The following is a 1,153,433-nucleotide window of genomic DNA, read 5'->3' on the forward strand; positions in this document are numbered from 1 at the left end:
TATTCCATTATTCTAAAATGGGATCTTATTCATGATATCCTAACATAAGTGTAAACTGACATGCAAAAGTAGAGAGAAGCCTTAGCATCCTTTCAAAGTTTTAATTAAAACATGAAACATAAAACAGATCAGGAAGTATGGTATAAATTCTGAGTGCTGACTACACACATGCAGTGTTAAGGATTAAATATGATCTCTACCACAGAGGCACAAATAACACATTTCCAATCTTTCCATGGGAGGAACCACCAAGAATCACATACTTACGTCTAAAGACTTAATCAGTTAAGTAAAATCCCATAACCCACATGTAACATTTTAGTAACTTCATACTTTCTGAAATTCATAGGTCCTTATACTAGATGTTGCAAGTTATTGGTACAAGAATTTTCAGTCTGTGGAAAAAACCTACAACATTCTGTGTGGTATCCTGGATGCTTGATTGGAGTAATTTCCTAAATAAGTCTTTTCATAATCTAAACCTGGGCCATGTACCTGTATGGCCTCAAGGAGTGAACCCTGGATTGTTTGTTCTCTTGGAGGGGATAAGATGGAGTCTTTCAGGAATTTTTATCTACTAGACGTTCTCTACAGAAGAAACGGGCTATTGCTTACACTGCTATGCATTGCCTATTTCGAGTTGTTTGATTCATGAAAGACAGCATATAAGATCTCACAATGTACTTACTGTGTCATAAAGGGTAGGGCAACATTTAGATGGGATATCTGAATTTGACAAATTCAATTTCATTCAGAGACTCACTGTACTGAAGCTGTTTGAATAAATGAGATACAGCTTGAAGGGCAGAGAAAAAAGGGCAGAGCTAGGTCTGCAAGCAAGAGTTTTGTTTTTAACCTCACAATTGGAAAGACTCTCTATGCACATACATAATATAGCAAAGATATAATTTAGAGAAAAGCCAGTGTCAGGCTTTGATGTAAAGCTATTCCAATACAATGCATCGTAGATCACAAATGCTCAAGAACCTTTTATTTAAACCAGCTAGCAATATTTGAGAAACAATAATTACTAACCTTCATGAAATGTAGATTTAATTTCGCCTTAATGTTTGATAGCTTTATGGGTCTTTTCTACAAGCCATTTTTGTGTTTCTGAAATGTGTCAGAGTGACAGTGCAAGAATCTAATGTCTTTTATCTAGACACTGAACAAACAACACCCACAGCAGCACTGCAGGCTTCCTGACATTGCTCTGTCAAAGCACTGTCTTCAGCTCCGTTTTGGAAGAATCAGTGATAGAGGTTGGTGCAGTTCAGCTTCTGCTTGTTCAAACCTCAGCCTCTTTGCTGAAACTGCCAATCAAATATACTAGTAGCAAGATGCCTAAAACTGTAGTGTTCTTCAATATAGTCCATCAAAAAGCTAGCAAATAAAGCAAACGGTGTTGCTGCTAATTTGCCTAAAAGTGTACAACCAATCTAAAACTGAAATATCTTAAAAACACCTTATCAGTTCCTTGGCTTATCCAGCCCCTGTGATAATTAGGCTAAATTCCCCAGAAAAGGTTGGCATATCATAGAAGTAAATTTGTCCTCTGGATGGTAGGTTCTCTGATAAGACATGTCTTATCACCCTAATAAATGAAAGTAGAGGGAAAGTGGAAAATACAACTGTAATGAAGATGATAGTGTATGTAAACAGAAATGCCAAACATTACTGCCTACAAAGATATGTATGATGGATATATGGTGAGTGTAACCTATCTAGCCGCTTAGCAGTGGATGAATAAATGCTATTTTCCTTCTGCGACTGAGAAGTGTCTGAACTAATTGAATTTCTTCAGCCTTACTTGATCTGCCCTCAAGGGTTTGATACCTATTTAATTATGGGGGGTTTTAGCACTTACGAGTAAAAAAAAAATCTTGTGACAGTCACCGTAGGAGAATCAGAAATTGCTAAATGGCTGCTGCATCATGGAGTGAAAAGCAGTTGTGATCAAAGGAATGGAAGGGACCTCTTGATTCATGAAATGCGGGTACCCACTCTCTCAAGCAATACAAATCACATAGTTACTTCCCTAAACATATCCAGGCCTATCTGAAAAGCACAGAGTTTGGGTTTTGGGTTTTGTTGTTTTTCCCACTTGCCTCATCGGGAAATCTGATGAAGAAATTCATAGTTTTATGAATTTAAAGGACTATTCTAATTTCTGGTCTGAAGTCTGTTAAAATTACCACCAGATGCCAAATGAAAAGTATGTGTCTGGAGGTAAAGGCTGAACTTTGCATACCAGTAACAATATCCTGTACCTGATGTCTTGGTTGGTTTTGCATATATCAATAATTTTTTAATCATAGATTTTTCAAGTAGCATCTACAGACCTGATTAACATTGGGATTCCCCTTCAGTAGGACGTGAACAAACCTACAAAGAAACAGATCTGCTCTGCAAATCAACAGTCAGATTAGAAATAAAATGCTAAAATCGACAAATATACTACATAAAATCAGCATGCAATAGGAGCAATAGGGTATAATGTGAGAAAGACAACAAAATGATTATGGAGTTGTGGGGATGAACTATATCCATATTAGTCAGTGGTTATAGGTCTGTGCTTTTATCTGTATTGCCAGAAAACTAGGCAGAGTTTGTAGTTATGCAGGGATTTAGAAAACAAATGTTTTAATGTTTTAAAGTTTTCATGGTTCTAGTTTCAAGAAAGCTTCATGTTTTACGTTAACATTGTTTTGTGTATTAATCACTACTTTGGCCAATTGTGGCTTAACTTCAACTGGGAAAAATAAGAACAATTGATATTGATGACATTTGATCTTTTTCAGAGTCAAATGTAGTCTTTCAAACCAGGTGTTTTAGTGCACAGATAACCAATGTTTCTCACTGAAGGTTGGTACATGGATACCTCTTAGAGATAGAAATCTATGAAGTATGCTTATTTCTTTAGAGATCAAATGATCAGGGGACTGGATCATCTCTCTTATGAGGAAAGGCTGAGAGGCTTGGGTTTGTTTAGCCTGGAGGAGACTGATGGGGGGATCTTATCAATACCTATATATATCTGAAGGGTGGCTGTCAAGAGACTGGACTCTTCAGTGGTGCCCAATGAGAAGACAAGGGTCAATGGGCACAAGTTGGAACACAGGAAGTTCCACTTAAATATGAGAAAATGCAAAAGTAGAGGTTTATATTGTCTTTCTTTCCTGAGAATTCAGTCAGTTGTATGCTGATTTTTTTTAAAGGAAAAGAAACCATATCTGTTAAAAAAATAAAAAAAAGAAAAAGAAAAAGAGAAAGAGAAAGAGGAAGAGAAAAAGAAGAAAAAAGAAAATATTGTGCTGGTGATACTTAGCTGATATATTAGTACATGCCTGTATACATGCATGTTTATATATATTAATGTAAGTTAGCACACTGGTTTCCTTATCTCCTTTAGAATCATAGAATCATTAAGGCTGGAAAATACCTCTAGGGTCATCAAGTCCAACTGTCAGTGGTATTTGGCTGGAGTTTCAGCACTCAGAATTCTGATTCCCTTTAGCAAAGGGTTTCCACTAGGACCGGGTAAACTATTTCTGGTCTTGACTCTCCTCTCCTGGAGATTGCTGCCTTTTCAGCAGTGATACGAGTATTTTTCCTTGCTACAGCAATTTAGACCCTAATGTGTTTCTGCAAATTGCTAGGCAGTAAGATGTGGCAGCTCAGAAGACATAATACCTTCTAGGGGGACAACATCTTTTAGAGGCACATAACAAAAAAGCTGATCCACCATCAGAGCTCACAGACAGTAGGATTTACTCACAGGCAGTCTGAAATCTTACTGTCTTGTCTCTGGGCTGTGTCATTATTTATCTGGGAACAATTACATTTAAACTTGGGGAACAAGAATGAAATTTCTCAGGACTTCTGTCACAGATTTCTAACTATTGGACTAATGCCATGTTCTCCTTTTTTAAAATTTTTTTTTTTGGCTTTGATTTTATTGAGTGGGAAGCACTGAATTTGGCTTCAAGCTTTTTTATTACATTAACAGAAAACTGAAGAGAAAACCTCAGTAGACACAAGCAAATTTCATCTGCATTTCCTTGGTAAGCCACAGAATTTGTCATGGTCTATTTTCTTCATTATTACACTATCTAAATGTGAAACAGGAATGATCATTGCTCAAAATAGCAAGTATGTTCACAGGATTATAAACTCTCAAATAATATGATGTGAAATTCCAGTAATTTTCCAGAAACATAGAAGTAGATGGCTTTGTGTGATTTACACCTTGTCATAAATACCTTGTTCAACTTTGTTATTGGAGGAACTTTTTTTTCACACTCAAATTTTCTCAAAAATTGAAAAGATTTTATAGAGTTAAACTACAGTTTGCTCAATACAGTATTTATTTTCCAAATTTTTCTTATCTTCCTCTTAATTTTAAAATTCAGAGTAAAATAAAAATAATCTAGAATTCTTTCTCTTGCTCTTTACTGTTAGCCTTTCTACCTCCTGCTGTCATGCATGTGGTGTCTGAAAATCTTCATTCTTAATGCAGTAAATCCCTGGGATTAGATGCATTTCATCTCTGTACATGTGGCATCCATCATTGCTGGAAGGAGAAAGAGACATCTAATCCAAATTGAAAACTAGCTGAGGAGGATAGGAAACTGGGGTGAGGTGAAATTTAGTGATGAAATTAGAGGAAATTATTTTAGTACTCACTTTGTTTATAGCAATATTAATCCTGTCAGAAACAGATTTGAAGGAAAAAGGTCCAGATTCAATTTATAGTACTCGTCATTAAATTCATAAGCAAGCGTGGCTGAAAACCCACCCAGGAGACTGGGAAACTCATTTGCACTGTCTGTGTGCCCAGTGAATAACGTTTGCCTTCTAGAGAGCAATAAATTAGATAAAGGAGTTTACTCAAGTAGGACTTTAATGAGGTCAAGGTAGAAATGAAGCATCAATAACCTATCCATTTGGCAAACCACAGAAATCTTTGAAAGACAAAGTTACTCTTCTTCGAAGTGTGCTTGCAGTCATGCATGGTGGCTAAGGAAGGCAGTCACTGCTCCCTCAATCCAATTCTGTCTTATTCACAGTTTATTGACCAGCCTAGTGCTCCAACTGTTCATCTTAGCAAAGTCCATCCATGAAGCAAAGGGGTCCAATTGCTGCTGCTGAAAGAGATGGTTTACAGGGCTCTCCTATCATTCTCAGCTTTAACAGTGCCCATCTTTCCACTGAGCAGAGAGGTCTCATGGGTGGTAACAGCCTGAACTCCTTGCAAACGTTATCAGTGTTAACTGTTCATTAGATGTGAGCTATTGGCAGTAAGTAAATTCTGTAACAGTATTTCCACCTAACTCAGTTCCCCTCTGGCCCAGGACTCTCCAAGGCCGTGTTTGGCTAGACAGGCCTGTGCTGCTTTCACTTGTTTCCACAGCAATTTCTCTACTTGTCTTTTCCAGCGCCGGGCAGCCCTCTCAGTACTGTGCATGCTCAGTTCTTCAGGCTTTATTCACCAAAAATGGTGTCTCTTCCTGGCTTTCTTTCCCATATTAAAAAGAAATTACTCAGCTTCAAGGCTAGAGGTTACAGAGTTTTAGTAAAGAGGCCTTCAAATCGGGCCTGTTGTGTGCCACTGTAGAAGTACAAGACTGGATGATAGGTCCAGTCATTGCCTGAATATCAGGTGGTGGTGAAGACCAGTCCTGCTAGGGTAAGTATCCAAATACCCTGTGCAGCTCATGAAGAGAGGTAACACTTTAGAAGTTGTTTTTCTTCTGGAAGGAGAAGCTGGAAGGAATTAGCTGGATTGAATCCCAAGCTAAAGGTGAAATTTATCTCTTGTAACTTCACATATTAAATGTTAGATATCCTCGAACTAGTATCTTCGTTGCCAGAAGAGATCTATGTGACCCTAGATACCTTTCTCAGGATGAGAGGAATCACTCTTTCAAGGCGCTCCATTGATCCCGAGGGCTCAGTTCAGCTGGCCTCAGAAAGGCTGGTTTTACGTTTTGAGATAGCCTAAGGCATCTGCTGGGAGCTAGCAGAAACAAAGCATGGCACAGCTGAGAAGGCCACTGGCTCTCTGCAGCTCCAGAAAGGGGCGGTTGCCTCAGGTTGTCCTGATATAACTGTGTAGCCTTGTAACATGGCATTGCCATGGTTAGTAAATGGATAATAACAGATAATAGTAGTAATTAGGTCTAGACTAATAATGATTCTTGAATTAGATTGTTAAGATTTTAATTATACTAACTAAATTCTTGGCTTTATATGTATGGTGCATTTCCTCTTTGTCCAGAAAAAAATTTTAAGTGTAAAAACAGGCTCCTATGTTTCTGCAACAACTAGTCTAGAGTGCAGGAAAGGGTCAGTCGGTGAGAGTCTGAGTTCTAGACACATGAGTTTAGACTACTTTTCCCCTTTGCCTAAAGAAACAGGTAGTTCTAAAGGAATTTTTCTTTATGTTGTTTATTTTAATCAGTGGGGTTGCGGTTTTCCCTAGGATTTGAAATTGCACAGATACTTACAGTCTTCCATAAAGCTTGTCTTCTTTGTTTTTTATTCATAGGACACCATAACTTACACGATACAGTTTGGAAAAGTTTGCCTATCAAAAGTATACCTCAACATTTCTCATAGGAATTCCACTGTCAACAACTTTCCTTGGTGTTAGTGGTTTTTTAAAGTGTTATAGGTAAACAGGATATTCAGGGCAAAAGAATGAAATCAAAAAAGTCAAGACAGTATTTCAAAATACTTGTTTAACCAGGTATTAGTGTAGAAGTCTACTTACATATTTAGGCACAAGTAGTTTCCTCTTACCCTTGCTGTTTATATTACTAAAATGCCAAAAATTTTATCAAGTAACATATTCCACAGAAAAATACAGGATTTTTTCCTTAGAGTCATATAGGTAAAAGTTCACAATATAATTTTTTATAATTATTTTTTTATTTGTCATGGTATACATATAACCAGTATAGAGAAAATAAATACAAATTGCTATTACCTGTAATGTTGTGATGCCTTTCTCAGAACAATCTCATTGTACTAAATGTATCAGTTCACTTTTGCATGTAGATAATACAAAACCAAGCTATGCTTGCATTTATATCCATGGATTTAAGTAGTATCACAAATGTCTAAAAGAAGAACCTGGCCCATGCATTAATTACCAGTCCTGCTAATGCTCTGAAATCACAAATACAGCATTTTTTTATAGCTTACTGAAGATATGCATGACAAGCAATGTTTACTCTTCAGGATCATGTTGCTTTTTACCTTTTTGAAGGTCTGGTGTCCCATATTTCATTTTCCTTGATAAACCTCTCATCTTTTTAGAAATAAAAAGCTGAAGGACAAGGATTTCACGAATACCTCTGTCTGCCAAGAAGTAGGAATACCAACAGACATGAAAAATATTTTTAAAAGCCAGCACAAAGGTGTTAGCTATATATATAAAGAAAATAAAGTACTAGTAAACAGGGAAGCAAATTCTCCTACTATACAATACCAATGTGTAGGAGACACAGCTATAGGAGACAAAGAAAGGAAAAAGGCTCAGGGTAAGGTATACTGATGTAGGTATTGGGCAGTATGCTTTTGCCCATTGGTAAAAGAGATCTGTTATAGCCTTTCATGTGTGGTATGTGTATGAATAAAATCTGACTTTGCTATGATTTTTTCAGTGGCTGTGTCCTGCTTTAGATATTGAAGTCTGAATCATTGCACAAGGTGCAACAGCAAAAACAATTCTTTTCACTATGTGTTTATGCTATTAATAATTTTTGTTGTACCTAATGTTGTATCTATTCTCTATATACGTGTGACTAAACTGCCATGAGCACTATGGCCACCCCTTCCATTGCGCCAGTGCCATTGTCTGTGGGGATGCAAGATGAACTGGATTAAGGAGATAATTTGGGTCAGAAATACCCCAACCAGTTTCACTCTACGGTCCTGTAAACCCTCGTACCAGCAAAAACGGTAAGAAAGTGACATTGAGAGAAGCAGGAAAAAACAGAAACTGCCACTGAGAAAAATCTCTATATGACTTAACTTCAAGAGACTAACAATTGACTTAGACTGCCTCGCAAACCTGGAGAGCCGTAGTTGTGACACTTAAATTAGGCATGCACAGCAGGTGATCTTAGCACAGCCCTCTGCGCTGTAGAGGGTGATGAGATCCATTGACCGAGTCCTCCCAACCACAGAAGCGCAGCATGTTATTCTTCAGTATGAGCTGGTAAAAGAGCTTCATGGGGTACCAGGTATATTGTCTTTAGCATTTCACATTTACAAGTTCCAAACTAAAGTAAAAGGTAAAGTTTCCAGCTGCCAGACATACAAATTTTGTCTGGCAAAATCTGTCAGGCCAGATTTTTTGTTCATCCATCACCAGGAAGAAAGAATTAGGAGTTTGAACTATATTAATAATTTGCTGAGATTTGCAAGAGAAGAATCTGGGTTTTACTACTGCTACATTAGGTTTTTAGTCTAACATGGTTAGAAGCATATTATTTAATTTTAATCAGTTGTGACTCGGAGCACATAAAAAAAAAAGCATAATTTGCCGAATAAGATTCACATTTACACAATTATTTCAGATAAGAACTGAACTTAAAAAAACCTAAGCAGAGATAGCTTCAACCACTTATTTTAATTCATGCTTCTGAGAAGATGCTATGGAAATATTAAGGTTAATCTGAAATCTTTGATAGGTTTATCTAAACCCTGTTATAATCTGAACAAGAATAATAGTAAACATATAAAAATACAGGTATAGAGAAATAAATTATGTATATGTGTACCTATCTATCTATAGAAAGAGAGAAAGACAAAGATAACCTGTTACATCGCTATAGTTATGCTTCATCTTTTATTAGTCATGCTTCAGAAGGAAATAAATGCTTTTTGTTCTCTTTTATCAGTTACATTTAGGAAAGCTGTCACCTTGAAATATTTATTTAAAGTGCTAGGACATTAGTTATGAGAAAAACTACTTCAGTAATTTTTTTCCCAGGAGGTATAGGTACATTTAAACGTACAGGTACATAAAGAAAATAAAAAATGGACATTGAAGAATAATAGCTAGATCTTATCAGATAAAAAGCATTTTTTAAAATGTATTTTTTAGAATTATTGTTTTTCCGAAATATTATTTTACAAGTAACTACACTGTCCTCTAAGAAATTATTCCCTACAAAGCACTCTCACCTTATGGTTGCTGGGTTTTTTCAGTTGTACTGAGACCAGTTACACAACTTTAATAGTGATATCCATTGCAATTTTAGTATAAACAGCATTTGAACGAGTGTCAGTCTGAAAAATGGTACACTTTGAGTAAAGCATTCCTACTTTAAACCATATCAGCTATAATACATGAAAAGTTTATTTAAAAGAAAGCAAACAAAAAAAAGTCTCATTCACTAAAGGTTTTGGGAGATACAGAGAAGTTTTAGACTGTTAAAAATATCTGAGTAAAGACAAATGAAAGTACTCGGCACAACCAAGACCCAGGTGCCATTTCTCAGATCATCTGGGGAGCTCAATGGCAGCCCTGTGCTGCCTGTATGACCTGCTGTTGGGAGAAGCCTCTGCATCCTAAAGCAATTGACCCAGAGTGGCTCACATGCGTACTGCATACCAACCACCATTTTATGTGGATACAGATGTTTTTAGAGTGTACTGTCATGATCTCCAGTTTAGCCTTTTTTTCTTTTTGTCTTGCTGCCTTCTCTAACATACTCTGCATTTTTCTGCTCAGTGCTATTCCTCATTTCGCTGTTGGCTTTAACACAGACAAAATTTGAGATTGGTTTTTTTGTGTTTGGTTTTTTTTTGTGTGTGTGTGTTTTTTTTTTACAGTTGCCAAACTTGGAGCTACACTTAAACATCTTGCTATGTCCCCACAAGGTAATGGTGTGATAGATTGCCAGCCTTGGCTTCCTTCTCCTTGCTCTGAGCCACTTTAATGATTTTTAAATTTTTTTTTAAGAAACCAGGATAATGCTTTATAGCATGGTAGATATGATGAAAGAACTGTGATGCAGCCTGGCAGACATATACATCTAAGCAATGATGTAGAGTGTATGGTGCTGCCTAGAGAGAGATGGGACACAAGGGTGAATGAGGTCTCACGGCTGAGGGGCCAGTGAGAGATCTCCAGACCTGCTGCTATGGTGTTCGTATTGCCACTAGTTTGTTCGCATGCGTCTGGCAAGGAGAGACCTAATTTTCTACTCCAGAAGGAATCATAGAAATTATTTTGTGTAGGTATGGTGTAGAAGATAAGGGGAACATGCCATGAAAAAACTGAGGAGCAACACAGACTAGTAATTAGCATATACCCAAAGAGGCCGTAGGACCTAATTACTATCATTTGAAAATAGGGCTTGTGTTTCCAAGGTGCTATAGAATAAACTATTGTCTCCTTGACTGCCTGGTGCCATCGGTAAGGTCTTGAAAAAACACAAGAGTGAAGAATGGAAACAAGTGCTTCAGGATATAAATAAATTTTAGGTCATTAGTATCGGTAGAATTTTTTTGCTATTTCTGATTCTCCTATTGAAAACTTTATTCTATTTTCCTTGAAGTGACTGATACTGGTCATTGTTCAGAAAAAATGTTGCTGGACTAGATTGATTACTGGTTTGAGCGGGCATGAAAAAGAAAAGAATGAAATCAAATTTTCTTTCCCTGAATTACCGATAAATTCAGTGTATGCTGAGACAGCAAGGCAAGTGAATTTGAAAGACTGGTTTAAAAAGCCTGCAAAAGAAAAAAGAGGTCAAGTAAAATGTACACACTGGCGCACATGCCTATTAATGATGTTTATCTGGGCATGGATTTGCTCTTAGGAATGTTCACTTACTTTTTGGAATTTTATATCTCTTTACCTGTATGTTATACTGTGTGCACTAATGACTAATGCATGCATTTGGGAATAAAAGTATTTACATATGTTTCTTTATATTAGGCTCATATAAAATTAACTTTTTTACTGTCTAGGAAGAGTTCTATATATCGTATGACTGCATACAATACTGTACTATTTTATTTTTTTTTCTCTTGTAAAGGACTGTAATGGAGAAATAGCTACAAAATGTTCTTAAATACTTTCTGTTTAAAATTACATGGGAATTCGTCATGGCAGGATAATCAAATCTTATAACAGTATTATATAATGTACCATTAGTACTGTGGAACACTTTAGCTTGCCTCATTTTATAAAGCATAAGAACTTGAACTGGGATTCATGTTGTGATTCAGGTTTGCATTCGTGTGTCACCGCTTCAACTAGGTATCTAAGGTCCTGATTTTACTGTTGGAGACTTGGCATTTGATTCATGGGCCTGCATATGAGTGTCTAGGTCTATTTGAGAAACACAAGAATGTCCCACTCAGCTACCAGATGCCTCTCTGGGTGGTTCCCCTTTAAGGAAGCCTCTGGAATTTCCCGTAAGTCCTGCATCATATATGCCAGTCCCGTGAGGATGTCTTGGATACTCCAAGAGATCTTGTATGGCACCAGGCACTTACTTTTGGGCAACTGAGTTGCTTTCTTAGTTGTCTGCCTTTATATGAGCTGAATAATGCACTGGGCTTCATTGACTATGTTGACAAAGGGCTCCAGTCACTTGCCTGCAGAAAGACCTGAGGCCCTTCAGAGCAGTAGCTGGACACTGGGTGGGTTTTTTTACATCAATTGGTGATAGCATTTTAGCAATTGAATGTTACCCTGTATTTCCACTTACTGCAGTGACAGCTTAGAGATATAGAGCACATACGTAATAGATATACAGCACGTATGTAAATATCTTTATGGAGACATATAGATTAAGATACCTTAATCCAACATTGAATCCTAACCTTGCTGTTATCTCTAGATAAAATGCAGTTATAAGTTACATCTGCATATATGTATACAGTATCTAAAATGTAGTTTTTCTGAACTATGAAAAGTAATTACTACTTAAATTAGCTGAGTTTACACTGTGGATTTTTTCCTTTTTGGAGAAAGACAGATGACCAAATTCAACAGTTTCTGGTTTCAGGTTCATGACCCAGAAGACTTTAAATATAAGCATCATAAAGTGCTGAGCAACAGTTTCATCAGTTGCTATCAGTTACGTGTATGGTTGTGAATAGCAGGACAAAGTCCACATGGAGACCAGTTACTCCTGGTTTACCTCAGGGGTTGATACTGTGTGATTTATTCAGTAATGTCCTGCATGATGCAACAGAGTGCACTCTCAGCAAGTTTTCACAGAGGCTACTCATATGGGAGGAGCAGCTGGTACACCAGAGTTGTTCTGCCATTCAAAGGGACCCTGATGGACTGGAGAAATGGCTTAATAGGAGCCTCATGAAGATGAAGAAAGGGAAATGTCAAGTCCTCCACCTAGTGAGGAATAACCCCATGCACCAGTGGATGCTGGCTGGAAAGAAGCTTTGCAGAGAAGGACCTGGGTGTCCTGATGGACACCAAGTTGAACGTGAGCCAACAATGTGCCCTTGTGGCAAAGACAACCAACATCCTCCTGGGCTGAATTAAAAAAAAGCATTGCCAGCAGGTCAAAAGAGTGATTCTTCCCCTCTGCTCAGCACTGGTGACACCATATCTACAGTGCTGTGTCTAGGTCTGGGCTCCCAAAGACAAGACAGACGTGGATACATTGGGTAGAGTCCTGCAAAGGGGCATGGAGATTTTTAAGGGATGGAAGCAAGTCTTGTACAAGGAGAGGCTGAGACAACTGAGACTGGCCTGGAGAAGATGCAGGGGGGATCTTATCTAAGTATATGAAGGGGAGTAAAGAAGACAAAGCCAAACTCTTTTAGTGGTGCCCAATGATAGGATAAGAGACAATGGGCACAAACTGAAATACAACAGATAACGCTTAAACGTAAGAAAAAACTTTTTAGCTATGAGAGTTCAAGCACTAGAACAGGTTGCCCGGAGAGACTGTCAAGTCTCTATCCTTGGAGACGTTCAAACACCAGCTGGATTTGGCCTTGGGCAGCTTGCTCTAGTTGACTCTGATTTGAGCACATGCTTGGTCTAGATGATCTCCTGGGACCCACTTCATGACTTGGTGTTCCTGTGATCTCTTTTTCACAAATTGCTTTTAAGAGAAAGATTAGCATAGTCAACTTATTTTTAACATAAGATACTATAAAAGGGAACATGATTTTGTGTCACTGTACAGGTGTGGAAAAAAAAAACCACAGGAAAAATATTACATGAAAAACTTTGTTAATATTCAGGCCTAAGATCAGAGAGGCTGATATTATGCAAGCTATCATAAATACTGCTATATCTACCAGATCCCTTATTCCAGGCTTGTGAGTGGAGACAAACAGACGACAATGAGACACATATATCAAGCCAGAGCTAAGCAGTTACCAAAGACTGAGAAACAGTGTTACCAAACTAATCAGCATAAATGTCATATAATCATCCATTGTTGTACATCCTACTCCAGTTGTGTCTAAAGTGCTGCCATCGTTGGTTTGATGGATTTGCTTTACGTCACTGAGGTTCGTCTTGTCTGGCATCCCTGCTGAGACAAATAAGAAAATATAGTATGATGCATGCCTTGTCACTACTGGCAACATGATATAGCTAGAACAAATTTAAATATCCTCAGCACACAGACTGTCACAGTTTAGTTTCTAATTCTCATGTTACTGCCAAATTCAAAATCCTTTATAATTACGTCTAGAAACATACACTGTACTACATGGCTATTCATCGTTGCAAGTAGTTCAGAGGCGTGCCAGCTCTGAACAAAGTTGTTCTTGTAGAAATATGTCTCAACAAACATTTGCAGACTGAAGTGAACAGTTTTGCAAGTCCCAGTAGTACCTAAAAGTCCACTGCTCACATCTTTCTTGGATTTGAAGGAAAAGGGAAATAATTTAATGTGAAATTGCTTGTGTCTGAGTCCCAATATTATTCCAAAATAATGTATACCTGATGGAAGGTATGAAGCAAAGTATACTTGTTGCTATATAAAACCTCCATTTTGGCACAATTTAAACAGACTTCGCAACATTGTAAGGCAAAATTGCAAAGCTAACTTTAAACAGGAACTCTTTTACTGAGTTTCCGGCTGAATATTTGTACTTTTTTGGACCAGGGTAAATATTTCTCTGTCTCAGAACAGTGCTTTGTGTGGAACAAGGATGTAATCATCCATTATATTTCCTCTGCCTGGTTAAACAGTCAGAAACAGAAGGTCTTGGAGACACATTCAGATTTGGTAGTATTTTCAGCTGCTTGTACTTGCTGGGCGTACTTCTAGACTAACTGTCTTATCCCATAGAACTTGTGGCATGTCACTATCAATCAAAATTAACAAGTCTAAATTCAGTGTTATTACATGCAACAAATATTGACATTGTAATTACACTGAGACTGAAAAAGGCTTCATATAAAGTAAAGTCAATATTTATGTAATTAGGTCAATACATATATAATTCAGAAGGTAAACTACTGTTGGAACAGCAGCATCAGAAATAAGCTCAGCTCTACTGAGCTGACATATTGATTTTACAGTCTGAGTTTCTGCATTATTATTCGGTGTTTAGGTACTTCTTTCCTCTCTGTATCATTAGGAAAGATGAACAAACTAGTGATTCTTTTTTTTTTTTTTAATTATTATTACTCTTCAAAAAGACTGTGATGAAGTATAAATATTTTAGTCATGGTGTTATCCTCTTTGTTAAGCTGGTTTAACAGGAGCTACAGAGAATCGTCATTTTTAAAAGGAACAACTTTTTTGGTGCTTGTGTTAAAAACACTCTTTTCTCTAAAAGCAGCTTGAAAGCTGCTCTTTGTGAACTTGCTGTATGTACTCAAATCTCTTTCCTGTAGCTTTGAAAAAATGCATTAAGGGAAGAGTCAGTTAGAGTCAATCATGTTGTCTGAAAAACCTGTTAGAATGAATATGTCTTCTTTGCTGGTGTACTTAGAGAGCAGAATATACTGCTATTTTGTGTGGACTTATTGATCCAGTGCTCTTGCCCGGAATTTGTGAAAATTAGCTTTATGAGTACAATGCAAGTGGACATTCAAGGAGTAAGAGTGACAATAGTTGTTGAGAAAGAGGGAGTACAACTGCTCCTTATTGTGCATTCAGTAACCTGTCTAGAAAAAGTTCGGTCACTCAGCACTTCACTGAATGGATGTTTGGTGGATCATCGAAGAGGGTATATCAAAATGTTTTTTTTCAGGGAAGTTTTGCAAATAGAACAACAACAAAAAAATGGTTTGGGTCATTTATGCAGAGCATTAGTGAGGTTTTTCCATATTTAAAAAAGCTAATTTCAACAGACAGTGAAAATTCATCTCTCACCTATATAACAAAGCAATTCACCAAGTGTTATACCTACAACAAAACAAATTTTTCCCAGTGTATTTACAGATACGCTATCACAGTAATGAAAGATATGGTCTTATCTTAAACTTCCAGGATATCACTTATTATAAAAGAAAATAATCATAAACAGAAAATATTCCTAGATCTTGCCGTTAAGGAAATAACCAGCTTCAGTTAGGCTTTGTGAGCTGAATCTGAAGGCAATGCGACTAGATATTAATTATTGACTGGAGAGTCAGGTTTAATTTCTAGTGAAAATATCATTGACAATATTATGGAAAATAAGAAAAAATAGATTTCAATTTATAGGAAATGTTATATCTCTTCTTCCCCCCCCCCCCCCCCCCCCCCCCCGCTTTTCTTTTCATCTTCAGATGAAAACTGCAGACTTTGGAAGCTCCCATGAAAAGAATGTTTTAAAAAAATGTTCAAACCTACCCATACATTTTCCTTTGATCAATCAAAATGCCATAAAATATTTAATATAATCTCTGGTGTTAAATAAATATACTGTTAGAATTGCAGTGTAAACATACAGCAAACCTTTTACCTATTCGACCCCATAGGTCTATGCTACAACTTTGACCTTATTAAAATGAGAAGTTCAAAAAACATGTATTGACATGATCTTGCAAAAAAATCACTGAACAGAAAAACAATTCTAAAGATTAACCTATTTTAACAGAACAGTAGGGTTTTTTTTCCCCTCCAGAATGCTATGTCCTTTTATTTAGATAGTTCTAATATGCATAAATATAACACCTAGGTTATACTTTTTATTTAAATAAGGAAGTTCTGTTGTCTGTTATGCATCAGGGTTTAAATGTATGTGTCACCTTTCATATATCATAATCAATAATGGAAGTGATCCTTTCCTCTATATGAATTTTGCTTTCATCGTTCACAGCAAACTTGCAGTGAGAGCTATCCAAATATTTGTAGCAGAACAGATCCAAACCAAAAGAAAACTTCAGTTTTAGTTTCCTCACATGCTAGAAACTAGAATTATATTATAGAAAAGGCATTTAAATTTCCCAAATATTTAAAATAATCTCTGATAAATGTCTAGTTTAATATCAAAATCATACTAGAGCTAATGTTTTGACTGGAAAATTATAAATTTTGGAAGTTTCAGCTAAGATTCAGAGTTCTTTTTTCTGAAGAAGAGGTAGAATTGCAGCAGAGCAGAAGATAAATTACTTGAGAATTAAAATCCAGATATAATGTTTGCATGAACCTATCTAAAGCAAAGCTGTCAAGTATCACATACCAGTCCCCAGCATCAGCTGTGACTCTCGGATAGTGGCAGCAATGTAAAGTATTGCCCTGCTCTGGTTTAGAAAAAAACTAATCAGTAAAAGAATTTCACTGAACACTGTGAAAAAGGTAACAGCTGCAGAGAATTTTTAATGCTTTTTAACATCTTCTAAAGATATTTAAAGCTGTGAGAGGTAATGGTACTGGCAGCCTTGAGAGCTGACCTGTTACATTCTCTGGAAGAGCTACAGCAACAATACAATTTCCTTCCAATATTCAGCAAGAGACTTTAAACTTGATTTGGAAAGTCAAACCTGAAGTCATGGAAGATTTTCATTTGACATGGAGCTTTGCCACTGAGATTGTCAAAATATTACAAAAACGGGCTATGGCTTCTGAGCAGTAGATGCTTGCCTACCAAGGGCCATGCTGGGACTTTAAGCATTTTAAACATTTTAAATGGAACACCTTCTTATAATGGTCTACTTTGAAACCAAACCAGAAAATGTTTGTGTGACTGTAGTCTAACCTCAAACACCTTGTTGTATTTTCTTCTATCTGCTAAGTAACATATATCAGAACCAACACAACTCTTCAAGGGAAAATGAAGCTGCCCAATGAGCTGCTGTGGGAATCCTGTCGGACACAAACCCTGTCAAAGATTTAGAGAGGAGGAAGAACTGGATTTCTGTCTGTGCATCATTCTTATGATGTTCTGGAAGATTCAAAATACAGCTTTTATGACACAAGGATTTTATATGAGCCTCAAATATAAGAATTTGAGTAAGGACGGTACAGTGTTTCAGATAGGAAAAAAATGCAGAATGCGGCTTTTAAAAGGCAAGACTCCTGTGATGTTGTATGCAAAATTCTTCTTAGAAGGGCAAATAATTATTTCAATCATTATATGTAAGCTAGATTTCAGGATCTTATGGCACATGAGCTGTGACGAAAAGCACTAATAACTAGTTGAAGTTCTGACCCAAAATTTGTAAGAAAGACCATGAAAAAGCTTTATGAGAGGTTAAAGAAATACAAAAAGTTCAGATGAATAGACCTAAAACCTGATGTGCTGTAGACAAATGTTTAAATATGAAGTTGGAAATGAAATTTACACTAACAAGATACCTGGAAAAGGATGACATGTAGGCGTCTTGTTCCTGAATTTATCGATGGCAGTAAGGAACGATGTTTTGGGGAAGCAGAAGATAAATTTGGATGCAACTGTTAATGTAAACTGAAAAATTTGTACACAAAGGCAAAAAGAATAATAGCATAATGATTAAGAAGAATGAAGGGACGGTGCTATCAGAGCAATGGGTTTAGGAATTTGCAACTAGCAAGAGCTAGGATAATCTCCTTACTGTGTCAAGTAAACAGCAACCCTGACCAATATCAACATATTTTTGTAGTATGAAGGAAGACATAATATTAGTTTGATTCCTGCAATTCACAGTGATGAGGTCTCAATAACAATTTTATGCAGATAAACTTTAAAAAAATGCACTAATTGATTTTAACAAAAAAGAAGAGGAGAAAAAAATATTTACTTTGCATTGTCATTCCATAAATTAAAACGACATAATAGTTACCAAACCTTCTTTTTTTTTTTTTTTAATTGGCCAATCCTTTGCCATCTGGAACTTTTAGAGCTTCTAATGGATGTCTCCTCTCTTTCTTTTACTGCCTTTTTATGCCAGGTTTTATTCCTAACTAGGTAATACCATTAAAACATTTCAAAACACAGTTATACTAACTAGATCACAGAGCTGTGTTTAAATACCTCAGACATGCTTCAATTTATAGGTAGTAGTTGCTGTGAAAACTTGCATTTCCTACTTTAAATAATTTTTGGTTTTGCTGAATTGAATAATACCTGTGAGAAAAAAAATATTCAGTATATGTCAGATCATTCCCCAGCTACTGTGTTTAAGCCATTAATCTTAAAATTGTCACAAAATACTTATGAGTATCCAGTGCTTAGAAAGAAAGCAGAAATAATGGGCTACCTCTACTATTATATGAAGTCTCTTCCATGTGTAGTTCATGTGATGTTGGCCATGAAGTCTCAATAAGGGGAGAAAAAGATGTCTAAGAACTATATTATGAATGTTACCTGGCAAAGGACTCATTTTTTGAGGCCATTTTCATGTTTTTGTGACTGCATATATACTTGGAAAAGCTAAGTAAGGGGTGTCCCAAAAAGGAAAGCATATGCTATATTATGCTTGAACATATGCCCCTCTTACTGTTCACATTTAGCAGTGCATGTATTCACCCTCTTCAGGAAATCTGTGTGTTTTGATGATGGAGTGCAACTTTTGCTCTCTCCATTGCGCAGTGAGTGAAACGCAAAAGAGCAGGGGGGTTGGAATGGATGATCTCAGAGGTCCCTTCCAGTCTCAACAATTTTGTGATTCTGTGATTCTATAAGTATTAAATGTTTCACAGTTCAGCACTAGTCATGACCAAACAAGCACACAAAAAACCCCCACTGAATTTCACTAACAAATAGTACAGAGGGAAGGAACCTACACTGCTTTACCATTCCTTGACTACACTGCTTTTGAAGATGTGAACAGTGATATAAGAGGTATCTCTGCTGAGAATTAAGTCAGGAATCAACCTAGAGAAAAATGTATCTCTGCTTTATTTTGTTTAGTTTTCATTTAATGAAGGAGCAATTAACAGCTGATCCACAGAGGCTAAAGAAATGTCAAAATTTTCAAATATTTTTCCAATGAAGCTTTAGGGATTTTTAGACTTTAATTTTAAAGAAAAATAAATCATCTAGCATTGCACATTTGTTTGCCATATCTGAATTATAAATCAGTTTACTCAGCTGAATTTCTTAATACTTCAGACCTGTCTTTCAGTGAAGCTCTGTTTCCTACAAGGTTCATGAGAAAAGAACAGAAGAGTCAACATTATTCATTTAGAAGGAATGAAGGCTTTTGCTTTATGGAACCTACTGTTACATAAACATACATATAAATGAAATCAATGAGTTAGCACAGACTTCAGCTATACTAACATTGTATGTTGTAAAATGGTTTTGATTCCCATCCCCTTGTGTATTTCTATGAGGTTTAAAATATTAATTTGGGTGCAATAAATTATTGTATCTGATTGTGTCAATTCCAATAGCGTGTCAGCAAAGGTAAGGTGAAAGAGAAAAGAAGGTTGAAAATCAAAATGGATAGATTTTACCAAAAGAGTAATAAGTCTGTCTCACTGTTTGAGTTTGCCTGTGACCATTGCCTGATGCTTGTGAGGTAGGAGAAACAATAAGATATAGTGAAAAATTTAAATAATAAGTCCATTGGGACCCCTAACTTCTGGCATTCAGTGATTAATATGTGCCTTGGAGCATAGGGATATGTATTTATTATCCTTGTAAAGTAGAGCAAATGATTCTCATAATTCTCATAAATTCATGCTACTTTTTCTACAGCCACTTTGCCTTATGCAAGAAGAAACCAAACCAAAAGCAATGAAAAGCCAAAATAGAAAAAAAAACAAACTGAAAATGTGCTTTCACCTTCTCAGTTGTATGAGATCATTTTTAACTATGAAGGCCAGAGTCCTTAAAATACACCCATTAAAAACAACTCAGTACAACTTTTTTAAAATCGCAGATGAGCTCACATTTGGCAGAACAGGGTTTCATCTGCTTTGCTATAGTGGTTATATGGGTCAGCTTGTGTCAGAAATTATAAGCTTAAGTGCGAACACCATCCCAAATGCCACATCAAGTAACATTATGCTGATGCTGAAGTGGTGAGTTTAAGAAGATAATAACAGATAATATGTAAGGCATGATTAATTCCGCTTAGTTTTTCCTATCTGTTCAGTCTACATCTACAGTTAGGGTTCAGTTGGTTAAACAGCCATCTACAGACATTTTAGATTCAGGAGATGGGGGTATCGCAGTTGGCATACAGCTGCCCATCCAAAAGAAGCCTGACTCTCATAAAACACTTTAAGGAAGTCTGAATCATAGAGCATCTCCAGTGGCTTTTGGTGATTCTGTTTAGACAACTGAATCCTGCCCTGCATCCAGGTTAGTTACTGCAGCTCCCACCATAGTGAATGTAGAGGAAAAAGTAAATGCAGGAGATGGATTGCTCAGATGTAGATATTTAGTCTGAATTTGGACAGATGAATCCTACACTTACTCACATAACAGGTTCACCACTGAGTGACCAGTGAGTATTTTCCTACAAATCCCTGTCATTATCCTTTATATCTTTGGCGGAAAACCAAAATTAAATGCCAGCTCTGGCAAATGGATTACACTTTACAAATTCTAGGTATGAAAACTAAAACAAACAAACATAAAAGGTGGGGTATTGATTGAGTTCATATTTGTTTCGCCTACAGCCTCATATTTTCACGTTTACACCTAAACCTCTGCCTTTAAATATTTTTGGTTTCAGCATCTGCTGTTGAAGGGCAGGATGAAAAGCTGCCATATTGCCATGAAAATAGTGAATGTCTGATGTGTGCAAACATCTCTGAGAAGCCAGTACTTCATGAAAGTGTTTCCTACTAAAGTACAGAAAGAGTCATTGCAGCTATATTTACATAGCTAAATACACATCCCAGAAGGAGGTCCTTGAGGCAAAGTGGCGTTGAGTAGTTTATGTCTACTGTGCTCAGAGATAGCAATATCTGGAAGAAACTGCTCAACAAATCTCCACTACACAATACAATGCCCCACATCTCTTTTAAGCCACACACAGTGGTCTCCTTAGCTCAAACACCCAGTTATCACTTTGTTTGTTTTGAGTTTGAAGTGCCTGAAAAAAACATGAGAGCTGTGCTGCAACTTACCAGGTGGTGTTTTTATAACATGAAACTGAAGGAGCACATTACAGGCTCTGGGATATGATATCCAGGCATGGGAAAGTGTTTTGAAAATAAAAAACCTGCTGTTGAGGCACTTTGTAGGGCAGAGAAATCCAAGGGTTTGGCCGTCTGGTTTGTGTTGCCTTTTGGAAGCAGTCCTTGGAATGAATTATCCACAGAACCTGAGGTTTGTTTTGGAGGGATGGATTTCCTTAACACCGAGCTATGAAGTGAACTAACATTTATACAATGTGGACAACAGGAACTGAGACCAGGAGACAACTCACAAGCTAAGGTACTTGACAGCATAGACATAGCCAGTGAAATTACTGAAATTTGGAGAACTGCTTAGTATCATGGGAAGGTTCTGTACTCCTATATAAATTCTAGCAGCAAATTCTTAATGTCCTTGTGAGTCTCACCTCTGTAATTGGACGGTCATTTCTTTTGGTGAAATGCAATCCTGTGGGTTTCATGGCTACGCCAAAGAAAAGCGGCTCAGGAAATCTGTATCAGATCCCAGGCAGGACTTTGAGTAGGACTACCAAAGGTCTGAACCGGATCTATATGCCACAAGACAATGTGGAAGAAGGAGAAGATGCTCGCTTAGGAGCCAAGCCATCGGAAAATTTACATTTAGCTTGCCTGCACAAAGGGAGATCATCAATGACTGGGATTTCTGTGTCCGTATGTGAAGTGTGGTGATAATCAAGCCATCATTATATTTCACCTCTCAGAGTAACTTTCCTGTGCTTTGTCCACTCTATTCTTAAGTGACAGAGCTTTCACCAGTTTCCCCAGGGAAAACAACATCACTGTCCATATAATGTAGTATTCTGTAGCATGATGCAGGGAGAAGTCTTTGAAACACACTATACTGAGATGTTGCCAGGTTTTGCTCTCTGTCTATACACTAAACATAGATGCTGTTATGAAGAAAGTTTCTGGAAAAGGTAATTGGTACTTATTTGGAGGAAATAATTTGATCTAAAATCCTTCTTTTTGACTTCATATAATCTAATGATCATTGTAATAATACACAAATCAACAAAAATAGCAATTATAAATTCAAAGGGAATATCAAGATGCAAGTAATCTCACCTACAAACAAAGGAATAGTATTACTGTTATTGTTAGAAACCAATTAAGAACTCTGCCTAATGTCATTAGCTAAGACAATTCTGCATAGTTAACCATATATTAGGAAATGAATCCAACATATCATGTTTAACTGCACATATTTTATGAAATCTGTATATATGAGAAATAAAGTGTAACCAGTGATCTTAACATAAGTCTGGCAAGTCATTTTAACTACAAAAGCAGCAGACATTAAGTCTCTAGTCTAGTATTTGAAAGTTTTTTTTCAAAGTTGACAGTGGCATTTGTTTCACATTATACATAATGTACTCAGTATTTCCATTTAGAAAACAAAGCTTTTATGAGTTACAGTAACACAAACATATGGTATCACAAACTAAAACATTTCAATTTATTTAACATTCTTAAGAATCAGAAAGAGATAACATTATTTGTTGAAATGGTTAATGTATACTTTTTTACTTGTAGGTAGTTTTAGTATACAGCAAAGTATTAGATGTCTAAAAGATTTTGGTTCATTTTGCATGGAGACTAAAATATAACTGTATTTTTCATCTGATGTAGAGAGAACCAGAGTAACCATCATTAGATCTATTCTTAGTACATTCTCACGCAATAGCTTCTAAATCCATGTTCAATATAAGGCATGTTCATTTTCACTTCAATGCTTTAGGGTGCTGGAATCAGAATTGTCAATAATGCCCGTTTTAAATTAAGAAATCCATATTTTCAATCCTTTTCATTATTGAGGAACTTTTAACCTTTGTCATTAACCTATGCAAAGGCTTTGTAATCAATAGAAAATTATAACAGGGCTCAAGTCCCATAAATCAGACTGGGTAAAAGTAAGCAAATTTTTCATTCTTTGAATTTTCATATGATCAGTACTAATTTACTTTCTATAAGTCAGATGTCTCATATAAATTACTGTCCTTTGAAACAATTTACCAGCATGATCTTTAATCTTTTTTTTTTTCAGTTTGTGGTAGTGATACCTGATACTGGCTTCAGACGGTCATACAGCCCACTCTAATTAAAACAACATAGCTAGGTTTTGAAATATTTGAATACTTCACAAATAAGATAGTTTAAGAACTTGCTATATGTGATTAGATAGAAGGGGTCTGGAGGCACTGTATTCTTGAATAGAATAAATAAGGGAAAGGTACTAGAATAAGCTGGTTTAGTATTAGTAAGAATTGTGTAACCAAGCCAAAAATGAACGGAGCATGCCCAGAGACTGAGTTCAACCAGCGGACATGGTGATGAAGACTATTGACGACCACCACCAGAGGACCTTGGAAGACCACCAACGAACGTGAATGCGCATATGTTAAGGACATTTGCATATATTAATGAGTTCCAAGAATAGTATGATATGGCAATTATTTCCTAGAAATTTAATAAATATGTATATTTTGATTGCATATAAACCCTGTAGTAGAGCAACTCGGTGCACGCACTAGGTGTAGCGATCCCCTGTGCACCCGGTGCTGCAATAAAGAATGCCTGCTTTCTAAAACTACAAATTGAGTTTTAGAGAGTTCTTATATTTGCCAAATTATGGTATCAGCAGGAGATTTATAATCAACAATTTTGGTTTATACAAAACTACCATCAAGAAGAGAGAGATGAATTTGAACTGAAAATCCTGAAAGTAATGTGTGAACTAGGGTTGAGGTGTAATGTTACCAATTAGGCCCATTAAGAAACTGAAATATTTTTCAATTTTTTAAAAATTGGATTCCCAAGATTTATGGCCCAATTTCACTGTAGCAGTTCATAGTTTTACTGTTTGTCTGGATGCTGTTTTTAAAATGAAGGTATAAAGTCAGTCTTTTCTGGAAGAGAAAACTGAACTAAACCAATTTCTATTGTTAAGATGATGAAGTAATTTTGGCAATTTTTTTTCAGGTCAGTCCACCTAGAATTCCAGTCATTCCACTTTCTTTTAGAAGAAACATAACCTGTAGATTAGCTTAATCCCCCAAAACATTAGTACATTAAACTGCCCTTAATTTTTGCTGTGGAGCATATTTAATGACATATTTCCACAATTTAAGCTGATGTAAGGCAGGACTGCTTGCAGTCATTTCCTCATCATGTCTGCCAAGTGGGGGGCTATAAACCCATCTGTTGCCGTGCTCTGGCACGTGCAAGATCCCCACAGTGAACCTGCACCCGGAGGTGAGCCATTGGATCCGTGATTTTTCTTGCTGAGTTAGTTTTACTGCAGCTTGAGCTTACTTTTAGAACCACCCCATGGTGGGATCAGATAAGCGCTGGCAGGAGGAAGACGGATCATGCTGTTATAATATGGGAAAGGACTTAAGCTGTCAGCTAACCGTAACATCGTAAAGCACCCAGAAACAGACTAAGAAAAACATATAATCCACTGTTGATATCTGACATGAACCCACGTCAAAGACTGGATTACTAACAAAAAAGGAAGTGTAGAGCAGTAAAGAAGGTAGACATCCTTGTCTCCATTCCTTCCCTGTAAACAAAAGTACAGCTTTTCTTCTTATAAATAAGAATGCAACACAGAGATTTCTTTGGTCACTGATTTCTCTTCCTTTCTGGGATAACTTTTGGTTCCCCAAGTTTTAGTTCATCTATTATGTTGAAAGTGTATCAAAAGGATATGACTCAAAAGAATCTAGTTCCCGATGTCTTCTTAGAAATGCATTTTCTAATCAGATTATGAGGTTTAAAAAATTGCAGGTTTTCATAGAAATTTTTGCTCTCCAATTTTCATTTCAGAGACAGTCCTTTCTGGCACATCATTTCAATTTCTTTCAGGCTAGATGAATGTCTGTGATGCTTGCTGGTGAATATTGACTTGCATCCCTCAGTGTTTTTAGTGTCATGAAATACCATAGGAAGTCCTGTGTCTCAGTACATCCCACAAGTGCATCTTTGATCTGAAGTCACTGAATGTGTACAGTTAAACATCAAAATAAGTGCATTCTTTAAGTTCAGAGATAATCTCAGGCAATTCAAAGACTAAACCTAGTACCTGTAGCAGTTTTCTCTCTCCCTAGGAAAGCTGGGCTTGCAGAATTCATATCAATATGCAGGTTTCATGTAAATATAGGGTTCCCATTCAGCAACACACAAATAGTGCTGTTTCTGTTTGGCTCCCAAGCATGTGCCCCTGAACAGAAAAATACCTGCTCTCCCCTTCATGCTCCCACAGCCTAACAAGGCTGACCATTGACTTGATTGGCTGTCATTGACTGGGGCAAAGCAGCTTCTAATAAAAGCAAGATATCAGTCTCCAGGCTTGTAACAAAAAAAAAAGCAAATAATGCAATAACAGGTCTCAAGAAAAAAGGAAAAGACAGACTGAGGAAAAAAAAAAAATATTTCTTTCTTTTCCTGATTGGTAGTGTGGATATGAGCAAAGTCAAAATAAAAAGAAATCTTATATGGTTTCAAGACTTTCTTCTTAAAAATACATAAGCCGTGTCTGCTCCTTACTTATAAGGGGAAGGCCCATATAACTTAATTTACTTAACTAACAAGCATAAAGAAAGAAACTGAACTGCTATTTCCATATAATTTGATAATTTAGATTTATTTTCAAAACAGGTTTTTAGGCATAGCACAGCTCTTCAAAGAGAACAGGAGTACAAATGGATGAGAAACATCTGAGGACACCAGGTTTTCAGCCTGAAGGTATTGATCCAAGAGAGAAAGAATTGAGTAAACAGTGAATGAGGGTTGAAAAGCAAAGAGAAGAGAAGAGAGAAAGGTGACGTCTGTTTGAAGTAACTCTGTGTGGGCCTGTAAGTTAAAGACACTATAAGTTTGCATTATCTTTTTTTGGTTGGGAGGCACTAATTTTGTCTTTAGAGCTACTTTGAGTGGGGCATGGTAAGTAGAGCTGTACCATGGTCAGTGAAGAGGCATATGAAAATGTTAAAGACACTACTTTATCATGCATGGATGAGTCATGGGAACTGAGGGAATACACTGTGGAGTCATTCTGTGACCTTTCTTTTCATTTTAAGCTACTCAGTCGTTATCCTTACTGTTCACTGTCCTTTAAGCATAAATGTTCTTCTTGAGCCTAAGCATCAACAGACCAAGACCACCTCCACCACACTCCTGTTCTCTATTGAAGCATCAGAATTTGGCAGGGGAAAGGGAGATGATCACAGAGTGACCTTGGCAGACAACACTACTCCCCTTTTTCTTCTTTTAGATGAAGGGAAGGAAGTTTGGACTCAGATCCCACAGGCAGTGCAGCTCAGAAAGCTTTGCAAGGAGCTCTACCCAAAGGCTTACGAATGTATGCCAGACAACATGAGAACAATAGTTTACATCCCTGTCCTTCATGTATGTTTCCTAATTTTTTTTTTAAGTTGAGATGCCTACCCTAGCACAGCTGTCATTTTTTTTGGGGGGGAGGAGGAATTAGTAGAGACAGGAGTCCTTCCAGTGGAGTAGAGCCTGGATATGAGAGAGTTTAAAGCATGTAATAGCTCTTGGTGCCCTGAAACAATTTTTGTTTTTAAATAGTCCTCTTCTAGAAAATGGAAGATGAATAATGAGAGGACTGTTTCACAGACCATCAGAGGTTTGTTTTTCAGCCTGACAAAAGGGATCTGTGATTTTATAGAGAGATTAGAAGCCATGAAGTCACTGACATAGGTTTGAGTGATTGCTCAGGGTGGAAAAGGAAAACCTGGTGTAAATATTATCTATTCCTAGCAGTAGAGACAGTCCTGAAGTAAGCTGTCTTCTCAGGCTTTTCCCCTTCAAGGGACTCCAGATGGAAGCTCTGAAGGAAATTAACATGTGTATAGGGTGAAGGTGATTGTCTGGGTCCTAAAGTGAAAAACCGAGAAGTCCACTATACAGTGAAAAAAGCCTACATCTTAGGAAAAAGTGAGTTATTTACTTAGACCTTCTCTTTCATACTAAATGTTAAAATAACTTCTTGTATACTTTAAAGTGTTTAATTTTGGGAACTTTACCCAAGCTGTTTTGGTTTTTTTTTTTTATTTTACCACTGATACATATTTTTTAAAGGCTTATAGCAAAACTGGCAGATGAAGTCACACCTTAAGGTACAGCAGCAATGGAGACATTAAGAAAAGTAAACTATTGAACTAGTACCATCAGAATCTACAACCAGCGTAAGAAGACCAAGACTGAAGTTACACAAACTAGAAATTGGGCATGAAAAGATGGAATTTCTTACACAACTAAAAGGCAGAGTTGGAGCACAATGAATGAATGCATTCAAAAGCTAATGTAAGTTAAATGACAAAGGAAATTCTCCAAAAATAGTTCAGCAGAATAAGCAGATGAACTAAACTGCTGAAAAGGCAGACTCTAGCTTTTTAATAAGTCAATAGAACTATAAGTCTGGGAATGTCATGTAAGCTTAAGTGGTAGTCATGACATCTGTTTCCTCCCTTGCGACATGCCCTCATCCTGTGTGCCCTCTCTTCCCTTCAGGTTCATAGATGAGTCATATCATGTCATATTTGTCCTCCACACAGTCCCAGGATATGTTCAGTACGCTCTGGTCGTGCACCAGTGGTTTTCACGGTCAGCAGGGAATTAGGGAGAAGTGGAGATGCTCAATGTGTGTAGCAGAAGAGTGTCAAACTCCAACACCTTCCCGGACACCAGATCAAAATGGTGTCTCCTCACTTTGCCAAGAAAGCTGTCAAGAAACACAGGCAAGAGTTTGAGAGCAGGATTACAGAAGGTTGAGACGGAAAATGAATTTTCCTAGGGGTTGCTGCTATGAACATCTGGGCACTGAGGGTGACCCTAACACAAACCATGCCTTTGCTGGTGGGGTACAGTGCTACAGCACCTGAGCAGGCCTGGGTTGGTGATAGTAACAGTTTCTGTCACCTGTTCATTGATCCCCAGGCAAGGTATGGTGTTGAACCAGACCCAAGTCCATCCAGGAAGACCAGTCAGGAACAGCAGCAGGAAATGGGGCCGGAGAGTGGACTGGAAAAGAGGTTTCCTTCCACATTGGTCTGAGGCTATACAGGAGACAGGACCAGAGTGATTAAATCCACAGAATAGTTCAGGGAAAGCCTAGGTGAAACTGAGATGAAATGGGGCTTTTAGGTTCATGGCCAAGAATGCATAGGTGGAAGCCACACATAAGGTGGACAGGGCCATTAAGGCTTAGAATAGAAGACATGGGTACACCTCTGTAGCAACTGTCTGAAAATAGTCCTTGTGTAAGTTTCTCAGCATCCCTAACCCCAGGCAGCACCCCAAGTACTCATCCACTTTCCAGAGGGGTGTCTAAAGGTGCAAAAGGTTCTTGTTCCACTTTTTCCTCCGAGTATGGTGCAGGCATACGGTTTGGATGAGTGATTGGTTCAGTGTCCTTCACATAGCACAAGTCTCCCTTCATTCCTTCTGTTGCATGCACCCATCTCAGCCCCCTCCTGCTGCAGTACCAGCTACTGCCTTTAGAAGAGACAGGCAGGTTGTTAGAGCCAGTCCCAGGATGTTCCTGCTGATACTGGCAGTGCATGCCAGAAGCTGGTAGGGCACTCTCTGGGGATTATCTCCAACCCATTTTTCTAGAATACAATCTGCCTGTAAATGACTGTGGTACACTCATCTTTATATATTCCTGTGAACTTTGTCCTCCAGGTGAACATACTGGGAGGAAAGTGAGGAAGCATCTGGAGACAGCAATATATTAGTCAGGCATTATGAAGGACTTACAAGCTGGTTTTAAGTCTTCAAATATATGTGAAGGAGACATCCTGCATCCAGCTGTTCCCGGACTGCATCTATGCTCCTAGCCAACATTCAGCAGAGGAGTCTGAGGAGCACGGTCCTCCCAAAGAAATGGAGGCCTTTGAGATACCTGTCTGCTGCTGTTATGCAGTGAGTCAATATCTTTTTCCAGAAAAGTCTGGGAGTAAGAGGAGGGAAACTAAGAACTACTTTCAGCCATCCTTCTGAAAGTAGTTCTTTATGAACTCTTCCTTAAGCACTTGTTGGTGGGTGTCTTTCACCACTTCTTTGCCTCCAGATATCTCCTGTCCATGTTATCCTGAGGAAGTGAAGCCCAAGGATCCTCTCTCACTGTTCTATGTGTCAGTCTTACAGCATGGTGGCTGTATTGGGAAGAGGAAAAGGGACTAGTCAAGGCCTTTAAGTGGATGGCCAGGTTTTTATTTTTAGTTCTAAATTATCCATTGCGTATATAAAATATGCAGGGATGCATAACTCTTTCTCTATGGGAACAGAGTGGAGCACTTCCTGTGTGGCTCTGTTCCGTGCTATAGTGTGTGGGAGAAAGGATAACAGCATTCTGAAGAGGACCACGTCTGGAGATGACCTCAGTGTAGGAATATAGCAGGTGAATTCAGCCAGATCCTCTGACAGGGACCTGTACATCACTCTCTGCCTTCCACAGTCTTACACTGACTTGCTGATTCCACCAAATGGGCAGGAGAACAAAATCCTATCAGAAGATGCCAATCCATTTGAACAAAACCACTGAAATTCCTCAGATTCATGCATAACAAAAGATAATTTCAATAGCCTGAAAGTTTAGCCAACAGTGTGCTGATATTGTAACTGAAATATGCACATTCCACTTGATCCAATCAACCCATGTTGCAGTCTTTCCATTTGCTTAGTTTCTCTCTAAACTACTCAGTCTAGATCTGATTTATTATATATTTCTTTAGTGAAGATTAAAGTTTAATGAAAATATTGCAAATAATATAATGTTTCTTGTTTGATTAATCCCAGTGTTTTCCATGCGAACCTGTTCTCTTGTTCCATTTAAACCTTGAATTTCATATTAAAATATAAGGAACTGAGATCAGACAAGAATATGTAGGTTTCTACAAACATTGTTTTATATATAGTACTATCAAGCAGAAAGTTGTCGTAAATGAAAGAAAAAAATCTCACAATTATTTTCAGCCTAATCAAGAATTACATCACTTAGAATCTTCAGTTTATGAAAAAAATCTTCACAATATGATAGAAAAGTACTAAATGGCTTTAAAAAGAATTTTATTGGAAAAAATATGTCTAAAAGTCTATTTTAAGCAGGTTGTGTAAGTTTTACTCATTGTCAGTGATCATTTTTGCTTCCCATAAAAAATTATCTGAGATGTATTTAGTAATAATACAGTTGCTTTTCAAGGGCAAAAAAAGAAAGGTGTGGAATTCATAATGCTTGAAAACATTGAATGATATACACATAAGGATCACAGTAGATCCACTGTATTGCTAGGTATTACTGAAAGCAGAGAGATACCTTGCTGTTTAATCCCTTTATTGTCACAGTGATCAACCCACCAGATGTGAACTATTTTTAGTGGCTTTCTCTGCATATGGACTGCGAAAGCATAAATAAAGGAGATGATACAACAGTTTTCTCCACACAGGTGGTCTGATTTATAAATAGGCAGTAGATAACTAATATATTTTATACCTTATATCAATCAAAATCCTGAGAAAGTCTGATTAAGACTTGTTACAAAGTTAGGACTTCAAGGACCAATTTAATTCTGAATGTAAAAATTCTATATTCAGTGACTTGCAATCCCAGAAACCCACAATCCCAGAATGGCAGGGGTTGGAAGGGACCTCTGGACATCATCTTGTCCAACACCACTGCTTCAGCAGGGACACCCAGAGCAGGGGGCACAGGAATGCATCCAGGTGGGTTTTGAATGTCTCCAGGGAAAGAGAGTCCACAACCTCCCTGGGCAACCTCTTCAACTGCTCTGGTATTCTCACAGGAAAGAAGGTTTTTCTCATGTTTAGCTGGAATTTCGTGTATTCCAACCTGTGCCCATTGCCCCTTGTCCTGTCCTTGGGCACTATTGAAAAGAGTCCGGTCCCATCGTCCTGACACCTTCCCTTTAGATATTTATAGGTATTGATGAAATCCCCCCTCAGTCTTCTCTTCTACAGGCTGAACAAACCCAAGTCTCTCAGCCTTTCCTCATATGGGAGATGCTCCTGTCCCCTGATCATCTTAGTAGCTCTCTGCTGGACTTGCTCAAGCAGTTCCCTGTCCTTCTTAAACTGGAGGGCCCAAAACTGGACACAGCACTCCAATTATGGTCTCACTAGGGCAGAGTAGAGGGGGAGGATAACCTCCCTCAACCTGCTGGCAATGCACCCCAGGATACCTTTGGCCTTCTAGGCCACAAGGGCACAGTGCTGGCTCATGGTCAACCTGTTGTCCACCAGCACTCACAGGTCCTTCTCAACAGAGCCACTTTCCAGTAGTCCAGCCCCCAGCCTGTACTGGTGCATGGCGTTGTTCCTCCCCAGGTGCAGAACCTTACACTTGCTTTTGTTGAGTTTCATCAGGTTGCCCTTGGAACAGTCTCTCCAGCCTGTCCAGGTCTTGCTGGATGGCAGCACAGCCTTCTGGTGTATCAGCTGCTCCTCCCAGCTTGGTATCATCAGCAAACTTGCTGAGATTACACTCTATCCCATCGTCCAGGTCATTGATGAATATGTTGAGCAGGACTGGACCCAGCACAGACCCCTGGGGAACACCACTAGTGACAGGCCTCCATCCAGACTCTGCTCCATTGATCACGACCCTCTGAGTTCTGTTGTTGAGCCAGTTCTCAATCCACCTTGCTGTCCACTCATCCAGCCCACACTTCCTTAGCTTGTCTGTGATGATGTTATGGGAGACAGTGTTGAGTGCCTTACTGAAGTCAAGATAGACAACATTCACTGCTCTCCCTTCCTTGACCCAGCCAGTCACAGCATCATAGAGGGCTATCAGGTTGGTCAAGCATGATCTCCCCTTGGTGAATCCATGCTGACTGTTTCTGATAAACTTCCTGTCCTCTACATGCCTGGAGGTGACCTCCAGGATGAACTGCTCCATCACCTTTCCAGGGACAGAGGTGAGGCTGACTGGCCTATAGTTTCCCGGATCGTCCTTCTTTCACTTTTTGAAGATTGGAGTGACATTTGCTTTCCTCCAGTCCTCGGGCACCTCTCCTGTCCTCCATGACCTTTCAAAGGTGATAGAGAGTGGCTCAGCAAGAACATCCACCATCCCTCACCACTTGTGGGTTTATCCCATTGGGGCCCATGAATTTGTGAGGACCCCATTTGCCTAGGTGTTCTCTGACCCAATCCTTCTCAACTGATGGTAAGACTTCCTTTGTCCCAGTTTGTCCTCTCTTCTCTGGGGGATGAGATGCCTGAGGGCCAGCCTTAGCAGTAAAGACCGAGGCAAAGAAGGCATTCGGTAACTCCGCCTTCTCTGTATCCTGCGTTGACAGGGCCCCTTCCTTGTTCAGCAGTGGGCACACTGTATCCCCAGTCGTGGTATTCTTTTAAAATGCATCAGGTGACTCCCTCTCAGGTCGACAGTTGGATATCTCAGTGCCTTTTATCAGAGAGTCACCCACTACGAGCACTCGTCTCTTCTTTTTGTGGTATCTACTCTGTGCTTCTGGTACAGTTGCACCTTGTGGACCTTGCTCGTGGGTGTCTGCAGTCGCTAAAGCTACAAATCTGTTGTTGGTCATACTGGGAGGTGGGGGCTGAGGCAGAGCCCTGTTTTGCAGGTCACCAGCGTCCAAGGTGCGTCCTCCTTCTCAGTGGTGTCTGCTACATGAGTCCACCTCTCTATCTCTGCCTCTGTTCTACTAATATTACTCAGCCACCTGGCACAGCAGATCATCAACCTGTGCGTACCTTGTGCAGGTACTGACCTTCTCACCAGGACCACTGTATTCCCAATCCTGGTATTCTTTTAAAATGCATCAGAAAAACAGATTTTTAAAAAATCTGTCACATACAAAATTAATGAAAAAAAGTATAATAGATCCATTCTATTTTGATTTTTGGAAGAAGGCCATGTGGTATTTAAAACTGCCTATTGTTCTACACTTCAACTGCAATACCCAAAATAGCATGTTAGGGACCATTAGTCAATCTCATTCAAATTTTTGTCTGACATGAAAATAAATAGTAGACAGGAAAATGAAGACACACAGACTGCTGTGGTTTCATCCCAGCCAGCAACTAAACACCATAGAGCTGCTCTCTCACTCCCTGCTGGTGGGATGGGGGAGAGAATCAGAATAATGAAAGAAGGAAAACTCATTGGCTGAGATAAAGACAGTATAATAGGTAAAGCAAAAGCCGCGCACACAAGCAAAGCAAAACAAGGAATTCATTCACTCCTTCCCATGGGCAGGCAGGTGTTCAGCCATCTCCAGGAAAGCAGGGCTCCATCACACGTAATGGTCACTTGGGAAGACAAACACCATCACTCAAACTGTTCCCCTCTCCCTTCTTTTTTCCCCAGCTTTATATGCTGAGCATGACATCATACGGTATGGAATATCCCTTTGGTCAGTTGGGGTCAGCTGTGCCAGCTGTGTCCCCTCCCAGCTTCTTGTGCACCCCCAGCCTGCTCGCTGGTGGCGTGGGGTGGGAGACAGAAAAGGCCTTGACTGTGTGTAAGCCCTGCTCAGCAATGATGAAAATATCCCTGTATTATCAACACTGTTTCCAGCACAAATCCAAAACACAGCCCCATACTAGCCACTGTGAAGAAAATTAACACTATCTCATCCAAAACCAACACAGGAACCTAAGTAATTATACATTCCCAAGCATATTTTTAGGTGACATCTGGAGTGTGTGTGATTGTCTTCATGCAGTGTGAAGCTGGTAAAATTCAGTGGCCTATGTTATGCACAATATTAGGTTAAATGACCAAAATTGAATCCTTTTGGCTGTAGATCTGTTAATCTATGTGCAGATTGAAATCCCCTTGAACTGGAATTAATGCTTATTAGACAGACTTCCACATTATCTGTCCAACTGAAAACTCTCTGATTATATGAAATCGGATATAAGTGCTCACAAATGTGATAGCCTGAACTGATAGGCTTGTCTTGAGCTCATGGAGCTGATTTTTAGTTCTTAGAGTACTTTGAAACCGGCTTTTCTTTTTTTTTTTAAATTGGACGTAATGCAGAGGTTTCAAATCCTCAGTGTTTACCATAAAATTCTACTTACTCACTTTGCCATATTTTGTTAACTTTTATAATTTGCAAATGACAATTATTTTTCAAAGTCATGTAAAATTAAAAATAAATGTAAATAATTCCTATAATGAGGCACTGTTTATGTCAGGGCAATTTTGTGTCAAAATGAATTAATAAGTTCTAAGGAGATAAATCCCTGAAAATAGGGCTTTACCAACTGAATGCTGACAGGCACTTACCTGAAGCACTGCACTCAGCACTGTCATAGCTGAGTCCCCAAGCACCACCTAACCACTAGAAATTCTGTACCTTTTCTCTTCCCAATGCTTTGTATTCAGATGACATTTTTCAAAGTGTTCCTCTGTGCAAATACTTTCCTCAGAAAGATATTGTACTTCTGGGAGTGTAGGGGATTTCTGTGGGTTCTTTATTGGTGCTAAGAACCTGAGAAACAGATGATTAAATATGAGTAGCCTTCCTCCATGCCTGTGGTGTAAGTGTTCTATATCTTTCTCTCTGTTTTTAAAGGAGCATTTTAAAATAGTTCATGGTCTAAATGTCCAATAACAGTATTAAAAGTACAGCTAGGCTGTGCTCAGCATTTTTGCCCTGTGGAGTGAGTATGAAGGAAAAAAACCCATCTACTCAGATCTGCATTTCCCAGACCAAATTACCAGCTTGTATAACAGTAGGTATGTGATTTTTTTTTTAATATCTTTTCCATTATATTGTGGTCTCTACATAACAGTGTGAGGTAGAAGCTGGCCCAGGTTTTCCAAAAATATTGGCTCAAATTCAAGTGCAACTAAAGGAGATCATTTGGCTTAAGGAGTTTCATGATTCTAAATACATAATTATTTTAGAGTTCCCAGACATATTTCCAGGTATTTCGCAAGAAGGAACCATCTTCCTTGTGAAGAAAACAGAAAAAAAAGAAAAGCAAAAAAAGCCTGCAATTGTCAAGGTAAGCATGTTTACATAAAGTCAAGATTAACATTAATGATGGTATACATTGGAAAGGTGCAAGATTTGCATGATTACCTAGTTTACTCATGCTCACATCACTCAGTTTAATTATGGCTACCCCCTACAACACTTCCCTATAAAGAAACAGTACAGGCATTCATTTTTGCATAATATTCAAAAGACTGAAAACCTGGAAAACCTAGCTCAGTGGTCACTCTGCATCCACAGAAAGTCAACGAAAGCAAAGCATGTGCCAGTGTTGTGGTTTAGCTGGCAGCTCAGCCCCACACACCCACTCGCTCACTCCCCCACCAGCAGGATGGGGGAGAAAATCAGAAGGGTAAAAGTGAGAAAATTCATGGGTTGAGATAAGGACAGTTTAATAATCAAAATAAAACAATGATAACAATAATAATAATGCAATGAAAAGGAGAAAAACAGGAAAGGTGAAACCCAGGGCTGGGGGAAGGGGAAAGAACAACCAAAACAAACAGCACATGATCCAGCCTCTCACCAGCCACTCACTGACCCAACACCACCGGTCCCTGAGCTACAATCACCCCACTATAATATGCTGGCCATGGTGTCACATGGTACGGAACGAACACCCCATTGGCCAGTCGGGGTCAGCTGCCCTGGCTGTGGCCCTGCCCCTCCTGGCCTCCTGCCCATGCGGCAGAGTGCGGGGAGCTGGAAAGGTCCTTCACTGCTACAGGTACCCATTGAAAAGAATTACCTTTATCCTAGCCAAAACTAGCACAGTCAGTATGTCTATCATAAAATTAATTATATCCATTTTTGAGTCTACCCATGATGGCAAGACTGGGTTTACAAGGTCAGTGATATACTGGCTGCCTCCAAAAATTAAGTGTGAAAATGCTGGTATTTTAGCAAAGCTTGCTCTTAAAAGACATATGTAATTACTCTCTGGTGAGGTGCACTGTCATTCCTTCCCTGGTCAAAACTGTAAATTTGCCATGGGGCAGAAATACAGCAAATTTACAATTGTTTTAATGCACATTTTTAGTCAAAGATATTTCAGTAGCAGATATATTTTTGTGCCAGGATATATATTCTCAATATCTACCCTTCTGTAACTATGGAAATATTAATATTAACATTTAAAATCTTGATTATGGAGCCCTTTCTACATATCTTTATTTATTGGCTTAACTTTCTTATAAGCTCTGTAAACAAAGAAAAGAAATATATAAACTTTTCATCACAAAGCAAGGTAGAAAGTAAACTCCTAACTATTGTTATAAATTATTTAAGTATGAAATATTTTACTATTTTGATTCTTTATCCATAGAAATTGTTACTCTCCACTGTAAAAATAATGTACTGCAAAAAGTTGTAAGGTCTATTCTGATTTATGTTCTAATATACATAACAATATGTGCACACTGTTGCTATAGGTCTCAGCCTGAGACATCTCTATACGTATTTTGCTGTATTTCAGTGTTACAGAAGTAGCATTCTGTGCTGGTTCTTAACAGGCACCAAAAAAAAAAACACTAAGAGAAAGAGTCCAATTAATTTAAAAAGTAGATGTAAAGTATCATAAAATACAATGAGATGGACACATTTCCTGAAGAATTTTTTGTTTGGGAAAGAAGTTTTAGTAAACCAAAGTAATGTTAAAATTAACACCTTTTATTGTGGATTCACTGTAATTAAGAAATACCATAATGTAGTATATAACTCCCCATTGTATTAAATCTGAGTAATATAAATCTATTAAGGATAATGAATTTCTCATATTACCTGATGAAACTTGAACCGAGTTCTCCTTTCCATGGCAAACCGTAAGACAAATACTGCTGATGGAAACTTTACAGCAGAAGTATTTCAGTGCTATTTGTAAAGCCTTTTTTTTTTTAAATGACCCCTTCACCTACAGAATGAGATTAATATCAAGAACTAAACCTAGAGCAAACATGACACTTGAAGAATTCTCTTCAGCTTTCTAGACAAACAGACTTGCTGTGAAGTTGCCAAAATACAGCTTAGTGAAACAGAAAACTATTTTCTCAAGTATGTTTTTTTTTTTTTTAAATTTTTTGTATTAAATAAATTTCATAGTTCCCTGCCAGAATTTATTTTTGGTTTACACACCAATGACTAGCTGATGTGCAAGAATTATTTACAGCTGGTATGTATGTATGTATGTATTTATTTATTTATTTATTTAGAGACTGAGTGATTTTTTTTGTCTTGTGCTGAAAAGTTACTTTAAAGAAAACTTTTACTTATATGTAACATTTATTTAATTATTTATTAATTGACAGTGTTGAAAAGTAGTGTATTAAAAAGAACTGTTGCCCTGAGTATGTGTTGCTCTTGAAATACTTTCTGTTGCAGAACAAAGGTCACTTCTCTCCAAGACTGGAATTCTTTTGTGGTCTTTTAAAAAATGTGAAGTGTAGTAAAAATCAGTAATGTTTAGAGGTTTTTCAGAATCCACTTAATTATTCAGAGAGCCATTGTTTAAAAAATGTTTGGATTTTATCAAGTCTGCAGTAATAATATCTAGCTTGAGACAGTACTTTGTCTTTCTCTTACTAATGCTACCCGAACCACTAAACTATCCCAAAGGGAGAAGAACTGGAAGAATAGAAACTGTCATGAAGCAATTATTACTGGGCAAACTGCTTCATATCCATGTGTTCAGCACATCTATTTCAATTTGTTTCTGGCATGGAGTAATATAAAATCAAGGATTCACACAGAGGAAGAAACAGGAATAATATTCAATGGTTTCAAAGTACGCAGTAAACCAATTTAGCCAACAGAACAACTATGGATACTTTCAGCTGAATGTAATTATGTCAGAGCATCTGGAGGAAAACACCTGGGGCAAGGGATTTCTAATATTGACTCCAGGTAATTGTGTAAATCTATGTGTACCTTGCCTTCTGGGAATATACATGTACTTTAGGCAAATTATATATCTGGTTGAAAGATATATTTGGGGAAAGATTTTGCATTTGTTTCAATTCTAAGTGAAACTGGGTGTAAAACCCCCTCCAACTGAAAAACAAATTTTATAATTTTTCAACTTAAAAAAACTGCTGCATTTTTGTTTGGTTTGGGGCTTTGTTTGTTTGTTTGTTTTCTTGAGGAAGGTAGGCTTTCAAATACTTACAGACCGAAAATGATTGAGCTTGCTGCTGCTGAGCACCTCTGTACAGATACAATCACATTAGGCTGCTGCAAGCTGGGTAGCCAGGAAGAGCACGAACAGCCCCAGTGCTGCCTGTTGCCTGTGCCAGGTTGATAATGAGGACAGGAGTCCATCCACACTACAGAAATCGTACCAGCTAGGTAGACAGCTGAACAGCCAACAGGTTCAAAACTTCAGACCTTCAAAGATACCCTGAATGATGGGATCAATTGGGCCTAGAGACCCTGGGCACTGAAGGCACCTTTGCAATTGACAATAAAGGGTTGTCTGCATGGTAGAGTTGCCTTGGAGCCTTGGCTACAGTCCACTGTTTTTTAAAGCAGTTTCTGAATAAACTGCAGGCATTGCAGGCTAAGGTGGACAACTTCCAACAGCACCTTAAATTTCCCAAGCAGCCTGTTGCTGTTAGAAGAAATGGTGGTGGAGGTGATGGGGCATGGACTCTGAATGGAGCTCAGAATGGAAACAAACAGAATATGGATCCCCACATTTCTCATGTGCTTTTGCAATAGAGACCTTGATGCATAGACCAGCAAGCTACAGAAGGAGGCCTTTCACATAATACCATAAAAAGTACCTGGCATGTAGAACCACACAGCAGGGGAGAAACAAGGGTAAGGGATTAATCCTCGTGGGGAATGAACAAGTCCCTTGGGCCTTTCTGATGTTCTGTGCACCCCAGCTGTGGAATCACTTGCCTGGTAAACTAACAGCAGTACTCATCTCCTGAATGTAGACACACACTATGTGATTCAGTTGCCTACATACAGATACTAAGGGCTATCTCAGGCACTGCCGGGTGTCCTGCTTAGCTACTTATCGTCATTCCAGAAGAATGGTGACTTCCTGTGAGACCTGTGCTGTAACTATCAGCCTGATATCTTGGATACCCTTGCATACCTTGGAAGGTGCTACATACCTATCAATATAGGCATAGAAGAATCCCGTTCTAGTTGTCTTCCACTCTGGTGTTAACCAAAATTGGTTTGAAATGGCATCATGAAAATGTTTGTATTTAACCTGTGTTTTCTGCATGGGCCATTTCTGGTTACCAGTGCTTATGGGTGTCATAGATATTCCTGGTCTTTGACATGATTAGTTTATAATTGGGTTTGCTCTTAGCCTCTGGAGAAAGCAACTTCACCAATGACAAGTGGAAACGAAGAGGTGTCTCATCCAGATAAATATGCAAATGAATATTTATCAGAAGCAAAATGTTTCTAAATTTCTTCCAAGAGATCTGTCTATGACATCCAGCATCTGTCTGGGAGTATGTACAGTTCTGTTGATTATCTGACTGCCTGCTGTCCTTGGCTTTCATAGAAGGGATAATGATGGATGTTGATGAAGCACTCGCAAAGTCATCAGAGAAAATAATACACTGGTTGTCTGAAAGAGTTAAGATGGGTTCCTAGTTTTTTTCATTTCACAGATTGTGTAGTAATTTGAAGATACTTTCATCCATATGGAAGCATGTACAAGAGGACTCTGAATTTCTAATGTTTCATACATAACAAAGCTATCCTCTTTCATATCTTTAGCTAATATTTTTCTCATTCTTGGATTGCAATGTTTTTACATATTGTTTTTCTATGTCTATAGTTTATGAGCAATAGCCGTATATCACACATCACACAGTTACAGTTATGATCATGTAAGTTTGGACAAAGCACTGATATTAGTTAGAAACTCAGGTTTTGTTGCAACTTCCTAAGTGGTGGGTGATGATGATAAAACAAAAAATGACAGTCTGATGCACATATATTACTGCCACCTGGATTTTATCCCAATACGCATAACCTGTTAAGTAAATCTAATTTTTTCTAGACAGCTATATTGTGTCTAATTAGCACAAAAGTATGAGGGCATGTGTTTAGGTACAATAATCAAGGACTGGCAGATCCTTCCATCTGTAATTAAAATTAATCCTACCCAAAAGGTCTGGAAAAGAATAAGATATCTGAAATGAGTTCTTTCCTCTTAGTGCTAATCAAAATTATCTGATATATGACAGAGTCGGCACTGTTTCTACCAAAAGAAATTCCAAGAACTGTTGAGACCCATATCTTGGTCATAATGACCTTCAGCCAAAGTGATTTGCGGGTTCAACTGGATAATGGATGTTTATGCATCAGTCCAACCCAGCAACTCATGTGGCACACTAATGCTACGTTCATCCCCATCTGCAGGTCATACCTTTCAGAACATAAAAAGAACACTTCTTTGCAGGTGCTTTCAATCTCCTTGTTTTCATGAGTACGTGTCTATTGTTGTACAAGTCTATCTCATGAAAAGTTCAGAACATATGTTGTAATGACAAGACCGTGCTCTTTAATCTACGCTTCATTACACATTCTTTGATAGTTTTATAATCCTTTTGAATTTTATACCTGCACAAGAAACATATGTTTCTTCTTTTTTTTTGAAGTACATTGTGATGCATATATTACAGTAACTGATTTACTTTCTGCTTTCTCCCTCCATAGTGCATGTAAAAATATTGTGTGCATCAAAACCAGTGGCTAGTAGGACTATTAGGATCAAAGGGAGCATTTGAGGGTCTCATCTTATTTCTGCTCCAATTGCTTCAACATACAGGTCAACCCTGTATTTTCTTCAATATTTCCTGTAAATTTAATCTCTGCAAGGGGTAAAAGTTATTTCATTTTTCACTGTCTTGCACACTATTTTTCTAGAATCATGTGTTGATTTTAAGAGTATATGACATCTCAAGTTTAAGAGAACTCCTTTATTGAGATATCACATTTCACATAGTTATTAAAACTGAGTAAAAGTATCTGTCCTGAATACATATCGAGTAAGAGTATGTATCCTAAATAATTCCTGAAGAGTAATATATGTCTTGAAAGGAGCTTAATATTTTCTGCCATTGGATGTTCACTGGTGTTGGCAATATCCCCCATAATTAAGGTTTTCTGGAGCTTCCATCAATGGTGACAAGCTTCATTCTTGCCAAAACTGAGTTATTTAGATTCAAAAATCTCGTGAGTATCGGCTGTAGAATGCATTCCAATTAAATTATTTATTTGGAATTGTTCAGTCATAACAATTCAACTATATCTGAAAGAGAGACTAAAGAAAATATGCATTAATTCCCAAACATTTACATGTTTTGCATTTACATCTTCGCCTGTGGGATCATCAGTCAAGTTTTGTTATGAAGGGGTTCCACTAGTTGAAAAATTGCTCTTTTAGTGACTTGCAATGTCTTTTATTTCCCCACTGCAAAACTATAACTGCCCAATTACGTAATTTTTAATGTGTTTCTGTATTATAAAGTTGATTCTGTCACTTAACATTTCTGAAGAAACCATTTCCTTCAGGTTCTCCTTGTTATGACTAAACTCTGCCCACACCATTACAGTCAGGTAACTGACCATGCTTCCTGCTTAACATGGGTGCCTGTACAAAACTTCCCCCTAGACTTTTTTCCAAAACTACTAATCTTAGATGTCAACTCAGCGAGGAATAATTGCTCATAGCTATCCAGCTGAGTCTGTTACTTTAGGAGAAAAGAAATCTAAGAATAGTTTTACAAAATATGCAGTAACACCCTTCTACAGGCATAACAGAGTTTAGGTATCTAAATGCCTTTAAAAATCTGGCTATATGCTCAAGGAGGACAAAAAAAAAAAAAAAAAGAAGGAAAGCAATCCCTACAACAACAGTATTCTTTTGTTTTTAAAAAAATCCAAGTTTAACATTATTTTCTTACTGTGCTATGAAAGAAATATAAAAGTTTTTGGGATCTGGACAACCTGGATTGATGGGCCGAGGCCAACTGTAAGAGATTCAACAAGGCTCAGTGCTGGGTCCTGCACTTCGGTCACAACAACCCCATGCAATGCTACAGGCTTGGGGAGGAGTGGCTGGAGAGCTGCCTGGTGGAAAAGGACCTGGGGGTGCTGGCTGACAGCCGGCTGAACATGAGCCAGCAGTGTGCCCAGGTGGCCAAGAAGGTCAACAGCATCCTGGCTTGTATCAGGAATAGTGTGGCCAGCAGGAGCAGGGCAGTGATGGTGCCCCTGTACTCGGCACTGGTGAGGCCGCACCTCGAGTACTGTGTTCAGTTTTGGGCCCCTCACTGCAAGAGGGACATTGAGTTGCTGGAGTGTGTCTAAAGAAAGGCAACAAAGCTGGTGAAGGGTCTAGAGAACAAGTCTTCTGAGGAGAGGCTGAGGGAGCTGGGGTTGCTCAGTCTGGAGAAGAGGAGGCTGAGGGGAGAACTTATCACTCTCTACAACTACCTGAAAGGAGGCTGTAGCGAGGTGGGTGTTGGTCTCTTTTCCTAAGTAAAAAGTGATAGGACAGGAGGAATTGGCCTCAAGTTTAAATTGGATATTAGGAAAAATTTCTTCACCGAAAAGGTGATCGAGCATTGGAACAGGCTGCCCAGGGAAGTGGTTAAGTCACCGTCCCTGGAGGTATTTAAAAGACTTATAGATGTGGCATTTAGGGACATGCTTTAGTGGTGGACTTGGCTGTGCAGGTTGATGGTTGGACTAGATGATCTTAAGGGACTTTCCCAAACTAAATTATTCTATGTTTCTATAATTCTACGCTTTGGGATTTTTTATTCCACAAAAAGTAGCAAAGGCACACGTCAGGATAAATGTAGGTAGGTAGATTACTCAAAAAGAGGGAAACCCAAGTTCAATTTTCTGCTCCAAATAAAACAGGAACTTGAATCTTAACATCCATCAGCCCATACAGAGCCCTAATCTGTAGGCTATTGTTCTCCCAGTTTGTTTTTCTTCTAAACCATTATGAAAACTCCAGTAATACAGTTTCTATCATGTTTTTGTTCATAACAATAGCGTTTACCAAGAAAAATATCACGACCAAGGCAACACAGAATATCTTAAACAACTTTTCTCAGAAAGTAATAGGGATGATAGGCCTAAATCTCCTATAAAATGACCATTGATAACAGGTTTCTATAGATAAATCACCTTGTTTCTGCTATTCATTACAGCTTGAGGAATACTTAATTTCTTAAATAAATAAATAAATAGATTTGGATATGTATATTTCAGAAAAATTAAGGAATGTTTTTCATGCTTATTTTAAGTGTTGTGTTGTTTTTACATTGCTCTTCAAAAGTTGTTTTGTGACACCTGCCTTAGTATAGAGAAAAGCAACTTCTCAAGTACAAACTATCATTTTCCCTGTGACACTGAATGATATTGTTCCAGAAAGAGCAGTAATAATTTTTCATCTTGCTAACTGGTTAGCCTGTCCTGTAAGCAAGTCACAGGCTGAAATATCAGCACATTTGGAAGAAACTAAATTACAATTGCATTTCCCTCAGGAACAGAGTGGTAAAACAGTCAACATGAGCAATACTGTTGCAACTAAAACCCATTGAGTAACAGATTACCATGGCCATGACAACTAAAAAATCATAATGAAATGAAAGGGGCTAATTCTCATTGTCTCACTATTTCTGAGCAAGTTCTTAATCTGAAAAAGTTCCACTAAAAATTAATGACACTTAAAATCAAGCAGATATTAAATGTAAGTAGATATGCTGGAATCTAAAACATATTTTAATGCAGAGGTTTTAAAACACCCCAACCAACAAATCACACAGCAGCAGTAGATAGATCTGATGACAAGCCTAGACCCTGACTAGCACATAACCCAGAATCACAAAAGCATCTTATTTCATTATCAGGCACTGAGGTGAGTTAATCAATGTGGCTTGCTTTTCCATTGCTTTTAGAATGATGGAGTCATACTTTGCCCCATCTCTAAGGATACAGGAATGAAAAAAAAAGACAGATTGTCCCAGAGGGGGAACTGGAAAAAAGATAATGCTACAGAAGACTTCTTTCACTATACCCTAGTCCACCTTCATGGAACAGTAATAAGAAGTGTTCAAAGATGTAGTGTAGTTTGATGCAATGTTCCCAACAATCTAACATCACCTCTAGTGAGAATGAAAAGTACACAGCATTTTCATGAAAGAAAACTTATGTACTTATAATGAAATCTTCCTTAAGTTTGTGTGGTGTGGTTTTTTTTTGTTATTGTTTTATTATTCAGGAGATAAAATAGGAGGTTATAGGAGAAATAGTAGACTGGAAGAACTCCTGACTGAAGCTTTTTATATGCTCTGTGGCTGGAATACTTGGTTAGTGCTTTGGAAAACTACATTATTTTTTGAAACAATCTTTACTGTTTGGAGAGTCTCTAATACCTCTCATTCTGCCCCAGTCAAATTCTTGAATGGAGGAACCTCTACCATTTTTCAAATATTTCAAGCTGTTGCTGTCAACTTTCTCTGCTCATTTACTGAGGGCACTGTTCAAATATATGGCTAATCACACTTCTTATGCCATCTGAGAAAAAATATTCAAAATGAACATTGAAAACTTTCAATTAACTTCACTCATCAGGAAGAATCCAATTTGTATGTGGAAACGTAAAGCAAAAGATTTACAGTTCAACACAAGTACGTTTCTCCAGGTAAACTTGGACATTTGTGTGAGAGAAAAGTGTTTCTATTGATTTCATTGCTACAGCAAACAGAATGTTAGGTGAGAATATATTCAGCATTGGTCAAGAGACTATTTAACTCCAGACTAGAGGACCTATTAATTTCATATTCATGGTCATGTACATATTCATGTTTATATCCAAATTCAATATTTCACATATTCATCCATACCTTTGCTGTACTTTTTTTCTGAAATGTTTTGGGACAAAGTACCAACCAAGATACGTCTCTAAGGAGTTGGGTATAGCTGTGCTTTCTTCCTTTTCATGGTAAACACTAATTCTTGTGAAGGGCCCTTAGAATTCTCCAAATTTTTATGCTGCTGAGGAGGGGGAATGTAAAAATACCCAGATATAATAAACAAAGCCTCTCTGTGTCTCTTGACAATGAGATTTTTTGTATCGACCTGCCTGCCTACCTACTTATCTATCTATATGTATATATGTATGTATATATGCACATCTGTATATATGTATATATGTATATATGTGTGTATATATGTATGTAGGTATATGTATATATGTGTATACATATACACATATCTGTATATAGAAGCCATTTACTCTGTATGTTTCATTTGGTTTTTACTTTAGGCAACACACTGTTTCATAATTTCATAAGGTATTTTTCATTTGAAAAATATTTTATTCTTATGTATTTCTTTAAATATTTTGTTTAAATCTATGTATAAGAACATGAATGCAATGGTCTTGTTCTCATCGCAATATTTCAGATATTTAATCATGTTCACACAAAATAGAAAACCTGTGCCCTGGGTGCATCGGTGTAATCAGCAGGTCAAAACAGGTGATTATCCGTCTGTATTAAGCATTGATGCCGCCTCACCTGGAGTACTGTGTGCAGTTCTGGACCCCACCATTTAAGAGGGATGTGAAGGTCCTTGAATGTGCCCAGAGCTGGTGAAAGGGCTGGAAGGCATGTGCTGTGAGGAGCAGCTGAGGACTTTGGGCTTGTCTAGTTTGGAGAAGAGGAGGCTGAGGGGCGACCTCATCGCTCTCTGCAGCTTCCTGAGGCGGGGAAGTGGAGAGGGGGGTGCTGAGCTCTTCTCCCTGGGATCCAGTGACAGGATCTGTGGGAACGGTTCAAAGCTGCTGCAGGGGAAGCTTAGACTGGACATTAGGAAGCATTTCTTTACCAAGAGGGTGGTCAAACACTGGAAGAGGCTTCCTAGCGAGGCGGTCGATGCCCCAAGCCTGTCAGTGTTTAAGAGGCATTTGGACAGTGCCCTTAACAACATGCTCTAACTTTTTGTCAACGCTGAATTTGTCAAACAGTTGGACTATGTGATCGATGTAGGTCCCTTCCAACTGAAATAGTCTGAAAGTATTTTTGGAGTTTGAGCTATAGACATCCAAAGGACCATCAACATGAATTCTTACTAGATCTGTGCAAAACTTGGCAGGTGTGATTTTCTGAGCTTTAAAACTTTCTTTTCCCTCCTAATCACAGGTTCTATGTTTTTAAAGTTTAACTTCTGCTTTGTATCTGTATACAAGGCTTCATGAGAGTGCCTAGTGATTTGCCCAGGTTCATTTCATTAAGCTTTGCTGGCCATTCTTTTTTTTTTTTTTTTTTTTTTTTAGGAAAGTCAATGTCTTGTTTTCAAAACATATGCCCCTTTAAAGGGGCAGAAAAAGTGTTTTGCTTAGTTCGATTTTCCATAAGAAAATGCATGGGTTCCAAAATTCTTGTTTAAACTATGCCCAATAGCTATCCCATATCTTAGACAAAACAAAGTTGTAAATGATTACCTGTTTCATTTGAAATGTCTTTATAGCTTTAATATTTGTGATTGTAATGATGATTTTATTGAAATAAATAAACTAGTAGAATAAAATTAGAAAAAGAACATGTTGGTTGAGAACACTAGCAGTTTGGGCATCATTTCAGAAAAACACTTAAATGTGAGCTTAAAAGGAAATTAACTTCATTCAAGACAGACAGTAGACAGTGGATGAGACAATATAGAAGACTGTCTCAAAAAGTAAAAGATCCCAAGACAGTTGGAATTTGGCAAGAGAATAAGGCCTCAAAAATCAAGCAGATGGAAATTGGCCAGGACTGAATGAGCAGAGTTTTGGGGCAACTAAGTTGTTTGGAAAGTTGTGATTGTGTCTGGGATAGTCTAGATGTGGTCATCAGTGCGGAGCCCTAGTAGCTGGAGAGGTCACTAGATAATAAGGCAGTCTGCAAAACTATGATTAATTGAGTAGAAGTGATTGTTCAATCATCCTGCTAAAAAAAGGATTCAGAGAGAATGAAATGAAGTGAGCAATTGTTAGATGCAAAACATAGTAAGATGAAACTGAAAAAAAAAAAAAGGAAGCATGTCCTCATAAAAAAACAAACATGAGCTGTGTGGATCACCTTGCTACAAGACGCTGTGCGCTTGATGTATTACTGAAGTTCAAGAAGCAGCTGGGTAAACCTGCTGCAGGAAAGTCCATCTGGAACTACTAAATACAAAAGGCTCAGCTTATTCGCTTATCTTTGGCATTTAGTGTCATTTCAGACATGCTAGAAAGTTGCAGGTGGTTGTTAAACCTGAAAGAGACCTTTCCTTTCTTGACCAGAGCTGGTGAGTTATAGTTATAGTTACATTTATAGTTAGTTATAGATACATATAGTTAATGGTCTGACATATAGTTAATGAACTGTATAGTCAAGACAGTCAATAGAACCTCAAGAGAGAACCAGTTCATGCTAAAGCAAACATCCAGGGTTCAGATGCATGCCTGGTGTCTTTTGAAGTACCCAAGTTTATACTGTCTTGACTAGACAGTTCATTAAATATATGTCAGTCCATTAACTATAATTAAAGCTTAGACATCTAGCTCACATCTAAGCAGTTGCATGGAGACATCCAAATGAAAGTGCATTAATGTTTTGCTAAATACCAAAAGCAACTACTTCTGGCTCAATAAATCCCCGAGTTGCAGACTGACAAGAACTGGGAAAATATTCCAGGAAATGATCAATGATCATTGTATTCTTGTTGTTTTTCTAAATCCTTACTTAAGCAGCTACTATTAGCTGGTGGAGGCAGATGATAGATAAAGTAGATGAGATTGATGAACCCTGAACATAGTATAGCAACAAAGGTGCCCTTATGTTGTTCTCTGGCAAAATACTGTGTTGTGTATTTTTAGGAGCTAAGATAAAAAAAACCCCAACATTATTAAGCAATCCAATGAAATTCAGGTGAGATCACTAAAGAAGAAAAGTTTGTTCCTCCTGAAAGTGTTGGAGGCTTGTTAAAATAAAGGACCTACTTGCTCCAAGTAGTGACTTGAATTATTTTATCTATTTTATATGAAGGCACTAAAACATGCAAAATATCAAGGTACTACCAAGTCTACCTATCTGAAACAGATTATTTTCCCCATTCTGTCTCATAAGTTACCTCTGTACTGAAAACCTTTGTGTCTTTACCTCAAAGACATTTCCAACGCTTTCTTTACACATTCCATCAATCTCCATTTATTGCAACAATTTACATAGACCTAGAGAACAGGTTTGATCGTCTTTCCTCAGTAATGGCTAACACACTCCCTGGCATGGTTTTGATCCACATTTCCAGATGGAGCCTAGGAGTCATTTGAAGAAGAAAATGCAACACAGGTTGTTCTCAACAAGCAGGATGAATAATACCTTTTTCTTCTTGGGGTAATGTCCTGGTGTACAGCACAGGTGAAAAGGAGGAGGAGTTTACCCATCTGACTTTAAAATGTCTTGACATTCGTCTTCTAATCAGGACCTATCACGTTTTATTTACTAATACAGATGTAGCTGAGCGGAATTATTTTTCCAGAAATTGATTAAACCATTTTCTTTGAGAAATTATGTGTTTGGACTAATTATGTGTACTTTTAGATCCACAGGAAACTTGGGTTATTTTTGCTTTCAAGGAACCAAGCATTTTTGGAGAGGCTTAACATTTCTTTGGGAAAGTCACATTATGGAAAAAGGTAAAACAGTGAAGAAAAGTAGCTAAATGTTATTTCCTCTAGACAATAGTAAGTCCAAAATAAAATAACAGGAAATTTAGAATGAAGAAGCATTGCTTATAACATTCAGTTTTATTATTGGCGTAGCTGACAGGTAGGTTACAGTACACAGTCTTTTACCCTTTAAAATAAGTAAGTTACATTTAAATAATGGTATCTAGTGATTTAATTCCTTTGTGTGCTGGTTCCTGGTGAAAGACCACCTATTAAGCCAACAGATGAGTGGACCTAAAATGAGCTGGAGATTAATTTCAAAGATAATAGAAAGCTTTAATTTACATCAAGGCTTAGCAAAGTATATGCAAAATTACTTTCATTTTTTTCACTGCAAAATATAAATAGGCAAAATACAGCAAGCTACAGATGAAATTACATTAATTAATCTATCCTATGTTAGTTTATGTAAAGATCTGGATGTTAATCAAATAAAACAGATTTTGGAGATGAAAGTAATCAGTGAAAGCTGATGGCTTGTGTGCATGTGCCAAATTAATACAGAGGATGAAAAACTTATTGTTCTTTCATATGTGTCAGAAATATTTGAATAGTATAAATGTCCCCAATTTAAAAATAGATTTACTTAACTTGTTAAAGGAGGAAAGACCTAATTTTAGATTGAACTGCATATTATTTTATTCTGTATTCTGTATTGATTGTCCTATTCAGTATGTGGAGTTAGGACATTTTAGAAACATTAACATTCTGAATCTGTCATCATACAGAACTGTCTGAAAATAAATGTGCACAATGGATAAAATATTTAGAACAGATTTAAATTTAATTCCTCCCAAAAAGTTACAAAAAATTACTAAACCTGAATAAAAGTACACTTAAACAAGCATTGTGTAATTATCATCTCATATCAGAGGCACAGATGGGACTTCTCCCCTACCTTTCCTAGCTATATGTCAATACTACCTGAAGAATGCACAGAGCTACAGACATTAGGAGGAATTCCGGGCTGTACTGTTTGCTCTCTGCCAACTTTTGCAGGGATGTATAAAATTACTTATACTTTGTCTCCTGTATAAGTGAAAAGCAATAGTTGGGGTGGTTCTTTTTTTCCCCCTCTTTCTTTTTTTCAGAACATTAGTTATTTCTGGAATAGTATTTTACTCCATGTGTCGTCACCAGACAATTTGTCATAATATTAAGGTAAAGACTTCCCTTCTGACAAAAGAATCAACCCATCTAATTCTTATCAGATGAAGACATAATATTCAAATCTTTACTTCAATGCAGCATATTTATAGAAAAATGGCTTGGGAGGAACTTCAAAGGTGTGTCCATACAAATACGTAAAAGGCGTTATTCCTGAATATTCATACTGTTTAATTCCTAACATGGTTCCTGTTAATGTTTTTGGTCTTTGCTAGCTACTTCAGCTCCAGATGATGGCTGGACATAGCTCCTGAGATAACTTATGTGAGGAATATTTCCCATACATTTGGACACAGTAATTGTCTCTTTTGGATGCAAGAGGATTTAGCTATGTGAATGTGAGCCAAGTTGTACCTGTGACTTTATACCATGCTCTTAGTCTGTTTCTATTTACATCATAAATGTAGCCAGAGGGATGGTCTCATCCATCTTTGCACCCAAACAAAGAACAGCTAAATCTAAAATATCTCTTGAATATATTTGTGTAAACTGGTATACTGGGTCTGGCTGGGATGAAGTTAACTTCCTTCATAGCAGCCCGTATGGTTGCTGTGTGTTATATTCATCGCCAGAACAGTGTTGATAACACACCAGTGTTTTAGATATTGCTGAACAGTGCCTGCACAGTGTTGATGCTTTCTCTCTTTCTCACTCTGCCCGCACAGCGAGCAGGCTGGGGGTGGACAAGAGGCTGGTAGGTGACAAAGCTGGGACTGCTGACCCCAGCTGAACAAAGGGATATCCCATATCTTATGGTGTTATGTTCAGCAATAAAACTGGGTGGGTGTGGAACAGGAGTATTTCCAAAGTAGCCATTGCTCAAAGACCAGGTGGGCATTGGACTGCTGGTGGGAGGTGGTAAGTGATTGCCCTTGCATCACTCGTTGCTTTGTGAAGTGGCTTTTTTTCCCCCCTTTCTTTTTCCTTCACTTCCCTGTCTGGCTCATGCCTATTCCTAAAATCACAGCACATTGGACTCAGAATAGTGGAAGGCCAGGTGGATAAAAAACTGCCTGGATGATTGGGCTAATGGGTCACAACCTACCTGGAGGCCTGTTACAAGTGGGACCCTGTTTTGAGCAGGAGATTCGGCTACAGATCCTTTCTAGTCTGAATTATTCTGTTTCTTTGGCTCAGTGCTCAAAGTAAAGAATCAGAAGGGAAGGAAAGAAAGTGAAAATTCTCTTAGAAAATAGTTCCTATGCCATTGTGCCTTGTATGTCCCAACAGAGAAGCTGTTTCTTCACAATACTGTAACAAATGCTGGCAAATGTTCATTTTGCAGCCCATAATAACCCTCAGGTTCTTTTCTGCAGAACCTCTTATTTCCCATTTTGCATTTGTGTTATAGTTTGTACCCACCTAAGTACAATCCTTTCTTCCTACTGAGTTACAGTTTCCTTAAGCATATTACTACAATGGGTCTTTTTTTTAAAAAAAAAAATTCTTATCTTCCAAAGTACTTGCAGCCCTAGAGTTTCATAACATCTGAAATTTAATACAGATGCTCTTTCTTCCACTGTCATGAGTGAAAAATACTGCCGAGCCTTGGATAGACTTCTGTGGTATCACACAATAAACATCTTTTCTCTGTGACAATGAGCCACAGTTAATTCTTTCCTGAAAGTTTTCCACCAGTTTTATGTTTGTGCTACAGTTGTTTAATCTGGACAGTATTTCCCTTGACTGTTTATAAGATAGTCATGTGACAACTTCCAAAGCCCTTCTAAAATAAAGATGTACAACGACACTATTCTCCCTCTATCCACAGGATGCATTAAAATGTAATGAATGCTTAATTGGAAAGTTCTAGTTTCTGCTCCTATCTATATTTTTGCCAATTATAGAGTGGCAGAGTTCAATATTTCTGGAAATTCATGCTTTCTAGAGGTATTTAATAGAATTCTAAATTTCACCATTATTTGATATGGTAAAGATTAATTGAAAGTACTGCCTGCCTTTTTGAATTAAAAGCAATTTAGCAGTACAGAGTGCTGACACCACTTTAATTCATATTCAGTTTTCACTTGCAACTAACTGGATTTTTCTCTATAAAATACTTTCGGTCTAAAATATTGAGTGAAGCCGTACTGAGATGTAACCCAAAGTGATATTTTTGCTAAGATGTGTGCTTTTCTAAGCAGGGAAGAAGTTTGGTTGTGTAGAGTACTGGAAGTAAAGAATACCAATAATTTCTACTGACACTACGTTGATATCAGCACCCGAGGATAAATTATCATTTATATTACTCCAAGAAAAGTAAAATTACAAAAGACAGGCTTCCCATAAGCTCATTTAACTGCAGAATCTTTGGCTAAAGACCTGAAACAACTTCCTTCTATTACACTAAAGCGCAAATTATTTTATCGTACAGTGCAATGTCATAGTCTGTCAGTGATGAGGTCCTATGTGCCATTTTTTCCCAGCTGCATTAATATTCCTGAAGAATCAAAGACCTCACATGTCATAGTGCTTGATGCCCATCCACACCATCATCTGCAATGCTAGTTAGTGCTCAGAAGCAGCTGGAAAAAAGGGCAGGAGTGTGCCTTCAGTCTTTTGCTTAACTATTCATACAACACTGAAGACAACATCGGTAGTAACAGAGAAAGAGATGATGTTTGCAACTCCTAGCAACATTTTGCCAGAAAAAAAATAAAAATCCATAGTCTTTAAAGAACACACAAAAGATGCTGTAAAGCTACGTGGGGACTCTAAGCGAAGCCATATGAAATGAGTAAACTGCATCATTACTGATGCAGCTATAATTCAGAGACACTTTCCTGAGGCTTTTTTTTCTACTCAAACTTTGGCAAAAGGAAAAGCACAAGGAAGAAGTTTACTGTTGGATTAAAAAAAGTGAAGAAGGAACAGAGCCTGATTATTCCTTTGTCTTTATTCCCCTGATTCCCTGGCCTGCTCGATGTCACTTTGGTAGGGATCTGAGGGCATCATGCCTACAGCCCGGCGCTACACTCCCAGATAAAGATGCTGCAATGAGCTGACCCTCATTGGCCAGCAATGATGCTAATACGTCTCCCCAGAGCTTGAGCTCTGCTGAAGCCACCTGCAGTTTACCAGAGCTGTGTTCTACTCTATTTTGCTAAAGTTTCAAATGCTGCACAGACTGGGAAAAGGGTACTGGCAGGTAAGGTAAAATTCCTTACCTTCCTGCCTAGGCATATCCAAATGAGAATTTAATGCTTTCAAAAAGGCTTTCTGGGGAAAAATGCCATCATAAAGAGAACAAGATTAAAATGTTACACTTTACAGCTGGTGCTAAGCCTACCTTGTCTGATAACACAGGACTTCCCAGACTTTCCATGGGGACTAGATTTGCCTCTGTGGTAATGAAAAATGTGAGAAGCCACACCCTAAACATACGCATTTTTTTAGAAGAATGCTGGGAGTTCTGCTGGTAAAAGTACCAAAATGCAGGGTTTATTTTGAGAGATTGTTAAAAATCATGTGAGGAGAATAGTTTAATTTTTCTTCTTGTTTTCAGTGTGCTTCTATTTAAGAGTTGGCAAGCTCAGAACTACATTTTTTTTTTTTATTCAAATAACTTAGATCCTCTGTGTTTGCTTCCTCCTAAGAGTGATCCCACAAGAAAGGAAAAAGTTGTTCCTTTCACTTAATTTTCAATGAATGGCTTGCTTATGCTTTGCTAAGAAGAGGTCAATGCCTGCCCATGGAACCCAGTCTTACAGAGAAAGAAACATGAATCTGAACAGTGTGGGTTAGAAGGGCAAAAGTACCTGAAGTAATGTACTTTGCTGCTGCTCATGGGATGCATTTTGCAGCTCATCATTTGCACGTCACAGGGTGCTGACACGTATAGGAATTCAGTTAATGATGTGGTTTTTTTTTAAAATCTTCTCACTGGTAAAGACAATCATATACTCAATAAAGGGAGAATTACTATTAAAAGCCTGTTCTTGATGTAAAGTAACAAAAAAAAGAAAAAATGAGCTAGAGATACAGATTTTCTTTGCACTGTTCAGTTCCCTTATTTAAATTTACGTTTTTCTGCAAACCTATTTGAGAAGTTGAGGACATAAAAAAACACTCCACTGAGTTTTTCCTAGTTGTTTGGGGGACCTAAATGAAGATCCTCATCCCTGTATTCTCCTCCCATCCCAGTCCTTGCTCTATTTCTGACACATCATTAACTGGGAAACCTCTGAAATCTGTGTCAGGATGTGAAAACAGATCCATCCACCCAGTGGTCAGGTGCGTCTCTGCATGCTTCCATAGGAACCTCATTCACCTCTCAGATTCATGGGCAAGATGCGGTTCTGAGAGCTGTCTACTGTCTTCCTGCCCCATAGGACAGGGAAAGCAAGTTCCACAGCAGAAAAATACTAAAGCTGTGGCACTATATAGCACATAGCATAGAGTGTTTTTGGTAACTGTAAATTCAGGCTTGACTTTTCAGAGCTAGCTGGTGCAACACAGTTGTGTCCTGACAAAATTTAAAGGCAGAGTGTTAGACAGTCCATCCCATACCTCAGTATCCTTACCAAAAGAGCTAATTGAGTCAAACTAGATGTAGGCAGTGCAACTGACCCAAGAGTAAGTTTGATTTGAGCTTAAATGATGTTTTCTTCATCTAGTCCTGGGGTCCCCAGTACAAGACAGACCTTTTAGAATGGGTCCAAAGGAGGGTCACAAAAATGATCAGAGGGCTGGAACATCTCTCCTGTGAAGAAAAGCTGAGAGAGTTGGGTTGTTCAGCCTGGAGAAGTGAAGGCTGTGGGGAAACCTTATTGCAGCCTTTCAGTATTTAAAGGGGGACTATAAGAAAGAGAGGGAGAGATATTTTACCAAGGCCTGTAGTGACTGGACAAGAGGAAATGGTTTTACACTGAAAGAAAGTAGATTTAAATTGGCCATAAGGATGAAATTTTTTATAGTGAGGGTGGTGAAACACTAGAACAGGTTGCCCAGAGAAGTGGATGCCCCATCCTTGGAAACATTCCAGGTCAGGCTGGATGGGGCTTTGAGCAACCTGGTCTAGTGAAAGAAGTCCCTGCCCATGGCAGGGGAGTTAGACTAGATGATCTTTAAGATTCCTTTCAACCCAAACCATTTGATTATGATTCTGTGGTTCTATAAACATTATGCCATAGACATGCTCTAAGAATGCAATAAGGAATAAGCATTTCTTGAGTAGAATAGAATAGCATAGAATAGCATAGCATAGCATAGCATAGCATAGCATAGCATAGCATAGCATAGCATAGCATAGAATAGAATAGAATAGAATAGAATAGAATAGAATAGAATAGAATAGAATAGAATAATTTCACTTTTAAGGGACCTACAACAATCATCTAGTCCAAATACCAGCAATATTTTCCTGGATTCCAATATGAGTTACATGTGGGAAAAAGGGCCTGTAACACAGACTCTGTTTCCAGTAGCCATTGGATAAAATGCTAATATTGCAATGGGAAAAGGGAAAACTTCCTACCATAACTTATTGTCTTTACTTCTAATCACTCACCTCTCCATCTGTTCCTCTGAACCATTTCCCTCTGTGTATTCTTGTATAGCTTCAACAGGCAAGTGCTAAAAAACTTCAAAGGTATGTCTTTTTGACCCCCAGAGGTAGAAGATGGAATGGCCTCCTTGATGCCCGCTCAGTGCTCATCGCTCCAGGTTAGTATACAGAGGGACAGCTACTAATGCTTTTAAGACTGCCATTGCCCACCTTTTAAACGGAAGCTCGAAACCAGCTGAAGGGGTGAAAGCTTTTGGCAGTAAATGCACATGTGACTTAAGTTCTGGTGCCTGTGTTAGGAAACACATCCCTCTCCTCGTGATTCTTGCTGCTGTCATTTGCTGTTCATCTTGCAGCAACCTAGATGCTGCAAGTCTACTATAAAAGGCATAATTCCTCCTGTTCCTTTTATTAGGAACCCTGGTGCCTAAAATGGCCCTAAGAGGATCCAGATGCTAAAAGGCCTAGTATTTACAACAGCCCCCAGCTCACTTCCAGCTGTAGAAAAGTTACACATTTAAGTATCAGCCATGAGCATAACCCAGGACAGAGAAGAATAGAAGGACACATCCTTAGATGGCATATTAGGTAAGTGGCATGAATCACCCTGTTGCTCCAGCTTGATTTTTAATGTGATCAGTGGCTTAAGAGTGTAGACTGAGGTTACTAATGTTGGAAGACTGAAGGTGGGTGAGGTGAATCTCTTATCAATGTCACAGAGCCAACTTTTCTTTGTGGCTCTCAACCTAACTGTTTAATGCTTTAACCATCCAATTAAACTTTATTTAGATAGTGCAGACTTTTTCCTTTTCAAGGCCATCCCTTCCAAAATCTGAATTGCTATTCCTTTCTGTTTAAAGGCATGCTCAACATGGCATGCACACAAACACAGATGGAAATACAGAAGTACAGCAGCATCCTGTTATCCCTCCAGAAGTTCACTACCACTGGAGTTATACAAAATCCACTCATATAATTTTATGCTTTCAGGAGATAAACTGTTTTGAAACAACATCTGATAAGGACCTAAGGAAGAACAATAAAGTGAAGAGTTTGCAGGTGGCAGTTAATGGGGAAAGACTGAAAAAGCTAATAGGTATTCTAACTGAATAGAAAAAAAAGCTTATCTAGTGATATTGAATAGGAAAAAAATCCTGTTATATTTCTTTATATACCTCAACACTAAAAAAGGTTACTTAGCAAAGTAAGCCTTTAAAGTGCAAGGACGTTGGATTATTAGCAATGAGATGTCAGGATAAACTAGCTTAATACCATGGAAAAGCTTCCTCAATCATTGAAAGGTGGGAAGGGCAGAACAATGCATACAGAGTAAGTCTCACCCCTAGTTCCATTTTAAAAAAAGGATGAAACCACCTTGTAGGCTGATGCAGCAGAAATATGCCAGATGGGTCATCTCTAGTGTTGCTAACACCCAGGACGCTGCACTACTGAGGTTTGATTCCTGTTCTCAATTACACAAGTGTAAGCACAGAATAATTCCAGAAAAGTTCACAGCTGTTGTCAACTCAATTTAGCTGAATTGGGCTGTATTTATTGAGACCTAAGCCAGCATTATTATACTGCTAGTTCCCTACACTTACTAGAATTTTCAGCTTTTTTCACTTGACTCTCAAACTCATAGAATGTTCTTGAAATAACAGAATTCTGTGAGTTAACAGTGTCTAAGGAACTGATACTTATTCCCACAAAAATACATTACAAAATGACGGACTCCTAAGAGGAAGTGTTTGCCCCTTTGAAATAATTTGTCATTTCTCTATTGATTTCTTTGGATTTCAGTCCCAAGATATCCTTTCTACACTAGCAGAACCTTTGAAAGAACTGTTAGGTCAGACTGTATAAAATCCTAGAATGGTAGGGGTTGGAAGGGACCTCTGGAGGCCATCTTGTCCAAACCCCCTGCTTGAGCAGGGACACCCAGAGCAGGGGGCACAGGAACGCATCCAGGTGGGTTTTGAATGTCTCCAGGGAAGGAGACTCCACAGCCTCCCTGGGCAGCCTCTACCACTGCTCTGGCACCTTCACAGGAAAGAAGATTTTTCTCATATTCAGGTGGAGCTTCCTGTGTTCCAACTTGTGCCCATTGCCCCTTGTCCTGTCATTGGGCACCACTGAAAAGAGTCTGGTCCCATCGTCCTGACTCCCTCCCTTTAGATATTTATAGGTATTGATTAGACTGGTACTTGGTTTTTGTACCTTCAGAAATTTTGCTGTTTGCATTAAGGCAGGCAATATTTTCTCTCTCCCTGTATAGATGAGATCCCGCCTCAGTCTTCTCTTCTCCAGGCTGAACAAACCAAGTCTCTCAGTCTTTCCTCATATGGGAGATGCTCAAGTCCCTTGATTGTCTTGGTAGCTCTCTGCTGGACTCTCTCCAGTATTTCCCTGTCCTTCTTAAACTGGGGGGCCCAAAACTGGACACAGTACTCCAAATGTGGTCTCACTAGGGCAGAGGAGAGGGGGAGGATAACCTCCCTCGATCTGCTGGCCACAAACCCTTTAATGCAGCCCAGGATATTGTTGAGCTTCTTGGTCACAAGGGCACAGTGCTGGCTCAGGGCCAGCTTGCTGCCCACCAGCACTCAGAGGTCCTTCTCAACAGAGACACTTTCCAGTAGTTCAGCCCTAACCTGTACTGGTGCCTGGGGCTGTTCCTCCCCAGGTGCAGGACCTTACACTTGCTCTTGTTGAATTTCATCAGGTTGCCCTTGGAACAGGCTCTCCAGCCTGTCCAGGTCTCACTGGATGGCAGCACAGCCTTCTGGTGTATCAGCCGCTCCTCCCAGCTTTGTATCAGCAGCAAACTTGCTGAGGTTACACTCTATCCCATTGTCCAAGTCATCACTGAATATGTTGAACAGGACTGGACCCAGCACAGACCCCTGGGGAACACCACTAGTGACAGGCCTCCATCCAGACTCTGCCCCATTGATCACGATCCTCTGAGCTCTGTTGTTGAGACAGTTCTCAATCCACCTCGCTGTCCACTCATCCAGCCCACACTTCCTTAGCTTGTCTGTGATGATGTTATGGGAGACAGTGTTGAGTGCCTTACTGAAGTCAAGATAGGCAACCTCCACTGCTCTCCCTTCCTTGACCCAGCCAGTCATGACATCACAGAAGGCTATCAGGTTGGTCAAGCATGATCTCCACTTGGTGAATCCATGCTGACTGTTTCTGATAACCTTGTCCTTTACATGCCTGGAGGTGACCTCCAGGATGAACTTTTCCAAAATGATTAATTTAATCTAGGCTCATTAAACCTAGATATTGTATAGTGTAAGTGAGACCATAGATATATTTTGGAAGCTGAGATTTTTCCTTCAGGGACATACTATTTATACTCCAGGAAATTGTTCAGAATGTGAAAAGCTTTACTGAAATGTTTCAGGAAAGCCTGCCCATAAATTTTTCAATAACTGTTCTGGTTTTGGCTGGGATAGAGTAAATTTTTTTCAGAGTAGCTAGTATGGAGCTGTGTTTTGCATTTGTGCTGGAAACAGTGGTGATAATACAGGGATATTTTCGTTACTGCTGAGCAGCACCTACACACAGTCAAGGTCTTTTCTGCTTCTCACCCCACCCCACCAGCGAGCAGGCTGGGGGTGCACAAGAAGCTGGGAGGGGACACAGCTGGCACAGCTGACCCCAACTGACCAAAGGGATATTCCATACCGTATGATGTCATGCTCAGCATATAAAGCTGGGGAAAAAAGAAGGGAGAGGGGAACAGTTTGAGTGATGGTGTTTGTCTTCCCAAGTGACCATTACGTGTGATGGAGCCCTGCTTTCCTGGAGATGGCTGAACACCTGCCTGCCCATGGGAAGGAGTGAATGAATTCCTTGTTTTGCTTTGCTTGTGTGCATGGCTCTTGCTTTACCTATTATACAGTCTTTACTCAACCCATGAGTTTTTCTCCTTTTATTGTTCTGATTCTCTCCCCCCATCCCACTGGGCACGAGTGAGCGAGCAACTGTGGTGCTTAGTTGCTGGCTGGGTTTAAATCCCAACAATAACAAATGATCCTTTGGAATATTTGATTTCCCTGAAACTTGTATTTATTAATCAGTAAAAAAGCACCTGAAACAGCCAAGAAAGATTTAACCTGTCTACCCAAGTTATTTAAGATTTGTAGAGGATTTTTTCAGTTAGGATGAATTATCCCTTTTTTTCAAGTGTTCATCCTCTATTCTTGTGTCTAGTCTGCTGAAAACTGTTTATTTTAAACTAAACCTTGAAGTGATTACTCAAGATTCAGATCAATTACTTTTAATTTCAAAGCCAGTACAAAGCTTCTTTCAGCACCGTGAAAGAAAATTGAATTTTGCTTTCCCCAGCCTGAAGGCAAAATAAACTTTTTTCTCATCTTCTTGGAAACAAAGTACAAATCTGTGATGGCAGACCAGGCATAGAGTTAAAGGGAGTGGGCAATGGTGAACGGTGGCTGAAAGGAAACAGGTAGATTTTGAGAAGCTTTTGGCCAGGCTGGAAAGCTGCTGTGAAGACTGAGGATATTCATGGCAGGAAAAGAGGGCATTGGGTCCCTGAAGGTACCAAGCCTCCCCTGAGACCTCTGCCATGGAATCATAAAATGATAGTTTAATTTAGGTTAGAAAAGACCTTTAAGATCATAGAATGGAACTGTAACAACAGTCCATAGCCGAGGGGCTCCTTTAAGCTCAGCCTGGGCCTCTGGTCCTTCCAGCCCGCCGAGGCACCCACCAAGACACAGGAATATTGCCCTTGGCAGCAGCAGCAAAAGCAAAGGACCATGCCAATAGGAAACTGAGATCAGCTCTTTAGGCAGTGTGCAGTGAAAATATCTGACACCTGAAGCTTCTGGCAAAGGCAAAAAGGGCAGCTTTGGGGCACGATCACGCCTATTGACAGCACGTATGTCTCAGTATCAGTTAATTGAATGTGACTAGGGGAAAGTCAACACTTGCAAAAGATTTCTGTTTCTAATGTTATGTTTGAAATAGAGGTTGGCAGCAGGAAAGAGAGGACTCAGAACTTCTAAAAAATAATGTTAAACAGCTTATTTTTAGTGGTGACTCATTTATTTGGTGGCAGAACAATTTTATGTATTCTACTTGATATCCTGAGGATACGTCCCTAAAGGTAGAGTTATACCTATGTTCCTTGTACACAGTGTTTTCTTAATCAGCCTCTTGCTGGGAGTGGGGGTGGGGGAGGGTGAGCAATGCAGGGAGAGAGAAAATATTGCCTGCCTTAATGCAAACAGCAAAATTTCTGAAGGTACAAAAAACAAATACCAGTCTAATCAATACCAGGAAAATGGATCAAGAAATCATGCCTAAAGTCAACAGAAAGTTAACTCTTCACAGTCTCAAAGTGAATACAATCATAGTATTCTTAATTGCACGTTGAATCCTGGAGTTGTTAATTCACAAACAAAATGTGATGTTGAAGTAGGTACATTATATTGCAAGCAATGCTGCTTGCCTAATTGATTTACACAATACAATCTTCAAGTTGTACTGATAAAAAACCCATTTCTATAAACATACCACTTATGTAGGAAGCTCAGTCTTAGGTATTATTTCCTCAACATGGGACTTGAAGAGTTGCCTTTGCTATTTACATTTACCAACCACTGAGGATAGTGCTAAAAGGTTGGAGCATGCCATCGCTTGCCAGTCACAGCTGGCATCTCCACTGAAAGTTCCTGCCAGCTCCTTTCTGACTGCAGTTGTGAAGGAGTCCTCTGTTGCAGATTGTGCTGCTGCACTGCTCATGGTCCTCTATCAATGTGGGCTGTGTGTCCTCTCTAAATTTGTAACTTCTGCCCACTTTAAAATTAACTAAAGTAATCATATGAAATATTTCCTCGGGTGTTCAGGAACATTCTGCAGCATTTTGATATTTGCTTTTCTTCCTCACATATTGACGCCAGTTCCACCATTTTAATACTTGCTCTGGCACTGCAGTATTTACTGGACAAATTCACTCCTGTGACACTTTCATCCTACTGCTCTGGTCTCCACGTTATTCTTTAGCACTTGCTAAAATTTTGTGTGACCCCATGGACTAATCTGCTTGCCTGTCTGCTTCTGATGCTCCCAAAAAGTGATGTATAAGTGTATAAGTGCTTTATGTATGTCGTATTCTCATAAATCTCAACACATGTTACCTGTTCGGTGTAATTGACTATTTTGATCTGATTCATTCCACCTATTTGTGGCACCTAACATAGATCCCTAAGGCAGCTCCATTTGCAGTTAATAGGAGACAGTGAAGACCTCACCAGAGCAAATTAGGATGCTGTAAAAAAATGTTTTAGGCAACAGTGCATTTTGTGTCTCCATTGCCTATCTAAGAACCTAATTTTAATGCAATCCTAAGTGAAATCCCTATAGTAAAGTGGTATGAACGCACTAGTTACTGCTCAGTTTGGGTTTTCTTTTGGTTTATCTTCATGTGATGAGGAAAGATTTTTAGGTTGCCAGACCTACATTACATCTATGAGGGAGGACTATGTTTATTTGGTTGTCAGGGATTTTCTTTGCAGATATCATCCCATATGCCAAAAAATACTAGAAGTATATCATGTCTTGTTTGAGCCATCTCAAGGAGATTTCTATAATCTGCCTGGATAATCCATCAGTAGATGAATAATAAGAATAAAGTATAACATGCATAATAGTATATTCCCATATGTATTACTTGTTCCTACTTTACTTGCATTAGTATTAGTATTTGTATCCCTACTTGTCTTGGCTTTAAAAATTAAAAAACTGCAGATAAAAACTTGAAATTTTTATATTGTTGCATAATGGGAGAAAAATTAGCATCTATAATGAATTAATGTTATATTTTTGCACTGGAAATGTCTTTTAGCAGAAGCTGATTCAACCTAAAGTATAACATTTTCAGGTACCTTAATGCCAGATATGAAAGTCACGATAGTTTATACAATTTTTTTTTAGTAGAGATCTTGATGAAACTATATCTTCTTGAACACTGCTGGAAGAATTTACCTGAATATATATTCCCTGAAGCAATCTCACCGCATTACTATATTTTGATCGTGTGTGAATATACTCAGACACTTAAGTGTCTGAAATGTATTTAATAATGTGTAATGCCATTGTTTTTCAAAACAATGAGGCTGGACAAATAGAAGAGGAAAATGTGTTCCTCAGTTCATATCCACAGAAAGACTTTTTTTGCATAAACAACACAAATCTATGAATAAATGCGTATGTATGTACAGGGGTGCTCTTTGGTTAAGTTCCTTTTTTTAAATTCCATTTATAAATTTATGTTTTATTTTGCTAAAAGTAAGATAGCTTCCATAAACTGTCAGGCTAAATGGAAAGTGTTGTTGGACATCTGCTTTGTTTCATTGTCTGACTGCCAGTGTGTGCTGAAGCCCATCCTGTCTTATCTGAAGCATTGATTTATATTCAGGAAGCATATGAATCATCTTAGGCTGTTAGACTTAGGGACATAGCTCTTCCTTTCTTTTCTAAATAGATATATTTGGCAAGCTATAAGCAGCCTAGAAATACCTTGTTGGTAGAAAATAGTTGGCAAATGTTAAGTTCAAATCCCCAGCCAGAATGTCATTAAAGCTGTTCAGTGAGAGTGGCAGAGACTCATAAAGAAATGATCAATCCAGCAAAATGTGGAGCATCTCCAGTTTCTTTTGAATGTGGTGGAAAATGAAGTTACTCAGCAGATCACTAGAACTATTCAACACATAACAGATAAAGCCCAAATGGAGGAATCTGCAATGGTCTGATGACCCATTTTACTTTTACTAAGATTGTTTGTTTCTCTGTACCCCTTAAATGAGCTTCCAAAAAAGTAGAGAACAATCCCAGTTTAATTAGTAAGTCAGCACCACAAAGGAGCAAGCTTTTCAGAAAATGTATAAAATGAGTGCTTCTGATCCTTTTGCCAATCTATTAATTCTCAAATTAAAAAAAAAATAAAAAAAGCAGGTTGATACTTCATTAGAGCTTAAAAGCAGCAGAGAAAAAACTGCAAAAGGAAAAAGAAACTTGCCTTGAAAGTCAAAGACAAAACATTAAAGTAGTTTTGTAATATAACATTAATGTTCATGAAATATGCTTAAAGTGGAAATTGCTTTGGGAAGTTGGGAAATGTTCACATAGTGCTGGGTGTCACACACAAGATGCAAAGCACAACATGCTTTAAAAAGACACAATGGGTCAAGAGCAGAGTTAAAATGAGCACAGTATTAAAAGAGCATGGAAAAAAAGCCACTAAAAGGCCCTGAAAAAGTTATTTTACTTGGTAACTACAAGAACTTTTTTTCATTTTCAGTATTAATTTTTTTACCAGCCTCTTCAAACTTTTTCAAAACAAACAACAAATGAAGCATTTTAATCAGGGATTATTCATATTGGTCTTATTTCAAGACAGGTGTTTTCTGCTTTGTTTATTTTGGGAAGAAGGGTGTTTCAGTAGAATATTCAAACCAAAGAATATAATTTAAAAGCCTCTTTTTTGGCAAGGAAAAATTTTGAGCATTTTCGCTTTTCCATTAGTTATAATAACTTGAAATTAATATAACAGACAGGTGACATTGTTTGCACATCCAGATTCACTAGGATTCTGTGACATAATTAAAACCCACTGATTAAGGGCAGCTTCTGTGTTCCAGCTATTTTTTTTCAACTGTAGCAGCTGGCATAATAATAGATATTCCCCCCACAGCCTTCCTTGCATTTCTGTTTATATTATCACAGCTAAAACAACACTATTATTAGAAAATATGATTGTGCTGAGGAAGTTATTCAGATCCTCCCTGTTGTATGCTATTTAGGGAGCAGGAAACAACAGGCAGTGGTGTAACATCACCAACTGAGCATCGCTTTTAGCTGTTAAGGTCCTGGGCAAACAGGGACCTCAGGCTCCCCCAGGGAACACGTGACCTACCAGCCCCCAGTGAGCTGAACCAGCTCTGCAGCAGAGGTGCTGGGGGGCACCAGCTGGAGGGCACAAGGGGTGACCTGCCAGTCCTGCCAGAGATTGCCATAGCTCCTAGTGGTTTCACAGCAGCCAGCCTTCTGCTCCTACAGACCTGTAGCCCCACCTTCTCAGTGGGGGCAAATGCATCCGGGTCTTGATTCTCCTGCCCTGCACCAGTGCAGAGAGCAGAACTGGTGCTTGAGTATGGGAGTGGGACAGTCAACAGTCATCAGCATTTACTGATAAAGCATTAATTACTGGTAAACTAATTAAAAACTGGTAAACTAAAAATCGTTGACAGCTCATCTGTTAATTATTGGTAGATTCACCAGCACTGTTTTGGCCTGTGAAACTAGCTGTCCCTCAGGAATGGCTAGGCACAGGGAAAGCTCAAGAGAGCTGTTCCTGATAGCAGTTTGGCTGCAGTGATCTTCCGATAAAGAGCTCTATGGGATGTGAGACACTGTGGCACTTAACTCAGATATGATCCCAGTGTAGCCTAAGTGAGCCAAACCAAAGATGAGTCTAGCTAGGACTGTGGCTGGGTGAAGAGGCTCCAGGTTTCCGTAACAATATTAAAATCCCCATGCTTCATACCAGAAAATCCATGTTGAATTAACACATGCTGTTTTTAGAATAGCAATCTCTCTCTCATGCGTACAGCACACATTACGCTGTGTGGCAAACTTCTGAAATGTATTTGTAGATGGCTACACTGTGCCACCTGGAGTTTTAATAAGCCAAAAACAAATCATTTTCACTACATCTTATATCATTTTATTTATGAATAAAGTATTCAGATTTTGAACAAGAGTTTACTTCCATGAATCATAGATAAGGAATTCATGAATATATTTGCAAGTCTTCTGAAGAAGGCTCATCAGCTATCCAGAAAGCACTATTAATGGTGTAATTTGTCAGTATATTTTGGATGCTGGGAAAAGGAGAAAAAATGAGGTAGGGATGGATGTGAGAGCACGACGGGATTGAGAGCAGCCCTGCAGAGAACGCCTTGCGGGTACTGGTGGATGAAAAGCTGGTCATGAGCCCCCAGTGTGCACTCACACCTCAGAAAGCCACCTGTATCCTGGGCTGCATCAAAAGCAGCGTGGCCAGCAGGTCGAGGGAGGTGATTCTGCCCCTCTACTCCGCTCTGGTGAGACCCTACCTGGAGTCCTGCATCCAGCTCTGGGGTCCTCAGCACAAGAAGGACAAAGACCTGCTGGAGTGGGTCCAGAGGAGGCCACAGAAATGATCCAAGGGTGGGAGCACCTCTCTTATGAGGACAGGCTGAGAGAGTTGTGGTTGTTCAGTCTGTAGAAGAGAAGGCTGTGAGGAGGCCTTATTTCAAACTTTCAGTGCTTAAAGGGGGACTATAGAATGGATGGGAGCAACCTCTTTAGCAAGGGCCTGTCATGACAGGACAAGAGGTAATGGTTTTAACCTAAAGGAGGGTAGATTTTGACCAGATATAAGGAAAAATTTTTTTACTGTAAGGGTAGTGAAACACTGAAATAAGTTGCCCAGAGAGGTGGTAGATGCCCCATCCCTAGAAACATTGAAGGTGAGGTTGGATGGGGCTCAGAGCAACCTGATCTAGTTGAAGATGTGCTCATTGCAGGAGGGTTGGACTAGATGACCTTTAAAGGTCCCTTCTAACCCAAACCATTCTATGATTCTATGATTACAGAACTAGGTGTTTCAAAATATTTTAGAATACTAATATTGTGGGTAAAAGTAAAAAGAACTATGAATGCAAAGAAATCCACAGCAATGGTGTATGGCATGAGTAGCACCAGGAATTCAGGGTTGTTTTTTTCTCCCCTTCCTCCTGCTCACTTGCCTGAAAAGCTATTTTGGCTGTTGCACAGCTTTCCTATATATTTAGGATTCTGTCTGGCTCAAATACATTTAAGTGGATAGGTCTGAGGTGGAGGTATTGCTATGCTGCTCCTGGTGCAATTGCCCCTCTTTAGAGAACACTTAGATTTGTTTTTCCTGCCTTTTTATCTGGGAAAACCACTAGCTGAGAAGAGAAGACTTTTGTGGTGAAAATATGTCTATAGATTTTTATTTTATACAGAAAGAGCAAATGGTTACAGCTATTTTGTCAGTTAAAATACTTGTACTTTTACAACATAGAAATGTAGCAAGTACAAAAATGTCAATATGAATCACATTCATTTCCTTAATAACAAACAGAGTATTGCCATTTTAGTCACTTGAAGAAAGATTCCTACTTTAGCAATATGAACAGCTCTTGAAATTGATAAAGGCTTTCCAACATAAGAAGGTTTCTAGCTGAACCTGGAAGAAATCCATCTCTTCAAAAAATGAATATGGCTTTCAGCTTTGCCTATCTAGTAAACAAAGAAAAAGAACTACATAGTCTGTGGGGGTCTACAAGCATAAAGCAATATATTCTTGGCAATGCTGTGAGAATCAAAAACTCTCACTTGAACTGTCAGTTTACATTTTCCCTTCCCTTTTCTCCTTGTGAAGGCCAAATTACTACTAGCAATAGTAGTTTCAGAAGAAATTTTAAAACACCCACTATATTGATTTTCACTTCTTCCTACTAAAATAGTAGGTTAATTTATGTGAAAGTAAAAGGCAACAAAACTTACACACACACAAGATTTTAAATATGGAAGGTTTTTGAAGTACAGCTACCATTGAATAGTCAAACCAAACCATGTGTGTTCATGTGGACAAAAGTCTTGAACATCAGCACCTGCTTGCAATATGGCTCAGTATGAAATGACACCAGTGAATCAGTTATGTCGGTTGCCATATGGAGTCTCACGTATTTACTGACATGGATATAAAAGAAGAAATACTATCATATCCAGTCTACAGTGCCTCAATTTGAGTTGTTCTTGTTTGTTCAATACTGTACAGTTCTAGTCCCTGGCCATGAGTCCACCGTATCTTTCTTGGTCTGTGGTCCCTAATGAATTGGTGCAGCAAAGCAAAGGTACCCCATAGGACAGTCCTTTGTGTCCTATCCCAAGTACTGAGGCCTGGATTTTGTAGTCGGAGCACCAGTTTTTTCTCGCAAGGCAACCATAATCTGCTTTCCTAATGGAAATACTCACAAGAACTATGGATAGATGACTTCGTAAAGTTTTTAAAATACAGAATTTTCAGTAAATATGAAGATTTATTTTTTCTTTTGAATTTGCTTTTATTTTATTTGAATTGCAACTTAAATGGAAATCATTAAAAGGAGCATAGGCTGCAAGAAAGAAGAATGAGGCATAGGCCAGACTTGTCCCATGGCTCCTATCACCATCTTTATAGATGATTATCTGGGAAATGTAAGAAGGAACACTACTTCACCTATTAAAAATTATCAAAGTGTACCTGGAAGCCTAGAAAGAGAATGAGACTTCACAGGTGATCAAAAGATGTGCATGGATTCAACATCACTCTGTAGAACAATGAAGAAGAGGTGTATTACTTCATTACCAGCTATTGAAGCCTTAGTCTCTGATCTTATTTAGGACAAATGCTCATTAATGTTACATTGTAGGGAAGTTCTGGCTTACATGAACAGCAAAGGATCAGCAAAGCCTATGGGATATGAAGAGAACACAGTGGGTTACAAGGATGCCAAGCTATCCTTCCAAGTACACACACACCTGAAGCAAGCCCTGAGCCAGCTAGCACATACTGCTGTAATACAGAAGAGAGAAACAAAAAGATGTGTCTGAAAAAACTAAGGAAATCAGAAGGAAAGTGCCAGTCCTAAAATCTTACGTCTTATTACACCCCCAGACATCACAAAGTAGCTTAGAAAGAAATGTAAGAGAAGTCCTGAGTCAAAGTCGGTAGTCTTTAGCATTTGGGTCAGTAATCTTCTGCGCATGCAGGGGACACCTTTGCCAACCGAGGTGGCCATGCGCTGGGCTCACTGAAAGGGAGCGGCTTCACCAGCCCCTCCATAGGTGCTGCATCGAGGGGCAGGCTGAGCAAAAGCCCTTAGAAAACATCAGGATGAAGCCACTGCTGAGGGCATGTGAGCTGCTCCAGCACTTGTCACTGGGACTGAAGACCTATGGTCTGAGGGACAGAGGCCAGGAAAGTCAGCACTGGTGGCAGACACGCTGTGCATGCCATCATTTCTTCCACAGCATTAAACTGCTGTCTCTGCAGAACAAAGGGGAGGTCTGACAGCATGCCACAGTAAATTCCCACCTTTGATATGTGGCAGGCAATCCAGCAAAGTGTCTAGTAAGCAGGAGTTCAGGGCTGGTCAAACTGCTGGGATCAAGTGCCACAGGAGATGAGGGGTGATGGATGCTTACAAGATCAGACTTCGCTAAAAAGGTGCTGAGGAGAAATCTTACTGGATTCAAGAGGAGACAGCTGCATTTCAGGTGGAAGGCAGGCTGTTTCTAATGGCTAGCTGTGAGTGGGGTGCTTTGGCATCTGCCAAGATTACGGGCATATGAGCTTTGGTTCATTTATATTTGAAAGGGGCAAAGTGAGGAAGAAGAAAGAAAACTGTGTCCAGCTACTGCAAGCATCTTCCAGTATTCCAGAGTGCTCTGCATTTTGTTGTTGCATGGGCTGGGCTCCCCCTTCCTCTGGTTTCTCCCCTTATTTCTTGCTGCCTTGTGCCTGGGTCCTGCCAGAGCCAGTGCAGAGGGAGGACTCTCACTTCTCCTGTGCTGCTGATGCCACCACTCAAGGCTGCTGTTCTTGCTGAGACCTGGCCCCCAGTGAGGCCTGATGACCCTCATTTAGGCACTGCTGCTGTTATTTCCTAACACTACTCCCTGAGATGGTTTCTGTGTTTTCAAGAAAATGTACAATTTTAAAATCTCCACCTGTAGACAAAAATACATGGAGCAACCTACTGAATAGTTAGGCGTCACGGGTAGAAAGCTACTTTTCATCACTATTGTGCCAACTTCTATTTCCTTTTGTCACAAAGCAGCAATAAAAATATTTTATTGCAAAGGGCTTCAATTAACTTTTTCAGCTGAAAAAAATGTTTTTATCAGGTACATTAAACAGAAAACAATGTTTTTCACAATAGGTTAAGCAAGGTATATTCTTCTTTATTTCAAACACCAGCTATTACCTGTAGAGGTTAGTGCTTTTGAACATAAAATCAGAAATACCATTTAAGTTCTTTTTGCCTCCTCATAGCCATTTCATGTTATTTTCTCTGGTGTAAGATTGACAAACAGTTTAGCAATCAGTAAAAGGGCTTGGTTTCACTTTAGTAGTAAAAGCAACTTCATGAACATGAAAATATGGGAAGTCTGACCCATATTTTATTAATGAATGTGTTAATACACATTCTTTAGGGAATTTCTCAGTGTGAAAATATGCAAATGCCATTTTTTTAAAAGCACAAAAAGAACCTGATTTACACTGATTAAAAAAAATAAAGCCTTTCAGAAAATAACAGGCAACTCACTGGGGCATCACTGACCTATTCCTTTCTCACTTATTAAATGAATCTGAGGACTGTCTCAGGATTGTATTGATCACATTTTTAAGATGACAGGTGACCTCCAAATCAATTCACACACCAGTGTCTTTTAGTGGAGCACAGAGCTGCTTGTCAATGGTGTCTTCAGAATTGAAATAGACATTGATGGACAAGACCTTCAACCGGCTTTTTAAAAGTTGCAGATATCCTGGATTAAACTGATCTGTTTGTTGGGTTTTTGGTGGTAGTGGTCTGGGTTGTTTTTTTTTTTTTTTAAATGAGGTTTTATTGATTAGTTGTTTACTGCTACAGTAAATTAAGGGGATGTTTGCCAGGCCATAGTTAAGAATTTGTAATCACTGCGACTATAATACAAAGGTTTTGCTGTAGGTTTATAAAATGGTTTATGTTATTAGTTATAAATATGTCCTTATCTAGTACAGTCTAGTACAATCTAGTACAATCTAGTACAAGCTTGACCCTTTTTTCTATTTTGAAAAAACATATCTCATATTTCTATAAATTAAGCAACGTGTTCTATTAAAATATAATGTGTATTTTGCTACTTCTAACACAATTCAGTAAGATTAGTTTTAGAGGTGTCAGTATAGTTACAGTAACTCAAAATTTGCTGCAGATTTTCTGTGTTTGAAAGGTGAAAACAAAAAAACCATGACCTACCTTTTAGGCAATGTCTATGACTTGTTACATGTACATGCACATTTTATTTTAAACAGAGCAAAAGTGTAAAACAAGTGCTTGCTTTCGAGAATGTGGGTATTACATGCATTTTCTCAGAGCCTGATTTTGCTGTTGTGGTATCCATTGTCTACATGGTACTTTACTATAAAGTGCTGTTCAAAAAATGAAATCTTGATCACAATTACAACAAATGTTTATTAAATATGAGTGAAGGAAGGAAAATCAGATCAATTATAATCAGTCCTTTCTTCCTGAGTTACTCTGCAATGAAGTTTCCCTGTTTTTCTTTAACAGAAAAGTGAATGTTATAAACTTGTAATTGAATCTATGTTGAACCACATCAGCAATTCCTCCAGCTTACTAAGATAATACTTTTCTAAAGTTCTGTCATCAAAAGCATTTGCTTCAAAAGTATTTGCATTTTCTTTCATCTTTTTCCTCTTGAATTATATTACTCTCCTCTCCGTTTCACCCCAAAAAGCTGTTAATGAAAATGGTTCTGGACTCAAAGCAGACTCCTGTGTGACGTTATAGCACAGCACTTTGTTGGTTGACAGTTTTTATGTAACAATAATTCTCTGTGTGATTCTGCCTTATGTCAGTTACACATGCCTAGTTTTTCACACTACAGGTAACTCTGAACTATTTCAGTACTTTTTTCCCCATTTTAATGTTCAACTTTCATGATTTCTGAGTGAAATTATTCACAACATTTGACATGAATCCTATTTATCCTTTCCCAAATCCCACATTTTTAAAAGTTTAAGTGAAGCCATGGATATCATCTATTAATTCCCATGCAGGGATAAATTTAATCCCAAAACTCTAGAGGTGACATTTAGACTATCATATTCTACCCAAGACTCGTACAGGCAGACCTTGGACACATTTGATTCAGCTACAGATGGGTTAGGATGGACACAAGCTTCTCTCTCTGTAGTTTGAGGTGAACAGCTATGGCCCAGCTCAGAAGTCATGCAGTTGCATTTATCCTGCCCTTAAGCAAATGCACCTTACCTCTCAGTAAAGAATATCTACTCTGTTACAGCATGCTGTTAATGTGTGTGGAGCATAAACCAGACCTGGTTTAAGCCCAGCCAGCTTGGAAAACATACAAAGTAAATTCAGAGCTGCAGAAGGCAATTCAGACTATTTATTTTTCAAAGGTTACCATTAAAAAGATCTAAATCAGTTGTTACAAGTACCCTCAGACAAATCTGTTCAGGTGAGCGCTCTAGAAACAGAAAACCTGTGTTCTGTCTCACCTTCTTTCAACTTGAGAGAATTTGTGTTCATGGTCACTGAGAGCGCGTTGAACTGCATGCTGAGAGCCCGAATGCTTTCCTTTTCTAATTCCAGACAGGCATCATTTCAGCCCAGGACATGTGGGTGACCACAAATAAGGAGCCTGATTCTGTCACCTGATTATTAAGATATGTTACGTGGAGGAGGACAGCACCAGGTCCTGGCCCTTCCTGCAGGTACAGTTGTGCATTTTCCGTTGTCATCAGTATGCAAAAGAGATTCTGAATGGGAATGGGAAATGTGATATTCATTCTCCTTACTCCACTAGAAAACATGATCATTTCTGGGTGACCCAAGCAGATTATTTCCTGATTAAGTGAAGGAAATAAAATTGCAAGGGTATTAGAAAACAAACATTACTGTAAAGTCAGAGATTTTTTTAACTTAATATTATTTGTGAAGCATAGCTGCACCATTAGCAATCTGCAAATTTCTTGCTAATCTCATAATGAAAGTGCAGAAACAAATTTTGGAAGCTAGAGAGTGGCCCTGGAATCCCAACTGCTCACAAACTCAGCAATATTAAACAGGAAAATGTGCAAGAAATAAGCCATCTAGGAATCCTTCAAACAGTATCCACAGCATTGGAAAATAATTCTGTGTCATCAGGGTGCCAAAATGCTGGCCCAGCAGAAGTCCTCTGACAAAGTTTTTAAAAGTGTACATTTTTTAAACCTTTCCAGTTATGAGAAAACAAAGCTTGAGAATTTTAAGGCAGGTGAAATAATTAATTGACAAATTTCTTTCTACTATTTTCAGGGCTTGGAATAACTGGAAAATGAATTTGATAAGTGTTGTTTTCAATTTTTTTAAAAAAGAATAGCAACTTATCATGGCTATGTTTATTTTCATCACCTTTCCATATAGAGTCTTTGAATTTTGAATGTATAATCCCTACACTTTTTCTTGAGCAAAGAGCTTCATGCAGTGTCTTGGCAGTGGCTTAGAAAATTATGCTATGTTCTGCTTTATTCTAAGATGACGACCAAAGAGTAAAGGCACTTAACTTTAACATAAGAAGGGAAATTCACAATGGAATTTTGTAAGTAAATTAATTTTAGCGGTTACTCTATCTCTTATTACAAGTTATTCCCACACCAGTTTTACATCTCTCTATGGGATTCAAAGGATATTTTTATGTACCTTGGAGTTTTGGCTGTTTAGGGGAGGAGGGCTTATGTTTTAAATGAAACCCATGCAGTTATTCTCATGAGTTTTAAGTGTTAATCAAAAGCTGCTGTGTCTAGTGACAAAATCACTTCATTCTAACTCATCTTTGCAAGTGATGCTCAAGTAGGGGTACAGAAAAGTTCTTAGCAAAGTACTGATGTTATCCAAATATGTCTTAGATGTATTTATACGACCACGATGAAGGTAGGGGAAGAGACAAAGATTTCCCAGTTGCTTTTGTTGTGGGCCTGTGAAAAAAAATTTAAAGGGCTCACTAGCCAGTAGTATAATAAATGCATCAGGACTTGGGGAAAAAGGTAATCCATGGCAAAGGCAAGTTTTCTGGTGGGTGACTATGCCTTCACAAGCTGACAGGACAAAAAGAATAAATAATCTAAGGTGAAAATAAAAATTATTCAGTTTTTAGTTTTAGAAGAAAATCTATTTAAATATCCCTTTCCTTAGGCTGTTTCTTTATACACACAAGCATCCATGCAACAACAAAACAAAACTAAGGAGGCTGACCAAAATTTGTAGTGTCTGAGTTAACACCCTCATACTCTTCATACAATAAAGTAACGCCATTGTTGTACCTGTTAGGGTTGTCTTTCTGATTGCAATCCTCATATTTACTAATCTGATGCACACTTGTAATGGGAATGTATTTTATAAAGAAAACAAACTGTTCATTATCTTCATTGGTTCATTTCCCAGAGCAAAACATTCGGATGAAATCCTGCCCCAATATATCCAACAGTAAAATTTCCATTAATCACAAAGCAGCTAGTATTTCACCCTTTATTATTGACCTTATAAAAGTCTCATATTATGAAAGCATAATGAGAGTCAGATATACCTGTACCATTAGAAATATAACCCTATATCAGAGCTTTATGCTAATACAAATCTTTGTGTTGACTTCACTCTTGAGGTTTCCTTGCATTTCAGTGAAATAGACTATTCCACCAACACTAATATAACATATCCTAATTAGGATGGTGGAAAATGAAACACGCTTCTGCTATTTCAAGGACCCAAGCACCTTTTAATTATTCTATAAATACAGTGGGTACATGATTTAAACAGAATCTGACTGTATAACATGGCACGCTAAGCCTTTACACACCATTTTCTGTCTTCAAAGTCCTGAGCTAGCACTGACTATGTGTACTAGGTATGTTGATAAATTTGCATTAAGTGAAGGAATAGCTTTTATGGCAAGGCCTAGGAAGGAAAATTGCCACGGTAGTGTGAGCTACATATAAGGGTCAAAAATAGAGACTCTAAAATAAAGATGGAGAAGTTGATTATAGAAAAGGAAAGAAAAAGAAATCCAGACAAGAGGAATATACTTTTCAGCTAGCTTAGAGTTTGTGACTTTAAACAGTAAAAAATGAGTGGAAATTAATATGATAGAAGCAGTTTGAGCAAACAGGAGAAAAAAGTACTATTTAGAATTTCAGAACTTCCGTTCGTTACACACTCTGCTAAATATCTGAGTGCATTAGTTTCAATTCCCCTGTTTTGTTTACACTTCTAGCTCCTAATGTTTGTTTGTTTGTTTATTTTGCTTATTTTTATTTGGCACACCAGATGTCATGGGTCTCATCAGGAAAATCTTTAATCACAACTTCATTGCAACTTCATATTGACAACCTCAAACATACAAAAAGCAGGGAATCTTGCACAAAAATGATAACATTGTCTTTAAATAGTCAAGAAATCACATAAATAAATTTGAGGTCTCTCTGCAGGCTGCCATCCCGTTTCTGAACTGTTATATTATACTTGCTTTAAACATTAGGGTTTTTTTCATCATCATAAGAGTTCTAAATGTATTTGAAAAATAAATGAAGAGATAAAAGTTGAGATTCAGAGATTACTGTGTCAGCAGCTAGGGTTTGAAGAAAAATAGTTAATTTTATTGAAACATTAAAATAGTGAAGGTGGATAATATAGATTACTGAAATAATTATCTTTACTCCTGCATAGTTCTTTTAGATACTGAAGGTTTTTAAAGATCAGGAAAATGTGAAGACTTTGGCTAACAACTGGCCAAGCATATTGGTTTGAAAGGACCAAGGTCAACATGTACTGCTAAAAGTATCTTGTCCTTTGTACACCTGTGCGTAATTAAATTCTAGTTATTACTGAATATTAATATAGTATTATTGAAAATTATATACTGAGATTGATTATTTTAGAAAGCAATGCTAAAATAATATCTATTATCTTGCACTTTCTAACTACCCCTTCCAGAATACAAAAGAATAGGAACAAGCTGTGCTAATGATTCAGTGATTTCCCCGGCTTCCTAGTGTGCATTTTGTTTAGAGCTAGGCATTGCAACAATCAAAGCTTTTCTTCTTTTCCTTTTTTTTTCCTTTTCCCTGTACAAAAACACTAGAAATATCGAGCCTTTAAAGAAGATCAGAAGGCATCCTGCAGCCCAGGTTATAAAATTTCTTCATCCATTTACATTTTATAGAGTTCAATAAAATTGGTTGCAGGTTGTAAAATGTAAGTCCTGAATCCTCTTGTGATGAAAACTGCACAGTTATGCAATGCATAACATTGATCCATCTTAAGCATTTATTTATTTATTTGAATAGCTATATGCATGGATTCAGGCAACTAGTTATACAAGTTATGGTAGCTAAGAAGTGCTTCACAGAAGTCTCTCTGCAGCCTCAGGGTGGTGCAGGCTGCAGCAGCCTGGCAGAAATCTACATTCCATGAACAACATTCACTGGACAGTAGTTTGCTGAGTGGAGCTGAAATTTTTGGGTTTTGTGAATCCCTAAGTGGAATGGTATATCCCATTTCAGAACTTTCTCCTTTGTGTTGGAAAAAAATCCAGAGATGGATTAAACAATCACAGCCAAGCTTCCTTCTACTTGCTTTAAAAACATGTTCTGTGCAAAGGACTGCTTCATTTGGCATGCTTCTCACCATGATCTGTCATTTTTTTCCAACCAAAACCAAAAATAAGCTTTTAAGGTTCAGTGACTGTGCAGGCAACCGAATGTGGGGATTTCTGTTTACTAGGCAAACACAAATAAAGATTATAAACTATTCTCAAATTCCCAGTGGAAAGACCAACAAAACAAGTATTGTCATCTCCTTTTTAATTCACCCATATCTTTTATGTTTTTCCATGCAGCATGTACCAGTTGTTCCTGGTAGCACTGTGGCAGCACACTTTGAAATTTATCTAAAACCAGAGCCTAAATAAATGGATGCCGTTTATAAGCCTCTTTAATGTATTTTTGAATACGTTAGAAATTGAATACGTACTTACGTATATCTTATGTATAATGGTAAGTAAATGACTAATCACAATATCACATCTATTTACCTATAGTAAAACCTACATTTTAACATTAACTGCAGTGGAATATTCTTCAATAATATATCTTCCATTTTCAGCCATTCTTTGAAGTACTATATGGTTATTCAATTTAGCAGCACAGAAGGCAACTAATGTAAACACCACAATGCATTTAAGGAAAGTAAAAATAATTCATGGCATTTCTATCCAAGAAAGCAAGCTGTGAGTGACCAAATGGAACTGCAGACTGAGACTTAGCTACTATAGATCATGCTGTGTAAAGATTTATGGAAAAAAAAAAAGGCAAATAAGAATATTTTAAAAAGTGGTTTAAATAGTAGTTACTGGTCTCCTCAAACATTCTGCCTGCCAGGAAATTTGTCTGGGGAAGCTGAACACTTTCCCAGTTAAGATATATGAGCACAATTCCTATATTTTGAAATAAATCATCTATAGGAGTGTCTTCTCAGAAAAAAATCTTTACAGTGATTAAAATGTAATTGCTCACTGGGAACTTGTTGCATAATTCAGTATGTGTCTCTATAATGGGAACAAACTGTTTGGTTTGAGCATGCTTTTAGATGCAGATTGAGCTCTTTTCTATATCCAAGATGAAAAGCAGCCTTGGACTTGACTGATAACTGCATTTGATTTTAGAATGAAAGTAGACAGACAAATTGGGAAAGTAAAATTTCAAGATCAAAGCTCCATCACAGAATCTTTTACAAGCCTGAGGAACAGAATACAATGGTTATGGTGCTTTAATTCAAAGGTGTATCAAAAGTGGATGCTTGATTTTAGAGACAGTTTCTCTTTATTCTTGGGCTAGCATAGAGTTGATGCGACCTAGAAGTCAAAAAAACCACTAGATTAGAGGAGAAAAATAGCTGCGCTCAGAAAAACCTTTTGCTTGTCCATTCCTGAGGTCATTGATGTAAACTTCAAAGGAAGGTATTTATATCCCTTATACTTTAATATATTAGTGTTTTCTTTGTAATCTATCTGCCAAGGGTCATTAAGAGGCAAGGCCCAACAATGCTCAAAGCAGTTCCATTAAAAAAAAAATAAATAAAGCATTTTATTAGGCTCAGTCTCACATGTTTGTTTTCTATTCCAAGGCTCCAGAAAAGTAAAAAAGTGAAGAGGAAAGGGAAAGGTAAGGAAGCTCCAATAAACACTTTTCACTTACCTGGTCCATACTGTGATTAAATCAGTATTTAGATAACCTTAACCACTCACTTCTACTACTATTATTCCTTTGCTAAACAGTTCTAGTGAACACAACAAAATTTTTGTTCATATAAAAATGAAATTGAGAAACAAAATTTCAGAGAAAGAAATGCCAAAGACACTAAGCCTAATCATGCCGTATTTTTACGCAGATCACAGCCTATTGGACCCAGTGTCTTTCAAAATTCCTAGCTTCTCAGAAATGCTGTCACATTCACTAACATACAGACTAAAACCCATAACTTTGCATCTATAAAGACAACTTTGTCACTTAAGCTCTATCCACGATCAGTCACAGTAGGTTCCCAAAAAACTAGTCATCAGATGCATTGTGTCTCCCGGAGCTCTCGGCATTACTGCTTACATAGTCCACCCTCCATCATATTTCAATATTCTGAAAAAGCAAAAACAGATGAGAGAATTGGGTGTGTTTGCATTTGCTGATTCATTTGGTGAAAGGATGTGCCATAAATTGTGAAGCAGCTGGAGTTTCCCACAGGCTGATGATTTCATGCCCAGGTATGTTGCATTGTCTTAGCTCAGATGGTAAAACACATATATCTGAGAGCAGGTCATAACCTGCTAGGCTTTGAGCAACTGGATGTAGTGCATTCTTATAACTCCTGATGTCTCTCAGAAAGCAATGTAGAAGCCTCCCCAACCTAATTATGGCCATTAAGCATCCAGCTCTAGCTGCAAGCACATCACAGTGTTTTCTGTACTTTGCATAACCTCTGTCCTGTTTGCCTTCAGTATCAGCTGCTTGACTTTTTCATCTGGGAGCTGGTAGCTGATAAGGACTGTTTTGTATTAGTGGTGTTGGTTGTTTGGTGATGACTAGACAGAGTGGCATCTGTGGTGCGTGAGAGATGCTCACACTGAAGTCCAGAGTACGTCGCAATACAGATTATGTTAGATCTTATATAGAGCCAGACCTGCTCAGTGCCCAGCAGTGCTATCTTTGCTGCCATGCCATGTGTGTTCATGCTCGTGAATATAAATGTACACAGGTACAGAGAGTCTTTAAGATGGTGAAGGATATATGCAACCCCTGCTGCCTCGTCCACAGAAAACATTTGAATTTCAGCTTCCAAAAGGAAGTCACTGAGCATATGAAATAGGCCAGGAAAAAAGAAAACAGAGAAATTAGTTCCCTTAACCTCCTTGATCTTAGATGGAGAAGTTTAACAATTGAATATATAGCCTCAGCATAGGAAACATGATTCAAGCCAGCCTGAGGGAAAGGAAAAAGAAGAGAAATGTGGAATACTGATCAGCTTCTTCCCTGAGGATTTATTTGTTCTGCTACATGTTTTCAAGGCAACTGATGGCTAGTTTTTCAGGACACCTACTGGCAATTTTTTACAGCTCTGAAAAAATTTCTGATGTAATTATTCTGTGACTTTGCAAATGTTAGTTTTGTTAAGGAACTACTAGGGTTAGGAGCATTTCAGAGAATTAATCATAGTTCATTTTGGCTTAATAAAATGAACAATTTATTTCATCAGACAGAATATGTGGTTTAGACAATACAGAGTGTGTGGCAAACAATATAAGAAATCAGAGGGTTTTTTTCCTAAAGCAAAACTTCTTTACCTTTTTGACTAAATCTCAGTTTGAAGCGTACTGTTTATCCAAATGTCTCCTTTCCTCTTGGTTTTACTCCTTTCCATGTAACAATAATGATTTGAATCACAGCTGTTTCACTGGAAAAAACTCCTCCATTTCAATGCAAAGAAGTAAATCTGTTTAAAACAGCTTCAGTGGTAGATGAAACTAATCTATTTTACTTTGCACAGAAATGGACTGGAAATTAACATGATCAGTTATGGCATCTCAGCTGTGAGGCTGGTAACAAGCAGCTGTGAGGGATAATTTCATAAACTATTTCAGCTAGAGGCACAAGAGCATTTCTGCTTGTGTCCTGACATATTGAGAAGTCCTGTAAACTCCTAATGTGTAGGCTAGTTACAGGGAATATGAATTTTTTTATGTCCGCATATAATTAATAATCAAATCACCACAGACCTATTGTGAAAGTGGATTGCGCCTTGCAAATTACTATGGATATTTAGTTACTTAAGGAGAGCTTCTGCAATAAAATGCATCTGGCCACAAGTGAAGAAGTCAAGAAAGAAGAGTGTAAGAGGCAGAGAACAAGATTTATTTGTAAAAAATGCAAAAGCACTTCCAACAAGGCAAAAACTGTTAGTGCAAGGAGTGTGATGGTGTGAAGCAAGAAAAGCAAAAATCAGTGAGTGATCTGTCAGCTGCTGAATTTGCCATTTGACTGCTGTTTACCAACTTCATGGTAAAATGAAGACCCGAAGGGCATGGCTTAGTTATTGTCAGATAATTGATGTCTAGCCACAGATGTCTAATGATCTGAGATGCCCTCAGATATCTTTCTTGGCTTTTCAGCTGCTGTTTCCCAAGGGTGCAGAATTCCTGTGGCTCATGTAATTTCTGCCAGCCTTGTCTACATATCTTAGAAACGCTGATATCTAAAGTAGTACATGGCATATCCATTTGGGTAACTGGATTTAGGTACCTGAGCTGAATTCCACCCATATGACTCTGCAAGGGAGAAATACTAGATAAAACCAGTAGAGGGAAATGCAAAGTAAAAGACTTCTGGACTTCTGATCCTGGAAAGGGCTTAACTTTGGTAAATGTTGCATCTGAGTGACAACTCAGGCCTCAGCAGAATGACCTGAATGAGATTTTGGATTGTCTTTTCTGTGGAAACCATCCAGGAGTCTACATTGCATTATTGTGAGCAAATACTGCAAAACATGCAAAACTAAATTCAGTCTATGAATTTCCAGCTGTGTGATAAAACTCTTGTTTGGTTTGCTTAATACATGCACAGAACAAGAGTCTCTAAAAGCTTGGTGTATGCACTTTCAAAAATATGCTAAAAAATTAAACTTCAAAACAAATCGAAGTTCTGACATAATCACAGCTATATTACACATAAAAGCAGAACCAGTGACATGCACATGGTCTCTGTTAACATGCTACTTAATTGTTTATCTTAAGGCAATTCTACTTTTAGCATAAAAAAATAGAACTCACTGGTGGTGACTAAGTTACATTAGAATCAGAAAAAACTGAGTTGGCAGGAAATGCAAGTAATCATATAGTCCCTGTCCTCTCTCCACAGTAGGCTCACATATACTTAAATCATCCTGACAGACTTGCCTAGTCTGCTTTCTAATGATGGAGGTTTTACAGCCTTCCCAGCCACATATTCCAGTACTTCACTGGTCTTACAATTCAAAAATGTGTTCAGTTGCTTTTCCTAATACATCTTTCTTCTTTTCTGTTTGTTTTGCCAGTCACATACGAACAGAATATTCCCTTCCTCTTAGCTTGTTCCCTCATAATTGAGATGAGGATTTTTTCCCAATAGTTTAGTGCTTACTAAGCAACGATGAGTTTATCAGGCAAAGGTTACCATTCACTTAAAAGAGAAGTGCACTGACTGTAGCTACACAAATTCAGTTTTCTCTGCACTCCAAATATTGAACACATTCTACCACTTAAGGCTATAGGCAACTAGAAGAGGTACACAGAAATTTAGTAGTACACTTTCCTAGGGTGCCTGACTACCTATATCTATGAATGGTGTTCAGGTATTATTGGGTCAGTAAGTAAATCATAACTTCATGCAATCATGTGAAATGAGTTTTGCGTATTTAGTAGCTGTACCAGTGGATAACATTGTTAAATGACCTCTGCTGAAGTTACCATCCTTCAAATTTGATGAGCAAATTTTGAAAGAAATACCTATATTTACTGGATTGCTGTATTATCTTAGCAAACCATAGTCTTGAAACTGGATAATTATATATATATAAATATAAACCTGTTGCAACCCATTGGAATGAAGCCTTGGATGCCATGTAATTATTAAGTATCATTGTCCAACATTTTGTCTCGAAAACTGAAGGTTCAGCTGTCTTGAAAAGCCGTTATAACAGCAGTACACTGCATGGACAAAATAGCATTATCAGAGAACATATTTGGAGCCAACTATCTGTGGTGGGATTTAGCTCCACAGTGGATGTTATGCGAGGCATTGAATCAAGCTGGGCATCTCAAAAGTTCTTCAGCTTCCCCAAATGTGGGGCAATTTGGTAAGCTAACTAACTCATCACGTAATAGTGCTTATATCAATTAGATAAAAGTCTGTTTACATTAAGTAGACAATTAACTACAAGGGCATTTAGTTATCTCACTCACAGGTAGGAACCTACATTAGGTGCCCACAATTTGGAGCTGCATTGTATCTCTAAAGGGTGGATATGTACGTCTGAGATAGTTGCTAGATTCTTCATGGAGTTCATAGAAATAATTATGTAAAGAGAACTTTGACAAGTTAAAAAAAAACCACAACAAAACAACAACAACAACAAAAAACCCAAACCACAAACCCCAAAGAAAGGCATGGCAAAAAGAATTCTGAGGACTTCTTTGTTAAAAGCCTGAAAGGTAGAATTTGAATTTTCCACAAAGCGTAATTAATCCTTTAACGAACATCAAAACTAGGAATTGGGGTCTGGGGACCCAACAGATGATTAAGATGTGAAAGTAATACTCAGAGAAAAAAAGGCAGTAGCTGAGAAACTAGGTGAATACATTACATTGTTGTTAACCATGACAGAAATAAGATGAACACGCACACTTCCATTTTTTTCATGAGTAAATACAGAAGAAGTTGGCCAAACTGGAGAATCGTGAGAAAAAAATTAGGAAAAATTGACGAAATGAGCACTAAAGAATAGCCAGACTGTTAATCCACTTATTGATTGCAGTGTGCAACCGGAACCTTTAGATGATCAGTGGGATTAGAAGAATGGAAGGCGATGACTGTAACTCCACTTTCTTTAACCAGAGATGATTCACAGTTACAAATCAGTACAGCCGAATACTCTTCTAGCCTAATAATGAAAATCACAGTAAAAACAATGTTTGAACAGGATAAGTCAACAAAACACTTCTAGAAGGAGCAGATCTTGCCTAAAAAATTCATAAAAACAAGATTGGCACCATATAACTTAATTTTTCAAAGACAAATTTCAGCTTATCCTGGAAAGGTTATTAAAAAAACCAAACAAACCAAAACAAACACAAAAACCTTATTATTTCAGTCACAGCAGACAAAAAAATAGGAAACAAGCCACAAAATAAGCAGTCTGCTTTCCTAATAGAAGACATTCAAATCAGGTCTCTCTTTCTCCTAGTATGTTTTGGTCAGCATATGCATTAATTATCTGAAAGAGAAGGTAAGTAGTGAGAATAAAATTTGCTGATAAATTATTCAGGACTAAAAAAGTAAAAAATTACTGTAAAGATGTGCAGAAGGATGTCAAAATATTGACTATCTAGGAAATAAAGTGGCAAATGAAATTCAGTGTTGATTAGTGCAAATTAGTACCCATAGCAAAACAAGCCAAACTATACACAATGACTGATTCTAAACAGCTATTGCCATGGGGGGACGAGAGCTATGATTTACTGAAGATAGTTCTATGAACATCTTGATTCAAAGTTCATTGTTTAAAAAAAGCAAATTTTAAGTACTATTAGACAATGAATGGAACAAAAGAAGAAAGCATCTTTATAGCATGATGTGCTGAAACTTGAATGTATGGATTTCTGTTTCTCCTTTGTGAAAAGAGTACAGCAGAACTGGAAGAGATACAGAGAAAAAAAAAAGTTTTACTGAAGATTACTGTAACAGTGATTTCTGTGTAATGAAAAATTAAATATGCCAGAATTCATTGAAAGAGACAGATAAGAGCATGAAATAGAATCACCTTTATGAGAAATTAAATCTGAAATGCTTATTCAGTTTCTTACAGTGCCAGAAGTGGGGTCAACAGGATTTTTGGGGGTAGCGGACATTTTTTTAAAAAGTACACATAATTAAACTATTGCATCCATCATTCCAGTATGTTATGATTAAACTCATGAAAGAAAAACACATTAGAAGGTATTAAGTATTAAGAAACTACATTAGACTGCTTCAGATCACCAGAAGTGGGGACTGATCCATTCTGGCAAGCATCACTGTACATTCTGCTCCTTTACATCTACCTAAGCATTGCATAGGGGACCCTCTTAAGAACAGAGTTACTGGATTAGATGTGTAAGGCTATGAACTTAGTGGAAATGCTGTAGAAGCTCTTATATTCTCATATCTGCATTCAGAAAACAATTCAATGATGGCAATGGTTAGGTTCGATCAAAGATCCCTCTACCACAACAACCTGTATTTGAGGAATAATTTTCAGAGGAGAGAAAGGATGCTGGTGATGAAGTGGCCACTTTTTGTTCATGTGCTTTGTCACACCTCTGGGCAGATCAAGCACTCTGGAGACCTTAGGGGAGTGAAAGGCACTGTCAAGGACAGCTCTGCTTGGTGTCAGCCTCAACCTCACAGTTCTATGCTTTTCATTACTTGATCTTTATGCCTTTTTCATTTGTGAAAACTGTAGTGCTTCTGGCTGAAGAAGGAAAAATACAGTGACCATTACAGGGAAGAAGGCTGGCTGGGCCTGTCTGCTGCTGCGCAGTGACTAGAATTTCTGACTAAAACAGATGAAGGACCTTCTGTTTGCCTTCCACTGTGCTCCACTCTCCCCAGTCCCCAGATGAAGAATCAGAAGATGTTGGCAGAAAGCAGATGCCTAAGGAAGAATCAAATAACAAGGAAAGCATTTAGTCATACTACCTCCCTCAAATAGCCTGTCAGCCTCAAGCAATCTGGATTTTCAGGACTTCTGAGCAAAAGTAATGTCTTTCCATTTAATAGCCCTGACGGATTTTACTTCTCTAAATATATCCACACCCCAGACCAAATCAGATCTCGACTCAGAACAGGGAAAGAAGGAAGGCACAAGTTATTTTAAGCTGCCTTCATATCCTGATATCCTGGTCTGAAAGCATACCTAGCATATATGAAGGCAGCTGTAGAGCATTAGGATGTCCTCCAATATCCTTGCCAGTGCTGAGGCTCGGAGTGATGTGCAGCCTCACACTGCTGGCCACGTGCTATGGGAGCAGAGACCCCATTAAAGGCTTTCACTGCACTCTTTACAAATACAAAGAAAAATACCAAAGTGCTTTGGCTATCATAGTTTCCTCTTTTTAGGAAAGATGTCAGAACCCGTGTTAGAGATTGCATGTAATGACCTCTTCTTCCTCCTTTGCAGGATGACAGGATTTGCAGAAAACAGTCAATAACAGCCTGCCCAGTGGAAGCCTCCCAAATTACGGGAGCAATGATTTTGGAGCAAACAAAATAGAAAGCAGACTGCAAACATAGTGAGAAGCTGCTTGTGTTTGCAGTGTTGGTTCTTTTAATAAAAAGCCAGTTTCCTTTCATAAAGTGTGAGTCCTCTCACATTATTAACCAGGAGGTGGTACACACAGCAACACTGCATCCCAGGAATGGTGAGACAAAAGCAGTCTTTCTTGCTTTGTAAGAACAATTGATGGCTCTTCCTTTCTGCCTGAATTTAAACTGGAAAAAAATCTTAATTCAAAATTGCTTTAACTGTACTTATTACAGGCAGAAACCAGAACAGGAAGCCTTACTTTTCCTCCCGTTTTAAATCTATGAATTAATTCCTCTATTTCACTGACTCAATTTTATTACGTTAATTATACAAACACTGGTTTACTTCAACATTAATGACGTTCCATTTTCCTACTTTTCCATTTTAGGAATTTTTTCCTCTATGTGTTTGATTGTTGAAATAAATACATGGATATATAAAGTGAAACATAAGCAAATCAAGCTCCGGATAGTGAATCCATGCTCATATTTATATATAAATACTCTATGCTGGAGTACTTCTGCAACAGACCTATCGTAGAAGGTTGTTCTTACACATTTCTTGGATGAGCTGAATTTGGAGACTAAATTCTATTACTTGTCTGTTTCACAAATGGAAATTGCTAGGAAAGTACCTAAAAAATCCCTTTCTTCGGACTACAACTACTTTGGTAGCTGAGAACATCTGCTGCATCTTAGGATTTATGTCCTTTGGGGTCAAGCAGTTCCTTGAGGACAAGATCCTCTGACCTCACAGTAATTTTGCACTGGGGCTTGGTGCAAAGCTTTCACATGATGTTTCAGTTTGGAGCAATCTGTTTACAGTCTTACTGGCAAAATGTAGAGAAAGACATCCCAGACTGGAGGTATAAAACTGGATGTGTAAAACCCAAACTGCTACTATGCAAGCCAGTTTTCATCCAAACACAAGCTGTACATGCACCCTACTCATTAACACGGTAGTAGCCTGGTGTAGTGCCCAGTTAATAACAAATTCAATGTGTTTGCCAGGGTGCAGCAATAAGATGCTACAGCCAGCATGGATTTAAGGTGCACACTGCTAGGTCTACCTGGTGTGACACTGAGCCTAACAACTTCAATCAGCTGCTGTTGTACTGCACTCTGTTATGCAGTGTAAGCATGGCTGATGTTTTTTTCCCAAGAAACAAGAATTACTTGCTTCTAAAATCAAAGGTAATGTACTTTCACATGCTTGGTTTTTCGCACCATCTTGCATTTATGTTTATGTTCCTACTTTATGTACTACCATAAAGCCTGTTCGTGTTATGAACCGTTTTTATGTACCAAATTCCTTGTTTATACATCATTGATGATGCCCATGTAATAGCAAAACGTTTACTTCTTTTTTAGTTTCTTAAATGTTACAATATAAAACTGAGAGTCAGATATTTTATACTTAACATACTCTTAGTTCAGCTATGCATGCAATATTTCTGCAACTGAATCTCCTGTAGTGATATGGCAGTAGCAAATCACAAACACTCTTTAGAGTATAACACAAGAAGGCTGTGTCAATCAGATGCTGCAGAGAAATGTTCATATCACAGAAAAAAAGGGGGGACTTCTTACTTAAATATTAAGAAGAAAATCAATATAACTTCAACCCTAAAAGCCAATTATCAGAGTAAACCAATACCTTATGTAGTTAATCCTTTATCCCTGCTCTTCTATGATACATCTGCTTGGGCACTATTACAGATCCATGACAAAAATTGAAGCCCACGGAAATGTATAAACCATTATATTTTATGCCTCATATTTCGCAAGTACTTTCACTCTGAAATGAGCAAGTTGGTACACCTAAAGTTAGGATGAGGAACATGATCACATACAACCCCTCTTCTACGGATAGCAATACTATGTCCAAATATCAAGAGGCTGATATTTGCTATCTATCTCCTTAATGCTCCAGATCCCATAATCATGACACTCTCACCTTTCATTAAAATAAATATCTAACTTTCATATGACACATCTCCTCTAACATCAGAAGGATTCTTCAGTGAGGGTTGTTTTCATTCTCAAAGTTTATGAGATCTAATCCATGGTTATTGTACACTGTCCGGTTAACAGTTCCTGTATGTTCCCATTGTTCTTTTATCTTTTTAGTTTGTCATTAGTCATTATAAACTAAAGCTACTGCTGTGTTTTAATTTGAATGCAATTCCCTGTGCTGATACAGCCTTTGGAAGCCAAACCTTGTCTCAAGAGAAATTTTACAGCTGAGTTGCTTGCAGAGCTCTCAAATAATAATTTCTGGGTGAAATTGAACAGTACATTCATAACAAAACCTTCAATAACTGAAAAAGAAAAGGATAATCTTGTGGCAAAGTTAATTTAAATTAATAATGTGGAAAATTCCTAGTCAATGAACTACTGTTCCCACAAAATAACGGATATTCCAGTGGTTCATGAAGCTCCTGAATGATGAGGTAATTGTTAGTTCAAAGCTAGCAAGAAAAAGGGTGGGACATTATTTATCATTATTCATGTAAAAAAGAAAAAAAATGATTGGACATTCTCTGTCAAAAAGGCACTAAAACTCAGACTACAGACTTGCTTCTGCTTTAACATGATTTTGAATCAAATATAGTGTAGATGGTCTATACCTATAACTTGTCAAATTCTCTAGCAAAGCTTTTCAAAAGATCTGAAAACAAAAAATATCCCTTCTCAGAATACTGATAGCTGGAAAGTAGAATTTTTAGAAAATAATGCATCAAAAGAACAGCGGATTTTTTGAGCAAGATGTAAATGTATATAGCTGGTCCCTGTTTAAACATTTGACAGCATGCAGCGATGCGCTATACTTGACCAACAAAAGCAAGTGGCGTGTGAATAAACATACTAATAAACTGAGTCTAATCCTTTCTCAGAGGACTGTAGTTCCTTTTAAAGAGCAACTAGTGAATTCCATATGCTAGTCTTTTTCAGTATTTTCCATGCAATCTATTTACAGTGAAGATTAATTTATTGAGAAACAGTATGGTGCTTTTCTCTGTGACTGTCTTACTCTAGCTGACTGCAAACTATTAAAATATGCTTATCAGAGTTTTATGGAGAATAGCCCCAGAGGTTAACTTCATGTAATGCTTCCGATAAGCCCTGAGAAGACAGAATTTTGGCTTGTCTTTCAACCAAGAATTAAGAAAGCTGGCACTAGAAAAAAGGATTTAAACAGATCTATTCCCAAGTCTGACTCATCATTGACCTTACCCATATATGAGCAGCAGAGGGTGAGTAAACATGATTATATCCTCCCACTTGGTTTGGCTGTGCAGCAGATATTTCAAATGGAAGTGTCTTAGTGCAGTATATTACTGCTTCTTTGTGGAAGAAAAAGAAGATTCTAGAAAAGGAGGTAAAGGGAAAAGGAAATCCGCTCATGATGTAATATTTTTCCTTAGTCCACAAGAGAGTCACAAAAGGGTCTCAGGCTTCTTTGTAGGATGAATTCTCCTTCCCAGTGCTCAAGGCCTTCCAGCAGAGAGCATGGCGCACAGCCCTGGAAGAACTTGCTCTTGTAAACTGTATTCCCTCAATCACAGTGAGATGCCTGACTGTTTTATGTCCATTAAACTGCGACACAATCTCCTTGCTTTATTTCATAATGTAATAAAAGTTTTTCATAATGCACCACATAGTGTTAGTACAGTCTCTACCACTGTGTTCTATATTTTGCACCCCAGAATGGACTCTGGCAAACATAAACAAAGCAAATGAAACTTCCTTTTATCCTCTGGCCTTTTTCTTTCAATAGAACGCAAATGCCGTCTCTTATGCAAGCAAAACTGAAAACAACATTGTCACTAAAAGATGTTCTCTGTTGTAAAGCTCATGGTGTTTTAAGCTAAGTGAAAAGACAATTAAAACCAATAATGTAATAAAGGAAACCATGGGGAAATTTAACTTGAAGGTATAAAGCAGTGCAGAATCCTGCATATCAGATTTGTAACGGAGTTTGCTTTCTCGTCAGGGGAATAAAGTTAGATGTACAAAACATTTACACAATGTACTGAAGTTCCTCTCTGTAAAGATATCTGCACTGCAAAAATCTTGTTCAGTATAGAAATAATTGAGGCTATCAAAAGTCTCTAAAACTGTGCTTAGCTTTAGCAGCATAATAATTCCAGAGTTTCAATCTTTTAACAGATACAAAAATAGTCAGTAAAAATTTAGTATTGATTCCATGATCAGTACCGTCTCCTCTAACACAAATACAGTACTCCAGCAAAGATGGTCCTTCTTTGAAATGACTACAGACAAAAATGCATCTGGTTTCAGGACTGCAGGATATCGCACTTGCCACAGAGAATACAATCGTAACATGCGGTACTCCTGTTGAAATAACTTGTAGAGCTGATGATAGAAGGATACAAATGAGGTGAGTTTTGTAGGGAAGGGTAATAGCAAATTAATGAAGTTAAAAAAACCCAGAAAAACATTTAAACTTGCAAGACCTGACTCAGGTAAAAACTACATAGTGACAGATTGAAAAGCAAAGCTCCAAATTCATTGAGGTAAATGAGTAAAAGGAGGTGCCGTACCAACAGGAAGATACTAATCGCCCAGTTGAGTTGCCTAAACAAAGATGCCAAGTGTTGTATGGGCTATCCTGGGATATCCTCCCCAACCCTGGACTGAAACTCTAGAAGGACACAGGCCTCCTGTATCATATCTGCCAGCTCCTTGCGGGCTTCTGGATGCCTTAAGCAACGTCAAATAGCACCAAATTCCTGTGTGTGGTCAACTGTCTTGACATCTTCATTGTTTGGTGTACATTTTAATATGTGCAGTTTAAGTTTGTATGTCTTAGTCTTTCATCATACCATAGACAATTTGAATTTACACTTCCTGGACTGGTTCTAATTCTCCCCATGCTCCACCCCCACACTATATTACCAACTAAATAATAAAGGACCAGAAGCTTGAAAATAGAACAAATCACTTAGCAAAAAACATAAGTGAAGTAGGTCAGACTGAAGTTCATGTAGCATGGGACCTTTTATCTAATAATGGCTTGAAGATGATGTTTCGTGAAACATATGGAAAGTGTGATACTTTTCAGGCTATTTTCCCAGCTTTAAACAATCTATAGTTTGGGGACTTCCTCAGGCATAAGTGATATCTTCGTGTTGATAGATTTTCCTTCCACAACTATCAGAGGCCAACCAATCATTTACTCCAAGTGAGTGGCTTGATGGTTTGCAAGGCGTTTATTGACAAGAAAGTAAATGTTGCTATTCTGGTTAAGAATGAACTAATTGAGCAGCGCATGTGATCTAATCAGTTTCTGGAGAGTTCCTTTGTAGGAAAAAAAAATCAATTTCTGAACATAACGGGCTTACACAGTGTGACTTGGAATGTGTAACTTAAAATGTCAGGATGCAATGGTGGCAAAACATGCTTTATGTTGGTTTCACTGTCCAAAGTAGGATGCACTGCATTTTATCAAAAAAGGACACTAATGTCAGCAAGATGAATGACAATATCTGTTCAAGTATGGCCCAGCAGAGAAAGAATTTCAAAAAAGAATTTGAAGGTGCTATACAATTTAGTTGAAAGATAAATTGGTAGTGACAGCCAGATTCTTTTTTACATCATATCAGAATAAAGTTGCCTGGCTATTGAGGAAAAACACACAAAAGAAGATCTAAATCCAGGATCAGTTCTGCCCTACAGATTACATCAATAACTTTAAACTCATATGGAAAGAAAATGGTATTTTCTCTTTGTTTATACATAGTTTATAGAATCCTCTAACAAAATAATTTTTCTCTTTTTTTTTTTTGTTATATTATGGGGTTTGTTAATAACTAAATACATTTTTTTACATCAAGAATCTTAAACCCTTAAGATCTCATGCTATAAAAACACTGAGACACCACACTTAAACATTAATATTTGACTGCCATGTAAGTCGGGAAAACTTTGCTTAGCTGATTTTAGATGAATCCCTTTGTTCATGCATAAAATCTCATTTTTCTACTTCTTTTCCCAAGGAGAATCCTAAAATGAAACTCTTAATCTAGCTCATTCACCCTCATTAAAGCTGAAAGAAAGAGGAAGAGAAAGAAAGTATACCAGAATTATGAACTAGCATATAGTTTCACCCATATGGCTTATAGCCTTATCTCAGGAATGTATACGTTAGTTTGACCTCTGGATGACCTAAGATTAAACTGTTACAGGAAAAGATAGGTAACAAGGGACAGCTTAAAACTAACCATACTCCAGGCAGGAAGAATGAGAGCCTGGTAACACATGCAATGGAAATAAACTGGCTGAATAAACCTCTCATGGAGCAAACTGACAGCACCTTTCCCTCCCCTTACAATGAACCACACAAACTTTCATCATTCCTGCAGACAATGTGCTTGTAAGGAATTGAACTCTTGAAATGTTTCAGGATTCTTACTGACAGAAACTTTGTAGGATATTTACCCAGAGTATATACACTCAGTTTTAAACATGGTGCAACTACTGTCCTGGAAAACAGCATGGTACCAGCATGGGATTCACTACCAGGCCTTGCTTCCGTTAACAAGTGACTAAGACATGACAACTCCTTGAAAGTCTCAGCAACGAACAATGATTACATTTCAGGATCTCTATGCTTGAAATATATGTAATACAAAGAAAACCATGATAGGAATAATTTTACTCTTGGATTTCAGTGTATAACAAATTGGGTACCAACACATTTTGGTGGAAAATAGAGTGGTGTCTGAGTGGCTAGATGTACCTCAGAGTTACAGCTTCAAAGAGTCTGCTTGCTGTTCAGGTTTTTGTTTTTCCTTTTTTAAATTTAATTTCTTCAAAGTTTGCATTATTTCTTTACTTATCTCTTTATTTTGAATATTTTCACATCTTTCTTTTCTTTTTGTCTTCTCATTTTCTCTGTTTTGTCTTTTTCTTTTCATCGCTGAAAAAGGAACAGGAAGTGATGCTGGTAAAGAAAACCAGAAAAAGTATGATCTGGTTAAAAAAATTAATTCTTTTAATGTTTTATTTTTGGTAATTTTGTTTCCTGGTTTATATTGCATCTTATTTTTGCAGCAAACTATACTAGCCCTCCCACGTTTTCCATCTCATATAATGTAGAATTTATACTGTGCTAGAATGTATTTAGAAATATATGAAGTTCTTAAGCCCATATTTTTCAAAAGAGCCAACACACCCTGTCTGAAATACAGTGGGTGTTGAACCTGTAAGTGAAATTCTGGCATCATGCAAAAGAATGGCAAAGCTTTGTCTGATTTCAGCAGTGTGAATTTTATCACTGCTTTAATGAGACAACTAAAGAGCATTACATTAAACACATCTTTTGCTCTTCACAGATGCAGGCTTACTTATCAATATTTAACCTATGCTTGTTTTATCATGTCAGAATACGTTTTACCGAATGTAGCACTAAAAAGAGTCTAAAATATTGGGTGGATCATAAAAGCAAATACCAGAGAGAAAAGTAATATCTAAATATTTAAAAACTGTATTGTTTTTAAACAAAGTGCTATTCACACCTCTTATTCTTACATTTCTGGTTGCAGATATCATACATTGTTTTACCATGATAGCTTCCTAAGTGGTAGCAAATAAAAATAAGTGAGTGTGAGTTTAAGCAACACTATTCTATACCACTTGATTTTCATATTACAGCAGCAAAGGGACCTAGCAACTCATATAATTTTCCTTTTATTCTTTTTTTCATAATCAACTTGCATAGACAACACTGTCAGCTCTCATGCTGTTGTCATAAATCGCTTAATACCTAATGTTTTACATAAATATCCAGCTCTTGAAAGATATTATTATGTAAATATTTCACATTTCCTTAAAGAGAAAAAGCATGTCTAGTGTTTAATCTTTACAGATCTGAAGGCTTGTGTAGGGCCTACCTAACAAGGAAGAAGTAAAGCCTTTTGCTAGCTCTCAAATATTATGATTTTTAGATATTAGGGATCAGGAATGCTGAATGTTTGGGCAGTCTTCCCCTATATCATAAGGTCTATTTCAGACCTCTGACTTAATGCTTCTTTCCTGGATGCCTTCTTCCTCTGCCAATAATTCCTTTTTTTCTCCATATACAATTTTCCTTCAGCAACACTTCAAAAACTTGACTGAGTGCCAGTATCCACTTCCACAGAATTATTCATCTTACATTCACACTGGTGTTACTAAGATATGGATCATGTCATGTGAGATGATGGTTCAGAGAGAATGGGAACACCCAAAGAACTCCTCGCCCCTCTCTGTCTTTTTATCAGTTCATTGGTACTCCAACTCTGTTGCTCTAAGGAGATATTTTTTCTAATTTGCAGGATGCCTTGTACTTCAGAAGTGTTTAAAGCTTCTGTAACCAATAAGCTAATAACCTGTCCTCTGGTCTTTTAAATTCATGGTAGTAAACCTTATTCCCTATAGAAACTTGTTTGGCATTTACATGGCAAATTTTAAAGGTGAACAGGTATCTGTTTAGCACTTAGGTCTTAAATCTCGTATCAATAAAAAGTCTAACAAATTAAGAAAAAAACCCTGTTGCACTCTATTTTCAGATATGTTTGTGTATAAATCAACAGAAAGAAGCAGGGAATTTGCAATACACAGCATTACACCAGAATCATCTTACTATAGATTGTTATTGGCAATAAAAAGGGAATAAAACTCAATAGAAGGGAAAATGTAATAAAAAATAAAATGAGGGGGTTTTTTGTGCTATCTTATCCAGTAGCATTAGAATTTTTAATTTTAGACAACTAAAATTACTAAGGAAAACTTCATTTTCACATGGGTCAACACTTGTTTGTCATTATGTTTTTCTGGGTTTATATGAAATTTTCTAGCCATTTTAGTAAGTACAATACCTAGACTATTATGTAGAAAGGGCTTCTGCTTTGTCAATTAATCTAAATTAAGCAAACAAAGGAGCAATCTCTTATTTTTTTAATTCTAATTGTCATAAATGCCTGCATACATACATATATATATAAACACAGATGATCTTTTAATGGCATTTCAAGGCATTATTCTGGGAAGACTGTTTTCTTTACCCTTGACTTATGTTAAGTATTCAGCTCAGGTTAGGGGAGATGGTTGTCTGATTGCCTGCCCTATTTTTCTTTGCCAGAGCAGATAGAGTATGCTTATCTATTAAAGGCACTCCAGAGCTACATTAAGCTTGGATACCTGTGGAGCTTGTCAGCACAGGTTCTCATGCAGGTCATTGGTTGCTGGGGCAGCCTCAAGAACTGAATAACAAGCAGTATTTGATATGAGAAACACACATCTCTCTGTCTTATCAGCATACTTATAAAAAATCCTTTGGATAATGAAACACAAAAGCTCTCTAGATAAATTTGGCTTTTTTCCCCCACTATTCTAATTTTTGTTGTCTTTGGTACAATTATTTTAATTCCTGAATCACAGAAAGACTTAAAATCTTTGTAGTGGTTGGGATATTTATGTATGACCTCCAGTTCTTCTTGGAGAGAAGTCCTAGTTCAGAAAAGAAAGCTTATAGATACAGATAAGTAACTGACCACATGAAAAAAAAGAGGGAGTAGAAATAAGAGCCATCAGAGATGGTTTGGCATCAAACCATACTATGAGTACAGGTTTATAGAAGCTGTATTCAGTTGTGCAAGCCTAAGTGACTGCTGACTTAGGGCGTCTGAGAGGGTGTTTGGATTTCTACTGCACATCCGAGCTGAGAGCTATAGGAGACCTATGGTTTTCTAGAGATGGAAGCTAGGTGGGAGAACTCCCAATACTATAAAACATATGACACCTATAATCAGGAAATGACATTGCCCCTCAATAAGTTTTACTTTTCGTTATTTTATTGTTATTTAATGGTGTAACCCTGGGCTCAGTTCAGATGCCTACATAGAGGCGATGGTAAAATTTGAGATTCCCAGTGACAGCCTGTCTGGCCCTAGGTGGTCCTCTGGTTGTGACAGGTTCTACAGATCCTGTGTCACAGCTGATAAACTTATGCAGCTGTGTCATCTTCTCTTGAACATCTCAGATAATATCAGATGCTTATGGATGGACATTTGAGTCAAACTTCTGTGTACACCTATCCCTAAAATGTCCTCCATAAAGAAAGTAAACATTGTGAAGATACAGGTAAATTTTTTTCAGTACTGTATAAGAAGATACTCTCTACCATTCTGAGCCACTCTTGCCTAATACTCGGTGCAGGATATTGCACTTATTTCCCACTATTCTGGAACTTCCAGATTCTTTCTTATCTGAATGCTTTTATTACACTTCTGTACAAAAATTCTACCCGGACAACCAGAACTGCTGTATTATCATGTAAAGATTAGTGTATACATGTTTCTATTTTCAGAATATATTTGAAATACCATAATGTTTTTGTTTCATATACGCCTGCTGTTTTAAACCCTTGATTTTTTAAAGCAAAAAATAACTATAAATTTACTCATTAATGTATTTTTGGGCACTTTCCTTTCAACATAGAGAACTCTTACTTCCACACTGTTCAAGTTTCATAGTGTACCAGAATTTAGTTGTAGATAAATATTTATCCATGTATCTATAAACCATAGAAGATGTGTCATTAGTCTGTGCTGCATAACCCTGGTCTCAGACAATCACCTAAAACAGATTCAGTAACTTGGCAGTATGTATCATGCAGTGCCTGGTTATCGTCTGAATGACAGTCTTTCATTTTATGTGTCTGTTTCTTGATTCATTAAAAATATTTTAAGAAACTTTTCACAAACTACAATTCCATTAAGCAGACAATGGAAAAAATATGATAAAATAGAAGAAAGTTAAACTTCATTATCATAATTTTGAACTTCTTTTAAAAACTTTTTTATTTTAAAGAGCTAGCCAGTTTGAGTCCTTTCTTCTTTCCCTTACAAACTGAGCTTCTTTGCAGCACTAGCACTACTGCTAAATTTTGAGTAAAAATGTATAAATTTTATGGCTGTCTAATCTTGTTTTAGGCACTAAATTAGAGATAGAGATGTCTTAACCACAGTTCTATCTTCAGGTAAGATTCCTCAATAAGTGAATATATTGTCTTCTGCAGGTGCTTGTCTCTGCACCTTAGGTGATTAAGGTTGTCTAGCCTTCAGAGTGCTGGCTTCAGGTTGGTACTGCACTTAGAAATCTAGGTAGAGAGCGTGATTATGTCTGGCCCACTAAATAAAAAAGGGGCCAGACATCAACCCTGGTGCTTGGAGTCAAGTGGAACAGGCTTGACCCATCCATACTACTATCTTCTACCTACACTGCTCAGACCTGTTTTCTTCTATAACAAATTTTTCTTCCAAGAGCTACAACAGAGTGGTCTAAAAGAAAGATAGAGAGATAAGAGTTAAGGAGCAAGTGCGATCAAGCATCCAGTGCTCAAGTTCACTCCCTGACTCTCTTTTATTTAGCAGTATAGGTGTGTGCATCCATGAGGAAGCTGAAGGCACCACAGATTTTTGAGTTTTCTACCAGAAAATTAGATGCTGGGAACAGCTGATTGTTGACCTTTTTGTGGAAAGTGATGATTTAGGGGACCTCTTGGTTTCTTGCCTATTCCTAGCTTACGTGAAGATATTCTTTTAAATTTAAGGTTCACAACAAAGCTTCATTACTTAGTATTAAGCAATGACCCTGTGCTGGACATGGTATCTGGAGAAGCAAAGGAAGAACTCTATCACACTAATACTTAAAATCAACTTTGTAATAAACTAATGGAGAATAAAAGAGAACTATTAACTAGCAGGAAAAGTGTTGAAAACTTCAGAACTTGAATAATGCATAGTATGACACAGAAAGAACATCAGCATTAGGGGGGCATTGTTACTTTCTCCTGGACTAAAGATTCTTGCCATACTTCATACGGTTGTTATATTCTTCCATTTCTCTATAGTTTTTGCTCCCAACTGGCAGACTCAGAGGCCAGCTGGAGGCTAGTCACTTTCTAAGCAGTATGTAAAGCAGCTTCTGTGGAACAGTATTTACTATGGTGAATTAAGGACAAGTAATGAGAAAAAAATTATTCACCGAAAGGGTTGTCAGGCATTGGAACAGGCTGCCCAGGGAAGTGGTTGAGTCTCCATCCCTGGAGGTATTTAAAAGAAGAGTAGAAGTGGTGACTGAGGATATGGTTTAGTGGTGGGCTTGGCAGTGACAGGTTAGGTGTTGGACTCAATGATCTTAAGGGTTTTTTCCAACTGTAACGATTCTATGATTCTAATGTTTTTCCTCTATAATAATTGTGTACATTGATTTACTAAACATCGATTAATATTAATTTCAAATATTTGCTATAATAAAGATAAACTAAACATATTAAAATATGTTTAAGACAGCAAGTTGCATAACCTTAGTTTGGATAGGAAATTTCAAGCCATCAGGTCACCTTGGGCTTTTCAGGTCATCAGGTCATCAGATCACCATGGGATATTTAAATTCCATTTATCACTTAATATTTGGATTTTGACAACAGTAGCTTACTTTCCCTCTTTTTTTGAGTTGTGGGTATTTTTTTACTTTTCTTCCCATGCCAACACTTACTATTATATTATCATTCTGGAAAGTGAGATCTGTGAGACCTGAAACTGTTTAAATCAGCAAAGGAGCTTGAGAAGTGTGCAGTATGAAATGTGAAAGTTTATAGAGTAGTCATGTGATAATGTTTTATCCAATTAACACCTTCATTAAGAGACATTAAACATTTAACTTTGGCAAATGTAGCTAATGTAACAATGCACAAACTAAAAAGCAGCAGCCCATTTCACCATTTTCTCCCCGAACGTACGCACCCTCAGAAAAGTACATGCAAAATGCTACCAAACCAAAGCAGTACAACAATTTCTCTAGGAATATTCACAGAAGGAAGAGATCAGTCTTTTAAAGGGCACATGCAAAACAGGCTATGTACATTAACTCTGAAGACACAATTTTAAAAAAGTGTTGTTGGAAGAGTAGAAAGACATTATATATTAACAGATTTCTAACATTGTTTTTGAGAGCCTTAATCCTTTATGAATGGATTTGATCTGAAATATGTTATGCAAATATTTATATGACCTTATTAACAAAGTCTATCTTTAGTTGTACGTTTGTTTCCTCTCCTAAAGTACATCTTCTTGATTCTTTGGGACCTGCATTATATAAATGTCAGGTCATTGTTTCTGGTATTCTGTTGTCAGAAAATTGTTCACCTTCTATGATACTATTCAAAAGTACTTAACACTCAACTAGAACAGTGTTCATATTGAATTGGAGATGGTGAATAATTCATACAGTCCAATTTAACTTTTTTTCTTGGCATTAGATGATAATTTAGCATGGGGCATAATTAATGATTTCTAAGATACTGACATTCAAGGTTGTACTTGGTAACCTCTAGGAAATGTACAAAAACATGCTTTCACAGTTAATTTAATGCAGTAGGTACTCTTTGTCACTCTTATGGTTTATCAAATTGTACTGCATATGTTCCTGGTTTCACTAAATACTTACAAGACACACAGTAATGTTAGCATGGAAGTATAAGGTGAAAGATTTCTTAATACCCATCAGCAGGTTTTGACAACCTTGGCATTTCCACGTTGGCTTTGGGAGGACTCCCACACTGGTAATTTCATTTTATGTCTGGGTATACTGCCTTTTCCTTTCTGCATAATTATTTTATATATTATGTCATATACAGTCTAAAACCAAGGCCCAGGACTGAACTGAAGGAAACCTATTATGAAATACTAATAAGAATCCTATTAAAGATAGTTGGTCTTTGCCACTGTTTTAAAATGAGTCAAGATTTGACTCCTTTGTTCTGTCCCAGATTCTGCCACAGATTTTGTACATAACGTTGGAAAAGTATCTTGAGGTCAATCTTTCCATATAGGGTATGTGGGTATGAGCCTATTGTGCCAATTTCTCTTGAGGAAGTGGTTATAATTCCTTGTACCCCAGAAGGTGTGAAACTTGGGGTGTTTAACATTCATTGACATCAGGCTGAACTGGGGCATCAGAAGTGGTCACTCCAAGGCATGTTTGTTCCTCTTCTCTCCAGGAAGTAGGAAAGCCTGTAGCAAGGACAAAACCTGATGCAAGTTTAGACAGGCTGCTGTGAGATTGCATTTTCATCTGCAGTTTGCTTGTCCCTGTCACAACGGCAACAGTCACTCAGTGTGTTTGCGTGGGAAAGCAGCTTGGGTGGTAACTGCTTCAGCTGGCCTAACTTTTTTATGATGCTGAATGTATGTTAAATAGACTGTGTTGTCACTTTTATTGAATAAGAAATTGTATTCTGTTTCTTTAGAGTTATTTTTTTCCATGATACTCAGACAGGCTTAGCAGTAGACACTTGTAAATATAAGATTAAAGTTCTTGTAGAATACCTATCTTCAGCAAGTTCAGACAACCTTGGGGCTCAGTGATAATGCTCAAGACAGCTTTACTCTATTTCCACAGTTTTAAATCCATTTCAGTTATCTGATTTTCATGTTGTTGCTAATGATTACCACTGGCAGACTTAAGAATTTTGTCCTAAAATGCACTTTATTATTATTCTCCAAAGCTTTCTACTCTGGGATGTGGCAGTGGACAGCATATTTTCTTGAAGAACAATGCCTGTTGTGTTGCATAGGTCAGACAATCATATTGGTTTAGGGAGTGTCACTAATGCTCATTTTTTCTTTCTGGAGACTCATTTATCTTCTAGGAGTCAACCCTTTTCTGAGGTAGAGTCAACCCATTAGTGACTGTCATCAGAATGCTGCTGAGCTAGCTCAGGTCTGCTATCTTCTGGTTTTACGAACTATGATGAATGAAATGTACTTCATGACAGTAAACCTAATGATTTAGGTCTGGAACTGCTTTGGAGGTTTCCAGAATAATTTATTTTCAAGCTGACATACACTATTATAAACTAGAGAATCTCAATTTATTTGGTGAAAAATCCTGCAGTCTATTCTACTCTCAAGCAAAATACTGAAATACCACACTTTTTTTTACTTCTCACATTGCATGGGAAATATGGTTAATTGGAATATAATCATTTGTATTAGAATGGAGTCTAAGAAGGAAACAGCTTAGAAACCTTGTTGTAGTTAGACACTAAATGAAAAGCAAAACTGTTATCCTGGGAATCATAACTTTTAGCACTGTGCTTGATATAGCAACACTTTCTTTCAAACAAAAGTTGAAACCCTGCAGAGAAAATATATTATTCCAGCATAGATATACGTTTGGTTAGATTTTGCATTATTCATTAATGATGCTTTTTCCACCATTTTGAGAAATTGCTTATCCTGCCCTAGACTTCAGATTAAAAACAAATTTAAAGTGTCCCATGTAGCAAAATTGTTTTTAATCGAAAAAACATAGGGCTGGGTGGGAAAACAGCAAAATTAACCTTATAAGATGTACAGTGCATTTTCTGGCACTTTTTGCATCTAAGATGCAATTTGCAGCATGACAATGGAGCAAGACAGCTTTTGTCCATCTGCAACCTCACTAAAATATGAGTTTTGACAAGCTTCCCTGGTTAGGCCCGAGAGAGTCAGTTTTCAGTACCCAAACCATAAGTACTCATCCCCTGAATTTCCTAACTTTATAAATCTAATGAATGTGCCTAATTTAGCAGTGTGTTTTCTCTAAGATTCCTCTATTATCACAGTACAGAGACAGGCAGCTCTGAGTGATTTAGAACTTATTTGAATTATTTATCTCCATTTGCTGCAGAAAGAGATGTTGTTAGAACCATAGAATCATAGAATGATTTGGGTTGGAAGGGACCTTTAGAGGTCATCTAGTCCAACCCCCCTGAAGTGAGCAGGGACATCTTTATTACTTCAGTTGAAAAACAGTGGTTTATGAAGTGTTTATATGCACTTTGCTGCTATGCTAATACACTGATAGTTTTGTGCTATAGGCAAATACCACTAGTATAGGTACAGAAGAAGACAGACTGGATGATCCAGAAGACGGGATGTCTGAATGAGGAGTATCTTTAAATGGACTAAAATAATTTAGTTTATCTAAACTAACAAAAAAAAGATGAGGTACATTTAATGTCTATAGACATTTTGGAATGCAAAAGAGGGAAACACTTCAAATAAGATTTACTTTGCATGAAGCATGTAAGGAAAACCGGACTATGCCTAAGATATGTTTAAAAAGGAAATTATAAAAATCTTCTTAACCGCTGGAGTACTGTGACTGTGTTACAGCTTTTGAGTACAACTTACACTGTCTTTCAAAGGAGAAATACATGCAGATATTCATGTACCTGTATTTGAAGCCACATCTATATTATTGTGGCACAGTTTCAGTACTATCTGTCTTACAATCCAAAAACCTATAAATTACTATTACACTGGCTATTTAACAAAAAACCAAAATTTTTCTACCAGCAAATTAATTTGTAATTTAAAATGTACCCATTATATATGCATCTTTTATTAACTGTTATTTATACTTTATGCATTATATATTATTCATTAGAAAAACACAGAACTACAGAATCACGGAGTGGTAGGCATTGGAAGGGACCTCTGGAGATCATCTTGTCCAACACCACTGCTTCAGCAGGGACACCCAGAGCAGGGGGCACAGGAATGCATCCAGGTGGGTTTTGAATGTCTCCAGGGAAGGAGACTCCAAAACCTTCCTGGGCAGCCTCTGCCACTGCTCTGGCACCTTCACAGGAAAGAAATGTTTTTCTCATGTTTAGCTGGAACTTCCTGTGTTCCAACTTGTGCCCATTGCCCTTTGTCCTGTCATTAGGCACCACTGAAAAGAGCCCAGTCCCATCATCCTGACACCCACCCTTTAGATATTTATAAGTATTGATGAGATCCCGCCTCAGTCTTCTCTTCTACAGGCTGAACAAACCCAGGTCTCTTAGTCTTTCCTCATAAGGGAGATGCTCCAGTCCCCTGATCATCTTGGTAGCTCTCCGCTGGACTTGCTCAAGCAGTTCCAGGTCCTTATTAAACTGGGGGGCTCAAAACAGTACTCCAAATATGGTCTCACTAGGGCAGAGTAGAGGGGGCGGATAACCTCCCTTGATCTGCTGGCCACAATCCTTTTAATGCACCCCAGGATACCGTTGACCTTCTTGGCCACAAGGGCACAGTGCTGGCTCATGGTCAACCTGTTGTCCACCAGCACTCACAGGTCATTCTCAAAGGAGCTGCTTTCCAGTAGTTCAGCCCCCAGCCTGTACTGGTGCCTGGGGTTGTTCCTCCCCAGGTGCAGGACCTTACACTTGCTCTTGTTGAATTTCATCAGGTTCCCCTCGGAACATGCTCTCCAGCCTGTCCAGGCCTCATTGGATGGCAGCACAGCCTTCTGGTGTATCAGCCACTCCTCCCAGCTTGGTATCATCAGCAAACTTGCTGAGGTTACACTCTATCCCATCGTCCAGGTTGTTGATGATTAAACAGGACAGGACCCAGCACAGACCCCTGGGGAACACCACTAGTGACAGGCCTCCATCCAGACTCTGCTCCATTGATCACGACCCTCTGAGTTCTGTTGTTGAGCCAGTTCTCAGTCCACCTCGCTGTCCACTCATCCAACCCACACTTCCTTAGCTTGTCTGTGATGATGTTATGGGAGACAGTGTTGAGTGCCTTACTGAAGTCAAGATAGGCAACCTCCACTGCTCTCCCTTCCTTGACCCAGCCAGTCATGACATCACAGAAGGCTATCAGGTTGGTCAAGCATGATCTCCCCTTGGTGAATCCATACTGACTGTTTCTGATAACCTTCTTGTCCTTTACATGCCTGGAGGTGACCTCCAGGATGAACTGCTCCATCACCTTTCCTGGGATGGAGGTGAGGCTGATTGGCCCATAGTTTCCTGGATCGTCCTTCTTTCACTTTTTGAAGGTTGGAGTGACATTTGCTTTCCTCTACTCATCAGGCACCTCTCCTGTCCTCCATGACCTTTTAAAGATGTCGGAGAGTGTCTCAGCAAGAACTTCCACCAGCTCCCTCAGCACTTGTGGGTGCATCCCATTGGGGCCCATGGATTTGCAAGGACCCCATTTGCCTAGGTGTTCTCTGACCTAATCCTTCTCAACTGATGGTAAATCTTCCTTTGTCCCAATTTGCCCTCTGTTCTCTGGGGGCTGAGGTGCTTGAGGGCCAGCCTTAGCACTAAAGACCAAGGCAAAGAAGGCATTCAGTAACTCTACCTTCTCTGCATCCTGCGTTCTTACTTACCTTCACATGAGGAGAAGGGTTGGGGCACTCATTGCAACCGACTGCCTGTACTGAAGCCTGTTTCCTTACCAGCACTGTCTGGGTGGAGACACCAGGCCCCTCTGGGGCTTTCACCATGATAACACTGGTATTTGCTCTGTGGCAGGTGCTCACCATCCTGGCAGAGACCTAGAGAGCTTCCTGGGCTGTGGGCCTACAAGCGGGATGCAGCGCCCTCCCTGCTCGCCCTCCCTGCGCAAAGTGCTGCGCCACGCCCTGGCTGACGCGCCACGCCCTGGCTGACGCGCCACGCCCTTTTTGCCCCTCCTGGTCGCTCGCGCTCCCTGGGGCCGTTTAAATCTCCGGCGGTTGCTCATGGCAATGCCCAGGCCGCCTCAGCCTCCCTCGCGAGAGCCGCCGGGCCGCTCCGCGCTTCCTCGGGCTGCCCTGGCTCCGGGAACCCCCTTGTCCACCCCAATCCAGCACCCGGCCACGGGACTTACCATGGCCGCTGCTGCTTTATTTTATCATAGAAAATAAATATATGTGTTTTTATATAGTGTAAATACATTTTTTTCTGAAATTTTAGAAAACACACCCTCCAGATTTTTTTGAGTGTAATTATACATGGGTATGTATACACACATATAGATAGGTAGACTTATTTTTTACATAACCCCTAAATCTTCCTGATTTTAGTTTCCATAATTTTAGACCATGCCACCAGCACAGCAAAAATCATCGTTTCTTTCCCTGTTATTTTGCCTGTTATGCTGCCTACCAAAATATACCAGATCATCTGGAAACACAGGAGAGAAAACTGATTGTGGGAGAGCAGAAGATACTCGAGAGGGAAGATCCAGTTTAACTTGAAAGGACTCCTGAAGGAATTCTACTTTTTTAAATGAATCAGCAGGAATCTGTAATCTTGGACGAAAGGCAGGTGGAAGTTTATAATGTAGGTAACCGATGGAACAGTGAAAGTGAAGGGACAGGATGAACTATGTCAAAAGCAACCAAAAATTAGTTAAAAAAATAAATCTGCTAAATTAGATAGTAGTTAAAATTTTTGAAGCATTTATTGATATTATGTTTGGCCAATGACTTCCTACATCTTCAGACAGATATATAAACTTCAGTTTTGGCCCAACCTAACTTTGTTCTCATTTAACATTTTTACAGTGTCAAAGTCTTTTAAATGCAGAGAGGAAATGACTCAGGGGTAATTAATATTAATACATTTGACTTTGTTTAGCAACAAAAACTAGAGTTCACGTAGGGATTCATTATATTAAATAATACGAAGTGGAACTAAGTTGACTTACACAAGTGAAGTGGACAAAGATAATTGCTGTTTGTTTTAATGACTTATACATAAAGTGTATAGTCATGCCCTAAACTGCAGGTCAGAAGTACATTCAGGAGTAAACTTTGAAATCTGTGAGGTTCTTAATCACATCATCCTCATTTACTTTAATGGGATTTGGGCAGTGACAACCAAACAGACATTGGTAAGAAGTGGACTGCAGACATTAGTAAGAGGTGGACTGTATAGAGAATTTCCAAAATCCTTTGTAACATGTCTGCTTCTTGTATTTTAGCAGAAAGACAAATAATATAACTAAAATAGCTCAGTGGGTATGATGAAGAACATTTCACATGCTGGTGAGCTTCATATATTCCAAAGTCTAATGGAAGGTACAAGAAAGGATAAAATGTATTATAGACAAGGAATTCAATTTATCAAAATAGAAGAGATGGGTTCATTTTTCTGAGGCATACTCTGTGCCTACTGCAGACAATATTTGGAGTTATTCTATAAATTTAAAAGTATAAAATACTTTTTACTACTGTTTTCCATTCAGCAGAGGTCTCAAAAAAATGCTTTGTGTACCCACCCAGGAGGCCATTCTTGCTGTCCTGGCAAGTTCCCAGTATAGCTACTTTTTTCCTAATGAAGGGGGAAAAGAAGTGCAGGCACAAATACAGCAAAACTTCTTGAAGACCTGTCTCACAACAATATAGATTGACAGTAAGAAAGGAAAAGGACACAAAAGAAATCCCCAGTCCATTAGAAATCTTCCTAAGCAACATGCTCTATTTGAATTTAGTTAGTGAATGGAGTCTGGCTAAAACTAACTCTAATGTAACAACATGAGAATTGAGTTGTAGAAAACTATAGCTTTACACTGAGGAGAATGTGTCACTAGCCCCATGATATTTAAATTAAATACAGAGGCTGTCAGTTTAAATGTCCCAGCTGATCTCAACTACCAATACAAAGCAAAGAGGCAGAACAGGTCTCTAAGATATCTAGGAGTCATATGTTAAAAGGTTTTATGGCAAAATACAGTACCTTGAACCGTACTTGGAAAAAATGCACTTGGAAAACGGTACTTGCAAATAAATGGGAAGACACAGAAAATGTTGCAGGACTGGTGCAACAGTTCTTTGGACACAAAACTGATAGTAGCAGAGCGAGTGTATTTTTCTGTAAATATATTTTCCGCATGGTTTTCTGCTACAGATTTAACTTCAGTTGTATATATCTTTAAGCGGTCCAGAAGCAACACTGGTAGCATTTGGTAAACAAAAAAGCCCCCAACTCATACTTGCATCAAGACCTCATGCATTCTGATAAAAGCTGATTCAAATACTGAAGGCACTTCAAGTAATAAGACAAATTGAGAAGAATTACATTAACACACTTCTGAAAAGATGCTTTCTTATTGTGTAATTAGATATATGACCACTTTGTTTCTGGGACAAGACACAGGTTTATGTATTATATCCTTATAAAACTCACGTCTGTTGCATTTGTATTACTTCAGATATATTCTTACGTTGTTGCACTGAAAACTCTGATGTGCAAATATTTAGATAACAGTCTATCCGTTCACATCTCTAAAAATCCAATACAAATGTCACACATACACAACAAAGCCGTTTAAAACCCATAAAATTATTTATTTAAAAATTCAAATGAAGAGAAGGAAAATACATATCTCATCCTACAGGAGTTGGTGCATCCTAAATATTATTATAAATTATTGCTGATTAGCTGCAAAAAATTCTTCTTTTTAAATAAGTATTTAAAAAATCCACCTTACTGTTTAGTGTATGTCCATCTGTTACAAAAAATATCTGGTTTTTTGCAGCCACATTTTTGCACATCTAAATTTTAGAAAAAGAAAAACCAAAAAACTGACTATTCTTTAGGTGGTCAAATGCTGGTATCAACCAGTGCACTAGAAAGAGGTGTCTTGGAGTTTCTGAAATGCCTTCAAGTGTTTTCTTTAAAAATTGCAACATTTTGGCTCTAGCCCTTGTTTATATGCTAAAATGTACTCTTTTTTCCCCCCGTATTTATAATATTCTTCATTAGCATGTGCTTAATAAACCTGCTTATGAATGAACATATTTTTTCTGATGAGAAACCTAAAGCACAGAAAAATCTCTCATCAGTCTCACATTCAATTAGCAGGAAAAGTAAACCAAAATTTCCTACAGATATCTTAATTTATGTTCTCCTAGCCCATCTAAAAAGCAGTCTTTCTCCGTTACAGATACATTGGTGAATAATAAATGATAGCTGAAATGAAATGACAGATCTCTTCAAATCTCCATACCCTGAAGTATATGCTTTAGAAGAAATTCAGGTTAAGTATAATTTTAGAGTGTATTTAAATTTCCTAACCTGTTAATTAGTGAGTCCTGGTTGTTGATTATCTCTGCTCATTTTACTTAGGTGACTAGAGGTCATTGAAATGTTTATTTCCCCTCAAAATAATGTTGTCTCCATAGAGAAATTCCTGTTAATTCATGGTCATGTGACCTTTCAATCCATTAATTAAATTAATGAGACTTCACTGCTTTCACCCCTGGACCCTTAATTAAAAAAGCTGAGAGGGAGAGGGGCACAAAGAAATAACATATGGCATTATCCGTGTCGTGCCCAAGAGAACTACTTAATAAAAGCTCAAGCTAATTTATCGTTAATAAAACCTAGTCACCCTCTCAAAATGCATATGATAATGTGGACAATCTGTGAATATTCTAACATAAAATTTGTTCGCTATTCTCTGCATCAGCATTGACGACTAATGTTTCATACCTCTCAGTAGCAGTAATGTGGAATATTCAAAAGCCAGAACTACTAATCTGTATTTGATCATATCAAAACACATTTTGATCAGAAGTCATAGTATCTAGCTGCTCTTCACTACTGCTGATGGGTTTTAGGTAGCTAAGATTTTGCAGAATGAGTCAAGCATGTGTTCTTGACAGATCTGCACAAAGTCCAATGAAAAAAATACTTACTCAACATGTGATATACTTTATTTCTTACTGGATCATTTTCTGAGGCTGTTGATATGGCCTAAATAAAATAATAAATCTTAGAGACCAAAGGAAAGATCTGAAACTAAAAAATAAACATTTTCCTCTCTCATGCAAACAAAAGGCAAGTGAAGGTATCTGGAATAAAACAAACGGTGCTCAGAGATTCTGGGAAAGTGAAATGAGTGACTTCTCTTAAATTAATGACTCATTCCCTTCCAATTTCCTGAGTCTTAGGAGAAATGAGGGTTCTGCATAAGCACTGCTCTTGTCTACAATATGCATATGTCACCATCCCAAAATACTCCTGCTGGGAATCTACCAGGAGGCTGGCGTTGAAGTCCTGCCTGAGGTACTCTTCAAGGTGCCTGGTGCACAGCAGCAGGGAGAAGTCAGCAGTGGCACAGCCCTGAAGGTACTTAGATAGCCAAAGGAATAGGGACAGAAAAAGAACAGCTAGAAATGGCAAGTCTTTTATTTAAAAACATCTGAATTATCTGAGCCTGCCAGTGGTTCCCTACATGCAACTGGAGCTAAAGAAATGTTCAAATTTCATTCACAAGAAAAACTCTTAATTATTCTGTCTCAAAGCTGTATAATAGAGCTCTAAGCCCTTCCTTTCAAGGACAGTACAATCTATCATTTCTCACTTGTCCTCATTCACACAGGAATCATCTGACTCCCTCTTGGTAGGATTCCCCAGGTTTCCCTTTTAGGAACTAAATTAATGCTCTGCAGATGGATTTTAGTGGCAGAATTCCAAGCTCTTTGTATCTGTTGGCAATCCATTATGTCAGTATATATCCAGAATAACTTCATTCAACTACTTCACTAGTTTTCATTAAATGTTTTGAATACTCAATGCTGTATTGCATTTCTACTAATACGAAAAAGGTGCAAGATGTTCACAGAAAATAAATATATTAATGCATGGAACTGGGGAGACTTATTTTATTTAAATTATTATCTCTATGAGGGCAAATAATAACTGTAATAATAATTAATAATCAATGTAACTAGCTCTGTGGTGGATAGATTGCAGAATGTTTTGCAAGTTTTTTTCCCCTCAGGTTTTTATTTGAAAATTTTTCTTTATTATTAACAGAAAAGTTAAAGTTAATAACCATTCTTAAAACTGACTGATAGAACATTCCTTTCCACTTTCAGTTCCTCCACCACTTTTCTAGTGGTGGAAGATATCTAAATCTTGCTTGCTATTTTTCATATTTTCAAACAATAAGAGTTAATAAAAAGGGTGACAAACCATTGCATTTTTCACAACCAGTGCTGGATTTTTCCCCATATAATTTTTTATTCTCTCTTAATTGTTCAAGTTTAATCCTTGATTATATCCTGGATGAGGAGACTTCCTGAAGATAATCTGTATCGTTACTTAATCCTAGGTGTTTTAAAATTAAACTGAAAACATATTTCATTAGATTATTCCAAGATTATCTTCCTCCTTCCCAACACTTTTTTAATCATTCTGGCCTTTCAGAGTGTGTTCCTTTGCCACCCAGAGAGATTAGCTTTCTTGACCTTAAGTTCTCTGAAATAACCACAAGTAAGGACAGAAGAGTGTCAGCTACGGCAAAGGATAAATCAGAAATGCACAAATAAGACAGGAGGGAAGAAGCAATTGCAGGAGCACCACTTTAAATCATCTTTAACTGTTGCAGAACTGTATGTTCAGTTGTTTCAAATACCTGTATTACGCATGTTTTATATCCACTTGTAATTAGCATCTGGAGAAGCTAGATACATTAAGCCATTTTATTTGTTTGTTCTACATTAATTTCTTTCAAACCCTTAATCAAGTTGTGGTTCTTTTTGACACTTCTTTTTACTTCTTTTAAGCAATCATTGCTTCCATTAGAAATGTTCACAACAACTAGGGAATTTCCTCTACAGAAACTTACTAATACGTGTCCAGCCCCTGCCTAATTTGCATGATGTTCAAAACAGGCCACCTCATCATTTGTGGTTTTAGGATGAATTCTTTGAATTACCTTAAGAAAGCAAAAGAGAGAATGACACCATTAACTGAGTTTGTTCTCAGTTGTTTTGGATCCAGGAAAAGGATCAAATTATGCCTACAATACTGCTGATTTTTTTTTTATCTGATCGCTCTCCTGCTACAAAGGATTTTAGTTATGCTAACTAATAACATTTTGACGTGGATCTTATTAACTCCCCTTTTCAAACATCTGTTTTGAAATAATATTTATTACTTAACACAAAACAAAATGAGTGACAGTCCACAAAGAAAACTGAATAAAATGGCACCATCTGCTTTGGAGACCTAGGACAGTTGTTTTAGGAAAGAGCTCATGCTGCACTGTGAAAACCCAGAATAATCTTTCTGACAAATACACACGGTAAATATTCATGCTATGCAATATATGGGTAAGACAGCAGCCATTTCCAGCAAACACCTTGAGCAAATCAATTGGACAGTACCAGAATTACCTCCTGCTTGACCATGGAAGGAAGCCAGGATCCTGCTACTAGGCCACATCCCTTTTCTCCTTCGTAAAACATGCACACACACACGCGCGTGCACACACACACACACACACACACACACAGAGCAGCTCACTTCCACCAGGACTTCCACTAACATAATATATTTGCCAAGTAAACTGGAAGATTCCATCCAAATTCTAGTATCTTGAAATGTTGTCTCTTCTTATTTGGCTGGAGAGAGGTTTGGTTTCATGTAGTATTCAGTGAAAGAAGAAGAAGGCAGAGAAAAAGACTCTCACATTTCACTCACAAAGAGACCAAATACAGTGAGCCATATGGAATATAAAGACAAGGGGATTAAATAAAAATGTTTTCCCTTTTCTACTGGTAGTTAGCTGAGCTATGAGAAATGTTTGTTCAGTCATCTATGTGACAGTAAGCAAAAGCATTTCAAGCTAGCTTTCAACATCTGCTTCAATGCAGCCTTTCAAGCTACACAATATCTGTATTTGACTGGCCTGACTAGTCCAGATCGCTAAAGACAGGTCTCTCAGGTGCTTTATCAATTATTAAAGAGTCATAATCAATGTGTCTGAGGAGGAGAAGAAACAAAGAGTAGTAATGTTTAGTGTGAATCTACAAGTGGCAAAACCTGTGCTCCAGGACTTTCTTATCTTAAGCAGGCTAAGTCCCCTACTTTTTGGTATGAAAAAGTCTATGCCAAGATGAAGACTCAAATGAGATGATTCTTAAACCTTGCACTAAAGCTGAAAGACTGTACAAAAGTAAATTTAATATGCACAAATCCAGGGATATAATAAATAATTGCAGATTTGCTTCTATGTCTCAGTTAAAAAAATGTTTTCTGGTTTATGTTCCAAAAGCTCTGTTTTATTTGGTTGAAATATTAAACATAAACAGTACTCACAGCACAGAACATCATATAAGGAATAGAAAAATATTGCAAGGACAGATCAAAAGATTAATGATATAAAAAATCTTTTTTCCACTGTTATTTTTTGCTGAGATTTTGAGCAAGACCTCCCAAAAAGGATTCAGATTCTGTGAATTTATCATCTCAGATATTGTATGATTCTCAATGTTCAGATCACAAGATACTGCAGTATAGCTAGATAAATTGATAGTTTTGGTGTTCTAAATATATAAACATATGATTTTATGTTCTTTTTCTCAGAGCTGGCTTTAGACTGAGACATTTATGTAGTCATTCACTTGAGCTTTTATAAGAAGCTGTTAGGTTTTCAATCTACTTAGGTGTTAATTTTGTATTTAAAAGGTAATTATTGTATTCCTGATCCCAGGTGCATTATTCTCTTAGGTGAGGATCATAAAAAGGGGAGAGTGGGGGATAGCAGAATTTTATTTTTTAAATTAAAAACTTAGCAGGTCACTTTTTAATGGATTTATCTATGCACAGGGATTTATGCATATTCAGTAAAGACATAAAAGTAGAGATAGCAATTAAAAATTGTCCTATGGGATATTAGTATATGCAGCTTTCCTTCCCCATCTGTAAAAAGCTAAGTATTTCCTATCAGATGTCAAACACCCTAAGCACTGCTGTCAATAGGCGTTAAAGGAGTAATCAGTTTGTAAGGCATGTGGAGCTCCATGCAGGATTGCATGCTAGATGCAATGAATAACCTTCTCAGGTTTCAAATGATACTTGATGTCATGCAAAGAAACCCCATAGGTTAAAATAATTTTGTTTTCCTACATGAGGGTGAAAGACAGAAGTGCTGGTACTGCACTGGTACTTCAGCCCCGGAGCATCCTTGTCATGGGAGCTAGGTAAAAGGGGAGAACTGATCAAAAATATATTGGATCAACCTAGCCTGGAATAAGTGATTCAATAAAAGAATATGCTCAAATCACCAAATCTTTTGTTTCTTAAAATACAGCTGGATGACTGTAAAGTGTTAAATAAGGTGTCTAGGATACAGGGAGGGAATCACATATCCTGATAGAACATAAGACCAGCTTTTAAATTAAGGCTAGATAAAGCAAAAGCAGCTCCAGAACAAGGCAGAACAAAACTCTGCTTTCATTGTATCTTTTGCTTTTTTAATCAGTCCTTTAATTTTCCCTTTGTAAGCATTCTGCATGCTACGTAAGAGAGGGAAAGACAACCAGTGACTTTTGGAACAATGCTGATTTCAAGAATCATAAGTGAAGATATCCAGTAAAGCATTAGTGTAATGCCAGCACTCTTAGGCTGAGAATTACTCTGACCTTATGAAAATTACTGTGGCCAAGCCTGCAGTCTTGCAGTTACAGAGCAGCTGAAGAATTGGTCCTTATGACAAAACTCATAATTCCTTTAATCGCTAGTCTTCAAAATCAATAGCGTTCTTCAGATTTAAGAAGGAAAAAAAGAATTGAAATACAGCCTTATTATTAAAATTCTAATTAACTCATAATAGGGATGATCACAAGTAATGAAAAGATTTTCACATTTTTTTAACTTAATTTCCTTATTTTAACTCATTTTAACTTAGGAATATTTAAATGCTTGTTTTGAGTGATTTCTATATCCATAAAAATGTTTTATGTGTCGGTTGCTTCAGTATCTTTCTTTAAAGTGCCTTACACAAATGACAACCTTCTTTGACTTTTTTTTTTTCATTAGAGCCAGGACACTTGTATTCAGAGAGGCACCTGAAGTAATTCTGAACAGTAAATAGTTGTACAGGGAGTTAATAAAGAACTGTGAAGTGGAGCACAGATATAATAAAAGATTATATCACAATAGATCAAAGGTACAGCAGTGCTTTTATCACTGGGATTTTGAAAAGGACTTGAGTTCAATTACAGTGTTATGTACTTTAATCCTCATTCTCTATTTGCTGTAAATAAATCAGGAACAAATTTACTGAGTCAACTGATGAACAATTCATTATTTTAGACTACATTAACCCCCAAACTTCTACAGGGGTAGGAGTGATCTGCCTAGACAAGTCATGTCCAGCTGAGGCCATTTCTAAGAGCTTTAGAGCAACATGAAAGAGAAACACACATGCTTACATGTCAAATATTCTGTTTATTCCTCTATTACACAGAGAACAGAAGACCTTTTCTTTGCTCACTATTTATTTTCTCAAAATTCAATCTTTTATATGTTAACTACATGGGGTTTATTATTCATATCTTATCAGATTTACCATCATCACTTTCAGTACTTAGCTAAGGGAATGACATTTGGAGTCTAGAGTTGTCTTAGAGTACTCTTGTGGTCTTTGAGAGAGATACGTATCTCTAGGACACAATTTTGAGTATCCTCTTGCATTTCCCTGTACAGATATTGATATAATAATGTCAGTGCCTGGTACATAAACTAAAGACAAATGAGTCCATGCTGACATATACATTTGTTTTGACTCTTCAAAAGCTCTCGGCCTGCAGACCCCTATGACTTGAAGTGATGGATTCCACAGGTTCTTATTGTTCAAAACCACGCTACACTACCTGCGAGGGAAAGGCAGGCAGATTGGCTTAACACTTCCTTTAAGGCCAATTACAGCAGAATGCTTCTCCAGGATTCTGAACACCAATGACCTAGCCTGAGCAGTAGCCACAACTTTGATTAGAGACCAAGTATTTAAGTGTTCTGAATAACAGGCTGCTGAGCATATGCAATCAGTGCAATGAATCCAGAACACATAAAGCATACTGTATATGTTCTGGCCATCTGTGCAGTTCATGGGCAACTGCTCAAGTGGATCACAACGTGTCAGGCTAACTGCATGTGTCTTGTACATCACATACCCCCAGCTTCCCTGAAAGAAACAATGGCAGAAATGGAAGAGATGCATCTCATATCATTTCATGTAGTTACACCTGTGTTAAAACCCCATCTCCTAAGTCAGATTGGACATTGACAGCTATTTGTTTTACCACCATGAGAAGGGGTCATACAGCAAAGACTGTAATAACCTAAAATTTAGTAGCTCACACGTTTACCAAGTTTTCCTGCTTCTCCAAAGTTGAACAGTCCAAATAGCTTAAATATTTCCTCCCTTGGAATCCTTTGTATCTTTCTAAATATTTCTACAGATTCTTTCTGGAAGCGTGCACTCCAGAGAGCTGAAGGAAGCTGGATTGCCATGGACTGAGATCTTGCTTTTCAGGACAGGCTACTGAGAACATTTGTCTTGTTCTCAGCAGTGTCATTTGGATCCAGACCTTTGTGAGTTTCTCCCTGATTGCTAGGACAGCTGTTTCAGTGGAGAGGTTGTGAACAGCCTGAGAGTAAGCAGACAAAAGACCATCAATTTATCTTGAGGGTTGCATTAGTTTCTGGATCTATTCAGAATGAGGCTTTTGGGTGTGGAAGGAGATGATCTGTGTGACAATGCATCTTCTCCCCTCAGGAAGCTGCCCTGTTAGACTCATACCCAGAGCAGTGCTATAAACGTGGTGTATGCATACTGCTGCCACAAGGCATGGGAGGGACAGGTAAACACTCTCTTGAGAGCAAGATGTGGATACCCACTGCATGCACTTCGATCAGTGATAAAATGCTGGTCACATATATTCAACTGATAAGCTATTTTATTGAAAGATAAATAAAAACAAACTCTTAAAACTAGTATGCCATACCTAAAGAAAGATTTATTTCTCACCTCACACCTCTTCCTTCTTTTGTGACTGAATTTTTTGTTTTGTTTCAGCTATGACCTCTGCTGGTCACCATAATTTTATAAAATAAGAAACTTCAATCTACAAATTCTGCATAAGACATTAATGTAGTTTGCAAAAGGAAATAACTCTATAATTCCAGGCTGTGGCTTACCAAGACTTTACTATCTTGGAGCTGTTTGTGATTCTCACCTTAGAGCATTGACTCTAGTATTTCTGGAATGGAAGTCATATGTGTGTGACTCTGTCCACCACATTCACTTATTTATCTTTTCAAAAAGAAAAAGGAAAAAAGACTACCTACGTCTGCATTTAGTTTGCTGCTACTGCTCCTCATGATTCTATTTCTGCGGAGAAATGGATAATAGAACTGCCCAGGTTTGGAAAGAAACTTGAAAGATCACCTGGTCCAATCTTCCATGGAAAAGGGGGCCTAGATGAGATTATTTAACATTCTGTCTGGTTGTGTCTTGAAAACCTCTGGTGATGGGGAGTTCACCACATCCCTGGAGAAGTTGTTGGAATGATAGGTTGCTGTCACTGTAAAAAATTTCCTTATTATATCAGTATGAAACCTCTCCTGGTCCTACTTGTACCTGTTGCCCCTTCTCCTCTCGATGTGGCTTCCTGTGAAGAGAGAGCCTCCATCCTCTTTGTAGCTACCCTTTAAGTACTGGAAAACTGTGATAAGATCCCCCCGAGCCTTCTCTTCTCTAGGGTGAAAAGACCTAACTGGTGTCTCTGTTTAGTAAGTATACCAAAATATGCAGTTACTGGGCTCTTGACTGCCACAGACTTGCAGATAGTAGGACTCCATTTGTCCTTCACATCTTTGAAAATCTCTTATACCTGTTAAACAGATCCATTAACATCTTGGGAAGCACAGCATCTCAGATGGCTGATTTGCACATGTTCAACCTTACCGTTAGAGGATTTTCTTTCCTTGATAATTATTCATATTGCTTCTTTTCTGAAGACTTTTTAAATGAAAATAACATGTCAGCTATTTTTTAAATCACCATTTGTTTCATTGCCTGCACTATTTTATCCTTTTAATAGATCTACTTTCTCCCACGCAATTCATTTGCCACTGATGTATTTGTATAAGACTCTCTTTCACATTGACCTCTATGGTTAGACTCAACACATTTTGATTTTTTGCTGCCTTTATCTTATCCTCAACACCAATAATATGCATAATATTACCTGGAAATCCAGATAGCATTATTACAATTTCAAGTCAATGAATGCTTTCACCTTAGATAATAGTTTTTGCTGGGGAGTAAATTCAAAGATAAGTGTGTTAAGAATGCATAAATGATTTTGCTTGAAGCCTCAGCAGGTACTGAGTCACAACCCATTAATCTTTTCATATACTCCTCAGCACGAACAATTAATATCCCACTGTAATGAGTCTATAAAAATAAGTTTAATGATGTTAAATATTAAAATTTAAAACAAGCAAACAAAACTTTAGAGAGTATTCAGTGAATCTTAAGTATTGCTAGCCGGAACAAAAATCAGTTCAATACAGATGCACAGAAGCTTACCATTAACAGGAGATAATGCATTTTCAGCTGTGAATAATGTCCCACTAGATCTGATTACAAATATGAGCATAATCCATGCTGGTGATAAAACAGATTTATATTGATGTCATTTCATCGACAGCAGCAAGGATGCATCTACATAAGCCTAGAATAATGCAGTGTTATGTTCATTTTACTAGCAATGGATGTAGTTATCTATATAGCCACTGGTTCAGCTGTAGAGAACAGAACAATGGAAGAATCATATCCAGAAAGATGATTTAATATTACAAAGCACAGCGACTACCTTGTAAAATCTCATGATAGCCATTGCTGCACTTTTCATAATATCTAAGTCCAGTGTGGGTCAACACACCCAGTTCCATAAAATATTGTTGGATAATTTGGGTTAGCTACTGTTGAAAAAAATAAAGTTATATACTGTGAAGTGTCTGAGGATTTAAAAACTTTAGTGAACACTTTCTTTAATTATGTCTATAAAAAATCAGCCTCTGTCACTATTTCAAATTGGAACATAAATCTATCTACAGTAGGTGCACAGCAGCGGAGACATTGGAAAACATGCTCTGGAATTAAAGATTGCCATTTACCCTTATGGTCTTGCAATATATTAAACTTTTGGAAAACAGAGAATTGGGTCTTGTCTAATCTAATTTTGTTTCTTAATTGAACCTGCAATAAATAGATATAGTATTGACATGAACAAGGAGTTCCAATTGCTTGGAGGCTGATTTGTTTCAATTTGGAGATCATGGTTATTTCAACAACTGTAAGAAGCTCAGTAGTGATACTACTTAGTGTTCAAAGGCAGCAGGAAATCCTTGAATAAAAGCTCCATCCCTTTTCCATGAGAAAAGGAGTCAATCACCTGAATGTTCATTACTTTTTCAATTATAGTAGAAAAGGCTATAACAAATAAAATGAAGACTAAACACTAATAAAGTCAAGCAATGCTTTTAGGTAAGATAAATTTACATTTCAGGCCTTTTATCTTCTCTGTATGTTCTTGCTGTGTAGGAAAATGGAAGCTGAGTTCCAGTTCAATGAGGTTTTTTCCATTATGTCTGGATTGTCATTAAACTCATTAAAAGATTCAATATTGCATCATAAGGCTTTAGATCAGGTCTACATGAAGGAGTGAAAGACTGGGTTTTTTTCTCTCATAGTTTCCTGAAGTTATCTTTCTCCTATGATTTAGAAATAGTTGTAGGTTTTGGACTATACATTTATCCTCCTACCTGACACTCTCGAATGGCCCTGGCATCTGTGTAAGCTTTATGAAAGCCATCCTCCAGGAGCTATACCTACTTCAGCAGTATGCAGCCTGATCTTACATTTGAATGTAGATGAAAAAAAGTTTATGTCATCTATTATGAGGATAGGGAAAGGGAAGGAGAATCAAACACAGCATGGATATTACTCATCCTACTCTTGCTTTCTCAAACAACTGAGGCTATATTAAGCCTTTCTGCAGAAAAGAAAAAAAAGTCAATAATTTCACAGGAATGCACTTAAACTGCAGCTGAGAATCAAATTTAACTCAGATGTCTACAAGTTAGATATCTGAGGCAATTCACCTAGGCTCATTGAGGCCGTTATCTCAATGTAGAGAAAAATATCTCCCAAGACAATTCATCTCCTCTTAAGAAGGATGCATGAGATAGGTTAGATGCCTTAGATGCTTCAGAATTGCTGTTTCCTCTGGCTGTAGAAGCTTAGAGAGATCAATCTAGACATCTAAAGTTATGTGGAATGAATTCCAACATAAGTCAACAATCTCTGAAATTATGTAAAATTTTATTCTTCAAAGCATAATGTAGTTACACAAAAAAATTAGCAAGAGATTGTATTAATAATGTGTGGTTTGCTACTTTTCCTTTTCCTAACAATAAAGTTCTTGTTTTAGCAGTCTAGGAGCATATGACTTTAATCAAATGGCATATTAAGTTAGGACAAGTGACTAATTCCCAAAACATATTCAGCAAATGTCACCATTTTGCTACATGAATCATCTGTAATTTTTTAAGATATAAATTACCAGAAATCATTACCCAAAGAATTTAGAATATAATTCTTGCTCTGTCATTTGTGGGAATTTCAGCAGGTTTCTAAGTTATTTCAGGTAGATTAGATAGGTCTCGGAATATTTCTGTTCTCTGATGAGATGATTATAAATCCTGAGATCTGATGTATTAACATATCTGAATACGAATTGGAAACTCACTTCTTGCTTGATTTATACAAAATAGGTCATTGGCAGAAACATGTCTGAAAACATTTACTAAAGTAGAGATATAAAATTCAGAGCATTCCTGGTTTTGAATTCGCTTCAGTGAGCTGGGCCGAAGTTATTTTTCCTTACATACTTCACAAAGAAGTAGCAAAAAGAGATATAAGCTATGGTCCAGAATAGAAGTAGTATCATGGGAAAAAACCCACCTTGACTTGTAGGTGCTGCAGAGTAAATACTGTCTGACCACTGCTCTTAGTCTCCCTTTTAGCCTCTGTACCTTTTGAATTCTTCGCTGCCTGCAACTCAGCTGCTGCCCAGCCAGCAGTTGCAGCATCCTGCTGGGGGACTCAAACATCAAGTCTCCTTTTCCTGAATCAATGCTCTCACCACGGCAGTTTGGCATGAAGAGAGATTTTCACTTCTGTCTCCATCAGATAAGCCTGAAGCCTTGTCTTCAACTCCGTGGACTCCAGAGAGATGGCAGCAGGCATCATGAAGACCCTGGACCAGCCACCAGTCAGACATGCTCCTATTCTCACTGTTTGTTGTTGGTAAACTCATGGTGGCCATACACAAGCGAACCACTTTTTAGAGATGCCTATTTCTCTGCATTAATCATATCACAATAACAGCTTTGCCTCCCTGTGCTCTGCTAGATCTTGATATTTACAGGAGCTATGATGCTTAATGAGTCTCTTCAGCTAATGATCGTGTTGACACTTTTCAGAGTTGAATTTTTTTTTTTCAATCCCACTATTGAATACCTTACTGAGAAGCCACATCCTAAGAAAATATTTAATTAAAAAAAAAAAGACAAGAGGTGGACATAAACCATCAAAACAGAGAAGAAAGATTTAATAACAAGAAAGCAGATACCCATCAGCCACCCTCTCTATGCCCAGCATTTTCTTTCCCTCAGTTACAGAAAGCCAGACTATCTCATCATGGGTAGTCAATCAACATTAATTTCAATGGAACAATATACATTGGAGGTTAGACTTTGAGTCATACAGTTTTATTTTCTTGTAACTTTTTTTTGCCAATAAATCTTAATTAATTCTAAAGCTAAATTATATTTTGAGATTAAAAAAAACAGAGATTTTGTTAATACAAAATGATACATGCAGAAGTAAGTAAGACTGTAACTAATTAGTCTTTTAAACCATGTGTTTAAATTTTATAAGTTTATTAAACACAGAATCAATTGGAAACAGTTAATTTATTTTTAAAAATGGTTTATACTCATGTAACTTCTGTCTATTCATCTACATTTTAGCTATATTTTCCACAATATTGTCTACAGAATTTCTTTCATCTTCAGACAGAATTAAAATCAATATTGGGAGTTAATTAATGACTGTTTATATAGCATAAAGCTCATGAAATAACAAAAGGAGTGAATATAAAAAACATTCAAGATGTATAAAAAAATACTTGTCTATATGACTTCATATATTTGAGAAATATTTCACTTGTCAACTGAACAGACAGCTGCTTTTAAATGCTATATTTACCAATAATAAAATATCTTTATTGCTCTGTCATTTTAAACTCTCTTATGAGTCATAACTCAAACCAAGAATATTCAAATAAAGATCATGATATGCCAATTACCACTTAATAAAATTTGGATCAGTCTTTGGAATAAAATTAAACTAAAACTTACTCTTCGCAAACATGCCTGTTTCAACATTTTTATTTTTTCACCAGCCATTCAACTGGTAGCCTAGTTGAAATAAGCTGTTTTTTAAGTGTTCCTCACTTTTAGGGAAATTAACACCAAGATGAATAAGTTAAACTTTGCATTATACAAACTGACTCATCTCAAGACACAGCATACTGATGATTAATACCTCAATTTATGCTATCCATGAAAGTCCTTTGCCCAGCAAAAAGGAAAACCTGGGTTTTGGTGTTGTTTTTTTTTTCTGTGATTTGTCAGAGAATTGTTCTAGGTCTTTCCGTAACTCACTTCACTTGGTTTTCTCATATGAAATATAGGCCATATTCATAGGCAAGAAATTTTATGCAGGTGCTAAAAGGGTACAGTAGTAACAGATATCATAATCCTCGGCAATATTCTGTGTATGTTACTTCACTGTTGACAATGCTACATGGAGCAGAGATCATTACCAAACCTCTAGAAAGTAGGTAAAAGCACAAGTAGAAAGAAAAGTATCAGGCCTGCCAGCTGCTGTACAAAGTGTTTGTGATAGCTGCAAAGAACCCTGCCTCCACACTCAGGCTGGTCAGCTGAATAAGGCAGGGAGAAAATGTGATGTTCTGCCAGAATCAGACAGCCCTGGGGAAGCCAAAGGTAGAAATATATGCAGAAAACTCAGCCTCCTCATTGAATGCACTCTGCAAAATGGCTATGATTAGTGGAGATCCTGAGAAGAGAGCTGGAAAATGGCTGAGAAGGTGGAAAGAAATGTCAGTTGTACTCACTCAGCAGGTTGTAATAGTACTGAAACCTTCTGCACATCTTCTTACTCAGGAAGACTGTTGTGGTTTAGCCGGTAGCTCAGCCCCACACAGTCGCTCGCTCACTCCCCCACCGGTAGATGGGGGAGAGAATCAGAAGGGTAACGCTCGTGGGTTGGGATAAGAACAGTTTAATAATTAAAATTAAAAGAAACAACAAAGAAATGCAGTGTAAAGGAGAACAACGAGAGGAGCAAAGCCCCGGGGGAGGGGAACGGACCCGACGCCGCGTCGCTCCTGAGCCGCAACCGCCCCCCCTTCATGTACTGGTCACGGTGTCACGTGGTATGGAATGAACCTGCCATTGGCCAGTGGGGGTCAGCCGCCCCCGCCATGGCCCTGCCCCTCCCAGCCCCCCCCCCCCGCCACGCGGCAGAGCGCGGGAAGCTGGAAAGGTAGCTGACCCCCACAGTGAGGAGAATTAACCCCTTCTCAGCCAAAACCAGCACAATCCCTCAGATTTCTTCCATACTACAAGCTGTCCTCCCAGTTCTTGCTTTCTCAGGTACTAGCATAGCATTCCTAGCAGTCTGTCGGTACTTCCTGGCCTTCTCAAGTGCAGGATCAAGCCACAGGTGCTCTTTTTCCCTGTGGTCATTTGCCTATTATTCTCTTTGCATAGATCTTTCTCCAGCTCCAAGTGGCTTCAAACCACTAGTATTTTTTCTCAGCAAATTCCAGCCTTTTCAGTCAGCTGCTGCTGCTCTTGGTGCTGCTCTTGGTGCTGCTGGCCCTGAGCTAAAAAACGTGGATAACTTAATCCTGGGATGAGCAGGGAACCTGCCTGTGAAACAGAAAGGGTAGTGCAGAGTTGGGGCATGGAAGAAGCAAACAAGAACACGCATTGTGGGCAAAATGTTTAAACAGAAATAGCTGCTGGTAACTTAATAATGAGGATACACAGCTCATGTGGAGCTTTTTTTGATGAAGGCTTAGAATAACTTTGCTGAAAAGGAGAGGGAATACAAAGAGGTTAATGACTATTTCCCAACACAATAGGTAGAAAGGTTGGGCCAATGTTTAGGTCCTCTGAATCGCTGTCCACTGGTCACACTAGGTTGCACTGGCAATGGCAAAGAAAAGAGCTATACACTAATTGGTGCTTAGCAGGAATTTATCCCCAGGAGCTAATTTCACTACCTTTCAACTAAGGGTAATAATAACTGCTGCTCAGTTCTGACATAGGTAACAGTATTACACTTAAGAGAGATTCATTTGGCTGGTGTTATCTTGTTAAATGGTGTGTGACCATTGGTAAACAGATGTAAAATTTCTAGCCTTTCAGTTGGAAAATGAAAATGGAGAAATAAGGAGGAAGTTAAGTGAATAGGATCTTTACTCCTGTGCCCTTATTTCTGAAGTGATGTAAATGCAAGTTATATTTAAACTTTGCAAATCAGGGCACTCCATTAATTGGAAAAAACAATGAGTGTGGGGAACCTACTGTATAGTGACTTACAACACAGATACAAACCTCAAAAATTTTCATTTAACATATGCTTTCAGTATAAGCCATGTGACAAAAGGGGAAAATAATCAAGACATATGTCAGCTGCCTTTTGAATATGGTAAAAATAAGTTGAGAAAACTTAGGACTAAGGTGATGACAAAAGTCCTAATTTTATCCAGTGGCACTTGCACTCGTTTCTGAGAACAGTGAGAAGCCATGATTTAATTCCCTATTTTACCCCTTTTCTCTCCCCACTACCTTTACCTGAGGTTCACCGTGTATATGATATGTATGGGAGTTTCTTTAGTATAATGACTCTAGAGGATGTTTTAATACTGCCAAAATGACAGAGTCCAACAGAGGGAAAAGCTGAAAACCTGAAGTTCCCATAGGAAGGAGGCTGCAATTTAGTAAATACTTCAGCTGACAGAAGTATCATGTTAATTCAACAAACAAATTGCACCGGCAGTACTCTGAGATCGTGGCATCATTTTTTCCCCAGTAGAAATATTCTCAGACAAGAAGAAACAACTACATGCAGCATGTGGATTTCAGATGCTGGAATTTATATATAGAAAATATCAGATTGTTTCATGACAGAAAATGAGAGCAGAACAAGCCATTTTCTGTGGTATTGTTAGAACAATTGAATAGAAGCAGGCTGTGGGAGGCCTCTTTGAGGGCTTAGTAGGGTTTCACCAGTCCTACTGGCTTTCCAGTTTTGCAAGAAACATATGTGAATATGTTTCAGCATATGCAGAGGCATCCAAAGTATATATCCCTACATATAGACCAATACAAGAGGAAAAACAAATAGCCTTGACTGTGACTACATCAGTAGCCTTTGTCAAGTATGAAATTTTTATTCCCTCTTCTTCACTCCTTGGATGAATAGAGATATTTTCAGGTCATAATCCCAATCGTTCCCACCGAGGAAAGAAAAAGAGTAAATAAAAAAACAGGCAGCTTATCCATACTTAGCATTTTTATTGTGTTCAGAAATATACAAGCACTCTACTTCATCAAGCAAAAGCAGTGAAGGTAGTATTGAAAAAAAGATAATTCCTTTTTCCTGACCCATTCCTTGCTGTTCCCCTAAAATGTTTTCAGAGCAAAGTGAAAATAAGCTATAAAAAACCAAGCCCAGATTTATCTGAAGTAACCGCATGAGAACAGTGATGTCTTCTATGGAAAGCGATGTACTGTTCTAATGACTTTGCTAAGTAAAAAAAAAAAGAATCCTTATTATTTTCTAATTGTATTGTAGTAGAAAATATGTTTAAGGCAGCTAAAGAGTCCATGCCCCAAAGATCTTCCAAATTAAAATGAATATTACAACCTCACTAAACAAATACTAGGAAAAATGTTTTCTGTGTTGTTGGCTTACACTCTAAGCAGCTGCTCTTGAGTCTGTGGCCTGCACAGGCTATAATAAAGATACGATATATACAGTTTATGTACTAGAAAAAGCTTTGTACAAGTCTCCATTAACCCTATGTAAACAGAAATTTTGAGAAAAAGTCAAGTGCTCACCCTCACCTTTAAAAAAAAAAAAAAGATGTATTAATGAAGTCACTAAATACCTTTTCTTCAACATTTATGATGGTATTTTTAGAAAATAAGATTGGCTGTATAGTTTGCTGCAAAATTTCCTTATACCCAGATGCTCTTTTGAGACCACAGTCCTGCTGACTGGCACAAGAAGCATCTGGCCAGCTGTCAGGATTGATTTGGCTCAGTACAAACTGGCAGCAGCAACAGAAAGGAGGAAGGCTGCAATTACACTAGGCAGTAACCCCTCCAATTCCAATAGTTGGGAGCATAACCAAATACCCTTGACACCTGATAAAAAAGAGCTGATACAGTGCTTGGTTCCTGCATTAGCGAAAAAATACTTCATATTTCCTATAGTTGCATCAGCACTGCGTTGTCAGCACCCTAAAAAATCCTGCAGGAGTAAAAAGTGGAAACCTGATAATAAGTACATTGAGGGGAAAAAAACCCAAACCTGCACTTCCTCCTTAATCCTTTTCACTAGCTGCTCTATGCATAAGCCTCCACATGTTTATTCCGTGCTATTAATGACTCAGATTTGCAATGTCCTCATAAGACATTCTTTGGGGACTTTTTGGAGTTTGCTTAAAGTACGTGAATCCTCACAGGACAGAAAACCCAGACTTTAAAGAGAAATAGGCTGGAAGGAATCTTTCTGCTGCCTTCAGTGAGAGCTGCCACAAGCTGCAGTCAGCTGGCAACTGATAGACTCCGCAGAAGTTTGTATGTGTCACTTGTGTGTTGTCAGCTCACACTGACATTAACCAGACTGCAAGGTGAGAAGATGGAAGGGGAGAGGGGGAAGAATGTATCTATAATACCTTTGTCATCTTATTCAGCTTCTTCTGTCTGCACTTATAGGTCATTCTATACTCTGGTATTGAGAACACCTGTATAAGTATATGGCTATTTCATCTGCAGGACTGCAAGATGTTGAGAGGATTTTAAAGCAAGAACAGAGCTCCTGCAGACAGCAGGGATGTAAAATACTGTCAAATTATCTTCCAGAAATCCAGCTCCACAACCCAAGCTAAAGTGGACTATTTCATGCTTATCCAGGTTTCAGTCTGTCGCAGAGCCAATAGTAGCATAATAACCTCATTGAGAGCATGTGCTGAAGTGCAAGAGACTGCAAACTTCCTCTTGTCCTACAGGAAGGGAGTACTACTCTTTCAGTAGAAAAACTACATTATTTTCTGAGTAATGTAACCTGGAAGGCACTAAAATCCTTATAGAACAAACAGAATTTTAAAAGTCCTGGAAAACTTAGATAAATATGCAACCTCGGTAAAGAACAAGATTTTCCCCTCTACACAGTGAGTTTATATCTTAAATAAAAAATAAATAGCTTTCAAACCATAGATGTTTCATGGTAGAACTATTTTCCTACTGCTATGTATGCAGGCTGTTTTAACTTTAATAGATGTATCTCTGTTATGCAAACAACCGCATGCCCCCATACATCTCCACTGAACGTGTAAATAGCACACCAGTATTTTTCTTTGCTGCTATTGAATGTTGCTTTTCATTAGAACAGACTGGACTGTTTAAAAACTCTTCCTTTACACGTATACATGCATCATTCTTTGACAGTCATGCTGGAACTAGTGTTTAAAAAAAACATCAAAGAAGGAGGTGAACCAGCCTGCATCCCTGAGGTCATGCTAATGGAGACAGCGTGCTTTGCTGGTTCCATTGCATTGTCCTAAAGACTAGATGTTTTCCATGGCTAAACATGTAAGTGCTTAGATACTACTCAAAACCTCATTACTTCTATTTATTGGTATTAAAAAGTCAAAGAAAAATTATTCCTGCCTTGTTTACTGCTGTCTCTTACTATGCTTGTTTGGTTTAGCTGCTAAAATGCTCATGGCAGGAAACTGTCGTTGCATTTCTTTCTAGGGCAGTACACACTATAGGTTTGGATTGACTCTGCTATGTATCATAACTCACGCGTAAAGTAGGCATTAAAGACTTCCCCAGACTGACAAAAATCAGTATTGGATGAATTGGACCTCTGAGCTTTCCCCGAAAGTGATCAGTAATATGTGTTCACATTACCTAAGGCTGAATTTTTATTAACTCCTTGATGGAATCATAGAATTAAAAGTAGTTAAGGTTGGAGGGGACCTCTGGAGGTCATCTGGTCCAACCCCCCTGCTCAAACAGGGCTCAAACTGGCCTGGGCTGATTGCCCAGGACCATGTGCAGATGACTTTTGAATACCTCCAAGGATGGAGATGCCAGAGCCTCCCTAGACAACCTTTGCCAGTGCTTGCTCACACTCACAATCAAATTTCCTGATGTTCAAAGGGAACCTCCTGTGTTTCCCGTTTGTGCCCATTGCCTCTGGTCCTGCCACTGGGCACTACTGAAAAGAGCCTGGCTCCCTCTTCTTTGCACCCTCCATTCAGGTTTTTATATACACTGATGACTGATTTCCCCTGAGCCTTCTCTTCTCCAGGCTGAACAGCGCCAGATATCTCAGCCTTTCTCATACGTGACATGCTCCTGGCCCTTCATTATCATCTTCATGGCAATTTGCTGCAGTCTCTCCAGTATGTCCATGTCTCTCTTGTACTGGGAAGCCCAGAACCAGACACAGGACTTCAATGCTGAGTAGAGGGAAAGGATTAGCCTTCTTTGTGAGAAGGGCACGTTGCTGGCTCATGTTCAACTTGGTGTCCAAACAGGACCCCCACGTCCTTTTCTGCCAAGCTGCTTTCCAGCTGGTTGGCCCCCACCATGTATTGGTGCCTGGGGTTGCTCCTCCCCAGGTGCAGGGTTTTGCACTTCTTGCTGAGCTTCATGAGGTTCCTGCCAGCCCATTTCTGCAGCCTGCTGAGGTCCCTCTGGCTGGCAGCGTGACCCTCTGGCATATCAGCCTCTCCTCCCAGTTTGGTATCATCAGCAAACTTGCTGAGGGTACCCTCTGCCCCATCATTCAGATTATCCTTAATATCCTCATATAGAACATTCTATCTATTTGGAAACAACTGTCATAGGATTACTGTACATGTTATCACTGTTGCACTGTTGTCTGGAAATATAAGGATCCAGGTTAACATATAGCCTATATGATAAGTTCAGTAGGTTTTGAATATGTAGTCATATTTGGAGCAATAAAATTATTACAAAAATGTAACATATGAATTTTAAAAGCCTGAATAAATCACTTAACAATTAACAGACCAACAAACATGTCGACCAAACTTACATATCAGCTAGATGTTCTGTTATCTGCTATTGGTTTCAGGTTTTACAGAACAAAATAAAGGTGTAGAAGAGGACAGAATACTATGACCTATCTTTTCTAGAGTGGATTCTATCAAGCAAAGAATAAAGTGTCTGTCTGCACCCTCTTAATGGATTTAAACCATTGGATCAATAGTAAAGGATAAAACTAAACCACTTAAGAAGGTATTGCATTAATAAAATCCCTTGCACCTGTCTCTGTAAAAGGGGATAAACAGAGCAGAGTTTCAGGGGGTGATTAAGAGAGCATCAGGTTGCAGCGAAAAGCTTAAAGGGGACAAATTAGCCTTTGCTGTACATGGAGATAAGGCAAAGGGCTGCAAGGCTGAGCTACACATTACAAGCTTTTACAGGGAGATTAAAAGGTTTTGGGTTTTTTTAAAGATGCCATGGGGATATCGTATGACAAAATATCTTGAGGCTGTTTATATAGCTAATAAAAAAGATGGTAAACTGCTGTGCTGGAGCTACCCTTAGGGCTGCTTGTTGATCTTATTTATTGCAGCCAGAATTATACTTGATTCATAGCTGTTCTTGTATTCATTCTGTAGAACGCCTACTGGGACATGTGCGGAAAAATGTGAAGATTCAGTATGATTTTATTGCATTTTAATAATAAAATGTACTAGTTGTAATACTTTTATGAGCTTGTTAGTTTATAAATACGATCCTCCTTTTCTCAAGCCTCAGAAGCTGTATCCCTTATATTCATGCCATTCACACTCTTACTCATTCTCAGATGGCATCTTTCTTCAGAGTTTCACAGAGCTCTGGGCCAAGGAGGACCTTATATCACCTGGCTTCACTTCTTGGAGGTGGATTTCCACACAGTTTCACTCCTATATTGTCATGACTGACCAACTGTCTGTAGTTATAACAAGCAAGTGCTGAAGAAGATCTGGTTGACTATGTCTGTCACCAAAGGTTATTAGGTAAACTACAAAGTAAGAGGCCTTTGCAAGTATTTAAAGATGGTTTTAAAAGAGAACCAGAAAGTGGCATAAATGGCCAGTTTCCACTATGGATGGAGGCCATCAATGAAGTTCCATAAGAGTTTGTGCTGGGCCCCACATCATTCAACATATTCATAAATGACCTAGAAAAGAGATGAAAAGTGAAAATGTTGCTCATGATACTAAGTCATCTGAAGTAGCAAAGACCAGGGCCAACTATGAAGGGTACACCAAGGAATCTTATGGGACTAGGGAAGAAAACAGCTAACAAAACGCAGTGTAGGTAAATACAAAGTGTTGTTCATGGCAAAGAATCATCTTGCCCTCTGAGGTCCAAGGCAACCACTATTAATCAGAGGAAAGATCTTGAAGTTATAAGAGAGAAAATCATTAAGATATTAGGTGAATCTCAGTAACAATAACTAATGAGCTATAAGAAGTGAAACACAGAATAAAATGGAGAATGTAATTATAAAGCTGTATGAATCATTTTGCTTACTCTGTGTGGTGTAGGTCTCCAGGAAACAAAAGGATATAGAGGAACTGGATAATGTTAAGAGTAGGGCAACAAAGAATATGAAAAGTATGAAACATTCTCTGTACAAGGAATAAATAAGTAGTCTGGGACTCTTCTGCTTGAAAAAGAAATGACTGAGGGGGAAATGATAGAGCATGTAGAGAACTCATCTATTGTTCTCTGCCCCTTGACAGCAAAGGAACTAGCAGGCATCAAATGAAGCTGTCAGCTGTCAGGTTCAAAACACAGTTATAGATAGACTGTGCATCACCTTGACACAGAGTGTTGTGGATGATAAAAATGTAAATGGTCTCATAGGAAGGCTAGACAAATTCATGTCAGAAAAATCCATACAAACTGTTTCTGCCTCAGGTAGCTGTAGGCTAGAAGTATTACCATATGCTGTTGTGTTTTTTCCTCTGGATGCTTACCTTTATTTGCTGTTGGAAACAAGTTCTTGTGCTAGATTAACCTTTGGTTAATATTGTTTGATGTCCTTGTATCAATTGCCCCAGTGATGCCAAAATCTACAAAATCCAACAAGACAGCTACCAACAAAGAATGAAGACAATGAAGGCATTTATTGAAAACAAAACAATACAATTCATCTTTTCTCTTCCTTCTGCACTATCTTAGGTGAAGTGTTTCACTTAAGGTTATCTTCAAATCACTTTATCCCTGTAGAGTTGCTTTAAGAATAAAAGTTTGTAGTCTAATGTAGGTAATGACTATTACCCAGCCAAATTTTTCACTCAACTACATCGTATTGTGGGAATTTGGGAGATTAACGATAACACAGTATCCATGCGACAAAGAAGACAAACATCTTCTAACTTCAACTGTAGGTGACATGGGAGAGCACAATCCTACAAAAATGACTCAGTGGCAAGCAGCGGGCATGTGGTTTGACCTGCCCTACAGAGACTCAATGAATATCTCCATGAGGATAAGGGAATGATTCAACCAACAGAAGTTTTCTTCAGATACATAAGCAAAAGCATCTCATGTCATTTGAAGTGCCCAAAAGCGTTTGCTCAGAGATGACAGATATATTAGACCTACAACAGAACTGTAGTCTTCTGGACTGGAGGCCTGGCAGCATGCATGAAAGCATCTCAAATGTTTAAGCAACTTAATCACATCCTGTGTGTTTCTCTGAGGATGAGGTGATCAGTTTCTACACTCCATCATGATTATCAACGATATTTTCATTCATTAAGAATAGCACAGCACAGCACAGCATAGACTAGACTAGACTAGAGTAGAATAGAATAGAACAGTTCCAGTTGGAAGGGACTTAACAACAATCATCTAGTCATACTGCCTGACCAATTCTAGGCTGACCAAGTTAAAGCATGTTGTTAAGGGCATTGTCCAAATGCCTCTTAAACACTGACAGGCCTGGGGCATCGACTGCCTCTCTAGGAAGCCTCTTCCAGTGTTTGACCACCCTCTCGGTAAAGAAATGCTTCCTAATGTCCAGTTCCTAAACCTCCCCTGGAGCAGCTTTGAACCATTCCCACACATCCTGTCACTGGATCCCAGGGAGAAGAGCTCAGCACCTCCCTCTCCACTTCCCAGCCTCACGAAGCTGCAGAGAGCGATGAGGTCGCCCCTCAGCCTCCTTTTCTCCAAACTAGACAAGCCCAAAGTCCTCAGCTGCTCCTCACAGCACATGCCTTCCAGCCCTTTCACCAGCTTTGTTGTCCTCCTCTGGGCACATTCAAGTACATCAACATCCTTCTTAAACTGTGGGGTCCAGAGCTGCACACAGTACTCCAGGTGAGGCTGCTCCAATGCTAAATAGAACAGGATAATCACCTCTTTTGACCAGCTGGTTGTGTTGTATTTGATGCACCCCACTATGTGGTTTGCCCTCTTGGCTGCCAGGACATGCTGCTGACTGATATTGAGCCTGCTGTCGACCAGCACCCCCAGATCCCTTTCTGCAGGGCTTCTCTCCAGCCACTCCTATCCCAGTTTATACTTGTTCTTTTCATTACTCTCTCCCAGGAGCAGAATCTGACATGTGGACTTGTTAAATTTCATCCTATTAATCACTGTCCAATATTTCAATCTATCTAGATCCTTCTTCAAGGTCTCTTGTCCCTCAAGAGTCAACAGCACCTCCCAGTTCGGTAGCATCAGCAAACTTCCTAATAATGCATCCAGATCACTGATACATATATTGAACAGGACTAGCCCTAGGACTGAGCCACAGGGAACAGTGCTGGTGACCGGTCACCAGCCAGGTGTAGCCCCATTCACTACAACTCTGTGAGCCCTGCCCTTCAGCCAGTTCTTCACCCAGCAGTTACAGTATTAGTAACACGTAAGCATTTGCAAGTAAATGTAAAAAGAGACAAAAACCTAAAAACTATAATTCTAAAACCAGTGCACTTACATTGGCACAAAATTCCACTGTGATAGCATAAAATGAATTTTCATATTTCAAAATTCATTGTAAATAAGTATATTTAGAAGCTATGTGTAATGAAAATGGCATTTTCAGGAAAAGAAATAAGGAGAGTTGTAGTGGTTGCTGGCAGATTAGAATAAACCATAACACATTCAAAATGAAATAAAGACAGATATGAAAACCATCTCATAATTCAGTAAGCCATTTATAATGAAATATGCATCTTTTAAATAAAGATAATGTATTAGCAGTAGTTAATATGTTAAAATTATTCCTTTTTCAAAATCTGTTACGTTATACATGTTTATAAATGTATTAACTTTTCGTAAGTCATTGACAGACCATCCTTTAAGACTCTTTGAGAAATATATTTCTGATTTTATTACATTCTGCAGTTAAAGAAAGATTGTTTCTTGTGTAACATTTTAAAATGGCACCGTTATTTAGAACTAATACTCCTTATTTTAAAAATCTGTGAGATATGAAACTTGGAACACCTTTTTGAATTATTTAAAACATGGAATATAATGCAGTTGTAATTTGAAAACAAATAATTTTTCTGTCATAATTTTCGTGGTATGAATCCAATTTTTGACTTCTGAAGGATACATAGAATGATGATAAATGTTGAGATTCTGACCTCAAGATGCTCTGGAATATCTCCTTCTGATTCCTTATAAAAATACAGAAAGTTTGCAATGTTTTTTATTTTGATCCACCACCTTCCTTTGCCAATATAATAAGCATACAATATTTGTAAAGCTGCCTTGACAACCTTGGAAAATGATAGAGAAATCTGGAATGTATCACATTTTATTAGGCGACTTTGCTGAATATACCCTCAAGTTCCTGTCCCTTTTTACAGCACAAGATAATTTATGGCTTTTACACTTCTTTACTACAGATATTGTATATTGTATATTAGTAGGACTGATAAGTGTTCTGTGGATTACTGTGGATGCAGAATTTCAGGAACTCGATCTGCAAATGCTTCAGGACTTAATTTCTATGATATGACCGTGTGCCGTGGGAGATAAATCTTTGCTCTGACCAAGCCCTTGAAGTGTTGAAATGGTGTTTGCAAGGCCCTACTTAAATGGCTCTGCAGACAAAGAGGCTTGCCTGCCAGAGTGGCTACTTGCCTCTAACTGACACAAACATCTCAGAATTAAGACCAAGGAACTTGCAGGAACATGGGGATGGACAACCATTGTACGTTATGCTACCAAAAGGTAGCATACTTTGTTTGTTGCATATAAGATATAACGTTACCTAGTGAGCTGTTTTTTCCTGATATTTTCCATCTTCTACTTTCCTTCTAGAGTCCTTTATGCTTGTCTCTGGGACTGTGAGATAAAGGCCACAATACAGTAAAGACTGAAGGAATGGAAGGGAGGTGAATACATTTTGAGAAATGTGTTGTTTCTGTTTTATAGAATAACCGTCACAGATTTATGGAAAAAAAAAGGAGCATTTCAGCCAACATGACAGTAAAAAGGGGTATCAAACAAACATAAAATATATTTTTTTCACAGTGCTGGTACTTTCAGCCCCGCTCCTTGTTAAACTGTCGTAACCTAGACCTGGTATATTACTGGTTACACATATTTAAGGCATTTTTAATAACAGGATTTACTTGTAGAATAAGCACCTTTTGTGTTCCCTGCTTCTAGTTTCCTTTAATAAATTGCACATCTGATCTTGTTCTCCATATATTCAGTCAAAATTATGTCTTCCTGATTTCCTTGTTCCTACCTCAAAGGCCACTAGAGAAAATGTAGGGGGTTCATAGCTTTCCTGTTGCCCTCTGAAAAGTGCCAGGGACTGACATTTGTATTTATCTTCTGTAATATATTGAATAATCAGGAAAGTAACTTTTCTTTCAGCTTTCCCTCAGTAGAAGACTGAAAATTAAATGACAGCAAAGGGATACCCAAGAATTTTATTACAAGTTTCGCCAGTACAATATTTGCATAAGGACTTCTCATTTATTGTCACTATGACAGCAATTTGGGAAAATAATTCCATACTTTTCTATCTCTTCAGACAGATTGCACTGGCTATGTATCTCTGAGTTATGAATAACAGGGTTTTTACTTACATTGCTCTTTCCAACGGGAAGATATAATAAATGCCAAAAATACACAATTGTCTTATTTAGGTCTGTAGCTACTTGAATCCTAGAGAAGGAGGGGAATTAATGTTATTTTGTAGGGTCGGAATTGTGGAATAATTTCATGCTGAACTCCTAAGGCATCAAGCACTGCTGTGTTGTGGAATAATCGCTGGGGGTGGCTTGGAAATTAAACTTATGAGTTTAGAAAAGGTACAGCATGGAAGAAGCTTGCAGGGTAGGGTGAGGCTGACAGGTGAGAAATCCATTCCATGGAAGTTCCCTAAGCTCGTAACCTTAGATATCAGCGATGCCAGGAGAACTTGGTGTACTGACTCTAAGAGGATTTGTCCAGAGACATTGTGGCCAGGCTCGGTGACCAAGGAGCTGGTACACTGTACATCTGGCCAGGCTCTGTGATAAATGGGAACTCGCGGTACCATGGAGCTGGTACATTGCACATTTGCTACCCTGAGCCAACAGTCTGTCATGCTTTTGACAAAATGCTGTCCTTTTTATCATTATAATACCAAAACACACCTCCATCCCAAAAGCTACCTGCCTCTAAGGTGCAACCACCCCTCACTGGACAAAGCAAGGAAATTTTACACCAATCATAACAAAGGTATGTATGACTAGAGTCACTCAAGCTCCACCTGAAAGGTAAAAAATAGTATAAATTAGGTTAAGAGAAAAAGGGTGTTGGGGAAGATACCATCGTGTACCACTCTGACTTCTGGGACCAGTCAACGGGCTGAGCCTCTCTTCCCTACCCCACATTGGGATGCCTTTCATTAAGATTTGAGCATTTGGCTATACCAAGTGTTCCCTTGGGAAAACTTAGAAACCTCTCTATAGCTTCACTTTAAATCTCCAATGCATTAGAGTCACTTCATATTTGCTTAACGCACTTGTAGCCTAGTAGTGTTACTAATTTTCCTAGTATTTGTGTGTGTGTCTTGTAACCTGCAATTCTATCACCTGTAATCCAAAGAACCTGTGTATCTGTTGCTTTAATAAATTGTATGATACATTAATCTAGCCATGATCGTTCTCACTGAATGTGACCGGCCTGGGCAGCTGCCAAATTAGTTACTAACCACAAATACTCTGATGGGTGGTTACATCTACAATCCTTAGAAATTAAACTGTTGACAAAGTCTGAGACTAAGACTGGACTTAGCCACACCTAGACTCCTCTCTGAGAAGGAGTTTAGAAAGCAAGGAGGTCCTGTCTGAACCTCGTAACTCAACGGTAGGGTCTTCCCCTAGCCACTCCTCAGACTCCCACTATTAATGCAACATGACTACATTACAGCCCTTTTATGATGCCTGTGTGGTGGAACGGACTTTTTTTAGGGAAGAAAGCATTTGAAAAGTTCAGATTGACTGAGCTCCTCTTTAATGCTGATGATCAGGAATTATTTGAAGCATATGCAGGGCGTTCATCTCTAAGGACTTTATGTATCATAATGAGACAGAGTATAAAAGGAGAAGATAAGAAAACAGTGAAGGGTGGGAGTCATCTCATCCACACCAAAATATATATTATAGACATAATATATGTAATTGTCATCTACTTATGAATTAATTGTTTTGATTCCATCTACGTTCAGTGAAGGAAACACTTCTGGTCCAAGTTCATACATGCTAAGTTAATGAAGTCTCTTGACATCTCAGATAAGGTGACATGAATCCCATCCAAACAAGTCTTATTAAAAATCTTAGTGGTCAGTGCATCTAGTTTAAGAGGAAAACAAGTGAATGTGGAGAATAAATAAGTAAAACAGTAAATAAGATAAGAAAATAATCTATATTACTCTCAGGAGCATTCTCTACATGTTTTGCCTCAGCGTGTGAGGGAGCGTGCAAGTTGGCATGGGCCAAACCTCTTGGGGAGCAGGCAAACAAATTATATGGACAACCACTGGACAGTGCTTGAGCCTGTTCACAGGCCCTGTTTATATACTAGCACAGAGGTAGCTAAAGATTCCTCCAGACTGGAGCGGGACTCCATAGCATGCCTAAATTCATTGACAAAACAGGAGATTTTGGAGTGAGGACATGGAACGGATCTAAAGATAACTTCTTTCTTTGAATGTAACAAACAGCAGCTAATATCAATGTGGAGTAGAGAGAAAAAAATTGATTTAATTTTTAATTTAATTCTCAATTTTTAATTTAATTTAATTTCGTTTCATTTCATTTCACATGGAGTTTATCCTCCCCCTCAACTCTGCCCTAGTGAGACCACATTTGGAGTGCTGTGTTCAGTTCTGGGCCCCCCTAGTTTAAAAGGATGTGGAACTGCTTAAGCAAGTCCAGCAGAGAGCTACCAAGGTGATCAGGGAACTGGAGCATCTCCCTTACGAGGAAAGGCTAAGAGACCTGGGTTTGTTCACCCTGGAGAAGAGAAGGCTGAGGGGGATTTCATCAATACCTATAAATATCTAAAGGGTGGGTGTCAGGATGATGGGACTGGCTCTTTTCAATAGTGCCCAATGACAGGACAAAGGGCAATGGGTACAAGTTGGAACACAGGAAGTTCCAGCTAAACATGAGAAAAACCTTCTTTGCTGTGAGGGTGCCAGAGCAGTGGAAGAGGCTGCCCAGGGAGGTTGTGGAGTCTCCTTCCCTGGAGACGTTCAAAACCCACCTGGATGTGTTCCTGTGCCCCTGCTCTGGGTGTCCCTGCTCAAGCAGGGGGGTTGGACAAGATGGTCTCCAGAGGTCCCTTCCAACCCCTGCCATTCTGTGATTCTGTGATTTCATGATGCATATATGCCAGTGGCTCCTTTTTGCCGGTTAGACTCTTATCGTTAGTGAAGTGGCCTTTCCTTTTAGGAATAAGGTCAGGCTACATTCAGATATTTTAATAACATGGTCTTAACTCATTCTTTTGGATGCCTCTGATACAAAGGTATTTCATTCCATTTCATTGACCTTATTTTGCAACTTATTCTCCCTACTTATGCACTCTTATTAAAAAGAAACCAGATATGTATTTAGCAAATGTTAATGACTAAACGATATTTCTATTTGCCCAATTCTGAAAAGTAGATAAGGAAGAAATAGTGCTAGAGATAATTACCAAATTTCAATATTTATAGAAACTAGGCACTTGTGGAGATAATAAGACAATTCTCAATGTGCTTTGATGATGATGAAGTGCCAGTTTTCTGTAAATATTGAAATAAGGTAATTATCACTTGAACTATTCATTATTTATCCGGTTTCAAATCACAATGAATACAGTAAAATTGCCTTTTTTTTATAGGAATGTAAAGCTAAAAGTAAGTATTATATTAACCTTTTATATACTTTCTTTTTGGAAGTAGCTTGAAAAGTATTTTACAAAATGTAGTGAGAGACAATCTCTACATACACAAGCAAGGACAAATTTGTCAATTTATTCTTGAAGTTAGGACAGCAGGCTTCCTATAAATGGACTATCCAATAACTATTTAATCTCTGACATCCAAACACTGACATCCAAAGATAAATCTATTTGCCATTTATGTGCACATGTCTAGGTAAATAAGAGCAGAGGACATGTCCTGAGTCACCGAGTTCTGTACTTTACACGCCTGTGTGATTACATTAGTCAACCTGAAAAGCATCTAAACCTGTTTAAAACCAAATGCCTTTGTTGTCTCTGCTAATTTGATGAGAAGTCTGTTTCAGCACCTACTTGTTCAGAAAGGAATCTTCTCATTTACCCTTAAAGTTAATTCTGAATAGTTGATAATTATTTGTTCTTGTGTAAGTATTGCTAAACACATATCCAGATGTTTGCAAGAAAAAGTCTTGGCTTCTACTGTGCAAGGACTATATATGTGCTCTATTCTTTATATGGCTTTAAACACAAAAATACTTAAATACAGTATAATTTTCATACACTCTAAGACACTACAGCACTCTAAAGGTATTTATTTTCAGAATTTCTGGTAACACATCCAGTGACACACAGAACTGCTTGCAAAAGAAATCTGATAATAATTTGGAAATACAGGGACAAAAGAAGCATTAAAATTGAAATTAGCACACAAACCAGAAATTTCACTTATGATACAGTGATGTCTACAAAACTTTAAGCTTTGCAGTATTTTAGTGTCTGAGTGTAGTGCACTCAGAATTACATTCTATTCATTTAAAGTGATACAGAGCACATATTCCTTCAGGCCCAGATCCAACAGGATATTTTGCCCAAAGACTGGAGGAAAGCAAATGTCACTCCATGCCTTCAAGAAGGGCAAAAAGGAGGACTCAGGAAACTACAGGCTGGTCAGCCTCACCTTGATTCTGGCGAAGGTGATGAAGCAGCTAATCCTGGAGACCATTTCCAGGCAGATTAAGAACAGGAAGATCATCAGGAGTAGTCAGCATGGATTCACGAAGGGGAAGTCATGCTTGATCAACTTCATAAACTTGAATGATGAAGTGATTCACCTAGCAGTTGAGGGAAGAGTATATACTGTCTACCAGGACCTCAGTTAGGTCTTTGACATTGCCTCCGATAAGATCCTTGTAAAGAAGGTCTTCATGTAAAGGCTGGGTGAGCAGACAGTGAGATGCATTGGGAACTGGCTTAATGGCTGGGCCCAGAGCATGGTGATGAGCAATGTGAAGTCCAGTTGGACACCAGTTACTAGTGGTGTACACCAGGGGTTAATACTAGGTCCAGTCCTATTCAACATCTTCATTAATAATCTGGATGATGGGGCAGAGGGTACCCTCAGCAAGTTTGCTGATGATACCAAACTGGGAGGAGAGGCTGATATGCCAGAGGGTCACGCTGCCAGCCAGAGGGACCTCAGCAGGCTGCAGAAATGGGCTGGCAGGAACCTCATGAAGCTCAGCAAGAAGTGCAAAACCCTGCACCTGGGGAGGAGCAACCCCAGGCACCAATACATGGTGGGGGCCAACCAGCTGGAAAGCAGCTTGGCAGAAAAGGACGTGGGGGTCCTGTTTGGACACCAAGTTGAACATGAGCCAGCAACGTGCCCTTTTCACAAAGAAGGCTAATGGTATCTTGGGCTGCATTAGGAGGACTGTTGTCAGCAGGTGGAGGGAGGTGATCCTTTCCCTCTACTCAGTGCTGGTAAAGCCACACCTGGAGTCCTGTGTCTGGTTCTGGGCTTCCCAGTATGAGAGAGACATGGACATACTGGAGAGACTGCAGCGAATTGCCATGAAGATGATAATGAAGGGCCAGGAGCATGTCATGTATGACGAAAGGTTAAGATATCTGGGGCTGTTCAGCCTGGAGAAGAGAAGGCTCAGGGGAGGATCTGATCGATGTTTTCAGTGGTGCCCTGTGACAGGACCAGTGGCAATGTGCACCAATAGAAACAGAGGAAGTTCGCTGTGAACATCAGGAAACACTTTTTGATTGTGAGTGTGAGCAAGCACTGCCACAGGTTGCCCACAGAGATTGTGGAATCCCTCCTTAGAGATATTCAAAAGCATGTCTGGATACAATCCTGGCCAACCAGCTCTAGTTGGCCCTGTTTGAGCAGGGGGGGTTGGACAATATGAACTCCAGAGGTCCTTTCCAACCTCAACCATTCTGTGATTCTGCTTCTGTGATTTTTAAACAAGCAAGTGGGACAGTCTGCTGTGATACCAGGTGCAACTGCAAAAGAAAAGATGACCTGATTTCCCCCTCTCTTTGAAAATCAAGTATGTCTAATGTTTAAAATATGGTTGCAATCTCTTAAAATATAGTTGTTCAGAACTAAATGTGCAGCAAGAGGAGGGAGTGGCTGAAGGATGGATGTCCAGGAGCAGTCTCTCAGGAAGGCATTTAGCCATCATGCAGCCTGGAGTTCTGGGAGTGCTGTCTTTGCAGGGGCTGTGCATGGGCAGACTTTGGGGACTTTCCTCCACTCAGCAATATTCCACCTCTCCTCTGCTTCTCAGGCATGTCAGTGTGAGATTCTCGTATTACTATCAGTGGGTCCCTTGGAAATACTGTGCAGTTTGCATGTGACTACATGAAGGCTGGACATTGAACAGCCTTGATTATAATTTCATTAAAGAAAAGATGAGTTACTCTCAGTCTAATACTCATAAAGGTGGCTTGAGATGAAAATATTCTGTTTTCCATGAAAGCAACAAAGCTTTATAAGAGAATCTTTCAGAAGTAGAGAAAGACTGAATTTCCAGACAAAACCTTTCAAGACAGTAAGATATTTCACTGAAGAACACTTAAAAGTAAATAAAATATGCCTACAAGCTCAGGGTCATAAGCTTAATTGCTTTTGAAGAAAAACTATGTTTATGTGTAAATTAACAAACTGGGGACACTGCAGCTGATTTATGTGAAATTCTTTGGGTTGTTTGCTTTCTGGCTAAACAGACCAATGGTTTTGATGACAGAGGTGGGATTTATGCATCTAAACACAGGCAGCTAACCCCATAGCACCCAAAACATCTGCCCAAAGCTGGCAGATATCACACAGGTCTTATGGCAGGGCCACACTCTGCTGACACTGCAGCTAGAGAGCTAGCCCACAGACTCTAAAAACATGAGCGAATTTAAGCAACTGCATTGAAACCACATAGACATCATCTGCCATTGACAGCTGTGACTGGAGAAAGATCAAAAGCGTGTATACTTCAGGCTACAATGAGCAGGATGTTCTGCTTTTTGGTTGTTAAAGGTTCGTAATACAGAAATAAAATCCTATGGTTATTATATGCATGTGGTGGCAGCCATCCTGTAAAACAGAAAAGCAAGAAACAGAATACAAGAATAACTTTACCACATCTTCAGCACTTAGAACACTGAGAGCTTCAAGCTAATTAGCCTAAGCATTACCATTTTATTTTATTTAGACAATAATTACCAGATTTTTTATATATATTGAAAATTAAAAATGATTACTTAGTTAAGCAATCTGTGGGATGGTGTGCAAAATTATATCTACAAAACAATTTCCACTTTGTTTCTCTGGTCTTATACACTACAATTTTTCTAAGGATATGTGGCTTCTTCATAGTTTTTCCATTCACACCTTGTAAATGTATGTACCACGGCTCATAGGCACTCTTGTATTTGTTGATGTGCACTATGGTATGTATAGCTATTTAAAATTGCATAGAGAAAAATAAAGTATAAACGTGTATGTATGGGTGAAGGTGGCGTAACAATGCTGCAAGGATTTGTACCGCAAATCCAGAAACAAACACATATGGAGAGTGGCTCAATACAGACAAAGACGTGAGCATACTCATGTAATAGCCAGTTGCATATCAGTATTAAGCCTGCAGTGCTACAGATAGGAGGTAGTTCTTACTCCTGTTTAAATGGTTGAAATCCTGGTTCCACATGGGCTTCCTGCATCTGGGATTTGTGCCATATCCTACCAACTTCAGACAAGGATGGTAACTGTTCATAATATATTTGTAGCACTATAGTTTGCTCCAGTGTGTGTATTATTAAAGCTCACATAAAGCATACCATGCGTCTATGAGGTTCAGAATCATTATTTTAACAGCATGTTGATTTTAAGTATAGTATGACAAATAGCAGCTTTTGGATAGGTATAAATAACAGCATTAAAGCAGATAGGGAGCAGTGTGACTTACTCTTACCTGTGCTTCTTTAATTGTTATTAAAACAAAACTTGAGTTCATAATACCTCTGCAATTATTTCAAGCCTTACAGGTGCCTACCTGATTTTCTAACTCAGAAAACGCAAGGCTTAAGAGTCTGTAGAATAGTACTATACTGTGACTTGGGAGTTTGCATAACACTGAACAGAAAGGATTTTTTTATACTGTAACCCCAAGACATATATTATTTAGATGGATCCAAGCTGCTAAATTTCCATCATTGCCATTTGCCAGATGCATACTTGACCTTTTGGGTTTGTACATGTACATACGCTACGTTCAAAAATATGAATTTTCTAAGCATGTACCAGAGGCAAGAGTAACAGGCATTGTTTCTCTGGGCTCACTCATGGGCACCAGAGGAATTTTCTGGCTCAGTTTCACCCTGAGTTCCATCCGTCCACCTATATTAACAAATCTGGATGCCACCATGCATATTGGCCTAAGAAATGAAAGGGCCCATCTCTCTTCTCTGTTTCTAGAGGAGGAACCTAGCAGCATAAGGTAGGTTCATGTGCACCATTTGATGGACCTGACAGACTATGCTGTCTTGCTACAGGCAGACTTCAGAAGAGATATGAATATAATCTGTAAATTAAATTGCTTTAAAAGAGTGGTTTTGCCTCCATAGTAGCATCTACTCCTGAAAATTAAAGCATAATTATAGATAATCAAATCTTAAATCAATTTTTTCTGCATGTAATTTATTGAAAGAGAAATGTTATAGGGATTATATTCTATATTTTTAATATAAAACAAATTATACCTATTGATTTGTGAAGGTTAATTTTTAATCATAAGTTTGTTTTCTAAGAATAAGTGTCCAGCGGCAGCAGACATCCACAAGCAAGGTCCACAAGGTACAACTGTACCAGCAGCACAGAGTAGATACCGTAACAAGAAGACACAAGTGCTCGTAGTGGGTGACTGTTAAAGGCACTGAGGCATTCATGTGCCAGCCTGACAGGGAGTCACGAGAGGTTTGCTGTCTTTGGGGCGTTAAGATCTGAGACATCGCTGAGAGGGTGCCACAACTTGTCAAGAGCACAGATCACTATCCGCTGCTACTCTTCCATGTGGGCACAAGTGACTCTGCAAGCCAGAGTTTGGGCAGAACTAAGCAAGACTATAAAGCTCTGGGAAAGCAAGTGAAAAGTATTGGTGCCTGAGTTATCTTCTCTTCCATACTACCTGTTGGAGGAAAATGGGCAACTAGAAACAGGCAAATAATACAAATCAACTCCTAGTTACATGGCTGGTGTCAGCGTGAGGGTTTTGGCTTTTATGACAATGGAACGTCCTTCAGCAACCATAGGCTGCTAGGGAGGGATGGACTCCACCTGTCTGGAAGGGGCAAGGGAATCTTTGGCAGCAGGCTGGCCAACTTGGTGAGGAGGGCTTTAAACTGAGGAACTTGGGGGGAGGGGGACAAACTGGCAATGCTAATGCCATCACACACAACGGGGGAATAAGACAGGACAACCTGAGCAGTGATAAAGGGATAAACATGCCGTAGCTGCCTCATGCGATGGCAAACAGGAGACCAACCACCTCAAGAGTTTGCATGGCTATAGTGGGTCCTTGTACACCTCTCCAGGGAAACCTGTGTGCTCAAGTACCTTTCTGAAATGCCTGTACACCAACGCACGCAATGTGGGGAATAAACAGGAGGAACTAGAGGTCTGTGTGCAGTCGCAGGGCCATGATCTCATTGCAAGCACAGAGACATGGTGGAATAGCTCACATGACTATAATGTGGTCATGGATGGTTACAGGCTTTTCAGGAAAGACAGACCAGCAAAACGAGGTGGGGGAGTTGCTCTTTATGTGAGGGAACAACTGGAATGTACCAAGCTCTGCCTTGGAGTGGAAGGAGAACAAGTTGAGGGCTTGTGGGTAAAAATTAAGGGACAGCCAAATATGGGTGACACTGTTGCGGCCATTTGCTAAAGGCCACCTGTTAAAGATGAGGAAGTTGATGAAGTCTTCTACAGCCAGCTAGAAGTAACCTCACAAACGCAGAACCTGGTCCTCATGGGGGACTTCAACCACCCTGATATTTGCTGGAAAAGCAATATGGTGAGCCATGCATGATCCAGAAGGTTCCTGCAGAGCATCGAGGACAACTTTTTGATGCAGGTGGTGGAGGAGCCAATGAGGCGAGATGTGCTGCTGGACATTATATTAACAAATAAAGAAGGTCTGTTTGAGGATGTGAGGATTGGGAGTAACCTCGGCTGCAGTGACCACGAGATGGTCGAGTTTAGGCTACTGCAAGGTAGAAGCAGGGCTACGAGTCGGGTTACAACCTTGGACTTCAAGAGGGCCAACTTTGGCCTCTTCAAAGACCTGCTAGAGAAATCCCATGGGCTAGGGCTCTGGAAGGCAGGGGGGTCCAAGAGAGCTGGACAGTATTCAAGGACCACTTCCTCCAAGCTCAGGATTGGTGCATCCCCAGGAGGAAGAAGTCAGGCAGAGGAGCCAGGAGACCCGCATGGATGAGCAAAGAGCTTCTAGAGAAACTCAAATGGAAGAGGGAGGTTCACAGTATGTGGAAAAAGGGACTGGCCACTTTGGAGGAACACAGGAATGTTGTCAGGGTATGGAAAGACGTGATGAGGAAGGCCAAGGCCCACTTGGAATTAAATCTGGCAAGGCATGTCGAAGATAACAAGAAGGGCTTGTTTAAATAAATCAGCAGTAGAAGGAAGACTGGGGATACAGTGGGCCCGCTGCTGAACGGGGAAGGGGCCCTGGCGACGCAGGATGAAGAGAGGGTGGAGTTACTGAATGCCTTCTTTGCCTCAGCCTTTACTGCTAAGGCTGGCCCTCAGGCACCTCAGCCCCCAGAGAACAGAGGACAAACTGGGACAAAGGAAGTCTTACCATCAGCTGAGAAGGATTGGGTCAGAGAACACCTAGGCAAACAGGGTCCTCACAAATCCATGGGCCCCAATGGGATAAACCCACAAGTGGTGAGGGATGGTGGATGTTCTTGCTGAGCCACTCTCCGTCATCTTTAAAAGGTCATGGAGGACAGGAGAGGTGCCCGAGGACTGGAGGAAAGCAAATGTCACTCCAATCTTCAAAAAGAGCAAGAAGGAGGACCTGGGAAACTATAGGCCAATCAGCCTCACCTCCATCCCTGGAAAGGTGATGGAGCAGTTCATCCTGGAGGTCACCTCCAGGCATGTAGAGGACAAGGTTATCAGAAGTAGTCAACATGGATTCACTAAGTGGAGATCATGCTTGACCAACCTGATAGCCTTCTATGATGTCATGACTGGCTGGGTCAAGGAAGGGAGAGCAGTGGAGGCTGCCTATCTTGACTTCAGTAAGGCATTCAACACTGTCTCCCATAGCATCCTCATAGGAAAGCTAAGGAAGTGTGGGTTGGATGTGAGGTAGATAGAGATCTGTCTCAAAAACAGAGCTCAGAGGGTCCTGATCAGCGGGCAGAGTCTGGATGGAGGCCTGTCACTAGTGGTGTTCCCCAGGGGTCTGTGCTGGGTCCTGTCCTGTTTAGCATATTCAGTGATGACTTGGACAATGGGATAGAGTGTAACCTCAGCAAGTTTGCTGATGATACCAAGCTGGGAGGAGCGGCTGGTACACCAGAAGGCTGTGGTGCCATCCAGTGAGACCTGGACAGGCTGGAGAGCCTGTTCCAAGGGGAACCTGATGAAACTCAACAAAAGCAAGTGTAAGGTTCTGCACCTGGGGAGGAACAACCCCAGGCACCAGTACAGGCTGGGGGCTGAACTACTGGAAAGTGGCTCTGCTGAGAAGGACCTGTGAGTGCTGGTGGACAACAGGTTGACCATGAGCCAACACTGTGCCCTTGTGGCCTAGAAGGCCAACGGTATCCTGGGGTGCATTAAAAGGAGTGTGGCCAGCAGATCAAGGGAGGTTATCCTCCCCCTCTACTCTGCACTAGTGAGACCACATTTGGAGTACTGTTTTGGCCCCTCCAGTTTAAGAAGGACTTGGAACTGCTTGAGCAAGTCCAGCGGAGAGCTACCAAGATGACCAGGGGACTGGAGCACCTCCCTTATGAGGAAAGACTAAGAGACCTGGGTTTGTTCACCCTGGAGAAGAGAAGGCTGAGGGGGATTTCATCAATACCTATAAATATCTAATGGGAGGGTGTCAGGACGATGGGACTAGGCTCTTTTCAATAGTTCCCAGTGACAGGACAAAGGGCAATGGGTACAAGTTGGAACACAGGAAGTTCCAGCTAAACATGAGAAAAAACTCCTTTCCTGTGAGGGTGCCAGAGCAGTGGAAGAGGCTGCCCAGGGAGGTTGTGGAGTCTCCTTCCCTGGAGACATTCAATACCTGCCTGGATGTGTTCCTGTGCCCCCTGCTCTGGGTGTCCCTGCTGAAGCAGTGGTGTTGGACAAGATGATCTCCAGAGGTCCCTTCCAACCCCTGCCATTCTGTGATTCTGTGATTCTGTAAGGAATCAGAAATTTTCTCATTGCTTATTTTACTGAAGGCTTGTGAATCTGAAATGGTTGCGCCTTAGCTTGTTATTTTTTCCGAGTTATAATTTTCTGAATGAATAGGCATGCTTATATCCTTACTGAGAATTTAAAAATTTGGGCCCACTGAATTAGGTGACCTGTTCTCTGTGTCCTTCCTTTTAGTCTATGCCTACTGTGACAGTTAGAGGTCACACTACCTACTTATCTATTCAGACTATGCTGTCTAAATAGGGAGTATAATATCTACAAAGGGGAGTATAATTATTTCTGAAATAGTTACACATATTTTCCAGGACTACTGTAGCAAAACTTCAAATTCACTTTTAAAACGTGTCAGTAAAAACAGAAAGGTAATTTGTGGATTCTTACAGGTAAAGAGCCATAGCTAATGACAAAAAAATGCAGTTTTTGAGAAAGCTGGAGGAGAAAATATTAATAAGAATAAACTAAGTAAGTTAAGTCCAGAATGAATGGTATAGTAAAGAATTCATGGAGCAAAAATGTTTCTGCTGTTAATATTATAAAATGAAAAACAACAGAGTTCTGTGTGAATTGACAGCTCTCATTTTATTATGAGGTCAAAGGCAGCCAAAATCTGGTTTGGAAAGTTACATACATGGCCAAGAGGTTGCAACCAAAACATTTTCCTTGAAAATGCATGAACATGAAAAAGGATCAATAGCTCATTTTCTGAGCTGGTGCTTGCTGTAGTCTGTTTGGCACCTCCAGTAAAATTCTAATTGTGAATAAAATGAATTCAAGAGTGGGTTCAATTGCCTAAGAATAGGTTTTGAGTGCCATTTTAGATGCCCTGGGGTGTCCACATGGCCTCCAGCTGTGTCTCTGGAAGGACATAAAAGCAAAGTTCATAGTCACCAAAAGGGAACGTTAAAATGAAAATTGCCTATTTTCAAGCTTATATAGCATTTTTTCATGTTTAAAATAGAAACCAAATACCAGGAGGTTCTCAAATGCATGCAGACATCTATCATATTTAAATTGTGTGGAGCATATTCTATTTTTACACGTCTTACTGGGATTTACATAAAATGCTGGAATCATCATGCCCAAATTCAAGACCATGCCTAGTAACTTGGGCCATCTCTTATTCAGAATTGCCCTAGGCATCATAGCTCTAATGACAATACAGACCTTTCTCTTTTTTTTTTTTTTAACATGGTATAAAAAATTGATTGTTTCCTTGAAATTTAGCCTGCTGGTTGTGATGGCCGAATTAGCTGGAAGTGTAAATATGGCCTTCTGTACATTTGCTTCCCTTGTGGTAAAACAGATGTTATAAAACCTACCTCTTTCTTCTAACTTTTACTGTAAAATTAAATTAAAGTTTGTTAATATCATAATGTTGTTTTTTACATTTATTATTTATATATGTCTTGAGGCTACTTCAGAGAGGTGGAAAAATATATGCAAAAGCTGTTCCTTACAGTCAATGGAGAAAGACAGATGCTTCTGGAGATTCAGAATAGAAACCTATTGTAAAAGTTCTGAACTCTTTCTTCTTTTATCAAAGGAGGAACCTGAGTAATCAGCTGCTGGAGATTAGCCCTAGTCCCTTTAGTCTTTTATACATAAAAGAGGAAGGAGGAACCTCAAGCAGGGATTGCCCGTACTGACTCTCTGTCAAAGTTCCTGGCATAGTCCTGGCCTTTCTTGTCAACATGCTTCTGGGCAATGCTCAGGCACACGTCAAGGGAAACTACTTGTAAGAAGTTACTATCTATGGGCAGTTTTGGTCAAGACTGCTCCAGGCTGGCATCCTGTCACCCTTGCCAGTCCTCCAACACTATTTTAGCAGGCTTTGCACCTTCAGCTGTTCCAGCATGCCTCATGCCGTATCTAGGACATCCTGCACAAGCCTACCCTCAGTTTCACACTGTGAAAAATCTCATTGTGAGGAGCTACAAGACAGACTTTGTACTACCTTAGAAATGACAGTATGCACAAAAGATAATTGTTTTTCAGGTTCAGAGGATGTCCAGGGCTAGATGTTATGTAAGGAAAGCACAGCAAGTCTGTTGTCACTCTGACTTCAAGGCCAGGAAAAAGCTCATGGGCCATATCCATTAGGAGTATGCTCAAATGCTGTTGATCCTCTCCTTTAGCTTCCAGTATACTCTATTCTTGACAAAGCAGCACCATTTAGATCATGCACGTGTCTGCCCTCTTTATAAAGCAAATTAAAACATTCATGCTGCACTGATTTCAGATCTTGTGAAGGCATTTGTAGGGCCATGTCCAAAAACACTGTTGTCAGTTCTTCCTAAATAATTCAATTGAAGCTACCTTCTTCTCAAGGTATTTCAGATATGAACATGTGTATTCATATCTCAGGTTTCTGTTTTCAGAGTAAGTGTATAGGTATCCATTAAAAATCAGTAACAGAAATAGTATAGCTTATCAAGACAATTTTTAAAAGCTCAACAGACATGCAGTTATTGCCCCCCTCCCATAATATCTTTTTCTGTTTGCATATTTATTCTGTAAAACATAGAACCTTTCTTGAAGTTTCATATATTTACTGTCACAATGGATCATTGGAATATTGCCACATTTCCTTACTGGATTTTTATGAAAGAATAACCATACTACATTGGAAAGAGACGAGACACACATTGCACCCTGTAATTCTTCCAACACCCACTTGATTCCCTTAGTTTTCTCTGAAATCTTCTCTTCACAGCTGAGCATATCATTATTAGTAATCCTGTTAAACTGAGTGTACTTCATGCATGACAATCTCTTCAGTGTCCCCCTTACATCTGGGATTTCTTAATCTGGATTTACTTGAAACTCAGTTTCATTTTGTAGCTTAAGAGGATGTTTCATCTTTAACATCCTTTACCTACTATCAACACTACTTTTCTCCTTGATTATTTTTACAAAAAACTTTGACTTAACAAAAAAAAATTGTGTTGTTCTTTTTATTTAAAGTGAAATGCATTGTGTTTACTAAAGTTCAAAGATAGAATTTTAAGTGCTTTATGCATACACAAGCATGTTTGACTAGCAAAGCTTTATTTTCAACAGGTTCCTAATAGAGTGAAATTATGTTTATCCTTATTGGAGATAAAAGTGAAGATGGGATGAAGAGATATGCTAGTCACTTTTCTTTGTTGATCAAAAATCAGATGAGACATATAATTTCTTCTCTGGATTTTTTTTTTGCATTTTGAAGTGTTGGAGTTGTTATGTTCCTTTATTGTCACAACGGTGCAGTTTTGTAAAACTTTACAGTTAGCAGGATCCAACTGTTCATTTATTTTGCAAGCCTTTCTGATAAGAAAATGGTTCTGCAGGATAAGTAACAGCAGGAATTGTATTTTTACTATTTGTGAAGTACCAGTGCTTTGCCAGAACAGATTGAACTTCAAAGCCTGACTAAAAACACCATACATAGTTTATTTGTTTGGAAGATACGAAAAATAAAAGCCAGAGCTGGGGTTGCTATAATGGTATTTCAAATAAACTATTGTGACAGCCAAGTATTTGTCAAGGGCTGAATAAGCTTTTCATCAGCCAAACTATTTCTCTGTTCCTGAAGTTAGTAATTGATCGCTAACTTAACTGCTTTATTGCTGCTCAAACTGTCATACTATATCCAGAACACAGAAAAAAAGAATTCATATTTATGGATCTATTCCATCTTCTTATTTTCTTTCATAAGCAGTGTTTTTAATGGTTGCCTAATCACAAATTCTAGTCAGACTCTTTTAATTGGTTTTTGACCTACTTACTATTATGGGCCTGATTAACAATTCCCTAATCAAAGTTGCAAAACATTCTTCTTTGTGTTCAATAATTTAGAGATCCATGTGGGAGATGTGTTGTTGTTCACAGTCTCAATGTGAATTTAGTTCATTCTATGCATGTAGTCTTGAGATTCACTTGAGCAAAAATAATTTCAAATTAAAAAAAAAAAAACAACATTCTCTTGTTTTAACCTGGCAGGCAGCTAAACACCACACAGCCATTTGCTCATTCTGCCCCGCACTGGGATGGGAGAAAAAACTGGAAAAAAGGTAAAACTCGTTGGTTGAGATAAAGACAATTTAATAGGACTAAAAAGAAAGGGAAAATAATAATAATGATAAAAGGATATAGATAACAAGTGATGCACAATGCAATTGCTCACCACCCGCTGACCGATGCCCAACCAGTCCCAGAGCAATGGTCACTTCCTCCAGCCAACTCCCCCCCATTTATGTACTGAACATGACATCATATGGTATGGAATATCCCTTCAGCCACTTTGGGTCAGCTGTTCTGGCTGTGTCCTCTCCCAGCTTCTTGTGCATCTTCAGCCTCCTTGCTGTCAGGGCATTATGAGAAACTGAGAAGTCCTTGACTTAGTGTAAATGCTGCTCAGCAACAACCAAAAAACCACTCTGTTATCAACATTATTCTCATCCTAAGTCAAAAACACAACACTATACCAGCTACTAGGAAGAAATATAACTCTCCCATCTGAATCAAGGATATACATCCAAGAACACAATGAGTCTGTAAACCATATTTCTTTTTCATTGTTAAAGACACCTATAAATTCAATTGCCAATTGCTAATTAGAACAATGTCATATTTGTTTTACCAGAGGCTCCTAGGATGAAGTCTTGGCATGGTTACTTTAAACCATGTGGCCAGAGTGATTTTGGGACATCGAGTTGTAACAGGCAGGTTCAGGAAGAGAGCTCCCATTCATGAATGAGGCACAGAACGTGACATGTAACTCCCTTTACCATCCTCTTTCCCTGGTGCCAGGAAAACAGGAGCAAGATGCAGAAATATGTCCTGGCCACAAAATACTGAAGCGTTGTGATTAAAGTTTTTTAAGGCCAACGGTCTGTCTAATCCCCATTGGCCTGTAAATCACATTGTTTCTGTAGCCTTCAGAAAACAAGAGTGATATGTGCAGCTTAAGGACCACTCAGTCTTTTCCCAGAGGAACAAATGCCCTTTTAGAGATGGTATAGTCTACAGTACAGATGAGGAGCAAGCCTGGGAAGCAAATGGTTTACCTTATAGGCCTCAATGACTTCTGCCCTCATGTGTAGTTCTTTGATTATCCTAAAGATCTTCCTACAACAGGGACCCTACCATGGCAGGAACCCCCTACTTTCCCTCCAGTTTTTCCCTTTCCCCTTAATCCACATAGAAAATCGCTGGCTTGGTTTCAGAAGTGGTTTAAATTTAGGGAATTCTTTCCGATTGTATACTGGTTGCATTGCAGTTTATGCCCTGTTCAGCGTAAAACCGCACAAGTAATATATAGCTGATCACTGTCCTCTTTACGTGCTTACAGCAATCCAAACAGTTGGACAAGGTCTTTCACCATTTACTGGAAACCCCGCCACTACCAGTGTTGTAGCTCAAACTGACCCGAAGTACACTGGCAAATAAAGAATTTGGAAGAAAACATGGTACTACAGACAAAACTTTCCTCAAAAGATGCATACACAAGGCTGAAGCCAAGGTATTTCAACTAATTTGCTGTTGACCTTGGTTAGCTGCTTGGTGAGTTGAAATAGTACTCAAACCTTAGAATTATTTAATGAGCACCCTAAGACTGAAGATCAGGGAATAAGCTCATTTGTTGTTAAACCTGTGACATATTCTTCACAGCCAGGGAGTTTTATGTATCAGAACAGACTTTTTAAGGAACAGAAAATCTACCTTACATGCATATTCAGCCTGATGCTTTGCAAGGCAGTTTTCCCTCAGGGAACTATGTTGAAATCCATTATAAATATTCATCTTCTGACATGTCTGCAGATAAATTAATAAAATCCAGTAAGTAATTCCTTTTTGCAAGAATCAGACAAACTATTTTCATCACCAAGAAGACACGAAAGTATTTTTAAAAAATATGCCTTCTGAATAGCGCGTTAGCAGCAACACAATGTGATTGAAGTTCTTTTAAACAGTTACTAGTGCAGAACATGAAAGCTGAAGTTTTTGTGTCCTACATTGTTTCATATTCTTAATTTTATGCAAAATTTAAAAGTGTAATGAGATTCTTCTCATTGTATACTTTCGTACACAAATGTACACATCTACTATTATGAAAATGCATTTGGTCCGCAGTGTTATTTCCCTACACTGTGACAGAAGTAAGCTTTGCCACATTTTTAACAAACCTAAAACTCACATCTTGCATGTCTATAGGGCTTCTAATGCTATTTATAGAATCAACAGGGATAGAAAAAAAAATTATATGAAATTCATAGTTAATCTTAAAATCAGCAGAAAGATTACCCTAATAAAATTTAGACCCTATCAGGCAAACATTATCAACACAAAGGTTATCAGGATGCTGTTTGAATGCTTATATTAAAATCCCCAAATCTCATGCAAATGATAGAAACTGTTAGGGAAAACCAGTGAAAATCCCAGCATGAAATGTACTTTTATGTCAAGATTATAAAAGCTACCCGTTTATGTACAATATTTGGCTCTGTATTTGCAATAAATTATATGTCATATAATTTAATCTAAACCACACGTTATAATTTCTGAAGCTAATGAAGGGTCTGGAAAAAAACTTCAGAGAGCACACGCAAAAATTGCCAAGAAATCACTAGGGGTTTTAAACTACAGAAAAAAAGTGAACTGTAATTGTTTAAAAACTTTATGTAAATGTGTAGTCAAGATAAATGATGAAGACTACTAACTCAAAGGACATTCTTGCCTACTGGGTTTAAAGGCAGTTTTAGATGGCAATGGTGCAGGGTATGATCACTTTGGAATAACAACTGTAATAAGACATTCTATTCAATTACCTACTGAGAAAACACTTACTCTAATATGTGTCAAGTTTCAGTTAATGTTCTGCACAGAAATGTTATTGATCTTTTCACAACATAACCTTTCAGAACTTTAAAACTGTATGAAGAAAATGGAATTTAAAAATATTCATTGGAGAGAAAGATGGGCATCTGAATTAAAAGCACGGAGTATGACTTTATGAGATTAAAAATTTAATATTTTTTGAAAAAAACACCTTATTTTCTTATTATTTTTCTAAAATATCTAAAAGCTCTGATTTCCTGATGTATTCTTCCCTCAGCACCTAAATGACAAAACATTCAGAATTTTGAAGGAGGAGTAGCAGCTGCTTAGAATTAATACACTAAGTAGAGTATTTATATCTTCATCCATAGTATAGTACATTCTTTATTCTTCCTCACGACTTTAAATTTCCTGTGAAGATTGTAACAAAGTGATGGTAAATTTGTACAGATGCAATAGGCTGTCATCTATTCCTGACCCTGTTTTTGAAGTATACTACTACCTTTACAGATGGAGAGATGACAGAAGAAAAAAGATAAGGTAGGTATAGCATAGCACAGATCACCCTGTCTTTAGGCACAATGGCTGGTTTCAGCCATGACAACATTACCTTTGAGAAGACAGGTGGTATCAGTGTTGATCAATGTTGAAATTATAGGGGTATTTCACTGGGTTCTCCAAGAGCTCAATATCTAATATTATTTCTCTGTTTTCCCCTGACAAATGGACTTGGCAGGTAATCACATCCTTGGTAGTATCTGTGTCAGAAATGGTTCAACCTCATTTAAAGCTCAGAATTGGTTCCGTAGCCAGTTCTGCTTAACACCCCTGCTTGAGACTGTAAGATGACATCCTAAATTGCCATGCTCCATCTGCTCCCAGAAAGTGGGCCATTTTATGGTGGAGGTAAGCCTCAATCATAGATCATAGGATGGTTTGCATTAGAAGGGACTTTAAAGATCATCAAGTTCCAACCCCTCTGTCATGGGCAGGGACATCTTCCACTAGATCATGTTGCTCGAACCTCCATTCAAAGTGACCTTGAAAACTTCCAGGGATGGGGCATCCACAGCTTCTCTGGGCAGGATGTTCCAGTGTTTCATCACCCTCATTGTAAAAAATGTCTTCCTAATATCTAATCTCAGTCTACCCTCTTTCAGTTTAAAACCATTACCCCTCATCCTATCACTACACTCCCTGATAAAGTGTCCATCCCCATCTTTCTTGCAGGTGCCCTTTAAGTACTGGCAGGCTGCTATAAGGTCTCCCCAGAGCCTTCTCTTCTCCAGGCTAAACAATCCCAACTCTCTCAGCCTGTCCTCATATGGGAGGTGCCCCAGCCCCCTGCTCATCTCAGTGGTGCTACCCTGGACCAGCTCCGACAGGTTCATGTCTTTCTTGTACTAGGATCTCCAGAGCTGGATGCAGGACTCCAGGTGGGGTGTCACCAGAGTGGAGTAGAGGTGGAGACTCACCTCTGTCGACCTGCTGTCCACAACTTCTTTTGATGCAGCCCAGGATTCGGTTGGCCTTCTGGGCTGCTAACGCACATTTCTGGCTCGTTCAGTTTTTCATCCACCAGTACCCCCAAGTCCCAGGTGCAGGACTTTGCACTCGACCTTGTTGAACTGTATGAGGTTTACACAGGCCCACCTCCCTAGCCTCTCAAGATGCCTCTGGATGGCATCTCTTCCCTCCAGAGCATCAGCCACACAGCTCATCTTGGTGTCACCTGCAAACTTGCTGAGGGTCCACTCACTCCCACTGTCGATGTCCTTAGAAAGGTATTAAATAATACTGGTCCCAGTATGGACCCCTGAAGGACTCGACACTGCCTTCCATCATATGACAGAATTTGTGTTTGCATCAAGTAACTTTCTTCTGAAATGAAAAAAATTTTGTAACTGTTGGGATTTATATTAAGTATGAGGTCTATTATTGCAATAAAACTTTTACCTTTCTTCATCTTTTTTCAGAGAGAAGAAACAACCTTTACTCTTTCCTTTCTGATCATCTTCAGGCATTCAAAAATCTGTTCTGAAGATTTCCTCTTTCAAAAAAAAAAAGTTTATTCTAAATGGGAGAAATCTAAGTTTAAGAATGCTGGATATAAAAGTTCATTTAATATTTATCTTTAAACTTGGGTGACTAGTGTTTTTTGGAAATCAGCCTTTGGATAAAAATAACATTGAATTGTATTAGAACTAGTGCTTGGGGAAACGTGGATTTTTAAATGTTTTGCTGTTGTTTTGTTTTTAGAATCAATAACTGGACTTTCATTTCACAAAAACTGAAGGAAACAAAATATTTACTGCTCAGCCTAGCTATACCACTTTTGCCCTGGTACTGTAATTCCCATTGATTTAGCAAGTAATGCTGTCAAATTTCACATAAGTATAGAAATGATGAATAGAAAATCTTCTAGCTTTCAGGAAGATTAAATCATAACTCTACTTGGACTGTTCTTTAGTTCCAGCTATTTCACGCTAATGGCTTCATTTTATTAACTCCCAATAGTCCAGATGGGATACCTCATACCTCTGGGATGAAATTGAACACGGAGTGTATTTGAAGAAATGTTTTCTGCTTGGGATTGGTAGGTACAACATTTTTCACAAACCGTACACAGGCCGTACTGAAATTCTTTTCCATCCTTCAATTATTTTTCCATACAGTTTTACATATCTTGAACTCTAAAAAGAAGACATCATTTACCATGTGTTTAAGTGAGGAGAAAAATAAGAAGAGTAGAGTTCTAGATTAACAGTCAAAGGATCTGTTTTTACTTTGATAAAAATCATATTGGATTTAGTATAATGGCACAATGAAAACATTTCCCACTGAAGTATCACAGTTTAGATTATAAAGTGGTATCGGAGAGTTCAAATGGGAAAAAAACCAGGAGATATTTACCTGGTCAACTTAACTAATTTTGTATATTTTTATAGAAATGTTATAGCAGATGGAGCAGTTGTGGAAAAGCCATTTATATTAGAATCATAGAACCATAGAAAATCTCAAGTTGGAAGGGACCCATAAGGATCACGGCCTCCAACTCCCTGCTCCTCACAAGACTACCTAAACCAAACTATGACTCAGAGTGTTGTCCTTTAGGGGTATTTAGGTGCATAGAAAAGACCTCCTGCATACCCAAGTTAAATTCCTTGCTATTAAAAGAAAGCATATTAAGTAACTGTTGTTCAAAACTGGTAAATACCCTTCTTAAAATTCCTAAACACTAGTTCTGTTAGAAAATCTCTGTTTTCAAATCTAATATGTATGAATTAATATCACCATAGTCCTTTTAATTTTGGCTATTCATCTAAGTCAATGGTATAACTTTGCTTTCTTACACAGTTCCAAGAATTCTTCTGTTTTGTTAAAGTTAGTGCATACAAACTTTCTGAGCCCAAGATTTGAGTCTTCCATGCTAGATGTACTACACAGGCAAATGAAGAGGGTCTGCAGCAATGTCTTGCCTGACTAAAGTTGAAGATACATTTCAAATGCTATGGAACTAGTGAAGCAGCATGGGTAAAAAGGTTAATTCTTTAAACATTAAGGGAAAAGCTGTTCAATTTCACATTTTATTGATATTTGATCATGAAGTGCATTAAAAGCTAGAGTATTAAAGAAATGGGAACATGCCTCATTGAGATATGCAATGGTACCTTTAATAATACATTCCATAACAAAAAGAGCTCTGAATGTCGGAAAGCTTTGCATTCGGTGAGTACTTCATAGACAGATTTATTTACAGCATATCTTTCTATTTATTGAGAGAACTGCCAATGGATAGAGTTGGAACACTACTCATGGAAAGACACATATATTTTCTACAAAAAAAGCAAAGAATAAAAAGAAAAGGTCTTCTTCAAAATTCTTCCCACAGAAACAATCTCTCATTTCCCCTTCTACCCAGTGTTACATGTCAGACCTGATAGTGGAGTGAAATGGTATAGCAGTCAGCATGAATTTAGCCTAGTTAGCCTGTTAGCATAAAGGCCCTGAAACTTCACCAACTTTTTGGTGTAGAGGAGGTAAACAAAATGTGATCAACCATCTGTCCCAAAAACAGAATGTTGTTTTTGTGAGCTTAAGGAGATAAATAGCCAAACTGTAAAAACAACCTGCTGATCATGGTGTGCAAACGTGTCCTGGAGTATCCCGAAAAAGCAAACTGCGAGTGCTAACAGTGACAGCAAATTTGGAAAAGACAGTGCAATTTGATCAGACTAATCATCAATGAAATATTCTCTACCCAACCATATAAACAAGGCAAGTTAAGAATATTCAGAAACGCCAGAGAAAGGGACTTCAGAGGACACCCAGAGACAGAAGAGCCTCTGAAACTCTGATGGTAACCCGTGACCCTGCACCAGGATTTGGGACCATCTCTCCAACACCCCAGCAGTCCCTGTGGCCCAGGCCCAGAAATGTACATTGCATGGCTGGGAGTGTTGTGCTAACCTGCCTGACTCCCGAGTGCATCATCTTTCACAAGGAACAGGGACATGGTATAATCATAAAATTGCATATGTTTGTGATTAAAGCATTTTGGTATCCAAGTCCATTTAGTAACCACACTGTGATTTGGTCTTAAACCACAAGAATCAGGTTTCCCCTTTTTTCATTTTTTTTAACACTAGTGAGAAAATCAGAAGGGAGTTTTTGTAAGTGATAGTTCAAGATGTTTCAGTCCCCTGCTGCATTATCAAACATATCCATGAAGTTCAGGAGAGCACCTGCTCTTATGACCTGCTTTAGACGATGAAGAAGAGAGACAGAGCAGGGCCACAGTATGCAGAACTACATGCACACTAGAGCACTCCTCTGGGTGGTTGCATCTTCTGTACCTCACCTATCCTACAGTATTCAAGCTTAACCTTGTATAAAGCATCTTATCACCCTGCTCAGGACCAGGCTTTTCTCTATTGCCTAGCATTTCTCCTGGGTTTCTTGTGGGCTCAAGATATAATAATTATTTTGTCTACTTCTCCAAATGATCTGTTACTCTGGGACCAGTGTGGTGAATCCTGGCATGCTGGGTTTTACAGTATGAAACAGAGGACAGGAATGATTTACTGGAGTTACGTCATGAAGACATATGTATATTCAGGTGTGTTTTGACTGTCTAGAGCTTGGTGATGGTGATGAGAGGGGTTGAGTGTATATGGGTAAGAATCAGGGGGAAGGCCAACAAGGCAGATATCATGGTGGGAGTCTGTCACAGACCACCCAATCAGGATGAAGAAACAGATGAAATATTCTATAAGTAGCTGGGAGAAGTCTCACGATCGCCAGCCCATGTTCTCATGGGGGACTTTAACTTATCAGATGTCTGCTGGAAATACAATCCAGTGGAGAGGAAACAGTCTAGGATGTTCCTGGAGTGTGTGGAAGATAACTTCCTGGGGTTAGCAGAACTGCCACCTTGGACTTCCAGAGGGCAGACTTTGGCCTTTAGGAGACTGGTTGACAGAGTCCCCTGGGAGGCAGTCCTGAAGGGCAAAGGAGTCCAGGAAGGATGGACAATCTTCAAGAAGGAAATCTTAAAGGCACAGGAGCAGGCCATCCCCATGTGCCAAAAGATAAGCCGGTGGGGAAGAAGACCGGCCTGGCTGAACAGAGAGCTTTGGCTGGAACTCAGGAAAAAAAGGACAGTTTATGACCTTTGGAAGAAGGGGAAGGCAACTCAGGAGGACTACAAGGATGATGTGAGGTTATGCAGGGAGAAAATTAGAAGGGACAAAGCCCAGGTAGAACTTAATCTGGCTACTGTGGTAAGACAGTAGGAATGTTTCCATAAATATATGAGCAACAAAAGGAAGGCTAAGAAGAATCTCCATCCTTTATTGGATGCAGGGGGAAACACAGCGACAAAGGATGAGGAAAAGGCTGAGGTACTTAATGCCTTCTTTGCCTCAGTCTTTAACAGTAAGACCAGTTGTTCTCTGGGCACCCAGCCCCCCGAGCTGGAAGACAGGGATGGGAAGCAGTATGAAGCCCCCATAATCCAAGGGGAAATGGTTAGGGACCTGCTACATCACTTAGACACACACAAATCTATGGGATTCATCCAAAGGTACTGAGGGAGCTGGCAGAAGTGCTCACCAAACCACTTTCCATCATTTATCAACAGTCCTGGCTAACAGGAGTGGTCCCAGGTGACTTGATGTTAGCAAATGTGACACGCAGCTACAAGAAGGGCCAGGAGGAGAATCCGGGGAACTACAGGCCAGTCAGTCTGACCTCAGTGCTGGGGGAGGTTATGGAGCAGATCACCTTGGGTGCCATCACATGGCACATACAGGACAACCAGGTGATCAGGCCCAGTTAGCATGGGTTTAGGAAAGGCAGGTCCTGTTTGGCTAACCCAATCTCCTTCTCTGACAAGGTGACACACTTAGTGGATCAGGGAAAGGCTGTGGATGTTGTCTACCTAGACTTTAGTAAAGCCTTTGGCACCATTTCTGAAGGCATTCTCCTGGAGAAACTGGCTGGTTGTGGCTTGGATGGGTGTACTTTTCATTGGGCAAAAAAATGGCTGGATGGCTGGGCCCAAAGAGTTGTGATGAATGGAGTTAAATCCAGTTGGCAGCTGGTCACAAGTGGTGTTCTCCAGGGCTTAGTACTAGGGCCAGTTCTGTTTAGTATCTTTATAAATTATCTGGATGAAGGGACTGAGAGTACCCTCAGTAAGTTTGCAGAAGGCACCAAGTTGGGTGGGAGGGTTGATCTGCTTGAGGGTCTGCAGAAGGATCTGGGCAGGCTAGATTATTGGGCTGAGGCTGATTGTATGAGGTTCAACAAGGCCAAGTGCTGGGCCCTGCACTTGGGCCACAACAACCCCATGCAATGCTACAGGCTTGGGGAGGAGTGTCTGGAAAGCTGCCCAGCAGAAAAGGACCTGGGGGTGTTGGTCAACAGCCAGCTGAACATGAGCCAGCAGTGTGCCCAGTTGTTTCTTTTTATGGTGTAGAGTATAAGCATGGAATAATAGCAAGGGCCTTGATAATGTAGTTGAAAACAGGAGACCTAGACCTATAACAACCCACAGACGGTCAGTTAAATACTGGTCATTGAAGAAGTACAACCTTGATAGTGGGTAAAAGAGTGCTTTCAGCATACTGAAGAAAAGAAGCAGGTAAGCAAGAAAAAACATCTGAGCAACGGGATAAGGCACCTGCCTGGGAAAATAACACCCTCATCATGCAGTGCATAGTCTAGAGCGTGGAGGCTGAAGGAGAAGACTGCCTAGGAGTGCAAACATTGTACAAAATGAGAGGATTTGGAAGCGGGGGGGGGGAGGGGAAGATGAAATAGTTATCACAGGAACTGTTTCTGCAGAGTTGGTGTGATATTGCTGGAGTAATGAGGGAACTGCCTGCTTTCCCTGCCTGCTCCAAAAGCAGCAGCTTGCTCGCTCTCTGCCTGGTCCAGGAGCCCTTCATTCCTCAAGAATCTTTTGACCTGCTACGGATTGTGCATGGAGGGGAGCGTGGGGGTGTGTGCATATACATATATGTGTGTATGTGTCTTTCCCTGCAAATGCTGTGTATTTCTCCTCTGTAACACTAACTTATTAGTACACCTTATTACATATAAACCTAAATTCTATTTTGTTGTTTCCTCTCTTGCCCTTTACCTGACTCTGTTCTCTTTGTGTAGCTTCATATTATATAGTTTGACAGTGACTATACTATTTTACATCCCAGAATATGTATCTTCTTGAACCCTAGTACCAGTCAAAATATTCTACACATTGTATGCTAGGAACATATTAGGAATGGGTGACTGTATGTATATCTGTCAGTCCTTTTGGTATCTTCTAGCCAGTGGTCTAGTAATGTGTGTAACCACTAACCTCATGTCTGTCCCTGACAGATTACTTTGAAAAATAACCTATCTTCATAAGCCCTCCTTTGCAAGTCACAGGTCGGTCAGAGCCAGGACTTGTTCTGTTGCTTACGGAGGCCTGTTCCCTCCTTGGGGGCTAACAAGATAATGTCTTATTAAGGTTATGACATCTTGAGACACTTAAAGAGACTCATTTGCCTTAAATCCATTTTCTCTGTTTTTAATAAATCTGACTTAAAGAAATTTGATGGTTATGTGGGTATTTCAGCAGTTCATTTTCAAGGGCAAGACAATCTTGCAACTACAAAGAAGAAATGCTAAATGAGAGCTAAATGGCACAGTCAAAGGGAACACGTAGACTTGCCTTTACCTCAGGAAAACGTGATGAAAAATGCAGCAGCAGATTTTTCACTACAGGAAATTAAAACAACATCAGAGGAGGAATGAGCTTTTAAGAGAAGTAACATCCCTGGTTTGTAGTGAACTCTCCTATTAGCTTCTAGCCAATTAATATTTTTGCTTTTGTTATGTTTTTTTGTCTTTCCTATTTCTGAGAAGGTGAAATATCTTACCATGATTGAATAAGGTAAAGATTCCCAACAGTGAATTAAATGGTGACATAGTCTCCAAAGGGAAGTAGTAGAAGCTTTATTGCTAAGTGCATTCAAATCTAGATGAGACAAAGCACTGGAAAATATTCTTTAGGGAACAATCAAGTGACTACATGAAATAGAAGACTAAATAGGTATTTTCAGCTCTAATTTCTACCATTAACGTCCATGTTATGATATGAATTGAAGGTTATTCAGAGACTAATGTGTTACAGAGCTGCTAGATGAGGCATTAATTATGTGAAAATTCTGTATTTTACATTTTGATCATTATTATAGATTCCAGGGTTAGTAATTTAAACATACTTAAAAGGAAGCATATATTAATAAGGACTGAGCTGCAGCCAAAAATACCCACCTGATTCTAAGTGGTTGCTTTTCACATAGCAACTAGAAAATCACATTACTAATCTGGCCTTTCCTCATAATCGTAGATGTTGCCTAGGAATAGCAATTCAAATAGCATGTCAATGAATACATCTACTGATGTTCTAATAGGCTGGAAATGGACAATGGAGACAGAAACAAGAAATAGAAAATTGTTGGCTGACAAATAACTACCTAACAAAGAGTATTTTTGAAGGCTTGTGTAGCTGAAATACTTTTATGGCTATAGGCTGTAATTAAGTAATATAAAAAGGGTGGTATGGTATTGATTTTCTTCTTTATATTTCTTTTCAAAAATACAGCCAATTCACATAGAATTGAGTACTCCTGACACAACTGAAGGAATTTCCCAAATACCTCACTCCAATAACTAAGCAGCCTATCTCCCCATCTCTAACACACAGATCAGGGTAAAATGGACTTAAGTCTCACATTTCAGTTTCAAATCCAGAAACAAACTTCCTCAGTGTTTGGAAGACACTTTATTTTGTTTCTTTATTTGTATTTAAGAGGGATGGGCAGTTGGGATCTGCTTCTGTGTCTGTTTTGGCACTACGCTTTCCCTTTGATCCTTCTGCACATAAAAGATGTAACCTTATATATGAAAAGCGGCAACCAAGAAAATCAGTCTTGCCTTTTTGGTGATATGTAGTCAGAATTATTACAGCTTCAGGTGAGTAGTAATTCTTGAGCATGTTATAGGAAGAGACAGATGGGTAAAAATCAGTGCAATGCAATAGCATTACACTGACTCTGGCAGTGAAAGGAGAGTGTGAAACCATAGTAACAGCCACCTATAGCCTTTCCAACATTAGAGAAGATCCATAGCATGTAAACCTTCCTCTAAATCATGTAGAAATGCTTTAATGTTTAATGTAGAATACTGCTGGCAGAATGTAGAAGATAGGACTAGAAAAGATGGGGCCACTTGCTAGCTGCTGTGACAACATGGAAAGTAATTTAGTAATACAGCATGGAGCAGGTGAAAAGAGGGGGAGAAAGGAAAGGATAAGCCTAATTCTTCCTGTAGGTTGCTGTCTTCTTGATGTCTGAAATGAGGTCAACACTGCAGAAGGAATGCACTGTTCTTACAGGATGGAGAAGGCAGAAAATTTCAGATAGCCTTGAATTAGTGCTTTGAGGCTTTCAGACATACGTTGACCTGCCTGTGATCCCATGTGTTAGCCTTGCTGCTGATCATTTGGCAGGCTGGCTAATGTCTTTGCCTTTAGCCTTTGCCCACATCTCCTTCCCCTTTGCAACCTCCTGCAGCTAGCATACACATAGTAAAGCAAAACAATACCTACTAACAGAAAGAAATACAGGTTACAGTGGAGCTTACCAAGCTGTCTAATTCATGTTGCTTAAAAACACAGACAGTGAGGGAGGAAGAACATTTTATTAAACTGGCAATCAAATTATTTAAACTGGAATTAAATTTTATGCTTCACTTGCCATCATTTTTCTTACAGTGTGTGAGTTTTATCCATTTTTTATGTTTAATTTGCAGTTTTTAACATCAAAGAAAGTATAAAAGGAATATTCTGCACCTTTTGTAGAAAACGACTTCAGCTGTTCTAAAGTTCCCACGCATTCTCATTTGTAAAACTCTGTCCATTTACAGGTGGCTTATGACCTCCACAGGGAGCAACCAAAAATCTTTCTATTTAAATAAGGTTCTTACTGAAGGCTAAACCTACAAATGCCCTGATAAAAAGTAGGTTCTGTTATCAGTCTTTCTGTCCCTGGATGGCCTCTGCTTTCAAATAAAATATGTTGATATACCAACCTAATCCTTTTCTGGCAGAAACATAATGCTAGTCTGTATTAACTGCAAGGGTGGTGGTGGAAGTACCTGGAAAGCGCACTGTCAGAAAATGTGTAGATCTCATCCAGAGGGAACAATGTTTAAATTTTACCTTACAATGAGGCTTTAATCTTTTTGTTGTTAGGGGTTTTTGCTTTCTTTTTTTTCCCTTGTGATTTCCAGCTGTATTTGAGACTGGGGCTGAAGTTACTATAGTCGATCATCTGTGCTTATAAATAATGAGGATATGTTACACGTAATAAATGGAAAATTTGTGGAACTAAGCACTGGAATTCTGTTAGCTTTAAAGTCCTGATGCATAGAAGGATGCCAGACATTCACCCAGATGCTCTCTCACTCCCCCTCCTCAGCAAGACGAGGGGAGAAAACAGGATGAAAAATCATAGGGGTTATGATAAACAAAGGGAGATCTCTTACCAATTCCTGTCTTAAGCAAAATAGATTTCACTTGAGAAAAGGTCCATGAAAGTTATCAGAGGGCTGGAACACTTGTCCTTTGAAGAAAGACTGAGAGAGTTGGGGTTGTTCAGCCTGGAGAAGAGAAGGCTCCAGGGAGACCTTATTATGAACTTCAATATTTAAAACAGGGTTTATAAGAAAGAGAGTTTTTACCAAGGCCTGTAGTAACAGGACAATGGATTTTAAACTGAAAGAAGATAGATTTAGACTAGACATAAGGAAGACATTTTTATGATGAGGGCGGTGGGACACTGGAATAGGTGGACACCCCATCATTGGAAGTGTTCAGGGTCAAGTTGGACAGGGCTTTGAGTAACCTGATCTAGTGAAAGATATACCTGACCATGGCAAGAAGGTTGAACTAGGGGATCTTTAAAGGTCCCTTCTAACCCAAACCATTCTATTATTTTATGAAAAGTAATGGAATTTATTGGCAGTTGAAAAAGGTTTGGATAGTAAGAACTAAAGCCAAAATTTAAAACACCTTCCCCCCACCTTTTTCCCAGATTCAAATTCAGTCCTTCATTACCAACTCTTCTACCTCCCCCTGCCTCAAGCAGCACAGGGAGATGAGGGATGGGGGTCTGTGATCAGTCCTAGGAGCTCCTCTCTGCCACTCCTTCCTCCTCACACTTTTGTCTTGTTCCTGTGTACGCTCTACAGGGGCTGAAGTCCTTCAGGAAATATCCATGTGTTCTGGCATGGTGTCGCCCACTGGCCGCAGTGTGGATATCTGCTTCAGCATGGTTCTCCATGGGTCGCAGGTGGGCAACCTGCTTCACCATGTTCTCCTCCACGGGCTGCAGCGGAATCTCTGCTTTAGCACCTGGACCACATCCTCCCCCTGACCTTTTCTGACCTTGGTGTTTGTACTGCTGTTTTTCCCTTTGTACCGCCTCACTCTACTCTCTCTGGCATTTTCCCCCTTTCTTAAATTTGTTTTCAGAGAGGCACGACACACTTGGATTATGGGCTCAGCTGTGGCGCGCAGTGTGTCTGTTGTGGAGCCAGCTGGAACCAACTGTGTCTGGTGCAGGGCAGCCCCATGTCTCACAGAAACCACTCTGCAGCCCACCCGCTACCAAAACTTTGCTACCCACACCCAGCACAAACCTATATGAAGTGGGGTAAGCAGTCTGGCCTTTTGGCCAAGTATCCATTTTAAAGATTGTCACAGTTTAACCCCAGCTGACAACTAAGCCCCAAGCAGCCGCTCACTCACTCCTCCCAGTGGGATGGGGGAGAGAATCGGAAGGGTAAAAGGCAGAAAACTCCTGTGTTGAGATAAAGACAGTTTAACAGGTAAAGCAAAAGCCACACACACAAGCAAAGCAAAACAAGGAAGTCATTCACTCCTTCCCATGGGCAGGCAGGTGTTCAGCCATCTCCAGGAAAGCAGGGCTCCATCACGTGTAACATTTACTTGGGAAGACAAACACCATCACTCCAAATGTCCCCCCACTTCCTTCTTCCTCCCCCATCTTTATATGCTGAGCATGACATCATACGGTATGGAATATCCCTTTGGTCAGTTGGGGTCAGCTGTGCCAGCTGTGTCCCCTCCCAGCTTCTTGTGCACCCCCAGCCTGCTCGCTGGTGGGGTGAGAGGCAGAAAAGGCCTTGACTCTGTGCAAGCCCTGCTCTGCACTGCACAGCTCGGCTTCAAGCTGCGTCAGGGGAGGTTTAGAGTGGATATTAGGAAAAATGTATTTACTGAAAGAGTGGCCAGGCATTGGAACAGGTTGCCTAGAGAGGTGTTGGAGTCACCATCCCTGGAGGTATTGAAAAGATGTCTAGACGTGGCACTTCAGGGAGACATGGTAGTGTTGGGTTGACAGTTGGACTTAATGATCCTAGAGGTCTTTTCCAACCTTAATGATTCCATGATTCTATAACTAAAATGTCCCTGTATTATCAACACTGTTTTTGGCACAAATCCAAAACATCCCCATACTAGCTACTATGAAGAAAATTAACTCTACCCCAGCCAAAACCAGCACAAAGATCCATCAAACCAGTTTCATTTCCTTTCAGATCATCCTCTGCAGGTCAAAGGAAGTCACCTGGTGAAGTTTATCCTTTGGAAAGGGTTCCACAGTGCTTCAGGGTCTACTAGCTTCTCAGAACTGTGTTCCATGTAATTCACGTTCCTGGACAGAGTTCCAAGGAAGGCAAATACTGACTTTTTTGGTATTCCCAGCACTATATTTTTAAGCACTAGTCATGTACATGTACGTGACTTTTCCTAAAAAGGAAGGAATAGACTACTGAAAGACATCTACAGATAGATTTTTACCTCATATTTCTCAGTTACATAATGTACCAAGACCCAACAACATTCCTGAACTCAATTCATGATTCAAATCTGCAACTTGAGATACCAGAGAATCTCTCTGTCCAATACGACTATTTAAGGAATTTGTATTTTGCTGGTTATTTTTATGAAGGAAAAGCAGAAAAAAGAGAATTCAGCCAGAAGTTTGTATTATTCTTCATCACAAGATGGTGAAGAGAAATTTAATGTAAATTTTATGTCTGTTCCCCGCCTAAATACTTTTTTGGGGGATTGGATATCTAAGGCTCTTTTGAATTCAGAAAATAACTCAAAATACATTGTTATCTTGCCAAACATTTACAAACACAGCATAAGTAAAAAAAATGTTTGCTTTTAGCTCTCAAGGACAATGCAGTAAAAGAAGCAAAAGTTATAAACCAAAAATTTAAGAATTTGTATATGCATAAATTACGATACCATTCCCAGTCATATTCTGTATCATTTTGCTTCACCTTTTATAGAATGCCACTGTATTTTTTTTTTTTTTGGCTCCTTGAATTATTATTATTATTAATATAACCATTCATCTTTTTGGTGTAATGAAAGGTATTATGAAGAGTTGTTTAATGTAGAAAGTTTAGGGAAATAGATGTTGTTTGGGAACATGTAGTTCTTTTAAAGTAATTTGAAAATATACAGTCAAGTGGTTTGTTTTTCTGCTAAGATTTATGTTGAAACTGATCTTTCTACAAGATAATAAAAGGATGAGCTAAAACAATGAGATATTCTTTTAGAAGGAAAATATCCTCTCTGTACCAGGTTAGCAATACTGCTGTAAAACCGAAAAGTTCGGTTAGACCGCTTTTTCATCCTCTTGGCTTTAGCTTTCAGTGACCACGGGTTTAGCGTGAGAAACTTTTTGCTGAGCCTTATATAATTTTTTATTTACATTATATGATGTACAGTCCAGGGACTTTCAGAGTACATAAATTTGTTCTTTGATACCAGGGGACACTCAGTTTACTTACTGGTTGCGTAAAGACAGTCTGAACCCAGAAAATATAACGTATGTCATGGGTCTTTTTTTGTTGTTGTTGTTTTTGATAATGTTTTAAGAAAGCCATTCATTCATACTTCTGGAAGAGATTTGCATAAAAAATAATTATTATCCTTAACATGAGTCCTTCAGTAACATGTTTTTATAAATTTAAACCACTACATAGTAACTCATAAGACAGGAATAACCTCTATAGAGTAGCTACATATTTCACAGTCCTTCGAACATTTGCAAATGTACATTTAAATCTTCCTAGGTATGATAGGAACTCTATGCTATAAATTCCTCTAATACTAAAACTATAAAAATTGCTCTATAAAGCCTACTTCTGCCTGTGTTTTATAGCTTGCCCTGATTTGGCTTTTTTTTTTTTTAGAGATTTCAGATATTACCTGTGAAAGACATTAGGCTTTTCCTACCTAAAACCATGTACTGAGAATCATTCCAGACATACAAACACCACTATTAGTAAAAAGGGTTTAAACATGAGATTAGTCACTGCTGAAACAGCTCATTTTAAGTCAAAACAGGAACAAAATTAAATCAGAAATTAATGAGAAAATCTTCCTGTAGTAGAAAAAAAAGTTGTACCAGAAAAATGTCCTCTGGAAAACAAAGATTGGTTATTTCCAAAATAAATTATTTCTCAGATTCTGGACTACCTGAGCTTTGTCAAGTTAAGAGTATAGAGCCATAAGTGCAGGCACAGTAAAGTACAGCACCTGTAATAGCAAGCCATAACTTATATGTATGGAAGAATATAAAACAGGATGTGTATTAGGCTGGCCTTTCTCTTCCACTTCCAGATATCAACAGTGTGGGAGTTTTATAACCTGAACATGTATATGAAACGTGATGTCTGATGGTCACAGATAGACCATTCCTCCATGAATTTATTGAATCCTTTCTTGGCTTTTTGGAAGGTGTAATATCTTGTGCTGAGTGAAAAAGTGTTAAAGTTGCTTATTTTAAACCTGTTATCTGAGAAGTTCTTTAGATCCTTCCAGGTTCTCATATTCTATGAGAGTGATAATATTCCTTATTCACCTCTGTGATTTATAGCACTCTTATATACTGCCCAGGGCAGTGCAATGCTTTCTAAAGGAGAGATAAAAGAGAAATATAGTGTAATAGTTGCAAAAGAGAGGCTTTAAACTCAATCAAACAGAGAGGCTTCACCATGTGTCTTTTTTAAATTCCCTGGGTGGAAGCCAGCTCAACAAAGAATAAGTAGTAGCTACTCCTTGCCAGCATTCTTTACTAAATTGTAATTGTGTGATTATAGAGATGTCCCTTTAAGGGGGGGAAAAAACCCCAAACAACAAACAAACAAAAACCCCAACAACAAAAAAACCCTCAACAGCTGCCTAGCATGTAATCTCTTCAAGTACATAAAAATGTAAAATATTCAAGCTTTTATTCTTTCTGCTTCCTATCACTCCATGAACTCTCAGCTCCTGAGTCCATTTGCCATTAACCCATATTCTCTTCAGTTAGGTAACATGATCTTTGCCCACAGAACACACTTTATTTTTATGACTTGTTTGTTCTATAATCTTTCTCTCATCCTCCACTATTTTCTCTTCCACCTCTGTAATCAGCTTGATAAGGGTACATGGTTGTACACCTGCGTTTGTCTTCACTGCAGTTGCCCTCAAAATTTTGATCATTACTCTCATGCATCTCAGGTGCATTTGAAGATATGCGACTTGCTTCCTGGAACCTTTTCTTGATTTCTCATCAATTGTTAATTTCTAGTTCCTGGAAAATCCATGGCTTCTAAACACGTCCTTTCGCCTGATACTATCTCTCCTTTGTCAAATAATTTGCTTATTTCTTTAAGCAGAGTGTAATGATACCCTCAGATATTATGAAACCATAATGCCTACTTTATTCTCAAACTCCAGCCAGAGAGATTGTAAATATTATCCTGCAACTCATTCTTTTAAAAGCGATGCCAGAAGTGCCTTAACAAAAATAATAGAACAAAGGTATTTTATTTTTTATTAAAGGTTTCAGGGTCACCTTTCAATTTCTAATACTAACTGAATCACTTCATTTTACATACTCAATTGCTCATCATTTTGTGTTGTGAAATGGAGTCAATGTAACTGAGCAACATGTTATTATTCCCTTGTTACAAAAGTTAATTTAAAGTACTGAAGGAAAACATAGTGTTGAAAAAGCCAATAATAAATAATAAAATAGAAATTTAAGTTTGATGGTGTGCCATATTTTGTGGTTTGCTTTTGAAGAATGTTTGAGACATCTTAGTACAATAGCCACAAGAAGCTTACTTAAAGAGATTTTTCTCTTCAAGGAGAACAGGTCGCAGTTCCCTGGGAAATGTAGGTACAGACTATTGGAAAGGCACTTTCTCCCTCCTCTGCCATTCTGCAGGGTGGCAGGGGTTTGTTATTTGGTTTGGGTTTTTTCCCTAAGGAAAACTAGAATAAAGACAGAGCTTTTGTTCTGCATATTAATAGTTCCTTGAAATACTCATATACCTGACAATGACAGTACAAGAATATCCCTCCCTATCCCTCTCCCTTTTACGGTTTCTTATTTGTCTACTCAGTTGCAGGTCACCATTTTTCAAACAGCAGTTGAATTATTTCAAGTTTAATTCTAACTTTTTCTAGACTGCCAGTAAACATGGGGTACATTATCATATCATTCAACAACTTGGAAAAAAAAAAAGTATTTCCTGTGTTTTACATCTAAACACGAAAAGAATAATCACTTGTACAATTGACTGAATAAAAGACCTGATCCTGCTATTCCCATTTTCATAAAAAGTCCTATATCTGCCACTAAGACCTAGTAGCATTGTTGGCATACCCTATGGCAACAGCATTGAACTAGATGCACTTTCTATAATTCAGCCATGAGGACCGCCTTATTGTCACCACAAGTAAAGAACAAGATGCCTACTCCGAAGAACTGCCTGAGAGTCTGAAGCAGAGCATAGAAGAGAGGACGGATTACGCTGCACTGACTTCTTTATTTCGTTTTCTGCATAGTTATTTTTCTGAACAATAAGGGATTTGTTCCCTCTGAGGAAGATTTTGATGTTTTACAATATACTGAAATGCTCAGTGTTTCAGGGGATTCTCAACAACATGGATCCACTTAATTAATACTAAATTACTCTGGAAATCCTACCAAAGTACTTACAGAAATTACAGTTATACCAAATGAACACATGAAGAGTAATGTTATCACAAGACACACTAAATGAATTAATAGCGGTTGGACACTAATTTTTTAGAAATGTTGAACCCACTGTAAGATATTTGAGCTGAATTAAGAAAAGGTAACATCTAGAATGTTCATTTAACTTACGGAGGGCTGAAAGACCATTTTCAGTTATCCCCTACAAGGAAGTGTACAAATTAAAACGTATAGCACATACGTGGCAACCTACATCTATACTTCTCAGTCAGGAAGCTAATGACAGAATAGAGGTTTTTTTTGAGATACTGCAAATGCTCAAGAGAAAGATGAGTTAGAAATGTCACCTTGGCATTTTCCTCAAATAGGGAGTGCTTGAGAAGATAGGAATTTCTCATTAGTCTACTTCTACTGGTTATAGATGTAGCCATAAGAAAAGCAGCTGGAGCCTTGTGGATTAAGAATGCCAACCTTTCCAGCAACACTTTGAATTTGGAGATACTTTATCTACTTTTGGTCTGTAGAAAAAAGTTTGTGTAGGTCAGTTGTCTTTCCCTATCTGTAGTGTGTAAGAATAACAAAGCAGAAGGCCAACAGTAATTAAGTAGTCCAGAACACAGCATCCCTCATGCAGAGCCACAAGAAGGAAAGATGAAGTGTCAAGTCATCTAACAACACATTTTTTAGTGTTTCACCAACAAGCACAAATATTTTTGATAATTCAAATCTTGTCTGCAATTGCCTGTATATAAAATTACTCATTCCTGAAAGCAGGTATGCTATCCTATTTCAAATTTCTATAAGGAAATTTTACCAGACATTTATTTCATCTCTACCCCCACCCCAGTATTAATAATACAGTATTTAGCAGAGCAGTTGGCCATGTAGGAAGAGGATAATTTGCCAAAGGCTTGTAGGCAGAAGCAGGCTGTTTGGAGTCTGCCATCAACAAGGGACCAAATTATAGTCAACCTGTGTATTGTATAATATTTATGGCAGGGGTGAAAAAGAAATTGTTGGGTTCTAACATCTGACTCCCTCAACAAGACTGGTATGAATAAGGATTAAAAATCATTCTAAATATTATTAAAAACAAACAAAAATCTCATTAGATACCTCAGAAGAATCTTTTCTAATACTGTTTTGCATTGAAGTTGTATGGTTTTATTGGTCAATGAAATAAATGGGGGAAAACTAAGCCTAAATTTAAATACTGGAAATTGAAAACACAAAAAAAGGGAAAAATATAGAGTCAAAAGCCAGGTAAAAGAAGCCTGTAATGAAAGTTCAGACAAAGTAGTCCTTAGCATTCCCCAATGTAAGCCTATTCTAGCGCAACGTGCAAACCACACGGTAACTATATGATATGTTGAAAAAAAAAGTTTTGTTGGGTATCTAGACACAGATTAATTACCTAAACATAAATTATTCATTAGAATCATTTATTAAAACCTGATATTTCTACTTTTTTTTTAAAGGTTCAATGTGACTTACATGATGAACATTTTCAAGAAAGCTGGATTCAATATATAAGCTGAATGTTTGATATAATTTAAATGAAAAAGATCTTTAAAGTAAATTTACTTTTCCATATTTCTTTTTTATTACTACAGTTACCACTAAAATACGAGACAGATAAGAGAGAGTAAGAATATAATAGCGTCTAACTTTGGCTAGAACAAAACATTATAAAAATTTCAAATCTTTGTTGAGTTGATTAAACATCCACTATATAATTTCAATTTACCATGCTGTTTAGATGTCAAATGTATTCTAGACTTACCATTGCACTTTTTACCATGGGAACTTCTACTTATCTTGCAGTATAACATAATTTAACAAAATTATATGTTCTTCTGAATTGTCTAACAGAAAGATAGCTTAATATGAATATACCATTACCAATTAAATAGGCAACACAAGACTAAAACACCAGGTATTTCTTGATAATGAGGACACCCAAGAATTCTCCAGGTCATTTGTGACACAAAGTACTTTTCTTATCAAACAAACAGGGAATCTATTTCACTCAAATTGATTGACACTGCTCAAAGGGGAGATACTGACTTTTATTAGCCTCTTTTTGCTTTTAGCTTTTTCTTTCACTCTCAAAGTCTTCAAATAAATTGTTTCAATTGACACACAAGAAGAAATAAAACTCATTTGCCTTGTGACAGAGCCTTTCCTATAAACAGTATTCGCTGCAATCATAATGTGGAAACCCCAACAAAGAAATAATTCACATTGAAGTATTAATTTCACAGAGCCCAGAAAAATGAAAAAATACAAATTACAAATATAGAAAGAAACAGAGTGGAAAAACAAAGTGGTTAAATGGAGCCCTTTCTAGAGATCTACGAAGTTTTCAACACCATTTCCACTCTCCTCTTAACTTAGAAACAAAAATATGATATGGGTTTTTTTCTAAATAAGGTAGTTTAGTGGAGGTGTTATCAACATTAAAGAACTGAAGAAGTGACTTTCAAGTAGCTGTCCTTCTTAAGCTGCACTTGGCTTATTGTTTATCTCATTTTTATGGTGCAGTGTGCGTATGTGATTGGCAATGACAGCATCCTGTATGCTTTCTGACCATTTAGAATCACTTCTTTAAAATTTAAAAGGCTACAATGAAGGTTAAAGTTTAATCTTTTGTTATGGTAATTAAGTGTACCAAGTAGTTTAAAAACATATGCCAAATGTGTAGGGACAAGTTTTTTATACTCTTACTGATGGTAAAAACCATCTTTACTTCAGCAGTTTCTTCAATGACACTCTTTACCATGGGTGATGAACCTCAATATAAAAAAAAGCGTCTCAAATGAGTCTCTAAATGTGTGCAAATATTTTTTTCTGAAATACACAGAATTATGTGGGGTGTTTAGAATAAGATTTTTTGTTTAAGTACTTCTGTTTTTTCCTACACATATTAAACCCTATACCCTATGGTTTAGTAGGAATGAACATAATGATAGGAGACAAAACCCAAGACTAATTATCTTTTATTAATTAAAGCAAGCTGAAAAGGTCAGAACATGTCAGAAAGAAGCCTTGGGAGATATGTAACAGGAACAAGAAAGTGATGTATTTCTTGCTGGCTTTTTTGTATCAGTTTGAACTTTTTCCCTGTCACTGTAAACATCTCTGGTAAAACTGTGAGAATATGAATGACTGCAGAAGGGGTGAACTAGTGCTCTGATGGGTCCTGGGTAAAGAGCTTACATTCAGTTCCAGTTACCTTGTTTCCTAACATCTCCTGGAATGAGAAAGTTCCAAAAGAAAACCTGAGGAGAGAAAATGCATTTCAAGCCACAACAATCTTTTTATTTTAAAGTATGAGTAAAATCCCTTTTCTCTTTCTTTCTTTCTTTCTTGGCTGGAGAAATGGGAAGCATAACACTGAGATTTTGCTAAAAAAGTAGGTTCTGTGATACAAGAAATAATATCTGATGATTCCTATGCTGTCCTTTCAAACATTTCATGTTGAAGAATTACAATTTCCATCCTATACTAGAGAACGTTATTGTTTCTAGTAGTTAAATGCGGGCAAAATCCCCAAAATATGAAATTTATATACTCCCTTACAAAATAAGTGTTACTAATTGTAGCAGTCTTAATATCCATAGAAATCCTTTATGAATCTTACTGTATTCTCCTGTAACAATGCATTCTGTGGTCTAACTAGAGACTGAGGTATGTATTAGTAAGAACTCAAAAAATAAAAGAATCTGATTAAAGTGTTTCTCCTTCTATCAAAATATTGCATGAAATTGTCACTAGTCTGTTCTAACATAGGGAAAAAATGTCAAGCACTGCCTTCTTTCCTTTGAATTAATTTTTTATATTTTTGCATAAAAATATCTCTATCTTCTTTCTTAAAAGAGTAACTTCTACTTTTTATTACTAAATTATTTATAGAATTTAAAGCTAAACAACAGGGTTTAAAATGTTTGCCAGATACTGGCATAAGTGGTCAATTACAGTTATCTCTAAATTATGGTTTTTTTCAGCATTGGGAAGAGATGGAGCTTCTGTTTCATTGAATGTTAGAGCATTCTTCTTGGTGATTTCAGTCTGTTATCATCAGAGCACAATCAGGCTCCAAAAATATTATTGTACAACTTCCTTTGTAATATAATAAAGAACTTGCCACTGTAAAAGAGATAGAATGGTAAATATTAGAGTAAGAGACTGATATAATTCAGTATGATCCCAGGAACCAGGTAGCAATGGTAGTACCAATGCAAATATAAATTACAAGAACTAAGCTTTAGGTCAAGTCAAAGGAAGCAGTGCAGGCAGTGCTGTGCAGTTGCTTTAAGAGCATCTCTATGGATAGGTTAGGGTTTGTCTAAAACAAAGAGAACAGTTCCCACCAGGAGTTAGTTTTACTATTTATTTTTGTAAAACCTTGCCGTATTTCTCTTTCTGGCATTTCAGCTATCCTAGCCTTATGTCTTCCTCTTTCATACAACTCTTACTCTAAACGTCGAAAGTCAGGGCTGGGTCCACCTACTGTACTAGGGTAAGTTTTCCTTTGTCCTGACTCTTCTCCCCATGAGCTTTAAATCCAGTTCATGACAAAACCCAGTCTTACCAAAAATTGACACCAGTGTTGATTATCATCAACAGATGCATATTTTTTAAATGAGATCACAGAATTAGTTGGTACGTAAAAGATACATAAAAGGAGAAATAAAATTCAAAGTAAAGACAAGCAAATATTTTATGTCCTCCTTGTACTGCAAATAATAGTTTTGAATGAGGTTCTAGCCTATGAAATATCTGATTCAACAACCTTACCAATCAACACTGGTAATTCCTGATTTTTTTTGTCAAGATTCTTTGCCCTTCTCATTCCATGATCAGGAAAACTGATACTACAATGACAAGAAAGTCACAGTTTTAAAACTAACAGTTTATTGGTGACAGCCACAAAACTACTATGAAACAAAGGTTTGTTATTCAAACTTTATACTTATTTCTTTTCAGTATTAATTTGAGACCAACCTTATTTTAACTGTATAACTAAACCCCCACAATAGTAATTTCAAAATAAGAAGGTAATATTATTAGAAAAATATGCTTAGTTTTACACATTGTAAAGCTGTGTCTGTTCAACAGATAATAGAGTTTCTTGTGGATGTATAGAGCAGTTGACACAACTGACCTCTTCCAGAGCTGTCACAGCTTGCAATGTAAATATGCATGAGATCCACATTTTTAAGCTGATAAAAGGCAAATTCAACATATTTGAAAACTAGGGCTTGCTCAAAGGTAAGTGCTGAATCAATGAAAAGGCAAAGATCATCACAAAGAACAATGAGAACAGAAAATGCCTGGAATTTGTTAAGGGACAAACTTTTATGTAAAATGGGGGACAATATACTGGCAGTGGCTAATTATAAAAAGCCATAAAGAGCACAAGTTCCCATCTAATTTTATACATTCACAAAATATTCTCTCAGTAACTCAAAATCATTTTAGCACACCCCCCTTGTGCCTCTGCACAATAGATATGATGCTCCAGATCTGGAGGACCGGTCAGTGGGACGATGCGGATGGTGACCTTTCAACACCATCGGAGCCACCAAGATCAGAAAAACCTACCCCCCATATTACCACCAACTCCACAAGCAAAAAAGATGGTCATAGTTGTAGGAGACACCCTTCTGAGGGGAACAGAGGATCCAATATGCCAGGCTGACCCTCCTCGTAGAGAAGTCTGCTGCCACCAAGGAGCCCCAGTTAGAGATATCAGTAGGAAACTTCCTAGCATGGTAAAGCCCTTAGACTACTACCTGTTCCTGCTCTTCCATGTGGGTCATGACAAAGTTGCAGTATGTAGCCCAAAGGTGATTAAAAGAGACTTCAGGGCCTTGGAATGTTTAGAGGGAATCTGGAGCACAGGTTATCTTTTCCTCCCTCCTTCTGGTTGTAGGCAGTGACATTGGAAAGAAAAGGCGCCGCAATCTATTAACACATGGCTCCGTGGCTGGTGTCACCAACACAGTTTTGGGGTTTTTGACAATGGGATGGCCTACAGAGCACCCGGATTGCTGGCATCAAATGCAAGCCACCCTTCTCAAAGGGGAAAGAGGGTCTTTGCTCAGGAGCTTGCAGGGCTCATTGACAGGGCTTTAAACTAGAGGCAAAGGGGGACAGGGGACATATCAGGCTTGCCTGAGACAAGCTGTGGGATGATAAACAATGGTTAGAGGGACGGGCTGCTAGTATGAGCTCTCAACCTATTGCCCAGAGGTGTGCTGGGGACACTGCAGCAGAGTCAAAGTCTTGCGGAGATGAGCTGGGGGCTCCTGAGGTAGTAGGAGCCAACAAGGAAACTCCCATGAAACACCTCAAAGGAACTAAGGGGTGCTCTGCTAAGAAGGAGACACAGCCCGCAGCCTAGATGAAATGCCTCTACACTAACGCACGCAGCATGGGAAACAAACAGGAGGAGTTGGAAACTACCCTGCTGCTACAAAGCAACAACCTGATTGCCATTACTGAAACTTGGTTGGACGAATCCCATGACTGGAACGTGGCTATCGGTGTGAACAGCTACAGGCTGTTCAGAAAGGACAGGCGAGGAAGGAGGGGCGGAGGCGCTGCTCTCTACATCCAGAAATCGATAAGAGTGTGAAGAGCTGTCCCTGAAGAACAGCCATGAGCAGGTCAAAAGCTTATGGGTAAGAACCAGAGACAGAGGCAACAAAGGGAACCTTGTGGTTGGTCTCTACTACAGGCCACCGGGTCAAGGGGAGCCTACTGATGGAGCCGTCTTCCTCCAGCTGCAGGAGGCTTCGCACTCTACTTCTACTTCTTCTTCTTCTGCTACTGGGGGACTTCAACTACCCTGACATCTGCTGGAAAAGTAACACAGCGAGCTGTAGGCAAACCAGAAGAATCCTAGAATGTCTTGAGGATAACTTCTTGAGCTGGGGCATCCCTACCCGAGGGATTGTAATACCAGACCTGATGGTCACCAGTGCAAGTGAGCTCATCAGTGTCGTCAAGATTGGAGGCAGCCTGGGCTGCAGCAATCATGCATTGGTGGAGTTCACACTCCTGAGGGATAAGGGAAAAGCAAGGAGTATAGTCAGGACCCAAATTTATTTTAGGAAGGCAGACTTCCAGCTCTTTAAGGAGTTAGTCAGCAGGACCCTCTGGGAAAAAGGCCCTCAGGGGCAAGGGAGCAGAAGAGAGCTGGCAGAATTTTAAGGACGTGTTCCATAGGGTGCGAGAGCTCTCAGTTCCCAGGTGTAAGGAATCAGGCAGGGAATGGAAGAGACCAGCATGGCTGAGTTGAGACATGCTGATCAAACTAAAGAGCAAGAGTGAACTGCACAGGCAGTGGAAGCAGGGACGGGTATCCTGGGGAGAGCATAGGGACACTGCCTGTTTGTGTAGGGATGGGGTCAGGAGGGCCAAGGCACGACTGGAGCTGGATTTGGCAAAGGGATGCAAAGAATAACAAGAGGGCTCCTACAGGTACGTCAACCAGAAAAGGAAAGTCAAAGAAAGCGTACCCTCCCTGATGAACAGCAACGGTGGCCTAGTATCAACACACGAGGAGAAGGCTGAGGTACTCAGCAACTTTTTTGCCTCAGTCATTCCAAGCCAATGGAATGCAGGATGGAGACGAGGAGGGATAAGCCCCTCCCATTGTAAAAGAGATCAGGTTCATGACCACCTGTGGAACCTGGATATACACAAGTCTATGGGACCAGAGTCCTGAGGGAATTGGCTGAGGTAGTCGTTAAGCCACTCTCTATGATATTTGAGTAGTCATGGCAGACAGGTGAAGGCCCTGGGGATGGGAAGAGTGGAAACATTGTGCCCCTCTTGAGAAAGGGTAGAAAGGAGGACCTGGGAACTACCGTCCTGTCAGCCTCACCTCTGTGCCTGGGAAGATGATGGAACAGATCCTCCTAGAAGCTGTGCTAAGGCACATGGAGGACAGGGAGGTGATCCAAGGCAGCCAGCATGGCTCCACTGAGGGCAAGTTCTGACTGACCATCCTAGAGGCCTTCTATGGTGGAGTGACTACGTCGGTGGACAAAGGAAGAGCTATGCGTGTCATCTACCCCGACTGCTGTAAGGCCTTTGACATGGTCCCCCACAACATCCTTGTCTCTAAAGTGAGAAGATACAGATTTGATGGGTGGACTGCTCGGTGGATAAGGAACTGGCTGGATGGTCTCATCCAGAGGGTATTGGTCAATGGCTCAATGTCCAGATGGAGACCAGTGACGAGTGGTGTCCCTCAAGAGTCCGTACTGGGACCAGTACTGTTTAATATCTTCATCAGTGACGTAGACTGTGGGATCGAGTGCACCCTGTGAAAACCTCATAAGGTTCAACAAGGCCAAGTGCAAGGTCCTGCACCTGGGTTGGGGCTATTCTTGTCATCAATACAGGCTGGGGTATGAAGGGATTGAGAGCAGCCCTGTGGAGAAGGACTTGGGGGTACTGCTGGATGAAAAGCTGGACATGAGCCAACGTGTGCGCTTTGGGCCCAGAAGGCCAGCTGTATCCTGGGCTGCATCAAAAGAAGCGTGGCCAGCAGATCGAGGGATGTGATTCTGTGTCTCTACTCTGCTCTGGTGATACCCCACCTGGAGTCCTGTGTCCAGCTCTGGAGTCCTCATCACAAGAAGGACATTGAACTGTTGGAGCGGGTCCAGAGGAGGGCCACAGACATGGTCCGAGGGCTGGAACATTTCTCCTATGAGGACAGGCTGAGAGAGCTGTGGTTGTTCAGCCTGGAGAAAAGAAGGCTGTGGGGAGACCTCATTGCAGCCTTTCAGGGGGACTATAGGAAGGCTGAGGGCAATCTTTTTAGCAAGGCCTATTTTGACTGGACAAGGGGTAATGGTTTTAAACTAAAAAAGGGTAGATTTCAACCGGAAATAAGGAAAAAGTTTTTTACAGTGAGGATGGTGAAACACGGGAACAGGTTGCCCAGAGAGGTGGTGGAGGCCCCATCCCTAGAAACATTGAACGTGGCTCTGAGCAACGTGATCTAGTTGGAGATGTCCCTTCTCACTGCACGTGGGTTGGCCTTGATGACATCTAAAGGACCCTTCCAACCCAAACCATTCTATGATTCTATGATCAGTTCATAGAGAAAAGAAAAAAATAGCAAAGAATGAGGAAGGGGATTCAGTGATAGAAGAGAAGAAAACAAGTTGTTATGGAATGCTGTTCATAAATGTTGAGTTTTTTGCCATGGAGAAATTCATGAGACAAAATGATTATTTAAAGAAATGTATAACATAACAATACTAGAACCATGATACTGGATCAGAACATAAATCTTTCTTTGGTCAGTTGCAGATATGTAGGTAAATAATATAAGACACTGGGCAAGTATAAATTGATTCTTCCCTAGACTGCGTCTTAAAGTCTAAAAAATGGTGGTTTAAGTACTTGCTAGGGAGAAGAATAAGTATGTTTAAGACTTTCATGCAGTAAACTATATACCTGACATCATTCCTGTGCAAGATGCTGCTGGTTTTGTGATCTCAAACAATGGGGTGAAAGTGAGCAGGAAAAAGGGACAATGCAAATCTTTTCCTCTAACTTTCATTCCTTCTATACCTGCTATTTAAGAACTCAATTCTAAATCAGAAAGTGCAGCCAGCAACTGGCTGTTGGAGAAGGAACAAAGGTGATGTGCAAGTTTTGTTTAAGCAAGGATGGTGAAGATACGAGAAGAAACGAATTACCTTGGTGCCCATGATTCTATGGAACCCAGGAGCCATTGACCTGTTTCTTTCCGAACCAGTTCATCAGTCCAATTGCTTAATGAAAAATAAGCTTCTTTCTCACAGTACTTTTGATGTACATGTTTACATAACTTTGCTGAATCCATAACTACAGGAAGATGCTTCCTGAATTTCTGTCATACTGAATGAAACTCAAACTCAAATCTGGATTTGGCAGAACCCACACAATTAACACTATTTCTATCCATACGTTTTATGATAATTCTGCATGTGAAACTCTGTAAATTTTTCACTTGAATTTCATATTAGCAATTTAACCTTGTAGAAATCTGCTTTCTATTCTCAAAATACATATCCTTTATTGTAAAGTTAATGTGCTCATGATGTTTGCAGATCCAAGGTGTGGTACAATTTGGGAAAATCCAGAACAAAAAAGCCATAAGGGTGGCAGAATACCAGTTCCTATGGCTTAGTAAGACAGTTTTAGTAAGCAGATCTGTTACAGCCTGAAAACTGAAGACATGATAGCAGTCTTAATGCATGTGAAAATCTTCTGTTCTCAGTATGCATAGTGGAGAAGACAAAAAGTATCAGACTTAAAGCAAGAAAAAAATAGGTTAGACTTTAAGAAAGATTTTCTATCAGAAGGGCTTCTAAGAACTTAATAGGTTACTGAGCTAAACTAGAAACAAAAGACTGGCAGCCTTTAGGAACAAATTTCACAAAATCTGTCAGGAATGACCTTCTTAGGGTTGATAAAGATTAACTCAATGAAGTGGAAGGATACCCCTCCAACTGCTGTAACCCTGACTGTAGCTCATTATTTCATCTGGGAGTAGATTGCACATGCCTATTAAGCAACAGGAAAAAATGGTGTTAAGCATAGCTTGAAAGACATTAGTGCTTAAATGCTGCCAGACATTCACCTTTAACAAAAGAGAATGAATATATTTATACGGGGGTAACCTTTTTATCTCATTTTCATTAAAAAAATCAGTCTCTTTGAAAAGGAATTGCTATTTGTAAACAGACTGACCTGCTAGCAAAAGTTATGGAATGGAAGTTATAACTGTTGCACAAAGAAAGAAATCAAGTTACACTTGTGGAATAGTGGGGTGTCAGGGCTGTGCCTGTGTACACACCCAGCACACTCAGTCATCGGTTCCCTGAGTGCTTCAGGAACTTCACAATAGTCATCAGCAATGATGAGGCAAGGGACTGATGTGAGACAAGGTGGTTGACTGAGCTGCTATCTGGTTTCAAAACAATGCATTTGGCACATTGTCACAGGACCTCTTCAGGTGGGAATTTCAGACAGTCCTGGCATTATATCCTTCCTCCAAGAAGCTCCTGCTAGACCTGGACCAACTGATAGGGACGATTTGTATGGATAGAGGTACTGATAAACACCCTGAGTACAGTGTCAGGCAGCCACAGGGACTCTCACAGACAGGTCCACATCCACAATGCTAAGATATTTCTAAAGTCAGTAGAAATTTTTCCTGCAGATACAGAAATGTTCATTTAGGACAGTCTTTTGTATGTAGCTAATTGACATGTTTTTTATATAGTTTAAGAAATTAAATAGAAATGGATCATGTATAACCTGGAACGATCATGTAGGACCTCTGACCAGCTGGATTCTAAGATTCAGAAAAACTCAGGTTCGGGGAATCTCATTTGGTCAAACTAAAATTCTGGTTACAGGGACCCTTGAAATGGACTGTGCTCAGGGCAGCTGAATGTCCTATTCAGGAGATCAGATCCCCCATATGAGCATTACCTCCTGTAAAAGATCCCAATAAATTAAATTTCTTTCAGCAAACATTCTGTCAATGACTGTCAAGGTGACTGACCTGTTAATCTAAAATTTGCAGAAAAAATTGCAGGTTTTATTACAGTTTAGTTAAACCCTTCTGCCAATATTGTGATATAATGGGCAATGAAGAAGACAAAGTTCCTTCTCCAACAAACTTGCACATGCGAGCTATTTCTAAAAACAAGAATAAATCTTTTAGCAATGCTCTAGAAGACATTTTAAGTTGTCTTTAAATATGCCATCCACAAAAAAAAAAAAAAAAAAGAAATACAGAGCACTGTCACTTTTCAACAATATAGCTTGTTTGGTTTTTTTTTTTTTGAAAAGAAAAGCTTTCATCTTATAGCTTCAGCTTGTTGTCTAATTTATTTATTTTTTTGTGCTTTAAATGATTCATTCTTGAAAGTCTTCCCCCACTCAAGTAAAGGCAAGTGTAATTTGGCAGCAACACCTTTTGGTACTTCAGTTACAATAGGGAGCAGGGCAGTACTTGGCTGACATCAAATGCTGTCACACAACCATGATAAAAGAAATTGTCAGTTTGACAAAAAGCCTGGAAGGTCATAGTTTTGCTACCAAAAGAAGAAAGTAAATTTGTTTAGTCTGCAAAGCAAACCTTGAAACAAATCTGATACAGTACAAAATAATTGGCTCTGCTGACCTCGTACTTCTAGGATCAGATAAATTTATGTATACCAAATAATACAGCAATGAATGTAAATTCAACAGACAGCATCTATGAAAACACCCTTTAATAATCCCCGGCAATATATTAGACTATTTCATCCCCCTAAAAATTCAACAAACTACCTATGGAAATGAAAACCCACTCTTAGATACACTCATCCAAGCAACAAATGAAGAAATAATGCAAATGAGGTGTGGAAGGAACACGCCGTTAGTTACCTGCCACTAGCCATACACTACCATTCCTTTCTCTTGCTCTCTGGCTGTGTCGTTTTCATGAACACAAGCCCTTGGCAGTGTCACACCTTTATTACGTGTTTGCATTACATTTCAGCGTGCAGCTGAGCTGTGTGATGGCTGGCAGGAGGACACAAGTGCTCCCTCCAGCAGTAGGCATCTCCCTCCTTTCCTCCTCTCTGGTTCTGGAGCTTGGGGAGCTCTGTGGAGACATTCCGAGGACAAATGTAATCTCAGGGCCCCAAGAGCACCACCCAGACTCACCATCCCTGACAGGCCTCACCTGGGACCCCTTGACTAGGGTCCATAGACCCCATTTTGGTTCTCCTAGGCCCCATCCTGGCCCAAGGGGCTGTCTGTGCCCAGCCTGCCCTCTGTGCTGCCTCCAGCCAGTCCTAGGCCCGCTGCTGTGGGGAACTCATCTCCCTCATGGGCTCGCACCAAGCTCATCTCCAGCCTCATCTCTGGCACTGTCTTCCCCCATGGTGGGCCAGTGTCAGGGGTTGTTGGTGGCCCCGTTATTGGCCCCAACATTGCCCACTGAGCTCAGGTCCTGTGGAACGCCTGGCCAACCGTGGGGTCGCCACAGTGCTGAGGACATAAGCTGCTTGTGGACAAGCCAGTCCTTCTGGCTGCAAAGCTCAGGTTGGGACCATTTCCTAGGTCATCCTGGCTTTGTGCACTCTTCACAGAGAAATGCCAGGAGTGCCTGGAAAGGGAAGGGCTCCCTCTCCCCATGCTGTCTCCAGCACCCGCTGCTGCACAGGCAGGCTGCAGGCTGCTGAGGGCAGTCTATGGGAGATATATCATAGAATCAGAGAATGGTTTGGGTTTGAAGGCACCTTTGGAGGTCATCTAGTCCAACACCCTTGTAGTGAGCATTTTTGTGGCCCTCCTCTGGACCCGCTCCAACAGCTCCAAGTCCTTGTGCTGAGGGCTCATGGCACTTAGGGACAAAGTGTTTGCCTATCCATGTGTTATGGAAAGCCCAGTCCAGCCCCAGGCAGGGCTGTGCCACTGGGGACAGTGACCCCCTCTGATGGCTGTTTGGACACCCCCCATTCAAAGCTGCAGAAAGAACAAATGAGCTTCAAATCAAAATGCTATGGAAGAAAAGAACAAGATCACCCCTCTTTGTGCATCATAGTCCTGTTGAGGCTTTATATTTTATGGCATACTTTTAGTGTAAGTGTGTTTTCTTCCTTAAAGTGGCATGAACTGACAGACTGCTAGATTTAGTTTTGTACTGGTTTTGGCTGGGATAAAGTTAACTTTCTTCATATAGCTTGTATGGTGCTGTGTTTTCCATTTGTGCTGAAAACAGCGTTGATAACACACCCATGTTTTAGTTACTGCTGAGCAGGGCTTACACAGAGCCAGGGCCTTTTCTGCCTCTCACCCCACCCCACCAGCGAGCAGGCTGGGAGTGCACAAGAAGCTGGGAGGGGACACAGCTGACACAGCTGACCCCAACTGACCAAAGGGATATCCCACACCATCCAGCATCATGCTCAGCATATAGGGCTGGGAGAAGGAGGAAGTTGGGGACTTTTGGAGTGATGGCATGATGGAGCCCTGCTTTCCTGGGGATGGCTGAACACCTGCCTGCCAATGGGAAGGAGTGAATGAATACCTTGTTTTGTTTTGCTTGTGTGTGTGGCTTTTGTTTTATCTATTAAACTGTCTTTATCTCAACCCACGAGTTTTCTGCCTTTTACTCTTCTGATTCTCTCCCCCATCCTACTGAGGGGGAGTGAGTGAGTATGTTCTTACATAAAGTCTTTAAATGCTTAACTTTGAGCACAAGTAACCTCATAAAAATCAATGAGCTAAGCAGGTGTTTAAAATTAATCGTGTCAATAAATCTTCGGAGACTTGAGATCGTTAAATTATATGTACCAAAAGTATTATAGTAACTTTCAAGGAATTACAAGAATTTTTATTGACAAAAACAGGGCAAGACCAAACTACAAAGCACTTCTGTATTCATTACTGAATAATAAATTTGGATATTTACTTTTTCCTTAAAAGTCTAAACCCTAGGCCAAACCAAATGGAGCTTGTAATTTCTAGAAGGAAGAGCCCTAATTAAGAAGCGTATGTGGCAGACTCAGAAAGTCATAAATAACTTAAAAATAATTTGTGAGCACAATTTTCTTCCGAAGAATTTTAGGCTAGATTCAAAAACCTGTTACAATCATGAATTGCAACTTAGGCGAAATATAACACTTAAATATGTGATCCAGACTCCCTCATCTTACATTTTGTTTGAGTTTTTGCAGGTGCTTCAATTCCTACTGTATCAAATTACTTACATAGTTTGCACAAAAAAGCAACCAGATAAAAATAATAAATGGATTAAAAGAACCAGTCACAACACAGTACCTTTTCCTGCTCCTGGTATGCCCACAAGATCTTTTTACTATGTTACATGTATGCTTTCCTACTTTTCTCCCTGACCCAGACCTTCCTGTCATTCTTGGCTGTGCAATAAGGCCCAGCTTCAATCTGAGCTGTGCATCTCTCCCAGCCTGTATTCCAGCCAGAGAGGTAGGAATTGTATGTGTTTGGGCAGAAGGTGGCATTGGACCCAGACCTTTTGATCCCTCAGAAAGAGTTGTAATATAGGAGGTGAGAAGTGGAGGCAGTTTGCCTTGTGCACAGGGTCCTCCTCCTCTGTGGCTGTACAGTGAATGTAGAGAACCAGATATCAATATCTGAAGGGATGATCTGAAATACATCAGTACAGGTCAAACTGAGTTAAGATGACAGCTGCCCAAACTGATAGAAGACAAGCTAGCTTCAGTCTGAAAACCTTATAGTCTGCACTCTTGCAGGTGATAGCCACAATAGTGACCTATTAAGGTCAGTCTGGTTGATCTATGTACAGACACAGACTTGGAGTAATGTATATACCTAATTTTGGACTGGATCTGTCTAAAATCCTGACTCCTCAAAGTGAAGGTGGAGACCATTTGTCATGCCTATGCCCCTCAGTACTAGCAAGTCATTAGGTGCATTAGGTGCTAGAGTTAACTACTTACTATGAGTCTTCCTGGGCAAGGATTTTGGGAAACTTACCTGGTTTAATGGATTCCATTCCAGGATCTTAAATACTACATGTGGGTACACTATTTTGCTATACATAAACCCTCAGACCATCATTTTCTTATGACTTAAAAAATTGTATTTTCCCTGATCATACTGGGAATTAGAGATTTTTGCTGAGGCCACATATATAAGACCAAGTTTTCACTTCTTCATACATTGAAAATTCTTCTAAATAAACCACCCTAGAGCAAACGAACTTGATAGCCTGGTAATCAAAATTAGAAAGGGGAACAAGTCCTGAATTCTTAATGGGCTGCCAATCCTGGAAAGGTAATTTTTTCCTTTAAACTTGGACCATAACAACTATTATGGCAATGACCTTTAAGATTACTTTGTTATGACTTTGAGGATGGCAAGTCTTTCCTCTACTCCCCCAACTCCTCCTTTTATGGCAACAGACATGGTAATGCTGGCCTTAATCCCCCAAATAAATAAACAGGTCAGCCTTTGCTGTTAAGTAGTGTGGTGTTAATTCCCACAGCCAAGAGATAGACAGGTATGTTTGGAAAGTAACATTAGGAAAGTAATTTCAAAATCACAGAGTGCTATTTGTTCTTTTCCATTGTCAAGACAATCCTGATACTGTGAAGATGTTTGCTACTGCCCTGTTAATGTCTTTTTACAAAGAGCTGTCCATCCTCTTATCTTGCTCAATTTGGTGAAGGCATTCTTCTTCTTCACTGCAAGAATTGCATTATATACAGACCTTGTAAGTCAAAACAAAGTTCTTGGTACTTTTCTTCTACCTTTTCAGTGACTACTTGTCATAATCATACCCACATGGTTGTGCGCAAATCTAATATTAATTGACTGGAGCACTAGCATTATTTGACTGATGCATTTTCCATATAATTCATGGCCAGTTTCCTTGATGTTGTGTATATATATACCCATATGAAGAGCATAAAAAACACCTTCCATAATGTACTAAAAATTAGAGAAAACTCTTGAGACCAAGCTCCCTGTGACAGAACTTGGAGCTAAGCTTAAGTCTGTCAGGCACTTCAAGTTCCCATCTCCATAACATATTCCTTGCTGTATTAGACATATTTGCTTCTGGCATCTTATAAGCTGTTCATCTGGCATATTTATCCAAAATTATCTTGCTAGGTGGTCTGCCCTAGAGTCACAGGCCTAAAGTTTTTGGGTTGCACAAATCAGGGACTTGTGGTAACCAAACACTGGCCAAGCCTAAAAAAGTGGTGAGTCTCTGGATCTTGGGTAACTAGGCAAGAATGTAACCAAGAAAGGCTTCAGAGGATTATTATAAAATCCATAAAAGTAAATATTGTAATAAAATGTAGAAATAAAAATAAAACATTTTGGGCTCAGCAAATAGATTTTATGCTGAAAGCTGTCTCAGAAAGTATCCATTTAGTTTTGTTTATTATGGAAATCACCATGAAGCTCTATGCCTCCCAGTCATGGGATACATAGCAGATAAGTTTATGTATATGTATGCAGATGTATGATACTTGTATCCCTTTTATATATTGTATATTTTATATATTGTATATTTATATATTGTATACACTTTTATGACAATTTCCAGTGCCCTTTAATCTAACAGAACATGTCCCAAATATGGAGTGCTCAAAGTCAGTACGAGCACACACACATATGAAAAGGTGAATATAGGTAAAGGGTATGTTCAATCAGGAATAAAAATAACAAATAAATCAGAACTTTGAAACAGGTCTTGCAGATTTAGAAAAGATAATGAGGTCCCAATTGACAAAAGGCTTTGAGATGCTCAGCCCTATTTGGTTGAGACGCTTAGCCCTACTCATTAAGCCATTCATCCATGAGTTTAGTCCTGAAATTAGCACTTTCCTACATGGTTCATGATTCTAAAAGGGGTTGCATATTCTCAATAGGAGATTGCAAAGCACAGGAGGGATCTCTGGATTAAGCAGACGTTCTAAGGAAGTACATTATGACATAGAAATTTTTAATTGCTTATGGAACATTCTAGCCAATTATTACTCGATGATCAGCTCTAAGAATAACTGGCTGCAGTCTCTGACCCACTAGCTGAGTCTTACAGTTTGTGACAACATAGTCTACAGTGAATCAGTAGCAGGTAACTGTAGTGATTTAGTTTAAAAGGGTACCTGGATGGGAAAAAAAGGTTGGATTCACTCATCATGTTACAGCAGAAGCCCCCCACATTTACACTGGTTCAAATGAAGCTGGGAAAGGGTATCTAGCAATGGTGAAGGAAACAAGAACTCTGTAAGCTGCTGAGAAAAAGCAAGTGGAGTAAACACCTGATGCACTGAATGGTGAAATGCCTGCCTTAAAGATAACCTGCTAAAAAGGAGCATAAATGGTAGTGGATCCTATTGCTTCAGAGACTATTTTTCTCCCAATTGCTTAAAAGCAATGTACAAGAAACAGATCCCTACTTTAAGAAAAGAAAAAAAGATCGTGATTTAGGCTAATCTCTTAAATATTAATATTTGGGTTTGATGATATTGCTAGCTCTCTGTCAGAAATACTTGCCACAGACTTCATTAGAGAAAATTAAATCAGTGACCTCTTTATTCAGTTTTAGAAGGAAAGACAGGTCTACTTTATGATGTATTAATTTCTTTAAATTGCAGACTGCAGTCAGTTACACCAGCTTTTTGCTTGCCTATAGTGCTCTCTAGAAAATGTTTCAAACAGAAATGCCATTTATTTATATGATCATTATTAGGCCCTTCCTTTCTGCCTCTTTCAGGAAGGAAGTACAGTGAGTTTGCTCTCCATCTGTTTGGCACAACATAGAACATGTGGGAAATCTGCCAGCAATCAAGGGATTTCACGTTACTTGTGCCCCAGGACATATACTGATATACAGATCCAGAGAGGAAAGAGTTATATATTCTAAGACTTCCTATTAGTGCCCTACTACACGCTTATCCAATATTTTTTAAACCACAGTGTCAGCAAATTTGAAACATCAGATCTCAGCTGGTGAATCTGCTGCGTAGCCATTTAAAACACGCAATGGTAACAAGCACAAAAGCATAGATTCCACAATAAATATAGGCCGTTAACAGAGTATGTAACAGATTAATGCACAGAGTAAAAATCTTATCTGAGTTCATGTAAGAAAGAAAAGCAGATGATCCAGTTCATGTATCAGCTAAAATTCAAACTGATTCCCACTTTATCCATGTAAGTCCAGCCATGCATAATAAATCCTTCACAAACTGTAAAAGCATGTATAAGCTCACTTTAGTGAGAAGAATAGTATTTCTACTTGTCATCACAATAGAGGATCACTGTATACTAATTTTCTTCTTGAAGACTTTGCATATGAATTGCAGCCAAACCTCTGGATGCTTATAGTGAGTTACAATGACTGTAATGGGTAGAGAATTTTTAAAACAGTATGATTTGATTCTATAAACTAAATATCTTACATTCACTGAAATCTCTTCCAGTTCTACTAACAAATTAGAAAATTATTTTAAAGAATTATAATGGAAAGTTTTTTAAGATCTCAGATTTATTTTTTTCAGCATTATCCACAGCCTGCAAAACATTTTTACTAAACTGACATTTCCAAGATTTTGTGCAACAATTAGTAAACTGTTACCATAAACCATAATACAGATAGTATGTAACAAACCCCTCTTTTTTTCTTATTGTAACATCCTTCAGCTATAGAAATCAGTGTTTCCCTTTAGGGTGCTGTCCATGAGTTACATTTGAAACTTTACTGTGTGTTTATGTAAGGAGAAATATGAATAGAAAATGTTATTCCTCATTTAGTTCTTATGTCATGTAACCGTGATTTCTGTAACTCCTCCACATAGTCATTATGAAGTGCAAACTTAAGTGGTCTCTCTGCAGGGTAAGTACAGAACATGTAATACAATAATTAATGGAGTGTAGGTAGGTACTACAAATATAATCTTTTAACCATCTACTACTTCTGCAAAACGATTATGTGGTGAAATGGTTCCAAAAGCCAATGCTGTTTAGCATCTTCATCAATGACATAGTGGGATCCAGTGTGCCCTCAGCCAGTTTGCAGATGACACCAAGCTGAGTGGTGCAATTGACAGACCAGAAGGATGGGATGCCATTCAGAGGGACGTGAACAAGTTTGAGAAGCAGGCACATGTTAAACTCATGAGATTCAACAAGGTCAAGTCGTACACCTGGGTTGGGGTAACCCCTAAAATCAATACAGGCTGGGGGATGAAGGGGTTGAGAGCTTTGCAGAGAAGGACTTGGGGGTACTCGTGGATGAAAAATTTGACATAAGCCAGCAATGTGCGTTTGCAGCCCAGAAGGCCAACCGTATCCTGGGCTGCATCAAAAGCAGCGTGGTCAGCAGGTCGAGGGAGGTGATTCTGCCCCTCTACTCCGCTCTGGTGAGACCCCACCTGGAGTCCTCTGTCCAGCTCTGGAGCCCTCAGCCCAAGAAGTACATGGAACTGTTGGAGTGGGTCCAGAGGAGATCACAAAGATGGTCAGAGGGCTGGAGCACTTCTCCTATGAGGACAGGCTAGAGAGTTGTTGTTGTTTAGCCTGGAGAAGAGAAGGCAGCCTTTCAGTATTTAAAGGGGGACTATAGAAAGTATGGAAGCAACCTTTTTAGCAAGGGCCTGTTGTGACAGGACAAGGGGTAATGGTTTTAAACTAAAAGAGGGTAGATTTAGGCTAGATATAAGGAAGAAATGAGGATGGTGAGACCCTGGAACAGTTTGCCCCATCCCTAGAGACATTCAAGGTCAGGCTGGATGGGGCTCAGAGCAACCTCATCTAGTTGAAGTTGTTCCCGTTCTTTTCAGGGGGGTTGGCCTAGATGACATCTAAAGGTTCTTTCCAACCCAAAACATTCTCTGATTCTGTGATCACAGCAATGTAGCTTCCTTATCAGGACATGAAAAGAGTAAACTGTTCTGTCCATGTGCTTACTATTTCATGAAGAAACTTTCACGTATCTCTAGAAATGTGGGGTTTGAAGATTGGCACTCAAAGTTATGACCAGCAACTTTGAAGCCAAAACTATTATCTAGTAATAATATCAAGTTTGAGGTGATTATTGTTCATACAGCTCTCTCATTTTGATGTTCAGAAGAGAAAGGAGTTTCATAACACCATAAATTGCCTGTGAATATTTGTTTGCCCTTCTTATATGAAAGCACAGCTTGATCCAGTGAAGGATTCACATCACTTAGCTTTTGTCATGTGGAAAATACCACCATAAGGGAAAGGTAATGTAAATTTTAAGAAATAAGAAATTATTTGAACAAGTTTTCTCTTCAATTTGTATGAGGATTATTAGTCAGGCTAACCTGATTGTTTTCAGCAAATGTACAAGGATGAAATAGTACTAGTCTGACCACTCAAGAAGATGAGCTGGGTAAGGAACTACCAAACAAGATCAAAGCCATGAATGGATCTGTTACAAGCATCTGTTAGAAGTCCAGATTAATGTGCCTTCTGTTTTCTGTCTTTACTTTTCCTACCAGTAGACATCTGCTCCCACATAATATTTCCTTGCCAGCTGATTTTGCTGCACCCAGAACAGGCTTGCATACTTCCTTCCAAACCTTTGTAAATGACAGACTAGGTGACTGTAGAGCCTCCTATTCCAAAGAATAACTGCCTGCAAGACTTCTGAGAACAATCATGGGCAGCTTAAACACGACACTTCGGCACTATGAATGATCTTCCTGAATGATCTGCTTCTCACCCAACTATTAAATGCAGGTGCACCGAACTATACTTGTAGCTAGAATTATACAAGCAAAGTAAATTCATTATTAAAAGAATCGGTATAGTAATGGATTATATAGCTCAATTCTAGTGAAGAAAAATGTATACGTGGTATCTCCCAAATTAAGTTATTCAAATGTATGCACCCTTAAAGACAATCTACAAAATTATCTTACAATCTCTTCAGTATTTTGTGCCTGCAGACAACTATGACAATGTCACAGAGACTACAATGTAACTTAAAAGGCTATTTTCTGCCCCCTTTCTTCTGAATATTTCTGAAATTGTCATACACTTCTCCAGATACTAATAAAGCCCGTCATCCTTTATATACATTTCTATGGTACAGCTGGTCTATACATCTTTTTGCTTCTGTTCTGATATTAGATTGCTAGCACATCTGCAAAACATGTCTATAAACATTACAAAGAGTGTTAGAACAAAAGTAGATCCAGGAAAAATATATTACTTTACTTCACTAGATTGTTCTTATCGAAAACTATTTAAAGTGTTTCTTTGAACAAAGAAGGCTTACACCTTGTACTGGTTTTGGCTGGGATAGAGTTAACTTTCTTTATAGTAGCTGGCATGGGGATATATTTTGGATTTGTGCTGGAAACAATGTCGATAATGCAGGCAGGATTAAGATGGTTTTGTTATTGTTGAGCAGTACTTCCACAAACTCAAGGCCTTTTCTGCCTCTCACCCCACCCCACCAGCGAGCAGGCTGGGGGTACCCAAGAAGCTGGGAGGGGACACAGCTGACACAGCTGACCCCAACTGACCAAAGGGATATCCCACACTATCCAGCATCATGCTCAGCATATAGGGCTGGGAGAAGGAGGAAGTTGGGGACTTTTGGAGTGAAGGCGTGATGGATCCCTGCTTTCCTGGGGATGGCTGAACACCTGCCTGCCAATGGGAAGGAGTGAATGAATACCTTGTTCTGTTTTGCTTGTGTGCGCGGCTTTTGCTTTACTTCTTAAACTGTCTTTATCTCAACCCTTGATTTTTCTCACTTTTAGTCCTCTGGTTCTCTCCCCCATCCCACTGGACGGGGGAGTGAGCGAGTGCTGTGTGGGGCTCAGTTGCCATCTGGGCTTAAACCACAACACACCTTCACACAATTTCCAAGATTTTATAAGGAGCAAGTTATCCAACAGCAACAGACTAACAGTCCTGTGGCTGGGGCATATTTTAGCACGTAGAAGCTGTGAAAGCAGGCTTTGTCAAGATTTTTATCCACAGATCTCGAATACATTAGTCTATCATTTTTCTTCAGTTCCTTGGCTCTGTTCTGTCTCCTGTCTATCCTAAGAGCAGCTAAGAGAGTTCAGCTGCCTTCTGGCTCTTTTCTTGGCTTGTAATTGCACACTGCCCTCTGTGTCTTCTAATCTGTTTACTGATCGACAGTATGTGTTGGCATTTTGTGGCTTTTGGATGGGGTTTGTGAAAATATTTGCAAATATTCCTTCATCAGTGTTGCATAACCAACTGTATGAGGAACTATTTGCATTTACAGGCAGAAAAATGATTTAACTTGTAACATTTCCAGGTCTCCTGTTCTACATATTCATTAAGGCCATTAATCATTTCTCCTACCTCCCCTCTTTTTTATTAAAGGTCACGTTTGGTTTCACATCAAAAAAAGACCCTTTCTTAAATGTATATATATATTTACTTATATAAAATTTGTCAAAATCTGTTAGTAACATGTTTCATGTCATCAACTTCACTAGCAAAGACCAAGCAGTACTTATTTACCTTTCCACTCCTTCTCAGACCATAACCCTTTTAAGACTGATTTCATGGTCTGTGCGACCCAACTCACAGTAGTAGGAAAGAATGCCTAGAATAACCAGTAACAAGTATTTTACAAATCAGATGAAAAATTGGGTAAACATACAGATATAATTTCAGAATTTTTGGCAGCCTGAGAGATCCCTGAAATATATGCATTATGCTTATATTAGGAAAAAACTTTTCCATCAGGGTGAAGAAATTTCCAATTGATGTGTATTTGTTCATATACAGTATTAATACCTTCTCTTAGGTGTAATGTTTTATACTTTTATTTTTTCTATCTCCTTAGCTTGCATGCAATCTTCTTAACTGAAGAGTCTAATTCAGAATCTTAATCACCAAGGCTTTCCTCTATAGCCAGTCACCCCTCCAGGGAATAATTTAGCCCACCTAAAAGCTCTGGAGTGGTTTATCACTTCTAATTAACTACTGAGGTAGCTGAAAGAGGAAACTTTTCTAAATTGCATACACAGTACAAGGAGTAGCATGAATTCACGCTTTCATATTTAAAAGGAAAACATGAACCTGCTGTCTGCTCTGCTTGAGAGAGCTTTGTGGAACAATGTTCAACCTATATTTTTCCTTCTCAGTTGGAGAAAGGCAGCTTCCTGTTGTCAATAATCTTTCTCTTTATTCTTACTATAGTAACTGCATAAACATTGCTCACGATTCCAAACAGAACAATTCAGAGTATTTAAGTGAGACTTCCAAATCACCTTTTGGAGGCACTTCTTTCCTCTCCCATTGACTGGAGCTTACATATGCAAATCTTGTGACTGAGACCCCTGCAGTGAGATTCAACTTCTGACACCAAAATTTGAGTTTCTGAATCTAGCCCTGAATTCCTTCCCTGTTGTAGCAGAATATCAGCTTTATGCATTTATCTTTGTGTAGATACCTTCCAGATTTCTAGATGTCCAGATGTGTAGGTTTCCATTGGAAATGAGGCAAATGGGTTTCTAATAACCTCAAGTGAATGGACATGGTGCACATCTGCAGCAGGTACCTCATGTGCTTCAGGAACACTGACATGCAGCCTCACCACAAATAGGATATGCAGCCTTGCTATAAGGTCTTCTGGGTTTGGTGTACTTTTGCAGACACTAAATCTGATAGTGAAAGACACAGCAGTTCTACTGTGTTTCCATTTGCCAGTGTTGGCAGGACAGAGGTAGGTGCTGGAAGGTAACCTCTTTATATGGTATGAACACCAAGGGGTCCTTGTCTGCCTCAGACAGACACATTGCTGAAATATGGTTAACCGTTACTGTGCTTTAGAAACTCTCACACTGAAAATTACTCTGTCATTTGACATGTCTTTAAACTTAGTTGTGTTGTTTCTGAACACAAAGTTACAATGTCAAATTTATTGTATGCTCAGAAGTCTCTTTTAAATGTAAAATGATAAATTGGAAAATGGGATCTTAGAATATATACAGTAAATTATTAGGTGCCCTGGGCTGGGCTGAGCAAGCTAGCTTATGTGAAATAAGAATATGTTTTCTATGGTTCCTATCAAAAAAATAAAGTAATAAAGCATCAGTATTTTTCAAATTAGTAGACATTTAACCTCTTTCTACCATTTTTTTGAGCCTTGTGTTACAGCTTTTCTCAATTCTAAGCAGGACTGGAAGCAAGAAGTTGCACTAGAAGTTTCACAAGCAAGACAGTTGTCATGAGGTCAACTATGCAATCTCAAAGGACTGGGTTTTCACATGTGCTTAGAACTGTCAACTAGGTAAAATCTCCAGTGTCCCTCATCCCATCACTTTCTTTGGGCATTATGTGCACTGAAGACCAAGGAAAAGCTTCCCGTTTCAATTAAGGGAATAAACGGGGGGGGAAAAGGTGCTTCTGCCTTTGAAAATACAGCCAAAGAAACTTAAAAAAATTGCTGCTCTCTTTAAAGTCTGGCCTACTGGGCCTTTTGCAATTTTATGATAAAGATAGTTGCTAGGTTTTTATATTGCTAGTAAGGAAATATATTAAAAATTAACCCAGTGTAAAGAACACGGTTTCTAATGATGAAGTTGGCCATTATCACTTTTTTATCCTTGAGAAATGGCTCATAGATGGTGCTAACTACAGTCAATTGCTACCCACTATCTTGTGCTGGCAGATAGCCACTCTGCTCTGGAGGGCACTTGCACGGAGCAGAATTATTTTTAGTTGCAGATACTTGGAGCTTCAAGTCATTACTATGAATCATGTGACATTAAACACCTGCGGCACACTGCCACCTCTGACAAACTCTTTACTGTGACCCATGAGTATATGCACAATTAATATCAGATTGTACATCATTAAATTTTCCAGTCTGACTTATGAATGAGTTCTGCCCTACAGGCACGGAAAGAAGAAACAACAATGATCCTGCTTACCAACCCAGGAACAGCTAACCTACTTTTGATATATATTCCCCCTAGACTTATAAAAAGACTATTAATTACATTGATAATATATCACCACACTTTTTTTTCTCCAATAGGGATTTCAGTAAAAACTTAGAGCTATTTTTATCAAATATTACTTCTTCCATCATTGATTGAAATTTATGTAATTTACTTAACATATGCCATGGTAATATTTTCAAAACGAAGTAACTTTGAAGTAGGCATTGAATGGAATCTACTTAATATTCCATGAGAGTATACTGCAGCATAAACCTAATTCTCTCAATAAGATGACTTTTCAAATATAAAAAGGTAGAAAAATTGGACCTTTTTACTTAGTATAAAAAAGAACTTGCAGTTCAGGTGCCCTGGCAAAGTAATTGTGCTGAACAATAAAGACTGATGGAAAACTAAAGTTTACTTGAGAGTAGGTGGCTTCCAGAGGGGGTGCTCTCAGTGGCAGTGGTGATGCTACGTGTTTGCATATTCAGTCTCTCTCAGAATTGGTGAGTGCTACTATTAATTCTCATATTTTGGCACATGTTCAAGAGAACTAATTTAATTGCCTTCTCATCCATCTGCAGACAGAATTCAAAATATTCTTCTTGGTTTTCATATTACCTTATAATTTTCTCTTTTGTTTCTCTAAAATCAGACCTAGCTGTCCAGTCTGCATCTGCACTATTTCCACAAGATTGTGATCTCAACTTCCTTTTTATTCACCCCATGAAGGCATGTGGAGATTTTCTCTGGATTTAAAAGTAACTGTGTGTGGCTCTAGACAATGACTACAGGATCAATATTCTTTTTTTTCTCTCTCTCTTTTTTTAAGATAAAATAACTCCTGTATTACTTGAAACAAATTTTCTGTAATTTTAAAATTACTTTTTCCAGAGCAGAATATTACAAATAGAAGTGTGAAGATTTTATAGGATTATCTTTTGTAAAAGTAATTTAGATATTTCCCACACGAAAATAATTTTTAATTATATCAGAACACACTATGAGAACCTGAACAGGCAGACACATACATAAGCAAAGATTATTTTTTTTTTGTCAGATGAAGATATCAAAATCTTTCAGGGAAGGAAAGGAATTAGTTAGAATTATAGTGATAATCTGTGAGTGGGATACAGTGTGTAGCTTTTTCACTTAAAAAATATCTTGGTGAATACAGATTCCTGTATTAAGAGTAATATTCAATATAATTATTGCAAATAAATGTAACATGCACTACATGTAAATTAAAGCCCTTCTTTCATATCTCTTATTATTAAACAGCTATTGAGTACCACCAAAGTTATGCAAATTCCACCAATAGTAGAACTCTAATCTTAATTTAATTTCTGTGATTTCAAGTGAGTATATTAATGTTTATATAAAAACAATGTGTATCCATGCAGAATCAGACGTTTTGGATGTTTCTACAGTATATCCATTCTACTTGACTAACATCAATATAAGACATGAAACAAACACTTGGTTTGCTTACAGACGACATACAGTGTGGACTGATGCAGCACAAGCCTTCTGCTGCCATGATTCAGAGTGTCAGGCTGTTACTCTTTCCCTTTGACACTTACATGAAGCTAGGTGCAGGCATGAAACTAATCAAGTGCTATGTGATGTTTCAAAAAAAAGGGGGTTTTTAGGATTATTTTATACTTTCTTGAATCAGTTCTCATGGTTTGTGACAGAAGCAGGGCAGCAAAAGTGCTAGTTATGATCATTAAAATAACTACATGTATTGTCTCTTGCGTCTAAGGTGAGAACTGTTCTGTGCCATTTTTCCATCTAAATAGTACGTAGAAATAGTTAACATAGGATGAGGCTGCTTTTTATCCCCTCCACACCAGGGAAAGAAAATGCTGCTCCCTTTAACCTTTGTTACAGGAATTTTGTGTATTTTTTAAAACACTAATATTGTTGCATGTAAATTACCAGCAGTTGAATTTTCAAAGCACACAAAATAAGACTTGAAAGGGTTTCTTCAAAACAGACATGAACAGGAGTTGTGTATGGGCCAAGTGTGCGCCATATGCACCAGGTAGGATATCACCCAGTGTGAACAGGCCTGGATGTAACTCTGCTTCTTGGCACCAACTTTGCAGTGATGCCTGTTGAGGTCATTTCTGTCCATTTGATAACTGGGAGAGGGCAGCTTCCCTTCAAATCAGGGAGCAGAGTTAATGAAGTTTATTGCAAAGATATCAGAGACAGCTTGGCCATGGGAGGAAATAAAACGTTAAGTCATTTCTGATATGACTCAGTTTTTGGGTAATTGGTGGTTACCCTCTAAACTACCTGGCACTCGTAAGGCAATATATTCTAAATTTCTGGCAGCTGTTATCATGCTAATGGTTAAGGTTGGCATAAATTATACTTACCTGAGCCAATCTATTACATGCTCCTCTTAAATACTTCAGCTGAATGGTTCATGTTTTTGTTACTATTTGCTGTGGATTGCCACTTTTTCTTTATTGCTGTGCTCCAATACAGATGCATTTTGTTTTAATTAAGTCATTACTGCTGTCTTGTAGATTCGCTTAGCACATTCAATGTTTAGCTGTTATCTACATCTGTAATCTTCATCTCTATAATTAATGTTATTTTAAAGTTATTTTAATGTGAAATCAGTTTGAGACAGACTTCCTTTAGCTGCTAATATAAGCTTTAAAGAGATAAAGCTCCAAAGGCCAGAAATGGCTTTGATCTTCAAGGCTTATTAATGAAAGCAACACACTTAGAGCTGTGCTTACATATTCACATACTTTCAGATAATCCGAATTGATTCCCAAGGCTGTACAAATTTGCATGAGTGGTCCAAATTTCCAAAAGATCACAATAAACTGGCAACATGATGGAATAACTTGAACTTAAAGTGACACATGAGGGATGGCGCTGATGTTTAATAATTTGCAACAACACTTTTTCATTTTTTAACCAATCAAATGAATGACACTGTCACTCCAATGAATGAAATTAAATTGTCACTCCAGTCTTCAAAAAGGGAAAGAAGGAGGATCCGGGAAACTATAGGCCAGTCAGCCTCACCTCCATCCCTGGAAAGGTGATGGAGCAGTTCATCCTGGAGGTCATCTCCAGGCATGTAGAGGAAAAGAATGTTATCAGAAAGAGTCAGCATGGATTCACCAAGGGGAGATCATGCTTGACCAACCTGATAGCCTTCTGTGATATCATGACTGGCTGGGTCAAGGAAGGGAGAGCAGTGGAGGTTGCCTATCTTGACTTCAGTAAGGCACTCAACACTGTCTCCCATAACATCATCACAGACAAGCTAAGGAAGTGTGGGCTGGATGAACGAACAGTGAGGTGGATTGAGAACTGGCTCAACAACAGAACTCAGAGGGTCGTGATCAATGGAGCAGAGTCTGGATGGAGGCCTGTCACTAGTGGTGTTCCCCAGGGGTCTGTGCTGGGTCCAGTCCTGTTTAGCATATTCAGTGATGACTTGGACAATGGGATAGAGTGTAACCTCAGCAAGTTTGCTGATGATACCAAGCTGGGAGGAGCGGCCAATACACCAGAAGGCTGTGGTGCCATCCAGTGAGACCTGGACAGGCTGGAGAGCCTGTTCCAAGGGCAACCTGATGAAATTCAACAAAAGCAAGTGTAAGGTCCTGCACCTGGGGAGGAACAACCCCATGCACCAGTACAGGCTGGGGGCTGACCTACTGGAAAGAGGCTCTCTTGAGAAGGACCTGTGAGTGCTGGTGGGCAGCAAGCTGGCCCTGAGCCAGCACTGTGCCCTTGTGGCCTAGAAGGCCAACGGTATCCTGGGGTGCATTAAAAGGAGGGTGGCCAGCAGATCAAGGGAGGTTATCCGCCCCCTCTACTCTGCCCTAGTGAGACCACATTTGGAGTGCTGTGTCCAGTTTTAGGCTCCCCAGTTCAAGAAGGACTTGGAACTGCTTGAGCAAGTCCAGCGGAGAGCTACCAAGATGATCAGGGGACTGGAGCATCTCCCTTATGAGGAAAGGCTGAGAGATTTGGGTTTGTTCAGCCTGGAGAAGAGAAGACTAAGGGGGGATCTTATCAGTGCTTATAAATATCTAAAGGGTGGGTGTCAAGAGGATGAGACCAGACTCTTTTCAGTGGTGCCCAGTGACAGGACAAAGGGCAATGGGCACAAGTTGGAACACAGGAAGTTCCAGCTGAACATGAGAAAAATCTTCTTTCCTGTGGGGGTGCCAGAGCAGTGGCACAGGCTGCCCAGGGAGGTTGTGGTTTCTTCTTCCCTGGAGACATTCAATACCTGCCTGGATGTGTTCCTGTGCCTCCTGCTCTGGGTGCCCCTGCTCAAGCAGTGGTGTTGGACAAGATGATCTCCAGAGATGCTTTCCAACACCCTACAATTCTGTAATTCCATGAAACATGGGCAGGCAAGCTTAGATTTGGAAACAGTAAAATAGAGCATAGAGACAATTAACTAACACAGGATCTGCAGAAAAAATAGAAAAGATAACTTCTGATTTTGAAAAGGAACTTTTTTCTCCATAACTTATTCGAAACTGCGCTGCTTCACATAACCACCAAGCCATTTTCTTCATTCTATTATATCTGATTCACACTTAATTTGTAACTAAGCAGCTGAAATTTGCTCATGGATAATGTATGTAGAAAAAGGCAAGAAATGGAATGAACTGTGCATGTTTTTACTGCCACAGGCAGAAATGATGCAAAAAGGTCCCCACCTTTTGCGACTAGTTCTTTTGACTCATTTATGATTCTTCACAACAGTCATTTTCACTTTCATTTACTTAGCACCATATGACTGGGAATCTTTTCCACCCCTCTGAGCTGCTGTAAATTTTGTCTTAAAATATTCCATGGCCCCCTTACCTTTTGATTAGATTAACTGTAAACCAGATTGAGCATTAAACTTGGTATATAACAACTGAATTCATTATGTATGTTATGTTGCAATACGATTTCAGTTGATTTTATACTGTATCTGTCCTAGAAACTTGAATCAGATTTTTCTCTTCCATTTCTAATATGAAGCTGTCTATTAATAAATAAGAGAAGACAAAAATACAGCAGCTTAAGATCACACATCGTAGCTCTTTGCAAGCAATGTATTATTTTTGAAAGAACAGAAAGGTGTCTTATATTATACAAGGCTGCTTTTTCTTTCCTGCTGGCAAATGGTGGAGTTTACACTAAATTGGAACCCCCTGTAAGTAAAAGCCCTTGAACACAGAAGCGTAGAGTGTTTTCTTCTGAGATTAAAGGAGGCATTTTCTAGGCCACTACACAACCAGATACTAATACACATTTATTTAAAAGCTTTATATTTCTGTCTGCTCTTTTCATCATTCTTTCTTTCATATAAATTTCACTCTGAAATTTAAATATTATGAAAAAATAGACAACAGTTTTTAATATATCAGTGAAGGTGAAACTGTTCTGAGTTAGAATGGAAAAGTAATCTTTGAAAAAATATAAACCTTCTTATTCAGTACTATGAAAAAGAATGTGATTCTAAAAATTGATTAGACTGAATTTACAGTTGATTGTAAAACTAAATGTTAAATTCACTAGATCGATAATTTACAAAACTAAAACCACAAAAGTTATTATGAGTTGTATCTCTATAGATGTTTTCAACAGATTATGTAAATTATATATTTGGATTTTTAATGACCTCTTTACCAATACACAATGAAGGAAGACTGTCTCTACAATGCAACAAAATAGTACCTTTGCACCACTTAATGTCTCTGTCAAGCTTTCAAAATAACAGCTAAGTAATGCAAAAGCTTTTGCAATTGTTCTCTATGTAATAATGAAGAAATATTGCCATTTGTTACTCAAATAGGTTGCAATAATAATATATTCCTTTGGCAAACAAAAAAACCCAGATATCCTACATTCCTTCAAAAGAAATCAAACTGAGATTTAAGTTTGACTGAAGTGCGCTATTGAAAGAAACTTCAACAATTTTTGTTATCACAAAAGCAATTTACCAGCATGAGAGACTAGTTCATTGTATTAATCAGTAATATCCATGTAACTGCTCGGTGCTATTACTGAACTGTTTTCATTTTGAGGTTTTATAGTAAGAAGCAGCAAGTGTTTTGAAAGTTAGGTGGCTCAGTTTTCTTGACATACATTCAGATGGATAGACCTATTTTAGTCTATCTGAACAGGAAACCAGGTCACTCAGTATAGAATGGTCAATAAAAATGGTGAAATAGGTTTTCTCCCAAGGACTGATAGCTGGATAATTTGAGAAAAGGATGGAGAAGGATCACGAAATACCTCTGGATCGATGGCTATTAATTTAAGAGCTGCACATTTCCTGGAATGAAACAGTTGATGTTGTTATGTGGAACAATTACCATTTTCAATTAGCTGACATTTCACATAGCTTTGAGAGGAATGGAAGACAATAACCCTCAACACCTAATCTCAGCTCTGCTGTTAGGCGAGCCCTTTGTCAATAGTTTTGTGGTATTATTTCACAGGCAAACCCAATACACTGTGATCACTTACTTTCTTCATCTTCAAATACTGTGAACTACACAGACACGGTTCAGGCAGAGTTCAGGTGCAATGAGTGCTATGACAACTACAGTCTTTCATGCTAATGTGTGTGAATATATATGTGTATATAGCTATATATGTAAAAATACATGCGTGTGTAAATATCTATATTTGTGTTGGTTTTTCACCATGGATTAATCTTTCTGGTACTTTTCTCTCTGTGACATTTTATTAACATGAGCAGCTCAGTGAGCTTTTATGGTTGTTACCGTATGTCACAATAAAATGGTAAAATAAATATCAGTGATACAGCAAGCTATCTCATTAGAATTAAAATAAGTCATCTGCTCATCAACGCTATGTTTTACATCCTGCTCTATAAACTACCACTTAATTTCCTTAAATCACTAAATATATCAGAAATGGGATATTTCAATGAAATTGTCTCAGATGGCTTTCTTTTTCTTTTATTTACATGGATTGTAGATTAAAAAGCAAAACCAAAACAAAACCAAATTTGTGGTCCAAACTGTAAAAAGTATAGAAAGATACATTAGAGGTTGAAAGCAAACTGTACAAAAATATCAATTACACTGTCAAAATTATACTAGTAATGGGTCACCTAATACTGTTATCATATAAAATTATTCTGTACATACATCAATGGAATACAAAACTATTGGTCATTCAAAGATTTATGTATTCAGTAATTCCAGTGTGTTCACTTTAAGCCTTTAATAAAGTTTAATAGTTTGGTATAATCTCTGCCACAATTTTCCCCCAAAACTGTGACTGGATGAGACGTGATCAACTGTTTTAGATCAAAGCTTTCAGACAGAGAGCAAAGCAGCACTGTGCAAAGCATTCACACAGCTGATGGCTCTCACCCCAAAAGGGTCTCTTGAGCAGCAACTGCAGCCCGACCCAAATCCAGGACCATTGTTTCTTTGCTTTGAGAAAACATAGGGAAGATTTGGGTACTAAGGCTGAATTAGGTACCTTAGTCAGAGATATACAGAAAACTTACTGTCTGCTTTCCATGTCCAACTGGTGCCAACTTCATTTGGCAGCAAAAGTGAGCATCAGGCATTTAAATAAATAAGCTCCATAATGACTGAGAGGAGAGGTGCCCTCATGCGAACCAAGATGATGTTCAGGCCCAAAGTATGGGTAGAGAACTAAGTCTCTGAAGGGACATAATCCACTTAGCATGCTCTGAAAAGGCTTAAGCAAATCTGACAGCACAGAGTTCAGCAGAATGCAGAGACTTCTCATTTAAAAACTTAAGGCGGGGGAAAGAAGAGAAATCATCAGTCTTTCAGATGATAAAATAGACTAAAAGTAGTCCCTGGCAAGAGGAAAACCAAAGCTAAATTCTTAGCCTCATAAAATCATAGAATCACAGAATGGTTTGGGTTGGAAAGAAGCTTTACAGGTCATCAAGGCCAACCCCCCTACAGTGTGCAGGGACATCTCCAACTAGATCACGTTGCTCAGAGCCCTGTCCAACCTGACCTTAAATGTTTCTTGGGATGGGGCCTTCAGTACCTCTCTGGGCCACCTGTTCGACTGTTTCATCATACTCACAGTAAAAATCTTTTTCCTAAAATCCAGTCTAAATCTACCCTCCTTTAGTTTAAAACCATTACCCGTTGTTCTGTCACAACAGGCCTTGCCAAAGAGATTGCCCTCAGCCTTCCTATAGTCCCCCTGAAAGGCTGCAATGAGGTCTCCCCACAGCCTTCTTTTCTCCAGGCTGAACAACCACAGCTCTCTCAGCCTGTCCTCATAGGAGAAATGTTCCAGCCCTCGGACCATGTCTGTGGCCCTCCTCTGGACCCGCTCCAACAGTTCAATGTCCTTCTTGTGATGAGGACTCCAGAGCTGGACACAGGACTCCAGGTGGGGTATCACCAGAGCAGAGTAGAGACACAGAATCACATCCCTCGATCTGCTGGCCACGCTTCTTTTGATGCAGCCCAGGATACAGCTGGCCTTCTGGGCCCAAAGCGCACACGTTGGCTCATGTCCAGCTTTTCATCCAGCAGTACCCCCAAGTCCTTCTCCACAGGGCTGCTCTCAATCCCTTCATACCCCAGCCTGTATTGATGACAAGAATAGCCCCAACCCAGGTGCAGGACCTTGCACTTGGCCTTGTTGAACCTTATGAGGTTTTCACAGGGTGCACTCGATCCCACAGTCTACGTCACTGATGAAGATATTAAACAGTACTGGTCCCAGTACGGACTCTTGAGGGACACCACTCGTCACTGGTCTCCATCTGGACATTGAGCCATTGACCAATACCCTCTGGATGAGACCATCCAGCCAGTTCCTTATCCACCGAGCAGTCCACCCATCAAATCTGTATCTTCTCACTTTAGAGACAAGGATGTTGTGGGGGACCATGTCAAAGGCCTTACAGCAGTCGGGGTAGATGACACGCATAGCTCTTCCTTTGTCCACCGACGTAGTCACTCCACCATAGAAGGCCTCTAGGATGGTCAGTCAGAACTTGCCCTCAGTGGAGCCATGCTGGCTGCCTTGGATCACCTCCCTGTCCTCCATGTGCCTTAGCACAGCTTCTAGGAGGATCTGTTCCATCATCTTCCCAGGCACAGAGGTGAGGCTGACAGGACGGTAGTTCCCAGGTCCTCCTTTCTACCCTTTCTCAAGAGGGGCACAATGTTTCCACTCTTCCCATCCCCAGGGCCTTCACCTGTCTGCCATGACTACTCAAATATCATAGAGAGTGGCTTAACGACTACCTCAGCCAATTCCCTCAGGACTCTGGTCCCATAGACTTGTGTATATCCAGGTTCCACAGGTGGTCATGAACCTGATCTCTTTTACAATGGGAGGGGCTTATCCCTCCTCGTCTCCATCCTGCATTCCATTGGCTTGGAATGACTGAGGCAAAAAAGTTGCTGAGTACCTCAGCCTTCTCCTCGTGTGTTGATACTAGGCCACCGTTGCTGTTCATCAGGGAGGGTACGCTTTCTTTGACTTTCCTTTTCTGGTTGACGTACCTGTAGGAGCCCTCTTGTTATTCTTTGCATCCCTTTGCCAAATCCAGCTCCAGTCGTGCCTTGGCCCTCCTGACCCCATCCCTACACAAACAGGCAGTGTCCCTATGCTCTCCCCAGGATACCCGTCCCTGCTTCCACTGCCTGTGCAGTTCACTCTTGCTCTTTAGTTTGATCAGCATGTCTCAACTCAGCCATGCTGGTCTCTTCCATTCCCTGCCTGATTCCTTACACCTGGGAACTGAGAGCTCTCGCACCCTATGGAACACGTCCTTAAAATTCTGCCAGCTCTCTTCTGCTCCCTTGCCCCTGAGGGCCTTTTTCCCAGAGGGTCCTGCTGACTAACTCCTTAAAGAGCTGGAAGTCTGCCTTCCTAAAATAAATTTGGGTCCTGACTATACTCCTTGCTTTTCCCTTATCCCTCAGGAGTGTGAACTCCACCAATGCATGATTGCTGCAGCCCAGGCTGCCTCCAATCTTGACGACACTGATGAGCTCACTTGCACTGGTGACCATCAGGTCTGGTATTACAATCCCTCGGGTAGGGATGCCCCAGCTCAAGAAGTTATCCTCAAGACATTCTAGGATTCTTCTGGTTTGCCTACAGCTCGCTGTGTTACTTTTCCAGCAGATGTCAGGGTAGTTGAAGTCCCCCAGTAGCAGAAGAAGAAGAAGTAGAAGTAGAGTGCGAAGCCTCCTGCAGCTGGAGGAAGACGGCTCCATCAGTAGGCTCCCCTTGACCCGGTGGCCTGTAGTAGAGACCAACCACAAGGTTCCCTTTGTTGCCTCTGTCTCTGGTTCTTACCCATAAGCTTTTGACCTGCTCATGGCTGTTCTTCAGGGACAGCTCTTCACACTCTTATCGATTTCTGGATGTAGAGAGCAGCGCCTCCGCCCCTCCTTCCTCGCCTGTCCTTTCTGAACAGCCTGTAGCTGTTCACACCGATAGCCACGTTCCAGTCATGGGATTCGTCCAACCAAGTTTCAGTAATGGCAATCAGGTTGTTGCTTTGTAGCAGCAGGGTAGTTTCCAACTCCTCCTGTTTGTTTCCCATGCTGCGTGCGTTAGTGTAGAGGCATTTCATCTAGGCTGCGGGCTGTGTCTCCTTCTTAGCAGAGCACCCCTTAGTTCCTTTGAGGTGTTTCATGGGAGTTTCCTTGTTGGCTCCTACTACCTCAGGAGCCCCCAGCTCATCTCCGCAAGACTTTGACTCTGCTGCAGTGTCCCCAGCACACCTCTGGGCAATAGGTTGAGAGCTCATACTAGCAGCCCGTCCCTCTAACCATTGTTTATCATCCCACAGCTTGTCTCAGGCAAGCCTGATATGTCCCCTGTCCCCCTTTGCCTCTAGTTTAAAGCCCTGTCAATGAGCCCTGCAAGCTCCTGAGCAAAGACCCTCTTTCCCCTTTGAGAAGGGTGGCTTGCATTTGATGCCAGCAATCCGGGTGCTCTGTAGGCCATCCCATTGTCAAAAACCCCAAAACTGTGTTGGTGACACCAGCCACGGAGCCATGTGTTAATAGATTGCGGTGACTGTTCCTTCGAACATCACTGCATAAATAGAATAGTGCCCTTTTTAGCTAAATTTAGATCCCCACAAAATCAAAAATTTCAAGCAGAGACAGTAAAAATCAGGAAGTAAAAGCCTGATGCAGGCTATGAGTCCACAGCTTTCAGCTGTTATAATTTTGCACTAATCCAAATCTCAGCTGTGGGTTGATGCATCTTTCTTGATATTCAGTTCAGTTATTGTCAGTTCCTCCTGAGAGCCAAATTGTGATTTTTGTGGCATTGAACACAAAAAAGGTGAATGTAGGGCCCAGCAAATCCCAAAGCCAGCTCAGGAAAGGAGTTGGAACACATCAATGAATGAATCAGTAGAGCATATGACTGCAGCAGCCAGTATTTACATCGATATAGGTTGCTGTGGAAACACAGGTTTAGTAATGTAATATTTAAGTAACTCATCTACAGAAATCCAGCACTGTATTAAATTCCTTGTGCTTTCAGTTAGTTCTGTTTTTTTTCAAATGACTGTTTAGAATAAAAAGGATAAACAGTCCAAGGACTGAGCCAAGAACATAGAGTCATTCTTGCTTTTTAGTTTCAGTCACTTTAAGAAGCAGTATAGGCTTTCATTATTGAGGTTAAAGCATTTTTAAACATATGAAAATTCTTTTTTATAACTTGAAGAAAGGTTACAACTAATGTGATTTTTTAAAAATTAAAAATATGAGGAATGGTATATAATTTTTTTGATCAAAATAAAAGTTTAAATGTTTAATAAATTTATCTGAAGTGAGCCTTAACATAGAAAAAACCATAACCCAATAATTTATTATATATTATAAAATTATAAAAAACTTAGCTGGGCTGTGAAATTACAAAATAGGATGATTCCAAATTTGCAGCTTCTGAACAGAGTTCTGGATAATTCAGGAATCTGAATGCAAGTTTTGACTGCTGTTGTGGTTTAGCTGGCAACTCAGCCCCACACAGCTGCTCACTCCCCAAGCGGTGGGACAGGGCAGAGAATCAGAAGGGTAACGCTCGTGGGTTGAGATAAGAACAGTTTAATAATTAAAATAAAACAACAACAACAAAAATGCAATAGAAAGGAAAACAATGAGAGGCGCGAAACCCGGGGCGGGCAGCGAAAGGGAATGAACCAGCAAAACAAACAACACGTGACGCAGCCGCTCACCGCTCATCGCCCACCGACCCGATGCTGCCAGTCCCTGAGCCACAACAACCCCTGTGCACCCACTGCCCCGGTTAATGCACTGGCCGTGGCGTCACATGGTATGGAACGAACACCCCATTGGCCAGTCGGGGTCAGCTGCCCTGGCTGTGGCCCCGCCCCTCCCGGCCTCCTGCCCACGCGGCAGAGCGCGGGGAGCTGGAAAGGTCCCTCACTGCTACAGGCGCTACAGTGAAGATAGTTAACTCTTTCTCAGCCCAAACCAGCACATTCTCCACCCCTTATTCCATACCATTTACACCATGCCCAGGTCCCATATGATGCAATACAACCGTACCAACCACCACCCCTCCCCTTCCCATCCTTTAACATAATACACAGACATCATTCCCTTAGTTTATGGACCTTCCCTGTGAAATGTCCATTAAAATGTCCATTGAGTTCACCCAGTCCATGATTCTGGGCTCCATCTGTTGTATCAGTCTTTCAGGGCAGGAGAGATGGTGTGTGTGGTGTTGGGTTGCTGCATGCTGAGTCAGTCATCGTTCCAACACTCCTGCACTTTGCTTGTTTCATCAAAGTTCATCTTCCATGGATTGGGAGGTTTGTACTATGATCATTGGTACAACACAGAGGTGACACACAATATTATATAGCAGTTTGAACTGTGCCATTCATTTCATTGGTTGTTTTTGCCCAAAATCGAATCCCCTTGAGGCTCACATCAGACTTCTCCATCCTCCCACATCACCCACCAAGTCCACCCAGGTCCTCAAGCAAAAGCAATCCCACAAAGGGGTTTGCCTTTCCCCAAGGCAGGAAGAACCCAGACTGTTTTGCCCAACATACTTTTTGTGTGCACTACAGGGACTCTATCCCCTTCCACAGTATTTCTGACTGGGCAGGGCCAGCTCGCCTGGCAGATCCCCTCGTGTTGACTAACCACATGGCTTTTGCTAAATGTGTATCCCAGTGCTTGAATGTTCCACCCCCCATTGCTCCCAGTGTAGTTTTTAACAGTCCATTGTATCTTTCGATTTTCCCAGAGGCTGGTGCGTGATAGGGGATGTGATACACCCACTCAATGCCATGCTCTTTGGCCCAGGTGTCTATGAGGTTGTTTCGGAAATGAGTCCCATTGTCTGACTCAATTCTCCCTGGGGTGCCATGTCGCCACAGGACTTGTTTTTCGAGACCCAGGATAGTGTTCCGGGCAGTGGCGTGGGGGGCAGGATATATTTCCAGCCAGCCAGTCATTTTTCTACCATTGTAAGCACATGGCGCTTGCCTTGACGGGTCTGTGGGAGTGTGATATAGTCAGTTTGTCAGGCCTCCCCATATTTATATTTCAGCCATCGTCCCCCATGCCACAGAGGCTTTACCTGCTTCGCTTGCTTGATTGCAGCGCACGTTTCACATTCGTGAATAGCCTGTGCAATAACATCCATGGTCAAGTCCACCCCTTGATCACAAGCCCACTGTATGTTGCATCTCTCCCTTGATGGCATGAGGTGTCATGGGTCCACTGAGCTAGAAATAGTTCACCCTGAGCCACTTCAGTCTTGGCAGCCTGATCTACCTGCTGGTTGTTTCGATGTTCTTCAGTGGCCCAAATCTTGGGGACGTGAGCATCCACATGCTGTACCTTTACAACCAGGTTCTCTACCCGGGCAGCAATATCTTGCCACAGTGCGGCAGCCCAGATGGGTTTGCCTCTGCGCTGCCAGTTGCTTTGCTTCCACTGCTGTGACCACCCCCACAGGGCATTTGCCACCATCCAGGAGTCAGTATAGAGATAGAGCACTGGCCACTTTTCCCGTTCAGCAATGTCTAAGGCCAGCTGGATGGCCTTTACCTCTGCAAACTGTCTCGATTCACCTTCTCCTTCAGCAGTTTCTGCTACTTGTCGTGTAGGAGTCCATACAGCAGCCTTCCATCTCCGGTGCTTTCCCACAAGGCAACAGGACCCATCAGTGAACAGAGAACATTGCTTCTCCTTTTCTGGCAGTTTGTTATAGAGTGGGGCTTCTTCAGCACGTGTCACCTCCTCCTCTGGTGATGATCCAAAATCTTTGCCTTCTGGCCAGTCCATGATCACTTCCAAGATTCCTGGGCAACTGGGGTTTCCTACTCGAGCCCGTTGGGTGATCAGTGCAACCCATTTACTCCACGTAGCATCAGTTGCATGGTGTGTAGAGGGGATGTTTCCTTTGAACATCCAGCCCAGCACTGGCAGTCGGGGTGCCAGGAGCAACTGTGCCTCAGTACCAACCACTTCTGAAGCAGCTCGGACCCCTTCATATGCTGCCAATATCTCTTTTTCAGTTGGAGTATAGCGGGCTTCGGACCCTCTGTATCCCCGACTCCAAAACCCTAGGGGTCGACCTCGGGTCTCCCCATATGCTTTCTGCCAGAGGCTCCAGGTAGGGCCATTCTCCCCGGCTGCAATGTGGAGCACATTTTTTACATCTTGTCCTGCCCGGACTGGCCCAAGAGCTACTGCATGAACTATTTCCTTTTTAATCTGTTCAAAGACTTGTCATTGCTCAGGGCCCCATTTGAAATCACTGGTCATGGCATCACATGGTGTCACATGGTATGGAATGAATATCCCATTGGCCAGTAGGGGCCAGCTGTCTTGGCTGTGGCCCCGTGACAGGGCATGGGAAGCTGGAAATGTCCCTCACTACTACATGTGCTACAGTGAAGAGAATTAACCCTTTCTCAGCCAAAACCACCACAACTACCAAGAGATAAGCAATTTTTTTCTGTGATGTAACTAAACAACTTAGAAGTCTTTTTAATATATTGGGCTCACCTATAACTTGTAAAAACATTGACTCTTCGTGCACTGTACAAATCATAATTGGTGAAGAATTTCATCAGGAAATGAATAAAATAAAAAGGTTTAAGACCATTACTTCCCTAAGAGGGGGAAATGCTTTGAGTTTTAATGTATTTCCCTGTGTCAGATCAAATTATCTTCCTAATGACAGATTTTAGTTTCTCCAAAAAATACCCTGCAAATATTGTTAATTTCTTTACATTGTAAAATAGATTTTACAAGCAACTCTTAGACACAGAATTGTCAGAAAGTATTGCAAGAATTTGTTTTACACTGGGTTTAGTGCTTGAAGGAAATTTTGTAATTAATAAACTAATTTTCATGTAAATCCATTAACTAGCATTGTCTTAAGTTTTAAACATCGAAATCAATTGTAAAATACTACTTATTGAACAGTAATATAATAACATTTTTTCTATACTATAGAAATTCCTATATTACATTATTTTTTATTTTATCAAAGTGTGTTAAATTGTATTCTAAGCAATGGTACTAACATGTCAGAAATATGTTCTTCACAGATGCAGTCTCTCATCCTCTCTTTAAGGAGAACACATATGTTGCTCCATTTTGAATGTTTCTAGTTTTGTTTTGCTCTAAAATCAGCAGTAGAACACACTTTTTTACTGGAGAAGTCATGCTGGAAGGCAGGTGACTTTTGTTTTCAGGAAGGGGTGATAGGGTTTGTGATGACTCCTAGCTCCACTAGGTGTTCATTCCAGAATATCTAGAAGTTTTATTCCCAGAAGAAATTTTTTGCCTTTAAGAAAGGTTTCTGAGTGCCAGAATCATGGAAATATCAGCCCTGGTTTTCAGTCTGGAACTCAGGTATCATTGGTTTGGTCTATTGAACAGATCTTGAATATCATTCAATATTTGTAACAGAAAGTGGTTTCTGGAAGTAAGACGTCTTAGATAGCCTGTGATCCATGTATGGTGCATGTGTCCATGTAACAAAGTCGCCACACTATGCAGTTAATGAAAAAGAATAATGATCTTAAGACTGTTGGCTTATCTCACAATGGATGGAGTGTTGATCTTGGTAATTTGAGAAAATTTATAGGCTTTCATAGTAAAATCAGGATGTCAGATGCCTGAAAATTTGAAGACCTCTCTTCAGAAGTTAAGACAGCATCTAAGCTGTGGCATAATAAATATTGAGAAATAAACTGAATGCCAATCTGTTCCTGCATATTTACCTTCATCCTAGCACTTCCATATTTCATGTTCTATTTCTCCTCTAAATTTGAGAAAGAAAAATAAAGACTGTAGCAAACTGCTAGAGGACCCTTTGATTTCAAATGTGCAGCACAACATCTCCCTACATGCCACTCTGTTTTCTTAGTTATTGCTGGTCTTCTGACCCTCCAGATTTGCATAATGACAGAAATCCAACTGGCCAATGGAAGGGAAATGGGGGAATACTCTTTGAGAACTCTTTGAGTTCTGTGGAAACTCTACTAGACAGAGTTATTTGTTTCTTGTTAAGGAACTTCTTTAAATAACCTATACTTCAGTTACTTGGTAAAATGGCAAAGCAGCATCATTTATAGAATTGTCAGATTCTTGCATTAGAAATGCTGTTATGCAATTACAGTAAAATTATTCCTAATTCAAAATACATTAATATCAAATGTAAATAAAAGCAATTATCCACAACATCTAAAATACATCAGTGTGGCAAATATAAATGGAAAGCATACATTAAAAAATGGAAAAGCAATAAAATTGGCCTCTGTACACTCTGTCTCCCCCTTACACATCTGACTTTCTGCCAGTTTTCATGGCTTTGAGGTATTCCCGCTTTCTACACACTTCATATTAACTATAGATTAGTTTTTCTTGCTGAATTGTGGTAACCAATCTCCCTTTTGAAATTCTCCAAGGGTTCAGACAAATTTAATCTTTCTTCTTGAGACCTTTATTGCATTCTTATCCAGGTGACAACTTGCTTACTCTTCGTAATCGAAGTAAGCATTATTTCTCTTGCTTAGGGATATGTCTTTATTAGATCAGATAACATCTGTAATGCAGTGACTAATTAACATTTCCTCAATGAGTTGTAAAAAATCTCAATTCTTTCTTTCTTCTTTGCCATTGAAAACTAAATTCCACAAAATAAGTTGGTACAAGTCAAGTCTATGATTTCAAGTGCATCTGACCCAGGTACATGTGTTATCAGTGCCAAAAGAGGAAGCCTTGTTTGTTCTTCTTGAAGCCAGCTCCTTCCTTTTCTCTGGTCCTCACCTTTCCCTCTCCCATTCTGCTCTCTCCCCCTTGTTTCCTGCCAAACAATATTTTTCCTTGTTTTAGCTTTCATAGACCCTTGTCACACCCTTCACAGAGCTGATTCAACTCACTAAAATTGTAGGAAATTTCTGGAATAGTTTTAGAAAACTAGATCAAGTCTTAATGTGGCCAAATGAGAAAGTGAATGTAATGAGAGAGGAAGGGAAGAGCAAAACCTCTTTTTCATGGCTCCAGTTAACCAGGCATTCTTGCTAAAAATCAGGAGAATCAGGTCTCTGTGTTAAATGAAATCAGACTTCAAAATCACACCTTTACTGAAATAAGAAGTTTCAACTTGTCCTCCTTGCCTTGCCTTGCCTTGCCTTTCCTTGCCTTTCCTTGCCTTTCCTTGCCTTACCTTGCCTTGCCTCGCCTCGCCCCTCCCCTCCCCTCCCCTCCCTTCCTTCTCCATTTCAGCTGCTGCATCTGACCCTTTTTGGACTCCTCTGTGAATTGGTTCAGCACACTAAATAAACAGAAAACTAAACTGTAAAGTAAAAAATTTATTGTTTTCAGCTGAATTAGTAATTTTGATCGAATTCTGGCAGAGGCTGGAATTATTTGGCATGGAGGAAGAGGTGAAACTGCACAGTCAGAAGAGGAAGTAGAAGGTCAGAGGAACAAGGAAAGAGAGAGGAGGAACAAGATGCCCTGCTGTTGACAGCAGCAAGTCGTTAGATTGGCCCATTGAAGCAAAGCTTTATTTTGCCTATTTCATGGGTAAATGGCTCTTGCACTGAATCTTACTTTCTGTACCATCTGGACATTAACAATATACATCGTATAAACATGTAAGTAGGATAATCATATGTAACATGGGTGGCTCTTGCTTAGGATCACCCACAACCAGTTTGAGGTAATTGTTCCTCATTGTCCATCTTCTAAGTTTGCTTAACTATGGGTGGGATTTGCCTTGCTTTAATTTATGTGTCCACAGTGTAGGTGTCTACATGTAGTAGTGCGCTCAGTTCAGCCAACTAATCGTAGGTATCTAGTGCATTTTGAAGTGATATATTGTGGCTGAGTTATGCACAGACATCACATATGACATAGGACCTACAGGTGTTGTGCCCATAAACTAAGGCACTAAAAATGGTACTAGAGACTTACACTTAAACAGCTGAATCTCGTCTGCTACACCCTGATATGAAAACTTTCTTGAAGAATATAAATCTAATCCTGGATCCTCGTTTTAGAAATTCCTATCGTATAGGCCCATCTTTTTCTATTAGAAATATTATTCTATTTTCTTCTATATTCTATCATCCTATTGTATAGGCCCAGTCTTCTATTCCTTATAAACAGGACTGAACTAAACAGCAAAGGAGGGATAGAGGTGCCAGATAGCCCTGATTCTGGAACATGCTTTTTTTCAACTAGTTGAGAAAATTTTAGCTAGGGACATGTATTTATGAACACAAAGATACCCACAATATACATTACATGAAAATATACTGTGTGCCAAATCATAATTCAGAATCTGGCCCACTGTACTAATTCAGCTATTGCTATCGCCAGTCAGTCAAGGGAGGTGATTGTCCTGCTCTACTCTGTGCTGGTGCGGCCTCACCTCGAGTGCTGTGTGCAGTTTTGGGCACCACAGTATATTAAGGATATAAAGCTACTAGACATTGTCCAGAGAAGGGCCACAAAGTTGGTGAACGGTTTAGAGGGGAAGCCGTATGATGAGCAGGTAAAGTCACTTGGTTTGTTCAGCCTGGAGAAGAGGAGACTGAGGGGACACCTCATCGCGGTTTGCAGCTTCCTCACAAGGGGAGGAGGAGGAAGGGCAGGCGCTGATCTCTTCTCTCTGGGGACCAGTGATAGGACCTGAGGGAATGGCAGGGAGATGTGCCAGGGGAGGTTTAGGTTGGATATTAGGAAAAGGTTCTTCACCCAGAGGGTGGTGGAGCACTGGAACAGGCTCACCAGAGAGGCAGTCACAGCACCAAGCCTGATGCTATTCAAGAAGCACTTGGACAATGACCTCAGAGACATGGTGTGAACGTGGGGTTGTCCTGTGCAGGGACAGGAGTTGGACTTGATGGTCCTTGTGGATCCCTTCCAACTCAGGACAGTCTATGATTCTATGATTCTAGGTCTTGATCTGACATACATGCATTTGTGCATTTATACGGAACATGAATAGTTACATGCTTGAAGCTAATAGTCTGTAAAATATGGCAAGACTGAGATCTTAGGAAATAGGCACACCATCTCGGAATCTGTTCTGTTGAAATCTAAATTAGGAAAAGGGAACTACTAGACTGAAGTATAGCTCTAAATAGCCACATTTTATATAAATGCCATGTTAAATGATGGGTTCAAAGTTCTTTGTGATATTCTAAAATTTAACTCCTCTTAGCATTGAGTACCAGTGTAAATTCCACATGAGACAAAAACAGTCACTTATTCCATGTCTTAATATAAATTTTAATTTCACGTGTTCTGTAATTTTGTGAAGTAAGCTTAAAAGCTAATACATTTTCAAATTTTCTCCCTATTTTAAAAGGCATGAATCAGTTTCTTAAGAAGTTAGGCATCCACTCATGAGCTGGTTTGTCAGGAGAGTCTGATGTTCTTTGAAAGTCATCACTTTTGTGAGGACGAATAATAATCTGTCTTCCTACTATGATATTCAAATTCCTCCTTATTTCTCTAACTGAACAGTCTTTTAACATTCTAATTTTTTGGATTAATGCTTCTTTGAAATATTTCCTCTTTATTGAGACTCATAATCTGAGTCTTTTGTAAAATTGATGGTTAAAGACTATATATTGCCATTAATGTAATGTCACAAAGGTCCTGATTCTATCAGAAATCCCTCATGGAGTTTACATAGTCACAAATGTTCTGCATTATTTAATTGCCTTTTCTCAAAGTTATTCTGCAAGATTTTTACAGGCACAGATGTTATCTTTTGTAAGTATACATTTCGGGCTAAATCTTCCATTGGGGCCAAATCAACCAAAAGGTTATTACATGGTGAGAAAGGAAACATTTCCAAGGCTCTAAATAATGGTATAGTTAATCTGAACATCAACAGAACTGAATGTTGTATACACAATGGTTCCAATAAAAATGTGGAGGCAATTTTTTAGTATCAGGAGCAGTTACCTTTAGCTGCATGAACTTCTCTAAGATGATGTAGTTGTACTGTTGGAACAGAGCCATATCTAATGTTACAAATGCACTCCAGGTGTTAGAGGGAAAATTCATTTCAGGAATTTACCCAGAACTACTAGAAACAAGAGGAGATGGATAATTTCCTGAGTTACTTGGACAGATGTTTAGGTCTGGCTGTTCTGGAAGCTTGCAAATTTCATTCTTGCCACCACAAAGGATATATTCACAAGGGTACAAAAAGAATTACCAGCCAACAACTAGGCAAAATTGATTTATCAGGTCAGTGTTCCACACTGAGAATTTAGAGAAAAAATGGGTGGATCTAATGTCTAGGACCCTGTACAGTGAGATCAGCCACTACGAAGTGGCTCCTCACTGCAAAATTACTTGGAGAAAAAAAAATTACAAACTTGATCCAAAACCAAAAAGAGTCCCATCTATTGTTTTAATACACTTGTGAGCTGGGGAAACGGACCCTTTCCTCACTTTTGTAAGACCGCAGTGGGCATTTTGGAAAACAAGATGCACTATTTGCAGAATAAAATGATGCAAGTCAAGACTTGTTTTAGCAATCTACAGGTGGGTGGGAGGTGGCAAAATACATCGCAGAGTAAATATTAATTGATCATCAGCTGCTCCGTATGGCACATTGTATTACAGAAATAGGCAACCTGTGGCAATAACAGCCTCAAATCTACGGAGTAGTTCCAGTTCATAATAGTTATTAAAATACAATAGGCAGAGAAATTACGTAGGGTTCAGCTTATTGTACAAGTATATACATATAAGGCATGCTATCGTAGAAACAGACTGGCATGGCAACTGTAATTTAATGCAAGTCTTGGTACCCTTACAAGTAACTGAGCCTTTCAAGAAACCATCCAAAAGGACCCTATATATAAAAAGCCACTGTTCTCTCATCAAACCCACAACTGGCTGCCAAACTGACACCCTTATTCACATTTTCAGAGGACAAAACATCCTACATACTGTGATAATGTAAATTATAGTTAAAGCTGTACTTTATATGAGCCTCCTGTTCTCACTCGTATGTAATAGTCTTATTTTTTTTTCCTCAGTGGCTGAGACTTTTCATATCAGTCTCTTGATATTGGAAATACAACCAGTCAAGGAATTTAATACCTAAAATCAACATCTCATATTTTAGGCAGTCAGCCACTGGGATAGAATCCAGAACCCTGCACTAGGCAGTAAACTCCCTCTGTGGTGTATTGAGAGAGTAAGACCGTAGCTAATAGAAATCTTAGAGATAATTGAGTCCAAAACTGAAGTCCAAAAATGTATCTAAAACATTTCTGACATGAAAAACTATTTACTAAATAACTTCCCACTTCACTGAATTTCCTAAAGACTTGGAGTTATGCTTCTGAACATGCCCTGAGCTGCCCCAATTTAAAAGTCTCAATATTTATTTCCCATCTAAATGGGTTCTATTTAGATGTAACAATGGGGAGCAGAGTACTGCCTAACTTGTGCCTTGATTTTAGGGACCTAATGAAACATCAAGTTTTTACATTCCTTGCACAATCAGCATAATGGCTTCCCTTTAAAGCTTCCAGAGGGAGGTTTTATTTTCCTAACTTAGATTTCTAAAATTAAGTGGACTGGATCTCATTGTGGGGGTGACTATCAATCATCCTCTATTTACAAATATCTATTTTATCAGGAGATTAATTATGCCTTAGACCAGCCTATTTCTTCCTGTTGACTGCAAAAAGAACTTCAGGTAACTGACTTTGATGTGGACACCTTCACTATGAATTTGGCCAATTAATATCACCTTACATATTATTCTGCCTCTCTTTCTTAAGAATGCCTAACACACATCGGTAACACTCATCTTCCTGCAGCTGTTGGCATTTTCTTTTAACAGGAAAGGTAGAAAGAGTGTTTTACTCATTAATTATTAGCATTATAACTTGCTATATCTATAATATGTTCCAGATGAAGTCCCTAACTGTAATATTGAATCTCTTTGGCCAAGCCAACATTTCATTCTGTGTTATATCTTAAAGAGGATGGCTGGGGAGTGTCCCACGATCAATTGGAGGTCAGGGCAGGTCATGTAGGAAGTTGGAGACACAAGTTTCTACATCCTGAAGACAGTGCTGAAGCAGGAAGCTCTCCTTTCCTCTTTCCTAATTACTCTGACTGCCAGGGTACTATATAAACACCTGGCCACCTTTAGGGGCAAAAAAAAGCAGGAACTGTAACATTTTGTGCAACTTGATCCTGCCAGTCTTCATTAGGCATTCTCAGCATACACAACATGCAAGATATTTGAGTGGCTTAACCTCTCCCTGGATTCTGAAGCAGAGCAAAGAAGTAATGAGTTTGTTTTCAAATTTAGATAATTCAGATAACATCAGTACAGGCCTGCACTGAGTCTAATCCTAGCTTCTTGTAACCTAACTGAAAGCTTTATTTATGGTTGAGATTCTGTACTGAGATACATTTTATGGTTATTTCTAATAAAAACTATGGCTTTTTAGGCAGTGATAATATTTGATTTGCCTCCAAAGGTGATGCAGTCTGGCAGTGTTTATGGATGGGGTACACATAGAACTTTATTTATTGTACATATTTGTGATTGCAAATTTTATCCAAAATATCATCTCTTTCTGAGATCCGTCTTTAAAAAAGCTTCCACATGCTTTCCACTCACTATCAATAAGTGAGTCTAAACAAAAATATTGAGGGAAATATTATACAAAAGGTAATAGGAATTAATTTTCAGACATGAGTATCACTGACAGAACAGTTTAAAAAGCTGGAAACATTTATAGCTTTTGTTGGGGGACCCATTAGCAAGGCCAAAAAAAATAATATCCCATGAACCGCATTGGAATTTATTGAGGCTTAACTATACTTGACCTTAGTACCACACAAGTTGTGTGAATTCATTAAGAAAACAATACAAAAGAAGCTGGACAGTTACATATTATAATTCTAGGTTGAGAAGCTTCCTCTAAAATATATGGCCTTGGCACATTCTTTCTACTCTTGGCAACAAACATTATCATCATAGGGGCTCTCTATCAAATTGGTTAGGATTTCAATTTACCATACTTTCCCTAACTCAGCTTTTGTACTGCCCTTTGAGGGAAATGAATCCATCATGACCTATGCAAACACATTTTCTGTCTCTTCCTCAAGGTTAACTCCACAAAAATTTAGTGTGAACTGGGCTGTGACAATGTATTGCCTAGTCCAGATAAAGAAGCATTTTCCATGTTTTCACATGAATTGACACATTTCCTTTCCATTTTCACTTTCTTAATTTGTTGGGAAAGGACTTTAATGGTTTTCTGAGGAGAAAATAAAATAGCTTTCCTGCCATAGACTTTAACTCTTTTTTTCCCTAAGCAGAAAGAGCAACATTAACATTGAAAACAATATTAAAGCACTTTAGTGCAACATTTAATGTTAGGCATTTCACTACCTTGTTTTCCACTAAAATTAATGAGGATTTGGAAATGTTTGTTAGATTAGGAGAATGAAGAACACTTTTCACATCTCACTTTTGAACTCATGTTATTCTCCCACTTCCTATTCTGCTTTAAATTACATGGACCCAATCCTGGTTGTAGGCTCAGATAATCCTGTCAAAAACTCTCTTTGATAGTAATAAAACCTAACTACATTTACCAGAAAGAGAGTTAAATATGAGGACTAGAGCCAAAGCAGCAACATTCGTAAGTGGAATTCCTGGTGTGTACCTTCTCAGAAAGATTACTCCTAGTCTTTTGCCCACAAGCATTTAAAAGTTTTTGTCATGAGTAATTTCTAGAGTTGGATTACAATGGCAAGAGGCTCGTATTTGATTTGATACCACTTTGTTCATCTATCTTCTTGACAATTCTTGTCAAAAAAATAAATAAATAAAAGTCCTGTATTGACACAAGGAATACTTCTGGGAAATTCTTGTTTCATTGGTAGGCCTTTATAATAACCATAGGAGATCACTGTATCTTCAGCAATGTCAACATCTGTAAACTCTGTCCATCTTGCATGGAATTGCAGTACTCTAGCACTTGTCTTTCCCAGAAGCATTCACTACTGTTTATCTGAGTATTTGATTTAGAAATCACAGCTGTCCTTTTACATAGAAAGATCTGCATCTAAGTAATAAATGGTAAAATCAAGTAAATATCCACAATATGCACTCCGTCACTACAGTCAATATAATAAGCATCTGTAATTTAAGTATTATCAAGTGTTTCTTTTGTAGTCTATGTGTTACAAAGCCTAAAATCAATTTTATCTATTGATGAGACAGAAGAATTTAATCTGAACCATTTCACAGAATATGATTTTTCGAGTTTATTTTTTTAAATAAGTGTAATTAAAATCAACACTTCCTGCAAGAACTTTCTGTGCCACAGATAACTATATACCCATGCTTTTATCATACAGTAAGGTGGCTGAATTTGAATGTTTCATTGACTTGCATTTCTTTGTATTGCTCAGTTGTATGAACAGTTTTCTGGTTGGAGTTATATGGAGTTTTTTGGTTATAGAAGATTTTAGACCTACACGTGGAGTTTTCAACCCAACAAATATCAGGGTTACTAGTTGAAAGAAGGTAATCATTTGATCACAGTGACACGTATTGTGTTTTTCTCATTCATCATCGAGCTTTGCAGGCTGTGCTCATATAGAAACTGGGTTCATGCAGTTATGTGGTACACATGTGTGTGCAGTGCTTTTAATTGTGTTGTCTGAAGTAAATTTTTAATCCAATCCTAGTTTCAACAAAAAGTGATGACAAAAATTACAAAAAAAGGTGTTGTTTACATGTTTTGTGAAAGTAGCAAATGGAGAGGGGAGGAAGAGCCTGCAGCCTGCAGCTGCACTGTCTGATAGAGAAGCTTGAGGCATGCACAAATACCTTATTCATGAGTTCACACTTTAGGATGTAACTCAGTTGGCCTTTGATGCACCCTGGCACATACCCCTGGAATTCTGATTCCCTGGTCATTCATGATGGAAGCTTTTTGGGATGTGTAACAAGATTTCATCTGTGTGGATAACAAAGTAAAGAAAAGACATGGCCCTAATAGAGGCAGTTGAGGAACCCAGGTCTGCAATCTTGGAAGCCCTCCTGGTTGCTGCACCAGATGTCATCTAGACACAGCCAGACACACCTTGTAAATACTTCAGCCAACAATGGAAACTTCAGTCAGAAACTGTAATCAACCACAAGACACAGAACTGTAGGAAGCAGGCATCATTGTTTCTGATGCTTGTGGGAAAAAAAAATAAATTGCCTGTATTTTCTTTGTGAGAAGTTTGGTATCTTTGCTTTTACAGAAATGTGGGTTAATTTCCCTCTGCGCTTTTCAGGTCTTTGTCATGCAAAAGGAACAACTTTACTTCCAATGCATATCAGGCATCATTATGTTAGGAGTATATCTTTGCTAAAAATGTGGCTCCGTGCTACACCTTTTGCAAAAAATATTTACCCTTCTCAAACATTCAGTCATTAAAACAGGCTCTGTTCACTGCCTTTTATAGCAATAAGCTTAAGCAAGTGTCTCCCCAAAGCTTTATATATAACTTACATATAATGTGAAGAAACATTTTAATTCTCATCAGGATCCTTTGTTTTTACCTCTTTAAAGAAATACCAGGTTTCTATTCCTGTGCTAAAACAGTTATGACAGTTAAGAAGCTTGATTGTTAACATCATTGTTATAAAAAACAAAGGCAGCTGTTTTTCTCTGTAGTAGATACAACACAAGATTGTAACAGATATAGACCAAATTAACTCCATCAATGGTGTCTATATTCTTTAGACCATACACAAAACATTTTTTACTTCCTGGGCTTTATGTAGATATTTATTTTGTTTAGAGCTGAATCATTTTCTAACAAACTGACATTCTATTTATTACTTTGCATGACCACCACCAATGCAGTATTTCTGTGTTTCACAAACATTAGTCCATTTATTATTACAAAATCCCCTGGAGACAGGAAAGTATCATTCCCATTTCTACAGATGTGGCTGAAGACCACACAGTTAAGGCTACATCAGACCCTGGAACTGAACCAAAGACTCTAAGACCCAGCACAATGCCTTCCTGGTAAGACTATCCTTATAAATTTCCTTGTAGACTCCTTTTTTAGATGCCATTTCAAGCAACACTCTACAGCATGAAGTGATAATTACGTAATCTTATTTACAGTTCATCAAAAGTTTCCACAAATTGAAACACAAGACATTTTCTTTAGTTTAAAGGAAGACAATGTTAGATGTTTTCATCTTTCCTTAGAGATTAAGTCCAAGTAAAAATACATCCAGTATTGCTGGGTGCTATTAACGCAGCATAGCTGATCATCTGGTGTGTAGCACAGTATGACTTCGACTAGAAAGAGAGAACATTTTAACAGACGGGCTCTTTGGTATAGCCATCAATGCTCTTACTTGTCAAAAGCTTTCATACCTGTCTTCTTGTGGTTGTATTTAATCCAAGAATTTATGTTGCCAGACTGTTAGAGAAGGTCCTTGTTAAGGAAAAGGAACATAAGAAATCACACCTGCAATATAATCTTTTGTTATTTTCGTCCGTATTTAAAGTTTATGTGTTTTTTAATGGAAGGGTTATATCTTTAACTATAAGGAATTTGCCGGGTATTAGCTATCTAGTAATTAAATGTTCAAGTCTGAACAAGTTGATAATGTTCCCTTTTACAGTTAAGAAGAAGAATCTGTAGTAGATTGTTCATCTGATTCACCTTGGAATTAAATTTATTCTGGAAATGGCTGTAGCTTTCTACTGAGCAAATGAAGATATTTTTGAGGACTCAGATTTTGACATCTAACTTTTGGATACCTAAATTAGGACAGTTATTTCTATCACCATCTGCAAAAACAGTTATGTCTGATCTGACAGCAACATCCTCATGTTTTTCCACTTCACTTCTATTTTGCAGAGCAATATGTATCTTGGTACTGAATAGAAATACAGTTTTTGAACTATACTCTTGGTAGCACAAAAGCTCTTTACTTCAGAGAAAAAAACTAAAGACGGTTTTTAGCTTTCTTAACTTTTTTATACATTGTGTAAAAATGCTTTAAGTATTTCTTCTGTTTATAAATTGAGAAATAACATTCTTTTTATTCTGTCCAAAAGACTATACTGCTTCACTAAATAGCTTTAAGAAAGATGGTCCTCCAAACTGCATCTATCATACAATGTAGATAACTTCATAGTTCACATACATTTCAACAAAAACTAAAAAAAAGAAACGATTTAAAAATGCACTTTCAGAGTTTCTAGATTTCATTATCTTTCTGTGAGAATAAGAAACACTTTGTATTTCATGACGTGGGTCCATCAGCAGGCAATATTGAAAAAATGCTTTCCATGGTGAGCCGCTAAGACCACGGGGACGCTTCACTGTGTTAAGATGCAGGATGAGCAGAAGTAAGTCATCCAAGGAGTTACGGCTTATAAATCAATTTTTTTCTGGACCCCCCCTGAATTTGTCAGTAATTCTTGATAGAGAGTGGTTTTTAGAAAATTGTCAATGGGACTGGGTTGTATTTGTAGTTTAGAGTAAGTCTAAGGGATGATCAGAGCACTACCAAGGCAATTTAAATAAATGCATTTTATTTGCAAAGCGATAGACCAGTAACAAACCCACATATGGTAACTGTGTTTTAAGGAACAGTAGTAATCAGAAGACATAACTGAATTGTATTAACAAAACAGTTAGCAGTAATCTGACCACAGCCTAAGCTGGAGAAGCCTGTACATTAGGATGTAAACTGGAAATTCAGTCCCATATGTTTTTTTCAGGGCATTGCCACAGGAATAACCAAATATCTATGACAGTCCTTGAGCAGTACATTTTCAGTGGTGTAAAGTGGTCTGTACGTTGGACTCCCAAGACTGAATAATATAAACAGAAAACATCCATCAGTTGTCAGTCTCACTTTTTTTTGGCTCATTCTGGGCCTGTGCAGTTACCAAAATACTCCAGTGGGAGGAACAAGAGGGAAAAATATAAAGGGAATAGTTTTGTCTCTTTAAGGAAAATCTGAGTATAATTACTCCCACTGTTCACAGGCATTATATGAAGCTGTGGCACGTATTTCACCTTGCTACTTTGTACTGTAAAACTGATTTGTTCTTAGACTACTACATGTGGATAGAATGCTGCCTTTCAGCTACTACAGGAAAAATATTTATTTTGGGACAAAAGCCTGACCATAATGCTGAATAATCAGCTCGTTGATGGATATTTCCTTTACTAAGGTACTGCTGGGGTACCACATACCCTATCAGTAATACATCTGGTATTACCTTACATTAGTATTCAGATATACTTAGTTTACTGTCTGATCAGCTTTTAAGATGTTGTATAGAAAGTCTGAATTGTATTTTCAAGCTTTCCATATATTTACTATATGATTATACCTGTTTTCAACATTGGAAGTTTGGTTAGTTTAATAACTTATTTAACTACCACTTTTAGTTTTTTCATATAACTCACCAGTTCTTAGAAACCAGTACATAATGTAAGTACTTTTCAGATGTAATTAAAAATAGTACTGCATCTGATAAAAGCCAGCTTCTTCCAGCTATCACCTTTTTTATATGTGCCATGAGTACACCTGTCTAAACTGATTTTATAATCACAGAATCACAGAATGACAGGTTGGAAGGGACCTTAGGGTTCATCTAGTCCAACCTTTCTAGGAACAGCGCAGTCTAGACAAGATGGCCCAGCACCCTGTCCAGACGACTCTTGAAAATGTCCAATGTGGCTGAGTCAACCACTTCCCTGGGGAGATTATTCCAATGGGTGACTGTCCTCACTGTGAAAAATTTCCCTCTGGTGTCCAATCAGAATCTCCCCAAGAGCAACTTGTGTCCCTTCCCCCTTGTCCTCTCCATGTGACTCCGTGTAAAAACGGAGTCTCCATCTTCTTTGTAGCTACCCCTTAACTACTGGTACATGGTGATGAGATCCCCTCTGAGCCTCCTTTTCTCAAGGCTGAACAAACCCAGTTCTCCCAGCCTATCCTCATATGGAAGGCTTCCCAATCCTTTGATCATCTTGGTGGCCCTTCTCTGGACCCCTTCCAGCCTGTCCACATCCTTTTTGTATAGCGGGGACCAGAACTGCACACAGTACTCCAGGTGTGGCCTGACAAGTGCTGAGTAGAGTGGGATGATGACTCCTTTCTCTCTGCTGGTGATGCCCTTTTTGGTGCAACCCAGCATCCTGTTGGCCTCCTTGGCCGCAGCAGCACACTGTTCGCTCATGTTGAGCTTTCTGTCCACCAGGACCCCCAGGTCCCTTTCCACAGAGCTGCGCTCCAGCCAGGTGGATCCCAGCCTGTGCTGCACTCCTGGATTATGTTTTCCCAGGTGCAAGAACTTACGCTTGTCCTTGTTGAACTTCATAAGGTTCTTGTTGGCCCACTCTTCCAGCCTATCCAGATCTCCCTGCAGAGCAGCTCTCCCTTCTGGAGTGTCTACTTCCCCACTCAACTTGGTGTCATCAGCAAACTTCATCAGGCTGCTCGGATCAACATTATCCAGATGACTTATGAAGGTGTTGAATAACATTTTGCCCAGTATCAATCCCTGGGGGACTCCACTTGTGACAGGTTGCCACTTGGAAAAAGAGTTATTTACCACCACCCTTTGGGTGCGGCCTGTCAGCCAGTTCCCCACCCACTGCACAGACCACTTGTCCAGGCCATAACGCATTAATTTCTCCAGGAGGAGGCTGTGAGGGACAGTATCAAAGGCCTTGGAGAAGTCCAGCTAGACAATGTCCACCCCTTGCCCCATGTCAACCAGGCAAGTCACTTTGTCGTAGAAGGCCATCTGTAAGAATACCATATAAATGGTATTCTTATTTGTGTTATGCTCTCTTGGTGTCATTACCAAGTAAATTATGAAATTAGTTGATTGAATAGTGATTGGGTAACAGATTTCTAGTTTCCAATAAAGATTTTTGAGTAGGTTTAAAAAAAAAATAAATGTACTTCTTATTTTAAATTAAATTCTAAAAATTATATTAGGGTGCATTCTCAAAATGCATCCTTTTTTGACTATTAAAAAAAAACTTAATTGACTGCAAAAGCAGGGCATCAAAACATTTCAAAATATGTGCTGTCGGCTGTAAGGATTGTATCTTCAAAGGCTTAGTATTTTTCAGGTGCCTAAATACTATCAAGTAATACTTTACCCTGGTGTACCTGCAACCTTGATTTTTTATGTAATAGATGTTCATTCACCAGCACTCTTAACCCATCTATGTTAAGGAACTTTATAGATCTGTTGCATTTCGGAGCCACATAACTCTAAGGCACTTTAGCTCTCTGTTAATGTATTTTATCTCTTTGCAAGATGTGTCATAAGGCAAAGCTCCATAAAAGAAGGTGACTATGCAATTCCCAGGGATTTCAAGGGCATTTAGGGTACTAAATAATTTCATGCATCTGGGCCTTATTTGGTAAAGCATTTAGGGATGTACTGAAATATTCTGCTGAATCAACACCTAAAGTCTGAGTTTCTCCCATTATTTTGCCACTTAATTATCATAGGAAAGAATAAGTAAGGTGATTCCAACTTTAAGCAAACTTAATCCTCTTTTTGTCAAATAAGGATAGCACAGAGGAGATTGAGCTCCTGAAGTAACTGGTCACTCAAATGTCAAAAATTAGGTAGGAAGAAGTGGCTCTCATGAACGTCAAACAATAAGGATCTGCTATGTTTGGTATGCTTTTAAGTAACCCCTTCATCATCAGAAATAGGTAATTTTGTTTTGACAAACGCAAGTAAGTGACCCTCACCCTTTTTTTTCTTTCTTTGTACAAAGCAAAGCTATCCATTTAAGTAAGGAAGCAAAGAAGCAAAAATCACTTAGATATGTTCAGTTTCCATAATGAAAAAATTTAGTTTAGGCAATTTCTTTCCAGAATAATTTGACTTTAAACGGGCTTAATATTAGTAGATTCACTTTGAATAGGTGAATATAACATAACCTTCTCTGCTAAGAGATGTCTTATTTAACAGATTCATTTATCCTCCCCAATTTCCTCCACCTACAGAGTAATGAGTACCAGATTATTTTTTTCCACAGCATAGCTGTAATTATTTTCATTCACATTTTACTAACAATATAGTTTTTTGATGTAGCCTCCAAAGAACAACCTTGGCAGTTTATCTAGGAAAGTCAGTTTACATGACTCATGAAAATAATCTTAGTTATTTAAAATTTAACCCTTCACTCTGAAAGCTTTAATTGCTGTAAACAGTACACATTAAGAACATTTTAGCATAATCCATGTTAATTGAAATTCTGACAAGGCAAGGACTGCAGACATACTGGAAAACTATAAAATAAATATTAAGGTTTACTGTCTTCTCAGAACAAGAAATCAAAGAAGCTTTTACAAAAGATTAAAATGATCATTATTTGGTTCAAAACACAACATTACACTCAGCAAAGGTTTTATCTTACAGCATCTGAACTGTGACGAAATCATTGTGGTACTATTAACATCAATATTTATTATGCTACACTTCTAAGTAAGCGGTAATTTTTCTATATGCTTATTATGATCATAAGATTTTAAAGGATCTTATGGATGGCTGAATTCAGTCCCTTTATGTTGTAGGTACCCCCATCAAAAAGTTGTCAGGACTTACATGACAATGTATTAGATTTCCAGTTGCTACTCTTCTATTGCAAGGATATACTGGAGTTTTCTTACATGTGACTGACAAACTGTCTCCTAAAATTCCAGACTGAATTTATGCATGACCAGTGACAACTGCTTGTTCTCATTCAACACTAGCCTTTAGCTTAACATCTTCCTCTCCCCCCAGTGTTTATTCCCCTGATGTCTTTGTAATGTAACTGTATCTCTTCTCCTAACCTCAATTTTGGTAGGCTAAGTAAATTAAATTCTTTTACTCTCCTCTTATAAAATAAAATGTTCTTCATTCTCCTGGTTGTTTTAAGAGCCATTTTTGTGTCTGTTCCTTCTTAAATTAACCTTTTCTGAATGTGAATGACCAGAAGTACACACAGGACTCTAGATGATGTCTTATGAGTACGTAAGACATCTAGATGATGTCTTATGAGTGCACTTTGCTTTCCATCAGGTGCATCACATTGGTCATATGTCTCAGATTAATCACCATAACAAAACTTTGTCTGATTTTTTCATTTCCAGCTGATAAAGTCTTAGTTTATAGCAGAACATCTTCCTTGTAGATATGTCTTTGTTTTGTGTTCAACATCATTAGGTTTCATGACTTTGTCACTGCTCCAGTCCTCAAGGACAGTGATATTCCTATTGTCTTATATATAAATGGTGCTTCCAGCTTAGCCAACAGTGAATTTCTTCAGAGTTTTCCTGTATCATGTGTTTAAATTCTTACAGAAAATATTAAGTAAGATTAGTCCCAAGGGTAATCCAAGAAACCCCACTGCTAATTTTCTAGCTCTGTGTTTCTCCTGATGGACCAGTTGCTATCACTCATTTTCTCAGCTCTTCATTAATTTTAAAATACCTGAATTAATCCCCATTTTTCCACCTTGAGATATGAAATCTCACATGGCAACAATAAAATGTGTTGCTGGAATTCAGACGATAAAGTTTGCTGTATTTTCTGGTTCTGGAGAGTCAGCTGATATAAAAAGAAAAATATTAGATTATCCTGGAATTATTTATATTTGTAAACCAATGCAGAATTTTATCTTATTTTATATTTATTTTCTAGTTCTTTGATTATTCTTTTCTTCCCAATGTAATCTATATCTTATAGAGGACAGTCTAGTGAGATTGCCTGGATTTATTTTCTGACTTCTTAAAAGTTTGCTATTCTTCAGATGTCTGATCAAACTCCAGATTTTAAAATAATTATATTCAAACTGCATTTGGTTTCAAATGTCAGTTGTTTTAGAATAGTCAGTAAGATACAATTCAGTTTTCTAGAGAAAATTGAATTTTAGTGCCTTGCACATTTTTAGTTTTATTTCTGTGTTAGCAGTGGTAATTTTCATTTCTATACATATATTCCTCTTAACTTTCCTGCCTTTGTCTCCACACCTAGCATCAATTCCTTGGTGAGAACTGTGACATATCTGAGGTAGAAATAAATGGACACTGATTTCCAGGTTACACAGCATGTATCAGATGCAAGTCACCATAATAATAAGTAAAAGAAAACTACATACGTGAAAAGTGGAGAATCCTGAAGGACTTAGGACACTGACCTAAGGGAGACCATGGTGGAAGGAAGAAAACATCAGGAAAGAATGCATGAAGAAACACGCATATAGGAAAGAAGAAAATTATTTGGCTGGTATAAAGGCGAACATAGAAATTTGTTTGGGTGGTACAAGGAGGAGTGATTTTCAGGCATTAAGAAAATTCTTGTAAAACCCTATTTCTAGATTTGACCTTGCACACTGCAAATAGCCGTATAGTGATGAGTACTCACTTTAGATGAGACACTTTAAAAACAAATGACAGAAATAGCATCAAATAAATTACTCCCAAAAGGGGGATAAAGTCCCCATTGTTAGCATCTAACAAGAATAACACATGTAAACTACTTTCACATTTTACTTTCTTTAATCCTTATCAATATCTGACACATTGTGTCCTCTGAACAACGGCTTGAAAAATTCTTTGTGTTTTAAATATTTATCCTGAGGTGTTTTTATTTCAGAAGTTGAATGGTTATCATACACTGCAGGTGTTTTATTTGCTTGCTTGCTTTTTTTTTGTCTAGTAATAATATTGTGCAATTATATCCTGTACAGTGTGTGCTTCCTTGTAGATTACCAGTTACATGACTTTTTTTCTAAGTATCAAACAACAGCCATTCAACTTTGTAGATTTTCAGAGAGCATGTTTGTACCTGGGCTAGGTCCCTACAGAGAATACAGGACACATTTTTGAGCTGCATTTTTCTGACACATCCCAGAGACCCTGTTTAGGATAAAACAGAATTTTTTTTGTATCTTTCTATTGCCTATACAGCCTACAAGGGTGATTTGGTCCCATATTTTCATCACCCTTTTTAAAGTATAAATGTACAGGGTTTTTGATTTACTCAGGACGTTCAGTGCAACCTCAGTGGTGTTGAGCTGACAAAATCTAGGTGTCTACTTTAGGATGCACCAAATAACTTCTACATCTGCCCATACTTTAGGCTGAGTTGTGTAGGTATTTATAATCTGGAAAGGAAGCTAACCCTAAATGACTACTGTGGGCATGTCTAATCCAATAAGGTGCCTTCATGTAGAATTGCATCTTTGTTTTGTGTAATATAAAATCTTGTCCAGTCATGTTCATGTCAATTTGTTGCAGAAAGAGCAAGATGGAAGCAGAAAATGAAATTTTATTATCAGCAAGTTAAAGTGTGTGGAGTGCCTATGACAAACTGTTAGGGTCAGTGTCAAGTCCGAATTACAAGGTCTGATATTTATTTTTATTCTCTGAATTGACTAATGTGAACTGTATATTTGGATTGACAAAAATGAAGCTCACAGGATCACTGAATCACAGAATCAAAGAATCACAGAATGGTTGAGGCTGGAAGGGACATCAGGAGGTCATCTGGCCCAACCCCTCTGCTCAAGCAGGGCCCAGGACCATGTTCAAATGGTTTTTTTGGAAGAATCATAGAAATATAAGAACCGTTTTTAATAGTTTTATAGTGTTCTGACTGAATTAAAAACATACTCTAAGTTGGCATTTTGAATTAACCTTTTGGATTTTGTATTCTTGATTGAAATTATTTTTTATTATTTTATATAAATCAGGCAATTTGTTAAAGCTTGTGGACATGTTCTGGGTGTAAATGAATGACTTAAAAAGGAAGATCAGTTAGAATATCAAGAAGAAATGAAGGCCAACTACAGAGAAATGACAAAAAAGCTTTCTGAAATAATGCATGAAGAAGTACGTACTGGAATTAAATTATACATACCAGCATTCAGAATGAAGTTGTAATGTGAAACCACTAGGAGAACTGTGTGTAATGCTTTACATAAAAGGATTGGGGTTTTTTGTGGGGGGTCCTTTGGGTTTTTTTTTCTACTGGAGTATGAGCATATCATGGAATTAATGGAAGTTCATAATTTTGTTTTTGTTTGTGAATTTTCTGCAGATGCTGTAGTAGAATCGTAGAATGGTTTGGGTTGGAAGGGGCCTTTAAAGGTCATCTACTCCAATCACCCTGCAATGAGCAGGGACATCTTCAACTAGATCAGGTTGCTCAGAGCCCTGTCCAACCTCACCTTGAATCTTTCCAGAGATGGAGCATCAACCACCTCTCTGGGCAACCTGTTCCAGTAAATCTACCCTCTTTTAGTTTAAAACCATTACCCTGTCCTATCGCTACAGGCACTATTAAAAAGTTTGTCCCCATCTTTCTTAGAAGTCCCTTTAAATATTGAAAGGCTGCAATAAGGTCCCAGTTCCCCCTCAACACCAAGCCTTCTTCAGGCTGAAAAACCTCAACTTTCTCAGCCTTGCTATATAGGAGAGGTGTTCCTTCCCTATGATCATTTTGTGGCCCTCCTCTGGACTTGCTTCAACAGGTCCATGCCTTTCCTCTGTGGAGGACTCCAGAGCTGGAAGATCATGAACAGATCCTCCTAGAATCTGTGTTAAGCACATGGAGGACAGGGAGGGCCATGAAAGTGATCAGAGGGCTAGAACACCTCTCCTATGAAGAAAGGCTGAGAGTTGGAGTTATTCAGCCTCGAGAGGAGAAGGCTCTGGGGACACCTTATTGCAGCCTTTCAGTTCTTAAAGGGGTACTATAGGAAAGATGGAGACAGACATTTTAGCAAGGTCTGGTGCAATAGGACAAGGAGTAATGGTTTTAAAGTAAAAGAGGGTAGATTTAGACTGGATATAATTTTTTAAAATGAGGGTGGTGAAACACTGGAACAGGTTGTCCAGAGAGGTGGTCAATGCCCCATCCATGGAAAGATTCAACATCAACCTGGATGGGACTCTGAGCAACCTGATCTAGTTGAAGTTGTCCCTGCTTATTGCAGGCAGCATGGCCTAGATGACCTTTAAAGGTCTCTTCCAACTCAAACTATTCCATAATTTCATGAGTCTATGATTTAATGATTCTATGATCTTCCCAGTCACAGATGTGAGGCTGACAGGTTGGTAGTTCCCAGGGCCCTCCTTTCTAGCCTTTTTAAAAATTGATGCAATAACTCCCTTTTCCCATCACCATGGACTTCAGCTGACTGCCATGACTTTTCAAATGTCACGGAGAGTGGTTTGACAACTACATCAGTCATTCCCTCAGGACTCTAGGATGCACCGTATAGAATCACAGAATCACAGAATCATTTATGTTGGAAAAGACCCTTAAGATCATCAAGTGCCACTGTAAAATCTTGTCCAGTCCTATAGGCTTATGTTTGTTTAGGTTGCTCAGGTGGTCTCAAACCTGATCTTCTCTTACAGTAGGAGGGACTTTGCTCCCCCAGTCACTGCCTTGAGGTCATGGTAGCCCAGGATATCGTTAGTCTTCTTTGTGGCAAGGCTACCTTGCTGGCTCATGTTCAACAAGTTCCTCAGTCACATTAGTGAAATTAGGTATTTTAAACAGAGGGATCAGATGTTGATAATAGGCATGGATGCAGGCGCAATCAATGGGATACTAGCTAGATGAAGTCAGTAAAGGAGGTGAAGAAGACGAGTAAGATAAGTAGGCTGGCAATGAGTAGGAGAACTGGAAGAGATGGTATGATTTCTCTGAAGGTTAGAATGGGGATGTGGCAAGACTAGTTAAAATTTTGGAAAGCTGATAAAGGATATGGGGACTCTTAGAGGGAGAAAGAAGCTCTAAGGTGTCAGCATATTTTGGGGTATGTGAGAGTTGAAATAGGGCATTGCAATGGTAAGTGTAGATCCTGCTATATGTGTGCTTCTGGGGACTCCAGAGCATTGGGAACATTCATCTCCTTCAGCTTATCTGTCCTCAAAACCCCTTTCACCAGGTGCTATAGGTATTGGAATGACTCCCTGTCTTGTTACTGGAGGACTGCTTCATCCCATACACCCTTTAATAAGCAATTTCCTTTCCCTTCTGTCTCCTTCCATGCTACATCTATGTGAGCTACTTGGACGGGAGAGAGGCAATTATCACCAGGGCACTTAAAGGACAAATAATGGAAAGGAAAGAAGTTCTATTAAGTTAAATAAACGTCAAAGGGCCTGAAAAGTGGGGCCTTCAGCTTGATGGGTTATCTCTTGCAGTAGTATTTGTCATTCTGTTTGCCCAAGTTCTCCCTCAGCACTGAAGCAAAAGACCAAGTTAGCAAGAGCTAAAAATCAGCTGTTAATTTTTGTGGTGGTAGGCAAATGTGCTCTGGCAGCAAAAACCTGGGACAGTAGTGGGATTCTGGGTAGCACAGCTGATCTCCAAGTCCTCGGAAAATAACAGTAGGCAATCTTAATTTTTATTTTAGTACTGTCTTTTTTCCACTGCTATGACCAGGCTCTGGGGAATGAAGCATAAAATAACACAAAAAAAGAATCCAGACTCATATTCTGGAATTGCTTTCTACTGTTTTAGATTTCTTCAGAAAAAAATAAAAACAACCAAATATTATAAGAACTTTCAATATTATTTTTAGAGCATAATCTCCTCATGCATTCGACTCCCAAGCTATCAATAATAAAAAGTAATTAAACAGCAGCATGGCTATTTTATCTCTGATTATCAGAGGGATATATTTATTTGGGATTGATTTATTCAAGAGCTGTCTTTCACACTCAGCATTCTTACTTCTACTCTCCACAGCATGGATTCTTCATATAAAACCTTATTGTAGTATACTTTAGCCTGATGTAATCTAGTAATTCTCAATCTCTGGTTTTGTCTGGGCTCCTGAAGATGGTATTTTCAAGTCAAGGGCCGGGCTATCTTAACTTAAAGTTATATGCATGTTTTTTAACGACAATTACAAGGTTAAGATCAGAAATACAACCAAATATTTCTGAACTCCTAGAAACAACAGCCAAAGCAACATTAGTAGAGTATAAATTAAGACCTCTGACTCCAAGTTGATTTGGCTTTTTTTGATTTTCCTTTGTTCTGTTTCATTTTATTTTCCAGTACAAGAAGATTTCTACTAGGACAAAGACATTTAATAATAGTAAAACAGAAATTCTCACCAAAGGCCATGGAATTTTAACCTATAAAGGGATTAAATAAGGATAGCATTTGGCTCTATTGGACACAGGAACCTTGAAGTGTGAATTAATAAAAAAATAGATAGATGATACAGTATATGATAGATGAGAGCTACTGAGAATGAAACAGTGTCTTGGAAGATAAGATTAATAAAAAATAATACTTATTTAAAACAAAGTATATTGTACACTTCAAAAAATATCAAATTATTTCATTTCTTTTGATTTGGGTCTAAGTACATTCATTCTTTCTTGAGAGATGAGATAGCCTTTTTGAAACAGAGCATGTTTGCGCTGAAAATAATTTCATGGTTGTAGAAAAGTAAAATAACTACAGTGCTCCTAGAACCAATTCCTCAAGGATCATGACAAACTATTTTATCAGTTCCTTGGGAATTGAGGAAAAAGAAAGAAACAATGAAATATGCGTTTTGATACTTTCTGGTATCAGAAGTGGCACATTCTAAAAGATAGATAAAATACATTTTGGATATGGCTAAGAAGTGGATTATGGCTAAGAAGTGCCAACAAAAACTGCCCTAATATAGGACCAACATAAAGAGAACTCCTATATGCTCATGTTTGGCGCACTCGGGCACAGCTTTAGCCAGAATAAATATGTTTTTTTCAGAAGTAGTAAGTTGTCAAAAAACAATCATGAAGAATAGCTAAATGTATATGGTACCTAAACGACAACCAGACAACTCTCCAACCTTTTAAATATTTACAGAACATTTTGTTTGGAAAACCAATAACACTTTACCAGACTGTATAAAAATGTAAATAATAAATGAGAGAAATACACATATAAGGAAGCTTATAGCAGCTAAAATTCTGCAAGACCCACATGGGCTATCAGGATGTTTCCCCACCACTAAAAATTATTGCTCTCCTCTACTTCGTGTTTAGCTAATGGAAGGTTTTTTTCCCTGATAGAAAAATAAAACTGTCTTCAATCTATTTTAATAAATACAATTCCCTTGACCTCTAGTGTTTCAGGAGGGAGCAACTGTATTGATTTCAGAAACTGAATTAATCACAACAATTTATACGCATACCTATCCTTTAGTGCATTTCAGAACAACACTGCCATTCTTGGTTCGGTGTGTTTGCAATGTCCCCTGTCCCTTATGTTAAGCTTCACTACAGGAAGTATGTAGCAAGGGACTGACAAAAAATATTTCATGTTGCTTAGGTAGTACTTGCTGTTCAGCAGTTGCTTTATTTGGTAGCTCACTGTCAGGATGTTGATTATAAAATGCATATCCTGCTTGAAATATGTGTTGTTTCATCCAGAAACATATACCAAGTTAACCTTTCAGTTTTAGTGCTTTTACAAGCAAGTTTAAATGTGAAAAGATACTCAGATAACAGACATTGATAATGTGTTTTTCTTGCCAGTAAATGTATCTAGTGTATTCTAGATTTTTTCCATTATGAAGAGATATGAGTGAAAGCATAGCATAGCATAGCATAGCATAGCATAGACTAGACTAGACTAGACTAGACTAGACTAGACTAGACTAGACTAGACTAGAATAGAATAGAATAGAATAGAATAGAATAGAATGGAATTTCAGTTGGAAGGGACCTACAACTATCATCTAGCCATACTGCCTGACCATTTCAGGGCTGACCAGAAGATAAAGCACATTGGTAAGGGCATTGTCCAAATGCCTCTTAAACACAGACAGGCTTGGGGCATCGACCGCCTCTCTAGGAAGCCTCTTCCAGTGTTTAACTACACTCTTGGTAAAGAAATGCTTCCTAATGTCCAGTCTAAACCTCCCCTGGAGCAGCTTTGAACCATTCCCACACGTCCTATCACTGGATCCCAGGGAGAAGAGCTCAGCACTTCCCCTCCTCAGGAAGCTGCAGAGAACAATGAGGTCACCCCTCAGCCTCCTTCTTTTCCAAATTAGACAAGCTCAAAGTCCTCAACTGCTATTAATGTAGCCTGAGGGTATTATGGAGAAAAACACAACCTTTCACATACTTCCTGTCATCCCATGTTCAAAGCTGAATAAACAAATTACTTGATTTTAGCTGACATAAATAGTTGTTTTAATATTTAAATAATTGTGGGTTTGGGTTGTTTCTTTTTTATGTTTTTACTCTTTCTCTGCCTGGAGCGATCATAAACATTTTCTGTAATGATCAGTTAGAACTCTGGGTAAATTACAATACACTTTGATGCAACTGGGTAATTTAAGCTTGCAGTAGATCCAGAAAGTTCATTAACAGTCATGTATTTTGTGAAAGGGACAGAAGCCTTCTCAGATTTTCAGTCTTTCTCATTCTCTCCTTTTATTGGTTCATTGTGTACAAACGCATATATTCTAATGCCCTTTACTTGGTTTTATGACCTTCTGTCACTAGTGACACTCATCATCTCATATGTTTGTAAGTCAATGCCCATCAAAATCTCATCTGTATTCCTGGCCTTTCCAAAACTTTAGGCCTTCTTTTCAGTGCTTGTCTATTTTCCAAACAGCTTGCAATTTAATAGAGGAGGATTGTTTTTCCCTTAGACATTGCTTGAATCCATTATTTTTGAGCTCCTTAATCTGTGCCTTTTGACTTAGAAGTGCTGCTTCAAGTATTTAAATCCCTGTGGAAGAGGCTGCTTTGTACCATTTATCACTTTTCTAAAGAGATTTAATACTGGTCCCTAAAATCATGTTATAACTTTGCCATTTTTGGAGTGAAAGGAATCAAAAATCTCACAGCATTTGGCCACAGCCAAGAATAAATCATTAAAATTCTGCACTGAGCTAAGATCAAACTCCATACACTAGTCATGAATAGATACTGTTTGGTACAACAGGCACCTTTGGAAGAATCACGACTACTGTGAAATGCTGTCAAAACATTTACATATCCCTGTCTGGTGCTGAATCCCACACAATAAGAATTATATTTCACTAGGCACTAGATCCAGATTCATTTTTCCTAGTTCTAGATATATGATTCAGGTGATGGTTTGAGAAGATAAGTTATCCGAATTATCTTTAGAGAGGCACTCTTTATGAAAATGAACACCCTTCCAAAGGGTTCAGAAGTACAAGGAATGTACAGATATGCATCGGTTGCTTCCATATAGTAGCTCAAGAGAGATGAGATGAAGCTGTACTCAGTATCATGATGCACAGAGACATAGACTTATATTAAAATACAGATTAATTTCTAATGTAGCTTCTAAAAATTACTTTTGTACTAAAAAATTTAAAGTAACATGTAAATGTAAGCAATGATATTGTGAAGTGAGGAAGCCAAACAGGTATTAGACTGGTATACAAAAATATAAGATATTCCAACTCTAAGATGAAGTATTTAAGTAGATATTTAATCAGAGCAGTTAACCAGTAATGACACCAATTAATCAAGACATGAAAGCACATTCACCTTGTAACCCCTCCCCCACACCAAACCGTCTACGTTTTGAAAGAGATTGATTGTGTTTGTAAAAAAGCGAACACTGTAATTTCATTATTATAAGACAATGTCAAACAGCTTGTAAATTCTGTACCAGAATTACAGTCCTCACTCAGACTAAAGTCTTGAACAGTCAGTAGACATTTTGCTAGATAAGGAGTACAGGATTGGGCACTACTTGAACAAATAAGAGCTACAAATTATCTTAGAAGGATAGGAAGAGAAAAACATATTTTTCCCCAAAGAAAAAGAAAAGTAATGGTCTTAAAATTTCCTTTTTCAAATATTATAAAAACAGACCACATAAAACTTGAACATATGAATTTGTCAAGTTACAGATTTTGTCCTGATACTCATTTTTACATAGATAATTAAAAGGTGTTTTACGGCAAGGTAAGAACTGTTCTAAGCCAAAAACATTATGAGATGGAGAAAGTTGAAGTTCTACAAAAACAAAAGAACGGTTGACTTTACTAATGAGTCAGCTAAGAAAATAGACATACCTGTAGAAAATACAACAGCACCGCGTGTCTCGGGCAGAAAGTATTAAGCCATGTTAGTAAGAAACATAACTCTTAAATTTCAGTTTATTGCTACAGTGACTGGTTGGCTGATGCTATTTAAGAATTTTCTCCACTATACAAGATAATTATATCAGGATTATATATTTGCACATATCTGTCTTGTTACAGAAAAACTGTGATGACAGCTTGGCTCTTTCCTCAGTGTTTTAATATTTTTATAACCCTTATGATCACAGTGTAGTCCTGTGATGCCAGCAAGAACAAGCTTCACAAGGAGATCAATTGCTTTGAACTTAAACTGCATTCAGCACCTCAAAATATCAGTAATTTCATCATTGGTCTGTATTCTTAAGAAATTAATGAAGCAAGAGAACTCAAGCACTATATATTTCCAACAAATATGAAGGGCCCTTAGTTAATAATTATGATTAATATTTACAATCATTATGGCTTAAATTTCCAAAATATTTTAAGAAATCTGAGAGCCATGATTTTTCAGATGTTTAACCGAACACCTCTAGAAAGTACATATTCAAAAACTGCCCACAATCACATTCTAAAAATACCTTTTATATCTTCATTGTAGAAAAAGCCTATTATTTAAAGAAGAATGGAGCCCTATATGAGAAAAGACTGAAAATGGCCTCTCAAACTCTGCATTTTTTGTTTTGATATGGCATGTGGTATAGGAGATCATCACTGATCAGGGCTAATGATCAGAAGGAATGCTAAAACCTTTTTCCCACCAGTAAATAGACCACCAGTGAATTTTGAATTCTCAGCTCACATATGAGAAACAGACATAAATGACTATGTTCCCTTGATGGCCTTCCTGCTTTCATGTTTAATGCCTTCTTCACCTCTACCTTTAACACCAGTCATTGGCCCTGGGATCCTTGGACCCCTGTGTTGGACAGTGACTGGGGAGATGATGAACTCCCAGCCAACCTTGAACTTGTTTGAGACTTACTGCTCCAGCTAGATGTGGATAAATCCATGGGAACCAATGGGATTCACCCCAGGGTATTGAAAGACCTGGCCAATGTCCTTGCAGAGCCTTTCTCCATTATTTTTCAACGGTCTTGGTTGTCTGGAGAGGTCCCTGTTGAATGGAAGCTGGCAAATGTCCCAGTTTTCAAGAAGGGTAAGAAGGAAGTCCATGGTAATTACAGGCCTGTCAGTCTCACTTCAGTGCCTGGTAAAATTATGGAGAAGGTTATTCTGGGAGTTACTGAAAAACACGTGAGAAATAACAGAGTCACTGGTCATAGCCAGCATGGGTTCACAAGGGGAAAGTCCCACTTAACTAACTGACTTAATTTCGTTTTATGACAAGGTCACCCATCTAATTGACCAAGGGAAGCCAGTAGATGTGGTTTGGGGTTTTAACAAATATTTTGATACCGTCTGTCACAGTATCCTTTTGGGCAAAATGTCCAGCACACAGCTAGACAAGTGGATAATGTGTTGCGTAAGCAATTGGCTGATGGATTGGGCTCAAAAGGGTATAGTAAATGGGGTTACATCACATTGGTGGCCAGTCACCAGTGGGGTTCCAAAGGGTTCAATTTTAGGGCCAGTTCTCATCAATGTTTTTATAAATGATCTGGATGCAGGAATCAAATGTACATGAAGTGGTTTAGCCCCAGCTAAAACCATGACGGTACAGTAAGTAAGTTGGCTGATGATGCTAAACTAGGAGGAGCTGTGGACTTCCTCGAGGGTAGAGAGGCCTTACAGAGAGACCTGAATAGACTAGAGAGCTGGGCAATCACCAACCGCATGAAATTTAACAAGAACAAGTGCTGGATTCTCCACCTGGGATGGGGTAATCCTGATTGTACATGCAAACTGAGGGATGAGAGGCCAGAGAGCAGCCCCATGGAAAGATATCTGGGGGGGTTGGGCTCATGGCAAGTTGAATATGAGTCAACAGGGTGTTCTGGCAGCAAAAAGGGCCAACCAAGTCCTGGCGTTCATCAAGCACAGCATAGCTAGCCAGTCGAGGGAGTTGATTGTCCCACTCTGCACTGCACTGGTGTGGCCCTACCTCGAGTAGTGTGTGCAGTTTTGGGCACCTCAGTACAAGGCCATCAGACTATTAGAGGGTGTCCAGAGGAGGATGACAAAGATCGTGAAAGGTCTTGAAGGCAAGACTTAGGAGGAGTGGCTGAGGTCACTTGGTTTGTTCACCTTGGAGAATAGAATGCTGAGGGATGACCTCATTGCAGTCTACAACTCTTCAAGTGGGGCAGAAAAGGCGGAGATGCTGATCTCCTCTCTCTGGTCACCGGTGATAGGGCATGAGGAAATGGAATGAAACTGCATCCAGGGAAGTTCAGATGGGACATTAGGAAAAGCTTCTTCATTGAGAGGGTGGTTGGTCACTGAAACAGCCTCCCCAGGGAAGTGGTCATGACACCAAGCCGTTCAGAATTAAAGGAGTGTCTTGACGATGCTCTTAGTCATATGATTTAGATTTAGGTAGTCTTATGAGGAGCAGGGAGTTGGACTCAGTCCTCCTGGGTCCCTTCCAACTTGAGATATTCAATGATTCTATGGCCTGACTTTGAACAATTTTAGTTTCTAATTTTTCTGGGGAATGAAATGTGTTTCTTATTCCATCTAGCCAAACAGGTGCTATTGCACACTGCAAAACTAATTGATGATAGCTAAGGATGCAGAATCAACCCTTGAATACAGGAAGACATAGAGTAAGCTCTAAAACTGCCTCAGAAAAAACTTAGGAAAGACACTGAGCAGGCAGAGTGGCTCTCTCAACCCTTAAAACAACTGGACTGCTACTAAATTTAAGATTAGTTGAAGTCTAATAGCTTTTGGCAAGAAGCTTGACATATTCCTCAGCAATTACTGTAATTTAATTGTAGTTATCTTACAGTATTAAAGTGTAGTAGGCAATTTCCTGTAATAAGCTTGATTAAGATACCTCTCATACATCTACCATCAGTTTTAAGTCTGCTTTAGAAGAAGATGAATCATGCCCCATAGAACCTGTTTCTTTTCATTGCCTATAAAGCGTGTCCAGATGATTAGCTCATAGGTAAAAGACTACTTTGTAGACACATATATTTGGCCAGCTGAAGATTATCCTTCATGTCTACTATACATGTTTGGACAGGAATGATTCTCAGATTTTGTACTTATATTTTGCCTTTTTTTCCATGTAAGAAAGATCAGTGTTACACTGCAATATGATTTCCTGAAATAGAAGTTTCTCTATTTACAAACATATAGCTTCAAGCCCCAGCAAACACAAGGTATAAAAGCAATCTCAAACAACAAAGAAAGAAACACAAAGTTGAGGTGTGAGTCACACGGCATACGCAGGTAGTAGTAGGAGACACAAGGTCATATCAGAGAAGTAAAAGATCTCTTCCATGCATTAGGTGCTTGAGCTCTTGGTTTATCCATCATGTTTCCAAAGAGTAAATTATTGTATCAGCTTAAGCACAGAACCATTAGATAAGTCCTAAGCAATTTATCTAAATATCCCAAGTCTTCAGAGGCTAGACCTTTTTAGTGGTAGTAAAGTACTATGTCGTGTAACATCTGATTGAAAGTCAGATCTTTCTAGTGACTTTAATTATTAGCTGAAGCACAGCAAAATTCCAGTCTTGACAACACCAAAGTGTAATATTTTTTAATATAAAATCATCTATGTAGAAAGTTTAATGAATGTGAGGTTTTATGTTCTTACAAATCCCTCATCTGCTTATCAGTCACAGTTATCAGTTAGGGGCTATATAGTAAGCAGAATCTCTTTGTTGAGGTTATTCTTGACACTTGTGTTGATGCTTTTTTTAGCTCTGTGAGTTGTAAATCATTAGACAGCCTTATTTAGAAATGTCCAGGCTCTTTGTTATTTAGGTCTTAAGATGAGTATCTTAAGGTGCTCTCTTTTCATTGATTTAGACTGAATGAAAAAGCTGTGTATTGAATATTTGAAAAACATTTCCTGTATTAAACCAACCATGAGTACAGGAAGCAGACTTTTGTTAAAATTCTCTCAGGTTTTAATATCCTTGAGCCTGAAGCTGAAACGTGACTTTGTTAAAGGTCAGTTTCCTGTCCATCAACTTGGGAAGTTACCTGGAGATTCCTGAGTTTCTATTTGTCTTGTTTCTCACATTGTTATCAACTTTATCAATTTTCTAACTATTACAATTTTGTTTCACATTTTCTTTCTGAAGGGATAATCCTTTGACAAAAGTGTTGATATCCATAATATGTGGAATGAGGACACACAAATGAAGCAAAGGTTGGGTTTGGTGCTTATATTTTTTGTACTTCACATTCATGACGATGAAGGTGACACCAAACTGAGTGGTGCAGTTGACACACCAGAAGGATGGGATGTCATGCAGAGAGACCTAGACAAGCTGGAGAGGTGGGCCTATGAGGACCTCATGAGGTTCAACAAAGCCAGGTGCAAGGTCCTGCACCTGGGTCAGGGCAACCCCCAATATCAATACAGGCTAGGGATAAAGAGATTGAGAGCAGCCATGCAGAGAAGGACTTGGGGGTAGTGGTGGATGAAAAGCTGGACATGAGTCAACAATGTGCCTTGCAGCCCAGAAGGCCAACCATGTCCTCAGCTGAATCAACAGAAGCATGGCCAGCAGGTCAAGGGAAGTGATTCTGCCTCTCTACTCTGCTCTGGTGAGACCCCACCTGGAGTCCTGTGTCTAGCTCTGGAGTCCTCAGCACAAAAAGAACATGGACCTGTTGAAGCAGGTCCAGAGGAGGGCCATAAAAATGGTCAGAGGGCTGGAACACCTCTCCAGTGAGGAAACGCTGAGAGAGTTGGGTTTGTTCAGCCTGGAGAAGAGAAGGCTGCGAGGAGACCTTAATGTAGCCTTACAGTACTTAAAGGGGTACTACAGGAAGGGTGAGGGCAATCTCTTTGGCAATGCCTGTTGTGACAAGGCAGGGGGTAATGGTTTAAATGTAAAAGAGGGTAGATTTAGACTGGATATAAGGGAAAAAATTTTTATGATGAGGGTGGTAAAACAGTGGAACAGGTTGCCCAGAGAGGTGGTAGATGCCCCATCCCTAGAAACATTGAAGGTGGGGTTGGACGGGGCTCTGAGCAACCTGATCTAGTTGAAGCTGTCCCTGCTCAGTGCAGAGGGGTTGGACTAGATGACCTGTAAAGATCCCTTCCAACCCAAACCATTTTATGATTCTATGATTCTAAGGTTGAAACACCAAAAGGCTGGAAGTATGCACTGTTGTTATTAGAGAAATGTAGCACATGAGAATCAGTGAAGTAAAAGAACTAATAGGTACTTACAGGTAATAATTCACAACCTAATATGGTTCAGATGGTTCAGATATCCATCACAAATGACCTTACTCTAGTTAGTAATGCTAGTTGCTTACTTTGGGTGTTTAACCCACATGGCACACTGTTTTCTCTCTGATAATGACTCAGTCTTCTGTAGAAATAAAATGATCTGACAAAGCCCTGAAATAATTCTGGCACAGCTACTCCAGAACTATACTGGGAACTTTTCTGTTCCAGCATGAATCTGAGAGAAAATCATAAAAGAAGAAAAAAATCTAAATTAAAACATTAAACACTAGTAATTTTTCTTTCAGCAATTAAAGCTGGCCCTTTAGGTCTTCTGTTACTGTTACAAGTTTGGCCTACCAAGGCTTTGACAACATAGAACTATGCATTACTTGTGTAAATGGTAAAATCTAGGCTGAGGCCTCTTTGGAGCTTGCTAAGAAGCTAAGGAAAGTAATCTTTTACAAAGTAACTACTTTATTAACTAAAATAATTTTATTACTTGGGTAGCTATGTTAGGAAGACTTATATTTATCACTTGAGTCTTTAAAGCTGATTGTTTATAGCATGCTTGCATCACAAATGAAAGCATGAACTACAAAACATCTGTCATAAGATACTTGAAAAAGAAGAGCAAAGGAATTAACTTTAAGGCAAACATAGCATGTTTTTCCTCTGGGAAGTAATTGCTTTTACTATAGGTCAGCCACACATTTCATCTCAGATATGCTTCTGCTAAAAGAAGAAAAATATCAGTTTCAATTTAGCTCTCACAAGCCTGTCTGCAGTATGGCAGAATATGTTGCGTATAGTGTAAGTTCAAATCAGTAGTGGTCTTGCTTTATGTTGCTTTGTGGCTCTACAAAGAAATAGAATCAGAATTTTAGAAATTCAGACCAATTCAAGTCTCCAGGTTCCCTATTCTCCCAGTTTCTCTCTGAGCCCAGAACTCAAAGAGGACTTTATTACATGAAGAATTCAGGACTGAAATTTTCTTAATTTTATGATCTATGGTTGATTTGTAATAAAGATAAAAATGGAAGGGAAGGGAAGGGAAGGGAAAGAATGCAGTATATATTTATCCAGTATGGGTGAATATAACATATTTATAGCAGATATATATATGAGGAAAATGTTGTAATTTATACAAGGAATTCACAGAGAATAAGCAAGAAAAATTAAAAGAAATAGAAACATGATGACAGAATCTTTGAAAGTTTAAGATTACTTTGTGTGGCATTTAAATAAAAAGACATTTTAAATGAGGACTCTTACACCCACTGCTAATTGAATTCTTAAGTATATAACACCCCAGCATTATGAGCTATATTTCTGTATTTGGTGACATGATAATTTTTCCTGCCTGATTATAATAAATTTGTACTTTTATACAGGGAAAGTAACAGGTGGTAAAAGACCCTTTTATATAGGAAGCAGAAACATAATTTTTACTGTGTAGGTATTTAGCTATTATTAAGGGAAATGGTAGATTCTCCACTGCATGAAGTCTTCACATTACAACTTCAAGCCTTCTTGGAATTTACGCTTCAGTCAAACACAGTTAAGAGTTAATATGTTAATTACTGTTAGTATTTAGTAGTTAATTTGCATTATATGTATGAGAGTAATGAACAGTTACGCCCTTCTATTTTCAGTGCCACTTGGGATTTTAGAGGGATCTATTTTAGTCTTCTTCCATCTCTCCTCATTTTCTGGTGTATTTACTGATTGCCTGTGGAGAAGGCACACCATACCCTTGATTGCCTACCTGCCTTTACGAACTTTATCTAGACCTTTTGCAATGGGAAGGTGGGGAGAAGTTTCCTAACTACACTCAGTGACCTGCTGGGTTTACAGAATACATTTAAGGATATTTTCTGCTTTCTTTGCCTTTCACTTCCTAGTTATTCTTAGTATTGGGATTACTTTCACATTCATTGCCATGGAGCACTGCTGGTTTTACAGAACTACTTAGCAAAATCTTCAGATCTAATTCCTGAGTAATATTACCGGTCACTTAAGTGCTGTGTGGTCCTTTTGCATCTCTCAGCCGTAAGAATCACTTTGCATTATTAATAAATGTGTTCACTTCAATACTGATGCTTTTCTCCAAAACTTTATTAATATGCTGAACAGCATGAGCTATCTACCCACAAATCCATAATGACCTCCTTGTCTTGAAGACCTAATCATCTGTTCCCTACAGTTTTTATTTTTGTTCTAGTAACTTCATTCCCAGAGTTTTTACACATCCTTAGTGGGGACTTGGTCAACTGTTTTTGAAAATCCAAGAGCACTCTAATTGACATTGTGAGTCATGGGTTCCCTTTACAAAAGGCAATTCAGCTCTTTCTCAGTGTATCACATTAGTTTGCATGCTAGTTAATCCATTCTTTTTTCCTTAACAAACATGTTAGGCTTTTTTGTCTGTAGATCTCCCTGTTTCCTTTAAAGCTCTCTTTACAAATTGACATTTGCCACCTTTATGGCAGCATCTTGGCCACTGCCAGGATAGTTTCAAGTAAAAGTGTCCATGCCTATTTTATCCCTGAAATGCTTTAAAACTCTTAGGTGACCTCCATGTGGTCCTGGTAATTCACTATAGTTCTTTTTGTCAATCTGTTCTGCAATGTCTTCCAGCAATATTTTCCAGTTTGAAACACAATCTTTAATGCTTATCACATCGCATTTGGGACTCCCTCCAAGCTTATCCATGTGGACAAAGGATTGAAAAAAAATTCATACTGTTTTATGCTGTAGCCATGGATTGTTTGAGTGCTTCGTTATACTTTACTTGTATATTGATCCTAAATTAATTCAGATGTAATTAGAATGGCCAGAATTTATTTGCAAGTGAATTTCATAACGGGTTTAGAAAAGATTAAAAAAATATATGAAAATGAGGGTCAGAATTGTTATTTTACAAATGAAATGTAGGGTACTGGCATACTGTGATAACGTAATTGTTTCTATAAGGCATGTACTTGTTTCACCATCAAAGTTGAAAATGGGACATTTTCTATTGAACTATATGTAATACCTCACATTGACAGTTAACATTGCAGTCCAATACACACAAACTAGCATTTTGTTATTCAAAGACTTCTGGCAGAGAAGAAGAAAATGTATATCTCAGTATTTCACACCCATCCCTAAAGAACATACCAACCCAAAATCAGTTGTCCAAAATGCATTTTTAATGCACATTCCAGGAGATGAAAATTCACCAGAGTATTCAAAGAAAATAAAACATCAGAGCAAGCCCTCTGGCTTTTTGACCCACATTCAGTCCTGTCTAGTGTAAACAAAACTTGATATAGGTCAAAACGTTGAAAATTCTATTCTGAGTAAGCTTCAGTGGGTAAACAGGATGCTTGCTTTGAATATTTTTGTTATTTTTCCCTTGTGTAGTATACTCTCTAAACATGTACATATACATAGTTTTTGGGTTTTTTTAAATGTAAAATGGATATTTTTATTTCAGCTAAAAGTTGTTCTGGTGTTCTTTTAACACTCAGGCTTTTCAAGCTTATAGTAAGAACCTCCTCTCTTCTCTTTATTATTGTAAAAAGGGCTTTTCTAGTCATTTTACCCCGTCACATTGTGAGCAAAGCTGAGACTAGATTCCAGCAACAGATGTGTGTCAGGTCTTTTATCTTGCCAGGGTAACATGAATATCTCTGCACAAATAGGTCAAACGTTGTTATTTTCAATAATGTATAGGAAAAAAAGAACAAGCAGTCTCCAGTGAACTTGTATATGCATAAGTTAATTTTCAGAAGCACTAGCCCTAAGAATTGCAGTTTGACAGGCCTACTTATTTGAATGAAGTAAATATTTATTTATCAAAGATGAATTGTGAATATGTGAGTCCTGGCAATGGATGTGTAACAATTGAAAAACAATTTTCCACAGGATATTTTTCACTGCATTCAGACTAATGAGCATCTTCACAGAAATATTTCTTTTTACCTGTGGCAGTAGAAAAGAAATGGTAAAAATAGAGCTTGCATTGTATTTTGAAAGTACTATTTGTGACTACAATACAAGACCGTCTTTAATTACAGATATATGACACAGATACATGAGGCTTTTTAATTTAAATGAGATTTTAAAGATGTTACTGGAAGTCAAGTCAATTGATTTAAAACAATTCTAATTAAAATTTGATTGGTTATGGTATGTCATTGGGAATTCAATTCTTCATCTTCATGATTTTTCCTCAGAGATTACAATAATTCTGCTATGTATCATTATAACTTTGAACACTGCTGCAGTTTGATGAGATCAAACAGAATGATACAGAATAAACAGCACAATCTGAGATATGATGTGGCTCAATAAAACAGCAAAATATTTACCTAACTTTCAAATTATTTGAAAAGTGAATGAGAAAAATTGTTTGGAAAGCTCTCAATTGGTTCTTCAAGATTTTTTTTAAAAGCACTGATACATTTTTAAAGCATTCCACTTTTTTTTACACACAGAGAAAAAAATCTAAAGACTAAATATTTTTTCTTAAAATTCCCTAGAACTGTAGAAGCAGGTTTTACCTTGACAGATGCATGTTTTGCAAACACATACATTACTTTGAAGCATGAAAACTACTCCGCTAGTACTTTAAACAAACAATTTGTAGTGAGCCAATATTTGAGGTTCAACCCACCAAATCTTGGACAATTAATTAATTGGCCTACCTTTCTTTAGTGACCAGAGAGACTTAGACCTTTTGCCTTCATCTGAATGTCAAGGACAAAGCCCTGAGCTGTCTGGCCTTGTGGCTGGCCCAGCTTTGACAGAAGGTTGGACTGGAGAGCTACTGAGGTCTTTCTAAACTGAACCATTCTATGATTCTGATAGAAGAATGATAGCCAAACCACATTTTGTGAGGTTCCATTTTCCACTATGGTATTTATTATGCTTCTGCTTAGGTTTTTCACCCTGAAGATGGTCCTGTTGCAGCACAGCCACATGATTATCAGTGTGAAAGGTGGCTCATTTAAAACTAGTGTTATCACACCATATGTTGTCACAGCAATGAGTATAATGGAAACAAACACTGAGAACAGAATGGAAGGGGTTTGGGCTGAAACAGCTTTTAAACCATCACACATTTGGAACATACTGAAAATTATCACAAGCAGAGGTTTTGAGTGCGTTTTTCTCATCTACATATTGCACAGCTGAAATTGCCCTTAATTTTGAAAAGTTTTGCTCCTTAAATACTGAAATCAAGGTAAATATCCTAGACAATATTTATGAAGTAATTAAAAATATTTAGTTCACTGCCTAGTAATATGACACTCAGTTTTTAACAAATGTACAGCTATTCTGCTGCTACCTACTAACACCTATTACTTCGGTTCTCTGAAAAGACATTAAAATCTTAAGATGCCTGTTTAAATGAATGCCTGTGTACAAAACTGTGTGGTGTGCTATATGACAATTTTTTTCCATGCTAGGCAATAATTCATTGTGTTTATTCATTTTAGACAGCTGCATCTGAAGGAAATGAGTGATAAACAAATAATGTGAAGAGGACGTGATAGCTGTCATGGTCCTCTAGAAAATATGCTTTAATCACAGATTTGTGCAATGGTTATAGTTTATAAGTTCATAAAATGAAAGTAAAATATGCTAAAACAGAATAAAATGCTGTTATATAAGACAATATACATTGCAATTTACATTTTTAAGTAAAAAAGCAAATGTGATCGGTTCTGTCAATTTTGGTCTTAGATAGGGGTGGGTGTGTGTACTTGCATGTGTGTGACAGTGCCTGAAATAACAGTAGCAAACCTATTGAAATCTTGAATCACAGATGTGCATACATGCCATGGTATCTTCATGCACAAAATTTTTGGGAATTATGCATGCATATAAAGAAGAACATATATTTCTTTATGTATCAGGAGTATAACGTTTTCAGCCTGCATTGAGTTGTAAGGTTGTTGTTAACCTAAAAATTGCATGTCTATTTAATGCTTTTTTGTAATCTATTCATTTAAGAGCTCATCCAAGAAGCTCTGTGTGTGTATGTATCAACAAATATTATATAGTGGAAGCACAATGTCAGAAAAATTCATTTGAATAAACTGTAAGAAACATATGTTAGTACTTTAAATAAATAATAAGAACACCTTAACTTACTATTGAATTTTTACACAGACTGAATATTGAAAACAAAAGACAATTTTTTTATTTTGACCACTATTCTTTAGTTCTTCCCACTGTGCTTCATAAGGAATCATGCAAAACACAGGACAGAAAGTAAGTTTTTGCCTTCATTAAACTTTACTAAGTTTAGTGAATTTGGTATATCTGTTAGCTCTTTCCAAATATTTTTCTTCATTGCTTTCCATTATACATAAAAAACTGAGTGGCTAGCATAAATAAATGTGGGAGTAGATGCTCTTCTTACAGATAGGTGGTAAGATCTTGTATGTTGTTATAAAGACAAAGCAGAATGTCCAGATAAAAGTCGAGAAGCCTGCTGTTGCTTGAGAAATTGCAGTTGCATAAAATTTGTTTAGTGGTGTGATTCAGTGAGGATTTTCACAGGTGATTTACCAATAATATAGTGTGCATACACAAAGAGCATATCTAAATTTTGGTAGTTTGTTTCGGTTTGGTTTGGTTTGTTGTTTTTTTTCCCCCCAGCAGGTTCTGCTGTGGCTTAGTGGCTTAGTCCATATTACAAAGTTTGGTATTTTTAATGCAGAGTACTGAAATCCAGTACAGTCAGAGTATTAACTGAGAATGCAAAGTCACAGCGCCCTTCGCCTTGCAGTGGCAAGCCCTGGCTGGGATCCAGTGCTGCTGGATGTTCTTTGGAGTGCCGATGTGCGTGCAACGTGGTGGACCGTGGGACGGGAGTGAGCAACCAGGAAGACTAGGGGAAGCCTGTCTATTTTCTTTTGATACAGCTATTGGTTTAAATGGATTATCCATTTAAATGGATTGTGAGTTTAAAACTAAGTTTCTGAACACTCCTGCTATTTTCAGGAGGAAGAAACAGCACTTCCAGATGTGTCAGGCCCCTTATAGTCTAGAGGTATATAAATTCTTCATTGATTGGGGGGCAAATAGGTTCCCATCTCTGCACTTCAATTAAGTACTGAGGTTAGCTGAGATGAAATTGAGACTATGTAACTGACATAATTTTACTCTTGAATGCCTAATTTTTTCTTTTTCTCTGAAGAAAGGAGAGATAAATTGTTGATAGGCATAAATAGTAGTCCCTTCTATTACAATGTAGTACAAATATTATTATATATTATATATAATACAATACTAGATTTTAACTGTCTTTGATCCATACAAATATATTCTAATTTATTTCTAAAAGTCTTTTAACTTGGAAAATAACATTTCTATAAGTGATAGGTGGGTAATTCAAAATATTCCTCATTATTTGCAGTCACTCAACCTTTGCCTTAGTTCTGAGCTACAGAGGCTGTGTTTATGTCAGCAACTTACATCATGCACTGTATATCATATAATTACATGTATAGCATATAATTACAAATTATGAAGTTACCATATTAATAACTTTAACAATTTTTTAATATTATCTGGTGCTGAATGAGCATTAACCGTAAAGGATGCTCCAGCTGTCTATGGCCCCCTTTTTGCTTTAACAAAATAGAATAATCTGAAGAAAAACATACTATGTTGTACTATGTAATAGCATTCTAAAGAAGTTTGAAACACAGGGTAGGAATTTTCCCAAAGGTATATGAAGCCCATATCTGAGGTTCACTATGGTTAATGATAAAGGAAAATTCAAAGAATTCCAAAGTTTATTGCTCTTGGCATCTGAAAATTCTCCAACTTCCTCCCAAAAATTACAGCATAAGGTTAGGAGAAAAAAACTTTCTTTTCCCATCTACTCAGAGAACCACCCACTTCAAGCTGTGCCAAAGAGAAACATTACAATTCTTTTGGTCTTTTCAGAATTCCATTTCCTCCAAAACTTTACACACAGATTCTTCCCCAGTCTCCCCAGTGAGATACTCAGCTTCCTTCTCACTCAAGCCTTCCTTATCAGAGCAGACATTAAACCTCAGTTGTTTTCCCCTAAGACAGAGGAGAAAAAACCATACTTCTTTCCCTGAATGGGTGATGGAGAGAAGAAAAGCTATTTTTAAAAAAAATGTAAACCATAAAATTTGTTAAAAATGAAAATAATACAAATAATAACTTATGTCCAACCCCTTCAGTATCAGTAGTGGCACAAATCATCAGTGCCACAGACACACTTAACTGTATTGGTATTTGATTTTTGTGGCTGACTGCCTTGATAATAACACTTGGGATTAGTTGAAATGCTGTATGCTGGTGAAAGCAGATATATTCACTAGAAGGCTGTCTGTACGGTGAGCAGATTATGGTTACTACTTTTAAGTAACCTGAAGTTTTCTGAAACTCCCTTTCTCCTCTTCCCCCAGATTTTAAAATAAACAAATAAATTCTGTCTCTGAAGTTTATACTGTCATGCACAGTACTATTAAGCAAGAGGATGAGGCAGAGCAGGGGTGACTACAGTGGAAATTTTACAGGTGTTACAGAAATGAGAGTCTATCATGCCAGTTCATTTAAGCTCTATTTATGCTCAAAGTACTTACCAAGAAACTAAAAGTGAACAAGCCCTGCAGGCCCTGTTCAACAGCATTAGCAATAAACCGGTCCCCACTGTGTCACTTAAAAGTTCTAATACCATGCGGGAGTTATGGAGAAAGTTTGTCTCTACTATGGTTATATCAGACTGATTTTCTCCCCCTCATCACATGAAGTCTCCATTTTTTTTCATGCATAATTGGCACACATCGTGGATGTGTCTCTTATCTGCACAATTATCTACCTACACTGCTTTTCAATTAAAGGATCACAGTACACATTGCGATAGCATATTCTTGAAAGGCCACAGTTTCTGTATGCAAGCTAAGAGTTTTGCTATCAGAAAAAGGGTATGCACTGATTTTTACCTGACATTTAGTCTTTGGTATAGCTCAGCATGTACAAGAAATATGAAAGAAGAAATCCTCAGTCTCTTTCGCTGACAAATATTTAATAGAACAGCAGTAGCTGTAAGTGTTGGTGGCCTTAGCTCTGAATTGAAATGTCAGTAGTAGCACTATAATGCAGCATCTCTCTGTTCACACACTTCAGAGAATGAAATCTGAGTGCTATCCTTATAACAAGACACTTTAACATTTATCAGTGCACACAGGGACACACGGAAGAAACTAGTGGCATAAAAATGTTTGAATTATTGCAAGAGGTTTTGTGATATATTATTGGCTACATTTTCAAAGGTCAAAAAGTTATGCATAGTGAATATGGAACTACAGACTCTAAAGTACTACTTGTTACCCAAATAGAGTATTTCAGGAAAAAAAAAAAAAGCTGACATATTTTTGTAAATCTAGCAAAATAAAGCATTCTAAACAAGCAGAAGTTGTTTTAGTACCATCTTGCTTTTTGCATGTATCTTCATCTTGAAAGTGAGTCACATAGTCCCATTTTTCTCTACAATGTCCAGATCAGGAGTTAATTCCTGTTGATTTCTCCTGTCTAAACAGACCAAGAATGCAGGATTTTACCCACAACCCAGTACATCAAAGCCGAGTCTGTGAACAGACTCCATATGCCAAAGGGAGGCATGTCTAGGAGCCCATCCATTTTGTCAATTAGGTAATAAAAGAGACATGATCGCTGTCTTCCATGCTCTTGTCACTGTTTCCACAACCAAGCTACACGGTAATTTTCTTGCCCAGTCCACTCTTGTGTATATGCAATTATTAACTTAGTTTCTGCTTTTCTTTAAAAAAACAATCATTGTGCAATTTCATTGTTTCCCTGTACATTCAACACACACTTATGTGTTTATTGCTTGCTTCAGTTTCTGTTATCTAATCTATCATACTTTTTCACTTTTCACCTGAGCTTTAACATTTCCTCTGCTTCACCTCACCAGTAAAAGCCTCTTCTTAATTTCTGGGCAACCTGGGTCAAAATTTTGTGCCCTTTTCAATAAATTCATTTCATTTTTCCTGTTGTCTTCTCTAGTGCATTATTTAATAATTCACATACACATGTCTTAATTAGGTCTGGATGCTTTTAGAACTCAAAGGGCTAAAGGGGTGTCTGGATGTTGATATCACCGTACCCATGTACAGACTGGACTACTATGTGACAAAAATATTTAGGCCCCTACTGTCTCTCCCCTACTTGGTTTATTTGTTCTTGAAGATATGAGTTAATTCTGCTATGGCCACTCTTCTATGCAGTTCTTTATTCAGCTGTGTTATTATGATAATTTAATAACTGAGTTTATTTCCTCTGCTTACTTCCTCACCCCTGATAAAATTTCCTGTTATTACATTCTCCTGCCTATACATTTAGTGTGGACTTTCTCTAGGAAAAGGTCATGAACCAGTCCAGCACATTTTAGTTTCCTGTTATAACCCCTTCACCTATTACCAATGTCAATGCTTCTCATCTGCCTTTTTAAAGAGGTTTTGTTTTGTTCAGCTGCATTGAAGTAACAGCTTTCAATGCACTATTAAACTAAGGGCAGATGCTTTGGATATTCTTCCATTTTGAATCTTAGCAGTAAAATCTATTTAGATTTTAAGATTCTAGATTAGACTACTGTCTCTACTCTGTGACCCAGAAAACAGACATTGCTTATGTTCATAAAATATAAGTGGTTATCATGTCATTCTCTGCATTTTTTTCTCCAATTTATTATGCTGTATATATTATATTGTCATATATCAGTGAGCAATGAAGAAAGAGAGTGCTGTAAGTTTCTCCTTGTAGAGGCCTTAACAAAGTAGATTTCAAATATTACAGGTAATTCCAGGTGTTACTTCCTTAAAACTAGTATTAAATAATAAAAAACAATACAAAGCCTATTCTTTGGCCCAGATGAACAGTGATTATGTACAAGGTTAGAATCCGTTCTGTGCTGTCAACATCTAAGTGCCTGGAGGTTGACTATATGCAAACTCTCCATGCATCTATCACAGTCAAAGGATATCTGAGGATCTATTCTGTTTCTTAAATATAACATCTGGTGTGATTTTACATGCTTGGCCATCACCACAGCTTCTTTTTCATGTCTATTATGTGGCACTGAACCATAAAACCTAGGCTCATTGGCTCAATGGATTCCAAAGACTCCAGATTCAGATGACCTATTTTAGGAATGGAGGAGTAGCTCTCCAAACTGTGCTATGCCTATCTGGTAATATTTTCTTAGGCCTTACAAAAAAAAAAAACAAAAACCAAACAAAACCCTAGGAAGAGGGGGATTGGGTAAGGAGAACAGAGTGTGATAGATATGACGGCAGAGGTATGGCATGCTTATACCCTTCTGGAGACCCAGCAGGGTCTAGGCAGGATACCTTAATGCATCTCAGATGGAACATTTAGGTAACTAAATCTCACCCTACACTGTTAATCTTCATTGAATACAGCAGCATGGGGTGAGCTGGCCCCAGCCAGCAGCTTCCTTAGCCCTCTGTCCCCAGCAGAATGGGAAGGAGAATCAGATGAGCAAAAGAGAGGAAAATTCATGGGTTGAGATAAAGACAGTTTAATAAGTGAAAGAAAGAAAGAAAAAAACCCTAGGAGATACAAAGGGAGTCACTCAGCACCTCCTACCAACAGACTAATGCCAAGCCAATCTCTGAGTAACTACTACTTTGGAACGACTACCCCCAGCTCTTATTGCCAAGCATCATGTCATACGGTATGAGATATCCCTTTGGACAGTTGGGGTCAGCTGTCCCAGCTGTGTCCCCTCCCAACTTCTTGCCCACCCCCAGCCTGCTCGCTGGGGGGGCAGAGTGAGAAACAGCCTTGGAGCTCTTCAGGCACTGTTCACTAAAACATCGGTGCGTTACAAACACTGGTTTAGTCACAAATATAAAACACAGCACCATATGGGCTGCTATGAAGAAAATTAACTCCATCCCAGCCAGACCCAGTACACAGAAGCTCAGACAAATCTTGATCTCCAAAATCTGGAGTTAAATCCTAACCACGTAATCTTCCCCCTCCTTCCCCTCCTCCCCAGCTTTTACTAAGTAAGAAATTTTACTGATTTTTGATACAGGCAAGTGAACTGTAGACCTTTTCAGAAAAAAAGCTGGTAGTGTGTACTCTGTTAGAAGGCAAGATGTATCGCTAATGCTTTTCCAATCCATATCAAATGCAGTCTACATAAAATATGCCTTTTACTGGTGCATTCACCAGAAAAATTTTTAAAAAATGGGAAGAGTAGAGAGAGAAATTAATGTTAAGGTGTCTTAGCAGTGATCTCTTCTGATTAATTTAAGACATACATATAAGCAGAGGTAAAATTATAAGATTAAAAAGAATGAGTAAATTAGCCAAGTGAGCTGGGGAAGAGAGAAAGAGAAGAAAGCTGCACCTGCCAGACACATCATCAGTTTCTGATGATTACAATGAAAGAATAACGATCAATACTACATTTTAAAAGAGAAATCAGTTCTTTTAATTTCAGGTCATTGTCAGAGTGTGGCTATGGTGGTCTGAATTACATAATTCCTCCCATTGCAAACAGGATTGACATAACTGGGAAGAAAAGGAGTTAGATTCTCAGGAGAGAAATATACCATTATTGGAAAACTTCAGATCCTTCTGTGCCTTTTTCTGTACTTTAAGAACTCTGAATTTTATCCCAGAGCTAAGATTATGGCTAGATTGACAAATGGTACCAAAGTAATCTGTTCTCCTGACAAAAAATGATTGCAATAAGAAAAGAGAAAACCACAACCTTTATTGCCCTTGTGACTATACTACCATGAGTACTATATTCAAAAGGAAGCTTTGTTAAAAAGACCTGTTATAAAGACCATAATAAGAATGAAAAATGATAAGGAATCAACCAATTTATCTAGCAACCTTTATATCCTTGTCTCACGGTGCTTTTCTTTTACTCTGAACATGGGATTTTCATGACACTACTCCAAGTTATCTTGCTCTTTTGTCTGGTTAAAGATGAGAGACAAGAACTTGTTGAGCAAATCTATGCTGCTCCACTTCAAGAGTGGATGAGGGGGAAAAAACCAGCACACACTTTGCAGAGCCATTAATCAACATTTAGTCTGAGACGTTCTAGGAGATTTGAAAACTGAGCAAGAATAGTGAAGGGAAGAGGCAGAGGGGGAAAGGAAAGTAATTATTTATATAACTGAGTAAAATATGAACACATTTATTGGTTTCTTTCATCTCCAGTAAACCTTGTATGTTACTGATCTTTGGTGGGGCTTATCTTAGCTAACCTTATCTGTCTAAAAAGTCAGTCAATGTGTTACCATTTGCCTTAGGTTCTTTAGAGACTCAGTAGGAAAAACAGATGTTTCCAGCTGAACAACACTAATTCTAACTCTGTCTGTAGTATATGGCTACCGATATAATTCACACAATTAGTGCTTTCAGAGTGTAGCTTCCATTTCCATCTCTTCCATGTGCCTTTCGTGTTTGCTTCCTTAGTAAGCACCCCCCCAACATCCAGGAATTATTTAAATTAAATAATTATTTATACTTTATTTATAAATGTCATGGTTTTGCATCCCAATTTCCTGGTGAAGGTAGCCGTGTGGTTCTAGCTCACAGTCTATCTCACAGCTTAGTTCTGTGACAAAACTCTCAGATGTGTGTCTACAGCAAATGTGATTAATGATCAGTTAGCAAAAGTAGCCGGGTCAGTGAACTTGAGTTTTTTTCCCAAATGTCACTTTTAAATATGATAAATATAAATTTAATATAACAACATAACTAGGTTTAATTGTTCATTTTAAAGGTGTATTTACATATTTCAATATTATCACTGCTACATGGAGAACTGTTAAGGTATAAAATTCTTATTTCCAGTTAAAAGTACATGATAAAAAATAAACATGTAATTTACAGGACAAGTTGTCCCAGAAGCAATCTGCACAAAATAAATACTCAAAGGTATATAAATGGAGCAATAAAGAGGCCTGGGTCATGAAACTATAGCTTTTGCTATTTTTTGATATGTCTCAGGAAATAACTGGTGCCTGTAAATTTTTAAGAGTGGTATAAAACTGTTGTGGCAAGTTGAGAAATTTGAAATCAAAAGGAATCGGACAGTATTAAGTATCTGTGATACAATATAATTTGCAGTTAAATATAATATTTTTGAAAATAAAAGTTTCTGCTTCTTAGCAAGGATTTTATAGTCAGATCTTAACAGAAAGATGCCAACTGCATCTTTTCACCTGATGAAATTGGCAAAAGACATACATTTTAATCATCACCAGAACTCTAACGAAAACATTTGTTGATAGGCATTAATTTTTTTACCATTCACCTTTTTTTGCAAAATACAGTCTGTGAGTCCATTTTGACTCCCACTTGTCATGTGGTCACCCACATAATCTTTCCATCTACAGGTAACAACAAGGTTGCATATAGGTTTTAGATACTGACCATAATCCAGGCTTATTTCACCTTGACTGAAATTAATCACAAATATATTTAGCTGCTGAAGAATTAATAACCTACTTTAAACCTATAATTTGTTTTTTCTCTTTTACAGAAAAGCAGAGAAGTACCTCCAGATGGTCATTCATCCCATCTGAAGATAAACATCTAAAAGAGTTGGGAGGAATCACCCTCTGAAACAGTCTATTTCTTCCCTGTGACTACAGAGCAAGCCTATGAGACTGAAAGAAATAGAAACAGACACTGAAAGGAATTCTACCCATTGACATCTGAGAGTAAGAGTACCAGCTAACTCAAGGAGTAACATCCTGAAATACCTAAGCAGCACAAAATGGGATTTATGTCTAAGTTTAACCATCTGTTGTAAACTAGCCATCCAGGTTTGCTCTGTAGACAAAGCCAATAACACTTAAGGTGGCTCATTTCTGAGGTGGTGTTTCATGATGTGAACATACTAAAACCAATTTTGGTCTCCAAGTAATTTTGAAATATGGGTATATACAATCATACTGCTGTGGCCTTAACACCTAGAAGATTGCTTCATCTTCCAGAATGCACAGCTGACATCTAACAAATATCAATGGTAAAATGTTCTTGGCATGAATTAATTTTCTTCTTCCCCAAGTCAGTAACAATCTGTGCTTTTCTCCTTTGGCTTTGAGGAAAAGTAAGCATTATTAGTGGTGCAGTATTCCAGGGAATCTGCAACACTTAATACCTACACTGAAGTCACCTTTCAGTTCCTTAAACAACATTAAACCAATTCCCCTTTATTACAATTTTTAAAAAGAACAGTGAAAAATTAACCAGTCATAATATTCTAGGGTAAAATAGGTCTAGGTCTAGGTATAGCTGTAGGCATAGGCATAGGTGTAGATGTAGGCACGTAAGGCTTTTCATTGTATGACTCATATTTAAGTACTTAATTTTATACACACACACTCAGTATTCAAGTCCCAGTACAGTATTATCTTAAACTGAGCGCTGAATATAAAAAGGTTGTCCAAGTGAATACCTTCTGTACTAGATTCCTGAATACAAAGACTGTCATTAAAACACCTCTCATCACCACCCAATCTCTAAGAAATTTAAACTTTCTTTTTATTCTTCTGAGCAGTTTCAAAAAAAACCCAAAAGACCATCTGCCCAATAAGTTAACATAACCAAGACTGATTCCTTTTTTAACTCACATTAGCTAATCTAATTTCTTCAAATAGTCAGCTGAGTGTAATACAAAAAGAAATCTCAAAATTGTACACTTTTATATAAGCAGGGTTCTTTACTGATGGAAAATCATTCTACTTAATGAAAGATTATCTATTTATAATTCCAGGAAGTATAACAAAATATCAAGAACAACAAATTAGACTAAATGCTATATATTTAATCATCCTGCTTAGGAAAATACCTAGACAAGATGAGAAAGCATGAAGTCAATATTTGTATGTCGGCTATGCAGAACCACTCCAATCAAGAGAAACATAGCTAGGTAAAAATAAAACCAGTTGAAACTTATATAGTGTGGCATCTGTCTAGAAGCTAAGCTACATGGCCATGTAAAAAGGGACAGCATTCATAATATTAATGAAAATTAAATTTTTATACTACTTTCCCTGGTCTGAACCACTCTGCACACAGGAATCTGGGAAAAGCATTTTCATGTGAAGGTCAATTTCTATTGATTTTACCCAGCTCACTGAAGCCCCTGCATTGCCTGCACAGTAAAAGATATCCAGGTTTGGCCCAATGTTTCTGGCTGAGAACTGAATTGCGGCTGAGACAGAGTTATTGGTAAGCACCAGAGAAGTGTCTGAACCCATTTCTTCACCTTTTTCTAACTCAGTGACAACGAAGTATTCAGATCATCTGATAATCTGATTATCTCTGTACAAAACCAGATAAAATTGTGTAGGTTGTTTTTCAGTTTTCATTTTCAGAGTTGATTTTAAGGAAATCTCAGAAACATCATTTGAATTCTGCTGAAATATCTGAAATTAAGGAACAGTAAGATTTTTACTGGATTTTGATATATGTTAATATTTCATTATAATTAGTCATTGTTTTATGCAAACACATAATCTATTTTTCATGGCAATATATCCGGTCAGCAGATATCTCAAAATTTAATTTTAATAAGTGAAGTTTGTGTTGAATACTGTGCAGTAATTAAATATTAGTCTACTTAGGGCTTCTGTGTGAAAAACATTGTTAAAGGAAAATTTGAGATCTAAGAAAAGGAAATAAGTGAAATTAATATATGCAGCACTTGAGCACTTAGAACATTAATTGGTTATAACTAAAGCTGCTATGCTGTGTCGATAACATATAAACATCAACAGCACTTCTAAGGAAATGCCTGTAAATTAAGATCTATGGATTAATGTGTATCCATGGAGCTTTAGTGTCAGAAAAGTGCCCAGCTTATCACACAGCAGGGCTACCAGAGAAACAAGCTTTTTCTCATATCAAAAAATAGAAAACAAGGACAATAACATTAAGAAACTTCTATCTGCAATCAGAAATAAGCAAACAAATGGAAAAAAAAGCCTTTTGCGGTTTAGTTTGAGAAGGCAAATCTCACAGCAGTAGCGAAACAAAAAGTGCTGCTTTTCCTATGGCAGAGAATTTGACGTGATCTTCAGAGCTGCATCACCAATTAGCTACCTTCCATGGCTCCTGGGCTGAAGAGGCAGACATATTGATAAAAATGTTAGTAAAGCATCAATTGGCAAAGGATTTCTGAGTGGTATTTCAAGGAGGGGGAGGTGGGAAGAGAAAGGAGCTTCCTACTAGACCATCATTTTACTGAAATAAATAAATATTTTCTCCTTCACTCCTTCATAGATAAGCCAAAAAGAAGAGTTTACAAAAATAAAATCTATTCATTAAGTTTTATATGCAAAATCTTATAGGAGATACGTAACAGGGAAGACATTTTAACCAGTTTTTTGTAGGTTTTGCACTTCAAAAAGTTAAAAACTGTAGCATAGTTTTAAAGATTAGTTCCAAGTGATTAAACTTTGGGAAAAATGTAATGTGACTTTTTCCATTGCTCTGACTTCAGACACAGAAGCCACATACAAAATGTAAGCCAGCCTTCTGATAAAGTCAGACTCTGCAGCCTTATAGCCTCAAAATGTGGTCATATTGCTAGCAGCTCTCAAGACTTCCGGGGCTTTGTGTGGGGTATTCTTGGTCTGCTTGGAGAACAACTAGAGATGACTACTGCCCAAATTGTTTTAGCTTTATACAATTGTGTGGTCCGGCACTTTTTTTATAATAATGTTTGTATATTTCTGTAACTAACCAATTGTAAAAAGTAGTATTTATTCTCTGTAGTTGTAACACCACGAACTTCAAGAGTAGTAAGTCAACAACCCCCAGTAACAGCTGGTCCCGCCTGAGTTACGGATCCTGCCTACTATGACACCTTTCTAACTTCTTGCATAGCATCTTGTTGTGTTGAGGACAGGAAATAAGGTAAATCTCCTGGCCTCTTTTGAATGGACTGTTGCTGAGATACTTCTGATAGGGAACTTCTGGACATACTGGCTGGGGGTACTTTAAGTGTCCCCTGAGAACAAAGCAGTATTTACTCCTAGATGTTTGTTTAGGCAACACAAATTCAACAAGCACTAATAGTGCTGGTAATACAGGCTACAGGGAAATCATTCCCGTTACTACTTTAATTTTCAGTGTGTTAAGTACCTGTCATTTGTTAGGTACTTTAACAAAGTTCCCGATTACAGAGCTAATGAACTCACCTCAGTTTGTGTAAACTTTTGGTGCTAAGCTCCCCGATAACAAGAGAGAGAGAATTCAGAGACCAATTAATCCAGTCCCAAGATTTGTCCATTCTTCTAATTGTTTATACATTAAGGCTACACAAGTAGCTGAGAAATGGCTGGCTGTCCTTGACATTACTGAAGTAAGATGTATTAAATCCATAACAAAGAACATTTAACATTCAGCTTCCCTCTTCATACATGTCAGGTGTTTCAATGTGCTTTTGAGTACCACTGTATGCATTTTATTTGAGTGTTTAAAAAAACCCAACCAAAACACCAAACCAAATAGCTTTTGCAAAGCTGGCCAACTGTTAATTTCATTAGCTGTATCACAGTATCAGTGTCAGCTGTGTCCTCACCTCTGTAGACAGAGAGCAGAACATAGCCTTTAGCTCACAGATATTTTAGCATTTTTTTATTAGTATTTTCCTAGACTTGGATAGTGAGTTTGCAGAAAGGCTTCTTTCTTATACGATTTTTTTTTTTTCACAGAACTACTTCTGATGTTCTGGAACAAACTGTTTTGCAGTTCTAATGCTGTGCTGTAAGCACTTGAATTTATAGGAGGCAATGTGACATGAAACTCATTTCTGTATATATTATATCCATAAATTCACACTTGAGTAAAAATATGCCTGAGTTACAAAGTTTAAATCAGAATCTTTATCCTCCCCATGTTCAAAAGGTTCTGATATAATCTTTCAGGGCAGTCTCATCTCTGACCTTAATAACAGTACGATCGATCTGGAAGCATTAAGCAAGCTGAAATTGCTTTACATGAAAGAGTGAAAAAAAATAATTAGCAGAGCTAGTCAGAATCTATTATCTGTCAATCATCTACTAGGAAGTAGGAAGTCAAATTCATAGTATTACTAGAGTGAAATTATATATAAATAATAGTAAAATGTCCTGTCTATAAACTTAAGATATAGAAGAAAAACTATGTAATGTTCAAAAAAATTTCTGATAAATGTTCATAAAATCATCAGCTTTCAAATTTAGGAACTTTCCAATTCTGATTTATAATTTCTAAGTACCAAACATAATTTCTGCATATGGAGCTTTTTTACTATTTCTGCAAAACTTCATGCTGTTGTCATATGACTGATAATTAATTTGTTCAACAAAAGCATAATACGAATTTTTAAGAGAAAAAAAATCAGACAGCATGATGGAAGCTTATTAACAGAAAGTAATAATAAATATGAGAAACACACTAGCAACAGAAATGGGGAAGATTTAGTCTGCAGAATAAAAAGCTGTGCATGCACTATTTCATTTTTTATTTTTGGGTAGTATATTCAAAGAGACTTTAAAAACAGGAAAATACTATAAGACAATTTTCCTCTCATTACTTTGACCCACTGAACTCCAAGTGTACTTCTTCTTTTTAATATTTTTTTTTTCTGGATATGTATAAGCAAAGATTTAATTTTATAAAGCTGGATAGACAACAGTTTTAAAAAGTCAATACATTCTTATATTTAATTTCATATTCTGATGGATTTATATCAGAACCCTTCACTGTACAAAAAAAGAATGCTTGCCTGACTTAAAAATATTTGCTACATTATCAAGAAAATGCTAAAAATACAAAAAAGTTAGATATTTTACACACTATATTCTATTTATTCCATTCCCTTTTTCCCTCACTGATGTTTTTATTTTTTAAAAGTTGTTATTTACTTGGTTTAGAAAAATTATTTTTAATAGTAATAAGCTGCAGCAAATATATAAATTTCAGTTAATATAACATGTCCTTGGTAAGCTTTTCCTGGTTTACCAACATATTTTTTAAAGTGTTAAAAATCACAGATTAACAAAGGAGAGCACTTTGAAGTAGATTCTGGTTTTGAAAATGCATATATAAAATAAACATGGAATCAAAATGCACTGTTACAAAATAATATTGCTATTCTTTGGGGTTCCAGTGATTTCCCCAGAGATAAGAAAATAATTGTGTGTGTCTTCATTTTATTACCTCACCTGTTTCTTCCTCATTTCATTCTATTTCTTTTCTTTTTTTTTTATTATGCTGTAGAAAAAAGTAATCCCCTTTGTATTATGTGTCCAGAACATTTACAGATGCGTTCAGAACTCTTTTTACAGCACCTTAAGGATCAGACAGTGTTTTATATCTGCTATTTTAAAAACAATTCTTTCAATATCTGGCAGATATTCTGCTGATCAGATTCAAACAAGATGAATAAAGGTATTCCCTCTGTTGCAATGACTTACAGGTTTTATGCCTAACTCAATAAACTCAGAATATATCCTGTATGTTATTAGGCATCGGTGAGCTGTATGACATGAAGCGTTTTCTCCTACCTAGTTTTATATTATCCAGTTTAGAGAAAAGAAAAGTTCTATTTTACAATTCTGGTGATCTTTACTTTATCTAACTAAATAGTGTACTCAAAAAGTATAATGCTGGAAAATTTGGAGACCTACTTTTAAAGACTTAGAGTATATATCTATAAGAGTAAGTAAAATGGGAAAGAGGGCTGACATACCAGTAATGCTTTTTTTTTTCCCATATATCACTCTACAGTGGGTACTAAACCAAATCACAGAATGTCATTTTAATTCCAAATTTAGCCCCCATTAAAAACCTGCTCAGAAAGTAATATTTAGTGCTAACTCAATATCTAAGTCAATTCACCTTGGCACATTTTTAATGGAACTCTGTTCACTAAGCATATGGATCAAGGCAATTAACTTATTCAACATTGCCTATGAAATACTTGCTACTACTCCTGAGAAGTGCACTTCAACAAAAATCTGGCATCTATATAAGTGCCTGGATGTCTGTACTTCAGTTACTGAATATATAAAGTCTCCAAAGTTGATTACTGGGTTCTTCATCAGTGCAATGGTAAACAAATCAACTTAAGTTCAATAAACTCACTACTTTCCTATTTCAGACAGAGCAATGAAGTCAGTAAGAATTATAGGCTGGTAAACGCTACCTCAGTCCCTGGAAGGTGGTAGAACAACTAATCCTGTAAACCATTTCCAGGCATAGGAAGGACAAGAAAGTCATCAGAGGTAGTCAGCATGGATTCACAAAGGGAAAATCATGCTTGACCAATCTGATAACCTTCTATGATGAAACGACTAGCTTTGTAGATGAGGGGAAAGCAGTAGATATCTGCCTTGGCTTTAGTAAGGCTTTTGATACTGTTCCCATAAGATTCTCATAGACAAGCTGATGAAGTATGGGCTGGATGAGCAGACAGTGAGGTGGACTGAAAAGTGACTGACAGATGCTTCTGGAGGGTGGTGATCATGGTACAAAATCTAGATGGAGGCTGGTAACCGGCTGTGTACCCAAGGACTCAATACAGGGTCCAATCCCCTTCAACATCTTCATTAAAAAGTGGGGTAAGTTTGCTGTTGATTCAAAATTGGAAGGAGTAACTGATACACCAGCGGGCTGTGTTTCCATCCAGAGGGACTTCAACAGGCTGCAGCAATGGGCCATGGAACATCTCCTGAAGTTCAACAAAGGGAAGTAAAAAATCCTGCACCTGAGGAAGAACAACCACATGTACCAATAAGTGCTTGGGGCTGACCAAGTGGCATTGCAAAAAAGGACCCAGGGGTTCTGATGGACACCATGTTGAACATGAGCCACCAATGTGTCCTTGTGGCAAAGACGACTGACAGTATCCTGGACTGCAGCAAAGGGCCACAAAGATGATGAAGGACCTGCATCATTTTTCCTGTGAGGAAAGGCTGAGATATCTGGGACTGTTCAGCCCAGAGAATAAAAGGCTCAGGGGGAAATCTCATCAATATGTACATATACATAAGGAAAAGTGCAAAGAAGCCAGAGCCAAGCTCTTTTCAATGGTTACCAGTGACATGACAAAAGAAAATGGGCACAAAATGAAGCACAGGATGTGTACTCTGAACATCAGGAAACACTTTTCTACTGTGAGGGCAACTGATGCTGGCATAGGTTTCCAGAAGGTTATGGGGATCCTTGGGTATGATGGGTATACCCAAAAGCTGTCTGAAGACAGTCCTGGGGAACAGGATCTAGGCAGCCCTGCTTGAGCAGAGGGGTTGAAGAGAGGACCACCAGAGGTGCATTTGGAAGTCTTCTCATTCAGGTCTGTCCATTTTTACAATTAGATTTTATCAGAAGTCAGATAGTCTTCCTACTCCTTCCAGTTGAGGGTTAGCAGAAAAAATCTGACTTCTAGCATATCCTTCAACTGCAATTTTTCCTTCTCAGTCTTTCACTGTGAGATGAGAGGTGACGAGATACTGTAAAGACCTGAAGGATAGATCACCATTAGCTTTTTTTTTTTTTAAAAACACACCCAGAATACACTTTTGAAGGGAATTTTCTAGTCATCCTCTTTTACTTGGCTTTAGTTCAGTTAGGTGAAATTAGACTGGAAGAGTCACTCCAGGAGTACACCTAATGCACTCCAACTAATTGTCATTCAGTCCACAGGACCAGACTGGAGCTAGACTGCATTAAACCCCCTTGATTATGTATAGTGTTGGTCCTCCAAAACAAATATTTTTCTCTTCAGATCTCCTCATACCAGGCAACACTACTTGCTTTGTAGCAAAGTAGTATTCCACAAAGGTCAGAAGAGCAGTTGCTGCCTGGTTCAGAGGAAAGGTTATGCAGGTCATGACTCTCAATCATCTGTGAATAAAATGGCAGACAATTCACTCATTTTATAAGAGCTCCTAAAGAATCATCTTATATTACAGTTCAAGAAATGGAGGTTAAAACTCTCTTTCCTTTCACATAAATTTACATTCCTAAAAACTGCTGACCTGGACCATATTTCACGGAGAGTCCTACAGGCAGTGGCAGCATGTTCTCCCATTACTGGCCTCTTGGATCACCCAAGGATTCTACTTCTCCTAAACCACAATAATCCAAAATATCTTCTAATCCAATTTTAATTATTCTGTAAATAATTATATTTTTCTCTTGGAAACAGATGATGAGATTATCATGCATCTGCTTATTTTTGTATATGATATTCTTACCTGTACCTACTACTTGACTGTACACTTGAACCCATCTGTGAAAATATAGTGATCTAATTTACACAAAAGAACCATTTATTTCAGTCTCCTTAAAATAAACATTACATGAAGATCCCTGGTGTTTTCCCACTGAGAAACTTATCTCATTTATGACATATGCTGTTTCTGTATGATAAGGTACTCTATACAAGATGGATTAAAGCTGAAATAATAATGAATTACAGACTGCTGGATTTAAAAAGCATAACTTTGTTAAGCAAGACTTCTACATGTAATTGTACATACTCTACATAGTCACATGGTGGTAGCACTGGTGGCCTTCTTCACAGGTATCAGTGAAACAGTATTTTATGTCTACATTAATTTAAGAATCTGAAGACCTTAACTACCAAAATTCCACAAATTCATGTTGTTGTAAACCTCTTCCATTAGTCATATTTAACAGCATTATTATATGACCAGCATTCTTAAGTACACATATATACATATATGTACATACATGCACAGATATACAAATATGTCTAAAAATAACTCCATGGATTGTAACTAAATGGTTTACTTGAATATTTTATGATTATTTTTATATACTTCCTGGGTGTCTGGTATTTAGGTATATGTTCAAATTTACCATTTGACCTGAATGTTATTGGTCAATATACTCAATAACTATTTTGTAGAAATATGCTGTTAATTTTCCAATTTTGTTCTAAAAAGATAACTTCCCTTTCCCTTTGTACTTGCAGTCTAGTGTTACCATAAATTTTGCTTTACTTTCAGTTTAGAACTAAAACTACACTGAACACTGTTTTCGAGCATTTTGCCTTCCGTTATTTAATCCCTTTAAGTATTTTGTCAGAGAACTCCCACCAAATAAATAAATAAATAAAATATCATACTGAAGTTCTTGTATTACAGTACTTCCCTGTTTATGAAGTTAGGCTTCCTGCCTCCAAAAAAAGGACTATATAGTTCCTTTTATTTAAAAAAAAAAAATGTATTTCACTATTCTTGGTAACTAAATTGCACATAATATACTTTTCATTCATAAGAAGATTACTTTCTAGGAACAAGTAACTGTAGCAAATACTTGATATGTGTTCAACCCCCTAGGCGTTCCTGTTGTTATTCACAAAAATCAGAGGAGAAATGCATCTTATTATATGGTAAGAGATGCATGATCTTAGCACTCTATTAAATCCTCATCATTGTCACAAGCTTGTTCATTCCACTGAAAGACAGTACATGACTTTGCAAGTTTTCCTCTGTGTGCAATAAGGGGGAATCTATCACACAGCGAAAGCTTTTGCTAAATCTCAACAGAAAATCCCAGAACTAACTCCAACAAATTTGCAAAAGAATAATACATAAAAAATGAGTTTCTGAATCTGCTTTTTGTCTTGTCGTTGTTCTACTCCCTTAAGCAATGACTAGTGGCATCACATCTTATTTTGAAACTCCAGTGGAAAAGATTCACCCACATTCCCCTGTGCATTGTTTTTTCATCTCAATGATCCTTTTCCCAGTCTTTCGGATGGCCCTGGAGACCTGAGAAAAATGTAGCTTTTGAAGAGGTTGAGTAGATCAGGTTACAAAGTATACTACTTCTCCTTCCACAGCCACTGAACAGTAATACATGTGTGCCAACATTTTTTGTCTTACTGAAAAGTAGTGCCCAAAATGGCTGACTGATGTTATGGTTTGGTAAATTTCTGTCACCAAAAAAACTCAATCTCAAAACCCCTAAAAGACTTGAAAAAAGCCTTTGGACTGAATCTGGCAGTGGTGATGTGCTTCATGCTGGTAGTAAGGAAGCCCAGCTGGGAGGGGTTCTTCAGGGATTCCTCAGGGACTGGCAGAGGCCCTGTTTCCAGTTCCAGAAAGAAAATGGGAGTAGTGAGCTGTGCCCTCCCAAAGACTGAGTCACACTTAGTCTCATGCTTAGTCATAATGTAGGACTTGAGCAATTTCATTACCTGTGTAAAAGAGCTTAGCAGGACACTTATAAGTGGAACACTAAATGCATTAAGCACTGTCAACCAAGAAAATGGGTACTACAAGATATTAGCTGTCAAATGCAATGGGCCATGGAAGCTGCATGATGACTGCCTAGACTTCAGGAGAGTTTTCAGGATTGCTTCTATTGGTGGTGCATATAACAAAGGGAGACTAAAGAACTAGGGGATCTGCTGCAGGACCGAAGACGAGAAAGGGAGATGGCAAATAGACTGGCAGTCTTCCTCTCTTCTTCTTCTTACCATGCTTAGGATTATAAACAGAAGATTGCTGCAAAGCTTTCCATCATCTTTGTGGCTACAGCCAATCTGTGATTTTCATCAGGTACTTCAACAGTTAAAGAGCATAAATTTAAAAAAATAAAAAAGAAGTTCATTTTACCTCTACAGTTTCACAGTATCAAAAAAACCCCCTTTCAATTCCACTCAAAATTACCATTTTAAAAACCAAAATGTGCAGGTGATGGGCTCTTTTTAACCTTAAAGATTTGAAATATTCATTGATGCATAAGTCAAAAGACCCTGAGGTTACCACAATAAAAAAAGGAATGAAATAGCAAAGAGAATTCTTCAGGGCAATGCTTTCTGCATGAAATAGTTTACATGTTTCCTTAGGTATTTTATTTTGGCAGGTAGGACAAGTTGTACAAGTAAAGTAAGAAGTGTGATTTTACAAATTGTCTCTAATTGTAAAGCTTAGAAAAAGACTCATTGCCTGTCTCTTTGCATAGAAAGCAATTACTATTTTTACCTTGGCAACTTTCTCTTGCTGTGCTTGGTAATGTATTACATGTATTTATCCCTCTGGAGTTCAGCCTAAGATGTACTGCATTCTTTAGCCTAGTATTATGCTGAAGCGTACTGGATGTTAATGAGATGTGTTATCATCATTCATCCAGACAGAGCTGATCACTGCAATGCCTAAATTGTTCTGTCTTTGCACTATGTTTTTATCTTTTTATTTTTCATTAACATTATCCAAAAGTGTCAAAGAGGTATCATGGTCATAAATTCACGACTCTGAATTATTTTAGGGGTTTACAGGCTGATCTTTTCTTTAACATTAAAATTATATAAAATGCAGAAAGGAATAGTGGTGAAAACATTAGATCTTGTCCAGCACAGCTAAAAGTCCTAATTAACAGCTGCAGAAACATGTTACTTCATGAAAATTTCCCCAGGGTTCTGTGAATCTGAACTTCCTGGATGCAAAGAAGTTTGACTTCAATAGGAAATAGAGAGGCAGCTCCCACCCATTCCACCCTAACCTTTATCAGGGGTTGCTGATTCAGTCCTGACTTAGGCTAAGGAGAGCCAAAACACAGGTCTCTGCTCATGAAAAACTGACCTATCCAGAAAGCAGCTGAACAACGTTTTGGCAGACTCAGGGCCATAAAGCTGCCTTATGAAAGATGAAAAAGTGTAGAATCAGGACTGGTAACAGGCAGCGTAGCTGTCTGACTATAGCAGTGAGTTTCACAAACTTGCAGTTGCAAGTTCAGAGGCTAAATCCAAGTGAGCCACCACTTCAGAAATACCCCTCTCTTCTATCCCATGTGCATCCATCTCTGTCCTATGAGGGCTGTAATGCCACTCCATTTCTCTGGTTACATTCAATATGTTGAACTTAATGTAAGGTTGCAAGTTAATTTTAAAATTTTCACAACCAGAGACAGATGCCAGCATCTTACTTGGACTTCAATATTATGAAAGGAAGGGAATCAGAAGGAGCAGAAAAGGAATTTATATTCTTGTGAGACAGTCTAGACATGACAGGTCTGATTCTCTTAGAGATATTCAAATGGGGTAAATAGGGCTTCAATATAGTTGAGAATTAAGGCATACATAGAAAAATCGTTTTGATCACTGCCCAACTTTAGAAATTACTTTGAGACTCTTCCTTCCAACAGGTAATTATCATAAATATTTTTAAGGTATAATGATACCTGACTCAAGAGGCATACTGTGTGCTTCACTTCTCATTTGCTAAAACCATGATAACAGCCCAGACCTCTTAGCCTACTTAACAGCTACTCTGGCTTGAAGTTTGGTAGCATGATGCACAGGAAAAAAGTTAGGAATATAGTTTAATAAGAACACAGACTTTTTAAAGTCAGGGCTTGGCCAGAAAAGAGTATCAATCAGCAGCTTGTTTCCATGCACCTGGTCACCTTTATCCTCTCTCCTCCCACATCTGTTGTCCTCAGTCTACCTTGACCTCTCCTTCACCTTACCTTCCCCTAAGCATCCCGTAATAACTTTTGTTCAATCCAACAAGGCCTTCCAAATATCACAGGATAAGTTTGCCTTTTCCTATGAGACCCATTGTGTTCACGCTTCTCCCTTTTTACCAGTTACAAAGTTGTGGTTGAACCTCCTCAAGGCTTTGGGTGAGTCCTGCAAAGGCCCATCAGGCAGTGATCTGAGAGCTCTGGTCTTTGCTAGTGTCTCTGTTATACCCTGGTTCTTAAAGTCAGTGTATCTGGCTGCTTAACTTGCTAATTCTCATGCCTACTGCCCTGGTTTTTTATACTGAGAAGCCATTCACAAGCTAACCTCACAAACCAGATATCCTTATATTGCACATACTCTCACACTCTGAAGCTGCAGACCTCTCTTCCCACCTGTTCAGACTGGATCATTACTCAAATCATATACCACAGGGCAGTGTTCAAAGACAAATCCAATTTAAATAAAACCAAGCTAAGAGAATTAGTGAAATAAACAACACTGCCCACAGGTCCCAAACCCATACAATGTGGGAAACAAACCACAGAAGGATCCCCAGAAGTGAGTCCCAATTAATTTTTTAATATCTAAACAGTTTACAGTTTTGAGAAGAAAAAGTTTTGACTGCTTTGTCAATGACCATTTGGCTAACAAACCTATGTAGCAGGTCACAAATAAACTTTTCCGTCTCGTTAATAAAGACAACTATTACTTCACTTATAACTTGTTTTTTATTGAATATTTATTTTTAGTGTGTGAGTATCAGTTTTGTGTAGAATTTTAGCAGTAGTGGAAATCAAATACTATTCCATTCAGACTTTTGGAAGACCATAAGGTTTCTAAAAGGAAGAAGCTAAAGTCAAAGACCTGGGAGATCTCCCTGTTATTAAATATATATGTAAATACAAACGTTCTTGTGTAAGAGCATCTAGCTAAACACAGAAGTGCAGAACTGACTCTTGGGAGCCCTCTGTTACTATAAAGCTGAAAAAGGCAAATATTGTGTTTTCTCCCATGAGAGAGTCATTTATGAGATGCCAAAAGCATAACACACAAAATGATTATTTCTACAGCAGAGCATGTGTAGGAGCAGAGAAAGAGAGAGCACCACTTAATGGTACTTCACTAGATTAATTCTCCCACAAAGTAAGGTTCTAAGAAAAAATATATAGGACCGAACAGAAAAAAACAAAGTGAAAAAGTAAAAAGGGTTGCATACTGTAGACTAGTGAAAAAAAAAATCCTGAAAGTTGTAAGAATTAACCATATAAAGAAGAATAGTAAATAACCAGAAAAGAGAGGCACGGTGTATTATAATCCTAATAATTATTATTCATCCTAACAAGCAAGGAAGGGCTGGTTGAGGATGCGAGAGTTGGGGGTTGCCTCGGCTGCAGTGACCACGAGATGGTCGAGTTTAGGCTACTGCAAGGTAGAAGCAGGGCTACGAGTCTGGTTACAACCTTGGACTTCAAGAGGGCCAACTTTGGCCTCTTCAAAGACCTGCTAGAGGAATCCCATGGGCTAGGGCTCTGGAAGGCAGGGGGGTCCAAGAGAGCTGGACAGTATTCAAGGACCACTTCCTCCAAGCTCAGGATTGGTGCATCCCCAGGAGGAAGAAGTCAGGCAGAGGAGCCAGGAGACCCGCATGGATGAGCAAAGAGCTTCTAGAGAAACTCAAATGGAAGAGGGAGGTTCACAGTATGTGGAAAAAGGGACTGGCCACTTTGGAGGAACACAGGAATGTTGTCAGGGTATGGAAAGACGCGATGAGGAAGGCCAAGGCCCACTTGGAATTAAATCTGGCAAGGCATGTCGAAGATAACAAGAAGGGCTTGTTTAAATAAATCAGCAGTAGAAGGAAGACTGGGGATACAGTGGGCCCGCTGCTGAACGGGGAAGGGGCCCTGGCGACGCAGGATGAAGAGAGGGTGGAGTTACTGAATGCCTTCTTTGCCTCAGCCTTTACTGCTAAGGCTGGCCCTCAGGCATCTCAGCCCCCAGAGAAGAGAGGACAAACTGGGACAAAGGAAGTCTTACCATCAGTTGAGAAGGATTGGGTCAGAGAACACCTAGGCAAACGGGATCCTCACAAATCCATGGGCCCCAATGGGATAAACCCGCAAGTGCTGAGGGAGCTGGCGGATGTTCTTGCTGAGCCACTCTCCATCACCTTTGAAAGGTCGTGGAGGACAGGAGAGGTGCCCGAGGACTTGAGGAAAGCAAGGGACCTCCGTCCCTGGAAAGGCGATGGAGCAGTTCATCCTGGAGGTCATCTCCAGGCATGTAGAGGACAAGGTTATCAGAAAGAGTCAGCATGGATTCACCAAGGGGAGATCATGCTTGACCAACCTGATAGCCTTCTGTGATGTCATGACTGGCTGGGTCAATGAAGGGAGAGCAGTGGATGTTGCCTATCTTAACTTCAGTAAGGCATTTGACACTGTCTCCCATAGCATCCTCATAGGAAAGCTAAGGAAGTGTGGGTTGGATGAGAGGACAGTGAGGTGGATTGAGAACTGGCTCAACAACAGAGCTCAGAGGGTCCTGATCAACGGGCAGAGTCTGGATGGAGGCCTGTCACTAGTGGTGTTCCCCAGGGGTCTGTGCTGGTTCCTGTCCTGTTCAACATATTCATCAATGACCTGGACAATGGGATAGAGTGTAACCTCAGCAAGTTTGCTGATGATAGAGAACTGGGAGGAGTGGCTGATATGCTGGAAGGTTGTGCTGACATCCAGTGAGACCTGGACAGGCTGGAGAGCCTGTTCCAAGGACAACATGAAGAAATTAAACAAGAGCAAATGTAAGGTTCTGCACCTGGGGAGGAACAACCCCATGCACCAGTACAGGTTAGGGGCTGGACTACTGGAAAGCAGCTCTGCTGAGAAGGACCTGGGAGTGCTGGTGGGCAGCAAGCTGGCCCTGAGCCAGCACTGTGCCCTTGTGGCCAAGAAAGCCAAAGGTATCCTGTGCTGCATCAAAAGGATTGTGGCCAGCAGGTCAAGGGAGGTTATCCTCCCCCTCTACTCTGCCCCAGTGAGACCACATTTGGAGTGCTGTGTCCAGTTTTGGGCCCCCCAGTTTAAGAAGGACCTGGAACTGCTTGAGCAAGTCCAGCTGAGAGCTACCAAGACGATCAGGGTACTGGAGCATCTCCCTTATGAGGAAAGGCTGAGAGACCTGGTTTTGTTCAGCCTGGAGAAGAGAAGACTGAGGGGGGAGCTTATCAATGCTTATAAATATCTAAAGGGTGGGTGTCAGGACGATGGGACTGGACTCTTCAGTGGTGCCCAAAGACAGGACAAGGGGCAATGGGCACAAGTTGGAACACAGGAAGTTCCACCTGAATATGAGAAAAACACTTCTTTGCTGTGAGGGTGCCAGAGCAGTGGAAGAGGCTGCCCAGGGAGGTTGTGGAGTCTCCTTCCCTGGAGACATTCAAAACATGCCTGGATCCGGTCCTGTGTCCCCTGCTCTAGGTGTGCCTGCTGAAGCAGTGGGGCTGGACAAGATGATCTCCAGAGGTCCCTTCCAACCCCTGCCATTCTGTGATTCTGTGATTATAGCTATGTCTATAAATGTCTGTGGCCCTTAGACAGAGGGACATGGGCTGGCTTGTGTCCAAACTGCTCAAGCTAGCCCCTGCAGCTAGGCTTATCTACAGAGAGCCAACGAAGATGCCCAAAATAACACCATAAATCTAAGAATTCAGCAATGAAGATGATCAGGGGTTCATCTCTTAATACTGCCTCCTTAGTTTTGGAGGCTCTTTATTAGTTAGGATGAGTCTAAAATGTTTATCTAAAAAGATAAAGAAACAAAAAGATGGTATAGGAAAAGAAAATGTCTTTTAAAGCAACCGCACTTCTCATGAATCTTACCCATTCCATCAGAGTCTGAAATTTAAATTTCCTGTCTTAAAATGAAGAAGAGAGATAACAAAAAGGGACAGCAAAAGACACAAATAGAATACTACAAATGCCAGATACATTTTTTTCACAATATGGAACGGAACTTCCAAAACATATTCTGTCTTTAAATATGTTGACCCCGTGGAAAGTGCTGTTTGTTTTTAGCAAAGGTGTAGCAGCACTGCCTAGTTTTTCTGCTAAAGTTGCAAATGCAGAGGTATGCTCTGCCACAATTCTTTATTAAAGCTGGTTAAAAATGCAATATTTCAGTTTCTTTTAATAAAACAGGAAGTTTTCAAAATGTCAGGAAGCAATTCTGGTTTTCAAGCAGTAACTCATATTTTAAGCCATTAGAGATTACTATCTCTTACTATTTTTTAAGTAACTCAGTTGCTCCATGTAGCATACGTATAATAAGTTGTAGATCTGTTGATTTATAATTATTTTGACAATCAGGCTATGACTTCTACCTGCATTATCAATTTTTATGTCTAATAAACAATTTCTACAGCTATGCAAAATGTTAAATATTACTAAAAAGTAGTACAAAAATGATATTTACTTCTCCAAAATAAAAACAAGATTGCACCACAGTGGCTGGAAAGCTGCCCGGCAGAGAAGGACCTGGGGGTGTTGGTTGACAGCTGGCTGAATATGAGCCAGCAGTGTGCCCAGGTGGCCAAGAAGGCCAACAGCATCCTGGCTTGTATCAGGAATAGTGTGGCCAGCAGGAGCAGGGCAGTGATGGTGCCCCTGTACTTGGCACTGGTGAGGCCACACCTTGAACACTGTGTTCAGTTTTGGGCCCCTCAGTACAAGAAGGACATTGAGTTGCTGGAGCGTGTCCAGAGAAGGGCAACAGAGCTGATGAAGGGTCTGGAGAGCAGGTCTGATGAGAAGTGGCTGAGTCTGGAGGAGGCTGAGGGGAGACCTTATCTCTCTCTACAGCTACCTGAAAGGAGGTTGTAGCGAGGTGGGTTGTTGGTCTCGTCTCCCAGGTTACTAGCAACGCAATGAGAGGAAATGGCCTCAAGCTGCATCAGGGGAGGTTTAGATTGGATATTAGGAAAAATTTCTTTACCGAAAGAGTGGTCAAGCATTGGAAGAGGGTGCCCAGAGAGGGGGTGGAGTCACCATCCCTGGAGGTGTTCAAAAAACACAAAGACATGGCACTTCGGGGCATGGTTTAGGAGACATGGGGGTGCTGGGTTGATGGTTGGACTTGATGATCCTAGAGGTCTTTTCCAACCTTAATGATTCTATGATTCTATTATTAAAAACTCCCTAATATTGCGTATGTTTATCTATATTATTGTGGAGTTAGCTCAAATTTCTTAGATCCAGTTTCTCTGAAATAACAGTTTCATTTTCCTGTTTAAAATGTGCATCATTGTGTGGGAGGAAGCTAATGTGGAAAGACAGAGCAGTACCTCCCTGCTGCACATTAACCTTGACTTGCTTACCATCCTAAAGTTGTAGGAAGATAATCTGAATAACACTAGATCAAGTTACAATTTTGCAAAATGGGCAGAAAGTACAAATGCTATAGCTGTATTGCAATTTATAATACTTATCAGATATATGGTAGTCTTATGTAGTTCAAATACATAGTCACGGAATTTTAAAATGTCACATGGGTTTCCCAGTAAATAAATGTAATTCAATAAATGCTGTTCTTCTGAAATAAGAGACACTGTCCTTTCACTGGGTTGCAGACTTCTGTTCCAGTTCTGTGAATTAAGCTGAGCAGAATACCTGGTCAGTAAATTATGCTTCATTGTTTCACTTCCTACTAAATATTGAAGTTAAATATAAAGAGTACTACTTAATTTTAAAATGTTTTATAGACAAGGGTAATAATAAAAATTAGTACCCTAAACCACTATCAAACTCAACACAATATTAATGAAAGTACACAGGAAATGAAAAGGCACAGGAAATGGCATTATGGGGAAAATACTGATTTGAAAGAGTACAGTGGAACTAACAAAAAATGTGGTTTCAAGAAATACCTGTTGCACTAGAGGATTCAGTAGGAAATTATAGTGAGCTTTGAGCAATTTATTACTGTAAAAGAAAAATAGGCACTTGAGTACTTTAATAGCTATTTTCCAGATTTTTTTTTCTTTGAATAATCCTTCTGTCTTTCTCTGTTTTTAAAAATGGTGAAACTAAGAAATATGCTTACTTATTTCAGAAGATCCTTATTGTAACTACAAATATTTTAAGCAGGCATATTTCACTAATTTCAGCCCTTTGTGATTAAATATTTCAAGTCATATTACTTATATGTAATTATAATTTAGTTGGGTGTGGACTGTAAGCTATGTGGTGATAAAACAAACACCCACAAACCATATTTGCTCTCCATCTCCAGTCAGTAGTAATCTACTAGAAGGGATTTCAGTGTCATTTAGTGCACAGTTGCTCATATGGTGTTATACTAATAAAAACAAAATAGAAAATGGTCACCAGAAATCACCATGTATTGCCACAGATTTATTGTGAGTGTATGAGCTACACTGCAATAGCAGAGGGGATAGCTGTGTCTTAGTGTTAACTCAGCTAACAATAAAACAGCTTGGGTACTGATAGCAAGATAGCAAGGAAGGCATGGAGCCCTTTGTGAGCTCAAGTATTATGACTTTCAGGTGGCTTTTAAGACCACATATCCTGACTTAAGGTGTTCCCTTATATGAGGTCATAGAGTTGTAAAATCATAGAAACCATAGAAATGGTTTGGGGCAGAAGGGACCTTCAAAGACCATCTAGTCCAACCACCATGTCCCAGCCGCAGCCAGGGACATCTTTCACTAGATCAGGTTGCTCAAAGCCCCATCCAACCTGACCTTGAACACTTCCAGGGATGGAGCATCCACTTCTTCTCTGGGCAACATGTTCCAGTGTCTCACCACCCTCACAGTACAGAATTTCTTCCTAATATCTAATTTAAGTGTATCCTCTCTCGGTTTAAAACTGTTACCACTTGTCCTGTCAGTACAGACACTGGGAAAAAGTCTTTTACCACCTTTCTTATAAGCCCCCTTTATATATTGAAATGTTGCAATCAGGTGCTCCAGGAGCCTTCTCCTCTCCAGGTTGAACAACGCCAAAAATCAATTAAAATCAATTTTGGCTGGTTTGAGGCTTGTGCGTGTGTAAGTGGCAGTCTCTAGAGCAACTAGTTATTTGATGTGGGCCAAACATTTAAAAGCATCTGTCTAATGCGCTGGCTTCGGGCTAATCTGGCTGCTGATCACATACAATTATTTGGTGAATGACTGCATGAGGAGGCCTATCCTCTGATTAAAGGGAGATTCAAGACAATGTGGTTTTTTATGTGTCAAGGGTCAATATATATGAAAAAGTTTCTTACAGCACTCAGGCTGGAACTCATTACAATCCTAATAAAACACTTATGAAGGGAAAAATATATCTATTCAAGTAAAGAGTACATTTCCACTGTTCTTTTCAATAACTAAACTAATACAAGCAATACAATATAAAGGTAATATGGAAGAAATACTAAAGAAATAAAATTAGATAGGAAAAACATATTTACAAAATTTACCTGTATTCCAGGAAGCATATCCACAGAGATTTAGGGCAACCGAAATGTGCCATATTAGTTAGTGTTCATATTTAAGCCAATTTAAGCATTTTTGTTTTCCGTATATCAAGTGTATTTCCTTTTCTATAGAAAAAGAATATGCTAAATTGTTCACTGTATTAGAAAATAAGGTCTTTAAAAGCTTTTTTCCTGTCAGCAGCTTGGAGACAGAAAATAATAACATGACATATCAGCCTTGCCTCATACCTGGAAGGCATTGCTTTGAGTCCCAGCAAGGAAAAGTCTGAATGATTCTGACTCTAATCTAGGTGTAATCAAGTTCATTCACTCTGTGCAGCCTTGTCTTGGAGGAATGTTTTTCTGCTGTGGAGCAGAATGCAGCTAATTAGATTGGAATGAAATCTGTGTGTTTTCATCTACTAGAGAAGAACTGTAACTCAAATTGATATGAGAGAAACTGGCAGGTTAAGTAAAATGAAGCAGGTGTAGCTCTCTGGGCCCGGCAGCAGAACATTAAGAGGCAGCTAGGTTTACTTTTTAACACATGGTTGTTCATTGTAGAAAGGCTAATCCCTAATATCTCATTTTGTAACTAGATATGTTCCAAACATGAGAAAGTTGTTATTTTAATGCTAAACAAGCATTGTAGATTTATATGTGTTCCTGGGTTTTTAAAAAGTAGGAAAATAAGGAGAATCTTTATGAGTTATATGCAGGACATTGATAATTGTTATGACATCTATAAAGATGTGGAAAGATTGATAAATGAGAAGAGACACTCATTTATTTACAATGACAATTTAAGAGTACCATTAATGGCTGTCCTGCATTGTTAACTAAGGAAATAAGGTCTTTGATTTATTTACTGTGTATTTGGTCTTAACTCACAGGGTAACTTCATCTCATGTAAAAGAAATTGTGATGTAAGACATTTTTCATTCTTTTCCCCACATTTAATGTGCTATTTCATTATTTGGAACATAAAATACACACATTTTTTACCTTTGTGTTTCATATTTTCTGTGTCCAAGCTAACAAATGAGAAACGTTCTTCTCCTTTGTTCTTCCACAACTGTTCAGTATGAAGCCCAATTTCATGAACTTCAACAATGTCCAAAATCTAAGGATTTTGGTTGAGTTTCTGGAACTTCGTTACAAGATTAATTTTTGCTCTTTTTGGCAAGGTACATTTATCTGCAAGTAGAAGTAAACCTATTATGAAAGTCATGGCCTGTTATATTAAGAGTTCTGATGAGGAAAGAAAGCTATAATAAAGCTTAACAAGTTAAAATATTGGTTTAAAATGCCCTCTCAGTATGAGGAGAGAATAAAAGCAGAAGAAATTAAACATTTAAGTTTTTCAAAGTTAGAATAAGTATTGAAGGAAAAAAACTGAATTTATGGTAAAACCATATATGCTAAGATACAATATATATGAATGAAAAATAACACATGAATTTGCAATGCAGTATCACAAGAAATGGCTACCTTGTGTGCAGTATTGAAAAGTAGATTGGTAAAATATTGGGGAAATTGAATCAATACCAATATTTCATTGGTAAATGAGGGATTAATTGCATGTCTTTTCCCTCTCTTACTTCTGCAGTCTAACTGCACACAGAGAAAGTCAGAAACTAAGTTTAAGCCAGTCAAAATAAGACATTATAACCAAATCTTTTTCAACCATTTTTTTCATGTGCTGGTGAACTATGAAGTTCAGTGACCATTGATTACAGGAAGATGTCTGCCTAACTAAATTGCTTTGGACCATTTATTTTTACTGCAGTAACTAAGAAAAAAAAAAACTAAAAATATTAAGAAGTTATTAAATTATGTCTCTTGGCGTTCAGTAAACTCTAAGTATGACATGAAAATCAAGGTTTTATGAAACTTTTGCAATATATGTTCTGTTGTAAATTGTTCAGTCCTGTTTCTCACAGAAAGATAAACAGACAGTGGTCAGTATAAGAAGCATTGTAATAATGATCTAGCTGGGAATACCTGGCAAACTTACTTCTAGTTGGAAAATTATGAGTTTCCTAGACCTGGGAGCAAAGTCTAGTTAAAATTAATGAAGGCAGAATAGGGAGAGCAAAAGAGTGAGGCTAGCACGTTCTCCTGAGAGCTGGAAGAGGTGGCTCTTGGACCTTTGGTCTCTCATGTCTCCAGCGCCTGCTGTGCAAACAAGGGTGCTTCCAGCACTGTTTGCCTCACCTACTCTTTTGAGAGTCTTTTTAAAAACAAAATATTGCTCTCCTCCTCCGAAAGGGCTAAAATGCTTACACTAAGGCAAGGAATAAGGGTTATATATGATTTGCTGACTCAGGTCCCTGAAAAGGAACGGCAAACACTTCTGTCACCCTCCTCACAATTTCTAATACGCTAGTTTCGGCAGCTCACTGTTCTGTGCTGGATAGTGTTAATATTATTTTAACAACTTCCAGAGGCACAGGCTACTCTGCAGCTGCTGCACCCTTCTGGTCTGCACGTGTGGGTAAAAGCAATCTATCTATTCAGCTTTGGTCCAGAACAGGCACATACCATTAAAAGAAAGAGATGTGAAGCCCAGATATAGTGTAAATGACCCTTTCTAAGGCAATTACTGATGGCTATTCCCAGAAAGTTCCTGTAGTGGTGATAACGCATCTCTAAACTGTGGGAAGGCCCTGTTGGGTTATAAAATGGGACTTTAAGGAGCACTACTTTTTCTTAAAAAGTCTTAAACACTAACTACTTTATAGTAGAAGTTAAAAAACATTCCTTAAACTTCTAAACCAAAGTATTCTTAAATGTTCTGAAAGTTATGAAAAAATGTTTTTATTTATCTTACAAAATTCTAGAGCAAGAAAACAAGTTTTATTTGAAAACTCTGTTTCCTCTTGCAACACACTTTTCAATAAGCTTCCTGTCTACTAGGCAATATCGGTTGCCCATTAGCAAGCATTTTACAATAAACTGAGCTGCACTTGAAAACTGAGCTGGATTTGAAACTAGAGAAGTGAGAGTACTGCATTCAGTGTGCAGTAAATAGAAAGGAATATTGCTGTGTTTTCTGTGGGAAGACATTAAGACAACTTACAATTCTTTTCCCAAAACTAGTAAGGGAATGCAAATAGCTCAACTCATCTCAGCAAGGACAAATCAGATTGTTCATCCTTCTCAAATCATTTTACATATGTTTGCATTTATCCTGGAATACTGATAGTCTACGATTAATTCAGAACAAGAAATTTAAACCATAATGGTCATTTTTAATAGAAGCTTGCAAGAAATTTTATTTAAAGGCTGCTGGCCAAAGGCAACACTGCTGTTATATTCCAATTCAGTTTGTTTCTGTCTCTCTGGATTAATTTGGTTTTGATTAATTCTGATATGGATTAACGAAAGCACTTGAAAAATTAAATTACAAAACATATCGCAAACCCCTTCTGTCATAGTCCTTCTTCTTCTATCACTTAAACTTTCTCAGATCTAGAGAGAGTGCAAAGGGGGATGAATGTTGCCTTTTGGAACCTGGAATACATTTGGCTTGCATTCAGTCTGAAGGCCTAATAAAGATTTCAGTTCTGAAACTGTTCCAAAATGTTGAGAATTTGTAACTGCATCGGTCTTGAAAGTATTATTATATTGACAACTGAATAATGTTGATCCAAGTTAGATTTCAGACCACTTTTACATTGGGGAAAATCTACAGATATTAAACATAATTATATTAAATATATTTATATATAATATATTAAATATATTAATATTAATATATATATTAAAAAAATAAGCACATCATTAGATGTCTCCATAGGCTCATTTAATGGAATTAAACTATTCCACGTTGAAAAAATGTTAAATAGTATCAATCACTAGAGAAAAAGAAAAAAAAAAAAATTGCTTCATAGTTTAAACTTGCAAGCAGAGAACCCACAACATTTTGTTATCAATTCATGGATGTGCTCAATGTTTACATAATGATTCCTCTCCAGAGATGAAAGAATATATGTATAATAAATAAATTGTGACCTTCCTGCAAAACAACTTTACCTTTAAAGATGAATCATGTAGGTTGATGTTTGGCTGCATCCAATAGATTAATATTTATTAAGCTGACAAAAAGTCAATCCCACCATAACTTGTTCTGTACCAGAAAGCAACAATAAAATAAATAAAACAAATTAAAAAAGACAGTCAATTCAAGCTTTCTGTAAATGTCATTGTACATTTTAATAGGAAAAAAGTCTTCATAGACTGTAATGAATAAGCTGTATATAAAATGAAAAAGCCTATAAATATTGTTATCATGTACTGGTTTAGGAGTTCACTAATTTGCAAGTTCAATGATCATTTGAAATCAAGCAGGTCAAGTGTCTTCAATAGCCAACAATGCCTGACAGGAATATGATTTCTAAAATTCCCAAAGCAGTACTGGGGGGATGGGAAATCATATAGTCATCACTACTAAACACGCATTTAGAAATAACTGATAATAAAGGGCAGCTAATATAATTTGCCATGACAGTAAGTTACTGGGTATTTACAAGGGTATATGAGATAAATAACATTTGACAGAAAACAAAACCATCATGGAAGCATTCACAAAGACAAAAATATAGAAATTTATGTGCTAAGAGAGGTACCCCAGAAATGCAGAAAACAGGACAGTTTGGACTCTGAAAATGAAAAATGCCATACAGATTTACACAAGGATTGCTTTATCATATTTTGAGTGCTCTGAGTTGAATGTGAATATATACCTAATATATTTCCAGCAGCTCAGTTATTTTAACTGAATGCACACATGTAGCGCAAATAGAAACTGTTATATGACATGGTCATCTAATTATCCAGTGTATCATATTAATGGGTTCTGAATGACAGAAAATACAAAACTGAAAGCTACTCCTTAGGCTAGAGTCACATATTATGAAGGCATTAAAATTAAACAAATGATAGCAGGAATCAGGCACTGACATTCAGATTCCACTTTAACTCTTCCTAAAACTATAATCTGAAACTAATCCTCTGTGCCTGGTCTTGAAATACCAGTGTTTTCACAACCCAGCCCTCTTGGAGTTGTTTGCTTCTAATGAGACGAGTAACACGAGCCGTTCACAGAGATCATGAGAGCTGAGCTTTTCCATTTGGTAACTTTAATGCACCATCTAAATGCACCTTGGTGCACATTGGTGTTCCAGGGGGTTCAGAGAGAAGGGAGAGAGAAGTATTTCCCAATTCATTATGATTAAGCGCTCCGTAAATCTTTTCTGTTCACAGAGCGTGGGCATTTTTAGAGTTTGAGCTAAAGTGATAAACACTGTCCCAAATACGCTATTTCATAACTGCTGTTTAAACTTTACTTTTTCAAGACTGCTTTTTTGGTGCTGACTTTTAAACAGCTTATGTGTTAGAGATATATCCTTATATGGTGACTAGTACATTAAACAGAGATTAATAAATTTTCAGGCAAAACCACAGTGCAACGGAGTGATATCTGACTTGCTAACAGAACAATACAGGACATATTATACAAGATAAATAGGAGGAAGCCCACCAAGCCAAATGGCACTTACACCAAAATCCTGCAAAGGCTCCTGTGGGAAGTGATAAATCCTCTGGCCTTTATATAGCTGACAAAAAAGGGCCAAACTGAAATATTTCAAACAATTAAACAAACAGCTGTTAATTGTTGATACAATATTATAAAGTTGTATTAGGAATGAGATCTACTAGAAGAGGAAAGACTATAGGGGGACTAGAAAAAAACTGTTCTAATAGAATTTTTGTGACAGTGCCTCAAAAGAGAGATTAATCTACAAGTACCATAATAGGTATAAGTCACCTTATTTTATTAAACACTTTGATACAGTGTCCAATCAAAAGTTTGAAAGTTTAAGCAGCATTGCCAGTGTGTAGATCTGAATACAAACCTGTTTGATTGGAACTCTGGAAAAAGAAGATAAATTCTTTTCATATTGGAATGAGTGTAACTAATACTAACCCTTTGTAAACTTAATAAAAACACAACACATTTGTGATAGCAATTAAGCGCTGTGTATCTGATCTGGTTCTCTGTCACACTTGAACAACAGAGGTTGAAATGTGTACACGTGGCCCCCCAGCATTTCTCTGTGTGTTCACCTTCTCTCTGTAACACATTGAGGTTGTGAGGCTGAAATATATTCTTTAAAGTACATCTTTACTATAGCTTTAAATTTTCATTCTATAGCTGGAGTCGATTAAAAAGCCATTATCAGTGGCTTATTGGAAACATGAGTACATACCAGTTTTCTTCTTCTTTTCATCTGATCTGTCTAAATAAGTAGATAACACATCAAGAAGACAACTGGGTACCATATGTATGCAAAGCTTTGCCCATAGGGAAATATTTGGTTAAGTTTCTCAGCAATCATTCTTAGGATTGAAGACGTTAAACATTTGATTAAATGACCTTGGCACAAAGACCAGGACTGTACTCATGAGATCTGCTGATGACATTCTCATCAGTAAGGAGAAGCATTGGGATATCCCACAGGAATAACCGGATGTTTCTGGTGACTGAATAACAGTAACTGCATGAAAATCCTCAATAGTATGGACTGATTGAAATACTTAGGGACTGAAAAGAATCATTAAAGAAATATTACATGTATTAGCTAATTGCAAGATGACTATGAACCATCAAGTTAAGGTGGTGGTGGAGAATAGCAAGTATTATTCTAGATGCATCACATGAAGTATTTTTAGTATAGCTCTACAGGGCTTCTGTAAAACCACATTTTGAAATATAAAAATTATTACTTCTGATTGAGCTTAGTACAGAGAAGGTACTTGGCTGAGGAGGGAATTAAAGAACTTATTTTACGTAAAGAGATAAAAAGAGTTTGACCTCCTTAGTTAGGTGAACTACAGGCTTATATATCATTATTTTCCATAAACTCATCTAGAAGGTAAAAAGCAACTACAGGCAAAAAAATCTACTTAAGCTAAAAAGAGTTTTCTTAGAAGGACAGATGGTTAGTAACTGACAATTAGCTGGGAATCAAACACTTCTAGCAAAGCAAAAATTTCTGGTACAATCTTCCAATATAGGTGGCGGATTCGAACTCACATTACAAAACCAATGCATGGTGAGTGGAATAGAAGATAGCCTTTGACTGCCCCCAGTGGCCCTTATTGATTCCCTTCTTACACATTAAGGGGTAAATAGACAGAAACTCATTCTGATTACAGCAGGCATGGCACAGCTCACCTACGCACAGCGAAATCCTCCTCCCTTCTCCCAAAAATACTTACATGCAAGTTGCCTGTTCAGAGTTAACCTGCATTTATGCTAACATGCAAAGCATGCCCAGAGTATTGTTTCAGGCCAAAATTTTGCTTCCTCATGCTAGTCATTCAGTATCATGGACAGTCAAGTGACAGCACCCTGGCCTGAGTTTTGTTTTCATTTAGTGTAATAACATAGAAATAACAAGCTAACACTGCAACACAAAAAGGAGCTGCTAGTCCATCTCAATGTAGCGGCTGTAAGACAACACTCTATGTCTGTTGGGAAATTCATTAAACCTTTTCAGTTAAGCAAGAAACATACAGGCTTTAAACCTAAAGCAAACCAAGCAAAAACTAAGTTAACATTTGCATATATAAACCACCAAAATTACAGATCCATACCTTCAAAGTATCTTTATTAGACACATGATTCAATAACAGTGAATCCACACCACGGTGATCTAACATTATGTCACTGCATGTTTCTTGAATGTGTTACATAGACATTTGACCTATGCTCTTCAGTAGTCATTACATGAAGTTTATCATGTGTAGAGTTTCTTTCGTTAGTTAAAATAATGTGAAGTACACACTTCCAGATTTGTTTATGGAAATTTACTGTCATGGTCCCTACTTCTAGTGTCTCTTTGGCATAGGAAGTAGGTCTTTGAAATTGTTTCCCTAACATTTTAGGGGTGGTGTTGGGGAAAATATGTGTGTTTACATATATCATTTAGATCAGCAAGGGCTTTCAGACTGATAGAAAAGCCTGGTTTTTAAAACCAGTGATAAATTAGAATACAGTGTTATTTTGCACAATAAAAGTATTTTCTTTCTTTTTGCTCATGGACTAAAATATTGTTAACAATAAGAATATTATCTGTGGTAGGAAAAGTAATATTATTAAGCTGACTTTCATAAACATGAATGCTAATTATAGCTGTTAATCCAATGAGACACATTTCAGAGGTGTGGATAATCACCACAAATTTCACCTTTCTGTGAATACATAATGAAGCATCAGAGACTTATTTCTAAGTTTATCAACTTCTGTCAAAATATTTTCATTACATCAAACATTGATTAAGCTGAACTTAAGCCTACCATGCAGTAGATGGCTTTGAAGTGCTGATAGGCATCACTTATTTTTGCAGAGACCTCTATTACAGTGTGTGAAAAGAAAAGAAGGCAATATTGCTAACTTGCATAACGTACCTGGAGAAAGTTTTTGTGCTTTTTGTTAATTTAAATCTGGAGACTGGGAAGCAGTAAAGCACAAGCAATTGAGATGATTATGATTAACACTTTTGATGCTTGCGGTACTGACTAATGAAGAACACCTGTTAAAAAACTGGGTAAGTCTTTTCATGCTTTTGGGATCTTGTGTGTGGGGACAAGAGCTGGCATGTATACATACACTGTATATACAGCACAATGTGTATACAGTGTACATACACATACAGTGATCCAGGGGAATGCTTCCCTTTAAAAAGAAAGTTTTATATATTGCAGACATAGACAAATTATATCATAGTAATCTAGTCTTGAAGCACACATATATAGCACATATATATTTATATTTTTTGTGTGTGTGTGTGTGTCTTTCTGTTTTCAAAAGAATTTTTTAACGTTTATTTCAGTAACTTCAGATTTATGAAGAACAAACATTATACTGCTCCATGAGCAGCATACTGAATTCTTCTTTCAACCATCAGTTATATGAAGTGAAGGCATTTTTTAACCTCTGTGCCATAGCATGTACATTTCTGTCACAGCAATTTCTTCTTATTCATTTACTGAATAAAATGTTTAAATACATACATTCCAACATGTTGTGCTGTATCTTTGTTCGTTTTTTGAGGAAATCAATGAATATGGAAGAAATCTCAGTACTCTGCTGTGCTATACATGTATCCCATCTTTCTAATTTTACACTACTCAGTTTACAGTAGATTTCACTATTATATTCAGTATAAATGAAAAACCCAAAGCACACAAAAATACTACTCAATATTTCATTAATGCCTAAAGAACTTCCTGTCTTCAAATACAATAAATCTTTAGGAAGAAAACAGAAGAACAATACTTCAGTCTGTAGGAGGATCCTGTGGTAAATTAAGCTCATTTCTCAGAGTGCCTAAAGACCCTCTTCTTTCACTAATGCCAGTAGCAGTTCAGAGCACTGCATCTTGCAGGAACCATTGCTGCAGTGTTTATTAAAAGCCTTTTCAACACAGTATTGTGCTCTGAGGAGTCTTACAGCTCTCAGTACTGTCAAGAAAAAACTGAGGTTCTCAAAATAAAGCCTTTAATAATTATTGCCTCATGTGTTATTTTTTACTTTGAATAAAACTACTGATTTCTAGCCCTGCCCTGCCACTATCCTGCTGAACAGCCACATCACCACTTTATAACTACAGAAGTTTTCTAGTACTTGGTTCTCATCAGGTTCGCACTGTAGTCCAGCCACTGGAACTCTTACAGTCCAGCTCAACTGGCACGGACAAACACAAAGGTAACTCTGAGAAATACAGTTCCTATAACTGGAGAGCTGACACGCCAGGTTAACAGTCCAACAATGTTAAGGAAGTGCCATTTTGCAGCTTCCAAGGAGGAGTCATCAGATCAAACATATATCCAAGCTAACTCCAAAGGCTCATTCCACATAAAATGGAGAGAAATAGGCTCACCTAGGAAATTATTCACCTCAGTTCCAGGGACTCAATTAAATTGCCTAAACATGTCTAGTGACATCTGGGCTGGTCTAGGATATCCCACATAGCTTTCTGCAAAAATCTGTTGCAGAACCTATAATATCTGGGGTTTTTTCAAACATCAGGAAAGCAGTTTCAAACATCTGCTGATCCCCAAGTTCTGGATGTCTTAGAGCATCTCAAATGAATTTAAGCCCTTGAATTTAGGCAGCTGAGTTCAGCCCTAGATGTTTATATCAGAATGAGATGTGCCCTAGGAATGCCTATTTCTTTCCTTACCAAAGATATTAGAGAGTAATTAGATCAGATACAGATGACTGCAGTTAAACAAGACGAATACCACTCTCAGTGGTAGGTAGATACTGCTTTGAAAAATACCAACCACGAAAGGTTTAGCAACACTTCTATTATTACTCTCGTACCCTACCTGCAGCTATGCTGTAGCGACCGTAACTGCAGAACTTCCAGGTCTTTATACTAGGGAAATCATGGGGTGTCTGAATAAACTGGACTGGGGACAGTTTGCCTCTGATAAGGTATATTTAATGATAATCGTACTGTAAGGTGTGTAATTACTATGCTTTGTTCTGTCTTAAGGAAAGGTTTTATTAAGCAAACTATATTTGCAGATATGCAAAAGTGGACTAGACAATTTACTAGCAATAACAAAGCTACAGAAATTTCAGTCAGAACATCCCTTTTTCTTTTTCACCCCTTCCATACCTTTTTAATTTAACTGTAAATCAGCAGTAAATACAATGCTCCTCACTATTGCTTTGAATCAGAATTGTATTGTAATGCAATTGTCAACAGCAATAGACAGGAGAAAAAAAAAAAGCAAATTAATTCAAAAAGACACAGTTTAATGGAGCTAATTATGATGCTTATAGATAATGGTTGAATTTTTGGATTTCTACTATTTTTATATATTTATATATAAAAATGTATAAAGGGCCTTTGGTGTCTAGGAAAATGTAGAGGGTGACCTGGAGTGTTACGTTTACCAGGTCTGTTTGTGCAACTGTACGATACAGGAACCCATAACAGATGCCCTTCAGGAACTGATGTGTGCCATTTGAGCACTGTAATGGAGTTCCACAATCTGTCTTATGTTTTGGGGATGTAATTTCAGGTTAAGAAGTTTGAATGGCAGAACAGATTACTGGAGAGGTCATGTCTGCTCCATAAAATATTGATACAGCTGCAAGAGAGAGGGTTGTTCAAACTGAACAGAGCCTTTAAAGTAGCAAGCCTCCTGTTTGGCAGGACAGTTTCTGGAGCTCCCGAACTGTTGCACATAATCCACAAAGACAAAATCAAGAGACTTTCAAAGGAAATTTCCATAGAATATTTATTTCCTTGGACTTTTTGGAGATGGGGCACCAATGAATAAAGACTATAAATGCCTTCTTTTTTTATTTTATTTTTAAAATATTTTAATTATGTCCCTAATGTGGAGAGGTTGCAACCACACTCTTACATGCTAACCTTGGCTCAAGTTTTGCTGATGAATTGCTTGCTTGTTTCTATCTTCAGACCTGCCAGTCACGATCTTGAATAAACAAGTTTATATTTTTATGTAAATCTAAAAACACAATGTAGAACTAAAATTAATCAAATAATTTCCTTTAGTAAGTCAATAATACACTATTTTACTAGGATTCACACTGCAATTAAAATGCTGAAAGCCTCCTGAGCAGTAAAATGGATTTTTTTTTTTTTCACTGAGATCCAGTACCTTAGAGGATAATGTCTGTTAACAAAAAAAAGGGAGATAATTAAAATCTTTACAAAGCATCTGTCATCCAGCTATACTGATTAGGGTTTATAAAAGACCACAGATTATAAGAATATTAAAAAAAATCAGAAGTTCCCACACCAAAATAAAACAGAAACTTCAGAGAAAAAAATAGACAATGTTCTAACCTTTACATAAATGCACAGATGTACTGAACAAAAAAAATATCCCCTAACTTTGAGTTCAATTTTGATGTGTAAACAAAACAATCACCATGTAGCATTTGCCGAGAAAAATCAGAATGATGAGATACAGTGTGGATCACAGATTATTGCACTTTAATTTCTAAATGAGCTTAGACATCTGTGAAATTAAAACCCCAGGGCGGACAATTTATGTGACACTATGTTGAAAAAGGAACAAAGCTTTGAGATGCAAATTCCAGCTTTCCATTGCGTCAGAGCAGGTAACCTTGCAAACAACCTTCACACAGACCAGTCTTCTCCACTTTGACTGATGTCTCCCATATGTATCTATTTCTCCTCTCCGTTTTCCAATCAAGTTGACAGCAATTCCCAGTTCATTTTCTAAAGAGACTGATAAAAGCCAGGCTGGACCTGTACCTGTTATTAACCTCTCTTGTACCATTATTACTTATTTTCCTCCTTTGAGATAAGCACTTACATTACACTTGCTGATCTTTGCATGTGATGTGTTATTACATAAAACTGGTACTGCAAATGTCAGCCTATTACTGGGTCATTAAAGTCAGGTCATGATATTTGAAAATTTGATGTTCTTAACCTTTTCAGGATTTAACCAACATATAGTGTGGGTTTATTTGTCTTTGTTTCTTGTTTTTGTCATAGTTGTTGCTGTTGCTTACATTAATTATTCATGAATACAAGGGCATATATGGTGCTATAAAAAGCCATGAAATCTGATTTATTCATGTTATTAAACAAACTATGATTTAATCATTAACAGTATTTATGTAATTGTTTTTACTGGCCAGTTTGAGACTTCTTCTTTATTTCAAAGGAATAATTTTGAACTCTGTTTATGCACAAATAATTATTCAAATATCTTCCATATATATACTACAGGATGAGATAGGACGAGATAGGAAATGGCCTCAGGTTGCTCCAGGGGAGGTTTAGCCTGGATATTAGGAAATACTTCTTCACTGAAAGGATTATCAACATTGGAACAGACTGCCCAGGGAAGTGGTTGAGTCACTCTACCTGGAGGTATTTTGTAGATAAGGTGCTTAGTGGTGGACTTGGCAGTGTTAGGTTAATGGTTAGTCATAATGACCTCAATGAACTTTTCCAACTTAAATGATTCTACGGTTCTGTGATTCCATGACTCTATGAAACACAAATAGAAATGCCAATGTTTTTTCTATATGGAAATAGGGTTTTCCTGCCTACCAGTAGCATTACTGAATCTTCTTTGCTATTATGTACACCTTTATATTTCTACAAAACAAGGCTAAATAATTTTAAGCTAAGCAGAAAATGGATATTTCTCATTTTCAATTACAAATGAAAATATTTGATAAAATGTATATATGACAATGGGCGACCATGATATTTTGCAGATAGGAATTAACTGCAAATCTCAGCTAGTAACCGAAACCTATTATGTGTCAGAGACACATCCTAAGATGCCAAAAATTGTGATACTTTTTTATATAACTGCAGTCCCCAAAGACAAATGTCTCAAAAGTTCATTAGTTTTTGCAAGACTAGCATCACTTTGTGCCAACAGCTGGGAAAAAAATTAATAGAAGATGGAGTTCAAATACTTGCCATGTTTGATTTGAAATGGAAACAAAATTCTTCTGGGAAGCCATTCAGAACAGAGTTTATGAACTCAGACTCCATCTTCCACTAACATACTCAAAGTCAGATTCTCTAAATAAATCAATCCCAAAATATTGTTTTTTAATTTCTTGACTTGTCTACATACCACAGGAGTGTATGGTTTCTGCAGACAACATACTAAATCAAGTTTCAGGTGTCTTCTTTTGAGTGTCACATTGAAATTATTCTTACATAAACAACATACAGAAAATGCTTTCTAAATGTATACCTAAAATATGTTAATTTATAGGCATATATTTTAATTCATTTGTTCAATATACTTGATAAAAAAGAGGTCATTTATAAAGTCTTCTATGAGAACCTTCTTTGGTTGCACGTATAATGATTTTTGGGAATTTACTGAAGAACCCTGTGTATATATATTTTTACTAGATTTTTATAGATGCTTTTATAGAGGAATAATACCAATGATATGTTGGCCATCTGCTGTCCAGCTTTAAGAAGTGAATTGTCATTCCTCAACACTAAGAAGATATCACTCTTTTCCTGTATATCCTTCATGGACAAATGCTCTTGAAAACTTAAAATAATTCCCAATGGTACAAGTCATTTTTTACAGTGATAATTTTCAAACTCACTTAAATCATGCAGCTGACAATACTGTACTATAGAAAAAGGTTTGCGTATCTTTTTCACACTGCTGAAAACCGCTACTGGAACAAAATCGTCACAGATGTAACAATATAAAAGGGCAGCTTTACAAACTAATAGTTAAAACAATCCAGCAATTCTTAAACTCAAAACATGAACTGCACAAAATTGTCATATTACTATAGCAATCACTTCATTTATGAGAAAAATAGCATGCAGCTATCATAACTTGTAAGCAAAATAAGCTGTAAAAAAAAAAATCACAATTAATGACTCGAGCAGTCAGGAAGATCTAAGCTCCAAAACTGATTTATTAAATTGATTATTAAAGTGAATGGGCACCGTGTGAGTGCCTAATTCAGTGTATGACTACTATTCTAATACTAATACTGAGTATGAATACTTTTGTAGAAAGCTTTTGCTTCATGTTAGTGCAATAAGCTCTTGCCTCAGTTGCTGGATGTGACACAACCAACCAGGAACAGTGAGATATGAATCAGAGGGTCATTCACACAGTGAAATATATTACTCTTCCTGGTAGAACTGGGATGGAGATGTTGTCTCCAAAATGCAAGCAGTATGGCTCTTCATAGAAGGCAGAGTATGCCTTCACTCATTTTTCTGGGGCATTTTCTATCGTAAGCTTCTTTTGCCTTTTGTTATTGTGTTATTTCTAATGAAATCCAATGTCAGTGGAGCACTAATTTGAGAGAGACTGATATTTGAACTGTTGGGGGTTTTTTCTTTAAGGAATCCTCATCATTTTTGTGTTGGTTTTAGACCTGTGGACCAATGCTATATAGATCACTGGTGGCTTAATCCCAGCCATCTACGAAAACCTTTAGACCTTTGAATTTTTTTTAAAGATAGTGTGTGTCTTCACTTTACCTTTACTAGGATAAGGTGGCATAATCTGCTTTTACTTCTGAAATAAACATCTCTCCAGAGTTTTGACCCTTTCCTCAGGGAATTATTCCCCTGCCACACTTGAGGAATAAATTGTCTAAATGAACTTTTTAATAACTTTTTACACAGTATTTAATTGTGGACTAGCCTAGCAGGCAGCCTCAGCAGGTGCATTTCTATCAAAAATAATTTCACTGCATCTTCTATATAATTGAATTGACTAAGTTCTGCTGCATCATGATGTTTTCTCTCATTATAATGACAACTGTGATATATTGCAAGTTAGTTGCTTGAGTAGAAGAAAAAAGTTAGAAGCAAAAATATACATTCCAGCCATAATTCTTCGAACCAAGCATCTGAGGGGTAAAAAACCAAACAGCAAATCATTAACCCCAAGATAACTGGCAAATAATTTGAACAATTGAATATTTTTTTCCAAGAAGTACCTAGACTGTTTTTGGAACATTCACCATATTATGAGTCAAAATTCTTTTAATGTTATTACCCACCCTCAAAATATTATACCTTGTGGGAAAAGAAAAAAATACTAATAACTTAAAAAACCTCATAGTGTTCTTCAGCTTCTCAGCAGTGAAATGAGCTCTGAAGTTCTACCTGGTAATGTAAATGCGTTTTTCTTTCACTTTTCTCACCAGGAACACCCATTTAAAAACATTCAGTTAATATAAGCAGAAAATATCATATGAATCATCTGAGTGTCATACTGTAAATGCAATTTGCAGCCATTTAAAAAGTGCCCTAAGAATAACTTACTCTTCAAAATAGGGAGCTTATTCACTAAAAAAAAAAACAAACCCAACCCCAAAAAGAGTAAAATAACTGTGTGTCTACATCTGTTTTCAAAAAAGTACAAGGAATGATTTACTGTCATTGAGAACAGTGACTATTGAATTAAGGCAGCTCCCTATAGTATCAAAATTATAAGTAGCTTTTATACTCAGCTGTACTGCAGTGTGTTCAATTTTCTAATAATCTTAAATAACCTTCCTCAAATAGGACTTATACTTCCATAATTGTGATTTCTTAATCTGAATATTTCTTTTTCTGTTTGTAAGCATATGTGGCACAAGATATATACAGTTACTAAAACTACTGAGCTACTGAGTAACTAGTTCAATTGCCATTACCAGTTCTCAGAGATTTCACCTGAACTAAGAAATTGGTATTGTTCCAAACATCTTTTTAATGCTTATCAGAAGAAGCACTTGTATGATTATATTACACCCCCCCTAAAACATGTTGCCTTTGTCAAAATCTTTTAGATACATGGAACTACTTTTTTTCACTGCTCAGTGCAGTACTTTTCAGAAACAGAAAATGATGAGGTTAGACACTTAAAGAAAAAACTGCAGTCTTTGCAGAAAGGTAGGCCCAAAGAAGGAAAATGTAAATTAGTAATGTGCGTCTTATGTGAGGCCGTTCGCATACCCATTGAGGGGAGGGGCTTCTTTTATAGCCTTTCATATGAGTGACATACAGACCATATGAACTGCTCAGGTGTCAACAGGTCAACACCCTGCTCCCAATGGCCGGGTGCTCCTCTTTACCTCTAATGTCAGCTAAAGGTTCAGGCAAATGATGGTGGAAGGCTAGAGAAACCTCTCAGGAAATAAAAAAGTATGCCTGTAGGGAGGTTGCTGCCCCAAGGATAATTCATCAGATTTACTGCTTGTTCACTGCACAGACTGAATTGTTTTAGAAAAGATGACAAGCAGGAATAGGCTTCAACATTTAGGCTATAACACTGGCTTTAGTGGCAAAGCCCACTGCAAGCTGGAGAGTAGGCTAAGCCCTTGACCTCCACTGATTTTGATAAAAGTTTATAAACCTTAACTTATATGCAGGCAAAAGCAGAGTGTCATCTGAGAAGCCAGGAGCATCCAAAAACTTCTGGACCAGCGAAACGAGATACTCCAAGAATCTCAACTGAATTTCAAAATGCATTAAATACTGTAATTACAGCAACTGAACCATGTCATAACAGTCTCTAGTTGAGTTAGGAATAACTGGTATGGTCAGTGGATCCCCAGAACCCAGTTCAGCTGCCCACACACAGACACTATGTGTGGGCACTACCTGATTATCTTGGGACAACTGAATCAAGGCCCTACATTTAGTTGCCTCATTGTGGGTGTCTACAGTCTGGCGTTTTACTTGTGGCACAACTTAATTAATTACTTGACGGATAACTGATCTTACTTTCAGAAAACATGAATTCTGGCTAATCATTCTTAGAATTGATTCAAAAGAAAATTGGAATACTATAGAAAAGAGGAAGGGAGTTGTAATAAAGGAAATGTATTAACAACAGTGTTTTCAAAAGTTTCATTAATTATTTCTTCAGGTAGGTAGCCATTTGTTTCCAAGCATATATGAAATGTTTTCACAGATTTGTGGAACGAGGATGCATAGGAACCAGTGCAAACCTCAGGCTGTTATTCACAGGTGTCATTGTTCATATTTTACAGACAGAACAATTTACAGAAGTTGCCCATCAGCGCTTACTCTAGCAGAATGTTAATGCACTCAAGAAACAGAAGAATATGTTTAAGGGATAACACAACTCTGAATTAATAAAGTTTTGGTAGAAACTTTAACATTATACATAAAATTTACTATAATCAGATAAAATCTAGAACAATTCAAAAACTCTATTTTCTAATGTTGGACTGGGTATTAATGTAGTAGCAAATTAGCTATCAGATTCTGAAGCTCTTCTGGTATGTGTTATTATTGCGGAATCTTGTAAGGGAAATTATTGTTCCTTCATTTTTGTCTTTGCCACTAACACGCTTCCTATCTCTATTTCCAGATATTACCACAAAGAAATTGGTATAACCTTCATGAATGTTCAAAATAATTTGCATTAATTCATATTAATTCTTCAGCACCACATATTAAATAATCTAAATTTAAAAAGAAACTTTTATTTAAAGGCAGATTTTATCTAGTATCTTGGCACCTAATTTTGATTCTTAGATAATAAAGAAATATATCTGAAATGTATCTGCTAGTGTCATATCATCTTGGAGTATTTTACCTCAAAAATGCATGACCATCCACCACTTTTCTTGAAAGTATTTACATAGTAGCAATCCTATTTCAGATATGCTTTTACCTACATTTCATGCAATTTCTAGTTCCATATTTGATGAGGATTTCCAGAGTTGAAAACTCACTGCAAAACAGCAATTCCACTCTACGTGAAAATCTGAATTCACTTAAGAGTGTAAGTTTTACCTGTCCTGAAACTTACTCAAGACCTAAGGAAGTGAAAAGAATTATGGGAATTTGTTTGGCTCTTAAGGGACCTAAATATCATGATCTTAAATTGGAAATGGGTTTATGTAAAATTCAGTAGAGTCGAGTCCAAGAGTTCACCTTCATCTAACCTCTCAGACAATGAGTATGTGGTTCATCTGATCTACAGCACAGGTGTCCGCATCTGCTTTTATGTGCTGCATTCGGGAGCTTTTGGATGATCAAGACAAAGAAGTCATCCTAGGAACAGAAACAAAACCCTAGCCTTTCCTTCTCCCATGGGAACACTTACTTTATCCAGCTGAACTATCAGGACTTCTGTTTCTTGTTTTCAGTTTTACCCCCTCTGCCTAACATCTCTGGCTGTGCAACGGTGTGACTTTAGCAGAAAGACACCATATGCCTGTGTAGTCGGTAGCTTGAGAACTGTCAGACTCTCAGAAGGATGCAAGCTTGAACCCGCTGGGGACAGGAAGAATATTTCAGTCCTGAAGCTCTATTCCACCACTCACATAGCAACTCTTTGCTGAGAAAATTTTGGCATCTCAGCATACTTTATAATGTCTCCTAAAATGCAAATTATGTCATAAAAAGTGAGATGCTGATGAAACTCCCTGAGTGGAGATAGGAACAAGCTGATCTATGTGACCCTTTCAACCTATCTTAAAAGCTGATGTGCCATTTCTTTTCATGTTGTGCCACAGACCAGATGTGCGTTGATATACAACATGTTCAAACAGCTAATTAATATTTAAAAGTCATTCTGGTATAATCTTTATAAACATACATTTGGTATACACAACATCCTGTCAAATACAGTTTAAAAAAAAAATCCAGCTAAGTGGTTGCACATGACACAAATCCTTCTGGCTTTATTGAAGAGAACACAAAATTTTTCCATCATTTTTGCTATTTCCTCCTTCAGAAAATTAGATTCACTTTCAAGCATTTAAATACAGTGAAAACATATTTTGAATTAACAACCTTTTAAAACATATCAGTTGCATCTATTTTCTTTTAAAAAAATAAGTTTATTCTTCAAAGTCAAAAGTCATGCATAAAAACTTTCTTAGAATAGTTTCAGTGGCTTAATTTCTATATAATTTTAAACATTAAACAAACTCTTCCACTCAAGAAAAGGAATGCAGTAATAATTAATCTTTGTAAAAACAAAGATTAAAACAAAATTATATCTTCAATTCTGAAATAGTGTTTAGTTTGAATAAATATTTAACATTTATATAATTATATTTTCAATAAATGCATTGAGGAATTTATAAATTTATAACCTTATACCAATTTTATTAATACTTATTCAGAAATCAATTAAATTTCATTTTATTTTGGTATTGACACAAAAATTGGGCCATCTGCAATGAAGTTTTTAAATAGCTTAGTGACAGACAAAATTTACAGAACAGAACCATTCAGCTGCCATACATTTTCAAAACAGAAATCTTTAATCATGGCTGCAGCTATGATACAGAAGCACAGAGCATCGAGGAACTAGGCATGACTTTCTCTGAAGCTGAAGCTGATATTGTTTTTATCTGAAATTGCAAAAGGGTAGGCAATACCATAATGTTCAGTGGTTGGCTGCCATTCTATCTTTACCAGTTCTTTGAGTTTTAACAGTTCACTGAGTGGAAGAATGCAGATGTTCAATAACATCTTAACTTTTATAGCCTGCATCTTCAGGAGTTTTTCTGCAACACTGTGTACAGTACAGCCACAATCAAAGAAGATCAACCATAACAGTTCCTTTTTAATTAATTAGCTAACCTTGAATATGACAAGCCATTTACTCCCTTGTAACTTTCCTCGACAGTTACATTCAAAATTTCAGAATACATAATAAATATCTATATGCCTATATATATAAGCATAATCACAAATAACTTTTTGAGCAGTAACTAGTTTGAGAAAACATTTTCTTTATCCAAAAGTACCAATTAGTAATAATAGTAAGTTATAAAATCTGAAAGATAAGTCACCTATTAGCTTTAAATTAAATTAGGATATATCGTGGAGCTGCACATACGAAGAACATACTTTGTAATGAACAGATCAATGGTATGGTAAATAGGGGGTGATCTGACTATATTAATCATAAATTGATCTCTCTTATTCAGGTTATGAATACTGGCATTATAGCTGAGTGGAGGCATAGCTGAATAATTTTGTAAGGTAAATGTTTTCTACAAAAGATGGTCCAAAAGACCATACTAAGTAGGGTGAACAGAAAACAAATATAAATCCAAGATAATGGTAAACAGTTGTATTTTAACAACACATTCTAATAACAAATCCATACTTTGCTAGAGAATTTAATAGTACAGTAGTAATACTTGACATGTTTTACGAAAATACTCATGTCAAGTAGCGATGTACAGTATATTTTGCAGGAGAAAAACTAAGAGTACAAGTAATTTGCCCCATATCACACAATATGTAGGAATTTTAGATATTTGTCTTTCTCTTAAGTTGTTAAATAGATCAGATGAATCATTCCCTAAATTGCTTATTTATGTCTATAGATTACAAAATAGTCTAGTTTATTTAAAATATAGATATTCTATATTGCAGGCAGTAGCTTAGAGAATTAAAGTACAATCAGTTTTCTCAGGTATTGGGTCTTCTTTAGACAAAGCTTCCTGTTTTACTTTGGTTAGAGTTAGCTGTGCAATCAGATATTCCCTAAGAAGGTCTTGAAACCAAACATGTATCCTCCTTGGCATAATTTCAGTACTTTCCAAAGCCCTGCTTGAAGTTGGTCATCTGATTTATAGTTCTGTAAAGGTACTAAGATCTATGCTGCTGAGTGTTTTTCTAAGTGTATTTCAAAACCAGTTTCTTCTTACCCAAAATATACTGTATCTAAGCAACTTTGGGTGACTTCTAATTTTAATAAAGAAGTGGTTATGTATTGCACACAATGGTCAGCACCAACATGTTAATTCATTACGAATCACATAGTATTGCTGACTTCCAGACATGTATTCAGTTATATTATCATCCATTAAATATTTGATAAAGTCACTACCACAGACATTTCATTATTTATGTAGTCACAGTTTAAAATATTTTTTAGGATGCGGTAGACATCCTGCCAATCATGCTTTTTTGACTAATTTTTTATTGTCTTTTAAAACTCATAGACTATACTTCATATCCCAGATTACTGATTGCTCATTCATATGAGCTTCATATTCTACAGTTTGTATCTTTGTTTTTATCAGTGAGGAAGGAAAGGAAGGGGGACAACTGCTGACATACATCAGCCTAAGGATTTGGTTTTTTCCACCCCCCCCCAATGCATTAGTTGGAAGACTTCCAACAAAAAAAGAGAGGACAATATTTATCCCCACGTAAAGAGAAAAAAAAATATTTTTGATACATACACACATGTGGACACATCCAGACTGAATGCACTATATAAATATGGGTGAAGCAAACAGCACCAGTAAACAAAATTCTCTTAAGTGACACAACTCTATTTTCTTACTGGCCTCAGGAACCTCAGGTACTGAATGGCTCTAAACTATAAATAAAGCAAAAATGTTGATTCATGTCTTTTGTAGAAAATACATCATAAAGGAACAGATGTTGACATTCAATAGACTCTTCTCTCTGAATCTGTTGTTACAGCAATGTAAAGTATAGCATTAGATCATGGACTATTTCAAGAGCAGTCTTTCACAGGAGATCACTTGTGTTTATTAAGGACATTGACATTGTTCTCAAAATACGGTTTGCTCCACTAAATCATGATTTAAGTAGTTTTGTCACTGAAATAACTATGTGTTTTCTGTAGTGAACAGTCATGTATTGCTGGATTGTTATGTTGAAAAGTAAAACCTTTTATCCTTGATGCACTGGCATTTCAGAGAAACATGAACTCTGTTTCTTGTATGAAGTTTCTAAAGCCCTTCCCTGTGGAAGACAGGTTGTACATAAACATAAGATACAGTATTATCAAAGAGGAGAATTTTTCCTTTATTCATATTCAGCTCATATTTCTGGGGGAAATCACGATTCCCACTGAAGTAAATGGGAACATTGCCATTGACTTCATTAGAGCTGGAATTTGTCTCCTCTTATCTTCAAGAATCTCAGAAGGTTCTTGTGCCTTTTTCTCAGACTCCTACTTTACTTATTGCTTATTGTCCTTCCTTTAAAAATTGCACTTCAGGTAGAGAGAAGGCAGTGTATCAGCAAACTCATTTTGCATTTTCATCAAGCACTAAACCACAAAGGCACCTGGTAATGTCACTGCTTGTCTGTATCCCATGTAACTTTCAAGTTCCTGACTTCAGCAACTTACAGCCTTTAGCTAGCATTTGAGTTAAAACCTATTCTTTGATTTTATGTCTAAATTGCTCCTTTGAAGAAAGAACTGGCTCACTCTATTCTGATTAAAAACAGGTGGAAAAGCAGTCTCATTTTTTTATGTCATCACTTTGAAAATGCTTCATGTCAGCAACTATGGCCATATTACATTGTAGACATTTCTGTGATAGTTACCTGTACAGTCCATGGCAGAAGCAGGTATTAGTAGTGTCCAATTCATTTTCAGTAGATGTCTAAACTGATTCACAAGAGTTAAGTGTCAGACAGAATGAGGTGAAAGTGAGGAATGGTGGTATACACCAAATAGTAGAGCAGGGATGTGGTTTGCTCTGTCCTGTTACTCTGGAGCTTCTGTAACAGTCACTTGCAGATCTGTAGCTTACTCGGAAGAAAAGTTTTAAGTATGCTTGTATAATTATGAAGGGCATCCTCAGAATATCTGGAATGTGTCATATATACTAATGTGACAAGATTAGCTATCACATTACCAAGAGATGTGCAATAGGTAGGCTCATGGCAGAGCTCAGCCAGAGCTCCATTCTCTTTTGTATCCTCACTTTTCCAAGATCACTGTAGCTAAATATAATATGAAGTCAAGTTTCATATTAAATTTTAGTTAAGCTGTTGGCATCTAATTTCATGTTATAAAAGGTCCTGAGATAGTTCAGATGAAGGTCCTGGAGAGGTCAGACCTGACAATTTACTGTATGTATGTGGTAACTGGGGAAAGCCTATGAGTGATAGGGACTGATGGACCTTTAATACTGAAGAGGAAAGCATCTATGTTCCTCTGTCACCAGACACATGCTGGATGCCTGGCTTTGGTAGTCAGATACTCTGAAGCTTAACTTACAACGAATTATAACGTGAGATATTATTTAAGGAACAAATGTTGAATGGTATAGGTAATGAACTTCCAACTCCAAAAAACATGAACTACTTCAACCTCTTCCATTACAGATGAAATTACTGCTGTTTTAAAGCAAAGAACAAATTTCTTTTTAATTTCTTGCAGCCCATGAATTCTACCTGAGTTATTAATATTTGCCCTTTTTCTGTTAGAGCAAGTACCTCCAATTAGCATTTGAGTTGCTTTAACAAAATCCATGGTAAAAGTAGTATGAAGTAATGAACAAACTGACTTAGATGAAATGCACACTGAAAGAAAATGCTGCATAAAATATAAGCTTGATATCCTTCCTTCCATTAAGTGGTCTACTATGTTTTGCAATATCAATAAACTAAGAGTATGTGAGTAAATCCCTTGCTCTAGTGTACTATTCTACTAGATAAACATGAAAATTTGGATTTGTCTTCAAAATATTGTAAACAGACATGTAACTGTTATAAAGAGATTAATGAGAGTAATTTTTAATAGATGTGTATTTTTTAAAAAAGCCAAATTTTGCAGGATGAACTGTTTCTAAATTCTACCCATCATCCATTTATTTTCATTCTTTTTTTTTCACTACCACTTTTTCCTCCTAATACTGCCATAATGTTCAATATCTTCATACTAAATGTTTTCCCCATTTAGTTTGTTTTCCCCAAAGAAGCAATAGTCTTTCAGTTCTAAATTCTGTAACATCTTGATTCAGTTTATCTGTTCACTCTCACCTCGAGTCATCTCAGGTCACTACTGCTCACTTGCCCAGCTGGCCTACACTGAGTATGAGGTGCTGCAAAAGCCTTACCCACCTTTCTGGTTATGCTTTACTGCTGGATGAAACACGGGTATACATGGTCCATTTTCTAACTCAGGCCAAATAAATGGCCTAACTGGGCCATGTCCACACTATACTTGATCCTGCCTGTCTTATGCGGCCCCTTCAGATTTATCATGTAATTAGAACTTTCTACATGATTCTTTTTCTGTTTTTTTTTTTTTTTTTTTTTTGTGTGTGTGTGTGTGTTAAAATGGACAGAAATAATTTGAGGCCTATGCCGAAGCCTATGAGCACAGCTTTCTCATAGCCTAAAACTGAGGAGGTAGGTGAATGCCTGTAGGGACATTTGAAGGTGCAAAGCCCACAGGCACAACACTGAACATCTGGGTAGGTTGCATCGCAGGCAGGAGCTAGACTTTCCTCTACTCTCCACTGCTCACATTGACCAAGGGAGGCCTAGCACAGCCCCTGCCCAAACTGTGCCTGAATGGGGTGCTGGAGAGTACAGCAACTGCTTGTTTCCCAGGCCTTTTTTAGAAACATAGATATACTCCCAGAACCCATATAACTTCAGAGCTTATATCTGTGTTTAGGGAGAATAACCTGAGGTTCTCTCTTTTAAGATGTTCCAGAGTTTTTCCCAACAGCTACGTCAGTTGCAAGATTAAATGTCTGTCCCACAGGAGAAAAAGAAAAGACAACTCTTGAAAACATAGGAAGACTGTCAGGAACTGTCAGCTTTCTTGCTGCTTTGCGCTTTCTTGCTGCTTTGCAATTCTCTGAAAGTTACTGGCTCTAAAAGGAGCTCGAAGTCTGCCTATAAGATAAGGTTTAACTCATTGTTCCATTCAGGCAAAGTACAATTTGTTCAACTTTATAAATCATAAGACAACACATGCCTTTTAGGTCTTCCTACTCAAAAAAATCACTTAAGCATTTTCAGATACAAATTAAGGAAAAGTAGTGTAAAATATAAATAACCATAATCTACAAAATATCTCATTACAAAGCAGAGGTCTCCCCCAATTTCATGTTTAAATTGCATAAATTGTTGATCCTCTACGCTCCAAATTATTAGAATATCCCAAGATTCATCTGGCATTGCTAACATACGAAAAGTATAGAGATGTCACTTCCATAGCTGAAGTCAAGTCACCTCTACTACTAAATAAAAAATTTTAATACAAAATTTTTTATGCTGGGCTGTATGTGGCTTAATCACAAATCACAACAAAATGTCACAGCTATCTTTTTTTCAAGTAAACTGAGATAAACCAGGTTGATGTTAAGTACTTCCATAAATCTCTTGGAAGCATCATGGTTACTGATTTTCATGTTTTTTCAAGAACAGACATTAATGGTGGTGCAGTTTTATTAAGGACTATAAAGCACATACATAAACCTTTAAATACAGATCGTAATCTGAAATTTCACTAGCCTACCTCATTCCTCTAGCACACTAATCTGTGCCAAAATAGCCATTAGCACCTGATAAACAAGTCAGCCTGCAGAACTGGAGCTGAAAATGATATGAAATCATACTAGTGAAGACATCGTTTAATGCTGGCATATGCACAATCTGGTATGCTGGTTTTGCTTGTTCTTTAAACAAAATCATCACATCACAGGTGGACAGAAATATGCACCAAGATTTTTGTCACATTTAATCTCAGCTGCCTCTTTTTCTTTTCTAGCTTTTGCTTATCTAGCTTCTATTTTCCACTATTCAAGTGCTACCTTACTAATTTAACTGAAATGTGCAAAAAGATTTAGTGTGATGGAAAAGAAATCCTTCTGATTTCAACTTGCACAACATATCTGTTTTATTAATATGTGAGCAGTTATCAGAAGATATATATTCATCATTAATTCAGGAACGTATAAATGTATACGAATCATGGAGAGAGGAAGGGATATAGTTCCCATTTCCACATTTTCAATATAGATAATACTTTACCAGATTTTATAAATCTAAGCTGTTCCATGTTTTATTTCTGCTCAACTGATCATATTTTCCTGGAATTAAGTTTTTATTTATATGTGAATCTCATGGCAAGTTTTGTTAACTTAAGAAAATATGAGTTGCCATATACCTTCATAAACAGAACTAGTCACACTTTTATTCGCTTTTATTAGTTTGCAGCATCAACACAGAGCAGATTATTTTCGAAAGGTACAGTTTCATACTGCCAAAGAAGCTCCAGAGAAGAATATATTCAAAACTTAAGTTGATTTCATGAGGAGCCATTCTTTGAAAGAAGTTTGATTATACACGGCCAACTGCAAAGTCAAGACTACAATCTAGAAAATGCTGGGGCCCTTTTATAACCATTTTAAATATTTTTTAAAAAAATAGTATAACCAGAAAAAGATGCATGTCTTATAGTAATAATCATATTGAAAATTATAGTAACATGCATACTGAACTATCTTCCCTTCACCTGTTTCCTTCTCTGTTGCTTTATATTTTTATTTGCAATATAGTAAACATTGAACTCAACTTCTGTATATTCTGGAAGTTACAGACAGTTGCTTAATGCACTACCAAGATAGATGAAAGTATATGCATTTGAAATGGATATTTCTAACAACTATACTAGCGTTTCAATGATCTCACCTGCATATAACTATTCAGAAAGCAACAACTGATAAACAAAACATAGCTTCAGTGGTGTTTGGATTGATAAATATTCTAATCTGTTTCTCACAAGTAAATAGTGATAAATATAGAATAGAATCATTAAGGTTGGAAAAGACCTTTAGGATCATCAAGTCCAACTGTCAACCCAACACTATCATGTCTCCCAAACCATGCCCTGAAGTATTAATACAATTTAGCATTCTAAGTTGTTAATTTCAATTTCTTTTCCAGTATGCACAGTAATATTTTATTATTTTAGCTTCTTGCACAACATAATTTTGGTTAATCACAGCAACATAATTCAAGCTTGAATGAAGAAGATATGATATGCCTTATCATTCCTCATAATACCTTATCATTTACATAAATTTCTAAGTTGCTTAAAACAATCATGGAAGAGTTATGGTTTTTTATATTTTTAAGTAATCATAAAATTAGAGTACAGAAATGAGAATGTTTAAAGCTTAAGGATAATTATATTTGTTATGCTGGCTGCATTAATATAGAAGTACCATGAAAAATCACAAGTAATACAGTTTTAAACATTCACAATACATATGAATTAAACAGAAGCAAGACAATTTAACAGACTATTCAGTAAAACATCCTTACAGAAAAGGCATATTCACATCATACCATTATCACAGAAAATAAACTATACACCAGATTCTGAAAATTTTAGTGTTGCCAGTTAATGAAAAGATACGAATTAGTGTGCCAAGTCTTCTACAATTTAGATGAATTAACTTAAAAATCAGTGATGAAAACTAATGTAATAAACTTGCAATATAGTGGGAAATAGCTTTTTCTAACCAGAGATTTTATAAATTAGCATTTTCTGAACATTTAACAAAAGAGTGTTTAGGAAGTTTAAAGATGTATATGTAACACTAAACAAAATGTTGATATTAGTTCAAAGAGACAAATTACCAATTTTTAATTTCAGAAATGAAGTTTTAGGCATTACAACATATTGGGAGTTAATGAAAGGCCAAATAATTGAAAATTTTAAAAATAGCATTTTTTACTGAGCCTCTGGAAGTGATATCAAGAACAATGAGGTATACAATAAGTTAGTGTTAATAACATGCATTTGTCATGATGTTGGCACATTTTAACTTTACAAAGCTAGGAATTCAGAATTCTCTATATATAACCTAGGTGTTCCAAAAACATAGGTTTACATTCAGTGTTAGTTTAAATACTTGGCCCTTACTCTCCTCTCCTTACTTGGATGAAGTGCCCTGTGTTCACCTGGAAAAGTTATTACTGTGACTTCATGGAAAAAATAAAATTTATATGGTTTTCATTTCACATGAGTCAGGTTCCCAATCTTGATCTCTGCACAGCTGCACAAATGCCCCTGCTAGCACAGAACTGATGCAGGGGCTGGAGGAGGTAGCTGGGGTAGGACAGAGGTTCACAGGATGAAAGAGACACCAAAAGTCTTAAGATATGTTAAATACATACAGACATGCACTGTCAGCTTTCCTACACTTTCCTTCTCAAAGTGTACATTTAATGTAGGCAAATAGGGTAAAAGGCAAGCAATAAATAATCTGAAAGTCTCACCATTTATATGAACTAAGAATTTTACTTCTAAGAAGCACATCAGAGAAATCAAAGGAATGTTTTCAGGTATATCTACCAGCAGGAATAAGAATAAAATATGTTTCTTTTCTTATTATTTAATATCATAACAGAGGCTGTGCCTTTTTTTCTCTCTCTTTTTCAGCCTAACAATGGAGCTCATTTTGCTGTTTCTTCCCAGAAAGTATCAAAAAAGAAGACAGTAACATTTTCCTCAGTTTATTGCAATGTTGCTTGGGGAACTAACCATGAGCCTTCTATTTAGACCCACATCTCACATCTCTACTATGAAAGTCTGGTGTGCTTTGCATGAAGATATGTTACAGAGATGCCTTTTCCTCCATGATGTTATGAGCTTCTACTAAGATGTAATCAGTTAAATTGCCATTTTTTTGTTCCTGGTCCCTGTACTAATAGAAAAAGCTACCTGTATGCCAAGCAACATGAAATACACTATGGTTTAGGGCTTCAGTTTACATTTCCAATGCCTAATAAAGAAGAAACTAAGAGGGAGGGTAGCAAGGCACAAAAGGAACAACATGCTCTTTCCAGACGTCAGAGGTCCCAGTCAGTTTGCACCTGGATTTTGGGAAGCTGGAACTCTTCTAAATCTTAGGTCAGAGAAAAAATCTAGGACAGACTGAAACATTCTTCTGACCATCTTTCTTCTGTTGCTATAACAGTCCTTTGGTTCAGACACTCAAATGGTAGATGTCATATTAATGTTATATATGTGAAAAGTAACGTGGTGTGGAAGGCAAGGGGACTCTTAAATTACACATAGGAAATGTTTACTTTTTTTTTTTTCCTGAAAGAATAAATGTTAAGAAATTGCCCTAAAAATCTACATTATAAAAGCTATGTGGCACAGCATAGCAAGTTTCCACCTTATAAGCATTTCCACAGGATCCCAGCACATTAAAGCTCATTCAAGCACATAGGACAAAAATTAAGGTTCACCTCTATTATTTCCTAACTTCCAGGTGCTTGATTTTGCAAATCTAAATTAAATTATTTTAATTTCTTTTTTATGTACAATGTATTATAAAGGAAGTAGCTGGATCAGAAAGGAGTTAATAACTACATCATTGCAACTTGTTTGCTCCTGGGCACTCTTCACATGTAAAAATGGAAGTAGTTTAATTCTTTTTTTCATTACTGCAGCAGGGACAGCTCACCCTACTGCTGAATGAAGCCCACTATTAATGAACAGCTTAATTGATCAAATTATCATGAACGCATTCAAAAATCTTTAAATTTTAATGATATAACTTTTCCGGTTTTAGTTATCTTATATTGCTAATACTTGAAGGATTAATTTTTTTAAAACTTCTCCAGATAACAGTTAGAAGCTTTCTTTTCTCTCCCCTTCACTTCAAATAAAAAGTGATTTTCTCATATATCCTCCGCAGAGAGAAACTAAGAAAACTCCGAAACTCTGTGAGATCTGAAATAAAATCAACAATGGTAATGAGTGGGCTTTTTCAGTGGTAGACTAGCAAGCTATATAGACACATCCAGGGCAGTTAGCTGGTTCTCTGACAGAAAATGCAATAATCACATGACTTCTGGATGAATGCTGATCCAGCACAAGTGAACCATTAAGAGAAATAAAGTCTTCACTAGACTCATGTTCAGCATATTGACCTCAGTTTGCTCCCTCAATTACCTGAATGCAAGACAGGCACTCACAGTCCACAGAAAGAAAAAAACCCACTGCCAGTAGTAAGATGGACTCCCGTCTTACCATGGATATATCAAGAAGGAAACTTTCTGTCCTTACCAAGTAAGATAGTACCAAACAAGTCTGAAACAACTACTCTTTGGAAACACAGTAGGTCTCAAAGTGAGTCTTTGCTTTTAGATTATCAGCCACATACAAACTAATTCATAACTTACAAAACAGTTCTAATTAAAGACATTATATCTACCTACAAACCTATCTGTCTTATTTGATTGTGACAAAACCACACCTACAGAAGTAAGTTTTCATTGAATTAAGTCTGGATGACAACACTTAAGTAGGTTATCATCTTGGCCCAGGATATTTTGTGGAAAAAATAATCTGGAAGAGTTATTCAGAAACACTGCTGTTTTCCTTTTCTTCCACCCACCCCTTCATCCACCCAATCTGATCAAGTAACAATTGGGTTACTTTTATTCTTCCCTATGTTCGGAGGAAAGCTGCAGGATCTGCCTGAAGTCTGGATGCCCTGGGAGCAAAAGTAAGAATATGCAATGACCAATCTATGGTCAATTACACTTATTCCTTTAAAAGGTGGGGTACAAGTAATATATATGAAGACTATGTATAATTAAATCAAAGGTCTTCAGAAGAACATATGTGATTTAATTTAAATTGGTTTAATTTAGTGAAAACCTAGTTTGAAGGCCCTATGACTGAAAATGACAAAATTGGAAAATATAGTTCATAGGAAGGAAAAAAACAGATAGGTAAAGCCAGCACTGCAGTGCTCTATCACTCTTCAGAAATGTGGGCACAGGGCTGCCTTAAACTGACCTCTTTCAATTCTGCAGCCAAAAATTCTTACCAAGCTCTCTTAATTTTGGGGAATGAGAAGGTCAGATTCTGAGCTCCATTCTAATAATTTCACAGGCACTTATACTGTTTTTTCATGGTTATTTTTAACCTTCTAACTTGCTGGCCTTCTGGTCTTTCTTTAAACTCTGCTGCTCTGTCTTCTACTAATGACTTCAGCTGTTATTTGTGAAAGGAAATAAGGTAGGATTAGATTAATAGATATTAAGGCTTCGACAAGAAAGCCTCTGAAATGAAAAATTAAAGTATGATAGTCTAGAAATTCAAGGACTGAAAATGAAGATAACCATTGTTTCTAATCAAGTTTCATATTTAAGAAGAGCTCGCAATCTCTGTTATGTGTTTAAAACTGACAGAGAGGTAAGTTCTACAGGGCTATCAGGGGAAACTTCTCACATTGGAGTAGTGCAACACAGGAATGTATATATAGGTAAAGTGTAATTCTGCACACATTTCCATAGAGACAGATAAATATGAGGTACAGTCCACAAGGTATTCTTGAGGGGAATCACTGTAGTGATTTAAAAATAACTAGACACTGCACTGAGGAAAACTAGAAGCAAGGACTCAGGCCTGAAAGAGGAAGGTAGATTCTATGGCTTTTGAAACCAAGATGCCAGATGAATTAAATGAACATTTAACACATTTGTTTCCCTCAGGAAGCCCACAGAACTTCACAACATCAGAAAAAGAAAAAAAAAATTCAAAAGTAATGACTCCTGCTTTTCTGTCCCTTCTGCTTTTTTTATGTCTCCTCTTCATTATGTCCGGCATTTACGAGATAGAAGTGAAAATGTGTTCTGCAATTTAACTGGTGAAATAAGGTCATTACCTGAGGATATCTTCCTTTCTGTACATCATATGTAAATTTACTGATGTCCTAAAACTAGAAAATGTGTTAGAAAGCAGAATTTCTTCATTGAGGTTTATTTGGTTCTAAAAAGGAACATAATCAATGGATACTCTAGAAGATCATGAACTAGTGTCTTCATTTCAAAGGTACTGTGGCTAAAAAGAATGATAAATGACTACTACATTAGGAATCTATTCCTATACTGCCAAAAATGGCTTTCTGCTATCATGGAAAATTTATAAAATGTGAGACTGCTACTTGCCTACCTCCTCAAAAGAAAAAAGATGAGCTCTTGATGAGTAGCAAACAACAAGTATTCCCCTAGTTCAAAATTTACAAGTATTTCTACTCAACTTGCACCATGCTCTGTGTGGAGAATTAGCTTTCGACCTACATACATATTAACCGTACACCACCAGGAAACTCCTAATACCATATTGAAATTTACTGGTTAGGGACTCAACAGGTTTTAAGGGTTTAAGGTTTCAAATAAGCCTGATCTAGATGTATTGACAAACAGAATCTGCTGATAATCAACACATGAGCTGCTCCAGATTGTGGAGGTGCTTCAAAGACATCTTTAAGGAATAAATGAAGGAAACAAAAATTCTCTTATTTTTTCACTGTCTTGGAAATGACTGAGATGTCTCTTTTCCCTTCAAATTTCCACACATAGGAAAAATAAACTTTAATCAGGGAAGTAAAATCTTTGGCAAAGCTATAAGCAGGTAAGACCAGTGATTTATAACAGAAATTACTACATAATCTTGATTACCTACAATTTGCCAAAGGGAAAACTATGGAGATTTGTAAATACCTGAGGTTAATAAACTGCCTTCCTCCTCTTCCCCCAATATGTTCTGAATTAAAAGTATATATTAGAAGCCACAAATTGTTTCAAAAGTTAAAAACAGCAATCATAACTTGTTTGTATAGGACAGATTTTTCATTTTGAGTAACACCTTCCACTGCAAATTCTTAAAATGATTTCCATGGGTTTATGGTGGATTAACTGACTGTTCAGGATAAGACTGGCAGAATTAGGTCCTAAGAGATTTCCTGTGCTATGCTGTGATCCCTAAAGAGGAGTAGGAATTACACTACTAAAATTATTAAACAGGATTTATAATTTAATATATACTTTATGAAACATTCCCACATTGGCATGGGGACAGATAAGACGACTTAGAAATACATACATTTCTCATGTCTAATTCATTTGATACTTTCAGCTTGATCCTTGTCAAAGGTATTGCTGTTTAATTTTATTTTTAAATCCAAGTATAATTATTTCCATTACTGGAATATATTAAAATTATCAGCTCATACAATAAACCCATTTACAGACAGGTTGGGTTTTTAGATTACTTGTTTTCATTCCCTTTTTTTTGGGGGGGGGAAGTTGTTGTTGCCAGGGGGGACAAGGGAGAAAATAAAACCATGGACCATGTGATGGGGAAAAGTAGAAACGGGAAAATTACACTGTGATTTATTTCAGGAAAAGAAAATATAACTCCTCATCATACACTGAAAATGAGACATTTGAGACACTGAACAAAGTGAATTTGCTTAATACATCACATCGATAGAGAAATACCAAATAAAATAACTTGATACCCCATCCGCTGTAAATATTTTCGGTGTTCAGTGACTTTAATTTCCTTTTATCTTACCTGCTTCTGTGGTACACAATTTCTTACTGAAATATTACAGTATTCAAAAATTATTCAAAACGCTTTCTGTAAGACTTTTTAGGAGAACAAGTAGAGCATTGTAAGTGTGTATCAAGAGCACTGTAGGGACCTCTGAAACTATAAATACCCTATGAAATTGTCTGTGGTCCTGATTTAATTCATATTTCTTCATGATTATAGTTAAAAAAAACAGAACAAAATACACCTTGTAACCTGAGATATCTGCAAACAGCAAGTCTATGAACATCGCTGACCTAAAAATTCCTTATTCTTGTCTTCTCTTACTTCTTCTTTGTTACTGATTTTATTTTGCTTTGTTTTGGGGTTTTTCTTGATGCTGTTTAAATTAGCCTATTAGTATCTGGGAGTCTATGGCTTTTGTCTCTGGTTACATCTGATATAATCTATAAAAACATGCATAATCTATAACAACATACTAAAACACATTTAAATGTGAGATGGTGTTGAAGGGCAGCATTTCTGGAACCACTGTAAACTGGAGGGCGTTATTGTGATCAGTGGTGTGACTGAAGAAGTGGAATCTGTGCTTGTTAGGAGCGAGAAGACTGGCACGTTTAAGGGAAGATGCTTCTTCAATAAATAAAATGATAATGAAGAAGCACAAAGATGCCTAACTAGGGAAAGCTAACCTCAAATCACTCGCTTTTACTTCAATTTCCTTTATTCACCTTGGTGCAGATTTGTTTTCCAAGAAGTCACAATAATTATATCAAACGGAAGGAGATTTGTATAATACAGATAGAAAACATGATGTATGAAATAATTTCCTTTTGCACAAGAAGAAAGTGTTCAGAAAAACCCAAGAGTTAGTGCAGCACCCAGGTAGTAATATAGGTAAAATATTGCCTATAATCACAAGTGTATGCCACCTGGTATGTGTTCAGAATCACTGTTACTGCATGCAAATCAGTTGTTATCATATAAACACAATCTTGAGTATGCAATTTCCTCATCTGCATAGACAAACTGGGGTCTCAAACGTACAAAGCAATTTTTTTTTCAAAATGCAAACCAGACTCTCACACCTGCTTTTGCATCTCCTTTCTAAGAGCTCTTCCATCTCATGTAGCTTCTACTGATTTTGCTTCCTACTTTCCATTAAGGATTTCTTGAGGCAAGTAGGATACAATGTGGCTATGAGATCTTTCAGAGGTACTAGCCAGGTCCCAGGCTATGGGAGTTCTTTCCCCAGGCTGCCCTGTTCCCAGGACTTAGTCCATGTCCTTCTGCATCTCCAAGGCATGTGATTCTCTCATCCTCTCCTGAAATCCACTTCCTCCCAGAAGCCTACTCTTTTCCAAAACCTGCCCAATAGATGATACTGACATTTTTCGGTTCAGTTTCCCAGTACAGAGCTGCTCAAATGGGGTGGACACAGAGGCGATGTCTTGATTCAAGCTGTTCTACTCAGGGAAATGAGAAGGAAGAATAGGCTGGATCAAAGACCTATTGGAAGGATTTCTGAAAGCCATACAGGGCTGAGAAACTGATCATAGTAGCATCAACCAGTCACCAATCCTCCCATGTGTTTAACTGTTTACGCAGAAGGTGTATGTCTTTTTTTTTGGACTGCAAATGCTTTGTCCTCCTTCCCTTGGACAAAGTCATCAAAATAGGCACAGGATTATTGCTACCTTAATCTAGGTCTATCTTGTCTCTATAAGCATGACCATGTTATGCCTCAAATATGGTGGCCCTGACTGCACAAGTAAAGGTTTCCCACAGCAGTAAAAGAGGGGTTTTTTTTAAGGTTAATTAATCTCTTTCTGAGGCAGCAATACAAAGAAAAAGAGCTGATAGTTATTCCACTGAAATATGTGCTTACCCAGAAAAAAAGCTGTTATTCTTTCTGTATTCTATTATTATGCTTTTTCTTTTGAAATTAAGTTAAACAAACTATACCTAAAATAGTTTTGCATAGGTTAATGAACTACAAACAAGTGCAAAGTGGCCCAAGTTGTACTTTTATATATTATTATTTCAGTAATAAAATTTAAATCCTGGCAAGGGGAAGGATGAGTAAAGGCAAAAATTATCTTTGGAGAAATAACGCAGAAGTTGGGGGAAAAAGTAAATTTTAAAATCAGCGAGAAAAGTCATTAAGCAGATGTTAGTTGCCTATATCTTATATGTACCATTTTCGACATACCTATGTCTTTGCGTTACTCTGATCATCAGTGTCCCTTGGTCTGTACTTTGAAATATGAAGTGAGAAACAGTAATGAAGTATTACTGAGAGGAATGCTTTGTACCATACCTGTGTTTGATTATATATATCACAACAAGCTCAAATCATCTGCCAGCAGTGAGGTTTCCCAGACCCAGCGCTTTCAGGAATAGAGACAAGGAAAAATTACAGGAAATCAGTTTTGGTTTTCTTTCCAAGACTGATTAATAAGATATCCAAAATCTCCCAGCCAGTATCAAGCAGATTTGCATCTTTATGGCTCATTTCCCTTCATCTTACTTGCCTTCTCCCACTAAAACACCTGACTGACCACACAGTTCCCTCCAGAATTATGTTGGCACCATTCTCATTTTTCTTTTCTTTGTAATTTTAGTTTTATTTGCCTTTAGAATATCTATTTTGAATCAGTACAGACTGATTATTATAATGACATGCCTTCCAGAAACCAGAAGAAAACCAGCAAAATATGTGTTATAGAAAAGCAGTCAGAGTAGTTAGGACAAAACTAGGATTGGAAACAACTGCAGTGTATAGTTAGTATGTACTACATTGTAAAATCCAAACAAGTTATTAACTCTGTATCTTAATAAAGTAATTAATTTAATTCTGAAGTACTATGCATGGGTAGTGATGGGATAGGATAGCCTCTTGTATTTAGGCATTGAGAATACAAACCACTGCCTCTGTGTTATGTAGCTTCACCCTTGTCCATATTGAAAAATCACTCAAGTTTTGATAATACGTCATCCAGGATGATATACATGCATGTCGCATATTAAAGATGTCTTTCCTACCATGACAACATGCCTTAAGTTAGCCAAGTTATCATCTATAAAAAGTTTTCTTTCTTATGTCCCATAAAGGCAAGAACTACAGACACACATGTGGTATTTTGACCAAGTAAGCAGATGTAAAGACTTCTAAGAAATCTCATCATATAGGATCTCAATTTACTTATGGTCAAAATATTAAAGAAGGTTAATGATTAGAAAAAATCAGGAAACAATATAAGGAAGGTAATAATTTAAGCAAAGGTGTGGTTGCAGTTTGCAAGAGCACTACATTCATAGCCTTGGCCCACAGTGCTTGGTCTGCTACATTTACATATATCTTAGGAATTCCTTTACAGGATTTTCATAATGAATAAAAATATAATGAAATTGTTCACACTGCTGTAGTTACCATTGCACCAGCAGTTTTACTGTAACCCTTGGTTTCACAGGTTCATAGCTCTATGGTAAACATGTCCTTCAGGCTGAAGCTTGGCATACCAAAAAGCAATCTTGAAAACAGTGATTCAAATATCAAGAAAATGTGTTCATTCAGTTTCAAGTTTTGAAAGGAAAGGAGTTCAGATAAGTATGGTAGTCTAAAAATTATTTTACTCTTTGAAAAATAAGAAATATGTTAAGCTTTAGTGTGCCTTATTATGGTTGTCCTGGTTTTTAATGAAAACAAGTTCATCATGGCCGACTGAGAGTATTTAAATTTTTTCAGAAGTATTTTAAGTTTTCCATAGTCTTCTACACAGGTTCACAACTTTGTGCCAGCGAATATTCTGCAGTGATTTTTAGCCTATTAATAAATGCCCATGTATACAAAGGGTATTTTGTCAAGGTTGACCAAAACAGCTCTAAATCTGTATTGTATCTTTTGTTCAGTTACCCATAAAAAAAGCTGAATAACATTAAAAGCAGAGATAAAGACGTAATGCTTTATAGAAGGAATAATATGCTCTCAACATTAATACTATTTTTTGCTGTATTGATCATCACTGAGCTGCTAAAGCTTCATCATATAATAACTGTACCATATACCAAAACACAGATGAGAATTCAACATAAATAAAGTCAGTAATTACTTTAAAAGGAGTTAGATACAGCTTTGAACAGTCACTGACTCCAAGGATTGGATGCCTTTACTGCACTAGAAGGCTTCCAGTGGGCAGGAGGTGAAGAAAAAGGGTCTGGTCACATTCCGTACTCTCTGACAATTATTAAGGGACCTTTTCTGTGGCAAAGAACACAATTTGCCAGAATATAATGCATAGTAACTTCTCTGTCGTGGCCAGTAACACTGGGGAGTTTCTTTCAAAGCAATGCACTTCTGTCCCCTTGTTAATGTAAAAACCCAGTGAGTTTGTGGCTTTTATTTAAGTACTTGCTACCACAGACCTACGTTTGCTGCAGGACATCAGATGAGCTTCAAGCTTCTTTTGCCTGCAGTTCAAATTCCTATATCCTGTATGGAGGACAGTCTCATTTCTGTTGAGATGCCATATCACAATACACTAATATTTTAAGCTTCTCTCAAGTGTTGAAGAAGGGACATTGCTTGGAGTAATTCTTAATATCATGCTACTTTATAAATTTCCATTTGAAGTATTGCATTAAACTAGCTGTTCAAAAATCACCCAAAAGGCAGGCCACAAGACACTCTTTCTGCTAGCGGTACAGACAAAAAAAAAAAGTTTTAAAATACAAAGTTGAATGGAGACTGGCAGGATAAATGTCATATTTTTAAGGTGAATGTCATTTCCTTTGCTACTAACATCATTAAATTTCTAAGGCTGAGAAAAGAAAAGGTAATTTAATTTTCACCATTTGTGTTGTCCATTGGCAAAGGTCAGTCTCTTCACAGCGCAGTCTCTACCTGCATCTGATAGTATGTGAATCAACTCACAAACAACTGCACCAAAAGAAACTTAGAAAAATAGCATTACAAAAAAATTGAATTACACAATATATAGGTGACAGGAGAGATGCAGTTTGTGAAGCATTGAGCTCTGGAGTGATACTAAGCAAGCATACTGTGTTCAGGGCACATATCCATGAGGAACCAGCAGAGTTATGTATTGAGTAATAACAAAATAAGGGAAATTGCCCAATTTTCCATCTCAGCAGAGCTACTACAGTAAAAAACCTACTACAGCAGCAGAACTCTTCCTTTTTCCCAGAGCAGCTGAAGGTCTCCAGACAGTTTAGAAATCCTAGATTAATGATTATCAGTTCACCCTAGACTATCTTTCTCTGGTTACAACAAATGCATTTGGGGCTGAAAGGAATCTTGTTGTGATCTGGCTACTTATCATTATTAGTGTTACAGTATGTAGATGATACTAACAATTCCAAGGAAACAGTTCACTTTGTTGTTCAGGGCTTAAGTAGTAACCCTGAAAATAGCAACTAAAATCTGTTATAGCAACTGCTGTGTATTGTGCCTCAGATCATTGTCCAGAAGTGTCAAGCTACTATACTGTTAAATATTGCTTTCTCCACTGAAGAGTTAAGGCAATCACTACAAGTAGCAGGAAAGATGACAGCACAACAAGACAGTTGTGAGAGCTCTTGGCAGCAGGTGCACTTGGCTACAAGATGGAAAGTACAAATATAGAGAGACCAATGCTGATCGAGTGCGGCAAGATTACGCAAGCAAGGCACAGACACATCAAAGTTGTTTACAAATTCGTTGCAAAGCCTAGCTGGCTCCAGCAAAGGCCAGAGGCACCAGAATAGAGCAAATCCTAATATAAGAATACAGAAAAGAAGCACTACATTAAGCAGGTGGCAAGCTAAAACTCTTGTGCCCCATATAGTTTCTCGACTTTTCTGCAGGGCAATAATGCTTCTATTAATAAATATATCTACTATAGGACACTATTGGAGACTATGGGCATTTCAGTTCAGTTGAACAGGCCCTTAGATTAATATACTTAAAATGTGATCAGATTTTTAAAACTTTATTAAATATTATCAGATTCTCCTTAAATTAATATACAGAAAACTGGTGAGCTAGAAAAGGTTTTGAGAATAGCAATACAGGTGAAATCACATCAACAAATCCAAACAGAGTTTCATGAAGAAACACTGAAATTCCAAATGAAAAATAACATATTTAAGTTTATGGTCTTTTTGTCTTACAGGTGACTAGAAAATATTTTGAATAAAGAAACAAGATACCTAGGTTAATTGTTGGCTAGAGTTAAAAACAACAGTGCTTTGCTCCACAATAGACTGAGCAAATCCATAATCTCCGCTCTGCATGTTCATCACACAAAAACTAGCCAGCGTCCTGTGGGCTACAGGTCACTGAAGCTGTTCTAACCCATAACGATGCTACAGACTTGCTCAGAAGAGATGAAGGGCTTCTTGCCTTTATTCATTTGATAGGATCATTGAAAAATCTGCAACAAGTCCTAGGGAGGTGGGTCTAGAGGAGTTCTATTAAGTGCTTGGGTGTTAAAGGGCACCTCAGTCAATACCTCACTTTAAAACAGAATACTGGAGGAAGGAGCCAAGGCAGACTTAGAACAATATCCTCATAGCAATGGCTTATGCAAAAGTAAGTTGCATCCGCCCAGAACAAGACACCATGGCAAATCTTTCCAAATACAATAAAAATTAAGCTTTTATGCAGAAAATCATTCTGTTCCTAAACATAGAGTCCAACTGCTGATATCTATAAATGTTCTTTGTCTCATAATCTCATAGTATGAAATTATGGTCTGAGATTTTGCTTTTAGGTAGAGATTTCAACAGGAAAGAAATTTCTAAGTAGAAAAATAATATATGGTTGCTTTGCAAAACAATACAAATATTTTTTGACACGTTAGAAGTTCATAATGTTTATGTAACTAAAGAAACAGTTTCAGTACAGGTTAAGCTTTGCATTCAACAAAAATGAAGTTAAAGAAAGCATGAAAGTAAATTAAATCCTATGGAAAAATAAATACATTTTAAAAGACTATTTCTTTCATAGTTCAATTAATTCATGTTACTCACAGAAGGCATCTTTCTTTTCACTGTCTTCATTGGGCATCCTAACTCTTAAGTAGAGACAGATGTTTTCTTTGAGAAATTATTTTGGATAGTAAAGAGTCTGCAGGTAATTGACAGGTCAAGTCTGCAGGAGCCCCTCAGAGGTTGAAAACATTCTTCTGCATTTGTAATATTAATGCCTAGTTTATCCTTGCAAAGAAGCAAAGACTATGTTTCCTGTTTAAGTTAGAAATCTCTTTTTCAATCAATTATGTGAGCACTTTGAGTTCTGAGCACAGACTGGCATTGTCCAGGATAAGAAATGGACCAGACTGTCTTTGACTTATTAGGTCCCTGTAATAGTCATATTTAGTGGAACAGACAGAACGTATGCATCTTCAGACTGAGAAACCAATCATGAAAAATTGTACTAGGATTATGAAGAAAATGACGTGCAGTAATTATACTACATGAAACAGTCTCAAGATATTTTTACTTATGTTCTTAGAATTTTCTTCATGAATGTACTAAAGACTCAGCTCTCCAGTGTTGCTAAGAAAATTTACATAAACAGTGAGTTCTCAAAGGACTTTTCAGGTGTTAGTAATGAAAACTTGGCAAGCATGCCCACTACCAGAGTTTAGTAAAATAAAGACAAAGAGTTGGTTTTTTTTAAAAAAGAAAACTGAAATGTCATGTGCATAGTAATGTAATGCACTGCATGCAGGGTATTAAAGCAATTATTTTTAAAAAACAAGAATTGTCTTTGACCAAAAAGCATATGTTATTATTAACTGTATTGGCTTCACTGACCCAATAGACAGTGCATTAAAATCAGGTAGTTTTATCAATATCAACTCCTTTGACAAAAAAAAAAAAAAAAAAAAAAAAGTAGTAATATGTATTGCTAACCTCATCATACATTTGGAAGTCCAAATCTTCCAGGTCTTTTCTAAAAATGCATTTCTGTCTTACATATTGCATTTATCAGTCAAATTCAACCTTTTTAATGGTTAAAATTTTATTAGATTCCTTTGGTTCATCAGAAATTAAAATATATTATTTCCAGTGCTTTCTATTATTTTGCTGTACAGTACCTGTTAATTCACAAAAAAAGTTTTCAGAAATAAATTAGACTCCTTTCCTGAAAAGTAAATAAAGGCACATAATTGTCTCTGAGGATGTAGTCTGTAAGAATCCTAACTTCCATGAAGAAAACCAAAAACTTGGGCTTTTAGGAATCAAGAGAAGTTTGGTTAAAGTGCCTAAGTTATATTTTGAAAATCAGGTTTATTCCTGAAACTGGATTTGCATCTGAATATATTTAGATAACTTTTAGTTATCTGAGTGATCTAGAATCTCCCTCATCATCATAGAAATATAGCTACATATGGAGAAAAATTCGACCCAGTTTTCTTAATTACATAACTTTTGATCAACAAAACTTTATTTGGAGTTATCCAATTTTCTGGGCAGAATATAAAGTGAACATAGATTACTCTATATTTAGGACATAACTTTTAAAGTGAGACAAATCCCACTTTGTATCACTTATATTCATTGTTTGAACATGAATAGAATAATAAAAATATTCGTACATCTTTCATACTTGAACTGAAGGTTGATTATACGTACACTGTCTAATGACAGAATTTGGACCATATATTTCAGTTAAATATTTGGAAAAAAGATTAATATGAAGGTTGGTATATGAAAAAAATAAATTCATCTCTGAGCATAAATACTTTGGACTGTTTATAGTGTGATTCATTGCAACTTTGGATGTTATTTTTACAACACAGGGAAAAGGTCTTTCTCTATACTGTAGGCATTCATAAGGGCATAGTATCTTAAAGTGACTGGCTACACAGAGTTAAACTCGAGAGTGATATAGCACAAGGCCTTATTTACTTAGTAAGCCAAATGAAAACTGCAAGGAAATAATCTTTTCCCTGTACCCAATGACATAGCATAACACTAGGTAGGATCTTAAGTCACTTTTTAATAACTCATGCTTCATTATTGTTACAAAAAATCATGCAGTAAGAATGTGTTGAGGTCATGCAAAGCAGGTCAGAACTTTTCTTGTAGGACAAAGTAGGAGATAAAAAATATGTTTAGAAATGTCATTGGATAGGATTTTGGAGATTAAATGTGTAATATTTATAAATAGAGTGAATAGGTATAAATATCTGTCAATGTATATATGGTGGGTTGACCCCAGCCAACAGCCAAACACCCTCCAAGCCCCTCACTCACTTCCTTCTCCCATGGGATGGACAGAAAGTAAAAGGAAGGGAAGAAAGTTCAGGGTTCAAGGCAATGACAATATATAACACCGGTTTCTTTGAACACAGTGTCTGGACAAGTCTACATGAATATCTAGTCAGTAAACCCATCTTTTTCTTACTTCAAGTTCTAGGCAATCCACTCATTATTGACAGAAACAGCAGCAACTAAAATCTGGAAAAGCCATCAGTAAGACTAATATAATACAGCTGCAAATACTAAGCCATTTAACAGCCAGAAATCTCTGTTCTAGGATGGAATTATTTTTATTTTATTAAAAAATATTTATTTTACATGAAAAGTAGATTTTCAAATATATTTCTGTTATTTTGGTTTCTTTGCAAGTTAATGGTGCTTTAAGAGGTTGTCAAAATTTTTAAAAATGTAACCAGTTTGTTCAAAGACAAGGATTTAGAAAAGATTCCTGACAGATATTAAGCAACAACTAGAAAACTCTCTATAATAGAATTTAATACAGTTGTTGTACCAGTGATTGAATAACCTATTAATTTACCCTTTTAAAGGATAAAAGGAAAGAAAAGAATTTTACAAGCTGAACACTATTAGATATTAAATGTAGCACATTAAGTGGAGATGTCCCCTTTCAGACTCCAAAATGCTCTATGGCAAATGCTCCATTTCATCCATATTTAAATTATACGGGTTCATAGCAACCTCAGAAAAATCAGAATTAAGGGGTTTTTTTAATGTTTGCAAAATACAGGTCATATCAGGATCCATAAGTCTACTAAGCCTCAGATCAGCATGACTCCAAACTTTGTAAGTGAAAATATATAATTCTGTCACTGACTTCAGTTTGTCATATATTTCTAAGTCTATTACATAATATTCCCTTTTGCACTAGCACCTGTAGCTAATACATATTATGCTATACTCCAGGCAAAATGGAAACAAACCCCAAAAAAATAACTCTTTCTTCAAAAAACCTACAAAAATTTTTTTGAGTTTTGTCTTTAGATTTAAGAATGAAACATAGAAATTATGTCTTGTACAAAAAAAGTACTGTTTGTCACATCACATTTCTATAATGTAATCCACAGTATCTAAAAACAGAAGAAAAACCCTGTAAATAAAGATATGATTTTCCCATTTATGATTTTGTGTTCCTGATAGCCAAATACAAAGTACTTATATGCTTAAATTCATATTTATTTATAGACATTTATGTACTTGTTTACATATTTTATAATTTGAAATAATTTATTTAATCATTATTTCCTTTCCCATTATCTTCTGATGTAATTCTTATGCTCAATTTAAAAAAAAGAAAGGAAAAGAAAGATAAGTATGTGATGCTTTTCAAGTTATAAAGTATAATAGGACTATTCTGTCTGATTACAATTTTGAAAAGTAATTATGTTTCTTTTCAAATAATATGAGTTGTTTCATATCCATATGACTTTCATAAGTCCTTTCAGATTATCCAGGCTCAAGTAATTGTTTCATTCTAAAAATAAATTTTCGTAATTCTTGATATGGTTGTCAACATATATGTTTTTATCCTCTGGAGTTTGATTACTTGAGAAAAATATGTTAGTGTCACTGTAGAGTTTGGGATATAATTCGGGACTTCAATAACTTCATTGATTTGAAAGCCTTTCTCTGTGGTAGGGATAAATAATAAAATTTCTGTAGGGATAAAGCTATACAGAAATATATAAAAATAAGATAAATTTAATTCATTTTTACCTATGCAATTGCTTATATTTAGGAGATTTCTGCTGCCTCTCAGACTGGTCTATCTGTCTAGCACTCTTTGGCCTTGGTCATGGACAAGAGGATTTTACCATCATACAAACATGTATTCCATCCCACATCTAAAATACATTATTCAAGACTGTATTTCTTTAATTATGTAGGTTGGACAAGTACATACCACATTCATTTAACGGATTTGGTTGCATTTGGTTTTGAGTAGGAAACTCATTGACAGAAACAGTTATTTCACTGAAATAAAAAAATGTGTGGCCTTAGTATTGCCTTATATCCGTATTTCCTTATATCCATTTTACCCATTCTCATTTCTAATTGTCTCATGTGAATGACATTTTTTCTCTAATCATCTTTCTGCTATGGGAGAGTTTAAAAACATATGGGTGCCTTCTGTTTGGAAGCTGAACTGTATACTGGGTTTCTTAGGGTCCCATGAAGAGATGATGGATAGGATGCCTTAGTACACTTCAAGTATTTTTATTTTAAGCATTGCATATGTACACTGGGGATAAATATAATTTTATCTTCAACTGAGAGAACTGTACTAAACACATACTTCTATTGAAAAGTTCTCTTTAATGACAACCCAGCTTTTGGAGCAAAATTACAAGCTGTGCATTCAAGCCTTTAGCCAAGCTAGATAAAGATCATCAGAGGCACAGGTTCTGGCACTTAAGATATAAGATGTAATTCTTTGACCTTGGTTTGTAGCGAATTAAAAATTCCAGTGCACGCATCCTTCTTCCATGAGGAGAGAAGGGGAAAACACACATGATGTGACAGATTATTAGTCACGTTGCTTAAGGTAACTCGTGACCATGTGGTGATAACCATGATACAGAAACCTTTGTAGAAGATAAAATTATAACAAGTTCTCCTTTCAGCTAGTAGAACAGAATTATATTTATCTGGTTTTACTGTAATTTCCTCTTATATAGCTTCTTCAGACACCGTGCATTCCTAGATGATCAAAACTAATCTAGATACTTTTTACAGTACAGAAAAGCAGTTCTTATTTTCAGTCTTTAACTGCCTTCCCTTATAAAATACATTCCTGTTCAGTGTGGGTCTATTTCACTTTAAAATACAAATAATTTTCTTATTTTTGTCATAAGGCATCGTACCTATTATTTTTGTGCATTTAACTAAGCTATATAAAGCAAAAGAAGGATGCGTGCAATTAGTCAGTGTATGCTATTGCATATATGGTACAAAAACACTACTATAAATTAGACATAAATTTCAATGTAAAGAATAAAATAATTTCAATAAATACAGTTTATTCAATTAACTCTTTAGTAGTTTAGTTATTTACATTTTTATTGAGCCTTATTATTAAAAAATCCAAACCTGGTGACTGGAATGAATTTAGCAGAGAAATCAATATTTGATATTCAATGTGCTAAAAAAAATTAATTTGGTTGCTTTTTACACAAATACATGTACTCAAACCAAACAAGCTAACTATGTTCATTCTCCATACTGTATTGCTGACAGCCAAATACTCCACTAATAAAAGAGGAACTGGTCATTTTTACAAAAACAGAGTCAGGCCTCTGACTGCTTTTTTGCTCTTCGTAGCCTCAAGAAAATACAAAAAAAAGCAGCAGCAATCAATTTGCTGTTTCTTTGGATCTTGAACTCTTGTCGGAAACCTGTTATTTTGTTTATACAGATTAAGAGAAGGAGGAGAGCAGATGTGTGTGTTCCATGGTCACTGAATTCATCAATATGATCAATACAATTTAACTTTTTAAACCAATATTTAGTGAAGCTGGAGATGGTCTCTCTGGCTTAGGAATGGGGCTTGTTGCCCACATACGAATGCACGGTAATACCACAGTATGTAGTATCACCTTCATCCTTTCTTGCCCTTCGTCTCACTCATTATAGAAGAAAGCTTGGGAATGGGAATAAATATCATAAGTGTTATGACAAGGACTGTATCTCTCTATGATCCCAAAGTCTGAAATCTGTTTAAAATATTAGGGTAGCTAAAGTTGTGTCAGGTGTCTCTATTTATCACAGTTTGTGGGTATCTGTTGCCCTGTTAAAGGCAGAGCTCTATGAGTCATGGGATTACAGGAAAATGTCCTTTAATTCATTTTTAGCATTGCTTATATTTGTGCAAAAATTTGGAAAATTTTACAGCTTAAAACAATAAAAGGGGAATAAAAAGAAACAAAATATATTAAAATACTCAGGAGGAAATTCAAACCTATTAGAAATTCGATTTTTGAGCTGTTAATTTTTGTAATGGGTATTCAGTGAAACCTTGTTAAAGCAGCATGAGGGACTCCTTGTTCAAAAAAAAAAGGAAAGGAGAGCTAGTAGATTGCTTCAGATAGATGAGTGAAACTGAAACGTTCTGTGCTAAAAACAGTCAAAGAGCATGGTAGAAAACAAAGGCTATGGTGAAAAAAACACTGCTAATACACTCCAGAAAAAAAAGCCAAAGGATAGAGTACTTCTAAGCCAGACATTCTGAATTATGAACAAAACAAACAAACAAATCTGCTACTTAACTTCTTACTATAATCAGGAAATCAATAAGACAAGTACTTCCATTAATCAAATAAATCTGTTGATTTCAGTATCAGTTTATCTTCCTTGTGAAAATAAACTAACACAAAGACTCACTGAAGACTGAAGACTCACTAAATACGTAGGTGACAGTAAGAAATGAAGCACAGATAATATAAGGAAAATTGACATGTCAAAGATTGCAAGACAAATTTTCCAGTTTTCCATGGTAAGAGAAAAATAAAAGATCCACATTATAAGCAAGAATAGATAACTGGAGAATGGTTTTTTTCATATTTTAATATGAGAATAGCCATTCTCAATACTGAGGATCACATGACCTTACTAATTGCTAAATCTGCTAGCATACTAAATATACTATTCAATCACTTCATTGATATTTACAATTTTTAAATTTGCTTTAGTTAATTCATGGATTACGAAGACTAGATACAATCTAAATACATGCTAATGGGATATCTTTCAATGAAAAGAAAAATTCCAAGGAAAAAAACATTCTTCCTGAATATGGAAACTTTTGTAACCAATAGTAAAAAAAAAATCAGAAGTAACACAGTCTGAAAATACTGTATAGTTTCCTCCATAATGCCATGAGATGCTGACCACACACAACCTTAATAAAATATGCTATATGCCTCTTTGTAGGATTATTATACTGATGTGTTGAAACATCCTTCTTCAGAGAGTATAATATGCTAATTCTTCAGTAGGTGTCCTGTACATAGACTACTGGTTCAGTTGTAGAATGTCTCACTATGTGGCTTTTGTGAATTAAAAAGATGAAAAAAAAAATAATGTGCAGAAAAAACTATTCACTTTTCTTAGTCTTTGCCTTTGGAAATGGTGATTAGATTGATGTAATCATTTGTTTAAAAACTGAACACCTGGAAGTTAAAGAGATTGCAATGATAATCTGTTTCTTATTTCCTACGTCTGTATTACCTTTCACGAGGTAATAGGTATACATTGGAATAAGAAACAAAAAAGGCTTGATAAAATAAGGCAACTTTTTTTTATTTTCTTAGTTTTAGCCACCTTAACCTCACCACTTGCGTCTTCAGATGTTCTACTTTCAATCTCAGTTTTTACTTCTTTTTTTTTTCCCAGTGACCTGTAAAATTTTTCAGAATCAGACTGTGTGAGAGGAAACACTGCTACTTGAACTGCAAAATGAACTAAAAGCACATTCACGCTCTCTTTCTTTTTGCAATTTCTGTTGTCATTTAATAAAATATTAGCAAAATGTAGATAATTTCATAAAAAGGAATATTCAGAAGTGGTCCATAAAAGTGTTCAGTTTTAATTACTCTCAATATTTTCTCACAATATTTACTAGTTCTGTTTTCCAAAATGAGAAAAGACTGAGAAATGGGCACAGCTGTGACTAAACGCTTCATTACAGATGATTTTGGATCCATTATACTTTTTAATAGGTAAGCATAAAGATGATACAAATGCAGTAAAAGTAGAAATAAGCAGTTTATCATTGCAAAAATTATGTGCACAGTGACATAATATCCAGTGGCCATATCGCTTGCCCTACCTATGAGTCATCAGAAAATTCTCTATTGCATGCTAAATGACTCAGCCACATAGCACTCTGACTCATAGGTACCTAGTATTTGGTGCTTCTAAATAATATATGGATCACTGAACACCCATAAACATAAAACCCATGGGCTATGATAGAAATTGTGTTAGGTGTTTGCTAGTATTAAAATTAATTTTGGAGGTCCTATTTTATTTCCAAATATATCTTTATTCAGACATTTTTAGCTGTATATAAGGTAGATATATTTTGAATAAATCTTATTTTCCAGATAAAGTCATTGTAGTTACTGGTAAGAAGACCCTACATTTGAAACAGATGGGCTACAAGATTTATTTACTTTACCTTCTTTGCCAAAATGCAAAGAAGTTTTGTGCATTAAAAAATGTTTAATTATATAAATATAACTTAAGAATGTACGTGTATTCTATAGCCTTAGCTTTAGGATATGTGCTTTGTAGTCACAAAACCAAAAGATGCAAAGATGAGATGTTATGGAGAAGCAATGAAAAAAAGTTACCATGACAGTAAGCAAAGCAAAAAGTCTCAATGTATAATCACTGTATAACATTTTTATGGTCAGTCTAGTAAGAAGGCTAAGGTTCAGTCCGCAGGACTGCCATCATGTAATATCATTTGCTTTTATTAGACCAATTTCATAAGTGTATTCAAGTCATTTGACTGTTCCAGCAAAAACATTTGATATAAGAATATTTAATCAAAATTTTAATAGGCATATAATACGTGAATTGCAGTTGTGCCTCGTGGTAATCAACTGTTCAATATTCTGTCACTGGATTAAGTATACTTTCTGGTTCCTCCTTACATACTCTTTCACTACTTTGAAAGAAAGGACAGAGTGATTGGCTAGTGTTTCATGACGATAGCTAAGAAGGCATAAATTTCCGTGATGTAAAAGACATCCCCAGTTTCCCTAGCACCTGGCAGTGCTCTATGTGACACAGAGACCAGGCTTTTATTCTACATGGTAACTTCTGAATTCTGATGACAAATTCTGTTATTGCAACTAAAGAGTTGAAAGGTAGTTCTAACAATAGAGCTACTAAGCACACCTAACAAGCTGAATAGATGTGGTGGATGTGGAAACACCATCACTTTTGACTAGTGGATGAAGTGAAGGAAGTGGACATAGGGTTTTGTTTTGGTTTGTTTTTTTTTTATTTTAGCAAAGATTTTGGTACTGCCTCTCACAGTATCCTTCTGGATACAATGTCCAGCATACAGCTAGACATGCACACAATATGATGGGTGAACAAGTGGCTGAAGGGTCGGGCTCAAAGAGTTGCAGTAAATGGGGTAACGCCTGGCTGTCAGCCAGTCACTAGTGGTATTCCCCAGGGCTCAATTTTAGGGCCAGGTCTCTTCAATGTTTTTATCAATGACCTGGGCACAAGAATTGAGTGCACGCTAAGTAAGTTTGCTGATGATGCTAAATTAGGAGGAGCCATTGATTCCCTCAAGGGCAGAGAGGCCTTACAGAGAGATGTTGATAGATTGGAGTGCTCGACAATCAACAACTGCATGAAATTTAAAAAGGAGAAATGCCAAATTCTGCACCTGGGATGGTGTATTCCTGGATGGATATATAGATTCAGTGAGAAGAGGCTGGAGTGCAGCCCTGAAGACAGGGATCTGGCAATTTTAGTTGATGGTAAGCTCAATATGAGTCCACAATGTGCCCTGGCAGCCAAAAAGGTCAATCATATCCTGAGGTGACTTAAACGCAGTGTAGCTAAAGAAGTGATTGTCCCACTGTACTAAGCATTGCTGCAGCCTCACCTAAAGTACTGTGTGCAGTTTTGGGCTCCAGAATATATGAAGGATATAAAAATATTAGAATATGTCTGTAGGAGGGCAACAAAGACAGTGAAAGGACTAGAGGGCATGAGGATACTAGATTTGTTCAGCTTAGAGAAGAGGACACTGAGGGGTGACCTTGGTGCTATCTACAACTTCCTCATGATGGGGAGCAGAGAGGGAGGTGCTGATCTCTGCTTTCTGGTGTCCAGCAACAGGATGCAAGGGACTAGCTTAAAACTGCACTGGGGAAGTTCAAATTGGATATTAGGAAAAAGCTCTTCACTGAGAGGGTGTTCAAGCACTGGAACAAGCTCCCCAGGGAAGTGGTCATGGTCTCAGGACTGTCGGTGTTTAAGAAGCATTTGGACAATGCTCTTAGAGGTATGGATTAAGTTCTAGGATGTCCTGTGTGGAGTCAGGAGTTGGGCATCCTCATGGGTCCCTTCCAACTCAGGATACTTTACGATCCTATGACTGACTTAAAAAACATTCCTTTTTCCCCCAACCCCACACAGAGTTAAGTTGGGCCTCCTTCTACTCAGGCAGAAGTATCATAAACTCTAAACATCAGCTGATAAACCTGCTTGACCTCAAGACATGACATCTGTATGTAATAACTGAATTTTTTTTCACTACTAATACATGGCATAGAATTTGCATTGTACATTGCTTGTGGTTAATAATTGTTTTTCCACATTTCATAGAAGAAAACCCTGCACAACTTGAATTTCAATAATGCATTCTGGTCATCTGTTTGGTGACATTCACATTAGACAGTACATTGCAGTGTCCTACTAGAAAGCATACGTGCACACATGCTTGCTCCCTGATGTAGGCACCACCCCATCTCTGAGGACAAACTTTAAATTAATAGAGAGCTTGTTCAAAGGAAGTGCTTTTAAAGTGCTTCCTCCTATTGTATTTCTTTATAGATTATCAATTTGAGCTTTTCTGACCATCAGTAGCGCTCCACAGTAACCTTCCTCCCTTTTCTCCTCTGTCACCAGCAAGTAGCATAGCTGTCAAGAGGTAAAATGTTCAAAATGTTAATAAAATAAAATAAAATAAAATAAAATAAAATAAAATAAAATAAAATAAAATAAAATAAAATATCTTTTTAGATAGATCTTTTGGGGAAGTATTTTTTGGCTGCCCTGTTTCTTTATTGCCTGGGGAAAAGCCTAGTTTCTAAAGCTGGTGATGGACTGCTCACTGCCAGCATTTTCTTAAAGAAAAAGAAAGAAGAAAAAAGAACCATGACACTGCAGTAGATAGATGATATCAAACCTCTCTGCGATTAACTGGATGTAGAGCAAAATGAAATAGTAACCTAAGGAGACTATTCTTTTAAGTGATTTATATAGTATGTTAAACAGTGGGGAAATCCTTTCTAGAAAAACCCTTTGGAGAAAGAACCTGTGCTCATACTGATGTTCGTTACAGCCTTGTAGTGCATAAATATCCAAGCTGGCAAATACTGTGTTAGGATATCAGTTAATTAATTTATGCCATAAAATAACTATTTCATTTAATTCCCAGTATCTAGAAGTTTTTTCTTCTTCTTTGTAAAAATCAAAAATACTGCAGAATCTCATTCTCTTTTCAAATTAAGACCTTGTATTTTTTAGGATGCTCTCAGTAATACCTGCTCAGGAACAATCAATCAGATGCTATACCTGATAATATTCATAGCCTTCTCCCCTGCCATCAGTCTTTGCTGTTTGTCAGCGAGTGCTGCAGTGGCATCTTCTGGCATACAGAAGAATTAATTGCCTTCTCATTGTGAAAGTACACTGCTGTTAAAAGCGTAAGTTAAGAAACCAGCTTAAAGAACTGAAATAAAAATCACCTGCTGTTCTTCAACTGTTCTGTTCAGACCAGTTGGAACAGTAGTGAATGATGAGAAATTAAAATCTAGTTCGTTGGTAAGTGGCCATTTGGGCATGAGAGTTTATGTGTGAGGCAACTGCTTCTAGGGCTATTAGTATCCTAAATAATGACTTATAATTGTATCAGTTGACGTAAGATGACAAATGGTAGTTAATTAGAAGGAGGAGAAACAAAAAAGGAGGAAAAAAGGTGATAGGACTGACTAGAAAAGAAAACAAAACCCTGACTATTCTCTTTCTGAATCCATCTCTCTAAACTCTCTATTTTACATTCTGTGACTTACATTTCATAGAATTGCTGCACAATAAAATAATTTAAAGTTTATGGCTCTGGTAATAATAAGAGTTGTTAAGGAACTTAATATTATATTTTATATTTTGCTAGAAAACTACTTCATAATTTCCTAAAAATGTTACTGGGTTCACAGGTTTTATCGCAATCTCTTTAATTACATATTATATTTTCCTTTCTGTGGTATTTGCTATGGTGTTATACATCGCACATCTTGCTCAGCACATTCAAAGAAGTAAATCTTGAGAAGCAGAAGCAACAACTTCCTCAGTCCACTGACGAGGGCCTTAAAGCACAATCACTGGCAGCTCAGCCCTGGGCCGTTGTCGCTCAGCACGGGTCATGAGAAGTTACCATTTATTTCCAACATCTATTGATATTTTTCCCTTTCTGTGGAAGTTGTTAACAAATCCATCAATCATTGGACCATTTTTTCACAATTCGAAGCTACTAGGATTTTTGGCAGTCGGTGACTGCCTCAAAAGAACTAGTCCTGAATCTGTCAAAACTACTTGGCATAGGAATGGGAGCAGCTGAAGTCCTGATTGTACATAAGCAGATCTACAAGCAAAATATTCTCTCTGATTTTTACTTTTAAAAATCTGATTAAATTAAAATAAGAACTCTTAGAGCAATACACTTGTTAACTTACTGCAGAGAGAGATGTAAAAGAACTAACAGTTTTTGACATCTGACAGGCTAAACCTTTCAAATTTTGCCCTTTCCATAGTGTGAATACAGCAACAGACTCTCAGTTGAGCTCACAGGGCTGTCCAGAAGGCTTACTCATGAATAGGGCTGGATTAAACAAGTGATTAAACTGAGCTGATTAATTCCTCAACCTGTCCACTTGGCTTCCAAAAGTGATTCCCCCTTGATAAGGACAGAGGAGTCCCCTGTGGTACCCGACACACCTTGCCTAGTGTGCTCTTGCACTGGGTTTATATGGCCAAGCGCTGGCAGCTGGGGGCTGCAGGGGCAGCCCTCATGAGGAGTGGCCGGGGCTGCCTCATGCTGGACACAGCTGGTTCCAGCCACCTCCAACAGACCCACTGTAGGGCACAGCTGAGCCCTGTCAGTCAGGATGGTGCTTCAGGAAAAAATGCACTTAAGAAAAGGCAAAATGCTGCCTGGCAATGTGAGGTGTGTGTGGGGAAAGAAAAAAGGGAAACAACCCTGTAAATGCCAGAGTGAGAGAAGAAGGAGGGAGCAGAGATGCTCCAGGCACCAGAGCAGAAACTCCGCTGCGGCCCATGCAGGGTACTGTACTGGTGCTGATAGCCCACTGCAGCCTGTGGTGGACCCCATGCTGGAGTAGGTGGATGTGCCCTGAAGGAACCTGCAGCCTGTAGAGAGGAGCCTGTGCTGCAGCAATCTTATCGTGAAGGCCTGCAGCACATGGAGAGGATCCATGTTGGAGCAGGGAAGAAAATGTGAGCAGGAAGGCTGAGCAGAAAGGAGCTGTTATGAACTGACTGCAACTCCCATTCCCTGTTGCCCTTGTACCACTTGGTGGCATGAGGAGGTAAAGATGCTGGGAATGAAGCAAAGATGCTGGAAATGAAGCAGTGAGGTTGAGTGCTGATTGGAGGAAGGTGTTTTTAGTTTTGTATTTGTTTCTTACCATCCTACTTCATTTTAATTGGCAATAAATTACTTTTCCCCGAGTACTTTTTTTCTTGTGATGGTAATTCGGAAGTGATCTATCTCCCTGTTTTTATCTTGACACACAAAATTTTTCATCTTATCATATTTTTTTATCATTTGTTGAGGAGAGTGAGTGAGACAGCAGCTGGGTGGGTATCTGGCAACCAGCCAAATCAACACACCACACTTATATTCAAATACAGAAGAAACATTCAGTTTACCTTAAATTGTTGGTCTCTAAACAGTTATGGTGTACTTCAACTCTGCTGGCTAGAGGAGATACAGCTCCAGTGGACAGGCAAGGTGGGCAGCAGAGGCAACCTTCTCGGTTCAATCAATTTCCAACCAATAGTCAGTGCTCTTAGTTTGCCTATATTTAAGGTGTCTCTAAGTCTTGGAAGTATCAGAGACTAGCATATCATAAACTGGAAACCTATTCAAGTTCCTTATTATCCTCATTTAAACACATGAGCACACATGTTTAATTATTGAATATAAAATCGCTCATGTGCACTTTTAACTAGCCAACATTTAACAAACAATAAATGTTTTAGTAAATCTCAAGTACTTCTCCAAGTCACAATGTGTGATCAATATTTTTGTCTATAACTAGCTTTTGCTGAACAATTTGGTTAGGAGACCTTCATCTTAATTAATAGTTCATTCTTTCTTTGCTAATGACTGAATTTCTTTATGTAAGGTATACACACAATATGTACTAAGGGATTATTTTGCAGCTATTTAGCTCATACATAGCTTATTCCTTTAAGAACAAGTGTCATGTTCTAATTTCTCTTCCTGGTGTTTTAGAAATAGTATTTTTTAACAGCCAGCTGTCTCCACTCTGTCTAAAAACTGATATGTTTTTCAAATGTCACTGTTGCAATCCATGAGGCTGTCTTAAGAGTGTTATGCTTTCTATTTCACTGTCCCTGTGCAAGTGTCCTGAACTGTTTCTCACATCCTAAAGCTGGTCACAGGATTCACCCTTTGGCATTGGAGCCAGAGTCTTACACATGGCAGCATTTCTATTTAAGGCCATAACCACCAGAAAAAAAAAAAAAAAAAAAGGTAGAACAGACACAATAAAGGTAGTAGACAAGGACATTAGACTTCTCCACCCAAAATTCCCTTTCTTTGGGACAAGTTTCTTATTCTTAGGCATTTTATTCTAGTCTACCACCTTTTTCAAGGCTACATTTTTGTTCTTCCAGGTTGGGTCTCAGAGACCTCTAGGTTCTGAATTAAAATGGCATTGTTTGACTCATGCCTATAATGCTTAGGGCATTATTGATAATAAAATAAGAATGAGAGGTCCATTCCCTTCCTGGAAACTTGGCACATCTTTCCATATGATTTGTTCATGCCCACAACATTCATAACAAGCCCAAATCATATGTCTGAAGGAGAAGTGTACCAGCTACTCAGGGGGCCCTTAATTTATCCTTGTGCTGTAAAAGCAGTTACCTGGGGATGACTACATGCAACATATACTTGAGAAAGGAAGCCAAACGGGAGAAAAGATCTATGTTTCAGAGACCTAATGGAATTGACATAAAAAATGCTAGTGACTATATGGCACCACAAAGGATGCCTTTGATGAAGTCTGTGACTATTGAGCTGTGGCATAACCCTCTGTTTCTGCAACTGGGTAAATCACAAAGCAGCAGCAGATTTTCCCTTCCTTAAGCACATCTACTGGCCCCGAGCAGAATCTGCTTAATGGGGTTCCAAGTTAGAAAAATTACTCATGTTTAGCATGTCTAATCTCACTGCTACTGGTCAACATCTGACAAAGAGTTGTTCTAGTTAGCCAACCTTTGAAAACACAAAGAGTGGAATTTATCTCCAGATTCACTTACCTAAATGTAAGTATCTAGAGTACAAGGTTTAATGCGAGCTAGCTCCTGCTATAGTCACTAGAAACACAGTTCACACAGTCAAAAGAAACTAGTGAGCACGTACTGAAACAGACTCCTGAAATGATCTACTAAAATGACAGCATATCTAGGCAGTTGAGTCCCACTCCCACTATTAGGTGTCTGATCTAGAGGGGAATCCTTCCAAGAGGATCAGAACACAAAGAATACTTTTCCCTTGCTTTATCTTTTCCTAGAAAGTAAAAAACAGTACTTGTGCCTATTAGCAGATTAATTTCAGAAAAGAGGCTTCATATTCACAGGCCAGACTGGAATTATACATCTGTCTAACCACTTCCCTTTAGAAGAACAGAAGAAAAAGGAAACAGTTGTTGTCTCACAGACACATTGCTTCACAGAACACAGGCCATAACTGAGTATTTTAAAATGGATTCACCCTTCTTTGGGAAAATTTTGATGATTTTTTTTTAAATATTCACACACATTTTGCAGATTTTAAGAACTAGACCTTGCATAGTCACATCTCCCATATAGATTATTTCTAGGAAAAAAACATAGTGCTAAGTTTCTGTAACAATCAAATTAATTGATTCTCTTTAATTTAAAAGTTAAAAAATGGTCTGAACATGAATTACCAAGAAGCAGATTATTCAAGGCATTGGAGTTATAATCATTAATAGTGCAAGATGCGAATATGAAAGTAATTGAATATAAGTCTTTGCACAGGTTGCAAAGGGAACTCTCAGGAGATGACATACTTTGATTTTTTTAAAGAATATAATAAAGACTAGAGACACATGACAGGCAGAGGAACTACCTTTGACTGTAAACCTTTGAGTACACAGAATAACATTTATCACTGTTACAATCTGTTTAAAAAATAGATTGAAATATAAAGGTGTGCTGTGATTCACAATTTTGAAAAAGAAGCTGATTCTTTCATAAGCAGATTAAAAAAGTATTTTACAGTTCCTTTTAAATTGAGAGAAATTATTCCTTTTTAATATAATGGTCATGAAAGTTCTGGTTTGTTGTAGTTTTAACATTTATTTTTCTGTGTTCCAAATCTGAAAAGTGAAACAGGTAAAACAGACGCCAAGACAGTTTGATAACCAAACACACCATGGGATTCACAGCCATTCCCACCTCCTTTTGCACCAGTAACTATTTTCTCCATCATAGATGACAGAAAAAAGGAATGCTTTCTTCTCCTAGCAAACAAGGCTTTTCAGAGAACATGAATTCCATTTTACAGGCTGTATTAGCTGTATTTGCAAGTAGCCCCTCTCTTTTATCTTGTAACAAAACATTAGAGATCTTGACAATAAAACAGTAAACTACATTGAAAAGTATTTATACCTTACCTGAAAATAAGAAAAATAAAGTCAATACCAGAGCAAAAGCAAAAGAACCTAACTAAAGGAAGCACTTGTCTAACTAACTTTAGATATCTGTACTTGAGTGTCATGGTTTAACCCCAGTCGGCAACTGAGTCACTCACTCCCCCTCAGTGGGATGGGAGAGAGAACTGGAAGAGTAAAAGTGAGAAAACTCATGAGTTGAAATAAAGACAGTTTAATAAATAAAACAAAAGCCGCGCACACAAGCAAAGCAAAACAAGGAATTCATTCACTCCTTCCCATGGGCAGGCAGGTGTTCAGCCATCTCCAGGAAAGCAGGGATCCATCACGCATAACCGTCACTTGGGAGGACAAATGCCATCGCTTCTAATGCCCCCCTCTTCTTTCTTCTCCCCCTTACTTTATATGCTGAGCATGATGTTGTAAGCTATGGAATATCCCTGTGGTCAGTTGGGGTCAGCTGTCCCAGCTGTGTCCCCTCCGGCCTTCTTGTGCACCCCCAGCCTGCTCGCTGGTGGGGTGGGGTGAGAGGCAGAAAAGGCCTTGACTCTGTGTAAGCACTGCTTAACAAAACCGAGAACGTCCCTGTATTATCAACCTTGTTTCCAGCACAGTTCCAAAACATAGCCCCATACTAATTAATACTAAAAAAAAATTAACTCTATCCCAGCCAAATCCTGGGACCTTCAGGTATTGCACTACTGAAGCTGAGTCCTTTTACAATCATTTGAGGAAAATAAGGATTGTAGGACACAATTCCTCTTATCTTAACAGAGGTGCTTAGTATACGACTAATGAAATGTGCCCTCACATGTTTATTCATTTCCAATGATACATGTTTCTTTTTTGCCAGTGACTATAAAAGTAATCTAAATTTATTAGTTCAAGCATAGGTGTTTACATTATAAATGGATAACATGAAGAAAAAATCCTGTCTCTGTATCTATTGTTGTTAAAGTAAGATTGCATTCTGAGGAAAATAAAGAAATGAACATGAGTGTATAGCTGTTTTCCAACATTCAAGTTTTGATTTTGGGTGGTGAAAATATAGGGTTTTTATTGTAACATTAAGGTAGTTAACCTGATCAATTTAAGGAATTGTTACTAGAATATGATGATCCTTTCAAACTGCATAGAGGTTAGCTTTTTATTGTCTTTCCCATAAAGTAATGAGAAGAGTCAACTTCTACCAAAAAAACCTTCTTGTTTTAAAAATAAACAACATCTTCCTTGAGTCTTTATGTCAGTAGAGTAGAAATACAGTGAAAGAATAAGAGTCATCGAAAGTGGATAATAAAAACTATCACAGACAGTATGAGAACCATGGGATGCTGCCTTTTTTTTTTTGTTTGCCCCCACATAAAATTATATTAAAATATGGAGTAAAATTACAGGGCAGGCCAAATTCTCCAAGTAAATATTCAGATTTTTGCTAATTTTGTCTTAAATCCCAGACTCTCTAAAATATGAAAGAGAATGTAAAGGTCAATTCACTTGTGGAAGAATTTTAAGGTAAAATTCAAAATCGTGAGTTAATCAAAGATCTCTTAGAGATAATAAAATTACACATGAGGACAACTAAAGAATAAAGTGACTTTTCAGAAGGTCTGTTTTTCAAAAATATCTTGACTTTTAGATGATACCTGAAGCAAAACTCAGTGTTTTGAGGATTAGATTTAAACAAAGGGATTGATTTAAACAAAATTGCTTGAAAAGAACATATTTTTGTGGGAAAGCTCATGCTCATTTTTCCTTTGTATAAAGGAAACAGTATAAATCTTCAGCCACTGCATTCATGGAAGAGCTTGATAAAACAGTAAAGGTGGTTTGGATACAGTGATCATCTCAAAAGTTATGAAAGAAAATATCTTCTTTTCAGATCCCTAATACATTTTTATTATAAAACACATTTCAAACAACACATTAATAAGAAATATTGATTCACTGAAATATAATCAACGAATATTTAGAAATACAAATATAATATTAGACATTGGTTCGGTGAAATAATACGTGCAGTAAAGCATCCAATTCTCTAGTAACTTCAGAATTAGTGGTATTATTATAAGGTAATTCCTGTTAAAATATAATCAGAACTTTGTAACTCCTACTAAAGTCATTATATAGTCTCTCTGGAAAATACAAGCTTCTGTGAGGTCAGTGAAATGATGCGCACTGACTTCAGTCAGTTAATTTAAAATATATTAGCCTTGTTATTTTCCAATTAGCCAGAATTTGCACAAACAAGCAGTATATTTTTACTTGGTTTTGCGTAACTCAGATGCACATGCAAAAAATAAATGCTACATAACTTAATCTAGTTAGATAAAGAATTTTCTTGTTTTGTATGAAAAAAAATGCATAAAGGTGCACTCCTTTTTATAGGAGTTGGACACATCTTCTTTTCCTTTGATGAAATTTTCAAAGTTTATATCTGTTAATGGCATGAAATTTAAACCTTCTTAAAGTTGTTTTAGGACAGCAAAGACATAAATTCAGGTTAGACACGAATGACGTGGTTGTTCTGGTTTTCCCCCGTATGCTAGCTAAATGTCTCCAAACACAGCTCTAGAGATATAGCCTGGTTACTATCCCCCTCTAGTTTTTCTTGTTCTATCCAAATAACTAAAATAGTTTTAGACCAGTAAGATATACAAACTTATAATAGGTAAAGATAGGAGTCAATGTACTTGGGTGTAATCTGCTAACTAACCTTAACCAGTTTTCCACTGACTCATCTGAGGGGATTGGATTAGTAAATCACAAAACTTTGATGATATCACATAACACAACGATAATGTTCTCATAAGGTAATATTAACTCGAGGGTAGGGGTATCCCACCCTTCCTTCTCACAGGAAGACTGTCACAGTCTGAACCATTTTCTCTTTCCCTTGTCTTTTGTGGAACTGAAAATCTGTTGAAGAGGAAGATTTATTGTAATCAGTACATTCCCATGGAAATTTTACATTTCAATAAATCAGTATTTTCTTTCAGCAAGAAGATACATATTAACAGCAGATATTAAGTTCAAAGATTTTTCTATATTCATGATCAAGTGTTGGCACAGAAATACATAATGATGTAAATTATTGAAGCATAGGCAAAGCCACAGTGATACACAAGTTCCAATGATTTACACACACACACACACACACACAAATTCACTTGTGGATTCCTGTGGATAGATCTTCATCAGCCTATGAAGTTTGCACAGGTAAAGTTGCTGGATGTTTAATAGTAAGAAGCAGTGAGAGAGGAAAAAAATTATTCCATTTGAAATGCCGTGTAAAAACTGAGAAAAATTACAAGAAAACTTCCTTGTATCTTATTTTGCAAAAAGGTGTGACTTGCATATTCGTATCGTGCACTGGAAAAAACAAACCATGACATTCCAGTTTTTAGTTGTTTCCTCTTTAAATAGTATCAGCTTTCCCTCTTGAACACAATCTTTTGTCAGGAGTCAACATTTGTACTTCTTGAGTGATGAATTTAACCTGAGTAATGGATTAAAGCTGTACTGTCAGGTTGGATCATTAATTCAAAAACAAATAAGGGAAAAGGTTACATAAAATTTGCGGAGGAAATTCACACAGAGGCAGAAATAAAGTCAGCTAATATAAAATTTTGTACTCTTCAACTGTGCATTTCCTGGTATTAGCATGTTACACTCAACAGGAAGATTGTTATGCCAGTCTACCACAAACACAAACAAAAACCACAATTACTCCTCAAAGATTTTAAGTTATCAAAAAGCATTTAATGAGCATATTCACTGGTCTAAAACTCAGTACATCAGAGCAGTGTTAATTATTACAAATGACCTGCATTAATAACATGAGGTTATATTTCGATGGGAATTACCTTATAATAATATAACTAACTCTGAAGTTACCAGAAAATTGGAGCCTTTTACTGCATGTATTATTTATTTGAACCAATTTATAAATATTCACACACACGGTTACCAGTAAAGAAACAAATTTTCCAGCAAAGTGTCAAAGTATATTGCTTTCTTATTCATTCTTTTATATTTCCTGAGGGAAAGGAATAATATAATAGATGTTATAGCTATTTGGCTGGATAGAGACTGACTAAATGCTTTCTTATTTCCACAGTAGTAGAAGGAAAGTAGCTAGTGCCACTCTTACAAAAGTGTGAGTTTATACCACTACTTGCCTGTTGAACAAATTCCTACTTACTACTTCTCATTTTTTAACAACTTTCAGAAAAATACTCCTGCCTACTGCTTTATGCCTCCTCATCGTGAACACAGAGGTTAGACTGTGGTACACCCTTTTCTAATCTGGGTTCTCCTGTGAAGGTTATAGCTCTTCAGGAGCTCCTTTCTGGAACAATCAGAGACATGCAGAATACGGTGTTGTATGGTCAAGTTGTGATGCAGTCTGTGTATCACCTGAACTACCTTTAAACTAATTGGCTATACATAGGAATAAAGTTGGCATCCTGGAGGACATAGTCACTTTATGTGGTACTGGAGTAATAAAAGGGTGATTTATCAGCCTGGAGAATACTGGGCCTCCAATTAATAGGGCAGGAAGGAAAACTCACTCATCTCTGTGGATTCATTCCCTACTTTCTAACTTTTCCTTCTCCCCAGCAGGGGTGAACTTCAAGATGTTTCCTTGCATAGAGAGGGGAAAATAACCCAAATTCTTCTGGTTTGTCTTCCAGATATGTAGACAATTTTGAGCTGCTTAAACCAACAAGCTGCATACTGAATGAAGAAGTAATAACCCATTTGCAGGTTTCATCTAATTTAAGGCCAAAAAGCACAGAAGCAATCACACAGGACCAGAAAGCCACCAACTACAGGCAGAATTATGAGACGAGGAATAAACACAGTCTATTTCTGGAAAATTTTATAGGGTTAAAAAGGTACGCATTCAATTCTATTAAAATACATCAAGCATCATCATTAAATGTCAGTTCTTCTAGCTAAACAGGAAATGGTTAATCAATTCCACAAAACACAATATAAAATCTGAGCATAAAAGCAAGTGTTAAAAGTCAGTGCAATACTTAGATGAAGCTTGGGGTTCACAGCAAGAACTTTTTAATTCATTTTTAATAGAATTGAGATGTTCTGAACTGAGTGAACATATAAATAGTGAAGTCATATAGTCCTTTCAGAGACACCTGAATAAGAATATATTACATTAACAATGGAGGATTAGGAAGAATGCTGTTGTGTGTAAACAAAATAAAACCTGAAATCCTACTCAGACATAAGGGATCTCTTCCTTTACTGAGGTAATACAGAATGCAGATGAGAGTTTAAAACAATATAACAGATGGCAAACTTCATAACAGAGATTTTATTGCTCTCACTATCTGGCCCAATACACCAGTCTTCTTAGGTCTTTGAATCCTGAGGCACTAAAAGATAGCAGAAATCTAATGAGAAGCTCTTCACATAACTTACATGATGTTTTGGAACCCAGTGCTTTCCTTTTGGAGCTGACAGTGGTGAATGGCATAGAAATAGTACAAAAGGTTGCCCAGAGCACACAGGAACAGATTAACTGTGCTATTTGATGCCTCATTGACAATTTAGAAGACTGAAAATACAACTTTCAGAGTTGTGTACATATTAGCCTTTGTCTTCTTTGCTTAATTAGACAATAAATGTTTAAGGAAAGGGGCTGTGAACTGTACAAGAGACTCTAGTTTTGGACCATACTTCTATCACTTTAATATGATTTACTTTCTGAGACAGATGGTGGCCTTACACTACACTGGGATAAAGGTACACAAAGACACTGGTCAATAACAAGCTTATTGTTAAATAGATATGTTAGAAGCATTGAAATATTTTAATGTAAATCGGCATACCCAGACTGAGATTTTCAAATAAAAACCCCTAAAAATACTTTGGAGAAATATCAGGTCATTAAAGAAATTATTGTTCATTAGAATGTTTAATCCATTTTATTTGTATACACATAATTTTGAGCTTGCTTCCTATGCTTCTAATGAGTTAAAAGAGAGATTAAGACTGTTTTATGATTAAATGGTATATTTTTTTTAATGTATTGAAAAGTAATCCAGCGGCTCTTCATTTAGCATTTGACAGTCTCTGTGGTTGTATAACACTTCTACTTCAGACCATGAATCCTCATTCTTCATGTTCAACTCCTTCAGCGAATCTATCTCAATCTAGCCTTGTGATGATTCATTTAAGTCCTATGTGCCTAATGGCAGATGGATTCTTAAAATAAATAAAACATTTTGGAGGCTTTTTTCTTCAGACAGGATGAATGTCAGGTGAGATTAAAAAAAAAAGTGATAGACAAGGTTTGCCTGTATATACCTTAAATACAATGACACCCTTGATATTTCTACCTATATGAGTCCTGAACTAGTATATCTCTGGCTGTAGTACAGAAACACCTGTGTTGCATGTTAAAATGAGAAAAGAAAGACAAAGCAGTTGTAGAGCACTTTTCAGAAAATTAGTTGTCTTGTTAAAAGTCTTACGGGAATTTGGATAGATGGTATTGAGTACCTCAGAGAAGTGATATCAGGATTAGCCCTTCCTCACAGAGCTATTTGAAAACAGATTCAAATCAATATATAGGTGATAAGTATTTGTTGTTATTACCTCTTGCATTCTGCAGGGTTTTTTGAGGAGGTAATTCATTGTGACGCATGAAATAGTCCTGTGGGAGCTCCTGGGTTAGAGTAGAATAAAACTAGCAAATGAAGTGTCAAGACTTTATACTACTGTTTATTTTATACATTTAAAGTACACTACCTTTTCTAGTATCATTCCTTCAAATAACTGCACCGATTTGCTATATTTTAAAAGCACTTATGAAGAGCGAAGCAGTCAGCACAATTGTAGGGCTTTGAAACATTAAATGTAATGTAAGGATTAACTGTCTGATATGAAAACCAGAATTTTTCAAAATACAACATAATTTAAGTACTAGTGTAATGCTAGGGCTATCACTTCTGAGTCATAAATACCGAATCTCTTCATTGGCCTTCCAAAGCCTAAAGCCTGTCACAACAGATTTGTCAGTCTCCAAAAATAAGTGAAAACAATTCTTACATCTGTAACACTGAGTGTAGAAATAAGTCATATTTAACTTCAGAGGCTATGCATTCACATAAAATTGCTAGAGGTTTATGTTGGCAGGAACTTATCTTCTCCCTTCCCCTCTGTTCCTTCCAGGTCTGAGAATCATACACATGTTCAGAAAGAAATGACATCACCTCAGAAAAGGTGGATATTTCTTCACGCTTCTCACTTTTATACAAAACAATGTACCTAAAAGGGCTACTTTTGTACCATACTTTATCAGCTTATTTAGATTATGAATTTGTTCCAGACAAGATCATTTCCTTGGTGAACGTGTCTGGAACAACTCACAAAAAGGAGCCCAGGCTTTGGCTACGACCTCCAGACTCTATTATAATACAAAATAGTTAGTAATCCCCCTTTCTTTCCTGGATGTTTATGACAGAAAGTAAAGTTTCTGAGATGAAAAAGACTGTAAAAAGTTTCTTTGGTGAGGAGAAAATAATTCTAGCTGTATGTCTCCATGTATCGAAAGAGTATAAGGTAAAGTGAATTACTCGTGCATAATGAATACAGTTAAAATGTGTATGTTACTAAACCACATAAATTATCTTCTTTCACCTATTTTAATGTGGTACATTAACAAGAAATACTTATGAAATAACTTACCTGTTGTACAAGTCATAATTAATTTTTTTTAATTCAAAATCATAAATGATTTATAAAGTCCTATAATAATGCTTCTCTACAACAAGAAAATAAATATCTTGTTTCTGGAGTTTATTAAATCTTGAAAGTTTTTTAGTTAACTGTTTTACTTTACTTTTTACTTAAAAGGTCTTTTTAGATAAAAAGACTGTAACAAGAATATGTGTTTAAAACTGCAACACTAAAAGTTTACTTCATATTCAAACATTCAAACTATTTGGTGTTCCAGTTTAATTATGGTGTCATTTGTGTCTTTTACTTGTCTACTGCCACCCGTTTACCAATATAGGTGGAAGACTAAGTCTCTGTGCCATAGAGTAAGAGGAGTATGACCCACACTTTGTTTTCTTTGCCTCACCTTATTTCTGTCTCCTGTCTTTATGGTTTTCTTACTGTTTTTCACAAACTGAAAGTTAAAAACAATTAAATACTGGACCACTGATATTTCTAATGTGTGTAATTTTCCTTCTGCTGTGATTCCTAAGTTGCTATGTGGGCATTGGCCAACTCTGTCCAGTTCTATTGCAGCTGACGTCTGTTTTTCACTTTAAAAATGTTACACTGATAAGCTAATGTTCTGTAATGCCTAAAAGCAGCATGTAACAGTGGAAAAACTGAACAACGATCTGTTATATACCAGAAGAAACAAAGTAAAATTGTACAGATGTACAGCAATTCTTGAGCTTGACTACTGAGTAAGATTACAAGTGTTTGCAGATCAGAAGCTTATGAAGGGTTGGATTTGAGCAAATCTAACTTTTCGGTCTTGTTCACCCCACAAGTATGGGTTTTTTTCTTTTTATGTCAGTTTACTTAGGACTATGAATATAAGTTTCTATAACAAATCACGTTTGGTTGGTCTTCCATCACATATATGATAAAATACAAACCATACCTAAATCCTGAAGTGTACTCAGACTTTATTGGCTATTTGTATGTAACGAAAACAAAACTGGGATGCACTAGAACTAACAAGCTAACATCAAGGATCAAATGTACTGTAGTCTTCCTCTAGGTTTAGCTGAAGTTCAGGCATGTTTTTCAAAGATCAGTAAGCAATAACACCAGTGTGGTTCTAGCTTTTCAGTTAAAAAACAAGGAGTTTATGATCTGTCTTAGCTTGAAATTGATACCAGTTACCTGAAGCTAAGAAAATTTATCTTTTAATTTTTTAATTCTAGTTCCTCACCTAAGATCTTAGGTATCTTGATAAGATTATTTAAGTAAACAAAACTACCTTATTTTACTTTTTTCAATTTCACTTTTAACAAGTCCTACTTTCATATCACAATGATGTAAAAGAAGGATCGTTCAAGCTGTTTCATTTCTCTTAAATGTACACTTAAGTGGTTTCTGAAGAAAAATATTTTCCTGATCCATGTTGTAACAAAATTCTTACTAATTGGAACATTTTAACAGCTCTATTGAACAGAAAGTCCTTGTCAGTAAGGATGTGTGATATACACCAGAAGAAAGTAGTGTGTTCTAGGACTCTTTCTGGTACACATTCAAGACACCTTTTAAGGTGCATTCCAAATATTAAATGCATGCCAGCATAAATCCATAAAATTACAACAGCTCATTAAAGGTACTAGTAACTCAAGGTACATGCATAAGTCATAATATTGAACAGTATGGATTCATATTTTTATTAAGTAATATCTTAGAAAAGGTTCAAATGAAACAGCATTATGTGCAAACTTCAGCATGCCTAATACATAGTTTATAATTCTAGAGATTTATAATGCATGTAGTATATTGAGAATATGAAAGCTAATTATATTTCTGACATTTTGAAAAGATTACACTAAATATATCAATATGAAGAAAATTCTAATGCAGTAGAAGAGGGTGAAAGAAAATGTACTATTCTCACAATTCTTTTATCATTTAATACTTGCTTAATAGCCCTAGTTATATTCTAAAACTATTTTACAGTCTTTCCATACCATAGAGTGTCATTATCAAATAGATATAATTTATCCAGTGTTCCAAAGTTCATCTGGTTTTAAATATTTGATCTCTAACTTCTTTTTTCAAAGTTAAATCTTCAAAGGAACTTTCAGGAAGTAAGCATCTGAATCTTTTTGCAGATCTCTTAAAATCTCATCTAGAGGAGCTATAGTAGGACTTGAAAGTATATACACTAGATATCAGTGCAACAGCATCTTAGTCTGAATCCAAACTGACCTGTTAAGGCATGCCCCAAGATGCTCAGTCTCATTTCTCCAGTTGTTCTAATCAGTATTGGGCAAGCATACATTACAGATTATCTGTGGCCACATTTCAAAGTTGCCTTTTTGCTGTCAAGTGAAGAAGGACTTGGGGCTCTCACCCAAGCTTGGAAACTTGGAGTACACTCAAATTCAGTAAATACAGATAAATTCAAGTATTGACACCAGCCTTGACTTCTTATCTGAATTACTGAATTTTGCAATATTATTGAATTTTGCAATACAAAATGAAGAAAAATGGAAAAAAAGTCAAAATGAAAAAAAAAAAAAAAAAAAACAAGCAAAATGCAGAAATGCAATTTTGGTGATACCAGGCATCTATTCCTGTCATCTCTGCCTATATTTCTACACTGAAGAGTAAGAGATGTAGAATAACTCCCCGATTCAGAGAAGTAAACTTACTTGTGCTTCAACCCAGTTGCTTACGCTTGCAGTTCCATGCCACTGAAGTGCACAAACAAACAATTTTTTGCAGACGATTGTTATAAATGTGGCTCAGAAAAGAAACAAAACACAAAACCCAAAAGAGTAAGAAAAGCAGAAAGAAGCGTAAGAAGTAATAATGGCATTGATGTTGAGTAGGCTACAGTACATTGGTTCCAGCAGTGCTCCATGAAATTCTGCTACCACAACTAAACCTAATATTTTTTCTCATAGTTCCATGAAAAAATAGAACAATTTCTTTGCTTAACTGCCAAGCCTTTTATGTTTAAGTAGTCACTCAAAGGGATATGTCATTGTAACACCCTTTATTTGACTAAAATACTGTTTTGAGGTCAGTCTGCATTATACCAAATAGGTAGCAGCATGTGTTACGATGAAACTGATACTTGTATTCGTACTATGCTCATAGAAATCTGATAATTGCAGTCCTATTCCTGTAAATCTTGTAAACATTATACAGACAACTTTTCCACACCTTTTCCAAGATAATTCAGTGGTATTTCTTAGTGGAAAATATGACAATTCACTATTTAAATGCATGAAGGAAAAAGAATCATGGACTTACAGTCTGTAGTTTTCAGGACTCTTCTGACTTCTCCACTTCCTGATCCTCCGCAACCATCTTCATCATCACAATCTCCACTGATTTGTTCATCTACACCTCCACCACTGCCTGTTTGCCGGAGATCCCATTTGTCATATTTAGGAAATGATTTGCCCTGCAACAGCTGAAGACAAGATAGACTATTAAAATTAGCAGTACAGATGGAAAACTTCAGTGAATACCCCAAATTTCATATATCTCTAGTAATTATCTGGTTTTAAAAGAAAATTCCAGGACCCACAGAATGAGAATTCTGATTTTTTTTTTCCTGGCTTACAGCCAGATTTAAGAGAGTGGTGCCTGGAGGTGTACACTTCATTTTTAATTAAAAAAAAAACCCTCTGTGTTGTTATTGCTAGATAAAAATAAAAAATCAGGCACAAATTCCTGGCCCAGAGACCAAGTAGAATGGATACAGATACACCCTCACTCCTTCAGGCTAATCCTCTTTAGAGCAGATAGACAGCATCCATGCTACATAGCTAATGGTCCTGGATATTTTCAAGACCCATGTGGTGTCCACATGGCCTTAAGATACAATTATTATTTGTGGATTTTTCAGTTTGAAATATCTGAAATAATGTAAGAGCTGTGCTGCAGCTCTGTATTGGTGAATATAAACATACATGTTCTGTGCTCTAGGTTTGTCACATGGGCATCTGGTAGAAGCTGAAGGAAAATATGTGTTGGGACAATATCAAATGCCTGGCCAGGGAGCAGCAGGCCAAGCTAGTACAGTTCAAGCTGGTGCTAGCCTAGAGAGAACTTTTTCCCAAATCACATCTTGGCATTGTTTTGGGAGAACTAATACGGTGATCTAAAACAAAGCAAAGGAATAGCTGATACTGGCCTAAACAGGGTAAGTGATTTGGGTCCAGTACACAAGCTTGTTCTCTGGCTCCTTTTTATTTATCACTATAAATATGGCCAGAGATGCCAGCATGGTCTACAAGACAATGGGTAGAGATCTCAAAGTTTAACTCATTTCTCTGTCTGTTGAGCAGAGCTGAGCAGTCACCAGAATAATGTTCATCTCTTTCATTTTTCAAATGTACAAATGCTGTCATTCAGGTTTTTAAATATTAAGTGGTAGGAGTGTCATACATACATATACAATGAGCCCTCTGCCCCAGCCAGGTTCAGTTCCGTTTACATGTCAGATACGTATAAACTTTGTAATATCTAAAGAAACAGGTTCTGACAAATGTTTAGAATTCTTATAACTTTATCTAGTCCAAAATATCAGCTGGTACAGGAACGTGCATTGCAGTTGCTTCAGTCTAGCAAGATTTCTTTGCACTGGCCAAAACTTCACTGGTTTAGGTTCTTTAATTTAATAATCAGGTGTTTTCTCTCCTGAAAGTAGCTACTAATTAGTCTGAAACAGACTCAATTGTTTTATAACTTCAAAAATGTGGTTGCTTTCTTGTTTAGGCAAGATACTGGGTTTGATTCTTGGACAATATACTCAGTTTCTTTGCAGAGTATGGAGTCACATCCCAACCTACTTGATTTGTTAAGTGCTGTACAATGCCCAGAAAAAATATTTTAATCACTACTACAAAGACATCACTCAGATAAATCTCAGTAATTTTATAAAAGCCCCATGCAACACACTATAAAAATGGGAGAGTGCCATTCGCCAGTGAATCGACAGAACCAAATTATGCAGCACTTTTGATTCAAAAGTTTTATTATATGTTTTATGTGGTATATGGTATATATACAGTATAACATATCAGTTATTTGCTACCTGAAAGACAAACTACCTAGCTAAGACAAAAAAAATGTTCCTTTGTATAGCTGCCCTGCTCCCTGCTCATTGTGTAATCCATGCCATACTACTGCCAACACAGCATATGCGGCAAAAACCCTACAGCCAGTTTAACTAACTACATCCAGGTAAACAGGACCTTTTTCTTATTTTTTTTGTCCCAGTTCAAATCATGACACAGCTCCAAAGCCAGCTGTATGATAGGGTGCTCTTTACCCCTGAGATCTGTGGCATAAATGTGGGAATGAACCTCCAGCAAAACAGATATTCAAACAAGAGTTGCCGCCAAAGTCTCCATAGTACAGAGCCATTTATATATACTTTTTTTTCGGCCTGAGAACATGCATTCCCCTCTACATTCTGTATCTCTGCCTCAGTCTTAAAAATGTATTACCTTAATAAGGTCTTTACATTTTGCTGCTTCACTAAATTTCAGCTCAAAGTAGTTATGTTCTCATTCCTCTTTTTTTCGTTTCTACTTATCGTGCATTATTGACTTATGACTAGAAATCTGAAAACCCAGATGATCCCACTAAATTGCTTTAAATAGCAATTAAAGTAGGTTCAATATTGAAAAACTGTTCTGCAACTTTTTCCAAACTTCTCATTGTACTTGAAAGAGTAAAGAAATGAACAAGCTCGTTTGTAATTTGAGTTTTGTTATTCTCTTCAGTCTCCTTAACTGTACAAAAAGAAATGTTAGTTCTATATAAGTTCACAAATCTCAGTGCTGGTTCTTTGCTAAGCATAGCTTAGATCTAACATAAATTATTTATTAAATGTATACAATACGTGTACTTCTTCAAAGCTATCTTGATTCACATTAGAAATAAAGATAAAAGGTATTTTAAAATATTATTCTGTTGTTCTGTAATTTTTATAAAGCTACTATTTAAGAGGAAAAGAGACATGGGTTATAACTGGAGAATTTTGTTGTATATGCTTACTGGGTCTTTCAGCTGAATAAGGAGATTTACTAGTTGTATACCATGTGCCCCAAAAGGCTAGCACAACAAATGTTCTTCCCTTTGTGTCACAGGCTAGAATAATCTCTTTTTCTTTCAGGTGTCCAAAATGGTTTTGCTTTCTATTACATTTCTCTCTTTAAAAATAATACAGTGGGTTTAATCATGCATCATTGTATTTCAATTAAAATAGCAGCAAATATAATTGACAACCATGTTAGTTTACTGAGTTATGGCAAGGATTAGGTCACCAGTGTTGTGAGACTGCAGGAGGCATGCCAATATTCTAGCCCAGATTTGCTGGATCTTTCCCTTAATTTTGGTGAAAGTTTGTTGAACTAAGAATTTGAATCCAAAAACATGCCCTATGATGGTGGTATTATATTTTCGCAAAAAATCAGTGTTTTCTTACAACTACTGTGGTACATGTGAACAGGTGATTGACGTGGGCTTAAGCCAACTGAAAGGCCCTTGTGAGCCTCCAACTTCACACCTTGCATGCACAGCTTTGGGAATTTGAGCCTCTAGCTTAGATCTCTCACAGACCAATTGCCTAAAAGCCCCTTGTGATTTTCACCAATGGCTTAGTGGAGTGTTTTCTTTGTCTCAAACAAATTCTGAAAAAGAGTATAATACCAAAAAGTACCATTATTAATATTTTTTTTTGGAATTTCATCTTTTAGAATGAAAATACAGGTTTGGGTGACAGAAGTTACATTGCTGTAATAAAGTACTTACAGCGTTCTGTAAAGATATGACTTGGTATATATAACATTTCAATAAGAAAACAGAACTGCTTACAGCAGCTACAGAGGCACCTATAAGGATATTTGAAACTTCCTGACAAATCTGAGTGTAAGCATTATTAGGAAAATTATCACTAAGAACGTAGGCTGTTATACAGTCCTATAGGGTCTGGTTATTATTCCAGATTATTTAAGATTTTTTTCAATGATCTGAAAAGCAGTATGAACCATGAAATTGTAATGATAAACCTTCTAGTGCTACAGGAACTGGACAACTACTAAATAACAAAGAGAAGTGACAAATTGCCAAAGAAGATACCTCATCTGGTAAGCCAGGGAATAGAATTAATTTTTAAACACATACTATAATAAAATACAGACAAATGTAAATTTGCAAGTCTAAATGTTGTATTACATGCATATTAGAAGATAAAATATTCTTTTCTGTGAAATAATTGTGGGTGTCCTGGAGAGCCAGCAGACTATGAATTATCAAGACTACCCTTCTAGCTAAAGATTTTAATGGGATATCTTTGGGGACAGAAATAGGAATGTTAAGTCAGATTAGGGATGTTATATTACTCCTAAATCCAGTTCTGGTTTCCTCTGTTCAGAAAGAATGGCACAGAGGTGAATTCTATTAAAGTGGTTAAAAAGGAACAAAAAATACTTTGGATTTTAACCAAAGAGCTCGTCCTTTAGTGCAGAAAAAAGAAAAGCCCCACTTCAAGAATTTATTTAACCAGCCTTGTAAGCACCTACATGGCAAACACAGATTTGACAGATTTGTGTAGCAGGCCAAAGCATATGAAAATAGCAAATGAATCAAAAACTTTTATTTACACATTCAGAGTGAATCAAATGAATACATATTGTCAATACCATACATTTTTAAAAAACCCATTATAGTTTTTCTATATCAAAATAATTTATTAACAGTTCTTCTCAGGTTCTTAATTTTATTAGTATATGTTCTGGATCAAATATTTTTTGGTCTTAAAGCACACATTAACTCAGAGGTTCAAGGACAGGGTATGCAGGAGGTTAGACTAACCAAAATGGGCCCTTCTGGCTCTCAAAAATCTATGAATTCATGTAAATAAATCTGGTTTAAATGAGAAGACTGGATTCTATTTTACTTTCCTTTGCTTACAGGAAGTTGCAAATGATTTCATCTCTCATGAGTGATGAACAATGAAAGGCAAGGGAACTTATGTTTACACTATTGAAGCTGATGTGATATTGGTTCTCTTTCAACAAAAATCTAGTATCCTATTTACTTATCACACCCATATATCTTCAGGGGAAACACTGATTTTCTATGAATTTTATTTTATTCTTTTTCAATAAAAATATCTTTATGATACTCTGTTGCAGTCAATGTGAACTAAGTTCAGTCATAATATTTTCTCTGTTTCATTTGTGTATGTATTATAAGTCCTTGTGGAAGGAATCCCAAAGGAGCCCAGCAGTGAATTAAACCTAGAAGAATTCTTTCTAGAAGTATGACTATTTTGAACTCTTTCAAATGAGAAAAACTATGCTAAAGTTTATTCCTCTGCTTAGCATTACATACCTGAATACTTAAAAACACAGTATTTCTCTTCAGCGTTTGTATTAAAGGCTACTCACACTTCCATAGGCCAGAATCTCTTGCAGGGTTTCATTTCCAATAATGCAAAAGATCCTTAACAAAAATCTGTATTCTAAATTAGAAGTCCAGCTTATATTGGAGACTTATATTTAGATAACTAGAGTTACAACTCTCTCAGGCCCTCTGTGTGACAGTGACAGTGCCCTCTGGGTGGTTGTTTTTTTTTTTTAAATAAAGCTGTAGTTTTGTGTGAAGTACATCAGCCCCTTTTTAATTTTTTAGTTTTTCAGTGAAATTTTCAAAGAGAGACTGAGATTTCTAATCATCTATAGCTTTTACATCACTGAGATGATACAGAAAGTACAAGAAATGTGCACACTGCTATGTCAAACTGACTGCTTTTTGCCCAAGGTCCAGGGCTAAAACTACGTTTCAAGACTGCAGACTCATTCTACTCCATAAAATCACTAACAAAACAGCAGCCTGAAATTCTGATGGAAGTAACACAACATTTCTCTCCAGTGTAAGCCAACTCATCTGAACACAGAGAGAAATAAAGATTCATTCTGCTCACTGAACACAAGCAAGAATCAGTAAAGTGGCTGTGAGCCAGCACTGCACCACACAGCTCAAACTTACACTTTGTGCTTTCTTGATAAACTTTTACTACCTCAGGATCAAAACAATTGCTGCTTGAATAGCAGAAATAGGAATTACCTCAGCTTATTATTATACTACTACTTCAAAATCCAGGCATTTTTTCTCACTAGTTATTTATGTAGCATTCAAAACTACTTAGTAAGCAAAATTTTCTCAGAAAGATTACTGAATTAGGAGAAATAGCTAGTATTTTTCCCTGAAGGTATAGTTCAACAAAGCCAGGTTATGAGCCCAAGCACTAGCATGCACTGTACATCTTTTTTTCCATCATTATCATGCTTACGGCCATCAGAGATTTGAACTGACCCAACTAGCACTCCCTGCAAAAATGCTTGACCCCAGTTTGAGCCTTAGCATAGTCTAGGGACTGTTCCCAACAAGCAGCCTGGATATGGCTATTCTGCTCTGGGAAGCAGGACAGTTGCAGTCCCTGACCAATTTTGTTTAATACAACAGATACAACTTTATGGGATGTCTACAGTGCTGAATAAAAGAGGAGTGGGGAATGAGCTACAGCAATAATATGGAATATCTGTATTTCTCTATCTTTGTAATTTACATCTGTTTTGGATTATTCCAACCACTTCTCCTTAAGTTAAATCTCTTATTAAAGAGGCTAGAGGCTCATCGGAAGCACTGGGGAAATGAAGCAGTGTGTCCTCTCATCCTTGATCTTCCTTTTATTTAGCAATATAGATACAGCTCCTAAATGTAATTGCCCCTCAACAAATATCCTTTCCCTAATTTGTTACATTATTAAAGGCAAAGTCTTCTCTGCTGTAAAAATTTTGCTTTATGTCTGGAAGTGCATTTTACAGCTAAAACCCCTCAACTCATGTTCTCACATGAGTTCTGTCATCAGTGATTACTTTTCTTTCCAGGTATTACTGGTTCCAGCTGAATACAGGAGCAAAAGATGGGCTTTGTCTGTTGGTGCAACACCTGCTAGCAGAGTTACGCACATTATCAGCTTGATCTGTTAAAAAAAAGAGTTATTTTTTTGGTCCTTAAAAAATGCGTGTCTTGCTAACATCTCACCGTAGATTTAAATCATCCTCAGAAAATTAGGTAAACAAGTCAGGCATTTCTAAGATACCAAATGAGAGCAAAATTAAACCCCAGAATAATAGTTATACTCTTCTTTCTGTCTAGATAGTTGAAATAACAGAACAAAGTCATATTATATATGATTAGTTTCTAAACATTAATGTTCTTTGCCTGTTTCACCCATCCATGAAGACAGCATAGCTACAAGCAGAAATAGATGATAATATTAATGAAAAAGAAACATAAATTTCAGAAAAAAAACCATGACCAGCAAAATTTCATTTAAATATTTCTAAAGCTATGGGAGGAGCTTTATATGTTCTTCAGAGTTATGGATCTACTTGGGGTTTTTATTTCACTGTTCTTTCCAGTTCATCTGTTTCATTGTATTCCTCTGAAGGTATTTGGCATAATACCCTCCAATAGACATTACAAATAATTTTTTAGATAATTTGGAAATAATTTTATCCTTTACGTTATCCTCACATGTGTTTTTAGACTTTCTCCCTGGGCAAGGGTGGATACTAATAGATATGATATATATTGAACCTTTTTCTTCTGTCATAATAGAAGAATAGAAGAATAGAAGTCTTTCAGAAAAGACTATGTGAAGCGCTAGAAAGCCTGCTATCAAGTGGTTAAATGAACAACTGAGGTCTAACAAGAATAAATAAAAGGATTGATTTAAATAACATGACATACTGTGATCAGATAAACCTCATCTGAAGAAGGTTACACAGGATTTTGAGTGGCTTTTGGCTCCAGATTCATACTTCTCAATGTAGATGTCAAAAAAATGTAGGTGTTTTTCTCTAAGTAAGGTGTCTAAGGTCCTCAGTAGTAATTCGCGTGTTAGAAGCCTGATTCGATTTTCTAGACATGGTTGTCTAGTGCCATTTGAGATGGGGCACTACATGGGCAGAGGGATGTGATAGAGAATTTGCAGAAGACCTTCTGGAGCAGCAGCTGGAGGCCAAGGGGCACTGAGCAGGAATGGATCCAGGCACATGTGTAGAGGCAACTGAGCCATAACCTTAGTGAACAGAGCCAATAGAAAGCAGGGAGCTATTCAAATGAGCAATGGCAAGTGTCTAAGATGAGATTTATAGAACAGAAACAATTAAAAAAAAATTATTTCCAAGCAAGTTCTTCATTCTTTTAGCCAAGCATTACATTTTTAGTTTGTTTCTTTGGTAACAGCACAGCTTCTAGCACAACTAGGCCAAGTGGACAAAAGCAGAATGGGATCCCAACCGTTATCTAGATGCTATAGCTATAAAATGGCAATTTTCTTATTTCTTTGTATGTTCTACCTCTATATAAATGTACTACAAGGAAGAATAAAGATCAGAGTATTTGTGATAAAGAATAACAATTACAACTTAAGAATTAAATTTTCTGGAGGTCTTGAGAAAAGTTTCAAAGCAGACATTTTCAGTGCTAACAACTAGAACTTATGAAACCACAAAGAGAATTAATCACAATTACATATATTGAATTGAGCCAGTTTCAATTAATCAGATGACTAGCATTACACAGGACAGTTTTCCAAATAAGAGAAAAAACAAAAGCATAACAAGGAAGCTGTGGAATGGAAGACAATTTCCCAGCCTGCAAGAATTCACGTATATGGACATGAGTAAATGAACATTACCTCATTATCATGCGCTGGTTTGTACTGATAACAGTATCAATAAGTTACTAGTTTGGCTGCTTCTTAGAAATAAAAATCATGACAGTAGCAAACAAATAAATGTTTATTTTATTCTTTTAAGAATAAAATATGTATTTAATGCTCCAACAGGCATGTTTATATAAAATTGCTACTGCAAAATAAGCTAGGATAGGATTCTACACCAAATTATATATAGTACATCACTTGTCCATCTATGTATTTCCAGTCTGTGGTAGTTCTGAGCTTATATCTATAAAAGCAAGAGTTGTCCCACTTTAATGACATGGATTGTTACTTAAGAAGAGTTAATGATCTGTAAACCCTAGTTTCCTCTCAGTATCAGTGAAAACATAAGACTAAAGTTACAGCTGAAGTGAATTAAACATCATGATAGATAATGAAAATTGCAGACAAACTATTTCATGCTCTGACTTTGCCTTATACTTCACAGATCTGCAGGTCAAAGGGCGTAATATTAAGCCAGTTAAGGGAAGAATTTTAAAAATATCAACACCTTCTGGAATGCTTTTCACTTTATAAGAATAACATGTTACTCAACATTTCATGTGGAGGATCATTCAGAAGATATTACAGGAAGAGCTGTATTACAATAATCAATGGTGCCATCATGAGCAAAATTATTACCAGATTGTTATTACATTTCCTATTCCTACCCTATTGTGAGTGGATAAATTTGTGATTTATCCAGGCAACTGATGTCACTGGACTATCAACAGAGGTGATCCACTAGCAGGGCTGACTCACACATGGCTTTCTTTTATCCATCAGCAGCATGATAAAAGCTGCTTTCTTCATTCTCTTGATAACATTTCCAGCCCTCATGTGAGTGGACTCTGGAGTGAGTAAGGAAAAGCAATAGCTGTTATATAAAATCCATGAACACTAAGTTGACATCAGGGCTAATATTGCATTTAAGGGGATGTTTGAATGTTAATAACCATGCTTCTAACAGTTTTTGCTGTATCATTCAAACACAAATTTAGGAATTAAAAGGAAGACCTTCCTGATAGTTAGATAAGATTCATGCCAATGAATTATAGGTATTTACATCTGAGCTACTCATCCTGATATCTTCTGGTCAGCAGAAAAAAAACCAGGAATCTTTAGGGCCCCTCCACCAACATGCTTTAGGCTTCTCTACAGGATGATGTAGACTGCATCCTAGAATCACCTATTTTTCTTTATTGCTGAGAAAGACCAGTTCTAATATGAGTAAATATATGGCCACATGAATCCTGAAATTTAACACTGTTAAGAAGGGGTGCCCAGCAATTAAGGCATCTTATAAGGAATGCAGATTTTCTGCAAAAATTATGCCAAAATCTAGCCACAGCTGATTCAGTTAGAAATCAGTTCTTGTCATTTGACCTGGGGAGTCAAAGACCTCCAAACCTGCTGCTAAGATGTAATTCTTTTGCTCCTGGCTTTAAAAACTCCATGAAAACCTTGTGGGCTGACTAAGCTTTCAATGAGACTTTCATCACTGTAGCACATAGCACAATGTTTCCTTAATGTAAAAAAAACAAACAAACCCAAGCTTCTGTTTTATCTGTACTGTTCTTGGATTGTATGAAAAAATGTACAAATAAATTCAGGGCAATAGAATTATTCAGTTCCCCTCAGAGAAAGAACTGACTTGAATTTTGGTCAGCTTGAGGTCTTCGCACCTTAATTTAGGTTACTGACTAACATTTAAAAATCCTTTTTAATTCTTGTGTACTGACTGAGAAAGAAATCCTTTGTTATCTATTTTGACATGAGAATTGATCCTTACATACACCATTTTCTAACTGAATAAGTTCCTGTGACAGATCAAAATTAAGCTGAGGTGCTATGTGTGAAAGCAGCGATGAAGCTGCTTAGAGCTTAGAAAAGAAAAAATATAGACTGGAAAAGAGTACAGATATATTAAGGAAGCAGTAACAGAATTAATTTTTGCCACTTTCCAAAGTTGAAGTTCTTTCTACAGTTTTATGGCGTTTTCAGGGATACCACTTATCCAGATATTCTTGAAGAAATAGGAAATCAAGAAGCAAGGGAAACAATATGTTTAAATTAAATGGAAGCTGATTGTCCAGTAACAACAACAACAAAAAAATCACTTGTGAAAATTTGATGTTAGAATTTGGACAAACTTGTTAGGACCATGACCATTAACAAAAGATAATATGAAGGATGCAGATATGAGGAGCGCTAGCTCCTCCTAAGACACACTAAAGGGAAGGATTCCATTGCCCTGTCTCCAATATAAGATCTCACAAGGCAGTCGTGTCCACTTTGTATCTATCCAATTATTTCTTCTGAAAAGAAGACAACTAAAATGATATTGAAGCAGGAAATTAGAGAGTCAGAAAGATGTAAATAATTCTGTTTCTGTTCACATACCATGCCAATCTAATACCATACTAATTTGCAGGCTCTATGCAGCTGAGTTATTCTGGCAGGTATTCTGCGTGACATATTTCAGTTATTTCAATAAGTCATGAAGGTAACGAATGGTTATAAATCCTGTTCTCTGACAACTGATGATGACATTGTGAAATAATTCACCCATGGTTTATCAGTACATCAGTGAGAGATTATAGGAACCATTATCATTGGTGCCTAGCACATAACAGGGGATAGTCAACAAATTATTGACAAATAGGACATAGTAAATCTTTTAATTCCTTGTGGAGAAAAAAACATCTTGGTTTTAGTTCCAGGTAACGCATACTGGAAATAAGTTACAACAGCAAGTGGCATATGAAAGGCAGACTTGATATGCATGCACACCACAGCAGAGGAGTGGAAGTGAGCAGCTCAGACCAACAGCCAGCTGGGCCAGGAGACATGTTTGTGGGGTTCTCAGCATTTCAGAAATCTTGCACAAATGACAGCGTATGCCTCCCAGACACGTATGTCTACCATCTAATAACTGCTGTCGGGCAGTAGGTCCACAAAAGTCCTCCACGTAATCAGGAATACAGATTTTTTTCTAATCTATCTGCATGTGAAGCACTGATCCTTACAGTCTCTACTTCTAGAAAAAGGATTACAGAATAATACTTTATGTAGACTTCATCTATCTCCACTAAAACTGAGGCATATAGAGATAACAAAAGGTGTTACCACAGATGGTTTACACACTCAGAGAACCTAGAGACTCTTATGTACAGTTATCACTAAATTATCAACAACAAACTATGTCATTGCATTCCATTATGACAGAATTTTATGTTTCTAAACAACTAGTAGAAATCTTTCAGCAAGAAAAAAAAATATTTCTTAGTATATATTTCTAAAATTGATGCACTGCCAGAAACATTTGAAACCAAGTTAAATAAAAGAAAGTAGAAGGAAGCCTTTACTTTTGCTTTAGCCATTGTTCTGTAGATAATATATGTTAAAAATGGTCCCTCCTACTTAACAAAATGTAAATATTAAAAATGCATTTCCCTCTTCAGTGGCTGCACATGTACTTTTTCCTTAGATCAGAACATTTTAAATTGATCTAGAAGATGATGTGGGAGTACACACCTATAAAATTTAATACAGAACTCAATTACTATGAAACAAAACCCTTCAGTATTCATTTATCTCACAATGGAGCATAACAATGTTGTTTATAGCACATTTTTCATGGGGAGGGATTCTCTACACAAAAATAGTTCCCCCCAGTACAAAAGAAATCTGGCAGGACCTTAAAATAATTAATAAGCAGGAATCTCCTTAGGTTAGTAAGATCAAGTATCAATTACAAACGCATACCACCAGTCCCTACCCGTGACTTTGTCTGGCCCAATTTTATAAGAGTTTGCCATGCAACAAACCACAGCAAAAACATACATCCAGAGGCTTCTGCATTATTTACCAAGGTTTTCTTAAGGTTCTGTATATCCTCTTTTAATTTCCAGCATATAGCCTTCTGTGCTGGTTTTGGCTGAGAAGGGGTTAATTCTCTTTGCTGTAGCAGTGAGGGACCTTTCCAGCTCCCTGCGCTCTGCCACGGGGGCAGGAGGCCGGGAGGGGCGGGGCCACAGCCAGGGCAGCTGACCCCGACTGGCCAATGGGGTGTTCGTTCCGTACCATGTGACGCCACGGCCAGTGCATTAACTGTTGGGGCAGTTGGCACATGAGGGTTGTTGCAGCTCAGGGACTGGTGGTGTTGGGTCAGTGAGTGGTGGGTGGCTGTGTCATGTGTGGTTTGTTTTGGTGGTTCATTCCCCATTCCTTCCCCCCTCTCAGGTTTTGCACCTCTCATTGTTCTCTGTTCCATTGCATTTTTGTTGTTGTTGTTGTTGTTTTTTTTATTTTAATTATTCTTATCCCAACCCACAAGTGTTACCCTTCTGATTCTCTCCCCCATCCCGCTAGTGGGGGAGTGAGCGAGTGACTGTGTGGGGCTGAGCTGCCGGCTAAACCACAACATCTTCAGACAGAAATCTAGTACAAACTCTAGCATGTCAGTTATGCCCCACTTCAGCCTTACACTGAAAGTTTTCCAGCTGCTGAGACTGTGTGCTGGCACTTCTCAGAAGGTAAGTGAATTCTCAAGGTCATTAAAATGAGGCCTTTCTGCCACACAGCTTACTGCTTGCCCCTGTTCTTTAGTTGTCATTTATTATCATGACTTCTATATAACTATACTCCTTTAGTTATATTCATTGTGCAGTAAGGCTGCTTTGCATAAATTGAGACTTACCCTGTATGAAGGCTGTATTTTAAAATCCTCTTTGCCTCCAAACTATTCTTAAAATGGTTGCTATTGCCTAGTCTTATCAAAATACATCATACTTGTTTTTCAAAATCTCCAGGAGAATTAATGTATCTTTGAAGTGGTGGAGGAGGGAACACATATGAGTTGAGAACAACTTTCTTGGTGCATAAAGAAGTGGACCATTTACAATCAGAGTCTTCTCACAAAGGTTTGATAGAACTATTCTTTAGATCCCATTGGGTCTTTGTACATGTGATAAGATGATAACTTTTCTCAGAAAAGCTAGCTTCAAGTTCAAATAGCTGCCTATGCTATTTCTCTGCATCATTACTTATTCAGATGCAATCAAATACCATGCAGAATATTATCAAATAGAAGAAGCCTTTTTTTGAAATTCCTGAGAAAGCCTGGCTCATCCATTTTGCAGCTGTAATATGTGCGCAGTAGTCTAATTATAGTAATCCTAATCTATGCAGACTATGTTATTAAACGTGACATATACTTTAATTGTTGACAGATGGCTTTGAAACCTGCATAAATATTTATAAGGCCACAAGCACTCCTATATCTAGCACACACAAAAATTCCAGGTATACTAGCCTGCCTTTTCTGAATCCTTTTATATGCACATGCAAACTCAGGAGTTCCATTATCACAACTATTTTATTGTTTAGGTTATCTAAAGACTTAAAAGGGCCATTTCCTTTTTAAAGTGAAATGAATAGTTCATAGATTACAAACAGCTTTGATTGCTTTGGAAATCAGAGCACTTTTTCAGCAGTACATTGTATTGCATTAGCGCATGTGATCGCAGTTATTAAATATTGCTATTGTGCTGTTTGTTCATAACCACCCATCTTCACTGATCACCTGTGGGACATATCAATAGAAACTTTCAGATCTGCAAGAACAGTGCAGGAAAAACAGGATCAATTCAGCAACATCATTCATTGACATGTGAATCTAGTGCAGATATTCCTATTCTTTAGAACTTAAATCCTCATTTAAATCACATATAATAAAAGCTTTGTTATTAAAAAACAACCCAAAACCAACTAGAAAATAGGCAACACTTAAAAAATATACCATATAGAAAATTGATTCAATTACCTGAGCTTTTCAAAGATGTCCTAGGGTAGGCTTAAACTAACAAATAAGGTGAAGACTGAGGAGTCACACAAGTCACAACAGCTACTTATGTATCTTTGCAGCTGTTAGGGTGGAAGTCACTTCATGTAGCTTTTGCAATATAAACTTGGGCTTCTGTCTCTGCAGAAAGACAGGCAAGTCCAGTAAGTAATTCATCTCAGCCTAAAGCTAACTGAAAGATGTTTATTGAAGTCAAAAGTCAGATTACCTGCTCTGCTCTCACTTTTTGATAGAAAAAAGCATCTATGCCTGAATTAGGTTTCATTTTTATTCACTCTAGCATTTTCCTAATCAATTTAGACATCTGCAGGCTAGTTGAGTGGTTCTAGTCACCTTTTAGAGTCATTGGACCTTTTATAGTCAATGGAAAGAACACATCTTCAGAAGACTGACTTCATCCTAAAATAAACTATGTAAGAATGCATGGACTTACTTATTACTGATTTTGCAAGGGTGTTAGGCAGCACTACATATTCTAAAGAGGGTTGATTTTTTTTCCCCCCTGAATTCTTGCACTGAAAGCTCATTCTGGGAAAAAATAACTCTCCTGTGGAAAATGAAGGGAGGGGGGTGACCATTTAAAAAAGAAAAAAAAAAGAAAATGAGAAACCTTAGCATTTAACTGAAAAAACTGTAACCATGACGTGATAGAATACTAAGTCATTTCAGGGGGGTGTGATAATATCTTCCTTGCAAGTCTGGTGAAAGGATCAGTCAGAAAGGAAGGAAAGAAAGTACATGTCAGCCATTTGATGGCAGTCTTCCTACTGTCTCAAAGACAGAGAAAAAAATACTTTAAAAGTCTAACTGACAGTAAATTAGAAAATAATTTATTTTATTCATTTTCCTTACAATATAGATTTTTATTGTGAATTTTATGAATTTCTTTTGCACAGCAACAGTAAGCATTGAATTATTCTCCTCGTGTCAGAAATATTTTGCACAAAGCATGCCAACAACTAAACATCAGGAATAGGTGAGTCAGCATTCTAAAGCTTTTATGAAACATAAAAAATCTTGAATTCCTTTGACATGAGCCATGTTTATTGTATATTTTCTCTCACATAGAACATCTAATTGGGGAAAATACTAGAAACTCCTGTTCAATGCTGTTATACATTTTTCATTTTATTGGAAGTATGAATTTCTAGCATTAAAGACTTTAATACAAAATTAAGAAATCATTGTTAAAACCTAGAATTAATATCATAAGACTTTTTGTAGGGCACTTTGGTGTTTTTCAATTTATCATAATCCACTTACATATGGGCATGTCCTAGCTGTTCTGGGGATAATATGTGACAGATGGAGTTTGAATTTTGTTTCAAATGCTAGCAGAGTTTATATATTGCACTTAACCTGACAAGGATTTCATTATTGCAATGTATTGATTTCTTCATGGTTCTGTAATGTAAATTTATGTAGAAATAAGAATCATTAGGAGATCAAGTATTAATGCAGAAAATTACAGCACACCTTTGATAAAATATGAGTCAAAATGTTAAGTCTGAGTTTTAGTTTCTAGAGTTCTGTGTTACCATTTCTCTTTATATACTTTAAACATTGAATGTTCAATAAATTATAATCCTAGAAGGTGTTCAAGTCAGGAGTTTTGCATACGGTTACTTCAATAATATACTACTTGGATACACATAGTATAGACTTATACATTGTGTTTATAAACTAGTACTCACTGACAGATCTCCCATCTATTGGATATAGCAAAATTTGATTTTTCCTGTTACTGTAGTTTTCTTTTACATCCAGGTTTGGGGATATATATACTATGCTATAAATTACAAGGAAAACAAAGAAGTTCATATGTGAGCTGGTACACTATAGTGCAGTAACTGGGCACTACCAGTAGTTGTGTTCCAGCTTGGGAGAAAAATAACCCCTGTAATTTCCCCAGGAAGCAAAGACTATTGGTACAAGTCTAGTGTTAGGGAAGAGGATACGGCTCAGAAATCAAGAATTTACACGTCTCACTCTTCCTTAAAATTCTGTCAATAGAAGAACAGTTATAGCTTATTTTCTTTCATATAATACCTTAATTGTTAGGGTTTTCATGCAGAACATGCGAGATTCAGACTGAAGTCTTTTCCTGTCCATAGTGATTTATACCCCACTTTCTTCAATTGTCCTAACTCTTATGCTCTAGTCTAGTTTCATTAAGAAAAAGGAAGCTGTGTTCTCAAGATTTTCTTATAAAAATGCATCAGTGAAGAAGGAATTCTTAATATTTTATAGACCCAACATTCTGAAGAGAAATCACAGATTTGTGACCTTATAGTTAAAGATCTAAAAGTTATACTCACTGAAGGATAAATGTTCTTCCTCAAAGATCCTGTAGCTTTGACTTAAAGGCACTCTCACTGGGAGAAACTGAACTAGGATCTCTGACCTGGCAGGGTAGTATTTTAATCATCAAACTATTATTTTAGGGGAAAGAATGGAAATAGCAACAGCTTCTTCTCTCAGATTTATGTTAAAAGACTATACTGTTTATAATATGTGATTAAATACTCATCTCCACCAATACAAAGGAGCACACAGACACAGTGGCTGGAGGGGAACCCAGATGATCCTGTTAGAGGTGAGCCCCTGTCCCAGCCCCCTGATAAAAGCATCAGCCTCATGGGCTGAGGGGACACCTGTCCCCCTGACTTAGTAGGGAAGGATCTCCATGGATCACTTCACAGACTGAAGGGATTACTTCCTAGGGGATGAAACACACATATGGGACACCGTGTCTTCTCATTAAACTTCACCTCTAACTGCTGTTTGGGGGAGAGACTCTAGTCTACATGTATGTGCATGTGTGATGGTCTGAATGCCAACTGCTGATGTGGGGACCATCAGTCACACAGGCCCATGTGTCCGTGATAATAGCGTGCATTCATATTGTGTGGGTCCACATGTCAGTGTGTGATTGCTGGACTGGACTAGCTCAAGAGTCAGATAAGAGGCCTGGGAGCCATTCATTGAAGCTGACATAAGTCTGGGCTGGATACTGGAGCGATCAGAGGGTCTGTGAGGGACCAGGAGGCCATTTGCATCATGTTGGTGTGTGAGGCCACTAGGGACCAGCGGATCCAAGGCTGCTGGGTAGATGATGAGTGTCTAAGGGTAGTTAATGAAGGGATCTTTAGTGTGTATGGATATGAGTGGGCAACAGGCATCTGTACCAGCAGCAGGAGTGAGGTTGTGAGCCTGGGAGTGGGGTAGCATGCCCAAGTGTCAGCAACAAAGGAGACCAAAGATCCAGGGACAGCTAGTGGGCAGGTTAGCTGTCCAAAGGCCAGTTATTGGAGGGACATTGTACGTACACACGCTCATGCATATGTATTTATTTTTCCTCCAATAGGCTTTCATCCTGACCAGTCAGAGAAGTGAACAGGATCAGGCAATTGGCGTTGTTTGTGTTTAAGTGCTGTGTTTTCTATGTGTTGATATGCTTCATGTATCCCTGTTGTGTGTATATGCAGGTGGGATATTGGAAATACATGCTTAGCCTTGGTACTGGCTGGAGCTCAGGACATGATGCTGCAGCAGATTTGACAACCCCTAACATAAGGCTATTGCATTCACATTTTTTTAGGACACCTCACTCTCAGTCCATGTATGTTCAGCAGTCTTTGAGAATGCTTGCTAAAATGAGCTTTCTAGGACAGTTATGCAGAGGATGTCTTATTTCTGTATCTGCACTAGCAAAGCTTTGTGGTAGCCGCAAATTTCTTCAAGGTAGGGCAACTTCAGAAATGCACAAAACTTTGTCTTGGAAACGTGAGAATCTTTGAAGTGTCAATGAGGTCTAGGTGCTTCTGAGGCAAAAAGAAAGTGAATAGGGAAACAATATTTTTAGATTCTCACCTTCTGTTTAATTTTTTTCAGGGTGAGGGGAGGTCTGCCCCTTAGGGAAGATGAACAGAACCCTGAAGAACAGCTGTCATCACAGCAGATTCACATCTGATCAGCAGGCTGTACAAGTTCTACAATTCTGTTAGAGTCTTGTGTACATCAGTGAATACAGGATGACAGTACAAAGTCAACATGCTTTGTGAAGCACATTACCTTCCCTTGGCTTGACCTCTAGAGATTTTGTCAGACTCCATTCCACAGAGCAATTACTTTCCAGACATGATGTTGACTTTCAAATTCAAAAGTATTTTTCCCCAGCTAATATAAACAAATAAGCGAGGGCTTGAGGTTGGAACTTTGAGACGAAATGCATATACAAAACTATATTTCTGAAGAGTTCATACAAACTGTTAGCAAGTCTATCAGATATCAATAGCTATATGTTGGCAAGCCCACCATATGCTTCAACATACTGCTATTGTTTTAAACCGGTTTTGATATAAACCATCACTCTTGAATTATCACTTAGTGTGAGAGGAATTGTTATCCCGTCTTTGTCTAAAGAACAGTGAAACATATAGCATAGATTAATGCTAGAGTTCTAAAAGCTTCTCTTCTCCTTTAGAACATACTCTCACCATTTTCTTCCAACTTCCCAAGAAAAATCTAGACTATACACTATTTGCTACAGATCACTAAGTCAACATAAATTAAGGTTACTATCTGGCTAATTAAGACTTCAAATTAATAGTTTGTTCAGTATATCATTTTGAGAAGACCTTACTAATTAAAATGCAGATATTGGCAGAGTAGATTATATTTACTACATGGGTCCCAAGGACATGTTTGTGTTTCAGCCTAAATTTCAGCATTATTTATTTCACATAAACTTTTCATACCTCTTTTTAACTGGAAAAAATCATATATTACATAGTTTATTAATGAGAATTTCCTAATTTTTGTCTATATTCCCTACTTTATAACATCCAGATAATCTATTCTTCACTAAAAATGAGTCATTAATGATGGGGAAAAAAAAACCCTCTATATAATCACATTGAAATTAAACCGTGACCTAAGACTTTTCAACAGGAGTATTCCAAATAAGAGTTTTAGCACTTATTTCTAGCAAAGATATATTATTGCCCAAAGATACATAGAACTGTTGTCAGTTATCATCTATGCACAGATTTGGACCAACTTCACAAGTCATTTCACCATAAACTTTAAAGTAAAATTTCTGCTTATAACTCAGCTAATCATAAGATCAGATAGTTGGCATATGGATATTGATATTAAATTCAGAAGATTTCTTCCTTAGTGCCAAGTAAGTTAGTTTACAGTATTGCTAATGAATCAAGGCTTTAAAATAAGTAAACATCCAAACTCATTTTCCTTAGTAGGATAGCTTGAGATACTCTTTGGCACATGGACCAGATCAACTGTGTGACTCAACATAATAAAATGGAAAGGAAAGGAAGGTATGCATGTAAAAGATAATTTTCTGTTGTCCCTAATATTCTTTCCACTAAGTTTTCTAGAAAGTCTTATCAAAACAAATATACCTACAGGTATTTGGCACATATTCATCCAAATATTTCAAAGGTTCACAAAACATCTTGAAATATTAGTCTAGCTATACTTTCCAGAAATAAATAAAAAAGTTGCTTATTCTTGAAATAATGTCATAACTGTGTTTCTGGGTCTGTGGGCCAAGTTATAGGTGTGAAAGTTAGGTGTTTAATGGGTTACTTGTTTCAACCCTCTTTTCTCTGCAAAATATTCTTAGCCTGTGCAGCCCAGCATATTTCTCCTTACCTAAAAAAAAAGTTAGTTCTCTAAACCTAGCTTTCTTTGTACAAATTTTCTGTGAGAGTGTGACTTCATTAAAAGGCCAAGAGTTTGCAGTTTGTATAAAAGAATAAAAATTCATAAATTTATTTGTGTAGTAGGACTTGATTATCTACTTCCCCTCCTCTTCCTCCATGAATGAATTTGAGCAAGTAGGGGTTGATAGGGTTCAAATGAAGGGGACAGGTCTAATCCATACATAGCTCTTCACATTCCTTGGGGAAATATGGGCAGAGTTCCAGAATTAGCACGTTGTTGGAACAAAAGCTAAAGATCTTTTACTTGCTTCTAAAAGTCTAGTTTTTGCCCTTCCTGACTGTTACAATGGATCCCCTACTTCCCTGCTTGGAGCTTCATGATTTCAGCCCTATCAGCATTTGGAAGAAGCATTCTGTAACCTTTACTTCTCACTTTTCTTTGTATTCATTGCAGCTGAAGGGCATCCTTTAGGCGGAAAATTTATGGCAGATGTTGCAAAGTAAGGTGTACTTAAGCTTCTGTTTTCAGGACAGACTGCTTTCCCTTTGTTGCTCTAGAAATGCAGTCTTCTCCCCACGTGGTCACCGGTCTCTGGAAAATGTATGTGAGAGGATGCACTCACAGGTTCTGCTACATGATTCCTAAACAGTCCAAGCAATCTACCGAACCATCAAAATGCATTATGACCATTTTGAAGATGTAATAAGTTACAAGAAAGTCTACTCCACATTCTACTTATGTGCACAGTGGCTATATATTTATTCTTCTATCTACAAATCGGACAATTTGCCTCACAGTTGGGTTCCTAACATTTACTACAGATTCTTTCGCTTCCCTCCTACACAGGGATTTAACAGATGTAGCTTAAGGTAAATGTTTCCTAAACTTCTGGTGTGCTTACATCAGTTCCTAAAAGCTTTGACTATCAATTAACTGTAAGTAGTTCTCTAAGTTTATTTCATGTTTGATGGTTAAATCATAAGTTAACAGTAGAAAAAATAAAATGCAGTTATAAATGTACATAGTTAGTTCTTTTATACTTACTGGTATATGTACAATTTTAAAAGTCTTTAAATAATAGTTACTGGTGTGATCAAACAAAGCCCTGGTTGGATAAAATATAGAGGTTTAGAGATCACATAGTCAAGTGTACATATTCACTTTGCTACCCATGACTGAAATACATATTCAATTTCTAATTCAAGAAAATGAAGAACGAAATAATTACCAAGGGCTCAAGAGGCTTTTCATTTTTATTTGCTGTCTAGTTAATTATAAAAGAATATATTGAGATGTGAAGCCGTGTTGTTCAGCACAAGTTTTCTAGTTAGTGTCCACAGTTTAGTTCAGGCAATAATCTATAATAATGGGTATCTAAATTAATTTAATATACAATCATTTGGCATTTTTTCTGCTGTGGTGTGTCCTTTGATTATGCAAACATGAAGGATTAATCACTTTGGATCCTGATATAGAAAGAATGATTCCTCCATATAAAGTCTGTAATGGAAGAAGCCTAATATTTTTATCAGCCATCAAACCAACATACTTCTTAATCATACCTCTACTTCATCCACCACTTACATAAATAACGAGACTATGTTTCCTGAACAAATAAATAGGAAATAAAACCAACATTATAATATGGTTACATTAACATGTGATTTAGGAATTGGTTTTTATAAAACAATAGAAGGCCTAAAAAATAGTACTTTCCCTTACTCATAATAAGGTATTGAAAAAAATAAAGACTCTAGATGCATATAAATGTACAAATGGCATGGCATGTTTTCAAACTTAGGGATATATGAAGAAAATATATTTCACAGAGCAGACCTGACAAAATGCTATGATTTTTTTTTCTTCTGGACATTTATTCATGTTATTACAACATAACACCTTTCATATTTTCTATTTACAAATGCCTCTTTTATTGGAAGAATATAATAAATAATAAATATATAATAAATATGTAAAAATGGCCACAGTAACTTAAAAAAAAATCAACGCACATTATCACCACACAATGAATTCTGATAAGTATTGACAATACTTTATAAATTGTCACAAGCTCTGAAAAATACTTATGTGAACCAGGACTTTAATCTCAGCTGCTTCTAAGATGCAGAGATGTTCTGCATGGTACACCCCACATTCCTGGTGGCCTGACTCTCCTGTATCCAGTAGAAGCAAGCAATGGAACAGTCAGGTTACGCCTATGATAGTACTCATCCATAGCATGCATCTTTAGCAGCCCAGGAGACAATCTTGGGCATTAGAATGCAATTGTCTGTATACTGTAATTGTTATGGTTTTGGTTCATGGCAATCACCAAGTATCCTCTTAGGTAAGAGGCTGAATGAACCCTGAGGTTCATTCAGAAGTTAGGACACCCAGAAACCAAAATCCAGTTGTCAGTTTGGGTGTAGTTTCCCTGTTTAGGGGAGAGCAAGAGTATCTCTTTGATATGAAGTTTTCCATGGCAGTTGGCCTCAGCACTAGGGAACAAGCTCAAGCATGTTAATTTTGTTAGAGTACCTACAGCCAAAGTGACTTTCTTGTTAACTTTATATCTTCAGAACTCTTCCTGAACATTTTTTTTTTAGATTTGAAAACTACAATCTACCTCCTCAGCTTTCAAAATTAACACAAGACCTCTTTAATACACCCATGAGTTTCTTTCAGTTCAAGTGCATTGATACAGTAAAAACAGAAAATATTAAGGCCCGTTTTCCTTAGGTAGAATTAATGTCAGCTCATTTCCTGACAAATAAGAACATAAATAATGAAAAAAAAAAAGCTGCTTGAAGTTTGTCCTTATTATCATAGACACAATCATAGAGAAGGGAAAAAAAGAAAAAACTGTGAGGAATTATCATATTCAGATCAGCAAAGTGATAATCCATGAATGTTTTAGATTTGTATACCCATTACAAACATTATAGCACTAGCAAGACCATGAGCTGCAGCAAATGAAGAGATTGCATCTGTTTCTCTTAAATGGTAACTGCTGCTGTAATCAAGGCCTCCATCTCACAACAATTGCAGTATGCTGAATTGTGATGAATCCCACCCTAAGTATCAGCAAATCTGTGGTAAGTGTCTATGTGAATGATTTTAGCTGATACCATATTACTTGAATTAGGTTAGCTTTGTATCACTAAAGGCTATACAAACACATTATCTCACTCTTGTCAAGGTTTAAGAGTGTGCATGCTGATAATCACCACATACAATAAGTGGTAGAGTTGGCATATAGCAGTTCGATCCTGTATTTGAGCCTGAGGTCCCCAGCCTTGATTATAGTTGTTGCTCTAAGGCTGCATCTACATTGCAAGTTCTGTGGATCAACAGAAATAGACCTAAAGAGCAGAGCAGTTGGTGTTGATGATCTACTCCTCACTCTTCATACATTTAATTTTCTAGTTTTGAGAAAAACTCCAGTGTAGTCCTTTGGATTGGATTTCCTATTGTGGCTGCACTGCATTAGATTTGCTCCAGGAGTGCATTGTCCAGTTAAATTTCATCTAAGAGGAAACAAGTTTGTATGTTCTGAGACTCCTCTGCACTTTCAGTAGTGACAACCAAGTGGACTTTTCATATACATTTAAACACTAATGCAGCCACACTTTTAAAAGCCTTAGAATATCACCAAGTGTACACCCATTTGTAATAACAACACGAGTAGCCACAAAATAGATATTTGTAGATTTTTTACAGAAGCTGTCCATGTTGGTAAGAGGGTGGTTTTGTAGTACTGACTGGAGGAGGAGGAAAGCAAGAGAGGGAGGAGAATGATATGATAATGCAGTTATCAAAATCTTTCCTGTCTTCCAAAACCAGGTACAATTTGGAAGGAATGAATATTTGTTTTGCCATCTTTTACTGTTTCTAAACAAAAAGCCTTTACTCTCCAATTTGTAGTCACAGAAGATATTGAGGATACACATGGTGAAATACACAGAAAGATTGTTCATTTGGGGCACTTTCAAATACTCAGCTCCAACAGAGTAATCAGAAACATGGCAAAGAATGTAGCTTGCAGTAGCCCACCAGATTTTGAGATACAATTTACTTTGACATAATAAAACCCATATGCTTTCACACTATTACTACATCTATTATTTAATTTAGCCGCTATCTAATTTAATTTTACTGGATCATTTTTCTCTGATTTGCAACTTGCAAGTAGCGTAAGTCAGGAATATCAAAATGAAGGCCAGATATTACAGCAGACATATTTTCTGTCAAGAGACCTCAAAGCAATAGATGATCTAGGAGAACATAATTTCACCTTTGCAGTTTAGACACTGAGGCCTCATTTAATGATTTTAATTATTCTGTTTAGCTATTACAGTTTCAAGTGTTTTGTGGTAATCAGCAGAAACTAATTAAACGTAAAACTATAAGACATTCATTTTCAAACACTTTATCTTAATTACATTGTAAACGCTGATATTAACAGATTACACAGCAGTTTGTTTGGCTGCTTCATTAAATGATTGCTAGAGAGTGCTTTAGAAGCAGTAATAAATGCACACTAATACCTTCAGAGTCTGCAGAAGATGTGGACAACTGAAGGAAAGACACAGAAATTATGTACATTTACTTTCAAGCAAAAAAGATAAAGGACCATTACTTACATCCCCAAAGTTGCAGACTGACATTAGAGCCACCTTTCATCAGTAAGGACAACAAAATGTTCCCCGGACATGAATGGATTAACAGGAATGGGTCTATCGTATTAGCTCTGATTTGTTAATCCTCATCATTCAAAACAAAACTGAACAAAATGTTAAGAAAAAAAATTTAAATAGCAGCCAAACATATCAGTGGAATAATTTTTCAAACAGTTGTAGTAGTACTTCAAGGGTAAATGCAGCCCAAAACCTAAAAGAACATATATTTTCATTTTATTCAGTTATTTCTAGGTAGTTATCTAGCTTTAAAATGCCTTCAGTTTGCTTTGGTAATATCTCTGGGGCAAATTACTATCATGCTATTCAGATTGTTCTTCCTCCAATGTGAGGCAAACATACCAGTGTGAGACGCTATTAGAAAAAAACATACAGAGAACCTTGGCTTCACCCTTGCAAATACTTCTTTGGGATACTGTGTTTATTCCAGGAGTCTGATATAACAACAGAATAAACCCTTGGCAAACGAAACAGAAGACAAAACAGCTGGCTGCATTCCTGCCAGGCAGTTTCATGGTTCATAAACCCCAAAAAACCAAATGAAATACATTAGCATCAAACAATTCTTATATTTTACCAAAAACCTTTAACTTCACATAGTATAACCTCATTTTTCCTGAAACTGACCCACACTCACTTCAAAGTTTTTCTGCAAAACAATCAGCATGCTCAGAGATTAAACAAAAGCAGTAAGTACAGGACTAATTCTACTCTTTCATCAAATCACGGGAAGCCATTAAAGACTAGAGCCAAATTCAGAGCCACTTTATTTTCTCTGCTTTGAAAGCAGGGCATGAAAGTGAATGATCACATTTTTGTATGAGATGAAAGTAGGAAGTAGAGACAGTGATAGCATGTATAGAATTCTATGAAAAGTTAGTGTATGATCACTGATACCAAGCAATTATACTAGTTGTTATTTTAAATATAAAAGAAAACTCACTACATATTGACAAAGCTGAATTTTGGCTGTATCAATGGTATATCAAATAGTTTGCACGCTGAGGACTCACTTTAATGCTGGCACAGATAATAAGCAGAACACTTTCAAAGACTGCCATGGAATCTATGAAATGTATTTTGCTGAAACTAGTAAACTGTGAATAACTTCTGTGATTTAACAAAATTATGTGGAAGACTGGGAAATAGGTGTTGTCTTGATATTTATTTCACTTCTGGGTTTAGGAATTTTCTCCCAAGTCAGTGTCTTGTGAGGTTTTACTTGTGTAATTTCCTTGTGTTCTGTAAACTCCACACAAGGATGTCCACACTACTTAATAAATGAGCTGTGGCCATTGCTGAGTTCTCAGCCATAATCATTCCCTCTTCCCCCAGAATGTCACTTTCTCAGATAGTCCTTCATCTTCATTATCCTCCAGATACTATCAGTCGGCAAGGGCCATAACTTCCAAAGAGCATTGTAACATTTAAACACTGTAGTTGATCTCATGTGAGTGCTTAGGTTCAATCTAGCAGGGTGATATTTCATGTATCAACACGAATCCCATATTACAAAAAGAATATTGACAGCTGACTACAGTAGCCGGTAATTATCACATAGCTGTTGATACCCAGGATGAGACTGCCCATAGTTTCTAACCTCAAATTCACACAAAAGGGAATTTGGTAAAGTTGAGTAGCAAAGTCTACAACTGTAAATTTTTACACTTTTTATTGCAATACTTAGTCTCACTGAGGATCTATTTCTAAAAATTTAAAAGCAAAAGGCTTTATAAAAAGCTTGCTGAAATCAACCAAAAGACTTTATCTGATTGCAGTGGCTTGTGAATCTAACTCCAAAAGTGAAATAGGAGTACTCTGACACAGTGAAAGTTTTAAGTAGAAGAGCATAATTGATTTAAATCTATCCTCTGTAAAAGCAAACAAATGATTTAGTATGCAGAACTCAGCCTAGAAGTAATTGTCAGAAATAAAAATCAATAAATAGGAGAGGAATCACAGAGAGACATTCCAGGGTATGACATATATTATATTAAAAATGTGCTACAGCCTCCTTGGAGAAGAGTTGAAAATTGAATTATGTGAAACTTGTTTATGCAAAACATGAGGAAATACCAGTGAAAGCTGATATTTTCTTTTTCACTTTCAAATAAGCTTTTTTACTTTCAAATTCATTGTTTGATCTCTAAGTAAGCCACAGCACAACTCAGTTTGGAATTCATGATCCATATTGTTCTCAGTGAAATACTTCCTAATTCAGCCATTATTGCCTATAGACATGAAGGCAAAGAAATCAGCAGAGTAGAATGTATTTACTTATTAATTTTAATCAGTGCAGCTAATGCCAGGACCTTTAAACCATCTGCTTCAGTTAAGGAAAAAGAATGGACCACTGGTGATGTTACTGCTGAAAAAAACATTTAGAGGAGAAACATATGTTCCAATGGCAATTTGTCTCCTGAGTGCAGAGGGAAAGAGGCAAACACTTAAAATATAAGAGCAGGCTCTATGGTTACTCTTCCAGAGTTCTTCATATTCTGAATTGCTTTCAAAGATATTAAGGGTTTTTTCTACTTGTCTGCTAGTGCTCAGGCAGGTAGGGGGGACAGAAAAAAACCCCACTGTAAGCAACCAAAAACTCTCATGATGTACATGTATGCACATTTCAAAGTGAACACACAAGTATTCATATGTTGACAACTGAAACATCTATCTAATCACTCAGACACATTCTGAATAAACACCTGGGCAAACTGACATAGCGATTAATATTATGGTTTAGTGCAGATACAAATTTTTAACCTAACCTCCGTCACTGCTATTTTACTATTTCCTGGTTTAGCCACACTTTAGGAATCCCCAGTTAAAGTGATTGTATAAGGCCAGAAGCATGAGTAGTCGGCACAGGCTGTTTGTCAAAGCAGACAGAATTACTTTCTTGCCCCATTCTGAACTGACCTGGTTCAGGGAACCATGTGGCACAGACAGTGTCTTATAATGTGGGCAACTCGCATGAGATAACTTGCCTTGCTAGCACCTCTGCTGCAGCGCTTTTCCTTCCTACCCTACTTCACTGTGACCAAAAAGCACTTCTTCACTCAAGTTGACTCTGAGGTGTGTCTTTCCACAGGACACATGGAAAGGCAAAAAGAGAAGGAATCTCCCATTGAAAGGGAACTGATTGAAAAATTGTCTGAAAAAGAGATATGTCTATGACCTTGGCACTGCTAGTTAAAAGAGGACAAAGAAGCCTCTGAGCTTTATATCGCTTTAATCAAGCTCTGACCCTATGACGTAACAATACTTTCATGGAAGTGTTTTCACTTCAGTGTCCAGAATAATATGAGGGAGCTGTGCTAGCCCATCAGATTTGGGGGGTTTATGTATTAAAGAGCAAATACGTGGCAACTTCCTTGTTCTGGCATGTGACTATGTGGTTGCGCCTGATGATGCAAAGTCAGTTGAGGCCCTCCCAAAGGTCCACAGAGACCCAAGGAGCCAGACTTAGGTGAATAGCAGAACTACCTGAACAAAGCACTCCCTAGAGTGAAGTAATCTTGGACTATGTATTGGAGAAAGACTGTTTTATACATATGTAAACAATGCATTCATGCAAATGGCATTTACACATATATTTGTTATGTTTAACAGTCCTCAGAGACAACCGTCGTAATAAATCAATACAGTGCAGTAGACAGCTGAGTTCAAGACCAGTCATTGAGAGGGTTTGATATTCATTAGGCAGCGCACTCTTGGTGTATACATGGCATATTGTGGTATACTTTTTTTTAATAAGAAAGAATATCTTTGGACTTCTCAGTTTCTACATATCATGAATGGTTTGTGTGAAGAATACAGCTGCTACCCATTCTTTAACAAAACTGACCTGCGATGATTGTACACCGTGTTGGGATTTACTTATGCTATCAGAATTGCCATATCTTTAATCATATCTAGAAGGCATAATACAAAGTGCCTAAGGAAAAATTCTTTAGAAAGAATTTCTGAAGAAAATGTAATCATAATCCTAACTACTCCATTTGTTGTGAAAAAAAATGGTCCTTTCCAAATTAAAACTCTAAGTGCAAAGAAAATTCATTGGGATTGTATACTCATGCCTGAAATATAAAGCTAGGAACATGTATCTGAGATCTGCCAGCATCTAAAACTAAACAGCATTCAGCTTTTATGTATTTCAGAAGCATATTGCTTCATCAAAGCATAAGACTGCAGGTATCACTGCAGAAAAATGGCGATTTTTTGTTTTCTTTTTCTTTGTTCATTGAATTCTTAGAAAAACAAATAATGGACCAGCTACTTAATCTTCAGTTCTGTAGACAACAGTAAGCTCTTTTTGGCATTCAAATGCAGAGTCAATGGCAAGGCGTTCCAGAAAGACTTTGCAAGACTGAGCGAGTGGCAGATATGATTCAATGTTGCTAAAAGAAAGTAATGTCACTAGAGAAAAATCATCTAAATCGTGCCTACACGATGCTAGGAACTTGAAGTTACAATTCAAGAAGAAGATCTTGAAATTAATTTTGACAATTCTCAAAAATATGCTGTCTCAAAAAAGTCAGCAAAATCCTGATCATATTTCAAGTACCATCAGAAAGGTTTTTGAGACCAAGGTGCCATTTTGTGCCTTATTAAATTTGGGCACTCTGGCATCTTACATGTGTGCAGTTCTAGTCTCCATATCTCTAGAAAAAAAAAAAAAAAAAGAGAGGCAGAGGAAGGTACAGATAAGGCCAAATAAAAGATAAAAAGGATGGAGTGACTGTTCCATCAAGAGACATCTTGAATAAGCTAGCATTGTACAATTTGCAAGCAGTGCAGGGGAGCAGAGATGTGATTGAGAAGCGTTAAGGTGACAGATAGAGATGGGGCTGAGAAGCATAAGGCTTGTGGATATGCTGAATAAAAAGATGTTATTCACCAATTTATGCAAAATTAAAGTTGTACGAGAAGCAGTTGAAGGAACTAATAATAGATAATTTAAGCAAAAGTACTTTGCATAGAGCAGGAAGTTAATTTGTAGAACTTTTTGCAATAGGAGATTGTGAAAGTGAACAATATAAGTTTCATAGAGGAATTCAACAAATTCATGGGTGACCTGAAATGGACAACGTGCCCATATCAAAAAGGACAATCAGGAATGTATCTCCTAACAGCTCAAATACTGTTATTGTGGATGCTGGCAGAGTATAACAGGAATGGAGCACAGATGATGGCCAGGATCACATTCTCCCTAAATAGCATCTCCTGTTCCTACTATAAGAGATAGACTACTGGACTCAATGGACCACTGGTCTAATTGGAAAGGATATTTCAGGTGTTCCTAATCATTTGGCACTGAAGGAATAGCCATGTGGGGGGAAAAAACAGAACAGCAAATCCTATACATAAGATTAATCAGTGTTATATTAGTTTGTGGTGAAGAAAAAAAAGAGAGAAATTTTGAAAGGCAGAGGAACTGCTCTGATTTAGGACTAGAAGAAAGACGATGCTATATTTCCATATATTTTAATATTTTAAAGTTGTCAGTGTAACTAACCTATTTCTGAGCAACATCACATTCTGGTTCCCAGCCTGGGGATATAAACAGGCTTGCTATACCATGCTTCTCCAGATGCATACAGCATCTGATGTCATAGATATCACTGTGTACAAGCACCTTACTGAGCTTCAGGCATTTGAATTATACACACATGGGGGCATAAGTACAAGGCAAATATTTGCATAGAAGTGACTCAGTAAGAACATTTTTATTTTAAAGAGCTTTTAAGCATTTGCATTAAGAACCAAAACTGATGGGGAGGGTAGAAGACAGATTAGGCCAGAGGCAGTTGTCTTTCAACAATATGCCTTGAGATGCATAACCATAACATTTGTGAATTCTAGGAATAATTTACACTGGACATGTTATCTCTTGAGAAAACGGAAAGAAATGATCAGATCTTAGGAATTCCATTATTTGAATCCTTCACATTTTTCCTCATATTAATTTGTCCGTCTCCAGTTTTTAAGCTGAAGTGTAAAAAAAAAGCAATAAGTCTTATTACTGTACAGCAGTCACAACTGCATCAATTAGCAGAAATGTTTTTAAGAAAGCATTATTCATTTATCTTTTTGGACACATATATTGCACAAAAAGTCTGAATTAAAGGCCCAAAGAAGTAACAGGCTAAAGGTTAAGTTGCTTGCAATTTTTAAACCAGGTCAGATTCAGTGGTATTATTCTAACAAATTTCTGGCTGGACATACTAAAAAATAATAATTTATTTTCACACATACATGTCACGATTTAACATAGTACAAAAAAAAATAAAAAAGAATCCCTAAAATAATTCATTCTCCTGTCTAGAAAAAATTGTCATGGTACAATAAATAGGAATTAACAATTCCTGACTTCCCATGCATCGGGAGTGATGAAGGTTCACACACTCCTTTCTGTAGGCTCCTTCTTCTGGATGATTCAGGCCTTTGGCTGCAAGGACAATCACGTTACAGCTGATCCACTAGCAGATAACCTAAGCTTTACTCTTCTTCAGTACAACGCAAATGTGCTTCAACCAGATTGAAAGCTAGCAATATGTACTGAAATATTCAAATCCCGATTTTGGCATCCTTCTGTTTGCTGTTGGTTGCTACCTTCGCACACACATATCACATAGAGCAAGTAATAGAACAAAAAACATTTCAGTATAAAAACAAAACCTGTAGTGGCTGACCAAAGATCTTTTAAAGGTAGATGATAACCTCTGGTATTGATAACAATATTAAAAATGCAGACAGAACAGGCTGCTACCACTGATGGTAAAGTAATGCTTTAAGTTCAAGTAGACCTTTCAAACAGGTCTACTGCTGGGTGGCAGTATCTGACACACAAGACAGGAAATATGGTTATGCTTTTGCTAAAACGTGTATGGCATTTATGAATGAAAATATTTTCCCTAAAAAACCTCTTGTCATTAACATTAGAGTAGTGGTTATCAATGGGACGAGTAATATTACTAATGAAAAGAAAAAAAAAAGTTAAACCAAACACCTGCCTTTTTCCAAAACAATCCAAATGAGTGGTATGTTGGATTCCACAACAAAGTTTCGATTGCCTTTAATGATGCATAATGGGGCCCTCAGTCATAGAAAGACAACCACATTTCTGTGTGGTACCAGGAACCCATTTACACTGAGAAAATAAATAGTCACCTAAAACTAGAAGTTTTTTGTGCATAATAGCTTTTTATGAAAGAGACATATGACCCCATTTAATTTTGACAGAAACCACACAGTGAAATGGCTGTCTGACATAATATGTTTCTATTAAAATTCATTTGTGCTGTGAGCTTTAATTCTTGCTATAACTTGGGCCATACAGCATTTAGGTACAAGTGCAGTAGCTAGTAGCTCATGCAAAATTTAGCACAGAATTTATACTTACAGCCTGAGTCCTTAACTTAAAGAAATTTTCCTCTGTTATATCTTGCTGTAGTTACAACACAACTGAAAGGCAAAAGTCTAAGCTCTTTTAGGCAGAAAAGGGAACAAGTCCAGAAGAAAACAGCCACTTGGTAGTTTCTTTAAAAGGGCTTGATTTTAAATAGGCTGAATACACACCCTACTATAGCAAAACACCTATCTACAGGCTTTGCTTTTTGAATATTTCCATCAAAGTCAATGAGTTATTTCAAATGCTTTCAGGATTAAATAAGGGTGTTGAACATGTTAGAGCACTGAACTATCAGTTAGAGCAATGAATAGCCTAAACATTTTGAACCTGATTCTCAATAACTGCAATTGCTATTATCCCCTGAGTTTATTTTAACTGCAGATTTACAGCCACTGAAGAAATAGGGGACTAAAATTTTTTAAAATGCAAGATATGGAAGAAATACCACCATTTAATAATTTTTTTCTCTCTAAGAAAATGGAAAGATAATTTAGAAAGTTATTAATAAGGCCATGGATGCACACTGCTTTATTATAATAGTCCATTAATTTATAGCATGTAAGGTAAATATCCTACTAAAAGTGAGCTAGTAGATTCTTTAGATTTCACAATATAGTAAGATCAAGAAAAATAATTGAGCTATTAAAAAATAGTCATCTTATAGTTTTTCTCAGAGATTCAAAAACAGTAAAGGACCTAAAAAGATATGAAAATAAAATAAAAGAGATTTGAAAATGACATTATTTAAGCACTGAAATAAATAGCTGGCAGAACCATGCTACAGAATATAATCTATTCTGAATTTCTTTCTTATTTTCTGATTAAATATACGAACTAGCCTCTACTGACATATCAGAATGTTACTTTCTAGAGTCATGCCAAGCTTTAAATTATTACAGTTTGAAAGAATTGATTCATGAGCAGTTTATCTGATTTACTTCACTGCTAGGTGGGTACAAAGAGACAGAAATATTCTCTGTTGCCAGCTGTGCTACTGGGTCTGGGTAAAAGGCTGGACTGTTTTGTTCACAGGACCTGTAGTGGTTTTCAGTAAAGAGAACCCTGTAAATTAGCTTCATAAATAGATTTAACATTTAGCTTGCAATAATTAATGACTTTTAGACTACAAGAAAAGAAGAGTGTTTCTGGATTTGTGTTAGCAGTTATGCTGTAACAGGTTCCTCCTAGGTATCATGAACATTTGCTTTGCACAGAGTCTCACTTAGTGCGGTCAAGTACAGGAATGCAAGCAAAACCCTAATTAATGGTTTCCTAGATGGGATATGCAAACTTTGAAAAGTCCAAATGATTGTGATATAACAAAAAATTAAAACTGACTCAAATTCTTCATTTCAGTATCCAAGAAAACTTAATTTGGTATCAGTTTTTGGATGATCACAAAGTGCCACATGAAAATTTCCTGACCAAAATTAACTCCCATCAAATACAGTAATGCTCTAAACCAGTAAATTAATCAAAAAATGTGAACATTAGAACTTCATATATTTAAACATAGATTTCATTTTTTTCCTCTTTTTCTGTTTTCACCACATACTGCTGCACAACAATTTATAGGATTAATACAGGAAAAACGTAATAAAGAACTGTAACTTGGAGAAAACACAACACTTCAGCATTTTCCCTCCACCACTAGGTACGCAAGCATTCTTTAAAATCTTCAAATTTATCTGTAATGATAACTTCTGATCATTGGGTCAGTGAGCAGGTGACGCATTCAGAGTGTTTTAATTCTTGTTACTTTAATTATAAATTTTGTGGTGCTCCTTTCAACCTAATGCATTATGTGTCTTAGTCACACCTGTAGATTTTAAATTATTGCCTTTGTTGTGCAGTTAGAAATTACCAAGTAAAAATCTTGGGACTACTAGCATACAATTAATATTAGTCATTGTAATCGAAATCTTCATTTTTTTCTCTCTCAGCTTTGGGCAATTTGAGGATTTACTCTGTTCTTTTTCTGAAAAGGGTACTCTCTTATGCAAAAGGAATAATGACAATTAGATAAAATCAATGAAAACCTAGGTTGGCAAGGAGGAGAGACAGAAAGAGCATGTAGAGGACTTTTAATAGCCTAAAACCTCATTTGTCATTGATTTAGCTACAAGCCTGGGACAAAGAGCAGCTAGTTAGATGGGTTTGGGCACATTTTCCATCCAAAACATTAAAGAGACTGTTTTTTCTAAAGCCAGATGTAACTGAGCGTCTTTCTGGCATCAAGGTAAACACATTATAATAATGCAGCCAGTGGTCTAACACAAAAAAGCATCCTGCACCCACAGAAGTCCCCTCCTGGAAAGTTCATGAACAAACTCATTTGTAAAGTTGCTTTATTAAAAGCCCTTGCTGGCATTTGCCATAATGGAACTGCAACAGCCTTTAAAGCTAAAACCTATCACCCATGTAGTGAAAGAAAAAAGGGCGAAGTGTCTTTACGCCCAGTGCTGTCATTAAAGTTAGGAAAGTTTTCATTTATTTAAAAATACAGTGCTATGTACAATTTTAAATGACCTGAGAGAAGGTGCAAAAAGTTTTGCAGTAGATCCATTAGTATTAAAACTGAGTTCCATAATAAACCACAAATATTATCTTGATCAGACGTGAGTTGCATGCTGAGCTAACTGTTGTGGGTTTGGGGATTTTTTTTCCTTTTTAATCTAAGAAAAAGGGGGAGAAGCAGCTGGGAAGAATAATTTTTTTTTTGTTGACTCTTCTACCTACCCTGAAAGCAGTGGAGTAGGTAACAAACTGAGGCCAGGGATGAATGCAAAAGGTACAAATATGGCAATATTCCCCTAGATCCTGTTACTTCTTCCCAAAAAGAGAACCAAGTAGCAAGCAGGAGCTGGAGGTAAAGAAAGTAATAGAAGGAAATTAATCAGAGAAGGACCAGGAACCACCTTGGGAAATCCATATCAAGCATGGAGGCTTTTTACTACACCTGAGAGGTTTGGAAATTTCAGTAGCTCTGTCTCAAATCGTGCAGAAGAATTTCCACGAAGGGGATGCCCCCGGTGGTGGAGCAGCTGGAGTTCGGTGTAGGGAATGGAGACACACGCACACTGTCTTGTGATACAAGCGACCAGACAAGGCAGAACTGACACATGGCAGGCTGAACTGCAGAGTCTGAGCCATCTTGTCAGATTCCCTGTTTGGCCATTTGCTGAGGAGGAGCTCTGGATGGCTCCAGGGACCAGGACGTCTGGCAGTACCATTTTGAAAAGATTGCTGAGGAGCTTCTCAGGGGGATCAAGGAAAGCTGAGGGACTGCCACTCATCTCTACACTATTGATGAAAGGCACACACTTCTGATATCAAAGAATGGAGAAGTAATCTCTGTGAAATTGAAGTGTGAAGTATAGGAGTATGCTCTGAGGCATGTCCTTCTATTGAAACTACCAGAGCAACAACTAACAAGAATAAACAGTGATAGAAACTACTGACAAAGTTATGGTTATTGAATGACAGCTACTTAAGAAAGTTGCACAGGCATTCCAACTAGGTGTTTCAGATGCCTGTTTATATGCAAAGATTAAAGCACTTCTATGTGTCATATATACTCATCTTTAAGAAGCGGCATGATGTGCTATCTCAGCAGTTGAACCCTGTAACTCTATTCTTTTAATTCCTTAGAGAATTTTGACCTATACTGTATCAGGTAAGCAGCTAAAGCATGCAAAAGTGTTTTATTTATGTTATCTTATCTCCTCAATACAGTCCACAGACATTTAGGCTATATCAAGACTATGAGGCATGGGAGCACCTCTGAGTTTCCAGACTTAGGCATTAATAACAGCTGTTCTGCCTCTATCCTTGGGGATGAAAAGGGGTGATATATGTTGTTGAGATCATGCTACAGATGAAGGAAAACCTTTTCACAGGAAAGAAATTTATTTGGAATCATCTGGTGACAAACATCTGTCCTGCCTCTGCCAGCTCCAGCATACAAATGCAGATATAGCCTTAATTTTATTCTGTTTTCAGTCGCAAGACTCTGACTTAACACGGGTGACACTGCTGTTGTTTGTGCACAATAACAATACACTCAGGCTTGGTTTCAGTGGATTACATTTGTGCTTATAGCCTTTACATGCCAGTACTCTAACAAAGTATATTCAGAAATTACATTGAACATATATTTCCTTCAGCAACCTAACTACTTCTTCCAGATATCCTGCTTGAAACTGCACACACATTCAATTTCAGGACAGGATAGTTTCCATATTTCATTGGCAGATTACAAATTTAATCTTCATGATATGTGGATTTTCTTCAGGGATCTGCCAAGCAATGATACATCAGGATTTTATTTTCCTATTTTAAACTTCAAATAATCCCTACGATGAAAAGACTGAACTTCTGACAATATGTCTCTGATTGTACATGTATTCCTTGGGGTTCTTCAAGGCAGTAAAGTATCACTCAATAAAAAGCTTAATATAATTATGTGTTGCTGAACATTTAGAAAACTGATAAGTCTAACATCTTAAAAAAATATAAAATTATCCATTAACCAGTTCCATAACTTTTTCTGTACCAAACAACGTAGATTTTTTAAAATTATTATTATTATTTTACTGCCAGTATCTTCAAAGTCATGGAAGAGCAGATCTTGTCTGTTAATTCAGTTTATGCAGAAAACTGCCTTGTGCAACAGATAGAACTCCTGTTAATTTTAATTGATTTAGTCTGCTGTAGTACCAGAACATGAACACCATTATACAGATGCTTTGAAGTGCAATCAATCAGACACTGCTCCAAGTGAGCAGGAGCTGAGCGCTGGAACCTTTCCCCAGCAGGATCACAGCTTCTGAGCTTCTAAATGAAAGAAGGGTTCTTACTGCTTCTCTTGAATAAAATGATAAAAATAAACTAAAAATACAAAATGGAAACCAAAATCCATCCCAATTGGAGGAAAGGGAGGAGAAGAAGTCAGCAGATTATTCAGTGAGGGTCTCCTGTTTACATTTTTTTTTCTCTGAACAATGTAATCAATCTCTGCATTATCATATTCACTTTACATTTTCCCATTTGATTGATTTTGAAATGGAATCACTGTCACATAAGGGCATTAGACAGAGTTACTATGCCTTTTATGCTAGCTACTGCATTACATTTATAATACAATATCTGGTCCTCATGTTTTTTTTCCTTTCTACATCCTTATTTTAGCTTGTCTCTGACCAGTGCCACCACTATTCCTAATTACACTCAAAACTTTGCATGCACTTGAGGATGAATTTTCATTATTTAACAGTAATTTATCTCCTAAGTGCTCATAATTTACAAGGTAGCTTCACAGCACACTGTGTATGGGAATATGCATATAGGAGTATAGTAATACTCTCTGAAATCTTTTCTTCATGTTTCATTCCGAATCTTACTCCCTGTGACATCTTTGTTGCATTAGTCTTGATTCAGAACAAGAAATAGGTAGGTCTACTATTAAAACAATGTTTGAGAACTTCCTCTTATTCTATGAATAACAGTTGAAATAGTCGATTTTAGAATAGCTTTTATAAAGTAACCAGCAGTTTTTACAATCATTTGGCTTATTCTGCTTTGTTAGCAAAACTGCAAACTGCAAGGATTAAATTTCAGCATGTCAAAAACTTCTGATGCCAAACCATGAAGTAACCAGAAAAGTTATAAAAACAAAGCTTCTTAGATTAAATGAACGTTTCCGAGCTTCCCTCTAAATTATAAACCCACAGTAAATACTACAGTCTTTCTAGGTAACGTTGGTGCTCACAGCTCTTGGTACTGGCAGGTATGGAGCATATGGGTCCCAGATTTGTTCCTTCTCCCATACAGGAGGAAACCATAATCTTCGTACCCTACACACTCCAATTCCTGCACTAGGACCCTAACGATGTCTCCACTTTACAGTCCCAAAGTAGGTGTTTAAACCCATGCCACCAGTTTTTTCCTATGACTCTTTCAAAATGGTACCCTCTCCCTCCATTTAACTTCTTCCTACATCCTTGTCACTGATAGCTGTAATCATCTATAGGAAGGTACATAATCCCACAGCCAGAAGTCAGCACCTCCAGCTAGTTATTTTTCTGAGGTTACTGAGTTTCAGAGATTTAGATTTAGGACCTCCACAAAGGCAGTTGTTAATCACTGATACCTCTATTATCTAAGGATTCTACCCTACAACTAAGGTGACGTTCTCCATGGAGGCAGTGGGATCATAACAATAATGTAATACCATTTCAGAGCTAAAATAGGCTGGGAAGTTTCTAGGGTGTCCAAACCATTAGCTTTTATAAAAAATTTATTAAACAGTGGTGACATATGTTCCTCTCATTTCCCAGAATTTCAGAATATAATCAGGATATTGTTACTGAAAGTCATGCCTGAACCAGACTAGTCCAACCCAGAATACTGAAAATAAAAGTTTGTAAGTGTTTTTTTTTGACAACTGTATTTGCATTTTTCACCTTTTCCCCAAAGACGGGAGAGATACAAATTTGTTTTCCTGGGAGAAAAAAAGAAGACTTTGTTGCTTCACTGCCTGTTTGCCAGTACACCCATAATACTTTTAAAAGCAATTATCAAATTCCAGACAAATTTGATAGAGGGACTGTAGTCCAACATTCTGTATACATCTTTGGAAATCAATGACTAACAGCCATTTCAGAAAGCAGAAAGTAAAGAAACTGCAAGAGCAAATGCAAGGTCCTGCACCTGGGGAGGAAAAATCCCATGCACCAGTACAGGCTGGGGGCTGAACTACTGGAAAGCAGCACCTCCGTTGAGAAGGACCTGGGAGTGCTGGTGGGCAGCAAGCTGACCATGAGCCAGCACTGTGCCTGTGTGGCCAAGGCGGCCAACAATATTCTGGGCTGCATGAAAAGGAGTGCGGCCAGCAGGTCGAGAGAGGTTATCCTCCCCCTCTACTCTGCTGATGAGGCCACATCTGGAGTACTGTGTCTAGTTCTGGGCCCCCCAGTTTAAGAAGGACAGGGAACTGCTTGAGCAAGTCCACTGGAGAGCTACCAAGATGATCAGGGATGAGGAAAGGCTGAGAGACCTGGGTTTATTTAGCCTGGAGAAGAGAAAACTGGGGGGAGATAATCAATGTTTATAAATATCTGAAGGGTGGGTGTCAAGATGATGGGACTAGACTCTTTTCAGTGGTGCCCAAAGACAGGACAAGGGGCAATGGGCAAAAGTTGGAGCACAGGAAGTTCCACCTGAATATGAGGAAAATCTTTTCTGTGAGGGTGCCAGAGCAGGGGCACAGGCTGCCCAGAAAAGCTGTGGTGTCTCCTTCCCTGGGGACATTCAAAACCCACCTGGATGCAGTCTTCTGCCCCCTGCTCTGGGTGTGCCTGCTGAAGCAGGGGGGTTGGACAAGGTGATCTCCAGAGGTCCCTTCCAACCCCTCCATTCTGTGATTCTGTGATTCTGTGAAAGTAAAGTTTAGCTGTATTTGGACATATTCAACTAATCAGCTGGGGAAACAGCAACCTAATAGCACAGATGCTAAGTGAAGGAAATGGGAGTGTTCAGAGGACATGTCTGCACTATGCACTAATAACATGCCTATGATGGTCATGAGTTAGAACTGTGTCTATATTATTGATAAAAGGTTCTTATGGAACAAATTGAATGTGTAGAAATAATCAGAAACTCTAGCCAGCCTAGTGAACTACTGCATTTTTTTCCTTCCATAAATCTAATTTCAAATTAGAATTTACAAGTGTTTACCCCTTTTGATTGTTTTTCTTTTTCATTAAATCCAGTCTAATAGCTGCATAACATCTAGAAATTGTGAAGTGATAGCAAGATTATTTTTTGAGAATGGGCAGATCTCTTATAAGTCCAGAAGGATTGCAAGGCTTTCTTAAAAAAAAAAATTATTTGTTCAAAAACTGTTGGAGTCTAGCGGGCAGAGAAATAAAAAATATGTTGAGAAGTTGTAATTCAAGTAAAATATTTTAATTTTTAAAATTAGTAATCTGTTTTAGTACTGGAATACCGTTTTCTCTTGAATGAAATATAAAACCACTCCGACTAGAAAAGGCTCACAGATCTTTGTTAGGCATGGATGCCACCCACTGGAAACCAGTCAAGGAGGAAAAACCAAATCTGAGCAGTCCTCAAATACCTAAAGGAAAATGAGTGAATTAACATCATATATAATCTCTAAATGCAGAAGCCTGGAGTCAACATGTGGCCAAGCTCACTACCAAAATTAAAAACATGATACCATCTAGGTTAGTAACCTAAGAAAGTGCTAGAAATTACATATACCAAAGCAAAGAAACCTGTCAACTCCCAACTTTTAACTCTAAACTAAATGACAAAAATTATCATCTGTGCTTACAGGATTCTGAAATGTTAAGCACTTTTGTGCTTATCAATCATACAATCATACAAAAAACATGACCATAAGAGATATTTCCTTATAACCCTAGGCCAGGAGCAAAGATATTTTCTTTGATGAGAGTTGAAATAAACTTTCCAAACACATTTGGTCAACAATACATTAGAAGATATAGCAATGTTTTTCTGTAATAACAAAAAAATACATGGAGCATCAGAGTACATAAAATGAAGTTACAGTATTATATCAAGAACAGATTTAGTAGGATCTCTAGCCTATCCCTAACCAACAGTTAGACCAAAATATAAATTCCTTTGAATATTATTTATTGACATAAATGGCAGGTAGTATAGCCACTTAATCAACAATTTCTGTTCTAAAGTAAAAAGGGTAACACTCCCACTAAGGTGATTAACGTCTTTTGTTCTTTTTTTGTCTCACAGATAAATTTTTTTCACACACACATAAACAGGGCATTTGAGGCATATATACTTCGTGGCAGTTAAAAGTTTTTGGGAAGTCAAGACACTCCAGGCATCCTAATGTTATAGCCCAGTGACTAATGCCATTCAGATCCCACCTGGCAAACATCAGAACAATTTTTAACGGCAAGCAAAAGTGTGAAAGTACAAATTTTAATGGAATAAAATGATCATGGATATTCTTAAAGGAAATAAATTTGAAGTCCTTGCTGTTTCTAAAATAATATTTTCTGGGTTTGTGCATTGCAGTCTTTTTCACAAAAATAAAACTTAAAGGTCATGTTTGGTTCTTAGTGTCCAATCTGTTCTAGTCTTCCCAAAATGTTGCAGATAATATATACAAATGCAGTACTCTAAACAGAAATAGAAATGGCAAGAAGCAAGAAAAGACAGTGTAAACATGTTATAATAACTCAACTGAAATATACAATTATAAAAAGCAAATTAAATAAAATGTGACAGGAGGAAAACCTGTATCAGATGTTTAGTCCATTGAGTTAAGTATGTTTTAATAATGTACCATAACTCAAAATTAAATAAGAGACTGTATTCACTGTATGTCAATTCCTTAGCAGCCTCATCTTGAGATTCTTGTCAGGCAAGTCTTTATTAATTTGATATCATATATATTTCAAGAAATAAAAACCTACTCCAGAGAGAACTCTTGTTCCCCCAGTCTCATAAAATCTCAGCATTTTTGCAAGGCCGTTGGCAAAGGTAACAGTAAAATGCAGGGGAAAGACTTGAAAAGTGATAGGATCCTGCTAAGCTGTAAGCGCATTGTAGTGGATACTGAACAGGAAAAAGCCTTGTGAAAGGCTGCACAAGATAGATGTGGAACAGAAAGTGCAAAAACCAGTGCCTGGTCCTAAAACTGCAGAATATGCTTTACAATCACTAACTGATCTGATATATGCAGTGACAGTGCATTCTTGCCAGCATGAGAGAACATGTACCCAGTTTTCATAGTCTTAGCATAATTATGGGAACAGCAAAACAGCTTTAGAGCAAGTGCAGAGTGGAAGTCCTTTTCATTCCAAGGCTGCATTCTCTGTGCATCAGTTCTCACTGATCTCAGAAAGAGTTTTAGAAACAAGTACAGCAAAGTCAAACCCTATGTCTCCTTACACAACGTTTTCAATTACTACAGCTGACTAGAACAGGTCTGATAAAGTACAAGTACCACTAAACATAGAGGATGCTCTGAGGCATTAAGTAAGGTCACTGTAGTTCAGGAAATCCAAGCAAACAAAAAGATCTGCAAAAGGAAAGAGGGAAAGGAAAATTTCAAGAAAATAAAAAAATGTCAAACTGGAAGAAAAATTGACAGCCTCTTGCCCTCAGGACTCAAACACTCCCCTCCAAACTTAGACTTCCTCCATCACCAAGCACTTTCATACCCTTGAATTTTACAAACCATATGTAAGACTATCACAAAACTCATAACGAACCTTAGCTACTGGGACAAAATGACTGCTAAAATAATGCACCCTTATCTACTAGATAACTTCTTAGAAAGGTACTGCTCCTTGCCTTCTTCTCCATCTTCATTAGCATTGCAAGTACTGCTTGTACTGTACTGGGGACCCCACTGTAAGTCCCCAGAAGTTACTAAATCTGCATTAACCTACACATGAAAAAATCTGAGTCCATAAACTTGTTTTGTCCTTACTGATTCCTCTTGTTGTCAACCTGCAAAATGGTACGTACATACTCCATTCATTTCTCACATTCCTCTCTATTTCTTTTGTACTCCTCTCTCAAAGCAGCAGTCAGAGACCTCCAGTTGTCCCAAACAGCTCAGACTAATGGCACATATTTCTAAGCATTTGGTATCTTCTGTTCTTCTCATCTTTTCCTATTATCTGTATTTTTCTAGTTTTGTTTTTATCCCACATGCAGCTCCCCATCTTTCCTTCCTTCCTCCCTCCCTCCCTCCCTCCCTCCCTCCCTCCCTCCCTCCCTCCCTCCCTCCCTCCCTCCCTCCCTCCCTTTCTTCCTTCTTCCCTCCCTCCCTTCCTTCCTTCCTTCTTCCCTCCCTCCCTTCCTTCCTTCCTATTCATCCTTTCCCTCCCCTTTACTATACTTTAATTATTTCTCTTTTTCATATCAATGTTTGTATATCTGTAGCTAATATCACTCTTCCTAAAAATTTCAAAGATAATTTTTCTCAGGTGCTTTAGAAGGAAAGGTTATAGTCACAAACATCATTCACTGTAACAGATATGTATGTTTATTAAGGTTTTATAACAATATTAATATGTTGCACATGAAATTAGCTGTCTTTATAATAGACTATATAAACTATCAGTAAATACCATATGAAAACAAACACAAGTTGACAGTTGGCTTTCAGTGGTCATATGTCTGCTTCAGGCCCTCACTGCATGTACCCATCTGCATAAGTGAACCTAGGTAGCAGGACTGGAGAACAGTGATATTTTTCACCAGACCTTTAAACAGATAGCTATGGCCACCTTGCTCTAGACTTTCTTTCATAAAGAGGAATTTCTGGCTTCATGTCAATGGCTAGGTATAACAATACACAAAACTAACAGCACATCTATTTCTTAAAGAGTAGTATTGCTGTTTTTCATCAGATGAAATTTGGGACTCAAAGGTGTTACAGAGACAGGATAGAAGTTCTTTACTTGAGCTGTTTTGAGAGCAGGTAGGAAATGCATCCAATGGCAATGCTCTTGTTTTGAAGATATTTCCAGTAGCATTCTGTTATAGGATCCTTCCTGCACTTACTTACACCCATACAAATTTTACGCAAATCTTTATTTCAGCTATAAAAAGAATAACTTTACAACATAATAATCTAAAAACATGAAAATAATGTGCATATCTCACACATACACATATACATTCAAGGATCTCTGAAGATATCACAAAAAAAATATAAGGTCCTGGGTCAACAGTGTCTGCAAAGATCTCTAACAACATCAAAGTTTCCATTTTAGATTGTCTAATCTTTCTTTGTTACTTCGTGTCTGATTCTGCTCCTGTTTCCTAAATTCCGATTTTTCCTTCAATATAGATTTTGGCAGAAAATTGTATTTATTATTAAAAGATTAAAAGACCCACTAAACATATTTTGAAGACCAAGAATGTCAAGCAAAATGAAGAATTTAAATAGTTCAGTTTCATTATACAGCAGTACTGTTTTAACAGAAACAGTTTGATTGCCTCATGTCTCTACCATGCGACATAAATCTGATTTCCCAAATTGAAAAAATAAACCTCCACACCATACCCTACTTCACCACCAACAACTGAGACCAGAACTGAAATTATAGTCCTAATTGGCAACAGAACCAACAAAGAAAGTGACAATTGTAGACACCTGACTGGCAACTCCTCTTGTTCATTTTTGTATCAAAATAAATTTTTGAAAGTGGAATACAAATGTATAATTTACAACAATTAATTTGTTCAGGTTTCACTGTGGACTTAAAAATGAAAATTATGACAGTCAATGAGCTGATAAGTACCGTGTTTAGGTAGAACGTGGACTGAGGTTCCAGACTTCTCTGAGAAGGTGAACATCCCACCTTCAGCTGAGTGCTCTAATAATTAGGAGAACTGGTTGTGACTCAAACATTCGATGTCATGTTACTAAAAACAAATCCCATGAAAATATTTCTTTTTATTCCAGTACAGAATGAGAAAATTTTTTAATGTTGAAAAATTAACTTGGTTATTTTTAACTGAAGATTAACCAATAGTAACTGTCATTATAATCTTGGATATTTATCATTAAGTATTTCAGCTGCAGTAGGTTGTTAAAAAGTCTGCCTTTGTCATAGATAAAAAATATTCTGAAGAAGGACTTCTCCTTTTCAATCCCCAACAACACCCACAGAGGCTTTTGTCACACAACCCTGCTTTGTTGTTACATGTACGTTGTTTTCACTGAGCTATGCTGTTCAGAAAGTTAGCACTCAACTTCTAATTCTAGCGTCCTGTCACTCTTTAATACTCCTGCTCCCAAGGACTAGACCTATGTTCAGTTATATTTAGAGTATAATTCAAAAAACATATTTAAGTGTATGTTTAAATCTATGGGCATGAGCTATGTACTTAAATAACTTAGAAGACATGGCTTTTAAAGTATATCTCAGGTTTTATACAGACAATATTTGTCAGCGTTTATATGAGATATATGGTTTTTTAAACAAATGTATTTATCAAATCTTGTCCTTTCAGTTAGCACTGTTTAGAAGAAAGTGTGAAGAGTAAATACTAGCTGACATACTGTCAAATCATAGGCAAAAGCTGGATTTTTTAATCTCAAAGAAGTCAACACACATTGTATCATGATCAGCCATAAAAAGAAGGGATGTATAAACTAATGAAGATTAAGTCTGGACAACCATTAATTGCATTGCACTTACACATCTAGGCACCATGAATTATCTTTCATTTTCATACATATAACAAGGAAGGAAAGAAGTTGTCTCTGGTCTCATAAGCTTAACGGTCTAAACAGGTTCCTATAAAAAGTAATTGGAAGCATTTGTGAATTTAAAGAAAAAAAATATTCTTGTCACAGAGTTCTTCTGTTTTTACTAGAAATGATGTTCTGGAAAAGATATACAGGGCCAAATCAAACAAAGGTCTCTACGCCTCCAGCAGAATCAATATCGAGCTGGGTAACTGGACTCTGTATAGAGCTCACAATAATAATTTGGTATCTCAGACACTAAGCATGAAGAGGTCCATCGGCAGATGGAACAGCTCATAGAGGAAATGTGCAGAGAAAAAATGGAGGAGTGTGAAATCCCATCTTTTTTTCCAGCGTTTAAGTAACCACAGGGGATTCCATCACCAGGAATCACAACCATTCTTTCAGGTAAGTAACCGAAGCACCCACCCACTCTTAGCTTGTGACTGTGATACCACATCCTATGTGTACAGTGCTCCTCATTCTCCTCTTGGAACTGCTTTTAAGGAACAGGTTGAGTCAACACATGGAAAGGACACTTTCATAACCTTGTAGTTATGACTGAGAAGATACTTGATAAGAGTTCTTGCTGCAAGGGCTACATGTATGTTTTCATGCAGTGATGTTTAAAACAAGGACTAATCATTCCTGAAATAAAACGCTGAGTCGAATTTATCTTATGTTCCTTATGAACTGCCCATGGTTCTCAGATCTGGCATGTATATTACAGCCAAATTAATGAAAGAAACTCGTCTTTATTTTATTTATGGAAGGCAATACCTTGATAATGGAATTTTTACTGCAATTGATATCACTGCTGTTGTTATCATTATCTTAGAATTAAAGACTTCTGAATTGTCCCACCAACAATAAAACTATGGTTAAACCTGCTTTGCCATGGACTTATGTCCAACTTCCCACATGTCCCCTCTGCCTATTTTCATTGAGATAAAACAAGATCTCACCTCCACCCTATCCTTACAACAACCTCACTGCAGTTCTTCAGTTCTCCTCTGGCAGTACCCATCCAAGAACAGTAATGTCAGGTTCTCACTACATCCACATCCCCTGCTTGTCAGAATTTAACAGACTTTCATCACAAAATCCTCCCTACAATATTCTCAATTTCCTCTAGCAGTAGTTCCTCTGGCTTCAGTACTATTAGCTCCTTCCCTTCCTGTTTCTTACATTAATAAAGTTAGTCAAAATCATTGCAATGTCTCATTGCTGAGTGGCATCTATTTTTAAAATGTGGCTGAAAAAGGCTACAAGGTCTAGAAGTTATTAGGAGCATTGGTAGATATAGTGTCACTGCACAGGCTCCAGTTTCTTAAGAGGTTGCAAAAATGTTAATGACTTATTAGCAAATCCATGTTTCTGGAGGTATCAACATTTGTACATTCATGTTTCTCTAGGCAAAACCTATTTTCTGTTGCAAAGATACATAGGACTCATGGTACAAATCAATTACTTCAAAATATTTTGATGCAGTGCTGCTGGGAAACTCTTTATCACATATTTAAGTTAATGATTGGCATGTATCTGTACTATCGTCAGAAATATATTTTTTTTTTTAACTCCAGCAATAATCATATGTATCTTTTATACACATATATGCATATGCACATTGGTGATATGTACCCACTTTCCATACTACAGGGGTGCATGCTACAGGCATATCAGTTTTAAAGCAAAAAAACTAACAGAAAAGCAAAAAAAAAAAAACTAACAGAATGACTCTGTCTTGAATCCAAAGTGGTACTCAGACATGTTAGTCCAGTTAGTAATACTGCCTTCTGTTCAGGTTCAGCTTGCAATGTGGTTTTGTAGAAGTTTAAACCACATCTTTCTCTCATTTGAATAGGCAATTTCCTCATCTGAAAATAAATTACTCTTGGAGATATTTTGGTGGGAAAAAAAGTTTCCAAGCATTTCTCATACATAAAATATATCAAGTCCAAATGAAATGCCTCAAACAGAACACTCAGCTTGTAGCAGAAGCTTTCAATTTTACCTTTTATTCTCTGTAATAGTTACAAGCAGTTTTTCCCTTCTTCTCTGTATTTGAATGGCATATTTCATTTCACACATCCATTGCTTTCTGCCCAGCACTGTAATTCAGCTAAAGGAAAAAGCTTAGTATTTGAAAATGTCAGCTGCCCAAAAGATATTTGAAAGTCTGTGAATGTTAACCTTTCTAACATTTGCTTAAAGCCATCTGAAATTAATTCTCCTCTCTGCCTTCCCATATCTGAATAAGGAGAAAGAACTATTCTAAGCTGCCTATTTAAGCAGAAATTGATACAAAGTGTATGATCTCTTTGGGGAAAACAGGCCTCCTAATACACATAAATAACTCCCATTCACATTACCAGAACTGCAGAGGAACAGATTTTCTCCCAAGATTATTATTAAGTAAATTAAAGTCATACCTGCCCCTCTCAGCTTCTCTTATTCTTGCAAAAAGTATTTTTTTCTGATGTTCTCTGCACACCTTTCTTATCAGTTCACTGTGCATAAAATTAAATGAATAGATAGAGATATATAAATAGCTTTAAATAATCTTAGTGCTCAGAATGCTTGTTTTAACCACTGATCATCAATTCTTCAAGTCAAGATTACTGGCAAAGACATAAATCCTGAAGAAAGCTTTGAAGTTATTATCATTTCAAATAAGGCTTTACAGTTTAACCACAAAACACAACTGAACAACAGAGTAAAATGCTTCAATTTGCTGGATCAACATTAACATGAAACTCAGACTGTGTATTTATATGTTTGATTGCATCCTCTCAATATGAAGTAAAATGAAACTATAGATCTGATTAAAAAAAAAAAAAAAAGAAAACCTCCATGTAATCATTTCAAAGAAACACAACAGAGCTACAATTATTTGCAAAGCACAAATAATGATCTTAAAATTATTTATGCTTGAAGCAAGTAACTTTCTGTTATTGATACAGTTTTTTCTCTCTGTCACTACCGGGTTTTTAAGACTCTGCTCCCCAAAATAAACAGCATGTTCTTGACAAAAATACATCCCATTTGGATAAAATGATATGAGTCTACAGAGGAAAATCTGATTAGGTTTTTTTTCTTCCTTCTGTGGTCTACAGAAAAATAAATGTTATACACTCTCCTGCTGATATATAATCATAGCCTCCTGCAGAAAAACTGCTCTGGACCATATAAATGGAAAAATGACCATGGCAATCAGGGCCAATATTAGACAATGTGAGGTCACAACCAAGAGAGCACATAAAGCTCTATTTTTTCCTTCTGAAACACTTAGCCTTCTCTTTTCCTTTCAAAATCACATCTCAGCTCCATCTAGAACTCCACATCGTTCATCCCATTTTCACACATCATTATCTTCCCAAAACATGCTATAGGTTGATGTCTAGCCTCCCACCTCTACTGTCCTACCACACATTCATCTGCTCAACCCATGATGGCTACATCCTAAGCCTTCTGCAAGAGACAGCAGAGAGTCCCTTTTGCACAGCCAAATACTAGCATCCCGTCAGGAAGTCCCTTTATTCTTGACAGGAGATTTGGTACAAAGGACATCTGAACCTACATGTAGGATCTTATTCTGTGCTACTGTTCTGAGAAGAATAGTAGCAATTGCAAGGATTTAAATCAGGAATTGCAACATTCAAGGTCCTTTTTAGGAACCAATACACACTCTTCGGCATTAACATCCACTTTACAAGAACCCCTGCCTACTGAGAAAATGGTTCTCACTGTTGCAACCTGTCAAACTCAGATTCTTAATGGGCAAGGACAGCCTTCTGAGGTGACCAAATTCAACTTGGGCTGGTGGTAATCAAGGTCTAAAAATGCTGGTTTTCATGTCCTTAGACTTACATGGTTTGCATCATTCATATCCAGAGTATCAGACAGGCCTTCACCCAAGCTGAACTCCTCAACTCAAAGTGGGCAGTAGGGCACTCATGGACAAAATCTACTGCCAGATTCAAGGTATCTGCTTTCCTTAAGCTCTCAGGTCTTCCAGCAGAGACATATCAGTTTCCATTTTCCTCAAAAAACTTCAGCCTCTATGATACCAGCGTGCCAGTGTGCACTGTGAACAGTACCTTCTTGCTGGTATGGTTTTAGGCCATATACCCATGTCTGGATACCGGTAGTTTTCAGCCAAGACTGAACTCCTATGAAGCTGAAGATGGATTTATACCTTTGGGCATCTGACTAAATGCTGAAGGACTTTTAGGGACGTTTATCATGCCTGCATCCCTAAACCCATGAGGATTACAGTGTCTTATTGCACCTTGCTTTATTTCTGAGAGAGGTCTGGAGAGCCATACCATATACACAGAACCAAAATATCTAGTTCAGCTTCATAAAGCCTGGGGCAACTGCTGTCGGTTTTCTAGCAGTCACGAAGGAAGACAAATGAATGACACCATGAAACACATGTGTGTACGTAGATAGTCTGGAGGCAGCACTGTAGCTAGCATCAATGACCCTGAAACTTTATGGTCTGCTCTGTTTCCCTAGAACAGGAAGTCCACTCTGCTTTTCCCATCCACACACACACGAAAAAAAAAAACCAACCAGGCAACAAAACCAGGTTAATAGAACAGGCCCTGACATCTCCCAAACAAAAAAGCTTTTTTTTTTTTCTAATCAATGCACACACATGCATGCATACAGGTAGGTGATGTGAAGTCACTTGAATCCCCTCCCATGTGCAATGTAAGCTGGACCCTCCCCCCAAACCCTCAAAACCTCGCAAGAGGAAAAGACCAATAGTATTTTGGCCTCCTCACTCCACCCAGATGCTGACCCAGTCAGACTGGAGGTGGATTTCAGACTAGTCTGATGTGACAGATGTTGGTCAAATGGCACCATGCCGAATCAAAAAACCCTCAGGACAAGTGGCCAGCACTTCTCTGTGGCTTCTTACTTATTCTACCTATGCACCTATGTAGCTGTGAGTCCCTGAGGGCTCATGCCTTCCAAAAAGGCTGCCCATCCATGCAAAGAAGTACAACTGCAGGGAAAAAGATGAGCCACACATGTTTCCAGAGAAGTAAAAGACAGTACAGCACATAGTATCAAAATGCAAATTGATTCACAATAAACCATTCTAAAAGGCTAGCGTAGCTTAAAATTAAGACACTAGTTAATCTGTCATTGTTTTATAGGATCCGCCAGTTTGGCTGGGAAAAAAATAAATAAGGGGATGGAAGGGAAAGAAGGCACAGTCTGCCTATCTGTATCAGGTACATGATACATCAGCTTGACTGCTGAAATGAGGTGATAGTATCCATATGTCTGTCTTGTCCCTGTGTCTCATGTAATACTTCACTTATATCCCAGATGTTTCTAGGCCTTGGTAGGGGCTTGTCAATGATTTTACGGTCAAAGGTCTGATAAAGGCCAATATAGCTATATCAAATGGAAATTTTCTAGAGACTTTTTTCTGTAGCCCTCAACTTTTGGAATTGGAATTGGATTTGGAATGCTTTTGGAACTTTTGGAATTGGAATACTTTGTCCCTTGAACAGTGGCCATTAGGGCTGAGCTTCCAGAAAAACCCCCATGTCATGAACCCTGGGAAACCATATAGAAACCAGTGTCTTGATCCTTTCTGGATCTCCATTCTTCCTTCCTGACATGACAATAGTGAGTGAAGTGTTTTTCTGTGCCTGCAATGTGGAAATTAAATAACCACTCCAGACTGGACCCAGGGAAGAAAACTACATTAGATGCAGGGTGAATGTCTTGAGCCCCACATCAAAAAGTAAAGCAGAAAGTGATTTAACTTGTAATAAATATTCTCTAACCTTCAGCCACTTAACTTGAAAATGTACAGGAAAGATTGATGGGTAAGCCCATATGCAGAACTTCAGCTAAGTCTGAACCCAAAAAGACCCTGAGGTGTGATGGCTTATCAGCAAAATAGGTATCTTCCCATGCAGCTTTATCTTTCCTTCTCTGTCACATTCTTTTTCTCTTCTAATATGGCTAGCTTTTCCGAATATATTGTTAGTTGGTTTTCCTTTTTATGGAGTTTCAAATGATACTGTCATTTGTTGTTTGCAAAGTAAATGGTGTTTAATCATTGGCAGATATGATTTGGCTTGACACTTTCAAAACCAATTTATTGTATTTTTTATGCTTAAACTGGACCAGCTCTAATCTCAAATTTGCAAGCGTCCATGATTGCACTGAAGACTATGATTACAGAGCCTATATATTTCAGTCTACTCTGCTTTCTAGAATTATTATTTATCATCCATTTCTCAGAGGAATTGTAAAATATAACTAAAAGTCCTCAAATACCTTCTCAAATTGATTTTTTCGAGAAGTTCTCTCAAAGATTTTTTCATCCAACATACCAACACCAAAAACAATGTTGCATCCTTCCAAGTATACTTTCTTATAGAGTGACATGTCTGTCACCAGGCCTTGCCTTCAGAGTTCACAGATAGCTCTCATCTGAACACTGTCACTGACTCTGTCTCCCATAGCATCCTCATAGGCAAGCTAAGGAAGTGTGGGTTGGTGTGTGTACAGTGAGGTGGACAGAGAACTGGCTCAACAACAGAACTCAGAGGGTCGTGATTCATGGAGCAGAGTCTGGATGGAGGCCTGTCACTAGTGGTGTTCCCCAGGGGTCTGTGCTGGGTCCAGTCCTGTTCAACATATTCAGTGATGACCTGGACGATGGGTTAGAGTGTAACCTCAGCAAGTTTGCTGGTGATACCAAGCTGGGAGGAGTGGCCAATACACCAGAAGGATGTTGTCATCCAAGCAGACCTTGACAGTCTGCAGAGCTGAGCCGAAGGGAACATAATGACATTCAGCAAAAGAAAGTGTAGGGTCTTACACCTGGGGAGGAACAACCCCATGTACTAGTACAGGCTGGGGGCTGAACTACTGGAAAGCAGCACCTCTGTTGAGAAGGACCTGTGAGTGCTGGTGGGCAGCAAGCTGACCATGAGCCAGCAATGTGCCCTTGTGGCCAAGAAGGCCAATGGTATCCTGGGGTGCATGAAAAGGAGTGTGCCCAGCAGGTCGAGAGGGGTTATCCTCCCCCTCTACTATGCACAAGTGAAGCCACATCTGGAGTCCTGCGTCTAGTTCTGGGCCCTGCAGCTTAAGAAGAACGTGTAACTGCTTGAGGAAGTCCAGTGGAGAGCTACCAAGATGACCAGGGGACTGGAGCACCTCGCTTATGAGGAAAGGCTGAGAGACCTGGTTTTGTTCAGCCTGGAGAAGAGAAGACTGAGGGGGGAGCTTATCAATGCTTATAAATATCTAAAGGGTGGGTGTCAGGACTATGGGACCAGACTTTTTTCAGTGGTGCCCAGTGACAGGAGAAGGGGCAATGGGCACAAGCTGGAACACAGAATGTTCCAGCTAAACATGAGAAAAAACTCCTTTCCTGTGAGGGTGCCAGAGCAGTGGCACAGGCTGCCCAGGGAGGCTGTGGAGTCTCCGTCCCTGGAGACATTCAAAACCTGCTTGGATGCGTTCCTGTGCCCCCTGCTCTGGGTGTCCCTGCTGAAGCAGGGGGGTTGGGACGAGATGATCTCCAGAGGTCCCTTCCAACCCCTACCGTTCTGTGATTCTGTGAAGTCAGTGCGTGTTCTGCTATGCCAACCACTCCAATGAATCAGTTTCTCAGATAGTAACTTCTTTGAATAATATGTTTACTTGTGAAACAAATTTTATATGGAAATAGGTATAATGGAGCTGAGTAATATTTTATTTGAGGCGTTTGGGTGATTTGGAAGTAAAATGGAAATGTTTTAAAAACTGCTAAATAAATAAAAAAAGCAGATCAGAAGAATTACACAGAGATCTTTGAAATCTATTGTGTGGACAAAATGAAATTGTCCACAAGATTTTGAGTTGTCCGTGTGTTTAGTTAGAATTAATAAAATTAACTAAAACTGTGAAATAAAAGTAATTTCAAACTAAGAAATTATAACCTTTAATTTTGAAATTATCAAACAATTTTTATTCCTTTTTTCAAAATCATAAGTTGGTCTAACTCATAAATATTCACAAAACTGACTACTGTTTATTTTTCCTATTTTGTCAGAACAAGTTTGAAACAAAAATTGCACTTTCTTTTAATAGTCTGTTGTATTTGTGTATTTAATACTTAATGTTATTTGGTACAAATTACAAACTTGTACCCCCCTGTCATGGTTTTGGCTGGGATATATTTAATTTTCTTCACTGTAGCTGGTATAGTGTGTTTTGGATTTAGTATCAGAATGTTGATAATACACTGATGTTTTAGTTGTTGTTAAGTAGGTGTTAAGGTCACTAAGTAGTGCTTAGATTAGTCAAGGACTTTTTCAGCTTCCCATGCTCTGCTAGGGGCACAAGGAGCTGGGAGGGGGCACAGCCAAGACAGCTGACCCCAACTGACCACAGGGATATGTTGTCACACTCAGTATGCAAACTGGGGGAAGAAGGAGCAACATTTAGAGTGATGGTGTTTGTCTTCCCAAGAAACCGTTACACTTAATGGAGCCCTGCTTTCCTGGAGATGGCTGAACCCCTGCCTGCCCATGGGAAGGAGTGAACGAATTCCTTCTTTTGCTTTGCTGCGCGCGCAGCTTTTGCTTTTTCTATTAAACTGTTTTTATCTCAACCCATGACTTTTCTATGTTGCTCTTCTGATTCTCTCCCCCATCCCACCATGGGGGAGAGGGCGAGAAGCTGGGTGGCTCTTGGTTGCTGACTGGGGCTAAACCACATCACCCCCAATAATCCATGAAAGAAATAATGTCAGTGAAATTGAAATGTAAAGTGTCAGCATGAACTGTGCACCAAATGATGAACTATTTTGTATAACTAAAAGTGAATCAGTTTTTCTCCAGAAAGCACACAACTGTACTGAGTAAGGTAACTGACTGGACGCTTGGAGGCAGAAAATAAAAGAGAGAATGACCTTATACAGATTGTGTTTCAATTTCAGGCATTTTCAGATAGGCTTGGTTAAAAATATGGGCAATTTTTGTGAAGTTCTTCAGTTCTGTTTGAAGAAGGTAATAATAAAATAGTACATAATATAAACAAAAGACAAGATTTCTGTTTTATGAAGTCTCATTTCAGAGCATTCAGTATGTTAGTATTTTATTTGGCAACAAATTCTATGTTATAACTTCTGATAATTCTGTCAGGTGAAGAAAAACAGAATAAATGGCAGAATTTCCCAGCTGTTGCCTAAACTGCAAAAGCACAGTACTAAACATATTGAGTATTTTAGATCATAAAAAACTTTGCAAGTAATTCATGCATTCACATACTTAGAAACACTGGAAAATAGAAATATCTACTAAACTCTTATTAAATTCCTTACCGATAATGAAGATAAAAACCCAAACAACACTTTAAAGAGAAATGTCAGTCACTCTGTTCATCCCTATATTTGTGCACACATTGCTTTTTTATGTTTGAACACATGTGGATAAAAACTAAACAAAACTTTCTCTAATTAGGATGCCTCGGCTACAGATTTTCCCCAGACTGTGGAGAGCTGCAAGGCAGGCCCCATGCTGTTAAAGCCACCTATTCATACTGTTGGAGTGTAAGTTTGCACTAACACTTCCAGCACAACATAAAGCTGTATGATCTATATTATTTAGTTAATGGTAAAGAAGACAAATATCAGAAGTTCTAAGAACATTTCCTGAAATGACAGCACCTTACAGTCAATCATAAGAAACCTAGTCCACTTATAGATGTTAGGGAATAGATTTTTTTGTTTTAATCTTTTAATAGTGCCACTGTCCTCAGAGTTTTAGGGGAGAAAACATTCACTTCCAAATATGGTATTGGGGTCCTGTGGAGAGTGGAATGGATGCTCTGTGAGATCCTTCTAGCCCAGGCATCTGTTGCATGGTTGTGGACTGTGAGCATCAGGACTCAGCAATCCACATGACACCTTCCTAGCCTATATTTTCATACAGAAACAATAATTATAGTTGTATAGTCAAAGACTGAGCAAATACCATGTAAGCAATAGTACTGAAGTTTCTGTTACTGCCAAAAAGATGCAATTTTTCTAAATTTGGCTATCAACAGGGAGTGGAATAGAGTTCATATATGAAAGACCTGTAACACTTTGAAGGAGTACATACAGGAGAGATTTACTTGCAAATAAAGAAGTAATACATCTGTTCTGACTATCAGTCTTTGTGTAATACATATGGGACACAGAAATTTTAGAAATTTGTCAAAAGAAATTAAATCAAACATCTCACAACAGATTATTTCCATTAACCTCTCATCTTTTAATTGAGCTTTTATGACCACAGAGTATAAGTGTAAAAGCTTATAAAAACACCGAACCACATATTTTGCATTATGGCTTCTGGAACACTGAAAATGAGATTAGAAGAGAGTGATGCTGAATTATTTAAGTTGAAACCTATTTCAGTCTACATTAGTATACAAGAATGATTCCTACCAGAGACATATACATAATGAACAAAATAGTACACACAATTCAGTGCGAATCGACATATCAGTTAAAATGTTATAACAGTGTCATTGGTGAAACGCAGTCCTTCTGCTAATTTATTTGGAGATATTAATATCAGCTAAGCTTTATTTAGAAAACACTGTAACTTGATTGTGACATATGAAAGTAGATTACAGAACTTAACTGAGACATTTACTTACAACACTCTTAGTTAAACCCTGCCAATGTAATAGGTAGATTCTCCTGACTTTAGTGAATCTACATAAGGGGAACTAAAGTGATGTAATTGGCATTTACAGGTGTGGTCACACATCTACACTTAACAATAGGAAAATTAGTCTAAAATAATAGGAGTATATATTACTTATTTGATTACTAGACATTAATAATATTTTTAAGGAAGTTTTATTTTTGTAGTGACAAACTTCAGACCAAGATTACAACTTATGCAAGAACCTTATGAAGTTCAGCAAGGACAAGTGTAAGATCATGCACCTGGGAAGACGTAATTCAGGAGTGCAGCACAGACTGGGATCCACCTGGCTGGAGAGCAGCTCTGTGGAAAGCGACCTGGGGGTCCTGGTGGACAGAAAGCTCAACATGAGCAAACAGTGTGCTGCTGCAGCCAAGAAGGCCAGCAGGATGCTGGGCTGCATCAAAAAGGGATTCACCAGCAGAGATAAAGAAGTCATCATCCCACTCTACTCAGCGCTTGTCAGGCCACACCTGGAGTGCTGTGTGCAGTTCTGGTCCCGCTATACAAAAAGGATGTGGACAGGCTGGAAGGGGTGCAGAGAAGGGCCACCAAGATGATCAAAGGTCTGGGAAGCCTTCCATATGAGGATAGGCTGGGAGAACAGGGTTTGTGCAGCCTTGAGAAAAGGAGGCTCAGAGGGGATCTCATCACCATGTACCAGTACTTAAAGGGTAGTTACAAAGAAGATGGGGAGTCCATTTTTACATGGAGTCCCATGGAGAGGACAAGGGGGAATGGACACAAGTTGCTCTTGGGGAGATTCTGATTGGACACGAGAGGGAAATTTTTCACACTGAGGACAGTCAACCATTGGAATAATCTCCCCAGGGAAGTGGTTGACTCGGACACATTGGACACCTTCAAGAGTCGTCTGGACAGGGTGCTGGGCCATCTTGTTTAGACTCTGCTCTTCCTAGAAAGGTTGGATTAGGTGATCCCTGAGGTCCCTTCCAACCTGGGATTCTGTGATTCTGTGATTCTGTGAACTTTCTTTTCAGCAAGTAGGAAAAAAGGAAAACCTAGGGAAGTACCTGGGTATTGAGGATGTGACTTTTCAGGATGAAAGATAGTTACTTATAGCATAATTTGAACTGACCTCCTATAACCCACAGCCCTCAAACCTGTTCTACAGTATCAGCCTTTACATACGAAAAGTGTAAAATTCCTTAATCACAAAGAAGCTAAAAGCAGGATGACATTATAGAGCAGCAATTGGTTTGCTGGGGGCCAAAGAGAAATGTCACAGTAAAGCTTCTGAATTCTTACTCTTCCCTTCTTGCTAATTATTTTCTAACTTCACTGCAGTTGAAGCTTTCAGGCTTCCTAGTGGTTTAAAGTTCAGGTTAGATTACCACACGTTGGCACTTGTAATTGCCATGGGCTTCACATCTGTGTTAAGAAGGAAAATAGTCAGAGGCCATACTTAAAGATATTTAGTTCTGAGTATAGAACTAGAGTCTTCAAAAAGAGTGTGTCACTTTTGACTTGGGGGGGAAGAACTGATGTATTGAATAAAAGGCCAGATCATAGCTTCTTTGGGACTAAAGAACATTTACCTCTGGTGTTCTACATCAAGATGCTAAGAGCCACTAACTGGTTTTGCTATTTAACTCTAAAATTAATAATTTTTACAAACTTACAAAAAACAGGTATTACATGGAGTTTTCAAAAGCAGACTATGGGAGTTTAAGTCCTACTGAAAGTCAGTGGGGCTTGTGCTTTTTAGCCACTTAGATTTTAGTGAAAATCTTCCGTCAGTACAAGTGTGTGTCTCCTGCCATAAGTATACATTTCTGCAATTACAAAAAACTGGTAGATCAAACAGAAAAAATGGAGAAGAATCTATAGGAAAAAAAGATCACTTGAAGGATTCAAAACAATCCAGGATACAGGTTTTGGTTACATTTATATCTCCATACTAATAGAATGTATGCACTCCAGCCTACAGCAAAATTCAGTCATGAGTGGTGCTTTTAACCATTTATATTCACACTGCATACATACCAAATCCCAAGGATTTGAGTGGTGGCTTTTGCAAATGATCTCAAGGCGTGTTGCTACAAACAGACCTGAAATCACAATTATCAATTCCTGAAGGTAGACTAGGCCGGAGAAGGAAGTATAACTCCTTTCTTCATGACCAGAGAGAACAAAGAGTCTGTTTTTTTTAAAAGGATATATATACAATGTGCAAGGTCCCTCTTTTGCTCTCAAAATTGCTTCTTCATGATTTTTGGTGTGGGTTTTTTCTTTATGAATTGTAGTAGTCCCCGTAAACTTAAAGATAGATACGCCCATAAATCTACCTCACAGAATTGCCAATGAATCATACCATGTCTTCTAACGATACATGTTTTGAGCTCAGGATATTTCATTTTTCTGCATAGACCTCTTCTGCATGGTATGCTTTTTGTAGAGGCCTCAGCAGTACTATTTATAGCAGAAGCCTATTTTTTTCCCCTTAAGACTGTGGTACCATGAAAGAAAATGTAAAATAAGTAAAACACATTTTGGACTTGTGCATAAGCTGAGTGCTGTGTCTCTTTGTGTTTAAAGTCCAATCTAATAAAAAAAAAACCAGAACCCACTTTAAAAGGAAATCAGTTTCTATTAGATTATGATGAAAAAAGTTTGACTTGGAACTTAAGACAGGAAGCATAACAAGGCATAGTCTAAAAGGTCATTATTACAATTCTTGATTGCCAGATGAAACACAAGGTCAGTAACCTTCAACCTTCAGTTATTGATTAACAGCAACATAAAACACACCCTGAAGTACCTCCTTGCAATTACATAATGATCTGCTTCTGTTTATTTTTCCACTCAGAAAAAATAAATAAAACGTTTCTTATTAAAACCACAGACAATAAGGAGGCTCTTTCTAAAGCATACTCTGAACTCCTATGAGTGATATTAAAACTGATAAAAGTTCACTGAGAAGAAAAACATACCCCAGTGCAGAAAGTGGCCCAGCTATCCACGAAGCATTACAGAATGTGGCAGAGACCAGCTTTGTAGGACACAATGTGAAACGCAGGCTTTTATTTTCACCTGTGTAGTGCATGGTGTTCAGTGCTTAGTGATGCTTTAATTGCATCCGTGCCCCTTAAAAGCAGTGGTATGAGAAAGGCTTTTTCTATAGCATCTCACAGAGTATAACAGGTATTCTTAAGAAGGCTAACTTACTGTCTTTGTGGTAAGTTTAATGCTATTTCCAGCTTCCTTTAATCACAAACTCAACTACAAGTATAATGCAGAGACTTCAACCAGCCACTTAGCACACACAGTCATTATAATAAATACCAAAGGTACAAAGATATGAAACAAAGTAAGCCAGTTTTTAAATTCAAAATTTTTTTTTCAAAGGTAGACCTCAAATATCAAAACTGGAACTCTATTATGTTACAGACATAAAAATGAAATACATCCTCTGTAAAATGGCTGCCTCAGAAAGCATAAAATATATGTATATAACAAAGGAAATGTATAGGAAAAAAAGCTACTATCCACATTTCAGAAATCCTAAATATAGGGCCAGTGAGATTCCATAATGAGCTAAACATCTACTAGAATAGGACAATAATGGTGAAGTACTCATGTCAGTAAGTACAAATGAAAAATCAATCATCCTGGCCTAGGTGCCAGATCCATAGAGCCTTAAGCATCAGTGTACTGCATTCCATGACTTCTACTTAGTCATGCGTTAGACCTGCAGTTTACTGTAGAGGTTGGAAATCACCAAAGACATTCTGTGACACAGAAATCAGCCACAGAGAAATCTATATAGTTTTGAAATAGATAGAAAAAGAACTACATTTAGGCACAGATTTGAGAAGAAAATGCCTGGATTTAGGTGACTAAATTGTAGCTAAGTTACATTTAGTGTCTTCAGGCCTTTGCCAATGTGAATTTTAACTTTGATAACCCATGTTTCCTGAATTCCAAACAAGTAATTCAAGTATTAAACCCTCACCTTTTCATATAAAGCCTTAACTCTGCACTTGATGTTAAAGTCTTTGATGCTGATGATTCCTTAAAAGTTGTATCATTTCATTCTCTATGTATATAAGCATTTATTGTCTAGCAACCCCCTCTCTAGCAGATGAGTATTGGTGTTTTTCAGGTAGAATCAGCATGGCTTGTTCTAAGGAGAAACGGCCACCCTTGTATCTTGCTCAGACATCTCATCTCATCAGTTCATTAATTGACTTGGTGAAGGAAGTTGGGAACAGGAAAAGGTTCGCTGTAAATGGTTACATTAGTATTTGTAGCGTATTCATTAACACTTCTTTTACACAAAGAATGTGTTTCTCCCCTCAGATCTATTCATAACCGATCAGTCAGAACCCTGGTACAGGTTTGTGGGATCACTAGATGGCTTCCGTGTAATAAAAAAGGCAACTGTAGAAAACTTGCAGTTGACCACAGAGCACACCACAAAACCCACACCATCCCAAACCCAAGCATGCAATGGAGGTGACAACTTCAGGTGGTGGTTTGTATTTTGTGAAAATTTACCAGAACACCGCAGTTGTAACAAGTGCATTGGGCTGAACACATTTTTTCATCAGCAATTTTTTCTCTAATGGCTGTATGTTTTCTTGCTGCCCAGAGGAAGAATGACAGAAAATCTTTATCTTTTAAAAATTTGTGACAATATACCACCTCACAAAAGAAAGCGATGCTTAGGGATTACCTAGTTTACTTTAACTGTGTGCTGATTACCTCATAAGCTTATATCTTCTCATACCATGTTCATACAATAATTACATCTAAAATATGAAAACAAAACAGGCACTAATTCATAGAATCACTCAGTTTAGTGTCATGGTTGCAGGTAAATTTCCTGTGTACTCAGAAGAGAAATTAAAATAAGTGGGAATAAAACATTTAACTCTGCTGCATTTAATTAGATATTGGCAGATCTCATTAGCAATTTTGAATTATTATTCAACTCTGGATGGAAAAAAATGGAAATCCAAACAAAATAGAACCCCAAACAAGCTAGCAGTGATTATTTCTTAATATTCAAAGGTAGAACAAGTGTGTGTTACCTAGGCATTCAAGATTCAGCTGATTCTAACTTTGTATATGGAAGAAAAACTGAGTTTTCCCCCTTTGAGATACAGGGTTGTCTGGGCTTTTTAAAGTTCAATGTTTACTCATGAAGAAAAGAAAAAGAACAATCTTTCTTCAAGCAAATTATTTCTTTTGAATTATGGTTAAAACATGAAACTGTTATTTGGCTAAACATGTAGAGACAGAAGGGCATTTATTGTTATTTAGCAGTATTATTAGTGCTTAAAAATTGTTCTACTATATGCAAGTACATTTTTTTAACAATTAATAATGTGTTTGTATATTATAAAAATATTTGTTACCAAGTAGTCAGAGGAGCAACATCTTTTTTCTTTTTTTTCAAATTTAGTATAGAACTAGATGCATATGTCTCCTTTAGAGTTTAGAAATAGTTCAGATTTTGATGAAAAAACATAAGGAATACTAGCATCGTTTGAAAGAAATTGTTGAAAATTGATTAATGTAGGAAGATTATAAGATTTTTAAAGTATTATTTGACTGAGTGTAAAACTATTAAACTAAGAAAAGGCAAAATATTTAGTGTTAAAATATTTAGTAGTCACATATTTCTTCAACTTTTCATAAACTAGTCAAGCCAAAACCACGGAAGATGAAGAGCTTCACAAGGGGTTGAAGATGGTGAATGAACAGGGGAACTACACAGCTAATGAAAGTGTTGAAAAATGCAATGTAATATTCATTTAAAAAGCCCTGCTGCTAAGTCACGCTGAGATCTATATTAGCTGTTGTCCAACAGAAAAGTGATTGTAGAGTAATTATGGATAGATTGATTATTGAAATCAGTAAGCTGGGTTTATATGAAAATGAAGAGAGAAAAATATCACTGAAGAATATCTTCTTGATCTAATTGTTTTTACAACTGCGAGCAGAACTGGCCTTTTCCCTTTCTGTTCGGTGTTCGCTGCCTCATCTGGAAAAGGGAGATGTAGCTGATTTCCATGTTAGCTAGGTAAATGATCTAACCGCTGGATGGTAGAACCTTTTTCTCCCTCTCTGCCACAATGCATGTATTTGGGATGGGGATATTTACCTGTACTCATATAATTTCTAGCCATTCCTTGCTTTCAAAATTCCCACTGAAACAAGTCCTACTAAAAATTAATCTAAATAAATTTATAGGCTAAAAATGCCACCCTGTGTTTGTCTTCTTTTTTTGTTTAATATAAGCTTTGCTGATTCAAGTTCCTTTTCATGCTATGATCTGTTGGTCTTAGTATTAGAAAGGAAACTATTATCTACTCTGATTTGGGGACTTAAACTACTATTTCTATGGGACCCTGCACAGCCCTATCCTATACAGATTTACCAGCCAGCTCAGATATCTTGCAACAACACTGCCAGATGTTCAGTTCACCAAAAAGAAATTGTTGTTCTTCATCTAACTGTGTTTACAACTGCGAGCAGAACTGGCCCTGACTCAAGAAGATGAGCAATGGCTGAAGAAGTGACAGGACTGGGCCTGGTAGCTACAGGGATAAGGGGAAAAAACACTGAGCAGAAACTACCTCTGGTACTGACTGGGCATAAATATCACAGAAGAGGCTTTACTTCTGGAGTGGCCCCATATGGTAGATGTGCTGTTATGACTGAGGTTAACAATTGGACTTTACGGATATGGTTGCAGTAACTGTGGATTCAGAAAGATATATACTGACACGGCACAAAAAAAACCCCAAACATTCTAAGTTTGTATATAAAAACCATATTTTAATTGCTTTGACTTAAAACATTATTTTCCATTTATCTACACCATTGACAATTGCACTGGAAAGATTGTAAAGAATATAATATATACTTCAAGAAAAAAAGTACTTTTTAGTAGCTCGGCCAAACTATTCCACTATTCTGAGGAAGAAGGTGTTGTCTTCTGAAGTACCTAACTGCTTTAGAAGCATAACACCTGTAGGCTTTGAAGCATCTGGCAATCATACTCTGCTAAACATGTCATTCTTTCTCAGATTATGGGCCTGGATAAAAAACACTCAAGGTGTGGGAAATATTGGTGAATACCATACTAGAAAGTTCACAGATCATCATTTAGACACAAGCAATGCTGGAATAAAGAAAGCATACTTTATAACAGCGTAGAAGACGCTACTTTTAGGAGGAAAAGGTCTCAAGTTTCAGTGACAAGCAAGTATTACTATGGAGCATCCTTTTGCTATTGGATAAACTGAAAGCAAGTTATAATTAGAATAGCAGAGTTTCAGAATTCAGGTTATACTGATGAAAGTCATCATTTTCACAGAATCACAGAATGTTTGAGGTTGGAAGGGATCTCTGGAGTTCATCTAGTCCAACACTCCTGATCATGCAGGGACACCTAGAGATGGTTCCCCAGGACTGCCTCCAGACAGCTTTTGGGTGTCTCCAAGGATGGAGACTCCACATCCTCTCCACGCAACCTATTCCAGTGCTCGGTCACCCTCACAGTACAAAAGTGTTTCCTGATGTTTAGAGGGAATCTTCGGTGTTTCAGGTTGTGCCCATTGCCTCTGGTCCTCTCACTGGGCACCAATGAAAGGAGCCTGGCTCCCTCCTCTTTGCACCCTCCCTTCAGGAATTTGTACACATTGATGAGATCCACCCAGGCCTTCTCTTCTCCAGGCTGAACAGTCCCAGCTCTCTCAGCCTTTCCTCATAGGGAGAGATGCTCCAGGCCATTCATCTTCATCTTTGTGGCCCTTTGCTGGACTACCTCCCTTACATCCATGTTCTCTCTTGTCCTGGGGAGCCCAGAACTGGACCCAGTACTCCAAGTGTGGCCTCACCAGTGCTGAGTAGAGGGGAAGGATCACCTCACGGGACCTGCTGGCAACACTCCTCCTAATGCAGCCCAGGACAACTTTAGCCTTCTTTGCCACAAGGGCACATTGCTGGCTCATGTTCCATTTGGTTGTCAGTCAAAGCAGAAATTTATTTTTCTATTTTTTTTTAGGTATCCACAATACTTAAGGAAGAGAGTCTGATTTACAGGTCAAGTAGATTCTCTGCTCCATGGTTCTCCTAGGATTATTGTTCCCAAAGGCAATGCTTCAGAAGACACTGAACTACACAGCTTTCTCCTACACATCTTGGTTTCCTTTCAAAGGAAGACTAAGGTGATGTGTAAGGAGCACCAGTAAATCTGTAGGGCAAATCAAGCTCAAGAAATATCTCAGTCTTTCTTCTCCTACACGAACCCAAGAAAAGAACTGAATTTTGTAATTCTTATTAAATTTGTCTCTTATGTTGATCCTGCAGTTAGTTATGCTGGGACATCAAATTAGGAAAATACAGAAAAGGATGTACAATTTTAAGTGTTTTCTAATAACTTCAAAGAATGCCGTGGTTTTAAGCAGTGGAGAGGTTAATCACTCTTGTGATGCCTAGTCTTGGAATTTGCAAAGGCAGTTTCACCTCCACTAATTTTTTAAGACCTTACCAGAAGCCTCACAATAACTAGCAGCAAAATATCTGATTTGATCCTTATACTTCCTTAAAAAGTAAAGTAAAATTGATATAAGATGCCAAAACAGGAATCTATTCCATCATATAAAAGTGTAGTTAGATGGGATTAAAAACCCTCAGTTTCAGATTCTGTAGGTATTCCATAATCTTGATATTTAACTTAGTTCTATGATAAATAGTTCATATTAACCCCACCCAAGATCTGTGTTGGTAGCAACTATTTTGTTTTCAACAATACTACGTAGAAAAATTTTCAACTATATCAAATTGTTATTAAATGGGTGATCACTTTAGTGAATATTGAATTCAGAGGGCATTAGACCAGACCATATTTAATTTCTTTGGCTGAAAAGATTTTCAGGGCAGAACAGTCAGTTTCTGGGTTGGTTGAGAAAATTTTACTGGAGAATTATAACTCATAAATAAGATAGTAAGCAAAACTCAGTTTTTGACTAGTTCTTTTCTATCTACTTAAATTTGCAATGAGTAAGTTAGAAATAGGAACATTTTGTTTGTAAAACAAAATATCACTGTCTTCAACATGATAAAAAATTCCAAATATATAAATTCAAAGGCAGAATGGAAACCAAAATCTAGTGTCACAAATATATGATGCTTCCTCAACTCCAGCTAACTTCCTCTTAAAAAACATACAAATTCACATTATGTTTATATAAAATATTAATCTTCATTTAATTGTCTAGAGTTACAACATACCTTTTAAGTCCCTATACACTTCTCATTTCTTCTTTTCTCGTGCCCAGAGGTGAGAACCAGTAGTAACTTATGGGAGATATACTAGCTTTTCTGCGTTATAGGGGCTGTAGTTCTGTATTTATGTCAGACATCATGTCCTCTAAATTAAATAAATAACCATTCTCAGTGAGGTATCAGTGGTACCAGTCAGCAGGTAATTTCTGCTCTTCCTTCCTCACCCTGAAAGGAATTACTGTAAAGGAAAAGAGAACCTATTTATCCAGACAAAAGAAGGAATGCAAGGAGATACTGAAAACGTGGAGACTAGTGTAAGGTGATCACCATGATTGATAACAAGCCAGTAAATATATCTGTTGCATATGACAATTCATTGTTTTTACATTGTTTACATCTATCTTTTGCAGACTGTATAGTTCAAGAATGTAGGTTCTATTTTTAATATAAATTAATAAGACATTATTAAATAATTCTAAAATAAATTCCACATAAGATCCAGAAACTTTTATTTTTAGTCATTTTCCTCTGTAAAACATAATTCTCTTCTAATATGCATGACATTTTTCATATAAAATGCCAATATATATGAAAGGAGGCTTTTTAATATTATTCCAATTTATAAAAATCCACAGTCTCACATGAAGATCTATGTGCTGGGAATAATGACACTACAGTATGATATACATGAAATTTATCACTGCTGGTCCTTTAGTCATAAAGAGATGCAATTCTTTCAACTGGTCTTTTTTGAGAACTTCGTTATCTTTACCATTAAGTTTTTCCTAACGTGTAATATGAACCTTCCTCATAGGAATCACTGTATTATTTCTTATATTATCCATCATGGCAATCAAGAACAAATATTTTCCTTCTTCTTTACTATAATCTTTTCATAGGCCTGAAAATTCTTGTATTTCTCCTTCACCTTCTTTTTATTTGTAGACCAAACAGCCCACTTCATTCTTAGATTATATGTTAATGAACTCCGAGTATTGTTTTTGAGACGTAATTTATAGTCATAATATTGTTGCAACGCTCCAGTGGAGGACTTATCAGTATTTATGTGAGACACTGAGCTAGAAAATCCTTTGCATAAGTTGAGAATACTGAGGGGCTACAGGATCTATGTAAACAGGAACATTTGATTTTCCCCTTGCCACTTCTGCAACATATACCCTGTATGTTGTTGTATAGTTAAGAAGTCTTTGTAAAGGCAGTGTGCATCAAGATGGAACTTCATATATACTACAGGTATACTGCAAGCAAAGGCAATTAGTATATTAATGTTTATGAGACTATACATTTAGAACTACCATAGTAAAATTAAAGTTATTTCTGAAGGATGTCCTAGACTGATTTTTAGTGTTTGGTAAGTTTGTACAGGACTTTTAGACAAACAGAAATTCTACACTGTCAGTATAAATTACTTCTCTAAGTAGATAAGTAAGTTAAATAACTGAACTCTATATACTACATATTGTCTAACAAGCCTGCCCCGTCCTTTCTAAATACATCTACGTCGCTATTGTTGGTTTATGATTAACTGTGCTTTTAATGAACCACTGAGCCATAAAAAGCCTATTTTTTTCCATGGAGATTAACATAGGCATGAATTTATCACTACAGTTTTCTATATATAGTCATATGAAAAATACTGAATTGGAACTTGAAAGATTAAGTCTGTTGTTTCTCATTGACAGCAATAAAATGTTTCCAAATAGGTATAAACATTGGTTGACACCTGTAATTACTGATTTGAACCTTGACAAATAAAGAATACTATATACTATGTAAAAGTTATCCATGAAAAACAATTTTCTAAAAACCTTACAGAATAATTTTTCTAAAAGTGTACATTAAAAGTGTGAAGATTTTCCATTTTCATATTTTGCCCAAACTGAGTAAGGTAGAAAACTTTTCATTATGCTATGATTCATGCTGTTGAGATCTTATCACGTATTCTGCTTTGTCAAAAGTAAAGACAAGATTAAATATGCCTTGACAAGTTGTACACATACCAATGACACAAAAGCCTAGCTCACATGGCTTTCTGAAAGCTGAATAGGGTTACTTACTGTAGGCATATAAACTCTCAACTCAAATCTCACTCCTATTCAAATAAGAGCCAAGAAAGTTCAGGGGATTTTTCACTCATAACAACTTTGGAGAAGTAGCAAGAAATCCTGCCAGTTTTGGTTACAACTGCTGCAAAACTCTTGGTCCAGAAACAAGCTTTCACTCAAAGACCGGCTGTAATGAAACATTACAAGGTTCTCCTAAGAAATGGGAAAAAATGGGATGAGTATTTAATTTATTTAATACATAAAATTTATATAATTCTGTAAACATTGAGAAGTTTATATACATATTTTATATGGCTTTGTGTAAATAATATATGTTTTATATAAATACTATATTAATAATATAATTTGTTTTACCTAGTAATAAACTTTTGTAAAGTAAATTTAACAACTTAGCCTTTAAGGGAAAAAATTATCTCGTTGCATGTTAGATACTAAGAAGTCTTTAATTCTGACTGCTTGCAGAGGTTTCACAGAATCACAGAATCATTCAGGAAGGGGCCTCTGGGAATGTTCCCCCGCTGCTAAAAGTAGGGTCAGCGAAAACAGGTTGCTCAGTACCTTATCCAGTTAGGTTTTGAATACTTCCAAGGATACCAGCCCACCTTAGGAAAAATATCAGGGATACCAACCCATAGCCTCACTGGACAATCTGTTACAGTGTTCAACAAGTCTCACAGCAAAAAACGTTTTTATTATGTTTAAATAAAACTTCCTGTATTTGACTTTGTGCACATTGCCTATTGCTCAGTTAGTAGGCATATCTAAGAGTCTGACTCTTTAGCACCCCCACATCAGGGATCCATACATAGTGAGAAGATCCCTCTAGGCCTTGTCTTCTCCAACCTGAACAGTCCCATCTCTCTCATCTTCTATTCATATGACAGATTTTTCAATCCCTCCATTACCTTCATGGCCCTTTGCTGTGCACTTGCTCTGGTATGTCCGTATGTCCACTCCCTTTTACTAGAGAGTCCAGAACTGGACACAGGATGTAGCACTCCAGATGTGGCCTCACCTGTGCTGTTTAAATGGGAACGATCACCTCCTTTGACCTGCTGGCTAAGCTCTTCCTTAGGCAGCCCAGGAGGCTTTTTGGCCTTTGCTGCAAGGGCACATTTTTGGTTCATGTTCAGCTTGTGTCCACCAACACCTTGAGGTCTTTTTCTGCCTATCTGCTTTCCAGATGGCCTTTCCCCACCATGCACTGTTGTATGGGGTTGTTCTTCACCAGGTGAAAGAATTTGTCTTTCCCCTTGTTGAACTTTGTGAGGTCCCTGTCAGTCCATTTCTCCAGCCTGTCAAGGTCCTCCTGAATGGCAGCGCAAACATCCAGCTTATCAGCAATACCTCCTGATGTTTTATCATCAACTCAGATGAAAAAAGAAGGCTCCTCCAAAGGCAGTTCACCACATCTGTACTAGAACAAAATGGTCTCCTGAGGATGCCTGTCTCTCACCACTAATTACTGCTGTACCTAGATTACTAGCTTTTACTATACACAGAAATTTCCAACTGGCAAATTTAAGCAAGGTGAATTTATGCTGAGTGTTTATATTATGGGTCAAAATAAAGACCTATGGGAAATCCAAAAGTGCATAGTTAACTCATCAGAAATGTGCTATGCTTTTCTCAAACTTTCTCTTTTTAGCAGTGAAAGTCTTGGATTCAATTCTAGTATTGCATTCATCAAGTATAACATATTTACGTTTCAAACAATAAAAAAAAGAAACAAAAATCCTCCTCTTCTTATTTATCTGGTGTGGCATTTGTGTATGTTCAATAATTCAATTTAGCTCCTTTTAAATGTCATTAACCTACTGGAAGACAAATACTTATTTACTGAAATTTTGCTCCTTCAAGGATGTCCAAAGGACAATAAGCAGATGTGTCCACAGTGTAAAACTTACGTTTGTCATTTAGCTGGACAGAATGAATGATCTTCAAAACATGAGGAAAATGCATATGCCATGGGCATAGACAGTACTCATTACAGCCTACATATTCCCACAAGCAAACAAGTTCTTTTGTTTAGGTATCTAGATTACACCAGTTTAAATATAGTCAAAGTGAGTTTTGGCCTTATCACCTCTTACATATTTTGTTTGATTGTATATGATCTTTTTCTACTGCTCATAATATAACATTGGCAAATATTAATCCTTCAGACTAAAATCTGTAGACTAGAATCGATATTGCCAATTTAAATCATAAAAAATGCCCAAGTTCAGCCTTGGACTATCACAATAAATCTTACAAATCATCATATATTTTAAAGTTTAAATCATGAATTCTTAACTGCCTTCCAATTTTCAACTGCACTTGTACCACATCAGAATGAATAATGTAGTATTTTCTTCTGCACTTCCCTACCAATTCATTTTGCAGCTTCTTCATTGATATATGAAATGCTACATTTTGTACCACATCACACCTTCTCCTGGCCTTTCTTTATACTTCCACTCTTTCCACAGCTGAGGATGTCCTCATTCTCCCATAGTATAAATGACAACTTTGTGTGTAAGGACAGAGAAGGAAGTTGGCAAGGGAAGAACAGCAAGGATCTGAATAGTTTTTCAAAAGATGGAAAAGGACCATACTGCTCCATTGGGACCTTGCTGCTGCTTCTCTTTCTAAGAAAAAAAAAAGTTTTTTCACCACTTTGCCTGCATAGTTCTTTGTCAAAAAACTGCATGTGTCCTAAAAGATGGGTTTCACACTACAGGATGTCTATACTTTTCTGTGAGGTGAGGTTAAAAAAAAAAGAAAATGGTTCAAAGAGTGTTTACCTCTTGACAGCCTAAAGACCATGTTCAAATTTCTAAGTTCTGTAATTTGATGACTAGAATCATTTGAAGCCCTGATCACTTCTAGGTACTGGCTGCTCTGAGTTAAAAGGGAGCTAGAACATCTGTAGCTTTTGTTGCAGGCAAAATGTGTTTGCTCTCAGTCCTGCAATGTGCTAGCAGCCATTCAGCTGCATAGCTTCCTCCTCCCATGCTACCATTCCAGAGATCCTGCTTCCCCTCCAGAAATCTCCACTCAAATCAGGATTCCTGGCTATAACCGTTCTTCTGCTCGCCAGCTCACTCATTAACTGTGAAATCGTTTAGCAAAGCTGGTCTTAAAAGTACGCAGAGGATAGCCTACTGTCTATTGCTGTCACTTATGTAGCTCACTGCATGAGAGACTATATGTAGACTTAGAGAACACAACATTGTTAATCTGAGTTGATTTCTAAGGGGATGGCAAATGGACGTTTCCATTTTCTTTTTCAAAAAGAACTATGCTGCAAAGCATCTTTGTCAAGAACTGAAAAGGCAAAAGAAGTCAGGTTTAAGATTGACGCCTTAACTGTGAATAACATAACCTGCCTGAATGCTGTACTAACAACTCCTGTATGCAAACATGGGATTTAACGTGCTGATTTTTTTTGGATGCAGATGTGGATAAAAAACAATACAGGTATTTTTGCCAGACTTAGATGTAAGTTGCATATAATTTCTCCTCAAGAACAGATGTTGCAGACAAGTCAGTTGAAATCATGTCCTCCTCTTATCTGCCCTGTTAACTGTGAGCTGTGCATGCCCTAGAAAGCATCCTATGATCCTGATACCCTGACTACGCAGACAACCATCTACATTCTGGATGAATTTTGCCCTTCTTTCCAGTGTATACCTGTTATATATTACAGGGTATAGGAGGTAATTTTTTATGATAAATTTTTTCTGTTAGACAGTATTTCATATTGTCCATAGTAGCATTCAAAACTGATTGTTTATTGTTTGTGAGGGCTTTTGGTTTTTTTTTTTAAAGTAAGGGATATAAGCAGGTGAATTTGTGCCACTTACTTTATATGTCTATCAAGGACATACCTAATTGCTATGAAAGTCTTGTTCCATTCCTCAGACACAAACAGATCATGCTTTGGAGATGCATCCAATAATGATTGCTACCACATACCTCAGTTAGCCAGGACGCTTATGTATAAGAAACAGGAAGTTGTCAGGGACATTGTTAATGAGGAAAGAACACAATACTGAAAGGTTCTTATAGCAAGGTCAGAGATACAGTTAATGGTAGAGTTGATCACACCGTGCTCTGAGCTGTTCTAATGGGTTCCTGTAGAAAAGATCACAAAAGAAGCTGCAAAGGGCTTTGCATGAGATTCTTTCATCGTTTGGACCTGAGGTGAAGAAAGAGATCAAGTGTCCCTTAGTCAAGGGTGATTAGCAAACATCATGATAAATATCTACCAGGCATACAAACGTCAAGCAAAACTAGTAGGGAAACCAAATTAATTAGCATTGGGTTATCTGACTCTGCGGGGATATAGCAAACAAACAAACAAACGAACAAACAAACTAAAAACAGTGATGCTAAGATTTTTTGGAACACTTATTTGGTGGCAAATCAAAAGTTGAGAGACAGGGCATCTTCTCCTCTTCTTTTAAACCTAATAAGAATTTGATTTGGATTATGATACCCGAAAGAAAAGCAGCTGTGTCTAAGGAAAGGTTGGGGACTACAAGACTGCCTATTGTAAAGTACCCTTTGAAAAATGAGAAGTGATGGATCAGCAGAATGAAAATTTGCTACTGGCCTTGAATTCCTGGTATTTTGCCTCAATATGCTTTGGATACCATGTCATCTCTGAAAATCTAGGAAACAGTCTTTGTTCAAGCCACATCTCTGACAACTTTTTTGAAAGACTATGTCACCACTCTAACCCAGCACCCATCCAGTGTTTGGCATATGTAAAATAATAACCTTCTCCTAAATATGACAAGATCCTTTTGAAGACCTTTTCTTACTGAAACCCTAGTCATTATTATAAATAATTCAAATAAGATTCTTTTTCCTATATCTGTTTTCAGTCTTTCAAGTCTTTGTTCAGAATCAGTATCACTACAGTTGCCTACAGCACCTAATTTATATTTTTGAAAAGTACTGGTGCAATATTATCAATTTACTTTCCTCTTTCAGTACAAAAATATGCTCTTAATACAATTGTCTTTTTCTCCACTCATTGTTTCAGTGTCTCTACCCCTCATCATATTGACTACAGATTTCTGAAGATTACCTTTAACCTCAATAATGACATTTAACTCATGATTTACATTAATTTCTCCCTTTTGTTCTTTTTATATATTTACACACACACTTCTGCCCTTGTACATACCTATAGAGCTTTTGAAATCAAACTTTAAAATGCTGATTATGATAGTAGTACCATCAAAACAGAATAGTAAGCAATTCTTCATAATTTTGTGGCTTGGGTGATTGCCAGTCCTACATGACATACCAGATCATATAGATATATTTTTTATTATCTTACAATCTGGCCGAATCAGATTATTTTTCAGCTGAAGAAGCTTTCTTACCTGTGAAATTGTTATTTGCTGTTATATAATAAAGCTCTCTTAAATTAATTTAAGGGTACATATACCTTTTTTTGCTCAGTTTTCATGATAATTTTTGACACTGTTAAAACATCTATGGTTTTACAGTATATATATTTTGTCTTCCTTTTTTATTGCTTATCACAACAACTTTCACTTGTGTCTCAACACCTGAGGATACAAAAGGGTAATCTGTGGAAGTGCTGTACTTCCATCCTGAAAATGTTTTTCTGTTGATTAAGGAAGCATATGACAAATTAGCCATGACCTTCCAACACTCAAAGAAGAAAGATGTAGCTGTTTTAATCAACAGGAAAATGCTGTTTTGGATGATTCAATGAGTGAATGTAAATAGAGGAGATTTGCTTTCACTGGAGGCAAAGGTGAAGAATGACAGCTTGGCTACCCACTTGCATATATATCCACCTAACCGACATGCACCTGTCTAATTCAGATGCAGGTCCTTTTTCTGTTAGTACATTCGCTTTGTTTTTGCAGGTGAAGGAAACCATAAGGGAGATGTTTAATTGAACTCTGGTGTGGAGGACAGACACAGAGAAAGTAGAATGGCTTCCAGCTTTCACTTACAAATTAAACAAAATCCTCTGGGATGTTTAACTGGCAGACATTTGGAGGAAATTAAATGGTAATGTGTGCAGTTGTACTTTTTACACCCACAGACATCAAATATATAAAGACATTAACTTCTCTTCTGTTGCAGCAAATTCATAATATATGCACAAGGTATAAGGTTAAATCTTATGAAGTAGGGTAAGAATTCAATATCAAATCATGCACTTGCAATATAACATGAGTCCAGACATTTTCAGCCTTAAACTGTTTAAATAAATGACTAAGACTTTTTTATGTGCAAAAATATGGCACTACTGCAGAATTAGAGAAGGTCCTTGTTGAATACTACAATGTGAATTATGCCCAGGAGAATACAGTAAATTAGGTTCTGGGATAGCACAAAAGCTCTTATGCATAAGCTTTCAATACCTCCATCTAGAGAAGAAAAATGTTTAAAATATTTCCCACTTAAGAGCTTTGAAAAAGACTTTAGCAACTCAGGAGAAATAATATCTACCAGTAATGGCCCAGGGTGAGCGCTGGTCACCGTGGTTAGAAAGCTCATTGTGCTCTATCATACTCTTCCTTTTTGTAGGTTATGACAAATGTGTGCATGTGTATAAATGACAAATTATGTATGATTGTTTTACTACTGTCCTAAACTGTCAGACGGCTAGTATCTTAAGGAGACAGTAGCATGTAAACAGTTGACTTAGGAACTAATTGTATTGCAAAGTGGCTTAGGGAACGTGGACGACCATGTGAACCAACTTTTAGAAATCAATCAATGGCTGAATATATAAAGAGGTGAAAAATTATATATACAAAAATTCTTTAAAATAGGAGGGAAAACAATGGAATTTATAAGGAAAAAGTTAATTCTGTATTTTTGGTTTACTGCAAAGAACAACAAAATTCAGCTGTTTCCTTAGAAACCTGATATTGAATACTAGCTGAAAACCTCACTGAGTTCTCCCTTAAGCTTAAGGGATGCCTGAAAGTGGGATTTCTGTGACCTAAATGTTACCTATACATGAACAAGGTTCATTTTGTGGTCAGGGAAGAGAAATAACTATGGAAAAGACAACCTAGATGATTAATCCTTAGGTTTTTAATGTTAACTGTGATGAATTATGCCCCAAGTTCTTACCAACACTAATGTTTGACATTATTGAGTGGCTTGGTATGGAAACATGTAGCAGTTAGCATAAGTTAGGCCTAGTTGAAAGCAGTCTTAGCATATGTGGATAAGGTTTAATTGACCTTATAAGATAAGGGAGTAGCTAAGCAGAGAAGTAACTTAAATATAAACTTTCAAAACAGTGTGAAAGTTGTGACTGTTGAGATCCTTTGAAACAGGAAGACTGAACACCAGAGCCAGTCTTTTGCTGGGCATCCAGTGAACATGAATGGGCCAGTCAAGATTTGGGTATTCTCTACCCCATTCCAGCATGGACAGTGTCCAGGGTTGCTCAGGGAGAAAACCCTGGGGACCTTACAGCCCTGTAACAGGGTCAGGACCATCTCTTTGACTTCCAGAGGTGCCTGAGAGAAGAGCACCTGAAGTTAAAGGAGTATGTATGGCACATCTGGAACCCCTGTGCTGACCCACCAGTCTCTCCTGGACTTCACATTCTCTCACAGAGAACAGGAAAGTCATGTAATTTGTAAAATTGTGTAGAGCTGTCATGAAAGTGTTCAGGTATCTGAATTCACTCAGCCTCCATACTATCATTTGGTCTGAAACCACAGCAAAACCACAGCTTGTTTCTTAAAAACATGTCTTTTCCACATGGCTGCAATATAGAATACAGACTGGCTATAAGTCTGAGCCTTGTAGAAAAGATGGACAGAGATGCGATTTGTTTGGTACTGCACATATATATATGCTACAATGAATCTATTACAATTTAAATTATCTATTCTTGAGCAGATTCTCAGACAGCTAGCTTTAAATTGGTATACATAACTACATGGTTTCACCTACAGACCTGATTCAGCAGCTCCCATTCTTGGGTGCATACCTTTCCCACTTGTATTTGCTGCTTATATTTTCCATATTTTGTAGGCTTGCAATCACTGACCTGAAATTTCAAGCAGCACGGTAGATAAAGGTTAGGTGTTTCAATGCTAAAGTTCTTTTTTTAATCTAATCTTTGTAAGAACAGAAAATTAAAAGAGAAACTTGTGGTGGGGGCCTCACCAGAATGTTAAACAGTCTGCTAAAGTAATAACTGGGGGGGTGGGAAGTCTACTGAAAACGCTATAGGCAAAGTTAACCAATAATGCAAAAAAGTACAGTCAATATATCTAGATACAGAAACATCCAGGATAGGTACATGTTAGTGATTCTGCACAGTTTCATTGGATTTCTGCCTCAGCTTGGTCCTCTCCCTGTATCCCTTTGTGATATGAGTCTTCTGAGCACTGTTCCTTGCATGAAGTCTCTCCCCTCTAGCCTCAAATATCTGTAATATGCTTCAGTCTGTCACTCTTTTTACATCCATTGAGTATGGTTGTTATACTTTTACTGGAACTGTAAAAGAGCATTTTCTGTAAAACAATAATAATAATAGTAATTTAAAAAATAATCTCCTACATTTGCAATATGTTTCCCTACCGGTATAAGATAGTCCAAACTTCAGTTACCTTTCTCTTCTTCTTCTGATTTCCAGGAATGTGAGGATCATTGTATGATTTTAATAAAGCGAATACGGATTCAAATTTTAATATGTCTTGTAATTTTTTGCCTGGTATGGAGTGGACAGAATGTAGTAGTTGAATCTCTCTATGTTCAGAATTCTAAAAACTGTAAAGTTAAAAAAACAATTCATTTCAGGACAAACAAATTTTCCTTTTTAAAACTTTAAAAAATAACTGGAGTAATTTTGCCTAAAAAAATCTGAAAGTAATGTGTTTTTTATGAAAATATTACCTTTTTTTATTTTAGCTTATTGTATCACCTGTATCTGTAAAATTATTTGATCATAGATTTTTAAAAACTGATCAAATGTTTTGCCCAGATGAACTTCTAAAACTGTTTTTATGGCAGCAATCCCCATAGCCTAGAAAACACAGAAATGCCTAGCATGTTCAAAGTGTGTTGTTCACAGCCTTGGGTGTAACTTATCAATGTATATAAACACCCGAAAAGGGTGGGTAAAGAAGATGGTGCCAGATGTTTCTTGGTACCACCCAGTGACACCTGCAAGCCAGACCTATGGTCCGTGTAGTTTGTGAAAGCTGTTGTGAAATAGTAGGTCAGGATGAGAGCTGTACTGATGGCAGCACGAAGAGAGATAACTACAGCAACTCTGAAGAGCATTTGATTGACTGGCCAAAAATTATCTTTGCATTACTGGTAGCACATCTTTTATTCTGGCCTCCCACTCTTGCTGCTGCCAGGCTCAGTTTCTTGCAACGTTGGGAAACAGAACCCTCAAGGTGGTCATTGTTATTGTTCCTTTTGCTCTTGTTTTGTAATAAAGCATTCAGTTGCTGGAAGTGGTTTTTTTACAGTAAATTCAGGGTTTAAGGTTGAAATTAATTAGGAAAGCATTTCTTACATATGCAACTTAAACCAAAGCAATTTTTTTTTAACACGTCACATTATAGAAAAAAGTATGCAAAGCCAAAGCACACCAACGAAGAAAGCAAACTGCAGAGTGTACTTTTTCCTTTACTTTGTACCAATATCAAGGATCTTTTTCCTCAGAAACCAGGACACTGAGTGGCACTTCTCATTCACGGTCTTTCAGGTTAATAATTCTGAGAATGGTTTCATCAAAGTTAGTAGCAAGACTGATTGCATTTTAATGCTTTTTAAGAATACTCATGATTCTCTCTGCAATTTAAATCTCCCACCACGATAGGCTAAGCTCTAGCCCACTCCCATGAGGTAGGTTTTAAAATACTAGACCAGTTTAATAAAATTATAGGACTCCTAATTCTTTAGAATTTAACCATACTAGGTAATGAGAATATTGCAGAGCATCTCTAGTACACTATATGTAATTAGCTCTTCCACTACTAGGAACTTGAAAAAAAGTCTTCACTTGAAGAACATCTGTGGGATTCCAAACAGGAAAACAGAAAGACTTGATATGTTTCTTTGATACCAAAGTATTTCTTGTTCACAGGATATTTGCTTCACTAAAAGTTTCCAAACTCTCCACCTCCCCCAGTAGTCAAAATATTTAATTCTTTAATTCTTGAGTAGTTATTCTCCCACAATAATGCCGAATTGTGCCTTCACTGAAGCTGCGATGCTGTCCAATGGCTACTTAACATTTAGACAAAGAACCTAGTCTTTAATACATTTGTACTTAACGTACAAATTAATAACCATTAATTTGTTATTAATTTAATGTTATTACATTAAAAAATTATACTACCACTTAATGCTACTTAATGTTTAGACTAAGAACCTAGAACCCAGCCAAGATTTCTGAAAAGCGATTGCTCATAGTACAATGTTCATTCTTGCGAAACGTCAGCGAGTTAAATAGTTGATATCAGAAAATTAAAGTTCATATTGCAAGTCATAGCATATTTCAGATTTAGTTACAGCCATGTACTGACATCCATCATCATTCATTTTCAGGTCAGGCACATATGCATTGACTTTACTTTTGTTTAGGGATCTTATTTGCCATAGGACTTGGCAGTTACTGTACAAAACTATACAAAAATTGCTGAGGAAGTACGACTTTTTGGTAGTTCATGTACAGTTTAATTACTTTTCAGGAACGTATCATATCAACTTGTTGCAAACCTAGTTGTGCAAGGTACAAAGGATAATTCTCAAGAAGACCATCCCATTTCAGGAGTTTCTCTTTCATGAAATTCTGGAAAAAGTCTAGGACTCATGGTATAAAGCAGCTTTGAGAATTATTTATTAACGGCTAGCTCTGAAGAGAGTAGACATTTTTCCGGACAAATGAATTAGTATTTGTGACTGTAGAAGCATAGTCACATACTACAGTTTGTATGCCAGAGTATGCAAAGATGAGTAATTCTATTGAAATGCATATGATGAAAATGCAGATAGGCTAAATGTACCTTTTCATCTTTGCAGGTTGCAATGTGTTTTGTGACTCAGAGGACTAAATAATAACTTTGTCTACAGAACCCTACAGGAGACCTCCACAGAGGCTGAGTTGTCTTTTAGAACAAAGAAAGGACCATTTCTCTTTCTTGGCCTGAAAGGCAGAATAAGCACTATCTCCAGGGCACACTTTCAACCCATAAATATGGTTCCCCAGGCTGCGAGGAAGGCTAGATGGAAATCACAGTACTGTCAGCCCACATATTCTGCTATAGGTAGTTTGAGGCACTTCTGTCTTTGTGCTGTATATAACAGCTTATTCTGAGGCATCTAAGTATCCACAGGATATATATCTTGCTGAAGGTCCAGTGATGTAAAATTTAGGAGTTGCAGCATGAGCTCAAGATTCCCCTCCCAAACCAGAAGCAATGATTCTTTTCTTTCAAAATCCCTGTTTTGATACGGCCTGTTTTATCTGAATGAAGAACCAGCATTTTCCATCTCCAGAAAAATATCCCAGTCTCTAAGTCAGTGAACTCTTTTCCCTTTCTGTTCGGTGTTCACTGCCTCATCTGGAAAAGGGAGATGTAGCTGATTTCCATGTTAGCTAGGTAAATGATCTAACCGCTGGATGGTAGAACCTTTTTCTCCCTCTCTGCCACAATGCATGTATTTGGGATGGGGATATTTACCTGTACTCATATAATTTCTAGCCATTCCTTGCTTTCAAAATTCCCACTGAAACAAGTCCTACTAAAAATTAATCTAAATAAATTTATAGGCTAAAAATGCCACCCTGTGTTTGTCTTCTTTTTTTGTTTAATATAAGCTTTGCTGATTCAAGTTCCTTTTCATGCTGTGATCTGTCGATCTTAGTATTAGAAAGGAAACTATTATCTACTCTGATTTGGGGACTTAAACTACTATTTCTATGGGACCCTGCACAGCCCTATCCTATACAGATTTACCAGCCAGCTCAGATATCTTGCAACAACACTGCCAGATGTTCAGTTCACCAAAAAAAAATTGTTGTTCTTCATCTAACTGTGTTTACAACTGCGAGCAGAACTGGCCCTGGCTCAAGAAGATGAGCAATGGCTGAAGAAGTGACAGGACCGGGCCTGGTAGCTACAGGGATAAGGGGAAAAAACACTGAGCAGAAACTACCTCTGGTACTGACTGGGCATAAATATCACAGAAGAGGCTTTACTTCTGGAGTGGCCCCATATGGTAGATGTGCTGTTATGACTGAGGTTAACAATTGGACTTTACGGATATGGTTGCAGTAACTGTGGATTCAGAAAGATATATACTGACACGGCACAAAAAAAACCCCAAACATTCTAAGTTTGTATATAAAAACCATATTTTAATTGCTTTGACTTAAAACATTATTTTCCGTTTATCTACACCATTGACAATTGCACTGGAAAGATTGTAAAGAATATAATATATACTTCAAGAAAAAAGTACTTTTTAGTAGCTCGGCCAAACTATTCCACTATTCTGAGGAAGAAGGTGTTGTCTTCTGAAGTACCTAACTGCTTTAGAAGCATAACACCTGTAGGCTTTGAAGCATCTGGCAATCATACTCTGCTAAACATGTCATTCTTTCTCAGATTATGGGCCTGGATAAAAAACACTCAAGGTGTGGGAAATATTGGTGAATACCATACTAGAAAGTTCACAGATCATCATTTAGACACAAGCAATGCTGGAATAAAGAAAGCATACTTTATAACAGCGTAGAAGACGCTACTTTTAGGAGGAAAAGGTCTCAAGTTTCAGTGACAAGCAAGTATTACTATGGAGCATCCTTTTGCTATTGGATAAACTGAAAGCAAGTTATAATTAGAATAGCAGAGTTTCAGAATTCAGGTTATACTGATGAAAGTCATCATTTTCACAGAATCACAGAATGTTTGAGGTTGGAAGGGATCTCTGGAGTTCATCTAGTCCAACACTCCTGATCATGCAGGGACACCTAGAGATGGTTCCCCAGGACTGCCTCCAGACAGCTTTTGGGTGTCTCCAAGGATGGAGACTCCACATCCTCTCCATGCAACCTATTCCAGTGCTCGGTCACCCTCACAGTACAAAAGTGTTTCCTGATGTTTAGAGGGAATCTTCGGTGTTTCAGGTTGTGCCCATTGCCTCTGGTCCTCTCACTGGGCACCAATGAAAGGAGCCTGGCTCCCTCCTCTTTGCACCCTCCCTTCAGGTATTTGTACACATTGATGAGATCCACCCAGGCCTTCTCTTCTCCAGGCTGAACAGTCCCAGCTCTCTCAGCCTTTCCTCATAGGGAGAGATGCTCCAGGCCATTCATCTTCATCTTTGTGGCCCTTTGCTGGACTACCTCCCTTACATCCATGTTCTCTCTTGTCCTGGGGAGCCCAGAACTGGACCCAGTACTCCAAGTGTGGCCTCACCAGTGCTGAGTAGAGGGGAAGGATCACCTCACGGGACCTGCTGGCAACACTCCTCCTAATGCAGCCCAGGACAACTTTAGCCTTCTTTGCCACAAGGGCACATTGCTGGCTCATGTTCAACTTGGTTGTCCACCAGGACCCCCACGTCCTTCTCCACTTTCCAGCATGTATGGGTGCCTGGGGTTATTCCTGTGCAAGTGCGGGACTTTGCATTTCCCCTTTTTGAACTTAATGAGGTTCCTGCCAGCCCATTTCTCCAGCCTATTGATGTCCGTCTTGATGCTTCCCATCTTTGTGTCATCAGTGAACTTGCTGAAGGTACGTTCTGTCCCATCATCCATATAATTAATGAAGCTGCTAAGCAAGATTGGATCCAGTATTGACACCTAGTCACTATTTATTGGCCACTGTTTATTGGCCTCCCAGTAGACTCTGTGCCACTGATCCCCACCTTCTGAGCCTGGTGTTTATGCTCTTCCAACCCATACACTTCATCAACTTTACCTCAAAAGAACAAATGACAACAGTGAGTGGACTGTGTTGAATTTTTGTAAGTACGGAATAAAATATTTTAAAATAAAACCTTTTAAAATATTTCACATACATACCTATATAAAAAGGGGGGGAGAAAGAGAATACTTCTTTCTTAAAACACATTGTTAAAGACTTAATTTGTCATCATTCAGCTCTCAAAATTTTCTGACCCCAAGAGTAACAACAAACTGTGGTATACATAGAGGGAGAGAAAAGACTGGGGAATGAGAAATTTTCTGTATTGATATCTCACTTGGGTAGCTGTGGTATCACTCATTGCAGAAAGTTTCAATCTCAGGTGTATATACAGTATCTTAGTTTTCACTAACTACAGTAAAAATTTTCTTTTAATTTTTTGACTTTCTATATATAGTCTTCTGTAATCTAGTTAGCTAATAAGTGAACAAATAAAACCAGTTCCTTCCAACTGACCTTAAAAAGCTCATTCCTTTTGAATGGAATTAATTCATTTCCAGATACCTTTAAGGACCGTAGAGCATACTACCTTGTCTTGCCCTTTTAGTGCTGTATTTACTCTGACCTAGACTGACCTTTGCAGCTAAAGATTGTTTCATGATTTATACAATTCATTTTTTCCAGGTCCCTACTGCCTTCTGCCTTTTTGCAGGTCACTGAACTGCCCCGATCAGTATTGTTTCTATATAATGGGATGGTTCATGTCCTTGATATTTGTTTTTTAATCTTGCTTGAATAAAATCTTTCATAAAACATATCTAAAAAGGTATAAACCTGTAGTGGAGTTGAGTTCAGTATTTTGGGCTTAGCTATCCAAACTAAGTGTCCAGGACTACTTGAGAAGTCCCAGGGTATCCAAGACATACACCTTGAGCTGGAAGCCAGAAGAAAATCCCAGTTGACACTGGATGTTTTATGCTAGGGCAACCAGATCAACCCCAATGGAAGACATCACTGTGCAGAACATAAGATTTCATTTGCAAGAAAATACATTAAAATCTATTGTCTCTTTGTTTTATACCCACTGCTATTCCTGTGGGTTTTTTTTTCCTCTGTTAATGTGCTTCACGATGTCTAAAATGCATTTGGTAATATTCCAGAAGTATTTTAAATTCTTTACTTGTCCTGTCCGTTTCCCATTCTGTTTGCTAACCTACTTTAAACTGCTTTGTTCTCCATCACTTATGGGACAACTATGATTTCAAACAGAAAGAACAATATCAACCTAACTTTTGCATAATATAATGCTCTCTGGCAGTTGAGCTAATATAACATTTATGTCTAGTCTTTCACTTGTTAAAATACTCCAGTTAGCCAAATTGCAGGTAGCCATCTCTAGTTAACAGGATGAACATTCAAATACAGAAGTAATAACTGTGCATGCTATTTTTAACAGCTAGAGCTTCTGGTGATTTTTCAAACTCTCATGCTATGCTTCCCTTTATTTCAAATCAAGTTCAATGCACAAAGGACTAATGTGACTGAACCCAGAAATTTTTTTGCTGCTTCTTTTTTCTGATCAGAAATATTGGACGTTCAATTCAATTAGAACATAACTTTGATATCTGTAATTCATGTCTACTTATCACATTCACTTTACATTTCCTTATATATACAAATATATGTGTGTAAGTATACAGCATAACCTCATGACATTACATGACATTTAGATCCCCAAAAGTTCTTTCAATTTTTTACAAATTTCACAAAAGAGTATTCTAAAGTTATTCCTTTCTTATTGCTTTCATTTAAGCAAATCAAAACCGAAAGCAAGATTGTAATATGTGTGATCACAACTGAGTAGCATCCTTCTGTATATTTTTGTCCCTCTGTTTCAGTGGATCTTCTTCCAGAGTCAGGTGCTATCTGGAATAAGTATCTAATCTTATAATCTCTTATTAAAACTGTGTGCAGGCTGTTACTTGAAAATATACACATTTGTCTATATTGGAAATAGAATTTATCATTGGTTATGAGATCATGATTAATTTTTGTTTATAGTTTACTATTGATTGCATACATTTTCCACAACCACAACAGTTTTAAATGTAATAAATAAGAATAACTATGTTTGATTTTATCTTACCTGTTTCTACAAAAATAATCAGAGCATCAAAATTGAAAAGAAACTATGGAAACACAGAATAATAATAGTTTAGTAGGCCAGGGAAGATTAATTGCTACAGTGCTCTTTAAACACACAATTTTTAATATTGCTCCTACGTCCAAATATTCTGCAGGCTCCTTTGGCATGCAAGTTACTCATGCATTCCAATACTCTGTTTTTGTAGAAGCCTGATAAGAGTTATCAAAATATTGATAGGAACAGATATTTGCTTTCCAGAATTTCTGTAGGGAAAACATGACCAAAGAAATACGCAACAAAACACTTTTCTAGTTTTGACTTAATGACAAGGAACCGCCAACAACATATATCACCAACGGAAAAACGGAGAAGCTCACAGACAAGTGTATACATTGACAACTGGGAAATACAAAAAATTGCTAAAGAAAACTAAATGTATTCATGGAACTTCTAAGGCAAATATTAAGGCTAATAAGTACAACACCACATTGGAAATAAAAAAATTCTAGCACCGATATATGATCTAAAGTTGACAGAGATGGCCAATTCATCAATCAGTCATAAGGCAGCATGTCAAAACAGTATTAAGGATATTTCTGTGTTTGGAACAAAGCCAGGTGAAATATTCCACCATACGTGATAAACTATTTTCTATCCCATCACTAAATAAAATTATTTTAAATGATAGCTGTTGAATGTTTTAAACCCAGTTTAGATCCTATTTTTAAATTATAAAACATGGCATTGAATTTCACCACAATGCAAACCGAAAGGCTGTATTCAGACTAACTTGCAAGAAAGAACTTTAAAATTATGGATCCAGGAACAGTCTGGATGACAGACATTGATTCTTTAATAAATTTCAGACTACAGTGTAGGGTCTGGGGAATCTGGACAAGGTAATGTTCTCCCCAAAATTTTAATAGGGAAATTAGTTGACCAAGGCACCTATGGGTCTGTTAGTTTCATATCAATCTCATGAAAAACCAAGAAAAAATTTATATGCAATATAGTCTATAAACACTTGAGAGATGGCAGTGAAATCACTGCCAGTTTGACACAGCTTTTATATGTATATCTTCTTAGACAAGACTTACACATATATGTATTCTGACATGCACTCATGTTTATGTGCACGTATGATCATTTGTGTGGGTGCATATATTCATATGCATAATCAAAATTCAAGGCAAAGAAAACTACTGATGAAATAAGATTTCCATAGAATAAACTACTTGTTTTAAAGGTAATTATTAACCTAGGTACCATTCATTTCAGCTTTGCACGACATAATAATAATAATATTATACTAAATCTTTCTTTTGTCATCTTAAATCCTATGAGTTATCTATTCAAACAAAGCAATATACCATTAGAAATTCTTATGCTGATATCTCAGGGACGAAATTGTTTTAGCTTTCTGTTGAGACTTAGGAAAAAGGAATCTTGTGTGATAGTTATATGGAGCCTTTTTTTTTTCTTTCTTAGGAGGGAAAGGTGTTATGGGCTTCTGTTTCCTTCTTTTTCATTTTTGCTTCCATAAAGCAATAATGTATAAATGTGATACATTTGTACTTTAGCCTTTTGTTGCTAGAAAAAACCCAAAATTTTAAGACAGCTTGGTAGATGTCAGAACATGATTTGCTTGCTAAAGAGTTAATACTTGTTAATAATTGTTTTGGGAATTTCCTGCCCAGGACTAGGTGAAGCAGGAACAAGGAATGAAGGTTGTGCATGCAGGTGAAAACCTTCCTGATTATAAGGAAGCATCTAGGTAACTTAGAGTTTGGCTAGAACAAAGGGGAATGTAAACAACATGGTGTGCAGAACTTACTACAGATAAGATGATTATCAACTCAAGAGAAATAAATATATACTGACTCATCAAGCAGTGGTTCTCTGCAGCAAAGTCAGTGCAGGAGAAAGGAAGGTTCAAATTTCCTTCTCTTTATGGTTCTTCTAAATCCTAAATTAGATCTAAATCCTCAGCTAGAGGAATGTTGATCTTGCTTGTTTCTCAGCCTCACTAAATATTTCACACTGATTCAAACTATAGTCTCATTAAAGTACCTAGCAAATTTCTATTTAATTTAGAACAAGATTTGACCTGTAAAGATTTGGAGGAAGAAATGCAGCCTGAGTAAGGAACTTATTTAGAGATTAAGTGATCTTTGTTATCATATGCTTTTCCTCTTAATAAGTTTTGCTTTCTGATCATTTTTTTTAAAGTGATTATTTAGAAATAATAAAGCATTAACACATATTTAAAATCTGTGAATTACATGAGGACAAACTTCTTAATATGACATAAACCTGCAGAAAACCTGCAGTCATGCACACTGCAAGGTTCTTTTTATGCCTGAAAATCTCATGTAGGATACTGTAGTTTATTCCCATCTGAACAAGTGATGAAGTGCCTTGCATAATGGATCAGTGTGCCTCAAAATGTAATTTAAACTTTTTTTAATAGAGTTAAGAGAATGCTCTGTGAAGGTCCTTAATGAGAATACACTCACTCATAATAGCAGGAGGACAGATAATCTTTTCTAATTTTCCTTTTACAGCCAAAAGGTATTTATAAAAAACAGAAAGGCTTGTTCATACTGTGTACATGCAGTTGTCTTTTATTTTTTTTAGGTTTAGATAAAATGTAGATCTTATATTTTCAGCTGTTGTGGTTTAGCTGGCAACTCAGCCCCACACTGCTGCTTGCTCACTCCCCTACTGGCAGGATGGGGGTGACAATCAGAAGGGTATAAGTGAGAAAGCTCATGGGTTGAGATAAGAACAGTTTAATAATTAAAATAAAACAATAATAATAACAACAGCAACAATAGTGCAATGAAAAGGAGAATAACAAGAGAGGTGAAACCCAGGGTGTCGGGGGGAAGGGGGAATGAACAACCAAAACAAATTGCACATGACACAGCCACCCAACACCACCAGTCCCCAAGCCACAATCACCCCCCTGTGCACCAACTGCCCCGGTTAATGCACTGGCCATGGCGTCACATGGTACGGAACGAACACCCCATTGGCCAGTCGGGGTCAGCTGCCCTGGCTGTGGCCCCGCCCCTCCCAGCCTCCTGCCCACACGGCAGAGCGCGGGGAGCTGGAAAGGTCCCTCACTGTTACAGGCGCTACTTAACGACACTGAGCTGCTACTTAACAGCAACTAAAGCATCCATGTGCCATCGGCACTCTACCAGCTACAGTGAAGAGAATTAGCTCTATCCCAGCCAGAACCAGCTCATCAACCTTTCACAAAATGACTGGCAAAACATGTCTATGGAACACTAAAGTTGTGGCATAGTGTAATTGCCCACCCCCCCCAGTATACACCTCAGCACTCTGCTTGAGAATTTTTTGGAAGAAAAAAAAAGCCCTCATGGAGTGACAGAGTTCTAGAATGTTTCCAGTCAAATATGTTGAAGATTAATCTCACATAGTATATCTTTCACAACTTTGTATTACTATTAAATAAAAAACAAGTCCAGTTCTTCAACTCATTCAATAATAAAGACCAATGTTTACATTTACGGGATAGACCTGTGTAGTCTTATAAACTCTCTTTAGGTTTGTCCACTACCTAATGGGTGAGAAACAAATACCTCCACTTTAATATTCACTCAGTACCATTAATCTGAAATCCTTGAAATATTAGGCTTAGCAGAACTTCAGGACTTCTTTATTAAATCCATTTTTCTTAAAAAAATACTAATTTTGATTTTGGTTTGCACTTATTTTTAGATTCTTTGGCTCTATCTGTATTTTCCTTGCAACCTCTATAGAAGGATCTCTTCTTTGAAGTTCATTTGGTATAGACTGCTTCCATACTAACCATTATCAGACTTCTCTAGAGCAGAACGGCTACAAGTCGCTCCAGAACCAGGAATTATCCTTGGCTTGATACTTTACCTACCCTATAGACCTACTCATCTACAAGCCCTTCAGAGCCTTTCACATACCATGCACAATACTCTTCCACAAATGCAATAAAATTTATCAATTCTTATATTCTCTTTTTTTATTTCCATAACCCTAGGCTATGCTCACACAAGTTAGTACCAACTTCTGCAGATGTAGAAGGAAATTCTCACAGTTATGAGTTGTTGATTTGGTGTGAGAACCTGTGATACCTTTTCTAGGCCTGAAACATTTTAAGATTTTTTTAAGCTGTTTTAATAACTTATTATTAAACAACGCATCAAGAAGAATGACTTGCAAGCATTGGGATAGTTCTTGGATTTAGGGTTAGAGAGAGGATCTTGCTCAGGGTGTTCTTTGCTTCATTTCTTAAGTTGTATCTTAGGCTTGACTGAATATGCCTACAGTTAATATGGACCACTAAAAATACTGAGCTAACTGTAAAATTTGAAGAATGCTTTACTTTCCTTTTCAAAATTCATTATTTCCCTTTCAGATTCATTACACTATGTATATAATTTGGAGCTAGATATAGATGCCACCATCTAACTAAGAGTTAGAAGTTTTGAACAGATTTCAAAATACCAGATTACATTAATGGAGGAGTCATTACATTGTCAACAGATCTTTCATCTAAACAAATGACAATGAAATTGGGACAGGAACCAAGCCCTATCCTGTTTCTAGGTGCAAACATTAGGATAGAGAAGGACGCCGTATCCCACTCACTCATTTTATATTACTATTACTTGTGGGACAGTAAGACACTTCAAACAGTAGAGTCAGAGATCTGTTTCAGTCCTAATCACATTAAATCTATTAACTGATGAGACAAGTGGTTTTGAACCTCTTCAGGCAGAGGAAAAACTGAACTGATGACCTCCCTCTTCATTGGTCTGTGAAGCCCTTTTAAGGTCATGATAATATGGTAATTCCCTTTATCTTTAAAAATAAGTGATGGAAAAAATCTGTGGTTTCTTTCTTTTGTCTGCTAGGTGTATTTTTAGCATTCCTACTAGACCAGGTCCTCAGGAAATAATAAGGAAAAAAGATACTACTTTCTGGACTCAATCTCACTTCAACATCACGTAAGGTACTGCATGTGTTTACTGATGCTTGCCATTTGTGTGATTTGCAGATTATTTTGCCAAACCCCTCATCTCTTTTCTACCTCTCTGCTATGTTTGTATTTTTTTAGCATGAGGACGGATTGAGAGAGATTAAATTTGTTCCATGTGCTGTATTACCCACTATCTTAAAATCAACGGCAAGAGTCACAAGGGCAACAGAGATGCATATTAAACATAGCCCATTGTTAACTTTGTATCTCTTAGCTTTTCATTGTTTCATTAAGAAGCTGTTAATTTCCTCTCTTTCCAAAGCTTTTTTTATTATTATTATTATTATTATTTATTTTCTTCCCCTTCTCTTTCCCTCTTTTAACTCCAAGCTTTTATCAAGAAACAGAAATTCCTGCTTTTGGCAGACAGGAGCTAGATTCAATCACCTCAGCGCTTATCTATTCAGCTTCCAACAGTAGTCAGAAACTCTTGCTATGGCAACTTGCTTTCACTCAGCAAGCAAGTGGATTTAAAACTAAAAATAAATAAATAAATGAAGACTTGACACACGATATAAGTAAAGACTATCTCATGGTAACAAATCCTTTCAATCCCAAGCAGTTAATCACTTTAATGTTTCATTGCCTATGTTGTCTTATTTGTTCCTGAAATTACCAAACTTTGCTAAAAAAAATAAATCATCACAAGTGGATAACAATATTGTCATTCATCCTAACTTACCTAACTCTCTCTTTCTACTTTCATTCACATTGTTTGTAGACAATGGAAAGAAATATGAATCACAGGTGGTAAAATTCACCTCTTTAAGACAGATGGTCCACCACTATGAGAACAGAGTCTCCTGTTTCCCATTTCTTCCATTTGTCACCAAAGAAGCTGAGAGGTGCTAGCTCAAGTATTTGATTTTTAGACATTTTAAGTTATAGGATATAAATCCCCCCTAAAGTATATTTTTCGTTAGTTTGTATTCTGTGTAATTGATAACATATACTGTGAGATGCTGCGGATACAGAGATTTAATAATGTAGTTAATTTTGTGATTTAACAAGTGTTATAGAGTTAAACAGAATTCTATTATTTTGTTCATGTTTGCAATTTAAAGAAGTACTCCCACTGATAAGATATTTATTTTGCAAGAAAAAAAAAAGAACCCAACTATTTATCACAAAATTTAATGGCAAAAAGAGATAACTCCTATGTGAAACCTATACCTCTGATTACCTCTTTGTATGGTGGCACTGACAGTGTGCTATTTTATTAATTAGCATCCTTACTAAAGTGAAGACTGAAATAATGTTTGAAACTCCAATCTTTTCAGCACTGTGTACATCAGGAATCCAGGTCAGAAGGTAGTGAATCAAAGTCTATCCTTAGGAATATCACATTTCTAAGAAACAGTTAGATGGCTCATTAAAATGCTTTTTCATATCAGATTTATAAAGGGGATAATTAAAATACTAGTGACTGTATCAGTGTGTTCTGATTTTTCCACACACAGTTTTATATGCAGAGCTACTTGGGCAATTTGATTTAACAGGCATTGTTGTAAAAAGGTGATTTACAGCTGGTTTTGGCAATGTCAGTTCGGCCTTTGCATAATGTGAAGGTTACCAAAGACTTAAAATAAAATGATACAGTTTGGTGCAGAATTTCTGTTTCAAAAATATTGTCATTATTATAAGAAGCCCAGAGAGTAGTTTATCCAAAGCTATATCAGCTACAAAAAAAAAAAAGGCAGTAAAAAAAATACATATAAAGAAAATAGTCATATTAGAGTACACCGTCATCATTAAAATATCAGACAAGGACTCAAACCTTTTAAGTTTTGCTCAATATATTATTAGAACTTCACTGAAAGAACTCAAACTTTTGACTTTATGTCCAAAACACAATGAAGGGCATTCAAAATGAATGCGCAGTTTCTGTTATCTTTCACATATAAAAAACCCCAAAACATTCTTTTTCTACCTCTTTTTTTTTAAAATCTTTTGCAGAGATATGGGGCTAAGTTTGGTAGAGCATTGATGGGGAGAAAAAACATCACAGATCCATAAACATTGTAAATGTAGTAAATGATCCATACTTGGGCACAATCTCTGTATTGTATTGACTATGGACAGAGACTAAGGAGTGGTCAAGCAATAATAAATCTACATTCTCAAGGGAAGTCTTCTTACCATTAAGTAAACGGTCAAGATCATTACGCTACAAGGGCAAGCAAATCTTCATTGCCAGCACAGTAAGTGATAAAAATATTTACTGGAAAAGGGAACGTGCACTTCCAATAGAGAGAATGTAAAAGAATTTGGAAAACCACTACACATTTTCAGGGATGTTTTGTTTCGGGGTGTTTTTTCTTTTTCAAGAATGTGTACAAATGATTGAAAATTAATTGTGATATTGTAGACTATGAATTTGCCAGTTCTTTTTATTGATAAAAGTGATAAATCAGCCCAATTAAGCATTGCAATATTTAAGTAATGCAATATTTTATTCAATGCCATTGCATTCAACCACTTTATCCACTAATTATTCCCTTTTAATTTTAAATTAATAGAGTTTTTATTAATTTACATTAAAAATTTTAAGAAATATGCATGCAGACGTAACCTCAGTTGTTTCCTGTAAGCCAAACAATGACACGTTTTCATGAAGATGCTACTTAATCATGTCATTGCCTCTTAATTCTCAGCTCACTGACTGAGGACAATTAGATACGCTGAGGATAATTAGATACACAGTGAGTGTTAGGCTAGGACTGTCTTAATTTAGGCAAATCAAGACTGATATTTTGAAAGTAACACCCTCTTTCTTTGTATAGTCCTGGTATTTATGAGATTCTTAACAACCTCCAGAAGCTCCATAAATTTGATGGATCTCAATCCATTCGAATCAATGGGAAAAACTTAACTAACTTCAGCGAGCTCAAATCAGACTCTGGATAAGAACAGCAAGATCAATTTTTTCCCCTAAAGTGTTATTTCTTAATTTAGCAATATTAAAAAAAAATATATTAAAAAATATAGTAGAGACATAGAAATGTGACAATAAAATTCTTTTTCTTTTAAAACTCTTAGAGAAAAATAAAGAGGTTTTTTGGATAGTGTCTCTAACCAATTCACTCACCTCACCTGGTTTCAATATGCCACACTTTGTTAACAGGCAGCTAGATCTTTTCCCTGTTATAGTAAATCAATGAAAAATATATCATTGATTTCAGGTGGTAGAAGTGAGGGATAGCAGGGAGTTGAGGCATAAAAGGGCAAAAAAAGACATATTTGTTTTATTGATGACTGTTAATTATAACTGAAAACCCATTAACAACTTCATTATAGGAGAAGGGGCCTTGGTTTTCTCTTTGTGTTGAACAGAAAAACAGAGAGAGTGCACACAGAATGGGACAGTTACAGAAATGAAACAGTCTTGCAGATATTATACTTACTGAATGATAGAAAGACTTAAACAAGAATTCTGTATATGTACATTTGCTTAAAGTAGTCCAGCTTTTTAAGTATAAATATACCTTAATGTATTTATATCCTTCAGAAGAAAGTTAGTAAGATAAGCTGAATTGTTAATACTTCATTAAGCAGTACTATGCAACTCTTTGTAAAAGGAAATTATTGTGACTTAATCCCCACAAAGTTATACTTTTGTTAGTTTCTATGATACAAAGGTGTCTAATCCAAATATTATCAAAAGCCTATTAAATTAACACATTAAATTCTGCATGTGTACTTTTATTTATTTTTATTTCAGAATTTATAATATCAGAGCAGACTAGAAATGAATAAATTGGGCACAGAGCAGATACTCAGAAACATGATTTGAAATCCCAAAACAAAGACTTTCATGGGGGTGGGAAGGAGCAGAAAAAAACCCCTCTTTTTCTGGTAAGGAATTTGTAGGTTGTAGTGAAAATGTGGTGGGTGATAGATCAGAGATTAAAGTGAGGTGAAATGTTGGTAAAACTCTCAGGTGCAGCTGAGAGATTTATCAGCAAGTTAGTGAAATAACGCGTGAGAAGATATATTACTTTTATCAGCATTGCCTAATGTACATTTGTTCTGCATAAAAAATTACTAACAATATTATTAGATTTCAGTAGTTTCAGTAGTTTAAATATTAACTAACACAAGCAACTTCTCTATACCGAGTTGGATCTGTATGGACCAGCAGAAATAAAAGGTTCAAGAGAAGTATTGCTCCAGAATAGAGCGCGTACATCTAACCTGAAGTCCTCAACTTAAAAAATAGGATTCTGTGTCACAAAATGAGCTGCTAAAATTAGTGGAGGAGAATCCTGCTCTGCTACATTTCTGCTTAGAAATGTAAAACAGGAAGCGGTCAAATACAACCCTACTGGCAAAGGTTGGGGGTGAAGGCCCTAGAGTTCAGAAGCACTTGCTGTCCTGATGCTCAGACATCACCTGTCCTAGGCACAGCCACACAGTTGTACAGCTGTGCCCACTGAAATACGAGCTGAGTCTATCCTGAGCAAATGTCACTAGTTCTCTGAAACTGTGAGAATGCAGGAGAAATTAAATCCAGAAGGTGCTGTAGGAGCACCTAGTCTTTCCCTGTGCTCCACAATAGATATATAGCAAAACCTTAAGTACAAAAGACCAGAACTTCCAAACTACGTGCGCAGAAAAATACTGTGAATAATCCAGGCCACTGTCAAATATGCTGGACTATTCTCAATAACTGAGAGAGACAACAGACAGTAGTTCTTAACTCCTTTGCTACACTTTGCTCTGTTGTAGCCCATATAGCGTGGATTCTACTGTTCCACGATGTAAAGAATGATATGGGGGGGATCAGAAAAGCAGGAGTGACTTATTCCACTTGGCACAGCTGAGGGAATAAATGGGTATAAGGTAGCTTTATGTTCCCATAAATTCTGAGGCTACCTGAAGGCAGCTCAGCTCAGCATCAACCTGAGCAACTAAAAGTCTTCAGATATACAACACCCAATAATAATTCCCTAGACACTGTTTTGGCAACTAAGAATTCCTGAAGCACATTCAGCTATTATCTATATACCTTCCTTTTCTGAGAAAACCAGAGTCAATACAGGGACAGACTAATATGGAACAGCATCACAAAATCACTATCCTGGCCCTAAACCCAAACAAACATATTATTTCAGAAGTATCTGCCAGTCACCATGTTATTCCAAATGACTTTTGCATTAAAAAAAAGTTTCATCAGGCTGCCTTTATGCAATGCATTGCCATTCCCCAACCTGAACAGCTCTAACAGTGCTAGCACAGAAATTTATTCAATGTCATATGTCAAAGGAAAGAATGAAGCACCCACGTGTTGTGCACACATGATACGCACAGAAGCACCTATGGTGCATGATCAGCATAATTTTGTGACATAGGTTGAACAATGAGGCAATTACAACAACCATCCTGCATTTCACAATCACCACTTCAGAAAACATTTTGTATACACAGTCATGCTGTTTGGAAAAGAGCTTACACTCAGGAGAGATAAGAGCTGATTGATTGAAGTCTCTACTGAGAGTATTTTAACCAAGCATGCTTTATTACAGCTTACTGCACTTTAGTTTCTGTTTATGAACATGTAGAGCTGAACGTTCCTTTATAGACAATGACAATGTCTCTGTCTGACATGACTATTATGATACCGTGACTTCATTAGCATGTAAGCGTTTTGCATTAAATTTTTTGGATCATGCTTAATTCTGATGCAACTCCGATGGTTTCACTAAATAAGTAGATGAAACAGTGTGTTCTGCAGTCTAGGGTGATATTAGCCCAAAGCTAAGTAAAAAACCTTGAAAATGGGATGTTTCCTACTGCTGAAATCAATGGTGGCAAGCCATGCTATTTGTAAAATATAATTTGAATTTAAAGTTATCTTAATTATCAAATTCACTTAAAATTAATTATATTTTAAATCCACTTAATACTCCGTAATAAATGTTATACTTGTAATGGATAGGCTCAGCCCATTAAAACAATAACTTTTATGAGTGAGATGAGGCCAATTTAAAATAAAATTAATCCTTAGGTGGAACAAGGATTGAATTCCAATAGCCTAATATCTCAGACACAATACACACTTGCCAAGGGCACCTCCATCAGTATGCACCATATCATTCTGCAATACAAAATATACCAGAGAGTCCTTTTATTCCATTACTATGTCCTCCAACCACTGGCTTTGGCTTAATTAGAATGAAAACTCTTCTACATCAAGTGGTATTTTAATATAAAAACCAGAAGACAAATACCAAAATCTCAAACCAGAAAAGTTCATTTTGGAAACAGGTATTTGCAATTTCAAAAAGTTCTGCTGAAAAATGACAGCCATTTCTGGGCCTCCACATAATTTATGCCAACACTTCAAAGTGAAGTTTGTGTTTTCTAATACTTTTGCAGAGTACAGTGAACCTGCTGTTGCAATATACATAAACAAAGACATTTTTAGGCTATTTTTTATATAGGAATTAATACTCGCTTTGTCCCTGGCAAATTTCCAGACTCCTTGGGAAAATGCTACAAGAATTCAGTTCATCACTCTTGCCAATTCATCAGTTCTTTCAAGACTGGCTCCATTGCAGAGTTTAATAAATATTTCATATTTACAAATTAACATTTTTACTACCTAGCTCTTCTCCAGGATCAGCAGTCAGGTATTTCACCTGCTCTTATAGCCAGTATTGTACATAACTTTACACATTAGAAACCTTATTTAAATGTTACAGTTGCAAAGTCAAACAGAATTAAGGCTGCTACATTGATTTAATTCAGTTTCTTACTGCATATGTATTATAATCATCTTACAAAAATTAAGATCAGAGTCTGTGAGAAGACACCTCCATAATATAGGATTCCTGTTCTATACTTGCAACACCAAAGAACATAATTTCTTATCTTGAAACCCTCTGGCTCACTCACCCTAACCTCTTGCTCATCTTCAGTCCTGTCTTTGAACAAAGGCATACTCCCCAAGGCTCCCAGAAGGTATTCTTTTCCTACTTCAAAATTTCAACTCAAAGCCCTTAGCTGGATTTTGATTGTGTCTTTTATTTCACAAAACAAAAGGAAACATTATTTCCATTGCCCATTTTTACCCTAAATCCAGAAGTTAAGTGATTGAAGAACTCCTCCAACCTTTGGAAAATGTTGAGTCAGGTTTTTTTCATCTTATGGATTTAAATATACATTTCTCCTAACAATTCTGTAATGATCAGGTAAAAGTATTTGGGGTGGGAGGGAAGGTACTTGGTACTTCTGCAGCTGAAACTCATCCTCCACACATTAATATACACACACAAATATTTATTATGCTAGAACAAGCATGACTCTTGTTTCTTACTGATTAACATACTCAAGGGAGGAGCTGTAAAGCAGTCATTTCTGAATCTGCTGTTTAAATGAGTTAAAACTAACCATTATTTTCTTGTTTCAAATGCTAATTTATTTAATAGTAAAGGCTATATTATTGCTTGTTACATGCACATAAAATACTGACCAATTTCCTCCTACTCGTTCTCTTTCCTTTTTGATTCCTCTTCCACTTTGAACTTACTCATAGGTAAAGGCATTAGATAGCACACATAATGCAAGATATTTATACATCATAAATAGAAAGCTTATATCATGCATCTTGATTCCCATGCAAGTATAAAGGAGAGGAAACTGGGACTTATTTTGAGTTCTCCTCCCTTATATATTGCCAGTGATAAAGCTTAGTTAATAAAATATGACTATTATTAGGGCATTGAACTACTACAAATAATCCCAAACTGATCTGATTCAAGCTTTATAGAGTCACATGATCATAGCTCTCCCAGGAGCATCCAAATACTGCTTTGACACGCTTTTATAGTAGTTCTGGTTTGGTTTTTTTAAATGGGGTTATTATAAATATTTCCATGCAGGCAAACACCTGAGAATTAGGAAGAGAAACAAATTACAGAGTACAATGTTCTACCTATGCTGTTCATCAGTGGGGTTTCTGCCCTTTTTATATTTTTTTATTTTACTTAATTCTTACAGTCCTTACAATGTCAACAACAGACTTTTTCTGTTTATGCCTGAATGAAAATTCTGGACAAACTCCTGGACAAAACGCCCAGCACACAGCTGGAGAAACACGTAATGCAATGGGTGAGCAATTGGCTGATGGGTCGGGCTCAAAGGGTCACAGTAAATGGGGTTACATCAGGCTGGGGGCCAGTCACTAGCAGGGTTCTGCAGGGATCCATCTTAGGGCCAGTCCTCTTCAATGTCTTCATAAACGACTTGGATGCAGGCCTTGAAGGAATACTAATTAAGTTTGCTGATGACACAAAATTGGGAGGAGCTGCTGACACTCTCACGGGCAGAGAGGCCCTGCAGAGGGACCTGGACAGACTGGAGAGCTGGGCAATCACCAACCGTATGAAGTTTAACAAGGGCAAGTGCCAGATTTTACACCTGGGGCACGGCAACCCTGGATGTACATGCAGACTGGGGAACAAAAGGCTGGAGAGCAGCTCTGCAGAGAGGTATCTGAGGGTTTTGTTCAACAGCAAGTTGAACATAGGCCAACAGTGTGCCCTGGGGTGCATCAAGCACTGCACTGTAGCCAGTCGAGGGAGGTGGTTGTCCTGCTCTGCTCTGTGCTGGTGTGGCCTCACCTTGAGTACTGTGTGCAGTTGTGGGCGCCACCGTACATTAAAGACACAAAACTACTAGAGAGTGTCTACAGAAGGGCCACAAAGTTGGTGAAGGGTTTAGAGGGGAAGACATATGAGGAGCGGGTAAAGACACTTGGTTTGTTCAGCCTGGAGAAGGGGAGGCTAAGGGGACACCTCATTGCAGTCTACAGCTTCCTCACAAGGGGAAGAAGAGCAGCAGGCTCTTCTCTCTGGTGACCAATGACAGGACCCGAGGGAATGGCAGGGAGATGTGCCAGGGGAGGATTAGGCTGGATATTAGGAAAAGGTTCTTCACCCAGAGGGTGGTAGAGCACTGGAACAGGCTCCTCAGGGAGGCAGTCACGGCACCAAGCCTGACACTATTCAAGAAGCACTTGGACAATGCCCTCAGAGATATGGTGTGAATTTTGGTGTTGCCCTGTGCAGGGACAGGAGTTGGACTCAATGATCCTTGCAGGTCCTTTCCACCTCAGGACATTCTATGTTTCTATGATTCTATGATCAACAGCTCTACATTAGATAGAAAGTATTACCTGGACAGCAAAAATAGACCTAGATCATGTTTCTCCAGAATTCATTTTAAAGCTGCTTCCTTGTCCTGGTTTCAGCTGGGGTAGAGTTAAATTTCTTCGCAGTAGCTAGTATGAGAGTATGTTTTGGATTTTTGCTGGAAACAGTGGTGATAACGGGGAGATGTTTTAGTTGTTCCTAAGTAGCGCGTACACAGGTCAAGGACTTTTTCAGCTCCCCGTGCTCTGCCGGGTGCACAAGAAGCTGGGAGGGGGCACAGATGGGACAGCTGACCCCAACTGACCAATGGGATATTCCATACCAATGATATCATGCTCAGTATATAAAGCCGGGGGGGGAAAGGAGGAAGTGGGGGGATGTTTGGATTGATGGTGTTTGTCTTCCCAAGTAACCGTTACGCGTGATGGAGCCCTGCTTTTCTGGAGATGGCTGAGCACCTGCCTGCCCATGGGAAGGAGTGAATGAATTCCTTGTTTTGCTTTGCTTCTGCGCGCAGCTTTTGCTTTATCTATTAAACTGTCTTTATCTCAACCCATGAATTGCCTCACTTTTACTCTTCCAATTCTCTCCCCCGTCCCACCAAGGAGGAGTGAGCGAGTGGCTGTGTGGTGCTTGGCTGCTGACCGGGACTAAACTACGACATTCCTTATGATAGGTTATCAGCTGTTCTTTTCCTTATTTGATATGTTTATGCTGTGTTTGTTTAAGACAGATCATTAGTGCTGATACATTATAGTACATTTTTCTTACTGAAGAATATCACTGTGAAAATCAATCAATAAATAATCACAGCCTTTAATTACATGCCAGAAACCTTCTTTAAAAAAGCAAAAAAAACCACCCCTCTTTATTTCACCCCTTTTACTTAAACACACACATCTCTGTGTGCATTTTGAGGCCTGTTTCTGAATTGCAATATTTTTACCAGAGGAAATGGCAAAGGGTGATCTCCACAAAGTCCTAGAGATTGTGGATATATTAGTGTTGAAATATTTTATTGCTCTTTAAGTTACATTCCTTAATTTGTGCAACTATGTTAACAACCGGGACCATTTCTAGGGAGCTTTGAAAGTGCAAATATAGCTACACAGCTGAAACTACAGTCCACATGTAGCAATATTTTATATTTACATTAGATAGGAAGATGTGCTAAAAAAATTAAAAAAAAAAAAAGAAAAAATAAAAAGAACTGGAAGAGATTTGGAGGGTGTAGTGGCATGATCAAAAGTATACAAAGACTTTTGTACTATGAGCAATTACTTAATCAGGCATTTTCTATAAGGAAAAGAGATACTGTCAAGGGAGGTGATACAATAAATGCTTATAAAATTACTGACATAGACATGGTGGCTTGAAACTGACTATTCATCATCTCTTCCAAAGCAAGAATGAGGAACATCAAATGAAGTTGGCTGCAGCCAGTTTCACTACAAGCAAAAGGGACGCTTTGTAGAATGAAGCATAGAACTGTAGAACTACTTGATATACAGCGTTGTGAATGCTAAAAGTTACATGGATTTAGTGGGAAAACTTGACCAGCTAATGGAATCTAAAGGTTATTGAATATGTAAACTTAACGCTGCAATTGAATGTGTGTTAAGGAAATGTATTTTCCTTTTTCTTGCTTTTCTTTAAGCATTTGTTTTAGCTAATATTGGAGGTGGAATATGGGACTTCACAGACCTTTTGGCCTGACCCAGGATAACCATATTGAGTTTTATAATATGGTTCATCTGTATGCTGTAATAAAGCCGAAACCTCCTCTAAGGGGAACTTGATCTGTATGCCACAAGTCACCCTATCAGGTAAGGTACAAAATGTGAAAATTCATCAGTCAAAAGCAATTACTGTGTTTACTTTTGGTTTTATACTGCATCCCAGTGAATGAGAGGGAAACTTTCAGATATGTATTTTGTGCTGGATCACCAAGGGGTGTTTATTAAATCACTCATTTAAAATAAAGCACTATGATATTCTGTTTCAAATTACTTTAAAAAAAAAATCCTACTTATTTTGCAACTAGAAATTCCCCATGGTTATAACATGGAAGGGAATAATTTCCCTGTAATAGTTGCATGGATAAATAAGAGGTGACAGATGGTATAATACACAATAAAACTTTCTATTAGGTTCAGAATATATATTACACAAACACAGTACTCATGTTCATATATTCCCAATGGTCCTGGTCTAGATCTTAGTGAAATCAACAAGACTATTTCCATTAAATCCGGTGTATAGCATAAGAAATTTAACTGTTTTCCAGTAATTTCATACTTTTAATAAAAAATGAACAAAAATTTATTGCTTGTGTAGAGTATTGAGATGCATTGATTTTAATAATTTATGATCCTTCTCATTGTGTTTATGTACTGCAGGCTGAAACCACCTGATTAAACTAACTATATACATAGTTAGGACAGCAAGAATGCATAAAATATATGCAGTAAAAAATATATGCAGCAAAGGAAAGTGGTGTGCTCCTTTTAGTTTGACTCTTTGGGCATGTATTCACTCTGTGATGCCCAGAGGAAACTCAAAATTGTGGATAAATAAAACAACATAAAAAAATAAATAAAGACAATCATGACTAAAATGATAAAGAGGGGAAAAGGGTAGAATTTTAGTTGCTGATGAATATCCTAGCTCTAAGAATATTAATTGCCTACAGAATTTAACTTATAAGTACTATAGATTCTATTCTTCTGGGATTCTGTGGTAACTAGTTAATTGTAAGGTAAATTTGATTAAGCAATGAAAATTTGGAATATTTTGCCTTTTATGCATGACAGAAAAAGGGACAAATGAACTGTTCTTCACCTTTGTATATGGAAATTAACTTGATAGCTGTGACAGAAAATGGAAGATTCTTTAAGAATTATTTTCTTTTTTCCAGAAAATTGTTTGCTTTTGAAAAACCAAAGCATTAAAAAAAATTGTTCAAAGAAAACATAGAGTTAATTTATAATTGTGAAGGTCTTTACTCTTCAGTTATATTAAAACCAGTCAGTTGATATACTGGATGAATGAGAAATTACCAAAAAAATCTTTACAATGACTTTCAAAAGGTGACAGACACCATAAACCTGGAGTTTCCCTCTATTTTATATTCCTCTTCAGTTTTTCTCAAAAAGCAGAATCTTTCAAAAAATAAAATGGTTCAATCTGACAAGTTCAGCAAAATGAAACTTCTAGCTATGTGTCAGAGCTCAGTTACTGGTTTTGTTGTAGTGTGCAGTTAGCTGTGTAAATGTTAACTTTAATGAAAACCCTGTTCCCTTGTAGCCAAATAGAGCGAATAGAAGGTCAACCCCCTTGTGTCATCCTCATTGTGCTTTTTGATCTGATCAGATTGAATCTTTCATGCTTGCTGAATATACAGGTGATGTCTTGTAAAGTTGTTTGCTCCTTGGATTTTTCATAGCTTTTTCTAAGATTTATGGTTTCATATGTTTTCAGCGCCTCCTGGGGCAAACACAGCTCCACCTACTTTAAATTATTTTTGCAAGCTTAAGTATTTTTATCATTGTACTCTTGTGTAGCTTCTATTTTTTTCAATAATTTTCAAGTCAGATTTCTTGTGCATTTTGCTGTCTTGCAAGGAGAAGTTGAGAGGCCAGTAGTTTTGCAAGACGCTCATTCTGGCCCACCTATCTGAATATTAAGTGCAAGTTCATGTATTACATAGAAAAGAAACTGTGAATATGTGACAAAATCGTAATGTCAAAGAGAAATGAATGTTAGAAGGGTGGGATTTGTCAGTAGCGGTGTTTGAGGGAAGTACTTTTTTCATGGCAATCTGTAAAGAAAATAAGTGAACAGTTACAAAATAAAGTAGACATGAGGGAGGGGATGAGGGGAAACATAATTAGGTTAAAATAGATTACTTAAAAAAGAATGTGAAAAAAACAGACCTTGAAAATTTACATATTATGGTAATAAAAGGCAAAACAATACTGAACTTCGAAATTGCCAGAAAGTTGCTAAAAAATTTTCAAAGGCACTGCCAACGCTAATTTCATTTTGTAAAATGCTGATATGCTTTCTTGGTGGGCAGAGGTGGTTTATATTTTAAATTAAGTATGATAAACAGTTTTCAAAACAAGAAAACAAGAAAAGAGTTGTAAAAAGATTTTGGAAAAAAATAACATTGACTTAGAGCCTGGGTAGCTCTCTTACTGATTCCCTCTGCCTAGGCTTTCACACCCTATATCTTTGGTTCCTGTACTAAACGTAGAAAGCTGTATGGGTGAGCTCCCACTCAAGGATCACTGACCTCAAAATTAACTATACCACTTAAAAGTTAAGAAATCTGAATAATTTATCAATAGAACAATGAAGGTTCTTGGACAATGAGCCAACACTGCTGTGAGAACTAAATTGTAAGGAAAGACAACTCTAGTAAAACCAAGATAGAGCATATCTCTTTGGAGAAGTTATTTCACACCGCCATTTCTGCAGTTTTAGCAACTAACAGTTATAGCATCATAATGCATAGTTTTTGCAGTGAAAAATTGACTTCACCAGGCTTTTAAGATTCAACCATTTGAGTTGGAATAAACCTACTAACTTCAGTGACTGAAGTATACAATGCAGAAAGGCATTTACTCATGACTTCCTGATCTCATACTATGAAGAATTAATCTTCACTTTATTGCATTGGTCAACCACCATTATTAGCAAACATTATTTTCCCCTCAGATGTGCCTGGCTCCTTTATCTCATCATTATTTTTCATAAATTCTAGACTAAGGCTGGATTTCCAGATTTTCCTTCTGAAGATGACTGTATATCAGAAAAAGAATTCCAAATTCACCCTCATATTTATTTGCTTCAAATAACAGGGTCAATATGTTTAAATAACAGGTTTTAACTGAGGGTTATCTTTTCTAAACAATTTCTGTATTCTTCTGCACTTCTGCACACCCCTTTCAAATGTTGACTTCAGCTCTGCATTGTAGTATTAGTCTCCTTACTGATGCATTTAAATTAAAAATACTGTTTCCTACCTGTGCTGTACACACTTCTGTTTATTCTTTTATGGATGGCATTAAACCTGCCTGCACTTACTGTGCTGAACATTTTTCAGGGGTACTTCTTGCAAAGGCATAGTCACCTGTTCTGTGAGTATGTCCTACTTCCTGAGAATTCATGTATATGTATATTTTTTTGCAATAATTATGTAACATAAAAGTGAGACACTGGCGTAAATTAATTGTTTCTTTAATATCACTGAAACACAGACATATCAGGGCATAGTCTGGGGGTTTTCTTCCTATTAGCAATGAATAAAACAACCTTAGCTATTGAAACAACCTTAGCTTTTGAAAAGACTGCAAAGTTCAGCTGCAAACTAATACATAACAATTTTCTGTTTGTTTCCTAGGCAAAGTGAAAAGAAAGAGGAGATGAACTATTTAGCCTGCACCTCTGAGTTTCTTGCCACAGAACCATTTACATTTCCAGGTCAGAAATGAGAATTTTAAAGATGCTCATCTTAATCTAAAAGATTTTGAGTGCCACTGAGAATTTCTAAAACCCTATTTTAAAAAGAAGCCCTGCTTGTGCTACGGCATGGAGCAAAAGATGGAGACTGACATGAGAAGCCAATACCTTCCCTGGCTAGAGCAATATGCCTCTTCATTCTATCATCCACATGAGGAAATTTACTTATGCAAGAATTCAGATCTAGCTAAAAATGCATGTGTCACAGGCATGTGTATATCTCTAAGCTAGGAATCTAAACTATCATTACAGTCAATGAAGATCCAGTAAATACAGCCAATGGAGTCTACAGAGCTATTTGTGTCACTGTAAGACCAGACATTGACATTTGATCAGCTGGTTCCATAGACACTATTGGTGTGCTGACAAGGGGCTCAATTTGCCTGACCGCAGATATTGATTTAGTGTCATCTGAGGCAGCAAAGTCTATCCTACGTGGCCTCCAGCTGTTGCTCCTGTCTGACACCTGTAGGTCCCATGTCATGTCTGCCAGCCACATGCAGGTGGCTGAGATATGCTAAGTCATTTCAGAATCATAGAATCATTAAGGTTGGAAAAGTCTGTGTGTGAGCACCAGAATTGATGCCTCACTGTCTGAGTATTTGAATTGCAACAGGTGAATTCCTTGGCATACCCTCATTTCCCCTCACACCTCTCTCTCCTCCACATCACCTAGACAAAAAGATTTGGGGACACAATGAAGCTCTTTCAGTTATCAAGTACTGTAATAGAATCAGGGTTTGGGAGGCAAGGAGAAAAACTTATATCCAGGTTACAGTCCCAGAACATACTCTGTTTTATGAAACTGAGACACTGTCTAACTACCACTATTTAGACATAGCCCTAGAAAACAAGGTCAGTGATACTACTCACACCTAGTCTGAGTATTCTTTTAGCACATTAGTAATGTGTTTGGGATGCAGAAATACTCACTCTAGGTAACTAAGTAGACATAACCATAGACAAGACTGTAGTGACTTAAAGTCACTACAAAAATTACGTATTTTTATTCCATTAAGTATATCAGTTATTTCTACTAGTTTTACTCTAATTATTTGCAGTATGATTTGGAACATACAGAAGTGGGGGTTTAGCTATTTATATTTGGGCATTATATTGTACACACTACAGGAGGCAGCCATTAATCTTCTACAGCTGGGAAGCTTGTGTAAATTAAGAACAAACTTCTTCTATGTGAAAGGTATAAATTAACATGACAGAAAGTTTTTTTTGGAGAAATCTAAAAAGGCAGCCTTCAACTGTAGTTTTTATAACTTTAAACATCTAAGCTTTAGGTGTGCTTTGAGTATTTATTTAAAAACAACAAAATAGGATTAAGTTAATCTGTTTCCCCAACCATCCATTAAAAAACCCCTCATAATTAGATTTTACAAAATGTAACATAAAAAAGAAGCAGTATAATAAGCACTTTAGATTATTAAAAGTTAACTTCAGAAGCTTTAGTCATTTTTTTTTCAGAATTAATGCAATTTATGTTTCACTTATCTATGACAATGGAAACAAACTTGTCAATTTAATTTTCGTTATGTATATTTGAGTCTTTTAATTGCTAGCTTTGTGCCTCACTTTCAGCTCCCAATTGGAATTAGAATAAATAATCAAAGTATTTTGACTTTGGGTCTAAAACTGTACTTTTTAATGCAAGGACTACATTTATCTATAAATTATACTAACAATTAGAGTTTAATATATTTTTTGTAATTTAGTATTTGATCATTTAAAAGCAGAAGCAGAGTCTACAAAGGACTTGGAAATTCCTTTTTTTTTTTCTTTTTAAATTTAGAGAGATGTCTTTCTCGCGGTACCAATACAATTACCTATATATTGTTTTATTCATTCTAAAAAATTGCTGGGTATGTGTTCACATTAGGTAGCAGTGCTCGGCATTACTGAAATAATAGAATTAAGAATATGTTTAAGCATATGTTGGAGGAAATAGAAGTTTATCATAGAAGACATGTTTACCTTATCTTCTGAGAAAAGACAAGCTATAAAAATTTATGTGATTATTTATTTACTGTTAATATGTGCACTGTGCGATGTTACAATGGAAGTTACTGAAAAAGCATCAGAGTTTTTTAGATGCCTTAGGATACCCAAGGGTGCCCAAGGATATCCAAAACATCTGCACAGGTCTGGCAGACATGCTGTGGGATGTGTGACCTACCCATGAACTTCTGTTGCAGTAGCTAGGTGCCAGGCATTTCAGATGGCACAAGACACCAATATGCAGTAAAATGTATTGAACTCTAGGGACGTAGAGCTCAACTCACCCTCAACTCAAAGCCTTGAATTTAAGTGTCTAATGGCTTCTTATGTGCTACAAGTTATCCAGAATACAGCTGCCCCTACAGAAAGACAAGAATCTCCTCTAGGTTCTGCATTTGCAAGGTGTCTGAGCTCCATGCAAGTACTACTTAAAAAGTGCATTTGAAACATCGCTAGATATGTATTTTTACGTAATCCAATCCTGCCCATCGTAGCCAATAAAGCTATTTCACTGAGTATATGTGGATAGATGTAGAAAGATACCTACATTTATAATATGTGAATCTGGAGGTGGACCCCATTGTTGGTTACATTGCTGCACTTGTGAAAATATCACCTTCTCTTTTGATTAGAAAGTACTTGGGTTTTGCTAAGCACTTCTTTGTTTCAAACCATTAACCAAAACTCAGGGACAATTTTTACTTAGTCTACAGCTGTTTCAACTATCCAGATTTCTTATGGAAAAGTTAAAGGTCCAAGATGAAAAATGTGTTTTAATTTTTGGACAAGCAAAACTTCTTTGGTCATTCTTTATGTTGAATACAAATGGGTGATAGAGTTTTGTGATGCCTTAATCCTTTCTTTTTGCTGTATAAATGTTCGAATTTCGTATATTTGAACAAGTGCCAGCAATATTTTACATATTCAAAAGCAAAATTGGCTTTATTGCTCCTTAATCTTTTTGATCAAAAGAACTCTGAAACTTATTCTGCAAGCACTAAGGTTGCCTCTTTCACTTCTCAATTATTTTTTGTTTGTTTGTTTGTTTAGGGTTTGGGTTGGGGGTTTTTATACTATGAAAGAAACTGTCATTAAGCTCTGTTAACTGAGTAGAACTTGTACTTGCAATGATCCTGTTTCTTGTGGAATTCTCTTTCAAATACCAACTGCACTGCTGAATTTTCAGTTCACTGAGCTGCTTATCTTAATATTTGGATTAGTGCCTGCTTCCTTTATTGCACAAATTAAATGCATTGCTTTTCCTTATCACAGTGTAAGTGGCTTCAGAATCTCCCTCTTCTGTATTGGACTTACAGCTTTATCTATAACATTCTTGGGCATTAGGTTCCATCTTCTTCATTCATCACTGCTTTCTTGCTGGTTCAGGGTGCAACAAAAAGTTTACATGACCCTTGATATTTTTTTGCTTATCTTAAACTGCATATCCAAGCTGAGTTAGCTGTCTATAGCTAGTAAGTCCCCATTAACATCAGGTTATATGAGAAATTCAAGATTCTTTTTCCTGCCTTTCTTCTAATAGTCATCTGTAGGTAAGGCATCTTAGGCTGATGGTTAGCTCCAGATAATATATCAAGAACCTGTGTGAGGACAAGATAGCTCAGGGTAAGATCCAACACTAAAAACTTGCTTCATGGAATATGAAACCCTCATTTTATCGGTTTTGGTTTATATCAATATAACTTACTTCAAACATTTTATGTTCTTTTTCTCAAAAGTTAGGGGTTTTGGCCAAGCTCTTCTTTTTGAGACTATGAGGACAACAAATTGCTGTGAACAATATATCTTACCCATATATTTGATCTGACTCAATTTCTCACCCTAAAACTGACTTCCATGTTGACCTTTGCCTCTAGGATTTATTCTCCCAGTTGTTTCTCAGTTCTGTAAGTCCCTGCTACAAATACCGTGGTTTCTGGTTGACATCGTTGCAACTAGAGTGTTCTTAAGTGACAAGAATTTTATAACTGCTGCTTCTATAAAGATTTAATCTCTGTCTGTATAGCACTAGAATGCTTCCAGGCAAGGTTTGATTTGACTGATTAGAATAACTTCTTTCCCGGGCTTTGTATGTTCTTCTACAAGAGATCACCATTCCTAGTTTACTGAAAATCAAAGAGTGTGTGTTGGTTGCTGAGCCGTTCAAATTCACAGCCTGGCACATTCATTTCCCATGCCACTAATTTTACTTTAAATAAATACAGCAAGACATGAATTGGGAGTAGATGGCACATACTTGCTTCTGGCAACCCTGGTTTCATTTGGACAAATTCTGGAGAAAGATAAAGCAGAAGAGATCAGGGAAGTGACCTTTTAAATTGTTTGAAGAACAAGTTTCTCTGGAGTTATTGCTGCCTTCTTGGAAAATATCCAAACATGTTTTAATTCCTTTTGTGAGGCCTTCAGCTAAATTTAGGTCTTATTTTAAATTTTCTAGGACATAAAATCATAGAATCATAGAATCATTATGGTTGGAAAAGACCTCTAGGATCATCAAGTCCAACCATCAACCCAACACTATCGTGCCTCCTAAACCATGCCCTGAAGTGCCACTTCTACACGTCTTTTAAATACCTCCAGGGATGGTGACTCCACCACCTCTCTGGGAAGCCTGTTCCAATATCTGATCATCCTTTCAGTAAATAAGTTTTTCTTAATATCCAATCTAAACCTCCCCTGATGCAACTTGAGGCCATTTCCTCTCATTGCGTCGCTAGTAACTTGGGAGAAGAGACCAACACCCACCTCACTACAACCTACTTTCAGGTAGTTGTAGAGAGTGATAAGGTCTCCCCTCAGCCTCCTCTTCTCCAGGCTAAACAACCCCAGCTCCCTCAACCTCTCCTCATAAGACCTGCTCTCCAGACCCTTCACCAGCTTCGTTGCCCTTCTCTGGATGCACTCCAGCAACTCAAGGTCCCTCTTGTACTGGGGGGCCCAAAACTGAACACAGTACTCGAGGTGCAGCCTCACCAGTGCCGAGTACAGGGGCACAATCACTGCCCTGCTCCTGCTGGCCACACTATTCCTGATACAAGCCAGGATGCCATTGGCCTTCTTGGCCACCTGGGCACACAGCTGGCTCATGTTCAGCCGGCTGTCAGCCAGCACCCCCAGGCCCTTTTCTGCCAGGCAGCTCTCCAGCCACTCCTCCCCAAGCCTGTAGCATTGCATGGGGTTGTTGTGACCCAAGTGAAGGACCCAGCACTTGGCCTTGTTAAACCTCATACAGTTGGTCTTGGCCCATTGATCCAGCCTGTCCAGGTCCCTCTGCAGAGCCTTCCTACCCTCCTGCAGATTAACACTTCCACCCACTTTGGTGTAATCTGCAAATTTACTGAGGGTGCACTCAATCCCCTCATCCAGATCATTGACAAAGACATTAAACAAGACTGGCACCAGTACTTAGCCCTGGGGAACCCTGCTAGTGACCAGCCTCCAACTGGATTTAGCTCCTTTCACCACAACTCTCTGGGCTCGGCCATCCAGCCAGTTTTTAACCCAGCAACTATACTTAAATTCTCCAGCCTCTGTTTTCTGTTTCATTTTGGTTCAGCAATGTACAAGTTCATTCACTGTCCCCTTGGACACCGAATCCTAGGGCTGTCATCAGTACTGCCTTTCTTGAGCTACTTATGGTTACCCAAACATTTTGGCTGTGTGTGATCGAACCGTCCCTATGCAAACCTGTTTCTTTACAAAGAATATACATATCTATTTCCCTGAACAAAACAGAACTCAAAGGAGACACTTTCTATATTTAGCATCAAATCTTTTTCAATCAGGCAACACTTGGTCCAAAATCTTTCTTCCCCAGCTTTGTCCATATTGTAGTCTTATTGTCTTTTCTCTCCTTTTCTTCAGTCTTCCTTTTCTTTTCTGGGGAGTATTGAGCTCTGTGAAAAAATGGTCAAAGAAAATTTTCTTCCATGAGTGCCAGCATGTGCCTTTATTCTGGGAGGTGACACCACCCTGGGTTTGAGGGAAAGGTTTCTATTGTTTCAGTCAACTAGCAGTATAGAAGGTCTTCTAACAGCTTCTATCAAATCAGGGGAAAAGTTTCTATTCAGCCTCAGTGAGGCTGAGTCTGGCCCATAATAGTTCCAGTAGTCATGGAATCATATTTATTTCTAAGCCAGTTTACATTATGATATTGCAGATGTTAAGCAAAGTAAGTTTTCTTTTATCTACCATCTCAATTCTGCTTTTCTTCTGACACATCTACTATTAGCAATGCTTATGACTTTATGCCAGAGTAATAAAAACTCCAGTGAAGGGAAACTTGAAAACAGTCTTGCTCTAGAATAGCTAAGCAACTTACTGTCTTTTTTATTATGTAGCTAAAGGAGAGACCAAGAAATGTGAGGAATCCCCACAGCTTTTCTCTAGACATGGTTAGGACTAAGATGAGCACTCCGGCAGATTCTGTTCTTTTGGTGTTGATTTTCTGTTACTGAAGATTGTAATATCTTATTAAAATTCTCTTTGGGTTCATAGAGATGTTTCAAGGAGCTTATTTCTTCACGCTAATGTCTTCCTGCCTGATTATCAGTTCATTTATGCTTTCCAAGGAATAACTTATTTTTTTAAGGCAGTGTAATTTTTGTGCAAGCCTGACTGTTGACTCGTTTGCTTGCAAAGTGACAATTAATTCCTGATATATAGCCTCTAGTGTACAGCCCTTGTCAATTACACAATGAAATGCTCAGTCACTGATCTTGAAGTCTGTAGGAAAATATACTAAAATTTGTGTAAGGTTTGGGGTTTTTTGTTTATTTGGGGTTTTTAAAATACAAATAAAATTATTGTTTACACATAAGCTTGCATATTATCTGCTCCAAGTCAGTTTTTATGAATTGCATTCACAACTACATTACTCTGTATCTGATTATGCTGTTATTTCACTTCCTTTTGGAATTTTCCAGAAGAATGATGTTTTAGACAGAACATTCCTCTGTGCACTTCCTTGAGATGCTTGCAATAGAAATTAGCTGTCTAGTGTGACCATTTGTTGGAGAGCTATTTGAGTTAGCAAATTACTTTCAACCAGAAAATTACATTAAAAATCTTTAAAAATGTAAAGGAAACTTTCGCTGACCACTTAATTACTCATTAACACAATTATTTAGAATGGAGCATTCTATGACTGAGGTTAATAGGAGTTTTGCCTTTGACATCAGTGAAAACCTTTTTCAGAGAGATCTGGGAGCTAGGAGAAAATCAGCTAGCACAGCACATGTCTTTAACTAGATTGAGTGACCAATAAACTTTTACGGACTGGAGCAATGTGAAGGGTATAAAATCTGAGTATCATTTTTAACTGAGGAAAGACATTGAGGCAGGCAGGCAGCTAGAAACAGTCTAAAGAAGATTTAGCATAGTATGTAGGAAAAAAATAATGTGGAGAGGAGGGGAACATAGGCTTGGGTGAAACTTACACATTTGCATCAGTAGGAAGAGTCCAGATTTGAAAAAGCAAAGGACATAACACTGTTCTGCAACACTGAACTGAACTTTGTTCCCATTCCTGTACCTGCCTGGGCTTTTCTCCTAATGTTTACACTGCAGAATTAGTTTCTTTTGCCTCTAAGTTAGAACAAAACAACCTGCTAAGTATATGTCCTTTTAAAAATATTTTTCTATTAAGGTAAACAAAGTCTACATAGCAATATTATAAGGGGTCCCATTCTACTCCTGCTGAAAGTAGCAGTAAAATTCAAGATGTTTTCAATGAATGTTGCCAGCATTAATGAAGGTTTAACCAATGTGATACAGCTTATCCCCTTATCTACAATAATGGATTCTAGTAGTAAAAAGACAAGAAAGAAAAACTATACAGTATTAAAAGATAAGACAAGAATAAATACAGAGCTAAAATATATTATTTACCAGGTACAGGCTCCAAAGCAAGGCCTAGAGGAATAAACAGGAAACATTGGTTTGATATTGCTAAACTTGGCATGACTACCATAATGACCTCGCTAATCTTCAATTGCAAAGATCCATTTGATCCCCTGTCCATGCTTTTTTTTAAAGCTCCTAACTGTTTCCACTCTTTACAAAGGTAGGTTCACATAGAAAATATTTACTTATATACAGTTGTCGACTTGGAACTATATTTGAAGATCACTAATACAAAAATGCCAGGATGGGAAAATAACTTGATCTGTCAAAACATTTGGCGTAACAAATTTATCTTTGAGCTCTATCAGGAAATTGCATGAGGACATTAAAAACTTAAACTATATACACAGTTGATGTCATGAAGTGACATGTACATGTATATATGCACAGTCTGCATGTTACTAGGAAATTTCTCATCTGTGTAGGCATATGCAGACGCAGTGTCATTAACTATTCCTTCTTTTTTTCCCCTACCTCTCTTGTACAGTTTCTTTTTCCAACACCATGCCTTTCTTCCTTTCTTTCTTTCTGGGGCATATATTGTCTTCCATTTTTTTCCAGTGTTTTTTCTTCTTGTCTGTCTTGCTTCATTAAATATTTAGTAGCATTTACTTCATATTTCCTTCTTTTCCTTTAGATCTTCTGTTGAGTACTGCCACACTTTTTATCTATCTTTCAGTGAGGCTTTTTCACTTCTATTAATCTTTTATGCTTTTCCAGACCCTCTGTTCCCATTTTTTTATCCTCCATTCAGTTATTTAATTATTACTATTCAGCTTTCCATTTGTAATATTTATCTTTAGGTCAGACTTTTATGGGGAGGTCATGCAGTTCTTCCTGTGTAGCTGTAAATTGCATGCAGCACACACATACAAGAATCACTTGATAGTTTTAGGACAGGTTTCTCTGCAAAGCTTAAGTTACACTTTAATTCATTTAAATATGACAGCAATAGATGAGACTAGGCAGAAAAAAATCTGCTTCAGCATATTTGGGAGGTGTAGTGAAGGGATATATTACTTTAACAAATGATTTATTTCATTCAGTTTCAAGCTTGTTTTGAAACATACCCCATTGTCATTCTGTTCCTACTCTGCCCAGTGTAGCATCTCTTGTTGAGCTCAAAGAGAGTCAATAAGAACTACTGCAGCATTCCATAGGCTTTCTCTGTCTTTTGCCTTCTGCATAGATATCAGTTTGTTAAACAACCTGAATCTTTGATGACTTACACAAAAGTTCAGCTAATGGTCCTTGCTTTAATGCATCTTATCAGCTGCAAACATCTGCCTAAAAATGGCTGTGCTTTCATGACTGTCAAGCTCTAAGAGAAATGTGAAGTTAGACGTCATTGTGTTGATCAGGTTTAAAACAAGGACTGAAAGATAAAAAATCCCTGGCTCTCAGCAGCAATTCCGTGTAAATAATTTATAGTCCAAAAATAATGCGCTATTCAACACTCAGAGGAAGGAGTCTTCTGTCTGTGTCTGTTTTATAACCGTTCCTTTAGAATGATTCCAATTAATATTCAAAGATTACCAACTTCCTATCTATAAATGAGTTGCTTATTAATATTACATAAGCTGTCCTGCTTTCTTCTGATGAGGCAGAGCACAACATGCTATGTGCAGTATTGACAGAAAAATACATGGCTTGGAACTGTAGTGAAGCCGTTTACCATTCACGAAGTAACTTACTAATAACAGTTGTCTGCTTATGAAATTCTCAGTATGGTACTAAAAAGAAAACTCTAGCGGTAAGGTTTTAACAGGACACTGACATCAAAAAAGAATGGTAATAAATGACCTAGAATTGAATTCTTTTTCATACAGCTGTATAGAATAAGTGTTCATTTTGAGTTGCACATGCAGATGTAAGACATGTACTTTTAGTTAGTTGGTTGGAAAATTCAGCAGAGTTATACAGCTTTGACAAGCAAATGAAATGCTTAGAAAAACTGGTTGTAAATACTTTATCAACTGGCCATATCTACATAAATAACATAAGGCATAACAAAAGGGCATCTTTCCATCAGTGCGCCTTTGCGAAAATAGGGGAACTATTCAAACAGGACAAGTTTAAAACAGTTAGCAATATGCTAGCTCAGTGGGCAAAAGCTAAGTAAAGGTTGCCTTCCATGATGATTGTACAAGTAAAGAAAAAAAAAAGAAAAAAACCCTAACACTCTACATCACGTTGTCTAAAGCATGTAAAAATCAAACACAATAGCAATAACTGTAAAGCAGTGATGTACTGAATGCAACTTCATAACTACATGCTGATTATTTTGACAAGTTCAGCTGTTTAATATCATGCCTGACTGCTCCTTTATGCCTGATGGTTTTCTTTTGTTCAATATGACAAGCCTAAACGAATTTGAACCCAAGTGAATTAAAACTCTGATTCATTTACTGTGGCTAAAATCCCGTATACACAAACCAGAAGTGCGTTTTTCAGTGTAGAATCATAGAATCACAGAATAGCTTTGGTTGCAAGGGACCTTCAGAGGTCATCTAGTACAACCCCCCTGCAATAAGCAGATCAGGTTCCTCAGAGCCCAGTCCAGATTGACCTTGAATCTTTCCAGGGATTCACCACCTCTCTGGGCAACCTGTTTCAGTGTTTCACCACCCTCACAGTAAAAAATTTCTTCCTTATATCTAGTCCAAATCTACCCTCTTTTACTTTAAAACATCACCCCTTGTCCTACTGCAACAGGCCCTGCTAAAAAGTCCGTCCCCATTCTATGGCCAAAACTAATTTTTTTAAATAAAAAAAAGAGTGAGCAAGGTTTTGCTGGCTCATAACATAAATTCAAATCTGGTTTATAGATAGTAAATTTGATATAACATTGATAAGAGATTGATAAGAGAAACTAGTATGTTATTATCTTTAGAACAGTATTTCCTAAAGGACACAGAAGAATTGTAAACAAATGAGAAATCTCTGTTCAGGCAGTATCACTAAACCATACCAGGATCTAGTATAATAAAAACTAAAGTTAACCAGCATAGCATTGGGAGGAGAAGGAAAACATATACGATGGTGTTTCCTCTACTTAATAAAATAAACCTCAGTGACTGTTTAATTCCTCTTAGGAGAATCTCTGCTACAGTTTTGTCTTTCGAAAAAGCCCCAGAATGAAAATAAATTTATACACTCTAATTATGTTTTCTTAGATTAAAACATTTTCACAGTAATAGGCAGACTCACAAATAGGAAAACAACATTGTTCTCTAAAGCAGCTCTGATTTTTGCCCAGTTCTTCTTATATAGGTGACATACATAGCTATCACTATACAATGTCTTCATATCACTTTCTATATTTCCTCTACACATTGCAAAATACTGACTGAAAAAATGTAGTAGGAGCTGTAAAACAGTCATAATAAACAAGAAACTGGGAAAGGCAAAAGAAGGACCTGGGGGTGTTGGCTGACAGCCACCTGAACATGAGCCGGCAGTGTGTCCAGGTGGCCAAGAAGGCCAATGGCATCCTGGCTTGTATCAGAAATAGTGTGGCCAGCAGGAGCAGGGAGGTGATCGTGCCCCTGTTCTCGGCACTGGTGAGGCTGCACCTCGAGTACTGTGTTCAGTTTTGGGCCCCCCAGTACAAGAGGGACATTGAGTTGCTGGAGCGTGTCCAGAGAAGGGCAACGAAGATGGAGAAGGGTCTGGAGAGCAGGTCTTATGAGGAGAGGTTGAGGGAGCTGGGGTTGTTTAGCCTGGAGAAGAGGAGGCTGAGGGGAGACCTTATCGCTCTCTACAACTACCTGAAAGTAGGTTGTAGTGAGGTGGGTGTTGGTCTCTTCTCCCAAGTTACTAGCGACGCAATGAGAGGAAATGGCCTGAAGTTGCATCAGGGGAGGTTTAGATTGGATATTAAGAAAAACTTATTTACTGAAAGGATGATCAGATATTGGAACAGGCTTCCCAGAGAGGTGGTGGAGTCACCATCCCTGGAGGTATTTAAAAGACGTGTAGAAGTGGCACTTCAGGGCATGGTTTAGGAGGCACGATAGTGTTGGGTTGATGGTTGGACTTGATGATCCTAGAGGTCTTTTCCAACCTTAATGATTCTATGATTCTATGATTCTATGAACTAGATGTATAAAAATATAGGAGGTAGAACTTGTGCAAAATAAGTAAAAAACATATTCTTTACTGAGTGGGAGTTATTGCAAAGTTTTCAAGCTTACATAAATATTTGTGTTAAGCCAGTAAACTCCTAAAGAAACAAATGCACAATGAAAAAAAGTGTATAAGTTGTTCATATTTCAATTTACCAAAAAGCACTGTTATCTTCTAAAATATCCAGAAACATTCTTGTCATTAATTATAAATATAGAACATGGCTTAGCTAAGCAAATTAAGTCCTCAACCATAAATCTCTTGCCAAAATCCCTACCCCTCTATCCTTCCTTCTCCCTCCTCCATCCTCTGGAAATCTTCAGATAAGTACACTTTGCAAACATTCTTGAATATTTGCAACTCGAGCCATTTCTGATCAAGAAGTAGAAGGTAGACATGCAGATTCCTTTAGCAAATGCTAATTAGTCAATATAGCCAGCCTTTCTTGATTTTCAGATTAGCGCTGTGAAGAAGACTAGATATAAGTGCCATCAATTCAGTATCAAAATGCTTAGAATACAAGCTTCAATTCATCTGGGAAGTCGCATTCCTTTTTCTCAGAATTAGTCAAGGAGACAAGAAAAGAAAAGGATAGCAATAGTGTTAGTGAAGCCTGCATTTAATGTTAATTTGTGTCTTTTAGAATCCACTGAAAGGCCAGTTGGAGTTTGATATGACTAAATGTCAATGAAATTGAATATCTGTTAAGAATTCTTCTAGTAAGGTTGGAAGGATCTTATAATTTGAGTTTAAAAGGTAGCTTTCCTAAATAAGCATGAACAACTCCACTAAATTCTACACTTACTATTTAAAAATAATAATAAAAAAATTCTTCAAAATGTGTGTCAAGTTTTGCCTGTGTTTCTGCTACCTTGGTTATGAATGCAGATATGAACATAGATGACTGTAGTGCAGAGGCAAACCTCTAGAGAATGTTCTGCTCAGTGCTACTCAATGAACATTAGAATAAAAGGAGAAGCAGATGTGAGGCCTCCAGTTTCCTTCCAATGGAGTAAATTTCTGTCCAATATCTTGTGGACAGGGAAGAAAACTGCCATCCTCACTGGAGCAATACTGGTAGAGATAGACAGCTGCAAATCTAGAACTTTAAATTAATTTCTTAACACCTGCAGCAGCAGCATCTATGACCAAGTGCTGTGTAGCCAGAGAAGAACCACATTGATGTGTGCCAAAGATGAGGCAGAGGATGACATCACTAATAAATCCTCTCCTGATGACCTTGAAATTCAGGTCTGCAAGTTTGTTCCATTTCAAAGCTTTGGTCACAACAATTTATTTCACTTACCATACCAGTGATTCTTTCAGAGTAAGAAAGATACTGTTTACTCATAGTTGCCCTTCCTCACTCTCTTGCAATAAAAACAGATAATGTGATTTTGTATATTCAATATAATGCTATTATATTACATATATCGAATCATAGAATCATAGTATGGTTTGGGTTGGAAGGGAACTTTAGAAGTCATCTATTCCAACCCCCCTTCAACAAGCAGGGACACCTTCAACTAGATCAGGTTGCTCAGAATCCCATCCAACCTGACCTTGAATATTTCTAAGGATGGGGCCACCACAACCTGTCTGGGCAACCTGTTTCAGTGTTTCACCATCCTCACTGTAAAAAAATTTTTCCTTATATCCAGTCTAAATCTACCCTCCTTTAGTTTAAAACCATTACCCATTGTCCTGCCACAATAGGCCTTGCTAAAAATATTGCCCCCGCCTTTCCTATAGTCCTCCATTAAGTACTGGAAGGCCACAATAAGGTCTCCCCACAGCTTTCTCTTCTCCAGGCTGAACAACCCCAGCTTTCTCAGCCTGTCCTCATAGGAGAGGTGTTCCAGCCCTCAGATCATTTCTGTGGCTTCCTCTGGACCCGCCCTAACAGGTCCATGTCCTTCTTGTGCTGAGGACCCCAGAGCTGGACAGAGAACTCCAGGTGGGGTCTCCCAGAGTAGAGTAGAGGGTCAGAATCACCTCTCTCGACCTGCTGGCCACGCTACTTTTGATGCACCCCAGGATACGGTTGGCCTTCTGGGCCCGAAGCGTACATTGCTGGCTCATGTCCAGCTTTTCATCCACCACTACCCCCAAGTCCTTCTCCACAGGGCTGCTCTCAATCCCTCCATCCCCCGGCCTGTGTCGATATCAGGAATTGCCCTAACCCAGGTGCAGGACCTTGCACTTGGCCTTGTTGAACCTCATGAGGTTCTCTCAGGCCCACCTCTCCAGCTTGTCTAGGTCTCTCTGCATGACACCCCATCCTTTTGGCATGTCAACTGCACCGCTCAGCTTTGTGTCATCTGCAAAGTTGCTGAGGGTGCACTCGATCCCACTGTCTATGTCACTGATGAAGATATTAAACAGTACCGGTCCCAGTACAGACCCCTGAGGGACACCACTCGTCACCAGTTTCCATCTGGACATTGAGCCATTGACCAATACCCTCTGGATGAGACCATCCAGCCAGTTCCTTATCCACCAAACAGTCCACCCATCAAATCTGTATCTCCTCACTTTAGAGAGAAGGATGTTGTGGGGGACCATGTCAAAGGCCTTACAGCAGTCCAGACAGATGCTATAGGTAGCTCTTCCTTTGTCCACTGATGTAGCACCTCCATCATAGAAGGCCTCTAGGTTGGTCAGGCAGGACTTGCCCTTGGTGAATCCAATAATAGACAAGGATTTTGGATGTGTCTATTTAAAACTAGAAAACTTGGGTTTAGCATGCTGGGAGGAACTCCACTGCCTAAAATAAAAGGAACTCTGTTAGCTGAAAGCTGTTAGCTGATTCATAAGCCAGTTCAGACAAACAAACACACAAGATTTTGATACTCCTTTTTTAAAAAGGAGTACCTTAAAGTAACTGCTTCCTCAGGGAAAAGATATATTTATTCCATAAACATACTACATAAATTCCTCTAAAATTCTGGCCAAACTTCACTGTGAGTAGGGGTCTCCTTTTAATCGTTTCATGAAGACTGTGTGCCCCAATATGCTTTTGGTTTGGTTGTATGCAAAAAAATTTTTTTCCTATTGGCACCACATATTACTTGGGGAACATGTGGAAAACATAATTTCTCAGGTAGCTTTCTGCTGATTTTTTCTTATCGCTTTCATTAAGGAATTCAATTTGGGGATTTACATCATTGTCCTTTTTGAGATCTGTAATGCACAGAGTCTGTATTAGAAATGAGTTACAGAAAATTGAAGGACTACTGAAAAAATATTTCTGAGAGAAAAACATTCTTCCGGAAGAAAAATTTCTCATGGAGAAATTTTGCCGTGAATCTTTTGGAGATATTTTCTCTTTAAAGCATAGTAAATATTTGGAACATTCTGTACTAACCCACTGTGCGAGGGATTGTATTGTTTACATATACCTAAAAGAACATAGAAGGATACTACATAATGCACCAGCTCTAGCAATGCATTCTTGAAATAACAGCATTTCACTCAAGTGCTGATGTTCCACAGAAAGGTTATAAATTCTACCATCTGACAGTGGCTGTTGCAGGAAACCTCAGTAAACTGGAGCATACAGAGGTTATTATGCTTCACAAATCTGACTGAGCTAAATGATTTAAAAAACAAAGGAAAACCCTTCAAATATTTCCATTTTTGGAAAGTGAGTGGTAAAGTACTTCCTGCTTCCTCTTCCCATAGTTCAAGGCAATAATACTTTTTTTTTTCTTTCTTCCCCCCCTTTCTGAGGGACTGAATAGGACTTAGAAATACTTAAAATACTTTCATCATTTTAAATAGTTTTTTTGGTACCGTGCATTACCCACAACACCTCCTTTCCAGTATCCCATAAATATTCTGCTATCACACCCCCTCCTAAAGCCCCTTGAGAAGATAAATCCCTGAACCCCTTCCATAAAGCCTTACTCCAAGTTTTACTGCCATGCCACAATATATTATTCATTTTTTCACAAGGTGAAAAAGCAAGAAAAAAAGCACCTTTTTATTCTTCACTTTCACCTTTTTTAATTCTAATGTGAAATATTACAAAAGCAATAATAATACTGGTTAACTTCACAAATGTGCCATACTAACGTAGATGCCTGAGCAAAGCTAAGTAAAAATCTGTCTGCTAAGCTGCCTAGAGTTTGGAAATCAGGCATGCTTTTCACTCAGTAGAAGGAATAGATAGTTTTGTTTACCTGAACAGCAGTTTCTGAAAGTGTTTCAAAAACCTAAAAGGTATGGTCTTGCTCATCCGTTGTATTCAGGATTGCAGCTAGGTGACAGAATAATTGCTGCAACATTGGATTAATTTGTGCCCTTGTAGAGCAAAGGAACATCTGGCGTACATTTCTGCCACTTCCTCCTTTAACACCACAATGAGCTGTGTCATCAATACCTCGTATGCTTGTTCCTGTGTTACAACTTTGTTTCTTCCCTACATGGTTTCTATATCCCATAAGCTATATTAAGTCATTTGGATGCATAAGACAGCAGCTCATATATAATGCTGTTATTGCTCTTGGGATTCATCTATATTTGAACATAACATATTGACTCTGAAAAATAACAACATTTTCTTTTTAATTACAATTACAACTGAGAATACAAAATGAAAATAGAAATCTTAAGAGGGAAAAGAAAACAAGTATTCTTTCATGCATACCTTCATTTTACTAGCCAATAAATAAGGAATTAACTTCGCCTCTATTTACAAAAAGCTCTGATCATGCAATTACTCCTAGCACAGGTCAAAAAATTCTTAGGTACTTATCAGTTTGTTCTAGGCAGACACCTACTGATTTTAATGAAAGTTTTATTGACTAAGTAAGGCCTTCACATTTCAGCTTTATAGGATTACACTTCTGGATAAAGGCTGGGTGTAGAAGCATGTCTAAAGGATATAATGATCTTGATAATGCTGCAATTTCTGTGGTTTACTGCTTTAACATGATAGAGACATAAATTATCGTTATTCAAAATAAGGAAAAAGAGCTTTGATTAAGTAGTTAGGGTTACAAGTATATATACATGTATATATACTTATATGGATATTTATATACATACATGTATATCTACCTACATATGTATTAAAAAATACACAGTACTGTTAAAGAAAATAGAAGGCAAGAGGTGTCATGAGCTTGAGTTTGAAATTACAGGATCATTCTCTAACCTTAAAGACAGTCCTAGTTTGTGGATGTGCTTTGAGATAATTTGTTCTGAGGATGTGTGCATACTCTCTTTCTTCCCTGCCTTCCCCAAAATATTTCTGCGAGTAAGGTTGTAAACCTTACCTGTTAAGAACCCATTTGTCATACTCTTTTTCAGTCATTCCAGATAAATCACACAGGACCGTTCAAGCATAGTGGGTCCTGAGTACTAGACAGCAGCTATTTTCTTTTAAGAGCCCTAAGATTCCATCAGGATAGAGATAGAAGAAACACAGTCCAGTTCCTGACAAAGGAAGAAAGGCAACAGTAATAATTATACTTTCATTGTATGCTTTTTACTCACTTCTGTGCAGAGGAAGACAGAAAAAAAGCAGCATAGTCCATACAATTGCACAAAGTGATTCCTGAAGCTTTGGTAAGTCCATACGTTTCAGAAAACCACTTTTAAAAAAAGCTATTAACAATCATCTACGAAAGAATTAGTACTGTCATTAAATGAAATGGTTTCTAAACATTTTCCTTTATATCTGGTCAAAGGTTACTGAATTTCAGTTTTCCAGGCTTTTTGATGTGAGTCTTTGTGAAAACCTTATTGGCTGCATTAATGTACAAGAAGCAGAAACCATTAGTGAATTCTATGCTGTTCCTCCCTGCTTGAGACCCAGGAAAGTTAGCACACTCTTAAAGCCTCCCATACTTTTAAAAATTTTATTTGAGAGAAAACAAGATAGATAAAATTTGTGTCCTCTTTCTCAAAAACATCTGCAGTTCCTCACATGAGAAATTACAGCCTTTGATCAAATCAAATTAAAAATCCTACAGTTTCCGTTATTTTGGGTTTTTCTTTTTAAAATATATATGGAAATCGCTCACCACAGTCACCAAGATTTTTTTTCAAAATGTGTACAATATATTAATTGTGCTTGCTTTTCACAGCACACTGCAGGAAAACTAATTTTGGATGCTTGGTTGTATTTCTAGTTCCTCAAACTAGAAAAGACTAAGAGCACAGCAAAAATGATCCATTTACATCCCAGGGAGTGGAATTTCATTTGGTTTGAAGCTGACACTTTGTGGCCATTTGCAAGCTGTATGTCTAAAGATCTTAAGTGCTCACAGTAAGCAAAGAGAAAAAGTATATGCATTCCCTGAAACAGCTAAGAGATTATTTTTACCCTAAAAATAAGTTATTAACAAAATACAATGCAGAAAATAGGTTTCTTAAATAGTAACATATAATGAAGCCAGTGTAGTCTAGAGTACTCTGACTTTAAATGCAACATAGACCTATGAGGGCAGTAATTACACATATGTATTTTGTGGAATACGAGAAAGTAGTCTCTAACACCTTGTCTAAGCCCAACAGAAAGAAGACATGAGGCCAGCAATGAGAAACTTCTCACATTCTCCTCTGGGGTGCTTGTTCACATATACTCTTATATGGGACTAAATAATCTGCTTTTCCTGGTACTGTGGAAAGAAATTATCTCCAAAAACTGCAAGTAAATCCAGCAGCGAGACAATACAAAATATCCTGGCTTTTATTTTTAGCTTTTAGCTCTTTTCCTTTTAAAGAAGCATAATAAATAAGTAAAATATATGCTTGCTAAAGAAATAATAAGGTTGCAGAATATGAAGTTTAAATGATGCATACAATTTTTTACTGAATATAGCACCTTATTTATTCACAAATCATAACAGGTCATGTATATCAGATCATGTAATATGCTATGCCACATGTATACATGAATTTAGGACACAGACGTCTTCAGTACAGTGTCTCACCTGAGAAATGCTCTAATACAGTATGGTATTATAGGTCAAACTCACTTGTGGGACAGACTGAGACGTCTCTGAAACTGACACCTTCTTTTTCACCTCAAATCAATCAAACCTTTGTCTCACAACAAATTCTATTGCTGTTGAGCTGTCACGTTATTTTTTGTTTCTTCTGATATTTTCAGTGGAGGAAATACCAATGGCTAGAATAGAATCACAGAATCTCAGAACGCATTGGATTGGAAGGGACCTTTAAAGATCATTTAGTCCAACCCGCCCTGCCATGGGCAGATCACATCGCACAAAGTCCCATCCAACCTCACCTTGAACACTTCCAGGGATGGGGCATCCACAACTTCTCTGGCAACCTGTTCCAGTGTCTGACCACCTTCTTGTAAAAAAACACCTTCCTTATATCCAATCTAATTCTACCCTCTCTAAAACCATTTCCTGTTGTCCTATCACTGCGGACCTTGGTAAAAGGTCTTGCTCCATCTTTCTTATAAGCCCGCTTTAAGTATTGAAAGGCCACAATAAGGTCCCCCCACAGCTTTCTCTTCTTCAGGCTGAACAACACTGACCCTCTCAGCCTGTCTTCATAGGAGAGGTGCTCCAGCCATGACAAGATAGGAAAACAAAAGGCAAATCTGCTTTCATGATTAATGGCATAGATCTGTGGATTTTTTAAGAATGTGACTAGTGAGTTAAGGATAAAACAGTTAGGATCATGAGCTTAGATTAAACTGGGTCAAAATACAAAGCTTCTCCTCAGGAAGTTCCTGTATTCTGCTATCTTTTTTGTTATCAACAGTGGAGAAAAAATAAATAGGACTTCTGCAAACAAAAACTGTAAAAATAATATTCAGCTTGCATAATAGTAACTTCTAAATATTTTGTTGGTTTTTTTTAATTCACTTTAAATATTTTTTAAATATGTGTTGTAATTAAGCTCAGATCAATAGCTATGAAGTCTCTTCTTGTACCCAACCATACTGTCCCAAGTTGGACATAAAAGTGTTATGGGAGTCAGTGTTGAATATCTTACTAAAGTTGAGGTAGATGACATCCACTTCTCTTCCCTTGTCTGAAAACGCAGTCATTTTATCACAGAAGGAAATCAGGTTGATAAGGTATGATTTACAGGATCCTGATAAGGCAACTTCATGATTTTCCTAGGGAACAAAGTGAAATTGATGAGCCTGTAGTTCCTTGGGTTGACCTTTGGCTTTTTTTTTCCACTTATCAGGTACCTGCCCAAATCTCCATGACTTTCCAAAGATGACAGAGAGCAGCCTTGCATGGACATCAGCCAACTTTCTCAACGCTCTTGGTTGCAGTCTATAGGGTCTCAAGGACATGTATGGGTAAATCTCTCCTTTGTAGCTGTCCCTGTTTCCAGCCCTGGTATGTTGCCTTTCTGCTCTGGAGCTCTCATGAGTTCCTAGGTTAGCCAAGCCAGTCTCCTGATGTGTCTACTTGTTTTCCAGAGTATCATGATGAACTGCTTTTGTGCTAGAAAACCTGTTATCTTTCCTGACCCTCTTTTCCCCTTGAGAGCTGCCTCCCATGGGATCCCACCTAACAGTTTCCTGAATAAAGCAAAGTCTGTTCAACTAAAGTCCAAGGTTTGTACTCTGCTACTGTCCTTCCTTACTCCCTTCAGGATCCTGAACTCCACGATTTCATGGTGACTGCAGCCAAAGCTACCACTGACTGCCACATCCTTAGGAAGTTCTTGTTACTGAATATAATTTCCAGCTGTGAGTCGTCCCCTAACTGGTCCATTTGGTACCTGTACCAAGAGGCTATCCCTGACACCCTCTGGAAGTCTTGATTGCATTTTGCTGTGCTGCCCTCCCAGCAGCTGGAAGGGAGTTTAAACTTCTCTGTAAGAGCCAGGGTCTGTGATACAGAGACTTTCTCGAGTTTTTTAAAGGAGAATTGCTTGGCTTCCTGACTGATTGGATGATCTGGAACAATTTCCCACCACAATGTCATATGCACTGACCTCTCCTCTAATTCCAGGTTACCACAAGCTCTCAGCCAGCCTGGTGTCTGCAGTATATAAGAGCTACATACCTTCGAGCTGCTCCTTAGCATAAGAGGCAACCTCTTCTCCACTTATTCCCTGCATGCCCTTCTTGAAGAGCCGGTATCAATGCATCACAGCACTCAAGTTATGCAAGCTGTCTCACCACATCTCAGTTATTGCAGCATCAATAAAGTCACACTTCAACATCTGCATGTGGAACTTTAGTTTTTCCTGCTTGTTTCCAAGGCTGCATGCATTCATGTATATTTTGGGAGGGCTTTCTTTTGCCCTGTTTTATTGTTCCTGGAGCATCTCTTGCTCTTGTCACCTTGCACCCTTTGGTTTCCACCCCTGTAGACCATTTCCACACTTAACTAGGTTGTAATTTCCCTCCAACACTGCACATAATTTAAAGTTCTCCTCACCAGGTTTGTCAGCCTGTTGGCAAAAAAGCTTTTGCTCTGTTTTGCCAGGTGGGTCCTGTCTTTACCCATCAGCCCTCAAATTTGGACCACTTCTACTGTGGACTTGTTAAAAACCAGAATGAAAACATGGTATATGGGGCAGGAAAAAATCCTGTGAAATCATAAAGAAAATGCTTTCACATACAGAAGCAGAAAAAACACATTCACAAAATGAATAGTAATCCAGCTATTGAAGGAAATGAAACTGAAAAAAATGGACAAAGTTGAAAATTACAAAACACTAAAAAAACTACAGGGCCAACAAACAGGATTTTACCAACTACAACAGTTTTTAATAAATCTCTTGCCCAAGTAAATGGGAACTTTTATTTTGGTAATATATTGCATCTTAAAAATGAACTCAGTTTTTATTGATTTTGAAAGTAACACTTGCAAGTATGAACGTAATAGCTTTTTGATTGATTCAGTCAGGATGAGTTAGGCTTTGTGAATAAAGGGGGAATTAATAAGTAAGGGCTGATTTAGGACTTCTTTCATAATATGGATTTCCATTTTTTTGTGTCATTGTTCTGTTGCTAAAGACCTGATGGACTGTTTGCACTGAGGTGAATGATTAAATGACTGTAACTGGGAGTGACTGAAAAGTGAGGCCATCCCACCAGAATTAAAGCCTTCCTGAAATTAAAACACACGATCAAACTTAGTCTAAGAAAGCTGCAGAAACCCATATAGTAAACAAGTAGAAATGCAAACACCTTCCATTTCAGGCAGAGCAGCTCAGAAAAGAGACAGAACTATTCCAGAAATCATCCTTTAGAGAGAGAAAGAACAGTTTAGAAGGCAATACAAAGACATGTATTGAGGTATTTGTGACAGGCATTCTAGCAAGTGACACACTTCCAGTGTACATAGTACTGGTTTAACAAGAATCACCATATAAAGTTGTTCCTTACTGGCCTTTGAGTTTCTTTTTTATCCCGCAATCTAGATAAATGCTATCTTTGCAAGGTGCAAAATATTATTAGGCTTGCTAAGTAAAGCTGTGGTTGAAACAGAGGTTATTGGATACTGAGCTGAACAAGTAGCCAAAGAGATTTTTCTGTCTTCTCTGATTAAAAATAACTGTCCTGGAAAAGTTGAACTATAGAAAGTGGATACCGGTTTTGTACCAAAATTCCTGAAAACAAATTTGATTCTAAGCTATTGGACTGGCACTATTACAGGACAGTAGCATACATAAAACTCCAAATAATGTTGATTTCTTTTCCCTCAGAGAAAAGACATGAGAGGCCCCTGTTTTCTCCTACCTTCAAGCAGAGAACAATTCCACCCTAGCTATATATCTCTAGCCACAGAAACAGACAGATTGTATAGTATATAAGAGTGTGTATCTATAAATACTTTTATGTATGCATGTATGTAAATAAGTGTATGTATATACATAATATATATATTTGGTAAAAAGAAGTAACTTGATAAGATGATGACCCTTACAGAAACAGACATTAACTAGAATTTTTTTTATGCTTGTATATATTACCATCTATTTTCTCCCGTAAGTATCTGTGAGACAACTGGTTTAAATGAAAGAGAATATAACAATCATGGAATAGTTTTGTATCATAAAAGTTTGTTAATAATAGCACATATTGTAATAAATAATTCATGAGCTTATGGCTTTCAAATTGATATTTCATCTGTTTCATGGAGCTGACTTAACTGCTGATGAACAGCTAGTCCCTTTTAGAGATTAGTTGTCTTTAAGACAACATAGTTTAAGAAAAACAGTAAAATATGGCTTCAAGATCTTGAGCTGTGATACGGTGACATCAAAGCATCTGAACAGAAAATCTGATCCTGGCAAACAGCCTACATCACACACAGAGACTAACCAATATGCCTATATTGTAATGGAGATCAGACACAGAGTGAAATAAGAAAGATGGATGAGAATAGTTATTCAGTTGGTGTGATGAATGCAGCAAGTATGTCCTTGGCAGGAGGAGGGGAGGGGGGAGTTTGCTTTTTCAGGTTGCCGTATAGTTACTACAAGTGGTGTTTACTACAGTCTATTAAAAAGGTCATGGTTAGGCAGCTGGGAGGAAGTCAGCTTGTTTATGTTGGCTGCGGCCTTCCAGAACAATATAATGAAACAAGATGGATATACAGTCAGATTCATAAATAAGCTCAAAGAAACATTGGCATGAGACTTTTCTCGACAGCTGATCACTGTTGCCTGTGTTCCAAAGAGGGGAAAGTCATGAATAGCACTCTCGTCAATGTGCCACGAGAAGACTATAGGAAGAGACAGAAAGAACCCTGTGTAGTTCTTCACACAACAAAAGAATATATTCCTGTAAGCAATCATACATGCAAAGATGAAAATGGTTCCTTCTTCCCTTGGACATATCAGATAATTGCCAAATTTATCATCACTTGTATTTGGCACCACAGCTGACCTATCTAGAGGAGGTTGTGGGTTAAAACAAGAGAATAATTTGCAGGTGCTTATAATAGGAAAGGAAGAGATCTTTAGACAGTTTTCTTAAAAAAGGTTTGAATACATTTGGCTTTTTACAAGGTAGCATTAAAGACAGAATTCATTATTACAAAACTTTAAGACAAATGGTAGAACATTCTTTGTTTCTAAATGCACCGGAATACAAATGTGTACCCAACAATAAAATTACTGTAACTGCTTTCCCCAAAAAGACAAGAACAATATGAAGATCATGGTGTGCTTTATTCTATTCTGTCAATGTACGTTACAAAACTTTTTCAGATTGAATACTTTCAAAGATCTTTCAATAGTAGCTCTTATTTTCTACTATTCATTTTATTGTAATTTTTTCCTGCTAACAATACAGCAATAGGCTCTTCTTTCTAATCACTGTAAAAAAGGTCTTTTTAAGATAACAATTTAATCTCACCTGGATATTTCTTGGAGAGAATGGTGTTATAAACACTTGGGCAGGCATTTTTTTCCCCTCTTCATGTCAGATAGCATATTGCAGGGACAACTCTTTTACTAAACACTTTTTGAGGATGCTTCTCAGTATTTTCTATTAGTCATGCACCAGAAACTGGATACTTCTCTTTTTTCTTTTTTGTTTTTTTTCTTCTTGGAGAGAAAGGAAGGCAATTGGCTGGAGAGACAGAGCTTCAGTTGTTCTGAGCAGTTATTAGTTTTGGAGCTTAAAGATTGAAGATTGACCTAGATATTTTCCTCTTGAAGGTGCAAAATCCATATTCACCATTTCAAAAATATTTTTATATACAGTTTAAATGAGTTACATTTAACGTTCAAGTACATGTTCTTTGTTGTCTAGGTATGTGGATGCATTTCTAATAATACAGTGCAATTAAACTTGCTGCCAAGACATAACTATATGAACCCATGAACTCACAGCAATACCCTACTCTAAAACACATGTGAAAGTTATAGTAAAAAAAAAAAAATCTAAGAAAAGCAATAGTGAAATGCAATTATTTTTGGTGAGAACATTTTACACTTAAACTGAAGAACTCCTTTATAATAATAACAGGAGAACCACACTGTCAGAGGACCATATAATCAATGACAAGTGAGGAAGATTGAAAACTGACTTGAACAGCCAGGCACAGAGGGTAGTCATCGGTGGCACAAAGTCTAGTTGGAGGCCAATAACTAGTGGTGTACCCCAGGGGTCAATACTGGATCCAATCCTGCTTATCTTCATTGATTATTTGGATGATGGGGCAGTGTGTACCCTCAGGAAGTTTGCTAATGACACAAAACTGGTAGAGGAGTGGCTGATACACCAGAGGGTTTTGCTGCCATCCAGAGGAACCTCGATAGCTTGGAGAAATGGGCTGTTGGCAACCTCATGAAGGTCAGCAAAGGGAAGTGCAAAGTCCTGCACCTGGGGAGGAACAACCCCTGGCACCAATACAAGCTGGGGGCTGATCCCCTGGAAAGCAGCTTGGAGAAAAGGACTTGGGGTTCCTGCCGGGACCAAGCTGAACATGAGCCACCAATGTGCCCTGTGGAAAAGAGCACCAAAAGTCTCCTGGACTGCTTTAGAAGAAGTGTTGCCAGCAGGTCAAGGGAGGTGATCCTTCCCCTCTATTCAACATTGAGGTGATTCATGATGAGGTGACACCTGGAGTACTGGGTCCAGTTCTGGGCACCACAGTACAAAAGAGAGAGGGAGCTACTGGAAAGAATCCAGCAAAGGGCCACTGAGAAAATTGTCTGGACTGTCTTTTGTATAAGGAGAGACTAAGAAAGCTGAGACTGTTTAGCCTAGAAAAGGCTCAGGGGATCTCATAAATGTGTACAAATAGCTGAAGGGAGGCAGTAAAGAAGAGGGAGCCAGGCTCTTTTCAGTGGTGCCCAGTGGCAGGACCACAGGCAATAGGCACAAATGGGAAACACAGGAGGTTCCCTCTGAACATCAGGAAACAGTCTTTTGCTATGAGGGTGACCACACACTGGCACAGGTCACCTGAAGAGGCTGTGGAGTCTCCATCTTGGAGGTATTCCAAAGCTGTTTGGGCTTGGTCCTGGGCAACTTGCTCTGGGTGACTCTGCTCGAGCAGGGGGGTTGGGCCATATGACCTCCAGAGGTCCCTTCCAACCTCAGCCACTCTGTGATTCTGTGGCAATTTGTCTTCAGGCTCCAGTGTTTTCACTCTGAGTTCCACTTGGATTGTGCGTATTGCTGTGCTACTGCAATACAGTTTGAAGGATGGCCATGGTACGTAAAAGCACATTTTTAGCTGTTGACTTGTAGATTTTCTGTCTTGTAACTTTTCTGAGTTCAGTCTAATACTATCTCATTAATGTATTTTTTAGTCAACATTGTCATCACTTCCTCTACCTCTATGTTAATAGAGTAATTGTTCTCCAAATTATAATACCACCCATACCAAAAGCCCCGACAGAAATTCGAACTGCAGAAAGACATAATTCACAATCTAAAGAGATTTAATATGAACAACAGTATCTCAGAATAACAAATAAACCAAAGGAAGGAGAAAGAAGTGTTAATATAAATCATTAAAGAGTAAACAGCATATAAATTTAAGCTAAATGATGGCACTTATGAAACTAAGCTTAAATGAAAATATATGGCAAAAGATATCAAATCTTTACAGACAGAAGATAAACCAAATTCCACAAACAATTAGGAACCAATAAATTCCCATCTTCCAGATCACATTAAGAACACTGTCTTTTATTGCCTTTTTTTATCACACACATTACGTTGTCATACTGAATACCCTTTAATTGAAACTTCCATTAAAATCAGAAATTAAAGACAAACACAATGAGTTTGTTCTTGAAAGTAGACAACTAATTGTCATAAAGAAGCAAGAAACTGCATGTCTTTTCATAAGTAATGGGTTCATATTCACAGTTTTAAAAATAAAACCAATAATTATATTGACTTTTCTAATAACTGTGTTAAACTGAAATATCAAAAAAAATTATTTCTAAAAAATATCATAAAGGGAATGTGATTATATAGATCCACCTGAGTACTTTTTGTTCCAACACAGGTAACAATATGTGCAAGAAAGTTAGCACTTACTGAAAAAAAAGATTACAGAGAAAAAGTATTTCACTTCCCTTCTTTTATTGCAGATTTAGGGGTCTTCTTGAGAATAGCCTGCAAAACCAGTAATTTTAAGCTACATTAATTTTACAAACCAGTAGTTTGGAGACCCTCAGTGGCAAAGGGATTTCTGAATGAAGTTCATGCATTTTTCATAAACAAAAAAAATCACCAGCAGTTTGAAAAAAAAAGTAAAAAGAGAAACACTGGAAATTATTTTTATAAGAATAGTTAACATTCATAAGTGCTGATATGTGTTGTTGAGTAAATCTATGCCTAAGGATAATTACTACTAAATCAAAACAAAGATTACTACTAAATATTTTCCGTTAGAATATTTATAATAATATTTGAATGAACTTCCAACAATTGAGAAATTAATAATTCATAACAATTACTTCTGAACTGCCATTTTAATATTTTTTTCTGTAGAAGTAAATTCATAATTAGTAGAGTTATACAGGATCTGAAAAAAAAAAAACCCAAACAACCAAAACTGAAAGCCAGATTTACATTAAGCGTAATCCATTGAAAAATAAAACAATCATTGAATGCCATAGCTAATTGAAGTAGATACTGTAATTAATCCTTTTTATTGTTATTAAGCTTTATACTTCATAAGGGGAGAGAAAGGCAAACCTTTGATCAAGTCTGACATGAATTCAAAAGACGCATGAGATAAATAATTAAACATCTTATGCAAAGCCTTTTTGCACTTTTTCTTCTGTCTCAAAACTGCTTAACCGAACAATTAAGTCTTGGAAAGCACCTTGGGAGTTTAACAGATTTTTTTTTCCTGGATGATCATTTTATTTCTACAAAGAAAAAAGAGGATTTTTATTCTGAAGGCTTTAGACAGCATTCAGCTAGGAAACATTATATATTGTCTTACCAAGACATGGCACAAAAGCAAGATTAATTTTTTTTCTTTTTCATTTTGCAAAGTCTCACATCACTTACGAGACCTTTTACGAGAAACATGGCTCAAATTTCACCACTCCTACAGTTTAAAATGCTCATAGTCATCAGGATAGCAAAAAAAATTTTAAATGTTCACAAAAAGATGTCATGAAATATTTCTGACTGCAATTCTTTCCTATGAAAAGTTCAATGGAGGGAGAAATTCCTTATGGTTCAATCCTACCTTTTTCATCTATGTAATTATGAAATTACATGTAGAAATATCAATAGAGCAGAAAATGGTTAAAATAAATCTACACACCTATTCAAGCGTCAGCAGATACTCAATTTTAATAAAAACTTTTTATATATTTTAAGGGGGCATGTAGAGTTCGGGGAATAATTTGAGCCTTTTAGCTTTACTGAATTTACTAATAGTAGGATTATTGATCCTGTCAAGACAATAAACTCTGAAATATAATCAGTTCATCAACAGCATCTCAAAAGCATTCAATAGAATGTGGAAGATACTGTTACAGTCATTTTTAAAGTAGCATTGATTTTCCTCTAAGTCCCAGCCATTACTGTCTTCTTGGTTTCATGAGAAGCTCCTCAAAACAATACAATCATCATTTCCTCAGTTTAAAAAAAATGAACATTAATTTTTTTGATTTTTATTAGTGGAAAAGGAGATAAAAGATTTGTAATCTCTTATTTTCAGGAAGCAGGCTATCATAACTAACTTTAGAATAGAAAAAAACCACAGTTTAATACTTATGTATTGATTTGAAATATTTAAGTATTTAAGCGAAGCAGAAATAACAGAAAATAGAAATTTATACTACCATCTCTTCTTTGTAATAATGTGAATTGCTAAAATTCAACATAGAATCTGAAAAAAACAATTAGGAAATGTTGAAAGTAATTCTGTAGTGCAACTGAGTTCATTAAATAATCAGTTAATATGTTTACGGAAAGGTTCACCAATCACACTGAAATACTACTATATTAATAATAATACTATTCAAGCTTTTATAAAATAAGGTATAAAAATAAAAAGCTATAAGAAGTAGTATATGGAATTTGCAGAGAAAGTTTAATAAATTTTATTTTTATATGGTTTTTAATTTTAGAAGAATATTGAAACTTGAAGTAGCTTTTTAAAAAGCAGTGAAGTTTCACCCTTCCCTGAATGCGTATGTCACCTTATTTAAATACCATGTAGAAAACTAGGAAGAAGGTGAACACATGATAAGAATCTGTGCCTGGATCGGTAGTTGTGCCAAAGATAATAAGCCTTCTATGAATTCAAATTACTGGGGAAAGTAGGTGGCTTGAATTAATCTTTTCATCAGCTACCAGATCCAGGTCTTACTTTCCTTGGTTGCTTGCAGCTGATGTGTTTCACCTCATAGACTTTCTTAATTCCAACTGGAATGCTGTCCCTTATGCACAAGCTTAACATTTCCCACATTTTATATTTCATCCTGTTTTTACTACTGAGGCCCTTAAATCATTTAGGTGTTTTTATATGATCTGACTTGTTTCTGACTGCCAAATCATGTCTGTTCTAAATTTGTAAAACACCACCTTTTTAAGCCAAGATCATTTAACGTTGACTGCAGTGCCAACCACTGAGGAACTCTCCTAGTAATCTTCCTCCAGCCTAATAACTGCTCTTTAAATGCAGACAACAGAATTTTAAATTTTAAATTTTTTTAAAGTTAATTTCTTCACTACAAACTCTATAATATTTGTCTTTCCTACTAGGCCAAACTTAATTCATATAACATTTTAGTGACTATCTTACTGACACACAGAAATTGTTCTATGATACTCTTTCAAGCAAAGATTCTACAACATGTAATTTGCTTGAAATATTGACAAGATATTATGTTGCTCTGTCATGATAGGTTCTCTGTAAACTCATGCTGTCTTTTAGCATATTTTTTGTTTTCTCCCTTCCTCCTCATTTTTCCCTAAATTGATTCATGGTGGTGTGGTCCATCTTTTAGGTATATAGAAGCTTGAACTGAGGCTTAAAACTTTTTATTTTATCTTTATCATCTACATTTTATTTCCATGACCTCTTTCCCATAATTCACTCCCCTTTAGGTTCCAAATTCAACACCACCTTTGTTAGTGGAAATGGGTGTACTGAAGCTCAGTTCTTTCTAATTGGCTTTTTACTAATCTTGCTGAAGATTTTTGTTACTATTTGTTTTACTGTTCTCCACAAGTTTAAGGCAGCTTGACTTTTGGCAATTCCATGTAATCCCTCCACTTTCTAACAGTCTTCCATCAGGTGCCTTATTTCCAATAGGCTATTGCATTTGTATTTATCCGTTATGATTTGGATCCCCACTTAGTTATTTTTTTCCCCCTCTTGTTTCTTGACATTTACATAAGGACAGTTTCTACAGTTCAGATACATTTTCTATTCAAAATCATTTACTTTTCGGCAGAGTTACTTTCATATCCCTAATTTTCCAGTTTGCCCTTTGAAAAAGAAAAATGTTAGCTACAGAGCTTTTGTGTATGAATGGCTTCTATCTTTTTTGGCAGTGTGTTAATTTAAAATGACAAAAATCTTTTTAAGGTGACTAAAGCACTTCAGTAACATGGGAAATGATCACTGGCAGCAAAGGACACAAGAATACATTTAGATTCCTTCTAGTAAAAACCCCATTTGTGTGCCATCTTTTTAGGTGAATAGGGTTTAGGCTGTACAAAAACCTTAGTGGAGTGACACAACATTTTCTTTTTGCTTACTGTTTGTCCATAATTAAAGTATCCTTTCTTGAAAAACAGATGACACACCCCACTCTAAATAAATAAATGCATTACTGGATTGTTTCTGTAAACTTTTTTTGTTATATTTTTTTCTTACTCAGTCATTCCCTCAATTCCATTTGGGACTTATGGAGTCTGAATCTCTTTATAGAATGACTTTGGGATTCTTTCTTTCCCAGCTTTACAATCACCTAGAACTGAGTTTTTACATTTCCTTGGCAAGCACTGTAATGACCAACTTATTAGCAAAAGTTATCCAATGTGATCTCAATCCTGTTCTTCCTCTTCTTTGGAAATAATTCACTGCAATGACAGGATGTAGTATGCAACATTATTGGTTTAAAAATTTTTTTTTTTCTTATCTCAGCCGTCCTGAGATAACTGGGGTCCCATACTGCATAGCAGATCAGAGCTGGGTGAAAGCAATCCTCTTCTGCCTATTTGTCCCTCCAAATCACCCAAACCAGTAATACAAAATACTGCAAACAAGAATGAGGAAAAGAGCACTGAAATGTCTGGTAGATGGGAATCCTTTAGACTGGTATTTCTGCTAAAGCTTTGTCTCATGAAAATATATCCTGAGTTAATTAAGTGTGCTCAAATTACTCCCAAGATATCAGCTCATCATGGGTTTTAATGAAGTTTACATGTCTGGGGAGCTGCTAATAGGTTTTATAAGAACCTACAGGATTTTTGTGGTGCTTAAAAGTGGTCAATCTGTTCTTGAAAGATAGTTGCCTAAGTTCCGCATGAACAGATGCAAACAGAATTTGGCGTTGCCCAGAATGAATGAGATCCTGTGGTTTTGGCCAAATATATCTAAGAAAAATATCTCTGTTTGGACTGTGGTCATTCTGGGATGCCAAAATAGAAAAATGAGACATTCTAGAGTATGATTCAGACCATCTCAAGCCTGAATTGCCTCTAGAGGTGCCTTTTCCCCTTTGTTACAGGGAAAGTTTCAGCAACAAATTTAATGACTCAAGATGGTTTGAGCCCAGACTACAGCTTTGCTTTCAATATCAAAGTAATGATAGCTATTCATGTCATTTTTTTTCTTCTAGAAATACATACAAAACCAATATACTATTTTCCTGTCCTGAAGGAACTTGCATACTTCACACCCTGAATAATGGAACTGTCATACAAGTTAGAGAACAATAAAGGTAAGACTCAAAAATAATTATTGTAGTGCTTGAAACTTATTATTTTAAATTCGTTGGCAAACAAGAGAGAGAGGGAGAGGGAGAGGAAGGGGAAAAGAGAAAGAAGTTGAGCAGCATTAAAAACAATTTTATAAAATTAAGCCTTTCATCTGAGCCACCCATTCATGTAAAATACAGAAGGACAGAGGTAAAGAACACAATCTCAGGGTCTACAGATGACATTCCATGTTGATCTACAATACCAGAACGTCTTATGGGAAATAGCCTTGAAAGTAATAAAATTAGGTTTTAGTTATAAATTCTAGAATTAATACATAGTAATGAAAACAATTTCCTGTAATTTGTGGTGTTGGTTCCTGTAAACAGGCTCTATTTTTTTTATATCAGAAAAACTGTCTAAAACATTTTTTAAAGTATTACAAGGCTTATCCTCTAAATTTCCCTACTGTAATCAGAATCCACAAAACAAACACACTCCCATGAATTCTGCTCCTAAAACTGGCCTCTTCCACTTTCTCAGAATATTTTCAGGCTCATTTAGACAAAAGACAGCAAAACTAACTTATTTAGTAGCAACAACAGCAAGAAAACTGAATAAGACATTTTTGGTATGACATGAATCATCAGCAGTTAAAAATGCTAAAACATTTTCTCAAAATTGTTTGATGGTTTTTGTTACAAATAACTTCTAATACCACTAAAGATGAAAAATAATATATTCCACTTCCTCCACTTTTTATTTATTTATTTATTTTACAGACCTTTATGCCCAGATACATTCCCTCTAGGTTCTTAAGAAACACTTCTTTCCCCTTACTTCTCCATTGCCCACAATTCCAAAGTTATGTGAGCCAGGAGGTGTGGAATAATTATTGGGGGTGAAATTACTGAGGTTGAAATACTTAAGGCTAAAGTCATGTCCACATTTCTTAAAATTTAACTCCCAGGGTGAAATATGGTTGGCATACTGAAAATCGTCTCAGTGATCATTCCCTAAGCAACACCACCTGCACTCTTAAATGTTGGGAACACTGGGGGAGCTCGGTGTACTAGTTCTAAGACAGTAATGGGAGGATGGAGTGGAGTGAAGGCTCCATGGCCAAACTCATCCATAAATCACTGCGGGTCCAGGAACTAGATGGAACTATGCCCTGACCAGCACTGTACAATTGTGAAATCGCGCCCTGTGGATGAACTTTGTTCATTATAACCACATTATAATACTAAAACACACACCTCCATCCCACAGTTACCTGCCTCCAAGGTACGATCACCCCTCACTGAGCATGTGCTCTGAATTTCTCTTAGCCTATCCCTTTAAATCAAAGTGAGGAACTTCTACACCAATCACTAACAAAGGTATGTTATGTTTTCCCAGGTGCAAGACCTTACACTTCTCCTTGTTGAACTTCATTAGGTTCTTGCGGGCTCACTCTTCCAGCCTATCCAGATTTTCCCACAGAGCAGCTCTCCCTTCTGGAGTGTCTACTTCCCCACTCAACTTGGTGTCATCAGCAAACTTCATCAGGCTACACTTGATCCCGTTATCCAGATCGCTTATGAAGATATTGAATAACATTGGGCCCAATATTGATCCCTGGGGGACTCCACTAGTGACAGGTTGCCACTTGGAAAACGAGCTATTTATCACCACCTGTCGGGTGCGGCCTGTCAGCCAGTTCCCCACCCACTGCACAGACCACTTGTCCAGGCCATAATGCATTAATTTCTCCAGGAGGAGGCTGTGGGGGACTGTATCAAAGGCCTTGGAAAAGTCCAGGTAAACAATGTCCACTGCCCGCCCCATGTCAACCAGGCAAGTCATTTTGTCATAGGAGGCCACCGGATTTGTCAAGCACGATCTGCCCTTAGTGAAGCCATGTTGGTTTTTCCCAGTCACATGCTTCATTTGACCTGTGATGGTCCCCAGGAGGATTTCTTCCATAACTTTCCCAGGGATTGAAGTAAGGCTGATGGGCCTATAGTTACCCAGATCCTCCCTCGAGCCTTTCTTGTACATAGGGGTAACATTTGCCTTCCTCCAGTCCTCTGGGACATCCCCCGTTCTCCATGACTTCTCGAAGATTATGGAGAGTGGCTTTGCAATTATGTCAGCCAGCTCTCTCAACACCCTCGGGTAGATGGCACCAGGGCGCATTGATTTATAGGGTTCAAGCCCCTGTTGTAGTTTATATACTAACTCTTCCTTCACTGAAGGTGGGTCGATGTTTGGATCAATCAGCAATTTTGTTCCCAAAGCCTGGGACCCAACAGTGTTGGTAAAGACAGAGGTGAAGAAAGTGTTGAGGACCTCTGCCTTTTCAGCATCGTTGGTGACTGACTCTCCTATTCTGTTTAACAGTGGGCCTCTGTTTTCCTTCTTTTTCTGCTTGTGGTTGACATGCCTGAAGAAACCTTTCTTGTTATTTTTGACATCTACAGCCAGTTTCAATTCAAGTTGGGCTTTTGCTTTTCTAACTGCATCTCTGCACACTCTGGCAATGCCCTTGTAGTTCTCAATGGATAATCCTCCACTTCTCCATCTATGGTATGCTTCTATTTTGGATTTTAGTAGACCCAGGAAGTCATGGTTGAGCCATGGGGGCCTCTTGTTCCGCTTACTTCCCTTTCCTTTGTAGGGGATAAATTGGCTTTGTGCTTCCAATAGAGAGTTCTTGAAGAACTCCCAGCACTCACTAGCTCCTTTGCCTTCCATGGAAGCGTCCCATCGTATCCCTCCCAGTTGAGCTCTGAGTGAACTGAAGTTTGCTCTTCTAAAATCCAGAACCCTTGTCTCAGAGCTGACCTTCAGCACACTCAGCAGGATCCCAAACTTCACAATATTGTGGTCACTGCAGCCAAGGCTGTCACTAACCGAGATATTACAAAGCAGGCTTTCTCAGTTTGAGTCCAGCAGCGCCTCCTTCCTGGTTGGCACATCTAACATTTGTATCAGGAAGCAGTCCTCTATGCATTCCAGGAACTTGGTGGATGACATGCGAGCGGCCGTATTGTTCTTCCAGCAGATGTCTCGGTAGTTGAAGACACCCATCAGGACTAGGTTCTGTTGGCCAGAAGTTTGCTTTAGTGCCCCAAATATCGCTTCGTCGGCATCATCATTGTGGTTAGGAGGTCGATAGCAGATGCCCACTGTGAGGTCCTGCTTGGAGATGACCCCTTTGACTTTAACCCAGAGGCATTCGATAGAGCAGTCACAATGACCAGAGTTGACTACGATACTTTCAAGGTGTTCCTTGATGTAGAGTGCAACTCCTCCACCTCTTCTACCTTGTCTGTCCTTATGAAAGAGCCTGTAGCCGTCCATTGTGATCCCCCAGTCATTTGAGTTGTCCCACCATGTTTCAGTTACTCCTATGACATCATACCCTTCTGAGTGGGCATGGAGCTCCAGTTCCTCCTGTTTGTTACATAGACTGCGTGCATTTGTATACATGCACTTCAGGTGATTCCTCTTCTGTTTCACCTCTTGGGAGACAGCTAAGGAACCTTTGTCACCACACTGCTTGGCCTGACCTACTCCTCCATAGGACGTGCTGGTGTGAGCATTTTTGCAATGGATCCCACCCCCCAGGTCCTTCAGTTTAAAGCCTGCCTCGCCAAATTATCCAGCCTACTGCTGAAGATTCGCTTACCCCTTTTAGACAGATGGATTCCATTCCTCCCTAGCATGTTGTCATCATCCAAAGATCCGGACAAAGCTGAGTGCACACGACCCACATGGCGGAAGTTTGTATGGAGTGCACCATAGACGCATGGGAACTCATTGGCAGTAATGTCCTGGAAAGATGACAAGACACCAGCAGTGGTGGAGGTGATTGATAGACTCTGGGATTACAGCGCAAATCTCTCTTCCTCCCTCGTCTCAGCTGTGGAGAAACTGTCCCGGCAGGTCCAGCAACTCAAAGAAGATATGTCCTACTCCCCACTGGTACAGACCAGTATCTCAGCCATTAGGAGTAAGAGTCCCTTTGCTCAAGAGAGAGGATATACACCTCAGGACACCCTATGGTTTTACCTGCGTGACCACAGAGAGGACATGAGGAAGTGGGATGGAAAACCTACCTCAATCCTAGAGGCACGGGTGCGTGAGCTGCAAGGAAAAAGTCACTCAGGCGGGTTCTTTCAGGAAAGCTGCTGCTTCAATTTCCAGTGAGCAAGTCCCCAGACAGAGGAGCAGAAGTGCTGATTTTATTTCTAAGCGTAATAGAGGGAGTCCTGATTCACATTTACAGGAAGTGAGTTGTGACTGCCATGATCAAGACTAGAGGGGCCCTGCCTCCAGCCAGATGGAGGAAAGGGATAACCGGGTTTACTGGACTGTATGGATCCGATGTCCTGGCACATCTGACCCACAGGAGTATAAAGCTTTAGTGGACACCGGCGCACAGTGCACCTTAATGCCATCAAACTATATAGGGGCAGAACCCATCAGCATTGCTGGAGTGACAGGGGGATCCCAAGAGCTAACTGTACTGGAGGCCGAAGTGAGCCTCACTGGGAATGAGTGGCAGAAGCACCCCATTGTGACTGGCCCAGAGGCTCCGTGCATCCTTGGCATAGACTACCTCAGGAGAGGGTATTTCAAGGACCCAAAAGGTTACAAGTGGGCTTTTGGTGTAGCTGCCTTGGAGACGGAGGAAACTAAACAGCTGTCTACCTTGCCTTGCCCCTTGAAGGACCCTTCTGTTGTGGGGTTGCTGAAGGTCGAAGAACAACAGGTGCCAGTCGCCACCACAACAGTGCACCGGCGGCAATATCGCACCAATAGAGACTCTCTGATCCCCATCCATGGGTTCATTCACCAACTGAGGAGCCAAGGAGTCATCAGTAAGACCCACTCACCCTTTAACAGTCCCATATGGCCAGTGCGGAACTCTAATGGAGAGTGGAGGCTAACAGTAGACTATTGTGGCCTGAATGAAGTCACTCCACCATTGAGTGCTGCTGTGCCAGACATGCTAGAACTTCAATATGAACTGGAGTCAAAGGCAGCCAAGTGGTATGCCACAATTGATATTGCTAATGCATTCTTCTCAATCCCTCTGGCAGCAGAGTGCAGGCCACAGTTTGCTTTCACTTGGAGGGGCGTCCAGTATACCTGGAATCGACTGCCCCAGGGGTGGAAACACAGTCCTACCATTTGCCATGGACTGATTCAGACTGCACTGTAACAGGGTGGAGCTCTGGAGTCCTTCAATAGATTGATGACATCATTGTGTGGGGCAACACAGCAGAAGAAGTTTTTGAGAAAGAGAAGAAAATAGTCCAAACCCTTCTGAACGCTGGTTTTGTCATAAAACAAAGTAAAGGGTCCCGCAGAAGAGATCCAGTTCTTAGGAATGAAATGGCAAGATGGATGTCGTCAGATCCCAATAGATGTGATTAACAAAATAGCAGCCATGTCTCCACCAACCAGCAAAAAGGAAACACAAGCTTTCCTGAGCGTTGTGGGTTTTTGGAGAATGCATATTCTAGATTACAGTCTGATCGTAAGCCCTCTCTATCAAGTGACCCGGAAGAAGAATGATTTCAAATGGGGCCCTGAGCAACGACAAGCCTTTGAACAGATTAAAAAGGAAATAGTTCATGCAGTAGCTCTTGGGCCAGTCCGGGCAGGACAAGGTGTAAAGAATGTGCTCTACACTGCAGCCGGGAAGAATGGCCCTACCTGGAGCCTCTGGCAGAAAGTGCCAGGGGAGACCCAAGGTTGACCCCTAGGGTTTTGGAGTCGGGGATACAGAGGGTCCGAAGCCCGCTATACTCCAACTGAAAAAGAGATATTGGCAGCATATGAAGGGGTTCGAGCTGCTTCAGAAGTGGTTGGTACTGAGGCACAGTTGCTCCTGGCACCCCGACTGCCGGTGCTGGGCTGGATGTTCAGAGGAAATGTCCCCTCTACACACCATGTAACTGATGCTACATGGAGTAAATGGGTTGCACTGATCACGCAGCGGGCTCGAGTAGGAAACCCCAGTTGCCCAGGAATCTTGGAAGTGATCATGGACTGGCCAGGAGACTTTGGATTATCACCAGAGGAGGAGGTGACACCAATATTGGCAGAGTCCTTCAACAGCCTTGCCCAGTATGAGCCATATATCTCCTTGACCATAACAGAGTTAACAAGATTTAAAGGACTTTTAAGGAAAGCAGAACAATTTAAATAAAGAGGAAACATGAGAGCTAGCTTTTCAGACTGAGACTCGTCTGATAAGCTGCCAGTAATGTAAAGGCAGGAAAAGAACCTACCTTCTTACTTCCTTGAGTAAGAAGTGCTCCAGCACTTCCAGAGCCTGGGAACTGGGCAAACAGATTTCAGCAAAAAACGTATACTCTATTTAAACTCAGAGGCTAGTCACATAAAGAAAAGACAATTGAACCAGACACAGAAGTACATTAAGCCATTCATGCCCTCAGGCAGACCCTCAGCAAGATGGAGTAAAGTTCCCAATGAACTGCATTTGGTATCTGTCATACATCTCTGTGACTACTGGCTTTGGGGCAGGCACCATAAGGGTATGCAGTGCATAAGCAGCCTACAGCCCTAAGAGACAAAGTCTTGACTCTTGAGACCAAGTTGTTGAACTGAAGAATTGCAGGGAGACAGAGGGGTTTACCAACAGTACTCTTTGAACATTCATCTCCAGTGCTGCTGAGGAGCATGTTTTCATAGGAAGCCCATAGTGAACACCTGGATATAGCAATCTCATCTCTGTGCTAGCAACACCAGAAATCAACCAGAACAGCAGTGACCTATTGAGGGAAAGTAATCCTAATGATAGATCCTCTTCATCGTTTTGCAGTTATCCTCTTCCTGGAAGAAGGGATCCAACAGGGACTAGACATAGGCTGAAATGGTGGGGAAATAGTTCAGCGTGTGATGTCAGAGAAAAACATCACACTAAATTACCTGGCTGTGGTGAACCCTGTGAGTTGTCTAGATTAGATATCTACAAATTGCTGGAAAGGAATAAGTATTAATGAATCATGGATTCATGTAGCTTTGGGAAAAAAAAAGGCTCTGGAGACAACATTTAAGCTGTTTGGAAGAAAACTGAAGACCAAGCCTTCTACAGGAGCATTTACTGACATATTTTCAGTATCACACATAAGGCCAAAACTAGAAATACAGAGGCAAAGCTTTAATCTACAGTTGAAGAAAGAGTGCAAGTCAAAAACATTCAGATTAATCAAGAACAGGAGACACTTCAGAAATCAAGTGAGCTGATACAGGAGGGACTAAGTGCAGCTGAACTGTAAGGGAACCAGATGGCTGGCACTTCACACAACACTTCAAAAAGATTGTAAGGGAGTTCTTAAATGGAAGAACAGGGAAAAGCTGACAGCCATGACAAACTAAATACTAGATATGAAGTGTTGAACTGTGGCATAGAGGTGCCAAGGTTTAGAGAAGGACCTCTAGTGAAGGACAAGATAGAGGATAACAATAATCACATGGAAAGTGGAGAACAGATGGAATGGATCAAATAATAAACAAAAGCACTTCCTGAAGTGTTTCCATGACACTATTGCATGTCATGCTCCAGCGTTATGATGCTAACTGTTCAAAATCAGTATGAAACTTACTCAGAAAGCAGATTGTTACAACTCTGCATTTACAAGAGTGTTAAATCAGTGGATGAAGAAATAAAGAAAGTAATGATGGCTAGTGTTATGAACCTTATGAGCCTTACTGAGATACAGGTCTGATATAGGAGTTTGCATATTCTCACTAAAAAGTAATGTTGTCATATTTATTGACATATTGTGCTGTGATTTGATGTTTGCACAGATCTTGGTTCTTTGATATTAAAGCTCAAACAGAACAAATTTAACACAGACCTGAGTAAATAGTTCTGTTGCAAGGCAGAATCAGGGCAAAGCAGCTAAGTTAAGATGGAAATTATAGTTTAAGCTAACAGAATTTGAACTTTGTAATGTCTCTTAACCTTGTCACTGTGGTTTTACCACAATCATTCATTATTTGCACTTCACCACAATTAAAGCAAAAGTTCTCACAAAGACTATAATACTCTTGCTTTTCTACTTTCATGTATGAATAGTTACTAGCTAACAGTAAGACCTTAACTCAGATATTTAAAACTAGTTCTTTCTGTTATCGTCATGACTGGCTGAGAAGCAACATTTCTGTGTTCAGGCTGGGCTGTCACTATCCCAGACCTGCATGCCAATGGGAAACACAGAAGGCAGTAATCTGTTAAAAGAAATGCTATGACAGTGAAATATTTTATGGAATGAGGTGAAAACTATGAGATTCTTTAAGAAGATGGGAAGAGGAACTGGGGAGGGTAAGGAAACAAAAACGATAAGCTGATAAGTGGAGACTGGACCTTGGAAAATAGTACTTCATGGAAATATAGTACTATATGGAAGAGTGGTAGGACACTTTTCTCTTTACTGCAAATATACATCCCATCAACAGGCAGAAAAGAAAGAAAGACAGACTTTTATCCAAAATTAACTTACAATACTTCTAACAGTAAAAGCCTTTAGTCTTCATAAAATTTATTTTTGCACAGTCTGGATTATGGACCAGTGTGCCTATGAGCAGATTTATACAGTAATCAGATGTCAAGTAACACTAGATGTGGATAGTGATCATTTTTAACTACTTTGCTCAATTGAAGTGGCAAGCAGGTTACAAGAAAAGGAGCTTCGAATCAAAATGTTGTCATGCATGAAAAACTGGGGTCTATATATTGTGTTCAAGAAATTCTAAGTAACAGGAATATTTTAGGGCTCTCTCTACAAGTATTGTACAGATCCAGTTCATTGTTTGTTGTCTGGTTTTTCTTCTCCTACAGCTGTTTATGTCAGTGCAGTGAGGCAGTCTATAGATCAAGATGAACTACTTCCCAAGAAAAAAAAAAGCCCAGGGAAAAGAGGAAGCAGAGGTGCCTCATCAATGTCCCACTACCAGAACAGCACTTCCTACAATTATCACCAGCCCCAGGGTAGGAAGGAGACAGAGGTATCTTCATTTTCTCTACAATGTATGACCTACAGGGATGGAGATAATGAACTTTGCAAACAACTTAGGGTGGGTCCTTGACAGCAGAATGTCTAGATCTTCCCAAAAACTTTCATCTGTCTGCTTTTAAGGATATGACTGATCAGAAACAGACTAGGGTTAAGAAGGTCAAAAGACAGGAAAATTTATGACCACTAAGGAACTGGCATGTATGCTGGTTTTAAGCCAACAAATAAGATACTGTTACTTTAAGGATGTAAGGTCTTGGAAAGTCATTTAAAGAAATGGATGCATTAAAGTAAATCTAAATGAGACTGCACCATCTGTTTAATAAAGTATATCAAGATTGCTTTGGTTTCACATTTTAAGACAAAATTTGAAAAAGATTTTTCAAAAGTAGTAACTAACCTGCCTTGTAAAGAGCTACATAAATGTCTATTCAATCATATTATTATCAAAGTTATGATTTGTTATCTATGTTATAATTATATTTGTTATAATGAATCTTGACAAATTTTCTTCTATGAATGCATTTTTTATTACATGCTCATTTTAGAAGGAATTTAGAATCAGCATATTTATCAGACTTTGTTGTTTTGTTTTATTCTGTTTTATTTTGTTTTGTTTTTAATATGTCAGTTAAATACAGAGCAGTGCAATATTTCTCTTTCTGGAGAGAACCTAACCAACTTAACAAACCTAACCCCAAACCTAACAAATAATCATAGTCTGCCAGGACATATTTGTATTTGCTTGTATTATATCTTGAAACAAAAACTGAATTAAAAATTGCATAACACAGCTTGTTTCTAAATTTAATCCATTGTGCTGAACAGTTTTGCTGAGGCTTCATGCAAATTACGTACTTCACTTTTGGTTCTGATTCTTCACTTGCTGGCTAGCTCACTCAAGGCAGCACCAGGGTCTTGTTGAGCAAAATTTGTGCCCTTAAAATATATGGCACAGTTTCAAATATGGTTTGTGTTATTTGCATAGTTTTCACATGCACACTACGGGAGTTAAAAGCAGTTTAATGCACCACAGTATACTGCTTTTTTCTACAATTTCCTACATTTACAGAGAGCAAAAGACTAGGCAGATGAGTTCTTTAGGCAACAAATAGCCCTTATAGATAACATGGGATTAGTGTTTATAAGATTTCAGAGCAACAGATCATTTTCCAGACTGATATTTCTTGTGCCTGCAGAATGCATTGCTTATTGTACAGACTGACAAGGACAACAAATTATGATGATGCCTGCAGCAAATTACTTGCTCTGTATTGCTGTCCACAGGCCACTGATTCAGAGGATTTCCCAGGACTGATACTAAAAGGAAATAGCCTGTCTCAAATAGGACACATTCAATATGCTCAAAAAGGATGTATAATTTTTCAGGCCAGCAAGTCTGGATATAAACTTTTTTTGTCTCAGTAGTTAACTGCATACCACTGAAACACTGCTGCATTTCCTTTTTGCAGTGTTTTGTGCTACAATGGTACCTGTTTTGTTTTAGACATCACAGTTTTGTACAGTGAGTGTTGCACTTGTTCTAAGAAAAGGTCTTATGATCACTGATGATGAAGCAGCCTGTTTCCTAATGCTTTTTGCTTTGTAGTCGATGACAACCTGTTTTCATGGCCATAGCATTTATGATGACTGTTCCCATTGTATCAGTGTGTACATGTCCCATGTAATATGGCGTGTATTACCTGGTGCTAATAAAGTACAAGTACACACAGTAATGTTTTCCTCAGCTGTGACACTTGGACTGACAAGAGGCAATACATTTCCATTTTATCAACACTTACAGAATGCAATTATCTTTGAACTGATCTCTGCTGCTGTACAGAATCCACACCCAGTAAACTAACATGGGGAATGCACCAGCCAGTACTAACACACAAATGTACACACAGTACAGTTATCTTTTTTTATTCCCTTAATATATCAGCTTCGAGGAAATGCTCACTCAGTAATTTCCATCGTACTTGTGAGACCGTATGCCACTCTATATGCCACTTAGGTCTTAACAGTAACTACTCTAATTCCAGTTACTGCTCCACTCTTTTTTCCTTTTTAATGGTTGCTTGCGTACAAAGTATTTTGTTAATGTTTTTTATGATATCGACACACTATATTTGTTATTAATTAATATAGGAACAGTAAGCTGCTTCTCAAATTTTTGTTGACACCTTCCATTCTGATGTGATATTTAGCTGCTGAGCCTCTGCTCAGAAGAGTCTGCCAATGAAGATAACTATGGGATAGTTTTGTGTTATATATCAGTTTTCATAAGTTTACTTCTGACTAGAAGGTTGATTTCCTGCTTTACTTAAATCTTTTAAAGTCTCATTTGCTGTCAAAATCTACATTTCTCTTCCTTTTTTACCAAATATGTTGTTCCACATGAGTCAGTTTGGGAATATTCCTCTATCATTTACTAATGTAATAGAATCATAGAATCATAGAAGATCTCAAGTTGGAAGACACCCATAAGGACCATGGAGTCCAACTCCCTGCTCCTCACAGGACTACCTAAAACTAAACCATATGACTAAGACCGTCGTCCAGACACCCCTTGATCTCTGACAGGCTTGGTGCCATGACCACTTCTCTGGGGAGCCTGTTCCACTGACCAACCACCCTCTCTGTAAAGAACCTTTTCCTAATAAGCATATTGATTTCAGAAGCAGGTATTATAATGGTGTGTTAGGTGCAGGTGCCCAGGCGCTGGCAGCAGGGACTGCAGGAGGAGAGGCCAGGGGCTGCTCATGCCAGACACAGCCGGTTCCAGCTGGCTCCAACCCACCCACTGCAGGGCACAGCTGAGCCCTGTGGACAAGGTGGTGGTACCTTGGGGAAAGTATATTCAAGAAAGGGTAGAAAACACTGGGCATCAGCTGCGAGAGATAGCAGGGAGAAAAATGCAAGAGAAACAGCCCCACAGACACCAGGGCCAGCGAAGAAGGAGGGGGAGGAGGCGCTCCAGGTGCCAGAGCAGAGATTCCCCTGCAGCCTGTGGTGAAGACCATGGTGAGGAAGGCTGTCCCCCTGCAGCCCATGGAGGACCCCATGCCAGAGCAGGTGGGTGTGCCCTGAAGGAAGCTGCAGCCTGTGAAAAGCCCACGCTAGAGCAGGCTCCTGGCAGGGACTGCAGCCAGTGGAGAGGAGCCCACACAGAAGCTGCTTATTTCTGAAAGAGTTCAGCCCATGGGAAGGACCCATGCTGGAGCAGGGGAAACGTGTGAGCAGGAAGGAGTGGCAGAGATTAAGTGGTATGGACTGAGCACAATCCCCATCCCCATTTCCCCTATTTGAGTCATTTTTGCCCGTGACAGTAATTGGCAAGCAATCTCCCGTCTTTATCTCAGCCAATCAGCTTTGTCATCTTATTTTCTCCCACTATCCTATTGAGAAGGGGGAGTGAAAGAGCAGCTTGGTGGGCATCTGGCAGCCAGCCAAGGTCAAGCCACCACAAATAGTATTTGCTTGGATGCAAATAACAGCTTCAATTAATGCAGTTTCCTCCAGAAATGCTTCTGTTATTTACAGTGCAAATCTTGGAAAATAGTTCAAATGTAAAGACTGATTGAATTCTTATACTTAAACTCTCTTCATATGATTAAGCCAACCTTTTTAATAGTAATCAAGCTTATTCAAAGCTGCATATAAAATATTTGCAAAACAAACTAGCTTAATAATATTTCAGAAGACATTTAGGATAATAATATTTTACAGCAAACTGCAACCCACTGCAAAATACATTTTGTGAAGAAACTAATGACATAGTAGTTCTACTGCAGTACAAGAACAGCACAAGCCAGTATGGCTACAATTTGATACTCAAACAGATATTCACCTTTCACAATACTGGACATGTATGTATTCCAGTGTAGTTAGCAGACTGTAGCTAAATGAGCTAGGGCAGTCCCAAAATTTATTTCTTTAAGTAAGATTCACTGTGCTGTATGAAATTCTAATCAGATTAATTATATTTTTATCATTTCTCCTGCGATAGATACCAGTGAATACTAATATAATTAAAGAAAAAATCTATTAGCAGGGTATGTCCTTCCTTTTTTGTTGTCTGTTATATCTTAATAGACTTGCTGTCTATTATAAATAGAATATAGAATTATATATAGAATTTCAGGAATATTTCTTATTTTTTCAACCATTGCTTTTATGAAATATACATAGTATTAATATATAAAATTATATACAAAATTAATATATTTTTGCCTATTGTAGACATATTATATATGTCTATAATACACCAATTATTATAATCAATAATTTTATTGTTTGATTTTATATCTATCATCAGATTAATCATCAATCAACACCACAGATATTGGTGATCATAATCAAAATAACAATATATCTGTATTGTCCATTATAGACATAATGCTTGCATTTTGGTTTATTGTCAGCCAGACTTTTGAATGTAAAATGAATAATGTTGTTGTACTGCAAGTAGCTGAGACCTGTATGCATCTCTACAAAGTCAAATTATTGTTCCACATGAGAAAAAAGGATATGGTTCTTTAGTCATAAGAAGAAAGACTCTTTCACAAATGCAGATCCCATTAGGCAGGACACTTAATTTGCATTCCTAAACTGATTTCTATTTGATTATATACTAAGTAGTATGGTTGCTGTTGCACAGCAATTGATTCTCTAAATAGGAAGGCCAACAGCAAAAGTAATCCACAATAGCGCTCCCTAAAACAATACTCTATTGAAAGTATTCAGAGACAAGCCGGATGTTAAACTTGTGTTCACTCAAAATTACGTGCATTTCCTATACCAGTTTTCTTCTCCCCACTCACAAGACATCACAGAGATTAAATAAGTTACCCAATTAAAATATTAAATTAGGCGTTGACACCTCTGTCTCCCTTTAATAAAATTGAAAATGGACAATAAATTTAAGGAGGATTTTGCCTTTTTTTCTAACAATGAAAAAGCACAAATCCTCCCCCCAAATCCATTATGCAATATGTCACATTCATCTATACAACTAATGGGGTACTACCTCACTGCAAAAAGAAGGGATTTTTCTATTCTCTGATGAAATCGTAGAAGAAAGCAAAAATGTCCAGGTTTCACAGACTAACCCTTATGCTTCTGGAGCCCACCAAAGTTGATGAGAAGTTGAGTGAATACCATTCTGACTACTGCATCAGGGCCCTGAGGCTCTCTTGAACTCTCTAATTTATCCTATTATATATCAATATATATAGTCCCTTCCTTTTCTAAATTGGGATTGGAAGTTAAACGCATCAGAATCTCCTTTTCACATTCAGAATTTCTACTGCTTCCATGAAGTAGTGTCCTGGTTTCAGCCAGGATTGACTTATTTGTCTTCCTAGTAGCTGGTACAGTGCTGTGTTTTGGATTTAGTATGAGAATAATGTTGATAACACACTGATGTTTTAGTTGTTGCTAAGTAGCGCTTACACTGGTCAAGGATTTTTTCAGCTTCCCATGCTCTGCCAGGTGCACAAGAAGCCAGGAAGGGAGGGGGCACAGCTGGGACAGCTGACCCCAACTGACCAAAGGGATATTCCATACCATATGACGTCATGCTCAGCACATAAAGCTGCGGGAAGAAGAAGGAAGGGGAGACATTCGGAGTGATGGGGTTTGCCTTCCCAAGTAACTGTTACGCGTGATGGAGCCCTGCTTTCCTGGAGACGGCTGAACACCTGCCTGCCCATGGGAAGGAGTGAATGAATTCCTTGTTTTGCTTTGCTTCTGGGCATGGCTTTTGCTTTGCTTGTTAAACTGTCCTTATCTCAACCCACGAGTTTTTTCCCTTTTACTCTTCTGCTTCTCTCCCCCATCCCGCTGGGAGGGAGTGAGCGAGCGGCTGTGTGGTGCTTCGTTGCCGACCAGGGTTATACCACAACAGGTAGGGGGACAAAACTGCTTTTTTTCTTTGAGATCTATAGCCAAAGTTATGGGAAGTTCAAAAGAAAGTATTAAAAGTGTTTTTTTAAAAATCCATTTTAAGAGAGTCAAGGATCATAAATGATAAATTATGAACAGGAAAAAATAATTTCCTTTCCACAGCTTTGCAAACAGTAAAGTAGATCAGATTCTCTAAAGTAAGCATCACAAAATCAGTGCCCCAGATCACATTGTTTGCCATAGCTATAACTCTTCCAAAATCTCAGAACTCTCCTTCACTTAATATTGTACTTAAAAATGAGAAGATAGAACAACATTCCTGTTTTGCTAAGAAACCCTAACACAAGCAGTTTTCACCAGCTATAGCAGCAAGCAATTTAGGTGCAAACAGGCTTTTGTAGAGAGCATCTGCACCATAATGAAAACTTGGGTTAGTGTCACTATCCACCTAAGTAGCTAGAAAAGGCTGTTTTGTTTTCTGTGCCACTGTTATCTGCACTAAATGGATAAGAATTGATAGTATCTCTCTGTTGCATCAATGCATGTTTTCTCACTGTGTACTGTACAGTGCTTTATAAGCAACAGAAGAAGAAAAAATAGCGAAAATGGATTTTAATTTTTTCATTTAGAGTTTTACACAAATCTGAACCTTAAACTTAGTTACAAAGCTCTGTGCAATGTACATTCTCTTCCTTTTGTTATTCACAGTAAGTGAAATAAAAATCTTTTCATTGAAGCACGAATCCTATTTTAAAAAGATAGTACACAAGAATGAGGATCATTTGTGCTAAATGATTAGGACTCTGATTAGCCTTTCATAACTTTGGTAAGCCAGTTAGTAAAAAACAAAACAAACCAGGAAAAAGATTATTGGGCTTTTATTTAAATTACTGACAAAAAGGACTATATGGCTGGTGACCCATTCTTTTCAATTTATCCCCTCAGCACCCCAACACTAAGAGATATATGGGCTCAACTTCATGCCCTCCTAATGCCACTTTTTCCTTCTCTGCCTTTCACCTGTAAACCATATGTAGGTTGGGGTTTGCACATAATTTTCCAGGACATATTGTCCTCTCAGAATGTTCATATAACTTTCAGTGCTTTGAGTTCGAAATACAGAAAGCCCACCTTTGTGAGCAACTAAGAGGGCATATACATTCATTGTCATTACAGAACTATGAAGAAAACCTTTTCACTCTTAAGAGATACAAAAGCATCAGTGATCTTGCACTCTAATATGCATTTTTGAGGTTGGAACTTTGTATTGCATTTTCATGGTGAGGTTTCAGTAGCAGGGGAGCTACACGGGTGCCTGCTAGAAGCTTCACCCATGTCCAGTACAGCCAGTGACAGCCAGCTCCAAGAGGGACCCACCGCTGGCCAAGGCCGAGCCCATCCATGATGGTGGTAGTGCCTCTGGGATAACATATTTAAAAAGGGGAAAAAACTGCTGTGCAACAGCAGCTGGGAGAGATGCGTGAGAATATGTGAGAGAAATGGCAGACACCAAGGTCGGTGAAGAAGGAGGGGGAGGAGGTGCTCAAGGCACCAGAGCAGAGCTTCCCCTGCAGCACATGCTGAAGACCATGGAGAGGCAGGCTGTCCTGCTGCAGCCCATGGAGGTTAACGGTGCAGCAGATATCCACCTGCACCTCACACCAGACCATCTGGATGCCCAAAGGAAGCTGTGACCCTGTGGGAAGCCTGCACTGGAGCAGGCTTCTGGCAGGACTTGTGACCCTGTGGGGGACCCACGCTGGAGCAGTTAATGAACTGTAGCTCATGGGAAGGACCCATGCTGGAGAAGTTCAAGGAGGACTGTCTCCCATGGGGGGGACCCCGCGCTGGAACAGGAGAAACAGTATGAGAAGTCTTCCCCCTGAGAAGGAAGGAGCGACAGAGATAAGTGCGGTGAACTGACCGTACACCCAGTCTGTGTCCCCCTGTGCTGGTTGCAGGGGGACAGGTAGAAATCTGGGAGCAAATTTGAGCCTGGGAAGAAGGGAAGGGTGGGGGGAATGTGTTTTAAGAGTTGGTTTTATTTCTCATTATCCTACTCTGATTTGATTGGTAATAAATTAAACTAATTTCCCCAAGTTGAGTCTGCTTTGCCAGTGATGGTAATTAGTGATTGATCTCCCCCTGGCCTTACCCAGACCCACAAGCATTTTGTTATATTTTCTCTCCCTTTTCCATTTGAGGAGGGGGAGTGATAGAGCAGCTTGGTGGGCACCTGTTGTCCAGCCAGGGTCAACCCACCACACAGCTGAAGTGTATTTTAAAAGAAGGAGGGTGAAACTCAGAAAATAATTTCCCATCTCATTTCTAACTGTTTAATAGCTTTACAGAAATTATGCCAATATTTTACATGCTGTGGTAATATTCAAGTATTTAACACATCTTCGTCACCAGCTAGCAGTCGGAGGGAGCTCACGGCAATACAGCATGATCAGCCAGCTCTCCATAGATGTGCCAAAAGACAGGAACAGCTCACACAACAAATATGAAATAGGCTTCTCTGTCAAGTAGGAATATCCTAATATGACACGTCACACTAATATTCTGTTCTCATGCCTTGCCAAGGATGGAATTTGTCCAAGGGATTGATTTCAAAAAGACAGTAACTTTGTATTAATTCCAGAAATAAAACAAAAGAAGGAGCCAACACATCAAATATGAAAGGGAGAGCCAACAAATCACTGGGAAAAAAATTAACATAATCAAGATACTGACCTATTCTGTACCTGCAGGATTGTTCTAACTTTAGAAGAAACTAAAACATGAAAAAGGCAGTAAAAACAAAATCTAAAGCAAAACTAACATTTAGATATGCATTCATAATATGAAAAACAAAACAAAACTTGTAAGGCAGTTTTTCCTATTGCAATAAAAATAATAAATAGGCTGTTTAGGAGCAAACACAGCTGCAAGAAATTCCAACGTCAGTGAATGTTGAATGGCTGTTGCACAAAGTGCACTGAAATTTTACCTCCCAGTTACCTCTATGGGGTACCTGGTATTGAATGGTGCAAAGAGCCGAATACAATCTATCAACAACAACAAAAAAATGTTTCAAAGGGAGTCTCCAAAATCATGTTACTGAAGAGTGTATCAAACTAAGGCCCTAAGTATCTGAGACTGTTAAATGCTGTAATCTTGAGAATTCACTCATTCCATGAGAAAGAATTGTATTTCAGTCATGAACAGAGTCATCAGAATGTATAATCTATTACCTTTATAAAGCAGCTTGAACTATTCTAAGAAGCAGAGGGATTTTAACTCTTAGATGATTATCATAACACTAAAGAAGGCACAAACTTGATATCAGTGATCAAAGGCAGAACTGCAAGTGCCACATCTCGCATATGAATAATTTAAAAACATGGTTCTTTGTACGTGCAGATGAGGACTCAGGTAATGTATTCCCTCACAATTTCCAATATGTACTTGAACAGCTCTTATGAAAACACATATTATTTTGCCTGTGCTGTGGTATATTGATAAAAGCTTTAAGATAAACAGCTGAAAAGTTTGGTTGTTAGTATGACAAATAAGTGTCAAAACAAAATCTCACCTCACTATTTTTGAGCTGGTTAAATGGGTAAACGATGGCATAGTGAAACACAGAGCTTACACTTCCCATGCCATAATAATGACCAGTAGTAAAGGAAAAATTAGATTGTCACCTACATTTTATGTCTTATGAAGTAGTGGCCTTTATTCACTTAAAGGATGTAGGCAGCACTTCCATTAGTGACAGTTTTCAGCCCTTTGAGGAGAAAGTAAATATTATTCCGTATATATCAGCTAGCAGTCCAGTGGTATAGCAGTATAACATGGGATCCTTTCCAAATAAGCCCAGGCACATCTTTTGTTGCACCTAGAAACAGGAAATCATTTATCCTAATAGAAGCATTTAAATTTCCAGTATAGTCAATAGAGTGGCAGGTGCCTCTGGAGGTCTCCAGAGGGAGATTTGGTCTGCCTAATTTAGACAGACAGACATAGGGTTATTTTCTACTATGGCAGGATTTCCTAAAATTAGGAAGTCTTTATTTCACCTCTAAATACAAGCTCCAGGTAACATCTATTATTTTCAAAAGCAGCATCTTTTTGAGATTGTCTTCTGAAAGAAGAAATACATTGAAGTGACCAAGGTCCAATCACCTGTAATCGCAGCACCAAAATATCATACTTACTTCACAACCTCAGTATTTGCACTTGCAGGAAAGACAAATGAGTCATGTTTTTAAATTATAGGGGAGGAAAGAAAAATAATTACCATTATTATTGCTGCCATATGCAACTGACTTTGCTTATCATGATTGCCTATTAGAGTGATAGTTGCAGATTGCAGTATGTAAGAGACTATGCACTGAACCCATTACTTGCCTACCGTGAAGATAAATGAATGAAGAAAAGCCCATCATTTAGAACTCTCTAAAACACCAGTCTGTATAAGTAAAGATTTTTACAAAAGGAGGTGATTTTGTCAAGTCATCTGCAGCACTGACTGGTTCAGCAGAGTTCATGTTACTTCCTCTATTTGTACTTTGTTGCTATGATTGTACTTTGCTGCTCCGGACCTGTGGAGTCCAGAGCACAGATTACAGCAGACAGGGTCCAATGGAATAAAAAAGTTCTATTGATTTTTGGTAAATCCACTATTTACAGAAAAAGAAGGGGGATTACAGTAAGACACTCACAAAGGAGAAGTGCCCAGAAACCACAGTCCCCTGGGAAAAGATGCTCTTCCTTATGCAACTAGTTAGGTTTCAGTGGTTTGAAGTTTTTAGTGGAATAGAACACAGAAAACAGAGTATGTTTAAACATTGTATGTTTACATATTTTAAAGCCGATTCTTTGCTTGGGATTTTTATGCACTGCTATATTTACCTTGCAAGAAAAGAGGAGATACTAGGAGACATTTGTTCTCTTCTGCACACAGTGCAGAATGGTCTTTGATCTGTTTTCTTATGTGCACATTAAAGGTGAGCAGGAAGGGATCTTTAAGATATCTGTTCTTCTATTGCTACTTGATAATATTTAATCATTTGTACAATAAATATGTATAGTCTCATTTCCTGAGAGCTCACTGGGTTCCCTTAAATGGACTCTCCTTTTGTATCTCAGAATATTCACTTCCTGTCCTCATTCTGGGATTCTTGACAGAAGGGAAATTTAGTGTAATTGTTGAGAAAAGGGGCCATCTGCTTTGATGACAGAGAGGAAAGGTTTCAGAAAACAATGGAACTTTCTAAGAAAGTTTTTCTACCCTGGATTTACTAGAGAGAATTACTTTTTCTGGTCTGGGAGGACAAATGTAATCAGTATGTATTTGCCAATCTGACTTAAATTATGTATTCTAAATGCAAAACTGGTCATCTTCTTCAAAATAATCCTTCTACCATTTAATAACCTCTCTTTTTTATAACCATTAGAAAAGAATGTATAATCATAAAATGAGATTTATTTCTTTTTAAGAGCTCCCCAAATGTTTGTATGTATCTTTACAAGTTCCTGGCTGTCTGAACTGTACCTAAGATCTCCAAAATAAAGAGAGTTATTTCAGAGAAATTAAAAGCCAGATAAAGAAAAAAATTATCCCGAGTACTCCAGCCCAGCTCAGACACCAGCAAAAGCAAAAGGCTTTGTTTTCAAGTAGACTTTAAGTTTGTTTATGGTTTGATAACATAGCCTTTGGAAAAGCAGAAGGTAGCATTACAAGAATTTCCAGTGTATATGCTAAATATTTCTCCTTAGAAAATGATACCTTTCTAGTTTGTGTGTTCAAACTAACAACTGCTTGGAAAGGGCTCAGAAACATGACACAAGGGTGAAATTCTTCAGACCAGACACCAAACTGCAGGTGTCTATAATGTAGATGCCAACATGTGGGCAAGACTAAAGAACTACTGCTCTTCTTATCCTAAAGCATGGATTTACATATGGCCAAATAAACAGCTCTCTAAGGTCGATGACTAGATCTACATATAAAGGAAGCTTAAACACCTAAATGCAGGTATCTGATTAAAGAACTGAGTTCCACCCCTGCTGCAAACAAATGCCACAGGTTATCACTGATTAAATTACATTTCAGTGCATTTCACCATTTTCACTGTAAGAAGTACCAGAAGCAAAGCTTCTGATTCTTTGCCATGTATTGATATTTACAAATTGGAAGAGACTATTCAGTCCTGAAAGCTTTGGTACCATGACAGGCTGCAAAAGCAAAGGAAAAATCAAGCAATACTTACTACTGATACACAGAGCTCTGACTGTGGTTGAGAAGGAAGGACCATATCCTATCATGACATCATGGGACAGAGAGAAATGCTACTTCAATATCCTGCATCTTGAAATGTTTAAAAGCTGATGTGAAAAGTCATATAAAGCTGAATTACCACTCCTAATACAGAAAGCAAATGGCTACATACAAATAACAACTAAATAACAAAAATGTACTTGTTTAGCATGCAAGGTTACAGCAACGTAGAATATATATAAAAATATATATAGTTGCTTACACAAATAGAAAGCTATATGTCACCCTGCCAATCTGTGTCACCTTAAAGCTAAATTCAAGTATATAAACCTTTACAGATTTCAGGAATTATTAATTCTGAAAAACAGGACAAAAATGAATTTTTTCTATGAAATTAGCTATTTAAAATTTTGCGGTGCAGTAATACTGTTTGGATAGAGTGCTGGTCTTAAGTATAACCCTGTCTATCTCTGGAGGCAGCACCACAACCCATTAAACTCCCCTTATTTAATCTGTCCATCATAAGCTTAATATGCAACTCATCCTTTTCATATCACAAAGGACAAAAAGGTGATCTTTTGTATTGAATCTCTAATTTACGTTCCCTATCCTCATTTCCCAAGCTGAAAATGGTAGAGAAGAAAGCTTTTTCTGCAGTTTCTTCAGCCCTTTTATCTGAGGAAAAGCAGTTATATGTTGGGTCTCTAAGGGATTTGACGCTCTCTTTATCCCCTGACCCGATTTCCATACTCAGAGCTGCAAGAAATGAAACCGTCCCATAGAAAGATAACATATTTGGATGTTAGTAATACTTACAGTATGTAAATTATATGTCCTTTTGCCCGAGACCCACTCTCCTCTTTCGGGACAAGGGCAAATAAGCTCTCAAAATGAAATACCTTGTAATGGAATTGTTCTAATCCACTCCTTTAGATCCTCACTCGAGGGGGAAACAACACAACTCCTAGTCTCTAGAGGAAAACAACACAATAAACTATACAGTGCAGATTTAATATCAAAGAAAGAGGGCATTCCTGATAGATGAAAGACCTTGAGACTTACCCAGGAAGATTTGCAATGTTTTTCTTTGCACAGTAATTTGTTGTTCTTAATTAAGTCATAGCATTTCTTTGGAGGGAAAACTGTATTCATTTTCTCACCATTGTAGTCACCATTTTAATAAAGAAAGAGACAAAAGCATGCTGAAGCTGGAGGGCTACAAAAGATATTTTTTTTAAGGAGGAAGAAATAATGATTGCCTTTGAGCTTCAATCTGGATACCACTTCTCCCAGAACACAACCCTACTGACAGAAAAGAAATTTTTTCTTTCTTTTTTTTCTATTTCACCACTCTTTCCTTTGTTGTCAGAGAGGAGTTATTTTTCACAAAGAGAGAAATAAGAACCAAGAGAGTTTATCATGAAGCTATCAGTAATGTTAGAATGGCTTGCTTATTTCAACTCCAGAAACCATTTGGGAAACTATATTTAAAAGCTGCCAAGAAGATGGAAAAACAAAATTAAAGCAAGCCCTCAGATGAAACTAAATGCAATAGGCAAGGAAGAGCTGTCTAGTATTTCTAATTCTCCTGTTTGGGGAAAGAGGTATACAAGGGGAGTGGAGACCATAAAGGTGCCAAGCTTGCATGCCCTTCTTAAATAGCCACTCCTTTTACCAGTGCAGATGAGAGGATACTGGGTTAGATGGGTCACTGACAAGAAATGCCAGTAGAGCATTTCTTATCACCGAGTCTTCAGATCAGAGTGGAAACTTGTATTTTTAAACTGAAATACAAAGTTGTCAGCAAAATAACTGTTGGTTTCAATAGAATCAGGTTTTTGTCCGGTAGTTCTAGCTGTCTGTGCATACAGATACAGCTTGTAACAAAAGAAAACTGTAATCCCTTAAACGTATTACAATAGTATGACTGTGCAGAACCATATTGGAACTGACTGCCTAGTAAGCCTTGAATTTAGTAACTCACAGGTATGTACATCAGGTAAAGAACATCAGCTCCTTTAGCAAGCATGCTATTCTTGTTCAAACTTCCTAGTTCTTCTATCTGGCATCTAAACAAAAAGCCTTGCAGCAAGACTAGTTAAGGAAGAACCCAGATTTAGTAAAGAGTGAAGAGGAAAATTATGTTTTATTGTTTCCTAAAGATATGCACCCAGTCAATATCCCTAAATCGTACTGTTTGTGCTTCTGTACACTTAACTGCAATGCTGACCTGTGGTACTCATGGGTACAAATGGCTCAGCTGCCAGAGTCTTCCTTCTTAGAATTATCTACCATATGCAAACCTTTTAACTAAATAATTTTCAATAATTGAAGTAGGACAGAGAGCAAGTAGTGTTTCGGTGTTGATGTGCACTGATCAGTAACTTGAATTAACAATTAACCTTTAACGTACAGTAAATTAATACTTTCACTGCTAAGGTGGTCTTTAGTACTATACTATATCTATAGGTAAAAGCAGCTTACCTGAATAACATGTTTCAGCTTGTCAATAATTTGACTTATTACAGGATCTGTTCCCTTCACTTTTACTTCTGGATTTGCAGACTGAGCTTTGATTCCACTGCCAACCACACGATGAGTATAGCTAGTTTAATACACAAACACACACACAAAAATGGTTTGGTAAGTTATTCTACTCTCAGAGAGTCATTTTCTAGTTTGTATTAACTCTTATGGCACCAAAATTCCACTTTAATGAGATGCATTAATTTTGTGCATATATTTTCACAGAAAATAATTACAGCATAATATAATTACTACATTCCACAAAGTTGTATTATTTATTATAGCTTTAATTTTACTACAGACTTTAAGAAGAAAAGACACATCCACATTTTGAAGCACAGAACATTCATCTTTATGCCTGTTTTAAAGTGTGTGCAAAGACTGTCCTCCATTTTGGTTTTGCTAAATACAAACTACATGGTGATTGCCTAAATGAATGACATTTCAGGTTTTCAAAACAAACTCCAGATTCTAGACACACTGTATGTTCAGAAGTACACCTGAAGTTTCCCGGTGTTTTTGTGAATGCACATACAGATTGAATATTTATTGCAGGGCAACAGCCAAATTGTGCATAAATTATTTAGCATTACATAACTGATATAAGTCCAGAGTTGGCCTGTCCTGGTTTGGCTGGGATTGAGTTACTTTTCTTCATAGTAACTAGTATGGGGCTGTGTTTTGGATTTGTGCTAAAAACAGTGGTGATAATGGGGAGCTGTTTTAGTTGTTGCTAAGTAGCGCTTACACTAGTCAAGGACTTTTTCGGCTCCCCATGCTCTGCCGGGTGCACAAGGAGCTGGGAGGGGGCACAGCCAGGACAGCTGACCCCAACTGACCAAAGGGATGTCCCACACCATATGATATCATGCTTAGCATATAAAGCTGAGGAAGAAGAAGGAAGAGGGGGACGCTTGGAGTGACGGCTGTTACACGTGGTGGAGCCCTGCTTTTCTGGAGATGGCTGAACACCTGCCTGCCCATGGGAAGGAGTGAATGAATTCCTTGTTTTGCTTTGCTTCTGCACGCAGCTTTTGCTTTACCTATTAAACTGTCTTTATTTCAACCCACGAGTTTTTTCCCTTTTACTCTTCTGATTCTCTCCCCCATCCCGCTGGGAGGGAGTGAGTGAGTGCTGTGTGGTGCTTTGTTGCTGTCTGGGGCTAAATCACAACAAGGCCAAAATTTACTTAATAGATAGATACAGAAAAAAGAAGCAAGAGAAACCAAATATATGCTCATTCAAGAAAGAACTGCTCTAGTAAGTAGAACATTGTTTCTGATATATCAAAACTCAAAATACAGAGACTAAAAATAACCACCTAGCAGAATTCTGTGGCTTATTAAGATGTAATTCTTCATTCAACTTCCCATGTTATATGTAATACTTAAGTTATGCAAGAAAAACTGTATATCTACCTTCTCATCATAGATACTGTATATTATGCAAATACTCTCCATATGTTAGGTTTTATCTGCATACTCTACAAGAGGATAGCTCTATACATCTCTGTCTCAAAAATATTTTGCCAGCTGTTACACTGTAAGAAAAAGAAAGAACGCTATCAGAGGTGGAGTAAAGAAATGCCTAATTCCTGCCTATCAGATCTGCATATGAGCATAGACAACACAGCATATTCAAATTTTGCAGAAACTGTTCTATGAAAAAACATTGCAGGCCCTTTTAGCCCTGCTGAAACCTTCCATGTATGCTAAACAACGAACATTGTTCATTAAAGCAAGCAAAGACAACAATATTTTGTCTTTGATCTTTGCTTAAATATCACCTTAAGCAAGATTGAGGATATTCCTAAGGAAGCATACACGGACCCAGATACCATTCCTGAAATTATATTGGCCATGCTCATAGACATAAATTAACCCTGTCATACAAAATTACTCTAAGTTTTCCATAGGTCCCAGAGAGCACAATTTGCCTTCTATATGTGCGACAAATTAGTAGCTCCTTTAGGCATTACAAGAAGATACTTTTTGAACTACAAGTTCTGCAAAATGCTTCAAAAGTGAACTAATTCTGAGGCTCAGCAAAATTTCCCCCAATTTTTAAGGTATTAAGAGCCGAGCCATGAGTCTTTCATTGCTTAAGTCCTTTAAACCATTTGATTTCACACAGTAAATACTAAAATTCTAGACCTTCTGCGTACAGCTCTGTGTGTGTTATTTAGGGCAAGTGTAGTCTCTATTTCTTCTGTATGCAATCAAGTTCACTGGAAGCAGAGATAATACCAAATTTAAATTCAATTATGTATCAAGATATCACAGCAATGATCACCTAGGATGATTCACAAGTTAAAGATTCCAGCTTTATTCATTCTTCATTTGAGAAAATACTCAGCTGTATCCAATATTCAGGACACACTGTATCAGCTAAAGGTAAATACTAAAAATAATAAGCTCATTACTAAAAGCTATTATGGAACCCGTTACTGATTCACTAGCCATACTATTACTTGGAATAGATGTTAATGGGGCACAATCAGGACATCCAGGCTTAATGTACTTAATGTAGTTCACTGGAACATGGTAGTTGAAATGAGTTTTTAAAAAATCTTCATAGCACTGTTGAATACACTGAATATATGAATGGTTCATATCCTTCACAAAGTAGTATTTTGGTTTATAGGAGACAGCTTTTTGTGCTGTCTTGTAGTGATGGGGTAAAGCCTTTTATAGGGGTGTGTACAAAATCTGCAGCCTGCCTGGTAGACTTGGGGGAATGTTTAACGCAGTAAGGTGAGTAGGGTCAACAAATCTTCTGGTAGCTTCTAGGGATAAAAAAAAAACCCAAAACCCAAACCTAGAAACCTCCAAAGTTTTCCTTAAAAATCCTTCTTTCACAGTCATTTATACATCAAAATAGATAATTCACTACAGAATTCCTTCCTTCCTTCCCCTTTCCAGATGAACAATACTGCACCCACCAGATGTACAACTGGTTTAACACAACACACTGGTTTAATGCAACACAGCAATTCTCTTCATACTATAACACTATAAAAAATCTTAACCGTTATGGCTATTCTTTCTATACAGTGCTCCCATTTTCTGTGTCACAGCATGCGAAAACATACGTTCTCACTTTCTGTCACTCAGAATTCTTAATTAACACCTTTTTTCAAATGCTGGAAACCCAACTATTACACATTTGTCTATGAACTACATAACTGTGTGAAAAGAATACCATTTCTCTTTGTTCAATTCAATTGACAATACTAATTTCTCTAACCATGCAGGAAGAAATAAACCATACAGGCATTGAGACTTGCCTAGGCTACAATTCTGTTAATTTAGCTCACCTGGGAATTATCTGCCAAAGACTCATTCAAGGCTGGCCATCATTTCTTTCTCAGCTATTTCCACAATAAAATCCACACCCTTTCACAGCTAGTATTTACCGTAGGACTAAATCCCAGGAAAGTAATACTGTCTTGTGAGTGGACCAGACATTAGGAACTTCAGTCATGTTCCCCAACCTCTTTGGAGCTGTCATCCTCTATATTCTTCTGCAGGTGTGGTTCATAAGGGATAACTGGATTTACTTACCAGTAAAAAGTGTTAGCAATTAATTTGTTCTCTCTCTCCCACTGCTAGCCGTTCTGTTATAGTTGTTCTTTTCATATTCTCTCAAAGGCAAAATACATATCTGCTCCCCAGGTAGAGGAGCTCTATTACCTAATATTAACATTTCTTTCTAGGCAATGATTGATTCTTCTTTCTCATGTAAAAAATATACACTTTTTCTGACTTATACATGTTCAACATTGTCAGGCCTATGTAATGCAATGGGTCTTTACCATTTTGGGTTGGAAGCTTCAAGTCATCCCAGAAACATGTCCAAAATCCATTTGAATATTCTCTCAATTCTCATGACTAAGGCAATTCCTGTACAAAATCCAGATATTCTTACTCAGTAACACTGTCTGTAGCAAATCTCACTTAATATCTTTTGCACACTTGAGTGAGAATTAGCACCTCTGCACAGAAAGCAGATATACAGTATGAGTGGGCACTCTCCAGCCTGAGAATATTCCTGTCCATTCTTCTCCCTGCCCTCGCAGCTTTGTAAAGAAACTGAAAATTTGATAAGCATTTTCTTCTTTTACAGTCACTGCCAGTCTACTTTTCCTTCCTTTCAGGAAGGAAATACACTCAGTCACTTACCAGTCAGAGAACCTACCCACATTAGTTACCCAAATCACATCCTTGCTGACTGCTTAGAGGTGGAGTTTGCTTCCTCCAGCTGAGAGTGGGGAAGGGTAAGAAACTGAAGTAGATGTGACATGTGCATCAAAGCAATGACAAGCAGCACACTAGCGCTTGATAATACCACAACATTAACTGTATTAGCATTGAACGACTACTAAATCATTAGGTACTGGAATAACAACCTCCATATTACTTGTTTTTACTTATTCTGAGCTGTTTAGTACTTTTCTTCCTAACTTCTTTCTCACTCCTACTCTTTCTCTCACCCACATCTGGTGTAATCCTTTCCAGGCTGACAGTAGTGAATTTGTGATTCCCCCTGCTTTGCACTGCCTGCAGGCCTCCTCACCTCCACAGCAACCTTCCCAAGCAGACAAGAGCACCATTCGAACTAAAACCTTCATCTATGCACTGACTGTCCCCAAAATAGTTCAATCCCTGTTCTGTGACAACTGACACATTTCATCCCATCCTCCTGACATTTTTGTTGGTTACAGGCCCCAGAAGACCCCAAATAACACAGCAGATTACATCCATAGAGAAAGCTTTGGATCCAGGATTGGTATAATCACTACTCAGTCCAAAGGCTTCTGGTTTATCCTCAGGTCTACTGGATGCTTACCACATTCCCCAGCTTGACTCTTAAAGGAGTTACTGCTCTCTCTCTCTGCAGAAATCCTTATGCTTTTGAAGTGCTGGGTTATTCAAGCTTTGTAAAGTTTTTACTTCTTTAATCCTTTAATCCTCCAGGTTCTGGATACCAGTTTTAACCCAGGAACATGCCTTATAAAGCACCACATATGGAAAATGAAGAGGTAAATGACAAAAATTCAGATTCATTTGGATGGAACAAAAAGAATGCAATCCCGTTAGGAAGAATGGTTTTCCTGAAATACATTTGGTTTGCATGGCAGGATTTTGGTAGCAGGGGATCTACAGGGGTGGCTTCTGTGAGAAGCTGCTAGAAGCTTCCGCCATGTCCAATAGGGCCACTGCCAGCAGGCTCTGAGATTGATCTGCCGCTGGCCAAGGCCGAGCCCATCTGCGATGGTGGTAGCGCCTCTGGGATAACAATTTTAAGAAGTGGAAAAAACCCCTGCTGCTTCTCCAGGACAGAGGATTGAGATGTGAGAGAAACAACTTGGCTTACACCAAGGTCAGTGAAGAAGGAGGGGGAGGAGGTGCTTCAGGTGCCAGACAGAGCTTCCCCTGCAGCCTGTGGTGAAGACCATGGTGAGGCAGGCTGTCCCCCTGAAGCCCATGGAGGTTAATGGTGCAGCAGATATCCACCTGTAGCCTGTGGAGGACCTCACACTGGAGAAGGTGGATGTGCCCAAAGGAGGCTGTAATCCTGTGGAGATCTCACACTGGAGCAGGCTCCTGGCAGGACCTGTGGACCCATGGAGAAAGGAGCCCACACTGGAGCAGGTTTGCTGGCAGGACTTGTGACCTGTGGGGGACACACACTGGAGCAGTCTGTTTCTGTCTGACTGCACCTTGTGGAAAGGACATGTGGAAAGAACCCACACTAGAGGCCTTCACGAAGAACTGCAACCCATGGGAAGGATCCACGCTGAAGAAGTTCGAGGAGGACTGTCCACCATGGGTGGGACCCAATGCTAGAGCACGGGAAGAGAGTGAGGAGGAAGGAGTGGCAGAAACAGTGTGTGATGAACTGACCGTAACCCTCATTCCCTGCTCCCCTTCGCTGCTCAGTCAAGGGCAGGTAGGGAAGCCAGGAGTGAAGTTGAGCCTGAGAAGAAAGAGGTGGGGGAAGGTGTTTTAAGATTTGGTGTCATTTCTCATTATCCTACTCTAAGTTGATTCATAATAAATTAAATTAATTCCCCAAGTCAAGTCTGTTTTGCCCACCACAGTAAGTGCTGAGTGATCATCCTGTCCTTATCTCAACCCATGAGCCTTCTGTCTTATTTTTCTCCCCCTGTCCAGTTGAGGAGGGGGAGTGATAGAGGGGGGTTGGTGGGAATCTGATGTCCAGCAGGGGTCAACATACCACATCTTTGACAAATTTGACAATACCATCTTTATGTACCAGTTCACACCATAAATGTTGAACAAAATTGTTTCATGTGATGTTGCTTTGCTAAATAATGGTGGCCTCAGAACAGAATCCCCAAATGTGAATACACTTAATATACTGAAGTAAGTGAATGTGTATGTTCACATTTTTTTCCTGTTTTTGGAAAACCTAACCCGTATTAAATTTGCTTTCACTGCAAAGTGATCTGCCTTTGATCAAGTGACATTAAAAACTATAATTTAACTTTCAGTCTTTTGTAATTACAGGCTCTGACAAGTCACAAGGCAGGTTGAAAACCCTTTTTCTTTCTTCAGGTGTATAATAAAGCATTGACAAAACCTTATGAAATACTGCTTTATTGAGACTTATCATAAAAGTAAGATGACGGAAGTCAACCTATTTTTGTTCTATCTACTCTTTTGCTGCTTGAAATGATATCTTTAGCATACAAAAATTACTTATATATTGTTGTTTTATTTTCCACATATCGTTGTGTTTAATTAACAAATGTCTGTAAATCTAACAACATCGAACATGCTAATGTGGACTAAATGATCTGTCAGAGCTAAATGGGTTATTGGGAATCTGTGCACGGTACACAAAACTTCATCCCTGTAGACTTACATTTACATGCAAAATATGTTTTTCTTTAGTTGGGGGAAAAATATAAAAATCTCAGAATCTTGGTTTGAGAGACTTCATTCATTATAAAGTTTTAATACAGCATTAATCACCTTCTGTTTCTTTTACTCCTAATGTATAAGTAATGGAAAAAACATTTTAAGGATCCCCACAGAGGTAGCCTGACTTGAGCAAGCGTTGCTCAGATTTGAATCCTGGGGAAAAAAAAGATGACGAATTTCTTGCTAGAGAAGTAATAGACCCGCCATCTGTGCTCATTTCTGTGCAAGCATGGTAATGTATCACATCACTTTAATAGGCAGACTTGGTCCCCAAGTACTATTCGTTTTCATCAACACTAGGAAAAAAACCAAACACCAATATATTTGTATTCTATAAACGTGTTTTAAAGTGATGAATAACAAGGTGCCTGTTTTCTGAGTTCAATATATGAATATTCATATAAATTTCCTATTACTCGCTATTGTATCTATGAATACAGTTGATGAGGTTTACATTAGATTGCATCAATATCTTTTTTAAAAGAGAAGATTATGCTCTGTTGCCTATCAGTGATTTCTTGGTGCATGCAGCTGGAAAAGCTATTAGAAGTAATTAATATATTAATTCTCATAAGAATCAGCCATTTTGGACATGGTACTTAAGGCATATCTGTAGTTCTATATCCCTATATACCTATATATCCTCTATATATTGTGATGACAACAAATACTGATACATCCTATTTATTGTCAACAGCTAATCATGATCTTCCACTCCTTCGCACTAGTTTTGTGGAGTAACATCAGCATAGAATAGATAACATAGAGTAAGAAACCAATGCTAAAAATGGGTCTGAGCCATAAAGTTTTGATGTAGATCAAAGCTTCTCCAGAATTAAACTCCCAGTACTATTAGTGTTTTGCTTCAAACCTGTTAGGCTTCAAATTTGCTGCCACTTATCTCTGCTATTACTTCAGTATGAAAAAAACACAAATTCTTGGTTAGTAGCAGATTAGTTTCAAGTAAAGCCAACCTTATTTAGGGCAGTCTTTTACACAGCTAATAAAGGGCTCTTAAGAAACCAATTTTCTAACTACAAAAAGAAGAAACATATGAATTATGGAAATAAACAGGAAATTTTTGAGTTTAAAAAATTGGTTTCAGATTTCAGATAGAAATTCCTGCTATTTGTAGATGTGGAACAAATGTGCATTAGAACCAGAACTCACGCAGAAACAGAAATACATCAAAGTTCAGCGCTTCCCCCAGACTAGTATTTGTAAATAGTACAATCATTTCAGTTGGCTCTCATTGTAACTAATAGTTAAAATGCCTGAATGTTGCCTGGGGAACCATGTAGAGCTGGACAATTGGACCTACTAGGAACAGGTGCTGGTAAGCTCACTGTTTCAAGACCCTAGCCTAAACCTGAGAAGTCAATAGTTTCGATAGGTGGTAAGGATGGGCATGATACAAACCTGCAGTGCGGATAGCCCATTGTGCAACATAGCCCCATAGACATCCTCAACATCCATTCCCAGATACTTATTCTGGGATCCTGGACTCTTTTTTCCAATCTGTGACACTTTTTTTTGTTTGGTTCAATTGGTCTCTTTTACCCAGTTACAACCTGAAGTTAAACACTGAAGCAATGAGCAGGACTCTAATGTCGTTACAGAGGCACAACCTCATGACTTCTGGATCACAGAAGCATGGCATAGCCCTGCCACTTAAGAACACAAGTAAATGGAGTTCACACACCCTGTAGACTTACAGTGAGTCTGAAGGACATACAGACAGTGGAATAATTCACTAGAGATGGAAAGCAGATACATCAGTAAAGGGAAATTAAGAGGGAGATACCATTAAGATAGATTTTTTTCTAATCATCTAATACTAAAGTACCTCAGTGTCATGGTCTATGAAGAGTACCATCTTAATGCAGATAAAAAAATGCAAAGAAAACCTAACCAACAGTTAAATAGAAATCTTGTGGGTTTCCCTCTGCAACATAATAAGAACTTGTGACATAGTGACATAAAAATATTTAGTGCCAAGGAAAAGACGGCATAGTCATGAATAAGCCCAGATGAGGTCTCAGGCATAGTTTGACGCTTCCTAGAAATTGCACCAGTAGGACCCTTGCAACTGTGGAAAAGCTGCATCTTTCAAATACAGGAAAATTTTAAACTGCTAAACACCTTCCAAATGTGGACAAAAATTACATATTGTAAGATCAGAATAATAAGTATAATCTAGTCATGCTAATGAAGGCCAAGATCCTTAAATATCCATGAAGAATATTCACAACAGTGAAATATTTAAAGAAACTAATTTTCACTTAGGCTCAAAGAGAAGGTGCAGTTTTACCTGAAAAATAGAGTATGTACAGATGTATACATAAAAAGCATATGTCTATGCAAGGTTTTTTCCCCGCAGGACTGTCATCTTATGCTGATTGCCTGTAGATTTGACAGGATTCAAATCCACAGGACAAACCTACAGAACATCACCCCCCAAAAATGAGAAATATTCTTCAGGCAGTTCCAAAATCTGGGAACTGCTGTCCCTGAAACCTGTAAGTATCTCTCTATGATTTCACAGTTGTGTAGAGTCTGAACGAGGGTCTAGCATACATAATCTCTGTCTAATTGTTCTATTTCCATGCCTTTCATATTCCTGGTTACAGAAGAGTCCAGCTCAGCAGGAGGAAGAGAATACACTATGGTTTTTTAAAAACTTTTCTACTACGCAATCATTATCAACGACAGGTTTGCAGGGGAACTGCACACAACCAAACATCATGTTTTCTTATTTTCTTTTTAGTGAAAATGATCCCTTTAAATGAAAACAAATGAACTCAGAGCCACTACAGACTTGAAGCGTGTTTTCATCACAGATCAGACTGTCAGGGAACTAGCAAGTCTCTATATACATTTCTAGGAAATTATGCTTCTGCATGTACTGGGAATTTATGCAGAGAAAAATGTAGTCACAGGTCAAGACAGTCAAATCCTCCAGCTACTGGCAAAAAAAACCAAACATAAATTACAGTTTTCAATAATAAAACTAATTTTTTATATATGTAAGCTTGAAACATTGCACAGACAAGCAGTTAGAACTTCACTTTTCCTGATGGTGCTGAAGAAAAGAAGTGAAAGACAGAGGGACTAACTTTGCCTTTAACGTTTTCAGGTTCACTAGGCATAAGCAAAAGGGTATAAAGCAAGCAAATCCAGAAAAAGAAAAACTGAGGATACTGAGTGGGATTCAAACTTGCTGCTTCTTCCACTGCTTGGAAGAAGTGATGCTGAACTGCTTTTAGGCACTTGGACCATGTTCCAAGTGGGAGATTAAAGTAACGAAAGATGTGTTATCACAGCCAATGCTAGTCTCCAGAACAACCCTAAGTGCCTTGGCAGTCAAACCTCTCCCAAGAGACCTGGTGATGTCCTGCACTTTAGCAAGTTCAGCTGTTTGCCCCATCCTGATGTGTCTCTGCCAGCTGCTACCATCACCTTCTACCACCACCTTTTTGGGCTTTTCAGTGCTTGGCCCCATTGACTTTATCAAGAGCTACTCAGGAATCTCTACGTTACGTTGCCCAGTTACAGGATCATGGTATTGAAACAACTACTCTGGCTGTGAAGTGCCTAATCACTGGAGTGCATTGACTTACCTCTGAAGTACTCACGAATATCAGGTAGTCACACTGCTGTAGGAGGTTTAGGTGGTTCACAGCTGCTGCAGCTGCACAGAGACACTGCCTGACAAAGCTTATTCTTTTCATCATTTTGCGGCAATAGGATTCTCACCTCCATTTGCAATATTTAATTTCAAAGTGAAACCTTGTCTGATAGCATTACAGTAATCTCCCTGAGAATAACCAGACAACAACCACTAACTCCTCATCTGGTAACAACGGGGAGGGCTTTCCACTGGTTTCATTTTCTGCATTTGAAGTTAATTTGGTGTAAATGAAGCAATGCTGACTTTCATCAGCTAACTGTTTGAAGTAAGCAATGAAATCCCAGGGAAATAGCTTGAAACTAGGTGTTTACTTCCTGTGGGTGCTTTGGGAAGCTCCAGACAGACAGAATATAATATACAAGAGACCAATTAACTTAATTTTTAAAATAATCTATTTATTTACTGTATTTGGTCTCCTGTATTCATCTCCTTTAATGGCATTGATACAGTAACCAAGATGCAATTTCTGCAATATGCTCTTCCTTCACAAACTGGATTTCTTGTTTTCATGTTCTAGTTTAGAAAAGTAGGCATTCATATATTGGCATTGCTAAGGGATTTGTTTTGTTCAGCTTCTCATGTTAACTGAATTCTAAATTATTTCACAGCGTAGGCTGCTGGCACTTAAAAGTTACAAGCAAACTCCTGTATCTATATTGTCTCACTGCGTTTAAGAATGGTAAGATAGCACAGTGTGCCCACTACATTTTGTTTTATTTCAGACTTGGGATATAATTTTTAATAACTCCTTCTCAGCTTGCTTGCTTTACGATTGCTGACAATTTTACACCTGCTATTGCTAGCATCTTCATCACTGCTGGACATTTCAAAAATCTGGGTAACTGTTAATTGAGAAATTAACAATTACCTGAATACTAATAAAAAGTAAACATGTGCAGTATCATGGGGTTAGCTGGGATAGAGTTAATTTTCATTGCTCTAGCAGGTATAGTGCTGTGTTTTGGACTTAGTATGAGAATCATGTTGATAACACACTGATGTTTTTAGTTTTTGCTAAATAGTGCTTATGCTAGTCAAGGACTAGGGAGTTGGCTGGGGGAAGCAGCAACTGTGGCTCAGGGACTGGCAGCATCAGTCAGTAGGTGGTGAGCGGTTGCATCACTTGTTTCTTGGCTGGTTTTTCCCTGTGAAAAACCTGAAACCTGAGAGGTTTTTCACCTCTCTCTTGTTATTTTCCTTTTCATTATATTATTATTGTTGTTGTTGTTGTTGTTATTATTATTACTATTACTGTTTTTTTTTTACTTATTAAACTGTTCTTATCTCAGCCCAAGAGTTTTCTTGCTTTGGCTTTTCTGATTCTCTCTCCCGTCCCACAAGAGTGGGGGGAGTGAGTGAGCAGCTGCGTGGTGCTTAGTTGCTGACTGGGGCTAAACCACAACAGCAGCCACAAATGAGTAAGAGTTTTAGTGGTACAAATTTTAATTAACAAAGCTGAACAAGTCAAAGAATCACTGCAACCATAAAAAAAATTTGGACAGGTGTGTTGGCTGTTTTTGTCTAGTCTTACATAGTTTTTCAAGAGTAGATATTGGAAAGTTAGCCTCAGAAATATCATCAAAAACATTTTACACTTAGTTTTCAGAGACAGTAGTTGCAGTAATTCTAGGACAGATTCCATTTCTCCTAGACGTTTTCAGTACTTTTTAATTGATCAACATTTATTTTCAAAGAAAATAAAATGTCTTTGAATTTTTCAACTAGAATTTATTTTTAGTTCTGCAATTTGGTATATAGTTGAAAAAACTTGATTGCATATACACTTGTTAAATTTATAGAAAATATTGAGCATGGAAAACAACCGAGTAAAAGTTATTTGTGCTTCAGACAAAAATATGTTCCTGTAATCATTTAGTCAAAAACATGTCTAATGAAAGATATGTATTTAATTTTTCAACATTGACCAGACCTGCTTTTTTAAAGGAAAAAAATACCAGGTCAGCCTTTTGGCTTTTACGCACTTGAAAACTAAGTGACATGTCTTTGGAATTCTCCTTTTTAAATAGATATTTCATTAAAAACTTGCTTATTTGGAACTAGGTACATGGGAGTAAGACAAATCACACTGAAGTATGTAGTAAAATAACTATTACAGAGTGTGCTGGTTTTGGCTGAGAAGGGGTTAATTCTCCTCACTGTGGGGGTCGGCTACCTTTCCAGCTTCCCGCGCTCTGCCGCATGGCGGGGGGGGGCTGGGAGGGGCAGGGCCATGGTGGGGGCGGCTGACCCCGACTGGCCAATGGCAGGTTCATTCCATACCATGTGACACCATGACCAATATATTGAGGTGGGGGCAGTGGCAGCGCGAGCGCGGAGGCGGCGCGGCGTCGGGTCGGCGGGCGGCGCGCGGCTGCGGCGCGGGCAGTTTGTTCCGGCGGTTCGTTCCCCCTCTCCCCTCCCTTCCCCCCCCCCCCCCCGGGGCTTTGCGCCTCTCGTTGTTCTCCTTTACATTGCATTTCTACTGTTGTTTTCTTTTAATTTTAATTATTAAACTGTTCTTATCCCAACCCACGAGCGTTACCCTCCTGATTCTCTCCCCCGTCTACCGGTGGGGGAGTGAGCGAGCGGCTGTGTGGGGCTGAGCTGCCGCTAAACCACGACAGTCTTTTTGGCGCCCAACGTGGGGCTCAAGGGTTGGAGATAATAACAGCTGCTGGTCACAGCACCATGTTGTCCTTTTTGCAGTTGGTGTTACAGATTGGTGTTGGTTTGTTGAGTCTGCTGTGTTCTGCTGTGATTAGTAATGTTTTGCCTACAAGATTTGTTATACAAACACTCGTTTTCAGCTTTATCTGGTATTTGGGGTTTTTGCTGAAACCGTTACTGTACTTTGGATACCACCTTGTTGAGGCAATTAGCAATTATACCTCCTCCTCTGAGAGATTTTATATGGAGGAAATACAGAATAATACCTTTGCAACTTTGTTCTATGATGTCTGTGCCTTTGTTACAACAACATCTTTGTATCTTGAACATCCTTGGGTGGTTAAGGTGCACTTATTGTTAGTTTTTGGGCAGGTTGTTTTGGTTTTGACTAAGCAACTTAAGAATATCACCCAGAAATCTGCCCCGAGGCTTGATAGTTACGAGTGGCAGGGCATGTGGGATAGCATGGGCAAATACCTAGGGCAGTGGGCACCCCCAGTGTTTTGGAGTTTCACCCCCGAACAAGTGCAGAATCCTAAAAAACTAGTAGAATATTTGGAGAAAGTATGTTGTTACGCTGGGAACTCCAGAGAGACACAGATCACTGCAACGTGCTGGGGCCTGGCCCATGCATACCGAGCCCTGCTCAACAGCATTCAATGCCCCCAGGGGGAAGAGAATGTCTCTGGATTGAAATGCAAAGTGACTGGCACTGTAGACAATCCAGCCCGGACGACAGGCACTGCAGCCACTCAAACCCCCACAACAAGTACCGGAGCTAGCTCAGAAAATAAACCCGTACCAGTATCAGTTTCCCCCATACACAAGACAAAATATTGGAAGCGGACATCAACTCGTTTAGAACGGGATGATGAAGAACCAGGGCCATCGCGGGGAGAGGAGGGAGAAGTAATAAATGAAATAGAGACCACCCGATCCCTGTCCTTAAGCGAGTTGCGAGATATGCGAAAAGATTATAGCCGTCGTTCAGGTGAGCACATTGTCACCTGGCTGCTCCGATGCTGGGATAATGGGGCCAGTAGCCTGGAACTAGAGGGAAAAGAAGCCAAACAATTGGGATCCCTTTCTGGGGAAGGGGGCGTTGACAAAGCAATAGGAAAAAAGCCACAAGCCCTCAGCCTCTGGAGGCGACTCCTGTCTGGAGTGAAGGAAAGGTATCCCTTTAAAGAAGATGTTACATATCGCCCAGGAAAATGGACAACTATGGAGAAAGGCATCCAGTATCTAAGGGAATTAGCTGTGTTTGAGGTGATTTATGGTGACCTGGATGATCAACGGTCATCCAAAGATCCAGATGAAGCCGAGTGCACACGACCCATGTGGCGGAAGTTTGTACGGAGCGCACCATCTTCGCATGCAAACTCATTGGCAGTGATGTCCTGGAAAGATGACGAGACACCAACGGTGGCAGAGGTGATAGATAGACTCCGAGATTACGACACAAATATCTCTTCCTCGCTTGTCTCTGCTGTGGAGAAACTATCCCAAGAGGTCCAGCAACTCAAAGAAGATCTGTCCTACTCCCCACCTCGACAGAGCAGTGTCTCAGCTGTTAGGAATAAGCGTCCTTTGGCTCAAAGAAGGGGATACACACCACGGGCCACCCTATGGTTCTACCTGCGTGACCACGGAGAGGACATGATGAGGTGGGATGGCAAGCCTACCTCGACCCTACAGGCACGAGTGCATGAACTGCAAGGAAGAACAGTCACTCAGGGGGGCTCTTCCAGGAAAGCTGCTGCTCCAATTTCCAGTGAACAAGTCCCCAGACAGAGGAGTAGAAGCGCAGATTTTATTTCTAAGTGTAATAGAGGGACTCCTGATTCACATTTGCAGGAAGTGAGTTGTGACTGCCATGATCAGGACTAGAGGGGCCCTGCCTCCAGCCGGGTGGAGGAAAGGGATAACCGGGCTTACTGGACTGTGTGGATCCGATGGCCTGGCACGTCCGACCCACAGGAGTATAAAGCTTTAGTGGACACCGGCGCACAGTGCACCTTAATGCCATCGAACTATATAGAGGCAGAACCCATCAGCATTGCTGGAGTGACAGGGGGATCCCAAGAGCTAACTGTATTGGAGGCCGAAGTGAGCCTAACTGGCAATGAGTGGCAGAAGCACCCCATTGTGACTGGCCCAGAGGCTCCGTGCATCCTTGGCATAGACTACCTCAGGAAAGGGTATTTCAAGGACCCAAAAGGTTACAAGTGGGCTTTTGGTGTAGCTGCCTTGGAGACGGAGGAAACTGAACAGCTGTCTACCTTGCCCGGTCTCTCAAAGGACCCTTCTGTGGTGGGGTTGCTGAAGGTCAAAGAACAACAGGTGCCAATCGCCACCACAACAGTGCACCGGCGGCAATATCGCACCAACAGAGACTCTCTGATCCCCATCCATAAACTCATTCACCAACTGAGGAGCCAAGGAGTCATCAGTAAGACCCACTCACCCTTTAACAGTCCCATATGGCCAGTCCGGAAGTCTAATGGAGAGTGGAGACTAACAGTAGACTATCGTGGCCTGAATGAAGTCACTCCACCGTTGAGTGCTGCTGTGCCAGACATGCTAGAACTTCAATACGAACTGGAGTCAAAGGCGGCCAAGTGGTATGCCACAATTGATATTGCTAATGCATTCTTCTCAATCCCTCTGGCAGCAGAGTGCAGGCCACAGTTTGCTTTCACATGGAGGGGTGTCCAGTATACCTGGAATCGACTGCCCCAGGGGTGGAAACACAGTCCTACCATTTGCCATGGACTGATTCAGACTGTACTGGAACAGGGAGAAGCTCCAGAACACCTTCAGTACATTGATGACATCATTGTGTGGGGCAGCACAGCGGAAGAAGTTTTTGAGAAAGGAGAGAAAATAGTCCAAATCCTTCTGAAAGCTGGTTTTGCCATAAAACAAAGTAAGGTGAAGGGACCTGCACGAGAAATCCAGTTCTTAGGAATCAAATGGCAAGATGGTCGTCGTCATATTCCAATGGATGTGATCAACAAAATAGCAGCCATGTCTCCACCAACTAGCAAAAAGGAAACACAAGCTTTCTTGGGCGTTGTGGGTTTTTGGAGAATGCATATTCCAAATTACAGCCTGATTGTAAGCCCTCTCTATCAAGTGACCCGGAAAAAGAATGATTTCAAATGGGGCCCTGAGCAACGACAAGCCTTTGAACAGATTAAACGAGAAATAGTCCATGCAGTAGCTCTTGGGCCAGTCCGGGCAGGACAAGATGTAAAAAATGTGCTCTACACTGCAGCCGGGAAGAATGGCCCTACCTGGAGCCTCTGGCAGAAAGCACATGGGGAGACCCGGGGTCGACCCCTAGGGTTTTGGAGTCGGGGATACAGAGGGTCCGAAGCCCGCTATACTCCAACTGAAAAAGAGATATTGGCAGCATATGAAGGGGTTCGAGCTGCTTCAGAAGTGGTTGGTACTGAAGCACAGTTGCTCCTGGCACCCCGACTGCCAGTGCTGGGCTGGATGTTCAAAGGAAACATCCCCTCTACACACCATGCAACTGATGCTACGTGGAGTAAATGGGTTGCACTGATTACCCAGCGGGCTTGAGTAGGAAACCCCAGTCGCCCAGGAATCTTGGAAGTGATCATGGACTGGCCAGAAGGCAAAGATTTTGGATTATCACCAGAGGAGGAGGTGACACGTGCTGAAGAAGCCCCACTGTATAACCAACTGCCAGAAAATGAGAAGCAATACGCCCTGTTCACTGATGGGTCCTGTCGCCTTGTGGGAAAGCACCGGAGATGGAAGGCTGCTGTATGGAGTCCTACACGACAAGTAGCAGAAACTGCTGAAGGAGAAGGTGAATCGAGCCAGTTTGCAGAGGTAAAGGCCATCCAGCTGGCCTTAGACATCGCTGAACGGGAAAAGTGGCCAGTGCTCTATCTCTATACTGACTCCTGGATGGTGGCAAATGCCCTGTGGGGCTGGCTGCAGCAATGGAAGCAAAGCAACTGGCAGCGCAGAGGCAAACCCATCTGGGCTGCCGCACTGTGGCAAGATATTGCTGCCCGGGTAGAGAACCTGGTTGTAAAGGTACGTCATGTGGATGCTCACGTTCCCAAGAGTCGGGCCACTGAAGAACATTGGAACAACCAGCAGGTAGATCAGGCTGCCAAGATTGAAGTGGCTGAGGTGGATCTGGACTGGCAGCATAAGGGTGAACTATTTCTAGCTCGGTGGGCCCATGACACCTCAGGTCATCAAGGGAGAGATGCAACATACAGGTGGGCTCGTGATCGAGGGGTGGACTTGACCATGGATATTATTGCACAGGTTATCCACAAATGTGACACATGCGCTGCAATCAAGCAAGCGAAGCGGGTAAAGCCTCTGTGGTATGGGGGACGATGGCTGAAATATAAATATGGGGAGGCCTGGCAAATTGACTATATCACACTCCCACAGACCCGCCAAGGCAAGCGCCATGTGCTTACAATGGTAGAAACAACGACTGGCTGGCTGGAAACATATCCTGTCCCCCACGCCACTGCCCGGAACACTATCCTGGGCCTTGAGAAACAAGTCCTGTGGCGACATGGCACCCCAGAGAGAATTGAGTCAGACAACGGGACTCATTTCCGAAATAGCCTCATAGACATCTGGGCCAAAGAGCATGGCATTGAGTGGGTGTATCACATCCCCTATCACGCACCAGCCTCTGGGAAAATTGAACGGTACAATGGACTGTTAAAAACTACACTGAGAGCAATGGGGGGTGGAACATTCAAGCACTGGGATACACATTTAGCAAAGGCCACGTGGTTAGTCAACACGAGGGGATCTGCCAACCGAGCTGGCCCTGCCCAGTCAGAATCCTTACGTACTGTGGAAGGGGATAGAGTCCCTGTAGTGCACACAAAAAGTATGCTGGGCAAAACAGTCTGGGTTCTTCCTGCCTCCGGCAAAGGCAAACCCATTCGTGGGATTGCTTTTGCTCGAGGACCTGGGTGCACTTGGTGGGTGATGCGGGAGGATGGAGAAATCCGATGTGTGCCTCAAGGGGATTTGATTTTGGGTGAAAACAGTCAATGAACTGAATGGCACAATGTGAACTGCTATATAATACTGTGTGTCACCTCTGTGTTGTACCAATGATATCAGAGTACGAGCCTCCCAACCCATGGAAGATCAACTATGAAACAAGCCGTGCAGCAGTGATGGAACGATGACTGACTCGGTATGCAGCGACCCAACGCCACACACCACCTCTCCCACCCGGAAAGACTGATACAACAGATGGAGCCCAGAGTCATGGACTGGATGAACTCAATGGACATTTTTAATGGACATTGTACAGGGAAGGTCCATGAACTAAGGGAATGATGTCTGTGTATTATGTTAAAGGATGGGAAGGGGAGGGGTGGTGGTTGGTATGGTTGTATTGCATCATATGGGACCTGGGCATGGTGTAAATGGTATGGAATAAGGGGTGGAGAATGTGCTGGTTTTGGCTGAGAAGGGGTTAATTCTCCTCACTGTGGGGGTCGGCTACCTTTCCAGCTTCCCGCGCTCTGCCGCATGGCGGGGGGGGCTGGGAGGGGCAGGGCCATGGTGGGGGCGGCTGACCCCGACTGGCCAATGGCAGGTTCATTCCATACCATGTGACACCATGACCAATATATTGAGGTGGGGGCAGTTGCAGCGCGAGCGCGGAGGCGGCGCGGCGTCGGGTCGGCGGGCGGCGCGCGGCTGCGGCGCGGGCAGTTTGTTCCGGCGGTTCGTTCCCCCTCTCCCCTCCCTTCCCCCCCCCCCCCCCCGGGGCTTTGCGCCTCTCGTTGTTCTCCTTTACATTGCATTTCTACTGTTGTTTTCTTTTAATTTTAATTATTAAACTGTTCTTATCCCAACCCACGAGCGTTACCCTCCTGATTCTCTCCCCCGTCTACCGGTGGGGGAGTGAGCGAGCGGCTGTGTGGGGCTGAGCTGCCGCTAAACCACGACACAGAGTCTTCCGTAATATCTCCTTTAATGAATTTCCAAGTGCAACCTAGACCTTTGTTATTTTGTGCAGCATAAAATTTATCATCTCAATAATTTCCACTATGTTCTAAACCTACAACTGCTCTTCTAAAGCTCTAAAAAAAACCCAATAACCCTTCATTACTTTAATTTGAACACCAAAATTTTTGAGAGGATTTTATACATAGTGGTTGGAAGTCAGTTAATCAGAGATTTGGTATTAGCTGCATCTTCCAAAAATAAGTTCTTAATAAGCAATAAGAAGTGCTAATGGAATAACTAGATGTCCTGAAGGCTTCACCAGGCAGACAGGTGTCCCTCTGGAGGCTTCCAAAAGCACTAACTTCTTTCAAGTTGCTATGTATGGAACATGTATAAGAAGGATTATTGTACTGAAATTCAGTACACGATATGTTTCTGTTAAGACTATCCTTTTTGCAAAGAATGCAACCTCTACTGAAGTGAAAACTACTAAAGCTAAATATTCTTCTTCAGAAGAAATGCTGTCATCTGCACACTGAAAATTCATGTTTTTAAGCCACCTTCTAGCACAGTAAATAAATTCTGATCACGCTTGAAATTGATCAGCAACACAGTGGTGACAGTTTTCAAATACATCAAATTTGTCTGGTTCTGCATTAAATCATTAAGGTAATCCATTTCAAGCTAAGGTTATTTAAAATGTTTTTTAAATGCCACCTTTTCCTGCTGATTTTCTTCTTTTCTTTTCTTGGACATCATCTGAATGAAGTAGTCCACATTAACTCAAAGAAATCTAGAACATTTCTTCCCAAATATTACAAAAGCTTAAATACATTTCCCTGTAACAGCTGTTATTTCCTATGTTAAAGAAAATTTCTATATCATGTTATCAACATCAGAGAATTTAGCTTCATTTTGCTTCAAAATGTAATCTTTACACTGTTTCAAAAGTTCAAGAACTTTTGAAGAATTTGCACTTGAAAGATACCACGGAAAATAGTCTTCTTGTCAATTAATTGTAACCACTGTATTAGTTATCTATGTGTACATATCTCAGCAGTATAGTGCTAAATGCCGGAGAGAAACACTATTCTTATATGTGATGTAAAATGAATGCCATAAAGAGCAAGACAAAACGCCTCAGACAACAGCTCTGTTATGCCAAACAGAAACTTACACTCTATTGAGCATCACACACTAGTGGGGGAATTCCTCACTCAGTGTCCAAATTCTTCACAGAAGCAAAAGAAAAAGCATCTGGGGGGGGAGCTACTATCAATCTGTAATGCACCTTAACAAATAAATGTGTTCCAGTAATTGCAAGCTCCACTGAAAAAAACTGAAGGTGAGCTTTGAGACAGATATTTCATTTAAACTAGGTGCCTTGGGTAACTCATATGTTTAAAATTGAGAAAATAAATTCTTATTACATTAGAAAAATAACTAAACAGCAGCCATATGCAACTGCACTAAATCTAGATAAATAAGGACAACAACATCTCCTTCTTGTAGTATTCTTGAAATCTTCTTACAACCTCAATAATTCTACTGTGCCTTCATTTAATGGAGCAATGAAATGAGTGATATTAATTATCATAAACAAGCACATAAATGTTTGTAGCAGTTAGCCGGCAAAACAAAAGGAATCATCTTGGAAAAACTATTCAAACAACTTGGAAACACAAAGCTGTCAAACCTAATTAATCTAAAATTGAGAAACCTGTTCCCCCTATAGGACACTAAAATATCTCTGCTTGGAAATGACAAAAGGGTCATGTAACTATGGCATTATGTAGGACACCAAACCTTGGAGATAGACGTCTGACATTTCATATTTTGCCCAACATAATCTTTCAGTGCACAAACCAAAGTATCCTTTAGGGACTTGGAATGTACCTGATAATTTTGGGACTTACATCAGACACAATGCTAGCACGGTCAATATTACCTCGCAGCCATGTGGGGACTATGCCACTACAAATCATGTCAAAGGTGTACACTCACAATCCATTCTTTGCTATTGAGTGCTTTGTTTTTTCTGAGGTAATTTATGGAAAATTAGCACAAAATGACAGTTAAGTTATGGTGAAGGACTATCAAGGAGATAATAAACCTGAATATCATTATCGGCAAAAGAAAAGAAGGTCATTCAGCAAATAAAGGTCAAATGGAGGAATCAACCTAAGTTGCTGTGCAATGCCAAGAGTGAAATGCTATTTCAGCAAATACACTGACATGAGCCACTCGATAGATCTTTTCCTGTTTAATCCAAACAGCGAAATTCCCTGTGGCAGTGAAGCTGCTTTTTACTGGCTCTCTCTGTTGCCAGAGTGCACTCAGAGTTAGCAAAAGATTGGTGGATTAATAATAAATCAACGTAAGTGGCCAATTTGTCTCTGTGGCGTTGGATTCGTTATATCATCCTAACTTATCTAAATGTGCATGCATGACAATGCTGCAAACTAGGAATCGATGACACGTATCAAGCACATGATGCTTTTAATCTTAAATATTTTATGACACCTATGTGTTTAATATTAATTGTGTGGGGTGGTGTTTGTTTGGTTTGGTTTTGATTTGTTTTCACAAATAAAATGCTTTCATCCAATCTGTTCCTGTTTTCAATGTTGTAAAATCCTAGAGAATATAACATTATCTTGAGGAGATACAGGGCATGATTTTCTCTTCATTCAAACCAGTTTTACTCCTATGCAAGCATGCTTATTTCATGTATGTCTGAGTGGGAGGAAAATAACTCCCCAGCTGTAATACTATACAATTTGGATTGGTTTCATTTTTTATACAAAAGATATCAGGCATTTTACTGGAAAAGAGTTTTCTCACCAACTGGAATTTTGTTCAGCAACTAACCTGTAACTGTTTTCTTATTTCACAGCTTTATTTTTCACATCACCTTTGCTAGATGCCTGTCTATTACCTGATTTGCAAGACACCTACATTGCCTCTTCTCAGAGTGCAGTGAATAGCTCATGTGAAGAACAAATACAGTTATGAATCAGAAGCTCTACAGCATGCTGTATTCTATTAAATAATAGAAACAAGCATTACAGTATAATGCCAGTTATGTTCTAGTGTCACTTAATCTTTATGGGAAATTAAGTGCTTTCTAGAATGCCATACTTTATCAATTACAGTTGAGTAAAAGTTTCGTTCTGTACTGGTCCTTAACTAGCCTTCTACCAAACATAAATATGTTTGCCTTAACCTTTGACACTTGTCACCCTCCATGAGAGGCACGAGAGGTAATATTTCAAGTATTTCAGGACAAGTCATAAAGAATATGGGCTTTAAATAAAATCATATTCAAAGACAGTGGCATATGAATGAAGCGCTCCAATTTCAGAAGGCACTCATAGCAGAGCAAGCAACTGAAATGTCTGGAGAAGGATGAAGGGTCTCCTGTGAAGCCACTAGGAAGATATTTGAACTGGCCTATTAAGACATGTATCCCTCGTTTCAAATTTTGCTAGACAAAACCATATCAGTACCACAAAAGCATATTTCAGATGCACATTCTTAATATCAGATGGAATAGGAATAATGTAAACACTATACACAAAGCACATCATGGTACAAGGGACTTAAGAAGTGTTAAAAACATATCTGAGAATGTTTCAGTGTTTTCTGCAACATTTCAGCCCCACGGTTCTTGCATGCACGTATGATATAACACCTTCTTTTAATGGTTCTTTGAAAAGATTAACTCATTCTTTACTCTTTGTGGGTATAACCAATATGAGCTATGAAAGCCTTCACAGCTAATATTAAATTCCTTAAAGATAGGGGTTGTATTAAGGCTTAAAAGCTTTAATAAGCTTTTGGTTTTCACTTTCTTCCCAACGACTCCTTTTTGTGACTTTTTTTACAAATTTCACTTATCATATTGAATTATTGGTTTCTCTTAGATATAAATGGGTGGATATCAATGCACATATTTTCTCTTCAGTGGATAAAGGTTCACAGGACAACAGTAGTAAAAATATTTTTTACAGAAAGATACAGAAGATTATATTTCCAAGTCCTAATAAAAATAATTATTCAGTTTTATTGTCACATGAATCTCTGTAATTGTTCTTTGTTTTGTTCTGTTGTGACAAAATTACAGTGGAAATGTGGCAGTGACTCAGTTTCACCTTCTTCTTCCCATTCACCTAAATCTTAATAAAATAGAGACATTAGGCTAATATGACATAGTTTTCCCCTGAGAATGCCCCCATAAGAAGGAAGATGACAAAATTATTATAAATTTATTCCACTCACCTATCTTTAGCTTTTTAAAAATAAGGCATCTATTGCCTAAGCTTCCCCTGCAAAGTAGGGGAAGAGAAAGAAAAGAGAGAGAAGGGCCTCTTGAGGGAAATGCAGCACCTACTGTAGAATGAAATGATGACTTGCCATCTCCATTGGACATGCCTCCTAGACAACTAGTCTAGACACAATACTGAACTTTTAAATAACTAAACTGAATTGAGCTTGCATTAGCCTTGAGATATTCATTGCTGAAGTCATAAGCTTCCTGCAGCAAGCCTATTACTCCCTCTGGTTTTCAGTTTTCCATTTGCAAAGTCATCGTAATTCTTATTTGTATCACAGAAGACACTATGAAAAGACAGTTAAATATTATGATGTGTCTAGTTATTGCAGTAATGGGAACTGCATACCTGAGCTTCAGTAGGATGTCAAAGAACTTGGCATTTTTTCTGGAACACGCAGTTCAGTGTATTCTAGACAACTGCAGCTAATTACAAGGTTTTATCTTCCTTTTTGTTCCTAAAGAAGCTCAAAGTATTTCATTTACTGAAATATTCAGTAGATCCTGACAAATTGAAGGACAAAACTTATAAGATATTTATACAGATTATAATGGACTGCTGGAAGCTAAAGCTCTTCCTAAGAAGGGTTCCACTTTCTTCCTTTGGGATAGGAAGGAGAGGAAGTCTATCGCCTAGTGTAAATTTGGAAGCTCTGTGTGACTGCTTAGTATGCAGTCTGAAGGGACAATCAATCGAGACAAAGCTATTCTCAGAGATTTGATTTTTAACTTCACTTCTGATATTGCCTTGGTTACAGAAATTAATGTCAAATAAGTAACAAGGGGATCAAGGATAATGTAAGTCAAACAGGCTATCTTCCCTATGGGAAAAGCTGTCAAAAGCAGACAAGAAAATGGGGTCAAAGTGTTGCCAAAACTGCCCTTCAGGGAAACAGCACCCTGCAGCAAGTATTACATGCCCAAAATTATTAAATTTTTTCTTGCAAAAATATACATAATTCCTTGTATAGTTATATATTTTTACATTTATGTCTATACATACATATATGTACAGACATACACATTTCTCTTATGATCTACATACTGAGCCAAACTTAAGTATCTCTGTCCTGTATCATAGACCCTAATGAAATGATCAGAATGTTTATGAACAATGGCTGAATTTCAAAACCATTGTAAACATGAAGACCTTCACAGAGAAAAAAACACACTTCAGTATTATGGGACTTCAGAAAGCAGGGTTTCACTTGTGTCTTTACAATTCCTGATTTAACATCGAACAAGCAACTGGAAACTAGGTCTTCAACACTGCAAGAGTGTTGCAGTGACAATTTGTTCTTAAGTTTTAGGTCATTGGCTGATGTCAGGAAAACCACAGCCTAATTTCTTATGCAAAATCTCTGGAGAGAGAGCAGTTTAAGAAAATGATTCATAATGTAAACTGTAAACAGGAATTAATAAGTTTCTTGAGCTAATCTTCATTTTATCTTTTATCAATACACACAAATTTCAAGCCGCCTAAAAATTATTTCTCTTCACTGGGCTGTTCTGTATAAATTCTATCGATTCTGTGCAATTTACTTCATTGCCAACTGACATGATTAAACATAATGATTCAGGTGACTGATGTGCCTCAGATCTATTCCATGCTGTAACACAAGAAAGAGCTGGATACAGGAAACTCTCGTCTCTGTTGACAGAGTATTAGTCAGTGAGTCACATCAGTAGGTTATTCATTTATAGACTAATTTGGCCAGAGAGAAAAAGGACTGTGGTTTGTTGTTAATAGTTGTGGAGGAAATGGAGAAAGATAAAAGTTCCCATATCTTTATACAAAGGTACATATTCTTTGTTTTACAGTTACTGGGTAAAATGATGAAATATTCATGACAGCAGAAACTGTGACTTTGACATCTAGTTCCTAGCAAGCCATCCTAATCATTAGACTAGAGGCCCGTGGTCATTCCTGCTATGTTTTTCAGCTCATGAATCTCAAGTTACTCCATACAAATTGAAGAACTCTCAGGGGGAAAGACTGAGAGCTGCCTTTTCTGATGCCTGCAATGGTGAATATCCCTGTGGATTTTGAGATGAGCAGCGGCACTGAACCCACAGGCATTAGAAATGACCCATACTCCTTACCCCGGTGTCATGCTTCTAACTGCTGAATTAAATGCAGCAGAAATCTACCTTTCTAATAGTGCCAAATCCTCCTCAGTTTTTTGTTTTGGTTTGGTTTGGTTTTTGGTTTGGTTTGTTTTTTTTTTTAATGAAACCTAATCAATTGCACATGCTCTGATAACACTTAACAGATTGCATATTGCACATAAAACAGCCAAATCTTTTAAATTGTGAACCATAAAGAGGTTGGTGCTTGAGCTGGAATTCAGCTGTTCCACACTCTTGTCCCTGAAATAGGCTTTTGATAGCCAAGGATGAAACAGAACTTGGCAAATGGTTTAAAGAGCATGTGCCATATAAAGGCAAGCAATAAATAGATGGAGCAAAATGAAGAGCCATGCAAACTTCTGATGTACAGAGGGTTGGACTAGAAACTGAGGAAGAAAACAGAATAGCTCTGAATGATCAGGCTGCATGAAAAAAGCAATACAAAGTTAAGGTAACTGAGATTTTTGAAAACCAGGATGATACATTTTATCATTATGGATTTGGATATAAAGAGTAAAAAGGAAAGGAAAAGAAAGTAGAATTTTGAGTCCTTAAGATAAGGTATTCAGGTTATCAGAGCATAAATATATTTAGTTTGTGTTCCTGGCATATATCCTTTCCACCCCTACAAGTCTCTAGCTTACACAAAGAGATAAGTAGTTCCATATATCTGTTGGCTTGGAGGCCAACATATGGGTCAGCAGTAATATATGGCTCAGAAGCAATTTTTTTGATATTAAAAAATGAGATTGCTAAAGGAGATGACCTTATTATTCTAGAATTTTGATAAGTGCTGCTTCAGACCCATTTCAAATAATACATATACAGCCCCAATTTAGAATGTAACATTTTTGTAATTTTTGTAGTGTTTCATACAAACATAATATCATTGTCTGTGAATGTAAGCGATAACAATCTTACAGAGTACCCTATCTTCACTTTTTTTAAAATCTGATGTGACTAAATCAGCTGTCTATAGAATCCATTGAGATGAACAATAAACTGTAAGGCAGGTATTCAGTATCTTCTAATAAACTGAATTGGCCGTCAGAGTTTTCAATAACACTTCAGAATTTATCTTAGAATATACAATTAATTAATGATACATCCCTTTTTGTTAGCAAGTATTTCTTAATAAAAGATAATGTATCTGCAGCTTTTCTGAAAAGGAGCTGGAGGCCAACATCAAGTTGAACATGAAATGGCAACGTGCCCTTGCTGCAAAGTGGGCTGTATCAGGCATGTTGCCAGCAGGTCAAGGGGTGTGATCCTTCCCCTCCACTCCGCACAGGTGAGGCCACACCTGGAGTACTTGGTCCCAGTTCCAGGCTCCTCAGTACAAGAGAGGCATAGACATACTTGAGAGAGTCCATAGAAGAGCACGAAGATGCTGAAGGGACTGGAGCATCTCTCCTGTGAGGAAAGGCTGAGAGAGCTAGGACTGTTCAGCCTGGAGAAGAGAAGGCTCAGTGGAAATTTTATCAATATATATGAATTCCTGAAGAGAGGGTGCCAACAGGAGGGAGCCAGGCTCTTTCCAGTGGTTTCCAGTGACAGGACAAGAGACAATGGGCACTAACTGAAACACAGGAGGTTCCCTCAAGAAACACTTTTTTACTGTGAAGGTGACCACCCACTGGCACAGGTTGCCCAGAGAGGTTGTGGGGTCTCCCTCCTTGGAGATATTAAAAAACCGTCTGGATATGGTCCTGGGCAACAGGGTCTAGGTGGTCCTGCTTGAGCAGCAGGGGTTGGACCAGATGACCTCCAGAGATCCCTTCCAACCTCAACTGTTCTGTGATTGTGTGAAGGTATAGTTATTGATTTTTCACTTCTTCATGTTGAATTGTGTATTACATTCTTCACAGTGTTACTGTTACAGTTCTTCATTATTGATTAGTAATTTTCAGACCAATCATTGTAACCATGTGGTAACTGGGATTTCCCTCAGCAGAAAAGTTACTTTTTTGTGTGCGTAAATTCTATTTAGAAGACTGTTAAAAAAGTATAGGCTTTCTATGTTATTGAAAAAGGATTTTTTTTTTTCCAAAATCCTGGGCCTGCTACCAACTATTTGGCTGCTTTGTTATTAAGACAGTCAGAAAGTTGAACAGCCCATTCACAAAGTAGATCACTTTACAGTTTATTCCGCTCAGTAGATTTCAGCAGAAAATAATTTTCTTAAATAACAGAATGAAATGCTGAACAGCCTAGGAACTTTGCTTTCTTATAAACTGCCAGGCAGGTTCCAAGAGATGAGGACCTACCTACAACTGAATGATTTGTTTCGTAGAGAGGCAGCCTTGCCAGAGTAGAGTGACTACTTCTTTGTAGCTGGGAGGTCAAAAGTATAGAAAAATGGCCTGTCAAACCACACAGGTACTAAGAACAACCCAGAGCCCCACAAATTGGAAGAGAGAGCAGAAAGCTGCTCAGGGCAACAGGGTTTCCAATGGACTAAATCACAAAGAAGAAAATTAGGAGCCTATGAATGTTTTGTTTGTGACAAACCGCCTTTCTCCTATAGAGAACGATTTAATCAGACGTTTGTTCATACTTACCTGTTGTTAATAACAAACATATATTAGTGCATTGACTAGTTTGTAATTATGTGATTATGAATAGTAATTGAGATGCATGAAGATCTTGGTGAACAGATTGCACAGAGCAGAAAATTGTAGTGCCAGCTCTCTAATATGCCTTCAGTGTTGGCCGTTAAGTGGGCCAGACTCTGTGGATGAATTAAGAATGTCTTTGGCTGCAGTTCATCCAGACATTCAAATACTTGAAGCTCAGTGTTAAGCATAATTCTTAAACTCTCCTTAAATTATCTTAAACTCTCCTATATGCTGTCAAACACTACCTTAAGCCCTCCAGCAAAGCAGACATGAGATTTGGTTCAATCCATCTAAGATGAAAGCAGCTTTCCTAGTGATAGTGAAGATTGACACCAAGTTCTATATATAAGAGATGAAAAAAAATCTCTGAACCCAAAAGTATCACTGATATGTAATTCTTAGTTTGCTTTGTGAGCATACTGACGATCTAACCAGAGAGCAACTACACAGAGGAATGAGAAGAAATTAATTAAAAAAAAAAATCTTTCAAATTATATTTCTGTTCAGAATCCCTGGAATCCCTTAATCTCAGGCTAGTTCTCAGAACCGCAGGGTGCATACTTTTGGGAAAATATCTGCATTTGCATGCTAGTAATAGGGTTCCTGTCTCAAGCCCCAAATACTTTTTTCAATAAAATAAGTTAACAGTGCATATTTTCTAGTTCTATTTAAGGTTCTCATGGTGAATAAATCTGCCAAATAACTTTCAGCTCTTTAGAAATCTTCATAATATTGGTGCAGTAATCTTCAGAATGCAAATATGAGATAAGAAAGTCTCACTTCTGATTCATTCTCTGAAAGTGTGATTTAAAAACTGCCTCATAAGGAAAACTTTTGACCCTCAGAAAAACTTCACTTTGTATTCTACATTTCTTCCTCCAAAAGTTCCCCAAAGTTTCTGGTTATTACTTAGTTTTGATACTTTTGAATATGCTTCATGGAGATCTGAATTGTAACTTCTAGTTCTGTTCAGTCATTTATTTTTTTGTCCCATATGACTAATCCTACATTTCTAAAAACACTCAGTCCTCATTCCTGTTCATGAGTCTGTTCTGCATTTCGTACCTCATAATAAATATTTTTTGTTTATTTCAGGCCACCTGGTATTCTTTCAGTATATGCATTTTTACTGCACAGCCTCACTGGCATAGCCTTGAAATTCTTCTGAGAGATATATTCTTATTTTGTCTGAATAGCATGGTAATGTTTGCCACTCTAAAGATGGGTAAAATTCAGATAGTAGTACTGTCTTACTTTAGTTCTTAGTAGTAGTCGAGGACAAATCCCATCTTGTCCCCCAAATTGTATTTGTAGCCCTGAAAGCTCATGGAAGGCTTTCACTTTTCAGATCAGATTTTGCTCCTCACTAAAAATCATGCCAGCATTGTTTTTTACCAGACTGCTGGTATACTCTTCCTAGGCATTGTCTGAAAAATTTTTAAGAACTTAAGACTTTTTACCTTTTTCTTACATACAAAGGGCGTTTCTTCTCATTCCTTGAGGAGTTTACTTCATTGTCATATCTTGTTAAATAATAGAGGTTTGTGACCAATTGCTGGCCATAAGCCCAATGGCACTTAGGTTTTTGGGGCCACAAGTACTAAGGATGTACTCTCCCTAGAGCACGGTGGCTATATCCACATTACAAAGCACTTGATTCTGAAGCCTCTTTTTGGTCTGTTGAGGTCCAGTGGTCCATCACCATTTTGTGTGATTTTTAAAATAAGACTGAATGAAACACTATGAAACACTGTGAGTACTAGGAGGCAACCTTCCAGAGAGGTATTTTCATTGCATGAAACCGAGGGCATGCAATGGATGTACCATGAGGGTACCTGAAGGCATTATCTTTTAGTAATAGTTCCTGGGGTGAACTTTTCGTACACTGTGCATAGCACTGAGTGGTTCAAATTAAAGTCAGAGAGTGGGCTAACAAATTAGCCATGAGGATGAACTATGAGAGTACTCAGGTGTGAATGTACTCCAGTTATTTTTCTGATAACTTCTTACTATTTGACGGCCTCTGTAGACTGATAATTCAACCCAATTTTCCTTCCTGTCTGTCCCACTACCCACTTGTATAACCCCACCAATATAGGCCTTTCAGACAAGGGTAAGACACGCTGCAGTCATGGTGTGTGAAAAAAACAATGGCATTTTAGATTACTTCCGTTGCTGTTTCCATTCTTATTCTCCTGCTTTGGAGCTTCTGCCTGGTTACATTTAACTACTGTTGCATTTTCCTTTTTAAATGCAGTGCTACTGATAATTTTGTCCTTTCTCTGGGGGCAAGAACTATTGTATAAGTGGGCCTTAGTCCTACCATCTAAAGGCCATTCTTCAGACTTCGGGGTTTTCTCCACTGAATTTATATTTTCCTTAGGAGACTGTAGTCTGCCAATAAAATATCTGTTGAAACAACAGTATCCCAACCACTTAAAAATATTTGTATACAAGTGACAAAATACTTTTTTTTTTCCTTTGAGCATCCTCCTTATAGTATAAGGCCTTATTTGACTAATTATACAAAATACATTTTAATATGATATAGATTAAAGCCTAAAACACCAGTATGAGTTATTAGGGAAACTTTATCACAAGTACAGTGAAGCACTGGTACAGGTACTGGAAAAGTTGTGGAGTTCCCATTTGTGATTTGATGCTGTCAGTCCTCTACTGTCATGAGCCTGCTGTAAACACTCTAACAAGGGTTGGAAGCAGCAATTTCATCTGTAATGCTGAGCTCTAGCACAAGACAATAAAGCAAAATTCTAATGTGCCCTTTATTGTAAGACTTAGAGTAACATGGTCTATTATTTAAACCTTTATGGCCATTTCCTACTTAATTTTGAGTGAGCATTGGGATGTATCTTTCATCAGGATATATCCTTTCAACCAATGTAGAAGGAACACAGAAAATAAGTCACAGAAAGAACACTTGGGTCAAAGTATTCAGGACACATCTCAGAAATACTCATTATTCAGGTCATTGATTTTGCTACTTTGTTTTCAGCATAGGAGTGAGTCACCAAATGGCGCTGAATATTTTCAGCTTGTGGCGTTCACAGAGAGCAGTATTAATGAAATCTGTATTTTCTCACATAATCAAGACACAATCTTATGCTCTTCATTCAAATGAATTTTCAATTTAAGGTCCTGTCTTTCAATGAGTCTATCCAAAGGAGCCTCTCTCCAGACAGAGAATAGAAAATGCAGACCTCAAGTGCAAATACGATTGTTTTTATAATATCTTTGTTTTGGACCTCTTAAACAAATATTGAAATAAAAAGGTACCAACACATCCTGATTTTTTATTTATTTGTTGGCACGATTTTAAATATAACAGCAATATTATAAAAGAGAAGATATAACAGGGACTTCCTAAACAGCCTCTGATATTATTAAATTAGTGTGTTGTCCACCAAGACAGGCATATGCATGTCCTGGCCTAGGACCCCAACTTTCTTTTGTCTTAGGTGAATTTTCACAGGCATCAACCAAGTTAATGGAATCAAAGCCATTGTTCAGACGGTGAGAAGTAGTTTCAGGCTCCCTTAGACATTCTGCTTTAGATCTTCCACCTCAGCTATGTTTCTAGGAGCTTTACCAACCCTCAGCAGAGGCAGGCAGGGAGGATACTATCAGGGCCTTTGAACACTCTAACTCACTCTGGCAATGTTTAAGCAAGAGGCATGCATTAAAAAAAAAGTATTATTTTGAAGAAAGACATTGAAAGGAGGTCAGAATAAAGCAAAGAACTGAACTCACATATCTTAGTTCTCAAGCTGTGACCTAAACATTGGACAATTATTCCCCTATTTATCTATGATTTCACTAGATTATTGATAGAATTCTAAACATCAACAGAAATTTTTTGTCCCCAGACAAAATGGAAATTAATTATATCAACTATTTACCAAATATTCAGATAAAATTGGACCTTCAACAAAAGTTAGGTGTATGGTCAAGATTTTCTTCTCAGGTATAGTTACACTAGATCTACTTTATCACTTGGTTTTTACTTTATTTTTGTAAATGGACACAGAATCTATTACTAAGTAAGTAAGTGAGGTGTCCAGCTTTCTGTCTTCTATCTTCTTTGGCGAACTTTGTCTTTTTTTTTTTTAATTTACTTTTTTTTAATTTTTAACCTGGATATAACAGAATTAAGCCCTGAGAAAATTTTAAAAAGTAATGGATCAAGATTTTAATGCTGTTTCTTGATTGCAATTTCTAATATAATTCATATAAATCTGTTTATATAATTTCTAAATGTGTTCGAGCTAAGTCAAGTACTATACTGAATTGCAGGAAGTTATCATACATATAATGTTAACTAAATATTAATGTTCTTTGCCAGTTTGCTCCTAAGGATGACATCAACTTAATAAATGTAACATTTTTTTCTTTTTAGTTTGTGCTTCATTCTGTTTAACTATTAATGGCAGACTGTGATCAATAAATAGTATCAGGAGACATATTTTGCAAAATTGTCAAGGGCCAAACCAATAGCAAGTTCTGTATGTGAAGGAGATCTGCCACGGGAGCAAGCATAGATGGAAAATGATGGGAAGGCAAGGTGAGACTGGCTGTATTTCTCTCTGACAAGTCTATGTTGAAAAGTTTGGTTATTGAGGGGTTGACTTGAGAAACTTACAATGAAAAAGTGCTTACTAATATGAACTCTTCTTTCCAGCCACGGACTGAGCATTTCTGCTGCCTTTCTGTAATCTGTGGTCATTCATTAATTTTTAATTGCTCTGGAATGGTTTCAGCCACCTGTGTTGCTTTATTACATTGCAGCCCACATTGTGATCTATGGAAAATAAAATCAAGAAGGAATGGAAGAGATTTGAGAGCTTCACAGTCTCTGAAGTTAACAATTACAGGTTTATCTTGCAAATAGCATGGATCATGCAGTCATAATCTTGGCCACACACTGGGTTAGCATTTGATTTTCTAAAGAGCTAAACTCTTTCTGAAAAGCTTTTAGGTCAATTCACTTCGCTCTTTCTGCACTAATTATTTAGATTTCGTTTTCCTTTAATTAGAAGATCGACCATACCCAGAAGTGCTCTTTCGCTCCTTCAGCTATACATACGGGCAACCTAGGGTGAATTGGCTCAGCTGCAGACGTCTAGGATGCAGTTCAAATCCTCACACACAAATGCCTAATGTCATTTTGAAAGCCTAGGATGCCTTGGATAGACAGACCAGGTTTCAGATCTGACAGGTGCTGGAGGAGATCTGTACTGTTCTGGCATGGCACATGGATGCAGGGTACCCAGAGTGCCCCCAACAGTGCAAGGCACTGATGTTAGGTACCTCAGGCAAACCCTGTGTGAGACCCATGCAGATATCACCAATATAGGCAACAGACTACTGGGAGGATGTCAAAGAGGTCCAAAACATGTGTCATACATGCTTACATGTCTGAACTGAACTCCTACCCTACAGACATTTCAAGTGCCTGAAGCTGAGCTGACATGACATATGACAGAGAGACAAAGAAATTAGTCCAGTAAAAGGTATTCAAGTTAATCCCAAATACTCCTCAATTTATCCATTTAGTTAAACTTTTGAACTAGGACCAATGAATTTGCACAGAAAATGCAAGCCATAATAAAAATTATCTCTATGAAACTAAATGTTGCATAAAAATATAATGGTTAAAATGCAACTTGAAAGTGTCTTGATTGAAGTCAGCTCCCGATTGAGACACTCAAATTTCAGCTGCTGCTCCAGATACATAGAATTACCTTATAGGCGCTGCACCAAACCTGGCAGCCTGTGCCTGCCTCCAGTATCATATTGCTAGGGAACAAAATGATGCCCTGGAGATCTGGTGACACCTTCAGTGGAGTCAGGAAAGGAACTCGCCTCAAAAGTACATTTCATCAGCTGAACTGCTTTGTACGCATCACTATTTACATTGATTAGGGACTTGTCTGAATTGTCTAAACACGTGTCTAGTGCTATTTGAGATGCTGTCAGGTATCACATCTGGTCAACAGCTGCTGCTCCAGAACTGTGCAGATATCCCGTGTTATATCTACCTGCTCTATGCAGGTCATTCTAGTTATTCTGGGTATTGCAAACAGTACGCTACAAGCAGCGTACCTTACTAAATGAAAACTCAGTATTATAAATCCCTGAACTACAGTGGGAAAACCTGACATGTTTAACCATAGTTGTAAACTAATACTAATATTAACTGTAGCTGTACGCTTCTACGGGAGAACTTATCTTGGGCCGCATACCTCCGGGACACAGGGCTCTACCCACCCTGGGGACAGTGATGCACAGACACCAATACGATGGATACAAAATGTCCGTTTATTTAGCTGCGTCACACGCTTATATAGCTCTTGCGCTTCCTGTTCCTGCCACTCCTATGGGGAGGAGTCTATCTTTCCGTCACATCCCGTGATCTTCCGGTCGCCGATCCCTGTCTATTCCCCTACAATTAACGTATTCAGTAGTTTCTAACATCTATATTGAACTCGATAGTTGATTTTTACTTATTATTTAAATAAAGATTGCACTCAAATAACAATTTGACATACATTTGACAAAAATTTAACCCTTGGATTTGTTGGGGGTTTTTTTTGTTTGGTTTGGGTTGGGTCTTTTTAAATATGTATGTACACTTCACGTGTGACCTTCTCTGAATTTCAGTATTACCCTCTGGGTCTTGCATATCTCTTCTGCCTGTGCTCCAAGATGGATGGATGCCAGCCAGCCCTGATCTGAGGGTTGTGAGCACAAGCTAATACAGTAATCTTAGTGAGAGTACAGAACCGTGCTAATAAAGATGCACAGCTTTCAGATTGAAACTTGCTGGCCTTTAGCCAGCTGTGAGCACAACTAAAATGAGTGTAGGTTTGTCTGCAAAAGGCCAGGAAGATATGCTGTGACTTGCAATAAGGCAGATTCACAGCAGTTCATAAAATGATCAAGTAATTGGCACAGCCAGGTCTTGAAGGGCAAAATGTCTGAAAACATCTGTGGCTAATGTTTGAATAAACATGGCGTATATCAAGAATTGTTTGTGGACATAATAAGACTTCTAACTTTACAGAAATGCAAGTAGGAAAAATTACGTCCCAGTGAGCTCTAGGAAACTGGGAAGTGATATAAGGATTATACATACAGCTTTTTTTTTTTTTACCCAGAGAGACTGTGTTAATTGGGGATGAGGTACAAAGATAAAAATGCTCATTCATTAGAATGTGTGGACCTGATATCTGGACTATTTCACAAGTGGGCACTTTAGAAGCCACTTAAGTTAAAATAATAATGTACTTGGATTAGACAACATTTTATATAGATTTGACAAAAAATACAATTGAATGACCTGTGTAACTAAGGAGAATGTAATTCTCTAATTTCATGCTTATATGGTTTACAAATGTTAGGAAAATGAAAAATTTGCAGGAGATAAACTATGACATAGGTCGGTTATTAGAAATTATACCATCATTACAACCCATTTTGTCAAGCCACATTACAGGAGAAAACAAGATTTTGTATATAAGCATAAATCACAGGACTTGAGAAGGTTTTTTTCTGATGCTGTGCATTGTTTTTTGACGGAAGATAACACCTTGACACTCAACATTAACTCATGACTTTTGATTTCTGCAGTAAGAAACCTGTGACATCTTACAATAATTTTAGTGACTGATAAAAGACGAATGCAGAAAAAGTTTTTAGTTCTACCTAACCTAATCAGAATCAATTAAGATCTTCATCAACATTAATTCTATTGATGCTGCCACTTCCATTACATACAAAGAGGCAGTTTTCCTATTCTCTGTTTGTTTGCCACTATATATGTTTTGGTAGTGGCAGTAAATGGCATAAGATTTTTTTTTCCTTATGTACACATAAGTCAAAAAGTCAAAATACAAAAGTTTTTTAAAATGTGGTATGAAAGAACATAATAAACAATGAATTGTGTTCATTTTCTACTGATTATAACACTTCTTGATTTTATATTATCACCATCCAGTTGAGTAGAGCTCCTTATGTTTAGAGCAAAATTATGTAAGTTTATGGCAATCAGCTTCTTCATATATTGTATGCAGAAAAATGCCAGCAGGCTTTGACTACTATTAAAGTGAATAATCCCAGGAAATGTACCAAATAAAATATGCATCTATTTAAATGTGGAGACATATTAAATTTCCTTTTGTTTGTGATGCAATCCTATGATATTTTCACCATCTAGTATACACACAAATTGCCCAATACCCACTCATACAGTGAATATGTACATTCCAGGGGAATGCAAATATATATTCAAGAATAGACACATATGTCTAACAAACTAAAAATATGGCAATTTATCAAATCTCCAAAGTGGGATTTCACACAACATTTCTTGGGTTAGTCTGCTATAATGTATGCAGAAGGAAGTGTAGAATAAAGCAGTCAAACAGTAAGTGTAACACAGAGTAAAAAACAACTTTTGATCTGTTTAAAAAACTGGCATTATCAACCATTAGACAGCTCTCCAGTGGTAGGTCATTATCTGGAGATACATAGGCCTGGGTTAATTCCACTGTACTAACTGTTTAAAAGGGCTAATGCTATACACCCAGTTGCCCATGAGTCCCTCTCCAGTTGGTGAAGAGACAGAGGCAACTTTGAAGGGAAAATTATCCCATGTAAGTCTGATTCAGCTTTTATAAGTGCCTCTATCTCTCCGCTTTTGGTGACCAACACACACCCACAATGGAAGAAGGCTCAGAGGAGATGGACAAGAAAGATGAGCTCAGGGAAGAAGGTAAGGAATGATCACCACCCAACATAGAGAAAACTCAGCTTAACACATGGGGGACTGGAGGGGAACCTTTGCTGCAGACACCTGTACCAGTAGCTTTGCAGGTTGTATAAACAGCTTTCCCTGAAATAATTAGTAGAGAGTAATGTCTTCCTGAGCTAGCCAGACCAGCGTGGGGTGAGGGGGAAATGTATACATGGTTCAACCCCACATAAAGTATAAACAAACAACTAATGAAAGGAGCTTTGAAGAGAGAAATGGTCTGGAGCTAGCTTTAACCCACATATTCCTTCCTGGCAACTGGGGACACCCGGTGGCATGATGGTGAGCATATAGGAACCAGTAATCAGAATCATGTTGGTATTGCGCTTCAACTGTATATTGCAATCGCTTTATTGTGCTTCTGTTCTGATTTCAGTATATTGCTGTATTACTCAAATCAAAATCCCATGTAATGCCTAATACCGTCAAATAAGTAAATTTGACATTAAACATTAAACCTTCCTCGTGTGGAATATCTAGAAGAACCTGACAGGACAGTATTGGACTCTGACACCACTAAACACAGGAGGCAGGAGGACACATAGGCTTCTTGTTTAGGAGACAGGCAAGACTTTTAATTAAGATTTGATGAATGAGGGCCAAATGAGATGTTCAGGTTTCAGGTCACTGGATTTTAAGTAGCATGCTGCCTAATAGGATTTCAGGGACTACAAGTAGCTGAGTTTGATCAATACAGTACAGTCATTTAGGAAATAATATGGCACAATCACATTTTGAGCAGCATTTTTGCAAATGTGTCTCGCTATATACCAGGTACACTGGCATTATTGGGGAGCTTATGATGTTATGTGGATGATTATCTTTTAATAAACAGTAAAAAAAACCCAAACAAACATTAAGTGAGGAAAAAACTCTCTGTTCTCATCTGAGGCTTATGCTTACCAAGTAATAGATATTTTCCTGATAGTTCTGTGAGCAAATGGTGGCCAATATACACTCTAGAATATGTAACTATATTAATCACATTAAAGAAAATACAATTGTTCTTCATGTTATGATAAAAAGGACAGACATTACTATCAGTACAGGAGTTGCATTTCAGCAGTCACTTCTGACTGTCAAAATAACTTATTCTAATAGGAAGATTCAAGGGAGGAGAGAAAGTGCAACCATATATTATGCAGCGAAAAAAATTCATCACAGTATCCCGTAATTTACAGACCAATGAATTCATTGCCCCAGGTTCCTGAATTTTTAATTTTATCTACTGTCAGTACAACCACTGTAGTTCATGCCAGTTGATGTTACCTGACATACATGCCACTCCACTACTATGCTCTTTCATACATCTAAGATCTAGCAGGACCCTTTACTTGCTTGGCTAAATCAGGTATAAGATTTAAAGGAATTTGGCCCTATGAGTTCATGTGTTTCTAAAGATTGCACCAGGTCTATGAGCAGGCTGTGACTATCAGGTAAGAAAATAGATGTATAAATGCTACATTTTTGTTTAAATAAACCCTTGAAAAAAGGTTGAAAGAGGAAGAAATAGTTGTAAAACATTTCCTAGGTAGATTTGTGTTTTCAATTAAAAATATTCTTAAAATCCATTTGAATTGAAAAGCCAATAATTTAGCTAAAATACTAATGAGAATAAAGAAGCAATAATAAATTTTTCTTCTATGGATGATGCACTCTAAAATCTATATAGGATTTATCAATATGGTTACCAAACATTCAAAAATAAGACAACTTTATATTTTAAATTCTTATTTTAAAATAAACTCTAAAATATAAACTTTAACAGTAATGGAAGCAAAGCTGGTCTGTATAAGAACTCAAAAGCCAAAGCCAGACAAGAAAATGAGAACTACTGTAATTTTTATTGCAAAATGGTATTTAAAAAAATGAAAAAACATGGATCAATGAAGGAAATTTTAAATTTCTCTTCTCCAAAAGCTACAGAAAGATATATTTATCTGTGGCATTATCTCAAGTCTACAATATAGAACATTAAAAATTTGTTACATTTTTGTTACATTCCCTTCAAGCTTGCTAATGTTTAGACACAGAAACTATCTATTAGTTGATGCATACATCTATATAGGATTATGCATACATGCTACTTCATGCAGCTTATAACAAGTCATTTTCAGATTGAACATTACTGTCTTAATGTGTTTCATTAAACCATTTAGAGCACCTTAAATAATTCAATGCAAACTGAGTCTTTGTTCTCTTATATACACCACAAAGCAAAAATAAAGCAAGACTGAACTTTGCCTAAAGATGTGGTAAGCTGTATCAGTAAATGGGGGAAATACCACAAGCTTTATTCCCAAACTAGAAATGGGATTTCATTACAGTGCTGAGCTATGGAACAATTACTTAAGAGAATTAACAGAGCAAGTGGCAGTTAACACCTTTTTTAAAAATAAAACTGGCTATCACTGTTATGTTAGGTGCAGATATCATCCGAAGTGTTTGATAGGTGTGTTGAGAGCTTGCCTTCAAATAGGGCTCGTAGGGGATTTAGTGAGAAGAAAACCTAATTTAATGATCATTGTTCAGATTTGACATGAGATAATCACATAGCTGCTCAGTTTGGAATTGCCTAAGATAATTTTGCCTATGCACAGAAGCAGAACTTCTGGTTCCCAGTTACATTTTCTGATGACTGCTGGTGCCAAGGTAGGCATTTTGATGGTCACAGTTTCTTACATGTGCACATAAATAGTTCTGTGGATCAGAGCCAAATTTATTAACCAACTTGTGATGCAGAAAATCTCTGGCAGAAGCAGGGACTGACTCGATACCTGGAAGCAAAGGCAGTTCATGATTACAGACCTGACCTGAAACTAAGGGAATGGCTGGTTTAATTCCCTGCTCTGTCACAAACTTTCTGTGACCTTCACCAAGTCCTGCTGTACACATCTATTTATATGTGTAGCCATCTCCAGCTTCCTTTTAAATGAATCAGCGTGAATCCCTGAAGCAGCGCAGTTGCATACACACAGACAGACCTGTGAAGCACGAAGGTCTCTGGAAGCTAATTCACTCCATTTCTCTTCCAGTATTTCCTTTTCAGCCAGGTTCCAGGACTGAAGATAACTAAAATTATTAAGTTTTAGTAGCTATGAGATCTTTGTCAGTGAAAACATAAGCATTTTAATTAGCTTTTTTTCTGCTCAACATGAACTAAATATTTATTTGAAGACACTTCCATTGTTCTGATTCAGACACAATCCAGATGGTATTTCTGGTTAAATTTTTCTCCTTACAGAGCTGCTACTTCAGTATTGTAAGTACGTCTAGCAAATGGGATCTTGGAAAGAAGTTTCACTGAGTCCTGTGCATCAGAACAGTAAGTTGTTCATTCCCATAGTAGATACCCATGGTTCCCTTGGTCTTTGGCACTATTCACTAGGATTGAGCTGTGAAGCTGAAATTTGCTGTTCAAATACCTTTAATAAAAACAACGCAGTAGGATGACTATAATTTTGTTTTGTCACTTCTTCCGTTTAAAGTAATAAAAACATTATATTGACATTCAAAGAATTAAAAATTAAAGATTTCAAAAAAAGACTGAACAGGTTTAATGTGATATTACATATTTCCATAAGTCAGACACTACTGCATAAGTGTCCTAACAAATGGTCTAGCAATCAATAATATGGTTACCATCGCATTTCTATTCCTATTATAGCACTTTTGTTTCAGGCTCTGGAAGAGTTGGACAACAAAGCAACAGCATAAATAAACCTGTCATTCTTTTCAGCTGTGTTTTCAGAATAAAAAAAAAATCATGATAGTGAAATTGGAAGACTTAAGGAAAGCCATTCATGTTACCCAGGAGAATACAAATCAATAGAAGTTCATGGCTCAGAGGTTCTCATTGATTGGAACATACTGGTAGCACAGTAATTTCAAAAACCAATGCAAGGTTTGCCAACCACACCACATTTTGTGATTGTACACAATAAAACATTATGACCTAGAAACAGCTCTCTACAGGACAGGCCTTTGAATCTCTTAATGCGTTTGACTCCAACATGGATCAGCTAAATACTGACCATTTGAAATGTATTTCAGAAAATTGTAAAACTCATAACATAGAAAGTTTAATATTAAAAAATCCATAAAATATTGTAGGCTGAAGAGCACAGACATTATACAGACAAAAGAGAAAATTAATATTTCAAGTGAAATTATATTTTGTAAAAAGGCACTTAAATGCCATGTAAGGCCCTTTAAAAAATGTACACAGCTAAACTCCTGTGTTCATTTATTAGCTGTTGAAGACATTATTGGCTGTCACAGTCAATTCATGCTGCTATGCCAGTAATTAACTTCAAGTCAGCAAGGGAGGGAAAAAACCCATCCACTCCTATTGCTCAGAGACATATCTCAGTTAAATTCTCAAGCAAAAACAGCCTTCTCTATCAGTTGTTGGTATGAAAAAAATGGATTATGTCTGAGCTGGTTGATGCTTATCCTGAACCACAGGACACGATGTGAATGCGATGTCCACAGTTCTAAACCACGGAATGAAGTTCTACATGGTGCATTCACTCCTGCTGAGCCAAAATACAATATTTAATTGAAGTATGAACAAATAATATAAAATTTTCTCCATTTAACTTTACTACAAGTTTAATTATTTTTGAGTCATGATAAAATGTACTGCTTGGTAAAGAAAAAAGTTAAAGATAAAAGGTAGAAACATTAAAGTGATTGTAAAAAAAAATAAGGATACAAAATCTTAAGTATCATTCAACCTTATCTCAAATTCAGACTAAATGAGAAGTTCATTAATTTTCAAGAACATGCTTGGTCTTGGATCTTAGCTATAACTAATGGGTTCAATGCAAGTCCCCAGTACTGCAGCAGGGTGAGTCACCAAGACTGGTCTGGTAAACCCAAGAATATGATTTGTCTCATTTTCTCTTTCATGTATCCTTTCACCACTGAAGATAAAATAAAACTTATTGAAGCAAGGCATCTCCTTTCATTGGTTAAAACTTGTTTTAATAATGTTATATGCAAAGTAGCATAGGTAATAAAGAATAGAATAAAACTGATTATAAAGTACAAAGATCATTAGAAAGGATACAATGAAATTGAATGTTTCACTTGGACCTGGAAAGTCACCCCTATGTTAGTCAGTCAGTGGTTTGTAAATTATGTGCCTTTTTCTTTTAATTTTTATGCCAGATAAGCCCTTTTATACCCAAGGAGGTTGCACATGACACTCAGGACAAGGAAGACATGCACAGGATATATGTATAGAGCAGTTAAAGAGGTCAAGAAGCAACCCTACATCTGAGATGGGTTATCTGTTTGATAAAGTGCTGTATGGTGGTCAGGCATTCAGGACTCCCATTTCCTGAGTCAAAAAAGCTGAACTGCAGAGCAATAATCCCCACAACTGTTATTTTTCTCCTTTTATATGTGTTTTGGTTTCAAACACAAAAGCAGATTTTGCATGGATGGAATATATCCATGCTTCATCAGGAGCTGTTATTTAGTTTGGCCTTAATCCTGTCCTAATTTTCACAATAAGAACTGCATATTCCTTCACCTTCTCCCACCACTCGTGCCATGCCCACAACCTATATCTACAGGAACTGCTCTATTCTGTAACTTGTGAAGAATGATTCTCTCTCTCAGCCCAGTCTAGATAAAAGACTTAGTAAGCTCCTTCTTCAGTGTATGGATGAAGACTTGATAGTGACTGTTTCTTGTTTCTTCTAATTTTTTTTTAAGTGTGTCTACCAGACTGCTCCACACAGTTCGTACTTCACCTCTGTCTCTAAAGCCACATAGCAGGTGGAAGAAATTGCTCGTGTCCAAGCATGGATCTATTGCTGAGTGCACCTGGTTCACTTCTCACCTGGTGCCTCTGCATCCCTTGTTAGAAGCACTTGCTGTCAAGACAGACAGATACTCATATACCTTTCTAGCCTAATTTGATTATTTTCTTCCTTATTACTTTCAGATAAATATTTCAAGCTAGAAAAACCCATGTTTTGTTTGTGTATGTATTTTTGCTTTTCACTCTTCTTTCTTCTCTTTATGTTTGTAATAATTAAATTTTATTTGCATGTTATCTAAAGGCTCATTAAATCCTATAATTTAGTCATGTGCTGGAAAATTATCTGACTTCAGGCCATGTGAACATATATTCTGCCAGCCTTTTCTGATTAGCTAAGCAAACCGCTTGCTATAGTATTTTTCTCTCAAACATCTGACATGCTTTCTCCACCATACATGGGGTCCTGTCCTTGCACCATACACAGAGTCCAAACAATCTTCCCATCTTTCATCTTCTCATCATTTTTCTCCTCCTCCTAGCAGCCCGCTGCTTAGCACCTTACATACTCCAGAAGTAGAAGGCTGTACTGTAACAACCTCACCTTGGAAAGAAGAGGTACTGTCTATTTTTAATTGGCATGAAGCTAGACTCCTTTCTTTTTGATCAAGCATTGTTTCATGTTTTAATATTTAACCTAAGCTTAGGGAAGGGATATCTTGGCCATCAGTGTTATCCATTTAATGAAGGACAAACATTCCTTCTGGAAGAAAATTAAGGAGACTTCGCAAGAGAAAATAGCCTTGAATTGTCCTTAGGTGACACGCGACCTTATGTAGATAAAAAGGGTTAGGGTACTTCATCTGTAAAGACCACCAAGACCCCCGAAGAGAGGAAGGTACGCACAGAAGAATCTAAAGCAGAGCCAAGAGGAGTGACTTAATGCCATTACGCAACCTATGTAGATTAGAATGAATATGTATTGGATAGGCACAATATGTACGGACTTATTGCATAAATACAAGGAGGTACCAGCTTCAGTGTGCTTGATTTGTGGAAAACCACCCAGTACCCAGGCTTGCGCAACCCTGAAATAAATTAGCAATGTCTCTCCTGAGTGTGTGATTATTGATTCATTGCACACCAGGTGACAAATCCACTTGGACAACAATATGATACCGCCTAATCCATAAGTATAGCTGAGTTTTTCTTAGTCATGCTGGAGAGCACTTAAAGACCAGCAGATTTTGAGAAGCTCAAACATCTGTATTATTATGGTGTGCCCCTGTGGCTGCTCTGCGTGGTGTGGTTTTCAACAGAGGTGTGGGTGAAATTTAAACACACTGGAAAGTACTGCAGAAGGGACAGACTGTGTCTTTCATAAAGTAAAGGCAAAAACAATAGAAAATTCTTATGTTAGAGTCCAGAAGACAGGATATACAATAATACACCAGATTTCTTCTTTAGGGCAGGAATGAGGATTAGAAAAAAAAAGAGGGTAGTCATAAGGTGCTTACCTCAGACCCATACATTAGAGATATTTTAGGCTGGAATACAGCACAACTGATTATTTACAGTATAGGTTTCCTGTGGGCTTATGAGGTGGTGGCATTATGGAAACTTCTTAGTATTTTTATATGTCTAATCAACTCTTCCTGATAGCCTGTGAATTTTGACTCTTCAACAAAATTGTCTCATTGTCCAGTTCAGCCTCATATTTTTGTTAATTATCTATTATCTATTATCAATAAGTGGGACTCATTCACAGAGATTTAAACTAGACTTGAAGCAGAAGGGGGATAGTATCAGGCTTGCCTGCAAGAAGCTGTGGGATGACACACCACGGTTAGAGGGACAGGGTGCTAGAGAGGGCCCTCAGCCTGTTGCTCCGAAAGGTGATGGCTACACTGCAGCATACCTGAAGTGCATGTGGAGATGAGCCTGGGGCTCCCGAGGTAATAAGAGTCAAGAGGAAAACACCAGTGAAATACCTCAAAGGAATTATGGGGTGTTCCTCTAAGAAGGTGACATGGTGTACTCTTTTCTGTGTAAAAAAAATGGCTAAATGGCCGAGCCCAGAATGTTGTGGTGAATGGAGCCAAATCCAGTTGGTGGCTGGTCACAAGCAGGTTTCCCCAGGGCTAAGTACTGGGGCCAGCCTTGTTTACTATCTTTATCAATGATCTGGATGAGGGGATCAAGTGCACCCTCAGTACGTTTCCGGACAACACCAAGTTGGGCGGGAGTGTTGATCTGCTGGAGGGTAGGAAGGCTCTGCAGAGGGACCTGGACAGGCTGGATCGATGGGCCAAGGCCAACTGTATGAAGTTTAACGAGGCCAAGTGCTGGGTTCTGCAGTTTGGCCACAACAACCCCATGCAATGCTACAGGCTTGGGGAAGAGTTGCTGGAGAGCTGCCTGGCAGAAAAGGGCCTGGGGGTGTTGGTCAACAGCAGGCTGAACATGAGCCAGCAGTGTGCCCAGGCAGCCAAGAAGGCCAATGGCATCCTGGCTTGTGTCAGGAATAGTGTGGCCAGCAGGAGCAGGGCAGTGATCGTGCCCCTGTACTTGGCACTGGTGAGGCCGCACCTCGAGTGCTGTGTTCAGTTTTAGGCCCCTCATGACAAGAAAGATATTGAGTTGCTGGAGCATGTCCAAAGAAGAGCAACGAAGCTGGTGAATGGTCTGGAGAACAAGTCTTATGAAGAGATGCTAAGGGAACTGGGTTTTTTTGGTCTGGAGAAGAGGATGCTGAGGGGAGACCTTATCACTCTCTGCAATTACCTGAAAGGTGGTTGTATTGAGGTGGGTGCTGGTCTCTTCTCAAAAGTAACAAGTGATAGAACAAGAGGAAATGGCCTCAAGTTGTGTCAGAGGAGGTTTAGATTGGATATTAAGAAAAATTTCTTTACTGAAGGAGTGGTCAGGCATTGGAAGAGGCTGCCCAGAGAGATGGTAGAGTCACCATCTCTGGACGTATTTAAATGACGTGTAGATGTGGCACTTCAGGGCATGGTTTAGGAGACATGGTAGTGTTGGGTTGACGTTTGGACTTGATCATCCTAGAGGTCTTTTCCAACCTTAATGATTCTATGATTCTATGATTTATTATCTATAGTATCATCATAAGCATTGTTAAAATTTCTGTATAGTTACAGACTGGCACTACAGATCTTTGCAGGATCCTGGCCATTGCAGTTAGGCTGACTCTATGGTCTGAGCAGTAAAATTTTGACATAAACCTTAGAGACAAGATCCTTAGAGTTGTTGCAGATGCTAAGACCAAGATCATATAAAGCCTGTATATACTGGATGACCTTGAAGCTAAGCCAATACCTTTTAATGCAGGTTCTTCTGAGGATGACAGACTTGAGCAGAAGTGAGCATCACTAGAGCCAACTAGACACAACCTCACAGCTCTCCCAGGTGTCAGTGTCCCTAAAAGCAAACACTGTCTAGGAAAGCTTGTCTCCATTATATTTCACTATACTCCATCAAGGCAGAAAGGTCTTACTACAACCTCCATCTTGTAACACATATGTTTAAATACAAGTAAAGTAAAACAGAGGTTAGGTTAGAAAAAGTACTTTCACATGCAAAAGCAATCCCACCACACTGCAAATCACTTATTTTTGTTCTTAAGCTGAAAGAACAGCACATCCTACTGCAAGGAAAACTCAGTTTCCAGGCTTAATAGACTACAAAGTAAATACAGTTTCCCCATTCCAAAATTAACCATGAATTGTTGAGATTTCCTTGCCCCAAATAATTATGACTTCTAATTACAGCAAGGTTTCATTTGCATATATCTCAACCTTACCATGCAAGTTACGAACAGTTAAAGCATGTTGCAAAAAGATATGTCTAAGAATAGGCACCCAAGAGGACAATTATAAAAATACGTTTCTGTATCACCTGTCAGTTCAAAACTCTTCTACATATGGTCATGGCTTAATGCTTCCCATTGCTCCTCTCATGCTCATGTTCTCCTTTCAAGTCCCCTCTGTAATTGCTAGTAGGTTGGAGCCAGTGAGCAGGGTGTAAATCACCCCCAAACTGGTGCTTTTATGATCCCTCCTGCTGTTGTTCCTCCTCTTCCAGCTGCTTCTCCTTCTGTTATTTTGCCATTTTACAGAATAAGGGTGATAATATGAATTTTGCAGGCTCATCAGTTGACAAATATTTTTGAAAAAGAGTGCCAGCCTTCAAGAATTCCAGTTTCCATAATGCTTGTCTGGTAATTTACATAATAATTTCCAGTCTGGTAGCCAGTTTAATACTGAACACTATATCAGGGGCTAATTTGGCACTGGTTTTGCCGAAGTCATACAAGTCACCACAAGAGTGCGGCAGCATTATCTGTACTTGAATTCTACACAGGAAAAATGGGAGACACAGGAAAGATGGCAAAATGGACTTTTATGAATGGTATAGAAGTTTAAAGATTTTATGTAAAGATCTTGAAATTTTTTCATCTTATTACCATAGTGCCATCCAGTATAATTCAAAAAGCCCACGTTACCCTCTTTATTATGCAAAAGCCATAGCAACTGAATACTCCTCTAGCTCCAGATTAAAGTTTGGGATACTCATCTGGGAAAGACAAGCTGTCCCAGCGTACCATCTTTTCCTCATAAAGCAACAGCTTCAACAGAACAGCCATCAAGTATTCTTGCTATTATTTCAACTAATAGAGCTATTTAAGGCAGTAGATAATTGGGCACATCATGGATTCATCTGCTTTTCATTTCCAGGACTTGAAAGATTAACAAAATTAAACCAACTGGCAATAAAATCTTTAAGAGCTGAAACAACTGTTTGGAATATTGCCAAAACTAAAGGTAGTATCTATATCTTAAAGTGCCTCATTTGCAAAGGAACTTTTCAGTATATCTTAAGTATACCTTAACCCAAACGACATTTATCACATGCTTTACCTTTAGATTCTCAGAAGAAATAATGTGTACTTAAAAGAGATGATGCTTTATTGGTTTTGCAGGTATTTGGGTTTTGTCTCATCTTTTATTTTGTGTTCAGTGCTCTAGCAGAAGTCTGAATGGCCACCTGTTTTACAGGCAAAATCATAATGAATTATACCAGGACTCGATAAATGTCATTTCAAAGAATTTTTATGGATTTACCTAAATCGAAATAAATGATTTTTTAATGACAAAACAAAATTATGTTCAAAAGAAAAACAGAATCAAAGTGATAGGATAGGCCTATCATTACTTTGAGTATATTTCTCACTTAATGCAAAAACACTCTTTTTATATAGTTTCTTCTACGATTTTCATCTTAGGTAACAGCATCTTACTTGATGATATTCCTCCATTTTGTTATAAATTATAACAGTATGTCTCTCAATAGGAATATATTTCATTTCTTACTTTCATCGCCTTTATATTCCTTGCAATACATTGAAAAAAAAGTCTTTTATGTTTCAGTACAAAAGTTTGTTACCACATCCAATTAGTCAAAACTAAATTGAATTCCCTGTACACTGGTCATATTTTTTTGATGTCTGGATACTGAAAAATGAACACAATATCACTAGATTATATAAAGAAGGATACAGCCTCCCTGCTACATGTTCATACTCTCTTCACATGCATTTTAGAAAATCACAACAGATTTTTCCTTCTGCCATGTCAAACTGCAAGGTAATACTTAATTAGCTAGGTAGGAAATGTAACAGAAAAGAGAATATTTATATCCTGCAGGGTCAAATCATATTTTGAACTGTTCCTTAGCAAGGATTTTGAGTTTGCAGACTGATAATTTCCCCCAGTTCTATTCATTTCAAATGCCTGCAGAGACCCTTTTCAGTCTTTAGAGAACAATTGCAACTTTCCATCTTTCATCAGGAGTCTTTGATGGTGCATTGACTACAATGAGGTGCAGAATTGCAAAGGTTTCTTCTGTCCTTCTCTGACCTATTCATTACATAAGATATCACATGAGCAGCCTTTGGAACTCCATCTGTATTTCTGACCACATGGGAAAGAAATACGGTCGTAGAGCACAACAATTGCTTCCTGCATAGATGATCCGTTTTCAACCCACTCACCTCAGGTTTTCTTTACATTCCTATTGTAGTTGAATGATCTCCCTGAACTTAGTTTTTCTCAATTATATTCCTAAACCTTAGGGCTCCATATTCTGCTACCAACTGCGGCTTTGCAAACCTTTTGCATTACTCTGCTTATAAAAAACGTACATTTTTTTCAAGAGTATTCAGCGATAGTTCTGTCATCACAATTTTTATATGCATAAAAATACCTCCTACCTAAAGTAACATACTTATCATCCATGCAGAAACCAGTCAAAACTGAATACACAGAATTGCATCTTTCTGATTATTATATTTTCTCACCTCAGATTCTACCTAGAGTTTAAAAAGGGTGTTTATTATATAGTATATGACTTTTAAAACATAAGTTTGTGGAAAAAAATCATTACGTTTTTGTTTTTCTACACATACTAGAACACAACTGTTAAGTCCTACACAATATCATACACAAAAAATAAACGTAAGATTTATATTCTACAGACATACCACTGAGTACATCATACTCTGGTCTGCAAATAACATCACCGTGATGTTTAAACAGCCATCTGAAAATCAGGCTGCTATAGATAATGAAATGAAAGTAAGGCCATTATATGCTTTGTTCCTTTTTGCTCCATTTAATTTGTAAGAAGTAATGTTAAATTCAGTTTTCAGATTCTAAATAAGAAGTCAAATGCAATTATTTATTTACTTAAATAACAAAATATATATTTGTTGTTGTCTATAAAAACATCTTCAGAACTTTTAATTGAATTTTCAAAAAACTGGTGGGTTCCTCAACAAGGTTGTAATTTTCAATAAAAGATTGGTATTTTGAGATGAAAAAATCTGTTAAAGAATATTTGACTTAGTAATCATCTATTGCATACTACTTTCCATAAGCCATGATATACATATTTATAGAGATAAAATATACATTAATTAATTACAACCCCTTACAATGCAAACTCATTATAAACCATGTATTCATCATTTTATATTTAGAAATGAAAGTTTTCCTGTGAATATATACAGTGGTATAGTAAATTGTTTTGTTTATACAGGCCACATAGTCACATTGGCCCTGGCATATTTTCCCACATCGGAAACAAAATTTTTCTGCATCAGAAATATAACTATTGTAATCAAATGTAATATGGTGTTTATCTCTCCACTTTCATGTAAAAATTGTGGTCATCAAAACCCAACAGAATTGTTCTGCATTATGGAAGAAGAAACCCGTGAACTTAAATCCCAGCTGTATGTTTACTACATGGATAAAAATGAATTTATTAAAATAAATACATTAGTACCTTTTAAATATAGATATAGCTCTTAATCCTTAAATTTATATTACCTTCAGTTCAAAGTAAAGGCAAGACAGTCTTACTCAAGAGCAAGATGTCTCCTTAAACATCTCTTTGAGATCGATATAAATAAATTAAGTTTACTCTTTAGGAAAATCAGGCTTTTCTGATACAGTTTTATTCTCACTAAATTCTCACAAAATTCCTCATAGTTAGAAACTGAAGTCTTACATGACCACCAATCTTTCAATGTTCCTTTTTTTTAACGAAAAACTTCTTAGTGGTGTTTTTATAGGTTGTTTCTGCTGAACAAATGAAAGTTAATTATGATAAGTATTTCTCTAAGTGATGTATTGATTATATTTAACAACACCTTTTGCTGACTTGCTAATATAACATAAAATCCAAGTTACAGATTTTTCCAGCTTTGTAAGGGCTGCAAGGAACTATCAGCATTCAGAATCCACAGTCAGTCCCATGTTTGCACTCCAGGATATGCCTGTTTATCCATTGTCAATACTGCCTGCTCCACTGTGTATGTGTAACCCACCAATTTTAGGGATCAGACTTGGCTCAAAACATAACTCATATGTTACAAGGCTGGGATTCAGCCTCACATCAGGACACCTAAACTTAACTGTCTATATGTAGGCTATGTTATAGACAATGGGAACTTCATGCACTTGTGCAAATATAAGCATTGAGCATTATCTGAGATGTAGTGTATGCAAGGCATCTACATGGGGCTGGCAAATGTGACCTAGAACCTAAGCTGTACCCAAAAGGATATACCAGTATTTACTACAGCTAAAGGCTTGGCAGGAAACACTATCTCAAATGGTGCTAAACACCTCTTTGGACAACTCAATAGAGCCTCAGATGTCTGACAAGCTGGATCATTCTCCAGGTACCACTGACCAGGCTGGTGATTTATCGGCTACAAAAGAAGTTCAGGCAGGCACTGAACTTACCTCTAGACATGTATATAGATATCTAAATTAAGTATCATATCAAATAACACCCCACTCACAAGTTTCCTTATTTAGGGCCATGCAGAAGATAGCAAGCATACTACTGTGTACTAAAAAATGAAGAGCAGACGACAGGAAACCTCAAGCCAAAGAATCCAATATACAGCTATTTTTCTTTTTGTGTGTGTGTGTGTGCATTTTATCAGTTCAACAAAGGATTCTATAGACTGTTATGCTTATGTAAAGATCTCTCATTTTCCAATTAATTAAATTGTCGATAAGCATTCCACAGCCTTGAGTAGTAACACCATATCTGCAGTTCATGCTATTTGTCTTGATGTGCCACTGTTAAACATCTCCCATTTCATCTCCCACTTATATAAACTTCTCCATAAAGTACCATAGGTAACTGGTGGCCACCTCTGCTAAGTTTATGATGAAATATACACAACCTGTTCATTAGCTCAGGGTTAAATGCTTAGCTGTCTTAAGCTCATCCTTACTGCTGTTCTGTAGGTCTAGTGCCACTTGGCTTCCCACTGAGAGAAAGGAAGACTTGAATTGTCCCACAATCCCAGGCTCTGTTACACACAATCAGGAGAAGAAAGCCCCCACCTCAGGTTCTCTGAATTACTTTTTAAAGATTCTCAGAGTCACTTAACTTTCTGGCAAAAAAACCAAGCAAACAAAAAAAAAAAGAGGTGAGCATACGCTTCTAATTTAGGCAACATTAACCACACTGCTTTAGTCTCAAATCTGATTTTTCAGATGCAGGATCCAAAAGTGGGCAGCATTAAAGAAGTAAATTCCACGACACATAACACAGAGTATAACGTATACATTGAATTTCCATATTAATTCCAAAGTCCTTTCTGCTAAATATAACACATTTTTCTTTACCTACTATGCTTACTGTTGCAGAACCCTATCTTCACTTCAGCTATCGCAAGGCACAGTTAGATGTGGTTGGTATTCAATTTATGACAAGATTCATTGAATTGTCCACCCTAATCTGTGATTTTAAAAAATACGTATTTTCCAAACCTGCACTAAAAATCCATTTTTATTATCAGAAGTGTAGCATCAATCCTGTCAGGCAGTATCTTAATTCATCTGTTTCTTTGAGAAGCCCCATCCATATGTTGTTTCAGGCTCCCTTAATGGATGATTCTGTATGCATAACCACATTCCAAAAACCTAGTGTTCATCATATACTGAAAAATTGAAATATCTTGCAGTTCTTTTGCTGGTAGATGATGAATTCCTTGTTGTTCATTTTTCTTAGAAAAGTATCCACGATGCAAAAAAAAAAGTCTGTGTATTCCACTTAAAAGAAGCCTGATGTCTGCACCTACTTTAAATATCTGCAGTTATTTAACTAACATTTGTGCATTTGTCTCCAGATGTTTAAACCCATTCCCAACAGACCAAACACTGAAACAAAAAAGTGCTAGTGATAATTGGCAGAAGAAAGATTTTATTGTGAGAACCAGAAAGAAGACCACAATATGGAAGGAATATTTAATGAAAAAATAGAAGAATTTTAAATGGAATCCCACAGAAAAACGTTTGTGGAGTGGTTCTTCAGCTTTTATTATAGCTGCACAGATAAACTGATAAACAATTACCTAGTAAATATTCACCATATAATGAATTTTCTTGACATTTTGGAGAAAAAAATTGTACTCCTGAGTACTTCTGACTACTTTACAAGACAGGCAATTCTTAAAAATAACAGGCTATTAAAATATGCTTCTTTAACAATCGGAGGTCACTGAAGATTTAAGACTGAGTACTTTATTTTCTCTATATAAGAATAATTAGGACAACATTTCTACCAGTTGAGTAGTGAACACGCTTGAAAAAAATTATATAAGTATCTCCCATAGTACGGTGGTATTGTGGTTAAGGCCAAGAGAGTGGGATGCATCAGACATGTTTGTTCCCTGGGGGAGATCAAAACTTCTATTTGACCAACTGTTTCAGATCCGTACCCTCAAAAAACGTCTACTTTTTCAGGTATATAATTTGATTTCATAGAACACATCTGTCCACAAACTTTGTCTTATCATTCTTTTGAATGATGTTTTTACCTGTTCATCTGAGATACTATTTATTTGTAAAATGCAGTACACAGCATAGTGAATATCCAATTTTAAGTCTTCTGACTCACATTAAATAGAACAGTTGGACAAACTAGAGTGTCCTAGGAAAGCCATTTCAAATTTCTATCAGTACAGCATATTCTCTTTTACATATAACTCTGACAAGTTTGGGCTTGTCCTAAATAAATGTATTCACTCTATTTTGATACGTGGACTGTAATTACTGAGAAGAATTATATGAGCCTTCCTGCCTGACAGGCCAACAGACACGCTCCTCTTGGATTTATGTAACAAATAGATATACTTTTTAGAAAACTTCGTCCTACACTTTGTCTCAGAAAGTACTCTTCCATTTAACAATCTAGAAATACTTACACTGAAAAAAAATAAAGGTGTGGTCCTTAGGGCACAAAGGTGGGAAAAGGCATACTTTAAATCGCCCAGTCACTGCAAGAACAAAAAGTTGCCTTCTTTTCCATTAAAACTGCATAAGAGAAATAACTCCTGATGGATTTCAATAACCATTTGATAGGCTACACATGAAGTTCTAATTCCATCATTACATATTGTAATGCAGCACTGTATTACTTAGTTTGGCCTTCTCAGTTTCAAAATAAACACTTTAGAGTGCTGTATAGCACATAATGACGTTCCTAAAAGAGAAAGACCATCTTAAAATACTTTTTCCATAATAATGCTAAAATTTGTAAATTAACAAGGGGGAAAGGGAAAGCGAAAATAATTAGTTATCAGTGCAAGACAATATTTAAAGGTTATCTTTTAAATATATTTAATATGTGTAAGTAAAATACCCCCTGAAAAAGCAGCAGTGTTTGTATACTTAGTTCCTCATTTAAAATATTTATCTTTAAGGTTCTAAAATTAAACCAAAAAAAAGGCAAAACTTTGACTTCCTTATGACAAAATTCTATCGTAAGCCTGTTTCCCATTTACACTGAAGGCCATTTACACATTACTGGCAGGGTTAAGGAGACTTTCAGTGAGTGTAAATGTAATTTATGTTGAGCCAAAACTGAATAGTTGATCTCTCCCTGTTCTGCAGTTACATTCTAATGCATAATTTACATATAGCTGAAACATTAATGTCAGCTGAAATAATTAATTTTCACAATCCTATATAAACTTAGTATCAAACTTCATCTTTAAACAAGTTGCTAGATGACCTTTAATTTATATGATTTACAGTAACCTTTTCCACTGGTAAATGTGCAGTTTGATCTGTCAATTAAATTAAAAAGCTGTTCATGCCAGGGAAGATGTTCAAAGGATGAGTGCATTCCTGACAAGAATACCTGTAAAGCTTCTTTTCTTTTCAAAATGTAACAAGATAACATCTCATCAGTACCTAGCATTAACACAGATTTTATTTTACTTGATCCTGTCCTTTAGCAAATACCACAGAAGGAAAAAAACCAAAATACCTTGATAATAGATCATACTAACCACAGGATTATCTAAACCCATTCACTGCACTTGAGAAATTTCTTTGCATTATTGCTACCTCATCATAGTTTATTACATCAGTTGAGCACAACATCTGAAGACTAAGAGAAAAACTTAACTTATTTCTGGAAGTTGATGCTGAGAGTTAAGAATAATCACATGAGCTACAGGGATGATACAGAAAAATAAAAACATAAGCAAATGTGAATTATTAAGTCATTTTTTTTGTTGCTGAATGGCCTCAGCTGTGGTCTCCTTTCTAAATCACAGCACCAATCAACTTATATGTATGTCCAAGCATTTGTGTGTATTTCTCATTCCAGAGAGACATGATCATTGAACGAAGAGAGCAGAAGCTAGAACAGAAAGTTTTGTAAAAATAAAGCTAGAAGAAATGCAAATCCAAGAGTAATTTTCAGACATGTCTAACTGACACACAAACCTAAGTTCTAGTTTGGAAAAAGACCAAGAATGCTTAAAAGAAGCTGCCTGAAGACCTTTGATAATTCATACTGTAGTGGACTCAACTACTTTTAAAGAGAAAATTTGCCAGTTTAATCCACTGAGATAGTTTCACATTTTACTACAGGTTTCCATTGGCTCTTTTTTCGAAGCTGTGGAAAAGCATGGAAGAACTGAAACATGTGCAGTGAGATTGATCAGACCTTTTTCATCAGTTCTGTCCCAAGGTTTTTTAATGGTAACTTGAAGCAGGGGGGGAAATCCGTTATATAGTACACATATTGCTGAGTAAAATATGAACACGCAAAATTTTTCTTTTCACTAAATTGTTGTGACACCATCTGCTCAGCATTATTTTCATACCTTTTGACCTATTTCTGTTTTTCAGAACAACTGGTCAGAAAAACTGGTCAGAAAAACAGAAAAAATATTCACTTTATAGTAATAGATAAAAAAAACAGGTTTTCTCTTGTCATTGCTATAATAAAACTTTAACTTGTCACAAAGTTTCTTAGAAATAACGTACCTAAACACAAAATCTGTTATCTACATTTCCAAGACAGTCCATTCACTGCCAATGACAAACACTCAAATAATCATACTAGCCACTTTTCAGATCCACTCACACTCTTTTCAGAAGCCATACATAGTCGTGTCAGCAATATTGCAAAATACTGGAGACAGAGCTAAAGAAAACACCCAAAATGCATAGAAGTCAACATAAATATGGATTTTAAAGCATGAGCAATGAAGATGCTAACAACATTAATTGCTGTTTCCCTTTGCCTTACAACCAGAAAGAGAGTGGTTGGCAGCAGAACTGCTATGGTTTTAAACAGTGAATGAGATGCTTGTCCCCTCAATCCTAATTCATATTTTATTTTGTTTCACTCTGAGACTGCATATCAATCTAATAGTCAAGGTTCCTTAGAGCCACCGATGGTATTACAGGAGGATGTGCCTGCGCCTACCCACTATAGTCTGTCCAGGGCCCTGGCTACTCAGATCACTCCCATAATTGAGTGCACTGTTGCGCCTGCCTGTGGAACATCCCCAGATTTTATTTTTGAGGGAATCAGTGCATTGATTTCTTTCATGAGACTTAATCAGGATGCAGCAATGTATTTGTACGGTCATGTAAAAAGACCAGCCATGGATGTATCAACAAAGGTAGACCTTTGCACTTTTGATTTTCCAGGCGGCTTGCCAGATATGCTTTATTTAAATGTTTTGGTATTCTGCTGGAATCAGCATATTCAGTTTTGGTATAAAGTTCCACATCAGCACTCATGAATGCATGTATCATATGAGATGCGATGGAGCAAGTGGACCTGACATGAAGGCAGAAGACCATGAAAGAGTGACCAAGCCAAAGGATGATCTAAGAAAATTATCTTTACAGAATGAACAACTGGGGCAAAATTAGACATGTCAGTCCAGTGATCCTAGTTCGGGTAGCTATTTTATTAATCTTACTGTGTCGTTTGTAATCTGGAACTACGTTTGAGAGAGTTCTACAATACCTGGGTCCGTTTCTGTGCTGCTGTACACCCACATTGCCAGTTTACACCAAGTGAGAATCTAATCCACTCATTACAGCAAATTCTTTCTACTTAGCCAGCCTAGTTTGTTGTGTTAAACGTATTCCATTGCCTTTATTAGCAAGGAAAAGAATATCTATGACCTTAGCTACTTTCCTGTGAAAACAGTCCTTTATCTCAGGATACAGAGAAGTGTGTGATGTGAATCAAGCTGCTGAACAGAAACCTGTGCAAAAGAGTGGTCTATGGAAAATGTGGTAGTAATGTATTGGGAAATCTCCTATGACCTTCACAGGTTGGCAGGTGTGACTGAAGGCCTTCTTTGTAACAGTGACATTCTTAAAATCCTGAGTGTATTCAATAAAGCAGACAGCTTTGAGGACAACAGTATATTGATAGCTGCAAGCAGGTTAAGGCTGTGACAAAATGCAAAAGAAACTTGACACTTTTATTTAATTTTTTTTTCTTCTAATGTTCTGAAACTTGTGATTGGAATACTTGTGTTTGCATTACTCTGGAGCGTGCATAGACATCATATGGAAGTTCTTTGGGTTTTTTTTCTGTAAACATTGCAGCAATCTCTGTCTCCAAATTACTTATTACAAATTTATCTAGCACAGCTGGTGTTTTGTATAAGCCACTGGGCATTTGTTGACACTACACTGAACAGGTATATTTACAGTACTCAAGAGAAAATGGTATAGTATTTGTTTTCAACAATTCTTAAAACATCTGCAAGGTACAATGGAAAAATAGAGTCTACACCACCTCACTTCAATCAGCAAATGCTGACTATTAGGATTTAATTTACCTTCTACTATACCCTTGATAGATTATAGTCATTTATCTTAACTGCCAGATAAGGGAAAAGCAAGAGCAGATTAAAGTTGCCCCAGCAATTCAGACATTTCAGGACGGTAAAAACTATATGAAAGTATAAATGGAAAATTCTGTATCTAGACAATATTGTTCAGCCCTAGTGTAGAAAAGGAATGGACACACTCCATTTCACTTAGAACGGGTAAACCTAGTAAAGGTTATGGGTTTACTACTTGAGGGAGCTATTTTAAAAATCACTACCTGAAACAGCAAAAAATGTCACCTTAACCTACTCAGAATGACTGATGCTGCATAAACTAAGGTCATGTTTATGACTTAAGTCATGTTACAACATTGAGTATTTATTATTGAAAAGAAATAGTAGAGTCCATATCTGCAATAAAAATTAATCAAAATAGTGGGTGACTAGAAAACCTAAAGACACAGAAGGCAGGAAAACCTATAAATATCAGTGTTTCTGATCACAGAAATGAGCATCAGTAATACTGTGGTTTAGTATGCTTTGCTGAGGATAAATTTCTGGAAATAAGCTGAATGAGCCAATGAAAGAAATACCTTTTCAAGAGAGTGCAGAGATTACATGGCCTAATCACTCACAGCACAGAGCTGGATAAACATGTGATTTTGCTTTTTGTGGCAAGGCAAAGCTGAGGTTCAACAGACCTTTCCAGGTCTATGTTCTTATGTCTGGCTAGGTGAGGTTCAATTAAGTTGCCTAAACATAGAAGTTTAGCACAGAGATACCTACTTTTCTACATTTTAGACTTCATCCTAATTATGGCAACTAGATTTACCCAATGTTTTTAAAAGATTTAAGAGAAAAGTATGTGCTCCTTGATGCAGCTGAGAGCATATGTGAATCCCAGTCATCTCTACTGGTAAATAAACCAAGACCTATCCCTGCTCCTGGGAAAAACTAGCATGGCGTAGGTCCATATGGCTATCTGCTTCTCCTTCCCAAGGTGAGGTGGCCTTGCCCACACCACAGGCATGGAACAGTCTCTGCTCATGCTATCCCTGTGACAGTGCCAAGGTACCTTCAGGAAACACAACACTGCAGGCCTCAACTATGCTGGGAAGCTTTCTAAAAGTAAAGCAGCAAGCATGGTCACACCCTAGTGAGCTCAAGTCAGTATACTTTTTCCCATACAGGTGTGTAGCGACCTGTAGGTAGGCAGCAACCACAAATAAAATGGTAGCTTCTGCTCGCCTCCCTTGTGCATACCACTGATATGTAGTTCAGCATGGGAATCCTAATCAGGAGGTTACTGCACCTAGGAAGAGCCAGAGCAGACTATAAAGAGGGGGAGAAAAGTCCATAGTGCACACATGGAGCTCAGAGTATTTCTCCAGTGCTTCCTGACTCCTTACTGTTACCACAGAGGGTGGTAAACCTTATACTAGTTTGCAAAGAGCTTTGATCCTAACTATTAACTATTAATTATGTGTTTTAACTGCATTCAGTCTAATACAGAATAATGATGATATTGTGGACCCTGCTCTGAAAGGCAAGACTCTCCAAATAAATCCATTAATATAAAGCGACTGATTATTTCTTCCAGTAATTTGCAGTATCTATCCTCTCCTTAAGAAAATCTGGTCTGTACATCTCTCAGTACAGCTTCCATACTGTGAGACTTATTTAAGACGAGCTGCACATTGTTGTATCCTTTCTAAAGTCACAATTTTAGGGGTCATATGTTCAGTACCCTTAAGGGGTTAAGTGGCATGTTTCAGCATATTTTAAAGCTTGCAAATCTTTTTGTTGTTGCACTGCAGGTCAAAAGTGCAGATCCTGACAGGTTACTAGTTCCCACTTGGTGGTAAAGCATACTATGCGCTCTACAGGAGATTTCACAGCTGCCACTGAAAGAGACTAATGCCCAAAGCCTGCTTAGGGGGTAATATAGGCTCTACCTTGACATAATCTCTACTGTTAAAAGCTTCATGTGAAAATATTCTTCACTGATATTTTACTTATTGTAAAAAATATTCACTTTTGGGAGGGTAGGAAGAGCACAAACAGCTTTTCTTCATTCTTTTGATTCTATAAACATATTTGTATAGATTCTAGTTTAGAACAACAAGCCCACCTTCTGCTTTTGTAAATCAGAGTCCAGGAAGAATTTGCTATTATAACCAAACAGGAGAAAAATCAATAAAAGTTAAACTTGTCTCTCTGAGTGCCTGCTAGACAATGTTTATGAAAAATGCTGACACCAACAATATGAAGGGAGTCCATGTTTATCTGTAACAACAACAACAACAAAAAAGCATTGCTTTTCCTGTTACCTTTCATTCTGTTTCAGAAAATTAGTATACAAGATTCTAGAGCACTTGCTCAAGTCTCCGGGTTGATTACTTGGTAACAGAAGTCAGGAAAGAAAGATTTATCAGCATAATTAATTATTTTTGCCTTGCATACAGTACACTGATGCCATCTACAGACATGTGTAAAACCATTCCTAAATGCATCCAATTCCATCTATGAAGCTTCTCTCCTGGATATTAATTAATATGTTTATTTCACTGACCATGACTGGAATAATAATAGCTTAGCCACTGCAGATCAGATCCTTTTGACTGAAATCAAATTAAAGGCTCTCACCAGTTAGGCAGAAACTGAATCAGGCCCTGAAATAGTTTTTCAGTCTTATGATAACCCTCTTCCTCTGCAAGCCAAATTATTTCCTTTAATTTTGCTGCACAAGACAAACTGTCCCCTTGTGCACAGATGATTCATTTTGTTTGGTTTGGACAGACTGACCAAGCTGTTCTGAGGGGTAAACTGTTCTGCTACATCATATATACAATTTCAGCACACTGTCTCTTACTTCAGATTATCCCAACAAAACAGTTTTACCTGACAAATGCCAAGAAAAGACTGGTGCTGTAATGCATACCCTCGGGCACAGACCTGCATTGCTATTACATTCACAGATCATCCAAACCTTTGAAACGTTCCGCTTCCACTCACTTATCTCTCTTTTAAGATTAAACAAATGCAGTCTGATCTGGTCTGGATTTTGTTTTATGGCCTGTTTTTTTTCTTCCTCTTAGCCTTCATTACATCCCCCAGGCAATTCTGTTATCTCACCTGTCACTAACATTTTGTTCAAGATATACTTTGCGCTGCAAAACCTGTGGCTGTTTATTTCTGGCAACATCACCCTGAATCCAGACATAGTCACTAGTTCATTCTCATCAGAAACTCTCTATTTGCATTGTTAGTGAAATCGGCATTGGAAATGTACTGCCTCCTGTACAATGTCTGATGAGAGAGGGAGGTTCTAGCTGAGACATCAGAAATATGACTGCATGAACGTAACTGCAGTGTGCTCCTTGCTCTGAGGTTGTACCTTCTTAAATAAAATCATGTAAATAAATTTAACATTCTCTGTAAGCAGCTCATATCACAATTAGTAATAAAGTCAAAGCTTTTGAAGCCATTATATTCACAGCCTCTTTTTCTGTATGGGTAGAAACATGAGAAAGAAAGAGCAGCACTGAGAAGAGGCGGCACAGATATACAGAAGGCCTCACCCTGCTGGTAGTCATCTGTGACGATGGCTCTGTGGATGAGGGGAGAACAATGAATGTTGTAGGACTTTAGTTTAGCAAAGACTTTCAAATGGCCTCTCATAGTAACCTTATGGCCGAGCTGATGAGATATGGTTGGGGTAAATGGACTGTAAGATAGATGTAAAATTGGCTGGATCACTAGGCTTAATGAGTTGTGATCAGTAGAACAAAGTTTAATTGGAAACCACTTCAGTGGAGTCGATGGTGGGGCTGATGCTGTTTAATGGCTTTGTTAAGGACCTTAACAATGACAGGAAATGCACTTTCAGCAAGTTTGTGGGTGATGTCAAATTGTGGGAGAGCAGTCAATCCGCTGGAAAGCAAAACTGCAATTCAGAGGCATCCCTACAGCCTGGAGAAATGGACCAGCAAGAATCCCTTGAAGTTCAAGAAAGGCAAATGCAAAGTCCTGCTCCTCGGAGGAATAACCCCATGTCTCAGTACAGGCTGGGGGCTGATGTGCTGGAAAGCAACTCTGCAGAAAAGGACCTGGGAGTCCGGGTGGACACCAAGATCAGTAAGTCTGCAGTGTGCCCTTGCAGCAAGGAAGGCCAACAGCATCCATCAGCAAGACTGAAGTCAGCACAGCAAGGGAAGTGATTGTTTCTATTCAGCACAGACCACATGTGAAGCGCTGTGTCCAGTACAAAAGAGACACCCACATACTGGAACAAGACCAGTAAAGGACCTCCAAGATGATCAGGAGCTGGGACAGAAGACATACAAGACATACAGTCTGGTGAAGAGGCAGTTTGACGAGATCTTATTGCTGTCTACAGCTGCCTAATGGGAGGGTCTAAAGAAGACAGAGCCAGCTTCTTCTGAGAAGTGTATAGTGATAGGACAAGAGGCAACAGACACAAGTTGAAATGAAGGAAATTCCATGAAAAAAAGTTCAGAAGAAATTTCATTGACCACAGAAACAGGTTGCTTAGAGAGGCTGTGGACCCTCTGCCCCCAGAGATACTCAGAATGCAAATGGACATGACCTTGAAAAACCTGACACAAGCTGTCCCTGATCAGAGCTGGATGTTGGGCTAGATGACCTCTGGATGTCTCTTCCAACCTAAATTACTCTGTAACTCTTATGTGGGATTTCTGATGAAACTTTATTTTTTCTGTGTAATGAAGTTGTTTGTATCCCCAATCTATGTAAGCTGTGCTTCATCCATGCATAATTATTTCACATGTACTTAATATGCCTTGTTCTACTGCTTAACAGTGCAGTTGCAAGACAAAATCATCACGATCCAAGTGCTGATAAAAAAAGAAGTGAAAATATCTGGAAAACACAACCTAATTCACTACTGTCTCCTAGGTCTTGTAATGCCTATGGCTTACAAACACCTCAAACCAGCCTCAAACCATATATAATGTACATATTATATATGTAACAGAACCAAATGACTTTCTTTTATATTAAGGGAAACATTACATAATTTTGCACTGCTATGTGCCTCATTCACATTTTTTCTGTTACAGAAATGCTTCCATTTCTACTAACACTTCTAGCTAAGCAACTCTACAGAACAGCTTGTTTTCTGGTATATATTCTGGATACGCAGACATTACTGTGAGAAGCTGTAGTATAACAGCACATATCTTAGCATCGGATTCTTGATACTAAATCCAATGTCAACATGAGGAGGTTAAAATCTAGAAGAAATCCTAATCACCTGAATGAACCTAAATTAACGAAACAGTTTGTTCCATTCTGGGAGATTCTAATTTCGGTTTAACAGTAAACGATACAGCTGACTCTTACTTAAAGCAGAAATCCACATGTACATACTTTGATAAAATGTCTGCTGTGTAGCTTATTAAGAAAATAAAACTCTAGCTAAATACTCTGTTTTTAGACATTTTACATTGGAGATATATGGAAATTTAAGGACTGTTTATTTAAATTTCTCTTTTAAATACATAGAATAACAAAAACAACAAGACATGAGCCAACAATTTGACTAGAAGATTTCTACTGATATTTTACGAACATCTAAAGCCTGCATGAACTTTCCATTATGTTAGATATCTCAAATAGATAAGAGTCAGTTCCTGTGTTTGACACCACTACCTAGTGTGATCCTGGTAAATATAAAAGTTCAGTGATTTTTTGTCCAGATGCAGATACTATATTGTTATATATGTACACGTGCTGTTAGGAAGAACGGGATTAGCTAAAAGGCAGTTACCATGAAACACAAGAGAATCAAACCATCAGCTGTGAAAGAAAAGAGAAAAAAAGAGGAAAAAAACAATAACAAAAGGAATAAAGGAAAAAAGAAAGAAGGAGGAGTAGAGAACACTTGACATTGAAAATATTTCTGGATTTAAGAGGTATGACAAAATAAGCAACTCATCTAAGCTGATAACTCATTGGCTGGAAATAAAATCCAAACTTGAATACATTAGTTGAGCACAACAAAACTAGGCAAGGGGATCATGGAGAAAGGCAAACAAAACTCTGATATATTAGGTAGAAGAAAAAAAAAGTCATAATGAGAAGTCTTTTTCTGGAAAAATGTGTGCAGTGCCCAACATCATCACCATGTCGGAGAGATGAATTCCAGTCAGAAGAGCACTAGAGTATGGCTGCCAGGATGATGAAGTGAAGTTTAATGCCATCAAGTCAAGACAGACACCAAGAACAACTTCGGTTTTTTTAGATCTGGGCAACAGTTTAAGATGGAGGGACTAAACAGCCCATTGGGTATTATAGTTGTCTCCTTAGAATGGCAGAATTATTTAAACAGAAGGAAAATGTTGGCAAAAAAAAAAATATTTGTAAACTGGAAAATGAAAAATATTAAATGGAAATGAAGGTGCCTTCAACCATTAGGAAGACATGGTTCATAATAATATTCCAGATATTAAATGCAGGAAAAAAGACTAATTCCTTTTAAACTAGATTTTTTTAAGATTATAAAAGGACTAATAAAGCACATTTGCTGCTGACAGAAAAAGTGTACAGTTATCAAAATTGCCTGTTCCAATCCTATGCTTCTTATGTTGATTTGCCAAAGTGGCTCCAAAGCTCAAGCCTTATTTTATCCTGTTTTTCAAAAAAGGCAGAAGGGCTACCTAGACTTGGGTGAGGGGCTAGGATCTCACTCATAGATTGGCTTTGCAAGGATGTGGATTTTTAGGAATTATTAGAGGCCCTTACAAATGTCATTCACAATGAAGGGAGCTGGAAAGATGGCATCTGTGAGACAGACCAAGTATGTTCCTAAATAAAAAGGATTTGAAAAGACAAGACAGTACAGGGAAATGCAGACTGAAATGTCCAAAACTAACAAGCAGCTGAAGGTGACATTTTATTTTAAATATACTTTATGTAACACAAAGCATCTGTGCCAACAGCTTCAAACTAAAGCAAGAGCTTTCTAGGCCTTAGCGCTGCTAGAGGAGACACTAGCTGTTCCACCCTTGCCCTGTACTTCTTCATAGTGTGGTGGTGATGACAATCAACATTCTGTCAAAACTGGTGGAGAGGAAAAAATCCTGCACCCTTCATCTTTAAGTGTAGCTACATGGAAAAGTCAATATTCAGATAATTATTAACCAAATAATTCCATTTCTTTATATCACACTATTATGAAGAAGTACGTACTTTCTTAATACATCCCTCTTTTATAATTGCTAAATGATTGAGGTATGAAACAGGCTGTTTTGTTTCCTATGGAAAAGCAAAGAAGAAAACAGTTAGGTTTTCCCACTTTGCAAAAGTTTTGGTGAAGCTTTTTGAGTAGATGTATGTATGCAATCACAATAGATATTATAAAAGAAAAGGGTACTAGAATATATAATCTTTCCTTTTTTTACACTACATTGTGAAAGAAGATGTAAACATAGCTGTCAGAGCTGCAGCTTATATGATTTAAAGCAACTGGGAAATATTTGCTGAGACAGACAGAGAGACTCAGCTGATGCGTGCATGTATAAAAAATTACTACAGCACAAATGTGAAGTGACTGGTTTCATTAACTGGGCATTCAGAAAAGAAAAACTGCCCCCAAAATGCACTGGCTAGCCAGTTTGTTAAAAAAAACATACAAAAATGTTACATAGTTGGACAATTCAGACAAAATCTTGGTAAGGAGGAATATTGAGAACAGAGCACTGATGTGCTCCCTCACACAACAGCCTGTGAAAAACCAAAAGAATCCAAGAACCTTGGACTGAACTTAAAAAGGAGTTAGCCTTTGTTTAGAGACAGAGGTACAACATCATCTTGTGATCTGCATAATGATAAAGTCAAGATTGAAGTTACTGCACTGGGCAGACTCAGACTGCAAACCAACATTTCTATTGGTCAAACTGTCCTGGTGATCAGAAAAAAAGAGGCAGCTGAAATTCAAATCATTAAAGTTGCTATGTAATATTGAAATCCAATGTTTTAAATCTCATTACATCCTTTTTTTAGGCAGAAAATTCCTCAGTCAGTGAATTATGAAAGGTCACTTTTAGAAAATTTCCTATTCAGATTTTTTTGACATTTAATTGATTAATGAAACAAAAAAATATGCAGCAAAACAACTAAGAGGAAAGAAAAATGTGATACAGAAAAAAAGGAAGACATGATTCACTGAAAAAGCTTGCAGCAATTTCATAATCTCACATCTCTAAATACCCATAGATTCATACGGTTGTTACAAACTGACCCTAATCAGCATACTCCATCCAAATCAAAATATTTATACATTTGAATGGAAGACAGATATTTCTATAGTTGGACATCTCACAATCATATTATGTGGGATCATTTTACTACAAGCATTCAATTTTATTTTAAATTCTTAAAGAGATTACTCTCATAAGTATAGCTTTTGCACCAGCTATTTCCAGTCTTTAACAAACACAATTTAACAAGTTCTTGAAGCTGGATGTCATATAGATTGAATAACATTTGTAAAAAATATGTAAATACCAGTGTCTGAAAGTCATTTAAAACCATTCAGAGGAATATTACCTCTGAAATCTGTCTGTATCAGTGTTAATGGGAGTTCCTAAAATACTCTGAGGAAATATTAGCATGACTATGAAGAGCCACTACATTAACTGCCCTCCAAAACACATGCAACATAATTGAATCCATGAAATAAAAGTTCATAATCTACTTCAATATTATATATTTCAGGCTAAATGTAAGTATTAAATACTTCCTTCTTAATAAATGCAAGGACATTGTATACCATATGGTTTGCATTCGTATTTATTTTTAAAGATGATACACATTACCTCAAATCAACAAAGTACTTAAATACCTATAGCATATTTTAAGGTTCAGTTTAACTTAGCCTAAGGTAGACATCTAAAATAGGTACCTTGAACAGAATTGTGTCCATACAAGAAGAGTAAGTGTGCCTGGGTAGCACTAATAGGATAGTTCTTCCTAATACTAAGATAGTTCCTTCAGCATGGAACCAGTCAGGTATGTATGACGAAGCTATCTTGAGCTCCAGGACACAAGTGGCCATATGCAGACTCACTATTCTGAACAGTCCTTTCCACCTTTGCTAACTCCAAATCATCAGAAGTATGTCCAGCCATGACCTAGGGCATTTATGCATGGCACAGGCCAAAAGTGTCCCAAGCCTTGTTCCAATAATGTAAGAATAAAAATGATAAAACTTTCAGCAGTATAGTAAACTGCTGAATATATAAAAGCATACCATACTTTTGAGTATATATGCAGTATAGAAAACCCTGTATCTTTAAAGATACACCTGTATATGAACTAGTCTGCCTGTGTAATTTTTACATGGTAGACACCTAATGTTAGATGAATCTGACTTCTAATATTAAAGACAAATAATTGTTAGGGGTTTCTTCTGCAGCTTTTTAATCCCCTGATTTGAATTGAGTAAGTACTAGCACATAAGACGTTAGACACTTTTGGCTATCCCACTGTTAGGAAGTGGTTGGGAAGATGTCAGGGCCATCAGGCCAGGAACAAGCATCAACACGGTGACACCAGGATGCTGAGTCTGTCTGTCTGGGGCGTTCACCTGCTAGCCAGGGAAAACACTTTGCTTTCTGTTAGGCATCTTGAAGGTCTGAACTTTAATCATAAAGTTCACTTTAAACATTTGTTTAAGTTACATTGCAATGAAAATGCAATGTATATTTGCATGGAGTCCTTTTGATTATGATCTACCTCAATACAACCTGGAAAATTCATGCCGCCTGTGTGTGAAGAAAAGATAACTCTGAAGCAGATGTTCTACTGTAAATGATGCCCAAATAAAAGTCACCCAAAGACTTGAGGATCACAGAACTGATGTAAATTATGGGCAGCCTATGTCATTTGGACTGTGAGTAAGAGACTGGAGTAAGAGACTGGAGGCAGGTTAGCAGGAATTTAAGGAATTTTAGTACAGATTGGTTGTTTCAGACTGTAACACCTGCATTTCTTCTGTGCTGAGGACCACAACCTAGATATGGGAATGACCACCAGAAGAAGGACTGACAGTTTTGCTCCCAAAAGATAGATTAGGAGAATGAGTTATCCAGAGGGAACATTATTTGGAAGAAGGAAACTTTTATGAATGAAGATTCACCAAAAGAAACAAAATTCTGCCTGGGTGTTACTAAACTGAAGCCATCTCAGCTGAACTTAGAGGTCACTGCAGCACAGAGTTTATGGGAAGTTGCAAATAGTTTGTTTAGTCCATTAAAAACAGTAAAGAAAGAATTACAGGAGAAAACAAACAGGAAACTGGAGCTGAAACTCAATATTTGTTTAAGGAATAGAACAAGAAATCTAAGGCTCTTCTGTGTACCTCCATTGTACAGTCTGCACTGAGCACCCATGATGCACTGCACCCACTAAAGCTGTATTGCAAGGTGTGCAAATAAAGGTGCATTCAAGACTTACGCAGGAGAGTTAGGCTATAACTTAGTATTTAGATGGAGGGTGGAGGATTTTGTAATTGAAGAAGAGAACTGATATACCAGACATGTTTCTTTAAACTCTCTCTTAAATTCCAGAAGCATGTTGGCAGGTGTAGCAGAGCTGTATGGCTTTGGAAAAACCAATTCAGTTCTTGATGTTTCTTGATGTTTCTATTTTCCATCTGTAGAGTGGCAATAATATTGTCTTTCTGTTACTGAAATGCTGAAAAGACAAATCAGCTAATGGATAAAAGACTGCCTGACTATATAGTTCAACTGACTATACAAGGCACAAACACTGGTGAGTTCTCAAGTGCTGTTGAGTATTTGTCTAAATTGCAAATGTTTACAAGGTAAGACAAAAGGGCACATTGTCCACCCTCTCCTTCCTCTGCTTGATCGTTCCCAAAGAAAGTCCAGGGACATGCCCCAAGATAGCGATCATGGCATTTTCCAGCAAATTCCAGATGTGGACAGTTACTTTGCTGCTGCAAATGTAGCTCAGAAGCTGAAAATATGGGTGCGGTATAAAAACTTCCAAAGCAAAAAGGAATGTTTTTCTAAACATACCACATCAGATTGTTATCAGGCAATTGTATTCTCTGTATCACTAAAAAAAGAATAAGAAAAGATTTTGTATTTTCTAATACTGAATGCCATTGATTCAGTATCCAAACCGTGAATACCACGGATGCTGTCAGCACATGGTGTTGTCACATCTCAATTTCAAATCTAATTCAGAATGCATCTATTTAGATGTATTCAATTTAGGATGCACTGTAATTATCTGCTTTAATGAAAAAATGAGAAAACTAAATGCTAAACTCTGTGGTGAAGACAATATGAGTTTGGTAGATAGACAATTGAAGGAAAGATGATGACTCTGAAATGGTGAATATCCAACACACACAGAACCTGAATATTTCAATTCACTCTCTGGTATACCTGATCTAGCTGCATTATATTAATTGATATTTGTGTGCTATGAGCACTCCCTGACACCAACATAAACAGGTGTGGAGCAGCCCCTGCCTATGCTACTGAAATTGTCTAGATAGGGCAAAAGGAAATGGCCTCAAGCTCCCACAGGGGAGGTTTAGATTGGATATTAGGAAAAATTTCTTTGCTGAAAGAATGGTCAGGCATTGGAAGAGGCTGCCCAGAGAGGTGGTGGAGTCACCATCCCTGGGCGTATTTAAATGACGTGTAGATGTGGCACTTCAGGCCATGGTTTAGGAGACATGGTGGTGTTGGGTTGACGGTTGGACTTGATGATCCTAGAGGTCTTTTCCAACCTTAATAATTCTATGATTCTATGAAATCTTTTAGCCTTCAACACAGGGTGACCACAGCATATTACTTATTGGGAACAGAGCCTAGAACCTTCCAACTCCCAAATTATGCCTCGGTATTCTTTGGGAAAGTGCCAGTTGACACAAATCAAAACTCTCCCAGGGACTGTTCTAACAACTAAACAGGACAGATGATCATTTTCCAATGCCCAGGTACATTCCTGAATGCTACTTCATATACACATATAAAAAATAAATACATACATATCTTCATATAAAAAATAAATAAAAATATATATTGCTCATTTGACCAGAGGCTCTGCTTGTCTGGGAGTTCCTAATTTCCCAGACACTCCAGTGAAAAACTTCAAAAGATTCGTTTGCTTTACCCACCTTCTCCTGTCAGACTGCACTGGTCATTGCCAGCTGGAAAACAGGACAACTGGGAATGGAAACTTTTATTTATAGAAGCATAATTCATCTGGATGTGAAACTGAATGACTGGTATAGAACATAACAATAACTTAAACCCATTTTGTTCTGGATTTTAAATACTAAATGAACAATAACCATGAATAAATAAAAAAGAGAACTATAAGCAGGGGAGGTACATGTCAGCTTCTACAAGAATATTTAGACATAAACTATCTGGATTTTGGTTAAAGCATATAATTTCATTTTTCATCTAAATATTTGCTGATGTCTTGTAATTCACTTAACAGACTACTTTTGTCCTCACTTTAAGCAGCACTGCTATGATAAACAATGTGGGTAAAAGACTCCTTGTATATGTAAAAGAGGTGGCTGCCAAGGCAGCTTCATATGTGCAATCCCCTTCCCTTTGAAACAATCCCTTTATTCCTGGATCTAACACACCCCATAATCTTTCAAAAAAACTGCACAGCCCATCTTCTTAAGCCATCACTGGGGTGGAATTTCTATTGGGAAAAAGAAGGGATGCAGTGGGAAATTTTTCAAGTCAGTTCACTGTTAATGAGTACCATCTGGCTGGAAGGAAAGCAAAAAGCTGCTAGCTTGGTCCAGTTTGTTTTGTACCTGCTCTTTCTTGTGTTTTGAAAAGGGATATACACAAACTCTGGATTGGCAATCTTTGGAGGCGACCTTCCAAAACTAAAAAAGATAAAATAGACAAAACCAAAAATGAACTTACTGATAGTGTCTCCAATGAGTAATTTCTCCAAGTTTGCACTGTATATGCCATAGGCAAGGCAATTATTATCAACATCATGACTCCTTACAATGTACAGATGAAAGCGCTATGACTGTTTACATAATTTCCTCAGTGATGCCTCATGCTCTCCTTTTCAAGCAGGGACGTAGCCCTGTTCTAAACAGTGGTTATATTTCCTCTGAATGACAAAGTACTCTGAAGCAACTTGTGTTTAACGGCACTATGCGGAGGGCAATCTGCATCTGATGCTTTTTAGCAAATAACTATCTAATCTAATGCTACCACTTGGTGTAATTGCAGACACGTCTGCAGCTCATATAGGCTCAGATAACTGAAATCCTGATAGGAACACAGTTGCAGTAGTTTTTTGCAGCCAGGAGCATGGCTATTTATCCAGGTTTCCCCGTAACTCCAACATGTCCTGGACTCCACACTATATAGTTTTAAATCAGTTCAGTATATGTACAGATGGATATACTGGACAGTGAATTGCAGTCACGTCCTGGACGTTATATAGTCCTCAGTAACACCACTGGTGTTTTTCATTCATCCATTTAATGAAGGTAGTTAAATATACACCAAATTCAATGCTACATGCTGTGTCCATCCCCGTTACCAGACATCATGCCTTCCTTTCACCTCTGACAGAATAAAAATGGTTTCAGGCACTGTTAAATCCAGTGGGCTTTGGGGATTTATTTTTGGGTGGCTAACTCCACGCCAGCTGTAAGCTGTGAGTCCCTGCTCTGCCACAAGCCCCTGCAACCAATCAGTTAGTGAAAATATACTTAAAAATGAAGAATGGTGATACCTTTGCTCCATTCTGGAGCTTCTCTCCCTCTGATCTGGAGTCTCTGGGCTGGCAATACAAGATACTGCTGTTGCATCACTAGACTACACAGGCAGAAATCTTGGCAGCCAAGGTAATGAAAATTTCAAAGGTACAAGACTCTTCTTGGAGCTGCAGAAAGTGACAGTGTTGTCAGAGAAATCTTAACAGAAGCTTCTAAATAAAAATGAAAACAACACAAAAAAAAAGCACCTTTTTTTTTCTGGAGGGAACTAAAAGTCAAGTTTACAAATACTGTATATGTACTTCAAGATAAGAAGTCCTTCCCAATACTCAGGAGGTTGTTGCTATTAAAGGAACTGGCACAGCAGGGAAAGTGATTTTTTTTTTTTCTAAGGGCAGAAGAAATACCTTTCACATTAAAAATTTAAGAGCCTGTCAGGACTGAAGAGTAAACATACAAACACGGATGGCATTCTGTGTCCTGCAGTGTAAATGCCTCCCAAACTGCAAATATTTAGCTGTTCCACAGTCTGGTCGTTAGAAAGGGAGCTATATTTTCAACCTGCAGATAGAAAGGGAATTCGATGCAATACTTGCATATGTACTGTGCTGTATATTTAGAATTCCCCATGTACTGCTCAGAAACATTACACTAAAATTATATGAATCTCCAATTAACTATGGATTAATTTGTTATGATGATTTTTAAATCGTGACGATTTTCAAATTTATAATTTATTAACCTAAAGACTGAGGCTTGAATTTGCTTAAGAAATGGGGCTTGTATTACTTATGCTGCATTTTGCATAGAAAAAGCTATATTCAAAACAACATGACTCGAGCTTTAGGATACTACTGTTGCGTATCATTTTGAAAAGGAAATGACAAATCATAAAGAAAATCAAAACCAATGCTTTCAGTTCTACATATGTATGTATATTTTATACAATATTTACAAAGTAGCCAGATTAAGGAAGGAATCCAACAGAGAAGGAAAACTCACTTCTGCATGGCATGCTTCACTCTGGTCCAAAGTAGTTTCAAGCATGAATCTTTTAGTAACTTTACCAACAGTTGCACGTGCAAGGCAAGGGTTAGAAGAGAAGTGGCCAGAGAGATCACTCAAAAACCCTTCCTAAATCTCCCCTTCTGCTATAAGGCTTAAATAGCAGCACGAGCTTTGCTACAGCTGCCTCTGTGTCACAGCCAGTGCAGCAACAGCTCCCCCCTTTGTTTTCACAAACTTTAACCACTTTGCTTACTTCTGACTCTTGAAAGAAGACAGAAAAATGCAAAAGGAAGCTACTCTTCCCTATCAGAGACAGGAAAAAAAAAAAAGCGTAGTTATTTCTTTCAACAGAAAATACATAACCTGTATGCTTTGGCATCTTTACAAAACCATCCACTTCAAGCCAAGCTGGGCTTGCTTAGGGAACAGGCTGTTTTGAAGTGGTAAAGCTGGGGAGAAATGACTTTTCATGGCAAATACTTCAGAAAACCTGTCTGATAAGTCAAAATTGTTTTTTCACCCCCAGATCAAAACCCAGAACCTTCTGAAAACAAATAAACACCTGGCATTTCTTAAAAGACTTGAGTTTCTCCAAGCTGCTACCACTTCAGCCAACAACCTCGCCACTGAGCCAGGTCCTCTTAGGTTAAAGTGATTTTTACTGAAAGTTGAAGCAGATGTTTAAAGACCTCGCATATACCCTACGAAAATATGTAATGCACATATACTGAAACGCAGTAAAAATAAGAAAAAGCAAACAATTCTGGAAGATAACCTATGACATTACCTAGGGAAATTTCCTAATTCCTCTCTAAAAGTATGACCAAATGTTTGAGTGAGAACAGTAACTGCAATTTCAGTAACTACTGTAATTAAGGCAGTGACTGTTAATTATCTTTCTCTGCGCATAAGCTGATGATAATAAGGAAGATTTCTTCTGGTACTGTAATGCTGCTTTCCTTTGGTAACGTGCCTTATTCTCAGACTACAGCTACATGAGTCAGGAGGAAAGTCAAGGTGCATCTTATTTTTCCAGGGAATGTATTATCTCAGTCTTGAAAATAGAAGATTCTTATATTGTCATATGATTTTAAAGAGAAAAGGTATTTTGTAATAAAATTAAAATGCATTTGCACACACTACACATTGTCTAATGCTTTGCCTCATATACTGCTGTTTCGGTGAACCTGGCAGAGTGCTTCAAAGTTTCTGACTCATTTAGTTGTAGCTCCACAATGTGGCCAATGTGAGAATATACTGAAGGAAAGAGTAATTTCCAACGATTTTCCAGTTGCTATGTGCATTCCTTCCCCATTTAGGCATCAACAGCCTTGTCCATAACCTCTACTCCCACCAGGAGAGATTACAGGCTAATGCAATCTACTTGGCTTTTCCCCAATACTAACTTCAAGAACTTAACAATATTAACTTCAGAAAGCATAATGCCTTTTAACATCCTGTAAGATGGTGCCTTCTTTATAAACACCATACTGCAATAAATAAGTAAATGCAATTAACAGGATATTGACAAAGACAATAGATATGCCTGCCTAGTAGAACAGCTTTTCATTTTTTAGGTAAATTCATGGACTAACAAGGAGACAAACTGTGGATATTTTAAACACTGTAAACATGATTGCTTCTTCCACTGGAACAAGCTGCTAAGTGAGATAAATCATAGAATCGAAGAATTGTTTAGGTTGGAAAAGATCTTTAAGATCAAGTCCAACTGCTAACGCTGCGAAGTCCACCACTAAAATATGTCCCTAAGTGCAACATCTACATGACTTTTAAATACCTCCAGGGATAGTGACTCTACCACCCCTCTGGGCAGCCTCTTACAGTGCTTGATAAGGTGAAGAAATTTTTCCTAATATCCAACCTTTCCCCATTTCCTCTCATCCTATCACCTGTTACTTGGGAGAAGAGACCAACACTCACCTCGCTACAGCCTCCTTTCAGGTAGTTGTAGAGAGCGATAAGGTCTCCCCTCAGCCTCCTCTTCTCCACACTAAACAACCCCAGTTCCCTCAACCTCTCCTAAGAAGACCTGTGCTCTAGACCCTTCACCAGCTTTCTTGCCTTTCTTTAGACACACTTTAGACACAATGTCCTTCTTGTACTGGGGGGCCCAAAACTGAACACAGTATTCGAGGTGTGGCCTCACCAGTGCCGAGTACAGGGGCACGATCACCTCCCTGCTCCTGCTGGCCACACTATTCCTGATACAAGCCAGGATGCTGTTGGCCTTCTTGGCCACCTGGGCACACTGCTGGCTCATGTTCAGCCTGCTGTTGACCAACACCCCCAGGCCCTTTTCTGCCAGGCAGCTCTCCAGCCACTCTTCCCCAAGCCTGTAGCGTTGCATGGGGTTGCTGTGACCCAGCACAGCCTTGTTGAATCTCATACAGTTGGCATCGGTCCATTGATCCGGCCTATCCAGATCCCTCTGCAGAGCCTTCCTACCCTCAAGCAGATCAACATTCCCACCCAACTTGGGTCATCTGCAGACATACTGAGGGCACGTTCAATCCCCTCATCCAGATCATTGATAAAGATATTAAACAGGACCATCCCCAACACTGAGCCCTGGGGAACACCACTTGTGACCAGCCACCAACTGGATTTAGCTCCATTCACCACAACATTTTGAGACTGGCCATCCAGCCAGTTTTTTACCAAGCAAAGGGTACACCTGTCCAAGCCACGGGTAGCCAGTTTCTCCAGGAGAATGCTGTAGTAAATGGTGTCAAAGGTGTTACTAAAGTCTAGGTAGACAAAATCTACAGCCTTTCCCTCATCCATTAAGCGTGTCACCTTGTCAAAGAAGGAGATCAGTTTATTCAAGTAGGACCTGCCTGTATTATATCACTTTGAATTATTTTACTGAATTTTTTCACTGCAAATATATTACTTTGAATTACAGGTTATTGATGATTAAAATATCTTACAAACAATTATTTTCTTATGGTGCATTATTTCTTTGAGAATCTTAAAGGTAAATCCATTCAGATTATTTGTTGTAGTATCTATGTGTGTGCACAAGATTGTTTAATTTAAAGTTGGACCACAGATATAGATTCTAATATTCCCTGAGGGTGTTTGGAGACAATACTGATCCATTGTTCATTCAATATAAGTACTTACTGAAATGAACTATTAGAATAAATGCATTGAAAGTTCCTTCACTGTTAACTGCAAAAATGATGAATGTTCTGAGAGTTTAGGAATACAGTTAATTCTGTGCTACCATTGCTGAACTGATTCATTCAAGCAAGAAAAATTTTAAACTGGGAAATTACAATACAGTTAAGGTTGCCAGTTTGCATTATTTTATTCCTAGTTAAACCTTTCAGGCATTCATGAATTGGCCATAAAGATTTGCTCTGCCCTGGGGCCACCGTGATATATATTAGGCTCACAATCTGTTCTTTATTCAGGTTGCTATGTCTAGATAAGAAACACCACACTTTATCCCCAGTCTGCTTGCAAAGTCTGACAAGGGTATGAAGTTACAGATCCGATGTCAAATTTTATCCTTTCTTTTATCGGTTGACAACATTCTGAAAAATCTTGGTCACCCCATTTTGATTATCCTCATGATCATTAAAACAGTAAATAAAGTATTCTGATACTTTATTAGAATACTTTACAAGAATGATTCAATTGATATTCATTATACCCCCATCAGGCAGATAGGTGAGTGTTATTATCCTTATTTAGGGAAACAGAGAAAGGCAAAATTACTTGCAAAATGCTGTATAATGAATTAATGATACATCAAGATTAAGACCTGACATAACCCTATACCCATTCTCCTGGATTATAGTTCCTTCCACATTTATTAGTCAATAATATTTTTAATTCATAAATTTTTAGTATCATTTGTTAACATGCAAATGATTTTACAAAGCAAATTTACTTTTTGTTATAGTATTAAATTTTTGCACATTAATGAATTACACAAAATAACAGTAAATTTTGCTTCTGTCTCTCTTAAAATGTAACAGAATTCTTCCTTATTAAAGTCTTTTGTACTAGGGATAATATTTATACAACATATAAATATAAGTGCACTAGTGTTGATATGATACCTTTTTGTTCATATTTAGTTCTGCGATTGATATCAGTCAATTAAAAATTGGGCCTGAACAGTTTAAAATGCCCCTTTTAAAGGCACACTGGCAAAATAAAATATACACTCCTTCCAGTAATCAAGCATCTGAAATGGTATATAAAAGAGACTGTAAGAAATAACATTGGCTTTCTAAGTCAGTCTGTTCATTCCGAGAGCACTTTGGGTACTTTGGGTTTAGTTGTTGCTACTCAAACTGCTGACATCCTCTCAATCACTGAAAATGTTGTCAGCAGGAATATTGTAACAAAATGCCATCTCTTTTTCTGCTGTTTTTATGATTATGTTGTATTGAATACCCAGAAAGACATGCAAGGTCCTAAAATATTAACTCCTCATTAAATGTGTCCAAGCATTTTAATTTCATTTAACAAAATGAAAGCAAATTTCAGTCATCACAAGTGCCTACTGTAGAAAACAGACTACAAGAACAGTCATAGACTACATTTCACTTCAGTTTATATGATGCCACAAACACTTCCTTGGAGTTAAGCTTTATCAAGAACCATTTATCCTCCGTGTTGTAGCACGCTCCTTGCTATGGCCTGACTCCCTCTGCGACCCATCCTGATTTAAGGGGCACAGGGCTATCTCCCACCTGCCTCATTTAAAAAAATTTTCTTGGACTCTTTAGTTTTAAAAAGGCTTTTAGGAAAATCTAGTATTGCTAAAAGAAAGAATGAATTACATTTTTGAAGGAAGATTGTGAGAGAAAAAGAAATGGTTTTAAATGATGCACTAGCGTTCTTTTTTGGGGTAACAGTTGCCAGTATGATATTTAGCCAAGGAAACACATAGCTTTGATGAGTTTTAAGTTATTATTATCTGTGTATCTGTGAATTCACTTATCCAAGATCAGCTGCTGAAGTCATTGAAAACAGAGTGCCTAACATGTCTAAAGCTCCACTGATAATTGCAGCCATAGCCTTCTTTATAAGCCCTCTGTCTGCATGTTTTTGGGAGTGTCTTTCAGTGGCAAAGGATGGATCATTTCCTTTTATCTTCCATTGTCACTTCATGCCTTCAAAGGCTGTGAATATACCCTCTATTTTAATTTATATAATTAAACATTCATTTTTGTCTGAAAGCATGAAAAAATATCAATTCTGGCTCTGTTTTTGTGTTTCAGAGACAGGGAAAAATCTAAGTAACATGTTGAGAAAGCAGAGATAACCTTGACTATATTATACTAGCATATTATATAGCATATATAGATATACTAATAGCATAAAAACAACATCAGAGAAGGAAATTTCCTTGGGCTGTGCCCAAAAATCATCCCAATGAAAAAAAGAGATAGGAGAAGGGGAAAAAAAAACCCACATGGCTGATTATTCTCATTAAACTCAAAGTCTGTCAATGAATATTTATCTTTATTCTCCTGCCCAGAAGGGAGGCTGGAGAAAGATTGAGTAAAAACACTTATTTCGGTCAATGAAGCTTAGTAATCAACTCCATCAGCAGAAGTCCTCTCACTGCCAGCTGTCATTCAGATGACAGGTTATTTCAATATACCAGCAGAGGACCAGCTGGCAGGGGGATAGAAATGACAAACTCGCTTGAACAGTGAAAAATATTTTCAGCAGAATTAGCAAGGCTGAGATGTGTGTATGTGCTTGGGGATACAAATAAGGCCAGTGGAGGGATGTACTTAAGCAAATAGGAATATTTATTCTCTGTCTTCTAGTGAATTTAGAGAAGAATTTTTTCCAAATAGCAAAAAGTATGCCACTAATAGGCAATTTAATATCTGATCTGTTTAATACATTACCATTTCTCCTCTGTTTCTTTCACAGTGTTATTCTCCTGTCTCATATGTTTAACTCTTAAAAGTTTCAGCTCATCCCTGTTTAATTGCATGACACAGTGGTTCCTTTCAACTTCTTGTTGCCTTTGTGACCCCTTTTCCTCCCTTTCTTTTAAAATCTCTAGTTCTTATTTTATTAGTTACTTCAGAAAACTTCCCCACCACGCCTCCAAGGTCCGGTTTCCAGTGCTGCAGTGCAATCATATGAGACTTGCACTGACTTTACCTGGAGCTGAAGGTATCAAAAAAAATGTTGAAAATCAGTCTCTGACTGAGTATAAGCAAATGAAAATGTGACTTTCTTCTGCGACTTGTTTTGTGCATTTCTTTTATTTATATTTAGTTTTGAAAGTGTCTTTTGAATATTTCTTTTCAATCCTGACCTTTTTCCATCAAAATGCTCACAAACTCCTTCACTGAAGTCTCCATTTTCATAGACAGAATGTGGATTTAAAGCAACAAAATTAAAATAATTGGAATTCTGCATCCTACTTCCTGATTTCAGTCGTACTGTATTAAATAACTATTTTCACCAATAAAAATAATCTTGTAGAGTTCAAAATGTACAGCATATGATACAGATAGGTTCTATTTCCCCTGATTCCCTCAAAGTAAAAATATAATCAACTCCAAAGTAAATAACATTTTCTATACCTGTAGTCACCTAAGCCATATTATATATTACAGAAAGCGCATAAAGTTATTGGATCTTGGACAAAAGAGTGAGCTCATGTAAGGGCAAATCATATCAGTTATTTCTCGTGCTGCAGATTACATTACCTAGAGAAGAAAGTATGCCTAGATTAATGTTTCTCTCGCATACGTGCCCTGTCCCATCTGTTTCCTGTAGAGTTAATATCACCCCATCAGCACTGATCAACACAGGTTGGACTGTGAAGAAACAACATGAATTTTTGAGCAATGTCTGGACTGAGTATCAATAATCTTTTTGCTCCCCCAACATCATTTTAATATGCCATCTACAAATTTTTAGGGTGCCCCAAGGCATGTTTTGCTAGTCCATTTATATATGCTTTGGGTAGGTTCAGAGACATAAAGTAACAAAACAGCTGTTTTCAACCATCCAAAGCACTTTAATAATTCACTAAGAATGCCCTGAAGTGTCCTAATGTTATTATGGTATAGGTTTTTAATTTTAAGATGAGATTTCAATAACAAGAGCCTATTTACAACACAACAACACTTTTCCATTTTTAGATTATTTAACATATAAAGCATAAGATAAAATACCAGTATTAATAGTGTTCCTTCTGCCATCTAGGAGTCTTGAGCTTCTCCTTATTAACTTTTGGAAATGTAAAGCTGGTATCAGTAAAAGACTGAATGCACTTCAGAGCTGATTTCAGAATACACCTTATAGTATCATTAACCAGCTTCTGCATATTAGCCCCATATCTTTCTATTATTTAACACACCTTATCATTATACACGAAACAAAAAAGGTAAATCAAAGTGGTGTGATTCACACACAGTAACAAAACGGACACTTGCTTATTGGACTTCCATTTGTACAGTATCACTGAAAGTATGTTTTGTTGAATGCTCCACTTAAGTAAACAGAAAATGAGACTTGGAAACAAGCCACCATCTACAAGAAAAATCCTACAAATTCAGTAGAGCTGTACCCATTTATATCAGAATTTAATTCAGCGTTTCATTTTATACACAATAGTTAGTTAGAAAGTCAGGAATTATTAGAATGGTTGCAGAATGTTTGGTTGTTTTTTTTTTAAAAACAGATTGGTAGGATTCACCTGACTAAATCTAGATGTCTACGATTTGGATATCTACACATAAAGTGGCTGTCTAGGCTTTCTTAATAGTGAAGAGGTTTAGAGGGTGCTTTTTATCCTGGAACTGATGTCTAGAGTGGTATTCACTTGCCTAAACAGAAGTATCTATGCAGCCATCCCAGATGCCATAGGGTATATGAGACATTTCTCTGGGGTTGGCAAACATGACAGAGAAGTGATCAAACACCTGAGCAGCACCCAGAGGCCAAGCAAGCTACCTTTGGCATCTAAAATGGCATACTAGATGTCCATATTTAGGAAAATTAATCTCATCTCTGAAGTAGATATGGTGATTCATGTTCTGTAATACCACTTTTCTCCAGTGACTCTAAAGAGACCCTCATCACTGCTGTGTGTGCACTGTACGGGTCTAAAATTACATGAGATTAATCACACCTTTGGCGTTACCTCTAATAGATTGTATTTATTTTGAAATGCATAGTTTACAAAATAATAAGACTTACATCACAGAACCAGTGAGCTTGCCTATGAAGAGAAAGGGCTTTGCTGAACTGAGGAAAATATTTCTCCATTAGCTTTGAGACATAAGTAGATATACAAATAAATAAATTCATAGATCTACAAACATATATAGAAGGATAAATAAATTTCTACTTCTAACTGTAGATATGTCAACAGTTTGTAGACAAATGCCAGCAGTTTCCAAAAGGATCGGGAAGCTCTGTGTTTATCTGTAAGATGTAACTCCGTTGTGACATTTGCTTTCCTTTATTTGCGCACAGGTATTTGCACAGACTTGGTTTCACCTGTTGAGTAAGGGGCCCTGGATCCAGCTTGGAGGCATTTGTAAAACTGCATTTGCCACATTCCATTTATCTGGCACCAGGACAGCCTTGAGCAACAGGTACAACAGCTCCACGAGCAATGCAACATGTCCATATCAGTGTTTTGCTGGAGTACCAGGGTGGGTGCTCTGCTCCTGGCTCTTCCATTGGGAAGACCAAGACACACAAGGAGTTCAGATTTTCTGCTCTAATTTCCTTGGAAACAACTTCATGTATGGATCACTTCTGTGCTCTCCAACCCTCTCCCCAGCTTCTTTTCAGAGGCTTTATATTTCCTGATGATACTGAAACCAGGTTTATTAATACCTTTCCTGATTTGTCTGGCTATTGCGGATCAGGGGAGTCCTGCTGAGCCCCCTCTGTGTGCATGTGTGTGCATGTATGAGTGAGGGGGTCTGTACCAGCTGCTGGACTGGGGCTGCAGACTCGGGGGCTCGTACGTCCAGGTACCAGCAACAGGGGAGACTGGAATCTGGGGAGGCTGCTGAGCAGGCTGTGTCTGAGCCTAGACGCTGTGAAGGATCCACCTGGTACACACAGATACATACACGAATATACAGAATATAATTGCTCCTCGTCATCTGGCTTTAGCTTGACTTGGCTTACCTGATTTTATGCCCTTTACCGCTTTCTTTGGGGGCTGGGGGGTGGGGAGAACAAAAAACAATAAAACAAAAAAACTTAAAAAAAACAGCAACAACAAAAAGTGCTTTTTTGAAGGATGTCTTTATACTTCAAAGAGATTCTTTTATTCTGGTGCTTAACAACACTAGCTCTTTTTCAGGGTTTGGTTTAGGGTTTTTTTGTTCTCTTTCTTTCTGGGGGTGAGAAGGTGGTATGTGGGTATGTGGGAGGTCCTCTCTGAGACTCTAGTAAAATACCTGTAATATGGCATTTGACCACAAAGATAACTAGTGGCATGCTTCTCTGTTTGACCAAACTGCCTCAGCAGTGCTTTGCTTCCACCAAGAGCCAGAAGGTCAATATAGGAATATTAAAATCCTTAAGCTGCCCTGTTATGCAGAGCATGCCCCAAGCAGAGTGATATTAACGCATCTGAGGTCAGAATAAGAGAAAAACAGCAGAATGCTTGTTGCCATCACTACCAATTATCTCTTCAAACAAATAAACAAAAACCAAACCAAAATAGCAGTCTTGGTCTCCCCACTCCTAAAGGAACATACTCATTAACAAGTTGTTGTTATTTTCTCCTCTCCTTCTGGCCTCAGCAACCTGGCTTTCTTTTTTTTCTTCTCACAGTTCCAGCACAAGGGTGGGCAGCACCTGTAATCTAGCAAACCTCCAGCCAGCTTCTCCTTGTGAGGCAGAAGATATAGGTCTGAAATTTCTGAAGCTAAAAAGGGCACTGAATCTAATTGCTGCAAGTGTTATACTACCATATATAAAGCCCCTGCCCCCACCCGTTATTGTCAGAACTGAAAAGGAGGCAAAGAAAAATCCTACCACCTATAACCTATGTTTGGGGAGCACACCAGTGTAAACTTACAAAAAAAAAATCAAGAAAAGTTCCATGGTGCATGTTAGGTTATACAAGTAAAGGGTCATTTCTACCAACAGGAAGGAGCAGAGAGGGGCAAGGCCAGGCAGGGGAGCCCCAATAACTGGGTAAGAGAGAGAGCCCCTGCCCAAGCCCTCCCAGGGCTGTCACTGGGGAGCCTCAGCCCCATGGGCTGGGAGGGGACACCCATCACCCTGAGTCAGTGGGGGAGGATTTCCCTGGGTCACCTTGTGACTGAGGGGTGTTACTGCTTTTCTGAAATAAAAATAAAAATTATAAACACCAACAACATGCTTATTGCCTGCACAGACTCATACAAAGCTTGGCTACACACCCTCTACAGTGTTGGCTGGTTTCTTCTTCTCTAGAAGAAATTGAGATCTTCCAGAGATTCAGAGGTAGTAATTTATGAACACCACATATGACTTCAATCTTCAGAAATTTTAACATATTACCAAAAAAGCATTTGGTATAGAATTCTCCTTACTACAGCAATCAAATAAGAGGATGCTTTTCCAAATACTAGAAAAACTGATAAAACATAGATCAGTATTTTATGACACCTTCTCCAAGGGAAGAGTAGTACCCCACTAAACTGTGTAACACAGTCATGTACATCTACAAACTGAAAAATAAATGTGAAATTTTTCAGAATGAGGGCTAAGACTACCAGGAAATACCTAATATGTAAGAAAAATGAAATTTTTTTTTAAAAAAAGTTTCCTAAAATAACATAAGAGTATAAGAACAGCCATTTGCTTAAAGGCATAGCCCAGTATTTTGTGTCCAACAGGGGCCTTAAACAGATTACTAGGGAAGAATAAGAACAGGGAGCACATATATTACCAGCTTGCCCCCAACATTTCTGTCTGCTTTCAGCTCAGGGGACCTACAAGCACAAAGCTGCTTCTGAATTTTTATTATAACTCAAAGGCTTTATCTTCTAGAATTTGTCTAATTACATCTTGGGTCCTGATCAATTTTAGTATGCACAACATTCCAAGCAGAAAATATTCTAGCAGCTATATAATTAAGATTAAGGCAAATGTTATAAAAATTTCTAGTGAAACTCTTAGCTGTCGCTTCAGTAATAAGAAAATGTTAAATTCTCTGCTGTGCTACCAATGTAAATACACCAAGTACACCACCACAACAAAACTGTTGGAAACCATCAAATAATTTCTAATGATGTTTTTCACAAGCACAAAATACAGTAATTCTTGAGTGTTATTGTAAGGAACTATATAATTAACAAAAACCCCTAATATACATTTTGGGGTGGACAGTTGAAAAAGTAGGAAAACTATTCCAGATGCTAATATGATCAGGAAAGAAATTCTAAAAAAGTTAGCATAGAACTAACTGGTACTTAAAAACCAGAAAGGTAAATAACCTAACTACAAAGCTTTTTTTCACAGACATCTCCAGTATAACAGAATCTGAAATGGGAAATATCTAAAGTAATAATAGCAGTACATCTCTAACACTTCTCTTTGTCCAATGAATTTCTTTAATGTAGTTTTAAATTTGGCAGCCTTTGAGGCAAAAATGATTTAGTACATTTATTTTGCAAGCAACTTTGAAGACATGAACACAGGTATCACTTAATATTCAAACAATATATTTTATTCTAAGAGAGAGGATAGATAGCTGAAAAGAAAAGTAAAACAGCAATATAATAGAAAATAGTAGAGACTAGTATGTTATCTTGATTAGTGTTTTACTACTGCAGAATATTTCCTGTCATCAATTTATCTTTTTATGTGCCTGTGAAACCATAAGAGGTCACAAATATCTTTTTTACAATTTTGCTTAGAACATTGTTCTTAACAAAAGGCGTATTAAGACTTCTCAAAATTCACTTAAAGTCTTTGTTTTTCCCATTCTCCTACCACAGCTGTAGCCTGTCTACAATCCTAACTCCCTCTTCTACTTCCAACACAGTGGGGAAGGGATTCAGTTCCAGACTGCAGACACACAAGTGCTGCTGTCTGCCCAGGAGGTAGGTATCTACACTCCCACTAGAGTAAATGAAAATCTAGGGTTTGATTCAGAAGGTTGAATAGAGGCATCTAGTGCCATTTGATGGTATTTTGTACTGCCTCCCGCTTCCAGTCCAAAAAGGCCTGGGTCTCTCATAGGTTTGTGCCACCATGAGCAGAGAACTTGCACTAGGCAATCCCTAGAGGTCCTTTCCAACCAACATTTGTATGATTCTGTACCTGCCAGCCCTGTGCAATATTTCCAATACCCTAGGCATCTGACCTGGTTTGTGGTACCTACATTTTTTACTCAGCTGAACCAGGCCTCTAGTCAATACAGGGAATGGAGTTTGGTTCAGCTCACTCAAAAGAAGACTGTAATATTTAACCAGCCTACAGTCTGCAGTGGAGTCCTACCAAACAGTATACTCGTTCTCGGTGTATTAGTTACAACTTAGCCCAATTGATCATGATTGACTTTTCCCTACACATTTCCTTCCAAATTAAACCCTACTACCTCATTCTAAGTGTCTATACAAATATTTTAAGTCTTCCTGAAATATTCACCAATACTATATTTCCATACAGATATATGTGTTCATTATTAATGAATGTGTGGGAACAGACTTTCACAACAAAACATGTTGGTGTAGATGTTTGTTGGAAATCACATTCAATTACATTAAAGGCAGGTCCCAAATACTATGTTATGAAATACATAAGGTTCTGACAAATCTCATGATGCATTAATGTGGGTTTACATTGAACATTTGCATTTCATTAAGAATTGCTTATTGCACATGGATTAGTGCCCCTGGCAACTCAGAAATAAACCACAGTCACAAGGAGTTGACAGCAATTTTAGGCAGGATCCTGAGAGTGTCATGATTCAACATAACATGTGGATTAGAGGTATTTTCCCACTGAAGTCTGTGGGGATATTCACATGTAAATTAAACTCTAATTTTAAGTACCAATCAAGATCTACTTCCTCTCATATTATCTACTATCATGTATCATACCATCAAAAATATTGTATCTCAGGAACCCACAGAACAATGAAGAGTTTGTGTATTGACTCAGAAGGGTGCATAACAGTGAGAGAAACGAAAGGAAACAAGCTTTGCCAAGCAGCAAGGGGCAAAACAATACAGCAGGACAAGTTATACCAAGCTTTTGCTTCAAGAGGTATAAAACCCAAAAAAGCAGTAATATTGCCCAAACATTCTGTTTGACAAAACTCAGGTAATGCAGTTTTAAGTCTTTAGTTAAATGCAAAATTATCGACTCTGAAAAACCTGCTACTTGGAATGACAGTTTATAACTTCCATCAGACAGTAACAAAAAGGTTCGTACGTATAGGCATGGCAGATTCCTGTAGTTTTAATCACCTGATTTCATCAGCTGGCACAAGGAAAAAAGAGGACTTAGTACTAACATATGCACTATTAAAGGATTCTCTGATTGGTTTTGTTTTTTTAACAAACTTGGGGTTTTTTTGCATAGGTTTTTTTTCTTTGTTATTACCTTATAACTAGTGAATTCACTGAAAGAAAACAGAAAGTTACTTAGTTTTCAGGCATTCCTATATCAAAATTTCCGTGAATCTCACTGACAATACCTGCTGTTTCTTCCTTTACTGCGATGCTGACACCAAATTCTCACCGAACAGATTTACTTGCCATGTTTCTATAAAAGATCCAGACTTTAGAGGATATCACAGCAAAATGCAACTTTTCTCAGTAAAATGGTGAGCTGTCTTCCTGGGTAAAGGGAGGTCCCAGAAATATCAGTGGTCACTGAAAGGCCCACTGCAGCACAACTTTACCCACAAAATATTCTTTGAGAATGGCCTAACTCCACATCCTTAAACAACCTCAAGCCAGCTTGCATCCCTAAGAGCAATGCTGCTCTTTTAAAAAGTGCAAGTAAGCAAACTGCAGACACAACCATTCCGTTTCTCACGACAGAAGAAAAGGTGCAAACACTACTTATACTTTGACCTAGCAGTGTTCAATATTGTTTGGTATTTGGACATCAGAATGTCAGGTGCAGTATAAACATACAGAATTGCTTGAAAACATACAATAAAAATACTGATCAATGGTAAACCAGTCTTTAAAATGCACGACTGCGCTATGATATTAATAAAGGACCTTAGAGGTAATGTTGCTGAAAGCACAGACTGCTTCTGAGTACCCTCTCCCAATTCACTTGGGAACTTTATGACATTATAGAGAGGGGGGGAGAAGGTGGACTCTTCTGAGATCGCACAGCAGAGAATTCCATACTGTAGCTTATGGCACAGTCATTAACATGTCATTTCAGATATAAAAGAAACATTAGGGGATACTGTAGGAAAACAAACATAAATGAGCCACAAACCATTATATTAATTTTTCTTTTTCTGGAATGCATCCTCTCCTTTTTCTTCCTATCATTGTTTCCTTGATATCATCAAAGACTGCTTCAAATGAAAACAAGCCCAGCTAAGATGGAATACAGTATTCAGGGCTGCAGTCAGCACCACTTTCAATGGGACTGCTGCACATTATTTGTTCAGCACCCCATTTTCCACATTTACCACGTGTAGTGTATTACAAGAGTTAATATTCACATGGTGGTACCTTTCAGGTTACAAGTGAAAAATTATGCTTAGGGAAAAAAAAACACACAGAAAAGGCACAGAAAAATAGAACATCCTGTGGGAAGAATTAGATGTTCTATGCCTTTTGGAAGAACCCATCTCTGAAAATCCAAAGGAGAAATATATTAACCCATCACATTTTAAATTACCGTATGGAATGTGTCCTGCTATATTTAGGTAAAATAGTCAGGACCACTAACTATTTATATTCTTAAAAACTTTGGACTATGTATTTTTTTAAAAGCCGATTGAATGGTCATCTTCAATGATTCATGAAGGTCTAGGGCAAAAGTGGATGCTACCAAGCAAAGTAGAGAGGCACTCAAAATGCTGAGATGACTGTCAGAAGGCTAATTCTGAAAGATACAAACTGATAAAGAAATTAATAGAACTGAAATCAGTAAGGCAACAGACTCCCTCATTTTTCAAGGTAATGCATGATTCTGCTTTCACTGATGTGGCTAATATAAAAGCGTTAATGTACCAAATGAATGTTTAAATATATTCTGGGACATTTGTTCCTACTTTATAGGAATCTTCGTCTTAAGTACAGGAAGAAATAAAAATAGTCATTATGAAATATTATCTCACACAAACATTTAAGGAAAAGTGTAAGTATTTGGTTTGCTGTAGGCATACCTGGCATTGTAGGCATCACTGACTGTTCAGTCATGAAATTGCTCAATGGTCTCTGCATTTCCTGCATTTCTTTTTTCTCTGATACTTCCTGGGAAAGACTGATATATAGTTCATATACTTACACCTCTGCCAGATGTTGACAAGTTGACTTAATTTCTTAGAGTCTGTATTTTTAAAAAATACGGATGGGACCATTTTTATAGAACTAAACTGCTTTAAAGAATTGTTGCCACTGTACAATGGTCTTCAAGACAGAGGCTGACTTTCTGGACCTTTTTCAAATTAATTTCCTTTCCTCTTCTTTCCCCATTCAATAGACTTGGTCCATCTGTCCTTTTAGTAATTTGTCTTATGACATCTTTCATCTTTTGTACCTCTACCTGAGCAGTAGTGAAAAATCTAGATACATGCTATTTTTCTTGCCTGCTACAACAGGACAATAGTCTCCAGTTTTGCCTTTGCTCTAACTCCCACTCTGTAATTTTCCCATTCAACCTGTGCTCTGCTCCAACGCGAACGCTGCCTTTTTCCCACAGCGCATTCCCATCCAATGACTGGAGCTAGGCTTGACCACAGCTGATCCACCGATCAGATCCGTAGGCGCTGGATTGCTTTACCGGCCTGGGATTTCATCAGGCCGTGACATCATGTTGTACACATCACCCTACTCCAGGGTATCTGGCAGGGGTGTTGGGACCTTATATATGCTTTCTGGTTCTGCTCAGTCCATTTGTAACAGCTTGTTTTGTACCAGACTCTTCCAAAACAGTGTCTGGAAAGATATTCAGCAGAGTTGTGGAGGTTTCCATAACAGAAGTTAAAGGTTGTACATGTAAACATAATTTAAATAAACCTATGTGATGTCATGTCCAGCTCTACTGTGTCCAAAAAACTTCAGTGGCTTGAGCCTGAATTATGGTAGATTGATATAAACATAGCTTTGCTGCTCTGTGACTGCTGCACAACATCAGTAATTGCACTGGGGTTTTATGGTATTGTCAGGGAGGTAGGAAACAGCTGATATTTACAAGTGAATCTGGGAGGCATTTTTATTAAACTATTTGTTCAGTTGATGGATTTAAACCACAGTTAATCCAGTAATGTATGGAACCCGGTACAGGTCCCCATTCTGCATGCCTGACAGTTACAAGCTTAACTATAAATAATATGCAAATAATTTACATACAGGTATAAATGCATAAATTATTAAATTGATCTCCTTGGCTATTTCAGCTATAAACAGGCAATGGTTTCACCACAGTTTTATACACGTTCCCAATGTTCATATACACTTGAACGCAAGCACATTGCAGAGATTGATGATTTGCAGGTATTTGATTTTTATTTTTTTCTTGTCTGCACTTTATTATTTGATATCTTACTTAGCATTTTGGGGAAAATAGTAGGAAATATTAGTATGTATCAAAATGTATTTTTCTCCAGGTAAAGGGATAGATTCAGTAGGCAAGAGGAATGGGAAGAAGGTAAGGAAAATGAGTTTAAGAACTGGATTTTATGACTTAATGTTTGCTTGACTGGCTTTTGTAATTAGTGATTGATGTTTCCTTCTAGAATGGTGGCAAACCTATAGCTGAAACTTAAATAATAATAGAAAAATAGAAAAAGCAACGTACTGCAATTCAGCACAAAAAGATCTTAAATTCATAAAAAAATGGGCTAAACAAAGGAGCTTGAAATTTTCAAAACCTAAAGATTTCAGGCACACATATATTTTAATAGGAATCTTTTGAGCACATTTTAATATCTCAGAATGTTTCAAACAAAAGCTGTTGCCCACAGATTGACAAATCGCTAACTTCAATATTAATATTCTCAAACATGGAATTTGGGCATAATGTCTCACTGCTAGCAATTTTTCAGGTAATACTTTACTACCCTGTGAACATCACTCCCTGCAAACACACAGAAAATAGTTAGAACTACTTCAAGAGTTTAATTGCATCTTCACATGAGTTAGTATTTTTAGCATTTCTTTCCCAAGGAGACTGACATTTTAATTCCATATTTTTGTGTTTATTTCATCTTCCTTCAAAGATGCTTGTTCTTTTAATATTTTTACCACCAGCAGTAATTCCAGAAGTCAAATTAATCATATAGATGTCATCTAACTACCAGTAAAGGTGCTGAGGAAAACTTGTATTGCTTTCTGTGACAGCAAGAGCAAATAGGATAGGATTTTAACAGAAAGAAATTGATCTTCTTATGGAAAAAAGTCCTAACTTGTGGATCCTTTAACATTTTAATAACTTCCAAGTCTCCGTCACAGCTTACAAAATATAGAGGCTATGCTTTTAGAACAAAATTCAAACCTTAATTTTACATATGACAAGTTTATCAATACAAGTAATCACTCTTCTTGTGAAATTAATGTGCATTGTAATTAAACAGCTTGTAAGAAATTAATGGGTATTGGAGTCCTGGAATGGCTATTTAATCTACAACATAAAAAAATCTTCAAAGTGCTCCAAAACTGTTTTGCCAGAAAGACAAACAGGTATATTTTAGATAACCTCAATCTTCTCTTGCCAGATAAATACAATATCATACTTGAAATGTAAACATTAACTTTATTCTACCCAGTTTGCCTGCATCGTGTGTCAGATATTTCTACCAGAGATTGTCACAGGTTATTAACATGGGTAGAGCAGAAGGAGTCAGAAATTGAGTAATGCAGCTCTGTTTGTGTTTTTCCCAAGATTAGGTTCATGTAGTTAACAGAACTTCTTTTAGGTCCCTATCAAGTGTGCTCGATCACACAATCACAATAACCTACTAAGTCTTGCAGCCATGAAAATACGATCTTCAGATACAACAGTAGAAAGAACATTGGCAGGCATGACTTAATTTAAGAAATGTTATATTAAGCCTCATTGCTGCCAGGGATTGGCATCGCCATACAGTGCAAGGTGGACACGCTGGCTTGACTAGGCACTAGCTTGGGAACTTTCTGCGTTTTACTCTTCTGAGCAGTGAACACATGTCCTTAAAAGAGCTTAATTAGTTTAGAAAAGCAACACATGGGCTAAGGGAAGATGGTTGCTTCTGTCTGGACACACTGTTCAAAACCAGGAATGGACATGAGGTATATAACTTCAATTTAAAAGTGGGATTGATTGTGGCACAAGAAGAAATAGGACACAGATGCAACATCCTGCAAGTTGTGTAGCAATGTCTGAAGCTCAGCTCCCGTGTATGGCGCTTGAAGGTTCACAAAGTAGCTTAATTATTAATTGTTAATCTCAAGAGCCCTGCTTAACTTGGGGGAAAGGAAGAGAAAGGAGACTTTGGCCTGCTCACTGATCTGCTTGGATGATTGTCATGGGAGACAGTTCTGAGGAAAGGACAGGTCCAGAAAAGCTGGTTCATTTTTTCAAGCATCACCTCCTCCAAGCTCAAGAACAGTGCATCTCCTTGTGCAGGAAGTCAAGCAAAGGAGGCAGGAGGCTTGCATGGATAAACAAGGAGCACCTCACTACACTCAAACCTGAAAAGAAAATCTATAAAAGGTGGAAGCAGAGTCAGGTCACCAAGGAGGAATATAGAGATGGGATGCAGGATTGGGTTTAAGAGAGTCAAAACCCAACTGGAGTTGAATCTGGAGGGGGTCACAAAGAGAAACAAGGAAAGCCTCTACAGGTGTACCAACAGCAGAAGAAAGCCTAGGGAAAATGTGGGCCTGCTGCTGAATGCAGTTGGTGACCTGGTAACAAAGGACATGGAAAAAGCCAAGGTAGTCAATGCTATCTGCACCTTGAACTGTACTGGTAACACTGGCCTTTTGCAGCCCCCAGTCCTTGAAGCCCATGGAAAAATCCGGAGCAAAGAAGACTTGCTCTCAGTGCAGGAGGAACAGATTACGGAACACTTAAACAAACTGGACATATAGTCCATGGGCCCTGATCGGATGAACTCGTGGGTGCTGAAGGAGCTGGCAGGTATTACTCGCAATAATGTATTTATCATAGAATCATAGAATCATTAAGGTTGGAAAAGACCTCTAGGTTCATCATGAAGGGAAAATCATGTTTGACAAGCCTGACAGCCTTCTATGATGAAATAACTGGCTTAGTGGATGAGGGGAAGGCAGTGGATTCTGTTCAGCTCTACTTCAGCAAGGCTTTTGACACTGTCTCCCATAATATCCTCACTGACAAGCTGAAGAAGTGTGGGCTAGGTAAGTGAATAGTCAGGTGAATTGGTAACTGTCTGAACTGGCTCAAAGGGTTGTTATCAGTGGCACAAAGTCCAGCTGGTGAGCAGTCACTAGTGGGGCACACCAGGGGTTAATACTGGGACCCATGCTCTTTAACATCTGTATTAATGTTCCAAACAATGAAGTAAAATGCACCCTGGAGAAGTCTGCTGATCGAAATGGGAGGAATGGTTGACAGACCACTGTCAGCCATTGATCTCATCAATGAACATAAACACCTGAAGGGAAGGTGCAAAGAAGATGGAGCAAGGCTCTTTCAAGTGGTGCCCAGTGACAGGACCACGGCACAAACTGAAACATGGGAAATTCCATTTAAACATATGAAAAAACTTTATTACCATGAGGGTGGTGAAACACTCAGAAGGTTGCTCAGAGATGTAGAGTCTCCATCTTTGGAGATATTCAAAAGTGGACAAAAGACAGCCCTGAGCAACCAGCTCTAGGTGACCCTGCTGGGCAGGGGACTGCACTGGATGTTCTCCAGACGCCCCTTCAACCATCCTATGACTGTGTGATGACTCCAGGGTACTCACTTGTTATATAGGTGTAAAATCCCCGAGCCATGACTGACTCCAAAGGACTTCTTGTTCTGCTCCCCAGGAATCGCTGACAGTGCAGCATTACTGCTGGCTTTTTCTTTTGCAAAGAAAATGTGAAGAAATAACAATGATTTTTATCCTAAATCAGACAAAGACTTTTCTGACCTGTGCAAATGCCTGTGGAATAATAACTGCCTACCAAAATACAGAAATTTGCACCTTTTATGTTTTGCATATCAGAGAACTTAGAGAAGACCTCTGCCTTTCTATAGAGAGAGTGGCATTATACCTATTAATTCTATTATAGAGATACTTAATTTACTGTGGAGTAAATGGAGTGCTGCCAAAATAAATTACATGGCACTAAGATAACTGAAGCCTCCATAAATCACCACTTTTTACTCAGACATAGATATCATTATTTACCTCTGACATAACCAGTGTTACTTCTGTCTATATCTTTCCCACAGTAATCCTTCTCTGTTTACCCTACCACAACCTCACTTGTCAGTATCTACGGTACCAATATCACAATGAAATGACACAAAAGTGTTAACTACTAACGAGACCGAAAACTCTGTGAGCATGCCACAACCTGACATTGCTGTGTGAACACCACATCTTACAGATCTCAGCAGGAACTTGCTCTTTTCATGCCCTGCTTACCCTCGCTGGCCACAGGATTCTGACTGAGCCTTTCTTAACGCTGAATAGAGTTGAAAATACATGACTGTTTGGCGTACTGCAGTACATGCTTGCCATTTTCCCAACAGCATGTCTCTCTTGGAATATATACTGACTGTGATCCAGCACAACCGTACCATTTCTCAGAGAGCTACTACCTAACCAGTTCATCCACAGTACTTATTTCTGTCTACCTACAGTTCCTTGGACTTTTCTCTATTAAATTTCATTCCTTTTTTTCAGACATTTCATCCGGTAAGCCAAGATCATTTAAAAACTTTAGTGGTGTTCTCCACTCCATGAGCCATTAGGGATGCTACACAAACACCCAAAGTGTGGACAATGTGAAGATGTAAAAAATCCCAGGAAAAAAGTAGCTGCATCAGATAAAGCCTGATGGTTAGGAGATGCCACCTTATGCGTGAAGAATGTAGCATTTGAAAACTAAGTTAAGAAAGTATCGGCTATGAAAATCCCATCTGAAGAAAGATGTAAGGCAGGATTAAAGAAGGGATGGCTCAGAGAGTAATAGTTAGAACTACAAACCTTCTCAATCCATATTATCTGTTTGATTAGCACTGCAACCAACAGTCGTTCACTGGTCTACTTAAACCTGATACCTTTGAGAAATGAATGTGCGTGCAATACAGGTCCCAGTAAATATCTTATTTCACTATGACTTAGATTTTCTTTCCTATCTCCTGTGTCAACAAGCAACCCAACCACTGTGTAGGCCTACAAAAACTCACTCCTACTTTCGCTTCCTTGGATGAAGCATATGCCACAAGCACAGTAAAAAGGACAAGTTTCTGCATGCATTTTGTGAGTAAATATGAGACTTTCAGGTCAGAGGCTTATGAATATGACTCCTTTTCTTATTATTCATCTCAACCTGAGAAGTAAATACATCTTTTGAGTGAAAAAAAACCATTAACAATAAACTATTTTCTTTCATTATTTTCATTTTCTCTGGGGGTGGGGTGGCTTTCCTTTGATATTGTGTCACATCAGGACTTAGTTGTTTTACATTCTGCTTGCAGCACCCTGCGGCTCCAAAGAGCACACCCACTAAACTGACAAGGAAGTAAATGTCCGGTATAAGAAAACGTAAAACAAAACATAATTATTTTTTTTTTTTGTGATAGGTTGACTTGTCCAGCTTTTACAGTAACAAAACATCCATGGTAGCTATGTTTTCAAACCAGGCTCTTGTTCAGATACACACCAACACTGCATTTTCCATCCTGTATCAGAGTGCCAATGATCATCCGCTGCTTAACCTGCTGTTTCTGTCAGCAGGTTAATAGCTGAATTACAGGCTGAAAAAAGGAAGCAAAATTGTACAGAACCTATGCTAAATTTATATGAATAATAGAAAAAAAACTACAATAGAAAAAAAATATTTTATAGAAAAAGATTTTTCAGTTTGACAGTAATCCCAGCTCTTAGATTCTGATGGAGTGCCTGACCTTCTTTCCTTCCCTTGAATAGGCCTTTTTATAGCTTTCTTCTAGATATCTACAAGCAAGAAGGGGAGCAAAAGCTGCAGTTAATCACCTTCTGCTCTAGAGATCAGAAACAGGTCAAGCGTAACTGTCCAGTATCTGAAACAGTAGTGTTAAACAGAAATAATGTCTTTATGTATATGCATGTTGATACAGCAATAGAGTTGAAAATTCTTTACAAGTACAGCCGTATCTATGAAATACAGTAGCTTAGTTCTTTCTCTGTTTATCATAAGACCCTTTACACAAAATCAAAGCTGCCATCCTCTGGTGAAAAGCACATGTAAAATATTTGAGTAACTATGTGACTTTTAAAGTTTCAGTCAATCTTTGCAAGAGCTTCAGCGTAAGTACATTTTTATCTAAACACAAACATGAAAAGAAATACTTCAGTTATTGATTGCAAAAGCCGAGCCTGTTGGATACTATTTATTTAACAAATAACTCTGCCAAACAGAGAGTTTCTTCCTCAAAGACTTCATTATCTAACACCCCAGCTTTGCAAGTATGTTTTTGTGTGTGCTTACACACATAAGCAGTTCCTTTGATTTCAGCAGTATTCCTCTGACTGCATTTACCTTCTGGAATGCCTTTTCATGGTCTGAGTTTAAGCAGGTGACGAAGTCAAGGGAAAGGACGCCTGCAAGAAAGACAAATCGGAGGGATTTGGGCAAGGCTTCCTGTGTTATCATGGCAGAGTGGTAGGTGCTTCTTCAGAAGAGCTGCTTAGAGAAGAAGCTTAACTCAGGGCTTCCCAATCACCTTCCTGCAGTCTGTCCAGCTCTATTTGCTATTTAGGAAGACTAAGAAGATTAGCCTAGGAAAAAGCCCAAAGTCAGATGCCTAAAGCACAGGTTAAAACCATTCTCCATTATTCCCAGTGTTTGCAGACCAGGAACTGAATCACATAAACAACCCTGTTCTGGCAGCATTAAAATGTAGCTTTTTTTAGACTCTTAGTCCACTTCTCTGACTAGGCTAGAGATGTAATGTCCTACAGTAGCAAGCATGAAAACTTCATCCCCAAGATACTTGAGAACAGAAGAAGGTTCTGCATTATTTTTCTCCCATAGGCTGGGCATGCAGAGATGCCAGTTTGTGAAACATTTCTCTTCAGCAAGAAAAATATTTCATAAAGTATATTTATGGTGATACTGTTAGTCTTGCAGTCTAGCCCTCAAAACACTTTCTATACCTAAGATATACTGAAAACCAAAATGTTATGATATAAAAAGTTACGTTAGGCAATTTTAATTCCTACATGTTGTAAGTCAGGCAAATTTGCTACTAGGTCTTTAAAACCATGCTAAGTTAATACACACCCTGAAACACACATATTTGGGAATGCCATGCTCATCTAATAGGTTTTTGTAGGTATCATGTTAGATTTCATTTACATACTCTGCCACAGACCAGTGGTATGACTGTTTTAATATACCTGGGGAACATATTACTAAAAGGTTTACTTTTTTCTTTTCCTACCTCAGATGTGCCAGCAGGCACACAATGAACACAGGTACATACCTCTGTGCCACTCGATCTCTAAAACAATGTATACTTACCATTATGCAAAAAATAAAGTCTTAGTAGTTACTAATTTTATACAAATATGATTATGTCTCATGGCTTAAATAACTGTTGTAAACAATTTTGCCTTTACAGTTCTTAACAATTACATAATTTTAGCAATTGCTCATTTGTTTGGCTGCAATAAGAAAAATGAGGTAAGATTAAAAATTCCTGAACATACAAACATGTGCTTGCCTTCAAAATTTAAAAAAAAAAAAAAAGCCTCTTTGAAAACCATTCGTGTCTTTGGAGACTAAGATTCACTTCTTTTTTCGTATTTTCAGAATATTTTCACATCCTGACATCACCCCTTGCAAGCATAGGCTGAAAGAAGAGATCTTAACACTCAGGCTTTACAGTCATTAAATTTACATTTATTTTAGCAGGATATGTGTACTGCACATGTAAAAGAACAAAAAGATACTAAGGAGAAATTATTTCATCTGGATTAATCCCATTTAAAATGTTGCCTTATAAATGATGGGTTTTGGTAATGAGTTGTTAATCCAAAGAAACAACCAATAACAATGAGTGATAATTTAAAGTGCTTCACTAAGCAGTATATATACTTCAAAACTGAATAAACAGGTGATCTGTCACTTCACCTAGTCACCCATCACTCGGTGGGCCTCACTGTGTGCAATTTACTCAGTGTTCCAAGATTTTGGGCAATAGGATAAAACCATCCCACAGTCTGGGTTTTTATTTCCAGCTCTGAAGCAAAGACTAGGGAGTTCAATCCACTGCCTGAGACATTTGCCCTTTCGAAAAGCAATGCAATCTCTAAGACTGCAGAAATGCAGAGCAGCTATTTCAAAACAAGATGAAGTAAGTCTATTAGTCCACTAATAGTAGCTTTTCAGTAGCGGAAGAAAATAAAATCTAACCTACCACGCAGCCAGGAACATTTGGCCACCGCTCCATCAGTCTCCTGCATTTCATTTTCTGTACTATCACAGAGTACTGTATCATAGTGTTTATTCATTCGTTCATTTCATTTGTCTCATTTCATTTGTTTTATTTTTTAGTGTTGGACCACGTAACCTTTTAATACCGCTTATCGAAATGAATGGACCAGCAAATGACTATCCTTAGTGCCCCACTTTCAAGGCCACGATTCCTCCAACAGTGAAAAAATTCTCTCTCATGCTGCTAAGATGACCCCTTTATTCTAGATGATCACAGCAGTTGCATTTTGAAAAATGTCAACTCTTTTATTATAACAGAAAAAACAACGGCAAATACCTATAGATCTGTAAGCACACGCACAATTGTGAAAATCATACATTTTTCATACTAATAACAACTTTGGTAAAACCAGTAATTTTTTAACCAGTACAGCTATACAAATCCCTACTATCGCTACAGTTATTTCAGGAAAAATGCCTAATAGATGAAGATTTTTCCCCTTACTTTAAGGGATTAAACCATTCTGCTGCAGGCATCTTTACACCCATAATACTGAAGCCACACTGAGTGAATAACTGTACCCAGGGAGTATAACAAGCAAACCTTAATAACAGACTTGGCAAGAGAGCTCAGTCACTCTGATATCTTTTTGTTCAAGACAGGCTAAGAATGGGCAAGGAGCAAAAGCCTCAAGTAATTTGTAGCATTTCACAGTTACATTAACACCTCTAATTGTAACTCAGAGGTCAGTAAGGGTGACAAACATCCCAATACAGTGATGATTGTCCCACTGAGACAACAGATCATGTATTCTGTTTGGAGGAAAAGTGTTTCAACTTATTTTTCTCCATTGAAGTAGATGTCCCAGTTCATCATGCCTCATTAAAAGGTTTGTGTTGCTATAAACACGATCATTTCAAACAACCACAAGCCTTTATATCAAGCATATAGTTTAATAATTCCCTTCTCAATACAAGTATCATTATTCTTTTTAAAAAAGGATGTTAATTGTTATATATAATCTGTTTACATAATGAGTCTTGGAATAATGAACAGGCAATATTCTGAATACAAATATATTTACGACATGTTCCGACTTCATTTTTTTCTTTTTTTTTTTAACGAAATCCAGACAGTTCCCCTCATGTACCTGCATTTACCAGGTTTTGTACAGTAGTTTTTCTACCAGCCTTCCTTCCTCCCATACCACACGCACAGCGCCCTATGGTGAGCCAGAACAAGTCATGTCCAACATGAGCAAGTAGTTAAATTCGGTAACAACAATTTTACAGAAATTTGTTTCTGTAAAAACTTAGTGCTTAGGACCCAATACCTACAATATATCTATTTGGAGGGGAGAGAATACCTGATTAGATCTACTCTCATCCCAAGAGACTGAATGCCCATTAAGAGTTAGGGTGTGTTAGGTACAATCTTCAGGCACACCTTACGGTTGAGTTCCATCTGAAAGGAATCCCGTTTATTTTCTGTTTCTGTTTCTGAGCCCGGAGTAACAACAGAAGTTCTACTCACAAGGTGAAAAAATATATTATTAAAATATTATTTTTTCCCCTTTGAAATCCTGAAATGCAGCAGTTCACATGTTTTTACTTTGAAAAGGGTAAATAGCAATATGCATTTATTTTGTTCACACAGCAAACAATGAGAAAACTACTGAGGCATAGGGCTTATATCCTCCAAAGTTTCTACCTTACCTGCTACAACTTGGTTCCATCATTAAAAGACAGCGGTATGCTAACATGAAGAGGACTTTAAAGAAGCGGAGCCTCTCACAACAAGTTTGGAAACCCTACAGGAGCCTTTATGGGCAGTATCAGTCTTGCCCTCTTCTCTTTTTCTCTCCCGACAAGTTTTCTTTCCCCTCTTTGGGGGAAGAACTTGAAAAATGAAAATACCAGGTAATAGACTAGATAAGGAGGCTTCTTTTCAGCTGAAAATGTGAGGGACAATTTTAAGAGACTTTAAGTTTCTGTTGCTGTCAATCTTTCTACAGAAAGCAAGCACTCTTTGAGATTGTGCTTTCTAACTTTGCTTTCGTTGTGGCAATGGCCTACCGCAGACTTCCAAAAGAAAGAGGTTTTAGCCAATATCTTCTTCCGTTTGTGTTTGGTCTGCTCTGGACACCCTTCAGCTCATGAACCAGGGCAGAGTGATAGCTACTGAGGGATTGCTTCTGATGTAGAAGTTACTGGCCACTGCCTTCCATTTTTCTGTTCCTCAGAGTGATCAGCATCCTTGCTTTTTTCTGTACTCTAATTCACCCTTTTCTGGTGTCCTCTTTCCCTTAAGTACTCAAAGCATCTCCTCATGATGCACCACTTAAATACTGGTGGCTGCCAACGCTTGCCTACATTAGCTTTGTATAGCAATTTGAAACACTTAGATTAAATAAGTACAGAACGAGTCAGATAATTCCGTAATACAAATGGGAAACTATTTTTGGGTTTGGGGTGGTTTGGTGGGTTTTCTCCTTCAAAGCTGTGAGCTGCTCATTTAAACATCGCTAAGGCCAAATGAAGTTGTATTAGAAGAGATTTTAACGGCACGTGGCATCACTTATAAGAAGTTGAAAGTAATGTAATCTTTTTGTCGAATTCAAGACACTGTTGCAATTCAGAGCTCTGATCTGCTGCCATGTTAATAATTTTTTACATTAATATAAACGAAGCTGCATTGTTGCATTAGGCTGTTATACGGCATATAACACACTGGTCAAACCCAGCAAATATCTAGAGAACAGAGGCAAACCCCAGAGGCCTTTACCTTAGGGTTCTATGCTATTGCTAGTTCACCTTTTAAATCTAAATGAAGGCAACCGAAAACAACAAACGCATGCACTGTTTTCACAAAAGACCACCCACGGGTATTTCCTTAGAGAATAAAGGGCTGTCAGTGGCCGAGTACAAGGGGCTTCTCTTTTTGAGCCGGCGACGACTAGAATTTACAGTCTTCTCCACTGGGTGGCAACCTAGGATGCAGCAACAGAAAGAATTGCTCTTTCCGGAGGACCACCAAAAAAAGATAAATCCTCCACTGCTAAAGTTTACCTCAAGTTTTTGCTTCTGTCGATGTTGTACTTGGAAATGCTAGCAACATGTGGAAAAAAAAGAAACTGAACAGAGGTGTTTGATTATGGCCGAGTCAGAGTGGATGTAGCTCAAACAAATATTAGCATAGCCCTAAAAAATGCCATTTTGTTTGTTTCTCTTCCATCATAATAGGGTCATGAAATGTGAACTATACTTGCCATTAGAAGTGTCTGAAACTAATGCTGACTTCTGATAAGTGTTTTCTCACATGCATCATGACTACAGTTCTGCAATTATTTTAGAATGAATTACTTTAATAGTCACTTGAATTTATAGTAAGAAAATGTAAGACGCAAATAGGGAAAAAAACCCAAACACGATGTCTCTGATTTGTATAAAATGCAGAATGCACTTCACCTGTCAAAATTCCCTTGAACAAGAAGGACTCCTTTCCAAAATACTTGTAAACAGACTCACTTTATTTTCTAAAATTATTCTGTGGCTATCAGAACAGAAGAAAGACCAGGAATAATACAATTACAAAGTCCACTTCTTCATGGTTATACTATGACCAGTGACTCCAATGAAGTGAAAATAAAGAAATGGAGTGCAAAGAAGAAAGGCTTGAATTGGAAGACAAAGTAGAGACAAGATTATGGAAATCAATGGAAAAAAGATGTGAAAAATACTGGATGAGAAAGGTATGCAAATATGAGGTAAACTAAAAAAAGTTAGTAAATATGAGGGGAGGATGACAGATTAGAGGGAAGGAAGAAAAAATCGCACTGGTGTTTCCTTCCAGACAAATAACAGGAAAAAATATATACGTTTGAGCTTTTCATACTGTATGAAATTAAGAAGAAAATGGTTTGTATCTTTTTGTCAAAGTGGGGAAGCCCATACAACTTCAAAACATTTCTGCTATAACTTCTGGCTCTCACTTCCTAGTTCTGAGGGACTGCTGCAAAGCAGGACATTGTGGATCCACGGTACACATGCCTTGAAGCGAATGCACAAGTGTGAGTGATTACAGCTGGTTTATATTCATCTGAGTGCCCAACAATATCTTTGATTTTTTTTCTTTTCATAAGAAGAAAATGGTTGAGAAATACCCAGTATAATATCATGGAGAAGTTCAAATGGAGAAATGTCTCCACTCAGGAAGTACCACTCTCTAAGGAACTACTCTCTAAGGTTAGTCAGCAGGGACTTGGAATAAAACACACTGCTCCACTTTCTCCATTCTCTTTCCTGGGTACAGTCTCTCAGTTTCTGGCAATTTATAGAAAGTAGAATTATATTGTCACTTTATCAAAAGCCCTTGATTAATTATTCCATGTCTAGCCATTCTTTGAACACAGATATACTTTTGACTTCCACATCATCTTAGGACAGAGATTCTGTGATTTAATTATCTTTCGTTTTTAAGACAAAGATTTTTAAAATATATTATATATATTGATGGAATATATATTTTATTTGATATAAAAATATCTTTTTAATACAAAGACTTTTTTTTTTTTTTGCTTTATATATTCTTACAAAAGAATAGTATTCACTATGTGAATAAGTATCTTCCTTTTTTTGTTGGCTGGCCAGGCATCATTTATTATTGGTAACTGTGAAGGACTACCGCCTATTCACTTTTTCAAGTTTATGTGCTGGAAATCCATTTTGGAGTTAGATCTCCAAATGTTCCAGGAAAGTGGTCTTATTTAAACAGAAAACCACAGACACAGGAGGACATATTACTGTCACTATTACCCTGGTGTCCCTTTTTTTTGCGTGTGATGGAAAACATGCCCCAGAGTTGCTAGTTTTAACATGCTATAACATAATACTTTTTAATGTGGATTCATCATGGGTTATTTGAATTTTAATTATATTGGTAATGATTTTTTTGTTTGCAAACAAAATTTTGCAGCAGAAAGCTTATCTATTTCCCAAATTTTCTGATGTTATTAAGGCATTATAATTAGTTTCAACTCATGACAAATACTAAGGTACAAGCAAAAATGGATTTTAATTTTACTAAACACAAATTTTTATAAAACAGCAATGGTATTTTGAGATAGATGCGGGCAATAGAAATATCATGCCTTACTGGAAACATGGCTTGCTTTCCAGGTGTTCCCTTCAACTACCAGCTGACCTCAAGACTTTAAATACAATTTTCCATAGCTGGGATCTATTGATTTGACAATGTCTGTCCTCAGGCTGAGCTCCCCCAAATGGAAGCTAACTTCAGAGTGAAATCTCCACTTTTGTCCTATCATCTCAGCATATTTCACTTGATGGCTTTCATTTATCCTCCAAGTTTATCTCCCCCAAATTAATGCAGTTAGAGATTTCATCTACCTTCACATCTCCCGAAAAGCTCCTCCCAATGGAGTGAATTTAGTTGTGTTCAACACCTAACTGACAGAAAACCTGGCTACAGTATGTCAGTGTACCTCATCATTGTAGGCAGACAGGTGAAGTAGCATTACTTGTGTGCATCTGCACACAAATTTAAATACATAAGCTCAGAATTATTTTATACTTGTATATAAATGAGAAACATGAACTTACTACACTTCCTATTTATCAGAAGATAAGAGTTCTGAGGACATGAGTTGTTCTGTCCCTAGAGAAGGAGTTTGTTCTTTTCTTACAAAAGTATAACCTTATGTGTTTAAGGTCTATTTCATGTTTACAGAAAAAGAAATTTTTAAAAAAAGACAATGCAAATCCCATTTAAATGCTTTCTGGAGGTGATGGAAGTATTAGAGAAACTGCTCATCTGAATAACAACTGTAGGACCTCCTTACACATGGCTTCTCTTCATCTATTCCACTACAATTTGTGTACACAACTGAGACAAGAGTTTTTCTTGTCATGAGCATCTGTTTGACTCATCATATGTGCTGTATCTATCACTGTGAACTGTTCCAATGGCGGTGGTGAAGCATCTGCCACATAGGCTCTCTCTACTGAGCAGTTCAAAGCCTAGAGGAATATGAAAGAAGTAAGCAGTGAAAAGCAATTCAGTGAGCTTCAGCTGATGTTCAGGAAACTTGTTCTTCTTTTACCTTCAGTGGTCATCTTCTGGTGACATTTACTTAAGGGTGGTGCACAGTGGTGCACCTGTAACTACAGCTCCCTGAGGCACAGGGTAGAAGTGACCTGTACTTTCTGGTAGCCACAAAATATGCTTTGAATTGTCTCTGTTCTCTTAGGGTGCAAACCACTTTCCATTCGACTTACATGTCCTTGAGGGCAAGATTCAGATCACGTAAGCTGCACAGCTCCTCTGTGCTGCTTGATCTAAGTAATTATGGCAGTCCACTAGCGCTAAGTAGAACGTGTCTCTCTCCATTGACTATACAGACTGAAGAAGTCCAGATTAGATGCCTGGGTTTTGCATAGCTAAAGATGTCAGTTGAATCTCATCCCCAAAATGGAAGTCCTCCTTGCATACTCAATTACGGCATTATCAACACATGAATCCAAAAGCATCAACTGCTATTGACTGAAACATGAGCTAAATTATTTTTCATTTTAAATCTTTCATAGGTGTCTAAGCGAATAAACAACTTCTGGCTGTTTGACCCAACAAATTTTTTTTTCTGCAAATATATTTCTTTACTACACTAGTAAAAGTACAGAAGAGGTGGCAGAGTCTAGCTATCAGCTCTTGAACTGGCTGGTAGAAAATTCTCCTTTGAAAAATGAATTCTGTAGATATAAAAATATGGATTTAAAATTAAATGATTGCTGCCAAGATCTCTGTGAATACAGTCTGTGCTGTCAAAAGGCTGAAGGGCAGTACTCCAGAATGAGCTTTCATTGGTTTGGATCACAGTCAAATCTTTCCTGTGCTAGAAATATATGCAGTTCAGAGCCAGTTGCCCTTATCTTGGGAGTCCTGTTCAAGGAATTGAAGAAAATATAGTGATAATCTGCAAGTACAGGAGGCTTTTCCTCAAAAAATAACCATAATGGTTTATGCAGTCTCTCTCCATTAGCTGCTGTCTAGAACCCCTGTACGTTTCAGTACTGCTGTTCAGTGTTGCAGTGTTAACTGACCATGTTTAATACTTTTCAATGGAAAATGAAACATCCTTCTATCAAAAACATTGTTTTTAGAATTTTTAAATTTGTGTGTGTTTGTTTGAAACACTGTCTGTAGAAGGATTTAAGGAGGCACTGATAATATGCTTTTCTTCCTTAAGTAGAATAGAACATGTTGCTTTGATTTTGAACTGAAGGCAATAATATTAGCTATCTGCCATGCTATCTTTGCAGATTCCAGAAGTATTTCATTAAACACAAAAAAGCAGTTTTATTAGACTGTAACATAGGATAGGCTTATGACTTCCTCTATTACTGTTGTACTTATGTGTGATTCAGAGGTTTTAAAGACATCAGGATATGAAAGGGAGACATATTAAAAGCAGAATTAGTAGGAACATACTTCCGTACAGGAACATAAGCTTCCCTCAAATATTGTCGTCATCATATTTGGAAAAAGGACAGGAACATACCAATTTTTATAGCACTTTATAAGAACTGGAGACTTAAAATGTGGAGTTCTAGATGCCATAACCTCTTCTACAGTGAAAATACGCTTAGGAAACAGAGGGAAAATGAAAGGAAAAAATCATATTCTTTCCATAAACACCCTAACTCTCTCCAATTCCTAATTTTATCTAGCCCTTAAAACAGAACAACTTTAAGAAACTATGCAAGCCAGAACGTTTTATACCTTATTCAAGAATATGTTCTATCTTTGTCCAAGGGGAGGCGAAAGAGCTAGAGTGGTGATTGGTCCTGCACAATCCTTTTTCCTGCTCACCCCAGTTACCTTCATACATCACTTCTCTAACCAGAAGGTCAGCACTAGCAAAAACTGATCAACACCACTATATGACATTGCTTTCAGTATATGGGTCAACATGCATACCTAGTCTTCTGGTGAAATATCTCAAACACTTAGGCATAATGGTTCTGGATCAATCTTTCAGGTTGAACACTTAGCGTTTAGGGTTTTTTGGTTTTTAATCTCAGCATAGATACTTTGTATTAGTTGTTTAAATATATGAGGTTTTAGATATTTTAAACTTAGATAACATAAGTTCTACCACTACCTTTAGACTGATGTCCTTTAAAGACAAGGGGGAGAAACAAGCCCTTCTAGAATTTCTATCTAACTATTTAAAGACTAAATGAATTAATTGCATCCTGTAAGGGTCCATTTACCTCTTTACTGAAAAAGAAGCCAAGAGGCCCATTCAGATGTGCATTTCTTTACAAAAATACCTGGAGTAGAAGAGACGAAGAATATCACAAGTTTTAGCACGGCGAGCCCTTATTAACATAAGACATTAATGCATTTAAAAATTAACGTGACAGAGATTCATGCCTCACACTCCTTAGGAGGAGAAGCTACATTTTATTACATAGCATTACGCTATAGTGCAATCACTCCATCCATAGACAAGGGTTTTTCTTAAATTAACATGATTCCTAACAGTTTGAAGGAAGGTCTTGCTGGTAATCCTGCCTATTACAAGCAGCAGAGAGGTGTCTTTTACTGTAGAAGGAAAACAGTTTGTTGTGAGTTTGGACTGTGTTTTATGCTTCATATTTCCTTTCTCTGCCTCACAGATATCAAATATGTTTTTTGGGAGGAATCTGCACAGTCTCCTGTTGCATGAATGTAACAATTTAATTCTGCTGCTTTGATCTGTTCTTCATAATAACTTCTCATATGAAATCTTAGGCCCTAGCTGAACATGAAAACCTTTCAGATTTGGACATGGCTATTCACACTACTGCCTGACTAGGTCATTTACTAAGTCTGCAGCATGGCATATCTAAGCATGTTCATGTTCCCTTTTCATTAGTTTTTGCGTCAGTCTTTTTCAGAGATAGTTGTCACTGAAGCAATCATACCAGATATGTGCTTGCCTAGATGGCTAAACTCCAAACATCACTTGGAACATATTAAAGATGCAAATGCGTTACCTGGGCTAGCAAACATCATTACATTTCTGTGTGGGATACTACGCTTTCATACTTAAAATTCTTTCTGAATTAAGTAGTTTCAGTTTGGTTTACTAATTGAATGAACTGAGTAAAAAACAAGCTAACATCACTGATTTCTAAATTCAGTCTTCATTAATTCAGCTTAATTTTCCTGCGTACCCACATATGGGTGAGTGCTAAAAAGCTTTGGCCCTGAGAATGCAGGGTTAGAATAGAAACAGAACAAAATGGTCATTTTAACGAATATAAGCAAACTTGTGCGTCCCATTATATAATTCTAGAAGAATATAAGAAGAAGCTGAGCTGCTAAGGAAGATAAGAAACTATAACTTCTATTAAAGAGAACAGAAGATACGGTATTTTGCTCATAGACTCACAGTTGTGAATGGCAGATTAGTTTTACCTCATTAAAGAGGATATAATGATTCTTTTAACTGGAAAAGAGCAAGAAGAATTTGATACAATTGGAAAGAATAATATTCATTTCTAGAAAAAATGATGAGTGAATTCATTCGTTGAATGCATTAATAGTATTATATGAATACCAATTCTTTATTGTCTGTATTACATAAATTACATTAACAAAATCAAGCTGTACACATAATAATCTACTGAATATTCACCATAATATCACTATATAAAGCATATTTATTCTTATATAGAGGAAAACTGCAAACACTCACAATCAGACACAAAGGAAAAATCAGTGGTTTTCACATAAGGCTCCCAACCAATTTTCAGATCTCTAAAATCACCCTGCTTGAGTACCTAAGTCAGCTGTGAAAATGTAAAAAACAAAAACCGCAGCATAATCTAAGTCTCAGCAGTGTATTTTCACAGTCGGTACAGGATGCTCAATGAAAATCTGACCTCTGGTCTCCAGCAGATGCAACACAGCAATGGAAGGTTGAAAGGAACATCTGTAAATGCTACAGTGCTGAACATCAGTAGTCAGAAGTTCCCTGCCTGGCCTGGTAAGCCTGCAGCGTTTATGGAGGACTGCTGTGAATATTACAGTGGAAGAGGACCCCACAGAAGCTATTTCACAACCCAATACATTGTTTAGATGATTCACTGAGAGCTGTTGTATTAAATTGCTTTGGCTAAAGGTGATAATTTATTTTATGAAATATAAAATGTTTCAGAACATCGCTGTGTGAAAGGGGGCTGATGGTAAAATATCACTAAACTTACTATTTGAAAGACATCCCGTATATCAAAGTTGAATTCAGTTAGATCATATTTCTTTTATAAGAACTTCAGTGAGGCATAAATACACAAATCTTCTGTCTAGTATAATCTGCTATGATTCATAGTTATTTATTTTATGTTAGGCTTATTTTTGAACTATGCAGCAAAGCCTCTTGCATGAGTTTTCCTTGGTACTAATACGAACCCTTATTATACAAAAAGGAGATGACAGATTTTTGGGGTTTTTTGCCTCTGTCGTTTCATGTCATAAACTATGGTAAAGTAGTCCTACATTCCCTAGGAAAAGCTCTAAGAGTCATCAGATAGCTAATACTAAATTCTGGAGTAAGTCTATTTTTTCTATGGCTGTGTAAAATGAAAGAACAAAGCACTTCAAAATGAAGGTATGATGATGCTGTAATTCAAACTCTTAGAATATCCTTGGTCAATGTTCTTTCTCATGCCTACCTTTAAAGTGTCATCTGTGACTTTATAAACACTCTTATTTATTTAACATGGCTCTAATCATGTTTATAAGTTTAAAAATAAATACAGTTTGTCAATTATTTCCAGCTTAATAAAAATTAATTCACCCAGTGTAAGAACCCTTCTGTTATAACCCCTGCTGTGCATGACAAATGACTCAAATGTTTCTAGGACAAACACTACAGAAAATTATATATTTGCTCAAGCAAACAAAAGGAAAAACAGATCATTTATTTTGAGGTAATCAAATGCAATATCTATTTTGTTGCTTTTATGTAGTTAAATAAATTCCATCCTGAAGTGTCATGAGACTTATCTAAGCATATATTGAGGACTGATATTACCATTACTAAAGCAGGAATGATTTTATTTTTATATCTAATGACAAAATATTGAACAAACCCCACGATTAACATAAACAAAGGGATCATATGCCATTTCATTTTTTCCCCTAATGTCAGACTTGGACCTCCTAAAACCAAATGACATGGGGATCTGAATTTCAGCCTTTCTATAAACTACCTATTTTTATATAATATAATATATCATCCAGCCAGTATCCTTCTTTCTTCTAATTTTTGTCTTCCTCTGGGATAGTTCAGATTATAATCTCCACTATAATTCCCAAATTCATTAAGCTAACCTAAAAATAATGGTTAAGGTTTCTCAAACAAAAGTACAAGTTATGTCCAGAAAAACAGCAACTAGAATAAAACAAGTGTTTTTAATTATCCAGTTACATGTTGATGCCAGAAATAGAAATGCCTTTTGTTTTCTATGTTGACACAGAAAAATTTATCATAAACCACTCTCATTCTTCTGACAAGTTAAGCAGGATCAATAAGAAATTATTTGTTATTGGGGGGGCAGTGATAAAACTAATGGTGTTGCTGAGTAGTCATCGAATATATCCTGATGTCAGTAGTTTTCCAACTGAAAATTTCTAAATTGAATGGAAAAATCCTTCTGAATTCAGGGAGGACTTTTGGCGCCCCGTGTTCTTATAGGCCAGATGACCTGATTTTTCATCTGGCCCAGGTACCATATGCTGGTGACTTCACTTCCAAGCATCCCTAAAGGGGCAGCAGAATTCAAACCAAAAATACTGCATATTTTAGGCATTTGGATTTAACAATTTATTTCATTTTCATTTCCTTTACAAAACATTCTGCCTACAGGTATCTTTATCCACCATTTACCTCTTAAGCTGGCCCAGTGTTTTGGTATCTGGAAACTTCTGGTTAGCTTGCTGTGGAACGCTGTTGGTGCTACGATTTTATGAGTTCATGGGAAGACTGAACACTCACAGTTCTGGGTCAGGCATTTCCAAATTTGCAGATTGTGAGGAAGCACATATTTACAATTGTTTTTCTCTATGCATCTGTCACTGGTCCTTGCTGGCAACAGTATATTAGGCAAAGCAGTAAGAGCCATAACAGGCTGTTGCCACACTCCAAGTTGCTCAGGCAAACCTTTTGCACAGGTGGCAAGTGGTGCCTTTGATGGCAGTTTATGTTCTGCCTCATTATACAGTGATGGCTAGCTCAAATAGAAGAAAAATATGAGGAATTCATTAGATCTCCTTATATCACCATTTATCTTCTTTTGCTGGCTAAGAACGGATTCAGGATTGTACTCTTGTTTTGGTATATTTAAGAATCAAAAGAGAAAATTCCTTTCCCCGGCCTAAATGCTGTGCTAAAGCTAAGCATTTATTTGATGATAGATGCTTATTATAATCACTTTCTAACAACTTGTTCAGCAATTAAAATCAATCACGCTGTTTAACTCCTCTTAATTTGGATACTTTAGATATGTGTTTCATATGAAACTCTTCCTTCCAAACTTGATTAGCTGTTTTTAATAATCTCCATTACTCTTGAATGCTTCAACACACATAATTTTACTATTTTCTTCTCTCACTTCTATTTTTATTTCAGTGGAATCAGTGGTGTCAAGATATACGGATTCTGTTCTCCTCTGTGGATTTTTAATTTACCTCTCTCCACATTCTAGCCAGGCACTCTAGACTACCAAAACTGTATAAATGTCAGTTAAACCACTTTATGTTCATGAATGGGAACAATCTCAGTGTATTTGCACAGTTCCCGTTATTTTAGCTTTAATGCTAAGATGCCACTGAAATTCCGAACAGTTGCATGCAATTCTTCTTGTACGCTTTGGTAGTGCATAACTTATTAATTGCAATTCCTCTTTTTCCATTTAAACTAATGAATCCTATAACACTAAATTCCAAGTACTTCATCGTGGCACTCAGTTATGCTTTTGAAACTGAAGTTTGAATTTCATGCCCAGCCACTGTAGTCACACTGTTGGGAAGGGAAGGGAAGGGAAGGGAAGGGAAGGGAAGGGAAGGGAAGGGAAGGGAAGGGAAGGGAAGGGAAGGGAAGGGAAGGGAAGGGAAGGGAAGGGAAGGGAAGGGAAGGGAAGGGAAGGGAAGGGAAGGGAAGGGAAGGGAAGGGAAGGGAAGGGAAGGGAAGGGAAGGGAAGGGAAGGGAAGGGAAGGGAAGGGAAGGAAGGGAAGGGGAAAGGAAAGGGGAAAGGAAAGGGGAAAGGAAAGGGGAAAGGAAAGGGGAAAGGAAAGGGCTTAAACCAAAAAGGAAACAGCTGAAGCATATGAAATGTAAGCTGTTAAATAAGCTTTCATTTCAATAATACCCTCTTATTCATTTTCTAACCTTTTCCCATCCAGGCTTGATAATCTCTTAGATAGTATTAGAGATGGCAAAGGCTACAAGATTTATCTGAGATATGATATTACAACTGTTAAATCCTTGAGCTACTTCCTTTAGAAAAACACACAGAAAAGGAGAAAGAAGAACTGAAAAGATTTTTAAAAAAAACATATCTATTTTCTGTCTCCAGGGCTTATTGCTGCTTGCAGCTTGAAACACACATACAGCAAACAGTCTCAGCAATCTCTTCAGGTCCTGATACACTCAGACCAGCATTATGTAGCTTATGATATTGCTTTCCTCTGTCAGGCTCAAAATTGCAGTCATCACCAGCTATGGCACATGATTTTTTAATAGAAGGCAAAACGAGATGGAAATGATGAAGAATATCAAAGCAGATAAAATCTATTTAACTGATTTTAACAGTACTGACCTTCCCCAACCTGTGCCAGGAACACTGCACAGATGAACTCGCCAATATTTTTATTTATTACTATGCTGGGGGCAGGGGTGTGGGTGGGGGAGCGGGGAGGAAGAAAATAAGAAGAAATTAGAGTGAGTGTACAGTTTCAGGTGTTCTTCAGTATTTACAGAGAAAAGCGATGATGCCTGCTCAGGTCGTTATTGCTTCTAAAACGTCACAGTATCCTGGGATCACGGCAACTGTAGTTGAGCAACACAGGATTTAGGTAATCCTAGATTCAGAATCAGAGGGCTGGAGGATATTTTAAGAGGTGATCTAATTTATCTCCATATCTCTAAGGAAAAATCAGCTTTTGCTGCATCGTTTCTCAGTGCCTTGCCTTGCCTGTTCTTAAACATCCTCCTTCAGGCAGACGCTGGACCCCAAAACTACCTATTTTTGTCCCTTATTGTTCTTGCCACTAGAAAATTCTCCCTAATATTCCATCAGTGTATATTTTAAATGTTTGCTATGTGTCCTAGTCATGATGGGAGTAGATAACAGGTACTTTTCTTCCCCCTAGAAACAGCCTGATTGCACTTCGCATTTTCTTGTAAGTTTTTCTTTTCCAAGTTAAACAAATCTGATTCTTTGACGCCTTTTTTTGTAAGCTGAGTTTCCTAGATTCTTGTCTGATCTCATAATGCTTCTGCGAATACTCTCTGACTATGCCACAGTTTTCCTGAAAATACTAAAATTGGGCTCAGGTTGAGTTTCATCAAGATCATTTCGAATTGCTTACCCTGTTTTTTGCATGTTTCTACTCCCTTCTAATCTGGTGTGCCTGTGGTTAGGCTCACTGCCTCCAGTCCACATTCCCAAAGCCTGACATCTTCACTTCCCTTCACAATATCCCCTAACACAATCACTTCCGACACTGCTCATCTCCCATTAGATCTCTTCACTAGTCGATTGAGTCATTGATCCATTTCAAATGTCATTTCCCAGCACAATCTGCGGGGCAGGTCAGGAACCTTCTTGCTCAAACACAACCACCTTGGTTCTGAATTTGCAGAATTCCTTTCGAGTGTGTTTCTGAGGCCTTTGCATAGCCAAGACTATGTGTGCTCCTCTCTTGTGCCTATGCAGAAAAAGAAGAGAGTGCCCATTTTTCCCTAGATTAACAGTTCTGCAATAGTAGTAGTAGTAGTAGTAGTAGTAGTAGTAGTAGTAAAAAAAACCCTGATCTGAGTCAAAGCACAGGCAAGATTTTTTTTCCCCTACAGTTACAAAAGAACAATTATAAACAAATAAAATTGAGAGCAAATCATATTTTGACTGAGTAATAAGGCAAAATGAAGGGGAGGAAGAAGACAGATGTGAGCACCTTCCTACAGCTACTGAAGCAGGGGAATATGTACCACAGTATACTTCGTGTACAAGTAGAGGTATTGAGATGTAGGAACTAATCTGCAGGTCTCAGCTCCAGCTGATAACCTAGAGCAACTCAGAATATCCTGCTCTTCTGGTTTTAATCATCACTCTGCACTTCTAAATATTATCTACATGTCAGCTTTTTCAGGAAGTTAATGACAAAATTTACAGACCAAAAATATAAATATATATATATTAAAAATATACATACAAGCCAAAAATACTTTAGTAAGGAAATTTATAAGTTAAGCTAATAACAAAGTGGTCTTACATTTAAGATACGGTGCTTTCGTCACCAATTATATCTTTAGGTTGATTCACAATTAAAAATTGCATTAATTTAATATTTTAATCAAATTAAATTACTTTTAAAAGACACTATGGTCTCGAATTAAGTAGACTGTTTCACTTCTGCATAAGGACTGAAGTGTCTAATCAATCAAAATCAAACAGTGTAGTACCTATATGTCCTGGTTTCAGCTGGGATAGAGTTAAATTTCTTCGTAGTAGCTAGTATGGGGCTGTGTTTTGGATTTTCGCTGGAAACAGTGGTGATAATGTGGAGGTGTTTTAGTTGTTGCTAAGTAGCGCTTACACTGGTCAAGGACTTTTTCAGCTCCCTGTGCTCTGCCAGGCACACAAGAAGCTGGGAGGGGACACAGATGGGACAGCTGACCCCAACTGACCAAAGGGATATCCCACACCATATGGTGTCATGCTCAGCACATAAACCTGGGGGAAGAAGGAAGGGGGGAACATTTGGAGTGATGGTGTTTGTCTTCCCAAGTAACCGTTACGCGTGATGGAGCCCTGCTTTCCTGGGGATGGCTGAGCACCTGCCTGCCCATGGGAAGGAGTGAATGAATGCCTTGTTTTGCTTTGCTTCCGTGCGCGGCTTTTCCTTTACCTGTTAAACTGTCTTTATCTCAACCCATGAGTTGCCTCACTTTTGCTCTTCTGATTCTCTCCCCTGTCCCACCAGGGGGGAGCGAGTGAGCAGCTGTGTGGTGCTTGGTTGCTGACTGGGGCTACAACGCGACACTATATCAAACTCCATCACTACAGAAAGTGTTGATATGGCTGAGAGCTGCTGGGTAAGGATTAGGGGGGTGGAAAACAAAGGAGATGTTGTCATGGGTGTTTACTACTGATTGCCCAGCCAGGATGATGGCACTGATGAGTTATTCTATAGCCAACTAGGAGAAATCTCTGGATTGGTACCCCTTGTCCATATGGGAGATTTCAACTGGGAATATCTCACTGCTGAGATGAGCAGGTCTTGGAAATTCTTGAAGTTTCTAGGAGACAGCTCTCTGTCACAGGTACTCAGTGAGCCAGCTAGAAAAGATACCCTCCTAGGCTTGCTGTTCGTGAACAGAGAAGGACTCGTGGAAGATGTGGTGGTAGGTGGCTGCCTTGGTCACAGGGATAACGAAATGGCTGAGTTTGAAATTTTCAGTGTAATGAGAAAAAAGGACAGCACAGTTGCTGCCCCAGACTTCAGGTGAGCAAACTTTAAGCTATTCATGGAGCTATTTAGCAGAGTATCCTGGGAATCTGCTTTTGAGGGCTTAGGAGTCCACGCGTGCTGGTCAGTCTTTAAGAACCACTTTTTAGTAGCACAGGTGCAGGCAATTCCACTGTGTCCTAAGTCAAGCAAGTGGGGCAGAAGACCAGCTTGGATGAACAGGAAAATCCTCATGGAGCTCAAGAGGAAAAAGGAACTGAAGAAAGATCAGGCTTCACAGGAAGGTTATGGAGCTGTGGTTCATAAATGCAGGGGGAAAACATGAAAGGCCAAAGCTCAATTAGAGTTGAAGCTGGCCAGTGTTGTTTCAGATAATGAAAAAGGGCTTTTTAAAGTATGTTAATAGCAAAAGGAGGTCTAAAGAAAACACTGGACCAATACTTGTTGAAGATGGTCATCTGACTAATACAGATGAAGAAAAAGTGGAGGCATTCAATGAGTATTTTGCCTCAGTCTTTAATAATACTGATAGGCCTTGGGCTGCCCAGTCCCCTGAGCTGGAGGACCACGAGTCTTTCACATTAGTGACTTTCCATTGGTGAACACTGGAATTGTAAGGAACCAGCTGTATCAGCTGAATGTTCACAAGTCCATGGGGCCTGATGGGATTCATCACAGAGTATTGAAGGAGCTAGTGGATGTTATAGCAGGACTCCTTGCGATCATCTATCAAAGGTCTTGGGAGTCTGGGGAGGTCCCTGCTGACTGGAAACTAGCTAATGTTATTCCAATCTACAAAAAAGGTGTGGGGGAAGACGCAGGGAACCACAGACCTGTTAGTATAACCTCAGTTCCTGGAAAAATTATGGGTAAGATTATATTGGGTACTGTCGAAAGTCATTTAAAGAATAATGCCATCATCAGGCACAGTCCACATGGGTTCACAAGGGAAAGTCCTATTTAACTCATCTGATACTCTTCTATGATAAGCTCACCGACGTAGTGGATGAAGAGAAGGTGGTGGATGTAGTTTTTATGGATTTTAGTGAGGCTTTTGATACTGTCCCTCACAGCACCCCTCTGAACAAGTTGTCTAACTGTGGGATGAGAAGGTTCACGGTGTGCTGGGTGAAGAACTGGCGGCAGGGCTCACAGGGCTGTAGTGTATGGGGCTACATCTGGCTGGTGACCAGTCACCAGCCATGTTCCTCAGGGCTCAATTCTAGGGCCAGTCCTGTTCCATATATTTATCAATGATCTGCATGCAGGAGAGAATGTACCATCTGCAAGTTTGCTGATGATAACAAACTGGGAGGTGCTGTTGACTCTCCCTGAGGGACAAGAGGCCTTGCAGAGGGATTTAGATAGATTGCCGCATTGGGCAATCATCAGCGGCATGAAATTTAACAAGTCCGAATATTCTGCACTTAGGACAGAGTAACGCCAGCAAGTATAAACTGGGAGAGGAGTGGCTGGAGAGCAGCCCCACAGAAAGGGATCTGGGGGTGCTGGTCGACAGTCAGCAGCATGTCCTGGCAGCCAAGAGGGCAAACCACGTCGTGGGGTGCATCAAACACAGCATAACCAGATGGTCAAGAGAGGTGATTATCCCACTGTGTTCAGCGTTGGTGCAGCCTCACGTTGCATTTCTGGGCCTCACAAATTAAGCAGGGTGTGAATGACCTTGAATGCATCCAGAGGAGGACAACAAAACTGGTGAAAGGGCTGGAAGGCATGTGCTGTGAGGAGCAGCTGAGGACTTTGGGCTTGTCTAGTTTGGAGAAGAGGAGGCTGAGGGGCGACCTCATCGCTCTCTGCAGCTTCCTGAGGAGGGGAAGTGGAGAGGGGGGTGCTGAGCTCTTCTCCCTGGGATCCAGTGACAGGATGTGTGGGAATGGTTCAAAGCTGCACCAGGGGAGGTTTAGGCTGGACATTAGGAAGCATTTCTTTACCGAGAGTGTGGTCAAACACTGGAACAGGCTTCCTAGAGAGGTGGTCTATGCCCCAAGCCTGTCAGTGTTTAAGAGGCATTTGGACAGTGCCCTTAATGACATGATTTAACTTGGTCAGCCTAGAATTGGTCAGGCAGTATGACTAGATGATTGTTGTAGGTCCCTTCCAACTGAAATAGTCTATTCTACTCTATTCCATTCTGTTTCATTCCGTTCCATTCCAATCCATTCCATTCTAATATTATAGTACAAACATAGCAATAGTATAATAATATAACATAAAAATAGCTGAAATATAATATATATATAATATAGTATAATAATACAGGTTTGAAAAGACATAAATATCAATAGTAAGACTACAAGCAGCCAAAAGTAATGATACAAGAACCTTGTTCTTAGGAAATATGTAATTACAACATGCTAACTTCAAATTGCTATTAAAACATTCGGTAGGAGCAGTACAACTCATTTGGGGAAGGGCAGCAAAAGAAAACACAGAAGGTAAAACTGGGGCTAAATCTGAAATGCAGATATCTAAAGAAAGGACATGTCATCTTGAGAATATTGTTGAAACTTTAGGACAAAGATTCCTAGTGACACTGTCAAGGAACTCCACCACTCACTGGGCCTTGGTGCTGCCAAAGCATTGGACTACCCAAGAAGATAAAACAAAATAGGCCTGTAGCTGTTTGCTGAAAGAGTATCCATAAAGTTTCCTTAGGTATCATTAATCAATAAACTACAGCTCCTACCTAACCTTTTTAGAGACACTTGAAGGCACAGGCTGTCACTGGTCCTTCTGCTTGGTACCAGTTATCTCCCACTTTCCTAACCAACCCCACACCCTATAGCCACCTTCCTCAAGACTAACTTTCATACTACCTACTACTACATGCTGTATTAATGGCATGACCTTTATAAAAAAAATAATTGCAATGAACCTTTTAATATTTTGGTCTCTGTCATCACAAGGGCTTCCTGCTCAGAGAAATACTTCTTTGGATGATGAGAGCAATAAAGCAAAAACACAGAGATCGGCTCTCTGAAAATCTTTCTGACATCCACAAATGCTCGTGTTTTGTAAGCTGTGAAATATATTGATTCCAGAGATACACATCCAGGAGCATAGCAGTTTATTATTATCTCTTCTTTGCCATTGCTGCTGAATGATGTCTCCCAAGCCACTGCATACATAAAACAATACATGTGTTTCACCTTTAAAATGTTTTATCTTCATGTCTTAACTTTTAGCTCTCTCCTGAGAAACCATATATATTAAGAGATTACTTCATTCTTCGGAGCCAGAGAAAGTTTCAAGCAAATAGCTTTAACCTGCTATCATACACTCTGTATTAAAAGGAGCATTTTATAAAGATCAAGCTCAAACAAAAATCCATATTCTCTTTCTCCAGTTGTATTTTGTAAATGCCATCCCAGCTTCTTTTCCAGTATACGTTTAGTTGCTGTAAATTTGAAGGAGAAATGTCTGAAGGAGAGTAGAATTCTTTTTTCCCTCAAAATAGAGATGCAGGGACATTGCTTTTTGCTGTTTGCAGTTGAAGCCTGAGAAAAGGAAACTCAGCGGATTCGTTTTTCGAACTAACCCTTACACATACCTAGGGAAACAATGTACTTGTCTCGAGTTTGAAGCTACTTTAGAGAAACACAAAATACAAAAGAAAAGACAAAAGCGTGTCAGAAAGGTACCTTCTTACAACATCTTCTCCATTCCAACATGGGAGTCCATCGGCTGCTGCCAACTCATTACTGCACAGCTGATCAGCCAGGCCGCCGTAAAAGGCTCTGTAGAGCCGGAGGTGGCTGATAAATTCTCTGCACAGGGGAACACAGGAAATAAATGACAGTGTCAATCAATAACATTAAGCAGTACTGCTGTTGTGCGTTTCTACAAGAAGATAAAGAATGTGCTTATTCTATTAATCTCTATTGGTTCCAATGATTTTTTAAATCAGTTTGTCAATTTTCTTTTAGATAAATTTGAATTTGATTCTCCCAGATACATTTCAGTAGTTTAAAAAGCTGATACTCTCATTGCTCAAAGTAAAAAAAAAAAATACTTATGCTCTGGAACAGGAATTATTTTCTTCCAACCTGAAATCTTCTTGCATAGTTGTGATACAGTTTGCAAGGTACTTGTACAATATACCAAAAAATATTTTTAAAAAAGCATAGGAAAAAAAAGGTGTATATGAATAAGTCTTCTGTTTTTCAAAAGTGCTATCAACTAATCCCCTTACACAGTGCTACAAATACTACAAAGAGTATTTGCTAGTGTTATGGAGCAACTCAAGATTTAGGTAAGATGGGTTTAAGATGCAGGTGCTAAATATTTAGCGTATATTTCAATCACTGTCTGAAAAATTACATCAGTCTTATCATGTGCTGTGCTGGTAGGTTATAAATTATGTATTGCTATTTTAAGTAATTGTCAAGATGCCCAGAGCTAATGATAGGTTTGTGTACATAAATCAAAACAAATGAATGACTTTTTCATTAGTATGTTTTTAACCAGATTGTGATATTTATGTTTATAAATTGTTTGCTTATGTATTGAAAATCTCTTCCTGGGACTCCCATTCCTCTTGTGAAAAATTAAAATATTTATTTATTCTAGTTTAGAACATTATACTATACTGAGTTATCTATGACCCACAGGCCCAAAGAAAGGTACCAGCAAATGCTGTGCTCATTGCCCTGTAAGGCAGCGAGCTTTACTTTGTGTTAACTTCTTGTATGGTGCCTGGAGTTGTGAAAAAATGCCAGAAATATTCTATACATTTCCCTATATTTAGTCAACGTAGGCCTAAAATGGCATAAGGAATTAAATTGTTAAGTATTGTTTACTCCAAATTAAAACAGATAAAACTTGAGTGATTATAAACGGTCCGTCATTTTAAAAGCCACATGCTCTTTCTTGTAATTGTAGGGCAAACACTGCACACAAACCACAGTGACTTAGATTTACTACACCGATTAAATGCGATATGAGTGCCCTACTAAGTCTGAAATTGCAGTTCTGAAAATCTCGGGTAGGGTCAATTTTAACTATGCATCATATAATTGCCTATGAGCAATATATTTAAAATATATAAATATGATTCATCCACACTCTCACAGCCATGAATAGTTACATCTTGTATTTCTCCATCCCCAAAACTGCATCCAGTATGCACAGTATGTTTGCAATTTTCCTCCATTTCCCATTGAGTGGGATTGATTTTGATTTTGTCTATGCTTTTGGTTTACATTCTGGATGAAAACTAGCATTTAGAGAGTCCTCTCATAGTAAACAGTTGGAATTTCTTCTTCTGCACAATCAATCCATGTATAATACAGAAATTGAAATAAATACAGCTACCGTAATATCTTGTGACAAACGGCATTCTAACAGAAAGGTCAGTTATTCAGTTTATTAGTAAATACATCCTGAGGCAAAGCTAAAGTTAATACAGAAATAATAACTGATTTCAGCCCCTGTTGATGTCTGACCGAAGTAGTTGGAAGGGCAGATGGTATGAATGTCAATTTTCACATCATCATCTTCTAGACCAGATAGCATGTAATTATAGGCAGCTGAGCACAAATGTGCAATTACAGCCAGTGGAAGCGGCAGATATGTCTTATCTGATTATTTGGAAATGTTCTTTTTTTTTCTTTTAACATTTTATTCTCCTTGCTAAAAGCTGTCTGCAATGTTAAGTTCTGGAGGAAAAAGCATTATATACTTTCAAGTATGTATGTTACTAGGGAAGGTTCTGCTTGGATTTTTTAAATTAATCTCACAATTTTTGGTGTCAAAAGCACAGAGGAATTTCCTTTTCTTCTTGTACCACATAGTACTAGAAAATACCAGCTTAGGGCTTCTGGTAAAAATAATTTAGGAAAAGTTCAGGCAGAGGTAGTCCAACACACACTTTGAAATGTAAACTTTCATCTGGGAAGCATTTGAAAAATATTAGGAAATAAGGGAGCTCTTAGGAGTCACACATTTAATGGAGTCCTTTTGTTCATTTGTTTTCCCTAAGGTAACTGTCATCAATCAAGTCTACACAGTCCGGGAGAAGCCTGTTCTTTTCTGCTAAAGCCTGTGAAAGTTGCTGAGAGCAACCTGCTGCCACAAGTAAATGGGATGTAAATAAAGTGGAGTTTGACTCGGAGAACAGCACTTCCTTAAAAACAGACTGTAAGCATCCGGTGAAGTTGCTCTTCCATGTGAATTGTTACAGTTGCCATGGGAATATAAAGTGAAATGTAAAGCAATTGTGACTCGTAAGGAAGGAAGTGATCCAGGAGGCAGCAAGTGAAGATGATATCGACTATGAAGTTGTTAAACTGAAACCTATGTCAGCAGATCTCAGACTTCCTCCTCTCTCTCCCTTCTTGTTGCCTGCCATAAAGTGCTTCCAGCATCTGAGGCAAGGGGAAGCCATGGGAAAGCAACTTTGCTTTGCGCTGCCCACTGCCCGTGATGCCCCTAAAGGCTTTTTGGGCAATCTCCCTGATGTCAGTCCAGACACCAGTTATTTTGAAACATGGATCAGTCTGGGTTTAAGTGAGCTTTTAGAATACGGTTTTGTGTCTGCAGAGTGCTAGCAATCAGAAAACATCAGGAACTTGCTTAGTGCCTGCTGATGTGCAAGTTAAATGAAATTTGAAAATTTACACATATAGCGCTAACCTTCATATTTTACCAACATTATCCACTCTTTCAAATACTTTAAACCACACCAAATGACTCTGGTCATATGTCCATTATTTCAGAAAACAAAATCTAGTAATGAAATTACTCTTCCCAAACTATAACACAGCAGACTGTGTTTTTGAAATGCTCCATTCTTTAGTTATTCTCTAGTGATGCATGCCATTGCATTGAATATAATCTGTTCTGTTGTAAAATTAATGGCTTACTTTATTCTTTCTTTCTGGCTGTAAAACTAATGTCTTACTTTCTTCTGGTGGCGAGGGTTTCTTCACTGTCTCTTGAGAACATCTTCAACCCTTGATTATCTCTGTTCTGATCAAAGGAGCAACCTGGAGACTGCGTAGGCTTCCTTACAGGAGGGCCACACACCTTGATCACCTAAAAGCAGAAAAAAGCCACGAGAAGGAAAGAATATATGTAAACAAAATTTATTATGTATCTCTCAATTCAGTTTAAGTCCATTTTAATAAGAAAGAAAGTTCTGTGGACATTAAGCTACGAAAAGTACTACTAATTGTCATCCATCTCAACACTCTATCCATAAAGAATGCAGTAAACAGATAATCAGTCATTTTACAGTAGAAAAAAAACCCAGATAACATCACTCCTCTTGAAGGACTACCAAGTGTATAAGCAAGTCACCACATGTATTTTATTGATTGTGGCTTTCTTCCTTCCTGTGAGGAAAGCCATTGTTATGCAGACAGTAACACTAACCTCAAGAGAATGTGATGTGTTGAGAACAGCAGCGTATTTCCATTCTTTTTTCTGTAATACACCCCAATCACATTTTTAATATGCATTGAACTTTGTGATTTCTTTCAGGGTTGATGAATTATTATGGCATGTTCAGCACAGTTACCCAGAGCATACAGTGAACAGTTAGCATGGTGGAGACTTGCATTACAACTTTGCAAGATGTAAATTTAATGATCCAAGATGTAAGCTTAATGATTCGGACCATAGATGTTGAAAATATCAAGGGATTTTATATGCCTGGCTTTCTGATCTAGATGTCAATAGACACAAATTCACGTGAACTCCCATTTTCTTCTTTATGAAATGTGATACCGAGCATTTTGTACAATAGAGGATATCAATTCATGTTCATAGCTCATTATTCTTCCAAGTCACTGAGTAAAAATAATTAGGGCCAAACATATTTATTACATAAGACAGACTTCATGCTGGAGATCACATCAGACAAGATATTAAGCAGACCGAACAGTGCATATCTTGTGCCAGCTACCACACATGCACTACTGCAAAATGAATACCGTATGTGATTTATGAAAACTCAATTTCAATAGGTAGTCAACTTTTTAAAAGAAAAAGGGAGAGAGGAGATAGCTGTTGGCTATAAGACAGGGATCCAATTTCTGAAGCAGAAACATATTCAAAATGCTACCATAAGGAAGAGGAAAGGGTGCATAGGCTATACAACAAGGGTTATTGTTTCCTGTCGCATTTTATATCACCAAATGTCAGAACAGGGAAAGGAAATAAATCTCACGTTTCAAGTTACCATCACACACATTAAAGAGAGAAGTGCAAGTCTTAGGGATCACCTTTCCAACTAAGAACTGCTGTAGTGTTAGTTAAGAAATAAATTTAAAATTTAAAATAAAATGAACATATCTAATTTTGACAAGTGAGTTTGTTTTTATGCATGGCGTAAATGGTGATAATGAAAGACTCATTGAATATACTCGTTTAGGCCAGTCAAAGAAGAATGAATCCATATTATTACTACATATGAATAAGTGTTCACCTTAAGAACTGAAAGTGAGGCTAAAGTTGACAATCAGTAGTCTCTTTTGGCTGCAATTCACAAGCCTTAGGCATTCAAGTTATAGTTTGAATCCCCTTCAAATGAGGTACATGAATTTACCTGCAAGATACTTGTCCCTGGACATATGGCTAATGTCCTTTAAGGGACTTAATGGGATACACTCTAAACGTCACTTGAAGTATCCACCTCACCATTTCTTATCACAGGCAGTGTCTTCTTGGACAGCATCTTAGTACATTTGTTCTTGTCCTCAAATTCAGTTTCAAATGTCCCTCACACATTTTCCACTATTTCCCATATTAGCTGTTCACAGCACATTATTCCACTCTCTTCATCAGCTTAACCGGACTTGTGTTTCCCCCCGTAAGTCTCTACACTCTTTCTAGGCTTCACCCATGCTTGTGCTAGTCTGGCCCTTCAGTGCTGCATTTTGCCACCCTCTGCAGCAGTTTATCCCATCAGTCATTCTGCAATGATATAATGCAGATCTGCCAGAGGGAAAAAATGCTTTTGTCCTTTTACTTGTCTCACTTTGCTCGTATTCTCTTACGCTTACTGATGTGACAGGGAGAGCATTATGCATATGATCAGCCTCTATGACAAAGCAACTGATGTTTTGGGTTCCCTCAGTTCCAGCTTGCCATACACTCTTCAACAATTCTTTGTCTTATCAAGAATAAAAACACAGGTTTAACAGACAGAAAGTGTCATATCCAGATGTCTGGGAAGGAGGCTCTGTCCCATGACAGCCATGGGTTAGGTGTGTAGGTTGTTGCAGGTCTTAAGCGCCTTAACGTATCTGAAAGAGGCACCTTAGCTGTCCAGGCACTCTCAGAGGCTGACTGCATGCAGGGTGGGAGCCTGTGAGGGGAGGAGAAACATAGTGGGGATGAGTCACTGACCAATGCAGACCCTAAGCAGATCAGTACCAGTCCTTTGGGTCAGGGGAAAATAGATAGATAGATAGATAGATAGATAGATAGATAGATAGATAGATAGATAGATAGATAGATAGATAGATAGATAGATAGATAGATAGACAGACAGACAGACAGACAGACAGACAGATGTCTCCAGTTATGGTAAGCTGAAAAAGACATAAGTATTCAGCTCTACTAGGAAGGCAGGAGGATCCACAGCTAACTATATTTCTTGAATTTACAATAAAATCTTAGTATATTTTACTTTGACTAAAATGAAAAAAAATAAATCAATAATTTTTACAGTCATAGTGGCTTGGAATGTGGACAATGTTTGTTTTGCATGTATTAAATGGTTGCTTCAAAACACTGTCTAATGACCTTTCTCTCTGTTTATCCTCTTTGAGTGAATGTCTCAAGAAATGCAGTGTGCAATACTGGGAGATTTGCATTAGCTGATACATTTAAAAATACACCTTAGTTTAAAATATCAAATCTGACTTAAAAATTAATTTTGAGTAAAATTTATAAACACCACAAAAATCCAATCATTATCTGAAATGTCTTTTTAAAAACTATTTTTTCCAAAAGACATTTTTTGAAAATTCTGAAAACAGCATTAGTTAAATGATAAAAAGTGTTTGTACAGCCCCACGTACACCTCCGCCACTCCCACAAAGACGTGCATGACAGTAATCATACTGCTGAGAACTCCGTTCTGTTAATGACAGCAAGAGCTCTCACAGCTGAAAGTTAGCTCACCAGCCTTCAGCAAAGTCACTTTCAGACACAGTTTCTGCAGGGTGAGCTACGTCAGCACGTACAAGCATGCACAATGCTGATGTCATCATCTGTCATCTTCTTCACATCTCTGACATTTAAACCCCTGGGACCACCGACTGACGACTGGCTTTGTGTGGTGCCGGTTCTTCTTTTTGTGTTTGGTACATCGTGCTGGTACCTCTCACCCAGCTGAACCCAATCTGCCTTTTTTTTAACTGTTCACTAGTGGCTGTCACTTTAATGTCATGTTTAAACCATTAACTGTACGTACATACATGCCAAATGAACTTTTGCCTCCCTCACTGGCCCAGTCTTCACTGGCACCCGGTTTCTTCACTAGACTTGTGCACAGGAAAAGGTCATATTCTCTTATCTTGCCTTCAGGTGCCTGTTCTCTCCGTGAGCCAAACAATTTATAATCAAAATGTCAGTATCTCATTTCCCAGTACAGGGCTGACAATAGTCTGAAAAATAGATAAATACACTTTCCATAACATGTCTGCTTTTTTTTCTGATGTCTGTTTTTTTCCTGATGCATTCTTTAGCTCTCCAGGAAGGAGTACACAGTGTAATGCCACTTAGTTGTATTTCCCGTGTTTTCTGAAGGGCTACAACTATAACCATTAGCCACATTGTTTATTTTGAGACTTTGGGCAGCAAAATTAACCTTCCAGGTAAAAATTTGTTCAGTGCCATTACCATCAGTCTTGAGAGACACAGACTGGAGCCATAACTTTGAGAGAAGGGGAATGCTCTCACTACGCTAATGACCTAACAAATGACTGTTTTGCCGCAGTGTCTAATCAGAATGTATTCTTACTATCTTCCAATTTCACTGAAAGGGTATTCCCACCAAATGTTTCCACAGAGTGTTTTTTCTTGGCTTCAAGCACAACATCCTAAAGAAGAGTATAAAATTATTCTCGAGGGGACTGAAAATACCCTGAGAAAAGCGAGACTGAAAAATCACCAGAAGTGTTATTCAGGAGAGAATTAAACATCTCACTGAATTTCAGGAAGAACTCAAGACTGCTGTAAATTTTTTAAACAGGCAACCCTCAGCAACTTACTAGGGGTTTTTCTGTTGTGTGTGGGTTTTTTTGTTTTTGTTTTTTTTTCTTTTTTCCTCTTTTGGTCAAATGTTCTTAAATACTGCTCAATATTTAAGGGCATAAAAAGAAACCTCAGAAAATTATAAAACCCCTGATTTTCACAGTTCCGACAAACCTATTGTCATTATACTCAGCATGCTGTTATTATGCACAATTTGTATGCCACAGTATGATGACTGGGTTAATTAAAAGCTCTTGTAATAACCATGCAGTTAAATCGCAATTAGTGCCACACATGAACTTTATGGCAGTTTGATTTTGCTTTGTGCAATTACGTAGCATGTCTACTTATGGTTACTTACAGTTGGGAAAACTGGAGCATCGTAAACCTTTACATTTACACAGGACTGGCAATGGTGTAAGCATTGTATCGATCATGGTGGGATACGGTCCTCTAAGTTCACATGCTCAATAGGAGAAATCAGTCACAGGGGTCTTTTTCCACTACAGAAATGGTTCTTTCTGATCTCAGCATTTCTACTGAAATTATTTCACATCAAATGACTGGAGCAAACTGAATGCAGAGTCCTGTGGTGCACTTCGAACTAGAGATGCCAAGTCTCGGTGATTAACTATGCCGTAATCTTTAAACGCCACCACTGTGCCAGGAATCCTGAGACTCTCTGTTTCACATAGGGTCATAAGCTGTTGTGAAATTCACTGAAAAGATGAGCATCTTCCAGTCTTGCAGCGTGTCTATAGTCTGCTTCACTTGTTCTTACTGCTGTGCATAGAGTAACAGGGAACAAAACACTTCTCTGGGTATAAAACCTCATGGACTTAGACTCAGCTCTAGCTGGGAACCAGAACCAGGAGTCCAAAAATTGCCCCTTCTTTTAACTGTTTCACGCTTGTTTTGGTAAGCATAGCAAGTGCTGTAAGTTTTTGATACATATATATCCAGGGTTTCCTGTAAATGGGCTATGTGTCAAGTATTCACTAGAATGACACAGTCTTTCAGACCTGTAAGCCATCAGTGTGGCCATAGTCCATGCAGGCATTTAAAACTGCTTTTACTTAATGCATGTTTTAGTTAGTGATTAGTCTGGTGGCTTTCAGTTCTAGCTATCGGATCACAAATTTGCCACCATCCCTTACAGTTAAATCCCCTCAAACACTCATGAGCTGAAGCCTAATAACTCTAAAAAAAAGCTCGAATGAGATGGCAGGGATGGACTGGTTGAAAATACATCTGTTACAAAAAAGATGTGGTTAAGTTAATTTTATTTCCTAGGAATACACAAGTGAATACTTTCTTCGAGAAACAGATTCTTGATGAGTCACAAGCATTTCCAGCAACATATTACTAACCAAACTACCTGAAATATTCATCCAGAAAAACAATGCATTAAATATTTATGAAGTTTCCTTGATTCAGATTTAACCCTTGCAAGTGGATGCGTAATACTTTCAGGTAGATGGCTGTGTGTCAGACAGAGTAGAAAAAGAAGACCAATACAGCATGCTCTTTTTTTGCACCTCATTCTGCCAGCTAGCCTCTGCGAGCAGCACAGGAGCGGATGGTGCCTCTGCCACGAGGCAATACAGGGGTTTGGCACTTTCCGATCATCCAAGCAGGTGAAAATGAAGATTTCTCAAAGTAAGATTAGCTTCTCCTTTTAACTTGTAATAATCTCCAGCTGAGCTCCAGCTGCAGGAGCCAACGTATCCACATGCTCAGCGCCAGTTTCGCTGGCTTGTCTTCTTCTAGGTAAACCACAAGAGGGAGCACCAGCATTTCAGTATTTCCAAGCACCTGAGCACGGTTTTATCGTTGCTGCTTAAAGCAGTTGCTTGTTTAGTATCAAACTTCTGTTGCAAAGAAACGTGTATTTTGATGTGCGAGAGCGTGCACATGTGCGTGGGAGATTAAAGTGTTCCCTACTGAGACAAACCCAAGTTCTTGGAAACAGGGAGAACAAGCGTTCGGTACAATAGGCTGCTTTTCCTTCAGAACAGGAAAAAGATGTTAACGAGATTGTCTTAGGAAAGAGCAGTGGACTACCACCAGTGTTTACAACACAGGAACATCATGCAGAAACAGTGTATTATTTCCTTTGTTTTCTCGTACATTTTGTGTTCTTTATCTGTGACTAGTTGTCTCTTTCTCCACTGTAGCCTCAGAACTCTTGGCAATATGTCTTAGGCATCCAGAACACTTAAGCAAGCTCTAGAGTTACAGTGGCAACTTATAATTTTATAAGTTTCATACATAGGTTTAATATTTTTACAGAACTTCCAAGAGAAGTCCAAGACAAGCTGAAAAGGTGAAAAACGCCCTTTCACCCATTGTGAAAAACAGCCTAGAGAATTACAGAGTAAAGGTGATACTTAGAACAATGCATGCACAAATTATTAAACACTCCATTTATAATCACCTGCAAGACAAATCTTAAATGGACTTGCCAAATAATGATAATTTCAAAGCAATTTTATTCAAAATTGTAATTAAAAGCTCGGGTCATACATGAAAATGTGCGTTTATAATTTTTCAAGTGAGATAGAGTTTGAAGTGGTTTCAAGCGCAAGAAATAACCAATCCATTTCAAAACAACATTGTTAAATGTAATAGTTTGCCCCACACCCAACCTGATGGTATTGAGCAAAGATAAATTCAAACTGCAGATATACAAAATACAGACTCACCAGCAAGGCAGTGGTAGCCTAATCAGAAAAAAACTAAGAGGATTACATGTTGCAAAAAAATGACAAAATTTTCTGTAATATATAAACAAAAGTACAACTTGGAGATAGTGAACTAATTATTCCACTCTGTTTGGCACTAGTGCAGCACCAATGCCATTGCTGTACACCCTTCTGGGGAAATCAACCGTCAAGATGGAGGACCAAGGAAGAGACAAAAAAAGAGTCTACAAAGCAGGTGTGTTTTTTTTTTTTAATCAGTGATTTTTTTAAATGGTTTTGCAAAAGACTGCTGTCCAAGCTGTTGGATTCTGGGAGCCACAGTCCACAACTTTCGTGTGACTGAGAGTGGTATCTTCCTCCTACCTCCCCATCTACCCAAAGCAGTGCTCCAGCCCAAGTTCTTGAGACTGTTCTCATATCTTGTCAGTTTTTAATTATCTCTGACTTCCTTCATAGTTTTGCATTTTCTGATTGTAAAATAAAATCTAATAGTCCATTAAATATGAGTTTCTTAATACACTTTTAATTTGTGTCTTCTGCTCTTTAATTACTAAAACCTTAAATGGTTTTAATTCTGCTGTTCCTTTCATGAGGGACTAATACTCAGCAAGTCTGGCAGTAAAAATAGTTTCTCCTTCTGAATGGGGGTGGGAGGGAAGGAAATGATTTTTTTTTTAATGGCTTAATGTCAGGGGAAATCCTAACGTTCTCAGCCAAGCCACCCTGCAGACAGAATACAGCACTGCCAGTTCAAACTCTTCAAAGGCAGTTCAACAAAACTGCTTCTTGTGAGAGGCTGCCAGCGCTCCCGATCCAAGTCTGCTTCAGTGGATGCCAAGGTGTTTCATTTATGTTCAGTGAAAACACTCTGTGGTTCTCCTCTGAAAAGCAATTATATAAAACCGGCAGTAGCCCTTTCCAAAGATCAGCTGCCTGTGTGTAGTTAGACTGATTTATCTATGCTCTCTAGTGGTTAAAATACACTTTATCGCTCCTTACTTCTGTGTGCCCTGCAAGTATGGCTCTGACGTAGAGGGCTAACGTTACACTTTCTTGTCTGATACACACAGAACTGTTCATTAAATCTAAGCCTAAGTCTATCCAGGGTCACCTGTGTAAGCCAAAAGAAATTCAGTAGGAAAGTTACTGTCAATGAAAGCAGAAATGAGGATCTATAACCTTTATCAGGTATGTTACTCACTTAAAACAAAAAATATATGACAACTTACAATACATAAAGAATTTGTGGAAGCAAAACAAGTTGGCTGAGTCAGCATTCTGCACGATGTGTTTACACTTTGTGGCAGGCTGCAATTTATGTTCAAAAATTGTGAAGACAAGAGCAGTTTTGTAAGTTCTGCAACAGAATTATGTAAGACAATAAAATCACACACACAGTAATAGTCACAATGCATTATTTCCTTTAGCATAAGACACTGTCAACAACTCTTTAGATAATTGGATGGTTACCTTTTCATGATAATTAAGAATCAAAAGCCATCTGGAAAAAAAAAAAAAGGGAAAAACCCGCTATCAGTTAGTCGGCATTTCAGAGAACCTAGGTTTTTCTCCCCCATTCCAAACTACATCTTACGAGATCAGTGGTTTTGCTTCCTGGGTCTGTATATTGTGTTCCAGTGTCTCCTCACCCTCTTATTTGAACCTAGACAAACCAGTTTTCTTTGGTGATCTTTTGTGATATACAAGACAGCCACTTATTCATACATGTTCATGTCATTTCAGGAACCAAAACAGTCTGAAAAACTATGTTGCTTCAAAACCTCTGGATTTGCCCTCACAAAGTTTTCCTCTTCCAGTACAAAGGGTTGGTAGTGACTTAAGGGCCAACTGAGACACCAGAAGTCTGCTCAGCGAAGTGGTTCTCTTTGTGAACAGTTATTCTGTTTCACAATGAAAAAGGAAGACCGGAGAAAAAAGAAAACATGTACACAGCCTACAGAAAGGATTCTCAGTTGACTTCTTCCTTTACACTTGTTCATGCCTCTAACTTGGCTTTGGGGAAGGAGTGGAAAGCCTCCTTTCTTCTCTTTCTGCAAATACAAAGTACGAAACTCCACCATTTTCAGCCTCTTGGAGCATCTTCCTTACCTTCAGTTCAGCTCCCCAGTGGACACATTCAGACAAGCCTGTCATGGTGCCAAAGGAGATTTAGACATCTAGCATGTCACCTAGAACCAGAACACGATGGCAGCCCAGACTGCTTACTCCACATTTTTCAGACCTCTGAGTTCCTATGCAGTCAATGGCAGAGGAAGTTCATTTTTGATCTGTGCATTTTGCTCAAATTTTGCCTAACCTTCTGTTAAAAAAAGAAAAAAGGGAGGTATATTAAAGATCCTATGCTCTGCTGATAAAACAGATCTCAATCTTAAGAAGGAAGTGCAGCAAACAGAAAGATCTAACAAAAGGTCCAAGTTATTTCAAATTGTGAAGTGGATTTGCTCTAAACACATTAAATAGGAATGCATAACGGATGCCATGATGTTTTCCTAAATTATTTACTTGGCAGTCTATATTGAACATACCTTACTGAAACCTGCACTCCTCAGCATTGCTTGCCAAAGACATGTGTGTGTGTTGATAAGTCCAGTGGGTTGACCTTGGCTGGCTGCCTGATGGCCACCCAGATGCAATCTCACTCCCTCTCCTCAACAGGACAGGGGGAGAAAATGAGATGAAAAAGCTCGTGGGATGAGATAAAAGACAAGAAGATTGCTCACCAGTTACTGTCATGGGCAAAACAGCCTCAAATTGGGGAAGACCAATTTAATTTATTGCTGATTAAAAATAGAGTAGGATGGTGAGAAACAAAGATAAAACTAAAAATGCCTCCCTCCTAGCCCCCCTCCCTTATCCCAGGCTCAACTTCACTCCTTTGTTCCCAACTCCTCTGCCTCCTCTCAGCCCCCCAAGTGCTGCAGAAGGGGCAGGGAACGGGGCTGTGCTCAGCCCATAACACTTTGTCTCTGCTGCTCCTTCCTCCTCACACTTTTCCCCTGCTCCAGCATGGGTTTCTCCATCTGCTGCAGTGTGGAGATCTGCTCCACCATGGTCTACTGCCCAGGCTGCAGGGGCACAACCTGCTTCACCATGCTCCAGGGGCTGCAGGGGAGACATCTGCTCCAGCACCTGGAGCACCTCCTCCCCCTCCGCCTTCTCTGGCCTTGGTGTCTGCAGGGCTTTCTCTCACACATTTTTCCTTCACTCCTCCCTCACATGCATCATTTTTGCGCTTTCTTAAATATATTTTCCCTGAGTTGCCACCACCGTGGCGGTGGGGCTCAGCCATGCCCTGGGGTGGGGGGGGCTGGAGCCGGCTGGAGCCGGCTGTGTCTGGCACGGGGCAGCTCCGGCTGCTCCTCACAGAGGCCGCCCCTGCAGCCCCCTTGCCCACGCTGGGCACCTGCACCCAGTGCAACAAGTAACTCCACTGTAGGAGCTGCTGGGGAGGAACCTGGGCAATTTGGCAAGTGAATTTTAAAAAGCACTTTCCAGAAAAGCGTGAGACATGAACTTGACACTGGATTTGAACCTCTTCTCACCAAAGGTGAGAAATATGAGCTCTCTCATTGCCATAAATGAAAGGAAAATTGGCCGAAAGAAGAGGAGTTGGAAATTATGTGTCTTGAAACAGGTACCAAAAGCTGTGCCACCATGTACTCAAATGCTGAGGAGCCAAGGAACATAGCAATTGACTTTATTTAGAAAGACATGGTTTCATGGCTTCATGTTCTGCTCTTATATTTAAGAAGTTCCTCACAGAAATGAGTGATTCCAGTGCTTGCCACAGATCTGACAGTGTATCATAAACCTTAAAATAAAGACACTAACAGAATATTAGCAAGTGTATGTCCAGCAATGTGTACCAATTTTATTTTTTCTTTCCAACTGCACTTGAGAAGTAATGCCCTGATAAATGAAAGAAGATCCTACACTAACATACATTTTTCAAAATGTGTGCATAACTACGGATGCATCATTGCCTCTGCTAATATATTATGCCTGATTTCAAGCCCTTTTTCTACATATTAAAAGCAAGTAGACCAATTGCACTGGAAAAGGACACTGATTTTGAGGCGAATTCTGCAGCATAGAGCTTACAACCGGGACTCCATACGAGAGATGCTCTGAGATGCTATCACCACTATTTTTATGTTTAAAATTGTAGAGGATTTTGCTGTTATTTGGAAAACATCAATTTTAGTTACAAAATCTGTGAAAGAGCATGGGCATTTACTGTGGTAGCATACAGTCTGCGGCTATAGTCAAGACTACAGAAATAAGGGTAATACTTCAGATCTCAGTAAGTGCAAGCTACTGAAATACGCAGCAAGGATGGACCAAACCAGAAAAGATGGGAAGGGCTGTCAAACGACCAGGTACGTTTAGGTAGGAAAAAGGCTACGATTTAATGAACACAACTTTTCATTGGTTACAAACAAGCCATATACAATTGCTTTGTTGATTCTCACTTTGTTTTCAAAGTTCTCCATTCTCTTTTCTGATGAACAAAGCCCACTTCAGCTTCAGAAGAAAACATTTTACAGCAGCAAGGAGTTAAAAGCTTTGAAACAATGGGGAAGTGAAATATAACACTGGAGGACTCTGAACTAGATGGAGGTCATGACACAGTACACTTACTCCATGCTACATTAAAAAAAATGACTGATGTATTAAAATATGTCATACTTTACTATACAAGCACCACAGTTTTTCACAGCTACATATCAGATGCATATCTGTGAATGGAGAGAAATGGAAGTGATGGTGTTCAACTGTGTGTTAGGTTAGACATCAAGCCTTCCTTTAGAACACAATGATATCAGAATACAGACATGTGTAACATGAGGACTTTAAATCCAATTGCTGTTCAGCAGTTTCCATAAATCAGTTTATTTCAATCTTGTGAAGAAATTTAAATTCATCAGTTTATCAAGTAATTTAAATTCAGCAACGTAATTACGGCAAGAGACATATGCCAAAAGCTTCAGGCAGAACTCCACAATTTTATTGCAAAGTCTGGTTTGCTGAAAATTATATATTTGATTTTTTACTTTTTTAAAAGAAGTATCAAAGAACTATATGGCATGTTGCTCACTTGGGGTTTGTCTTTTACAAACTGGTAATGGGAATACACACTTGCTGAAAGTTAAAGGAATACGAGGCTGAGTCTAGTTAGATAGTTTGGTGATAAGAACAATATAATTAATTTTCCCACAACATCAAATTTAGGTTGTATCTGTGCAATCTCTAATCCAAGGCTCATTTTCCCTCCAGTTTATCATCAATACCTCCACTTCTCTTGAGAACAAAAGCAGCTATTGTTGATATATAGCTTTGCGACCAACTCCTTTGAGAACCTCTCGGCTACCTTATCATCCTGTCCTGGGGAACTTCATCCAGGCTTTGAGATCATATAAGGACCGATTCATTCACTTTTTTTTTGACCAAAGATCTGTGATATAGACAATGTATACTGTCTTGTACAGACTCAGTTTTAACAGCATATCGTGGTAGTGAATACCTTGCATGGCAATGTTCATCAGCCATGAAAGGAAGCCAGTGCTCACATCCTACACTAGAAGAACACCGAGAACATGATTGGTTTCTGCCTTGTCCATGATGCCCATATGTGGGTCCTATCCCACCACAGCTACTGATTCAAAGATGGCTGGCTCCTTGGTAAGAATATTCCCCTGATGCACCCACCTTCTAAGTCATTTCACAGAATCAGAGAATTGTTTAGGCTGAGAGGGCCTTCTTGAGGTCACATAGTCCAACATCCCTATTCAAGCAGGGACAGCTACATTTGGTGGTTCAGGTTCACGTTTAGTTGGGTTTTGAGTATTTCCAAGAACGGAAACTCCACAGCTGCTCTGGGCAACCTGCTCCACGGAATTTCACATTTTTTAATTTCTGCCCGTTGCCTTTTGTCCTGTCAGTGGGCACCACTGAAAAGAGCTTGGCTCCTTCCTCTTCACTGGTTCATACTGGGTGTTTATACACATTGATGAGATTCCCCCTGAGCCTCTTCTCCAGGTTAAACAGTCCCAGCTCTCTCAGCCTCTCCTTAATGTGAAAGACGCTCCAGTCCCATAATCATCTTTGTGGCTGAACTCACTTGAGTCAGTCCATATCTTTCTTGTACTGAGGAGCCCAGAGCTGGACACAGCACACCAGATGTGGCCTCACCAGTGCTGAGCAGAAGGAAAGGGTCACCTCCCTCAAACTGCTGGTGACACTCTACCTAATGCAGCCCAGGAGGCAGCTGGCTGCCTTTGCTGTGCAGGTGCATTTCTCATGTTCAACTTGGTGTCCACCAGGACCCCCAAGTCCTTTCTTCCAAAGATGCTTTCCAGTCAGTCAGCCCCCAGCATGTACTGGTTCATGGAGTTATTTCTCCCCAGGAGCATGATTTTTCATTTCCCTTTGTTGAATTTCATGAGATTCCCCTCAGGCCAGTTCTTCAGTCTGTCAAGGTGCCTCTGAATGGCACAACCATTGGTGTATCCTCCCAGTTCTGTATTGTCTGCAAACCTGCTGAGGGTGCACTCTGTCCCATCAGCCAGGCCATTAATGAAGACATTAAACAGTATTTGCCCCAGTATCAACCCCTGAGGTACAGCCAGCTGTTCTTTGTGCCAATGATCACAATCCTCTGGCCCCCACCACTCATCCAGTTTTCAGTCCTCCTCACTGTGCACTTTGTCAGCTTATATTTAAAGATGTTGTAGGAAACAGACCCAAAAGTTTAGTAAGGTCGAGGTAGACATCATCCATTGCTCTACCCATATCCTATCAAGCTGGCTGTCCTATCAAGAATATCAAGTTGGTTAAGTATGGTTTCTCCTTTGTAAACCCATGCTGATTACTCCCAATCACCTTCTTCTCCATGTGTTCGGAATGGTTTCCAGGATTAGTTGCTCCATCACCTTTCCAGGGATCAAGGTGAGGCTGACTGACCTGTAGTTTTCTGGATCCGCCTCCTTACTCTTTTGGAAGATAGGCATGACATTTGCTTTCTTCCAGTCTTCAGGAACCTCTCCCAGTTGCTAAGACCATTCGAAGATAATTGAGAGTGGCCTCATAATGACATCGTCCAGCTGCATCAGCACTTGTGGGTGCTACTTGTCAGGCCCCATGAACTTATGTATATCCAGTTTGTTTAAGTGCTCTAAGATTAGTTGCCTAAACCTGTTCTCCTTCACCGAGGTAAGTCTTCATTGATCCAGACATTCCCCCTCGTCTCTGGGTCCTTGAATTTCTGAAGGCCAGCCTATAGTATAGTATAGTAAAAACTGAGGCAAAGCAGGCATTCAATACCTCAGCCTTTTCTGTGTCCTGTGTCACTGTTCCCCTGCCACAGTCAGCAACAGGCACACATTTTTGCTTGCTGTTTAAGTACTTGTGGAGTTCTTTTTTGCTGCCCTTCCCATCACTTGCCAGATTCAACTCCAGGTCAGCCCTGGCTTTTCTAACCCTAACCCTGCAATACTGGACACCAACTCTATCTCCTCTTGGGTCATATGCCCCTGCTTCTACCTCTTTTTGTAAGTTCAGTCAAGAGCTCTTTGCTTACACCATGCAGGACTCCTGATGCCTTTGCTTGATTTTCCACTTCTTAAAGAAAGATAGAGCTTTCTTAAGCTTAGAGGAGGTCATCCTTGATTATCAACCAGCTCTTCTGGATCCCTCTACTCTCCATGGTGATACCCCATGGGATTCTTCCAAGCAGATCTCTGAAGAGCTTGAAATCTGGTCTGCTGAAGTCCAGGGTTGTGTTCTTCCTTTTTACACTGCTTTCTCCACTTAGGATATTGAACTCTTAACACCTCAAGGCCGATCCTGACTTTCACATCCCAGACACATTCTTCCTTGCTTGTAAGTATCAAATCCAGCAAAGCACCCTTCCTTGTTAGCACCTATGCCAGGAGGTTGTTGCCAATGCACTCCAGAAATCCCCTAGATTGCTTGTTCACTGCTGTGTTGCCCTTCCAGCAGATACCAGAGTGGTTATAATTGCCCCAGGATGTGTGTCCCTTCCAAATCAACATCTGAAGCAAGGAAAGATTAACAGGCAGCACACTGCTCTTGACTACTATCAGCACGATAGAGTGTCCTCTATCCACAACTCCTCTCATGTTTTCCCCCTATTTTTGAAGAAAGTCTTCCTAAGGAGATTCCATCTATTCATAGAATCTTAAAGTTGGAAAAGACCTCTAGGATCATCAAGTCCAACCGTCAACCCAACACCACCATGTCTCCTAAACCATGCCCTGAAGTGCCACATCTACACATCTTTGAAATACCTCCAGGGGTGGTAATGCCACCATCTCTCTGCGCAGCCTGTTCCAATGCTTGACGACTCCTTCAGTAAAGAAATTTTTCCTAATATCCTGAACTTCCCCTGATGCAGCTTGAAGCCATTTCCTCTCATTCTATAGCTAGTAACTTGGGAGAAGAGACCAACAACCCACCTCACTACAGCCTAATTTCAGGTAGCTGTAGAGAGTAATAAGGTCTCCCCTCAGCTTCCTCTCCCCCAGGCTAAACAACCCCAGTTCCCTCAACCTCTCCTCATATGACCTGCTCTCCAGACCCTTCACCAGCTTTATTGCCCTTCTCTGGATGCGCTCCAGCAACTCAATGTCCTTCTTGTACTGAGGGGCCCAAAACTGAACACAGTATTCGAGGTGCGGCATCACCAGTGCCAAGTACAGGGGCATGATCACTTCCCTGCTCCTGCTGGCCGCGCTATTCCTGACACAAGCCAGGATGCTGTTGACCTTCTTGGCCACCTGGGCACACTGCTGGCTCATATTCAGCTGGCTGTCAACCAACAACCCCAGGCCCTTTTCCGCTGGGCAGCTCTCCAGCCGCTCCTCCCCAAGCCTGTAGCGTTGCATGGGGTTGCTGTGACCACAGTGCAGGACCCAGCACTTGGCCTTGTTGAACCTCATACAGTTGGCCTTGGCCCATCAAGCCAGCCTGTCCAGATCCCTCTGCAGAGCCTTCCTACCCTCTAGCAGATCAAAACTCCCACCCAGTTTGGTGTTTCCTGCAAACTTACCAAGACTGCACTCGACCCCATCATCCAGATCATTGCTAAAGATATTAAACAAGACTGGGCCCAAAACTGAGCCCTGGGGAACACCGCTTGTCACTGGCCACCAACTGGATTTAGCTCTGTTCACCACAACTCTCTGGGCTTGGCCAGCCAGCCAGTTTTTTACTCAGTGAAGAGTGGGAGACAGTGTCAAAGGCTTTACTAAAGCCCAGGTAGACAACATCCACAGCCTTTCCCTCATCCACCAGATGGGTCACCTGGTCATAGAAGGAGATCAGGTTGGTCAGGCAGGACCTGCCTTTCATGAAGCCATGCTGGCTGGGCCTGATCCCCTAGTTGTCCTGCACATGCCTGGTGAGCTCACTCCAGATGAACCACTCCATAACATTCCCTGGTACCGACATCAGGCTAACAGGCCTGTAGTTCCCCAGATTCTTCTTCTGGCCATTCTTGTAGATGGTCATCACATCAGCAAGCCTCGTCTGTGACCTCCATCCAGGTGAGACTTTTCACCCTCTTTACCCATCAAAAAATGAAACAATGGCCTTGCCCCCTCACCACCGTAAAAATGAAGGCTTTTGATATCCTGAAAACACAATGACCCTAGCTGCATCAGTCTGGCAGTGCCCTGAAAAATGCTCTGGGAAGTGTCAATGACATCTTCAGTGGTTACAGCATTCTGCACGCTTGTTTCCAGCAAGAAAAGGAAGCAGTATGCCTAGAGGAAGAAGGTGAAAATAGCCCAGGCAGAATGAGTAAGAAAGGGTGAACAGGGACAGACTCAACCAGGACATTTGTCCCTTGCATTCCTAACAGATCCTGTAGCAGAGCCCTGGCAGCAGCAGCACAATGTAACTCAAGAGCTAGTATGCTAGATGACAAGAGAACAGTGTCATGCACTTTGCCATGGAAACAAGGCATGAAAACAACCAGGTGGTGTCTGCTTTTAATGAAAACAGCACAGGTGGAGAGACAGGTCAAAAGCCAAGATGTAGTTCGCATCACATATAATCTAAAAAATGAAAGGAATAGCTAAAAAAGAAGAAGATGCAACACATCTGAGCTACTGCATCTTTCAAATCACATGTGGTCTCTGCCCACGGAGACTGTGGTCTGTCCTTGGTGAGGGCCTTTCTCTGAAAATCAGCAGTGTCTACATCATCACCGCCATGGAAGCAGTGTGCTCTGGCCTGGCAGTGGGATCCTGGCGCTGAGTACTCTGCTGACTTCCTGTTACCAACTGCCCAGCTTTCCTGCCCTCCCCTGAGGTGGCAGAGACTTCTTGCCCGTGACAGATTCTACCTGTTTGATGCGAATGAGGTGCTTAAAAAAGCTACAACTTACCCCACCCGCAATGTACGCTGCATTCTTGATAAGCTACAGGGTGTTGCTGACAGTGAAACGTGGTAGTGCCCTGGGTCCTGTGCTGCTGCTGTAACTTAAGCCTGTAAAGAGTAGAGGGTCGACAGTGTGGGGGACCTGCACATCTTACCCAGGACCCCATCTCCATCTCCATCACCCTTACTCACTCTCCCTTTCTCCCCATCTGTCTGCATATTGTTTCAGAGATAATCCCCCTTTTCTTTCCCAGTGAGAAACTGCAAGCCAGTAATCCACCATACACACATATTTACTTATACATACACAGAGTGGTTTGGCTGTTTGATGCCAAAAGTCAGGGCACTGTTAATCATCCTGTCTCCCCACTGCCTCCCTGACTGCTGGTGGCAACAGGACCAAAGTTTGGGAGGAGCTAGCAGAGCTAGGCCAGCTGTCCATACTGGGGCCATCCTGAGGCACAAAACTCTGCATGCAGCAGCACTGACAATGATTCTCTTTTCTGCCCACCCCACATGCACCTGGAGCCTTGTGCTACACAGGGCTCTCACGAAGGGAGAATGACTGATGCTCCTAGGTAATTGTAGCAATCATGTCGAAGGACCAGGAGCATGTAGGTGCACGAAAGAGAGGGAAGTCTGGGATTTGAATACAGTGAATTGTCCCTGCCCTTAAATTGCTTTTCTTTTACAGCAGCACTGGGGAACTCCCTTGAAATGATGACATCTGCATGTCTCCGCATTGTACAAATGCTGGAAAAAGTTGTCTACATAGCAGCAGATGAATTACAGACAAATGCAGTCAGCTATTTGGAAGAGTCAGCTATATACTTCTCTAAACTTACCTATTTCCAATCAGATAAAGTATACCTAGAACGTTTGCAATAGAGAAATTTACTGTGCAGTTTAAATATAGCAATACGAATAATAAACCAAAGTAGTCATAAATTATACAATGCTGTGTAATCTGCTTAATTTGTAAAATAATAACAGATTATGTTATTCTGTAAGAATTGCCAGTTTTACTCTAGTATATACAGTAAATTAGGCTGTAGAACTATGTTTTCACATAATTAATTCCTCTTATGTGTAGAGCTTTTGTTTCATTTTAACCAGGGTTTTAATTTTCAGCCTATGCCATTTCATAAAAGCATTTAGACTAGACTGGAATCGAATAGAATAGACTATTTCAGATGGAAGGGATCTACAGCAATCACCTAGTCCATCTGCCTGACCACTTCAGGGCTGACCAGAATCTAAAGCATGTTGTTAAGGGCACTGTCCAAATGCATCTTAAACATTGACAGGCTTGGGGCATCGACCGCCTCTCTAGGAAGCCTCTTCCAGTGTTCAACCATCCTCTCGATAAAGAAATGTTCCTAATATAAAATCTGAACGTCCCCATTTGTAAAATATTGTTCTATTATTTATTTTAAAAATATAAAAATCTTGAATGCATCACTTCCAAATGGTGTATTTCTTATTTCATTTTCAGTTAAAGTAATGAGAAAATTAAGGTGGCAAGAGTAAATGTGTATTAATTCCTTTTAAAAGTTTCAAAATCCAAAAGTAGGAGTCATGGGAACAATGCTACAACTGTTAAACAAGAAAACAAAATCCCAAGAAGCAAAATTAAGGTTAAAGCCCTTAACTATTTTGCTAAATGGTATGCAGCATTCATAGCCCTCAAAACTGAAGAATGAAGAAAGATTCCTCCACTAATGAGGCAAAATAAGATAAGCTAGTGGCAAAATTGTCACCAAATTTGATAATAAATGTATGTCCCTTCTGTGTACATACTGTTGGGTGTACTGAAACACATGGAAATAACATTAGAAGACATTCACATGACATTGTTTAGAGAGACTGAATTGTTTTAGGGGAAATGTTTCTTATTTTCCCCCTTAACTTTCCTTAATTTTCAGTTTTAATGGAAATGCTTTTTTTTCTTCCATTCTTCTGTTTTCCTGAATTTTTGGATAACTCATAAGTTTTTCAAGCAAAATCAGGGGTGGACATTATAAATAATGCTTGGAGGTACAGCCTAAAATACTGTAACAATCTCTGGTTGTTATCAAATCAGTAACCATTTTTGGTTAACATTTTACTGTGTATTTTTATATGCATATAGAATAGATATGTAAGTCCATTTCAGGTGCACTGACTACAGCTCTTTGTGATAGCTACAATTACTTTTAAGTGATGAATTTCAGATCCTTTTCTTAACTTGATTTATATAAAAGGTTTATAATAAGCATTTTCTAATATTAAAATTTCTTTAAAACAGAGTGACAGAACCAATTATTTTTCAATATAAGTTCAAATAGTTTGTGAATTTACTTCACATGATTGACTAATGCACTCTAAGCAAGCAACCAAAATGCAGTAGCTATGAAGTAGGCACAAAGCTGCAGTATTTATAGGCATATAATCATGTTAAGTAAATAAATAAGATTTTAGATACTAAGGAAGCGGGTGCACAGAATAGCTACTTCAAAAGATGCTGATCTCTTGCATCTCTTTAAGTGCCTTAACCTCTAAAGCTATGAAAGTTACCAAACATCCAGGCACTGCACTTCCCACAATTAGAAATGCTGTTAATCTGGTCTTTTGCTGACAATCAAGCTTACTCCTTTCCAAAAATAAAAACTGTGATTATAATATAGCTCGCAGGTTCATGTTTTGTATATATTTGGGATTATTAAAAGATGTTTTTCATCACTTTCTCTCCACTCCTTTTTTTAAATCTAAAAAATGAATTTGTTTAGTGCATTTCTATGGCACTTCGTTTTCTGGTATGGCATGGAGTAAGGCTGTGTGACTTTCTGATAGAGAAACCCCAGTAAAAAGTAGCTACATAAAACAGATCCTAGAAGGGATACAAAAAAACACACATTCTATTTATAATGTTTGTGAATGTCTCTTCATGTGAATATTAAATTTAAGACATCACTGTATTACAGTAGTTCTCACTGTAAGTGTTTATAGCTAGTCATTTCAAGCAAAAATAATCAATAAGGAAATAAAGCTGTAAATACAGAGTATTACCTTCTTCCTGCTAGCATTCTATGGTACAAGAAAGATGTCGCTTTTTTCCTAGTATTAACAACAGATTAAAAAGAGCAAGACAAAAGTCTCTTCATACAAGATAATTATGCATATTTTTAGAAGACACAAAACTTAGCTTTCCTTTCAGGATTAGACTAAGATCAGTGAAAAGCCTTGAGAACTGCCAGAAGTTTGACAGTTGCATTATCTCCAACTGTTTTGAAAACTGAACTGCTGAAAGTCCATGTGGGTTGGAACAGTGTGAAGACAGTACTTTTGAAAATCCCATTCCAAATGTTTGTAGGCTTATATTACATACAAAAATGCATACAAGAATTTTACCAAACCTATAGCACAAATTCCTCACTTCCAAAATTAGGAAATGCCAGAATTTGCCTGTGTTATTTTAATTTTTTCTGTTGTGTTTCTGATTTCCACATTTTTATATGCATATATAGCTTTTAATATCATGGTCACATACTTCGTTTTCCTCCAGATCCCCACATCATCATTGCTCAGAATACACAATGAGCAACTAATCAATATTCCTTTTCATCTCTGTTATTCAATATTAATCCCAAACGCCATTGATCTTTTGGGAATCAAAAACAATAGTTTTATGTAAAGTTTGGAGGAAAGATTTAATTACAAAGCCTTGCAACTTTTTCTCTTCTCTCCTGTTCCTTGCCCTTCTTCCTTCAGTTCTTGCCTCAGACCCATTTCACCTCCTCTCAGGTCCTCTGTTTGCTCCTCTCTGATGGACCTCTCAGCTGCCGCATTACCCAACGCGTGACAGCACAAGTCTTCACACACCGACACAACACCACGGCTAAGAGAGACTTCTCTTGCAGACAGCTCCCTCAACCAGCCGAAGCAGCATGCACACAGGGAAAGGGGTGGGAGCCAAAGATGGTGATGAGAGGGACTGGAAAACCCCGGGTGAGACTGGCTTAAGCTGCTGTTGAACCACCCTGTGGGTGACACAGGAATTTGCCCTTCCATGGCACAAGGCTGTGCCATTAACCCATGCATAAAGGAAAAAGAAACACGCTCTTATGTTGGGGATAGTAGGCGCCATCCACACCAAAACTTTGTAAATCTTGCTAAAATCTCTCTCTGTCCTGTCTCAATATTGACACTCAGTGGCTAGCATAAGAGGAAAGGTAACATGAAACAATTAGAAGTTGTAAACAAGTTTCCATAGGTTGTTAGTTTGTTTTTCCTTAAATAAGGCTTAAATGTGTTACAAAGCTCTTGCACGACCATTACCCTGCACAGTTTCCCTCAGTGGGGATTTCCCTGGCAATAGGCAAGTTCAGGGACCAGCACAGGCGACTCAGGCTGAGCACAGAGAGGAGCGTGGGAGGAAGCTGCAAAGTCCTTCGTAGCAATAAGCATTTTTACCTGTTATCCAATGCTTAACGGCTATATAATATCACCCTTTTCAGATTATCTTAATAATGAGTACTGTTCTTGTTTGGTATGATGCAGGTGTCTCAAACCTCTAATACATTATATTTGCATGACCACGCACACACACAGAAGTCTGCTAAAAAACATACATACACACAATATACACATACATACATACATAAAAAACAAACATACACACGGCTGTATATAGATAAAGAGCTGTACAAATACATCTATCACTAGCAGGATACTCTGTTGATTCTCATATTAACACTTGCATATGTGTATATCATACCTCCAAACATTTAATTTTTCTTTCTCTGTCTGTTTCTTTAAAATTCATGAAAGCACCTACTGTGATGAAATTCACTTTTAAAACTGCAGAGACTGCTGCGTGCCTAAGTGAGCCATTATTTGCTGGCTCATAATCATCTTTTCTGTGTCTGTTAGAATCACTGACGCATTAATTGCTTATCAAACTTTGAAACAGTTCATGAGTCATTCTGAAGATAAAATAAATAAATATTAATTTCAACAGAATTCAACAGAATGGCCAATTTCAACAGAATTCATGTCTTCTGCCTCTTAAAGCTGGAAGACTATTTATTACATGTCAGAATCAGGTCTTGATACCTAACACACAGGCAAATATGAAATATACTCAAGCCACACTCAGCAAATCAGAACTGAGTGACTAGATCACCATGTTTCACGGGATCAATGCATCGTAGTCTTATCTGACCAAATTACAGACCAAAGAGAGAAAGGGCTGGTCAATTATAACATAGAGATTACGTGAAAGATATGTCTGAATGCATAGGTCTGACACAGATTGAGTGAAAAATGGAATATTTCATTTTTAAAGTTTGGAAATTATTCTATATGAGAAGAACTTAACACAACAGAAGTAAACACTTGATCTTCAAGCAAAATATCATTACATAAGAAATTTTAGTATTCCTTACTTTGCATGAGGGAAGGGGAGAAGAAAGGCATAGTTTTCAGGAATATCAAACTAAAGCATTTTATTTTGGATCAATCCAAAATTTTCATTAAGCCAAAAGACTGGGTGGAGGGCCCTTCACCCATTTAATTTTTTACTAAAATTGAGTGAAATATACTATCATCTTGGAGAGTAAAAGCTTTAATTTTGAAAACTTGAGTGTTCTGAGAGGCTTTGCCTGGGCCAACACTGGTTCACTGTTGAAAATCCAAGTCTAAAACTTTTCAAACTAAATGGCCCAGGATGGAACAGGAAACAGGCCTTCCCTTGGGCCTTTACTTTCTTATTCAGAATTGTAGGCAAAAAAGATCCCTCCAAAATTACCGAGGAATGGTAATATTCCTAAATATCCCTAAAAGGCAACTGTAGCCCTGAAAAATATTAGGAATTAGACAGACATCAGTGAGCCACTTTTGAGCCAAGCAAAAGCCTTTTCAAAAAACCCACAATTTTTCTCAAGGAAGTTCAGCAGCAGGAGATTCTGGCTAATGTAGCTGGCTGGTACAAGGCAGATAAAATGGGAAACTCACAGAAATGGGTAATTTCCCTGTTCCTGATCAGAAGCAAGATGAAGAACCCATTTTAATAGACTTGTGGGTCTTAGTAAGAAATGAATAATCCTCTATTTATTTTTTAGGTCAAGTTGTTTATTGTTAGAAGTCATACCAGCTGCTTAGCAGAAGGTGCTGCTTCAACTTCAGGTAGTCACAGTAGTCCTAGAAGTGCTAATGCACCTCAGCTGATGCCAGGCCATAGTGACACCCAGGCACAAACAGACCTGTGTACCCTGTAAAACTACAGGTGTCTCCCCAGACCAAGATATTTGACCCAGCTTTCAACACAGAATATGTCACTGTCAGTGAAGTTTGCATGTAAGAACACAGAGAAAAATATAATTACATAATGTATCATGGATTAAATATAACACAGGAAGAAAAAAAATTTTGCTACTTACATCACCTTTATAAATTTGCAGATATACTAACTTTCTTTCTAATGTGTAGCTAAAGAATGTGTATTTTCCTTAACAGTATCTTAAAATTCTTCACTTCATGCGTTCACAGCTAAGATAGCTCTCACATAACTTGCTTTTTCTCTTAAGTATGTGTAAGGAAGGATTTAGCTCATGTTACAAATGGAGGGTGACACTCTCTCTGAAACCTACAGAATAATGTAAATAATATATGCAATGTCATAGATTCTTTAAGACAAGCCACTGGTATCTAAAAGAAGGATTGTTTAAATTTATGTGCATATAATAGAACAATGAAGCAATTAAACAGCTTATGTTCATGAAAAACATTTTTTGTGCTCCTAAAAATGATTCCCACTATGTCATATAACAAGTTTCCAATCTGCAAACAGATATTATTGCTGAGATTTATACTGATGAGATTTAACACTCTTATTTACACAAATGTCAGATTATTATTCATTTCTGTTTTTATAGAATATTTGTGGAATTATTTTTTTCACCAGATAATTTACTTTCCTCTCGTTCATATTTTAAGCTTCCAAACTTAATGACACATTCCATTGTTCACCCTTGTTCAGCAGAATTTAACAGACACAGTTGTAAAGTTAAACCTAAAGCTATTCAGTGCATCTACTGAAATTGTTAACTTCTGAATAAAAAGGGTGAAGAAACAGAAGTGTCCACCAGCTTGTGCAACAAACATTTTCACTCAGCAAAATTTTGAAAACAGTTGTGGTTTCACGGGAAATTCCACATAGGAATTCTTTTCATTTTGAAAAGTGTTTACTGTAAATGCTGCCAAAATGCTAAATCTCCACCTGATGCTAAACTTGTGAATAGAATATGAGGTCATGTGCATGATTAAAATAAGAACTGACAGTCAAATGAAGCTGAACTTGGATACAAATGTGTTCGTCACCATAAAAATGGCCAAACAATTATTAGTTTCAGTGTTACTTTTCTTAGTGTCATGTTTGCACTGATTGTAGATAAAACCAGCTTCTTACCTGCTCAGATAATTCTGGTCCATTGATACGAGCCTGTACGAGAGCGTCATTAACAAGTGAATGAAAGTTTAGAAGCACGTGCTCGATGTCGTATGTCCCACTCATGGCACTCGAGAGCTCCTCCAGGGACTGAATATAACCCCGCCAATGAAGATCGATTTCTGCCATGTTAGCTAAGCAGCCTCGGATGACATTGAGGCAGTAGCCCATACAGGGCTTACCTAAAGTCAGCCCTTGGCAATGGGGGCAGTACTGCATTCTCAGTAAGGCTCTGCCGCAGTCTTTAGAGAAGTGCAGATGATCTGTTGTATTGACCACTTCAATCCCCAAATTCAGAGCCTGCAAGAAAGTCCGGCTGGGTAACAGTGATCTTCCCATTTGTCCTATGGCCTTTTTGGGAACATTACCAAAGGGCCTGATGTCTCTTCTCGCCATTTGGAGGCACTCCGCATATTCCAGTGAAATGTCAGTCAAACCAGGGTTAATCACACGGTTGTAGACCACCGGGAAGAGGGTGTCAAAAAATCTGTTGACAAATTCCTCTGTGCTAATGTCTGTGCCAAATATGAAGAGTCCAACATCTACGAAAAACTCCTGCACATGTGTAGTAGCCTCAGCAGCCATGTTTCTATATGCATTACAGAAAAGCATGCTTGTGTAATTCTCAGCCAGTCTGATAAGTGTTTCAAAGGTTTCTGTAATTAAAAAAAAAGTTCATTATTTTTAAGGTTTACAAAATACGGAATTAGAGTAAGAACTTAAAACAATTACTTTGGGCCATCTTAGATTAATCCTGAATGCATTTTTTGCATTAGAATTTATGAAGAGTCAAAATTCTCACAAACTGTGACAATGGTGTTTTGTATATAGGCATACACCTTACAAGTAATGTTGCAACACAATTAATAATCTGTATGTTTTCTTGTTAGGATATATTAAACACAGTCTAAAAAAATAGAAAAGGAAGTAGATTATAAAATTACTTATTAAGTTACAAACTGCAACAAAGCCTTACTGTACCTGTCTACATATATACGTACATTAGCTCTCTCATCTCATGACTCATTCTGCAACTTGAAACAGAAAGTTAAATGCTCTCAGTCACTCCACTTCAAGGCATTCCTCTTACCATCTTCAACTGATGGGCAAAGTAACATTAAACCATTGAAACAACTCCTCCATTCTATTAAAGCACAACTTTTACAAGATCAAACAGTTTTGTCTTCTTGCCTTCCAAAGGAAGGAGTTGTACCAGACACACATGAGAACGTGCTTTTAAACCATGCTGTTTGGTCTTGCAATTACTACGGCCACGCAAAGCGATGGAACATGCTCAATTGCTCTCCTCGGGCACTGTGATGGATACACCCCCACTAAGCCTCAAGATCTGCATAACCTGTAAAGCCTGAATGGATAAACTCACTTTGGGCTACTTGTGTTAGGTGGCAATCTTTAAGCACACTGAGCAGTTTTTAATAAAACAGTTTAAGTATGCTGGAGAAGTATTCTCCCCTGACTTGATCTATGACTTGCAGGTAAGGAAAAATGCTGGTTTTCAAAACAGAAACAGTGTTCACATTGAGGAATTTCCTAGGTCTGCCTGAGAATCTTCCACTTCAGGGAAGGCAAAGAAGCAATAGATAGATCAAAATGAAACTTACCTTAAAGTTGAGAATGAAAATATGTAGAAACACATATTACAGGTATTAACCCATTTATCCACTGGATGGCTATGACTCAGTAACTTAGTTTCATTCATTCAAGCTTTACAAGTTTTCATGTATTTATTTTTTCACACTGATTTTTTTAACGGTACTCTATACAAATTAAGTGAGAAAAAGCGGGAAGTAGTTAATACTGTCCAAACAGTGATGTTAAAAATAGGCAGAATCTAATGTCAAACTACGTCAGGCAATTGCTGAAGCAGTCTGAAGTCTGATGTTAAGTCACCGACTGAAAGGAATAGTAGAAGGCTCTGAATAATTTTAATCTATTAACCAAGACTGGCTATCACAGCTTTATTATGAGAATATTCAACAAGCGTTTGGACAATGCCCTCAGACACATGGTGTGAATTTGGGGTTGTCCTGTGCAGGGACAGGAGTTGGACTCATGATCCTTGTGGGTCCCTTCCAACTCAGGACATTCTATGATTCTATGCATAAGAACAAATATTGTAAATTCTGATAAAAAGCTTGTTCAGGTCAGTGACATGATCCTCACTGACTTCAGCAGGTTTGAAATGGCACGCTTTGTGAAAAGATCACAGAGAAGACATATTAAACTAATCTGCTTTTACTTTCTATGCATTCTTTTTTCTCTCCAATAAAAATGAGATACATGGTTATAAATCAGAGTCATTACCTCTAGTTCTCTGCTATTATCTATTAACTCTTAGTTTCATATTTCACACCTCCCTTAAGACTGATTTTGCTATCTGTCTTTTCAATTTCTCTAACGTTCACATAAGTAAGAAAAAAAGTGTTGACTGCCCACAAGAGAAGGAAAGCGCATCCCATTTGTCATTGTTTTTTCATTACTATGGCACATACATATGTGCATCTCTCTTAAAGTAAATTCCACTATAAGCATTCATGTGTGTCAAATATCACAGTGATTCAGCAAAAGGTTGGATGTGTTTCACAAGTCAGGCTCCAGAAGTCAGGACCCTGCACGGAGGTAGGCTCCCACCAATGGATACCTATGCAATACAGAAAAGCCTCTTCAGTTATCACGAGTTGACACGCAGAAGTGCCAGTAGACCACAGCTGCCGGCATCACCATCGGCTCTGTGACTTTTCTCAACTTCAGCACCTCACCGTACCTGATCGTACCTGAGATACCTGCGCTGCACCCCATGTCAGTAGGTGTGCACACGTGTATGGAAGACCCATGTCCTTCTGGAGCAGCAGATGAGACACAACATATCAGATAGGGCACATTAGATTGACCAAGATGCCCACTTTAACGCGACTGAACCAGGGATGAGATCTCAACCAGCTATAAAGGCAGTATGGACACCTAGCTCACATGGAGGCACAAAGTGCTGTAGGTAACTTACAGCCCTAGATATCCTTCTGTACATTATGATGTCTCATTTTTATTGGAGGGAACAAGGAAAGCGAAGAAAGTATAGTCCTACTAGGGAGGCTTTACTGAGATGCTTAGGAGTGTTTATTACCATTTTCAATGGTAGATGCCATTTATCTGCCTGTTCAGAAGGGCACAGGTATCCTGCAGGTCCCATGTCACATCTGCAGGCTTTGTGTGGACATTTTGCATTTAAAATGGTACTAGACAGCTGCGCCTAGACAACTGAACTGAATTCTAGACACCCAATTATCATGGACTCAGGAACCCTTCATACGAAAGCTTGCAGCAGCCAGATTAGCAAAGACAAAAATTTAAGTCAAATTGATTCTTGGTTAGATGGTTTAAAATAATAACGTGTGAAGACTATTAAAGCCTCCTAGGAAAATGGCTATTTTTGTAACTGTAGATTCAGTCTTTTACACAAATTTTGCCAATGCTTCAGATGAAATTTGTTGAAGTAGGTAATGTTAGTAAAATAATGATGTTATAATATTCTTTTTAGTGTTACGTGAATAAGGTGTTTATGACCATTTCAATTTTTTAATTACTTTTTCCTAGATGAAAACTATAAAGTATGTGATCTAAAATGTCTGTTAGAATCCATGGCTGCAGTATCCTATTACCAAGAGCACAAATATTAGATGAAAGAATAAATCATGCTGCACATGGATAATCAATAGATTTTATAATGTGGTCTAAACAATAACAAACCTTCAAGATTGAATTACATTGCTAGTGCCCCAGCAACCCACAGATGGATGAGTACAATAACCAACTGCATGATTTATTGACTATTTGTGCTTTTCTAAACAGCTTATGATAATACCGGCCACTTGCATTTACAATTCTGCATCATGCTGTTTAATTGTCATTTCAGGATTTCTTACAAAATTTGTTAATCGGGTTTATTCTACTGTCATGTTTCTAACTCTGTAACTGCCAAAGCTATTCCAGAGATTTGTTTTGCTCTCAGACAGCTTGGAGAATGACAGACAGCAAAGCAGACCTATGTTTACTTTCAATATTGAACAGCCCCTGTGAACACCTTACGATGGCAATCTATGTCATTTACAATGCTTTCAGACACTTCAATGACAAATCAAGTTATGCTAGTTCAATACTGCAACCCTACTGCAGATTTAACAAAGTGTTTCTCTACCTTTCAAGTCTATGGGCCCAGACTAACACCATCAGTCTCAATTATTCAGCTACATAAAAGAAGTGGTGACTTTTCAATCAGTATAAAACCAATACATATAACAGACATTTTAAATACAACCGAGATGAGCCAGACAAGTTATTTTCATCATTATTAAAAGATTTTTTAATCTGCAGGCTCAGTGCCTGTTACGTCCATCCTTTATGAGACCTCCGTAGTAACTGCTATACAATATCCTACAAATACCTTCTGCAGCACTACTGTGAGTAATGTCTAGCATTTACCATGGGTGACATGTCAACTTTATTTTTCTTTGGCTACACTTAAAATTATGAATTGTACACTCCTAAGGCAAAAATCAGGGCTGTCAATATATTAACCATTAATTTTCTCAAAGAACAGTAATATCTCTCTTCCTGGTTTTGCTAAGAAGGAACTAAACACAAGGCTAGGAGAAAAAATGCAGATAAGCGCTTTTTTGTTTTATGTATTGCATTTGCTCAGCATATTCTTCATATCAGTATATATATAATTTTTTTTGCTGATAATAGTGTCTTTAACAAAGTGATCACAAAGTGCTGTAAAATAACTATCAGGTCATTGTTTTAAAAGATTTGCAATCTTCCATTCAATTCCTTTAAGCTTTCTGTTCTTGAGAGCCACAGGAAGTTCTAAATTATAAAGGTACCACAATGTAGTAATCAGTCCAGTGGATTACTGGCTTTAAAAGAGGACACAAAACTACACACATGCCTTAAAATCTTGTTTTTTATTCCTGGACATTAATCAATTTTAATGGAAATATTGCACTGAACAGAATAGAATTTGGGTTGGATTTTAAACCAGCCTTGCAACCATAATAGTTTTGGTGAAGCGTCCTTCTACTACAGCTACCTTAGAAAAACAATTTAAGAATTTGTTATAAAAGCTGCTGCATTTTTTTTAGTTTAACCTTTCTCACACAGATAAATATTCTAGACAAGCTGCTAAATGAGAAAATGCATGGTCTAAATTCTGAGTATTAACTTTTAAAACATCTATAGTACTTGACATGAAAATAGTCTAATAAATTAAAAATCCAGTATTAGTAGTGGGCCAACAAGTTGTAAAATCTTATAATTCAGTATTAATCACCAGCCTGCATTACATATTATAAATTAATTCACACTTAGTCAGGGTAAAATATAGAACTCAACAAATTACAGCCAGACAGGTTAAAATCCACCCTTGAACTAGGGACACAGTGTTTAGCAAGAATGCCTTTTACAGTCCAGAGGGGATCCAAAACTGATGAGTGTGGATTACCCTAAGTATCAGCCCATAATATACAGGAATCCAGATAACTAAATCCAAGCAAAGCTGAAAAACCTAATAATATTGTGACTTTATTATGACTTGAAAAATCCTCTGGGAAAGTATTAGCCTGTTTCCAGTTGTCGTTAATGTTCAGTGATCTCATATGTTTTCCTCCTGTTTACGGGCAGTGCAAATAATCCAGAAGCATCAAACTCTCTCTGCTAAAGATTTATAGTCCAATCAAGTGTATCTTGCATACATTGTCCTATTGGAGTCAAGGGGAATGTCTCAGGTACAGTTTACAGCCTAGCAAACAAAAAGAATTCAATAATTATGGGAAAGAATTGTTATGGAAAAGAAATTAATCCACCCAGTATTACATACATAATAACTTTGTTTAAAATATATCAAACTGGGAAGCACATATAGGTGGGAAATTCGGTGTAATTACCCCTAACTACAAAGTAGTATACAGTGCCAGATATACTGCAAAATCCCCTATTCATTTCTCACATCAGAAAAATGAGCTGGAAGAATAAAGTCTTCAAGACATATAAATGAATTATAAGGAATGAACTCATTAGGGCATTGCCTGTGGAGGTTATATGGGGAGAGAGATCAAAAGCACAAGTGCCAGCAAAGATATTTGAGACTCACTAAAACTTCTCCTCATTAACACTTATTTCAAATTAATCTATTTCATAGATTATAGATTCACCACTGACTTCAGTAAGAAAACGGGTAGAACAGGTTAAACCTGTAGCCCAACCAGCTATGTTTTGCCACGTGTTAGTGATCCACCTCAGGCTTTATGGCCATAACTACTCATAACAGACTTCCGAATTTGTCAGGTCTTGTTTCATCTTGAATTTATTTTGGTTTTATTTTAAAAAATATATATTTAAGAAACCTGAATCAGAATCAGTTGACCATTGCCTAAGTTGTTCTGTGTTCAATGGCAAATTACTCAGATACTCAGCTGTCAGGAGTTTCTTGCACATCCTGTGATTTTGAGTTTGGTTTAATTACACTGTCATATTTTTTTAGTTGTGGTGTTTTGGGGTTTGGTTTGGTTTTTTTTAAGCTTTATGCAGTTGCATAACTCTCACCCTTTAAAATATTACACAGAGGACTAAAAAAAAAAAAAAAAAAAAGATGTAATCATGGTGTAATTAAGCCCAAGGACTCAGAGGGTAGGTAAGAGTGTAATCCATTAGCAACTACAGGATTGAAACAGACAAAATTAACCCTGAGAGGGCCCAAGACCATCATGGAAGAAACCTCCACCAGCAGCATCATACTCCTCCCAGTGGAGAGCTCAGGACTGATGATTCATGTGAGCAATGCACAGGAGGCGTGAGCGCAGCACCGGAGAAAAGCACAGACACTAGGAAGTTGGTGTATGACAGTTTCAGCTGGAATATTAATAGGAGTTAGCAATCATAGGTAATTTGGGCCATAAGCACTAGTGTCACCGCAATTACACTAAAAAGAACTGTTGCACTTTGAAAGGCTGTTAAAACATTAATCAGAGAAACAGCAAATTCTCTCAGGTCCACATGTAAGGTGTGCTCGCCTTTTTGCTCATAATGAGATTGGGTAGACTCATAAGAAACTCATTCCCAATTTAGCCAGTGTTTCTTTTAAAACAATAATTTTCATTTTATTTGTAAATTTAATATGCTGAAGAATCTAGAAGAACATGTCCCAAAGCCAGGTGAGATGAATTTCACTCATGATTGTGTATCCTCTTTGTGCTAGTCTGAATTGGTAATTTTAACTTCTCATCCTTATTTTATAACCTACTTCATATCATCACTCAGGATTCATCTTTTCTTAATAATCCCAATACTATTTTGCTATGTAGAATTTGCCTTCTGAATCAACAAATCCAGTTGTTTCTTTGTTTCTTTTTTCTTTTCCTTCTCCATCGTCCTATTTATACATTCAAGAACAGGCCCAGCACTGCAACAGAATCATGTTCAGCTGATCTGACACTGTGATCTCCAAGTCTTGTATTTGCTTTTTATAAAATGTTGGAATAAAGTTGTATTTTTTCCAGTTCTCTGGAGCTTCATTAATTTTTATAACTTAATGAAAATCATTACCCATGTTTCCGGAAATTCTTTTTGAACTTTTCAGTGAAGCTTGCTACTGTTGATTTTAAAATATCTAGCTTTAGAATCTGCTATTAGCATACTCCTAAATTGTAACTGGGATGTAAAGTATTTAATCACACCTTGATAGATGATATTTTCGTACTGAATGACTGTCATATGAATGAATGAATGAATAATAATCACATCAATGAATATCACATGGTTATTATTTTACCTAGTTATAATCACTGGTTCCACTTTTCTCCCCAAACTGTTCTTTTTTTTTCTTTTCAGACTGTTGTTACCCTTTTAATAGTAATGATTATGGGACCATTCATCTTGCCATTTTGGAAGCAACAAGAGCAGATTGTTTTGTACGGTGCCAGGAAAAGAAATAACTAGCAATAAATAGAGGTCTACCCAAACCTTGTTTTCCTCTTATATTCTGCTTACCTTCTCTCTGATTTTGCATTATTCTGTGTATTTCACAGGCAATGCTTTCTCAATGGAGGAAAATATTTCTAAATTCTGAATATATTGCTTACTAACTTGGAATGAAATATGCTCAGAGTTGCAAAAAGAACACTCCAGTGGATCAGCTTTAAAGCTGGTACCATATAATGAAGTTGTCTGAAAATCTCTTGACATACAGTGTTGTGCATGGTTTGCAAAAGGACATTAAATTGATAATGATTTATGATACGCATTTTTACACATTTGCCTTAATATATAAGGAAGGCATCTCAGATGTATGAAAAGGGTATTTTTTGAAAAGGGAAACTTGGAATTTATAGCAGGATGATGTTGAGACAGGACAGCCAGAAAATTAGTTGATTAGAAGGGTAAAATGCATCTCAGATAACTTCAGACATACATAAGCCACTCACCTGAAGCTCCCTAAAAGTCAGGTGAGAGAAACAAGCACTTCTAAGGCATGACTCATGTGTCTGACTCTAGATGACTACTTTTGGCTGCGATGAACTGCTCTCTGGAAGTGCTTGTTCCTCTCCCTTGGCTATAAAGGGACATTACAACAAACCAATCAGATATCAAGATCTAAATTTAGATGGGGTGGATCTCTAAGATTTTTGTAAGGAACTGGTATCAAGAGGAAGTGTCATCAAACATAATACTGTACTGCAGTTTAAATGAATAAAGAGCTGAGATGATCACGCTTCTACAAAGTGGTCTTAATGGTAGATAAATGACAGACTTCTAATGTATTTACGCACATCCTCTTTCCTCCTGCACAGCTGGAAACGTGTTTTCCTTAGAACAAAATAAAGTAAATACTTGGTTTCCAGAGGGTTGCCTGAGCATCACGACTTTACATGCTAGCTTTATAAAAAGTAATTATCAGGGAATCACAGAGGAATTACACATGAAGAGAAAGAGCAACCTCAGGAAGATTTCCATAAAGCTACGATGATGACTGACATCAGGTGAAGCTTTTGTCTTTATATTTGAAAGTTTAGAACCTGATTTATTTATTTTCCACTTAGCCCAGTTTTATGCTGGCAATACTTACTCAACTTCAGTGAGCTGGGTTTTAATTTATACAGGTTAAAGTGAAACGATAATCAGGTTCTAGCAGATGCAACACTACAGAACAACATTTCCTGCACAGCAAACAAGTAAATATATTCATTTCGTATCACTGAATATTTAATCTGACAGCTTTCTTCTAAGCGTTGGTTGAGGTTTGGTGAATTCCTGCATCTGATAGTCTCAGGGAATCCACACTAAAAACTGTCACACCAGTCAGTCAAAGAAACCTGAGGAGTTTGTTTACTTAACATACAACTACAAGTCATGGGTTTCAAAGGGCCTCCAAAGAGTTTGGTAAGGCATTAGATACATTTATCATCTTTCACTTCACTTTGCTTTGCTTCACTTCATTTTTATTGACAAAAAAAAAAAAAAAAGAGGAAAAAACATGTTCTTTGGGGCTGCATTTCTTAAAAAAACATGGAAAATTCAGGAACAATGAAGATTATGACTGGATCTGTATTACTCTGAAGTTAGTTCTACGTTCCTCTGTAACTATTGGATACCAAGAAGAAAAACTCTATGTCCCTCTGCACAGCTCTGGTATATTAGTGGTTAGTGATCTAATCACTATGAGTGATTAGTGATATGTGTAAAATTCCACTTGAAGTAGGTGATGCAAAAGCATATTGGTTTATGCCATATATTTCAATACCTACTTTGCAGGATGCTGTAAAAAGGAATGAATTTAAAGCACGCACTTTCACGTTTCAGATAGGTTAATAAATGTACCATTTCTAACTTGACAAGACAGAAACTCTCAGGAGGTGGATAATCAGGCAGAAAAATATGCTCTTCCCCGATTACAAGAGGAAAATAGCACCTGTCGACAACAACATAAAAATCCAGTTCTCTAAACTCGTTAGGAAAACACATACAGTTTTAGTATATAAACTTATCAAATTTAAGTGAAATTCAGAAGATATTTCAACACTAAGGAAGTCTCAGGAAAGAGAAATTGTTTCCAGAAGGACTTTTTTATGACAGTTGTACAGAATATTCTGTGTAGCTGCTTTTGATGATAACATCTTAGGATCAAATATTGGTATGGATTGGAATAGTCCACTCTGTTTTGACTCACGCTTTCTTACCCAGTATGACTCCTGATTTCAATACAATTCATTTCTACACCAACTCATACCCCATTCTTTAGAAACTAAAGTAAACAATACATGTTAAATGATCCATTGTTGCTAGCAGCTTTGGCACTTGCCTTTAGCTTTTGAATGCAGACAGAGCTGAAGGACAAAAACAGATTAATCCCCTTTGTTTGCTTTCTGCTTGCTCCCCACTAACACACTTAGAGGGTTTTGTGTAGTTATTCAAGTTTGTAACAGACTCTCTCCAGGTGAAAGTTCTGGATATGCTCCATGATGTTCAAGCTGTTTTAAAAGAATGTTTTTTCCTATGAAAGAGGTAAAAACCCATTACATACGGTTTATTGTAAGGTTCCCATGTACTCGGGTAAGACTACTGACTACACCCCCACTGAGCATATCTATAGAAAATAAACAAACAAACAGAAATAACCCCCACAAACACACACAGACAAAAAAAAAAAAAAAAACAAACAAACAAAAAAACAAACAAACAAAAAAAAACAACCCACCAACAAAACACCGAACAAAATCCCCACCTAGCGGAGGGAAGTTCCTCCCTATACCTTCTGGGGCAGCCACTGCACTTGTAGCTTGTATTAGGTAGAATGGCCCTCGCCAAGGGGAAACCCCATCTGATTTTGCAGTCCAGCTCTCTGGCCTCATGGCACTGATGAACAAGAAGTCAAAACCTGGATTTCTTTATATAGTCTGGATTTCTTTATAAAGTCTATGTATGGTGTCAAGACGCAGTCTCTATGAAAACTTTTGAAATCCTGTTCTTTAATAGCGATCCAGTATTTTCATGAGGTTATCTCAACTATTATTTTCTGATGTTAATGACTGTTAATGTTTAGGTAGAGCTCACTCAATGGACCAAAGAACAACAGACATTAGATTTAAACGTAAATCAATTATGTGAACTGTAGTATGAATAATTATTTAAATACAGGTTCATGAAATTATTCCCTTAAACTTTATATCTTAATGCTCTCTAACCTTCACCAAATTCTTTCCAAATATATACAAAAGGTAATTTGCCTTTTTAATTGCTACATTTTTTTCCTTTCAGAGATCGTGAGTATAACCAGTACATTATCTACTTTTAGGACACAGCTTTACTGGGGGTGCCAATAGCCTTTCACCCTACCACTATTTGTAGATGCTCTGCTAAGCCCTTTTTTTGCAACTCCTGCTGCAGCACTGCCAACGCACACATTCTCAAGGCATGTAATGCTTTCCAGGAAGGAGCTGGAGATAACAGCTGCTGGAAATGTGTATCTTTCAAAATATAACACCACTGTGATTTCCACTCCATCGTGTGATCTGCTCCATAACGCAATGTGACAAAGGGTACACATCTCTTGCATGACTCAAAATTAGATCGTTACCTCCCCATTCCCTTTACAGCTGTGTATCCTAGTTTATGTAGGCCTGGAATATCTCTCACTAAATAATGAAAGTACGCAGAAACACAGGACTAGGAAGAACTTGAGATGTCCTTCAATGCATCCTTTGAAACCAGGGCAGGTTCAACTAGATCTATGATCTCATATTTTAACATGTTTATCTAAACTATTCTTTAAAAATAGAGAGGCCACAGCCTCCAAGAAAATCATTCCAGTACTTCACCATACTCTCATTTGTTCTTACCAATGAGAACAAATTATTTGCTCTTTCCTCCTTTTAGGTATTTCAGATTAGAACCTCCCTACCTGATTACAGACATCTCCAAAGACCAAATGCATGTCCAGATGAGTCTACATCTCAGCTAATCAGTAAAGAGGATGATGGCATGATTCACCTGACTTAGTTTAGGTGTCCACATGGAAATAAGATGAGTCACGCTGCTTTTCTCCTCTATTTATACAGAGAAAGAGGGTGATTAGTTCAGAGAAGCTATGTGACGAATCTTTCTCCTGACAACTGTTATAAATTTCTTTTCTTTTAATTAAAATGAACAGTCCCACTTCTTTCAGTCATAAAGCAGGCCCATTCTGCCTCTATGTAGTCAAACATGATCCGAAAGACTTCCAAACACTTCCAAAGAGTTCTAAATTGTGTGCTTAAGTAGACAAGTTATATGTTTAGGAGTTCCAAATTCATATATAGCTGTGCCTGACTAGGTACTTCAAAAATGTTTTGTTAACCTATTTTGAATAGCATCACTTCTCTAACTCACGTTTACCTTAGGAACCACTAAGCTCTCTTACCTCATTTCAACAGAGCAACTGCTGAGCCAGTCCTCCACTCTTCAACTCATCTTATTCCTACCTAAATGCAGAATCTGCATATGTCCCCGCAGAATGGCATCCCACTATTTTGAATTCAACTCTATTTTCCAACCTGCGCCTGAGCTCCCATTGCCCTCCCTTACTTGTTGAGAGCACGCTGATTATTTCACCATTCAACACAGTAATAAAAATAGTGGCTGTACTTGCCCAAGAACCACAACAGAAGTGTCTTTCCATTCTGACCATGAACATTTGCTAACCAATCAAATGCAGGTTTCCAAAACATTTTGCATCTGTTAAATGGTAATTTAATCAAAATAATTCCCTACTTACTTATGAGAACGGCATGTTGAATAGTGTAAAAAGACTTAAGAAAGACAAGTGACTCAACACCTGTCTTCTCACATACCGACATTTTGGTTCCATTTCCATACAGGGAAATTAGATTAGCTTGACCCAACTTGTCCCCAGTAAATGCAGTTTCATTGTTACTTACCAACTTGGTATGTTCTTGTATTTGGCTTCTAAATAGTTCAGCTTTTTATTCCTAATAACTGAAATGAAGCTAAGCAGTCTAAAATGCTCAAGCTTCCCCCTTTTCTGTTTGACAAAAAAAAATATTTTTCAGTTTTCAGTCTTTTGCTACCTCTACACATCCAAAGACAACCACTAGTGAACTTCAGAACATGTATATCAACAAAAGAAACCAATCAGTGAAAATGCTGTGAAAAACAATTCTGAAATGAAGATCCTTACATCTTACCAACGCTGCTCCATAGCTGTGCAAGGAGTTCCTTTATCTGTTCACAGTCTGATCAGCATTGGTGATAGCTGGGCTTGAGCAGAATAAACTATTGCCAGTGGAACCTCCTAGGACACGTGAGAACATCTGGCCCTTTTCTGCATTTTTAATGACTCTGCATAAGAATCTGATATATATTATTATAGTCCTAGAGTGACATATAGAGTTACATCAGCTATTAATACACATCTTACCTCTGCAATGCAAAGTATAAGGCTCATTATGGAGCCTTCCATTTTATACTGTTCAGTTCATATAGAATCTTGAATACATGCATGCCAAAACTGATGAAAGCAGTGATGTTTACTAAACAATGCCAATGCCAAACCCCAAACCCACAAGGAAGAAGGCAGCAAAAGATCACATCAGTTTATCACACCAGTGTACATGGTGGTGATTCATCTCAGCTACCACCTCAGCTAAATACCATATTCTCTTTTTTAAAGCAGTAGAAAGTTGTGGGGATGTTTAAGGCATGATTCATTTGACCTGTTTTAGATGTTTATGGGAAGATGAATCATGCCAAAATATTTATGGAGAGATGAATCATGCCAAAAAAGTACCTCTCTCACTTAATTTTCTGTTGAGGGAGCTGATGGTGACAAGCTGAACAATGCAGTCTGTTACGCCAATCATCACGAGTTTTGCTATTTTACCTGTATAGCATAGTTATCTTAGTTACAAATTTACTAATAACTTCTGTATTATTGCTATATTGACTTAGCACTGCTGTACTATTACTTAGAACTTCTGTACTATTGACCTGTAACAGCTGTATATGAATTTCCACTGTAGAAAATTAGATCAAACTGTCTCTTCCAGAGATTTGTTTTCCCAGAGCCTATTTTCTTGCAACTAGATCTGTTTTTAAAATAATATATTCATCTAGCTTCAACTGCATGAATGCAATCTATAACATAGAATGAATTTTTGGTGAAAGTAATGAACTCTTAAAAAAAGCATACATCCTGTAGAGAAGCTGAACATTATACCTCAGCAAGTTGGAAGTGATGCCACATTTCTTTTTGATATCTACAGTTAATGTTGACCTAAGGGTCCCACAAGATAAAAGTCTGTGCATCTCTGTTTATATATGCATATTTAACATACACAAGCTTCTATATCTCATACACTATTCCTTCACTAAAAGAGGTAATTTTGAAAAACACACATTAAATTATCACCTAAAGTTTTTTTATCCTTTAATTTGTCTGCCAAACTATTTTGATTCTGTGTAAATAACCAGAACATGTAAGATGAAAAAGAGTGTAAGACATAATGGAGGCTATTTTTTGCTTATGTAGACAGATGAATCTCAGTGCCTTTCAAATATGACTGACTCAACCAAAAGATAATCTCATATTTTCAACCACTCTTCGTATGTAAAATGTGTCTTGGAACTGTAGCCTTGATTTTAAAAATCTGTCTTCTATGCATTCTCACCTCTGAATTGAGTATCTTCCAGACCACCACAAAAGACATATGCAATACATAATATAAATGCCAATACCTGCATGCTATAACGTCAAGAAACAATTAAGCCGGAATCTCAAAAGGATCATGTACTGGCAGCATTTTCAAAAGATACATGTGGAATCTCTTTGCTTGAAAAAAACTTCATCTTCTAAGGCACTGAAGAAAGGCAATGTATTTGTAATGTTAAATTAGACTGCACTGCCACTATTGAACACACTTCTAAAGCTAAAGCTATCCACCAGTAACAGATAACAAACCCACTGAAGAGAAAAGGTCTACGGAAAGAATTTGACCACTGGACCCATAATTAATGGCCTACTCCCAGGTTGGTTTCAGTTCATTCCTCCTAGTTCTTGCCAGGATAACCTGTGTGCTTCTATAGACAGGTTTACTACAGGGACCACTCTGAAAAAACAGAATGGAAGAAACTGTGTAAGCTTTGGCATTCTCCACACACTTCCAGCATTGCTCCAGAAAGCTTCCCATTCCCTTTACCTTCCTGATACACCTGGTCATATAGCATAGCACTTCGGGTTCATTTTGGTGGGTGTGGTGCATCCCTCAGGTTATCGCAGACTGAAGAAAATGCATTAAAACATGAGCGCACACACAGCCAAGTGTGGTCATTCTGCTCTAGAAAGAGCTAGCCCTAAGTGGTGTGGACATGAGCCATGCTGTATTATTTGGCCTGTGGTCTGATAATGCCCCCCTGGACCTGCACATTTAGCAGTGCTAATATAGCTAAAGTCCAGTTCTGGGCAACCTCCCTCCTGTAATCTGGAAGACAGTGATGTAATCCTCTGTCCCTCTTGTGCGCCTTTCGTCTCACTTCCGAATTTTGTACTTAGTTCCAGAACTGCTGATGGGGCTCCCTCACCCTCTACTAATAGAGTTCAAAGATATAAAAGAGGTACAGAACAGAAAGGCAATAAAAGTTGTGTGCCATATACTAAAGATTGAAAGTGGCAGCCCTATTCTCCACCCAATTAAAAGGCAGATGCCTTTTAATCCCCTGTCAAATCCAGTTTCACAGAATCACATTTTAAACTATTTCCTGAACTGGCCGCTTGCCTAGCAGTGACAAAATGGATGTGACCACAACTCTTCTCCAGACTGCAGTCCACAGAGCATGGACTTGGGGAAGGAACACCAAGAACACTGACCTTCTGTGACCATCCAAGGAAAGAAAACTTCCATTTCAGTTCCAATGGTATGTTTCTCTTATAAGAAAGCCATGTAAATTAGTCCTTCTTTAATCCTACCGGATAAGTGATAATTGCAGCTCTTGAAAACAGACTGTTACTCCGAACACAGGATATACAAGATGTAAAAGCTTTCTCCATGACCGTGAAAATCATCTGTCTAGAAAACAACAAAGTACTCCCTTCTCAATTCCCATGCATGCAGGAACAATGTGTTTCCAAATTAGCAAATAACATACCATGAACACAAGAGGAAGGTGAACAGCCAGCGAACTTCTCAGTCTCCTGAGACTCTTAGAAGTGCCCTGCTATTCTCTTCTGTGACCAGAAGTTCATATCAGAAGTCTGTGCATATTAAATATTACAGAAATGTTCTTTCATGAGAACTGATTTCCTCTCTCTCTTTATTTGTGAGCCTTAGTGGGATGACATTTACAGCAGAGATACAGGATCATCTTGCTCTTTCTCGAGTCTTGTGTACTGTTATCAGTGGTTCAAGAAGACTCCTAAACCAGCATGAGTGGTGATGAAGGATTCTATCCATGAGAATGAGAAATTGCTCTCAGAAAGCTGTCATTTGTCTTGAAGCAAGTGACATGGAAGGGATCCCTAGATCCCAGGATCTAGCTGGCAGATAATGCAAATTAATATACCTTAATATACCTTAGTGCTGTTCTACAGTACATGACCAGTCACATGCTAGGAGGCTCAAGAACAGAGCACGTGTGCAGTAAATAGCACTGAAATGTGCTTCTGAAGCTGGAATGAGCATTACCTATCTGAAGCTGAGTATTAGAACATTCTTTAAACAACTATTTCTTAGATTCTCTGACTTATTGCTATCATGAGGATTTTCTTCAACTTCTTTTTCACTTGATACCTTTCTGCATGGTTTGGTTCAGCAGCATAAATTAGCTGACTTTCTGTAGAGCATGAGCAATAATCATTGGCCACTCAGGAACCATGGAAGAAAGTAGCATTGTAAGAACCATTATGGATCAACTGGAAAAATGGGTTTAGGAAATTTCATCTACATGAGAGAAGATGACACCCATAACAGGGTTTTTTTTGTGGAAAAATGCTCCTTAACATAAACCATTCCACTGAGCAGACACAGGTCTGTGAACACTCAGATAACAGTCATATGTCTTTATAGATGGCACATACGAAAAAGGACTCAGAGGAATAATGGAAAAAGGCAAAAAAATCTATATAAAATAAAAATTTTATTTTTTCCTTTTATTTTCTCTTTCAAGTAGAATGCTCCCTGCATCTTGGGCTTTACTAGTTTTAGCTTTTCTAAATCTACAAAACATAATAACACAACTTAAAAATCACAAAGTTCTGGCTTTATTTTAACTGTTGATGCAGTACTTTATGCATCATTAATAACTTGCTGCTAAAATTCCACCAAATCTATAGTCTTCAATAATAAATAAGTAAATAAACAGGTATTGTTTTTAAATTTCTCCTGCAGGTCTTAGTTTATAAAGGTATGTAAGACAACAATGCTATTGTATTTTTCCTTATGGTGTTCTGAGATTGAGGGGAAATAAAGTGGAAAATATTTTTTCTTTTCTATATGCTTAAAAATGATAATTATAGTATCATAAAAATGAGACAATTCCTGTCAATGTGTCATCTTTTCAAAGTATAAAGCAGGATTCGCTTCACCTTACTTCAGCCACCTAAAACTCAAATACTTCACCTACCCTAGATACCTGGATAATCACCGGGTTCAGATAGGCACCCTCATATTTTATCCATGAGGCATATCGAAGATTACTGATTAATTAAAAAGATGCTTTAACTGTGCAAGCCATAGTTCCCGCTCAGACAGACAACTCTGAAGGGCAATTCATCCTGATTATGGCAGCCATCCACCTTAGGATGGGATGAATTGCACTCTGGAGTTCCTTTTCTTTCTTCATGAACTATGCTGAGCTCAAATGAGGCAATAGATTAGATACTCTTTTAGCTACTTTATAGGTGGCTAAAATTAGAAAAGATTAATCCCGTTCATAGGGTCTACATATTCAGTCAGGTTTAGTGCTGGGTGAATTTAGGTCTGACTTTACTTTCCACAAAGGTGGCAATCTCTGAATTAATGTATGGAAAATATAAAAAAAGAAAAATATTTTATTATAAAGTTCTCTGCTATTTGGGAATCTTTGGGTGTTATACTAATTTTGCAAGGGCCTTCAAGTGCAAATGACTAACACAATTATGAAATGTAAGTTTGCCTCCCACCTGACTACGTGCTAACGCCTGATGAAACCTAAAAGGTCTAACCCATTGCATAAATTAATTACTTTCAGAAAAGATTCCCCAAAACTCAGGAATCATAAGGAAAAAAAAAACCTTGGTAAAACCTGTTCCTGCTGGCTGTGCTGATTTTGTCTGGCATTAATGAGATATGCTACCATTGATGATTTGTTCAATCAAACCCTGAAATGCTGGATAGCACTGGAGAAGGGGCAGAGGAAGCTCTGACTGATGTCCTATTAAATGTATTTAAGTCAGTGATATACTATTAAACATATCCTAGCAGGTTTAATGTTTCATAATTATTTAGTATATATCTACCAGTAATACATTTATTCTGAACTTTAATAAACGCATGTTGCTTGATATACAGATCAGTTACCACCCATTTAAGAATTTAACAATATGCATTTTCAGTTCCCAAGGTAAGGATACAGCATCAGTATCTCAGTATCTTTATCTCCACACACATGAAGACTCCAGGATTACTTTTTTCCTGGCTGCATCTGCACGACAAGCTCATTCCTTGAATCTGTGCTGAGATAAAATCCAGGTACACAGCAATTCCCTGTCCCAGAAAATAAACTTCATTTCCCTAACAAGGCCCATGATCAAAATATCCAGGGGAGCAAAACCTGAATCTAGGGGGCCACTGATTATTAAATAATAACACTTCAATTTTTCAAGAGTGCTTGTATAGTAAGTTGAGCCAGCTACACAGAGCTTTCTAAGCAGTGCCCTAGCATACTGAAGGTGAAAGAAAGCTTTTTTTGTAAACCAATGCTATCTGGTCTTTCTAAGTTAGCAAGAATCTGAAGAAGATTGAATTTTACTAATGCTTTGGCCAGCAGAGGTTTTTACCTTCAGTGGAAGATGGAGAAAACAGCTTGCCTAATTCTTCAGAGTATTTCCTTTTCTGATCATCATTTCTATCTTGCTTAAGGGACATTATTATTTAAAAGCTAATATCCCAAAGATATTCTGACAGTTAGTTATGTGCATCAGTTGAAAATAAGACACAACGTAATGCATTGTTAATGCGCAAGTGTAGCCAAGGTTGTGGCATCCATCTATCATCTCGCGCAGTGGCCTCCTGTATGGCATGAGACAGAATAAATAGTCTGGTTCCACTAATGCTCCACAGATAATGGTTTTCAGACCAGAAGAGAAATTACCCAGTAACAGTTTCTATGTTCCTCTGAGAAAAACGATGCAAGCCACTGCTGGGTTGGATCATCTACTTCTGCTTTATCACATAATCATCTGTTGATCTTTGATCTCAAAGGCCAGAGGGGAGAATGAGCTTGGAAATCTCATACTGCTCATAGTGATAACGAAGTCATTGTTTATTGATGTTACCGGCCCTTGATCTTTTGTTTTTTTTTGCGCTGTACTGTGGTCTAATCCTTGACTGTGAAACACACAGGAAATTCATTCACGTTGTGTGTTAGTGGAACTCACTGATTATTTCTTCCCAGGAATGAAAAACTGAGCACAGGATGCTAGCCAGAGATCCTGGATCAAATGCTGACAAGAAAAACTAGTGCATTTTCAAATAATGTGTTAAGAATGCTTATCTGAAGGAAATAAATTATTTGGATTAATAGTGAGAACAGTGTTGTTCTTTTATTTAGCAGGCAGGAAAGAAATCTATTTTGGAGAAGGGAGTTTGAAGAGTTTTAAAAGCTGCTTGAGTTTCAGCCTGTATTTTCATGCCAAGTCAAAGATGGTGGAAGAAATGTTTCTAATTCCTTCAGGTAGAAAGCAAGGGTACCAGGATCTCCAATATTCCATTCAGTGTTATAGATTAGTACACCAAATAAGACTATTGGTTCTGTGGGAGCCTCCAATAAAAGTCAGGGCTGCTACAGTATTTTGTAGTATTAGGGTCATGATCAACAGCACAGTCTGGATGGAGGCCTGTCACTAGTGGTGTTCCCAGGGGTCTGTGCTGGGTCCAGTCCTGTTCAACATATTCAACAATGACCTGGATGATGGGATAGAGTGTCACCTCAGCAAGTTTGCTGATGATACCAAGCTGGGAGGAGTGGCTGATACACCAGAAGGCTGTGCTGCCATCCAGCGAGACCTGGACAGGCTGGAGAGCTGGGCTGAGGGGAGCCTGATGAAATTCAACAAAAGCGGGTCCTACACCTGGGGAGGAACCACCCCATGTACCAGTACAGGTTGGGGGATGACCTATGGGAAGCGGCTCTGTTGAGAAGGACCTGGGAGTGCTGGTGGGCAGCAAGCTGACCCTGGGCCAGCACTGTGCCCTTGTGGCCAACAAGGCCAACGGTATCCTGGGGTGCATTAAAAGGAGTGTGGCCAGCAGGTTGAGGGAGGTTATCCTCGTCCTCTACTCTGCCCTAGTGAAGCCACATCTGGAGTCCTGCGTCCAGTTCTGGGTCCCTCAGTTCAAGGACAGGGAACTGCTTGAGCAAGTCCAGCGGAGAGCTGCCAAGATGATCAGGGGACTGGAGCATCTCCCTTATGAGGAAAGGGGTTTTGGCATGGGGACCTCTAATTTTTGTATGCCACTACAGCTAGGTTAAAAGCTTTTAAAACATTAGAAATTGAAGTATTTATACATTTTTATGGCAGTACACTTTTTGAGCACCTTCGGGAATTTAGAAACTGCAGCACCTAGAGAGTTAGGTACCAGCTAAATGGCAGGTTTTCAGAATACAGTTCTGAATGTGACAAATTTTCTGCAGCTTCCGATATCAAAGTTTGTGAATGAGTCACCCAAAACATTACTGTTCGATACGACTTGACTTCTTCCTTGCATCACACAAAGTCAGTTATCAGGTGTACACATTAAGCCTATTCACACACACGCATCAAGAACGTCTGCCAGTTTACAGGTTGATATGGAATATAAGCTTCAGCAGGCTGTCACACATCACACTGAAAATTGTGTCAAATCTTAATATGGGAAAAATGCCTGAACCCATGTAGGTTGGTGTTTAACTACCACGGTTGGTGTTTAATTGCTTCTCTGGACTTAGCTTCATGATCCACTGTTTTAAAAATAATTTACAGACTTAGAAGCTTTACTTTCACTGAACATCAAGTGTTAAAATCTGAGCAAAATTCCCAGTTTTCTTACTCTGCAGTAATAAACAATACAGTATATAAATCACTTGTCAGTCATAGTTACAGCATAGTGAGTGAGTAAATGGCAGTTTGAACTGTGTATTTCATTAGGTCAACAGGTTAGACTGCTTATGCAATTAAAAGCTGTCCAATTGATGACCGGATCTATTACATCCTTATTTGTGTTAACAGCAATTAATAGTACTTTGTAAAAAAACAGCTCCAATAAAACAAGGAGGCTTCTGGATCATGCAAAACTGACTTCATTTTCAAGAAAAGTTTTACTACATGTCCCATTCGTGTTTCAGTAACAGAAATACTAGCAAACTCCATACAAAACTAGTAGGTACTCTTATCATATATGCTGTTATGATACAGACTGTCAGGTGTACAGAATGTGTTTCATAGTACTGCAATATAATTATGTTACAATGGGAAGCTGTCTTCTGAGATAATAGATGGAAATGTATGATATGTTACTTAGGATCGAGAATTGAGGATATGGAAATAGAAGTAAAATAGTTAATACTTCCCACAATAATGCAGGACAGTTTGGATCAATTAGAAGAATTGGGAAGCCTCAAGTTCCAGGAACCCCAAACTGACCAGAGGTTGACTTGGGGAAGTCCTGCAATTCCCTCTATTTCTATTCCTTTGCAATGTTAGGATAATATACTTACTTGCATGAGAAGGCGGCTGTGAGGATTACTTATTATTTGATCAGCATGTTTCATACATTAAGTGCCACAAATATTCTAGCTACTCTTATGACTATACAAAGCCATGAAATTTGTCAGAAACGTCATTAATATTACATCTTTCTTGTTTTCATATTAAAAAATAGATGAAAGTGTATGACTTGTCATATACCACTACCATGTTTTCTATTACTGACTGCTTATTCTGTTATCTGTTATCTTCTATAATAAGGAGGAAAAGAAGGTGGCAGGCTATTGCACTAGTGCCAAACCAGAAAGACTGAACAGGTAACAATAATTCCTAAGAGCATCTAAGAAATATTGTCTGAAACATAAAAAAGAGATAATTCTGATCTCTAACCAACTGAATATTTTTGGGGAAAGGAATATAGTGAAATGCAGACTATCCAACAATTTCTTTGGATGGACTGATTAGACTTGTTACACAAAACAGAAAGCAAGAAGACCTAGCCCTTATGAAAGAAGACAGATGGTAAGAGATTTAGGTGAGTGTCCATGGAATCATAGCATTTTCAATTCTTAGGATGGGAAGGAGGAAGAACAATAAAATAAATACAGAAGATATTAAAAAAATACTTTGGGAAACTCAGAAATTACAAGTAAGATCCCCAGGGAAAAAATTCAGTGAAGAACTTCCTTAAAGAAATTATGTTTAAAATATAAGTGTAAATTATGTAGCACAGAAGAAAGATGGAAACTGTGTGAGATCAACTTTGTAAAATCAGAGAGTCATTATTTCAGACACAAGAAGACTACGTACAGAAAATTAGTACTATTCAAATCACTAAGGTGAGAAGTGAAGAACAAAATAACATAACTACCAGGAACATGCAAAGACACACTAAGAAAAGTGAAGGCACAAAACGTGAAACAACTAGCAAGGAACATGCAAGATAAACACAAAAAAAAAAAGATCAATAAGTACATTAATTGCAAGAGGAAGACAAAGGGAAAAGCTGGTCCACTACTCAACAGGGAAAAAAGCTATCGACTCATGGCACTAACAAAAACCTAAATGTTTAATGCATTTACTGCTTCAGTCTTCACTAAAAAGGTTATATGCAATCAGGCAGATAAAGTAATTAACACAGACAACAAAGCATTTAAGACAGAAAAAAGGAAACAGGTTAGAGAATACACACATAAGTTAGTTGGCTTTAAATCATCCAGACATGATGAAATCCAGGGTGTATAGAAAATTTGCTGAAGCAATTTCAGAAGCACTTAAAAAACTCATGGATGATGTATGGGATTCTGGAAGACTGGAAAAAAATCAAACAAGTTACCTATCTATCCTTAAAGAGCTGGAAAACTATATATCAGTCAGACCACTTTCCATTTCTAGAAAAATACTGGAATATATTAGCAAACAGGAGGACTGCAAGCCTCAGCAAAAGGGATGATGACTAAGAGCCAAAACACTTTTTCAAAAACAATTTCTGTAAGTGGAGTGGGGGGGCTGTGTGGGGTGTGTATAAGAAAGAGAGAGTAAAACAAGCTTTAACTTGTTTAGTAGGCAAAAAAAGCTTTAGTGAAGCTTCTGATACTAATGTAATGTTCTCATAAGCTGACTAAAAATGGTCTAAATTAAGTTACTCTTGTATGCAAAACCAGCTGGGAAACTATTTTTCAGAGAGATGTCAATGGTTCCCTGTTAAACAAGAATATACTGATTTGAGATTCCTGGGGATCTACTGCGGGCCTGATCAACGTTTTCCTTAATGAGCAGTATGATAAAATGAAAGCTTTAAGAAATGTGAAATTTTGAAATCTGAAGGTGTTGCCAAGCTGGATATAGCTATAAGCATTCTTGCTGACAGAACTAAAATTCATAATGACCACTGCATATTGGATATGTGTTGTGCAAAACCAGGAGGAATTTCCACAAAGACAAGTGAAAAATACTACTTGGGCAGAAGCAGTCAATGGCACAAATCCAGGCTCTAGAATAACTGCCTGCAGGAAAGAAAACATCTATGGGCTTTCATGGATATCAAGTGGAACATGAGTCTCTCATGCCATGTGGGAAAGGGAAGACTGTGCTATCGGTGTATGAAAAGAGAGCATAGCATATAACATATGTAAATAAACTTTCTCCAGTAATTGGCTTTAAGACTCTTTTGCTGGAACATTATATTTGATTTTGGTACAAGAATTCCAAAAGTATGTGGATTGTCTAAAAGGCATAGAGGGCACAATAAAAATCATCAGAGATGATGATTTAAACATGACTTGTAATGAAAAATATAAGTAATAGAAGTTGAATCCAGCCTAAAACTGAGGAAAGACATGATAAAAGGTTAATTGCAGAGAGAAACAGAATAAACTATTCTTCAGGTCCATTGTGGGTAATACAAGTAATACCAAGCTTTAACTGTGGAAAGGGAGCTAAATATAGACATAAAGAAAAGCTTACTAGAAGTGATAGCTATGGTCTGGAACAGATTGCCTTATGAGGGTGCAGAGTATCCATCAGTGAGATTTTAAAAAACAAGCTAGATAAAAGCTGCCTAGTTTTGTCTGTTGCTGTCACCTACAAAATTTTAAGAGATTCTATCTTGAAAACAAAATTCTGCCTTTTTTTCCCAGACTTCACAGTTTTCTGACTTCTTCAGCTAGCTGGGGTGCTCAGTACCCTCGTGACAAACAAGAAGTCTGGTGATTCACAAGACTGTGTAGAGGTGCAAAGGAAATGCTAGGAGGAAATGCTGACTCTTGGTCACAAAGTCAAGGGAGACGAGAAGCTGAGGTTGGCAGGTGGGCTAGCGCATGGCCCAGCAAATACAGAACCAAGAGCCTACCTGAGCTCAGCCGTCTGATAGCCAGGACGTCTGATAAACTAATTGTTCAGCACGGGTAATCACAGCACAGGAGCTTGGTCAATACTAAAGAGGGAGCAAATTAGTCACAAGATCCAAAAGTCAAAGACCCTAGAGACTGCAGTAGGGTTTTAGAAAATGAGACCAGAAACAGGGAAACTCAAATAGGACACGGGCTGGGTTTTATGTCAAAAGTTTTTCTTCAATCAACATGTGCCTGTGGAATGTGTAATCTGCCACTGGATCAGCATTTTCCAGTGAAACTGCTCTGCCTATCACATCACTGAAAAGCAGTTTTCTTTAATGGAATGAGATCTCAACAAGTTGCAAGGGACCTTTGTTGTTCCTGCTGATGAAGTCTTAAGAAGTGTTACAAATAAAAAAAATAAAGGATGCAATACTTTTCTGTCTGAAAAATACCAGTTTACAGGCTCTTGTTAAAAGGATTTTTAAAGTGTTAAAGCACTTTTCAAAAAAAGTATTTCTTGTTTAAACACTTAGGTGGCAATGAAGTTTTTATTATTTTCAGGTGCAAAAGTCTCAGATAAGTGAATGAGAGTAACATCTGAGTAAAAAAATGAGAATTTTTGACTGTTAGTTTGATGCTTCTCTCTCTTATTCATGTCCCATATCATGTGAAGATAATTATGGGGCTGATTGGACTATGGGTCACCCAGATGTTTTGCTGTCTCGCCCTAATGTTTCTGTATTCCTTACCTGCCCCAAAATGTCAGCTGGAAGAACCAAATCTAGGGGTGATTTTTCCCAATGGCTGCACTAATGGGGGAGTACAGCAGCTGTCAGTGATGCATGGGGCTGCAGACATGGATGCTGGTAGCACAAGGGTCGGGAGGAACCAAGCAGCCCTGCTGATGGTCCTGGGGTGAGCAATCAGCACACGTAGGGCATGGATTTGGAGGAATGGGGAAGCCCTGTGATGTATTAGAGGGCTCAGAAGAAAGTGGGATAAGGTCTCAGGACAGAACATACTGGGGGACTTGATGTGGATAAGGTTTGGGAGACTTTAGGTAGAGCTGGAGTCTCGGACAGGATGGAATTTGGAGTGGTCTGAGAGAGAGGGGAGTAGGAAGAGTTTTGGGGCTTTCGTTTAGAGAAACCTAGTCTTTAGAGCTAGCAGGACAGGGAGACCTACAGGAGACTGAGTAAACCTTTGCACTGAGAAGTCTTCAAGGCTCTAGAGCATCTGTGGTGATAATTCAATTCTGGGCAGAATTACGATTTGGCATGTGAAAGGCTCTGGTTCAGGAGAATAATAAGTTTTAAAAACTTTCTCCTCCTTCTAACAATCTATAACCAGGACCTTGGTATGAGGAGGGATTGCAAACACACACAGCTCCTCCTTGAGCTGACATAAAACTGCTGTGCATGCTTTTATCTCCTTTCCACATTCCTCATCAAGATATGAGTTAGTTGTATAGCTTCTCTTTATGGTGAGAAATATACTACTGTATGAATCCTCCCACTCTAAATGTACAACTAATACGGAACAGATCAGTCATGACCTGCAGAAGTCCATTTCTCTCCCCAACTATAAAAATTATTACCTCAAATGTATAAACCTAGGCTGAAAACATCTATAATTAGATGAGTTGAATCCCAGCTCTTTGAAGTATAAAACCACTTTTAAAAATGTCACTCAGAAGCATTCATATACATTAGTAGCTAATCTATGTGCCTAAAAAATGGATGAATTCATGCCACAATTAAATAGGTATATTTTTATGGTTGTTCTAATAATTAAATATCACTAATATTCTTGTGGTCTGAGTACATGGTCAAGAATCCCATTGTTTTCTTAAGTTGAATGTACTATTATGTTCCTATTTTTATGTGAACTTAGGCTGGTTATTATCTGTAATTGCATGCACACAAGTGGCTCCTAGGTCTTGATTAAATATGGCGGCCAGTCTTGCACAAGCAAGTGACTGTCTTCAGACCTGGACACCCACAATTCATATTGCAGAAGCTGATTTGTAAACTTTACTACTACTCTTTGTCATACTAATACAGTTCATTTTCACTCACACAGCCAATAAAGAAATCCCTGCGAGACCCTAAGAGTGTAACACGACTCCTGCAACTCGCCCAGAAAAGCCAATGATGGTAAGTAATTGTGCTTCAGAAGCTGTTCTGTTTTGCATTCCAACAGCAGCTGCCAGGGCTCCCTCATGCATTTGTTATTACAATACTGGATTGAAATTTCTCTCATTAACTAAAAACGTTACGTGGTTTGTTTTATTACTGTCATTTGGAAGTACTGCTCTGCTGTGCTTTGCAGAATCAGTCGTGTATGCAAACAGTTAATCAACGGGTGGCAACCACTTTGTAAAGCTAGATTTCTACACTTCTACACCTGTTTCTCGCTCTTGTCAGAAAACGCCAAAGCAATTATCAACATTGTTTATGAAGGCCCACCGCAATATTTAGTTAAATCACTTTACTAGACATATTCTATTTATTACTTACACTGTGCTTTAAAAGCCCAAGATAATATAATATCTCTCATCTGAAATTACTGCTCTGTATCAGGCATTTTAAATGGAAACATCTTGACTTCACAAAATTGTGTTTCTAGAACTTCTCTATAGCAGGCAAATAATAAAGCATAGGTGCTATTTTCAGATAGGTTTTTCAATTTCATACTCAGATTTTTTTTCACATTGAAAGATCCTTTAAATATGTATTCTCCTTTCCTCATTTCTGTGTCATGCAGTCATGTTCTTGATGCCAAGACATAACAAATATAGTAACAGTAAACATAATCCAAGAAACGATTAAGGATATCATTACCTTACTTTTTAGAGTCTCAAACACTTCAATTGGCTTCAGAAACATGACAAAATTAGCTTTAAAATAACTCAATTACTGAAAAAGCAGTATCTATTTTCACCTCAAACTTTTTCAGACTCACATGTAATCCTATTAGTTGACATAATATGCTTGAACATAAAGCCAGATACTGCTAGAAGCATTTATAATTATCAAAGATGTTGACTACAAAGCATTCGCACTACTTCAGTTACTTCAAAATACTTTCTAAGATGAAGAGTGGGAAGATTACTGCGATGATTAAGGTCAAATTATCATGCATTAAAAAAAAGCCCTGCATAATTCCTAGAGAAATTACTCATGTTCCTAGCAAGCATTATTTGAACAGGGTTTGTATAGGCTAGTCAGATTGCAAACATATGTAGAGAGCCCTCTGTCCCTGAAGCCCATTCAAGTTAATGGAATTCTTTCAGCTGACTTTAATGGACTTTGGACCAGACGTTACAACTGCTTTTATCTCCTGTGTACACTGAATATGTAGTATGTACATATCACGTTGAGGAATACCATCAGCAGACTAAATTTTCTTCCACGAATATACTTCAAAATCATTTCTACAGCGTGAAGTGCATAAAATCTCATGCATTAAACTAATTTTGATGTTCACAAAAAAAAGAAAAATATACCTGTATATAAGGATTTAATCTACTGGCACGTCCTTGAATGACATTATGACATTATAATTGCAAGTACGTCTTCACTACATGAGTTGTTTCATGGAGGTTCTTTTACCCTTAAATTCTTGTGTCACAGATACTTTATCAATGTCATGCTTATTCATTTTCTTGCATGGCTGGATGAAGAGCCCACGGTAGCCCGATAGACAGCAACTATAAGAAAATACACATTCCCTTCCTTCTTTGTGAGATGCAGCAAATGAAAGGCATTTATCATATGAAAAGTAATTTAGAATCTGGGCATATATGATTATTTTGAAGAAACGTTTTACCATACAAATCTTTTAAATGATGAGAAACTTCTATGGTTCTTAAAGATTTGTTCACAAGGAAGGGATTTTTTTTTTTAACATGCTTGAAAGGAAAATAGATGACCAATTTAACCGAGAAGGTAAATGGTGGGGTGTCTGGTCTGACTTCGATTGTTAGAAAATACAATAGATTAAGAGTTCTACTTCATATAATGTAATACTGTTATTTTACTCCCTTTCCTTCCTCTCAAAAAATAGCTTTGTAAGTATAACTTCTACAACATCTGAACATATTACTGTACACACACTCAGTGGAAACACAGATTATAACACTTTACTAACTGAACTAAAACACCACCAATATGACGAGCACATGAACTTTTATAAAATGTAGTTAAATCGTTTTTGTGCATCTTACGTTTTATGTTCATGTATTTTGAGCAGTGGTTTCAGTTTTAAAACAGGCAGTTCTAGATTAAAAAAAAAGGTAAGAGGTGCAGACTAAAAAATATATTCAAGCATATCACAGAACTAAATAAATTTTGTGTTAAGGAATGACTGTATATATGCTGGTTATGCCAACTCTTTCATTTAAAGGTTACAAATACTGTCCTCGTGTAAAAGGCTTCACTATACATAATTTATTTGTCTTATTGACACAATCTATTAGCTTATAGTGCTTTTGCTCTGAATATTTCCCATTTGCTTCCGTCTAACAGATGTAGGTAATGTTTCTTGGCCTTAGGTATTCACAGGGCAGAGGGCTCCGGAAAGTGTTGCTCTGTTTGGCTTTCTAGATTATTTTGCATTTAAATCTTCCTGGATTTCTCTCCTCTGCCTCAACTCATTCTTTCTTTCTTTTAAATAAAAAGCGTTTTTCCCTCTCGGTACTTAGTACCATGAACCAGCACTTAACTCACAAAACCATTGGCTCATACAGCAGAGATGGATAAGCAATACATGTCCTACTCCCCTGCTTCTGAAGTGGGTAGCGTGACGATTGCAGGCTCAGGTTTGAAACGCTGAGAAGATGAGGTATAAAATTCAGCCAGTTAATCTGGCATCTCTTCAGCATATGTGTTATTCTACATTATTTATATTCCATATTATTACTGTGTATAAACACTTTAGATCTCTATCTCAGCCTCTGTTCTGGTATCTTTAAAATCGGTAGGAGCTAAGTATGTTTAAGGGGCCAGCAACTGTAGGCACGTGAGAACTCTGTGAGCTTCCTGAGCACATCTCACAACAATGCTCAAAATCAGTGTCACCTCTTGATCTTATCTCTTTCTTCATCAGTACCACTCATTGCACAATTACTCTAAGCAAAGACAGACACCTGCAGGGTAGATGTGTATTTCAGATACCAATTCTAGATTTTTTTCTACAGTGGCATCCAATGCAGTTCCAGCGGAGTAAGTCTGCAGTTTGCCTCGTTTTTGTCACTGACTGTAAAAGGAGTGGGGACTACTTATAATATCAACACGAAGGGTAAAATGGAGAAATTCCAGATTAAGTTCCTGAACAAAATTTTTCCTATTGCTTACTGCAAAGCAAACTTTCTTCTCAACAGTGGGACACCTGCACTTTAGTGCCTCCACATGTTGGAAGGCTTGTAAAACACTTAGTGATGCAATGTGCTGCTGTACCCAAGGTAAGGTCTACAAACCTTGTCTGAACTTTATTTCCAACATATCCCACATTCCAGGGTTTGTTATGTGCAGAATAAAATTACTTTAAAGGAAATACAAGTAAAATATTACAAAGTTACATAAAGCAACATATTGATAAATTCAAATCTGCATAAAATGTGGAGAAGCCCAAAAAGCAGTTTATGACAATAAAATATAATTAATTCCAAATGTTATGTTACAGTAGGTTATATGATTCTACCAGACATTTCTCTTCACATAAATTTTATTACGCCACAAAGGGCAATTTGTTTTAATGAGAATATTTTTTGAGGGTAATATTTGTTCTGGAAAGCAGTACTTCTCTAGCTTCACATTCTAATGAGAACAATTTCCTTTGATTCATTGGTGTTACTATTCTTTTGTTGACTCAGTCAAAACACCAATTAGCTGCACACATGCTGCAACAGTGAGAAAGCTGGAAAAATGCTGATTAGGGTCTCGATCCTGAAAACTCTTGAGCAATACCATCAACTTAGTGGAGTTCTTTTCATGAGCCGACTGCATTATTAGGACCTTAAAATATGCAAAATTAATGTATAATTCCAAACACAGGATCAGATTCTTTGCTTCTGCATGTGAATATACTTCTCAAGTCCATTTGGTAGCTGTCTTTTGATGAAAAAAGTTTAAGTACCTCCATTGTTTAGGTAGTCTTTAGCTGTTTGTCTTTGTGGGATGTACTATTGCAGCAGCTGTTTTTCTTCAACATATATTCACAGTGTCTCTTAGGTGTTACATATCACGCAGCTAGTGCTTCAGATTTAGAATTTGAACTCTCACTGATACACAGCTGGGACAAAATTCAAATATAGATATACAAGTGCTCCCTTATATCCACCTATACCTCCCTCCATTTATGTGCACTCTTTCAAGCTGCTACCAGAAAGGCTGCAGCAACATATATTATATGCTGAAAAAGCCCAGATTTACAATTAGTGATTTTACTTAAGGAAATGAAATTATTTAATGAAAATAATAGCGTGCAGTGCTAAGTGCTTTAGCTTGCAGGGTTTTTAACATCTTCTAGTCACTTTGGCCAACACAGATTTTCTCATCAAAAAATTAAGTGGGTGTTAGGTCTAGAAAGACTCAGATGTTTAAGCAAGTAAAAGAGAGCCTACTTTATCTTTCAGTGCACAAATGGGTCCCTTGAATTTCTGCGTGTTTTAGGAAGCGTCTATCAGAAACTGGGATCCCACAAAATTTATACAGTCCATGTATCGTGCATAAACTCAGAATTGTTCCCATTTTGAACTGTCAGGGCAAATAAAAATGGTTTGTTGTCTACAGAGTAATCTCTACAGGTAAAGCTGAGTTATAAAATTATATATTGAAAAGGCATTATCTTTTAGTGAGTAGTGTAACTCATCAATGTCTGTTTTCACCACTTGCTTTCTAAAGGTTTGTCTTCTGATGTTGATTGTAGTGTTACAGTAAAATTATACAATGTCCTCTTGCCCCAAATCTGCATCATAGGAAATCTTGTAGAGAACAGATTTCAGAAAACACACATATAAAAAGAAAATAAAATTATAAGGGAGTCTTCAGTTTTTCATTTTAAATTCCAGTAACTTGCAGCAAATAAAACACAGCTACTGACTTAATGATGCTTTTGCATACATTAGCTCTAAGGAATCACCCGTAATAAGTTAACATAGATTAACAGCTTTACAATAATCTCAATAACATTATTATAATATAAATGAGAATTTTGCTTTCACATAGAATTAAGCAAGGCCATTAATCCAAAATTTTTATTAGTTTCTCTGGGTTATTTTAGAAAAACCCACCACTTACATAGCTCTGTAAGAATCAGTTTGCTTCCTACATAAGTGAACAGGGATCTATTTGACATACACGATTTTTTTTTTTCAAGCCTTCACAATTATGATTTAATAATATGATCACTGAGGCACAATTTTTAAAAAATATTGGATTGTTACCTCTGTTATATCAATTTATTTTCGTCTTCAGTATTTTCCTTCAAGACGAAACGTAGTTCATCCTTCTCATTCAAAAATTATGTCATTGGTAGTTTTGTAATACCTAAGTAAGTTTTATTTTATTACCACAGCACTCATTCATCCCAATCAGAATAACAGTCTCACCATGCTAGGCAATATTAAATATACATTAGATACAGTTCGTTGTCTAAATATTGCTCAGTATATAATCTAAATATATAAAACACTTAGGTCAATGCTTCTTTCTGAGTCCTCACCAAAGTCCTCATAGACCTTACCCGTTCTCCTGAATGGAGTTAATGGATTTTCACCTATGTGAACTCAACTGATAAAGGAAAATGCACTTCACAAGATATTTAAGACAAAACTTTGAGGTAAGAAATTAATTACTTGGAAAATGTTCTCAGTCACAGTGAAAACAGTGGCTTTATGAAGATGGTGATATTATTATATACTTAACACATTTTATTATGATTAATTTCCTTTGTTTATTGGCCCCAGTAGGTGTTACTAATAATATTCCCATTATAGGTTGCACATGCTATATATCCTTTCAGTCTACACATAAAGCATGTGCACGCTATACATATGCAGAAATCTAGATTTGTGTGAAAAACATGGTTGATACATAAAGTTTTAAATTCAGAGGAACACTAATGAAATTTCAAAATACTATCTATAGAGACTATCCATCTCCATTTTAAACACTGTATTTATATGAAATAAATACTATCTTTACGGATAAAAGGTAGATCTAAACATTGCATATTTAGATATACTAAACACTATATTTATCTTAAATTCCTACATAATTTAATTCAGAATTATTTTGCGGGAAATACAGCATCCTTCTCTATACCACAGCTGATTTTGTAGGATCAGATTGCTCCCCTTTGTAAACTGACAGCACACAATGACAACACACATTTAATCAGATGCTACAGCATTTAAAAGTCAAAAAGGGGCAATTTGGTATCCCTCATGTCCCCGAAATGTAGAGGCCATGTGACAAAAACATCCAGAGGATTACATTGACAGCAGAAATACAAGAAATACTAATCAAAGTTAAAGGACCAGAGTCTGGTCCCAGTTGCGTCAATCTATAATATCTTCTTTGAAGTCAAACTATTCCTGATTGAATCAGTACAAGATGACTAAACCAGAATCACCTTTTTCTACTCAGTGGTTGATACCCTTTACACCAAATTTAGGGACAGGTTCCCTCACTGGTGACAAGTACAATAAGGGGACTGCTTCACTAGGCTTCCAAAATTTAGGGGCCTACACAACACAGACTGAATTCTCTCCCAATTTCTTCTGCTTCCTTTAGGGAAGGCATTTGCAAGAAAATTAAGATCCTAGCAAGTAAATGAGGTTGGGCCCCTACAGCCTATGGAGGTTAATGGTGGAGCAGATATCCACCTGCAACCTGTGGAGAACCCCACGCCAGAGCAGGTGGATGCACCCAAAGGAGGCTGTGACCCTGCGGAGAGCCCACACTGGAGCAGGTTTGCTGGCAGGACTTGTGACCCCGTGGGGGACCCACGCTGCAGCAGTTTGTGAAGAACTGTAGTCTGTGGGAAGGACCCATGTTGGAGAAGTTCATGGAGGACTGTCTCCCATGGGAGGGACCCCACACTGGAGCAGGGGAAGAGTGTGAGAAGTCTTCCCTGTGAAATGGAAGGAGCAGCAGAAACAATGCATGATCAGCTGACTGCAACCCCAGCTCCCCATCCGCCTGCGCTGGTTGTGGGGGGACAGGTAGAGAACTCAGGAGTGAAGTTGAGCCTGGGAAGAAGTGACGGGCGGGGGGAAGGTGTTTCAAGGTTTAGATTTTATCTTCTCATTATTCTACTTCGATTTGACTGGTAATAAACTGAATTAATTTTCCCAAGGTTGAGTCTATTTTGGTCATGATGGTAATTGCTGAGTGATCTCTCCCTGTCCTTATCTTGACCCACAAGCCTTTGGTTCATTTTTCTCTCCCCTGTCCAGCTGAGGAGGGGAGTGATAGAGCGGCTTGGTGGGCAGCTGGCATCCAGCCAAGGTCAACCCACCACAGTATCTCAGTTTGCCTATAAAGCCTGATGGTTGTGACCCAACAACATAGCAAAAAGTCAGACAAATTGCTGTTCTCAGTTTTATCCCAGGTGTTTTGAGTCAGTCTCAGTATTAGGGAGTTCTCCTTCTTCTTTTTGAGAATTGTAATACAATAGTTGATCTCAGTTATATAAATTTTTTTCCTACAAGACACTCTGTAAAACAACGTAATACAATACTCCTGGGAAAAGTTTTAACCCACTAGCATTTATGTCCATAATACTACCACTCAGTGCCCAGACTGCTGTTTGCAGAATATCTGCATAAACTGTTCCTCAACCTGGTATCACAGGATGCTTGTTTTCAGGGACCACTGAGTTTTATGTATTTATTTTTATCTACAGAAAAAATAACTGTTTACAAGCAAATTTCAGGACAGAAACCAATTGATACATTCCTTTTCAAGTTAATTCACTGTGTTTTTTTAATAGCTAATTATCTAATTACACCAGTTCTTAATTAAAAAAAAGTATTTTAAGTATATTAAACACAAAGGCTGTTAATTTTATTTTCTGATGCTTGCTGTCTATTTTGATTTTTAAATTACTGTGTATGCATATTATCTTAAGGTAATGACCCTAAGCCCACAAGTAAAATTCAGAAGGAACTACAGATGCAGCAAACTGATAGTAATCAAGAAAGGTAACAAGACCCAAGTGCCTGAAGGCTTTTCAGTCATTTGATACATATGTATAATAGCATATGCAGCAAGTATATCATGCTGTACTTTGAAGTGAGGTTAAGCCTGTAATGCTGTTAGCTTCATCAGCATATGCACTGCTGCTGGTCATCAAAGCACTTCCCACAGAAAGCGAAGAAGGGAGTAAGTGGAATCTGTTAAAGAGGCAACAACCACAGGCTTGACGATAGGTACAATTTCTACTTTCGCCTTTGCTGTTCAAAGATGAAACAGAAAGACAAACCCTGTTAGTCATACTGTAGGACTGACCCTTAAGTGACTGGCTAGTTACTGCAGCTCGTGGTTTCCCTAGTGTGTCATATGCTTGGCTGCCTTAATTAGAAAACTAGCAGTGTATTCCTGTAAAACCTGGCACTGTAAGCATTTCTGGAAAACTCAGATTGATACTTCAATTTCCTGGATATCTACCATTCCTAGAAATATTCCTCAATATTAATGAAATCTGCAAAGACACATCCTTCAGCATTATTTGCTAGAAAAGTGGTTTCCATTTCGTACAAGATTAATGAAAATATTAGAGAAAGAAATGTAGGTTTAAGCGTTTTAAATCACCAAACCATATGATGTAACTGTAGAGAACTTAATGTTGAAGGAGAGGCACAGTTCCTAGGCCAATTCCAAGAAAACTGTTCAGCTTTCCAAATTTCTCACTCTTGGCTGTGTTTGATATGTTTGGGGTTTTTCTTCCTCTTTTTCTTTCCAAAATAGCCTCTCTCAGTCTCATTGCATTGTTTAGGTCCTCACATACTCTAATCGTAAATATTATGTAGTATGTCTAATAAAAGTTGATTTAAAATAGACCCATTTGTCTTACCCTGTGTTCCCCCTTACTAGATGAATAGGTTATTTATTAACTCTTATTAACATTATTAGTCTGACTGTCCCATTCCAACTGCACAGCCTAAGAAATATTTTGAGGCAAAAAAACCCATGAATACATGTACATGCACCTGCAGAGGGAAAAATATATAAATACTGCAAATATATAAATACTGCAAATATACAGGGATAACCTATAGGTAGATATCTTAGAAGTGTATATATATGGATGAATGCAAAACCAACTTGCATTAAAAAGAACTGCTTTGAGTGAACACGGTGAGAGATGCCTTCTGGTTATTTCGCTACAGACAGCTTAGGGCTCTGAAGACAATTACCAATAGCACAAATTGCCATCCGACAGGGAAAAGGACTCTACGTACATTACATTTATCCCTCTTTCATTCTTTTCTGTTTTAATCACTGATAGTAATAACATTCTGGGACTGTGATTCATTACTTAAAATATCACTTTACTTAGCGCACATGGGTTTTTTTCTAAACTAGCTGCCCAGTACTCTTTAATTTACTCTTTAATTTACTCTTTAATTTACTCTTTGTTTCTAAGGGTATTCTTCTCACCCTTAAAGATTTAAATTAGACTGGCAGAACAGGATTTATGAGGATCCTTTCCCTCCTGCCCTCCTCCCTTTTTGACAGTCATTGCCACCTTAGCTTTCTGTCTTAATCCTCTGGTGCCTTCACAGTTTTTAATTCTTTTAGAATAAACTACAGTTGTAATAAACTGTGTTAAAATCCACAGGGTCCATTCATATTTATACAATTTCCAAATTTCTTTTTGTCTGACTTGGTTTAAGTCCAACTGCCTTTTATCCCTCTTATTTGCTAAGGGCCAGACCATAATGCAGGCTGTAAGAGAGAAAAGCAGTGTAAGGAGTTCTCCTGATCAACCAAACCCAGGTATCGAACAGTCGGTCACCGCGGAGGCAGCAATTCCTCATCAGCTGTCACTCCTTGCGGCACAGTGGGCAAATCAGTGTAGCTGAAACAGTGTGCGCTGGCAGACAAACTGCGTGAGCGTGATTTGAGAACAAAACATAAGCCAAGGCCAGACTGTGGATCTCAGCCTCCTGATACAGTACCTGGTTTTCACCCAGGATTGTACAACTTGTGTCTTGCGTGAGACTTGGGGTAGATCCCAGTGTGCCAACCAGCTCCTGCTTGCTCATGACTTTCCTGTTTTTCTTTTTTTTTCCCAAGATTGATTTTATTTTAAGATCACTTACGCAGTTGGCTACTTAGAGTCATTAATCATTCATTTAATCTACCTCCTCATTTATTAATAAGCTTACTTTCTCTAAAGTCCTTCATTTTCCCTAGATATTCTTGTAAAAATTTTATTGACTCTAAGTGCTCTGGTTGACACTGACCTGCTCTCATGTTTTGCTCTTCTTACCTTTTCCCTGAATTTTAAAGGACCCTGTGTCCATTCAAAGGTACCCCAAGAAACAAGTGGAGTAAAGCAAATGTCACTTGCTTTCTTTTTGCACAGTCTCACGTTTACACATCATATAAAAGGGTAAAAGACTGCATATGCAGTAATGGCTTTCTTGCTCTACATGTTCATCACCTCCTGCCGTTAGTCACTTGCTGGTCACCCAGCAAGTTACCTACTGAAATAGCTACAGCCTGGGCAGCTGAAAGCAGCAGATACAGATGGTCAAAAGGCCTATATGCAATAAGGTAATTCTGGGGGAGTAGAATTATAAAAAAAATAAGATGGGCTGAGACGTGACACTAAATCAACAAACTTGCAGTTTTGTTGTTCAGTTTTGATCAACTTCCAGTTACTGCAGTTTCTTTTCTGCTCCAACTATGGAACCATTTTTCAAGCAAGCTATAAATAAATAAGCAGCATCTTTTAACAAATAAAATGTTAAATCATAGTGATTTTAAAAAATCTACAGGTACAATAAAGTATTTAAGTGATGAAAAGCAACATGAAATTAATGCAGATTTCAACTCTGCAGGTTTAAATGTATGCTGATTCCAGGAATTAGGATCTAGTTTATATAATAGCTGTTCTTTGAAGTGTATTCTTACCTCTGGAATATTTTGGGCACAGAGCCCACCTCTTCATGCAAGATGAGATTTTTTTCCCCCTTCCATTTTTAAGAGATACTTGCAGAAGCTTGCAAGACAATAAAATCACTATTTTCTCTTTGGAAAAAAAAACTTGCAGCATTGAACTGTAAGTGCAGTGAGAGGAAGTGGCCCTCACTGTGCTCTGATAATTGCACCCACCTTCTATAAAGCATTTACATATACTGCCTTGTAAAGCTTGAACAGAAAATGGCAAAAAAGAACATGAGAGTTTATGTGCGGAAATAGGTATACAAAAGTTTCACATATAGCTTCAAAAATAATGGTTCTGCTAAACCATAATCTTACCAGAAATAACAATTCTGATTTCTATAACCATGAATATCATAATGTCGTTGTAGAAAACACAAGCTGCCTTCTAATTCATAGATAGAGCCTAAATAATTTAAAGGGGAAGGGAAAGACTTTCCAGTGTTGCACAAAATCCTGGCCTTACATTTAGACTAGAAAGTTGACTTCAATGAGCCCAGCATTTCATTGTTACTCTCTTCTAAGAACTGACACTTAAAAAAAAATAGCAAAGAGCAACATCTATCCTAAATCCACATCAGTATGTCAGGACCAGATGATGCCATCACATAGTACCAATGATCCCACAGCACCCGTGGGTGTACATTGAGTTTGCGTGGGTCAAGTTTTCTTTAAAAGGTAAAAAAACAAAATATTTTTTGCAGCATTTTCATCCTACCTATAGTTACAATTACAAAATTAACAATGAAAAGCAATGAGAAAGTTTTGTGTTTGCTCATAGAGCTTATGTGTCATCTAAGAATCAGCAAAAATATACTGGAGTTTAGATGAATGTTATCATCAGTGCTAACTATAGTCTGTGTTTTGAGGTAAGTAGGAATACTTCCTGCTTAGATTCATCACCCTTGCCAATGCAGTAATCTTTAAAATGAAACAAGTACTGTCAATAAGTAATAGGTTAGCTGATTTTGCATCTTTTTTCTGCTGCATTTAACTGATTTACTTAACTCTAGGGCTGACTTTATCACTACAATACATTCCTTTTAAACATTTTAGAGATTTGATTCCTCTGCTTACTGTCTTGTATAGGATAAGAATGAACCGTACATTTCTTTGATGTTTTTGTCTATAGGCCCGAATTACCCAGCCCTTTGTTCTTTTTAAAATCTAGCTTTGTCATAGTCACAGTCACAGAATCACAGGTTGGAAGGGACCTCTGGGATCATCTAGTCCAACCTATTTAATATTCTTAGCATCATTCTTACACAGATTTTGGAATGGTAATATACTTAGACTTTGTGGGAAGTTTAACCTATGAAACCTCTGTGAGAGATAAGATCTACCTAAATACATACCAATATTCACTGATACTTCTTGGTGTACAGAATTGCTGTGCTAGGTTTTTCTCCTGGGACAGATTCAGCCCCAGAGCCAGCAATGCCCTGGAGCTGCAGTGCCTTTGCACAGGCATGAGGAGACGGGAAGACTCACTGTATCCTGTACCTTCTTGGTGGGGCTTCACAGCCATGTTTTGTCTTTTACTGTGCAAGCATTAAGGACATATTTTTGATGGCAGTGATGTCTCATTTCCGTTATGAGATTTATCTTCTATTTCACGCACTTTGTTTAAAATTTTCTTCAAAGGCACGAGGTAATTTTGGTAGGAAGGTACAGGAAGAATCACTAACAGAAACAACTTAATGTCCTACATGAGAAGAAGAACACAAAACGTAACACTTCTAACCAATAAGCAGGCTGCTGTCATAAGGAGCTACAAAAACAGTATAATATAGCTGTGTGGCAGATACGATTGACACTGAAAGGATGCATAAAAGATGGCATTTGGACAGGTTTCAAACAGGTATGACGATGAGAGGAAAAGGTAGAAAAGACCCATAATAAAGAAACGCACAAAGAATAAACTATGGCCAAGAGATTTCTGGAGAGGTACAAAAGAAAAGATGAAATTATCAACGTAAATGGGAGATGACAGTACATATATAGTTAAGAATCTTAATTACTAGTACACCTGTCCAGCATAAATTAGCCATGCTCTTACACTTTTCCCTCATGAAACAAGATGTTGATACTGCTTTTCCAGAATCATTCTTTCCCTCTAGAAAAGCAAGACAAATAAAACCTCCTCAGAATAAAGTTATTCTAATGATCTTCATCACTCAGAGTTTGATTCAGGCTAGTTTACTCCCATGACTCCAAGCTAATGCTCTTTCCACCCCTCCTTCCAGCCCCGTTACAGCAGAGGGCTTGCCCTTCCTGCAGGGTGTGCCCCTGCCAGACTGGCAGGACTAAGCAACATGTCTGAGCTCAATGAACTTACAAATGTTTGTAGCTGCAGCCCCTACAGATAAATACCATGGCATAGTCCAGGTCCCTGGACCTCACTCAAAAAACAAAACCATGACTGATACAAAGAATTTCAGAATGATCCCAAAATCTTAATGGCATTTATCCAAGTGGCAAATGCATGCACACAGGGAAATCTAACACAATGATGGACTTTAAATTAGCTATTACCCCTCAGGAAAGAAATCTCAAAATCATTGTGAGTCATTTGCCAAGGGTCAACTAGCTTCTTGGCAACTGTCAAACATGGGATATTCAGAATTACTGTGAAAGAGACAAAAAAGAAAACAACTAATACCATCTTTCACAGCATAAATGATTAGGCATGAAATATTACAAATAATGAATACCATACACAGCCCTAATCATCACATGTCCAGAAGAAAATGGTAGGCCTGAAAAAGGTAGAGAGGAGGGCAATAATGAGTAAGTATGGACTAAGCTCCTCCACAGTGATTAAACAGACCAGAACGCTTCAGTCTGGAGAAGAGAAATGAGAGGAAGATGGGAATGAACAAAGATGTATAAAACCATGAGGAAGATGAACAGAAAACTAGTCTTCATAATTTCTAACACAGACACGAGGGTATACTCTCTCTTGAGGTGTCCCATGGAGCATAATTAAATGAACAGGAACAAATGCTTTTCATGCAGTACATAGATCTCATTCTTACAGGATGCTGTGAAGACCAAAAGTAAAAATGAGTTCCAAACGTAGTCAGACAAATCAGGGAGAATACATCCACCAGTGGAAACCTCTGGATGCTGCCTTTGGCTCATTTGCCAGGTGGTGTGAGGCTACAGTATGGGAAGGGCCTCCAAATAATTTCGTTTCTCATATTCTTTTCCCAAGCACATAGGAACACAGACAGGGTATAGGGCTCAGTGTAATTTTGACCCTCTAGGTCAGTCTGGACATTATATATCACTTTGAGTATTTTTTGGAACTCATTCACATATACATTTTAATGTCAATTCCAATACTAGCTCACCAGTATTTCATGGTGGATGACAAGTTAACAGCAAAAGAGGGATAATATTTTTTAACATAAACACCCAAAATGTTACCAGCAACTGAAAACTGATCCTATTCCTCCATCATAATCTATAATCCAAATTCCATAAAATTTTACCTTCAGCAATTCTCTTACGTATTAAAAAGAAAACCCCAAACAAGCTAACAGCTAATTATTTTCATAGTCACAGCATATTCCACTTGTTTGTCAAATGTAAATAGCCTACCACAGCCTAGATCGCCCAGCTATGCTACAGTCTAGCTTATGGTCTAGCTATTTATACCTGGTTTAAGAATCTTTTGTTATCTATACTTTTGCATTAACCACAAATATTCTGTATTTCCACATCTTTGCAGTTTCAGAGGGTGAACATCTGCTGTCTTGCAGGAGACAGGGCTGGGCAGCCCTACCGGTACCCCTGCAGTGAAACACTGATGCATGCTCTATTGGGATGTACAGGAAAATTTGATAATAAGCTTGCTCTTTACAAGTTACTAACATCAACATTTTCAAAGCAAGACTTTTTTTCCAATGACATAGTCACAAACTATAACTGGAAATTCTCACAGTTAATCACAATGATGTGAATTTTCCTACTACCCCCGGGTATTAGACAAAAGTCTTTGCTTACTCAAGGAATTCCATGCTCAATAGAAAATCTCAAGAACAAAAGAACTAAAAAAACCAGCCCGATGTAGTTCAAAAGATGCAAAGAAACGCTTAGGGATTCCGCAATACTACAAGAATGTCTTTGCTGATCATGACAGGTATAATCCAAGCTTCCACAGGAAAGATTAGTAAAAATCCTACCACAAAGACATGCAAAACACTGAACTACGCTGCTATTAAAACATCACTTTTTAATATGCATGTAATAACATTTCAAAATAAGTAAATGACTCAATATCACTAGGGGGAACCTCTACTGAATTTCATACTTTATTGCATCATTCATTAAGAATATGAGGTATAGAACAGAATAACAATAATACCGTATATATAATGAAATATAAGTAATGGATACTAGATCAAAATTCAGAAAAAGACTAGCTTTGTTCTTTAATCTGCCACTGATGACCTGTGGGACTTAAAGGCAACAATAAGAGTCTGCTTCTCTTTCATTTACTTACACTGTGAACTTTTTACGATTGAGACTTTTCTTACACATGTCTGCACAGCACCAGAAGCACGTGAGTCTGAGATAAATATGCACTTCGATGTGATCCAATAGCTATTTTGTCATAATGAGCCCTTCTATTTGTTTTCCAGTACTGCCTGATCTTACAGGTTCAGACACTCCTTTACAGTCTTCCTCAGTTCTCCTCACAGTTTTCTGGATAGCAATTGTTTGATATTTGCATATCCTAGGTCAGAAGTGTCCTGAAGTCCTGAACCAAGAACACAAGTCAGCATTTTCCCTCTTACACTGTGAAATAATCTAATGTCAAATCAAATGACATCCTCCTCCCACCTAAATGCATGTAAGAACCCCTGTTATTCACAGTCTTCACTGTAACTACCTATATCTCCTGCAAAGTGATGCAAGTTAGACATAACTTTGCTTAACTACCAAGTTTTGGGACCATTTTCCTAGAAAGTAAGACAACAAGAAAGCAATCTAGATCTTCAGGTTGATAAAGTTTGAACACAAATTCTTCATCTCAAGTGGATGCCCTTGTCAGGGTACCTGGAAGGAGGGTGTCTGCTCCTTTGAGAGTATCTTGTCAAAGAAGCTGCAAAGATCTGACCAACACATGATAAGAGAGGTCACAATAAGAACAAACCTGGTCAGTGGCATTAACTGATACAGATATGTGCGGTGTGAGAATGTTTATTTTTTTCAGTTGGGAGGTTAAGGAAAGGGAGGGAGACAAAACACACAGAGACATAAAACCTGACCAATTAGCGTTAACAAACAAGAACCAGAAACAAGCCTGGTCAGTCACACCAATTGATGGGCTGTCAAGAAACTGCAGGCAAACCGGGACTTTGCAACGCATGATGATGCAACCCTGGGGGTCCTGCATGTTGGAGGGGGTCGGCTGGACTGTGCCAGCTGATGAGGCAATGCTGAGGGGAAGGGGGAGCAGGGACAAACAGAAATGCAGGGAGGCAGAAAGGGGTGTAAAAGGGGCCAGTTAAATATTAATTGGAGCTGGTCAGTACACTTGTCTGGCTGAGCCCTGGGCCTGATCATCACAGTCTGTCCCGTCTTCTTATTAAATCTTTTCTTACCTCTGTGTAATCTCACTCTCTATCCTGTTCATGTGTGTGTGCTGCAAGAACTCACTGCCAGCTGCTGGTGAGACCTCAGTGTGTGCAAGTGAAATTTGGGGGCAGCTACCGGAGTCAGACCGGGGCTGTGGGCACCGCTGGCCCATGGTGTCAGCTACTGGAGCCTGTGGGGTCTCAGCATCAGCTAAAGGAACCACTGGGAGTTTTATCCTCCAGCCACTGGGGTACGAACAGTGTGTGTTCCAAAAATCAGCTTCTGGGGGGACCGAGGTGAGTGAGGGGCTCAGCTCTGGTGGCTGGAGCGGGACCACAGGTCACAGCCCATGTGCCTGGTGCTGGCTGCTGAGGGCGACTGTCTGTATCTCCCCAAACCAGGTGTGCATGGGGTACACACGTGTGTTCACTGGCAAACTTCAAACTTGGCTCAACGGTGAGTGTGGAGAGGCCTCAGGTCCGAGCAGGGGTATCAGACAGGTGGAGGGTCCATGCTGGTACTTGGGGGGGACCTGCAAGCGTGGGGTGCCTGTGGGACACGTGTGTGAGTGCTGCGTGTTTGTAGCGAGCACCCGGCTGGACCAGCCGGCGAGCCGGTGACCTGTGGGGCAGGTAAGAGGTGCCAGGATCCAGGCGGGGGTGCTGGGCAGGCAGAGGGGCCACGCCAGTACTCGGGGGATCAGTGAACGTATGTATGCTTGTGAATCTGGAGAGTGTCGTGTGTGTGCTGCACTAGTCACCTTCTGTGGGTGTCTGTGTGACCAGCCGTGTCGGTGTCCTCTCTGTGTGTGTGCGTGTGTGTCCCCACATGCACGTGTCCCTGGGACACGTGCTCAGCTTCACTGCCAGTTGAACCTGCAAACCTAACAACCCCTAGCAGCCCTAACACACTTTAAACTGGTTCAGATGGTTCTTCAATCTTCCTTTTGACATTGGAGACACAGGCAGAAATGCAATGATCACTGCGCCAAGGAGAGCAAGAAAAAGGGAACCTGACTTTGGCTTTGTCACAATGGAACAAGCTGAAAGGGAGAGAACTAAAACTGTGGTTTACTTTCTATTCAAAGATTCGTGTAAAATGCCCAAGCATTCCACAGATAGAACCTCCTGTCTGCCTCTGGCTTCCTGACCTATTTTCTGACTGCTTGACATAGAAATATTTTTCAAATTATCAACACAGTAATTTTTTACATTCAGGCTGGAATGAAAGCTAGTTAACAGCAGTCTTTATCTAGAAAGTTCTTTCTCTTTTTTTGGCAACAGTGTAAAATTTTGAATTTTGCAGTTCTCATTTCTAGTTTAAATTTATTGTACATTATGTCAATGATCAGTCTTCAAAAAGGTAAAGAAGAATTTAGTAAAAAAAAGCCATTTAGGTTAAAATTTACAACATACACAAAGTATATTTTACATGCTTATGGTTTGCTGGGAGAGGGTGGGAAAATACAGATCTGTCTTTCTAGCATAAATGAAATATATCAAATCATACATACATGTAAATTAATGTTTCTAATTCAGGTAAATATACATGATGATCAGCATCTAAATCTCCACATATTTCAAAAATACCAAAAGCAAAATCATGCAAAATAGCATCTAACAAAATATTTTTAAAACATCACCATCTGTTTCACCTTGTGTAAGGGATGTGAAAGTTCATGTTATGCATGGTATACTGCCATAAGCTAAATATGAAAGGACAACTTCATCTTAGAATTAAAAATTAAAATCTGCAAACATAAAACAAAGGTTTTCCTTTACAATCTTTAATTATGTTATTTTCAGTTCCCTCAAATATCCAATGTTTTAGAAAAGGAAAAGGGGAGGTTCTTTTCTTCATTTCAGCCTCAGGAAACATATCTCTGAAGCTCTACCATTTATCATCCTGAAAATCCTGAAAGAAGCCATATATATTTGAGATGTCATGTCTTGTTTGATAATACAGTTATTTTTAATTTGGTTCACTGTGCTTAAGATGGTAACTTGGATAATGTCAAATAAAACAACAAAAAACAAAGAAGAATTGAATAAGACACACCATTTTAGAACAGCCCAGGTTGGAAGGGATCTTGAAAGACCATCTGGTTCAACCTTTTGTGTGAAAGGGAGCCTAGATAAGGTTATTTAGCACCCTGTCCAATTACATCTTGAAAACCTCCAGTGATAGGGACTCCACCATGTCCCTGAGGAGGCTGTTACAGTGACTGATTGTTCTCACTGTAAAAAAAATTCTTACATCAAGATGAAGCCTTGCCCAGTGCAACTTGGAGGCGTTGCCCATTGTCTTCTCCATGTGGCTCTTTGTGAAAAGAGAGCCTCTGTCCTCTTTGTAGCTGCCCTTTAAGTACTGCCAAGTTGACTTCAGCTGTTGTAAAAACCCTTCCATTTGACTGACAACAGTTAAAAATTTATTCTGCTTACTTTGTTTTCTTGAACAATTTCACTTAAAAAATGTTTGAGAGACCCCAGACAAAGAGGACTCATTAACCATGTTTGCAGTGATTACAGAGAGCAGAATCACATGCTGGTCACCTGGAAACTTCCTGTAACACTGTTCAGGTGCATTAGCTTTACTACCTGTCTTGCTTGCATTAACTCTTACATTAGTCTGCTAAGGTCATTGAGTCGGCAATATTAAGGTTCCAACTCAACTGAGCATTTAAATACAGGCTTACGTATATTGCTGCCTCGGAATGGATTTAAGCACATGGTTAAATGCTTGGTGTGCCACGCCATAATCTTTGAAAACCCAAAGTACTATGTCATTTTTATATTACAAGGTCTTCTAAACATTTCCAAAGTCATATAAGATTACATGTACTCCATTATTATCTTTGGTTGTTTAGCTGTCGTAATTGAGACAGATAATGCTTTCAAGGGTTTCAGCTGCCAGACTCTGCAGAGTTCTACCAGGAGAGGCTCCAAGTGTGCAGCTCTCAGCTCACACCAAGAGCCTCTCCCCTTTCAGACATCTGCAGGACAGAGCCTAAAAAGATCCCAAAGTATACCACAAATCCACAGTATCATTGGTGGCCTCTTCTGAGGTTTGGGGTTTTTTTGTTACTATTATTCAATATAAAGAAATGCCTAAAAAGAGTCACACAACTGCTCCCAAACTAGCAACAAATGTAGCTCCTCTCCATTTACCTCATTAAATCAGAAATTAAATGTACTATTTTGCCTCTTGCTAAGATGATTAGCTGTCACATGAAATAGAAATCTTCATGAAAAACATAATCCAGATGTTATTAAAAGAGCTAAGTGAACAATACATGGAAATTCCAAAGTTCTTGTACTTTTTAACTGGGACACAACTTACTGTTTTTCACAGCATTTCAAATGTCCACCTTCTCCTTCTGCAATACATTAAGCAGAAATTCCCAAAACAGACATATTACACCCTGTGATATGTGATTCCTCAGGATTCATTCTACAGAACTTCCTACCAAAATTGAGAACCGCTACCCCAGTAGTATTTTATTTTGTGGGAATAGTTTCCCAGATGAGCACAATATTGTGCGCGTTCGTCCCTTGTCTGTGGTCTCTCTGGGAAACTGAAGATTCCTACCTGCAGTGCAGAAGTGCCACCGCTGACCCTCTCCTTTTCTTCTGAATTCCCTCCCTCCATTTACTGCCAAGATATCACGAGGTGATACTTGACCTGCTAAGGCTATAAGGAAATACAACCCCCGTTATAGGAGGTTAGGGAAAGAAGGGTATAGATATCTTTTGCATACCAACAATAACATTTCCCTCATGATAACCTTTTTGCAATGTAAAGCATCTCTTCTGCTCCATAATTTTACAGTTGGAGCATCCCGTGTTTCTGTTTGTGTCCCCTGTCTCTTGTCCTGTTACTGAAAAGAGCCCCACTGAAAAGAGCTTGGCTCCCTCTTCTTTACCTTCCTTTCAGGTATTTATAGACGTTGATAAGATCCCCCTGAGCCTTCTCTTCTCTGGGCTGAACAGTCACAGCTCTCTCAGCCTTTTCTCACATGAAAGAGGCTTCAGTCCCTTAATCATCCTTGTGGCCTTCTGCTGGAGTCTCTCCAGCATGTCCGTGTCTCTCTTGTACTGAGAGGCCCAAAACTGGATGCAGTACTCCGGGAGTGGTCTCACCTGTGCAGAGTGGAGGGAAAGATCACCTCCCTCAATCTGCTAGCAACACTCCTCCTAATGCAGCCCAGGAGGATGCTGGTGCTCTTTGCCACAAGGGCTCATTGCTGGCTCATGGTCAACTTGGTCTCCACCAGGACCCCCACATCCTTTACTGCAAAGCTGATTCCCAGCTGCTCGGCCCCCAGAACATCCTGGTGCATGGAGTAACTCTTCCTCAGGTGCAGCACTTGGCATTTGTCTCTGTTGAACTTTGTGAGGTTCCCATCAGCCCATTTCTACAGCCTGTCCAGGTCCCTCTGGATAGAAGCAAAACCCTCTGGTGTATCAGCCACTCCTCCCAGTTTTGTGTCATCAGCAAAATGATCAGGCTAAACTCTGCACCATCATCCAGATCATTAATGAAGATGTTGAGCCGGACTGGACCCAGTATTGACCCCTGGGGTACACTGCTAGTTACTGGCTGGCCTCCAACTAGACCTCATGCCACTGATCCCCACTCTCTGGACCTGGATGTTCAATCAGTTTTCAAACCACCCCATTGTCTGCTCATCCAGCCCATACTTTGTCAGCTTCTCAAAGGACTAACTGACATCCAAGTAGGCAATACCCACTGCTCTCCCCTCATCTAACGAGCCAGCCATTTCATCATAGAGGGTTATCTCCTTGGTCAAGCATAACTTCTCCTTGGTGAATCCATGCTGACTACTCCCTTCTTGTTCTTAATGTGCCTGGAAATGGGTTCCAGGACTACTTGTTCCATCACCTTCCCAGAGATGGAAGTGACGCTGATTAGCCTGTAGATCTCTTTATCCTCCTTCTTGCCCTTTTTGAGGCTAGGAGTGTTATTTGCTTTTGTGTTTTCCTTAAGCACCTCCCTCAATCTCCATGATCATTCAGATAACCAAGATTGTCCTCAAAATTACAGTCATCTCCTTCAGCACTCATGGATGCCTCCCATCAGGGCCCATGGAGTTATGTATGTCCAATTTGTTTAAATATTCTCTAATCTGATATGCTCTTCCACCAAGGGTAAGTCTTCCTAGCTCCAGGCTTTCCCCCCGGTCTCTGGGTCCTCAGATTTCTGAAGGCTGGTTGTATTAGTAAAGACTGAGAAAAAGAAGGAATTGAATACCCCAGCATATTATGTGTCCTGTGTCATCAGGACTGCTGCCCATTCAGCAACAGGCACATGTTTTCATTAGTCGTCATTTTGCTGTTTATGTGCTCATAGATTAATTTATTATTGCCTTTGACATCTTTCCACAGATTCAACTTCTCATGGGCTTTGGTTTTCCCAACTCCATCTCCATAAGACAGGACAGCAACTCTGTACTACTTCTGGGTCATATGTCCCTGCTTCCACCTTCTGTATACTTCCTTCTTACATATGACTTTTGCCAGGAGCTCCTTGTTCATCCATGCAGACCTCCTAGCATTTTTGCCTGAATTCCTGCCCAGTGGGATGGACCATTCTTAAACTTGGAGGAGGTGGTCCTTGAATATCAACTAGCTTTCTTGGCCCCTCTGCCCTTCAAGGCCTAATCCTATGGGACTCTTTCAAGAAGATCGCTGAAGAGGCCAAAGTCTCCTCTCCTGAATTCCAGACCTGTGATCTTGCTTTTTGCCGTGCTCCCTCCTCTCAAGATCTGAACTCCACCATCTCGTGGTCACTGCAGCCAAGGTTGCCTTTAGCCTTCACACACCCAACAAGCCCTTCCTTGTTTGTAAATATGGGGTCCAGTAGAGCACCTCTCCTCATTGGCTACTCTATCACTTGTGTCAGGAAGTCATCGTCAATTCTCTTCAGGAACCTCCTAGATTTCCTATGCTCTGCTGTGTTGTCCCTCCAGCAGATACTGGGGTGGTTTAAGTTCCCCATGAAGACCAGGGCCTGCATGTGTGAGGTTGCTTACAGCTGTCTGTAGAAGACTATGGAAGAAGGCAGGTGTTTTCCTTTCCTAGAATAGGCACTTCTTCAGTTGCAGACTAAATTTGAGCTAACAAGTGATCTTCAGCCAAAATCTGAAAGCACCTAATCAGTTTGTTAAGGTACAGAATGTTAGAAGGGAGACAGACTGAACTGCTGGCTGGGATTTAGGAACACTGCAGGTGCCCAAGTCCCAAATAAACAATGTTCAGGGGGGCTGGAATCAATGTGAATCTTGGGGAATGTTATATTTCAGACTCCTAATAGAAAATGTTATAAAAAACCAAAAAATTCTGTTATCACAGAACTTTCTGTAGTGTAATGGATTAATCTGTGTTTTTAAATAAACTTTAAGCATTTACACCTAAAAACAAAGTATTTGCATGTGTGGAACTAAAATTTAGGCTTTGCGTGACTGTTTTGAGTCTTCCCGCTGTAGATCTCATCCACTGCAGGATCAGGGAATGGGATATGAAGATATTTCATAACTGTTGTCACTGAAGGGTTAAATAAAATCAATCAAAATTATTGTGAATCATTACAATGAATATTATATAAGAAAGTAAATTGTACATGAGAAGTAGAAAACTGATCAACATCCCTTGCTGTGTCACTGATGAGCTCCTGCGCATGATACTGCTAAGCTTTTGTGAGATAACATGTGTCTATCATATTTGTTTTCTGGTATTCAAAATTAAAGATGTAAGGATACAGTGCATCTAGCAATCAAGAAATACCATTAATGAATATAGGGTGAAAACAATGCCAACAACAACAAAAAATATCTTAAAATGGTAGAAGAATCTAAGGGCTGGTATGATGAGAACTACAATAACTTAGTTTTGATAGGAAAAGCATAATTATCTAAATGTTCAAACGGGTAATGTTTTACTGATTACACTATTCGTATTTTACATTCTGCTGTCATTTTATCTAATTTCATATAAGAATTAACTTTCCTTGAACAATAGTTCTTTTCACTTTGTGGTCTTCTGTAAGATAACAGACTTAAAACATTTGTGAGTCAACTAAGGGGAAGGGTCTGTTACACCAAGGTCAGCTGCCTGCCCAGGAAGTCAGTTTCAAAAAGTGAATTTGCCTTCAGAGTATATTCCATTTCAACCCGTTTTTTACAGCAGTTGCTTACAGACAACGGAAGAGCACTGAGTAGAAAACAGATCTGACAACAGCTCTGAAAGGGAAGCAAGGTTCACTCTGTTTTTGTGTGGTTTGTGGCCACCTGATTTCCTTATATGAACTAGTGTGAACCCAGCACACAGCAAACAAAATTAACAGGCCTGGTTAAGTTTGGAGCTCCTCTTATGACATTCCAGGTCAATGGAAACAGACAACAGGCCCACACAAGGTTGCCAAAATACAGTAATATATATGAGGGAGTGACATCATACATATACTACGGATACAAATGCACACTCTTATAGAAACGTTCTTGTTTCCTATTATTTTTTTCAAAAGTTGAATTTCCATAATTTTGTGCATTATAGATATTAATGAAATACTTAACTTTTCACAAAAGGAAAGATAAAGCAAGCGACATGACAAAGAACCACTGCTGTCAATCTAAAAACTGTAGTGCCTGCCTCACACATCAAACATTACTCTTACAGTGACCCCAGACAACAAACAACAATGCATGCCACTTGTGTAATAAGCAGCAGGCAGCAGTATGTACATAGCCCATTGGCAGCAACAGTTCTAGGAAGTTAGTTTGAAACAAAACCTTTTCATTGTTTTCGCTCACAAAATGCACTAGATTTTAAATGGATAATAAAAAAAAAATGAAGGTTCAATTAATATCAAAAGCTGGATAGAAATATCTGCAGAAATATCTGCATGTATCTTATTCATTCATGACTGGAAAAGGCTCTTTACCTCCCACAAAGCAAGACGATTCTTATAAGTTGCACAAATAGGCCACAAGGCTTGGCATCCACAGGGGAGAGAATAATTTTCTGAAGAACTTTACAAATTTCCAGAAATATTGACACAGAAGTGAACTCATTATTCAGTATAACTGACGCTACAGTGAAAACACATCTCAACTCGGATGCAAAAAGGATTTTTCATTTCAAAGTATTGTAACAGTAGAAGAGTATCTACTGAGGAGCATAAAATGTATAGACGTGCACGTACACACACACCTATGTATGCTAATACAGAATATAGTGAATTACTGAACTCAGTAAACTGTTCTTCAAATATGTACATGTTCGTAGCGCATGGGCGACTCCACAGACAGAAGATGCTGTTTGGAAAGCAGTCATATCAGCCTCTACCGTTATGGGCAAATTGCAGGTAAGCTCAAGAGCATCTCCAGCTCTCCAGGGACTGCATCATGGCGGCGTCCTAGGGGCACATTGTGATGAGATCTGGGTGTGCACTCCATGGTCATCCTCACTGCCACTACCCAGTTGCCATTGGAAGAAAGCACTAACATGCACACAAAAAAGAAGGCCTGGACAAGCACATCTGTTCAAATACTGACTGTGGCTTCCCAGCTCTACAGAAGTTTCAATATTATCCTGAAAATATTTAGAATTATCTCTTCAGTGTTCTCTATTTAAGAATTTCTGATAAACACGACTGGAAAGATGAAGATTTTTAAATAAACAGCAATACCACTTCATTTTGGATGGTGCAGAAGCCTGAAACTACCAACGGGAATAAATGCAGAAAATAGATCTTTGTGGTCTCATATGGTTAGAAATTGGTTAATATACTATGCTGTTGATCTCCTTAAAGAATTAACCTCTAAATTCAGAAAAGAGGAATCTCCCTCTGGAGATTTTTGTTTGAAAAAGCTGTTACAGGAAAAATGTATTTCTACAATGGAAGCAGAAATTTCTCCCCAGTTTAAAAAGCTGCTCCTACACTCTTTATCATCTGTATTAATATCTCTGTCTAATATCTCTCTCTGCCTCACCAGCACGTTGAATTTCCAAGATTTTATTCTAGAACATGTTTTTATTATAATTTGGCTTTTTCCAGTTTTGAAAACATTTTCAAGACTAACTTTCTGTAAAACGTATATAATTATGTGCTTTTCATTTGTAGAATGATAGGAGAAACTGAAATGTGGAAGTCTTCCTTATTGTGAAATAAATGATCATGAAATTACTATAGAATGTGCACCAGTAAAATTATTAATAAAATTATGATATTGTAGTAACTGAGAAGCCAACTATGGTATAATCCACTTTATTTTCTTTTCTATTGCTGCCATTAAGTTAGCAGGAAATAGAACAAAACAAGGAGTAACAGTCACCTAATAACAAACAATTAAGAAGCTATACATTAATGCAACGGAAAAATACTTATTTTTTTCTTATTAAACCAATTATTCCTGAACCATCTAAATCCTTTTGAAATAACTTCCCATTGGCTGAAGCAAAAACCACTGCTGGGAGCTAAATCAGCTGATTCTTTGAAAGCTGCCTTGGTGTTGAACACACACACAGAAACAAACAAAAACATGCTAAAGAATTCAAGCAGATGTTTTCAGTTTCTAAGATTAAGCAAACTTTGTATTAGAGTCTTCCAGTGGAATTATTCACAAAACCTGACATCCTTCAGCTTCACTGGGCCTGAGGTCAGCAAGAAAGTGATATAAAAATATTATGGTTTTTAACCACCAACAAGTAAAACCATGAGCTTGTACCAAACTCTAAGAGAACAGTGTTTGTATTGCTGCCTGACCCATTATTTTTTACAATACAGAAAACTAAAAGCCTTTTTTATCATCATGGACTTTTGAAGTGTACTTTTTCTAACTTAAAAAACATACACTGTGTAATCACATGTTGCATACTGAAAAAATAGAAACTGAGTAGTGTTCCTAAATATAGCAAGATTATCATCCAAATCTTTGAAAAGTATACATCTGAAAGTCTGCAAGGAAGTACAATTCTTTACATAGGTCTTCATAATATAAGCACGGCTTTTCTCTCTTACATTAGCTTTAGGCAAGGTACAATAAATTTAAGGACTGGCACTGTAAACATGTTATTGTTACAGCTTTGTGAGACAACTATGACGAGTGATGGTTGCCACAGATAACTGCAGATCAGTCTGAGTAACAAAAAAGAAAACTAGCTTGTTCTCATTCTAAGACATTTTTCATCAGTTCTCTTGGTAATAAAATTTATTGCTTGCTTCTAGATGCACTTTCAATATTTGGAAAATTGGAAAGAAGGATGAAGGCAAAAAGTGTGAGGGACTTTGTTTTCCATGGTACTATTGTCTCTGGAAACTAAAAAGTTGTTGCTTACTAAAAGGATGGCCATGAATACTAACTATTGCTCACATTAGCCAAGGGACCAGTCCTGAACTTAAAGGAAAAAGCCTACCATGTATGGATTCATCCACTTTATAAATGAAAATATTTCTTTTACTTAATGGTAGAAAATTATTATGGGGATCAGTTTATGTAAATCCTGTCTATGTTTCTACAGAGTTACCAGAAATATTCCATGACACGGTACATCCCCCTACTTTCTAGGTCTGCCTAACTTTGTTAGTGCCTATTCACACAGTGGCCTCTTCGCTCTGGAAGCTCTTTTGCCATGTAATTGCTTATTTACAACAGATTTGCATTTTTCTCCTGCCTAGAATGGCATTTCAATACATATTTAGGTAGGCAGGCATCCGAACTCCACCTAAGATCCCTAGGGAAACCCCAAAAACTTGTGTCATCTGCATCAGGATGGGTAACAGCTATTACCTATGTTTTCCATGACATTTTTGAGGTCAGAAAGAGGTTCTAACTCCTATGCAAACCAAAGGGGAATGAATCTTTTTGGACCCTGAACACTCAGACAGATTTGCTATTTTCAGCCAAAGAAAGAACCTAAATTAGGCAGGTTGGACTGTTTGCCTGAGGCCACCGTCTCCTTTAGAAACACGCAGTTTTGCACAGACCAGATTATCCCCACCCCCAGGGCCCAGTAATCTAAACTGGAAGTGAGACAATGCCTAGTTTAGCATCTTAAATTAGACAAACTGTATTCCAAAATATATTTCTTTTGTGACCTTTTTTTTCACTTCCACTAGGTTACTTTGTTAATTAAAAATTCAAGCTGTGTACTGTGTGTCCTTAAAGGAGTTGAAGGGGTTCACGTTCATTTTATTATCCAAGGAATGAGAATCAGCAGTTCTATAATTCAGTGTTAGGAGAAAAAGAACAGTAAGCAAATATCAGTTCCTTTTCTAACATATTTAAAAGATATGTATACAGACTGTATAAAGAAGGTAATATAAAGATTTGAACATTGAGATTTATTTCATTCTATAAAAACATATAATACCTGTAAAAGTCCTTCCTACACAGGTCAGAGTGTACCCAACAGCATCTCAAAGCCACAGGTATATGTAAGAGAGTCTGATTAACTCTTAGCTTCTCTAAGAGTGACACAGAAAATGCCAAAAGACAAACATGGAGAACTGAAACTGAAAACAGGAAAGTGGGGAAACATAAAACTATAAAGGCATCAAATCTGGACAAAATAAGATACTGGCATTATTGCACTGTCAAATGTAGTATTGAATATATAACCTAGTGCATAACGGAAAATGATGACAATTTAGTGGGGACAACACAATATTTGCAGCCAATTTCCCAACAACATGGTGTAAGCCCCTTTAATGAGGAATTCTTCTTTTATAGCTCAATGGATGAACTTAGGTGGGGTAAAATAGAGCCTAGTATGCTAGCAGACAGATTACACCAGACTTCTAGCAAAGTGAGATAAACCATAGTTAGCAAGAGTTTTGAGTCAGGTCTGCCAGCACTTTTCACATAAAGCAAACAACCCAAAGGCACCAAAAGGCTTTGGATCTCAATACGTCTGTTATACTACAACGGTGTATTTTTAAAATAGACTGACTCTTCAGTGAGACAGAACAGCAAAAAAGAATTGCTAAGAAAGGCCTGCTGCCACAACAGTTCTTCAAGAACAGTCTTTCTTAAGCCTGGCCAAATACCTGCTTCTTGCTTCCTACCCTCTCTGGATACTCACTGCTTCCTAAATATCTCCTCCTCAGCTTGACCTTCTCTGCATCCTGGAAGACTCCCCTCGCTGACGTGCTCAGCTGCTCCCAGGACAGAAGCACTCTGCAGTCATTCTCCAGGAGGTTTACCCTTACCTAATACAAAGCAATCAGATTTTTTTACTATCATCATTTATTTTGTAATATAACTTAGGCTTGAAAGACATGTAAAAAGCTTGGGTTTGCACAGACTGATGGTAAGAAAAGGTCAAAATAGTTATAACCCTTTTTTGCTCTTTAGTTTCTTAAAGAGCAAATAGAACAGCTTCCACAAATCTGAATCAACCTCTATTTTAATCACCTCAAAAAATTCAGGTAAGGATTTTAGAAATTTTGATTTTTCTCAAAGTTTTGCAACACGTTTTAATGAAGATAAGAAAGTCCATAACAAATACTATCCTAAGGTTATCACTTAATAGCACCACATGTTAATAAATAATAATTTTTAATTAAACAATATTTTAATTCATGCCTGAGATGGTCATATTCATAAATCATTTCTCCAAAGCTAAATAAGAAAGCCAAATCTAGACCAATACATGTGCTACCTCTAAGATCAAGTAAATTCTGAAGATAATGCCTAATTCAAAATCACAGATGTACAGTGGCCCTACAACCAAATTGAAGATTAAGAATTTGTACAGCCACTGAAAGTTTTAAGGGTCATAAAAATGAAGCAGATTTAAAGTAATCTTAATTGTATGGTTCCACCAAATATGTCTCCATCCATTACACATCTCCAAATGTGTAATATTTTGCTACTTTGGATTGAAACCTTTCTTGTTCCTCTTTTTCTTTCTTTTTTTTTTTTTTGTTTTTTTTTTTTTTTGTTTGCTTTAATTTCCTGGAATTCCCACCTCGCAAAAATCAGAAAACATGTGGAACGAAGTAAAAGCACAGGGGAAGGAAACGAGACCACTAGTATTTGTGTGACATTCAGTACTCCAAACTCTCTTTAGATTTTTTGTTAAGTGGATCAAAGAACTTCCCAGACATTTTGTACAACAAATTCCTCTAACATCAAAGTTCTATAAGATGTCACTTTTTTCCTGCAGACACCACTGAAAAACCTCATTGGTTTCAAAGTTTATTTTTGTTACTCAAGAATGAATTGTAGTCAGGTAGGAGTGACATGAAACAGCATAAATTCCCTTAATTACTTGATTTTTAATTCATGTGAAAACTTCCAACTTTTACAGGCTAAATCCTTCTTTTTTTTGGTTCATATAGTACTGGAAAACCTCAGTTTATGACACAAATGAGAGAATAAGACCATCAACACAAATTGAAAAATATGTTTGTTGAATAATTCTTGCCAAATGAGATGTAATCCTAGTTATCTTCCCCATATATAAGCTTCTTAATGCAAGTTATTTTTCTAAAGAACTTCATGGACCAGGTTCTAAGTCAAAGCTTTACTGTCATTACTTCTGTTTAAATAGCTACCGGGTGAAGACAGAGTCCTTAATGTTTCTTAAGTTAATGCGCATGCAATAGAGGTCTCTAACACCAAGAAGTACAAGAGGATGTAAATACAGTAAACCTTTTCCCTGAGCTTCCAGCTGAGAGCAATTATCTTTGTCAGTAACTGACAGCAATTGATTTACTGTGATCTCAACACTAATTACGCCTATAGGGAGTCACTGTTCTGATAAATTACTATTTACCTTCTCATGTGGATTCTAAATAACATGATCACAGTTTTCTGAATAGCACTGTCGCTTCATAACAACCTCACACGCCTGTGTGAAAGTATAAAAAACATATGAGTGTCTCTTATTTATTTCCTTATTCAAAGCCCCAGTGGTGATGGACTTCGAAAAACATGAACAGCGGAGCCACACTGTGATACATGAGGTGACGATTTTTCTTTCTTCAAGATATATTCAGAACGGGGAAGATAACTATAAGCTATTGCTGCACAGTACCCATTAAGATGATAAAACGAGGCTGCAGCAGCCTGAGCTGTGAATTTTGGATTGCTTTAACGATTTCTTACACTTTCAACTCAAATCTCAGTTGAGCCCAAAGTGTAATGCTTGAGTTCTGGGAGAGCCAATCTGTTTGAGGGAAGATGCTCAAGAGCAAGCAAATTAAGTTACACTGTAATTGGTGCTCCGACAATCTGCAGTAAGATGACCTCACATTCAAAATGCCAACCTTCAGCTAAAAAACAGAGCATGAACTACTGAACAGTGTGGATCCTTTGACCTTGGATCATTAAAATCTAGAAATTACCAGGACAAACAACTTCTGTCAACACCAACAGCGTAGCTTCAGAAATAACATAGAAAATGAAATGTTTCAGATGAACCATTTTTGCAATTAGGTGAGTTGTCAGCATTTTCTCACCTATGTGAACTTTTGCGTAGGGTATATCAGCCTTAAGTGCCTGTAATCTTCAGTTGCTGTCACCTAAGAAAACTGTGAAATGATACAAGGAGTATTATAAAAAATATTAAAAGCTATGAACCTCATGAGAATTCATATCAAGATTTCAGGCAAAGACGCAATCTGCTGTGTACTCTTCAATGTACTGAGTTGTAGAAAAGATCGAACATTACTGGTGTCAGATAAAACGTTTACCGATGTGGACGTGAAAATCAAAGAACTTGCAAATTTCTCTCCTGAAATTACCCGCTCCCAGATTTTTTTTTCCCACATGTTGCAAATTTGCATTTTTTATATTTCTAGTAGATTTATTAATAAGGATGACTCAGAAGATCATTTATGGGCTGATTAAAGATGAAAGTGTCCTGGGAAAAGCCTGTTTCCTGTCAATCTAAATTCTAACTGGACTCCTACATCAAATATTATATTACCAAGCAGGTAGAACTACAATTAAGATGCAAAAATCAGTACTTGCTAGCCCACACTTCATTTTTTTAGAATCTAGACATGCCACACTGCCACTGCAGCCAACATACCCCAAGTCTGATTAAAGAAATACAGCGAGCTGAATATCACTTAAACACTCGGTGGTTAAATTTCATGGCTATTGCATACTGCCAATGAGCTGTTCGTATTTTCCCTCTTCACACTATAACACAGAATCTTTCCACAGGTCATAATAGAGGTGATGATTTACATCATACATAATACCAGATTTTGAACAGAGAATACTTAATGTTTTTAATAGAGAAGATACTGAGTAACTTAATGAGGTGTTTACTTTTAGTAAGCCATTAAGTTCATTATACCTCCAAGACATACACTTAAATCCTCTAATAAATAAAGCAAGGCATTCTTCAAACTATAGGGATAAATAGCACACAGGAAGAAATTTATCAGTACTTAATGATGAGCCTGGCCTGTTTCAAGTCCAGAAGGTAATTACAGATCTTTGACATCAGTGACAGCACCCAGTCCAGATCCTGCTTAACTATTTGGAGACTTCCAGATCAAAAAGTGAGTTATTCTGATCGACGACATTTTTCTGCATGGCAGCCTTGACTGGCAAAGAAATTTCTGTCCATGTTACCAAACAAATTAACATTCTGCCAGAAAGAACAGTTTTATTAATAAAATGTGCTTTTGCAAAATACTCCATCCCAGAAACCTCACGGAAGGATAGGCTATGGAATGACCTGTCAAATGAATCTATCATGGACAGTGGGAAAGAGTAAGAATACTTTCTATTCTCAATTTTGTTGATATCACCTTGCAAAACAGTATAATCAATAGACGCTTTCATTCCCTATCTATAAGCAATCTATAAAATATATCGACAAGATCCTTAATAGGAGTTCACCACTGAAGTAGTTTTGCTTCCTGTGGCTGGAAAGACTGATACAACAGGCATAACTACAGCACCTGCAAATTAAATCTGGCACATGCCAACCTCTGGCTGTATTTTATTTCAGTTGGATTTGATTCTGTCCTGAGGAACAGAAAATGAATCTCTAATAAAACATCCCAAGAGCGTATGTCCAGTTCTCTAAACCACTGAGTGACAACAGAAGCTGTTTTAGGACTGGATTCCACATGAGACCAGCAGGTCTTGCAGTGCCTGTAAGAACCTTTCTGAAGCCACAGCTAGTGGTCAGACAGGGTACTACAGGGGCCCCTAAAATGGCACCGTCTCTAATTTTTGCTACTTAATCCTATGTAATATCTACTGTACTTCCTGTATCTCCTGTATCTGAGTATCTTTACACATATGCTGGATAAGTGAAACTGTGGTTCTCCTCTCTAGGGCAACCATGTAATTATCTTTCAACCACAGCAGATCAAAGTTACTTGTCAAAGTTATTTTTAATGATGATCTGCCAGCTTCTGCCCTCTCTGATGATTTCTTCCAGCTTTTTCCTTTTACCTTTGAGTATTTTAAAGTGAGAAGAGTGTAAGTAAAAGCATTTGATTACAGGAAATAGCAGCCACCTAGCTTTAACATCAGTGAGGAGATACCCCTTGCAGCTCCACAACATGAACTATGGTAGCTACTTGCAGAGTGCTGTTGACTGACTTCTCATTCTGACACCTCTGGGTCTTGATGCCTTGCCTTAGTGTGGTGTGATACATTTTACCACTAGACTAATTTTAGTTGAACAGAGTTGGACTTTTAGGTTTTCATGGACGAAGAACCTTCATTCCAGGCATTTGAATTAGCTCTATCTTAAGCAAATAAAATGCACAAACTATGTCCACCCTTGATGGAAATCAGAGGGACAGGATGAGTTTCATCTCACCTAGTTTAATATAGCTGATTAATTTTCATGGTTCAGCCTCAGCTGGCAACTGAACAGCACGCAGCCGCTCGCTCACCCCCCCCCCACCCCTGTGGGATGGGGAAGAGAATCGGACGAGCAAAAGAACTTGTGGGTTGAGATAAGCACAGTTTAATGATTACAATAAAATAATAATAATAATGATTATGGTAATAATGACAATAATTTTAATATAATAAAATGGAAAGGAAGGGAAAGGGAAAACAAAAGGGAAAAAAACCACAGAAACACAAACGATACAGCCGCTCACCACCCGCCGACCGATGCTGTCCGTCCCCAAGCCGCGATTGCTTCCCCCTCCCCTGGCCAGCCCCTCCCAGGTAACATACTGGGCATGACGTTACATGATATGGAGTATCCCTTTGGTCAGTTTGAATCCGCTCTCTCAGCTGTGCCCCCTCCCCTCCCCTCCCGGCTTCTTGTGCACCCGGCAGAGCACGGGAAGCTAGACATGTCCTTGACTAGTACAAGCGCTACTCAGCAACAGCCCAAAACATGTGTGTTATCTCAACATTTTTTTTTCCATTCTAATTTCAAAGCACAGCACTATACCAGCTAGAGTGAAGAAAATTAACTCTATCCCAGCTAAAACCATGACAGTATCCACCCCTTACTCCATATCATTTACATCATGCTCAGGTCCCATACTATTCAGTACAATTTCAATAATCCCTATCCATCTTCTCATCCTTTAACAGGATATACACATTTTAATTTATCATTCCCCTCGTGTATGGACCACCCCTGTAAAATGCCTGTGAAATGTCCATTGAGTTCATTTAGTCCATGACTTCGGGTTTCATCTATTGTAAGAGTCTTTCAGAGAGGTGCTGTGTGTGGTCTCGGATTGTTGCATGCTGAAGTCAGTCCTTGTTCCATCACCGCTGCACTGGTAGTTCTTGTTCTCTCACTGCTGCACTTTGCTTGGTTCAACTGAAAGTTCATTTGCTATTATTATTAACTGGGAGATTCCCACCATGATACCATTCCACTGACATGGCATATAGCAACCATAGTAGTGATGACATACAACATTACATAGCAATTAACAGCATATTATTCAGTTCATTGGCTGTTTTCACCCAAAATTAAATCCCCCTGAGGTACACACCGGACTCGTCCATCCTCCCACATCACCCACCAAGTCCACCCAGATCCTCCAGCAAAAGCAATCCCACGAGTGGGTTTGCCTTTGCCGGAGGCAGGAAGAACCCAGACTGTTTTGCCCAGCATACTTTTTTGTGCACTACAGGGACTCTATCCCCTTCCACAGTATGTAGGATTTCTGACTGGGCAGGGCCAGCTCGCCTGGCAGATCCCCTCGTGTTGACTAACCACATGGCTTTTGCTAAATGTGTATCCCAGTTCTTGAATGTTCCACCCCCCATTGCTCTCAGTGTAGTCTTTAACAGTCCATTGTATCTTTCGATTTTCCCAGAGGCTGGTGCGTGATAGGGGATGTGATACACCCACTCAATGCCATGCTCTTTGGCCCAGGTGTCTATGAGGCTATTTCGGAAATGAGTCCCGTTGTCTGACTCAATTCTCCCTGGGGTGCCATGTCGCCACAGGACTTGTTTTTCGAGACCCAGGATAGTGTTCCAGGCAGTGGCGTGGGGGGCAGGATATGTTTCCAGCCAGCCGGTGGTTGTTTCTACCATGGTGAGCACATGGCGCTTGCCTTGGCGGGTCTGTGGGAGTGTGATATAGTAAATTTGCCAGGCCTCCCCATATTTATATTTCAGCCATCGTCCCCCATACCACAGAGGCTTTACCCGCTTCGCCTGCTTGATTGCAGCGCATGTGTCACATTCGTGGATAACCTGTGCAATAATATCCATGGTCAAGTCCACCCCTCGATCACGAGCCCACCTGTATGTTGCATCTCTCCCTTGATGGCCTGAGGTGTCATGGGCCCACCGAGCTAGAAATAGTTCACCCTTATGTTGCCAGTCCAGATCCACCTCAGCCACTTCAATCTTGGCAGCCTGATCTACCTGCTGGTTGTTTCGATGTTCTTCAGTGGCCCGACTCTTGAGGACGTGAACATCCACATGCCATACCTTTACAACCAGGTTCTCTACCCGGGCAGCAATATCTTGCCACAGTGCGGCAGCCCAGATGGGTTTGCCTCTGCGCTGCCAGTTGCTTTGCTTCCACTGCTGTAGCCAGCCCCACAGGGCATTTGCCACCATCCAGGAATCAGTATAGAGATAGAGCACTGGACACTTTTCCCGTTCAGCGATGTCTAAGGCCAGCTGGATGGCCTTTACCTCTGCAAACTGGCTCGATTCACCTTCTCCTTCAGCAGTTTCTGCTACTGGTCATATAGGACTCCATACAGCAGCCTTCCATCTCCGGTGCTTTCCCACAAGGCGACAGGACCCATCAGTGAACAGGGCATATTGCTTCTCATCTTCTGGCAGTGTGTTATACAGTGGGGCTTCTTCAGCACGTGTCACCTCCTCCTCTGGTGATATTCCAAAGTCTTTGCCTTCTGGCCAGTCCATAATCACTTCCAAGATTCCTGGGCAACTGGGGTTTCCTACTCGAGCCCGCTGGGTGATCAGTACAACCCATTTACTCCACGTAGCATCAGTTGCATGGTGTGTAGAGGGGATGTTTTCTTTGAACATCCAGCCCAGCACTGGCAGTCAGGGTGCCAGGAGCAACTGTGCCTCAGTACCAACCACTTCTGAAGCAGCTCAAACCTCTTCACATGCTGCCAATATCTCTTTTTCAGTTGGAGTATAGCGGGCTTCGGACCCTCTGTATCCCCAACTCCAAAACCCCAGGGGCAACCTCAGGTCTCCCCTGGTGCTTTCTGCCAGAGGCTCCAGGTAGGGCCATTCTCCCCGGCTGCAGTGTGGAGCACATTCTTTACACCTTGTCCTGCCCAGACTGGCCCAAGAGCTACTGCATGAACTATTTCTCGTTTAATCTGTTCAAAGGCTTGTCGTTGCTCAGGGCCCCATTTGAAATCATTCTTCTTCCAGGTCACTTGATAGAGAGGGCTTACGATCAGACTGTAGTGTGGAATATGCATCCTCCAAAAACCCACAACGCCCAAGAAAGCTTGTGTTCCCTTTTCCAATTGCTTTATCTATGCCCCCTTCCCTAGAGAGGGATCCCAGTTGTTTGAAATTCCCGACTACTGGCCCCATTATCCCAGCATCAGAGCAGCCAGCTGATAACGTGCTCACCTGAATGATGCCAAAAATCTTTCCGTATATCCCGCAACTCACTCAAGGATAGGGATCGGGTAGTTTCTGTTTCTTGTACACATTCTTCCTCCTCCTCTTCTCGTGATGGCCCTGCTTCCTCATAATCTCTTTCTAAACGAGTTGACCTTCTCTTCCATGATTTCTGCTGGCGTATAGGGGCGACTGATACTGGCACAGGTTGGTCCTCTGGTTTAGCTGCAACACTTGTCACTGGCGTTGGAGTAGCTGCAGTGCCTGTCGTGGGGGTTTGAGTGGCCACAGTGCTCGTCACTGGGGTTGGAGTAGCTGCAGTGTCTGTCATGGGGGTTTGAGTGGCTGCAGTACTCGTTGCTTTCCTTGTCTTTGTCTTTTTAGATCCAGCAACCTTCTCTTTCCCTTGGGGGTACTGAATAGTGTTAAATAGGGCTCGATAGGCATAAGCCAGACCCCAGCACATGGCAGTGATCTGTATCTCTCTGGAATTGCCAGGGTGACAACATACTTCCTCCAAATGTTCTACTAATTTTTCAGGATTCTGCACTTGTTCAGGGGTGAAGTCCCACACCACGGGGGGTGCCCACCGTCTTAGGCATTTGCCCATACTATCCCACATACCCTGCCACGCATAGCTATCGAGCCTTGGGGCAGATCTCTGGATTATATTCTTAACTTGCTTATTAACCTTAGCCAGAACTGACACCGTCTGCCAAAGCAATATCAACAGATGTATCTTGACTACCCAAGGATGTTCAAGACACTGAAAAGTTGTTGTAATGAAGGAGGAGACATTATATAAGATGGTAGCTACGGTGCCATTCTGTATTTCCTCCATAAAAAAACTTCTCCGAGGAGGAGGTATAATTGCTAATTGCCTCCATGAGGTGGTAGCTGAAGTACAGTAACGGCTTCCATGCAAAACCTAAATAACTGATAACAGTCAAGGCCAGTGTTTTAATAACAAGTCTCCTAGGCAAAACATCTCTAATCACTGCAGAGCACTGCCAGCTGACAAAACCAACAGCAAGTTTAACATGTACTTTACAATCGGCATGGTAAAGCCTGGACAAACTAATACTGAGAGCAGATGAATCAATGCTGTGACCAGCAACTGTTATTATCTCAAACCCTTCGAGCCCCACGTTGGGCACCAAAAATGGACTATCGTGGTTCAGCCTCAGCTGGCAACTGAACACCACGCAGCCGCTCGCTCACCCCCCCCCCACCCCTGTGGGATGGGGAAGAGAATCGGATGAGCAAAAGAACTTGTGGGTTGAGACAAGCACAGTTTAATGATTACAATAAAATAATAATAATAATGATTATTATTATAATGACAATTTTAATATAATAAAATGGAAAAGGAAGGGAAAAGGGAAAAAAAAGGGAAAAAAACCACAGAAACACAAACGATACAGCCGCTCACCACCCGCTGACCGATGCTGTCCGTCCCCGAGCCATGATTGCTGCCTCCCTCCCCCTGGCCAGCCCCTCCCAGGTAACATACTGGGCATGACGTTACATGATATGCAATATCCCTTTGGCCAGTTTGAATCCGCGCTCTCAGCTGTGCCCCCTCCCCTCCCCTCCCGGCTTCTTGTGCACCCGGCAGAGCACGGGAAGCTGGAAAAGTCCTTGACTAGTACAAGCGCTGCCCAGCAACTGCCAAAACATCTGTGTGTTATCTCAACATTTTTTTTTCCATGCTAAGTTCAAAGCACAGCACTATACCAGCTAGAGTGAAGAAAATTAACTCTATCCCAGCTAAAACCATGACATTAATAAAGTTGTTTTAATCTAAATCGGTCATACACATTCACTTTGTAGTAAATAAAGGGAAAGTGACACCTCCAGAAGACAATTCACTCCATTCTTAAAGAGGTTAAATGATTAGATCATTTAATAAAGCTCTGATGATTCTGTAGGTCCAAAAAAAAAAAGCCTTTTCCAGAAATATGGAAACTGTGAGACATATTAAGGTTCATCTGTCCTGATGCAAGTATCTACATCTGAACTAATCATACTAGTCCATACTTGTAGAATCAATAGGGAGAACTTGGCATTTTAAAGCACAGTTCGTCTCCTCCTAAAAGATATGGCAACATGTTGCTGTATAAGGGCCTCTTTCTCTCCAGTGCCTTTAAATGAGGTCTGGATACCCAGCTCAGATATAGACCTCCAAATCATTGATACCTAAATTTGGACAAAATTAAATTCCACACAAAATACAAATTAACTCAGACCTGTTGTGAGGGACTGACCTCCCTGTGAGAGCAACACCAACATCAGTTCAGGAAAGGTATCGACAACCTTCAGGAAAACTGACAGAAAAAGGAAAATTCTGTTACAGAAATAGAAAATGAAACCATATTGTGATAAAGACATTTTATTCTGTATAATAACTATGCTGACTAGCAAGTATTACTTTTATTAAATGAAGAGAATGGCATAGTGTTCATCCAAGGCTGTTAGAAATTGCTTCTGGAACAAATAATTTGGATCTTTAAAAAACATTTGATTCTGCAGAATTTCTGAAAGATTGAAAAAAATATGTATATTGTGATAATAATTATTTTTAAAAAAGGATTAAGAGCTCATTTATATAACTTATGCTGCCCTGATGTTGATTGCAGGCAAAATGATGATGTATTTCTGGAAAAACAAAACCAGAATGTTCTTAAAAGGTGGAGAATAAAAGCACAATTAATTCCAAGAAGCATGACTTTGTGGAAAATCGGTCTTCTTGGCAAGATTGCTAATTTTTAATGAGATCACAAGATCTTTTAGTTGATAAAGTAAATGAGATGAGAATCTAAAATCTCTGCATTAATATTTAAGACAAGAACAAGCACTGTCTGAAGTAAAAATTGGCTAAATATCCCTGTTGGATCACTGAGATTAACTAGGTTCTCTAAGATCCTGTGTTGTCACTAACTGTGTTTATTAGAACAAAAGATAAAATCATTGCTGATAAAATTTGCAGGTGACATAAAATTGGTGGAGATATACAAATAACATGGTGAGGCCAATCATACAGCTAAATCTGGATCTTTTGGTAATATGCAGTTATTAGCACAGCCTAAGACAAAATAGGGCTGTCAAATGCAGGGCCAGAGGAATAAAAGACAAGTAATGCAATATCTTGAACTGAACTGATACTGAGGGACCTAGGAATATTGGCATACAGAGAGCTGAGCTAGGATTCCTTTTATGACAGTACAGTTATAAAGGATAACCCATCCTTGGCAGCATATCAAGTCAGAATTGGCGCAGCCGTATATGAAAGCAGTGAAACCAGTATTAAAATCCTGTGCCATCTTCTTAAGGAGAATGCAAGAAAGTTAGAAAGGATTCAGAAAACAGCAACAAGATCAAATCAAATCTATAACCCACGCTTTATACTGAGAGATTTATGAAGTTCGGCCGAAATGAAGGAATAGAAGTCAGTAGATGACATGACCATGAGTAATGCATTCCCACAGGGTTTTCCATATTTTTACAGCTTTAACTGCACATGAGCAGTGACTCCTATGCCTCCTGCATTCATCAGATTTGAGGAGCATACAAGGTTCATGGTTGCAGGACATTTGCACTAAGTTGTCAGAATAACTCATTACAGACTAAATACACTCATTACTAGTGCATTAACGACAGCTTATTTCCTCATGCACAATGCACACTAACAGAATTCCAGACACCTGAAAATGGTGCTAGAGGTACAGAATCTTCAAAACTGCCTGCACAGATTTGCCAGGCAAAAACATGCCTAGGAAACGCCTTACCCTGACCTACAAGGGTAAGAGATGCCTGACAGCAAGTAGCAAAAAGCAAGACTGAGTGAATGGAAGATAATATCAGGCTATATTATATCAGAAATAAGGTACACATTTTTCAGTAGTGAGGATATTAATCACTTAAGTAACTTACCTAAAGAATACCAGGAAACCTTCATCATCTGAAGTTTTTCATTCAAGAAAGGAAATCTCTTTATAAGATATGTTATAGATCAAAAACAAGCTACAAGTGTCAATGCAAAAATTACTAGGTGAAATTTGATGCCAAGTATATCGCAGCTATTAACACTAGATTACCACTGTCTTTTAAAAGCTCCTTGTATAAATCCTTTAGACTAATAAACACTTTAGTAATAGCAAAATGCTTCCAAATTGTTTTACATATACCTGAATGCTTACATCCTTTCCAATGGAATTGTATCTCATTGCTTTTCACAAAACAGACAGATGTCTGTCTGTGTTTCTTTTTTTTTCCTGCTTCTTGTTTTGTTGTGTAATTTGACATAAGATTGCAGTAAGAATTTGGAAGTTCTTAGAAGTGATATGAATGAGGCTATAACATGAACTGAAACTACCTTTCTTGCAGGTAAAGAGAAAAATGATTCTCTGAAAGATGATAGGAAGGGAAGAAAAACCCCACGACTCTGCCTGTGTAAGGATGACAACTACAGCAATATCTGACAAAATAACTTGTGAAATATCATCTTAGAAGTTGCATTTAACGTTGGTAACCTATGAGAGCTTTTATATGCATATACAAGAACAACCATGTTATGATGAAGCAGATACAACTAGGTAGCCTAAATCATTAATTCCAGAAATGTAATTTACAATAGAAGGAACCACGTTTATCCTGTATCAGCTATGTCCAAGTTTTGCTACTAACCACAAAGCTTACAAATACATTGGGGGTCCAAGGAGGTGAAATAGATACAATTCAGGTACCTGACATTTTCTCTGCAAAGTTCCATGTTTTCTCTGCAGTGTTTAACAGTGACAGAAATCTCTGCTTCAACCATTGTCAAAGACGTACAGAAATAAGACAAGAGATCAATCAGGCAGAGATTACTCCGTGTAGACGACAGTAACACATTGTCTCAATATCTCAGGTACAAAGAAAACAAGGAAGACATTTTAAGTCATCACTCTTTCTGCATGTAGTATTGACAGGCAGTCAAGGACTTAGGTCACAATACCTGATTAAACAAATTTTATTCATACATTTTCCCTATGAATCTCATCACAAGTTAAAGAAGTGCATTTATTTTCTTTATGCTTTTTTACCATTGGCAAATTTTTATTTGCTTTACCAGCAGGGTTGTTTTTTTTTTAACAGTGTAAACATATCTCATGAAAATAATCCTTATGAAAATCTCCTTGCCCCATCACTTTTTATCAACTCAGATAATTAGGATCCATTTGTGAGTGTAAATATCATTTTACAAACCTCACCCTATCTGGTTACACTTTCTTCTAGTTGGTTAGACTGTATTCTCTGAGTATTATGCTTCAATATTAATGGCAAATTATACAGAAATAATAAAACAAGTCAGTCCTGATAAAATGTTTAGATGCTACAATTATGCAATATATATGCCACAAGTATGTTATAAAGAAGCTAATAAATGGAAAAGCCAAATCATCTAAGTCTTACAGCTATAAAAGTATAAAATTATCTTCAAGATGCTTAAAGTATATGTTCTTGCTATTATACACCTGGAGGATCTATTAACACGGCCTCACATGAGCACAAATACTTTCAGTTCCATGTTTTTCTTTATTCTCATTTCAGAAATCACATCCTTTGATTATAAGTAAAATGTGTAACTTCATCCTACCTGAGTCTTGTCCAATGCTTCAGCTAACTTCAATGGAGAACAGAACATGCGCAAAAACAACTGTTAGGGATCCTGTACGCGCTGAAGTTTAGAAGCTGTACTACGCACTGCTACATGCTTTCTTTTTAGACACACTGTAGACATGACGGAAAGCCAAAGTACTTCTCATGTTTGTTTTTCCACACTCTCGGTGCAATGCAAGTTTTCTATTTTTCTAGCTCTTTGGCAAAGACTGCAGAGTAACTTACCATTAGACAGATTCTAGCCCCTCAAGAGGCTCAAGGATCACCTAACCCATCATTTAATTACTGAGAAATAATTAAATCTTTATAAATAATGTAATATTTAAATATGTACTAATTAAATAAACATAAATTACTGGACTTCCAAGAACTTACCAGAACAAGCAAGCTGATTGTTCCCCTACTTTTCTCAGCCGTGACTGGTTCTTCACGTCTGAAGCAGATATAACGTAGTGCCATTGGTAATGAACTACTTTCTCATTAGAATTAAGTTTAAGACTTAATCACTTTTATGTTAGAAATGAATGACAGGAGGATTCCACTGAAGTTACTGAAACTCTGAGCTATGGTTTATCACATGCTATTTCACAAATCTTTTCTGAACAATGTCAGGCTCACCTTTGGTTTGAGGATTGTTTTAAAAGCCCTTATGCAATACAAAGCATATGACCACTATACTTCAGCAGTATTCCTTCAAAAAATAATGAACAGCTCTGCAAGCAGTTTGCTATTAAATGGCTTTGTAAACCCTTCACATTTGCTCAGCACATTCTTTTGCAAAGTCTAGGAGACATTCAATTGTCCAAGATGTTGCTTGGTAGCAGTTTGATCATTTGATTCTTACTGGGAAGATTAAAACTAGAGCATTTCATCATTGTAGTCAACTTCTACCATAGTGAGTCAAGAGAGCAAAGGCAAAAATGACAAGAGCTAATCTGAAATTCGCATTAGCACAATTGCTAATCAGATGCAGCTTCTGATAAAAATTCCACATAAAAGCTTTTTGCTTCAGATATCACAGGCAAGAATAAAGCACAGTTCAGCACAATATTAAAATATGGCTTCAAACCTCTTGTGGTTCAAAAAAAAGCCCAACAAACTCCAAATGCAAATGCTAGTAGTTAAACTTTCTAAGAATTTTAATTATTATGTGCTGCTGTAATAGCATTTTATTAAAAGCAGACTATGAACAGATTGATCAAAGTGATGTAAGAGCAATTTCCAGAACTTCAGTCCACAAATATCTGTGATGCTCAAGCTTCATCTCTACTGATAAATTAAACATGTCGGTGACTGTTCTTTGTTGCTGACGACAATGTACGTGGCATGACTCAGAATCAGCATACTGACTGCCAACGGTAGATGTTCTTGACCTATATTAACTACAGAACTATACATAGGAAGTTTTTGATATTGTGCTAGATGGTATGGCTAACAAGCAATCAGGGGACTGTTCTGACAATTAAACAACATAGACAGTCAACTCCAGAACACAGGCATGTGCCCTGATACTCGTTTATTGATTCATTAATAAAAATATGGCTTTAATTTTCAGACTCAAAGTTTTTAGCTGGCACTTGGATGAAGCACAGGTCAAGACTGGCAAGCAGAAAACCATTAGTAAATATACAGTGATGATGAATCCAGAGAAATGACATGATATTTAAAAGTTAGGTCCCTGACTTTGGAAAGGTGATTCACAGAAACTGCAGTGAGTGACTAAGACCGCACACAAACGGTGCGGATAGGTGTAAACCTCTGAACTGTACAATGCTTTAATATTTAATGACCTAACACTTTATTAACACTGATTAGATGAGTTCTGCTGTGCAACCCACAAAAAGCAACTTATCTTGAGTAAATGCTGGAAAATCCTGAACACAAAAATATTTTGGAGTTCTCATCTTCCATGGAGTTTCAGTGCCTTCGCCAGAACTTTGTATGAAGTATCTCCACTTACTTGCCGTAAGTATTTGTCACTACTCTCCATAACCAAAAAGAACTTTCTGAAATTCTAAACCAAACTGATTAAAACTTAAAATGTCACTAGTGGTGCCTGCAGCAGTGTACAAAACCTCTACCTTGTTCAGGTAAGAAGCAGCATGGCATTAACTCCCTGTGCTCAAGAAAGTAAAAAGCTTGTATCTTCAAATTCTTACGTTTAATTTTCAAGGAAAGATAATTTTTAATGTGTAAACAAATTAAATTTGGCGTAACTAGTCATTTCTTATTTTGGAGACAATGCACTGTATTTCTTACTCTCACTTCAGAGATGTCTGCAGCTTAAAACATTAGGCTAACTTTAAATAAAAGAACTGACATATACCAAAAAGGAAACAGGTCACTACTGACCACTAAGAGAAAAAAAAAAAGAAACAGGTGTACCCTACTCCAAGAAAATCAGTTATTCACAGGATGCACACAGGATATAGTCAGTAGGATGAAACATAATTCATTTAGTGAATAATAGATAAGGAAATAAGGATAAATATACCAAAGCATGAGATTAGCAATCCAAATGCATTCTAATTTGCTGCCTTGGGTTTTTTCATTAATAAGCATTGACTGACCTCTGACATAATAAAGAAAGAAGTCATGCTTTGACAGAGTTTATTCACAATAACGTGTTAATGTAATTAAGTAATGTAATGTTAATTCACAATAATATCTGGCTTAACAGTTACGAGCACCTACAACACTGTAAATTAGCATATATAAGTGCAAGAGAAAGTATTGTTCACCAAAACAATCCTTTGAAATTTTTTGAAGTGTACTTCAGTTTTAATTATTTATGATAAAACATACATTAATATAGTATGTTCTTAGTAAGTACTCCACACAATGCTGGTAAATAAAAAAAAAAATCTTTGTAACATGACCTATCACTACTTCATTCTGTCTTTAAAGTGTAAATTATGGTAAGCGTGCAAGTGATTGACTTCCATGTGAATTCATTAAATTACTCCTCAACTGAATACAGCAACACTAAAGAAAATAAGTTTCATTCCAAATTTCTAATATGTATCCTTAACAAATGATGCATATGCTAAAATCAGAACTATTTTGCCCAATTACCTCCTGTCTTAAAGAAACATAATTCAATTTTAACTTACACTGCAATTTCCCAATTAGCACACAGCAAACATAACGACACGTAAACTGAAAGAAAATTAAATTAATTTTTCAGTGCAGTTCTCACAAGTGCGATACTTACAGGAAAATAATGATTTTTCCATTCAGAGGAACATAAACGGCATCTTGATTCTATTTTATCTCCTAACAGCTTGGTTGGCTCCTGTCATTTTCTGTCATAACTGAAGGAGTTGCGGACTATCTAATTTACTACTGAAAATGCAACACTTCTGTCTTCCTTTCCCTTTTTGCACATTTGCCGCTAAAACTTTTTCCATCTTAAGGTAGTCATATAAAGATGTTGATGGGGAGCCCTTTGACTCTGCTTTATGCTCTGGAAAGTGCTTTTTTACTGAGAAAAAAACCCGTTGAAGTGCTTCACTTGCCACTGTTGTAGAGGCTGAAGAGAATAAATAGACTATTAGACTCTCCTGCTTTTCCAAGGAAGGAGTTTTATGAGCTTTAAAGGATATTGCCCAGATGACCAAGATGTGTAAGTTCAACATCTGGCATGTGATCCTTCCCATAAAGCTGTGCTGAAAAAAATGATCCTTCACCTAGGATAAATTATTCTTTCCCAGTAACAAACTAATGGGGTTCTTTGTTTATTATGTTCTGTTTTGCAAGAAAAATATGAGATCTGTATCAGACTACCCATTTTACGTTTAAGGCAAGGATATGGATCCAAACGGATGCTACATGATTATGAAAACAAATTATCCTTGTTAAACCATCCGTAGAAAATCAGTTCATAGTTTTGATATTTAAAATTACTGTATTTCAATGTGTAAGGAAAACAGCTCCAGCTTACAAAGCCACTGCTTTTTGTGTTTCCACAGGCCTATTAGAAAACCACATTATATTTGATATAACAGATAAAATCTTCTTCCAGTGAAACTGATATCAAAACCTGTGTTAATTTCTAACCCCTAACCTTCGCAGAGGCAAGGAAAATTGAGGGAGGAAAAGTGAAATGTCCCTTCCCCTTTTTGGATTGGAGCTTCAGAAGAGAACAAGAGCTTCATGGAACAGAAAGTACAAGTACAAGGGAGATCCGCTGTCTAGGGTTAGGGCACTCAACCAGAAAGCAGAATATCAGGTCTTCCTCCCCTCATTAATTATGTTTGTTTTCTTTAAAAAGAATAGTGAGGGTTTTCATTAAGAAAAGAAAGATGAAGGTTTCTGCTGTCAGTAGAGGAGTCCAAACTCCAGCTTATTAGACTGAGACATCTCCTTGCTTCTTTGACTTTACCAACGATACTTTGAAAGGGAAAGGGATCAGATACCCCTTTTTCATATTTTTTGGTATCTTATACCCACACAGCAAAAAATATGAGGCAGTCCCAAATCACTACATACACTTTCAAAATTAGCCTTCAACTCTCTAAGGCAATCTGCATTTAAGAGTCTTCTCTAAGGACCAGAGTATAAACATCAGACACTGCAGAACTTGATTTGCAAGTAAGGGCTGCACATAGTATTTGATCTGACTCCATAAACAAAATAAAGTGCGTTTTTTTACAAGACATACCCCAATCAATATTTCAATATGAAAATCCAAAATTATTTATCAATACCCACTTGAACAAAATATTAAAAAATCCTCCATATTGTGATTATGAGTATAATTTACTAAAATTTCTAAAAAATTGTTTTTGACAAATACCAGCAACATGCCAGTGCAAGATGTTACATACCTTGTTACTACAGCAGACTAGACTTGGATAGAGTTTACAAGATTTTGCATACTTGCCTTTCAAAATAGAAAGCAAAAATATCTGGGTTTTGGAGAAAACGTAATGGTGCTGATGACTAAGAGAAGTGATTCTGTTGGATACAATAATTACAAAACCCTGATGGAAAATACTTTTTACACTGTGTAAAGAATTTTATAATGAATATCCAAATTTTCCTTTTGTACCTTATGAAAATTAAAGTTTTATTCAAAATGACTAAATAAAAAAGTATCTAGTAACGATTCTCTACAAGAAAGAACTCTGTCAAACTAACATAGTTTGAGATTTTTATTTTCCCGTCTTTAACTAGTTGAGTTTGAAAGTACAATGCCATTACCTTAATTTTACACTTAATCTACTTAAAGCTTATATAATTTTATAATCCATATGAAATAAAGGATTTGATTTGCTGATTTCTTGCAAAACCTGCAATAAATGGGCAGAATGACCTCTCTTTACAAATCCATGTTGACTCTTCCCCCACATTACTCATCTATGTATTCACTAATTCACATTATTACAGCATCTACTAATTTGCCTAGTAAATCCTTTCTCAGACGAAAATATCTGCAAACCCACAGCTGAATGGAAAAAATTGTGGAAGCCCTTAAATACATAGAAAACTTTCCAAGCTCAGTAGTATGATACTTGATTCCCTATGTAACAGAAATTATATTAGCCCTGGTGGCATACAGAACAAACCTGAAACGTACAGAACAAAACTGAAAACCAAAAGTGTGAGTAAAAGTCTATTATGGAGCCAAAATATTCTTATCATACCCTTCATACAATTAAATAAAACTTTACAACCTGTAATTCAAAGACACACATTTTTCTTATATTTATTTGTTTTAAACAAAAAAAAAAACCCAAACCACCAAAAAACAGGAGTCTAGCGGAGCAATAAAATATCGAAATGTAGCAGCACCGTGTTCGTATGTGCTACTCATTGTAGTAGCACAGTGTAAAGCATTTCTATGAAAACATCCAGGATTCACTTTACACTTTGATGTGAAGTGCTTGTTTCTTGAAAGTATTCTGCATTGTACTGATAACTCCACATACTGTTTGATGCAAGGCTGGTTACATCAAGGCTGGTTATGTAAGTTGCCCTTTAATGAATTCCCTCAGGGCAGCTATAACCTGTGTTCCCATACTGAAAGAACAGACTAACTTCTTTTCAAACTAAAAGGCTAAAAACGCAAATCAATCTATAAATAAAATCATATTTTACACTGAGAAGGCTCAGGTCATTTTAAATTTCAATGTTTTCTCCATCTTTTATATTAACAGCCTCAGCTGTAGTTTTGTCAGAAAATCACAGTACTTGATTCAGTACAAAGACACGGAGAATTGTTTTGTACATGTTATTTTATGTGGTTCTAAAATATATATCAGCACTTGATCATACTGTCATTAACTGGTAATAGCAACCAGCTTTCCAGAACAGGAGTATCCTGTAAATCACTGAAAAGTATTGCAGCGGATTTCCAGCAGAAGACAAGCATGGTGAAGACTGAAAACAGAAATCAACAAGAGTTTTCAGTTCTGACATTGATTTCCTTATAGCTCCACAAGCTTCTCTTGATTAAACCTTAACAGGAAAATAAGTCCCCCTTTCTTCTGATCCAACACCTAAAAGTTATAATATTTTTTATCAAATTTCCTATTATTTTCAACCACAATCTGCCACCTCCCCACCACCCTCATTCCTCTGCAATATTTTCTGGAAAGCTACACTACTTTCTGCCTCATGTTAAGAGCAGCTGGGTCACACTATCACTGGTTTCAGAAATCCTCTCTCTCAGTCCAAATTCATTCCCACAGTAACTGGAAAATACTGTAATAAAAGTAACCTGTCAGACTTCATTGAGCAGATTTCCAATAACATGCAGCATCACTTATGCTTATCCATTCTGTTATAAGCAGGAACACTCACAGTATAATATTTTCATATGAATCAATGCCTTTTGACCTATAAAAAATAGGACAAACTTAGATGAATTTTGAGCTATCAAGCTAAATCCCAGTTGCCACTAACAGCTCACCTTCATGCACTGCCTTCTTCCACTGTGTAAATTTGACTATCATCTCAGGAAAAATGTTTTTCTAAAAAATAATATGGATTTTGGAAATGGCCTCATTAGTCTTTTGTGGAAAGAGCTGACATGATCTCTAAACAATGTAACTTTGAGCTAAAACATACTTTGTTTAATCATTATGGGCTGAAAGGGACAGAAAAAAAATCAGAAATCTACTGAAGCACTGAAGGGTCTATCTTACATGGAAGATTTAAGGTCAGGATTTGTGTGTAGGATGGTAAGCAACCTGTTGTATCAACTGCCAACACTGTGCAACCAAAGCCAACAAAATACATACACACAGGATATAAGTGTACCCAAATCCAAGGAAGACCTTCTTGCACATATATCCTGTACATATATACCCTACATAACTTTAGATCCTTCCCTCCTGTTTGCCTTTAATAATTATTAGCTATTCTCTGAGATTTGTTAACTGATAAATGAAATTAATCTCCATGAATAGCCAAACCAAAGTCATTTTTAGCATATTTCAGAAGAGAGATGCCAGATCCCAGAGAAACATTTTGTAGTTATTAACAAGTGTTCATTAACCTTTGTAAAGATAAATGGTCTATGGCTTCAAATACTTAAAGAATTCTCCCAGACATGCGAAGCAGAAAATACAAACACCATTTGAGGTATAGTCCTTACAAAACCATGATTATTTGTGTGAATAGGACTCCTGAGGTGCATGCAATTAGGTTACTATAAATAACCCAAAAATTTAAAATAAATTTAAAACCTCACATACACACATAAAAATGTAACCAGAGGTATCAATTAGCTTATGATCCAAATTGTTTCTAAATCATCCTGCATCTGACAAATAAACACAGAATATCAGAAATTCCAGAAGGAAATTATTTTGCGAATGTTTTACAGATAAATGTTAATTTATTATACAATATTCTCCTTGGAGGTTTAAGCTGTCAGAATAGAAAGGGATCTAGTAAGACTATAATGAAAAGATCATATTTTCCCAAGGTAATTAGAATAGCTTTGTAAATTAATAAATAGAAGACATTAATACTCCCCTACTAAAGAAAGGCTTCTTAATTTACTATGGTGTATGCATAAATGCCTTTCATTCAGACTGTTAAAAGAAAGATGAGAGATAGTTAAGGGCAAAGGCTACACTTTCATTTCAGTAAAACAAAGTGCAAATGAATGGGAATTAGATGAATGTATTAGATGCAGATAGAATATATTCTTTGGAGAAAAACTTGTAATAGGGATCTAAACCAGAGAGGTTTTGGTAACGTATTACCATGCAAGACCAACAGATGCATAATTGTTCACAGGGGCAGACCAATTTCAATCACCGACGAAATCAGAATTCAGTGTGCCAAATTTGCAGAAGGGAATTATCAATAAAAAGTTTGCAAACATTAAGAAAGATTTGTGAGAATCAAAAATTAAACACGGCACTCCCCTGATCCAGTCCTCCTTGCCACAGAAGTTTGGCGTGTGGTATGGCCAGAGCAAGGGTTTTGATTTGCTGTCCTGCTCCATCGGCAGTGACCTGGCACAGGGCTGTCTGGCAGGTGCCCTTGGCCACAATCCATCACATGAATTGCATGGCTTATCCCTTCTGCCATTTCTTTGCTCTCATTTTTGCCACTCTTGGGTGTCCCCTTCTCCACCCCAGCCTCCTCTCACATACGCAACCCATACCTAGGTTTTCCCCTTTGGTCCCTGTTTTGGTACATTTGTACCCAAATTTGGAACATCTGGTGTCATTACATAGGTAGTCACAACTGGTACAGCTACTGCTGACCTCACAACACACTGCTACCCTAATGATCTTCAATGCTGCCCTCCAATTACCTGTGACATTCAGCCACTTCTCACTTAACTCCCCCTTAACTACCAAAAAAATCTAGCCACCCCTCACTTGCAATTTCTGTCAGCTTCACACATTGTCATTCGTCACAAGTGCCTATTTCTTACATCATATCCAGTAGTTTCTAACATCTCGTGTGATTACCTCAGCCTCAGAAGTGGGACTACTCATTTTTTTCTGCAGCCCTAACAGCCCTGTCTCCTTCTCTCCATGGACTGAACAAGTAAAGCCTTACTTAGAATTCACATGACTAGAGCTGGGAGGAATTAATCTGAGTGGAAGGATATGTCCACATAGGACCCTGCAGGGTGATTTGAGCTTGCTTTGCCTACAGACCGCATCCACATAAATACAACGTGAGCTGACTTCTATCTAAAAGTTGTGCAACCACCTGTGTAGCCTCTCACCAGGGCTACCCTTCTTTGCACTCCATATTTGCTCTTATTTCAGAATTCTTGACTTCCAGCTTGATTCCCCACAAGATCCCTAGCCTATATTCTTCTCCATTGACTCCCTGAAATGTAAACACCAAGCTATGTTTCTTCACCTCTCACCTTTGCTGAAAATCCCACGAACACGGATACCAACATCTCCTTTACGCCTCACAGATGTCAGAATTTGTTGTTACATATTTTTGATGTAAAAAGTCCTGGAGATTCTCTGCCTTCTTCTCTTCATCTGACGTGCGACATGAAGGCCTTCCTCTTTCCTCATACCCACTAGAAAAAAAGAATGTGGGCCCCATTTTTCTGCTAGTTCCTCTTCAAAGAAGTTGGAAATACTGGGAAAAACAGGGAATTCTCATTCTCTTGCCATTGGAAGAAGATGGATGGGATACAAAGGCACTTCATTGCTCACCTCAGGAAGGGACAATGCGAATTACTGCCTGCTAATGGCAGTGAAAGGACACATCCCATCTTGCATTCACCCTGAACGGAAAAAGCTCACCACCAGTCTTCCATAAACCTGTAGAGTCTCCATGTTTTCAGGGGGCTAAATACTTCTTGGCTATAGGAAAAAAATGAAGTTTGTTGGATTTAGGATTATTTTATTTGTATGCAACTTAGCTGGGCTGGGTTATCAACTTTCTTCCTTTGACTTTCTGTTAGTGTCAGCTCTACTCTGCATATTTTCAGGATCAGAGTATTATCATTTGTACATTGCAGGCATTGTTCCTTTTAAGTTCTCCAAAAGCTCCACTGAGAAGTAGGTGAAATCTTTACGTCTCTGGGACAAAAACACCATAGTTGACACTGTGGAGGAAGAAGTACAGTCACCCCTCATCACACTCAGCTAATCATGAAAGGAAAAGTTGCAGTACAAGATAAAGTAACAACTATCACAGGCAGGTTCAGGAAAAAGCCCAGGTATCTACAAATATGTATTAATAAGAATGCAGTAGAAGTATGGAGAAAATTTAACTTCTTTATATGGCACGATGGTGACTTATATTGTAAAAACATATCTATTTTTTTAACAAAACGTTTTTTAATCTTAGAAAAAAGAGATACTGAAGGAAAGAATGAGTAAAACTATTTGACAATTGGATAAATGTTTTACAATAGGGCACTTGGAGAGTTGCTTAGCTTACTGAAACTATTATTGAGAATTACATAATTGGATTCATATGGAGAAAATGCTGGATATTAAAAGGCTCTTTAATTCACCAGAAAAGATGTTCCCATCCAGCATGATTACCTACTGGATCAAATTATCAAAGAACGCAATGGGTTCATTTCCTCCTGACAACTTCAAACCAAAATTGGATATCTCTCTGGAATATAGTTTTAGCTAAATTTTACTTATTAAACTCAATATAGATGTAAACACATGATTTTTGACTAGATGTTCTACTAATACATCTTAGCCAAAGATTTTATCACAGTTCAGACAGCTGTAAAAAACTGCAAGTAAGGAATTATATGAACAGATCTGTGGGAGACTAACAGACTTCTCTCACATGCAGCTGGTGATAGTGATGGTGACTCTCCAAAACTTACAGCTGGTCATCGAAAAGTACAAACTGGCTACACATCACAGAGTTACGCATCAGTACTGCAGTGGAACAATACATCCAAACTGACACAAATAGTAGAGTCCTTATGTGTCTTAAAACATCTGGATTTCTGTAGAAACAGTAATGGGCACAAAAGGAATAATTCAGCCTTGCAGGCTTGACATCATTTAGCACCCACGTCCTTTCAAATTCACAGTCCGGAAGCTGTACATTAACGCTATAGCTATAAGTGAATGAACACTTCCAGTTACTACAACAGAAAATGGAAATTTCCTTCCTCATTCTTATTACATTTAATCCATCTCATAATATTTATTTTAATGTTGCTTTTTTCACATGTTGGTATTTAATTCCCTGGAATGAAATCCACAGGATTTTAACGCAATAAAAGGAGGTTCCGAATATTTAAAAATTATTCTAGGAATAATTTGTGATTTGAAGGGCATTTCTGAAATCAGTTTCCGCAATGTGAGTGAGTTTGCGTACTACACAGTGAGACTAAGGTGGTTAGCATTCTAGACTGCACATTTTTAATGTGCATTACTGAAAGTCGAACATAGCTAAGTGACTGGGGGAAAAACAATGTTAACAGAAATGAAAAATAGAATGCATCTTTTTACGTGTGACTGTAAGTGGAAAAGGAAAGCATGTAGTAACTGCAAGAAATTGGATTAGCCTGACCTAACAAAAAGTATTTAAAGGAATACTTTAAAATATGTCAGCCACAAAATGCAGTAAGGATAAAAAATTGGGTCAGATTATCTATCTACTCACACTCATCACCACAGTGTACACGCAGTTTCTAGGTCCTCACAACATCTAACATCTACCACCAAATTTTTTTCTTTTGTCCTCTCTAGCACTACTCCTTTACGTTTAGCAAAACTTGCAACCTGTTTATAATTTTAAAAGCACAGAGATTGCCATGAATTGGCTATTTATTAATTTATGAGACTCCACCTCTCACTGCTACAGTGTAAAGTCCCTTTGATTTCACCTACAAAGATAAAGGCAAACACCATGGAACTGTTAACTGTTCCCAGTTATATTGCTAAGTTATTTAACATCACAGTAACTGCAATCGCCAAGTGCAAATCCATATTATCCTCAACAGATTTTTTTTCTCTCACTGCCAACAGTATCTCCAAAGTGATGACAAAAAGTTATGCCCATCTGTATCATGTGTGATCCCTCTCATCTGATTTTAGATGCCTCCAGTGTAGGCAACTACATTTGAGCTAGTCATTTCAGACCCTTCAGAATCAATGGAGAGAAACAGGCATCTCAGCTCGCCTCTAGCACAGGTCACTGGAATTGAGGTTTTTTTTGTGGGGGGGGAAGGAAGAGGAAGGAAATGCTGGAAATTGATGTTAATGTCAACCTAATGTGTTTGACATGTTCCAACTGTCATTCTGAAAAACTGATATTCACGGTAAGATGCTTTTTCCTCTTTAGTCAATACCTCAAGTACAAACCTCTACAGAAAACCAGAAAGCTCTTATACATGATAGAGTGAAAGTATAGACATGAAAAATGTGCCAGTTATCACCCGATCTTCCACTTTTTACATACTCAGGAAGTTCTTAATAAAGCTTAGCAAGTTCAGATATAAAAAAATTCAGAGTGAGTTGATCTCACATTAAATTGGGGTTGGGGTGCCTAAATGAAGACCATAGTCACTTCAGGCTGCCTCTGCACCAGTGTAGGAAGAGAGGCATCCCAGAGAGCAGGTAAGCTTTCAGTGGCCTGTACCACCTCTGAAGCACAGGCTCTGCCCACCAACAAGCTCGTGAACCCTCTGGCATCAGCACATAATTTTCATATTCTGTTCAAAAGTGTCTGAAGGTGTGTCACAGCCAGGTGCAGTGCCTTTTCACAGCATATCACAGAGCATAACGTGTTATGACAGTAACGTCTGAGGTCCATGTAGGGTGAAGGCAGCCAAACGTACCGCAGTCTCGGCCAAATGGCCTTTAAAGATTACTTTCTGTGATGAACATTTTCAGAGAGCACAACATGGCACAAGTCAAAATGTTACCAGAAAAAAATACCAATGCTCAGGCAGCATGGGTAAATAATAGTTTCAATCCTCCTCCCAAGCTAGGTGTTATTAATCAGTACAGAAGCGGCTCAAACTAAAGCTAGGGAGGACAAATACGAGCCTAGGATCATAGTATTTTCACCCTGGGTGGGAGTATTCAGATGCTGAAGGTATGGCCATGGTGTGATGTCATATCTCTGTGACCACATGTGAGTGTGTGTCTGAGCTGCACCTCTCCCTTACTGAGAACTGTCAACATAAATCTTTGCTTGTGCTCTCTAGATGAATCATGCTTCTTTTTGTTCAAAAGCCTGCAGGCTTCTCATTTTATTCAGTTGCTACAGTTTTGTTTGCAAAGAGCTGAGAGCTGGTGGATTTGCAAAGAGCTGCGAGCTGGTGCAATTGCAAGCAGCAGAGACTTTTCTTCTCTGGGACAACAGACATCTAGAAGGACCTGCCACATCTGGATCAGAAAGGATGTTTACAAGAGCAGCTAATATAAACATTTGCTTCTCTGTTTCGCTGACTTTTAAAATCTCTCTAGAAAAAAGCTTGCCTACGCCACATTTTGTGGGATACTTGTTCCCCTGGGCGGGGGGGGAACCAACCAAACAAAAACCCCACCATATTTCACACTCCTTATTTATAATACAATCTTATGAAAACAATGACACTAAAGCCAAAGAGACTCAGGGTAAAACATTACTAAGGATTATGACAAATATCCTGAGAGTCACATTATGCAATAGACCCGAAGGACAACATATGTATGCTCAGTTACTGATAAAAAGAAAACCCAAGAACTCTTTTATATCCTGATGCAAAAAGTGAAGATACTTAATGTTCAAAACCTTCTGCTGTCCAAAAATTCCCAGCACTGAATGTCTGAAGTATATTTGAGCCAAGAGTTGGATGGGAAAGACTTAAAAGAAATGTATAAAACAGAAATAAAGTCAAATCAGAGAATTGCTGGTACTTGGAGTAATTTCTAAATATATATCAACTTCTAGATTAATTCCCACTTCTGAGATTTTGCTGGTCAGCTACAAGAGTAAAGAAACATTTTCCTTTTTCTTTTGAAAGGAAAAGAACTGGCTTCTGAATTATTACTTATCACCTTAAACCTGAATATTTATATTGATAAAGCAGCTATCTATTACCTTTTAGCTGAGATACATGCTAAACTTCAAAATTTTATTTTCTTCAGATGGATATCACTTTGAGGGATGGAAGAAATACTTCAAATGAAATATTAGTCACATCTTCCATCGCTGTAACTTCAACGCACTTTAGCATTTATTCCCAGTTAAAGTTCTCCTGAATTTCATTGTTCAGTTCATAAATTCTACAGTAACTTATAGATCTAATTTGTGGATCACTCAAATTTTTATACTAGAATTGTTGCTGTCTATTGTCTTGAGAGAATTTTGTATATTCATTAAAAACTGCTATGTTTTCAGCCTGCACTGTACAGAACTCATGCAACAAATTTGCAATGAAATCCTTATGAAGTAGAATATGATTCTGATGCATTTCACAGATGGTAGGGGTTGGAAGGGACCTCTGGAGATCATCTTGTCCATTTACTTGATTATAAATATCCAATATGAATTATACTACACTACCGACAAACTATGTCAACCTTTTAATTAAATACATTTTAGCATTAGTTATACAAATGTCTTGCTTGAAGTGGCAAGACTACTTCACTACTAGTACTCCTGCTTCCCTTCCCTGAACTTAAAGTAGCCCATTTGATTTACAGTAAAACAGATGTGGTTAATAATTACATCTTGAGATTAATGTGAGCATCTATTCTTATAAGAAAGATTGCGAAAACAGAAGTTATGACAGACCTGTAATCATAGCTGCCTTTTAATTATAAGCACTGGAAGCAGCTCAAAAGCACTGTGACTTAGGCTACGGTTTCACAAGTCTTTGGCTGCAGTACCAGACAGACACACAACTGTTTGCGCAGCTGCTTCATGAAGCAAATCAGGGACAGTATCCAATTTAAATATAATACAGAATGAAAAATTATACAGCATTAGTTTCCCACTCTAGCTCACAAAGCAGCCACAAAAGTGGTGGGGCTACTACAAAGAGCAGAGGACACAGCACATGCTGTCAAAGAGGCAGGAGTACGAAGCAAGGAATAGGAATACTTTGAAGTTCATACTGATGCTAAAAATAAATAAACAGAAAAATAAAAAGAGCTTTATGCATACCCATGATCGAAACAGGTACTTAACTGAAAAACTGTCAGTCAAAGCTATCCCTTCCTGTTTCAACACAATACTATTCCTCAGCTTCTGACACAAATAATTTAAAATAAAGTGGGGCAAGTCAAACAAGACAAAACTAGCTACTTTTGTTAATAGACATCTCCAGTACTCAGCTGGCTCACAAGCCTTTGACTGTATTTTATCCTTCCAGTACCACAGATAAGTACAAGGTAAGTTTACGTGCAAGCATAGAAACTGAAAATAAAAGCCATGCTCACAAAAGGATGATTTGATGTAGGGACCTATGTTAAATAAGTAAGTCAGGATTGTAGGGCACCTCACAAAGCCAAGAGAGAGCAGCAGATTCCTGCCTGAATCAGTTGAACCTCTATTTGCACAAGGAATCTGAACACAGATGTTAGAAACCAAAATACATAGTGAATATGCCTCTTAATAACCAAATTCACAATGGCAATGCAGTTCCTACTGAAATCGATGGGACCTGATACCTCAGTTCATGCTGTCTAACTTCAGGTACCAACTGAGGCACTGAAGCAGGAGATGAAGCAGCAGGCTAATCTTCCTCTGCAAGTACCTTTCTCTCAGTGTTGACTACAAAGGAGCCTTAGAAAGCCAGGCTCCTAACTTAGGTGTCCCAGTTAAGTGGAAGGAAGCTCGGTTTTGATACTTTTCTGGATTTAGTCCAGCCACTCAAATGCACCCCACTTAAGTACAGACAGCAGGGAGTCTTGTGGCCCTAGGCACTTTCTGTTGTTAATGGAGAAAGGTATCTCCAGGAGTCTGACTTTGGTACACTGCATTATCCTTTCTCTCCGCACACTACACTGGGAGTTAAAGTGCCTAATTTAGGACAGAATTACTTTCAGCAAATTTTCTACAACTTATAATTACTAAGTATGAGTGGACAACAGTAAGAAATAGGTACCTTTCAACAGCAAATTCAGATTACTTGTTTCAGAAAAGCTTTTCAGCACAGCCTAAACAGATGAATTAATTACCACTCAGAGGTCTTGAGTGACTCAACGTCAAATCACCATGCTATCAACTAATTTCTGTGAGTTCTACCTTCGAGTTACCACCTGTCGGCTGAAAAACTATAAGTCTTGGACTTCAAAGTCTTCACACATTCAGTGTACGAACAGGAGGGTGGGATAAATACCTATCCTTTCTATGAGAATTTGTAAAAAAAAAAAAAAAGAAAAAATATAACCTGAACGCAATGCTGCAGAAACTCCTGTTTTTTCTGTACCACAAGAGACAACATAAATTGAAGTTTGCTGGATTACTGTGCTTGTAGGTTCAGAGCTAGAGTAGGAAAAACTGTTTAGCTATAAAATGTTCCTCAAACTACTTTTCCTTCAGACAGATACTGCAGGCTTTCAACGCAAATAGTTTTAACTTTTGAAGCAAATGTAACCACGATGGTTTTTTTATTCTTCTCAAAAAAGATGTATTAGAAAAACTATATTTATAAACCATTACAGGCAATCTTTCATGGTTATTCTTAAGAGAGCTTCAAGTGAAAAATTTATAAAGAACAGAGAAAATTGGGTTTCACTTTCATGTATTTATAAGTGTGAAGGAAAGGGAGAAAGGCAAGAGTAGAATTTCTCACAATACTTTCCTTGTGAATAACAGCTGAGAAGTCTGGAAAGCAAACTAATTGCTAAACTTTCACTTATTAACAAAAACACCTTTTGAAAGCACAGTTAGAATCTCAGTAGTCTGTTATGTTTGATCAAGTTAGTTTTGACTGAAATGCTCTCACTGTCTAAAAAGAGAGGTCTTTATTTTAGTTAAAGAGTTTAAGAGTCACCTAAGAAAATGCTGTTTCTTTTGACTTCTAAACCTTTCTGGGAGGGGATGCAAGAAAAGGAAAAGGAAGAACCATAAGTGCTGCCATCACAACAAACATATGGTGAAAAAATGGTGTCTAGTTAGGAAAACAATACATTGAAACAATGAATGTACATTTATGCTATTTTGAGTTTCTGATACCTTAACGCTAAACATTAAGAGCATGTCATTCTATCATTACATATGGCATATCAAACAGAATTCAAGTTTCAGGTCTTGATCCACATCAAGGCATTGTCCAGCACTCCCCTTGACAGGATATGAATCTGGCTTCTGGGTATTTTAATGAGCAACAGTATCTGGAAAAGGAAAATTTCCAAAAACTACCTGGCTAGATATTAGCCCATCTGTGCAATTCTACCTCTGACAATAAATGTCTCTTTGTAGGAATCAAGATACTTTCTACTAATTACGGGCCTTTGACTGCTGGCCTCTTAACATGGCAAAACAACTGTGTAACTTCAGCAAAGACCCTAAAAGGATGCCACTGTATCATATACCTACTTATTCTTACTTGAGAAGCCAGATTCCTGCATGCATTCCAGTGAACTAGAGACATATACTAAGCTTTTCATGCCTGCCAAGTAAAGAATAGCTTATTTGCCCAGTCTCATTGCATTCACCAATTCCTAAATAGCAGCGTTAAAAATGCTATTGTCCATCAGTTCCACTGCCATCAACGCTACTGTCAATAAAATCTGCTTAAAAGCAATTTGAACGGGATTCAGCTACCTAACCATAAACATACAGTGCCACTAGAAGACCCCCAGAGTACCTGTGATAGCCAGAAAGACATGGCACAGGATCCAGAGGACTGCACTTCTCCAGAAAAGCCCCTGAAGCCAGGTAAGAGATTCCACGTCACCAAATATAGTATTAGATGTTTGCACTTAAGAAACTAAATCACAGAAGATGGCTAATTTGTCTGATACACAGGAACAGAACACTTTCGCTTTTAGTAAAACTGATTTTAATCTCAAATGAAAGTATTAACTAAAAATAACGAAAAATAAAAATAGATATAGAAAAGAAAGTTATCAGACAGGAAATGTATATGCATGAGCAAGAGAATGAAGTATTCAACTTAAAGAAGTATGACTGATATTAAAAAAATGAAAGTAAATAAAAAAAGAACCAGTACTCCTCATGATCTGTGAGCTGGCTATGAACTGTTATCTTCTCCTGAATGGATATGCCTTTGTTTCTCCCCATTTTTTCTCCTGAGGAACTCTGCACATCTATCAAAGATGTTGTCAAGGATGCTCTCTAACCTGGGAGTGACTACCACCACTGTTTCCTTGGCAATAAAACGGGGTTTATCTTTGCAACACATTTATTTTCTGAAATTAGTGTAAAGATAATGCAGCCATACTACAATCTCTTGAAACAAAGGAAAATTACTAAAACAAAAGGTCTGTACACACACTGCAACATTCTCCTGAGGATAGATATGCTGGAGCTTCCAAGGACAATATTTGGGAATGAAGTTTAATCTTCTTCCCTGAGAACACATTTCTCCCTCCAGCTTAGCAACAAGCTTTTCAATCACTTTTTTAGCTTGTTATTCAAGCTCTCCCAGTTGCAGGGCCCTGGCTTTATCCTTAGCCAAGCCAGTTGTCTGTGGCTTCCTCAGGCAAGGAAAAGTATTATATCTGTGCTGTACATTCTAAAAAAGCAGCCACAGAATAGGTCTGGATCTTCATGTTGTTATAATATCTAACACCTAAAACATTGCCTGTTTTCTTGAAGAGGTATTGAACCCAACAGAACTGGATTAACTATTCATACACATCGCTCAGAAGAAAAGCAGTAAAATGACTACAGTATACATAAGTAATTCATAATAATAAATTTTAATAATAATTTTTCCGAATCCCAAATTAAGGGATAAATGCTCTCTTCCCCTCGAAGACATCTTACAATTCCCATGACCATCATCACCTTCTTCTCAGACATTAACCTTCCTTGTCATGTTTCTACTTGCCTGTAGGCCTCACAGGCCTTTCCTTCACACCTTTTATATAATAAACCGCTGCCACAGCTGTGTTCTCCCAAATGATCGCTGCAATGGCCCTGCATGCTGTGGTTTCTGAAGCTTATGATACTTAGATTCTCCCACAAATCTCCTTTTACAAAATTCCTTTGTTTTAAACTGAGCTAAGCCCAACCCATACTTACTCATAGGTCTATTCTGAAGAGCATTAGCCTGGCCCAGGGATATGCTGGTCTGCTCTTAAGGAGTCTGCCACTCAAAAGGCAATCCAACAGGCTACCTTGAGTCTTCTAGCACTACTACAGTTAATTTCTGACTCTGTTTCTTTTTTAATTAAGACAAGAACTTCAGTTATCATCAACACTCCTCCTAATGCAGCCCAGGAGGATGCTGGTGCTCTTTGCCACAAGGGCTCATTGCTGGCTCATGGTCAACTTGGTCTCCACCAGGACCCCCACATCCTTTACTGCAAAGCTGATTCCCAGCTGCTCGGCCCCCAGAACATCCTGGTGCATGGAGTAACTCTTCCTCAGGTGCAGCACTTGGCATTTGTCTCTGTTGAACTTTGTGAGGTTCCCATCAGCCCATTTCTACAGCCTGTCCAGGTCCCTCTGGATAGAAGCAAAACCCTCTGGTGTATCAGCCACTCCTCCCAGTTTTGTGTCATCAGCAAAATTGATCAAGGTAAACTCTGCACCATCATCCAGATCATTAATGAAGATGTTGAGCTGGACTGGACCCAGTATTGACCCCTGGGGTACACTGCTAGTTACTGGCTGGCCTCCAACTAGACCTCATGCCACTGATCCCCACTCTCAGGGCCCGGATGTTCAAGTTTTCAATCCACTTCACTGGCTGGTCATCCCATCCATACTTCTCAGCTTCTCTGTATTCTTCCCAGGTTACACCCTTGCTTCCACCCTCTGTATTCTTCTTTGGTGTGTTTGAATTTTACCAGAAACTCCCTGTTCATCCACATAGGCCTCCTGGCATTTTTCCTGACTTCCTGCTTCTTGGGATGAACTGCTCCAGAGCTGGGAGGAGGTGAACCTTGAATATCAACCAGCTTTCGTGGGCCGGCTTTCTTTCTGCCCTCCAGAGCCTTATGCCTTCATGTAACCCTATTTTTATTACAATATACTATCCTAATTTGTGAAAAGGAGATTTGAAATCAATATCCTGACCACTGGCACTTATGAAATATCAAAAGATTCTGTGCAAAAGTAGTTTTGTGAAAACTACTTACCTCACCACATTCCTGCTGGAATATACATCCTTCTCATCAGATAATTCTCATTTTCCATTCAAATATAATGTATTTTTTCCTCTATTATTTGAGTAGCAATCATTTTACCCAAAGAGATTATTACACTTCCATAATGCACAAAATCTATTATTGTGAAAGGCTCACTGCAAAACACATGAACTGCTTAGCCTGCTTCAAAGCTACCTCTTTCAGTGCTAGAAGATGTCTTAAATAGAATTCGATCTCCAGAAATGCTAAATAATCTCACTTTCAAAAGCGGTAATAAGGATGGCCAGTTCCTCACTGGGTGGGGCTACTCAAGATCACATAAGCTACGTACATTAGCAAGCTCTGTGGTGTAATAGGAATGGATCTACAGAGTGAAACTGTTGGTGCAGATGATTCCATGTTCACACTACTTAAATTTTTGGAGGACTTTATTTCAGACAAATTCTAGTCCCACAGATCCCATACCCACTAGTAGCTGGAGATAATTATTTGTAATCCTGAAAGGCATCTTTCAGTTTAAACTTACATGTAAGGAGTCAAGCTTGTGAACCATGCATCTGCTGAGTGATGCAAACCAGAGTCCGTGAGGACAGCTGGGAGAATCCCTTCAAAAGGGGCTCTTAATTCAACCTAAATTGCTAATGTAAATGCACCCACACAATACTACAGAGCAGACTGTCTGAGTTCTCCTGTCCTCTATTCTAACAACCCAGCTTTACTTCCTTCTCTTCTCTCTAAGCAGAAATACATCCAAGAACAGACATACCTATTCAGTTTAGGCACCCACATAGTGAGTTAGTGTTGAAAAGTAGTTGGCCTGTATCACCATCCAGAATCCAGCTACACTTTTAGTTGCTTAACTGAAAGTTGAGGTAAGCATTACACAGACTGTGTTCCCCCCGAGTGATTAAATGACTTCTTAGTTCATGTAGGAAATCTACGGTATTACTAAGAATTGAACACTGTGGTCCAGACTAGCACTTTATTGAAAGATAACTATTGTTTGGTATGATCTAATTCTAAAAGAATAATTGCCAGGTTTCAAACCAAACTATTTAAAACTTACTACAAAAACCCTGGCGCTGTATTAAGCTTGTAATAAATACATAGGTAAACAGATGAAACCACTAACGTACATACACTGACACTTCCAAACATCAAGTGGATTCAGTCTGGAAACAGATAAATTCTCCTTTTTATATCTGGAAAGAGCCAGATGAGGCTCCTCCTTGGGATTATCAAGCAGCATGGGAGAAAACACTTTCCACTACTGTGAAAGCTCAGCCAGCCAGCCTCTGGCCTGGGATGTAAGATTCTCAGGGCAGGAAGGAGAGCAGGTAGAAGAAAACAAGCTCTAGCTTAACCATCAAAAACTCAGATAAGGGCAGAAGAACTTACTTGTTTAGTCCCTGCTTCCAAGACACAGCACAAGGATGCCATGTCAGTGTTGGAAGCATTCTGTTTTCTACTGTTGTTTTGAATCCACTGGCTATTTAAAATAAAATACATAAATAGTACAGAAAACAGAGTCAAAGTCCCCCTGGTGTCCATTTCTAGGTAGGCACCTTTTCCCTCCCTGAACAGAAAGGGAGATGGTAAGTATTTAGAAGCAGCTGCTACATCAAATTTTTGAAAACTTATCAAAGCAACAAGACAAAAAAGTAAATCACAAGTAAAAATGCTAGTCCTTTCATTTAATGCATTTCTCAAAGGTCCTCAGAGGCATAACTTTACCTGGTTAGTAACAACAACTAGATTAGACAGGCCTTGATCTTCACATGGCAACTAGATACCGGTGTTGGAAATAGATCTGGGAATGGACAAAGCAAAACACTCTTTCAAAAAGTCCTGAAGTAGAACTTAATTGAGACAGTATTGAGTACAAGAATTCTTCTCTTTGGATTATTTTTTATATATCTAAAATATGCTATCTAATATGGTACTGTTCTTACAGCTCTGGTGACCTAATGACATAGATAAGATCAGGATTTGCATACAGAGGTAATATCTTTTTAAGAGCTCAAAAAACATAGTTGAAAGTTTATCCACTCAATAGAGGTCAGAAGTGAAATGATCTCTTATCTACAAACGTTCGCCTAACTTATTTTATATAATACAATCCAGCAAAAATTAGAATTTTAATGATACTTTATATGATATAAAAGTAATATTCTGTCATCCTAGCATTTGTTTACCTCCTTCAGCTAGGCATGTTCTCAATCCCATACACTTACCATAGTAACAGTCATGAACCACAGAAGATAAAGTGGAAACCAAAAACAAACAACAGATAAAAATAATATTCACTAGAGAATCACATATGAAAAATAACCTGGTTTCACTTAATATGCAGGTAACTTGTAAGGCATGTTAAATTTTAGCCTGCTAAAGAAAGGAGGCAAAATATTATTTCATGTAAGGTAAAGACTCATTTAACAAGTAATAGCAAGTCATGGCAGCCTGCTTCCAAATTTATCTTTTCCCTATAGTATGCTATGGATTTCATCTGATAACCTGAAGAGGACTCGGGAGGGCGGGGGGTGTGTGTGCTCTTCATGGTGAAATAAAAGCATTGCAAGATTTCAAGATGCTGAAAGTACTTTAGCCTGGTAAGAAACAAAGTAGTTGTCATAAACAACCTTTTCCCATTTGTGACCAAAAAATAACGTGTTGGCCAAAATCTTTCAAGTCCAGTTTTGTTGTAAAACTTGATGGTTTGGAGTTCCTTTCATGGATCTCAGGCTCTAGATACTACTTTCTTAGAGGCTGGAGCCAAATTCAATTAGACAGTATGAATCATGGTGAAGCGTGCAAAGAGAAATGGAAGAAATTTGGGGAATTATCTGTTTTTAAAAAAAGCCTTAATGAATAATTATGCAAAAACTGACAGCACAGAGCAATAATGTCAGTGGGGTACAGGTCTGTGATGTTGAAAGAAATAAGTGAAAGTGACTTCATGACTTAAATGTGCAACATGACTTGATACTCCTAAGCCTAGCAATCCAAGGGATTCACTAGGGATAAAAAAATGCCTGGGTCCTAAGATCCTTAAAAAATTTATAAAACATGTGAAGAGAATTCAGAGCAACTATAAACACCTGATGTGGTATTTATACTTAAGAATTTCATGATACGCGTACCCCATTAAATCCCACTTAGTTGTAAAAATGCCTGGAGAACTTGAATAACTCAGTGGTCTTCCATTAACTCTCTGCATGAGGAAGAAAACTGTGAGGGGATACGTGTGGGGTAGATTGTATTCAGTTTTCTGATTAAATTGACATTATTCGTCTTTCAAGGAACCATTCCAGTGCCAGACTATACTACGATGAATGCCTTCATATGTTCACACTCACCACTTTAAAGACTAGAGTAGGAACATACAATCTGACTGCTGTAACACACCTTGGGCCTGCAAAATATTTCTTTACAAAATAGGACAGTGGCTGGCATTTGATTACAGCACATCTTCAAAAGCTGATACTAAACCTGAAGATCTTGAGATGGGGTTGATACTCTGTCACCCCCATAGATAGCCTGTTCCAGTGGCTAATCAACTTGGCTATTAAAATTTATAGCTTATTTCTCATCTGAGTCCATCTGGCTGAGCTCCCAGGTACCGGCTGTTGTTACGGCTTCAGTTATTAAAGATCTCTTTAGTACCCAGAATATTGTAGCTACTGATAAGCTGTAAAAATAAAACCCCAGAACAAAATACAGATTGAAGCAACTCTGAGGGGTCATCAAATCTCTCATTCTTCCTCCAGAAAGCATAAATGACAACTATAACTTTCCTGACAGATGATATTGAGGGTTTTTTTTTTCTGTTTAGAAGTTAGAGAGCTTCAGTGACAAGGGATTCCAAAGCCTATGTCAGTAGTGTTCTGCACATGGTATTCAAAATGCTGGAAAACATGGATTTATGTAACAACATACAATGGTTCCTGCTTTGTTATCTGTTCCTTTTCTAACAGTTCCTAATATGCTATTTACTTCTTTAACTACTACAGAAAATCAAGCTGTGTTTTTCACAGAATTACCTACTGTAATCACAAGATGTTATTACTGGTCAACCCAGAGACTATCATTTTATACAAGAAACAGTATTTATTTTCCCCATACATATCACTTGACATGTAATTTTACTGGATTTCATTTACTATTATAATTCTTGTTTAGCCAGTCTTGTAAAGCCTTTCTGCAACTTTTTGTATTTGGCTCTCTTCTATATTACCCTGTATAACTTAGGATCACGAGCATGGCTTTTCTTTTTGTTCCTTCTTCCAGTTTGGTGGGGTTTTTTTTTGCTCTATGTTGAACAGCAAACACCCCTGAAGAACGCTTTGGTGATCTCCCTCCACTGTAAGAATCAACAATTTCTCCCATACTTTTTTGCTAACTTGTTTTTTCTTCCCCCCCACCAGTTATTCAGTTATGCAAGGATATTCTCCGTTACCTTTTATGTCATTTATCTTGTCTATGAAATACCTTTGTTGATGGACTGTGTCAAAAGTTTCCTGGAAGACTTAGCAGAGTATAGCTATGTATACAAGGCCGAGCAAGTCAGCTCCCCAGTTCATTCCCATCTACCCTGTTCATCTGTACTGTCAAAATGCCAGTTTGCTCCTAAGATTGATGTGAGGCACCTTGACCCACTGAAACAAACCCCCAATTCACTCTGGGGACCTGGGACTAAAAAGCAGTATAGATGAGTTTGACTCCCTACAGCCTATACAGTTCACCATCACTGTTCCAGCAGCCTTTGCCACTCAAGCACCATGATTTGCCCCCCACCCAAGGTGGTTACGTTTGATGCCATGCTCTAAAAACACCACTCTAATGGGTTACCATCATTATTTCAGACATCCTAAAGCGAAAAAGAAAATAATCACACGCTGTAGAGCATAAGGGCAGCAAATGATACAGCTCAAGCCTATGCACATAGATGTTGTTCATCTGCTGCAGAAGCACTGAACTAGATACTGCTTATGCCTCGATATTGCACATGCACCTCAACCAAGCTGGGTACCTCCTCACGGCCAGAGATCAATCACCCTGCTTAGAAGATCACAGAGTCATAGAATCATTTAGGTTGGAAAATACCTTTAAGATCGTTGAGACCAACCATAAACCTAATGCTGCCAAGTCCCCCACTAAACTATGTCCTTAAGTGCAACATCTACACATCTTTTAGGTACCTCCAGGGATGGTGACTCAACCACTTCCCTGGGCAGCCTCTTCCAGTGCTTGACAACCCTTTCAGTGAAGAAATTTTTCCTAATATCCAATCTAAACCACTCCCGGCACAACTTGAGGGATTTAAGTGACCCACCTCTTCCCGATAGCTTTGAGACCACCTTCCCAAAGCTGGTGTTCCCTTAGGAGTTCTGGGGGCTGCCAGGCAACGGGCAGTGCGGGGAGCACGGTCCATTGCACCCAGCTTCCCCCGGCCTTGCCACGTTGACGGGCCAGCCCAGAGCAGACCGGTGCACCCCCTCTTTGGGATCAGCCGCCTGCTGCTGCCTGTCCACATTTACCAGTGTAGATTTACTTCATAGCTCACATTGACTGGATTCACATACCGAGTTCTTCCGATAACTGAGTATTTACTCTGTGAAAGTGGAATCAAAGCGACAGCAATAGAATGCTGCTAACATTGCATCTCCATATTAAATAGCTAGGTATGACTTCCAAAGTTTAAGGCAATGGAAAATCTAGATGTAGTGCTGTAGAACAAACCAGCACTGTTTTTCCCCAGAATTTGTGCCAACTCTAAAGTCTGCAGTCAGGGTAACTACTTTTAGTTCTTCCTATATCATTATGGGAACAGAAGCAGGTTAGCTTTTTTTGAGAAACTACTTATACTTTAATTAAACTTGACATGCTCTATTTAGAATGTTTTTCGTGCTTCATTTTGCCTGAGCACCAGATAGACTTTTCTTTGTCTTAAGAATTTTTATTTTAATTTTTCAGGAAAATGTTGTAATGCTGTTCACACACTGTATGAGATTTTACATTTTTAAATTATAATTAAAAAACCTATCACTTGTTCTGAATTATCACTGTGTATTCTGAATGCCATGGTTGTCCTCCTTTCACTGCTCCAGCAGGTACTTGCATGTAAACAGAGCAAGTTAAGAAACTACTCCTTACAGCTTCTAACAGTAATGGGTTTCACTGAAATTTAGAGCTAGATGACGTAGAGAAGAAAGGAATCATAGTCTCTGCAACACAATCTGATTTTCTTTTCTTCAGCTTACATAAAATAGTAGTGTTCGCATTTGAAGAGTGGAAAAGAAACTTTCTGGATTCTCTATGGCAACCAGCTGATTAATTGGATACACTGATTTCTTAATACTGTCTTTGACTTCCCCCTTCCTTTCTGATACTTCGAGCCATTTTAGGTTGTAATCTCTTCAAGAAAAGGCTGTTGGTTATGGTTGTACACTGCACAGCTGAGGGAACTGAGGGTGTAAAGTTATATAGAAAAGAAGAAATGAAAAAGACCACACCTATTTCCCCCTTTCTCTCTTCTCTTTCTTTCTTCCTAACACCCTAATTCTACACTCTTTCTCATTACTTCTCTAAAGTTTGGCTTTTTAGGATTTTTTAATTTCTGGTTTCTTTATTTGTGGTTTGTTGTTTGGTTTTTTTAATCCATTCCCCAGTTGATTGTCTTGACCAGTGCACAGACATAAACTGATGCTTGGACACTTTTTAAAGATCTTTAATTGACATGGATATTTTTAATTATTTATGCCACTAGTATAAGTGCTCTTGACTGGAGCTGAGTTTTAAGAAGATATGCAAAAAACTTGAGCCTGGGTGCATCTTCTCAAATCTGCTTGACAGCATGATCCTGTTACAGTTGCATTAGGTACCATAGCAACTGCAGAGAGGGAAGCTGAGTATCAAAGAACTATTTCAGCTAGGGAAGCAAATCTGTAGTTAGAAGCAAGAACAAACCTACAATCGTGATTTTTTTTTTTTCTCCCTACTACTTTTTCTGTTCTGTACCTAATTCAAAAAGTGTGATGTTCCTGAAGAGCAGTAATTTGAATTGCAATATTTTTTTCCCTTTTCCCCCTCAGGCTCCAGTGACTGCTCTGTAACAGTGACATTGTCTAAAGCTTTAATATAACTTAGTCCCTTACTTTTAAAATATATACTATATACAGTTTATGTAAGTAAAACCTGTACACCGTTAATGTAGGTGTATTCATTGGAGTTACTTAACTCCCTTTAAAATAGACATACTTGATCTTATCTTCTTTGACCATTATGGGACCAAATGCCCCTACCTCACACGTAGACACTAGATGTGGACACCTACAGTTTGAAAGAGCGAACTTGAATGTTTCGCATTCAAATTTCGCATTCGAAATTTCGCAAATTTCGCAAATTTTGTTCGCATTCGCACAAAATATAGTGTCATTTGCTTTTCTTGAGGTTATGGAGGACATTCTCCACGGGATCAGCAGATATGACAGAGGACAAACAGGACCATCACCTCTCTGTAGAGGCAAGCCTGGGGGACAGACAGGACACCCTATGACAGCTAAAACAGCGCTAGATAGATGCCTGTTGTGCAGCTGAATCAAGCCCTGAATCTCATCCCAGTGAAGTACTGTACCTTTGCCTCTGGGAGGGTCACACTGCACTAGATCACTAACCTTTTTTGTTATTATGCAGTTACCTTCTCTTCTCCTCCTGGTCCCCTTCTAACCTCACACTATTTCACCTACCACTTTCCTGGCTATTTTGTCTCACAGTAACACAGCACAGAGAGAGAAAGCAAAATTCTTTAAACCAAAGGGGTCATTAATCTGTTTCATGCTAAGGACTAAGTGCAGTGAGTGCAAGAAGGACTATATTTAAATCTTAAATTATAATAAATACTCAAGAAAACATTATCTTTAAAAGAAAACAGCAGGTTTATGATCACCAGGTGTAAAAGAAAGAAAAAAAAGCCAGCTTAACAAACCATTAAATATGAAATGGAAATATTAAACGAAGAACTAAATCTTTCCCAAGGGGGTAATAACTACAAAATTTCCTTAAACATTAGCTTCTACCTAATAACACAATAAAGGAAAAGGCCTTGCATAAAAGAAATTACAGATTTTAATCCTCTACTCTGAAGGAAACCCTTAAATTAGATAGCTACTTCAATTTTTCTAAAAACAACAAGAATAAGTCATGAAGAATCAGGTCCCTCATGGGACGGATCAAAATTGAATTTGCAGTTTCCTCTACTATGCTGACAATCATTTACAATAAAATCAGAATGAGAAAGGGAAATGGTCTGTGGGGACCACTGAGCCAGGTAATAGCCTCAGTGTAACACAGTCACACAGCAGAAAGCAAATTAAAATGTAAATAGAATTTCAATATGGTTGAACTAGGCCTTACTTTTCTTACAGGATTCCTGCTTGCAGCTTTGAAGTAACATATCAGGAGTGACAAAACTGCATACTCGGTGATAATCAGATAATTTACGTCACCAGCAATTTGTTTAAAATAACATGAGGTTAAAACTGTATTAGGCAAAAGCAAGAAAATTAGCTTACAAACTACTTAAGTTTAAAACTGCCATGAAATAATGGGAGCACAATGCAAAGCCATGCTATAACTTAAAATTTCTATTTCCCATTCTGTACATCTACAAACCTTGCAAATTATAACTACATTATCCCATCTAACAAATCACAAAGACCTTGTAGATACAACATAAAGAACAAGGAATACTTCAATTATTTAATTATTTTTATATATCTAACAATGAATAAATGTATTTATACATACATACTGCATTTTACACAGGCACAGAACGAAGACATGTTATACTCCAGTATAATAATAACATATTAATTTGGTTTGAAAGAAATTTTGTCAGCCACATAATAAGCCTGACTCCACAGAACACCTATGCTATACTTTGCACAAATTTATCTCATTCAAAACAAGCAGCCAGCCCACAGCTATCACCCTGGTGCTAGTGGAGGGGAACATCCATTGGAATTTAGATGCACCTCTCTTTGTTCTTTAAGAGAAGCTAGTTAATTGGCTCCCATTCAGCACAAAATTCCTTCTTTTTCAAGTCCCGGTGACCATACAGTACCCATTGAAAAGGGCAACAACAAAACTGGTGGGATATGCAAAACTGGAAGTATATCCAGCCCAGAGTTCATACATGTCTTGAAGAAACACTTGTTCTAAGGTAATTCAGGCTTGGCAGGTGAAACTATGCTAGTGCAGACTATATTTATAGATTATACAAACAATTAAAAATACTCACTGGAGCAGCAACATGCAACCTTCCTTTGTTGCAGGTGAGTACCCTAACCACTGAACTACGGAGCTAATTTTTCACTTTGCTTCTGTCCCAATGAATATTAAGTAGCTATACAGACCAGAACATCTGCAACAGGGCAGTCTGAGTGAAACACTGCAAAATAACACACAAAACAGCTGACTCTCCTCAGTAATCTGCTGTATTTTTAGACACTACCCAAAAGTCCTACATAAATGGCTTCTGTACATGTGCTGTACAGCTATGCAGCTGACCTACAGAAAATCTGTAACATTCTGTATTGTGGACTGCTATGCATATGCATGTTAAATGCACTTACAGAGTGAATATAAAACATTCTCTTCTGGAAGTCCAGGATCAGCAGATCTTTATCATGCCACTCCTCTAGCCTGCACAGACCTCAGTCCAAACCCTTAATGCCAACTGAGGTTTGTAGATTTATTAAAAATTGGCAATACCTGTATCAATAGCTCTTTTAAGACTCAAAGTACAGCTACCTATGCCTGCTGATAACCTATTTAATATTAGCAAATGTTCGTTTCATTACCACTGTTAAAATCACTGTGTCACCTACTTCATGACATGAGATGGACGTACTTTTCTGCTCCATTCCAGAAAAAGAACAGAAAGAAAAGCAGATGATCACTTCCTATTTTGCATTTAAGCAAATGATAAGTGAAGGGGTTTCACTTAAGTTTCACATTCCGTGTACAGAATCTACTTGCACATTTCTACCCCTCTGGCAGGAAGGAAGTCGTTCACTCTGAGCAGTAAGCCAGCTTTCGTTTCCTTCAGGATAAAAGCAGTCACCTCCAAGTAGTTGATAGGCCAGAAACTCAAATATTAGCTTATTGCTCAATAACCTGCTTGTGTTCCCAGACCTCACTCACGCCCTTGAGCTACATTAGACAGGGTGGCTGGAAGGTTTCAGGGAGTAGGGGACTTCTGAGGGCTGTTACTTTGGTGTGTATAATACACACATTGGGGCACAGCTTCAGACATCTCAGAGCAGGTAACTAAATATTTGAAATTTAAGTCTCCAAGCTTCCATTGCAGTCAAGGGTGACGCTGGGCTCAGTTCAGTTGGCTAACCATAGGTTCCCAGTGATGTTTGACATGCCCTAAGGTATCCAGCATTAACTTCAGAGTTTTTTCTCCAAGGGGGAAAATCTCCTTCCAGGTTTTTGTTTGCTGTTCAGTTCTTTTTTTGTAGACTTCCTGGTTTAATTCTCACTTTATTACTCATCGTCTACTTTTTAAAGTACAGGTGTAGTTATGTACAGTAAAAAGTCAGTATCTGGTTTGTTAAATTTTGTAATAATGTATTGTAATGTTTATTTGATTAATTCCAACTTGATGCAATTCTACCCTCCCTCACTTTTCCTATTTGCTGTTTTGACAAGATGGTTTTCTAATTAAAAATGTCACTTAAAATGCAGTTAGATTTACATGCTTTAGATGTAAAAGCATCTATCTTTAAAAATTCCACCTGAAACCATGCAATTTTAGTTTACTTCTGCTAGGAAAGAAAATTGGTTTTACCTCTCACAGAGCCTTTGAAAATGCAGCAGATGATTCCATTTCTCCTAAGCAGTATGCCAGACTCACTAAATTGCAATTTAAAAAAAAAAAAAGGGTCTAAAAATAATGCTTTCTATAATAAACTGCAAAATTCCTTGAATTTCCCATGTGGAATATGCAGTTCATAACAGTGTAATTACTAAGTATCTGTTCAAGTGACAGTGTGCATATTTAGTAGTTCTATACACAACAGTTCCACTGTAAGAATAATAAATAATGAAATTATATTTCAGGTACAAAGTTTTGAACAAATTCATGTTCTTTTAATACTGAAATAGAATATTCTAAATTTAAACCCATCTGCAAGCATCTTTACATCTAAAGCAGTCCATTCCATTATGTTATAGCAGAGAACTGTATTATCTTCTTGGAAAGGAATCAGTTCCCCATTTTTCGCCAGATCACAGTACCCATAGATTAAGCTTAAAACTGGTTAAAACATTCAATTCCTTCTTTTGTAAATCATATTTTAAGCCTGTCATAGGGCTGAGAAAAGCCTGTTGAGCGGTCTAACCTATCCCCTGGCCCCAAAGCAGAATCAGTAATTTCTGCAACATACGGCAGCTGTTGTCTTGTCCAGCTTGCTTCTATGACCTCTGGTCATGGAAACCCCCCAAAAGTTTAATCAAAAACATTTTATTGTTGTCATTGGAAAATATTTCCTCATATTGAGCCTACATTTCCTCTGCTACAGTATGAAACCATTGTTTTTCACCCACTGCATGACACAGAGCAGATAACTACTTTCTTCTATGTAGTTACCACAGAAGTTTTTGAAGGAATAGCCTAATTCTTCCCCAGGCTTCTCATTTTAAAGAAACTAGGGTTGTCCATTTCTTTAAGTTACAGCCTTAGATTTCAGAGTATATTTTTGCTCTCTTTCTCCCAATTGGTCCATGACTTTCTTCAAGTAAACTACCCAAAACTGAACGCTGGTTCTCCAGTTTATCAGTGCAAAACAGAAAAGTTTCAGTTCACAAACCTTCTCTGCTGTATTTCCTACAATGGTAGTTGCCTTTCTCACAAAGAGCATGACTTCCAACTTCTGTCAGCTTTTGATCCATGATTGCTCCCAGAACTTTTCTTACAGAACAGATCAATTCCAAGTTATGCCCCATCTTCTTATGTCTTCCACTGTTTCTCCCCCATTAAAAATAGCACCTTGCATTTGTTCCTGCTGAACATGTTTTTCAGACTGTGTTTCCAACTTGTCAAGATTATTTTGAGTTCTGTCTTTCAACGAGATTTGACTCGCTGATGTTTTCTCATGTTCTTAACAGAGAGGCTAAAAACACTAAACGAAAGTTTTTCCACATGTCCTTAGAAGTCTTGGAAATCTAAAAGGCTACAGAAAATGCTATCTTTGAAACAACACTAAACGTTCATTCTAAACTACCAACTTTATATTGCCCCCTTCTGCTGGAGTTCAGTCTTCTTTTAACCTCCTACATTTTACCAGCAAACCAGCTTCCCACAATTCTCCAAATAAGCAGGAAGCAGGCATCCCTAGCTCTATGAAAATTAAGACTCCCTATAGCCACTGCTTCCAACGGAATAATACTTTAAATTTGTACTTCAGTTTTTTTCTAATGTATGAGCACTACACAAAGTGTAAGAGTTCTAAATTAGCGTATGCCTACATTGATCAGTGTGTTACACAGACATAAAGCAAAACAGTAGTTAGTTGGGTACTAACAAAAATATGATTACAAAAAATCTTAGTATTCATTGAGTATATGAGTCTGAACAGTGCACCTACATCAGCTTAATTGTAACTCAGGTGTTGTTGAAACTAGGAGAAATAATGAAGTGATGGTAAATAAACATAGACTGAGACAAGACTCCATGAGTACAAGTGTGCATTAAAAAAAAAACAATTTAAGAAAAGACTGATGTGGTGAAAACTGTTATTACAGAAGCCCATTAAACCCCTACGTATATACCCCAGGAATGCCATGTATGCAAATAAGTATCTAAAAGATAAGAATGAGATACAGTGGAAGTAAATCCCTCTAGAATGACAAAAGACTCACTTGCAATACAGAAATAAAACTCAGGATTAATAATGAAATTTTAAGTATTAATCTAAATCTCCACATTTCTGCACTTAAAAGAGCCCCTTAATGCTGTGTTTTATGTATGTAGAGACATACTGGGTCCAATTCTAAGTTCTACTAGCATACTGTTTATCTTGCTTTGGTATTATAAAGGAACCAAAATACCACCTGAACAGATGATTTCTGAAGTTAACAAGGTTTGTATAACAGCTTTGCTCCTTAGACCAACCAGCGGGTATAATTATTTTCCTGCATTATTAAAATTCCCTACTTCCTCAGTCCACAGGGGAACAAGATCGTAGCTATGGGGAAGGTCTGCAGAGCAACAGAGAACAAGGAGCGTAACTCCGGTGAACCAGAGAGATTTTTGAGACCTGCATCCCTCAGTATAACAACAGAGTGACAACCAGGTCTCAGCCTGTCAATGTTTTTGACTTTTAATAGAATCATTCATTTTAATTTAATTAACAGAAGTTGGGATTCACAGGTATTTGGATTTTAGCTTACTTGTATCACACTTAAAACATAAAGGATTATGGAGCCAAGAAAGAAGAAAATGTTGGAACTTCAAAGTATTTCTTCACATAGCAAATAATCTAGAGGGCAATGTATCATTTGAAACCACCAGCGAGATACGCCAGGGCAGATTTAGTTTTACAAGGATGAACAGATATACCATTATTTCTTGTGGCTTGCCATGCTACCAGAGAAAGCAGCTCAGAAGATTTCAACACATTTTCTAGCTCACACAATTTATTTTAGCTACTGACTACAACGTTATCATATTTAAATGTAGTAATTGTACTGTGACCTCAAACAATACAATGTAACAGTTGGACTTCATTTAATTCTGGTCTAGGATGAAGGGGACGTTGATCTATTGTGTAGTAATAATTTCACAGAAGAACATGAAACTGCACCAGAAAAACCTGACTCAATATACTCCAGAACTTAAATCACAAAGGCCTAAGAGTTTTCCTACAGAGTAGTAAATGTGTCAGGAAATGCTGTATTGAGGAATTCGGTCTATTACCTCTTTCTTACAGAAGCATACTTGCCAAGTCCACTGTTCTGGTGACAAGTTGCCACATTCACATTTTTAAATCAGTTGTACAGCACTACTGTTGCCAAATACAGGAGCACAAAGAAAAGTCCATTTGCTTTCAGACTCTGCAACCTAATTATTATCTCTAAATTTCCCATTGAACCACACAAGCTGCTTGTTCTATCTCATTCACTGCCACTTTTTAAAGGTTTATGAGTGCTCCATGTTGAAGAACAGTGAAGTGACACAAGATCTACTATTCCGTTGCGCAGAGCTCCATCCCACTCCAAATCACCAGATTCTTAGGTGACTATTCAATTCCTCTCCAAGTTACAAACTCTGGGGATTTTCTTTCCCCTACATGGAAACTCACACTGTGTTGTGACTATACAAGGGTTGACCCTGGTGGCACTTGTTCCTTTTGTTTGGAGGTAAGGAAAAGGGTCAGCATGAACTGTGCAAAAGGAGAGGGGGTGTGTGTATATATAGGTCTATAGCATATAAAATAAATGTTAAAAAGCATTTGTTTTAATGGTCACCACTTGAATGGAGACGTTAGAGCAATCCCTGTACAGAACTCACAATCTGTTTCTCAGTTATTATTAATATAATAAATACTAAACATGCAGAGATGTGTAAGAGTGTCAAAATAACTGTCTTGAAACATGATCATCATATAGCTTAAGTTCTCTAGTGACCTTTATTATTGCATGGGGTTGTTGTGACCCAAGTGCAGGGCCCAGCACTGAGCCTTGTTAAACCTCATGCAATTGGCCTCAGCCCATCGATCCAGCCTGTCCAGATCCCTCTGCAGAGCCTTCCTACCCGCGAGCAGATCGACACTCCCACCTGACTTTGGACCCTCTATAAACTTACTGAGGGCACATTTGATCCCCTCATCCAGATCATTGATAAAGATATTATACAGAACCGGCCTCAATACTTCTTTACATGAAAGGAAATTAAAGAAAAAATTACTGAAGTACATAGTTCAAAAATATATGAAGTGCATATAGTATATAAAATAAATATACTTTAAAGTATATGCTTTGAAAATATCTGTTTAAAAGTAAATGACGAAAGAAAACCAGTGGGAGAAGTAATTAGTGTTAGGCTACATATTTGGGAAGCATGGCTTGCATTCCTGCAACAAGAACTGCTCACATGTGTTCCACCAAAAAAATGAAAAACTGTAATTCTCAAGCAGTCTTGAAACCATCCCTCTATAGGGAGGACGTATCATCACTGAGCTACAGAGGCAGGCTCCTTTCTTTGGGTCAGTGCTTCTCGAATTCCCTTCTACACTGTTAAATGGCATTACTGGGAAAGTGAAAAGTGCGTATGTCCCACATTAGCCTCTGAACTGGTGTTTAGGGCATCCTCCTGAACTAGCAGGTGATAAAATTTTAGTCTTTACAGGCAGAGAAGGGCCTAGAACCTACACCCTGAATCACTGCTCCGATCGTATGCAAGGGAAGCACAACCATTCCTCTTCAAAGGCATGTGTGTACCCCTATTTTTCAGGGAGAAGGCACCTACAGGGGAGATGTACACTGCACACACTCCGAAAACACCCCACTGACTGAGCCCCTCAGGAGATAAAAGCAACAGAAATGTAGTTTCTGGGTCATGATTTCACTTAACTTCACTTAAATGTCACTTAAATCCCATTCTTGTGAAGACTGAGAAACCTTGGGATTGCACAAGTATGTTATCTAGATACCTAGGGTTTTTTTTCTGTGCATTGGTTGTTGTTTTTTTTTTTTCTGGGGAGAAGGAAAGGAGAAGGTGTTAAAACACCAGGGCAGAAGAGTACAACCCTCACTTAAGGGAAGTACAGCTAGTTACCAAGCTCTACAGAGTCTACAACCCTAGGTTTGCAACATATTATACTATTATGGTGCAAAAAAAGACAGCTAATATACAGAAGTTGGAAGGAAGAAGGCAGAAGAGAGGGAAGGAGAGATCTCTTTCCACATTTTACCAGTGATCTCCTGATCATGACACCCATTGACAGCTGCAGTGGGCAGGCTAAATGGCGATACTCCCAGGAGGCAGAGGGCAACTGCAACTTGTTTTTAGCATTAAACAGCCTACATTTAAAAAAGGCAAGGCTTTAATCAACGTTGATGCCCATTTAATGACCCTAGGCAGTTGTTTTCATTCTGCTAACCATTGTAGCTTCACAGGTTAAGCACAAGAGGGTGACCAGAAGTTACCGTCTTATCCTGTCCAGCCAAGTGGTTGTAAAGGCCATAAGTACGCATTAATAGGCAAATGACAAAACTGTAGGGCTTTGTCCTCAACACCTGTGAATTCTATATCCCTTTCTATCACATACAACCTCATATTGGCACTATTTTTCACATCTTCCCAGCTCCTAACCAATATCTGCATTATGCCTCATAATTCAGAGAAAAACTGAATAGTGTGCAGGGTAATTGCTAAAAGGCAATCCCACCACCAGTCCAAATAACTATTAATTTATCAGAAAGATTCCTATTGTGCACTGGAGCAACTGTCACTCAACCACCCGTTCTTTTTTATTTATTTTTAGAAACTCAGAAAATTTTTTTTAGAAACTCAAAAGCTTACAAAACTAGAACCCAAAAACGAACCTCAAGAACAAACTACCCAAGACAAAGAACAAGGCGGGTGAAAACACTGGAATAACAAAATCTCTCTTTTGTAGCACTCCAGGCAACAATTTTACATTTTAGTATCATCCAAATTAAAGAAGTTCAGGAGGAAAGACAAGTTACTTGTTTACAATTTAGATCAAAGCAATTTCTTTGTTTTTCTCAAGTGTCATTTTTTAAAAGTCACAAATTCCCAAAGCAATGCAGTTTCTAATCACCTGCATGATCTAATACTCCTCCTCTGAAAGCACAAAAGCATAGGGAGAAACTAAAAATTAACAGGTAATTTATTATATGCATAAAATAATCCCAGATGAAAATCAAGAAAAGTATGAACAAGTTTGGAAACAAAAAGCAGAAAGCCTTACCTTGAAAAGCAGCTGCATTACGAGATATTAAAAATTTCAGTGTAGCGCTTGATGTTTGGAGCACCTGCCGAATATCTTGCTTTGCTGCAGTCTGATACCTTTCTTCCATCTTTTTGGTACAGCATGTTGGATTTTTAGAAGTACAAACCTGGAGATCAACTCCTACAGAAAGAGGTAATTGCACTGATTACTACAAAACAGAAGTACACAGTGCACAAATACATTGAGAACAGTTACTCTTTTTTTAACATAGAGACACATAAAAGAAATACTCAAAGCTTTAAAGACATCTGGTCTTGTTAAACAAAAAATAGAAGGGGATACTAACTGAAATTCTGTGGAAAGAGTACGGTTATTACAGTTAATTAATGTCATATAATATCATTTCCCTGACACTGTAATCTCATTCCAGCTGTGAGTATTGCTTATTGCTAACTAACATTGGTAAAAGACACTGGATATGCATTGTATATCATCTGGAATAGTGAACCGCTGGGCCAGCTCGTGGCTGGCACTCCTGTTCTTCTGTAAATCTTGGACCGGAAAGAGCTAACTACTGCTAAATATTACAGACACACCAGTGGAAAGCCCATTCCTGATAGCAGCAGTCCTAAATTCCAGTCTAATCTCTCTTAGTGTGTCTTTCTCCGATGTATGACATTCCCATGTACCTGTCATACCGATCCACTACTTCACTAACAGGTCTGGAAATGTTCCTAGAAAGGAATACCTTTTCAAATTTTGGGCATACTGAAATTGAAGAGAAGCAATTCAGTACTGTTATAACAGCTGTCTGTTTCATATTTTTTAGTAACTGGAGCATAATCAAGCATGAAAATACTTTATTCACCTTCCTTGTTATCATTTGGTGTTTAAAACCTTTTTTAGACTGTATCTGAACAATGCTTTCTAAAATGAGGAAACCAACATCTCATGCAAGAAGAAAACTGTGAGAATTTATATTATATTAATACAAAATTTAATTGTCTGATCCAAATTCTGTTCTCAGACACACTGTTTCACTAATAGATAACACAAGATTTCTAGCAAATACAGTGGAAAAACTTTTTTTATCTGCTTTGTGGACAAATTCTAATTCTGTGGTTGTATGTTTATGTAGTCTTTCTTCATAATAGATAAAAAGGGAAGCTCATGATCATAAGACAAAAAGTAAGAATTCACAAGTCAAAACTTAAATCCACATCACCCTTGCCTCTATACTTGCTCTTACACCACTTCTTTGTACTTAACCTATTCTTTCCCTACCACTAAACCTACAAGATTTAACATTCCTCTATAATCTTTTTTTTCCTCCTTATTTTTCTCTGATAAATCATTCTAAGGTAGTATGAATATAGTTATGGAGAAAGGGAGGCCTTACAAATTTTGCACCCTAAATATTCCATTAGTTATCTTATGTAAATTAGATATTTTAAATAATATATTCCAGAAAGCTAAGAAAGAAAAGTTAAGCTACTGAGGGCTGGGTTGTAACATTCTGGAGGAATAGTAAAAACTTCAAATTCATTATATCAAACTTATGCCTCTTTATCCATGTATTGGTTGAAGCAATCTTAAAGAAAGGATTCCTGGCCCTGGAACTTTGCCCCAGCTACACAGTGGGAAAAAATGTTATTATTTACATACAGCAATCCCAGTCCTGAAGCAGGAACCCACTGTGTCATATTTAGACAGGTAGAAAAGATCCAGAAGATTCCCTAGAAATCACATTTAGAAAAGCACAAGACCAGAATGAAATAGGTAAATAATATGGACCATAAAAAAAGAGTTATCCAAGTCCTGCATGAACACTTTTTTTCTGCAATACTACCCAGAAGTAATTTGATTCCCTTGACAAATAAACAAATTTCCCTTGCTAATTGCAGGTCATACAGTCTCAGACTTGCTGAACATTTCCTTCTGGCATTGCTGATTTCCATCTTCGCAATTCCTGGTCCCTCCATCCAAAGCAGGTGCAAAAGGACACATCTGAACCTTCAGTATTAAATATTTGTCCTGGTTTCAGCTGGGATAGAGTTAATTTTCTTCCTAGAGCTGGTATAGTGCTGTCTTTTGGATTGAGTATGAGAATAACATAGATAACACAATGATGTTTTAGTTGTTGCTAAGTACTTTTTATGCTGGTCAAGGGCTTTTTTCAGCTCCCCGTGCTCTGCCAGGCGCACAAGGAGCCGGGAGGGGGCACAGCCAAGACAGCTGACCCCAACTGACCAAAGGGATATTCCATACCATGTGACGTCATGCTCAGTGTGTAAGCTAGGGGGAGCTGGCTGGGGGGCAGCAATTGCTGCTTTGGGACTGGCTGGGCCGAGGTCAGCAAGTGGTGAGCAATTGCATCACGCATCGCTTGCTTTGTATGTTGTTGTTGTTATTATCTTACCTTTTTTTATTTGAGTTATTAAACTGTCTTTACCTCATCCCATGAGTTCTCACTTCTACTCTCCCAACTCTCTCCCCCATCCTACCAGGGAGGGAAGCGTGCAAGTGGTTGTGTGCGGCTTTTTCGCTGGCTAGGATTAAACCATGACAATACTACAGAACTTCTCTTAATTTTTAAAGGATCTTTTCTGCTTCATGCTTTAGGTCATATGACACAAGTTTTCAGGCAAAACTAATCCATTTTAGTGAGAAGTGCTGCTCAGGAATATATCAATTCCATATTTATGAAGACAAAAGTTTGACTCTATATACACAAGAAAAGTGTATATGGTAAAAATATGTGCCTTGAAATAAATCTATTTCACACACATAAGCAGCAGTAAATATCATTAGGTTAAAGGAAAAGCAGTAGATACTTCAAGAAATCCTACTACCATACAGAATCCACAAATCGGAGATTGCCTTCATGGTAGCATGCAAAAATAAAAACGTAACCTCTGCATGTGAAAATGAACTAAGGCAAGTGATATCTCTAAATCTCTTTGAAGTGGTTTCCAGTAGCAGTTTAACACACAGCAATTGGTACACCTACAAGCCACAGTCCAGGAAGCTGAACACCTTCACTATCACAGCAGAGGGTTAAAAACTCTCTTCCAAAGCAGGTATGAATCACTGAACTTCTGTGACTATTAAGAAATTTTATTTAAGTATTATACTATTGCTTCAAGATATCTTTTGCCTCACACAGCTTGATGTTTTTGAAAGTTATTAATCCTCATCATTTATTTAAAAACAGAATGTCCATGTCCTACAGTACGTACATTTTTACAATTTACAAACTAAGTAATTTCTCCTCGCTGGCTGCCTTTACAATCTCTTCCCATATGAAAACTTACATATTCCATCCTCTGACATTCCAATTCAGCCAAAGAATGAAAATAAAGCTACAAAATTAAGACGGTCTATTAAATTATCTATTTATTAGCTACTCTAGTACTTACGTTATGCACGCCAAAGAAAACGCTTAGTGTCAGAGCCAGCCTTAAACAGTTACTTGCCTCCAAGCAACATTAATGATCATCTTAAAATAATTTTATTATGAGTATTAAAAATACAGTTCACCAATGCTCTACAATCTCCAAATCCATGTAACTATCTATAGACAGCCTCCCTCTCCTCTGCGTGCTCCATGCTTCCCCAAGCCAGATTTCAATCTTCTGACCCCACTGACTCCAACCTCCCAATCCATATTAGCTCTCCAAACCGAGGCCCCTGCACTGCTGACCATCCCTACATTCCTACAGCATTACTACATTCCCAGTCCTAGACACCACCAACCCCACCCCCAAAATACTGAAGCCTCCTTTCCTCTCATCCCACCGGTCCTCACAAAATAATGGCATGCCCTGTTATAGTCCAAAGTGCAGCCCAAGATAAAACAAAGCAGATATGGAAACTTCTACATCACGTAAGAGCAGTATAATTCCGATAAGCTGCTCTGGGTACGGGCTCCTCTGAAGAGGGGAATTGATGCAGAGCAGCTAAAACTCAGTAACAAGGGGGGAAGGAGCAGCAGTGGGAACGGACCAAGCCATGGGACCCCAAGCAACCACTTAGGTGCTTGTGCTTAAGGCTGGCCACATCTGGGATTTAAAACAGGCAAAGCTGGAACCTGAACTACATGAAAGTTTGTGTTTCTGCAAGCTACCGCTGTAGCTCTTACGACACTTGTTTAAAAGTTAAATCTTTTTATCAGAGCAGTGGTGATGGCTTCAACAAACTTTGGTTCTAGAAAGAGACAGCAGGTTACTCAAGAGAATGGGTCATGAGAACAGATTTGTGGTACAGGACTTAAATGAAGAAATATAAGGATTAAAGCTATGTTAATACCACCTGTTCCAGGCGTGAGTTATAATGCATGTATATAAACCACATATAACTTCAGGTGCAATAACTCTAATGCAAAAAATATATATTTTGACATTGTTTAAGGAAATAAAATACTGCAGATTTCTATTAATCCTTTTAAATCCTCTTGCTTGTGATTAGATACATTTGTTGTCATACCAAATCCTAATTAATTTAAATATTAGCCACAGCAAATGAGAATTTTAAAATAACATACTGTTAAAACAGCAAGCAGCAAACTGGACTAACATACCAGACACCTACAAACAAATTAAAGGAATGAAAAATAAACCTGCAGCAATATTTACTCATCATACCAGAAAGGTCTATCCACAGATATGACATACAGTTCTCTCTCTCTCTCTCCACCCCCCATTTTTTTTTCCGTTCTTGAAGAGTTTATCACACAAAGAGTACCACAGTATTAGACAAGCCAAGGTAGAGTCTGTAGTATGCCACCAGCAATACACCTGACAAACATCATGAGAAAAAATGTTTATACTGGTAGCAATATTTAAAGCATTACATTACAACAGCCTTTTTTCCTTTTTGGTTACTGAATATTATCTTCTGCTTGTAACAAAAACCAACTCACTACTGTCAAAAAAAGGCAGGCAGCTACCTAGTCACGTAACAGACACTGTAAAAGAGAGGAACCATGTTATTAAGTTGTTTGGACACATTTCAATGGCATACCAATTTCAGACTTACTGTATTCTTTACTCCCCTGTATATGCTCTTTAGGTTCTTTACTGAAAACGAAAGGTTTTATTTATGTTTGCTTATTTAAAAATAGACTCTCTATTTTTATTTATTTATTTGTGCATATGATTTCTCTTTACTAACCTTCAAAGAGGTCAGCAGAGAGACCAAAAAGGAAGAATTAGTCATATAACCCAATCTATTGGTGTTTGTCCATTGGTCTCATGTTGACAAACCAGCAATTTTACAATTCTTTGCAGTACTTGTTTTTTCTTAAAACTCCAATTCTGCTGTTCCAGGAAAGTCTTTTATCTTCATAAGGAAGTTTCTAGCCAGCATGAGTTAGGAAGAAAAAGTGCAGGGGGGACAGAGGTCACTTGTGATACTTCAAATTTAGAACAGATTTTTTTTAACCCAGATGCATGAATTTTGAGATGTCTGGTACACCACTATTAACACTCCTGCTCAAACTTATATTTGGCAACTAACATATCCATTAATTTAAGCACAACTGAATTGGGACTCTACAATGGAAATATCCTATTAAGAGAATATTTTTGTCCTGTAAGATTGCCTCAAGAAACAGAAGCTGAACAGTTAGGTACAAATCCATCATTTCATCAGTCCACCTAATCAGACTAACATCTGGATTAAATCATGAACTCCTACACTGCTGAGACCTCTAGGGCTATTAGAAATTTTGCTATGTGATACGTGTTAAATTCATGTCTGAACTTGCCCAAAGTCCATCTTTGTCAACAAACATGCTCAGCACCTTCTTAAGAGACTGACACAGAAGATAACTGAGAACAGCCCTGAGCTTAACTTTCCCTCAAAGCTGCATCAGTTTTATGGGGACAATTATTTAATTTCCAGATATCCAGAAGATAACCCACTGCCCCTACATCATTCTAAAAAAGGTCTCTCCACTCTACCTACAAGGTGCTTCTTAAGTTTACTGTTAGTGCTGAGATTCCTCATGATGGCTTTGACTTCCAGACCCTTATATTCTACCAGACATTGAAAGCAATCATTCTCAACATGCTCCTCTCACTTCCAATTTCACGAAGCAGCCCAAGAACCCAAATCCACTCATGTCATGTACCTCTCTTTCACAAGTATTTAATATAATTATATATTTATATAAAATACAAATTTTTTTTCTAGCACAATTCCTGGTAATTTTAATATTTCTTGATTTCATACTTAAGTTTAATATGCCTAACTATCCTTACTTTCTTCTTAACCTCAGAAAATTTTAAGTATTATTATAAGCATCCAACAAATCTGTCAGAATAACAAACAAAGCAGTACTCTGAACCGGAATTAAATGACAAAGGGAAGGATAAATTAATCTAGATTAATTTTACTAAGCATTGTCTGCATTAGGACTTTCTTGTTGTTCTTCACGAGCTGAAAACTTGATTATGAAGAAAACCGAACTATGCAGTGTCACTCTGAAGACTCACACACTCTGCAGCACTTTTCACAACTTGCTTCTCTCCAGTGATGAAGTGTCCAATGTACACATTTTCCAGAGATAAACTTAGATAAAGAAGTTGGCATATCAAAATTGAATACATTTTCAAGGCCACAAACAGAATTAATGAATTAATAAAGCATAGAAAGTCTTAAAAGCAGAAAAAGTTTGATGGTTTGACTGTTAATTTGCAGGTGGAACATAATAAATACACTCAAGTCTGATTTTCAGGGCTAGGTTAGCTATTTTAGTAGATCTGAAAAGCGTTAAGAATCAGAAGGATAATTTTAAAAATTAAAATTAGACACTTTTGTATTAATGTCATCAACACGAATTTAGATTTTCTAGCTCTTCTTTAGGGGCACATACGCAGAGATCAATCACAGTCTTCACTGACTATAGTTTTAAACTAGGTCTATGATCTTAAATACTAGTCTGAAATATCAAGTATATCCTTTTTAGGTCATCACAGAAGTGCTTCCATGGTATTCAAAGTATTAAAAAACAACTGTTCTGACTTCCCTCTATGACACGTGCCATTGACTTGTTAAATGAAGAAGCGAGGTCTGTAAGTGGCTGGAGTAAGTTTAATCCAACTGAAGCACGGACAATGACTCTTCTTTTTGTTCATGACATCTGTAAACATCCTCTGCTCTTTCTTTTTCCTCTGCGGGTTTTTTTTTTTGGGGTGTGTGGGTGTGTGTGTGTATGTGGGTGTGGGGGAATCAGAGATATGAGACTGGCGGTTAGCTAAACTGCCTCAGCTATTACTGAAGAGTCAAGAGTAAAATGTTTGGCTTGGTGTCCCTTAGAGAAAAGGATAGCAGCAGCCTCAAATCAAGAAAGACAACACAAAACCCAACTAATGAAGCAACCCGCCGAAATATGCAGAGTGTTCACTTGAAGCTGATAATTCACAACTTGCAATGTCGTCATTGCTTTTCTTCCTGCTTTGAGTTGCATGCAGAAGGGCAACGCACAGTAATCAGAGCACACCAGTAGAGAAAAGGGGCTCCTGAATTTTGGCCCTGTCAGCACCACGGTGATGGGATCTCACGAGAATTTCATGCATGGTTTCTTCAGGAAGCACAAATTCTGTTAGGTGATTGTTGGTCTGCACTCTGCCTGGCCCTAGGCACATCTTAGCTGTGGGATGCAGCAGCACTCCCCAGATAGGGAGTCTTTGCCTGCGTGCTGGCCATGTTTCAACTCCATACTAAGCTCCAGGCACCTGATGTTCCCCTCCAGCACAGGGATAGGAAGATTCACCCACACAGGCCACGCGGCAGCTGGGGCAGACACCAGCCAGTGGATGAACAGAGCTACAGGGTCCTGCCATGCAATTTTTCATACAGCCTATTTCTCCCTCTCTCCTTATGTAATTCCAGGACTGGTGTACACTTTGGTTTAGTTGTTATTGCAGCAAAGATTAATTCACTGATGTTAAAAACGGGAAAGTGCTATAGTTGTTTAGCTTCTAGCAATGATTAAAGACAGTGACATTAAATACACATAGAGATATCACACTTCTTCCTTGAAAATGTAAAACGTTAAACCGTATATCCTCCTGATTGGCTTCAGGCTCTGTATTTCCTGATCAGAACTATTTTTTGTTCTTTTTGACCTTCATTTGAGAACACATTTGTCACAGCAAGGTCATTACGTTTAATACAATTCTATTCCTAGTGCAGAACAAACAGAGAAAAAAAAAATGCCATGTTTTCCTGTTGCTATCCTCAGTTGTAACTTACACCAAATTTTTTTACTAGCAACATAAAAGCATTCACATTTTACAGGGCTGAATCAGATTAGTTATTAAACTTTGAGGTGGTTTCTTTTAATTAAAAGGTACAGATTTCTTGAAACTACAATTTTTCTCAAATTTTACCTAAAAGAGAACAAGTAAAGTGGAATTTAGGCATTATGTGACGTGTTCTAAATTAAGTTAATGCTTTTTATGATTATTTAAAACTAATTTCATTTATTCTTTTTCATTTAACCTATTTATTAATTTAAATATGCAATAAACCATCCACCACCCTTGGCAAAGCAGCCACTTCGGGAAAAAAAAATTCACCATAAGGATGGTCAAACGCTACAACCGGTTGCCCTGAGAGGTCACAGAGTCTCCGTCCTCAGAGAGCAGACACAGTCCTGAGCAACCTGCTGTAGCTGACCCCGCTTTGAGCAGCGGGCTCCCCTAAAGGATCTCCAGAGGTGCCTTCCCCCCTCAGCTGTTCCACCATCTGTGACAACAGCAGTTGTTCATACCAGGAAGGTGCACCAAAACCACAGAACTGCCCAAGAGAGTTATCTGCCCAAAACTCATCATGCTGAAGAGGAAGACAACCATTACCTGTATCAAACACACTGGGGAATTACAAGATTGTTGAAACAAAGGAGTGACCTTGGCAAGAAGCACGAACATTTGTGACAGCAAGGGAAGGCGGTGGAGAGGAGGCAGCAGCTGTCACAGGGGGTCTGTCTCTGCTGGCAGGACCCAAGGGGCACTCCTGACCCCTGCCCAAGCCCCTGCAGCCTCCCCAGAGGGTGCCAGGGGCAACCGGCACCCAGCGGTGGGCTGGCAGAGTGGGGCAGCACACAGGGACCTCACCTTGGGGTACAGCAACACTGCCTTGCTGGGGGGTGCATCAGTGGGGTGTTGGGAGAAGCAGGGGTGCATACAAGGAAAGTTTTGGCATTAGTTAAAGAAAGGTGCTTCAAAACTTGCAGGCGTTTAATAAAGTTTTGTGTCTAGTACTGTGTTTATCTCTTGTATTACTGGTATTGATCCTGAATGTATAATTCACTGATTGTCAGGCGTCTTTAACAAACCAGTAAACCACTTTCATCCTGGTTATCTTAGGCTACTTCTACTGATCAGGTTTTCCCTTTAAGTATCACACACGGTACTCTGGCTTTTATGACCATGGGTCCCTCTTTAAGGAAGGAGGATTATTAGTGAAAGACAGGATCTGTCTGACAAAGTGGAGCAAGAGCAACTTCACCAAGAGGCTGGCCAACCCGGCAAGGAGGGCTTTGCAATAGGCATGTCAGGGGGATGCTTACTTGCAAACTGTTATCAACATGGGAAGGGAGATCAGTGGTGTGTCGTGGTTTAGCCCCAGTCAGCAATCAAGCCCCGCTTGCTCACTCCCCCCTGGTGGGACAGGGGAGAGAATCAGAAGAGCAAAAGTGAGGCAACTCATGGGTTGAGATAAAGACAGTTTAACAGGTAAAGGAAAAGCCGCGCACGGAAGCAAAGCAAAACAAGGCATTCATTCACTCCTTCCCATGGGCAGGCAGGTGCTCAGCCATCTCCAGGAAAGCAGGGCTCCATCACGCGTAACGGTTACTTGGGAAGACAAACACCATCACTCCAAATGTTCCCCCCTTCCTTCTTCCCCCAGGTTTATGTGCTGAGCATGACACCATATGGTGTGGGATATCCCTTTGGTCAGTTGGGGTCAGCTGTCCCATCTGTGTCCCCTCCCAGCTTCTTGTGTGCCTGGCAGAGCACAGGGAGCTGAAAAAGTCCTTGAGCAGTGTAAGCGCTACTTAGGAACAACTAAAACATCTCCCCATTATCACCACTGTTTCCAGCACAAATCCAAAACATAGCCCCATACTAGCTACTACGAAGAAATTTAACTCTATCCCAGCTGAAACCAGGACAGATGGTAAGTGCAAGTGACCCACAGATGGGTGCAAGAGCGTGCTCAGGAAGGATAAACCAGGTTGAAAGGGGGCCCACCTCCAGCACAGGTATACAAATTCACAGAGCCCACATGTGGGGCTACATTATCTGGCCCGTTAAGTTGCCTGGTTACGGACTATTCAGTATAAATGAAATGGCAAGCAACAAGAAAAGTGACAAATAAAATAAACACAGACACACAAACACTAAAAAGCAGGAGATAACAGGAGCAGCAACAAAGACCAGAACTTGTCACCCACTGACTGATGGGCTACAAGTGAACTTGGAGCCTTTAGGAAAGGGTCAGCCTGAACATTGTAACTGATGAGGAAGGAGAAAGGAGGCTAACCCAAGTACTGTTGGATACTTGGGACTGTGGAAAACTTATTACGCAATATCATAAGGGGCTTTTGGGACTGTACAAAACTTCTTATGGGATGTTTACGGTAAGAGCCAAAGGTGGGATGAGAGGAGACACAAGCATGCAAAAATAGAGGGGAAGGGGGAATAAAGCATTAGTCATCTGTAAGCAAAGCTAGTTAGTACGCTTGCTTCACCAAGCACTGCACCTGAGCACCTTGGTCTATCCAGTCTTCTCAATAAACTCTTTTCTCTTAACTAAATTTTACGTATAATTTCACTCTCTGTCCTATTTGTGAGTGCTGCAAGATCTATATACCAGCAACTGGAGAAACCAGGGACTATGTTTATGCTTAGGTGTGAGAGGCCTAAATGCCAGAAACAGCAATACATCTATGTGCTTATAATTCTCTGGTGAATTTAATCCCATGTGTGTATGTGTAATTCACTAGCAAATTTCAAAAAAGAATTGCCATTGAGTAGGAGGAGGCCTACCCCTGCGCAGACTCAGTATTTGAGCCAGCCAGAGTCTGGGCATGGGTACTGGGGAGGTGGAGAGCCCATGCTAATATTCATCTGCAGCTGTGGAGAAGCTTGTGAGACAAATGTGCTAGTGTGCTCATCTGTTCACTAGCAAACATTAAGCTGGACTAACCTGATGGAGAGGAGAGCAGGAGGAGATTGGCATAGTAGTTAAAGGGAATCAGTCATGGATATTAGATAGGAGGCCGCAATGGTGCCATTCAAGGGATCCAAGAATGTGAGTGCGCTTGTGATTTGGAGAGAGAGGGTGTGTTTTCACCAGTGAACTCTCAGAGTGGACCCAGCAGGGCTTCAGCAGTCAGAAGGAATTTCCAGGAGCAGCACCTGCTGGATTTGGCAGTTCCCATCACATCCTTAACACTAGGAAACAAACAGGCAAAGCTGGAGCTCTGCACATGCCTGAAAGAACCAGACACAGTTGGAATAACTGAGGTGTGATAAAACAGCTTGAGCGACCACTGTGCAGCAATGGACAGATACAAGCTTGTCAGGAAAGATGAGCAAGGAAGAAGGGAGACTGTTCTTCACATAGAGGAGCAGTTTGAAGGTATGGAGCAGACAGGCTGGTTGATGGCATGTGGTGACCCAGGACCAAAGAGAAGCCCAGCGAGGATGACATTGTGGTATGAATTCAATGCAGTGCAAGGTCAGGATAAGGAAGTGGCTTGAATCTTCTTTAAAGCAAGATTCTGCTTCTTATGAGAGACTTTAAACCTCACAATTGCAGGAAGTAGAACACAGAGGGATGCAAGCAAAGCTGGAGATTTCTGGAGGGAACTGGGGACAAGTTCTTATCATAGAAGCTAGATGGGTCAACCAGGTATGGCACTCTTCTGGATTGATATTAACAGAGAAGGAGGACCTAGGCATGGGATAAGGTGATCAGTAATAGCAGCCTTGGCTGTAGTACCAGATCAAGAACCCAAGGGGTGTGAGGAAGGAGAGTGGCAGAGTATGGACCCTGGCCTTCCAGTGAGCAGACCTGCTTATTCAGGGAACTGGCAAATGGGATCCTCTGAGATCCAGCACTGAAGGATGAGGTCGCTCAGAAGAGCTGGCAGGTCTTTAAGGACCATCCTTTGTCCAAGCAGACAGTTCATCCTGACACTCCAGTGGGTAGACTTATCAAGGGACAGGCTTGAGTAAACAGGGGACTCATTACTAAGCTTCACTGCAAAAAGGATGTAAATGGAAAGTGGAAACATGGGCAGGTTATAAGGGACCATACAGAAACATTGGAGGAGTTCCAATGTGTCTGAGTCCAGGTGTGGAAGAATGGTGTTAGGAAAGCCAAATCTCGACTGAAATTGAAAATGGCATGAGATATCAAGGGCAAAAGCTTGTACCACTATGTGAACAACAGAATAACAACCCAGGAACAGTGGGCCTGCTACAGAAAGGGGTGGGTGATTTAGTGCCCATGGATGCAGACAAGGCTGAGGTACTCACTCCCTTCCTTGCCGCATTATTCACCAACAAGCTCAGGCCTCTGTGCCTAGTGACAAGGGTTAAATAGGAGAGGAACCAGGAGCAGAGGAAGAGGACTGAGTGTGGGATCTCTTGTGACATCTTGGCCCATCCAAGGTCATAGGACCAGGTGAGATGTATACAAAGGTGCTGATATTGCTGATAGAAGTCATTGCGAGAACAACCCCTATTATTTTTGAAAGGCTGTTGACCCAGTGCAAGCCCCCAGTGACTGAGAAAAAGTAGATGTTGCTCCTATCTTCAAAACAGCAAGAATGTAATTGACGGAACTGGAAGCCACTTGGTTTTGTTACCAGTACAGCAAGTCTGATAATTCAGTGTTAGACTTCTACGTGTCCAGAATTATTTCTAGGTATGGAATCAAGGTTTTGAAAGTTTGTCTTCTACAACATAACATAATCTTTACAATTCACACTACTCCAGGTGATACTAGAGTGGATGAGTACTAAGCTCTTCAATAAACTTATCACACAGTCTAGATACCAAATAATTTAAGAAATAAAAATAACTCTGGAAAGGCTAAAAAAGAAAACTCCCAACTAGATATATTTTGCTTCTCTTACATCACTATACTCTTACAGTCTTCTGACAAGTGACTTGTTAGAAAAACATTATAAAAATTTGTGCATTACAGAAGCCTCCCCAATACAACTGCTCAACCTTCAGACTTCAACACAGCTCATATATTGGCCCAAATGCCAGCAGGAGACTTACAACTATTCCCAATGAAGAATATAGCTGTGTAGAGTTTGGGAAGGGTTTTGTTTTACGAAGTATTTAAAAACAATTTAAAAAACCCACCTCGTTAGCACGTATGTAAGATGGCCTACCTTATCCTCCAAATCTTAGCCGAGAGTAACTACATGTAAATATCCTCTCTCTGCTTAGAACTGAAGATTTAAGAGAGAAAACTTGGTGAAGTGTTCTTATCAAATTATTATCAAATAACACTGTGTTGCCTATATCATCATTTTAGACAATGGCATTGTATAATAAACCATAATTTCAAGATCAGAAGTGTGTAGCTGAGCTGTCAAACCAAGCAAAAATTAGAATTTGTGAGTACTATTCTTCATTCTCCTACTGACTTAACATGTGCCTCTTTCACAAGTAAACAGTAGCTTTATTTCTTAGAAGCAATAATCTCCTTTTCCTACGAGGTTTAGAAAAGCGTACCTTGCACAAAACCTTTGTGTTATTTTCCAATATGTACGACCTTTCAACTACTACATTTTAGTTATTAACAAATAATATACACACCATCTGCTCACATGCAGTTCCATATGTATATAGGCACAAACATGCGTAACAGTTGTTTAGTACTAAAATTAAATAACCTAAAGATTAGCTCTATTACCCAAAAAGTGCTTAATATTTTAAGCAAATGTTAAGCACTACTTAGCTTTCAAACCTTCTGCAGTCTACCTCTTGTAGAGCAGGAGCTAATATGAAATTTTATCTAGGCCTATTACAGGCTTTAGAATAGCTTCAAGACGACATGTAGACTTTTAGCAAAGCTCTAAAATAATAATGAATATTTGTTTATGGTTTCAGCTGACTCTTCAATATTCTTTTATTCCCTTGATTTTATGGTAAGTTTTGTTCTTTTTTTTTTTTTTTTTTAACGCAGCATCTTTTGAACATGGTTATCATTCCCAATGCTACGGGAACTTTGTTTTATATTTTAAGACTGCTAATCACGTGCATATAAGTATATTTTATTGACCTACTTCTGTTCCAGTTTATTAAGCATCACTGCCTTCAATGGTCAGGAAAAAGTAACCAAATACAACATGCAAAAGAACCCAGCTGACTAAAAATGGAGTGGTTGCTCACAATCCACAGAGTGGCTCTGTAGTTTTTTCTTTATAGAGCTACGGAACAAGCAACAGTTTACGGATAATGTTTCACAGAAGGTTATATAAACCACCAAATGAAACACGCCATTTCATTTCAATACAACCAATGTTAAAAAACCACACAATTATTTTCTGTGTTTTCACATCTAAAAACCTTCCTGTCTTCCACAAGAACTGTTTTGTCGATAACCAATTATTTTGAAAAACAGTGAGAAGACATTTTCTGCTCCAATAAGGAATATTGGCTCTTTCCAGTACCAAATTCTGAGGGCCCTACACTGCAATCTGTTTTTAGACAAGATCACAAGACAGCAAGACGTGAAATAAGTTAGCCTGTAATAACTATATAGTAACATAAACAGTTAAGTATAGGAAAGGTTTTAAAACTGAAAACAATCTAGATGGGTGCAGAAAAGACAGTTCAGATTGTCAGTTCAGACAATAATATGTAATTATTTGGAGGTATAGGTTTACCTATTTCCAGAAGTTCTGGAACAGATTTCAAACTTTCATTTATGGTCTCAGCCGTGAAAATCCATATTTTCAGTACCTTGAGATAAACAAGTACTGACAGGATGAGGATGTCAATTGCCAGGAAGGTAAAATAGTAGATGTACGGTAAATTTCTGTCTGTCTACTTAGACAGATATTTCCATGAGATCAAATCCAGGGTCTGAAAAATCCCAAAACAGACCTAGGATTGTTACGATAAGCAGTCTTTTAACCGCCAGCACTGATATGCCATAGGGCCTGGAAGCAGTTGTTCGAAGCAGTGGTTTATTGCAAAATGGATTTGCAACCTGTATCAGACATGAGTCCTTCTCACACCTTTTAATATCTGTCAACTCATTTTTGTTACAAGCACCACTCCAGATTTAGCATTAATTGCGATCATTATGGTTGCTGTAAAGTACTTCAGCATTACTAAATAAAAGAGGCAGGGAACAGCCTCGACCACCTGGCTGTCCATGCTGCTGAACTATCACCTCACCTCTTTCTATGGCTCTGTTCAGATCACACCAGGATTTCTCTCAATGCCCAGCTGCTCGCCTAGAGCTGATGCGTTCAACATACTGCTTCCAGAGGGTACCACAGGCAACACTGTAGTATGGGTTTGGCTCCTTCCTAACATCCTCTAAGATCATCCTCCTACTAGCAGGCACCCTAGCAAGGAACAGGCATCCCTCCCTGCACCCACGCTACAGCTCACGGCACAAAACATGCGTTCACATTACACTACGCTCACTGCCTGCAAGCCTTCCCATTTTTAAGACTGCTTGAATTGCAGTGGAAGGAAACCCTAAAAATACACAGTGCCTTGGCATTACAAGAGCATCATACTGGATCTAGACAAGACTCAAGGGCAAATACCATCTAGCAAGGACAGTCCATCCCTTCTACAGGATACCAGCCTTAAGCAACGTAGGCATGTGCTGAGTGGAATAGATTGGCTCAAGAACCACGAGTTGGTGCCCTGTCCTCTACTTAGCAGTACGGACACTGCCTTTCAGGTCATCCCAGCCACATCAAGTCCTAAGGCTACTGAGCACTGCTGTCTGCCTAGAGGAGCCGAAATACGAGAGAGGGAGAGATGGGGAAGCTGCTACATAGTTGAGCACATTTTTTTTGCTGGTTTTAATTTCAAAATGATGTAAGAATTGTTTCACAGTGATCATTTTGCAGATCCAGAGGTGAAATAGTACTTGCGTTCAGGAACCAACAGTGTGTGTTCACACGCACACAACATTATGCAGTAGGCAACAGTCTTTATAAAAACAGACGCGATATTATGAACATCAATAACTGATACGACAGAACAACTCACTTTCCATCTCTGCCTAAATCCTTTCCCAGAGATCTGAATGTCCATTAGACAAACCAGCTGCACACACCATACAGAAAAAAAAGTTCTTGATCTCACTTCAGATAGAACCAAAATCCAAATTACCTGAATGTAAATCATACTAAAAACCCAAATTAAAATTCAAAAATTATCTTGGAGTTGCATCAAAGTAATCTGATCTGGGCTTTAAAGTGACTTCTATCGCTACTTTAAGCTGAATTAGCAAGAGTAATTTTAACTTGAATTAAAAACAGTATTATGCACCAACTTTTTCTGAGACTATCTTACCCTTCAGACATAGTTTCTCTCATTTATTCAATTTCATATGCCTAATGATTCTCTATCAAAAAGCCTTTACAATAAAATTTATACTAATCACAAAGTCTTCACTCTTTATTTTGCTTCTTGTTCTCACAACTGCCGAGATGACCTCTCAAAGGTTGCTGAAAAGAAGCCTAGATTGATTCCTGGGGGGGACAAAACAAACAAACAAAAACCCACGCACCACAAAAAAAAAACAACAAACCCTGCTGAGAACTTGGAAAAATATCTCCAGCTCTTGCTTTTCACTTTGTTGGGAACTTTTTTATTCTACAGTTCCAGCAAACATAACATTTTCCAATAAGCCACAGAATTCAGCTTTTTTGTTGACAACCGAAGCCTGACAGTTTGCTCACTGATGTACCTACTGGAAGCCCTTTGCCAAGAAGGCAAGGGTGACTGGTTTACTGTCCATCCTATTCTGCTGTTCTACGGATTCTGAGAGAAGGAAATGGAAGAAGAAATATTATTGGCAACCAAGTGAACAAGGAGAGTTGAGAGCTCCCATTTAATGTGCCTGAAAAACAAGCAACTGAAATCAGCTAAAAGCTCTAGCTTTACTAGCATATATGGGGTAAAAGAGTGGAATTCTTCACAAAAGTTGTTTAGGTTACAATACCAGAAGTTGAGCATAGGAAATAAAAATGTATAAAAAAAGTTGTTTGCAGATAACAATTACTTTTTTAAAATAATCCAAGTCATATATATATATGCATACACAAAAATAAAATTAAAAAACCCAAACCTTTGAAGCCTTTTTATGTTTAATTCACGCTTTGCATATTGTTTGATTATCCATATAATGAAAGGGGTCTTTTAGGATTTTTAATCATTGAGGTTTTTCTGCACAGTCCCAACACCACCACACTTGTCACACAGAACCAGACAGGAAAAAACAAAGTATTTTTGCAACTAACATTTAAAATCAGTATGAAGGTGATAAATGTTTCAATATAGTATGTGACAGGGCTGAGCATAAGTCTGTACTATAGTTCACAAATCACTGCTACAAAAGATTGAGCACAGTTCGGCAAGTTTCTTCATTGCTAGGGGGCAGCAATAGAAACCTTGGTTTTGTTAAAGATACTAATTTATCTTTATTAGTTGCAAAATTCAACACCATGATATCCAGGTTTATGCGAATGATAAAAACTCAAATTTGTGGTTCCCATATCCCTCAAGATCACCACCGTGCATATATCTGGCATTTTTGCATAGGATGACAGGCAAGATATTTTTGCCCCTTTAAAACTGCATGAACTACATACAATCGCTGCAAAACTAATTATATAAAATAATGCATAGGTTTTTGAGATAACATATATTCAAAACACAGACACATGGCAGTCCCCGAAGGAAAGAGCATTACAATTTGCATGATTTACTGATATAAGGCTGCTCAGTTTTCATTACCACTAAGAGGAAAAAAATACAATTGTGAATGCTACAGTCTTTTATTTTAATACATGCGTCGAAAACAAGGCCAATATAAGCCAACTTTTTCCCTATAATTTCACTGACTGTAGAGGTAGCCTTCCACTGTATACAAATCCATACACCAACTCACCTTCCCACTCTTTTTCAGCTAGTGATCCTTCTCCAAGGAAAAGGTGAGGTTCAGCTTAAGACGTTTAAATAAAAGTGTCCTCATACAAGCTAGGTCTAAGGCACCACCACAATAAAGAAACGCAGGCAATACAATACAGCCAAAGGAGCTACGCAGCTTGCTCTGAAGTCGACACCTAACGTTTGATAGCTGAGTAGCTCCTAGATGCCACTGGCTGCGCTGACCATGCAGTGCATCACCTGCAGGAAGCATCCGAGATGCCAAAGGTATCCCACCTGCTGCTGGCTGCCACTCCAGAAAGACGCGAGTCTCCCAGAGACTCTGGCCCATCTGCTGGCCCATGGGGGTATTCCAGAGGCTCTAGGGAAACTCAAATGCTGGCAGATGCCTACATTTAAGCAACCAAATTAAGCTTTATAAAAACAGTTTTGACGTCCATTTTCACAAGTGGACACCTACAGAAAGTGTTTATATGCGCGTGTGTCTATTACACACAGACACATTTCTAAGTGCCATCAGAAACGGTTTTAAAATACTTTTCACTTCTTGCCTCAAAGGAAGGCTTAATACAGAAGATCAGTAGCAAAAGTGACATTTCTTTTCCTTTTCACATTATGCTTCCAGCCTACGAATGCCTTTAATCACACCTAAACCTTCTAAAATACTCATTTAATCCCCATTTTCTTGTCATCTCCAATTCTGAACAGATTTTACTGTTCACAATTATTTGTTTCATGTACATCTGAGATCAAAGCTACTCAGAACGAAGGCTCAGGCGCTTGTACTTGGCCCCTTGAGGGCTGGTGTTTTCCAGGCTGCCCACAGCACTGCAATGCTTTCAAAGAGTGAAAGGCTGCTGACCACGCAGCTGTACCGCACCTCCTGCTGACCGCTGCTTGCGGGGCAAGGAATTCTTTTCTTACTCTTATAATTCAAAACCAGCTTTTTCTTCAGGAACAGGAAATACAGAAAAGTCAAACGAAGAAAATGAGAGTAGTGTTATAAAAAAATATTGTAGGGGAAGGGAGGAAATCAGAGAGCAGGGCAGAAGAAACATATATGAGGTTCCATAATTCTTTCCTCCTGAAGCAACATGCTTCCTCCCTATCCCCAGTATACGAGTGAATGTATGGTATCAAAATAAATGACAATGTCAGAGAAAGTGTAATAGTTATGTTAGACCATGGAAGGAGAAGAACATAGATAAACTGATACCGTATCATTCATACTGATGTTACTCACACAAATAATTGACACAAATATTTAAAATCACCAACAGGGCTTTGACTCGGATTTCACTTTCCAGACATCTTCATTTGCACTGTACTTAATTAGGCTTTCCAATTAAAGTGTTCATTTTCTTTTTAGTGAAGACAATAATAAAATATTTAGCTAAAGACAACGTAAGACAATAACACATGTTGTCAAATATACTGGTAACCTAAAGATAGCACTTCGATTTGTAAACTGCACACTGCAATATTAAGCGTGTTAGGTTTAGGATTACCTGATAGGTTTAAAATTAGAGTAATAAAAAAAGCTGTATTTTAAGTGATTCCTTTAGGAATAAACATACTATGCCTTATCTCAACTTGCACAGTTAATAAAAACTACACAGATTATCTTAAAAAAGAGGGAGATGCTATTGATATTTTAAAGTGGGGAGGATGTTAATTCAGCTTTTGCTGCATTCAGAAGTCATTTTCTATCAGGAAGGCATTGACTCCCATTTACTAGTTAATTTGTTGTCTAAACGTGAACACTCTTTACAGACGCATCTGTACAAAAGAAAAAAAAAATTAAAAATTCCAACCCTATATCCCTGACCATGAAAATATCTGCATTTTATTTCTGTGACTGGCACCACTGAAATCAACCGAGGCTTTCACGAGGCTGGAAACAACCCCCAAACCTAAAACGGTACGTCTTATTACATACAAACTTTGTCACGTCATTCGGTATCCGCTGAAAAAAAAGTTTCACTGTTGATATGGATGCTAGGATGGACTCAAATTGCCGTTACTTAAGACATTACTTTCCCGGGAATTTTATTCGGTTGCAGCTACAGGCAGACACCCAGCAGAGGAAACGTGCAGACCCACCGCTTGCAGTGGTGTAAATCATTCTCATTTCACACAAGAGTAACTCCGCCAGTCCGAGACGCAGCTCGGTGGCTCTCCCCTTCCTCCAGGGTTTGCACGGGCACCGATGTATCTGTGCCAGCCCTCGGATGCCTGAAAGCCGGGTGACAGACACCCCCAACCCACCCACACACCCCACACACACACCCACACCCCCCCCCCCCGATCTCAAGCTGTCGCGCTCTCTCGGCTGCGCCGCACGAAGCGGGATTTTAGGCAGGTGCTCCGGTTTTTGCAGAGCCCGCAGCCCGAGAGCAGCATTTTCCCTCGAGTACGGGGCCAGGCACACCCCCCACCCCCCCCGCCACCACCAGAACGACCCCACCAGCCCCCGAGGCAGCTCCGGAGCCGGAGCCGGGTCCGGCCGCGGCGGCGGGCGCACGGCGGCGGGCAGGGGCTGACACCCGGAGCACCGCCCGCTAGTGCCCGGCGCCGAACTCAACCCCGCCGCGCCCCCCCACCCCACCCCGGCTCCCCAGTCTGTCCCTTACCCGCCCGCGGGGACTCCGGGATGCCCCTGAGGGAGCCGAGCCGCCGCAGCTGGAAAACTTTGCGGACGCCCCGGCAGCTGCCGGGCGGCGGCGGGGAGGGCGGCTCCGCACCCCCCACGGCGGCGGCCAGGAGCAGGGCGCCGAGGCTGAGGGCGCCGAGGCTGAGGCTCTTCCCCGCCATGTCCCGCCGGCCGCCGCGGGGAGCACCCCCGAGCCGCCGCCCCCGCGTCCGTCGCCGCCGCCGCCGCGGGGGGAGGCGGCCAGCGCCGCCCGCCGGGACCCTCCCCCGGCCCGGCCCCCCACCCCACCCTACCCTACCCCACCCCACCCCGGGGCCTGGAGGTGGGGAAGAGGGGAGGGATCCCCCACCTACGCCCGGGGTGGGGAGGGGAGACCCGCAGGGAAAAGCGGCGGTGCAGTGGTATGCGAGCAGTAACCCCCAAAAAGCATCAGAAAGAGAGAGACTTAAAATCATTTTGTAGTGTTCTTAGGAACTATTGGCAACAGGCTTACAAACCGGCAGCAACACGCACTGTTCGGTTTGGCTTCAAATGCCTAACATTTTTCTGATAAAAGGCTCCAAGAATTCAGCTGTCTCCAAGAGGTCTTCAAAAATTTCAGTTTTCTTAGGCAATAGTGACAAAGGACCAGTTTACAAAACCCTCTCATGCCTACGAGCCAAAGTCCAACGGTGCCTGTCAGAGCAGCTGAGGAAGCAGCTGGGACTCATCAGGTTATCTTTTAAAAAGCTTCCTTGAGGCCAGAGTTAAAAATCCCTCCATGCACAGATTTAAATGGTACAGCTTGTCCCTTAGAGCTGGAAATTGTTCTTAGTCCATTTCGAAGCTGCTGGTGGTCGTTCAGCACTGCACAGCATCAGCCTATCTCAGCTTTCATTTAAAAATAAATCTTTTATCTGTGGCAGCAATTTCAGCAAAAATAGTTCCAAGTGTGAATTATTCTATGCATCTGTTTGAATACAGGTAACAAATTGACACCTAAGTTATTAAAACTTACACTGGAGATCAACCCTTTCTGTGCTGAGCAAAGCAATAAAAGAATGGCATGACATTAACATCATCCAGTCCACTGAGTGACAGCGCATTTGGTAATAAGCAGAGAGGACAAGTATTTTTCCCTTTTTTGAATCATCTGCGCTCCTGGACTTGGCAACTTCCCTCTGGCAGCAAGTTCCAATATATACTGTATAAGATGTCCTTTAACAGAATTTGTTCTACTGTTCTTATACTGTTGAGGTATACAGACCGAACACCGATGACAGGTTACAGACTCCTTGATAAAGCAAACTACAGCAGAAGGCATTGTGGGCCCTTCACGAGGAAAGAGAGAGGAAAACAGAACAGGGAGTCCCACCGCAAATAAAAAGATTATTTTTAGACAAAAAATAGAAATAATTTAAAAATGCAGTACCTTGTATAGAAGCTGGTGGTAGGCAGCAAACCCCTCGTCAGTCAGTAAAACACTCTCTGTTAAACAGAACGCTTCTTTCTAAATATTGAAAAATATCACTGGGGAAACAGTCCGAATATGGGAGCCAGAAAAATGTAGGATCTTATTCAGCAACTTGAAGACAGTAGAGGAAGTTCCAGGCGTCATGAAATACCAACCTCAACACTTCCTACAAGATGTGCAGCACTCACAATAAACATATGAAAATAAAATGTTAGGAGACAGGTAAAAATTCTTGCAGGCTAAGAAATACAGACAAGTATTCCTACCTTAAAAAAAAAAGAGTAAGTTTCTCGTTTACTTCACAAGTGCACATAAGTTTGCCAACAGCAACAGATGATGTTGGGAAAGCTGTAGAACGCCATGGCTTTAAATTGAATCGGTACTTCCTCCTGTCTCCCCCTAGTAGCAGTTCAGAGAAACCTCTATCATCCAGTTCTACAGCCTAAGGGAAAAGGAACTTTTCGGTAAGAAACTGAATATATATGTTTTCACTAGCTCTTTCAAGATGAGGAAGATTCCAGTTTAGTCCAAAAGATGGGCTGGGATTTTTGTTTCTTTGTTTGTTGGGGGGCTTGGGGCGTTGGTTTGGGGTTTTTTGTTCAGTTTTGGGTTGGTTTTTGTTTGTTTTGTTTGGTTTTTTTAACAACTTTAACATAGAGACTGTGATGGAAGTAATTAACTTTGGCTTAATTATGAGATTGAATTTAACTTTCTTGCAGGTCTTATGCTTCAAAGCTTCCCTGATTTTAGTGTTAATTTAGCTAACAAGTTCCATGAACCAAATATTCTAGAAAAAGGTGTCTGTATATGTGCAACCATATGCAGAGGAAAGGGACTTCCCTCATTTAAACACAAGAATATATATATATTTTTATATGAACTTCATAAGACAACATTAACATCGGCTACAGACTTGTCTCTTTTCCTGATCAAAGCCTTGACACGTGCCCTTGGTGGGTCCTCATGGATATCTAGCTGTCAGCTCAAGATTACTAAAGAATACCACTTCCACAAATTTTCCCTTTGCCTCCTTTTCTCAGTCGCCATGAACAATACCACTACATTACCTGGAACACTGGCTCAATGTGGGAGGAGGTTACACCTTCAACTCATCCCTCTGAATCACATCAAGCACAAACTAAACTTTCTATTATTTGTGGCACACAGCACTAAGTTTCCTGCTCATCTGCGTAGATGGCATTCTCCTTTGCAATGTCATCTTGTAACCAGTGAAAATAGCTGTGCCATCATCCTTGTTTGTATCCTTTCAGAGAGCGACTACAAAAATAACCTTTCTGGCCTGTCACTTCAACCACATCCACTTTTCTGACATATTTTTGTTGTATCAAACACAAGTTGCTTGGCTTCAGTTGCATATCCCTTTTCTGTTCCCATCTCAGTATTCAAAGGGGCGATCCCACTTCCAGAGGACTACAGCACTTCTTTCCATCTCCAATGCCTGAAATGATCAGATACTTTCATGCTATCTCCTATTTTGTCTGTCTGAAAGTAGTTCAATTATCCATTAAGCTGCCTCATTCTTCTAAGTCATTCTTCAAAGCTTTCTTTACTTTAAGTCTTTTATTTGTATCACAGCCATTAAAGAAGTTTTTCATTAAGAACATGGACCTTTGTGTTGACTACTATGTTCACATTATGTCCCAGCGGCAAATTCTACCCATCTATTCCTGGTCTAACACATGCTCTCTGTAGCTCTTGGTTCTGATACTGTCCTCCTGCTTTTTATACAGCTTTGAACAGAGCAGGGATCCCAGCACTCAAATGGAGCTCCTTGAAGTTACAGCAGGAACACAGGGTGAAAAAAAACCAACCAGCAACAACAAAAGAACCCCAACAAGCCACCAACTTTTTCTTCAGATATACAGAACCATTCCATAGTTACTGTGGTAAGTAAAAAAAAGTCCTTTTATTTTAGGTTGAGATAATTAAGCTAGTAAACTAGGACTAAAAGCTACACAGCATTTGGATTCGTAACACTACCACACTCTGTTATCAGTGACCCCATAAATGTACAGTGAGGTCAGTAAAATTTCACATGCAGCTCTAAGTTTAACTCTTCTCAGGGTTTGTTAACTGTGGCACTGAAAAAGAGTTGATAGTAATGTTACAAAAGTTTGACCTGTATTTGGAGATAAATTCTCAATGAGCAGGTTTTTTTCTTCTTTTAAAAAAAGAACTATGAATTTTGACTGAAAATCTTTATTATCTTTATCTTAATGAGAAAAACAGTATTTTGTTTCATGCTCACAATCACAAAGAATTGTCAGCTGAGACCTCAAGTAGGGGCAGATGAGAGAGAGAATGCAGGAGAAGTAGCTGTAAGGCACAGAGGAATACCTCGAGAAAGATGCCCGGCAGAGAAGGGCCTGGTGGTGTTGGTTGACACCCACCTGAACATGAGCCAGCAGTGTGCTCAGGCGGCCAAGAAGGCCAACAGCATCCTGGCTTGTATCAGGAATAGTGTGGCCAGCAGGAGCAGGGCAGTGATGGTGCCCCTGGACTCAGCACTGGTGAGGCCGCACCTCGAGTACCGTGTTCAGTTTTGGGCCCCTCAGTACAAGGACAGTGAGGTGCTGGAGTGTGGCCAGAAAAGGGCAACAAAACTGGTGACGGTCTTATGAGGAGAGGTTCAGGATGCTGGGGTTGTTTAGCCTGGGGGAGAGGCAGCTGAAGGGAGACCTTATCTCTCTCTACAGCTACCTGAAAGGAGGTTGTAGTGAGGTGGGTGTTGGTCTCTTCTCCCAAGTTACTAGTGATAGAACAAGAGGAAACGGCCTCAAGCTGCCTCAGGGGAGGTTTAGATTGGATATTAGGAAAAATCTCTTCACTGAAAGAGTGAGCAAGCATTGGAAGAGGCTGCCCAGAGAGGTGGTGGAGTCACCATCCCTGGAGGTATTTAAAAGACATGTAGATGTGGCACTTCAGGCCATGGTTTAGGAGATATGGTGGTGTTGGGTTGACGGTTGGACTTGATGATCCTAGAGGTCTTTTCCAACCTTTAAGATTCTATGATTCATAAAACACCAGCATTGCCTACTCCACCCCAATTGTGTAACAAATGCTATTCTATTATTCTGTATTCCGATCTAAACTTCAGTTGCTGCTTCCCCCAGCGCACTATGGCCTGTGTCCCAGCTCCCTGCCTCTGTATAACTCTTCACACCATCATCCTACCAGTGAAATCAGCAAGTCTCCGTCTGCTAAAAATCCAGTCAGCCCGAGAAGAGCTCCAAGCTGTGCCGCGCTGAGAGCCACCTCTGTCACGCTGCTCTGCCGGGTTCGTGTGTCCCCCCCACCTGCCCCTGCCACCAGCAACGTGCTGCCTTTCTCCTTAAAGCGGAGGGGTGTTGGGAACCCCACCTTCACAGCGCCAGCTTTGGCGCCTCACGGCAATTCCAGGTTCAAGCCATCACTTTGGAGCACAGTACCCAGAACGTAACTGTCCAGACGTTTTCATAAAGGCGTTATTTAATAATTTATACTTCAAGGATAGCTCAGCAGTCAGCCATTTACTTTGAAAAGTACTTCCTACTGCCAGGCACGCGGTTTCCATGGAGACTTCCCCAGAGACTCCAGTGTGAACACTCTTAATCTCTTGTTGTCTTTTCATTAATATCGCTTGTCTTCCTTGCAGGACAGTTAACTCAGGCCTGTACAATGAAGACATGATCAGAAAGAACACCTAAGAAGGTAAAGGAGACTGCAGTAAAGAAAAGCAGCAACTTCTACAAAATAGTAGCATGTAACACAGAGGAAGAATCTGTTGTGTAATTGGAAGAAATACGGTTCTGCAACCTGATCCTAATATGAAAGAAAGCTACACTCAGTACCCGTTTCAGTTTAGCATCATCAGTATTTAAAGAAGCCAGACTTCTGCAGATATTTAACTACTCTTCTTCGAAGCATCAACAAAAGGGCAACACAATTTTGCTCATCCCTAAAGACAGAATACACAGAGCGGGGTACCTCTTTTCCCTACATGCCACAAAGGGACAGTTGCTCACATTTTATAAACTCAAATTCAAGCTTCATCATGCCTAGAGATGCGAATTAGTTTCCCTTAGTCCATATCTGATGTTCACAATATTTTTACTTTGTCAGAACAATGATGCCCCAGGAGACCCTGCAATCAGAAACTATTTGTTCAACAAGAGGACCGGGCACCACCTTAGTAAGCGAGCAGGTTAGGCCAATGTGTATGTGTATAGACATTCCTGCTGTAAATGGTATCACTTGCAGCTTCCGTAACTATTCCTCATGCCCCTGCAACTTGGGAAGCATTTACTCTAACTATGTAGTTGATGACCAGCTTCTCAGTTTTTGTTGGTGGGTAAAACATATTAAAAGCTATTCCTAAGAGTTATAAACCACATTACTTGCACCTAAACAGAACATACTTGATGCTTCAGCTTCTGCAACTGGACCAAGAAAGTGTTTATTGTGTACCAGGTTTTAGCTTTCTGTCTTTTTTCCCCCCAAGCAGGTGGGGAGACACAGAAAAATCCAAAAAGATGCATTCCCACAAAAAAAAAAGTTTTCTTTATTCACTAAGTTCTGAACAACTGTAAATCTCAAATGTCTCAGTTTTGCCTTGCAGTTTTATGTGTAAATCTCACCTGTACAAGCTCCATGGTAAGTAACAAGCTGGAGTCACATTCGTTCTACTTAGAACAACAGTAAAAAAAATTGGGGAAAAAAAAATGCCTCTCAGGACATCCCACTGAGACAACAAAATCCAAGTTGTAGCATCCTTTGGAACTCCAGACCCTACCGTACAGCAGCCTGCCACTTCTACTAGTCATATACAGCCTTAGAAACTGAAATTCAAAGACAAAAGTTGTCTTGTCTATGTTCTTTCTTCCTTTGTGCCCCTGCAGCCCTTACATACAGCTACCCTGAAGAGCAAAATTTGAAGGCACTGTGTTTGCCAATAGTGTTATTTCAGTCTTTATAGAAAAGCTTTACCTGGAGAGGTACCACCCTTGCTGGTGGTTCTTTTTTCCCTTCAGCTCTCATGTTTTTCTAAGTGTGGTTTATCATCCATAGAACAAAACTGAAAATGATCCAGCCACAGCTCTCAAATTTAATTCTGCACTGAATTTTGCCCTTAGGGATCAACTTTTTATTTCTACCTAACTTTTCTCCACTAAGTCCACGTTCCCAATTCGTGCAGTGTAACCCAGGCAGTTACAGGTGCACGCTTCACTGCCACTAAATCCAGCATTCAGTCATTTAAAAATCAGGGCAAACCTAGGCACTCCTAAAGGTCAGTAAGGGCTGAAGTTTCCATCAGTCATGACTCCCAGGCACTTATTTATAGATCGTTAGCAGCTACATGCTGCCAGTGCTAAGCAGGTGACCTACCTCACCATTAGGTCCCACCTGAACCAACAAAGTGAAAGGATGCCTAACAAATCTAAAGTTCAGACCAAAAGGCAGTAATTTGGTCACATCTTATGTAAATGAGTATCAAAGAAAATGAATGCAGACACCCTCATTTTCTTTAATACCATTTGTACATTCAAGATGCAAGTGGCTGTCTGGCTCTGTCTGCTTGACACAGATTCAAACCTTCCATACCTCTCCCAGGCAAACATGTAAGATACTACTGTGTTTGTGAAGTGATAGGGCTATGCAATAAAGTCTAAGGTTATTCCAACATGCACTGTAATAGTTGTAGCAACTGGTATGGGGGAGAGCAGAACCTCAGTCTACCCAGCTGGGATACTGGAAGTAAGGAGTACTGGGTGCTGGTCTCTTTCTACAGATGCTCAAGTATTTAATCTTAAAGTGCTAGCACTGAGCTCTCTCTGCATTATAAATCATAGAATCATTTAGGTTGGAAAAGACCCTCAAGATCATTGAGTCCAACCACTAACCGAACACTCCCAAGTCCACCACTAAACCATGTCCCTAAGCACCACGCCTACATGTCTTTTAGACACCTCCAAGGATGGTGACTCAACCACTTCCCTGGGCAGTCTGTTCCAGTGTTTGACAACCCTTTCAGTGAAGAAATTTTTCCTAATATCCAATCTAAGCCTCCCCTGACGCAACTGGAGGCAAAATATAGCCATAACTTCCTATTGAAAAGCTGTTGAACCTCCCTGACTACATCACATGCTTTTTATAGATCGGTCTATATTTAGCAAGATGCAATTTCCATCAGTACACAAAACCTTTAGGAGCTTGGGAATGAAGTTCACAATACAAAAAGTCAATTTCCAACCTTACATTTAATTAAAAAAAATAAAAATCACACTGTGTAAAGATGCTAATGCCTATCTGCCCATAGCAACTTGTTAACGGGTATTTCTCTGGTGTTACAGGTATGAGATATCAGAAATGCCTCAGTTACAGGAAAAGCTTCAAGTGAAAAATGTGATTACTTTGGATACCAAAGCCAACCACCACACAGCAATGTTTTGTGAATTCTGCTGCCCCTGACTACTTGTGAAGCTGTACTTCAAGTTTATGTCCCACTTTGTATTAAACGGACAAATGAAACTAGAGTACGGAAACAGCCCCAGATCCTCATTAAAAATAAAAAGTGCTTAAGGAGATACTTAGACACCACCAATTTTCATACCACATCTTGCTGCCACCCAAAGAAACTACATTTACTCTTACATAGGAACAAAACATTTTACAAACTGAAACTGCGAGGCTTCCCGTCAATGAACTGAGTAGTCTCAGCATAAGGCATATCCCGGATGAGGATCTCCAAATTGTGTGTTTTTTCCTGTCTTGCCAAGAGCATTAACGTATATTGGAAACCATATATTACATGTAAGTGACCTTGAAGTCCACTGTAGGAACAAGAATTAGACATTGTAGCATGCAAATGCTTTGAGAGATTAGCCTGCTTTTGCCCACTGACTGTTCCAGAACAGTGTAAGGACAACACAAACATGTAAATTTGATCTTAGTACTACATGGTTTCAGTAGAATTTATGAACACTTAATACCTTAAAATAATAGAAATATTGGGAAAAACTAGGCAAATAATGAACAAAGAACATATTTGGAAAGTGTTTTATAGGCTTAGAGGAAAAGCTAAGGCAGCCTTCCAGTAAATACTGTACCTCTAACTACATTCCAGCCTTGCCATCAAGTGTAACTCTTATGACTTGAGTACAAAAAGTTAGTTTAAAAATCTTTATTTCAAAAGCAAAAGAAAAAAGTATGTGAGGGTAGGTGTTGGAATGATACCCTTTTTTGGGCTTAATTTCGCTAGAATATGTTGTTTGATAAAACACTGCTAAGATACTATGATGCTATAACAGTAATCAAAACTGACATACAAGTTCTGATCAGCAGGGCTATTTTTGTTCTTTCGTCTCCTCCAGGAGACAGAAGGAAACAAAAAAGAAGGGTGTTGGTAAGAAATTGCATGTTGCAAAGGCTCTTCACACTCACACACCTTTTTTTCACCCCCAGACAGAACTTAATCAGCATGTAACATTCAACTCTGCAGAAATAAGATGCTACATGCCAACGGCACTTACATGTAGCTTTGGGTCTCTACATGATTTCTTTGGCCTGCGGCTTGTTAAGCTGCTCTCTGCCTCACTCTAATTTGGAGGGCTAAGCTGTACCTGCAAGGCTGTGTTCCCCATGATTTTGTCCTGCAGCGCTTTCCCACCATAAGCTACAGAAGTTTTGAGAACAAAGCATGGTAATACAACCCAGATGAGAAACACGGCACAAAGGAAAACAGGAACAGAGTACCTACAGTAGTTCAGGATGGCATAATACAAATATTTTAGTTAAAATAGACAAACTGTAGCTTTCTACGGGGTGGGGTGGGGAAGTCTACATTTTCCTTTTCCCCTCGAACATGGAAAATAACTCAGGGAAGAATGTTCCATCTCGCCAATCATATTTTCTGGAGCCAGAAAGTTAGAAAAAGTAATTGCTGGAATTTTTTAGTCTTATTTCTACACATTTATCCAAGGCTTTCTCCAGACTTCTAGGACTAATACTTTCTACAAAGTTGTCCATCTTACTCAGGTCTTGTTAAATGTTCCTGCGATGTCTGAAATAACAGCTACTCAACACCTGCCTCTCTGTTAAGAAGTTATTATCTTGCTCTATCAAACTCCACTGCCCGCTAAATCCTTTATTTCAAAGTCTAAACAAAAGCGCTTCCCTTCTTAAGTACATAAGCAGGTGTGTGAGTAAGTTTAAAGATTGTCTTCATGGTATTTGCTTATTTCTGCCTCTTTTCCAGCAACGGATTCTTCAACTATTCCCCCCCTCTCCTTTTTTTGGTAAGGAGAGCCGTCACCTGTCTTGTCCATACAATCCTGCAATATGGAGCAGGAATACTGTAAGCTATGCTGATTTTAAGAATATCGCTACTGATTTGAAACTGGCATTTTGAAAAGGAGCCCCTTATATTTTTTCTTAAGCTAGACAGGAATACTGGAGTTTACACTTATTTAAGAACTAAGAAGGGTATTTACATAGTGGCTTAAAACGCAAGTTGGAAGTGTTTGGTTATTTACTAAGCTACTGATTCTGATCTTCTCTTTAAATTTCTGACTAGATCAATACAGCTAGAACTGAATTAACTTGTTTTGGCATTATGTGTAGTGACAGCTGCAAGGCATTGGAGCCACCAACTGTTCAAACATGGCAACAGCTACCTAACTTCTATTCCAGAGTTTATACAAAACACAATGTGCAAAGTTCTGTCACCACTGAGTTTCCATCATTACTTAAAAGACACAATATTATCATATTTATGCTATTAAAATTCTGAAAACTTTGTATTTGATAAAAAAGTACATTTACCTCAAATGATTATATTGCTACTTCTAAAGATGTGACACAAACTTAATACCCTAGAAGCTCTTCCAGTTCTCCCTTCAGTTACACAAAGACAGTTACTGATACAGGTACACAGCAGATGCAGTTCCTTGTGCATCCGTTCATAAAAACAAGTTTATACAAGCCTTTTATAAAGAATTTTACACATTTAGCTCTACAAAAAACTATATAAAGAACTTTCAAATACTTAATGGAAGCTAATTAATACATTAATCAGCAAAATGGAAACAGAGTCACTTCAGAGCATACTGGTAAAAAACCTACATGTTCTGATCAAACTACATCTTGACACAATTGCCAATCATTTTGCCTGATTTTTTTTGAAGTTTACCTGAACTTTTATCTTCAAATCCAGATATATATTTATTCCCCCTATTTCATTTCCTCACAGTGCCTACTTTAACCATACATTTCAATCATTGAGCTGTACTAACTCAGTTGAGGCAGCTGAATGGCTCAGCTGTTCCAAGATCTGTCACTCTGTGGAGCTGAAAGCACCATTAGCAGGTTTGCTGATGATACCAAACTGGGAGGTACTGTTAACTCACCTTAAGGGACACGAGGCCTTGCAGAGGGATCTAGATAGATTAGAGTGTTAGGCAATCATCAGTGGCATGAAATTGAACAAGTCCAAATACCTGATTCTGCACTTAGGACAGAGTAACACCCGGCACAAATATAAACTGGGATAGGAGTGGCTGGAGAGAAGCCCTGCAGAAAGGGATCTGGGGGTGCTGGTCGACAGCAGGCTCAATATCAGTCAGCAGCATGTCCTGGCAGCCAAGAGGGCAAACCACGTCGTGGGGTGCATCAAACAGAGCACCACCAGCCAGTCAAAAGAGGTGATTCAACGTGAGGTGAATCAAAAGAGGTGAACAACGCTGTGTTCAGCATTGGTGCAGCCTCACCTGGAGTACTGTGTGCAGTTCGGGGCCCCACCATTAAGAAGGGTGTGAAGGTCCTTGAATGCATCCAGGAGGACAACAAAGCTGGTGAAAGGGCTGGAAGGCATGTGCTGTGAGGAGTGGCTGAGGACTTTGGGCTTGTCTAGTTTGGAGAAGAGGAGGCTGAGGAGCGACCTCATCGCTCTCTGCAACTTCCTGAGGAGGGGAAGTGGAGAGGGGGGTGCTGAGCTCTTCTCCCTGGGATCCAGTGACAGGATGTGTGGGAATGGTTCAAAGCTGTGCCAGGGGAGGTTTAGGAACTGGACGTTAGGAAGCATTTCTTTACCGAGAGTGTGGTCAAACACTGGAACAGGCTTCCTAGAGAGGTGGTCAATGCCCCAAGCCTGTCAGTGTTTAAGAGGCATTTGGACAATGCCCTAACTTTTTGAAGTGGCAATTGTACTAGATGATTGTTGTAGGTCCCTTCCAATTGAACCATTCTATTCTATTTTCACCTGAATTCAATCAGCAAAAGTGAAGGAACACCTGCACAATGAGAGCTTTTGAGAATTTTAGCCAGTGTACAACAGTATCTAGTACTAATTTCAGTTTGCAAAACACCTTGGAACAAGCCGAGTTTATATTACAGCACTGCAGTCTTGAGGTAGCAGCCATGACAACAAATAAACTACAGAAGCTGGCTACTAGGTGAGTCAGCCATACAGCTCAGCCATGAGAAGCCTACTTCTTACAAACCAGATGAGTTTTACTTTGTTGTAACAAAGTTGCACTCAGTACTATGAAGTAATAGCTCAAGCACCTAAAAGAATTATTATAAATACAACTGAGGCAGACTCCCAGCAAGAAGAAATACCTTATTAGATCAACTATGAGAAGTTTCATGACACAAGCCTTTCTTTAGATATTTAAGCCATCCTCACTCTGTTAATATTGTATGACCACCTAATTCCCTGATGGAGAAACAAGACTCCCCCAAGAGCACATAAGAAGGGCTGTGGCAAGCTCTGTTCACTCAGTATCCCAACTGTAATAGCCAATCCCTAGGGAAGAATGTAACTTTTCCCCTCCATGTCCTTCCAACAGTCTGTGACTTCAGAACTACTAGAATTACTGGTCACACTTTCTTTAAACATCTCTTGAAGGATCCCCCCCAACCCCCAGTTCTGTCCAACTGGACCCCCACCACTCTTAGGGCATTCTTCCGTGTTTACAATCCAGCTAAGGTTAAAAAAGCTCACTCTGCCAGCATTTAAAAAAGAGGAAAAAACCTTATGTGCTTCCAGGTTCAGCACCTGCACTGTCCACAGCTGAATTCAGTCATGAGAAAATGCATTCAAAATTCATTCTTTCCCTCCCAAAGGTTTTCCTGGTGGTGGCTATGAAACTAAATTCACGAGAATACACGTGAAATGCTGATGTTTTGTCAGGCTACAGTGATTCCTTCTCCATTTCCTGATCATTTGTAGCAGATAGTATGCAGGAAGTAATTTCACTAACTAAACTGTTCCTTGCCCTACCTTGTGTGGACAAATATATACTAGCTTTTGTATATTAGTACCATTCCCCATATGCATATATTTACACACACAATATGTATATGTACCTATACAGAGCCACATATACATCGTAAGACATAATGTGTGTAGACTCGGGAAACAAGAAGCAGCTGTGAAAAAAGAACACTTCCCGAAGTTTGAAGAAACTAGGAAAGCTCCTGGTTTGTTTATAACACATTTCTCAGGCCCCTCAAGGGCAAAGATGTAATGTCATTTGTGAGCATAGTTAGTTTTTTGACCTTGTATGCTCAGGGAAAGGCTAGCCCTGAAAAAAAAAAGTCAAGGGAAACCAGAGAAATTGAAAAATCAGAGATATTGTAAATATCTGTAGCTTTATTAAATGCCTCCCAAAAGTGTTCTTTGGAATCCACAGTATTTATTTAAATCCTGCCCAACATACAGCAAGTTTAAGCTAACATTTTAATATAACTAAGCAATGCTATAAAAGGTTAATTAATTATCTATCCATGAACAGAAGGATGGACAGCCCTAGGTAAGGGGAATATCATTAGATTAGCACTTCTTGCAATGACAAACTAACTCTAGAGAAGCATGGGTGTGGTATAAGAACAAAAATATAGTACGAAGTGTTAGCAGTGCCTAGGTCTAATGATTTACTTCACTTGAAGCTAACTGAAAGTGAACTTCCAAAGTTGTATTCAAATCTAAAAATGGGATTCCTAGCACCTTAAAACAAACAAAAAAATCAAACACATCAGTGAGTCAGAAAGAACATTCTCTACATACACCCTTCAACCTCAGTTCTAGAATCCTGAAGTCATATATGAGATATCCAACACATATATAACCCCTTGTATATACCTTTACCAAAAAATTTAAACAGTCCATACCTCCACACAGTAGATCAAGGACCTTCCAACTATGACTCCTGTTACTCATAATGTTGTGCAAGTTCATGTATGAACACAAAACCACCTGCTCAAAGGATTAGACAACCTGTGATTGGAATGTGATGATTTGGCAGCTGTAAAGTCAACCGAGTTCCATTAAATATGATCATGTCCCTGTACTCGGCACTGGTGAGGCCGCACCTCAAGTACCGTGTTCAGACAAGAAGGGCATTGAGATGCTGGAGTGTGGCCAGAGAAGGGCAACAAAGCTGGTGAAGGGGCTGGAGAGCAGGTCTTATGAGGAGAGGTTCAGGGAGCTGGGGTTGTTTAGCCTTGAGAAGACTGAGGGGAGACCTTATCGCTCTCTACAACTACCTGAAAGGAGGTTGTAGTGAGGTGGGTGTTGGTCTCTTCTCCCAAAGTACTAGTGATAGAACAAGAAGAAATGGCCTCAAGCTGCCTCGGGGGAGGTTTAGATTGGATATTAGGAAAAATCTCTTCACTGAAAGAGTAAGCAAGCATTGGAAGAGGCTGCCCAGAGAGGTGGTGGAGTCACCATCCCTGGAGGTATTTAAAAGACATGTAGATGTGGCACTTCAGGCCATGGTTTAGGAGACATGGTGGTGTTGGGTTGACAGTTGGACTTGATGATCCTAGAGGTCTTTTCCAACCTTAATGATTCTGTGATTCTGTAAATAAAGGTAGGTCTTTTACAATGCATGCTATTCGCATCTTCACAAATCAGAGCATGTTTTGGAACTATGTATCAAAAAAGGATGTTTTGTCAAAGCCTGAGTGTTTAAGCTGTGAGATCATAGCTAAGGATCTCCAAGTTAATTTCTGATATCCCTGGACATATTAGTTGGGAAGACTGGAAGCTCCAAAGGCACTCAGGTTGGAAACAACAGACACCAATCAATTGTGTTTTTACCCGCTTTTTAGACTGCCTAAATGAAGGAATCTGAGTATCCCTTCCGGGTCTGAAGACCTAATGGACATTTTGCTAGAGGTTGTTCAGCAAAATAAGAAATGCAACAGGTACTCCTCTTTATCAATGCTCCTCTGCTTAACACGTTCCCTCCAAGTTCCCTTCCCCTCCCCGTAACTCACTTTTACTTTTGAGACAGTGCAACAACACTCCATTGCACTCACACACAGAAGTAGTACTGGCCCTTAGTACTCCGTCCACATTTGCCGAAGAAGTATGCTTAATATTCTGGTATTTTAGGCAGAAAGTCTTCTTTTACATTAGCATCACAGTGGACTAGGACACTTTTAAACATAACAAAGTCAAGGAAGACTGGTACAAATGTTGCATTTTCAGACTTGCTGGCAGACCTTAGCAAAAGGCAAACATAACCCCGATACTAGAACAGACCGACCAGGTCAATCAGGATTATCAATGTCTCTGTCTTTACCATTCATGAGACTCTCAGAATAAGGTACACACAAACTTCCTAACTGTAAATCTGGAGCACACCAGAGACCCAGACACCAATGAAGTTCTGATTTTGCTGCAGCCATACAAAGCCAATAGATGAGGATATTCCCAGTCTAAGTAAGAAAGAGACACGTCTCATTAGCTGCTTCGCTCTTCTGTTCACTATCTGCAGCTCTGACAGGGTGTTCAAATCATACAGGAGATTCAACTACTGATTAATGCACCAGTTCTACAGGTTACAGCTACCACATGAAAAACACCGCACATGCCCTGCCTCGCCAGTCAAACACAAGGTGGTGTTGCTGCCCTACGGAAGTGCCACTCCAGTACCTTGAGCACACTGCACACCAGCTCAAGACCTGGCATAGTGAAGTACAGCCTTTATTTCTCTGAACACTAGTGAACTTGGACATCAGGCCAAAACCAAGACACCCAGAAAGAAGAAATTCAAAGCAAGCTGGGTGAGCAGAAGACCTTGAAAGGTCACGCCTCCAAGCACAGGGCTGGTTTCATCACAACGGCAAGGACCACTTAATCCCAATGAATGCTTCTGCCGTAGCAGCACCTTGTCCCAGTCCAGAACCGTGGTCTGGGAGTACCATCTGCTGGAAGCCATAAAAGCTGTTACAACAGTGGTTGTAACAGTGATTGATGTGGGGTTTTCTGTTGTGGGCACAAAGCAAAACTTAAAAGGTTTCTCACTGTTGCTCATTGCTCAAGGCCAATATAAAATAAAAACAAACCACAGATCTGAGAAGGGACAAAGGGACAGGTATTTTAACTCCCAGCTTAATTTCACTGAACTCATACCTTTTTCTTTCAGCATGTTAAGGTGACTTCCTATAACCAAACAAAATCTAGTCTTTACCGAGGAGGGACCTTTACTGTCCCCCACTGCTTCCTCCCCACCCCCATCCCCAAAAGTGGCTCTGCATGGAGTCTCTGGCTTAGAGACTATTCAAGTACCCTTAACACTCCTTTGGTAGCCCCCCTACAGCATCCAGCTCTCAGTTATTTCCTTCCCTCCCTACCTCTCAGACAATGGAAGAAACACAGATGCATGTATTTATACAACTTCAATCTAGGTTTTGTTCCACTGCGCTTTATCAGAACTCTCCAGAAGATCACTAGTGTCTTGGAAGCTAGACAGTTCTTTCTGCAATGTCTGTAAGAATATGCTTACATTCTTGTTGGCTCCCCATGCTTCTTATAAAATAATAATATAAGGTGGACTGTAACCTAATTTAAACGTCCTAGAAATCTGCAGATCTCTAGAAGTAGGTGATCCCCAAGGTACTATAGCTCCCTATCCCCAAAGGGGAACAGGCCTACAAATCAATACACATTTCAGACTTCGAACTCTGATTTAGCACTAGAGAAGCACTTAGCAAGCAGAACTACGCATATGCATAGATAGAACAAATAATTTTCAAGTGTAACTCCACATGGTTGCAAACACCTGAATGTGGCTCTGAGATACAGACACCATTTACCCAGCTGTCAATACTCAATGCCTCGGTATACACAGTGCTGTTCACAGCTCCCACAAACTGTTTGCCCAGGTAACCACTCACATGTCAGAGCATGAATTATGTCTGTCAAGGCCACTGATGTTGCTTGAGTTTGGGTGGGAACTATACCAGTAGACGAAGGGTAGAGCTCAGATTCCAGGTTGTGTCCAGACATGCTATTTTGACAATTGCTACCTGAAAGTAACTCAGAAAAGCATCCAATCAGTGAAAGAAGGCTTACTTTTTGATATGCTAGGCTACGCTGCCTGCAACTTTACAATTTGGGGAGACAGCAGTGTTAATACAAGAGTACAGTCATCAGCTGGAATCCAGGACAGTCTTAACACACACCATCACAAAATATCACAGAATGCATTTTCCAAGGCTTTGATTCCTTTTTAATCACTACTCTACATTCCCTCAGTGAAAAATTAAATAGACAGAAGTTTCTGACTTTTGTGAAGAAAAAAAAAAAATTTTGAAAATCACCAACTTGAAGGAGCAGCCTGTAAGGATTCTCAGTATCCCAGAAATTATGATCAACTCATGTCACAAGGAAAGGCAACTTTTCACTTACCTTCTTCTTGGAGTAGTTCAAAACTAGAGCACTCTCACATTTCCTCAAGTGTCAAAAAAACCAAAACCCCCCAAAAGCCAAACAAACAAAAAAAACCCACTACGCCTCTCATACATGACCAGAGCAGAATGGGATACTTTAGAAAAGTCAAAATACTCTTGGGTATACTCAATAGCCATGTTAGGAAATGACAATGACTAAGAACTGAGAATAGTCAACTGGCCCAGCAGACAAAGCTCTGCAGGCTTTTTTCACCCCTCTCATTTCTCTGGAGTTTAAAAAAAAAAAACAACAAAACAACAAACAAAAAACCCCACACAACCCACAACACAAAAAACCACACCCACACACCAAACCCAAACAAAAACAAACAACAAAAAAAGCACAAAAATGGATTTTGTTTTCTTTCAATGAAGCTAGATTCGCAATATATACCACTGTTGCAGTATTATAAACCCAGAGTGGCAAAACACTGCTTATCATTCTAAGCACAGCCTACCTCAAGAGTTTCTTGGAGAAAGCGTAGTTCTAGCCTCACCAATATACAGGGTTCTCTTCTGGTAAATACGTTTCTCCCCCTTCCTCCCCTACTCTAGCCCTAAGCTTTAACCTCCGTCCATCTCAACCTCCTCTCACGTTGAGAAATGCTTTAGTCACACAAATATCGTATGAATAAACTTACTCTTCTCCTCTAAATTCCAAGTGCAGTACATTTTTTAATCCATGTATAACTGCATCTTTCTGATTGGGTGTTTAATTGTTGGCTGAATTTAATAAACAAACCTTAAAGAGGGACAAAAATAACTTGGAATAGTAGATACCAGCAAGTGAACATCTGCTGTCAAAGTGATCAGTACAATCCTTAGACACGAGTTGCTAGGAAATAAAGGTAAAAAGAGACATCCTAATTCAGAATACAGCTTCAAACAGGAGCTGACTCAGACCTGGCCAGACAAAGAACACGCTCACTTTTGTTTGCGCTGATCTCCGTGGATAACCCATATTAAAGACTGCTCACGCAGTCTCCCTAAGCAAAACCTGCTTTCACTACCCTGCCAAAGCAGCCTCTCAAATGCTGCCTACTAGGATTTATTCATAATTCAACCATTTGTTTTCGCCTGGGATCACAGAGTTTTCTGCAAATGGAGACAAGCAAGAGGGGAGAATTGGAAAGGACTACTTCCCTAGGCACTCAGATATTAAAGCATGGAGACTAAGGCAGACTTAAGAGCCACTTGTTTATTTTAGCATCTCTAATCCCTGTTTGCCACAAAGTCAAAGGTGTTCCAAGCTTACAGGCTGACTGCTGAAAATACTCCAAGGACAACTCCAAAATACTCTCCACATTCATTCTTGCAATTATGTCAGTAAGTGTATTTGGGTTTGTAACACCAAACCAGTTCTTACAGCATACTCACATGCACAGAAATCTAGCCCAATACTTAGAAACACTAGCTATCTGTTACTGTAAGATCATGGCTAAATCTCTACTAGAAGATACTGACAAATACAAGGAGCATTTATTTGGTGATGTACAAAAGAACATTAAAAAGCAGCTGTACGACCTTCAGACTGGAACCAAATTATGAAGCGAGCAGTTCAGAGGGCAAAACTTGCTCATGAAGGTTAACCACCCCATGCAACACCATACTGCAACAGGGGCTCCCAGAATTTCTACATGGTGGCTGGAAGGGGATACCTCTTAATGCAAAATGCTAAGAAAGACTATTTCCTGCAACAGATCTTGAGAACACAAGCATAATGTAATTTCAAAGAGATTCATGACTTGCAGCAGAACAGTTGTTTTGACAGACACACTGATACATGCTTATGACTTGCTTTTACGCTTTGTCTGATAATATTCATGCAAACAAAAGAAACTACACCTCAGAACTTTAGTATATTGATCATTTTACTATGTCGTATCAAGAACTGTTTAACATAATCCAACCACACAGCTTCACCCCACATATAGAAACTTCCAATCATAAAATCTAGGTATCAACTCCTGTTCAATCAGCATGATTTTCAAAAGCTTTTGCTAGATGAGGATTAAAGAGTTTTTACCTAAATTAAAAATCCATTAGCAGAGCTTATCAAACACACCAACACTCTCTTATGCAGTTAAGAAAGTTGTTCCTAAGTCATTCTTCTTTCATTATGAAGCCTTTCATGTCAAAGGTTTTACTGAATAGTGGGAAAAATCTGATCAGCTACGTAGTAGTGCCAATTTCTAGAACTTTACAGTAAAGAACGAGAGAAGACACCTAAGACCCACCATTTTTTGGTCTTTGGAAAACAACTAGGAAAGCAAAAAATGAAAACAAACGAAACACAATAAAACACAAAAAAGCCTCCAAACTTAAGCCTGCAGATGTTTACAGGGTTTAACGCAAAGATACTCTATTTCACAGTATTTACAAGCTTTTAAAGTATTACAGTAATAATCAGAAGCTACAGAGTTAAAGTTGATTTCCTACATAAAACATGGGCCTTTGCCAAAGTAGTGTGGGGTGGAAAATAGAGAAAAAAGAAAAATAATGCGTATCAAAACAACTGGTGACGCAATACTTAGTTCTTAAGTGCTCATATTTTACATCTCTGGAGAGGACAGCTAAAGAACTAGAGAAGTGACTAGAAGAGTGCCAGTCCTGTACAATAGTAGAAGCAGCTTTCCTTCTGCATGAAGTACACTACGCAGGAACTAGTTAATGTGTTCTATAGCAGGAAAAAGCAATGCCATCAACACACTTAGATGATGTTGGTATCTGGATTCTTTTAAAGGTTCTATAACATGTCACCCAAAGGATTTTATTGTTGTCCAATGCCTTATCCATTGTTAAAATCCAGACCACTTCTATCCAAACTGCTGACATGCCCCACAGCAGGACAGTTGCTCTAACATTCTTGTCAGTCAATGTAACGTACAAGGCATAGAAAATAGATTAAGTAACCCAAGTTGTACTAGTCTCCTGCCTTAGCTGAGACTTCTACTCTCCTTTCCCCCCCCCCCCCCCCATCCGTTCTTGCTTTTGTCTTCCCTACGTTTAATTACATCCTTGATCACCTCCTATCTCCCAGGGAATATCACACATTTTTCAGCAGGAAACAGGCCCACATATTTCTACTCCAAGGGGGATGTGACCAACTGCCACTTATCTGCAGGTCAGATTCCCCAAAACGCACATCTCCAACCAAACTCACAAGAGCAGACATACCTTCCAGTGACTACACTATACAATGACTAGCACTCAAGCATTTATCATAGACTACTTTTTGTCTTGTCAAACACTGCTCCATTAGTTCAGACTATACATTAAGAGCTAGCATTTATCAACGAGCCCAGCTAACAGTAATCAAAACCACAGTCTGAATCCCACATATGCCCAAAACACCCATCACCAAAATAAGCATTTCTTCAGTTACAAGTCTCAGCTAGCTCTGTTCACCAAACTTGTGTAATAACCCTGTTCCCTACAAAGCATGTTGGCCTCACATAAGAGCCATTGAATTTTATTTTTAATTAACTAGGGAGATTCCTCCCCTCAGTCGCAGTAGGTGCCTAAACGTGGTACAATTTGTGATGCTTGAAGGAACCAGTCCTTCTAGTGATGAACAGAAATGTTAGTATCTTCAAGACACAAAAACTCCATCTAAAGCTACCCAAATTACAGATATTAGATTTACAGCTTTGACTGTACAGTTTGCTACCCCATTTAAAGAGCGTGATCCAGTTCCTAAGAACCCCAAAGTCAACTTTTAACCAAGCGTTCTGTATTTGGACGCTTAGACTTGAGTTACCCGTGTGTCATGCCACCCTTGTGAGTTAAGTGTAACAAAAACCCCAGAACACCCCACCCCAAGAAACAAACCAAACCCCAAAAACCCCCAAAAACAACAGGTGAGCCCAAAATGAGACTGAATTCACAGAATTGTTCATCCATTAAATCACTTCAGGGAACTATACAAAATTAAGTTTAACAGTAAGAATGAAATGCTATGAGGCGTTTTTTTTTCTTAGAAAGATGGAAAATCTAGAGTAACTGAGAGAAGATCCATTTCACAACTCTTCATCTCTACTCACACAGCCACTAGTCAGTTCCCCTCCAGCCAGGAATCCTGCTGGCTGTAGCAATTAACAACCTTGTATTAAATCCTGTTAAAAACCTAACTTCACTCAGTTTATGAAACATTTTTTGTTTGCTCTGTGTTTAAAACAGGAAGCTTCAGAACTGGTAGCGTGCGACACCAGGGTGGGAACACGCATCCAGCCTCACCAATTCCAGACCGACAGTTCTCATGCACCATGTTAACAGGTATGTCTCAACTCTTCCTGCTGACTATATCAACCGAGGGGAGACAGATGCTTGTTAACACGGCAACACAGATGTAAAAGACAAGCGCAGCAGATAATCCATCAGGAAGAGTATGTTGTAGATAGATAAGAATCCTAATGGCACGTTCTTATTATTTTTCCCCAGTATCTTCTCACTTAGGCATCATCTAAAAAAGCAAACAGGAAAGCAAATGACCAAAAATTAAGACTCTGAGAACAAAACTGTAGATTTTCATAGCAAGGATATGATGAAGTCACAACTTGATGTGGTCCACTGCTTTATGATCAGTTGCTTTGTCTCCTGTATCCATGACATCTGTGTGTCCTGTACTGAATGCTATTTGCCTATTCGTCTGAAGCTACTAACCCAATCATATAGAGGAGAAGGCTTCAGGGAATGAATTCTATTCTTGTGATGGGAGGGTAGCGAGGATAAAAATGGTGTGAAAACAAACCCTGTAAGCCAAATTGCAGATCTGAAGCAAGCTGTGGATCTTTGCAAGTAAAGGCTTTGTAAGCAAGACCACTTATGAACTACATGAATACAAGTGATGTATGTTCAAGATAAGAATTAGTAAAAAGCAGAATGTGGAATGTTGCAGTCATTTTCTCATTATAGTATGCCAGCTATGCAGGAGATACAGCTCTGCACTGCCACAGCAGGGGATGTCCCCTCCTAGTCCTCTGTGTTCATTTAATGCCTATGAACTAGCTATTACTCAAAATGTCTGCTCCCGACAGTCATCTCACTAGTTGCTTTGATATTCTAAAGTCAACACAAGAAAGTCAATTCTAAAGAACTGAGCTGGTGTTTCAGTATCATCCAGTGACAAACTGGTGAAAAACAACTGCTTAATTTCCCAGCATGCTTTCAGATACCAAGAGTGTACAGAGAAAAGTTTTCTATGGTTAAAAGACAAGGTTTTCCTTATAAGGCTAACTAACTGAGCTATACTAAACTTCAGACAAGTATTAATACTGCTTGGAATTTCTTGCTTTTTGTTTAGAAAGGCAGACTAAGTTATGCTCTTCCTGTAAAATACACATTAAAAAAATTCATTTTAGACAATTCCTAAAAATCCATGCAGGGTTATCTTCATTAGTGCTAAGCTCACAGAAGTTCACATGGCTCAGACTAATTCATAGCAGTTCACTTGAAAAATTACTACCTGTATCAAAGCCAGTAGAAAGAAATAAGCTTCTCAACCACATGACAGTGTTTTAATAGACTCAGTTGAACACATCTGCAGAAAACGCTTCTTGGTATTTCTGCAGGATTTTTAAAAGGGCACTTGTTTTAGCTACCTAACCACTCCACTCCAGTCAACCTTCTACAGAAACATCAGTGACAAGGCTCAGATTATTTCAGTAAAACCAGCTGAACTTAGCAGCATTACTTCTCTCCCTACCATCTTCTGTCAGCTAGCGTTACAATGTCTCAACTATGCTAAAACTAACTTACAGAGGAACAACAATCATTTCTTAGGAGATGCTCAAGTGACTATGAAGAAAAAAATAATTTACAGATAACTTGATGTAGAGGGCAAGACTATATTCACTTATTACATACCCAGAGAAAGCTACGGATGCATTAGGAGTTCAAGCACAGTATAGAAGTATTACAAGTATTTTCAGAAAAGAGATATGTGATCAACCTGAAACTTCTGAAAACATCAGTTATATAATTAATAAGCCAAAGTTGTACTGAAAGTATGCAAGTAAGACTGATTATTAGAGTTTACACAGGCATCGTTGTAACTGCCCCTTGACTAAAGCATAGTTTACCATGTTTTTAAAATGCTGTACGAGTTACAAAATGATTCCTCACTGACTTGCACCATGTAAAACCCTTTTTTGGAGTCTGGGCAACTAAAAGATTAAATGACAGAAACACTAACAATGTCACATAGTTTGTTTTCACACAAAGGTATTAAATCTAAGTACAACTCCAACTATCTGATGGACAATTTAAGGCTCCATGGGTATCAGAACAGCTTCTGCAAGCACTCAGTTTTAATAAGCTTCATTGTCTAACAGTAATGCACACCTTCAGACATTTCAATACGTGATGCTTACATGGCAGTATAAACACTATCACGTATTAAAATGCTTCCTGTGTTTCAACTTTTAAGAATATTGCTTTTACATTCAAAAAGGAGTTAAACCCACCATCAACAGTAGATTATTGCCGAAACTTATGGTACAGGAATCGGGACAAGACACACTTCTTCCATCTGCTGACTTCACTGACACAAGCTTCCTCTAGTCAGCAAGAATAAGAAGAAAATTTTAAGCTTGGGAAAAGAGTATTTTGAAGAAGAAACCTATCTGAGCAATACATTCTGAAGGAATGAATAGAAAAAGGGGTAGAAATTGAGTAGCACATAGTAAAAGCCCAAGCTGGTTTGGCTACTTCAGAAAGAAACTTAGAGATACCAAACCCACCTAAGAATTTTCGATGTCTTGGTAGAGGACGGACTGATATTCCAAGGCAGCACTGCAAGATACATGAATTGATTCTGGAAAGCAGTGTTCAGCACTCTTAGGAACAACGACCTATTTAGCCTAGTATTTCGCTTTAATTTGAAGACCAGCGAAGGCAGCGTTGACCCAAATATTCTTCTTTTTCCTACCATAAAGGTACTTTAGAGTCCTATATACAGTCTGGTAGCTATAAGTGACAAATCGAGTACTTTGAATTTACAGCATTTGTCCTCTAGAAACCTGTTTTAGGAAATAAAACCATTAATGTTTGAGCCACAGGTGTAGTTTACTAACACAGAACTCATTCAAAAACAAGATGTGTTGAAAGCTCTCCGCTTGCAGATTTTTACACCACCGCTTCCTTATGGAGCTGGTTATCACGCCTTCCCCAACCAACCTCAGCTTCTCTGAAGCAGTTATACAGATGAGTTTTCCCCCAGGTAAGTTCTTCAGGTAGCTCAAGAGACATTTTATTTCGTTGCTATGCATCACATGCTAAGTGATTCACTCCAAGGGTTAGGACTAGACCACTGCTACGCTCACCACGAATGCAGATACCCCCACAAAAAAGTGGACACCTGACTAGTCTTAAGGACTCCGCAGCTGAGGAATAATTCCGGCCCTGCCTGCAACCTCATTTATTACTCTTGAATTTGTCAACTTCAAGAGGAAGAACCAAGGCTAAAAATGTGCTGTTACCTATTAGAACATACACAGACTTTCAATGTAATAAAAAGCATTACAGAAGAAAGCTGCTGAATCCTTCATGTAATTTGAAATTGAGAACAAGTCAGAACTTTCACCCAGATTTTCTGATACCCAAGATCCATTTTTTTCCCAACAAATTCATAAAGAAACCATAAACAAGTATCCACCTCAGTTTAATAGAAAGCTCATAATAGCCTTAAAAAAAAAATCCACACTCAATGATTTAAGCAAATACATATTGTCAGCAACAAATCCAGTACATACAAACAAGAAGCCAGATACAGAAAATGAAAGTCTGGTTACACAAAACAATGTCATGATGGTTTTTTGAGAAGAAACTTAAAAATCTTAAGTTTCCTGGATCAGTGAAGGAGAAATTCCTTAAAGCTACGAAGGTGTTTCAGCCTCTATCCCCACCAACCTCAACAGGCCGGGACAAGTGCAATACCACAGACACACACAGCATTGCAACTGATCCCAACCTGTGTAGAAAGGGGTACAATTTTTCCACACTCACTGACTGACTTGTCACTGCCACAGTCAGTTTTGCATGGATTTGCACAGCAGAGTATCACACAGCTGGATGCAAACCTGCAAAACTAACCAGAGAACAGTGTTCAATTAAACAACAAATAAATTGTCAGACACGCCGAATACGTAGTTCTACAGCTAGCAGTACTTTAAGTGCTTATAATGCAGTAGATTAGTGAACACTACCTGCACTATAAGCACTTTAGTGCTACAAGAGCTGTCGTTCGCTAGACTGCTGTTAAAATAAGGAAGGCCACAAAATATCCCATACCAGCAGAAAATTCAAACTCCTTGATGTAGATTATAACAGGCCACCATCAGTTTTGCATAGATTTGCACAACTACACTCTTCTTGTAGTGCAACTATGCAAAACTAACAGAAGACTGCAAAGCAGAAAGCTACTGGAACATCTACAGTCTTAACCTGAGTGACTGGATGAAGACATAACTTCTTATGCCAGAAGGAGCACTTAGGGCAGTAGATGCTAATCTACTTCACTATCTGCACTAGATGCACCTTAGTACAAAAAGCACTTGACACCACCACACTGTACCTTTCCAATCTCTGAAGTCCTGCAAGATCTCCTGAGGCAGTTGTCAACATAATGCTACAAGTGCCTTCACTGCAGTAGGTTCTATATATCACTACCTGCACTGTAAGCACTTTGACATTACTCTGACGCAACCAGCGGTTTTAGTTATTCAAGATATGTTGTCTACCTTGTACCTGCTGAAAGAAAAGAACAAAGTGAGTATTTGATCAGGTTTTGAATCGCGCACCTCTGACAACCAAGCTTTGGAGCAAATAGTCACGCTTTGTTTCTGGGCTAAAGACCTCCTTCAGAGCAAGCTGAAGAGGCGCATTAGCCCAAACCTGGACTCTTATATGCAATACCAGGAATATCCAAATCAATGCTGACTGGCAGCAGAAAAGCCCAATTGTGAAAATTAGTTAACTGCTCCTGCCATACCATTTCTCAGAATGCCATCACATATTGTAGAGATAAAACTAACTATTAGCTTTCAAAGACCAATCTGAAACAGGGTAAGAACTCCCACCACCTCTCCTCAATAAAAAAAACAGGATGAGGCCAAGTAAGTATTGCAGCAAGCATAAACAAAATTTATGCCTAATTGTAGGTAATTGGGAATTTAAAAGTTACATCGAACAGATGATACCACTGGCTTTCTGAAGTCCAGAAAGTACCTTAGGACATGCCAGGAGCTCTCTTAAAGTTTTCCAATTACTCGCTTTACTGGCAGGTTAGAACATTTGCTGCTACTGCCAGAGACACCCTGCCTGAAAATACAGTTCATACCATTGTATTTAGACTGGCCTATCCAGCAACAAAAAGCAGTTTCTCATGATGGCTGTGAAAATATACTACTACAACCAAACCAAATTACAACTACTTATTACAGACCCGAGGTTCAATGAAGCAGGACAGCGCTATATTCGAAATCTGAAACCGTATTTTATTCCTCCTTTAATAGAAATAGGGGCTTGAAGGTTCAGGGAAACATAAAGTCTCTCTTACTTGATATTTACAGCAAGCTTAATGTAATACTTAGACTACAAGAAAACTATTTTCTTCTAGTCTAACAAAAGTTACAAAGTCTTTTGTTAGCCTTTGCTTAAAGAAAAAAAAAATTCCCAGATATCCAATTTAAGCATTTTTAAGACTCTCACTGTCCAGCTGCTTTAGTTGGATAAGTGAGTGCCTGAAAAACTTGTATTATTCTCCTCTGAAAGACAGAAATTGTGGACTGCTACACATGCCTCCAGTCCCAAGGAACTCTTTGGAATTTAGTGGTCCTAACCAACGTCCCAGGTTCAGCCCCAAATGCACTGGTTCTGCCTCTACATTTAAAAAAAAAAATTATTAAAGAAATAAACTTACCGTTTTCTGTAAAAAGTAACTTCCTCCACAAATACACCACTGCAACATCCACAGAAATCTTCATTATTTCCTGCTGCACGTGTCGATACTGCAAAAAAACCACCAAGTTATCTGCTTTTTTTTTTTGTTGTTTCTGAGGAGAGAACAAAGTCACCGAGCAAGTTCCCGAACGCCAGGGCTCCCCATCCCCACTCCACCCGCGGGGAGGGCGCGAAACGCTCCGGCACCCCCCTCCCCCCCCCCGGGCACCAACAAACCACCCCGTGCGACACCCTACGCGCGGGCTCCCACCTTCCCACAGAAGCAACTAACGCCCCCCGCCCTCCCGCCGGCGGGTACCCCCCTCCCACCCCGGCGGAGCCCGGAATGGCCGGTGCCGGTGCCGCAGGCCGTTCCCGGGCCGGGCCCGCTCCCCTCACGGCGCAGCAGCACGTGCTCCTGCGAGAACAGAGGGGCGGCCGCGCGCCCCGCGCCCGCCAGGGGGCGCCGCCGCCGTCAGCGCGGAGGTCACAGCCCGGCTACGGCGTGACGCCCCCCCCCCCCGCCCCCAACCGCCCGCCCGGCCGGGCCCGCCGAGCCCCGCGGCCCCGGCGGAGGGGAAAAGGAAAGGGCCGGGGCCTATCCCGCCCGCTCCTGGGGGGTCGCCCGGGCCGGGAAGGGGCCGCGGAGGGGGGAGGGGAAGCGGTTCCCCGTGCCGCCGCTACCCACACGCGGCTCCGGGCCTAACAGGGAACAATCGGCCCCAGCACGCAGCCGCCGCCATGTCCCCCGCCTCCTCCCCCTCCCCAGCAACATGGCGCCGCCGAGGCCCCGCAGCTGCCGCCGCGCCGATTTCGTAATGAAGCCCGCGGCTCCCGAGCGGCGGCGGAGCGGGGCCCGCCCGCTGCCCCCCTCCCGGCCGCCCGGGAGAGGCGGGGAGCCCGCGCCCAGCCACCCGCGCCCCGGCGGGGAAGGGGTGGGGGGGAAGAGGAGGGCCCGCCGCCCCCGCCCCTCCTGCGAACAAAAGCCCATGCGGAGGGGCCCGGGACGCGCTCGCAGCCCGCCGTGCTGCCACCCCCCCCCCACCCCTCCGTCCCTCCCCGGGGCCCCGCACCCCCTCCCCCGGGGGCGGCGGCGGAGCACAAAGCGCCTCGGCTGGGAACTCCCCGAGAGCCGCCCCACCACCCCCCGCGCCCTCCCTCCCTCCCCGCCCGCCGCCGCCGCCGCCGCCTTTTTTACCGCCGTTGCCGTTCCCCGAGCTGGGCGTGGGCGGCGAGCGGAGCCCCCGCGCCGCCGCGGCCTCTGCCCCATGTGCGGCTTTGTTCTGGTGCCGCCAACTCCCCCACCCCCCCCAACCCCCTCCCGCGGCGGGCACGGCGCAAACTTTCCCGGACGGGCCTTCCCCCGCGGGCCGCGGGGGGCAGAAACACCACACCACCACCCCCCCCGCCCGTTCCCGCCCCCGGCCCCCGGCAGCTGCCATTGTGCCGCCCGCGCCGCCCTGCCCGCCCCGGGGGCTCGGCCGCCGCCGCCGGCCGCTCCCCGCACCGGCCGTGCCCCGGGCCCGGAGAGGGTGGGTGGGTGCGGGGGGAGGGGGGGCGGCGGCGGGACTCACTGCAGCGGCGAGCGGCGCGCACGCTTTTTCAAATCTCCCTCATTCCGGCCCCTCCCGCCCCGTGCGCGAGCTCGGAGGCGCCGCCGCCGCGGCGGCCGCTGCCATGCGCCCTGCTCCAGCTCCGCTACCCCCCCCCACCCCCGCCGCCCACCCACACCCCTTCCCGCCGCCCCGGCCGCTCGCAGCGGCCCGCCAGCACCCCCTGCGCCGCCGCCCCCCCCCCCCAACCCGCTGCCGCCCCGGTCTCGCCCCCCGCGCCGGGCGGCCGCCGGCGCCTCACAACAGGTTTCCTGTCAGCGACACGCGCGCGCGGCAGCGACACTCACCAGCCATCGGCGGCCGCCGCCGCCACCATCTTCCCTCCTTCCGCGGGCCCCGGCGCGGAGGGGCCGGCCCGGACGAGGGGGAGCCACTCCGCGCCGCTTCGCTCCCCTCCCCGGCGGGGCGGATGGGGGGGCGGGCGGGGGGGGGGGAGGGAGGGAGGGAAGTGGCGCGAAGGCAGGTCCCGGCGGCGGCGGCCGGGCTCGGGGACCATGTGGGTGAATGAAGGGCGGCGGCTCCCGCCTCAACGTAAATATCCACAAGCCCCGCTCCGCCCTCATTAGAATAGAAAACAAAGTGCTTCCGAGCGCCGCGCCGCCCAATCGCCGGCCGCGGCCCCCCGCCCCCGCCCGCCGCCGCCGCCGCCCGCTGCGATTCATCCACACACCAGGCATGCACCGGGCCGCCCGCCCGCCCGGCCTGCGCCGCGCCGCGCCGCGCCGCCACCTCCGCCGCCGCAAACTTTGTGTCCTCGCCATTCCGCTGGGGCCGGGCCGGGCCGCGGCGGGGGAGCGCGGTGCCCGCCGTACCGCACCGCACCGCACCGCACCGCGCAGGGCTCCCGCTGGGGGCTGGCGGCGCTGCGCGCATCCTGCCTGCGCAGGCGGCGGCGGGGAAGGGGAGGGGAGGGAGGGCAGGAGCGGGGTGGGGGATGCACATGGTGGCCCCGCGCTCCCGGGAGGGCCGGAGGGAGGCCTGGCCGCGGGGGGCGGGGCGGGACCGGACGGGACGGGCAGGGCAGGGCCCGCCCCGCCAAGTTGCGCGCGGGGGGCGCTGCGCCCGTCCCACCCCTCGCCCCCCCCCCCCACACCCGCCTCGCCGGCCCCACGCGGAGCCGCGGCGGGGGGGGGGGGGGGGGGGGGGGGGGGGGGGGGGCGGTCCCGCGTGTAGCTGCACTTGTCCGAGGGAAACTCCCGCACTTGCGGCGGGCCGAGAGCGGGAAGAGGAAGGCGGAATTGCGGGGGGGGGGGCGCCCCGCCGCTGTTGGCTGGGAGTGCCACCCGCGACGGGCGGTTCGCGGGTGGGAGCGCCGGGGTGCCGCAGCGGCCCGCAGGCCCCCGCCGGGCGGGCGGGCGCAGCGCTGCCCCCGGGCAGAGGTGCCCTTCCCGCAGCCGCCGTCAGCCGCGGCTCCCCGGGGCGGCACCCCCGCGGTGCTGCCCAGCAGGCGCTGCCGGGACCGGTCCGGTGCTCTTTGTAGCGAAAGCGGCGTGGGGGGGGGGTGGGGGGGGGGCGTGTTTGAAATGACACGTGCGTAAAAAAATCACTGGGTTTTCCTATGGCCCTCTGGCATCGCTGCTTTCGCCACAGTTTTCTGGCCTCAAAATAGATAGAAAGTGATGGTTAGAGATCAGCACGCTTTTCCGTGACAGAGGTACTTATTTTGCAAATTCATATTTAATTTTGTATTTGGGAAGGGGAGAGCGATGTATATTTTAAAACAACAGTAATATTTTATAGACCGACATTTCTGCAGTTCCTTACGTTGCTATAAATGGAGAAATCACTTCGTCTTCTGAATAAAAAGACCAGAAGAATTGTGGTCTGAATTCGCCTTTTCCAAAGAACTTCTGAGTTTTTGTTTGTTGTGGTATCACTCCAGTGATTTCTGCAGACAACAGAATATTTGGGTTTTTAATCGGTTATTCTAGTTACCTTCACTATATAGCAGGAAAAGTATTCTTGTTCTCAGTGTGTCTTGTAGTTGTTTAGAATAGGAGAGCTACTAAACTGGTAACTGTATTTCATTAAAGCTATGACATTTTCTTTTCAGGTAGTTTTGTGGTGTTTGAGCCTTCAGAAAGTAATAAACATCCAGAGAGTATTTTTTTTTTTTCAGCATTTATAGATGATGTTGAATGTCACAGAAGTTGACCATGAGGTTTTTTTCATCCACACTCTTCAGGTTTTGGTTTTTTTTAGCTTAGATCTATATTTACTGGTATACACAAAAAATTATTTTACAGTACTGTATTTGATAAAGGGCTGTTTCAGCTGAAAACCAGAGTTGCTTTCTAAAACCACAGTGATGCAAAATGTAGTTGGTTTTGTATTGTATTTTAGTAATATCGAAGTTGTTATCCCTTGCAGCTGAGGCTCCTTTCCCACTCCTTTACCCTGTTCCCCCCGCCCCTTCTTTATTTTTCCTTTTTTCCTTTCTCCTTTTTTTCCCCCCGTTCTGTTACTTTTTGCAAAAGAGGCCAACAAAAGGTAATCACCAAGATGCAAATATAAGCATATTTTTGTTCCTACCGCTTTGGATGAACTCCAGACCTTACCAAAGTTGGTGGCAATAGTCTGCCTGACTGAACAGGTAAGATTTCAATCCTTGTCTTGTATCCAAAGGTTCCAAATTGATTTTGCAGAGCTGGGCAAGTATCGTCTCCCCAGGATCTAGAGTAAATGAAGTGATAGGGAAAGTAACGTCACATTACACCGAGCTGTCCGTTGGCTGAAAAGAGGCAGCAAAAGCATATGCGAGGAAGAATACAAGACTTATTTTTTTCTTTTTTTCAGCGACTTTATTCATTTACAACTGAGGGGAAATACTGAATTCAGGACCCGTCTTGTGTTCATCTCACCGCACCTGGAAGAAACATGCCATTGATGAAGAAAATGGAACATATTATTTCACTGATCTAAATGGTTATGCCCGTAGGATCCAGTCCGGCTTCCGCTGTAACCAGCGGAATGGTCTTCATAAAGCCCCGGGCACAAAGTGTCCGCAAGCACGCGTGTCACTGTGTTTTGTGTTTCGTAGCTATAGTGGATTCTCCTACAGGTAACTTTCTTGGAGTGTAGCTTTGGGGTAGAACCCGCTAAGTGCGTAGGGGTTTCCTAAGAGGGAAGCTGACCCAACTGCGAATTCCCTTAAAGCGGAAATTTGTTAAATAGTAAATACTGTTCGGTATCTTGCAGGAAATACTCAGAAATGAAGGCCCTAAGGTCACTCGTCTTTAACGTGTACTAACTCATCTGTTCATTCTTTATGGAGTGCTGCCCATCTTATTTTTCTGTACTACAGTAGCTGAGCACATCACATTTATCATAATATTTACCTTCACGACACAGTGTGACATGGCAATTACTATTCCCATGTTACAGATGAAGGATCTGACATAATGAGGAACAGAAGTTAGCGCTCCCAAAGCCAAGGCTGGCGCCTTAGCTGAGGCCGGTTTTCTCTGTTTTAATCGATATAAAGAATGTGGAATAAATCGGTACCCTTTATACATCACTGAAGATCACAGGTAATATGTATGTTGTGCAATACATGCTACTAAGAAATCTTAAGAAATAGCTAATTTAGCTATTTCTTAAGCTACCCCGAAAAAGGAAAGAAAAGAAAAATATTACCTGAAGTAAAACTACAACTTTTAAATTTTGTTAAACAAACATGATTATCTAACAAGGTGCACTGAAGTGATGCCAGCTCCTTGTCCATTTGCAGTTCCTGGACTAAAGAGGGTGAAGGCTATTAAAAAAAGAGTATGCAGCATTCTTTTTGGTGATTTTAGTGTCACTTGTTTCTAATAAAATAACTGAACCGAGTAGTGACAGACCAACAAGGTGCTCCGGTTTGGTATTGTGCTCCCACCTTTAAAAATTCTCCCTTTTTAAAAATCTGCATTATTATTTGAAAACTTTTTAAACTGTTCATCTGTAGCAGAGGTGACAGATTTAGTAGACTTTGGTCAGAAAGAAGAAAACAGGATGAAGAATCCCCCAGGTACCTTTAGCAGGTACCTAATGTGTGAGCCAGTTATAAAACAAGAACTTGCCTAAAGAAAAGCATTTTGGAATTACTGATTTTTCAGAGTTAATTCTTACTACCCCACCCCACTTATAGTTTCAAGAACACTAAATAAAATTGGCAAGAGAGCAACCAGAACTGGTGTAAAAAGCCTTCTCTGTTTTTAGGAGTAAAATATACTTTCCAGTCGTATCATTTTTTTAGAATCGAGCCTTTAATTCCTGCACATTTTATCATACTCAAGTACACATGTATCATAATTTCAAATATTTATATTTAGAAGGAGGCATGTACTCTGTAGGGAGGTGAGTTATAACAAGACACAGGAGTCCTCAGTCACAGGCAGTTAAACTTCTATATCTGATTATTATTCTTGGGAGTTTAGCACTGTTACCATTCAGCCATTAATTTTATTTCCCAGTGTTTATGACGTTATCCTATCTGGAGATCAGCATTTGCACAAACTCTACCTATTCATTTCACTTGTAAAAACGTTCCCCTTTAGATGTTAGTTTCGTTTGAGGTATAGAAGTCTCTAATTTGTGGGTATATTTCAGCATCTGCGGAGAGATGAAAATTTAACAGCTGAAGCAGCATGGAAAGAAGGAACGTTTGTAACTGGAGAGCGTTAACATTTGCAGCAGTGTTTCCCTGTTGCAGCAGAGATTTGCACCCTCTGAGGCTGGAATAGCTGAGCACAAGCAGGAGGATTCTTACCCCACCCTCTCTCAGGCTGGCCGAAATCATCTGCTTCCGTGATTTTTGTGGAGCCAGGTTTTGCTGCAAGGTGTGCCTTAAGTTTCTTGAGAATCCTAATAAGAAACAGGAAATACTCCTCCTCATTAGGATGTTGGGCTATTCTGAAATCATTTGGAGGGATGTTACTGTTTCTGTCATCCAAATTCACCTATAGGAAGCGAACGTGTTGCTGGGAAAAGGAGAACTGAAGATAAGCGGCTTCATCTTCAACTGTTCTGTTCTCCGTCTCACAATTTTACTTTCTTGGCTGTTGAAACTCTCTCACTGCTTACTCTTTCAAGCCATCCACTGCCTTTCCTTTTCTCAGTTTCTAAGTATCTTCCCTGTGCTCTCTTAAATAGGCAGTCGAGAGGGAGGTGGCATGAAAAGCACTGAACAGCTGGAAAACAGGAGAAGCTGTGGGATTTACTTCTGAGCAAAGCAGATATAAACACACACACGGGAGGCAAGCACAGGTGTTAAGAGTGGTTTTTAAAAAGAAGGGATTTGGAAAGTAAGAAAAAGATGCTATAAAAGAGGCTCTCTAAAATGGGGAGAGAAAAACTTGAGAGCGATAGGGACAGGATCTCTTCGGATGAAGCTGTGCTCTGACACTGTTTTTACAAATGTCCGATAAATCCGTTCATATTTTAGCCTTTCCAGGTACCGGTAGATGTAATCTTTGCCTTCTGTTCCCTTTGCATCCATGCAAAAAGCATGTACTTTTTTTCTGCTTTGTGAACATTCAAAATGACTAAGAGCATGGTTTCAAGCCTCGCAGTGCTTTATCGAGACTAAATAAAACAACATGCCAGGAGAGATAAAGCAAAGTGGCTGTTGTACCCTTCCTCAAAATCCCCTCTCCACGCTCCATGGGGTAGTTTTTCCAGTGTTGTATAGGAATGAATCCTTGTGCATTAACGGATATAGTTATGTAATATACCTTCACAGATGTGTAAAAACAGTTACTGAAACAGATGCAGTTACAGAGAGATGGTTATCTTTTAGGGATTGCTGTACCTGGGTTAGCTGATCCAAATGCTTCGTACAGCTCCTGGGTTAATTAGAGAACGGAGATGAACAATGAAGGAGTGGAAAAGGTTGAAAACGGAGGATGGAAGCACTGGGACAAGGCACGCACTGTAGGGACTTGGGAATCTGATGGTTAACAGAGTGAGGGAGAGCTAGCGTGTGAGAGGGAATTACTGTGTAACAAAATTATGAGTGGTGAACAAAACAGAAATTCGAGAGACTATATATTCATGTGAGAGCAGTAGCTGAATGCCACGAGGCAGTGGGACTCCTAATGCTACAGTAGCACCTGTGGATATTATAGATATTCTTCAGAATAATATCTACAAACCTGACATTTGTATTTAAGAATTTTACACCTCTGGCTGTCCCCTGAATCTGCAGAAATAATATTAAACTGTACTTCAGGTCGTCTTCTGAGATCCCTGCTCTGTTAGTGGCCTTTGTCCCTGAAATTAGTCAGGGAGTAAAGCCAGCAGCATGGCGCCGGGACCAAAGTAGTGCTTCAGAGGAGCCGATGCTGATGTTTTTTGAAGCATTTGACAATTTTGTTGGCCAAACATAACCCTGCTGTCCAACTAGAAGCCTGAATATTTGGGCTGCACAATGGACTGAGATGACTGAAACATCCCTTTGTGGATGATGTGCAGTTAAAAATGTCACACTTCCACATATTGCCTGCATCTCTACAGGCAATGACTGTTACAGGTCTTAAGGCGTCCTTTGATAGCCCCTCCTTAGTGGTGCATCTGGAGCTGGGCAGACCCAGGGTCTCCTCATCCCAAGGGAGAATGAAGCTGTCCAGCCTCCGCGGGCTGCACGCTCTCAGTTATGTCACCCTGTGCCCTCATTTTGCACTTCTGCAAACACTCAGTCCTTGTCCTCTCCAGTGCCGTCCTCAGCTCCTACAAAGCCCCGTGATGGAACCGTCCCTTCTTCTGAGGTGGGGAACTATGAGAAGGATATAGATGAATAGGATATACATAAAATTGTGTTTTCTTCTCATTTTAAATCATTTGGAAGTTAATAACATTAGCCAAAGTAGGATCAAACTTTGGGTATTTATTTCCTCTCCTTTTAACGTAGCTTTAGCTCAATCATCTTTATCTATCACAACAAATTAAATAGTTGTTTCATCATTTGCAACATCACCTAGGCAGCTGGACTAGCTGTGTGCAGACTTAAAAAGCGCTCTCTCTTGTTAAGCGAGAAAAGTCACTCGGTAAATTCAAGTGGATGGCTGTTCAGATGTGTACACTGAAGACCACAGTGTCTCTACCCTTCATTGAAGGACTGTGCTTAAAATGCTGCATTCAAACGTACGTATGGACGCACATATACACCAACAAAAATGCTGGTGACACCATAAGCATTCAACTTGCTCTAGTCTACTGTAGAATATTTGGCCAAGATTTTAGATTTCTCAGTAGCTTTGTGTCAGTGAGGGTAATGGTTCTTGGAGACGTCAGTGTGCACGTAGATGAATATCCTTCGTTGGGTCAGCAGCTTGTGAGAATTTACGACTGTCGCAAGCTGGGTTGAATACATAGGTTCTAAAAAAGGGTGATAGGATGTTTCATAAGAGGATATTCCTCTGAATTGCTTAAGCCCCATTTTAGATAGCTTCAGGCGTTGAACTAGAAATATTTTCATTCTAGTGGTGATTTTTCACTAGGTGTTACTAACAGCAAGTTGTCTTTATCAGTCAGTGCAGCTGACGTGACGAGCGCTCTGTTGCTTGTGGGGTGTTCTTGACTAGCCCACAGCCCTCCGTAAGTGTAGAGTAGACAACTTTCTGCCTAATTCTATGCCTATTCCTTGCCTTCTCTTCTTGCCTCCTACTCAAAGTGGTATGGAAACCCCTAAGGGGTTTAGAAGTGAGGCACTGGACTAGGTGCCATCACTGTGCTGACAATACACAACTCTCCATTCCCCCGTCTCATTTTCTCTGATACATGTTGCTTCAGTAGAAAAGATAATTCAGTGTCTGCCAGAGACTGAGGCTTGGAGAAGAGCTATCTGGTCACCTAACTTTGCAGTCGCAGAGTGGGGAAAAAGGAGAAAAAAATGGTCCTGTGTCAGCACCTTTGATCAATGCGTTTAACCACTACTTGTGACACGTATTTTAGACACGCAGGCTACTTCTGCAGATAGATACGTATGTATCAGAGGCAAATAAAGAGATGTCTTCAACTACATTTAGGCAAATTCTATCACTTTTTTTGTCAGCAAACCCTTCTCCAGTTGTGCACGTCACTGTTGCAGCTCAGTTACATTTTTGCAGTACAGTCTGCAGTCAGCTACTCTGAAGCTAGTCCAGATTCTCTCCCGAACAGGGAGACTCATCTTAACTGAGTATCGTATGTGTGTTCAAGAGCTGTGCCAAATTGTCGCGTGGAACCTAAAATATTGAACTACAGCAAAACAAACGTCATGTTCCACGGGCTTTCAGATACTACAAGTCACTTTCACACCCTTTACATATGGTGTTTATTAGCAGAGTAAATGTGAAAAAAATTGAATCCGGGTCTTGTTGGTTTTTCAGAACAAAATAAATTCCATTTTTTTAATCTCATAAATCTATCGAAAATAGCAAAGTCTAGGAACAATTATAAATATGGATGTACTGAGTGAATGAAAATACAGATATAATAATGTCACAAACAAATGCTGTTTTGAAGGATACAACAAACATTATTTGAAAGTTAAAAATTCAGAAATCACAACTTCCATATTCAGAGGACAGATACTTTTTTATTAAATGCTATAATACCATTTAATTAATTTTAAAATAATTCCATTTATTCAAACATACTGTTCACTGTTTTGCTTTAAGAGACTCCTTCAAATTATATGGCAAATTGATCTTTTTAACGTAGGCTTAAAATTTTGCTTTTTAATATGTTATATGTTAATATGACTTCAGAGACAGCGAGGGAGCCCATAGTTTGTTTTAGTGGAAGAATAGCAAAACTCCACTGACACTTAAGGGGTTCTTCTTGTTACAAGAGGATTGAATTTGACCAAGCCATTTGATGGAGTGAAGTGTAGAAATAGACCCTGCTAATTCAGAGGATCTGCTCCTTGCATATAACCCGTGTCATCTACCCTATTGGTTAACAACATCTGTATGATATAATCCTTATTCATTAAACTTAAAGAAAAAAAAACTGTCCATGAGAGACTGCGGTATATTTTTCCCAATTTTATTTTCACCATCAGCAAGGCTGTTAAAGGAGTTTAATTTGTAAAAGCTTCTTACTACTTCAGAGGCATAAACCAACAGCATAGTTTCATATATTTCAACATTTAGTAAGCCACTACCTGAAGATAAAAAGGAAAAAAAAAACTTTTATGCAGCCAACTACATTTGCCATCTTCATCATTTTATTTAGGAAAATTTAACTACATCTAGTTCAGGTGATGAATTTCCCTAAATTTCCTTAAATGAAGGAAAGCACATGAATAAAGTTAGAGACTTGCACAACAATGTCTTAAAACTGTTGATCTTAACTGGCAAGTTAAAAATTGAAGCCAGTAATGGTGAATCTTCAGCATGTGTAAACGTGTGTACATGTAGAAAGAAAGATTGAAACTCTTTGAACATGAATGAGCTGTTGCCATTTCAGTTAGTTGTTTAGTCATTTTTTCAATGAAAAAAGTCTGACGATAGTGTTAAATTCAATAAATAGCATATGATCACTCAGAATTATTAAAATGAAAAAAACTACAGACATCAGACAGTGAAGAAATCTGTTGTTTTTCTTTTTGTCATGGAATGATAAACTAGAAAAATCAAAAAAGTGTGAAATAATTTGGCTGATGTGCCAAATAGTTTGCAATACTTTAACAAAACATTACGATTTAAATGGAACAAATACAAGACAAATGAAGAGGTAAAAATAGACTTTTTATGAAGAGAAAGAAATAAAAATATCTCATCCTCCTCTAAGAAATTATTGTAGTCATGAAGACACATACTAGCTATGACTGTTAGATATACCTTTAAGCAATGTTTTGTAGAATTATACATTAATTAAGCTTAGTCATGTTCCTTTTGGAGCAATGGTAAAGCTATTTTTGACCTCAGCTGCCCTATTTCCATACACGAGCAAACAATATTATATTTTCTTTTTTAAAAAAGTGAAACAAAATGAGCAAATCTCGTTCCACCTTCTAAGATAAGAAGTATTTCAATGAAAACATTTTCAAGAAAAATCTCAGATATACACTTTCACTACTTATCCTCAAAATACTGTCTCATTTTATTTTATTCCTTCGTCTTCTCTCCTTCCATCTGCATCACACTCTCCAGGTTTTTCCCACAGAAAGACTTTTCAGCCCCCAAAAAGCATAATGAACATAGTAATATTGTTTCTGGCGCACAAACTAGGCTCACTAACAGCCAGCTGTTTCAGGTATCGCAGCATCATGCTGCATCGTAGTACCCTGCGGACACACTTGCAAAGCGCATTTTTTTTTTTTCCAAAAGTGCTGAGCACCAGTAACTGGCAAGATGCTACGCCCTCTGCTCCTGATTGCTCATGCTGGGCTGTGAATACACTCATGGCTTCCCCGTGTGCCCAAGTAAGAGTAAATCAGAATTCTGAGCACAACATTTTGGCCACGGCATCTTACTTCATTATTACTAAGTTCAGAAATGTACTTAGAATATTGATCATATAGTTGTATTTGCACACTGATATGATCTACATATCTTACTGTGTCTTTCAGTCTTGAAGACTGAAAATGGTGATTTGATATAATGTCAAAATAAAAAATATACAAATTTATTTTCACAATGCACATATGCATACGCTATTGATAAAATATATTGATGACAAGAAATCTGCAGTGATAATTGTGGTTAGAAAGCTGAATATTTCTTTAGGGATTGTCTCATTTTTCTCTGATGAATACAGCATGGGAAATTATCCATTCCTTTTCTTTTTATAAAACAATTTCAGCTCTGGTCAGTTACACCAGTCAACTTCCTCCAGTAAGTTTATCTGGTGAGCAGGCAAACGATATTGACAGCTGAAAAGTAATCTGAACTTAAATTCTTGCATTTTGAATAGGATGAACTGGATATATTTGCATTTTGAAATGAACCTCTGCCATTGTGGCAGCTGCAAAAAGTTTTGCTTTTTATCACGAGGAAGAAGATTTTTAGGACCTCTGAACTGAGAACTTCAGGCTCAAACTCCTGTGAATAAGAAACATAAGCAATATGAAAGAATGAGTTTGTACAATATGTACAAACTATTGTTTTTTTAAAAAAAAAAATTCAGAATCTAAACCATTTTAAGATACTGCTTTACCAGAAAAAAAATGTTGCACTTCTGTATCTTTCAACAGACCAGTATCTAAGCAAAATATTTGATATAACATTGACTCTTCTCAATAGCTTTTTCTGGCCAGTAACTGTGGGACAGATTTATCAATAGTATAAATTTAGTAGACTTTTGACACCTTATGGTAGCTAGCAACTTGATCCAACAAATGCAAGACTGAAGATAAAAAACCAAATTCCTTGCAGAATGTAGAAAAGTGTGCAGTCAAACTGATAATGACAATATGAAGTGAGTTACAACCCAAGTCCTTATGCTGAATCGAGCTGAGGAATCAACTTCGTAGACAACAGAAGAGAATAAGAATGTTGTAATCAAAGCAGTAAGGACACGTAGAGAGAAGAATGGAAGAAACGTGATGATATTTAACTGTACTTTCACAAGATACTAAGATGTTCAGTTAGTTCATCTTCAATATCTTTGTCTTTATTCTGATTTAGAAGATCGTGGTTGATGTGAGATGTGAGTTCTCCCATTTCTTTCCATATGTTCCTAGACCAAAAATAGTTTCCTCTCTTCATATGGATTTCTCCAAATAAGGAGTGAAGAAACTGTAAATTAACTTCTCATTACTACAGAACAAATGCATATTTCCAATATGCTGATTTGGGGGGAGAGGAGGAACGAGGACACAGCTCTTTGGAAAACTCTGTTGAAATCTGTCTTCTAGAAATTTCCCACTTAATTACAGATTTTTTTTAAAGAAGCCAGTATTGTCTTTATACATATGGAAAAAAAACCCAAAAACAAACTAGAAACAAAAACAAACCCCAACCCCAAACTTCTGACCTCAGCAGAAAGTCAATAAATTAATGAGTTTCATTACATTTCTAAATCCTTGATTCTGGTTAGAAAGTGGTAAAACAATGAGATGGGACAATCCTATCAAAAATCCCACGCTATGGGACAACACAACTAAACCAGGAGAGGCGACAGACAAGAACCCAAAGCGAGAACATCAGGCCAGAGCTGAGCTACAGAGCCTGTTGTAATGAGATCCACAACAGAAAGCTAAATAGTTTTCTTAGCATGTGCTGTTATCCAGACCTGTGGATCCCAAGAAATGATCCCTGGGAATGGCAGATTCTACCTTCTCTGTATGTTTTGATGATTTCTTCAGCACCACTTGTACTTTAACGTACAGGAAATACAGCATCTGTTACAAGATGTAACATCTGTTGGCAGCTGTCGAAGGCAGATAGACTGGGATAGATGCGCCAAATGATCCAGAATGACAGCATTTATGGGTCTCTAACACAAATACATACAATTAAAATAATTAACAACAAGCGTAGATTTTTACATACACTAGGACATTAATCTCTACTGTTCTCCTCTGAAAAAAGATGGTACGTGGATGGAATTTTTTCAAATGGCTGTGCTGTAGCTTCATGGAAACTAAATCCCAAAGTGTAGTTGTGTATGTGCATATGCACGTATACGTTTACATCTAAAGACACCAGACATTATGTTATGACAGTGTTGGCTTTAATGTCATTATACTTTAGAAAGTACTAATGGTGTTTTTTTTCCTTCCAAATTTATAAATCGATACAAATTTCTGTAAATGAAGTTAATATTCAAATAGATACATGTATTTTAGTCTTGTTAATTCAAATGTTTTGACCTTTACAAACAGCCTATTTTCCTGACATTCTGGCTTGATATTCTGCTTGAGTTAAAAAACAGCATCTGCTCCCCATTGTTTTATAACAAATCTTCCGCAGAACAAATAAGTGCTACATTCATTGCAAGCATGGAGGTTAAAGTCAAGTTCCTGACCTTAAAAGTTGGTAAACAGAATTATCTGTTATAGTCCTGTTGTTTTTGCCATCTTTCTTTACATCAACAGAAAGCATCTAATGTCTCAACACCGTTAGCCCTTTTTGTTGATGCTGCTACCTTTCCCCATATCTTAATCTTGTTTATTTTGAAATACCTCAATACAGAATTGTTCTGTACTTTTCAAGCTTTTCAACACTAAATTTTCAAACACATGTTTTAATTTCCCACATGTAAGATTTACTTTCCTTGTTCCTGCATCTTCTTTTGCATAATAATCTCTGTTTTACCTGCTTCCTCGAAATGCATGGAAGTTGCTGTATAAGCTTGCTTACGGCTTTTCTCTGAATTCACCATGTTCTCAGTCCATGGTTCTGAGAATTAACTGTTCTCCCACTACAAATTGCTGATAAGTAGAGGTGAATTTGAAATTTGTCTAGTGTGTTATCTCATTATTTGATTACATATCTTACCAAATGGAGACAATTGTTGTGGGAGATTTTTAGGTGCCTCCTCAATTATATGACAATTCAACTTTCATTTTTAAAAGTTTTCACCTTCCTGAATGCAGAATAAAACTTGACGTCCTATATCCTATAAGACTGAATATAAATAAGAAAACAATATTACTGCTTATTACTTTGCATCAGTGTTTTGGTTTGGGTTTATGGGGCTGTATTTTGATTTTGTTTTTTTTTAACGATTTAGGCTTTCAGTATGATTTCAGGTTTTGACTGATGTTTCATCTTTGCAGTTCTGTGAATTTGTATATTTTTTGGTATTGATGTCTCATCTCTTATAAATGATGATTTAATTGATAGCAAAGATAGCAAAGATAGATATGCATATCTAATTTGATAATAGCTCAAAACTTACTAAACCTGAAAATTGAAAAATAGGAGAAGGCTGCTGGAGACTGTGATTAAGGGCTGAGCTTCTCAGACACATTGAACAGCCTGCCTGAATACTCTGACCTTACACATAACTAGCTGGAAATGGATAGAGAATAAAAAAATAACTCTCAAGGGCTTCAAGCATTGTATGCCATCAGATACTGGACGCTACATATAAATGCTTACAATGTTAACCTATGCAGCAAAATTAGTTTTGTTAACATAGGAATCCTGACTGGCAACCAGATCTTGTTTCTGTGCAAAGACATCCAATGAAAATGAAAGGCAAATAGCAAGATTGCATATTCAGCTATGAAATGCTGTTTGAGAAACTGAAGGCATAAGGTAGATGCCCAAATGCTGATATAATACGAAAATGTGTGCAGTTCTTTAAGTAGCTCTTGGATGACTTCAGGGATGTTTAAAAACTGTCCCCTCTTCGTATGGACGAAATAGAACAAATTGCTTATGCATCAACATTAACAATATCTGAGTGTCAGCAAGCTCAAATAGAGAGGAAATTTTGTTTTTATTTCATGCATGTAACTCTATTTCTTTATTTATGGAGAGGCATGTGCTATTAACTGACATTAATCAGAAAACAATTACCACTATTGCCAAAGAAGATCTAGCAAATGCCTTGCTGTACCCTGAGAATATGGAGATTATTTATTCATAGTTATAAATACAGAACGTAAAGGCCACATACAAGTGAAATGAGGTGAAAGAATCCATGTGGATGACAGAGGAAAAATGCTCTCAAAGCATATATGTTTTTACACCTTTTAAAAATAGAATAAAAGCCTATTTCACTTGTTCTAGACTTTTTTCTCATCTTCAAGCAGTAGCTCAACTAGAAACTACATAGGTGATTGCACATCTGATCTGTTTTTATAGATGCTTGACACAGACTTTGATTGTGATTTAATGATCATGAACTTTCTTCCTTTGATTTGAAATATAAGTTCAGGTATGCAGGCATGAGTCACATTTACTTTATCTAATACATTGTGATCATTGTTAAAGGACTTGGTAAAAACTGATGGCAAAACAGACTCTAGTCCACATTTATCATTTAAGTTGTAGGATGGCACTCACAAAGTACGTATTGTCGTCTCTTGGTGTTTGTTCAACAGAAACTGAAAATAAGAGTGCCAGAGTCATTTCTACTTGTGGATAAATAAATAAGTGGACAAAGGAAATAAATTAACCCTTAAAGCTTCAGAGCATGTGGGACTGCACAGCCTTAGTACACCAGGGCTTACCATCTTCAGGCTACAGCAAGGCTGGAATTCTGGAAGGCTCTTAATAATGACTACTTTCCTGCAGTGTTAGCATGGTTAGCATCGAGTTGGGTATAAGTATCTGTATCATGTATTATGTTAATGTTAGCTTTTGGCATATTACATTTTTGTTTGATACAAAAGACAATGTGGGGCCTCTCAGGGCCAAGCTTCACAGAAAGGAATCTGGATGTCTAACATGAAGATCCTATCTTTATTGGCTTGGAACAAGACATAAGAAAATAGAGTTCCTGAAAACACCATTGGAGATAAAGGTGAGGTCCAAAAATGCATCTTCATTTGGCTGCCAGATGTGCTCCTGTAGCTAAAGTTCTGAAGCCTGGAAACTCTGAAGTTCAGAGCAAATCATTTAGTCACCTATCTTGTCTACAGCCATTTAAGACCCATAAACAAAGTGTCTCCACAGCTACTTGCCAGAAGGATACTTACATGGATGACATTACTTTTAACAGAAATAATTGCAAGCATTATTTCTATATTTCAATATGATTGCTGGTTCCTGCGTTTTCCTAATGCCATTATTATACCACTCGTCAGTGGTGAGAGACTAGACAGAGTGAGAGACTCTCTGTCTTCTTAAGTTTCTCTGTGTTCTTGAGTTTAATAAGAATCTAATCCTCAGCTTTCTGGGGAGAAAATAATAATAATTTTAAAATTACAAAAGAAAACAACTATCGTGTGTCTGAACAGTGTAGGTATGAGATACCTCCACTTCTGTTGTCAAAATGTCCCTTCAGTGTAAAGGACAGTTCAGCTCATTCATAGGCACGTTGGTCCTTCTGATCGACACCAAGGGAGCCTAGCTTAGTACATTCAGTACCATTTCACACATTTAATAGCTAGATATGAAGACGTTAAGTTTTGCCATGTAAAGTTACTTCTTGGATATGGATCCTGAATACTCAATTAATTCTGTACCGCCCATTTTTTATCCTACTGAACAAACTGGGAAGCACTATAGTCTGTGGTTTTTACAGAATGGTTCCTTTTGTCACCATTACTATATACAGAATTTTTGGTAAATTCCAATATTTTTTGTCTTGATGATTTTCCACCCTGTGCAGAATTCATCTTAAGTTTTCTCTAAATCTATAGGGTTTCTTTCTACCTTCTATTATTCTTGTGAAGTTAATTTGCTGTATACATGCTGGATTTGTTGTTTTTAAATAAGAACTATCTACCCATGATCATACTGCAAACTAGAAAAAAACCAACCAACCAACCAAAAAACCTCTTAAATGTTTCCTGCACCAAAAAATAACCAAGGAGTTAATGTGAAATCCAACCCGTTTCCTCATCAGTCACTAACTGAGAAACCCTTCCAGTGTTTAGTTACTATCAGGTGTTCAGCCAATATAAGATAAATCAAGACCTTTGCTGGCCACAGGTGAAGTCAGTTCCAACACTCTTGCTGGGATTCACCTTATGAAAGACATATATGTAAACTCTAAGTGTCTACACTTGATCTAGTCGTCTAAGCTGCCTTTTTACGCAGCAAAGAACAGTTTGTTCTACAGTGGACTTTTTACATAGAAAAGTCCATTAAAAATTCCTAAAAGTGCTTTTTCCTTTCTTTTAAGTATAAAGGAAGTCTGCGCTGACTAGCTCAAGTTTAGGTATTGTAGATACCTAAAACTACATGAGAGGTATTTACTACATACTGGCAAGATGTTTTGTTCTGTTTTCCATTCAAAATAGCATTTGTTCATGTATCTGTGTATCAGCCACCAAGATCTGATCTAAAATAAGTAGCTTTCAGCCCTGAAAACCACAAGAACCTTTGATCACACTTTGTTCCCAAAAGCTGAACACTGTATGTAGGCATTCACAATAACTGATTTATCATGGGTCTTCAAACTCCTCCCAGACACCTGTTGAACAACACTCTTTTATGCTTTGGCAGATAATATACTATATTTGATTTTGAACTCTGACTGAATATGATACAACTTCCAAGTTCCTTAGTGTCTACATTACTATTTGACTCATTTCTTCTTCAGGTTTTATGTCTCTAGAGTTTGAAACAACCAGATTATTACTACTACATCAGTGTACTTACTGACTGAATACAGAATTTTCAAGAGCTTCAAACTGAAGTGACAAAACTGCGCAGCTTTAGAAGTTCAAAGAGAAATAATGAATTTTGTCAAAGTATACCTCCACAGTTTCAGTCTAGGACTACACAGACAGGATGTTTCTGTAGAAAGAAGAGGCTCAAGGTATGTTACCAGAAAGGAGTAGAGGCAGAAATTATTATCTTCTGGTGCTCTACCATTGTTAGTTACCATTGAGGAGAACATGGATGTGAGCAGGTATCTCCACTTAAAGCAAGGAAATATGTAGCTTTGTAACTTGAATGACTGTGAAGATGTGGTAAATATGTACATGTGAAGACATGGTAGAAATTGTTCAGACTGAAAAAACATGGCAGGGGCTTGGAACCTCATTCTCATAAAAATAAGGTATTTTCTTTATAATTATCATGGACAGTATTATGAAAAATTTGGCGTGTTACTAACCTGCAATCTTAACATCAGATGAGGGTAGCTGTGGTACCGACAAGCTTGTCCTTTCTCCCCCACTTCTACTTCCTTTCATGTCTTTCTTTCAGCTATGCTGTTCAGGCCAGAGAAAGGAAAATGTGTTTCAAGATTATTTTGAAACTGAAGAGGACAATAGTGCTTTATTGGAAAGAACATCTATATTTATATAGAACAACAATATTTATATAAATGTTTAAGAGACTACAGCTATGTCCTTAGCACACAATAAATTACAAGAAAAGTGTGGTTAATTACCCTCAGTATTATCTCAAGCCCCTTGAATAATGCAACAGCCTCTTGTTGGCATAGCAGTTGCTCTATCATTATTCTCACTCTAACCAGTTTCTGGAAAGTGATGAAATATGCTTTCTTAACTCAGTAAGAGATCCATGAGTTCTGAAAGCATTTGATAAAGCAAGCTTCCTTTTGCTGTCATTGTAACTTGGAACCCCTTCCCATTACTTTTTTTTCCCCAAGGCTCATACGAGATGTCTGGAATAATTAGCCTTTCCTCCACTGGTTCTTGAAGCAGAACATCATTTTAAGGTTGCAGAGGCAACTAGAATGATAAGCTAGGTCCCTTAATAGGCAGTGATGCATGGTCCTTCATATGGATGACTCCTGTCTTCTGCGATAGCTGTTTAGGATAGCTGGCATGCAGTACCCTTAGATGTTCCTGTTTCTCTACACTGACAAGCCTAGATGACTGGTATAGGCCAGCTATAGATTTAGACTGCTACAGTTGAAGCCTGTGAATTCCATCCTCAGGAGTTAGACTCCTGTTAGTTTTCCTTCCCAAATCCCTTTCCCTCCAGAAATATTTTGATTAGATGGAAGGCAAAACCTAATTTTGTATGTCTTCATATTGTATTTTTGGAGAACAACAACAAAACTTTTTTGTTCCAAAGTATCTACCATTGGTATGACTGTGCCACTGGGGACTAGTTTCACATTGTGAGGAACATCAGACCAAGGTTTGGCCACTAGCTAATCACTCCAGTGATTGTATAATGAATCTGAAGCACAACACCAGGAGATGATGGATGACTTGACAGTGCTGCCAGCTGTCAGACATGCCAATGGGATAGGAGACATGAAGGAAAGAAAGAAATTAAGAAACATAGTCAAAGAGATTGAGGAGAATCACAAAAAGGCCATAAAATGCGGCTTCCAGATCTCTAACATGATTATGAAATGAACGGGCAAGACATTGATTTTTCACAGGATGTGCTCAAGAGAATATGCAGTTAGAAGAGGGAAACCTCAGTAATATAAACATCTGTGGTTTTGTTTCTGCATAATCATGGACTACAAAATATGCAAGCAATATTTTGGAAAGGGAGAACTAGCAAATGAGCCACAAACCAGCAAACCATTAGCAACAGAGACTTAATTCTATCTTTATTCAAGGCTCTGAAACACAAGCAGATGCAGTATAATAAGTGCCCCTAGTTACAAGGTTTTATCCTATATCTGATGCTTGGACATAACTGACAATAGTTTAGTGCAACTGTATGCCCACTTTTCTGAATTTAAATGCAAGTGAAGAGAAAGGAGATTTTATTTCCTTAGTAAGTAAAAAATATTAGAATTGAATACAAAGACAGTGGACTCGAGGTACCACACAACAGTCGTAATTTGCCACGCCACCTGATTATTCAACCTGACTATAGTCTCCAGGCAGCCTGCACATGTGACTTAAAATAGCATCGCCAATGTCTTTGTAGTAACAGATCATGTGAGGAAGAAATCCAGTTGGTTGGTTGTATGTAAATGACACTTTCATAGCCTATAATTCATAACATCCTAAATTTAGGAAGCTGATCCACCCTCCCTAAAGATCATAAGCATCGCGATGTACTCACCATGACCCAATCAAATGAAAGACAGCAATAATGCTACAGTTCAGATGAGTCAATTAGAAATGCCATCTTGCTAGAGGGCACCTTTCACCACAGTCTGCATTGCTCAGAAAGCAGTTCAATTAGACAGATAATGCAGTCCAAACAGAAAATTTCCCAGCTGTCCAGTTTAAAGACTAAGCTTAAAATTGGTGTGCATCTTATTTTAAATTTGATTATAACACGGATTTCTGCTGAAAGGCATAAAAGTTTGTTTTAAATACACATTTCAGTGATACGTATTAATTTCTTCCAGTCATAAAGGGCAGCATAAAAGAAACCATGAAACCATGAAACTGAAGGTAAGAGAATTTAAAATGAATTGTTTTAGACAGAAGTTCTATGGAAACAAAAAAATTCTTTTCCGTTTTGTTTATGTTAGGGTATTGCTGCTTCCAGCTGGTTACAACATTTTTGGCCTTTGGTCTTATGAAATGGTAAAAACGACACTAGCTGAAGTTGAAAGGTCTCAAAGAGAGTCAGTAACCTCAGAGCATGATAAGCTGGGAGAAAAGCACATTTCATTTTGTGTGTTTTGTGATATGTGAAACAACTATACTTATGAAGCTTTCATTTTGCTGTAACTCCTGGAAAAAACTTACTGCTGTTTAAGTCTATTATCACCCTGTTGGGCTCTCACTTGTAACAGTTTGTGAACATTCAACCCAAATGAATATATGTAGAAAACCTTCAGAATGACCAGTCCTGTGACTCTAAGGGCGGAGGTGGATGATGAGAACTTTTGGAAGATTTTATTATATAATGCCTGATACCTTTCTGTATGTTTAACATGCTTTATTATTCCAATAATTTTGCTTCTATTATTTCCTAAAAAAACCCAGTTTATGAAAATACTGCTATAAGTAAGCAAACACGATACATGATAATGAATTATTATCAAGCCAACTGTGCATCCATTCTCTAAAGCCTGGAGGCATCCTGAACGAACACTCATTTCTTCACCAATATCTGAAACCGGCTATCAATAAAGAGATAATGCCAGAAAGAAAGTCATCATTCCCAACAAAGGCCACAGGTCCTTAAATAGTCACTTAATAGGTATATCTGTAACATTTTTTAAAATTTCTAGAATTTCTAGAAGGCTATTTATACCATCACACTAAAGCAGTTGCAGTACTTAGCAGGACATTACACTGCCATTGCCTTTGCTGATTGTTAGTAAAAAGTTTTCAGATGATCCCCTAAGGAAACTAGACTCCTGTGGCAACACTCGCTGTGTGGGTATGGTAGTGTATATGCTGCTAACTTAATGTCAGTCACTTACTGCTTAATGTCAGTCACTTCTGACAGAGATGGAAGTATCAAAAATACCTAAGTTCTTATGTTTGTCATCAAAATAGGTACTTGGGAAGAGATAACCATATTAATCTAAATAAAAGAAAGGCTTCAGCATGAACTCAGCCCAGGGAATGCAGAGGGGAAAGGGGTGTATGACTGGAGATGTACGTACCACTGGGAAAAAAACCAAACTAAATAAACAACTTTGGTAAGGGCTCCCAATTCACTGCCAGGTGTGAACTCGTCAGTAAGAGAATTCAATTTACCTGGATTAGATACCTTATTTCTGCCTAGAGCCTAGATAAGAGTTACCTCACCAGCAGTGGCCATCTGAAAGTTATTTACCCCAAACTAGTCACATAGGCTATGTCTGCAGCGCTGAGTGAAACAGGGCTAGGGACAAGCCCTTGGTCCTGAAAGTGAATAGCACTGAAAAGCAGTGACTAATAAGACTATTGCCTCTGCAGGAAACTTAGGTACTTGTTAGAGAAGGACCATTTCTACGAACATGCGAAACTTAGGTGTAAGATGTCTAATAAAGATGGATGGAGTTCTGCTTCAGATTTTAATTCATTTGGGTGCTCGCTGAACAACTTTAATACCATTAATTGCATCTGCGTCTTATACAGTGAATTTGGCTGGGAGAAAACAAGTTGTAACAATCCAAGGCACTTCCAGGAAGACAGGAAGCAATTAAATAGTGTGAGTAAGTAAGTATCCAGTGTTTGAGCTCATTCCCTGACAACCTTTTATTTCACAGTAGGGTATCTATAGTCAGTGGAGCTAACAGGCATCTCCAGAGGATGAGGTGAATTATCCTTGGAAAGACTTACCTCTGCTGTTGATCATAGTTGAAATGTAAGCAATAAGCTTAGACTAGCAATCAGCTTTTAAACAGTTTAAATTAGGTATGATTAATCCCATCCTGTAAGCTACTGAACTGCTCTCAGGGCACCTGTGTTCCTTGCAGAGTCAATGAGGAAGGCTATGTTTTTCTGAAGATACCATAAGGAAATCCAATTAGCTTAACTTTGCTTGTTAAACTGAAGCAGGCAGAATCACACTCCTGAGGCCTTTACATGAAACAAACTCTTACTATTGACTGTCCAGGAAACGTAAGCGCTTGTTTTAGAAAGATGGCTTCAACAAACTCAGGGCATTTAAGTGTAAGGTGTCTCATAAAGGTGAACTGATTTCTTTTTCAGATTTTATTAGTTCTGGTGCTCAGTTAAGAACTTTAACATCATTAGAGCTGCTAAAGTTTAATATTTAGCATTAAAATTAATATTTATACTGTCATTCTTTACTCTCTGTTACCACAACGGCAGAAGATCAAAAAATGACAAAAGGTGTGCAGAAGGAGACAAAACATTCTAAACCATCTGATTTTTCACCCATATTATTAACATCATTTGTATTATTAACATTAAGGGCTTGCCTAAATTGAGGAACCTAGGAACATTTCCCAGCTAGTGATCCAGGTGTATAGTCCAGCTGCTTCCTAATTGGATGACAGCAATCATAGCCCTGTGGATGAGTTCAGAAGAAGCTGTACTTTATTCCAGAAGGCCCCTTGCTTGGCACACCTTCTTCATAGTTTAGTCTGTGAAGAATTAAATGAAAGTTTAAGAATGCCAGTTTGGGGGCGGGGGGGGGGAAGTCGGGGTGTGTATGGACACATACACATACATACACATACAGATATATATATAAAGATACTTCTTTAGGTACATTCATAAAATGTTATAGGAGTTTTGAAAACATAAGGCCAATTAAGCTAGAAACAACATGCAAATAAATAATACAGTAGGAATCAAACAATATCCCTGAAAGTAGGATGAGGTCTACTTGATGAATTTGCTCTGAACAGCTGGGTAAGTCAGGCTGAGAATAACAGCAGATTAAAAAAAAATAATAAAAAGATACATCTGTACCAAAGGGAAATAAAATTGCTCAAGGCTGCAGCACTGTGGAGGCTTGGGAGAAATGGTAGTGTTTTCCCATCCCTGTGTGAGCTTGGAACTGATTCCAAGAGGCAATACTCCGGTGTGGGCTGTAGCTGAATTGTTTCCTCAGTTTTTACGGCTAACATACACATTAAGAAATCCTTACGGACAACCATGAGCAGACTTTAAGAAGTTATTTTAAGGCATATTCTAAATTTGCCTTGAACTTTTTTTCTTTAAATGGCTTTTGTACCTTTGTTTCCAATTTTTTCACTGAGCGGTTTATCCTTCTCCTTTGCTACAACAAACTTGTTTCCTCCTTCAGGCTTGTCTGCAACATTGAGCAGAACCTCAGATAGCAAACAAGTCACAAGCGCTTCCATTAAAGTGTTGCTCTTTTATTTGGTTATCCTCTGGCTACCAATCATCTAGGGCAAACCCTGACGTTATAGCTATATGCATAAATACAAAGGCCCTGATGGCAGTGGCAAACACACCCATAATGCTGAAGTCGTTTCTCACTCCCACTCAGGATGACATCATGTTTACTGCCTAGGAGAAAACAGTCTCTGTCCAGTGGCACTTCCTAGACAGCACCTAAACATTGTCTGACAGAGCCGTAGTTAACAAGGGCAGAAAGCATAGGAGCTTATGTGCTAGCAAATTGCATTGTATGGGAGATTGCACACTAGTAGCACTTGAGAATCTGCTATATGCCCTCACCCTGTTTATTAGTACTATAGACAAGGCAACAGGGTCCTTGCATCATTCAGGGGACAGCATTTTTAACAATTCTGGTTCCTTAATTTCCTTAAGTTATTACAGCATTTGTATCTGTTGTGTAATAGAAATTCTCCATACTTGGAGCTGAGAAGTAGAGCTAAAATAAAAATACCAATACCCTCCACCTCCCCCCTGAATACTTCAGGGTTCCTTCCAAGCCTCCTTCTTCCTCCACCTCCTGCCTCCAAAGGCATGCTGGAAAAAAATAGGGGGGAATAGCAACCTTTAATATACAGTCACTATTTCCAATATAAACCCAAAACCAATCTGCAAAAAAGAACAGCAGTGGAGTTATGTCGAAAGTGCCACTTAAAACATATAAAAAAAGACCAGCTTTACTAATGATGGTATTGAGAAAAAACCCTACATATTAAATTATGCTACATTATAGATAGCTATATTCTTAAAATATTCAGAATAATCAATTACTTTGTTAATGATATACAACATATTACTTCTCTTAGCTATTATATGTCAGTGTGGTTTGTCACAAAATACCTAAAATATTTTAAAGTATTCACAAGCGGCTGCATTCATCAAATTATATACTTTTGGAAAAAAGTAATGAAATATACAGAAGAACAGACATGTTTGAAAGTGGATCTATATTTTCAACACTATATTTTCAGTAGTGCAATTTCTGGCTGGAAACCAAGAATCAAGAGTTTTAGCTCATCATGGGTTTCTAAAAAATCTGGTTCAGATGAGCTACCACTGTCAATGCTGTTTGAAGGCTGAGATTCTACCTCACAAAGCAAGGTTTCCTCTTACTCAATGTTTATATAAGGATACAGTAGCTTTTTCAATCAATAATATCTGGGATCTCACTTTTACTCATTGGAAAGGAATAGCTAACAAATAATTCAACTGGAATTCAGTTTTGGTTGGCAAGGTTTTGTCTGTAACGTCATATACACAGCACTTTCTCTAATGAGTTCAAGCATCCTTAACAGATATATATGACATTAGGCTGTCAGTTCCTCAGTCAAAACTACTTAATAGTGCCACTGTGTAAATTGCAAGCAGTCTGAAGTGGAGTAAAACTCATCCATGTAAGTTTTGGTTTCTGGACAACCATCTGTTTAAGAAAGACACAAATTTTAGGGTAAGTGAAGTAAGTAGGTGCAAAGCCAGCCAAAATGAAATGACTTTTCCAAACAGACATAGCAACAGTCACTGCACATACTTTGTCAGTTCTATAATTTTACTTTCTAAAAATAGGAAAGCTAGTAAGTTAAATAATAGGTTTTTTTGAAGTTTCTACTGGTAATATTTTGATAAAGATTTCACTTGAAAATGACAGTGCTACTGAAAATTTTAGAGCTGCAAGGGTGGGAAATTAAAGGTTCAGCCTTGAGAAGATATATTTATTTATCTATAAAAATATTAATAATGTATTAATCATTTTTTCAAACTGACATCTGATGGATTGGTCCATGCCTGTTACGACTACCTCTATAGTAGATTTCAGTCTATAATCACCCAATATTGCAGGTTTTTCCACCCAGGGAAATATTAACAGAATAGACGTATTGTAAAATGAAGACTGAAACAGCTTCTCACGCTGACTAGCAGAGAGCTGAACATAATTAATGAGTCTCCTAAAAATCTGAATGGCCAGAAAAAAATAATTCAAAAGATGGATACATATCTGATTTTTTTGTGCCTGGAAGCCTGGGCTTGAGATTTTGTTGAAATAATTCTGATGTAAAGTGGATAAAACAGAAGGGCAGAGCAAGACAATGCAGTCAGAACCTCAGACATGGAAACAACAGTGAGGAGACAGTAGAAAAGGGAATAATGTGAGAGTTTCCCTAGTCACCAGGCTGATGGATGTTTAACTTCAAATTTACACAAAATGAAATCTTATGTTACATTTTTAATTTTCAGGCTTTTTTTTTTCTACAAGGAATTGTATCTCACTTGATATACAAGTTGATGCTGACTGTTCACGAAAGCTCTCATAAATAAATATAATCCCTCTTTGCCTTAGAAGTCTGTGATAGTGATAGAGTTCGTATTTTCTAGTTTTGCCTACAAGATAAAGTTATGAGGTAAAATTCTGTAAACTGATGTGTCTCTCAGTTATACTGATCAGATATACCTTAAAATTACAGACTGTGAGTGCTGTACTGTTTCTATATTTATGTTTTTGAGGTAGCAACAACATCTTCCAAGCACAGAGGAGCCCCAGGTAAATGCAGCTTTGGAACATGTTCTTGTTACACTATGTCCTTCCCAAACTCAGTATTTAGTACAACACACACTCAAATGCTGGTTCAGATAGCACAGTTCCAGTTACATACACAGATCTTCCTGTTCAGCAACTTCTGTGTGAATTTTGGTTTTCATGCCTGCATTTGTTCTCTTGAAGTGCTGAAGATTTCTGTTTTAGACATGCAAAAACCCGTAGAAACAAATTCACAGTATCTGTAAATATTTCAGAACAACTGTTGAAAATCATAGACGAAAAAAAAAATCCAAACCAAGCCAAATAAAAAAAGAAAGGCTAGTATTCCAAGGTACTGCAGATAAAATTAATGCTGGTGTATTTTCACAGTAATTTAGGCTCCAATAGACAACTCAAATGATAGTGAAACTGTTAAATGTCAAAATACATAATCCAATAAATCTAGCTTTCTAGGAATCAGGCAAAATCTACCCTAACTATCATATTTAAATGCAAGGCAAAGCTCGAAAGGACAGCTGAGTGACAAGGGGTTGGATGTATGCCAGTCATTTCTTTCACAATCAGTGGAAGGAAACAGGTGATTCTTTGGTGTAATTTATCACACATTAATAAAGAAACCTAAAGCTGGCCAGATGAATTGTACCCCAAAAGTTCCTCTCTTCTTTGATTACAAGGGCAGCCTAGGATGACTAGCTCAGATGCCATTGGCTACATGACTGATGCCTAAAATGTGCTGAGAGGAATTTTACCCTGGAAATCACCATGGAATGAAGCTTCATTGGTTGTGTACACCTGAAAGTTTTAAGTGTAAAAAATTTGAAACCTTTACGGAGGTTTCAAATGAAATCTGAATTTATTAATTCTGAGATTAATTGAACATGCAAAGTAACCTATTTGTGGAAATAATAGTTTTGCTTCCAGTTTTAATTTTAAAAAATAATGTGAGCTGGTACTATTTCCAGCTGTTTTGAAATTAATGCATATAATGTATGGAGCATAATCATGCTCTCTATGCACATGGGATAAAGTGGGGTATGTATAAAATGTATATATTATGTTTTATAATGCATAAAACAATAACTTTGTTTTATTTACACTATTAACAATGCAATGTTAAATTTAGCTGAAATAATTTATCCAAATACGCCTTTTTCTAAAATTCCTTTCTTAATTACCACTTTGTCCACACAATGAATACAGACTGGTTAATTTCCATAAGCACCACTTTCCTGTCTAAACACATAATACAGTCTGTAAAATTTTTTCTGCCATTTAAAAATTATTTATTTTCTCTTTATATTCTGAAGAGATCCAACATTATACTTCTCATTAAACCTAATTTCTTCCACCTTTGTATGTATATATTGTTGTTTAGTGAACCTGTAAGGTGGTATTTGTTTCATTAGTTTCTTAAACTTTGAACAAAAGTCCTTTGGCACATTCTGAAATATGAAGAATAACCCTTTGATTATCAGAAAGCTTTTCAAAGTTTAATGTATGACCGGATGTTGCCACTGAAACACTTCTAAAATAAACGCACTCTGTTTATAGACTTGCCTCAGAAACACACTCTCATATTAAAAAAACGTAGAATCCAACATTACTAATAGCAAAAATTGCCATTTGGTGTAACTGGGAAAGTGATCTCTGTCTGAACATCATTAAAAGCTCCCATCTAAGGCTACTTACAGGTCAGCTGTGTTTAATTCCAGAAGTGCTCAACTCTGTTCTCAATTATAGAAGTTATGTGTTTGACCTGATCATTCATGTGTTGGTATTTCCTTATCACTTTGAAAAGCTGAAAAAAAATAATCCATATAAACCATTAAACCTTATTTAAATTTGTTTTTGGATGCTTGTGGAAATCTTTAAATCTCAAAAGGTACATCCACAGCATCAAATGGCATACCTCCCTGGTTCACTCCAGAGCCCTCATCTCCTTATTGTTCTCACAATGTAAAAAGTAGCTCATTTATGTGCTTTGTTTTGGCAAAAAAAAAATTACCCGCTTTCCTCTGAAACAAAACCAGATACAGTTTTGGGGATAGTCTGCTCTACTGGCAGTTCTAGTGTTTTTTAGGTGTAACACTATATGGCTGTTAGCAGAAAACTTTGTAGTCAGCTTGTGCATACATGCAAATGGATATCCACACCAGAGGTTTGATAAAACAAAGCTGTACAAAGCACAAACAGTACTGGTTATTCATTATCACAACACTGACAAAATGAGAACATTCAGTTGTTTTGTGTTGGAAAACCTAAGAAATGAAAGGGCTTTGTAACTTTTTCCTATGCTCCCTTCTTCACGTTTAGCTTGAGCTGCCACACGCCTGCCTCTGTGACGTTGAAAACAGACGGTGAAATCCCCGTGGAGGACGGCACACACCCGCTCTGGTGTTTACATCTCATTCCTGTGTGTCGCTGTGCCAGGCTTATTGCTAGCACACGCACTGTCTACACTTAGCACAAGAGGGAAACAAGTCTGATAAAGTTTTTACCAAGGCTTCGAAAGATTTGAGGAGATGGACCCCACCATCTGCAAAGGAAGAACCACCCACTGGCTCACTGCAGAGGCTGTGCAGATAGGGCCACAACCCTTCCACCCTCTATCATTCTCTGATGCTACTCTGTGCTCTCACATATTCCCATATATCTTCATTTATGCTGACAGCACATAAGGTTTTTTCTTTCCTCAAAAATACTTAACATCACTAATAGTGCCTGAATAAAATCTGCATGCCTTTTTTATTTTGCTTCGATATAGGCTGTAGAACAGTATTAAGATCATTAAGGTGAAGAACAATGTCATTCAGACATACTACTTTCTTCTATTACCACTTTGTTTTCAGAGAGAATCAAGAATTGGCATCACATCCATGGGTAAGGAATTCCCTTACACCATTCTTCACCTCTTAGAAGTGTGTTAGTACATGTTTCTTGCTTAGTTATCTTACATATTGAAAAAGGAGCTTTCATAGGTAATATTTACCTCCTAGGGAAACCCTGATATTCGTGATCTTCCATGGATGAAGTTAACAGACTAAGTCATGGCACTCCTGATGGACACCAGCTGAGGGCTCAGAGCACAGAGATCATGTAGAATGCAAGAGTGAACATTATTTAGCACAAGATCTGGTGTAGGATGAGTTCATTTTTTACCTCCAGTCATTCCAAGTGACTCAGAGACACTAATCCTAAAAAAAAAAAAATTCAGCAGATATCTTGATGTTGAAGAAACAAACATTGTAAGCTGTGTTAAGTCACTTATGTAAATGAGTTTTTTTAAGAATGCTATTCTGATTTGTACATTTAACTTATGAGGTTGGGGTGGGTTTTTTGTGTTTTGTTTTGGTTTTTTTTCTTTTGTTTTGGTTTTTTTTAAACACCTTGGAACATATGTTTATACCATGACTGTTGAATCCTAAAGAAAGAAATTTTCAGATCAAATCTTTGTTACTCCAGTCATGAACTCTCACACTTTTGGATCTTACAAAAAAGCACCCTTTTTCTTGGCTAAAATGCAGCAAATCTGGGATACTCTTTTCATGTATTGACTATTACTTAGCAATCAGTAAGTTGATAAAAACACCCTACTGCCTTAACTGTCACTGTTAAAATTTAAGGAGATTTCACCTGCTTATCCTTTTCTTCCTTGCTAAGTACTGCAGTTGGATATTTTCCATTGTAGGTGCCAACAGTAATGCTTCAAATGTCTACTTTTGACTAAAGGTCCAGTTTCTGAGGAAACTGAGACGTAATTTTGCTTCATAAGATGAAAAGCATGGAAAACCACAGCTTTCAGGATTCAACTGGAATTTTCCAGATGAACTTTTTGTTGTTCAAGACTCATGTCTGCTTCTGGAGGAGGCCGCTTAAATATAGTCAAGTGTATTATCACAAACTGTATTAATTTTGTGGTTTATACGGCATCTTGATAAATTAGGCTTTGTAGTCAGGAGTTAATAGTTATGGTTTTCATCAGTAGTGCTGGCCCTTGGTGACATTGAGGTGAAATTTCTGTGTTGTCTAAATTCAGATTTATCATTTGATTACTCCCAGTATATATTAAGAGACCTACATCTTGCAACCAGGAGGCATAACACCTACTTCACAGAATGGTTATCTTTTAACAGCACGTAGTGTCTAAGGCAAAGTTATGGTCTTTTTAATACTAAGATTTAAAGTGCTTTAGAAATCCTACCCACACCTATTGAGCCAAGAGATTCAAAATAGGTCAACTAATTTATTTCATAAGTAGTTGCAGGACAGGGATGCTTATAAGCCAATAACTCCTGTGTTAAGGTTTATCCCAAAGGAATTTTCTTCCATCATGGAAATAAATGAATGCTGAATCTCATTCACTCAGCTATAAATGCGTTTACAAATGCAGGGACACGGAGCAGTAATATACAACAGTAATAAACTATGTGCTGTACCGCATACTTTGTACAACAAAATACAAAAACTTATTGGTAAATCCCAGTATGTTTTTGTGCTTTTCTGTGTATTCTTAATTTGTGTAGAAAGCCAGAACTGTCAAAACTGACGAGCACACGAGCCATGGAATCCCTAAACGTTGGTTGGAAGAGGTTTCTGGAGATCACTGAGTCCAACCTCCTACTTGAAACAGGACTGTTACTCCAATCCCAGGTCAGCTTTGATGTCTGAAGACCTCCAGGGAAAGACTCCTTGATGTCACTTGGCAACCTCTTCTAGTGCTGAACAATCCTCCAGACTGTTTTTTTCCCCTGATGTCCAAATTGCACTTCCCAAGATAAAATGTGCAGTATTTGTCCCTGCTTTACATCATCTGGCGCTATTGTCATCTTTGTAATGTCCTTTCAAGTAGGTACAAGCAATTACTAGGTCCCTCCTTATCCTCCTCTTCCCCAGACAATAGCGCAGGTCCCTCAATTCTGTTTTTGCAGGGTATGTTTTAGGCCCCGACCATCTTGGTCACCAGGACCAAGATCACTGGACCAGTTTCTCTTTATCCTTCTGTAACTGGGGAGCCCCTGACACTGACTTGTCATATGCCAGATCCCACCTACCAGTGGCAAGTAGGGTGGAACAGCAACTCCCCTCGATCCGTTGGCCACCTTTCTCCTCGTCATGGAGGCTCGTATGTGGTTGGCCCGTGAAAACATGCCCTGGGCTCTTGCTGGCCATGGCATCTGCGGTGACGCCCGGTGCTTTCCTGAAGGCCAGGCCCAGGCCAGTTGCTCACAGGCTGGTGGGGCTGTGGGGCGACGCCATCTCGGGTGCCGACCTTAGTCCTTCCCCAGGAGGAGCCCCGGGAGGTTTCTGTCAGCCCCACCACTCTTGGGAGCTTCCTGGCCCGTGACCTAACACAGAACAACTAACAGCTCCAGCAGCGTCACCAGATGGGAAATACTTAAGCGATTACTATTTGAAAGTAAGAGTCCCTCGAAACAGAAAGTGGCGTGATGTCAGGCCCGGCCGTGCTGGCGGTCCCAGCGCCGCTGGGGAGTGGACGGGCTTTTCCTGGCGGGGCAGGTCTTTGGCTCCCCTTGGCCTCCCAAGGCTGTAACCTGCCGAGAAAAACGGACCGGGAGAAGCACTGCCCGCGGCCGACCTCCCAGCCGTCCTCCGCCCGCCACAGCTCGGCCCCTCCGGGGACACCCGTTCCTCGGCCTTGACGGGGAGACGCCGATCCCGGCAGCGGGCGAGAGCGCCGCGCAGCCCAAACGGCAGCCCCGCCGCCCGCCCGCCCCGACCCGGCCCCCGCCGCCCGCCCCGGCCCGGCCCGGCCCCCGCCGCCGCCGGCGGGCCCTCTGCTGCCCCTCAGCGGCCGCGGCCGGCGGGCGGGCGGGAGGATCCAACGGCCGCTGCCCCCCGGGCCCCGCCGAGCGACGGGGGAGAGGCCGGGGCGTCCGCTCCGCTCGGCTTCTTCCCTGGGGCGGTGAGGGGGGCACGGAGCGGGGCTAAGCGCCCTTGTCGGGTGCGGTAACGAGGCGTGTGTCCCATTCCCCCCTTCCTCCCCCCTCCCCGTGAGAGAAAGGCTACGAGGGCACTAGGCTGTTTTCTCAGAAGAAAGGGCTTGAATGAAATCAGAGGAATTACATGAAATCAAAGAAATTAAGCCAGAAGGGAGTTTTGCCTGCAAACTGTGATTTTCAGTAATCCCAGGCTCAAACTGCTGTCAGCAAAATGAAAATCTATAGCGGTCATATCTAAATTGGTTGATGCTTTGAACTCTATTAATTCTATTTATTTGTTTCAGGAAAAGGTTCCCGTATTATTTAAAAAGGGGGAGCCATTTATTGTGCACTGCCTCTTTAAAATGCTATATGTAAAGTTTGGTTGCCAGGTCCCTTTTTTTTAATGGATACCAGATGTAGGGAAAGAAGTGGTTTATGTTCCAACAAGTCTACAGAGTGGATGTACATTTTCTAGCTGTTAGCAAAACATTTTGCTAATTACAATACTTATTCCTTCGTTCTCTTTAAAAATGTTGATATCTTGCAGAGTGTGTTTTTTGCCTAAGTGTAGCTGAACATTACATCAGTACTATTTTTCAAAGAAACGGTCCAGTAAACGTTGAAAATTCAACTAAGTTCACTAAATACCTTAATGGAGATTGGGAAGAGCAAGTTTTGTTTTTGTTTTCCCTGTTTAAAAGCTAGAGAAAGTGACATCTGAGTCGTGAACAGATGGCATAAATCAGTCAACACAAATCCTGCCTAACCGTATAGTACTTTACACAAATTAACATTAATTTTGGACGCCAAAACGATTTTAAAGGAAGTTTGTTGAGGTAGTTTTGTCCATGTGGTGTATTGCTTCAGTTATTACAAATTTTATTTTTGGAGTGGCTGGGTAGTTTTTAACAAATAATTTTTAACCCATTTATCTTTCTTAAATAGATGGAACTTTTTTGTTTTGTTTAACAAACACAAGTTTTAAATAAAGCTTCTGATAATTGTCTGATAAGAATTAGCCAATGGATTATTTCTGTTCTTCCTTGTTATATACTAGGCAGACTGCTCTATCTTTACCTTTGGTCTAATTGGCTTTTTGGCCCTATTTAGTCTAGCTTGCCTTTTCAGTGGTGTATCAATCAGTCTTTCTCCTATTTTTTCCCCTTGGCAACCCACCCTCTGCCCACATGCATGGGAAAGGGGAAAATTGCCTCACGTATTCTTGTTCTCCCAGCAGGCGAGTAGGAGGTGTTTCATGATACCTTATTCCTCTGTAATAAGGAAGCCACAGATCTGCCCTACTACCTACACTTATTTAAATCTCTTTTTAATCCAGATATCTATGTATACATTTTAGGGAAAAGCTAGTTTTCAAGAAAGTAAGTAAAATGTGTAATTTTGGTCAGGATCTAGTTTGTGTATACTTACCGATTTAGGGTTATATTTTCCCCTTTTTCCATAAACCCTTGAGAATGACTGGAGTAAAGGCTCATCACGATCTGTTTTATTTCCATGCAAGCTGCAGATGTGGTGTGAAAGAGCTTATAGAGCTTTCTCAAGCTTCAGGAGGGGGAAAGTAATACAACTTTCACTGTCCACGGGGCACAGCTTCTTTTAACACCCTTTTGCTGTGCAAAACAGTACTTCACCACCACCTGGGAACCTAAGGAAGCCAAAACTCACCCTCTGCTCCAGCTCCTGGAGCCCTGCAATCACAACCACAATCTACCCTATGCTCCCCGATACCCCCAGATCACATTTCTCACGCCAGCTACCGTCGCTGCTAGCTATCGTGTTTTTATTACCAGTCACAAGCTACTTGCTCTTTTCAGTTATTGTGAGCAGACCCCAGGGCTTCCGCTTTCCCACAGAGACCGGAGAATGAGGCTGCTTCTCGCTGGCTTTCTCTCTTGAGCTCATGGCACTGTTTCCTGTGGGGTGACCCAGCAGCCCTTCCATACCTGCTCTTAAGGCACTTTCCAGGAAAAAAAGTTACTGGTTGAAATCCCCTCTGAAGGAGTCTGGCCAGCATTGCAGGTCTCCTGTTTCCCAGGTGGGTGCTCTAACTGTGAGCATCTCCCCCACCAATGCGCCTGCTTTTCCTGTCCTGCACCCTGGGAAGAGGATTTTGCCTCCTGAATACAGAGAAGTGCTGTGAAGCCTGGGGTCAGGACCTTTTTTGGTTGCACTTCTGCTCCTAACATCTCCTGCTGGCCTGCTTTGGGAAACTCACTGTGCAGCATGGTAGCACTCCATCCCTCTGCAGAGGCACTGAGGCTTACAGTAAGCGGAGGCAGACTCTCCCCTAATTTAGACATTGCATTATTTGTTGTAGGATCGCAGAGGTGCCTTAGGAGGAGGCTGTAGAGTTTTCTTCACGAATAGACTAGCAATGAGTTTAAATTAATGTTTTTAACTCTGGTGAGTGTTTCATATAACAACAGGTAAGAGAAAAATATTAAGGAAAAATGGCTTGTGAGGGAAGGAGAAAGATGTCTCAGTCATCCCAGGTTCTGGCGTTAACAAAAACCACACTGTTATAGTGGGTGGTAAATTTCATCCAAAGCCTGTTCAAGAATGTTGTTTTTTTTTTTACTACAGATTATATTCAGAATGCTCAGGATATATTAGAATACATTCTAACTCGTGCTAAGTATCAGGTGGCTGGGTTTACATGGCTGCCCTTTATGTCTTGCAAAGTGAAAATTAAGAGCCTAGGCTAGGCAGTTTGAACATGGTCCAGAAACAGCTGCTTGTCAGAGAACGACCTGTTTAGCTCCTCTCATGGCTCAGAATTCCTAACTCTGTCAGCTCTACCCATATCAGCTATAGGTACCATGTATAATCACCTAACCGAGCATCAGCTGCATGGGTACTGTACAGAGCAGCTTCATCATGTGAATCACACTTGATGTTCACATGCATGGAAATTTGATTTCAGAATATTTTCATTAGTATTACAATAGAAAATTATTCCTTCTCACAGTATGCTTGCTAATGTGGGCCCAGACTAATGTTAAATGACAAGAGGGATGGTGATTTCAATGGGTTTGCCTTGTATAGGGGAAGTCATACTATGTCTGATAGTATTTGAAGGAGGAGACCAAGCTGTAATTACACTTAAGAAGAGTTGTATTTTTCCCCTTAGATAAATAATCTGGAAGGGAAACAAAGTCACAGGTGTTGAAGGAATGAGAGAAAAAAAAAGATATTGAGTGCTCAGCTGTAACCAAACAGGAGGTGGTATGTTTTTTACTCTAGACTCCGAATGTTACTGCTTTTCCAAATCCCATGTTCCTGATTACTGAGGAAATACATAGTAATACTTTTTTTCCTAAAAGGTACTTCTAATTTCCTTTTGAAAGTATTTTCAACCAATCATGAACCTGGAATATTTTATTCTGCAGCATTCCACAGCAAAAGACTTCTACTTACTTTGAAAATAACAAACAAAAATCTCCAGATATGATGATATTCAAAGATGATGTTAAAAAAAAAAAAAACCACACTCAAAAGCAAACTAAAACAAAAAATACCCAAGAAAAAGTATAACAAAGAAATCCTTTCCTACAATGATTAATTTTCTAATGTGAAAAACGTTCTCATTTGTATAATGTACGTGTGTATTTGTAGATGGGTGTGTGCTTGCAGATGTATGCTATGACAACTGAGATGTATATTTAATTATGCTGTGAAAGAAGAAAATAATGTTTCTCAGTTGTTGGCCATTTTAGTAATCTGTATTATAAACTGAAGAATGTGAAATTATCTGGATTATGTCAGAAAAGAACAGTCTAGAAGGAAATGTAGCCATTTTCCTTGAAAAACTGCGTAGCAAGATTATGTATGCATGTTTTGTTGCTTTAAAACTAAATTTTTTTATCTTCCAGAAAAAATTGCCAGTAAAATGCAGCAGAAATGAGTGCAATCTTCTATGGATAATAGCAACCTACCCACATTTTCATGGTTCTACAGTAAGATCAGAAAGAATCCTCATGAGAAAGAAGCTTTAACTTGCTCTAGCAATGAAGAAAGATGTTTTAAATATTTTGAGGAGAGACAAGGATTTTATCATCAGCTTATTTTTTAATCAATCAATCACTCCAAATTCCATTTGTCAAATCCAAGAGAGATTCCTGGAACTTCAAGAATCTGAGCATGATGTAGGTAGAACAGATATATTCTTACCTCCTTCTTAAGAAGAAACAGTCACTTTGATAACGATCTTCAGGTAGTAAAGTAATTCAAACCCAACATTCACAATTTTAACACAATTTTAAGCCAAGAGTCCCAACTTAGCTCTTTATTGAAAGCACAAAGTGAAATGGAAGAAGAAATATACAGCTGCAGCAACAATAACAGGAAACCAGAAGAAAAAAGGGGTGGGTCCTACCTCTTGATTTGAATATATTCAGAAGTAAATCTGTCCTGCTTTGATAAGTAGTTGCATGACAGATGTCCTGCCATTTGGCACATTTTTTGAGGGTATCTAACAGTTAAAACTTGGTTGCTTTAGCTCTTTGGCAATTTTTGGAAATAGCTTCTCGACTATTTAGACCTGGACTGCTTTGGGATCCTGAGTAACAGGACTTTGGAGTTTGACTCAGGATTGAAGAAAAAGAGGTTGGGGAGTCCCACAAAATCATCTTTTTGGTGCAATCCCAGTTTTCCTGTGGCTCCAGGACAGCAGAACCATGGAGGCTCTCCGGGGACCATGGACATTAGTGTTTCACTTCAGAAACAGCTCTCCTCCTGCTTTTTTCCTCCCCTATTTTCAGTAAAATTAAGATTTGGAAAAGTTAGTGTCGCTCATCTTAGGAATGAAATAAAAGATTAGGAAAGTAGATTATTTTCCAAACCAGGAAATATATTCTATTTAATACTGGGATCCTTATCATTTCCCTGAATCTTCCCAGTTCTATTAGGAAGGGTAACTGTTACTGCAGCTGTCTTGAAGGATGGCAGCTATGTCCAAACTGTAACACTCCTTAAGTTTAAAGGTTGGTTTGATTTTTCTCATTTCTCTTGGGCAAAAAATGTTTTTGAAGAGTATATAGGAAGTGTATAGGACAAGAAAGATCTACATCCTCTATTCTATTTTGGGTAGGTTCAATTTTTATTTAGAGTGCATGCTCGCTCTGAGCTGTGCATGTATGTTGGAATGTGCAAAATATTAAAACACTTCAGAGTTTTGGCATAAATAATAATCTATTCTGGGATCTGTGTGAAACAAAGAAACAGACAAACAAATGTATACCAGAGCATGTCTTCATTCCCTCACATATATTTGTATTAATTGTTCAGACACTTAGAACCGTAATCATGAAGGACTGTGTCTCTCCACACCTGCAGTGTGCAACATGAGCAGTTTCTTCTGGTATGTCCTCACTCCAACCTTGACCAAAAAGGAATAAGAACAGAATCTACTGAGGTCTGGTTGCCGACACTTGCCAAGCAAAGGGAATCTGGGTGCTGGATAACAATCTGGGACAGCTTAACACTAAAAGGATTATTAATTATTTAACTTACCATACTTACCATACTATTTATTGAGTTTTCCTTGAAAATAGGGCCAGATACTATAGCTACGGACATAGAAGTTTTGATTAAATTAAAGTGTTACAAGTGGCAAATTAGTTTTTCCTTAAGGACTCAAAAGCTTCCATGAAGTATTAAAACTTCATTGAAAGTAAGGCAGTAATTGACATTTCTGGTGTGGTCTCTTTAATCTGTATTTTTTTTTTTTTTTCTTTCTTCCCTGTCATGGACATGGTAATTTAGTCACATATTCTCTTTCAGTCAAGATGACCTTTGTCACCTGCAGTTCTTCTCATGGTGCATGCAAATGTCAGCTAACTTGGAAGCAACAATAAGGATGAGCTCAGTTCTAGTATTGAAACCAGCTCTTCATTGTTCATTTAAAAACTGCCATTAAAATGACATACTACTAAATAAAACACCAATAAAATACAAGCAGTAATTTAAAATATATTTGTCTGTCTAGAAGATATTTCTATTTTGTCCTTTCATGTTGAATATGAAATTCAGAGTACTTTTTCTGGAACGATCAATATGCATGCTTATAGTGATGACGGGTGGCAAAATAGTAAAATGTAGCTGGAAAATGGGTGATGCTTCAGTGTTATGATGAGTGACATGGTCTTATGTAGACTTTGAGGGTTTTGTTTGGTTTTGTTTTAAACTTGGTTGTAGTAACAGAAGTGGCAGGATGCCTCCTGTGTGCCTTCACTAGAGCAGATAGTTTTGCAGTGCCTTCAGTTGAACTGAAACAATGTTTAAGACAAAACTGACACTTTTTTTGCCTGCTTCAGAGGGGAAAGAAATTGGTTTTATACTACAAAAAATGACTACTACAGTCAATTGTTTCAAATAAGTTTGAAGCAGGCTGTCCCTAATTGCAGATACACAGTGAGGGCAGAAGTACAGGCAACATTTCACAGCAAATATAGTCCCAGAGGAAGGGTGACAATGCAAAGAGAAGGTGGCAAACAAAACATGAGAAATGTATAGAAAAGACGCCAAAGAACAAAATACAGGTTGCCATGAAGCACTTTGAAGAAAATTATGCAGAGACAGAAAGAGGAGGAAGATTGCTTGTAGTGACATACAGGGCTATGAGGGAATAAGACCTCAAGAGTTACTTGGGAGTCTTGGGAAGAAAGTTTTTGTTAGAAAAATGGAAGTTCTTGGCTGTCACTTCTTTCACTGACACCCTATATGATACCCAGTTATTCATTATCAAATGGCTAATTACTATTATATTTGCACTGAATTTTTTTAAAAAAGAAAACATTACCTCTGTGCTAATCTGGATTTGGTATGACAAAGGAAGAAATACATCAACTATAATGAGTTTTCTTATTTTTTATATATATAAAGCACGCTAGCTCTCTTTTTCTTTCAAATAAATAAAATAGCTGATAAGGAATTAAGAGGTGCCTTTGGACACCTTGTGTAATTATACAGATTTAGAGATGAGGTTTGAACAACGTGAAGGAACTTGCACTTATCCTTGGTGTGCTTCAGTCACACGCCACATACCTGTATACACCTTTGCTTTCAGGAATGTACAAGTTGTCTGTGTACCAGTTTTTCAAACACTGTGCTTGTCTTCACCTTTTTCCATCTGTTTGGTTGCTTGCCTGTAGGCTGGATTTTCAGAATTAATTCTCTATCTATTAATTCTCTATCTATTCTAGTTAGATCCTGTCACAGCATCTCAGTTTCAGCAGTGAACAGCCACGTCACTACAGCCGAACTCACTTCTGAAAAACTTGGTTTTGACTATAAGAATATGCTCTGTAAGCAATGATTACTTAAACTTGGTAAAGTGATGCTTTTAATGGGTGTGGTTTGTTTTTTATGAAACACCAGTGGTATTAAATTTATGGATATTACCAAGACTAGCCAATCTTTAATCTTAGGTTCACTTGGCATTGGAATGTAAACCATGTATTTTCTTCATGTTTCTCTTCTTGTGTACAAATTACAGCAATCCAAACAAATCCTGTGTTATTTTTAACAAGTCTCAGTGGACTGATGACATGTACAGTAAAAGCTGATTGTACATCACCCCTGAGTTCCTAACGTCCTTCTGGATGCCCCTAAAAAAATAGCATGGTTGGAAGTGCTTTCCAGCAGGCACCCTGTTCCGGAGGGTGGAGTATCAGCACTGCAGAGCACGTCATGATTCCACTTTCCTTCACTTTAGAGACAGCTGTAAGTTCTATATGGTAATAACAATAGAGGAATATATAAAATGTACATACAAGATATATTTTCAAACAAGGCAACAATATTACAGAAAATTATAAAGAAACGCAAAATGCAGCAATTCCAGCGTTTTCAAGACTGCTGTCAGGGCATGTTTAAGCTAGCTCTTAGCGATGCCAAAGCACATGCAGGCAAGATAACAAAACAGTATCAACCACTTATAAAAGTCCACTTTCTTGTCCTCTTGTTTAGGTGAGTACTGTGTTTGTCCATGTCCATAGAACTGTAACAGAAGCTGTATCTAACATATCTAAATATACTCAAAATCTAACAATTAGAATAAACTATTTCAGATAAATCATGCCTTTTATTAGACTCATAGACTGCCTGTTTGTATTAAAACACGTATCAATCACCAGCCAGTAAGTCTCTGCATATTGTCTAAAAATAATTTTCCAGTTTCGTTTGTCTTCTTCTTTATATTTTCTTGAAGCACATTATTTACTGTCTTCTGTCTTAAACTTAATTACTTTATTCCTTCCTTAATGTAGTAATAATTCAAGAAATCAGTAAAAACGTAGACTTCCTATTTGCTTTAATTTTTTTCTTCTCATCCCCACTTTTTCAGCTAGCTATACTACTAGAGACAATTTTTCTTCACTGAAAACTCCCATCAAATGTCATTTTTTTGAGATATTTTTAGGCATTTAAGCATAAGACATGATTTTACCTGACTTTTAATTAAAAGTGAAAACAGAATATAATTAGATCATTATGACTAAATTCTTTTCTATTACTAACATTAATATTTACTACAACCCGTTGCTGACAAACCTCATGAAGTCTCTGTTAAAGGTAATATTTTTATATTGCTACCTAAGTTACTACTGAATATCTTATAAAAAGAACAACTTTAGGAAAGGTGAACATATATAGGAAAGGTGAATATATATATTCAGTTATATATATATTCAGTTATATATATATAATTAAATATAATTTAGTTTCCAGAGGCCATCCAAATGCAATACTCATGTCAACAAAGGAAAGTTTTTCTTTTCCTTTATCTTAATAAAGTCTAAGTGTTTTAACTGAAAAATAATTCAGTGAGTTTCTTGCTAAACTACCCAATCCACACTTCTTTGAGGCACCTTTTTTTTTTTTCATTTTGGAAGTCAAATAGCTTCAAATGCAAGGAAACAGTATCTAAAAAAGTTCAGTTCTTATCACTTTGTGTTTTTCAGGAGGAAAATGGCCTCTGACCAAAATCCTTGCTGTGAATGCATGATTTGCTTTATTTCCGGACAAAATGTAAAATTACATGCTTGTATTGCTTTGTGTCAGTGAAAAAGAATTTAATAAATTTATAATGTGTGTCTCAGAAGAAACCGGAAGTGAAAATTAGGGAGTTCTCAATCTCCTCTGAGAGATGTACTAAGACAATAATAAAAAGCAATGGAGGTTGAGGCTTCCCCTGCTCTCTGCACTGATCATCAATATATATATATTTTCCCCTCCTGAAGTGGCAGAATACCAACTATGCATATTCATATCACAGAATCACAGAATGGTTGAGGTTGGAAGGAACCTGTGGAGGTCATCTTGTCCAACCCTGCCGTTCAAGGAGGGTCACCTAGAGCCAGTTGCCCAGGACTATGTCCAGACAGCTTTTGAATATCTCCAAGGAGGGAGACTTTACAACCTCTCTGGGCAACCTGTACCAGTGCTCAGTCATCCTCACTGTGAAAAAGTGTTTCCTGATGTTCAGAGGGAACCTCCCCTGTTTCAGTTAGTGCCCATTGTCTCTTGTCCTGTCATTGGAAACCACTGGAAAGAGCCTGGCTCCCTCCTCTTTGCACCCTCCCTTCAGGTATTTGTACACATTGATGAGATTGCCCTGAGCCTGCTTTTCTCCAGCTCTCTCTGAGTTCCAGCTCTCTCAGCCTTTCCTCATAGGAGAGATGCACCAGTCCCTTCATCATCAGCTTCGTGGTCCTTTGCTGGACTCTCTCCATTATGTCCATGTCTGTCTTGTACTGAGGAGCCCAGAACTGGACACGGGACTCCAGGTGTGGCCTCACCAGTGCTGAGTGGAGGGAAGAGATCACCTCCCTCAGCCTGCCAGCAACACTACTCCTAATGCAGCCTAGGATAGCATTAACTCTCTTTGCCACAAGGACACATTGCTGGCTCTCATTCAACTTGGTATCCAGCAAGGCCCCCAGGTCCTTTTCTGCCAAGCCGCTTTCCAGCTGGTCAGCCCCCAGCCTGTACTGGTGCCTGGGGTTGTTCCTTCCTAGGTTCAGGACTTTGCACTTCCCCTTGTGGAACTTCATGAGGTTAAATGCTAGTGTCTACTTTATTATTATTATTTATATAGAAGCAATTAAAATTCTTGCTTGAGATAGTTAATACTCATATTTTTTACCATGTTTTTGAAAAAGTAAGATCACAGCTTTGCACATACAGATCAGTCTGTATTTAACTGCACTTTTGGAATCTGAGATGAAGAGAACTTGCAATGGAGTTTGCTATGTGTGAGTTAGGTTGCAATAATTGACCTCATACTTGTCCAGGGGTTTTTACACTCAGTTTGCTATTTTCCTAACAGGCTTTGTTATACTTGAACATATTTTTCCGTCATTTAAAACAATAACTAGAAACCTTTCATATAAAGGAATTGTAAATGAAACAGAATAAATCTTTTACCATTAGTTCATATCTAAATATACTTGAGGTAGTCACATTTACGATCAAGACCAGTGTTTGAAAATAGAGGTCCTGATTCAGCAAAGTACTTAAATACATAATTTAGTTTTGAGGTCTTGATAGTCCAGATGAATTCAGTGTGTAAACTGCTTCAGAACTATATACTGTATATTTCTATTATGTGTTACATGAGAGTCAGAACTCATACCCGATACCTTCAGTTATTTGCATTAGACTTGTATATCTCATTTATTTCCATGTACAATCAACTATGTAGCTACACAGCTATCCTGCAGTGCATCTCACTTATTTCCATTCATCTAATCAGTAAGTTTAATATTTTTGGTGCCTTTGTCGGTAAAGAGTGCTACTCAGCCTTGATTAGAAACATAGTTATGGGTTTTAGATGCACAAAGTGAATTTAGAAACCCTTTTCATTTAGTTTTTGCAACAGACTGAAAATTCCAATCATATTTTTTGGGCTAATATGTATGTATGATTAGGGCACATACAGTATTCAACATATGCATGCATATGTGTTATTGCATGTTTTGTTCTTATGCATTTATGTCCAGCTGATTTTGTGAATATGACATATCACTTTGCCTAGAAAACACAGCATATGTTTTTCACAGTAGAGCATAGGAATTATAAATAACACCTAAACCCTCATTTTTATTTTGCAGGAACATACATTTTTTTCCTCTAGATGGCAATATATTGCAAGAAATATTGTCAATCTGTTTGCAGTACTTTTAAACATTGAATTTGACGCTCTCCAGAAGGTTTTTAAAGTGAAATAACTCTTTCTTTTCACTTGAATTTTTTTTGAGGGTTGATAAGTGTAACAAAATAAGTAATGAACAAAATAGGTATAAAATTGGAAGAATTAAATAAGTTAAATAAAATTGTTGGTTATAGTACATGCAATACTTAAATACTTACCTATAACCAATGATCACATGGGTGTTTATATCAAGGTAACCCGTATAAGTATTACCCAAGTATATTAGTATTTTTCACATACATTGTTGTAAGAAATGGAGCTATTACCTTTCTGTATCAAGACCTCAGAATTCCATATTTGCTCATTAAATTTTCTGTTTTGATCACTGATTAAAAGACAATACAGCAAAAATAATATTCCAAAACTGTCATTAATACTGATATTGAAAAAGATGTAAAATAAATTAGAAGTAGCAGTGTTGTTGTAGATGCAATGATTAAAGAGTATAGCAAGAACTAATCTGTCAGGAGACGTAGCATCTTTCTTACACCAGTTGGTATAAGCAGGGCATTGAAAAAGCTGCGTTTCCAGGCATGTCAGTCGAAAGCGGTAATACTGTATTTTCCCCTTGTCCATACAATTTAATCCTGGCTATTCTTTTTGTGTTCTAGCATACTATAATAAAAAGATAGACTGTATTGTCTTGAAAACATTAAATAGACACTCTGGTTTTATGATAGCAATGCACCAGCATGTAGAAATCTGGAGCTTATGTATTTATATGTATGTTTTTAGAAAACACTGTGTGCACCTACTGAAAATTAAATGAACTGAGACACTATTCAAATTCAACTATACTAACCCACTTGAGATATCAATTTTTCTATATGTGAGTTTGATTTTTTTCTCTGTAAAAAGAAAAATAAATACCGATAATTTATTGGAAGATTTTCACCTTCACTCTTTTCAGCAGAATCTGACAGAGCAGTAAATCAGCCCAGAAGGTTTATTCATCATTTATCTTCCCCTGAAACTTCTGGTATGGATTCCTGAGGTATTACTCAAAAGAAATATTTTCCCCTCACTTTTAAGTGAAGAGATGATCTGATGACATGATCATAAGGACACTGAGGATAAGCTCTGCAACTGGGCAGATCAACCAGCTGTTAAATATGGCCACAAGAAAGGAGGGGGCAGGGCAAGGTGGCTGAAATGGCAGTTTTATGGCAACATGTCTGCAAATTTATGTAAGTTAGTCATATACTTTGCCTCAGAAAAAGTTGCATGGGTTTAAAGCTAGATCTCTCATCGCTGTGTGCCTACCTTCTCGAAAAGGATGTGCCTAAAAACCTGGTGTTGAACTGCCATTGTTTGACTTTTGGACCTGATTAGAAGGAATGGGTGGTACCTGAGGCTAATAAATAAGGAAAGGGAAGGCGCAGATCAAGACAGCTGGGCATTGGTGGATACAAACAGTGGAAAAGCTGTGGCCATTTCCTTTGAGATGGCAAAAGGATCAAGAGGACCTGACTGTTGACTCTACAGATTTTAAGATGACTCAAGCACAGAAAAGAACAGAAAAAATGCTAGCTGATTACACTGTAGCGAACAGATAAAGGCTGCAGATACAGGAGAGGTAAGAGCGAAGTAGAGGAGTTTGATAGCTGCTTTCTTTGAGATAAAAACCGGAAGGTTAAAAGACTGGTGGAGGAGCTGAGCTGTTCAGGGTAAAGCATGAATAGCACAGGGAAGCTATACATCTTTCTGTGGACAAAACACTCGTGAAGCAGGGAAGTTAGTGCAGGAAGAAGGGAAGACGGCAGAACTCCGGGGTCCCCCTCAGCTAGCTAGAAATCAAAACCTCCCTCTGAATGGTAGCAGTTTTGGAAACTGTTGAATATGATGAGTTACTGTGGTGTACTCAGGCTTCTGCAGCCTGTTTGTGGTGTCCAGCCACAATGTACTGCAAGTGCAAGCCACACTGGAGCTGAGCTCTGTGGTGAAATTCTTGATGTGCTATGAAAAGAGACACGGTATGACATTGCTGCAGTGGGGCATCTTCTGGAGTAGGTGTTGGTGTTTGATCAGCAATATGAACATGCTTCATGCGATACTTTTCCTTTCTTAAACACCTTAAGACTCTAGTGTAATGCATTAGCAATACCATACTTGCCATTAGGAATTAATGCTATGCTCTCGCTGCTGCTAGTAGGAAGTAAACATCAAAACGACCCTTAAAAAAATCTTGCCCTTGATAGGGAAGATGCACATTTAGGGCAGAGCAATTAAGCCCTTTGTATGAACCTACAAGGCTGTAATAGTACAGATGTGCCATACCTCTGGAGGAGATTTCTTATGGTATAAATTTATTGGAGGGCAGGTTTGAGAGTAAAAAGCACTAGGATAAAGGAAATATCCAACCCCTGGTCTAGAATGGAGACAAGTAACTAGCAGATGCCTGTTCTTCCCACTGTCTCATTTCTTCCTCCCATGACTCAAGAGACTGCTTTCTTCAGGACTTAAGATGGTACAAATAGCCAGGTGCAGCTTTTACTGTACAGCCATTCTTTGTTTGTAGCCTAAGGGAAATGTATTTGGAAACCTGCTGTGCTTTGGCTGCTAATAAGACCTGTAGGATAATTTACAAGTCTCAGGCTTCTCTTATCAGTACTGAGACCTTGTCACCTTTCTGTCTCTGGGATCAGTGAGCCGTGTAACAAAAGCATCAAACTCTCTTTGCCATCACCGTCTTTGTTACTTATATTGCTTAGAGAGACTAGGTCAGGGAATTATTATGCCAAAGTGTTATTCAGTAATTATAAAAATATATATTATTTAAAATTCAACTATAAATCAGAGGTGGCTGCATAGGAGTAATGGCTGGAATTCTCTGGCTAAAGTAGATTTCTAAGAGGTAGTCATCCATTGTCAAAACTGTCTATCTCAGACTTCTTTGATTGTTATTATGAAAAACCAGGAAGATCCAAAAAGTAATTAATTTCATCCAAAATTAAGCATTTAGTACAGATTTGACCAGAAAGCGACCATTTCTCTCTATTGACTAGTTTTAGGCACTGAAGTTAGGTGAAGCAAATCTCACTCAATGTCTGCTCTGACAATATCAGCCCTACTCTGACTTGGCGTTGTCAAAAAAACTGTAACTGCTCTAAGACCTATGCATATTAGGACTTCTATTACAACTGTAATGAAGCTACAGCAGTTACAGCAGTTTAAACTGGGGGAGAGATGGCTTGCAATGTTGTTGTAATGTTGGCCGCATTGCATAAAGTCATCCTATTTTACTTGGAACAGTATTAGTTTGTAATACGTGCTTGCTAACCTGTTATAAATCAGGGCTTGCACTAAGGCAACTGAATTTGTTAAATATTTTCATATGCAAACTTCTCTAATGAAGACAGACCCTTAGATGCTGTGAAAATAATACTCCACTGCCTTGAAGCTTTTAAACTAATTTCCATCTGTGCTAAGTTCGAATGTAAAGTGCTGTAAAACAGCAGAATCTACTCAGCACTTGTTTTGAAGAGGGGTAGTAAATGAGATAAAGGGCAATGAAGATAACAACAGCGATATAAACTTGCTGCAAAAGGTTGTACAAAATTGAATTAATTCATTGAAGAATTGGTTCTTTACTCCGTATTCAGAGGAGAAACTACTTCTATGAACTATTCCTTAAGAAATCCAATCTTTTATGTTAGTACTAAATAGTTATCATACACTTATCCACTGAGAAACTTATCTTTTTTCCCCTTGAAAAAATCCTGTCTGATAATTTCATTGTGTAGATTCCCATTCGAGAACTGTTTTTTCTTGTATCACCTCTGACATAACAAAGAATGCGTCATTCTTGAAATTCACAATGTCTTCTCTGTAATTTTAAATATCTCATTTAGTATCTATACATATTTAGTATATTAGTATTTATACATATTTAGGGACCTGTTGCAGTTTGGAACAAGTATGGAACATCTTTGACTCACTTAAAAAGTAAGGTGGATGCCAGAGCGTTATGTGCAGTACTAGGATACAGCTGAAATCACAGGAATTAACAAAATTCCATATAATTTTTGAGGAGCAGGTGCTTCTCAAGGAGCATCATTGTCAAGAGGTGGCTGCTGTTAGTATTGTCACCTGTACCAATATTCATCTGTGGATTCAAACCAATGCTTAAAATCCTAGACAGATTTCTGCAGTAGCAGGTCAGAGAGGGTCTTTCCTTCTGTACTTTACATATAGGCTCATTTCAGCTAGTCACTGAACTCAGAAGGGGGCTAACTTGCCTTTGGCATTTGACCAGAGTCTTTATGAAATACTGAGTCAAGAGCAGCAATGTTCACCGCTGAGCTGTTTCAGATGATACCAGCTCCTGAGCCAGAGGATTACATACAGTCATTCCCACCCTGCGAAGCAGACAGGGTACAGTATGGCTCAATTTATGGTGAGTATGTGTACTCTGGATTCTTACATCTGAAGTTTGCTTTGTGCAAGTGTTAGACTGAATTGTGAATGCTTTCATCTTTAAGATATTTAATGAGAAAATGATCGTTAGCCTTTATCCTCTAAAAGTGCTGCCTGTCGTCCCCTGCCAGCACCACAATTTCCACAACTTTGCTTTTGCTGGTACTACAGTTTGCAAGGCTATTACCAAATCAGGGAGCTACCCTGGCAAAGATCTGGCACCACACAGATGCTTTGTTGTTGGCCCTAGCGCTGTCAGTTCCCACAGCTGTCTTGATGCCTGAGTCCTTGTGTATGCACAAGGAAGACAATTAGAGTGAAGGAAGGATGAACTCATCAGCAAAGTCAATTTAGTTTAGACTGAAGTAACTGTCTTTAGTCTGCACCAGCACCAGCACCATTCAAAGTTTCACGTTGCCAGTGTGTTCTTCTCATCATATTACTAAAACTCCCTGTGGAAAAAAAGTGTTAAAACTTTCAGAATACTGTCCTTTTGCACATTTGAAAGGAAGATAAATCAGTTAAACATTCTGACAATATACTCCTAATTCAAAGAAAAACACAAACCCAGTGGGTCAGACAGCAACCTCTTCCTGTGTTTTCCCATTTGGGCTTCCATCTGTCTACTGATATCGATTACTACTCAACTCTTACTTTTCTAGGGTAATTATATGACAGATCATTAGGACTGCCTAGAAGGAGTGATGGAAAATGTTAACTTCAGATATTTTTTAAGACCCCATTTGCCAAGGGGTTCTGTTTCCAGTAGTAAGACCCAGATAATAAGGTACAAATTATTCTAACATCAGACAGACACAGTAAATCAAATGTATTGGAATAGTTCAATTTATTTTCATTGAGCTGCTATCAGTTGCTGCTTTCTTTCTTAATGGAGGGAAATTATTCTCATATTGCTAAGTCACATATTTTAGAAGTCAGAATACTTGAATATGTTTCTTTAAGTTTTTTGTAATTATCTGGGCCCGAGTTTCCTCAGCTGTAAAATGGGAATAATTTTCACTGAGGTATAAAGAGACATAATTAACTAATATTTAGGAAATACTTTGAAATCCACAGAAGGAAATTTTTCATGTTAGCGCTACATGAAAAGTGTTCCAAAGAGCTGAATATGTTACTCAGATAATATTCTGCCAAAATACTCTGCCAAATATGTAAGTATCAATCAATCTATAAAAGTAAAAACAAATTCAGAATTGCTAAAACTCTGTACATGATGGAAACTAATTAAAGTAACAGAAAATGGAATGGCATCCTCCTGATATGAAACAGAAACTACCTGGCATGATTATTATGAAGCAAACGTAATCTTCCATATGTTGAGAATGGATTCTTCTTTTAGGAGACAGTAAAGAAGTTACTTTATTTACAGAGCAGACTATCATTGGACAAGACTTGAATGCATAATTGCAAAACAAACGTTTTTCTTTGATTATCAAAAGAAAGGCAAAGATGCATTTTGTCTCTAACAGTGCTTAAATACAGATTGACTCTGCTAAATTTAAAAGAAGTGCCTAATTGAGAGTGTAATCATTCAAATCACCATGAATACCCAGTTAAGAGAAGTAAATGTCTCTCGGGACAAGAGTGATTTTAAATGGGTTGAACTGCCCTTTAAGTCTGTCCGTTTCTCTCTAATTTGTGTATAGGGAACTCCTATTCCTTCTACGTTTGACTCTATTCCTAACACAGTGCCTCAGTTGCTAAATCTATGTCATGAAAAATATCACGTATTAAAGGAGAAGAAAGCAGTGCTAGCAGCAAGTCCAGCTATTCTACCTGCTTTTAAGAGGCAAAAACTGAGGAGAACAAAATACACAATGTAAAGCAACAACAACAACAAAAATCCAAGACAAATGTTAGCTTTCTAGTTATCGAGATCTACTATATTTTTAGAATGTTAACCTGTTCACGACAAGGTAAATCAGTAAAAACAGTCAAGAACCAGACAGAGTATAAGCAATGGATGAAATGCTGTGCCAACATTATATTTGTGTATCATTTTATACATAATGGCATAACACCGTACAGCTCAAAATCACACAGATGAGTCCTTGGTTTGTCAGGAGTTCAGGGAACAAAAAAGCAGCCTGCAGCTAGCTTTTTCCACCTATGTCTGGCACAAGCACATTAGATAAATGCTATATTTTATTGCTAAATAGAAAGAACCAAACAGTGAAATTTTAGCATCAAGCAAGAGCTAAAGCTGGCAGAAGAAGAAAAACAATAGCATTCAAAGAAAATAACAATATGGTCCAAAAATGAATAAAAGGCAAGGGAGCACATCCAAAACCAGAATAGGTTATAAAACATGGTCAGAGATAAAATATTCCCAGTAGAAGTAAATGGGAGAGGCACTATACCTCATATTGAGGCCAAGTAGTGAATTCTGCAAATCATCCTTTATACTACCACGAAATACCACTTTTTGTCTTCACTGTTATCCAGTTTTCGGCACTGTATATTTTTTTCCATGCCTTTTTTGGGGTACTAGTTTAATCTTTTAGTGCCTTTGGTGGTGATGGACGTAGTGGGTTGTTATCATCAAAGATTTGTAACATACGCCTACTATTGGCCTCATCAGTTGGAGCACAGCAAATTTTGTATATGTTAATGTGCAGTGAATGAGGTGTGTGAGTGAAGCCTTTGCCCTTCATTTAAGAGAGTTTTATTTTTAAGGGCCTTTTAAGATCCCTCATAATTACTTCCCCATAATAAAAGAGAAAGAGCCCACAGCTCAAACATACCTGCATGTCAGCACCCAGAACAAACGCTAATGTACACAGAAATGTAAATAAAGTAGGTGTAGAGATTGTGAACATTGTTCTAGTAAAAAGCTGCACATGTACCAATACAGCTCAACAAAAACCGGCTAATGTAATATCCAACTGCCACCAAACTGGGATGATTCTACTTCTCCTACCCCCATCCCTGTGGACCCTCTGCATCCACTCTAGCACTTATCAGATATGCTGAACAGATTGTTTGATAAATTAACAGAAAATTAACATAATAAATAAGAGAGTAGTTTTCAGCCAAGAGGGCACTTCAGGGAAGTCATAGCCAAAGAGGGACGTGAGCTGCATATTCGGGAATGCAGGCAGAAGCCAAGGAGAAGGGCTGCGTGTCCACAACCACTTCCCGGTAGCAGAACTGGCTCATATCTGTCACTGAGTTGCACCCATAGAGAGAGAAAATTGCCAAGAGCATAGAAGAAGGAAGTAAGAAAGCATGACATAAAACCCCTGATAGCTGAGGAAAAGCTAAAGAAAAAGAGCGTTTATATTGAATGCTAATAGTTCCAACTTTCCAACTCTAGAGAGGAAGACTTTGTACATTCTTTATAAGAAATAAATAAGATTACACCAAAGAAGTGACTGATTCTACCATCAGTGTCTTTTCTGAATGGAAATAGTTTATGTTTTGTGAATTTTTTCTACACAGTTTGCTCACAGAAGGGGTAATGAAAGTGTCACTGATTGGACTTCTTTTTAGAAAAAAAAACCTGGAAGCGAATTCTGCTGAACGAAAATGGATAAGTGATTCAGGGAAAATGCCTGGGGAAATCTTAAACGGGTAAAAGAAGCTAAAAACAAAATACAAAAAATAAGACCAAATGGAATTAAAGGCAGTCTGACAGTTGCACCTCTCCCCACCTCCCCCGCCCCCCCCCAAAAAAAAAAAAAAAAAAGCAAGAAGAGGTACAATAAAGTCTTTGCTGGAACAGTATCATGAATGGCATCTGCTTTATTAATTTACTGGATATGTGTTTCATGCTTTCTCAAAGAAATTTATCTGATTTCTCTGGGCGGCCAGAGAGGCTAGTTTGCCTGTTTGCCTTGTCCAGGCTGGAGAAGAATGGGTCAAGGCAAATCCCAGGGTAGCTGTGCCAGGGTAGCACTGTCCCAAGGAGCTGCTCAGTAGGGCAGGATAGGCTTCAGTGGGAAGCTTTTACTGTAGAGTATTATGGAAGAAAACACATAGGGTGATTCCTAAGGAGGGAACAGATGACTCGCCAAACTCAAGACAGTGGTCAAGAGGATTTTCCTAGGGATGAAGACATCAAATGAGGTGTGTACCTTTTTTTGAAACCAGTGAAAATCACTGAAAGTTGCTAGACTGAGAACAAGACTGGGAAGATGTTGTAGGTAAAACTCTTTTCTACACTTTTTCTCATCTGTTCTACACTGGATGGGTTCTGCATTTTCATGAGGTATCTTGTTTGACTTGGTGTTCCTGTGAGATTGGAGATTTATTTTCTTTAACAAAAAAATCTCTTGAAAATTCTGGTCCCCTGTAAGCATTTTCTCTAACTGGCCAGGGAAGCACAACTGAAAAACTTCCAGAGTAAAACAGGCAGATAGACTAGGTGATGAACAACCTAACTGCCATTTAGAAGAAGTCTTTCTCCAAAGAAAATTTTGGTCAAATATCTAACAAAGATAAGATGCAAGAGAGACTGACAGAGTTGGAAAATCAGGTGGTCCTAGATTTTAATCAAAAAAAGAGCTACTTGGTTTTACATTTGGACCACCCAAAGAATTTGCAGAGGATTGGATTATTTGCAATTGTTCTCTGTTTTTTTTTGTAAACTGACACCTTGCTGGAGAAGGTTCAATTTGCAGTGAATCAATTTGAAATATTTAGGTAGAGCTGGAACTGCACTTGGAATTGATTGAAAATAAGATTAGGTCACTCTAAGTTGTGAAATTTTCTAAGCTATGAACCTTAGAAGTACAGCCCTGTGACAGAAAATTATTTTGGGTTTTTGAGTGAGTAGACAAATCACGTTAAATTCAATTTGTGGAACAAGGGAGTGTAGCAATAACGGAAACATAATAGTTGAGTAAGTGATGAAAATATATGCACAAAAATGGCTGTTAAAAATATAGTGTCAGACAGGCTTGAACATTATTAGTTTTTAAGAAATCTTACAGCAGCAAAAACTGGAGGAGCAGAGGCTGGCCAAGAAATCTCCTTCTGTCATTATTTGTTTATTTAATATCTCATAGTTGAATGATAATCATAGGAATATGGAGCAACATCTTGGAAAGCTTAGAAGTATTACACAAGTGCAGAAACTGAAGGTTTTAGATCCTGCTTTATTAATGAGCCAGTCAACAGTAACTATGAAAGAAAACCATTCAATTGGTTGTAAGTGGAAGGAGCAAACATAGAGCATGGTCTGCCTGACAAATCATATTTCAAAGGAAATTTGAGCAGATAAGATAAACCATATTATGGTCTCCTCTGGGCTCTTCAAGGTTCAGTGGGATGTCTGAGTATCTTAGTGAATGCTGGAGATTCTCCAGTCACCGTCACTGGAAGACACTTGTGCCCTCTGTGATGCCCGTGGTACCTGCTGCCCTCCTAGCCTGCATTGTTCATTTGAGAGGTCACTCTCATTGTTTGACTACAGTGTGAGATGTGCTGGGGAGCTGGTGCACTCTGAACTTCTACTTGTACCTCTGTTGCACCTTTCAGTGAAGAATTACCCAATTAGTTTAAACCAAACCAGGGTAAGGAAATAAGGGAAAAAAAACCCTAACCATTTATTTATAAAAGACATAAGGAAGAAATTAAACAAAATATGAATTCAATCTAGTTACAGTGAAGTTATGTAAGGTCTCTGCTTCAGTAACTTGACTTACCTGCTTATATACAGGCTTCTTCCATGACTGCCTTCCACATGTTGCAAAGTATTCCAGCTGCTACAGGCAATCTCCTCTTCTATCTATTTTCATGGATGCCATTAAAGACAGCCTGACCCTCCTCTGAACTAGGGTTTGTTTCCCTTTCAGAGACTTGGAAATACCTTTCTTTTGTCCTTTCTTCCTTTCTTCCTTCCTTTATCTTTCTCTCTTTTTTTTTTTTTTTGCTTTTTCTCTTTTTCTTTCTCTTTTTTCTCTCCACCTTCTCTCTCTCCTTCTCTTTCTTTCCTTCTTTTTCATGCTTTCATGCTTTCTTGCTCACTTTCCTTCTTTCTTTTTTCCTTCTTACCTTCTTCCTTCACTTTCTTTTCCATTCCACCTTTCTTCCTTTCCTTCTCTTTTCTCTTTATCTCCTAAACTTAACTGTTTAGTAAGCCACATTTTTGTTGAAAAGGTGAAGTATGTGCTCCCCTACCTTTGTTTAATGAGTCCAGGAAGGCAGAAACTATTATATGTTCCATATATAGAATGATGAGATTCTGGTTTAAGGTCAGGAATCTCTGAGAATCTAAACTGCCAAAGCCTTAACAGGTCTAAAATGGGGAACAAGTTAAACTCTTTGTTTTTCTGACTATTTTTATAAGCTGCAGCTATTAAAAAAAAAAGAAAAAAGAAAAAAAAAAGAACATTGGTTGCAACCTATCAGAGCATGGTATTTTTACAGTTTTGGAAAAGGATTGCTAATAGTGGCTCAGTGTAGTACCATACTGTTGATCACAGACAGTTTTCTGTCTGGAGTTAGTCCTCGAGGTGTAAGCTGCTTCAGGAAAAGGAGCAAACTCTGAGAAGATAGTTTTCATTAATACCCATTAAAAAGATGATAATAAAAAAAGAAGGATGAGGTTGGGCAGCACAAGAAGACTCTCTAACACACTAGATATGAAGAAGTTTGTAGAACTTGTTTCAGAAATAGACTGTTTGCATTTGTCCATGTTGCAAAACCACTGCATAGATGGGTGCGAGAAAATGCCTTTAAAAGATTAAGGTAACAATTTTGGATTTGACTGTAACTAGGACTCTTGTGACTGTTTCAGAAAGCCTTTTGTATTGGAAACAAATATTATTATAGTTTGAAAGCAGTTGCAAGAATGATGGATTTTTATAACACAATTCTAAATTGTCCTAATATAAATTATTGTGCTGTGAAAGAGAGTTCTCAGCACTTCTGAAAGCTGGGGAACATTGTTTTCACTGTTTGCATGAGAGGAAGCTTGTGGTCAGGGGAAAATATGCATCTCAGTACAGATCTTTAAATACAGAAATAATGAGAAGGGCAACTCATGAAAAGACTGGAAAAAACGTATAGTTTAATGATCAAAAAAACCCCGTAAAGACCTGATGTAGGGTTAGCTTTGTTGGGACACTAATTATAATGCTCTGAGCAAGAAAGGGAGAAACTTCTGAAAGAGATGTTTACTCAGGTACAGAAAAAATCCATTCTTGTCTTATAATTTCAGAACTGGAGATTCTTCTGCTTCATCTTGCTGGCTGCAGGAATGACATTCAGAGAAATCAAAATTTACCAAAGGCAGGATCATGTTTGGAAGATGATTTGGCAGACAGTCACCTAGAAATCACTAGGGTTTGGGTTTTGTTTAATCACATTGACATTAAAATATGATGGTGCTTAAAAAGTCTCAGCAGGTTTTGAATGGCTGAGCTGGCCCCCTCTTGAAAAGGGCATAACTCTCTAGGGTGGTACGCTGCATTTCTTTCTACTGAGTTTCCAGTATACCATCAACAAGAACACCCTGTGTGCCACTCTACTCCCAATCCATGAATTTGAACAAAGAAACTCATGAACTCCTATGTGTGAGGTACTGAAGGGATCAAAGAAGTTTAGACTTTGAAACAACCTCCTCTTTAGTTGAAAAAGTTTGCCTTTTTTTGAAGGATTGCCACTGATCTATTAAAGGAACATAATGGGAGCATTTAAGAGCAGGGGTAGCCCTGCCATTAGTTGCACAAACATTGGAAAGGACTATAAACATTGCTGCTCTGAGTACGTAATGTGACATTACAAGAACTGACTGGATCCTGAGCCTACACCTGTGGGTCTATAAGAGCGGTCTGAATGACTGATAATCAGTGTGGCTGAGAACAAAGCTACAGGAACTGAGATTAGTTAATAAAACAGAGATCGCTTTCTAAAAAATAGTCTGTCCCTGTCAGTAGATGTTTGGGCATTGATATGCATCTCATTTAGGCTTGCTGCAAGGTGGGGCTTCTCAGTCTGCTGTTAGGGAACCAGAGGGAACTTGATGAAAATTTCAATGTTATGAGATTGTTATGAACAAGCAGTGCAAAATATCCCGACAAAAAGACAATACTCTTGTGTGAGTAGCTAGAATTTATTAGGCTGGCTCTTCTTTCTCTGTTTGTAGCATAGTTCATCAAGGGCTGTGTTTCTCAATGCCAGGGTGTTACAGGAAGGTGCTAACAAGTTACAAAGTGTTAGAAAACCTTAGATCATTTTAAAAGGTTAAAATAATTATAAAAATTGTAAAAAGAAAAAAAAAATTCTAATCTCTTACTAGGATTAGTTCAGTTCCTTCAGAGTGCGGAAGTAAAAGCATCTACTAGGCCAGGTATAGTTAAACTACCTCCAGCCCATACCAGCCATGTAGCTACTTCAGGGAACTGTGCATTTACACTGGCAGTCAGGAATTACAGTTCTCTGCTACGCAATAAATGAGTTAGCGGTACTCAGCATCAGCTTTCTGGTTATTGCATCTTACTGGCAGGAGCGCACTTAACACAGAGTAGTCCAGGACGGAGTCACGTTTGAGCAAAGCCCTAAACATCATCTATTTAAAAATGAAGACAAATCGGCTTGTAAGAGACATCATGGGGAGGCTGCTGTGACGAAAAGATTAAGAGCATGTGTCTGTGTTTTGGGTTGCCCCCCCACCAGTAGTTATACTTCGGTGCTCCTTTTGTGATGCAACAAAACAAAGTGTTTGTGTTGTCTTGGATGAGTATATGGCATATATGTTCTCCTCTAAATGTCTGTTTTGGTCACAATATTTTTTGGTTGCCTATAGAAAGAGCTTTCCATGATTCAATTTGTAGAAAATAATAAATTTCACTATGATATTTATCTGTGTATTTTTCCTTTCAGCCACATAATCTTATTACTTTCAGTGATCTAGACTGTTCTTCCTCAGATAAAAACTGCCTTTTTTTTGTAGGCAATCCCTTTGACTGCAGTGGAACCACTTCTGATGAGCATTACTATTCAGGGTGAGTAAGGATGTTGCGATCTTATCCTTAAAGTGTATCTTTTCCACAGCTTATTTAAAAAAGATTTTTTTTTTTTTTTTTTTTTGTGAATACCTTGGGAAAATGATCAAAGGAACAACTTTTCAGCTGTGTGTATTAAATTCTTTATGATATAGGTAAGGGAGAGAGGAAGATTTCTAGCATTGTTGTTTCTTTAGTACACACAGAATTTCACTGTGCGTTTTGTTTGTTTGTTTGGTTGGGTGTCTTAAAGCAGTTCTTGATTCTAACATATTTAGTTGATACAGTAGTTATTAAAGACCAAAATCAGAGAAAATGTTAATGTTTTCTAAGTGACTACCCAGGGAAAATGCAATAACCATTATTGTTCAAGCTTCTGCATTGGCAGAAAGGATAGCAGATAAACTGGAATGTGTCAGTACTTCAATTCAGTTAAATTGAAATGTAAAGAGTCCAAAAGAAGCTTTGTTAGGTTTTCGAAAAGCTAGCACTCGGCTTCGTACCCAGCTGCAATGGCACAGTGCAGTACTGTCTATTCCTAGTGCCAGTTTCATTGCCATTGTGCAAAAAGGTTACTGAATATCCCTAACACAATTTGGTCTGCAAAATGAACCTCTCGCTCAAATGAACATGTCTTCTCTTCTTGTTATGAAGACAGTACAGTGAGAGCATTTACTAATTCATTGTCCTTCTGTTGTGTTTAATTATTGCTTTCACCCCTTTTTTCTTTTGTACTTAACTCTTTTTCTATTTCCCCTCCTTTTTTACCTGAAACATAATAAGGTTCAATGTGATAAAATGAAGTGTTTATAGACATTACCTTCCAATTACACACTCCACACACCAACATTTAACTTGATAGATTTCTGTTTTAGTCATTAAACTGAATGGTAATCTGCATATTATGGCATTTAAAAAAAGAAGCCTCTGGCTCCATGCAGGACTATCAGATTTAATTTGAGTTCTAGAGAATTAGCTGTAACTGTTGGACAGTGACTCAAATATGTGGGTGGATTTAGCTGGGATGGGTCTAACCCACTTGTTTTTCATGAAGCCTGTCATTCTCATGGCATTGTACTAAACAGAATTGCATTTGTTCCCGAGTACATTCAGTTTAGAGTCAAGTGTGTAAGCCATAAAATCCACCATTTTCAGTTCAAGTTCACAAATACATACTCTGGGGGGTGCTCTATTTACCCATATTGTTTCCTCTTATAGGTGAGCATAGCTAGAATCAGATCATTTACTGCCTATACCTCCCTGTACCACATGGCACTGTGGCAGCAAAGAACAATTCTGAGTGGCGATTGGATCTCATCGATATCAGTGAAGGCCCATTTATCATAAAACTGGGAAATTCAATTGCAAATCAGGTTCAATATATTCTGTCACTGAAAAATTCAAAGACTTGTTCTGCTTTACAGAGTAGGGAAAGATGTGGAAAAGCAAATTCTACAGTTCATAGGGTGGTCTAGTAAAGTTTTTAGGATGTTTAAAGAGCAATCGCACAACTTATAATGTAAAGCAGTCACAGTATATGAGTCTACTTCAGATAGAGGGAAAATAAAACTCTGCAGCAGGTTGAATCAGGTGCAGTATTGTAACTTTATCTGAAATACCAACAAAACAGCAGTTGCCTAAGAAGTTATGAATAATCTGTGTCTGCCCATAGATGGCTGATGGTAATGGCAAGCTAGTTTTCTCACAGTTTGGTATGTTCTTTCAATATTATAATTGTAAATTGGAGTGTGTTAACCCCTGTTGCTGACCAAACATTAGTCTGTTTTAAAGGTGAGTCTCAACTATGGTTTGGAGTGGGTTCCAACCATGTTCTCTGGAAGTATCTCATTGTGAGACCTGGGGCCAAGCATCACCTACTGTGTGAACAAGCCCTAGATTGTAAGTTTTTGGGAACACGTGGGTTTCAGCTAGCATGGCAAAGATGGATGTGTATGTGTCTTTCTGTTAGGATATATTGCAATGTTATATTCAATATCCTTGTATGTGTCATTTTGAAATCCACCAACTACTCTTCCTGATAAAACTGTAAATATTCAAAATTGGGAAGACGTGAGGAGGGCTTTTATCCTTGCTTCTGGCAATGGGGATATGGCATGTGTTTTCTTCTGTATTTATTGACTACTAAGTACATTGGGACCCTGGTCTTCTGTTGCTACCTCATATAAGCAATTGTATTTATTTAAATAAGGACCATAAATATTTATGTCCTTTATATTTTGGTTTTGATGCTACAAATTCACAGTTCATATTTACATTCACACCCTTACATAACAAAAACCCTGAAAGTCAATGAGAATTATATACTTTTCTGAATATGTACTTATACACATAGAATAAAATATGTGTCTGTATTTTGAACATAATTTTTCTATTGTTACATCTAAACTATGTAATTTTAGGTGTTAATTTTACTTACAGATGATCTGCTAGGAGTGTAAGTGGAACAGTTGATCATTAGTGTGTGAGGCAAGGGTGAACAAGTTGATTGAAAAAAGTAATCAAAGGCGGCAACTAAATCAATATGTTTTCTCTGTTATCTGAAGTTTGGACATACTACTGTCCAAAAGTAAAGGTATAAATTAAGTTGGATTAAATGTTGATTTGTTTGGAAATGATCTCTACCTTTCTCCCCGCTCCAGGTCAAAAAGCATTGATTTAAAGTATTGAAACAAAAATCTTGTCAGTTCCAGTGTTCTTTATGGGAGCTCCTATGGAAAGCACCTACGAAATGGTATGATTTATTTTTTTCATAACACTAGCTCTGTCCCTAAAGTGATACAATCGGGAAATCCCATCTGTGCATATCATCTGCTGCCTGTTAAATTACTTTACTCAGATTGGTTCTGGTTATATCTATCAACCTCAGCCCTATTGCAATTCCTGAGGAGGTGGTTAACCTTAATATCAGTTACTGGCAAGAGTTTAAATTACCATTGTTCACAGGGTACAAGGACAGATTATTTTACAGGAATATTTTAGTTTTCCTCCAGTTAAACTTAATCCTGAGACATAGGTTCAAACCCACAGATTTGGGAAGGTACAAGTTCAGTTTAGTCACAAAAGTGTAGTAAGACAATCTCTGCATTTAGAAGAAGATAAGAATCCTTGAAAGGATTAATGTAATATTAGTATTTCAAGTATTTCAAAATACATTTAATAACTTCAAGTTGCTGAATTAAAATATGAGAACAGATATCTCACTACCTCCACAAAAGATATAGTTGTTTTTAAGCAAGGAGCAGTTTAATAGTGAACCTTCGGAGAAAGGGATGCAAAGCCTCACTTATTGATTTTATTGAACCAACATTGAAAAGGAAAATTATTCTGTGTATTTCATCTGTCTAAAGGATGACTGAAAGGATGACTTATGGAAGATCATGCTGAATATATGCATAAAATTTTGGTTAATAATTTTAGATTGAGAGAAATAAAATACGAAATAGCAATTCATTCAAATAGACTGCACTCTCAAAATATATTAAATATAATGCACTGAAAAAGACACTATAGTGAAATTTATGAAAAAACCCCTGCACACAATTTGATAAAAAAGGCAAATATCTACATCAAACTACATACGGCTCTGGAAGGAAGTTAAACAGTGTTGAGGCTCACCCAGAGGGATGTCAGAGATGTAATCTGACACATACTAAGAGGTCTCCCTCTGCAGAGCCCTTTGAAAGAAAATGTGTTTCCTCTCATTCTCTCAAGATTATACAATATTTAGAAACAGTCAGCAGTTCCAGCTTCAGTACTTCCAGTTGGTCCCTGATGTGGGTTACTCATGTATTATTTAAGACTTGCAACGCTAGTATAGCAAAACACTTCAGGATGAAAAGTAGCTAATGTAGGCTTGAGTATGAATGTGGGCAGAACTGTACAAAAGATTGGGTCTGAAACTGAAAATACTCAGAATTAGTCTTTTACTTCTTGACAGCTAAAGGTGTTAAACTGTGGAACAGTCTCTCAAGGGAAGCAGTGAAAACTCAAATACTTGGTATTTTTAAAAGTAGTTTTGGCAAATATGTAGTAGAGGTATAATAGCAAAAAATACTGCTTTGGCAAGCAAAGAGGCTATATAACTGTCACCCAAAATGCTATGTCATAAGCTTGAGGAGTTCAGTTTCTGTTAACACTGGCCCCAACATATATCTTTTGGTCAACTAAGAGTGAATAATGCAATTCTGAGATTATAGTGATGAGTTATGCAGCTTTGAAATAGCATGGATAGAACTGACCAAATCAAATGGAGCAAGGAACTTTTTGACATATGTCAAAAAAACATGCAGAATCTGGGGATGTTTCTTTCACGCCCTCTGGATCATAGAAGACTTTTTATTTGTTCTCCCAGATCAACAACCTTGAGGTTTCCTTCTGTTTTCCTGAGTTCGTTTCTGTGATGCTTTGAGAATCCATTTATGAACCATTTATCAAACATGCATTTCTGAGCATGACCTTCGGCATTCCCATAGTCAGGCCCTTGGAACCTATTTGGCCTTATGCCATAGGTGAAGAGCAATGGGATTCATCAGTGGCACACTCTTCTCCATGACCTTTCCTGAACAGAACATATGTCAAATTAATTTGGCAACATATGTAAGTTGGATAGTTGTTTGAAGTACTTAATTTTAGGGGTGACTTGAGACTGTCACTGTTTCTGTATAGTGAGGCTTATGTCCCTGTCAGTGAGAGCAGAGCCATCAGTTTCTTTTGCCTGACACCAAGACCCAGTTTTTCTCACACACTCCCATAGAAAAGTATCAACAGTTTCCCTATGGTGAGCTCAAGTGGCAGGTCTTGCCAGCTAACCAAGTCTTCTGCAATTGTTTGATGCACTTTTTTAAATTGTAGTTTCCCAGCTAGCTCCCCATTTGTAACGTGCCCCATACCTCAGTTGCATCTTCAACCTTTTTACACCTCTTTTTTCTTAGTCACTTCCAGATGACCTCTCCTACACTTCAGATCGTATTGAAGCTTGCTTACGGAAGTTCTAACAACCTGCATTCACCCTGGAGTTCTGTAACACACTGGTAATGCAATATGCATCATTTCATAGAAGTCTTAAGCAGTACCTGCTTAGCTTGTGTAAACTGTCACAGTCCCTAATCCCTAATCCTAAAAAACCTGACTCCTAGGCTTTGTCTCTGATAAGGAAAACATAACTGCCACTGTCTTACTTAATGCCTTCAGCTGAAACTCTGACAGTGTGAACAAAAATTAACAACTTTAGTGTCTTGTCCATACAGGCAGCCTCAGGAGTCCTATCATAGTCATCAAACCAAGCAGTCAATTGTACTGAGAAAAGATGTGGCTTGTAGGTAGAGGTAGTATCTTCTCTTCGAATAGCCTGTATAGTTGGAAAAAGAACATACAACCCGTTCTTAAGGCTGGTGTAGAAGCGACTTCAAAGCTAAATATGAGTTGACAGCACCTGTTCAGTTTAATTTGTATTGATTTCTCTTCACATTTGTGCCAAATTGCTGGCTAGCAGTAGAAGAAAAAGAAAACAGAAAAAAGGAAAACCCTTTCCCTTTTTAACAGCTCATTTGTTTCATCTTTTTTTGATTCCTTCTTCTGCCTGTCCCTGCTATCAGCTGCATTGTTTACTCCTGCCTTGTGCTGGCTTTAGCATTATGTGTGATAGCAGCAGATTCAATTCTTTAACCTGTCCAACCCCCACCCTGCAGCCCCAGTTATTTTTAATTTTCTGCAAAGATAGGGTGGTGGGTTTTTTGCCATTTTAATGAGGTGAATCAGTTTATCTTGTGATCAGATTAACACCAGCACTTCTTCTAAGTAAGCTGTAGGAGTGTGGGGTAGCGCAGATGGAAGCAAAAAGCAAAAGTTTCTTCTTTGAGAAAGAGAAGGCTGCTCAGTCCAGGCCATGCTTCAAAACTATACCCTGAAAGTATGGGCAACTGGATTTTTGCCCCCAGGGTCAATAGAAATGCTTCTGAAGCTTATGGACATAACTTTTGCCACTTATTCAGGATAAATGTGAGACCATTTATATTGGTTCATGGAACAGGTAACTGAAAAAAATAGGAGCCAGCATTCAAAACCCACACCAGCTGCCAGAAGTGGAAGTAAATTCTGTTGTCTGTTGGTTTTCCTTAAGATAGAAACTCAAATGGGGCACTGTGCCAATATTTGCTGCAGCTATATGTATGACAAACTAGAAAAACTACCTACATATGGAAGACATCAAGGAAGACCCGGAGACAGACACATAAGCTCTTACCTTGCAAACCACTGATTAGCTACGAGAACAAAAATGAGATTTGGGATTCTAAGCAGCAGTGGTTGTTTTAACTTGCTGATATTTAGAGAAAAAAAGGCATTATTTTGATAATTTAGAAATAAAGAATAAGATAATTTAGAAATAAAGAATACACCTAATGGAAAAAAAACCAACAAATTTAAAAACCCCTAGGTTTAGCTAATTCCTTGGGTTAAAAAAGAAGATGAATTTTCATTATGGACAAAGTTGTGGACTCAAATATGGGTAACACATGCTTGCTTTCCTTGAGCAACTTTTTTTTTTTAAAAGATGCTTTGATATTTCAGAATTTGTTTATCTGATCCCTCTCATCAGGTGATTCCTGAAAATTACGTCTTAGGAAATTTCCTATGGAGAAAAGCACATAAAGGGAGATATAAATTTATTTTGCTTTGTTTTGTTTTCCTCTGGCTCTTCTAATTGAGTGATAAAGCAGTTATGTTTGATGCTTCAGGTACCTACATCCTGATCAGCTGCAAAGATAAATGGCACTGGATGAGTATAACTGTAAAATGTTAATGAGAAAGGTAAGTCACATTAAAATATTCCAGTCAGCACTTTGATCTTGAATTGGGTTTTTTTTTGCTTTAAATGGTAAAATCAAAAATGTTTTTGAAACAGAGAAATGTACTTATTTTTAAAATCATAACTTCCTTTTAGAATTTCAGGGCTTCTTTGTCTTTCTGTTGATTCCTTGTGTCTCATTGTTATTTTTCTTTATTGTAGAGAAGAAGCTATATTTGTGGGAAAGAGTAACCAGGGACAAACTGAAAATTTAAAATGTTCTTTCCATGCTTTTACCTCCCTTTTCTATCTTCTGGAAAACTAATTAAAAACATTCCTTTCATCTCCCACTTTTGCCTTCTGCTTCTCATCCTTATACTGTCCTTCAGTTTTCCTTGAGCATTATACTTTTCTTTTTATTTTTCAGTGAGGAAAAGGGAAAGATTAAGTAAGTATTTTGATATTGTTCTCTAATTTAGTTTTTATTAAACTTGCCTTGTAGCTTACTAACAGAAAAGCGAAGGTGAATGCAGAAGGAAAAATCCCCTTTAAAACACTTTTTTAAAATCAGAAAAATTCAAAGTAGTTCAAAATATTTTTTTTTCAAATTCATTTTGCATAATTTGTGTTTAGCCATATTATTTTGTAGCTTAAAAATAATATTTTCCCATTCTTCTCTTAGCTTTTTCCTGTGTTTAGTGTAAGCATGGTAGTTCAGGATGTCTTATTATTGTATATTTACAGCACCCAGCACAGTGGAATCTGCATCATGTTCTAAACCTTAGATATGCCACAAGCACATTGTTAGTATGTGAAGTGACAGTAGGAAAAACAATCTTTAATTATTTTGTAGTGGACAAAATAGGTAGAAATAATAATGTAGAAGCTACCTATTGAAAATGGATGTAACTATTTATGTAAAAAGTTCTGTAATACCTGAAATAAATTATGGTTAGAGAAATATCTGTTTTTACTTAAAGAAATTTTGAGGAGTTATTATTTCGAGCCACTACATACTCATTTCAGAATTTTACACTTGCTTTGAAAGAAATACCATGAATTTGGATTTATGATGCTAATTAAAGAGAACTAAAGAAGCACATGGAACTGATTTTTTTTTATCAAATGCACATTCATTAAAAATTAATATACAATTGGTCCTGAGAAATGAACTGAATTTTCTTTTCATCGAAACATCTTGTGAGGTGAGCAATTGTTCTTAATGTAATAAAAGACTCAGAAATGTTTGCATCAGTTTTTATTTCAATATTATTGTAGTTTAGGCTTAGCCAGAAATACTAGTAAGTGCTTTAGGGTGATACTAAAATTCTGGTGCATTCTGTTGCCACTCAAACCCTCGCTGCTCTGCCCCCTGCCCCGTCCTGCTCTGTCAACAAAGAGCTTGTTTTTTCTCCTCAGAGCAGCTTCCTGCTTTTCATGAAAGCACTTCTTTCAGCTAGCACCTTAATATTCCTTTTTCTGAAATAATTTGTATAGAGTGTGGAGTTCCTTTGAACAGCAGAGAGAAGCCATACAGAGAGCAGGACTGGGAGAAGAACAGAGATAGCTGCCATCTGCCACTTTAAACTGAAGCAAATTGAAAAGGCTCTTCAGCACAAGTTCTTCTTTCTATTTATTTGTTTAAGCCCATCTTATGGACTAAGGAACAAAACCCCTTCAGTTTAAAATGTACTTTTTTTCTGACATTGTATCTCACTTTTGCTGATTGGACAGGGATCTTTTTGGAGAACAACATACTCTGTACGATACCAAATTTAGTCAGGACTGGGAGCAAAAGATCTGATCCAAAGCCAATTAACATAGTTCAACAGAATTTAGACACTTGCTAAATTGTAGGCAAACAAATCCAAAAGCTCCATATTTTTAGTTTGAATGTTACATTAATGAGCAGGAGAAGGAGTCCTGTAAAATAAGGGAATATGCTGTTAGGGTTAATGCAATGAGAGAACAGTAAGAAGCTCTGCAAATGCTTGCGTTAACCTACATAAGTAGACCTATTGTACTTATTATCCTTAGAGCAAGTAGGAACACAGAACATATTTATGTCTTTGCGAGAACACAATGTGTTTGGGACTTCAATCTGTCACTAGCTGTAGTCATTGTGTGAGCCTTTTGTCTCTGTGAGTCACAAAAGACTAAAATAATTGAAGGCAAGGCTCAGCCCTATTCCATACGGTTCTGGAAGAATTGTAGTTTTTACATCATTATCCTTTTCAAATCTGTACTTCAGATCTGAAGAAAATTAAGCTAAAGGCACATCTTGGCCAAATGTACGGGTTCAGAATAATAAAATAATGAGATGCAAAATAATTAATAATTATTTCCAGGAAAGGGCCTAAGAAGCATACTGTTTATGGTGCATGCACAATAAATTTAGAGTCCATATAACTATCTGGATAAACTTGTGCAAATATCAAATAATTAGCAGTAGCTGTGACAGTTATGAAGGCGAATGGGAAAAGTTTAACATTGGAAGTCCATTTCTTAGCTGGTGAAATTTACCTGTTTAGCTGATCAACTGTTTAATGGGACATAAAATCTTTTAGATAATATTTAACCCCATATACATTTCCTTTCTGAAGCTTTCTCTTATTTTGCAGAAGATTATATCCATAGATATGGAATAAGTCTTAGAAATACATTCTCAATCTGAAGGTCAGTCATTAAATAGAATATGAAATGAAGAAAAATAACAAGAAATTAGACCACCTATTCTAGTTATGTATTATAGTGTGACCTTAGAACTATGGTTACCTCTGGAAATCCCAGAAGTCATTAGAACAACTTTAATTTGGAAAAATAATAGAACTCACTATATATTGGTTACAAGGTATTACAGATGATATGTCTCTAGGTGTCCGGAGAAGGTTAAGAAGCAGAAAAATTGCAACTATCAGAGTTTCTTTTTTTCAGAATACTTCTTAATCTGTCTACTTCTTTGGTTATATACGGCTTTAATATTTTTGACACATTGTTGCCAATAATAAATATTATATATATCTTCAATGTTCTGAAATTTGTGGGGGTTTTTTGGTTTTGGTGATTTTCCTTCTTATTATTATTCTGTTTCCCAGTGCAATTGCTTCCTTATGGACCCAAGAAGATTTGTTTCTCTTAGGAACATTCTCTTACTTCCATTTTATAAATATATTTGTGTCATGCTATTTTTGAGAGACAGTAATAAATGTAAAAACTGAAGACAAAATATCTCCTGTCATTATCTGTGGGATGAATTCACTTTCAGAAGGATTTGTCTGAGCAGAGGAAAAAAATTACTATTTTTGAGGCAGTCATTTGAGAGGCCCTATGTATGCACGCAGTGAAGGAAATTTATATTTTGAAAATGCTACAATTTAAATAAAGAATAACCCAAGAAGTTTAGAACTATTTAGAACTATCCAGGTTTAAATAGTGTAACTGAATGTGTAGTTATTGAGTGAGGAAACCAGAATTGCATGTGTTAAGAGATTTTATAGTTATGGATGGCTGTAAAAAAAAATTGAGGGAAAAATTAAATAACACCAAGTAATTAATATGCAGCATTTATATTAGATTATGCATGTGTAGAATGTGACTGAGTACAATGCATACAATCAAATATATGTTTTTCACTCTATGTCAGGATCTGTGGATAAGTTCCTTTAATAATGTGAATAGTCTCATAGATCTTACGAGGACAACCTGTACAGATAAACTGTTTGTGTTTAAGTGATACACTGTTTTCCAAAAGAAAATTCAGGCCGATTCTACAGACCATTGAAGTCAAGCCATTCAACACCAGTTGTAGAGAATATGAAGTAAAAATTTGTGGTACATTGAAGTTACGAACCTGACAGGTTTTTTAGTAAAAGATACAGGTAACAGTAGTCTGGTAGGAGATAAGTCTGAATAGCTAGTCATTGTGGACTCAATATGACTTGAAAATGAAACACATGGAGAAATATTAGTTAGTCACAGCACATAGGAATTGGCAAACAGCAGGAAAATGAGATTTTTCCTTTTCTACTGTGAAATAAATGAAGTGAGAATTAGTTAAAACTTTTCAACCAAAATTATAATTGTCATTTCTGTGAAGTAGTTGCTAAATATTTTACTCAAGGGGAAGAATAGGCTTGCACACACAGAGCTGAGTTTACAAAGGGCTCTTAGTTTTGATCTAACTCATTTTCTCATGGTCAGTGTAGGTTTTGCAATTCAGTATCAAAAGCAACACATACAAGCTTATAAGATCAAGGCTTTAAAAAAAATTCTACTTAGAAATTTTAACATGCTGACTAGGATTTTCAAAGTACTCTGCGAGCGTGAGCTCCAGAAGGAAGTGGTTGGTGATAGGGGTCAGAGATTCCCTCCTGCAGGAGACAGAGGCACCCATCTGCCAGCCAGACATGCTTTCATGGGAGTTCTGTTGCTTTGCAACATCTGGGATGTTTTTACTCAGTGGTAATTGAAAAGTTGTGGAGATTGGGGAAGGTGCTTGATGAATGGAAAAGGTAACTGTTGCACCCATCTTCTAAAAGAGGAAAAAGGACAATATCTGGCAAACTAAAGGGTGGTCCATTGACAGAAGGACATTCCTTCCTTTGATCTCTGGAAAAATCATGGAAAATCATGGGAAGTAATAGGTGTCTAAACAGATGTGAGCATCGTGCCCTGGCAGCAGTGAAGCCTAATGGTGTACCAGAGTGACTGTAGCCAGGAAACTGAATATTCCCCGTTGTCTTCCATTTTTCAGGCCACATACAGACTACTGCACCCAATTCCTCACCCAGAGCAAGAAAGGCATCGTCAGACTGGGGCAAATCTAGAGGATGGCCACCAGGATGGTTGGGAGTGGATTACTCACTCTGTGAGTGGAGGCTCAGAATGTAACTGAAGTACCAATGTCTGTAATAATTAACTACTATTTAAGTTGTATGCCAAAAGTTTTTTAACTTATCCAAAGTGATATAACTTCTCTATGCATTAAAACTTGTTATAAAAAATATTTAGTCAATGTTTAGCTCATGCCAAAATCTATCGAAGTGGTTACAGGGTTGTTGGCCCCCTTGAGTCAAGCAGATTCATGATGTCCCTCACAGAGCAACGGTAGACCACCCAGAATGGATTACAGTACGCATGTGTGATCATACAGGCCAAATGCTAAATAGATATCACAAGGCTATGTATCTGGAAAGCCCTTTAATTTAGGTGAAGGGTGGTGGTTTTGCACTGTGTTAATGATAAAGTCGAGCTATTTAGAGTCTAGGAATGTACTGAGTGTTTGCTATTGCTCAAACAAAGCTTTATTTTATAACATCATGTCTTACAACATTAGACCTAGGAATGCCTTTTTCTGGTGTTAAAAGACCATTTTAATTCCAACAGAAATGGGATGGCAGCTTTGGAAGAACTTATACACAAGGTTTTTATATGAATTACTGTCAATTTCTTTATCAACTTGCATTTAATTAGTTTCCACACAGAAACTAAGAGGTGGACTGTACATTGCACACATAGATCAAGAACTCATATTAATAGTTAAAATTAATTGCCTAAGTCAACCATTTCAGCCTGAAAGGTTAAAGCGGCAAAAACCAGAAAGGTTTTTCTTTTCTGTTCCTTCAGTAATTTCTAGTTAAAACCCAAACAGCTACAGATTATTGCACGTGATTTTGTCACTTTGCATGTAATTAGGAAGATATTTATGGATTGTGATATAAAAATTCCATGTAGGGCTAACACACATCCTGGAAGTGTCGTAGGTAGTTCCTCTTGATGATTTATTATGGCTACTAACAGTATACCACATTGACCTGTGGTTTGCATTGAACACCAACTGCCATCTGCTCTGATGTATTATCTGCTAACATCATTGCCTCCAGATACGATAACACATTTAGTTGAGAGTGGCAAGGCATTTCCTGTTTATGATATTCCAGGTTAAGAAGACTTGTGAAATGGTTAGAAGAAGCAGCAGGCAGTTAGGTGGAACTGAATTCTTACTGGGCTGTGAATTTCAGTGAGAATAAAGAAAGGAAAAATACCAAAGATCTGGAAAATATTTTAACTTCTCCTTCACAAGTTATAGATTTCTTGGTTTTGGCTGGAAAACGAAATGTCACAATAAAATGAGAGTTTCACAGTTGTGGTATCTCTGATTTAAGTGAACAAATAAGCCTTTTCTTACAAGTGTAAGAAGACTGCAAGATTTATATGAGACTTTCAGATCTGATTCCATGATTTTATTTAAGCACTCTATAATCGTGCTTGGTGTGCTTGTTCTTCATTTATTAATGATTAGTTAACATGAAAGCAATGAAACCAGTTCACTGTGAATCAAAAGATGTCACTGACCAAACCAGAGACACCAAAGCAAACTTTGTCTATCCTCAGGCCAAAACCAGAAGTGCTGGGAGCACGGACAAGAGACACCAGATATGTTTTTTTTTCTTGTTTTGCTTTGGGGTCAAACTGTCCATAAATGATAAGATACTGTGCTATAGCAAATTTTGTGATTAGGATTTACCATCTTAAATTATGGTCAGATTTTAGAGGGTATTAGGGACGTGCCCTGATTAATTAAATAGGAAGCACAAAGAGATGCTGGGGTTTGTCCCTACCTTGGCATAATCTGGTGGATTTTGGTTTGCATTTGTGCAACAGAGTGCTTGGCACAGGCTAAGGCTAGAATTTTTCCTGTGAGAATTCCCAGATGGAAATAATGCTGAACGCTTTATAAAATCACGTGCAATAAATCTGGAAGTAACAAATGGCATTAGTCCAACATATGGTACCATGTTTGCAGTGCACAGGTACTGCTCTTCATGACTGGTAAATCCACACGTGGAAGCACTGAACTTCCAGTGTATGTGCAGACAAACTGCCATTTCCTGGGGGCATCAATCTCTAATTCTGCTACCTATCCACCTCCACAGCAAGGTTATTCCTTTGAGGATCTTACCGTGGAAACACCTATGTAGTACGAACATTTGGGTCTGCCATATATTGGTGGAGCTACCGTGCATTAGCTGTAATTTATCTGCAATCCCATTGAAATATGAAATATCCTCAAAAATATTCCTGAACAAAATAATGGGGAAATCTGTGATAATCTAAACTCAGAAATTTGCATTCTTCACTAATTCTGGAGTCCCATTATGCCCACCTTTCTACCTTTAAGGTGGAAAAATTTTCCAGGTTCTTTTCTGGTCTCTGTTAGTAATCCAGCTGGCAATTTCTTCTGTCTGCATAAGCCTGTGATTCTTCTGTATTTAAAGAAATACCTCCCATTTCTCTCCTTTTACTATATCTTACCTTTTTGATATTAAGTGGGGGAAATACACGCATTTTAAGAGGGATACTTGAACCCACAAAAAAGAGAAAAACTAGTACTTTATGGGCTGAGGCCAAACAAAAGTGTATGAAAACTTAATGCTTGTATAGTTTGCTGTGGTAAACCACCCTTTAGTAATATTTTCATTTTCCTTTTAAGTTAATTGTGCGGTGGTGGGAAGAAAGTGCAATAGAAAATGATATTGTAGACTATTTATATTGTAAACCTAAAATAAAAATAAATTGAGAATGCAAATTAAGGTTTCCATAGCAATAGTCGTTTACCAGTATTGTGGATCTGAAGTGTTTGCAACTGTTGACTGGACTACTGTGTATTTCGATGAATAGTTTGTGCATTTGATGAGTTAATGGCTCTGTGGAAGACTTTAGTTGTTATGTTTACTGACTGTAATGGAACAAATCTGCTCATTTCCTATTTGGCATTGTTTTACATCAGTTTTTCACAGCTGAAAGGTTCCTATTCATTAAAGAATTAGAGCTTCAGATTTTTTACAATAGTTATTCTTAGTTTCTGACATGTTTACTTGCCAATAAGATCTGGGTATACTCCTCTTTCTGTCCTTGGAGACCTTTACCTCTTTCCTCCCTGCTCCCATCCCTAGTTATTGCAATTAGAACTAGCTGAAAAAACAAATGGTTGTTCTCCATTGTTGTTAATAATCAGAGCTCAGGACGCTTAATTGGTCTTGTTAAGCATGTCCTCTCCATTGGTACCACAACTATATTTAGATTGCTTTTGAATTTTATATGTCTATACTTATGTATATAAATTCACGTATACATAAACTGTTTGACCCTCTTAATACTGAAGATGTTAACAACAGTCTTAGCCTTAGTTAGCTGGTTAGCTAAGTAGCTTAGCGTCTCCAGCTAAACTAAGTAAATGCAAAAGAAAACTGTTGCTTTAATTTCTTAACTGAACCCTCAAGACCAAGTAATTTTATAACCTGGAAACTTTAAAGGATGTGGTGAGAGGCATGTCAATCACAACCAGAAGACCACTGTTACCACCGGATTTGATTACCGCTGGCCGTTGTCTCCGGGAGGACGGGGGTTTCAGTTCAGCTATAGTACATACAAGTCACATCTCATTGACTCAGAAGGAAGCCTTTTACAACCTCTGGATACATATTTAGGCACTGAATAAAATTTTAATACTGTAGTAGAGCTGAAAATGAGAATCTGGGCTTTTTAACTTGCAGCAAGCGTAGCACGGCAGCAACTATTGTTTGATTTTTAATGCTGAAGGAACTGAGGCATGGACAATGACCTGGACACACAGAAGGGGTTTTCCAGAGACACTCTCAAAGAAGCTGCGTGGATATTAAAGAATCATGCTTTTCTTTTTCTGTTTTATGAAGATTTTACTTTACTACTGCAATGCTCCAAACCACTGCTGGTGTATGTACGTGGACCTTTGACTGCTCTAGAGTAAATGGGTACATTATATTAGCTGCAGGCTAGTCATCTACATATATATGTTCTATAGACAAAGCAAAAGTAATTTATATTTAAAAGTCTTGAAAGGTGGGAGAATATTATAAGTCTGTAATTTACAACCAAAAAAAAAAAAAAACCAACCAAAGAAAAGAAAGGAGAAAAAGGAGTTTAGAAGTCTTTTTTTCTAAATAAACCAGTTAACAACAATGAAATGGGGACTCTGGGTGATATCCCATACTGCACTCCTGTTGCATCCCATGTTGTATGTTCAGAATTAGACAAAGATGAGTAAGTATGGGCTTTCTAAAGATACATTAAGTAAAAAGAAATCATGAGCTCCTATTTGAAAAAAGACAAAAAAGGTGTGTATTGACATTCTTTAAAAAGCACTTTGATTTTTTCTTCTATTGAAATAATATTTTTCTGTAAATCTCCAAAATATAAGAAAAAAAATTTTGTTTTAAAAATACCTTAAAAACAAAGGACTTCAGTCAAAGAAAAATTTAAAAATCTAACAAGTAAAATTTAGAAATTATTTTTTTTTCCCCCTACTGTTGACAAGTCCATAATGGAACATAAGCCATAAACAGCATTCACAGCAAATCAAAAGAACAGTTATTTGTACTTGTCTCAATAGCAGTGAATTTAGACTCTCCACACTTAACTAGCTAGCAACTTTTAAGAACTGTGTGTTTCATTAACTCTGCATAAAATGCGGCAAGACTGCACAAGCTTGTCCAGCATTGCTCATTCCTTTAAATAATCAGTAATGCATATATCTCATATATTTAGCTAATACGAAAGGAAGAAACAGCATATTTAGTCTATTTATGTAAAATTAACTAATGCAGCTTGGATAATGGGCATTCTTGATGAATACAGCATCCAACAGCTACTTACAGTAACAAAATTAATGGTTGTTTTTCAACAGTATATAAAAAAATACTATAACTTTCTAGTGTTAGTTCACAGAAAGAAGCTGAATTTATAAAAACCAAGTACAACAGTACATTGTAAAACCACTGAGAAGTCAGCATATGATGCTAGATTTTTTAAACTACTTTCTGTTATCTGTGTACTTCCTGTTATTTATAGAAAGGCACATTTTATGTATATATAACTACGTATGTCATCAGTAGAGGCCTGATGACAGCAATTTAAGGACCTAATTGGTGTGGGCTACTCACAGTAATTTAATTTACTTTACTAGAATCCATGATTTTCAAATAAAATTTAAAATACAGAAATAACTCTAAATTCCCAGTACCACAGGAGATGAGGAGGTATTCATTCTCTCATTTTACAGACTAAAAAAGGAAAGTCTTTCTCTGTGGATACACATAATGATGTATGCAAAGATATAGGAAATAATAAGCAGGGCAAGAGACACATCAAGATAGTCTTAATAAAATTTTTTCTATAGGCCAATTCAAATTCCCAGGCAAATTAAGGGAAGAGTTTAAATTTTCATCATTGAGACTTGGATTAAGTGATCATATACTGACACACTAAAATCACCTGTACTGATGCAACAATCTTTAGTGAATGAATACTATACTTATTACAGATTCAGTATTGACTGCTATACATTCTGTTAAATAACTATTTATATTTTTTAATCTGACTGGGTTTGTCCCATTTTGTGTAAACTTCCTTGTCCTCCAACAACAATGCCAGGTTGCAGAAGAGAGGCAAAATGTATTTTATGTAACAATAAGAAGTAAAAAAAACCCAAATGTAGTACTGAAATATTAAATAGTGTAATGAGAACTTTTCAATATGAACAGTCAAAGAGACGTTCACTTTAGAGAAACTCCGTTGGGAAAAGTGTATTTGAGAAACAAGTTGATACCTTAATGTGAAGGGTTTCATTGACTTTTGCAATAATCTATTAAATCTGTTAATATTTCATTAGAAAACTCTTGCAATAACAACTATGTCCATAGCAGGCTGAACTTCTAAGAGCAGGTTTGATCTGCATGATCTCAGTGTGAACTGGCACGTTGGCTCCAGCCCCGAGGCTACTCTGGTTTAACAGGGGATCACAGCACATGAAAACATACGCCTATAGAGGCAGTCTTTGGTGCACTGGCTTCTAAATAGATTGAGGCCCCGATAGACTTCCCCCTAGCACCACTGAGTAATTCTACATAGTACAGACACAAATCCGGTGACCATGCCCAGATTGCTGGTAATTACTGGACCTTGGAAACTGAATGAATTGTAAGACTGACTTTTTTGGCTCAACTGATCTTTAAGAAAAGAGAAGAAAGAACAAGAAAAGCTATTAAAGCTAAGTACTGGCAATTTCAAAGAGCAGGGAGGACAACTAATTATTTTAAGTTCTCAGAACGGAATGATGGCAACTTTTATCCTTGTTTGAAGGATAAAAGTTGGGTGCATCTTCTGGCAGATTTTCCTAACGGAGTAGTATGATAGAAAAACATCAGTGGTGATCATAGAAATAAAGGTGTTTGTTTTAGTCCTTGCCAGACAACTTATTTAAAGGATGATTGCTATGAATTTGTCTTCCAGTAAGTGAAGGTTCTTGTCACTTGATATAGCAAAGGCATTTTGGCTGGTTCTATCAGTGACAAGATGGAAGACGTACCTTTCCAGAACTTCGGAAGCCCAGGGTGTCACAGGATGTATAGTATTACCTGTAGGTAGATTATGAAAGCGTGCTGTATCGGTGTGCTTGCTGAGACTGAAAATCAATACAGCATCACATGCAAGATACATGCACCACAGCAAGACTCAAAGGGATAAAAACAACTCGCTGATTACCATCTTTTTCTTCATCACTTGTTAATTATCTGCTTCTTTTTTCTTTCACTGCCAGATTGCTGCTTCTAGAACAGCGCAATTCTCATCCATGTCTTCTAATCCATTTTCCATGGTTCTTAGCTGGAGAGCAACAGAAAAAGAGGCACTAAGGTCTGAAAAGAGGTCATGAAAGAAAGTGTCTGGCTTTAATGGACAGGCTGAGGAGGAGAGCTGAGCACAGGAAGGTGAATATAACAAAAAGTGGATATGTCTCCTGCTCTCTCATTCCTGGCTTAAGTATTCTTAACAGAATAGTTCATATTAATTTTTAACTTCTTTTTTTAAAGCTGACTTTTAAAAAAATTACTTGTCAAAAATGTTTTTTTCTTTATTTCTCTTTTTTTATTTTTTTTCCACTAGAGGAGTTTTAGTATTTAGAAGGGAGATTTTTTTTTTGGAAGGTGATTTATATTTGAGCGAAAGGAACTACAAGATCATATGAAAACTCAAATGTTTTTAGACCCTTTGATGTTGAATCAAAACCAGTCTCAAAATAGAGGGCTAGAGACAGAACATTCACAAGGAAATAGTTTAATTCTGTAACCAAGATTGAGCACTGATAAGACAGTAAAAAAATGAAATAAACCCTAAAAAGCAAATGAGCCTATGTTAAAGTCAACTATGCAGGTAATAGCTTTGACGCTGCAGTTGCTAGTATTTTTTTTCTTTTTTTTTTTCATTTTTACACTGACTGCAGTAAAATACCTTTTTCCCCTTGTGGGTCCATGTCTCCATCCACCCCAATCTACAACTCAGAAAACTATCCCATGGAAAGACATCCTTCCTCAGAAGGCATAAAAGTTTACGTGGCATCATAAAGACAGCTCCACAACAGCTGGGCTGTGAGAAACATCCCACAGTCAGCAGATATGCCCAGGGTCAGAGGCCAGTGCTTTCTGTGCAGGTACAGGAACTTAAGAGGTAGGATGGAGATAAAACTACCACAGCAGCATATGGAAAAAAGTCTGGTGAAAACAGGGACAGGATAGGTGAGGTGTCCCACAGTTAGTGTCCATTTTAGGCAGACATGCACACCACCATAGCAAATGACTAATTCTAAATAAAAGACAAAGACATTAATGACAGCTAAACAATATAACAAACAAACTCCTTGTGACTTTTCTTCTTTCCATTGTTATTCCACAAAAGTGATCAAGAATACAAAGGAAAGTAAAACAGATTTTTTCCTAAGAAAATACCTCTTTGTCATTTCCAGTAAATCACGTTTCCCTTTAATGTAATAAACCAAAACTAGATCAGCTGTTTTGTTGTATGATGGCTTAATTTCATACAGATATATTTCACATATGTTGCAAAATAAATAACAGTTTTAAAATACATGGCTTCAGGCAGATATTGTGGAGAGACATAAAGATGGAAATTGTGGTGTTAAAAGATACGGCTGCCAGTCTCATGCATAGAATAACTTGTTAGTCCCTGTTTTATTCAAGCTATTTGAGGGTGCAGTTAAGTGTTTTCTTTTTGTATTGGTGCCTAAAATGTTAGGACACTTGTGCCCAGACATAGGTCAGCATAGCCAGTTATGAACAGAACCTGGCCCAAGTAGCTGAAGGTATTTAGTTTTGCATAAATGGAAACAACAACTGCAACATTTAAATTAAAATGAACAAAGCAATTCATGTGCTCACACATCCATAGCCATGTAGAAGCAAGTATGAAGCCAGGGCATATTTAGGTGGGTCTGGAAACAACTCAACAGTGAGGGACACAGTGTGAGTGTGGCTCCAGGAGGAAGCCAAGAGAGAGCTTCTTTTAGGTACAGAACTGACTGCAAAACAGACTTGGGTTTTTGAATAAAGAGACGGCCTCCTATTGTTTATTCTCTTTGAAGAAAGAAGGCTATGTAGTCTTCCATTGCAAGTAAGCAGAGTTGTACTAAACAGATACATGAAATAAGATTTTTTGTTTTGCCTTTTTTTTTTTGTTTTGCTTTGTTTTGTTTTGTTGGAAACAGCCTGTCAAGGCAATTCATATTGGTTCATTTCCAGCAGCAATAACAGCTCATCTGAGAAGTTATCTTTGTAAATACTTTGCATATCTTGAGATTATCCACTTACATTTGGGTTAAGATGCAAATGAGCACTTTTCAGGAATATGAATTGAAAATAATTTAAGATAAAAATACATGCTTAATCATTGCACTTTGAGTCAAAACCTGTTCCTGCATGCTATAAAAGAATACACAATTCTTTTGAATAAACCTTTTGTCTGTGTACCACTTCCTTTTCCACTCTTATATGGGTACCACATCATGCGACTTTAAAGAGATATGACTTGTTCTTTGGGGGAAATAAGTCTGCCAGCCCAGCTTGTGTGATGGTCTTATAAAGATTTACATGGGAAGATGCCACACAATAAAAGACTACTATCTCAGCTGAGCCACGCAGGGGACATTGGTCATGGCCCTGGGAGGAGGGATTGCTGACTCCTACCTGCCCTCAATAAACCAGGAAGATTAGAGAGAAAACTGTGTACTAGAAGGAATGATACATACAAACAAGTAAACTCGGTATCTTCACCTAAAAGTTTTGGAAGAAATGTGATTTCTTGGAGGCATGTCTACCCGTAGGTGGTGTAATAGTTTGTCTCCTCTGCTGGTATGTCTAGAGGTACGTAGATATCACACAAACCCGTTCTCTCTGGAGAAAATAAAAAGATAATGTAAAACATTGCCATATTTTCCTGTTAATGATACAGGGTTTTCCTCCACTTCTAGTCATGCAGCTTGGCTGAAGAAAGTGTTGCACAAGGTGTATGGTGATTTTTGGGTAACGCCCTGTGTTACTAGGAGAAGATTCCCCCTGTGGCTAGAGCTCTTCCGGCCACACAGGCGGAGGCTGGTAGAACAATGCTTTTCTGCTTAAACGAACAGGGTCAGGCTCCCATCTCACTGATAATGCTATAAATTTCTGCTGTCAGTGGAGATATACAATTTTAAAATAGGCAACAGGAAACATCCAAGCCATGGCCATAAATCTTAGTACTTTCCCCAACCAAGCAATAAGCTGTTTCTTATGGAAATTTTGCTTTTTTATATAATTTATACATTCAGTGTAAATTAAAATGTTTCACATCATGGAAAAAAATGAGAGAAGACAGCGGAAGCATGGAATCATGTAGAGCAGACAAACTGAGATCCCTTTTACACATTATTAGTGCTTCTCTGTTTAAATCATGTTTGCTATTAGCTACCACAGTGCTAAGTGCTTTAGATAATGTACTTTTCAAGGAAATTAAAAAAAAAAATGCCAGGGAGTGTGTAGGTAGCTTCCATTAACAATAATGGGAGTTTAGGCACATTCACAACTTAAAAAATCCTCGGTTTAAAACCTGTTTACCAGATAATGGTTGCAGGCCTGGAGTGGGAGCAAGGGAGCACTAAACTAACATCTTTTCTGACCCACGGCCTTTGCAAGGAACGAATTTATTAGTCCTCCTTTGTTTTAAGTCCAGAATTTGTTTTCTTTTCAAGACTTTTTAATCCTGAATAATATTTTGAAAATTGGTATAGTAATAGAAGGAAAAAAAAAAGTTTTGCTGTTTGTTTTTCTCCAGCTGAGAGGGTAGCCACAGTTATTTTTAGTCTTCCAGTGTCATTTAAGGCCAGTCTTTCTACACATGAGGTTGAAAGCCCTTAACAAAATGCTGAAATACGTTTAGTTATTTTAAGATAAGACTGACTATTTTGTGTAAGATGTAGTATGGAGCGTGTCTTTTGCACAGGATTTGTGAATTGGACACATGCCAGTGTAATAAACTGTCTTGGAAAGTTACTTTATTAAATAATTCACAGTAACCTGAGGCAGAGTATTTGTGAATTGGTTCAGCTTATGTGGATGTCTTTAAAAAATCTTCTACATTTGGGTATTTGAACAATATTTTATCTATCAATGAAGTTCCCTTCTGACCCTTGAAGGGATGATCCTTTCAAACCAGAGCCACTTGAGTCTGCCACCTAGTGAGACAGAGGGCAAACACACTGACTCACACAACAGGGCAATCCATTACATCAGTGGTGTTACTTCATAAGTTTTCATATTTCAAGACAGTTTAGGTGGATTCCTCTTTCTGCCATTAAATTTATGAATAGATTCTGGATTAACACCGGTGAAAAATCTGTTTGTCAGATCAGGACTCTGGTTTTTTTTTAGAAGTATTTGCAAATACAATTTTTTTCAGTATCTACAAATGCCAGTAAAAGATCACATTGTCTCAAATTGTTGAGTTGTGCATGAAGGCACACGTATTCAGCACATCTGAAAACATCCTTGGCAGTAATAACTACAATTCAGGCACTGCCTGCACAGAGTCTCAGCTGTGGGATCTCAGGGTCAGGTTTAGATAGTAACAGAGGCATTATTTTGATAGATAGCTGAACAGTACTCACAATTAAGTGGTTAAGAGAGACACTAACTTTCCGGTTATCACGTGGAGAATAAGTATGCCTAATACTTCTGATAGATTTGATTGTTTTGCACGTGATAAAAAATCCAGGAAGTGGAGTAGAGGAAAAATCAAAGATTTGGTTAAAGAAAAAAACACAAGATAGAATGATTCCAGGATCCAGTTTAAATGGAATTGAAAAAAGATAAAGCAAGCAGTCAAAGTTCAACTTTAAATACTTTGCAATTAAAAAACCCTTAATTTTGCAACTAAAAAACCTGAATTATCAAAATTAGTGAAAATCATCAAAACAAGAGGAACTTGAAGATAAAGGATGTTAATAATTTCTTAGGTAGATATTGAAATAGCTGCTTAGAATTTGCATCTAGTCCATGCTCTTTTTCATGTTTTTCCGACTTGTCAGTTTTTCTAACTTGTAATTTTTTAACAAAACATAATTTAAGTGTTCTTTTAAAAAGCAAAATTATACTTCAATGTTGTTTAGAGTACAACTAAAGCAACAAACAGAAGTCTGATTTTGATGTGCAGAGATTTGTCAATGTACAAATCAATTTTTGTGGAAGTGGACACAATGCATCACACGCAAGGAAATGGACCAAATAGCTATCTTAACATTGGAGCTGATGGTGGCATTGTGACCCAAAGCGTTAATTATCTTGCAGATATGTATAATGGGAGTTTCTTCTGAAACTCAGCATCACAGTGATAGAATTTGGTCCACATGCTTATTTTCTCTGCATCAGGACTGTACAGAGATGAAAAAGGATACACAGTTTGATTTTTGTCACTTTGCTTCCACTGAACTCCTTAATTGCAGCAGTTGTTACTTGTCTCCACTGTTGTGAAGGTCATAGAACAATTTCCATCTCTGAAACATCTCCCTTTGGAGCTGATGTGTTTCATGCTTGGTCTCTGTACCAAGAGCAAAGTCCCTGCAGTTAGTTTGAAGTCCTGGGAGAATTAGAAGAAACACATTTTCTCTTAAAATGGTCCTTTTTAAACTTCAGGTCAGAGAAGTTACACTATAGAGAGCTGCTGAAAAGCTGGTCCCGGCTTCTATGGAGTAAATATTTTATATTATCATAATTCTATACAGATACTAAGTGTAATAGAAATTTGAAAGCATGTTTTGGAGAACAATTGACTGCTACTTTTACCGTTTTATAATCTTTTAAAAATACATTCCTATCTTATAGGAGGGAGCAACTAAAACATGAGACAAACTGTGGAGTTCTTATGACTGTGGCCATGTCTGCTGTAAGCTGGCATTTTGTGCTAACAGTCCTGAGATAACAGAATTCTATTTCATTCCTGAGTCTTGACTTAACAAAACTCCTAGTTATGCCTAAAAGATAGATAATTTTGCACTGTGGCTAAAAATAGTCAGTGGATCCATCTACAAATTCATTTTCGTGTTTTATCTGAGAAGACTTTAATATCACATTGCCAGGTGTGAAAGTCTAGCATAATAATTCAATGCTTGAACTGAATAGTTGTAGTTGATTGTGTTAAACATAATTTCCAACTGTTCCAAGTTGTAAATAAGAACTGAAAAGAAGCTGAGAAAAGGAAGTCTTTCCTTTTTTCTAAACCAAGTATGAAAAAAGTATGAATAAGGTCGACCCAAGTTGCTTATAGTCATGTAAACTCATGGCCCATACTCTTTGATCAGCCACATCACTGACTTGTATTTGTTCCTGGCTATGCAGTTTCTAGACAGGTTAACATAGGCAAGAGAGGAGATCAAAGAGGAATTCACTTAGAATTCAGTTCTGATCTCATATCATATATGAGTGCAACTGACTTGATCCATGGTTTATTTCCTACCATTAAAATTTGGGACAACTGTACAAAAACAACAGAGTAATGATGTATGTTAGATAATACATTACATTTTTACATCAATTACAGTTTTAATAATTAGCATAACACCAAAACTTAAAGTATGTGCGGGAAATCTTCCTGGATTTAAGATATAACAATAACTTTAGTACAGTCAGTTGAGGACATCAAAATGAAAGTTTCTCATTTTTTTATTTTCTGTAATGAGCAGAATCTTGAATAATTTACTCTTTAATAATTTAATTGCAAGATAAAGGGTTTTAAAACTTAAATTTCTTCACATTAATCAGCAAACACTTTATGGTGAAGAAAATCCCCACACTCAGAATGTTGTTTCTCTTAAAAATCTCAAAGAACCTACCAAAATTAGCAATCCAGCATCTTAGATCAACATGAAATCTGGAGAAATGTGGATGTAAATCCATTTGGGTTGGTATCAGAAGCACAGTTGATCTTTAAGTTCGTTGAAGCTAAGGAGCTGATGATTTTAGGAAATTTAAAAAGGGCATTACAAGCCTTGTATGACCCATTCCGCTCTCCCACAAACTGTTCTTTGAAAAATGCCACAGCATTCATCTCACGAAATGCAAGGAATAAAATTATTATTTTTTAAATATATGAGGTCGTGGTTAACTAGACAACCTAAGAGACATAAGGCAATTGAATATTTTCATTTATGACTTTCATATATTAGATCAACTCCTATCCTGATATAAACAAGCACCTTGTTATTGATCTCAGAAGAATAAATGCCTGGGTCGTTTTGCATATGGGGGTATACTGCTCTACCACAGTACAGTAGTATCTCAAGTATCTCACATGGACATATTTTATTTTGATGGCTGAACTTTTAGTTACACTGTCAGTATATCAGAAACCCATTTTTTTTCAAAAATCATAAAAAACTTGATGCTGAAGGTATCTTTTTCCCAGTTTCAGATGTCATATACTACTCTGATTCATGCAATATTTCGTAATTACATGAAGTTGTATATCTTAATGCACTTCATTCAATAAAAGGCATTAAGATGTTTGAAATTCCAGGAGCATCATTTTAATAGACACCTTATTTATTAGTTTATGGAATTTTATTCAATTAAATGTATCATAGGTGACTTGGGTACTCACTGTGTTCACAAAACCGTGACTTTCCTTTCTGAGGTTCATTGGACGTTACAAGAAATTAATTCAGCAAAATAAATTGTCTATGGCAAATTCATGTGCTACTCAAAACAGAAACTAAAGGTGCAGAAAATCTGTCTTTACAACCCCCCAAAATTACTGAAACAGATAATGGTGAGATATCCACTTAATTACTTTTATGTACAGGTGTATGAAGTTGGATGTGCTGATTTCACAGTGATAATTGTGATTATTTTATTTTGTACTGAATTCAGAAAAAAACAATGTGAAATGAGAGTTCCAGTGACCTACGTTATATATGTATATGCAAAGGAACAATTGCTAGTTATGGATAGTTCTTAGAATAATAACTGACTATATTTGTCAGTATAATTTTTGACATTCATCTTGGAGTTGATTAAACAACTGTTAACAGCAGAGGAAAGTTTTAATTTATTTGCTTGGCTGTCAACCCACAGTCATTAACATTGTTCTTTACATACAGCTGACAAAAGGAGGTTAAAATAATTCATGATCACAGCCACAAATATGGAAAACCATTCATCCCTTTGCAGTCTGTGCGTAAAAGAAAGAAAATACCAAAAGCATAGTCTGTATGTAATGGGCTTGCAAGGACAGAATGTGTCTATAAATGAGGTTAATTGGGCAGTACTCATTCTTGCTCATCATAGTGTTTCAAGGCATTTCAGAGTCCTGTACAGTGAATGGTGAAGGCCGTTGATTTTATATGATACTTCAGAATGCAAAGCTGTAAACAAAAAATTATAAAAGGCATAATACGGTCCCAAAATGAATGCATAGCCTGGTCCATTGCTTTGGATTTGCTGATTCATATAAACTGATTTCAGTTGTATTCTCATGATGATAAGCTGATGATGATAAAAGGACTCCCTAAATAATTTCACTCCGTGCATTCACTCTGGAGCTATTTTTTCATCCTGTGAGAACTGCAGATAACATATGCAGTTCTTACTATAATATGTACTAAATAGATGGCTCAAACCACAGCTGTTCTGCGTTCTTTCTGCATCTCTGTCACAGAATGGCTTTCATTTTCTCCTGAGTCTGTGGTACCTGGGGAGTGCAATACCCCACACAGCCTCTGTTTCAACATATGTATGTTAGAAACATTGAGTGAGATTAATTTCACCTATTGTATTTCAGAAATCCATTTCTCAGCTAATCATTCAGTGTGCATTTCTGGGGTGCCATTTATCTGGTGTTGCAGCACAAAGTTAAGGTAAGGCAGATAAGTTGTGCTTGTAAGTCCCACTTCGTTCCGTTGACTGTAAAGGGAGCCTTAGGTGACTAGCTGAGAGATCTGCAATCTGAATGTGTGACATTAGTTGATATAATTAGACATTTACATTGTGATTCAGCTCATGGTAGGCACAGCTGAAGAGTGAAAGCCCTAAGATTTTAGCAGCAGTATAGTGCAAAAAATAGCTTTATAGAAGAGCTACAATTAGTTTTAAAGTGACGCCGAGTGGAATGATCATTCAAGGACCATTCCGTCAGGCCAAAATCATTAGCCTTTTAGTTCCTCTTCTCTCCTTGAATTCTGTCTTCAGTAGAAGATAACAAAGCAGAATAGACAGTATATATCTGGTTTTAATCACAAGGAATGACACTTAAGTTCTCATTGGTCACTTTCTTTCCTGGTAGAAGAAGTAAAGGACCATGAATTATATAATTTCTCAGCCTTTGTTTCACTACATCAGGCAAGCTTGGTCTTTCGGGCTTCTTTCCTTGTCTTAAGCCCACCTGATCTCCTCTGTATCTCTTGGAAATTTTGTTCATCTATCTTCAACAGGTTAATCAGATTTATGTACAGTACCTGAAATTCTCAGCAGGATGGCAGAACTGATAGCTTCTTAGCTGAAAAAGATTATGTTTGCTTTGGCTATAGTACACTGGCAACTCACAGGATCCAGTGCAACAATTGTGTTTCTTCCTCTGTCATTTTAGGCTGCTAAATTTTCAGTTTTCCATATCAGTTTTCTTGTATGGGCCTCTACATACATCATCTAACATTTCTTACTTCTCTACTTCTTCACATTTCACTAGTCCAGCCTTTGGTATTGATACCTGTATTGAGTATCTCCAGCCTTTACATCAGGTTCAGATTCCATCTACAGCGCCCAATTTTTACTTTGAGGCTCCTAGAATCAAAATGTTAAATAAAATACATTCCAAGACTGTTCTGGAAGAATCTATTTTTCACCTATTTTCAACCTGGCTTATGAAACTTCCCTTTCTTTGTAACCTGTTGCCCCCTCCACTTTGTCCAGTCCCTTAGTTAATTTATGAATTTATTTACTAAGCTCAACTAATTTACTAACTCATCTAATCTCAGTGTCCTCAGTTAAATGAACAACTTTTCAATGTGGCATCACACCAAAGCTTTTACTTACTGGATTTTAAACAGTTGAGATCTTTTTCACCTCTTTCATCCAGTCCTCTGTCTGAGCCTGTCACAGTTTTCTCATTTGGCAGCTGATTATCATCACCATGGATAAAATGGTGGAGCTAAGTATAGAAACACCCATTTCTCTATCCCCTTTTCTATGAACGGCTCCTAATGCTAGTTTTGTTTTGATGGGTGTCAGGGAGGAAGGCATCTGTGATATCTGAATGAACACCTAGTTATTAAATACACCGAACTATTTTACCCTTGTTATTTTCCAGGAGCTGTTTAGCACAGTGATAATGATTCACAGTATTACGACTAGGTCTAAAAGTATCTAAAACAGCTAAGCTTACAGCTAAGTTAACCCATAATATAATTCTATGAAACTCTTTGATTTACATTACGGAAGTGTATGGGAACAAGGCTTTTGGAAAACAGACCCACTTTCCATTCCAGAGCTGTATGAAGGGAAGATGACTTTTTGATGACAAGCAGCTGCACTGGCAATATCTATGTTGTTTACTAATACAGCAATTGGAGTAAAGATCGGATTTCTAGGGAAGTCATCATGGAAATATAGGAGGAAGACCAATAATGTTGTTGTTGATGAGAAAGTTTTGGAATGAACAAATTATAACCTCTGTAGGAGAAAAATGAATAGATCTGCTCAGGCTTTTAATATTCACTTAGAGATGTAGGTTTTTAATGATGTCTCAGCCAGTTTGTGCCCAAGAAGAGGTTCAGGACTTCCATCTCTCTTTAGTCCACCAAACTATCTGCCTGCCAACCCACATAGTGACATAAAACATATGCAAGCAGTGCAGCACTGGTTGGTAGGCAAATGTTCTTACTCTATGCCAGAGCTTCTTAGTGGTAAAAACAGTCTAACCAGGATTCTGTTGGAGTAAGGCATTTCAAGTTTTAGGATCCAGTCCTCTTAAAGCTAATGTTTAATTACCTATAAAAAGAAAAGCAGATGTAATTGAAAGACTCTAGAGAGATATTTGTTCAGTATTCTAACTTTGAGTGTAGACACCAGTGAAGTTATCCTGGGAGAAAAGAATATAATTCATTGATTGTTAAGACAGATTTCTTACCATGAAAAAGTTGAAGCACTCATGTCTTAGATTTATTGCAAAATAAAACATATGTTTGCAAGAATTTTGTAGCTTTTGAGATAGTTCTGACCTTGGTCCCCTGAAGTAATTTATCAGTCTATAATTTTATTTCTTTTCACATACTATAAGAAAAAAAAGAATAATTTCTCGTACAAACTGATGGTGGGAAAGATAGGTTTTCAAGAAAAGACAAGTATATACAAAGTGTTAGGATAAACATATTCATATACCTATTAAATAGAAAATTGTTTATTTCTTTTATTTTCATTTGTCTCTATATATTCCTTTACGGGAGAAAAAACCAAAAATATTTCTAGTAACTGCATGATTTGGCACAAAACCTGAATTCATCACATGAAACCACAATATAATGTTTAATGACAGTTTTGGAGCTAACTCCTTACACACTTCACTGAATGTCTGCTCTGAAGTAATTGAGTCTAGGAAAAAGCTAAACAGGTCTTAATAGGTCAGGGAGCCGAGACTGCGTAAGTCTGAACGAAGTGGTTTTCAATTTCTCCAGGGGACGCTAGATGGCAGCATTAATCAAGACATTCAAGACTGCATTACATTACGGTATTTTACTAAGGGAAAAAGACCCTCAGAAAACTGTGAAACATTTATTTGTAGGTTTTGTTTTCCTATTTTGAAGGATAATTCAGATTAACTATTTATTGCAAGTGTATGGAAGTTCCAGGACTTATGACTTCATAAAATAATCTGTTTGTGTAAGTGGTACAGGCAAGGGCAAATAGTGCTTCCACTCGGAGATGGATAAAACCCCAAGAGAATAAAGAGACGAAAAGAAACATAGTCTTGATAAAGAACTGATAAAGGTGGAAGGAATGAAGTATATATACATTTTAAAATGAGGAGTAAAGGTTGGAGAGATCACAGGGAATGCCAGGAAAAACAGTGGAGATAAGTGGAAGGGCATGGGAGAACATAGGGTTTTGAGTAAAGAATCTGGACATCAAAGCAACAGATTTCTCTTCTTAGCTATCTGAATGAGTGATGTACTGATCATTTAACTGTTTCACCTTCAGTGACTTACTAGTATTTTAAAAAAATTATTAGTCTTTTTTAATTCAAGCTTCATATTGTTTCTGTAATCGAGAACGATGAAATCATAAGATATGCATTTGTGGCCCAGTGCCTGGGTTTTCAAAATGCGTCATTACAATTTATTTGCTTGACTCATGGGATCCTGATGCCTGAGAGCAAAACAACTCATCCAGCTGAGTCACTCCCAAATTTTAGCAATATTTGCTTCAGGAGAATCTTGTACCTTGAGATCCATCTGACTGAATACCTGTCACAGAACTGCTGCTCAGATTTTAATTCCCAATGAGATGCTAGAGCAACCTGCAAAGCCATCAACCTCTGAGCAGCTGAAGCCTAATAAACTGGTCAAAACTTTGTGTATTTCTAATTGCAAACTAAGGTAACCACTTACTTTGTGAGCAGAACCTGCTTGTTCAATAGAAGGCAAACAAGAAATGCCCTATCCTGACCTAACAAGCTCTTTATATAGTTTCTTCTCAACAAAAAAATGAGTCATGGTGAAGAATCAAAATTTCAATACAGTGACAAAACTACCATGAAATTAGTGCACAACATGGTCAGAAAACGATAGACAAAGAGGAGGTTTTGGTCACTTCTGGTTAAAGTGGGAGTTAGTTTTAGGTGGGATTTCAAGTGATTGTGTCCCGGGCCCCAGCTGTGATCAACACCACCTCCCGGGATCGTCCTGATCCACGGAGAGCAGTTTGGCAGCCTTCACGCAAGGCCAGCTCTGACATGGCATGGCTCTGTGGCCTTTAACCAGCCTGTTGGGGGAGAATGGGAGGAGAAAGAACTGGGAGAAGTGGGGGTGCTGCCCTTTCCCGACATCGGGAGCTGCACTGGAGGCAAGGCCCTCGGTCCTGGCCTGAGTTACCATGCCTCTGCCTGGTCTTATTCCGGCTGATCCTGAGCCTGACCTTATATTGCTGACCTGGGGTCACAGCCGAGCCTTCACCTGTCCCTGTTCCCAGGGAGGTGTGTGGTGCCCTGGGCTGGGGCTGCACCGCCTGCCTCCCAGCCTGACCTGCTCCTGGCTGGGATGATGGGGTGCCCCCTGGCCGGTGAGCCCTAGTCCTGTTGCCCTGTAGGGAGCCCCAGCTTGAGGAAAACCTGGATTGGCAGCAGTAAGGGAGAAAATAATTTTGAGATCATACTTGAACACAAATTAAAAATGAGTCATCCATACTGCGTGGTGCAAAACAGCCAGTTCTCACTCTGAGATGCATTAGCAGCAACACTGCACATGAACCATGGGGCGAAATCAATTATCACAATTTAACCAGAATGGGAGAGGACTCAGACAGAGTACCCTTTCCACTTTGGGCATAAACAGTTCAGACAGATTTCAGAAGAGAGAAATAAAAAATACTGAAAGGTTTGGAAGTTATGAACTGGGGGTAAAGCCAGGTCTGCACGATTTGATCTTTCAGATGTTTATGACTGTCATTATTAGGAAATTATCAGCTGTTCCCTGTATCTAACATGGAAGTATAGAAAAGAAATGTATGACATTAGTTTAATTTGAAGGAAAAAACAGCTTTGTGTTTAGTATGAGAAATATTATTCTAAGTTTGAGAATGGTGCAACACTGTCAGACTGTGGAATGTACTTCTCTGAATTTTGTACTGTAGGTTTACAGAAGAGTCTGTCTCGTTACTTTCTGGAGCCTTGAAATATCTTCCAGACCTCCATTTCTATTGTATGACAGATACAGACCACAACTTTTTTTTTTTTTTAATATGTGTACATTTTTTTCATATTCCACTAATGTTATTGGCATTATAAGGAGAGCAGAGCACTGGAGGTCCTTTAATAGAAATGCTATGATAGTATTTTGTCTTACAATGCATGCACAATGCCTGCACAGCTCAAGCCCTCAAGACCAAGGCCATTCATAATTACAATTCATTAAATGCTATGAAAATTCCTCTAGATATTGCAACATAGGCATCAGTAGCATTGAGTACACATCATTATTAGACATTCACTTACCTGAACTGCACAGGTTATAGCTTGGAATTTTATTAATTAGAAGCTCAGAGATCTTTTATAGAGTCTGGAAATGTATCTGTTTGTTGGTTAGGCTAAAGAGAGCTAGCTTATTTTGTGGCTTAAGAGTACGTTATCATCCCTATAGATTTTTACAGAATCCTGTGTCAAGAATGCTAGATTCTATAGGGTAGCCTAAAGCTCCATAGGAAGCTTCTTGTTCTATTTATTCTGAACCATCTTAGTGCAACAGAGACACATTCCTGCTGTGGAATTCTTGCTGTATATAAAAGTTATTTTTCAATATTAAATTGATATAAATTACCACACTGAAAATGCTGTTGCAGAGCCCAAATCACCTTGAAATAAAATAATGAAGTAAAAACACTCCTATATATGTATTTTAGCATTAAAGGAAGAGAAAATGAGATGGTAGAGAATGAGAGCAGTAGGGAAGAATAGTTCTATTTTTATGGTTTTAGTATTGAAATGGCTGCAGTTTATTTTTAAAAGAAATAAGTAGCTGTGTGATTGTTTCATGTTGAAATCAAGTTTAAACATTGCATATTAAAATAAGAACAGTGCCTGAAACGATAAGATTATATTGAAAATGTCATACCTCTAAATTATGACAATGCAGGATTCTACCAATAAATGTACTGTTAATGTTCCTAAGAATGTTCAGATAGCTGCTCTGCCACAACATGAGAATGCTGCTCAAGCCAGTTTTGTGAATACTTGTGCCAGCTAATCTCAAAAAATCCCATTAGATGGCACTGTTCACATGACAGTACCTTTGCCACGCTGCTGGAAACTTTAAGGCTTTCTGTATTTCTCTACATTCGTTTATTTCTTGTTTTAAACATTACTGTTTTATCACTTTTCTACTTTTTTTTACAGAGTTAAAAGAAACTACACATAACGCCCCCCCCCCCCCCCCCCCCCCCCCCGAGATCCTCTTCCTGTAATGTCACATTGCAGGACTCTCAGAGATGCAGTTTAATCTTTATTAGTACGGTTTCCCCAATAAACCTTCATTTAAGTAATCAGGCAAGGCCAGGCAGAGCATCACGTAGTGCAGATTTATGCACATCATAGCTGTGTAATGAGGCATGAGGCAAAAGTACATCACCACCTCACCTAATTTTTTGAAATCTAAAGACAATAACCATGTAAAAAAAAGTAGAATTTTAATGTTTAGATCTCAATGTGATTGAGCTTTAATATTCTTAGGTTTTTAAAATAATTTTAAAATGTAATATCAAATACCTAGTAATCAATTTTCCTGTATCTTTGAAGTTCTTTGACTGCAATTTATTTTCTTCTAATATGGCCTTATTAATCCACCTTTTTTTTAAAAGGTTCAAAATAAAAGATTCTGTATATCTTGCTTCTCTCTGCTTCATACAGGCTGTAAAGTCTGAAGATGTTATAACGCTGATATCAGGATTCACACTGTACTCACTATCAGGATATTACAGTGGAAATTCTGGAAAGGTCAGTAGTCATGTTAAGCTACTTGGATGGGTTTTGTCTATGGCTCAGCCTGTGAGTTTCAAAGAAGGGGCCAGATCATCAACTGATGCAGAACAAACTAGTATTTTGGAAGAAAGTATCTGAGTATTCTTTGTGGCGATCAGAAAGGAATCATAAAAATATAGCATTTTGAAACATTGAGAAAGCAAATCCTCTAAAGCCAGGAAATGAAGTAGTGCATTTCAAAACATACACTGCCAGAACAGCTGTATGTTATATATACCAAAGAGTCCAGTAAAGCTTTCTCTGTTAAACATGATAATAGGACTGAAATACATAGCAGAAATGAAGAATTGCACTATATAACCAAGTCAATGTCATCTTAAGAAGTATGGTCATTTCAGCTCTTGAGTCTGGCTAAATGTAGATGTCCTCATTGTATATGTCTGAATTAATAATCTTAAAATCTTTAAAGAATAAGCAGAGAGAAAATAGAGAAAATATGATTAAGGGACTGGAACACCTAACATATGAAGAAAGGCTGAGACAGCTGTGACTATTTACCCTGCCTGACAGTGGAGTGACTACATCACTGGACAAGGGAAGAGCTATGGATGTCATCTATCTGGACTTCTGTAAGGCCTTTGGCAAGGCCCCCACAGTATCATTTTCTCTAAATTGGAGAGATATGGATTTGATAGGTGGACTGTTGCGTGGATGGGGTACTGGTTGGGTGGTCACATCCAGAGAGTAGTGGTCAACAGTTCAATGTCCAGGTGGAGTGTGGTGACCCTAAGGGGTGTGTATTAGGACCCGTGTTGTTTAATATCTTCATCAGTGACATAGTGGGATTAAAAGCACCCTCAGCAAATTTGCAGATAAGTGGTTAGTTGATATGCCTGAGGGACAGGATGCCATCCAGAGAGACCAGGACAAGCTCAAGAAGTGGGCCCATGTCAAAGTCATGAGGTTCAACAAGGCCAAGTGCAGGGTCCTGCAGCTGGGTCGGGGCAACTGCCAATATCTATACAGGCTGGGGGATGAAGGGGTTGAAAACAGCCCTGTGGAGAGGGACGTGGGGGTACTGGTGGATGAAAAGCTGCACATGAGCTGACAATGCATGCTTGCAGCCCAGAAGACCAGTAATATCCTGACCTGCATCGAAAGAAGTGTGGCCAGCAGGTCGAGAGAGGTGAATCTGCCCCTCTACTCTGCTCTGGTGAGACCCCACCTGGGTTATTGTGCCCAGCTCTGGAGCCCTCAGCATGGGACCTGTTGGAGTGGGTCTAGAGGAGGGCCACAAGAAAGATCAGAGGGATGGAACACCTCTCATATGAAGTAAGGCTGAGTGTTGGGATTATTCAGCCTGGAGAAGAGAAGGCTTCTGGGAGACCTTGTTGCAGTCTTTCAGTAATTAAAGGGGGCTTATAAGAAAGATGGGTACAGACTTTTTAGTGAGGCCTGTTGCCATAGGACATGGGGTAATGATTCTAAAGTAAAAAAGGGTAGATTTAGGTTGCTATAAGGAAGAAATATTTTACAGTAAGGGTGGTGAAACACTGGAACAGGTGGCCCAGAGAGGCGGTAGATGCCCCATCCCAGGAAACATTCTATGATCTCATCAAGACATGTAAATATTGTAGGAAGGGTGCAAAGAGGATGGAGCCAGGCTCTTTTCAGTGGCGGCCAGTGAGAGGAACAAAGCCAATGGGCACAAACTGAAACACAGGAGATTCCTTGTTCCAAACATTAGGAAGCACTTTTGTACTGTGAGGGTGACAGCACGTGTACAGGTTGCCTGGAGAAGATGCGGAGTCTCTCTTCTTGGAACATTAAAAAAATCTTGACATGGTCCTGGAAAACTTGCTGCAGGTGACCCTGCTTGAGCAGCAGAGTTGAGCCAGATGACCTCCAGAGGTCTCTTCTGACCTCAACCATTCGGTATGTGATTCTCTGATACTTTTTGGGTTCTGTTTAGCCAACCCATTTTAAACAGCTACTTTAGGATGAGTTGAATCTGAAAGTAATTTTCCTTTTACAAATCCTGTCTTTTATGTCTAAGTTCTACAATTTAAAATTCAGTATTAATGTTTTCATTCAGTTTTGATTATGAAGAGGAAGACAATCTATATCATTGTTTGCACCATGTACCTCTAGTCTCTGGTTAAGAAAAAGGTAGAATGCACAGTGAAAGAAAAAAGAAAGAATTAAGGCCTTTCCTTCCAGCTACTAACTCCCCTATTTTATAATTTTTTTCTTCCCTTCTCTTAGTGTGGCTAAGAGCTTTCCTGCATATGCTATTGCCATGGTTTAACTCCAGTCAGCAACCAAGCACCACACAGCCACTCACTCACCCTCCCACCTCCCCGTGGGATGGGGGACAGAATCCGAAGGACAGAAGTAAGAGAACTCATGGGTTGAGGTAAGAACAGTTTAATAATTTAATAATAATAATGATGATGATGATCATGTAGTGAAAATATAAACGAGAGAGAGAGCGGAACAAAACCCAGGAAAAAGAAACGGTGCAACTGCCAGTCCCCGAGCAGCGGTGACTTTCCCTTGGCCAACTCCCTCCAGCTTACACACTGAGCATGACATCATATGGTATGGAATATCCCTTTGGCCAGTTTGGATCAGCTGTCCTGGCTGTGGCCCTCCCCTCCCTCTTCTGCACCTGGAAGAACATAGGAAGCTGAGAAGTCCTTGATTTAGCATAAAGCACTACTTAACAACAACCAAACCATCAGTGTGTTATCAACATTATACTCACACTATATCCAAAAGGCAGCACTATACAAGCTACTAGGAAGAAAATGAACTCTATCCCAGCCGAAACCAGGACAGCTATCTATCATATTTCCATAAAAAAATTTCTAGTCTTTGCAGAACACAAACCTTCAAAGTAAAAACATTTTAGAGTTTTGGACTACTATATTGAAACCACCAAACCAAAGTTTCTCAGAGGAAAATATGTCAATAAATATGTATCATTGCAAAGGAGAGTTGCAGTAGTGCATGCAGAGCTAAGGCAGACAGCCATTAAATACGGTCTTTTTTTCATATTTTGGCAATATTTGCATAACTTGTCAAGCCAAGAAAATTTCCAGTAATTCAAATGTATTTGAATATAACCGTTAACTACCAAGTACCACACAGGATTCTTTGAACTCATAGGCTTCTTTTTCCTTTTTATTTTTTTTCTTCTTTTAGTCCTTTGTGTTCTTTCTTTTTTTTTTTTCCTTTAAGAAAAGCAATATCTTGGTGAGGGGAATGCCATAGGCATTTGGCAGATATTAGAGATCTCTTAGGGAAAAAGAAGCATTTAGCATTTTTTTGTCTTTAACATACTTGTCAGAATAGCAAATGCTTTTATTTTCTGCTCTAAATACAGTGAAATAAGCCATTTTAAATCAAGAAATAAAAAGCAACTAGTTATATTCTTTAGTATTCTAAATAAACTAAATAATTTAATCAGGAAAATTTATTCTGTAGTTAAAGCCTCCCACACAATGTTGAAGACCTACCATACAGACTTGAGTCTGGATAGGATCCAGTTCTCTTCCTTAAGGCCAGGATAAATTGTTCATATGAGAGGAAAACCCATCCATTCAGAAATTTAAGGAAATACAGGGTTCAACCATGCTATCAAGCCATTTTAAAGAAAGGCGTTGTATTTACTTGAAGCAGCTCTTCTGCTCTTATAAATTCTCATAGTTTTTTTGCTTACTCTACAGCTGTGACAGTTTACATCAGTGGACCATTTATGCCATAAATTTCAAATGTTGTTTATGAAGATTTCCCATTGCCATCACTAACAATTTGACATGGAGACACCAGACATGGACAAAAGTGATCACCACAGAGGAAATGAAAAAGGCCTGGTAGTCTACCTCTGATATGAAGCCCCCAGGTTCTTCATATAATGAATGTAAGTAAATGGCTTTTTTTGTTTTGGATTTTTTTTTTTTAGTACCCGTCTATCACATGTGTAAGTCTATATCAGAAAAGGTCTTCATGGTCCCAGTTTGTGGTATACTACATTTACCGAAAGTAGCTTTTTAGTTCACCTGACCTTGAAGTGCTTGTGAGATTCAGCTACTAGAAACATTTTGAAAAAGACTGTCTAAAACTCCTCCGACTTCCTAACAGATGCTTTCCTTTGCTGTAACTTACTTTAGCACCATATCCTAGTGTTTCAAAAGAAAGAGTCTCAGACAAGGAGCAGGAAAGTGTCACTTTCAACAACAACAAAAAAAGGTCAAAAAAATCAAGAATTGTGTTTTGGACCCAGTGTGGAACAAGAAGATGGAATCAAGAGGGGGAAAACTAAAATGTGGTCGAAGCCACTGTGTTCCATGCAGGGCTACACAACCCCATTACACTAAGAAGTAAAAATCAGCTGAGCTTATTAACTTAGTTTCCACAGTTGCTCCTTCAGCAATTTATGGGGGGGAAGACCCCTTGGCTCTCTTTCACCTTTTTAGCAAACACATTAAGGCAAAAAACCTGTATACATGCAGTATATATTGTACTTTTCCTTGGTTTGGAAATCACACTTTTCTTTAAGAACTTATTTTTCAGTGAATCCATCACAGTTGTAAATGAACGACCTATTGAGACTTGTTATTTTTATATAGTTTTTTTTTTTTTAAATTAAGAGATAGAATCATGATAAGAATCCTTTATGTTTTCTCACATGAATGAGGGAAACAAATGCAATCTCTTAGGACTCTGACACAGTCGGTCTTCTGAAACTCTTAATATGCTTATGCAAAAAAAAGATGGGGAGAAGCTTTCTAAAATTACTGACAAAATTGTGGTCTCTGGGTGAAAGATGTTTCTTTATTTTCAATTATTTTTAGCAATTTCATTGTATTTTTTTTGTAATTTATGTGATTTGATTCCTGAAGGGCAAACGGACATTTAAAAATATTGCCAGGGAAAAGAAATACAAGTCATAAAGAAAGATATTTCTCATGACTCCTGTGTGATTGGAGGGACTGGAACATTTTATTTCAGGAAGAAATGGCAAAAACCTAACTTGAGAAACATTTCTTCTCAACTTATCTACAAAGCAGACATCAAAACATGATCTAGTTCATCCTAGGTCACCTTAGTGATCAGTGGAGAGAAAAAAGTCACCTCCAAAAGATGGTACATTTGTCTCAAACATCTGTCTTAAAATTAGATGCATCACCTCCTAAAAATGCTTACTTGTGCCATTTGGTAAAAGTGACACATGTGGTGATGAACCGAGACACAGAAATTTTACTTTAAAATTTCCATGTAAGAACAGGCTGCTTATACCTTACTAATTGGGTCTTCTGTGTTATTGTAAGGTCAAGTTCACTTTCAAGATGCTTTTACTTCAGGTCAGAGGCAATGCTATTTTTTAAGGGTTTGGCAGCTGAAAAAATGTAACAAATGCATATTTCAGGAGCAGCTATCCATTTCGAGATATGTGCTGTTGGCTCACATATGACTCAGATTAAAACCTCTTACTCTTGGGGTCCATATGGTGTGATCTTTGCATAGTGATTTTGGAAACGGGCTGTGATGGTGGCTGCCTTTGAAACTTTCCTGTTTTGGGGGAGCAAAGACAAAATGGCTGTGATTCTTCCTTGCTGACTTCCTTGGGTGTCTCATCTACTGCTTATTCCTGCATGCCAGAGAGGTCCCAGGGCCAGGAGAGTCCCAAAATATACTCTTTAGTCTCTGGCACTCCCTCCATAGATAAGGTATAAATTTACATTTGCACTTCTGCCTTGTTTTCTGCACAGAGTTCTGCTCGGTTACAGAGGTGAAGTTTGCTCTTAATGTTTTTGAAAGCAGAATTCTAAAAGCAAAAACATGTTATCAGTGAGTTTAGGTAGAATATATTTCCATTTTTTAATTCTCATTTTTATTCCTGCTGCCTCTTCTGAAGTACATTAATGTTAGTATCAATCTCTTTGCATTACGTTTAGGAACACAGAAACTACCAAACTGGTGCTTAGTTTCTAGGCACAAAGCAAACTTTTCATTTTGTAGATAAAACAGTTACAAATCTACTTAAGATAACCTCCCTTTCCCTCTGCATTTTTTCTCCTGAAGGGCATAGACCTTTTTAGAAATTCAGCATTTCCAGCAGATTTCCAGCAAATCAATAGGAATTTTGCAACAAGCTTTTTGAATCACTGTCATTTAGTGATCCACACTAATATGGTTTACCCTTTTTTATTTTTACTCGTTTGCTGTAGGGTTACCCTTTCTAAAGTGTCAGGTTAGAGGTGTTGTAGTGGCTTGTCAGTCCATGAGTGTTTATTGTTGGTTGTTCCAAAGGTAACAGAAAATTTAACTCCAGTTAATGACAAATAAATCTGAATTCAGTACTGTCACACAGATATATTCATGGGTCATTAGGCTTAATAAAGCTTTCTTAACATGTCAGTATGCTTACGATTTTCAGATGTATTCTAATTCATAGAATATATAAATTTCCAGAAAGTAATGAATCTACACATTATCCAAATAATTTTGGTTAATTTTTGATCATTCTACCTCTTCCTTAAGTACTGTCTTAATATATGCTGAAGGAAAATAAAATAAAACTACATTTTAATACAGAAAACAGATGACACTATTGCAAAGCAAGATCTTTTTTTTCACTCCACTAAGAAACCCTATACCCAAACCTGTTGGTCCAGAAGACCAAAAATTCTTTGACTTCAAGCTAGTTGCCTCTGGGAAGGTGGGTAGGACCAGGCCCACTAACATGAGAACAAAAGAAACAATAATCAAATGACAGAGCATGCAGAGCAAAGGCTGTTTTGCTGCCTTCGCTGCAGGGGAGGCCTGACTCCTTGTGGCTTCCCTTGCACTTTCAATTTCAAAGGCTGACACTGGAGCAGTGTGTTTGACCTCTCCAGAACTTGTCTGATCACAAGAAAACCTGAATGTAGCTTTGTGTTCAGTGAGACAGCCTAAGTGAATGTGCTCAGTAGTAGGAAATGAGCACAGCCACAATTTTATTGAGTTAAATTAGTTTCCTTTGGCTTCAGTTAATCCTCCAAAAGACTGCAGTACTGATATTGGAAGTAGCCCACACACTCAGACAGAGCTTTACTTTTTATCATTGGTGATAGTAGACTTCCAGTAGTGTTGACCATGGATACTCTGCTTGGCACTGTTCACCCAGGCACAGGAAGCAAGGTAGCCCATATTCCAATTTCCAAAGGAAAGGATAAGCAGAAGTTTTTCACAGCAAGGGTGGATGAATACTAGAATGAACTTTCAAGGAAGTGATATAATGAAGGTGGGTTATTAAAATCTGTAATAAGTAGGTGAAACTTAGTGGTCTACAGTTAAGGAAAGATCAAGGCTGTATCCTCATCATTTAGGGACTTAAAATCCATGAATCTCCCAATGCCCAATTCTAATAATTCAAAAAGTTTAAAGAGCACTGAAATATTCAGATAAATGGAATTAAGGGTAGATTATCACAAGAATAATAAGCAAGAAAAATAATGCTGCAAGGGATAACCATAAATTTAAGACGTGACTGTAATTGGCCATGTATGAACTGTCTTTGCTACTGCTTCTCTTTGGAAAGTCAAATGCATTCCCAGATCATATATCCTCTAGTTTTGAAGAATTTCTCCAAAATAGTGCTATTTTATGTGTGTGGAAAGGATATGGTCTATATTGCAAATCTGCATAACCTGCTCATCTGCATAATCTGCCTTCCATTAAGGTCAATGAAGAGACTCCTGTCAATCTTAACGAAATCTGCATATGACTTATATAGCCTTCTTCAAAATCATGGGATTTATTATTCCTGTGAATCTGAAAACTTTCCAGCTCACCTAAGAAAAATCCTAGAGCTGACTAAGTAAAAAGTCCAGGGAAAGTAAAATGCTATTACCATGTTTTATACCATGATCTTCATTATGTGCAAATAACTAGGAGAGATAATTAATATCAAATGATCTGAGATGTGATAGTGTTTTATCCTGAGAAAAAGGATATACTATTTAGTGACTATTTTCTTGTACTCTTCAGGGAAGATCTCAGGTGATATGGAAAATATCATATAAAGAAATAACTCATAGTGTTAGCATTTTGTTGGTTGATGAATTTTAGAGGACTTAATGTGAAAATTCGTCCTACTAAAGTAGTCAGTGAATAAAAAGTTTTCTTTCTCCTTACACCCAACGTGACCATTGCCACTTCAGGACTTTCAAGTAACTGAACAATTCGCATTTCTCTTTTAAGACCAGCTGGATATTTTTTAAGTCCGGTGGGGAATAAAACAAGTTATCCAAGGCTAAAATGGGTTAAGGAGGAAAGTTCATCAGAACAGGTGAAGGTGATGAACTCTAGTGAGGTTCTTCTGTGTTTTCTCAGGTATCCTTTTCTGGATGACTCCTTCTGTCCTTTGTGATGTATTATATTCACTGCCTCATTTTTTGATAGTAGTTTCTTGGCTCACAGGTGACACTCCAGCAGTGGGTTATTTTTGTTAGGAGAAAATGATTGGCATGCCACAGGATACTATAGCTCAGCAGGTTTAATTCCGCTACTGCAAGTACATAATTAATCTTTCTATGTTTTCAACAGAATTATTAGGGTAAGAGTAGATTAAAGGTTATTGATCTAATCTTCATAGTAGAAAATTCTCTGGAGTGGTGGCTGTATTTTGTTTTGAATTTGACTGCTCCTGACAGAACAGAATCCTTTCATAACCCCTTAGAGAGATTTTAGACACTACAGTACTAAAAATAATTATCATATATACTCAGAAGCATAGCCATCAGAAAGTTTGTAAGATCAGAAATATATTCACTCTGCTTCATCCCCCCGTATTTTTTTCTGGAGGGTTTACCTGATCCTGCATGAATCTGTATTTGTGTGTGAGCATCCCTGGACACTGAGAGAACTGCAAATTCCTAGTAAGTAACAGACCTGCATTTACCTTGCTAGCCACAATAAAAGACTTTTTTTTTTTCCAAAGATGCTGAACATTAATCTTACATGTTACTCAGCTGGAGTTTCTGGGCCTCAAAAAGTCTTAATATCAGGCCCTAAACCTTCTGTGCTGCTGGTACATGCTAGAGCTGTTTACCTGAGTCACTCTTCTTTTGGCAATAGACTTGTCAAATTAAGTTCAATACTGAGATGGAGGGGTCACATATCTGTAACTCCTCAGATTTCTGTGTCTACACATAAGGAAGTAGTTGACCAAAATAAAAGGATTTTAGCTAAGTTCTTACAGAAGTTTTTCCTCTGAAGTTGTGAAAGCCAGTAGGAGGTGTAGTAATGATTACCTAAACATATGTTGTTAGCAGACTACTTAGCTCTGCATTTTTAGCTTCCCTAATGTGGAGTGACCTCCACAGCACCAAGGCAGAACTTGTTGCACCGGTATTTTGGGTAAGTTGTTGTCTCTGATACTGATATCAGTAGAATGGTATCAAATAAATATAATTACTATGTAGAAAAGTCTGCCTGAATTCCTCACAACTATATTTTTCTGTCCAGTTTTAAGAGTGCATGCATTTTCTCTTTTTTAATATAAATTTGCACATATACAAAATCAGTCTAAGCTGTTTGTATCCAAAAGAAAAAATTGGATAGAAGGGATCTCAGAATAAATAACCCATAAAGAATTTAAAGTCTAACTGTAATGGAAATAAACATTAAAACTGTCAGTTTCCCTTCAACTTCTGGGAATTATTTTTTTTAATCAAATAGTGTCTGTAGATAAAGATATGTTCAAGAAACTGAAGGAATGGTCACAAAAAGAAGCTAGAATTAATCTTGCAAGGAGCCATACATAGACAAATCCCAGAGTTTGCCTATAGAGGGTTTGTTGACAAATCAGTGCTTTAATTGAACACAGAGACTATTCAACAGTAAGAGATGGCTAAAAAGACCTGCATAGACAGGTTTTCTGTAGATGAAAGACCTTTTTTCAAGCATACTAAATAACTGATTCTTAAGAGTTCTAAGACTTCTTAGGAACTTAAAAACGAATAAGACCTTTTTTTAGTTCATTTAAACCTTCAGGAAAACTTAGTGTATGAACTCTTCCTAGTCCCCCTGAACACTACTTCCAAGTTTCAAATCTCCTCCTGTACGTTTTGTAGATGAGTTGAATCTAGAACACATCTCTGAAAACCCACTGATTTTGCTGTCTTGTCAGGGTTACGTAGAAAGAATGCCAAATACCATTGCCCTCCTCCATCTTCTCACATAATGGCTGACCTGCCTACTAACAGTTATTATAATCTTTAAAACACCTCTTTCCGGAAGTCTGTGAGCTGATTAAAAGTGATTCAGATTAATTAATTCTAAATGGATGTACTGTTTATTCACCCAAAGGAATACAGACAACAAGATGGGGTTATACCCAGTGTACACATCTCAGAGATGTTTGCATCTCATCTGTACCTCCTCACCTCTCTCCAAGCCAAAACAAATCCCACTGTCTCAGATGGCTTGTAACTCCCACCTTTCTTCTCCTTGCTCTATATTTATCAGTACCTCTTTCTTCCTAGAGGCTGGAAATTTTAGCGGTTTGGTAGGGTTTTTGTTTTCTTGCTTGCTTCTTGGGCTTTGGAGACATCAGTTGATCACCCTACTAGTAAAACTCAAAAAAGGGTTTTTGACCCTTTCCGTCTGTTAGGGTTTCTTGGGACTTTGTGTTTTATTATCTTAATTTTTTTTCTATTTTTTTTCTTTTTTTACAACTCCTTTCAGTTAAATCACATTTTTTCAAATAGATACACTAAGTCATAGAATACTTTCTTTTTAAGTAACACAGATCCTCACTCTTGGTGATGCTGTCATATGATGACATCTGATAACATATGGTGACATCATATGATATCTGAAAGTGAGCACAGAGACAGATTTTAGCATCTTGATACTTTTTATGCTATTTTACATTTATAAAAATATTTAAAGGTGTTACGGATTTCGGAAGGGTATCTTTTTAACATTGTTTGAAATATACAGCGACACACTGAAAACCTAGAGCCTAAGAATACTTTACATAAGTCTAAATCATAGAATGTCACAGGTGATTTATGAGTGTCTGTGTGGAGGCAAAAGACCCATGGATGCATGCAGGTTTGGGGGAGTTTCTAAAATTAAGGGGCGATGTGTTGGTTTGGGGACTTTCTGGTTGGTGTTCTTTTTTTATTTTTTTTTTTTTTTGAGATAGTATATCATCTCCAAGGAGGTCTTGGCCTTTCCTTGATTTTTCTGTTTTAGGTTATAAGGGGATGATTCAAGTGTATCCCATGACATAAAGAATCTACCCACTTGAGACAGACTCCTGCACTTCCAGCGTTTAAACCTTTGGGAGAACCAGTAAACCTTAACTATCAAACTATTGTTTTCAAGGATATATCCATGCAAATTTTTTCATTTGTCCTTTAACCAGATCTTCCCATGTGCTCATGCTGGTGAATATGATGCTTGTGTCTATTTTCCAACTTTTTGCTAGAGTCTGATTTTTTCTGTAAGGACTCCTCTGAAACAAGAGAGAATTTAGTCATTACTGAAGGAGGAGAGATACTGCACTTCCTCTTTTGCTTTGAGCATCTTTTAGGGCCAAGTTTGGTGATAAGCTTATTGAATGAGTGGTGCAGATAGTCAAAAATCAATAACAAGGTCATAGTCCAAGAAGAAAATTCACAACAGAGGACTGAGAATAGAGGAAAACAGAAATTATCTTTGGTTTGTTTTATTTAATAGTTCAGGGGGCAGATTCTGATTTACAACAGCATAAGTCAAAAGCATTTCTATTACAATGAGATTTACAGCTTTGCAACTCAGATTAGAATCTCTGTCTCCTTCATTTTAGTAGTGCTTTATTTGTTAATTGAAAGTTTTGTATTCTTCTCAGCTTTCTGGTGAAGGGAGAAGGCTTGTGGAGGTGTGGGTGGATCCTGTACATTCAACTGGTTGTACAGCTGGTGTCAACAACAGGGATTTGTGCTTTTTTTGTGACCATGGAAGCCTCTTTGAGGATTGAGGACTGCTTGTAAACGACAGGATCCACCTGACAAAGTGGGGTCTGGATTAGTGGTCAGACCATGGTGGGTGACATAGTGGGGGTCTGCTACAGACCACCTGATCATGAAAAAGTAGCTGAAGCCATCTTCAGACAGCTAGAGGAACTCTCCTGTTTGTAGGCTCTGGTCCTTGTGGAGGACTTGAATTTCACTGATATCTGCTGGAAGGAAAACACAGTAGGGTATAAGCAATGAAGGAGGTTTCTGGAGTGGATTGATGATAACTTCCTTGACACAGATGATCAAGGAGCTGATGAGGGGAGGTGCTTTTCTGAATCTGATACTAACAAACAAGGAAGAGATGGCTGGTGGTGTGAAGGTCAGGGGCAATGTTGGCAGCAACCATGAGATAGAAGAGTTTTCAGGAGTTCCTGATGGGAGGATGGAAAAAGGCAAATAGCAGTATCATGATCCTGGATGTCTGGAGAGCAGAGCAGAGCTTTAGCCTATTCAGGGTGTCTGCTTGTAAGAATCACAGGCAATGGCCCTGGAGAGAATGGCGGTCCAGGAGAGCGGGCTGTTTTTGAAAGGATCAGCTCCTCCAAGCTCAGCAATAGTGCTTGCCCCCAAGCAGGTAATCATGCAAAAGCAGCAGGAGGTCTGCATAGATGAAAAAAACCTCAAATACAGGAAGGGACCATACAAAAGATGGAAACAAGGACAGATGACCCAGGAGGAATATAGAGACACTGTCCAAGCATGCAGGTAAGGGGTAAGAAAAGTCAAAGACCATCTGGAGTTAAACCTCATGAGTATGTGAATGGCAGCAAGAAAGGCTTCTATTGGTACATAAACAACAAAAGGAAGACTAAGGGAAAATATGGACTTCCTGCTGCATGGAGCAAGGGATGTGGTGACAAAGGACATGGAAAGGCCAAAGTATTAATTGCCGCCTTTGCCTCAGTTTTTACTGGTGAGATTTGCCTGCAGTAATCCCAGTCCCCTGAGGGAGAATCTGGGGCCTCCCACCCTTGGTAGAGGAGAATCAAGCTAGGGAACATTTATACAACCTGTACATACTCAAATCTGTGGGGCCTGATGGGATACACCCATCAGGGAGCTGGCTGATATTATCTTGGAAAGGTCATGGTAATCGGGGGAGATTCCTGAGGACTGGGAGAAAGAAAATGTCCCTCCTTTCTTCAAGGAGGGCAAGAGGAAGGATGTGGGAAACTAAAGGCCAATCAGCCTCACTTTGATCCTTAGGAAGGTGATGGACCAAATAATCCTGGAAACCATTTCCAAACTTGTGAAGGACAAGAAGGTGATTGGGAGTAGTCAGCACGCATTTATGAAGGAAAACCATGTCTGACCAACCTTGTAGCCTTCTGTGATGTGATGATTGTCTTGGTGGGTGATGGAAGAGTAGTAGAAGTTTTTAATCTTTATTTTTAGCAAGGATTTCAACACTGCCTCCACTAACATCCTCATTGATGAACTGACGAAACATGGGTTAGAAAAGTGCACAGTGAAGTGGACTGAAAACTGGCTGAACTGTTGGGTTCAGGGGCTTATCTTCAGTGGCATGAAGTCCAGCTGAAGGCCAGTTCCTATCGGTGTAATCCAAGGGTTGACACTGTGAGCAATGTTGTTTAACATCTTATTCATGACCTGGATCATGGGACTAAGTATATTCTCAGAAAGTTCTTACAGATGATATAAAGCTTGGGGGAGTGGTTGGTACACCAGATGGTTGTGCTGTCAATAAGAGGGAGACTCAACAGGCTGGAGAAATGGGCAGGCATTAACTTCATCAAGTTCAACAAAGGGAAGTGCGAAGTCTTGCACATGGCAGGGAATAACACCGTGCACGAATGTGCTGTGGCTGACTGGCTAGAAAGCAGCTTTGCAGAAAAGGATCTGGGCATCCTGGTGGCCAACAAGCTGGATATGAGTTCGCAACATACTTTTGCCACAACAAAGGACATTGGTCTCCTGGGCTGCATTAAGAAGAGTGTATTTGGTATATGTGGAAAAGTTTTGGCAGCAGGGGTCTTCAGGGGTGGCATCTGTGAGTACAGACCAGGGGCTGGCCCCATGTCAGAGAGAGCCAATTCCAGCCAGCTCCAAAATGGACCCACCACTTCCTAAAGCTGGGGCAATCAGCAAAGCCTCTGTGATAACATATCTGAGAAAGGGTAAAAATTTGCTGGGCAGCAGCTGGGAGAGAGAGGAGTGAGAAAAATGTGAGAGAAACAGCCCTGCAGACACCAAAGCCAGAGAAGAAGGAGGGGGAGGAGGTGCTCCAGGTGCAGATGTTCCCCTACAGCCCATGGTGAAGACCATAGGGAGGCAGGCTGTCCCTCTGCAGCCCATGGAGGTTAATGGTGGAGCAGATATCCACACTGCAGTCCATGGAAAACCCTCTACTGGAGCAGGTGGATGTGCCTTGAAGGAAGCTACAACCTGTGGAGAGCTCACACAGGAACAGGGTCCTGACAGGAGCTGTGTTTTGTGGAAAGGAGCCCATGTAGGAGCAGGTTTTCTGGCAGGAACTGTGGCCAATTGGGGGACACACTCGGGGGTGGTCTGTTATGGAAGGACTGCAGCCCGTGTGAAGGACCCACACTGGGGCAGTTTGTGAAGGACTGTATCCTGTAGGAGTGACCCTGTACTGGAGAAAGGGAACAGCAGGAGGAGGAAGCAGGGGCAGAGATGAAGTGTTAAGAACTGTCTGCCACCCTCCTTCCCCATCCCCCTGCATCACTTGAGGTGGGAGAGGAAGAGGCAGAAGTCTCATGATAAAGTACTGAAGTTGAACCTGGGAAGAAGGAGCTGGGGGTTTTGTTTCTGTTTCTCACTATCCTCCTCTGGTTTTAATTGGCAATAAATTAAAATAATCTTTCCCAAGTTGAGTCTGTTTTGCCCATGATGGTAATGGTAAAGGTGGGTGATCACCTGTCCTTATCTGATCCCATGAGCTTTTAAACCTTATTTTCTCCCCTTGTCCTGCTGAAGAGGAGGAGTGACAGAGTGGCTTGGTGGAAACCTGGGAGACCCTGAAGGTTAATTCACCACAACAAGCATTATTGAAAGACATGAAATTCCATTTAATCATAAGAAAAATCTTTTACTGTGAGAGCCATGAAACCCTGGAGCAGGTTGCTCAGAGAGTCCATGGAGCCTCCATCCTTGCAGATATTCAAAACTCAACTGGACATAGCCCTTGGCAACCTGCTTTAGCTGACCCTGCTTTGCGCAGGAGGTTTAGATTGGATGATGTCCAGGAGTCCTTTCCAACCTCAGCTATTGAGTGATTCTGTGAGATGGAAGTGAAGATTAGTCTTTACTCACATGAACCCTGGGAAATCTAAATGGTATATGCTGACAAGCATGAGGAAAAGAATCAGGATTTCACAAGAAATGGACACTTTTAAATTAAAAATAACTTACCTTGGCTTTTCTGAACTACTAAGAATTAAATAAATGAATGATCTTGAACTTACTTGAATCACCTTAATTAAAAGCTGTTTGACTTTTTATAGGTTTTACTCTATTTTGTACTTGTCACAGTTTAATAAATCAAAAAGGCAGATGAAATGAACAATACAAATCAACAGAGTAATTACTGAAGTCAGTCATAATTTTGGCAAAATATGGAATGCTTTTTTTATCTTAAATTTAATTCAAACTTGACAATAAAAAATGACAGAAGCTCAGTCTGAAATTGTAGAGCATGTGAATAAAAGGTTTTGTACCTCTTAAACAGTCTCTGGGTAATAACCTGATTATCTCAGTTTATTTGCACTGTGAATGTTCACACTGCAGAAATAATTCAGGTATGGCACTCTGTTGTTTCACGGGGCCAGGGATCATGCAAATAGGTCTTCCAAAACTCCAGCCATCACTGAATGCCTCTAGATCAGTAAGTAGCCACCAACAAGTTGGACTTGTTACCTGCATGTATCTTGAGCTGGTAGTTTATACATTTTTATCAACAATTATTGTCAGCCCACAGTGGCATAAAACAACAGTCTCCAAATGATTAGAGATGTTAGCAAAAGCTAACAGTAAGAACAGACACTTTATCTTTATGAGTGTCGTGGCTATATAATCTTTGGAATGGCATAACGATTTTACATCAGGCAGTAGTAATTTGAGGGTGTATGACCTTTTTTGTTCCAGGAAAGTGCTCATGCAATCCCCAATCAAGGCAAGGGAAAGAGACGAAATAGCAATAAAGGCTGTTACCCAAAATGGTGTCTAGTAAATGATAACTTGATCTTGCCATCTGCATAGCCAAAGTCAGATAACTGAGCATTGCATATGTCTTAACATAGGCAGATTGTAAGGAGACTAGAATGACTAGATACAAGATGTAAACAAGAGTTTTCTTTACATTCGAGACTTCCATATTTACTCAAATCAGTTGAGTAAGAGTCTGGGAGTATGGAAAACAGAAAAGATAGGCTAGAATATTCAGTTTCTCACTTCATTCTGATGGTTTTCTCTGATACTGTTTTAGACTACAACTGTTATATTCATAGCCTTAGATAACACAAAAGAATTAAGAATATTTCTGAAAATATTTCCAAAGATTACCTCATTTTCTCCATAAATCAAGAAGTTTTTTCAAAAAACCTGAGCTGATCCATTGTCATGAGAACTAAGTCCAAACATAAAGGAGGAAGAAAAAATGTTTCACGAAGTCAGGAATCTTCTTCATATAGCCATCTTTTTCTGCAATCTTTCATGATACCTGACACCTTAGTAGGGAAAAGAACACTGATAAAAACATCCACTGGATACATCTGATTTCAGCAAACCACTCCTCAGGGAGTAAAAGCCTGTTAAAATTTTAAACTTGGAGAAGCAGCAAGAGAGCTAGCAGGACCAAAGATGGTAAACTGCGTTACTAAATCAAGAGACCTAATCTCAGATTAAATGAGAGTATTGGGCAAGGTTGTTTGACTCATTACTGAGGGTCTCTGGTCAGAGAAGAAGCAAAAGTGGTCATATCTGGCCTTCAAAATGCAGGACATGGAATGAATTTTATACATTGCAATACTTTCAAGATCAAACTGACTATTTGGTCTTCAGTCATTTATCCTAAATAATCATAATTCAAATCTGTCAAAAATCAAACCCATTAAAACTGTTGGGGAAATGTTTATGGAACACAGTTAGTACTGACTTTCTCCTCCCCTTCCCCATCATAAAAAAAGGCTGGAAATAAAGGAGGAATAAAAGCATCAATACATTATTTTTAGAGAAGTATTTCTATTTCTGTTCCTTCTTTAAATTTATGTTCCTTTCTAAATTCATGAAGTGAAATATTTGTTCTAATTTTCTTTTTCTTTAACAAACTTCAAAATCTACCAGTCTTTGATTACATTTATCAGACACTTAATGCTTGATCCTGCTGTAACACATATCACTAGTTGAGGTGAAATCTTTGTGCAAGTGATTTCAATGAAGTGCAGTTGTATTCAGAACTTTCAGATACCTCATGTAGCCAGTGTAATCTGCGTCTAGCATTCCCATGCAGATTTCTTTGTTCCATTTTGTTCTTGTCCTGGTTTTGTCAGGATGAAAAGTTCCAAGGTTATGGTTAAACACCATAGACACAAAAACTTGTGTGCAATTGTCAACTACTTATGGCAGCTACTCAAAATGTAAAGAAGTACAGCACCGGTAAATAAAACATGTAGAAAAGATCTTGCCCGCTTCATTCTAGCTCTGTGTCATAATTTGTAATTTTGTGAAATAACCATAAGCAACAGAACTGGTAATGCACTTTCCTTTCTTCAGAATGCAGCACTATACTCCCACTAGATCTGGAAACTTCCTTTTAAATAATGAGCAATTTCTTGCTGGAAACCAAGCAGTGACCTTTTATTTATTTGACAGATGAGTTTATAAATGCAATTTAGTCTTGGGAGACATGACATTGACAAGCTCTCTGGAATCTAAGCTGGACAAAATTTCACTAAATTGAATGTTTTTTTTACCTATAAACATGAAAGTCACAGAAAGGTTGAACTCTGCAGAAACCCACACCACCTCAATATTTTTTTTAATGACTAGCAGCATTTTCCTTATATACATAAACCCTCTAATTATAGACTTTGGGATCATATTAAGCTTTTATGTTATTTCATCATTTTCACATTGTTGTTTGAAATGAGTACAAGTTCTGTTGAGGTAAAAACACAATGAAGCACACAAGCTATAAAACTGAAAGCTTTTAAAAAGCTGCATATGAAAATTCCTTTTAACTTAATTTTCCTATTCAGAACTGAAGTGTATTAGAAAAAACCCGAACTAACAAGGACCTAATTCTGCTTGACTTGATTGCTTTTCAGTTAGTTCCACTGTGTGAAGTTTCACATTTCAAGATCCTTCTGTCTTGCACTGACATAAATGAATAATTACAAAAGACAGTTGAAAATCAGACATAGAAAGGGCTTGGAGGAGCAGTTGGTTGTGATGTAGTTCTTCAGGCTGAGAAATGCAAATCCTTGCTGTAAAGTGGAAAAATAAAAAAGAACATTGTATGTGTACCAATGAAATGAATATGTATACCTTAATGTGTGTGTGTGTATAAACAATATAAATACATTTGTGAAACCATGGCATGTCAAAGTTTAGTTACAGGTCACTAACACAGGTTCAAGATGCACCTGGATTTCTGTCATTGCAATCTTCTTTTTTTTTTTGCATTGCAATCTCCTTTTTTTACATTACGAAGAAAAGAAGTTTTTAAACTTTTCCTCAAAGAGACAGCGCGCATTGTCTCATTTGTTCTTAACTGTGATTTTATTACCCATGTGATGTTTTCGAAGGGGCATTTTTCTAGTAAACCTGACCAAGAGACTGAGATGAAATAATATTTTTATGCTACATGTGAAATTGATTTAGTGATTTTCTTCCCTTTCTGTTATAGCCTGGTAATTGCAGTTCATATGTTGCTGGAATAAATACTGCAGTTTAAAAACTGCTGAGATCTAAAATTCTTTCTGATATTAACAAACGTCTTAGTAAATATTTATGTTTTATACTACCTTAGTTAATAAAGGTGTTAAATATGTATATAAAATGACAACCAAAAACCCCACCTTTCTTCTGAGATTGCTCTGTTTATGATCTCTTGCCACCTTTCCTGAAGAAGTTATACTACATATAACAAAGACCAAGGTTTATGGTAGGTACAGATAAAATGAAATATATTTTGTTGTCTTAGGCAGGAATTAAGACCCTAAATATATATGCAGGAGTAATCAACATTACCGATTGTCTTTTATAAACAACTGAAAATGTCTGGCCTTACTGTTCTTCCGGTCTCAAAGGACCATCAGTGTTCTCGACCATGACTGAATTTCTTTATAGATCTCTACACTGCCTCTGTAGATATAGCCATAGTATCTGAATTGTAGAAAAATGTGCTGGCTTACTTTTCAACTCCATTGGTTCCTAACCTTTCATGAGTGCTTAATTCCTCACACAGAAGGAAACAGTCACGCTGTAGAAGCCTGTGGACCATGAAGGGTAATTGGATAAGATCTTTTGAAAGATTTACAAGCCTGCCAAGGATTGTGCCAGCTTTAAAACTGACTGATTCAGTGTGAAAAGATCTGAACAATTCTGACCTAAAGGTTTAAAGAGAGACCTTTTCTGTGAGAGTATAATTTAGAGCCTGTAATAAAAGTGTATTGAAAAACACCACAAGGAAGAAAACAGCCATAAATTCTAGAGCTTAATATTACATTACAGGACACTTTTTGGTGACATATCCTCTTGTCTTGCAACATACCTCTGTTGCCTCAAACTGGTTTTAATTGTTTCTTTTAAGGGTTACAATGGTAGCTCATCCATAAAAGGGTAATAAGAAAGCCATTTGTTTAATACAACTGAGAATGTTGAGTTGCTTTCTCTCTCCCTATACATAAACATGTCTGAAGTAAGACCAGGTCCTTGTACAGTGCATAAGTAAGAAATAAGGGGAAGAATCACAAAGAAATCAGGCAATTTATGTGCAAAAGGTAGGGTCTCAAAATTCCAGTGTAACATCTGTACCACCTTGAATACCCAACATGCACCCAGAGATTAAATTCTCTGTGCTACTTCATTTCTATTGCTGTGCAGTTCACTATGGACCGGTGCAGTGCCTAAAGTACTACGGAATACAGAAAGAGGACGCTTTCTCCACTCTTCTCACCTACAAGGCCCAGATGAGTCAGCCCACCTCTCAGATAAATGTGAAGTGAGGCCGCTTCCTCCTCCCTTGTGACTTCACAGTCACAGTGGTAGGGCACTAACAAATGATGCAAGAATTTAACTCAAAATCCTTAGGTAGCACCTAAGCATTAATCCCCGCAATGAGACTATTTTGATTTTCTTTGATTACAAAAACTTTACATATAAAATAACTTTAAAACCTTTGCAACCAAGCTGTATTACATCCAATGAGAAATACAATATAAATTTTATCTGGAATTTCTTGGACGTCTGATTGCATAAACTATTATAAGCATATGCTTCAACAGTATAAAGACCTCTGCATTTCCACCAGTTCTTCATGCAATATTTAGATAGTTTAAAAATCAAATAACAGAGTTGCCATTGGTTTTAAAGAAGGGGACTTATTGTCTGTTTGCTTTGAGATCTGTGATTAAGTCACTCCTGAGCAAATTGTATGTACAGGGGCAGTGTCTCATCTGAGAGCCATGTGCACTGCTTTGCACTGCTCAGACACAAAATACCATTGCTTTCACTGAAGTCCTAGCACTTCTACAGTATTTATTGCTGACCTTCTGATAGTATTTCCTGCTTACCCCATTTCTTCTGATTGTAGGCCTTTCAGGGTTGTTATTCTTGTGTTCTAACTTTCTGGTGTGTGCCCATGAGTAGAGATTTTTGCAGGCATATGACATGAATATAGCAATGAGTAATAACTTCATGCAGGCTCACAGTTACTGAATTTCAAATAAGATCTGCCTTCAGGCTCCTGTTTGAATTGCACTGGTGTGAGTAACATGCCTCTAGGACAGGCAACAACAATCTCCATGTGGATACTGGCAGGGAGTGTATCCAGAGATAATCACAGCATGGACCTGCAGCACTGGCTGAAGAACTAATCATGTGAGGGAAAGATCAAAGTGCAACTATGAGGTACAGGGGAAATCTCTGAGGCATTTCCAAATGGGGGGAAAAAAGCATCAAAGGCTTCACCAGAACAGTTAGAGAAGCACTGGGAGAGACCCAGTGAATCTGCTTGAAGAGGCTAGACTGAATTAATTTATTTGCAGACTTAGACTTTGAGATAGGGGTTGTGAATTTCATAGAGTAGCTAATTTGGTGGTTTTTTTTTTCCTGATGAAATTGAGAAAGGTAGACTTCATCCTGACCAAATGTACACTGGTGTATACTTTAATTCCATTAAAAGCAGTACAGTTCCGAGGGGTCAAAATTCAGGAAAGCAGGTTGGAATCTGACCACAAGGCTAAAAAGTAGGAGTTTATTGTTTTCCTGAAATAAATATAGTTTCAATCTATGTTTCTACCTATCAATTCCCAGGCATAATTTTCTAAACCACCTGAAGCTACGTAAATACTAAGGGAATTAGGATTAGCTCCATAACAGATCAGATCTCCTCCCTGTTTTCACACTCTGGCAAAATTTAGACAAAATGGCACATGGTAAAGATGACAGCTGAGCATAATTTATTTGATGTTTCATTTTCTGTGGATAAGCCTTCAGAGTGAAAGATTACCAGAGTCAAATCTGAGAAACACTGTCATGGAAATAATTAGAGTTTGACATTTTGCAGGTACTCTGTGACATGATGACTGCTGCTTTAGGAATGTTCCAAAGTGCAATTAAATTGCATCTCTTACCAACAGACCATAAATCATTATCCGTAGTTCAGTAGGATATCTTCAGACCATACATTTTAGAGGAATTATTGTAGTTTATCATATTTTGTACCTTTAGGGAGCCTTAATCTTTAAATAATTGCAGTAATAATTGGGAGGAGACATACGTTAGATGCGCTTAATGAATCAGGTTATTGACACTCTAAATCAAAGGAATTCTATTGCATTGTTTTCAGGATGTTTAGGCTTATTTGTGGTGGCAAAAATACATTCTATAGAATATTATGCAAGATAGTCTTTATTTATTATCTTTGCTTTCTTAAACATTTTAAAGTAAGTAAACTATGTATTACAACATAAAAGCTAAAAATTTTACACTCCATGAATTACAGAAGTATATTAATGTCATGCAAGCATGGATCTCCTCTTCCAGATGGAAGATTTCCTCACTAAACACTATTTACCCTTATCTAGCTATATTATTTTTGCACTGTTATGGTGTGTTCTACCCCATTTTAAAAAATCTAGAGAAAATTTACCTTCTCTGAAAGTGAAACCTGGGATACAAACCTCAGCTAATCAGTGCCTTTTAAAAATTATTCTGAATGTTAGCATTCAACCTGACACAATTCTCTATGGAGTTTTGTAGGTAGTGGGCAGCCCCAGTGAGAATATAATAAGGAGTCCCAAGGCTGCGCTAAAAACAAGCAGGGCAGGTGGAGCAGTGCAGAAGACAGCAGTCAGTTGTTGGCAACCAATTTCTCTTCAGCCTCACTGTTGTGCATAATGGAGAGGGGAGTAGAAAAGTCTGAGAGTCATGCCTGCTATGGTGACAACTGTGGTAGGCTGACCTTGGCTAAGGGCCACACTCCCACCCAGCCACTTGGTCACTCACTCTCTTCAGTGGGCAGGGGGAGAAAATAGGACAAGAAAGCTCATGGGTCAAGATTAAGGCAGGGAGATCATTTGCCAGTTACTGTTGTGGGCAAAACAGACACCGCTTGGGAAAAATAATTTAATTTCTTGCCAGTTGGAATAGATTTGGGTAGTGAGAAGCAAAGACAAGCATTAAAACAATTTTCCTCCCCCGCTTCTTCCCAAGCTCAACTTCATTCCCAGCTTCTCCACCTCCTTCACAGTGGAACGGGGGTTGGAAAATGGGGGTCACTGTGCTTCTCCTTTCTCATCACACTTTTCCTCTGTTCCTGCATTGGCTATTCTCATAAGCTGCAGCCTCCTTCAGGGAACATGCACCTGCTGCAACATGGGGTCCTCAACAGGCTGCAGAGAAACACCTGCTCCAGCGTGGGCCCTCCTGGGATGCAGGGGAGTTTCTGCTCTACTGCCTTGAGCACCTCCTCCTCCTCCTTCTTCTGTGCTCCTCCTTTGCTGACCTTGGTGTTCCCCTGCTGGTTTTCACTCTTTTTTTTTTTTTTTCTCCCTTCTCCTCTGCATTTGCACCATTTTTGCCCTTTCTTAAATATGTAGCTGGAAATAAAATACAATGGAGAGGAAAGACTCTAGGGGGTTTCTGAAGTGTGTGGAAGATAACTTCCTGACATAGCTGGTGAGTGAGCCAACTAGGGAAGGCACCCCACTGGACCTGTTGTTCATGAACAGAGAAGGACTTTTGGGTGATGTGATGACCGGAGGCCGTCTTGGGCATAGCGATCATGAAAAGATAGTTTTTGATTCTTGGCGAAGTAGGGAGGGGGGTGAGCAGAGCTGCCACCTTGGACTTCCAGAGGGCAAACTTTGACCTGTTTAGGAGACTGGTTGAGTCCCCTGGGAGTCAGTCCTGAAGGTCAAAGGAGTCCAGGAAGGCTGGAAACTCTTCAAGGAGGAAGTCTTAAAGGTGTAAGAGCAGGCCGTCCCCATGTGCTGAAAGATAAGCCAGCGGGGAAGAAGACTGGCCTGGCTGAACAGAGAGCTTGGCTGCGACTCAGAAAAAAAAAGTGTTTATGACCTTTAGAAGATGGGGCAGGCAAGTCAGGGGGACTACAAGGATGTTGTGAGGTTATGCAGGGGAAAATTAGAAGGGCCAAAGCCCACCTAGAGAGTAATCTGGCTACTGCCGTAAAAGTCAATAAAAAATACATCTATAAATGCATTAACAGGAAAAGGAGGGCTAAGGAGAATCTCCAATCTTTATTAGATGTGGGAGGAAACACAGTGACAAAGGATGAGGAAAAGGCTGAGGTACTTAATGCCTTCTTTGCCTCAGTCTTTAATAGTAAGACCAGACATTCTCTGGGTACCCAGCCCCCTGAGCTGGAAGACAGGGATGGGGAGAAGAATGAAGCCCCCATAAACCTAAGGGAAATGGTTAGCGACCTTCTACACCACCTAGACACATGCAAGTCTATGGGGTCGGATGAGATCCACCTGAGAGTACTAAAGTGATGGAAGTGCTCACCAAGCCTCTTTCCTTAATTTATCAGCAATCCTAGCTAAGTGGGGAGGTCCCAGTTGACTGGAGATTAGCAAATGTGGCACCCATCTACAAGAAGGACCAGAAAGAAGATCTGAGGAACTACAGGCCTGTCAGTGTGACCTTGGTGTCAGGAAAGGTTCTGGAGCAGATCATCTTGAGTGCCATCATGCAGCATGTACAGGACAACCAGGTGATCAGGCCCAGTCAGCATGGGTTTAGGAAAGGCAGGTCCTGTTTAACTAACCTGAACACCCTCTACAACAAGGTGACCCACTTAATAGATGAGGGCAAGCCTGTGGATGTTGTGTACCTAGATTTTAGTAAAGCCTTTGACACCATTTCCCACAGCATTCTCCTGGAAAGACTGGCTTCTCTTGGATTAGACAAGTGTACTCTTCATTGGGGTAAAAACTGGCTGGATGGCTGAGCCCATAGAGTTGCAGTGAATGGAGTTAAATCCGGTTGGTGGCTGCTCACTAGTGGTGTTCTGCAGGGCTCAGTGTTGGGGCTGGTTCTGTTTAATATCTTTATTGTTGATCTGGATGAGTGGATAGAGTGCGCCCTCAATAACTTTGCAGATAACACCAAGTTGGGTGGGAGTGTCGATCTGCTGGAGGGTAGGAAGGCTCTGCAGAGGGATCTGGACAGGCTGGATCAATGGGCTGAAGCCAACTGTATGGGGTTCAACAAAACCAGGTGTTGGGTCCTGCACTTGGGCCACAACAACCCCATGCAACGCTACAGGCTCGGGAAGAATGGCTGGAAAGCTGCCCAGCAGAAAAGGACCTGGGGGTGTTGGTTGATATGAGCCAGCAGTGTGCCCAGGTGGCCAAGAAGGCCAGCAGCATCCTGGCTTGTATCAGGAATAGTGTGGCCAGCAGAAGTAGGGAAGTGATCATGCCCCTGTACTTGGCACTGGCGAGGCCGCACCTCGAAAACTGTGTGCAGTTTTAGGCCCCTCAGTACAAGGACAACATTGAGATGCTGGAGTGTGTCCAGAGAAGGGCAACAAAGCTGGTGAAGGGGCTGGAGAGCAGGTCTTCTGAGGAGCAGCTGAGGGAGCTGGGGTTGTTTAGTGTGGAGAAGAGGAGGCTGAGGGGAGACCTTATCGCCCTCTGCAACTACCTGAAAGGAGGCTGTAGTGAGGTGGGTGTTGGTTTCTTCTCCCAAGTTACTAGTGATAGGACCAGAGGAAATGGCCTCAAGTTGTGCCAGGGTAAGTTTAGACTGGATGTTAGGAAATATTACTTCACTGAATGGGTTGTCAGGGATTGGAACAGGTAGTCCAGAGAGGTGGTGAAGTCACCATCCCTGGAGGTATTTAAAAGATGTTTGGATGTGGTGCTTAGGGACATGGTTTGGTGGTGATCTGGCAGTGTTAGGTTTATGGTTAGAATCAATGATCTTAAAGGTCTTTGCCAACCTATACAATTCTGTGTCTGTGTCTATGTTATCACAGAGGCACCACAAGCTTGGCTGTGTCCTGTGATGGGTCTGCTTTGGAGCCAGCTGTGCATGGCATGGATCAGTCCCTGCCATCTTCTCACAAAGGCCAACCCTGCAGCCCCCTGCTGCCAAAACCTGGACGCCAACACATAAAGTAATTACATATGCATTATTTTTTTTCCTTCCACAAAATTATGCACAGGAGGTAGAAATCAGATGATCCTGGCTATAATATTTTAAAATAAAAAACTGTTCAGAGTTTGTTACAGGGATGATCTGGGATTGTTATTAGATTTCTTCTGTAAAGTATTTCTAGTTAAAGTGCATCCATAAGCCTAGACCAATAGGGGTTCCCTGCTGAGCAGAACACACTGGAAGCTGACAGAGAAGGTAGAAAGCTTCAGAAAGGTAGAAAGATTCAGAGAATTAACTTAATTTAGGACTAGACTGTAGAGAGCAGCTTGCTAAGCAAAACTGAGATTGTTAATGTTTTACTCATTTTGAGAATTGCTTTAATAGGCAAAAAGTCACATGTGGATCAATAGAACATGTCAAGTAAATCTTTCTTACTATACCCCTTGGAACCCAGTCAGCTTGCACCCATCACAGACGTACCACACTGTGTGGCTGCAGGGTGCATGGACAGGCCCTTAACTGATCCTTTTCTGTTCTTCCATACCTCCAACACCCTGGTCTGTTTCTCATCTTCTCCCTGTGGCAACATTTGATCAGGCAGGCATTTGACATATGCTAATAATCCCAGATGATACAAAATAATTTGAAAAATGTAGGAATCTCCAGATCGAGATGGGGGAACTGGTCATTTTCTAGGAGCACCAGGAACTTGTTTGTGTTTTGGTTAAAATAGCAAAGCCAGTTAAACCTTGATGGTTTGGTGTTTCTGGGTAGTCACTTCTGTGGTCCAGCTGTTATAAACTGCCTGAGAAGACCAGGTGCTGATATATCTAGATGAGCTACCCCTTCTCTAAGTCCTCTAAAGGCAGTGTGGAAATGTCTGGAAACTTTGTCATATAAAATACCGAGTTGTTCAGATGAAGCAGAAAGAAGCACCCTAGGAAATTATTAGAATAGAGGCATTTAAATGCTTTGGTATCACTCTAATCATACTTCCTAGACTGCTTTTAGGACTTCCATGTTTGTACTTAAAATTTTAAGCTTGTAGCCACTAAATTATTTTTTTGTTTTAGCAACTGTTTCTGACATTGTAGATGTTACTCCATTCCCTAGTTTTGTCAAAGAATATAGAATATTCACCCACAGTCACATGTGTGCAATTACAGATCTAAATTTTGATGACTCTCATCACAAAAAAAAAAAAAAAAATCCACAGGGACCCCTGTATTTTGCCATTTCCCAAAGATTGGTCTTTTTCTTTTCCATTTCCAGCGGACAATATTAACTGAAGAATGTGCTTATTAAATACTCTCTCTCTCGGGTTATGACTTTCTTAGTAATCATCAATGTTATACAAAAGCATAGAACAGGAATTATAGTCATGATTGGGGAATGTTTTTAAAATGTAAATTAGTCTTCCTGTATATTTAAAAATGTGAAAATTGCAGTATAGCCTCCTGTTCCCGCACAGCCTTTAGCTATAGCACATTTAAATAGAAGTTTCTTTTCTAATTTTATTACTTTTAACTATTAGTTAGCTAGTGAGTTTCAGACACTTCTAAGATATTTGCATCTGTTTTTTTCATAGTTTTGACATATTTGGGCCTGTTATTTTTCCCTCATGACTTGCAGAATTCTTCTGTCTTAGCAAAAGTAAGTCTGCTACTGTGAGATTGTATTACCTCTGCAGAAATACAGACTGCTCCCAAGATTCACGGACTTTGCCTCATTCACTGTTTCACAATTATCCAAGTTTCACAAGTAGGATTTCTATGTATTCAACCAGGTTTTTATTTCTTTCTTACATGTGGCTCCTGGTTATATACCCTTCTTCCAGTTAAATCATTAGAACTTCCTATAAGTACTGATCTATTTCAGTAATTTTCTAATTGTGATATTTCTTATATTTGCAGTTGATGAGAGAAGATGCATTAGAATTATTCTTCTCATCTAATGTTCATTAAAATATTCCCTAGGTAGCCAAAAACGTAGTTAAAATTAGACAATGAAGATACAGCCTTTTAGGACATCCTTGTTATTCTGCAGAGTGAAATGTGACATAGTATATAAGGGGCAACTATAAGGCAGATGCCAGTTTAGTGAGAGTGCAGGATTATTCTGAGATGACCAAAAACCTGAAATCAGCAACACTGACATCAAAGAGGCAGAATATATAAAGTTACTGCTAATATAGTCTTCTGGACCTGAGCTGACCCACCTCCTGTCTGTTTGGAAACTGGGAGAATGACTGCAGGTCTGCTCAGAGCTCAGGCAGCACTGCCTTACACACAGCATGTGCAGTGCTGTCTGTGGACAGGTTGTCTCCTACCACAGTGGATATAGTTGTGGATATACCAATGATGTTATGATGTGACTGTTCCCTGGCTCTCTGCTCCCTCGAGTCTGTAAAACAACAGCTCTTCAAGATACACTAGGGACTTTTTGCTATTTCGGCTTTCTGATGAACGTGTCTGGAAATATCTTGCACTTGTACAGGACTTGACTCATGACAGCTGAGAGTATTGTTCTTACCCAAGGAAAGGCAAGTTGTGATCAAAAAATATTCTGACCTCTGCACCATGCATGATATCTTAAATGTATCCTGATAAGAAGAATCCTAGGAACAATAGATGTTAAGCCCAGCTAACCTGACCCCTTGCACAGGGAAGGTCATAAGATTTAATTCTGCGACTCCTTCAAAAACCATAAAATTATGTTGGTGCTGAACTCCTATGTGAAAGATCAAACCTTTTGAATTTACTGTCACACTTAAGCATTTTCCAGCTGAAGTTAACACTACTGACAGGGAAGGATGGGATGTGAACTCAGACCAATGGGTGCCATAGGGCTGGGATAAGAGTGGGGACCGACTTCACTGCAGCACACACAAATTGAAGAGTAGCAAACCAGAAGGCTGTTGTGCTGGCAACCCATTTTGCCTTGTTTCTTTGGCTTCTACCTAGCACTCATTATATGGCATTTAAGAATTTTTGACTGCTGTCTTGAGCAGGTCAGTAGCTTTGATGTGAACTAGTATTCTCAAATACTTTATTTTATAAAATTAAAAGGCTTACATCTTCTTTTTAATTTGTAGCATATCAATCTGGTTGCCCCATCATGTACTAAATCAATGGATTCTGAACCAGTATAAAAGCATGAATACATAGAGTACCTGCATTTCTTAAGTATAAAAAAAGTCCAGGTTTATTTAATAGGCAGTCCATTTCTGAGTACAGGCCAAGAGTGAGCAGGAATAAAATATGAAGCCATTTAACCATGTCGGGAAAAGGCATGAATGAGAATTAAACTAGCTGATAGTTAAAGGGACTTTGAATCTGCTAAGGTTTTGCACTATCCACTTTCAAGACCTTAAAATTAAAACTGTACAGAGTATCAATCAAGTTTTGAATTAATCTTTTCTCAAAACAAGTTTTCTGTCATTGAACACATTTGATAAATTTCTTTTTCATTGGTGGAACATTAAATGAACAAGGGCATACATGAACTGCCTTTTAATTGTGCCTATTTAATTAAGATTTTAATCCTAATGTTATATATTAATAATACAGGACATTTATCTGCTGCTATTGCAAACTTGACTATATTCTTAACTGTCTCAATCAACATAATTTCAGGAAATTGGAAAGGAATAACAAGCCAATTAAAACATCCATTGCTCCTATTATACTGCTGAATGACAAATCTGCTGGCCTGGAGGTCAAATTTCTTTTTGTGAAAACTTTCTATAGAAATCCTTTCTTACTGGCTTCTCTTTAGTTATCTCTAAATCCAAGGGGTTCGGTACTTCTCGTTACACTTCCGCAACTGTGTCCAGTAAATACTTAAACATCTGATGCTATTGAAATATAAAATTAATAAAGTAACTGAGCTATTTATGACTTTGTTACTGATAATAGTTTGGGAGGGTTTTAGGACTGCTTCAATGTTATTGCAATCCTTCTGCCATATTAACATAACTATGCAGATACTTACACATCCTTTTTAATCCCCCTTCAGAATTCTTTCAATTTTGAATTGTTAACATGAAAGTGAAAGCTATAATCAGAATTTTCTTAGATTTCCTGTGAAGAAAAAAACAATGCAAGACTTGTTCAATTTACATGCATCTCTTAAAATAAAGTTAGAAAAAACTATCAAGCAGAAGGATTAAGCAAAATGGCATTTGTAGCTATACTACTATAAATTTGGACTATTTTTGTGCCTTTGAAAGAAAACAAATTCTTTATATCTCTTTGAAATCACTGAAGAAGATTTTTAAAAATATATTTTTCCTTTATAGTTTACTTACTGGAGACATCTACTACACATATATTATATTGCATAATAGGATTATCAGTTTGAGCTCTCTTCTTTCAGAGTTTGGCATCACACAGAAAAACTAAATTATTCTTTGTAGAAAGCCTAAACCTCCTCAGGAAAGCAAGTTTTAATATCCAATTATCATTCTGATGTGAGTCATAACTACAGTACTTCACAGGAAAAAAATATTTTATGGTAACTCTTATGAATCCTCTCTTGTGTTCTGCAAGGGGGTTCTCTCTTTCTGTCCTACTATTGCAACTACCTTGTTCTTTCTTCTAGTCCCCAATATTTATTTCTCTTCAGAACACATACAATCTGAAATCAGGAGTAGATTTTTTTTTCTGTTGCTGTTACTATATTTCTCCTTGTTATCTCTTCGAATATTTGGCTCTTTGCTTAGCTATACATAGTCATCTACATCCTTTTTTAGATCTAAATATATGCTCATCTGAAAAGTGAAGATAGGAGCCCGAATTTGATATAGGCATTGTGATGCTTTAGTTTTAGAAATTTCTACATATCTTATAATACTATGGAAAGATACAAAGAGGCTCAGATCAAGAAGCAGTATAGTGTCATTGCTGCAGTAGTTAGTGCAGGCTAACCAACCTTGTGAAACATAATGCGTGAATCCAAATCGGGGAAAAAATACCTTTATTAATTCAAGTACTCAGCGTAGTTAGGCATAGCAGTGCATTGATTTGCTGCAAGCAGTTTTCTGCCATCTCCGAGATACACATGTCTGTGAGCATGCCTGGGGAAAGTCATATTCTGAGGATGAGTTTAGCAGAGGTCATTATACTGAGAAAGAGGGCATACAAGTTAATAAAGAGAAAATATTAAAGAGGATGATAGGTCCCTTTTGCTTTTCCTCAATGAAGGAGCACAACAGGATTTAAGATAGTCAGTTTTAAAAATCAGAAAATTGTTTTTCACCTTTATTTTGACTGGTTCTTGAGTCCCAACTCCACCCTTCCAAAACTGCTCCCTATTTGTCAAGCTATGGGGGTGTTTTGAGGCAGCTTGTTCTTAGTGCACCTCCTTGGATAAATTTATTCCACTTCATACAAAATATGTATTATCTGGGGGACAGGATTTAAACCTGGTGTCTCCTGTGTTCCAGCTGAAGCCTGTCAACTCAAGGACAGACTACAAGATTGTAAAATCAGTTTTGTGTTTCTTTTTCTTTTTTTCTTATTGGATGATCCCCCCCCCCAGCTATTTCAGGAAGGAGTTTCTGCCTTAAAATAACCTGTATTTGTGCGCTCAGTATGTTCTACATCTCCTCAGATAGAGCTGGGAATTAAATCTCAATGTTATCACAGGATGACATGGAGCTGGCTGCCTTCCCTAGCTGCATTTAAGAGGAGGCTCAGTGCAACAGGTAGGGTCTCGCTGGCTATGGCCAGTCACTGTTAAGTCAAAAATTGACGCCTGGCCTTACAAGATGGGTGGTGCTGATTGCTCCACGCTAGTGAGGGCTAGCCGCCTATGTTGCAGTTTTATCCTTAAAGGAGTTAGATGGGATGGTACAAAACACGGCCAGGGAGTAAATGAAGGGACAGTTTTGATGCTTAAGAGCCCAGAGCTTGCGCCGGCGTCCTGGCCTTTTTCCACCTAGTAGCACAGATATCTCTGGAGTGCCTCTCTCTTTGTGCCTCCCAGCTGCTTGAGGAAGAGCAGGTAGGACAGTATACAGTTTGTAAATCCCTGTAGGACACAGCTGTGAAATAATCTTGATGGCCATGAACAGGATGTTGCCCAGGGATTTGTGGGCATGTCTGGAAGCAGAGGCTCAGCTGCCAGACTACTTGCTTTGCAGAAGCTGTTTGCACAAGTAATACAAGAACCCTGAGGATACCCGGCAGCTGAGACAGGCTCTTGAGGACCTACTTTTTAGACCTAGGCAAGATCTGACAGATAAATGGCACTTTGGGGGTTTTATGAGCCCCAGATAACATTTCAAGTTACTGAGGTCTGAGGCTAGTAAGCTTTTCAAAGAATCTAAAATGAGATTTAGACCAATACTAAGGAATCCCAAGAAGTGTCAAAATATTTTGAATATATGCTACCTTTGGTTCTTTTTAAAGCATCACCTTAACATGAATTGCTACCAGCAGCGAAGAAATAATTTTTGTGACTCTAGTGTAAAGCACACATTATATTTGTTTGTTCTTTGTAAGAATAAAAACTATAACTGGAAAAAAAATGCTTTTCTGTTTCACACGCAAAGCATTGGTAGTCTGAAACTGAACTGAGTGCAAGGTATCCATTTGAGTCTAATTACCCAACCAGGTTGAGCACGGCCAGTCCAACAAAACCACAGCTGTAGTTTTTAATTGCCTTAAATGAGCTCCTAAATAACTACGTGGAGTTAAACCACAGCACAGAGAACACAATATAAGTACATAGAAACTCTGAACACCCAGGGCTCTAGAGTGCTCAATTAAACTTTCCTTGATTATTCAATAGAACAGAAGTGTGCAAATTAAAGGCTTTCATGCTACAGCAAGCTACAGCCTCATTCTCAGGTTTCAATATTGCAATGGAACTTAATTAAGATATTCCCCATACAAAGAATAACCCTGGAGGTAAGTTTTGTTCCAAATACCTCATATAGGCATTTCTCCTGCTGTTAAGTGAATGGCTCTTGGTGAATCAAAATAAATATTGTTCTGGCGTAGACTCACTTTTATTGTGTACACTGTGAGAAAGTAACAGTATGAAATCATTAAAACATTTAACCCACCATGCTGAAATACAGTTGCTGAAAAGACTTGTTCTCATTGCATTCAGACTATAAAGTGTCTTAAAAACAGTTTGGGGAGGACTCACACTAATTCCTGATTCTGTGGTAGACACTCAGTTTGAATAGGAATAAATTATATTTCCTCAGGTATGGATAAAGTCAACCGTAAAATTTTTGCCCCACTTAGGTCACTGGTACAAAACCAGAAAAATCAATATTCAGCAGAAAGAACAGCTCCATATCAGGATACTTGTTGGTTCATGTGGTGTCATGAAATCTGTTTTTATTAATAACTGCAAAGTGCACTGGAGTCACTGCATGAAAGGCCTTTTAGATTCAATGTGTTATTAATTATATGAACAGAATGCCAAACACATTGGACATGGCCATGTATATATACTGTTTTTGTCATTTAGATTTCGTTTAGAACCACTGCAATATATTATTTTCTCTTTTTAGATTACACTATTAAGATAGAAGTCTTAGACAATACAATTACTTAATCTCAGTGCCAAGGTACTTTTCATACCAAAAATCTTTTTATACTATTGGAACAACTTGTGCACTTCTAAATGTTTAAATTATGTCCCAACTTACATTGCTAATTATGATGTAAACAGTATACTGCTGCTTTGCTTTAAACAGTTATTTCTAAATAATTGTCAGTGAAATCTATTATTGAAAGTAAAAAGAACTCTTAATTTTGTTATGTATTTTGTTTGACCATATTCATTTAAGCGGACTGAGAAAGCCATGTCACTTTAAAGCTTTGCCTCAGTCATTAGACAAATTTATCTGCTGCCTTTGATTATTCCCACCTGTCCTCAGCATTTCCCTTGTCTTCCATTATGTTATCACTGTCTTTTATCTCCCATCCAAAAAGTGACAGTAGAAGCTAATGGATTGATACCATTTGGGGACTGAACATCAGTTCAATTTTTTTCAGAATGAAACTTTCAATTTCATTTCAGGAAATGAAAAGATTAAAACAATTCAACATTGACAAAAGAGTTATTCCTTTGACCGATTATTTCCTTTGGTATATAAGCTTAAATCACCCCCAAGGCATCTAAAAGCTAGGCATTGTAAACTCTGATTTTTAGGCACATACGTGCTGTATTAGAGCTAACTAATGACATTGAAGAGAGAAATCTCAGTTTAGGTTAGAATCACTCCAACAGGCTAAGACTAGATATGGATATTTTACTTCTGAACAGTTATGTTTGATAAATTTTGTAGGAAGGTTAGTATTTTTTCCTGAAATTAGTCCATGCATGATAAACTCCAATTGCATAAAAATGAACAAACATATTTAGATATAGTTGTCTGATAATTCTCTTAAATTTGTGAACAACCACACACAAAAAGGTCATGAAATAACTATGTAAATACCTAAGGTAACTTTGAAACGCCTCCTGACTCAAGACTGAAAAAACCAACCTAAAATTTGTCCAGTTGCTATGGTAAGGGATAGGGCATGTTAAGTGAGTTCAGAGAAGAAGCATGCCCACTTCTTCATAGGCTGAGTATAAAGATTAGAACTGGTACAAGGAATAAAATTTATAATGCTAACACTGCTTCACAGTTGTGAAGGCATGAACATATAGTGACCGTGTACCAGTGCGTAGGGGTAGATGGTTGCCAGAGGTTTGGTAGGTAGGGAGCTCTGTCCTGGTTGGGTGTCTACTTTTGGCAACGCCAGCTCAGAGGAGAGTCAATAAACGGTTGTGGTCCCACCTGAAGTGTCTTCTTTGGAGCAACCAATAAAATCAACAGCTGATGTCTGTACTTTCTGTCTTAATGTTTGGGTGTTAGACCATGTTATCACAAAACAGCACAGGAATTTTGTCAGACTGTTCAATCCTGCCAGTATAATTCACACACTTTCTAAAAACACACTGGGCAGAGACACCAAAGGCAGAGGAGAATTAGATTAAGAAAAGAAGAAAAAAAAGATAAATTCCTATAAGATTCAGATAGTTTAGAGGTAAATATTTTATTTTGTGTATATTTTTCATCATTACATTTCACTTATTTTTTGAAGAGGGTTTTGACATAATCTGTGCAATCTATACTTAGGTTATCTACAATATGACTTCTGGATGTAGACATAAATCAGTCTTCCTTTCTACAGAAGTGGGAAGTCTTTAGCTTGCTGTCAGGTTCTTTGGTGGTAGGGTAGTCAATTAAGAGTATAAAAATGCCTTTTCAATCAAGCTGTGTGTACAAAATGGCATTTGCAAGAATAAGAAGCTAGGCCTCAAAAATCTAACCTTATGTCTGTTGTATGTTTAGGTGTATTTAATGTCAGCATTGGTCATTAGAAAACCTCTCTCAAAGTGCCCTGATAAAATGTGAATCATCCTTATGAGTTTAGAGTTATCAAATGCTGGAGTGGCAATATAATTATTCTAAATGTTTCACTAGTGGGAAAATAAATAATGTAAAATACCTGGTCATTAAAATGTCTTCTGGAAAGAGAGACTAATGCTAAATGAGATATTGTATCATTAGGACTTCGTTGGACCAGTAAGAATCAGGGAGGGAAACACATTCATTATGTCAACAGATGATCCTCTAGGAGACTTTTTTTTTTGTTTCCACCACAATATGATAATTTCTTTAGAAATTGTAGTTGAGAAGCATTGTTTAATGTTCAGTCAGTCTAATGAATAACTATGCAATAGCTACCCAACTGATACTTAAGACCAGTGCACAAATGTTCAGAAATTATTTTTATTGTGCAATTTTATAGTATTATGAAGCTGCTAATTAAAGTATTATCTCTAGCTTCCAATTTCTTTTATGAGTTAGCAGTAATGTAATATTTTCAGGAATACAAATGAAAAGCAAGCATACTTTGTTAATATAGAACTAATACAGAAGTAATATTAAGGAACAGCTGTTCTCTTACCATTTTCAGCTGCCCCAGTTACAACAATCATCCTTTTTAATTGCTAAACACCTGTCTTTTATTATATTTGATAGCAATTCTTAATTTAATTTAATTTCCAGTCTCTTTTCTGATTTTTAAAATGTTTTATTTCTCTAATGCCCATTTACATGGTTTATTACCTTAATTCCTTACTTAATCTTCAGAACCCTAAAAATTATTATGAGATTAATTGTGTAGGGAAGTAATGTTTCTCCCGTATAGTCTAAACCAGATACTTGCTCTCCAGTCTTTCTGGAATGAAAAAGGAAAGAAAAAGGTGTCCTCAGAATTAAAAATTTATTCTCACCGATAATCATAGATTACTATGAAGATATAGTCTTGCTCCTCAAAATACTGCCACTGTAGCTTGCCATTGTTGAGCTTGTTGAATGTCTGAGTATTACAAATACAAATAAGAAATAAAACTGAGCTGAGGTGATAATTTCTTTCAATAAAGAGCAATAGTGAAATAGAGCACATAGCATCTTATTCTCACTTGCTCATACCATCTTATTCCCTCTTACCGTCACATGCTGATCATGAAGTGATTTCGGCATTTTGTATCAAAATCCATGACATGGCACACAATTTTGGTATTCCAAATGAGGCTATTTGACAAGACTACTTCTTTACTATACATATTTGCCCTTTGGTATGTGTGTGTGTGTGGGAAGCTCATAAGTTACTTCCCCGTAACAACCAAAATATAGGTCTTCCTTACTCAGATTTGGGATCAGGATCATAGGAAGTGTCATATTTAATTGTACCTGTGGCATATTAATTAATCTGCCACTAAACCTGGCCCATCTCAGATACTTGGTACAGGAAATCTTTCAGTCATCAGATACTGTGTGCCTAAGGGAAAAAGTTTTTCCTCTAACCACATTATTATTATATGCCCTGAAGAATGAAAATTAATACCTAGTTTGTAACTCCTGTTTGTTTCTTTCTTTTTTATTTTTTATGGAGTTTGGTACTGTAACAAGATATTCTCTGTGATGTGTGTATGCATCCATATGTTTATGTATGGAAGAACTCTACAGAAACAGAAGTAACAGGTTTTTCTTTGTATAAGTAACCATACAATGATTAATAGTGAAGATTCACACATCAACAATCTGAACAAAAATACTGTATTCAGACCTAAAATTTCACAAGCTAAAATAAAGTTAAATATTAATAGCTCTGTTTAGCCAAAAGACTGTTGGATGTCCCATTATCATTTTCATGACTGTTGAGATATAAGGCATGCATAACAAAGGCTCATTGGCTACTACTGTGGCATGCTGTTTTCAATGCTGTGTGCCTTTTATCTCCTCAGTGAGGCCTCTGAAATTCATGCAGGTAAACAACCTGCATAATAACATTAGGCATTGGTATAGTTGCTTGCATCAGTAAATCTCAAAGTGTTTTATTAAAGGATGGCTTAACTTTTACATTATACGTGTTAAAGGTAAGCTAAAGGAATGTTAACATTTTGCTCTAAGACAAATGGAAAAACAGGCAGAAGAGTTTCCTCTTCAAGCTGAATCATTTGCAGTCCTTATTGCAATTGCGAGCCTTCCAGTGCCGGCTCTAGGCATAGGCATGGAAAGCACTAGCTTGAGACCAGCAAATTCCTGGGAATGTCCTGGGCAAGCCTGTGCCAGTCTACCTGGACACAAATCTGTGCCACCCCACAATGGACACTGCCGAGCTTCATCCATAGACATACAAGCCATAGATGATACAGGACCCTGCCCCTGGGCCTGCAGCACACAAAGCTGTTCAGGTGCAGCCACAGAATTACAGTGAAGTCAGGAGTTCACCCACTTAAGTTCAATAACATGATCGGTTTCATATCTTAATTATTTTTGCCTCTCATCAGTAAATGCCACTAAGATGATGTCCTTCACACACTATCAGGGAAAAGAAAAATATGGAAAATACTAATTGTTTTCAGGTCTTTTACTGATGTTCTACTTCTCTAAATTTCCAAATGTGTATATGAGTGTTTGTCCCCTTTCTACTACTGGTAATCTGTTTTGAGCTCTACTTTGTCTTCATTACTGCTACCATTTTTGTTCAGTTAAACTTTATTAATCAAGGCAAAACCCATAAGCTGAACTTCATTAATTGAAAGTTCAGTCTCAGTGTTTTTAATAAAAAGCTTCACATCCACTTCTTTAATCATCTTCAGAAGTGGTTAATTCCTTCCAGAGATGCATTTGTTCCTCTTCTGCTGTCTTTCTCTTTAAGATGTTAATGGTAGTTTCATTATTAATAACCAGGAAATTGCAAAGTCTTTAATGTTTTAGTTTTGCAAGGCAAGTTAACTTTTTATCACAGCTAACATTGGCAAATCTTAATCCTAGGCAAATTCACAATGCTGTAGCCCATGGGTGACTCTGAAAATACTTTGATTTGTTTATTTCCCTCTCTTTTTATGGCTTTTACTGGTCACATAGCTGGTAATGAACTGAATGAAAGTTCTCCGTAGATAATGATTGCCAGAGCTGGATTACTTTAACTATTATCTTCATCACTCTGCTTGTCTAAAACAGAAAGTGACAAATTCAGATAGTCAGATGTTTTACTTTTTTAGATATTGCATGGTTATTGCTGGATGGTTCATTGCTTAAGTTTGCCAAGTGCTCACTCCATTGAGTGTACTCATGAACTTGTAAAGAATACTAAATTGGTCTGCTACCATGTACAAGGTCCTGAATAAGTCAGCAACATACTGAGTACTATGTCAGTCATCTTGCCTTGTATGATGTGGGATTTTGTTCTGAAAAATATAATTGATCAGCTTTAGAAACGTCTAAATACATAAGTAGGTGTATTTAATTATCTGAAAGTTTTCAGTTATATTAAATTTTTAAATAATATCTGATCAACCACAGTTCCATTTAATTGAGAACTTGTGGAATTTTGCAAGTGATTCTTTTCTGGAGGAAGAGGAGGGGAAGGGTGAGAGAGGGAAGTAGGAGGAGAGACAAGGAGGAGGTGAGAATAGGGAATAACAAAAAACCCCTCTTGATACATTTTCTCACTCCTACTACAAAGTAATACAGTTTGGCTTTGAAAAAGTATACTTTGAAAAAGTGTACAATGTTAACTGTGATTAATGCTCACCAGTAGGTCTAGCTAACATTTTTGGGAATGAAAAAATGGAGAAATCTAGTGAAAATTGGTGCTGTTGATAAGTGTACCTGTGACTCAGAAGTGTGTTATAATAACAGGTTGGCTTAAGATAATTGAGAAATTAATTTTACCCTCTGCTGTGTTCTAAGTAAAAATGGTTCCAAAAACTTGCTACCTGCTGACTTTTAATATAGTAATTATGTCTGGGTAGGTTTTCTTCTGCTATTAATCTATGCCTTGAAAGGCTGATGCCAGTATGTAAATATGGAATTTTCAAACTGGGGGTCAGATAATTTAACCATTTCACCTGGGGAAAAACTGTGAAAGTTGGTACTTGATTCAGTAGATAGGAAGAATTAGCCAATTCTTACTATTCTGTTTTTACATAACTAGGTATGTTTAGAAGGAAGAGGAAGGTGAATGCTGGTGGCACTGAACAGTCTCTGTTCTGTTATGAAGAAATTATATACATGTTTTTTTTTCTACAAAATGTGTAAATGTGCATTGGTGCAGGGTCTTTAATTTAGCCTGATAGCAAAGCTAAAGGATCGGTATTGATTCTTAAATACATGGCACGAGATTGTAACAATCTCACTGTTAACTTTCCACTGACCGAAAAGCTCCAGGCATGCTGAACGTAATAGGGGAGCTTCACACTGATTAGGTCTCTATCCACCAGATACATTGAGACCACTACTGTGAAGTATTTTATTTTTGTTTTCCAACCAAACACTGTAATATGTTGTGGGCAATGAAAACAGGAGAATGTGTTACATTGTCATACTTTTAAGCATCATCGGGCTTGAAAATATCCTCTTATGTACCTTATAAGATTAGCTTAGCTTAAAATCATTGTCATGATTCTGCTTTAATTAGATTTATAGCGTTTAAAACAGCAAGAAAAAGTATGTCTTAAGGTCAGTAAACAAATGGGATTTTAGTACATTGCAGCTATTCTTGTCATCCAAATGATGTGTACCTAAAAATGACATATACCAAATGACATATAGCTTCTGATCCAGAAATGAAAGTGAGGATCCTGCAACTCTCCACCTCTAACCTATAGCTGGGGAGTAGCCCAGGCTCTGCTCCACTGACAGGTCTGCGATGGTGTACTCAGGTATGCAGGTATCCACTTCAGAGGAGGACAAGCAGTGGGTTTCTCCTTAAGCTGTGAATTAAAACGAAGCCTAGCATTTAATGGACACATCTGGGTTGACCTTGGAACTTGAATCCCACTGCTTTGATCCCCTTTCTTGATATTCTTTTCAATATTAAGAAATACATGATGAGTCTATGCACTGTATTGCAAGAGCAAGTAGTGGTCTGAATTGGAAACAATGAGCCCATTTGTATAATACAAACAAGAGTGTGGAAAGACTGAACTAAACCCCCCTTTTTTTTGCCTAGATCCTTTATATATCTTGAGATCCAATAAAGTCACCTAGAAAATCATAGAAAGATGTTTCTTTGATTACCCAACCTTATTCAGTATTTACCCACTCTTAAAAAGAAATCAAGTGTTCTATTTACACAACAGTAATGTGCTGAAACAAATATATGAAAAGGTGTGGGTATTGTTTTCATATTAATGCCACGAACATTTCCTAAAAGCTCCAAACAGTCTTTCCTCTGTTCTTTGAAAGGCCTTTTAAAGTGCATAACTCACTTTAGAAGTTTTAAATTGAATTGACCCTATAAGGATAATGATAACTTTCACATCTCGCAGAGTGGCCCTCTATCCAAAAATCAGCTCTTTTCAATGCAAGGCACATTATTGTGCCAACTGCTTGTCTGAATTATTCTTTGGAGACTCTGTAAAATGGTTATATTAGAAATGAATAAAATCAAACCCCAGAAACACAATACAAAAGCCCTGAAAGCACTGGTATAATATGAAAAATGGGTTATTAAGTACAGATAAAGACAGTTATTGCTCGATGGAATATAATACAGTAGAAAAGAAATAAAATGATCGTTGACTTATGATTTTTTAAAAAAGTTTCCCTTTATTTTACATTTGAATTATACATTGAGAATAGGAAATGATAGAGTTTGATAAGGAAAAGATTTAATAAATGATTACATATATTATGAATTTGTTTTGAACAAAAGTTGGATGCTTTCTCTGTTCGGTTGCTTTAAATACATCTTATATTACTGTTGTCTGTGAGGAATGCGCTGTATAGGTCCATAGGGACTTCTTTGGTCCTCTGTTTGGGAAACTGTTGCCACATAGAGTTCCTTTGTTATTTTTTTGCTGTCGAACTAGTGTTTTTACATGAATGACTAAGTCAAAGAAAAAACAAGTAGTAGCCAGGGGATGCTGATTACATAACAGGAAAGTTCTTTCTTTGTTCCTACCTGTTTAAAATGAAAATCTCTGCTTTACACACTCTCTTTTAATATTTAATATTTTTCTAACATATTGTTGTTTTTTCCATCTAAAAGTAAGTGATGCGGCACAAAAGGCTTGTCTTGTATTGCCCCAGGGGGCATACAGCAAAAGTGTGTCATAAAAGGAGGCTTCACCATTGTCTTGTTGCTTATGAAGCCATTTGCATGTGTGCAAAGGGGACAGAGTATGCGACTCTTTTGTTATGAGTAGTATAGAGAAATAAATAGGTGCAGCTGCAGCTGCACGATTAATGATAGGGAATTGTGCTTCTACATAGCCACTATTGTATTTTGTAAGTAGAACCTTGTATTTTGTGTTGATTAGTCATATTATCAAGGTTATTCAGCTCTTGGTTTCATAGAGTCATAGAATCATAGAATACCATGTTGGGAGGGACCTCAAGGATCATCTGGTCCGACCTTTCTTGGCAAAAGCACAGCCTAGGCAAGACGGCCCAGCACCTTGTGCAGCTGAGTCTTAAAATTGTCCAGTGTTGGGAAATCCATTGCTTCCCTGGGGAAATTATTCCAATGGCTGATTGGTCTCATTGTGAAAAATTTTCCTCTTGTGTCCAACCAGAATCTCCCCAGAAGTAACTTGTACCCATTACCCCTGTCTTTTCCCTGTGACTCCTTGTAAAAACGGACCTACGTCTTCATAACCACCCTTTAAATACTGGAACATGGTGATAAAGTCTCCCCTATGCCTTCTTTTCTCTCAGCCTTTCCTCATGTGGCAGGCTTCCCAGTCCTTTGATCATCTTGGTGGCCTTTCTCTGGAGCCCTTCCAGCCTGTCCATATCTTTTTTGCATTGCAGGGACCAAAACTGAACACAGTACTCCAGGTGTGGCCTGACAAGTGCTGAGTGGGATAATGACTTCTTTATTTCTGCTGGGGTACCCTTGTTGATGCCATCCAGCATCCTGTTGGCTTTTTTTACCACAGCAGCACACTGTTCACTCATATTGACGTTGTTGTCCATCAGGACACACAGGTTCCCCAGCCAGGTGGATCCTAGCCTGTGCTGCACTCCCGGATTATGTTTTCCCAGGTGCAAGACCCTACATTCGTCTTTGTTTAACTTTGATTATATAACTTGCAAGTAGTTCAGAATCAACTTTAAGGCATCAGCACAACATAGGATCATAGACTTGAAAGAGTTAGAAGTGTAACTATTTAATGAACTAAAGTGCACATTTTATTGCTGTAGATAAGTATTACTTGTTCAATGAAGTTAGTAGCATGAGGAAAATCAATATTTTTCAGATAAGTGTATAATCTTGTACCTTGATATTATATTTAACCTAATAATTAGTTTCCTCTGTGCTTTACAGGTTATTAAAAATGGACAGTAAAACCAGGCAATAGTCTGTTGATAAACCTTCTATATGTCCACAATTAAGCTGTAATTTTTCTATTACCTCTCAGCAGAAATCTTGGAGACCTTGTGATAGTTCTCTGACAACATCAACTCAATGCTCAATAGCAGTCAAAATGCAGTGCAATGTTAGGAATTATTAGACTTATCGGGAAAGAACATCATTGTGCTATGATGCATCCATGCATGATGCACCCATATCTTGACTAATGCATGCAGTTAAAGTCCACAGGATTTAAAAAAGGCACAAGAGCTCCACAGTAGACCCAGGGAAGATAAGACGTATTAGGAAGTATGGACCAAGGTATGGAATATTTTCAGAGAGAAGTAGCTTTGTAGATAAAGTCTCTTTAGTCAAAACAAAATCCAAGGTGTCATGCGATGAAATAATTGCACAATAGATTTTAAAAAAGCAGGATTTTTTTTTCTACGGGGCAAAAATTAAATTGTAGGGATCAGCTGTAACAACATATTCTGGAAGCCAAAATCGTGTGTTAGTCCAAAAAAGAACATTGAACAAATTCAGCTATCAAGCACAGTGGTCTGGATTCAACATCTGGACCTGAAAATCCTAAAACAGAGGATTGATAGAATTTGGAAAGATGTGCTTGTGGAAGTTTTTCATACACCTTCCCATTTAACATCTGCTACTAGCTACTGTTGAGGGGAAGATGATAGGCTAGGTAGATGCAATGACTGCATCTCTACTGTTAAATAAAACATGGTAAGGGAACTTTCTCTGGCCTTGAGGCCAAGTGTTACATCTTGGCTGTAACCAAACTTCACTTGGATCTGGGTCTCGTCTGGGATTCATGCCAGGGATGTTTTGTCCCTAGGACATATTTATCATTTTGTGTGACTTTTGTTGTTTTTGGGTTTGTTGGGTTTTGTTGTCTGTTGTTGGTTTTTGGTGTGGTGTTTTTTTTTTCACTTCACAGTGTTTTAAACAATATGAAGGAAGCCCACTGGGCTGGTATTTTCATCCCATAAATCTGATAATATCTTTTGCAATCTCTGGGATATGGCAAGAGGGCCAGCAGGGACGGCTGAGGCTCTGCAAATCGTGCTGAGATATGGAGTGTGAAGGGAGCCAAACCTGGTGCAGTCTAGTTCAGATTACATATTAGAAATGGCAGACAGCATGTGTTGTCCCCTGTCCCCTGAAATGTGCCCAGCCACTGCCCCAGCAAATGCTACTTGGCATAATCTAAACTCAACCTCTATAGCTAAGAGTTAAGCCGTTCAGGTGACGAGACCGCCACTGCTCAGGCTTCTTGCCTTGAGTGTTTTTATTTAGCAGTATTTCACATGCACAGACAAAATGAAACCTTGCTTTCTCATTGAGGTTGTAACATGGATTCTGTTTGAGTTTCTGGGGAAGGTGACTCAAAAATGGGATGCATTTACTTTTTATCCAAAGAGAAATCTCTGCATAAGTTTTTAAAGTGTGGTCAAGTATGGCTGAACAGTCTGTTATTCAGAAAGGCATGTTTATATTTTGAAATTGTTTCAGGCTAGGGTAAGCTAACCAAAGTGTTCATTTTCCCCAGATTTTTTAAATCCTTGTATGATGATCCCCTTTATTCCTTCATTGTTTCTTCTCTAGAATATATAGGCTTAATTTTTTAAGTCTACTGTCCCAGAAAAAAACTTGAAAATTTATTTGATATACTACCTGCTCTGTTTTCTATGCCTTGGAGATGTAATGTCCTGTACTGACTGGAGTATCTTACAGTTTGTCTATAATAGCATACAAAAACAGGGACTGGGCATAGCTTGTCAGTGATTTTCACTATGCTCTGCATTTCTATTCCCTCGCATTTTCAACAGTTATTTTATCAGTGGAAGAGAGATTTCAATCAACAGTTACAGTTGTGCTTTATGCAGAACTAAGGTTTTACCAGAACAAAGAACTGAGAAGTTTAACAGAGCATTAAGTGAAGCTGGGGACAAAATGAATCATTTGTCTGATCTAGCACAAAAAAATACCTATGTTAGAATAAGGTCAAGAGGCAGTTATAAAAAGGACAAAGTAGAGTAAGATTTTGCGGCTTTCCTGACAATTAGATTAATCTTTTTTTTTGGTTGAGAGCCTTAAAACACATTCCAGATGATGTACCCTTCTGCGAGGACACTGGAGACAGCAATGGCTACATGAAGAAAGGGACTCTCTCCCCTCTAAAGCGAGGCGAGATGGGGATCCTGGCCTCGTGGAGGATACTGGCCTTCACAAGCAAGATATGTTGCTTGTGCCAGTAACAAGTCTTATGACTTGAATGTCTCAAGAGTCAGAAGTTGCCCAGAAGCCAGAGACTTTCCACCCTTGCATTATGAGAAAAGTGAAATGCAAAACAAGAAGATGCTTCAGACTACAGAAATAACACTGGAGGGCAAACCAGAATGCTGCCCCCAGTTTTCACTTGTGCCATGCAGCAGCAACTGGGGCTGAGAGCAGCAAGTGTGTTGGGAATCATAACAAACACACAAAACATGAAGAAAAGATAGGAAACTGGAGAAAGAGGAAAACTGGAAAGAGGCTGTTATTTACAAGGTAGAAAAATGATGGATATATATACAGAAAAAAAAAAATGCAGCAGCTGGAAAAACAAGCAAACAACCCCCCTGATGTTAAAAATTAGTCCAGGAGACTTGGTGTTTTATTTGGGTTTGAATAGCTTAGTTTTCAAGTGTAAATGTTAGAGTGAAGTGCAGTGCACAAAACAGTACCTCTTGCTCCACAACAATGTGTAGTCTCTGTGGCAGCTCCCTTGAAATCCCTCAGCTCGCCCCATGCATTTTTCTTAGAGCACATTAGTTGTCTGCAGGCTCCATCTCAGCTATTTGAATTCAGCAAGGCACTGAAGTACTACTCCAGGCCTTTGGCTGGTGATTCAGGACTACAGCAGGTGTAATTAGGCTCAGACATGCTGGTAGGAAACCCAGGACTGCTCTTAACAGTATCTGTGCGCTATAAATGAAGCCTCTGTTGTTATAGAAGAGTCTGTTTGCAGTTTCCTGCCATTCCCATTGCAGCACAGGACTGTTGTGCAGCAGGGAATCCTTTTAGATAAGGGCAATAAGAATTGACTACTATGGGTCAGCTTGACATGCTTTTGTAGGGCCTGGGTGAGGAGTTTGAACAATAAGATTACAGGTTTTTGAAGCCATGAATAACTAACTTAACTCTTTGATGCTTACAGTGAGGATTTTCTGATACTAAAATAGCACCAAGATAATTCATGTTAACAGTGGGATGATTGGTGTCACAAACCCCACAGCTTATATGTGAACTACTGGACTGTACGAGTATGTATCAGTGGGTGTTGTGCATTGTCTAATGAACTTGCTTAGTATCGAGCCTTTGTCTGAAGAAAGCCCTAGTGCAATGTGTCTGTAGATGTATGTCTAAATTGTAAGTGTCCTAATTTAAATGAGTAACTGTTTCTGGTAAAGTTAAATCTGTCTGATATGCATACAGATATGACTGTGCTCCACGTTAGAGCTAAACTCTCCTTACATGCCACCTTAAGAATACAGCTTGTTGGAAACTTAGTTTTCCTTGTGAAAATTCAATGAAAATGATTTTGCTATCCTTAGAGCAAAACTTCATTTCCAGACTTTTAGAAGAGCTGTAATAGTCCACTTATACTCTGTGGATGCAATATCTACTATACTGATCTTAGGGAGAGCAGAATATTTGCCTTCTTCAAAACCCAAACCAATTCTATAAGAATGCATGATAACCTTGGTGTATTCAGTTGCATAACAGCTTTTTATTCATTTAGGTCCCAGTTTGCTAGGGTACTGAAGGAGATACATCACTTCAGATAGGCTCACATAGTCCCACTGAAATTAAAGAGCATGTGCCCCAAGTTAGATACCTGTTAAAATTCCCTGATGAATCAGAATCTTAGTATATGAGCTGCTTTTGCAGAGACCTGATATTTAATTAACCTTTTTTTATGCCACTGTACAGCTTTAGAGTACTATTGAAATGTGGTCTTTGAATTGTGCAGCCTGAGAAAAGAATTTGATTGCTGTATGGTATGTGCCATGTCAGCAAGAACTCTAACATAGTCTCTTTTCTCAGTACTGGACCAAAACTCCACTATCCTCTGCATACTCAGTGGTGAATGCAGGAGTACTAAATGTGAAATACTGTATGCAAAGAGACATATTTTCTGTGTAGTTAAAAATGCTAGTAATGATTTTACTGCTGGATGTTGTATAGAAAGCAACAGTGCTATGCTTTGCTCTCAGATGAATGTTGTTTTTCTTAATATTATCATAAAAGAGCAATCCTACAGCAGTAGCACCTACTTCTCCTAATAAGTACATTAGCCACTGCTTTTGAAATAGCCTTATTAGAAAGTAATAAACTGGCTAAAATGAAATAAACTTCTAAAAGCTGTAGAAAAAAATAATGCAGTCAGCAAACTACTCAAGATTCTCCCTGCTATCCTATCCCCTTCAGAGAATCCCTGTTAAAAACTGGGAATGTCTGGATGTCTCAGGGAGATTTAACCAACAAAACTATCACTCAACATTAGCACCAAATAAAACTTCTGATCCTCCAGAAGACCTTTAATATAGAATACAACTCTTATAATTTGCAGTCACAGGAATAGACATCATTCTTTAAGCACTCCAACCCTGCCTACCATGCTGTGATTCAATCTGAGTTCAAAATGACCAGCAGAATCCCCAAATCCCAGACTTTTTCATTTGCTATCACTCCATCACTTTCATGATTAAGGTAGTTTGCTAAAATAGTGGCTGAACTGTTCTTACTGTCACAATAGCAGGTAAATTGCAACCTTAACGTGCTGGTTGTAGAGGGGTAATGATGGTATAAACTGTGACCATATTTGTAATCTTTCTCTACAGCAATATCAGGAAGTGAGCCAAACTGGAGCAAAATTCTAGGCAGAGGCTCTTCGATGAAGAAAGCTTTGGAGCACAGGTCAGTTTTAGAGATAATACTGGTTTATTAGGTTTTTTTATTTCTTTACTTTTGGATTTGGGACAAATTCACTTATTGAAGTTGGAATCCTTTAATTAAAAATAAGAAGGACACTACGGACACAAAATCCCCCAAAGCCAGTGTGTTCAGTTTACAGAGCAGTGAGCTGTAAGAGCACTGCTATAGTTTGCCAGTGCTTCAGCTTTTGGCCTTTGCCTACCTAGTCTGTTGAGATGGCGGGTCCTCTGGAGCAGACAGCGTAGGTGGGGTTTATTTACCAAATGCAGACTACTACCTCTGATCTAATCACCCTAGACCCCTTTCTAGGGTGCAGTTCATCTTATCCTAATTTGTAGGTCTAAAATAAGTGGGATGGATTGTGCTCTAGAATGGCCTGTTTGTCCCCCTGGATTATATACAGAGCCTGCAGTGAACAGCTCATGCTGTTGGCATCTCAGTCTAGGTGAGACAAACCCTGTCCTTTGTACAGCAGAGCATAATGCACTCAAGGACCAGTTCTCAGTGCGGGGTGAGGGGTAGAGGGGAAGGCTACACTGTTGTCGTGCTGCATGTAATAGTAATAAATATGATTTCTTTTGTGATACCTAGCCATTGCTGTAGGCTGCATGTAGCTTTTTTCCCATTGCTAATTTGCTCTGTGTGAGCATTTGCACAGTAAAATAAAGTAACAATAAGAATAAGAATAATAATAAAAATACCACCACCATTTTTGTGCAGCATTTTACATCTGTGGCGCTCACCGGCCACGTCTTTGTGGGGGAGTAAAACACACAGGGGTTGCGTCACTGACTTTTAATCAGTAATGCCAAAGAGTAGGCTTTTAGAAATACTAATTCTGAGACAGAAGCATTTACAGAGTATTTGCTGTCAAATGACATAATCTTTCTGTTCATTTTAGTACTAATAGTAACATTCCATGGCATAATTCTTATCTTTAAAGTAGAAACACCTAAAAAAGGTCCCTTCAAGTAAAATAGAATTCTTCAAAGGTTTTAATGCATGTAAAGGGCTATGTATGACTACCTCTCTCTTTAATATGACATTAAGAAGTTGGTTCATTTATGTGGCAGATTTATGGATCTAGTGTGGATTCCATCACCACTAGTCTCCACTTCCATTGAAAGAAGTGTATATGTTGGTGCAGAACTACTGACGTGAGGTTGTATACTTATCAGAAATGTATACAGAGAAGACACCGCTAGTTGTAGGAACTAATTATTTTTCAAAACTTATTAAAATAGCTTTCTCAGTGCTGTCCCTAACAATAAAAGTACAAATTGCTTTTGCTCCGTTTGAATGTCCCTTGCTCATCCTGCCCCCTCTGCTGGCTGATAAGTGCAGGACCACATTTTATACAGCCTTGGCTCCCAGTGGGTGGCATCTGAAGTCCGTATTTTATGGATGAGATTGCTATGAAATTCAGGGGAATTCAGGATAACCTGTCCTATGGTATTTAAAATGCATTTTGTTTTTCCTATGCCATAAATTTTCTCATTTAAAAGCAATGCAGACCTTTTGTGACATAGCTAGGATACTATAGATGATGGATCTAGCAGTCTTTTGAAGACTCACTTTCTATTTGAGAGTCTTCATGTTCTAAAATAAGGGTGTATAATGAGATGGATACTCCCCATAGTGCCATCCTTGCTGGAAAAGGAAATGGTTTTGTAGTATAGGAGTAATTGCAGTAGAAGTGTGTCATCCCTACCGTCCCTGGGGAAGAGAGGATCCTAAAGGAGACGGAGTCACTGACTCAATCACTATTTTGCTCCACAGGAGCAACATGAAGCAGTTTTATTCTTTTGCAGGAGGGAAACCATGATTCATGTGTGTGTCTTTGTTTTGCTTGGGATAATCCATTTAATCTGAATGATAAAATATACACAGGGATTCTAGGTGAGAAAGTAGCTGTGTGGCTTGTTTTATGAATAGATGTGGAAAATAGAGTAAAGCATCCAGCTTTTTACTTTCTTTTTTTTATAGCCTCATAGTACAACATAAGGTGAATGGTTCTGCTACATTGCCCGTGTAACTAGGAGCAAGAATGTCTCACTGATGAAGGATTAGAGAAAAGAGAGTGGAGGGAATTAGTCCATTCTTTGTGATTGCAACAATGGACATTTTTATTTTCAAAGGATCTGTGTCTTTGTTGCATTCTCTAGTGGTAACCCTGAGACCTGGTAATTTATTAGCAAAAGAGTCCTTTTATAACATAGTTCTGTCTTTGTGAGGCCGTGACACTCAGCGGGTTGATCTATTTCTTGTGGTTTCCTCTGTTGTAGATTAACTTAAGTGACACGTTAAAACCACAAGTCAGTCTGGAATGGAGGCTTTGGAAGCCTGATTAATATTTTAAAAGTATCATTTATTTATAATATATTTTTTGTCTTGCATTGCTAACTTGTTTTATGTTCAATTTTGAAGAAAGAGCCCCAAAGACAGAGATGCCTAGAAGCTATTCTAAAAGTTATTTGCCATGATTTGCAGCAAAGTACTGGGCCAAATTTAACCCTGTTGTGATAAAGAATAGATGTCCTGGACAGAACTAGTAGCAAGGTTTATACATGCACATAAGATACAAACTTGAGTTCTGTGTCAGAAATAGAGAAGTCAAGCCTTGGATCAATATTTGGAGGATAAAATAGAAGCAACTTACCTCTCTACCTCCTATCACAGTCAAAATGAGGGTTATGTTTCTATGATGTCATGAATATTCCTTAAATATATATCAGGTAATATTTTTAATATTCTAATAATAGCTATATCCTTTTGAACTCTTTGGTAGTTGTTGAGATAACTGTAAACCACACTTCTTTTAATGAGAAATAAGTCAACACATTCTTGCTTTTTGTGTTTAGCTCCCTCAATTGTTAAGAAACTTAGCAATTGGGTGAGCAAGCTACTGCAGCTAGTTGGTTGCCTTAGGGGGATACTGCAACTGTATGTGAGAAAGGGTGTCTGTATACTCACCCTGCAGACTGAGAAATAAGAAAACCAAATGGTGGTTTTCAGACCAAGTGGTATTCAGACCAAGATGTGCTATAGGAGTCTTCATAGCGATAAGTAAAATAAAAGAGTTTCCTTACGTGGCCTTACAATTTTCTCTATTTTGGAGGGAATAATTATTGGGAAAAAAAACCCCAGATGTGTAGTCTTCTCAGTACACTGGCAGTGAAAAACTTCCTTTAAATTGGCAAATGTCTTTTCAGTTTCTCTGTATGTGAAAGAAGGCAAAGTTTGGGCATATGTAATTTCTCTCATATGGACTCTTCACTTGAACTGTGTACAGAGCAAGGGACTCCCCCACCATGGGACTAGGTATGATGACTGCGTTCAGCTGTGACTTTTAAAACAACCCTCTTTATAAGTACTGAAGTTCCAAATGCCTTTTGGTGTAGCACAGCGGCTAAGAAGGACTCTTCTGAAACCTAAAGTGCAGGTAGAAACAAACTCCTAATACAGAAAACTGAGGGGTTATTTCCTAGATGTTACATCTTCTGGTAGAGTTGTTTTCTGTTGAAATTAGTGTCTATTACCTGAAATACACAGGCAGTGTTGCATTATGATGAATGATGCTATCTGCAATTCAAATCCCCTTCCCCAGAGGGAGAGGGACAGGGAGAGAGAAGGAAATTCCTCTTAATGCAAAGCTTGGATAGCAGCCTTACATGCAGTTACACATGTCACTGCCTTCTGCATTTTTATGGTAGCAAATCTTTATAAACCATGTCGTACTTGCTCTGCTGCTCAGAAATATACAGTAAATCCCCTAGAGACTATATGGAATTTCTAGGACAGGTATGTCTATTGTAAAATGTGATCGGATTTTGGATATTCTCAAAACTTTCTAATGTGCTTTGATTAACACTGAGCCTTCTTGGACTTGTCTGTATGTTCTTGACATTAAATGAGGCATTGTATTTGCATATACTAGTCCATGTGTTTCCCTGCCTTACCTCAGCTGGAATCCTCATTATCTTGGTAATGTAGCTTCCTGTCATGTTTGGGAGGGATTCTTGTCATGCAGAATTAATTCAGACACTGCTTAAATTGGGTCTTTGAGTAAAAGATAGGCCTTTTTACATTAGTATGGTCTTTTTTTTTTCTTCATATCTTTCTTTCAGCAGAAATGAGTGCAGTGGTATGTAAGAGGGGTTGGGATTTTCACCAAGTACCTGAGAAGAAGCAGCAAGTGGGACAGAAATTAGCTGCCAGGCCTGAGACTACTTTCTGAGTGAGGTGACTGCTTCTGTCATGTCCTGATTTTGTATGAAAGTGTGATGTCTGGTGTACATCACCCTCTGATCTCCTGTTCCACAGTCTCCATGGAAGAGAAGAAAGTGGGTATCTGAGCTAGGAATGAGTTACAGCATCTCCCTCATCAAAAAGAGTGGAAAACAAGAGCCTCGTAGGATGAAGCGTCCATCAGAAAACTCCAAAACAGTCTGTCATGTTCATCTGTCTTGTTGCAAAATCCTCAGTGTCTCTTTCCTTCCCAGGAAAACTGAAGTAAATAATGAAAGTAGTTTTGTTCATTCTGGTATATCAGTGAAAGTCTAATTGCTTCCTGAAAAGAGACCAGTGTGATAGGTAGTTTTGGAGGATGGGAACTGAAATTTAACCAAGAGCAGAAGAGGAAAAGAACAGACTAAATTTTGTCAGTTGCCCCCCCAGCTGGCACATTGTATGCTCACAATTTAAAAGCACACCTGAGCAATATTTTCAACAAAGAAAAAAAGGAGCATAAAACTTAGATATTTTTCAAAAACATTGTCTTTTTCAAGGCAGAGGGCTCATTTATGAGACACCCACAAAGAATGATATAAGTCGTATAATTATTATGTGCATAAGAAATGGATTATAAATTTAGATAGATAGATAGACAGACAGACAGATAGATAGATACCTTGAAAACGCAAAATATTATCTTCTCAGGTAGAAATAGATTAGAAAAATTTTCTGTTATTTTAAAAAAAGTAATTCTGATATCTGTAATGTGGAATAAGTTTAATTCAGGTAGCAGATGGTATTTTCCAGTCATTCGTCTGTCAAAGGGTAGCTTTCAAATTTCTGTTGTGTGGTAAAATGAAGATGTCTACCTTTGAATGCTGTAGACAAGAGGCACTGAAGTAATACCTCTGTGAGAGCTTGTCACAGTCTTATTCCAGGTTGACTTGGTTTTATTTTAATGCTCTTCTTCAGATGGGATTCTAAAATATGGTCTTTAAAGCCTAAGAAAGTAATCTTGATTTTCTCCAAAGCTGACAGTGAGAAGTCATTAGGAGGAGCTGACCACCAAAGAAGCTTCTTCACTTCTCAGGATCTGGGTCCCTTGATGGGCATACAACAGGGAACATGCCCAAATCTGCCTAGGTAGACATCAAAATTTTGCCTGTGCTTTAAAGAAAGCTCTACTAATACAGCACTAATATGTCTTTATCTCCTTTCCCAGGTCATGTTATTACTGGCCTAAACAGGTAAAAGAAGCTGATGACTGTGTGCTGCTGCAGCCAGTTCACACAAATTGGGTCTCTGCTGCTAAATAGGACGGTCAGAGAAAGCCTACAGACCTGCAGATATGTAGTTAGACTGATTCAGCACAGGTCCAGGGAGAAAGCTAAAAAAATGGTATAGATGATAGTGGAATCAGTGCTTGAAACTTCTCCTTGCACTTCTCTTTGGAGTGTGGACATATCTTTAGGGGCTGCCCAATAACCAAACTGCACCACAACTTAAAGTTATCTTTGCCTAATATTTCTGGAAGCTGGTCATATTAATGATGTTTAAAGCTGGAATTATGTTTATATATTAAGAGAAATATGCAAGCACTGAGGAAAAAGTCCAGTAGTTCGTACTTTCACTGTGATGCTTGCGGTGGTTACGCTGTCTCTCAGCAGTGCCCAAAACTCTAAAATTATAAGCTCATTTTCTTTGTGCTGTTTGAATCCCCATTTTTAAATTTACAACAAATTGAAATGGTGGTCTGTTTTTCAAACAACAACCTTATATGTATTTTTATAGTACACCTATGCTGTTATCCCTTTTTTATTGTTGTGTATTTAAATAAATTTTGATTTTATTTCAGAAGTACCTCTAAATGGTAAAGACAATCTTTTTCTTTGTTTGGTTTTATTTTCTTTTGTTTAAATTTTGGTTCAAGTAGAAGACCTGCAGTGTTTTCTTCTTACAGTAGATGGCAGATGTAGACTACGTATTTCTTTGCAATTTAATTTTGTCAATATCTAAACAGGAGGGTTATCCTATTTTTTAAAAATCTATATTAGCGTTTAGGAGTATCTGTGTGTTAAAAATCTCATCTCTTCCCAAACGATTATGTTGTAAGTACCACTAAACTGTTACAGTGATGAAAAATAATAATAATAAATAAATCGCAGGTTAGAAAGAGAATGGATTGGAGTTAAATGATTTCTGCTGCATTAACCTTGAAGTCAAACTTGTTCATGTCTTATGTTTTCATTTTCCTGGAGTTAAGTAAGAGCAAAAATGTTTCTGTAAAAGAACAGTTGCTTTTATATCCAACAAGAACGATGCTAGATCTAGCATGCAATACATTGTCTGAACCTGTTTTAATTTCTTCTGGTAGCTTTATGCAACAGTACAGAACCTCTATTGATTAGAATAGAGTTGCAGAATTTTAAAGAACAAATTAAAGTATTACACATATATTTTCAGTGGCAGCTAATGGAGACATGGCAGACACTGTACGTGGCTTGTCGAGACATAGATGACATCATAGAGGCACATAATTGTTATGTACTCTGGAAACCAATCAGTCTGAAAAACAATAAAGGTTAGTGCTAATACGAATGACAGGAAAGAAACATGGTCATTAGATTTTCAAAATCCATTAAAGAACATTTTTCTAGTACAGGTATTAACGTTTGCTTGCTGCTTCAGCTTTTAATTTATTCCAGCTTTGTCAGACACCTGCAGTGTGGGTTGTTCTACTATTTTTCATATGTGCTCTTACACTGTGCTTATCATCATAATACCTGAGTGCCTTATGGTAGTGCACTGAATAATTAACATCCACTGCATATTTGTACTGTCAGCTTCTCCCAAGGAGATAAGTGTGTGAGAGAGAGTTTCTTTTGGCAATTAAAGCAATGCAGAGGCGCACAGTGATACATGCTGGAAAGGGCACACTCCAAGAAATATGCCTTATAATTAGAGCAATCTGATGATTCTTTAATTCTTGTGGTAGGACTTCTAGTTTGGTTTTTTTATTTTTGCTGTATTTTCTGTACATTTGGGTCTTTTGCAAGAGGGTAAACCACCATTGTCTCATGACAGCATCTTTATAGAAATTTTAACTCGTGTGTGAATACAGAAATGGTGGATGCTTATTTAATAGGCTTGCAATGGAATCAGTAGAATTATAATGGGAATTGGAAGGAACTTTTATACTGTTCTCTATACAATTTATATTTCATTAATTGTTGCAGTCTTGCTGTGCCAATATTTTTCAAATAATTATTTAAAATTCTACTGCAGGAAGCAAGTATGTTAGCTTGAAAATGCATCCTATTATTATTTTTTTTCTTTCATCATTCCTTCTGTCCTTGCTCATCAGATGGTTGTATTGTCACATTAGCTAAGGGTGATACGCATTTGTATGATTGCTATTGCTGGGAACCAAGGCTATATACCAGAATACGTATGCATGATAGATTTTTCTTGTTTAGGTAACAGCCTGACCACTTTATAGAACAATTACCACTGTGAGTGGAATGGATGAGAACTCTTCTCTTGCAACCGAGAACAAAATCTGTTAAAGTAGCAATGCTGGATCCTATCCAAACCTGTTTTGTATTTTACTCTAATTACATTGAAAAATAAATTAAAAAAAGGACTTTATCCTTCCCTTTATAGACTTCACTCTTCACCATACCATCTTCCCATCCAAATTACAAATGATTCCATTTGATCTGATTCTTGTTAATAATTAATATTAGTTGAATGTATTTGTCCATCAATTACCAATGTTTTGCAATACCAAGTAGAGAGGAACAGCAAATTCTGTGATCATTTGTATCCCTTATTCCCATTAAAGGGCCATTTCGAGTCTGGAATTTCCATCTGATTATGTTCCTCCAGCTAACAAAGAAAGAAGCAAATCTCTAGTTTGTTCCTCATAAGAAAAATGGAAGAAATGGATCATGTTTGGTTTTTTTAAAAAATTTTTTTTTCTTACAGCTAACTAGTTGTATTATCATAGAATCTATGAATCACAGTCCCTGTATTCCTGTTATGCATGGTCCTGTAAAGATGAACAAAAGTCCTTCTCAGAGCCTACATTTGGTATATAAAACAAGGAACAAGAAGTGAATTTGTATAAAGAAAAATAAGGGTTATATTTTGAATGTCAAATTGTCTTTAAGCCCTGCAGAGGATGAATTAGAGATTTATAGCTTCTAAAACACATTTTAAATTTAATTACAAGACAGCATTGTAATCCTGGCTTTTCATTCATTCACAGAATGGAAAAAAAAACCACCAAAAACCACACAGTGGAAATGACCTGTATAACAATGTTAAACCTTCCTTCGAGAGCCACTTAGGCTAAGAGGTTGCCTCTCATCTCTGTTTCTTGGAATCTCTGCTGACTATTACTGGGGTGCTGGGGACTTCACAGGATAAACATTTCCATGAACAATAGCGAATAGCTGGATCCTTTCTTGTAAACCATAAAATGGCCTTGAGAAGAAAATAAAATAATAATTGTAGTCTATTTTTCCACCTCAGCATCCTTTATGAGATTTGTAAGAAGCTGGCCTTAGATTTGTCTTAAGAAAGGGTAGAAGTAACACTTCATTTCTTTTTGAATTATGAATGCTATGTTTCTTTAAAATTCAGACATATTCCAGTCTCTTACTAAATTACCAGAATGTAGTCTTCAGCCAGTAGCACCCTTCAGTAATGATGAATCAAAATATGGGCCAAAGAAGTAAATGACTTTTTAAAAAATGTCTGCTGATTTTAGCTGCCTCCCAGACAAGGAAAATTTCTGACAATCAACCAAATCAAATGCGTATGCATTAATGGTTGCCCCCAAAGAGAAAGGATTTGATCTAGCCCTTGGACTACATTTTTTTCTTATTTAAATACATATTAATATTGCAGTATGTTATTTAAATCTGCATTCTGCTTCTTTTGCTTTGGATTACTGTACAATGGTTTCCTATTTTTTATTTGCCTGACTCCATTTAGGTCCTATGTTTAACTGTGTCCCCATTTGTATTCATATATTAAAATGTTACTGCCAGTGCTAATTTGAGATTGGGAAAACAAATTAGAATTATACAATTTATTTCAAATTAAACACTGAGATTCCTGTAGATCTAGTCCATCTGCTTTGACTCTGCACAGTCATACTAATTTAATTCTGCTCACTGTATTTAAATTCTTGAATGTATTTTGTTCATGGTCATTCTTCAAGCAAGAAGATAATTATCTGGTGAAGCTGAAAACATCTTGGGCTATTATTCTGAATTAGGTCTTGGAAAGTGCTTCAGCTGTTCATATACATTTTTTTGTTTTACTTTTATTTTTTAAGACTTATACACTACTGTTCTGCTGGGCAGGACAATTACACTGAGTGGATGTCTACTTAGTATAGTCAATTCAGCAGACAGTGTGTGCCTAAATTACAGCTAGAAATAGTCTTTGACTTACATTTAAGGGCAGGGTAAGCCCAAATTGCCAAAATCCTTGCTTCCTCTGCCGTTCACAGTGGACTGTGGGCTTGCTCTCCCATGTTGTGGTTGTGAGATGAATTCAATAGTGAACACAACCTGAAAGTTGCATATAATCCAAGCCTCAGGACCTCGCCGTGAGCCTGAACAATACTTGTTGCTTGTGGATTTTCAGAAAGATACACTATTTTTTAAACCATAAAGAAAACCAAAAAATGCTGATCCAATAGTTGTTTGAAACAACAAAAGACCACTATACTAATGAGAAGGAAAAATGAAGATTGACTTTGAAGATAATGCTTACCAATGCTGCGTGAACAATAAAACTGTTTCACCCAGTGTGTGCATGTAGGAGGTGGGAAGAGGTGGGGATAAGGCAGGGGAGACTTTCAGAATTGCTGAGAGAAAAATGCTGCTCTAAAAATTGAGTAGTGGATGCAGAGACTGGTAAGCTTCTTACATTCTTCAGACTATTGTAGAAAATATAAGGTACTGCAAGGATGAGATGGGGATATTTTTTTCCCTGTCCTGATGGAAGCTATTCCAGTGACAGAAATAAAATGTAGCCCATGGACCACTGAGAGAGAATGCAACAAGGGCTGTGGTCTTGTAGTCAGACCACGTGGGTAGCATTTTTTCTGACGGGAAAGGTGAGACAAGGCTCCAGCCCTGGTATTGTTCTGGGAACATTCTGTGTGTTTTGAATTAAATAGTTAGCAGCTACAGTGCAGGAACAGAAACAGGAGTGCAGAACCTGGGCTAGAAAGAGGATATGTCCCTTTTGTCACCAGTTGCCGTTGACTGGCCTGGGTTTCTGATTGTTTTTGCCCTCTTCAGAAATCAGGTCTTAATTATCAAAATGGCACTTAAGATTCACAAAGGATTTAGTTTTCTTTTTTTTAAAAATCTTTTTGGTTTTACTGGGCTGTATGTAAATTTGTTATTCTAAATACAAAAGTTGTTCAAAAACAAGCATACTGAAGCTTTCATTCAATAAACTATGTTCACTAGGACCCAGATTTGGCCTACATGAATTTAGACAACTAACTTTTGGGTGTCAGGAGTGCATGATCTCTCTACAGTCAATAGAGAGTGACACTTCCAGGGGACAACTCAGCCCAAGTAAAATCTGAATTGGCCCATGGAAATTCCTCCCCATTGACAACAGAAACAGCATGGAACAATTACCTACCTACTTACACTTAGGAGCCTGAAGTGAAGTGGAAGGAATCTGAGCCAAATATATTAATACTCTTTTGGTTTTTAATCAGGGTTATTATTAAAGGCTACTCAGACCTGGTTTCAGGTGTTCGATCCACTAAGAAATAGGTAAGAAAAGTCTGAGAAGGAAAGAAGGGAAGCCAATTTTTTTACATAGTGCTCTTAGCTGATGCACTCACACAAAGCTCATCATTACTATGAGAAGCAGCACTCTCTCTTGGGAACTGAAAGTCTTTCTGGGCTTTTGTCAGGTATATTAAGCTAGAATTTGAAAGTATTTATTCTAAAGTCTGGGCTTTATTCAAGAAAGGAGGAACACAATTAAGTGAAATCCCAATATTGGAGAGAAGCTGCCTTCACTTTCTTTTGGCATAAGATGTAATTGGTTGCAAAATACAACTCAGAAGAGCTACATATACATGGATTTGTGATGAAAAGAGCATTGATAATAGAGAGATGTTTTTGTCATTGTTAAGCAGGGCTTACACACAGTCAAGGCCATTTTTGCTGTTCACCCCACCCCACCAGCGAGCAGGCTGGGGGTGCACAAGAAGCTGGGAGGGGACACAGCCAGGACAACTGACCCCAACTGACTAAAGGGATATCCCACACCATATGACGTGGTGCTCAGCATATACAGCTGGGGGAAGAAGAAGGAAGGGAGGGGCGTTTGGAGTGATGGGGTTTGTCTTCCCAGGTAACCGTTACACGTGATGGATCCCTGCTTTCCTGGGGATGGCTGAGCACCTGCCTGCCCATGGGAAGCAGTGAATGAATGCCTTGTTTTGCTTTGCTTCCATGCGCAGCTTTTGCTTTACCTGTTACACTGTCTTTATCTCAGCCCAAGAGTATTCTCACTATTACTCTTCTGATTCTCTCCCCCATCCCACCAGAGGGGAGTGAGCGAGCAGCTGGGCGATGCTTAGTTGCCAGTCAGGGTTAAACCACAATATATATGTATGGAGATCCTACCAGCATGAATTATTGTCTATTGTTGTCATCAATGATTATGATCAATGATATGTTGACAAACATTTCAAGAATATTTGGAGTCCCCAGCTGAGCTCATGGTCTTATTTTGCCAGGCTCTACAAAAACACAGCAACAGACTATACCTCTGTTTCAGTATAAACAGATGTAAAACATATAAAGCTGCAGGCTTGATCTGTTTAGGAGACTTTTGGGTAGTAAAAATTTAATTCTTTATTTTAGTTGACTAAGGCCATATTTTCAAAAATGCATGTCACTCCGGCTTTAGTAGAGCTTTAGTTCTGTCTGTCCTGCATTGGTCCAGAATATAGGGGATAATTATTACCTTGTTTTCTACTTTGCTTTCTTTAAAATATATTAATTCAGTAATATGACTTTAGTTTGACTAGCTATAAAGGTCCACTGGTACAAATAACAACAGTTTTCAGCAGTCAAACTATCGATCAGGTGATAGAGAAAAACAAGACATATTGGGGAAAAAAAGCCTTGAAATGTTCTGATCATATCCTTAAGTGATACAGTATGAATTCATTGGAACGGAGCGAGCCTGTGGAGGATATAGCTCAGTGTGATTATTTGACAAGTTAGTGTCTTTTGCTGGATCTTTTGTGTTCATAAAGAATGTAAGAAACATGATTTAACCTGTAATATTAATACCTATAGGTAACACAGAAGAACATTCAGAAGCACAGTATGAAACAGAACTAATTTAAGATTTTACATATAAACCATGCCTAATGAAAGCAAGATACCTCATCACAGACTGATCATAGAAGATATAAATAAGTTGTTTTTCTGACTCCTCATGATATAAAACAGGAAATGGAGTTACATCTTATTAAACATAAATCAAGAAATGTTTCCTTTCTCTGTTCCTCAGAAAGTCCTCTCTGAAGATTTAAGGAAACCTCAGGCTTGATCGTCTGTTTATTTGCTTTCTTTGCAATGCCCTTCCCCCTTTGTTTCCCTTTTCATTTCCACCAGCCCCCTGAAAATGACCAATTGCAGTTTTTAGTGATCATTTCTACACCGAGTTAGAAAGAATCTATTATTCATGAGATTAAATTAAAATAATTTTCTGGACTATGGTGAAGTATGAGTTGCTTTAATTTTACTTCTTTATTCAACAGCATGGTCTGGGAAAGTAAGAGCGTAAGCGACAACTTACATTTCAACAGTAAAATTCTGCAGTTTGTATCAGATGGGTAAAGCTTGTACAGTGACTTCCTGCAAGATATATGTCTCAGCTCAGCACTGAAAAATGTTTAGTTTGCATAGACATTCACCTTATTGATCACAGCAGAAAAGACAACAGATAATAAATGTGATAAAAGCCAGTGCTGTTCAAATGAATACTAGTTTTTACCTTGCATGAAACCTCAGTTGGAGCTTCTGCGATAGGGCTAGTCTCAGAAAGCCTTTATGTCTCACAAGCATTTTGTAGAAATTCTTCATGAGGTGATACAGAAAACCAAAGCAAGTCACACCTTTATATTCATGACAGTGAGACAGCACTGTAATTTGAAAATGCTCCAATAAAATGCGAACGCATTTTCCTTGATCTGACATCTTCAACAGATTTTTGGCTACTGTACTTTACATATATCCTGTGGCATGCCACATGCATTTTTGGCATGTATCACAGTCACAATCACTTTACTTTTCATGCAGGTTTCACAGCATTTAGGCAGATATTATGCCTTACCCTATGCCTTGCTGTCTTTTATTACCTTATCTGGCAGTTGAAAATGATGTCCTGTGTCTGCACATATAACAGGCTTTGAATCTCAGATTCACATAAGAAATCTTGGAGAGTATTGGACAAAATGTTTTTCTTTAATGGATGTTGTCACCATTGTCTCTAAGATTCTTAATGGCAGGAAAGTAATGTTTCTTAGAAACACACTTAGGTGTTTCTATTGTAGCAATTCATAGTGAAAATTAAAGCCATCAAAGAATGGGACTGGCTTCATCTGTCCTCATTTAGCATCTGAAAGTCAGTTGCTTATATATGAGCTAGTCAGCCTAGACTCCCTTGTCAGCCAAGTATGAAAGATATGTACCTCCTAAGGGTAATTAATTCCTAAGGAGTGTTTAAGGTCGGTCCCTTGAAGTGCATGGAAGCGTGTTTCTCCCATGAAGGGAGCCTATGGCATCAGACATGAATGAAACTTTTTCATTTCTGAAGTTGGTTATGTTGAACCTGTCCTTGAGTGCTTCTAGACTTAGATATCTGAAGACATCAGAAACTTAAGATGGTACAAGGGATCATGCGAAGACTCCTTGCCTACTTCATGTCAAATACAGTGGAGTTGAAAGAGCTGATAAAGATGATTTTATGCTTTGATTTTTTTTTTCTGAAGTGGGATAAGGAGCTGTCACAGAGGGCTCTCCCCATTGCTTTTGTGGGGTTAGTAACTACAGCTGGGTGTCTGCAAGTGGCAGTGGCGCAAGTGCTTGTTATCTAGCGGGGAGCTCAAAAGAATGTTTTGTGATAAGTGTGTGTGGGTGCGTGTGCAGGTGCTTACGGATAAGACACTGGAAGGTTAAGAGAACAGTACATACTAAACAAGAACTGTAAAAATTACATAAGTTAACATGACAGTACTAACTCAAGGAGATTATGAAGGTGAGGTGGCGGAGATGCTCTTTATGTGAAGGAGCAACTGGAATGTACCAAACTCTGCCTAGTGGTGGAGGAAGAATGAGTCAAGAGCTAATGTGTAAAAATTAAGGGGCAGGCAAATATGTGTGACACTGTTGTGGGCGTTTGCTACAGGCCACCTGATGAGGAAGTCGACAAGGACTTCTACAGACAGCTGGAAGTAGCCTCACAATCACAGACCCTGGTTGTCATGGGGGTCTTCATGATATTTGCTGGAAAATCAACATAGCAAGGCACACAAAATCCAGGAGGTTCCTGCAGAACATCGAGGACAACTTCTTGCCCCAGGTGGTGGAGGAGCCAATGAAGCAAGATGTGCTGCTGGACCTTATACTAACAAATAAAGAAGGTCTTTTTGAGGATGTGAAGTTTGGGAGTAGCCTTGGCTGCAGTGACCGTGAGATAGTGGAGTTAGGGAGCCTGTGTGGTAGAAGCAGGAGAACAAGTAAGATTACAACCATGGACTTCAGGAGAGCTAACCCATGGGTTAGAGCTCTAGAAGGCAGGGGTGTCCAAGAGAGCTGGTCAATAGTCAAGTACCACTTCCTCCAAGCTCAAGATCGGTGCATCCCTGTGAGCAAGAAGTCAACAAAGGAGCCAGAAGACCCACATGGATAAGCAAAGAACTTATAGAGAAACTCAAATGGAAGAAGGAGGTTCACAGTATGTGGAAAAAGGGACTGGCCACTTGGGAGGAATATAGAATCACAGAATAGAATCATAGAATGATTTGGCTTGGAAGGGACCTTTAGAAGTCATCTAGTCCAAACCCCCTGCAGTGAGCAGGGACATCTTGAACTAGATCTTTGCTCAGAACCTCATCCAACCTGACCTTGAATGTTTCCAGGGATGGGGCATCTACCACCTCTCTGAGCAACCTGTTCCAGTTTCACCACTCTCATAATGAAAATTTCTTTCCTTGTCTCTAGTCTAAATCTACCCTCCTTTAGTTTAAAACCATTACCCCTTGTCCTGTCACAACAGGCCTTGCTAAAGAGATTGCCCCCATCTTTCCTATAGTCCCCCTTTAAGTAGTGGAAGGCCGCAATAAGGTCTCTCCACAGCCTCTTTTCCAGGCTGGACAACCCCAACTGTCTTCATAGGATAGATGCTCCAGTCCTCGGATCATTTTTGTAGTGCTAGAAAACAGGGGAACTCTGCAGTGCTGTCACTGAGCTTGTTTTTTCAGTACCAAAGATCTGTCTTTCAATTTCATCATAAAGAGGAGGGTTAAAGAACACAGTTACAGAATAAAGTCTCACAAATCATCTCATGCATGAAATCACCAGATGAATGGGGTAGCAGGACCAAGAAACTCACAGTTTTTCATGCTCAGTCCATGTCATTGCATACCCACCTCTGTGACTTTGGGGGTAGCCAGGGAATTCCCAGCTGAGGTCTAGGCTCCCTGTGCTGCTGTGTACTTCCTCTCATGATATGTTGTGGCGCTGGCATTTGTGCTAGCATGTGCCATCTGCCCTTAGCCGAGAGGGAAGTGAAACTCAGCAAGATTTTACTGAGGGGTATGAACTTCTGATGGGGGTAGATGTCACTACACCCAAAGTAAGGGCTACACCTGAGATACAAAACATTCGGTGGTAGCAGCTTTTTTGAGTGCTGCACTTGTTTCCAACAGATTGATTTGAGTGCAGCTTTATCCTGGACAAAACTGTGGAAGATGCTTTACCTGCAGAAAATAGTAAAGATCTGCAAGTCTAAAGGAACAAGAGAAGCACAGTTCTCTCAGCAGGAATATGAAGGACCTGATCCAGGGCTAATCCTTGAGACTCTGGTAGAATTCGCTGGAGACTAGATCATGATCAAATTTACAAGTATATGAGTAGAGGGAGAGGAGTGTTTATTTCAGGAATTAAATCCAGGTTTTCTAAATTTCAGCCCAGTGCCTAAACCATCAGACTTATTCTTTCTTTCCAATTAAATATCTGCTTTCTGCAACTGGAACTACATTTTACTGATACGTATGAGAAAAGCTGGTAACTTTCCAATACTTTTCCACTAAAAAAAAGCTGTGAACACAACTGATACTTCATGCCTTTTTTTTTCTCAAGCTGTTTTATCCTTGGATATATGGCTGTTTTATGGTAAAGTAAGATATTAAATAATGCAGGGTCAAAGCCTTCACTATTTGTTCTGCATCAAGGGAGAATGCTATGCTTATATAAAAAATAATCTTTAGTGTTATACACCTGCCTATGTTACTGTTCTGCTTATGCAACAGACTGTTGAAATGGAAATAGCACCAAGTCTATTGTTCAAAAGCAGAAACAAAAAAAAGGCAAAATATTTTTTTATTCTTATCAAGACCTGATATCCTCCAAAGAGATACTGCTTTTTTTGGTAAGTGTTTTATGGATTTCTCATTTTTTTTCCTAGTCTGAGGTTGAGAAACTCAGAGCTGAAGCCTGTGACAATCTTCAATTCTGTTTACGTTTCTTTTAAAATCAGTGTTAAAAAAGCCTGGGTTTATGTGTCACAATAACAAATAAATTAATTATGGATTGCTGTATAAATATGAGAGCTATTACAACTATTTAGAATGTGATAAAAATCTTTGTTCTCCTTCTCTTTGCGAACATAAAATACAACATGTATTATAGATTCAATAATTCAAGTGAGTGTATTTAATGCTGAGCTTCCTAGAGGTTACTGCAAAGTGTTATCTTTTTTTGACATTAAGCACCATGATTAGTCCAAAAATAGTTTTCTTTAGAAGTAATCTGTTAGTATTTCTGTTAACATTAACATGTTAAAATGAAGGGCAGTTAGATTTATTATTAGTAAATGAAAAGACTGCTAAATGCACCTTAATATTTTTCTTGGAACCTTATCTATTTTAAATATTCTGTAACATAATTATATAAAAGCAAATTCATTTTTTAAATGTCAGATAGTGTTATCATCTTGCAGGCAGCCCTCCAAGGTTAATAATGTCAGGAAATATAAAGTGGTTTTGACTATAAGATTAGACTTCTTATTTGGAAAAGGGCTTTAAATTTCATTTCAAAAGTAGATTTCATGCCCCATGAAATTTAAACTGTGACATTTAGAAAACATTCACTTTATTATAATATAGTGAAAAATTATAGTGTACATGTTTCTTGCTCTATCCATCAAGAGTGCTTCTAGAAAGACTGGGAATCTTTTTGCAGGTAAAAAAATGTGAAATTCATTAAATAATCGATGCCACCAACTGTCCATCCTCAGGAGACAGATAGTTAGGCAGAAATTATTACTTCCTTAACTCTGTTCACTGGAGTTTGAAGAATAAAACTTATTATGTGTTCAAAACTTGTTTATATTTAATGACACTTTTTTCCTGAAAAGGTTTAACTTCCACATAGAAATTCCAGAAATATCTGATAAAAATTGAATGTGTAATGCTGATAATTCTTTCCATATTAACGTTTAAGATTGATTGAACTTGACTAGATACTGCTGTGATCCCACATGATCTTTTCAGGAAGTAGAGGTTGTCTTATACAAGAAAGTTGTGTATTTACCCTTTGACTTCAGGTTTATCTTTTGATCACAGCTTTCAACAGAAAAAAAAGAAGCAAGTTTACCATTTGATATTTGTTATTGCTCCCAAGATTATTTACCATAACCTTCAAATAGATATGTGCTGAAATGTATTCTGATTTATTATCAGACTGAATTCACAAACATGAACTGTTTTACTTTCAAAGTTCAGATTAGGGTCATAGATTTTTTTCAAATTATTCTTCCATCCCAGTAGTTGGGAACCCAAGACCGCAGGGACTGCAGACCTCACCTCTACTACAATCTAGTAGTAGTCAGACCAGATGTGAATGAGGTAGCATTTATAGGAGAGACAGACATCATCAGGCAAAATATGACCAATGGAATTGATGTATTGCTGATATTTTTGAGGAAGTGTAGAACACAGGATATAATTATATCTGTATGAGGCTGGTCGCTTAGGAAAGAAGTACTGGAAAAGGTGTAGGGAAGGATTGCTAGAACGGTATAGGAGAATGGAGAGTACATCTAAGAAGCAGTCATTCAAAGAACGGATCTTCTTTAGTGGAGATTGAAAAGAAGACTGACTGTATATATCTAAGGCGTACTGGGGAGGGAGAAAATGTCCTTAAACGATGTCTCAGAAACAGGTTTGAAAACTGCCATTTAATACATTTAGAGTGGAGATTAGGAAGATCCTAATTATGAGAAGAATGAAGTCCCAGAACAGCCTTCTGATAAAAGTAGTAGGAACCAACAGCTTGACTACTTTTAAGGCGATCTTGGTAAATTAACAACTGGATTATGTTATTTCAATACCAGAGCCACAGGAAGTCACTTCCTTGAAGGTTGGCTCAAAGGGTAAAATTGGTAGAAAAGTGCCTACTTTTGAATAAAGTTAAGATTGCTAAAAAAGAAATGGACAATATGAAAAATTACAATAACATTTTATTGTTAAAGATGGTAAGCATGAAATGTCTCATAAGGAATAAGGAAGCTAATGGGAGAGAGAAGCAAAAAGGACTGCCACTTACCCTTGAAAATAAGCAAGCAAAGCCTTCTAGCCCAGAGCTCAGAATCTCTATAGGCAAGTCGTGTTATTTTTTTTTTCATAAGAAACATATTTGAGCATTAAAAATACTGAAGCAAAAGTGTTTTAGTTAACTGCACTGCCATAGCCCATCTCTGCAGAAGCTGAGACCTGCCCCCAGCAAAATTATGGCCGGTCCTCTTTGCAAATGGAGACCAGTGGAGGAGATTAGAGAAGATGCAGAGTCGGAAAATTAGTTCAGCGAGCTATTAGTTCAGCGAACTACAATTGCTAAAAAGAGATTTGTTGGAAGGAGGAAAGAGGCCAATATACAGCCCTTCAGATACACTGGCTGTTCCTCATGCAGAGGTGGGCAGTAAAAGCAGCCATCCCTTACATTCCCTGGTTGCTCTGTTAACAATACTTTTTTGTTAAACATGTAGAAGCAATGCAGCTGTGACCTGTGATTCATTAGTATTGTAGCTGGATAGATATATATGAATCATACTGTTGCAGTTATCAGCAGCGAGCAATTGACCATTAATTTCATCAATCAACGACTATGCCTTATGGACTGGTTTCAATTAAAGTTAAGAAAATGGTGTACAACAGCATGTAGAAGCCCTGACGGATGCTGTGGTTCTCACTGGGCTTTGTGTTTTCTAAAGAAATTATTTATGTCTCAAAGAACTTTTTGGTATAAATGAGAAAAACAAAAAGGTGGAAGAACAGATATCTTCACCTTAAAGAGAAAGTTCAAGACCCAGAGCCTGTAAAAAACATAGAGAACAAGGCACCCTTCCCAGTCTTTTGGTAGAAGTGTTATAAAAAGCAGATTGCTATGTCAGCCAATAAAAATGTGAAGATAAAGTCATACCTGAAATAATCTTCCTCTCTTAGATACCTAACCACCACTAGAGTTAAGAGCCATGTGAGACTGGATTCAGGTCTGGAACTTTTTGTTGCACTCAGGAATATATTTCTTCCAAATAAGAACTTCAGTCTCCTCTTTTAAGACAAGTTTCTCACAGTGTTCTTAATTAGCTCTTTAATAATAGTCCAGATTACTTAATTCAGTCAGAAATTTGGAGAAGGTGAGAAATGACGAGTTGAATTCAATGCTCTCCTCAGCATGAAAGTGTTTGAAAACATGTCTTCCCTGACAGTGCATTCAGTAGTAGATGATAAGTTAGTACAGAAGGAGCCACCTTTCAGCTCTTCAGTTGAGCGGAAACATTGTGCAAAACAAAGGTCAAGACTGATAAAGCCCAAAAGACAGAAGATAAGAAAGCAAGCAAGAATGAGGAAAAAGTCATGAGTTCATTGAATAAAACACAGAAACGGGAATGTAGTGGTTTGTCTGGCTACAGGAACTGCCGATCAAATGTGGGGCAAAATGCTATGTTGGTTTCTTTTGGTAGTTTAGGAGGAGGCTTTAAGATTGTTGAGGAACTTACAATTGATTTACTCTCTGGAAATCACCTGGTGTATTTTTGGTAGAATCTGTTCAATGGAGCATGGTTGTTCTCCCACATTCCCAAAAGAGGAAGGAGTGTCCTGACAACTTTCTGCAGTTTTCTTCAATCAGATATGTTACCAAGTGTAACAAAGAATCCAGAGGGTCTGAAAATAGGGATGAAATTTATAGCCATAAATCTTCAGTCAAGGAACAAGGTCATATAAAATGAAAGTGACTATTAATTCCTAAGTACAGAAGAGCAGAAAAATTACCATTCTAATGTATGAAGTAGCAGGTAAACTGAAAGACTTTACTGGCAGGTGGAAAGACTGTACATTAACTGCCTGTTCCAGGTGGGGTATCAATGATTAGAGGACCCACATTTTCCATACAATTACAAATAGATTTTTCCCATTATTTGTTTTTCAGATTGGGTGGAGTGTCATGATAATTTTTTTAAATCATTGCAGTGTCTTCCATAAATGTAAAGGAAAGTTATTATAGGCTCAAGAGAAAGCGTAACAATGAGTAGCCAGAGAAATCCAAGAAACACCACAACTACAGAGTGAATGAACAATCAAGACATAAGCATGCATTATATAAAAAAAAAAAAAAAAGACATGTTAATAAAGCACTGGAAAAAATATTTCCTATACCTAAAAATTTTAACATTAGTGTTTTCAATGTATTTTGGATTTGAGTCAGAAGAATGACAAAATCACAGCTGCTAAACAAAGTTGCTGAAGAAGAATGCAATCTTACACCCTTGTTCTGACACAAATTGTACCTGAGCCAACACAGTAGGTTAAGAGTTTCAGTGAGTTATTGAACAAATGTTTTGTGAGGATGTATTTCTTTAGATATGGAATGTCATTACATACATTACATTACACTACATAACATAACATAACAGCCATTACAGGAAGTACCCTGCATATTTGATTTCCACATCTCAAATTTTCAGGTGCTTTCATAAAAAATCACAAATTCAAATTTTAAAAAATATTAATATTTTATGATAACTACACAAAATTATGATGCATTTACTGTTCCTGTATAAATGATTGACTTTCAATTCTTAATCACAATTAAATACAAGCCAGTGTAATCTAATATTATGCCATGGTTCTCTGTGTTGCCATTTGGAAAGTCACTAAATCTAATCATTTAAATTTAATCTCTAGTTTTTGTCTTGTCACTTTTTCAGATTTCGTAGATGGTTATATTTTTTATTAGTGTTGTACTTTTAGTAAGTTTGATATAGTAGTTATATCTAAGAATATTCAGACTAGATATCTTATGCACAGAGGCAAAGAGATTAAATGTGTCTCCATTACTGTAATACATTAATGATAGCCTTGCTGTTATCTCTGTGAATATCTGTTATTTACTTGCTCTTGATAAATGCATTTTGTTTTTCTTAAGCATCAACATTTTAATTATACATTATTTCCATGGCATGACCTTTATCTGGTATAATTTTCAACGGAGTTTTCTAAAGTTCAAAAATTTGACTTCCGTGGACATCCTATGGATTTCTTACCTACTACAGAAGAAGCCAGGTAAAGCACAGAGCACAAGAGCAATTTCAAGTCCTCAGTTTGAGAGTGATTTGCTTTATTTAAAATAAAAAGAATTTTACCAAGCATTCTGTTTAAGAGTATAGAACGACACAGACAGTGGTCTACCTGTATGTTCTACATACTGCCTTGAAGAAAAAGGACAAAGAGATGTGCCACAACAGATACAACAAATCCAGCCACTACCTCACAGATATCCTTAACTGTTCAAGAAAGCAGCTTTGCAGCCAACAAAATTATTTTTTTTTTTCAGCAATATGTTCTCTGAGTACTAGCTGAAGCTTCTGTTGCTTTTTTAGTCTATGAACTTCTTTCTCATTTTATTATGTTTTCACTCTTGATAGAAAACAATTGCTGTCCTTATCACTTTGGGAAATGAATTCTTTTTAAGCATAGATTAATAAAAGATTGGTAAAAGCCATTATTATGCACATATGACCAAAGTGAACAAAAGTAATTTTATTCCTCTAGACTTCTTAAAGATGCAGCACTATTGGCTGTCTCAGTCTTGTTGATTTCCCTCATGTAAGCATATGGGGTTTTTTTGTAAGTAATGAAATGCCAGGGTTCAGTGTGGTGCATCTTTCATTAAATCTTCAGTGATGAAATCTGTTTAATAATGTGTATGAGTTTTTTTTCCTCTCCCCCAACTTTCATCTGTGATAGGGATGTAATTGAATTGTTTTTATTTCATATTTTCCATGGACAGGTAGTAAAATCCATGATATTTTTAAGGCACTATGAAATTCCACTTTCTTGCCACGTTAGAACCTTGCTTGTGTGTATATATATATTTGCTGTTAGCAAATAAAAAAAAGATTAACAAAGATACATGTTAAGACATCAGATTAGTAGACACAAGTAAGCAAAGAGTAAAACAAAAAGAAAAGGAAAATCATTATCAAAAAACCACAGACTCAGTCCTCAGTCGTAAAACCACTTAAGCCTATGCATACTTTTATAAAAAAAAAAAACTCTTTGAAGTTCATGGGATCATTGTTGTAAATAAAATTCCAGCTTTGCTAACAATCTACAGTGAAATGATTAATTGTGGCTACAGTTTCAGTTATATCTAATGAAAAATATTTTTTAAGCTCATGTTTATAATAATGGGTAATAATCTTTTTTACTGAGTGCTTGGAATATCAAGAGTATCATGTTCAAATATTCAAGCTGAATTTATAAAGCAAGATTCTGAATCTTGGTCACTGCTTTTTAGATCATTAGTCGTGTGTTACAGAGAACTGGAACTGAGGAGTGGTGGCAGTTGCTCTTAGCATTGCATACACAAACATATATTAGTTCAGAGACAATATTTTGTTGGGTAAAATCCTTGAGCTCAAATTATAGTTTTGCCTAGGATATTGATGAATAGCAGACAAAATTTAAAAAGCATTTTCCAGGAATAACTAAATAACTAAAGCAAAGTGGCTTTTAAAATATTGATCATATTGACATAGTAAGTCTAACACTCTCTTTACAGTATAGTCAACTTTATTCCTTCAGGTAATGATGCTCTGCTTGTAGATTACTTTAGTGCTGTCCTATGTTAGAACTTCTGTGTCCATTTTAAATTCCAGATGAAGCTTATAAAAACAAAGCCCGTTTCTACAGTTTATAACCTTCTATCAAGTTGGGAAGATTTTTATATTTCAGCTACACACTGAAACTTTAAATTTTCAAAGCCCTGTAATTCTATTCTGTAGCATGAGTCATTACCCAGCTCTGGTGGGGATAGTGTAGGGATTGAGTTCTTCAACTTCCTCTAGTTTGAATAAACTTATTTTTCAGTATCTTCAAATATAAATCCTCTGGTCTCCTTTTCTACTAGTTACAAATTCATTGAGGTCATACAGGTCTGAAAAAACTGGACTTGTAAACTGATGTACACTGAAAGGAAGGAAAATCAGATGGTTTGATCATAGAAAGAACAGCTGTTGTGGGACTATGGTTTTAAGGGGAGAGAAAGGCACTGTGATACAGCACAGCTGAGACATTACAGAGGTGGTTTACAAGTGTTCTTCAGTGACATGAACTGTTAATAAGGCAAATGGTTACCTCGCTGATCTGTCCTCCACAGGATATGTGCGTGTTACTAGATAAAGAGCACTCAGGGAGTGGATCCATGACTGTCCTTGCTGCCTAAATATTAACTTGCTTCCTTACTCTGGGCTGGGCTGGTTCTCTCCAAGACAAACTTGTCTACAGGGATTTAAAGCTAAGCAATGTGGATACAAATCAGTTGATGTCCCCTTGCTTAAGCTCATCCCTTGCTCTTTTACTACTTACCACTACAGATAGTCAATATGTCCTCACATGCATGAAATGCCCCTTCTGACAAATCTGATGATGCTGGAGGCTCTTCCAGATGAAAACTTGTGTGACTTGCTTCCCCAGGACTGACAGGATGATACAAGGACGGACCAGTAGACATCAGTAATTGGAGGACTCCACTGGGGAGCATGGACATACTTAAGCCTGTCTGTCTTAAAACTGTTAGCAGGTAACAGTTGCGTGGGCTGAGGACAAGTATTCAGTCACTCGCCCTCTACCTTATTGCATGCTTAAGGCCTGAGATCAAATGAGTCTGCAAATGCATGTAATATGGTATGGACCTATTTTCTGTGTCCCCTTTTTAAGACGTTACATCCCTGTTATCCACAAAATGGCAGCTGTATCTTTCAAAAGTGGACTCCTAGAAACGTGGTGCATCTGAAGGCAGGAGCATGTAAGTTGTATGTGTCTAAACACTATAGTCTTGGTTTATTCCTTTGCAATGGTCAGTGCATACATATTTGTTCAAAAATGAGTGTAAATACTTTGAAAACATTTCATAATATTTAAGAAGTCTTCTCTGCAACTTTCTGCTGTTAGTACATAACAGCTCTGACTAAGGTTCAGAGTAATTTCAACAGTTTTCACAATTTTGCCACCACTAGAATAGGCTAACCCCACATTTTTTTCCTATACAGACTTTTCTTTTACCTGTCTGAATAGTTATCATAACTTCTTTTTTATTATTATTGATTATAAGAATATAAGTTCTTATGCTACCCTCTGTGTTCCCTATTGTTACTTTTCCTTTCAGTAAGTTCTCTTCAGAGGCAACTAGAAATATGAATAACACTTATAATTCAGTCTCTCTTTGAAGAACATTTCATTAATTTCTCTTTATTTGTATCTACTGATGCCATTTGTGCACTCCGCTATCGTACACTCGACTCTTGTTTGCTTTATTACTCCTCTTAAGTATCACACTGCAGGCTTTGGAGATTTCTTCTTTCTCCTGTGTAATGCAAGGCCACTTGGTATGCATTCCCTTTCCTGTCCTTGGGTTTTTTTTAATCTTCCTTTTTTTTCTATATGTAAGCCACTTGTCTGAAAAGTCTGTATTTTTCCAAACACAATACATGCTCTAACAGTTACATCTTCTTTATATGCTGAAGAAATAATGAAAAGAAATAATGTGGTTAAAAAAGGAAAGAAAGAAAACCAGTCTATCTCTATGCATAGGACAAACAGCATGGTTAAAATAGTTTGAAAAAGTAAGATCACAATTCAAATATTTAACCTGAAACCCTTACATTTTGTTAGAATCAAAATGAGAAGGCCCACTACTAAGACATTTAAAGCTCTGCAGTGTTTACTATTTTATTTTACAGACTTTGTAGGAATGGCATAGAAATTATCAGGATTTTCACATATCCGAGAATATTCTTTGCTAGTAATGAATTTAAATTTCAGCTTATTTCAAGTTTAGGTAAAACTTGATTGGAGAGATAGAAGAGGTACCAGCTGGAGGAAGCACCTCTCATCTGAATGCTTTAAAAAAATCCACATTAGCTGCATCACATCAAATATAATTTTGAACTCTTGTTCCTTCTCCACAGCAGCATTGATTCAAATGCCTTCTGCTGCAGTTTTTTTCTTAGAATGTACTACGGTTGAATGACACATTTTGGAAGCTTTGTGGGACATCCCACTGGTACTGATTGGACTGGAGTGATACCAGTTCAAATTCCCATAAAGCTTAAAAATAGACTTTGAAAGGATCCAGTCACTTTCAGAAAGCTTTCCAATACAGAGGACACTTGTAATATGCACCTCATGTGCTGGCCAGAAATCTCTCTCAAAACCTTCACTAAAATTCTGTCTCACCAGGTATTTATTATCAACAGAACGAAAAATAGGGGAAAATCCATCTCTGTTCCAGAAACTTATTCTGAAGTGTTTGCTTTGAAAGTCCTGACCCCCAGTTTCATCCAGTGTCATCTAGAGCATTTTCTTTCACTGGTTCTTCTTTAAAACAGCTTTTTTATAGTCAAGCCATATAAATGTAGACTCAAGAAGCAGATATATCACAGAATCACAGAATGGTTGAGGTTGGAAGGGACCTCTGGGAGTAATTTTGTCCAACCTTCCTGCTCAAGCAGGGCCACCAATCCATATACCTGGATTTCAACTTTTAGATGAAATGTGTGGAAATAAGGAACATTGTTGCACTTGGGCCCAATACAGTCATTGTCTTGCAGATCCTGGGTTTATCCCTTTATAATGTGCTTCATTATTTTGCATTTAGGTATCATTCGGATCAGGAAAGATTCTGAATTCCTCCTAAGGCCTAAACCTTGGAGAGCAATGGAACAAAACAGTGGTAGTTAATGAGAAACAAGAAACAACAAAACATTATTCCTAGATAAAAGGAAGACTCTCACAATCTTACTGCCAGATGGCAAAGCAGCTGTGAAATTCACAAAAAATTGCTTTTCCTGGAAGGAATTTAGTTTACCCATGCAGTCTTAAGAAGGTACTGCTCTCAATGGACAGGAAAGATGGTTAGAAGAAATGGGACCAGATCAGGGTTCAACATTTTCGTGAGGAGTCTGGAATGATAAAGAGTGAAGAAGATGAGGTGGAGGGATGTTTTGAATGACAGTCTGTATGGCTTCTGTGAACAGCTACAACTCATGGCAGTATTTATTAAATGGAAGTGACTTTTTTGACTTCTGGGACATATGACGTACTTCTAAGCACTCAGTTATTGGTAGGCCCAGTAGGAGTGCTGAGTAATGGATAGTTTTCATGTTCTTTGAGGCTACAACAGAAGAGGTGGAAGGCCAAATAGCTTGTTCCAAAATGCTAGCAGTTTTATTTAATACAAGCAATCTCAAGTAATAGTGCAGATGACCTGCTTATGCAGTGCTAGTTGCCCTCATAAGCTATTTCTCTGGTTTAACTGAGAAATTCCTATTCTTTGGCAAAACAGCTTGACTTTTTACAATTAATTATTGCTGTATGCTAGTGCTTTAAATGTCAACACTAGTTGTGCTTAATGAAGTAGATGAAAATGAAAACGAAATGAGTAGTTCTTTGTCAGAGGAGGAAAAATTATAAAGACGACAGTCTAGAGGAACGGTGTATGAGTATAGACAAAAGAAAGCAAATGTTATAACTTATGAAAGAGAATAAGAGAAATGTTAAAGAATAAATCAGATGAGGTGTGTTGCTGCTTAGCTGAAAAGGAAGAAATTTGAGTTAATATGGCCAACTGTTATTGAAAAATGTGCTATTTGTTAATGTTGTAAAGCAAGCTGAGATAAAGCAGGGAGACGCTAGAGGAAGATATTCTAAGAAGTCTGAGGTAAGCAGTTAATAATGAGAAGTCTTCTGGGAACACCAAAGAATGAGGAAAAAGATATTGCGTACTACTTTAGGCTGGGCTAATGAGAAGTCTTAATTTTTTCAAATCACAAGGACAGTTACTGCAGAGGGAAAAACATTTGATGATAAAGACCTGAACAGTGATAAAGAATGCTTTTAGAATCTGCAGAATCTATACTTTAAGATTTGAAAAATAAAGATGAACTTTTCTTTTAAGAGGCGTAAAAAACTAGTAATGGTACTATGTGTCATCAGATCTCCCATCTCCCAAAAAGCCTAACAGAGGAACTAAAATCAAAGGCCATTTCTACTGAAGCTGTCAGCTTAGTGTGTGATGAATCAACATATATTAGAGCTGTAGGTCAGCTCTTCTTGAATTTGTTGTGTCAGTTCTAAAAGCTTTGGAAGCTCAAAAGACCTATTGTCTTTTCCAACACTGAAGGTTAGAACCTGTATAGAAGATATAGAGTAGATACCAAGGAACACTCCCCAAAGACATTATGGACAACAGTGCTCTATGTTTGGGTCCCTATACTCTGTTTTGTCCTTAGGACTGTCTCAGCAGACTTTGAACCCTCAAGCTCCCCCACATATTTTTATGATGTACTGCTGATCTTCAGTGTATGTATCATGTAATCTCAGCATCAGCTGTAGAATTTTTTCCAGAGACTTTGAACTGATAAAAATAGATAAAAAGTAACAACCAGGTTTCCTTGCTAGCAATGCACTACATAAAGCCTAGAAAAGATCTGTAGCCAAGTGCTATATTGTGCAGAGGTGGCCATGCCATGCCACTTGGTCTCAGGGCCAGAGAATGGTTCCTTGTTCTGCTTAGTTTACTAATACCTGTGTGCTGATATCTGCTAGTCTGCTGGTCACCTAAAGGAACACTTACTGTGTGCCAGCTCTCTGAAGTGGAAAAAAGTGATCAGCAAGAGCCCAGCTCACTCCTTACTGCAAAACAGAGGTATTTTGTATTGTCTCTTTCTGTTTTTCCTTTCTGGCACCTATAGGACATCACTGCAAGCATTGTGTAAGGTAATCTTTCCTGCCAAATACCTTACCTTCCCTCCTAATGTAATTCACTATCAGACATGAATAATTGTTGTTTTCTGTTTAAAAATGTTTATCTTAAACTATAACAGAGCAGGTATGCACTCTGACAGATCCAGTGAACTGTTCTCACAGAAGGGACTATCTTTTCAGGAGGCTCTAAGGACTTGTTGCCACTCTGCTACCCATTTAGCGAGAAGCAACAGAAGTGAACTCCCCACTCCTAAACACTTCACAGACTTCATCAACAGTCTTGAGAGAGGGGACAGAAATCTAGATGCAGTTTTCCACACAGGTGCATAGCCCATACTTTTGGTGAAATTAGCAGTCTTGTACTTCCTTTCAGTTGCCTTTTACCTTAATAAATCACTCGTACACAAAATTAATGTCATGGTTTAACCCCAGTCGGCAACTAAGCACCACACAGCCACTCACTCACTCCCCCCTGGTGGGATGGAGGAGAGCATTAGAAGGGATAAAGTGTGAGCACTCATGAGTTGAGATAAAGACAGATTAAAAGGTAAAGCAAAAGCTGCACACAAAACCAAAGCAAAACAAGGAATTCATTCACTTCTTCCCATGGACAGGCAGATGTTCAGCCATCTCCAGGAAAGCAGGGCTCCATCATGCATAAGGGTTACTTGGGAAGACAGATACCATAAATCCAGAAGGCCTTCGTTTCCTCCTTCTTTCCCCAGGTTTTATTGCTGAGCATTATGTCATATGGTGTGGGATATCCCTTTGGTCAGTTGGGGTCAGCTGTCCCAGCTGTGTCCCCTCCCAGCTTCTTGTGCACCCCCAGCCTTCTTGCTGGATGGGCAGTGGGAGGAATAGAAAAGGCCTTGACACTGTGTAAGCACTGCTCAGCAATAACTAAAACATAGGTGTGTTAGAAATGCTTTTTTTCATCACAAATCCAAAACATAGTGCCATTCAAGCTACTATGAATAAAGTTAACTCTATCCCAGCCAAAATCATGCAGTCAATCAACTCTCCCAATAAGCCTTAAGGCCTGGTACCTGGTACCTGGGGTAGGCTCCTAGGAAATGGGAGGCAGAATGATCAATCCTTTGAAGTGATAAAGCAATTTAAACACTGTCTATGGCATGCTGGGTACAATATAATACCTTCCAGACTGAGCTTTTTGGGGAAACTTAGAAGTAGACCCAATTCATGGAGAACAACAGATCTTACAAAAGAAATATATGGGAAGACTGCAAGTTTGCAGGGAGCAAAGATTGGGTTTTGGAAATCTTTAACATAGAATTAGATGCCTGAAGGTTAGCTAGGGGACTGAAGATTTAAATCACACTATGATCACATTATTAACCTGCTTAAATTCTGGTTAAGTGGCTAAGCCTAACAAAACATTTAAGTACCTCAGTTCCTTTATGAGCATGGACAATAACATTACAGGCTGAAAAGGTTTTGAAAGAGAAAGACAAAGATAGCCTCTGTTGTTGTTTCATAATGAAGAATGCAAAGACTATAAAAATTAACCAGATAATATTTGTGGAGTGTTTGGCTTAGGCTAAAATTCAGTTATGCACAATGAAATCCCAGTTGTATTTATAAGTTAAGAGGAATGAACTGGACGGGCAATACATTTTCATGGGGAAAAAAAAAAAAAGAGCTCAGCAGATATTAATGAGAGAGCAGGGTTTTAAAATTTGTATGTACTCCTAGAAGCAAGTTATGGAGCCATCACTATGTAATTAACATTTACCAGTAGAAAAGTTGTTCAGGGCAATTAGTTAACAAGCAAATGAAAGTGTATGGGATGGACAAATTAGTGGCCTAGCTTTTCTGAACCATATATTCTATCACAATGGGAAATTTAAATGACAAAGTGGTTTCCTCCTTAGTTTTAGTTCCTTTCTCATGTCTGTATTATTGGTAAATGCTCCACTGGTAATCATCATTTTGTGTCTTTGGCAGAAGTAGTGCTAATAGAGATTAAACATATGTTAGAAAACTAATACACATAAAAGGACTATATAATTTTCTTCTGAGAATTCACTACTTGAGTTACCCAAATCTTTAAAGTTTGATATAAAAGTACATTGCAAAAAATTATAAATAGCATTTCTATCAGAAGGATATTTCTATAGTGTAATAGGAGATGCACAGGAGGACAAAAAAGTTAGTAACTGTTATCTTTTAATTCGTAAGTCTGAATTAAATATTGTTTAAGATTCTATTCATCTAACAAACATTTGTTCTTGTCAAAGTCACATTGGCTATAGGTAATACCTAGTTTAGATAGATTATAATTTTACACTTTATTTTCTCATTCTTAGATTTTGAATAGGATACATATCCTTGTCTGTCTACCTACAAGTAAGACCATCACATGCTTTTCCATTTTATTTACAGAATAATAATAGAAAAAACAACAACAAAAAAACTCCACTTGAGCTTTTAACTTGTAAAATGCCAACAACAAGATTCTAACATCCTTACTCATAAGAAACTGCATCTAATTTTGTGGGTGTTTCCCCAGGTTTCAAAAGTGAGTAAGGAAAACTAGATCTCATGCAATTATGAAAATGTGAGTCCTGGGTACCAGCATGCTATGAATACTAGAAATACCAAAGACAGATATAAAATCTGTTTTCCAAAGTCTCAGAAGACTGTGGAAAATTTCCCACAGGCTTCAGTGAAAACTGGATTTAGTCTCAAAATACAAAGGCAAAAATGTGCATATATTTTTTTTCCTCTTTCTCTTGTGTCAGTACTTAATGAACCGCCAAAACAAACCGCACGTGCCGCAGCCACTCGCTGCCCGCTGACCTGACGCCGCGCCGCTCCTGAGCCGCAACTGCCCCCCCTTCATGTACTGGTCACGGTGTCATGTGGTATGGAATGAGCCTGCCATTGGCCAGTCGGGGTCAGCTGCCCCCGCCATGGCCCCGCCCCTCCCAGCGCCCCCCCCCCCCCCGCCATGCGGCAGAGCGTGGGAAGCTGGAAAGGCAGCCAACCCCCACAGTGAGGAGAATTAACCCCTTCTCAGCCAAAACCAGCACACATGTATTCCATATAGATAAACTATAGATTTTTTTTTTAACCCATGGTCTATTTTTTTTTATTTGTGATGAACATGAAAAATAAATTTATGGCTAACAAGAATTATAAAAATAAAAGTGAAACCATATGGTAAAAAAAATATAATCACTTGAGATGTACTAACTGCTATCAGCCTTTAGCAGATTACCATAATCAATTACTGGGCTTGTTCAATCTGGGGATGCTACACTCTGAAAGAGACAGGGCTGCTGGCAGGAATTTCAATAATGTTTTAGGAAGGTGAGGTAGAATATTGGTGTGATATGCTGATATGCTAAAGGTGGATAGAATCTTCAGTTTCAGTAGTGCAAAGAAGTTGTAGGTTTGGATGGGTAGCATTTCTGTAAGTATTCTGGTTCTGTCTCTAATAATAATAATAGTACCTCTTTAAATTACTTTGCTGGATTAAAATTATGGCAGTAAATTCTGTATGCAGAATCACAGAATGGCAGGGGTTGGAAGGGAACTCTGGACATCATCTTGTCCAAACCCCCTGCTTGAGCAGGGACACCCAGAGCAGGGGGCACAGGAACGCATCCAGGCAGGTTTTGAGTGTCTCCAGGGAAGGAGACTCCACACCCTCCCTGGGCAGCCCCTTCCACTGCTCTGGCACCCTCGCGGCAAATAAGTTTTTTCTCATGTTTAGCTGGAACTTCCCGTGTTCCAGCTTGTGCCCATTGCCCCTTGGCCTGTCATTGGGCACCACTGAAGACAGTCTAGTCCCATCATCCTGACACCCACCCTTTAGATATTTATAGGTATTGATAAGATCCCCCCTCAGTCTTCTCTTCTCCAGGCTGAACAAAGCCAGGTGTCTCAGCCTTTCCTCATAAGGGAGATGCTCCTGTCCCCTGATCATCTTGGTAGCTCTCTGCTAGACTTGCTCAAGCAGTTCCCTGTCCTTGTTAAACTGGGGGACCCAAAACTGGACACAGTACTCCAAATGTGGTCTCACTAGGGCAGAACAGAGGAGGAGGATAACCTCCCTCGATCTGCTGGCCACAGTCCTTTTAATGCAGCCCAGAATATTGTTGGCCTTCTTGGTCACAAGGGTACAAGTGCTGGCTCAGGGTCACCTTGTTGTCCACCAGCACTCCCAGGTCCTTCTCAAAAGAGCCACTTTCCAGCGGGTCATCCCCCAGCCGGTGCTAGTGCATGGGGTTGTTCCTCCCCAGGTGCAGGACCTTGCACTTGCTCTTGATGAATTTCATGAAGTTCCCCTCAGAACAGGCTCTCCAGCCTGCCCAGGTCTCACTGAATGGCAGCACAGCCTTCTGGTGTATCAGTCACTCCTCCCAAATTGGTATCATCAGCAAACTTGCTGAGGTTACACTCTATCCCATCACCCAGGTCATTGATGAATATGTTGAACAGGACTGGACCCAGCAGAGACCCCTGGGGAACACCACTAGTGACAGGCCTCCATCCAGACTCTGCTCCATTGATCACAACCCTCTGCCAGTTCTCTGTCCACCTTGCTGTCTACTCATCCAACCCACACCTCCTTATCTTGCCTATGAGGATGCTAAGGGGGAAAGTGTCAAATGGCTTACTGAAGTCAAGATAGACGTTGGTGAAAAATCTTTTGAATGCTTTTCCAGATGTTAAAGGAACCAGTTTAAGTTATTTCCCTTCAGTCTCACCTTTGGCTTTCCTGAGAGAATAGATTTGCAAAAATTTACATAAATTTTTAGAGCCAAGGCATACATGTCAACTTATATATGTGCTAATTGAACAATTTTTTACATATTAGTCATTAACTTGGCAGACAGTGGGAATTTGAGCTGGAGACTTCTAGAGACAGTAGTATGGGTTTCTGTGATAGAAACTAAACCACATTACTAAAATCAGATCTGTAGCCATATCCTATGAAAAGCTATATAGAATGGTACAAGTCAAAATTTTACACCTATAATCTAAAGAGACTCCCAGAAAAGCTGTGTTTGAGTGAAGACCCCAAGAATGATGTTCAGCTACATCCTTTGAAAACCATACTGTGGCTGTCTCAATCTGGAGCTGAAATGCACCCCAGACCGTAGTTTCTGACAAAGAGTTTAAAAACCTAAAATTTGCACTATGTTCATGTTCCTATTCTGACTTTGATATCTATGATGAGAAGTTTTCATTTAGATTTTGCCATTTGTCAGTGACCTAGCTGTCTGTTACAAGAACTTTCAATTATTTTTTATTTAAAAACTATGCACTAATCATCTGCTTTGAGTAAATTTAAAAATCATCAATATGTTTTTATCTTTTTCCTGTTTTTCTGATTGTTATGGAACATTTGTGAGAGCTTTTTTTAAGCTTTTCATTTTTTCTGTCCCGTACACATGTGATTTATTTAATCTATTCTGTATTTTTGTTTTTTTTTTGAATCATCTGTGCTTTAGCATATATAAATGAAGGAGTTGGTGCCTGCCGTAAGAAACGTTTTCTTCAGGTTTCACAGAAAAGAAATTCAGAGATAAGTTGCTATATAGATCTAAAAGATTTTTTTTTTAAGACTAGTGTGAAGCTAGTGGCACTGTATTATAGACATTAAAAATTGCTTACTTAGTACAAGTACTACATCTACCTTGAAACCTTAATTTCTTTTTCTTTAAACCTTTTGAAAGTGTGCCAATTGATTGGACGGTCTTCATTAAAGAAAAAAATTACATAACATAGACAACTTTAATGGGATATTCATGTCTTTAAAGGCTTTACGAAACCTTCTGTTTGAAAAATGTTTGCTATAACATAGAGCAGTGCTCTAAGATTACCTCCCACAGGTGGCTGAATAATCCATTTCACTGACCATGATGACTTATCAGCATCTGTTTAGTCAATTGGGTAAGTTTTGCTCCCTTTGCACAAAAAGAGCATTTCATACTTAAAATGTATAAAATCATAGAGCATCACTTAAGTGATACATTAGGTGCACTGAAAAAAATCAATTAAATAAAGAACCTAGATACCGTCATGAATGTACATACATGTGAAATATCACGTTAGTAATGAGAATATAAACAAAGTCATGTAGCTTCTAACAAATATCTTTTTATAAAATTATTTTGTTTCTGTGAACTTGAGCTTTTTCATGTTTTAAAGCATATGTTTATATTGTGGCATGTCTATCCACAAATATTCCAACAGGGGACTTCAAAGCCACTATCCCTATCATCATGCATATTACTAAACTGAAAAATGCACAGCCACGGTACTCTCAATGACATAAATTCAGTTGCAGAGGCAGCATTTCAAGTTCCAATTACGTGAGCTATTCAAGAAGTTTTGCTTGCAAGGCTACACAAAATGTAATGAATATTATGGCATGTAAACATAAATGGATAGGAAAATTATTTTTATGGATGTAATCAAATGGCACTGCAACATGCATAACTCTGCACTGGTGAAGATGTTTCTGAAAACACTAAAACCTAGTGGAGGCAGAAGATCATGGAGTGTCTTCAAAGAGAACCTGAAAATATTGTTAGTCATATTATGTTGCATAAAAAGGAACCTGTTAGCACAATTTAATTCACAACCGGACTAAGCAGTCTGGTATTGAGTTAGGATTTTGGTGCTGACTGGGAAGTTGGGTTCTGAGTCAAAAAAGAAACTTAAGGGAAACGCTGAAGTGTTGGCAAAATCTGAAACATTTATTGTGCTTAGCAATTTCATCAACACTATACACTCACGATTCTGTGGTGGTAAACCCAACATAGTTACATTAGAATGTAGTCTGGTAAAAGGGTTTACTGCAACAAGAAGAGGAAAAATTAAGTAAGAAAGAATGGCAGTGTTACGTATAAGACAATTAACCCATCTTAACTTCATATACTAGAATAAATTGCCAGAGCTGACAGTTTCAAAGGAAAAAAAAGAAATCCCCAGAAATATTTCTTTTCTGTAAGAAAACAGTAAAAGAGCTGGCTGCTTTGCATTTAAGTTAGAAATTCTCTGGGAAATCTTGATGTTGAGACATGTCCTGCAGTGTCCAGCTACACATATAAAAACCTATGCTTAAGATCATGCAATGGGAAACATCTCTTTCAGAGCAGTGTGCTATATTGCTTCCTCACAAAATGGTCCATTGTGATTAGGAAGAGAAGAAGAAAACAGTGATGCTCGATGATTGCTGTGGTGTACCGTACACTGAAAAGGTTGTTTGCAACCTGGTTTTTAAGATTTTGTTATTCTACATTAAGGAATGGAACGTACCACTTCTTGCTACTTCAGTCTGAAATTACTCTTTGCACCAGACAAACCTGAGTAGAAATAAAACAATACTTTGTTCTACATTTTATGCACCAACAGTTTAGAATCAAGCTCATAGCTACCTTTACCTTATATCAGCTCCAAGATTCTTTTTTTTTGTTTGTTTCATCCAACTAGCAAGTAGTCAGAATAATGACAAAGACCTCTTGAGGCTGGTACCTCATCTCTATTTTTTAAAAAATTTTGGTTTATGTACTAATTCACTGAATAAGATCTGGATTTGAAAATTCATGTATCATGGTATACACAGATTCAAAACGCCTTCCTACAGATTCTCATAACTAAACCTGATTATTAACTCTGTCAGCTTTTTTGAAAGATTGTTCACTACCAATTCTTATCTTTCAAAAGTGACAATATGACTCCACTGTAAATGTCAGTTAGGCATAAGTAAGTAGATCTCTCTCCCATCCTGATTACAGATTAAAATTGTTGATAATAGTCCTGGTAATTATCTGGGCCTCACCAAATTTCTAATTCATTGTGAATACTGTGCATTATCAAGGTGGGGAAGAGAAGGCTCTTCTGTCAGTTTATCATTTTTGTATACTTTATATGCTGAAATCTATATATGAATGATACTACATAGTTACAAGATATAAAAGACATTAGTTTAAAAGTCTTTATTAGCTGTTGATCTAGGCTAGAGACCATCATCAAACAATTTCTGTGACAGTGAGTTTCAGGTCTACAACTCTAGTCTGGTTTTTGAAAGACCCTCAAATCCCCAAAACGTCATCACTGAAGAAAAATCTCATCTGGAAATATGATACACAGTAAATGTGGAATTTGAAAACGTGCTGACAGAAAGACACTTTAAATCCTGTAAAACCTGTGAAAAAAACCTGATGTATTGATTATTCCTATTAGCTTACTAAAGAGAAGCCAAGTCGTAACAAGATCTATGTTAATCTCCACTCAGATTTTGAAAATCAATTCCAGAGGTCAGATTTGAGATACCACTGTCATATCTATGCATATTCCTGCAGGAAAACAAAAAAGGTTTTAAATGTTTGTACATGTACATTGGAAGAATTTCATATTTATTTGTTTCCATGCTAGCATCCTCTGACTATGCCCCGCCCCACCCCACCCATCCCACTCCCAATTATTCATCTGTCCTGACTGAAAATGCTACTAAAAATGACATTCTGTACTGGCTACCTAATGATTTTGGTGTAAGGTTTCATCCGTCAAATCTTTGGTGTTCAAGTTGATGAGAAATCTCATACTCATAAGTAAGTCTAAATAGAAAAGAAATTCCATTCTGTTCTGTAATATGTTTTCCCATGCCATTATTGGCAATTAGACTGCAAATGACAGTCAGGTAAGATACTTATGGACATGCTAATCAATACTAGTGCCACAAGAGGATTTATAAGGAGTCAGAAGTGAGAGAGAAATCATTTCAGTTAAATGGGTTTTTTAGTTTGCAGATCTTAACCTCAGGACAGAGACTTGGAGGACTGACTTTAAGCAGATCAAGAAAGGCTTTATCAAAGAGGTAACAGACCCTGAACTTCTCCCAGCTAAGTTTTATGCTGGTTCTGAAAACAAATTTTCTGGGGTATAAAAATCTTTCACTTAGTAATCTGATAAAATCAGAAGAGACTATACTCAGGAGAAAGGTAAGTAAAAATATTGACAATATGACATCTCCATTGCACAGCCAAGGTCTGAAAAACTAAGTTGTTACTTTCTTTATTTTACATAATTTACATATATTTAAAACAAATGTAAGATTTAGTAGTTTAACATTAATTATAGGCAAAATATAGGTTATGTTTGATGGATTTCACTGAAATTAAAAGTTAATATATGAAGTGGCAAGTTCTGGTAGAGACTAAAAACCAAGTAGTTGAGACCTCCCACACTTCATTTGTCCTCACCTGGACAAGAGCCAAAATTTTTACTTGTATCTGTTTTGGATTGTGCTAAACACTTCTCCCTTGAAAGTTAAAAGAAGTGGTAAGTCATAAATGAATGAAGAATAAAAAAATTGCTTTATCTCAGACAGTCAGCACCTGTATATTTTACACAAGCTGTTAAGCTGTATGCTAGCAGTTAAGTGTTGGATCTAGAATTACATTAATCCCTTCACGTGTGTTTTAGAAATTGCTTCCAGATCCTTTCAAATCCTTCTGATGTATTCTCTAAACCATAAATTATCTCCAGATATGCACAGTGAGTATTTCTGTAAAATTTGCAATTCATTTCTTCTTGCTTAACTATGTCATGTCTGTGGGTGCCTGAGCAAGGTTTATTTTTTTTGGCTGTCACAGAGTAACTCTTTCAGCACCTCAAGAATGTGTTTAGTATTTGAATAATGTGTTAATGCAAAACTATTAACACTGTGGGTCTGCCATTGAATAAGATACCTATTCATATAAGCAAACTTCCAGGTAGATTTGTCTGAAATTTACTTTTTTATTCGCTCTGAAATTTTTAGTGATTTTAATGCTTCTGAAAAATAAATGTGTACAAAATCTTGGCTACATGTGTCTTAAGATTTTATCATCTGAGTCTAGGCCTGTGCAGTCTTACATCAGCAAATCTCTGATTTTCCATTGAACAGTCTATGTGAGAATCTACTACATTAATATGGGGATAATATAACTGTTTTCTAGGTTTTATTTTTTTTTTTAATCCTTAATTCTACTGACTGAAATACATACACCTTACAGGTGACTGAGATATAAACTCCAGTTATTTACGTGTTGTCAAATATAGGGACTTTAGTGCTATGACATTTTCATTCAGAATTAGCTGTCTGAAGTCTTGTTCCCCTGGTTTATTTGACTGTGTCCTTTTTAACCATCTCAGTCTTTCTTGAATAAGATGTTCTGATCCCTTTCTTTTGCGTTTGATGGGAACCTCATACTATAACAACCTTAAGCTATTTTCTCTTTTCACTCTGCAGTTTTTCCATTAGAACTGCTCTTAAACTCATTTCTTATTTACATTTGGGCAAAATGTAAACAACTACATTCAAATGTGTGTAAATTCTACATTCAAAATTTACACTTAGGAATTTCTCATCAAGGACTGTTACCTAACGAGAAATACCCAGCATGGTATTCAATTTACCACCACTTGATGATTAAGATTCATTTTGTTGGGACTTTGAGGGTACCACTAGGCCTCACTGTCCCAGCCCAGTCTCCACTGGGGGTCCCACACCCTGTCCATGACCCAGGACCCCTTGTCACCCCCCTGGGGCTGTCAGCCCCTGTCTTAGTGATGCCATAGCAGGGCCAGTCTCCAGCTCTACACAGCCCTCTTCTGCCCACCCATGGGCCCTACTGAGCTGGGCCCACCTGCAGGCATAGGCTTCCTATAGGTCCCATCTTATGTTTGTCAGCCCCAGGCCGTTGCTTTGGATATCTTAAAGTATTTCATATGGTCTTAGACTGCCATGTTTAGGAAAAGGAAATAAACCATGAGCCCAGAATGGATCTTAGGCTATGATAAATATGCCTGAATTCCACCTATTGTACTTACTAGATTTTCACTGAGAATAATAGAAACATAGTCACCTCCATTTAAGTGAGCTGAAATCCACTCCTGACCTTAAGAAAGTTTGGATTCAATTACTAAACATCGCTATCTGGTATAGCATTAAGGCACACAGGCTGTTTGCAGACACAAAGCTTTTAGGAGTAGCCTTGAAGAGCTATTGAGGGCAAAGGGAATCAAAACTGGACCAGTCTTGCCCAAGCTGCCCTTTTTGAAGCAGTGTGTGGGATTAACTTTCTCCAGAACGTGCCCTGCCTGGAGACAGGAGAGTCATTGGAGCACTCCAGAACAGAGCAAGGAACTGATATAGTTCTTAAATAATGCGTGGATCTGATCAGTGTTCCAGGCTTGAGCATGTTCTATTTAGCAGAAGATTACGCAAAACTGAAGTTATCAGCCTAAGCTGTTTAAACCTATGAAGAACATGGCAAGAGCAGAAAAACAGCATGCCTCCATTCAGTCACAAAGAACCTTTACACACTTGCAGAACTTACCTTCTTCAAAACTGTGTAACACAACTTAGCCTATAAGCCTGATTAATAAAATTTTTTAAACTGACGCATGGCTCATTCCTCCTAATTATGCATTTAGCTTCAAAAAGTACATCAAGTCAACAGAATTCTTTGCTATGCACATTTCTAAATCTCTGTTTGGTTTAGTTTTTAGAGAGGACAGCCTGAAATCTCAGCACATAAACAAGCCTCTGGGGCTGCCACTCTGAATGGTCTAATACTTGCAAAATTTACAAGGAAAGCTTACAAAACAGCCAGTTACTTTAGCAAGTCTCAAGCCAGTATTATCTGATCGCAAAGCTAATGCATTCACATAGCTTTTAAAAATAACAGAAATTATTCACTAGATAACATTGGTAGTGACAAAAAAGGAGCAAAATACTGTAAGCATATAGGCTCCTATAATTTTTAAAAAAGTCGATGCACCACATTTTATAAATGGATATATAAACATTGTTTACATACAATTAATAATAATTCATTGCCTTTTCTCCAGAAAAAAGTTGTAATATAATGAAGGAAATAGCTAAATAAAATTGTCATATTTAGCTTAGCTGCAAGAATTGACTTCCATAAGAATTAAAAAAAAGTACTGAAAAAATGAGAAGGGTATATTCTTAAGTAGTATATTAAATGTCGATTTGGCTTTTTAAGTGCCTTATTTATGTGAAGTCCATGGGGTACCCAGCACAGACAATTTACTCTGACAAACAAAATCCACAAGTGTTTGAATATGGTGAGAGAGTTCCTGTAATAGAACCCTCTGCAAAATGTTTAGCTTGTGGTTTTGAAACCAAGAGAATGGCTGTTACCGTGTTATCCATCTAGCAACCATTGTAGCTTATGGCAGAAACCACCATTCAGTTTAACGACTTAGATTAGTAAGTGTTATTTCATTAATTTTTCTATATTGAAAATACTTAAATGAAAAAAACTGTATTTCTTAAAAGGCCTTACAGCTCATGTAGTAGTCTTATAGGATGAAGCATACCATATTCCTGAAAAGCTGTTTTATTATTGGAAAATGAAACTGTTACATTATTGTGATTTAAGTAAACTTGAATTCTTTTGGCATCTGGCCTAGTAGCATGGAAGACTGAGCTGGGAACCATAATCATGACACTAAGTACTGCTTGTAAGGGAACAGTAAAAGAAGAATAGTTTTTGTAGGTAAACACATAGAATGCTATTACCTGTTTTCCAAAATTTACTCTTCCAGAGTGTCCTTCCCTTACTATTCCTCTAGTATGTCCTAACTTCTGGCATCTTATGCCAAATCATGTAATATGAAAATTTGTTATGTTCACATTGTTTGACTGAAAGAATACAGTGTATTTTCCTTTAGAAATGGAAGAACAGACTGAAGAGAAGAAAGATCTTGCAAATAATTTCTACCAAAATTTAATTCTAATGTATAAAATATTCACATTCCTTGCAGTATCTGAAATCTCTGATCTGGATTCCATAGAATTGCTCCTACAAAAAGGTCAGACTTTTACAGGTGTTTGAAAGAACTCAGGCTGTTCTCTCAAAGCAGCTCTCCAATAAGTCAAATTTTGTTATTTATCAGGATAGAGGCTGTACTGTGAAAATTACTTCTGCCTAGTATATTCAAGTTAGAAATTAAGACCACTTTCTTTGATTTTTTTTTTCCTGAGTTGTTTTCCTTTTTTCTTATGTGGAAAGGCTCAAGATTCTGCACAAGACCATAACACAGCAAAGCCAGGTCAAAGGAACCTCTAGTTCTTGAAAAGTAAAGACAATGAACAGACACTTACTGTTCACCTACTTTGTGCCATTCATGACTTCATAGATTTCATCATCATCATTGTTATTTGTTTCTCCCTCTCTCTGTTTTTTACTTTTCTGGTCTAAAATTTCATAGTTCCAAGTTCTTCAAAATTCTTCTTTGATGAGATCTTTGCTCCCCTTTCAACATTTCTCTAGTTTATTACATCTTTTTCTGAAATGGAAGGAGAAGAGCAGTGTAAAGTATTAAAGATCCAAATACAGCATGAACTAGCAGTGGCTTTTTTTCCTTTGTTACCTGTCGTCTTTCCTAGAAACTCCTAAAATTCCATAGAATTTTTGATTACTACTGAACACTAGACTGATCTTTTCAGAGAACCACTCATTGTACTTTTGGGATCTTGTCCCTGAAGAGCAGTAGTAAGCTCAGAGCCCATCACTGTATAAGGATTTTTTGTTTTTCTGGTGTATATCTATCATCACTGAAAAATTATCTACACTGAATTTCAGTGCTAATATGTGAATTCAGTCAGACTGTTATGTGAAACCAAAGTTAAGCACACAAGCAAATGGTCCAAACTGGAACAAAGTTCTCAGTGACATACTTTTTCCGTAAGAACAAAAAAGAACACCAACCACTTACATCTGTAGATGATGTATGTACTATCTAAATCATAAAAAGAAAAAAAAAAGGGAGGGGAACCCCAACCAAACCCCAGATATTTTAACATATACTGCAAAGCAAAAAGAGTCTGGGCACTGCAAAAACTTTCACTTTCACCAAGGAACTAATTAATATATTTTTCATTATTCAATTAATTACATTGAAAAACTAAAATGTTTCCTTAAAATTGAATCATATTCAAGTATAAGATGACTTGCTATTTTTTCAGTACCAAGTCACAGGTAATTCTAATCTTAGAAATACATGAATGGCATTTAATGTTAGCTAAGCTTTTTTTTCCCTCTCTAGTTTTGCCTAATTAAATTTAGGTGACATGACAAAGCAATTTCCCCAAGGTCTGTCTGATGTCACTTTTTTATCATCATAATTTCATTGTACAGTGCAACTCATCTTCAGGGAGAAAACAAAGCGATGCTAGGTAGTGACCCCAAATCTATCCAAACCATGAATCCACTCCAGGGAAGGGAGAAAAAAACAAATTAAAATTCTTAGCTGGTATAAATCTGGCAATCTATACAGAGTTATCTGTATTGACATTAATGGACCATGATGACTTACACCAGCTAAAAAGCTGAGTTTCTTTCCATAATGGTTCTTAGCTTGACCTGCAGATAATTAGTGTGAAATGCTATTTTAAACTCAAGTACTTATACAAACAGCAGTCCTAATTATCTATATTATATAGTTATTCTTAAAAGTTGCTAGTAAGGAAATTTCTTCTAAACAGTGTTGTTCATTCAATTTTTGAAGAACTTGCCAACAGTAGGGTTTTGTCCTCCTGGCCTTTAAAACTTCTGGTATCCTAGACTTTAATTTCAGTCATTCTGATGAAAATCAGGGAGAATTGCATCAAGGCACTGGGGCTACAGCACCACTGTACAATTCTGAATAATGCTTAACAGTGTATCTGGAGCAATCTGTTTAAAGATGTCATATAATATGTATGAATGAATAGATTAACCACAAGTGGCAACATGAAGTATTTCAAAGTGTCTGTTCATATTTTTTCAGTGAAATATGTGTAGATCCTATGGTGTGATGTCTAGAAAGTATGGGCCTGGCTTGGAATGGGGAGGCTTGTCAATGATGTATTTAAATGCAAAGATGAACTGTCCCTCCTTGTACTTCAGATGCAATGACTCCTGTAAGTGAGGAAGAAAAGGATCATGGCTGCTCCAGCAACCAGTTTTGGTCTGAAGCAGGAACTGAGTAAGTTTCTTTAAGTGTTTCATATGTGAGCTATAATTCCCAGTCAATTTTTCTGTGCTAACATGGCTTTGTACTCATGCTGGTAATTTCCTGTGTGTCTAGGTGGAGGCTTGAGATGTTTAAATGTTTTCAGAAAGAGAGCTCAGAAACTGACCCTGGGCAACTTGGCTGTCAGTCAGCATTTGACAGAATGGTTACTTGTGTCTGTCTTCAAAAGGAATCAGTCCTCTGTGGAGTATTTTAGATGGAATTGGATAAACTGTTAGTCAATACAGACCAAAGACAATTGCCTCTATGTCTAAAATATTAAAAAATGCCTACTGGCTAGATCTACATGGAGACTTGCATGAAATTTAAGCATCTAACTATGTCTACCTGTTGTCAGGGTGTGCAGAGATGCAACAAGGAAGGCCAAGGCCCACTTGGAACTAAATATGGCAAAGGATGTCAAGGATGCCAAGAAAGGCTTCTTCAAATACATCACTAGTGAAAAGAAAGACTGGGGGAACTGCGGGCCCGCTGCTGAATGAGGTGGGTGCCCTGGTTACACGAGATACAGAGAAGGCAGGGTTACTGATTGCCTTCTTTACTTCAGTCTTTACTGCTAAGGCTGGCCCTCAGGTATCCCAGCCCCCAGAGGTGAGAGAGAAAATCTGGGCAAAGGAAGAATTCCCCTTTGTTGAGGAGAATTGGGTTAGAGGTCACCTAGGCAAACTGAATCCTCACAAATCCATGGGCCCCAATGGGATGCACCCACAAGTGCTGAGGGAGCTGGTGGATGCTGTTGCTAAGCCACTGTCCATCATCTTTGGAATGTCATGGAGGACAGGAGAGGTGCCTGAGGAATGGAGGGTAGCCAATGCCACTGCATTCTTCAAAAAGGGCAAGAAAGACCCATGAAGCTATAGGCCAGTCAGCCTCACCTCCATCCCAGGAAAGGAGATGGAGTAGTTCATCCTGGAGGTCATCTCCAGGCATGCAGAGGACAAGAAGGTTATCAGAAGTAGTCAACATGGATTCACCAAGGGAAGATCATGCTTGACCAACCTGATAGTCTTCTGTGGTGGTGTGACTGGCTGGGTAGATGAAGGGAGAGCCAGAGCAGTGGAACAGGCTGCCCAGGGAGGTTGTGGACTCCCTGGAAACATTTTAACCCCTCCTGGACATGGTCCTGTGCCCCCTGCTCTAGGTGTACTTGCTCAAGCAGGGGGGTTGGATGAGATGATCTCCAGAGGTCCCTTCCAACACCTGCCTTTCTGTGATTCTGTGATTCAAATCCAAAACTGCTAACTCCTGCATCCCAACCCCCATTAACTGCTGACTGACTCTGAAAATGTTTATTGCTACAGAACAAAGAGATCTTTAATATCAGAATCTCAGTGTGCCAGGAACATTTTACTTCCAGTACTGCAGAATAGGCCTGCCTCTACTGTAACATCTACAGCCTGCTCCTTTTCATATCTTATCTGCCAAGTAAGATCTGTCCTGTGGTCTCAGATGCTAATAAAACAGCGTTTTGATGAAGTGAGACAAAGAAAAGAGCCCAGTGGTGACTCCAGTAATAGGAACGACTAAAAAAGCATCCAACACAGTCTTCTTCACATTCAGATTTGTGCTTTTTTCTGAGCCACTGGTCTGTTTCGTACAAAATGTGCCACAGCTAAAGGAATATGTTGACTTAAAATTGCAGAGCCTGGGGTCCAGTTTCCTGTTCGGGCTGTGGTTGGTTGAACCTACTTTATCCAGTGGAACACCCTGTTACATCATAATATATTCTGTTATAAATCCATTGTGATTCGTCCTGGCAAGGTTATTTTACTTTTCATGAATCATTTTCATGAAAGAGTTAGGGTGTGATTTCCAGGTTCAAGTCCTTGTTTTTATGGTAGATTATATATTTAATCAAGGATCATTATATATCTGTGCTTGTGTATGTAGATGAATGAAAAGACAATAATGTATTTTAGGACTAAGGAATGGAATTTAAATCTTACTTCTAGCTGCTCCTGCAATATTTTGGAAGAAATAAGTCACCTTTTAGAAGAAGGCATTGAGATATCAATTGCTGTCCTGCTCTTAAAGCTGTGAATTCTAAGTATAGACAGATCATTCTGTAAGGTATATTCTTAAGCCCAGGAATCCTCTGTTCTGATTCACTGTCTAAAAGTTAGCTGGTCATTCCAGTCAACTTTTACATTCAGGAGAGAGAAATTGTCATCTCCAGGGGGTGATTCACCTCCTCATGAGAGAAAAGGCTGAGACAGGACAGGTGAATTAGCCTCTGAACATGTCTGATTCTCTCCAGCTATTACAGTGGGTGGATAGCCTGGGCATAAGGCAGATTAATTCCACCCCTACTGTCCCATACAGGTGAGTCTTACAGCATGCATGGTCTTATTGCTTTCCTAAGCAGTTAATTCTTCTTATGCACTGGACACAGAGCCTGAATGTTTAGCCTGGATGTATCAAAACACTCCACTAGACAGGTAGATGTCTAAAAATAAGACATGTAGTAATATAGCCAAAGAAATCTTAAAAAAATAAAAAGGTTAACTTACATCCAAAGAAGGTAGATAGGAAACTTTTGCAAGGAGATGGAAAATCTAATGGAAAGACATTTTTTGTTTGTTTATTTTAGGCTGGTTATCAAGTCCACTGAAAATTTAAAGAGCTAGAAAAGGGAATTACAGAGCTCACTTTAGTTTTATGCAATTAGCACTAATATCCCCAAAGTAGAGTATCTTTGTACTGAAAAAGTACTGTAAAGCACAGTATCATTTTGGAGTACTCTGGATTTGTTTCTGGAGCAGAGATGCTTTGGTAAGCACCGTCATAGAACACTGCATAGTAAATAAAGAGAGGAAGCGGAAGTCTGAAAAGTTTCGTCAATAGGGAGCTGTTATGCCTGCTTTTAATTTCTAAGATTTATAACTCAGTTATAAAATTGTACCTGGTTTATAGCTGGGTTTATACGGAAAACATGCCCAGTTAAAAAGAACTCTATAATGACTGTTTATATTTGAAGTGCTAAAGGCTTGCTTTTGTTTCCAGTATGAAAACTGGCTGGTCGTTACTGCTTTTGGTATGTTTGATGCAGGGAATGGTAGAGAGGATGAGAATAGTAGTTACTTTGTTTAAAATCAGTTTTTGCTTGTAGAAGGAAGGGCCCATGCAAAGATGTTCTGTATGGGAGGGGCCATGTAACATGAAATAGATTGGGCAAAAGCTGTTCCTTGCTTTCTCCGTAGACAGAGAATCTTAGTTTGTAGGATTATATTTCCCTCCACCCTCCCTATTGTTCAAAGTACTGTGACTGGAAATAAGGGTCAAAGTATTTTTTTTTGGACATGGCTCTGCGTACTGGGTCTGGCTGGGATGGAGTTAACTTTCATTGGAGCAGCCAGTATGGTGCTCTGTTCTGGATTTCTGACTGAAAGTGTGTTATAATGCGTCAATGTTTCAGCTATTGCTGAACAGGTAGGTTCCTGGTTCCTATCTCTCTCCCATCCCACTGGAGGTGTGGGGGGAGTGAGTGAGCAGCTGTGTGGGTGTTTAGCTGTTGGCTATGGTCAGCCTACCACACAGTGGAAAAGTTTCCAGCAGACAAATACTACTGTGGAATTAGCTCAAGCATAATACTTTAAAGCAATTCAAATAACAGGTATTGTCCCTTTGTATTGAATGGGAGAAATAGAATATGAGTCACCTAACCTGTTCCAGATTTCAATACTTATATGAGATGAATCACCCTCTCAAAATGTGTTTCTTGCTATTTAGTCAGATGAATTCCATGCTTCGTGTCAGTAAGTGAGGTCTCAGTGAAGGTTCAACTAAGCAAGAAGCTTAAATATAAGAAATTTATCATGGCAAGAAGAACAAAGTAGGCAACTGTGGGATGACTTGGATTGGCTTGGAGAACTGGAAAGCTGACAACATTATTACACACCAGAAGAAGGTTCCATTTTGGGAATGCACATTTAGTAATTAGCAGTAAGCCCACATATTTCTTAGTTTCCTGCTATGTGACAGCCAGACTGATGCTTGAAGGGATTATAGTATCCCCCTGTGGGTGGGATGTAAAACTATTTTAAAAAAGTTGAGAATTAATTAATGGGCTCATTCAAACCAGATATTGCATTCACAAAACTAGAATGGGAAAAAGCATGTACATAGAAGCAGATGACTATGGAGGATGGCAGCTGTGAATGACAGCTGAGGTGATATAAAATAAACCAGATTTGAACTAAAGACTCCTGTAAGAAGTATGAACTGTTATCTAATGCAGCAGAACAGAGTATTCAGCTGATAAACTTGTTGGACAGTTATGGGACACAGCTTTAATAACAGAATTTTGAACAATTCTGTGAAAAGGGTGAGTGTCAAGAAGGCTACAAGGGAAAAAGAAAGAACAATAAGAAATTATAAGGGATTAGACAAAACCCAGTGCATTTAACAGAAGTTTTAAAGCAGAATTAATGGAATATCATCTTGGTATGTAGGAATTAATTAAAAATGTGTTCTATTTAATTCCTTAAATGTTTGATGCCTCATGGCAAGCCACAACATCTGTAATATATTAATGACAAAATCAGTTGTTCAAATTAAAGTTAATTTAAGTTCATTAGGATTGTACTTTTTAAAAGACGCCTATAATTATTTTAATAAGATGATACGGGGAAAATCTATTTCAGTACCTTGGCTGTATTCAAACTGAAATGAAGTCAACAGCTGCAGGCTTAGCATGAAATATTATATAGTTCAGCATACTAATTTAATTATAATTGCTATTGCTAAACAAAAGGTTAATTATAGAGCAGGGGAATAATGTTGTGGAAAAGTACATCAAAGCTCTGTAAACAGGTCCATACTTAAATATTGCAAAATGTAAGGAACAGGTAGATGAAACGTCAGAGTCATACAGAAATTAAAGCATAATTTAAAATAATCCTACTTGCTTTGTATAGTCTGTGTCTGAGAGTGATAAAATTCCGTGCCATAGCAGAATTCATCTATTTTCAGCAGAAGTAATACATAGCAGAGAACTTTTTCATCCAAGCCATTCTGGCCAGCTTCAAAGGCAATGTTCTATGCTCTTTGCCTTCTAAATGCAATTGAATGGTCCTTACTTTCCTCCTGAATTCCCTCATCAATCCTGTATAATAACATCTGCCAATGCACTCTTCCATTTCAACCATTCTCATATGAAGTTGGTGGCACAATAAACAGACTGCATTTCTTAACTTCTGGCTGCTTAGCCATAAGAAGAATAGAATTACTTTACTATTTCAGACCAAATGTTTAGGTTGTCTGGATCTCCAGCACAGACCCACAACAGATGCTTAGGGAAGCAAGTAACAATAACGTATTTACTGTAAAATGTTAATTTCATCACAGTTCTGCACTCTTATTTAGAATATTACCTTAATGAGTGGAATATAGAAAAGGAGCAAGAGCTTCTGCTTTACTTTCTGTTGTCCATGCAAATTCATAATGTTGGTGGGTTTTTTTAAGTGAACCAAATTCTGCTCTGAGTTATGCATACATGACATCTTTTTACTGCAATGGAAGTTGTCCAACTGTATCTTCAAGTTTATTTTTTCCCATTGATTTTTCTTGACATTTTTGTAAGCCTACAGAAAAAAGAAATAAATATAAACTTAAATGAGAGAAAACTTGTGAATTTATTGACAGTATAAAGCTTAGAACTATTCGAAGCAATTTTCCGTGTTAGAACTATTTTTGAGAAAGAGTGCTCTTTGAATGCTATTTGACTAGCTGCTTTTATTTTGGGGAAAAGGAAGCCATGGAAACCTGCTTTTAAGATGACTGTTAAAGAAGTTGTCTTAGAGCAAGCTACAACATTCTAGCAGTAACTTTGTCAGTTACAGTTAAATACTTCCAAGATTATTACTGAAAAGTAAATTTCCTTTTGAGAGTGTCAGTAAGTTCAAATCAATGAAGCTGATTTTATTTTAAATAATAAGTGAACCTAAAATTTGCCAGTATGTTTTAAACACAGAGGTATAAAGTATTTAGGAAACACTTGGTGTTATTCATAGCTCCATGGTAGTGCAAGTTTTATTTCCTATTCCTTAAAATTTTCTTCTATATTAATTAATTTATTTGGAAAGATATACACTTAAGTTAAAATACATAATGTACATGAGATTCTTAATGGAAGGGTTTACATAATCAAGTATTAGTTGTGCTTAGTTTTCCCTCAGACATTTTGCAGCAGTGAGATTTTTTTCTTCTTTCTGTATAGACTGAGTCCAAAGAGAGGAGGACTAGATCAAGTTACATAAGACAGTTTCTTTATTTTTTTTTTTTTTTTTTTACTTTCCTACTGTTTCCTCCTATTATTACCACTTGTTCTGGCTGACAATAGTATCTCTACAGAGATGAACCAAATAGAATAAATGCATGGAAATAAATCTGGGTATTGGAGTGAAACCCTTAAGAGACTGTGTGGTATGGACTGGACAGAAAGCCTGGGCAGAATGAATGTGGAACAAAACCTAAGTGAGGAGAAACACCTTGTATAGGCATTATAGAGGAAAGAAACTGAAGAAAACAGACTAAAAAGGGAGAGGCAATTTTACAGAGAAGGAAGGCAAAGGTGGAAAAGGGATGGATGCAGACCACCATCAGTTAAGAGTTCACCTACTTTTACCCCTTGTTGGTTTTCACTGTACTATGGTATGTTTATTTGTGTGGTTTTGGTGGTCTGTATTAACTTCTCCCCAGTATTCCATAGGCTTCTGAAATCCAAGGGATTACAAGAGAAATGATTTCTTACTGTAATTTAAATACTCATTGATTTCTTTATTTTCTTACAGTGATGTTTCTATATCCCTTTGTCCTTATTCTTACAGCCTTACATACTCTGAAACCTCACAAGGAGGTAAGGATTTCTAATTATGCACATATATACCTCACCACTCATTATTTTCTGTTGATTTTGACAACATATTATTTTTACCTAGGTAATGTAACCACCACTTTGCCATCTGCATTAAATATTGCTGAACTTCAAATTTTATAACTTAAATTAAATTTGAATTTTAAAAATTATTCTTTGCTATTGTTGGAAAATTTTGCTATTTGCTGTTACTGGAAGTTGGGAGAAGCTCAGAAAGAGCAAACACTGTAATTCAAAAGTGGGACCTTTGTTGCACATGGAGTTTACACTGGTTTCCTGTAGGTGGTGTTAAATCCAGTTTATTTACTCTGGTGGAAAAATTACCATGGACACCCTCTATTTTAATTAAGAATGTCTCTTCTACATTTAATCCAAATGGAATGAAAAGAAAACTTTCTATTTCACAAGTGTCTGCTTGGATAGTTGTTACAATTATTTATGGTAAGACTTTATCCACAATAGGACTATTTATTTCACTGTACTTATGCCAGTTTTAAACCTGATATCCACTTACTTTTCTCAACTGTCTTTTCAAATTTTAGTTTTCTCCATTGGCTTCCATTTGAATTTTTCCAAAGATTTCAAACACATTAATTATGTTTCACAACATCTCTTTGAGGTACATAAAGACTATGTAGAAATAATGTAGTTGATTACTGAAATTCACCCTTCAGTAATGTGATATCTGCAGCTGACTAAATAAGGTATGCAAGATAATTATTTAACAATTCAGGGAATGAACTGAAAAACAGTTGTATCGAATAGAATGTCCAGAGGGTTTTTAGTCATATAAGTTGCAATTCAGTGAATTAGAATTCAGTTAGCACAACACCATTGCTATAAACAATGTTACAGAATCTATGACAGTCACCTGGTATAATATTCTTTGACTGAATTTAAGCTGCCCAAATCTTAGATGAATCCTGCCAGGTGTTATTAGTAATGTTCCTGTGGCACTTTTTGTAAGAGCTCATTCTGCCAATTGATGTAATCATGTGTCTGGTACCATTTCGCTCACCCTTGCTATCCGTGTGCCCAGAAAGGCTTTACACTCCCTTAGATAAGGCACTGTAACTCCCAGTCTTGTGTGGATGTCTTGGATACCTTAGACATCTGAAATTAATCTCGACACTTATTTTTATGCAAATGGTACATGCATTAAGGGTTTCAAATTAACTTCAGATTGTAGATACCCAGTTAGGACTCAGCTCCATATTAAGATACCAAATTAAGAGGACTGTACGCCAGCATTTACATCTGAGTTATGTGTCTAAGGTCCTATAGTTATTGGAATTCAAGGGTTTAATTCACTTGCCAAACACAGGCATCCCTTTGATGTGCCCCAGCATATCCTCCTAGCTGTTCTCTAACCATATCTTCAGAACATCACAGGTCTTCTGTTGGTCCCATGTTGCATCTGCCAGCTATATGTACGATTCTTTCATTCCCCAGAGTAGGTGACCAAGCACTAAAAGCTCATGTGAATGGAAGGAAATATAGTCCCTAGTCAACCTAGTGAGTGAAATCTGAATATATATTTAGCTGATTATGTGTAAGTACCCAGTTTTAGATGTCTATAATCTGGAGCTGAATTGTACCCACAAAATCTGAAGGAATTAAATTTACTAATATCAAGATTTTTGCATTTGCATCTCATCTGGAAGAGTGCATATCCTCTTTCCCACTCATTACTTACTGTAAGTATTTTTTAACTTTTGGGGAAGTCGTTGCCCAGTTCAATATAACAATAATAGAAGGGAATACTTGTTAACCATTTAGTGTTAAATTACTTGGATTTCCTAAGGGAGAAAGGAAGTTGGATATGACCTGAGACAACTCTGACTTTGACTACCAGAAACTGACTGGTTCAGTGTGGCCTGCCCACTCGCTGTACAGGGCTAACACCATCTGGAAGAGATTCATCATGTCTGTGTTACACAGTGTTTGGTCCTGGATCTTTTCTGGGCCCTGTCTTGTGCCCTTTTGGCTTTAGGTCATAATTACTTGTTTTTGTGTGTGTGAGTGCGTGTTCATGATTTTTCTCTGTTAAAAGTCCTTGAAATAATGTAAAATTATCTCTTAGCCGATCAGAACCGTGTTTTTATAATGTGAAATTGAAGTTATGTTGCATTCACAGAAATGTGGCATGAAGGATAAGTGTGGATATTTCAGGATACAAAATCTTCTGTACTGTTGTAGGATGCTGTGAGGTGAAGGGATACAGATTTGCTGTAGTTTTGTCCATATCCATTCCTATTCTTGAGAATGGTCTCTGGAGTGCATTATCCTTTGAACTGTGTTTTGTTTTCACCATAGAAAGAACTATTTAGGTCACTGGAAGAGAGGGTGGCAGAGAGTCAGTCCTTAGCATAGAAAATTGTGGGAGGACCCAAGCAACCAGAATTTTGCATTAACCAGAAAATGAAGTTATTTGACAGCCTAGACATGCTTGAAGACAATCTGTTTAATGCATAAGAATGCTTAAAAAAAACTTGAGACGATAATGGACTGAAGAAATATGGGTAATGTCAAAATAATAAGCATTTATTTTCAATTAATTTATTAATTGAAATAATACAACATTGATTCAGGGAATAAATAGTTAAATGTTACTAATGCAATCTAGTGTAGCTGAACAAATGTTGGGGCTGGAGCCAAACTTAGCCAGGATAATGAGGTAGCCTTGGGCTGTAAGATAACAGGAACAGCCTGCATGGTGGCTAAAACTTGTTGCCTTTGGGGGAGTCAGAAAGGGTTAAAGACTAGGAGTGCCTAAACAAAGTCACACTGAAGAACTACCAAACTCCTGTCTGGAAACCATCTTATGAATCCTGAGGTTGCACTCAGAAGCACCCAGGACAAACAGGCAACAGCCTCACGACTGCCACTGTTGTAAGGGGCCTCTGGCAGGAATGCACTCAAGGACGCAATCTTCGCAAGCCTGATGGGGAAGGTCCTGGGGGGAGATGCAAACACCCTAGCAGCAGGTGCCAGTCGAAACCAAGACCAAAGGAACTAAGGACATCTCCATGTAGATAAAAGTCAGAACACCAGTTGAAGCCAACACACCTAGCAATACATTGTGACAAGATTACTGGGTGGGCCAACTCATAACCATATGTGGATGAAGGGACTTAAAACGCATGGGTAATTAAGATGCAAGCATTATAATTAGTTCCAGGAAATCTAACGCATATGTATATAACTGAGCAATATAAGCTTTGTCCATCATGACTTGCTGTGTGCAAGTTAGGAGGAGGGATCCCCCTTGCACCCAGCGCTGCAACAAACATACCTGCTTTATAACTCTCTGTGAGTTGTAGAGTTTGTTTCTGTGCCTCAACATGAATTTTTTTTTTTCAGTTGTTCTAGATAAAGAAGTTTAGAATGAAGGTTGAAACTTTCACTATACAGTTCTCTTTGGCAACAGAGTGGAATGTGTTTCTTGGTGTTCTTCCTGCATCACCACTTCTCATCATAGAGTTTATTAGCTAAATGATTTAAAAGACTGGAGATGAGAACTGTTAGGAGCATGGTAAATTTCTTATATCAAAGAATTGGAAAAGCCTTAGGGGACTTCTCTTCTTTCTTGCTTAGGTCAGTGTTTGTCTATTTGTGCAATAAAATGAATAATAAATCTTGAAATCACCATTGGCTTTAAGGTGCTCAAAAAAAAAGATGTGTCTCCCCCACTCTTAGTATCCTATGAATTAGAAAGGCCATTATGTCTTTGTGCCTTGTTTCTATCCTCATTTCTACAGGTGTTAACCAGCTTTAATCTTACTGACGTTAAGGAAGTTTGTATAGCATAGATACCAGCATGGTAAGACAGCAACCAATCTGAAAAGAAAGAAATGAAGTCGGCTGCTTTGCACTGATTGCAAAGGGGAAAAAAAAACCCAAGAAATCTTGCCGGTGGCAATAAAACTGATTGATGCTCTCTCTAGCATTTACAGTTGTAACTGGGATGGATCCTTTCTACATGTTCTATAATATCTGGAACAATACCGAGGCACAGTAGAGTAATATGTGTACATTTTACTAGAAATTCTATGCCTAATGGCATTTAAGAAATTTTATTCCAGAAGATCAAAGAAGGTTTTAATGATAAGTTTGATGAATGCTAATTATGAGTTCTTTCAGGTTATGAGAATCACGATTCTAATAGTATGATTTGATAAAAATGACTGAAAAGTGAATTTCTAACAAAGGCAATAACTTTTCTTTCACGCAATTTAGAAGATATTTAGAAGAAATTATCAATATTCCTTGGTTTTATGACTAAAAATTCTATTAGTGCAATTTTCATGTAAAAGTAATTGTGTTTATCAAACTTTAGCCCATCTAGATTCAGCCTTTTAAATGATGTACCTAAGTTAACATTCTGGTTAAGCTGTATGTTTTTCCTACATAGTATACTGGGTTTGTGTGGCAAGGCTTTGGTAGCTGGGGGTGGGGGGAGGGGAGGGAGGGACTGCAGGGGTGGCTTCTGTAAGATGCCAGAAGCTTCCCCTGTGTCCAACAGAGCCAATGCCAGCTGGCTCCAAGGTGGATGCACTGTTGGAGAAGGCTGAGCCCATCAACAGCAGTGGTAGCACCTCTGTGATAATATATTTAAGAAAGGGTAAAAACTAAGTGTGGCTGATTTGATTGTTGCTTCCCTCATTATTCTGCGCAACAGCAGCTGGAAGAAAAGAGTGAGAATATGTGAGAGAAACAACCCCGTGAACACCAGGGCCAGCGAAGAAGGAGGGGGAGGAGGTGCTCCAGGCACTATAGCAGAGATTCCCCTGCAGCTCATGGTAAAGGCCATGGTGAGGCAGGCTGTCGCCCTACAGCCCATGGATTCAGATTTAAATGAACAGGACTGATCTTAGTTCTCCCTCCATCTCTCCCCCTCCACTGGCTATAAAGGTGGGCCTAATCTTAGTTACTTCATGGCATTAATCTAGGGACCCCCCCCAGGTCCCTGAAGTTTTGTGTGATTCATGCAGATCAAAAGCTGAATAGTAAAAAAGCCTACTGGTAACAATAAATAATTTAAAAATAGGGAAAACAAGCTTGTGGTATTAATGAAGAAGAGCAATCCTGAAAAAAAGACAGTGAGGGTTTAGTGAAGACATGGATACTCATTCATTTTATAGCAATACAGCAAAAATACATCTGTGTATCGGAAAAAATATAGTTGATATGTAAAGTCTAACTTTTTTTCATTTTTCACTTTGCATTTACTAATCGCTTCCAGCCAGGAAATGAAAATTTTGGAAACTTTTCTTTTTTCCCCCAAACCATAGTGAATCTATAGCTCCAGAGGAAGGAAAATAAAAGAGATAGGATCTTTAAAGTAAACATGTTACTTGGTAATAAAAATGTTTGCAGAAAGAAAAGTGAGATAAAATGTATATAAAAATACTCATACTCAATAGGAGAATAATACAGAATGCTTTAGAAAAAGTGTGAAAAAAACAGAATAGCCCTCCTGAGAGAAAAAAAGGCAAAAGATGGCACTAAAGTCAGCTATACGTATGTACTGATTAAGTCACTAGAAAAGATGTCTTGCACAATACTGTCATATAATCAACACTGGACAAGCAAGGGATAAGAACTAATAATTACGTGCACTGTTCTTTGATACTGATTTAAAACTTGGGGAACGTCTAAGGCCACAATTGTTTTGGGAGGATGATAAGAGTAGAATCAATCAGAAAGTGCATCTTTTTTACTGAAGAGTGTGTCTGATTTGATTGTTGCTTCCCTCATTATTCTGTACAGAAGGAAAGAGAATTGGAAACCTATGAAACAGAGGCTTCTTCAACACTTTAGGGACCTGGGGAGTAGCTGCTTCTCTAAAGCATCAACTGTTTATGGCTTCTGCTAACTTTAACATTTCAGGTTCTGATACTGTGCCTGTACTGAAACCTACTGAAGGTAGTAGGCTTCCATACATGGTTATTTGAAGGACTGAAGTTACCAGAATTTTAATCCTGTGTTACACAAAGGTTATAATCCCAATGTTGTAATGCCAATACTGACAACTTTGCAGGATTTATTAATATCTCTGACAGAAGCCCTGTATCATATTTGCATTATTTCATACAGCAAGAAGTGTACTACTTTCTATATACTTCGATGGGTACTTGTGCTTCCATCATAGCATATCCTAATTCCCTTTGACTCCTTTGTTGTCTTCATTCAGAGGTTTAGAGGAAAGCTGCAAGCATTATGTTTACCTAATCTAACCTTCTAAAGATGAGATTTAACATAGAAATTGATCTACAATTTCTAAGATCCAAACTAAGAGAGATGATGATCACATTTGCAAAATAGAAAGCTATCTGTTGGGTTGTAAACACTGTCAATAAACACTTCAAAAAGAGTACTCATTCAGGTGCTCCAAGTAATATATAAATGTGCAAACAGATAATATTGGAGAAAACCACCAGGAAGGTGTCATTATCACTGTTTCTAGTCCCGGTGAAAGCATTCTAGCTGCACAAGTGAAAAGTACTGGAAACACTTGTGGATTCAGAAAGGAACTATAAGATGTTCTAGACACAGGAAAACCTGCTTCATATAGACAGACAGTAAGACAATCTGTTTAATTTATCCAGATGAGGATAAAAAAGTAATTTGATGACAAATACCTGTGAAGTAGTTGAAGCCAATAAGTGAAAGACAATCTATGGTGGTACACATTTATTTTAATCAGGAACTTTGATATACATTTGTTAACAGGCTGAAGAAATACTGTAACTAAAATGGTCATTTCTTCCTTCAGTGAATGACCTGGGGAGCCAGCACCAGACTGCCTAATTCATTCATGGTTGATAAAATAGTTCAATAACTTTCTGAAAATAATTCTTATTTTAAAACTGTAAAGGAAGGTGACAGTCTAGTTTTTCATGAGTGTATTCTATGAGTTTGGCTTGTATATATGCGTATGAGCTCCTAAGTTAGTGAACTGATTTTCATAGTACTGCAACGTAACTAAAATCTCTAGTGACTTTGGAAAGTGGGCAGTTTACCTAGATGCCTTCAATAACATTTTAAAAGCTTAAATGCAAGCATCCAATTTAGAATCATAGTGAGAAATTATTATGTATGCTGTGTATTAGTTTCAACCCATTGACCTCTACCTCTTGAAAATGAATACAAAACCCAGTAACTTATTTGTTTATTGAGCCACTGCTCCACAGAAGCCAGACATGCTCAAATAATGACTATTAATTAAATGACAGCACTCCTAGGGATGCATGGGAAGATGCAGAAGTGTGACTGTGCATAGCCAAAGAGAAAGTTTTGGTGTGTATCAACTTTCTATTGTCCTGAGGAAGGAGGTCAGTTACTCGCATGGATGGACCTGAGGTTTGGCTTAGGGTGAGGGATTAGGGATATAGATGAAAATTATACATTTTTAGCTTGTGGTAGCCATGGAAAGAATATTTAAGCATGTTTTTATTCTTTGCATTAAAATACTTTTATTTTATGCATGTCTTTTCCTGCTGAACCTAAACAAAATTTGACAGTTACTGTCAGTATTCATGCAGCTTTTCTATAGTAACATGTCTAGTTATATTAGCAAAAAGCATGTTTTGGGGAAGTTTTGATATGATGACTTTCTAGTCAGTTATCCTTTTTAAACACAAACATAAAATTCTGCACATATTTAGCTCAGTTTTGCAGGTTTAAACATACTGTAATTAAAGCTTGTAGTCTAAAATACAAATGACCCTCTGTCCAGGGTAATTATTATTGCCAGGCACCTAGTGTGCTGGCTGCTTTCTGGGGTGCTGGGAGCAGTAGGGAGTCCCCATGGGGTGTCAGGGCAGATCCTGGCAGCCAGGGCCTGTCCCACTGCCCCTGCCAGGAGCACGGTAGCTGGGGGGCACTGGGGCAGCCCTAGCCCCAGGCTTTGGTCACGTCCCTGGGGACAGGGACAGGGTAAGGGATGTGGGCTGTGGGTGGCCAGGCAGGACAGGGCTTTGGGGAGCTGGAGACCAGCCCTGCTGCAGTGTCACTGGGACAAGGGTTTCCACAAAGAGCAACTGTAAGAGCACTGCTGTTTCTACATGTTGGCTGGTGTTTCAGGAGGACATACTGTCTGCTGTAAAAAGGAGCTTATTTGCGCCCATTATAATTTTCATATACTTAGACTCAACAGAATGTCTTAATGCAATAAATCAGTTGATAAATATATAAAAGTTTATTATTTTTAAATTTATGTGCTTGGTCTTCTAAAACCATAGTGCCAAGACTTGAAAGAATGATAAATTATGTAGCATGCAGTACACATTGATGGATATGCATAAGTACTGTAAAGACCGCTTATAGTATGCTACTTGTTTTTTTCATTCCAAATTTTGACCTATAACATTAGCCTTGCACAAACATTTATTATTTCAAACAAGTCACCTTTTTTTCCCAACTAAATCTTTCCTTCTGGGTTTAAGAAAGGCTACCCTCTTACAATAGTCTTAGAGAATGTATTTTTACTCCTTGAAACACATTTAAAATTCTTGAAAAGCATCAGAGAATATGATGGAAGTTTAATTCTTACTTAGAAAAAAGAATCTATTTAAAGTATGGACATCCTTCTCAATTTTTCTAATGAATGCCAAAGTGCATTCCAAAACACTGTGATTTTGAACATATTTCTCCATTGCTTAGGGGGACAGAGAAAATCCTTGTTAAACATATCCTTCAGTACTTTACAGCAATAAGTAAAATAAACCATTCTGTTAATATCTCAATATGCTTTAAACCCTGGAGAAGCCACTATGAAACATTCTATAGCAGAAGTAGAATTCACTTTCATGTATCGTAGAATCATAGAATGGTTTGAGTTGGAAGGAACTTTTAAAGGTCATCTAGTTTAACCCGCCTACAATGACCAGGGGCATCTTCAACTGACTAGACCAACCTGGCCTTGAATGTTTCCAGGGATGGGGCATCTACCACCTCTCTGGGCAACCTGCTCCAGTGTTTCACCACCTATGTATGTGCAAGAACAGGATGGATTTGGTTTTGAGTCAGATATATAAAAACATTAACAGAAACCTGGCTTGTTAAAAGCAAGAAAATGATTACTGTGGCAGAAAACCTTTAGAAATAGTAGCAAATGTGGCTTAGGTATGGAGTTAGAGGCTCATGCAGTATGGAGATGGATTTGCCTCTAGTATATTTGTGGAATGGTTGCAGCTGGGAAAACATCTGGAAATAGCGTATAATTCTCAGGAAGCAGGAGATATTTTAATAGGTATAAGTAATTGGGGTGTGCATCTTTTAGACAAAAGCCACAATCTGGTGTCAATTTCAAATATATAAAAATTTAGGACTGTGTTATTTGGGGAAAAGTGCATCCTTATTCAATCTGATTGAATGATAGAAGTAAAATTGCATCAGTGCATAGTCTGGGATTTTCTCATTTTATTTGCCTGCCCCTGATTGTCAAAATGTAATTTTAACTGGGGAAAAAAGAAGACGTGATTTTTTTTTTTTTTTTGTATTTTTACTAAAGATTTTAGAAGATGTATTTAAAAAGAAAAAGAAAGTGAAGTCCAATTATTTTCACTTTGTTTCTTTATTACCATGAAGACTTTCCCCCCTTCTTTTTCTGGCTCTAGTAAAATGTCAGTGACTGTTTTTGCTACAGATCTGAGGGCTAAATATGTGTTGCATTTAAAATCAGATTATAAATCTTTTTCAAGAACTGGAAAATAAATGACAACCTAGGGTTTACAACAGCTGCTGTGGTTGAATAAACCATGAACTTTATATTATCAGGCGAATATCTCTGCTGAGACTTTAGGCACATCTCAAAGCTGTAGGATATTAAAAAATAATTTGGTTTTTATTAACCATGGCATCCTACTGAATAAATTAAAAGTAACTTTTGATGGATGATGTCTGAGAGTTTTTGCTGTGCTTTAAAATGCATCATGTATTTTTCTCAGATTGACAGGGTTAGTTGCTACCTGGTTATCACATATTTACGGTTAGTATGCATCATTTGTCCTGTAAAAAATAAGAACTTAATTCCTCATTAAAGAATACTGTTTCTGCTGGTTTGGTGGTGGGGTTTTTTTTGTTTGTTTGTTTTGTTTTCTGAAAATGCAGACACTTGTTTATCTGTTCATTTTCCATATATGTAATGCACAAATAATGGGGAGGCTTGTACAAAAAGATTTGTTGAGTTGCTGAGAACACAGCAGAGATACTGATCATGCATTTTCCATACTTATTGCAGAATGTGGGAGTGGTAGTAAAGAACACGGGGAAAGTATGTTTTATTTTTACTTGCTGAGGAAGGTAGATTTCCACTACAAGGTGAAAAGTCTATACAAGGCAACTAAGTAAAAGTGATGTAAAGATTGGCTAGCTCTTGATTAACTTTCCGATGATGTAATCTACCGTTAATTAACCGAAGCAATAAAATTTAGCGGGAAGTACACATCCCAGAAATTAAAGTATAAAGTATAAAAATCCACAGAAAAAATGGAAATGCATCCTTGCTATAAAGCATAGGTACATACGGTTTGTAGGTCTTTGAACCAGCTCTCACCTCCCATCACCATAGAATCATAGAATCATAAAATGGTTTAGGTTGGGAGGGACCTTTAGCGGACTTCTAGTCCAGCCCCCCTGTACTGAGCAGGGACATCTTCAACTAGATCAGGTTGCTCAGAGCCCCGTCCAACCTGAACTTGAATATTTATAGGAATGGGGCATCTACCACCTCTCTGGGCAACCTGTTCCAGTGTTTCACCACCCTCAGAGTAAAAATTTTTTTCCTTATATCCAGTCTAAATCTACCCTCCTTTAGTTTAAAACCATTAGCCCTTGTCCTGTCACAACAGGCCTTGCTAAAGAGATTGCCCCCGTCTTTCCTATAGTCCCGCTTTAAGTAGTGGAAGGCTGCAATAAGGTCTCCCCACAGCCTCTTTTCCAGGCTGAACAACCCCAACTCTCTCAGCCTTTCTTCATAGGAGAAGTGGTCCAGTCCTCAGATCATTTTTGTGGCCCTCCTCTGGACCCACTCCAACAGCTCCATGTCCTTCTTGTGGTGAGGGCTCCAGGTGGGGTCTCACAAGAGCAGAGTAGAGGGGTAGGATCACCTCCCTCAACCTGCTGGCCACGCTTCTTTTGATGTAGCCCAGGATACGGTTGGCCTTCTGGGCTGCAAGCACATGTTGCTGGCTCATAATCTGAACCATAACCTTAACGTTCCTAATAGTATCTTACTCAGGCCTCAAGTCATTGTAAGCATTGAATCATTTGCTTTAGTATTTTGCTTGGACTGGAAAAAAAGAGGGGTATGAGCAACATCATGGACACACGTATGTGAATCCCTTAAAAAACCAACAAATTTATTCTGAAAGAGAAACCTCTGCATAAAATATGTGATTAGCTATGAACATTCTTTCAGTTCTCTAAGAAAGAGTGACAGAAGTGTCACTCAAACAAGGACAACTGTCAACTGCTCTTGGGATCCACAAATGGATGAAAACTGTATTTTGCAGTGTTCCAGTAGATTAAATACATTTGACAACATCTTTATAAATTGCTGTGTAACTTGTGAGGCACAGGTGAGGGCCTGTGTGTATTTTTATAAATACTTTGTGACTTCTGCATAGCGTATGTGTTTTTTTCTGTATTTATTTGATAGGTCATACACATCTGTTTCTCAGTTTTATACAGAGTACTTATTGAAGTGTGGCATATTGCTGTTATATATGCTGTTACATTTTCAGTGAAAATGTAGGAGCCATAGTTTCAGTGAAACAATACTAGATGTAACAGCAATTTCTCTGTAGTTCTATTATGCAATTTGTGTAGTTTCTGGATTACTAGGGCCCTAAAACTGCTTCTGTACAAAACATGAAATTCTTCAAGTCAAGTATGTACTGTTAAATCTTTCTTATAGTGCTCTACATAGCACAAGGAAGCACATACTTAATTTTGATTCTGAAAGATATATTTCTATGGTTAAGTGCAATGTATCTTTTCATAATAAGTCCTTCTCAGATAATTAGGGTGAAAAAAACTAGCTGGCAGATTTTTTTCCCATGAATGTGACCACAACAGTCAGCTCTAGAAATAACTGGTGTTTTGTTTTTCCTGTCATGATCTTCTCACAGTCATTTATTTCGTGCTGTTACCAGTTGATGGCACTTTTTTTCTGGAAAAATAGTGTCTAGAAGTTTGATTTTTAAACCCAGTTTTCAGAGTTGATTTAATTTTTGAAACAAAAATATTAGTAGGTCTACTCAAATCAGAAGAGTTCTTTGTGCTGAAGGAAATAAGAAAAGTTCAGTTGAATCTCTAGGTTTTATCACAAAAACAGCTCAGTTGCATCTCTTATTCAGTTATTATGACATAAGAGATCTTCCATTATCCAATTAAACCGCTTGAGAATTAGCTTTTTCTTCTATATTGCCCATATTGTGCAGTCCAACAGTCTGCAAGTAAGGTCCATGCAGTATCCATTCCTTGGATCATCTTGTGACAACAGGAAACCTTGTTCTCCTGACTCTTCAGAATTATTTATCTGTTCCTGCATGTTGCTTGACCCAGTTTAGATCTCCCTCCCTATGAAAATGTCATCATTTGAGTTTTTACTCAGCTGAGATTTTTCAGTCCTTTTCAATTATTTTTTGAGTGCTCAGCCAGAACTGTCCAGACAATTCTATGCTGCAGTTGGTTACTGCCTTTCGCAAACTACAACTGTAGTAGCTTGTCCCTTTCTTACGATTTATCAGAGTCTTTCCTGCTGGCCAGATGTTACCTGTGAGTCCCATGCAAAGTGAATTGGTCACACAAGAACCTGAACTTTTCTGTCCTCACAAGTTTGATCATGCCGGATCAAGTAGTCCCCCAGCATTTTGGCTCAGATGATGTCCCATGTATGGTGATGCAATGTAAAATCATCACTCTGATGGGCTGTGCCATAGGCTTATATTATTTGAACACCGGTTTGAAAACACACTTGATGTATGCCACCAAAAGCTATGCAGTATGGACTTTTACAACAGCTCTAAAAGGGCCTGAGAAATGTGGACATAATCCACTCTGCACGTGGTCTGACAACCACCACCAGTCCCTCAGATTGGTTCATTGCAGGTCAGATCACACACATTACAACAAAGTAATTGAAAGTAAAAAGGAATAGGAAGAACAGAGAAGAGCCTGTCCAAGTCCTGCCTGGTGATTGTCCCCTAGGCATAAGGGATCTGCCTCAGACGGAGCCTTTGACACAATGTCAGGTGTCCATGTGTGGAGCCACTTCCTTCCTCTTCCTTTTGTTTTAATGATTATATTTATTGTTTTCTAAATCAGATATTCAGCTTAAGCCACCAATAGCATGACTAATCATGTAGCCTCAGGCCAAGCTCTTGGGCTTTCTCCACATGTAAGGCCAATTAGCAGTTGTCACCAGACTTTCTGTCACTCCCTTGGTGTCCTACCTCAAATGTGTTACATCAAGTGTGAAATTAGCAACAGTTATATAATATTTGTCTATTGCGGCTTTGTTTCCGAAGAATTTGGATTTGGATTAAGCAAGTTACTCAAACATCATGACAAATGGTAGTGTGAGAGGAAAAAAGAGATCTGTAATAGTGAGAAGAGTAAGTTTTGAAAACAGCCTTTCAAAGACAATGGTGGAAGGACAAGAAACGGAGAAGTTAACAGCTTTAAATATGAAGTGTGTTATGTTATGGCATTGGCCTTATGATATACTCTGCAGGAAAATTAATTGAGAATTTTGTAAATTCCTTTTTATTTCATACTCTTGCTTGATGTAGTTTTATGAAGACTGCCAAAAAATACCTCATCAAGTATTCAGATCCTTTTAGAGATTCTCGTGTCCTCCCCATGCAGACTCACGTGCAAATATTCTGGATCCATAGTTAATTTTCCTTTATATATAACTTATTAATATTTATGCAGCCTCAATGATAGTGTCTGTTTGACAGATTGCCTATCCTGGGGAGAAATATGTAGGTTTTATGGAACTACAGCACTAAGTCTCATTCTAGCTTCACACTTTATTCAGCCTTGGCACTTCTTTGGATCTCTCTGGGTTTCCCTTCAGCAGATTGATAGTTTCCCTGTTTCATAGTTCATAGTGAATTGGAATAGATTTCAAAGCTGTTACTACTCCTGTTTTCTGTGGAGCATGAACATTCTTTACCATATACTGCCCCAATATCTGTGTTTGAAAGCTCCTTATTTTATCTGCTGCCTCACTTCTGTTGTGTAATATTCACTTACAGATTTATTTTACAAAGTCTCACAGCTATCAAAAGGATATGTATTTTCAGATTAAAGAAAAGCTGTGTTTCCCTTCTCCACATACTTTTTATGTTTGAAGAAAATGCTACAAAAGGTAGAATTTGCTTTGAAAACATAAGATGTAAGGAAGGTAAAAATTCTTCCTAGATGCAAGATTATATAATAACTTCTGGTTAGCAAAGACTGGCTACTTTTTTTTTTAATCCTCGAAATCCCCAATCCTTCTCAAATTTGTGTGCAGGCTCATTAGAAGTACATGAACTTAAGAATTTCATCAAACCAGAAAAGTAACAGGGACCACTTGGTGCCTAAAACAGGAAAACTGATGCAGGTAACAAAGCATTTAACTTCTTTAGTATAGACTCAGTTCAGTTTTTCAGCAATTATCCCCTACAGAGTAGCAAAGGAGCAACAGATTGTTATTCATGGGGGGTGCCAGTGACACCACTGATTATGTTCATCCTTATCCTTTCCCTGACAAGAACTGTCAAAAGTAGATACTGAAGGATTAGTGCAGACTCAGGCTGCTTAACAACCCTTATAGAAGAGTAAACAAAAAGTTAAGCAAGATGATGTGTGTTTCTAGTCACAGTTAATCCCCTAGGTCCCAAGTCCCTGCTGTAAGTTGCTCATCAGCTTAAGTGAAAACGATTTGTGGAAATCCAGGCACGGAAAACAATGATTTGCTTGCTGGGTATACTGACAGGAGGAACTCCTTACTGTAAACTTTCCAACTTAATAAAACCCTACTAGAAAATGGTTTGAAATGTTGAGAAAGTAATACAAAGGTAATTTTGTTTGCCATGCAAGGAATGGTTTGTGAAATAGCATGCTATTTAGAACTTGCTGGAAGAAGGATTCCTCTAATACAGAATGTAATAAACACTTTACTTTTACATTGCTTTCTGAATATATCCACAGAATTTGTGAAAGAAGGACATTCTTACTACCAAATAATGCAGAATTCTATTGGTTTTTATCCCATTTTCTGTACCATTTTCATAATGGGGAAATCGAACATGAAAGGGTTTACTAAGAATGCCCTTTGGCTGAACAGTCCTGTGAAAAAGCCCATCTCTCTCTATTGATTTACCCCAATTAGTGGAGACAAATTAGGAAAGCTGAATCAGAAAATAATTTTTTTAATGGTCAGCAATACTTTAGCTGAAGATGTACAAGCAGAGTATCACACTAGCTCCTTAGAGAATGAGGGGTCAAATATCAATTCTATCAAGTTAAAATGAGAAACTTTCATCCTTTCATGTTCAATTCCTGCTTTCAAGTTCAATCCTGCACATTTTAAATTCAAGTTTAAACTTTATGACAATTAGAGAATATAGAGATTGTCACAAAAAGATACATACAGCAAAACTCCTTCAGTTTATCCCTTGTAAGAAATCTCCCATGAGATTTTAAATTCTACCCATAGACTCTTAAATTAGTGATACCTCAAATTCAGAGTTATAAACTGGAAACAAGATCACAGGTTTAACTGAGGGGCAGAAGGGCATGGCTTTCATAACATACATCAGCGTATTTGCATTTATATCAGCATACTGTTAAACAACATAAGGGTGGTAAACCATTGCTACAATGACACCCCTCTTTAATCCAGAGATTCTTTTTGTTGTAATATATCCTTGATTATTTTTAATACAAACCACTAGTCATATTTTTATGTGCTAATGCACACAACACTAGTCAAGACATAAATCATACTTTGTTTCACCTGTTCAGTAAATGTGTTGCGTCTGTATTTCAGCTTTTCAGTAAATGTATTGTGAATACATCCATAGAAATCAGCATCTGTTTGCAAACAAACTCCTAAGACAACAAAAAGACAAAATGATTGAATAGCTTATTTGCAGGAATAACACCACTGGTGCAGTTGTAGCTCTTTTGTTTTTTCATTATCTTTCATTATAACTGATTTTAAATAGTTTAAAGAATTATCGTGCAAATATTGATAAAATGCTTACATGGAAATCCATCATTCATTATGCAAAAACTGCTTTTAATTTGCAAATTATTATAAATAAGACTTTATGATGTGTAATGTAGTACTCAAAATTTAGATTTATTCTGGTTATTAATATGGTCTAAGAAGTGTTCTTTAAGTCTGGGGTCAGCTGACATGGTGCAGCCCATACCCATACAGCTTGCATACATGCACCACGCTTACATTTTCTTTCCCACCCCAAATAGGAGAGGGCACTCAAATTGACTGTTAGGATTAGTTCTAACAGATAACTCCAAACATACCCATGTATTAATCTGGAAATGCTAGTCTGCATGGGCTAAAAATATGCTATGGCCTGTACTAATACTCAAAAGTGTGGACAATTGTAATTCATTGCTAAGGCCCATGCCTGAGTCTTTTTTAATATACTGGTGTACACTTAGACTTCCTGAGAAGCTTCAAGAAAATCAGTAAAATACCCCTTCTCCCAGGAGGGGGGAGAAACAGATGACAAATCCTAAATATAAGAAGGTTGCACGGTATCCCACAGGAAGCAAGGAACCAATACTGTAGCCAATTTAGTTTATAGGGTGATAGAAGGAAGTTTTATTCAATTCAAGGAGCATTTTAGTCAGAGACCTTCCACATGTTTGGGGCATGCACAATTTATCTTCCAGTATCTGACTTTCAGTTATATTAATGGAAGTATGAAAAATAATGTGCCTGTGTTACATTAATTGCATTGTGAACCATCAGGAAAAAAAAAAAAGGAAAAAACCCCAAACCAATTCATGTTTCATAGATATGTTCTTAATGAGTTATATATAAAAATGATTTTGTGTCTATTAAACACAACCACTAAGTTGAGAAATTGACAAGAACACAAGTCAAACACATGCGCTTTCAGGCTGTCCAGTGGTATCTAGTTACCGAATTGCTTCTATCCTGTACTTAAGCGATTGAAAATTATTTGCTTTTAACATTGCTAAAATAGCACTTTGCATCGTGATGTATCTCACATTGTATATTATATTAAGCTTTTGAACCTGTCTTTGATGATGACTAATGTGGCAACATTCACCCTTTCACATCATGAGACTTTAAGATGGAGAACAGAGAAAGGAGGGGGTAATTCACAGCAGCAAAGCTAGTCCCAATAGTTGAGTGATAAAGTGTTTTGACAGAATAGTTCAAAAGTCACATTGAAGTAATTTTTCATTGCATGTTTTATGCTCTGTAACCTATCAACAAAAAAAAAAGGCTAGAAATCTTTAAGCTTATATATGAAAAATTGCTTTCAAGATAGATACTTCATCACTGAAGCCAAATAAACTTTGAACTGTTCATACATTTCTAGATTAAGTAATGCAAGCCTTCAGGAAATGTGCAGACCGACTAACTTAAAACTAAACAGAAAGAAAAATGTAAAGACTGTGATTATGTCTGGAATTCTGACATTATAGTACATAGTGCCTTCCCAGCACAATATTAATCCCTCTTTATCCTAACTTTCAAGAGGTTTTGTTTGCTGTTTAGAAACTAAAACCAAGATGAGCCCCACAGCAAAAATCTCAATTCAAACTTAACATAAAAGCAAAGAGATAGCATAGAAAACACCAAATAAAAATCACCTTTTCAAAAATTTCAGATTAAAAAGTAGAGCCAGATGAGATGATACCTAAAAATGGTTATTTTGAATGCTATTCTAAATGTCTAAGATGTCTGAGGAATCCACATGGAGCTGACAGAGATGACATGGACCTACAGGAAACTCCATACGCTTCCAGAGTAGCAGCTAGCTAGGCAGCCAGGTGTGTGAATACCTTTGGACAGCTACATCAAAAAACTCTGGTTGGATGACTGAACTACTCCAGTAGTGTCCTTAGGGCCCAGTGCCATGATGGAGACTGTAAACCTTGGCTGTGCCAGAGGAAGCTCTGCAAGGCAGAGTTCTCAGAGAAGCAAAGTGCCTATTTAGACTCCAACAAGGGGTGCAGCAGTTACACTGCTCCTGATGACTTATAACTGGCTGTGAAGGAGGGACCTGGGTTCTGTCTTTGGAACAGCTGGTGTCCCAAGGGATAATGCTAAAAGTAATTTTGGTAATAAAAACATAGAACTGAGCCTGGCGGCATTCTTTATGTTCTCTCTCAGTTTCATGCATATAAATGTTGATCGCAGGTGTCTGATGATTAATATCATCCATATAATAATTAAAAAGTTAATGTAGTGCTATTGGAGGTTGACAGATTAGCAATAATAATGGCTGTAGTGCTCATTGTATTTACAGAGCAACACAAAGAGGAAATAGTATTGTGAGTTGCTTAACAGAAAGATATCTCAGTGTTAACACAGGCTACAAGGGTACGCCTAATTCCTCCCATGAAATTGATGGTAGTTTTACTTTTTGTGGAACAATTGTGCTACAGGAATTGAATTTCAACCACTGGTTTGTTTCACACAGATCACTGAACAGAAAGAAGGCCATTTGAAAACAAATTATTCTATATTCCACAACCAGTCCCTTGAGCTAACTGAGCTTTTGTGTTGGAATGAAGAGAGGAAACCAAGGAGTGGAAAGAAATGTTTAAAGGATATGAAGGGCATAGCCTGGATACCCTGAAATATTGGAGGATGGTATCCCAGGTGAGATTGCAAAACCTGTGTCTGTGCTGGAGAAGTAATGAGTAACTGCTTCCAATAAGCTGTGAAGCTATGTGTGTAAATGAAAAATAACATCTTAATCTTTGTACCAAACCAGTTATAAGACATGTACTCAAAGTGCTAGAGCCAATATAGTAACTAGGAAAGAACTCAATTTAAAAACAAACAAACAAGCAAACAAACAAAACCCCCAAAATCCTAAATACACATTTTATATTACATTTATGCTTTTCAGGGTCCAGTTAAGGATCATTTTATATCCCACTCATTGTAGACTAGTTGGAGTCAACTGCATTCAATTCCGGTCCGAGTCTCTCACTTTGTCCCTTATGCCATAATTTCTGGGACAAGAGTAAGAGCAGCTACATCATCTACAAATTCACAGGCGCAGGGATTTCTCCTGTGCCTTATTGTGTGATGGTTATGGTTATTTTGAATGAATGAAGTGATAGAAACCAATGAAGATCCACATTCTGTAGCCTTCCCTTTGGGGTTCCCATTTTGAGAAAGACGTTATAAATGGGTTTCCTTCCCTGATTTCTTCTAATGTTATTTTTAGGTCACAGCTTTGTCCTTTCAGAACTGATATGCTTATATTCAGAAGACACTGCTATGCCATCCTTTCAAGGAAATCTATTCTCGCCCTGCTTCTCATCTAACACTTTCAGGTGATAAGTCTGTGCTGAGGTTCTGTGTCAGTGATTAAGGGCATATGCCATAAGCAGTCTAAAGCTGAGCAAGACTAATTTCAGAAGTGAAAACAGCAACTCTCTTTGACTCTATAGAGGGCATTTTACTTGTGTTGATTCTGATCATCAGTTCCCAATGGAATATAATTATTTGATAACTTGTCCAAGAAATGCAGTCTAAAGCACATAAAATTCTGTGGCCTGGCGCTTGTTGAATATAGTATTGTAATGATATACATGTAATTATGTAAGTTTGAAAGTCTATTTGTGACAGCTGCTGAAGGGTAATTTGACAAGGAAATGTTTGGTGGCAAACAGTTTGAGGTGGTATTTACATGTACATAATTAAATTCATTAACCCCTAATGATGTAAAATTCTTCTGTTTTCTTTTTACCTTTAAGGAATAACTAAAAGAGCATACCCTACACCAGCTACAAACAGAAAGTTACTGATGGTAGAAAATTCACAGGAACAATAGCTGCACATTTTGAAAAGTAATAATAATTAAAAAATTGTGTCTAACATTACTTATTTCAAAAGTAGCATCTGTAGCAATCTGGCTGTATTAGGAACTGAAAGACTGCTTATTAATGTTCCCTGCCACAACACCTTTTTCTATCGGTGGCCTAAAAAGTACTTTCAGGTGTAGAATGTAAAGATGTACTAATATTAATAGTTGTTGCTCCTTTAATTTCTTAAATGGTTTGACTAGTTTGATTATTAAATCTGAAATAATTAAATCTATTAAATCTAAATAGAAAACTCTGATTTATTTTCCAAATCTTTTCCAGAAATTTTTTTTATGAAGGAATTTCACAACTGTTAAGAAGAGACTTTTTTTTTTTTTAATCTGACCTTGCTTTCATGAAAACAAAACTGACAAGAACAAAGTTGAAAGAGAAAGATGTTCAACAAAGGCATATTGATGTCCTTTGGAAAGGACAGCAGCCATTTCTGACCTGGTAGCTAAAATATGCATAACAATATCAACAACACAAATCATATACACAGATAGAAATCCAGGTTACTAACATTTAGGTTAGCTTCACATAGAGGTTTCACACCAAGAATTTTCAGTGTGGTGTCAATATTCTGGAATAATAGCTAAAACAATAGCCAAAGCTATTGAGGAAGAGGTGAAATTAAATATTAAAAAAGAAATAAAAATTGCACTCATTTTAAACATTAATTAATTAGGCAACATTGGGCAAAATTTTACTTTTATGTCATTAAATAATGTCAAAACCAAAGATTTTCCAAAATTAGCTCTATAATTCTTCTACTGATTCTAGTCTGTCTGTATATAGATCTCCCAATTACTATTTAGCTTGCTTAAGTACTTTCTCTTTATTCTCACTCAAATCTTATAGTAATTTTGCAGTTATAATTAAAATGAGATTTTAGTCAAAATGTAGTTTTCGTTAAACCTCCCCATCTCTTGGTGTAAGCACAGAATAAGATCTGTATTGCTGTAACTTTGAATTCCAAGAAGAAATCTTGGAATCCAGTTTTAGGTGACTAGTTTAAGTAATTATTGCTCATTGACTAACTAAAATGTTAGATGTGTTCCCAAGTGGGGGTGATCCATTCTATCTAAAATAACCACTTAAATTCCCTATAATGTTCAAGGAAGGATGAAGGTACCTCTAAAAGGAGAGAGTAATTGTTCCTTAGGCATTGACTCTCCACTGACTACTGGGAACATAAACATGTCAGAAGGTCCTGTAGGCATGTACAGGATGAGTCCTCTTCTGAAGGGGGACATCAAAGAGAGCAATCTAATAAAGCCGCATAGTGGCAGCACTGCCCACCTTTCACATAATGATCTAGTTCATTGAAGCATTACTCCTGAAAGTGGAAAAATAATTTCTCTTCTGTTTTTAACCTGGCATTGAATCAAAGCCTTTGCTGTAACCAGGTAACATGGAGTCAAAATAAAAAAAAAAAGGCAAAACCAGTAAGGGAGAGCAAGGTTATTATGTAGTACATAGGTCAGTCTTTTGAGCAGTCAAAGAGGTCTAAGTCTGTATTTCACTCCTGAGAATGTTTTTGTTCTTTATTCAATATTCATCTAATTTAAAATGCATTCAGGGGAGTGCTGTTGGGAACTCCAGGTCACTTTTCTGCTATGTGTCTTCAAGTACTCTCAAACTCAGGAGGCAAACTCAGTTTTCCCATATAGTGGATCGACATTTTTACCATGAGACTATTTCTCCAAAACGCAGTCAACAAAACAGGTGTCTGCTTTCCTAAACCTGGATTTCAGTGCTGTTCTCTTCAGGAGGCAGGCATCCATCTCCTCAGAACAAGCAGGTCTGATCATGCCTGGGTGACGCAATTAGCTTTTAGCTGAAGAGGGGGAATTAACAGGGTTAGCTAACCTGGAAAAGCACGCAGGCTGAACAGCTGTTTGACACTAAGTGAACTTTAGGCAGCCATGGCCTGACTGAACTTTCCTTTATCTATACAGAATGATACATCAGGGGATTGGAGAGCTTTTAGAAACGGGAGGATATAGGGACTGGGGCATATTTTGTGAGATAGGAGAAAAGCTGTTTTACTCTGTCACCTTCCTGCTCCAGATTAATAGCTGAATACTTCTTATCAGTTCTGCACTGATATTAGTAATGGAGATACAAAACCTTCCTAAAGTTTCTTCCATTCGCTTTGAAAGTAGAAATAAAATTTCACTAGAATTTCATTCTGTCTTCTAATTCTGCTTTCATCAGTCATGTGTTGTAATAGTACTTATCATGGTGAACTCATTCAATTTAATGCAGATACGTATAATAGACTTTTAACATTAATTCCTAATTAAATGAAACTAAAAATTAAATACTATTTCAATAATATAGCTACTTTATGAAAACCTGTTTATAAAAAGCTGCAAAGAAGTCATCTGCAGCACATAGAAGAAGATAGGGGTACTGAAACTATGGCTTTGTTTATGAAAGATTTGTGTATGTTGAGCTTTATTCTTTGTGAGCTGCTCCAGGAGCTTACCTGCAGTAGTTAATTCTGTGTAAAACCTTGTGGAAATCTTTGCAGGATTAAGACCTTTCACATTACAGACAGAATAAGGGTTAAGAGATAATATAGAAAACATTTAGATTTATTACTGGAACAGATTCAGATAAGTAAAGTGCAGCTTTGTCTGCATACACCAGATGTAACTTGTCCTGTTTTGGGCGGGGACATTTGTATGACCTATTGATTTAAGAGCTTGGACATTGTATGGCCAGTTCTGCTACTAGCTGGCTGTGAAACATTAAACAAATTTCATATCCTCTCTCAGCATCTTGTCTGGCTTTTGAAAATTGGAATATAATCAAAAGGTCTACTTAATAGTTGTCAAGTACTTTCAAATTTAAGAATAGAAACTACAATGGTGGCAAGGTTTCGGTAACAATAGAATTACCATTGTCACCTCTTTCTATGATTATAATAAGCAAATAACAATAAGCAAATAACTTTTCATTTTGAATTGTATGTATTACATCACTGACATACAATTTGTCCTCATTTTCAAATCAAACATTCTGAAGGTCTGAAAAAACTCAATCCTATATATTTTATGCTTAAAATTCAAACTCATGTGCCGGAGTATTAGAAACTATTGATTCACACCCTAAAAACAGGAGTTTGCATCAGAAAATGTAGTTCAGGAAAGCATGGGGGAACATAGCATTAATTTCATACGATTACAGATTCAAATGCAAGGGGGAAGTTAGTGTAGTCTAATTTACATTTTGAAATGAAAATGAGCTTTATAGATTATTTTTCCTATTAGCTTTGAGAAAAGTGACTACATCTGTACCACATTTTGAAATCTTTAAATCAGCTAACAAGAAACATTTTTTTAACCAGTAAAACAATCTGTTAATTTGGACATAATTAAGTATGCATATTCTGTAAAAGCCTAAAACTGTAAGTATGTTTAATTAAATTTCAATGGCATTTATTTTGCAACTCAGGATATGTTATTAATAAACTGAGTAATTTAGAACTAATTTACATAGTAAGTGAACATAATTAAAATCAAACCTTTAATAAAGAGTCACGGGAAATCTTTAATTTCTAACATTTTAAGGAAGCAACCGAACTAGATTATTTCAGTAATAACTCTAACAGTGGCCAGTAACACCTATGAAACTTATTTTATGTGCAAGCTAATACTGTACAGGTCAAATGACATTAAATACAAAAAATAATTTTTAAGTATTTTGATAACCCATGCCCATAAATTTTGCTTTCCAGAAATATTCCCAAATTTTTATTTTCTAGTTGAGATGTATTTAACTATATGATTGAAAATATAAAATAGTAAGGATATTAAGAAGTGTCTTATTACTGAGATTTCATTTTTTAAATTGTTAATATTTGAGATGCTTGAGAGCTTTTTTCCGCCCCCCCAGCATTTCCTTTGCAGTTATTCCTTTACAAATCAATCAATAAATAAATTAATGCAGAACAGCTTTAATTTTCTTAAAATTTCAGGAGGTTGGACTTTAAAAACAGAATTCAATGTAGGATAATACATGATAAGGACATACATGTTCACAAGAAACCTATATGGTGTAGTACAGCTAGCATGTGTGTGAAAATATAATCTTTTTGCCGTCATTATGAAGGAAGAAAAATTCCTTTGGTAAATAAAATGTTCTTTCAAACCATTCTTCAGATGAATGAAATGAAAGTCCCTCAGGTCAGTGAAATTCCTCTGGCTTAGTCAAAAAATCATAATAAACTACTTTCCACTAATAGGAATAATGCTTTCAAATTGCACACTAATGTGGTTTTCAAGGTTTCCTTTGTACATGCAGTAGAATTAAACTCTTGGTACAATAGTTGCATACTATTTTAGGTGCTTCTGTCATTAGTGTTTCATCTCTAAGAAGCTGGAAAAGCTGACACCAACTCTTTATACAATTCCACACAAAAAAAGAAACCAAACACGATTATTGTTTGTTTCTTTGTCTTTTGGTCTCCTGGTGTTCTTGTACAGGTGCCCAGGAAAATTTTGTGCTTTGTGAACTTAGAATGCACAGGCTGGAGGGATTCCAGCTTGAGCTGTATCTGGAAATAATAGTAGTAAATAGAAAAGGGCAAGAAAGACCTGGAGTGATGACAGACTAATGGGGCTGGCTTAGCGTAAGTGGAACTACAACACAAAGTGCAGCACATCATTACTTTATGAACAGGACTTCAAAATTATACACAAAATCTATCAGTTAGGAAGTGACAGCTGAAGAGGCTATCACCAGTAGGAAATAACAAAATTGTTCAGACCTTTCTGACTTCTATTCATTCTGCTCTAGTACTGGATTTTTACTGCCTCTGCCTGATTCAAGCAAGTTTTGGATAATTTACTTCTGCTTCCAAAGACCTTTCAGATCTCAAAATGTGAGTCAAAATAACTGGAGACTGTTGAGATGTATTTATTCCAGACTCTGAACACCTGCAAAGCTCTTAGTTTGTTCCAATTTATAATATTGCTTTGGGCTTATCTATAGCATCAAATGGTATAAAAGTAGAAAGGATAGAAAACCAGTTTCCTTGATGTGATTTCATCCTTTGGCTTAATTTGCTTCCTTTACAGTCTTGATATGAAATTCTCTTTTGAACTTGAAATGGACACATTTCAGATTGAATAGATTTATATTCTGTTATAATGCTGTCTGGCACTGGACAAATTATTACTGAGGAACTCTACAAGAGAAAGAAAGATGCCCAACAGCACCACTGTATTTAATGGTTTTCCAACATTTCTATTCTAAACCGTGTCTTTGATGTTTTTCTTATTCTGCTGACTTTATACAAGGAATTTAGGATATCAGCTGAAATGAAGTTTATTAAGACAGAACAAAAAGTATGACAACTGGTAAATTGATTTTGACATTAATTTGTCAGAGAGAACACAATTACAGAATTGTTTCTAGATCTTTACTTGCTGAAAATACTATCAAGTTTTCTCACAAAGGACAATGCCAATGAAGGTGAAATATACACTTGTTCTAATCTCACAGTTACTTGTTATTATAGCTAGCATAAGTAAACCATTATGGACACAGTGAAAGGCCAGAAACTTACTGTATGTGTTCTGACCAACTCCTACTTACTGTAAGTTAATATCTCTATGGCAGGCCTGGTCTTGCAGTAACTTTAAAAAGCACTTATCTTTATTATCTAACAGCATTATTCTCACTAGTAAAATTAGATACATGAATAAAAGTTTGCACGATAGGAATTCAGTGAGAGAAAGCTATATAAAACGCTGTTACTCTCTAAACAAAGTATGAATGTCCTGTAAATGCAGTCATCATTAAGAAAAGCCAACACTGCTGATGTTTATCTGGTAAAGGCAGATTTATCATTTCACAGAATCGGAGAATCTCAGAATCCCAGGTTGGAAGAAACCTTAGGGATCATCTAGTCCAACCTTTCTAGGATGAGCACCTTGTTCAGCTGAGTCTTGAAAGTGTCCAACGTGGTGGAGTCAACCACTTCCCTGGGGAGATTATTCCAATGGTTGACTGTCCTCACTGTGAAAACATTTCCCTCTCGTGTCCAATCAGAATCTCCCCAAGAGCAACTTGTGTCCATTCCCCCTTGTCCTCTCCATGGGACTCCTTGTAAAAAGGGAGTCTCCATATTCTTTGTAGCTACCCCTTAAGTACTGGTACATGGTGATGAGATCCCCTCTGAGCCTCCTTTTCTCAAGGCTGAACAAACCCAGTTCTCCCAGCCTATCCTCGTATGGCAGGCTTCCCAGTCCTTTGATCATCTTGGTGGCCCTTCTCTGGACCCCTTCCAGCCTGTCCACATCCTTTTTGTAGAGCGGGGACCAGAACTGCACACAGCACTCCAGGTGTGGCCTGACAAGCGCTGAGTAGAATGGGATGATGACTTCTTTATCTCTGCTGGTGATGCCCTTCCTGATGCAACCCAGCATCCTGCTGGCCTTCTTGGCCACAGCAGCACACTGTTCGCTCATGTTGAGCTTTCTGTCCACCAGGACCCCCAGGTCCCTTTCCACAGAGCTGCTCTCCAGCCAGGTGGATCCCAGTCTGTGCTGCACTCCCAGATAATGTTTTCCCAGGTGCAAGACCTTATGCTTGTCCTTGTTAAACTTCATAAGGTTCTTGTTGGCCCACTCTTCCAGCCTATCTAGGTCTTCATGCAGAGCAGAAGTATCTACTTCCCCGCTCATTTTGGTGTCATTGGCAAACTTTAAGATACACTTGATCCCGTTTTCTAGATCACTCATGAAGATATTGAATAACATTGGGCCCAATATCTATCCCTGGGGGACCCACTTGTGACAGGTTGCCACTTTGAAAAAGAGCTATTTACTACCACCCTTTGGGTGCTGCCCTGTCAGCCAATTCCCCACCCACGGCACAGACCACTCATCTAGGCCATAATGCATTAATTTATCCAGGAGGAGACTGCGGGGACCATATGAAGGGCCTTGGGGAAGTCCAGGTAGACAATGACCACTTCTCGCCCCATGTCAACCAGGCAAGTCACTTTGTTGTAGGCGGCCACCAGGTTTGTCAAGCACGATCTGCCTTTAGTGAAGCCATGTTGGCTTTTCCCAATCACGTGCTTCATTTGACTTGTGATGGCCTCAGAAGTATTTGTTCCATAACTTTCCCAGGGATTGAAGTAAGGCTGATATTCTATAATTCTATAATTACCCAGATCCTCTCTCGAGCTCTTCTTGCAGATAGGGGTAACATTTGCCTTCCTCCAGTCCTCTGGGACATCCCCCATTCTCCGTGACTTCTCAAAGATTATGGAGAGTGGCCTTGAGATGATGTCAGCCAGCTCTCTCAACACCCTTGGGTGGATGGCGTCAGGGCCCATCGATTTGTAGGGGTCAAGCTCCTGTAATAATTCACGTACTAACTCTTCCTTTACTGGTGGTGGGTCTATGTTTAGATCAGTGGGTAATTTCATTCCCAAAGCCTGGGACCCGACAGTGTTGGTGAAGACAGAGGTGAAGACAGGACCTCTGCCTTTTCAGTATCATTGGTGACTGACTCTCCTGTTCTGTTTACCAGTGAACTTATGTTTTCCTTTTTTTGCTTGTGGTTGACATGCCTGAAAAACCCTTTCTTGTTATTTTTGACATCTACAGCCATTTTCAATTCAAGCTGGGCTTTGCTTTTCTAACTGCATCTCTGCACGCTCTGGCAATGCCCTTGTAGCTCTCAACTGATAATCCTCCACTTCTCCATCTCTGGTATGCTTCTTTTTTGATTTTGAGTAGACCCAGGAGCTAATGGTTGAGCTAACTATATTTAGACTGTATTAAAGTCTATATTAAAATGTTTAGACTGTATTAAAGTATTATTATGGTAAATATCTATTTACACAGAATTTCCAGGACTACAGTTTTTATTCCCATTGTCTGTAGAGACTGCAAGAGCAGGAACTGAAGGTCATGACTTCTTCAGTGTCTTCCCCTTATATGTAACAGTTATAAAAAGAAGATTTTATTATTTTAATTTCAATGCTAATGCTTCTTGCTTTCTTGGACTTCATGTTTGGGATCTTCATAACCAATAATTGGACTACAAAAAATTCCTCAATAGTTGCATATGTGTGTGAAATAATATATAAAAAAAAGAATACAAATACTATGATAATTTCCATACCTTTATGCAAATGTACCACACAAAAAACGTAGCAAAGCACCATATGCTTAGTTCAGTTTGGACACTTGTATTGTGTGTAGGTGGCAAGGGGCTGGTCATAGTGTGACCAAGTGACCAAGCAAGTGTGGCCTCTGTGAGAAGAGGCCAGGGGCTGCCCTGTACTGGACACAGATAGTTCCAGCTGGCTCCAAAACAGACCCACCATGGGACACAGCTGAGTCTATCAGCCAAGTTAGTGGCACCTCTGGGAACATTCCCTTAACAAAGGGTAAAATTCAGTGCAGGCAGTGAGGATTGAGCAAAAAATGTGAGAGAAATAACCACGTGAACACCAAGGTCAGAGAAGAAGGAGGAGTAGGAGGTTTTCCAGGTGCCAGATCAGAGATTCCCCTGCAACCAGTGGAGAAGACCGTGCTGAGGCAGATATTTCACCGCAGCCTGGCGAAGGATCTGGCAGCCAGACAAGGTCAGCCCACAACAACACACTATATTTAATGTTCTTTTCAGATTACTGTTTATGAATGCTTAGAATATTAACTTTTGCTCTACTAGTACTGATTGTCTGATATGACATTTTCTGATTTTTCTAAAGTCTTTACTATGATTTGGCTACTATGACATTGATGTTAAATAATTCTTTCTAGGAATGGTAATTTGCCTTGTTTCAGGGGAAAGAAAAATCAAACCCCATTTTTTCTTCAAAACACTATAGGTGAGAATACATAATTAAGAAAAGAGAGGTTTTCATACTTATGTCTGTAGATTAAGTTCTGGATGACTTTTTTCCTAGACATTTATGTTCAATTATTTTTCAAATAAACATAATAATTAAGATTTTCAAAATCACTAGTGATTTTTAGTGTATGAATCAATTAACACTGAAGGAACTGATTTCTGAAAGCAGCTATCAACTTTTCCTTAAAGTTTTTAAAAAATTTCAGATTGAGTACCTTGCTGGAAGGGACCTTGAAAGATTACCTGGTCCAGCCTTTTGTGGGAAAGAGATCTTAGATGAGATTATCTAGCCCTCTGTCCAAATATACCTTGAAAACCTCCAGCGATGTGGACTCTACCACGTCCCTGGGGAGGTTGTTCCAGTAATAGATTGCTTTTACGGTAAAAAATGCTTTTTCAGATCGTGATACTGCCCTGAGTGGTTGAGATAAGGCTCATGACACCAGATGCTAGTACCCGACTGAAGTGCCTGGATTGTGTACAAGTACTGTGTTCCCTGTGTAGTCAGCTCAGGTGGCCTAAATTCTGATAAAAACCCTGGTTCCTCACCTTTCCACTGGAAGGGCTCTAGGTCAATGGAAGCTCCTAATTGCAAACACTCACAGAGATGACACAAGTTTTAACCCATTTCAATCAAGGTATGTCTAAGATTATATCCTTAGCATGGAGCTACTTGATCTTCTTTTAAATTACTGTGCAAGAATATCGGTAGTTATTGTGGCTTTTGCGGAATCATCATTCATGTTGCTGTAAATAATGACAACTAAAACAAATTTTGCTATTTACACACCAGATTTTAATATTTCATTCACTATTAGGAAACAGATTGTATCCCATATAAACTTCCAATCATCCACAAACAGCTGTTAGCAATGCTAAAGCATTAATTTGCTATGACATTATTTTTACATTTCTAATGTAAATCTGTTTTCCTTAAAACAGCACTCTATAATATTTATTTTAAGCCATTTTATGCATGGAGAAAGTTTTTTGTGTATTTCTACAATGTGGTGTTATCATTTGCTCTCTATTTTGTCTTATCTTTATTTCGTGATGTGTTAATTTTTGTTTTCCTGTTAGTGAGGGCAATACATTATAGATTTATAATTACAGTTACATTGAACTTTGAAATTCAGGTGTTATAATCTATTTAATAATTTCAGGACTTATCAGTAAGCAGGACTGATTAATCTTCCTACAGACGTGCTGAAAAAAAGTTTTTACAACACAGTTAGGGATTCACTTCCATACCTACTCTGTCCTGATAATAGCGCTAATTTAAAATGGGAGTGCTCTGCCAACATTACCCTTGAAAACATTTGCAACGTCCTTCATCTTCAGGCTGTTAACAATGTCCTTTCATGGCTCATTTTACTCAATTTAACATCTTCTCCAGATACCATTGACCCTGGCATCATTTTACATCATCTTAAGCACCTTGAAAGTCTCACCGGTACTGTTTTAGCCTGGCTGATATCTTTATCTAACGTGACCATAACAGTGTAAATTAATTGCTATAGGTATCTTTTTTTTTCCCCTGAGTTTGTTTGTGATTGCTTCAGGGATCTAGACTGTGTACTATAATTTTTGTTACCTGTATATTCCTACTTCCTCATACTTTTGTTATGGCTAATACTATGCTAAATGAAAATTATATAACTTAAATTCAGCATATTCAGGTTTTATAGATGGCATGGATTTTTCTATTTAACAATTTTCTGTTAGGCTTGTTTCTTTATTTGATACCCGTATTCAGAAGTATACAATAACCTAAAGGGAGAGAATATATCCTACTGGGAACACTGCAGGATATTATTTGATGTTATCTGTGAGTTACTTCCAAAAGAAAATAATCTTCCTGGAATTTAATGGTTCACCAAGGATCCATCGAGTTCTGTACCGAGGTGTGTTCCCATTCAGTGATATTTCTGGTCACCCCAGAAGTCAGAGCTCACACAGTGTAATCTAGTGCACGATCACGTCCTTAGTCATCCTGTTATATTAGCTGTTCATACCCATTCTCAGTAAGTGGTTCTGAGAGCACATCCCCTGCTGACAACTTCCACCGTGCTGATGGAACCAACTCCAAAGTTTGATTAAGATGGAAATAACTCATGTCAAGGACAAACAAGTTCAGTAGTGACAGCTGGCCACAGGATTTGGCTCTGCCTTTGTCTTCTAGATAAAAAACCTCTCAAATACCAAACTTATTTTTCCTACACATGCATTTATAGAGAATAATCACTTTCCTTCTAGCCTTTTTCTGTAAATTTTGTAGACTGACGCCTATAAGGCCTGACTTGAAACCCACAGAGAACAGTGGGAAAGCTTTTGACAGGGCTGATAGGTCACAAGCAAATCTACTGACTTATTTGAATGCAAAATTCTCTCCCGTTGACCTTAGTTCATATGCACAGCCTTTCCAGCTAATTTGGGGTATGCAAATTTATATTAAGTCACAGCTTATCTGTATTTCACCCTTGAAACTTAGTTGACTGGTTAGTTACACTAGCTACATGCTAGTGCACATCAGCTGGCTTCTGTGGTGACAAAACATGAGTGCAGAAGAGAAGGCGATACATCCTCACATAGAATATTTACATACTGTAAGGAGTTTGGATGTTCCCCTGGCTCAGGAATGGTAGCAAAGACAGCATAGATACAACCATTTTCACACGACTTCTTTTCATTTATACTCCCCGATGGCTATTTCAGGGGGCTTGCTGCTCTATTTTCCTGAGTATCCACATGTAGGATTTTTTTTTCACGCAGCATACTGAATGCCGAGATATCATGCTTCTGGCTCCTAGTTTTAGAGCAAACTCTCTGTAACTCTAGATGCCTGTGTCAGTTTCAACACCTTGTTCTTTAATCTGTAATGCTAAATCCTTGTCTCCAGGCATTCTAGTTCATTCCTGAACCCTTTTCAATATGAAAGGGAGTAGGGGAAAAGAAGTTCGAAGTAACAGACTGAAGGAAGACTAGGACAAAAGATGTGGCAGATGAACAAAAGTGACTAGGAGAAAGAAGGGAAAAAAGAAATTGGTATAGGAAAACATGGAATAAAAAAAAATAATTGACAAAGTTAGAATGTCCACAGCTGAGCATTTCTAAAATAAAAACCAAATGGTTTGGGAAAACCAAAGTAAAAAAAAAATCTCTGAGAACCAGGAAAAGAGGATTATGTGCAACAAGTAAGTGCAACTTCTAAAAAATATATTTAGACAAAACAAAAATAAGCCATGAAATTAATAAAAGCTGTTAATTGCATTATTGTCTTAAAGAGGACTTTTTGTATTAGTTGAAATATTGGTATTATATAGGATTAACGTCTCTCTTACATACATCCAATACTGGGTTTTTAGCATATTTGTGCTTGTGTCAGATGTCAGTTTCAGGGTTTCTCACACTGCATACCATTATTTTTCAGCTCAGCTTCCTCTTTTGTTACATATTTTTCCCTTTCCAGCTCTTGAAACTTCATATATTTCTTCTTTTGGCAGCTAATCCATCTGCCTCTCTCTCCTCCTCTGTGAGAGAGCTAACTGTAATGTGGGAGGAAACATGGAAAGAAACACTCCTGGAGGTAAGGGACAGGGAAAGGAAGACAGTAGAAATGGTAGTTACAGAGAATTGTATATACCATGTCACTGAGCCCATAATTCCTCCCTTACCTAAACTTCACAATGAAGAATCAGCTCAAGTATCCATGTACTGTGCTATTGTAGCTGCGAGCACTGCTGAGTACGATGGAGGGGCACAGAAGCAGTAAGAGTACAAATGAGACAAGCTCAGCATTTTTTGCTATATGTGTATACATTCGAGAATGGCAGGAATGAGTGCTTAACCTGTCTCATAAAGGAGCTGCAACACACTATGTATTTATTGTGTCTTATTAGTTTAATACTTCCAGAGACAGCTCAGGTCTAAAAGCCACTGGTACCAATCCACTGTGTTCCTAGAATGAGAAGCATGAACGAGAATGGCAGAAACATATCCAAAGACACCATCACTTTCAAAGTTGCACAGCTTATTAGCTCTGGTTCAATGTTAGCTGTTCTTGTTCATGGTCTCCAGAGCACCAAGTTCTGAGCAAGCTTATTAGGTCAGTCACAGTACTAGGCAAGAGCTGGCTCTGTGTATTTTTCCAGTGTCCCAGGTAATGAGCCCTTTCGACTCTGCGGAGCTTAGGAGAAACAGTTGAGTTGCTCTGCAAGAAGCTGTCTGAGCCATGCAAAGCTGAGACTGAGGAAGAACTAATAAGCCTTGCTGAAATGAAGATGACTGCATGTATTGGGATGTCTCTACACCTGACTTTACAATTCTTTTGGGTCTGGAAATGTTATAAAATTGTCCTTTGTATGGCGATGGATGGTTTTATTCTCTGCTCGTGGCTTATTACATGCTCACTGTACAGCACATTTTATTACAACAGGTGTAGTTGGGTGGTAGAGAATAGGGCTGCCTGTTTTGTTCCACTGTGGCTATAATAACACTGTGGTTTCATGGTTGATTAGCACCAGTGTTGCTTAGAAGTGGTTCTTTCCTCTTCTCCTTCTTTAGCCCCTGATCCTTTTCTTCGGGCACTAATATTTCTGTGGCTGCAAGGTAGCCGAATCAGATATGGCTGCACTTACTTGTTGCACATAATCCTCTTTTCGTGATTCTCAGAGATTTTATTTACTTTGGTTTTCCCTAATCTTATTTCTTTTTAATCATCCATTTTTTTTCCCTTTTTGGAGGAAGGGTGAGAAACATAAAACACTATGGATGACCCAGGAAAGATGGACATTAAAAATGACAAGACCGTTTCATTTGAAATTATGTCCTTAAAGAGTTCTCAGGTCTGATCACCTTGACTCCTGCTACTAAGACCCACCACAGAGCATAGCCGTCAATGCTACCTACATAACTTTAGCATCACGGTATTGCATACTCACAGGTAATCTGGGATACGATTGTTAAAGACAAAGAGTTTATGTATATGTATATGCAGTGATGATGATTAATAATGTTTAAGAACAAACTAATATCATGAAGAGTGTTGTTAATGAGTTAATTTAGTAAAGTTTTGCTTTAAAGTTTAAAACTCGCCTGATTCATTGTCTTCTAAACACTCCCATGAGAATGATCTCCAACACCTTAACTAGTGTATGCATATACACACTACTGCAGCATCTTGTTCCAACTTATGTTCAATGACAAGGATTATTTTATATCATAAATTAATAACTTTATATAAATTTATTGTAAATGAATATATATATTATTTTATGTATCTTCTAGCTTTGGAGATTGTAACTTCTTTGGCATAATAAAATATTTAGCTAATAATACACTAAAATTCTATATTTCCATTTATTTTTGGGAGCTATAATTGTGTGTGGTACATCTACTAACTGAGAAACACATATTCCTTGAGACTAGATAAATTTTCTTCCACAGCTATATCTAACCTCTGAACTACAGTAGGTCAGCTCTGGTTTAAGGAGTATTTCAACTCAGTCTGTATGTCTGAATTGCTGGAAAGGTTAAAAAAAAGCTAAAAATATAGCAAAAATCAAAAGTAAACAGAATCACAGACTCATAGGATAGTTGAGGTTGGAAGAGACCTTTGGAGGTCATCTGGCCCAACCCACCTCCTCAAGCAGGGTCACCTATATCTAGTTGCCCAGGACCACATCCAGACAGCTTTTGAATATCTCCAAGGAATGAAACTCCAGAACCTCTCTGGGCAGCCTATGGCAGTGCTTGGTCACCCCCACAGTGAAAATGTGTTTTCTGACATTCAGATGGAACCTTCTGTGTTTCGGTTTGTGTTCATTGTCTCTTGTCCTGTCACTGGGCACGACTGGAAAGAGCCTGGCTCTGTCTTCAGATATTTGTACACATTGACGAGATTCCCCCGATCCTTCTCCAGGATGAACAGTCCTGGCTTTCTTATCCTTTTCTCATTGAAGAAAGTCTCCAGTCTCTTAATCATATCTGTGGCTCTTCACTTGACTGTCTCCAGCAGCTCCATACTTCTTTTGTACTGGGGAGCCCAGAACAGGACACAGTACTTCAGGTGTGGCCTCACCAGTGCTGAGTCAAGACAGTGCTGTAGTCTATTTTATTTCTGTGTCTCCGTCATGTCATATAGTTGGGAAGATGACCCACAAGAATTTCCTATTTGTTCTGCATCAGCTGGTATTAATATTACCCCTCCCCATGAACTTCCTTTCTATATAATCTTACGATAGGAGCAAAATCACCAGGTTACAAACTTACTTTTTCCTCTTACTCTTTTCTTCAATGGTAGAAGGGTTAACTGGGTTACAGCAAACTGTTCCTAGCCTACTCAAAAAGGGATGTTTCCTTTTTTTTACAAATTGGTTTCCTAAGTCACTTATGATCAGAGAACATATATTAACAAGAAAGGCCAGAGGAAAACATTTTTAAAAGAGAGAGAAAAAAGATATCTCCCTGAAGGACTGGTTGCAAACGTGAACATATTTGACAGTTCCAGGACAAATTTTTGTTTCTTGTCTTTGATAGGCAATGTCCCCAGTCAATCTGATATCTGGCTGGATAGAAACCTATCTCAGCTGGTGATTTAAGTTTCCTCTCTTTTCCTAGTGGCATTGCCAGTGCAGAAAACAGCTGACAAGGAATCAAACAAAGAATCAAAGCCTTATTCCAAGATTGTCTAAATTACACTGTTAAACTTGGAAAAAGCTTTGGTTATACACCCAACAAACTAAGAAGATGGAGAAGAAAATACTTTATTTTCTAAAGGGAGAGATACAGAATAAACATCATAAAGCCAACTAAAAAAAAAAGGTAAAAACCTTTGAATTACTCTATTGAAATAACCTAGCAGAAAGCTTTTTGTTTGTTTGTCTGTTTTCCTTTGGTTTGGTTTTTCTTACTCTCACCTTCTTCACTGCAAAAACTAGGTCAATTTTAAATGAATTTGTGTTGGGGTTTTTTTTTTTGAGAAATACAAATATATAATTTGAACTGTGCATCTACTCTAACAATACACCAGAAAACTTAAAGACCTCTTGTACATATGAATGGTTTTCAGGAATCATAACATAATAGTTATCTAGAAGGTTAGGGTGGGGAAAAATAGAAAAATCACTGGGCCCTGGTGAGAATGCCATAGCTAACAGATGCCATAAGCTGTCAAAGAGGGAAAAGGAAAATACAAGAACAAATCAATCAGGCATAGCTGGTAAGACTTGGGGAACTTCCAGAGGAAGAACAGGACATCTGAAAACTCTGTCTGATATTGTCTTCATAACTTGTAAGATTTAGGCTTCTGCTTTCATACTGAATTTCACTGGTTCATGTTGGTTTCATTTTAACTGAAAATGTTATTGGTTCCCAAGTGGCTAATGACAAATTCAGAAGAAGATTTGAAAATCTGCTTGCTGTTAGTCCTGAGCTATGGGATGTTCTGTTGCTTCTGTGCATATGTGTGTGTATGTTTAACCATCAATTCCTTTAAGCTTTCTTCTGTGCTATTGTATTTGATTAAGATGAGCAGGTAATCCAAATAACTACTCAACAGAGCTGGCAGAAAGAGGATGTTTTAATGTCTGCTCCCAATCTCAAAAAATATGTTGGTATTCAGCTTGAAAAACCTTTGTTCTAACCTCAATGTACCATATTACACAGAAGGATACATCTATGCTGGTAAATAAAAGAGGAATCAATTACTGACCTCACAGCCAAAAAGGTCCAGACTGAACACTAGGTGCCTATGTAGCGGATGAATTTCATTCACACTTCATAGCAGCTAGCCCTATTTTCTAGGCACCAAATGGCCCAAAGGCATAATTATTATTTATCAGTATTTTTAGTTATGTGTTGAAAAATAATGTGTGGACTTTACTGTAAATCGTTGCAGTGTGAAACAAAGAATATGTGCTATGTATCCTGGACATAGGGTGGCACATAAGAGCATGTAAGAGTGTTTGAGAGCGGAAAGCTTGCTGAGTCAGTGTGAAAGGACAGTTTAAGAGCAACCCTGGTGGAATCTTATCCCTGTTGCTTGTTGGGAGCAGTTCCTGTGATGAACAGTTCCACAATGCATGTTTATTTATTCTGTGGGGCAAAAGATCTGACCTAAAACAGCCAAAGATTAACAGCTGTAAGTATGACCCAGGATCTAGTGATCAAACTTGCTCCCTGGTCCTTATTAATTCGTAGTGCTGCCATTTTTCTGTTTGTAAAACAGTTTACTATGGATTATAGACTAGCTACATAATTTTGGCTTTGCTTAATTAACTGCAAGGAACTAGAAATGCTCAAAAAACCAAAATAAAAGTGGTGAGACAGAGACCACTGTAATTTTTTAGTTACATATTCCAAATAATTAAGAAACAAGTAAAAGCAGGATTTGGAATGATCTAATTCTGATTTGCTCAATGTCATTTAAATTGAAAACCAGCATTCCTGTTTCAGACGAATTGTTTACATAATTCACTGCCGCTAGATGGTTATATAGCTGGAAGTGAAAAAATCATTAAAATTAACTTAAAATGTCATTTGGTTCAAATCTCATTCAACGATTTGATCAAAATGCAAACTGCTGTTGTAGTCTTTGTTTTCTTTAACATATTCAACTAAATTTAGCTAAAAAGTTATAACAGATTATGGGTTCCATTCTAAACAGAAGGTTGATGCTACCAAGTCAGTCAACCAGTACTTCACATTCTACAGCCTGAAAAATATAATCCAGAATCTATTGCTGCTGCTGTCTACATGCCTTATCCAGGGCATGAGGAGGGTTTTATGTCGCAGACTAATCCGAATGACATACTAGACATTAAATGGACTAGAGGTAGCCAAGAATGAATGCTAAGCATGAAGGTTGGTTTGAAATCCTACCTCTCCTGAAAGTTTAGGCATTTAAACTATTTGGAACAATCTACCCTGAATCTTTTTATTATGATGAATACTTATAACCATTCTTGCAGGGAAACAAACAGTTTTCTCTCCACTTTCAAAAAGGCAGTGCACACCTCTATCTTTTTCATTCCCTAATATCAACATGAGCATGAAATGCAGGGTCTGGTTAAATTGCTTCTTCCTCCTGTGTACTGGAAAAAGGAGAATTGAGGGTTATGCCTACAGCCTCCCTGTTTAAGCTGAGAAGATCATCAAGAATGGAGTGAGGATTGTCTATACTTCTCCTGTTGTAGATGAGCATACAAAATTGATGGAACCATGAAGACAGAACACAAGAAGAAGTGGATGTATAACCTAGTAGGTAAGGAACTCACCTGAGAAACAGCTGTTCTTATATTTGCCCAGAGGATTTTTCTTTTTTATTTTAAATTTTGTATCTGTATAATAAGAAATGCACTTTGTGTCTCTCATTGAGATCAAAACAAAAATACTTGAAATAAAAATCCCATGTAAAATTCCATTTTGTAATGTCTTTGAGAATTTTTTCTCATGTTTGACTCCTTTGGAAAAATAAAGGTAACCTACTAGATCAAGGAAAACCATAAAACGTACACTTATATGACAGAAAACAGCATCCTAGCATATAATTTTTTGGCTAGTTAAGTGATAAAAGTTCTGGCAGTTTTTGTTTCAGGATTTTTCTTCTTTTTAGGTGATACAATCAAAAATAAATCTAGGAGAGAGGAGTCCGAGTACATTCACTTTCAAGCAAAAACTTAATTTAGACCCAGAGAGGTTAGAGAGAGAGAAATAATTGTAAACAGGAGCAATAAGTGGGCTGTGTGCCATCAATGCCTGTCATGAAGAATGCAAAGAAGCAATGTGATTTTCTGTTAATAATTAATCTTGTTCAAAAACAATAGGCAAATATTTGCAGCTATGTGTTAGAGGCACAAGCAGGTATGAAGGAGGCAGTTAAAGTGCAAAGCCATTTAAAGATGTAAATAAACACTTGAATATTTCTTGCATATCTCTCACAGAATTTTCTTTTGTAAGGTTGTACTGAGAAACAACATTCAGTCCTGCCCAGGCTAGTAATCTGTGTGCCAGATCTTAGCAAATGTTCCTGTTACTCAGAACTGCTGAGAAAATATTATCATAGTTTTGAAAAATAATACAACTGGAATATTTCTGAGTACTGCACATAGAAAAATCCAAGAACAAACCTGTTTTTGAGTTAATAAAGAAATGTACATATAAGATACCTGTGAAGGGAAGATTTTCTCATCTATGATTTGATTTTTCCCCACGTTAGCACAAAAAGTCACTACAGTGAGGAATATTCCTCACTCTATAAACAGGTGCAAAGCAATGTATATTATTTTTAGGATTTATAAACTATTCTATTTCTGCCAACTATTAAAATATTCCTTTATGTACTGTTCCAGCTATTCTGGAACTGTAGAAAATGACAGATTAGAGCCTGTTAATCACAAAAAAAAAATAATTCCAAACTGCACTTCATTTCAGGAAGAATATGGCCTAGTACGGCCCAGACGCTAGCTTGGACCAGTTATGTTTTATCTGCAAGATAAGCCTTATTTGTGTCCTGTTCATTACTATTCATGTTTAGAATATTATTGTGTTAGAAAGCTTAACAATTTCTGGAGTATTTGTAAGAAATACTTTTTTTCTTTTCCTTAGTAATGAACCATCAGCTTCTGGTTATCACATTGATTAGGAGAAAAAGTATTCCTTAAGCCATCTTTACTTATTCTCTATGCTGAACTACATTTCTTGTTGAAACTGAACATGGCAAAGCCCACTGAATTACACATAAACATCAATCAATTTTGTTTTTCAAAAATATTCCTGCAGTGTGCAACTCTTGAACAAAATATAAACAACAGAAAGAAGACACTGCTGATGTTTTGTTGGTTTGGATCTTCTGTTTATAAAAATCCACCATGAAGTTAAAAATCTCCAAGAATGATTCATTCATGTATTAGTAACTAAAGTGAATAATTTGGAATTGCCTGTATAATGAAGCCTTGTTATTATTTCATCCTTTATGAATAATGAAAATTTGCAATAATATTAATGATGATGAAAGTAACTGTTACATCAAAGTGTAAGGAATTCATAGAGACAAAAGGGATCTACCTGCCTAATTATTTGTTGCTAATTATTCCCACCAGCTATTCTGTGACTTGAAGTTTGAATAGACACCTATTATTCCTTCTGCCCAAGTACTAGTATCAGTAAGGAATATAAAAAATGCCAGTATTTTAACAAGTTGAAATGACATATGTAGGCTTAAATGTACATAGCATACATATCCATTACATTTACTAGCTCTTTCACCAGTAAGGTAGGAAAGAATTATAGTATTATTTTTCCTTATGTCTTCACACAAGTTTTATTTTTCATTGTTTTCTCCATCTGAAGATAATCAATCTTGAAATTTAATGATTTAACTTCTTTTGTCAATCTATATAGCTCTATGGTGATTTCATGTACCTATTAATGGAGACATCGACCGTTCTTAATTTTCTCCTTAAACAACAGAATATATGACCTTATCTAGCATACAATACTGCACATACAGTAATAAAATGGAGACTTTTTTCAGAACAGACTCTTCTATTGGACTATTACATGGAGATGAATTGGTAAATGAAATCAAATCACCTCCTGAGAACTGAAGCCTTTACCTTGAAAGTAGCCTAAAATGTTGTCACAGAATGTTAACGGGAAGTAATGATTGTTTCCAAAATTCCTACATCACAGCAGTACAAACCACTCAGGGTTCAGCCATCTGTGGCACTAGTCCTTGAAAAACTCTTTTACTGTCTAGAGACGTGATATAATCAATTTGTGATTTGAGCTGCAGTTACAACCATATTCATTTAAAGTCAAAGTACTTTCCGATGAAACAAATAAGAGAAAGCACTGTCTATGATATAGAGTTCTGATCTTATAAAAATGTTGCCTTATACTAGCTTTTGCACTTCAGACACGAGAAAAACATCATGTCCAATACAGTATTTGTGCACATTCTCAACTTGTAATATTTGAGTAGTCTTACTGAATTCAACAGGACTATTTATGTTCGTATTGCTCAAAGCTGTTTTTTCTTCTACTAAGCTTAAGAACATAAAATCAGGATGATGGTAAGATTAAAATTCGACCTATTAGTGATGTTACTGGAGACGGAGCAGATGATTAGAAAAATATCGTAACCAACAGAAGATGTACAGACTGATCCTGCACATTATATATCTTTCCAGCTTGTGAAAGTCAGAGGTTTCTTGTTTTCCTGAGCAAGGTGTTACATTTTAGCCATTGTTCATAATAGCCACTTGCAGTTTTCTTTCATGAATTTGTCTACTTATTCCTTACTTGAACTTATATATACTTTTAGAGTTCACAACATCCTGCAACTGTGAATTCTACATGAATTACACACTCTGTGTGGCTTCAGTAGGAATCAGGGTTTAGCTCCTTCTGTCTGCACAGAAATCTCACCCCATATTTCTTACTGAATTGGAGACAGAATTTGGTGGTCTTTGCTGACATTTAGTGAGCTGGACCTTTGACAAGTAACCTATACCTGGATAAACAATATACACGAAGAGAAAGAAATATACTTGTACTCTTTTTGAATATAGATGGGATTGTAAACACCCTGAACTGACGATAAATTCACATATGCCCAGAACCATAATGGTCTATTTTTTTCTTAAAGTGTGCTGCATATACTTTTCCATTATTATAATATTAACACTCAAATTATGACAGACTTTTACTGATAAAAAGATACCTCGTACCAAGGTTTCTCAATCACTTACTGATTGGGGTTCCTTGGTTTTTATTTTGCAAACATAAGACAATAAAAGAACCAGAATTCTGAAGAGTACTGAACATGTTTCTTCTCAAAAGAAGAAATGCCTCTTGAATATAGATCAAATTCAGCAGTGGATGATGTTAACCTTGACTTTGGTAAAGCTTTTGACACTGTATTCCACAACAGCCTCAAATACAAGCTGGTAAACTATGATTTACAGAAGTACATAGCAAGGTGGATTGAAAACTGGCTGAAAGACCGACTAACTGGATTTTGATCAGTGGCATAAAGTCCAGCTGGAGGCAAGTCACTAGTGGTGTACCCCAAGGGCTGATACTGGGACCAATACTGTTCAATATTTTCATTAACAACGAGGATGCTGGGACAGAATGCACCCTCAGCAAGTTCTCACAGATGATGGGAGGAGTCGCTGATAGACGGTTGTGCTGCCATTCAGAGGGACCTAGTCAGGCTGGAGAAATGGGCTGATAGGAATCGCATGAAGTTCAACAAAAGGAAATGAAAAGTTCTGTACCTGGGGTGAATAACCCCAGGCACCAGGACACACTGTGTACTGAGTGTCTGGAGAGCAGCTCTGCAGAGAACTTTGAGGTTCTGGTGGATGGCAGCTGGACATGAGCCAGCAATCCTTTCTCATAGCAAATAAGGCCAACAGTGTCCTGGACTGCATTAAGAAGAGTATTACCAGAGTTCAGGTGAGACAATCCTTCTTTTCTACTCATCACTGGTGAGACTGCATCTGGTGTGCTGTGTCCAGTTCTGGACTCCTTCGTATGAGAAAGATATGGACTTACTGAAGCAAGTCCAGGGTGAGGGACTGGAGTACCTTTCATAAAGGGAGAGCCTGAAAGCTGGCAGTGTTCAGCCTGGAGAATGGAAGGCTTAGGGGAAGGTCTTATCAATGTGTATAAATATCTGATAGAAGGGTATGAAGATAAGGGAGCTTGACTCTTCTCAGCAGACCATGTAGTTTAGCTGACTCTGCCTGAATGGGGGAGTTGAGCTAGATAATTTCAAGAGGCCCCTTCCAAAATAAACAGTTCTGTGATTCCATGATTCTTTAACCTCATGAGGTTTCTGTTGGTGCAGTTCTCTACTTTCTGAGGTCCTTCTGAACTGACACTTTGCCACTTGTGTCAGCCACTCCACCAAGTTTAGTGCCATTAAAATCTTTCCTGATGTTGCACTCCATATCATTGTCCAGACCACTGATAAAGATGTTGAACACAATGGGCCCCAGTACTGACCCCCGCATACTCTGTTTGTCACTGGCTGTCATCTGGACATTACACTATTGATCATATTCTTTGCACATGGGGGTCCAACAGGTTTTCTGCATACTTAACCATCCATCATTTCATTCAGCCATTTCAGATTTCTTCAGCTTCTGTTTTATTTCCTGTGGTTTTTTATACATAAGATAGGACATAGTGTATAAAGATCAAATGTTTTTGGCAGTAAACATTTATTTCCTTATGAGGATAACAAAAGAGAGGGAAGTGAAAGTAAGATAAATGCTTAATTAGTGACATCTTAAAAAAAAAGACCATGTACTTGCTGGTAAAATAAAACATCATAGAAGTTGTCTATATACTTAGCTATCAACATTCTAAGTGATGTGTTTTAACAGTTTGTATATATGTATATTTTTTCAAATTTTAATGCAATTAAGCTTATAAAATTAATTAAGGAAAAGAAACAGTGGCATTATCTATATATTGTTTCCTTGAAAGAGATTTTTAAAATTTGTTTTAGCTACATATGTGATACAGAAAATGACAGTTTTAGATGGGCTACCACACTGTGTAATCAGCTAAGTAATGTGGAATTTTGTGGCAATTACTAATGTCTGTTACTGTGAATGATGTTAGTATTTTGGTAAGGTATTAAAGGCTTAAGACCAGTGCACAAAAAAACCCCCAACTTATTGGGAAGGAAGGGTTGATGTGACTTAACACAGGTAATGTGCATGGAGCTTTAAAATGTAGTATTTGGGTCATACTCTCAAGAAAACAAGGACCGGCCATATGAGGTCATTCTTAATTTAGGGCCATAAAAAAGGCCATGCAAAGGGCCATACAAGCACAAAAGACAGATTCTAGGTATGTGATGCCCCAGGGAGAATTACATGCTGGCCACATAACTATTAAGACTCTTGAAAGGAAAACTATATTAAATTTAGAGCCTTGACTCAGCATTGGCAGTGTGTAGATCTGTCCAGACTAAATTCAGAAAAGGAAACAATACTTGCTCCTCAAAACAGTAGCATTGGCTATAGTTTATAACAGCACCACAGTCATCAGAATCCCTAGGCTGCTCACAATAACTAGTTTTATTAGTCTGCAACATTGTTCTCTTCCAGCACAACTTTTCAGCTTTCTCAGTATTATATTACAAAATAAAATTGTGCTTTGCTCTTTTTGGAATTATGTTTTGTGCAGAAACATAGGGTTTCTGCCTTGCCATTTCTTAAAATTTCTAGGTGATATCTCATTTAAATAGATGATCTGAAAATGCAGAAAGTAAAAAGTTGTTTTTCTGTAACATATTGAGTTGATCCCATATTAAAGAAAAGCATGGCTAGGATGAAGAAATATTGGCTAGAAAATACAGGAATACATATGCTTTTTTTATATTGCTTGTAAAGCTTTAGATTATGTCTATGGTTGGACATGTCTATGTCTCAGGAGTGGCTTGTGTTAGTCTGTCCCATATGATTATTTATGCTCATATCATTAGTGCTTTTCATCCACTTCATAAAGTCTGAAAGACAACACAGTAAATTGGAAAAGGAGGGAACACTGAGAACCAAGGCATGGCAGAATCTAGTGATCACAATTCTGTTTCATTTTAAAATCAATGTAATTTATAAATGATGTATGGAGCCAGCATGTCTCCATAGTGAAGTGAAGCTCAGGAATAGTAACTATCAGTATTCTCCTGAAAAGAATTTTCTTTCTGATCCTAGCAACCATTCGGCCACATTGTAAATTCAGTCAGGCTGAAGAAATCCTTTTCAATATAATAGCTTAAAGTAGTCTGAACTGCTAATAGCCGTGAGATATGTTTTTGCTTTTTGTTATTCTACACATTTTGAGCAGATTTTTATAAGTATTTAGACATATCAAGATACATCAAGTCATCTAGTGGGAATCCTGTGGCATTACTTATATGCACAAAAGTTTCTAAATACCTAGAAAGTTTCTATCTACTTAATATTTTAAAACATGGCCTAGTTTTGGAAGCATATGACAAAGAGCTATGAAACGAGTAGCATGAAGCATGTTTTTTCCAGAACAAGAACTAGAGAAATATTGAAGGATATCACCTGCCCACAGCCTGTGGAACACTGCCAAAGGGTGTTACAGATTCAAGTTTGAAAGATTCAAGAAGCCTAGACAAGTATTCAAGAACTGATCAAACATGGGTTACTGTAAAGGATCTTTAACAAGCCTAAGACAACCCTCAATCCATGGAGGGTGTTGATCTAGCTGTTACTCTTCATAGGAGTCCAGGAGGGGTCACTTCGGGAGATAGATTATTGGGCTGATCCAGTACTGACATACATATACAAATGCAATTATAGTCTTAACCTGATGAGTTACATGAAAACAAAAAAAAAAGCATTTCTCTTACGGAGAAAGATATGCATACTCATCCATAACAAAGTGTCAAGTTTACGGAAGACAGATTAATTATATCTTGTTAAGTGGCAAACAGAGGGAGAGCAGCTGCCCTTTGTGTCATGGGGTGGATGGGCACCTGCCGCCCTCTCCCAAGGGGCACACAGGAGGATATGGCAGGAAGGGAGAAGAAATGTACCCCCTGAGACCCAAGTGGGTCCTTGGTCAAGGGGACCATACCTGCTGCAGGTGCCCCCCTCATCCGAGTGGGGACCACAAGCCAACAGTGACATGACCAGGTACCCAGGCCCCGGTCTTTCTGAGGAAGGATGAAATGGTCAACAGAAAATGCCCTAGAGAAACACTGGAAGGGGGAGCTCAAACCCAGAGAAAAAAAAAAAAAAAAGAGTAGAATCTAAGAAGGATTTTCTCTTTAACAGATTTAAAGGGATGATTAATGGGCCTTTCTATAATAATTAGATAATGTGGACTGTTAGACTATTAAAATATTATTTGGGCTAGTGATAAATTCCTGCCCATATATGTGGTGTGTTCCCAGTTGCCCATAACAAGGCTCTGAGCATTGCAAGAGCTGCGGATCTGCCCCAGGCCTCGTGCCACAGGGCCCATGGCTGGGCTCAGCCAGGGTGCATATGGGGACTGGAGCATTACAACACAGTAGCTCCCTGGCATTAATAATGAAGGGACAGTCTTGAAGAAAAACCTCTGTTCTCATAGTGTAGTAACTTTTTATGTACTAATCCAGCAGCCAATCTTTCCATTTCTACCTAGCCTTACACTGCCCAGCCAGTCTATTCCTCTTGTGACTCAGTCATAACACGATTATGGGTACAATGTAAGTACTTTGGTGATGACATAATACAGCAAGTGAGCTGCCTGTTTAAGTTATATGTGTTGCTTTTGCAGGCTATGTGGCCACAACAGTCAAATTTCTCATCAGAATACTTACATAAAGCAAAGACAGGGTCAAAGAGTTAGCAAAATTGCCTTAGGAACCAACTTGTGGTGTGTTTGTTTGTTTTACTAGTGCCTCATGAATTATTAAAGTATTTTACTTTTGAAAATGCCCCAAATTCTTCAAGTCAGGTTGAGGGGAATGTTAATACAGTGAGTGGCACCTTAGTCAGAAGAGATGTGTGCATTGCAAAAGGTGTCTCTCACCTATGACTTGCTGTTCCTGTGTTCATATTGAATTAACAACAATGAAACCACAGAGGAAAGCTGTGCAGAGTCTGACGATTTTAGCTGAGATCAGTGTGGTTTATTCCTCTGGTGCCCCCATTCCCCCATGAGATCATCACTTTGCTCAGAAATCTAGAGCAGCTGTAGCTTTAACTAGTACTGCTAAGGCATTTATCTCTGATTGCCACCAGGCTTTTACAATTTTTCTCCTAACTGAGATAGGATGATAGTTACTCCTTTATCTACAAGCTAGTTCCTCATCTTGCAGGTCGTGAATTCCCTTTCCCCATTGCTTATGAATTCATCTTGAGGGCCTGACAGTTTTTTTCTTGTCTTTTTGCTTTCTCTTTCCCTACATTCTCTTCCACAGGTCTTGCTTTCTGTTTGAGGTTGTCTAAATGCTTATGGGTTATCTGCTTCTATAGAGCAAATCTCTTCAGTTGCATTAAAAAAAAAAAAAAAGGTGCAATTTTGGTAGACAGTCTGCTTTACCAGAGAAGCTGTCAGGCAAATTATTTTTCTTTTTCCAGTTATTAAGTGTTTCATGAAGACAAGTTTTGCCAATGACCATGTTTTTTATGGTATCTGAGCAAAATTTCACATACAATTTTGTCTAGAAAAAGCAGAAACTTTTGGGTTTTTTTTAACAAGCAATGCTAAAAAGTCTCAAGGAAACAGTTTGATTTTAAAATCCACCTAAAAATGACTGGTTTTGTCATCAAAATAACCTGGAAGTGGAATGATATGTTTCATTTTCACTTAAAAACATCAAGGAAAATTTTTAGACCATGAATTATCTGATAGTGCTCCCATTTTTAAAGACTGAAGAGAAGTACGTATTTCTATATACTCCATAAGTAAAAACAAGAGATGCTGATTTATGCCAAAAATCTATATATTGATTTTATGAAACACTTAGGAATGTTTGAGTACTATTTATCACACTGGCTTATAGAAAATATAATTACCTCTTTGGTATAGCATAATCAATATTAGAACCTTTGAATGGCATTTTTATTCGGTGAGAATCAGGCCACAAGGGGTCTCCCTTGCTTTACTTTTCTGTATTTTTTTTACATTACTGATATTTTACAAAACATAGTTTTCCTTGGAATTATTCAGGATAGTTTTTTTAAAATCTATAATGCTGATTGAAGGGTAGGTTATTCTACTTTGAAGGAGAGAAATGTCATCATTTTTTTCTTTTGTTCAAAATAAATAATTTTTCTTAAATCCAGCTTGCCACAAAATGATTACAAAAATGAAATGCTGTTAACTAATACATATTAAATCTGATATATATGAAGACATTATTTTTGCAAATATTTTTTAAACAGATGAATGAGGCTACTCTGACCTTTGCAAACATGTAATCTTAGGTGTATGGGCTTTCTTTGACCCATTATGAAAAATTCCACAATTGGAAAATGCTAACAGCTTTCACCAAAATAAATAGAATGGGTTAAATAAAGCATTTCATCATTACTTGAGCAAGACTGACTCGTCTTTTATTTTACAGGAATAAAACCATTGCTTTTGTATGACACAGTGGCTTTGCCAGAGGAAAAAAAGCCAGCCACTTCCTGTATTTCATCTGATTGCCTGTATATACGCTGAAGACAATGACTTCTTCACAGGAGGATCAGCTGAGGGGTTTTCTTGCATGGATCTGTTTTAAGCATGCAGTCCCTTTGCCTCTTTGTCCTCTTGTGCAGAAATGAATTGTTCTTCAGTGACTTCTTCGAGTTCGGATTCTCCTGTGCGTGTGTTTAGGGCAGGATAGATCACTTATTTTTAGTCATATTACTTTGTGCCCTTGTATCACCATGAAAAAGACAGTAGAAATATTTCAACTTAATTTCTTCCTCAGGAGGAAGAAAATCCATTAAAAAAAAACAACAACAAAACCCTTGTTTTCCCTTTTATGCTCTTGAAGCATTAGTTGACTAATATTATCCCAGATAAATTCTGACATTTTCAATGATGCTGAGAGAAAGCAAGGATGTATAGTTACAGTGAAGTGCTTCTGAAACTTGTGCAATGAAAACAATTGTACCCATTTTAGGTATATTAGGAAGCAGAAAAAAGAACGTATTTTTGCAAAATAGAAAAAGATGAAATAAATATCAGGAAAAATATTTGCAAAACTCTTAGATCAAAAACAAGAACAAATTATCCTGGTTTTAGAGAGATGTTAGAGAATTTATGAATTTGAGTGTGACAAAGAACTCATAACATGTTTCTAAAATGTTGGCTCACCTTGTAAGATGAACTTCTCTTTGAGAGAAACTGACTTCAAATAACTTACCTGTTGAGGTGCTGTTTGATTTGCGGCATCTGTTTTTCCAAAAGCTCTTAGAAGTTTTAGGTCCCTCTGGGGTCTTAAAGCTTGTGGTGAGCTGGATAAAATATTTGAAAGTGAGAAAAGAAATATAGCCTAATAATACTAGTTACTAGGCAAAGCTGTGTTTCAGCCAAGGAAAACAAGCTCTGAACAAAGTGTGGCTGGTTTAGGAAAAAAATAGGTAGGCTATTGCATTACCCATCCTTGCCATGCACCCCACCCTCCTGCCCAAATGAGATAAATTCCATCAATGGGAAGTAGACATGCTATGAATATTAGCTTTGTGATTTATTTTTTCCATATGAATAAGATTCTTCAAAACAATTACTTTTGTTTTCTGCTGTATGTAGCTAAAAAGGTCCATCACTGCATTTTTTCCCTAGACATTTTCATTGGGTTCATAAGGCATTTTGCTCGAAGAAGGAATTCAGGCTGCTGCACAATGTTTTCTTTTTTTCCTGCATCAAATGGATTTTCAATATTTCATTAACAAAAATTTACAGTTTGAAATATAATCTGGGTTGAGGACCAAATGCTGAAACTCTTAGTTGTGTAATTACCTCAGCATGGATATTGAGAATTTTCTTTTTAAAGGTTCCAGATTATAGAAAGACAATTAGTTTACACTGAAATGGTGTAGCTGAAACCATGCTTACTGTGTTTTTAAAGCACAGTTTATGACTTGTGACTGTAGTTCCTTTGGTTCAGCAAATACTATTCATGTCCTGTCAGAGAGCGACTGTCAAAAAATAGCAGCATTTAGCTGATTGCGTTCATAAACCTGAGCATGTCAAATGCCTCATGGTAAAAAAAAAAGTAGGATAACAGATTCAGTTCAAGTACCTTGTAGAGTTAAAGTAGGTAATGGTATGAGTTTTAACTGAGCCCATGGGACTTCGCCATCACATGTGGATATAGGTCGTCAGAGTCTTTAATGATACATAAAAATGTCTTGAGCTTTCTGTAGACAACCAGAAAGTACTCTATAAATGATTTAGTAGAAATAAGACATTCATGCTGGTAAAAGAAGGATAAAATTGAAGGATTCTTGCCTTTTTTTTTTCCTGGATGCTTACCTGTCATGTAGTTTGACATGGAGATACGACAGTGTAGGTAATTGTCATGATAATTTAACAGTTGCAGTGAGGATTGATTTTATGTATTCCGTTGCTGTGCTCTTGTCTCCACAATCTTAGGCTCAGGTAAAATATAATGATTGGATTAATCCATCTGCCAGATAAAGAAATTGCCTAGGTTAGAGGTGGTAATAAGAATCTGTCACATGTTTGTTTGCATTCAGTACTATTTGTTTAATGTATGTACTTGGTGAGCTGAAGGAGCCCTTGCACTGCAGTCAAGCAGCCAAGCGTATCTGTGTTCAGATTTTCTTCCTAGATGGCCAACTCATAGTTCAAATGACTTGGCTTCTGTGCACAATCAGTCATGAGCTATTCAAGCACCAATGGCTCATCAGAATGTCAGGTTCCTGGAACAAAAGCAACTTCCCACTGAAGTCTTTTTGCCTGAAGCTTACCCTCCTTCCCCCATTATGCAGTTCATTTTTTTATTATTTTGTTTCAGCCTCCGCTCTGATTACTCAGAACTGTTGTATAGTTACTGAGAAGAACTACCACTCTGGCAGTGTCAGGACACTGGAGCAGCAGAGTATTTGACTGATCTGTTGACTTTCTTTATTGTGGAAGTTGTCATGAACTGAGAGAATAAATTTAGGTATAATTTTTTTTTTTTAAATCTACTTTTATAAAAGTTTGTCACAGTTTGTCTGTGAATGGTGTGCATGGGCATGATCAGAGGAGTTTTTAAAAACTATTAGGCGGATTTAAAGAAATGAAGGTACTTATAAAAGTAGGTGAGCACTCATTGAGGTTTTCTGTAGAGTTCTTGGGAGTTACAGGGTTTGTCTTGAACAATCCTAATATGTATCTCTTTGTGACTTTAGGCATTTGTATTTCTTTGGAAACTGGCCCTGCATTCTTTGCTACCAGAAGCCATTGTCTTTCTTGCCTATCAATCTATTTTAAATCATCAAAAACACACAAAAAAACTATTCAGTGAATTATCATATTCCACTTTCAGAGTCTGTGATTCCCCAAAATATACTGCAGTAAAGCAAGTTATGCTAGTAAAAAGCACTAATGACCTGTTTCTAATTTTGGATTCCTAGGCAAACCATCCCTTGTTTACGGTAAAGCAAAATAAAATAAACCCTCAAATAGGTATGCTCTTTCAGTCAGTGAATGACAAAACTCAATTGGTTCAGCTCTGTTGAAATCCAAGGGGTTATTTTATTTATGTGACCCAAGGACCTCCCCTTAACAAACGTTTCAGACCATATTATCTTTTTAATTCCTCTTGTCAACTCAGAATTATGTCAGAAGATGTGTCTACACAGTGAAGTATGATAGAAAGTTAGTGAAGAGTTGGTATGTATTAATGGCATTGTACAATAATGTTTGAATCAACTCCTACCTGAAATCAATATAGTTATTGTTATTGTGAATGTGAAATTGTGCTGTACTCTTGTAAGCTTTTCTTCTAGATTGGACTTAGACACTTTAGTACATTGCTATTCAAATGTAGCCATAGTGTTGACAGGATTAAGTTGCCACATACATTAGGTGTTTTAGAATTATTAATCTTTGTACCCGGTTGTACAGATGTGCCTTAAGTGTATATAGCCTGAACTTCAGTGCTATTTTTATATACTTTCATATAAAGAAGAGTATCATTACTGCATAACAGCTATCTAATGAAATAATCTTGGTTGACAAATAATTTTAGAACACCTAAAAAAGATCAAGCTCCTATGCCAGATGGTGAAATCTATGTCATATAATCCTCTATTTAACTGTGGGTTATACTGCAGCTTTGAATAACATGGCATGCGGGAGGCTGTCTGAAACACATCATCCAGAAACATGAAAATAGATATTATTGGAAAGTGTTATGGGAAGAACTACTGAATGTTTCTCAAAACATAAAGGTTAAAACTGTCAGTTATATGCAACAAGTTGACAGTGTCATTAGAATTATTTGGAGACATCTTAGAGAAATTTTGGCAGTATATCAGAGAGCTAAGAACTAGTGATTGAATATAGAGATTTTGGAAAACCTTGTCTAAAGCCTAAACTGTTATACAGCAAACAAAGTTCCATGTGCCTGCAAGGATTTAAAAAAGAAATATTTTGGAGAGCTGATCTGCAGTCACTGATGACAGAGTCTAAAGTAATTACAGGGTGTTACAAAATTGCAGAGTGAATTTGTGCAGTTTGCAGATTTCAGATTCCACAGTTGCAGTGGATATCAAATAGTGTGTTAGAGCAAAGTAAAGTTGAGAGATCCTACATTATACAAACTTCAGAATGGTGTAGACTTCTCATCTGATTTTCTGGGCTTCATACTTTGAAATATTCATTGGTGAAAAGTAAGTTTGCTGACAATACCAAACTTGGAGCTACGGATTCCTTTGAGGGCACAGGCCTTACAGAGAGATCTGGATAGACTAGGGAGCTGGGCAATCACCAACTGCATGAATTTAACAAGAGCAAGTGCCAGATTCTCCACCTTGTACAGGGTAATCCTGGTTGTATGTACAAATTGGGGGATGAGAGGATGGAGAGCAGCCCCACAGAAAGAGATCTGGGAGTTTGGGCTGATGGCAAGTTGAATATGAGTCAACAGTGTGCCCTGGCAGCCAAAAGGACCAACCGTGTCCTGGGGTGCATCAAGCACAGCACAGCTAGCTGGTCGAGGGAGGTGGTTGTCCCACTCTACACCGCACTGCTGTGGCCCCACCTCAAATACCGTGTGCAGTTTTGGGCACCTCCATATAAGGAGGACATCAAACTATTAGAGTGTGTCCAGAGGAGGGTGATCAAGATGGTAAAAGGCCTCAAGGACAAGACTTAGGAGGAGTGGCTGAGGTCACTTGGTTTGTTCACCTTGGAGAAAAGAAGGCTGAGGAGTGACCTCATCACAATCTACAACTTCCTCAAAGCAGGTAGTGGAGGGGGAGATGTTGATCTCCTCTCTCTGGTGACTAGCGATAGGACGCAAGGAAATGTAATGAAGCTGCATTAGGGGAAGTTCAGATTGGACGTTAGGAAAAGGTTCTTCACTGAGAGGGTGCTTGGTTGCTGGAACAGGCTCCCCAGGGAAGTGGTCATGGCACCAAGCCTGTCAGAGTTCAAGAAGCATCTGGATAATGCTTTTAGTCATGTGTTTTAGTTTTTGGTAGTCCTGTGAGGATCAGGGAATTGGACTCTGTGATATTTATGTGTCCTTTCCCACTTGAGATATTCTAGGATTCTGTGATTTCTCCCAGGAATTGTTGTTAAATCATTATTACTTTGAGAAACTCAACCCTGTGTTCAGCAGGGAAGGTGGCTATTTTAAGCTTATAACAGGTTTTTAACTCCTGGCTGCTTTTTCTTTTTTTCCTCCCTCCTTGCATTTCTGATAATGGCTTTACAATGGCTTGCTTGATTTAGGTAAAATACTGCAATGTTAACTAGAAGTCAGAGAATTCAGTGTTTGAGCTAGACAATTCAGCTTCCTCCTGCATTCTGTTCAGTGCTGTATAATCTGGTATTTTCTCACTGAGACAGACGAGAATGTTTTGAGTAAAAAAAAAAAATATTTTGGACAGTGATATTAGATAAACTATATAGAATTCTAAAAAGCTGGATTTATCCTTAGCCAACTCATACCAGGAATGCTTTATATACATCCAGCAAAAGTTACATTTTTCAATGATTTATCTTCATTGTTTTGTTACCAAAATGAATTATTATTTCAACAGATCTTAAGCATTGATTTTTCCAGAAGTGCAAAGCAATATATTGTTTATATGTGCAGTGACTCAACAGAAGTCAGCTATTGGTGGTTCATTACCATATGTTACAGTTTGCACAATTGCTGGAGATGATTAGAAAATAATTTTCATTCAATCTTGAAAGACAAATTTATGAGTTCATGTGTGTTCTGAAGGCGAAGACCACAGGCAGGATTCATCTCACTTGGTTTTAAACATCTACAGTTGGGGTGGTTGTCTTAGCTCCTTTTCTGTTCAACTGAGAGAATTATGTACATCTGTTACATAGTTCATCTGACCAAATGTAGTCATCCCCCTTAAAATGAGATGAGTGGTACTGTAGAAGTTGTAATTGCTTCCCATTTTCTGTACGGGTAGTCTAGACAGGTGACCTGAGATGCACAGGCCTACACTATAATGCAAACAGAAACCCTCCTTACCCTCCCATTTCAAAGCTGATGAATTTGTTCTTTCAGTTCATAAATATTGAGAAGCACTGTCTCTCCTCCAGTTCAGGCTTCTGCGATCCCCCAGTCCTTCACTAACTTTCCTCAGATGGTTCAAAACACAACCTGGAAACTCACTCATACATGTAGAAGCTAACTTTTCAGAGATGGGCATGCCTTCTAGATCTGTTTTTAGCCTTTGTATCTGATGGGGATATTCCTGCACTACTTGGTGCTACACATGTACTAGAGAAGAACAGTTTTTGAAGATTATATCTAGGCTGTAAAGATGGACCGTGGTTGGTCTGTCAAACAGGATGTGAGGTACTAGCATTTTAGTCCACAGAAACTCTGCTGTTTCTATTCATGTGCTGATGTGATGGAATTTGCTTGCACACAACCTTTTGCTTTTATTATTAGGGAACTGTATTGCGTCTGGAAGGGGTGGAGTTTACTTTTCCTATAGCAGCCCTGGTAGTGCTGTGCTTTGTATTTGTACCTAGAACAGTGTTGATAACACACCACTCTTCTGGCTACTGCTGAGCAGTGCTCACACAGCATCAAAGCTGTCTCTCCAAACCTATCCCCCAAAGGCCAGTAGGCTGGGGGTGAACAGGAATTTGGGAGGGGACATAGCCAGAACAGATGGCCCAAGCTGACCAGTAAGATACTCCATACCATACTATATGACATAGTGTGTAGCAATAAAAATTAAGAGAAAGTAGGAGTGGAGGGGGCATTTGTTATGAAGCTGTTTCTCTTCTGGAGCAGCTGCTATGCTTACTGATGCTCTGCTTCCCAGGCAGTGGCTGGACATCACCTGCTGATAGGAAATAGAGAATAAATCTTTTTGTTTTCCTGTGCTTCTGCATGCAGCCTTTGTTTTCTGTATTAAACTGCCTTTATCTCAACCCATGAGGGAGGTTGGTAAAGCAACTTGGTGGGCACCTGGTGGTTGGCCAAGGTCAAGGTCAACAGACCACAATCCTTTTTGGCACCCAATAGGGGGGATGAAGAGTTCAAGATAAGGATAGTAATTGGAGAGCTAACAGGAAAACATAAGCTGATCATTGCTAGAGAGAGGAGCAATTTTGAGGAATTCTTGTTGTTGTAATTGTAGTAAAGGAACAAGGGGTGGATTGTGTGTAAACTGTCCACCTCTCTTGTTGCTGTGATGATGTTACTTTGATTTTGGTGAGGGTAACTTTTTTTGTTGATGTAAGTGAAGTTTGTGAAGATTGTAGATTGTGTGATGAATGTCTATTTTAATGATAATTCTAATTATTACTAAAATAAAAAGCCAAAAAACCAATTTTCTTATCAGAAAATAAAATTATTAAAAAAAAAAAAACAAACAAACAAAAAAACGAGAAGGGAAGAGACAGTCCTAAATGCAACTTCCTGTCTCCCTGCAGAGCATGGGGCTGGACATCTGCATTGGGTTTGCATAGCAAGGTTTTGGTAGCGGGGGAGGGGCTGCAGGGGTGATTTCTGTGAGAAGATGCCAGAAGCTGCCCCCGTGTCTGACAGAGCCAAGGCCAGCTGGCTCAAAGACAGACCCACCACTGGCCAAAGCTGAGCCAGTAGTGACAGTGGTAGTGCCTCTGTGATAACATATTTAAGAAAGGGTAAGAATGCTGCACAGCAGCTGGAAGAGAGCAGTGAGAACACGTGACAGAAACAACTCTGCAGACATCAAGGTCAGTGGAGAAGGAGGGGGAGGAGGTGCTCAAGGCACCTGAGCAGAGGTTCCTCTGCAGCCCATGGTGAAGACCACAGTGATGCAGGTTGTGCCTCTGCAGCCCACGGCGGTCCAAGGTGGAGCAGATATCCACCCTGCAGCTTGTGGAGGACCCCACACAGAAGCAGGTGGATGTGTACCAAAGGAAGCTGCAGCTGGTAGACAGCCTGTGCAAGAACAGACTCTTTGCAGGACCTGTGACCCTGTGGAGAAGAGTCCATGATGAAGCAGGTTTTCTGGCAGAACCTGTGACCCTGTTGGGGACCCACACTGGAGCAGTCCATTCCTGAAGGACTGCACCGCATGGAAATGACCCATGCCTGAGCAGTTCTTGAAGAACTGCAGCCTGTGGGAAGGACTCACGTTGGAGCAGTTCATGAAGGACTGTTTCCCATGGGAGGGACGCCTCGCTGGAGGAGGGGAAAAGAGTGAGGAGGAAGGAGCAGCAGAGACAATGTGTGATGATCTGACCACAACCCCCATTCCCTGTCCCCTGCACTGCTTGGGGGAGGAGGTAAAGAAGTTGGGAGTGAAGCTGAGCCCGTGAAGAAGGGAGGTGTGGGGGAAGGTTTTTAAAATTTTGTTCTTATTTCTCATTAGCCTACTCTAATTTGATTTAAATTAATTTCCTGAAGTTGAGTCTGTTTTGCCCATGATGGTGACTGCTGAATGCTCTGCCTGTCCTATTTTGACCCACGAATGTTTTGTTATATTTTCTTTTCCCTGTTCTGTTGAGTAGTGGGAGTAATAGAGCATCTTGGGAGGCACCTGGCATCCAGCCAAGGTCAACCCACCACAGGAACCCACATATTGTTACTCAGTTTTCAAATAGAAGAGGATGATTTTGCCAGTAAAAAAAATGGTTAGTTGCAAATTGTTTATTCAACTTTAATTATCAGATGAAACAGGAATAAATCATTTAGTAAAGCTCTCATAAATTTTAAGGTGCCTGGAAGCTGTGGACACTTATAATTTTCTGCTTTTTAAATGTCTATATTTAATTAATAAGCATATCTTACGTATTTGCCATAAATGGTTGGCTTCCTTTTATTTAACACTGTGCCCAAAGTTTATTACTTTCCAGTGCAAAAGTGAAAGATTATAATTCATAAGTTAAAATAAACTGAAACTGATGACCCTGAGACATGTAATATAAATGGAAGCAGGACAGGAAACCTAATTCTGAAAGTTGCTTGATAAATAATTCATGATTTTTCTAGAAATAGTCCATGAGCTTTTTATGACATTTTGTAAGCCCTAAATTTTTTACCACGAATTCCATACTGCTGCAGTTGTAAGCTAGTTTTGCAAATATATAAAACATATAGTTGGAAGGGCAGTAAAAATAGCCATCTTTGCCCCACAGTGCACATTGTCTTAATTTAGGTTGTATTCTCTGGGATTTCTAATTAGCTGACACATTCAACATGGAACTTAGTAGCTGATATCTTTTTCAACTAAAAAAAAATGAAACAACAGAAAAAAAAGACAAAAAGATGGAGCTGCATCTGGAGAAAGGCTTAGAGCTGATAGAGTTGCACTAAGAATACACAAGAAATAATAGATGCAATTAGTTTTCAGGTTCTTTCTCCTTATGCAACATATCTAAGGCCAGTGCATGACTTTGGGGGATTACTCTCCACTTTGTGTTTTATCTTTTTTGCATTGATTGTGATATTTCAAAGCTTAATTTCTATTTCACGGTTATGATTGAACAGATAAGTAGTTTTGTGCAATGGCTGGTTAAGCATAAACTATTTCTGACACATAGACTGTTCATGAAGGGGGCCTACAATAAAGCTGGAGAGGGACTTCTTATGGGGCATGTAGTTGTAGGACTAGGGGTAATACTTTAAACTGAAATGTTTTTAAATTCGCCTTTATTAAGCAAAACACAAAAACCAAATTCTAAGTGCTGCTGATTTCACAAGCGATTGAGAACATGTCCAGCATAGAAGGGAAAGCGTTTTGTCTCAATGCCTGAACTGGGATATTAATAAGGATGATAGTTCAACTTTGTATGTAGGTGGCTGGTAAGTAGGTGTTATGAATGTGTTTTTCTTCATTGCTGTTATTTTCCTTACAATACCATTTTTGCACTAAGCTGTCAGTTCTACCTCTGGATGCTAATTTCCATTTTTTTCACATACACCAGACAGCTAGATTCAGTAATGTTGTCTGACTTGCAAGCCCTCCAACTGCTTGCTATGTTATGGCAATAAAGAACAAAAATAACTGCTTTCTCCATGTTCCATTCTCCATCCATAAGCATGGCTGCAGACAAATAAATCTGCCTCTAGGGCTAGTATTCTAAAAAATAAATCTTTTAATATGATCATATGCTACCTGTTTTCTTCTGTTTGGAAGAAAACGCAAAGTTTCGTGCAATATTACTTAGAGAAAAAATATCTTAACATTTTTTCTGGACACAAAATGCAACCTGTTTTATTTTTTGTATGGAACAAGAGGTATCATGTAAGACAGATGGCGAAAGATTCAGTGAGAGAGATGAAAGGTGACAAGAATGGGAGTCAGTTTGCAAGCCATCCAGGCTGGTAGACGGACTAGATTTTCAAAAAGATATGGAAAACAATGAGTAAAAATTTTAGTGAAATCTGTACATGAGAAAGATAAAAATAAAAATAATATCAAAGCAATATGAGCCTTCAAATATAGAAACATGTAGAGCATATAGTGTTGCAGTCAGAGATAAAGGGAAGCAAATATAGGGGGATGATGGAAAACTCATTATGTAATGAGTAGAATAAAGCAGAACTGAAATACCTGTATATTTATTGTTACCTCCACCTGACAGTCCAAGCTCAACGTAGGCAAAGCACAATTAAGTCTTCACTCCCAGTAAACAGTACTGTCAAGGTGTGACTCAGAACTACATGGTCTAATTCTATACTCAGATGTGAAGAAATGTCAGAAGATTATTTTTTATGCTTTGTCCTTTTTTTAATTCTTCAGGCTAAACCTCTATGCTTTCCCATCACATTCAGTATGAGAGCAGCTGACTATGAACATCTAGAGAGACACCTCACTGCTCTCCCAAAAGAAGCATGGAACAATTAAACTCTCCTTTACAATATATATATATATATACACACAAAGCTTGATGATGACTTTTCAGATACAAAAAACCAAGGGTTTCTCATGTTTTTTATTATTATCAAAGTGATTACTTTCGCTTCCCTTTCAGTTTGCTCTATTCACTGTTATCTTTCGCATTTTGAGCAAAACTCTTCAGTATTAGAGTTTTCTGGGCACGGATGCATTTGGGCAATCCAAGGAACCGTCTTATCAATTTCCTTTTAGTACACTAGACACAATGACTTGTATTTATCAACAAAAAGTTTTCCTCCAATTCTTCCTCCACCTTCTACCATTTCTTAGCACCTTTTCGAAAATGGCAACTCCAGAACATACTTTGCATGCTGTTCCATCTGTGATGATTATGATAAAATCAGTACTCTTTCTCACTGCTTTAAAATAAGCATGACATTTAGTCACATGGCTATGGCATTTGCCTAGCAATTTCATGTTTGAATGCATGGCTAATTAGGGATTTCCAGAATACATCCTCCATTAGCTTGCATTGTTTACTCCTAAATATATTGCTTAGTACCTGATCTTCTAGAATTAATTTTGTTTGAATAGTTAAATATGTTCAAATTTATTCAGTCTGACATTTTTTGTTCTCTTTGCTCTTTACCTTTCTATGAGGCTTTTGGCAACAAAAACTTCTTTGTTACTGTATTTTCTTCCTGGACAAGACTGAAAATTTATTTACTGCTCTGGAACCCAGGGAAACCACCCATTGATGACGATTTCTCTCTGGTGACTATTTGGGAGATAGCAGTCAGTTCTCAGATATGCTTGACATAATAAATAATGCATTTTTATTTTGAGTTTTAAAATAAGTATAAATCTCTTCTGATAATCTATATCAATGCCTTAAAAAGCCTAAGAGTATCTAAGTTTATGTGAGCTGCTTCTGATGCTTCTGAAGAAGACAATGTTAAGGGAATCTTTCCAAAAATACATACCAAAAAAATTAGAGATGAAAGAGAAATCGTCAGAAAGGGGAGAGTGAGACAGACTAATAACCAGTAGTAAAGATAGGTTGGATATGAAAAAAACTATGGCTGAAAGCTAGTTTGGTATCTTTTATGGTCAGTTAGAGAGGAAAGGGTAAAATATTGTCCAGGGAGAAGACACAGACACAGTGTCAAGTAAATATATCATGGTGTATAACATGGTGCGTATCAGGCAACTTACAGACCAGCTTGAAAAGAAGATGAAGGAACTTTTGGAACAAGTTACAGTTACCGTCTGGAAAATGTGTCCAAGTTTACCTCTGTGGAAATAAGGGTCCAGAAGGAGCCTGCACTTACCCATGTCTTTTCCTGTTATGGAGTCAGTAGCTGTATGGGACAAACACTGAAGTACTAAAAAGCACCCCTATTTCTGGTGGTACAGATGTTTATTTCTACAAGCTAGAGAAAGAGCAGACAAACGCATATGGGAAAGAACAAGTAAAATACTAGAAAGAAAACAGTTTTATCCAGGTATAAGGTAGGAGTCTCCAAACATTAATATTTTAATTGTCACTGATTTTAAATACAATGCATTACAAAATTTTCCAGGAGGCTTCAGCTTTGATTCCAGAAATAGCTGGGAAGACCTTAACTGGAATGTATCCCAGAGAAGTCTGCAGAGAAAAAAAGACAACAGAGGCCAGTTTAGATCAGTAGGAACATAAAAAGTAATATCAAGCGGCAGACTCTTAAAAAATTAAACAATAAGCTAGTGGGGAAGATTAATACAGAAGTAAAAATAAATAGAAGCTAGTTCTAAATCACAGAGAAGAACGAATACCTCTTTGTAAAACATTGTATGTCAATTAGTTATGAGTTTTTCATATATATACACAGTAAACAGAGTATGTGATATTCTCCCTATTCTAAATGTCAAGAAAATGGTTAGAGGGAGGGAAGAAAAAGACCTGGCAGATCTGTCAACTAGCTGTATACATTTTATAGAATAAGAAAGCAGCAAATCTCTCTGCTAAGAAGCATGTTCTCTCATGCTGTGGCTCTCCTATAAAGAAAATCTTTCTTGTAGCTGCCAAACAAAATGTTTAAATGTTTCTTTGTGTGCACATTTGCATTCAGATCCTAGAACAACCAAAGATCAGGAATGTGCAAAAGATGACATTGGAATTAATTGTCTCCTGCCCTTTCTCCAGTCTCAGATGGCAGTTCTTGGAAGAACATTGTAAGACCTCCCCTGATTCACTGCTGAGAAATGGAGTTCAGCTTTTAAAGGTGAAATAGAACATGCTCATAAAAGCTTGTTGATGATAGTTTAAGAAACATTGTTAATATCAATGAAACAGCAGTATAATAAAAAGAAATGCAGAAGATTAGAAATGAAAGCAACATAAGATTGGTCCAGAAAAAAAAAGACATTAGAACATAATTATCTACTCTAAAATGCTGATATTCGGTATGAAAACAAGACTGAAAAATTTGGAATGAAGAAACGTGAAAAAATCTTCAAGGTCTGTACAAGTCATGCATATTTGTATTAGGAAAAGGACAGCATGCTTTTCATCTTCTATAAAGGTATAGAATCACAGAATCACAGAACGGCTGAGGTTGGAAGGGATCTTTGGAGGTCATCTGGTTCAACCCCCTTCTCAAACAATCTCAGCTGTCTCAGCCTTTCTTCACATGAGAGATGCACCAGCCCCTTAGTCATCCTGGTGGCTCTTCACTCAACTATTTCTAACATAGAGCTAAAATTATCCTCTCCAGCTGAAATATTCTTTTTGGTCATTAGGACCACTTTCCAGAATGATACTGACAATTTAGAAAGAGTTTGGAATACAAAAAACTATCAGAAAAGTAGAAAGAATGACTTCTGAGGAGTTACCTTTAAGAAAAGAATAAGATAAGAAGGTTATCAGAAACAGTCAACATGGATTCACCAAGGGAAGATCATGTTTGACCAACCTGATAACCTTCCATGATGGCGTGACTGGCTGGGTCGATGAAGGTCAATGTCGTCTATCTTGACTTCAGTAAGGCATTCGATGCTGTCTCCCATAGCATCCTCATAGGCAAGCTAAGGAGGTGTGGGTTGGATGAGTAGACAGCAAGGTGGACAGAGAACTGGCTCAACCACAGAACTCAGAGGGTCGTGATAAATGGGGCAGAGTCTGGATGGAGGCCTGTCACTAGTGGTGTTCCCCAGGGGTCTCTGCTGGGTCCAGTCCTGTTCAACGTATTCATCAATGACCTGGGTGATGGGATAGACTGTAACCTCAGCAAGTTTGCTGATGATACCAATTTGGGAGGAGTGACTGATACACCAGAAGGCTGTGCTGCCATTCAGTGAGACCTGGGCAGGCTGGAGAGCCTGTTCTGAGGGGAACTTCATTAAATTCATCAAGAGCAAGTGCAAGGTCCTGCACCTGGGGAGGAACAACCCCATGCACTAGCACCGGCTGGGGGATGACCCGCTGGAAAGTGGCTCTTTTGAGAAGGACCTGGGAGTGCTGGTGGACAGCAAGGTGACCCTGAGCCAGCACTTGTGCCCTTGTGACCAAGAAGGCCAACAATATTCTGGGCTGCATTAAAAGGACTGTGGCCAGCAGATCGAGGGAGGTTATCCTCCCCCTCTGTTCTGCCCTAGTGAGACCACATTTGGAGTACTGTGTCCAGTTTTGGGTCCCCCAGTTTAACAAGGACAGGGAACTGCTTGAGCAAGTCTAGCAGAGAGCTACCAAGATGATCAGGGGACAGGAGCATCTCCCTTATGAGGAAAGGCTGAGACACCTGGCTTTGTTCAGCCTGGAGAAGAGAAGACTGAGGGGGACCTTATCAATACCTATAAATATCTAAAGGGTGGGTGTCAGGATGATGGGACTAGACTGTCTTCAGTGGTGCCCAATGACAGGCCAAGGGGCAATGGGCACAAGTTGGACCACAGGAAGTTCCAGCTAAACATGAGAAAAAACTTATTTCCTGTGAGGCTGCCAGAGCAGTGGCACAGGCTGCCCAGGGAGGGTGTGGAGTCTCCTTCCCTGGAAATATTAAAAACCTGCCTGGATGCGTTCCTGTGCCCCCTGCTCTGGGTGTCCCTGCTCAAGCAGGGGGTTTGGACAAGATGATGTCCAGGGGTCCCTTCCAACCCCTGCCATTCTGTGATTCTGTGGTTTCATAGCAACTACAAATACTCAGGAGACTAAACTACAAGGAGAAAGTGGAATGATTTAGGGTGATAAATGAAAGTTAATTAGGAATAACGTACTGAAATAAAGGGCAGCAAAAATTAGAGTGTGGAGTATAACATTTCCTGACAGAGAGAAATCTCTTAACCTTTGGGCTAACTTTTTAAGGCAGTTACAGAAACTGATTTGCTCAGGACTCTTATTACTTCCCTGGACAATATGCTATCAGATATTGCAGGGATCATTGGTATGTTAGCAGTGCAATGCATTAGGTGATGTAGTGGAATTTTTATCTTTCTCTTTGATGACTGTGACCATACATACCTTACTGTTTGTTTACATTAACATGTCCTGCTTTCAGCTGGGCTAGAGTTAATTTTCTTTCTGGTACCTGGTATAGTGCTGTGTTTCAGATTTTTGCTAAAACCAGTATTGATAATGCTGAGATGTTTTAGTTGTTGCTAAGTAGCGTGTACACTAGTCAAGGACTTTTTCAGCTCCCCGTGCTCTGCCGGGTGCACAAGAGACTGGGAGGGGGCACAGCTGGGACAGCTGACCCCAACTGACCAAAGGGATATCCCACACCATATGGTGTCATGCTCAGTATATAAAGCTGGGGGAAGAAGAAGGGAGAGGGGGACATTTGGAGTGATGGGTTTTGTCTTCCCAAGTAACCGTGACGCTTGATGGAGCCCTGCTTTCCTGGAGATGGCTGAACACCTGCCTGCCCATGGGAAGGAGTGAATGAATTCCTTGTTTTGCTTTGCTTGTGTGTGTGGCTTTTGCTTTACCTGCTAAACTGTCTTTATTTCAACCCACGTGTTTTCTCTTTTACTCTTCTGATTCTCTCCCACATCCCACCAGGGGGAGTGAGCGAGTGTCTGTGTGGTGCTTGGTTGCTGACTGGGGCTAATCCACAACACGTTTTCCAAAATAAAATAATCTTCATTATTAGACATGATTCAGCATGGATACAGAATAGAAAAAACTGATACAATAAATGTCCATGATATATGCACTCTATTATAATTTGAACAGTAAAAAAACAATAAAAATAATTTGCTTGGATAAAACCACTAGTTACTAGGAGCAGCCAGTGCATTGCCATAGAAACATCAGGAAATAGTTGCTATAACACCTCAGAACTGGTAAGGCAGTAGAGTATTAAACAGAAAGCAAATTATTTAATCATCAGTAAAATCCACTATACCTTGTTTCAAACAGGTTCCTTTTCTTTTTTCTCTAGAAACAAGCATCTTATTACCATCAGTCCCCTCTGTTTGCAACAGTCTCTCTTCAATGTCTATAATTATTCTCTTGTCTTTTTTAACCTTGTGCCCTTCCTGCCTACCCATTCAGTCTACCTGTATCACAGCTGGTCCAGTCGATCCATGATCACATTCTTCAGGTTCCTAGTTTATCTTCTAATCTCCCCCCTCCCCGCACTGTACCAACAATAAGCCCTTTTCTATGACCACTGTTTCACCTCCCAGTATGTCACACACCCTAACTAGAGATTTGTTCTCCTGAGTGGACAAAAAGCTGTAGAGAGTGTAGATATTTTGCAGCTTTGCAAGTGTGACGTGGGCAGCTGGAAAAAAGGTATGTTACTTGGTCACTTGCCTGCTGTTGAATGCAACAGATAATGACCGAACTTTACATTCCTTTCTCTCAATGGGCTAAAGAGTAATGACTTTGGACATCAGATTATTACTGCTACTGTAGATCTTTCTATTGGTATTTGCAGAGATGTGGATCATGAAGAACGCATTTGATGCAAAGGAAGGTACTGCAGGTATACATTTCTGTAGGAAACCCATTGTAATGCAGCATCAGATACTCCATTAAGGTATTTTGTTTGAATCTTGTGTTGCCTTGTATTTCCTAAAGACAGATAAAGCATGTCCTCTGTTTGCTTAAGAGAGTACTTAATTGCTTGCATGAAACAATAAGCTTCTAAGGCAGTGAAATCATTATTTATTTTTATTATACTGAGTGCCTTTTAATAAAAAGAGTTTTTTATGACATTTTATTATTCTAGCAAACTAGTTATAGTTACTTACATAAACAACTGCTGGAAGGGTGGGCTTGTGGAAAGATTTTTAAAGATACAACAACTGCAAAAGGGCAGTTTCTTGTTTCAAACGGAAGGTCTATCTCTACAAGAATAATTTCTGACAAAAAATGTCAGCCATATGAAACTATATTGTCTTTTGTAACGTAGTCTTTTCCTTTTGCAAATCTTTCCTCTGTGCGTTTTTTACGTGTGAACAATATATATATTTCCCTATGACAAAACAAAACATTTGTTTCCTCATTATATTGGATCTTTCTAGAAGGTATAAGTCTAAAGGAATTGTTTAGTAGCCCTCAATCTAAGCACCTTGAAGTTCTTATGGCCTTCTCTGGTACTACTCTTCTCAGTAATGTTTTGTCAGAAGAAGCTAAAATTTTTCATGTGCAGTTTACTAGTTCTTCTACAGATTCCCTGGAGAAACACATAGAGAATAAAATGGAATAAGGGAAAGGATAAAAGGCCTTACCCATAAGATACTGGTGGTTCTGATCCTAAGAACTTTAAGAGGAAGCCATGAGAAGGAAAGGAATATTTACAGTGCCCAGAGAAATTCTTCCCTAGTTCCATGAAAGACAGCTGAATTTGTTATATTGAAGGGTATGCTGTTTAAGAGCCATATTTCTTCACTGTTCTTTTTGGCAAATACTTTTTCCCTAAAGGTGTACTTTTAGTGAGTTGCTTCTGATGTAACCTGCAGGAATATCAGTAATTTCTGCTAGGACTGGAGATAGCTGTTTGGCTTACTAAATCCTTTTCCCACCTTTGCACTGTGTCTTTGCCATACTGCAAGCAATGTCACATAAAGAATATGACAGGCTTCTTTTTCTTCCTTTTTTATTATTGCCAAGGGTTTGGCTTCTAGTTGTTATCCTATTTTTGCTCTGTTTACTCTTCTCTTCACTGAGCTGAAGTATAATTGTCCTCTTTGCACTAATGGTTAAGAAGTTTAATGAAGAAATGAGCAAGGGTATTATTTTAGCAGACACATCTTGCATGACTGGATGGTACTAAATGTGAAACTAACATTTGCATTATTGTCTGGTGTAAGGGTGAGACTACCTATGAACAGACTAGTTTTCTGAGCTCTAACATGGCTACAGCATACAGCATTCAGCATTTCATTAAGCAATCCAGCAATCAGGGCTGGATTTTTCACTGTTGTGGTTTAACCCAGCAGGTAGCTAAATACCACACAACCATTCGTTCACTCCCTCCACAGTGGAATAGAGGAGAGAACTGGGGGGAAAAAAGTAAAATTTGTGGGCTGAGATAAAGACAACTTAATAGGTCAGAAAAGGAATGGAAAATAATAATAATAAGAATAACAATAAAAGACTATGCAAAATAAGTGATGCACAATGCAATTGCTCTCCATCCACCAATCCATGCCCAGCCAGTTCTCAAGCAGCAGTCACCACCCCCTGGCCATCTTCCCCCAGTTTATATACTGAGCATGCTGTCATGTGGTATGAAATATCCCTTTGGCCAGTTGGGGTAGCTGTCCCAGCTGTGTCCCCTGCAAACTTCGCTCTGGCAGGGCATGAGAAGCCAAAAAGTCCTTGACTAGTGTAAGCACTACTTAGCAACAACCAAAACACCAGTGTGTTATCAACATTATTCTCATCCTAAATCTGAAACACAGCACTATACCAGCTACTAGGAAGAAAATTATGTTTATCTCAGCCAGAAGCAGGACATTCACAAAACTTTTTTTGCTACAGGGAGGATGCCAGCTTTCCTGGAAAAAAAAAACAAAAACATAAAGGATGTTTTTACATTCTTGGCAATGCTTTGTCATAGACATTTTGCTCAAAGTTGTTACACTTCATTTTGTTTGTTGTCAGCTTTCAATTCCTACTTAGAGATAGCATTTTTCATATTTAGGTAATAGCTAATTTTGATGCTATAACAAATAAAGAATTCCTCTAAATTTTTTTCTTTGATTGGTGGTTTCCTTTTATTTTCTGTTTCCAGGACCAGCATTTCCTTCCTCTAGCCAGAAATCATCCTACAACATCCTTTTTGTAGAGGAACTGCAGAGCCTTTAGGTCACTCAACTAGAGTAGAAAAAAATAATTTATCTTTTTCAGAAGGACAATTTAAAGACATTGTCTCCTTTCCAAAAGGAAAAGAAGAACTGGCTGAAAAAAAGTAGGCTTTTTATAAACTGCTTCTCAGAAATAGAATGGGATGAGAGGTCAGAAGTTTGAGATGCTGTTGTTTAAATGGGTAGCTGGAAAGGAGAATGTCAGTGAACAAGAGTCCAAACAGGAGTCCAGAACAGCTCTGTAGGAAAACAGCTGGTAAAACAGAAGTGTTTAAGAAAAGTTGTTTCTGTTTCTTATAATTTAGCTTAAAGAAAAAGAGAAAAAGGCTTTGTGTTGTCACCACCCATTTTTGGGTCTTCCTTTTTGGGCACAGAATCATAGAATGCTTTGGGTTGGAAAGGGCCTTAATGAACTCCCCTGCCATGGGCAGGGACATCTTCCACTATCTCAGGTTGCTCAAAGCCCCATCCAACCTGACCTTGAACACTTCCAGTGATGGGGCATCCACAGCTTCCCTGACCAACCTATTCCGGTGCCTCACCACCCTCACTGTAAAAAAATTCTTCCTTATATCCAGTCTAAATCTACCTTCTTTCAGTTGAAAACTGTTGTCTCTTGTCCTATTACTACAGGCCTTGGTAAAAAGTCTCTCTCTGTCTGTCTTATAAGCCCTCTCTAAGTACTGAAAGGCCACAATAAGGTCTCTTTCGAGCCTTCTCTTCTCCAGGCTGAACACCCCCAACTCTCTCAGCCTTTCTCCATAGGAGAGGTGTTCCAGCCCTTGGATCATTTTCATGGCCCTTCTCTGAACCCACTCTAAGTCTTTCTTGTACTGGGGACCCCAGAGCCTCAGGAGAGCAGAGTAGAGGGAGAGGTTGGAAGGGAGAGTGGCCTGTTGGCCATGCTTCTTTTGATGCAGTCCAGGATACAGTTGGCTTTCTGGACTGAAAGTGCACATTCCTGGCTCATATCCAATTTTTTAACCACTTGTACCCCCAGGTTCTTATCCACAGGGCTGCTCTCAATCCATCCATCCATCCATCCATCCATCCATCCATCCATCCATCCATCCATCCATCCATCCATCCATCCATCCATCCCCCAGCCTGTATTGTTACTGGAGACTGCTTTGACTCAGGTGCACCCTTTTACAGTGCACAAAGACATCCTCAAGGATAAAGGAGCAAAACAGAGATCCAGTGCTTTAAGAACTTTTTTCTTAGAGTGCAAGAGCTCTTGATCCCCATGTGTAAGAAGTCAAGCAAGGAGGGCAGGAGACCAACATCACTTGGTAAGGACTTACTGGTCAAACTGAAATGTAAGAAGGCAACATATAGGCAGTGGAACCAGGGACGTGCACCTGGCCTTGTCGTACTTCATGATCTTCTCATGGGCCTATTCCTCAAGCCTCTCAAGGTTCCTCTGGATGGCATCCCTCAAGCAAATCAACTGCACCGTGACGTCTTTGTCTGTGCAATGTAAAAGGGTGCAGACAGCTTAAAAATGTAAATTAATTATTTGTTCATTAACACACAGAAAACCAGACAGGATTTAAGGCATTTCTGTGTGCTCATCACCCCTGATAAGACAGCCAGAAAATTTTTCTGGCAAGGCAGGCATCAGTCCAGAGCAGTTTCACTTCTTTCTGGATGGATGCTTAACATTGCTGATTTGCCATCTTCCACTAAATGTTTTGGCACTGATAAAAATGATGACACTGGCCAATTCTTGACCAGCACTCTGTTATTTTGGGGTTGTGCTTTATTCTGTTTGTTTTGTTTTTGGTTGGGTGTCCTTTTTTAAATTATTTTTTTTTTATTATGTATCTTTCCATGCTGATGTTTTTCCTCTTGAATCTTTGAGATTGAAACTATTCCTGTCTCAACAATCCAACTTCTGTGTGTGATTTTACTTTTCTTACCTTTCTACAGACTTTCTAACTCCTTTTCCTCCATACAATTTAGCAGTTTCCTCAGAAGTCTGAGTCAAGGTAAAATTGTGCTAGTTTAGTTCTGGGCCATGGATCCTTGGGACACAGGCAACCAAACTCCCAGGGGAGATGGAAGCTGGAGGAATTTATGGAAGGGGTAACAAGGAGAGAAAGTTACAGTGTTAATCAGAAGCTTAATGTGTTACCTTCTCACACCCAGGCAGTGGATACTGCTGTTTCTCGCTGAAAATAAAGACGGTGCTCTTTGTCCAAAGTGGTTCTTGGGTGCCTTACTGGAAGACAGAACTGAAAAGAAGTTTCATGTCTTCCCAAGTCTGATTTTTAAAGTAAATAGTTTACTATCCTAAACAGCTGTAAAGACAGCCTCCATCTCTTTGATTCACAGATAGGAATATCAGATCTACTACCTAGAGCTAAATGTGAAACTGTAAAAAGTTGCATATATATAATATCAAACAAGGCTACTGCCTCACCTAGATTCTATGAAAAATTTAATTCCTGAAGGTAACACTCATTGTTTTCTAATTCTATAAGTTAGTTTCTTTCTGTGTATTGACAGGTATTAAACCTGCAAATAGATTCATAAGAGGAGACAAACTCAATGGTATTTTTGTAATATTTAAAAGCTTTACTCACTTTCTGGCTAGATAGATACCCTTTACAAAACCAGTGCCAAAATGAAGGTAAGGAATCTGTTGGAATTTGAACTTATTTAACAACATATACAGCTGTCTGGTATTTGGTGCTATCTATGGTACTGGGTATTACACTTTTAACTGATAGAGCTCCATATCAGAGAGAAGGCACTGAAGAAGGGATACTGCAGAAGCCTATCTTCTGTTAAAGTAGTTAATACTCCCTGACTGTAAAGATAGAGTGGATCTCTATCAAGCACATTGAGCTAGAAGTGATTAAAGAACATGACACCCCACTCTCCCAACTTACAGTGGTGATGGCAGGATTGTGTTCATTCAGATTCTGAGACAAAATTATGGGACTATATAGAAACACATTTTTTTTCAAGTATAGATTGAAACACTTTGCTGTTTGTCTTCATAAAAAGGAGGGGAACTCCATGAGAGAGAGAAACTCTGTTTTCTCCTTTACAGCTATAGACAATCAGTAGTGGTAGTAAGAGCCTTACAGGCATCTTGACTCACATACTCCTAATAGTTTACTTTCTAGTTCTTTAAGCAGCTGGGATGAGAGTGGCTTGACGGCTATACCATGGTCACTGAAGAGCTTATAACTGGGATTTTGAAACCCAGACACAATTATTGGATCAGGAGTTCAGATTGGTCTATGACTAAAATGATGCTCAACGTTGCTTAATTTATCCTGTATTTATGTGAGCACTTAAAATGAAAATTCATGTTTTTCTTTTTGTATGGTGAAACAATGTTCAAATCATAAAGTCACCAGTCCTTTATAAACATTTTCCGTGTTTAGCCATGAATGGTTTTCTAGATGAAAAAGTAATTTTGTTCTACTGGCCAGACCTAAAACAAAAAAAAGAGAAGATGATTCTATGCATATTTTAAAAAGGAACATTGTGTTTTGTAGCTGGTGTTTTTTTACTGTAATTGTGTTCATAACTGGGCTAGGCACCCTGAGGCAAGGACAAGAAATCAATTTATTTAGCTGATATAGTCTCAAAGAGGCCAAGAAAGTTTTACACCATTTTTGAACTCTTGATACCAACCTGAATTAAAAATATACTTAAGAAAAGAAGGGCTTATCTGCAGTTGTCTTAATTATTTTTTTTCCCCGTGGGCAAATAAATAATGCCCTAAATAACTGTTTGAAACAAAGAAACAAAAATTCACCTATCAGCATTCAGTGAACAGCTTGTCCTTTTCCAGGAGTGATGAGTATAAATAACCATTGTCACCAGATCTGTTCATGCTGAGCTTTTCTTTTTTTTAAGACCACCCTCCATTGATTCTCAAAAATTGTAAGAATTTTGAGTAGATTTTATAGTATTTTTATAATCAAATCATGGTAAAATTTTATAAATATATTTATATTTTAAAAGTTGGTAATTTTTATTCACATTTTTATAAAGGTTTGGAGCATTGGAACATTTGCTATGTTATTCAGAACTGTTAAATATTCTATCTTATGAAGCCTTTTCCATTTTGGCCTAATAAAAAAGAAAGATTTTTAAACAGAGCCAAATCTATAATCTGAGTTTCTGCTGTCCACTCAACTACCATTTGAGCAACATACAGCTGAAAGACAGGAATACATTTCAAGAAATGATCTAACCCAAGCCCAGGCATTAATTCTGCATCCTTATAGTCGCTGTCAGAGGCATTTGACTAATCTGTTCCTTAAAAATACCTTGTAAAGAAGGTTGAGATTGGCTCTACCAGTACTTCAGTACCCTTTCCATCATATAGTTTTTTGCTGTAGTTTTCTGTAAATCTTCACTGCTATCTGTCATCAGAATATAAGTGTTGTCAGCCTCTGCTCTGAAAAGGTATAGCTGAACTTCCCATGCCCTAATATCCGATTTAAAACAGTATGAGAATGGGAATGAGATCTTCAGCCAGAATAATACAGCTCATATCCAGATAGCCTCATAAGAGATTCACCTGCTTAAGAAGAACATCTGTCTACTATCATTATTGATGCCTTAATAGTCTCTAAGACACCTGCAGATGTTTGAAAGATAAAACACAGAACCTAGGGAAGATCTGTGGCTTTCTTGGTGGCAGCTGGAGACCAGACAGGATGCAATAAGGTACAGAAAATATATTAGAAATAAATTTTTATAGAACTGAGTCCTGCCTACAGTATCTAAAATGTATCTACTTATGAGGCTGGGAATCTAAATTAATAGAGTCTAGAGAGGTGTCTACTTTATCATGAGACTAGAACACGCTGACTGTATTGGTGATCTCCACTAATTACGGTGGAGATCTAGATGCCTAGCTTACATGTAGATATATGTATTGAATTTATTTAAATTTAGGTGAAACAAATTCTACCCCATTTATCCAAAGCTCTGTCCCTTAGGTACATGCCAGTGAACATTTGCAAGTCACCTGGCTTTTGAGACTACTGTCTGAGATTTCACTTCAGTGTAAATCCCAGAGCCCAAAGTAGGATTCACAAGCTAAGGAGTTTATTTTTCGTGTTATCAGAGGAATCTCTACTATATGAATGCCTTAAGGAAGCCAAAGCTTGTTACGGCCCATATATTAGCAGCAACTGAAAATTATAATAGGCAATGTTTCTAGTTATTCAGCTGGACCAAGGAAAGCCAATATTCAGAACCCTGCTCTGCTTGTGAAAGGCTGTGAACATGGATGTTGGTTTTCTGAGAAAAGTGCCTAAATATTATCAATAGAAAGTTCAACTATTCCAATCTGAAAACAACAAAGTGCTTTGATTTAACATGCCTTCAGATGTAAGAGATGTAAGTTTAAATGATTGCTTCAAATCACCTGAAATAAAAATATCACAGGTGAAAATAATATCCTTAAGGCCCAGTGTGTTGGTCCTACTGAATAGCTTGTGTTAAAAACCAAAATTGAATTAAGGACAATAACAGGTTATTTTGTCCTGACTACGGTAACTGTTACATGACTGTTCATAATAGTCAATAGTCCAGCAATTCTCTCCTTCTCTGCTGAGCAAACGTAATTGTTGTTGCCAGGTAGAAGCAATGCTTCATGTAATAAGCAAGTGCTTATTTGTCGTCTTCTACAATAAGAGACTCTGTTCTTTAAAAAACAAAAACAAAAACCAAAAAACAAAAAACCCCAATCAAACAAGGAAAAATCCTATAGAATTCTTTAGAAGCAGCCTGTAAAGAATATTAAAGAAAATCCTCATCTTTCTGTGAAGAATTTGTAGTTTGATAGAAGTAGTTGCCCTTAAATTACATGGAAATGTGTATAGAACTGCTCTAAAGAAAATTTCTAATAATTAAAAATTTATTTTATGCAGGACTGTTTATGCTGGACTGATAAGTCAATGACAGGATTGCTAAAAATGATAGGAGACACACCCTTTCAGTTAAAAATGACTGTGAACTTCATAGCTTATTGAAGAAAAAGGGCTTTATGATTAAGAGAGCCCTAAATAGAGCAATTTCTAAGCCTAATAAAATCAGTCTTGCTCCACTACATAATCTGGAAACTCATAACACCCCCTATTAATTTACCTTTTTGTATATTTTTATTAACAGAGTTATCCAAAGTGTGAAATATCACTGTAGATTTAACTTCAGGCATACAGAACTATACTCTGCCCTGAATGGGTGGCTAGAGATGTAATGAAACTGAGACCTGAATGTTACTCCCTGTACTTAACAACTAATAATTACTAGTCTTCTCACCTGTATACAGATCAATGAGAAAAATATCATAAGTGTAACCTACAGAGATAAAAAAGATGTCAGTAGGTCTTTAATGCTAGAAGCTCCTACTGTGATAATTCTCAGATAAGTTTGACGTTATATGCATGACTAGTCACATATGCAGTTCTGTTTATGATGACTGATACAAGTTAATCTTGGATAATTATGAAAAATATGATTTTCATATTTAAAAGCATCTAATCTATTTTAAAGATTTTAAAATGATTAGTTTTTATAAATCTTTCAAATCTTTATAACTTTTTTTTCTCAAATTCTATTCTATTTTTCTCTTAATAAATCCATTGAAATTAGTCATTATTCTAGTATAGGAATTAGGGAAATTTCTGTTAAGTTTTTGATCTTTGATGAAAGGAAAATTAAAATATCTTCTTAGTTATCAAATCTGGAAGACTATTTCTTGGTAGGCTCATGAAGAACTTCAATGATAAATTGGCCAGGGCCAGAGGTAGACAGGCCTGGCATTTGTGTGGATCATGCAGTGTCACAGCATTTCTCATCATGTCGAATGAAGTGTGTGGCACCCTTCACGGAAGAACTAACAATAGAAGGGGAACTCTACAGCATTCTTCACTAATTCCTACCCTGTGCCAGTAACTATGCCTCTGTGCGTATTACTCCATATTCAGCTTGCATACAAATTATGCATATGTATAATTATGAGAAACAATTTAATAACGTAAAAATTTTAGATTGCCTCTAAATGTTTGCTGACTTGCATTTTTAATGGATAAAGCTTGTAGCAGTTTTGACATGTCAGCCACCATTTTTATTCTTACATTTAACTATATTTGACTGTACTTTACTTTGAAAGTATGTATGATTTAATCACAAGAGGTATCTGCATAATATAGTGGCAGGTAATAGAAAAGGGAGAGACAACTAAAAACTTCTCAAAGACTGCGTTAACTAGAAATAGAAAATATTTGTTCGGCTAACAAAATTTTTCAGGTTGATAAAAGTATTTTAAGGCATAAGTACCATAGTAATGATTTATAAAATTCAGTGAAGCAAATAATTTCTGACAATATGCATCTTAAATAGATCTATCTACTATCTAAATTGTAGCAGTTTAAAATGAAAGGTTAACTTCTTTTTTTTTTCATTTCAGTAAAGTGGGACCAAGCATAACTTTGAGGAACATGAGAAATATTCTGAAAGCACATTTCACAGTTTTATGAGAAATCATCTCGGACTTGGAGTAGTGATAGAAACCCACACTGTTCTGTACTTAGATGTATTACAAAATAAGTATGTCAGGTAGCTTCAGACAGAGTTGTGATGGTAAAGTAGAGTGAAAGGAATCTATAAAGAGGGGTAAATATGCACAAAATCCCTGTAGCTAAAGCTACATTTTTGCTGCACAGAACGATGAGAATACAGTGCTAGAAGCAGAGATGGGGTAGAAACGAAAGGATTCTCCTTCCTTTTCCTCACAGATACTAGGTTAAATAGTGAGCATTACGCTGCTTCTCAGTCAGACTGCAACTTCTTTATGTGGTATTAATTAATTTAACAAGTGTTTCAGCTTGACCTCTAAAGTCATGGAGGTCTGGAGAAAATGATAAGACAAAAGCTGCCCACTAAAATGTGCACAGAAGGATAGCAGAATGAAAAGGGCAAAGCTTCTTCCTAAAGGGAGGAAGATCCTTTCACTTATTTCCAGCCTAAACTTACTTCCTACAGACTTTGCACAAAAGAGATTTTCTTGGCAATAGGCTTCATCAAGAGGCTTTATTAGGTTGCTGCAGATTAGGGAAACTGTATTTAATTCAAAAGATTCACAATTACCTCTTCGCTGTGAGATAACTCTTTTGTCCAGTCTTCCTTACTTGAGCATATACACTAGGGAAATATCTTTTTCTGTATAACGTCATTGTGGCTTAAAATGTTTATATATTCATAGATATTCATCGTGCTAGCAATTTAGATTCATATTTTACATTTCCCCTTTTGGGAATATTAAAAGTTTATTATGCTTCATGGATCTCAGTCATAATGATGTTTGATAAAAAATACTGAAAGAGAAATCTGAAGATTTATTTTTAAGCAAAGTTTTGAGACATGAAAAAGAGCTTCACCAGAACCATCATATGAGGACTGCAGATAAATTTTTACAAGAGATGTAGCAGACATGAATCTTGTGTCTTTGAGGCATGAAAGTGTGTAAGTGTTAAGGTCTCAAAATATAATTCTAGGAGAAAAAGGCTTTTCACACTGACTTACTTAGTATATAACATTTCTGTTGGGTTTTGTATGTCAAGAATACCATTAAAAGTTGAAAAGCTGAGTTCCAAAAATGAAGCAGAATTAAAAGCACATTATATACATATAAAGACTATCTGTCTTTATTTGTAACAGAATTAATGCATAACTGGTATAGTCCTCTTTTTTTTTTTTTGCTAATTTGTATTTCAAAAATTATTTTTAATTTTGAGTCCTGAATTTTGAATTAGGGCTTTCAAGGAAACAAAAATAATGCCCTAACCTTTCCAATTTCCAATACGTCTCTGACATCTGATTTACCCATTGAGTCTATTTTTGTATATATATATATTTATATATATTTAGTTTCTCACCCCAAATGATTGAAATGGGAAGACCTTTTTTAATAATGAGGTATATTTCTGGGAAATTATTAAGGTGAAAAGAGTGGTCCCTAGTTTCCTGAACAGCTGTTTAAGAATTATCAAGAAGATCAATGAGCCAAACCATTGTCTTTAAATATGTATTAAGAAATACAATTTTCTATCTGAAACAGTTTTGCTTTCTGTTTGTGTTTGTTTTTTCCTTCTGTGCAACGGTTTCTACTCTCTAGCCTCATACAGAGACTTGTGTTTTTTCTCCATTGTCAAAAGCCTTTGATGGCTTCAGTAACATCTTCTGTTAGACACTGAGAATCAAGTAACCTCTAACCCATCAGGAGATTCTTCAACATTTAATGCAATTATTAACTAAAGTTCTATGTTATCAACTTCCAGAACGTTATTGAAACTCTCCCTTCTGTGATAACTATTCTGTAAAACCAATCTTTCTGGGTGTGCGCAGTTTTCCTCTGCACATCCCCTGTCCTGCCATTGTAAGCACACAATTTTTCTACTTCATTATTATTTATTGCTTTTGCAATTTTGTTTTTATTTTTGACATACTACATGATTTCTAACTGTGTTTGGCATGGCCTTTTTGTAGAGCAGAGTTTTTTCAAATATCTAAGTGTAACAGGAATTGTTGAATAACGTTGAACATTTACATACAATAATGTCTCTGTATGGTCAGCTGCAGATATTTGTTAATCAGTACCATTTGACTATTTTTTAAATTTATATTTGTCATTTAAATATTACCTATACTAAGTCCTATAAAGGAAAGTTCAGTGTTGGGAATCAGGTTATCTTCTGACCCTAATCAAAATATAATTCAGGCAGGCTATCTTTAAGCCATGGTCTTAACATTAATTTTAACCCCGGACTGACTATATTCATCCTGCATCAGCTACACGGAACTTCCCTGTATCAAATATCACTGAACTGATAATACTTTGTTATTCTGAGGACTGATAGCTGAGCACAACTACCGCAATCCAAATTTGTCCTATGGAGATTAAGGGATTAATTTAGAAGGTATATTATCAATCTGATAATTGGATTAATTTTGTAATTTGATATAATCCTTTTTCTAAAAAAGGGATTGTGTAACCCTCCTGCCAAGACTTGACAGACAGCAACATGAGCTAGAATAATATTTAAGGGCTTGCTTTTAAATCACCAGCTCAAGTATCTGTCAGCAAACCTGGGATAATTGTATTTGAGTGCTTTTGTCAGTCAAATAACTAAGTCTCCCATGTGCAGACATGAATTAAAGTTTAATAAATAATATCTTTATTAAAGGAATATATGAAACACTAACAAAGATAAATAAACAAGGTAATAATAACTAATTCTTAGTTTATAATCATAATAGGTTTATAGACTTTCCTCTGTGAAGGCAAGCAATAGACTATCTAGTCAACTTGTCCTTCCTGCAGTAGCCTTCATTTACATTTTAAGGTTTTGAAAACCTTCGAGCGGAAGTTGCTTTTGTTAGCTGTACCCATGTGCATAGCCTCTTCCACCAGAAGTTCCTTGTTCTACTAACAGCTACCACTGTCTATCAATTATGCTTTACCTATGTCATCTAGCCTTGGCTCTATCAACTCTTCACTCTTCCAAAAAACTCCAAAAATGAAAACTCAAAAATATGTACTAATGCTTTTTACATAGTTAAAAATAAAAAGGTGTTATTATATTGTATTTAAAAGAATATGCAAAGAATTGGAAAATAAATGCCATCTCCCATCACACAGGAGGTGCATGCACAACTTGTTCCATTTCCTCCTAGTTTAAAGGAGACTTACATAAAAATTGCTGATTTTTTTGCCTCTTGGTCTTTTGCATGCCGATACTATAAGCTATTTCTTTAGCCGGAATGACAAATCACCTTCCTACACTTAGGCAGCATTAGATGGCATAGATTTCCATGCACTGCTAACATTGCAAACACTCTTATGTTATAGCTGGCTTTTTAAAAAGAATGCCTTTCAAACATAGTGACACAGTACAATCAAAACAACCATGTCTAAGGCCTACCCATTGGCCTTTCCATTAGTCTGGTTTTCACAATCCCACCTGCCACTCAAGCTACTCCCTTTTTAGGGTTGTCCTCTTCTCTAGAGTTCTCTAAATCAGGTTGGAGGGTAGGAAGGTTTTGCATACAGTTTAAACCTCAGCCATCAGGTTTACGTGTAGTTAGTGCTTCCAGTGGTTTGAGATAAATTTTTGAATACAATCTGTAAATTGGAATGCTTTGCAGTGTTCGCTTTGCTAGGTATAAAAAGTGGCTGTCAGAAATACAAGCCAACATAATGTTCCACATGTGCATTAAGAAATTTTTCACCCTGAGACAGAGAAGTGTCTCTGTGACCCCTTAACCCCTCAAGCAGCATTCATTCATGACAACAAATTACTGAATATGAGATGGCCAGACTGTAGATGCATAGTCGAAAGACTGTAGACTGCAAATTTCTCAGTGAGGTAAATCAGTAGAGCCTCCGTTTAAATGGATGTGATATTGCTTTAAAAGGAGAAGGTGGTTTTAGTTCGCCAGGGTCCGTTTTGTTTCTTTGGAAGTATTTGGAAAGTATGTGATTACCTCTTTATCGAGCTGAAATTTACAGTCACTTTACAATCACTGTCCATCAGCCTGACTCTCCCCCAGTAGGATCCTTGAGATTATGATGACTTGCAATGTATAGGCCTTTTGAACCAGATTACGTGACATTACAATGGAGAAGGCAGCGTTAAAAAAAAAAAAAGACCCACTTGTCTTTGATCACGGGTATATTTTAAGAGATTCATTTCTTTTCCTATAATAAAATATATAGGCCTGACTTGCTGTTCTATGATTTTCTGCAAGAATACATTTGCTGAATTTGGTCCAGTACTTGTGTAAAGTTGGAGCAACAAAATGAAGGATCATAGTATTTTTAATTTCTGATCTGCCAAGTTGCTTTTCATCCTTCAGCCAAATTTAGATGGTTTGTCAGCTGAATCTGCATTTTTAGTTGCAGTGGCAGATGTAATGAGAGCTATTACCGCCTCTCAGATGTGACAGCCATCAGCTCTCAATCCTCTAGTGTGCTTATTGTATACTGAATATGAAGTAAGTAAAGCAAATGAAAAGGACGCTGCTAAGGCTTTTTGGCTTGAACATTTCTGTCTAGAAGGTCAGTTCTTGCCTGATATACAACATCAAGCATATGGTCCAGACATTTCCCTACAGACTTTTTTGACACTGTTAGAAATATATGGTAGGCAGGTTCTTTTATGTAAGGCGAGGACATCTGTTATGCTGTTCTACATTTGTGTACTCCTAAACGAACAAATCAGAAGGGAGAACTGTGGTCAGGTCATAGGACAACTCTAAATTAATTTTTAATTAATTAATTTGAACTGCAGTGTATGAATACGAGCAAAAATCCTTTCATCCCCATCTGTGTTCCTATAGGGCACCTATGCTGCATGGAAGTGATTTTGCTTAGCATGTACAATTGCATGTAGGAAGAAGGGGTCTGGAAAGCAATATCATGATAAAATAGAACATATTTTTTCTTTTTCTGTTCTTTCAGTAAGGATAAAAAATTCTGAATTGCCAGTTCCTCCTAATAATAATTTTTTAAAATGAAAAAGCAGGAAATGTTTTGTCTTTAATAACAAGACAAAATGAGCTAGTATATTAAGGATAAATCAAACAAATTTTCATTAAAAAAGTCAGCTCAGATGAAATGAATATAGTATGATACTATGCTGCTCGGATATAAGAGTTTTACTAAAGAAAAAATATTTTAACTAAACTAACTTACTCTGTTACTTTATGTGTCTATATTGGTGCACTCGCTCAGGAGTACATGTGTATGTGAAGTACTGAACAACAAAGAAAAACACACAACTGAAAAATAATTAATATATGTTTTAGTAACAAAGTCCCAATTATCTTAATAATCGGTGAGAATTTTGCTCATGGTCCCTCTCAGATTCTTTTTTTACATATAGTATTAGCAACTTTTCCTTCTGTGGATAAAAATTTTCGGCTTTGTATGAGAAAAAGTAGAACACTCTCAGACTGTCAGCTCCCTGAAACAGCCTTCTAGAAGTTGCAAAATGCTTTAAAGACAAAAAAACCCCTTGCAAAATCTCGTTTACTTATTTTCACCATTACAAAGAAGGCTGATAGATAGGAATGCACAGAAGTGAATGCTGATTGTGCTAGTCATTAATATTTTTCCTGTTAAGAGCCTCTTTGAGGAGTAATGAGTTTCACAAGCATCTTTTTAAATGTAGAATAGATGCAATGGAAAGTATATTTATGCAACAGGAATGAAAACCTTTAATCCTATATGCCTGTTCTTCTTAATTGTTCATGCAATTTTGTCTGTTCTACAGCATTCCTGAGTAAAGATTTATCCTTATTCCTACATAATTCTTAATCTACTGCATTTTAATAATTTGCAGCACCACAAACACAGACGAAAGGTGAAACCCCTTAGTAGATTGTTTCTGTCTAAAATTTAGAAATGTTTCATTACAGTGAAAGGTCTTTTATCACATGACCGGAGTCACTTAACGTGGAGCACAGCATTTGGTCTTATCTGTTGGGTCTGAAAAATGGTTTAACATTTTGTCTTGGCAAAAACTCCCACAAACCTCTCCTTTGTGTAGACCTTAAATTCCATGGTGGATTATATTAATCAATATCCAGAATGATTTCATTGGAATAAAAGAGACATGAGGGTAAAATATATTTGGAAAAGAACAGTAGCAAAATATGACATGTCATCACAGAGTGGTGGATAGGTATGCAGTATTTTTCAGTATGAAAAAAAGAAATCTAGTAGTAAGAACTTTTTAGGTGCTCTTGAAATCTGCTGACTCATTTAAAACACCATTCTATGGATGCCTGACTTCTATTATTACTTATTCTCCATTATTCTGAATCAAGGAGTGTGGCAGATCATGAAGATTCAATGACTTTAAGAACCTGACAGTCTTCTACTTTGCTAATAGTTTCACTTTATTTCAGCAGAAATTAAAGAATAGAGTACTTGTGGAATACAACCATTAACAAGATAACCAGACTTATCTTGAAAAGCAAACAGAAAACATCAAGGGTTATAAGAGACTGTGTTCATAAAGAGGGGGGAAATGATTAAAGATCTGATGAAAAAAAATTTAAGCTTCTTGACATAGTTCACCTAGACCTTTCATTGTGTTCTGACATCTTTGTATTCTTCAGTCTGGAATCTGGCTATAACTCACACCAAGAAAAATACCGTTTTAAACTCTCTATATAAAATGAAATTAACTGATGGTTTAAATTCAAGAGAAAAATATATTCTTGATTCTCCCTTTAGTGTGTGTGGGATATGTGCTGAAGCACTGTGACACTGTGTGTTTCTCAGAGACAGCAGAATCCTACAGTTATGAAGATACTGCTAGATAAAGGAGAGCTGGGGTCTGGTCCTTGGTCCAAACCCAAAGGACAAGCAGCTCGTTTGCATCCACGCTGCTGAGGACTGGGTTTTTCTGTGGCACATTTGTTTTGAAGAGAGCTCTTTAGGATAGTCCAAAATGATTCTGACAGTGAGCTGACAGTTAAATATTATATGTAAGGGATTCAGTGTAGGTATCCTAAGAAGCCATGTGTGTGGTTAATTTTGGGCATGACCTAGAAAAGAAGGATAGAGTTATGATAGGATTGCTTAGGACTGTGCTTAGCACAAAAATATAATTCAAACTGAAGCAGAGTCAAGACCAGTATTTCTAACTGGGAGTGTTATTAGCTGCCACTTTACATGAGAGAGCCTGGAATATTATTTTTTATAGAAAAAAAATCTCTTCCCAGGTGTATTCTAATTAAGTTCTTCAAAAGCTCATTTATTTACTTTATTTATGGGGATGAACATTAGATCAAATCCCAAGAGTGTGATTGCTGAGCTAATCCAGTATTTAGCATTAATATTTGGTGCCAAATTGCTTCTTAAAGTAATCTGTTAAATGAATGAGACTTTTATCAGATAATATATTCTCTTGCATTTGAAATTGTAGTTTTGCAGTAACATTCCTAAATGGAAATAGAAAAATATTAGAATTGAAAGTTAAAAGTTATTATAAATTCTTTGCATTTTGCTGACATTGAATTCCTACTAAATATGTCAGAATCTTAAGATTGTTTAGCCCACTTAACATTTTAATTTACAGATTCACAGAACAGTGCTTATATAAAATTGAGGTAGGTAACACAGAAAATGACAGGTTGATGAGACTGATAAGGTTATGTTTGATTTTCTCCAAATATGACTTCCTTTGCTGTGATAAAAAGAAGTTTGATAAACAACATATTTCACTGTCAAAGTGTCTTTTGTTATTTTTAAATAATTATAAAAGGAGTTCAATATTGCAAGTATTCTGAACCATTCAGATGATTTTACATTGATATTGCTTCCCTCAAGAACTGGAAACTATTTTCCAAATGGGTTCATGTGCTAAAAAAGAACAGTTTTTCTATGTAAAGTGATATCTAATTCCGTATTCTGTAGAATCTGAAGTGTCTAAAATTGCTTACTCACTGCTGGCACCTCGGAAAGAGAAGGTTGCATGTGAATTCTTGCGTAAATCAGAAAATATACTTTAGTAAAAGTTTGCTGAAAATGTGAGAAATGTGTTTTCCAGGTTAACTAAATCTAATTCCTTTATGTGTTGAAATAGAGGTGATAAGTTTAGAAATGCCTTGTATGTACATCTTGGATGTATACCTCATCACAATGATTTACAAGCATATTGAGGTGGCAGTCCACACCTTTGAAACAACATAATTCATGGTAGATGAATTATAACTAAACTTGGATGGACAGCTATGTGAAACAGAGCCTGCCACTGTTCTCTAACCCTGAGGCCAAGTCTGAATGTCTTCATGGTACTTGGCTATGGGTTTCCTCTGGGACACATGTGATGACCCTAACGCATAAGCGTTATTGTGGGTGCATGTTGGGTGCATCTGTGCAGCCCAGTGCCTGCTGGAATAGTGTAAGAGGATTGCAGAGGATGGAGGGAGTATGAATTGATAGAGTCTTGTCCATACTGCCTTCTGAGAGAAGTAGTTGTAAAGGTCTGAAATGAGCCAGGAACTGTGCTATTCATACAGAATACACCTATACTAGTAAATAAAAGAGACCAGAGACAGTCCTCTGACCTTAAAAATAAGTTTCAGGGCACAGCTTGTGTCTACATTGATCAAACAGGGTGGCCATAACCAAGCTGTTGAGAATAATCTCTGTTACATGTGGATTTTGTCTTTCCTGAGCCCTGGTTCAAGACCACAAATTTAGGACAGGCTAAAGCTGGATGAAGGGCAGTGCTAAGAATTTAATGGTGTGGAAATTACATACCAGTGCTAAAAGCAGCGGTCTGTCCCTGTTTAGTTTACAAATATATCCATAGAAACCAGAGGTAAACTTTAATGGTTGGATGATTACCTTGTTCTATGTTGAGCTGAAGCTTATGTAAGCACATATTTACAAAATTGTGACCACTAAACCCTTCAACACAATTTCAGTCACATACTTTCACGTCCTCTACAGTGAGATCAGACTGATCCCTGTCAGTCCGGGCTTTAGGCAGGCTGGCATATACAGGCAGATCAGGTGGACTTACTTTAGGTAAGTAAACACAGATAGAAAGAAACCAAGCTTCTGTGAATTTTCTTAGTCTATTTCAGGGCAAAACCAAATATGTGAGTTTTCAGAGGCAATGTAAACTGTCCATTTTTGACTTGGCCCTTAGCATGATCAGATGTGCTCAGTCACCGTGGCTGGAAGTCATCTAACCAAATGTGGGTAGCAAAATCTGAGCTAAGCATTTTAAACTTTTTGTAAACAGTAGAGATGAATATGCACTATGGGCTCACTTCAACTGTCTAAACATAGACATCTTGGGCCATTTTAGAGCTTTAGATTGTCTACCTGAATAGGGCTGGCATATGTCAAAAGAAGTCATTTGCAGGCTGCAACCTTTAGAATTAGATGGTAATGAGAGGAAACATCTTAATATATCTCAAGTGGCGTTGGATACCTAAGGTTGGGCAACTGAATGTGACCTTTCTGCACAAAGTTAATCTTATCTATTTAGATTAGAATGTTGAATTAGCCATTAGATTCAAATCCATATGAGAATGATATGTGTTTGCAATTACTTGTTTAGCTATACCTATTTGTTCAGATGAATCCCAAGTTTCACAAAAATTGATGCAATAAATAACCACTGTGCGGCAGTTAGGGAGTGCCCACCCTAACTTTCTCAATTGTTTTTGTAGACTATCTTTGAGTAAAAGCAATGAGATTTTCATAGACATATGTGACTGCTGACGCGGAAGTCATGGACACTGCACACGACCAATACGATCAAGCAAATGCCAGTTTATTACAGACACAGCACGGTTAATATAGCTCTGTAATCACCTTATTACACACAAACCTATTGTTTATTATACACAAGCCTATTGTTAATTGGTCAGTATGGCCTTGGGCTTTATCATAAGGATAGCCACTAGCAGCATCAGCAGCTCCTGAATGTGGATTGTCCTGGTTTTGCTACCCTGTAACGAGACACTCCCGCCGATGGTATGGGATGTGGCCCCTGTTGACAGAGTAGCACCTGTGACCAACCTTGGAATTCGCAACTTATTAGGAAGACGTAATGCCATCCTGCACGTCCCCACAGTAAGTTTGTACAATGCCACTTTGTAAGTCTTGGAAAATACAAAATCACATTTGTTAGTAATAGCTACATACATTGGTTTTAACTTGCAACATCCTTGAGGCCTTCTTGTTCACAGGCAGATTAAGTCCACACAGTCTGAGCCTGGATTGTTCACTACGTGTCCTTGGCTTTCCAGATATCCCACATGTGATAATTTGTTTTAATTGTTATTTTATAAAGGAGCTACTGGAAATTATTCCATTCTTTCTGAATCTCTGGCAAAAGCTAGTTGTTTTATTGACTTCATTGTATTTAGATTTTGAACTCTAGTCTGGAACTGTAAAGCTAAGTAAAAATCAAATCAATCTTACAATTGCTGAAAGGATTAATTAATGAAAATGTTGTATACTTCTTATGAATACTGTTCCTATATCACTGTAAACTGATTTCAGAGGGATTTTGCTTGAATAAAGGTGCCAAGCCAGGGATATCTTGCCATCCTACAGTTTTTATGCTGTAGTGATATCTTATGATGCACTGTTACGAGCTATGCTGTAGTATGTTCTAATTAGACAAATGAAAAGTAACCAAAACCAAAACTTTCTTTACAGACAATATTGAGTTTGTCCCCATTCTCCTTATTTTATTCAGAGTACTTTCAGATTCGGGGTATTTTGAAATATATCTACATTTTATTTTTCAGTTAAATCCAACAGATGATTGCAAGATTGCAAATAATAGGCTGTCAGTTTTTTCATTATCACATGCATATTCTTTACCTTCTCTGTAGTTATTTAACTTGAGGGTCATTTTATTTGAATTTGAGTGAGAGTAAAAGGGCTAACTCTTCCTGCCAAGGAACAAATTAGCTTTTTACATTGTTTAATAACTGCATCCAGTTCCAAATGCCACCAAACAGCTATTAAACAGCAAGCCCCTTGAACAAAAACTCAATGGTGCATAACATACTTGATTAGATGTACTCTTTTCTGAAAGGGCCATTATTCTTAGTAGGCATATTTCATTACTGTTAATCTGAGTCTAAGTCTATGCATCCATAACCTAATAACTCCATCTGAATTGTCTAATGTTATCTAGCTAATCTTAGGATAAATCTTATAGCATTCGTGGTTTGTCTTGAAAGACTTTTGAGGCTGAAAAACCATACTCAGTGTTCTGTGTGGCAATGTCTTAAAACTAAGATCAATTGCATCTAGGAAGGAAAAGGTTTTACTATTTTAATGCCTACTTTATTATTCTCTTCAGTTGAAACAAAGCAGTATTCTCAGCAGTTTCCAGGCGAACACATAATTTTCCATTACTGCTTAGTATTGCTTTCTGTGTCTAGATTACTGCCTGTCTTTTTCTTTAGTCAGCCTTTGCCATTTGCAAAGAGTAACCCAGGCATATTACTATGAAGTCCTAATCTGATGTGTTTTGTTTGTCTACATATGTCAATAAACAATATCAACAAAATATGTTTTCTAAAACAATATGAGATTGGATGATCTGCTTCTCTACCGACAATAAGTTTCCTCAACTGAGAAGGAGTATTTGCTAGTTTTATTGGAACCTTGATTTAAAGATATTTCCTGATTTGTTAATGAACAAAGGCAGAAAAATGTCTACACCTGATTTTATTGAGCCACCCATTTTACATCCTTACATTTTGTAACTCCTTAAGGCACTCTTATTAGCAATTAAAAAGTTATACATTGTTATAAAACAGTCACATAAAGTTTACTTTAAAAAGTAATTTGGCATTATGTGAAATTTACTACATTTTGCTCACATTAAAATTTTGATAAAGTAATTTAGAACCTTGTAAAAGTATATCTTCTATGTAATAATAACCTTGGGAAATAATGCAATAAGAGATGAGACAGGAAGACTCCAGCATTGAAAGACCATCTAATAGCTCTTCTTATATAGTAGAGTTTGCACAGTATATGATTTTTAGAATGCATGCATGTACATGTCAGGATTCATGTAGCTGTTGCTATAGTACAGACTTTCCTTCTTTGCACTACCTTCAGCCTCAAAATGGATCAAATTCAGCATGTTAACCGAGTGCTTGTTGTGAATGTGAGTCACTGTTGTTATTTTCACTTCTCTGGAAACCTTTAACTGCTTCAGTAGTTCAGTGACCAAATAGGCCTTTTAAGCCAGAATACATTGAGAGGTGAAATCTGAATATTTATGTAGATCGGGAGAAAATGTCACTGCTAGAGAGAACTACAATTTAATGTGGCATCTTCATCAACATGTTTCTTCAGTCTTCACATTTAGTTTGGAAGCTGAGGGGTAGGCTTACTGGAGCTAAATTAATTTTCCTGACCTTCCTTCTAGGTTTGAATTTTAATTTTCATTAGTAGAAAAATCTGTTACTGTTAGTTCATCTCACTTTCTTTACCTGTTCAGAAATAAAATCCCAATGTAAAATAAATAAAATAAAGTAGTTGTTTAGTCTTCTATAAATAATATGTAGAGGGAGACTACCATCTTTAGAAGTTTGATAAGTTAATCAATACAGACAACTGTCTTGGGATGGAGGTGCCTATGTCTATCTGACTTAGTGGAGAACCTAAGGGCTTTTATTCATTTGCTTGAGAAGAGTTGTTTAGTGCTATGTATGGCTAGTCCTGTGTTGTATTTGCCAGTTCTGCCAACTGTGACAGTATCCACACAGTCTAGCAGTTATAACAAAGAACCCAGGGGAACAACACATCTTTCCAAACAGAATCCTGGATGCCAAACTGTATATCTTAGAGCTTTTCAATGGCACTAGATACCAACAATTATTCATCTGAAATGATCCCCTAATGTCAGCTAACTTGAAATCTCGCTATAATTAACAATATTTATATTGAGATTTGATGTCCCACTATGCATCAGTTTTATATACACATAATGAAAGACAATCCTTTCCCCAAAATAAAACAAATGAAAGTATAAACAGAAAGAGAAATACCAAAGGATGTGTTCTGGTTTCAGCCAATCTTGAAAATTAAGATGGAAGTTCCTAACCTGAGCTTTCTAAGTAACATGCTGTCAAAATTCAAAATGAGTATTTGAGGCCATCTTCTACCCAAACTTGTACTATCAGTGTAAACATCAGTGAAAATAACAGCCAGTCCTATGTTGTGAACCTGTAGGATGTCTGAGCACTTGCCCACAGATACAGCTAACAAGTTTAACATCAGACATCTGTTTAACAGAAGAGTGGTCGCTGAGGCCACAATAAACCCTAGATTTACTCATGCATGCTTTCTCTTGCATGATTGAAAAAGGAAAATATTTCATATTCTTAAAAAAAAAAAAGAACTGTATATTCCCAAGAAGATTTGATCCACAGTCTCTGCTTTATAGTTCATTAAGCTAACAGGGCTGTGCAAGGAACTTAACTTAAACTTTTTTTTAAAGCTTAATGAAAAACAGAAAGAAAATCAAGTATATGCATTAAAAAATATTAAAATCATAGCTGTGCACTCTTTTTAATATAATTCTAAGGATGATGTTTTTAGTCAATACTGCCCCTTTACAATGCCATTTTTTGTAGTGTGAACGGTGTTATGTTAAAAAATATTGACTTGTAGGCTTCTATTTGCATTTACATGAAAATTCTATTGCAACAATGGTATATGGGAAAGTGTATTAGAAAATGAGGTACACAGTTAAGACATAGTTAAAATTGAAGAGTTAATTGAATAGTTATATATATATAAGTACATTAGAAAATATGTGTGTTTTTCTATGTCTCAAAGCTAATTCAATGAGAAGGGAAAGTCTGAGATGTATGTGGCCAGCCAGATACCTGTGAAGCGCAGGCTAGACTTGAAGCACAGTAGAGTTAGCTGACCTTTTGGGAAACCTATAAAATATGGAATGAAAATGCTAGAATCTAATACTTTGAGCATTTACAACAGTCTTCTGGGAAGTATCTTATGAAATATTTTGTAATATGCAATATGTAAAATGAATAGATTCTGCTAAGGGGTGGAGGAAGCAAAAACCAAGGAATTGCTGTAAATCAGGCTTAACTGAATACAAATGTATTAAGCTACTGCAGGATAATTCTTCTACATTTTGAACTAGAATAATTTTATAGGAACATAGTAAAACTTTGTCAAAGCTCTAATTCTTGATTAAGTAAGTATGTCAAGTGCTTTTACCTTGCATGTTATTTCTAGAATAACACCATTTGGCAGACACTAAGGACCTCATTCTAAAACTGTTATATCGCTTGGTTCTTATGTAAGAGTTCCAAAAGATAATATGCATCCAGGTTTCAGAGGTCTCCTTTGTGTCAAGAATGAAGTTTGGAAGAAGGCTTACAGGATGCAGAAAGACAGCAAAATGATAATGAACAATGCAACAAAACAGAGTGGTTTACATGTACCTTCTGTTACAAACAAACAAATAAACCAATAAACCAGAACAAATTATCTATAAAATAAGACCTGTTTAATTATTCTAAGCTCTTCCACTGCCTTTTCCATATGTTTCCTTGTTCCATAAAATTAGGACTTCTCAGATTAGGCTGTGTTTAACATTTAAACATGTGCAATCTTATAATGAAACGATTAGGCTACTTGTGTGAATCTCCACACCAGAGGATGAGTGAGTTTCATAGTCTTTACAAAGTTTAACTGCAGTGTTTCACATGACTAATTTCTTCCTTTTCTTATAAACTGGATTCTTGCCAGCTCTACAAACTCAGATTTATGAGCAAATCACACAATAAAACCAAGATATCTGTGAGAATTACAAGTTCTAGTATTTTTTTAGCCTAAGTGAGTTTGCGACTGAATATAATACAAAAATATTACAAATATTTCTTTTGGGTCCTGAGTACATGACCTACTGTTGTCTTCCAGACATATTTAGAAGTATTTATTCTGAGGAGACAGGCAGATAGGAGCTTTTATCTTCCTGCCTCTAACTCAGTTATTAAACAAATTTAAGTAGACAGACCACCTGAAGGTCACCTAAGTTCCACTGAACACATAAAAAGGTAGAGGTATAGACTGGCTAGCAGTTACATAACTCACAGAGGAAAAGGGAAATCTTTACCCACTTAATTGCTGTAATGAGTAGGCTTTACATTATTTCCAGGGGAACTTTATCCATTGATCCTGTTGAAGTTTGTGAGACCAAAAAACAGCAGTTTAGGGAGAAAGAAGACATAAACAATCCTGGATTCAACTTATCTAGGGAACTGAGACTAAGATCCCTGAACTGCTGTTTTGGTTTTACTATGCTATTTTAAAACTTCTTATAAACTAATATAAAAAGCAGATAGACATCTGATATCTTAATTATCTTCCTCTTATTTGTGTCCCCACTATATTTCACTTAATATTATGCAACAATTGCATTAGTGCCAAGAACTGTGGAAAGACATGAGACAATTATTTTCCTTGAAAACCTTACATTCATTTAAGAAAAAATTTCAAAAGAATGAGAAGGGAATCAGAAATTCAGCAAGCTGGCAAAGACCACAGCTCAGGACAGAGGCAAAATGTTGCCTAAAACAGAGATTTGCAGACCCTCATCTTGGCTGGAAAACCAAGGGAATAAACATGACATTTTGACCTCATCATATTGCACATAGCATCAGAAGATGCTGAAAGAAGGTTTCCACTACTTTTAAGCACTATTTCTATGCTCGTAGATTTTAGTTTGCATTAATTATTTTTCTATTACCTTCCTATCATCAGAGGAATTTTCTTGTCTCTTGTAGAACATAATTATTAAATACCTCTTAGAAACAGAATATTTGTACTCAATCCATATAATATATGAAGTGAGGTTTTCCAACCATTTGTCAATAAGTATAATTTACAATGCAAAAAGAGGACAAAATAAAAAAAAGGCTCCCCCTAAATTACTTTCTGTCAAATTAAGCAAAAATTTAAAACTGCTATATATACACAAGCAAAAACAAAACTTAAATGGCTTCAAGGATAAGAGCTGCCTTCTTGCATATAAATTTTTTAGAATAGAGAAGAAAGATTTAACTGAACTTAATTTTCAGTGGGCACAAACACCACATTTATGCTGCTCTTTTACCCATAACAGCCTTCTGCATGTCACTTTTTCTCCACCTGCTTCTCAGTTAACACCATGGTAAAATGTACATCTGCAACAGCTTTCATCCTCCAGCATTTGACTTTTTACCCTGACTAATAGATTTAATTTCTATGTGCTGAAAGAAATGAAAACATAGACATTTAGCAATGCTTCACGTTATTCACTGATGTAAGGACCATGTTTTGCATTGTGTTAGGAAGATTAAGAGAAACAGGCCACACCACAATGTTTTTGTTTTTATAATATAACACCAAAATAGATGTCTGAAGGGAATTATAATACTGAAGGCATTGAGTTTTCACTACAAGAATTAAATATTTTTCCAAATTATCGTGGTATGACCAAAAACCTCACCTAAGGAGTTATCATGGGATCAGAGAGGACACATAGCCCAGCCTCTCTCAGCCTCTGTGCTTTTCAACTAACAGAGAGCCAAAATACAGTCTTGCACTTGTCAGTCCTATGCAGGTTTTGGGTTTTGGCTTACACAATGAGAGAGATTGGCCTGTCCCACATGGTTTTAGAAGTTAAAGAATACAAAGCAAGAAATAACCAAATCTGTCAAAATTGTCAAAAGGAAAAGTAACAAAAATTCAAAGTCAAGGCAAAACCATGAATTTGGAATTATTTTTAGCTACATAATTTTTTGGCAGAAGAAAATGAACCAACCAGTCAAGCCCTCATTACTTGAATTAAAAAGAACATGAGCCATCCTATAACACACACCAGTCTTCAGAGAGGGACAGGTCACAGTGGCTGTATCTGGCTGTGAGGTTGCCTCATGGGCCACCTGCTCCACCTGGGGGGATCTGAAATGGGCTTATGTTCACAGCGTCATGCTTAGAAAGCAGGTATACATGCCACCATTGACACCAATAATAAATATTTATACTTAAGAAAAGGGTGAAAGGCTCAGATATTGTTGCAGAGGGTGCTGTTTAAAACCTTGCATAGGAGTAGTCAAAGACTTGTTCATGTCCTTAAGCATGCAAACTTTGCGTAGGATCATTGACATCAGTAGAACTACCTGGAGTGTACAAAATTAATTATATATGTGTATAAGTAAGACCAAGACTTTATTTAGCAGGGAGAGCATTATGAGAAAGCTTTCACTGTAGATGCAGGGGTACTCTTTTGTTAGCTAGAGGGCATGATTTTGGACTCCAAATCCAGTGACGTAACACCTCAGTGATGTTGTCAGACTTAGAAGGTTTGGCAGGATTTAAAATTTTCATAGGCCAGATGTGGAGTAAGCTGGAACACTGTTAACTATGTGATTCATGTTATGAATATTAATACCAAATCAGGAATTTTTTAAAAATATGAGATTCTATTATCTCGTACATGAGTTATAGCTTGCTATGGCTGGCAATCCAGCCTGTTGAATTCTTTCAGAGACTGATATTGTATCTACTGATACTACTTATTTTAGTAGGAAAAGGATCACCCATGGCCAATATATATTTATATTTTATATATATATATATTTATTAATTTATTTTTATATATTTATAACAATGTAAATAAAATTCCAGTACTAGCTTTAAAAGTAACTAATAATAGAATTTATTGTTTTTAAAGAGTCTAGTTCAGGAGTCTTATACATTCATTCGGTAAAAACTGCCATGACTGCTCTCAGAACTGCAAGGAAGGTAAATTAATGTAACAAAAAAAATAGAGACCAAAACCAGAGTTAAGAAATAAAAGTTATCCTTTAGTTGAAACAAAAGAACAGGAAGGATAGAAAATGCTAGAATATGAATGTTTTGAATACTTCTGAGACAACAGGAGAATTGAAATGATAAAGACAGCTTTTTAAAGCATGCTTAATCCCTCTATCCCCATATCTCAGATGTGAAGTCCTAACAATTTTCCTCAATAATTTTATTTTGGAATTCTGTATTAAAATTTCTGTTATCTTATTTTGTCAATCTTACAACCTTTTCTGAAAGAAATGGTATATTATTTTACTAACTGATTCTTTGTTGTGTGTATCAGTATAAAATTATTTAGACATCTTTAAAAACTTTTATTTTTTGAACAGTTTTTATTGCATTAATAAAACTCAGTTGTAATAATATTCTATCAAAATGGTGTTATTCACCAATTTATTATTGTAGTCTCATATTGTTATACTGTAATTGATGTTCTATACTTTGATTACTGCTGGTGAATAAACAAAACATTATTTTGTCACTGTTTAAAATTACTTTTTAAACTTCAGAACCATCAGACTGATACTTTTATCATTTCTGTATTTTTATGTCATGAAATAACTTTGCAACTTTCTTTATATAGCAGTGAGAAGAATAAATCAGCTATATTTACGAGCCAAATTTTTCTATTATGCTTCTTATTCTATATCAATTTCTCTTCTATTACAAATTAGAGAAGATAAAATGTAAGCATAAGTTATATAATCAACAAGTTAAATAAATGAAAAGTAACATATTTTGCTATGCATTTAAATACTTTAATAGTTTCTGCATTGCAAATATAATACCATTTGTGTAATCCTACACAGTACTGGTAAAGGGCAAACATGAAAAGTCCTGCCAGTGGTGATTTGATTGACCTTGTGCCCATTCATACTTAAAAATGAAGGCACTCTCCATATATTTGTCATTGAGATACAGGCTCATAAACATGGTCAAATTATATATAACCTTCCTAAAACCTAAGCCTGAGGAAATGCCAATAGTAATACTGTATTATTTTTTCCTGATAAACAAGAAATAGCAGAGTCAGAGTTCAAGTCTCTTTCCTGCCCACAGAGGATGAAAACACTCATGTCTCTGATCAGTCTGTGGAATGCCCCAGACAAGACATGGTAGAACAGTGACTTCTTCATTTTTAAAAAAACAAAAGCAAAAACAAGTGAAAAAAACAAGTCTAAAGTATGTAATTCAGGAATGAGTGTTTTTTCCCAACCTGACAAATGCCTATTTTTCAATTGGACCTCCATGGTTTTGTGTTTTGTTTTTTTCAGCTTCAGAGTAGCACGGAAGAGGGAAGGGATAGATTTTTTTACTCAAGGTTCTGCATTGCTTAAAAAGTACCTTCAAACTCTCTCAGGATTTTACTATGTTTAGCATGCACAATGTTGAACTTATTGCAAAGCTGAACTTCTGTGCAAAACAGTTGAGCGTTATATTTGAGTTTCATGTGTTACATCCCCGTTTGCAGAGATGCATATAGGTATTTCTGAGACAAGCACATAAGCCCATGAAAGACATCTTTGAAACCTCTGTTAGTTTCTACTTTTACCTGGTTTAAGAACCTTTGCTTCATTAACGTTTTCAGCACTGTCTCCCATGACATCTTCATAGATAAGCTGATGGTGATGAGCTGGATGAGCAGATGGTGAAGTGTACTGAAAACTGACTGAACAACTGGACCCAGAGGGTTGTGATCAGTGGCACAAAGTTTAGTTGGCGGCCTGTAACTAGTGGTATACACCAGGGGTCAATACTGTGACCAATCCTGTTTAACGTGTTCATTAAAGAATTGGATGACGGGGCAGGGTGTATCCTCAGCAAGTTTGCTGATGATACAAAATGGGGAGGAGTGGCTCATACACCAAATAGTTGTGTTTCCATCCAGACGGACCTTGACAGGCTGGAACCTCATGAAGTTCAACAAGGATAATTCTAAGTCCTGCACCTGGGAAGAAACAACTGCATGCACCAGTGTATTCTGGGGGCAGTCCAGCTGTAAAACAGCTTTGCAGAAGAGGACCTGGGGTCCTGGTGGACACCAAGATGAATATGAGCTGACAACATGCCCTTGCTGTAAAGGTGCTGAATGGTATCTTCAACTGCATTAGATGAAATATTGCCAGCAGGTGAAGGCACCCACTCAACACTGGTAAGGCCACACCTGGAGTACTGGGTCCAGTTTTGGGCTCCTCAGTACGCAAGAGACATGGACATACTGGAGAGACTTCAGCAAAGGGCTACAAGTTGTGGAAATTGCTGGAGGTGACTTAGAAATTAAACCTATGTTTTTAGAAAAGGTTCAGCATTGAAGGAGCTGTCAGGGTGAAGTGCAGCTGCTACGTGAGGAAACCATTCCACGGAAGTTCCCTAGTAACCACAGATGTCGGCAATGTCAGGAGAACTGACTCTAAGAGGAGCTGTCTGGAGGGTGGAGCGGTGTGGAGGCATCGTGGCCAGGCTCTGTGATAAATGGGAACTCAAGGTACCACGGAGCTGGTACGCTGCTTATTTGCCACCCTGGGCCAACAGTCCATCATACTTTTGACAAAATGCTGTCCTTTTGGTGAACTTTGCTCATTATAATGTCATTATAATACCAAAAGACACCTCCATCCCAAAAGTTACCCACCTGTAAGGTGTGACCACCCCTCACTGGGAATGCACTTTGAATTTCTTCTAGTGTATGCTTTTAAAAGTAAAAAGAGGAAATTCTACACCAATCCTAATAAAGGTATGTATGACTGGAGTCACTCAAGCTCCACCTGAAAGGTAAAAAAAAAGTAGAAAATGTGTGACGAGAAAGAAGGTGTTGGGGAAGATACCATCGCGTAGCACTGTGACTTCTGGGACCAGTCAGTGGGCTGAGCATCCTTTCCCCCCCACTGGGGATGCCTTTGGTAAGATCAAAACATCTGGGTATACCATCTGTTTCCCCAGGAAAACTTAGAAACCTCTCTATAGCTTCACTTTAAATCTCCAATACTTCATATTTGCTTAATGCATTTGTAGCCTAGCAGCATTACTCATCTTCTTAGTATTTGTGTGTGTCTTGTAACCAGCAATCTTATCACCTCTAATCCAAAGAACCTGTGTATCTATTGCTTTAATAAATTGCACTATTCATTAATCTAGCCATGATCGTTCTCATTGAATGCTACCGGCCAGGGTATCTGGCAAATTAGTTACTAACAGCAAATACTCTGATGGTTACTTCTACAACCCTTAGAAAATAAACCGTTGACCAAGTCTAAGACTAAGATTGGACTTAGCCACACCTAGACTCCTCTCTGAGAAGGAGTTTAGAAAGCCAGTGTGTCCTGTCTGAACCCCATGACTCAATGGTAGGGTTTCCCCTTAGCCAGTCCTCAGACTCTTACCATTAAAACAACACAAAGATGATTAAGGGACTGGAGAATTTCTCATATTAGGGAAGGCTGAAGGAGCTGGGACTTCTTAGCTTGAAGAAAAGAAGACTCAAGGGCAACGTCATCAGTGTGTACAAATACCTGAAGGAAGTGTGTACAGAAGACGCAGCCAGGCTTTTTTCAGTGGTGTCCAATGACAGGACCAGAGGCAATGGGCACAATCTTTAGGTTCCCTCTAAACATCGGGAAACACTGTTCTACTGTGAGGGTGACTGAGCACTGGCACAGGCTACTAGGAGACGTTGTGGAGACTCCACCCTTGGAGATATCCAAAAGCCTTCTGCACATGGGCCCGGTAAACTTGCTGTAGGTGGCTTTGCTTGAGCAGTGCAGGTTGGACCAGGTGACTTCCAGAAGTCCCTTCCAACCTCAACCATTCTGTGATTTTGCAATTTTGTTAGAGTTCTCAACCAGTGGATATTGCAAATCCCAAATTAGTGACTCCCTCCTTTTTCATGTTTAAAGAAGATATAGTACATCTCAAACTTGTGAAATGTAGGTATCTGGTATCTAATTTTCCAACTTTTAGGCCTTGCAGACCTGGTCATCATGATGCTAAAGTGTGTTCCCAAGGTCTAGCCTCAGTTTTAAGATGTCAGACCATGTAACACTGAACCACAAAAGGCTAATTACCACTAAAAATTTGAAACTATCTTTTCATCTGGAAACATATGCTCCCAATAAATCTTACAGTGAATGACAATAGAGAAGAAATATGTTAAAAAGTTATTCAAAACAAAGACTCAAAAATGATAGTCATAAGTTTAAGAACTATGAATATTTCTTCCTTTGTTTCAGTCTCAGTATGGAATGACTAGAATTAAGTGTGTTGATTTGACTGGGATATTAATTGAATCCCTCATATAAGGAGAAGAAAAAAAAGTTGGGAGTATCTGGAGACTAGGTTTATTTGGGCATGCTATCCTGGGAATTGTTTGCACTTCTCACTGTTTCGATCTTATATGTAGTTACCCTTGTATTTTTCTTCAGTTTTCAGGGCTGCCATATTTTTGCCTGTGTTCTTGAAGGGAAAACAAATGATACCCAAGCCCGATACTAAACCAAAAGGTAACTTTAGCTTTTGAATAATCCAATGATTATTTTCATGTAGCTAGAATGTCATTAGGCTGAAAACATTTATATAATTGTCCTGAAAACTCCCTGTTTATATGTTTTCATATGGTCAGAGAGAAAAATGCCTTCAACTTCACATCTGATTGTTTGCCATATTTTGCCCAGTAATCGCTGGAGAGAGATACATAGTAGATGTCAAAGAAACTTGAGGAAATGACCAAGATATAATGACATACTATTTCTTCTCTGAGTCTCTGAACACAGATATGAACATACATAGTAGCTGGAGCTGGGCCAAAATTCTGCCAGAAGGCAGTGATAATGTCATCCTATAGAAGCAACTGTAACTGTTTTGTGTTCAGAAGAGCATATATTTACCGTATGTTTAAAAGTGCTACAGCAGACTTAGGCAGAGATGTTACTTTGGCTCAGTTCCACAACACGAGACTTAGTGAACTGTTTTAATGCCTTATTATTTGCTCACATTAAATAAACTGTTTCTATTTATGTTACTGACAAGGCAGGACTGAACCCACATCTTTTTCTATGAGTCATGGCTAACGTGTTTGAAGAAAAACTTACAGGATCTCTGAGAAAAGAAATACACAAACACATTTGCTTACATAGCTGAAAACATATCTGAATTAAATTGCAAATATACTTATTTACACAGTAGATTTTTTAAATAGCTGCATAACCTGACAAATCACTTCACTTCAGACAAGATTTTTGCATTCTTTAGAATAAATATATTTTCTCTAATATCATATATAAATATGATATCTCTAATATAATTTTCATTTGAAAGAAAAGACAACAGATCTTGGTATACACAAGCCCCAGTGCTATTCGCTGGTACCTAAATGTCTGGTCAAAAACTCATCTGGAATGTTAAATCCGAGGTCATTCATTCATCAATATCAAATATGAGCAAGATGAAAAGTAAATTCGTAGAACCTTACTGACCTTTTCTTTTTCCCCAGTCAATCTTATGATTTATTCATGTCATCACACACACTTTTTTCTCTCTTCAAATTATGTATTTTTCAGCCTTGTGAATTCCACTTCTCTGTTACATTTCAAGAATTTTGACTACTGTTAAAACAATGGTTAGAAACTTGTAATTGTTTGAAAGATCATAAAATGCTTTCTAAATATAAATTAATTATACTCAGACTGTGAGATCGATGAGCGATAAAATGGAGTCACTAAGCAGCTGTGTCATGATATGTATTAACATAGGTGAAGATGAATGTCATTCATTCAAGGATTATGTTGTTATTACATATTATAGAGGTAATAAGAGCTCTGAAGTTGGAGAATGGGTTGTGAGGAAGAGTGATCCAGTTGGAATTTATGGTCACACAGGAAAATTAATTTGCTTTCTGCTTCAGAAAGTGGAAATATGAGATCTTTAATGAGAACTGGTGACCAGGATCTCTTTCTCACTTCTATCAAAGACAAGAGTAAAGCTATGCATAGATACATAATGTGGTAATAGTTCACATTTAGAAAGGCACCTCGAATATTTTGTTTGGTTTTGGGCCCTTCACAAGAAAGACACTGAGGTGCTGGAGCATGTTCAGAGAAGGGCAACAAAGCTGGTGAAGGGTCTAGAGAACAAGTCTTATGAGGAGAGGTTGAGGGAGCTGGGGTAATTTAGCCTGGAGGAGGCTGAGGGGAGACCTTATCGCTCTCTACAGCTACCTGAAAGGAGGTTGTATCGAGGTGGGTGTTGGTCTCTTTTCACAAGTAGCAAGTGACAGGATGAGAGGAAATGGCCTCAAGTTGTGCCAGGGGAGCTTTACATTGGATATTAGGAAACATTTCTTCACCAAAATGGCTGTCAAGCACTGGAACAGGCTGCCCAGGGAAGTGGTTGAGTCACTGTCACTGGAGGTGTTCAAAAGACACATAGACATAATGCTTAGGGACATGGTTTAGTGGTGGACTTGGCAGTGCTAGGTTAATAGTTGGACTAGATGATTTAAGGGTCTTTTCCACCATAAATGATTCTATGGTTCTATGATCATTAGAAAAAATTAGCATTGTTACTGCAGGGAGATAACAGTTACACAGACTCCACTGGTTTTGGAAAACTGGTAAAATCTAAAAGAGAATCTTACTGTATTCATACAGTTATTATAACTCCCTCCCAGAAAGTTTTGTTCATTTGATGATTCATGTTCTTCAGATGTGATCTTGGTTTCTTTTCTCCTCACAAGGGAAAGACATGTTTCCTGCCCAGCTGGGTGTTCTCACCATGGACAAATCTGTGGAAATTAGGACAAGAGATTTGAACATAAAGAGGAAACAGAATAAGGGTGAATGACAAGACTGATGTAATTTTAATCTGTGTAGAGGTGGAGGTACGCTTTGGTAACTGGAATGTTTGAAAGGCCAAAGATATAACCTGCACGTATATTGCATTTATTGAGGCAAAATAGGGAAAATGGAGAAGGGAAATTTAGAAGTTTTTTAAAAAAAACCAAACCACAAATAAAACAGGGTGTTGTATTCCATTCTGGAGTGGACTATTCTAACTAAAGAAAAACAAACATTGCAGAAGCCATTAATTTATATTAAGTTGTTCAGCTCTATCCCTGAAATCATGTGTTCAAAATACTAAATTCAAATTATATACTCAAAATACACCTTGGGCAAAGTGCTGCACTTCCAGTAATTTGAATACAAATCAAAAAAGCTGATTTAATCTGTGCAAAGTATATTTATTTGGTCCCAACTAATTACTGTAATTTTTGTTGTCAAAACTGGTGAAGATATCCAAGAAGAAAATAAGAAAATTCACAGGAAATAGGACCACATTGTATTATTATCACCCATAAGACGATCTTGCAGGGAAATTAACATCTAGCCCAGTGAAGATTACCATCTGGAGTTCAAACTCCTAATTTGCCGTTCTTGCAAAAATAATGTTTATCTTTTTATTTTTATCTGTACGTATACACAAATCCTTTTTTTCTCTATAGTACAAGGTTCCAAGACGGTAATAATTCATACAAGTTCATTATTTTACTATTGAGTGAGAGCAGATGAAACCTTTCTATTTAAAAATAATAACATTAAACTAAACTTATTTATTCTCCGGCATTTTCACATGGTATCCAATTTAATTTCAGTGGAATCTATGTATCTTCTCAATTATCTATGAAGGGAAATTAGAAATTTGTTTTAACAGTCAATGGAGCTATGAGGAGTCCCATCACACTCTCTTAAATTTTCAGTGATGTTGTTTATGGAGTACTAACCTTAGGATTGTTTCTCTAAATTTTTCATCACTGAATAGTAGAGCAATTAGTAACTTGGTATGCTTTCTTCTGTAACAAATCCCTTCTTCCTAAGAATAATTTGCATTTCTATCATGCATATATATTAATATTACATTTATCATTTGGCTGTTTTGTCTACATAAATTCTAGAGAAAAACACTTCAAGCACCTCACACTCTTTTCACTGTCCCAAACTCTCTGAGAGTTGATTCTGATTTTGTATATTATTTTAGCATAAAATAACATCACATTCCAAATAATGAAAAACCTTGGACTTACATCAACAAAGCACATTATGCAAAAATAGACCTTTCCACATATTAATATGTACTGAGTACTTGGATTTTTGGGAAGATTTTGATTTAGGTGCTAATACCATTAAACAAAGTAAGAAAGTTTAAAGGACTATTGGACAATGTAAGAAATACATATTGTACTATATGCTTCAGAATTTTCTGAGCATTTTTCCTATTCATATATATCTTCAGAATATTTTTTAATACTTAGGCACATTAGGAGCTGTAGATATACCAGAGGATGTACAGTAAGGATATAGTGAAGTAAAATAGTATGACCTTTATTTCAGCTGTACTAAGAAATGAATCCCTCATTTAGAGGTGTTGTGGTTTAGCCCCAGCTGGCAACTAAGCACCACACAGCGACTTGCTCATTCCCCCCACCCAAGTGGGATGGGGGAGAGAATCCAAAGAGTAAAAGGGACAAAACTTGTGGGTTGAGATGAAGACAGTTCAGTAGGTAAAGCAAAAGCTGCGCACACAAGCAAAGCAAACCAAGGAATTAATTCATTCACTCCTTCCCATGGGCAAGCAGGTGTTCGGCCATTTCCAGGAAAGCAGGGCTCCACCATTTGTACTCCATCTCATCACAGCTGTCCCGGCTGTGCCCCCTCCCAGCTTCTTGTGCCCCCAGCAGAGCATGGGGAGCTGAAAAAATCCTTGAGCAGTGTAAGTGCTACTTAGCAACAACTAAAGCATCTCCACATTATCACCACTGTTTTCAGCACAAATCCAAACATGTCCCCATACTAGTTACTATGAAGAAAATTAACTCTATCCCAGCCAAAACCAGTCCCCTTCCAAATATAGATGTTAGCAAGCTGTGAATAAAAAAAATAAATGAATTTGCATTGACTCTTATCCTACCTGTACTATCGCTCTTAACACAGATGCTTTAAGTTAACATTCAGAAGTTCCAATTCCCCTTTCAGTTACCATATTTACCTTCATTTTCAATTTTGCTTGTGTTCTTGGCCAGAGATGAGATTGGTGTGAGTGTGTGTGTGTGTGTGTGTGTGTGTGTGTGTGTATGTAATAATGAAAAGATGCAAGTGGGGTGAAATGCAAATTAAAGTGAAGAACACAAGTTCTTGAAAGTGTTCAACAAGTTGTGCATCATAGTTTTGGGGACTAAATATGCCAATGTCCACTATCAGATAATTAGAGCCCACTATGAGATAATTACATACCTGTGATTAGTTCTGCAAGTATAGGATAGACAAAACTGTCAGATAGTTGATGGACACTCCCATATACATACCAGAAAGACTTCAGGAACAGCTGAAGTGGCCTTGGTAAATTATAGTGTTAAAATATACCTCTGCTGCCCCCAGCATTTTTAAGGAGTCATGTCCATCACGTGTGTGCCAGCAAAAGAGTTCCTTTGCAAGAAGAATTTTCTCCTCTGGTTTCTGCTTAGCTTCATAATGGGTTCTGAGAAAAGGTGAGTTCTTACACTTTCATTCTCCTCATAGACGATGACATGTAAAGTACACCATTTGTCCACAAATACGAAGAGAATAATTTCGACACAAATGGTGACATTTATCTGCCTCCTCATTCACTCAAAATGGCTAATAATGCCACATATTTGAAACATAGTTTGAAATTACTTTCTTATATTTCATCCAATATATATCTTGTTCTAATAAAATAATGGAGAGGTAACTTTTGCTCATCTTAGCATAGTTAAATCTGGGTGGTCTACATATGTCCTGAGGAGAGTTAAGAGAGGAAGAATTATTGCTGAGGCATAGAATAATTTATGTTGGAACAGAATGCTGGAAACATCTGGTCAAAGGAGGTCGAACTATAACAGTTCGCTCAAGACAGTCTTAACTCCAGTGATGGAGATTCTGCAGCCTGTCTGGGCAAAGTGTATCACTATTTGATCATGTTTATGGAGAGGAAGGTTTTCTTTTTATCTAGTTGGAATTTTCCTTGTTAACACTTGCATCTGTTGCCTTTTATCCTACCACTATGCACCTCTAAGAAGAGTCTGGCTTGTCCATTAGTCTTTTGTTAGTTAACTGTAGATAGCAGTAAGATTTCCTATTTTCATCTCCAGGATGAAAACCCCACCCCCTCAGACTGTCCTCCAGTGTCCTTTGCTCCAGCCCAAGGGCCATCTTGGTAGTCCTCAGCTAGATCTGCTCCAGTTTATCTATACCTCTTCTGTTCTGGGCAGCTCAAAACTGAGCACAGCACTCCAGGTGCCATCTCACAGAACCAAAGAGAGGGAATGTCGTTTAACTCCAGTAGGTGGCAACTAAGCACCACACAGCCACTCGCTCACTCCTTCCCTGGTGGGATGGGGGAGAGAATCAGAAGAGTAAAAGGGAGAAAACTTGTGGGTTGAGATGAAGACAGTTTAACAAGTAAAGCAAAAGCCACACACACAACCAAACCAAAACAAGTAATTCATTCACTACTTCCCATGGGCAGGCAGGTGTTCAGCCATCCCTAGGAAATCAGGGCTCCATCATGCGTAATGGTCACTTGGGAAGATAAACGCCATCACTCTGAATGTCCCCCCCTTCCTCCTTCTCCCAGCCCTATATGCTGAGCATGATGCTGGATGGTGTGGGATATCCCTTTGGTCAGTTGGGGTCAGCTGTCCGAGCTGTGTCCTCTTCCAGCTTCTTGTGCACCCCCAGCCTGCTCGCTGGTGGGGTGGGGTGAGAAGCAGAAAAGGCCCTGGCTCTGTACAAGCACTCTCCAACAGTAACTAAAACATTCCTGTATTTTCAACAGTGTTTTTAGCACAAATCCAAAACATAGTCCCATACTAACTACTATGAAAAAAATTAACTCTATCCCAGCTGAAACCAGCACAAATATAAGGGGTAAACATTCTTCTTAGTCTAAGATAATAAATTAGACAACATGAAAACATGGGTATTTAGTATCTCTGAAACAGAGAGAGGTCCATGATAAGAAAGCGAAAGCCAAAAGGTTGTCAGATATCAAACTTATGTCTTTTATAGTCTCTATAGCCTTTACACCTCCTGTGTGCCAGTTTGTCTAAAGGTAGACAACCTACTTTGTCTGCTCTCAAGGTAGAATTAATACGGTAGCGTCCCCTGGTGTAAGAGAAATGTAATTCAGCTAGAAAAAATGTGGGCAAAACCACTGTTTCTTCCCTCTCACTTTGGCAGATGTTTGCATTTTAGGAATTAACATGGGAATTAAAAGATATTGCTACATGATATTAACAGCAAACCCTGTCTGAGAAAGTACAATGCAATTCTCTCTAGTCTTCTGAAAAGTAATATGCATATGATGTAAATGATACAAAGAAGATCATAGAATCATAGATAGTAGAATGGTTTGGGTTGGAAGGGACCTTTAAAGACCACCTAGTCCAACCTCCCTGCTGTGAGCACAAACAACTTTCACTAGACCAGGTTTTTCAAAGCCTCATCCAACCTGATGTTATGATGTTAAGATGTTAAGGTTATGTTAGTATGAAAAAAAGAGCAAAATTTATGGTTTTATTTCAGAATCTTGAATAAAATCTACTACATGTATGCTTTTTTCAGATTTTTATCTATTTTTAGAAGTATGTAGCTACAGATGTACAGGCAGGTTATATGTATATTGTTTAGATGTTATATAGCTACAGATGTACAGGAGGTGATACCTCTTTATGCTACAAATAACTTTGCATTAAACGTTAGTGTCAATGGGACAGGAGATTTCACAGCATTTTGGTCTTAGAAATCCTTAAAAGATTGCAAGAGTGATGTATCTAAAAATCTGAAAACTGAGATGATGTGATTTAGTTCAAAGCTAGACATCAAAATGAAGTGCCTGTAGGTATGGTCTGCAACTTCTTTTTGTACTTAGTGAAGAAGATCTAGAGCTCATTTCAGGCACAGGTTTCTGTTACTAAATGATATCCACAAGGTTATTCCATTTGATCTGTTTCAAAAAGTTGGAGAGTATCTAGTGGGTCTGCTGTAAGTTCATTAGAAGTGTTATAAATCTAACTATAGACAACGGAACGAAGCCCTAATTCAACACAGGCAGTGGATTCTACAGTCATTCATCTCAGTTTAAAGTAGATACCTTGGGCTTAATTCAGTTGCACTCATGTAGATATACAGTGTGTTTCTCTACCAAAGTTTTAGTTAGGATCAGGATTTAAAGTGAACCTCTCAACGGTCCCACTTACACTCAAAGTGTGGATCAGTCTACAAAGACACAAATGAAAAAAATCTTTCCAAGAAATGTGTATAATGGGGACACCAGATCCTCAGCACTGTTTTGCTCTAGAGGTCCATTCTTACTTATTCACACTAATTGTTATTGAAGACATAGCCTAATCTCATTTTTGGTGTTATGGGTTATCTACTCCAGCTGCTGCTGCAGAATAAAAAAGGGTATCCTTTTTTCTGGCAGTTTAAGCTTCCAGACCCATGTGGACATCCTGGGAACCTAAATGTCTCTCTCTCAGACTTCACCACATGCCCGTTTTGGCAACTGAACTGAATGTTAGTCAAGTCAACTTGGTGAACTAAAGTTTTCTTCAAGCTTCAGTAACCATTTTATTTTTATATCATCTCCAACAACTATAATAATTGTTGTGTACACACTTAAATGTAGAAGTCTCATCTTGAACTGAACCTCACTCATAATTTTTAGAACTTGAAATTCAGTTCATGTACATGAGAATTATGCAAACATGTTGTTAAATGTTTTGACTGATTATGCCTAAATTTTTTTCTGAAGACATAAGGTTCTTAAGAAAAGCTCGGTTTAATGTGCAAGCGTTTTCAAGGATTAGTTTTATATTCCTTATTGAACTTTGAATTTACAAGTATATTGATATACCTCTGCTCACCTGAACTTGATTTTGGGATGCCTGAATATGTTTTTGACTCAAGTAACAATTAATTCATAGTCAAACATGTACTGATGAAAGAAACTATATCAAATCTTCACAGGAACAAATTCTTCATTTTTAATCCTTCCCAGATCATTAACCATAACTAACAAGTGAAGCAAAGGATAGTGACTTTAAACAAGTCTTATAGTTTCTCACATAATTCATAAAAGGATTGGGGAAGTATATAATATTTTTTACCAATATGTTGGGCAAAAGTTATGGCTTGCTGGATTAATACAGAAAAATTACTCAATGTATGGCTGCATAAATGAACATCCTCAGATGGCAATATCCCATATGTTCAATAAACTTGAATGCTCATGTATATAACTGGTGTTATAAAGGAGTAAAACCTTATCCTTGCAACATTTTTTGGTACTGTCAGTGGGACACGCTCTACGCCAGAATGACAGGTGATCTCCATAATCACTAGCAGGATGTCTTCTTGAAGATTCAGAGGAAGATCCAAATATAATATAGAAATATACTGATTATTTCTTCTACTCTGTTTTGAGTTGTGTATGTCATGTATTTTTTCATTACAGAAGTGAGGAAATAAAGATAGGAAACTCAATGCCAACATTTATCACAATTTTTGCTACTTTTATATGTATTCAGGTATGAATAACAGGGTGAAATGCTTAATTCATTGCTGTCAGATTTAATCTTAAGCATCTTATATTGCATATTTATTTCTAGAAGTAATCAGGGTATCTGGATTTGTATTTTTAAAGCATTCCTTAGTGATTTGCTCACCTTGAGGAATGAGCCAGAGGCAGAACCTGGAGAGACATCAATTGCAAAATCTCTGGTGAGATGACTTGCTTAGACCTTCTCTCAATATCACACTAACTCAAGGTTTTAATGCTTTTTTTTACACACTGTTGAAACAGCAGCGTATGTGATTATGGAGGTACACCATCAAAATACGCTGTGACCCATAGTGAAAATCTGTCTTGTATTTCAGGACATGCTGCAAAAGAAAGGTAGAACTGGTTTTGAAAATTGTCTTGGAAACAAAAATTAAATGATGGAAAATTTTCCATTCTTTGTTTTATTGAGGAATTTTTAGGTAATCTAGTCTCAAGCTCAGCATTCTACCTATTATATTTATTTGAATTTATGAATTTAACTTTCTACAGCCTGGTTTAACACTGTTGATTATTAATATTATTAATCATTATCATCCTCACCTTTCAAAAATGTTTTGAAGAACTATAGCTGTAAACCACTTAAAGTTCTGCTGGAAGTTAAATGTCATTTTGGCATTCCATTGTCAGACCTCCAATGAATAAATAAAGTGCTGTACAATGCAAACCTCATGTTCACATGACTAGCTATTTGGGGATTCTTACTTAACCTATACAGGTGTATGAGCCAAAAATCTGTAGATCAAGTGGTTTATTTGGCAGTCATAGATTTTGCTTTCTTTTTATATTTTTCCAGCAAAAACTAAATGTTCATGAAAACAAATTGCCAATCCATTGGTTGTAGTAACTCTATTAAGTTTACTGGAGATAACAAAATTATACAACCATATTATAAACCTGACATAAAGTTTATAGAGATTTCCAGCTATTTGTTTCAACCTTGTAGTAAAAAAAAAAAAAGCAAAAAAAAAAAAAAAAGGGACATTCTGGCTGAAAACCTGTAGTTGTTCACTTTGGGAAAACAGGATTAGCTTGAAATTACACTTTTCATATTTGCAAAGTTTTTCTTCCTTGTCCATTTTAGAGATGAAAAGAAATGCTAGTTGAGGCTAATTTTTTTTTCCACATGAATGTTTACTTTCTTAAACAAATAAAAACCCTACATTGTATTTCTTTAGTGTCATAGGTTTAGAACTTTTTAAATAGCTCAGTTTGCAGGTTTTCTTAAATAAAAAAAAATGTCAAAATACAAAAGCAAAATTCCAAACAAATTTTAAGAACAACATTAAAGTTTACTTCCACTTATCTGCCTTTTCATGCGAACTTTTATAAATACATCCCTAGGCACTAATTTTAAATAAAATGACTTTTCTTATAATCGCAAAGATGCACTAAACTGTGAATTCAATACATCAAGTTTTAACTCACTTCACTTTTCATTCGATAAAACATTCTGTGAGTTCATTGCTGAAATTACAACTCTAGTAGTAAGTTCACCTCTTTGACAATGTCTGTATTAATATTATTACCTTTTGGTATTAAAGAAAACAATTTTTGTGTATAAAAGAGCTGAATATTCTTATTGGAATCAAACTAATGCCCAAAATTCTGCAATAAATTTAAATAGTAATGCTTGAATCAAGAGGCCATCTTAACCGTAATAAAATTATTTGTATTTTTGTAACTGAGAATTTTTTTAATGACGCAATGTAGATATATTGCAGTATTGCTTGTTTACAGGATGTTTACTACCCTGTACAATATCAGCAGTCTTCTGAAAAATCCATCCTTACTAAAGTTAGTTGCTTTTATATATTACTAACTTTGTCCTTGGAACCGTTTCTGCCCATTAGCTAATATACCAGCTGTTAACTGCTAGTAACAGATTTTGAGAAGCAATTTCTTAAGAAGGGAACTAATAGTTAATTAACTTACATGCTTGTTAAGTATCTGAATGTTCTTACATTGACATTTATTATCACGAACTTTTAATCTTAGACTACAAAATGAGGTAATTAAATTGCATTTGTTTGTGCAACAGAGGACCTGATGAGAATTCTGGAACTATGTTTATTTTTCAGACCACACATGCTCTCCAGTGTGATTTTGGAGTATTGAAAGGTCAATTAAAAAAAAAAAAACAAACACAAAACCAGAACTGCTTTTCAGTAGTTCTTTCATTCAATAAAAAAAAAGATAATAACAAAGGCTGTTTGAACAATCTTTAATATTTATAGAAAACTTAATCCATTTTTCAACAAGCCTCTGCAAATTATTTTAAATTTTTTTTCTGAATCCACTGTTTTTATTCACTGTTTAGGCTAGATAACTCATTTCTAACATACAGATGGCCTGCAAACTAATAATTTAGATTTACCACCACTCAGATTTTGTATGATGTTTGATAATTTCTGAATTTTTTGTGCATCCTGATTAAATAGATAGAATATTTGAAAGAAAAGAGTAGTTAATAACAATGACTTGTCAATAAACAATATTTTTCAGGTCTAGTCCCTGAAACTTGAAGGACTCACAAATGTGACTTAAACCCTGTCCTTTTCGGATTACGTATTTTGCACACTGGATATTTAGGACCTCCTCCCACTTGTCATTATAGCTGGTAACCTTCCAAAGCAAAAGCCTGAACTTTTTCTTTAAAAAATCGGACAGTAATCATTCTTTTCGTTATAAACAGAATCTCATTATGGACAAAAGAGAACACTCCACATATAGGTAGACAAGAATTTATTGTAAATCTCATTAATGCTTTAGTAGTTTAAGAGAAATTCAACAGTTATACTAATCCAGGCATAGTAACACTAACAGTCATAGGCTGAATTAATACACAAGAGTTTCATACAGTTAAAACTGTTACACAGAACAATCTACTCTATCTTCTTTTTTTCTCTGGCATTAGGCTCACCCTTCCAAAGAGCCCCTGGATCTTAACATCAGTGGTGACTGTCTTCCTTAGGAAAAGGTGTGGACCAACACAGCAAGTCATCAGTGTCCAAAGGTATTTGCCTGGAGGAATCTGGTATTAGTCCTGAGGGCCTATTCCACTGCAATCTTGGGTCTGACTGGACAACTGTTTATATATTTTCTTAAAACAGCCTGCTTCTTCTCATTAACTGCTGGCTAAACTCTGAAACCTGAAGAATAGCCTCCCCCACTCTCCCCTGGCACAACAGGGCTCTTGTTTATGTTACGCAGTGAACACTGGGCTTTTGCCATATCTGAGACACAGTTTAAGCTAAATGGGTTTAGACAATAGGCATAGACTAAAACCCTCTCAGCCCAAGACAAGTCAGGGAAGTCCTGAAAAACTGTGCTGCCCCGTGAGTGCACATCCTGCGGGCTGCAGGCTTTTTGAATGCAGGGCAGCGGGCAGCTAGACCTCCAGAGCCAGGTAACAGCGGGCTAGGCTGAGGAATGAGGAGTGACTGAGTGTGTGAGGAGGCCTATCTGCATTGTCTGAAGTTTTTCAGCTTAGTCTAAAGCAATTCTGGACTAACTGTGTTGGAGAAGAGGAGATGGGATAAAGAAAAAGTGAGCTAACAAGGGCTGTAATTTAGTGCTTATTACTTTCTTCTGGGACATCTGGAGTTTGGATTCAGCTCCGAGGGCTGATTAAGTATTTGAAGTGTAAAGTGCATAAATAGAAACTCTGGTTTTAAGTCTCCTCACGCAGAGGAGAAATTAAACCAAGAATATCTCATGTCCTGGATGAATGTCCTGAGCACTAAATCCTTATCTAAAGGACATTGACAACTCTTCTGGCCTCCTTCGTCAGGAAAATGGTGTTTAAGTCTGCTTTTTTTATGGTGCTCATTCAACAAATGTATTCTGTGAACATCCTGTTGCCTGTGTTCTTCTCAATCCTCTGACCTTGAAAGTGAAAAAAGTAAAAAAAAAAAAGCAAAAAGATTTTGTGCATTCTTGTAGAAGACAGACTTGATCTAGAACGCAGTAAATCATTACTGTCAAGTTCAAAGTGCCTTTAGACATAAAAATAAGCAGAATTTTGGGTACCTCAGGAATTTAAGCATCCCAAGGACTGGTATTAATAGAGCTTGAGGGTCAAAATACAGATTTAGTTATCCGTATTCCACCTAAATATGGCTCTGGACACCATTTTTCAAATCGCTTGAGCATTGAAATATTAAGCCCAGGTATAGAAAAATATTTTTGGATATCTGTGTGGCTGAATCAGAGGCCTTCTCATTTAGGAAAATGATACTGCCACTTTTTCTTTTTTTAAAAAAACTGTTTCTTTTACCCTTGCTACATGCATGTAAAGACACCATTGTGGATGCCATTAAAAGAAAAAGTATTCTTCTACACTGTAATATACACACAAAATGATGAGTACTAAATGGGAAACAAATTGGCAAGTGGAAATAGTACCTAGTGATGGCTGCCAAACCTTCTGCATCATTTCAGGAGTATGTGCACTGATACCCTTGTTCATTTGAGGGACATGATGGCAGTGCAGCTCCTTTCAGAGCAGTCTGTGGACATAAATACTATGTTGCCTTCAATACCCAGGAACCCTAGCCATCACCATACTAACCTTTGAAGATTGCCAGAGAAACCTGCGATAAAAACAACTCTTTTTTGTTGCTTTGTTTTTATTCTAGGGAATTAATTTGATAAAAAGAATCTCAACTTATATTTTCATGGATAAACTACCCGCTTTGTCTAGGTTGGTGAAGGTCAACCTAGGAAGGATTAAAGTGTCTGTTCACTCTGAACACCAAAATATAATAAAAACTAACTTATCAAGGATCCATCTAGCCAATTTTATGTTTTATATAGTGTTCAAACCCTTCATTTCATGGTCCTAGAATTTACATGGGAAAAGACAGAGAACAGTGGTTCTTGTTTGTGCTCTTGAAACCATTCGTCTTGCAATTTTTTATAATACACTCTTAGGCTCTTGTGGCCTTTTGAAACTCTTCAAGTTCTGTGTATCCTTTTCGGAGTTGAAGGGACAAGAACTGCATAACTGAGGGCAGACCCTGAGTTTGCACAGTGGCATAACAGTTCTGGTTATATTAGTTATTTCTTTCCTAATGATTTTTTACACGTCACTTTTTTTCTTTTGACCTCTGCCAAGCACCGAGCTGATGTTTTTATGAAACTCCCTGTCTTGCTTCTGAATTGTAATGGTCATTGCCAAGCCCAGCTTTTAATATATGAAACTGGAATTGTTTCTCTGTGTGTGCTACATTTTATGTTAATCCACAGTCAACTTCTTCCATTTTATTGCATTACAATATCTCAAAGTCATTCATAATATGCCATGGCCTTACTCCCTTCAATAACTATAAAATAAGCCAACTTTCTACTCTTCATTCACCTTTCCAGATGATTTATATATATATATGTACTCTACTTAAAATACAGCTATTTTAATTTATATATACGTGGTTACTAATATATATATATCTATATGTATATATTAAAATAGGCTTGAAGCTCTCTGTGTGACTTCCCTACACTGTAACAGCTAACCTAATACTCATATTCTCTCTTTTCTTGTCTTTCAACCAACAGTTTTATCTGTTTAATGGAGTGGTGATACATGCCCCATTCGACCACAGCCTTCATTCTCAGCTGGCAGAAATGGCATTAGCTCTATGATTGCAATCATCATAACATGTGGAAGCATAATGTTGTTGCCAAGTGCAGTCCTGTTCCTGAGTGAGACTCAAACATAGGTGATGCAACTCATTCAGCCTCCAAAATCTCCCCCAAGATATGATTTTGCCACCTGATGCCAGAGACACACCCAGCCTGGTTCAGCACTCCTCAGAGTGCTTTATTGTATAGTATGGATTTATCCTTAGGTTGCTCAATGTATTTTCACAGTGATTTTAGATGTTGCAGTTTGCTACTGTCTGTTCCCCTTACAAAAATTTGACCTATTGATTGTAATCACATTCAAACATTAAATCAGTTGTATAATTTATATGAGTACATTTTTCAAAATAAGGGTTTGCTTGTCGTGAGATGTTTCATAATTCAAATGATTTATAAAGTCTAGTATACCCACAACAAAATAATATACTTCAACGTAATATGGCATACATAAGGCAAGGTATGAAAGTTACAGCTTAGTTTACCAGCATATATGTATTGCTTTCTCTTGGTTTATATGCTAATATTATTGCATTTTGACACAGATGAAATAACACATGCAGTTGTTTTGTTTCCTTTACTTCCAAATATGTGCATGGTCAACAGTAAAATTGCACCAATATAGGATTTTACAGTTACCAACATTTTAACAGGATTGTTCCCACCATGCAAAAGAACAGTAACAAATTCAGGAACTGACTATGGTTTATATAAAAATTATTTTTTCTCTCCATATGTATTTATTTTTAATTCAACTCTGTTTTTCAAATCATATGCTTCCTGTAGGTGACAATGCATGCTATATGCCAACTTTGAAAATCAAACTATTTCTGAATCATCAGAGGGCAAACAAAGGTCATATTTAGGTGTGAAAAACACATTTTGATGCTCTGGTAACTCCAGATAAGCTAACTCATATTTTCCTGCACTTTCAAAAAAATCACTTTTAAATGCAAAATGAGCATGGAAGAATTTAACTTAAAGAGTTTGTGGTCTGTTTTGAAAGCTATAAGCAACAGTGAACAATGCTTAAAAGTCTCCATTCAGGGCTATACTTCTGGTATCATACTACTATATGCACTAATTCTACATTTATTGACTGTAGACATTGTGAGCCCATTTTTTAAAAAAGAATATTATGGAGCACAAAACCCATTTCCAAAACACACTTGAATACTTTGTCTTAAATAAGGTAAGCACTTGAAAATTATATGCACTAGGTAATAATGATCTTATTAATGTCTCATGAATCCCAAATAAATGCCATGCTCTGGAAACTGGATTTATTAAATTGCTTCATATGTTTTTCTAGAATGCCCTTTTTCCCATTCATTCATGGTTTTCAGGTTTCCTACTGTCTTTTTATCTTTGACTAACTGGAAACTTCCCTTTCCTGTCTTCTTTATTCTCATTTACCCAAGTATATATTTTTTTGTGAAACCATTGACACCAGAAAACTTTTCAGTGTTTTCTTGGATTTATTATTTAAAGCTAACTTTTAGATAGATATTAACTCTGTGTCAGTGTAAAGTTGACTTGTATTGGGAGGATGATTTTGTTTTCACTCTTCTCATTGCTAAGTATTTAGTATGATAGAAGTTTCTCAATAGATATCAGATAATTTATTTCCATATATAAGGAATAAAATACTGACATTTAGTAAATAATTCAGTGTATGAAGTCTTTTCTTATAGGTTCCTGCTTGTGGACTTCTCCCAGTTCTTTCACAAACTATTATCCTGAAGTGGCCCAGCTGGTGTGGACAGGAATTGGTGTGTATCATAACAGTATTACATGAGAAAGATCCCATGTCTCTTCAACACCTCTTGTGGAGAGGTGAACTTTTCCCTCAGAACATGCCATCAGTTGTTTGGGGAAGAGTCTTTGGCTTTTCTTTCCCTTGTTCTGTGTGTGCCCATTGTCTCAGAGAAGTTTTAACCTTCACAGACCAAAAAGTTGTGTGTATGCTAATGATGAAATAGCATGGATGACTCTGTACCTGCTTCTGCACCCATGTCCTCATTCTGTTTTATGTGTTAGTACAGGTATAACCAGGCCAAACACTTAATGCTAATCACTCAAAATTTCTTAATTATTCAAGAATTTGAGCATGTGCAAAAGTTAACCAGTTTGCCTAGCCAAGCTCCTAGACTGCTGCTTGAACTCTGTCATGACTGTCTCTAAACAAGCACCTTAATTTTTTCTAGGTCTCTGAAATGGCAGTATTAATTAGTCATTCTCTGTCTGGTTAACGCATATCGACTACGCCTGCTTTAGCAAGTGCTGTTTTGGAATAGGTGTAGACCTGCAGAGTTAAACAGTTGGTGTTGAGGACCTGATGTCCCCATGGCACAGCTCAAGTATTTCATTTTAGAGCTTCTCATGTCTGGTCCCATGAACTGAATGTTTATTAGCAACTAGACCACATTAGGTATCCTTCTGGAGTGTGTTTTCTGGTTTCATTCCCCAAAAGAACTGATTTCTGTGATATGAAACAAAGTGAGTGGGGGAAATTGGGAGATTTGCTTCAAAATAATCTTGACGGGAACTAAAACTCAAATGTAGATGTTTGCACTGCAGGCAGCTGCATTGGCTGTCATTGCAAAACAAAGACAGATGAAATACTGCTGTGTATCTCTTGCTAAAAATATTTTTCTGGGAAGAGTAACAGCTTGATTCTACCCCCACATCATTTGTTGCCATCCTCCATGAAAGCCCTTTGGCAGTTAAAAGACTAGTCTTGTGCTCTACAGAATAGTCTCCTGCCTTTTTTCTGAGGTGAATAATTGTAGAGGTGCAAATATAAGAATAATAGGATCAAAGTGAGAGCAGGAGATCAGATATACTGATATATAGCCCTAGCAGTTAAGGCACAGCTAGTGGGAAAGATTTTGGGCTCTTCTTCCAAACGTATCTCTCTTTTTCAGTCAAAGACTATGGCTCTGGGGGCCACATGTGCAAGATGTAAATGTATTTGCTCAAAATATAATTGTGTACAGTGCATGCAACGTTTGTGTGAGTTAAATGCTTTGGGAGCTAGATGAGTGCCATTAGATGTGTAATATCTGTACCTGGTACTCAGAAGAGCATCTTTTTGCAAGCTGAACATCTGGTCGTCCTCAGAGATAGAAGATGAACTCTCTTACCTCTAATCTCTATCTGAATTGTGTTAATGTTTGAGAAAACTTGCAGAGATGTTGTTGTCCTAGAAGTTTAGAATCAAACTAAATCTTATAATATGAAATAAAAATAAAGAAGATGGAATCATGTGTGTACCTCAGAAATGTTTACCCTCTCACTCCGGAGTAATCAATCACATCAGTGTCACAAAGCAGATTTTTTTCATTAGCCTGAACTGTTTTTCTTCTACTCTCAAGATCCACTACCACAGGAGACAGGAAGTTCAGTAACAATTTCTAGAATATCGCACTGTCTTCCTACTGTGTTGTCCATCCTTTTTTTATCATACGGTTTCAATTAACTTATCATTCAGGATTCAGGCATATACAATAAATATAAGCTATATTATCTGCAAAAAGAAATCTGATAACAAAAACCTGTATATGCTAGCTTATGAACAGTACAGGTGTTTTTATTTCACTATTTATTGTACTAATATATAGAAGTAGCCAGAAGAGTAAATAATGCTCCTAATATTAGTAAATTCCATTTTATTTCTTTTTACACCTTATTTTCAAGTCTGAGAGTAAGATGAATCTGCATTTAATATTCATTGCGAGTGCCTCTCAAAGTAGATTATACTTATTATTATTTAGGATTCAAGAATATCTGCATTTCTTTGTAGTATAAAGTTTTCAACATTATTTTGAAAGCTCTCTTTTTCCGTGGAATGGAATTGATACGCTCAGTAACTGAGAAACTGCTTTTGAGAGTGTATTAGTTCTAATTTGGAAGTATAATTACAAATGCTGCTGGGAAGGTCATATTTCAAAAATAATGATGTTAAATCTCTCCTGTAGGAAAGGTCTTATGGTTTGAGAATCTCTTTCTTTCTACTTAAATGATTGGTAATTCCTTACCATCGTTATAAGCACACAAGCATTGCCTGGTAGCAGGAGAAGATAGTCAAGGCTTTTGGAATCAACAGTTTTCTGTTACTTTCCTTCTGATCTGAAACATAAAGTTGATGAATGTCAGTTCTTCTTAAACAAAAAATGAAAAAAAAATTATACAAGACAATGCCATAAGCTTAGTGGTCTGATATTACAAAATGCCTTAAGATGGAAATTAAACACTTGTCTTCCTCTTTGTTCAGATCACTGTTCAGTGGGAGGACAATATAAATCTAGACGTAAAATATTTCTCCTCGAATTTTAGTTTTAAGTTTCACATTATTTTTCAATTCCCTCACTGAACCAAAAAAGTACTGATCATACGAAGGAGTTACAAAGATATTATCTTCATACAAAACTCAGCTGTCAAGACTTTATTTAGGGGAAAACTAGAAAACTTTTAAAATTTCCTCATTTCAGATTCAGAGAGAAAAAAAAGTATGAGTCATCCCCTGTCTAACTATTCAGACTATTTTGAAGAAAACTGTAGCCAGATTGAAATAGATATGTGTTACTTCAACTTTTTCTTCACAAATATGACAACAGTACACTGCAGAGAGACATACCTTGTAAAATGTTGGATACCTTTTACTCAGTCAAAAACCTGAAGTTATTTATAGATACCACAGTATTTCAAATGTATAGTAAAGGATTTTTTTTTTTTTTTTTTATGGTATAACTGTCACAAAGAAAATAATATTTAAAATTTTAAAATTCAGAAGGAAGTCTGATTTTTTTTTAATAGAGGTTTCTAGAGCAAAGTAAAATTCTCAACTAACATGACAGGCACTAGCCTTTCTTCATATAGTCAAAATATGGATCTATTTTCACATGAGTTCAGGAATGTTGAAGTTGTCTTTCTAGTCATTAGTAATGTAGGTTAATTTGTATGAAAGCTTGTATGTTCTTATCTCTCTAAGTCCTTCCCTTTTTCTTCTGGAAGGATCAGAAAGGTACCAAACATTATTTTATAAAGAAAGATGACAGAAGTATTCATTTTTATTTCCAGAGCACTGAGAAAAATAGTGATCAATCAAGAGAACTTGAAGTTGTCCCTTGATAGATGTGGAACTGCTCCCTGTTCCCCAGAGGGAGTAACAGAAGGAATAGCATGCTGATTAAACGGGTAGCTGTAGCCTTTGTGCAAAGCTTAGGGAAAGCAATGAGAGATTTTTATTTATCTTTTTCTGATTTATATCAGGTTCTATATTTCTTTCCTCCTATGTTCAATTTCCTTTACCAGCGTGAAACAGGAGGGTTTTCTAGCATTTACTATATAAACTCCTGTTCTTGTTCTTTTTGGTGACATGGTTTATATATTTTCTGACCCTCCCCTAATGTTCAAAGATCTTTGCTCCTCAGGGCTTACACAGAAGGTGCAACACTGAAAGCTTTTTGTAAGTAGCCTGTGAGATCTTTAGGGCAAAGAGTTTTTCTTGATTCCACTTGCAAAGCATAAAGCACACTTTCCACAGTATAAAAATAAATCTTCACACTCACCATCATACCTGGTAGGCACCTGGACAAATTTCATATTAAGTAATTGCTTTTGGCTTGCTCCTTTGAGGTTCTGAGGGCCTTTCAGTTCATGTTCAACTTCAGGGGAGGGAGGGAGGGAGGGAGGTTTCTCAGACTCTTGCTGCAGACAGCTAGCCTCTTTCAAAACTGAGTGCTCTCCAAAAACATTATATTTGTAGGGAAAAAAATATACTTTATTTACATTTAAAATATTTGTGGTATTTGTGGAATTTAAATATGTGTTTTAATCAACCTTCTGTTTTTATATTACAACCAGTTCCAGACTGGTGAAGTAGTACCCTGTTATATTAGAGTTTGCTTCTTTCTTTCTGGACATACGAAAGATGATTGGATTCATAGTGTAAAGTCCTGAATGCATGCATTGCAGACTAGTCTTTCTGGATAAATTAAGGCTTGATTAGAATTAAAATTCTTAGAGAGTGGCCAAATACTGCTGTTAATACAGCTGCATTTTAATAAGGGCTAATATGGACTTTGTATAACATTCACATTTCAGCTTAGAAAATGCTTTGGTTTTGCTTCTGATATTGTGAAAACATTATCAGTGTATGTGTTAAGTTTTAAATAAAAAGAAAATAAGTCAATAAAACCAATATCATTTTACTCACAGGATCCACATCAAAAGATTCTATAACCTGTGGTTGATACAGTAAATAGAAATCCTTTCACTTTCTATATCTTAAGAAAAGTACAGAAAATATGATTTTCACGTACAGATTACATATATATATATATAGATAGCTAAAAAAACAAATACTGAATTTAAATGCTCTTAAAGTAAGATTTTAAACCAGGAGATTTTTATTCACACATTTATTAAAGATATCCCACAAGTCTAGTGGTTTCCCAGTTAGGACTACTTTCTCAGCATTACCAGTGGATCTGGTGGCCAGTCTAAACATCCACAATTACCTTATTTCTTTTAATGTTTTAAGTAACTTTCAGTGGTTAAAGAACATTTTTGCACTTACAATAAGATCCAAACAATTTTTGAACACCTAGATTTAAATTCTGAGAGATTTTAAATGAGTAAAAAAACCCCCGCCTTTGTAGCATTTTTTGATATCTGAGGAGGTTTCTGTTGAAAACTTTGAGAGATAGACTGACATCTCGACAAATACCTTCTGTCTGAGGGTGTCTGGGATCCACTAAGTAGAGGTCTTCCTTCTAGGTCTTTGAGGTATGGTTGTATTCAGAAATACAGCAAGTGATAGTATCTATGTTTTTTCTAATAGTCTTCATAGGATTAAAATTACACAGTTTCATTCCCTAATTAGTCTTCTCATCAACAGGGAATATCTGATGAGACTCCAGTCCTTTTATTAGAAGGGGACCGGTATGATGCCAGAACTGTAAAGTCACAGTGTAGAGGGTATCCAAAGGACCTTGATGGGCAAGCTTAGATTGCCATATTGTGCTGCTTCTCTGATCCAGTTGCTGAAAAAAAAAATAATTAAAAAACCCATCACAATTATTTCACCATCTTTTTTATTTTTGTGTAAGTTCTTTGCTTGGCTGTCAGATATGACCCAATTCTAATTTATAGATCTGCCATCTGACAAAGAAATAGTTTTAGGAATAAAATGATGTTGCCTTTAATTTTCCCTTATCCACTTAATCAGACAGGGGAAGAACTACAAATGTCATCTAGCTGGACTTCTCAAAGGCCTTTGACATGGTCCCCCACAACATTCTTAACTCTAAATTAGAGGCATATAGCTTTGATGAATGGACTGTTAGAATGATAAGGAATTGGCTGGACGGCCGTGCCCAAAGAGTTACAGTCGATGGCTATGGCTCAATGTCCAAGTCGAATCAAGTAACAAGTGATATTCTTTGAGGGTCTGTACTGGTACTAGTACTATTTAATATCATCATCAATTACATACATAGCATGGGATTGAGTGTGTCCTCAGCAAGTTTGCAGATGACACCAAGCTGAGTGGTGCAGTTGATTTGCTCGAGGGAAGGGATGCCATCCAGAGGGACCTTGAGAAGCTTGAGGAATAGGCCAGTGTGAACCTCATGAAGTTCAACAAGGCCCAATTCAAGGTCTTACACCTGGGTCAGGGCAACCCCCAGCATCAACACAGGCTGGGGGATGAAGGGACTGAGAGCAGTCCTACAGAGAAGGACTTGGGGGTACTGGTGGATGAAAAGCTGGACATGAGCCAACAATGTGCACTTGCAGCTCAGAAAACCAATTGTATCCTGGGCTGCATCAAAAAAAGTGTGGCCAGCAGGTCAAGGGGGGTGATTGTCCTGTTCTTGTGAGACCCCACCTGGAGTAATGCATCCAACTCTGGGGTCCCCAGTACGGGAAAGACATGGACTTGTTGGAATGGGTCCAGAGGAGGGCCACAAAAATGATCAGAAGGCTGGAACACCTCTCCTCTGAGGAAAGGTTGGGAGAGATGTGGTTGTTCAACCTGGAGAAGAGAAGGCTTGAAAGAGACCCTATTGTGGCCTTTCAGTACTTAGAGGGGGCTTATAAGACAGACAGAGAGAGAGTTTTTACCAAGGCCTTTAGTAATGGGTCAAGAAGCAAGAGTTTTCAACTGAAAGGAGGTAGATTTCAATTGGATATGAGGAAGAATTTCTTATAATGAGGGTAGTGAGACACTGGAACAGATTGGTCAGGGAAGTTGTGGATACCCCATCACTGGAAGTGTTCAAGGTCAGGCTGGATGGGGCTTTGAGCAACCTGAGCTAGTGGAAGATGTCCCTGCCCATAGCAGGGGGGTTGGACTGGATGATCTTTAACGATTCCTTCCAATCCAAACCATTCTATCATTCTATGATTCTAGGATTTATCTAAGACAAACAACATATCACAAATACTGTTCCCCATAGACTTATTCATATGTAGAACATATGAAGATTTGTGTGGCCTTTTTTTCAAACAAAATATTGTTCTCTGATGCATCTTAATATATGTTTGTGGGAGTCAGAGGATGTCAAGTAGAAAAAAGTAACAGTTAAAGGAAGGCCAGTATTAATTATGATGTAAATGATTAGATGCATGTTTTGGAGTCAACTGAGAGAGTGGAAAGAAGCAGGAAAAGTGATTGATGTTGCTTCCCACTGTGCATTCAGAGGAGTCTGAAGACCATATCACTATTAATTTGCTACTAAATATACCACAGCTTCTAGATTTGTCACAGTAGCAAATTTTATGGCTTGTTTTGCATAAGCAATCATTCTTATTCCTTTTCAAAGTACAATTTTATATTTTTTTACTCTCTGTATGAAGTCTCAGGCAGGATCAAAGTCCTGAAATGTAATGCTTCATAACATGAGTCAGTACCCTGTGTAGTGCTACTAGAATTCAGATTATTAATTTGCCGTGTTCTTTTCTACTGTCCTTAATTAGTCCTCCTAAGCTGCTTGGGTATCATTTGCTCCAGAAATTTCAGTCACAGCAGGAAAGGGGGCAGCTGTTCCCATTTCAACTACATTTCAGAGGTCAAATACTTACACAGCTAGAACGTTTGGGGGTCACAGTTCCTTTGTCTGGTCTCTTCTTGTTAGAGAAGAAGCAAAATGAGTTAAAACTCAAGTATTGTACCTCGTTCTCTCAAAGATCCTAGGAATCCAGCACTGACAAAACTCCACACTGATGAAAAAAACACTGGCTTCTCTGAGTTCCTCCTTGCAAATACCTGCTAATACCTGCTGAATTCAGACGTGGTTTTGGGACATAGAGGACATGGTTAGACAACAAGATCACTTAGATTACAACAACCTCTTTGATATCAAGGAAGTGGATTTGAAAAAAAAAAGTTACAACTTATCCTGAAGCTTAAGTCTATGTATAGAAATACCTATATGAACACATACATACAAAGATATGCACACACTAATATAAACATATGTGTTCAGCTTGCTATAATTTCTCAAGCAATTCTAATGAACTGGGTAATGGGGGAAGTGGGACTATGCGACTGAGCTCCTGTCAAATCATGATCTGCTGTTTTGCAAAAAGATAATGCCGGGCTCTTTGTGTGAAGCAGCATCCCTGGCATTTACTGACTTGTGATCAACTAATTGATAGTATCTTACCTTGCAGGATTCCTGCTGAGCTCTTGACTGTGAGAATACTGCTGCCTTTCATACCTCAAGCTGTCAGTCTGTGCAAAATGGGAACTTTATACAAACCAGTAGATAGAAGTAGGTGCCTTATTAGGTGTAGAGAATCATCTGTTCCTGGAAAAGGAAAGGCTTCCAACTCTTGCTGAGTGCTTGCAGGTTCTGTGAAGCAGAATGCCTTTCTCTTTGTGAGGCAAAGGCTGGGTCCTGTCAGGAAATAAAATAAAGGAAAACCACAGAACCTGTCATGGAGAATCTAAATCTTTGTTTGAAAATACAGTGGAGTGACATATCACCCTGCTTCACCTCCTATGCTGAATCATTTCAGATTTTCCTTGGCTTCCATATCTAATTTCAGATCTCTTTCCTTATGTCTAAATATCATATAGAAGTATGCTTCTTCACTTTTCTCTTAACCTTATTGACACACCCCACTCCACCCCCCCACCCGCCACCCCCCCAAAAAAAAAACCAAACCACAAGATTTTCATCTTGCTTCAGAGACAGCAGGGAAAAAAATGGCAATAGTATCACCTGATTTTATCCAGAACAGTTTGGAAGAAATGAAAATAGGAAGCATTGGTGCTCAGTCTATTTAAAAGGTTGAAAGGATTATGCCTTTCCTACTATAAAAGCAACACATGTAAATAGAGTACTCTTAAATTTGATGAACAAGCCATGGAAGATATTGCAGACATTTTGCCTGAGGTTCTCATCCAATGTTAAAACAACATTTCCTTCTAAATCAAAGAGAAGGAATCTGGGAAGCCTTAAAAGGTCTGTATTCAATACTTTAAGGTGATTTTTTCCCAGTTGTGAGTTTTTATCTTGGAAAAAAACAAGGTCTTATTTGAAAGCAGAATGATTTTTAGTAAGGAAAGTGTTTTGTCCGTCTGTAACTGGTAAAACCGAATGTTGTAGCACTGGGTAAAATATGTCTGTAGTCTAAGCCAGTATGGCAAGCAGCCATCCTGCTTTTCAATCCTGCTCCATTTAAGACTTTTCTTATTTTAAGTTTTATGAACTAAACGTGTCTGCAAAGATGTGTTAACTAATTTGGTTACTAAAAAGATTAAGAATGTGGAACTAATATGAAATGAGTAAAATATAATTTATTCATAGTGCTTTCAACTGTATCTCATTCTTCATTGTTCAACTCTAAAATGTCAGTCTAGATTAAAAATGTTTGAGATAAAGACAGTGAGTCTGATTCTTAAATCTGCTGCAGTACTGCAACAAAATACCCAGTGGATTTTTCTTTTTTGGGATAGCTCATTCACTGTAGCTTTTAATGAAAAGGATAGGGACAGATGATAGCTTTTTCTTTATTGCACCTGCGTTTTGAACAGGTACTGCACTAGTTTTGGGGGATTTTCACAAATGGATTTTCAGTAGATGTACTGGATGTCTCTAGGTTGAATGGCTGCTAAGACAATTTTTTGGCTCTGTCTCAGTCAACTCTACGCCAAACATTATCACCTGGGCCTTCTTTCAATTTGTGTAATATCTAGTATATGATCCTCACATAAGCAAACATGTAATTAAAAGGGTCATCCTACCCAGACAGTATTAGGGAACTTAACTGTGCCTAGGAACATGAGAGAGGAAGGAAAGACATTACAGCAAAAATTGAGCCACTCTTGGCCACTTGCAGTTCAGATTTTTTTAGCCATTGTAGCTATTTGTGTGTCCAAGATCAACAATAATCTAGTACGAGTTTAGGACTGTCCATAACCTTGGCACTCCAGCAGCAGGTGCTTCCAGCAGAAGTTGTAGTCATAGCCATCAGTCAGCCATTTTTCTTGCTAGGCCGCATCATACCTTTTTAACAGGATTTAAGCTAACCAGCCAGCTTTCCTGCAGGACTCTGTCTATGCCAGAAACAGAGTTACTAGATAATCAGCTGTGTTTGGTTTTGATATGGAAACACAGAACTGAACATCACTGGAGTACTGATGACAATGGAGCTCACGTCACCTCACATCTGTGTTTTACAGGTTTGTGTAGCGAGGGACAAGGCTGAACTCTACACAGCGTTACTTGTATTAATCTTAAGAATGGAAGAAAAATGAATGAACGTATACAATTCTGATTCCATAAGAAAAGGTATGAATGAAGTCTCCCTACTCTAATTCCATAAAACTGTGTCATATCTGTAACTTCAGTTTGTATAAGTAATGATTAAATACATGAATACTCTTCTTGACATAATAAAAGTAGAGATGTAGCTTCTGGCTATTGTGTGAACACATCTATCAACCAGAGTTAGTTGTATCTTTTCCATAGCCAAATCAGAAGCATTTGCTTAGTCTCTACCATTGGAGTTAATGTGTAAACACATATTAAAGACCTTCCCCATTTATAAACAAATAAATAATTAGTAAAGTTGCAGAGCAGGAGAGAAGTAGAAATATTATTACTCTCAAAGACCAGTCTTTGAGCAGGGAAATGTAAACTCAAAATATTTTTAATAGGATTGCATCTTTGGATAAGTTTGATAATTAATATAAATGAAAGAAATTAAATAAAAGTGCCTCATAAAAGCTAGGATTGGGTGTCATTCCAGCCTATTTCCTCAAATCAAGTTATTTCTAACAAACTTTATTTATTACCCTTCAAATATATTTGCCATGTTCTATCATCAAACACATGTACTATCATAAAGTATGTATGTGGTTCACTCAGAAAAATTCCAGTTCTGGTATTAATACAAGGTCTGGGCACTACTTGCTAGATTTTACTAGTCATGAAAGGCAGAGATTAAGTTATCTGAGTAGACATACTCCAGGGAGTCTCAAGTCTCTGTTTGTGTTACTGAGCGAAGGTGAAATAAGGACAGCAATGCATTAGCACTTTCATATTCCTGTAAAGCTTTGTGAGCATGTCAAGTTTGGTGGATTTCTTTTTCTTGTGTATCAAAAGACATTTGCACTCTCCCTTCATTTGGCTGTACTATCTAATATAACATTCAATTTAATTATTTAGTTGTCTTTTGGCACCTATTTATTTTTCAGTGTACAAAATCACACTTTTAATTAACTAATTTCCATGTATTTCTAACATTTTATTTAACGCAAACTACCTTAAAACAGGGCTTGTCGTGTAAAACAACAGAAAAGATTTCCATTCTTCCTCTAAAAGACTGTACTTATTCAAATACTGTGTTTCATTAAAAAATCAGCAGCTTATTTTACTGATTTAGCCTATATTTCAGAACCATTTTTATCCAGCCATAACTAATGTGTATTCATACCTGCAATGCTGGGAGTTGAAGTGCTGTCAGCTTTTGTTGGGGCTGCCTTCCTTTATTCATTAAATTACCTCAGGGGAACCTAGCACTTCCGAGGCAACCTAAAATTCAAGCAAACTTCTGTCAGACAACTTTTTGGTAAAAGCAGTGTGGCTGAGCACTGGGCAGAAGACATACTGGGCTTGTCATGTTTTGTCCAGGTTCAGAGCAAATGCTGGGAACCCTGACAGATGCAGGCAATGCTGTCAACATTTTTCTACCCAGCATATAAAGAAAATATTTATGAATTTATTTCTTTTGAGTTCTATCCACTTGTTGATGGATGAACTAGCTGATGGTTTGCTTTTGCAAACTCTGCACCTGTAGTAGCCAGACATAATCACCCTCTCCTTTCATCTTCCATCGTTGCTGGTGAGCTAGGCAGAACAACAAATTGTTAGAATCTTTAATGTTTGTTCCCTTAGAAGTCTTATTTTACCTGAAAACTTACTTTTGAAGATGTCATTTCACCTTGGTTTTACAGTAGGATTAATAAAACAATAAAATCCCTTTGAAGTGAAAATAGCCAAAATTAAAGCTGCTTCTGTTTAACCCACTTTTTAGAAAACATTTCAAGATACAAAATGGCTTAAAAGCAGACATTTTGTCAGGAGCCATGAGCTTCAGAAAAGCTGAACGCCAGCTCTCTAGCACATTTCTAATTAAATATGTAATTAAAAAGCTTTCAGTGGCCCCTAAGGCTTCCCAGCCTAGTTAATAGAAAACTTCTCATCTTACTTTAACAAGCAAGATAAAACTTTTTCAAAAAAATTAACCACTGTTAAATAAAAGGCCTTCCTACTTTGTTTCCTTACTGTGCTTCAAGGATTTATTGTATGCTGAATCAAATGGCTCAGGATTTTAGAAACAAAAACAATAAAGATGATGAACATTAAATTAGCTTTTTGAAAATTTACAGTAATACAGACTATATTTAGGTAATTTTTTGGGTGAAGTAATATGCACGTTATGTGAAAGAGTAGCATGTAGTAAGTAATTATTTGGTTATTTTAAAATATTGAAATAATTGTATTTTAGTACAAGAATTCAGATTAGCTCTTTTTAGAGGAAGTGTTTTTATTTCAGTTGGACTATCAATGTTGTTCTGCTTCCTTCTTGATGGAATGGCTATGACGGAGATGATAGAAGCTTGATTATAGCAGCATAAATTAAAGGATGTTGTTCTTCAACAACAGCTGAAGTTCTTCAGCCTCCAAAGGATCTGTTTTTGTTTTTGTTTTTTTTTTTTGGGGGGGGGCCTGCAGTATTGGGATTGAAGCTTGGATGAAAGATATACATGAAAATGGCATGTGGACACCTATGAAGGATGAGGGTTGTCAGAGTATAAGGGAGGAATGGACATGGTCCTAGTTTCAATGGGGAAGTGAAAGTGGGACAGTGCACAAGGTAACACTGGGGAGCAGATCCAACAGAAATGAGCCTATGGAAAGTGTCCAGGGGTATACTGAAAGCACCTTGTGCTGCCACAGAGGCAGTTAAAATTAATTTATGTAAAAATACTTATGTAATATTGCTGCTTTTGAATTGTGGTGGTTGGAATATTTCTCACACTAGTATTAATCATAATAATCAAGGCATTTAAGTTTGCTGGCAAGTCATACATTTCATGTGTTAATTTCCTCTCTTCGCTGTTAATGCTTCTTTTTCACATGCAAATACTTCTTTGTTCTTAAAAATAATAGACATCACCTCAACCCACCATATGTTGGTGGGACCTGCCCATTAGTGAAACAGGATATATCTGGCTTCTAATTCTTCACCTCATATGAAAATAACTCTTTAGGTCCTGCAACAAATAATTTTTCCTATAGTCAATTTTCTGTCACAAAAGATTTTGTGCCAAGAGTTACTAGAGTGTTATAGGTTTGGGTTTTTTTTTTTTAACATAATACAATTTTAATTAATTAAAAAAATAGAGCCCTTATGACATATTTATTTAGCACAATAAATATTTGAAGGTGTTTTTTTCCCTTAAAAAACCTCACTTTTGGAATGTGAATAACTTGCCAACTGTGTAGAAAACTTCCAAGTTTCAACTTTTCAGGTGTTTCAAAACTTAACAAATAGGTTATACAGGAGATGATAGATATATTTGTCATCTCCACACATCTGTATTTCTCGAAGCTTCCTTTTAGTGTTTTAGCTTTGCTAGGAGTATTTTTTTGACAATTGATTCATGTCTTCATGTAGCTACTTGATTTCAATATCTGAATGTAATGTAGACATATGTGATAAAGTAATAATTTATTTATTAATACTAAACAGCATCAACAGAAATATCTATCTTAAAGATAAGTGCACATTTTCAATCACTGATGACTCTGAAAAGGGAACTGCATAAACACATTCAAATAAATCCAACAGAACAAATTTATGACACCCTCAAGGAATGATGACATGCCATGTAAGTGATTTTAAAGATCTGATTTCCTACGGTCTTCTGGAGATACAAAAAAGTGCAGCACATTGTAGCCCTGGTCTACAGCGTCTTGCCCAAAATAAATCCTTCTCCCTGGTGGCTGCCCTTCTTAAAAAAAAAAAATTTTTCTTTTTTTTTGGCTTTGCACATATAAAAACTTTCTATAACCTAATGGACCAGCTGCCTGTGATCAGTCTTTTGCAATGATTTAGATTCTGTTTCTCCCATTTCAATTTATTGGCAATTGAGTTCAGGAGCAAAATATACCAGAAAATCATAAAACAAGTGTTCCCTTCTATGTTCTTACACGTAAGTGTGTGTATATACATATGTATAAATATACACTTAAGCTGTGATGCGGACAGATTGTGTCTTGCTCAATGAATATCACACAGTCAGGAATACAAGGATTGCACTTGTTTCCTTTGTTGATTAATCTATTCTGGGTTTTACCCAGGGAGAATGAGTCGGAGTTAAATGAAAGTTTTCAGTTATGCAACTCTCTGAATATCTTGACTAAAGAAGTAAACTCTTTAGTTTACTGGGACTGTATTTCTGTATTGAATATTCATGTTACTGAGTTCAAAATCCATGTTTTAGCAGTATTTTCTAATATTCCCCGAAACATTCTTGCATGCTAATGATTTACTAAAACACTAGTGTCAAGAGATGAACTCAGCTAAAGCAATTTACTTACAGAGCTGAACTTTTAAGATGCAAGGGAGAAGAGTAAGAAGAAACATTATTTTAATGTGTATCTTGATCAAGACTTGTTGCTGGGGAATTCCTGTTTTGGATTTGGAAAGACACCTACGGTAAGGTTAAATTTACTTAATTAATAGAACTACAGTCTGGGAACTTGTACCTCAGTGACTCACCCAAGGCCCAATTCATTGATATTGGAGGACAATAAATGTTTCTAGAGTAAGTTTAATTTGACCTATGTTATTCTAGCAAAAGATAAAAATATATAGGAGATTTCGAATAAGATGGAATAAAGACACATAATGAGAAATAAAAGTAATCTGTTTGAGATAGTGGAAACTACAGAGGAGATTTGTGCAGCAACAGAAATAGGACTGTGTTAGCCATAGGGAAATAATAAAAATAGAAAAAGGAGTAAAAGTTGAAATATGGTCAATATGTCTGAAACTGTGACTACTGCACCTACATTTCTATGCCTTTGTGGATAGTTGTTATTTACTTTTGTATGGATGTTAGTATAAAGAAATGCCAAAGACTTGTCGTAGGTATAAGGAAATTGATAATATCAGCTGAGTTGTAGTTAAGGAAATGGCACAGACGGACAATATCGCTGAAGTAGTCAGCAGTTTACCAGACCTACATGAAGAAAAGGCATTAGCCTCATTGCTATTGAGGCCTGTGTCTCAATATCCAAAACATCCAAGTCACCAGCGGTGCTCAGTAGTGTTGAGGCCAGAGAAATACATCAGCTGCTATAGATTCAATATTATGGAAATTATTCAGAGTAAATGAACTTGATAACAGGAAAAGGAATTTAATACAATATGATAAAATAATGTCCAACAGATTCTTTGCTGAGTTGAGCTGAGCTATTTGGTAGACAAACCCAGGAGGCCAAAGAGTTGCAAAAGTTCACTCCAAACATAAAAAAGACATAAAATCACTGCCTTTCCTCAATACTAATTATTTATTTAGCAGGAGTTACAGACTAATATTTAAAGAGGAGCAGTCTAAAGAGAAGTCTAGACAAAGTAATGCTTTCCTGTATCTTCGCAAGAGTATTGGTTTGCCATTACCTTAATCTTTGTCTTTAAATTTGTTAGATTTATAATGAAAAACATTGGACTGATTTAAACAAGACGCCAGATTCTGAGCCCTGTATAAATTACAGACTTTTAAGAATACCTGTATGAATCCCAAACACATTTAAAAAAAAATTAGTATAGAATTATATAATCTGAGCACTATTTGCAGTATACAAAGACTTATTCCTGGCAAATTGACCAACCCATTCTTCAGAAAAAAAACAACAACAACAAAAAAAAAGCAAACAAAAGAAATCTCAACAAACCCCCCATTTTTCTTGTGTAGCAAAGGGACAAAGTCATTTTAGGTCTATTCATAAAAAGGTCAAATAGCTTAAGACATTTACCCATCATAGTTATTATGGTACTACTAGGTACTACTAGGAACAAAAGCTTCAAATACCTTTTCTTCTATGTCTTAATTTTCAAAGGGATTCACAGAGATTTAGTAGCATGACTCCCATTAGAATATATCACCTGTCTAAACAAATACACTTTACCCTGAAAACGGAGATGTTAGGACCCAATTCAGCAAACATATATTCAGGGAAGTAACTTCACTTACATTTGCGTTCTCATTACATTCAGTGGAACTACTGAATTCAGCATTTTCAAGATCAAGCTATTAATGTAATACAGGAAAACAAACAGCTTGCAATCCTAATTCTAAAATGGAAGAATTTTTAAATACAATTATATTGATAATCTGCTACAATATTGTGGATTCATAGTTTCTGAATTGAGCACAGCATGATTTTTCAGTTATTAGAAAATTATTTAGACTGTTTCCAGTGTTGAGAATTGGCTATATTTTCCTCCTTGAAGTTTTTCTTACATAATCAACTGGAAATTATTTGCTGTGACACATTTCCACAAAATTAAGATCAAGGACTTCCACATATGCAACAAGATTATTGAATTGATGATTTGTTCATTTTAATCTGCGCACAAAGGAAGACACTATGATATTTTGTGGGAGTAGAAATTGTAGCAGCTCCCAAATGTGCATAAGATCTAAACAGAATATACCACACCTCACATTTTCACCTCCTGGGAATTGTTGCCATAGTCTGAAGAATTAGCTTAAGAGGACTTAAATTGGAGATTTCCTTGGAAAGACTTGCTGTGGTTTGCATGGACTTTGGATCACACCATAGGTGTTGCAGTGGGTTAGAGAACAAAGACTATTGCAATTATGTATATAGAAAATAAACACTACAACAGGTCTTCTTAAAAAAATTAGAATGACCCTGAGTAAGATGAAGTAAATATTTGAAGAATGTCAATATTCCTTTTAATCTGATTTTATCTGACCATTTATTTGTAATAAGAAACACATATTTGGATACAGACCTACTCCCAATGTCATCAGTAAAACTATTTCCTTTTTCTTATGTGGGAGTAAGATTTAACTGAGGAATTTATCAGAGTCCACAGCTAAGAGGGAGGGCATATGAAACAAAAGTTTTCATCTCTTAACTTATTCAATCCCATTGGTTTAAAGGACACCATTCTCTTGCAACATTATCACGCAACCATGCACCCAGGTCACAGTGGACATAAAGTGTGCTTGGCCAAGGTACTGTGAGCAACACTCAAATGATTAAAGTATTTGTACGTATGATGAAAGTGTTGTATTACTGACTTGTCATACTTTTCTGGATAATTACATGTTGCTTTTGGTGTGATAATGCAATTGGGGACTGAGTGGCAAAGAAACTAAAGTCACGTTCACGTTTGTGGTAATATGTTCTTCGTGTTTATATTCAAAAGTAATACTGGCAGTTCTGGGCTTCAGGGTAAAACCAGTAATCCAAAGATAACAATGCTTCATTTATTCTTCTTATGTCAGATTTTTATTGTATTTAAAGCTGAGGTAAAAACCATATTTTCTTACTTTAGTCTTTATTACCTACCAAAACATAAGCTTTAGTTCAGTAGTTGCTTTCTGTCCCTGTAGCCAGTCCAATATTAAAAATAATTTAAAATATTGACTTAAATAATAACAATTTCTTAATTATTTTTTCTCTGAACACTCATAAGAGAGTATATTCCCTATCAAAAACAAGGAGGTAGGAATTCAGCACTATCACATCTGAGCTGTAAGGCTCTGTGAGGATCTGTGCCGATCGCAGCACTTAAACCCTCTGTCTAAAGAACAGGAATAAGCAATAACCTTTGGGGAATGAGACTCAGACTGGCTACCTGGGTAGCCAGTGAGCGGGTAACTTCAGCCAGCCAACAGGAAGCTCCAGGAAGAGGAGCATGCCTGAACATTTAAGGCTATGGTTGCATTATACGGTAGGCATTTCTGTCCCAGCCATATATTGCCACCTCGCTTGGACAGTGCTAGTTCCTCAGCTGCAAGCAGGCACAGCTATTACTGAAACGTGTTATCAAATGGTAACAGGAGCCCATGTGACTGAAAAAATAGATATTCCGGTATTTTAGTAAAGGCACCACAGGAGGTCTTTTACATTATTCTAAAATTGTAATATTTTTTTTTCTCCTGGTTTCATTCTGGCTTGTGTTCCGCAAAACCTCCGGTATGATTTTGGTTTCAATACTTTCAGGAACTGCAGAAGTATTTTTTGTTAATCACATTTCATCAGCCCATCTCACAGCACAGTCCATTAATAACCGTGTCTGTCTGCAGCTGGATACTGTTATTGTCTCTAGAATAAAATATCGGGCCAAACTCTATTTTGGCTTCAGTAGAGCTCCTTGATCTAAACCCATCTTTTCCACTTCCCCCAAAACTGAAAAGCATGTTTTTTCTTGGTTCCAAACTACTTCAGAGCCAGAAATGCAAGAATTCTGAAGAAATTTTATGAATTTCAGGGACAGCATAATGAAGGAAAACTATAGTAATTCTTAGGCTTGTTGTTGGTGTGCTTAGGTGGGAGGGGAAATTTTCTGATTCTTTTTTTTCCTGATATTATTTCTGAATTTCCACTCTGATAAGGTTTTTCATGTATTATGTATAATGCTGCCTAATATAAAAAAGGCTGCTTTTTTTTTTTTCATTTTGGTGAAACCTCAGACTACGAGCCTGTGAGATTTATGCAAACTTACTTGCTTTTGTGTGCTTTTCCTTCTAACAGGATTGCAAATCTGTCAACAGTCCATTGTCTAAATGTAAACATAACTCTAAGTTTTCTGGTTGTCACTATGGATTAGATATTTTATTTAGATTATTAAATTAGATATTTATACTAGATATTTTCCTCTTGTCTCTATTTTTTCCTCAATAGTCACAAGTCATGTAAGGTATACTAAAAATAATAGTTCTTTAAAGTCACTCTAACACTTTCAAATCATAAATCTCTTACTTAATCCCATTTTTCATATCATCAAATCACTATTAAGAACTTTTATACAGTAGGAAACTTAAAGAAATTTAACATAATAATTTATAAAACAGGCTACCTAAATTGCATTAAATTATGGGTTTTTTTCAACACCATGCTATTTATTTCATTTCCAAAGTGAATGAAATAAATGGAATATTTTTATTCTAGTTAGCAAATTTATTATAATTTAGATTAAAAATATTATATAGCATATATCAGAATATTATCTATTCTCTAAATTAATGCATGTATTTAATTCCCATTCATGTTCTTGTGCAAAGGGGGAAAAACCCTAGATAGCAGTGATAAGAAGAGATGTCAGTTTTCTATTCTAGCATTGCAATAACTTTGTTACACCTTTTTGCTTTAAACAGAATGAAAAATTAATCTATCCAGAAATTATAGAGTTAATGCTCTCTAATTCTTTTAGTGATATGCTTTCTCAAGGCTCAGTCATTATTTAGTGTCTAATAAGTACACAGAAATTTTAGCGCCTTATAGCTGTCTTGGTTAATTTTAAAAGAGAAATTGATCCCTGTGTAACTGTATTTCTAGTGGTGGCATTTTAATTCCACTGAAGGCTGCAAGCCTCTTTTATTGGCACCTTTCCTCTTCAAGACTGACATAGAAAGCATCCTGCTGTGTAGTCATATGAGACCAAAACAAAGGACACTGGAAAGTTAAGGCTCCCACAAATGCACACATTTTGAGAAAGTGGCAGAAATTTCCATACTAAGCTCCATTCTTCACCTCAGTGAGGAATTTCAACTTAATAACATACCTGAAGTTAGAGATGCTCATTTTGTGAAAACAGTTGTATTAGTATTTCTATGGCTGTTTTTATTTTAAGGACTTCTTGAAATGGTGACTGTATTAGTTTTGTGTGTAGTGGAAAACTTTAGCAGAATGCAGAGGAATTGCATATCACTGGCTACACTGTTCCTGTCTACCTTAAGAAAACTAATAAAATTCATTAAACTTTCATTTTTTTACACAGCTATACTCTGATAATTGAAAAGAAGAAAACTCAATTGCACCTTAAACTACGAAGATACTCCTTTGCTAAAATAATGATTCTGATTAGAAGTGAAAGAGAAGAATACTGCCTCTAAAATCTAAGTTTTGTGTCCAGCCTTCAAAATAAGCATGGAAAGAGAATAGTTTAAAACCATGAGGAAAAAGAAAGTTTTCAAAATGTGAATATAGACAATGTAAGTGCCATTTATCTAGAATTAAAAACAAAACCAAGCAAACTAAAAAAAAACAAACCTAAAACCATGCTAGTAATGAAGGAGAATTAACATAGACAAACATAATTAAGGGTGAAACAGACCTATGTAAGTGATAAAAAACACAAAATACAAAAATGAAGAGAAAGAGCACAGAATGAAGTTGGGTATTAAAGAAGATGAAAAAACCAAAGGTGGGAGGTGGAAAGAAGGTCACAAAATAACCTATGATTAAGAAGAAAATTTTCAAGTATATGAGGAACAATGGGTCAGCAGGAGAAACAGCACACACTGTGAAAGATGGCAAAGGTAATTTATTGTCAAAAGAGACAGATATCACTTAAAAGAAAATGGATTTGCTTCGGTGTTTAAAAGGGTGATGGAGGATAACTCTGAGAAATAGACATAAATTTCCCAAGGGGGGAAGAAGGAGAAATACTAAGGGTAATCACATCAGGAGAGCTGAAGTAATTAGGACATCTAGCAGTTGATAAGACAGTAAGGCAAGCTGAAGTCCATTGAAGAATTCTTTAAAGAATATAGAAAAGAAAGGAATAACATACATCTTTATTTTTTTTCCAAATCCCTAAATGTTCTGAAGAAAAATAGATATAAGTAGCATGTACATAACTAAGATGACAACAGCAGACAGAAATACAGTTTTCATTTCTAATTGGAACTTTCAGTAGTAACTCAAACTATTCATAATCAAAGGTGATTTTGTCTGCACCACTAAAATGTTAGGCAGTTCTAAGTGCTAGGATGTGAAAAGATGTTTATGTCTTCTGAGAATTTCATGTAAGATCCTAGAGAAAAATAATATGCAAACTGTGATTACCAATTTCCAGTAAAAAATGAACTGATTAGAATTAAGTCAGTTAAAGAGATTCTCATCCTTTATTTCTTTTTGTGCATAGAAATTTTTATTATTTATATCACTATAAACAGAAACTGGAGAGTTTACCAAATTTGAAATTTTAGAGTTAAAATTACAAATTGACTGTTTTTCATGAAGGTCAGAGTTAAATATCATGAATGCCTGTAACATACACTGGATGCATATTTCTCCATTCATCAAAGGGATGCATGATCGTACGAACCAATACAAAATACACAGAAGTGAGCAGGATTTTGTCAATTAACTTCAGGTGCCTTTCAATCAGATCACATTACGTAGCTGTTTATTGAGGTGTGTAAGACACGCTACAACGATTTTCAAAAGTTTCAGTTTCCAAAGAATGGCGTTAAGAACCACAAAAAGTCACAGAAAATGCATTTTCAGAGATATTTAATTGGGATTTACAGTTATGCCAGATGTAGACTTCTGAGTTACTTGGTATGTGACACCCCTGGTACTCATCTTATGATGTGCCAGCTTTTAACTTCTGACTATGTAACTTGTGCCCTGCAGGTTTCAGAACACCATTTTCACCTAGGTTATTATATAGCTAACCCTAGGCTATAACCTAATGTCAAGAGATGATCTGAGAGTATCAAGGGGTGAAAGTGAATCTGTGCCTCTTAACACCCTGCCCCTTGGCCAACACTGTCAGCAAAGGCAGACTGCCAACACCCTGTGCCCTGATACCCTGCCCTTCAACCAGTGTCCACATTATCCACATTATCCCTGTAAGGTATGCTTCCATCAAATCACACTGCCATCAGTGGAGCCAAGGGGTACTGTGGCTCTTGCTCACCTTCACAAGCCATCTGTGCAATTGGCTGTTGCTGCTAGATGACCCAGACACCTAAAATCCCTGGCAGCCCACTGGAGCCATGGATCACTTCTGATCCTCTGTTTGCTACCAGTGATTGAGAAAGTCACCATATGGGCGTGTTGTCGCTCGTCTTTCTTACTGCCTCAACAAAGCTTTACTTCATAATGTTGTCAGACTCCATTACTGTTTAGACCACAGCCAGCCTTACCTCAACCAAACTTCAAAAATATTGGCAATTAAAGACCAATTGTCATAATTGAGAAAATATTAAACATGGACTTGTTTGACATGGATGGAAGTCAATAGCTATTAAAATATTACAGAGTTCCTTAAAACAAGTCCACTAGTTCATGTATTGTTTACAAATGTAATTTTTTATGTTTAGAGTTTTATTTTAAGTACAGCAAGAGATGTAATGTCAAGTTCTTTTTATAATCTTTGATTCTGTATTTCCCTTACTGTTTGTTTCAAAAACAGTGCCTGTCACATACTAGCTTGCAATAATGGAGGTATGTGATATTCGGATTTTGTACCAATACGTTTTTTCTTTTTTGTATAGGAACTACTACTAAAATAGCTTCCTTTTTTTTTTTTTTCTTTTTCATAGCCATGTCTGATGTCCTGCAGAAAAACTGAAAAACATGGAGTAAATCTTGATTGATTTTTGGATGTAGGTAGTTACACTAAGAATATGTGAGCAGGAACTATCTGAAACAGCAATGTCTTTAACAAGGGAAAATCACAAAATGCAAGTTCCCTGGAACTTGTCTGTATTGGAAATTGTGATATGAAGAGGCAACAAAGTAGAGAGTAATGGATGGCACTATTATTGGAGGTGATAGGTAATTCTGGAAAAATAAGATTTGGGCAAATTCCAAGTATCCTCATTCATTCAATCACTCTCAGATGACAGTGACATCATAGCGTTCCTTGAAATGATAGCACACACAAGAGAAAGACAGTAGTTTCTGTCTAGTAAGAAGTTCTTACTTTGAAGGAAGTTGGCCTTGAACAATTAAAGAAACCCATGACAAACCGAACTAAGAACCCCCAAAGCAAACAAAACCCCACTCAACCTGGTCTCCTGTGAAATGAAAGCTGGATTAGTATGTTGGTTGCCAAGATGGCACTGCGTTCTGCCCACACGTGTATGTACATCTGTTTCCTGAAACAACCTGTAAATAAAAGTATCATAGTGTTTTTCAATGCATGAAGTCTTTAGTTATATTTATTTTAGTTTCTGTAATTCACAAATAATTTTTTGTAAAGACTAATGGGAAGTCTGTTTGCTTTTTCCATGGTACAAGAGCTGATCACATCCTGGCTTAGACAGTGTGATAAACAGATTTTATGCATAAATGCTTCTCTGAAATTTAGGGAGAATTTTCTCTGAGGCAGACATCTGTGTATTAAACTCATTTATCAAACAGCACTTTACCTAAAACAGGATGCAAGCAGCCTTCTTAAAAAACTGTACACGCCAACACCATGTAATAAGTAGCAAGAAAGTATACTTCTTTCTTTTTTCTTTTTTCTTTTTCTTTTTTTTTTTTTTTTTAATATCCTGGTTTTAAAAGTTGCACTGTACAAATAGTGCAAATGGTAATGGGTTCATCTGGGTTTCAGTTTTGTGGTTTTGGTTTTGGTGGATTTTTTTTCCCCATACCAAAATTTCATGTTTCATAATAGGAAACAAATGGTATGAAACCAGAATTATTGTTCTTGTGTGCTTTTATGCTTACATACTGAAAGCTTGTGTTTAGCCTGTGCTGACTTTTCAGAAAGTGACACCAAGCATATTTCCACTTTTGTGAAGTCTGAGTTTTATCAACATCTTTCTATCACATATTTCCTCTTCTCTGATTGCTTCCAGATCAGAATCCCTAATGCTGTCTTTCCAGTGTAATGGAAAAGATCCCTGCAGATCTTTTGTTTTCCTATTTATTTCAGAACATGAGCTGTAAATGTGCAGATACAGAAGGAAGTACAGTCTCTTCTAAATATAAACCACATCAATATTACTGAGATTTACATGCATGAGTGGAACTTGCAACATCTTGGCAATTAGGATGAGAAAAAATATTAAAACATAAGTTTTTATCTTAATATACATGAAGAGTTTGCTTCAGCATAAAAATACTTGAGGATGATCATTGAAATACAATATGTTTGGACTAGATCACGTCACTTAGTCATCTTCGGTAGTACTGTTCCCTGCAAGTTGTCCTAACAATGTCAGTCTTACTATTCGTGGACAAACACACTATTAGCTGAGGCAGGAGTATCTAATCCTTTTGGTAATTATATATTTTTCAGAATAATGTTTGGAATGCCTTTTTGTTCAAATTTTAAAAATAATAATTATAATATCTTTTCAGTTATAACTCTTAATAAAGTTGATCCTTTGTACTTAGGGAATGTCATATGCTGAAAGAAAGGATGCTTCATGGAAATTTTCATATATTTATTATACAATATGATGATCATCAGCAAGAAATCTGCAATTAGCATATTCTCAGTAGAAACACGGGAGTGCTAAATTTATGGTGACCTAAGGGATGCTATATTTTATTTTAAAAACACTAATTTGAAAACTTGTGCCAATCCCCCTGGGTCAAACACAGATATAAATACATCATTGTATTTTCTTTAGCAATAACATTTATTACCTAACTTTCACAGCTTCCTTAAAAGCCAGACTGCTACTTTTAATGAGTCCAAAGTCCTAATGCAGAGCAAGGCAAAGATTAATAAACACAGGCTGCATCATATTAGAGTAAAATTACACTTGGTTATATCCAGGCTGAGTTGAGAAAAGTATCTCAAGATAATTTTGTTTTGATTAACAGACTCAGGATCACGCCTACCAGTTTCAATAGGGAAACGTTTGTGTTTTTTGTATTTTTTTATAAGTTTTCAGATGTCAGAGGATAGTCCCCATTTATATGAGAGATTTATTTTTACATTTAGACAGCTTTAGCAACCAACAATAGTTTTTGCTGTTACCTACACTCATGCAAAAGTAAAAAAGCATTACGAGAGTATCTGTTTACAACTGTAAACAGATTATATATAAATATATATGTAATATATAAAAATTATTTATAAATAATACATTAATGAGCTTTGTAAATCAACTTACTTTTATGACATACAAAATCAATTGTTTCTTAATTGTCTACATTGCTCAGATGCAGAAAATTGCATGGACTGAGGAAAGGTAAGCAGAGCCTTTGAAGCTTTAAGATTAATGATTTTTTACTTACAGAGAAATTCTGCTTAGTCCTTTATTAACACCTAGCTTAGCAAAGTCAAGCAAGGTCCTTGCTACCTGCTCATGGAGTATCAGTTTCCTACTGCAAATTCTGAAGTATTTCTGGCAATATTGATATCACTACAACTTTTTCTTCCTACTGCTGAATAGAATCATCTGCTTTTCCGCCGAGAAATGAGGAGTGAAAGAACTGAGGGAAGACCTGGAAAATCTCTTCATCTCCTCTTTTGATGATGGGAAAGGAACAAGAGAGAGTTTCTCCCCTGCCACTGTCCTGTCCCTGCCCCTGTCCCTGACTCCCTGAATCTGTGTTTTCAACTTAATACATCAAGTTCCCACCTAACTTTTTAGGTGAGAACATACATTTAGCTTCAGATCTGCTTTGAAGGATAAGCTGAAACTTTAAATAGCACACCATTAAAAACCTAAATACAGACTTGAGTCCTCTAAGCCAATTTGCAACTCCAGTGTCACCAGGGAAAGGCAACATAAAACATAGAATCATAGAATTGTTAAGGTTGGAAAAGACCCTTAAGATCATCGAGTCCAACCACTAACCTATCACTGCCAAGTACACCACTAAACCAGATCCTCAAGCACCACATCTACCCTTCTTTTAAACGCCTCCAGGGTGGAGACACCACCTCCCTGGGCAGCCTGTTCCAATCTCTGACAACCCTTTCGGTGAAGAAGTTTTTTCTAATGTCCAACCTAAACTTTCCCTGGCACAGCTTGAGGCCATTTCCTCTCATCGTATTGCTTGTTACTAGGGAGAAGAGATCGACCACCACCTTGCTACAACCTCCTTTCAGGTAGTTGTAGAGAGTGATAAGGTCTCCCCTCGGCCTCCTCTTCTCCACACTAAACAACCCCAATTCCCTCAGCCACTCCTCATAAGAGTTGTTCTCCAGACCCTTCACCAACTTTATTGCCCTTCTCTGGACACACTCCAGCACCTCGATGTCCCTCTTGTAGTGAGGGGCCCAAAACCGAACACAGTACTCGAGGTGCGGCCTCACCAGTTCTGAGTACAGGGGCACCGTCACCTCCCTGCTCCTGCTGGCCACACTATTCCTGATACAAGCCAGGATGCCATTGGCCTTCTTGGCCACCTGAGCACGCTGCTGGCTCATGTTCAGGTGGCTGTCAGCCAGCACCCCCAGGTCCTTTTCCTCCAGGCAGCTCTCCAGTCACTCCTCCCCAAGCCTGTAGCATTGCATGGGGTTGTTGTGACCCAAGTGCAGGACCCAGCACTTAGCCTTGTTGAATCTCATACCGTTGGCCCTGGCCCAACAATCCAGCCTGTCCAAGTCCCTCTGTAGGGCCTTCCTGCCCTCCAGCAGAAGAACACTCCCGCCCATCTTGGTGTCATCTGCAAACTTACTGAGGGTGCACTCAATCCTCTCATCCAGGCCATCAGTGAAGATATTGAAGAGGACCGGCGCCAACACTGAGCCCTGGGGAACACCACTCGTGACTGGCCGCCAACTGGATTTGACTCCATTCTCCACCACTCTCTGGGCTCGGCCGTCCAGCCAGTTTTTAACCCAGCGCAGAGTGCACTTGTCCAAGCCGTGAGCAGGCAGCTTCTCCAGGAGAATGCTGTGGGAGACAGTGTCAAAGGCCTTACTAAAGTCCAAGCAGACAACGTCCACAGCCTTCCCCTCATCCACTAAGCAGGTCACCTTATCATAGAAGGAGACCAGGTTAGCGAGGCAGGACCTCCCATCAATAAACCCATGCTGGCTGAGCCTGATCCCCTGGTTGTCCCGCATGCGCCCCATAATGGCATTCGAGATGATCTTCTCCATGACCTTTCCCGGCACAAAGGTCAGGCTGACAGGCCTGTGGTTCCCCAGATCCTCCTTCTGACCCTCCTTGTAGAGGGGCTTCACATTTGCTAGTTTCCAGTCATCTGGGACCTCCCCGGTTGACCAGGACTGCTGATAAATGATGCAGAGTGGCTTGGTGAGCTCCTCTGCCAGCTACCTCAGTATCCTTGGGTGGATCCCATCCGGCCCCATGGACTTGTGAACATCCAGGTGAAGGAGCAGGTCGGTGACTGCCACCTCTTCAACAACTGGGGCTTCATTCTGCATGCTACCTCCGTCTGCCAGCACGGGGGCCTGACAACCCCGAGGATGACCAGCCTGACTATTAAAGACTGAGGCAAAGATAGCATCAAGTAGCTCAGCCTTCTCCTCATCTTTTGTGGCAAAGTTATCTTCCTCATTCAACAAAGGAGGGAGATTCTCCCCAGCCCTCCTTTTGTCACTGGTATATTTATAAAAACATTTTTTGTTAACAGTGGTGGCCAGTTTAAGATTCCAGCTGGGCCTTCACTTTTCTAATCTTTTCCCTGCATAACCTCACAACATCCTTGTAGTCCTCCTGAGTCACCTGCCCCTTCTTCCAAAGGAAGTAAGCTCTCCTTTTTTTCTTAAGTTCCAGCCAAATCTCCCTGTTCAACCAAGCTGGTCTTCTCCCCCGCCTGCTTGACTTACGGTGCATGGGAACAGCCTGCTCCTGCATCTTTGAGACTTCCTTCTTTAATAACATCCAGCCTTCCTGGACTCTTTTGCCCTTCAGGACTGCCTCCCAAGGGACTCTGTTAACCAGACTCCTTAACAATCCAAAGTCTGCCCCTCTGTGCTGGTTTCAGCTGGGATAGAGTTAAATTTCTTCATAGTAGCTAGTATGGGCTGTGTTTTGGATTTTTGCTGGAAACAGTGGTGATAATGGGGAGATGTTTTAGTTGTTGCTAAGTAGCGCTTACTCTGCTCAAGGACATTTTCAGCTCCCTGCGCTCTGCCGGGTGCACAAGGAGCTGGGAGGGGACACAGCTGGGACAGCTGACCCCAACTGACCAATGGGGTATCCCACACCATATGACATCATGCTCAGTTTATAAGCTGGGGGAAGAAGGAAGAAGGGGGGACATTTGGAGTGATGGGTTTTGTCTTCCCAAGTAACCGTTACGCGTGATGGAGCCCTGCTTTCCTGGAGATGGCTGAACACCTCCCTGCCCATTGGAAGCAGTGAATGAATTCTTTGTTTTGCTTTGCTTCCGTGCGCAGCTTTTGCTTTACCTGTTAAACTGTCTTTATCTCAACCCATGAGTTGCCTCACTTTTACTCTTCTGATTCTCTCCCCCGTCCCACCAGGGGGGAGTGAGCGAGCGGCTGCGTGGTGCTTGGTTGCTGACTGGGGCTACACCATGACACCCTCTAAATTTCAGGGTAGCGGTTTTGCTCACCCCTTCCTTACTTCTCGAAGAATTGAAAACTCTATCATGTCATGGTCGCTGAGCCCAAGACAGCCTCTGACCACCACGTCACCCACCAGGCCTTCTCTGTTCGTAAACAGCAGGTCCAGCAGGGCACCTCCCCTGGTTGGCTCGCTTACCAGCTGCATCAGGGAGTTATCTCCCACACACTCCAGGAACCTCCAAGACTGCTTTCTCTCTGCTGTGTTGTGTTTCCAGCAGATATCTGGTAAGTTGAAGTCTTCCATGAGAACAAGGGCTAGAGATTGTGAGACTTCAGCCAACTGCTTGTAGGGTACTTCATCTGTCTCCTCGTCCTGGTTGGGTGGTCTATAACAGACTCCCACCAGGATACCTGCCTTATTAGCCTTCCCCCTGATCTTTACCTATAAGCACTCAATCTTATCATTACCGTAGTTGAGTTCTAGACAGTCAAATATATTCAAGCAGGTGACAGCTGTCTATCACAAGTACCTTTATTCTTGGCTGGTTTAGACTTCAGAAAATGTTTGCAATCACCTGCTTTTGCTATGGCAGTTCACAGCCTTACTAAATCCTTGGCTCCTGTTTTGCAAGTTGTCAAGTGGTAAGAAAACACAGGTCCTCTGTAGTGCTTTAAATAATTTACTGTTATCAAGTAGCTGAAAATTAGCCTAGCTCATGGATATAGTGTGAGTTAACACTTTAACTGATTGCTAAAAAAGATGGTGATATTAAATAATAGAACAGCAAATAATTATTCAGAAAGCATATATTGTAGTAAATTGACATGCAGTAGTACCCATAGCGCAATATTACTAACCTGGTTCACACAACTGGAAAAAACCCAATCGACAGCAGCAGCCTGAAAGAAAACTGGCCTCCTGACCTTGTCAGTTCAGTTCAGGAGAGTTCAGTGCAGGAGAGACAAAACTTCTTCCCCTAGTGCAGAATATCTTGCAATGTTCACCTTGGTCTGGGCTTTCTTCCTATTTATCCTCCCTGCATTTGGTAAGCCCCCACGATGACAAAGCAGATCACGTTAGCTGCAGCTGGGCTGTGTGTGGTGGTAGAGCTGGGACTGCTGTCACTTTGGGCAGCTGGACCACCTGCCTTGAGTCTCCCCATTGGCATGCAGCTCATACCCACCTCCTCACGAAGGGCCCGATGGGAGCAGGTACATACCTGCAGGAGGCCACGCGCAGCCAGCCCCCAAGAGAGGAGTTTGGAGGTGCTCTCAGAACTCCCAGCTGGGATGTACGATGCTGACCCATTGAAATGTAATGCTTATGACTGCAGAGACTGCCTGAGCCTGTTTTCACCTGATGGTGTGCCTTGTGGTATGCCTGTTGCACTGTACCGTTTGCAGTGGTATGTTCTTGTGCACTTTAATGCCGACTTCAATTGCATGGTGTTAGATCATCTTCCCTTTTTGACCGTTGCATTCTTGCCTGTAACTTGTACGAGATAGTGAAGTCACTATCCTATTCATAGAAGAAGATGGGAAAGATGTCAAAGATGAGGGGGAGAGAGAGGCAGGGAAGGACAGAGGATGACTCAGAACTTGAGAAAGTTTTTGAAATATTCTACAAAATGGATTCTGTGGTAAAACCTTTTATAAATATCTGATGTGATACTGAGCAAATCACTGATGTTTCTCCCTTTGCTTTAACATAGTCAGAGGTGTATTTTTCAGGAAGTACATAAAACTTGCTTCCAGAAATGTTTCATCTTGACAACTGTAATCTTAAATCAGTAAGAGCTAGGAGGGCTCTGAAAATGTGCATTCAAGTCCCCTTAAATAGATGGGGTTTTAATGAGAATGCTCCACTTCCCAGAAGAATTCCTAACTACTAATTTATTCAAGAAAAGAAAATGTTACTGTTCTCCCAGCTATGTTTTCTGTAAGGTTAGCCATCTCTGAAAAGACATATTTTCATCCTAGGTGACATAATGGGTAAAATCCTTAATATTAAAATCCAGTGGTGCCTGAGAAGTGGGCAAGGGCTGTTCATTATTGACAAAGCAGAGCAATTCGATGCAGATACCTAGACACCCCCAAAAAAAATGTTACCCCTGAATGTTAGGTATCTCTGGGGTGCTGAGCAAATGGTTTGAGAATCTTAATTTTGGAAATGGGGTATCTCCTTGTAGTGTACCAAAACCAGCAAGGGGCAGAAACACTTATGACCCCAAAAGCAAGAGTTACTGGGATCACTTGTCCTTCTGAGAACCAGGAATTAACGGCTGAGGTGGACTGCCATTTTCAAATGGCTATAATGTTTTGTAGATTGCAGCTACTATCTGCAAGGCAGTGTGCTGCTTTATTTAGAAATATCTGCCTGGATTTGGGGCACGTATAGGTGTCTTTGCACTACCTCTGTGGTGCAGTATTGGCAATGCTAGTGGATGTTCACACTCCTGATCTGTGGTCCTCAAAGATACAACAGTATTTCTGTGCAGTGTGTAGTCCCCACTTCATTAACTGGGACTTGGATATTAAATACCTTTATCTATCCAGCCCTTAAATCCTTTTAAGGATCTAGCCCTCAGATACAGAGGTGAGCACTATAAAAATGCCCTAGAGGAAATTAATAATTCCTTATTCAGTGCAGGTTTTGCATAGTCTGTAGGGACATATTACAGGAGGAGGATAAAGGAATATCGAGCTGCTGTTTCTTCATTCTCTCAGCAGTGGCCATCATCCTGTGCACAGAATAAAGCAAACGTCCTGCGAGAAAAGCAACAGCATATGATAATGTCATTGTTACTCCTAACACTTTGTCACAATAAGTTAGAATTTAGCCTTAGACTAGAATTAAGCTGAACAAAATAATTTTGTGAACTGTGCACTTCTTGATTATTTGATTTGGTTTACTTTGGCATAGGATATATATATACACAGACACATATAAATATTTACACCATAAGCTCACTTTCTACACTAACAGCAGCATGTACAGAATACAGAGCCTCATATTTCAGTACAGACATTTTAGGACCTCATAAGCTACTGGTTGGTAGTTTGTATGATCGTATGTATGTATCCTCAACTTCTGCCCTTCTTTCACTTGTCTGTCTCAGACATTTTAAAAAATCTGTAATTGTCAGCTCTTCTGCGCTGCAGGACAGTGTCTAGTGCATTCACTCATTTTCAGAGCTTTTGGGTATTATCATAGCACAAATAAGTAATGGTAGGTACATAAAGAACAGAAAAAAGAAAGTTAATAAAAAAGTGTTAATTTTTGAAGTGTTTGAGCCAGCAGGAGTCTCTCTTGTTCTGTTCTTCACAGAAGCAAATACAATGCTTCAGAAGAAAGGGTTTCCTAGCTGATAAGGAACAGTAAATTTTAAAACATTTCTTACTGCAGAACAAATTACAACCATTGTACTATTGCTTACATGTATATGTTTTCTTATTCAGCACAAAAACTCAGAGTTACAACATAATGAATGTGTTTTTGTTTCTCCTTTTTAATCTCAGCATTTTAGAGAAGTCATCTTGGTGCAGGCTACATTAGTCATAATCATACTTGCTGTTACAAGGAGAGTGTATAGAATAATTGAAGCACTGACAAATTTTCTTTAGGCTTTTTGTTGATCAAAGGTGCATAATGTAAGTAAGAGGAGATGTTAAGATAGTACTTTATTGATAATAAACTGATATTAGCAAACTTCCAAAATGTATCTGCATAGGTAATGACTGCCTATTTACAGTAAAGCTGAAAAGGAATAAAATAATAAAAGACACATATTAAGAAAGTGGCTTTTCTCATTTTAGAAAGAAAGCCTAGGGCAAAGAAAAAAAATAATCATGCTTAGTAATAAAGGTGCACTTTGTATGATTTTCTACAGAAATCATGCTTAGGTTAAAAAGTAATATTAACAAATTGGTGCTAAGATTTTTTTAAAGACTTTTTAATGTACTTACAAATTTGGTTGCTTTTTATTAACTTACATCAACTTTTCTGAACATTTGCAGATGCGAAAGTGAATTCTTAGGCACTTATTTACAGGGACAAGTTAGTGTGGGATTTTCTAAGGATTTTTTATTGTTGTTCCCCAGCAAATTCTGGCAAACCCAGGCCTTTGGGAGGAAAAAAAGTAGAGCCAGGCAAAATATGAACTTAATCAGTATTCAGAGAGCATACCAAGCATGCTTAAGCCAGAACATGCAACACAATGTCAATGAGATTGGCTTTCCTGAATGTATATACCTAGTAAATATTCTCCAAACAGAATATAATTCCCCAATTAAGTAATGACTGGAGAGAGAGAGCTCACACACTTTTTAAAATAAGTTTTTGAAGGAGGCAAGGGACAGGAGATTGACAGGAACACAGAGTTATGAACATGATGGTGAGAGATGGCATTACAGCTACAGCCATGGTAGTGCTGCATATAGCAAGGGATTCTTGAGGGGCAGATGTGGGGCCTTTGCTGAGTAAAAAGAACTGCCATATGCTTACCATAGTTTAAAGACCAACTCTCCAGAAACCTCCAGTCTGTATGCATCTTGTGTCTGATACAGAGAAGTCTTTAAAACATTAAATTAGGGTTTGAAACATGCAGGAGCCAGACCTCTATATTTTCCTTCTGCAGCAACTGAATAGCTGAGGTGGCACATCTGGGTGATCCAAATGCCATGGACACCATTTCCCTCTTGTCCCTACTCACCTCCACCATGCCTGAATCAGGGACAGCACCTCGCCCCTTCCTCACAGGAGGCTTTCCCCCAACCTGACACCGCTTTCCTCTTACCTCTTCAGAGCTGTACAAGAAGTCACAGCCACAAATATCCTCTAAACTATGTCAAAGAAGCCAGACAAAAATTCAAAGCAGTGTCATGTGCACACGCAGGAAGATGCAGAATATGTGCATATAGCTGATTAACAAAGTTAATTGAAATCCTGTTATGCCAGCCTTGATTCCTTGAATAGTTAACATGGCAAAAGAGATGAGTCACAACACCCAGGAAATACGCAGTTAGGGAAAGAGCAGGTGTTCATGTGAATGTTAGAATGAGAAGGAAAGACAAGAGCAGCCAAGTTCCCAAGTTCCCATTTTTCTGAATCTTCTGAATCTTCACCTCTGTTTTTAATGTCACCCCAAAATTTTTAGGCTTGATTTTTTTTTATTGGAGGGAGCATTGTACATGATCACATTACAAAATCCACTATTTTTCTAAATGCCTAAATGAGCCAGAGAAGTACCCCATGGAAAATTTCTGTTTTATTTTTTTTTCAGCTATTCATATTTTGCATGAGCTGTGAGGAGATCAGATAAGACCAGAAGTAACTTCCCAGGTGCATTTCTTTGCAATGTTTGATATAGCCTTCCAAAGGACAATCTTTATTTTTCATTAACTTGTCTATGAGCATGTCTTACTCAGTAAACACTAAAGCTACTTATGTTAAAATCACTTCTTTTGTAAGAAAGAAGTACAGAAAAGATACTGAAGGATTTCAGGGAGTGTGGAAGATATTTTACTGGATATAAGGCATAGGACTGGTTTTTAAAGAATAATAAAGAAGCTGTATTACAAAAGCACTAGACACTCATCCAGACATTTGGGATTTATTCAAACTAAGCACAACCCCAAGCTTTTAAGTGTCCACCCAGTATTAACGTGAAGCATGAGCTTCCAGAACAACTGGATATCATGTGTCTGATATGCATTACAGTCTGATTTACAGTACATACTTATAATGTAGATTGTAGACTTGTTCTGAAGAGAGCTATCACATGGTCTCTGATGGACTGTCTTAATAAACACACACTTTAAAGCACTGCATCAGTTTAAAAATTAATAAAAGGCAGTATAAACCCAACCTGATCCCAGTGGTAGTAAGCCTTGTAGATCTAGCATCAGGAACAATTTTGTCTGCCTTCACGCAGTTTGCAGGATGCACAAGTACTGAGCTGCCTGTCTTATTTGCCTTTGCCCTTTGGGTAATCATCATCATTTTAGTGAACTTCTGACTGTACTCCAGGGTATAGGTAATGAAAACCAATATCAGATGCATACAGTATTAGACAACCTTATTGCAGTGCTGCCATCACGCATCATTACTATCAGTTTGACCTTGTCAGAACACTGTGCAATATGTTCTTTGCTTTAGGTTTTATTACTGCTATTCTTGCTGTCTGCAGGAGTTGCGTGATCTAATTGATCTCAACAGCACACTCACCCATAACTAGAATAAGTGCTCTGTCTTCAGGCATATTATTGTAGTGATTGCTTGCATTTTTCCATAGCTCATATCTGTGCAGACCTATTACGTGCATTATTATGCACTGTAATGTATTTTGCCTTTTAGATAAGATCTTGCACTCCCTGTCATTCACTCTCCTTTAACATGAGTAAAGATCTTATTAGAGATGCATACTTCATCCTCTGAGATTAGCTGCTCTCAATGCATTTATGCCACCATTTATTCTAAAAATGTTGTAGGGAAAATGCTATTCAATAAACGTATAGTTTTGCATGCTTATATTCAATATATTAAAATGGTATTCAGGTCCCTGAGTCAAACTGAAGAGTTCCTGAGACCAGAAAGACACAATATTTTCCAGTTCCAATAATGGTGTAATGAAGAATTAAATGAATTACAAAAGGAAGAGTTATAGAATTGCAATGCATAGGTTATCAAAGTGATTCAGATTGTGAAATTGCAAGGAAGAACTAGACTAGTTGATACAGTATTTGGAAAAATTTTCAAGGGACAGAGGAGGAAGACATTTTGTCAGAAACAAAAATCAGCATTTGTTAATCACCGGCTTGAATGGTGAGAGGGGAGAATGGAGAAAGCTGACGGAGAGATATTGAGATATCTAAAGGGGGGAGAGGGTTTTAAGAATGAAAGTAATAAACACCAAAGAAGATTCATGGAAGGAGTTAAGGTAAGGAATAGAGAAAGTAGTGGTCACTTTGGCATAAAAAGTGAGTTCCAACTCATTTACTTTAACCTTGTGAAACCTAGGAATTCATTTAATGTAATCATCTAGGCTTCCTCGATAGCCTGTGGAGTGGGCTCTTCTAAAGGCTGATTCATGTATTCTCTCAGAGACACCTATTGTTAAACAGGATGAATTAAAGACACTTTGCTCTCTCCCTTTCTGCACTGACTATGACAAGAGTTTGAACTGACTGTCAAACTTTTACATGGCTTGACTTGGGAGGGATACATTTCCCCAAGAGTATCAAGATGGTTTTATACCTACAGCAGTATAGCCTGGCAGGCAGGAACACCTGGGCTGGTGCAAAAAATTTAATCCAGAACTAACGCTAAACAAGATTAAACCTAGCATGCAGCTGGCAAAAACAAATGGAGGAATGATTCCTCTGCATCACTTGCAGGAGAGATGGAAAAAAAAAAAAAAAAAAAAAAAATCTCATTTTGTTCCAAAGGAAATACCATGTCTTCCCATGGAACACCTTCTTCCCTTTGAGATCATGTATTTTATACCCAAATCTTAAATGAAACAATTTGGCAGATACAGGTAACTTAACACTTTTCCTCTTGCTTCTAGAGGTAGCGAGTTAGTGATGGCAGCACTTGGAAAGAACAGTGCTGGAGCCATAGTGTCTGTATATTCAGTGCTCCTTATTCATTACCACTTTTGCAGTACCAAGATTTTGTCTGCTAAACTTGAAGAACATGAGGAAGCAAAATCCTACTAATAGCTGAAAAAAAAAGCACAATAATCTTTTTGTAACAGCCAGTGTCCTACAGGTATGCAAATACTCCTGTGATTTGAAGGCAGAAATAAATTTGGATGGTACTTTTTTATTTGGTTTTTTTTTTTTGTTATTGTTGTTGTTCCTTATAAAGTCTATAAAGTAGACTTTATTTCTAGGTGGAAAGAGTAGGCTGGGTAATGAAGAGACTCCTAAGAAACAAGAAGTCAATAGCACAAGAACTGTGACTGAGGAACTTGACTCCACTTGGCCTTATTTGAAATGCATGGTATTTTATATCTTATATAATTCATACAAGAAAACATGTAAAAATATTGCCACTTTAAAAAGTCAAAATTAGCATTGTAGTAACAGGTGAATTCATTTAATGAATACATTTCTAAATCATTCTTTCCGATTCAGGTCACTGAGTCAAATTGAAGAGTTCCTGAGGATAGAAAGACACATTATTCGAATATATCTACTGTTTAGTAGCTGCTTACTTTCAGTGCAGCCCAGTGCTCTGAGGGTTGAGTACTTTCTCCTAAAGAGAGGCTGCACGTTGGATCCTGTGCTGGTGGGCTGCAGAGTAACAGGGGTGGGTATCTAACAACCTCCACAGTCTGGGCCTCATACCAAGCTGCTGCACAGCAGTGTGTCAAATAATCCATAACACAGTTCAACAGAGGAGAAAGTCTAGATATAAGTATTTCTAAAGTCTGAGGTATTTGTTGCTTCTAAATCTGCACATTTTAAAATTAAACCAACATTATTTTCACAGGCATTAAAATCGCTAGGAACTCAATTGTTTCTAGCTTTAAGTTGTAACATTATTTAATAGAAGACTATTCCATTAATACAAATCTTGTGGCTAGAAAATGGAAAAACAAATTATAAAAGGGTCAAACCCATAAACACAAGTGGAAAAAAAGAAGAGAACATAATTTCAGACTGTAAAGTATTTCACACATTTTCAGGAAACTTCCATATTGACTTGTTTTTCAAGTGCATCTCTGGCTTTAACAGTAACATTATCCTTGTCACTAGAATACATGTTATAGTTGATATTTATTTTTAGAAAACCATGCAAACAAACTTTTATTCACTTTTATTAATTAAAATTTTGCATTAATGGACTTCAGTGCTTCAGCGTAATATATTAATTTATAGATTATCACTGGAAAAATGCTTCTTTAGTGCTACTTATATAAGAAGGTAATTTAGATATAAAAAGCAATTTAGGAGGTGCAAAATTAATTTTGTTTTACAAGTACTCTGTATGTTCTGTGCTATTGTTAAGTAATTGGTGTTTTTCTAATGTCATTCCATTAGTACTGTTAAGAAGTTGCATAAAGAAGCATGTACCTATGCCCTTAGCTCAAAAAATCATTACTCCAGTTGACAAAAAACCTGTATCCTGTGATGGTAATTAATTTTATCTTTCAGGGCATATTTTGACTAAATGACTGCTGCATGTACTAATCATCATAGGTTAAAGTGTTATTTAGGCTCCAGTTATTTATAAGTTAAAAGTAACTAAATGGAATTATTAATTTAAAAATATAAAATGTCTGTCAAGATGTGAAGTCATATTAAATTAGCAGAGGTTAAATTAGGTAGTGGTATGCCACAAGTTTATATAATATTGCATTTATTTAAAAAAAAATCAACAACACCCCCCCCCCCCCCCCCCCGGTGGAAACTTACAAAACCAGATTATTTGTGAATACTTGTTTGAACTGCAGGTGGTTTCAGCCTTGATCACACCCCTTTTACTCCCTAAGAATGAGATTCCTATAAGAGGGATGGTTAAGTTTTGTTAACATCAGTTAATAGGGTTTGTTACTACATTTCTAAATGTAATAGCTTACATTTAGAGACAAAGTTATTCACATAAAAGCAAGGATATCTGTTATTTGTCTGTGTCCATATTAGCATGCTTGGTAAGAGCAGTAACGGGGTTTCAAAGTGAATCCTCTGGCCACCCGAGCATTGATTTGGTATTAGTATTTGGAAGTGCTATTAATTCACGAGAACTTGATTGGTTTTGGAGGTAACCACAACATGAGATCCGCTCTCAGTTATGCACCAGATGCACTCAAACTGCTGGGGCAGATCTATGTGCTTGAACCAATGATCTGTCCTTTTGGACATCTACAAATCATAAGGGCGCTAGAGGCGTTTATCCAGGTGAACAGACTAAATCTGATCTGTAGGAAGAAAAAGCCATATTGTATACAAAACATTGCATATATTGTCAATGGAGTTAATTTACCTTTGGTATTTCGATCTAGAGAGCCTCTCTTATGGTACAAAGTTGCTTTCTAATGTCGATGTAGCATTTTTCATGCACTGTTTATTATTTACTTCTCACCTAAATAAGACAAAGCAGCCAGAAGCAGAAACAATTAAATGTAATTGGTCACTAGACACCAAGAACATGTAACAACGATTGCAAATACTTAAAGTTAATAATTTGTGAAGAATTCTAGAGCTTAATTTGCTTTACCCATACTATTTAGTGAATAATTTTGAAAAATAATTCTCCAACACATGCACAGAAACCAGAATAATTTTGCAACTCTTTATTACATGAGAAAAAAAAGATGAATACTTGATTTAGATGTAATGGATAATTTGAGGTCTCAGTTGTGTACAGGTACGTATCAGCTCTACTGATGACCTGTGGGATAGAATTTCGCATTATTTTTCCCTTAAATTATGGGAGTGTAGTTGATGCCACCACTCTGCACCTAATTACTGTGGGTGGACAACCCACAGAATGTGCATTCCCTACAGGTAATGAACTGGATTTATGTATTTTATGTGTTGGTTCAGCGTTAGGAACTGAAAGGAAAATTAGTTTCAATAAAACTCTGTGCCAAAATATCATGCTTAATTTGTACTTCCCCTTCTGATTCCACATTCCATTTGCAAACAGCCACATCCTTTTATTTCAGCACTCACCTTTGTTCAGCCAAGATTTTTCAGTGCAGACATTAATCTTCTTGGCTTTTGATGCTGAAGTGTCCCTGATCTTATAATCTGCTTTTTATTTAGGAGGAATGGGAGGCAAGTCACAATAGCATAGACGGAGATGGTTTATTTTAACAAGCAAGCAAGACTGAAGGTTTCCTGGCAAGAAAAATACTCAAGGCACAAAAAGCTCAATATATCAAGGGTACACCTCTGATCCGCATGTTTGTTTGTTCCTCAGAGTTTCCACTATGGTGTAGACAAAATTATAGAAATAATCTTTACAAAGAGGGAATAGATATAAATAGCGCTTGTTAAACTATGAATTATGGCAAGATAGAAGGCCAGAAGTTGGAGGTTTCTACCAACTCTGTTTTGAGAGATACTGGCTGAAACTCCTTTGCCAGAAAAGCTCTGTGCAGTTTGGATAGCAAAAATGGAGAGGCTTTTGTTTTGTTTTGAGAAGCCTATATGTTCCACAGCAGGCACAGGGACAGTGTATTCCAACTAGTTGCAGCCAAAACAGGTGCCTGTGACACATAGAAATTATAAATGTATTGACTAGGGTATAATTAATACTAACCCAAAGTTAAACATATTGAAATAATGCAACTGACATCAGTATGTAAGCATTTTGTAACACAGTGCAGGCATAGCCAGACACAATCCTTAAGCATTTTACATAACCATGGGAATAACATGACCACAAAAGGGGAAAAGACAAGTGCATGCAGGAGGCATCCAAGTAAGAAAAAAATTGCAGAGGACAATACAAGCACAAGGGGCCACAAACTACCAGAGCTTCCTACCAAATGTACCAGGGTAACTGGAAGGCAGTATCAGGAGCAGATTTCATTCCCCTGAGGGTGGGAGGGGGAAGAGGAGTGGAAAATAGCATGATAACATCAGGCACAAGTGAGGAAACTTGTAGAAGAAAGAAAAGACACTGCACTTCAGACTTACTCTGTTGGAGCTCTCAAGCCTTATCATCTTGATCTCACCAACGAAGGACCACCATGAAACATAGTCATCGGTGGCATCAGTGATGTGGTGTTGTATAGACACAACTAATTCAGAATGTAAGTGAAGACACTTTGTACACTTTGTGCTGACACTTTGTTGAAGACACTTTGATACATTTAGTATCAATATTGATTTTTAATGTGCAAGAACTAAGCACTGGCATGAAGTGTGCTGTCAGTGAATGAGTTTAGCAGAGTATTTTAAAGTTTAAAGGCAATCTTAACTGCCTTTAAAGACAGACTTATCTGTCTTCTAAGGATTCTCAACACAGGAAACTTTATCCTTCTGTCTGTGTGTATATATACAAATATATTCAGTTGGAAAATAGTATTTAATTGTTCTAGTTTTCTCAATTTATTGTATACTCAGATGTGACGAGACAGAGATATTTTTCATAACAAAAGGGGAAAACTGAATCTGCATTTTAAATCTCTTCTGATTTACAGGTAGGTGATCGCCTGTTATGACACATCATAACATCTAAAATCTTTGTACCTGCTATTCTTTAGCTTGCATTTCCGCTCTATTTCCCCTTGACATGATACAGGTTGGTTGCCTCTGGCAAATTTACTAGCTAGAGAGTTCAGCTTTTAGTTAGCTAAGTTAGCTAAGTCTTTTGGCTTCCTTATATCAGAAGTCATTAAGTCAGTGCAACTACTCAAGGAAGCAGAGTGAGTTCTTGTTGTTTTCTTCTGGCTTAAAGGGTCATAGATGAAAATTTTCTCCATCTTGGTTCTGAAAAAAATTGAATACACAACTGAGAAACTTGCTCAAATTATTTATGATATATAAATGAAAACACCTTAGGTATTCATGTTCTTTGTTCTTTCTTGGTTGAAAAATGAGTTTTAATATTACAACTCAGGCAATGAATCAAGAGACATCACTTCTAACTCAAAATATTAGATCTAGTTTGTTGATTAATGAGCTGATTCTGAGTCCTTCGTTCCTGATTTACAACCCACACATTCAGTACTCCTCTAAAGCCTCACTGTCTTTCTTCCCTTAAAAAAAAAAAATCAGTTCTGAAAACCAAGGAGAGACTCATGCTTGCCAAGCCACACACCGAGAAACAATGATAGCCAACATGTACGTCTGAATTATTTCCCTTACAGCATAGAAAAAGAATCTCACACAAGCTGAAGTCAATTAATCATACCTAGTAATAAAACACCTAGATCAAGGTACACACACAAAAAAATCTTTATTAATTGTCTAGTAATTTTATTAATTTTTCTGATCTATAGTCAACTGTTTAGATGGCAAAATCAGGAACAGCCATTAACTTTAAATTCTTTTCTTGGTCCCTTATTTTTTCATCCACCTCTCTGTCTCCCATAACTCAGCAGTTCTTGACATCTGTTAATTACCGGTCCAGTTGACCTTGCTTTACTTGACACACTTCTCAAACACAAAGCCAGAAAGAAAGGTGCTGCTTTACAGACCTCTCCTGATGTTTTTTAATTAAAATGCCATTCTGACTGGGACTAGCTTTCTGCTTAAAGAATTTCAGGAAAAAGGGAAAAGGCAGCAAAGAAAATAAGCAGTTTACAGAATTGTAGCATGCTCCCTTATTGCAAAAAGATAGTAGAGAGGTGATGAGGCCCCAGAGCAGATACAAGAATAAACAATATAAAGTTAGCTAAGATAAATTAATAAAGATCTACAGTTCACCTGGTAGCAATTCTGCTTAAATTCCTGAGCTTAACGTACTTATTGCATGGTGCTAGGATTTCAAAGATACCAAATGCATATGTGTGCAAAAAGTTCTTTTCAGACATATGTCAGATTAACAACTACAACTTCAGTAATCATCATTCACTCAGTTTATGCTGTATCAAATTATATATGCCATTATTTTGTGGATTACATGTATCTAATAAAGCATATTAAATAAACATTAAGACCAAAGCAAAACTGAACATCGATTAAGAAATACCTCTGCTAATGGCAGATAAAAAAATTAACTGAAGAAAAAATGGAAATATTCAATAATTGAATTTTTTTTTCCTTCTGAACAGGCTTTTTAAAATCAAACTGGCAATGAAGATGTTCTCACATCTTTTAAGTGGTTTTACTCTTAAAAGTTACATATGGAAAGCTCAGCTGCACATAATATGCATCAGCTGCAGCTACAAACAGCTTATCAGACATTTAAATAAAATTTCAAAAAACTAAGCCAAAGAATTGAAAAACACAAGCATAAAACTAAATTACTTGAGCAAGTATTCAGCTGTTTTAGATATCCTAAGTCAGATATTCGCTTTTGAGCTAGAAATTCTCTTCTTAGCAAGTGAAGAAAAGACATACCTTTAGAAAAAGTTTACTTTTTTCCACCCCAAACTAAGTGTCCAGGATGGCACCTCTGCACAGAAGCCTATGTCTGTGATTTTAAATGTGTTTGAGTTGCAGTAGAAAAGCCAG

General features: G+C 38.0%; 1 protein-coding gene and 1 long non-coding RNA gene across 5 annotated transcripts; one reads left to right on the forward strand and one right to left on the reverse strand.

Moving 5' to 3' along the window:
* Positions 1-6,798: 6,798 nt before the first annotated feature.
* GPC5 (glypican 5) lies at positions 6,799-779,919 on the reverse strand. 4 transcript variants are annotated; one of them, XM_064440690.1, is made up of 10 exons: positions 779,660-779,919; positions 758,860-759,021; positions 652,293-652,987; positions 627,412-627,545; positions 624,152-624,277; positions 506,416-506,536; positions 347,507-347,669; positions 317,346-317,433; positions 314,815-314,884; positions 307,918-313,960 (listed from the first exon to the last, which is right to left on the reverse strand). In XM_064440690.1, the coding sequence occupies exons 1-9, from the start codon at positions 779,838-779,840 to the stop codon at positions 314,845-314,847; spliced, it is 1,710 nt and encodes a 569-aa protein (XP_064296760.1). In that variant the 5' UTR covers positions 779,841-779,919; the 3' UTR covers positions 307,918-313,960; positions 314,815-314,844. The 4 variants fall into 4 exon arrangements, with proteins under 4 accessions (XP_064296759.1, XP_064296760.1, XP_064296761.1 ...); XM_064440689.1 differs by lacking the exons at positions 307,918-313,960; positions 314,815-314,884; positions 317,346-317,433 and adding an exon at positions 6,799-13,541; XM_064440691.1 differs by lacking the exons at positions 307,918-313,960; positions 314,815-314,884; positions 317,346-317,433 and adding an exon at positions 336,592-337,068.
* Positions 779,920-809,944: 30,025 nt separating this feature from the next.
* Positions 809,945-816,973, forward strand: LOC135311489 (uncharacterized). The gene is made up of 3 exons (XR_010371106.1): positions 809,945-811,483; positions 813,013-813,242; positions 813,556-816,973. It is a non-coding gene; the product is annotated as an uncharacterized LOC135311489 (long non-coding RNA).
* Positions 816,974-1,153,433: the final 336,460 nt, after the last annotated feature.

The sequence above is a fragment of the Phalacrocorax carbo genome, chromosome 1 (genome assembly GCF_963921805.1).
Source record: "Phalacrocorax carbo chromosome 1, bPhaCar2.1, whole genome shotgun sequence".
Lineage (NCBI taxonomy): Eukaryota > Metazoa > Chordata > Aves > Suliformes > Phalacrocoracidae > Phalacrocorax > Phalacrocorax carbo.

Excerpts from the sequence above, each read along its gene's own strand:
- GPC5 (XM_064440689.1), bottom strand. The coding sequence starts at position 779,840 with ATGGCGGGGAAGAGCCTCAGCCTCGGCGCCCTCAGCCTCGGCGCCCTG. Across the intron at positions 627,546-652,292 it reads GACCAGAATTATCTGAGCAG|GTGATCAAGGTGTGTGGCCC; the intron begins GTAAGAAGCTGG and ends TTCTGCTTTTAG. Across the intron at positions 624,278-627,411 it reads ACCCTCGCCACCAGAAGAAA|AGAATTTATCAGCCACCTCC; the intron begins GTAAGACATTAG and ends TCCCCTGTGCAG.